Source organism: Tricharina praecox (assembly GCF_024521635.1).
Source record: "Tricharina praecox strain CBS 144465 chromosome Unknown BZA05scaffold_9, whole genome shotgun sequence".
Classification (NCBI taxonomy): Eukaryota; Fungi; Ascomycota; class Pezizomycetes; order Pezizales; family Pyronemataceae; genus Tricharina; species Tricharina praecox.
This window is the reverse complement of record NW_026250411.1, coordinates 335,308-1,271,454: the sequence shown is the minus strand read 5'-3', so window position 1 is coordinate 1,271,454 and position 936,147 is coordinate 335,308. Positions and strand designations below refer to the sequence as shown.

Below are 936,147 nucleotides of genomic sequence, written 5' to 3'. Positions count from 1 at the left end.
CTAACCCCTAACCCTAACCCTAACCCTAACCCTAACCCTAACCCTAACCCTAACCCTAACCCTAACCCTAACCCTAACCCTAACCCTAACCCTAACCCTAACCCTAACCCTAACCCTAACCCTAACCCTAACCCTAACCCTAACCCTAACCCTAACCCTCGAATACTGCACAGCCAATTGCAATGCGGTGCCCACAGTTGCACATGGAATCACCACCGACCCGCCTGACGTATCCACCTATGCTCTCGCGTCAAAAGCAGCTCAGCAAGAGCCAGCGGTAAGCGCGGGGGCCGGCGACATCGTGGCCCGCTACATTACGTCTCCCCCAAGGAAGAATCACCAAGAATGCACTAACCTTTCAAGGGAAAGCACAGTCAGAATCTCAGCCTTACAGATGGAGTCATTCCAAGAACTGGTCAACAAGGAAAGCCTCACGGTTTTTAACACCACGCTTGCCGAGGTCAACGGCGCACTGGAAGAAAACAAGGACCCCACGGCACATATCCCTCACGAATACCACGAATTCCTACCGCTGTTCTCTGAAGCCCTTGCTCAGAACTTGCCCCCGCACCGACACTACGACCATAAGATTCCACTCAAGGAGGGATTTACGCCCCCATACGGACCACTGTACTCACTTTCGAAAACGGAGCTTGTCACACTGAAGGAATGGCTTGACGACAACCTCAGCAAAGGTTTCATCCGTGCCTCTTCCTCTCCAGCAGCATCGCCAATCCTGTTTGTCAAGAAATTGGATGGCTCCCTACGCCTGTGTGTGGATTACAGGGGCCTGAACGAAGGAACAATCAAGAACAGGTACCCTCTCCCACTTCTCCAAGAAACTCTGATGCGGCTATCCGGGGCAAAATACTTCACCACCCTGGATATCCGCGGTGCCTACAACCTTGTGCGGATGGCGGAAGGAGAAGAGTGGAAAACTGCCTTCCGGACACGCTATGGGCTATTCGAATCCATCGTCATGCCCTTCGGTCTCACCAACACCCCTGCCGCCTTCCAAGCTCTGATCAACGATGTGCTACGCCTGTTCCTCGACGACTTCTGTACCGCATTCATCGATGACGTCTTCATTTACAGCGGATCCTTAGATGAACACCGAAAACATGTCAGGAAAGTACTTCAGGCCTTATCAGCAGCTGGTCTACATCTCAAACCCAGAAAATGTCATTTCCACCAGACGGAAGTCAAGTATTTGGGACTGATCATTACAACAAACGGGATCAAGATGGACCCAGCGAAAGTCTCCTGCATACTGGAATGGGAGGAGCCGAGTACCGTCACCGATGTGCAATGCTTCCTGGGATTTGCGAACTTCTACCGGCGATTCATCCAACACTATTCCAAGGTGGTATCCCCATTGACAGCATTGACCAAGAAGGAGGATGGAAAGTATGTTCCCTTCGTGTGGAGACCGGAACAGCAGAAAGCATTCGACGAACTAAAAACAGCATTCACCTCGGCCCCGATCCTCCGGCACTTCGACTACGATCGGCAGATAGTAGTGGAAACTGACGCCTCCGACTACGTCTCTGCCGGAGTCCTATCTCAGTACGACGACGAGGGAATCCTGCACCCAGTGGCATTCTATTCCAAGAAACACCCCGGCCAAATGCAACTACGAGATCTATGACAAAGAACTCGTTGCAATCATCCGCGCCTTTGAGGAGTGGAGACCACATCTGGAGGGCGCTCCTCACCCCATCCAAGTCCTAAGCGACCACAAGAATCTGGAGTATTTCATGACAACGAAACTACTCAACCGACGACAAGCACGATGGTCAGAGTTCCTTTCCCGTTTCCATTTCAAGATTGTCTACCGGCCAGGCAAAGCAGGAGGAAAACCGGATGCACTGACCAGGAGGTCAGGAGACCTCCCTAAAGAAGGGGATGAAAGACTGCTTGCCAACCAGCGGGCAGTCCTGAAACCGGACAACCTACCGGAAGAGCTCCGGTTGGCAGCAACCAACACACCCGAACAAGACTGTCCCCTCCTCACGTCACTGATAACAGAAGGCTACGACATAGACCCCGTCCCGAATCGAATCCTGGAGCTACTCCGAAATGGTACACGCCACTCGAAGGAGATCTCCTTGGCCGAATGCCGCGAAGTCAACGGGCAACTGATCTACCGAGACTGCCTCTATGTTCCAGAGTACGACCGACTCCGACTACGACTGATCCAGGACCACCACGGCCCACCGGCCATGGGGCACCCAGGGCGCGCGAAAACCCTGGAACTACTTGCTTGGAGGTACTACTGGCCACAGATGCGAAAGGACGTTGACCAGTTTGTCCGAAACTGCCACACCTGCCGATGAACCAAGGCCATCCGGCACGCACCCTATGGTGTCCTGCGCCCCCTCCCAGTACCCGAGAAGCCATGGCAACATATCTCAGTCGACTTTGTCACTGGCTTACCGGCCTCAAAGGGGTATGACGCCATCTGGATTTTTGTCGACCGACTGACCAAGCAACGCCATCTCCTACCATGTACCACGACCATCACCTCGGAAGGACTGGCCGAGCTGTTCTGCGACCGGATCTTCAGGTACCACGGGTTGCCAGAAACCATCGTCTCGGATAGGGGTCCCCAGTTTGCCTGGAGATTCTGGAAACACCTATGCTCATGCCTCAAGATCGAGCCACGCCTGTCAACTGCCTTCCACCCCCAGACCGACGGCCAAACCGAACGGATGAACGCCGTCATGGAACAGCACCTCCGCGCGTACGTCAGCTACCTCCAGGATGACTGGGTGGACTACCTGTTCTTGGCCGATTTCGCTGGCAACAACCAGGTCTCCGACACGACTACTCTGTCCCCATTCTTCGCTAACCTAGGATACCACCCACGGTGTGACTTTGAGCTGGATATCCGTGTCGACACCAAGGAGGAACATCAAGCTCAGAATGCAGCGGAACAGTTGCATCAAATCCACGACGTTGCCCGCAGCCAAATGCGGTATGCCCAGGCACGGCAACAGGACGAATCCGACTAACACCTAACCCCTGCGCCAGCCTTCCAACCAGGCGACATGGTGTCACGGCTCGCGACGGGACGTTCGAGGAAGAGTCGGAACAGGGGTGGGAAGGCAGCGCGGGGGCAGTGCAAGGGGCTGCGCGGGCGGCAATGCAGGAATGAGCCGGAGGAATTGGGGCTGTGTGCAGTAAGCAGGGGTAGTGCGGCTGCGCAGGGTATGAGTCACGGAAGCGGGGTACTGGCAAGGTGGATTTCTCAGGGTCTGGCACACGCCCACGGTTATTGTCAGGTTGCGAGAAGAAGTGGAGGGTTTCCTATATAAACGGGCCGTTGCCCCTCTGTACTTAGTTCTTCACGCAACAACTTGTTAATTCAATCACTGTTACCTCTGTCCTTGCCTCGGCTGCCGTCTGCGCCGTAGTCCTTGTCCCTGTCTCTGTTCTCAGTTGCCGTCCGCACTGAGCCCTGCCTCACCTTGTCCTCTGAACCTGTCTTGCCTCTACCAAACCCAGTACCTGATCACGCGCCCGGCTTCGTTACTGTAACGGCACGGTCAGACAAGGTAAGGAAGGGCTCAGTGCAGACAGCAACTGAGAATAGAGGTAGGGACAAGGACTATGGCGCAGACGGCAGCCGAGGCAAGGACAGAGGTAACAGTGATTGAATTAACAAGTTGTTGCATGAAGAACTCAATACAGAGGGGCAACAGACCGTTTATATAGAAAATCCTCCACTTCTTCCCGCAACCTGACATTGACTGTGGGCGTGTGCCAGACCCTGAGAAATCCACCTTGCCAGTACCCCGCTTCCGTGACTCATACCCTGCGTATCCGCACTACCCCTGCTTCCTGCACACAGCCCCAATTCCCTGCGGCTCATTACTGCACTATCCCTGCTCCCTGCACACAGCCCCCAATCCTCTGCCACTCATCCTTGCACTGCCGGTGCACTGCCTGTGCACTGCCTCCCAACTTTCCCGATCCTTGCGCCGACCCTCCCTTCGTCTTTCCGTCGCGAGCCGTGACAGTTACCTGTAGCCTTGCTTGACCGTGCCTTTACATCATCCCAGTAGCTACTTAAGGCAAGGATCTCTGAACCGTGACAGTATCCCCTCTTTAGGGACGTACCACAGGAAGCGTTATCCTACCCCTCTTCTCGCTAGCGGGCTACAGCTCCCCCATCAGTCCTCTCCACGGTATTCTCCCTTGCCACCTCTCGCTCTATGACAGTTTCTGGTTTTCTTGTAGCAGGTACGCATTATGCTCCTATGCTATTCTACACATCTGCTTCACTGTGGATACTCCACTGTCATCGCCGCTAATAGCACTCTGTCCTCGTCCTTCTTTGCTGTCTAACACCACCTGTCCCCATTACCTGTACCCTGGGTCAGAACTGCGCCCGGCGGTGTGGCAATAGTGGTACCTCTCAGTACCGAGCAGGACTGAGCATTACAGACGATTGCGGACATATACCACTGCCGGTTCCTGGCCGCCCTGGCTGCCCTAATCGCATATAGTACTCGTCAGGCGCTTGGCGGTACGGCGATAGCGGTACTGGTCGGTAATCTGCATTACCTATCAGTGCAGCGCAGTAAAATGTCAGCTCGGGGTACCCTTGCTGATTAGATCCTAATAAGGTCTGGGCTGCATGTTCGCGCCATGCACCTAATCAGGCCGTGAATATGCTAACAGTTAAAATGTACTTGTAATCCTCATTTACGTTTCATTTCAACTGATGAATTGATTTACCGTCCTTTTGTTCAGCATTCTAACTATGTACCATGTCGGTTGTTGCTCCACATATCGCAAGTCTCCTCGTTCACTAATATATCGTGTGATATACTCCTTCATGAAATATCACACAATGCATTCTACATCATGAAATATCACGCTGTACACCACGCATCTTGAACTATCACGCTTGTGTAGAGCAATCAGATCACCTTCGGCCGACCAGTAAACTACGTCTGACCCAGAGATTGGTACGCCGAGTGTAATGAACATACTTTGAGGGTCCCAACGAGTGTCAGGTGGAGAGAAACAGGAGAATACTGACTGCGATACAGCAGTGTTTCGTCCTGCTAGGCTGTAGATTCACCAGATCGACTACGGCCGACCGGTAAATTGCGTCGGACCCGCTGCCGCTCCGCGAGTTTGCAACCGATTGACACGTAACCGCAACCCCATTCATTCCCATGCATAGTAGAATCTTTTTTGTCTTACAAAGTTCTCTATGGGACCACTGTTTGATGGTGCTCCTAGGCTAGGGGGGGATTGAAATCGCTGTTTTGGTGGTACTGGGGGGCGCCGCTCAGCGACTTCTCATCGTTTGTTTACCGCATTCCAATACCATCTGTCTCCGCACTCACGGGAATGTTTCACGCCATAAAAAGTTCTCTGTGGGACCGCTCTTTGACGGTGATCTTGGGCTGGGGGTGACTGAAATCGCTGTTTTTATGGTACTGGAGGGCGCCGCTCCGCGAGTCCTCCGCCAATTGACCCGGGACTGCAACTCCATCTATTTGCATGCATAGTAGATGCTTTCCTGTCGTATAAAGCTATTTGTCAGAGCAGTATTTGAGGGTGCTTCTGGGCTGGGTTATGCCCAAATCGCTGTATTGCCACCATTTTCAGCTGCCACTTCACGGGTTCTCATCGTATTGCCACAGGATAAAGACGTTCACCACTGTAACACTTAACCGAACCTTTTTCGTTTTACTAACTTTCTTGTGGGACTAATATTTGACGTTGCTCCTGGGCTGGGGCTATCCGGAATTGAGTGTAAAGCAGAATCGCCAGTTGTTAGTTAGCTCTGCAGAGTACCACAGCCACCCACACCGTCTCGCTGCGCAACACCTCTCTGCGGAGAAAACAGTTAGTAGTCCGTCCGATGCAGGGCAGAAGTATAGAACCTACATCAGCATCGTGTCATATGGAATCTTTTGGGTGGTTCCTTGGAAACCGAGTTCGAAGTTCCATCACATTGGCGGCTGGACAGGCAAGTCACGCAACGATAATCACCTTCCGCGCAACTGAAACCCTACGCAGATTTCGTGTGGCCGGTTGGAAAACTATCCACGAGTACGCCGGCAAGGGTAACCGCCGTGGGAACTCCCTCACATCACCTTCGAAACTCAGTTCGGCCGGGCAGGCAAAGCAAGTGTCCCCGTGCACGAGGAAAGCGACCAGGCCTCTCACGAAACGCTCGTTGGTTACATGGAGGGACGTTAGTCACCGAGTGCAGGTAGTAAGCCACAGAGAGCGGGTTTGTGCGTACTACCCAATACTAATAAGCCCTCACCAGCCCACACTAACCCGGTTGGTAATTGCTGGTACAGGCAAGCCCCACGTGGCTGGTCGGTGTGGTGCCGCTGGTGGGCCGGTCGACTCCTGTGGCACTCCAACAAAGCCTGTAATGAACAGTGCGGTTCAGTATGTAGCGGTACCAGCTGTAACAGCACCCCGCTGGCTGCTGAGCCGGCGCCACAGCCTCGCCGGTACCAGCAATTTCCGATCCCAATTTGTCCAGGTTGACTAGTACCAGGGTTGTGAACCGTCCGTCCGGAATACAGACTACTGGTGGACCGTAGGGCGGGGCCGTCCTGGGATGGTTTTTTTCCCGAACATACAGAGGTTCCAACAACTCCTCACATTGGTACAGCCTGATTGGTTTGTAGCTAGAAATTGGCCGAGTCGTTTCTATCCACGATCCTACTACACACGGTCCCCGAATCCCGGCATGTCTGTATGCCCCCGCCTCCTCCACAACCAAAGTATTGAACACCGAGGTGTGGTGGATGGACATCTTTTTGATATACGTACGTCCATTGATCTTGGTGGTATCCGGATAGTCGGGTTGCTGCTTGTCCATTATCTGCCACGTTTGTTGATCCGTGCTGAGGTCGCGGGTACGTGATCCCGTTTGTTGTTGTTCTGTGCAGCTTGCACTACATCCGCACTCTCTCCCCCAAAAAATCCCTGACTGCTGTTGCCTCTGCCTCCACGCCCCTCAATACGTTTTCCGAAACCGACTAATCCGCGGAACGACTGTCGCCGCCTATCCTATCACCCGCCTTCTCGCGTGCTTCTCCAGCCCATCACGTGCCCATCACATGCCAGCCATCCTTCCTACGATAGCTCTCCCTTAAAAGCGTACAACAATGGGGTCATATGTGGTATTTGCTAGTATGGCCAAGCTCATATCTTCATGGTTGCCGGGAGCTGGAGCTTCTTCATTGGGGAATGACTGAATCGCTGGCACGCCATGACTATCTTTGATGCATTTACTCCCGGAGAGTGCAAGTGGAAAATGACAAAGCCAGAGTTAGGGATAAAAACTTGGTTAAATTACCAAAGCATTTCGCGGCTTCTATTGTAACTTGAGTACGGTACTCTGGTACCGTGTAGTTCGGCGTCTCCCTTGCCGGCTACCAGAGTTTCGTCTGCTTCTCGCTGAAACCCCGCTCCAGAGCCGACAGAACGCCGTCCCCCGGTATGATAGTAATGATGACAGACGGGGATAGAGGGATAAGCGATCGACACGAATCATGACCGTTCAATACTAATCATGGACCTACAATATCCCAAACTACCACCTCCTTTGGGACACTGATTTCGTTCTGCTGCCTTTTTTATTGACCAGCTACCTAGTAAATGACCAACTATTTGATCGCTCTTCTCGGGTTAACTCTGTGCTTCACATCTAGTAAAACTTGACGATGGTCGCCGGCGGCGAAGAGTACCAGTGGTCTGGTTCACGGTGGACAGGAGCAAGTGATTGGCTAAAGGAATTGGTCGGAGAATCACTCGCTAGATCCCGCAGACTAGGCTACCGGTGCACCCAATGGCACCACCTAGTTGAAGCGGTTGTGCTAGTAGTGTCAATTATAGTGATTCACGAGGTGGTGGGCCGTCCAGATGCTCCGCTGGAGACTCTCGTCGCAGCAGTCAATACCGTCTTTTGTCCCAGGTTTGACGTCGCCCATAGTTCTGTCTTGTCCACCATCTCTTGCCGTCAAAGGAACCTGACGGCCCTCACCGGATCGCGTACAACGGCGCAAGGGAAGCTTCGAACGATAATACACGAAGGCGGCGATGTGAGATGTGAAATAGGTACCTCGCTAGCTCGATTATTATCGTTGGGGCCTCAGACTCTTAATCCGGAAGTTGCGGGGGGGGCTGACCTCGCTTGCGCCCTCTCCTTCGTTCTTTTGCTCGGGGGTGTGATGGTGGAGGTTTTGCTATCCAGTGACCGTGCTGCCGTGGGCCTGTGTCGCGCCGTGTTTGCGTCTTTAACAGTGCTGTTAGGTGGTGCCAAGCTTGACCCGTGATTCTTCCTCCACAGAGATGCCTTTACTGCCGAGTTGGCTGGCTTACGCACGGCTTTTTGGGGATAGCACATCGCCGGCGGAGTTGATTGCATTCAATCTTCATCACCGCTCGAGCTTGACCCTGAGCAAACATGCGTACTGTGCTCGTATGACCAGGAGATACCTAGTAAGGTCCCGTTATTCCGGAAGTGATGGGATCTTTCTCTAGTTCAAGTGAGGCTTTCAGCCAGCGGATTAGAATGCTCGCTCCAGCTTTCACTGGAAGTCTCCACATCTATCTTTGGCAGTATATGCGGAGTACCATAAACATGCTCCCAGAGACCGGCTAAACATACCATCAAGGTGAGCGCTGGCCGAGTCTCACCAATCTCTTACCGAAACCTGGCTTGTTCTGTTAGGAAATCAACGGAGTGGATACAAAAACTTACCATGTGAAACTGCCCCACTGTAAACGCGGTCGTCTTTCGCTTCCACGCGTAGGCTTTTCCGCAATCCAAGCCACAACACTCGCTCAAGAGTCAAGTACCTACTCCGGCATGACCTGCACTGCTTTTCTTGCCCGTGCTTATGTGTTCCGATCTGGATCCTGATCATTGTCATCGCGCAAAAGCATTTGTCTTGCGGTGCTGGAGAAATGAGAAGCTCTCCGTGAATGGGCAGGCATAGTACCATTCCCTTTCGACTAGCTTTCTGCTAAAAACAGAAAGATCGCAACCGCTTGCCCTACACAAAAGCCGTGGAATTATGGGGACTCGGATACCACACGGCGGCGGTGCGAGTGCGAAGCGGAGCTTCGACCATATGGGCACGGACCGAAGACTACGCCATCTTTCCGTCGGAGGGCCTTTGGCGACCTGAGCCCATCTTATTTTGCAACCGACGAGAATGGTTCTCAAACGATAATTGCACTCTGCGGCCGATTAACAGACTCTTGTTACTGTGTGCACTTCACACCATCTGACATCACAATGATCATTCCGCCACCTCCTGGCCGCCCTCACTGTGACCTCAGCAGATAATGACGTCTCCTTCCTTCGAGCAGACGTATATAAACCCGTTTCATCGATCATCAAGGACAATCATCCAGACACTTTTAACAACACCCAAGTACAGCACAGCATTCCATCCAGCACGATCAAACACCCATATTCCATTTCGAACTAACGACTCCAAAAACATGCCTAAGTACAGCGAAGGAGCCCGCGTCGAGTATCACCCCATCGGTGGTCCGTATCCAGCCTCCTCTTGCCGGGACAATGCTGACACATCCGTTCGGTGTGGTAGGTCGCACCGGCACCTCCACCAGCGTCGGCAAGATCGAGCGCGTCCTCACGGAGCCCACCCAGGCCGGCGATGCGCAGGTGACCGTTCAGGCCAGCGAGAAGGATCCTAGATACGAGGTACGTCAGCGCCGGTCATCGTCCACCCACGATCTGCGATCGCGGTACCCCGACCACCGCTCCACGTCCAGTCCCCCCTCCGTGGCGAGAATGGACAAGATACGTGTGGCGATGAGGGCAGCAGAGTCCGCAGCGGGGCGCACAGGCGCGGAGGAGGAGGCTGTCGAGTGAACATGTAATGAGAATGGAGACGCTGATGCGAGTATTTCTGACAGATCAGAAATGAGAAAACTGGCAAGGCGGCTGCTGTCAAGGAGGAGAACATCGAGAGCGTCATTGAGTAAGAGCGTCATCGATTGGAGCAAGTCATCGTTGTCTTGCTTAAATGGAAGTCATGAGCTCGACTGGGAATTTCCTGTATAATAGCAATAGCTTAATAGTCCCTTGAGTTCATGTGACTTTGGTCACGCCTTTTCGCCATCAGATGTGCATGCTTTGTCACTCGCTTTAATTGCGTTCAGCGTGCGTACATTCATCCGCTTATCATCATACCACATAGCAGGACCAAGAAACGAATGGGCGAGAGCAGCTGGTAGAAAAAAGAGCAGAACGGTCAGAAAATGCGAAAAGCGAAGGTGTGGTGGCGGCAGACTCCCAGCTATTCCTTCCACCCAACCCCTCCTGACCTCATCCCTAATGCGAGCTGGGGCACAGCATAAGATGGTACCAAGAAAACGTCCCCGATAGATTGGGATGCGTTCGGCCCAGGGCGGAAGAAAAGCGACGGAAATCAGAGCGCCGGGAGTGGGAAAAAGAATCGGGCCGGGACGAGGAGTTGGATTGGATGGTCTCCTTGGTTGGAGGATGGACAGGCTTGTACTTACCTAGTGGCTCTAACCGGTCTCTGTCTCTTTCTCATCCTTTTTCTTTTTATTTCTCGTGCTTTCCTTCCTTCTTTTTTCCCTTATCCCTCTCTTTCCTCCCTTCTTTCACTCTGTCGTCGCTCTGCCTTCCATTCTGTCTGTCTTTCTCACACTCTTTTTGTCTTCGCTGGATAGGACGGGGCGGAGAGCCACCGTGAACCCACATCCAGCTTACGGCCAGCGGTCGGACACGGTGGGAGCGAAAACTGTACACATGCAACTCATGATCTCCCAACGTCGAGCGCAATGAAGGATGAAACGAAACAAAATAAAAGTAAAAAATCCGCCTATCATGCCGTTTATCCCAGTCCACGCCCGTTTTCTTAGAATTACGTAGAATTCAAGCTTTTCATCGATCCAAGAAGGTTCGGGCCACACAAAAAAAGCTGTAAATATGAAGTTCAGAGTGAAGTCGAGCATAGCGCTTCCGCATGTTCTGGCTTTAATCGATAGGGTGCCGTATATGGAGTAGTATCATCGTATGTAGCCTGTTGTGGGCAAAGTCATGCGGAGGCAGCGGTAGGCACTAGTTACCGCTGGTAAGCAAGTTCTGGAAGCAAAATTCTTCGCAGCACCACGGTTCCGGCGGCATTGGCGTGGATTATTGGCGCGGTTGGGGAAGTCTCCGATATGGTCGGTGTTGAGTGCGAGAGCACCTCCTTCGACGGCCGAGGAAAGCGAGGAAAGCACGAGAGTCTGTCGGAGCCTTTCTTTCGATGCGTCATGAGGGTCCTAAATTCGATTCGATACCTAAAAGTTAAATCTGTCGCCGCTATGAAAAGCCCGCAAATTAAAATTCTCCGAGGGCACGTGACTGTCATGCACCCACGGATGACATCATGTTCGCTTCCCCGCAGTTCCCGCTTCCTCAAAGGAAAACACGAACCACCCATGAGTGCCCTCTATCCTTCGGCCGACGTATCGTCGCTCTCCCAGTTCATCGGCCGTCCGCTGCGTGAGCTTCCAACTCCATGTGCGATCCTGCATGAGCCCACAGTGCGTCGTAACTGCGCTCGTCTCGTGGACGTCGCGCAGCGCCTGGACATCGGCTTGCGTCCGCACGTCAAAACGCACAAGGTTCCTCATCCTCCTGAAACTCGCGGCGACATGGCTAACCTGCCAACCCCGCTAGACCACCGAGGTGACGCGACTACAACTTTCGGGGCTCGGCACGGGGAATGTGATCGTCTCGACCGTGCGTGAAGCCGAAGCGCTCGAACCGCTCGTGCGCGACGGGACCGTAACGGACATCCTGTATGGAGTTCCTCTTGCACCCTCGGCGCAATCGCGGCTGCTCGCTCTGCGTTCCCGCAACCCGAGATTGACCATCTCCGTGATGATCGACCATCCGGCACAGCTTCCCGCTCCACCGACCGAAGGCGGTCCGTTGAGCGTTTTCGTCAAGCTCGACAACGGGTACCATCGTGCGGGACTGGCAACCACCTCGGTCGAACTGAAACTATTGCTGGAGGCGATTGCCGCAGCGGAGAAGACGGGAGCTGTGTCGCTGGTTGGATTCTACTCGCATGCTGGCCACTCGTACAGCAGCACCAGCGCGCAGGAATCGATGCAGTTGCTGGCAGTGGAACTCAACACGGTTATCTCCGGGGCCCAGTTAACGGCGCACGATGAAGAGCGGCAATTGGTCCTCTCGGTTGGCGCCACGCCAACGGCATTGAGTGCTTCTGAAATCAAAGGGGTCGTGGCAAATCTTCAGCAGATAGGCGGAGGACAGTGGAGATTCGAGTTGCACGCAGGCGTCTACACGCTGCTGGATCTGCAGCAACTTGCGACACGGCCAGCCGGTTTGGGTCTCGCCGATGTCGCGCTTACGATCATGGTAGAAGTGGTCAGTGTGTATCCTGACCGTCGGGAGGCATTGGTTGCATTCGGGACGACTGCTCTGGGTCGCGAGCCGGGTGGGATGGAGGGTGTTTACCCCGGGTGGGGGCTTGTGACCGGTTGGAAGGATGGAGAATCGTGGGATGGCGTCGCGAAGAGTGGATGGGTTGTCGGAAGGATCAGCCAAGAACATGCCATATTAACAGTTGAAGGCGACGGAGAGCCTATGGAGTTGAGTGTGGGTATGAAAGTTAGGGTCTGGCCACAGCATGCCTGCATTGCGGGTAACGGGCATGGGTGGTATTTCGTGACCGATGGCGATGTGGTGACGGATGTGTGGGTTCGGTGGAGAGGTTGGTGAGGATTACAGCTGAAGATGACAGTCTTCAGTTACCTAACGCCTTCCGCTCGTATAGAGCAAACATTTTCTGCTTTTTTGGTTGAGTCTTGAAACAGGTGACCCCTTAATGAGAACTACATATTATGTACATCATCACCATATCATCATCGCAATCACAATCCCATCATGCGGGTCCTACATACCCGTTCGAGGGTATCGCATGCCACCGTGGTCATCATCCAGTAAGAATGATTCCCAGATAGGACCACACCTCCGTCGAATATATCTATACATATCTTTGAGTTTACGATCCCGGGCCACCACGTTTGAGGCGCTTAAACTCGTTCGCGTACCGCGCTGGTATCGTCTCCATCTGACACGTCATTTCTGGAGGCCGCTGCAGGTTTCAAACGCCGTCACGATACGGTCGACCGCTGTCACTTCCGATTGGCTCAATGGACTGTTGAAAGACATGGCTTGAACAGAGAAAGGCATGCCGTAAACAGAGAAAGACATGCCGTAAACGGAGAAAGGTTCAGAACCGTCGAATCCTCCTCGGCCGGCCATCATCCTCCTCGATTGGCATTATCCTTCTCGACCGAATATTACCCTCTTCCACTGGCCATTATCCTCCTCGACCGACTATTGCCCTTTTCCATTGGCTATTATGCTCTCGACTGGTCATTATCCTCCTCAACCAGCCATTATCCTCCTCTACTGGCCATCATCCCATCCCCTTCGACTGGCAAGATGTCGAGGCTCGGCGTGCAAAGCGGTGTCCAAGATTCGATCGTGGAACCGATCGATAGCTCTCACGCATCTAGTTCTGGCAGACTCGCACCGTATGCACCGTATATGACCCAAGTGGTCAAACACCGACAACTACCGTACCTAGGTCGGACGGGCAAGGCTCCCACTTTTCCACCAATCCTGCCCTCCATTTTAGCACCACTTGCTCTGGTTACTAGCTCAACAACTCGCAGAGTACACAACCGATCATGAAGTAAGGACTTGCCTAGCCCGCCGCATTTTGGAAATTTTGTAAGGCTAGAGTCCGGGTTGCATGGGGGGTGGAGGACGCCGGATTAGCTGGGCAGTACCGAGTTGGCAGGTGTAGGCTAGCGAGGAGGCAAGCCGGCTGCAGAGTCCAGGGTATATCTGTCCTTAGTTAGCATCTATCTCCTCCTGCAAGCACCGGTCTCAGTGATGATGTGTTGACCGAACAGAAAGCGGGGAAGCCCCCACGAAGCCAGCAGAGAAGGGCTGTTCTCCTCAGAATGAGCACAATCTGGACCGAGGAGTCGCATCGAGAGCAGATATCACCGGTGCGGGAGGTGGAGGAGGAGGAGGAGGAGGTGGAACAGGGCGACGACTCTGGTCGGTAAGAACTGGGGGAAACAACGGTCGGAATGTGAGAACGGAGGACGACGGATGACGACGGTCGGTAAGAATTGAACGGCCCGGCGGTAGGTATGTTTTGGTCCCGAGATGGAGAACGAGCGTAGGTAAGTGACAAGGCAGACTGGCCGATCGTTCCAGCTACCATACATCTTCTGCGGGAAGGGGCACTGGTGGCAGTACGCAGAGTACTTAGAGTACCGGCATGTATATAGGTCCACGAATATCAGATACCGGGAGCGGATAAGGTGGTGGAGCGCAGGCAGGGCGCATCCACTCCATTGGGGTTACACACGAAAAAGCAGCTGGATCCCGCCAGCTGGGTTTCTTGTGCTGCTTGCGTTTTCTCCAGGAGGAAACCCCCCGCCGCCACCACCACCTCCATATCCACCTCGCTGCAGAATCGGGTGCATCGCTTCGTATGTATGATACCTGAAGATACCTATCCCCTTGCGTGGCTCTTACCGCCTCCACTCAATCATCGAGCACCAGACCCGCCTACCGGGCTGCACAGGGAGGCAAGTAAATACCTGTCATCCAAATAATACGTGCCATATTCGTGGCCGACAAACGCCCACCTTAGCTTCAGATCGCCACTGCTATTCGGCCTCACCGTTACCATCGTTGGCCCGTACTCCTCTTCTTCTCTTTCTCCTCTTCTCTCCTCGTCCTCGTCCTCCTCCTTCTGCCCTCCTCCTGCTTGTCCTCCTCCTTCGGATTCTCCTCCTCTTGCTTCTGCTTCCCCCTCCTTTTCCTCCTACTCCTCCTTGGACTTCCCTCCGGGCGCAAGGTCCGTTCCGACTCCCGATCGTCCCACAACCTGGCATCCTCTAAAACTTCACCTTCGGCCCCTTACCTGTCGCCTCACCACAGCCCCCCAACAGCTGCCCCACCTCTACCGTACCCTCGGGACGGCTACCACATCCCCCCCCCTCCCTTCGTACCTACACACTCCCACACCAAAAGTCCCGCAAACTCCGCGCCATTCAATCACCCGCTGAGCTCCCTCAGTATTCTTACCCACTCACCACTTCCCTGAGGCATGGCCGCAAATTATTACGGCAACAACAGCGGCATGAACAGCTCGAGATCTTCAACCGACAATTCGGCGGTGGTGGGAATCGATCCCATCGCAGTCGATCCTAGGCTGGTATGTGTGGACTTTCCCCCTCCCCCCTCCCGAGCCCTCCCGTTCAGCTTTTGGTCCCCCACAGAGTGTAATTTCAATCCCGCAATCCACTAATAGAGCTGATGCATGGAACTTCAGGCCGATGCCGACGACGAACGAGCCCTTGATTACCTCATGGAGTGAGTGATTTCCCAGGTGTCCCAGTAACCAGGTGCTCGGGACTGGAGGCATGAGAAGTGAGCTGATTGGATCCTGACAATAAAAAGTGGTGATACCTTTTCGGTAACCTCGTCGATCTACGATTACCGGTATGTTCGGCTAGGACTGGACTACTCAAGCCATATAACTTGTAACTGTACCGCCGGCAACTAATACCACTATGGTCAGCTACGAGAACGGACGGACGTACCATCGGTACAGGGACGGAGCTTACTTAATGCCCAACGACGAGGTTTGATTCTCTCATTTCTCCCACATGCCTCCATCAAACCCCACAACCTAACTCAACCCAATGACTAACACATGTTTCTCTTTGTTCCAGATAGAAAAAGACAGGTAAAACTCTTCGCCCCAACGTTTCGGCCCGTCCCGCTACCCTCCTTCCGACCCCGAGCTGACTCAAAACAAAGGTTGGACATTGTTCACCACATGTACCTGGTCTTCCTTGGAGGACGGCTCACCCTTGCTCCGATCGACAACCCGGCACGAGTGCTGGATGTAGGCACCGGTACTGGGATATGGGCTATCGCGCTGGCCGACCAGCTCCCCAAGACCTCACAGATCATCGGCACGGATCTGTCGCCTATCCAGCCCGAATGGTAGCATTTGCCCTTCCTCCCTACTTACCACCTGGCTGGCTAACTTTCTCAGGGTTCCACCGGTATGTACGCCCAAGCTTCCCGCCGGCTCAGGTATTTCCAGCTGACACAGCCACGAATCCGAGTAGAACTGCCAGTTCGAAATCGTAAGAAAATCAAAATCAAAAACTCCTACACCCTACATGACAAATCACTCACAAAATGTCAGGATGACGCCGAGAGCGAATGGACATTTCCCCCCGTTGGTCCTTCATCGTCCCAACCCACTTCCGGCACAGACTAATCTCACACGTAGAATCACTTCGACTTCATCCACTCCCGCCATCTCAACCTCTCGATGCGCGACTGGAAATCCTACATCGAGCGTCTATACCACCACACGACACCCGGCGGCTACATTGAGATAGTCGAGCACAACATATCCGCGCACAGCGACGACGGCACATACATACCCGGGGGTCCGGTGCACGTCTACATGGAGAAGGTCGGCGCCTGCGCTGTGCAGTCGGGCTTACTCATCCATCCGGCGCCGGCGCTGAAACGAATGTGCCGCGAAGCTGGGTTCGTAGATATACAGCACACGGTCAAGAAGCTTCCGTGGGGTCCATGGGCGGAGGACGAAACTCTCAAGGAGTTGGGACGATGGGCAAGACTGGTGCTGATGACGGGCCTCGAGGCGTATGGTATGGCGCTGATGACGCGAGTTGGTGGCTACACGAGTGAGCAGGCGGCGGCCGTGTGCGATGGCGCGCTCAGTACGCTCAGCGATCGTAGTGCGCATATCTACAACTACCAGTTAGTACCTCCCGTCGCATCAGGGTCAGCTGTATCTGATTAGCCCTTTCTCAAGCCACTTCATCGTGGCACGGAAACCAAACGTCGGAGAGGTAGTGCCTCCTCCTGGTCGACCTTCGGGGCCGAGGTCATAGCGATTGAGGGAGAGTGAACCGATGATTTTTATCCACGACGATTCAGGCGGGACGACAAAGGAGAATGTTGTGGGGAGGCAACTGCAATGCGGAATGCAATTCGACAGTGGCGGTGGTTCAGGGAGACTCGCAGGCAAATGTTGGACATGATATCATGGGCATTTAGGATCGTAGGATAAATACATGACCACTACCATTCAACTTCATTGCACATACCACCATCTCCCTCATACGTACGCCACCATGCACGCTCATAAATAAATACAGAGCCCCATCCATCATGCGAAACCATATAAAACATAAAACGCCGCACACCCCTAAACGCCGAAAATGCCCGCACAGAAGAGAAAACAAGACAGGAGAGAAGAAAAGAAGAAAAAAAAACCGAAACCCTTCCAGCCATCATCGCCCAGCACCACTAGCCCTTCTTGCTTTCCCCAGTACCCCCTCGCTGACGCGTCGAGTCCACCTCGTTTCAGGCGCAGGCGCAGGCGCCGGCGTCGTCTCCAGAATGGGCTCGGAAACCTTCAAACCAACTCTCGTAGCCGCGCGCTCAGCCGCCTCCTCAACCTCCCTCCTCCACTCGACCGAATCAGAGCGATTCAGCATTGAATTCCTGGGCAGATACGGCATCGACACTATGCCGTGCCCATACGGCCCCTGTTCCTCCTCCTGCTGTTGCTCCTGCTCCTGCTCCTGCTCCTGACGGCGAACCTCCGGCGGGAAGGGGAACGGGAACGCGCCGATCACTGGCGAAACCGGCGACACGGGACTCCACAGCTCCGGGTTCTCGTCCGGCCGCACGGACATGGGACGCACGTATTCCTGTTCGGGCGAGACCACGGGGCTGACGTGCGCGCCCGCGGTAGCTTCCACGTCGAAAGCGAAATCGAAGCCGCGGGATTGTCGCGGGGGCATCGGCTCGTGCTCCTGCTCCTGCTCGTGCTGGTAAAGAGGTGCACCCGGCGGCGGCGACGGCGTGGTGCTCGTGCTCGTGCTCGCGTTCCCGCTCGAAAGATTGTGCCAGCCCTTGGGCTCGACGAATTCCCTCGTCTCGGAGTGCTGATGCGGCGTCTCCCGCCGCTGCGAGCGCCGGCGGAGGAAGAAGAATACCGCTGCGGCGACGAGTGTCAGGAAGATCAGTACGCCCAGGACGATGCCGGCGATTGCGCCGGGCGCCAGGCCTCCACCCGACGACGAGCCTTGCCGCTGCGCATCTTTCTCCTCCATATCATCAACATCCTCCACGGCCTGCACCGGAGCCGGCGTCGTCGTCGGCGTCGGCGTCGGGCTCGGACTAGCACTCGAACTAGCACTCGGCGTCCTCGCAGGCGGACACACGCCGGCCAGGGCCTCCTGGAAACCAGCGTCCTGATTAGCCTCGGCGCCGCAGCCGTCCCAGACGCATCCCGCGATTTGGGCGCGGATCTTTTCGGCGCTGGTCTCGGCCGCGGCGACGGTCGGGTTCGTGTTCCCCGCCCACGTCTGGCACGACGAGAACGGCGCGGAAATGTAGGCTGGCAGGAAGGTCGCGATGCAGCCGTGCGCGCAGAAGGGGACGAAGTAGAGGGTTTCCGGGAGGTCTTGGGCGTGGGTTGTCGATATGGTGAGAACTGCGGCGAAGAAGGCGAGAAGGGAGCGGGGTGGACGCATTTTTCTGTCCGGTGGGGAGTTTTGCGGAGAGATTGGGAGAAGAACAGAAGAAGAAGAACAAGAACAAGAAGAAGAAGAAGAAGAGGGTGGGCGGAGTGGGCGGAGTGGACGATCTATGAATGAATGGATGTACGATACCTGTCGTATTCTGGGTATCTATGTACGAGGTGTGGATGGGGCACTGGGCACTTAGCAGATGGATCCGGCCAACGGATGCACATAAGACGACAAAGACGGACGACAAGTAAAATCAAGTGGTGTTGAGAAGCGGAGCAGAGAGGCTGCAAATAAGCATTGTCTTCCCCACCCATGTAATAATATCGGTAGATACCCACCTCCCTTGTACAAAGGCGTGGAAGGAAGGGTGCGCGCGCCACGATGAAGGATGGAATAATAGGTCGCCAGCCCCTCCTCCGTTCGCGTGTCACCCTATACTAGTACATACCCGCCCAGTGATTGGCGGGGACGGTTTCGCGTAGAGATATTGCGAGTGTGCTACAATAACGATTCTTCAGGCCAGTGCTGAGTGCACTGGGTACATACCGTCTAGATACTCTATTATCGCAGCCTGCCGTCTTGCCTTGCCTAACCGTACGCAGTGCATGCTTATAGTTAGTAGTAGTAAAGTAGAGTAAAGTAGAGTACATAACTAGAGTAACTAGATGGATGGATTAGGTAGGATAGTCACGGAATCGCGGATGCAGGCGAGGTTAAATTTAGCAGCGCTGAGCTGATCGGTCGTACAGGTGACAGGATAGTTAGTCATGTAGAGTACTATATACCTAACCTAGATACTAGAGTAAGTACCCTGAGGCTTGAGTCGGAAACACCCACCACCACCGGCTTCCAGCGGTTGGATGGATTTTATTTGTACTCTCTCGGTAGTGTGCGGAGTTGGCGATTCGGAAGAGAGAGGGGACATGTAGGACCTAGGTACTATGTATGTAGGAGGTAGTCAACCGATTACTTGTGCATACATACCTGCCTGCCAGCTTCCCGGCGGCAGCGCGTGCGGGGCAGTGGAGGTGGTCTGGAGAGCTGACTTTCACCACCACCACCACCACCACCACCACCACCACCACCACCACCATCAGTTCCGGTGAAGGTCTCGCTGACTTTGCGTTGCGCCCGCATGCTCGCAGCTCGTTGATTGAGCATCTGGTAGAGTAAACTGCGATACGGTCGCTTTACCGGTAGTGTAAAAGGCCTTGCATATCTAGGTACATACGTGGGGGCTACGAAGGGCACACTCGTGAGATGCTGAGCAAGCGGAGTGCATCGCCATCATCATCGTAATTATAATTATTATCACCAGACACTCTTCGTGAGCAAAATCTGATGGAGATATTCATACCTTCGTGCATACCTGGGTACCCAACCTGCATACTGGGTATAGAGTACCTACACACGGTCGAACCTAGACCTCGACCACAATACGGACCTGTCCCTGAAAGAAAGCGATTCGGTACCTCCGAACGGCACCTGCTGTACATACCTACATAGTGTGCTGCCTTCCATCGTTCCCTTCCGATCCTCGAACCGCACCATTCCCCCACCATTCCCCCACCCCTGGCGCTTCGGTACCGCCGAAAAGCTCCCACCAGCGTTTCAACTCTAAGCGCACTCGATCCTCTCTCTCTCTCTCTCTCTCTCTCTCTCTCGCAATTTCTCCTCTTCTCCGCTTCAACGTTTCCTGCAAAAGACGTGTAGGCACATACGTACGTACGTGTTTGAAGCTACGGTCCTGCGGGCCTACAGCACGTCAACGAGGATCACGTATATATCCGGTGAATTAATCGCCTGTGTAGGCACTGTAGATACTAGGTATATACTAGGTAACTACCCTTGTAAAAAAAGGGGGGTTTTATAAACGTGAGCGGTGGGCTGGGAAATGATTGCGCGATCATTAGATTTCACAAGCGGCCCCGCGGTATTGCGCAACTATTCCGCAACTATTGCATCTAGAATAACGTGAGCCACGTAGAACGATGCGGAAATAATATAATGATAGACAATACACCCATTTTAAATTGTAAACTCAGCAAAAAGCCAGACAATGTGTGAATTTTCATACGTTGATCTAACGCTTAAGTAAACAGGAACTGGTGGAAATATAAAAACACAAGTTCGAGATATATCGTTGGTGCTCACTTAAGCGTTTTCTTGGCATTTTTCTATCGTTGTCGTCACGTTTCGACAATTTAAACGTTGTCTTGGCATTTTTCTCCTGTTTTCCGGTGTGGGGGAGCGATGGGAGCTGCCACAGGAGGGTGTAATGGGAGTTTGGTGGGGGTGGGGATGAAAAAGGACTTAAGTCATCCAACAGGAATGACTGAGTCAATCCGTGAAATGACTCAAGGAATGACTTAGTCAATTCCTGCAATGACTAGTCATCGAACAGGAATGATTGAGTCAATCGGCGAGATGACTCTGGTAATTACTGAGTCAATTCACAAGATGACACCAGGAATGACTTACAGTAACAAAAATATAGGATTTTATCTTGCTACAGTAAGACGGCTGGTGGGGAATAGCGTTACTGCAGGTGGCTTGGATGTAACCGTGCTACTGGAAAAAACTTAGATTGAAGACAGCCTGATTTGTAGGCAAAGCTAGCTTAACTGCTGAGCCGGAGCATCGCAATCGCCATCTCATCTCTTTTGCTGCAAATACTCCTCGCGAACCTCTACATCTTACATGAAGCTATCGTCACAAGCCGGCTGTTTTGATGAAGTTGAATGCCGATATAGATACTCACACCTTCCTACTCAGCGATCCTATCTCCTGTTGGTGTGGAGGAGCTGTGGGAGGAGGTACCGGCAAGAGGAGGAAGTGAAGGAGGACTCCTGTCGGCGGGAGAAGACGAATGTGGTTAGTAGAGCGCACCAACGTTGGCGGGCATGGCAGGCATGGCGGGGTCGTATGCTCTCTTAGCCATCTGCCGCTGTCACGATGACGGAGTCTCGTAGACGGGAACGTAGTGTATGAAGAGAATGATAGTGATGTAGCTAGCTACAGGGAGAGACTATATACTGTAGCTAGCTACGCTGAGTAAACATACCGAGTGATCTCTCATGCTCCACGGAAACCCGCACTCTCTATAGGGGTTTGGGTGACAAGTGATCCCGATTATAGAGTTAAATGGCCCGCAACTCGACATATTTAAAGAACAACTTCGATTTTTTTTCAATTTGTTGTAAATATCTCCTATGTAGTTAAAAGAAAGCGTTTAAGTGCATTGAAACGTTGCAGCATCTTTTTCTTGGCATTCTTGAACCATTCTTGAACTGTTAAAACATGGGAGCAGGAGTGCAACGTGTGAAACTGGGCTCGGGTTTTCTCGCTTATGCAGCATTTTTCACATTGGTCTTGAAGCATTGAGCACCTAAATGGATTTCTATTCTATGTACTAGTACTACCTACGGGGCCAGCGGCCAGCATCCATGGCGGCCAGCATCCAGTATCCAGTATCCAGTATCCAGTATCCAGTATCCAGTATCCAGTGTCCAGTATCCAGTGTCCAGTGTCCAGTGTCCAGTGTCCAGTGTCCAGTGTCCAGTATCCAGTGTCCAGTGTCCAGTGTCCAGTATCCAGTATCCACGGCGGCCAGACAAGCATTACTCTACTGCGAGGTGAGCTACCTATAAGAAACATGAGCTATTATGAGGAGCTACGGTGAGAGTAGTAATTGCGGCGAGGGGGGGAGTTGCGGCGAGGGAGTAGATGCGGCAGGGGAGGAGTAGCGGGGGGGAGGAGTTGCGGTAGAAGGGGGAATAGCAGTTGCGGTGGGAGTGGGAACAGGTGGGAGTGGGAACTGGTGGGGGAGGGAATAGCAGTTGCGGGGGGAAGGAGTTACGGGGGGAAGAGGAGTGGTGGGAGAAGAAGAAGAAGAAGAAGAAGAGGCTGTCACCCAAACCCCTATAGAGGGTGCGGGTTTCCGTGGAGCATGAGAGATCACTCGGTATGTTTACTCAGCGTAGCTAGCTACGGTATATGGTCTCTCCCTGTAGCTAGCTAGATCACTATCATTCTCTTCGTAAACTACGTTCCCGTCTACGAGACTCCGTCATCGTGACACCACTTGTACTACGGCTTCCAATTTTCACGGGAAAAGCCTGTGAACTGTATATCCACTCCCTCCGTTAAAAACTTGCAACACGTTTGTAAATCCAGCACAGAATGTGCAATGTTTTGAGTGGCTTCTATAGGTCAATAATTTGACATGTGTATAATTCTCAACTATCACGATGTGGTATTTACTTTTCCTACGGGTTTGAAAAAACAATAATGGCACAACAGTCGCTCCACTATTTAAAAAACCCCCCCTTTTTTTTACAAGGGTAGAGTGAGCGCAGAGCGTTGTAACTAGTAGTGAGCTGCCGTGACAGCCGCCAAACTTGTCATGTCCGACGCCCGTGTTCCCCCGCTCTACGTATGTAAACCCTAAATTCGAAATAGGTACGGTATCTCGGGTCTGCCGAGCTGTATATATGTATAGTACCTACATAGGTACCTATTAACAGAAACAGCCTGCATGCTTGAACTTTGAAGGAGAATCGTTACCCCGAGAGCAGGACTGTCCTTTGCGACCTGATTCGTCACTCGATTGGTCGCAAGTTACGGTAATCCTGTTCCGGAGATGTGGTTGTGGTGATGGCGATGATGGCAGCGGTGGTGGTGGCGGTCAAGGCATGAACTTCCAAAGTCTTCCGCCCCTACGTACTCTACTCTAAAATTGCCGATCTCCGTGGGCCGCGGAGGTTATTTTCACTGGGCGGCAACTAACCATACCTAAATCCTGATTCGGCGCAGGTGGCAGGAAGTCGTCGGCTCTCGGCTCTCGGCTCTTGGGCACTGGCGATCACTGATCACTGATCAGTGATCGCTTCTCTAGTTACATATAGTTTTGTTTTTGAATGCAATATACTACGTTCTTGGACAGTGGAAATGCAATAGGAGTAGTGGAAGAAGAAGAACGTCTTTTTTATATGTACTTTGAGGCTGGAGGCAGGCGGAACTTGAAAGTCGGTGTGAGGACACCCGTTTACCGTACCGCGCACAAACTGATCTTATGTACGTAGGCGCCAAATTCCAAGCCCGCTTGGAATTCCGCGAAGGACATCTCGTAGACATGGGCGGTGGACGAATAGGATAGCAGGCGTGAGTTGTGATGAAGTATAACTTACCTGCTACTAATGATCATCCTGCACGCGGCAAATCACTTGAAATACCGTAGGGTTTGATCACGAGTGCTCCATCGGAGTCCGGACAGTACGGATCGCCATTACACCAGTGAAAAAGTAGCTTGGAATGATATCTTGAATTATATCACAGACCATCACTCGCCCCCTCAGCGCGCGGCACCATTTTCAAATTCGAATGGAGGCTTCAAGCGCCGTCACTGCCTCCCACAAGTATAATTCTCGGAAAAGAAAAACCCAAAAACAAGCCTCCAAATTTCCGGCGACCCCGCCCTAGGTACCAGTGCATACCAGCAGCCAGCTCCGGACGTCCCGGGGCGCTCGCGCTCATTGGTGCATACATTGGTGCATACATTGGTGCATATCACTCCACTACATATCATAGGTAGTCTCTAGTTCGAGGTACGTCGAGAAGCTCGGCAACCGCGCTAGCGACGCCTTATGGTGGGGCGCGCCCGCGGTGTCGTGCGGTGTCGTGCGGTTTCGCGAGCGCTGCGGGAAGTGGGTCGACGTCTGGCGGAAGACCGATTACGGTACTCTACCGGGTACTCTGCTATAGTCTAACTATAGCGGATCGGTCGGGTCGGGACGGATAGGTACATAGATGGGTAGATGGGTATGTGTGCGGTTGGTTGGTTGGTTGGAGAATTTCAGGCTGAACTGGACTAGTTAGGAAGCGTGGGTGGCGGCTGGACTGTGTGTACTTACGCAAGGAGGACGGTTGGAGGACGGTTCGAGGTTGATGACAGGTACGGGATCGGGAAGAGAAGACAGCAGTGCGCTTCGGGTTGCCAATCTGCTGCCATTCCGGTGCCATTCCACCTACTGTGGGAACGAATGTTTTTCTGTGAGTAGTCCACTAGCCGCTCGGAGGACCGGTGGTGGGTACTTGGAATAGGTATGCGGTGCGGTAGCGGGTTCAAGTTTGGCTTTCTTTCTCTCTCTCTCTCCTGTACTGGTAGCTCCTAGACCCGAACATACCACTTCACTTCTCGCCATCTCGGGCGTTCCGGTGAATCACCTCCACGAGTCCTTCCAACACCTACGCCGGCGGATGATGGCGGATGATGATTATGGGAGGAGAAACACCGCTGGGCCGAATACCTACGTTACCTACTTGGTACCTAAACTACTCTGGTATTAGTGGGGCCAGCCTTCAAGAAGCGGACTTTGTACTTGTACATTTCTGAACTGTCATGAACTGTCATGACCTGACCCGGCATGATGAATCGTGAAAAGAAAAAAAAAAGAAAGAACAGAGGAAAAAGAAAAAAAGAAAGAACAAAGAGGAAAAAGAAAAAAAGAAAAGACATCAGCCTTCACCAAGCCCAAGCTAAGAATCTATCTAAACCTGCAAGATGGCAGCAAGGAGTATGCGCCGAGCTAGGACAGACTGCAGTGATGGACATCGGACGGTCAGGCGGGCGGATGCGCGGTATCGACGGAGCATACGTTCACTACTAGAAGTGCACATCATCTCTTGATATTTCATACATACACAGCCCGGAAGTGTCAAGCTCGAGCCTTGAAATGTGTCGGCGTCGATAGAGATGGGACGGGGACGGGTACGGGTAGTCTACCAGTGGGTACTGTAACGCCTCCTCATATGGTATCATACCGTAACGGGCATTCGAAGCGAATTCCCATCTTCTAATCTCTTTAATCCCCATCATCCCATCATCCCATCGAATGCAGTCCCCATTGTCCAGTCCAACTCCGCAGCCAGCCCACGCACGAGAGTGATACCCCATGAAGCCGATATTACCCCCCGCCATTACCCCCCGCCATTACCCCCCGCCATTACCCCCGTGGTTACACGGCCGGCCGTCGTAGACTCGTCACACGGCGCACACTATCGACGACGACGAGCGTCAATGAGCGCACGGAACTCTAAACACCGCGCCACCGGACCACCGCATCCATGAACCCGAACCGATTAATCCGTCGCGACAGGCGGGTGGGTGGTGGGGGGATAATAATATCAAGTCCATGAAGATCATCTTCGAGAGTCGAGGTTGGTTGTGGGTTGTGCAAGGCGAGAGACAGAAAGGTCGTGAAAAAGAATAATGAAGACGAAGCAGAGAAGAAGAAAAAACAAAGTTTGATGGGCGAGTGCTTGCCTACATCTTGCCTATGGTACTTGGTGATGCGCAGATGCAACGGCGATGAGATACCGTAACCAAGTACTGCATCATAGCTATAGGCAAGTAAAGTAGAGGAAGTACCCCCCACAGCTTACCACATCGAGCGCCTCATCTTGCTTTCCGCTTTAGATATTCCTTGAAATTACATCCCTTTTCTTTCTTTTCCCTTTTCTTTCTTTTCCCTTTTCTTTCTTTTCCCTTTTCTTTCTTTTCCCTTTTCTTTCTTTTCCCTTTTCTTTTTTCTTCTTCTTCCTTTTGCTTTGCGAGCACGAGTGTGTGCGTGATTGCGAACATCCATAACATCCATGACACCGAGAACTAACCGGAGTGTTGGCCACCGAAATGTATAATCCACCGTCGCTATTCTCCCTTTTGCCCTTTTGCCGGATGGGTATCCCAGCTTCGAACACATCCCGTATGTATGTAGGGTGGAGGGGCGAAGGGCTTGGCCACAGCTGAATGACATCTACGGCGACCCAAAGAGTCGAAGGACAGGTGGCCGAGTTGAAGGAAGGTAGGAATAAGCTTCAAGGAAGGATGGCCGAGAGGAAGCAAGCGGTCGAAGGCTTTCCGCCGCGATGCCGAGTGATGCATATGGTACCTTCTTATGTACCTATTGCACAGCCTTCGCACTGCCCGAGTATTTCGGGAAGCGGGCAGCGGGGCCCCACGCTGTCACCCCAAGACGTCGGATGGATGTCGGTGTTGCAGTGAGTCGGAGGCTCGGATTCGAAAGCGACCGCGGGGGGGATGGTGGTCCTCGTGCGGATGATGGCGAGTAGGAAGGATTTCCTCGTCCAGCGCGATGACGCACAGTTACCGGGTAGCAATCGTCCGAAGGGATGACAGGAAGGACGGGAATCGGTTGCCTACGTCTGCTGCAGCTGCGATGTGGATACATTCGGTGGGCATCACCACCTTGGTAGCTGAGTCCTCACCTCCACACTCACCCTGAAGATCCTTCACTGTGCGCACTCGAGCACGCCGCACTCTGCACTCCGCACGAAAGCGGCAAAGCCAGCCGCGCAGTCACAGCCAGCCATACTGCCTACTCCCGCAATATGTCCAATACCTATGTACAACATGCTGCGCACAACCTCGCAATCAAACGAGCACTCACTCAAACGAGCACTCACTCAAACGAGCACTCACTCAAACGAGCACTCACTCAAACGAGCACTCACTCAAACGAGCACTCACTCAAACGAGCAGTCAAAAGCGCTCGTTTCCCCATCTCCATCTTGCCTTTGCCGCATCTCTACCGCATCTGTATGATCTGTAGAGTATCTGTATCTTGCCATTTGTTTCATGCAGTTATCTCTCTCTCTTTCCTGCATTCAGCTTGCTGCTTCTGCAGTTGGTGCGCCCCTCCCACCCCCCCTCCCACCCCCATTCGAGCAACGCTCGGCAATCAAGCCCGTGCCCGTGCTTGTGCGTGTGCGTTCGCCAGCCAGCCGCCACCTTGTGCTCACTTGGCCCCCCAGCAACAACCCCCGAAACCAAACTCTGCTGGCGAACCACTATGTCGTCAGCTCTGAAGATCCTGGTGGTTCCCTCGTAGAGTAGCTCGGACATGGCAGGGGCTGGGGCCGGGGATAGCGCCGGGGTGGTTGGGGGCGGCGTGGAGGGGGGAGGGGGAAAAGATAAAAAGAGAAGGGAGGGGGGTGTGGCATCCACTCGCATGTAACTCGTAACTCGAGTACTGAAGAACCGAAAACGGGTGACGGCGAGGGATAGTAACGTGATCAATTGAAAAGAGATGCATGATGGTGATTTGATGATTTGATGAGGACCAGAGACCGACCGAAGACAGAAGTACTATCCTAGTGACAACAGAAACAGTTCAACGTTCAATGACCGCATCGGGTGTGCGTCAGGTCCCAGCTGGTCTCAATAAGGTCTCCTCTCTCCGGTGCTCACCGGTGACGCCAAGCTGCCTCTTCCTTCGCGCCCCAAAGTACTTGTATGGTATCTGCTCGAGTCCGGTTTGCAGATAGGCTATCTAGACACTCTAGAGTACTTGGCCAGGCACTCGACGTATAGTATTGTACATACCACGCACCTGGAGGGCTGGAGCCGGCCACGATATGACGCCGTCGGTAATGACACCGTCCCTTTCGCGATAGTCATGACGCCGTCGGTAATGACACCGTCCCTTTCGCGATAGTCATGACGCCGTCCGTAATGACACCGTCCCTTTCGCGATAGTCATGACGCCGTCCGTAATGACACCGTCTCTTTCGCGATAGTCATGACGCCGTCCGCCGTCCGCCGTCCTTCGTATCTCGAGGATGCGAACGAAACTACATCATGGTACATACTCGTACATACATCACATACGAAGGGTAGATACGGTGTGTACATATCTACACACACATACACCCGCCGCGCCCGGTAGATGTAGATGCACTCTACTTCCTAGCTATGCAGGTCTGTAGTTATACCCGGGCCAGTTAGCTACCCAGTTAGCACTTCAGTTTTTTCATCTAAGTATCTACTGCGATCTGGCCTGGCCTGGCCTGGCCGACGGTTCTATGTATCGTCCAAGTTAGCCTACCAGCAACCAACCAACCAGCCAGCCAACCAACCAACCAACCCCGGTCCCCAGTCGCCCAACCCAACCAACCCAACCAACCCAACCAACCCAACCAACCCAACCCAACCAACTCGCCCAACCCAACCAACCAAAACTCCCCAGCCGAAATGCGAACCACCAGCGGACGGCGCCAGGCCAGGCCGCCGGCAGTTGCAGACTTGCAGTTGCGGTGCGCCAGGCGAACGAAGTGTGTAAGTGTGTAGGTGTGTAGGTGCGCGCCCGGTCCCGTCCACATCAGGCAAAACCAACCAGTGCGCTCCACTCCTTCCACTCCACTCAAAAAGCTCCAATGCAAATCCTTCATCCCGACTGGATGCTGATGGAATAGAGGATGGAGGAGGAGGATGGAGGATGGATGGAGAGCACTCTAAATGCAGCATCCCGGATCTGAATCTGTTGCCACACCACACACCACACACCACACTCCCCCCCTCCCCCCACCGCCTTGTGTGAATACGACAGCAACGGCGGCATCCGATCGCTACGATATTCCGTATCGTGATTCGTGTCGTGCGGAAGACGGCACGGCTGTCGGCCGGTCGCTGGATGTCGGTAGAGTAAGTAGGTATCGCGGCTTTCGTTGCGTGGTCTCGGTACGTCAGGGGCCGTCAAGGAGACGGACAAGAATCCTACTCTAGTTCCGCTCGTATTGATCTGTATTCCGAATCATACCGCATCTACATATCTCCATGGACCTAACGGTCGTCCGAGGCATCCACAAAGCGTCCGACGACCTTCTACCGAGCCCCCTCGTGAGTCCTCTGAGCTCTAGAGGTCGTATGTAGGTACCTGTGTAGATACCTGTACCTGTGCTAGGCACCTTCTAACGATCACCGAGCTGTCCGCCTCCGAGAGTCCAGGATGTACATAAGGTAGCGCCACAGATGATCCAGAATACCGTTGCGGTGTTCCGCCGACGCCGCTGTGCCCACTGCCTACTAACTATAGCAACCACTAGTATACGTAGTATACATAGCAACGGCCGACGGCCGCATATATGTGAGGCGCCCTAATGTGCGGCAATCTCCGTTTTGGAGAGGGCATTCTACTGTACGTGGAGGCGGATGAGGCGGTGGTGGAGGAGGCGGCGGCGGCGGCGGCGGAGGTGGAGTGGAGGAGCTCAGGGGCGAGGCATTGGAGGAGCTCGGCATTGACCAGTGGCACGCACGATTGGAGCACGCAACGACGCGTCCCCGTGGGCCGTCCGCGTCTTGCATCCCGTATCCCGTATCCCGTATCCCGCTTGCAGCCGGACAGCGACGACGAGCCGGTCCGTGGCGGGCGGGCAGGCGGCGGACGGGCGTGCAGTGCAGTTGCAGGGTGCCGCACCGCACGCCTTCGCACGATCGAGCCAATCGTGCGACCACAAAAAAAAAGTGCAACTTCTTTTTTCCATTCTTTCTTTCTTTCAAGAGAGAGAGAGAGAGAGAGAGAGATTACTGGTAGCCAATGCCACCCCAGTACCCACTGAAGCTTTGGAACCGCAACTATTCGCGGGCCCGACCGGCGACAGCGACAGCGATGGACGGCAAAGACCCTTCGCTTCACTTCGGCGGCCATGGCAGCATGATGGGGGCGTTTTTTTTCTTTTCTTCTTCTTCTTCTTCTGCGGCCTTCCCGAGCCGGAAGAAGACGTGACAGCGCACACCACCACCACGATCACATTCCATTCAATCGATTGCCCCCGCTTACTCCGTACCAGCAGATCGATACCTACATACCTCGGGCCTTGCGCACTTGGCGCGCGAATGACCAATACTACTAGGTATACAACATCGCAGTCTCGGCGGGGCGGGGTGAGGCTCACTCCACGGAGCACCGGCGTACTGACGTAGGGTACGGGGTCTCCGGGGGCCGACGACACCAATTCAATTGTGCTTTGACGGTTCTGAATGAGATGTTCGGCAGCTTTCTGTATGGGACGTGTAGATACGTGAGCGTGGAAGCGGGGTTTGGGGGGGGGGTGAGGCGGGGTTGAGGGGGAAGGAACGGCGAGAGCGAACGGAAGTAGGCGGCACGAGACGACGACGACGGATTATGATGATGATGACGACGATGATGATGACGACATGTAGTGGGGCGGGGTGAGCGTCGGTATGGTCGTGTGAAGCTATCGTTCTGGTCGATGTTTGGTTCCCGACCGCAGACGTCGGCGTCGTCAAGCGCAGACTCAAGTGCGCCGACACCTATGAGTGGCCCATGGGTGCCTAGCGGAGCGGAGGTGAGTCGAACGGCGGTTGCTTTTCAATGCGAATGCTGCGGTTGGACGCGAGGGGCGCAGTGGATGGCGACGCGGGACTGGCAGTCGTTGCTCTGTTTGCATCGTTGGACCGTGACTGGCAGTCGGCTGTTGAGTTTCGCCTCGGTGGTCCGTGAGTGGAAGTCGGTTGTTCGGTTCGGTTCTGTTGGCTCTGTTGGACCGTGACTGGCATTCGGTTGTTCTGTTTGGCTCCGTTCGCCTCGCTTCGGTGGACGGTGACTGGCAGTTTCCGTTCGCATTGGTGGAGGGTGACTGGCAGTTTCCGTTCGCATTGTTGGACGTGATTGTCGCTCCGGACGATGCGGGGTATGGACAGAGTCGCGAGGATGTTGGGAGTCGTCGTGGGGTTGTGGTTGGGAGGGGCTGGGGAGGTGGGGTGAGGGGAAGGGGGAAGGGGGAAGGGGGAAGGGCAACCACTGCATGACTGACGGATGGGCAAACACGATGCAACCCGTGATCGCCTGGACAGCCCATCATAGCAGTAGCAAGTCAGTTATCGCTCTGCCGTTGAATCGTCGCTGATCCTTGGACCCTGCCATATATGTAGCACTTACATCATCTGCGCGGCAGCTCGATGCAAAGACCGCTGCTGGGCTCGATTGCTGCAACACCGCTCACCAATGACGAAGGTAAAAGATCCGTGGGCTCGAAACGACACTGCCGATGTCGCTTCACCGCTCCACCTCGACGGTAAGCGTGACTACCTGGCTGATGTACGCTGACCCTCACGACTGCCGTGCTGCGAGTGCTTCGAATGATGCGAACTGCGGACATGGGGCTCCATGGCCGGCCAGGCCAGGCCAGGCCAGGCTCGCTCTGGCCTGGGGGGATTCCGGCCGCCTGGAATCTGGATGCGTTCGACAAGCGTACCATGGCGGGGCCAGGCAGGGACACTGTGCTAGTAGTCTCTAGGGCACCGTTGACTACATCTTGCTTGGCTATGGGGCCACAATTCAATGATGGCGCGGGATGTCGACACCTCCGGGCCATGGAACGCCGTGCGTCGGGCACATGGTTCCGGGGGGGGGGGGGGGGGGGGGGGCTGCGAGAGGGAGAGCGAGCGAGCGAACTGGTCCGCAATTGCAAGTAGACACAGACGAGCGAGCGGACTGGTCCGCAATTGCAAGTAGACGCAGACGAGAACGCCGCTGGGGGTGGAGGCAGTCGCGCCGTAGGTAGAGTATCCATTGCCTGCCTGACTGCCACCTGCCTTACTGCCACCTGCCTGACTGCCACCTGCCTGACTGCCACCTGCCTGACTGCCACCTGCCTGACTGCCACCTGCCTTCCACATGCCAGCATACGGTGCTCTACTCTGGATGGCATCGTGCACGACAGCTGTGGCGCTGTGGCGTCCGAGATGTGTACCCTCTGTGAGTATCTGGTCTCTTACTCACATGCACGGGTGTCGGTGTAGTGCACGTTCGATGCCACTTCCAATGCATCTGGCCTCCGCTGCGACGTCTTCGCTCCGATTGCTCCGCTCTCATCTCTCCCTTCCCGTCCGCCTTCCCGCCTCGCATCGATCGACTCACGAGCCGCCGCTTGCCTCCAGTGCCCACGGCCCCGCAGTGCAGTGCAGAGCTCTTCTCGAATGGAATGGAAGCTGCCTGCATCGCACCGACAGCCTCGATGGACGGATGGGCGGATTGCTCGATGGAGCCAGGACTTTCCTCCGCCGCCGCCGCCGCCGCCCCATAGAATAATATATTATTTATATTTAACCTAGGGCCCTCCCAGCGCAAGTCCCACACGCACCCATCCATTCCATTGCTTGCCTAAAACAGCAACCTCGCCATCATCGAGGCACCACACTATCGCGCGCAACACAATTAACACGGCTCATCTAACCTCACATCCACGCATCCACAAATCAAGACATCCGCAAATCCACAAATCGAGCAAATCCACCCCACCCCCTCCCTCCCATAAAAATACCCTCCTCGCCACAATCCACAAATTCAGCCGACCCGCAATACACGCCCTACCTGCTCTACATCGCTCACACTCTCTCACCCCCCCCCCCCCCCCAACCCCCCAACCCCCTTCGGTCCATCGGCATCACTTGCATGCGTGGGCCTTGAACGTTGCACATCCCTTCTATATATCGGCCCCGTCTCGTCTCGTCTCCCCCCTCGTCGAGCACAGAAACCCAAACAAACCCATCAATCTACTCCTCCCAAGCCAGCACCCACATCGACCCCCCCCCCCCCCCCCCCCCTCCCCCACCAATCGACAGAGTTAGGGAGAGAGGAGTCCACCCAACCGCACGAGAGTCTCACCGGTTCAGCAAGGACGGACAGAGTAATCGCGAATCGACAGTCAACACACTCTCTCACCCCTCCCGCTTGCACAGCGATGCCGGACGCTTCATCGCCTGCGGTTTCCAATGGTGTCGTGAGCTCGTCGTTGGGCGCTACAGACTACTCGCACCCAAAAATGGCCGAGGCGGATGTCGAGGACGCGGCAAACGCCGCCGCCATGCAGGTATACCACAAGTACTCTCGCCTCCAGAAAAACCTCCAGCTGCAATTCGAGCGAGAGCTCGCAGATGCGGTTGGAATTCAGCAGCAGCATCAACAGCCTCAGCAGAAGCAGATCAAGAACCAGCAGAAGCATGCACGTGCCGCTTTCGTCGACGGACAGGATGCGGGGCGCAAGCACATGTTCGCAGCTGCGGGTGCAAACGCGCACGTCGCTGCAGGAACAACCCAGTCCGATGGCGCCAGTGACGCATCTGCGGCCTCTGATTCGGATGACTTCGATGGCCGCCAGGAGGGGATGCATCGTCGCGATCAGCGTCCCGTGACCGCCGAGTCGGACAGTCTGGTCCGCAGTGCAGGAAACAACGACAGCAACTACAACAACGGCACCGCGCCCACAAACGGATCCACAAACGGATCAACAAACGGATCAACAAACGGATCAACAAACGGATCCAGTAAGCGAAACGTTTCCGGCGCCGACAGTGACGACCGCCCCACACGGACCAAGCGGAAGGGGCTGGGCCTGTTGCGGATGGATGACTGCGACACCAACATCGTCAATGGCAACCATACACGGTCCGCAGATGCAATGCCCGTCGTCAACGGCAATGGCCCCGCAACCGGCACTCAGCCGCCAAGGGTTCGCGCGAGCAAGCTGGAATTCAAGAGGCTCGATCACCTGTACAACAAGGCAATCCACGACTTTTACCTCGCCGAGAGCTCGAGGAATTCGGACGATAAGGATGACAAGTGGGAGGAGTTTGTCTTCATAGTGCGACGTCGCTTCGGTGAGTGGTTCATTGATTGGTTTGATTGATTGATTGATTGCGTGTGCGCACCCCACCCCTCGTATCGGACAGGGGGGCTGACCCGAGTTCGCCGAATTCTCCGCCTTCAGACTGGCAGAACAAATTCCAGAATACAGTCATCGACATCAAGAGTCCGGAAATTACTGCGGTTCTGCGTGAGATCCTGAAGGATGTCGAGCGCGTCAGCCTCCACGAGGAGAAGCCTTCTGTGCGTCCATCCCCCTCTCCCCCACGACTGGATATCGCATGGTTTACGCAATGCCCTTCCATTCTCCCAGCCATCCTCCCCCTCCCCCTGCTGACATTTTCCAGATTGACCCAAGCTTGCTCTTCAATTACCACAAGGATATTAAAAAGGTCTTGGAGGATGAGGAGGCGCTGCCCGCGGAATCCCAGAATAGGGCCAGGATCGAGCACCTGACTCTGCTGAATAATTACATCGATGCCGATTACGCTTCGGTTAAGCAGCGCCTCGACCCCCTGCTCGAGCACGGTGAGATCACCTTCGACCTGCTGTGGGCATTCTTCCTGCCAAACACTCTCTGCTACACAAAGTGCGGCGGCAGCACCGAGGCCATGTGCCTCAAACTCGACTGGGTTTCGGAAAAGTGTAGCCCCGCCAGAGGCAAATGCCTCAGCATGGAATGTCACTACGTCGATTACGATGGCAGGAATTTTGGTGAATGTAAGGCCATAGTCGAGATTCCCGAGTTTTTGGGTACCTGTCGCATCGACAGCCTCCCCATCTACCCTTTCGGTTACCATCCGGACGTGGACTCGCTCAAGCAGAAGTTGGTGGCACGCGGACGCAAATTCGGCACCCTGACGGGCATGCAGTACAAGTATTACAAGGGCCTTGCCTTCTTCAAGAAGAAGAACAGTCTGGTGCGCGTCACGGTCCAGTCACGCATCATGGTCGATGCCCTCACTTTCAAACGCATGAATCCCAACTACAACTCGAATCCGGTCAAGCCCGGTGCTGGGAGATATGGGGGAGGGGATCCCGAGGACGATCTGGACGACATGGGTGTTCTGGACTTGACGGCGCCAAATAGTAGTAGCGAGGGGCTCGTTCCCGGTGGGGGCGCCTACGGGATTGTGCCATCCAGGCTTGCCGATAAGATCGCACGGCTGCGGGGTGGTGCCGTCGGGACTCCCAAGATGCCGACAAGGTCCCCGCTCACGCCCGAGAAGATGTCGGAGGAGCAGCTGTTGATGTGCTCGCCGACCGTTCTGGGCTTTTCCTTTGGCGACAAGATGTGGGTCGAATTCGCGATCGACTCGATCCACGAGATCATCTTCAACACCGGGGCTTTCGACAGCCTCGTACTTCCCGAAAGCCAGAAGTCGATCGTTCGCGCACTGGTCGAGAACCACACCGGAAAGGGAAAGACGGAAAAGAAGCGCCCGGGAATCGACGACATCATCCGGGGCAAGGGGCAGGGACTGGTCGCTGTTCTGCACGGACGACCCGGTGTCGGCAAGACGTTGACCGCCGAGGGTATCTCGGAGTATCTTCGGAAACCGCTGTACATGGTGTCTGCTGGCGAGCTCGGAACCGACTCGCGCGAACTGGAGCATCAGCTTTCGAGGATCCTGGACATCTGCTACGGCTGGGGAGCGGTGCTTCTGTTGGATGAAGCGGATGTGTTCTTGGAGCGTACGTTTTTTTTACTCGTTCATTCCGGGCGGGTTACGAGCACTCGGGATTTTTTTTGTGGCTAACAAAAAATTGACTGCACAGGCCGCAGCGTGCACGAGCTTCAACGGAATGCCCTCGTCAGCATCTTCTTGCGACTGCTCGAGTACTTCCAGGGCATCATGTTCCTGACCACCAACAGGGTTGAGACGTTCGATGAGGCTTTCCAGTCGCGCATCCACATCGCACTCAAGTATAATGACCTTGATCGCAAAGCGAAGCGCATCATCTGGGGTACCTTTCTGGACATGGTTTCTCGCGAGGAGCTCACACTTGCCGCCGATGACGGAAACGAAGATGAGGCCGACCAACAGAAGGAGGTCAATGGAGTGGCGGATAGCGAGAAGAACGGCGTGATGGTCAACGGTGTCACCGATGCCGAAACGGCGGATAAGAAGAAGAAGAATGCGGATATCCAACTGCGCAAAATCGTCACGGAGGCGGAGCTGGACGGCCTCGCGCGGCACAAACTCAACGGCCGCCAGATCAAGAACGTCGTCCGGACCGCGCAGGCGCTGTCCAGCTCGATGGAGGAGGCCCTGTCGATGAAGCACCTTACGCGGGTCCTCGAGGTGACGCAGGATTTTGAGCACGATCTCAAGGGAACAGGGCAGATCGAGAGCATGATGAGCTATGCGTGAGCGGATGGATATCGGAACTTGGGCGAGTTGGGCGTTTCATTTGGGTGTGGCATGGGCTGTGTATATTACTGGGAACATTTGTACTTTACTGTTAGGCTGCGGATTTCTACGAGATTTGATTTGATTTGATTGCGATGCGGTGACGGTTAACGATGAATTTTCCCTGGAGTGGTGGGCGAGGGTGTGTGTCGGGCGTGTATCGCGCGTGTGTGTGTGTGGGCGGCGGTCGTGGCGGTATTCTTTGAGGCTGCACAGGGAGGCGGTGTGGACGGAGGCGTGGACGGAGGCGTGGACGGAGGAAATATTGAGCACGATCTCAAGGAGGACAGGACAAGGCAGATCGAGAGCATGATGAACAACATACGCGCGAGCGGATATCTGAAGTTGGGCGTTTCATTCGATGTGGGCTGTGGGCTCTGTGTATATTACTGAAAACCTTGTACTAGGTATTGTTAGGCTGCCGATACGAGATTTGATTTGATTGCGATACGATGTTGATCAATCATTCATTTTTGTGGGGAGTTTATCACCGCGCGACGTGCGTTGTTCTGAGATATCTCCTTCGTGACGGCTACGCTGCCAGGTCGCCGTATTGTGCAGGCAGCTTTCATTTTTAAAGAACACCGCCACAACCGCCGCCGCATACGCCCGATACGGCGATACACGCCCTCAACCAACCCAACCCACTACTCCAGCGCAGAGCAGAACGTCAATCCCGCGACGTCAACGGCGGCGCGGGTAGTTCAGCAGTTATACCTAGCACACCCCAGATGGTTACTGCCTCGGAGCTATCGGAGCCAGCCATCGGAGACATCGGAGCCATCGTCATCGTCAACATCCAAACAACGGCTGTCTGCACGGTCGTCCCAAGTTCCAACGCTCGGGCTGAAAGTTGAAAGTTGAAACTATACTTCGCATCTATCTAGGCCACAAGATTGAATTGCCGGTGGGTTGTGTTGCGGTGGATTGCCATTGATTGGCGGTGGATTGGTGGGATTGCGGTGCAGGTGAAGGTGGAGGTGGAGGTGGTGAAGAAAGCCACATCGTCACAGCCTAGCGAACCCAAAAGCCCGGACGCGTAATGCGGGACACCATACACGCAATTGCTATTCGGAATGGCCATTCGCCACGGAGATACGCAACGGGGATACGCAACGGGGATACGCAATATGGGAAGAAAATACTCGAGGCGAAATTAGAAGACAGGTGTCGTCCAGTATACTATAGTAGGTACTGCGTTTCTTGTCTTCCCGCTGTATAATAAACCGTCTACCTATGTTGTCTGCGGACCGCGCTTTTGTTTCTCAACCAAGTACCTAGTCAATTATCTCTCTACCTCACGTCCGTACGATCATACCTCTGCACCCCGCACCGCCCATTGATAGGTGGAAGTGGATTGACTGGATAACGAGTGCGAATATGTGAAGGTGAAGGTGACGACCGTCGACGCAGAGTCCGGTATGTGCCTAGGTATTGTACATTTTGTGTTTCTCCTTGAGATTTGAAGTCCTAACTCCTAGGGATTTCCGGTTTTGATCTGTGACAACTGCGCATCCGCGATGGCACTGGGCATACTATTCGTGATCAGAGAGTATCCGGCGGTTCTCCACGAGGTTGTGGAGATATGATAGGTATACCCGCGGCTCCCATCTCATCGTCTTGGAGTTTGAGGACATGTACACATAATCTATGCCTTCTCGGTGGGTGGGTGTACTTCACCACAGGTGCTCGTTCCTAAGTTCAAGTTACACTGTGAAATTGTGAATCGTGTTCAACCGCCGATCTGACAGCTGGAGCCTGGCTGGCTGCCTGGTGGTGCTGCCCGGTGAGTATTGGCCCTTGGGTGCTCAGGCCGGTGGTCCAGTGTCGTACATGCTCCATGTTTGCTGCCTAGTACTGGAGCCTGGAGCCTGGAGCCTGGAGCCTGGAGGGTGGCCTTACATACCTAGATGATAGAACACAGCATTCCTCAAACTTCGGGTTATAGATGACTTGGCGGGGAAACAACCAGACGAATACCTAGACGCGATACCAGCTTACTAGGTACCTCTACTATACTACCTACTAGCTACCTGGTACTGCCACGGATATCAGTCACCGACTGTGGGCGGAAAGGGATCCATCAATCCAGTATCTACTTAGATACTACTCCTTCGACAGTCCAGTGATCAGTCTAGACAAATAAGGGCTTTACTCTACCAGAAGATGGTGAGGCTGCACTCTACTGGATGATGGTGAGGTTGGATCGGAGGCTGGGCTAGGGGGAGGCTGAAGAAGCTGACGAGGCTGCGGAGACTGCGGAGGCTGGAGTGAGAAAAAATGACACGGCTTCCACTACAAGTTCCCACAGATCATTGAAGGGAAGGAAGACTTACGTGAGCTGTACTATATGTGTATGTATGTGTGTGTGCACTTCAAAATTGTTTGTGCGCTCTAGGCACGGGAAGGGGAAGGAGAAGGAGAAGATCTTCAGCTGCTAGCATAACTAGCCGTTGATCTTTGCAACGACAGCGAGCCTGTATTTTCTGGCTGGTCGAATGGATACATTCTAGTACCTATAGACAGGGGAATGAACGGCAGAACTTGGAACAAAGTCGAAGACTCGGTCACTCGGTCACTCGGTCACTCGGTTACTCGGTCACTCGGTCACTCGGGCGAGGTAACTTGTATGCTATTATACTAAGTACCTAATACAGTGGCGTCTGTTCCGGCGCAATATGGATTGACTGTGCTCAGCCAACCGTTTCCGCGTCCGAAGAGAGACACAGCAACAGTTACATACGGATGGAGCTGGAGCTGTGTAGCCGTCGAGATCTGAAGGAGATGACATCCCGCAGATCTGCTGCTTATTGGTGGAGCTGACGGAGATGGTGGAGATGATGATAGTGGAGATGCCGTTATATAATGTGTCGTTGAGCCTGGCCAATGGGCGCTCGTATTTACATCTAGGCAGGAACCCACCTAAGCACGCCGTATTCAACGTTCGTTCATATTATCCCGCCCATCCCTCATCTCCGCTTGGAACCCCGGTATTGCAATTTGCACCTGGTACATACGGTAGACAGAGTGACATTTCTCTAGGTGAGGACGTGTCCACAGGAAATCACTAGAACCGGAAATCAGCCGCCCGCGACCCCAATGTTGCCCATTCTTCCCCAGTTATTCCTCCCCAGTTATTCCTCCCCACTGCTATCCTTCATATCGTCATACATCATAACTCATCAATAGGTATTTCTCAAGTACGCCACGCTCAACCCGCTCCGACGATGCCAAAAAAAACCAAAACCAAAAAAAAAGCCACCCCATACCCCCCATCAGAACGGCCCGGTCTGTACCCTCGCCGGTGGCAGCGGCGGAGTCGGATTTGAACCGATATTCGGCGGTCGATTCCGCCTGAGCACCATGGTGCTGATCCGCTGCAGCAGCGAGCCCGCTGCAACGCCCGACTTCCTCCTAGGCGATTGCGGCGGGAGCGGCGGTGGCGGCGGCAGCGGCGTGGGCACGGTCCAAGCCCTCATCCGCGAGAAAGGGGAGGGTGCGTATTCTTGCTATTGTTCTAGGCCGTCAACAAGATCCGAATGAACGAGCATGTGCAGTCAGCCATCATGCGTACTCACCGAAACCGAAGCACGCTCCTTCCTTGGCGACGACAGCGGACTTTTCGCCCACGAGAAGTGTTGCGGAACGACGCGTAATAGCCGGGATTTCTGCCGCTTTATGCCGGGGGTGCCTCCGTTGGCGGGGGTGAGGGTGGGGATGTTGACAGGGACGGGGACGTCGGTTGCGGGGAGCGTTTCACGCTGCTTGCCCTTGTCCCGTTTGAGCTCCACCATGCTCTTTGAGCGCATTATGCTCTGCTTGAACCGCATCGAAATGCTCCGTTTCGGTCCTTGTGCCGGTGCCGCGTCCATCGACCGCCGCGGCTCGCCCTGCTTCAGTGGAGGAGTGGAAACGTGCGGTGAGGATTTCGAGCGGTGTTTTGACAGTCGTCGGTTCGGTCTCGAACTGGTTCGGTACGGGATCTGGATATCGATGGTGGGGATCCCGGGATTCTGCCGTGGAGGGTCGGGAAGTGGTTTATCGAATCGGAGGGCATTCGGCACGGGTTGCTACACCAAACGTCAGAACACATCGCACCACGTGTCGAGGTAGCCGTTGACCTCAGTCACTGGCCGGTGGGGTAAGCTCGATCGGACACGAGCCCTAACCCTGTCGTCGGCGGCAAGATTCTCACCTTTCCGTATTTCCTCGACGCGGCGCCCGTGCGCTGCTCAATCTCCTGCACCAGCCCTCGCAACTGATTGATCTTCTCGCCGAGCCTCGCCGCCTTCATCTGTAATCCGATGCAGCAGCGGAACCACATGGCGGCGTTGTGTCGCATGGCCGAATACACGCGCACGAGATTGGCCTTGCGCCAGCCGTCCTTAATGCTGAGCAGGTATTTCGCCAGCTCGTCGACAGCCGAGAGCGCCTCCTTGACGTCTCGCAGCGAAGCTTGCAGCGCCCGCGACGTGCGCTGCACGGCCACGTCGACCTTCTCATTCCGCGTCGCCGTCTCGGCGCGGAAGTCCCGTGACCGCAGCATCTCGTCGAACGCACTCGAGATCTGGCCCGTCTCGTCCATGGGCACCTGGAGGTACTGCGTCCTGGCGGTGATGTCCCTGCTGCCCACCTCGAAGCTCGCTGTGGTCGAGGAGAGGAACTCGTCCATCTCGTTGATGTGCCCCTGCAGGATCCGGACCACGGCTGAGTCGGATTTCGCCAGCGAGTCGTGCAGCAGGTAGAGACCGAACGCGATCTGCGCCATGAGCTTCTGCAGCCGGTGGTGTCTCGGTCGTCGACGGCTGTGACGGCGACTGTGACGCGCCTCATCCGACTCGAGGACCGACTCCTCGAAGGCGGCGCGCATGGCCGGGACCGGGTGCTGCGGCGCTACGAACACCGAGCTGTCGGAGGCGGAGGACAGCATGGAGCGGACGGGGGACGTGGATCGTGACGGCGGGCGGATGTGTATTGGTGTCCGTATGCTGTGGGCATCATTGTCATCGCTCGCGACGACGATTACGACGTCCTTTCTGGGAGCGACCGCCAGGTTGAATATCTGCTCGGGGAGCGCTTTTTTTCTTCTTCGTTTTTCGTTCTTTCTGTCCTTCTTTCTTTCTGTCCTTCTTTCTTTCTTTTTTTTCCTTCTTTTCTCGGGATGTAATTATCGAGAGCTCTGCCAGTTTCGCGCTGGTATAAGGGGATGTAGGAGGGGGAAACGGATCGCAGAAGTGGAAAAGAAAGGTGAGACGAAACAGGACCAGGACTGGAGTCGAGCGAGTGTGTAGAGTACAAAAGTCAACCAGGAAGTCGTGGGTAATTATCGAATCGATGTAACGTGGAGGATCAAATCGAATTAATCAACTAGCGAAAGACGCGGGACATGATATTTGGGGAGGGGGGGCGGCGAGACGAATCCTCGATTAAATCGTGCAGTTGCATAACCCACCACACCACTCACTTTCATCCGTTACCCTGATCGACTCGCAGCTTTTTCCTCAGCGCTCTGCTATTCGTCACGTCTCTGAGATGAACGTATTTGCCTTTTTTCTTTTCTTTTTTCTTTTCTTTTTTCTTTTTTTTCCTTTTCTTTATTGCATCCACTCTCGAGTTTGGTGCAGGGTGAAGGCCGTGTACTATCCACTCTAGGTAGTTAATAGTGTCGGTATCTTCATGAAGAGGAGTATTTCATACCTACTGGTACTATACCGCAGTGATCGAGTACCTGCTGTATAGTGGCACGGGCGCTGCGCGTACAGCATGCACGCCGAGGGAGAGACCTTCTCCGCATAACTCACGTAGGTACACATCCAAGGGAGTGGGCACTGCTCCTCAGTTCCTTCCCTGAGCCCGCTTTCCGTGCTGACTTTGTCCCGAGTCCCGAATCCCGACTTCACAGGGACTCAGGGAGGAAGGATATATCTACCTGGAGCAAAGTCTCCCTCTCTCTCGAATCTCCTCGTTTTCGTGCCGGCTCGCGATCCAGCGGCGTGCGCACGTCCAATCGCCAGCCCAGAGCCAAGTGCCAACCCAGCCAACCCAACCCCGCAGCGTCGCCGACAGTCCGATTCGATGCTGGGAGCCTGTGAGTCTGCGAGAGATGCAGGGGGTGCACATGACGCCTGCGCGTTGCTCTGTGCAGGATCCAGAGCACTGCGGCGTGCGCTAAGCTAACTGGTTAAGTTGTTATTATTAGCCGTCGTGTATAGTAGATTTCGTGGTGTAGGTAGTTATGTAGAGTACTCTAGAGTCTGTAGGTATGGCATGTGCGGCGCGGGGCTGAGGAAAAGGAGGGGGAGTGGGACTGTGGGAGAGGGATGGGTGGAAGCCTGAACTTTGAAGGATGGATGGATGCTGGCTAGTATCCAAATACCAGTGGTAGTAGATGGCTGAGTAAGTACCGGTGTGTATCTAGAGTAGGTACCTACGAATTATGGGAGATGTGTATGTACCTTAAACCTATCGTGGGATTCCTCCAGGCTCGCCGGCGGTGAGTAAGGTAAGGTACCGTAGATACATATCGACCAACCTATGCGAATGCCATCCACAGCTGACATGCGGTATCTTTCATACCTACTATAGGAATCGGTTGCCGTGTCTCGTGTCTCGTTAGAGGTGATGTGAAAAAGGCTGCATGTCTGGTCTGCAGCCTGCAGGAGGCTGGAGAGTATGTATACTGTATGTACGTGCCCAAGCGATGTATGTAGGTACATGTCAGCCAGGCGCCAACATCGAGAGGCCGTATGTATGGCAGATATACATATAATCTGGATGGCTGCGAATCTTCACCTGGAGGCTGGAGAACCGTTCCTTTTTGTTCGTTTAATCCTCACAGCACTCGGCCTTGGTCGGCCATGGTTGATTACACGTCTGGCTCAAGATTCAAGTGAGCCCTCCGTCTTTTTTGCTTTTCGTTTTTTCATTAGAATATACGCCGACGGCGTTCCGCGGTCGAGTGACACGGATGAGGACCTAGTGTGATCAGCCAACATGGTACGGTACTGGACATGGTTTTTGTTTTTGTTTTTGGTTATCTAATCGTCATTCCATTCGACCTCATTGATCGTGGTAGTCACATCACCTGTTCCGGGTACCTACTGCCACACTGGGCACGAGTTGTTAGATGGGATCGTAGTAGATACCTAGTGGATGGAAGGGCTTCAGATGGAGAAAAGATCGTGTACTATAAAGAGGACTCTTTAGCGCCCCGCCGTCGCAGACAACTCTGTGTATCTTGTACCGTATGATGGGGTTATCAAAAGTCCGCCCGGACTCCGGACTACACGTTTTTAGGGACGGGGAGCTCCGAGCGACGAAATGGCCCGGCCCAGGACATCATTACCCAAAGGCCGAAGGCTGGGTCGCAAACTCGTAGTCGTCTTAGTCAAGGCTACATTTCCCGTCGCCTTCCGGCCGCCTCCCTAACTGACTAGCCCCGTCTCTCTACTCCTTAGCCCAAGGCGCGATACCTAGCTTTCCCGCGCACGACTACCGTAAGCGGGGCCAGGATTAACAATAGTCCGGACTGGATCTTCAGGGTCCGGAATCCGGATGGATGACGGTGGTCAAGACGGGCCGGATCGGACCGGACCGATGGTTGCCATCTCTGCAAACTGGCTAGGTATATTAGCACAAAGTGCGGCTCGTAATTCATTTGCACTGGTAATCCAGGCTTCTGCTTGTATATAAATCAGCCTTTTTCCTCGCAGCGTAGAGTACAAGTTGTAATGTTTATTTGTGCGAAGCCGGGACGGTAGCAGGCGTTTGGTACATAGTAGATAATTGGATTGCCGCCTCCACAGCCGGCAGAATAGGGCGTGTCACGTGATGTGATACTACCGAGTGATAACAAAGTAGTTGGTCGTGATTCCTCTACCTCTGAGGAATTTTATTAGACGTGTGAGAGTGAATGGCACTTGAAGAGAACGTTCGATTCTGCGGACTGGGGGATGCGGGCTGCGGGATGTAAGTGAGCCTCAATGGCTTGTCGTTGATTCCCTAGTCGGTGGAATTCGTTCTCCGAGGTTCAGCCTTCAGGACTGGCCTCGTCGGCTGTAACCCAGAGGATTGTCACGGAGCATTCGGGTCAGTCGTCTTGATATGAGTAGGTAGTGCCTGTGTCTCACATGGGATTTTACTTTGAGCGGGGGTCATCAATCGTATGGAGCGTACAGCCTTGCCAGACTATGAGATAAAGCACGATGATGGAATAGGTCTGTAAAGACAGTGGGACTACGTGTGTACGGGCAGCAACGAGAATGCAAACCATCCCATCACCGTTACCCGATTGATGAAGAACAGAATCAAGTGGAAGTATGTAATCATCAAACACCATTCGTCATTGCTATTCCATCTCAGCCTTCCTAGTAGCAAAAAAGCCACGCATAAAATTACAAGTGATCCAACCTCCGTCTCAACGCAGTAGTATCGTACATTCAATCCGCATCATTTAAACAAGACAAGGGTAACGTAAACAGACAATAATACAACCCAACCCGATCTCCAATCAACACTGAACCACTTTCGTAATGGTCAACCAAATCCTCTCACACTGCCCACCAATGGACTGGTCGTAAATGTTGTAGACTGTATAGAAGTAGAAAAGAATCAGTATCGTCGTCATCAGGAAAGCAGCAAAATCATCACGGAGATTCAACAGGAAAGAGGGGGCGGGGTATAGCTCACAGTCGCCACTCTTGCAACGATAAAAGTCCATGCTAGGACCCAGAGCCAGGACGCCCTGATTGGGGCAGATGCTCCATCCGGCAGTGTAGATGGCACCAGCCTGGGCGGGGGGCCCATCAAACTGAAACTGCCGGTTCGCAACGATTGAGCCGATCCTGCCTTGCTTATCCGTGAGGATGCCGCCACGAAGGTTCATCGAGAGCTTGTTGGGATCATCGCAGACGGTGACGATGGGGTGGACCGGCGGGAAGGCGGAAGTAGCGGGCTGGGGGATGAAACCGAATCTGAAGCCGAAGGTAGGATTGCATCCTGCAGGAGAACTGCCCGGGGGAGAGATCAACTCGTAGACTCCTTGGGGGCGGGCCTCAGGGTTACGGCGGGTGATGGGATGAAGGTTGTAGCTCTCTGTGCCGTGCAAGTTGTACATGAGTGTATGAGGAGATCCGGAGACAGCAGCGAGGAGCAAAGCAGAGACGAAAGTCAAATCGAGGAACTGCATCTTGACGGAGAGTGTCTGATGGATCGAGAGTTGGGTTGTCAAAAAGGAGAAGAGAACTGTGATGGGTCAAAAACGAGGAGCAAGTACAGTTCGGGCGTGCGAGAGAGAAGAGAGGAGGATGGAGAAGGAGAGAAGAAGGAAAAGGAAGAAGGATGGAAGGAGGATGTGATTTAAGAGGAAGGATGGGGAGCGAGCGGGCAAATTTATGACTAAGACAGAGTTAGTGATATCAGATGAGTACGGCAGTTTCAGATCGACAGCACTGGATGGACACTGCTGCGATCTCAGCATCTCAACATCAAATGCAGCCATGAGCAGGGATGACTGTCCCTCCGTGTGCGGTGACTGCGGCACTGCTGCTCGAGCCGTTGCTGCTCGAGTCGTCGTCGATGCATTGCGAGGTGTGTCGATGTAGCTACGCTTGCTCGTCCTTGTTCGGCGACTTCGACTGGCCCTCCGCACACGAGTACAATCCCTTGGGCCGCGCAGCCTTAACCGAAAGGGCCTCGACTCAGCAGTCCGCCTGAAACAAGTTTCGCCCAAAAACCACCATCAGCACGATGCAAACGCACCCTACTCCTGCTCCTACATCTCTCATACTCGCACTCCTTTCAATCACCCCATGATATTCTGATATCAGCACAGTCCATCCAGCAATCCGCTGCTCTACTCCTAAATTCCTCATACCCGCACTCATTTCAATCACTCGATGATGTACTGATATCAGAATAGTTCCATCCACCCATCCGCCACCTACATTTGGGACCTCCTGGCTTCAATCCCCGCCGAAGTCCTGACGACTATTCTGGCACATTGGCATAAGAGTGGCTCACTGTTGTGGTTGTAATTGCGTACTGTGTGGTGCTGGAAGGGACTTTGATCGGTTTGCGGACAGTGCGATGGAGGATTCATCTTTGTCGGATGAGTTTAGGTTGTTGTGGAGGTAACATGAATTGGACAATTTCCTGTTTGCATGCTGGTATCTCAAGTGTTCATGTAGGCATTCGTCTTTACATTATGCAGAGGAAGTTGTTGAGTCCTTTGAATTCACGAGGACACAAATTCTGCACTTGCCTGCTCTCTGTCATAGTCCCTCTCCTCCCCTTCTCCTCACTCCTCGTCCAAATCACCATCGTATTTTAGCCACATCACATCTCCCGCTCAATACACTTCCCAATCATCTCAAAGATCAATCTCTAAACCGAGATCGCCGAGAAGGTCTCCACAACAGTGTGCTTCTTCCCGACATCCTGATCCAGTGGGCTATTCCCCGGCCTCACGAGCACAATCGCATCCATCCCCGCCTCCTTTGCCGCCTCCACCTCGCCAACATTATCGCTCAAGAACAACCAGCCGTCGGCGTCGATCCCCTCCTGCTCGATGATCTTCCTGTAGCTGGTCGCCTTCTGCTTCAACCCAGCATTGACAGTATCGTAGTAACCATCGAACAGCGGCGTCATATCCGCCATCTCCGTATCGGTATGCTGAAACAGCAGCTTCTGCGCGGGCACCGAGCCCGAGGAGTAGACAAGCACCTTCTTCCCCTCGTCCCTCCAGCGGCGGAGCGCCGGGAGTACATCGTCGTAGATGGGAGCCTTGATCGCGCCGCTCGTGTAGCCGTCCTTCCACAGGAGTCCTTGGAAGCCCTTGAGCGAGGGGATTTTGAGGTCCGCAGAAGTGGCATAGCGGATGAATTCCTCGAGGTTTTCGGGGGTGTCGCGCGAGGGCTCGGGGAAGGCGAGGAGGTAGGGCTGGAACCAGGGCTCGGACCAGTTCTGGACGAGGAATGAGCGCGTGGCGTCGAGCGCGTACGGGAAGAGAATGTCCTTGACGAAGCTGATGGAGCACACGGTGCCCTCGATGTCGATGAGGATGGCTTTCACGGCGGGGAGGGACATGGTGGAGGTGAGTAAGGGTGTGCAGTGGGAACTCGCTCTAAACTATAGTTAGTACCTGCTTCTTTCACGGGGGTGTCTGCGTCAATTGCGTTCTCTAAAGCTCTCACCGTGGGGTATCGTTGAAGTTGAGTTTGTTTGACTAGTGCGACTGATGACGATGGGATCCCGCGTACATGCGCAGGCGGCTCAGTTTCTGCCCCCTCATGATCCCTGCTATGGGAACTTTGTGGATCAGGAACAAGCACCTGCTAAATAACTAGCGCCAACCTCTAGACCTCCGAACCCGAACATCAACGTCGGCCCGGGATGACGGCAAGCCAGTGGACTATGATTACATGACTTTCGATTCTGCCTTCACATCGTTAAGCAGCAACCAACCGGATCGTTGAACGTTGAAATGTACTCTGTTGCTGCTTTTCTGTTCTGATTGCTAGCCTCTCTGTTGTTCAAAACTAAAGATATTCCCAAAAGTTCATAGACTTCCTTTCTTCAATTGAATCCGGTTTTACACTTCTCGTACCCGGCTGTCGGTCTCTCACCATCGGACTATGCACCTCTACCACAAACCGAGAACTGGGACGTTCCGACAAGCTATTCCCAGAACTTTACCTCGAAAACAGCAACCTCTGGGGAATCGCCATTGATATCCGCCGGCACGCCAGGCCGTGCAAAGGATCGATATGTATGCGCCCCTAAGATTCGACGACATGGACTGTGGTTCCTACGGCGGACTCATGCGATGTGTTGACGTGTGAGGTTTTTTTCTCGTTTATTCATTGATTGCATGCGACCTGTCTAGATCATGGCAATGTCTACCCGAACACCCCCCGTTTCCACGCCACTGTCCGACTCGACTTTCACCAAGCGACTCGATGTGGTTTTCTCTGCCCTCCGCCCCGGCCTGTCCCAGAAGAAATAACACTAGGAAAAGACACCGTCCGCTCCCTGGGCTCGTCAGTACCCCTCCCCCTCCGCGAGTCCCTAATCCACCTCGTGGCCCCCTCGGAAGCCTCCTCCTCCTCCTCGAGCCGCCGCAGCACCTCCCTCTCTTCCCGCTCACTCAGCTCCCTCAGCTCCCACTCGAAAACCTCACTTGCTGCATCTTCATCATCAGCCTCTGGGATCCGCCTGCTCACAGCGGTGGAGGAAAGGAAGTCGAGGATGGCCTGGCTGCACCGCTTGTCTGCGAAGAGGTCTCGGATCTTGAATCGATCCTTGCCCCTCTTTGTCTACTTCCGGACCTGTGCCCACAGTGTTTTCTGCTGGCTTTTCCATTGTTGACGTGTGAGGTAGTTAGACCCGGGAGGGACGTTCGCGACGAATGCGAGTGATACGGGGGGTTACCTGGCGGAGAATGCTACCGGCTTATCGGGAGTGGTTTCTTATTACCGGCGTATGGGATAGTGATGAGTGACTGCGTCCAAATGCTCGCAACGCAATATATGTGTCTCATGAGCACGCTGACGACATTGGAGTAGAAACATCCGGACAGGCCAGCGCACAGCCTACAACCAGTCCGTTTGTTTCGGCGTTGTGCTGGGGTTATATCATTGGGACGATCACGGTTGGGCTTTGCGTACCTGAAGTTGCGGATCTGCGGAGTGACGTTGACGAATAGCCATTCGAACCAGTCCCCCATGACGTCGCAATCCTCGAGGTCGAGCGATGTGATGTTGCGTCCGAACTTGTGGCTAGTATATATGCCGCGCGACGACAACGGCAACAACACGATGCCATTCTAGCCTTCTTGTTGCCCTGCCAGCGATAGCAGACCTTCGAGTTCAACTCCGTAAATGCGTTGCAGCTTCGGCGAAGTCCTCATGATGGGAAGTAACATCCCGATCTGTACTGGCTCCTTCCAAGCCCAGTCATGACCGTCATCGTGGATCCATGAGAGGCTCTTCAGCGAGGGAAACGGCGTGGGCAGAAAATCCCAAGCGTTCGACGGGTCAGTGAATACAATGCCGCTATGGAACGTGTGGATTGTAAGATGCCCGAGCTTTTTGAGTTTGTAGACGAGTAGCAATGGGCAGACTTGTTCGAAAACCCAAGCCCGCTGGGTCCGTGCGTGGCTGTCCGGCCTGAAGGGGTGATCCTCCGGAAGATCAAGACCCCGCGCCACCATATCCCAGATCTGGGCTTCCTCTTTGAAAAGGTTACACTTTATATCATCCCTGTCGTCCGGGGGTCCTTCCCAAGTAGGATTCATCCAGTTCTGGACAGATCAGTGCAGAATCGCGGAGGTGGTGTACGGCGCAAGCTCGGGACATCGGTGCAACATCCGTAGGTACTTGCGGATGCGTAGAGTTCCGTCACTTTTGATAGCGATGAAGTTTTGGTAGAGATATGGGCGAGCGATGTCGGCAAAGAATCGGCCGACCAGTCGAACTGTGGCCAAGGGACTCTTGTGTGCATCGCCTGGGCCCGGCAAGTGTTTGATAATCTCTACCAAGAGTTCTGTGGGTAATGAGAGGGGAGGCATGGGTTAGAACGAATGGGTTTCAGGAAAAGTGTGTGAATTGATGGTCTAGTACAATGTGTTTTGAACTGGGAGAGACAGAGACAGATGAGTTATTGCGGGGGTAGGGGGTAAGTAGGTCAGCAGAAGGCCCAGACAAGGGTGGATCGGTTGAGCGTCACAGAAAATCACTCGGGCTGTTCCACCCGAAAGTTGGTTCGTATTGGCGGTTGAAATTAGAATGATGATTAAACAATGAAAGTTTGTATTGTGCCGAAGATAGAAATGACTTTTGGGCTTCCAGCTTCTTGAATCTCCATATGTACGAATTGTAGACCGGGAAAGCTCCGTGCCAAGCTACCAGGCGTGCTGCGGGATCCGGCGCCGCCGTCGGCCAGGTCTAACTAACTAGTCGCGGGTGATTGCTTGCATGACGGCAAGTATGATATAGTTCGACATCGCTGCGAGATTCTTGGACTGTTCAACGGCGTTCCTCACAGAGAAGCTGCCTTCATCTCCTTTTCAGCATATCTACATACATATCCCGGGTCACCCCGCCTTATCGGCCAACGGTGATACTACATTAGAGCATTCTCCACTTGCAAGGGACATTAGTTAGAGTAGAGTAGATGAGTGTTGCTTGGCAGCAGTGCGGCCGTCACCGCCCTCTAGCAGTTCAGTTACTGGTCGCCGCCGCCGCAGATTTGTCCGCACTAGAAAGAAACGTATGGGCCAATGCATTGGATGTGTCACGAGCGAAGCGCCCCGATAGTTACACTCCATATACTGTCCACATCGCGACATGTTTCCCCACCACCGCTCGAGCATCTACACTTGACCTTCCCCATCTAGAGCAACTTCCGCAATGTTGAGCTGGAAATTGCCTATCGTATCGTCGTGTGTGTGACTTCTAGCTCCGTACTTAGGTATGTTGCTTCGATTGTAGGGTACTGGCATCGTGGAGGATTGGGGAGTGAACCGACATATAACCCCTCGTACTGGCGACTGGTTTTCGTCGTGCTAACCACTACCTAAGTACCTACGATGCGTATCCTCACGGTCCTCCCGCTCCTCTCTGTTGCGCTCGCAGCAGCAGCACCTCAGAAGGCGATATCTCCCCATGCCGTCGTCGCAGATATCCAGCAATCGGCGTTGATGGACAACCTCGCGCGTCTGGCCAGGATTGCCGAAAACAACGGTGGCAATCGAGCCTTCGGCCTGCCCGGATACCGAGCCAGCGTGGATTTTGTCCTCGAGCGGCTGGCGAAGTTCGGACGGACGGTGGATTTCCACGAGCAGGCTTTTCAGGCGTTGTTTGCCATCGTCGATGACATCCAGCTGAGCGCGGTGGGCGGCGAGGATGTGTATGTTTTCGGCCTGACGTACAGTCCTTCGACGGTGCCTGGGGGAGTGACGGCAGAGTTGGTGCTCGCTCCTGATGGCCTCGAGGGGTGTTCCGCGGCTGGCTTCGACGGCCGCGATGTCAAGGACAAGATCGTGTTGACGCAGCGGTTCCGCTGTCCCGATGGCACCACGCTGGGAGGAAGGGTCAGAGCTGCGGTTGCGGCGGGTGCTGTCGCCGTCATCGTCTATCACGATCTTCCCACCAAGCCAACGGCGGGAACCCCGAGTGCTCCGGATCCTGTCGGCTACCGCTCGGCAGGATTCATCAATAAGGCGGACGGCGAAGCGTGGCGTGCTCGCATCGAAGCCGGGGAAACCATCCAGGTCAACTTCCGGCACCTCCAGACGATCGAGAACCGGACGACGTGGAATGTCATCGCCGAGACAAAGGGTGGCGATCCATCCAGCGTGATAGTGGTATGTAGGACCTTTCGGTCCAGGTTGCTAGTCGGTCGTGACGCTCACCATATACTACTCGTAACTAGCTCGGAGCACATCTGGATTCCGTCCAAGCGGGACCGGGTGTTAACGACGACGGATCCGGAACATCTTTGATAATGGAGCTACTTGCATCGACGCAGCAGTACCGACCCAACCTCAAGCTACGGTTCTGCTGGTGGGGGGCCGAAGAAAATGGTATGTACCTACCTACGGTCACGGCAAGTTTTCATACCGCGGTAGTTGACAAGCTGATGGAAATAAGGTCTTCTCGGATCCAAACATTACGTTGCCGCCCTACCGGCAAGGGATCTGCAAAACATCCGAGCATATCTCAACTTCGATATGGGTAAATCATATTTTTTCTGACTAGCACATACGAGCGGCCGCTAACTCCCGCAGTAAGCCGCGGCTATTTCGGCGTCTTCGACGGCGACGGCAGCACGCACGGGCTAGCCGGTGCCGCAGGCAGCGGGGTGATCGAGGCGCTGCTTGCGGAATACCTAGAGAAGAAGGAGCACGTTACCGTGACCCCCGCCGTGTTCACCGGCGGCAGTGACTATGCTAGTTTCATGTCGCAGGGCATTCCGGTTGGCGGGTTGCATACCGGAACTGGGGTGGAACAGGATGCCTGCTACCATCAGGAGTGCGATGGTTACGGCAATGCCAACGCTACCGTCCTGGCCAAGAATGCGAGGACTGCTGGGCATGTTATGGCTCGATTGGCCATTGATGGAAAGAAGCTGATACCCAAGTGGAACTCTACTGCCGCGGTAGCAGACAGGCGTAGCGGTATGAGCGCCATGTTGGTGAATGATCAGGGGTTTGCGTGGGGCGTTGAGGAAGGAGGGAGACATACGGGATGTGAACTCGGTGACGAGTAGATGGGTTTCCCGGCTTGTAAATCTGTGGATACTACTCTTTATTAGCATCTAATGAACAATTCTATCTAGTCACAGTCCTTATCCGGGGTGTTGGTGGTGGGACCGGGTGGGCGGTGGTAGTGAGACCGGGTGGGTGGCCATTTCTGAGGCGAATTCGGATCCCCACAGCACCACGATCGATGGGATAGTAAAGTACTAGGGCAAAACTTTTATAACGGAGGCTTAAACGTTTCCTCCCGTATCAGAATTTCTCGGCTCTATACCTACTACTAGCCATGGAAACCCCGAATTCTCTACCTAGAGTACCTACTGAATTTAAGGCCCAGAACAAAAGATTCATGTGTGTTCTAGTCGTACCTTCCGAGAAGGTTCTTCAGTGGCTTTTCGAGAACAGCCACAATGTCCATGTCGAATGTCTCGCAGATCAATCACAGTCGTAGTGTAGGTGATCAGGAAAGTGGTCAAGATACATTCCTGCAGTAATCCATCTCCAGCCGTCCCATGGCGAAGAAACACGTCCAATTCCCCTCTCTATTTTAGGAAATCATTTCCAGCTACCGCCGCAATCGCCGATTTCCGATCCATCCACAAGATCAACACGTAAATATGTACAACAGTACAAGTCCTATCCTCCCATGCGAATTCAAAGCAAACAAAGACTCCAAGATGAAAAGAATAGAAATCAAACTGCCAGCCAACATACAATACTTTCGACAAGTAACTCACGAATAAGCACTCGGACCTGCATCTCATTAGTATCCTGCTCGCCAAGTGCTTCCGTGTGTGTGTATATACTGACCCTCCTATCAAACCCTCGCAATAATATCCGCATTGTCTTTGCAGTACTGCTCAGCCAGTTGCCGAAGTTCATCGGCCCGACAGTCGCGTGCACACTCCAGAATAGCCCTCGCCGTCTCCGGGCGAAGATACTGTTCGTCCCAAAGCATGACTTCAACCGCGCGCTTGAGCCCTGGTAGGAAATAAGCGTCGGCGGTGTTCATGAGCTCAAGGAGGATTTCGACTGTGTAAGAAGGATCGTCCGGAGGGAATTCGGCCAGAACCCCGGTGTATATATAATCGAGCATGCGCTCGACGGTTTCTACGCTTATCCCGTTGCCACGCCAGTCGATCATGTTCTCGGTTTGCTCGACCATGGCCATGGGGCTTTCGAACATCCTCTGAAAGTATTCCGAGGCCGCGCACAACACCATCTTGTGAACGCCAAACTTGTGGTCGTCGACCAAAATGTGCAAGTCGACAAACCGGCCCGACTTATGGAAGCTTTGGAACTCCGAGACGAGAGTGTCCGAGTAGGTCGTCGCGGATTGCAGGCTAGCAGGTGGTGGACCAATTCGTTGAATCGAGCGGACGCCGGAGGTCCTGAGAAGACTGTGGAAGTTTTGGAGGGACTCCCGTACGTATTGAAGGGGCGCTGAGTCATACTCCAGATTGAGACACAAATCCCTGCTGGATACCCACGAATTTTGGAAATCCTTTTTAAGAAGTGCCGTTTCCTGGTCCGAGTTGTACCACACCTCTTTATCCTCAGGGATAGTGAACCCTTCGTCAGAATCCTGTAGATATTTATAGCAAGCCTTCGCACTGCTCAGAAAACTCTTGATATCAATTTCTGAGATTTCGCTCCGCTCCTGAGCCAGAAATACCAAGTGCGAGACAACATCCTGTGGCTTGGGGCGTCCTTGGTTAGGCAGTGATTGGAGAACATAGTTGCTTGGCGCATCCAGGAAGAAGCACTTCTGGCTCCAGCATATTTTGACATCTCTTGGATCGATTCCGTCGGAGAGAGAAATGACACGTGAGTCAGGTACGTTGCGCCTCATCTCTTTATTGAGCATGGTGCCATCCTGTTCGGGAAAGAGAGCAGGTACGAACTGAATATGTTTTATCTTCGTCCAATGATGACCGTTTCCACACACAGCTTGCACTTCCGGGGTCTCGAACCTCAAGAATTCGAACACTTTAATGGCCCGTACCAAAAACACGCCATCCGTGGAGGGATTGCGGGATTGCTCTTCAATAGCCCGTGCACACTGCCGATATATCGCTGAGTTGATGGTCTTCATGGTGTGCCATCTAAAACCCCGAAGCTCTGGATGCAGGAACTTGTTAGGCAGAAGAATTTCATTTTCGTCGTAGAAGGCTGCTTTGAAGATGTAATTCTCGTGATCGAATAATGTATTCGCCAGACGAAACGTCAAATTTCTATCCAGCGCAACTGGTTCCGTCTGCATAGCTTCGGGGAAATCTTTATTGATCCATTCAACGATCTTGAGGTAGTTTTTCAGTCCTTCCACTCCACCTGGAAGTCGGTTGCCCCCGCGCACCAACAAAATATCTGCAAGGAATTCGTGGTGCTCCAAGCGAGGCACAAGCAGAAATTCCCAACGACGAGGATGACTCTGGGCCCAGCTGTTGGTGACGAAGTTTTGTGCCAACGGTACATGTTTGAGGTCGAGACTCGCGGATGGAGCCACTCTGGCCCTCAGGGCTGATATATACTGCTCTTCACTGTCCGTTGATGGTAAAAGTGGTATTTGTCTCAGAATCCGCCGCGCTTCAAACTTGGATTCGAAGTCGTTCCAATCGGCGAACCGGAGTATTTGACTCAATTTCTGGACCCCGAATCAGTTGTGCTCTATGCAACGTTGCCATACACAATGGAGCTATAACTTACCCTTAAATAGTTGGGATTGCCGAGCGATCTAGACATAATGAACGCTTCAATTGTGCTACTCCTTCTGGCTGCAAGTGTCTCGATGCATAGGAGTAACCGGTACAGGCCCGCGCAAGTTTCTAAGCTTTCATAACCAAGTCCGGATTCTGGAAAGGTCCTGGCATTCACTTGATAAAGCCCCGCATCCGCAAATGATTGAAGAATCTCATTGACCTTCGGAAGATCGAGAGAGAGCATTGGCCAGTTTTTGCGGCCTAGTGGATCTTCAAGTATCGCAACGTGCCTATTCTGTTGAAACTCGTCGAGGCGGATGAAAGCATACTCCGAGGCATCACCAGGTCTTGTGGCGACGACAATAGGCAGGCGGACAAGAGCACCATATGCCTCCACTGCTTTCGACGGGTCATGCTGTGCCAAGTTATTGTAGACTCTCCAGATTTCAACAAATAATTCTCGTCGGCGCTTCGCGCTCTGGTCGCCCATAACCTCAAGAACCCTCGGTAAGTCTTTGAGAAAAAAGTGAGAAACATTAAGCCCACCCGATGTCAGCTTGTGGAAAATCGATTCTCCTAATTGCGGATGGACGATCAATTGGGGCACCAAGCCCTCCAGCGCTTCGCTCAATGTGTCATTGGAGACAGGTATCATGAAATCGGCATCGCCCTTGCTCCTAAAGAGTCCCCGACTCTTATCCGCAAGTGGCAAGATGGTGCATCCAAGGAGAATTTCCGGGGGGATTTCATCGGTCAAAATGAATTTGAAAAGATTGCTGATGACCGCTATGTCTGAATTATGAGATCTCCCCCACTCCTCCCAGAGCATCTCGCAATTCTCCTCATTCTTGAAGAGTTCCGCCACAAATATGGGTGATAATGTGCGGAGAGTAGTCGATTCGCTGGTTTTGTGTACGCGCTTCAAACCACTGAGTGCCTTTCCGGTAGGTCGGACCAGTTTCCAGCCACGGAGGGGCATTCGGTGAAGTAACCCGGCAAGTATTTTAGGCATTTCCGAGTTGGACAGCAGGTTGAAACAGGCATGGTTGGCTGTTGTGAGTTCCCACGCCCCAGCCACATCACTCTTGTGAACTGGGAAAATCTTGTATTCGCAATCGGGGTTGAGAATTGTTGTCCAAAACGAAGCCTTCAGCACGTTACTCAGTTCGATAGCGGGTCCGTTAGACTTGGCGCTCTCCTGGGGATACTCCGGCCAAAATTCGTAAACTGGACATTTCGGGAGCTTTGCTATTTCGGCCAACAGAGTCGCGTACAGAGGAGCGACTTGAGACTCCATAAGCCATCGATTCCAGTCGTGGCCATCGCTTTCGAGCCACGCGTGTCTGTCACTTTGGATCGCCAAGTCCTGATTCACGCTCAGTCAGCAGAGGTCATGTATCACAGGAATAGGATAACAGACTGCAGAGACATGGACCGGCAGTCCAAGCTTATGGTCTGTCGGTGCACCTAAGAATAGACGTCCAGGGTCTGATAGCTGTGACGGGACGATTCGGGCTGCAATGCCACATCGCGCTTCCAGCTTGTGCCGTTCACAGGTCACTCGTACATCTGCAGGAATCTCGTGCGGTTCCAGCATCGAACGAGCAACCATCCATTCGGTCTCTGTTGTTTTGAAATCAGCCTGTTGGAGAATTTTGTGCTTTATCTTGAATGTGGAGATTCCGATCATGTGTCCGGGCGGCCGCTCAGTTATGACTTCCCACTGTAACTTGTTGCTAGCCTTGCCGTCCTGAATTTGGAATCGTATTGATTTGATGTTTTTGAGGAAGACAAGTGCCGTGACCGCGTCCTTGTAGTACTCTGTGAGAGCCATTTCGACGGTTCGAATCGTGGTGGGATCACGGCTCGAATATATTTTGCTCTTTTCCCGTGACTTCATGATGGGAAATCGAAATAAGGTGCCATCAAAGGAATCGCTTTCGGCTGCAAATCCAAATTGGCCGACGAACGGCCGAAGTTGGTCAGGCCCTGGAGATATGTAAGTGGAGTGCTCTGATATAATTTCAGGATTAGACGCATACACAGCTGGCGGACCTGCTTGATAGCTATTCGCATTCCTCTCAGACGTTTCCTGGTTGCAGGGTTTTCTGGCAGGCGCAATTGCTCAGGGCTACTCAATAGATTAGTTCCGCATGATGTAGTGTTCACAGGGAGAAGCTCACTCGAATATAACAAAATAATCTCCAGAAAGGATCATCGGTGTTTGGGTGTAGTGATACTATGGCTGGTCAGTTATGAAGCACGCTACAGCTTCGTAAGGATTACCATAGTCAGCGAACCACGACCAAACCTGCCAATCTTCGATGGTTCATCACCCCTAGAACCAACTCCGATCTTGACAATCGCCTGAAAGTCCTTCTCACGGAATACTATAGGAAATATAATATCAGCTTGATTGATTCATTGCCGGTGATGAGCGGTAGAAAAACGCTTACCGCCATTGTTGAAGCACAGGAGAGAAGGTCCATGACACTCCTCCAGTTCTTTGGTGATGAGCTTCGTCCGCTCATGATACTCTGTCTGGTCCAGTATCCAGCAAATATCGCTTGCTCCTCCCGAATCCTCTGCGTTGGCTAGATATTCATTGAAGGTGCGTCGGCTCGAATAGCGCTTGAGTGTGTCTGAGATGACAACCGTAAGATCCTCTGACTGTTCGTAATCCTGTACGAACTCGGGGCCAACCCTTTCATGGAGGAATCGCTGTTGAATGGTAGGAATCCTAAGTGCCTCAACGATCGTTGGAGGAATTGATGGATGCAGTAAATGAAGATTCATCGCGCCTGCATCCCCGGGCTGAGCTCCAGCCGTCAATTCTGACAGCGCACGCGGCGTGCCATTGGTGTCCGGAGCCATCCAAGAGGCGTCGTCGGAGTCGTTAAAGTAGGGGGCAACTTGCTCCAAGAGTGCCACAAACACCTTCAAGTCTTCCCCGGCCATTCTGCCCTTAGCTACTATGGTAACTTGTACTTCTCGGAGCTATATAGGGAGTTTTAGTATGATAATCCTGACCAGTAGTAGAGACACATCCCATACCTTTTCAAACGAAGGCACCTGTTGTGTTTGAAAAATGGGATCTGCGTTAAGGTTGAGATATTCTCCAACCTGCAGATTGACGTTATCGATGTACGGATGAAAGCTCGCAGACTTGAAGAAGACATCCGAACGTCGGTAATATCCACCGGAGGCTCCTGGAATCCACGCCCTAGTATCTAGCTCCTGTATCCCGGATAGCCACTTAGATTTCAGCAGAGATAAAATAGCGGAAGTGTCCTGCCGGGCAACGGCCTCATCGAGTTGCTTAAGAATATATCGGCAATCGGGCCGAACGTCCCACCCTAATCTCTTGTGCCAAGTCCTCGAGAATTCAAGCTCCGTCAGTGGCATTGAATATTCGATCAGTTCTTTTTGATTGTAATCCCGGCACTCCATAGCGTTGTACAATTTCTTGATGCCCTCCTTAGATGCTGGGATCCATCTCATTTGGCAGTGTTTAGCTTCTAGCTTAGGGGGACTTGCTGCCAAATTGAGCAAATGTTGAACTTTGCCCGATATCTCGTCGATCTCCCTCCTGCCTTCGCTGTACATCTCGATTCTTTCGAGGAGGACCTTGTCGGTAATGCGTGTAATCATACCAAGCTGCTCCAAACTCTGTCGGTGCTTAGCCAAATAGGTCGCGTCAGGAAAGACGCCCTCGTCTTCAAAATATAATTTCGATACCGGCATGTCCGTATCGACCGTCTCCTTTGGAGTAGCGAATATTTCCTTCCCGCACACTGGGACAAACTTAGTTCCAGCCAAATCTTCTCGTGCTTTTATAGCCAAATCCCCGAAACATTGTGGCCGAAGGACGTATTTCGACAAGGCGCTTTTCCTTTCAAAGCTAGCCTGGCGCATGTCTGCAAGCACATACTTTTCCAAAAGCATTCTGCGTGACGGCGTAGCTGCTAAGTCGAAGGCGATGAGAATATTTTTGACACCGGGTTCATCTCTGTCAACGAAAATCGTGTTCGAAACTTGGAGAGCTGGAAGCCCGTCCGTACAAGACACTGCCACATACTTTGAATCTATGTCATCGAGGTCTATCCATGGGCTAGTTAACCGCGCTAAAGTTAGCCCTTTGAAAACCAAAAGGTAAATATTTATACAATCGCTTGGGAAGGGTTGATTTACCGCTCTGGCCGTCTGACAAATGCTTCATGGTAGAGAGGTAGCTTGCGGAGAATTTGAACTATGCCTTGGAGGCATTCCTTCTCGCCCGGTGTAATGTTCTGGTATTTCATTACAGGCGACATGACACCCAACTGGAGCACGAGCTGAGATCTCTGCTGTTTGCTTGCAGTTTCGAGAAAACTTGGATACATTCCCAACCAAGTGACAAGTTCCTCGAAATTCTCACAGCAATAAATCCTTTTCGAACGTCGAAAGAAGTCCGAAATCTTCTGGGAGAGTGATTCCGAATAGATCGGGTAGTCTGTACCGGCAGAAACGATTTCTTTGAATAACTGAGAAACTTGGCTGCTGCCAGATATATCAAGCGCTGGCTGGATCTCCGAGAGCTTTCGGAGGCGCCCTCCAGAAAGTGGAATAAGCCAGAGGTCCCCCATCACTGATAGTAGGTTCTCTTGATCCTTTGAAATGGCCCACCTCCAGAAGCGCTCGATCCATTCCATCAATTCCGGCCGAGTAATAATGTCGTTTGATTGCTGTTTATTAGATCTCTCGGCTGAGAAGACATATGTGACGAGATACCAGTGTGCGCCCAATATATTCCAAGGCGAAATAGTGGTAAACCTCTGAAAAGAACCCATGTATTTCATAAAATGATTGTATGTGCCCTCAGATAGCTTTGAATTGACAATGGAGAAAGCTTTGCATTCTGTGAACAGGCTTAACTCTGATTCTCTGCTGAACCGGTATTTCATCGACGATTTCTGAAAGCTACCATATGAACCGTCTACCAGCGGAATTAGGGGAGCCTCACATTTCCCAATGTCTTCGTAATCCCGATCCGTGAGGATATAGTCCAGCAAGATTGAACGAGAAGTTGCGTTAAGGGTGTGTAATGTACCACGAAGAGCGGTCAAGGCAGCACGCACTGTGCGAGGTGAGACACGATCCATCGTCGGCGCGAGTTTCCGGGATATTTCAGTCCTCTTATCGGTAGGCGGGTGGATGACGACAACATGTGCGTTCCGCAGAGCATTCTTCAGCTGCTCCTCTAATTCCTCCGCAAAGAGGACTTCGGAAGCGCATGCAGTTGAGTGGCTTATCGTAGGCAGCAGTTTTCTTCCGTCGATCACAATTTTCTCGAAGACCAAGCCCAGGATTGCGGAAATATGGGTGCTATGGTCTCCGTGATCCTGAGATCCCACCGGCCACAGTGACCATCCGCTAAACGCACATCGCTTCCTTAGGGTCAGATCATGGACGTACTGCAGGTTGCCAACCCAGGCATGGACAACCAGTTCTTGGAAGATCCATCTGTTCCATTGTGCTCCCATCTTTGTTTCGCTGTTTTCGGAGGCGGTTGAATCCTCGTCTTTGTGAATGGAGGCGCGGTCGGGGGTAATCGAAAACATCGCATGAATGTGGGCATGATGATCCACGCGCACCGGGAGCGGCAGCGTGGAGAAAAGCCTTCCGGAGAATTTTGAACCAGCAACCTGTTTGCAGTTAGATAGTCACAAAATTTGAGGTTCTTCAACAGCTTACCTCCAAAATAGGTGTTGCAATAGCGGTCCATGGGAACAGTTTATAACTCCGAGCCCACTTCCCGAGCTCAGACTCTCCAGTCTCATGTCTCATGAGGTGAGTGACAGCAAACTTCGAAATTTGCTCCTTGCCTTGAAGCTGGAAGGCTATCTCCGTCACGAAATTAATTTCGGCGCGTGGTTCGTCTCTTCGCACAAGTACGGACTGATACGGTGTATCGATAGAAAAGGCGTCCGTGATCTCCCCTTCACTGTTGAACTTCCGTGCCACCGCTTTCGCAAATATCTCATCATCGATCCGAAGGATGATCGAAGAAATATGGCGTAAGAACAACAAAGATTCGGCCATCTCAACAGCGAAGGATTTGAAAATGCTTTTAATATCGTCGATCTCGGTAGGCCTCCGGTCCTTGTCAAGCAAAATCCTACTTTGCTTGGCCTGCTCCATCGTCCTGAGCGGCAGACGGATCAACGTGCCATCGAAGGAAGATCTGTGGTCAGGAAGAAGATGCCCGAATGCAGCAAGCTGATTCACCATCTCTTGTTCCTGGCAATCCTCCACAAAGTCGTAGAGCGGCCCCCCAGGCTCCCCCACATCTCTCGACCAAGCCTCGTGGGGATCCAGAATCAACAGCGAGCTCCCACTCAGTATTGAAGGGTTGTCGGTAAAGTTGTAGACGCTATTGAAACCTCTGCCGAATTTCCCCGTGCTGCTCACGTCGTTCATCTTCTCCGAATCGCCAATCTTGCTGAGGGAGCGGAAGTCCCTCTCGGAGAATGTTCGGTTGTTGTAGGCAAACAGAGCTGGGCCTTGATATTCAGCAAGCCCCGCATGTAACAGAGGCTCGGTCGGATATGTGGAGGTATCAAGCACAAACTCGATCATAGTCGCACCGCTGTCGTCCGCACTGATTCGGGGCACATCTATCATCAGCAATCTCGAGATTTGTTCCGGCGGGAAAGGAAGCCTATACTTCTGGCAGAGCTCTCGAAGTACGCCGCCTCCTGCAGGATACTCGCGGATGATGTTTCTCAGAACCGTGGTGAGCGGCTGGTGCTGAGCATTGTTGCGCTTTGGTTTGATAACCATTGCTACGATACACGATACACGATGCAGTTATAGATGATAGTAGAAGTTAGAAAGGTCGGTGGGATAATGTATGAGCAGTTGTGGCTGAGGCGTAGAGTAGGTGTAGCAGAGTCAGGGAGAGCAGAGTAGAGCAGAGTGGAGTAGGCAGGACAGGGTACTATATGGGGTGTGGTTTGTGTGACAGAGTGGCGCGACATGGCCTTTATACTCAAGTATGTGCTTTCTTGTTAGTCTCGTCCTCTCTCTTCGTACGCACCAATAGGTTCCCAGGTCCTTCATACCCCGCTTTCATCAGACGTATCGTAGTATTGAAGTCCGCTATCTAAATCTCGGCCGATTAACGCGCGATTGCCTGCGGGAGTGCGCATTCATGCGCCGAGACCCTGTAGCCAGGCAGTCTTTCGCCTCAGGTTTGCTTCCCAGACTCTGTCCCTGCGAGTCCGCATTCCTGTTGCCTGGAATGTTCGCGGGAACAGCAGCGGGATTGGTACAAGGAATGTGATTTGGCACTGCCGAAGCCGTCCAAAGGATTGGTTGGGTTCAACCGTTTTGCCCGTGGGGGTTGTCCATCAGGTGAGGCTGAAGTGATGTTGCGTAGGACGAATAGAAAGCCGTACATACATTTTTGTCTCCATTGCCGTTGAGTCATCAGACTTCACTCGTACTCAGCCACAGCTACCCTTGTTGATATTATGCGTCTTATTGCCTGTTCCGTGTCACTGCTACCTTCCACTGTCCTTTTGCATATTCCTTCCTGGCTGCTTAGGATTGTCCATGACTTCTCACCAGAGTCAGCCTGTTTAGCTAAAAGCCTTCAAATTCTTCTCTCAGTTTCAACCACCCCAGCCTGTTCGCCTTGGGACCACCAACCTTGGATACCTTTCAAGTTTCCTGCTGTTTCTTCCTGTCTCATGCGAGAACCATCCAGACGAAGAAATACCCCACGGCCCCGGACTGGGATGATGTACTGCCCGTCCGTGATTCTAGCCATTCGCGCCCACGGAACCAAGTAATTGGAAGAAGTAAAGTGAACCTGCTCACACGTTCAGTATCTATGTGATGTTTGCACACACTTAGCGCCCGCCCCCGTCGATTATCGTCATCGCCGGAAGCCAAATTCCAAATAGAGTACAATACATACATGATACAGCAGGAGCCTGGCAGCTCCCTTACTATTTCTACGGGAAGCTGGCTGCCTTGCTGGAATGTATTGTACATTACCTTCTAATGCTTTTTATAGATCGCCGTAACCGCCAGCTAGTAGCTGCTGGAGTCATCCGCGAATTTTGCCACCAGTGTAGAAAATGAGTGGCCTGCCCTTGGATGAGAGCGATAAGGACAAGGCTCTAGATTTGCCGCGAGTCCCGACGTGAGGCCAAACTTTTGGATAGTAAACTAAGAGTCGCCATTTTGACAGGCCATTACATGCAATGATATCCTACTGTGCGCCCTATGGAAACAAAGAATACCCAACCCAAATACCTTTTATTTTTCATCCTTCAGCACCATACCGACCATCCCATTCCACGTCTTTCGATGTACTTCCGCCAGCCTTTCATAGCTCTCATACAATCCAGCCAGCTCGCTCTCAAGTGCAGCAATCTTATCGTCCCCCGCTAGTGCCGGCTTGAGCGCTTTCATCTCCCGCGCACCGTGGAGAATCTGTTCCATGTCGCTGTCGGGTCCAAACGTGCTTGTTTTTGGGCGGAAACCGAAAGGTGTGGATGTTGATAGTGAGGATGTGGAGGTCTCTGGGACGTAGGAAGGTAGTGTTACGGAAACGGAGTATGTTCGTTGGTCGTAGTTGGAGGGAGCGGTGGCGGCGAGGATGACCTCGTATCTAGGTGTGGGGACCACGGTCATCGAGGTGGTGTCGCTGTCAGACGTGATGAGGAAGCCTTTGGGACGTGTCATTTGGAGAGAGGTTACAGGAGCTGTGGGTTTCCGTTAGCAAACATCTTCAATGCTGGTCATGGTTGATTTCTCACCTTTCATCTGACACAAGTTCTTCAACAAGCATCCCGTGGAAACATCCCACACTCCCACCTCGCCCCTCTGGTTCCCGCTCACCACCATATTGCCCTCATAGTTCACCGCCAAACTCAGCACTGACCGCCCGTCAGCGCTGTCGTCAGTTCCCCAAACCTCGCTCACGACAGTAACCGGCACATCCGCGTACTCCTCGATAGTCATCTCCTTCCCACTACCCGCTGTTGCACTGTGGAACTCAACGCACTGGATCCCGCCCTCTTCGAACCCGACATACATCGCTCGCTCGGCAGGATCCAGCGTCACACACAGCGGGATGCCAGAAACCATATACGTGCGCAGATGCTGTCCAGTGTGGAGCTCCCATGTGATAATCGTTCTATCCCTCCCGGCGGTAACCAGCAGCTCCGACGGCCCACCACTGGTCGCACCTCCCACCGCGACCGCGGTCACCGCGTGAATATGCCTATTCAACACCCTCTCCGGTGGTCTCGGCGCATCACTGAGGGTGTTCAACAACACAGGTAGACTCCACACAGAAACCGTCGCGTCCTCCGAGCCCACAACAAGGTGACCACCCCTCCCCCACGCCAGCGCCGAAATCTTCTGCAAATGCACCGTCGGCGGCGCCACCACCCTTGCGGTCGCGAGCTCCCACACGTAGACCCTGCCGCCGGCATTGCCGGCAGCCAGAAACATCCCGCATGGCGAAGCCGAGAGGATCGTGATCGGCCCCGGAAACGGAATTGCGCTCTGGAGCGTACCGGTGCTGGACGAGTAGACGTTGACCACCGCCTTGTCATTTTGCTGGGCGAAGATATGTGTGCTCGTCGCTGTCACACCGCGCGCGGAGGATTGCGAGCGCTTTATTGTGCTGATTGCGGCGCCGGTGTGGAGGTTGTAGTAGGCGATGGAGGGGGTGTCAACACCGTCCCCGACTGTTCGCGTCGTGGCGACGAGCAGCTTTTCCGAGAGCATTTTTTTTGGCGGTTTCTGGGTAGATGGCCGACTGGGTGCGATGGACGTTTGGCTGGAGGTCGTTGCGTGCAGGAAAAATTTAGATTAGATTAGATGCTATCATTACCTTAATTGATCCCTGCACGGATAAATAACGTTTACTTTTTGCCTAGTGTTTTATCGTACAAATCATGCGAGATCACTCGTGATGGGACCGCATCAAAGTGTTCCATTTTACTTGAAATCACCCCGCAACGGGGGCAAAAGACGATAGAGCTTCCCCTCTATTCCCACGGAGCTAGTAGGATAGGTATAGGGGGTTAAGGTCGCTATGCCGGTAGTACAGACAGGCCATATACGACAATAAATCGATGCGAGTTGTCTGGGGCGAAAGATTAGCAACATGTAGGGTGCGCCGATATATCTTTTTGCCATTTCTACCTACACTGGAGGATAGTGGGGGATAGGGAAGCCCGGTCGGACTAGCCACTTTCGACGGTCTAAAGGGGCAGGAATACGGGCGTGAGAACGTGTGAGAATCAATTCATTATCCAGGAATGGGCGTGTACTTCTTTAACCTGTCATGGCGTAACACGGTCGAGTGCGGGGTGATGGAGCAAAAAACAGTATCTACTCCAACTTGCCGGCGGTGTGGGGACAACGAGGATTATGTATATGCCGTATTCGAAGCCTAAACGACCTCGGTTGCTGCGTTCTGTTGGCCTTGGAATTCAAAGGTAGTATTTTTATCTATCCGATGTGGGGTGGAGGTTTCCACCAACTTTGCTAGATGATGGCAACGCCGCACTGTCTATCTGATGATACAGCCATGTATATTTTACAATTTCCTCCCATATATCCCATCTACAACACACGTGTAGGAATCTTGACCTGCCCCTTCTTCCGATCCTGGTGCGGTACACCATATCTGAATCCAACCCTACCAGTGGTAGCAGTAGTCAACCTCCAAGCCCAGCGCCCCTTCTCGATGACCTGTCCACTCTTTTCCTTGCGCTCCTTCTCCTTGCGCTCCTTCTCCTCGCGTCTGACCATTGCTTGACGATCTCTCTCCCGCTGCATATCCACACGCGCGGTGTTGTCGAGACCAGCGAACTTCTCGCGCTGAAGAACGATCAGATCCGGGTGGGGGACGGATTCTTCGGTCGGAGGCAGGCCGAACTCCTTTCCTGCGTCGGCGCGGGTGAATATTCGCGACTCCGAGACGGGAACGAAGGCTTGTCTGTGCGAAAATTGGTGGGATTGCATGTCCTGTAGACCCTCGTGGAAGGTCTGGGTCTGACCCTTGGGCGAGAGCTGCGTCACGGGGAGCATGGTGTGGAGGGCCTTGGTGAGGTATGTAGCGATAGGTTTTCCCTATGCGCAGAGGATGGTGAGCCGGGTGTAAGAAGACACGCCGGGAAACGGCCGCTCACCTCCTTGATCCACTCCTTCTCGACTGCCTTCAGTCTCGCCACCGCTGCGACACGCTCTAGGCTCACACCCAGTCCAGCGCTGACAGCACGAACGCTGTTGCCACCCTCCATAACCCGACTATAGATCTCCTCCTTCAGTTCCTCACTGAGCACCGGATGACTGCGGAAGGCATGGTTGAGCGGGAACGGGACGTTGAGCTTGTCCTTGTCGGTACCCAGTCGCTGCCACGTCTTGCGGTCGTACGATGTGATGTAGTTCATCTCGTTGTATAGCGGCTTCTTGAAGTTCCGTCCAGGACCGCTCATCCACTCGTTGAACTCGTCGCGAGCTACTTTATTGAGGTCAATCGCATCATCGTCAACGGCGGTGGGCTTCTCGGCATCGCTGCTCGCAGCAGGCTTCTTCGCTTTGCCGGCATAGCAGCGGACTCCCCGTGATGCGGAGTAGGCTAGCGCTCCCAACGGGGCGGTGGTGGTTGCAAGGAGCCGTATCCTCGGCGGCATAGCTGATGTGTGATTGTGGTTCCGGGGGAGAGTCGTCAGGATACTTTTTCGTGCTTGGTCGTTGGTGGCCGTTGCCGCGTGGGGTTCGGATTGAGTGCAGGGTAATTTTCGGCGCCAACAATCCCTGTCGTCGCGGGGAGAGCGTCGAACGCAAAAAAAGTTGTTCAGAGCCGTGTCTCACTCGGTACGCTTCTCGCAGACATAACTTCAACTCGACGTTCTCTCTGCCGCCGAGAGTACCACAGTCATGGACCAATCCAACAGGGCCCATCGCCCAGTGAAAGAGAAGAAGAAGCATACTGGTACGGACAGCTTCACTTATTCCACGGGAAGTCTTACCTAGCTAACATTCTTCGTGGCAAGGTGTTAACCCAAAGGCTTTTTCGTTCGCAAATCCCGGAAAACTTCAGAAGCAGGCGACAAGATCTCACGATGTACTTCTCATTCTTGAACTATTCGTAGCAGCGGAGGAAGCTAATGTAATTTGCACGCCAGGTTAAAGAAAAGCGACTCCATGTTCCCATGGTGGACCGTCTCCCCGAGGAGGCGCCACCAGTTATCGTCTCGGTCGTCGGTCCACCCGGAGTCGGGAAAACCACCCTGATCAAGTCCCTCGTCAAGCGCTACAGCAAACACACCCTCACGACGATACAAGGACCGATCACTGTTGTCACCGGAAAGCGGCGGCGCCTTACTTTCCTCGAGTGCGACAACTCCCTCGCCTCCATGATCGATGTTGCCAAGATCGCCGACTACGTTCTTCTCCTCATCGATGGAAATTTCGGATTTGAGATGGAGACTATGGAGTTCCTGAACATCCTGGCGCCGCACGGTATGCCTAGCAACATCTTCGGAATCCTGACGCATCTGGATCTGTTCAAGAGCCCGTCGATGTTGCGCGCGACGAAGAAGCGATTAAAGCACAGATTCTGGTCTGAGCTTTACAACGGCGCGAAGCTTTTCTACCTCTCCGGTGTCATCAACGGCCGCTACCCTGATCGCGAGATCCACAACTTGTCCCGTTTCATTTCGGTCATGAAAAACCCCCGTCCGATCATCTGGAGAAACTCGCACTACTACATGCTGGCGGATCGGATGGTAGATCTGACAGATCCGGTGAAAATGGAAGAGGATGAGAAGTGTGATCGCACGGTGGCGCTATACGGCTATGTTCGTGGTCTTAATTTTCCCGCTGAGGGCGGAAGAGTTCATGTTCCTGGTGTCGGCGATCTCAATGTTCAGAGTGTTGAGTCGCTCCCGGACCCATGTCCTACACCATACCGGACGCAGGCAGAAGGAAAGGGCCGGAGGCGACTGGGTGAGAAACAGAAGCTATTGTATGCGCCTATGAGTGATGTCGGTGGTGTGTTGGTGGATAAGGATGCCGTGTACATCAACGTTCCGTCACAGAACTTCATGGAGGGCGAAGAACAGGGAATGGGAGAGCGCCTGGTCGTCAGCCTTCAGAAGGGCAAGAAGCCGGGTTTCGGAGCGAAGGGAGTGCAGATCTTCTCGAACGGTGAGATGCTGCAGAATGTCACCGAAGAGGAGGCGGAGGAAGAGGAACCAGAAGTGGGAAATGTTGGAAGAAAGCACCGGCGAACTGCACGAATGCCGGACAGCAAAGACGCCGACGACGAAGAAATGTTGGATGACAACGACGAGGAGGAAGAGAACGAGGAGTTTGCATCCGACGACGAAGAGGAGGACGATGAGGATGAGACGACGGTGCGAAGGAAGGCTGGTCGTGCGTTCCGTAACGACGAAGATGCGGCTGCTGGAGAGGCCGAGTTGGAGTTCGCAGACAGTGATTCTGACCTGGGCTCTGTGTCTGACCGCTCGGATATCGAGTTGGACGATGGCGATATCGAGGACGAGTCCGACGATGGCGAGGCGCCCCGTTGGAAGCAAAACCTCTCAGATAATGCACGGGCCTTGTGGCAGGAATCACGAGGTGGATTCGGCCGAATACAGGACCTGTGCAGAGTCCTCTACGATGAAAGCATATCTCCTGTCGAGGCTATTTCTAAGTGGAAGGGCGATAAAATTATCCCAACAGAAATCAAAGAAGAAGCTAACGACGACGACGATGATGATAACTTCTTCAAGAAGATAGAGGATCAGGATGAGGACGAGGAAGCCAACGCGGCTAAGAAGATCGCAGACCGGACACTACCTCACTATGACCTTGACAAGCTCGAGCAAAAGTGGAGTGAGGTCGACGCTCTTGATAGTCTACGCCGGCGATTCATCACTGCCAATCTTGTTGACGACAAGGAAAATGGTGATGACGATGATGATGAAGAATTTGGAGGCTTTAAGGACGACAATGATGAGGGTGATGGAGCGTTCGAGGATCTCGAGACAGGAGAAGTACATGGAGAGGGTGACGGCGATGAGGATGACGGTGATGAGGATGATGGTAATGAGGGTGATGATGATGAGGAGGGTAATGAGGAGGATTCTCTGGAGGCCGAACGAGCTCGCAACGCCCGTAAAAAGGAAGAGCTGCGTCTCCGGTTTGAGGAAGAGGACCGAGAGGGAGTGAACAACGACAAAGCCGGTATGCGCGACGGCGATGACCAACAATTCGGCGAGGACGACTGGTACGACGCGCAAAAGGCTGCATTCACCAAACAGCTGGCTGTCAACGCCTCCGAATTCGAGGAGATGGATGAGATCACACGTATGAAGATTGAAGGATACAAGGCCGGATCCTATTGCCGTGTAATCCTTTCTGATATGCCGTGTGAATTCGTTACACATTTTGACCCCAAGTATCCGATCATCGTTGGAGGTCTTACGCCCACAGAAGATCGTTTCGGATTCCTACAAGTCAGAATAAAGAGACATCGCTGGCATAAGAAGATCCTCAAGACCAACGATCCTCTCATTTTCTCTCTCGGCTGGAGACGATTCCAAAGTATACCCATCTACTCCACCTCCGACTCGCGTACACGAAACCGAATGCTCAAGTACACTCCCGAGCACATGCACTGCTTCGGTACCTTCTATGGTCCTCTGATCGCCCCCAACACTGGTTTCTGCGCTGTGCAGTCTCTGCATGGCAAGACGCCCGGTTTCCGCGTGGCAGCTACAGGAGTCGTCCTCAACGTCGACCAGAGCACCGACATCGTCAAGAAGCTCAAACTCACCGGTGTACCCTACAAGATCTTCAAGAACACTGCATTCATCAAGGACATGTTCAACTCCTCTCTTGAAATTGCCAAATTCGAGGGCGCTGCCATCCGCACCGTTTCCGGCATCAGGGGTCAAATTAAGCGCGCGCTGTCCGCCGCCGAAGGCCACTACCGTGCCACCTTCGAAGACAAGGTCCTCATGAGCGACATCGTCTTCCTGCGCGCCTGGTACCCCGTCAAGCCGCGTGCCTTCTACAACCCCGTCACCAACCTCCTCGAGTCCAGTGAAGGCAAGGAGTGGCGCGGTATGCGCGTCACCGGACAAGTGCGAGCAGAACAGGGTCTCACGGCGCCCATCAACGCCAACTCCACCTACAAACCGATTGCGCGTGAAACTCGTCGCTTCAACCCTCTGCGCGTGCCAAAGGCCGTCCAGAAGGAGCTGCCGTTCAAGAGTCAGATCATGGCAATGAAGCCGCAGCAGAAGAAGGGCTATCTGGCGAAGCGTGCGGTTCTGCCCACTAAAGAGGAGAGCCGTGCCAGGGATCTGCTCCAGAAGGTGTTGACGCTGGATAAGGAGAAGGTGGCGAAGCGGAAGGAGAAGAAGGCCATTGCCAACGTTAAGCACAAGAAGAAGGTCGAGGCCGGGCTTGAGAAGAAGGCGGCGAGGGAAAAGAGAGAGAAGGATGAGTACTGGGCAAAGGAGGGCAAGAAAAGGAAGAGTAGTGGTGATGGTGGTAGAGGGAAGAGGAGTAAGACGGACTAGTTGGCTGGCCGAATGCTTTACGAGTTAATGGTCGAGTCGGCTTGTGATACTGTATAAATAATTCCTTACTGTTTAGAATAAAGAAGAGGGGGACAAAATTTACGGTAACGTTATGGCCTTGATAATAAACGTATATTTTGCTGCGAGGTTACATTAGTGACGCCCTTGCTTACATTATGAATCCAACCAAAGCGCGTGTTTACGGTCTATCAACAATCATCTATGCACAGATTCCATAGAACTTACTTCCTACTGTAGATGTTGCTCCCCTTGTTCCTCAGAGTACACCCATGCCAAGAAGTGGTAGTAGGGCTCGTAAAAGTTTGGGTTGAATTGATATTGCAGTGATCCAATCTGAGGTCCTGGGTACCTTGGCTCGTGAGTTGTGAACAGTGCTGGGTGAAGTTGAATGAACACTGAACTTTGAAGCCTGAGTTGAACGAGGGTCCAACAATGTTGTGGACAGCACTAAAACGCGGATCGCTGTCAGCCACATTTTGGCACCGTGTGATATTTCATGTAGGTGATCAGAGACTCCGGCGCCAGGGACTCGCCAACGGGTGACCCACTCCCAGCACAAACATCTCTTGATCTCCATCAATAATTGTCCGAACGTAGGCTCCGTTCATCTCACCATTATCTCATCCTGCTACCACACAAAGTTGAAGACCATTATTTCACTAATAATTTGAGGTGGCAAGTGTTCATCTCAACCCATTATCTCGCTATTATGTCAAGTAGGGCTGCGCCACACAAAAAAAAGGGGGAGTCTCCATCGACAACCTCAACCACTACCATCACCACCACCATGACGCGAAAATCAACGAGAGTATAGATATTTCAACAACTAGAACAGCAAAAACTCCTGCATCGGCAGAAAACTTGATTCTTCGGAAGAATTTGCAACTTCTGGAAGCTGAAGACTATGGAAGCAATGGTTTTTATTACACGCGTCATTCGGGAAGCATTGCCAGAGTCAATCAACTCATACAGTTACTATAGAGTCATTGAAAGAATGACTCTAGTAATGGGAGGAATGGCTCTAGTCAATGAACAGGAATGATTCCAGTCACCGAGCAGGAATGACTGAGTAAATCCGCGAGATTCCTAGTGGAAAATTTTTCCATCGCATTTGAGGCTCTAGGACCCTGTTACATAATGGTTCACCAGCAGTAGATGTGGCGTTGCTTCAGAAGTCTGGGCGCCGAAACCACCGAAACGACATAATACGAGATAATGCTAAAAGCATTATGTCGCGCTACGTGCTTGGCATATCCAGATAATGAGATAATGGCGAGATGAGCGGAGCCTTAATAAGACTTATAGTGAAGCTGAGAAGTAGAAGAATACAATAATTAAGGAAAACACAAGAAGTGAATACCGGTTCTAAGAGAAAAGCTGCTAACCTTCCTTCTCCCACTCGACGTCCGTATACCAACAGTGATGGCTAGCAGCATTATCCTCCATCAAGATCAAATCTGGATTCACACCCAGCCGTTCCCGGTAGACTTCAAACCACGTTCATTGAGAGCCGTGAGGATGGTCTGTTTACTGACGTATTCTAGACGTGCTTCACATTGTAGCTCTACAAGTGTCATCTTCCGAGTCTCAAAGTCCCGCTCGACAGTTGCAACCAGACAATCCTTTTCCTCCTCCGTAAGGGCTGGGGGACGGCCTGTCGACTTGCCCGGTGCCGATGCAGCAAGCAACTCTGCTAATGACAGCTCTCCACATGCAACAACCTCCACCTCTTGCGAGTTCTGCATGTCACTGGGGGTGTTGTTGTTGGCCTCGTGGGGGTTGCCGATATCGAGGGAGTTGCCGATATCGAGGGAATTGCTGGTATCGAGGGGACTTGTGGTATTCTTTTGTCTGTTCGTCCTTGCTATCTTCTCGGCACGATTGCAAATGTTTTGCACTGCGGTCTTCGAGACTTTGACATGCTGTGCTATTTGCCGGACGGACAAGTTCGTCATGTAGCGCATTGTAAGGATTGCCCCCCGCTGTGTAGCATTTATGGTAGGTGCTGCATTGAATTGAATTAGTTCTCTATCAGTATTCACATTTCCCGGACCCTTCTTACCTTTCGCTCGCCGCAATCGCCTAGGTGTTGCTATTGTTGGTGCCATGATGTATTGTATTCTACCATCTACAGAATTCTCCCGTGGACGACAGAAAATAGGGGCACCTTACGCCCATCTGCACTTACACGTCACGCCCTGCCGCAACCACGCCCAGCCGCACCAGCCACATCAGCCATGTCACAACCACTGGCACAGCATTGTTGGATAAGCGAGTATCACAGCCCTACACACTCTACGTACTTTACGTGCAGCACACCACTGGAGCTCTCCCGGTCAGACTCAACGAACTCCAAACACCATCACCCACTACCGTCGCTACCATACCACCAACGCTCTTCATCCGCCACCACGACATCCCTCACACTTCCCTATTCACGTACCTCTTCCACCGTTCTTCACGCCGAAAAGCATAGCAACACTGCCACCGCGCGTCGGCTCAGCACCTTAACGCGCAAGCTTCCCGCCCTTCACCCACCGGTCACCATCCATACACCGTCACCATGTCGCTCCAACGCTCAGCGGCGGACTTCAAGTCGTCGATGTCCTCGGCGGCGAACCTTTTTCCCTCGCGGCCCAAGCCCGTCCAAAAAGCCCAGCAAGCTCCCGCAGAACCCACACAGCCGCCACCTCCGGCCGCAAAGCGGAAGCGTCCCAATACCAACACCCCCGTCGTTGCCGCAAGCGCACAGGTGTACCAACAGCCATCCATCAACTCCCTCGCTGGGCAGCACTTGATGACGCAAGTTGTGCATGCGCAGACATACCTCAAGGAGAAGGAGCGACCGCTACGGCCTGAGGACGTCGCCTCGTACCTGTCACTTCCGCTCACCTCCGAGGTATTCCAGGTGTTGCGCGAAAACTCGAATCCGAGGATTCACTACGATGCCGATGCAGATACGTTCGAGTTCCGGCCGTTGCACAATATACGGAGCAAGACCGATCTGTTGGCGTTTCTGCAACGGCAGACGACGGCGCAGGGACTGGCGGTGAAGGAGTTGAAGGAGGGGTGGGCGGGTGCTATTGATGCTGTTGATGTCCTTGAGAAGAGTGGTGATATCCTTGTTGTCAGGACGAAGAAGGAGAATCAGCCGCGTATGGTATGGGGCAACGATAAGACGCTCACATGTGAGGTCGACGATGAGTTTAGGGATTTGTGGCATGGGATAAAGATTCCGCCGGCGGCAGAGTTGGTGGGTGAGCTTGAGGGTATGGGATTGAAGCCTGCAAGCGTCGATCCGAGTACCCTCAAAGTGGAGGTCAAGAAGCAGCAGAAGAGGAAGCGTGCTGTTAACCGGAGGGGCAAGGTTAGCAATGTGCACATGAGCGGTATCCTGAAGGACAGTAAGGATCTGCGTAAGTAGGTGTTTGGCTCGATAGAGGGACTTGTTGCCTTTTTTGGCATTGTTGATGAATGGTGGCCTCCAGTGGTGGAATGCTCCGTAATGGCTGGTTGGTTGTGCTATGTGGGCTATTATCTGTAGTAATGGAGTGCACTACAATGGCTAGATGTGTTTGCTTGCCATGTCGATAGATTTTGTTCAAGTCTTGTGTTTTTCACACATTATTGAGCATTTTCCTACGATGACCCTGTTGCCAGCGTAGAGCGTGAACTGGGAACTCTCTCACGTGCACTCAAGACGCGTACCTACTAAACACGTCTCCCTCACACCCTACAACCAATCCACCACCACCACCGCGATGACGACTCTCTCCTTCACGCTCTCCCCACAATCCACCCAGCACCTTCACGAAACGCTCTCCTGCCTGTCAAAATTCAGCGACCAAATCTCCCTCGAGGCACGCCGCCACCAACTCTGTGTCTCCGCGCTAAACTCCACCAAATCCGCCTACGCCGCCTTCCACCTCAGCGCAGACCGCTTCTTCACCGAGTACACGTACATCCCGCCACCGAACACGCGGCGCGACGCCGCGGCCGGCGACCGCTTCACCTTCCGGCTCCAAGCCAAAGCGCTCCTAGCCGTATTCCGCCTCCGAGAGGCCAAAGACAAGGGCACGAACATCTCGAAATGCGAAGTGCGCCTGTGCCTGGACCCGGCGCGGCTGGCCGTCAGGATGTGGTGCCACCACGGCGCGCTGAAGATGTACAAACTCACGTTCGAGGAGGTCGACATCCAGCATGCGATCTTTGATCGCGCGTCGGCGCCCCAGCGCTGGAGGATCTCTGCTGCCCTGCTGAAGGAGTACATGGAGCATTTCGGGCCGCGCGCGGAGCAGCTGGATATTTCCTCGTCGATATCGACTGGCCGGGCTGCGTTCACTAGCTTCACGGAGAAGTTGATCGATGGGAAGGAAATCCTCAAGCAGCCGCTGCAGACGAGTGTTGCGCTAGACACAGCGGATTTTGAGGAGTTTGTGGTGGCGGATGGGTTGCATATCGCGGTTAGTTTGAAGGATTTCAAGGCCATTACGGCTCATGCGGCCTCACTAGAGGTGGCGGTTGAAGCGTGGTATGATAAGCCTGGGAGACCAATGCAGATCGCATATGTGAGAGATGGGATGGAGGTGTTGTTTACGCTCATGACGGCGGCAGATGTGAGATCCAGCCAGAATTTTGCGGCGATGGGGAGGATTGTAGCTGTACAGAGGGAGCGACAGCGACCGCCGACGCAGGAGGAGCAATGGGAACATGAACGGCAGCAGAGCCAGCAGCAACAAAGTCAACAGCAGCAGCAACAGAGTCAACAGCAGCAGCAACAGAGTCAACAGCAGCAACCACAAAGCGAACACACCACTCAACCCCAAGAAACGCCCTCTCACAGCAATATCCACCATAGCATCCACACTAACGACAGTGTCCCTCCCGAGAATTCAACAAACTACCAGGCCTCAACGCCTCCTTCGATGATCAAGCCTGAGCCTGTCACCCCCGGGGCCGGTGTCGCGGCCGAAGTCCCACTATTCCTCAACTTCTCCGAGGACGACGACGACGATGACGACATATTATCCAACAATCTTGATAACGAGCTTGGGAGCGTCAGCCTCGGATGGGATACGCAGGTTGCCAGGCTGGCGCCGAGAACTAGGCCGACTATTGATGATGATGAGGAGGAAGAGCAGGAGGAGGATGAGGAGGGCGTAGGACCAACGCAACAGAGTGCTCCACCGGTAAGTCTTGAGTTCTATAAATATGGAAGAGTGCTGACAGCTGGTGTAGCCGAGAGGGCTGTTTGATTGATCGAGCTGCAACTATCGTTTCAGCCATGTTTTTCTTCTACAGATAACCCTCGTGAAGAGGATGAAGTGTGCACACCACTTTGTTACATCGAGCACCCTGCAATATCAGGAACTGTATCTGCTTGGTCACGGTGGAAGGCATGGGGTTACATCGCCTTTCTACATGTTGCCATGATCTACATAGGCCCCATGCGATTGATGATTCAACGAGCAAATAATGTCGTCTTTCTACAGCCCAGGGAATGTGTGTATGACTATATTTTAGATAGGCTACCTATAAGATCAATGAAGAACAAAAACATTCTCACCTTAATAGGGGATGTCATCACAAGAGGATCACAAAAAAAATGGTCACCGCTCCTATTCTCTGTAGGGATCCATCCATCCATTCAACCAAAACAAAAAACATGATCACCAACCACCAATCCTCCACAAAAACTCGCCAGCAGGCTCAACACATAACTGCAGAGATTCTCAACTCACACGGGCAGATATTCTTGACTAGCTACTGCCCTTCACACGGCTATTCTTACTACAGTCCAGAGAGTGCCGTTTAGATCCGTTGGCCGGTGCGAAAACGGGAGAGGACACCACCGGCAGTGGGGGCTTTCGTGGCAGGCGCTTCGTCGGCGGGGGCGAGAGATGCGCCAGGTGCTACGAGGCTCCCCGGTGCCTCGAGTGCGGGAGGAGCAACGACACCGGCAGCAGTCGCAGCAGTGGCAAGCGGCGGGGCCACAACCGCAGCCGCAGCCGCAGGTGGGGCAGCCCCGGCCGCCGCCGGAGGATCCACAGCACCCACACCCGCCGCAGCAACCATCTGCACGGGCACGCATCCACCAAACGGGCCTGCCCTAGCCGGATTCTGGCAGCGGACCATACAGACACCCGTCATCACACCCGCCGTACCAGTGCACACCATTCCCTCTGGCATCTGCGCGACCAGCGCAAAATCACTCGCCTGGCCGCCGCGTTCGCGGCCGTTCTCGCCGGGGACATTCTGCGAGACCAGCATGGGTTCAAAGCTTTCTCCGGTGGCGGTGGGATCGACCATGCAAGCGTACGGCCCCGCGCCGTCCGCGTTCACTTGGTGCAGCGTCATCGCCACTTGTCCGCCCGGTGATACCTGCGGCAGCCCACCTTTCTACGAAATCACCGCTTGCATCGAGGCGGCGATGTCGATGTCGCCGTTTTGGAGCGTCTCGCCGCACCCTGAGGCGCCGGCCGAGGGCGAGTCGGAGTCCGCCGCGTCCGGGAAGCGTGTGGTGTCCTGCTGGAACGGCCGGCGGCGGGTCCCGTCGCGGGGAGTGGCGGCGTCGACGGCTAGGGCTGTTCCTGAGCCGCCTAAGTCGCCAGTGGCAGCAACGATTACGCCGTGGGCGGAAAGGGAGGAGGATAGGGTGAGGAGAAGGAGGGCGGTCAGGGAGAGGAGGGTGGTGGTGGAGGCGTGCATTTTACAATCAACTGTGAAGCCGGGCAGTCATACGAAAGTCACTCGATAGATGTGGGATGGTAGGTACCTTTAATTGTAGATTACAGGAAGAAAGCCAACGATCAACGTTTTATTGATTAGAAGAGTGGGAGAGAAGAGAAGCTAATCAATAGCTGGAATTGAAAGGGAAAAAAGATGAGAGTAGAGGAGGAAAGCTGCCTGATGATTGGTGTTGTGCTTCTGTGGATAATCGTCAACCAGGGCGTAAGAAGAATGGTTTATATACCAGATCCCTCACGATACATCGAGCCAAATCGTATGGATAGGTAGTTCAGATCGAGGCCCATGATGCAGCAGCGTTCTTCGGAATGTATGTTCGGCATCCATGAGCTCCACCGCCACCGCCGGCGACAGGACAGGACAGGACAGAACAACCATCGTGACCATGCCCCCGTTTCCTGACGGTTTGAAGTAATCCAACCTCCCAATTCCTTCTCCGTTCCCCCTTATCGCCCCGCTATGGTTCACAACAGTATCGTTTCTCACACGGAGCGTCCACCGACTCCCGCCTACCTACACATGTGCTTTTCACGATGAATCAGCGAAGTTGAGGGCTAGATTATCCACTCCCACCCTCACCCTCACCCCATGTGAGGATCTCGAAACCTGCAGAGCCCTGCGGTTTATGTACAGGGTGGAGACAGCAGGGATAACTTTAAACTCACCTTCTTATCCATACGGAGTTGGGCGTGGGGATGTAATGGAATACGTTTCCGAAACATTGACACGAGCCATGTGTAGTTCACTCGGTGTGCGCAGCATCACCGCTTCTACATATATATGTAATCCATTCTGCACTTGCCCACCAGGATCTCGATAAGCTTAAACCGGCGGGGCAATCCATCTGCTATCTGCTCCTCGTTGTGATGGCCGGTGGTGATGATGGTGGAAGTTACACATGTACCATGGGTTATCAAACGTCGGGGCGAAACTTCTCCCCCTTGGAGTTTCCGGAGTCCGGACTGCGGATTCTGGAGGCAAATCGAAGTTTGCCTGAGTGGGGGGTGCGGGGAGTTGATCGTGAACTCGATGGCCGAGCCAGCAGTGAGCATGGGAGAGAGGCCGGACTTTAGGTAGCAGCCAAAAACAGAGCCTATCACCAAGTCCACGCCAGTAGCACGCCGCTCCCACCTAACCAGTAATCCCCTAATGTAGTTCGGAATCTGCCTAAGACGCAGTTGGGTTTCATATTGCCTTTCTCGGGTCAGTGGATTACGGAGCACTACAGGATAGGGCTGCGAACTGAGTTACCGAGGATTCATCCTAGCTATTTTCTACCACTGTCCAGACTAACAATGGTCTGTATGTTAACTATTTGGAAGGCTGGAATCTGGATACCCCGTAAAGCACGAATATCCTTCGTTGGGCCCTGAGAACAGCAAAATTTCGAGCCTTCGGGTCCAGATATTCTAGGCATGTACCTAGGTATGTACATAGAGTACTTGACAGCCTTACAGATGGATACCGTGCGGCGTGGTGGTCACAATCTCCTCTCCCTTCAGCTTCACGACATCCCATATCACGAAGAACTGGTTTTGTGTCTTATTTACCGACTATTCTCTCCTCCGCTATTGGATAACTTGGATAGCTATGGCATATACAGTGATGCACCAGTGACCACAAACTTATTGGCTAAAAACAGCTCCCCGAACTCCCGAATTCCAAGATCTATGTACCCCCAATTGCATGCGGTTGAAACCCAACACTCCCTCCTTCTCAAAGTTCATGAACCTATAGAATCATATCATACACCCCTGGTGACTCTGGATCTGGTTCCATAGCCAAGTCGCCCTATCCCTGAGTACATAGGTATGTACCCCTCGGACCGCCGAGATCACAGATTTTCGACAATCGCTTCGCTTACCGGTAGTGGAGTGCGCATAGTTAATGGTGAGAACCTGGGGTAGATATGTCTGGATTCGAGACCATCCGCGACTCGGCCTCGGCCTAGTAGACCTCCCACAGACTGACCTTCCCATCCTTCGCGCCTCCCGCGATCCAATGCTTTCCACTCTCGCGTCCCACTCTCGCCTCATCCACGCTCAGTGGTCTCGCGACTTCCGTCCCCGCCTGCCCATCTCCCTCTTTGTCCGCAAGAATCTCGGCGAAAGCAACAGCGTAGCACCCAACCGTATGCCACTTCAACACCGCAAGCTCCTTCATGGTCTTCGCCGAGAACACGCGGAACCGTCCGTCCCAGCCCGCAGTAGCAAAGATCTTGCCATCGCTTCTGACAGCAACGGCTTGCTGTCCAGCGTGCTTCGTGTCCACCTTCTTTCCCGCTCCCTCTTGCCCCAATGCATGCCGGACAAGTAGTGCATCCGCTGCAGTGGTAAGAATCCATTCCCCCTGTGGCGCAACGGATAGGCCAAGTACTGGCTGCGTATGCGCCTGTGAGATGTATGTTTCGTTCCATACGCCCTCTTGATGCGAGAAGACAACAACGTGACCGCTTTCGTAGCCGGCGATGAGGGTCAGCACCTCTGCCACCCAGTGGAGGGAGAGGGCCATGGCCATGCCCGTCTGCGTGCTCGCCTGAATGCGTGCGTGAACGCGGGTCGTAGACGGCAGGGAGAAGATATCCACCGCCGCGCTCTCGAGGGGACTGGGAACGGCTATCAGGGTTGGAGTGTAGCCTTCTGTGTCGGGGTCTTCATCGCGGACGGGGCAGTGGGCGAAACCGCAGAAATTGAGGGCGTTCACCGAGAGGGCCGAGACTAACCATGGTGCGCGACCGGTGATGGAGCCGCCGTTGTCAATGGGGAGGGCGCTGGCTACATCGTCGGATGGCCGGGGAAACTTCCATACGCGCAGTTTATGGTCGCGGCCATGTGTGATGATTCGCTGGTCCGTGGAGCCGCTAGGAGACACGGGAGTCCACTCCGCGACGGAGAGGATCGATGCGGTGTGGCTGGCCCAGACCGCGAGCGGCCGGCGCGTGGACAGTGTCCAGAGGATGCAAATTCCGGCGGCATCGGCGCTGAGAAGGTGAGTGTTGTTGCAGAGGAAGGTGAGGGAGTGGATTGGCTGCGCGTGGCCACGGAGGATGTAGCTGGGCTGGAGGGGAGGGTATTTGGCGGGCGGGAGGGCTTTTGGCGGGGGTGGTGTGGGCGGTGGCGGTGGTGGGGACATCTGTTGGTTGCATGGCGGGGCGGCGAGTCGCGCACCTGCAGCTCTTAACGACGGCTGGTTGACGTCAACGAGAATTATTAAGCGTCAACTTCCAGGCTCGGGGGAGGGGTTGACGACACCATCACGAAACATCAAAGCCGTAGACCGAAACCAAAGGAGTGAAGAGAGGTGTTCATAGACTATATGAATCTGTAATCTCCCATCTTCTCGCCCTCCTCCTTCTCCTCCTCTTCCGTAATGCTACTGTCGTTAATCAGCAACCCCACACTCCGCAGACTATCGAAGACCCTCACGCGTCTCCACAGAACACTCGCAATGTCTCCCGGCGTATCACTCAAAGATCTCCCGAAGTCCGCAGCCTTCACATCACGCCTCCCACCCGACGCGGCCTTCCCGACGCCCGCCGCCTCCGCCGCCGCACCCGCAAGCAAGCTCGGACCTCGCCTGGTCAGGGAAGCACTATACACCTACGTCCGGCCAACCTCGTGCACCAAGACCCCCGAGCTTCTCGCCGTTTCTCCCGCCGCCTTCCAATCCCTCGGCCTCTCCCTTTCGGAAGCCGAAAACCCCGAATTTGTACATCTCGTCGCCGGCAACGGCACATACGAAGATGGCGCGGACGAGAACGGCATATACCCCTGGGCGCAATGCTACGGCGGATGGCAATTCGGCCAGTGGGCGGGACAGCTGGGCGACGGGCGCGCGATTTCGCTGTTCGAGGGGACGAATCCCGAGACGGGTGAAAGATACGAAGTGCAGCTCAAGGGCGCGGGACAAACCCCGTACTCGCGCTTCGCGGATGGAAGAGCGGTGCTCCGGAGCTCGATCAGGGAGTTTGTTGTGAGCGAGTACTTGAACTCGATCGGGATTCCGTCGACACGGGCACTGGCGTTGACACTTCTGCCTGGTGAGCAGGTGGCGAGGGAACGCATGGAGCCGTGCGCGATTGTCACGAGGATGGCGCAGAGCTGGATCAGGATCGGCACGTTTGACCTTTTCCGGTTCCGAGGGGATAGGGTGCGGTTGAGGGTACTGTCGGATTATGTGCGCGACGAGGTGTTGCGGATGCCAAAGCAGGAGGGCGTGGATGAGCAGGGCCGGAATCGATACGAAAACATGTACCGCGAGATCGTGAGGAGGAACGCAAAGACCGTGGCGATGTGGCAGGTCTATGGCTTCATGAATGGCGTGTTGAATACCGACAACACATCTGTCCTCGGCCTGTCGCTGGACTTCGGCCCGTTCGCTTTCATGGATGCTTTCGATCCCAGCTACACGCCCAACCACGACGATCACATGCTCCGCTACAGCTTCAGGAACCAACCCACGATAATCTGGTGGAACCTGACACGACTGGGTGAAGATCTCGCGGAGCTACTCGCTGTGCCGGACATCGACGATCCAGTATTCATCGCCGAGGGCGTTAAAGAGGCCGCTGTCGACGAGCTCGTCAGCCGCGCAGAGGCAATCCTCGAGGATATTGGAAACGAGTACAAGACTGTGTTCCTCACCGAGTACAAAACCCTGATGGCGCAGCGAATGGGCTTCAAGACTTGTAAGGAAACGGACATGGACACCATGTTCTCTCCGTGTCTGGACCTGATGCAAAAGTTTGAGCTGGACTTCCACCACGTCTTCCGAAGACTTGCGGAGGTGCCGGTGCGCGGAATCGATTCGGCCAGCGAGGAGGATAATAGCCAACTCGCCAAGTCATTCCACTACAACTCGATCGCTGACCAAGATGGAGCCGACCAGGCGATACTTGAGTTTCTGCGCAGCTACGCTGCACGGCTTGCAGAGGAGGGAGTAGAAGACTCTGACCGCATTCCCGCCCAGAAGAAGCTCAACCCCAAGTTCGTCCCAAAGAACTGGGTGCTGGATGAAATCATTCAGAGGGTTGAGAAAAAGGGTGATCGGCAGGTGCTGAAGGATGTGATGAAGCTGGTAATGAGGCCGTTTGATGATACCTGGGAGGGGGTGGACGACGCCCAGAGGTGGTGTGGTGAAGTGCCGGATGATAGCAGGTCTACTCAGTGTAGTTGCTCGTCTTAGGTGCTCATGTATCAGCTGGGGATATACGATACTTGTGTTGGGTGGTCAGCATTTGCTTTGTGGTTACTTCCAGTCGGAAAACTCTTGGGACTGTCCGAATTATCATGCATAAAACGAGTTTGTGATGATCTAACTTGTGGCGGTGTAGGTACCCACTTGGCCAGATGTTCACACCCAATCACTCACCCTCCAAACTTCACGCCACCAGTATTCTAACTTCTCCTCAGATACCAGCCCAGCTCGGGATATAGCCTTGCGGGCATTACCATAGTCTATGTAGTTATAAGCAGATAGGTTGCATGTAATTAACGATGAAATAAAAACACAATTCTTCTTGAAGACCAACAGCCAACTCCGGCATACCTAGATCCTTCTTCCTGTCTCCCTGCGGAATAGTACCGGCCTGTGCGGCATACTGGCTGTTTCTTGACTTCAGAGTAGTCCCGCAGATTCGTCCGATCTTCCCGTCTCGCCCGCCATGCACATACGGCACGCCTGTAGATACCCCCCGAGCTTCCCGAATCCGGAGGTGCTATGTATCGATGGGAAGACCAGCACCCTCGGCCGTCCCTACCGCTATACTCTATTTCGGTGGGAGTCACAAGCCTCAATGGAAGGCTTAGCAAACGAGTAACACCATGTGGTTGATCGCATCGCCTTGATTGCGAAACATTGAGTGACGATCGACGGTTTATCCCCCGCCAGCTAAGTTTGACAATCTATGAAGAGGGCATCGCTGAAACAGGATCCCCCTACATACCCCCCCCCCCCCCATTGATATCCCTCCCACTTCCAAAAATGAAATAAACCATAAAGAAGGAAAGAAAAACAACGCAAACACCCCAAAATCAAGCAAATAAAATCAAAGCAAACAGAGAAACAGACGCCCATGAACACCTGCAGCCCACATAAAAAAACACAAAAACAGCGACCTATACTGTACAAACAAACAAGCAAGCAAACAATTAAAATCAAGTCACTAATGAAAAATCTCGAACGCGTTCTCCATTCTCAATTGTGATTGATCCCCACTAACCAATGAATCTATTTCACGCGTTCAACTGCGCCAGCATCTCCCTCTTGATATCCAACTGGTTCTGGAATCCGAGAATGACCTTTCCGACGCGCGCCTTGAGCATGGCGTTGCCCATCTTCTCGTACTCCGTAGCCTTGCTCGCGATCATTTCCTCAAGGTCCTGGATCTCCTCCTTGAGCTTCTCCCTCTGCTGCAGCGCCTCCTTTGCCTCGTCCGAGAGCTCGGGCTCCGGCGGGACCACCTCCTCCTCCTCGTCCTCATCGCTGGTTTCGCTCTCGTTGCCGGCGGCCGCATCGTCATCGCCCGCATCGAACAGCGCAGACTCCAGGTCGTTGACGAGGGACTGCTCGTCCATCTCGACGTCGTCGCCATCCTGCGGCGCGTAGAGATATTCGACGTCGGCCTCGCCCTCTGCGTCCTGCTCGTCGTCATACTCCTCTTCTCCTAGCAATGCGTAGTCATCGCCGGCCTCTGACTCCGGAGAACCCTCGCGATCCAGCTCCGCCGCGTCAACGAGGTGGAACTTGGAGTTTTCAGCGACCTCGTCGTCCTTAAGGAGTCGGTCCACTTCGGCCTCGACCGCCTCGATCGTGCGGTTGCTGATCCGCTTCCTGAACCGTCGTTTCCGCGCGTACTGCATTGGCGGGGTGAGGCCGTGCGGGTACTGCTGCTCGCCGTGGTTGAGCTTGACACTCCAGATCTCCTCTTCGTGCGTGAGCCGCTGGGTGACCAGCAGCATCTGGCAGATGTCGGCAACCTTGAAAATGTTCTTCTTGTCGAGGGTTTTGTTCGCCTCGATGACGCACGGGAGGTCGACCAGCGCGGCGGCATACAGGTGGCCACGTACGCACACCACCGCCTTCCGTGGCTCCTTAAACTTCATCCACACATCCGAAGTGACGTTGAGCTCCTTACGCTCAATGACCTCGCGAAGATAGTCGCAGTCCGGGCCTGGTTGCATGCGGAGGATAAAATTCTCTTCGATGGCCGGGTCTTCCTCGCGGTCGGAGGCCTCAGAGTCGTAGCCGTTGCCGGGGTCGTGACGGCGCTTGCGGGACGTGGTGGGTTTCGGTGTGTGCTTCAGTTTGATGGTGGGGGTGCGCGCGGGGCCATTGGCGAAGGGAACATTGGGAAACGGCGCCCCGGCGGCGGCTTGCGCGGCTGCAACGGATGACGAGGTGAGTTTCAATTTCGGCTTTGGTGGACGAGCGACGGCGGACGGCGGCGGTGGGGGCGGAGGCGGCAGTGTCGCTACCGCAGGAGTGTATCCCTTGATCTTGATCTTCGGTATAACACTTGGCAACGGGGTGGATTGCGGCGGCGCGGCATAAGACGGTGTTTGGGGAGGTTCGGCGGCGGTTTTCGCCTTCTTTGTGCGCGGCGGCGCCGGGGTGCCCGCTTCCGAAGCAGTGGTCTTGGAGGATGGTCGGCCTTTCTTAGAGGATTTCACCACCGAGGATTTCTGTTTCGAGGATTTCGGAGGACGCGTAGGGGTTTCAATGGGAGGCGGTGGTCGTGGTTGCTGCTGTTGCGATGGCGTCGCGGATGCAGCGGGGGATCTTGGATTTACCTCCTGCTGCTGCTCCTGCTGAGCTAGATGGAAGGCTTGTAAGGCGGCTGCTCCGATCTTGAGTTTGACCATTCTGCTTGGACGCGAGGCGGGAGACGTCGAACTTCGTGCGGAGTCGCTGGTCGGGGCCGCGATGATTGGTTTTGGGGAGAGGTGACGCGACGTTGAGCTTCGCTTCATGGTTCGCTTCGGGGCTTGGCGAAACTCAAGGTACGGCTTGTTCCGGTGCTCAATGCAGGTGGTGTCGATTCCTGGCGATGGGGCGAAAGGGAATGCGGTCGATGAAAAGAAGAGGAGGGAAGGAAAGGGATGGAGGGGATGGTTTGTTGAAGTGCGAGTTGTGAGTTGGAGTAATTAGAAGTCTTCAGCGTATCGTCGTGAACCATTCCAAAAGACACCACTCACAAATGCTCACTCTGTCTCCAGCTGATCGATCAGATAAGACAACCCTCTCGCGACTGTGTCCTTTTTAGCACCAACACCTAGCAGCAGCGCAGCAAGCAAGCAGGGCATCTCACACCTTCGCATCCCAACTTTAACACGACCTCACCTCACCCTCCCTCCCCCTAACCAACCACCATACCTCAGGACGGAACCTGCACGCAGCGGTAGCAACAGCAGCCATGTCCGGACCTCCAGGAGCCCCCACCGTCCCCACGCCATCCCCCGAGGCCATAGCAGTCGCCGATTTCCTCAAAGGCTCTCCGCAGCTCAAGATCCGCACCTGCATCCTCCAGGGCCAGCGTAAAGACCTCTTCAAAGGTAACTTTCCCCCCATCTCCCCCTAGGTTACTACCAGCTAACGCGGCTCACAGTCAAGCGCGCCATCCGCGCCCTGCAATCCCCCGAGTACGCCAAAGCCTGCGCCAAAAATCCCAAGCTCCCCAAAGTCAGCTCTCCGCAGACAGCGGCGGAAGCGTTCTCGCTGCTCCCACGCTCGCTGCTCGCGCTGCGCGTCACCAAGATCGAAGAAGAAGGTCCCAAAAACCCGAAGCGCGTAAAAGGGCAATGGACGGTCAAGGTGGAGCCGCAGCAGGAGATCCGCGACGACCTGTACTACGCGTTCTTCTACGAGCCCAGGACGTGGGCCATGACGTTCATCGCCGTCGGGCTCGTGCTGGGGCTCTTCGGCGTGGTGCTGTTCCCGCTGTGGCCGCCGATGCTCCGCCTCGGCGTCTGGTACCTCAGCATGGGAATGCTCGGCCTCATCGGTCTGTTCCTTGTCATGAGCATGTTCAGGCTCATCCTCTTTGTCATCACCATGGTCGTTGCCCCGCCTGGCCTCTGGCTGTATCCGAATCTGTTTGAGGACGTCGGGTTCTTCGATTCTTTCCGCCCGATGTGGGCCTGGCATAAGGTATGTTCTCCCCCCTCCCCCCTTCCCGTACCCCAGGAGCTCCCAGATGCTGATGAGATCCCACAGGTCAAGAAGCCCAAAGGAGGCAAAGCCGTGCCCCCCGCAGCGCCCGGCATCTCAGCCCCTTCTGTAGCCGTCATTCCACGGAAGGCCATGGTTGAGGAGGTGCACGAGTAGTTGCGCAGACAAAATGTTATTTCACGTCGGATAGATGGGCTCAGTAAACTGCGCTCCTTTTCTTTTCTCCCTCTGTTTCTTCTACCTAGGCCATGTCCCCCTAATGTGATGTTAGATGTGTTTCCTTGATTCGGTTTCATGGCTGGCAAAAATGAGAGTGCGAGTGGAGTGGAGGTGATCGAATGGATGTCGATGTGTGTCTGCTTTTTTTTTGTTGTTTTTTGTGTTTAACTTGTATTCTACGCTATTGGGAACGACGGAATTGCATACTGTATTGATTGGAGCGTGCCACGAAGAAGAAGGAAATAGTAGGAAAAGATTGGTGAAAAGATGTAGGAAAAGAAGGAAAATAAAATAGATAAAAGACGTTCCAATAAACAAACGCCAACAAACTCCATCGTACATCCTCCTGCAAACTACAAGTACACTCATGGTTGGCCCAATCACTCGCGATTAAACCAGCCCATCAACCAGCCCGCCCATCCCCTGGCTCCCGTCCCCACCCGCCTCCAAATCTTTCAGGATCTCTGGCAAAAGTTTCTCGACGTCGTCGGGGAGCAGAGAACAGCTTAATGCGATCAACCGGCGGTAGTCGGCCATCTTGCCGCCTGCACCGCTGCGCGCAAAGGCCTTGACGATGGTGTCCATCAGGTCCTCGCGTTCGTTCTGGGCGGAGGCCAGTTCCCGCGCGAGGTGGAGACGCTCCATGAGCTCCTTATCGTCTGGGACTGAGTCCTCTGTGGTGGAGGTGGGTGGGGTGGGAAGTGCCGACTCCTCGTGGCGGACGGCAGCGGTGAGCTCATAGAACTGTGTTCGTTCGAGCGTACAGTGGAGTTCGGCGGCGAGTGATTCGGCCTCTGATTTGAGTTGGTCGATATGGGAGTTCATTGCATCTGCGCCGCCGAAAGTGGTGAGAACGCCTTCGGAGACTTGGCGGCAGGCGTCAATTTCCCGAGTCGACGAGTCGAGAAGCCGCTGTGCTTGGCTGTGATCCTCTTCCTTGTCTTGAAGCTCCTTGTCGAATGCCGTGGCGAGGCCCTCCAACATTTCTGCCATCAATGGGATCACCTTCTTTGTGGCTGCGATGGCGGCCTCGGAAGTGTGCGGTTGCGGAACGTAACTAGCGTGGGCATAACCAACTGCTGCAGCAGCTGCTGCGGTTTGACTGGACGGCTGCTGAAGAAGATATGGATGATGATGATTGTGCATGCCGTGGTCATTAGGCTGGAATGGGGAGGAGCTGGACGCCCGCAGGTAGTCCCCATTTTTGCGCATTTCCTCGGCAGTGATGATGAGGTGATCGGCAGTCTCTCCAGCGCGGTTGAGAATATCCGGAGATGCATTGTAGCCCAGCAGTGTGCGCACGCATTTCTTTGCAACGTTTCGCGCGGAGATAGTCAGTGCTGTGTCACCACTCATGTCCTGCATATCCAAGAAGTGGGCGATATCGTCGATCGTGTGGGCCTCCGACAGCTTCTGGAGGAGCACCTCGTTGTAGTATCGAGCGGCCAGTAACTTGTTACGCGAGGAGGTGGTGGCAGCAATGTGGTGGAAAACGGTGGAACCATACTTATCGATCAGGAATATGGTTTCGCGAAGGGTCTCAACAAGTCGAGGGAAGGATCTCCGGTCGTAGTTGTTAGTAAACATGACGGCGCGCATAAGCGGTGTTTCTCCGCGCTTATTTAGCGCATATATGTTCGCATCCGCCTTGCAGAGGTGCTCAATGACTTTCAGGTCACCCATGGCTGCAGCCCAATGGATGGCCGTGTGTCCCTCATTATCGATGACCTCATTGACGTCGAAGTCCGGCGGCGGCGCGAGCAGAAACGCAGGCACATCGACATCTTTGGCCATGAAATACTCGAATAGCTCGTCACTGTACGATATACGCTGCTGCGACATCATGTCGAACTCCATCTGACCGCGCTTCCTCTTGAGAGTCATACCGGCCGAATGCTGAGAAGGATGATCCATTTCGGATATCTCGGATCCAGTCGACGACACGATTGAGGCTGCGTCATGGTGATCCAAAGGGTCAATGTCGCTCACGATATCGTCATCCGCATCGTCTGCATCGTAACTATCTACAGATGGGGGAGCGGGTGGTGGCGGAGGCGGCGGAGGCGGTGGAGCAATAATTGGAGGTGTTGGCTCTGTAAAAAAAAATCAGCCCATTGGACAAATGGATCATTGAAGAGGCTCAACATACTCGCCACCTTCTTGGTAGCACCCTTATTTCCCGCACGGCCTCCACCTCCTCTGGCTATCCTCGGTTTCGTCGACGCAGCAGTGATGTGCTTAGGAGCTAATGGCGGTGACTCGGTAGAAGGTCGGAAGTTGAATATCGGCGAGAGAAGCTCCTCCACATTGTACTGGGCCGCAATTGCTCTGGCACGGTCGAGGGGTACCCAGGTTCCTGTCAAAATTGTCTGCTCAGTTTCCGAGTTCTGCGTCTAAAGTTCGACAAGCTTATGGACGGACCTTGGTATTTTCCGTAACCACCTTGAACCTTTTCGTGAACCCCGCGCTGTACTTCACGTTCCAATATACGGGTTCGCTGAGGCTTATCGAAGTCGGCTACCTGAAATCCAGCTTCAGCATGCTACTCCAGCAGCCCAGGAATAATCCGAGGGGTAACGGACCTTCAGGATTTGGGTTGCATTTATCCATGAGTCGGAACGTCTTCGCATACACGCAATACCATTTGCGATGCTAGCAGGACAGTGACATAAGCTTCAAGCTACAGGTGGGGGGGCGGCACAAGGCAGGTTTCTCGAGAACATACAATTCGTAACTACCATCGCAGAGTAACAAGGTCAGTAAAATTATTCCGAAAGTTCAAGCCAGCCAACCAGCCCAGTAGGTGGTGAATGAGCTCGTAGGCGATGAGGAACCACGGCGCGAAAAAAAAGCCTGGCTTGGCCTTTACACGTCGCGCACAACCCGACGGGGGACCAGTCGCCGGCTGAATGCCAGAACGCGAGAGGAAGACTCACACAGGCGTGCCACTATAGGTGGCCTTGTAGACTGTACTGTCGGGAAGGACGGGCATGGTGATCGCTGGCGGCTTCGTTTGGCGTGTAGGTTTCGTTGAGGGTGGGTTGCGGAGAAGCAGACGCACGCAAAGGAGGACGTGACGGGACCGGGGACTTAGCGCGTGTCGCGCCAAGACATACGCTATTGGAAAGTTGATCGTGTCTCGCATGGTTGCTCTACTCGACGGCACCACGAGCAGGGACCACGACTAAGCAGGAGGATTATCCGTGCGCCTTCCTTGCTGTTTTGGCCCACTGTGTTGTTTTGGTCCTCTGTGTTGTTTCGGCCGGTTCTCTCATGGGTAAAATGGAAGGGAGCTCAAAAACGGATTTCGGACCAGAATACCGACCTTATTTTTTGGACTGCCACGAACCCCGGCCATGGCATTATCGTCCGAGTCCTTGAATTCGTGGTTCACTCGGTGTACTAGATGACTTCTGTACTAGATGACTTCAAAAATATTCGAATTCTAAGACCTGCCTACCCCAGAGCACAACTTCCGAATGTTTACTGCGATTACTTGTGAGTCCTGGTCTCAATCGACATCCTCTTTCAGGCGTTCGGTATACTAGGTACTAACTAATGACTTCAAAAAACATTCGGATTCCATAGCCTACCCTATAGTACGATTTTTAGGTGTCAAATCCCGATTGCTTGTGAGTCCGTGTCACAATTGACATCCTCTACCGAGCAAAGAATAGCGAGTGATCTACCATGAATGCAACGTCACATGGTAACAGTTACAAGCCACAGTGAGGCTAAACGATCAGATGCGATCGATTAGATAGAATCTCTTCTTTCGGCCGTTCTTCGACTGTACGTCCCACGCACGACAGGCCCATCCTAGGTCGAACATGACGATAGAGAGCGGGGTCTCCACTTCGGCCTTATTCCCTCGCATCGCGGTAGAGTTCGCATTAATCGACGCCCGTATCTGGTGGGTGGATAAACTCCGTGGAGATCAGTTCCAGTTCCCCCAGCACGAACGGCGACGTCGGTGTTGAGAAGCGGAGCGTTGAATTCGATTTTAGCCTGAGCCGTAACTGGTGGGGGGGAGGGGGAGGGGTAAAGAAGGATATGCAGCCCAACTAAAATCATCCCGCGCCAGAACGCTCGCAGTGGATTCCTCAGAGTTCCATAGCCCTGGACTCTAGCACTTCATTCCCAGGTAACTATACCGGTATAGAGCACTTACTTGCTACTCTACACATAGATCCGGAGAGGAAAAGAGCTGGCTGATATCTACTCCAGAACACGCCCATCTGGTTAAATGAGAGCACCTATCGATCATATAGTCTTTCTGACACTATCAAAACCAACGACGACTAGAGGAGGAGGCTCATTCAAGGGCAATTGACCCGAGAAACAGCTCTGAAGCGTGTATGTAGTCGTTACGGACGAGTGTCAAACGCGAGCATCGTGACCAGGTATCGCGAGCACCTGCGTGCGTGCGGCCGTGAGGAGTCCGACCCTCCCTCCTGAGACCGTAATCCGGTAAAATACGACATGCGGATGCTCTCCACAGGTACACAGGCGGAGGAAGCACGATGCGAGTGGATATGTACTTATGCCACGCCCGAAAACGAGGGTGGGGAGGGGGCTTATACCATCATCCGGGCCTAAGAACATTGCTGGAACCTCATGGCAGATGGCAGAGTTGCTGTTGGTGGTGGTCGTTCCGTTTCGTAAGCTTTTGGTGTTCGCCCGGCGGGGGTTTTCTATTAGTCCCGCATCCTAGCAAGCCGTCAGCCCCTCCTCCTTGCCCGCCCTGGACACTCTTCTCTAACTTGTTCCCTTACCAAGACGACCGAACGGCACCTCGACCTCTTAAAGCCTTCAAGACCCCCCACCTTCTCTGTGCCGTCTCTTTCACTTGAACATCACCCCTTCGATTCCGCAGAAGACATTCATTCCATCATGACTTACGGAAACGTGGACCAGCTCGCCATCAACTCCATCCGGGTGCTCGCCGTATGTTCTGCCCTTCAATTCTCCTAGATGGCGCCATTGCAAGCCACAGTCTTTGTCCTGTCCTGCGGCTTGCAATTGAGTCTTCATCCTCGAAGGAGAACCAGCATCGCTGACGTCCATCTCTACAGGTCGATGCTACATCGAAGGCGAACTCTGGCCACCCCGGTGCGCCTATGGGAATGGCCCCCATTTCCCACGTTCTCTTCCACAAGTACGAAACCCCGATTTCACTCCTACCTCCTTCTGGCGGTATCAATCTGTAGTTCGGGCTTGCTGACCACGCTGTGAATCGCCATAGGTTCATGAAGTTCAACCCCAAGAACCCTAGCTGGGCCAACCGCGACAGATTTGTCCTCTCGTAAGTAGTCCAGTCCGTTTTCTTGCCTCCGAAAACTCCTTGCGTTGCGGTGAACGATATTTCGGAGACCGGCTTGGGTGGATGCGGGTTTGCGCCGGCGACTGCTGCAGTCATTCCATCCACCGGTTGGCCCCACTTACCCCGCCGACTGCGGGGTTTATCGGTGTTATCGGCAGCCGTTGCCGCGTAACGCAATGCAATGCAACGCGCTACGTGAGGAAAAAGCTCTGACGTGCCGATCCCATAGGAACGGTCACGGATGCATGCTGCAGTATGCTGTCTTGCACTTGTTCGGATACGATCTCTCCATCGATGACCTGAGGAACTTCCGCGTAAGTGCAATGGTAAACATCGTTCTTGAATGCACTTTATTGATCTCGCATACAGCAACTCGGATCCAAGACTCCTGGTCACCCCGAGGCGGTATGTGGTTTCCTATGATAGAGCATGTGGTATATTTTTCGCTAAACAATACGCAGCACGACACTCCCGGTGTTGAAGTAACCACTGGTCCTCTGGGTCAGGGTTTCGCCAACGCTGTCGGTCTCGCCATGGCCGAGGCGCACGTCGCTGCTCGCTTCAATAAGCCCGGTTACACGCTGTTCGACAACTACACCTACTGCTTCTTCGGCGATGGATGTGCTATGGAAGGTGTTGCCTCTGAGGCCGCTTCCCAGGCCGGTCACTTGCAGCTCGGCAAGCTGATCGCCATCTACGACGATAACCACATCTCCATCGTACGTATTGCTCATGTACAGTTGGGAAAAAAGGGACATGACTGACAGTCCATCTAGGATGGTGACACCAACTGCGCCTTCACTGAGGATGTCATGAAGCGATTCGACGCCTACGGCTGGCACTGCCTCCACGTCGAGAAGGGTGATGAGGACCTCGAGGCCATGGAGAAGGCTATCGCTGAGGCCAAGGCCGTCACCGACAAGCCTACCGTCATCAAGCTCACTACCACCATCGGTTACGGCTCCAAGCTGCAGGGAACCGGTGGTGTTCACGGAAACCCCCTCAAGGCCGACGATGCCAAGAGTGTCAAGGCGAAGTTCGGCTTCAACCCCGAGGAGTCCTTCGCTGTGCCCCAGGAGGTGTACGACCTCTACGGAAAGACTGCTGCCGCCGGTGCCGCCGCCGAGGAGGAGTGGAACAAGCTCTTCGCCGCCTACAAGAAGGAGTTCCCTACTGAGGCTGCTGAGCTTGAGCGAAGACTCGCTGGTCTCCTTCCCGAGGGCTGGGAGAAGGCCCTCCCCGTCTACAAGACCTCCGACCCGGCGATTGCCTCGCGTAAGCTGTCCGAGACCGTCCTCGGCAACCTCTACTCGGTCCTCCCCGAGCTTGTCGGTGGTTCTGCCGATCTTACCGGTTCCAACTTGACTCGCGCCAAGATCGCCGAAGACTTCCAGCCCGAGAGCACCGGTCTCGGCACATACGGTGGTCGTTACATTCGGTACGGTGTCCGTGAGCACGCCATGGGTGCCATCATGAATGGTCTCGCTGCCTACGGTGGTATCGTACCATTCGGTGGTACTTTCCTCAACTTCGTTTCCTACGCTGCCGGAGCCGTCCGATTGAGTGCTCTGTCCCAGGTCCCCGTCATCTGGGTTGCCACCCACGACTCGATCGGTCTCGGTGAGGACGGACCCACTCACCAGCCTATTGAGACGCTCGCCCACTTCCGTGCCACCCCTAACTGCATGGTCTGGCGTCCTGCCGACGGTAACGAGGTGTCCGCCTGTTACTACGTCGCTCTCACCTCCAAGCACACTCCTTCCATCATCGCTCTTTCCCGCCAGAACCTTCCCCAGCTGGTTGGTTCCACCATCGAGAACGGTATCAAGGGAGGATACGTCCTCGAGGAGAAGCCCGGTGCCGACATCACCCTCGTTTCCACCGGTTCCGAGGTCGGTATCGCCGTTGATGCCGCTACGGAGCTTAAGGAGAAGCACAACATCACCGCTCGTGTCGTTTCCATGCCCTGCTGCGAGGTCTTCGATGCCCAGTCCAAGGAGTACAAGCTTTCCGTTCTCCCTGACAACATCCCCACTCTCTCCGTGGAGGCTCTGTCCACCCTCGGATGGGAACGTTACGCTCACGAGTAAGCATCCCCCCCATATATTAACATCCCATACTAACGATTCAACTCAGGACCTTCGGACTCAACCGCTTCGGTGCGTCCGGTCCCTACAAGGAGGTATACGAGAAGTTCGAGTTCACCCCCGCGGGTATCTCCAAGCGTGCTCTGGCCACCATCAATTTCTGGAAGGACGTTAAGCCTCTGCGCTCCCCTGTTAACCGCGCTTTCGAGCACATCATCTAGATTTTTATATCCAGATTTTTCTTTTGATTCATGAACTTTTTTTCTTCTTTTCCGTTTGGGACTTGGTCTGGTTTGGCTATTAGGGTGTATTTTTTTCTTTGTTGGTAATTCAAAAGGCGACCCGTGATTCATGATGCTCCAGCCATGGGAGGTGGTGACGTTGGTGATAAGGGGGAGGTGGTGACGAGTGGGATCACCTTATCTTGCATAACGCGAGTGCCCTGGCATAACCACTACATGTCTATATGCATCAGCGCAGTTATGCCACGAATCATGCTGCGATAGCGTGATATGATAACAGCTGTCCGCCCCACAACTACTCCACGATCTAGTTTGTAGATACAGGGCAGAAGTATGGTATGGTATCTCCATGCGGTGTCTGTCTGGCGAACAGACAGACAGCTTTGAAATCGAGGACGAGCAATCGAGCAAACGAACACAGGTAGACCTTCGGAACCTCATGATGAAAACAATGAAAAAAGGGTAAAATCATATCGAAATACCTAAAAAGACAAGAATGAATGGAAGCAAAAGGAAAGAAAACAAGAAACCAGAAAATCCACAGGGGGAAAATATATCCGCGAACGAATTTCATCACGAACCCCCCCCCCCCCCCCTCTCTCTCCCTGAATCACAAAAACAACCTCCTCTGTCCCCGCCCCGCCCTGTCTATCGATCATATCGTATCGCCTTTGCCGGTATATACACCACCACCACCCCCTCCCCCTCCCTATCCCCATCCAAGTCCCGACCCGCCCCGTCTAGTTCTTCTGCCTTTCGATCCTCCTCCTCGCGTTCCTCGTCTTTTTCATCAGCTTCTTATATTTGTGTTTCTTCATCTTGAGCTTTCTCTGTCTCTTGACAGAGATTGCGAGCATCTCTTCGGGGGGGCCAGGTGGCTGGAACGGGATTCCAAACTCCCACGGCGACGACGGGTCGTGCTTCGATATTACGCGTATGTGCTGCGGCGGAGGCGTCATCGCGGTCGGAGGCGTGGAGGTGGGCGCAATGCTGATCGGGCGGTGCTCGGCGAAGAAGGTGGAGAGCGCGATGTCTACAGCCCCAGGGGGGGTTAGTTTGTGTGCGGATGGGAGGGGGGGGAAGGCCTACCGGCTGGGTGGAGGTGGTCCGTCGACGGAACGAAGGGAATCCCGCCGCCGGAGAGGAGGCGTTTTGTTGAGGTGCGCGGGGTGGTGCCGCTGCCGGACGATGCTACGGCCGGGGGCACGGCGCGGGAGCTGCTGCCATCGGCAGGGCTGCGGGAGCTGCTGCTGTAGGTGCGTGCGAGGAGCGTGGTGGTGCGCGGGGTGGCGGCGGCGGCAGCGACGGAGCTGGTGAAGCTGGCGAGACCCAAGCGGCGGAAGGCGGGGAGCATTTCGTCGTCCGCTACGAGAGCGAAGGTGGTGGTGGTGGGTTTGGGGGGGAGGAGGAGGGAAGGAGTGAAGATGCTGCTGCGGCTGCTGCTGCTGTGGGTGGTGGTCAGGTGCGCTGCTGATGCGGATGCGCCGAAGGAGGGATGCAGCAGCGGCAAGGATGCGTTAGTCAGCGGAAGCGAATGCGGGATTTGGGTTGCTGCCGCAACAACGAAGGGTGGCAACGATTTCGGGAATGACTTGGCACAGCCGGTGGCGGTGGAGAGGTGGCGTAGAGAACTGGTGGGCAGCACCCTGTGGATGAGGACCATGGTTGGGGAGGTGGAGGCAATTGTAAGGGAATGTGACGATGATCGCGGAAGGAAGTACGGGTAGCGTGGGGTGGGGTGGGATGTGTGCGAGCGTTGGAGGGGCGGCCAAGCGGGCGGGCGGGTTAGCTTTTTTTTTCGGTTGACGGTGTTGGGAGATCGCGGCACAAAAGGTCGGGGGCGATTCGGCCGGGGTGAGCATCAGTGACGGAGGGCTCCGTGACGGCCAGCCAGCCAGCAATTCGGCGTCGAGCATCTACGGCACCTGAAACTTGTTTATGAGGATGTTTGGCTGTTCTTCCGCTGTCACACAAGGCCATTCTACTAGTATCCTCTACTCGAACCACTTCATATCTCAAACCCGATCCTCACCGGCATCTACCCATTCACGATGGCCACAAAATGCAGACTTGATACTATGTATTCGCATCCCATGTAATGAATGTGGTATTGTACAATGGCACCAGCAATCATTCCATTCCCCGCCCGAAAAAACAATGGCAGCACCCGCATAACCGGTTCTAAACGAAAGCTTTCAAGATCAAGACAGCAGCAGCAACAGTCTAATCGTCGCTCTCCGCGTCGGCGTAGAGAGCACGGCCCTCCTTGCTGTTCAGGAAGTGGTTCCTATTGGCCCCGCGCGCATCAGCATATAATTCCCGCACCTCCGGCTGTGTGGGGCTACAAACCTCTTCTCGGCCCAGTCCATCAGGTAGTAGTAGGCCACGAACGGCGGCACAACGTAGAGGACGGCACCCTTGAAGCGTCTGAACGAGTTGAAGACGGCGTTGTGCATAGCGCCGGCGAGGGGCTTCTGACGGTTGCCAGAGAGCACATATGTCGTCACACCCTTCTGAGGAAGGGAGCCGAAATTACCCCACCATCCGATGTAACTGTTTATGGTGAACCTCCGTCAGCGACTTGATGCTTTGAGATGTGCGATGTTTGGCCTGTGGCCTTTGGCGGGGAAGGGTGGACCAACACGCCGGGAACTTTTCCGGGACCGCCGCCGCCACCGCCCATTGTGTCGATTGGTTTGCGAGAGAGAAGTTGCGGGAAGTGAGAGTTGTCGGTATGAACCGTCGCACGATCACTAAAGATCGAGGTGTTGAGGTAGTGAGAGTTGTGGTGATGCTTGGATGTTGCGACGAGCAAGGTTTCGACCAGTTTAAGAGCAGAGGGTGAGCGGAAAAGAACGGGCTTCTATTCGTCGCCGTCGGCAGCCGGGATCACCCACCGTCTTACTCATCCAATCGGCTTGGCACATTTTGGAATCGACGACGACATTCCCCACGGTTGCAGCCCACTAGGAACATCAGACAGACAGCTTTGCCCCACGACAAACCTCTCCCCCATCAACCACCTCCTCCACCACCAATCATGGCTAGCGGAAAAACTCTGGGCTTCATCTCGAAGATGGCCGTTCCGGCCGCCATCGGCTTTTCGCTTCTCCAGGCTTCGCTCTACGACGTCAAGGGAGGCAACCGGGCCGTCATTTTCGACCGTTTGAGTGGTGTGAAAGAGACTGTATGCAATTCTCCCCGCGGGCGATCATTACTGTGAGGGGCTGCATGCTGATTCACATGCCGTAACCTCCAGGTCATCAACGAGGGTACCCATCTCCTCGTCCCATGGTTGCAGAAGGCCATCATCTACGATGTCCGCACGAAACCCCGGAACATCTCGACCACCACTGGCTCCAAAGATCTCCAGATGGTTTCCTTGACCCTCCGTGTCCTCCACCGTCCCGACGTCCAGGCCCTCCCCAAGATCTACCAGGTATTCCCGTCCCCCACCACCCCCACCACCCCCACCACTGACCTCACCATTAGAACCTCGGCCAAGACTACGACGAGCGTGTCCTCCCCTCCATCGGCAATGAAGTTCTCAAGGCGATCGTCGCGCAATTCGACGCGGCCGAGCTGATCACACAGCGTGAGCAAGTATCGAACCGCATCCGCAGCGAACTCCTCAAGCGCGCCAAGGAATTCAACATTGCATTGGAGGACGTCTCGATCACACACATGACGTTCGGGCGCGAATTCACCCGTGCCGTCGAGCAGAAGCAGATCGCGCAGCAGGACGCCGAGCGTGCCAGGTTCATCGTCGAGCGCGCCGAGCAGGAGCGTCAGGCGAACGTCATCCGCGCTGAGGGTGAGGCCGAGTCCGCCGAGACTATCTCTAGGGCTGTCGACAAGGCCGGTGACGGGCTGATCCAGATCCGAAGGATCGAGGCCGCGAGGGAGATCGCGCAGACGCTGGGCGCAAACCCTAACGTCGTCTATCTTCCCGGTGGCGGAAGGGATGGCCAGAACGGTGCTAGCATGCTGTTAGGCCTGCGGTAAATGCTTCGTTGACGTAATGCCTGGAGAGAAATATCCCATGCGAGGATAATGTAAAAAAGGATTGATGTGTGCACGAGAGAGAATGGCTGCATATATGTGGTCGCGGATCGTGGATGGATGAGCTCTCATCTTGAATTCATTTGTACTTTTACCAAAAGCTAAATAACCGCCAGACATCAATGATCCATGAATTGTGAACCAAATCTCATTGATTGACCCAGTAAAACATGCGGGATACCATGAGCGGTGCTCCTAGTTGCATCTCATCCTTCAGGCACGACCACGCGATGAGACACTCCCGAACAGGACTACTAAACGGGTGACCAGTCGCCAATCTAGATCTATATCGACCCAAAGATTCATCTAATAGGTACCACCAGCCACACTTGCTATAACCCACTCCAGACCGAAACTGGCCGGTCCGGACCAAGGCAACCACCACGAGTACACCGCCCGGAGATCCGCATGGCCTCTCGATCGCAGAACTGCAGATACGGCAGAAGGGAAAGCAGGTACTCTACAAACTGGCTCTGGTTTTTGGCGTGTGCCGTGCTAGACGAAGATGTGGCGAGTGATGCCGTATGCCGCCGGTGTTCAACGTGGGTATTTCGTCATTGTTTCTGCTTCCGCGGGGTTGCCTCTCCGTCAGCTGCCTCGGAGTAGGTAGGAAGTGGATTTTGTGATCACTCTGCGCTACGTACCCTTTACGTAGGTAGGTGGGAGAGTCCGAGCAGCAGCTGAGTGGACTGAATGGACTGGATATGGTGCATGTGGTCAAGAAAGGCCATACGTTTTTCGATTCTACAGCCGGCAGCAGATGTGAAATCCGTGGAGTGGAAAAGGCACGGGCAATGTATGTACCTCTCTATAGATTAAGATTCCTAGTCCGATGTTGATGTTTCACCTTTTACAAGAAGAAACACCGGGTCTTGTATGGAAATCATACCTACTTGAGTGCACCTAACTCTCACGAGATGGCCACTGATCTTCACTCACATGTACTCATCCGGATATCGGAATCCCCAAATTTCCCAAAACCTCTCACTTCCCAACCGCGGAACCCAGCTGCCCAACTACCTCCTACCAACTACCAACTACCTCATATCATTCAATATGGGCCGCCGAAGCAAATCCCACCAGCAGCGCGTGAACGTTCTATCTCACGTCCAGCACCGGGAAAGAAAGAGATTACCTCCTCCTGTATCTCTTCCAGTAGACGACGTCCACGCTCCTCCATCATCCGATGATAGCTCTTTGCAGGAGACAGCTGTCCCGTTCAATAACAATAGCCTGTCCCAGGATACTTGTATGGATAGTCAACCACCGCCGGCAGTGATCGGTCCGAGGGGTGGAACGTCTAGGTGGACGGCACGGAGGATCCGGCGGGCCCAGGAACGGGCTTAGGAAGAAAAAGAAAAAGAAAACGCGGCAGAGCTGGAAGCGTTACCACCGGCGAGTCCACCGCCGCCACCACATTCGCCGCCACCGACGGACGAATTCGCCAGTGAGCCGTTGATCACCAGCCACGATCCAGATCCTCCGGACCCAGACGCGGACTCAGACCCGTTCAGTATTGCAGCCCTCAAAGCGGCGCGATCCCGACTGGAGACCAAGCTCCGCTCCCCGCATCAGAGACCCAGCAGTTATCAGGACCAAATATGGCACCGGCAAGTGCTCGAGCTGCTCAATAAACAGCTACTCGAGCCGGAGAAGAGCCAGAGGTCGTTGGCGCTGGAGGTCGTACATGGATACCATCATGGCGAGAAGGCGGCCAGGAGGTTGCTAAAACATGAGAGACTGTGGGTTACGCTGGGGGTGGTGCCGGGGCGTAGACAGGATCGGCGTTGGGGGGAGGGGGGGGGGAGGAGGTATGATGCTTGTTCTTGTGAAATGAATTCGCTTTTCACTGCTGACTGGGAGCCTGCCTGACCTGGGTAGGTAGTCTTACCGGGAGGGATATGTACTCATTTGGCAGTGAGGGATACGAGGCACGGGTGTATTCTAGGTAGTCAGCCGGGTGGTGAAGTTGCAGGTTTGAGAGTCGTCTGGATTTCACTGCTGTTTTTTTTTGTGGGGCCGGCTGTTGCCATGTACATAGAACAATTAAACTTCCCGGATGTAGAGCGAAATGATCACTGCCTTTCTTGACCACAGGCACTATACCGATGACAGAAATAATTCAAGGACCAAATGGCAGTAGGTATAGGTAGTGGAGTATCAGAGCCGAGTTCCGGTGAATGGATATTGACAATAGGCATAGAAGCTGTGTCCTTGGTGGCTGAAAGTGAATCTTGAGTAGCGAGGGAGAATGAACCTTTAATATACCACTGGCTGTAGAGTTGTGTACATCTAATCTACAAAATTCTCAGTAGGGTTCACGGATCACGACTAAAATGATATCTATCAGTGAGTGCTACACGATGACTTGCCATCGCCCACTACCACCACCATTATTCATTACGACGAAATATGTGTCAGAACGCTCATATAACCATTGCTGGCCCGTAGTATCATAGTATGCCACCGCTTTAGATAGACCCAGGAGTTTCCCCACATCCACATCTAAACCACTCAGGACCCAAATTCCAAGATTCCCAAAACACACAAGAAGAAAAAAAAGAACACCCCGAATTACAATGAACAAAACACTCTCAACGAACAAAACACTCTCACCGAACTCGAACTCAGACCCAGGCCTAAGAAGCCAATAATCCAGACCAGACCACACCATAACCAAATATGTAATCGACAGAGAAAGAAAGAACGAAAATAAATAAATAAGTAGCAAATCCCAACACCATCCCATCCCAACCTAACGCATCGCATTCCGTCCCATCCCGTCCACCTCTATATATATTTCCCGACAGTGTAAAAGATAGCTCAAACCTCAAGCCTCATCCCTCTCCGTCTCACTCTCGCTCCAATCCTCATCATCCTCCTTCCCTCTCGCAACCGCATTTGCATCCTCTGCCATCTCTCTCCACATACTCCACGCGAGCAGAAAGAACGCGGCGCAGATAGTCAATCCGCCAACGATCGCAGCGCCACTGAGGGGTTTCCCCGAGGGCAACATTTGGTCCACCACCGCCACCAGGAAGATGGTGAGCAGCGCTGCGACGCTGGACAGGACGGGGCTGGTGAGCGAGATGAGGACCAGAAAGGAGCCCGAGAACACCGCGTTCGAAAAGACCGAGACGGCCACTAGCAAAGCCGCTTGGCCGTGCGGCAGCTCGAACGTCTCCCAGCCCATAACGTGGAAGAACGGGATCGGGATCCAGAGGACAACCTGGTCGTTCATCATCAGCCTAATAATCACAGGAGGATGGGAATCATACCAGTGTCGTGAGGCCCAGCCCGGTTCCCACGGCGTTTGCAAAGACGATGGTGCGCGAGGAGCTCACGCCCTCGGGCGGACACGCCACCTTCTTGTACAGCACTTCGTAGAACCCATACATGACGCTCCCGACGCCTATGATCAGATTGCCGAGGGTCCTGTTCGCCGCGGCCTCCTCCTGTCCCTTCTCAGCGGTGCCGCTGTCTCCATACGCCACAATGAGCACGCCCACGCACGCCACCACCACCGACGAGATCTTGTCGACGCGCATCCGCTCCTTCAGCATGAATATGCTGAACACGTACGCGAAGAACGCCGAGCAGTTGTAGATCGCCGTGAGATCGCTCGGCGTCGTCATATTCACTGCGACGTACCAGGTGGAGCCGCCGACCGTGAGCGCCGCGGTGATGAAGACGACGCGCCGGAGCATGAACACCGTCGGATCACGCTTGGCTTGCGACGGTGATAGGTGCGGTGTTCCCGCCATGATCATTTGCGCTGTTGTACGCACGCTGTGGAAATGCGCTTTGAGAAACGGCGCCCATGGTATATGTGGCTTGCGAGCTTTCAAAATCAGCACTTGGAACGGCCACAGCACCGACAACGAGCAGTGCGTGAAGTACCTGTCCCGAGATCAGCCCTCCTCCCTCCACCCTCCCCTAGCTCAACAGTACAGTACTCACAGCATCAAATACGGTTTCCTCCATCCCAAATGACTCTGAATATACGCGGTAGCCTCCGTCTGGACCACGAAGCTCACGAGCGACAGCACGAGGAACACAGCGGCCAGCAAATACTTCTTCCTGGTGGCGAGCTCCTTCGCCGCCGCCGGGCTCCTACTGCGCATCTCGTGCCGCCGCCTCGCCCGCTCCACATCGTAGCCCTCGTAGCTCCCGCCTCGCCCGCGCTCCTCCAGCAGCGGCTCTGCTGAGTGCCCATCCGACGGCCGAGCAATCGCCAGCGGGCGCGCGGAGTCGCTGAGAGGCATTTCGGCTTTGTAGTCGTCGTCGTCGTCGGCGGCGGTGGTGCGGAGGTAGCTCTGGCCGGGTGGATATGTGTGTGTGTGAGGGAGTCTCTCGAAGGTGTGGTCGTCGTCGTCGCTGGTGGTGGCAAGGAGATGGGATGACTGCGCGAGCATCCATGCGGTACCTAAGGTAAGGTAAGGTTGAAGGCGGCAGGCAGGCTTTAACTCAAGGTGTGCGGCGGCGTTCGGAAGTATGGCACGTTGGTGGTGTTCATTCGTGGGGAAGCTCTGCTTTCGAGATGCTCGCCGAGGGATGAGGTCCCATTGTGGCTTAGCCCGCCTCGCTGATCTAAGGTCACCTCTTTCTAGATCGCTTAGGTGCGTGGTACGTAGGCTCCCCTGAATCAGCCCCGAGATCCGCTCCAAGATCCTCTGCGCTCTGCCATCTGGTGGGAAACGGAGATACGATTTCTGCAAAAGTTCATCAAAAATCTACACATTTTCTTTTTTTCCCTTCTCCTCACAGATTCCACAAGTAGAGTGGGTAGATAGAGTGCCTGCGGGGAAACGAAAGGGTCATTCATGCATGTCGCTTTCAAGGATGAGGATAATCTAGGTATGCCTTGCCACTGGCATCACGGGTGCGGGCGTAGATATGAAGAATTCTGCGTGACGACGCAAAAGGGCCCGCACATGGCGTATGTGCACGGCAGTTCGTCAGATAGATAGCGGATGAAACAAACGCGGTGGGAAACAAAAATGCGACCACTTCCCCAACCCCCACGAAGAAGTGAGCTGGTCAAGTGCCTATACCAGTTGAACGTGAATAATGATATCACTACCTCTCTTTTCGACCCCCAAAGAACCCAAACAACAACAACACACGCAATGCTAGTACGCAAGATATACAAAGGAAGCGCGCTATCCACTCCTCTCGGGATACCCTCTATCGCGGTCCCAGCTTTGTCAGAGCCCGCGTGCCCTGCTCGTCCCACTCTGCTTTGGAGATCCACATGTCCTCCTTGTCGGCCATGATGTTGGCCAGCACGGCACCTCCCAGGAAGACCATGTGGCGCCGTCTGGGGGGATCCTCGATCCTGACCTTGAATTTCTGTTTTCACCATATCAGCATCTCCGTGTCAACCGCATCCCCACAGAGCACGGAAACCCACGTTCAACCGGGTAGGATCCCCGTGCAGGACACGCGTCAGCCAGAGCTGCTTGAGCTCCTTCTCGAGTCTGCTCGGCAGGCCGGGATACATGCTGCTTCCGCCGGACAACACGACAGCTCTATAAAGACTGGTCCTGATGTCGACGTCGGCGGACTGGATGGTCTCGAACAACATCTCGGCGATACCAGACTGCTCGACGTCGACCAAGTGCGGCTGGAACATGCACTCTGGTGCTTCGAAACGCTCGCTTCCAACACGGATGGTGCGGCCATCGGGAAGGGTATAACTCTCCACCAGGACAGTCGTCTCCTCCGAAAGCTTGTGGTCGAGCTCCAGGTCGTAGGAGACGTAGCACAGCTTCTCCTTGATCGCACGAGCGGTCTCGAAGTCTGCCGTACGGTTGAGGGCATATCCGCGCCGCAGGAGAAGTGCAATCAGCTGACGAGTGACATCGCGTCCCGCAACGTTGAGGCGGCGAGTAAGATGGTTCAGCACCACGCTCTCATAGACAGGAACGATATGCGTGACTCCGTCTCCCGAATCGACAACGACACCCGAAGACAACCCCTGGGCGTAGAGTGCGAGAACTGCCTGGATGGCAACGTAGACACCGCCAAAGTTGTAGCGTTCAAACATGACCTCGCACATCTTCTCCCGGTTGGACAGCGGGTTCATCGGCGGTTCCGTGAGCAGGATCTTGCGCCCGGTGGGATCGATCTGGAGCTTCTCCGAGAAGGTGTAGTCCCAAACGTGCTGCATGTCGTCCCAGCGCTTGATGATGCCGTTGTCCATCTGGGGCGAGGATATCGTCAGTCGGTCGCTCCTGCTGCGTGTGGGACGGAAGGACTGACGGGGTAGGTGATTTGCAGCATCGAGCGGAGAGCGGAAGCTTCATCTCCAACCATAATGTCTTTGATGACCTATGTCGACAAGGCCACACTATCAGCATGCCTCTCAACAGCAGCTTGGACTCGAGCAACCCACCACATCCCCTGATCTCTCCTCCGCACGCAGTATCGGACGTCCGACGATGGAAGGGTATTGGTGTTCGGGGAAGTTCTGTCCAGCATATCCAACTTTGAGGCTGTGTGATTCAGGTTGTTGTCAGTGATGAGCTCAATGGAATGGAGCTGCCGGAGCTCAAGCGGGGATGATGGTGTGGGGAGCGCCGTACAAACCGGTTCCTCCGTCGAGAACTACAACATATACGTTAGCAAAGTCAGAAGCTTCGAGAGCAACAGGACGAACCTATAGGAAGGTCAGCCATATTGAGAGATTGAATGATGTAGTGTTGATGATTCGAAGAAGTGAGGGTTCGTGGTGGTAAAGTTGGGCTACCTCGTGCTATGTGGACGGCGCGGCTGCTTACGACAGGAGGCTCCAGTACATACGCGAGCACTCGATTTAGCCATTTACAGCAACCTCCCAATTAGGAGTATCCGAGCCGGGGAGGAAACCTCTCGACATTGAGAGCTCTTATTCGTGGTGATCGACACCAACGCAGAACGTATGTTCGGATGCTTTCAATAGCATAACTAGAAGCCATGAAGGTGCGCAGACAAATGACAATTAAATACCGCAAAAATCAACTGAACAAGAGATACCATCATCTCCTGATAAAGTTTCGCAACCATCACCGCACCGAAAGAAGAAAAAGTGCGCCAGAACTCCCAGAACATAGTATCAAATCCCCACAACAATCAGACAGAACCCAATAGGATCTCTCACAATAGAGATATGCCCCCTCAATGCCTCCTCCACCAGGTATCCGGTCCGCAGGGTCCCCAGACGGACCCCGCAACCGGCGAGAAAGGACGAGATTAAAATCGGTATGTAGCTGAACGCCTTCACGCCCCCAATTTCCGAAAAGCACTAAAATCTAACCCTCCTTCAGCCTCTTCGCCCTATTCCCAGCAATCGAATCATCCAGTAACCCACTCCTCTTCGTTCCGGGCAACGATATGTCATTATCTTCCTGGGTGACGCGGCGGTTCGGGTACTCGAAGGTTTGACCCTCAAATGCGCTGCTTGGTTGTCAGATCCTTCCACCACGTCCTTCATGCAAATTTCGGGGAGTGAACTCAAAAGCGAATACTCACTTCAACGACAACTTCGCGCCTTCCTGGAAGTACGGGTGTTCCAGTGCTTGCTGTGCGGAAAGGCGCTGCGTCGGATCATAGTGCAAAAGACCGGATAGGAGATTGAAGCCCTGCTGATTCGTCTGGTTGATGGACTGATACCACGCCTTGAGGTTATTATCATACTGCTTGAAAGAAGTGAGCTGGTGGTATTCTGGATTTTGAGCCACGTCCGGCCAACGCTCCTTCGTCGGCGTTCCCAATATCTCAATGATCTTCTGCATCTGATTGCGCTGAAACGGAACCGTGCTCTTCTTCTCCATCTTCGCTTCCTCGCCCTTGAAGATTGGTCGCAGCGAGAGCAGCTCGGCGAAGATGCACCCGATCGCCCACATGTCAATCGCGGTGGTGTAGTGTTTACTTCCCAGCAAGAGCTCTGGGGCGCGATACCATATTGTCACGACCACCTTGTCACCTGTGTAGAGTGACTGCAGCGGCTTGTAGAACAGACGAGCGAGGCCGAGATCGCCAATCTTCACCTCGCCGGCAGATGTAACCATGATGTTCGCAGGTTTCAGATCCCGATGTAGAACCCAGTTCTGATGAAGGTAGGAAGCGCCGTTTAACAGTTGCCATAGCACCGACTTGACAGTGGCCTCGGGAATGGGACGGCGATCGGGATTCTGCGAGTGAAAATGTATAATCTTGAGCAGATCGTGTTCGGCAAATTCAAAGACCATGTAGATGCACTTGTCCTCGAGAATGATTTCGTGGAGGTGGATTATGTTCTCGTGGCTCAATTCGGAACAGAGCTTGAATTGAACGCGCTGTTAAAACCCGCAATCCGCGATCGTATGAAAAAGGGGGAAGGGTGGCAAGCATACAGCCATCTCTCGACATGCCGACTGCGATATTCCGGTGTACTGTATGACTTCTCCTTCCTTGTCGGGTTTGAACCTGGGAGACGTCCGTCAGTGATCCGGAAGCTGCAGTAGGAGACGTGTTCTCTTGCTTCTTAATCGCGAACTCCTTCTTGTTTCCAGGCGTGCGGCTGCGGGCTTTGTACACCCTTCCATAGGTTCCCGACGAGATGAAGCCGATGATGTGGTACTTCTCGAGCACACGGACCTTGCTTCTGTACGGTGGCAATGGCATTTTTTCGCGGTCTCCGGGGGTGTCTTCGGCGGTCGCTGCAGCGCCAACAGAATCGTCGCCGCGCCGGCGCTTTAAGGACGGCTGGACGGTGGTCGCGGTGGCGGTCGCAGGGGGATTGAGGGTCGCGTATGAAGAAGGAAGCGGAGTGTGCGATGGCGGTGGCAGTGGTGTTTTTGGAGGATCAGGTTGGCGAGTGGTGTTCTCGTCCAAGTTCCCGACGGATTGGTGCAGGTCAGCAGGAGCTTGCATGGTGGGCTAGTAGTTAGAGTGGGCCGGGCTTTGTCTCGATTCCTGCTTCTCCGCTTTTTTTCGCCTTGCATGGCCGATTAGCGGCCGGATAAGACGCCTCTCCGCCGAGCTATCGGGTAGCGCTGGGGTCAGATGGGGGTGGGGGATGGGGTCCGGATGAATACCGGCTGGCCGCAGTTAGTTTTTCGGGGGGAAGCGCCGAGGAAGGCGGGGAAAGGGGAAAGGGGAGCGGATCGTATGGAGAGCTATGGGTGCTATGGAGTGCTATGGAGTGCTTTTTTTCTGCGGAGGGTTTTTGAATCTTGCTTTGAAAGCAACTTGGCTGCAGGTGGCGGTGACGGGAAAGGGGGCGGTCTTGGAGATTGTTCGCAAGGCGACCGAGCTGGCTGGCTGGTGGTGGGAGTTAGTGGTGGTGGTGGTGGTGGTGGTGGTAATGGTGGTGGTGGTGTTGTTGTTGTTGGTGGAGGTGCAGTTTGAAGGTCCGCCTGGAGAGGAACTGCCGGCCGGCCCGCTTGCATGGCTCCACAGACGACATACACGCGGCATCATTCGATGGGGGATTTCAAGTGCCATGAGCGTGACGAGTTGTCAAGTGCCATGAGCATGACGGAGATGCGGGGGGAGAGGCGATCTCTTTGATACCGATACTCAGTTATGACAGTTCGCCAGTGACTCCAGTCCGCAGCTGGCGATGATACGGTATCTTCGGCTCAACTCTTCAGTAGTACGAGGCCACATCTCACGTGCAGTGGATCCGCTGCTTTAGTACCCTGTGCCGAGTCCTCAGGATTTTGTAAATATATCTACGGTAAGTATGTGCATCTTGCTTACTTTGCCATAGACAGTGTTCCCGGGAACCCACTCTACTACACTCTAGGTATCGTACCTATATAGTAGTAGAGTACCTACCTTTGCCGCGCTCAGCGAGCGTGCACCGGTAAAAGTCCCGCAGCGAGCTGGCTCGCTGTCTCTTCACGTAAAGCGTGGAGTTGGCGTGCAGAATGGCCGCGGCGGACGAGAAATGGCCTTGTTGATCGGGTGGGATTTCCGGCCCTGTCCTCCGCCCGCTATGTATGGCTTCCGCCGCCTTATCGGATCCGACCTCGGGCGGCTGAGCTCCTGGGTGACACCCGTTGCACAAGGGTCCGTTGCGTGGACTCTGGAGTAACATGACGACGCCGGACGGATGACGATCAACCTCTGAAACACCCTCTTTCATAACAACATGCTCTCGTTGAACTGATCCTCAACCACAGATTATCCTCAAATAATACACCCGTTCCCTCAAGCTTTCGTGGATCCGAATCAGCTCGTAGCTACAGCCAGCTCTTCCTAGCTAACTATCTCCACCTTATCCTACCTCTCGAGCTTCCCGTGAAGGCAGAGATAACGTCGCGACCATGGCTATCGAACCGTATCTCCTATACACGGTCGCGATCATCTCTTTGGGGACGTTCCAGTTCGGCTACAACATGGTACGCAGCTCTTCCAGCGTCAAACTTACCGGCGGGCCTGTCTGACTGAGCGTGTGTGTGCAGGCCGAGCTAAACGAGCCCCGCGACGCAATGAGCTGCCCATCCATCAACACGGCGACACCTGTCGACGGCCTCCCACCATGCATTCCCATGGCGTCCTGGGAGTTTGGTACGCATTGAATCACAAACCTAGCGAGTTCGGACGATAGCTGATTGTTTTGCAGGCCTCGTCACGTCGATTTTCGCTGTGGGCGGTCTATTTGGAGCCCTCGCGTCTCAGCCGATGGGAAACCGCTATGGTCGCCGGGCGACACTGGTTCTCAACTCGATTGGATTCATCGTTGCCGGTATGATGAAGGCTCTGGCCCCCAACGTGCCCGTGTTGGCGCTGGGGCGGTTCATTAGTGGACTCAGCAGTGGAGCTGCTGCGGTTGTCGTGCCGCTTTATGTCAACGAGATTGCGCCGCCCGATGCGAAGGGTAAATTGTAAGGACGCCAGAGCCCTTGAGTTGGAGTAAGAAAAAGACTAATATCCCTCAGTGGGGCGTTCACTCAAATCTCGATCAACATCGGTATCCTCACGACGCAGATTCTGGGACTGTTCCTGAGCAAGCCTCAGTACTGGCGTTTGATCCTCGTTGTTGGGGCTGGGATTGGAATTCTTCAGGGAGTTCTTCTCCTTGGAGTCCCGGAATCGCCAAAGTACCTGGTCTCGATCGGAAACCGTAATGCGGCGAGAAACAGTCTTGCCAGGCTTCGGGGCTCGGCGAACTCGGGGATGATTGAGGATGAAATCCGCGGCATGACTTCCCTTGCAGCTCTTAATTCGCGTATCAGACGGCTGACAGGGAAACAGAGGAGGAACCTCTGACTGGCGCCGTGGCCGAGAACACCTCCAAGGTGACAACTTGGGAATTCGTCACGAGGAAAGAGCACCGCAAAGGTGCACTCATCGTGTGCGGTCTCATGTTCGCGCAACAGCTGCTGGGTATCAACGCCGTCATCTTCCACGGCGTATCGGTCCTGAAGACGCTCCTTCCCGACGCCGCCGGCTACATCAACGTCGTGATCTCAGCCGCCAACCTTGTCATCACCTCTGTCGCATCCATGTTCTTCGACAAGGTCTCGCACAAATTCCTGCTGATCGCCTCTATGCTGGGAATGGCGACGTTCTCGTGGCTCCTCGCCGCCGGCATCGCGTATGGCGTCGCAATGCTTAGCGCCATCGCCTGCTTCATGTTCGTCTCGAGCTTCTCGATCGGACTCGGCCCGCTCCCGTGGATGGTCGCCAGTAAGACTGTTAGCTACAGGGCTGTGGATGGCGCGCAGAGCGCGGGTCTGGTCGTCAACTGGATCGGAACGTTTATTGTTGCGTTCGCCGTCCCGATCCTGCCCACTGTCGTCTCGTTTGTCGGGTTCGGCGTCATTGGCTTTATCAGCGCGGCTACGGTGTGGTATGGTGTTGAGGCGTACTAGCGGGATGGGGTGTGCGGAGTGCGATATCACGTGGGGGATACCGGGTGTTCATGTTGATTGCGAGGAGGGAATGTTGAATTGAATGCTTGGACTGATCACCGTGAGTGTGACGTGCGGTTTCGTGGGTGAATGGCCACTGCCACACGGTATTTAGACTGTTGAATGTAACCACAAACTTCCAAGGCGAATTTATCACTGCAGATCCTATGTACTACTCAAGTCTCGAAGTCGGTAGGTAGCCACGGTGCGTGCCACATGGGCACTCGTCTCAACAATTCAGTCTCATACATATATCCGCAACATCTTCTCACCATAGTACAGTCTAGGTACACCCACCGGTACCGAGCTTCCATCAACTATGTAGGTAAGTAGAGTACCGTAGTACCTAGTATGCGCACGAATGCACGCCCTAACTAGCCTCAAGAGTCAAGTTTCACCTGTTGTTTCCAGCGTGCTGGTGTGAATGATGTGTTCTCGTGGGAACTGCATCGAGCCCAGTCCAGCTAATGCAATGCAATGGTGGATCACCGCCACTTCCATGCTTCGTTTCAAATATCGAATGATGAGCAAGTATCCGGATTCCGGACCATCCGAGATTCCCAGCACTGATGGCGGAAAGGCAAACACGCCCCCAAGCAGCTTCTGCAGATCTGGGACTGCCTACCTCTCGATACATACGTCTGGATTCGATCCTTCCTGGTAGAAGTGCTCGCAAGCGTCGGAGGGTGCTGAGGAACAGGGCCATTTATATTCAGTCCAGCCAGTAGACTGGTGATACCAATACAAACAAACAAACGGTCGTGGCAGTAAATAAAGTAAAGTAAATTAAAGAAGGTAAGGGAAAAGAAGTGAAGACTCAAGAGGGTAAAGAGGGAAGTGGGTGGTGGATGGTGGATGGTGGAAAGTGAAAAGTGGGTGGAAGAAGAGGACGGAGTGGAAGAAGGGCCTGGTGGAGAAGGGAAGAGGTGAAAGGGAAGAATAGAAGTGGAAGTAGAGCGGAAGGTGAGGTACAGAGAGAACAGAAGAAGGAACAGAACATCCAGCAATAGTACAGTACATCTAGCACACCCGTAGCAAGCGGCCACCACAGTTCCAGTCCCAGTCCTCATACAGCCAGGCCTGCCCTGCCTAATACAAAATCGTCTTCAACCTATCATCGAAATACCAAGTGCCGCCCGCTCTTCCCATCTCCTCATCCTTACAAAACTTCATCAACTGTTCTATGGCCCTAGCCACATCCCAACAACTAATCGCGCGACCCAGCTTCCCACAGATAGCGATCGATCCGCCATTAAACGTAGAGAGGAGCTCACACTTCGACCCGCCGGGATTACTCTGCTCGCACGTCCAGAACTGCCGGATTTTCTTTACGGCGCCCTTGATCTCGCTGAGCGTCGGCGACGCCCACGACGTCTCGCAGTCGTACATGCCGTGCGGGTATTTGTCCGGCTGGTGGCTGAGGTTTAGTCGCCCCTTCGAGGCGTCGTCGTCGTTGTCGTCGTCGTCGGAGCCGCTGTCGGCCGTTCGAAGGCTGGCAAGGAGTGCTCCTGCTTTCGTCGGTGAGAAGACGGTCGGCGAGAATATACCTTTGCCGCCAGAGGGTGCGGGAGACGCCGCCGCGAGCGTGAGGACTGCGGTGCTGAAGATGGTCAGGAGGGAAGGACGCATGGTATTAGAGTGGTGGGATCTGGTACGTAGGCAATTATCGAGGTCCGGTGGATATATTGTTGAAAGAGCGTAAAGTGGCTGGATCGACCGACCTGGTGGGAATAAATACCGTTGGAGGGCTGGCTGGATGGCACCCAGACATCAACTTCTGACAAAAGGACGATACCTTTATAAAGGATATACCCGATTCCCACCGCATCTCTCTCCCCCCAAGCCCCAACCCCAAGTCAACAGAATGGAAGGAATGCAGACGGGCGGATTGCGAGTCGAGATGACGGAAAAGCTAGGCCCTTGCATACCGTACCGCCTTGCCGACGCCTTTTCCGCGTCTGCGTGTTTAATGTATGTATAGTAGGTATGCAAGGCACATACATACCGACGGGAATGTGGGAGATCTAGAGGGAATGCGAAGATGCGGAACCGATGGGCCGTCGTCATATCATATCATATCATGGATAGTCCTTGGTTCCCCCCATAAATATTCCCGCAATCCGCTGGTTCACCTCCAGTTGAAACACCAGCTTACCCCATCCAGCAGAAGACTGCCGCGAGTGACGCTTCAGGGTTCCACTGATGTCACTCGCGTGTCGGATCGGCGTGGATGTCGACCGGATACTCCGCAAGGTCAGCATGGTCATCTGGCACATACCTACACAAGAAAATTTGATATTCTTTGTTCTCGCAAAGGCTACCTATTATAATCCAGCGTGACAAATGTAGTGAACAGTGCCCGGAGTGGGGGGGGGGGAGAAAGTCTACCTGCCCGACAAACAACGGTGCGGAGGAATGCAAGCCATTCCTTCCACCTGACTTGCCCGACCTGCCTGAAAGCACACGTCGATCGAGATCAGCCTTCAGGGCCGGGACGGAGCGATCCTCTGCCGCTTATGTAGTTCTTTTCCCCGCTCGACACTGTCCACGGGAAATATGAAGCTTCCGTCCGTCTTCAAGAATCAACACTACCGTATCCCGCCAGAGAAATGGAGGGGAAGGAGGGAATGGAGGGAATGCGAGGAAATCGCCGGCTGGTCAGGGCAGGATCGTGCCTCTGCCTCTTCCTCGCTTCTGCATAGTGTCGATACGGCCAGCTATAAAACGGCGATATTCCCCGGTCTTCATACTTTTCGTTTTGTTGGCCTCTTCGGTCGTGCCTGTCATCGACTCTCGAGAGTATCTAGGTGTTGATGGTGGATTTATCACCACTGCCTTGATATATATAGTACTACAATCCTCCCAAACAATGAACACCATCGTGGTGACCGCCTATTACATCTGTCCAGATTCCGTATGCCTGTGGAGGAGCTATAACGTCTGAATACCTATGATGATATCCGGGTGTGCGGGGGGTAGGGGGGCCTATTAAATAGGAACTCGTTAGGTGAGTAGACCATACGGAAGAGAGTAGCTGGTGCATACAATGTGAATACCTGAGGGAGACGGGATAGTCGGTAGATCTCTAGGTGGGTGATTTGTGGGCAGAGTGGCCGATAAAGTGAAAGTGAATTGTAATACCTAGCTCGGGCTTCGGTCATGGTTTTTGGGTGTAGAGTGGTCCTGGAGATATGTAGAGTGCCGTGAGAGCGAGAATGCTATTCAAGTCGTAGCATAGGTAAATATGGTTGCTCGTGGTGATGGATACGAAGGACGGAAACTTCACAGGTACCGTACTTCTCATCGACAGCCTCTCGGTCTAAATTGGGAGGTGTGGGGGATACTGAACGAAAAAGTTGATGTCGATAGGGCTCTTTGGGACCACATATCCAGCATCAATCAGGAGCTTGAGTTGAGAGAGCTCTCATCCAGTCCAAAAGTCCTCCCATGTTCCCACCGAAAACACCAGTGCAGAAACTGGAAACAAAAAAGATGAAAGCCCCACGCGGGGGTCGAACCCGCAGCCTTAAGATTAAGAGTCTTACGCTCTACCGATTGAGCTAGCGAGGCGCTTTCATATTCTTGGCAGTGGTTGACACAATATGAGGATAAAGCAGATGCCGTGAATGCAAGAAGCACAAGTTTGACTTTCCTGCGGCTGGAGCTGCTACTCGATCCATTGAGGCTTCGCACTGCGGGCCCGTGCGCCGTACAGATCCTCTATAAATCGGCCAAATATCTACATGTTGTTCTCATCACGCCCCTGGCTTCGCCATCCGGACCCTCAACAATGCCACCCAAACGTCCCGCCTCCCCTCCCTCCCCCTCCAATGTGCCGGCCAAAAAAGCCCACGCGGAAGAGGGTGCGAAAGATCTTGTCAGCACTCTTCGCACAAAATATCCCACCTCTTCCGCGCTCTCCTCAGAGCTCTCAAAGCTTGACGCGTCCGTGCTACGCGGGTTTCTGCTGAGTGCTGCATACCCCGAGGTTTCCACCTCCCCAACCACTGCTGGTTAGATGGATACACAGCTAAGCTTCCTACCATAGACCGCAGAGCAATTGTAACACTGTATTTACTGCCACGAGACCTTCGACAGCAGCCGATCCGGGGCGTACGACTGCAACGTAAGGCACTTTGGCGAGTGTGAGGAACCTGAGGATCAGATAGAAGTTGACGTGCGAGTGTTTACGTGCTGCGGGGTGAGATTCGAGATGGATGATTGGGGTGAATGGGTGGAACCAGCGCATGTGGAACCGTACTGTTTTGGGGGTAGACATACGGTTGTGCCGTGGACGGTCGAGGATGAGGAGGTGGTGGATGACTACGGAGACTACGACGAGCTCGGGGTGAACGGCAAACGAAGGGTCCGCTGGTGGGAGGAGATTGTCAAAGTCGTGGGTGATTGTGGGAAGTTGAGGTGTAAGGAGAAGCGGTTGTAGATACCGTGAGTGAGAGGGAGACAAATGAGAGGTCGTAACCAGGTACTACCTTGTGCTATAGTAGTGCTAGAGCTCTTCGAAGGGATATCAATACTCTAGACATCACTCGTTTCCCTGAGTTTCCTCTCGTATATAGCAAACCGTGTTCGTTTCTGCAATTTCGAGCTCTTCTTCTGGAGTGCGGTTCTGCTGTTCGGTGTGATTAAAGACTCGGTCCGGAACCGAGTCATTCCTCGCGCGGGAACACTTGGAGTCTTGGACAGGTCAGGATCCTTTGGCCGCCACCCCAAATTTCAGGAGGTACAAAATCCTCCAGTCCAAAACACATACATACCGAGGAAGATGGAACCATGTCTGCGGGGAGGTATGATTCTGCAGGCAGATAGGTACCTATCGTAAGTTATGTAGAAGGCATCTACTCTACATGGATACCTACTCTAGATAGATGGGTACCTACCTAGTCTCGATAATCACCGCGCTTCAGACGTTGACTATCCCTAGCTGCTCATCAGCATCCGCTTCCCTATCACACGTGCCGATAGTTGGAGTAGGTAGAGCCCTTATGCTCTCGGTTCTCCTGGTTTCTCCTCAGATCAACCTGTGAAGTTTCATCCGATTGCAATTCTCTGGTTCCATTGCTACTGCGCTATTATCCGCATGCAGGTCCCATACCTCCCACAGGATCACGTTACATGGATATCGGTCTCCAGGGTTGGGTGTTGTCACGCCTGCACCCTGACGCCCCGTCGAGTCGTGGACTGATGACGTCGGGGATTCTTCCATACCCAACACGAGACGGGCCGTGGCACTGGGGTTCCGCGGGCTTTTCTATTTTCTTCCTTGATACAATAGGTGGTTACTCGGATATCCTCGGCGCCCTGGCCTGGCCTGGCCCGCCGTGTCTTAGCTGCCGTCGCTCTTTGACTGCAACTTGGACACTGTCCCCGAGCTCAGCACTGCCGACAAGCTTACTACATATACTGTTACTTCTTATCTCCGTGCATCCCCTCCAGCACTGCCCGCTGCAACCCGCAGGCTCACACGACTACTAAACAGCTCCTCCTTTTTGCAATCCGTCTTCCCACCACCTGTCGTGCACTGTACCATCTTCGCCTACCTATCTTCCGAAAATCATCCTTTCCACCCTATCGGCTGCCTGCCGATCTGTTATTTCTCGCTTCGCACACACGCGACGTTCCTGTGATCCAAGCTCCCAGCAACATACCTATCCATGAGCTCGACGTCGGAAGCAGCTGCTCTGGCCTCCCCCGCAGCGCCCGCGGCCCAAAAAGGAGACCATCTCTGCGTCTTTGTCCATGGGTGAGTCGAGTCCGCCCGCGAAAGCCGAAGCCGAGGACATGTGGAGGGGGGGTAGCTAACGGTTGCGTAACCAGCCTTTGGGGAAATCCGGGACATCTACAATTCCTGTCCGACACATTACGGGCATGCCACGACGAGTCTGTCCTTCAGATTCTGGTGTGCAAGAATAACGCGGGACACCATACGTACGACGGGATCGAGACCGGCGGCGAGCGCGTGGCGAAGGAGATAGAAGATTTGCTGGAGCAGTCCGCGAGCGAAGGGGTGGAGATCAGGAAGATCTCTGTTGTGGGGTACTCGCTGGGTGCGTATGGTGACTCGGCGGCGGTGTGTTGGCTGGAGGTGTGAATGTGATGGACTGACAGGGGTGGTGATGATGATGATAGGTGGGCTGGTGTTGAGATACGCAATCGGTCTGCTCTACTCCAAGGGCTGCTTCCAGAAGATCCAGCCGGTGAACTTCACGACGTTTGCGTCTCCTTACCTGGGCGTGCGGATACCGTTGCTGGGCTGGCACAATCACATATGGTCGGTCTCTCCTGCCGCCTGCGCTAGTCACGGAATGCTTGCTGATCTCGAGACAGGAATGTACTCGCCGCCCGCACGCTCTCGGAGTCAGGCCGCCAGCTGTTTATGATCGATAAGTTTCGTGGCACAGATCGCCCGCTGCTCTCCGTGTTGGCGGATAAGAATTCTGTGTTCTACAAAGGTCTCGCGATGTTTGCCAACAAGGCGCTCTACGCCAACGTTACCAACGATAGGACTACCAGCTGGTACACATCCGCCATCTCGCGGCATGATCCATTCGCCGACCTGTCGGCCGTGACCGTTAAATACCTTCCCAAATACGCACCAGTCATTCTCGACCCGGAGGATCCCGTGCAACTGGCGACTCCTCGGACCGAGGACCTGTCCATGAGCAGCCGTATTGCTCGGAGCGGGAAGAAAGTTGCGAAGCTGCCGATGATGCTCGTTTACATCGTTATTGTGCCCATCGGAATTTCGATCTTCCTGGCCAACTCTGTTCTCCAGGGAGTGTTGAGCAAGCGTCGTATCCGGCTGCACGGCAACCAGAAGGAGTGGCACGGGTACCAGTCATTCCCACTGCTGGCGGAGGAGATCCAGGAAGCGACGGATCATGCGATAGAAGACATGCACCACGAGCTTCCACCGCAGCACTTGCCGCCGGGATCGAAAGAGCAGGGCGACGACTCGGATGGTTCAGAGTCGGAGGAGCTCCTTACGGATAGCATGGTCGGAATCACGAACAGCGTCGTGATGTCTTCGTCCGAGCGATCGCACGACATCCCCGAGAAGCATCGCGATCGGCACACGGAGTTTCCCACGCTGGCATTACACCCGCTGCAGTTCCGAATGATCCATAATCTGGACAGCCTCAACATCAAAAAGTTTCCGGTGTGGATCCACAACATCCCGTTCGCGCATGCCGCCATCGTCGTCAGGAGGCAAACGGAGTCGTACAATGAGGGCAAAGTCGTCGCTGAGCATTGGATCAAGGAGGTGTTTCAGATTTGATTGGGGATTCGTTTTGTAAATTGTTTTTTTTGACCGCATCGCATCGCAGTCGCGCTTGGGAGTTACACTGGGAGTTTTAGCTTATACCTCGGTTGTTTTTGATGTCTTTCTGTTGGTTTTTGGGGGGGATGTGCCGGTTTTGTTGGCTTTAAATAGACGTGACGGATTTCTATTCATTCTGGTGTTTATATATGGAATCTAGATTCTACAGTAGGATATACATGTTGGAGTGGGCGCTAAATGTGGACATACTGAGTTATTTTCTGCCGATGAATGAGAAGTAGGTAGTTGGACATGACCAGTCTACGTGGGGGGAGTGCTATGGCGGCCAAGAGGGGGAGGAGGGGGAGGAGTGGAGAAGGATTCCGTTTGATTAGTGATCGATATAACTGGCGTCATAGTTACATAGAGTAGCATTGCGAAAAAGAGCTACATCTCGCCATACAAAGCTACAGCCAGCAGTGAGCACGCCGCTCCGTTCATCAGCCACTTGGAAGTTGGTGGCACAACCCGTCCCCGACTCCGACTCCCTGACACGCCGCTCTATTGGAATTTGGAGCACCCAGGACCTAGGTAGTATAGATCGCTGCGTCTAAACTCATCAACACCACAGGTCCGCAGCCAGTGGCCACCATCATTAACGATCTGTATGGTGTATCGGGATTCGGGGGCTCCGTGTATCACTATGACTATCACTATCGCCAGAGTAGAGTGCATAGAGTAAGACTAAAAGCCAAACACAGAGGAAGTTCAAGGGATCTCCATGGGTCATATCATGATATCACTCCCCTTCGGTCCGGCATAAGCGGCAAAGGCGCTTACGAGTTACGACTAGGGAGAAGCGCCAACACGCGCACGAGTGCACGAGACAGTGATAGTGACAGTGATAGTGACATTGTGCGAGTACCAGTACTCTACATACTTGCCGCCAGCAGGAGCTAAATGGGGCTTTGAGCTGCTCGGTAGTAGGAGTTTGTTGATGTTCAATGTAATGATATTTACAGGACACTCTGGACACTCTGGGGCGGTGCTGTAGGGAGTTGTGAAGATTCTCCATGTGATACGGTACGGTACGGAAGCAAACCGTAAGGTTTCATACCTGCGGTCAGAACTGGAGATGTTTTCTGAAAATTTAAGAAGGGCACCGGTACAGCAGTACATTCACTTCAACCCACCTTTTATCCATGAGCTTGTTGCTACCTACATAGTCTCGTTGAAAAGAAGTTTCATTCGCGGGGATGTGTTCGATTCAGTACCTATCACGGAAGCTCAAGGCAATACCCCTGATCCTCCAGCTCAAATAAACTCGTACCGTAAACCTCTCTCTGCAAGCAACGTACAGGCAGATAGTAATATAACAGAAAATTGAAAAAACAGACCCATAGCAAAACACTCCGAACCCCGAACCGACCTCAAGCTCATAGACGGACGACAAACAAGCAGACAGAGAGACAAACAGACAAACAAGCAAACAAACGCCCCCCACCCGCGAACCAAAAGCAGCTTTTTCCATCTTCCATCACAGACACCTCTCGCGCCATCCATCCAGACACGCTACTCGACCTCCTTTACCCTCTCGTCCTCCTCCGTCTCGTCGTCAGCAGTGGACACGGATAGCACCGTCTTCACCCCCGCCTCGGCCTCAGCTTCGGCACTCGCCGAGCGCAACTTCTTAGTATTCCTCGGGATGAGTTTCCTTTTCGGCGGCGACTTCCTCTTAGCACCTGCTGCGGTAGCAGCTGGGGCGGCGGCGGCAGCCGGGGACTGTCCGGGGAGCTTCGTCTTGATCTGGAAGACCGCTCTCTGGCTCTGGCTCTGGGCCTGGGCGCGTTTGGCGGCGGCGGGGGTGGTAGTGCGGCGCCGCGGCGCCGGCTCCTGCGCAAGGTTTAGGTTATAGTCGGGGTTGGCGCGGTCGGTGTCGATAGAGGTCATGCAGGAGTTCCTCGCCTCGCGCATACGCATGCGGAGCTCCGAGAGGTCGCGGTCCGCGGCCTCTGTGGCGGGGGGGATGGCCGCGTCGAAGGGCATGACGATCGTTCTGGTGGTGATGGTGGGGGTGGTGGTGTCGACGGACCCACAGGCGTCCCGCCGGATCGTGTTTGCCCCCTCCATGTCCTCGGCGCTGACGGTGCCGTGGCACGGGTCCTCGACGAGAAGCGCGCCGTATCCGCCGCACGACGAGTACTCGATCTCTTCCTCGCCGCGCGGGCCGCGCCGCAGGATCTGTGTTACCTGCGATTGCGTGGTGACTTTGCAGCGGACCTCGGGGGTCACGGGGCGGAGCGACGCCCGCGTCGCCGTGAACATCCCTTTGCCCTCGTTGCCGCACAGGACGTGTACGCTGCCGTTCGGGTAGTAGATCAGGTTTACGAGCGGCCACTGCGGGAGGCCGATCTCGACCAGGTACTCGGTCTGGAAGGTTACAGCGTTGGGAGAAGTGCCGGTGGAGGCGTCCTCGTGTGGAGGGGCTTGGGCGATGACGAGGGAGGGTTGCCGCTGGCTTTGACGCGGCTGCTGGGATTGCTGCGACTGCGATTGCGCGTGTTGCGCCTGCATCTGTTGCTCGTGCTGCTGCTGCTGCGCGAGTTGGAAGATCTGCTGTTGTTGGTGTTCCCGCTGGTGGCGGGCAAGGAGATGGTGCCGCTGGTAGTCGGCGCGGACGGCCTCGGAGATGCTGGGTTGGTGGTGCATCATCGAGGTGAAGGCGGTCGTGGACGAAGGCTGGACTGCGTGTGATGGCGGATTATTGAGCCACTGTCCGAGGGCGGGAGAACGCGGACGACCGCCGTTCGCGAGGTACGACATTGCGGCGATGGCTGGAGATACGGCACTGGTCGAAAGGAGTTCGTTGATCAGATGGTCGTTTTCTTCGGTCAGGAGGTCGGCCGAGTATCGATTTCCAGACATTGGCGAGCAAAGCAGTACCCGGAGCAGGTTTGGGAGGATTTCTGTGCGAGAGATACGGTGGTATCGACGATGAGGACGTTTGGTACACGACGACACCGATAAGGGAGGTTGGCTACTAGCTCGATCGATAAGGGCAGCTTTACATGGGAAGGGAGGAGGACGGTGAAGACCGCAAATCAGGACAAGCAGTGGATATATACCTTCGTTCTCATCTTCCTTCTCCACCCATCCTGATCCCAGAGGCGAGACTGTTCCTCGCCCGCTATCTCCACCACAGTCGACCGAGTTTGCTTCACTTACCATTTCCCTCCGATGTCTCGCCCAGAAGAAAGAAAAACCGGCAGCGCAGCAGACTAAACCTGCACTATGCGGCGTCCCGCAACGGTGGTGACTGCATCGTGGGGCCAGGGTTCATGGATCATCACTCGGGTGGTTTGCAGGGAGCTCACCCGCGAATCACGGGCGTCGGTGGCGCTGCAGCAAGGGGATTGAGCAAACCGGCGGTTTGATCTGCATGGATAAGGGTTGCATGCAGTGCGGGTAGGCGAGGGAGCACGGGTCGATGACGCCTTAGCGTCACCACTGCTGGTGTTTTTTTCTTTGACGGAAAACAACGGGTGGAGGCGCTGTTAACTGCGATACCTGTCGTCTGATGGCCGCGGGATTTGCCGTATGGATCATTGGCTATGGACTTTTGCGAGTCTTGGTTCTTCGGGAAGAATAGAGTGGACTGGGTATCGGAGCACCGTTGTGAAGGCTGGTGCTACCAAACCAAATACCAACGACCAGAGTCCCTTGGCTGGACGTCAAGGCAGTTGTACTCCAGTATCAACGGTATTTCAAGTAACAGACCATCGAAAAGGGTCATTTGCTGGTCTTTCTTCGTCGGGGAGAGCTGGATTCTGGTCGACACCCCGTATCACGAAAGTGATGCAAAGGCTGAACGCGGCCGTGGAATAGAGGCATGCAAGGGATATGTGGAGATACTGTGGCGGTACGGGACGTTAATTCTTTTCTCAGCCCGCCGTTCCTCTGTATAGAAAGCCCGTCTATTGATGTCTGGGGTAGGCGGATATTTCCGCGCGTTGACGAGGGTTTTCGTGAAGGGCAGTTTGTTTTGTTTTTTTCGGCGAAAGGGTAGTATGGACCATCTCTCTTCAGAAAAAGGGTTACGAACTATGGAGTATGGATATCCTGCTTAAACATCCCCTTCCGTGAGATTTGTAAGCGGCTATTGAGGGCTCCCTGAACGAACTCATTCTTAGATTCGGTGGATGGGGAGTTGAGTAAAACATCCGATATAACGTACCATGGCATCTGATTGACACACATATGCGGAGGGATATCGAGCATATTTGGAATAACAGGTGGCTTAGTAGCAGTTAGTCAGCTTCTACATATCATAACGGTGCCGTCTTCGTGTCTGCTATCACAAGCATCCTCAGTAATCTGAAAGGTGAATCATTTGCCACTACCACCCACTTACAATCGCTCCGCCGGCTATACATTTAGCCCGCTCTTCCTAATACACCCCACCTGCCCTTCTCAAACTCTACCCGGTACCTATCTGGTAAGATAGATCTCTTCTCGAGTGACCGAGGTTTGCGGAAAAACTGGAGGACGTAGATTCGGAGTTCCGGTTTACTCGCTGGCGGGGAGGGAGCTAAATAGCTCGTAGCCGTGCTTTTGCGCTTTGTACATAGCTGAAGCCTGACAGCCGTGCTTTTGCGCTTTGTACATTCATACCTCATAGCTGATAGCCGTACTATTTGCACTTTCATGCCAGCCAGCCAGCTAGCTGCACCGTGCAGCTGTGTGCATGCCCTTCTTTCACCGCAATGATCGGTCTCCCGGGAGGGGAAACAGATGTCAATCCGTGACAAAGGAGTTGCTGCTGTTCCAATCCAACGACGGCGACGGTGAATGCCTGTTCTGATGTGTTCTAGGCTCCGCTATGCATAGTTATCAGATCTGCCCGTGGATGTGAGATTTGAAGAGCGAATGGCGGGGTGTAAGAAGTATGTAGGTACTCGAGCGACTCGACGGTTCAAATGGTACGGATCGCTTGCTGGTCTTTACCATCTCGGTATCTGGCGGGATGTCAACCGTGAATCTGTGATCGACAAGCGGAGGAAAGCAAACATTGGTTCGATTATTGTCTTTTCCCCGTGATCTTCCGTCTAAGTATGTTGGTATGCTGTGCGCTGCCACCGGCGGCGGTGACTGGTCGGTTTACACATGTATATAGCGCCATTTCGTTGCAGATGTCAACCTGCTTCGTGTTCCTACAATTGTATGGATGTTATGGATGGATGGTATGGTTGACGTTGCGATATGACGACTGGCGGGTCATTCTGGGTCCTCGCAGAAGAATCCCAACAGCGAGCGGAGTATGTTGATATCCATCGCCGTCGCATTAACTAAGCTCTAGTTACGGGTACAGTTGTCCTCTCGCACCGAATACGCGCACAACTGCATCCCCGGAACGAAGCATGCAATTCGCAGAAGGTCTGCGTGATAACGATCACAGAATACTTCCTCCGGTCCTCCCACCGGCGGCAATTAATGCGGGCTTCTGACTCCAATCGGCGGCCGGGGTACCTAACAGGCATCTATGTAACGTGATTGCGCGACCCTGTTTACGCGTCGAGTCACACGCCTCCACGCGTGTTCCCCCGATCGGACAAACTGATGCTCCAGAAATCACACCTTACATACCTACAAGTTACGCGCCGTGCCAGGACTAGAACAAAGTAGGTACGCCGCCTCCACGCGTGGTGTTGAGTCACTGTGAGCGTTTCCTGTTTTCGCGTTCCGACCTTCTCCAGTTGACTGACCCCTCTGACTCATTCATGGGTTCGCAGGGCTCGCGAGCGTAGAGTACGGAACCGCAAGCGTCATGTCAATTATGCACCCGCACTTAGCGAGTAAAGTCATGTCGACTACCCTGGAGTATACTCGTCCCGAGCCCGAAAGCCATAGATAATGGTCAGTGACAAGGTAGGTGGGTAGTCGAGCGGTTGTTTTCGTGCCCCCACGTTCTAAGAGATGAGAGCTTGAGACTGAGCAGAAGCATAGGAAATCAGTACGCATCAAGGCTCCACTAAGCGGAAGGCCGATATCGTCCGGCGGGCTGGTGGATATGTAACTCCAGTTAGCCGCAAAAGTGGACCCGGACGAACATCTACATATTCCATTGGCGACCCTAATGCGAGCGGGTGCCCTATGCATCTTTTCTTCAACTGGAGGATCATATCAGCTGAAGAAGAAGACGCCACAAACGTTGAGGTAACCACACTCAGTTACCAGCCTTACGTTATACGAAGCACCTGCATGGCTGAGTAGGTAGGTCATAGGTACCTGACATCCCACCATCTAGCGAAGCGTCAACAACTTTATCTTCTGGAATCGGCGCTACGGACGAGAGAAGTGGAGAGGTTGTGTCCGGTGTTCTCATTTGCTCGCCTGCACGTCGGAATATTGGTGGTGGGGGGACGTCGGTCGGCCGGCTAGGCTTGTGCGGGTAGTTACTCTCCGCCAATCTGCGTGGCTTGCTGGATTGTGCGGCCGCCTTGCTGAAATAGAAAGCGTAGTAATCTTCCGATAGGAATACTGTAGACTCGTGGCGGTGGTGCTGGTGGGGAGTGGAGATTCGAGAACCAACTCGGTGAGTCCCCGCGCTTGGGTCATTCTGTTAAGCTCCCGATCCTACGTTTTTGGTTCTCCTCGTCTAGAAGCTATTCTTTATGTTCATGGAACACGCTCAATCCCTCCGTGGCTCGACCAGCCTTGCATGCCTTGTCTGATCATGTGGTCTGTGTCTGACATTTCCCCTCCTCACTTGTATTAGATATTTCTTAGGCTTCTTCACCGTCATCTTTGCCTTATTTACCGTCCTCCGGATGAACCATGAGCTCCCATCAGCCTTCCCCTGGTGTCGAGATGATTGCGGAAGCACCCTTCGGGTATCCTTCGGGGCCACTCGCGGAATATTCCTGCTGCTGTGCTGCCAAGAGCGGTGGTCAGATGTGACAACCCCAGCCTGATGTGCCGACCATAAGGCCTAGTTTCCGTGGGTTTAAAGAATTGGAGCCTGTGCTGGCTCCTATTTGTCGTTCCCTTCGATGCTGAAACACTGCAACTGTTTTTTTCTATGCAGGCTCTTCTCCTCTTACTATCTCCGACTGTTCGGCGTTTGCATAGACTAACCGCATCCGCATGAATGGCAGTTCGCAACCATCCGTCGGTGATTCTCGGCCGGTTCTCCCGCTGCAGGAGGTTCGCAGGTTGGAACTGGTTCGGGTCCGGAGAGTACAGATTGCAGCCTCGACAGGTTCGCAACCTGCACCAAAATCACCAGCATCACCAAGGCTGGATACTTTCCTCCCGTATAATTCTGTTCAGGGCTCTCCTGAGAATTTAGAGAACCTTATCCGGCTCGATGCGGCAGTAGTAGACACCCTCTAGACTACATATACATATCACGGCTACCAGAGGTGGAGGCTCAATATACATTCTCACACTCCTCTGCTCTTTATTCTTATTATCGTGTTCTTTTTCCACTGTTTCTTGGTCCTTCCTTTGTTTTTTCGGGTGATCAGCAAAATCCAGCCACTTTTGCGGCCCTTCGCTTTTTGTTGGGGGCACTGTGTCGTGGCAGGTAGTGGTTATCCATAGTATTTCTGGAGGATTCATATTTTCCCAAGGGTTGACCGTTCAGCAGCCAGCCTTCATCCAACAGATCTCCCCGGGAATCTATCTCGCCGGTGGTATCGGAACCTATCCAGCCCCATTCCATTCTCGCATACCTACAACTATGCACACTCCGGCCTTGAAGGTGGCAGTAGCGGGAACCGGAGGACTAGCCCAACACATAGCCCAAGCAGCATTACTACGCGGCCACGATGTTCTCCTTCTCTCGCGGAATGTACGATCCTCTCTCCATTCCCTCATTCCATCTAACCCCTCCCAGCTTCAGGAGCACCCTGAAATCCACCAACTTCCCGTCATCCGCGTTGACTACGCCTTGCCAGACTCCCTTTCTACCGCCCTGAAAGGGATGGATACCCTGATATCCACCGTCACCAACACCTCCGCCCAGCTAGCTCTCATCGACGCCTGCCTAACAGCCCGTGTCCGCCGCTTCGCCCCCGCAGAATTCGAAGGCCTCCTGGAGTGCCGCCCGCTAGCCTGCCCCCCGAGCCGCAACCGCTTCGACGTCCTCGCGCGGCTGCGCGAGGAGAAGCACCGGCTAGACTCGACGGTATTCGTATGCGGATTGTTGATGGAGCGGTTCTCGCCTGGGGGACTGGTAGGCAGCGGCATCTGTAGTCCCCGAGGGCACCTGAAGGGGGAGGGGGAGCTGTTGCTGGATTTCCGCGCGGCCAGAGCGTGGATTCCGGCCGGCGAGACGAGGGCGTGTTTTGTCGCTGCGAGGGATCTGGCTGCGTTTGTGGTCGCCGCCCTGGAGGCGAGGGAGTGGCCCGAGCAGTGGAGGTGTTGCGGTGAGCGGCTGACGATGGAGGAACTTGTCAGAATCGCGGAGGAAGTCCGTGGTGCGTCGAACTTCCATTTTTTCTCCCGACGAGCAAAAACTGATCGGTATACCTACCCCGACAGGTCGTCAGTTTGAAATCACGGAAACGATGTGGGAAGACCTCAACGATCTCCACTTCGAGAAGGAAGAGAAAGGAGAGTGGGGCCAGGCGTGCAAGGTCGACATGCTCCTGGCTATCGAGCGTGGAGAGTTTGATTTTGCGCCGGCGGAGATGGAGGTTCCTGGGTGCTGGAGGCCGATGGGCTTGAAGGAATGGCTAGAAGAAGGGTGGAGGAATGTGGATCTTGGGGATGCGTGAGTGAGTGGGTAGGTTCATGGTGGGTAGGCTCGTGTGGTGGGATGGGGCGAGATGTCAGTCAGACTTGCAAGACTTGGCTATGACTCCTCCTCGTCCACTGTGGCGGATGACTGGAAGGCTGGAACTAAGGTAGTTTAGATGGTCTATTTCGTTCGCATTTATTTCTTTTCTTTGCGGCCTGTGTCGTGTCCTAGATTTTGTAATCATAGATTTTGTAATACTATGTATAAGGCAGTCCGGCAGTCCGGCAGTTCCAGGTTGCAGGCAATAATCCTCGATCAGTATTCTCAGAGCTACTATCCTACCTACTTAAACGATTAAAAGTTGAAGGCTGAGACCACCATCGCTTCACCGCTAGCTTGACTTTCTGCGTAGCCCATTCGAACTTACACTGCGCATGTCTCACCCTCCCTCAGCTATCTAGTTATCGGCAATTTCCATCCCGTCTCACCTAGCGATCACGGCGAGTGAGATTATGTGAACATGCTGCCTAACTTAGAAGCCACTTCTGCAGTAAAGCAAACCCATGGAGTACTACTTGATAAGGTATCGATCAACGAAATCATCCAGGATTCTTGCCAGTAAATCTGCAGTAAACTTACCCAAGTGAACACTGAAGTACCTACAGTTTCCTGCTCCACCGCTCCACCGCTGCGGACCTGCGGACCCTGCGGTTCGTTCCGCAAGGCGGCCATCCTTGGCGCTATACAACTCCACTACACGGTGACCCGTTAAATTCTTAGATCCCCATGTCACATAGCTGATCCGTCGCAGTAGTATCCTCTCATAAGGCCCACTGAAGTGTCTTCTACCACACCCATTGGATCGGGAGCTATCGAAGATCGTGTGATAGTACACACAGCACTAAACACAGGCAGCTGTCTTGTCGATATATTCTGTTAATTTCAGCCACGCACATGAAAGCGCCTCGCTAGCTCAATCGGTAGAGCGTAAGACTCTTAATCTTAAGGCTGCGGGTTCGACCCCCGCGTGGGGCTTTCATCTTTTGTTTTTTGCCCATTAGTGGTTAGGGTGCTAGTAGTTAGGCTTCCTTTTTGCGAGGCTACGTGGCGTCAAGGCTCCAACTTCGATACTCTCTTCGCATCCCTCAGACGCGTCCAGCAACCAACCTTCACTCCAATGCTGCCTAAACGCCCCGCCTCCCCTCTCTCCCCGTCGAGCCATGGCGTCTCCGCCAAAAACTCCACACCGCCCCAGAGGAGGACGACGTGCTCACAACCCTGCGTACAAAGTACCCCACGTCCAGGGCGCTCGAATCGCAGCTAGAAAAACTCGACGCGACCACTCTACGCGCAACATTGTTGAGTATAGCGTACCCGAAGGTAGCTCGCTCCTACCCCCACCCCCCCTCCTGGAAAGAAGGCCCATCCATTCGTTGCTGCCGGAGTTGTTCCGCTTGTCGAGAATACACGTATTCCACATCTGAGTGTTCGCACCAATTCTGTTGTTTGGAATCCAGCAGAAAAACAAACTTTTCCTTCCCATTGCATAATACATATGGACATTGGACATTGGACGCACGGCTAAGCTTAGTGTGTGTTCCCACTGTAGGCCGCGAAGAAGCTGGAGCACTGCATCTATTGCCATGTGACCTTCGATGCCAACGGGCCGGATGCCGAAATGTGCAGGGTGAAGCACTTTGGCGAGCCGTCGCGTGGAACGTTCACGTGTTGTGGGACGACGTACGAGGAGGAGGAATATGGGGAAGAAGAGTGGATGGAGCCGGTAGAGGAACGCATGCCGTACTGCTTTGAGGGACCGCACAGAACTGTCCCGTGGGAAAAGGGAGATATGCGTGTGCTGGATGATGATGAGTATTACTATAAGGAGGATGGTGAGGTGTTTGAGGATGATGGCAGGAAGAGGTGGTGGGAAGAGCTGGTGAAAGATGTCAATTTCCAGAAGTTGAGATGTGGAGAGAAGATTTCGTAGTTATTGCAATGGTGGACAACATGTGTTCGAACGTAATGGGAGGCCGTTGATACCGTCGAGAGTCGAGAGCACTTCACAAGTGGCCAGTTGTGGAGGCACGCGTACTCACCAGAACCTTGTGGGCTCGAGACCGATGCTAATTTTTGTGCAAGCAACCCCCATATCGATCTGAGTTTCTATCTCCTCAATGCTGCTCGATTGAGTCGGCAGCGACAATGAGTCGTGCGCCGAGTGAGTTATAATGATTGTGCCCGTTTACGAAGATATAAATAGCCCACCACCGTTGCGGACTCCGGAGTCCGGAGATCCAACAAATCAACGATCCATCGCGGGTGTCGCCGAATCTTAGATGCCGCACGTGTAGAGTGAGGGAAATCTTCTCTAGAGAGATGAGGGAAATACCTCTCCACCCACGTACATGCTGGTACCTGGATGACACCGCGGCCAACGCCGGCCACCGAAACGGTGAGATGCACAAAGCTTCTCCAAATCACGTGTACGCGCTTGGCATTACCCCTCCAAACAAAAAAAAATCGAAGCCCCACTAGACTCACAGAGCCATTCTTTTCCTGCTCCGCTCTCAAACCCACCATTCACTCTCTACTTCGTTCCAAAGCATACCGATTCGCACCGTCGATAGCATCTCTTCTACGGTTAGTCCCCCGAATCGATGTTTGATGTGTGCCATTGAGCGGTGGGGAGCGCTGGGCGGCGGGCATCGGCGAGTTGTTTGATTGCTGGAGTTTAAAGCTGACATATGGTGTCGTCAATCGCATCATAGACCCTCTATACACACGCGCACTATCAAAATGAGCACCGAAATCGTTCACCCCACCATCCAGGGTTCGATTTTCGTCGCCCCACGAACTAGGTTGAGGTGCTGATTGGGGACATGTAAAGATGGTTGGTTCCGTGAGATCTCCGACATGTGGCCTGGTCAGGCTATGGCTCTGCGGGTCAAGAAGGTCCTCCACCACGAGAAGTCCAAGTACCAGGATGTTTGTTTGCCCCTCCCCGGATATCATTGTGGAGGTGGGATCTGATGAGATGAGCTGTGTAGGTCTTGATCTTCGAGAGCACCGACTACGGCAACGTTCTCGTCCTTGACAACGTCATCCAGTGCACTGAGCGTGATGAGTTTGCGTATATTTCGACTCTGCGTCCGAGGCGAAGGAGTGGGGACTTACGAACTGCAGTTACCAGGAGATGATCACCCACCTTGCCCTCAACTCTCACCCCAACCCCAAGAAGGTGCTGGTCATCGGTGGTGGTGACGGCGGTGTCCTCCGTGAGGTTGTCAAGCACGAGTGTGTTGAGGAGGCTATCCTCTGCGACATTGACGAGGTCGGAAAACCCCGGGATGTTTTGGGGATGGACTGAGGACTGACCTGTGATCTAGGCTGTCATCCGTCTGTCTAAGCAGTACCTTCCCCACATGGCTGCCGGTTTCGACAGCCCCAAGGCCACTGTCCACGTCGGCGACGGTTTCAAGTTCCTCGAGGACTACAAGAACGAGTTCGATGTGATCATCACTGATTCCTCTGACCCCGAGGGACCTGCCGAGGCCCTTTTCCAGAAGGCTTACTTCGAGCTATTGCACGGTGCTCTTAAGGTTCACCTTACCCGCCACGACCCCGAGTGATGAGCTGGTTCTGATGCGGGATGTAAATACAGGAGGGCGGTGTTATCTCCACACAAGGTTGTCAGTTCTCCTCTTTTCTATTACTTCTCGTTTGCTTTTCCCTTGGGGATGTGTGTTTGCGTTGCGTTGCTTTGCGGTTTTCCGCTCGGAACGAAGGGACGGATTGTGGCATCAGACCAGATGCCATCTTCACTTCCTCCGGTCCCTCATCATACCCTTACCCCCACATGTCGTTGATATTCCTTTGTCTTGATCTCTCCCCCCACGCATGCATAGAGTTGTTCGTTCCGCTTACCGAGAGTGTCATCCTCCAGCGTACACCATAATTTCGGCCATACCTTTTATCTCACTCACCTCATCAATATTATTACATACTATTATTTTGCTTTACGCATCGCGCGCAGCACACCCCCTCAATTCAATTCCCCCACCACTTCTCGATTGCCAGCAGTTGCAGCGCCCTAGCTAACTTGCTTCCCCACAGCCGAGAACCAATGGCTCCACCTCAAGCTCATCACCGAGCTCAAGAAGTCGTGCCGCGAGGTCTTCCCCGTCGCCGAGTACGCCTACACCACCATCCCCACCTACCCCTCGGGCCAGATCGGATTCATGGTGTGCACCAAGGACGGCTCCCGCGACGTCAGCAAGCCCCTCCGTACTCTCCCCGTCGAGGAGGAGAACAAGCGCTACCGGTACTACAACAGCCGTATCCACGAGGCGTCCTTTGTTCTGCCGACCTTCGCCAAGTTGGCTTTGCAATAGATGGAGAACCCCTACCCATGGGGTGTTTTGGGAGATCAGGTAAAAGGTTCGGGTTGTTAGATAAAAGTACAATGGGATTTGGTTGGGATACACCCTTGGGCGCGAGTGATGTAAAAGCAGACGTGCGTAACGTGATGCGCTTGGTGGACCTCCAGCCCAGTTGATGAGCGACTGATGGCCAGATGAAGACGACAGCCGAAGTACATTGGGTACCATGGAGTTGAGTAACCCCCCAATCTGGAAATCGGAATGCAACCATGAAGAAATCTGAAATCCATGACTTGATTTACCTTGGGTACACAGTCGGTTTGTACATACAGAACGTCTTCTCTGGGGATTTCGTGAAGCCGGTCTTCTGATCACCCTCGACCCTCCACCATCCACTATCCACCGAGTGCTCCACAACCGTACATACTCCAATATCTGCTTCAAGGACGCGAATGGAATCATGGATACAGCATGCCGTATGTAAGTAGCGGCGCTCTCGCACCGGAAAAAACGCCACGTTCCGGCGCCCACCCACTCACCACTCACCACTCACCACTGGGTTCTGCGCAATGCGAACGCACAGACCTCCGTATACCTACTTGGGTAGTTACCTATCACATGGCATCGAATATGTAACGCACTGGAACACCGCGCGAATTGGGAGCTCGGAATTGGGAGCTGGGAATGGGTCCGCTGAGTTAGTTCTCTGCACTTGGGTCGCGGACGATCATCGTGGTTTGGTTCATCCGAATTTCGCGGGGGAGGGGGGAGGGGGGTGGGGGGACGGGGGGTGGCGCGCTTAGACACACGACTCATGGGCGTCGAGCGTTGAGCGGGGAGCTTCGAGCGTGCACTTGCAACTTTCCTTTGCCTCAGAAAATAGGTATAATTGGAAGGGGCTTGCCAAAGTAGCCATGAATGAATCCTGATGAATCCCACCCGATGCCCAATGCCCAATGCCCAATTCCCGCTGTGCACATGCTCTGGGTGGCTTGCAACTTGCAACTTGTAAGCCATCAGGCCACCAAGATTCACATTCGGATTTAGAAACGCCTTCTGAACAGGCGTCGTCCGACAACGTGCGACAAGTGCCCTTCCCATGTGCCCTTCCCATGTGCCATCTGTGCCACGCCATGTGCCTATCCAATCCAATCCGTTCGGAGATGTAACCACTATCGGCACCGGTGCTCTAACTAGAGTATATATGCATACATATCGTGGCGCGGGGCCACGCACATTTAGCTACGAGAGTGGAAACCTCCGGGGTTTTACAAAACCATGTATTGTACTGTAAATGCGTGCCCAGCGGTGGGTGCGCACTGCTGAGTGGTGGTGACGCTTGTTTGGCTTGTTTGGCTTGTTTGACTTGTTTGGGGTGTTTGGGGTGTTTGCTCGCCACACCGGCGTGCTAGGTACACAATGCATAGGACATGCCGTGAAGAAGCAAGTGTATGTCCTATGGACGAATGGATGGACGAATGGCTGCGTAGATCGCCGTTGTTTGGACTTTGGCTCCAGTGGCTACATAGTTGCCGGTATATGCACTCCATTGGTGAGTATCCAACGAAATTTTCTGCCGGCGGCGGCGGCGGCGGTGGAGGAGGAGGAGGGCATGAGGTCCAAGCACGGATCCACCCTGTGCTACCTACCCACACGCCACACGATCCACCAGGTACATAGAGTATGGTACTCTGCGTGTATGCATCACTCGACGTGTTGGCAGCTGCTCCGTCGATTGACCAATGACTAACTGGGGCGGTGCGTGGAACGGTCTACGGGTCGGTCTACTCTAACGGGTCTGTCGGAACCGAGATTGAGATCTCCTCACCGCGAATTGCCGGTACATATGAAGTATCTAATTACATAGATGTTCCACTCGAGCGGGTACTCCCCACGGTAACGGTACCAGTACCGCACAGCAGGGACTCCAGGGACTCCAGGGAGGGGCGGTTAGACATGTTCGAAATTCTCCAGAGTCCAGTCTCGGCGAATCCACCATCTCCGGCGTGGCTTGGTCGCAGATCGACTCGCAGACTCGCCACAAGTGCCGGTATGCACTGCCTGCATGACGAAAGAAAAGAAAAGCGGGCGCTGAACGATGAATCGAAGCTTCGATGCAGGTCTCCACTGTCCAGAGTTCAGAGTCCAAAGTCCAACCTGGAGGGGGAGATGGGATGAAGTGGAGCGGACTATATGTGACGTGACCAATCATCATCATCATCATCAGCGTTCCCCCGCCCCAGACTACGCCCCAGTGCACACTGCAAAGGCTTGGACATTGGACACTGGGCAGATGGACGGGAAAAAAGCAACTCTGCACGACGCCGCAGACACGCAGTAGACTACCGTATCTAGCAACCAGCACCGCGACCGATGAGATATACATAGTAGAGTGGCCGTGCGATCGATAGCAAACTCCAACGACCTACATACCCAACGACCTATCTACCTACTAGAGCAGTTAGCAGCCGTCCGGTTCCATTATCATTCACGATCGGAGCGGGATGTCTGGGTGTCTGGATGTCTGGGCGTCTGAATAGCTGACGGAACAGGAAAAAAAGCCCCGCGAAGTCACGGTGGATCCACAGTGGAGTAGTTGTATGCATAGATATAGGTGGAGTACTCAGTAGGCAAAATATAGTAGATTAGCATCGTGACTCTCGGACGTAGTTACGTACGTACGTCTCCACCTCCGGTCTCGCCTCCAACCTAGGTTAATGCTCGTTTGCATACGTGGGGGAAGTATCGTACATATCGCATCGTATCGACTTGGAGCTGGAGGATTTGCCGAGAGATAGGTACATATGTAACTACATACCTACGGTATTGGGGTCGGCTACCGTCAATATTCTCAGTGTTGTATCACGGCTCATGGCCCATGGCCCTCGGGTCGGCGGTGAATTTCGGCGTTGCAGTGTTCCACAGTTTCCAATTAGATGTACCGGTATCTATAACTATATGCCCAGGTATATGTATAGGATGTATCTACATATGCATTGCGCACGATTCTCGACAGCTAGCCAGCCAGCAAACCAGCTATGCCTCGGCATCTCCAGCCGTCCAATCCTCCAGCCTGCAAATCCGCAAATCCGCAACAGCTGCGAATAATATGCGGATACCTGCCCTGCATACGTACGTACCGCACTCTACCATCTACCCGCACCCGACCAGCGGCCCAGTCCCCGGCAAGCGACGATACCGAGATATCTATGCTACACTGGGCGTAGTAGTCGGCTTGTACTAGTACTCTAGACGAACGCAAGCGCAAGCGAGCGAGCGGGTTCCCTCCGTGGCGGCGTGACAGCGTGACAGAGTCTGGTTTGAAACTTTGTGGGCACTGGCTCCCGAGTACCGGTACATACCACTCTACAGTTCCTACACTGGGTATCTTCGCGACCGCTGAGCATTTAGGAAGGAAAGCATCCAGAAGACATCCAGGAAGGCAGGCGGGTAGGCAGGGACAAGCTGTATAGATACCGGTAGGTATCGAAGTCCGGTGATGCGTCTCCGCATCTCATGTCTCAAGATTTGGGCAACATGCACACCCACCTACATGCACACCTACCTGCCTACCGGTACAAAGTAGAGTACTCTACATACTATCGGAAACCTGGAGCCCCCGTCGCTCGTGAAACCCCCTCCGTGGTGAGTCGCCTTAATTTGGGATCCTGAGCCCTGAGACGTCTGCTGAGTGCTGAGTGCTCCCGCCGTTCGCTTACACAGAACGGATGTCTGGACTCTGGAGAATCGGCGGCATCCCCGCTTCGACGACGACGACGTTTGTCTACCGGTATGTACGGCACTCTACCAACCACTGGGGAGTGCGCAGCGTCACCACCAACGCCTCCAGATGGCGAGATGGCGAGATGGGTAGATAATCATCTACCATACTCCGGTTCGAGATGGCTCGACAACATCCACATACCCACCCACGGCTGAAGGATCTCTCTTCCTTTCATTTTCTTTGCTTTTTGCCGAATCTCGGGTCTTCTCGGCACTTGGCACTTGGCCCTTGGCCCTTGGCCCTCCCTCCAGAAGAGGACGCATGGAGTTTCGGCTCCGACCGATGCGCTCCCCTCCAGTCCACGTCAGACCGGGATATGTAAAAGGGAGTTGAGGGAGTGTGGAAGAAGAAAGGGCAGAGGAAAGAAAAAGGAAAGAAAAAAGTCTTCAGGTTGTCGACAAAAGAAGGGCCGCTTTGACCTCCCTCCCTCTCTCCATCCCTCCCTCCGCAACGAGAGAGAGAGAGAGAGAGAGACGGAGACAAAAGAAAAGAAAAGAAGGACCCCACAAAGCAGCACGATTCAGACGGAGGACCAATAAAACCCCGCCATCGCCTCCCAAGCCAACAACAGTGGCGATGGCGGCGCGATCTTCGCTTCCTTTCATCTTCTTTTCCATCTTCCTCATCTTCCTTCATCTTCTTTGGGTTGTTCTTTTTCTTCTTCCTCGACTTCTTCGACTTGTTCTTCTTCTTCCTCAGCGCGCTCCACCATCTACAAATCAGAAACATTTGACGTGATCTAGGTAGAGTATTCGTTCCTACCCATGTACTACCTATGGTTAGTTGCTCTTAGAAGTTAGCGGTCCCCATTCGCGCTCACGCCACCCCCATCCCCCCCCCCTTCCACGAGTAGAGTACACAAGTGCAAGACTTTTTCCATGCGTACGGATGAGGATGAAGATGAGCCCATCTTGGTTGAACGGCCGTGACTGCCGAGTAGATGGGCTCGCCAGTTTCGCCAGTTTCGCCAGTTGGGATCCAGTCAACGAATCGAACGAGATGGCGATGGTGAGCTTGTCGTCGTCTGTAGGGACCAGTACAAGTAGCTACCTTCTCCAGACTAGGTACGGTACTATGGAGTACCTACCTGCCACTCCAGTCGCCTGCCACTCCAGTCGCCTGCCACTCCAGTCGCCTGCCACTCCAGTCACCTGCCACTCCAGTCGCCTGCCACTCCAGTCGCCTGCCACTCCAGTCGCCTGCCATAAGTTACCTGCCACTCCGGACTGCCTGCCAGAGTGCCAGACTGCCGCCAGAGTGCCTACCAGCCTACCCGCCAGACTACCCGTCACTCCAGCCTGGTACCTGCCACTCTGGACCATCACCTGCGTAAAAACCATCGCATCGCATCGCATCCATCCCTCCATCGCATAGATGCTCTGGTTAGTGGCACGCACCATATCCGAGACCACCTGCCTGCGGTTATACTACACAAGTCATATGCCGGTAGGCACTCTGTTCAATCCCGGTACGGTATCTAGAGTACGGTTGAAACGTTCCGGAAGTTCGGTAACTATCATACCTACCACTGCAAGTAGAGTAAGCAAGCCAGCTGCAGAAAGGCAGGCAGGCAGGTCTTCATATGTATCCATCCCTCCCCTCCTCCCCGAGACCCTTCCTCATGCAGTGCACTACGAAAGAAGGAGGCGTTCTCGACGAGGTATGTATGCATACGACGGAGCCGTGCTCAGCCGGCTTTTTAGCCATTTTTCGTGGGTACTTCGGGCACTCGACACGAAGTAGGTGAGAACGCTCTCTCGAACACGAGGTCTCGTCGGTCGACGTGAGAGGCGAGAGAGAGAAAGAAAAAAAATAGCGAGAGCCGACGGCGTAGGGCCGTGAGGATTGCGAAACCCCCATCCCCGTTCGCTCTAGCGAGTTCTCCGCCGTTCGTTTGGGAGGGAGGTGGGGAGGGAGGAGGATCTGTGGTAGGAGCGAGGGGAGCGAGGGGCGCGCACGAGAGGGGCGCGCACGAGAGGGGGATCCGAGCCGAAGATGACAAACGCGTGGTAGTCAGACTCCCAAAGAACCCCAACGTGGTGAGACATTGGTCGAACCTGTTCGTCTCGTGGTGCCCTGGACCGGGTTGCGTGCCCATCCGTCCGCACGTGTCGAGCTTGTCGGGCTTGTCGAGTGGGTGATGTAACTACCGTAGGTAGATGCTTGCGTGCGGATGAGAGACCGGGAACGGCGTAGTGCGTAGAGTGCTGAGTGCTGAGGCGAGAGGCAGATGTTTGTTCGTATGTGCAGAGTGCTGAGGCGAGAGGCAGATTGTTCGTATGTGCAGAGTGCTGAGGCGAGAGGCAGATGTTTGTAACGATGTGTACCGAGACCCATGGAACGTAAAGTAGCTTGTAAGTATCTACAGTACTCCACAGCAGGTCGTCGGGGCAAAGTGGCGTGCTCCGCGAGATGCGAGGGAGCAGGTGGGATTTCTTAGCGGATGTCTGTGAGTAAGTAAGTATTCACTCGGACACTCTACACGGAGCACATACTCACGGCATCTTCTAGTCTGAAGGTTTATCATTATTTATGATTGCATGGTAATCACTAGAGATTCCCTTCCTCGGCGTGGAAGTACTTGACTGCAGGTACGCATCTCCCATGCTCTGCACGCACGCACGCTCCGATAGCGAGGATCCACTGTACCCCGTTACTATGGTTTGTTGGGTTAGCCCCTCGTCCACGAAGCATGAGAACAGAGAGAAGGCCTTCCTGCTCGGGGGATCACGTCTCGACGCACCCGTAAGTATTCCGCAGCAGCACCCGTATTCCAGAGCAGTGCAGCATCCACCTTGACCCGGAGCGGGAGGTGTGAGGCGTGCGAACCGGTACGGTGATGTATGCAGCAATTCGGTGCTGGCCGTGATTCGCTCGCTCGCCGGGGGAGGGCTTACTGGCATTGCTCGTCTTCCCCGGTGGTGGACCCTCGGATGAAGCTAGAGTGGTAGCTGGGTGCAGAAATGCAGATGGATGGGCAGGCATCGAGGCGTCGAGCAGAGTAGAGCAAGTACCGTAGTTGGGTACTTGGTTAGCATGTCTGTAGAGTAGGTATGCTAGTGAGATGGATACGCTGGAGTGGATGGGAACAGGGTTCGTCATTCTGGCGGACTCGCTCGGCCAGGGCCTCCCTCGATAGCAGTCAACCATGGACTACCTAGGCAACTGCTCCAAGTGCTGAGCTAAACGACCAGACATGGCGCACCGTCGTTCCCCAGTCACCTATATCATTAACCGTTCCCTCCCCCGGAGTCCGCAGCACTCCCCAACGGCGACTTCAACGTACATACGTCCGACATCACCATCACGACGTACTAGTTAGCGGTTCATGCATGCGACGACGACGACGACTGGCTGACTGCTTCTTTACGCTTCGATATCTCCGTCCGAACGATCCACCACTACCACTATCATCGCCATTAGTCCTCACCCGCTAACTCAGCTTCACACTCTCCGCGCCGGCTTACGACCAAGACGTTCACTCATCGATCCATTCACCCTGCTCGTCCATTCACCTTGCTCATCCATTCAAACTGTCCGCTTGCCGCCTTCCACTCCTCGCCGACGTCGACACGGAACGACTCAGTTGTTATTCACTTGCCCATTTGTTTACGCCCTGTCCGATATTGATCGATATCGACGGAAAACCACCACACATTCACAGCAATCTAGGCACCATCTCCTAGCTGGTTCGCTGCCCGTTCATCTCATCTCTCTAGTGCTGCCTTGATCCGTCCCGTCTCCCCGGAATCGCCACCCCACCGAGCCATTCCAGCACATCTTTCCGCGCCGAACCCGAATCTCCGTCCCGGGATCTGTGCTTCCCGCTGCTGTCAGATACACACCCATATTTGGAACCCGCTTCTTTTTTTAATTATTGTTTGCTGCTTGTTCTTTGTTCTTTTGAAACGAAACGCAACCGAAGCCGCGACGCGAGATTGATTGCATGTGTCAAGCCTAACTTTAGTCCGTCTCCACTTACGTTGTCGTCATTCGAGGGTTCGTCGCTGCCACCAAACCACCTCTCACCTTGCGAACCCAACGACCACCACCCCAACCACAACCACCACAACCAACAACAACTTCGCCCTGGCGAACCCCCGCGCCGCCGCCGTCAAAGCCCAATCCGCCAGAGCCCGGCCTGCGCCCAAAGGTTTTAGTCTATCCAAGCTGGCTCGCTTCTTCATCACGATGTGCATGGGCGGCGGAGAAACCGACGCCGAGACGAAACGGCACCGCGAGATCGAGAGGGTCATTCGCCAGGATGAGAAGCGCATGTCGAAGGAAGTGAAGTTGCTGCTGTTGGGTAAGTCGAAACCGGCGCGCCGCGGTCAACGGAATGGAACTTTTGCTAACCGGCGCCGGCTGCGACATGATAGGCGCTGGAGAGAGTGGCAAATCTACAATCCTGAAACAGATGAAACTGATTCATGCGTCGGGTTTCTCGAAGAATGATAGGTAGGCTACCTACTTCCCGTTTCGTCGCATTGAGTAGTACTGACTTTACTGGTCCTGCAGGGAGGATTACAAGGTTAGCCTGCACACAGCTCCATGAGCGAGCGAGCTTCGATGATGATGTTGAGGATCGTTGTTGACATTGTGCGCAGGTCATCATTTTCTCGAACCTACTGGATTCTTTGAAAATCATCCTGGAGGCGATGGAGATCTACGACCTCACTCTGGAGAGACAAGAGAACGAGGTATGTGTGGCAGTCAACTGTCCGCGAGAACCTAGAATTTCAAGTTTTTGCTGACTTGACTCCCGCAGGTTTATGTCGACCTGGTTATCATGGAGAGGGAATTGAGTCGGGGCGAGCCCTTCCCGAAGGAGTACCACGTTGCTTTCCGGAGCCTTTGGAGCGATCTGGGAGTGCAGAAAGCCGTCAAGAGGGGCAACGAGTTTGCGCTGCATGACAACTTGATATAGTGAGAATAACCTCTCACGTTTTCCGGCTGGTTTGGGGGTTTTTCTGACGGGGTGTGTTTTCCAGCTTCTTCGAGAGTCTGGACCGGTTATTCGCCAAAGAATTCCTCCCGACCGATCAAGATATCCTGCGATCTCGGTTAAAGACGACGGGAATCACCGAGACGGTTTTCGACCTCGGAACCCTGACGTACCGCATGTTCGATGTGGGTGGACAGAGGTCGGAACGGAAGAAGTGGATTCACTGCTTCGAGAACGTCACCGCGCTCTTGTTCTTGGTTGCGATCAGTGGATACGATCAGTGTTTGGTGGAAGATAAGGACGCAGTAAGTCTTTTCGGACTGCTGATCCGAATGGGGGAGGGAAGTCGCTGAACAATATTTTGCAGAACCAAATGCAGGAGGCCCTGATGCTGTTCGAGAGCATTTGCAACTCGCAGTGGTTCATCCGAACATCGATGATCCTGTTCCTCAACAAGATCGATCTGTTCAAGCAGAAGCTCCTCATTTCGCCCGTCAAGAAGTACTTTCCCGACTACCAGGGCGACCCCAAGTCGTACAAGCAGGCTTCCGAGTTCTTCCAGGAGAACTTCAAGAGGCTCAACCGAAACTCGGGCAAGGTGGGGGTTTTCTACATCGTGAGAATCGGAACATGCGTCTAATGGCAATATTCACAGGACATCTACGTGCACCTCACCAACGCCACCGACACGAACCTTCTCAAGAAGACCATGGCCAGTGTTCAGGACATGATCCTTCAGGCCAACCTAAAAACACTCGTATTGTAAGGCTTGCGACGCATCATTCCTGTGGCATTAATTAGTTTGGCATTTGGGATTCGGAAAAAGGGAGGGGGAGGTGGACTTGAGGTAAAAGGCGCACATCGGACGGGCTGGTCGGAGAATGGAGTTTTTTTGCGCTCTTTTTGAATCGGATTCTGATTTAGTTTCCCAACAATCTAGAGGAACGCCTGTATAATTGTTGTCTTGCTACCAACTACCCTTACACATTCACGCTTATACCATTTAGTGATGGGGGCACATTAATGGTGGGTTTGCCTGGCCGTCTCCTTCGTCTTTACTGCCCTGCCCTGCCCTTTCCCCTTTTTCTGCTCCTGTCCATTTGGTTAGTATTACTGGTGGTTTCAATGAGCGATTGCTGATGCTGCTCCCCGAGATGAAGGGTTAATTAGGGTGTGTTTCCGCCGTACCGTACCGCCGTTTCTCTCTCTATCTCTCTCGACATCGATGCTCCGGGGGTATGTGTAGGCGTAGGGGGTTTTTCTGGCGTTTTATATCTTTTTTTTTCGGCCGTCTTTTTTCATGCCGCATTGGTGATGATGGGGAACTTCTCACTGTTTCTTACGCTTCTCTTACGTTTCTTACGTCGTTTTCGTTACTTTTCTTTTCTTTTGGGTCTGCCTGGGTTTTGTTTCGGCTCGGCATGGTAAAAACTGAGGGTTGGTGGGGGTGGAGGTTGATGGGAGGGTGGGTCGGTGGGTGGGTTGCGGTGGAGGAATGGAGGGAAGACGAGAAGGCTGTATTTATAGGCATAGGGATATGTAGGCATAGGCATAGGCATAGGATACGATAGGCATGCTAGAAAAGGAAAGGAATGGTAGCAACGGTAATGAAGTCAGAAGAGAAGAGATGGACTGCGCGATGATGTGATTGTGCTTGTGCGTCATGGGGTGGTACTCGGTGCCCGAGAGTGAGGGAGATATGGAGGGAGAAATTGGATTCGAGATGCTTCGGAAGCTTTGAAGAGGCGCGGACTGGGTGGAAACGCGGACAGGAACTTGGATGGAATACTTGTGTGCTCGCCGTGGTCTAATAACTGCCATGATCTGATAAAGTTGAGCTGAATGCAATGATAAAATATGTACAACAATATGTGCCGAAACGATATTGCAACTTACTCTACCGTCTAGGCCGGTCGCGATCAGTACTTGGGCAATACCTGTCGAGTCCCGGGCCGATGCTACGGTACGTCGGTACCTACCCGCTAGGTACTCTACTCTACCTCCGTGCGCAGTGTTGTGCATTGTAGTGTTGTGCAGTGTAGTGCAGTTCAGTTCAATGCAGTTCAGTGCAGTTCAATGCTATGCGGTGCGGTATCTACAGTGCAGCGCAGTGGAGTGCAAAACCGTGCAAACCGTGCACTCATTGACATCTGACATCTGACATGTCGCTTGATCGTCGCCCGGTCGACCCACAGCGGCGGTGCTCGTCGCCCGGATGGTACAGACAGAGGCACGGACATAGGCAGAATTACAGGCAGAAGCACGTACAGCGGCACAGACAGACGCAGAGGCAGAAGCATGTTTGCTCGTCAAAACCCAAAACTCAATTCCAGCCTATCACTTATCACGTATCAACTGTTGCCTGTTGCCTGTTGCTTGTTGTCTACGTATTGTACGTATCATGGAGCCTGGAATCGACAAAGTGCAAACTGCACCTGCACCTGCACCTGCACATCCTCCCAGGAAGATGCGAGAAAGATGCAATCGCACGAGCTAGGTAGCGAGAGGCGAGACTTGACAGGCGAGAGAGTCGAGACGAGCTGGACGTGCACAACTTATGCATACGAAATCTTGATTGCGGCTGCGGGGGAGGTGGGGCAGCTACCACGTCGGAGGTTGTTGGTGGCTCCTTACGTCGCCGGTGTGAGGAATTGGGAATTTGGGCGCGAGTTGGATTCCGCAAGGGACTGGGGACCGTATTGGCTGCAAACACGGTGCTCCCACATCCCACATCGCTTTCCGCGTGAACGTCGGGGCTGCCTGGAGGCTGGAAGCAAAAATTGATGTGTTGGGATGGGCCAGACGGCAACAAAAGACAAAAGAATGAAGCCCCACGCGGGGGTCGAACCCGCAGCCTTAAGATTAAGAGTCTTACGCTCTACCGATTGAGCTAGCGAGGCGCTTCATGTGACTTCGCGCTCAAAGGCGCTGGCTTTGGGAAAACATATGCTGCTTGGCAGTCATGATCATCAACGTTATTCATGTCGGAGGTATTTATGCAAGGAGTAGAGTAAGCCAGCTACGCTGGCCTGGCTGGGGGTAAACAGCGAGTAGAAAGTCGCAGTGTCTCGCGTTTCGCCGTTTCGACACACAATATCACTCGCTCGCCGAGTCGGCACGCATGGGCTCCTCAGTATGAATCGACCGCGCGGAAACGGGGGGGGGGCGTACGTGTAGATAATATTGCCATGATCTAGATAGGTCGCATGCATTCAATGACTGAACAAAAAAGAAGAATGAATCGACAGCGCTGGATGATGGGAGCGACGCATCTGGAGCCGAACAGGAGTGCCCGGCAGGGTACTGCGTTTGGGGGGGGGGGGGGGGGGGGGGGTGGGTAATGAGTGGGATCATGGTTTTCCTTTGTAAAAAACATTGGTTGGTAGGTGGCGGCACAGCATCGGGCCGTGGTGGTGGAGCTTTCTCTCGAGCCTCGACCCCGCGGAGCTGGAATGAACAAAAAAGAACGAATGCATTGACCGAGCTTCGGACTCGAGTCTGGCTAGATCAAGTGTGTCCGAACAGAAGCGGTGGTCGGGTTCGAGCCGTGTAAACGCATATATACTCTCCCTGACAGCTTCGCAGCTCTGACCATCGACGCCGTCCGTGTCGGAGGTATTGATGCAAGGAGCAGAGTCTTACGTCTTAGGAGCCGTCTATCAGCCAGACAGCCGAACTTGGTTAGGAGGAAAGAGCGATTAGGTAGGAAGTCGCAGTGTCTCACGTTTCGGCACACGATCTCACTCGCCCGTCGAGTCGGCACGCACAGGATCCTCGGTATGAGTTGGCCGCGCTTGAGACTCGAGTCCGGCCAGATCACGCTTATTACAAGTGGGTCTGTACAGAACCGCTTTCTTTGTTTCGGTCGAGGGATGGTCGAGGGATGGTCGAGGGGTGATTGGGTCCGAGCCGTGTAAAGAAGAAGAAGAAGAAGAAGAAGAAGAAGAGAAGCCGCGCTGTGCGCCTTTGCTGCTATTTTAGCAAATATACTCTGCTTGACAGCTCTGGGGCTCTGGCTATCGCCGCCATCCGTATTGGAGGCATTGACGCAAGGAGTAGAGTCTTACGGCTTCCGAGTCGTGTTTCAGCCGGCCAGCGTGACTTGCTGAGAGTAAACAGCGAGTAGGAAGTCGCAGTGTCTCGCTGTTTCGACACACGATCTCACTCGCTCGTCGAGTAGACACGCAGGGGATCTTGGGTATGAATTGACCGCGCCTTCTTTCTGACTTTCCTACTGGTGTTGCGCGGGGGTCGAAAAGGATATGTAATCTGCCATGATCTACTAAGTTCGAATGCAATGATTAAACAAAAAAAAGTATTGATAGCGGTTGGGACTCGAGTCCGGCAAGATCAAGCTTATTACAACAGTCTGTACAGAAGCGGTTTCCTTGTTTTGGTCGGGGGTGGTCGGGTTCGAGCCGTGTAAACGCAAGCATACTCTGCTTGACGGCTCTAGCCATTGACGCCGTTCGTGTTGGAGGTTTGATGCAAGGAGCAGAATCTTACGTCTTCCACGCCGGCTGTCAGCCAGTCAGCTTGACTTGGTCTGGAGTGAAGAGCGAGTAGGAAATCGGAATGTCTCGCGTTTCGCCGTTGCGGCACACGATCTCACTCGCTCGTCCAGTAGGCACGCAGGAAATCTTGGGTATGGATTGATCGCGCTGGATCTCGAGCCCGGCTGGATAAAGCTTATTACAAATGCGTCTATATGGAATCGGTTTCTTTATCTCGGTCGAGGGCGGTCGGGTTGCAGCCGTGTAAATGTGCCTCTTGGTCTCGGTTTGGCTGCTGAGCGTGGCTTCCCTCGGCCTACTAGTAGGTGGCAATCATGTTTGCTACGGCGTAGTTACTGCGATCACCACGTAAAATTGATTATCTGATGGCTTTTTTGCCACCGATAGTGTCAATCTAGGCGGTAGATTGGTGGTGGGGCGGGGTAGATTGGTGATATGATAGGCTATGATCTGATAGTAGATTCCAGCGTCAATAGCAACGACGACCGAGTGATCTAGCGGAATTGGCTGTGAGCGTCAAACAAACCAACCAAAATTAGGGCAACGGCTAGTGACCAAACTCACCCATAAAACCCGCAAGAATTTCCGCCAGAACACTTCTTCTCCTTTCCAAATCACACACAACCTTGGTTCAACAAATCTCCTGCCTTTGCAAAAAATTAGAACCATTCCCACCACTCAGGTTTGTCTTCTCTGCTCGATCTCTCCAGCGTTTCCACAAACTGACCAGCTCTTCTCCCTCCAGCATTCCCACACCAAGATGGACGAAGACCAGATATCCGCTGCTCGCATGGCGGCCGCTCAAGAGGAGTTTCGCCGGATACGGGCACGGGCAGAAGCCCAAGCCGCCGCAAACCCGGACCACAAAGGGAAAGACATCAACGCAGAAAGGGACAGGACTTTCGTCCTGGTCGCAGATGATGGAGATGATCGTGAAGTTCCTGCCACGGATACCCATGCCACCACCGATACCCATGCCGCAGCCACCAATATCGTCACCGACACGGATATCCTTACCACCCCTGATACCCTCTCCTCAGCCGGCTATATCGATATAATTGCAGACGCAGACAGTAATGCTGCCGTGGCTGTAGTTACCACCCCCAAGAGTTCTCCCGTCGCCGATGGCGCTTCCTAGTCAGGCACCGCCTGATTCCTTCGACTAGACGATGTCTAGTACCTCCACTCAGGCCGCTGTACCTCTGTACGCTGCCCCGGCAGTCACCATGGCGTATGCGCAGATCCTGACCTGCTGCACGCACTGCACTCTCACGGTGCTGGAGCTGATACATCCACTGCCTTCGGTCAGGCTCAGCTAACTTCCTACGGCCAGAATACTTCTACTGCCTTCGGTCAGGCTCAGCCAACGTCCTACAGCAGAATACTTATTTCCTGCGGGTTTCTTTTTTTTTCTATTTTTCCGGGTGGTTTTACCCTGTTTTGTTTCTTGTTTTCTTGTTTTGTTGCCTGTGTTTTGCCAGGCTTTTTTGTTGTTTGCGTGTTGTTTGCCTGATTTTTGCCGGGCTTTTTTTTTTGTTGGCCGGCTTTTTGTATCAATTCCAAAAGTTCTTTTTTCCATATTTGGTGTATGTTTTTTGGGGTGTTTTGGGGTTCTTTTTCTTCTCTTCTCTGGGGAGTATGTACGATATTATGTAGAGAGTGGGCAGTGGGCGGTAGGCAGTGGATGGTGGGCAGTGTCCGGGCACGGGCGTCAGATGCTCACTCGTGAGTGACTGACTGATGTGTGCTGATTTTAGCAGCGGCGAACTCGTGATGACTCGCGAGGCTCGAGTGCGTTCAGTGTGTGGAGTAAACGAGTCTTCGCTTCTGGATAGGATCCCGGGGCATAGGTTGAGTAGAACGTACTGTATGAGGTAGGTATATGGATATCCTCATGGTAAAGAAGTGTCGAGTTGTGCCAGTTGATCCCACAATTAAATAGATATGCCCACAGAAATTAGAATCACCACACGGAGGACGGAGAGTACCCCCTTCCCCCTTCTCCCTCCAAGGAAAAGTTTCACTGACACCTAGGTATCAAGATGCTCACTACAATCGGAACGGCAAGAGAAAGCAAAGCCACCTGTGATCTTCAGGTGGATATCCTCGAGTACCTCCGCGATGTTGGATAACGGACAATAATGACTACTTGTCGTGATAAGGTCTATGATGGTGGTGTGTAGACCAACCGACCAACCGACCATAAAAAGTAGCAAAATCTCAACGATGGGGCCGACCAAATCAGGTCTGCCCCCCCCCCCCCCCCCCCCCCCTCCCCCCGAGGCCCACAGTATGCAAAGACAGTGTATGTAAAGAAAGGTATGATACGAAAGTAAAACAGAGTTTACAATACAAAAGGACACGTTGTGATAGTTGTGATAGCGAGCTTGACTATCCTATTGGTGCCGGGGCCACAGACAAACCTACTATACAGTAGCCACGGTCGCCGCCGCTGCTTCAACTGTGTCGTCGTCGTCGGCGCCGGCGGTGGCAGCGTCGAGTCGTAGTATCATATGAAGGGCAATCCGGCTGCGAGTCATGGAAGCGCACTCGGTGTAGATATACGGAGGTGGGGATTATCATGTGCTATGGCGGCGGTGGTGGTTGATCCGCCGTGCCTCGTCCCGGAGTAACTAGTGATCGCCAACACTAAAAACTTGGTAGGTATATAGTCGGGAGGCGTGGGTTCTCCCGGCTCCGTCTTCCCTGGTCTCGCCCGGTGATGCTCTACAGGGATTCATTGCACATGCGAGTCACCATAGAGCTTGTACATATGATAGAGTAGCCGCTGTTCCATTTGATACATCCCGCCCTCCTCACCATCCCATTATTCCACCATCCCATTATTCCACCATCCCAGTATTCCACCCCATTATTCCACCCTACTATTCCACCACCCATCTCCACCATCCCATCTCCCTCCCAGGCTGCAGCGGGCGGCGGCGGGCGAACGTATCCCTCGATGCTTCGAGTGCACTGCGATTCGGCTCCCGCGGTTCAGCGTACCAGCCAGCGACCGAAAATCCCACCGTTTCCGTCGCGAACTCAACCGTGTTCGGGGCGGCGGTTGCGGGCTCGATCAAGGATCTGTTTGGGAGGGAGCACACGGTGCACTGGAATCTCCACTGGACCGGACCGATGTGGATCCGGCGTGACAGGGGAACGGGGTCGGTGGTGGACTGGGGACGGGAGCGGGCGGTGAGGGATGGTGATGGTGTCGCTTGTTTTTTTTCCTCGAGGCGGCGGCAGCCTGCAGGCGCGGTGGGGCTTTGTGAGAGGCGCGACTTTGGGAAATATGCAGAGACGGTACGGTAGTGACCGAGGGGTTAGGTTGCCCGTGATGATTTGGGAGCTACCGGCGGTACGGACACATTAGGTAGGTACGTGGTAGGTATGTAGCAAAGTCACTTTGTTGTTGGTAATATCTCTTCGTGATTCGTGACTCGCCATGCCAGAGTAGTATCGGCGTCGTTCCATTAATTACCCGCCGTCATCCCACCGTGGTGCATCGGGTCCGCTGTGATAGGTTGTCGCAGGCCGAATGTAGCTTCCTCTCTCTTCCCGCTCACACAGTTCGCCGATCCAGCACTCCTCGGCAACCTCTATCGCCGCTCGCCATACGCGTTCTCGATTCCGTAGCCCGCGAAAGGCAAGCTGTGTTTTGTTCCCCGCGATCAGATCTTGGTACATTCGTCGCCAATCCGGCGCTGGTCGCATCCACTCCAACATCGGCATGCGTGCATGTAGTTCCCATAGGTAAGGTGCGTCGACCACGAAGCGGGATTTCCAGTATTCTTGTGGTAATGATATAGCTGCCACCGTTTTCGATGCGAAGCAGAGACTTTTGACGTCCTTTTGCGGGAGGAAGCAGAGTATCTGCACGAGTAGTTCTGTCGGTAGGGCCTCCAGCAGTGGTTGGTGTGGTGGCGGTTTATCGTCCACATCAATTTCCATCGCATCCGGCGCCGTCCCGGTTCCGAAGCCGAAACACCTCCACTGCCGATGTCTCCACCGCCGCATAGCCATCGTCTTCTCCAACTCCCCCGGCCACCCATCCGCCCTCGGCGGGTTCTCGACATATTCCGACACTCCCTCGCACTCGACCAAGTAGTCGGTCAGGTACCAGGCCTCGGAAGTGCAATTCCCCTCCCACCCGTGGATGCCACGGAACATCTCGGCGCCACCCAGATCGAGAGTCGTGTGCAATGCCATGCCGTACACGTCGTCCGACAGGCTGATCATGCAGCCGACGAGGACGTCGAGCTCTACCAGACCACGCACGCACCAGAGGTGCTGTACGTGCTCTATGGCGTGCCGTAGCAGATGGTAGCAGCTGTCGTGCACTGCTACCCGCCCGCTGTACAGCATTATTCCCCGCTCCAGGCCGGATACCTCGAGATCGCTGCAGACGCCTCCGGTTCCTACGGATGAGACGAAAGAGCTGCGAGAAAGATTGTCAGATGTGATGAGAGAGAGAGAGAGCAGGTGATGGAGCATACTATCTTCTTCCCGTCTCGTGCCAGAAGGACCTGCCCTTTTTCATGCTGCGGATCTCATTGTTGAGATACCCCAAGACTCGTGCAGAGTTAAGCCACTACGTATATATGTTAGACAATGACGACGACGACGGCATGCAAATGAGAGAATACTGACCGAGCCTTCATGAGGAAGCATTCGACGCTCGCCAGTTGTGGCTTCCTCCATTGATATCTCCGAAGCTTTTCCATCGTTGAGTGGTGTTGCATGAGGATTGTATAGAGGACCTCCACAGAGCTGGCAGTAAGCTTCGAATTCGCCCATGGCCGGCCTGTTTTGCTGCGTGAGAATGTGTGGTGCTGATTGCTGACGACGACGGGGGAAAGAACGAACGAACTTGGGTACAGATGGGGGTGGCTGCCCGGTGCCATCATATATCCAACTAATATTTCCGTGTACCACGAACAGACTTCTTTGATTGATGCGTTGTTCATTCGTCTGTGAGGCTAGAGTAGATACCGCCCGCCCATTCCGATCCGGGAGGGGGGCTGGGTTGCGGGTTGTGGGTTGCGGGTAGTGTAGTGGGCTGTGGGTGGACCGATGGGATGGGGATGGATGGATGATGCCCTACGTACCACTGGTTTGGGTGCGCTTCGATCCCCCAGAGCCGTGCTGCAGCCGTGCTCTGTGGACCGTGCTGTCGGTAAGCCCAGGCTGCAGTTCAGTCTACAGTTTGTGCGTGTGTGTGAGAGCCCGCATTTTTGTTTTTCTACCGCGAATCCCACTGGTTGAGATCTGACAGCATCGTGTCTCACTCGCGATCCTCCGTCGTTTCGAGTAGTTTTACCGCGCGAGATGTTCGACATCAACGCTTCAAAGTTCTTTCCCCGTTCCGTGAAGGAGTGATGCCGTTTCGTCGGTGGGGGGAAGCGCGGGGCAGCGGCGGCAGCAGCTCGGATGCCCCAAGGCTCGATGCCCCGCCCACGGACACAGGTAGGAAATATGTACCAGAAAAGTAGGGCAGGAGTGGAATTGGCGAGTACACGGGGGGATAAGGGTTTCCCTTGCAATGGCCATGAGGGGCCGTGATGAGAGGGGCAAACCCAGAGGGAGAGGGGGACGCGCGCGACGCGGTGTCCCGTGCTGAGCAGGAGGATTCTCTTTGTCTGGCCGGAGGGCAAGAATAGTGACCTCCTGGATAGAGCCCTACCTATACGATTCTCGACTGCGACGAGGTTATTAGCTGTCTCACATCTTCGGCAAGTAAACGGACATGAATTTGGACCCAACGGCAACTGCTAGCAATTTTTAGGCCAAACGCAGGATGAACCGTTCAAGCTTCGGTACATGATGGTGGTTGTCGCTCCTATCAGTGTTCCTTGGGTAGGGTTGAGGTTGAGGTTTGGGTTGGGGTGGGGGGGGAGGGGAGGGAGTTGATGTGGGAGAATGCCCTACGGTGCACATCGTACTACCATACTTGGTTAAGACCGCCCCAACTCCCTCCACGGCGAAAAAATAAATAATATCAACAATAATCCCCGTTTCGCACGGCTCGGCTCGATTGATGATTGACTGATTGACAGGCTGCAGCTGGCTGGCTGACTTGCAGATTTCTAGTTGGATGCAGAGTATCGTGGCTCCAGTGTTCTGTTCTGCTTCCATTTTTCGTCGGAGAGTTTTTGTTCATGGCGCATCACACAGACACCCCAGAGTCGCTGCGCGCGCGCCAGAATAAACGCTCACGCTCACCGTCACGCCGTGTCTATCCATGCCCGGCGCCGTGTTCTGTGTGTGTCTTCCCGCTCACGAGAAGGCCCCGCGCGGCGCCGCGCCCTACGAATCGGTGAGCTCGGAACCTCCGGGAGGGAAGAAGGGATTACCTGGGTACTCTATTGCCATGTGCGATGATGGATGTCAGTCGAAAGCCTCGTGTGAGATTCGAATAGGTACCTAATCTACCTAATGTATGGTACTTTGGGGCTGCGTTCGTGGGTACCAGGAATCCATCTCACCCTCAGGCTTCCGCGGCTTTAAGCCACAGATAGATAGGGCTGAAGAATGACCGGCGCCAGCATCAGCCTCGCAAAGGCGCCGCGTCCTATGTACTACTACTACTAGTAGTACGGTAGCTGCCTTACGCCTCACCAACACGAATAACCGTTTTGCCGGTATTAAAGAGAGATAGACTGCGCGTCCAACAGTTCCACTACTTGCCTACCGTAGGTACTATAGAGATTTGTTTCCGTTTCTTGTAGCAGACTGCTGCCTCCTCCTCCTCCTCCTCCTCCTCCTCCTCCTCCTCCTCCTCCTCCCCCTAAATACTTCTCCTCACCGCTCGGAATGACGATGTTGGAACGAAATGGAATGCCCAAGGCTGCAGCTAACAAGGTAGGTAGATTCCCTACTAGTTAGCAGACACATGCGCTGATCTGACTACTAGTACTCATCTAAGATCTTCCGTAGGTAACACCAACTTAGCGACCACCACCACCACCACCGCACCGCGGTCGACGTGAGAGTGATAACTGATGACCGGGTTTATAATTAAACCGGCGTCGAAACAACGATTATTTCCTCAGGTTTCGTGATAAACGCCTTTGCCCCATCGATCTGAAATCAATGCCATTCCATACACAAGCCTTTGGCGCTTTGAGAGCAAACAAACTGACCCAGTCAGCCCGGCCTCCTCCTCCTCCTCCTCCGTACACACATGCGATCCTCACGAGTATCATCACCCGCCGGGGCCCGCCCGCACGCCGCACGCCGCAGGCCGCAAATCGTGCTCTAAATCACCTCGTTTGACTCCGCTGCGAGTTAGTGATGTTCAGTGGCGCACTACCAGTACCATGTGCCTACTGTGGCTGAGCGGTACATACCCCTGGGAGGCTGGGAGAGCTTAAAGGCCTGGATTGACGGTAGGGAGACGCACCGACCCGCGACTAGCGGTGTGCGGACATGTGTTTGTACAAGCTATGTACCGCGTGGTCGTTTGGTGAAACCGGGGGTGCTCGCCCTATGGCCGTAGGGGAGAATACCTAGACAATTATGCTAGTATGTAGACGTGATGGTGTCGGAGGGGCGGAAAGGCAGCGGCTTGGGATCGCTGCGAGATTGCACGTGCCCGGGAGATTTGGTTGGTACATACATAATCCCATCAAAGATGTGTGATGTCGGGCCGAGAGATTCGAATTTCGGATCTTCCGCCCCCCTAAGCCCCCCCCCCATGCCCTCTAGTTAGCGCTGTAGGTGTAGGCAGAAGGTGCCCGGATGCGGAAATGGCTCAGCTCGAAAGCAATGCATTTCGTCTTCCATCTTCCACCATGATTCCGTGACTGCTCACGCATAGATGTCGTGATATGATCGCTCAGCTAGCTTCCCACAAGACGTACTTAACGATCCGGAGCTTTTATGTTTTGCATAACTTGGCAAAACAGATGCTAGGTATACATACCGGTACATATATGTAGTAGGGCAGACACCCAACCAGAATAGCTGTGATATCGCGCCATGTATGTACCAGCCATGTACCAGCCATGTACTAGCCATGTGACAGACATGTACCGAGCAGTAGATACAAGCTACCTACGGGTAGTAGTTATGACGGGCAGAATTTTCCGGGGCAGTCACCAGTGCGGTACTAACTGACTACTAGCACCATAGCCGGTACCGAGTCCACTCGGCTAGTAGTAATTGGTGCCGTGATTGGCGCCGTGGTTGGCGGTAGCGGAACCGCTTCCTGCCAATCGATACCGTTGGGTACCGGTAACTTGTGAGTACCCTTGGTTGCTTACTACCGGTACCTCCTTGACGGTCACGGCGCTGCCGAATCGCTTTCGAGTATCAAATTTCAAGTGGGTGAGTACTTACTTGTGTATGGTACCGTTAAGCACTGGCGAGTACCTAGGTAGGCAGTCAGATCGACCTCAAGATCCGATGACCGGCATTTCCAAGACCATACCGTACGTAGGGAGCATCTTGACAGGTGTCAGTGGTACTTTTTCTCGGAGGGTGAAGGGGCGGGGGCAGGCCTAGGAATAGTCCGTCCGGACGGAAGACTATTAGGGCCCGGCGACGCCGTCCCGTCTGGGGCAAAGATTTGGCCGGACTAGTCGGGCACAGTCCCAAGTCCAAAAAGCCTGGGGCCCGACTGGGGCCCCGTGGGGCTCGGAAACCTTTAGTGCCGGGGGGGTTCTCTCCGTTCTCCGTGTGGTGATTCTGTGGGCGTACCTAGTCAATTGTGAGATCCAATAGCACAGCTCGACACTTCTTTACCATGAGGTTATCCATATACCTACCTCATACAATACCTTCTACTCTACCTATGCCCCGGATCCTATCCAGAAGCGAAGACACGTTAGTTTACGCACTGGACGGACTCGAGTCTCGCCTCGCCACGAGTCCGTCGCTGGCAGCTGCTGCTAAAATCAGCACATATCAGTCAGTCAGTCATGAAAGAGCACCCGACGCCCGTGCTCGGACACTGTGCCCACCGCCCACCGCCCACTGCCCACTGCCTTGGTTCGCCATGGTCTAATTAGGCTGCATGCGAAATAAAACAGGAAGATCTCTCTCTCTCTCTCTCTGCCCACTGCCCGAGTGCCCAGCAGGGTACTGCGTTTGCGGCCGGTGCGAGGAAGTAGGAGATGAGGATACGCGGTGATAGTGGCGTGGAGTGGAAGCGGAAAACGGGGGAGAGGCGAGGGAGCAGCAGGAAGAGCGGGCATGTAGGCTCATACCGGTCTTTACTACCAATCTACTTTTTGCTTGTGTCGGCACGAGGCGGATGGGCAGGGGAAGTGGGGCACCGCATCGGACTGATCGGTACCGGGGCTTTCAGCTCGACTGGCCAGGGCGGGCAGGAAACGGAGTTCGTGGGTTCGTGGGTTCGCCATAGTCTAGATAGGTAGGCCGCATGCGAAATAAAACAGGAAGATCTCTCTCTTTCTGCCCACCGCCCACTGCCCCACTGTCTACACTATAGTACATACTCCGCAGAGAAGAGAAGAAAAAGAACCCCAAAACATCCCCAAAACACCCCAAAAAACACACCCCAAATATGGAAAAAAGAACTTTTAAAATTAATACAAAAAGCCGGCCAACAAAAAAAAAAAAAGCCATACAACATGAGAACAACAAAAAAGCCCGAAAAAATCAGGCAAAACAACAAAAAAATCACGAGGAAAACCCACCCGGAAGAAGAAAAAAAAAGACCCACGGGAAAAAAGCACCTCCCGCCACCCCCCGCCCCCAGGCCATCCCTCACGCTCAGCACCCCGCCTTCATCCTCCTCTCGTCAATCTCGACATCCAGCATCGTCACTGGCCCGTGGCCGTACCAAAAGGGCACCGTCGCTGAAAACGGGTTTGCACCCATATTCAAGGCCTTCCAAAAAGTGACTCGATGGTACCCCGATGGCGGACCACGGGGGTTGGCGAGCATCGCCTCCAGCACCGTGGGGGTGCGGTGCGTACTCCAGGTCGGGACCTGGGCATACGCCATGGCGACTGCCGGGGCAGCCGCACGGAGGCACAGCGACCTGAGTGGAGGGGCCAGACTGAGTCTGACCGGAGGAGGTAGGCTGCGCCTGACTGAAGGCAGCCGACGTAGCCTGGCCGATGGAAGCAGCCTGACCAAAGGAACTAGACTGAGCCGGAGCGGCAGCAAACATCGGTGCAGTCGGGGTGGCGCTCACAAAGCGACTGAATGGAGCCGACGTGATCACACGCGAAGTATGCTGAGCCCGCGCAGAGGAAGCAGACTGAGCTGGAGCGGAGAATAGTCTTTGCAGCTGCCTGAGCTTTTGCGGTGGCCTAAGCACGAGCGGATAAACCAGCCTGAGCTTGACCGAAGGCAGTGGATGTAGTCTGGCCGTATGAACTTGGCTGAGCTTGACCGAAGGCAGTGGATGTATCGGCTCCAGCACCGTGGGGGTGCAGTGCGTGCAGCAGGTCGGGACCTGGGGCGCACGGAGGCACAGCGAGGCACAGCGAGGCACAGCGAGGCACAGCGAGGCACAGCGAGGCACAGCGAGGCACAGCGAGGCACAGCGAGGCACAGCGAGGCACAGCGAGGCACAGCGAGGCACAGCGAGGCACAGCGAGGCACAGCGAGGCACAGCGAGGCACAGCGAGGCACAGCGAGGCACAGCGAGGCACAGCGGCCTGAGTGGAGGTACTAGACATCGTCTGGTCGAAGGAATCAGGCGGTGACTGACTGGGAAATGGTGCTTGACTGGGAAACCTAGCTACTCTTCTTGTGCGACCTCCATGCGAGCAGCGGATATCTGGTCTTCGTCCATCTTGGTGTGGGAATGCTGGAGGGAGAAGAGCTGGTCAGTTTTGTGGAAACGTTGGAGAGATGGAGCAGAGAAGACAAACCTAAGTCGTGAGAATGGTTCTGATGTTTTCTCAAAGAAGGCAGCAGGAGATTTTTTGAACTAAGGTTGTGTGTGATGTGGAAAGGAGAAGAAGTGTTCTGGCGGAAATTCTCGCGGGTTTTATGGATGAGGTTGGCCACTAGCCGTTGCCCTAATTTTAGTGTGTTTGTTTGACGCTCACAGCCAATTCCGCTAGATCACTCGGTCGTCGTTGCTATTGACGCTGGAATTTACTATCAGATCGTAGCTTATCATATCACTAATCTACCCCACCCCACCACCACTCTCACCTATGGCGGGCGTATTCATGACCTGATTAGGTGCAGGGCGCGAACAGTCCTAATCAGCAAGGGCACGCCCCGCTCACATTTTCCTCTGCTGTACTGATAGGTAATGCAGAGTACTGACCAGTACCACTGGCTTTCTGCTGCTAGACAACCGTACTGTCTGGTACCGGACCGGGGGTGACAAGGGAAGACTGGAGAACCCAGTGCCTACGCCTCTCGACTGCCTACGAAGTATAGTGTCTGGCGATCATCAGTTCCTCCACCCGCTTGAGACAAGCCGTGACTAGGCATTGCCGATCGTTTTTTGTTCATTCATTGATCAGGCACGGCCGATCCTCGGATGATCCCTACCTCCGTGTATCTGCACCGAGTGCGACCTCATGACTCGCGGCCGGACTGCCCTGCATGCCCTTCACACCACACCACGACTCAACGCCGCCGCCGCCGCCGCCAACGACGACGACGACACTGTAGAAGCACCGGTGACGGTGGGCGACCGTGGCTATCCATCATAGTAGGTTTGGCTGCGGCCACGGCACTAAGAGATTACCTAGTCAAGCTCGTTATCACAAGCTCACAACTCTCACAACTCTCACAACTATCATAACGTGTCCTTTTGTATTTTACACTTTGTTTTACTTCCGTATCTACTATCATACACTGTCTTTATATAAGTGTGTAGGTAGGAACTGTGGGCCTCGGGGGGCCAGACCCGATTTGGTTGGTCCAACGTTGAGATGTTGCTACTTTTTATGGTCGGTTGGTCGGTTGGTCTACACACCTCCATCATAGACCTTATCCACTTGTGTCCGTTATACAACCTCACGGAGGTACTCAAGGATCTCCACCTGAAGAACACAGGCTGCTTTTCTTTCTTTGCCGTTTCTAGCCAACTCAATTGGTCATCCAGAAGTTGCCCGAGCTCACCCCCGGTGCTTCAATACCTACGGTAGGTAGTCTGTCACATAACTGTCACTCGCACCAACAGACACGTATACCGAACCCAATTCCAGTCCAGTGCCCAATCCAGTGCCCAGTCCAGTGCCCAGGCCCGCAGAATATCGTACATCTCAGGGGCAGAAAGAGTTAACCTTCGGCGTAGTTTGGCAAGTCTTAACTTTCTTTGTCCACCTTGGGGGGGCATATAACCCCCCCCATCCCCCTCCCTCCCGGCCAGCAAAGTACCACCCACCTCTCCACCACCACCACCACCACCACATATTCAGCACCAATCCCGCTAGCAGCAAAGCAAAAATGTTCAACCTCCATTCCCCCTTCCCCCTCCCACTCCCCATCCCACTCCACTTCCCCCTCCCGCTCCCCTTCCCGTTCACCATCCCCCACCCCTTCACCATCCTCTCGGGCTCGGGCTCGAGCGCGGCCACCACACCATCAGCCACACCACCACCCACACCACCACCCATGCCAACGACCACAGCCACAGCCGCAGACGTAGCTGCCGCGTCGTTGATGCCCATGATGGTCCTCCTGCTCATTGCGCTGGCGCAGCTGTGGCTCGCGCTGTTTATTGCGCGCGAGAGCGCACGGCTTCTGGCTGCTGTTGGTGCTCGGAGGGAGTCGGTGGCTGAGTCGGAGCGGCGGGGGGAGGGGGGTGTGGGGGGTGTGGGAAGTGGGGCGAAGGAGAAGGGGGAGGATGGAGGGATGGGGAAAGGGGAGGGTAAGGATTGGGGGATGGGTGAGGGGATGGATGAGGGGAAGGGGATGTTGCCGCGGTTGAAGGTGCGGGAGGGGGCGGATCCCGAAATGGTCAGGCTGCTGGCGATGGAGGTGCTGAAGCTTTGTCTGGGCGGGTGGGAGGAGAAGTTTGAGATCGTGGTTAGGTTGAAGGAGGGGGTGAATGAGGTGGTGGAGGAGGAGGAGGACGAGGATGAGGACCAGGTCGAGATGGAGGTGGAGGCCGAGGTGGAGGTGGAGGATGAGGTGGAGGATGAGGTGGAGGATGAGGTGGAGGATGAGGAGGAGGAGATGGAGGAGGGTGGAATGTGGGAGGAGGATGAGATGGAGGAGGAGGATGAGGTGTTGGAGAGGGAGAGTTGGATGCAGGTGGAGGGGGTATAAGCTGTGTTGGTTGGTTGTATTTCTGTTGAATATGTTCCAAAATCCGGCCACAAATTACAATACCCACTCGGTCAAGCGGCGAGATTTTGCATAAGATCAATCAGCGTGATAGAACAGATGCTCGGGTTGGCCTGAGGAGAAAATTACCGTGAGATCGACCTCGGCCTCCTCAGCAAGCGTTTTACCGTAAATTGGTGCCGGGTGTGAACTGCTCGAAGCCGTGGACCGAAAAAACCACTTCCTTGCCCGTCTGTGAACGCACAAGGACTTGTCCTCTTGCGAATGAAATGTGGCAAGACCATGCTTCTTCTCGCTATAGTTAACTCACTTTGTCAGGAAGAAGGTTGACCTCACCCTCACCATCTAGCACCCCAATTTTGGGTGGGAAAGTCTGTCGTTGATCTAGAGCTAAACTTCGTGCTAGGCCGGTCGGTCGGTCGGTCTAGTAGGAAACTTTGCTATCTACTGACTCGACTCGGAGATATCCACTTCTGCATGCGTCAAGTCCTGAGGTTTGATGGATCGTTCACTGCGCTGTTCGAGCACGAGCAGGAGTATGAGCACGAGCACGAGCCGAAGGTACATTCTGGAGCGGCAATTCACTGGGATTCCTACTTAATTCGAGGCGCAGAGACAGAGGCGGCTTGGTGTCTTCGTGCTATCGGTGAGCGCCGAAGGTCGTCGACCTTGTAGGGACCTGGTGGAACCGATCTAAACCCATTACGGTCGGTCATTCAACGATTATCTGTCTCTGTTGTCACTATTTCTTTCTTCCTGTCGTCGGTCTCTGGTCCTTATCGGATCATCACCTTGTACCTACTATCATCATTGCCCTCAGGTTTTTCTTTTCTTTGATCACGTTTTTCAACCTTCACCCGTTTTTGGGTCTTTCAATATCACCGTATATATCGTAGTTCTGGTTCTGGCACATATCACTCGGCCGTCCATTCCGCAACCCTCGCAAATTTCCAATTCTCTATTTTGCTTGTGTCGGCCCGAGACGGATGGGCAGGGGAAGTGGGGCGCCGCATCGGACTGTTCGGTACCGGGGCTTTCACCTCGACTGGCCAGGGCGGGCAGGGAAAGGAGTTCGTTGGTTCGCCATAGTCTAGAATGTAGGTAGGCTGCATGCGAAATAAAACAGGAAGATCTCTCTCTCTCTTTTCCAATTCTCTACTTCTCTGTGGAAATGGTTGCCATACTCCCTCCCTCTCCGCAAAAACAATCCAGCGGGCGGGGTGTGTGATGCGATGTGATGTGATGTGATCGACCCGTGCCCGTATGCACCCTCATCACCGTGACGTCAACGATCACCAAGCACTCGTATAAGAAACGACCCCGTCCGGCCCGCACTCCAACTCCAACCGCAGCTCAACTCACAGCCCTCGCCTTCCACAAGCACACAACCACCACCCATTACCACAAGCACACAACTACCGCCCATTACCACCATCACAACCACCACCACCACCCAGCATGTGCGACCACACACCCATCCCGGGGGCATTCGACACGCAGACGAACCCGTCCACCGCCGGCCGGGGCCCTGTGACCACCGAGCAAAAGATCCTTGAAACAGGCGCCTCGCTCGTGCAAGAATTCTTGCCAACCAGCAACATCTGCGCCTTCCTCAACGCGTTCCACGTGTACGCTTCGGACCCCTCACGGGCCGTCGAGGCACAACACTACTGCGCGCACGTATCATCGGACGTTCGCCAGTGCATAATCTACGACTCACCTTTACCCAACGCGCGGCTGATCGGCGTCGAGTACATGATCACGCCCGAGCTGTATGCGACGCTCGACAGCGAGGAGAGGAAGCTGTGGCACTCGCATGTGTTCGAGGTTAAGTCTGGTATGTTGATCATGCCGAGACCGAAGGGGAGCTTGATGCCGGAAATGCTCTGGGAAAAGGCGGAGACGCAGGAGATGAGGGAGGTGGTCGGGCTGTATGGAAAGACGTGGCATCTGTGGCAGGTGGATCGGGGAGATACGCTGCCGCTGGGGAGACCGATGCTTATGCAGAGTTTGCTGAACGAGACGGAGGGGTTTAAGAAGCTGGTCAAGGATAGGGATGAGAGGTTCGGTACGGATAGGGAGAGGAAGAGGGAGCTGAGGAAGGATATTAGGAGCCCGGAGGTCCATGAAGATGCGGATCAGTGGGATCATAGTAAGCAGGTGTGAGTGAGCGATGGAAATGTGATCTTTGTATCATACATACATACGAATCATCGCTACTTAGCTATCCAAGTTGTGGCGCCCTTAATTCATTCCATGAGATCGCCCGAGCCAAGTGATATTTCAGAGCCCAGTAATGACGCCAGTCATCAGTTGGGAAAAGCGAACGTTTCCTGTGATAGTAGTGGTGCATATTCTCGAAGGTGACGCCCCAAATCTCGGTGAGCCCTAGACAGTGCAGAAACCAACGTTTTTGATTCTGTCTGTTGGTGGTTGTGGCACTGGCATGGAAGACAAAAGGTTACGTATGTTGGCGGGATGGGGTGGAACCGTGGAAGAATGAAGACCGAAGAAGACGAGTGAGATAGCATCGATTTGTTGTCGCATACGGCCTTGCTTGACAACTGAAGTAGGTACTTAGAAGTGGACTCTGGAGGATTAGGATGGGTTGGTAGGTGCGTGGTGAGGTCAGGCTGATGGCGAGTGCTGTTGCCAGTGCCTCTTGACGTTCCTTCGTCTCCCCCACCTCCCCCACCGGCGCTTTGGTATCGACGATCCAAGGGATTACATCACATCACGCCCACGTCCATGCACAACAAAACAAGTGGAAAACCCCCCGCAGAACCATTACGACCAGTTGAATGGTGCGCAACGTCCCGACGGGGTCAAAACCGTTATATTTTCCATCCGTCCCCCGAAGAAGCCTCTGCGCATAGTTGAGATGAGCAGCTCCCCCTCCACAGCCGTACAAAAAGCAAAGAAAGACACAAACGAGAAAAACGGAAACCAAAAAACCAAAACCAGGCCACGAATGATCATCAATCCCAAGAAACAAACATCCAAGACAAAGAAGGAGACCACTCAGACCAAAACGCAAAAAAACACAAGAAAACCAATCTCAAAACCCAACATCCAGGACCCAACAAACTAGAGGTAGAACATAGTCTGGTTGAGAACTGGGTGAACACCGTTGCCCCAAAGACTGCGAGCCTTGGCCAAGGTCGCAGCCTCGATCTGCGAGTCGCTCTGGCCGGAGATGGAGCTTGCGCCATCGTCACCGCCCGTGAGCAGGCCGTGAATGTAGCAGCGGCCACGCTCGCAAACCAAATCGGCGTAGTATGCTGGTGGACAGATGCTGACACTCTTGGTTGCTCGTCCGAAAAGGTAGCAGAGGTTGTGAGTCTGTCGAGCAAGAGTCAGTAACATGTCAACGGAAGGGGGAAAGGACATATAGTCACCAAGGTCTGAAGTCCATCAGCCGAGAACTTGTTCTCATCGTGGATCACGTAGTAGTGCGCGGGTCGAGCGGTTCCCTTGATACCCGCATGTGCCTGCAGGTAGAAGTCGAAATCGTACACTGCCGTCACACCACGATCCACGCAGGTTCCAGGCGCAGGATTTCCCGTTCTGCCATCGGCAGCATTGTCGTCCGTGGGGTAGAAGCGGGTATGATGGCGCTTTCCGACGATGATGATGGTGATCTTGGGATTATAACCCTTGAGCGGAACTGACTGGCAGGCTTCCCGGATCTGTGGCAATTCTTTTTGGATCACCTGGTGGAACTGGCCTACGACCCAAAGTCAGCATTTTGCGTCGCCGTCTTCATGGATTCAACATACCCTCGGAGACTCCGTCACGGTAGACGATGATCTTTTCCGGGAACTGCTTATCGTTCTTGGAGTACCACAACTTGAGCCGCTCCAAGATCATTTCCTTCATCTCGGCGATCATCTGTCGGTGTTGGTTAATACCGGAAACACCCACCATACTTGCAGGGGGCACAAACCTCTTGCTTACTCTTCTGCAAACGCAGGGAAGCGGGGTACTGGGAGAACTGGGGATCCCAACTGGCGACGACACCGGCAATCGAAGGCGTGCCCTTCAAGCTGCCAGGAGATGGATGGGTCACATCGCATCCAACCTAACATATCATCGTAAGCATGTGAGCGATGGGAATGTGTTCCCCCACTGGAAAACTTACGATCATCGTCTTGCCGCCCTTCAGGTCACCAAGTTGCGCCGGCGCCAGCGTGTGGTTGGTTCCGCCCATCTTCATGTTGAACTTCAAGGCCACGTTGGCCAGGTACTGATCCTGACCCCTGTCCTTGTTCACCTTGTTCCACTGAGAGCAAACCGTACCGACACCTGCCTTGACGTCACCGCAGTACTTCACCGCAGCGTAAACGCCCTTTTCTTGACCGGGCAAAAAGACGTAGGTGATCTGAATGTTGTTCTCCTGGAGTTTCTTGAACGCCGGTTTCATGGCTATCTCCAAGTCGATCGGCCCCCGTTCGCGAGGCAGGCGCACCTTGAGGGGATAACTGCCATCTGCGAATTTGAGGGTCGGGGGGTTGGCTGCCATGCCGTACTCCTTGCAAGTCTTCTCAAAGGTCTTCATGATGTTGACGACCGCATCGACGGGGATCGGGAAATTGTCCTCGATGATCAGGTAACTCCAGTTAGCCATCGGCGCCGCTTCCCGGAACCGCTTCTTCATCAGGTTCCACGAAGCGTCTTTAGGCTGCATGCTCCCACTCCCGTACGTGATGGGCGGGGCGGGCAGAATCCGAGCAGCAACAACCATCATTTCCGGAGAAACGGACATCTTGAAGGGGTCCTATGGGCACAGGCTAGGTCAGCATTCCGAACGGCGATAACGACAAAAGCCAAAAAAAAGAAGTCATACCATGTGAGAATTCTGGCCCTTTAGACCGAGACGGGGTAGCCCCACGTTCTCGATCGCCTCGGCATTCTCCTTGGGTTGTTTGCAAGCAAATCGGATCATCTGACCGGTCAGGTCATCTGGCAGCTTCCCATTGAAATATTGCCCAGGCACGATAGTGGCGACCTCCGGGGGGATCCACACGGGCTGGGCAGAGCCCACATTAATGGCTGGCAGCATGGGGTACCTGAGATTCACGCCGTGCTCTGTAGAAAAAAGGTTAGAGACAACGTCGAACGTAAAAGCACAAGATTGCATGCTTACTCTCTAGGAAAAACTTCTCGACGTTCGTCTTCTTCTTGGTACCACGGATGGGGTCGTCCTCGTCAAACTCGATCTCACGCGGGGTCTGGAACGAGATGCCATTGATCGATCGTTGCCTGGCAAAGTGTTTCCCCGTCTTCTTGTCCTTGAGATAGTTATACTCGACGCGCACGTGACGAAAGTGGACCCGCAACTTCTTGATGGCACCGGGGTGGACGCGGGCGGCGTCTCTCATGTACGAAGCCTTTATGATTGACTGCGCCACATTGATCGGTCTACACCAAACATCAGCATAAAGTAAGGGGAACCCCCCTTCCCGAGATGGATACGTACTCGTAGAACGCTGTCGTGCAGACATTCAAGTTACACAACACGTTTCCGACGGACGGACGGATGGACGTGTAGAAGCCCTTCAACGCGATGAGTCCGGCCCCAAGATCGAACTTCAGCTGTTGGTCGTCACTCAAGACGAAGAACTTGTTCCGTCCGACCGGGACCATGCTGATGGATTTCGATGGGAACTTGGCCAGGATGATGTTCATGGCCTGAATGGGCTGTTCGGGGCTGTAGTGGGGGTTCCTTCCGTTGACATAGTCCTGGAAATCCGACGGCTCGATGTACGCGGAACGATTTATGAGGAACTTATACTCGTTTTTGCCCTCAGCGGGCGGGGGCGAGGCGTCGTTGTCGGTATAGATGATGTTGACCTCGATTCGGTCCTCCTTCTCTCCATCCTTGGTGGCTGGGGCTTTCGGGTTCAGCGGCTTCATGGAAACGATGATCTTGCCATAATCCGTCGCCGTGTGCTTGGAGAACTCCTTGAAGCCCGGGTGGTTCTCGAGGATGTCGTAGAGCCTTCTCCGCTTCCTCCTGTTCTTGACCTCGGGCTCGATTTTGACGTCGTACATAAATACGGCGTCTTCCGGCAGGTCAACCGGAAAGAAGTTCGCTCGAACCCATGTCTGACGACCGACGGTTCCGTACCCTGGGCGACGTGGCAAAGGGGTTGTGTCAGCCGTGACGGCCGACAGCTTCATACTGGACATCTGCTTAACCAGAGCATCCTCGGTGGACTTCTGGTTGGGGTTGATGTTGAGGGCGACACCTCTGCAAGGAGAGATCACCGGTCAGTCAGCATGAACAACAAAAACACGAAAAGCGTTGCAAGGAGTGCGGATAGGCATGTTACGTACCTCTTGTGGATGCCAGTGTTACCAGCACCGCCTCCACCACCACCACCGCGTCCTCCACCGCGTCCGCCACCACCGCGGCCGCCACGGTCGAAGCCGCCGAAACCACCGCCACGGCCGCCACCACGGTCGCCGCCTCCGTAACCGCCACGGTCACCTCCGCCGCCACGGCCACCTCTGTCGCCTCGACCACCGCCTCGACCACCGCCACGGTCGCCACGGCCCCTACCGCCACGATCACTCATGACTTGGTGATTGGCTGTCGTCCGATAGAGTTCGGTAAGCGAGTAGTTAGAATTTTGACGGGAACAAGCGAGGCTAGTTCCTGAGTTTTGTTTTTCGGGCCGGGAGTACGAATATCCAGCTAAGATCCACTGACGATGTGTACAAGCAGATTTTTGTCGTATGAGTATGGTAAATGTTGAGCGAGATGTATGGAGTAAGCTTGCTGTGAAGAGGAGTTTTGATGAAAGGGAAGAGAGGATGGTGGGGGGGTGGGGACGGCCGCCTTTTTGACTTGACTGGGTTGCAATCGCGTTGCAATCGCACGGAGGGTGTGGTGTGGGACACTGGGACCGCCGCCTTCCGACAGGGGACCTGGACCAATCGACTGTGGATAACTAGCACTAACCCGCAGCAATGCTGAAGCGTCACCCCCCCTCCTCCTCCGCCGAATTCCATCCTCAGCAAAGAAGGAGAAACGGTTGAGAGAGCAGGACCCTTTGTTGGATCTTGATCTTGATTGACACGTCGACAGCAATCCTTCCTGTGCGACTGTTCGAGCTGATTGGTTCATGTGTGGTGGACACTGGACAACTACCCCACACCACGATTGCGCAGTGCATGGGTAGCTACCAGCACCGAGCACCACCACCACCGATACTATCACCACCAATACTATCACCACCACCACTATGTATCACCACCGAATACCAATAATCCCCAGCCACATACAGCTGCTGTTTTCGTGCTGCAGGTTGGCAGGCTGGCATGTGCTCTGAGTCATTTCACTTTCCACTTTCCACTTTCCACTTCTCACTTTCCAGTTCCGCTGTTCCGTCACACGGCGGCGGAAGAAACCAGGCAGCAGCAATCGTCAATGGCTGAACTCATCACTTTTCATGGGAGCTGGCAAGAATTGAGCTGTGATGTGATGTGCAGAATGCCCCGCCCGTTGGAGTCTAGTATGTGCCTACCGTATCGTCCTATCCCACCCCAGCTCCGGCCCGAGACCGCCCGTCCAGTAGAGTACCGGTACACAACTGGCTGATCTTTGCGTCGTATGTATAGTATGTAGAGTAGAGTGCCGGTGTCTATATAGGCATTTCCAGCCCGATGCAGGCGCCGCGCGGGGGCCAGGCAGGCAGGCAGACAGGCAGGCAGGCAAGTATGACTGCTCGCTTTCACGGACTCTACTCTATGACTGTTCGACTATCTAACGTCCGATTGACTGACGACAGCTCGCTTTCACGTCTGACGGTCTGACTGTTCTGTTCGGCTGTCTGATCGTCCGATTGACTAGACTACCGTAACGATTGCTGTCTCCTCCCGCCAACATTCCGCTTTTACATATCGCGGGCGAGGGGGGGGGAGGGGGGGGGGGGGGGGGGAGAGGGGGGGTGCCACAACCACACATACCAGCAATTCCCTCATATGTCATATGTAGAGTACGGGTTACATACCGACTCCGTGCGGTGCGGTGCGACGACCGAGATCAAGCAAGGAATGGTTTTTGCAGCACAGCCTGCAGCCAAACACGAAAGAACCGTATTCTACCTACAAAACTGCCGTTCCCCCACGAGCTGGAGCTCCTCAAGTTCGAGGCTTGCGACTTCAAGTGTTGTTTCGCCGTGGTCAACACGGGAGGGAGGGGAGTGGGGGGTTCAATGCAGCTCGGCCATGATCCATCAAGGTGCTGGTGCTGGTGCTGGTGGTGGTGCTGCTGGTGGCGCTGCTGGTGGTGGTGCTGGTGGCGGTGCTGCTGGTGCTGCTGGTAGTGGTGATGGGCCGTGGCACTGTGAGCACTGAGCACTGAGTTCTGTGACTGGCCGTGTGCCCGGAGGCCAGAGGTGCTATGTATAGTCCCCATACCTCTAGGCCGCTGCACCGGATCCTTAGAACGGCGGGGGGCTGTTGGCGTGTCGATCCCTTGGGCCCTAACTATCCCTGGAGTCGACGGATGCCGCTGCCATTTGATCGCCGGTGACCCTGCTAGTATCTCGCTTCATGACTCACGATCTAGGGTAATAAGCGCCACTGCCGTATCGCATCGCGACGCTTGAGCCGAGGAGAGCGGGACCAGCAAGCTCAAGCTTCTCGCGAGTCGCGGCATTGACACTGACACTGACACTGACACTGACACTGACACTGACACTGACACTGACAGGCGGGGCATCGCTGTCGGACTCGGATGCTGGCATTTCTTTCAACTTTGATCGCGAGCCCGACATCGGGCTCGGACTCGTGATTTGCATTGTGTGTTTCACATTCCTACACCGTACGTAGCCGGAGTAGAGTACGTTGACGTCTCGTCGTCGCGGGCCCGACGAATACCTGATTAAGTTTTGCAGCCGCGCAAACCCTTTTCCAGTGGTAAACGTCGTTGTGGGTGGTGCGGGATCCCCAGGTCAGGTCGCCACGTAGTTGGCATACCTATGAGGCTAGGTATGACTCGTTGCACCCAAGAAGTCCAAGTAGGAGGTAGAGTTATATGCAGGTGGAGTAGGTGCATACTTTAGGCCCGTTAGAGTAGTTACCGGTAGCTAGTGCTTGGGCTGCCGAAGGATGTTTCGGATTCTTCAGCGGGAACTTGGGCAGGAGCGGGAGCGGGAGCGAGTTTAGACAAAGGGAGCGAGGAGTGAGGTCAAACTCCCGAGGGCGGGCGGCCAGGGTGGAGGGGACAGTGGTCTCTTCCCGAGCTAAGTACGGGTATGCTACCGCCTACCGGTAGATGGGAAAGTTGAAACCACGAGCGGGAGACCGAGGCCTCTCCGTCTCATCAACTCCGTCAGACTTCGGGCGGTAGACGTGGGGATAGTGCATATGAGTGGTTCATTCCAAGCACTATCGAATCTCGGTCCTGATTGGCCAAAGTGCGGGGGGGTTATGGTGCCCCACCTAATTACCTATGACTCCCCGTTACCTACCCCACCACAGCACAGCGCTCACGGGACGTCATGCAAGGAATCGGCAGTACTAGCAGCCCCGGGCTCCCCAGCGTAGGTACGCCTCCACCACCTCCCGCTCGGAGATAACTCCGTCTGTTGGCCTAGTAAACAAGTGGAAGGAAGCGGCGGCGGAACTAGCCTAGCAAAGTATGCCGGTGCTCGACGGCCCGGGGGGATCGGATGAACCCTTTCCGAGGATGCCAAGCACCGAGTGATCCGCCATGCCCATTGCACGAACCGTACATCCTCTCTCTCCTTGAATGGAGTATAAAACCCTACCTACTACTACTGCTATTGCTATTGCTATTACTACTGCTGCTGCTCAACTCTATCCGTGAAGGCTGGCTAGATTCCGTCTCTGCTTTTGGATACACTAGTACTGCAATTCCCCCCTGCGTTTACAGATACCATCTGGACTCTGGAGATCCAGCCATATAATCTCGATTGCTGCGCGGGAGGTGTGCAGGCAGTCCTATTCGTAGCGGTGGTGTCTATTTCAGTGACCTTAAGCGCGGAAGGCTCGACGGACACCTGTGACATCTGCGATTCCAAGCTATGCATATCTTCAAGGCTTCAATAGAGCTCAAGGGCCATGGCTGGAACATTGTAATTTGTGATGTGGTGTGGTGTCTGTATTGGAGGATTGGAGGCTGCAATTGTAGGTATGGTTGCAATTATACATACCTACGAGCAGGAACGGGAATAGAAGAAGCATGACGATAGTGCTCTACTATCCTCTGCTCTACTCTATGTAGGTATGTAACTCGGTGCCGTGCGGAGATTTGGCAGGAATTACGACGGATCGCGTGGGCTTCGAGTGCTTTATGTACTTCGAGTGCTTCATGTGCTTCGAGGGTCTTGGTGCATACATACCGTCGGAGGTCGGTGTGCATTTGGACCCAGGCATGTTTCCTATCCGCGAGTCCAAGTGTCTCTGCTTACGGATATCAAGGTAGGAAGAGACGGAGATTGATTGTGGCAGGTTTGCAAGACACGGTAATAGTACTTGGTGGGAGACGAGGATGTTTTTGCTCATCACCATTCGGATATTCACGTTGTCACACTCACTTTTTGGGTGCATCTACTATTGAAACCAACAAATAATCATGTTTCCATTTCGAGCCCGCTACTATTCATATGTTCCTGGAGAAAGCGAACACTAAATTTACGAATCTCCTATCACCGTCACCCCATCCAGCCATCAGTACACAATCGTAGTAATGTATTGATTGAACTTCCACTTTCCACCCGCCCTATTTCCGAGCTCGAGAATTCCGCAGAGCTCGCGGATCTGCAAGACGGACCAGTGGACAAACTCGCAATCGACGGACGCGAGGTACTGGTCGCAGAGACCGATCTGGCCGCCCTTGTACTTGGTGAGCTGCGTGCACATGGATCTGCTGATGTTGCCCTGGTAGCAGGTGTCCCCCCTTCAAGAGCTCCTCCTACGCGGCGACGATTTCGGTGTAGGTCGGAGACGTCCACGAGGTCTTGCACTCGACGCTGCCAGCAGAGAAGACTTTGTCGTAGGCGCTGGTCGGGAGAGGGACACCGGCAAGGACGGTGTGGCCGTGGATACAGAGGAGCTCGGTGATGTTGGCGTTGGGCGCGGCGAAAGCGGCCTCGAGGGCGGCCGTGTCTTCGATGACGGGAGCGGCGCCGGCCTTGAGGACGGTGGCTGAGAGGAAGACGGCGAGAATGTTGATGAAATGCATGACTGATGGATGCAACGCAAGTTAGTTATGAGAAAGATTTATATGGAGTGTAGGAGACGAACTAATTTGTGCTTGATGAGTTGATGTGAGGGAGGAGAGATTGTGTCGGGTCGAAAGGAAGAAGGATGGTGGATGAGAAGGACGAAGGAGGAGGGGGGAATTCCCGGGTGTTTATATACTGAAGGCAGGCTTGGATCCGTCGATTTGGCCTACGGTAAGGCCGGGTTCGCTGAATTCAGACTACACGAACGATGAAAATAAACGCAAAGCTACAGAGAGACGTCATGGCTGATTCACGGATGGTTTGTTTTGATCGTTTCGTCATTTCAACATCTGGCCCATGAGACTCACAACTGCATGAATACACACCCCGCTTCCTTGTTTATAGTCCTCCCTGATCCCCGAAACAGCATCGTGGTAACCCGCCGTGGCATCCCGCTGCTCCCGCTCTCTACAAAGGTACTCGGTCGAAGTAAACAAAGGGAGAAACGAAGAGAAGAGTATCAGAAGCTCTCGTCTTCCTCTCCGGTCACCTCCCCTCCATCTCCACGATGTTTTGCATGACACAGAAGTCTAGCATCGAGGAAAGACGAGTGATCGGATGTACGATACGAGGCATCGATGATGAGGATGAAGCAAGCAGTTATAGATCCGGTCAAAGCGGTTGGAGGAATTTGTGTTCCGTGACCATCAGAGCCACCCTCTTCTTGAGGATCGGAAGTGAAATAAATATCTCAACATATGGCTCGACACCTTCGCCATCCAGCGAAAACATAATTCATCACTGTCGTCACGGAAGGCTGCTGTCTATATTTGGATACCACAGAACAACATGACAGCAGAAAGACAGAAAGGCTGCGAGGGCCAACTCAGGTACAGCCTGCCATGAATCCATCTTTCGGGCAGGATGGAGGTGCAACAACACGGATGTCACGCATTGAACTGTCACTCGGTCCGTTGACACCGGCGATCTAACCCAATATGGAGTCAACGTCAGATGTCAGCGTCAACGACAGCTGTCTAGGTTCCGGGAGATAGGAGAAAGTCTTGTCGCATTGACACCGCAGAGACCGCATCCATTACACCCCCTCCAGCCGCCAGCTCTGTGCACTTCTGACTAAGACCACCATCGAGTCTGCTGGTGATACTCACTCACCCCTGGCTCTCTCTTACGGTCTCGGTCTTCCAATGCAATTGGCTGCTCCTCCCCACTTGTCTGCGCCGCCAAATTCCCTCCCGCCACATTCTCGAATCTCGCTACTCTCATTTCTTGACATTCCACACACCATCGACAGAACTGACACTTGGTATTCTAGAGGGCTAACTCAAAATAGAGGCGAACTGCGTGCCTGAATTCGTCCTACCTATGGCAACGGAATGAGGGCCGCCTATGGTATCCGATTTATATCCGTATAGAAGATCGCCCGTACCGAAGGAATCCGAAGGGAATCCGAAGAACCTGGACGAAGGGTAAGCTGGGGGATGATCATACCGCGTCGCTCATATATGCACGCCACTACAACTTGGGACGGTAAATGAGAATTTCAAAGTTCAACCTCAAGGCATCTCCAAATCAGCATCGTTGTTGATTACCTATGATTGCTCTACATACACCTACGAATTATGACAGGAACAGCAACCGATGCACCCATGAAAAGACTCGACGTTAGAAATAGTCGAAGTGGTTTCATCCATGTTTTTCGTGGTGATGATTTTCGTTGGTGAGTGATCCTCTGTGAAGGAGATTTTTGCGAATATGGACAAGTTCATTGTTGACCCGCGGGCTAGACAAACCATTATCTTTTCACCCCAATACAAACACCGCACGGCTGACTCGTTTACGCTATCGAGCTGGAGTCGAGACTCACCATCCGGCGAAATCGGAATCGACGAAAAAGACGTGGGGAGCGGCGAGCCGACGACGGAGCCTACCGAGGTATCCATGCACTGGCCGCAAAATCCTGCCAGCTTCCGCTGCCCTGGTAGTGCAGCACGGAATCTCAAGACTCGGGTTCGACCAAGGAATGGAAAACTACTATACATCCGCCATTTCTTCCAGAAGCTCGCGACGCCCGACGAACGATTTTTCTATATACGGTGGAACACCATTGGATGGGCTGGACGTCAGTTGGCATCAACTAGGTATGTGAATGGCAAGCTCGCCTTGGCCACGAGCTACATTTCTTTCTGGTACCGACGGGACTTGCGGTCTAGTCGCACTCCTCTGGGCCCGAAATCCAAGCTCAGTCACTCAGTGAGGGTTCGCACATATTCGGCCCAGATGTATTCCATAAGCTCCACGGTATCGACTTCCTCCGTAAATCTCTCTACCTTACATCACGCCGGGGTAGCCGAGGTACAGGACTGGGTTCGATACGCCTCGGAAGCCTGTGGAGGTGGGCAGAGCTAGGTACCTAGGCGGAAAGTAAAGCTGCGAGTGTACGATACCACCGACTAGAAGGTTAGAAAAGGTTGAAGGCCGGAGAGCGTTTGTAGTTCGCTTTTGGAACGATATTCTAACAGCAGTGATGCCTCACGGAGTACCGATTTTTGTAGCCTCCACTCAAGAGTGACAAGCGACATTCCGTCCGATGTTTGAAACTTGAATACGATCCCGCGGCGCTGGTCTGGTCTGACTTTTGTGCTCGCACATAAGCGGTGCCGTGAGACGTGGGAATCATCCGTTACGACTTCGAGCAGCCAGCCGTAGAAATGCAACTGTGCAAGTTACTCGGCGGAAGAGCACACTCGCCCGGGTGCATACTATGGCCACTACATTATATCTACGGTCCTCAGATCGATTGCCCAAGAAAATGCCATGCGATGTTGCTAGTAAATCACGGGGGGAATAGGTAAGATGTACATACAAACGTCTATCCACGGCCGCGGCCACCCGCATCCGATCGTCATTCTGCCCCGCAACGATGCCTCACGGTCTCAATTGGTAAAACAACTTTCAGGGAAGCGGATGTTGTGTACGTTCGGTAGATTTGGTTCGGTGGGATCGATCAGCTACAGCGAAATCGCAGTGCATCCCTCATGAACAGAACTATTGGCAAGGCAGCGAGGACGTGGAGCTCTATATAGCAGGGAAGTGGTGCTGGTCACGGGTGCATCGGACGAAAGTCCTACATATCTACATAGAGTAGATCATGGCCCCTAATACACATCCCATGAGGCGCTAGATAAGTTATATTCACGGCATCCCACTCGGTTACCGAGTGACATCCCATGTGTGCCACTGGGAGCAAAAAATCGTTACTGCCCTGCCAGCGAGGACTTGGAGCTCTGACGAGGAAGTGGCGCGAGTGCACCAGACGAAAGCATGTAACAATTACTCACGACAAGGCAAACATATTATATCCCGTACACGAGAAAAGGCACGATGAATCATACATTATACATTTGTTGGACATCGGCAACCTATGCCTACACAGCCCTTCAGAAATAAAGACACCAAGAATGGTGACATCAACAGACTCCAGAGACAATCAAATACACAGACAATAGCGGCACAAATTCGGTCCCATCACACATGCAGACACCCATTCTTTCCCACTCCGACTCCTCTCACAATCCTCCATCCCGTCACAAGTCCCCATTGACCAACCGTGCGTACCTAGCATAATAGCGCTCCATCACATAACAACCCAAATATCGGCGGATTCCTCGGCGATGGGCAAATCTGCGAGCTCAACGGCCATGGGCTCTGGCTCGAGCTCCATGAGCTCTGCCTCAGATTCCGGCCCTGTCTCGGCTTCCACGAGCTCTGCCTCGGATTCCGGCTCTGTCTCGGCTTCCACGAGCTCTGCCTCGGATTCCGGCTCCGTCTCGGATTCCGTCACTATCACGCGTTCCGGCTCAGTTGTATTAACGGGCGAACTCGCCCACTCGGAGTCAAGTTCTGCATTCTATTCGTACCGGAACGGGGCTAGTTAGTACAACTTCAAGAGCGGCATGAGATATAGAAGAGTGAGTACTCACGATTGCCCTCCCGGCATACAGGACCGCTTCGTTCCACTCCTTTGGAATCAACCAATACTGGACCTGAACACCGAGCTCCTCCTGTTTCCTCATTCCGCGCAGCAGCCTTTTCCAAAAGTGCTTGTTCTCGATATTGACGCCGTTCTCGTCTTTGAAGCCGTCCGTCTGCCACACCGGCATCCGCTCGTAGATGCTCTTGACGATGTACTCGTTATCAGTGGCTATGACGACGCTGTGGAAGCCCTCTCCGCCCCAGCGGACCATACCTAGCGCCTTGGTGGCGGCGCGGAGCACTGCCCGCTGCACAAGCACGTCATGATCCGCCTTGGTAATGTCCGGAGACGAGAACTTGGTCGGGGGCTCGCGGAAGATGCTGTTGAAGACGACGGCGGAGCCGGTGCGGTCGCCCTCGGGATTAGTATCGCCGGCGACAAAAAGGAGCATCTGGTTCGGATCGAGCTTGCCCACAAAACGGAACCCAGGATACGTGTTGTGGCCCGGGATGCAGCCCCGGTTGTAGCGGAGATCGAAGAGATCCGATGGGTGCATGTCTGGCCGGAACCCGGGGGGTTGGAAGTGCCGGTTTTGGTCAGCTTCTTCGGCGGAAAGCCCGGATGGGCTGCGACGGTGTGCCCATACTTGGACCACAGGGCCGGTCAGGGCGGGGGGTGGATTCTGGAGGGACAGCTCTGGCATCGTCGTGGCTGAGAGGGATATAAGAAGATGATAGGATAGATAAGTTGATGATATGTAGCGAGGTGAGAAGAAGGAACAATGATCGAGGATGTTATTGAGGATGGATGATCGGAGGGAGAAGAGGAAGGTCGTGTCACCTCAAAGAGTATAACCATGGACCAAAGTTCGGACCTAGCTGGTCCCACCGTCCTGCTCCCTCCCCACCGCAATTCACATCCCCCTATTGTTCCTCCGCTCCTACGACTACAACGGCCTTCACTCCTTACTAAGCCAATTTGGTCCCCAAGAATGTTTTGTTGTTGTCGGGGCAGTTTAACAATAGGCGGAAGGCTTCACTCGTTGGAACAGAAACGTCACGATGCCCACGCACCCACCCACACGGCATCACTCGGATCCGAGCGAGTGGAGGTCACCAACAAACCCGCCATTGCTCTCATGTACGTCTACTCCATAATAAAATCCTCCATATCGATCCGCTCCTCTGCAGCGACCATCATACGCAACTCCTCAACCACCACCCTGCGCACCGCATCCCCCTCCTTCTCCGCCCCCTCCAACCCACGGCGTATCCCCTCTCTCGCCACCTCCATCGCCTCCCTGACCGCACTCGCCATGCCCACCCCGTCACCCACAGCCCTAACATTCAGCGCCCTAGCCACATGCGCATTCAACGCCTCCGCGCCAGGCCCACTAACCCAGACCTTCCACGCCCCCTCCTCCCCCCCCCCCCACCTCTTCCACCACCGCACCATCCAAATACCTCGGCACGCCGGCCAGTGCCACGCCTCCAAAAACATCCGCAATCCTCCTCGCCACCTCGGGCGTCGTCGGCGAAAGGTCAACATAGAACACGCCACGATTCGCCGCGTACGTAGCGGAGTAGACGATCTCGTTCGCGGCGTGCAGCGGGTCCTCGGCCAGCGAGAGGACCACGTCCGCCGTGTTGAGGAGGTCGACTGTCGAGCTGAGCGTCTGGATCGGTACGCCGCTGGCCATGTCGGCGAGCGCAGATGATGATGTGCTTGCTGTGCTCGCGGTTATCACCCGGATGTTGTGCAAGGAAAGGTGCATAGCGAGCCGCTGTGCGCAAGCCGTGTGCGCTGTCAGCGCGACGGTCGCTACGGGCTGTACGCGGGACATGGCGGCAGGATGGGGTGGCGACGGCAAGGCGAGGGGGGTTGTGGACCCTTGTAACAACTACGGTATATGTGCGGAATCGAAAATAGCCGCCCATGCAGCTCCGTTGCTATCGTCCGCTGCGCGGAATCCCCACGAACCTGTGGCGACGTCGCAGTGGGGAGGCTTTGCCTTTTGTTTATTGTTTGTTTGTTTGAGAATTGATTGCGTCCGGCCTGGATAGATCATGGCAATATACACACACACACTCACTCCGTATCCACGCTGCTGTCCAACGACTTAAGGGGAAGCATGGCTCTATTACCTAGTAGCGTTCGGCGTTGATGAAGGTATGCAGTGTGAGTGATAATCCATGAACCCACCTGCTCCTGCTACTGATACCGTACCTGTACCTGTACCAACCTGTAAGAGCATCGCAGTGTCTCAACAGCAACAGACTGGAATTCCCCACAGGCCACGGCAAGTTGTCTACGCTACCCATCTAATCGCAGCTTCTCGAATACCGTCGCTGGTTCCAGAACGGCATGTATGTAGTGACAGACTACCAGTCCAGTCCAGTCTGTCTTCCTGCTACCTATCATCGTAGAGTAGAGGAGAGTATTGACTGTAAGTCTGTAACTGCACGCCCCGTGGTACACACCGCCTCCGATGCAGTTACCTATGATAAGAATCCACCCACTCACCTCTACCCCACTAACCTCTACCCCCAGCCAGATACGCTCACAGATCTCGGTCGAATTCAGCTGACTTGACCGGTCCTCCCATCCAGACTGTTACTCCCCCAGCCTGTTACTTTCTCAGCTAATCACACGATATCACACGATATCACACTGCACCTCCAGATCAAGGAATCCCCTACCTAATGACCTAATAAACGAAAACGCCATTCCTTTTTGATTCCCATCGTAGACCATCATCAATCATAAGATACAACCCAGGTACTCGTCATATTCATTAGAGAAGAGAAACAAAGAAATGAAAGAGAAAAAAACAGTTCCCACTCAGCAGATTGGTAGATAACAAAAAGAGACACGTTCATTCCCACACGCACACACACACATAGAGACACACGCCCACACACGCCCACACAGACAAACATAGAGTATAAGAATCCACTTGCTCTTGCTCTCGATCGATGAAAAAGCATTCCCCGAGAATAAGCCCGACAGAGAAGAAGAAAAAAGGAAAAGCAAAGAAGAAGAAAGAAGAAAGCGGATCCCAACAAACCCAGACAAAACACAAACTCCCATATTGTTCCGGAAAAAAATATCGAGACAAATCCCACATCCCATGAAACCGTACACCTCAACAACACAAGCCCCCCCCAACCCCCGCCATCCTACCAGTCCCCCACCAACGACTGACTCCGTAAATGTACGTACGCAGGTATCGTCGCAAAGAACGCCGGCACACAAACCACCCATGCAGCAAGCAAAATTCAGACACACATTCGACTACCACCACCCTCCCCCCAAAGCCCTGGTATCAAGAAAATTATAACAAGTATATTCACGAGATGCTCTGCACTGTTCGCTACCGCATTGGTGCTGGATTATCCGCGGTAGTTGATACCCCGTGGCCGTTCGACTGATGTGGCATGACGGGAAGAGGAGGAAGTTGATCTGATGGTTTTAGTTGTGGTGATGCTAGCGGTGGACCATAGTCCGTATGCGGGGAATGTCCTGCTGTGGCTTTCGGTGTGACGTCGGAGTCAGGAGAAGTGCCAGGCGATTCACCGGGGCTAGAGGCAAGCATTTTCGGCGTTGAACTGCTGGTGTGATGTGAAACTGCGGTGGACCTATGGATCTCCCCATCTCCTGTCGGCTGCGTAGGTGTCCGATGCTCGGCATCAGGTGACTGAATTGGTCCTGTTGGGCGAGCCTCTTCGAATTCATTCTCGGCCTCTACGATGGGAGACGTCGGTTTTCCCAGTGAAGATGGCGTCGGCGGTTGCACCTGAGGTGACGCAGGGTGTGGGTATTGTGGTGGTGGGAGCGTTTGGACCTGGACATGAATCGGGATGTCCCTATCATCCTGATCCGAGCGTTTCCCGGTCCGCTTCTTCAACCACCCAAGCCGACCCCCTTTGTTGGACCCGTCATCGCCACTGCCTTCGCTACTAACCTTGCGATCTGTACGATCTGTACGATCCATGCGGTCGGTGCGATCGGGACTTCGTGAAGTACGTCTCATCCGTTCGGCTATGCTAGCGTTCGAACCTCCGAATGTAGGACTTCCCGGGTTCCACATTTCAACCTTTGACGCTGACCACCGCCATCTTGATCTTTTCTTCTTGTCGGGAGACGACGCGTTAGTCGCGTCGGAACACGAGAGATTGCTATCCTGGCTAGTCACGCTGGACGTTGCCGAGGGCGTAGGGGACATGGTGGGCATTAGCGTGGAGGTCGACGTTGCGCTCGAGAAACCTTGAGCATTGTTTGGGATCGGCGCTGACGACGGCTGCGTGGACCGCGAGATTGATTTTCGAGGCGCGGCGGAGATTATTTCTGCCGGCTGTTCCAATACCCTTGGACTGACAAGGGGCGCAACAGGCGCAGCAAGAGGCAGTGATGTCGATGAGGATTCCGCCGATGGGTTCTTATCTTCCGTGGGGTTCCGCTTTTTCCGCAGCTTCCCCCGAGGTCTATCATTATCCGGTGAAAGTGCAAAAAGGTTGGAGAAACCACGATCCTTGGTGGGTGTCGTTACTGGCGAGCCGTGACGCGACCACTGCCCCGAAACTTGTCGGGACCTGGGCTCCCTTGGCGACAGCAATCCAAGACTCTCCGGTCTTCGTGCTTCCACCGGGCTCACTTCCTCCCTCATGCGTCCGGGAGACGGCGATCGCGCATGTCTGCCTGCTGCTGTCGCCGTACTCGCGGTTCCTATTGATTCAGTTGGCTTTGGAGAAACGGAACCATCCGTAGGCCGGAAACCCGCCGTAGGGCGAGGGCGAGGGGACCTTCTGGATGGCAGGGTGTTGCTTCGACTTACACCACCGGATTTTGCCACCTGGCCACCACCACCACCGCCGCCGCTACCGCCGCCACCGCCGCCACCACCTGATTTTCTGGAACTGACGGACGCGTTCCTTCTCAGACCTCCATACTTTCGGACATCGTCTGCACCCGCGCTCGCGTTTGAGGGTGTTCTATCGACTACCGTCTTGGAGTGTCGGAGGGATGTGGGCGTTACGGGTGTTACGGGCATTACGGGCGTTGTGGGGTTGGCCATTTCGGCTGCCGGGTCGATTTCGTCTCTGCCCCGCATACCAAGCAAGAAATGGTCCTGATTGTTAATCAGAAAGACCAGCACATCCTGCGACAGCTTATATGCCTGAGGCGCCATCTCATGACTGGGATGAGATATCAATCCAGGCTGAAATATGGCAGCAAGATTCTCTGCCGTCATTCGGTTCTGATCGGCCTTTGACGCAAACACGGCCAGTAGATCCAGGATATACAGCAGAAGCTGCCGGTTGAGAGGAGGCAGCTCGGAGATGAGACTCTGATAGACCCTGATGGCCTCATCGTGATCAAACTTCTGCGGCGGCACCGTCAAAGGGTCCCGGAATCTGTTGTAGAAGTCCAGCGGGATGATAGGTTCCGGTAAGCAGTTGAGGTATCTCCGCAGAACGTTCGCCGCATCGTGCACCGTGTAACCAGTCCAATCCAGACCCTTTCCGTACTTGTCGGGAGAATCAAAAGTGGTTTGGAGATCCTTGATCCGCTTTGCCGATCCGCTCAATCGGAAGATGCCTTCGACATCGGTGGCTATGGGGGGCAGCAAAGTACCGTCAGCGGTCGGGTTCGTTGGGCAACAAGGGGGCAGTCGCGGAGGATCACGAGAGGAAGGCGCTACCTTTTTCTTTCAGAAACACACCACACTTGGCCACCACGATGGGCACATAACCGTAGATGAACTGCTTTCCGTTGGGCGCGGTCAATGAGATCGCGACGTTTGCGTAGTGTATGCTCTGATTCAATGGAACGCCAAAGATGCCCCGGGGCTCTAGAAGGGCATTAGCGACACCGAAACACCTAACGAAACACCGCGATTTCATCGAGGGGTTGTCGCGAGTGGGCGACAACGCACGAGGATGGCCGTACCCTTTTCATCATCTCTCGTCTTCTTCTTGAAGCGTTCCCACCAGTTCGCCAGGGACGCCTTTGTAGGAGGCGAGTTTGGCGGAATACCGGCATTCGCGGCAGCGGCAGCATTAGCAGCGGCGGCGGCAGAGGGTCCAGGAACGTCCGCTATAGTCATATCCCCCTTTCAGAGCAGCGGGCGACTACGTAGTCCCCCGTTGCGCCCGTATGCGTGAGATTCGTTGCGAAGACGAGCTGGGGCCGTGTATTTCGTTTGTTGACGGGATACCGCGTAAGCGCACGTTCGGAGGAGAAAGCGTAGGATGATAGGGATAGCGAAGCGGGCGCGTTAAATAATGGAGCTGTACTATTGAAAGGCACGGGAGAATAAGTTGAGTTCTTGGGGGGGGGAGGGGAGGGGGGTGGTTGTGGTGCGTCAAAATAGCTAGGTAGGTAGCGAACGGCAGGCGTATAAGATGGCAACGGCGCAGGCGAGATGATGCAGATGGAACCGGTTCGTGATCCTGCACTGGGAGGAAACAAGGAACAGCGCTCCCGACTAGAATTTGCAGGAGCACCGGGGGTTGTGTGTGGGGGGGGAGGGGGATAGTGGATGAGGGGTACGGGGGAGGAGGATAATATGGAGGAGGCAACGGACCGAATACAGCAATATGACCGTGGAGAGCGCGCACAGTTTCGTTTGGCTGGTGGAGATGCGAAGGTTGGGTTGGGTTGAGTTGTGGCCGAGTTATGCAGTGGCGACGGGGGTGGGTGGTGGACGGTGGTAATTTGGCAGAGGTGTAGTTGAGAGAGAGGGCGGAAGCCAAAAGCAAGGGCGATATTATTTTGATTATTGTGTTGCTCCGGGGATGCAGTTGGGTGGCCGAGAGCAGGTAGAAGGTAGTAGTTGGTTTGGGGGGGGTGGAAGCGGTATGGAGGTTTGTATGGTAGATGGTGGTGGTAGGTAGGCGGCAGCAGTAGGTGCTCAGTGTTGGTGGGGGGGGGGGGGGGGGTGGAGGGCAAGGCGAGGCGAGTTTATGGGGGAGGTTGTCCGTTCTATCGAATGGCGAGGCCGGAGTGGACGGGCGAATAGCGAGACCAGGGGGAGAGGGGGAGGGAGAGTCTGGCCTACAGGGGGACCGTGGGCTGCAGGCAGCGGGGAGGAAGGAGAGGAGGAAGAAGCTGGAATGTGTGAGTTTGGGCGTGTTTTGTGGGTTGTGGTTGTGTCTGTCTCTGTGTCCCTCTCCAGTGAATGAAGAATAACCATTCACACAGTGCTGAGGAGTACGGTATAGCAGAGTATGCAGAAGTAGGTACCGAGACGGACAATCCGGATGGAACGAGAATAGAAACGGGAACGAAAAGGGAACAGAGAGACAGGGAGATATAGAATACGGGGCGAAAGACGAGCGCGTCAGAGATAGGTATGGAGGTGCACAGGTAAGCCTTCTGGACGACTACGGTAGACACGTTTCCGTTCTTACTCAGGGACCTGGCGGGTCTATAGGGTAACGTGAGACCGAAGAGTCTACGGTATGGCCGTGAGACCGAAGAAGCCGAACGACCAAAATACTTCGTGCTAGCTCACGTATGTAAGTACGTACATATCATATTCATGGCCTCTTTGACTTCGAGATCCAGAAAGACCGTAAGACATGACCACGACGACGATATCCTCTCGGGGACGAGAGATTCGGCCATACTCCGCAGAGTGCTTTATGAGCTGTCGGACGGTATCCGTGAGAACCGCTGCTCAGCATACAGTAGACAGGTATAGTAGACTCAGAGTATGCATAGACATGATGCAGTCGACTCAGAATACAGTAGTTACTGCTGAGTTATAGGTGTTAGACTCAGAGTACAGTAGATAGCTGGGCTCCGTAGGTTCAGTAGCCCCACACCCCACCGTACGCTGCGCACTCTGCGGACTCTACATAAGCCGACTTTGCCTTCGCGGCGGTGCCGACGGACTGTCACGGCCAGTAAGACTGCGAGCACCCTATCCAAGACCGTCCAAAGTGTGTTTCTGGTTTCGTTGTGCGCACACAGCGGTACGGTATGTAGGTTGGCGGTCTGGCAGGTTGGCGGTCTGGCGACTGGCAGTCTGGCAGTCTTAGTCTGGCAGTGTCGCTGCTCGCAGGCTGGCAGGCACCGGAGCACGTTGTTCCCCCGCCTCTCGACCTGAGACAGAGCGGAGACACATATCGATGGGCGCGTGGACGATTCAATCCAGATCCGATCCTTTGGGCCCTCACTATGCTGAACTCGGATTCCGCACTGGGACTGTATGCGAATGTGACTCCTGCTCCAAGGCAGGGTGTCGGAGGGGACTCCCCTAGAGCACTTGCACGGGGGGAGAGGAACAGGAAGTCGGTAGGCTTCGAATCTGGTTATAAAAGAGCTGATATCGGTACCTGCTCGTAATCAGTTCGTGCTGACCTGCTTGCCTGGGTACCTACAGTCGGTACTCGAGATAGGTGCCAATTCTCTATATCTGGGTCGGTCCGTCTCCTTCGATCCGTCTGGAAAGAGCTAAAGGACCAAGAGCGAATCGAACCGACGACGAACAAGGCGAGTGGCTGGGCTGGCTGGGCTGGCTGGGCTGGCTGGCTGGATGGCTGGTTGGCTGGCGGGTGCAGGGCTAGAGTGGGAGCTCCGAACGCGTCAGGGCCTTGTTCACCCCCACCACCTCCACCACCTCCACTAGGGTACATGCCACCACCACCGCCACCACCACCTCCTCCACCACCACCTTTTTTTTAGAGCAATAACTATCCCCTCCCAACATCATGACATTCTGCAGGTCATACGCTACTCGGCGCTCTATAGGTCGACATGGATACGCGATATTGATTCCTGTCCAACAGGTGTTTATAGTGCATGGACCGTTTGGGTCGCATTTGTCGAACGGAAGAAACCAAGGAAAGATCTTCCACCAGAGACGTCAGAAAGCGATCCGCGATCACGGTCAATATAAATTTTCTTCCTAACAACCTCTTCGTTATCGTAGAGGCGGAGGCTGGAGCATGATCTCAGTCCGCTCCAGCTGCAGAACCCCACGAGGACAAAACTCCCCACAGCTTCGAAATTTGAATCCACCGCTCCCACCCACACCCGTGCAGCTGGAGCCTGGCGTTGCTATTTTTATGACTTCGACTATAAACGCGACCAAGCGAAGACTTGAACGCCCCTTCGCTCCGCTCGCCGGAGTAGGCCAGGCCAGGAGGACCCTGGAATCCTCTGCGGCAGGGTAACCGTCGCAACACCAGCTCCTTCGCCCGCCGCTCGTTTCGGCTGGTGTGCCTCTGCCTAGCGTGCCGAAAACAAACTTGTAATCATCGTCACCACTACCAACCCACCACCACCACCACTCGCAACTCGTAACTCGCAACTCTCGCCATCCGCCCCCTCCGATCCGAACCGGAACGTCGTATACTCCTCTCGGGCCGCGTCCGCGCATTCGTCACCTCTACTTAGAAATTCTCAACCCGTGCCATTAGCTGCAATGGAATCGTAAGCTTCACCTCGTCACCTATCTATCCGCTCTACCCCGCTGTCGTAGTAGTCGTCGTCGTAGTCGTCGTCGCTATTGCCACCCACTACTGACACACCACAAGCCTCAATGCCAACGAACAGCGCGAGTTCCAGCAGCTCGTCGAGAGACGACAGATGAAGGATTTCATGACGGTAAGTCGGCAGACCGCACGCGCGGCGGATGTTCACCGCTTAGCTATCTATCGGATGTGTGCTGACCTTCGTTCTATGCAGATGTACTCGAACCTCGTGCAAAGGTGTGCCTCACCGTCCCTCCCTCCCTCCGTACCTCGCAGCCATAGCATATACCCCGCGCTGCTGTGACATCCACATGGACATCCATCCTAACAAGCACAGATGTTTCGACGACTGCATCAACGACTTCACGTCGAAGGCGGTATCGACGAAGGAGGAGACGTGTGTCAACCGCTGCGTCGACAAGTTCCTCAAGACCAGCGAGCGCCTCGGCCAGCGCTTTGCGGAGCAGAACCAGGCCATGATGCAGGGTGGCGGTGCGGGAATGGGGAAATAAATTCATCTTCTGTTCCCGTGACGTACCTAGGTATTCAGATGCACGGAGGTGACAGCGGCGAGGAAAGACATACATACATACTTGACCGCGAATCAAATCATTGTAACATAGACAGACGGAGACATGGCACACGGGACTGACGGGACTGACGGGGCGAGGAAAGGATGCGCTGGGTGCGTGGACGGGTGCACGGGTGCACGGGTGGACGGGTGTATATTAAGAAACGTCTCATCATGTCTCGGTCCGGAGTACGATAGGGCTGGAAAACGTGACACTATTCCTGTGCCGCCCCCATCCCCTTGTTCTGCAATAGGGATCTGCTGTTTCTCGAACTCGTGGTTTCTTGCCGTTCCGGTCCACGGGATATACCTAGGTATCAGCTAGTATCGGAACGGAGAGGAAGTGCCGCTGCCGGCTATGGTGGTGTAGATAGGGTACTTGAATGAGCATTGGCTCAAGCAGTAGTCTACCGGGCCAGTTATAAATGAAGACGTTGAGTGAGTGGGGGGAGTGGAAGGCGCCAAGAACGCATATGTAGAGCACTACACATAGCCCATCACTCGCAGTCCAAGTTCAAACTCAATCGCACTAACACTACCCCACATCACATGACCCCGTCTCCACCACGATGCACATCCCACCATATCCAACCCTCGTTCCCCGGTGTGTACGATAACCATGTCCACCCCACCAGCTCCCACCCCATCAGCTCCCCGCACAAGCACAAGCACAAGCAGCAGCAGCAGCCCATCGCTCCTCCCGATCCCGCCCGTGCTCCGGCGCCTCTTCGATGCCTTCCCGCTGCTCACGTACCCGCCAGCGGCACTACCCGCCCGCTCGCCGGATCTGACCTCGTCGCCCCTACCGCGCCTCTACGTTTTTGCCGCCCCAGACTCCGAAGGACGAGACGCGCCAAGCTTCAATCCGAGCTGTCTCAAGTGGCAGGTACTACCCCCCCTTCCCCCCTCCCCCCCCCCCCTCCCCGAGCACCGGGCGCTGACTATACCTCCAGGCGTACCTAAAATTTTGCGGTGTGGAATACACCAACGTCCCCTCAAGCAACCACGCGTCGCCATCCGGGCAGCTACCGTTCCTCCTCCCAGCCGCCAGTGCTGGAGGCTCTGCGGGCGCGGTGGGGAAGGCACTCCCCGCACGGCAGCTCCTCTCGTGGGCGGGGCCCCAGTCCGGCTGCGACCTGCAAGCGCCAGAGGTTGCCGCCGTGATGGAGCTCGTAGACTCGAGGGTCAGGGATGCGTGGGTACGTTCTTCTCCTGCTTCTCTTCCTCCTCCTCCTTCTCTGCTGCTGTCTGTGTGTGTGTGGCTAACTATGCCGTAGCTCTACGCACTCCACCTCTCACCACTCCACTTCCCGCTCGCCCAGTCACTCTACTGCCATACCGCCGTCCCCCTCGTTAACGCACTACTCTCTCGGCGCATGCGTTCCTCTGCCGCCGCAGAGCTAGCGCGCACTCGTAGCGGCGTGCTGACGGCCGACGAGGTGTATGCCGACGCCGACGCGGCGTGGGCGGCGCTCGAGGAGATACTAGGCGGTGATGAGTGGTTCTTCGGGGCGCAAGCGCCGGGGTTGGTCGATGCCGCCGTGTTCGCGTATACACATCTTGTCCTGGGAGTCAGGTGGGATGGGGCTGAGGCGGGGGTTGTCACGAGGCTTAGGGCGTGTAAGGCGTTGGTCGGGCATGAGAAGAGGGTCAGAGCGGTGTGTGGGTGGTAGGATGGAGAGCAGACACTAGATGTACGATAGCCATGTATAGATACAAGTCCCCCGACGGAACAGATGCCCAACCAACATTTGCTTGGGGAAGTACGGGAGCGGGACGATCGGGAATGAATCATAGGCGTCACTCCGCGTGGATAACTGGTTTAGGCCGTGTTTAATCGCACTGCACTGGCTCTCCCGCTGGAGAATCCCCCTCCATTGCAAGATATCATACACAAAAGAAAAACCAGCCGTTTTGATTTATAACGAGAAAACAAAGTTGAAGCTCATAAACCCTTGTCTAACAACTACTGCGTCTTCTTCACCCCCCTCTCCGTAGGCGCCGAATACAGCCAGAGCGCACAGAACACGGTGAAGCCACCAATAGTCGCAGCAATACCCGCAATCCATACCCACGCACCACTGATGTCCCAGGAGCGCGTGTACTCGTTGTGTGCGAAGTGGCGGAGCGTCACCGTGTACTTCTCGTCGATGTAGGTGACGAAGGGGCGCTTGTAGTTCACCTTGAAGGCGAAGATGCCGTGCTGGTCGGGCGCCTTGAAGGAGGTCGCGTAGACTGACGAGGTGGGCGTCGACGACGAGGGGGAGGCGAGCAGCGGCAGCCGGTAGTATGGGTCTAGCATGGTGAACTCCAGCTGGAGGTGGTCGGAGCTCGGCACGGTGAATGGCTTCCACTGGGTGGACGACCACTCGGAGAGCTCGATTTCGAAGGTCTGCGGAGGGGGATCAGTATGGCTGGACAGTGCTCGGGTTTTCGGGAGGGGGGGACGTACGATATCGTTCTTGACGCGGTAGACATTAGGGTTGACCTGCGCGTCTGTGGTGTTGGTCAAGTAATGTCTGACGGCATTGACCCTGACGACGCCAGTCTCCATGAAGACCCAGCTAGTGATCTGTTCGGCAAACTTCCTATTCGCGGTGTGCACCTCCGTCTCCGCCTTCGGCGCCTTAACCATCATGTCGAAGAACTTATCGGAGAACATCTCCGTGCTGCCGGCGACCACCACGCGCGCATTATTCCTCGCCTGCATGGCAGTTACATACTGCATCTGCCTGCCAGCGGTCCACGGCTCCTCAGCGTACGCAAAGTCCTCCTTAGTGTCATAGGTATACGCCGCTCTCCCCGCCGACAGGACGGGGAACAACAATGGGCGATTCCCCAAGCCGTGCCCGGTTCCACGGAAAGCGATCACCTCCCCTTCCCCCTCCCCCGAGCTGCCTGCGAAGTAGTTCTGTGTCGAATCTGACACGCCCGGCCGCGGGATCAGGATCACGTCGTGCTTCCCCGACTCTGTGGCCGAGACGACGTCGTAGCTGCTGTGGTCCACCGCGAGGAAGTCTCGCGGCGGAAGGTCGATGTCGAGTTCTCGCGCGAGCTCGCGCGCTTGCTCGGGTGTTCCGGAGGGCGACGTCAAAAGAAGGATGTTGCCGTCTTTGTGCACGAAGTCGACGAGTTTTTGCGGGGTGAGAGAGGGGCCGTAGCCTAGTGGGATACGTCAGTCATGTCAATGCCTGGGGCAGGAAGGAGGAGGAGGTCTAGAGACCTTTCGCTTTCGGCGGGAACAGGATGGCATGGTCGTAAGCTCTCTGGCCGTGCGTAAACAGCGACAGCGCCTCGTTCTTTGGCGACTGGATGTCGACCTTATAGCCTCTGCCTAGACAATTCAATCCGTCAGCATTTCTTCCGCCATCCTGCCCACTGCGATTGCGAACGAACCCTCAAGATCGCCCAAAAACTTCGAGTACAGCGGCTTCAGCTCCGCATCTTCAAGGACGACCAGTAATCTCAAACCGGTGAGCGATTCGGCTGTGACGAACGAGATGCTGAGGGAGAGACATAGCAGACTGCTGGTGAGGGAGCGGAAAATCATCGTGTCGGTATTGTGTGGGCGATTGGGAGATTGTGGGATAACTCCGGAGGACGGGCGGCGTGTCTTCTCTCTGGATACGTACTCGACATGGTAAGCTCTCGCTGGGAGCCGCGCCGCGTGGAAGGACACTTGGCCTTCACCGGGGATCACTCGCTAGTCCCTGCACACACGTAATGTTCCGGATGCCGAGAAATTTGACGCAGTACTGCAGCCTTGTGAAGCAGAAGATCCCGGAAAGCACACATTGTATTCATGGCAGAAATCTACATGTGTTTCCTCGTAAATAAATAGGTACATGTATAGTATAGGTAGTATCATCATCACTCCTCAAGCTCTCCGAATATGTACAATCCAATTCCATCATCCCACGAATAAGCGACCCCGTAGCTATAGTATGGGTAGACCTCCAATCACTCCCCCTTCTTCACAACCAACTTCTCCAGAATGCGATCCAAATAATGATTCCCACCATGTCCGTCCAGCAGCTCGGTCGCCCTAACATGCAAAGCCTGCAGGACGTCTCTCGTGTACTCAAAGCTGCCTGTCTTCTCATCCATATACGCAACCGCATATTTCTTAATGTCCTCGCTCTCGGTCCTCTGCTTCAAAATATTCAGGAGCTGCATATTGCTCGGATCCTTGTGGATCGCGTGGATGATGGGGAATGAGAATTTCCCCTCCGTGAGATCTTCGCAGAATCCCTTGTTGTTGTGGTACTGTGACGACTTCAGGTTGATGTAGTCGTCACGGATCTGGAAGATTAGGCCGATGCAGTCGACGAGCGAGACGTAGTCGGAGGAGGTGGGCGAACAGGCTTGCATCAACTTTATGGCGAGACGGAAGAGACCGCCGGTTTCTGCGAGGGGTCAGTCATGTGCGAAGATGGAAAAAGGTAAGGTGACGAACTGTTGCTGACCATCTCGAGATAGTCCTGTGTCGTCGGGCAGCGGAGGTTGTCGCGCCAGAACAACTCCATACCCTGGCCGCGATGGAGGTTCAGGAGCTCCTCTATCCCCTCCGTCAGCACCTCCCATCAGATCTCCAGAAAGCGAAGGCGCACGAACCAGTGTAGATGGTCAAACATTCCGGGTTCTTGAGTTTTGCCAGCTCCGCAAGCGCCTGGAAGTACACGTAGTTCGCGGTGTTGATGGTCTGGGCGACCCCGAAGATGCTGTGGGCTACAGGCACGCCGCGGCGGAGGATCGAGTTGTCTTCTACGTCGTCCACGCTGGATGGAGGTTTCATCAGTACAAGGCCGCAGACACGGCGACGATGGGAAGCTCACAGCAGTGATGCGGTGTGCAGCATTCCCACAACGTTTCCTATCACCTCCAGCACATCTTCGGGAACCTGTAGCCAGACGTTGAACGCGGCTATGAGCTGCTTGCGGATATCTTTGCCGGGGTAGGAAATGAGGTAGTCGTATGGGCCGAGTAGGATCTGTCGTCGCCATCATTGTTAGCCAGGAGCTCCAGAACACGGTGCACGCGCTCTGGACGGCTACCTTCTCCTTCTCAGCACTCCAGTTGGGGTGCAGCGTGAAATCCAACTCTGCCTCGCGGCTTGCTGTCGCTGTGGTTCCGTTCGTGGCCGGCTCGCGCTCGGCAGCACTCGCTTTGCTGTTCATGTGGAGCTTCGAAGTCGGTGGGCTTGCGGTTTCCGTACTGGGCATGCTTGTGTGAGGGTGTGGTGGTGGGATGGGAAAGTGTAGATAGCGGGATGACGACAGGTGGCTTGAGAAGCTAGTGAGCTCTGGATTCGACGTGACAGAGGAGTGTCAAGGCTAGTGGAGGCAGACGGAGTAGATGGATAGCGATGGCTTTCTCAGGTCTCGAGCCATGTGGCGGAGGCGGGAATCTTATAGGCACGCGGAGCTCTATTGCGTGGTATTATCCAGGCTACAGACTTTCAAGAGAGCGGGGCAGCTCGATCACCGTGTCTCAGTCTTACACGTGCCATCTGGGACGGTCAGGCGTACAATCTTCCCGTCCGGCACCAACGTCCATTAACCGGAACACCTCCGCCTCGATACCTGGATCTACTCTTCTACATTTCTCGCGGCCATCGAGACGGACAGTGCGATATCACGTCGCGTATGTCTGCCTGGTGGGAGCGCAGAGATCGTTGGGGAGAGTCGAGCGAGTTAGTCGTGCAGCTATGTACATAGACTAGAGTAGGTACATCTACCAGCAATCTGCTAGGGTAAAGTCGACGAGGATCTTTGATGATATCGTCATGCAAACTGCACGTAAACTGCACCCCGCCCCAGCACATGGGTATCCAATCGGTGGAGTGTCTATTATTGCAGAGGAGATGTCCGGATGGGGCAGAAATACGGTGGTACACTTTGTATGACAGATAACTACTACGAGGACAGAACCGGAGATAGGTATGTTACCAGGTAGTAGAAACGGACTTTGGGATCGTGAGAGCTTCTCTAGCTATTTAGGCGGAGCTATGATGATTGCACGCGCGTCCAGCGGGTAAACTCCGTTGCGCGTTTCAGAAGCGTTCCATGGCGAGTGACGATGGATGGAAGAAGGCGCTTCGAATAATATTCTATTCCAACCCACAAAATCGGTATGACCAGCTCGAGCGTAGAAGAAGGCACCTACACACTACTCTCCGTGTGAAGAACAGCTCGCCCAAGTTGTAGAACTTCGCTGCAGTGGGTAGCCTTCTAGCTGGTTGAATCATCCGTGAAGAACGAGTGATTGCCTTTGTCGTCGTGGGCAGCGCAAAACGGACTGGGGGCAGGTGGGCATGTCTGGTAAGGCTGTACACAAATACTACTTAGTAGTGTAATACTCGGATTCATATCGGACTGACCACCGTACAATTTCAAGATCATCGAGTCCCTTTATTTCCATCCTATGGTTAAGATTCCTATGACCAGTCCTGTGCTGGAGGAAGGTCCTGCCCAGAAGATGGTTCGCACCGACCGAACGGCGGAGGAGAAACAAGCCATAGTCGGCCAGTTCGTGAGCTGTGGTGATTGCCTGGTTGCGAACATTGATGATAGCCAACCGTTTGGGATGTGATGTAGAATATGATGTGTGCGATGAGCGAATGGCTTATTGTGTCTTGTGTCTTGTGTATTTGAATATCATAGTTCCGCGAGGGAGTAGTGGCGCTGGCTGGATTGATTGATTGCCGTAACTGTATACCTAGTACGAGAACTGTATTTCTGGTGGGGTTTGGGGGGTCGGGCACCAGGTACCGTACTGCGGTGCAGCATAGATAAGGTGAGTATGATGTTGTCTTATGGAACAGTACTCGAAGATCCTAACTAATAGGTCTATGTAGCTGCCGAATGTCGGGGCTAACTGACACGGCCTCGCACGCACTCGTCAGTCCAGCCACCACTGCCACACCCAGCACCCTGCACCAGTCCAGCCACCACTGCCACATTCAGCCCCAGCCCACCAGCCATCAACACAATCCTTTAGCGAGCGCACAACCCACATCCTTGGCGCACCCACACTGTGCACTTTTAGTGACTGCTCTTTTCCGGAGAACGCAAGCAAATTCCATACTCACAGAAGCCACAACCCGCACCAGCGACTTCAACCCACTAACCAACAGCCCAACAACCCGCATCCTTTGGACGACCTCACGAGCGGACTCACGGTTCAAAGATGTCTCACGTATGTCTCCCCGCCAAATTGGATAGGAAAGAAAGTTCGAACGAAATGCTGACGTGAAATTCGGTCTCTAGAGGAAATTCGTATGTCCCACCAGCGTTGCGCGATCAATCTCGAATTCAGCAAACTGATATCTCCGACAGGAAGCTCCCCGACACGGTTCGCTGGCATTCTTGCCCCGCAAGCGTGCTGCCAGACACAGAGGCAAGGCCAAGGTACGCAGCAAATTCGATAATCTTCAACCGGACTCAATCTGACGATGCGCTCTATCTAGTCCTTCCCCAAGGATGACCCCAAGAAGCCCGTGCACCTCACTGCCACCCTTGGTTACAAGGCTGGTATGACCACCACCGTTCGTGAACTCGAGCGTCCTGGTGCCAAGATGCACAAGAAGGAGATCGTCGAGGCTGTCACAATCATCGAGACTCCTCCGGTATGTTCTACCCTGCATACACAATGGTTTTGGACGGGATGGCTGAGAGTGTTTACAGGTTGTCTGCATCGGCGTTGTTGGTTACGTCGAGACCCCCCGTGGTCTGCGTTCGCTCACCACCGTCTGGGCCGAGCATCTGTCCGATGAGGTCCGCCGCCGGTTCTACAAGAACTGGTACAAGTCGAAGAAGAAGGCGTTCACCAAGTACACCAAGAAGCACGCCGACGGAGGAAAGGACATCGCCCACGAGCTTGCCCGCATCAAGAAGTACTGCACTGTCGTCCGCATCTTGGTCCACACCCAGATCCGCAAGACTCCCCTCAAGCAGAAGAAGGCCCACATGATGGAGATCCAGGTCAACGGTGGATCCATCGAGGCCAAGGTCGACTACGCCCGCGACCTGTTCGAGAAGTCGATCTCCATCGACACCATCTTCGAGCAGAACGAGGTCATCGACGTCATCGCCGTCACCAAGGGTAATGGATACGAGGGTGTCACCGCCCGTTGGGGTACCAAGAAGCTTCCTCGCAAGACCCACAAGGGTCTCCGCAAGGTCGCCTGTATTGGAGCCTGGCATCCTAACCACGTGCAGTGGACTGTTGCCCGTGCCGGTCAGGACGGATACCACCACCGTACTTCGGTCAACCACAAGATCTACCGTATCGGAAAGGGTGACGACGAGTCCTCGGCCACCACCGAGTTCGACACCACAAAGAAGGCCATCGTATGTGCAATCTGCCGCTTGAATTATTGAGTTGACCGCTGACATTGATTTTAGACTCCTATGGGTGGCTTCCCCCGGTATGGTGAGATCAAGAACGACTGGGTCATGGTTAAGGGATCCATTCCTGGAGTCAAGAAGCGTGTCATGACTCTGAGGAAGTCCCTCTTCCCCCACACTTCCCGTAAGTCTCTCGAGAAGGTCGAGCTCAAGTGGATCGACACTTCCTCCAAGTTCGGTCACGGAGGCTTCCAGACCAAGGACGAGAAGCACGCTTTCTTGGGTACCCTCAAGAAGGACATTGTGGCATAAGCGGTGTTTGTGGGCTTTCTTTCTTGTCTTTTCGGGTGTTTTGTTTCTGGCGGGCTTTGTGTATGGGGGGAAAAGCATGTGGAATAAACAAAATGGATCCAAGTGCTGGGCGTCTGCATCATTTGTCCCACCCTATCCACTGAACTTCATGATACTTCCATGCCTCCTTCCCCGTCACAGCAGTTGGGGAATATACGTCCTTGTACATAGTACCAATAGTCGAGCGTAACGATTTTCGACTATTCTGCGTTCGTGAAGCGGTGACAAAAACGAATAAGGCGGATGAACACAGTCGCCACCGGTACTTTGCCCAGCCAGCGGAAAGCGAAATCCCGATTCCTACAGGGCAGACAACCATGTGGGTTGGTATCGGCAATAGCATCATCCGGGGATCAGCTCGCAAAATCCACCGCCGCCTCATACTGACAAATCGAACGCAACGATCAATTCCCATGATACGTAACGTGATCTCGAACGAGTGAATTCTAATCGAGATTGAGACTATTCACAAACTTCCACCTCCACTCCGGAGTCCGGACCGACAATCAAAAGCAAAATACCGGAAACAAAACAAAAAAGCAGCATTATGCTTGTTCCACACACGCACGCACGAGAGACTCCAACCCAAACCTGCATCACCATCTGCCGCCTCCAATCTTCACTCTTCACTCATTCACTCAATGAAACTTCGAAAAGATGACCGCGAAGATCAGCAGTACCAGCACCGTGATGATGGCAATCGTGATCATGCGGTTGGTCGCCATCCTAAACAAACAAATGGCACGCATAAGCAAAGCCCCGCTAGAGAAAACCCCCTCCTCTCTCCACAATCAAAACGGCACATACCTTCTCGCCATTCCCCTCAGCGTCTTAATACTCCGGTCGAGATACCTCTCACTATCATTCAAGGTATCATGCGTCCTCACGATGGACTCGCGCTGGGTACTCAGATCGCCAAGTATGCCCGCACCAATCTGCTCCGTCTCAATCGCAATGCGTTCACTATCCCGAAGCCTGGCGGAACTACGTTCCAGACTCTGCGTCCCACCCAGCAACTGCTGTCTCTGCTGCATCGTCTGATCGCTGGCGCCCATCTGCGCGCCCCTGACGCCCAATAGTGCATCGCGATCAGCGCTCTGCGCGAGCTTCACGAGCTGCCCGCGCGCAGAATCGAGGTCGGAGGTGTAGTTCCGCAGCCGCCCCCGCGGCTTCGTCTTAGACGCTGACGGGATGTTGTTGATCTCGAGCGACATCTGCCCGATTATCTCGTCGGCCTCGTCAATGCTGCGCTCTGTGGAACGGATGGAAGCCTTGCGGGACTCGCCCGTGAGTGTTGGCAGGTCGTGAAGGCGCTGCGAGATGTCCGTGAATAACAGCTTGAAGTCTGACTCGTATGACGTGAAGAGGTCGGTTGCTGAATCCATTTTGGTGGTCGTGAGGGGGGCGCGGGATGTGGGTGGTTGGTTGGTATAAGGCGCACGCGTGAATGTCGTGGTGGTGGTGGTGTTTGTAGAAGTGTCGCGGTTGTTGGGTGTAGTGGTGGAGCGGTGATGAGGTGGAAGGATTTGAGGGGTGAGGTGGAGGGAGATTACGACGATGATGGAGTTAGGAAGGTCTGGTAAGCTTGCAAGTTGCTGGTGGTTAGATCGGTGTGGCGCGGAAAGCTCGCATGGCCCATGGCCAAGCCGCGGAAGCAGGCACTGCCACACCACCCACTTCCTGAGACAGCAGATGTTCCAAGTTACAACTCTACAACCACTCGGCAGAATTGGTCCTCGGCTTCGGAGGGTGATGTTACATACCAACATTGAATCGAATATTGAGTTTGTGAATGAATCTCTCTCTCACCCAATAAATCGGTTCGTCGTCACCGTGGACACCCTATATTTCCCGAAGCCCGTACCACAATCACCAGCCCCAAAACGCCGAACGTCAACAGCAAGCAAAAAGGTACCAGATACAAAAGCCAACGCCCTCTAGATTGAGCGTCTCTTGAGATCTACCAGTTCGAATCGACGCCCCGACCTTGCAGGATTGTTATGTCAGAAAATGAAGTCGACACATTGATACTCTGGGTCCTGTGCCTCCCGTCTCTCATCTATGTATCACTGTCGGTTTCTATTGGTCCCATCTCACCATGTTTATTCTCCTTCTTTCTCTCCGTTGCCATTACCCTAGGTTTCGGCACACTCGGACGGCAGACCAATGATTTATTGCATGAGACGCGGTCATTACTCTACTTATCACTCGCACAACCCCCAAGCAAACTTGGTTCGTAAGGTATATTAGGTATCTCGTTCGCATCTACCACCCGTCTGCAATGCCCTTTGCCTTCTCCTCCAACACCCTCTGCTCATTAGCCCTCCACCACCACTTATGGGTCTCATCGTCACTCTCCCTATTCTCCCAGGGCTTCGGGGCTAGAATGTAGTGAACATTCTTAACCTCGTCATCCCTCCAAATCTCCTTATGACACCACCTCAACGTCTTGAGCGCGTTGTACCTATAGCTTAGCGGGGCCCATCTTCCCGCAAACGCATCGCCCAGCAAGCTCTGATCCGCAAAATCGTAGCCCGACGTCTTTTCCGGCTCCGAGATCGCCGAGATGATGGTGCGGTACGTATCCATACACGGCACGACGACCTGCAGGCCGCCGTTGAGGCTGCCCAAGCCGAAATTCGGGTCTGCCCCGGTCTGTGCTGCCAGGTCCGGCGTCGCATGCTGCGATGTGTACGCGCAGTTCTCGGGCACCCAGTCTTTGGGATAGTGCGGGTGCTTGAGCGGATTGCACACGCACGCATGCGCGGCGGCGAATAGGCGTGTGCTCCCAGGTGAGGTGTCGAGCGGGATGTCCATTAGCTCGTCCATGTTCTGGAGCACTAGCATGTCGCTGTCCAGTTGGGCTACGCGCGAGTACTCGGTGAACCCGAACGGCTGCAGCTTCGACCAGCAGTCGTAAAAGCGCGTGTCGTTGCTGTAGTCCTTCGAGGCGAGAGGGAGCAGGTATTCGATCCGCTGCGTGGGGATGCCGCGCCGCGCGAGCGCTTCGTGCCCGCTGGCCTCCAGCGTGTCGGTGTATAGGACTAGGAGCGGGTACGCGGAGCCAACAGCGCGGAGTGAGTGCTCGAGCGTTAGCAGCCCCGGGAGGTACTTGTTGTTTGTGAGGAGTGTGGTCCAGACTAAGGCCGTTAGTGGGGGTTTCTGTGAGAGGGAAGGGACAGAAACCTTTGTCAGAGTCGACCACACGCTTGCGGGGTTCTTCGATGGGAGCCATGCTTGATGATGTCTTGTTGGTTGTGATGGGAGGTGGGGTTTCCGGCGGGAGGGGTAGTCGAGGGGGAATGGGGAAGCCGATGAGATGATACAGGACCGGGAAAATAAGGAACGAAGCAGACGATAGAAGGGAAGGAGGGGTTTATAAATCCAGCATCGTGCTCATAGCCCTGTAGGCGTACCTATAGAATGGCAGCTCAGCATCTTCGCAATGGCCATCCGGCGGACCCCCTCACCTGCCGTTCCCTCTAATCTATCTAGCCTCTCCAACTTGCTTCCTCGTGGGGACGGATGGTTTGTTTGGTGCGCCCAACCAACATGGTCCCCGCTCCGCTAACCCCGCGCGCGCGATACGATCCAATCTGTGCACAGGGTCTAGCATGCGCCCTAGGGATTGGCCGAATCAGATCGATCTCTCCAGGAGCCTGGTACACCATGAGCAAGGGTGGGGCCCGGATTACTAAATGCGGCATGCAGACTCACCACACCACCATCGTCATCGCGGACATAGGGAAGAACTTAGGGTACCGGTAGTTATCCGACACTTACGGTGTTTGTGGTCGTAGATTCGGTAGAATGCAAGAAACACAGATTAGCAAGGTGCGGATATCACCGTTTGATGGCCGGTGCTGCCGAGGGATTTTGATGTATTTCCCTTTTTTGTGAGTTTATCTCAACCTCATGTCTGCTTATGTAAGTTCAGGCAAGGACTCTCCATCGATGATGACATTCTTTATACCCATTTTTGGCTTGGAGATGGCTGCAACGTTCCGAAACTCGGCCGCCGGGTGCCGTCGCCCTACTACTATGACAGTAACTCATTGCAGTGATAACGAACCTAAGGAAACATCCAGTCCATTAACTACTATTGACTATCAATTAACACTACTTCTACTTTTACTATGGATAACTGAAACCGACCGCTTTTACAATATATATGAAAGAAAAACAAGACACAACTGACGCCACGAGCACTACCTACCACCGCTCTACTGCGCAGCCATAAACTCATGAGGCAGCGCCTTCCTCACAAACGCCTCCATATCCTCCGCAGTGCGCGCCACGCTCTCAAGTCCGTGTGCGGAGCTGATATAAGACATGTCCATGCCATTGCCGCCGTCGTTCCTGATGTCCTTGATGTCCATCCCGTTGATGTTGCCGTGCGTGTTGATGTCCATGCCGTTGATGTTGCCGTGCGACATGCTCATCGCCATGTCCATGGCTAGGTTGGCCTTGTCCATGTTGCCGTTTCCACCGTTTCCATTGTTTCCGCCGTTTCCTCCATTGTTGTTGGCGCCGGGGGTGGGGCCAGAGGGGAATGTACCACATCCGCAGGCTCCCTCAGACTGGTCGCAGCCCGGGCAGACAAGTATGGTCTTAGTGACGGGAACATGGTTGACGACCTCGACGGTGGCGGGGACCTGGACGACCTCGACGACCTCTATCTCCTTGACGATCTCCTTCTCGCGGGGGATAGCATGGACCTCTGGGAAGACGGTCTCGAGCTGGACCTGGGTCTGGGTGCGGGTGACGGGGTAGGCGATCTCCTTAGTGATCATCTGGGTCTTTGTCACGGCGGGGAGCGTCACCTTCTGCGTCTGCGTGACGGCGTAGGGAACGTTCTGAACGACGGTGCGCGTAACGGGCCTTTCGACGAGGTGGTCGACCGAGACGACTTCGGTCGGGCCGGCGACGGCGACGGGAACCTCCCGGTCGACGGTCAGGGTGGGACCGGGAACGGTCACGTAATGCGTGGCGGCAGGAAGTGTGATGTACTGTGGGACTGGGACCTCGACGTTGACGATGGAAGTGACCACGGCCCAGGGAGCCTTGACTTGCACTTGGCCGTTGGAAAGCTGAATGGCGGCATCAACTTCGGCGTACTCGGCGGCGGCGGCAACGGGGGCGACAGCAACAGAGGCGACAGCGATGGGAGTGGGGGTAGCAGCGACATAGGAGGCAGGATTATAAGCGGGAGCAACGTAAGAGGCCTGATTGACGGGGGTGGGAAGGGCCTCACCCGCACCGAGAATACGGCGGATGGTGACGGGAGGTCCGCAGGGCAGGACACGGCGGTTCTGACGCTTCTGAAGGCTTCCGGTAGACTCGTCGTCGTTCGCTACGCACATCTCCTGGATCACCTCGTCGACGTAGTCATCCTCGAAGTGCTGGCGGATGGTTTCCTCGAAAGCGACGTTCTTGTTCTTGGGGTTCTTGGGGCGTGCCTGGCTGATATTGGGACGCTTTCCTCCGCCTTTCTTCTCCTGGGCCCGGGAAGCGGCGTTGCCCTTGGGCTTGGATTCTTTCTCCTCCTCCTTGCTGGACTTGGGAGGGGTTGTCTTTTTATCGTCGCTATGGACACCCTTCCGGGCCTCCGGCTCGGGTTCGGGAATGGCGTCGCGCTTGATGAGACTATCGATCTTCTTGGGCTTCTTTCCAGCGGCAGGCTGCTTCTTTCCGTTGCTCTGGGAGGGCGAGTTCGACTGGGGCTGCTTCTTTGCCTTTCCCCCACGAGCGGGCTTGGACTTCCCCGGGGTGGACTTCGCCGGGGTGGCTGCGGGCCTCTGCGACTTGGGTGCCTTGGGCTTCTTCATCTGGTTGGACTTTGGGGGAAGCTCATTCTTCATCATGGGATCTTCCTCCTCATTCTTGCGCTGGGACGAACCCTTCGATGCAGGCTGGGACGACCCCTTCGATGCAGGCTGGGACGACCCCTTCGATGCAGGCTGGGACCCCTTCGACGCAGGCTGAGACTTCTGCTGAGGCTTCTGCTGAGGCTTCTCCTCCTTCGGTCCGCTGTTCCTTCCCTTCGCACCGGATCCAGGAACGACCTTCTTTCTGGACGCATCCATATCCATCAGGTCCTCAGGGATCTTCATCCCCTTCTTCTCCTCCTCCTCCTCCTCTTTCTCCTCCTTCACCTCCTTCGGAGCTTCGGTCTTCGACTTCTGCCTGTGGAGCGCCTGGTCGCCCTCCATCAAGCTCTGCCCACGGTCCTGCATAACCGCCGCCGACTTCATCATCTTCTCGGCCTTAGCCTGGATATGCTCTGGCCAGGCCGCGATGGAGTCGGTATCCCTCTTCGCCAGGTGTTCGTGCCAGGTCCCGCCGCCATTCCCACCGATGAGCTTCTGCACCTTCCCCATAGCATTCGTCTTCCTCTCGGCAGGCCTGTCCGCCTCAACCGCGGCGCCGGAATCCGGGCGATGATCCATACTATCACTAACGACGCCGTACGAGAACTTCTGCCAATCGGGCTGGCCGTTTGCCATGACGCCCTCCTCGCGCGACTTCTTCGGTTGGCCAGGGTTGTTAACAATCTTGGTGTAGGACGCGCCCTCGTTGCCCGATCCAAAGCCCATATTCTTCTTCACCGCCGGGTCGGCAGCGCCGCTGCCGACAGCTTTCCGTGCTCCGCGGGGCTGGCTATACGCCTGGATAGCCTCCTTCGCGGGAGTCTTGGTGGTCGGAAAGCCGTGCGGCGGGGTATACGGCGGGGTATACGGCTGCAGCATCTTCACCTCGACCTCCTGTGCGCCCGGCGCGGACGCATCCGTCGGCTTCCAGGCCTGGCTGTACGGCGCGGGGTAGAACGGCACCCGTGGGACCACCAAAGGTGGGTACTCCGCGGGATTGTACCGCTCGTTTTGCCAGTACTTCGGGTAGTTGTCGCCGTAGCCCATGTTGATCGGGTGCTGAGGGTACTTGGACACATAGTTGTGTTGCGGCTTGGGAGCGGGAGCGGGAGCGGAAGAGGCTATAGGGTGTTAGATACTGCTGCTGCTGCTGCTGCTGCTCTACAACACAGCACAGCAGTGGGAAGAGGGGCACAAACAGAGCTCGCTGAAGAAGGCGGCGGCCAGGGCCGCGAGTTGGTAAGGTTTCATTACTGGAGGTCTTCGGCTGGTGTAGAACAGGGACGAAGATCGTGGTGATGTTGATGGTTGCAGGCTGGGGGTATTGGAGGAACTGGGGATGGCGGATGGGGTTTATATCCATCACCGTCTCCTCCTCCTCGTGGTTACCATCGGAACCCTTTGCTGCTGTCTGGACAACCTCGTCTGGAAGATTGCGTAGGATGGTTGAAGATAGTCGAAGACGGGAGAGCGGATGCCAGAGGTTCACGATGCGAATGATTATGCTCGCAGTGTACGCAACTAAGACCATGGGACGCCTCACGTAGTTACCCTGGGGTGTGGGGTGCCGGTTAGGCTGCAGGCCCCTCGGAGTGAGGCGGGCGGCAGTGGAGCTTATGCGTTGCGCATTGGGATCTGGGCTATGGGAGATGGACATCGTATTGTGAATAGCGCGGCTAACAGTGGCTCTAGGTTATGGGGGATGGACATTGGACATTGGATGGTGGATACCGCGGTTAATGGTGGCTCTATTATTTTGGATATCATTCTCAAAGCTATATCTAATTTTGTGTTGGCTGGAGGTGACGACGGTGGAGCTGGCTGCAAAGACTACGGTATCTGTGGCTGAAGGAAGGATTACAAGAGCTCTATTATCACCAATCTGGGTTATGGGGGATGGATATCGGACGTTGGATGGTGAATAGCGCGGCTAATGGTGGCTCCACCATCCCGGACACCATTCCGGGTCTTGGAACCATATCAAATGGTGACCGCAGCTGACGACAGTGGAGCTGGTTGCAAAGACTACGGTACCTTAGGTAGGTATCTATGGCTGAAGTAGGTATTGAAAGAGCTCGAGTATCACCTGGTCACTTCCGGCCAGTAGCTGTAAAAGCAGAGGGCGAGGGCGAGGGCGAGGGGGTGGGTGAGGATGGGTTATTGTTGTTGATATTGATATTGATATCACACTCCAAGCCGGCTTATGGACGGGAATAGCTATAGCTATGGCTACGAGAAGAGGAGTTGCCTCGTGATGGCCGCGTAACTCAGTTTCCACTACCGCCTGGCAAGTTCCATGGTTCCCGGTGTTCGCCGGCGCCGATGTTAGCAGTGGTAAACTCTGGCTTCGGACGTCGTTTCGAACGCTGTCTAGCACTTTCCAGCCAGCCAGCCAGCAGCAGGTGGATGGAGAAAAAGGTCGGTGGGTAAGTGATATCCCATGCTTTTATACCCACCGAACAATAGGTTCTTCCAACCTACACAGAGGTTGGGAACCAAAGGCAGTTATGTAGTAGACGTCCGCGTGCATTACGTGAGTGATATTTAATGATCCCACATCCCCCCTCCCACCGTTAACTCTCATCCTCTTGAATTCTGTCCATCAGAAGTCAACTCTTAACTCTGGCCAGACGGTCTGTCTGTTCTAGGCTCATCAAGACGCTTCGGCGTCCGCGCGTCTCTTACATAGCATATGTACAAAGAACGAAGTGATCCGCAACGCAACGTAATGCATCCCGCAGTGTCTATTCAGACTGTCCCCAGCCTACCTAACCTATGTATCATATCCACGTAGCATACCACCGCCAGAATCACGCCCTCCGCAGTCCGCACTTGATGGATTCCAATCCATAACTATCTATTCCCCCTTTCCCTCCGCTAGACTGAACACAAAAAGAAAACGTAAAAGTAAAAAATAATATGTATCAATCACACAACTCCACCTCTCCCTCCACCTCCAAAATCACGAGCAGTTACAGCAGAGCAGAATAGCGTTACTAGCATTGCATGTCCATATAAAAAAAAGAGTTTTCAAAATAGCCCCCCCACGCCCCCCGTCCGCCGCCCAAACCAGCCCAAACCAGTCGAGCGTCACTCCTTCCTTCCACCTTGATGGATAAGATGGACTACTCGTTGTAGTGGTATACCTTAAAAAACAAATGTCAGTTGACTGCGTGATGAATGTATAGGTCTAGGAGGGGATGTGCAGGGGGGAAGAATACCAAGTAATTCGGCAATCCATACGGCTGATAACCCAGTCTTCGCGCCATCTTCGCGAACCCTTCGGTCTCGATGAGATTATAAAAGGCGAACGGGGGGAACATGGCGCCATCTCTGTGGACCTCAGCCTTAACCAGAAGGGCGGTTCCGCCCACACCCTCCAGCGGCGTCTCAGCATTAGGATCAGCACCCTCGACGCGCTCGTATGCCATCAGCGTCCGGTACGTCGCCATCTCCCTGTATCCCTCGAAGATGACATCGTCGTTGCCCATCTTCGCGGCCATCTCGAGGGCCTTGGGGGAATCGTGCCAGGAGTTGAAGTCGTAGGGACGGATGGCGGGGGCGCCGTTCTCGACGTAGCGTTGGAAGCAGTTGGGGACGATGACGGCCTTGTCGTGGGCGGCGAGGTCCTGGATCAGCGTGGCGGGTGTCTCGACGATGTCGGAGTCCAGCCAGAGGACCCACGAAGTCTCGGTGCCGATGGTGGTGAAGACGAGGGAGTTGCGGGCACGGGCCATCGCTGCGCGGCGAAGTTTCTGCGCTGCCAGCGCGTGCCGGTCTTTCTCGTTCTGCGGAGTGGGGGTGTCGAAGTCCTGACGCATGATGGTGACGCCGTGGAAGCGTCCCTTCTTCGGTCCCGACTGCACCTTCCGTACGGCATCCTCAAGCTGCTTCAGCGCTGCATTCCCCTCCCGCGTCTTTGGCACGATGAAGCCCAGCTCCACCAGCTCCCGCGGGAAGGAAAGCTTCAGCAAGTTCGCCCAGTACTCGGGGTAGAACCTCGCTAGTGGTGTGAGGATCAGAACGCGCTCCCGGTTGCCAACGGGGTCTTTGGTGGTGTTGACGTTGTTCATCTTGTAGTGGGTGACTGGACGGCGGAGACCTGGCTTCTGTACTTTTGGTGGCGAGCTGCTGCTGGCGCTGCCGCTCCCAGGGCTCAGCAGAAAGATGAGAAACCCAAGGAAAAGTATCAGCGCCAGAAAGAGCGTTATCGGATTCGAACGCCGGAGTGATCGTGCCGCCATCGTAGCTGTCTGTGTGTGGTGGTTGCCGGTGTTCTTACTCTAGATACTCGCGAGGTTCAGCTCTCAGTATTCTTGTTCCCAGTAAGATTATGACAGCAATTTAAGCTCGCACAAACTCAATCTTCGGAGAAAGAAAAAGGGCCGAACAGACAAATTACCACCCGCCGATCAGGGGGTGCTATGCCACAACAATATTCACCGATGTCTAGAGGCTGAGCTGTAGTAGAGGTAGCGAGTGTGTCCCGAATGCGAGCCAGCTCGGTGCCGGCCGTGTCGTGATTATCGGACGGTTGTGAAGAAGGAGATCGCTATAACGAGTGAGAGAACGAAGGTCGGTCCGGTCTTTAGCTTTTTTTGGCGAGGTGGTGGGTTGGTCGTTGGTAAAGGTTGAGGTGGTTGTTAGGAGTCGACAAGACACACCCTGGTGGAAGAACACATTTTACCCGTGCTTGTGTTTTGCTAGGGAGGATATCGGGATCGGCGTGGGTCTTGGCGATGCGCGTGGAACGGAAACCCAAAATGAACCCCCGCAGGCCAAGAGCAAAGACGATCCGTGACTCAGCTGCAGCCAACACGGAAGATTTTATGGGCAGGTGGAATTGCGAGGCCTCTTCTTAAAGGCCGACGATAGTTATCAGACGCCCAGGTGCCATGGTTCGTTCATTGCTGTAGGGCTGACGGTAGCTCCGGTCAGTATGTACATATTATGTAACTATGAGTACGGCAGAGTAGGCAGAATAGGGTAGAGTAGGCAAGCACTCTATATTTTCACCCGGTATATATTCCTGGAGGCGGACGCACATATCCTCCCGGAAACGAAGAGGATTGCACAGATGGGTGTCTGCACCAGAGATTGCACGGCGGCAGTGGAGGTGGTACTGCAGCTTGCTTGGATTGCACACATTCATTCCCACATTACCAGTCTCCGTTCCCGACCCCCTAAATACAAACAACACAACACAATAAACACATACCATGATGCTATATCCATGACACCCAACCGAAATAAGACTCAGAACTTTTGGCAGAGGCAAGGCAAACATTCAACAGCCCAAAAAACATATGTACACATGCAAGTAACAGTGGTATTCCGCATTCCACGCCCTTACTTGAACGGCGCTGAGATAGGCTCCACCACGCGTCCAGTCTTGACCATGACCCTGGGCATGGTTGCATTCTGAAATGTCGACTTGGTGGTCCACTCGGGTCCAATAGGGACTCGGAGACTCCGCTCGTACTGACCCTTCGTCTCGAACGGGTGCGGAAGGGTCGGGGTTTGGAACTTGGCAGCCTATCACACGGAATATCAGCATACACATCAGCGGTGTCAAATAATGACGACAACATACCTTCTTGTCTCTCCTCTCGCTGATGATGACTTTCTCCATCCTGGAGTCCTTCCGGCTGTCTTTGCTGATACCCTTGATGGTCTGCAGTACCTTCTTCCGTCGGTTGTTCTGACCACGCTGCTGCTTAGAAAGACCAGTACCAGTCCATGCGCCCCATCCAGGTAGTGTCTGATCGATGACTTTGTCGTCGTCCTCTTCCGCGATCTGCTGCTTCTCCCGCTTGAACTCCTGGACCACATTGTCGCCGGCGAACGCCATCTTGACCAACTCCCGCTGGCTCTCCGACTTCTTGCCTTTAGTAGGAATAAGCTGGATCTGGCCCTCCTCGTCCTGCTCGGCCTCATCATCCGAGTTTTGGACACGGGCAATCTTGAGCGTCAGATTCGTATCAATCGTTACGCGCGTATCGCCGTCCACAGCCTGCTGGGCAGCATCAAGTGCTACTCTCCGATCCTTTGAGAGCTTGTGGTTGACTTTCGCACCTTTGGAATCCTGCTTTCCAACACCCAATGCTTTGGCCTTAGGCTTGACAAAGGTTTTGCTCGAATCCACAGGTAGCCACGGGTTGACCTCCTCTTGTTCACCCACAGAGTCGGTCGTGAATGGTAGATTCCTGTCCTTGTGCCTAGTTGGGCCGCTCGGTGCCGAGAAGGGATTCTGCTTCTTGATTGTCTTCGATGAAGCATTGTTCGTAAGCTCGATCTCGTCTTCGTCGTCGTCCTCATCGTCAGAGGTGGGCGGTGCTTCGAATTCATTTCTGTCCTGCTTCTTGGAGACAGTCTGCACTTCTGGTTTTCCAGGCTTGAAGACCATCCGTCCAGTCGGTGCAGCGTCGTTCTCGTCGTCAGAGTCGCTATCCTTTTCGTCGTCCCAGTCCTCTTTGAGACTCTGAATCATAGCATCGTTCTCTTTTCTCTTCGCCGCCTCAGCTCTCTGCATAAATTTCATAGCCATCAAGTTGGAACCCTTTCCACCTTTGCCGGCTTCCCCAATCTTCTCCAGCTCCTTAAGAGCCTTAAGTCTATCCTCCACGCCTTCCTCGTCGAATTCATCATCGCTATCGTCGTCCGAACTCTCCTCACCATCGCTCCCAATCTCCTTTCCAGCTATCTTCCTCCGCAGGTCCTCGGAGCGCTTCGCCATCTCCATAGCGCCAGTTCTTGCATCGTCGTCCCAAGCACCACGTCCACTGTCCTTGACGCCCTTAGCCCATTTACTCTTCTTGTGCTTCAGACTCATGCGCTCCTCTGCACGCCTCCTCTCGCGCTCCATCTCCTCGTCCGAGTCGGGCTCGCCGTCGCGTTCCTCCGCAAGCGCAGACTGAATCGCCTCATCTTGTCGCATCCGCTCCTTCTTCTTGATGCGGTGGTAAGACTTCGACTTGATCTTCTTTATCCGCTTAGCCTTGAGCTCCTCACGGTACATCAGCTCACGAGCCTTCCTCAGCTCCGCTGTGCGTCGCTGCACATCCTCAATCGACAACTTTTGTGTAGCCAGCTGCTCAAACTCCTGGATCTTCTTCTCAGAGTCCATATTCGACTCCTTCAAGATTCCCGAGATGGAGGCTTCAAACGCGTTCAACGGCTTGGAGTTGGCGGCCGTCATGGCGATCAGCTTCTTGGATGCGGGCACTGCCGCATTGGGCGCATTCGCCAAAGGAAAATGTAAATGCTCCGCTTCGCGGTTGTGCTTAACGGTGTCCACCCACCGCTTCAGCGTCTCCTTCGTTTGGCCATACGCCGCGGCACGATCGATCTTATCCTGCATTCTCTTCGCCAGCGGCGCCGATAGTTTGCCGGGGACACCTTTCTTGTCGCTCTTTCCTTTATCATCGGCAGCGAGTAGCTTCAGTGACTTCTTCAGCGTCGGATCAGCCACCGACGACATGAGATCGTGGATCGTAAGCTTCTTGGAGTCCGAGCCAATCGAGAGGTTGTATTCTCCCGGCGTCTTCCCCTCGTTCGCATCCTGGATTCGTAGACGCTTAGCGGGGCGGTCATTGGAACTGGGCAGTGCGGTGATGGCAGATTCGAGCGCTTCGAGTGCAAGTTCGTCTTCCTCCTCGTCGTCTTCCTCGTCGGAAAACTTCGTAAACGAATCGTCGTCAGATTCCCCCTCACTCGACCCAGCGCCAAAGTCCCCAACTTCATCATCCGACTCCGGCGCCGCTCGTTTCCTCCCTTTCTTCGCCTTCTTGTCGTCCTTGTCCTCCTCCGACTCCTCATCTCCATCCTCGTCCTCTGAAACCCGGTCCAGCATTTCGCTGAGGTCGATATACCCCTCGCCCTCCATATCCTCATCCTCATCACTGCCGTCCTCCTCCTCCTCACTCAGATCCACAACGCCCTTCCTCCTGACCTTCCCCTTGCCCTTCTTCCCATCACCAGTACTCCCACGGAACGCAAAGTCCTCAAACCTCTCCTCGTCGCTCTCGCCCATAGCGTCGTCGGAGTCGATATCGGAGTCGTCGTCCTCATCGACCTCGCCCAGGCGCCACTCATTACCGTCCGAGTCCTCGCCTCCATCCACACTCCCCTCGCTCTCATCGCCGTCATCGTCGTCGTCCGCGCTCCGTGCAGCCCGCTTCTTCGACTGCGCTCTCGACTGCTGCTCGTAGTTGTCGGCCGCCGAGGCGATCGCGAAGGCATTGAGTGCGCGCTTTTGCGCGCCGCCGCGGGATTTCCGACTGGCTGGTCCGGCGGGGGCGGCTTTGGCGGCGCCCGGCTTGGGTTTCGGGGCGTTGCGTGCCATCGTGGATGCTGATGTAAAGGTGGAGATTGATGGTCAATTGAACTGAACTTTTTTTTTGGTGGTGTTGGCTGGCTGGAAATTTTTGATGTGCCCGCACTGGCGCTAATGCAGGTGGTAGCGAGTCTTGGCCTGGCTAACTATCTAGAGGTTTGCTCTAGGAAGTGTAGAAATCATCACATTTGAACTCAGTACGGTACACAGCGTAGGGATAAAAGTACGGTATCATACAAACACAGCAGAGAAGTCTAAGGGTTAAGGACGGTGAGATACATAGAATACAGGCACTTTTATTCTCCGCAGATTAGAGGCCAGTACAAAGGGGAAACCAACGAAAGACAAAAAATGGAAACGAATTCACAGCAATGAGCATACAACAGCAGACTCCCATGCCAGGTTTCACAACCCATCAGCATATGATATCAATCATCGTCTCCTTCCGCCGCCGCGGCCGCCGCCCCCTCCTCCTGCGACCCTGTCACCCCGAGGACTGTAGCTTCTGGAACGAGTCCTTCTACCGCCGCCACCACCACCGCTTCTCCGAGGTGGAGGACTTTTAGATCCGCTCGCGCTGCGAGAACTGTAGCTGCTGTAGCTGGGACTCCTGCGGTACCGGCTTGAGCCACCACCACCACCATCCCTCCCACCACCACCACCCGGTCCTCTTCCACCACCGTCGCGTCCTCCTCGAGCTCTACCGGTATTCATAGGAGGTGGTGAGTAGTTTCCTCCTCCTCCTCCGCCTCCTCCGCCCCCTACTCCTCCTCCTCCTCCGGTACGCCTACCCGCGGCAGGACGACGTCGGTAAGGTGACCGACTTCTAGATCTCGAAGGACTCCTGGAGCGGGAAGATCTGGAGTAGCTTGGGGACCTTGAACGGGAGCGAGACCTCGAGCGTGGGCGGTAACTATCCCCTCCAGTTCCTCGGAAAGAAGCACCGGTACCGAATGCCCTACCGCCTAGCGCAGCAGCCCCGGGAGCAGCACGACGGGGCGCCGGCGGTGAACGGTAGCGAGGCTCTCCACTGTCTCCTCCTCCTCCCCGACGACGACCTCCTCCTCCTCGTGGCGGGGGTCCTCCACTAGGTCCAGATGGCGCGGCACCCTGCGGCGGACGACGCGGGAGAACGATCGAGACGTTGATGACTGCACCGTCCAGCTGGCCTTCGTGCATGTGCGCAATGGCAGCATGGGCGGAGGCAGGCGAGTTGTAGAGCAGATAGCAGAGCCCGCGATTGTGGTTGACTGAGCAATCATCGGCGCCATGTTAGCGGTATTCCGCAATTGGGCACGCAGAAGGGGAGCAATCGGATCACGTACATTGGCGGTTCATGGGCATATCCACCACCTTGATATCGCCATAGGCGCCAAAGATCTCGCTGATGTGGTCTTCGGTGACGTTCTTGGTGAGCTTTTCGATCACGATCTATCCGCAATTGACACATGTTAAATCCGCAACTCGACCACTCGCGTCCATAGTACCTCTAGCTGGCACATACCTTCGAGCTCTGGAATCCCCCCGGACTGGCGCTTCGGGTGACGCTCCTTCCCCTACTAGCGCTCCTACTCCTGGAGCGTCTCCGCGAGACAGACCTCGACTTCGAGCGCGGCGTGGCCGACCTGGACCTGTCACGGTTTGGTGTGCGCGAGCGACTGCGCGTGACGGATCTTCCGCGCGGCGTGGGCGAGCGATAGCTAGCTGAGCGACGCGTGCGGGAGTAGGATCGCGAGCGGGAGCGTGAGCGATCCATCGGTGACGTTGGATTGCGGGTGGAGCTGCGAGTTGCAAGTTGTGGATTGCTGCGTGGGATAAAGTTTGGTTTGTTCCCGTCCAGTTGCTTGTTGTTGCTACGCACGCAAGGCTAACGCGAAGCCCACCGGCCAAGACATGCCATCGCCCAGATCAGATCAGATCAGATCGGTCATGATCTGATAAGATAGCGTTAGATAAACCGTTCTGTGAACTCACGGGTTCCACTGTGCATGAGCAACTCCAATTCCACACCCGTACTAAACAAAACTGTGCATGTACCAACCGGGGAGGGAGGATAGGACCCGGACCCCACAGAGGCAGAGAGAGGGTCCACGACTGACTCGGCGTCCCTGCCTCGTGGGGATAAGGGACAGAAAATCGACGGGCCTGGAGCCCTGCACACTGCGGGGTTGATCACTTTTCATCTGAATCCTTCCCCCTCTGCGCTCCTACGTAACGGAACGCACACATATATGGACGTCATACGGCACCTGTGTAAGACTCGAGCAAAGCAAGTGACGCGACTGACCGATCCCCCTCCCCTCACCATTATCCACGCTCCCCCTCCCCTCCCCTCCTCCTCATCCTCCTCCTCCGCGTCCGCGTCCTCCTCCGCGTCCTCCTGCCTGCCCCTCCTTCCCCTCCTTCCCATAGCCATTATCCGGTGCAAGCTGACACGCCGTCTCTGCCCCACTGCTCTCAAGCTCGGGGAGTTATCGATCCACCAGACTCGAAAACCGTTATCAACTTGAACCTATGTGCTGATTGAGTGCTGATTTGCAGTGCCACATCCTCCCATAAGATTCCCCTACCCACAACAGCTGCGACAACGACAACGACAACTACAGCACTCTTCCTTCCTTCCTTCCCACTCCACACTCACGCTCCGTGCAACCTCACCATCGCAGCCCTCGGTGGCATCTTCTGCAACACAATCGAATCGGATATTCTGGATACTACGTTATTCGTTCTTGACCTTTTGAGGGTGCTCCCGGCATCCCGTGAGGGGCGCAACATGGTGGACCGTGACGATGCGCAAAGAGGGATTGCGATCGCGCGAACGCACAAGAAAATGGATCACCCAGCGAAGACGATATCTGGAAGGTCGACAGCCCGGGGGCGAAATGATTGGAGGCTTATTATCTACTGCGCGGAAGAATTGCACATGTTGAATTTGCTCCGTGATATACCCGGTTAAGTGGATGGTTCTGTTTACTGTTGTTGGTACTCACTATTTCCTGAGAGTATCCTCGTATTTATAGAGCAGTTTATTTTTTCGACATGAGTACAGACTGCCGTCGTCGTCTTGTGCGCCTTTCCGTTGCGCTTTAATTGATCCTCTTTGCTAGATAAAGCGAGTGCTCCTTTATGGATCGGAATATCCTATCCAAGCGAGGTAGGAGAAAGAGCGGCAAGTGAGAGGAACTATTTCCACTCATGGTGGTGATAAGGAGGTACCATTGAGGGGGCCCGGGTAGTAGATTAGGTATAGAAGACTGAGTGGTGTTGGAGGGCACAAGTCGAGGAATTCGAGAGCTTTATGTGCCGAGGCCACTCGTGCCTATCATACTCTGGATATCGTAGGTATTGTCTCGATTGGAAACGAGTAAGACAAATGCTGGCGCCGAAGTGATTCTTTTCTCAGTATCTGGCGAGGCCAATCCACAGTTATAGAAACAACTATGACCGTCTGGGATTCCCGTCAGTCATATCAGCCCAGGTGTGAAACCCCCGAAGGTACGTTCCGTTTCGTTTCCCACCCGCCGATGCTCCTAACGCACAACTAGCCGCTCGCTCACTCGCTGGCCCCCAAAAGCCCACGGTTGTTGTGTCACCGTGGTGATCGCTCCGTTACCCACCGAGTGCGTGCTCTAGAGTAGAGTAGGTGGAGTAGACACAATCGTGAGAGGAGCGTGCTGGATGGATGAGTGGAAGGATGAATGGATGGCGGAGGGTCCGTCCTGTCTGTCCCATTCTTTGCTTATTGACTAGGCTAGACTTTTTTCTTGCCGAATGCAAGCTGTCCGCGTTCTCTATCGCAAGTGCAGCCAGGATGCTCTCGTACGTGGACCCAACCACTGCATTCCTTCCTCCCTCCCACTCCGCACCCAACACTTTGCTGCCGAATTTCGCACCCAGCTAGCAGTTAATCGGGTCCAATTGTTTCGCCGAGATGAGAAGAGGGAGAAGGAGCACCCCCACTTACCCGGAGCGCCGGCCAGTCTGGTGTGAGGCGAGGCGGGGAGGAGAGGAGAGTGGGGGAATGGGGGGTGGAAGAGGTGGTTTGGTTTGAAGGCGTTCGATAACGATGGGGTTGCAATCGGGCAGAGTTGGGGTGGGAGCGAGCTGCTGGTTAGGAACACCAAGTCAGGCCGCTGGCACCTGATGATGTTAAGGACCCGGCGCGCTATCTGTACCCTACTGCTGGTCTCTCTCTAGCTCTGACCCCGCGCCTAACAAAGCAAGCAATCAACGACAAAGCAAGCAATCAACGACAAGAGCAGAAGCAGAAGTAGTCTCGACTCTCCTTCGCGGTGGCGGATACACATACGTTCATCATGCAACTGCCTACATAAGCATGGGGAAGCGATTCGGCATGGCATCTACAGCTTTGTTTCCTTTTTCCCCCTTCTCTCGTCGACTGCTCTGGATCTTGAAAAAACAACACAAAACAGCCCACGACATAGCTACCGTATAGCAGAGGGGATTCTAAGATGCGTGAAGCTAGACTTCGACCTCTCCGGGTTCTGCCGCTGCGTCATCCAGCACTACGAACAAGGGCTTTGACAGCGATTCAACTTGGATATCACTCGCCCCACCCCCGTCCTTCCCACGACCCTCCAACCCCCTCCGACATGAACGACCAGGGACTAAGAATCCCCATTGCCGTAATCCACTGATTGTCGAGGTTCCTCGTTCCCGAACGACCACGGCAATTCCATAAGAACGCGATTGTTGTCCTACATCGAGATCATGACACCCAGGCCGTTGACCTAACCAGTGCTGTGCGTTGATATTACCGGTAGTTCTACCGGCTTTCTCTACTAAATCGCCGGGAGCGAGGCCATCAACGGCATCCACTCATCACCCGCAGGCCATACGTACTAGGTACCGCCAATCCTATGAGCTGATCAGAAAAAGAACGTTTTGAAACCAAGGGGACAAATGACATATTGTATGCTTCCTGCAATAAGCTGCGATCAAGTCGAAGAGGAAGAGCATGCCGCCGCCAAAGGCTGGGCGGGAGTGTGGCGTGGAACGGATGTGCGGAGCATGTTGTGGTGGCGGAGAAAACACTGCCCGCTTGTCTTCGCCTTCTGACGACAGACTCCGGGAAGTTTCCCCGCTTGCATCCTGGAGACCCGAGCAACGGAGAACGGACGAGAGAAAGATGCAGAAGCAGAAGAAGCAGAAGAAGGAGGAGAAGACGAAGAAGAAGAAGAAGAAGAAAGATGAAAGGAATGGTCGTACAGCTAGAGTGAAGACTCGTACAGCTCGGCGTTCGCTGCACACGGCAGTGCGACTAGTAGATGACCAGAATTCCGCCACTGCGTGAAACTCCGTGGGTCAGCATTTTTCACGCATCCAGCCTGGTCCAGGTCGACTTGGGCCACGGTTCGATTTCAGGTCAGGTCCCATGCCGACAGGCGACGGTTGACAGGGGTGGGGGGAGGGGGGGAGGCACTGAATTTGAACCCCCCGGAGAGCTGCCTCCCTTCAAAAGCGCTGGCTCGCCCGCTGATCTTCTACTGCTCTCTTCTTTCCCCTAGTATACGATCGTCCTCCTTCTTTGCTCTTAAGACAGACTCCTCGTCCTCGTCCTCGTCCTCTCCATCAGCCTTCGTCGTCTCTCCTCCTCCTCGCGTCAAGCTCCCAACACCTCACCGGAAACTCTCGCCGCCCCCCCAACCCGCGCGAAGCTCCTGCTCTACAGCTCTTCAACTCCATTCTACAGTCGTCCAAATCCATCACAACACACGTCCTATCTATCAATCCTCATCATGCAGATTTTCGTCAAGACGCTTACCGGCAAGAGTACGTCCATCTTGTCGCCCTGGCTTCGTGTTTACCGCCCTGCTGACCACTGCTACAGCCATCACGCTCGAGGTTGAGTCATCGGATACCATCGACAATGTGAAGAGCAAGATCCAAGACAAGGAGGGCATCCCGCCGGATCAGCAGCGCCTGATCTTTGCCGGAAAGCAGCTTGAAGATGGCCGAACCGTCAGTTGTCCTCGCGGTGAACCCGCTTTCCTTCCACCCCCATTGCGCCACCGTGATTGCCGAAGCACTTACTGACTGTGATCGCATCATTCAGCTCTCGGATTACAACATCCAGAAGGAGTCCACTCTACACTTGGTCCTGCGGTTACGAGGCGGTGCGCCCAAGAAGAAGACATGTTCATTTAAGGAATGTTCAAATGCCGCACAACGGATAGTCGGAGACTGCACATTCTGCGACGGCCACTTCTGCGGCAAGCATCGGCTGTTGGAGGACCACAAGTGCACCGGGCTGGAGAACTGCAGGAAAGAGTCTCACGACCGGAATGCGATGAAGCTGAATTCGGAGAGGACCTTTGTCGGAAAAGTCTAGCGTTGGCGATCATCGCATCTGTTGGATGATAGCTTTCGACTCTCTCCTACTCACCTGTCGTCATCGCTTGTCGCAGCTCGTCCACTTTTTTTCCGTCTGCTTCTTGAATTCCGGCGCACCCTACATCATCCACTTGTTCCCTCGCGGCGACAACTGGACCTGAGACGAGCCAATTAATATGGCGACGAGGGCATGTTTGGTTTTCTCTTTTTTTCCCGTCACATTTAGAGGTGTTCGGCAGTACATGTATATTTTTTGCACCAGTTTATGCGCATTTTGGGAGCGCGTAGGCCCTGGATCTATTGTTTGGTCCTTCCCGCGCTTTTGTCTGTTTTCTCTTTTTTTTTACTTTTCTTCCCTTTGCTAGCGATATGGGGTCTTTATTTTCTGGATGGGTTTTGCTTGCGCTTTATTCGTTTGGTTTTTTCACTTGACTTTGTCCCGTCCGTCCCGTCCTGTTTACTCTTGACCCCCAGAGGTGCGTAACCAGTGCGCGGCACCAGTGCGCATCCTCTAAATTGATTTTTTGACATCTTCATATACATCGTCAGTGTGTGCGTGTGTTACCATGCCTTTGCCTTACCTTTGCGCTTTACCTTTACCTTTGCCTTAACTTTGCCTTAACTTTGCCTGTGCCCTTTGCCTGTGCCTTTTGCCTGTGCCTTTTGCCTGTGCCTTTGCTACGGCTGCGGTTGCGGGAGGGGAGGAAATGTGTATAGAATCTGAGCGATTTATTAACTTTTTATCATACTTTTACCACTACATGCTATCTATTCCAGGCCAGGCGGCGGTGAAATACTTAATCATACCTATACTTGAAGGCTGAGTATTGTGTGGGTATTGTGTGCCACAGCTCTTGTTTCGTGGCGGCGGTGATGCGGCTTTCCGTCAGGTAGTTGTAGAGAGAGAGATAACAACAGCCGGGGCAACAACGTTAACTACGGAAGAAACCGCATGCGGTGGTATCTCTGGGTAGTGGGATGGGAGTCTGGGCGGTGGGATGGGATGTAGCCGGACGTGCTCCGGATGTGGTACTTGCTTGCTTGCTTGCATGTGCTAAATCGCTGATGGTTTGCGCTGATGGTTTGCGCTGATGGTTTGCGCTGATGGTTTGCGCTGATGGTTTGAGCATGAGCATGAGCATGAGCGAGCAAAAGCATGAGCGTGAGGAGCATGAGGAGCATGAGGAGCATGGGGAGCATGGGGAGCATGAGTGAGGAGCAGGGGCAGGAGGCTAGAGTGGGATGACGCAGCGGAGGTAATTTGCACAGATACTTTATGTACGAGTACTTTACATATCGTACATGTGTAGAGTACAAAGTATGGACCTCCATTTGAACGCGCTGGCTGGGCTGGCTGGCTGGCCGCTAGTGATGGTGCTGCGCACATGAGCAAGGTGCTCGGTGGTCAAGGTGGTTGGTAGCGTGGCATATGCTACTCCATGCTACTCTATGTATCGATGTGTGTGTGTGTAGATATGCTGCTGCTGCTGCTGCTGCTGCTTAGGGTCTGCAGGCGCACGCCGCACACGCTGCACTGTGTGTATGTACAGTACACATGCCGCCGACGACGGCGCCGGGGATGCAGTGTATACATATGACTAACTAGAGTAGAGTGGAGCACGCACTGTAGGCAGCTGAACCTTCGGACGGCGTCACGACGGGGGGTTGTGAGGATGTGAGGATGTGAGGATGCGCATGGGATGTCACTCGGGCGGTTAGGGATGGGTGGGGCTGGGGCTTGGAAGGTGGCGCTTGGGAGGTGGCGCATGCAGTTGATGAACGATCAAACAGAGTACTTGGAAACGAATCGAAGGTGGTGCATGGAGGATCACTCGACCGTCGCACTCTTTAGTCAGCGGTCGGCGGTCGCTCGAGGACGACGACGACGGAGTTGATAGGCTCTGATCTAAAAACCCAAAACCCAAAAATATTTTTTTTGGAAAAGGAGTTGGTAAGATGTAGGCTACGATTGCAGCTTGGAATGGTCAGTCCAAATGTTGAGGCACTCCTTATTTCCCATAGGTATTCGTAGCCCTGATCATGGATGATCCCAGCCGAGCCCGAGTCTGAGCCTGAGCCTGAGCAAGCAGTGAGCAGAGCAGTGAGCAGACGTAATCTTAGCGACATGAAAACAGCCTTCCAAAGGCGTGATCTACGGTACCAGGTACGTACCCTACCTACCCTACGTACTCCCAGGACCCACTGCAGCACGGGTGTTTTTTTCGGAGATGTCAGTACAAACTTATCGGCTCATGTGTCGCGTGAGGTTTCAGGCTGCAGGCTTTGGGAGAACGGGTTTCGTCAGCCCTGTTGACTCGAGAGAGAGAGAGAGAGAGAGAGCTCAGGTTCGGGTTCGCTGCGCGAGTGATATCTCCGCGGCTACGACGGCAGCGCAGTCGTGGGCCAAAACTCGGAAGTTCATACTACTAGTATGGTATATTGCTACGGATTAAAACTCCATCTCCGCAGCAGAATTCCCCAGTTGATGGAAATCTTTCCCACAGGTACCTATCGGTTATCTCGAGTGACTCCACATGTGCCAGTCTTACCCGGCACATTGACTCACGCCCCTCCCCCGCAATCCAGCGATGCTAGTTAGTCGCAATTGGAGGGGCATCCAGATCCCACCAATACAGCACCCCACCTCGTCCCCCTCACCACCCGCCACGCTCACCCCACACAGAAACACACGATGGCACCCGAACCCGCTCCATCCGCGGCCACGGCGACAGCCGACCTCGTAACAACCGTTCTTTCCGCGCTCGACTCTGCGGCCACGCTCCCGCTAGCCTCGACCTCCGCGTTCGCGACGATCCCGCCGGCGGCGCTCAAGGGCGCGCTAGACTCCCTCCTGAGCCGGGAGATGGTGGTGTACGAAACGCTGGAGCGGGAGGTGGCGGTGCTGACGGGCGAGGGCGCGGATATTGCGGCGCGCGGGTCCCACGAGGCCAAGGTGTACGAGGCGGTGTGTAACGCTGTCGATGGGATGAAGATTTCGGAGCTGGCGGTGGGTCTCCCGTTGTTACTGGTGGATTGAGGTGTGCGAAGAAGGCATGGATGGGTGCTGAAGGGCAGATAGAAAGTTGTCGGTGCGGCGAGCGCAAAGGTGGGACAGGGAAAGGCGTTCAAGGAGGGCTGGATCAAGAAGGATGGCGATAAATTGCTCAAGAAGGTCTGCCACTCCCTATTGAGTTGAGATGAAACGATTTATGGGTATGGTACGGGAAAGGCTGATGACAATGTGTGTGTACAGGCCGACTCGATCAAAGACGTGACGCGCGAGCAGCTGAACGTGATCGCGGAGACGCAGACGTATCCGGACGTTAAGATTCTCGCGGACCTGAAGAAGCGCAAGCTTGTCGTGATGAACAAGCGGATCAGCTTCCTGATCAACAAGGGGGCCAAGTTCGCGCTGCAGATAGTGCGCGAGGAGACGGATCTGACCGCGGAGATGGTGGCCGGAGGTGCTTGGAAGGAGAAGACGTTCAAGGCGTACAACTTTGCCGCGCTCGGCGCGAAGCAGAACAGCGGTGCCCTACACCCCCTCAATAAGGTCCGCCACGAGTTCAGGAATATCTTCTTCGAGATGGGATTCACCGAGATGTCGACCGACCGGTACGTATACCTATGCCACACGCATCTGACGCTGTGGCGGTGGTGGGGCGGACTGCTGACGCAATGACCACAGCTTTGTGGAATCCGGCTTCTGGAACTTCGACACGCTGTTCGTGCCGCAGCAGCACCCCGCGCGCGACCTGCAAGACACCTTCTACATCTCGGACCCGGCGGTTGCCGATCTCCCGGAGGACACCGAGTACTGGAACAACGTGCGCGAAGTGCACGAGCAGGGCAAATACGGCTCAGCGGGGTACCGCTACCCCTGGCGGGCCGAGGAAGCGCTCCGCCTCGTGCTGCGCACGCACACGACCGCCACCTCCGTCGCGATGCTGCACAAGCTGGCACAGAACCCCGGGCCGGCACGGTACTTCTCTATCGACCGAGTCTTCCGCAACGAGACGGTGGACGCGACACACCTCGCAGAGTTCCACCAAGTCGAGGGCGTGATCGCCGACTACGGGCTCACCCTCGGCGGGCTGATCGGGTTCATGAAGGAGTTCTTCCGGAAGATGGGGATCGACGACCTGCGGTTCAAGCCGGCGTACAACCCGTACACGGAGCCGTCAATGGAGATCTTTGGCGAGCACAAGGGCCTCGGAAAGTGGGTCGAGATCGGGAACTCGGGCATGTTCCGCCCCGAAATGCTCGAGAGCATGGGACTGCCCAAGGACCTGCGCGTCTACGGATGGGGATTGTCGCTTGAGCGTCCGACAATGATCAGATACAAGGTTAGCAATATTCGTGAGCTCCTTGGCCATAAGGTCGATCTGGGATTCATCGAGAACAATGCTGCGGTCAGGTTGGATAAGTCATAGATATCGTGTTCTATCGGTGATAGAAAAAAAGGAATGAAAGCTTTAGATGCGGGGGGAGTTTCTTTACTACAGTCCAGATTCTCCATTACCATCCCAACACTCGAGTGATACCATGTGATTACATGCACCGGAACACCCCCCCTCACGACCGCATCCAGATCCAGAAGCCTAGAACCGAAACACCCGCCGATCATCAGCAGTGCGGACGGAACTGCTCCGACCATCCCACCACACTCTCACACCCTCCTCCTCCTCCACATGCGCATCCGGCACGAGCGGCGGCGGGGACGGCGGCGACACGGCAGTTTGCGTTTGGCCATCATCACATCACATCCAAACAAAAAGTAAAAAGATACACAGAATCTCGTGAGCGAGCATCGCATTGTGTTGCATTCTAGAAATGAAAAACAGATGTAGTTTTAACACGCTGCCCCGCATGCTCTGCAACTTGCGACTTGACGTAATCAATCAATAAACGGGAGAAAAAAATAACAAACAAACAGAAACCTCGCCAGTACGCCGCAATGAATACCACAATTCTTACATGCAACATCATTAACCACAACACAACACGGCCGGAAGACAAGACAGACAGGATAGGTAGATAAGACCCTATAAGAGGTATCGATAAAAAAAAATGCCCAAAAGGGGAACAAAAGCGTGGGGGGAGGTAGAGGGATGATAGTGTTGGGAAGTGGGAAGAGCAAAAGGAAAAAAAGAAACAACACCCCTTCTACTCTATCAAAGCGGCAAGCTCCAACTCCATCTATCTTCCTCCTTCCCTGCTGCACAATTCGAACACTACCGGTTACGACTGTTGGTCTGCAAAACCCGAGCTTTCGCCCTGCTGCTGCTGCTGCTCGGCCGTGACCGTAAATGTCTCGGGCCAGAGGTGCATCTTGTCCTGTTGTGTAGAGTTCTTGACGAAACGGGGAATCTGCATGAGTGATACACATCAGTCCTGCACATTACTCGTAAAGGACGGAAGTGGGGAGTTAGCATACGTTCTTCTTCTTGACGGCCTTCCTCCAGAAGTTTGCCCGAGGATTGTAGTGCGTGGGTTTTCCGGCACCGGCAGTCTTCTTTGTGTCCTCCTTCATGATCCTGATGATCTCCGTCTGAATGTCCCTGAACGTGTCGAAAGAGATGTGCGGGATCTTGCAAGTCCTGCAGTACTCTTCGAGCCTGAGACCTCTCCTAGCAAACAGGACATCGGCCTCACGTGCGGCGGCAAGATCCGAAACACCGTCTCCGACAAATACAACGAGGGGCACGGAGCCGTCTTCGCTCTCGGACGAGGCGATGGTGCGGTACTCCTGAATCGAAGCGGCCTTGTCGTGACCGAGTGGCGTCTCGTGGCGCCAGATGGGCTTCCACGATTTACCGTCCTCGGGGATGATTGCGTCGTTGGCAATGATATCGATATGTTTAGACTAGCAATGCACCTGTCAGCCGGAAAAATCAACGGGCAAATGCAACACAAGCTCCGACATACCTGCTTCTTTCCCAGGAACTCGTCCAGCACACGTCTCAAGATGGGCTTAAGTCCGGCCGAGATAACGTTGAAGGGGATGTTATTCTTGATGCAGAAGTCGTGGAACTCGAGGAAGTGCGGGTCAATCTTGAGAGCTTCCTTCATCACCTCGAAGCCGTTCTCGAACGGAACGTTGAGACTACCCCACATCTCCTCCGAGACGTCACGGAACGACCTCACGCCCATGCGGATCTGCTCGTCCAGCTCTTCTCGACGATCGGCTCCGCATCCGTGAGCGTCGAAGAGAATGTGTCCGGTGTCCTGCATGAAGATTGTGCCATCGAAATCTTTTATCGGTCAGCACCATGCCCCAGAAAGAGGAGATCTTAGGAGGGGGGAGTTTGGCTAGAGGGATAGTACCGGAGAAGATGATAATGTCACGCTTCGACAAGCCGGCAAGGTCATCGCTGCTCTCGCTGCTCTTGATCGGTATCCGGAGGTCCTGAGGTGTGGCACCTCCAAGGTTCGGCTTCGCCCTCTCTAGCTCGGGGGCGGCTCCGGCAGGGTCGGAGCTGAGGACGTGAGGAGCCATTGTGTGTGTAGCAACGTGGAGTCTCTATCGACGCCAGGTGGCAAGGAGATGCAGAGGAGAGAGGGATACAGAACGCAGCGAGGAGAGCTTCAATCAAGGTACCTGAGAGAGAATGGGGTACTGTAGATGGAGGGTGGAGGGAGGAGGGGCGAATTCCGCGCTAAGAGGGATTCGAAGCTGAGAGCAAGCAAGCCAGAAAGCCAGAGAGACGGATACTGAAGGAGCTGGAATGGAAAGGAAGGAAGCGGGGGGGAAGGAGAGGTGGTGAGGGGAGGAGGGCTTGGTGGCTTCTCTTTAAACGCACTGGCATCGTTATGGGAAGTGTCTTTTTTAAAGCGGCGGCCGGGATGGATGGATGGAGGGGCAGCACCAGTGACGAGACGCAAGCTAAGACATATCGGTTGGCCGCCGTGTGCCACCGGATCACCGTCGCCGGCGAGATCTCTCGGCTTGTCTAGGCACAAACGGTGAGCACTCACAGCTGCTGCTGCTTGCTGCTGTGTGTCTTCTAGGAGGGAAGGTGAAGCGGGGCGGAGGTTAGAGTAGAGACCTGATAAGGTGGCCATGGGTGATTTGATTGATTAGGGTAGTCCTTGCCTTATGGGGACATTTCTGAATCGGCTTACTACCAGCTGCTAGTGCTCCATGTATGATATGTATGCGATTGGAATTGAAGCTGGCCGCGCATCGAAAGCCAGCAGCCAGCCAGCAGCCAGCCAGCCAGCCAGACAGACAGGCCGAAGCGGATTGCCCGCAGGTCATGTCAAAATCCCGCTCGATCTGGAAGAGAGCCGATAACTATGATGGCGGCCACTCTGACTGGCCAGCAGAAAACTCTTTTTACCCCTGGCGCTGACATAAGGCCCCGTGCTTGGCGAGCTTCATCGATCCTCACTCAGGGCCTTTATCTTCCTGGGTGGTCTCTCATCCCCGTGATAACGATCCGGCCGCAGAGTGGTTAGTGCACACTACCGAAGAGTAGAGTACGCTTCATCGCGGGCAGCCGACTGGCCCAAAAGTAGCCACTGCATTTGGAGACCAGGTCACCACAAGAAGACCCACGTTTCCGTCCACTTTGGGTTGGCCATCTACGCGGTCAGGACCGACTGACGTCGATTCCTCGCACGCCCGACGGTCCGCAATCTTGCCACGGCAACCACTCTGTATGTGCAGTGCGGAGGCGCGAATTACGCGGTGTGGCTGGTTTGGTTAGCACCGTCACATCGGGTCAAGCCCGTTCCAACGGCGCCCGCCGCACTAGGCGGCGAGGATTGACGTCAACCAGTCCCGGCCAGCCCGGAATCCTAATCCCTCAAGACTCAATAACCTGTGAAACAAGGCAGGGCCAGGAACATTTCGATGCGTGGGCTTGGGTCCGTGCGAATCGTCATCCATCAACTTCCCTTGCGATGTGACGGCAGGGCTTGCACGTTGTTACAGAAGTCGCGGCTAATATTGTGGCGCATAGTCATACTCAAATTCCCTCACGTCTCACCGCCAGATCGATATCTCATGGGTATGGGGAATAGTCATCGACGCGTTCAGATGCGTTGAAGTAAGCAGATCGAGCATGGATTAAGTATTTCCCTCTATCTGCGAATATGTAGGTATGCATTCGATTCACCTACTCCGCCTGGCCCAAACATCTAAAGTGACATGATTATGCACCCACCCTGGCGGTATATTTCGCGGCCGCCCTGTCGAACAATTCGCTCTTTTGCTCGAGATCGGTCAGGAAGATGTGAGAGGGCGCAGCAGTCTGTAGGGTCCTAGTGTGAAGCAGAAGCAGTCAGCCTTATCCGGTCCAGCCTCTCGGGATGCTGCCCCGCATCCCCGCCCGTGGAGGGAATATATGCGCATACTTGAGATAGTCCGCAAAGTCTTTGCCTGCGAGGACCGAGAGCACGATCGAGTTGGCGAGAGCTTCCGTGTGGTTCGGGTTCTTCTCGAGGGCCTGTTGAAGAGCGACTTCTGCCTCCTCCAGGCGGCCCAGGTGTAGCTCGGCCACTGCCTGACCGACCAACGTCTGCGGCGACGAGGAGATCGGTGCCTGTGCGAGTTCTTCGTAAACGTAGTACGACTGTTGGTACTTGTCACCACCCTACGCATACATCGTCAGTACGATACCTTCAACTTCGCGACCCAAGAAGCTTACGATTCGCAGCCCAACCCACGACTCGGCCAGATTAACAAGCAAGCTGTCCTGCGCCCACTTCTTGGCCGACTGTACCTCCTTCACAGCCAAATCTGTCCGGTTCAGGGCCAAACGGATCTGTACTGTCAGAGCCAAACTATGAGCCCGCAAGTCCGTCAGCGGTGCCATATCGTCGCTCCCCACGGTTCGGACTTACGCTTCCAAGTTGCCCTCATGCTTGCTCAACAAGCCGAGAGCATCATCACTCCTCCCCTCCAAATGCAACACCGTAGCTCCCAGCACCTGCACCGTCCTATTATCCGAAGACGCGGCAACAAGCGCATCGATCTCGGCAACCGCCGACTCGGTGTTTCCAGTTGTGTACTCGGCAAAAGCCTTGACAGCTTTGAGGTCGGGCTCGTCGGCGCCTCCAAGCTCGCCGATCACGTCCGCTGCCTCGCCGTTGGCGATGCGCGCACGCAGGATGTAGACTTTTGCACGGAGCTGGTTTTCGGGCGACAGGCTCGATGTGCTTTGCGATACTACCGACGAGTATTGGCCTTGGTGGAAGGCATTGTGGATGTTTAGGAGCTCTAGCCGGTGGTGGGTGGGTGCGTGTTAGTGGGGCAACCTGACACCGCAACAAGACAGAACTTTAGGGGCAAACAAGTTACCTCCTTCAGATGAGAATGGATCCATTGGCGCGGAGGTATGTGATGTAGGTTTTTGTGAAGAATTGAAGGATTGAAGGATGTTTATGCGGCTTCCTGGAATAAGCGGTTGTTGGATTAGGATGTAGCTCTACTGGTGCTTTGTAGGTGTTCGGTGTCCACATTCAACCTGTGTTCGCTGGGAATGTCCCTACTAAGAGCCGCCATTCATCGAGACCACAACACGATGTAAAATCGCTGCCACAAACCGTGCGGAGTCTTTTTTATATCTGTCTTTGGCCATATAGCTTTTAGAGAATTCCGTATTGATTCATTTTTTGTGTTGTCGCATCGGTCGCGCATTGCCGAACCCAAAGGTCAACGGCGCACTTCACTTCACCTCTCCACTACTACTACATACTACTACTACAACAACAACAACAACAACGTCGAGCTGAGCAACCTCTGTCCACCACGTCCGGAGACATCCAAAATTGCCGCTTTCCGACTGAATTCCCCACTCACTCTTCTCGCGCTCGTATAATAACACTCTTATCGCACTCGACTCATACCGCGAACCCACCCTCCTCTCAACTTCCCGTCGCAGCGCACACACCGGAAACCTACGCGAGTGACTCAACGCGGCGCCTCTCTCGGAAGAAGGCGGGGAAAGCGAACCCATTTTATCGTATAAAGCTTTGCACGCACGCATCGTAGAGCAGCAGCAGCAGTCGGCCGATCACATTTTGATGTCGACCAACGGCAACAAGCGGAAACCCACAGACCAAAATCCCGAAAGCTCACCGGCGCCCAAGCACCTCAAGATCGACGAGACGACGATGGCGTCCGTCCCGCCCACGCGCCGGCCGCTCGTGCAGCAGGAGATCACCGACACCATCATGGCGTTCCCCGGATGGCCCGCCGAAACTAAGCGCAAATATCTCGGCGGAATCGAGAGTTTACGGCAGATCGTCGAGAATAAGGGGATCAGCTCGCCGGAAGGACAGGTCGCTCAGGCGAAGATCGATAAGATATTGACTCACCTACGCGGACAGGTCGCGCAGCGACAGCAGCAGCAGCAGCTTCAAATGCAGCAGGCGGCGGCCGCGGCGGCCGCGGCTGCGACGATGGGTGGTGGTGGTGGTGGTGGCGTCGTTCCCTCGGGTGCTGTCGCGGGTGTCCCTGGTGTCGGTGCTGCTGTACCCACCCCAGCCGCTCCAACTGGCTCGGCGAACAACATAATGGCACCTACGGCGGCGTCGCGATGGATCCCTCCAGCGGGGCTGACCCCACAGGCGGCCGAACAGTGGAAGGCCGACATCGGTACCAAGCTCACCGGACTCGGACATAAGCTAGCTGCTGCCAAAGCGCAGGTTCAAGAGCAACTTGCAGCGCTGGAGAGGGGAGGACACACGGCAGAGGCTGAGGCAGAAATCCGCAAGAAGCTGCAAGAGGCCCAGGCGAACTTTGCGCAATGCAAGGAGATACTTGGAAACTTTTACCATTCCCAGAAGCAGATGCAAGCGCAGAAACAGCAGCAGCAACTGCAACAGGGTCAGCAGCCACAGCAGCCACAGCTCCCGGGTGGAGCACCAATCCATCCCGGCGGTGGCCCGCAGCAGCAGCAGCAGCAGCAACAGATGCAAACGCAACAGCCTCGACCCATGCAGCCGCAGCAGACCCATCACCCCCAACAGCCCGGCATGGCGCCTGCTGGTGTCGTTCACCAACAGCAACCACAACCGCAAAACATGCAAGCACGTCCACCACAGCAGCCACCACAAGGCACGCCGATGCAACAGCAGCCGCTACCTCCCGCTCCTCCACAGATGCAGCAGCCTCAACAGCCCCAACAGCAACCACAGCAAATGACTCAGCAGCAACAGCCGCAGGGCACTCCTGTCCAGAGGGTTTCCACGCCGGTCGACCAGACGCATGTAGGGTCCCCTGCAAATGTCAACAGTCACGTGACATCGATGAATCAGGCAAGGCAGCAAGCCGCGATTCAACACCAAGCTGCAATGTCACCAAACCAGTCAAACATGCAGCTACAGAATCCCCAGCAACAGCAACAGGCCCAGAACCCGCAGCAGCAAGTTCCCAGGGTACCTCAGAACATGATTCAACAACAGGCTCAGCAGCAGCAGCAGCAAGCCCAGGCCCAAGTGATGGGACGATCTCCTGCCCCGACGAATGCTGGAACACCCATGGCGGCGGGTCCAAACTCGCCCGCGCCGAGACCTGGTTCTGCGCAATCGCAGCAGACCGCTAGACCGCAAACCGCAACTGGTGCGCCGGCACAGGGCCAAGCCCCACAGCTCCCACAGCAACCGGGACAGCAACCCCATCCACAGCAACAGCAGCAACCCCATCCACAGCAACAGCAACAGCAGCAACAACAACGTCTCATCCCTCCTAACCAGATGCCCCCAACTCCTCAAGCTGCTGCCCAGCGTGAAAACGCTCAACCCCAGCGCATGCCGATCCCCCAGAATCTCGCGATTCCTCAGCCGGTTCCGGTGTCGATCCCCGCGGGCCGGCCGTCCCTTACCGGTGGTGCCAACACCCCGGCCAACTCGGTCCTCGGCACCCCAGCCATCATCAAGCAGCCCGCATTCGAATTCGATGAAGGTGGTATGGGTCTGTTGAGCAAGCGCAAGCTCGAGGAACTCGTCAAGCAGATCGACCCGGAGGAGAAACTCGACCCCGATGTTGAAGAGGTAAGCAAGCACCTCCCCCACCTTTCCTTTCCACATCTGCTAACCCAGTGGACAACCAGTCGATCCTGGAGCTCGTTGACGAGTTTATCGATACGATCTCCACGACCGCCTGCAAGCTGGCTAAGCTCCGTGGCTCGGACACGCTCGACATCAAGGACATCCAGATCATTCTGGAACGCAACTGGAACATCAGGATCCCCGGATACTCGGCCGACGAGATCCGCACGGTCCGCAAGTTCAACCCTGCGCCGGGATATCACCACAAGATGGGTGCGTTGGTTGCTCAGAAGCAGCTGGCCCAGACCGCCGGTAAGAATGGAGAGTAGACTTGAGCGAATTAGCTCTTCTTCCCTTTGCCTCTACGTCTTGATGTGCTTGCTTTCTTGTTAGTAGGGGGAGGATGGTTATGTTTCTGCTGCTCAATACTAGGGTCTCTGTTTTTTTTCTTCCCGTTGGTTTGCTCTGCCTTTTAAGTGACTACTCATGAGATAATACTGCTGGTGTGGTGCGCTGTAATTGCTTTTGTTCTTGTTTTCGGGCTTGTTTTCACGTTCAAAATGACTGCGTGTGCTGAACTTGAGGGGATGGACGGACGGATGCACCTCTTTACGTGTGGTATATACTGGTACTCACTGTGGGGGAGGGAGTTGGCGGATGGCGCGCTGGATCTCGGAGGGTGCTATATAGTGTATCTACATGATGGATTGGCATTGGCGCTTGCCTACTGTACATGCTTTGTACTGCATCTTGCGACTTGTGTGATGCCGTGATGGCGTGTGATCGTCTCAATATGCACGTCCCGAGTCTGCCAGCTCTGGCCATACCGTAGGCGGGTCGGTATTCATGATTCATCAGCCCCATCCCATTCCTAGCTTTCATATGAAGCCCACGAATCACCACCACCCGTAAGCTCATAGCATACTGACAATCGACACCACTACCTGTGATACGTAGATACTCCATTCTACATCAAGCTGGAGATAGAATCCTTCTGTTCTGTTTTCTTATGGGGAGAGCAGTCGTACTTATATAAGTGCCCAAGTACATACCCCCCGTCCACCCACTTCCCCCTCCAACAATGCCGCTTCATCCATCTGGGCCCTTCCAAATACCGTACCTACCCCGTCCTCGCCATCACTCCACTCCACTCCACTAGTTATGTACAATACACACGGCGTCCAGCCCGCTCTCGCTTCCATCGGACCGGACCACCCTCGCTCCGAATCCCGCGATTCTAGATTTCCACGTTTTGTCAGTTCCATTCCAGAACCGTAGGCATTCGGTTGTTTCCCTTCCCCTCCTTTCCAGGGTTGACATGTGAGCCCGTAGGTTGGTATGCACCCCACTGGTCGCCTGGTCGTCTCTAGAAGGCCGCGGAATCGACAGCGGAGTTCCGTTCCTAACTCTGGACCTATGGCTCGGAGAATGTTTCTACCTATATACACCGCACATACAGACAGACCCCTTGCACGGTACCGGTTCTGCGGCCTTCAGGGAAGCACCCGCGATATAGTAGCTACCTACCGGTGCTGATCTGATATGCGGAAGCGTTATTTGTCATTCCGCAGCTGGGGGACTTCTAGATGTGTTCTTTCCTCCGTCGCTTGTTGCTGCTGGAGCCTGGATCCTTTCTCCGTGTCCTTGCCTCGACTCGGCTATGATGTTCCAGGGGTGGGGGGTGGGGGGGTCCCTTCCTTCAATTCGCGGTGAGAGGTCCGCGCGGTAAATCCCGTCAATCCCTCTGGCTCCTCGAGTGGAACACAACGACGTCATGTGGGCCGTCCCGACCGACCGACCGCCTCACTGACACATGTGTCGGACTCGGACGCTGCCCTCGCCTCGCCTCGCCTCGCCGCCCCGGTCACCACGCAGAACGAAAGAAGAAGAAGAACAAGAACAAGCAGCTGAAGCCTGAAGCTATAAAACCACGCCATGTCCCTCCCCCTCCTCCTCATTCGCCGCACCACAAACAACACCACCACCTTACGAACCACCGCGGCAATACTAGCATCCACCACCACCATCCCCACAATCTTCAAACCACGAACACTACAACAAGCCCGAGCCATGTCGTCCGCCAGCACAATCTACGATTTCACCGCCACCAAGCAGCTGGGCGAGCCGCTGCCCATGTCGCAGCTGAAGGGTAAGGTGGTCCTGATCGTCAACGTCGCCAGCAAGTGCGTCCTCCCCACTCCCCACTCCCCACCCTCCAATAGGCAATCGTGGGATGCTAATGATGGGAATTAGGTGCGGCTTCACCCCGCAGTACAAGGGCCTCGAGGAGCTTAACCAGAAGTACCATGACAAGGGTCTCGAGATCCTCGGTTTCCCGTGTAACCAGTTCGGCGGACAGGAGCCGGGCACTGATGAGGATATTCAGAACGTGAGTACCCCATAACCACCGTCCTTTCCCCACCCTGCATCCCCCCATCTCCATCCCCATCCGCACCCCCACCTCACCAATCTGCACGCATCTCCAACACCCAGGCTAATTCCGCGCTGACACCCCAACAGTTCTGCCAAACCAACTACGGCGTAAAATTCACCATGATGAAGAAAGTGGACGTGAACGGGGAGGCGGCGGACCCACTGTGGGAGCACATCAAGAACGAGAAGCCGGGGATGCTGGGCATGAAGCGCGTAAAGTGGAACTACGAGAAGTTCCTGATCGGACGGGACGGGAAGGTCGTCGAGCGCTGGGCGAGCGTCACGAAGCCGGAGAGTCTGGCTGGCGCGATCGAGAGGGAGCTGGCGAAGGGGGCGCCTGTTTCGTGAGTGAAGGGGGAGAGGGGAGGGGGGAGGGAGGGGGGGAGGGAGTATGCTTTGAAGGGATGGGAGTGGGAGGTGGGGGGGGGATACCCCAGGAGAGGTTGACTGTTGGGATTGAAGTGTGTACTTACTCAGTACCTACCTGTGTACAATGGGAATTTTACTTGTACTTGTCCTGCATGTTCCGCGATGATATGCAAGGTCCCGTCTTGCACGCTGTTGCAGCTGATCTGAGCAGCTGAGCAGCGTGAGCTGGCAACATGAGCCGCGAGTGCTACTCGATGGAATGAACCTTACTTGTCTGACATCCCAAGTCCCTACAATCATGAATCCTCACCAGTCACCAGTCGGCAACCTTTTCTTGCCAAATCCATTCCCGCATGCAGATGGGTTTACGGCGTTGATGCTGAACAGTGAATACATCGGAAATCTGTCAAATACATACCACCGTTTTTGTCCAATAGTTACACCCAGCCAGTCGAACGAGAGTGTGACATTTCGAGTGAGTGAAAGAGCTTGCTTGGAAGTTGGCACTCTGAGTTTGTGAAGACGTTACCAATGCCCACCACAGCAGCACGCAGCACCACAGCACAATCATGCCTATTTCGATGCTCTCCTAGACACATAGTAGGGTCATGTACTTGCGGGGAGGTTGTGGGTTCGTATTTGTTCAGACGGTTAGACGTTCAGACCGTTAGATAGACGTTCAGACCGTTAGATAGACGTTCAGACCGTTAGACGTTCAGACAAGCAGACAAGCAGACAAGCAGACAAGCAGACAAGCAGACAAGCAGACAAGCAGACAAGCAGACAAGCAGACAAGCAGACAAGCAGACAAGCAAGCAAGCAAGCAAGCAAGCAAACAGACAAGCAAGCAAGCAAGCGAGCGAGAAAGCGAGTAAACACTCAATGGGATGGCTTTGGTCCACTCACTCTCCGCCACTCTACCTAATGATTACTTCCGATCGTCGTGCTTGAGGGTAGGTATCGTCGTTTACCATACATACTAGGTACTCTATACTGCAGTACCTACTCTGCTCTGGTACGGTGCTCTGGTACAGCAGGCTTTCGAGGAGTTTCGCTCGGTGGCAGGTACCTGGGTAAATACTCTGCCGGAACTTTTAGAGCTGCTGTGGACCTGTGGTGTAGGTGCTTTTTCACTCGAGATTCTATGCTCTCACTCGACTACAACTACTCGTACGCACACTGCACGAACAGGATTACGGGGTGTGTTTGGTAGATTCTATCATCATAGATTCATACAAGTGATATATACAGCAAAAAATTGAAAACTCCTAGGTACAAAATTGAACAGAAATAGGTATCCCACATCGTCACGTCATCAACATCGTCGTCCCCGTCCAGCACGCCTAGGTACATCCATCACCGAAGGGCAGGTAGGTACTACAAGGTGTACAAAAAGTCGGGTCTGTGAAGGTATATTATTAGCAAGGTGGATAGAATAATAAAGAAGCAGTGTAGGGGAACCAACCGTTTATCACCCAACCCCTCAATCTCCTTGCGCGAGAGGCCCTCGATCCAGACATCGCGCTCGCCAGTACGGCGCTTCTCATTCTCCCTACGGAGCAGGAAGTAGTTGAGGACCGACCCACCAAACAATCCGATAGTGAGGTATCCGAGGACGACAGCATGGCCGAGCCTGTAATGCGGGGCGTCCTTTGCGCGGTAGACGTTGCTGCCCATGATGCCGTTGAGGTTTCCCCAGCCGATGACGATGCCGATGGTGGTGCCGCGCTTGTACACGCCCTCGACGTTGTTGGAGACCCAGGTGATGGTGTTGGAGATGCACGGGTAGATACCGAGCGCGGCGAGGAACGTGGCGATGTAGCTGAGCGTGGGCGAGTTCGAGCCGAGGAGGATCGCGAAGCCGAGGACCCCGAGCAGCGAGATGAAGATGTTGAAGAGCCCGCGCTGGCCGGCCCGATCGGCGAACCATCCTACGAGGATGGTGAGCACGCAGGCGAGCGCGTATGGCGGCACACTGAGGAGCTGCGCGGTGGTGCTGCTATAGCCGAGCTCTTTGATAATGGTCGGGAGGAACAGGGAGAAGGCGTAGAGAGAGCCGGCGACTCCCATGTAGATCAGTGCGCCCACCCAGGTCTTCCAGTCCTTCAGACTCTGCCAGACGTATACGGACTTGATGTCCTCGTGCGAGGACGAGGCCTGGCCGTCCTCGGCGAGACGCCGCAGCACGCGGGCACGCTCGAGGGGGGTGAGGAACTTGGCGTCGTCGGGGAAGTCGTGGACCATCCAGAAGGAGGCGATGCCGATGACGAAAGTGGCAATACCCTCGAGGATGAAGATCCATTGCCACCCGTGCAGACCGGAGATGCCGTCCATGCGTGAGATGGCGGCGGCGAGGAGTCCACCGAAACTACCGCTGACGGCCGCAGCGGAAAAGAAGATGGCGGCGCGAATTCCGAATTCTCTGCGCTTGAACCAACAACTAAGGTAGTAGTTTACACCGGGGAAGAGACCGGCTTCGGTCAAACCCAGGAACCAGCGGGCCGCCATCAGGCCGTTGTAGTTGTGGCAGAGACCCATAACTGCGAACTGTCAGCCATGTACTTTTGCGATACAATGCGGGAAGTGAGAAGCATACAAGTCATGCAAAGTCCCCAAGCCAACATGATCACGGGGATGTAAATTCTCGGCTTCATCCACTTCAGGAGGATGTTCGACAGTGGCTCGAATACCGAGTAGCTGACGAAGAAGATGGTGAGACACGCATTGTACTGAGTATTCGTCATGCCCAGGTCCTCGATCAGGCCTTCAATCTTTGCGTTTCCGATGTTCGTGCGGTCGAGGAAGGATACGAGGTATAGCAGACCTATGGATCCAGCAGTCAGCACTCATTGGCCCTTCCATTCGTTCATCCATCCACAGGTAAGACATACAGAGCCACGGGATAAGCTTCCAGTCGAGTTTTCGCACGAGGGCACGATCCTACATGCAGAAGTTAGCACCTAGTCATCCACGAATCCTCGGAATATACACACAATAGCCTCCCGCTCCTCATCCGAGAGTCCCGCATCGGGGTCTTCGGGGACATCGAAATGCTCTTTCATCTCAGCAGTCGGCTTCTCGACTGTCGTCGCTGGGCTCGCATTGAGGGCAGCCATAGTTTCCAGATACGTTGTTGAATGACTGGCAGAAAGAAAGAGAAAAAAAACAGGCTCACTGTTGACCTTTATATTGTCTCGCCCGCAATATGGGATCTTCACGCCCGCCAGCCGTTTTGGGGAACTCTACTCCGGACGTCCGGCACAGCCGGCGCACCCCGCATGTGTATGTACATACAACTTCAAGGGCAGCTGCCGGCCAGAACACAGAGCGTGTGAAACCGCCCATGCTTAATCCCGAGTTGGTTCCACTGTGGAATGGCGGGGGGCAGAGCACTGTGGAATGGCGGGGGGCAGAGCACTGTGGAATGGGGGGCATGATAGGTATGCACGATGTTAGGGAATCCGACGGTATCCACTCGCTGGCAGGCGCACGATGGATCCGCGTTACGCTCGATGCGTACACCGTTCCGAGGCTATCGTGGCCTCGCTGCAGATAATCGCCCCACGCTTAGGCGGGGGACCTGTCAAAATGTTTTTCCGTTTCTCGGTGTCGGCGAAGTTCGTGGGACCGTTACTGCAGTCGGAATGGTGGCTGGCGACAGTGCGCGAACCGCCCAGTTGCAGGCAGCTGTGTACCGTACACCGTTTACTCCCATCGGTTCCCCCTCCCATATCCGCAGTTTCCTCTCTATCCCCAGATCTACTACTCGTAGTTAGTCGAGTCGAAAGAAGCCTCGCAAGCTGGAGGAGGAGGCGGCTTGAAGCGCAAAAACAATAGGTTTGCCTCCTTCCTCTCCGCGCCTTCCCCAGACCCCGCATTCGCCTAGTTTAGCGCGCCACCTCCCGCAGCTACCGGAATCCCCCCGTTCAGCCGAATTGTATGCGGGCCAGCGGAATATCTATCACCCTGGGCTTAGATAAATACTCTGTAATCCGGCGACTCCGGGGGGTGTAGGACGGATCGTGAGGGTGGTGGGAATGGTGGGACCGATGCTGAGTGCCGTTGCAGATGAACGGTTACCGGGGACTACATACCTATCATGGTGGCATGCGGATGGCAGTGAACGTGCAACGCGAGACTAATCATGGCCGCTTTCTGGAAACGATTCAGAATCAGGCGACGGGAATATAACATGACATGTTCATTGTTTCGGACTCGGACTTCCTCCCAACTTCCCAAACACGTTCTGTGCATCGATATCTTCATTCCGCAGACCAACATGAAGATTTGGTGTTGACAAGCCCCGCTCCATCAAGGCCTCGATCCTCAAGCCAAGCCAAGCCACTGCACTGGAGAAGCATTTCGGCATCCAACGTCCAACGGGCTGGAACTACGTTACTCTATGTACTAGAGTAGTGACTACCGTAGTAGCTCCCCAACTTTAGCTCCCAGTTCCAACCCAACCTTCATGTACTCTACTCTATGATACATACTAAGATCTGCGTCGCTTGAATTGTCTGGGACCTTGCATCAGCATCAAGTTTCGCCGAGGCGCGGGGAAGTGTGTCTCTCGACCAACCCAGAGGACCGGACAGGCGATCCCGAGGCAATTCAGGCGGCCGAGCAGAGTACCGAAGGAAAAACATCTGATGGGGTGCCTACAGTTTCGGTGGCGATCCATCTCGGCACCCCCGCGAGCTGATCGGAACCCAATGTCCGTTACGCATCATCCACACGACAACCACTTCATGCAACGGCTAGAGTAGGTACATAGTTCATGGCGGTACTCTAGCCGGAGGGCGTGTGGCGTCCGGGGAAACGGATGGCGTGGACACCAGGCTAGGAGGAGGAGGCGGATGGAATTGCCGTGCAGAAGAGGTCGAGATGGCGAACCATTCAGGTACTGCCTGTATACTCTAGTGAGTAGCGGTGTTTCCACCAGTTGGGGCCAAAGCTGGAGACAGGTACTGGAGTGTTGGTATTCCAGCTAACGGGAATTCTGGAGGTTGGATGGTTGGATATAGTTACATACGATTGTCCAGTCTTCATGTAGAAGTGTTGCTTAGGCTAACTAGATATCTCCTTCAATGTTACTCCACTACTAGTTGGGGATGAGAATTGGGAGAAACCGCCATGTTCCAGCTCATATGTAGCCTTGAGCTCGCCAGGCACCTAAAGAGCTTGGAAATACACTGAATGGGTACCTTGTGGATCACTCCAGTCTACTCTTTCCCCGGACCACGTCGATACCTACCGATCATCACTACCAACCTCCTCGATTGAATCTTGAGCGAAATCCACAGTTGATCCGAAGTCAACTGGGCTCCACGACGACCATGGTCCAACCTGAGGCTTTTGGACCGTCTTGTGCACGGTGTCAATACTCAAGAGCTTCCTGGTGGAACGGTTCCATCCAGCTTTCAAAGCCCTCTCCATCGTCTCTGGCCAGGCCAAAGCGGTCGAGCTTCACTGTCAAGCCGTATAGGTAAACCCCATCTACATCTCGAGAAGAAAAGAAAAGCCACAGCCCAACTAATACTCCACTAGTAAACAATCGCTCGGAACGACAAAGAAGAAGGATTCCCATCGAAACCCGAGCCTGCATCCTCGGAGCCCGAGCTTCCTGCCGCCACTTTCCGACGAAAACGAACCAAACGGAATCCTCCATTGAGTACCTATTGGCCGTTCATTCCCATGGAATACCGGCCATAACCTTAGGATTTCATACTGTACGAAATACCAATCATTCCCATGGCTCGAGAAGGAACTGGGAATCAAATTGTGAGTCGAATGTAAGTTAATCCTGCAGGCGGGTGACAATACTGATAATACCGCCATGCAACCACATGACCATGGCTCAGAATTTCAAGCAAAGCGGGTTCTGAACCGGTGGAGATAAAACGAGGGGGAAAGGCGAATGATGATCCAGTGTTCGGGTTCACCATTGTTGAATTTACATTCGCACGCCGCACGCACGCATCCTCCCCCGCCTCGTCTCGCCCACCCTCCTTGCAGTGCCCATCGGTACTGTAAACGCACTGGGTATGCAATCGGCCCCATGCGTTCCCAGGAACCTGCTGTCGAAGCGAATCTGGAGTCCGGGCATGCCCGAAGGTGGTTGAGTAAGGGAGCTGCGGCCCTGCGGTGCACCGGCGGTCACTCATCGCCAGTAGGCCACGTGAAGGCCTGGGGAATGCCTATTCAGACTCGGGTTCGAGGAACCATATCACACACCCAAGTTCGACATTGGAGGGCACTTTTTCACGAATACACTACACAGGTACTCGAATAACCACGGTTCATCGTCTCTATACATACTCTCCTCCTCCGCCTCCTCCTCCTCCTTCTTCTCGTTTGCTGGTTAATCAGCAGACTCGGCTAAACAACATCCCGACTTCTTAAACCACCGGACCAGATCGCCGCTTACTTTCTACCTAGCAGCCCACGCGAGTGCAAGGGCAAGGCGGAATCCATGGCCATGCGAGCTCCAGCATGTATGTACGTACGACCATCGAAATAAGCCTCTACATACCAATTGTATATCTCCGACTCCGGAGTCCGGATCTCAGGCTTCAGCCACGATCAATATAAAGAAGGTAGATCACGGTTGTAGATCCGCAGCGTGCAGTATGTGTGTACCTATTTGCTTTGTTACTCGTTACTCCAGGGTCCAGAAGTCTTCTGTTTCCACTGTACGCGTGTTGTGTAGTTACGTAGATACGGCAGTTGGTTAGCTAGAACTGCGCATTCAGCCTTGCGTCGTATGGTACACGATGCGCATCCATGTCTGGCCTACAATATAGAGTATGTAATTACAGTAGCAGATGTCTCACGCACGGCCAACCTCACGGAGGAGATAAATACGGCGGCCCCAAGTCCCAACCCGCTCTCCTGCCATAGATACCTCCACTCCCGACTCCGCACTCCCGACTCCCCACACCCCACAACCCACAACCCACAACCCACCTACACACCCAATCACCATGTGTTTCGGCAGCAAATCCCGCACAGCGAACAAGGCAGCGCTGAAAGCGGAGAAGAAGGCGCTAGCGCGGCGCGAGAAAGCGCTCAAGGACGAGAAGAAGGCGATGGCGCGGCGCAGGAAGGAGATGAAGGAGGAGAAGAAGGCGATCAGGAACTACAGGAAGAACGGAGGGAGGAACGGGAGGAACGGGAAAGGGAAGAATGGGAAGAAGGAGCATACTGTGCTGTGGCCGGATATGACTGGGTTGGCGTGAGTACTTACCTGCACTGGAACGGAAAGGAAGGGGAAGGAGGAACGTGAGGCTAATGGATGCGTAGTGATCTTGGTAGTGGAGGTGGAGGAGGTGGAGGAGATGGTGGAGGTGGAGGAGGTGGTGGAGGTTGTGGCGGTGGTGGTGCTTCATAAGCTTGGGGGGATGGTGGTTCGTATCATACATAATGTTTCTTCGACACGGCTTTGTTTTCTCCAGGCAAAGGCCATTGCTATTGCCATTGTATACTAGTATAGATTTCTCAAGCGTCATTCTCCGTCACTTATCAAGGGAGGCCCGTTGGTGGCATGATGTGCAATCATTCAGCCACCCACTATTACACACTGGTTTCGAGATCCTTTGGTTTGGGGCTCCAAGATTCCGAGTCTTGACACTCACCAAACAATTCTGTCGAACGGGTGGGATCCGCCGGGCATACAAGATGAATGACTCCTTATAATAGGTACTACACATCAATAAAACCTGAAGATCGAGTAAGTACATAATGTTTTCGGAACCGCTTGGGAAGGAACCAAAGTTCTGCCAACTGCAACTTAAAATACATATCTTGGAAGAAACGGATAGGAATGGTGTGATTACCGGTAGGAAGGATACGGTACTGGTTATGGGCAGGTTACAGAACCCATTGATTGTCGTGCTTTCCATGGGCATGGCTGGGTATGATCATACAGTACTTCTACTAGAGTGCTTTCCGCAGCGGGCGGCTCTGCTATTCGTGGGGTAAGTTCAGGTCAACGTACATACCTTATACTTGTAAACACAATCGTAGGTATTCCTCCGCTGCACACTCACACATCCTGTTCCATCGAGAATGCACCTATGGGGAATCATGAAGCAGGGCAGTAAGGCGCGGCTAGTGTCGTCGACACCCTCGGAGGCACAAATAAGGCTGTGCATGAGGAACGAGACCGACTGGAGCCATAAGGACGTCCGGAACGATCTGATTGATGATATGCCGGACAAGAGAGGATAGATTTATGGAAGGCTTGAAAGATCTCACCCTCCCTGTGCTATGCCTAGTAGCGTGATATGCACTGCACTTGCATGTATGCTGAATCGCAACATCAAATCCAGTATCGATTGAGCTTTCTGTATGCAAGAAAAAAACATCGCCAGTAACGAAACCCCCGCAAAGCCCATATATAACTCGGAGTAAACTCGACATTACAACGCACGCAAAATCAAAATCAGACCAAACCAAACCAAACCAAGCCAAAAAAACTTACAAACAAACAAACAAAACTCCCCTCCCCTCCAACTATGCCGCACTGTAGTTGTAGTTGTAGTAACTACCATCCCGTAGTCGGCGGCTTCCCCGCAAACAGCACGCCCCAAACCCTGACCAGACTCTCGTAACCGACGGTATCGCCTACCCTAAGCACCGCCGCGACATCCACGTTCAGCGGACTATTCGGTTCCGGCTGTGTGAGCAGGTGGCTTATGGCCGTGAGCGTGGTGCTGATGGTGTACGCGGGGGACCACGCGGTGCCTCGCAGGAGATCGAGGCAGATCTCTCCCGTCTACATCCCCATCATCATCATCATGATCAGCTCGCGCTCGCTCCTGCAGTGGGGGCGCACACATCTACATCTACGGTAAAAAAAAAACTGACCTTAAGGTGGATGTTCGGATGGCAGCACGGAGTTTTGAACACCATTAACGGCGGCTTGTGCGGGTACTGCTCCGGGATCTGGATGTCGATTGTCCAGCGACAGCCCTCGTAGATGGTCTCGGGCGCGCCGAGGAGCACGGCGCTCCAGTGTAGGAGGTCATCGTCGTCGATGGGGCCGAGCGATGCCAACACCGGATTCGGCGATTTCGCATAGTCTTTGATTTCTTTTAGGAGACGTTTCGAGGCGTTCATCGAGTTGGAGGCACTGGAGGAAGCCATGATGTGGTAATGGTCGTGTTTGGTGAAGTGGTTGTAGGTGTTTGTTAACGAGGTGAGCGTGCTGGAACAACCACAGCGACAGGGACGCGCCCCGTGGCGTGGCTGATTGGAGCAGGGGTGCACGTCATTTGTGGCGAATCGCCACCATCAAGGTTATACTCAAGCAAGGTATCACTCGGCTTTGTTCTTATTGGGGGGAGAAATCTTCTCTAACGTAGGGAGTCCCACCCAGAACAACAGCTCATAAGAATTACAAACAAGCATGAATTCACGTTCCAACGCATTCTGCAAAACACCCCTAACTCTACCTCAACTTGATGCAGACAAAAGGAACCTCCACGTCTTCACCCGACTGGTCGTCCACACACACCTCAAAGATCAGGTTCTTGGTGTGCTCCGGCACCGGAACCTTCGAGACAAACTCGACGAGCTTGCTCATCCTAATTATATCGTCAGCAAAATGTCCCTCGTATCTACAGCGGGTAATAAACTCACTTCAATCCGTAGCGCTCTTCCCTCTTCTTTTTGGGGAAGAAGCTCGCGTAGAGCAAGCTAACGCCAGAGCTCAACATGGTCACCTCCAGACCCTTTGACTCCATGTCGTTCAAGAACTCCCGGAGAGTGATGTCCTGGTCGTACTGGAATCTGTCCCACAGCTTGTCCAGTTCGACATCTCCGTTCTTTCCGACGTACTTGCCCTTGGGACTGGCAATGGGTTCACTAAAAGCCAGGAACGGCAGAGCAAGATTGATGAAACCGTTCTTGTAGTCATCAAGCTTGTTCTTGCCGTCGATGAGCTTGTAGAGCTCGAGACAGACGAGACCAGTGACCAACGAAGTGGTCGTGGCTGTAACATTTATCAGTTCCTATTGTATCCAAGGATCCAAAATCTCACGACTTACCAATGGCGGGAATGATCTTGCCAGCAATTCCCTTGGTCTTGTGCTTATCGGCAATAGGGATGTTGTAGTTAAGGGCCCTCAAGTTGGACGCGGCAGTGATGAAGTCCATGTGGTGGTTGGTATCGTCGTCCTTCTCGAACTCTACCTTGGTGAGTCTATAGCCGGCTAGGGTGTTTGGTGGGGGCAAGCTGTCAACGAGGTTGTTCAGCTCGGTCTGGTCGTCGAAGCTGGACCCTTGGTTGGCATTTGGATCCGGCTCGCTGTCATTCGCCTGGATCCTCACGCTGGAGCTCGGCGTGAACTCAGGAATGATCATGTTGTCGAGAACCTTTCGGTAAGTGGAATCGTCAATGTTGGTGCCCTTAATACCATAATTGAAAGCGTGCAAATTAGCCGCAGCCTTAACGAAAAGCATGTGCTCCGGGTTGGAAACGTCAAACGTCAAGGGGTTAGGTGCCCTCTTGGGTCCGCTCCAGAACGGGGTTCCCGACGAAGTCACGGAATCTTTCGGGAAAGTGAACAGAAGCTGCTGGATGTTGTTATTGTACTGTTCCTCGAATTCTTTGCGAGCCCAAACAATGCACTCCTCGAATGTGATGGGTTTATAAGAGACGAGGTAGTCCTTGATGGTCTGCAAGATTCGCTTCTGGTCGCCGGACTGCTTGAGGGTGGACTCGAGGAAGTTAGGCTGCGAGAGGTACAGGTTCACATTCTCTGCCGACTGGACGAAGTAGTTCTCAAACACGTCACGAGCCCAAGCGATGGTGTGCTCGATCCTGTTTGGGAAACTTCTCAGAGTGCACATAGGGAAGGACTGCTCCGGAGGATCCTGGGAGCTCGAGTAACTCTCGGTTATCCTAGGCAGCACCACTTGCGTGTTTCCCTTGGTCCCGAGGGTACCGCTCTCGAGAAGTGGCTTCATGAAGAAAACGCAGCGGCGATCGACGTAGGTTCGCGCTTCAACATTGTCCAACGCATTTGTAACTCCGTCGAGCTCTTGCCAGAAGTCCTCGTTGAAGACATTCTCCGTGTCCTGACCCACACGATCCCTCATGGTCTCAATCCTGCCCTGCAGATCCGGATTCATCGCCTGCACGGCGGTCGCGGCGCACTCGCTCTTCAGCTTTCCAACATCAGCCGGCCTGAAAAGGAACTGTCGGTTCAAGTTGCTCTTCTCGATGGTGTCCATGTCGGTGACCGAGATCTTGCCCTTGGGACCAGTGCCCAGACCGATCAGTGCCCAGTTCTTGAGCATCTCGCAACCGATAGCACCAGCTCCAACCAAGAATTGCTTCATGTTGGCGATTTTGTCCTGGAACTCCTTTCCAAACACAGCAATCTGGCCATCGTAACGAGTACCCAACGGCTTGCAAGTCTCCTCGGACCGAGTGACAGAAGTCGGCAAACTCTCCAAAGAATCGAAGTACATGTACTGGACAATTGGTCCAAACTTGCAGGACACGCTCTTCAGCACCTCCTGGGCTGCCATTCCGCCGAACAACGCACACATCGGAGACAGGTAACCCATAGCCTGGAAAGAAAGCTCGTCGATAAGCTTCTGGTCCAACTCCGGCTTTGCATCCCCGTAGGTCTCCGCGATCTTGGTGGCAAGGCCGAACACTTCAGCGGCATCCTCCTTGTTCATGGGACGAGGCAGCGATCCACGTGCCTCCTGGAACTGCTGAACCGCCTGGAAACCAACGTGAAGCTGCATCGGCCTGTCGAACTTGGCGTAATCGGAGTAGACGAACTCTGGTGCGGCGAGCTGTTCCGCCAGAGACTTAAAGTTGATGATCTTAGGCTTCTTGACCTGCGTGAACTGGCCTCCGCGCACGTACATTCCGTAGCTCGAGACATCGCCGATGGAAAAGGTGTACGGTCCTGCAAGACGCGATTAGTGAGAGTCACTGTGTCGCAGGAAGCATGCCATACCCTTGACTTCCACCTTAAACTCTGCACCGTTGATGTTGTCCATCCCTTGAACCTCACTGAAGGTGACATAATCGTCGTCCTCCAATCCGTGTCGACTCTCATCCAGAGCAGTGACCAATCCTGTCTCGTCGATCCCCGCCAAGATTCCGCTCACCGGGGTCTCACCAGTCGGATCAACGACCGCAAACTCGGCACCGAAATCGCAGAAAATGTTTCCGAAGAGACCATGGGTGGTTGTGGATACAAAGGCGATCTTGTTTTGGTGACAAAATTCGTTGATCCGGAGCTGCTCGGACAAAGGATAGTCGGTCAAGACAACTGCCTTGTATTGCGACAGCTGCGACAGATCTTGGCCAAGGACATCTGACGGGGCGACTTCTACTGGGGTGTAGTTGTTGAGCTCGGCCAACCGGGGGGCGGAAACCTCGTCTCGTCGCTTCCCCACATCGGCCTCGCGAAGGAAGAACTGTGCCGACAAGTCGGCGATGTCGACGGCGCCCGGATCGTAAAGGGAGATGGATTTGACACCGGCAAGACAGATGTTTTTTGCTGTGGCAAGTTAGCAGCCCCTCCCCCACGTAGCATGGCCTGGTATGCGTCATTACCGATCTCGACACCGAGTCCCTTGAGTCCAACGATCAGAATATCCGACTGACTCATGCGTTTCATCGCCTCATGGCCAAGCACGTATCTAGTGATTGATCAGTAGGAGCTCCATTCACGACGTCGAGTGAGATAAGTACAGCTGACGACTGTAGAGTCCCTCATCGATGGTAGAGCTCGGAGCTTCGGCCGGCGAATCGATCTGCATCTTTGTGGTATCCTAAATCCATAAGCTCGATATTCCATCAACCCCATCATCCTGACGGTAGTCTACCATAGTTGCGAGCTTCTCCGGGCGAACGAGAGTATCGTTCGAAGCCTTTCTTTTCGACACTTTGGAAGACGTTGGGTGGAGGCGAGGTGACGACAGTGACTATCAAGCAAGGAACAGTTTAGCAGAAGCACGGAAAGTCAAAGCTGCCGACAGGTCATGGAGGGGAAGCGTTACTGAATAGGCGAACGATGATTTGTAATGTGCTGAAGAGGTTGAAGCCTGGGAAGGGAAAAGAACGCGTTGGGTGATGGAGATCAAGCAGCTTCCATTACGTTACACACATGCGGGGAGAAGGGCACTAACATTGACGCCCTGCCGTACAGGGCTTAGGGTTGACATCTTCATGGACTGTCACGCGAAGCATTGAAGGAGGATCAGTGTGGATTCTTTCATCTCGGAGTTCAGAAGCTTGCTAAATTGCGGAACATTGTAAGGGCTTATGAAATTCTATTCAATAGTGGACTACTAGTAGCTACTATATGTGTGTAGCTTCCAACTTCGAACCGCGGGGAAACGAGTGGTTTTGGCACTCCACGAGAAGTCAGAGTTATGGTTAGCTTAACTAACGGTGGAACCTCTCAACAACTACAGGGTAAAATAAGTGAGAGTGAATGAGTCCTGTGAGGGAACTCATATTATTACCGAAAAATGGTAGTGATGCTGATTATGCCGAGTCAATACTTCAATGTATGCATTGACATTCCATTGGGTTCGACGTTGTGATGAGGGATGAGCAGATATCCCCCTCCTAAACACACATCCCCGCTCTTTTTTGTAGGGGGACGAGCTGGAAAACGATGGGCCAAACCTCACGCGGTAACGGAGGGATAAGTGATGCAACGCTGTGGTCACAAGTGTCTCTAGCAGTGGAGAGAGGAAGTGAATAAACCTGCCATGACTTCTAGATCACGGTGATATCATGACAGAGAAACTTTTCATCCAAGAGATTCCGGTGAATTAACGACTTCTCCTACTCTACCAATACACATGGAAGTGACAGTTTCGGGCACCACGAAGAACTATCACGAGCTTGGCATGCGATATCACTCGGCTCAAAATCAAGCCCGAGTTGAACTAGGCTTTAAATTCTTTAGCGTGGTTACACCACACTGAATAATTTCAATCAAAAGTTTCCCGCACTCAACATTTCAATCCCGCCTCCAACAACCGCACACCATGGCAAGCTCTCCCCGCCTTTCTTCTCGCCATCCTCTACCGTAGTTACGTCGTTGCTAACAGCATGGTAGAAAATCAAAGCCCTCTCCCGCTCGTCCGAAACCTACAACCCCACCGGCACCACGGCGGTGGTGCAGCCACGCAACCTGAATCCCGAACTGCACCCGTTCGAGAAGGCGCGTGAATATACGCGCGCCCTAACGGCGACGAAGATGGAGCGCATGTTTGCAAAGCCCTTCATCGCGCAGTTGGGCAGCGGCCACATCGATGGTGTCTACAGCTTTGCGAAAGACCTGCGGCGGCTGGACCGGGTCGCTTCTGGTTCCGGCGATGGTGAGGTCAAGATCTGGGATCTGGTGGATCGGAAGGAAGTTATGGCTGTGCATGCGCATGAGGGGATCGTTAAAGGACTGTGTTTTACATCTGTGGGAGGCGACAGCAGGCTCCTGTCGTGTGCGAGCGATCGTACGGTCAAGCTGTGGGATCCTGAGCAGAATGGTACTGGGAATAATACGCCGGTGGCGACGTTCTTTGGTACCGGTGCGTTTAATGCTGTCTCGCATCATCGCACCGATCGGAATTTCGCTACCGCCTCGTCTACCGTCGACATTTGGGATTGGAGCCGACAGAAGCCGATTACTACGCTGCAGTGGGGCGCCGACACCATCACGACTGTCAAGTTCAACCAGAGCGAGACGTCTGTGCTAGCCTCGGCCGGCGGTGACCGAACGTTGATCCTGTACGACCTCCGCACCAACTCGCCGCTATCAAAGATTACCACAGCCTTGAGGACCAACCAGATCTGCTGGAACCCTATGGAGGCGTTCAATTTTGCGGCAGCAAACGAAGACCACAACGTTTATATATTCGATATGCGCAAGATGGACCGCGCATTGAATATCCTCAAGGACCACGTCGCTGCGGTCATGGATGTGGACTATTCGCCCACGGGTGAGGAGCTGGTGACGGGAAGTTACGATCGCACTGTGAGGATCTACAAGGCGAGGGAAGGACATTCTCGGTAGGAAAACCTCCCATCCACCGACCAATTGTTTGGGTGCTAACTTGAACACTACAGCGACATCTACCACACCAAACGCATGCAGCGTGTCTTCTCCGTCGCTTTCACTACCGACACCCGCTACGTCCTCTCCGGCTCCGACGACGGCAACGTCCGTCTGTGGCGCGCCCAGGCCTCTGAGCGCTCGCACGTCCGGTCAGCCAAGGAACGTACCAAGCTGGAGTACGACGCCGCGCTCAAGGAACGATACAAGCACATGCCGGAGATCAAACGGATATCTCGCCACCGCCACGTGCCACAGCCGATCAAGAAGGCTGGTGAGATCAAGAAGGAGGAGCTGGCATCGATCAAGCGCAGAGAGGAGAACAGGCGGCGTCACTCGAAGAAGAAGGATTCGCGGAGGATACCGCAGAGGGAGGCGATGATTGTTGCGAAGGAGTGATGCTGCAGTCATATTTTGCATATTTCCTGTTGGCGTTTGGGTTTGCTCAAAAGTTCTATCTATTGTGCAGAGATGAGTGGTGGTGGTGGTGTAAATAATGATACATGAATGCGTCGATGTCAATTGAGGAATGTTCCCCACGTGAAGTGTAGGCAAACCACCTAATCATGAGCTGGGTGGAGAGCGTTGGGGAACCTACATCGAGCTCGCGGCCAGCGGTCAGGGCAGTGGGGAGTGGAACAGGTTATGTAACTACGATGATCCAAAAGGTCGAATGCAATGATGATTAAACAGAAGCCCCTAATCGCCCCTCGACTCGAGAAACCACCGTTACATGGAGTTAAACCCCGCCATTCCATCTACAAAATGTAAAGATAATAAACATCTCAACTCACGGTCACGCCGCAGCAAAAAGAGTGATGATGTCTGCCATCTCGGCCTCAAGGCGGTGCCGCCCAAACAACCTGCCCAAATCCTTCACATCGATCTCGAGACCACCAAGGTTTGCCTTGAGCGAACGAAGGGGCAACAACAACCGCTCAACGTGGAGCGGTTTTCTCTTCTCTTCCTTCCTTCCGTCCCGCGTTTGGGATCTCCGCTTCAGCCTTCAGCTCCTCCAGCTCCTCCAGCTTCGAGACGTACACACATACCTAAGGTTTCTTCATCTCGGGACAATAGGCACACACACTCCATCTCCTCCGGGTACCTATCGCTTTATGGGGTATGTATGTTTGTGGATTGGTGGGCGTCGGTAATGCGCCAAGAAAGCTCTGCCACCGAGTCATCCTCAATGGAAACCGCTTTGCCCTCGTCGATGTCTTGATACATCCCCTCTATCCCAATGGACATCCTTTGAAAACCGCATAGATTGTTGGGGTGCGAAAGAACACGTCTGTTTAGGTAGAATACTTAGGTCGAGGAGGTTTCTGGAGGCCGTGGGGGCGGAGGTGGTGAGGTTTACTAAGGGAAGGTGGTCAAACGATAGATCTGGAGAACGAACATGTCCGTTGAAGGCGGGACTGCGGTAGGAACGAGTGGTTGCCGTTGTCGCCGCCCCCATACAGGTATGTGTTGGATCCAGCTAGTCATAGCACAGCACCAGATGTGGATCAAGCTCGAGCAGCCGATTCGGCCACGAGAGTTCCTTGTACGGGAATGTTCGATCGATGCCTTCATATTATCTAGTGTTGAATGGCTGTGAATCGTGATGAGAACACCTACCACCGTTCACGATCGTGCGGAATCACATGGCGCCTGCCTGTACGGTAGTATGATGTAGATAGATGACGAGGATGAACTTCCTCTGCAGCGGGTCAATGATGTTTCCAGACTCTCTTTCCCTTTTGGAGTCGGCACTGCCTTGGTTTTTCCCGGTGCTGATCTAGGGTTTTCCCCCCTTTGGCGAGCTGCAAGGAAAGCTTAGCTCAAAAGCCCGTCCCGGTATTTACGTCATACTATGATATGACATCATGCGTCACCACAAACTAAGTGAGACATCAAAGGAACAAGTACCTACAGACCGTAGATACTTGGTATCGTGAGAGACAAGCTTCTGCTGTCAATCTCTATAAAGACTTCTTTCCACCCCGGGTTCTCTTCCTACCATCACACAACACAGCAGATCTTCACATCTACAATCCACACGCACAACACAAACTACCTCCATACCAAACAACCAAACAACCAAACACACCACCACCACACACACATCTACAATCATGTCCGCCAACAACCAGCAGCCTTCTACCGTCAAGTCCTACGTCGACTCTGCCGCCGCTACGGTTCAGAACGTCGTCGGCTCGATCACCGGTATGTCCATCCTGCCCCATCCATCCAATTATATCCCTAACTAACCCATTCCCAGGCAACCCGATTGACAAGCAAGCCGCAGCCGATAAGCACGTCGCCGCTGACGCCGAGCGTGACGCGTCTCGCGCAGGCGCCAAAGCCGGCCCTCTCAACTTCTCCACGTCGGGCGTAACCGTCGACAACGAGGACCGCATCGGCGGCAAGAAGGACCAGTTCGTTGGCTCGGGCAAGGAGTTTATGGGCAACACCCTCGGCAACGATGCGCTGGTCCGTGAGGGCCGCCGCCAGAACGATGAGGGCCAGGGACGCGAGGCCGCCGGTCAGATTAAGGACTATGTTGGTGGCGCGGCTGACAGGGTCACTGGCGCTATCGGTTCGGTCGTTGCGGGAATCACGGGAAATCCTCAGGCTCAGAGTGAGTTTACTACCTACCCGACGGGTGATGATGGTGAAAGGATGTGGACTGATGCGTAACGAATAGGTGCCTACCAGAGCCAGCACGACCAGGGAAAGACCAATGTGAGGGGTGTTGAGGCCGACATCAACAAGCAGTAGATAGATTGTTTTCTGTTCCTTGCATTGGGGATTGGGGATATCAGGCGCTTGAAAGGTTGATTGCTTCTTCTGACTGATTTCGTCACGGTGTTTTTTTACCTGTCTGTTCTTTTTCTTTTCTTTGTCACCATATACCAAGTTCGCAGTACCACTGTAGAACCATCACATTGATCCCTCACGTCACAATGTCATTCCGTCGATTCTATGGCAACGCGGAAGAAGCGAATAGGACTTTCGGGCATACAGGATTCAACGTGACCGGAAACGGCCAAACACAGAATAGTATAAAAAACCAAGAACACCATCTCGTTCGATCCATGATCACTCACCACCGCAGGTCCGCAGCGGATCTTCCCCAAGACGGACCGGCCAGGCATCACTCGCATGCCACACCTCGCAACCTCGCAACCTGCCACCTGCCACCTGCGACCTGCCACACCACAAGTCACCCACGGACCCCCAAGCCATCACATGACATCAATCCAACAATCCATGCCATGCCATGCCAGCGGCCAGTAGCCATCCACACACGCCTCGATGCATCGGGAGCACGATAGTCGAGCCCCTCCGGACATCGTCGGGAAGCACAAAAGTGCAAAAGCTCTGTCCCCCTTCCCCTCACCCAACCCGCTCCCCGCCTACCGACATATGACCATGGACCTAGGAGCTCAAACATAGATTGGACGGTAGTTAGTTTTGCTCGCAGCCAGTTTTGCAGCCAGCCCAGTCCCGTTCCGTCTGTCTGTCTTGCGAGCGAGCGAGCGAGTCGCGGCCAACACGACACAACACACGACACACGACACGACTCTGGACTTGCGAACCAGATGACTGGGATCCGGGGAGGGGGAGTGGGTCACTTGTGGGTGTGGGTGGGTGGGTTGGTGGGTGGATGCCAGCAAATAAGTATGTAACGGCCGGAAGCGGCAGGGACATGGGCGAGATTGTGGACAGCACGCTGCACAGCTGCGTTGCGAAGGTGCAGAGAAGGGGGGTATCCGTAGAGATGCTATAGAGATGGTGCTCTATACCCCCCCCTCCAACCACCTCTCATCACCCATCACCCGCTGCCTGTCAGTTCATCAGTTCGTTCGTTCGTTTGTAGAGTAGCCCCGGTGGTGGCCGGTGGGGACCTACATACATACTGGTCAAGCTTCGAACCCGCAGGAGCATCCCCGTTCGCCCTCTTCCCCCTCCCCATCTCCCCATATTTCGCAAAGCACCCCCAGGCCGCACGGACCGGTCCAGAACGCCCAGCTGATACTACCCCTCCCCCTCCCTCGCCCCCCGTCCCTCCTCCCTCCCTTGTGCCTGCAGCCACCTACGTAATTAACCTATCCGTCCGCCCCCCAGGCTCCCCTCCCCCGCCCCGTCACGTAAATACGATAGCATACGATCCCGCATACCCCCGCAGGATCGGAGCGGAGCGTTGTGATTCGTCGAGCGCCCCCAGTCTCTGCAGGTCTGTAGGTTCGTAGATATTATGCGTTCTCCCGTTCCGATGCGGGATGGGGGGTGCGTTTGATGTGTTGATGTGTTGATGTGGTTGGTTTTGCGTGCTGTACCAGTGCAGAGCCAATGCAGAGAAAGTGCCCAGTGTGCGGGGGCCGGGGATGGGGCAGATTGGTGGTGAACTATTGGACTGAGTGTTGGAAGCGGTGGTTGGCGATCCGAGAGACAGAGGGAGGGGGGGGGCGGTCGATGGGCTGCGGTGGTTGAGAGGGAGATGGCGAGTCATGGCTCGTGGAGCAGCGTACCTGATGTGATGTCCAACTCCGACCGCATACTTGGCAGACAATCGATACATACAATACTAGTAGGTAAGCGCTTTTTGGAGCACCGGAAACACATCTCTTCCCCGTCGATGGCTTGTATCCCCCCTTCTGAATGCTGCGGAAAAAGCAACACACTCGCAGCAGAACTCCGTCAAGAACCCATATGCAAACACTGAACTCGGCCAAAAATCATTTTTTATGCACTTGTAATTGCACCTTCGGGTTACCGTTACTCAACAGGCTCGTCCTCACAAAACCGAAAAGAAAAAAAAGAAAAAAGAAGGAAGAAAATCTATCATCTAAGTGTGTTGTACGTCCGTCACATCATCACCATTCACCCGGTGTCTACTACCTCCCCCCATCCGCCCCCTACTCGTCCCGACGTCCCAGCAGCTTCTCGCCTAAACCTTCCAGGTATCCGTCGCACCCCAGCTTCTCGACCGCCTTCATAAGATCGTAATTGATGCGCTCATTAACCACGCTGTCCTTCTTGTATTCCGGGTGCGCCTTGACAAACTCTCTGATCCATGTCGCGCCCGTCTGCAGCTCCCCACTGGCACGCTTCGACACCAGCGCCAGGTACCCCGCGAGTTCACAGCGCGTGACGACATCCACATTTACCGTGTCGAGATACGAGTTGATCAGCGGTATCAGTCCCACGAATTCGCCGGTGCCGTTCATGATCTCGTCGATGGTCATGAGCCCGTATTCATCCTCCACTGCTACAGGCGTTACCGGCCGCGTGGGTGCACGGCTGCCCGACGGTGAGTTGCGGTTGGAGATGGGCGCTGGGGGGAAGAGGTTCTTGCGGAACCAGAATTTGTTCGCAAGGACGGCGTTCCGGTAATGCGCGGTTGTCATGTTCTCATCCACCTGCAAAGGCCCATCAGTATGTGCCCTTCCTTCTTATTCTTACAACGGCGTACGCCTTTGGCAGGAGGTGCAGCTAACCTTGGAGATAGGAATGTAAAAGTTCAGGCCATACGAGAGCATCACTCTGGTCAGCAAGACGATAAAGATGGAGAATGCAGCATTCTCAAAGTCCGTCATCTGGATTTCCATGCTTCGGAACTCAACACGCCAGCCAATGTTTCCGCCTGGTGGTGGAGGTTTGAAGCGCATGTGCTGCCAGTTTGTGGACTGGAGGTTCTCAAAGTGGTCTGCTTTCCCCTCTGGAGCCTCCTCCAATGTCTCCTGGAAGATGACAATGGGATCCCGAATGAACAGGTGAGCGAAATGTGTCGACAGCCGTTCATCCATTCCTTCATGAATGACTTAGCAAGGCTGATCGCATGATAAATACGAGGCAGAGGGGGTATACCGTTGTCTATTAGCCTCTTTTTGATGTCTTCGTCGACCACCAAATCGAGGTCGTTGTATTCGGGGCGCAGGCGGGGGTCCTCCGACAGATAAGCAGACACGGAATCGTACCGCGACTTAGGAATCTTCCACCGGTTGTTCTCCAGAGGCTTGATACCGCGCTCTTCCTCGGTGCGGTCATCGACAGCCCCAGAGATAACATTCCACCGCACGTCGACGTCGGCAAGGAAGCCCTTGAAGACAGGGGCACACGCCGTCAACGCCAGCATGATGGGCCCGAGTGGACAGAGCTGATCGTACAAGGTGCGTGCTTCGGTGATGTTCTTCGCCTGCAGCGTGATCTGCAAGCAGCAACAGCCCATTCCGAACCCCATTGCGTCCATGTAGATGTGGCCTTCCTTGGCTGCGCCATTCCTCACGTCGTCATCCTCCGGGTACAGATGTCTATCATAGTCTATTGTGGGATCGTTGAAAGGCTTTGGCGTGTTGTCATCGTAGAACACGGGCATGTTGATGGCCACCTTGCTGCCCCTCCGAGACCTGATATTTGCGGCCAATGTTGGAAAGCGGATATGTGGGTTGATGCATTCATCGGGAATGAACTGGCTGCGGGACTGGGGCCCGGTCGGAGGGTAATACGGGTTGGTAAACACACCCTTCGTACCGAGGCGGGGGAAGGACGGAATGGTGATTGGCACTTCGTTCGCAGCCATGTGCTGCTTTGCGATGGTTCTCCTGATCCACACAACGAACGATGAGCAAATGTCCTCCTGCACGATGGGTCGTGTCGATTGCAGTCCCTTACCGAAGTTTCATGTTCGGCTCAACACTCAGCAGGTCCTTCCACGCCAGCGAGAAAGGCGCGCCGGGAGTGGCCTCGAGCATGAACCGGCCGAACTCGGGGTGGAAAGTCGGCAGCGGTTCTGGTTTTCTGTCGCACAGCCTCCCATCAGACAATCGCAACAGAAGGCACGTTATGGCAAGGTCGGACAGACTCTTGTAGAACATCCTGCAGTTCCGGGACGCCTCCACCGGCGGCCCTCAGCTTGCCATCGGCAGCCAAGGCCTCGAGGATTTCGGCTTGCCTCAAAGAAAGACATGCATTTTTTGTCTCTTCGTCGAAGGCAATTACGAGGTACTCGATCTGATCACGCAGGGTTGAGGCATGTCAGCTTCCTGCGCCGCTGAGACACGAATATATGGAGGGGGAGGCGGGATGCCACAGACCTCATCACCCCACAGCAAAATGTCTCGCTCGTTTCCACGATACGCATTCCATATTTCGAGGAGTTGCTATTACAGAAGAAACCGTCCCCGAGTCAGGCGCCACATCACACATATATTCATTCGTGCGTAGGAAGAATAGGAGAATTATTTTTTTCGTATTTCGCCTTTTTTTTTCTTTTTTCTCTCTCTCGGGGGGTTCGCAACACGATGGCACGAAGAGCGCGGACGGGGAGAGGGAAAGGGTGGTGCGTACCTGGATTCCGAGAGTCCGCACTTGGTCGGCACGCTGCTTCGCATTCTCCCAATCAAGCGGAGTCCCGAGAGCCCTAAAGGAAAGAGTACGGGTGAGTTTCCGAGTTTAAATTGCGGGGGATAGGCGGGGAACGGGATGGGATGGGAGATGCAGCCTTACAGGAGGCCCATGGTTGTATCTGCCGATTTGAAGAGCTTGGGAGGCGGGTTCTATGGTATGGGTATCGATCACGAAAGAAGGAGCCGGATGCCGCAATCGATGGGGGAGGGATATATGTAATGGCCGAGTACGCAGTTATTGGGGGCGGGGATCCGATTGAGGTTGCTGAGTGATTGCGGCTCAAGCTAATTTTCGGTAGGCGGCGGATGTCTCTCGTTACGGGCAAAACAACGTGCCCACTAGGTCGTTGTTTATAGGAACTGTAGTGGGGGACGGGGTGCGAGTTGGCTGGATAGAATGGATGAATTTCAATGAGCACTTTGAAGGAGGATATAGGTAGGTGACTGGAAGCTTACCTGTAGATGGGAGATGGGGGGGCTAGTATAGGAAGTCAAGGCACAATTCAACGAAGCAGAGGAAGTCAAGGCACCATTCAACGAAGCAGAAGCAGAAGCAGAAGCGGCAGAGCTCTGGAATGGACCCGGAGTTGGGCTACAAACTCTGGAGGGAGAGGGTGGAGTCAAACGACCTGGCTCGAAGCCCGCTTACCAATTCAGAGCCGGGCGTTTTTTCTTTGATTCCACCGAAGTCCGCTGATCTCCGACGAGCCACCAGCGACCACTTCCCTACATATACGCGCTCGCAACTGCGGGACCGGTTTCACTCTATCTTACCCCACAACGCGCAACTCCGCCGCCGCGCACGAACCTTCCTTGCTGACAGTCGATGGCCGATTCTGCTCCGAAAGAGCCCCCCCTCCCCCTCCCCGATTACATACGGTCGCGACGAGTACCGCTGTTTGGCGATTCTCGTTGCACGCTCGTCCTTGCGTGCGGCTCGGTTCGCAGGCCGTCGCTTAGTTACTGATCAATAAGTACTGAATTACCCTACATGCTCTACGGCCTCCGCCCGGCGCACGTGGCATCCTCACACTCTTGGCCCGGAATTGCGTGCTAGGTGCGTCGTCGCCCCTCTTCCCCCGTGAGCAATGCGATGCCGAGCAGAGTCATCCGATTGCGTCCTCCTTCACTGGTCGCTGCTCCACACACAGCGCATCTCAAAGAGCCGCGACGCGAAAGGACGGGTGTCTATGCGCACGCACTGCTGATTGGAACGATACCCGTAGTCATTTCCACATCGCACGCCGCCGCACGCCACTCTCGTCGCGATTGATTAGTGATCGATCCGTTAGCGCGGCTCGGGTTGTTCCGCAGCAGCACCTGCGGTCCTGCGCCTTTTCGGATCGCCGCTCGGCGGCTATCTTCGGCGCTCGGTCATGGCGGCATCGCCGATCCCACGCCCTCGTCTATCGGGATCCCGATCGGGCGATCAGCATCCCGGTACCACAGCACCCGAGTGATTGGACGTGAGCGTCTCGTCGCTGCAGCCTCCCGACAAGTACGAAGAAAAAAGGGCTCGGTATCACGACTCCCCAGCGGTCAGGAGCACATTTCCATCCGGGGTAGCGGGCTGTGCCGGCCGAAATTTGAGGGTCTGGCTTATCTTTACTTACAACCTCAACTGATGATTCCCCACGTACCTATCGATGGATGGCACTGTAGATGCGTCGGGGCATGATGCCATCTTCCGCGATTCCACGGCAGTTGGACGATGGTCGAATCACACGATAGGGTGCTAGCGAGAGCGGTCGTTTGACGGCAAGAACTGTCGACGGTTGCCTGCGTCTCTCCGAAAACTATCACGTCTTGTTAGGCTCGACACAGCTCGGGAGCTGGGAGACTCGACACTGGGGAGGGAGGGCTGGTCCTCCATCATATCATAATTCCCCCCTCGGAGCACCTATTATAGGGAGGGGTTCGTATCTATTAGGAAATTGTGCCGAGAAAGCAACCATCTCTCGGAACACAGGGAGGAGTCACAGGAGCAGCAAAAAAAACCTTACTATTGCCAACGAAGCTTCGATACGTGTTTCCTCCAGGGGCGAGGCTTTTGGCACGAGTTGATACCATGAATCATACGTGTGTGATGGTGACCGCGATGCTGTGTGTTTTTTTCTCTGGCCACATGTCAGACATTGAGGGTGAATCCAGGATGGGAGGGGGAAGGGACTTCCTACCATGGTGCTATGGTGTACATACCTAGGTGCGTATACACACATACCCTACGGTTCGATGGGTGAGCACAGCTTATTATATTTGCCTCTGCTATAGCTCTTACTGCCCCGCACCGCACCGCAATCAGCAGTTACGTTCAACGGGGGGGGGCAGAGCGAATCAAAGCTGACCAACATCGCGCCATAGAGGACGCCGGTGGGATCGAGTCATTCGATCCATCGCCAGTGTCTCCACCCGTGGACGGGTGAGCGGGGCGCACCACCAGGCTCCGCACATCGTTCTTAGCAAACGGCGATATCTGCAAAAAAAATAAAAAACTAAGTGACCCTGTGCCTGGGAGGGGGGAAACACAACAAGCACGATGAAGCCATAGGCCTCCCATCGCTGCAATAGTGCTCCTTCGGATACGTAACGCAAGACGATCATGATGACGACGCGGCTGGCACTGTGGGCGGGGTTTCGAAGCTGGCAGTTGTCTCGTGCAGCGGCACTTTCTTTACTCGGTCCTCAAATTTTCGTTTTTCAGCCTGGATTTCTTTCCAGGGTGGTTTGCCTGATGATCGTTCACCCTGCTTTGATTCCGCAGATCATCCTAGGCGGAGAAAAAACCAAGGGATTTTTAATAATAACCTTATCTATCTCAGATACCCGCAAAATTGAGGGCGGGAGCGAGATCTAGACGGCGCGGCAACAGACGACGACGCACTCAAAATCAATGCGCCCTCTGCATACAGCTTGGTACGACGTCGAGCCACAACGCAATCTATTGTGCGGTACGCACGGTAAGGAAAGAATGAATGAAAGCAAAGAGCTGACGCATGATAATACGACTACCCACTTACCCATCCTTCCATACGCCTGCCGCTCGGATCTCCTTTGGGCAAGAATCTACAGACGTACAGGGCATATACGCCGCATGTTTCCCCACGGACACGCGCACGACACAGTCGTACTGCGGCTATCCATCCCCTTCGGCTTTCCGACGATGCACTGAGCCCTACCACGACAACAACTCGCTCACCCATCCCACCAGCAGCAGCAGCAGCCGTACTCTAAAACACCACGGCGCCGCGAAAAAAGAAAGAAAAGAAAGAAAAAAGAGCCGATGCGGCGATCCTCTCACTCGCATGGATCGAGGGGAAAAGCGGGCAGCCGCGCTCACAGCTTACTTCTGGTTGTTACCGAGCGGCACCTCGCACCGGCATGTACCGGACCTCTCGTTCAGCTATCTCTCCAGCGTCGTCCGCCTGCCACCAGCCACCAGCAGCCAGATAGATGCCAGGCGCGGCGGACAACCGCGCCTATGACTCGGCAGTTCAGTCCACGGCAGCACAGGACCCGACTGAACTGACTGCCGAAGGGGAGGGGGGACGATGGGAGGGAGGGGAGAGGAAGAGAGGGGAAGAAGGGAAGAAGGGATAATAGAGGGTGGCTGCGTTGATAGCTACCCCCTCTCCTCCCTCCGTCCCTGTGCGGGATGCTGCGTGCATGTGTAGTAGGGGGCCAACATAGGGCTGCTTGCTGCTCCGCTGGAAATTTAGGACCCCGTGGAACAAGTGCCGACATCGTTCCTCGTTGTTGAGAGGGAGGGGAGAGGAAGCACAGTTGTTGGTAACGGCTGCCCGCCTGGCTTTCCATGTACTTTGCTTTTAACTTTGTGCTTGCATTGCTTGCACATTGCTTGCTTTTTGCGAGATCGAGACGCCTCTTCCCTCCCTGCCTGGACGCATAAACGGGTTTTTCGCTCGCTTTCCTTCCGTCGGGGAGGAAGGCAGGGGCCGCCTCGAATGCACGGAACGGAAGGATGGGATGGGATGAGTGCGAGGGAGTGAGTGGATCAGCCACTAGATACCCAAGACTCTCCATGCATCCCCGCCAGTCCCAGTCACGCTCTACATATTGCTCGCCTCTTCCTTCCCCTCTGCGCCCCTCCCCTCCTTCCTTCCTTCCTACATGGATTCGCCAACGCCCGTGATGCTCCCGCCGTACCCGACGTACCGGAACACACAAACATATCTCCACACGAACCCCCGCACAGGGTTCCAGTCTGGTCCAATTACACAGGCAACTACCGGCCCCCCTCCGTCCGTCTATAGCCCGCCCATACATACGGCGATTATTGCCGGTCCCATACGGTCCCCAGATCTCCTCCCTCCCCTCCATCCTCCTCCACCTTCATCCCTTCCCAAAAACGTGGTCCGCCCATTCACCCATTTCCCCAAGTCACAACAAAAAGTAAGCACTAATATCGCCCCCCCCGCCCACCCGCCTACCCCGACCCTTCCGTTCCAGTTCCAGTGACGTGAATGGGCCGATTGACGGACTCCTGCACTCGCTCCCTAGATCGCCCGCAACCGCAACCGCAATTTTTTACGAGGAATTTGCTTTTTTGGCGGTGGGATATTTGGGTATACATAGCCCTGCAGGACAATCGGCATGCGCGGCGAGACGGGGACGGCTGTACGTAGGTGGAGTAGATATGGTAGTTGCATATTCCAGAATCCTGAATCCTGAATCATGACTCTCGCTGGGAGGGGTGAGGGTTTGAGACATGAATGAACGAGACCGAGCAGACAGGCAAGACATGGCTGGAATACCCCTCCGAAGTCCTCCACATATCCCGGTACTATAGTGCGAATAGGTGGCCTACCTATGACCTACCCACCTATGACCTATGACCTACCTACAACTGACCAGCGGAGCACCCGGTATCATACTAGAGTACTATGTAGAGTATAGTTAGTGACAATGTAAGAGTAAGACAGCCAGCCAGCCAGCCAGCCAGCCAGCTGGTATGTTGCATGTCTGCTCTGCTCAGCCAGTACTGTGCTCAGCTTAGGTGTGGAGAGTGGAGAGAACCTGGCCTGGACCACTCTTTCACTCGTGACGGGAACAGTTGTGTAGGGTCCTGTACATACATAGTGAATCGCCCCGCCGGGCCAGATCATACATAAGTAGAGTACATACATGATCCATCTCGGTGGTGCTATACTCAATTTACTCAACTTGGTGTGTCCAACTAGTCCGTCCACGTCGGCGGAGGGGACCAGGTTTCGCCGGCAGTGTGAGGTGTACAAGTACTGTACAAGCGGTCAGTTCGTCCGTCCTCCGTCCGTCGACGTCTCGGAGGTGCGTGGGGGGTGGGGGAGTTCACAGACAGCAACAGCAGCAGCAGCAGCAGCAGCAGACGAGCAGACGAGCAGCGACGTCGTCATCGTCATCTACTGCCTACTATACACTATCATAGTATACTAGATGCTAGATATAGTGCTAGCAGAAGGCCTCCACGGCCCAACAGCCCTCCACCAACTGATAATCCACCAACTGACCATCCACTAACTGACTATCCACCCACCAACAACGCATGTAATATCGGTAGGAGGTGGGAGGTGAGTAGGAGGTGAGTAGCGATGGAAGTGCAGGAAGGCCACCAGATACTCCCCGCCCCCCCGGGCCCGCTTGTTGTGTAGGTGGGTGGTGGGTGGAGCCGTGGGCTTGAGCTGGGCTTTAGCGGGTTCTGTTCGGTTCTGAGCTCGTCTGATCTGTCCAGCTCTATGTATTCAGCTCAGCACTGTTCTGTCCTGTTCTGTCCTGTTTAGCTCAATTCGAATCTGTTCTGTTCTGTTCTGTTCAGCTCTGTCCAGCTCAATTCTATTCAACCCAGTTCAGCTCAGATGGGGAGCTCAGCTCGGTGGGTGCTTTTGGGAACTTTTGTATGTGGGTTGCGTTGGTTATGTTGGTTCGTCTACATACCAACTGCCAAGTTACAAACTAGGCATCCAGCAGTAGCAGTAGCAGACGATCCACAATACGATACGATACGATACGATACAAGCGTGGCCGAGCCCTATGTAGAGTAAGTACATGCTCTAGCCTCCCCGCGAGCATCCCGTAGAGAACGAAATCCGCCAGCTGGCTGGAACCGATGATCTCGTCTTTGTCTTCGCACTGCTGCTGCTACTGCCACAGACCACAGACCACATCTACGAACCGTCCCTTACGTCTAGCCAACTCCAACTCGATCTCGAACCCTTCCCCTCCTCCCTCCTTCCCTTCTCCCGTCCTAACCCGTCCATGTTCGTCTGGCAGGACGCAACTACATTTATGCTAGGTAGAGTAGGTACACATACCCACCATACCCCAGCAGCGGCCCAGCCCCAGCCCCATCGCGGCACTAATCGCGGCTGCCGGGCATCGGATCACTTACATCTCAGATCCAGATCGTAGATGATCGCACACGGACCCTTCTTTCCCTCCCCTTCCCTTCACTTCTTTCACTTGGTCACTTGGAAGTTGGTTACTTGGTCACTTGGGCCTTCCTACACTTCTCTCCTTCCCTGACGGTAGAGTAGGTATGCCCTTCCCTTTCCTCCTGACTTCCCTGACGGTGGGCCCTTGACGGTAGGCGTAATTCCAATCCTTATCCCCCCCCCAATCTCCGTTTTGAGATCGATATTGAAATTGATTCCCCGGTAAAGTCCAAAGAAGAAGGAAGGCATAATTTTGCCATAAGTATCGAATCGAATATCCCCGGTAACTACCGTATGTACCCAAGGAAGAAGCACTCGTGACCAGTAGCCATAGACCACAGTTCTCGTATCGAGTTCTTTTCATACCTAAGTAGTACAGTATACCTAGTATAGACGCCGGACGGCCACTCGAACTGCGAGTATCAAAAGAAAATGAAGAAAATGAAAAAAAAAGAAGGAAGGGAAGAAAATGAAGGAAATAAAAGAACCCCATAAACCCCAGGCCCCCATCACTTTTGATAAAATGCACTCCCCACCCTCACCTTATAGTACCAGCTCAAGAAGCTCAACTCTCAAGAAGATCAAATCTCAAGAGAAAAAAATGAGGATTTTTATACCTATGAAAACCCCGAGTACCCCGACTCTTCCAGTGGTAGAAAACACCTCCTCCCACCTCCTGCTGCAACAATGCCCCACCCCCATCCAATCCCATCCCATCCCCATCCCACCCCCATCCCAATCCCAATCCTCAAAACCCCGTGAAGAAAGAAAGAAAACATACCCACACCAAAAAGAAAGAATCGAAAGAATCGAAAGAACAGAGAAAAAGCTCAATGAATCCGCCATGACCACACGCATGCATGCAGGTAAACCCGAGCCCAGAAAAGTAATCAAAAAAAGAAAGAAGAAAGAAAGAAAGAAAGATGAGGGAAAAGAAAAGAAAGAGTGAAAAGAAAGAAAGTGAAAAGTGGGAAAAACTGCAACAGTACCCAATTCGAAGTATGATATAAAAAAAATCAGAAATCCAAAAAGAAACCCTCTTTTGAAAATGAAAATAGAAAATAGAAAAAGAAGAAAGAAAGAAGAGAAGAGAAGAGACGCAGCAATCAATGTTGTAACGGTGATGAGTAGAATAGCGAAGGTGCACATAATCCACGCTATAAGCTAACGAGAAAAAAAATGGTTGGAAAAAAAAGTTGAGACCCCAAAAGCGAATAAGCAGAACGATGCTGTCAACTCCTGGATGAAATAAAGGCAGAAATGTACGGGGAAAAAACCACAACCTTTTAACTGCAGACAGTAGTAGAACACGCTCGGATAAATAAAAAAAGGGAAATAAAAAAGAAGATTGACCATAATCATGAAAAACGCCCCATCCCCTAACCCCACTCCGAAAGAAAACCCCATGATGAATGAATGAACAAGCAAGTAGATTCCCCAAGTGCAGCACCTGGCGAGCTGGGGAGAGAATCCAAAACCCCAAGCAAATTTCTCTTCGTTCGTCAAATGATGCGCAAGCCGTGTCATCATGGAAGAGGTGAATTCGGTTTGCGGGCTGCCAGGGCTCCAGGCCCGGCCGGGTTTTTACTGAGCTTTCGCGTAAGCTTGGCGTAGTCTGTACGATGGCAGATTCGTTAGTTTGTGGGCCCAAATATTCGAGATATACAGGAATACGTACGCAATCCACAAGCATTGCACAATGTTCGGGCACCATCAGGGCCTCGCCGCCATTCCGGAGTCTCCGCTCTGTGGCAACTGTGACAACGACCGGGAGGAGCAGCTCGCTATTCAAAAGGGTTAGCCGAAAAATGTGATAACGGGTAAATCTGACCACTTACGCCTCGCCTCATCTTCTTCTCCGGTTGTTGCGACCCGTTTGACCGATTATCATCCTGATAAGCTTGCCCATCATCCGTGCCATACTCTGACGTATGAACGACGCTCATCTTGTGGTTGTTCTGCTCCGCAACTTCCCTGTTGGAGAGATCCTGGAAAACCTGATGGCAATTGTTGAGAGCCTCCGTAGTTCTGTGCGAGCGCTGTAGCGCTTCGTTGAACTCGCTCAGCGATGCGTGCAGCCCGCCAGGGTATGGTTGTTGCCCTCCAGCGCTTAGCATCTGGTACTGGTCAACGATATGATATATCCGCGCCGCATGTTCTTTAATCTGTCGGAAAGTGTCAGCGGCCATGTTCGGATAATATCCGATGTCAAGGTGTGCATACCGCTTCCATGTCGCGTCTTAATGTGGATATCGAAAGTGCCCTCTCGATAGCGCTGCCATATCCGCTCGGACGTTTGATGCCTTTTGGTGCCTCCGTCTGGGGTGGCGGAAACGGATATCCAGACTGTTGCGGTTGCGGTTGCGGCTGCTGTTGAGCGTGCTGCGGCTGATATGGAGGCTGATTTTGCGGTTGAGGAGCTGAAGGCGGCGCTGGCGCTGGGTGTTGTTGTTGATGGTGATGGTGATGGTGGTGATGCGACGCTTGTGAGTATGGCGGGTATTGTGTCGACTGCTGTGGCGGCGGTGGTGGAGCGGAGCCATTGCCGAATGGAGCTGAAGGCTGGTAATGTGATGGCGGCGCCTGGCTGGGAGGAGGAGCATGTTGGTAATGCGGATGCGACTGATAAGGCGGCGACTGCGAGTGGTGCGGCGGGGCTGATTGCGACTGCGGCGGCGGCGGTGGTGGTTGGTACGACTCCGAAGGATGCATCGGCGGCATGGTAGGAGGAGGGGGCTGCGCTTGCGAGTATGGGTTTGGTGGCAGCGAGCGACCATTGCTTTGGCTGTCGTGGCGGCCGTACGGCGGTTCGTGGCTATGTGTGGGCATTGGCGGGGGAGGAATCTGGGGAGCATGAGCAGAAGGCTGCGAAGCAGGAACGTAACCATGAGGTGTCAGTGGCTGGCTAGGGGGATGCGATTGCAGCCCAGGTTCCGAAGGCCCGCCTCGAGACATCGAGTTTGATATCGAGTTCGTCCGAGGCTGCGGAATAGAGAAGGACCCGGATCCAATGGGCGGTGTCTGTGGCGCCGAAAACGATCCTCCTTTCTCGTAGAGCGCTTCATGTAGAGACGGAAGGGACTGTCTACTCGGTGGCGGCGGTGGCGGTGGTGGCACGTCATCGGAGGTCCTACGTGATTCGGGGGGCGTGTGGATGCCATTTGTCGGCTGCTGCGGATAGCTCTGGAGGGGTAAAGGCCCAAACATCGTTGTCGGGCTTATGGGAGAGGCGGCGGACAAGCTTGGCCGAGGGTTCGAAGCATGCCGCTGATGATATTGAGCTCCATCCCTTGCGGCACGTTCGTACTCTGCATAGTTGATGGATGGCAAGGCTTCGCTACAAGAAAGGAATTAGCCTGGTCCGAGACCCTATCATACTCAAGCTCAAGCGCATCCGAGGTGAGTTGAGACCCCTCTTCCTCCTACTCCTACTCCTCTTCCTTCACCACCTCTTCCTCTCTACTTCCTCCTCCATACCTCCTCCTCATGCGGGGGCGGGAAGGAAAGATCAATCATATGTGTGTGGGGGGTTGCGATAAACGTACCTCTGCCTTCGGATTTCCGATGACTCCATGCCTGGGGCGGGAGACAAAGGAGGTGACGGTGGTTTCGTAAAAGAAGTTATGGTGAAGGATTTTATCGTTTTCGTGCGGTGTGATTCCGTTTTTCTATTGTGCAAGAAGAGGACGTCCTGGGGTCCTGACCCTGATCCTGATCCTTCTTGGTGGTGGTGGTGGTGGTGGTGCGTGGCGTTATTGTTGTTGCAAGCTGTTGCAAGCTGGTGCAAACAATGCGCAGACTTTTTTTTTCTTTTCGATTGTCGAGTTGAATGGGGGGGGGCACAGCGAGTCTTTCCGGTGGGCAAGGTCCTCGGGGATGGAAGCTATCGTTGACGTTGAGGTGAACCTTGGGTGGTGTGGTGGTGTAGCTACCGAATCTATGTCGTCCTAGCGATGGTAGGGCGGCAAGGGAAAAAAACAACACCGTCACTTCGCGCGGGAGGGTGGAGACTATCTATGTACTGGACGGGGGCGGCAATGCCAAAGCACTCCGGGATGGTGGTAGGTGATGGTGGGAGTGGGAGGGGAGGGAGAGTTATCACTCTCGGTTGACTAGACAGGTGTGTATGGGTGGATCGATATGCTGACGGCCGCTTAAGTCCAGGATCGTGGACAGATCTTGTCCACGGTGTGTCGACGCGCCGACTCGGTATCCTTTCCGGGAGCTTCTTAGTTTCGGATGCCGCAGGCCACGAACTGCGCCCAAAAAAAAACAAGGAATAATGGCAGTGGACGACTGCCGCGAGTGAGAAGGAGTGGCGAGGCTGGCAGCGGACGGGTAGTGAATTAGGAAATGCGGGAGGTGGTGGGGGGGGGGGGGGATGGGGGGTGTTAGGGAGCCGCAGGAGAGATATCGATAATCGAGTAAGTAGCGGAGAGCGGTACGGTGGGCCCAGGAGCGGGAAAAGCAGAGGCAGGCAGTTTTGGGTGTGCTGAGCGGAGACGGGAGAGGGAGGGGGAGGGGGGGAGGAGCAGGCAAGAGAGAGGTTGAGTTGAGAATGGGATCGATCAGGAGGGGTGCGTGAAGGCCCGATTCGACAAAAAAGGTGAGCACACACACACAGCCCGTCAAGGTTCCTTCGCTGCTTGCTTGGTTGCTCTGCTCTGCGTGGCTTTGCTCTGCTTGCCTGCTTTTGCTTGCTTGCTTGCTTGCTTGCTAGGTTCCCGGGCGACGGGTTCAGATAACTCGGGAGATTGGTGGACGATGTGGATGAAATGGATCGGATCGCAGGAAAAGAATGTGGCGGTCTGCAATAATACCCAGCAAGCTCACACAACCCACCCCAGATCCCAGCGAGCCAGCCAGCGAGGGAGCCAGTCAGCCAGACGGCAGGCAGACGGACAGACAGACAGACAGGCTGGCCGCAGCCAGACAAACACGGCAATCGTCCGTTGCCCTCCACCGACGGCGGTAACTATAGACTCGAAGTATAGTAGGTACACGTTACGAAGAGCCAAGTCTTTTTTATTCCGCACTGACCGGACGTCGGTGTCGAGACTCGCGACACGCAACAGCAGACACGAAGGAGACGGGCAGCGCAGTGCAGACAGGCACGAGCAAGCCAAGGGCAAAGACGAAGAGGAAGAGAGAAGAAAGAAGCTGAGGGCAAAGGAGGCGTTTTTTCTTTCTTTCTTTCTTTCTTTCTTTCTTTCTTTCTTTTCGGGGCGGCGGCGGCTGGGTGAATGCCGATGTCGCGAAGGGCACACTTCTGTCTACGTAGGTGGTGGGAGTACTCGTCCTTAGTTAGGAGCAGCTAGGTCCGCAACAATGTGACACGGACACGAAAGGGTTTTGAGTGGCCGAAGAAGAGGAGGAGGAGGGCGTGGCGGGCGGGTTTGGAGTAAGGTGTGAGGGAGGATAGGAGCAATCGCCTGCGTCGTGGTTCGTTGGTTTTTTCGTTCGTTGGTTCGTTCGCTCGTTCGTTCGTGTGGCCCGCTAACTGCTGGGAAAAGAATAGAGAGCCGGCCTACATATGCAGAGATACATGGAGTAGATTGTGTGGGTACTCTAGAGAGGGGTAGAAGGGGTGGCGGCGGCCGAGGGGTAGAGTAGTACCCGGGAAAAAGGGATCGAGATGGTGATGCTGGTGGGAGCAGATTGGTTTTTTTTGCCCCTAACGCCTATGCAGCGTCCATGGGCCACAATGCCCCTCCACACCCTTTGCCATCGGGTTCTTTTCACGGTGCCACCGAGATCCAAGACACTTCCAGAGCGAGCCGACGAGATGAACGGCAGCTATGCTCTGCTGGGTAGTCCACTGAACTGGAGCGAGTATGTAACCACTTGGGTGCTCTGGAGTACACACATACATATCACACATACATATCACACATACATACACCCATAGCATACATAGCAAGGCACTTCCACCCAAGCCTGGGTAAGATCTCCCTATCCCGGCCTGCGAGATAATAATAATAATCGTACATAAACCGCCCGGGAACTGCCTATCCTGGCGCTCACAGCTTTCTTATGTTTCTTTTGTTTCTGTTGATTCTTTAGTTTCTTTTGTTTCTCCCATCCGTCACTTCCTTCATACACAGTCCTCTTTATATACAGACCATGATAGAGTACTTCCCACAGCTCAACTCCGTGTTTACACCTCAGAATTCGACATCTACGACGGACGGACTACCCGCCAGCCCACCACGATCCCGCGCCGCTCTCCTGTCCTGCGCTCACAGCTTCACTTCGTCGTCGTCGTCGTCGTCGTCGTCGGATGAGACCACCGGCGAGACGACGGACAGTTTACGGACAAGGCCGAGCGCAAGCTTGCTATGCAGTGCTATAGATCGGGCACGAATTGGGGCGATGGTTGCCAGCTGAACGAAAGGAGAAGCCAACTTCTATGTAGTGCCTAGCTCTGTTCCAAGCTCTGTTCCACGCTTCGAGCTCTCTCTCTCTCGATCGGAGTCCGCTCCAGCACTACTACTGCTCTAGTTATATCCATCGAAAGTCGGGAACCCAGCGGGAACCCAGCGGGAATCCAGCGGACAGAGACATAGATTGGTACTTGGTACTTACATATCTGGATACATAACTAATAACTTTTATGCGGGGAAAGAAGCAATTACCGGTATCGAGGTATGGCACCTGGGGGGGGGGGGGGGTCGGTCACCAACCGGTCCGGTCCAGTCCAGTCCAGCGCAGTCCAACTCTACCCTACCAGTAGCGACTGAGACCCCAAGTTAACACCGAGACCAAATATGTATCTAAAGGACCCGGTCGGTCGAGACGAGACAAGATAAAACAGCGGACAATCCCTCTCCTCTCCTCTCGCGGAGGCGTCTAGAACCAAGGCGGATAGAGTAGAGTAGAGTAGAGTACCCATATAAGTTAAGTTACCATATAAGTTAAGGCCCTGATCTTTCCGCCATTGGAAGATCCGAGCAGAGCAGCGCCGAGAAGAGCAGAGGAAGCCAGATGGATGGTTGTGAGAATCCAGAATCCAGATGCGCCACATGTTTTTTTCGCTAGCCCAGAGACCGTACCAACCGTATATGCCCGAAAAAAAGTGAGCGGACGGCACGCAACAGCTACAGCAACACCACCAGGAGCACCACCACCACCAGCAGCAGCAGCAATCGGTGAAAGACGCATCGTCGATTTGCTTTTTGACCCTAACTACCCAGGTAGCTACTCTACCTACATAACTATCCTATCCTGCTTCAGGCTCCGATACTTACTCTACTCTACTCTACTCTACCCCCTTTCCTTGCCCTTCGTGGTGTGGAAAGAGAAGGAGGGGAGGGGGGAGTAAGCAATCTTGTGGGGTCGGGATGTCAATCCTCCCTCTCTTCTGCCGTTCGAAGCTGGGTGAGCATGTAGATCCGTCCCATGTCGACGGGTTCATGGGGTATGTATGCACATACATACAGTACAACTTGGGGATCCAAATCACGGGTAAGGAGTACCGTAGTTGGGATGGGAAGTTGGGTAACTGCCTAGTTGGAGGTGTATAATATGTCTGCGTGCGCGGGGGAAGGAAGGTGCGGAAGCTGGGCGGCTACATATCCAGCCGTCGCAGTTGATTGTGGATTGTGGATTGCGAATTGTGGCTGCTCGTCTGAGCGCATGCAGCGGCGGCGGTCGAGGCTGCGTGCGTTGCGTACATAAGATGTAAGTAGAGTACATACATGAGGACTATGTAGGATGTATGTAACTAGAAGAATATACGAGTGACTGGCAGGCGCTGGGCAGGCAGGCAGGCAGTACTTACATGTTTATGTATATGTATGGGGAATTGGGAATTGAAGGAATACCCAGAAGGAATGAGGATCACCAAACGGCGAAGTTCGAACGGCTTCCCGTCGACGACTCCATGGTGCCGGCGGGGCCACTAGATAGCACTCGGTGCTCAGCGCTCAGCACTCAGCTCGTAGCACCAGCTCGCAGCTCGCCAACCAGCCCAACCACGGACCAGACTCAAAGGAAGAGGGAAACACCCGAGACGAGACCGACTTCCCTCCCCTTCCTCGCAGACTCGCAGTGCTCACCACCACTCATCTACGCCAGCGGGCAGCATCTTATGCCAGCATGCATCTTGATTCTTGAGCCAGGGATAGTTATGTTATGCACGGGTGAGACACAACACCCACAACACCCACAGCAGAATTGAAGAACGAGACGAAGAGCGTATCGCATCCCGCGACGCACTGCTATTTTTTTCCTCGTGGCTGCTGCTGATGATGTTTTCTCGTCTCGAGTGGGGCAGACAGACACAGACTCACAGTCTAGAATGCGACGATGCGACGATGCGTATGAAGAGTTTAGCACATACGGCAGATATGTGCATATATAGACACACATACGTGCTTACGTATGCCACAGCCGCCGCCGCCGCTGTTGCTGGCTGGGGAGTTGCTCATTGGCACATAGGCGATCCAGGCGGAGAAGCAGAACTTTTCCATCGACACCGTAAGTCCGCAACGAGTTTTTCCTTCTTCTTCTGTTCTCGTTGGATGCGCGATGGAGTGGAAGGAGAGAAGGAAGTACGGAGGTACGGAGGTAAGGAAGGAAGGAAGTGGAAGGAAAGAAGTAAAAGAAGAAAGGAAGTAAAGAAGTAAAGAAGGCCTGTTGGATACATATCGGTACTCCATGTAGGACAGCGTCGACGACGACGACGACTGACGACGAAAACGACACCGGTCGGCAGAGATGGGCCGATATCAAGCCCCACGGGCAGCATGACGGGCAGACGTTCCAAACAGGGAGCCGGTCGGATCGATGTGGTTAGCACTCTACTCGAGTGCAGAATCTCAGAGGCAGGAAGAACCGAGAGGCGTTCCGAACGATCTCTTGGCGTGGGCACCGATCGAGGGTTTTGGCATGCCGCATATCTACACTCCTGCTCCAGCTGCTCTCCATGGAGTCTAGATACACAACTAACCGGTGGCGAGCGAGCACTCCACAACTGTTACACATGCTAGGCAGGTAACCAAGGTCTCCACTGGAGCGCCCAGCTAACTAACGATGTACCAATTTACGCCCAGCAACTCCAGCGCGGAACCATCTTAGATACCTCCTTCTACTCTAACCCGTTTACGCCTGACGTTTGTCAATTGTAGGGATGGGGGGTGGGGGGGAAAGGGAAAGATCGAGCGGTTTTGACGTGACAGACGGACGGACCACACACCACGCACCACGCACCACGCGAATCCCAGAGGAATCCCGGAGGGCTGGCTGTTCTGTGGCCAGTCAGTTCGCGAGAGGGGGGAGGGGTCGGGGGGCAGCGACGCAGCAGCGTGGGGCCAGGACTCACGTCCGATGTAGCAGGTGAGGTGCTCTACTTAGCCAGTTAGCCAGGTAGATAGCTGCTGTGCATGGCTGGCAGCTGGCTGCTCCGAGTCCGTCACGGTCAAGACTTAAGAAAGGGTCAGGAAGAGGGCCGGAGGGGAGTGCTATGATAGAGAGTAGAGTCCCTTCTACAGTGCCACACCTGGCCCTGGCCCTGACCTGGTCCGGCCCGGCCTGGCCTGGCGGGGCCTGGTGGAGGGACCGTGGATAGCGGAACGTTGGAGAACGATCTAGTGTTATGTATGTATGCAGGTATTCTAGGTAGGTTGGTGTAGAGTAGGCACTTACGGTATCATACCGATGATAGACAACGCCCCCTTCAAATGATGGATGTTGGACTCATGTACTAGTAGTTATCCGCTCCCACAGCAGCATAAAGTACTCCACGCATCGTACATCGTATGGGAGGGAATGGGTACCATACTTTGGGCTTAGTTACTACTCTATATAGTACCGGTAGAGTAGGTACTCTGTGCAGATCCAACGTTGATCTGGCTGCTGGCAAGAAAGAACAAGAACAAGAATAAACCAGGCCGGCCGTTGTGTGCTTACTCTATCCGGGCGCGGGGGAGGGGGGTGATCGTTCATACACAGACATATGTACGGTTACACACTCTAATTACCGAACAGACAGCACTGGTTTGCCATGAATGATGAAGCCGCAGTTTGCCGGTAGATGCTAGTAGAGTATAGAGTGGTTAGAGTGGTTACTCCAGATGCGCCGCCTTCATCTCCATCGCCCACGCGTATCATACTACTGTAGTGGTTACCGTATATTGCGGTCTATGTAACTACATCTGATGGACGGACGTAATGGGAACTTGGGAACTTGGGAACTTGGGAACTTGGGAACTTGGGAACTTGGGAACTTGGGAACTTGGGAACTTGGGAAGCGCAGCCGCACTGGATACAACACTTGCACATTTGCACTCCCCTCGTCTTCTCGGCGAATGTAGCCGGCCAATAACCATCATGTAACTGTGCGTTCGACGGTACCATACTCGCACACAGGTATGGATGGATCCTCCTCCACTCAATCGTATCCGAATTTCCTCCCGAAAAACACATCAATCGTGTTATCGCCGCGGAGTCCGGACGGATGTTGCTTCTGTTGTTGTTTTTGTTGTTTTTGTGATTTTCTCCGCATCCTCCGCATCTGCCACGGTACCCGGTAAGAAGAGTACCTGGGTAGGTACGGCTGACAGCTGGAGTTGGAGACTTGGAGTTCAGCCCTTCTTCTTCCTCATCCTCTTCCTCTTCCTCATCTGGAGTCCCCCCGGACCACCAACACTCCGCCCAACTCAACTCGAGCCGCCCCCCCCCCCCCTCCCCTGCCCCAATCCGATGCAATGCGGCAGCGGCAGCAGCTGCGAATGGGGCAATCAAGCCTTCCCGCTATCGTTTCAAAAGCTCCGATGCTCACCAGATCCGAGCCCAGATAGCCATCATTGCTCCAGACTCCACTCTAGAGTACCTAGATAACCGGTATTCGCAGAACCCTGTCGAGTCGATTCAAATCAAATCGGAGCGGAAGCAGAAGGAGTCCAGTCAGGTTGCGGCCCAAGTTGCGGCCCAATTCGCGGCCTAGGGTTACGGCGCAGGCGACCCACCCGGGCACGTTCGCACGCACGCACTACTAGCACGCACGCACGAACAGACTCCCTCCTGAGTCCTGACAGTCTCTCCCTCCTGTCTGCCTGACAGTCCCTCCTGACAGCGGCGGCGACAGCGGCGGCGGCGGCTCGGGACGTGCCTACTAGGTATCTCACTTACTCTACGCACTCTTACTACATCTGGATACTCTACTCCCCTTGCAATCACCTCCTATGTATAGCAGGTAGGCCTTCCCCTCTCGCGCTTCATGTCCGAGATGTGTGTGATGCCGGTACCGGTACCGATATCTAAAGCGACAACCTCGGTGCTGCATTACATGCATCATCGAGTTTCTGTTGGGCAACTTGGGCGTGCATAGCCAGACAGGTTCCATCTCAAAGCAGGGGGCGTGCAGCCAGTGCCAGTCGATGGTGGTCTTGCTCGATCAGGCAACCTACATCAAGAGGGAGAGAGATGGAGAAAAAGACGTCCCCGACGTCCAACAAATTTCCGTCTCCTTGCCCTCGCTCCCATCCTATCCCACCCAAACCTCCTTCCCCCCAAACCCTCTAAAAGTACATAAGATCGACATGGAAGTGACATCCAGAAGCCGGTACTCGATATCTATAGTACCTTCTCCAAAGCGGAATCCGTTGAGACTGCCATAAGGAATCAGGCATGCAACGGAACTGCTCGGCGACTTTTCGGAGACATATAATCAGAATCATCCAATGGGTAAGAAACATCACCAATAGAAACACTAGGAGATTTTGTGAGATTCTGTGAGACCGGTATGTCAGTACTCAGGTATTCGCTTGCGGGCTTGTTCTTTTTATGTACGCATTGGGTATCTTCCAGTTTCCTTGGGCTCAGCTCAGCTCAGGCTCAGTGAGTCAGCTCAGCTCAAGATATAGTTATCTTGTGTACCTGTACCGAGCAGAGTATTCCACCACCACCACCACCACCGCACCAATTGCAATTGCAATTCACAATCGTCGACTCGCTGCGTCGCTTTGAGCGTTCGCGAGCGACAGAGACGATCCGATCCGATCCCTTCACCGGAGTGACGTCGCTATCGCCGCATTCCAAGCAAACAAGCTCTTCCAGCCGGTAACTGGGTCATCGTACCTCCCCTCCCCTCCGCTCCGCTCCCGGCCGAAGATCTAGATTATATCTGGAGAAGCGCGCTCTCCTCGTTCCGTCGGCTGAAGATCTAGATTATATCTGGTCGCCCGCACTCGTCGATGGATTGATCATTGATCATTGGTTAGATACCTAGAGTAGATACATACTGCTGGTTAGTGGTTACATATAGATCCGGCACGCCCGGTAGGGAGCTGAATGACCTGAATGACCAAGAATGGGCATTGGACGGGCAGGGTACATATGCATGGAAGGAGGATACGAGGAAATCGGCTGAGGTCTGTGTCTATGGGAAAGGACCTGGGGGGAAAAAAACGTACGATCTTGTTCCCTCCCCTCCCTCCTTCCCTCCTTCCCTGGGCAGGTACTTTCCTAGGTATGCCGACTTGGATTGGCGTGTGGCCCGGCAGGGCCAGCGAATCGTCGTCACGGACGGTCCATCATTCAAGGATCACTCATCACAGCGCTCACCGAACCTTCGGGTGGGTAGGTAGGGAAGTAGGTAGCCTGTAGGGAGGTAGGATGTAAGTAAGAAGTAGGTACTTACCTAAGTACCTGGTACCTACCATCGCAACAGCTGGTTAGTCCGTATCGCTTGCAATACGATCCAACGGTTACGGTGCATCGTACCAATATGTACCTCCCTATCGTATCGTGGTGGATTTGTCACTTTGCGGGATCTGGGGCGTCCGACCCAACAAGTGCAAGGAAGCGGGATAAAAGATCTCTTTTAACCTCTTCAGATGCGATGTCTCTGGACCCCGCTCTTCTCTCGTGCGCATGCCCCGGCCCCCTTGACGGGAATGGGGCTCAACGTCCGGTCGTGCAGGACATCTCTACATTACCCACTGTATCTACACATGTATGTATGATGGGTACCTATCTGCGTGACGTAGGTAGAGTAGGTACGGTATATAACCATCGCCACTCCAAGGTAGGTCAATCCGAGATTTGAGATTAACCAATTGCCGGATTCCCGATTCCGGCTCCGATTGCTCATTTCTTCTTTTCCCTTCCCCTTCTTTTTTTTTAATGAGTGCGCGTTTGTTTATGGCCGAGCGAGCGAGCATCGGCATTCCGGGGGGGGGGAGGAGGAGGGGGGGATACATAATAGAGGGCGGATAAGCCGTGTTTGCCCCCCGTGCTCCATACATGCCCTCCCTCCACTCCACGGGGGGGTATACCGAACTCCCGGGACCAAAAAAATGCGGAGGTCGCTACGAATCCGGATATGCTGCACCAGCCCAACTGCCGGAGCAGCAGCAGCAGCAGCTGCTGCTGTGCGGGGCCCATTCACGCACGTACTGGTACGTACGTAATTTACACACGAGATATGCGGCGGTGGGACCGTGGGGTGTTGTGTGTGTGATAGATGGGCCGCCGGCTCGGCGATGTGGTCTTTTGAGGGCTCAAGCGCGCTGCGCGCGCTGCGCGCGCCCATTGTGTTCAACTAGAGGCCGTGACTAAGCGGGCGCCAATGCGGTCTCTCCTTCTCCTCCTGCTTCTACTCCTGTTTCTACTCCTCGACCAATCCAATCTGCCATGATTGATGGATACCATACCGCGCCGCACTCTTGGCGGCTGCATTCGCGCGCTCGCACATCTCCGTCCGAAACCGCCGATCCCAAACCCGGGACGGATCCTCGGTCCCTAACCCACCGGAGAGGGTGGAGTGGAGTGGAGTGCGGTGCAACCAAGGAACGAACCCCTTGGGCTTTTGCTGCTGCTGCTTCGCGACTCGCGAGCCGAAAACTCCCAGAAACGTTCTGCCCCAGCCGGATCCGATCCGCCACCGTCAGCTGGAGTCGCCACACACGCCAGCCAGGCCAGCCTCCGGGGCAACGCCGGAGTGAGATGCGGAGATTCGTTCGCGGGGGGCGGGACACGGGGGGACGGGGGGCAGAGGGCGGCCTCGGCAAGCGGCAGTTTTGGGTTTTCGTTTTTTTGGTGGAGGAGATCCGGCAGCCTCGACGGCTTCCGCAACTTCCGTTCGTTGGTCCGTCCGTCCGTTCGCCCGTTCGCCCAGCTCCCTGGCTGAGTAGTGAGTATGATTTACCGTGGTTCGCCCGTTCGTTCGCTCCCTCCCCGTCCGTCTCTCAGCTCCCTGGCTGGCTGAGTAGATACCTACCGGTACTTACCGTGTATGCACGGAAGAGCGCCGCCAGCACGTACATACATACGACGGGAACCCGAGCTCGCGGTAAAGTGAAGGTGCCGGCTTATATAAGATTGAAACACGGTGTTTCACCGGCCTCTTCCGCGAAATGAGGCTTGCCCGTGCATGTCATCGTGGGGATGGCGGTATGTGTGTATGGTACAGTATCTATAGGTGGTTAGCAGGCACTGTCAGCCACTCGGCTTCCCGTCCGCTTCCAACACCGCAGCCAACAGAGATTGGTTAGCAGCGATCCGGTCCAGGAAGCTTTCCGATGGCCTCGATCCGGGTCCGTTCCCCTTCCTCTCCTGGACGTACGCTCGTGCACTCGTGCGTGTGAGCGGGTGTCTGTGTGTCTGAGTGTGAGTGTGATGTGGGTGTGTGGTGTGTGGCTTCCGCGTCTCCGTTGTAGTTGCGTGCTAGCCAACAGTGCACTACGGGCGGCTGGTGCCTCACAAAGTTCACGCCCTTTTTCTGCTCCCTCGACTGTTCTGTCCAGGCTACCCATTTCGAGGATGATCTGCACACTGCACTGCACATGTAGGTAGTGTACCGTGAATGTGTGTACACCGAGTGACTGTACCGTCCGTATCCATCCATCTTGCACTTTGCACGTTGGGTGCACGGGGTAACCCACATGCTTCTGGCAGAGTACTACATACCAACCAACCGAACAACCAACCAACCAACCGAGCGAGCCAGCCAGCCAGCGGTGCTCAGCTACGGAGAGTACCGTTTCATCGGGTCTACATACCTATGATACCTGCTGCACTCCATCATCGTCATCATCACCACCACCACAACTCCCCAACATCGCCAGCTTGCTTCGTGGTATCGTATCGCCACGGGTCACTGCCCGGAAAAGAGCTACAGTCAACTACGGTACTTGCCTATGCGGCAATCTCCATGCGCTTGGCAGGACCCTCTTCTAGAAGGCCTCTTCCCCCCATTCCCACTCCCCTCCCTCCCTTCCCCTCCCTCCCTCCAGTGCCGCACAGCCGCCAAAGCTTGTGAGCGAATAAGAGCATCCCTGCGCCCAAATTTCCATCTGGCTCTCGCTTGACGCCCCAGCCGTGCCCCCAAATGACCGGGGGCTGCTCCATGGCTCGGACAAGGGTCCACGGCCAAAACCTAAAAACACCCAGGCCGCCATCTGATCAGGCCACTTCTGAACTCGATGCCTGCACTGTGCAGCACCAGCACCAGCAGCACCAGCGATGGGAGAGAGTGGGGCGCGAGGAGAAGATCCAGGACCACGAACGTGCGACGACCGACCGACCGACCGACCCGACCGAACGAATGACCGAACGAATGACCGAACGAATGACCGAACGAATGACCGAACGAATGACCGAACGAATGACCGAACGAATGAATCCAATCGAAACCACCAAGTCAGGTCAGGGGCTGAGTGAGAGTGCGCACCGCGATGACTAAGGTCCCGAAAGAGAACCATTCCAGCGAAAAGAATGAAAAAAATCCCGACGGAGGGCCCTACCGATTCCACCTAGGTATTTACAAACTTACCTATGGGAGGCGCTGTTCGGTGAAGCTGAAGCTCGGGAATGAAGCCCAAGCTCCGCCTCAAGCTCTGCACGATGCTCGCTGTCTCTCCCATGAGGGAGGGTGAGGTGAGACGGAACCGAGTCAGATCATTATCGGCTACGCTTATAGGGTAGGTAGGCCCCCCCATCGCTGTCCGGGGCCAGCTGTCCATGGATCTCATATGCCACATGTACCCACCGCGCTCTCACTCATTCGAGATCTCAGATTCGCTTTCCAGCCAGCAGCAGGGCAACAAAAACGAGCAGAACCATCGTCATCATCAGCCCCGCCTCTCTCCCCGGTAATCACCTACCCACCCACTCTACCAGCCCCCCCTCCCCCCACCCTCTCGATGTAGCTCGCTCGCACATACACACACACCCACACATAACACAACACAACCGCCAGCCGGTCCCCTCCCTCCCCGTATGTATGTAACATAACATCGCCTCCGGAACTAGCCCTCGTGTCGCTGCGAGATCGAGACTTGAGACAGCATACACAAAAACTCCCCATCGACCTGTGAGCAGCAGCATCAGGGGTGCTCCCAGTCCGGCGTGCGCGCAGGAAGAACAGAATCAGAACCAGAATCGGAATCAGATTCAGAATCCTTCCTTCCATTCATCGTGAACCGTGAACCGTGACCGATTCGGTGTCCCTCCTTCCCCCCTCCCCCCCCCCTACATAACTACAAAGTGACGAAAAAATAATATCTAATTCGCTGCTGCTGCTGCTGCTCAATACCACTCCCTACCTAGTCGGTAGTAGGTACTCTAGTACCCACTCTGCATATGTACATAGAGTACTCTACTCACGCATCCATCATCCATCCATCCATCCATTCATCCATCCACATCCACACTGCCCCCCTCCCTCCCCTTCCCCTCCCCTCCCCCTTCCCCTGCCCTGCCGATTCGATGGATGACATCTGATATCGATTCCCCGATCGATAGAGTGGGTAGCGGTGTGTTGCACGGTCGGTATGATTGGCGGTATGTACCACCGGGCGGACAGGGGCAGATGGAGGGACGATGATATGTCGAGTACATACATACATACCCAGAGTAGAGTAGAGTATCTACCTCCTGCCTGATGAGGCCGATGGGGGTGGTCACTGGTCAGTACTAGTAACGCCGAGTGATTCCATGTGTCTGGCTGGCTGGAGAAAAGTGGAACGACAGAGTTGGTGCATAGAGTACATACCAGAATATATACCTATGTATCCAGAGTGCGGAGAGTGCGGAGTCTGGGACAGCCAGTTGCCGTATCGAGGTATCGAGGGCACCGACGGGTTCTCCACTATATCGATCGTACCAGCGACACACCCACACCAATACTCTACTGACTCCAGCCATCTAGGTATCACACCCTGCATATACAAAGGTAGATTTATATAACTATGGAGAGTGGAGAGTGGAGAGTGGAGACTTGAAAGTACGGTAGCTGCCCGTGCGAGTCGCGACAGACACGGACAGACGCGAAAGGAAACGAATTGAAATGAATTGAATTGGAACGGAACGGGACGAACAAAATGAACGAAATGAAATATGCTGTCGCGGAACTGGACAGCTGATATTGGACATCGGGCATTGGGCTTCGGGTATTGGACTTCGGGAATACATACATGCATACTTGTGTATGCACTTGTGTATGCACTTGTGTATGCACTTGTGTATGCACTTGTGTATGCACTTGTGTATGTACTTGTACTTGTGTATGCACTTGTGTATGTGTATTTATGTAAAGCACCTTTTACCGTATTCTCCTCCTCCTCCTCCGCATCCCCATCCTGCTCCCCCTCCTACACCGCCCGACCCGCAACTTTCCAGAAATACCACAAAAACCATAAAAACCGACTCATCACATCCACATCACATCCGGCAGCGGCGACTGCTTCTGCTTCTGCGACTACCACTGCCACTGCGACTGCCACTGCGTCATGCTCGCCGCGTACCTAGTTATAGGTAAGTACCTATCTAAGCGAATCTGAGATTCTCAGGATCGGAATCGGCGGAGGATCGACATCTCGCTGGTCTGTGTTGCGTTCTGCGTTCTGCGTTCTGCGTTATATATGTATGTACATACTCCGCAAACGTACATACTCCACAAACACTGATTGGCAGTGGGCACCGACCGGGCCGCTCGGCATGTGCGTAAAGGAAGAGATGGAACGAAAAATCTTTCTTTTCTTCCTTCCTTCCCCAACTTTGACGGGTTGATGGTTGACGAATTGATGGTGACGAGTTGACACTGCCGGCCGGCGCGTGACTCCGTTTGCGTAGGATGTGGTCAGTTCGACGGTGTGAGGATGCCCCAGCGAGGGAGTGAGGGAGGGAGATGAAGGCAGGTATCCATGTGTAAATGTAAATGTGTAAGGTATCCATGTGTAAATGAATGTGTAAGTAAGGTGTAAGGCGTAGCGTAAGTACCTGGACCTAGCTACTCCAATCTCCAGTCACCAGTCACCCTCGCTTGCGGCGCAAGCGGCGGCGGCGGCGGCGCAGTACGTGTACAACATCATACTCGGTGCGGTACTGTGTGGTGCAGCTGTCACCGCGGCCCCGTAGTAACTATGGCGGCAGCGACGGGGTTGCAATTGTAGTATTGCAATTTGCGGAGTATAGGTAGAGTACAAGCACACATGCACATTCGCCCGAGAATCCATACTCTACGGAGTACGCAGGACGTAGTACACAACTCGACACTATGACGGCAACGACGAACGAACGAACAAGGCGTGATATTCCGTGATCGTCACCCGTCCATCAATGATCAGCCACCCTAAAAATAAAAATAAAAATATCTAATCATTTGACGACATGTGACGGCACGGGACGGTGACGGGTGATGGGACGGTGAGGTGACGGTGACAGCTAACGCTCCGGCCCCACAGTCCCTTACCTATACCGGTACTTTAGAATAGAGTAGTAAAGTAGAGTACAACATCGACATCGACATTGACACTGATACCACCCGTGGCAGGTGCGAGCAGTGCGGTGCGGTGTACACTGTATGTAAACTGTAAACTGCGTACGTAGAAAAGTACCGCAGTATTCTAGAGTAACTATATCTACCGTACATTACTTGATAGGTCCGTTAAAACGTATGTACTCTATCGCCCCTAGAATTCCAGATCTAACCCAATCACCCAATCACCCAATCACCCAGTCACCCAGGTATACGGGTCCCGTAATCCCGAAATCGCGCGCCCGTTGAGAGAGAGAGAGAGAGAAACACCATTCTTTTATTATTTAAAAAGGGTCCAGATTTCCAGGTTTCCCAAGTCTCCAGATTTCTAGGTTTCCAGAGTACTTGGTGGGAGGGGGAGGGGCGAGGAAACCTTTCACCTGTCACCTGTCATTCACGTTCACTTTCAATTGATCATTCACGTTCAATCTCAATCCCAATCTCACTCTCAATCCGCATGGACCGAGGAGCATGAACGAGAAGGAGAAACAGAGGGAGAAACGGAAACAGAAACATAATCCAGATTCCGGAGCGCCGGAAGATCTACCCTCCCTCCCTCCCCCTCCTTCCTCTATCTCTCCCACCCAAACCAGAGAAACATCCCGTTCCGTTCCGTGGACGTCCCATCCCATCAATCCGCGGCGTACGCAATAATAGCTCCCCACCGCCCATGGCCCAGAACGTCCGGTGTTTAAATATCACCACACCTCACTCAAACTCAAACTCAAACTTGACGACGACGCTCGCGAGACTCGTTGCTACTCGGTACTCATGACGCTTGATGCCTGATGCCTGACGCCTGATGCATGATGCCCAACGCCGGATGGAGAATTGATATGCCTTCACAGTTCACAGTTCACAGTTCAGGCTCGCTCACGACTCTGACACTTTGTACAAGCCCCCTCCCATCTCGAGCCGAGCAGGTATGCATACAAAACATAACGGTAAAGTGTTCCTTCTTTGAATGATATGTAACTCCATTCCGTGCGTTCATTCCCACAGCGGGCGGGCGGCGGGCGGGGGATTGGGAAGCATCGTGCAAGCACACACACACATACACACACACACCACGACACGGCATAATTGTAACCCTCCAGCACAAAAAAAGCAAAAGCAAAAGCGGAGGAAAAATAAAACACCGCGACGACACGAAAATACAAGTATAGAGTACGCCCCAATCGAAAGGAAAAGGAAAGAAGCAAGAAAAAAAAAACCCGCAAATTTCACCCGAGAAAGCAAATAAAAAAAGAAGAAGCAGCATGCGCAAGTCAAGTAGCCAGGTTGAATTTCAAAAAAGCAAAAATCCTCCAAAGCAAGTCCCAGCCTCCCCTCCCGACCCCGGCGACCCAAGACGAGATAACCACGCCCGCTTCCGATAAACTTTCCCAGATCCCCAATCCTTCTCCTTGGTGACCCTGTGACCGACTCGATTCCATGCGGGGTGACATCACGATGCAGCGTGGAGGTGGTGGTGAGAGGTGTTCGATATGGACCGTAGCACTTCTTGTAAGGGTAAACCATCGGTTCCGACCGTCTTCTTTACAATCGCGTCGTTCCTTCTAACCGCCTCGCCAGCTCCGACGAGAACCTGACCCGCTAATCGATCAGCCGCATCGCCGTAAATCTGAAGGCGGTGCACGCTGTCCGCGAACCGATCCATATCGAATTCGATGTCTGTGGTTTGCTGTTTTACGAGGCGTTTTGCTGCGGCGATGACATCGTCCCCGCTTCGACGTGCTTCGGCAAAAGCACGCTCCGCGGGGCGAAGTAACGCCGTGTGATCGTCATCGCCTTCTGCTGGTAGCAAGGGGAAGTCCGGCTTGTCGAGTGCGCGAAGCGCTTTCCAGGTGCTGCATTCGGTATCGAGTCTGCACGATTCGTCTCGTTAGCTTCGCGTTGCGGGCGGCGAGTAGCAGAGTAGTCGAGGACACGTGAGTGAGACAGCAGGGATGAAATCTGGGTTATCTGCCCTTTGCTTCATGCAGCAGATCGGAGCTGAGTGGGAAGCCCGTTGAATCCTGCATGCACTGTGCGGTTGTACAGGTGCGCTTGTCTTGCACAAGCGTTGGGTAATCAAACGTGTCGGGAGGGAGGGAGGTTACGCGGGAGAAAGAAAAAAAAACAGATGGAGCGCATAGACGTACGACTCTAACTGGGCTAGAAGCTCCTTCTCTTTTGTCTGGTTCTCCTCGTTCTTCGGGTTGGGTTTCTTGATCGCTGCAGAAGCCGGTGAGTTTGCCTGTCGGAGCAACGTTTTTTGTGGTCAGTTGATTCGATTCCAGATCGCAAATCGCTTTACAGGCTCAGATAGGAGACGGGAAGAGACGGTAGATGTAACGCTTACCCGTGTGAACCATGTCGACAACGCTCCGTTGGTCGAGATCTCCTTGACCACACTTTCAGCTATCACCCGTGCTGCAACACAACGAAACCAGGTGGTCAGCCAGCTGTCCCAGCAGATATAAATCGAGCCAATACCTACCGATATGACGTGCACTCTGGTCCACACCGCCGCTACTCCCTTGCGACGGCGGTGGTACCGGTGGTGCATCCCCGAGACTGTCCAATGCCCTTCGACCGCACCACACGAGAAGCTGCTTCATCCTTGTGTTTTCCATCTCATCGGACCCAATGTGTTTGTAGAACTCTTCGTGTGAAATTTCGCCGTGTGGAGCAGCTGCAGAAAAATAAAAAATGTCAGATGTCTCTGCTCCCGAGTGACAGGATGAGTTCGGATTATGTCATACCCACTAAACCGCTCTGCATCATGGAGGAAGCTCGACGACCCCTCATGCCTAAACTCGACCGTCTCCGGCTTGAACCTTCCGCGCCGGATCCCTTTCGTAGCTCCTGATTCCTTCTCTGCATTGGAGTATCCGAAGTCGGAAGCTGTATCTTCCTCGAATACGAGTCATCGACGGACGCATCATGTTCCGACACCGACGCCGACACCGCCGTCGCCGCGCCAGCCGTCTTCTCATTCCGCCGTCTCTTATCAGGCTTCCTGGATCGAGTCGTAGGTGCAAGCGGCGGGGATGCCGGCTTCTCAACCATCACCGCATCCCCATTCTCCTCCCTTCTCTTCTCCTTCTTCTTCCTTGTCGCGCGCGGCGGCGGGGGTGTCGGCGAGTCCAATGGTAATGACACCGGCTTCGCTCTGACCACTGGCGTCTCTGGGACCACACTCGCCACCGCCTTCCTTTGCGTCCTTGCCGTCGTTGCGGGGGCCGCCAATTCCTCGGGCGTAGCTATCACCGTCGCATCCTCACTCGCACCCGCAGCCGCCTCGGCGCGCGTCGCTAACCGTGTGGACTTCCTCCTCCGGAACTGAAAGTCCCCATCGGTATCCAGATCCTTCTTCCGTTTCTGTCCCCCTCATCAGCTACCTTATCATCCCGCAAGAGCAAGGCAGGAAGAAAGCAAGAGAAAAAAAACACTAAAAAAAACGCGCTCTCGTGTCTCACTGACCTTTGCCGGTTTCTTCTCCCCACTCCCATTCCCAGCCGCAGTGTCCCGCTTCTTCCGCGGCAGCACCACACTACTATTCTCCTTCCCGCCGCCGATGCCGTTCTCGACCACGTCGAGGCCCGCCGCTTTGCTTTTCCGCTTGGTTGTTGCCGCGGGCATCGTGTGCGTGTGCGTGTGAGGTGATGGCTGCTGCTGCTGTGCGTGGACGGGGAGCGGTCGCTGTGCTACCTGCATTCGGCGCGCAGGTGACGTGGGTTCTCGTCGTCTATCTCGTGCGTTCTTTGAGCGCGCGCAATGGCTTGTACCTGTGGTTGCTGGCGGTGGGTGGGCGGGTGGTTGGGTGGTTGGGTAGGGTCGGGCGGGCGTTGTTTAGTTTGTTGACGGTTGCGATGGGGAGGACGCGGCTCAACAACAACGCTTTCTTTCTTCGGTTACGGGAGGAGACACGACGCGACGACGACGAAGTCAGGCGGCGGCGGGGGCGGAGGAGCGGGGAGGGGGGGCGGGCAGGCGGGCAGATAGGCGGACAATGTGATAAGGGAGAAAGCCTGGATTGATTGAGGAGGCGGGGAGGAGGAGGAGTGTTACCCGTCGTCCGAGCAGTCGCGTGTTGGTTGCGATGCCGCTGCTGCCCCTTGTTGTTTTTGTTTGTGTTGGGGGTGCGGAACGCATAGTGGCTTGGCGTGGCTCGGGCCGCGTGCATAACGGTGGGAGGCACTGCTTCTCACTCGAATGGTCAGTGTTGCGACTATGGCTGTGTGGTTTGGAATCTCAAAGGCGGCCCCGTGTGCGAGAATATGTCGATGTTCTCTCTCTCTGAATCTCAAAGGCGGAGCTGATAGGAAAGGTCGGATTTGTGGTCGTCATAGTCTGGCAAGGTTGTATGTGATAGGTAGTAAATCGATATTGTCTCTCTGGAATGCCAAAGTGTAGGAAAGGTTTGGTTCGCCGTAGTCCAGCAAGGCAGTATGAGAAATAAATTGGTGTTCTCTCCCTCACACACTCTCTCAATGGCATCTCAAAAGGCTACATTCATCCTTAACAAGCCGTGCCAGCTATAACCTCACGAATAGCATCAAAACAACTCTTAATCGTAATTATGTGTTCAAAAGTTCAGTTGAAACCCACTCATCTCATGTCATCCTAACTCATTGCCCATAGAGTGCCATTGCGAGCATTGCTCATAAACCCACTCAAATACCGAAGAATCAAGAAGAAAAAAAACACTCGTAAATAGCAGCCGCAAGTCAACAGCAAACAAAACGTTGGTATCCCTTGCCCCCCTCCCCCCTTTGAATACAGTAAAGTAAAGCCAAAAAAAAGAGCCGAAGAAAAAAAAAACACATAAACCCTTGTTGAAAAGACCTTTCTCTGCTCATGCCATGTTGGTTCAAGTACACAACTCAAATACTTGCAACGCAAAATCTACGGCGCCGTCGGCGCCAAACTGCCTCCAATCCTCCGTCTAGCATCCGCCAGATCCTCTTGCGTAACATTCTCCTTCCGCTCCTCAACCGCGGGCATTCCGGGACTGTGACCAATCGACATCCCCACCCGAACCAGCGTTTCTAGCGCGCCGTTGGAGTTGTCGACGAGGTCACCATCAAACACCATCCTGCCGGGCTCAAACAGGAGAACGATGGTACTTCCACCAAACTGGAAGTAACCAAACTCGTCTGTTCGAGATACTGGGCCAGGCTTCGCAGTAATCACGGTGCTACCCACCATCATTGCGCCTACGCAAACCGCCATTACACGTCCGTGCTCAACCGAATCGAAGGGAACAAGAACGCGGACGTTTTCACCGTAGACATCCAGACTATAATTCATGTTAACAGGATGCTCGCATTGAGGGTAGATGATGGACTTACGCGGAACGGATAGCCATGGGGTTCACCGTGTAGTACTCGCCCTTGATGAGCTTAGGTTCTCCCATGATACCGTCCACTGGACAATGGAATCGGTGGTAATCCTGCGGCGCCAATCGGAAGATTCCCAACCCTCCCTTCTCAAACCGTTTGGCGTCCTCGGGGTAGGCATCACCGAGGAGTCTCGCGATGCTGAATTCGCGACCCTTGATCCAGATACGAGTGGCATCGTCCAATTTGTTGAAAACGATGGACCGACAATCCGCGGGGGACACGATAACCTTGGGGTTTTCAGGGGCCGAGCAAGGCCGAGCATCGGGCTTTAGCTTCCGGTAGAAGAACTCATTGAACCTATCAAAATGATCAACACACCGAATAGACACGAAAGGACAAAGATCCGACTTACGTCTTGAAATCCTCCAAAGGCAAGAGAACCTCGTCGAGGTTGAGTTGATGGAACGCAATAAAGCCCTTGATATCTCTCGCCGAAGCAGGGTTATCGAATTTTTTACCTTGCTTAACACTCAGCGAGTACAAGAGTTTCCGAACTGCTCGCCGTTAGTGCCACATCCTAATCACGAATGGCACAGTGAACTTACTCCTTTTCTTCTCCATACTGCTTCCACCGAGACCCTTGTAGAGCAGCCGGATACCGAGACGAACGTATACACTCATGCGCTCCTCTTGGATTTGACCCGTGATCCTGTCCTGCACAAGGATGTTCGCAGAATTGGCTCCCAACTTGTATCCTCCGTATGAAACTTTGGAAATCACCTATGCAAATGTTAGGAAAACCACCTACGTAGCTAAGCATTGTCGGCCTACCTTGGAGTACCACTTCCGCTGAGCCTGGCTGGAGGTAACAAATCCACCCATGACCAGCTTGTCGACCTGACGCCAATCCTGAGATGCACAGGTGGCCAGATGTGTCACTATATCCATCTCCGATCGCTTATTCATGCGCGGCTGGTGACACAATGGGCACTCCCTGATCTGGATAACGTGCTCCTCCGACTTGCCGTTCGGGTCCTCATCCGCCAGTACGTGGCCTTCTTCTCCCGCAAGGCCCAGCACGGGCTGCTGTTGGAAGGAAAGCACCGAGGGGTTTCTGCTCCCGAAGCTAGGCGTTGGGGGCTCGGATTCTAGGTCTACGGGTCCCTGGTTCTTGGAAAGCGCCGTGAGTTGGTCTTCCAAGCAGATTACGGCTTGGTCGACCGTCAACTCGGCGGATTCTACATCCTCGGCGCCGTTTCTCTCCCTGAACCTCTCAAAGAACGAGGTGATGGTGCTCTCGTGCAATGTCGAGCCGATGGTGTCCAGCATTGTGGTGAGCTCCACACGGCTGATCATGCCGCTGTCGTCCGAGTCATACTGGCGCAACATGTGCCTCCAGAACTGCTGGCGGAGGGCAGGGTAAGGGACGTACTTCACCTTGAAGCGAAGTTCGGGCTTGTGCTTGTCCTCCCACCGCTCCTTGTTCTTCAAAGGAAGGGGGATCGAAAAAGGTGTGAGCTCGTATTCAATGTTGTCCGTGGGGATCGCTCGGTTGGGGTTCGGGGGAACAAGGGTGTTATCTTCTGCGCCAGTTGGCTCCATTCCGCCGGTCATGGTGCGGAGCGACTTGGCCGACGTGCGGTGGGCGAGTTCTGGTCGTTTCGTGGAAGGAGCAAGACTCGTCCCGGATGCGGAGCGTGACAATGGTAGGCGGAACCTGGACTTGCTTCCGGTGTTCGAGTGTACGATGCCTGGCTGAGGGCTAGGCGGGCCCTGGTCCTCGGATGGCTCTGAGAAGTAGTATAAGCCGGTTTCAGGGTCTGCGGCTGGCTGCGTAGCAATGATTTCCTGCAAAGGGAATGTGGTCTCGGCAACGAAGTCGTTGGACGAGAACTTGTCCCTGTCGACCACGGCAAAGCTGAGAGAGTACTTCTGTTCGTGGCGGAGAACCTGAAACAACATCTTCTCGTCGTAAATGGGGTTGAGGCAATGCCGGATGTGCCGTGTGCGGAAGGTCTTCTTTCCGAGCGATACGACCACGAACGGGTCCATATCAAACCCAGTACGCGTAACTTCGACCGAATTAGCCCACTTCCTCTCGCACACTCCAGGTTAGCTTTGGGGGGAGTCAGATCCTTACCGTTCCTCTCTGGAGGCAAGTCGGTGATGGACGAAATCTCCAAAAAGATGACACCCACGACATCCGAGCCACTGCTAAACTGATAAACATGGCCCTTGCCCTTGGATTTGTGCTTCGTGTGCTTGGCCCCCTGAGGCTTGTCCATCGATAAAACATCGTCCTCTCCGGGGCTTGGGCTGCTGTCATCATCTTCGTTGGAGCCTAAATCGCGCGACAGCGGGTCCTCATTTATAGAGTCTGGCGGGGAAGATTGAGCCATGAAGCCTCTCGCGAACGCGGTCCACTGCGCGTAGATCTCGGATGTGGTGGCTTCCTCGTTGGCGGTGTCGACCAGCACCAAAGTGAGCTGAATCTCTCCAGAAACGCCCGCCTTCTTCCGGCTCGACTTCAATGGGAACCACCTCGTCTGTAGTAGTGGTCGCAATATCAGCAATGCGAACCCATGGATGGATAGCTACCGCCACAGGTAGTGCGCACCTCCGAGATTCTACCCCCCGCAAACACGTCGTCCAGAGAAACCTCAAATTCCCCCATATAGTCCTGGACAGCGAGTTAGAAAGCTTTCCCGACCTTCTCCTTCTCCTCCTGAGCTAGATGAGCAAACCCTTCCGAACAGGTCCTTATCCCAGCACACGCACTTCATGGCGAGGCCATCCGCACCGCTCAGCGGCATATCAAAGGTGTCGTTCCATTCCGGATTAAGGGTCTTTGGTCGAGCTTCCGTCTGGAAGCTGTAGTCGCTCCAATGTACAACGAGATACTGTTGATGTCAATTGTTGTTCTCGTTGCGAGGTGCGGGGTAAAGCGGGTGCGTACAGGGTCGCTGAAACCGTTCTTGTCCTTAGGGGCCAAGTTCCGACCCTACGACACAAAGAAATTCGAATCAGTCAAGAGTTCCTCGTGGGGTCATTGTTTTGTTCTTTTTTGCCGCTGGACGATTGGAGAATATACCTGGTTTACAGAGACTTTGAGGAGGAGGGAGCTGTCGTTCATTGCTTTCGGTGACCCGGAGCGGCTGGAGATTGGGGAAGTGTTCTTGGGTCGTCCGTGAACGAGGGAGGGGATTCTCAGCAACACCATCTCGGCGACCAGTTAAAAGCGTCGGTCAGCTTTAACGCGGCAAAACCGGTTTTCCCCTTGATAGACACACTACTTTTGCTGCAGGGCTGCAGGATCAAAGTAGGCAGGCAGGCAGATGTGTTTTTTTGCTGAATGTCGGCGACAAATACTTAATAATGGAAACGATAGAAATGATCGTCGCCAATCGACTTTTACAGTCCAATCACCTCTGGCACACGCCGAACGCAAAGACGGCAAGGCAGAATCGAGATGAGTTTTGAACGGAGCGGGGTGGATCGGATGGCTCGGACCGATCTTGGTTCTTTTTTGCCGCGAGGATGGGATGCGCGTGTCGTGAAGCGGATCCGGACGGATTGCGGTCGACGGAGGGAGGATGGTATTTAAACAGAAGATGAGAAGAAGAGGCGGAGGAAATCCGCAGGAGACGGCGAGCGGGAAGAGGAAGACGGACGGAACGGGAAAGGCAGCGGGCTGGTTCTGATAGGTATGCTATCTTTTTCGCGAGCCGGATCCGTAGAGTACGTAGGACTCGGGAAGGTACTATACTGCAGGCAACGTAACGCAACGTAGCGTGAGTGAACAGACAGCAAACGGAAGACCGGCTAGGTGAGTCGTGAAGACGTTGTGGAGTCGGGGGGTTCGACGTGTGGTTGCAGCCGGTGTGCTGCAGAGAGGTATTATGGCACGGGTAAAAAGGCTAGAGAGCAAAGTTCGCAAGCTCAATGATGGGTTATGTGCTTCGTCTTCGGCGTCTTCGGTTTCGTCGTTCGTGGTGGTGCTTTGTAGGCGAGGCAGGTACAGGACCACGATGGAAGAGGGAAGAAGGAGGGAATTTGGAGTTCCTATCGCGGAAGAGCACAGCAAAGGCAGCAGCGGCAGCGTGGTTGAGGTACTTAACTATTTTGCTTCGCTCAGGCCTCCTTGAACCAGCAGCAGCAGCGGCGCCAGGAGAATGAGGACGGTCATACTAGTCGAGCGAGAATGCGCGCCAAAGGACACCCAACCAGAATCCCAGAATGCTACCAGGCGAGGGGGGTTCATGGTGGTAGTTGATGATCACGCCGGGTACGCTTCAGCCTCCGGTTCCTCGGCCAAGAGCAGCAGCCTACGGCAGCATCTCGATTCCTGGCCTACAGCCGCAAAGTAGATGGGGCACCATCCACCACGGATCGTCGTCATCATCATCATCATCGTCAACATCAACATCAACATCAACATCAACATCAACATCAACATCAACATCAACATCAACATCAACATCAATATCAATATCAACAACATCAACATCAACAACAATAACAGCAGCAACAACAACAACAATATCATCACCATAACCATAATCAACGTAACCATCATCAACATAACCATCATTGTCATTGTCATAATCATAATCATCATAATCATCATAACCGTCATCATCATCATCACGACCATCGTACTACCAAGTAGAATCTACATGGTCGCTGCCTGGCTGTCCGGAAATCAATTCACCCATCCAGCCGAGTATCCGTGGCCATCGGCAGAAAGAGCAAATCCATAGTCGGACAGCCCAGAAGCTAGCTCACTCAACTCAGCCCACGGCATGTCGACCAGCCGAAACGAACCTCACCGTGCGTCGCACACACTCGTTCCCGAAGTCAGGATGAATAGGCGAGTGCGAGGCGTAGTTAATCGCCAGGTTGAGCAGATTGGTGGGGGGAAATAAGAAGTATTTACAATAGCATTCCGAGACCCCCCTTCTCCTTCTCCTTCTTCTCCCCCTCCTCATCCTCCTCCTCCATCTCCTCCTCCTCCTCCTCCTCCTCCTGACTCTGCCTTTCTCGCTCCAAACAATCATCGTCGCGAAATTCCGCAGCGATTTTAAATTGCACTTCATGCAACCCACCACAACACCCACACCCGTCGCCCACCCCACCATCCGTCCGCTTACAGAGCCAAGTGGAGATCGACGTGCAGCATGGTTGCTCTGGTACCTTGCTGAGGCTCTTACGGCGCCTAGACAGGCCAATCCCAATCAATCCTCGACCCCACAGTGTGGTTCGTATGAAAGAACGAAAGAAAAAAGTAAGCCGACGTATATACGGGTGGCGACACCGAAACATGCACTGGTAGAGTACCAGTAGAGTGCCCAACTTCAGTGGATTCTAACTTCTCCTCCTTCTTGCGGGTAAATCGCGAATGTTCGCCAGTCGGTGCGACCGGACTTCTTCCCTTCCCCTCCCCTTTCTGCTATCGTGCTAACAATATGGTAGGCTCTCACCTCACGTGTTGACACCCACCCGCAGAGTGCGCCGTCCTCGTTTCATCTCAACAGTCTCGAACTCAACATCCCAACGCTACATACCGGCGCCATGTTTCTGCCGTTCCGGCGGGCGAGTCTGCACTAGTACGATACGTAATGCAGCCGTCACCGACGATCACGACAAGACCGGAAAGACGGAGAGCAGAGTCAGCCCAGCCAGCCCAGCCGCCATCACGTGTCGGCTCAAGAATTGCCTCTTCCCCTACCCCTTCAGCATGGTGTCAGTGCAGTGGCAACTCGGCCCGACCGCGTAACATTGGACCGGACCGGAAGTCGCTCGTTCCGCCGCTGTCTCTCACCCCACAGTTTTTTTGAGTGCGATCGGGCCAGGATGGTACGGTAGTCTTCTTACCTGTTACTCGTACTAGAGCATAATCACAACCACCCTGATGCTTGTGCTCCGTTTTCCGCTTGTCTTCCACGAGCCGTGCCCTACCCACACCCCCTCCCCTGCCCGCACGCGCCGCCCACAGCTTTGCAGTGACGACACGAGATCTGGGGAAACCGCACTAATCCCATTACTGCAATCCGTACTGGCCAGTTGGCCACCGCATCGCCAAAACCCCACCGCGCGCGTAGCGCGCCTAAACTGCCCCCCCACCACCTGTCCCTCACCTCACCTCGCCCGTAGATGTGCCCACCGCCGTATGTTGTAACGTTCCACAAAAATTCGCACTCTGTTGCTAATTCGAAAGTGGGCGCAGCCAGGCTGCCAGTGCCAGATGCTCTGATGCCTCTATCCCATCTTCTACGGTACTTGCACAATGTCCATACCTACCGGTAGCTACACATTGGTAGGTAACCCCTCACTTGAGCGGCGCCGACTCCGCGAGTATGTATACATAGATGGACCGGTACATCTCTGACCGCATGGAGCATGGAGTAGGCAGTACTCTACCGGTATCTAATGCAAATGCACAATCCACACGGATTACCGGTGACGGCTGAACAGTGAACCACGCATGCGGACGTAGAGTGGACTAGAGACTAGAGTAGTGAACAGCTGTCCACTTCGAGCTGGGAATTCAGCCTTAAGCGTCGATTATATATATCTTTGGCGCTCGCTTTCTTCCCTCGACCGACTCTCGATCGAGCCGACGGGATCCCGGTATCTCAGGCACGCCGCAAGAACGAGTGCTGCAGGCTGCAGCCGATGGGCAGTAACCATCCGTGAAGGCGCTACATACTCCGTGCAGCGGCGGCAACAGATATATAGTGCGGGGCCGGTTCATCAACCATCACTGACAGATTTCGAGTGATACCGTAGTTACCCATTAACTACCCTGTAGACATCGGCGCCAACACGGCTGAGGGCACTGTGATGACAATACATAGATACGGCCGAGACTGCAGACGTAGTAGATCTGGCCTTTCATCCGAAGGCTGAAAAGTCTCGGTCTTGCTCCTCCCCTGAACAGATGGCGGACTCCTACGTATTCTACTTGCTTACTTACCGGCTCCTCAAACGTCCGCCTGAACTGCTGTCGTACAATGGGTGACTACTATGTATGGTACTGTCCAGGGGCCGGGGGTGTATCTCGATTCTCGATTCTCAACGGATAGCGCGCCCCGGACTCAGGGTTAAATATGGCAAGGTTCTACCTGTCCATACGGGGGCTAAAAGTGAAAGGCTGGAGTCAACACCTTCCTTCCATCAGCTGACCTTCCCCCGCCACAGTCAGTCATAGCACGTAATTACTTTTATCAATCGCTCGAGTCATACATAAACGCTCGATCAACACAGTCAACACAGTCAACAGCTAACTACTCCACGGCCATAGAGCCTTGAATACCTATCGCCAAGTTAGAACTTAGTAGGTACTCTACTGTAGTGGGTGACCATGCGGGAATCCCTGGTACCGTAGTTTTTTTTTCAAAAAGCTATTGCTTTTGCTTTTTTCCCCCGATATATGAAGTATGTACATAGTCCGAGCTTTTGTTTGTGCCTAGGTCCTAGTGATATCACAGGAACTTTAGGTGAACTTGTGCGTTATACCGGTAGTGGCCCATAGGTTTCAATTTTCAACGTTTTGGTTGTGGACATCTGGCTCGCATCACAGCTCAGCACACGGAACCTGAACGCCGCCGCAACGGCGCCGGGTAATAATCGCGGGGAACTCCTGCCTCGAGTAGTTACAGCGGTGCTTCAGTTTTTGCAGCCAACCCCACCATCACGACTCGCGTTTCCTTCCACCTCAACCGCGTACAACACCTAAAAAAACACCAAAATGCCTCGTGATCCACTAATCGGCCTAGTCGGCAAGCCGTCCAGCGGCAAATCAACAACCCTCAACTCGCTGACCGACGCCAGCTCAAAGGTTGGTGAGTGCGCCGAACCCACTCGGTCCTAACGGCGGAGCTGACATACGGCGATATATAGGCAACTTTCCGTGAGCGCTCCTCCTCGAATACATAGCTGCTAGTCCCCACAGAAAGAATCCGAGTTTCTGAGCTTGAGTTTTTCCCACCACAGGTTCACCACGATCGATCCGCAACGCGCCGTCGGGTATTTACAAATCGTGTGTCCTCCCTAGTGGTGCACATCACGACATTGGCGCAGCAGCTTACGCGGAGCGAATCTACAGGACTGTGCATGCGCGCGCTTCAATAAGCAGGAGCACTGCAAGCCCAACTACGGCAGCTGCAAGAACGGCAAGCGGAGCGTTCCGATCGAGCTGCTTGACGTTGCGGGACTGGTACCCGGCGCCCACGAGGGCCGTGGTCTGGGGAATAAATTCTTGGATGATCTTAGACATGCGGATGCGCTCGTGCATGTCGTCGATGTGAGTGGGACTACGGATGCTGAGGGGAAGGCGACTCGCGGTTATGACCCCAGCGAGGATATTGTCTGGTTGCGCGGCGAGATTGTCAGATGGGTGCTCGGCAATCTCATGGACAAGTGGGGTAGTATTCGGAGGAGGCATATTGCGACGAGTAGGTTCCCCTACCTACCTACCTAGGTTGGGGTGTGGAGGGGTGAGCTGATAGGGAGCAGAGTCGAATGCGGTGGATACGCTTCAAGGACAGTTCTCGGGATACGGAGCCACGTCTACGATTGTCGCGCGGTTCCTTGATAAGATGGGACTCAAGAGTGCTTTGGAGACATGGGACAACGATACGGTCGAGGCTGTGGTGAACGCCTTCATCGACGAGAAGTTCCCCACCGTCATTGCGCTCAACAAGATCGACCACCCGGACGCAGACAAGAACATTGCCAAGATCGCAAAAAAGCAGGATCCACAGTCCATCGTGCTGTGCTCTGCAATTACGGAGGTGTTCTTGCGGAAACTCGCCAAGCAAGGCTACGTGCGCTACGAGGAGGGCAGTGAGTTTGTGGATACTAGAGAAGATCTAATTGCCGATGGTGATCCGGACGGTGGTGGGTTGAAGGAGCTGGACGAGAAGCTCAAGCAGAGGATTGAGAATATGAAAGATATGGTGCTATATCGATTCGGATCCACGGGTGTCGTAGAGGTGCTGTCTAGGGCGGCGAAGCTGTTAGGTCTCGTTCCGGTGTTTCCGGTAAGGCATATTCACAGTTTCGGCTCTGGAGCAGCTGGTAATACCACCGTGTTTCGGGATTGTGTGTTGGTTGGAAAGTGAGTTATCGATATCAATCTAACAGTTGATACTTGCTAAAATATTTGCAGGAATTCTACAGTGCGGGATGCGGCACGGAAAATCATGGGAGATGTACCGATAGCATATATAGAAGGTGCAGGAGGTGTACGAGTGGCAGAAGACGAGATTGTCGAGGTGGGGAAGAACGACGTAAGCACAGACACACTCCTCCCTGTTTACTCGAACTGACGATCTCCAGATATTATCATTTAAGGTTGGTCGAGCATAATACGACAGCAGAAGAATCATGAAAATTGTAGTTATTATTCTAGCTGAAATGCAACGCATAGACAAGAACAAGTGCACAAGAGCGATGTGTATCTCATGTTCTCCGTTGTCTTTCATCTATCCCATCTCCATGCTCCTAATTCGAATCTGCAGCCCAATTAGTTATCATTCGCCTCCGCGGTCTCACAGCTTTGAGGAAGGACTCACTGCGATGGCCCCGCTCATCCTGCATTCCGATCACGGGCTCAGGAGCCTTAGGGTGTCCCTCCTTAGGGTCCTTCTTAATGCCCTTCTCGCCGCCGTCGGCGGCGCTGCGCTCCCGCATGGCCTGCTTACTCGAATGCGATTGTACGTCAAGCTCGTGGCCCTTCTCGTAGGTTATAGGCGGCGACTTGGTCTGTGGGTTATAGTACCGGATCTGCTGGGCGACCACGAGGCGGGTAGAGATGCGGGGAGCGGCGCGGGCGACGGTTGTGGGCAGCATTGTGATTATTGCGGTGGTTGTTTGGTATGTATGGTCGGGTTTCGAGTGTTGTGTTATGGATGAAGGAGATGGTTGCTTCTTTCGGAGGCGGGTTTTATGTTGCTTGGTGTTGCCGATTACGGGGTATGACGTCGTCGGTGATCGGCGGCGGTGGATGTGCGTATGCTTTACCGAGGGGCTTGCTTTCGTCTGGTCACTTGTGCCTTGGGAGTGACACCCCAGTGAACTGGTATGTGTCGGATGGCTGTCGAGGCTGTGGAGACAGCAACTGGAGCTATTGTGAACGTCACTGTCCAGGCACGCGATGTCACTCGTGAAACTTAGCTGCGCGTATCTAGGAGCTCCATTGGCTTCTGCAGAAGAGTCTAGCTGCAGAATAGAGTGGGCATGAATTGTGCCGACGAACCCAAATCCCATGTATGGATCATGGATGTGCAGATGCAATTGACCTCACCCCGCCAATGCACCCCGCACCACAACTACATAACTGGTATATATCACCATGCACATCCCGCCACTCCCCATATCCTCCCTCCCGCAATTCCTCCACTTCCACTCCATAGCGCTCAATGGGATTTCCCCCGTGCACCTCGGCGGCGCACCCATCGACCTCGGCGTAGCCCTGACATTCACGTCCGCACACGACCCCACTAAACCGCTCCTCCGCGTCTCGCCCACACTGGTCCTATCCCACGCCACCATCGAAGCCGCTTCCAAATCCGACCGCCACCTCCACGATGCGCTTTCCGCCGCCGGCGCCCTCGCTCACAACCCGCGCATCGCGGCGATGATCTTCCTCCTGCTGCGAATGAGCACGGCCGCCGGGCTCGTTGCGGGGGAGCGGGACGCGTGGTGCGAGTGAGTTCCTCTGCCCCTCCTCACCATCCACAGTCGACTCACGAGCGATCGAGGAACAAAGATACACGCAATACCTGCCCCGCACGATCCCGCTGCCGACGACGTGGACAGCCACCGAGCTCGCACTGCTGCCGGGCACATCGCTCTCCGCGGCGATCGCGGCAAAGTCGCGCACGCTCGCGGCCGAGTTTTCCACATTCCGCGCCGCCACCGCCGAGCTGGCGTGGGCACAGAAGGCGTGGTGGGATGACGACGGTCTCACGCTCGAAAACTGGGTTTACGCCGACTCGGTGTACCGGTCGCGATCGCTCGAGCTGCCCGGCCACGGCGCGGCGCTGGTGCCGATTCTGGATTTCGCGAATCATGCGGAAGCGGGGAGGGCTAGCGCTTACTTTGCCGTTGAGGGAGAGGACGTCGTGCTCCGTCTCCGCCCGGGGATGGAGTGCACGAGCGGAGACGAGGTCTGTATTGACTACTCGGATTCGGCTAAGAGCGCGGCCGAGTTCGTGTTCGCTTATGGGTTCATTCCCGAGGGGATGGGCGGTGCTGGAGGCATGCTGCTGCCTCTGCAGTGCTCTGAGGACGATCCGCTGGCGCGGGCGAAGGAGATGGTGTGGGCGCCGGCTTCTCCGCGCGGTGTGAAGATCTCTGAAACTACAGGCGAGGATAAGGTGCAATGGGAGAGCGAGTGGGCGTACCTTGCAGTCACCAATGAGGAAGATGGACTCGAATTTCAGCTGCTGCAGATGAATGATGGCGGGCGGAAATTGCAAGTTCTGCTGGATGGGGAAGAATTGGACCTCGTGGCTAGACCGAGGAGGGTGCAGGAGTTGCTGAAAGGGAAGGAGATGTGTGAGATTTTTGAGCTGCGCGTTGTGGCGACTGTTAAGGCGGCCGTTGAGGATGCGCTTTCAAGGTTGCTGGGGGGAAGACATGCACTCGAGGAGGAGGAGGGAGTGGAGTGTAGGCCGCAGATGTGGAGTGTCGGTACCAGGCTGAGGGAGCTGGAGGAGACACTACTGTTGAAGGCGGCGGAGACGTTGGCGGAGGAGGTAGATAGATTCTTCCGTTGTCCGCAATCACCGCCCGTACATATCGCTAACAAGATCCAGGAAAGCGCACTCCTGGAGCATCCTAAGGTACAAGAGTACCTCTCCCAGCAGCAACAATCCCAATCTCCAGAACCTCATCCGCAGCGAGACCTCCAAAGCGCAGATGCCATGGATGCAGACGGGGAGATTGATCTATCTTAATATAATCTGTTGCTCATCGGCCCGGGCTCCCATTCTGTCTACCTAAGTGTGTAGAGAGAGAACATCATTTTATCTCGCATACAGTCCACGCTGTTTTGTATAAGTGATATCTAGATGGACATCCAAACCCGGCGTCGATCAGGAGTGATGCCATATGACTTGCGTGTGTCAAGAACTTCCGCTTCGAGACTGTTGTAGCCGCGTCAGCCGCGTGTGTGGTATTAAGTGCGGGAGTTCGGCTCTGCACTGCGCACACTGCACTGTGTAGAGATCACCTTGGAGCCGAGTATAAATAGGGTGCTCAGGTATCAAAGTATAGCAACCAGCCTCGGCTGTCACCAGTGTAGGCGGCGGCGGGGGCGAGTGAGGCCTCCCCATACAAACGGCGGTCATTCGGTCATTCGAAGGGGTAGGTGCGAATACCCATACATAGTAGGTAGCCGTGTGCACTGTGCACTCGCAGGGCTGAAGGACCTGCGCGCCCGTCTCGTCTCGCCAGTCGCCACGCATTCTCCACGCGATGAGCACACGAGGCCTAGGATGAAACCTCAACCCATCGTCCCTCCCCCATATTCCCATGATGTCCCCATATTCCCATCCCCAACGACCAGGCACAAAAACGCACACGCACACGCACAACTCGAAACCGAAAACGAAAAAAAGAACGAACCAGCACCAGCACAAGGAGCAGCACAGCACCGGCACCAGCACCACGATCGGCATTTAGCCTGTTGATTCCATGCTATCCGAGCCGTACGGTACGGTATGCCTCCCCAGCCATATGCCTCCGCAACCATATGTTACTTATCTACGTTCCCGCCCCCACCCCCTTGCGCCTCCGCATCCTCCGCATCCTTCCATCCATCATCCATCCTCCGCTTCCCCACAAACCCCAAACCCCCAAACCCCACACCCCGTCTCCCTCTATCCCTCCATCCCTCCCTCGTTCCCTTCCCCCATGGGGAGAGGGGATTTAGGACCGCAGTACCCCGAGTGTACTGCACACTCCTCCGATCGCAGGATAAAATCTGACCAGCTACATACATACCTGCTCTACCTACCCACATATGTACGGCTGCGCGCAGGCCACAGCAGAGTGACACAGTACCTACCTACCGTGCGTATGTATGTCCTGCCCCGTCCTGTCCTGTCGTGTCCTGTGCAGTCCTGTCGATTCCCATCCTGTCGATTCCCAGAGCCCTGTCCATGTCTCACGGGCTGGGGGAGGGGCGAGGGGAGTGAGGGGGGGAGCGCGCCGGACGAGCGGAGCGGAAAGGTAATGTGGAAAGGTAAAGTGGTAAAGTACGTATCCCACATCCCGTATCCCGTACGTACGTAGACAAAAGGAAAGGCAAGGTAAGGAGGGAGGAGGGAGGAGGGATGGGATGGGATGGGAATCTACGGACCACGAGACGAGACGACTGGATCGAAGGAAGATGTCGGGTCGGGTCGTCCTGGTTTCTCAATAGCTGCACCCACCCCCTCCGCCCCCTCCGCCCCCTCCCCCACAAAAAAACAAAAAAACAAAATACGAAAAAACAACAGTGATTCGCATCAGACGAACGAACGGATTACATAGACTTCTGTCCTGGAGAATTGCACTAAGTACACCGAATCGCCATTCTGCAGCATCACCATTCCGCAGCGAGCCCTGTACCCGGTTTATTCCCTTCACCTTCGTGCTTCATGCTTTCTTTTCGACATCTCGGCGTAACGGATACAGAAAAAGAAACGCATACGCAAGGCAAGCAAGCGAAATAAAGACACTGCATTGCACCGTGCACCGTGCACTGCACTGTGCAAGCCACTGCCGACGCGAAGAAGCACTTGTATATATTATACCTATCATGTATGCATATATACCGGTACGATGATGTAAAAAAAACTGTCGTCACGGTTTCTCTTGACTCGAGGGATATGCAACATAACATACAACGGCGTAGGTACGGTACGGTATGTAGGCTAGGGGCATAATGATGAAATAGATGCTTTCAAAGTTGCTACAGCACGCAGGAATAATGAAAACATGATAACGGGAAACCAAAAAACCCAACCAGCCCGCCCCCGCCGCCCCCAATATCCACAGCACCTAAACCCCAGAAAGACAACAAAAATAAACACATGAAAAAGATGAAAAGATGAAACCAAACCAAAACGATCCATACAAGTAAAAAAAATAAGTAGTAGAAGAATAACAAGAAGAAGTGAACGCATGAAGCAGGCCAAAACCCCACAAACCCACGGAAGGAAAAAAGGGGAAAAAAAAGCAAAGTACAGATGATGGACTATATCCATCGATCGTCGATATCGACCAGGACTTGCTGTTGGCCACCTCCCGTCCCACCGGCACCCATCATGGGAGCCAGGAAGTCGCCGAGTCTCCCGGCTGCTCCCCCATCGGTAAACGCCTCCGACATCCGACGAGGTGCCTCGTCACTTTCTTCGCTCAGCGAATCGAATTCTCCCGAGTGGAATCCTTCGCCAGTGGGGATTCTGACTTTGTTCTCGAAGCCCGGGCCGTCTGGTGGGCTGCCGTCGCCGTAGATGTGTACAGCGTGGTTGGCATCCATCATGGCCAGCATACGTTCCCAGTCGTCGCCAGACACGGCAACGGCTGCATCTGCAGAGGATGGTGGGACATTCCCTGAGGCCATACTCTGCTGTGCAGCCTCAAGCGACCACAGGAAGTCGAGGGGTGAGCTTTCGTACGTGACGGAATGTCGGCTCTGGGGTGCCGCAGATCTCACCGGTTGTGATGACAACTGCTGATGATGCATAGACCGGACACGAGAAGTACAGGGAAGATCCGTCAGGGATGCCGACATTAATCTGTCTGGATTGGCTAGACTGTGCACATTCGTAGAGGCACCGAAATCCTGGGAAAGCGATAATCTCCTAGCGGCGTTGCTAATGGAAGGTGAACGCTTAATCTTTGCGGAAACGGATGAAATCGCTCTCCGGACTGTGGAGTGCTGCAACTCTGGGGACGTCGAGGGGCGACTCGATGTCGACATGGGAGACACCGCTTGTTCTGATTTGGCGACTTGGACAGGACTCTGCGGTTCGAAGATGTTGACAACCGATGAAGCGACGGCTCCGAAGGTTTGTGCCAGACTAGGCGAACCACTCTGCATCTCGCCCAGAACCAAGGAAACCAGTTTCTGGTTCTCTTTGGCCAACAATCCATCCCGTTGCGAATCTACCGCACTGTAAAGGAATGAGAATCCGGCGAGGAGCAGGACTTGCGCCTTGTTCAAGCAGAAGGCAAAGCCCAAACCTCTCTCGGTGAGGAGATCCATGATCTGGACAATGCATTTGCTGGAAGCTCTGATGGCGAGTAGTGCCGACGAGGAGTGATGCGGGTAGCACGATCCTACGATCGGCCTATGGATCAACGTACGGATGTAGTGGTACGCAAAGACCTAAGATGAGAATGAGTAACATGTACACCGGAAAACATACGGAAGTTGGGCTTACCAATAAGGGCGAACGACTGTGGACGATATTAGTGGCAGGAGAGCCGTTGACAAACTCCAGCCGAAGATGTGGGGCCAAGCCGACTTTCCAGGCATCGAGTTCCTCCTCCAAATCCCTAAGCTTGCCGTAGCTCAACTCGTGTGATGTCGAGGTCGAATACTCCACGTCGAGAACTTGTGCCAGCACCCGAGAACAACGGAAGAGTGCCAAGGCGCTTGAGATCTTGGTCGAGTCGCCGGGAAGCGTCGGCAAGAAGCCCTCTTCCGAGACATATTCGTCGTCAATGTCGGACGGGTATTCGGCATCAATCTCCTCCTCCCTTAGGAGCTTGGGCAAACCAAGCATCGCAGCTGAGAATCTAGGAGTAGCACCTGCGTTAGAAGCGTGGAAAAAAAATGATAAAATAAAATAGCGGGGTAGACAAGACTTACACGTCAACGGTGTAGACACACCAGAAGGCTCGTTTCCTCATTTCACCCCTGAGAGCACCGAGTGCGAATTTGCGCTGGCTATGATTTAATCCCATTCTCAATGCGATGCCGACAGCGAGATTCTTGTAGTGAAGCAGCTTGGAATAATCACCCCTAGCAGAGCAGTAGAGTTGTGCCAAAACCAAACACTGGAGAGTATTGATCGACGTTTGGGTCAAGACCGAATCTAGCGCTCGCTGCCACTGGAAATCGAACGACTGCTGATCCACACTATTCCCTGGCTGAAACAGAGTCAACAACGATGCATAACATCACCTGCACTGGAGTCACATACCTCGTGCTGTTGTAGTGAAATGGCAAAGACCAAGAACAGTTTTGCAACATCGTGAGGAGGAAGAGCCGCTGTGTCGGAATCTGCAACCAACTTCTCGTATGTCGACAAGAAGGTCGGCCTGTGAAGTACGGGGAACAAAGGATGGTACTCCTGGAAGTAAGAAACGAGCAAGCGATCCGACAACAACCTCGGTGGAGGCTTGATGGCATCTGGCTGCAACATAGCATCCGCTTCTGTGATGGACGACGACTGCCCCTGAAAAAATCTCTCGGTTTCGAACTCCACTGTATAACGTCCAGCCTCCTTCATCCGCTGTTTTACGGTATCTGTAGAGACGTTTCTTTAGCCCTCGCCACCAATGATTGACATATTTTCGCGCTTGAGCAAGGGCCCATACCCACGAATGTCGTTCCGCTCGAAGCACCCATGTACATTCCGTCGCGACCATCCATACTGATTAATCCCGTCGGCTCGGCAATCGTAAGCATTTCATCCCCTTCCACACTCCCACTTCTCGCGGACGCCAAGCTCTCGGGACTCTTCCTCGCTCCGCGCATCGTCCCGGACGCATTGCTCGCCGGTGGCGAATACGGCGAGAACGAGTGTATTTTCGAGATCATTTCGAGCTGTTCATCCTTTGCATCGAGCAAATCCTTCAACTCCCTAACCTCCCTCTCCAAACATCTGACTCTCTCCTCTAAGCTCTCAGTGTAGCCCCTGGGGAAAGCTCTCCGCGACAACTTGTCCGAGGTCTTACACTCGAAGCCGACGTTGGCGCACTGCGAGCAACACGGACGCACGCCGTCGCAGCGTATCTTCTTTGAGCGGCAGCGATCGCACGCCTGTGCGATACGCGTCTGCGACGATCCGCACTTGATGAGTTTCATGGGAATGATTCCCGGCATGGTTGCGGTGTGTGGATGAAGGTTCTCCTTCCGATCGGTTTTTGTTTACGTAGGGTACTGATGCGTATAGTTGTCGCGAAGCACGATGGATTCCGTACGAGGCTGATCACCGGATGTTGCGTTGATGGATCGGTTTGACGAGCATCCGAGACGGAAGGCCGAGGTGTCGATACGGGACTGGGTGTTGACGACTAAGATTTTTTTTTACGGACGAGAGACAGCCAACAGACGGGATGACAGTGTAGCTTGACAGCACCCGAGAAGATTTTTTTGGTAGTAGCAGTCGGATGGTGATGGGTAGTTGTCGTTTGTGTGCGTATGGTGGGTAGTAATGGTGGTGATGGTGATGGTGGTGGTGGTGATGGTGGTGGTTGGGTGAGGGCTGGGGGTGGTCAGGGTGGTGTTTTCGATGGCGCCAACGACCGAATTGTGGACTTCCTTTCTGCAGATGCAGCAAACAGGGCTCCGTGGTGTTCTTAAAGAACGAACTTGGGGGTGGTGGAGCAAGAGGACGGTCACGCTGGGGGGGGAGGGGGGGATGGTGGACGTTTTACTCGACTCCAGCTAAGGAACTGGGGTGGTGGTGATCCATGCACTTTGGGGTTGGGCACAGGGAATTGCACATCGAGGGATGTGGGTGAGACAAGCTACCCAACTGCTCCAACGATACGGTATCCAGAGCAGCCTAGGTACTGATCCCAACCCCTCCATGCGCTCGAATACCGTAACTCCATGATGATGGAGTCGACAGTCACTCCAACTGCCTGCCTACATATGCATCCTTTCGCTCTCGTCTGAGTGCGACACGGTAACGCTGGATCCAGCCGTGTGGATTCGGGTTGGAAACGGGTCCCTTCCGGCCATGCTCTGTTGCGGCGGAGACGGAAAGGAAGGGCTCTGCCTGTGGCTATCTCCGTGTAGAGTAGGTAGGGACTCTGCGGGTTCCTGCCTCGTGTGTAGTATGTAGAGTACGTGGCGATTATCTGGCTAAAACACGGTACTTGCGTTTAGGTAGAGTACAGTACCTTAGGTAAGTCAGTACTGGCTGTGTACGGCTCGACGAGACAAGCGCCGCAGCCTCTGGTGCTCGACGTCCTCTTTGTAGAGTAGAAATGTACCGGTACCATAGTAGAGTAACTATCACGGCCACGGCAAATTGGAGCAGGCAATCTCGCCTCCGCCATGGCATCTCATCTTCCCACGTCGCTCGTCCCGAACACATCTACAGCCGAGCACACGAAGCTACCCGAGAGAGAGAGAGAGAGGGAGAGAGAGAGAAAGACCGATGGAAGTCCAGCGTGTGTCGTGTGTCGTGTGTTTTGGTCGATGTGGCCGATGTGGCCGGGCCGCACTCAACACGCCCCGCCTCAACAAGTTTCTCCTTCGCACCGTCGCCGCCCATGGACAGTGGACACGCTTGTCGTGGCTTAGGTACTCCCCTTCCCCTCCGTGGCCACTGGCTGTGGCTCTGGATCCACAGCCATCATGCCTCTTCCGGCCTGGCCACCACTGGCGCTTTTCCCCGCAACTCGACTCTCCCTTCCCTTCCTGGCTGGTCTTCCCCATATCTCCAGATCTCGCCGAGCGAAGGCAAACCGTTGGCTGGCTAGTGCAGCTTGGCCGGTGGCTCGCTTTTTTTTCTCTTCCTTTTCGCTTTCCCATTTCATCGCGATTCGCTCTAGCATCCCCCATCGATATCTGGATCGACACTTCCAATAACACGGCGCTGGTGAGTCGCCCATCCATGCTGCTCTGTCAATCAAATTGAAAATTAAAAAAAATCTATGGGGAAAAAACACAACGGCCTTCCTTCCATTTCCTCGTCCATACTCTAGGCTCACTCTACGCATTCTCCCCCGCCTTCCTCTTCGGCCCCCATACCATGGAGCAATTCCACGGGCCTGTAGCACCTATATCACACACGAGCTGTTTCTGCCCGCTGACCGCGAGGCCGCGTATAAACATTCGGATTCTGGAGGGGAGCAACCCCTTGGCATCGCCTGCTCCTTCTCTCCCATCCCCCATGGCCATCTGCGACAGCTGTTGCGCGCCACACTAGATCCTGCTTCCCAGTTCGCATTCCCCAATCCCCATCTCGTCTCCCCATGGTTCGAATCTTCCATTGATCTGCTCCGGAAGCCTCCTACATCACCACGCACACACCGATCCGGCTGGTGTCGCACCTACCTCCGGATTTTTCCTAGCTCTCAATCAGGATGATGCGAAGGAAGTGGGTGAACGAGACCGGTTTCCACTTGTCGATGATGATGGTGGTGATGGTGATGATCGAACCCGAACCCCCCTCCATCACGACAGAAAACCGGAGGCGAGATGTCATGCGCTACGGGCGTGACGAGCGGACCAGGAAGTGCACTATACCCAAGCCTCCCCCCTCTCCCCTCCCCAGGGATCATCCCACCGTTACTTATGTACGCACGTTCTTGCTGCTTCTGCTGCTGCTGCTTCTGCTGCTGCTGCTTCTGCTGCTGCTGCTTCTGCTGCTGCTGCTTCTGCTGCTGCTTCTGCTGTTGGTTGGGATCGCGATTCCATGACACCCGAATGGATTGACATGTGGGGAACAAAGTGTGGGTTGGAGGTGGGCTGATCACACTGTGGGGAAAGTCGGCCTTCTTTGGAAATCGTACGGCACATCTCAGCTCGAAAGGGAACACCCACCTAGTAATCGAACGTTCAGCACAAATCCGGGGTCTCGTCTAATCTGGCCGTTGGCCGCTGGCGTCGTCGCCACAGGCCTGAGCAAGCCGCACTGAGCAGTCCGGAGTAACTACCTGCCTGGGTATGTACTTTTGGTACATGGCTACTTTGTAAACATCGAAAAAATCGCACTTTGATATAACTTCCATTATCACCACGCTCCACTACACCATCAAACGTTACCACGATCGCTAGGAAGCCAGAAGATTCTGCCGACAGTAAGGAGAGGGGTGGGGAGGGTATGATCTGGAAGCCCCAGGCGCGGGCGAGGCAAACGACTCTGAGCCCGACTCGTGACTCGTGACTCTGATTTCGACACCACTGATCCAGAGGACTGCTATGATTTTTGTGATGGATGGGCGTCATTGGCAGTCTCCAAGTGGCGCCCCAAGACGGGAAAATCTTCCCATGGAGGCGTTAAGGAGATGGAGATGGAGGCGAACGCTGCGGACCTGCGGTTGACGGAAGGCTGACGAAGGTTGACGAAGGAGGGAGCAAATCGAGGTCGCCGGAGGAAGGCTCCAGTAGGTATGCATAGGTATCGAAATCCCAAAAGACCGCCTACACTATTGCCATTTACGGCACGGGTTGCTCTTGCTCTTGCTCTTGTTCGGGGGAAGAGTTTCTGATCAACGCATTTCGAGGCATGACGTCGAGGAGCCGTGGAGCGGCGGCGGTGGTGGGGAGTCGTGGAATCGGCGGTCAACATCACACGGTACGTCGACGGTGGGCACTCGACACTCGCACGATGCCGTATGAGCTATTTTTGTGGTACGATGTTCCCGATGGCAACCTGGCAGGTGCGTGTATCGTGATTCATCGACGTCCAGTCTTTCGGCGATCCAGGACCTTACGTACGTACGTCTTGACTTCATCAATGATCATTCCGACATAAGATGCGCAAATAAGGTGGGTATTCGATCTGTTGATGCGGTGTTTTGGTGAAGAAGACGGAATGAATCCTACCTATGGGCCTATGGGCTTACTGCTTGTTGACCAAAACACCGGATTAACCAAGTACTCTACCGGTACCGTATGCACGTATGCACGTATGCACTTGGGTATTCTTCGAAATTGGGCTGGGCCAGTAGTTCTCCAGTTCTACCGTGGTGATAAATCATAAACTCGCCTTTTCCCTTGCTGCAAATGCATGTTCGTTTTTGCAACATGGGTCAAGTCAGTATTAGTGATAACACACATGGCGGTACGGTCGTTGTATAGGCAGTCTGCATAGTCATCCGGAGGGGCGACACCTATCATACATACCAAACAGCGAAGACATCATGATTCACACCTGGCTGCTAATCATTCTGGAGAGAGTAATTAATCCATGAACATTGAAAGATAGCAGGCAGGCACTGAGGCAGAAGCATTGGTTGCTGGGGAGAGGGTGTTTTATTTCCCAAAAAAGCTGATTAATTTGGTACCAGTACCTAATCGGGGGCCATCATAGGATGTATGTAGAGCACTCTATGCTACTCTCTGTAGCGCAGGAGTTTGCACGCACCTGCGCCTGGAGCCTGGCTGGCATTCTCGCACTCGCCAAAGTTCAAACTGACGTCGCCTGCCTGCCTGCCTGGGCCGGGATGATCTCTCCGGGGCTGGCTGGCTGGCGACCCTACGCAGCGTACTGTACTCGAGTACTCGAGTCCTTAAAATGTCACAGTTTACGTCCACCTCCTTTTCCAGCATCACCGCCCGTTTCACTGAGAAGTTGACTGTTGACGATCTATGGATCTCTGATCCATCCATACCCACAGCACAGCACATCACACCTGAGCAGAGCACAGCATGATGCCATGTGGACGTCGTTCACCACCATCACCACTATTCTGGAAGCGAAGAACGTGAGAGAACGTGAGGGAGGAGATTCGCCACTCCGCATCCATGGTCCCGTCGACGATGGATAGCCAGCCAGCCAGCCAGGAAAGTGCCGTCCGTCATCTTGGGGATATAGGTACAAGTTTTTAGGACGGCATAAGGTATCTCCTCATCGTTGTTACAAAGGTACGGCAATTGTGCCAGTACCGGATGACAAATGCCAGTCTCCATCCACCACATTCAGGGGCCGTCGTTATAGACCTTCACATCAACCGTGGCAAACGCTGCGCAGTCATCCCCTCGCAGTCATCCCCTCGTAGTCTCGCACTCACAGTCATCCACTCGCCGGCCGTGGCTCTGGCCTTGTCTTGCCTCACCTTACCTTGCCGACCCCAATCTCGTTCCCGCCATGTACTCTACTTAAGCAAGTACGAATACGGTACCGAACGGCCCCCAAAAAAGAGCCGAAGCTCTCTCGCCTGAAAAGAAAAGAAAAAAAAAACGAATGAACGAAGTGTGCCGGCCGGAGATAACTAACGGCGTGTGTGCAATCATCACTGTGGAGTCTCTGTCGTCCCCGTCGGTGTCTCACGCACGCAAAGCAAAAAAAAAAAAAAAAAAAGGAAAGGCACAGGAAAGGCGAAGGAAAAGGAAAAGGAAGGGAAGGGAAAAGGAAAGGAAGTGGGAGTGGTTCATGCAAGCCTCTCGGAAACGGGGGGCTAACTGCTAGTGGAAAACTAAGCAACCACACCCCCGGCCAGTCGCCTTCCCCACACACACATTCACACGCTCACTCACACACGCTAGTGAACACACACACGCCGACATTCGCACTCACAACATGCACCGGAAATTCCGTGTTGTCTGGTTGGTCAGTCGGATGTCTGTCGGGTCTGCCTGTCTCTCTGTCGGTCTGCCTGTGTCTGTCTGTCAACTCACAATCCCAATCGTAAGGTGCTGACGCGCATAACCACCTTGCCTGCCTGCCGGATTCCCAGGGAGAGAAGAGAAGAGAAGGGAAGGAAAGTGTGGTGGTCATCCTCACCACCCGCCACTCACTCACTCGTACATATATGTGCGTAACTACATAGAAGGGATCTTGAAGGATCTTTCGGGATTCGGTAGTACCCGAGGTCCGTAGTTAACGGAAACGATATGGAGATATCGTATGGAGGCCCGGAGGGGTTCCTCTCCGTTCCTTTTCTTTTCCTTTTCTTTTATGCGTGCCATGCCCCTGTTGATTTCATGCAACCAATCGAACAGACAGACATGCCGCGGGAAGGGGGGGCGTCGGAGGAAGTGAGGAAGAGGACGAGGAGGACGACGAGGACGACGAGAAGGAGGCCGCGGCCAGAATCGGCTACCTCTACCTTTGTACCCCTTCTTAGTGCCCTATGTATTTCCTATTTCCCATGCTGTGAGTACGGTGTGAGTACGGTGTGAGTACGGTGAGTCTGTGACCGGTCTTGTCATTTTCCGTCCCGTCCCGATATAGTCCGTGGACTGAAATCATTGGTATTATTCTCTTGAGGAAGGAGGAGGAGGGGGGGTGGCTCGGAGAGAAAAGCGAGGGTGTGTGTGTACCATACCATACCGTACATACGGAGCGAAACGCTGTATAACTACCAACTGACGGTAGGTAGAGTACGGTACCGTATGTCCCGCACGAACATGCGGGGTTTGGGTTGGGTTTGGGTTGGGGGGGTTTGGCTGGTTGGCTGGGTTTCACACTGGTCCTTTGTGGGGAATGCTGCGGTTTTTCCGGGGGCGGGCCTCGTCACTCGTAGTACATGGCCCATCCCATGGACGAAAAGGATCCGCGCCAGCGGCCAAAGGAGCGGTCTGGAGTCTGGAGTCTGGACGGGCACTGGGCAGGGCAGGGGGGACTAGAAGGGCTAGCCGATATGTGGATGGGTTGGGTTGGGTTGGGTTGGGCGGTGGTTCTTTCCTTCTTCATGCATGAACGTTCTCGTTCCTCCTGCCTGCCCACGATTGAAAAGATGCATTCGTCGTTCAACCTCCAGAGTCGACGATGGACGTCGTAGGCTGCCCAGATCAACCAATTACGACTACTACTACTACTTCATGTACCTGTTCTCCACCATCAACTTTCCCGCCCTTATCCCGTCCGGTCCTGGCAGATAAGCATGAAGCACGAACTATATGTGCGTTTCGGTGTATGTAGTTAGATAGGTCGGTCACCTTCCATGATCCCTCGACGTGCGCAAAAAAAACAGGATCGTCACCGTAACGAATACCTGTAATCCGATCGATGGTCTCCCCCCTCCCCGTCCCCTTCCCCTCTCCCTCTCACCCCCCCCCCCCCCCCCCTCCCCGCCTCCAATGCCTGTTTGCTATGCTAGGTGTGCATACGTCCGTCTCGATCGGCTCCGCCAAAAAGTCATGATGATGGGGTGGGATGGGTAGACCAAGCCCCTCCCTCCACCGGCAAACGCCAGGGCCTCGCGGTTCTCGTGAAGAAAAGTTCTGACTTCCCCCGGACCCGTCCCCCGCCGATGTTACCTGCATATTTTCACCTCCTCCGAGGATCAGAACGGCGAGTAAATACCTACATACTTGGGTATGCTTGGCGACCTGCTGGTCGAGCAGCAACAGCGCTCCGGTCTGCCCAGTCAGGTACCTACATGAGGTAAGTACCCTACTGGCCCCCCTCCCCGGCGGGCTTCGCACCTTTTACTAGGTAGTAATGGTGTCGTCGAAAGATCCCGGATCCCAGTGCACCGTTGCTCCAGAGTCCACCCCCGTTGCGGTTGCAGTCTTGCAGAGTTTGGATATGTACGTACGGCTGCTACCTACCGTACCATATGTAAGGGCATACAAGCTTGGGTAGGATCTCTGGCGAGACTGGCTGGCTGGCGGGCACAGGGGACGCAGCGACGACGACCGTCGACGAGTATGTATGTAGGCACCTAAGTAGGTCTGTAGTGGTCTTGGAACCGGGCCCTCGTCTCTGGGGTAGTTATCTTCCAAGGGTATCCGTTTTCCTCCGGCGGGTCATCGTCGTCGTCGTCGTTGTCGCAGTCGCCTGACCCCCGCCCACCCCACAAATCACCGCACCCCCCGCAACCCCCCGCATCCAAACCAGGGGCCAGTCCAGCCCGCATCTCCGTGTCTCGCCCCGGGGGCGGGGGGGCGGGGGGATGCGAAATGTGGCCGTGGTTCAGCCGCCGGATTGCGTACTCTGTTCTGGGCGCCCAGCGGCGCCGAGATCTTGTGGCGCTCAAGGTAGCGGGGCCGTTAATGGAGTGAACGTAGCGGATTCTATTAGTGAGTGAGTGAGTGTATATGTACCTGCTCACATAGGCGTAGGCGGTGGCGGCGGCGGTGGTAAGGTGCGGCATGTTGGTATGTGTGTGGGCGTTCGAGTGATGGCCGTCGTTGTTTGTGTGCTGTGGCCGACCTCCGACTTGGTTTTCGGCGGGAGTGTAGTTGCGAATACTTCCAAGTGCGATCCCAGGCAGGTTGTAGGCTTGTAGCTTGTGGGCGGCTCGGTATAACTACCAAGAGTGGGTGCTTGATGTTCCTATTGAGACTATCAAGGCCGATGTGAATCATGTGATAATATCCCGGTAAGTGCCGTGGGTTAGGGTTAATCTAGCCTCGGACGGGCACGTAAACTAATTTTTTTTTGCCGTAGAGTGAGAACTGATCGACAACGGCGACGACGAACGACGACAACAGAGATGAAGACAACCACGATGCCAAACAAGAAGCGAGGGCGTGAAGCCGAGGCGCCGAAAACCGCAAAGAAGGCGAAGCTGCGCATCGACGAGCTGCAATGGAAGGAGGTGAAGATGCCGGATCGCCTCGACGACGTGGAGGGGTTCTTTGGGCTCGAGGAGATCGATGGTGTGGATGTGGTCGCGAACGAGAAGGGCGCGGTCGAGTTCCAGGTAGGTGGTTCCTTGAAGATATAGCTGGGAGTTCGAAGCACTGACGATAGCAGTTGAGGGGTAAGAAGCCAGTGAAGAAGACGAAGAAGTCGAAACCCGCGCGCAAGGTGGCCGCCGCTCCCGAAGATGGCGACGACAATGACGGATCAGAGGATGAAGCGGAAGAGTGGGGTGGGATCAGTGATGCTGAGCAGGAAGTTACGGAAGGGGAAGCGCAGACTGCACAGTACGAGAAAAAGGAACCCAAGAAGGGCGACAAGAAGAAAAACGATGCGAAGGCCAAAGACAAAAAGGCCCAACGATTGGTGGCAAAGGGGAAGCTCGAGAATCAGTTCGGTTCACTTCTGGAGGACCGTCCAGATGAGTCCGACGAGGAAGACGGTAATGATGGTTCCTTTTGCTGGTGCGCTGTACGGCAATGCTGACGATCCCGCGCTCAGTCGACCTTCCCGAATGGGAAGCCCTCAATCTCTCGCCCCCGACCCTCCGCGCCCTCTCGAAGCTCAAGTTCGCCTCCCCAACGCCTATTCAGTCCGCCGCTATCCCCCACATTCTTGCCGGCCACGATGTGATCGGAAAAGCAAGCACCGGTTCCGGAAAGACGCTCGCGTTCGGCATTCCCATCCTCGAAACATTCCTGAAGTCCGGTGCCGCATCGACTGAGCTCGTAAACGCCGACCAGAAGAAACGGACCGTGAGACTTCCTATGGCGCTGGTTCTGTCGCCGACTCGTGAGCTTGCCAAACAGCTTAGCGACCATCTCAGGGAATTAGCTGTGTGTGTGCCGGATTTCACGGTTGTGACCCTCACGGGTGGACTGTCGCTACAGAAACAACAGAGACAGCTGGAGCAGGGCACCGGTGCGGATGTGATCGTAGCTACACCAGGTCGCCTGTGGGAGGTTGTCAGTGAAGGCACAGGCTGGATGGAAAAGCTCAAGCAAGGGCTAAAGTTCTTGGTGGTGGATGAGGCGGATCGGCTGTTGCAAGAGGGACACTACAAGGAGGTGGAAGAGCTTCTCGACCTTCTTCAGCGTGAAAGAGACGAGTCGGAGATTGATGGCGAAGAGGAAGCTGAGAATGAGGACCTGGATGCTGCCGAGTTTCAGAGGAAAAAGCCCAGCAAGAAGAAGCTCCCTACTCCAAAACGGCAAACGCTAGTTTTCTCGGCGACATTCCACCAGGGATTGCAACAGAAGTTGACGGCCAAACCTGGCAAGAAAAGTTGGGCGACGGAGAGTGCCGGAGGAGATTTGATGGATAATACCGAGAGTTTGGCCTATCTTCTGAAGAAGCTCAACTTCAGGGAGGCGACACCAAAGTTTGTCGATGCAAACCCGGTTGGACAGATGGCGTCGAGGTTGCGAGAGGGCATCATCGAGTGCGGAGCTATGGAGAAGGTATTTTACCTCAGAGTAGCCCGAGTAGCCCGGGGGCTTTTGTACTGACTGGTTTGCCGTATAGGATTTGTACCTCTACTATCTTCTTTTAAGATATCCCTGCCGGACTCTTGTATTCACCAACTCGATATCCTCCGTAAAACGTCTTGCGCCGTTTCTGTCCGAACTAAACCTTCCAGTCAACCCGCTGCATTCCAACATGATTCAGAAGGCACGCATGCGAAATCTGGAACGCTTCTCATCACCATCCAGCCCCAATTCCATCCTCATTGCCACAGATGTCGCAGCCCGCGGTCTCGATATCAAGGGTGTCGAGATGGTGATCCACTACCATTTGCCCCGTACTGCGGACATGTACGTGCACCGCTCCGGAAGAACTGCCAGATCGGACGCACGAGGAATCAGTATTCTGCTCTGTTCTCCGGAGGAAGTGTTGGGTGTTCGGCGCCTGGTTGGTAAAGTCCACGAGGAAGACGGCAAAAGCACCGGAAAGTACGCCATGAAAAGTTTCGATGTCGACCGAAAACTTGTAGACCGTCTCAAGCGGCGCGCAACCCTTGCCAAAAAGGTCTCTGATAGCACGGTGGAGAAGGCGAAGAAGAGCAAGGAGAACGATTGGCTCAAGACAGCTGCGGATGAGCTCGGCGTTGACTATGATAGCGATGAGTTTAGCAATCTGAAAGTTGGGAAGAAGGGCCAGCGAGGCAAGGTGAAGAGGGAGAAGGCAGCCAACGTGTCCAAGGCGGACGTGGGTGCCTGGAAGGCCGAGTTGAGGGAGCTACTAAAGCTGAAGATCAACAGTGGGTTCTCGGAGCGGTATCTGACTAGTGGGGCTGTGAACATCGCGAAGTCTTTACTCGACGGAGTGCAGATGCACGACAGCATCCTGGGCGTGGAGAAGAAGAGCGTGATAGACGAGGTTACCTGGTAGATAGAGGATAATAGTTCTTTCAATTCATGCTCTAGTTACATTTTTCACATATTCTCACTCTCATGTGCAGTGACGTCTTCGATGCATAGAGCTCCTAAGATTACGCAGTTGGTGAGTTGTCTCCAGAACGTCTTGGCTGTTGAGCCGCATCAGTGCGACAAGAAGCATTACATACACGCGCAGCTTACCATAACCCGAAGTCCTCCAACCCACCACCATCAACTTCCATCATCCTAAGCTTCACCTCTCCATCCAGATACCTCCGGAATCCATCTTTCCATCATCCGTGTCGATCTCACAGCCCATCGATAACGAAACCCCGACATAATCAATACTCCGGAGATCGCCAGACAGCAGCAATGCCCGGCTTGACTTCCGCCGCCGGTCTCATCGGTCTCCTCGACGAACCCGACCAGCAGCTCAGATGCTTCGCCCTCCAGCAGCTGGACAATCATGTTCATCAGTTCTGGGCGGAGATTGCAGATGAGGTTTCAAAGATGTGCGTTACTTGTTTGCTGCCGAGTCCCACCTACCCCTCCATGCTGCCGCGCTATGGATCGCCTCCATCGTTAGCATCTTTACCGCCGCGTTCTATGGCGGGGTCTTTTCCGGACCCAAGAGCTTTGTGAATTACGACTAATTGCTTGTGCCGGGTTTAGTGAGATCCTCTACGAAGATGAGTCGTTCAAACAGCGAAAGCTCGCCGCCCTCGTAGCTTCGAAAGTTTACTACCACCTCGGCGAATACGAAGAGTCCATGATGTTTGCCCTTGGTGCGGGTGAGCTGTTCGACATCTCTTCGCAAGAGGAGTACGTAGAGACGATAATCTGTATTTCATCCCTCCTCCTCCTCCCCCGGCCGTTCCGGTGAATTGCTGCTGACTCCCGGGAACAGCAAAATTCATCGAAGAATACATTTCCGTAACTACGAAGAACGATGTGCTGCAACATGGCACGGTGGATCAGACTACCACTACTTCGGAAGAACCTACACCGGTGGATCCCAGATTACAGGACATTGTTGAGCGACTGTTCCGCAGTTGCTACCAGAATGAAGATTACAAACCGGCGATTGGCATAGCGATCGAGGCGCGGCGACTAGACGTGGTGGAGGAGGGAATCACACTTGCGGGGCAGCGAGATTTGGACGAGGATGAGGAGCAGACGGACATGGCGGTGGAACTGATGGAATATGTGCTGCACATTGCTATGGGAGAGGTGCAGGAGGTAGGACTGAGGGAACGGGTATGTCGCCACCTTGCAGGTCGTATGGATCGGTTATCACTGACAACTTGAATAGCTTCTGCGCCTCCTCGTCAAGCTCTTCCTCGCCCTTCCTTCACCTGACTACTTTTCCATCAGCAAGTGCGTCATACATCTGAACGACACGGCACTGGCGGCGAAGATTCTGTCGGATCTGGTACAAAAGGAAGACTCAAAGTCGTTGCTTGTGGCCTACCAGATCGCCTTTGATTTGGACACCTCCGCAACCCAAGAATTCCTCCAAAAGGTCATGGCCGACCTACCGGGTGCCGATTCGGATGAGCCAGACAGCGCAGCAGCCACTGCCGGCAGTGACACTGTGGCTACGGATTCAACTGAAGATTCCAAGAGCACGAAGCACTACCGGGCCATCCGACAGATCCTCCGCGGAACCAAGAGCATAGAGCTTTCCCTCGAGTTCCTGTACAGGAACAACAGGACGGACATGCAAATCCTCAACAAAATCAAAGATTGCCTTGAGGCGCGCACATCGATTTTCCATACAGCTCTTACTTTCGCTAACGCCTTTATGCACTCCGGTACGATGGTGGATAAGTTTTTCCGGGACAACCTTGACTGGCTTAGTAAAGCTGTCAACTGGTCCAAATTTACGGCTACCGCTGCATTGGGTGTGATTCACAAGGGAAACCTTAGCCAGGGAATGAAGCTTCTGCAGCCATACCTGCCGCAAGAGGGTGTCTCTAACGGCTCCCCGTACTCGCAAGGTGGAAGTTTGTATGGTTTGGGATTGATCTACGCCAACCATGGTACTGATGTTCTCGAGTTCCTGAGAAAGCAGTTCAATGCCACCCAAGACGAAATTGTGCAGCACGGTGGCGCTCTTGGACTCGGTGTCGCTGGTATGGCCACCGGAAACTCGGCGATTTACGAAGAGTTGAAGAATATCCTATGGAGCGACTCCGCCGTTGCCGGAGAGGCGATCGGTCTGGCGATGGGATTGATCATGTTGGGCACCGGTAATATGGGCGCCATAGAAGACATGATGCAGTACACGCGCGATACGCAACACGAGAAGATCATCCGCGGTCTGTCACTCGGCATGGCTTTGATCATGTTCGGACGTCAGGAAGCTGCCGACGAGCTTATCAACACCTTGCTTGACGGTCAGGACCCCATTTTGCGCTACGGTGGTATCATGACCATCGCCCTGGCATACTGCGGAACTGGAAGCAACAAGGCCATCAGGAAACTGCTTCACGTTGCCGTCAGTGATGTCAACGATGATGTTCGTCGCGTGTCCGTGATGAGTTTGGGTTTCATTCTCTTCCGGAAACCGAGCGCGGTTCCCCGGATGGTCGAGCTGCTGAGTGAGAGTTACAACCCCCATGTCCGATACGGTGCCTCAATGGCCCTTGGTATCGCTTGCGCCGGTACGGGACTCGACGAAGCCATTGACCTCCTGGAGCCCATGATCAAGGACCCTACCGACTTTGTGCGACAAGGTGCCCTCATTTCGATGGCCATGATTCTTGTCCAGCAGAACGAACAGATGAACCCCAAGGTTCCTCACATTCGGAAAACGTTCGAGACCATGGTTGCCGACAAGCACGAGGACGCGATGGCAAAGTTCGGTGCCGCGTTGGCGCTGGGTATCATCGATGCAGGTGGCCGGAATGTTACCATTGGTCTGCAGACTCCCACTGGTAGTTTGAACGTTCCTGCAATCGTTGGAATGGCTGTATTCACTCAATACTGGTATTGGTTCCCATTGACCCACTTTTTGACTCTGTCCTTCACCCCTACCGGTCTCATCGGTCTGGATGAGGATTTGAATGTAAGGTCCTTCGTCTTTGTGTGGGTTAGTGCATATATTGACTACTTGATAGATCCCCGATTTCAAATTCTGGTCCAGCACTAGACCCTCTTTGTTCGACTACCCGCCGAAGGTCGAGGAGTCAGCCACCAAGAAAACCGAGGAGCTAACTACTGCGGTCCTCTCAACAACTGCTAAGGCACAGCAACGGGCTAAGCGCGCAGAGAAGGAGAAGGCCGCGAAGGAGGCTGCGGTGGCCAAGGGTGATGGCGAGGCGATGGACGTCGAGCCCACCACATCAACACCAGCCACTCCCGGTCCCTCGGCAGAGGAGAAGATGGATGTAGACGAGGAGACCAAGGAGGGCGAGGGTGACAAGAAGGAAGTAGAAGGTGAAAAGAAGGAGGGCGAGGGTGACAAGAAGAAGCGGATCGAGAAGGAGAAGGTCGGGTACGAGCTCACCAATCTGTCGCGAGTATTGCCAGAACAGTTGAGGTACATCGCCTTCTTGGAAGACGGCCGGTACGAACCCGTCAAAAAGGTATGTCATACACTTCATATTCCATAAATTTGGAACGGACGCTAATATTCCTGTAGCCTACTGGTGGTGTCCTGTTGCTTCTAGACCGCCGACCAAACGAGGAAGTCCAGTTGATGGAGGTGAAGAGCCGAAAATCGGTGACGCAGCCAGCTGGTGCCGTCGCCGGCGCCGCAGCTGCAGGCAGCGCTGTGGAAGAGATTGGTGGTGCTGAAGCGGCAGTCAACATCCTCAACGCTGAGGACGACGACGGAGCCGATGATGCGCCGTTACCGGATCCTTTCGATTACGACACAGACAGCGACGAATAGACTAGGCTAGATGAAGCGTTTGTGTAATTAGTATAGTTACCTTCCTTTCGCCGTGTTCCATTCCACATGACTGTTTCTTTCCTCCTTTCTGCTTTTTTTTCACGTTCTTCTGGGTTTGGGTTTTGAGAGCGATATGGGGAATGTGTCTTATACAGCGCGTTGATATTCGCCCCAATAAACAGTGCCATGATGCGAGATCAACCCATGAATCGGTTTCAACGATGTAACTATCTCTCTGAGTAATCCCTGATGAATCATTCGGTAACAACAGTATGAGAACAATATCACTCGAGTGCGGCACATGGATGGAACTGGAAGTTGGGTGCAAAAATACGAGTTGTTGAGCGGACCAACGATAAATGTCATTGAATAGAGTTCAGCAAGACAGATCAAACTCACATATGATACATGTCAGGAAGTCTGTGTTCCCTATAATAGTCTGTTCCGGTTGTTCAACACCTTGGCCTCCGAGCCCAACTCCGTGTGCCCTAATCCATTCTGGCTCACGCCCAAGAGCGGTACACAGAATAGGACCATAAGATTGCCAGGCGTATGTCGATAGACTGTTGGGACCATTGAAGGAGATATGTACATACCATATTATAACGACAGCATGTGCATAGATACCATGGTAAAGCTAGGTACACCCACGCCGTTCATAATGATGACCGCCTATTCTCCGCCTTTCCTACTTGAAATTCCACCTCGTATTGTCTTGACTGACTCAACAGATATCAATTGGTGTCGTGGCGCAATGGTAGCGCGTTGGCTTCCGGTGCTTCAAGCGGCTGTCTGCCAAAGGCTGCAGGTTCGAGTCCTGCCGATATCGTTTTTTGCTGCCATCGCACGTGTGTCGGTAGATGTATGTGATGCCGTTTGTTTTGTGTGCATTCCCATGGGGGCGGATGCTTGTCGGTGGTCGAGCGAGGCCACCAGCGGGGATGTGGTTCCCTCCAGCCTAATCCACTTTGTCGCTTGGGCTTCGAATAGGTACTATTGAACCACCACGTGTACAGTCTGCTCCCGCCGCCGTAAACGGAGGTGGAAGGTGGAGTTGACTGGAAGGTGCAGTTAGTATAGGTGAGCGGTTGCGCTGGAGCATACCCCCATCACGGACGGCATGGTAAAGTCGATGTGACCTCGGGACCCGGTGTTGCGAACATTTCTGGTCTGTCTGGCAGTCTCCAGTCCTCCAGTTTTCCGGCAACCCGTCCTCATCGTGGGTAGCTGCGTGGCTCGAACCACCTTACTGGTCATAAGTTCTCGCCGAGCACAACTAACAGCTACGGTCATAGAACCATGAACACACGGCTTCCCGTCCGCTCGGCCCTAGTTAAGCATGGTATCGCCATGTTAGTACCGCACTGGCTGACCATGCGGGAATCCCTGGTACCGTAGTTTTTTGATTTTTGTATCTGTATGCTTTTGTGTATTAGCTTTTGAGTAAAGCAAACAAGATTTGTTGACGGTAAGGCTTCGACCGCCTATGTACACGAGGGATTAAGCATACGGCACGGGCCAGACGACAGCTGCGCGGGGCTGGAAGGTGACCGCACAGCTTCAGACCGGGTGGGAACGGTCGAACTCATAGGTTGAAGTTCACACCACGTCCGATGCGCTCTGGGCTTGATGCTAGGCAGTCTGGAAGGTTGTAGGTGTCAGACTGGGCGCTCTGAGCAGATTTCGGGACCCCAGGTCCCCGGCTCCTGCATTTGATTTCTGCTCCACTGTGCTTCCTTCCTCCGCGCCTGTCGTCCCAAGCTTTCGATTTATATATATCAGGGCAGTTCGTCGGCTTGGTATAGTCCTGCCGTTTAACGCCGGTCTTTGTTTTTGTTCCGATAGTAGACATATATAGTTACTGTTGCTTTGAAGTATGTATTTATCAGGGAGAAGGAGCCCCACAGGAGGCATCAATCCCGGCAGGCTCGAAAACTTAGATCCCGACCGAGTGACACGTTGTGCGTATCGCCGCCACCACTCCGCCAAAATCCGGTGAATAATGGTTCTTGTAATCTCGACTGGTCGGCGTCTCGGAAATCGAGTTTCCCCTCACTTCTGGCCAGATATGCAAGGCGAATCCGAAGCTCGGCCTCGGAAAAGTACTATGGCCATCCCCCCATCCACATCCGGCCTACGGGCGTGTACCCATAGGGCAGTACGGTACTCTAACGCAGAGTCAGCACAACACAAAACCCCCTGTATATACCGATTTCTTTGCCAGCGGGAAACATAACAATGCAAAGAGAGGAGATTGTATGTAGTTGGGTATGGAAAGTACATAGATGGTGGTATTCATTATGGTAACAAATCACAATGTGACAAACATCATCTGTAGTGAACGAACAAACAAACGCTGGTGTGCGGCGCCTAAAAAAACAAAACCCCCTCCCTCCCCTCCCCTCACCTCGATCAATCCACCTCCTCGGTACAATCCGGATCCTCTTCAACACCCAGCGCCGTTCTCAGCGCCACATTCTCGGCCTTCAGCCGCTCAATGACGATATCCGGCTCGAGCACCGTCTCCAGTTGATACGCCTCGCGCAGTAACTGGCTGAGAGTCGTCAGTCGCGCGTTGTTATCGATCTCCCGCTGTCGCAGCGCCGCGTTCTGTGCGCGCTCATTGTTGAGCTGGTTGGTGTATGAGGAGTGGATGTTTATCGTCGCGATGCTGTGTTCGTGCTACACCCGCCATCCGTCAGTCATTAAACTGGGGGGAGAGGGAGAGGGGGAGATGGGAGACAAACAGCGTATATCCGCAGCCCTTCCAACACCTTCTCCAGCACCGTCTCGTAGTCCTGCGCCAGCAATCCAAGGTCCTCGTTCTCCCCCCGCAACTGTGTAATCTCTTCCTGTAGCATTTTATTCTGCTCTTCGAGGTAGAGCTCTCGCGGCGTGGGTATAGAACCCGAGCCGGTACCGTTTCCATTGACTAGGCACGCCGCCGCATCCGCCGGATCGCCACCTCTATGCTGTCGCACTCCATTAGCTTCCCCCCACACCGTCTTACGCCGCACCCCCAAGATGGAAACGAACCCGAATCTCATCCGCCTTCTTGACCAGCCCCACAGTGCTCTCCCTGTTTGCAGCGAGCACCGCCGACAGCTCCTGTACCTGCTGCCACAGGTGGTTCAGATCCAGCTGGTGGCCGGCGCCCGTGGGAAACATATTGGCTGCGGGCAAGGGATATCTCTCGTCTTCGTCTTTTTCCGGGTTCGGACGCTGGAGGTAGCGTGGTGGTGGTAGTAGTGGTGCTGGTGGTGGATGTGGTGGTGGTGGTGCTGGTTGCTGATATTGTAGTGGGTTGTTCTCGGGGGTAGTCGCGACTGGCGCCAGGATTCGAGCTGGAGGCGCACCGCGATTTGGCTGGGGGCGAGGGCCGATCACCGGCGGTTGCCGTGCCAAGACGCGTCGAGTGATATATTGACGACGAGTAAGTAACGGCGGGAGGGCGGTGGAGCCAGATATTGTGGGGTTGGGCGCCTCAGATGAATCCATTGCGGAGAGAAGGAGAGGAACGGAGTGGATGTGGTGGAAGAGGATACGAGGAGGTTATTCGAAAGAGGTGGTTGTAATTGGGTTTGTGCATAAACGTGAATTGAGTTCAAGATGCGAGTCAAAGGTCTTTGATTTGTCGCAATCCGTTGAGCGGCAGACGAATAGAACGATTAAACTCAAACGTCACCGGCTGTGTCCCAGGAATTTTACCATTCATGAGGTGTAGTATCCAAAGAAAAAATGACTGAAACTCCGAAACGCCGCAGTATAGAATACAGAATATGAAGCATCACTACTTCCTTCCCATTATCACTTTGAACCGCTCCTCCCTCTTCCTTTCCTCTTCCTCCTCCTCCTCCTCCTCTTCTTCTTCTTCGTCATCGTCCTCCCCGCCATCGTCCATCGCTTCATCATCCTGCCCCTCCGTCGGCGGTAGCCTAATCCCCGCCCTCTCGAGCTGTATGGCTAACACCGTTGCCAACATCCTCGTTCTCTCCAGTTCTGCATTCAGCTCGCCATCCCTGGTAACCAGATTCGGCTGGACGTTCTCAACCGGATTCTCAAACGGCCTCATCATATCTCTCAGCCGCTTGTAGTGGTCCCTCTTCTGTCTCTGCACTTCCAGCACGCCGCTGGCGTCCATCAGACGAGCCCGGAGGACCTGGTACTTCTCCAGGTCCTCTTCCGACTCCCCGTCCTCGTGCGGATAGCTCTCTGGGAGAGCATCGATATTCCTATCCCCACGTGTCAGCGGTCGCGCGGATGTGGCGGGAGAGAGCGGAGGAGGGCTCACTCGCTCAGCCTCAGGTCGACGCCAGCCTTCAGCACAGCGACCTCGGCGCCCACCTCCCCCTCAGCGCCCTCGGTAGCACTCCAGTAAAGCGCATCAACCTGCTCCGCGATATGCCGCAGGGTCTGCGCGGAATACACCAGGTTGTGGTGTTTCCGCGCGACGATCGATAGCTTGTACAGAACATTCTTGACCACCGCGTCGCTAATGTCGCCGTGCTCGTCGTCCGCTGCGGACAGGTTCTCGCGCCAGTGCTGCGGTGGCGTGGGTACTATGCTAAGGATGCGCACTTGGTTCGAGAGGAAGGCAGACTTAGTCGTGTAGATTGAGGGGTCGAGTTTGCGGGACATTGTGATGGGTGATGCGGGGGAGGTGAGGTGTGGAGGTGGACGCGTTGGCGCTAAGGGGTCCCTACCTACAGCACTTGGTCACGCGTGGGAGCATTACGTGCACATGGTGGCGCCTCGGTCAAATAGAGGCCCTCCCCCCCCCACATGTTGACGATATGCTTTGCGACGACGCCGCGTGGTTCTTTATGGCTCCCTCCGCCATACAATCAAGATAGCACACCCCGAAACCCACTAGGAAGACGCTTGTTTCCATCCCGGAATGCATAGCCACAGGCACATATAAATACTTCCAGATACATACGTTGTCACAAAGATAACGGAACCCATTTCTGCACCCTTGGCCCCAGAATCCGCCTGTTGTTCCATTTTTCGAGTCTTTTCTACGGCAGCTTCATCAAACAGACCGCCTACTCGCGTGCTTTGAAAATGCCACGGGCTTATTGGTTTTTGAGAGATCTTCGGATCCCACAGGCTTTCGGACAGACCGCACTGGTATATCTACGGCATATGTACCTTTATAAACGCTAGACATCACCACAAAGGCCATATATATCCAGATACCTACCTGCATAGTGCCCTACAGTGCGGCATACAATATGTGCATACTACATAGAACAAGAAGTGAGGTAAAAATATATGGCACCGAGTGCTATTATCCGTGCACATCGCATTATTGGTACGCCGTAAGCCCACGTTTTGGCTGGGTTGGTGATGTAAACACAGGACGTCACTGTTGTATGCAACCTCGCAGCAGATATGGTGCCTGATCGTCGGCCTATTACAGGCCACATAATTTGCAGGCAGGGTCACTGCACCGAACGGTGGAAGAGGTACGCATACAGGCACTCTCCAACGCTTCGGTTGTAGATAGGCACATACATGGGCTGGTCGTTAGGCACTGGTCTGAAATCTTTACATACAAGACGAACTTACGGCTTTGCATGGGGAATCGATAGCTGGCTATACTCCAAGATGCAAGATATCCAGTCCAAATCAAAGCTCTACTCGTATGGGTGCTCTCAACTCGGAAGAAGCGGTGATTGCTATGTACCCGGCCCGATTGTGGCATGCGCAGCTAGTTACGGCCTTTCCGGATACCTACGTCAACTACCAGGAATCACCGTCGTCTCCACTCCGGAGTCCGGATCCACTGCCACCACCACTGTCGTTTCTCGCGGGAGGGCTGTCCATTCCCCAAAGGACGTACCTACCTACCTGCTCAGTGCAGCGACTATTGCACCGACATTCTCGCCAAACACCAACAAGAGAGGTCCTATCCTTTACTGGACGGGCTGGTCCAGCCCCCAGCGGAGAGGTCGTGCGCACCTTATAGTACTTCTCGCGTTCGCTAACACTGCTGTCGTGTCCTGGACAGGCGTCTTTTTCTATGTATATACCGACACCCTGCCGGTGTCGCTTCGGTGCAGCATAGGTAAGGTCCGAACACATTTGAATGGCGGCCCTCCACTGACCGGTCTTTACAGGGACATCGTAATTAGTCCAATGAGATCATACCCAGGCTCACTTTAAATAAACATTCGATCGGAACTAGAGGATCCATATCATATCATACGAAGAGGCGCGGAGCAAAGTCTTGCGTTCGCCGTCAGCAATGGAAATTGCGGGGAGAGAGGACGGTCTTCGGCGGTATACCTAGGTCATTAATGAAGCCAACTGACCACCTGAACGTCAATACAAGGAAGGAGGAGGAGGAGGAGGTTAAAGCAGTAACCGGCGACTGCAGTGCGCCGTCAGAGATAACCACGCTCAAGCTCTAAAAATGGATTCCGACCGGTGTGTAAATATTGTGGGGAGCCTGGAGGAGCTGGGAGCCAATTGTGCCCGGCAGCTTGGATCGGTGGCCGGAAGTCTTTACTCCTATGTATGGCCGGCCGGAGTCTTTGGGGAATACATGGACGTTGGGTTCTCGTTTCGTACCCCGGCGCTACCGTCAAGAAGGCGGGGAGAAGCACCGGCACGGCACCACCACCTTCGGCACAGTCAATAGCGTTCCACTGCGACATCAGACGAATAGCACCGCCTACCCACCCACGAGACCGCTACCTATTTTACCTAAGGGGGAGGAACATGTCGTGTGCTGCCGCGGGTGACAGACAGATGTCTACGAGTAGGTAGCGCAGCTTCAGTACCAGAGGGCTTGTACCACGAATGCATATCCGAAGATGTACTGTGCCGAGCTGGTGGGGGAGCCCTCCATACAGGCAAGTACCGGCCCGGATCGCTGGATATTTATGTACCGGTAACCTTCGGGGCGGAAGAGGATAGCGCTGTGGGACATACGGTACAGGGCATGCTAAAAGATACGGCGGGCTAGACGACGGAGTTGGGCGAGATATATATGGGGGATGAGCATCGGATAACGAGGCATTGTGATTGTGATCGGTTGGGTTGAGTTCGAGTTGTCCAGAAGAAATGCCAGATACATTGGTGGAGAGTGTTCTTGCGAGACTGCAAGCTGTTATTGATGGAGAGACGGTAGCGGAATATTGAGTGGAAGTCTGGCGGACTCCGGAGAGGCATGAATGTTTTCCACCCATTCGATCTGGTCATAGATCATCACTTGTCTCCCGTATCATTGTTCGTCAACGTGATGATGACTTATTGGCAGCATCTGTCACTTACTTTCATCCGAGCAAGTGCTTGAAAGCTCTACATACGTCAGGATGTATGTACCGCATATTTCCAATTTCGACGACTTCAGTCGGGAACACGGATCTCGGAATTCTCGGAATTCTCGGAATTCTCGGGCAAAAGGATTGCCGCATGATGGCGTTATCGGAAGACAGAAGGCCGGAAATATCAGCAGCCGGGCCGGGCGGAGTTTTTGGTTTTGGTTTTGGTTTGTTTAATAATCATTGCATTCGACCTTATCAGATCACAGCAGTTATGTGCGGTACATCTCCGACCGCTGGCCGCGGCCCGCGGGGTCGATGTGGGTTCCGAATCTCCATTGCTCTCCGCCCCTCCACCCAAGCCGGAGAGACGCCTATGGTCACTGCATACACTTTCCGACCCGAACACCTGCCTGCTTACACGGAGTGATATCTAATGCTTCATTGCAAGCGTCCAGGGACCTTATCCACCCGACTCACATTATGCACCTGCGCAGATCACGTCGCTGCCCGCCTGCGGCGCGCACTCCCTTGCATACTCTCTCACTCCTCTCACTCCTCCTCTCACTCCTCCTCTCACTCCTCCTCATCCTCCACCTCCTCCTGACTCCTGACGCTCCGCTCAGACACTATTCTGACTGCCTCACCCCGCGCCCACTCGTGCCCACTCCGTGATCACTCCAGACTCTTCGCGCGCACATGCACGCCCGACTGACTGACTGACCGCGGGCGCACGCCACACGCCGCACGCACGTCTAGTTACGCCAAATAAAAGTGTCTTTTCTAGTACGCAGGTCTCGCGTGCCTTTGTACGTATGCACCACGCACGCGGATAGTCTTCAAGAGCCTAGTGAACCACATGAGTTACATATGTTGGGCTGATGTTTTTACAACGAAATATCAAGGCTCAGCCCCCCCTCCTCCGGTAGATACCTACTGCTCTGAGCAGTCATCTACATATGCTACTTTCATCATCGTCCATCGACTACACATGTAGTTACGTACCTATCACTCCTGCCATCTCCACATCTCCACTGTAGTTACAGCACACTACCTAGCTCTGTATAGACATGTAGATACACAATTTACAATTTATCCCCTCGATGCCTCTCTCCCGAGCGTCTAACGTGAGTACTAGTTAACAGTGCCCTGCGGAACTAGTTAGGACATCCTCCCATGGTCATATGTGTGTAACTTCATGATAAGTTACTTACCACCCCTGCCTATGCCCTGTCATCTGCATACATATGATGTATCCATCTACATACCCATACACACGAAACCCCCCTAGGGCGCTTCTGAAACATAATCAACTCGAGATCACCCCTTCTTCTTGCTGTATGTGGAGTGGAGAAATTCGGATCTAGCGACGTAGAGTACTCTACCGTACGTACAATACATAGAGAAGGTGGATATCCCTTTGGCACTGCACAGCCTCATTGACCGTGGAAGTATCATAGGTATCATAGGTATGATAGGGGACGCTTTGCCGCTCCAAACGCTGGGAATAGGTGGTTAACTATCGGCCCGAATGAGGCCCACGTTGCTCTCCGTATGCATATCATACCGGTACTTACCTATTCCCAACGACACGATACAATCAACCTCCTCCTCGTCTCCTCGTTCTTCGACATTCGGTTATGTATGTACTCCTCTGCATAGGCAAGTTGAGCCCTTCGAAGCCACGAGGAGCTTCCTTGTTGTGACTTCTCCGTGAAAGACCGACCAAGGGGGCGGGGGCGGAGGGGAGGGGGACGGGGGCGGGCTATCTCCGTCGTCTCGTCACTCCGCCACCTTTCCACCTCGCCTGCGGACGGAGACGTCGTTTGTCCCTTTGTCGGCGGTCCAGATCCGTTGCAATGCTCGTCGCTCGTCACTCGCAGAATACCGTACCGTAGGTGCCCGATCGATAGGTATTCTAGGACATGTCCTTGCGAAGTTGCGATGTCGCTTTACCGCCTATGTACCCATCCAGAGTCCCTACCGTCAACCCCCGCATGCAGGAACCCTGAGCCTGGCACCGAGGTTCCGCCCGCGTGCCCGCGCCCGCGGCTCGGTTACTACATACTCTATCTGCATAACAGCTGCAGTAGTAGTTGTGGGAAATACATAGGTAGGCAATTCGTTGTTGAAACCGCAAACCGCAGACTGCAGACCGCAGACCGTAAACTGAAAACCGCAATCCCAAATCGTGCACATGCTGGTTGCGGGTTGCTGGTTGCGGGTTTCTATGTAGAGTATGTATGGAGATCAACATCAGGCGATTGATAGATTAAAGACTCCAGAGTGACGGGGGGGGCAGGTAGGGGGGGTATTTTTAGATCTTGAGTGATGAACCATGGGGAATTGGCCCATTGGGGAATTGGGGATGACCGTGATGTGGGCGCATTGAGCCTTGAGGTGAAGCGGATGGGAGCGTTCGAAGGTGTAGCTTTCCCCACCACCACATACGATGAATCACCGTGAATGAGGAGTACCATACCGGCACGCGGGCAGAACGGGATGGGCTTTGTGGTTTTGCATAGGTTGATACTCTGTGCTATATGCTGCGATCTCGGCTTCTGCATGTGGTCGACGTCGAATGGCTGCTACCAGCACTAGTAGCTATCTCCTCGTGGTAGCGCTGCTCAGTGCTTCCATGTTCACGACCCCTTGTCCCTCTCCACCTTCCACACACATAGCACATAGCTACCCGCCCACCATCTCAAGCTCCAGGCTCGCAGCTCGCAGCACCCAGCACCCGCACCCAGCACCCACTACACGCGCACCCCTACAGCCCCCCACCGCAACCATGCCGCCCAAGCAAGCCAAAGGCGAATACATCGAGACGGACACTGGTAACAAGGTATCACGTAAGTCGAACATCCTCGGGTCGCAGAACATCATTCTGGGCGGAAAGACGATAATCCAGGCGGACTGCACGATCCGTGGAGACTTGCGACGCGCGGGCGCACCGGGCCAGCATGGGAATGTCGCTATCGCCGTCGGCAGGTACTGCTTCTTTGCTAAGAGCTGTGTGCTGAGGCCGCCGGGGAAGACGCATCGTGGGTGAGTGAGTGAATGGTTCTTGGGGGGTGCAGGTGCAGGTGGAGGTGGGGAGGGGGAGGGGAGGCGGGACTGGGGGAGGTGGGCTGATGATGCGCGAGCCGGAAAGTGTGTTTAGTTTTTACCCCATGAAACTGGGCGACCATGTTTTTGTCGGCGAGGGCGCGGTCGTCGAAGCGGCCATGGTGGGGAACTTTGTGCATATCGGTGCTGGCGCGGTGATTGTACTCTCCCCCTCCCCCCTCCCCCCTCCCCCCGCCCCCCGCTCCTCCCCCGCTCTCTTTCTTAGTAGTAGGGGGACTCACAACTCTGCGACCAGGGGAAATTCACTATCATCAAAGACTGCGTACGGATCGAGGACGGCACGGTAGTGGCGCCGCACACGGTTATCCCGCCGTTTTCGCGGGTTGCTGGAAGGCCCGGCGTGGTCATCGAGGAGCTGCCAGAGACCGCGCAGGAGACGCTGGAATGTTCGTGGACTCACTCCTTTTCGCGCGCGAGAGCGGGGTTGCGATCCGTGCTGATCACGATGGGTGGACAGTGAAGCATCTGTATCGGATGGTATGACGGGATAGGTACGCGGACGGGACGGTTCGGTTCAGTGCGGTTCGATTGGCTTGGTTCTACATATGCGCGCTCTTGCGATTGGGAGCACGGTCGAGGATAGGACGGGATATACTGTGCTATGGGAATCTGGGGCGCGGCTTGTGGGGCTGATGCCTTTGGTGGTGCAGATATGCGTGCCTTATTGGAAGCCGGCGGCTTTCTTGTGAATCTTGGGGTCTACGATACTGTTCTATTATATGTAGAATCGTCGAAGCTCGTAATAGAGGCAGCAAGCTCGCGAACAGGTAGCAGTATCATACTAGTAGTCTTCTCAGTTGTTTGTCCGCAGCGTATCGAGAGGATATGAACTGTCAGGTACGGGTACGGGGATACGGTGCTGTAGTACCTATTGACGGTGGAGAACAGTGCATTGCAAACTTTGACGGGCGCGTTGGCGATCATGTAGTTACTATTCTCCATCCTCGGGGTGCAGTGTACCTACTCTACTGAGAGGTGGGGCGGGTGGCGCCCGCGTAACTGCAGAGTGTATTCGCACTTTTCGTAGCCGTAATCCTAATCACGAACTTTATTGGCCACTCACCTTCACAGCTCAGCGGATGGAAGGCATCGCGATGGCGGCAGCGGCTGAGGTAACTACCTCTACATCTTACCTCTCCTCAAGCCCGACGAACTCCATCAATCGGGCTTCTCGTCCAGCCCGGATCCCCACACCATGCTTGATGTTTGCGATATGACTAGGGTTGTCGTGAGGCCGGCGGCTACGCATCACCGCGAGGGGTCCAGAAAGCGGTGCCAAGGGGGGCCAGAAAATGAGTCGAGAAGCTCCCTTTTTCTCGACCGCGCATTAGTTAGCAGTTTGCTTGCTGTAGCATGGGATAAGGACTCTCCTCTAGAATGCTCTAGGGCGATTCACGGTACGCGCAGAGCAGAGTTGCCGTAACTAAGGACATCACACTTCTTCTCCCTGTGCGGGTTTGCGTGGATATGTAGCTTTGGCAGCGTTTTCGCTGGCTGACTGGACCGCCTGCTGGAATGATCGCTGCACTGTGGCTGTTTACCCCCTCGAAATCTGTTGCCTCCCAATAATCCTGAACCACATCCTTACCCCAGACCCAAACCCTCCTCCACCACCACCCCAGGCCCATCCCTCCCTCCCCTCTCCCTCCTCCCTTCCTCTTACTCCTCTTCCCTTCTCTCCCTCCCTCCCTTCTTCTTCCACTCTCGAAACCAACTTCTTCTCGATCTTCCCTTGTTATTCCTTTCCCTCCCTCCCCCCCACCCCCCGCCCCCCGCCCTCTCCCGCCTGGCAGCAGTCTTTCTCAGTCAGTACAGTACAACAGCATCCTCCAGAGTGGTCTACGCACCCACCACCGCCCCTTAATTCAATCCGCCGCTCGTCAAGCAATCGCCGCAATCTCACATCGCCCTCGCTACCTCTCCCCACGCACATCATATCCCTTCCCCCCCCCGCTGTTCACTCTATCTGTCTCGTCTGTCTCGTCTCGCCTTCCTTCCGTGCTGAGCACGCTCAAACCCTCCCCATTACCGATCACCAAACCGCAACAAAAACTCGAATTCTGGAATAATCAAGTCGTCGACGAGAAGAATAACAACAAGACGACGCATCGCATCCTTCTTTCCCCCAGCAATACCATACACAACACCCCTTGTCCACCCCGTTCCTTAAAGAAAGGCTCGCTTCGGTCGCGTCGCAACTCTTTGAAGAAGTTTACCATCTTCCGCCCGTCGTCTCGTCTTCCTCGGTTGCCAGCTCATAACCGTCTTTATCTCGCGCAAAATCCTCCCTTCCTCAACAACAAAAACCCCCCGGTATCAGTAGCAGCATCCGAAACGGTCCCTTCGGTCAGCCTCGTCTAGTCTTTCCTCGCGCTTGGTCCTTCCCGACAAAGTTCGATATAAGAATCCACTCGTCCAGCCCACCTCCACCATTTGGCCAGCCTAAACAACCACGGAACAGAACAGAACAGAACAGAGACAAGGCTCTCGTTCTTTGGTGTGCTACTTTTTTTTTCCTTCAACGCTTTAATCAACAAACTCACTGCTTTCGGTCAGAACTCGTCACTTTGCAAATACATCCTATTTGGTAAACAGGTTTTCTTGCTAGGAAACACCCTTCCGGATTACGCATTCGAAACTACCTAATTGGCCCTTTCTCTTCCGTCGCCCACCACCGACACCACCCCACCCGTCTGTTATTGGACTATAGAGCATGGACGCAGGCGGGCTTGCACAAATGACTTACAACAACTTCCATCAGAACACCTCCGCTTCGTTCGGTTCGAGGGGCAAGGGCTCTCACCTGCGAAATATCTCTGTTCCTCTCTCCAACGTCGATACGCCTGGGAGTCAGCCGGTTCCGACGCCACGGACTGCTAGATCGGCCCTCCTTGCGGGTCTCAGGACGGCTCCCAAGACCCCTACAGTCCCCACCCCTACTATCGCCGAACACGGTTATGACAATTCCAGATACACTGGTATTTCTGCTCCTTCGAACGGATACAACCAGAGCGGCCTGAGTCATCAGACCCAGCAGAGGCTGCCGACTCCCCCCTCGTCCTCCTCCCCTGCCATTCAGCTCAACAATGAGGATGTCGACGACGAGTACGACCAGGAGGCCTATCACCAGATGCAGATCATGATGGCTCAGAATGCATACTTTGCCCATGTGCAGCAACAGCTGGCCGCTGCTCAGAAGGTCCAGCAATTGCAGCAGCAGCTCGCTCAGCTGCAGATGCAGTCCGGTGTTGGATATTCGGCTACTCCTCCGATGAGTCCAGGAATGGGACTGGGTGGCATCTACGGAAACGGGATTTACGGACAGCTCAACAACAATTCCTACCAGCAGTATTCTCAGGCGCAGAACATTAGCACGTACGCTCAACAGCAACAGCAGCAACAGCAGGCTCAACAGCAGGCTCAACAGCAGGCTCAACAGCAGGCTCAACAGCAGCAGCTTCAGCAGCTCCACCAGCTCCACCAACTTCAACAGCTCCAGCAGCAACAGCAATATCAGCAGCAGCAGCAACAGCACGCGCAGCAGCAGGCTCAACAGCAGCAGATGATTACCCAGGTTGAGATCAGTCCTCCTACGCCGATTGAGCAGCCATCCAATACTGGTCTGTCGATGGGTAACGGCCGCGCTAACAGCCGGTCTCGTTCCCCGCCCAAGCTCAACCTTCAGCAGTCGAACGGCGCCTCCGCTTCCAACTCATCAGCTGCCGCCGGATTCAGGAGAGGACACCGGAAGGCTAGTTCCCTTTCGACGTGCACTTCCATCAACGGTGTCGAGATTGCGGATGCGCCCAAGTCGTCGGTTCCCAGACTGCCCCAGACCCCGATGACGGCTACTTTCGGACCTGGCCATGCCAGTGGAACCCACCCGATGCGCCAGCCTCGCGGACCTCCATCGATCGAAGAGCTCAAGGCAAAGCCAACTTCGAAGGATGAGGGCAGCAAGAACTTTGCTACGCGTCAACGCCGCCGTGCCATCTCCCGATTGGTGTCTGCCGGCATCGAGCGTCGCTCGGCGAGGTCGACTTCTGGCACAATCTCGGCTGGAGGAACCATGACCCCTGTTTCGGAGCACGAGGCGTTTGCGTTCGAGGAAACCGATAGCGTCGGATCATCTGCAGGCCGTAATAGCCGACAGAGCCTCCGCGAGTACGAGCTAAACAACTCGAGCGCCGATGAGGGATCTGTCAAGAGCAGACTAAGTTCCAAGGGAGCCGGTGGATTGAAGGCCCCAGGTCTAGTTCTCAGTGTGTCGGGTGATAAGAGAAAGAGCGCACTCTTCTAAATGTCACGACCATTTACACTTTGATGACCATGGGAAAGGAAGTCTGTCGACTGCATACTGCATCTACCTAATTCTGTGCATCCTCTTTGATACTTTCCCGAGTGGAATTTCAGCTGCTTTCATTGTTTAGCCTGCATTTTTCTGTTTCTTTTCTTTTCTCTTTTCTTTTCCGTGAGTTCATTGGGTGTCGGGGCCAAGGGATACGAGTTTTGTGTTTTTGACTGGTTTTATATTCTATTCTTTTGGCCCTTGTACTTTGTACTCTGGTTTTGGCTGTTCATTGCAACCCAAGTTCCATGTCTCTGATTCGTGCAGTCTCTTCTTCTCATCCTTTATTTCCTTTATTGTGGGGTTTTCTCTGTGGAATTGGTTCAAATTGCGAAGAAACTGGCGGGTCTGGGGCTGGTTCAAGTTGTGGAAGGGGATACTCTCTCTGGGGGAAGGATGGAGGGTTTGGAGGGTTTTTTTTTCCCTCGTCTATAAACGAATTTCGGGACTTTTGGCGGGGTTCACGAGAAAAAAAAAAGTCTTGTTTCGAACAGACATTACAATGTTCAATTGCGGGGAGATGGGAGGTCAAGGAGGAGGATGATGTGCTTTCTTCATTGTCCATTGTCATTGCAAGTGCTATATGAGAACGAGGAAGTGGGGATGCGGATGTGGAAATGATAAAGTAACTATGGAGTTTTTTGTTCGGGGTTTATCTCTCTTTTTTTTTTGCTTGCTGTCAGTCATGCGGGAGGGGGGAATGGAGTTGATTGGAGAACGATTTATATCCCATCCTTCCATCCAGCCATCATGATCCATCGTGCATGCAAACAATATTGTGGGGTACATACCTCGCAGTCCATGTCCCAGTCCTTGCCGTCGTCCCGTACTCGTCCCACCCACGTTCCCGCTCTCGCTCTTTCAATTCCCGTCCGTTGGCTTTGTAGCATATCTCCTGCCCATTCCATCCGAGATTGGAGGGTTTGTGGTGCGGTCTGCGTTTGGTTTCAATCTGATGTTACTCATTTTCCGAAAATTGGGGAGTTCCAAGCTCCAACACCAAGATCGTGTAGCTCCTCTCGGGGGGATGAGGGGGATGGGGGAAGTGATGTCTTGCGCTCTACTGTTCACTGTTCACGGTCACCATCGAGATGCAGGAGTGGGTGTGGGTTCGGCAGTCCGCCGTAGAGTAGCCCGCCGTAGACCAGCGAGAGCCACCGGTTATTCCGAGCCTGCCGTAGTTACCGAGTGCCCCCGAAGTTCGGACTGGATGATCAGCAGTGAATAGTATCGCCTCCGTGCGGAATCCATTCTGACTGCGTAAACCACTCGTTCTCAATCCTCTCGTTCTCAACTCTCTCCATCCGCACACTCGATCATGGCGACCTACGGCCTATGTATGGCTTAAATCGTAGATAGCAAACGCGAGGCTTTTGGGTTTTCGACTGGTGGATGTCTGTTGTGGGTGGGTAGTGGGGTACCTTCCTTCCTGGGTGGCGGGGGACGTGGTCTGCAAACGGAGCGTTGAGTAAACTGTGAATAGTCGAGGGAGTAGGATCCAACGGTTATCGTGGGCGTACCATCCATCACGATCCACGGTGCACGAGTGAAACATATGTAGTCCGGCCCTTCGGGACAGCGGGGTCGGAGAATATCCACGTGGAACTGTCCCGTCCCAGCCGCAGCCCCGTGCCCACCCAGCGGGTGAGACGTCGACCAGTACATAAAAACAAAAATTGGGACCCCTCCCCCACCGTGAGGGTGAGGGGGGGAGTGGAGACAAAACGATATCGGCAGGACTCGAACCTGCAGCCTTTGGCAGACAGCCGCTTAAAGCACCGGAAGCCAACGCGCTACCATTGCGCCACGACACCTTGGATGGAAGGAACTAAAAAAGGAAGTATTTGAGCTAAAATTCAATTGATGGTAGCCAGTAGTAGCCCCCCGCTCACCAAGCTTTGGATCCAAACGACATCTTGTCTTGAAATCCAACATCGGACCGAGCACCCGTAGGCTATTCTCACTATTCGTCACTCACTCACTCGCTAGAGCGCAGGAACCTGCGGGCTAAACGGGGCCGTTTAGGATCTAACACTGAGATACGGTACCCATGCATTGATCTGAGCAGAGCGTTTACCGCCACTCATCCTTTTTTTTTTATTTAAGCAGTAATTGCTTGCGACCTAAGTAGATCATGGCAATATCTACCCGTGCACCCCCCCCCCTCCCCTCCGTTTCCACACCACTTTCCAACCCAGCTTTCATCGAGCGGCACGATGTGGCTTTCTCTGCCCTCCTCCCCAGTCTGTCTCGACGGTGTATGCGCGCACCAAAGAAATAACACTAAGAAAAGAAATCTTCCGCTCCCTCTCCCTACTTCCACCTCTTCATTAGGGATGCCATGAAAGAAGGTGTGGGGAGGAACAACGGGAGTAATTCCGGTTCCTCAACCCCAGCGGTGTCCTCCTCCTCTCGCCTCAGCTCCGCCGCTCTCTCTTCCCGCTCCTTGAGCTCCTGAGCTCCCACTCGGATACCTCGCTCGCTGCTAGTGTTCTCCATCGTCCGGTCCGTCCGTCCTAGGCCTCGGACGAGGACGTGACGGCCACGGTTATTTTAGCGGACGGACGAGACGGACTGCGCAGGACGACCGTCGACGGCCGTCCGCCAAGCATTGGGCAAAAACCTGATTTCGGGCGTGGACCTTGGGAGTCCGAGTGAGATATAGTGCCTAGAGCGCTGTGATAGGGCCGGGAGCCGCACATAAGGCGCCCGAGTCAGAATACTGCTGCTTTTCACAGCTTGTGGGACGGTGAGGGATGAACTGACGCGGTGGTGTGTAGGATATCGGTTCTAAGAAATCATCAATCAGCTGAATCATATTTACGTGACTTGGACGGCCGACGGTGGAGGACGGGGACGGTTCCGTTCGTCACAGGCTCAGACCTGACGGACGGATTCTGCAACCGTCCGTCCCAGGTTTAGACCGTCTATCCCGCCCGGACGATGGAGAACACTGCTCGCTGTATCTTCCTCACCAGCCTCTGGCATCCGTCTGCCACATCAGTGGTGGAGAGGAAATATAGAATGGCCTGGCTACACCGTTTGCCTGCGAAGAGGTCTTGGATCTTGAAGCGATCCTTGCCTCTCCCTGTCTCCTTCCGGACCTGTGCCCACAGTGTTTTCTGCCGATAGAACCTCGAAGCCAGGCGCTTGGAGGCCATGGCTGGGACCGGGTCCGGTTTCTGGTCAACTTTTCTGCTGAACCGGTACTTCTTGTTAGTAACTCGGCCCATATTTTGGCATCTTTCCACTTCCTTTCCATGATGCCTCGCCTCAGGTATGCGAGTGACGGAGTGTGTGGCAACGGCCTGGTTCCGTACCGGATCAGGTAGCGGGTGCCCTCTACTCCGCGAGCGATGGGGTTGTCGGTTGCTAGTTTGACCCATTCGTCGGCCTTTCCGTTCCAGGGACACCTTTGTGTGCTGGGCACCATCTGATCTCCATGGTGATCTTGGGCTCTCTTCGGTGAAGAGTAACGATGTGCTTCCGTGCCTGAATGGCGTACTTTTGGCCGGGGCCAGGTGCATCGTGAGTCATCCTTCTGCTGGCTACCATCGAGGGTGTGCCGCCTGTCAACGGCTGCCTACACTGCTCGGGAGATTGCCGCGCATTCTGTATCATAGGCTGCGATTTCCTCGTCCCTGGTGACCGTGCAATCCAGTGCTCCAGCTTCGTCGAGTAGCATCATCTCCTCTGTCCGCTCGGGTTTATGAAGGTAACTAGCCGTTGTTCGAAGGCGCTGTCCGCTCCTACAAGGTCTCTGGCCTGGATTTCCTCCGGACCGCCACTCACCCAGCTCTCACGTTTCCAACCATACCCACAAACCGAGTGATATCAATGATCCCCGCCGAGCCCGATCAGCGAGTCCCAACTCTCTCTTGCTGTGTAAGTAGGTGCGCGAGTCCCCCAATGCAACCGCGACCGAGTAGAGTACGCGTACAACCCCCTTGGGATCGCCCACGGATCGCCCACGGATCGCGATGCGTCTCATCGGCTTGAGCTCAGGGGCCACAACCACCGGCCAAGCCTCAAGGGGATGGATAACTACTACTACTACTACCAATAGTAGTAGTAGGCCCTCGAGGCTGTTGTCCCGCGGACGCGTCACTTCCCCCCACGCACACACGCTCGATCGCAAAGTCAACAGTGCTAGTATACCCACCGGGGTACCTAGTTGGACGGGGACATTTATATCGGGGATGGATGGGCGTACTGTGTCGCCGCTACATACACGGAGGTGTTCCAGACTTTTGGACATAGCTGTTTTAGCTGAAAACGTATTTGTTTGAAAACACACAGAATAGAATAAAACTATTTCGGATTCCTGAAAGTATGTAGGTATCTATAGCAGGTGCATACTGTATAGTGAAGGGGGGGTAAAAAATACGCTTTTTGGCGTATCGGTACGGTCAAAAAGCGTATTTTTCACCCCCCTTCACTATACAGCAGTTGAACCATCTATCTTCGTTAACTTCGAAAGCGATGATAAGCACGTGCCTATCCATGAGTCTACGACATGATACATACACGGATCACTCGTTCACAGCACAGCTAGACAACCTTCCCGAACAAAACGCATCCCTCTCCACCATAAGTACAAAAGAATAATTTTTGGAAGGACACAAAAGCGATATCGGCAGGACTCGAACCTGCAGCCTTTGGCAGACAGCCGCTTAAAGCACCGGAAGCCAACGCGCTACCATTGCGCCACGACACCATGATATGTCTCTCTTGGCGGCCGCTATATGACTGGCTGCTACTGCTACTACTCTAGCAATCTCCACCCACTCATCTCCGTTCCGGCTATGTACTCTAACTAAGGGATCGCCGCTTCTTCCCCGCTCTCACTAACTAACCAGTAACCCTAGGTAACCCCCAACCCCCACCGCGCTTGTGCGCTCAGTTCCCCCGCCCCCGCCCCTGCCCCCGCCCTCTCTCCGCTCCACTAGAGCTCCGCTAGAGAGTGGAGTAACTCAGTCTCGGAGCGTCATAGTTAAACGCTCGCATATCCAACCAAAGCTACGTAGAATACGTAAGAATGCAAATACCCGAAACCAGGTTTTAGGAGGCCCTTCCAAGTTCTTACGGATGCGATATTGCGACAGTGACATGTCGCCGAGTGCATCCGCACGTTACGCACTTTACGCACGCTGCACGCTGCATGTGTGGCGCCGGGCGGTTGAGTTTCAACTTTCAACACATACTCTCGAGTCTGGAGTCTGGAGTCTGCACTTTGAGGCTGCACTCTGAGGCTGCACTCGAGATTACGGATGTTGTATGTAGATACATATCGATCTCGATATAGCGATGCTGCGATGATGCAATGACCTGACAGTGACAGTCTGACAGATAATCGCGGGAATCGGGATGTGCAGCTATTTCTGGGTACATACGGGAAGGAAACGTTGGAATCTGGATGGCAGATGCAGCGTGCCTGCCGTTGTGGAACTGTAACGGCGATCTGTGGCACTGAGCCAAATCCAAATCTAGGGACGAACCTTCAACCCACCTCCCATCGCCTCCCGAAATAAAACCAAAAAAAGAAACAGCACCTAACGTCACTCGATCCGATCAGATCAGCCATCAGATCAACCAGCTCTCGAAATCCGGTTATTGCAACCAGCGTCGTCGTCATCCAGAACCGTGCGGCTGCAGGTGCGGGTTCGGGTGCGGAAACGGAAGCGGAAGGTGGCGGGCGGGCGGGCACGCCTCCGATCGATGGAAACGAAAAACGAAACGAAACGAACGGCACTTCCCGTGTTTATCTTTCATCCCATGTCCCGTGTTTTGTTTCTGTGCGTGTTTCTGCGTGTGTTCCTGTTCCTGTTCCTGTGTTTCCACACACATCACGGATCAATCCCGATACGACAATCGCCGAAGAGATCCGCAGACCACACAGTGCAGTGCGAGGGGGGCTGCAGTGCAGCCATGTACTCTACATATCAAGATCGGAAAGATCTGCACGGCGCGGCTGCTGTGTCCCGCCCTGTCCCGCCTCGCTCCGGGAAGCTCACGGCGGAAGAGGCGTTGTGTTCCCCCGATTCCCGAGATATGTACTCTATGTATATAGATGGATGTGCTTGTTTTCCGGATGTGCGTGGGAGGGAGAGGGAGAGGCGAGATATGGTTGATTCACCCTTAGTCATAACTACGCCGCTGCCGCCGCTACTGCTGCTTGCCACAGCTCGCCGCCGCAGCTACCTATGTAAGAGGAGTGCGGAGGAATGGATTGCGGAGGAGTTCCCACTTGTGTATGTACTCTACCATAGCACTCTATACTAGTCATAGCCGTTTGCGGGATGAGCATAGGTACCTACATAGGGTACTTACCAGTACATACGGTGATTAACTGGGGCACTGGGGCACTGGAGCATGTACTGGCGGACCGTGGGCCATGACCGACGAGCTCGGAGCCTCAGACAACGTACCAGGAGCTGTCAATAAGTGGTGCCTCACCACTATTACGAATTATAAGCGCAAATAAGCACTAGTCTACATTAGGAGTGCACTAAGCCGGATACAATAAAATGAGTGAGTGGTTGTGACTAAGTTGTATGGGGGGGAAATGCTAAGCTGTATGGGGGAAAAACCGGTGAGGCAGCACTTACCCTTACACCCGAGTACAAAGCAGCGGTGACAGTGACGGTGACGCGTCTGTTTTAAAGACGACGAGGTGCACTGCGGAGACAGAACCGCATGTATGTCAAAGTAGCGTAGGTACCTTGTGGTCAACCACGTCGTCGTACCCGCCGGTGATTGGGACCGAAGTGTGAGACGGTGAGACCCATGAGATAATGATCGGCCATACGAGATGATGTTAGAGATTCGACCTCCGAGAGACACAGAGACAGAGACAGGGACAGAGACAGAGGCAGGGACAGAGACAGAGGGATGCCCCGCCCCGACAGACAGATGGGCTGCTCCGACTGGTTAGTTGCGGGTCAGTGCTGTCCGCTAACTACTCTAGAGTACATGGAGTACATACCTGGAGTACTAGAGCGAACACAATTGAAGATTCGCTGTTCACGGTTTTTTCTTTGGGCTCGCGTCTAGATACAAGAGAGCTAAGTACCTGTATGTGTATGGACACACGAGTCGCACCCTGTTGCTGGCAGTCTGGCAGCCAGCAGTGACTTGCATGGTTGGTACCTAGAGCCTCTCGAGAGTACCATGAATGTCCTGTCGGATTCCTGTGAAAATTCCATCTTGAGCGTCGCAAGTACATGCGCGTTTAGGGGCCCCATACATAACCTCACCTCCTACGGCCCGGCCGGGATGGCCCCGGTGGACGAGGTTTGGGTGATATCTCTGTCCCTGCGAGTCTGCAAGTCTGCGACTCTACCTAGTCCCTTCGCAATCTCTCAGCTGTCGTTGCCAGTCTGTCGGTTCGCATTCTTACTGAGTGCAAGGAATGGATGGGCGAGTGCGCGGCGGATGGAGACCGGATCGATTGCTGTGGCGAAGCCACATGCATAGGTAAGTGAGAAGGTACCTGGGTGATAAGAGCTTGAGGGAGGATTCTTCGAAGAGTCAACTCAACTCAACTGCCCACCACCACTTGCTGGCGCGCGATTAAGCAGACATGCTCTCAGAGTAAGCTGATTGACGGAGATATAGCACCGTAGAGTGCATCCCTAGCTTAGTAGGTACACGCCGGCAGCCCCCGAGTGAAAACTTCTTCATGTTTGGTCTACATCCATAAGGGGTGATTTGTAGAGTTTGTGGGGTCGCAAAACCTGATAAATCGAGGAACGTTCCATGCATGCAATGCAGCATAGCCGTTGAAGCTTTGACCTCCCAGAAGAATTTTTTTCTTCTATTTTTTTCTTTCTTTCCGTGCATAGCATGCTCCGGTCCTCTAGAGCTTGAGGTTGTTTCGGTCGGCAAGTGTCTAGAGTAGAGTGCGGTATCTTCCACTCTAAACCCAGCGATGCAAGACTTCACGATGATTATTTTGCCGAGCGGCTTGATATCGAACCCGCCAATTGTTCCCGGCAACCACGACGGAGGGCGGGCTCTATGGGCTGAGCTGTGTGGTGTGGTTGTATATCTACACCACGACACGCAGATTAACGGAGGTGGGGCCACCGCAGTTGGTGACTGATAGCTACATACGGTATGTACTGCGGCTGGCCGTCCCAGCAGAGGAAAAGATATCCAGCCTTATCTCCAACGAGTGCATGGAGGTTGCTTCATGATCCTCTCGAATCCGAGGCGAGGACTGACGCGATCCCAGAGGACACCGGATGATTCGTCCAAAGATGTGCTGGGAGCCTGAGAGAGCCTGGGAGCCTGAGAGCGTGCGGTTGAGTCCGCACATGGGAGTGGTGATAGGACAAGATAGATAGCAGGAAGTCGAGAGATAGAGCATGTACGTATATCCATCCGCGGCCGGCTCGTCTGTGTGGACTTGCTCGATCTGTCGCGACGCTACGGCGGCCCGTGCCCGGCGGCGGGAATTATGTTTTTCCTTTCCTCGCAGAGGAAGGCAGGAAGCTCTCGTTAGCGGCTTGCCGTCCAACAGGCGAGCAGAATTGCAGCGTTCTGGAACCTTTCCCGGAACTTTGGAGGCGAGGGCTGGGATGAAAATCGAGCAAATCCGAGATGCTACTATATTCGGGCGCCGAGCAAGGAACCAACCTGTACAGGTACATAAGTTCATCAGCTCTGCGATTCCCGACGAGCGAATCAGGTGTCCTCGAGCCATCCGTTGGAGCTCTCTGGTGGATACCCGACTCGGGCTCTCCGTCTGCTAGGTATATGCCTACGCGAGAAATGGAAACATTCAGCACCTTTCTCGCTCCGAGCCTTCCGGGATTCATCATACTCGCTCCGCCGACGACATTCAATCAGCAAAGTGCATAGGTGCAAGTCTCAACGAATAACTACCTGGAGCCACTTCCGGAAGACTCCCTACGCCCACAGGCATGGCGTGTTTCATGAAGCTGCTGGCGCGACAGATGAGAGAGGGATGAGAGACCGCGAGCCCATGAGTCGGCGAGTGAGTCGGGTTCACAGGGGAGATGAAGGAGGGAACGGGGACTCTGGACGTGGACGGGAGCAGGGCACAGTTGGGCATCGGCCAGAGCAACGATTCTTGTACCTGCTTACCAGGTCGCTTCCACACTGGAGGCGGCTCGATCGAGAATGTCGTTCTCGGCAGCAAGTGCCCACATCGAGCACCACGTTGCTGCAGAACTTGGGATGCGATTGCGAGGTGGTACAAATTCGACGGGAGATGTGCGAGCTCGTGGCAGTGGCTATCGTATCGGAAGGGTATCGGGTATGTGCATGTCTTTGGACAACGTGCAGGCAGGCAGGCAGGCAGGGCAGATGCTGCACGATATTTGCTTTTTTCACGTTTTTCTTCCTTCTTTCCATTCGGGCCGTTGGATGAAACAATAGCGACGCAATCCTCAACGTCGTCCGTCCAATCGATCGAAGCCATGCATCCACCCATCCATCCACGTTCATCTCGAAATGTTTCGGAGGCGAAGTCTGACTGCTGGAGAACATTACGCTGAACTACCACCAACCGTATGAGGCACTTGTACTTCGCGCACACACGCCCCCTGTGCTGTGTAGAGTCGAGTCGAACACTGCCGGTCTTTTCCTTGCTTAGCGACCGCCGATCGTGAGCTACTCTAAATTTTGCTCGTCTGCGAGACAAAATAGAAGCACGCTATGGCTTTAGGGTAGAGAACCTTCTCTCTGTGCTCCGTGCTCTGTGCTCAGCGCTGAGAGAGCCGACTGGAACTCGCCAGATCTTTTTCGTCCTTGCTCGAGGGCAGTCTTGAACGTTCGATCCTCGGATGTACTCTACTAGTACCGGTAGACAGGAGAGGAGCCGGAAAATCCGCAGATAGCGGCTTGCGGTCGGCAAAATCAGCAGCGAGCTCGAATTCGCCATCGCCACGCTGATGTCGGCACCCATTGGACAACACCATCCCTCATCGCTCCGACGCGGCCAGATTTCGTGGGGCGCACTGTTCTGCTGCGTGCGTGAGGTCCGGGAGTTCGAGTGTAACACCGTCCCTGGATTCGAATCTGCTGTCTGTCAGGCTTCCCTGCAGATATAAAGTCGCTAGTTGCGAGCACTGTCTCCGACCGACTAGTAGATAACCGTCCACTGCCCCAACCTTGCACGCCTGGCTCCGGCTGCTGGCAGACTGCGGGAAAAGCCCTGATGAGACGCTAGACGGCGACGGCGACGGCGACGGACGGAGCGATCGCTGTCTGATGTGCGTAACACCCCCCGGCGGGTGGGTAAGCCGCCCGTGGGTAGATGGGTTGGTTGGTGGGTGGGTGGGTGGAGCTGTTGAGAGGAGGAGGTCTAGTTACTGACCACCACCACCACCGACCGCTATGCGTGTGTGCACCTTTGCTATCTGCTGCTAGAAAAAGGCCGAAGTGACCAAAGTCCCCGCCTCTTCTCCTCCTTTCCTCTCTCTTATTCCCTCCACCCCCCTAACATACTCGTCGACCTCTGCTCTCTTCCCCTCTCGCCCTACCTGTAATCTACTATAGTCGTATAGTCAGAGTACATGTTCTAGCTCGGGCTGTTCTCCACATCAACTGCCTTCCGCCACCACTTCTCCATATCTCGGATCGTCGAAAAAAGTACTTTCTCCCGCGCATACATACACTATAGTGGTGAGTAAACCCTATCGGTTCGCCTTCGTCCGCATTAAAAATCAACCGCAAATTCATCCCCATCATCCTATACCCTATTTCCGTTTTCAAACTTTCTGTTGCCGTTTGTAATAGCCTGTTCCTGCCTCGGCCATTCTGGGCCGTAGGGCGAGACGTCATACTTCCATTTTCAGGGACTACATCTGACTGGCAAAAAACAGACTGTCCCCTACGCACGCCCCCCCCCCCCCCCCCACCACCGCTATCCTTCTCCTCCTGGTGGCCATCCCATCTTCGATACAACATTCACCAAGCCATTGACCTTCGCATACTCCTTGGCTATTTTTCGACCGCTCCATCTACCACTGTTCGAGTACAACTAAATCTGTACCAAAAATAAAAAAAGCATCAATCTCCCTTCACCTTATCTTCAGAGCTCGTCCGTCCGTCCGAAAGCTGCCATTAATGGCCGCCGATTCCTCCCCTAACGGGGCGGCCGGAAACCCCTTCCTCGATTACGCCGATACTCCTCAGAACTCGAATGAACACTCACATGTATCGAGTCCCGATGCCAGTCGACCGAATTCCGCTGGTGGTGGTGGACGAGGAGTGCGATTCGGTCCCGGAGAAACTCTAGATTTATTGGGAAACAGGACCGCCTTCGATCTCAGTCCCTATCCTACCGGCGATTCGGTCCAATATTATCCCACACCTCAATTGAGAACTTCAACTTCTTCTCCACCGCCACGAATCGAGGTTGCGTACTTTCCCGATTCTCCGGGTCCAATCTCGGGAGCCAGCACTCCCGGAACCCCAGGAACTCCAGTCACTGTTCCGCCGAAAAGCTTTGCATACAAGAAGGCGAAAGTTGAGGATGACGACGAGATAAATGAGAAGTATGACACCTTCACTCCACGGAGTGTCATGTCCCCCCAACAGCGGATGTCAAAGTATGGAGGAAGCTATTCTGCGCCGACCTCAGCCCGTAACTCGCCAGTTTTGAGTCCGTATGCCGTCGGTGCCGGCCATTCGGGTGGTGCTGTTGCTGTTGACGATATCCCCACATTCGACATCTCGGACGAAACAAAAACAGCAACAGTTGGTGGGAGTCCGGGCCAGGATACGCAGAAATCGGGACCTGGGCTGGTAGCTACCAGGGAAGCCCAGGAGCTTGTCAGACAGCACACCCGGCGAGGAGGACGAATTGCGGATCGATTCCGTCGGCCTGCTGTCGAAGAGCAACCAGTCTACGAAACTTTGCCCTCTGGATACAACACACCCATGGACCGTAGGCATGCGGATTACATTCCGAAGCCCGATCATTTGCACGGTGGTGTGTTGGGCAACTTGCTCAAGTTGTACCATCAGGATGGGCAGGAGTCACGACCGCTTAACGGACATCACTCGGCCGCCCCGAGTATCTCCTCGCAGTCTGGTCGCACAACGCCGAAATGGTACACAAAGAGTGCCAACACTTCTTCGACCTCGCTCGGCAGTTTTCTGGCGGCTACAGGCGCGCAGACTGCGGCTACTGCGGGTGGTGCAGCAGGCACAGCGGCAAGGGTTAACCGGCCGAAACTGAAGCATCGACCCCATAGCGGTGGTATAATCGACAAATTCAAGAGTATTCCTAGGTCGAATACCTTTGAAGAAGAGACACGGGTACGTCGTATGTTTTTCCTCTTTTCGAATGCAACTAACAGAGCATTCATCAGATCACCGTCCACATTGCTTCGCTGCTCCAACGACAGAAGTACATCATCAAAATTTGCAGAGCGCTCATGCTCTACGGTGCCCCTACGCACAGAATGGAGGGTAAGGATCCGGCCCGTTCCACTCAGCCGCTTGCAATAGTTACTAACAAATTATACAGAGGCATTGAAGATGACATCGAGAGTCCTTCAAATCGATGCTCAATTCCTCTACATCCCGGGCTGCATGATCATGAGTTTCGGGGACCAGTCGACCCACACCTCGGAGATGCAAATCGTGCGTACCGCGCAAGGCCTCGATATGGCGAAGCTACACGATTGTCATCTGGTATACAAGGAGGTTATACATGACTGTATCGGAGTCGAAGAGGCTATCGGAAGACTGGACGACATCATCAACAGAAAACCACTACGCAGTCCTTGGGTACAGGTATTCATCTACGGAATCGCCAGTGCTACGGTTGGTCCTTTCGGTTTCAAGGCGGGTCCCATGGACATCCCGGTCTTGTTCTTGCTTGGATGCATGCTGGGCTTCTTGCAGCTCATTCTGGCACCGAGATCCGAGCTCTACTCCAACGTTTTCGAGATATCAGCTGCAATCATTACGAGCTTCTTCGCCAGAATGTTCGGCTCCATCAACGGAGGGAACACGTTTTGCTTTTCCGCGCTCGCCCAGGCGTCTATTGCCCTGATCTTGCCCGGGTACATCATCTGTAAGTTGCTTCGAGCCAATACTTTTCTGTTGCAATACTGACTTTTAAAAGTGTGTGGATCCCTCGAACTGCAGTCGAAGAATATTGTGGCTGGCTCGGTCCGCATGTTCTACGCCATCATTTACTCTTTGTTCCTCGGCTTCGGTATCACCATCGGCTCAGCACTTTACGGCCTCGTTGACAAAAACGCCACCTCTGCTACAACCTGTCAAAACCCCTTCGATTGGCGGTACAATTCTCTCTGGGTCGGGGCATTCGCTTTGTGTTTACTCCTTGTGAACCAAGCACGGTGGCGCCAGGCCCCAGTGATGGTGGGTATCGCACTTGCCGGATACGTGGTCAACTACTTTTCGAGTCAGCGATTCGTCGCACAGCCTCAAATCGCCAACGGGCTGGGTGCATTCACCGTGGGTGTACTCGGCAATCTCTACTCCAGAGTGGGACATGGGTTGGCTTTCGCGGCCATGCTTCCGGCGATCTTCGTGCAAGTGCCTAGTGGGCTCGCTGCCCAAGGCTCGCTGCTTGCCGGCCTCGAAGGGGCTGATGCAATCCTGAAGAACTCCGTGTCGACTCCGATATCCGGAACCTCCATCATGTTCGAATTCGGGTTTTCGATGGTCCAGGTGGCAATCGGTACTACCGTCGGTCTCTTTGCAGCAGCGCTCGTGGTCTATCCGATCCCGAAAAAGAGGTCTGGTCTGTTTTCCTTCTAGGACAAGGCGAGCAGGATTCTACATCCTCGGCTTTGTTCACATCACCACTTTTCTGAGTCGTTGCCCATCCCTTTCGTTTATTCATATTGATCTTCATACTTTTTTTAACCCATTCTTCATTTTGCTTGCTTGTTTTCCTTTGGCGTACAAATTGCGGCTTTCTTTCTTTCTTTTTGGTTCATTTCCTGGTCTTTCGGTTTTACATTGGCGGGATACTCTAGATTGGCGGGTTTTCTTTCTTTTCGGCTTTTACAACATAAATATGGTGCGCCTGGTGCTTGAAATCTTTGTATTGCGTTGTTTCCTTTGTGTCGCATGGCTTAAATCGCTCTCACGAACTGACGATTCTGTTACGATTTGTTTTGTTGGAGTCTCATTCTTTGGGTGTTTTTCAGCCGGACTTGTCTATATTTTTTTGTCCCTCTTTTCTTTTGTCCCTCTTTCTTTTGTCTCTCTTTCTTTTGTCTCTTTCTTTTGCGCTCTCTTCCGGTTTGGAGGGTAATCACTTTAGATGCATAGGCCTGGAGTTATGCTTTTGTTTCCGTTTGTTGTCTTGTATTATAACTTGTGTTGACTGTCCGTCCAGCTCCGTGTGCATTGTATATATATTAGAACACGGGGGACGGATGCAAATTGGAATTTGGAAGAGTAGAAATAATCTTCACACTGCACCTTAGTTCTCTGTTGCCTGTCTGAAAAAAAAAAAACCTCCGGACTTGTGTCCGCCGGAGGGGGTTCAAAATCCAGATTGTGGGTTGCCAGCCGCACCACGGCAGCGGCTATCGATGCCAGACACTGGAGTCATATTGTGGCCAGTTCTTATTCCAAACCGCACTGCTTTATCTATCTCACTGCCCTGTACATAGGTGGCCTGCACTGCAGACCTTGTTCATGTTGGCCTGTTGGCCGGTCGAGAGCGGCCGCGGATGGAGTACCACCCAGACCAGAGCTGAGTCCAGGCTAGGCCACGGAGTGGGATGGTTGGCTGCGGCTGCGACCGTTGATATGATATGGATATGATATGGATACCCGGCAATCCGCACGGGGGATGGGTGCCGTATGTACATAAATGTGCGCCCCCTCCCCTTCCCCCCCTTCCCCCTTCTCCCTTCCCCCAGTTTCTTGCTTGCTTATCGTGATCGCCGTGGCCGCAGGGTAGTAGGGTAGTAAGGTAGTAGGGTAGTAAGGTAGTAGGGTAGTATGTAGGGACTTATCCGCCCGCTAGGGACGGCATCGGCATACACAAATACACATATACATACGCAACAGCGAAAATCACACGCCAGGATCAACTGCCTAGGTAGGTACTTAGGTAGAGTAACGGGACCCTAGTATGTATGCGGTATGTATGCAACGGCGCTCCACTGCCGGTTGGTCTGTGCGCACTGCTGGCTGGAACTAGAGTAGATTATGTAGGAGCCGACGACGGCGCGTGGAGGGGCAGATGCTGAGGGGCGGATGCGGAGGGGCGGATGCGGATGCGGATGCGGATGCGGATGCGGATGCGGATGCGGATGCGGGTGCTGACGGGTGGACGTGGTCATCGGCGATCACTCACCCACTCACTCGCTCACGGTCCGCTGCAGCTTGCGGGGATGGGATGGGTACGGTACTTCGGTCGTGGGGTCATGGGATCTCACCCGCTGACCGCTGATACTTCAACAGTGCGGAATCCGATCCGGCTCCGGGCTGGATTGTGGCCTCCAGAGGACAGGGATTCGCCGTTGGAAAAGCGCGTGCTTGCTGGGAGGTGTTGGAGCACGCCGACCAGAGCAGCCTGGTACCACTGTCCACTGTCCAGCACCCGCGGGCTTGCGAGGCCTGGTTATCGACAGAAACGAAGAGCTTTTCCTCGTCGAGCAGACGGCCCAGGCTGGTTTCCGCTGTCTGTAGCATAGGACGTGATCGAGATATATGGACCACGGAGCGGTCGAGAGTAGGCGGCGCTGAGTGGTCGGTGGCAGGAGCTGTGGGACCGGTGGCCCGGTGGGAGATCGGTCGGAGACGGGCGCGTGTGAGCAGTGGTGGGAACGCAGCAGCAGCAGCAGAATACCCAAGGGCTAGCAGTGGGATGTCGTATGCGAGTCGCTCAGCACGGCCCACGGGACGGCACAGCGTGACATGGGTGGGAGCAAAAAACTTCACCACGCCCAGACCAAAACAAAAACATAAACAAAAGCAACAGCCGAGCTGTCTCCAGAGACAGCCCCACGCGGGGGTCGAACCCGCAACCTTCAGATTAAGAGTCTGACGCTCTACCGATTGAGCTAGCGAGGCTTTATGCCGGGAGGTGCGCAAAAGGATCCATGGACTCTCACTCGGGTTATTGGTTGGAAACGATGCTATAATATCTCACTCGATACGTTGTCATCGTTGGCACAGGCTTTCGCCTCTTTCCTAGGCTCGAGGCTACAGCCTCCCTTCTCTAGACATAATACACATACTGTAATTCATCCATTCAGTCGCTATCAATAACAAACGTAGGTACATATATGCAAACTCGATGACGGGGAGGCAGCAGCAGGGGTCTGGATCGGTGCGGCGGAGGGCTTTTCATTGCACATATGGGATGGGGGATGGGCTGCGCGTACTGGTGGAATACCTACATACCGTATATACTCTGCCTACTAGGTTGGTAGGTAATCCCGTAGTCGAATCGCCGTTTCGGTCCGTAGAGTCTGGTCCGGCTGCGTAGGGTAGTGGCAGTGGCAGTGACAGTGAAAATTCCGGTGCCAGTGCCCAAGGGCTGGCAGTGGGCAGTGGATATCGCATCCGAGCCTCCCAGCACGGCTAACGGGACGGCACAGAGTGACATGGATGGGAGCAAAAATTTCACCACGCCCAGACCAACAACAAAAACAAAAGCAAAAGCAACAGCTGAGCTGTCCACAGACAGCCCCACGCGGGGGTCGAACCCGCAACCTTCAGATTAAGAGTCTGACGCTCTACCGATTGAGCTAGCGAGGCTTTGGAGGCTCGAATATGAAAAAAGGGGTACATGAGCCATCACTCGTGTGTGCGTACTAGCTGCGCTGGAGGATGGAAGGGTTTGAGCGGCGGAGAGGAGCAGGGCGGTGGGATTGAGAAACCGAGCTCACACCATGCTTCATGTCATCTCCTGACAAAGAGGCAGGGAATGAAGCGGGTGAGGAGCGGAATTTGTATTTCCTAGCTTTATTTCCTTGGTGTGCTCTGCAAGGAAGCCACGTCTGGCCATCCAACGAAAGTCTGGTTGGACAGTGGACAGTGGACAGTGGACACGGAAACGGAGTGGCCATTGCCACGATCTGTATAGGACGCAAGCAAGCAAGCAAGCAAGCAAGCAAGCAATGACCAAAACCCCAAAACGAAGGGTTTGGACGAATCGAGACGGAGACGAGGGATAGAAACGGGTGAAACGGAGTGTCGCAAGGTACTTGGGTACCGTATCAGCACGTATGGCCAGACGGCTTGCCCGACCAAGTGAGTGTAGGTAGAAAAGCACTGAGTGATCGCCGAGTGACAACAATTACATAGGTATATACGAGCCCTCGGCCACCGGTGAAGATGGCGGCCGAGAATTGGAAGTGCGTTGGCAGAGGCGTATAATGTGGAGAGCCTCTTCTGGCCTATATATGGTCGCCGGAAATAACTGTACCATGCGGTTTTCGCTTTACGTCGAGAACGGGAGCTGGCATACGGTACGGCAAGATAACACGGCTGGAGACGATGTATGGTAGGTACTCGATATGCGTATGTACGAGGGGGTGAGTGGACCTTATTTTTTCTTACATACATAGGAGGTAGATAGCTTTGTTTCTTTGCTGCGTTCCAAGTATGTACATGTAAGTACACATCGTCGGGGAAAGGCCAGCGGAAGCCATGTAGGGCCGTCTGTCAAGGTCGGGCTGGACGGTGGACAAGGACTAGATAGGTAGCTCGCAAGCTCAAAAAAAAGGCAAGTACCGCCGTACCACGTCTTCGCCGTGCGTCATCTCTCTCGGGGTTTCCGGCCCAACGAACCTACGTCATCAAATTCGGAGAAATATTTGCGGCCTCCACCGGTACCTGCATACGTACCCTACGTGAATACATGTAAAATTCGAAATCTAGGTTCATGGGCCCGGAAAAATCTTCAGCCCGAGGAATCACGGGCGATTAGTTACGGGTGGGTGGATCCGCGTGTATGATACATATATATCTCTCGGCAGCCGTTGACGGCGTCTATGCAGTTATGGGTCTCCGTTCTTCCTTGCAAATTGCCGTCTTCCATCCTCGTTCCCGCAAGCCCCAGCCCAAGCCCAAGCCACGTATGCACATAGCGCCACTGGCTGGCCAGGGGCAAAATTTCTGTAGGAAAAAAGTTCTTCCGGCCTCGCCCGCTACATACTGGGCTCTGGTTAATGGTTTGTCCACCACTGACAACCCTTGGAGGCAAAAGCTTTAAGCCACCATGGAAAAGATAATGGGAGGGAAGCAAAAGCAAAAGATGAAAGCCCCACGCGGGGGTCGAACCCGCAGCCTTAAGATTAAGAGTCTTACGCTCTACCGATTGAGCTAGCGAGGCCTTGCGTGTTGGTTTGCCGTGGCTGGACTTTGTGAAGCATGTATGTGTGGCTGCGTGCTGTGCAATGGTGTCGGGTTTCGAGTTTGTGCTTTCCGATCTCTGGAACTTCGATGCCCAGTGGGTTTTTGCCTCCGGACTGACAATTATCTACTCTAGAGTATGTAGGTAGCAACTAGCGGACTTCCTAGCCGCCCGCTGAGTTGCACGTTTGATCACTCGTAGGTAGCTAAGTAACCTCCGCCGGCCATCCGCCGGCTCTCCTCTAGTCTCTGCAGCGGTGATATTAACCCTCTCCCCTCCCCCCGTCCACGTCCACCTCCACTTCGGCTATATGTACGGTAGATACTCCGTGTTAGCCCGCAACGTGGCAGCTCTACTGCGCTGAAACTCACTCGTTCCACACCTTCAGACCTCCGCCACTACTATATCGAGATCCGAGCATGTGCTACCTAGCTGCTCGATCGCCCATAGCCGTCCCCCCACTGCCTTTGCGGATATATGTATACCGTATATACCGTATATACCGTCCGGCTATGTCGCGCTGCTTCGCCCTCCTCTCCCCGCCCCGCACGATCGATATGTACAGTCTGTACATACAAGGCAAGGCGAGGCAGTGCACTGTACTGTATCGGCGCGGACTGTATCGGTGCGGACAATATCCGTAGCTAAACAGGATATATAGGTACCTACTCCGCACCATCACGCACAACGTTGCACTCATCTTGCCCGTGCCCGGCACCCCGCCCCCGCCTCCCCGTCCACGGTCCATCCCATCGCGAGGTCGAGTGGTCGAGCGGGGTACATACCTACGTACCTTAGGTACGTATGCGTCGCCGCTGGAAACATCATACATCATACATCATATGTACATGTACATGTATCCGCTGCGGACCTGCGACACACATGTCAGCTCATATACATATGCACGCAAGCACGTCACGTATATATAGTAGAGTACTTTGCCGCTCTAGACATGTGCGATATATTGCGATCGTGCTGACTTGTGAATCACTACCACCAGCACTGCCACTACTACCATTTACTGAGATAAGGTAAGCCCCGCTCTGGTACTTGTACATAGGTACACCGTTGATGCGTGATAGTGATGCGTGATGCGTGATGCGCGCCACAGTTATCGGCCGCCACAGGCCACAGCGGGACGGTATCGGCTTCGAGAGTTTCTAGGCAGCGGCGGCGACGGAATGATGCGGGATGTTTTCTTCTGCTTTCTTTCCCGCCGTATCCGTGGTCCAGGCGGAAAAGCTTGGTGTGGCTATGGCTGTTAGGACCGGAGGGAGGTGCATATATAACGTGGCCCCCGGGGCCGAGTTTTTGAGCCCTCGGAAGGCGTTGGTGATATGCAACTCGCACCTCGCACGGGCGAGGGCGAGGGTGAGGGTAAGTGGACTCTGCTACGCCTACCTATGTAGGTAGGTATCCCACCAGCGGAGGATCTTTGAGCCTGATGTACTGGAGCCTACCGGCCTGCCAGCCTCCAGGTCGACGGGCCCTTCCTTCGTCCATTCCTCGAGGCTCGTCCCGATCCTCGTCCTGATCGATCAGCGTTCTGCTCGGACAATGGATATGTGTATAGTAGCATACGTTCCGTATGGGTATGCCATATATATCCGTATGGGTATCCGTATGGATGTCTGAGCGTGACTCTGACTGTGAAAGGGATGAACTTTGAAGCACCGAGGGTGAGGGCGAGGGCTAGGGTGAGGTCTCAGGATGCCTTTCAGGGCGAGGTCTCAGGGCACCTTTCAGGGCACCTTTCAGGGCACCTTTCAGGGCACCTTTCAGGACGTAGGATACATACCTGTCAGGGAACCATTCAGAATACTTTCAGGATACCCCTCAGGACACTTTTCAGGGCGCGGCGATGTCCAGTTCCTATACACAGATATGCGATATGCGATACTACAGATAGGTAGATAACAACCTGTCAGTCCCAGCCCCCTGGGAATCCCATGATTCCCATCCACTCGCGGCCAAAACAGATATGTAGACAAGTATGTAGGACAGGCCGCCGATATTCTACCAGGATCCGGACTCCGGAAATGATTCCGATCTTGTCGGGAAAACCCTCAAAGATTATACCTACCAGTACCGAAGTACCTACTTGGTTGATACATATGTACTCTTGCCAAATGAGTATCTAGGTAACCGAAAGATAGGGCTGAGCTGACCTGAGCAATAAGGGGCTTGCTGGCTGTCTGGCAGGCGGACGGGTTTGGCGGCGACCTTTGCCGGTGTTCACCCTTCGACGTTCATTATTGCCAGATATGCGCGCATAGCAAAAGAGCAGGTTCCACAAACCCACAAACCCACAAACCCACAGACCCATAGACGCTGCCTCTCTACCATCACCGGAAGAAACAAGATCACCGCACAAGATGTCAGATGTCAGAAAGATTCTTTTCTTTGTTCTCAAATTTTTTTTTTTGCAACCCCCGCGATTCTATTCTAGAGTATGAGGTAGTCGGTAAAGTGATGATCTGGAGCAGAGAGAGAGAGAGCAAGTAGAGTAGTAGAGAGGAGACTTCCCCCCGAAAACATGATGGGAGGAAGAAAAAACAATAATAATAATAAAAAAGGACACCCCAAAACCCAAAACCCGAACCCAAAACCCGCAACACGAACCGACTCTCCCCTTCCAGAAACCCCAAAGGAAGTGATTAAAAAACAAAACCAGCCAGTGCTCGAAAGAAAACAAGAAGAAGAAAAAACGCCCCACGCGCCCCCAAGTGTATAAGTAAGGTATGGACAAAAGAAAAGAAAAGAAACAATAAACAACCCGGTCCTCCCATGCGTGCAACAAAGGCCTTCTCGATAGACGAGAATCCGTGCATCTGCATCATACCCTCCTCCAGTATTTACAATAATCCTGTCTCCCGCTCTAGTACGCGGCCGACATTCTTCTTCCCATCAGCCGGCCAAGTCCGCCCTCCAATTCACTTTCGCGACAGAGAGCAGGCATCTCCTCGACGATCCTCTTGCCCCACATCCTCTGAAAAGCGAGCTCCTCGGGAGTGCTTCTGGGACGGGCACGTTTGCGGTCCTGATTGCTCGGAGTGCTGAGTCGTGTGGGTGGCTGCTGGAGGTATTCGTCGATCTGCATCTCGCATTCAAAGATGCCCTCGTCGTTGTTGATTTCGCCACTGCCGCGACCACTAGTGCTTCCAAGGTATCCTTCGGGCAGGATCTTTTGTGGCGGGGGTCCCTTGGGCGCCGGCATGATGTCGTCGTCCTCGTCCTCGCTCCACATGAACTCGTCGACACCGTTGGTGCCGCCGGAACCGCCGGACCAGCAGGATCGTAGCTCCTGTTCCTGCAGGTCGATGGTATCGAGCACGCGGTTTCGCGCGTCGATGAGTGCGATCTGCTCGGCGCGGCGTTTGCGATCGATGGTCTTCTTCGACGGTGGGGTCCCCGAGGGAGAACCGTAGTTGGACCATGTGCCGGCGGAGGCGGGGGAAGCGGCAGCAGCAGCAGCAGCGGGAAGAGTGTTGGCCCTCTGCTCACGAAGGTAGCCCAAGACCCGTTCCCACCGTGCTTCCCGCGAGTCCCCGCTGACCTTGGAGACGGCCTCCTTGGTGAGCTTCTGGCGTGGCCTAGCGGGAGGCTTGGAGCGAGACCTCGACTGTTCCCGCAGGTGTTGGTAGGACGAGCTCGGCTTCGGCGATGGCGAGGCGGCAGGTGGTGGTCGTGAAGAGTAGATGGTGGTGTTTCCCCTCGGTACGGAGGAGTTCTGCATCGGCGAGCCGTGATGGTTGTGGTTGATGGCCATGCTGGTGGGCGGTGGGCTCGCGGGTACGCAGAGGCCGGGAGTGTTGTCGTAGGAAGAAGCGGGTGTCAGGATCATGAATCCGCCTGGAAGCAGGCACTGTGTAGTCTGTCGGCCCATGTTGTTGGTGTTGATGTTGTGGCTGGGAGGAGGTGGAGGGGGATGTGTTGTGTTTGTGTAGGAAGGTTGCGAGGCGTGTAGAGTGTGTAGTGCTGCGCGTGCCGACCGCAGAACATCTGTATAGTGTGCGTGCGGATTGTATTGGTGTCTCGTGGGAGTGGCCTGGGGAGACACGGGTGAGGCGGGTGGTGTTGGGAACTGCTGTTGCTGGTGGTGTTGTTGTTGGGGGGTGGGCTGAGCAGCGGCAGGTGAGTGAGTGGGAGGGTGCGAGGCTGAAGCAGCCGTCAGGTGGTGGAGGAGCTTGAGCTTTTTCATTGCGTTGGACATGGTGGGCGGGAGGCTTATGAGTTGAAGCAGCAGGGCTGGGGGGAGGGGGGGTGGTGTCTCAGGTGGTTATGCAGGGCAGGTGAATCCGAGCTTTCAGTGGCAGACTCGGGCTAGGATGTGTTCGGGTGAGATGGCAATTGTTGGTCTGGCGGGATGGGTAAGTGGGAGCTTTGACTGGGTGGATATGTCTGTGCGGGATCGGGTTATCGGCTGGCTGGGTCTGGCTGGGTCTGGCTGGTCTTGCTGGTCTGGCTAACTGTTCAGAAAAAGAGGCAGTGGCGAGGGGGGGCGGGCTCGGGGTATTTATCCAGGACGCGGAAGATGGATTTTCGTGAGCGGACGGGGGAGCGAAGTGGAGCGAGGTGGTATGGGTTGAGGATATTCCGGGGAGGGATGGATATAAAGGAAGACATCGGGAGCCAGTTGTTCGCGCATCGCTAGGGCGCTCGTACGTTGCGTCGCAGCAGCGCAGCGCAGCCCGCAGCCCGCCGACCGCAAATCATCTGTGCGACCCTCACTCCCGGCCCCGACCCGTTAGGTAGCGCCGAGTGCCAGAGCGAGTGGGATGGGAAATAGAGTAGAGTGGATAGAGTGGACTAATAGAGTACGGTGTGTCGAGGAGGAGAGGGGAGTCGTAGCAGGCATCGTGGGGGGAGTGTGAAGATAGTCGTAGTCAGCAGGCATCGTGGGAGGAGAATGTGGATAGTCGTAGTCAGCACGCATCTGGAGGAGGAGTGGTAGCAGTGCCGTAGTGGTAGTAGCAGATAGTCGTGGTAGTGATGCCGTATTGTGGGTTGACGACGAGATCCCACATATCTACCCAAGTACTTGGCTACTTCCTATCCCTCCTCCCGCGGCCAAGTGCCGTCTTCTCCAAAGAACCCCCCACAGGCCCCCTCCCCCATATCGTACAGATCATATCACCGTCCATAAACCGGCAACCGAGCGAAGAAGCACAGCGGGATACCCGTCCCTCCCTTCCCCGTCTCTCCCTTCGCTCCCTCGCCCCTCGCCCCTCGCCCCTCCCCTACATACCCTGTCCAGAAACCAACGCGGTCATGGCGGTATCGCGTCTGCGGTACTTGCTCTCATACGGCCGGTGTTGGCCCTGGTCGCATACCTACACACCTGTAACCTACTCTGCCTACCTATCGTGAGAAGTCGGTTCGTCCGACGAATCGACGACCGGCCCACACGCAGCCACGTAACTAACCCACCAGCAGCACTCCCAGCATTCCCAGCATTCCAGCACTCCCAGCACTCCCGGTTCAGCACGCACCCCGCTGCAGGATACGTGGAAGAGGAGTCGAGGAGTGGAGCAGTGGAGCAGTGGAGGAGTTTTTTTCTTCTTTCTTGCCTTTCCTGCGATTGCTGGGAAACGTCGGTCGGTCGGAGGGTCGTCGAGTGCAGTGCAGTCAGTGCGTGCCGAATAACGCTGGCCTTTGTGTTGGTTTGGCGAATAGGTGAACGGGAATGCGTGGATGGGCCCTCCCACCGAGGCGGGGTGTAGGAACGTAAAATTTTTCATCGAAGGACTCGGGGCTTTCTTCTTCGCTGTGATTCAGAACAAACGGGTTTCCCAATAGAACCGACCCCCCCAAGGCTTCAGGCTTCAGGCTTCACTCCGACTCGACGACTCGACGATACCTAGTGGGACTCCCCCCACCCCGTGTTCACGCCTCAGCAGCACAGCGATACGAACAAACCAAAACGTGGGAGACAATGGGCAGTAGTCAGTAGTTTAGGTATGTGTGTAGGCAGGTATGAGGCAGGTAGGTACATGATGCACAGGCAGGCAGAAACAGCGAAGAGCATTGGCGGCGTGGTGGTTGACCGAACGTTGTGCTGAGATTGGCTGGCTGCTCAGCGCAGCGGCGAACACGACACGACACAACACAACACAGCACAGCACCACAGTCGATTCTATCTAACTACTAACTACCTGGGTACTCTAGAGTAACTACCTACTCCGGGTACGTACGGTACTGGGCGGCGGTGAGATGTGGGATTCCCCACTGTGGTGGCCCAGTTGGGGGTGCAACTTCTTCGACTGCTGCTTAGTGAACTGAACTCCCCAGAAGAAGTCGTCACCAATCGTCGCGCATAAGCACAATCGTTTGTTGTTTTTTTCTTCAGTTTTTCGCATTCCATTCTTGGCGAAGCCGTGATCTGTCAGACGGGCATGTACTCTACTCTAACCATCTCGCAAAAAAAAAAAAGCACAGAGTGTTCCTCCGGAGTTAGTTGCCAGTTTTGGCAGCTTGGATAGCTTCTCTCCCCGCCGAGCACGAGTTTCGGGGGAAGAGGGCTCGATCCTCGGAGCATGCGGGCGATAACGGATGGGAAACGACCGGATGGGAAACGAACGGGTGGGAAACGACCGGATGGGAAACGACCGGGCGTCGGTCGGTGCCAGCCTGCCTGCCAGGTGGTTCGACGGATGCCGATGTGTCAGGCGAGTTGGGACAGGCGAGTCGGAAAGGCTAAAATGAAAAAGAAAAAAGTTTACTGGGAGTCTGGGATGCTGGATGGCTGGATGGGGCTAGGCAAAATATACCTTGCGGCGGTCGTGAGCTTTCTTTTCTCTCCGGCCTCGCGCCTTCCATGATACTCATTCCAGACAAAGGAACGCTGAACGCTCGGCTGGCTATGCTACGGAACAATGTCGAGCGCGGCGTGAATTAGAGCATCGTACGCCGTACGGGACGTCACGACAGTTCCAGCAGACTCCAGAGTAATCCAAACCCACCAAACCCACCAACACTACTGTGCACAGCCAGCCCTGTGCTTCAAAATATCTTCACGATCTGCACAAGCCTTCGGAAACCTCGACTCGGACAGTCGGACTCCACCCGAAACCGCTAACCGTGTCGGGCTGAGGCAGACACGGGCTCTTACTTACACACTTATGCAGGTTCGCCAAGCCCAGCTGCATCGACGACCACGACGACGACGACGGCGGCGGAAGCTTGGGCTTTATCTAGCTGTCTTCTTCTTCCCGAACAACGTCATCGAACGTTCTCCTCGGAGTGCTCCTCGTCACCGTCACCGTCACCGTACCGTATGTAGAGGTGCCTACCCTTCGCCGATCCAATGCCCGACAAAGATCTCCTTCTATGTATCTAGAATCGGGAAGGGAAGGATTCTAGCTTGCAGATTCCCGCGCCGGCGCTCACGAAAGGGAAGAGCCGGTTCGTGGGTTCACCGAAGAAAAAAACCAGCGAGGCTTGGCCGTTGGTTGCCTACATATGGCGCGAGCCGAGTTCTGAAACCTGGAGGAAGGGGCCGTCGTCATCTTCGATACCACGGCCACCGTGGGGCCAACGAATGGGTCTCGAAAGACCACTGCTGGTGGTAGGGGGAGGAGAGCTCTCTCTCCGGACGCGAACGGCTCGCTGAACCTGAAGCCGAACCTGAAGCCGAACCTGAACCTGAACCTGAACCGTGGCGGTGGGTAGAATCGGGACTCGGGAGCCGCAGTCGTCGACTCCGGTCTCGGTCTCGGTGGAATCATGGGTATCGTCCCAATAGACCCGGACATGAGTAGGTAACTACCGGCTTGCGTTCCGGAGTACCCAACTGAAGTCTGAAGCACTCGGAACTCGGAACCGCGGATTATTCCAGCCCTCGCATTCCCGACGACGACACCAGCCGCAACATGCGCGCCCACGGTACCTGGCGTGCGAACGTCACGGCGTGGAGGTTTCGAGTAGGATTTCTCGCGAAAGGAGATTGTGAATTAATATGCGGGCAAGAGGACATGGATTCCGATATTGTTCCGCCCAGGTCTTGTCACATGTGTCCTTTCGAGTTTACGCATAAATAGAGTAGATCCAAGTCGCGGCTGGCCGCTGGTGTGCTACTCCAAGGCTCAAGGCCTAAGGCGTGAGGTTGTGTTGGGAGTCTGGGAGTAATCACGTTTCACACTGAGCCCGTTGGGACGTTGTGGTAATAGTTGGGCGAGTAATGGTTTGAACTTTGTCGATAACTATTCATCCATCCTGCGTGCTCGTCATGTTTGACTGTGCTCTGCTGTCATCACTCCTCTAGAGTAATCCAGGTCGTGTGGTTCCGATGAGTATTCCAGAGGCGCTTCAAATGTCAATTTGTCAAATTTGTCAATCACCAGCTCATTTGGTTGTTTATATCCATATCCATATCCATATCCCATATCCATGGAGCCTCCCTGAGCCCTCCCTCCCTCCCTCCGAATAAGCTGACCACGAGCCCTCTACTCTACTACCTACTGGTATACCTACCACAACCACAACCACGGACCACGGACCACGGTCATCCAGGTAGGTAATCACGGAAAAATAAAAAACACCTAAAAGCCTGATCTACATACCGTACACAACCGGGGCATCTATATACCCGTGATTGACCAATCCATCCAGAATCCATCCTCAGCCCTGGCCGCTGGCGGGGGGTACGGTGGGTGGGCATGGTGGGCATGGGGTGGGCATGGGATGGAAAAACTTTGAACTGTGAGCTTTCTGTGTGGTGCCAACGGTCTCGCCCAAGTTCCAACAGCCGTACCGTAACCTCCAAGTACCGTATCTATCGTTCCCCGTGCAGCACCCGGCACCGTAGGTCCGTAGGCGCCGCTCATTGGCGATAACCACCTACGGCGGCGGCGGGGGGGCCACCTCCGGTCAGTCGCGACTCGCGAGCGAGTGAGAGGCGCGGGTTGGTTGGTGGGTGGTGGGATGCATGACGTTCAATGTAGTCCACATACAGCTTCCCGGACGAATCATCAAGGCCTTGACGCCCGACCGACGCCCGACGAGCCTATCATAGTACTCGTACATAGAATGCTGGTACCGGTGCCGGTAGCTGTAACGGTAGCGGGTAGAGGTGGCGGTAGCGGGTACTGCATACATACACACATACGTGCTCCAGAGACACGCACACGCACCGTCTGGTCCGGATTAGAAGAACACCCCCCACCCCCACTGAAAGTTTGGTCGTAGTCAGTACAAATGTAGTCACTGCATCATGTGCACCGACGTGGTCATGCCGTGATCATGCCGTGATCATGAAGCGAACGGTAACGTACCGGTAACTTACCGGTATCGTGACGGTATCGTGACGGTATGTATCATACATACACACAGTACATATCCGTTTTTTTCCCGCCCAGCAGAGCAGAGAAGTTACACGCGAAATCGTGGTGATCCCCCCCCCCCCCCCCCCGCGGGCATCGATGCGCGCGCGGATAGCTATTTTGCGTGTATCGGGTGCGAAAAAAAAGCTAACCTTCTTTTTTCGCCCGCGAATCGAAGCCTATCGAGCTGCGAACCTTCCGACGACGACGACGACCAGGCACCGGGGCAGGGACAAGCACATGCACAGGGCAGGGGTGGCCGCGGAAAGGCTACGGTATGCAACTACGGTATGTACCTATGACCAGGCAACGGGCGAGCGTGTCGGAGGAGGAGAATTTTTTTCCGTAGCCTAGTCGCGTGGCTGATGCCCGGTTTTTCTTTTCTCTGCGCCGTCGGTCGGTCGGACGGTCGGAAGGTCGCTGGTCAGTCGATTAGTCTCGCGGTGTCTGGCGGTGTCTGGCGGTGTCGCGCCACATGTGCGGCCATTTCGTTTCGTTTCGGGAGGGGACTCGGGATGAGGGATGGGGTGGGAGACGTGTGAAACGCTAACCCCGCGCCCACTTGCACCCCGGCTTCACCCGGTACATGAGGCTAGGAACTGGGAACTACCTGGGAACTGGGTGTTGGCTGGCGTCCGTGCGTGCAGCATCGCCAGCGCCGAATTCCGGCTCCGCTGGCTTGAGCCGCAGTGATGAGAGCCTCCTGGTTATACATAGTTGTCTTGAGTCTTGACTCTCCCGCGGCTTTCATGCGCGAGTGCGACATCTGACGTCTCCCTGCCGATACCGATAGCCTCCTCCCCCGCGACAACGACGACGACCGAACCGCCGAGGATGTTCTATTCGCGCTGTCGCGACCACCACCGCCGCTGCCCGCCATCCGCCGCCCGCCGCCGCTCGAGCGCAGAATTCCACAATCGGGATTAGAGCCAAGGCTTCCGGCGCCAGGCTGACGTTTGCCTGCCTGTTTTCTCGGAAGCACCCGAGACTCCCCCCTACTAGTAGATACTGCAGCCGGCCCGCCCGGCCGCTTCCTTGCATGACCTGGATCGATCCTATCCGCCTCGGAACATGGAAGAGCTCGAAAATGGTGTTACTTTTTTCCGTCTGTCCATGGGCTTGGTGGGCATGGATCGTGGATCGTGGAAATGAATTGGCATGGGCTGATTTAGGCTCACATTTCTCCGACGGGCGGGGACGTCAAACGGCCGAACGCACACACACACATAACCTTAAGCAAGATGTAGGTGTGAGATATGTATGTACATATGATGTGTGTGAAGTTACCCCGCGGCGCGCGGGCATGGAGAGGAGCGCAGAGCAGCGGCATGATCATCAGACCAGGCCCACGTGATTGTGTATCATCTATGTACGAGTACTACAGGCGTGCGGGGCTCCGCAACAGAACTTGCCGCGTGTTGTCGATGGCTTTGCGCTTCGTACGGTACTGGCACGGGTAACTACAATACATTCTGTATTTGACCTTTCCTTCTTTCCTTCCACAGCGAGCGGGATAGGCAGTTACCCTTGGTCGTCACTTTCTGCCTTTCTTCCTTCCTTCATCCCTTCCACGACAAACAGAAACCCTTGGCCGTCAATTCCCCGCCTCGAATCGGAGAGAACGGTGGTGGAGCGGTGGAGAGCTGGTGGAGCTGGTGGAGCTGGTAGAGAACTTGAATCGCCGATTTCGCAGCATGGTCCGGTCTCCGCTGATATTATATATAGTACGTAGGAGTCGGAAAACAAAAAAACAAAACATCCAACTCTCTGCTGTCATTTTATGAGAGCGCGATTGCGAGGGTTGGTGGGTTGGTGGGTTGGTGGGTTGGATGGTTTGCCTTCGAGCGGGGATGCGGGATCTGCCATCCGCCGTCGTACATGCTTCATACATATGGCTGCGGAATTATAACACTGTTCCTTCGCCAATCGTCAGCCTTATGGCCAGGCTCGGGCGCAGGCTCGGGCTTGGACTTGGACTTGGACTTGGAATCGGGCTCGGGCTGGGGCTGGGGCGCAGGCTCGGGTAATCGGCGTGAGTTGCAGCCTGGGCCGTTTGAATGAGGAGAAGACCTACATAGGAGTGTAGGTACTCTATAGTAGGTGCTCTACTAGAGTAGTAGATAGTACTCTACCTTGCGATTACCATTGCCATTCCACACAAGTCCACATAAGCAAGTACAGTAAAGTATCCACTCCACTCCACTCCACTCCACTCCACTCCCATCCCATCCCATCCACTCCCATCCCATTCGTATCATCGTGTGTAGATATGCATACGTGCAACCGTGCAACACTTGTCACCACACGGCTGGCCCCTCGAGTTCTTCGCTCTACCAGTATTACCCAACCCAATCCAACCCACCCACCCAACCCAAGGGGCCAAAACAAACCTCCTTCCGCCACCCGTCAGCTCAGCCCAGGATCTCAGAGAGTCGGAGCTCGTGGGCGATTGGGTTACGCATGAGTGCTGATTGGACTGGAGGCTTACCTACCTACCTAGGTTTTATGTATCGGATGGATGCTGATTGAAAGTCTGGAGGCAGGTAGGCAGACAAACAGGCAGGTGCAAGCCTAGCTGCTGCAACGAGTTTCCTGGGAAACTAGAGGGGTAAAGCAGGTAAAGTAGAGTAGGTAGGTAGGTGGGGCCTCCGTCTGAGGAGTCGGTGGCGGAAGGTGGTGGGCTTGAGCTACTCGATCTGCGGTCTGCGGTCTTAGATATTGCATTCATATACTCTATATACTCTACCTACTCTACTTACTCTACCTATGTACAATACGATACATCTACTCGTCGTGTGGCAGAGGACCTTGCAGTAGTAGGAAACGGGATATCGGCCACGTCTAACGCAACGGGGGAGTTTTGTTTGTCGGGTTTCAGTCGATTGATTGAACGATCGAAGCCCCCTCCTCCTCATCCTCCTCCTTGGGCGGTTGTTTCAGCTTTCCCATCTCTACTATATAGTAGCGGCCAGCCATGCTGTTTGAGATATCAGAAAGGAACGGTATTCTGTGGAGGGACTCGGGGGCAAATTACAAGCAATAGTACAACCGTGGGCTGTAACGGTTGGCCCACTGCATATGATATGATATATCCACGTACCCAGAATCCTAGATGACAACCACAAGCTTTTCCATTCCGCGATACCTACTATTACTACTATACTACTCTACTACCGTCTACATACAAACACCCCACCCACCCTGATTTTCGATAGGTAGTTCCCTTTCACCTATGTTGCCCCAATATACGGGGGAGCCAGGAGCCATGACCATCGGTGATCTCACGCATGATGGGCTTCAGTAGGTACTACTATAGGTAGTGTAATGTAATATCAAAACCTACCTACCCCTTCGTACATAGCATAGCATAGCATACGCTGGCAGCCTGGCAGGGCAGGGCAGATCATTATGATCATCCTCTCTTTGTTTCGGGACCCTACTACCTATAATAACCACTCTCCTTGGTGGTGGTGGTGGTGGTGACGATTGGGTTTCGCTGTGCCTATTGAACGAGCGGAATCGGCTGCTGGCTGCGTCATACTACGAGGCAATATATCTACGGGACTTGGTTGCCTCGTTTTTACTTTACATAAGTACTTCACCATATCTCAGCGGTCGGGTTCGAAATCCGCACTTGCCACTATGTAGATACAAATACCGAAACATCCAGCACGGTACGGTATGATCCACAAAACGTGTACCTACCCTAACGCACGTAGGTAGGTAAGTATGTATAAAAGAGATGGCCATGATGCTGGGCCGGAGTCCGTCATCAACGTGGTGGCTGGCTGGTAGGCTATTTTTGTTGTTATTCTTGTCGCCGTCCATCCCGTCCGTTTCCGCAACGCACCGCAACGCACCGCAACGCAGCACGATTTGGTTTGTAGAGCACCTACATACCGAATCTATTCCACCTGGCGATACAATATCGATAGCGCAGACATAATATCTCAGGCATGGAGCTAGAATCTAGCTCATCCCACAGCGATACAGATATCCCACTGCCAGATATTTGGTGTTGGTGGGGCGGTGTATCATAGGACGAAAGAACATCGCACCCCGAAACCAGACGAGGTGAAAGCACGCAGTCGCACTCCCCTCTCTGCCCGCCCGGAGAACCGCAACCGTACAGGGCTCAATTGAGTGCACGCGGGGTGCTTTTCCGTCTTTTCCCTCGTCATGCGGGCCCGTGGGTCCAGTGAACTGACTGCGGGGTAAAACTATTCCCTCGAGTGAGTGAGTGATCACGCCGCGGAGCTTTCTTTACCTGTCGTGCCAGCGCGTTAGCCAAAAAAAAGTATGTACACACATGCATATTTTTTCCCCGCCAGCCCAGCCCAGCCGGCGCATCTCCAAACACCCACTGTGACTCGTCCGTTTCAGCCTGGCGCGGCCCCAGTTCGTTTTACCCCACGTACGTGCCGGTACATGTACGTACATACATAGGTACTGCAAACCCCGCACCTGCCCTTGCGACGACCACGACGACGACGTTGCCCATTTGCCCGTGCCAGTCCCCGTGCTCGTGCTCGTGATCGTGGTGGTGCCCGTGCCCATGCTTGTGCTCGCTCGCTTTTATATTTTAGCGGCGTTCTCCAGCCAGTAACTGGAGTAGTGGCCGGACGGAGGCGATCGTATCGTTCAGCAGTGCGCACAGCTAGATGGCTATCGTCCAATCCGCGACGCGGCTGCGACGAACGTCGAAACCCGGGATCTGCGCTAGTTAGTGGGCTGCTTGCTACGTATGTAGGCTCTGCGGAGTCGGACGGGCTGCGAATGGAAGAACGAGAGAGAGATAGAGAACCAAAGACTGGACGGAGGGGAGACTCGAGATAACTACCTAAGGGGGCGAAGAATTGAGTTGTTTTCCTTCCTAGCGAGGTAGATAGGTACGGCCCTGCCTTGCGGGGGTGTTATCGACGGCACCGATATCCACACCTGTCCAATCGCGCGCGGGTGCGCCGTGAACATCGACGAAGACTTGGCGATTGGTTTCCCCCGCCGGTGGACGGAGCGAGCGCCGGCGGACGGATGTCCCTCTACAAGCACATACCTACGTAGTCAACCCATTGCTGATGGAATTGCCGTAGTAATCACCGTAGAAAATGAAATAGCAAATACCATTCGCCTCGGCGCAATCTGCGCGAGTGAGAGCCCGTGCGCTTGCAAGTAAGAACTCGGTCGACGTGCGAAGTCGGAGCCGGGGGTCGGGAACGGACTGCTGAGCCGGCTGACCGTCGCAGTCTGACTCGTGCTCGGGGACGGACTGCTAACGTCGGTCCAATAGGTAGCTCGACCCCGCCGTCCAGTGCGCGTCAAATCATAAATGAGCTCTCGAGGCTCCGTGGTAACTCATAAGAGTTGCGAACGCTCCCTTGTCACCTGGACTCGCCATGTGTGGATACTTCGGGATCTCGACTGTGATGCTTCACTTCCTTACCTCCGGGTCGCAGGAATCAGTACAGGTAACGTCGTCGGGATAGGTCAACGGCGCATGTACGACCTGTCAGCGGGAGACAAGACAAGTGTCATCGCGATGCCAGTACATGTCCGATCACTCGCTACTTCAGGCCACGACCCGGTAGCCTGCAAAATTCGAGCGGCAGTTTGGCCTGCAGGAGCCCTATCCTCTCCAGATCTCCCCTTTCTGCCTTCTGTTAGCATTATCTCGCGTCGCGGGGGATCAACATCCAGCGTAACTATGCCCCTAGCAATAAAAATACCGACAATAACCCCACGGTACAATCAAGTTTCCAGTCCGGTATGTACTATAGATGCACTGAGATCACGTCAGCCCATTGTGGTATAGCTGAGTGAAGAAGGAACTGTTAGCGAGAGGAGGAGGAATTTTTGGTGTGAAGATGAGTTGTCGGTGAGAGGAGGAAGTGATGGAGGAGCTGTCGGGGAGGGGAGGAGCTTTCGGGGAGAGGAGGAAGTGAAGGAGAACACCTGTCGGCGGGAGAAACCCAATGTGGTTAGTAGTGGGCATCAACGTTGGTGGGAATCAACGTTGGTGGGAAAGCGGGGGTCTTCTTCTTCTTCTTTCTTGATAACCTATCAAATAGACGGCAAACCCCCCAATATCCTCTCTCTCCTCTGTGTACACCTCCTTTCTCGTCAGGCCTAGAGAGGCATTGGCAAAGAGCCCTCGCAAAAGTGGCATGCCTACATCCGCAGGACGCTGCCTTTGGTGGATTCACTGGTTACCTCTTCACCAGGAGATACCACTCGGGGGGCGTGGGACCTCTTCTCGCCTTCTCTTCGCCTGTCTCTCTTCACGCTCGCGGAGCTCCCACCCGGCCAGCCACCTCACCCGCAGACTACTGCATCTTCCGCAGCGACCGAGCTCCCACCCAACCGACCACCTCACCCGCAGGCTGCTGCATCTTCCACAGCGACCTTCGGGACGGCGGGACCCGTAATTCTAGGATGTCCTCCCCGTCTCCTTTTCCGAATCTCTGCCCGCAGGATTTTCTGCTGGATTTTCTACTGGCGCTTGAAGCTTCCACTCGGTGCTTCCACTCAGCGCGTGCAGCCTTTGATGGGGTGTTCCCGCGTGCGTCGGCGGCGGCGCTTCGTCCTCGTCCTTGTCCTCCTCCACTGGACGTACCGGTATATATGTACTGATAGGCGGGGCAGTACCCCGACACCACGTCTTCGGCTGGAAGAACCCTGAAGCCTAGGCAGGTGCTTGCGAGCCTGCGCCGGGACCGGGCCTGGGCTAGGATCGGGACCGGCACCAAGCCGATCGGCCACCGAGTGCGCTGTCATAATTCAATTTCCACGCAAGTCGCCGACTCGCCGTACATACATACAACAGGATAGTACGAGAGTTTTTTTCATTCCCCTCTCGCTCGGGTAACCACCTGCTGCCAATATATGTACCTGATGTCTTGCGAAGCCGGGCGGCGATGGCGGCGGTGTTCGGGATGTCGCGGGGGCGAGGTGGGAGAAAGAGCTACATTCTGTAGCTCCGATCGGCCGGAGCGACCCCGGCAGTGCGATAGTAGCTATAGAACGCCGCCACGGTAGATGGTGCGCGCGCAAAAGCGGAACCGGCGGATCAAGAAGAGCAGAGGCGATTTCATCGCGTGAACCCGTGTAGTCGATCATTGATTCAGTGGATCAACCGAATCACAAAACTCTGCTTCAAGCCTTCAAGCCTTCAACCCTTCAACACGGCTGCATTAGATAACTACCGGCAGTAAGGTGGAAGGGCTATATCTTCGACGGAAAGAGAGAGAGAGATCTTCCTGTTTGATTTCGCATGCAGCCTCTCTAGACTAGGTATGGCGAAAGTATCTTCGACGGTACATAGGGAAAACGATCGATTACCTACTTGGCCGAGTGATATTATGTGACTACGACTAGTTACGGCAGCTTCGTCACTCGGCCAGGATCCAGTTCATCGCTCCTTCGGACGCCTGGACTTTGTAGCCTTCCGGCAAGGGCGATAGGATGGCTGGCAACGAACTATGGTAGAGGATGGCGGTGAGAAAATACAACCTGCAACTTCCGACGAAAACCGTGGTTGTGGATAACGATGACTTACGTCCCATGGTTGAAGCGACGGCGTCTGGTCTTGATCATGCTCCACTGTTTCCGTGTTGTAATACTAAAAAAGGTCCTAACTAAATGGTATATGCTATGTACGAGTACTGACTGACTGCCCTCCACCCTCCGCTCAAAAAAAAAAAAAAACAATGACAGATAAACAATCGACAGGTATCCAGAGCCCCCAAACCCCTACGCCCATAGAAGCAAAATTCCCATCCTCCATCCTGCATCCTCCATCCTGCATCCTCCATCCTCCATCACCGAGCACACACCCGCCACGTGAGATTACACAAAGGAAGAGAGAGAGAGAGGACCGCACAATAAAGACGAACGGACTACGTACGTACGTAACCGACCGGGATGCGAATTGAATAACCTCAATTACAAATCACCTCTAGCCAGCCAGCCGATCCTAGGTACTCAATGTAATATCCCCCCTCTCATCCACCACCCCCATTCTCACGCTTTTGTGTAAAAATAATCGGGCTTCCTAACTCTAGCCCATCACGTCGTCAATCATTATCGTCGTGTGCGTATCTTTATGGGGATTATGCGTCGGTGCTAGGACCGCGCTTGTGCAAGATGCCACCCTTCTTGCCGAGGGCTTTCCTCAGACCTTTTGCGCTCCAGCGCCCCTTCTCGATGGACGCGCCGCTGCCGCTCCTTTTAAGTCCCGCGGATGACGACTCCCCTCCATTACCGGGAGTAGACGCGCCCGACGGCAGGTTATCAAACACATCCTCGGCGTCTCTAGTGGCCGGCGTGATCTCGGTGGGTTCCATGGCTGGTGCGGCGCCCGCCGTGTTCTGGCCGTCTGGGATGGCCCGCTCTGAGCCGTTGTCGCCCGACACCGACGATGACGTGGAGGAGATCATCGGTGTGTCAGGGCTCTCCTCCAGACGCGCTTTCGCCTTCTCAACCTTTTGTGCCCGGATCTGCTTGCTCCACATGCCCTTGTACCGTCCGTTGAGGGCTATTAATTCGTCGTGCGAGCCGGCCTCGGCGACTTTGCCTTCGTGAATGCAGAGGATCTGATCCGCGGCGATGATGGTAGAAAGGCGATGGGCGATAACGAGCATGGTGCGGCCCTTGGCAAGCTCCTTAAGTGCAGCCTGGATGTGCTGCTCCGTCTCCGAATCCAGAGCCGCAGTCGCCTCGTCCAGAAGAATAATCTTGGGGTTCTTGAGAATGGTGCGCGCAATGGCGACACGCTGCTTCTCTCCTCCGGAAAGCCGAAGTCCACGCTCTCCCACACGAGTATTGTATCCGTCCGAAAACGTAAGGATCTTGTCGTGGATACTGGCGGCTCTGCAGGCGTCATATACCATCTCGTCCGTGACCTCGGGATTCGCGTATCTCAAGTTGTACATGATGGTTTCGTTGAACAGCACGGTGTCTTGAGGTACCACGCCAATGTGCTCTCGCAGCGAATTGATCGTGATATCTTCGACGTTGTGGCCGTCAACCTCAATGGAGCCTGCTTGCGCTGCGTAGAACCTAAAGAGCAATCGAAGAATAGTGGTCTTTCCTCCACCAGACTCTCCGACGAATGCCGTGGTAGTTCCGGGCTTGCAGAGAAAATCGAGTCCTTTGAGGGCCTGCTTGCGGTTGTCGTAGGAAAACTCGACGTCCCTGAACCGGATTTCGCCGTTGCAGACGTCCAATTTCTTGGTTCCTGGCTTGTCGACGACGGTTGGCTGCTCTTTGAACTAGATAAGATGTCAACCGAAATGTCCCAGTAAGTAAAACAGCAGTCAGGTCGGCACTTACCAGTTCCAGCATGCGTTCCGAGTTGATCATAGAAGACTGGATGCTGCGGTAAAACGTGCCGAAGAAATTGAGCGGACCCTATCCACCGAATCTGCGTCAGCACCTACGGACCGTTACATCGCACAAGATCCAACGAGCTGTCTCACCTGCAGCTGGGCAAGGTATGTCAATAGTGCCACGAATCTTCCAACCTTGATATCTCCCTGGTTTACTTGGTAGGCGGCGAGGAAGCAGGCTATCAGCAATCCGAGGGTGAAGACGACGTTCTGCGAGACGTTCATGACGTTAAGCGACAGGAGCACCCTGTACTCAGCCTTCTGGTATGCTCTGACCGCATTCCTGTATCGTCCGAATTCATAATCTTCGGCATTGAAGTATTTGACCGTCTCGTACGCAATCATGGAGTCGTTCTTGACTGCGTCCTCCTCTCGTGACATGTTGACCATCTCGCGACGGATATCGGCACGCCATTGTGCCAGGCGCACAGTGAGGTAGAGATACACAAATGTAACAATGGCGACGATGAGGGCATAGTACCTAAACCTCCCTTGTCAGCACGATTGACCTCGATGTTGACGGTGGTGTGGTAGTGTCCCTTACGCATCAAACTTGATCATGAAATATGCAACAGCCACGGCTAAATCCACCAGCATTGGTACGACCTGGAATGTCACTTGCTCCAGGAAATTGTTGATCGCATTACCTTTGCTGAGAGCGCTGAGAACCTCTCCCGTCTTCTTTCCCAGATGGAAATCCAAGGACAGCGAATGGACGTGCTCGAAAGCCGACGTCGAAAGCGCCTGGTACGAGTACTGGCCGATCGGTATCCAGAGGGCGCTTCGAGCCGCGCCGAGCAAACCCATATTACCCTGTAGGAACCGGTACATGATGTACAACAGAATCTGGTCCCATGGAAGACGCGCTAGAGGGTTCGTCAGCTGAAATTGTTCGCCACACAGATTGATTGCTGCACTTACGCGGGCCATCCTCGCCACTGAGAATATCCGTCACCCGCCCCAACTGGTGAGGCACCGCGACATTGATTCCGCGCTGAAGCGTTACCAAGATGAAGCAGAGAATCATCACGATCTGTAACCGCCGATCCTTGCTGGGCCACAAGTAGGGGAAGAAAATAGCATAGCCTCTTAGGTACTCCCACCAGCTTTGCTTCCCAACATTTGTTCTCCGCCCCCATCCAGCGGGGACTTTTGATTCCGAAAGCCCGTTCTTTTTGGAGGGGATTGAGCCGTACGCTGGTTGTTCGCCGTCGGATTCGGTGCCGTTTCCGTTCGCAAGCAGCCCGGTTGTCTCCTCCGCATCACCCCGCTGGGAAACCGGACTGGGGATCACAATCAGAGCAAGGTACGTGACGATCAGGATTAGCAGGATGCAAGTCCGTAGCATGTCGATCGAGATATCCACGATCTCATAGGATCCCCATTTGATTTGGTGCTTTCCTCCCGGGTGTTTCTTCTGTTGGTGCGCCTTGTATGCCGTGATCCTTGCCACCACCAACAGAATCTCACCAGCGAGCCCAAGCATCCAGGTGAAGAAATGCGGAAAGGTAGGATTCAGCCGGGCATCGATCTGCGAGATCAGGAGTAGCGCGTACGTAAAGAAGCGGGCGATGTTGGAAATCTAGCGAAAAAGACACGCACACCGCACAAGTCAGCACGCGCACGCAAACACCAGTGGTAACAGATTCGCAACCAGTTCTCAAAGAGAACCCCCCCGCCGCCCCCCAAAAGACAGATTGTCGCGTACCACATAGTCCTTGCCGCACCACCAGCTGTGGTCCAGCAGTGTGTGCACGATGACGTTCGTAGCATTCGCCATAAGCGTGGCCAAAACACCTCCCAACAGCCAGTTCATGAATGCCTTGCGCAGATCGCCCAATCGCCGCACATCCGACGCCTCCTGCTGCTGTATTCCGCCCGGAAAGCGCGCTGCGAGTCGCCTGAACAGCGTCGGCCCCGACGGTTTGCGCTCCTTCTTTTTCGACGCCCGTCCATTCTCGTAGATACCGTTTACTGGCGGCGGCGTCGGTTTCGACGATTCCGACGTTGCTATTCCCCAGACGCCGAGGGAGATGGTAAAGAAGAGGAACAGTACTAGCGGGTAGTAGTAGCGAGTGTAGCGCAGTATCGGCGATGAGCTGACATCATTTAGAGGCGGAGAACCGCTGGGCGGGTCGCCCATTGTTGTCATGGTGGTTGTCGCTGTAGGAGTCGTGGATCGTGGTGTTCAGCCGGTTCGTCTCGAAACGCCGCGCCGTGACGTGATGGGGGAGTGTGTGTGTGGTGTTGTCGGGTGCTGGGAATCGAAGGAGGTTCAGAAGAATGCTGGAGGTCTGAGCGCGGGGGCGGCAACAGCAGAGTAGTTGGATACGAACTGGAAAACCTCCTTCAATGAAGGAATGTCAAGATTCCAGGCACAGCCAGTCTAAATACTTCTTCTTCTGCTACTCACTTGTAGATGATGTAGGAAGATGAGTAAGGATGTAGGTGAGTAGGTGGTGAGTAGGCGGTGAGTAGAGAAGCAGGTAGGCAGGTAGAGGTAGGTATCGGTTTCGGAGGAGAGTAGGCAGGATGTGTGTGCGCCACCGAATTGAGATCCCCCGGACAAAACCAACTCTGGACCGACTCTTCCACATATAGCACTCTCCAGACCCAGGGCGGCGGGTGCTAGACTCTAGAGATGGGCGCTGGTTTTCAATTGGGGGGCTGACTTGTGATGGGTAACTGGTTAGCCACCACACCACACGACCACATGAACCACAAGCGCAGCGGCAACTTGCGCTCAATTTGCCTCACTTGTGTTTTTCCGTCTGGGATCCTGCTGCGCCTGACAGCGACCGCAGCGGCGACGGCGATAGCGACGGCACGTGGGATTGGATTCTTACCCACTTGCGGCCAGAGCTTCGGTAGTTAGCGATGAGCTTTGATGGCGGCGAATCGACGACGCGTAAACCGCTCACCATTCCGACAACCATCGGTGCTGAATAAGACGAGAAGGAGCCAGAAAGCGCGGAGGTGCGGAGGTGCGGGGGAGGGTTGGGAATAGGAAGCAGACGTCCAGGATGCGGAGACGGGTGGAGACCTACCTACTCGGAGCATACGGACGTCAACCTCTTCTTCAGGTGGAGGTGAATTGGATACGGCGAGACGAGGGTTGTAGACGCCGGGACATTCTAGTAGGGAGTCGGGATATTAGAGGTATGTACTCTACATGGTACCTAGCATTGAGTCCGTAGAACTATGAGTGCAGAGCGGTTGTGCATTCTATACGAAGTTCCATCCCCACGGTAGCCACTCATCCTCGACACAAAGTAATACAACATCACTACCTACCGTATCTCCGCCTCAGCGACATGTTGACAGCACGCATCGGCACTTTGTACATCACTCGGACACAGTACATGAGTACCCGTGGTGTGCTCTCGGAACTTTAGCTTCGCTCGGTAGGCCCAGCTCGGGCCCTGGAGCTTTGGAAGTTGGATAGGTAGACTCAGTGTATCACTTTTACCCAGGGCGGAGGCCACGGTTTGCCACACCAGCCAGCTATCTGGACTGTGGACACGGCTTGAAAACTATGCGCCCCATAGTCTAGATGTACTGAATGCGAGTAGGTATGATGAAACAGAAAACAATCCAAAGCATCACTCGGTAGACACCTGTTTGAGAGTCGGCGCGCGGAGTTAACTACTAGGTAGTACATCCAAGTCTCCGATATCTGTTTATCAGATCATCCTTTGGCTGACAAACCGGTTAAGCTCCGAGCCTTGCGAGTAGATGATCGGATACCTAGGAGATGGATCATGGATATCGACGTGAGTGTACGCCACTGCCGCGCGGTTTTGAACAGTGGCTTTTCGGGCACCCTGATGGCGGCGGGCTGTGAGGCGTTCCACGCGGCGGTCGATTTTACACGTCTGTGCGATGGAAGGAGGACTCCACGTTCCTTCAGGAGATGGGCGTGCAGCGGCGAGGGCTTTTGCACGCCTTCATATACTTTACGTGTTACGACTAGACACGCCTTCAAGTGGAGGGCATGCACCAGCCCGGCATCGACACCTACTCTATCTGGATTCTGGTATGCTACGGCGAGCATACACTCCACCTACCCGTGGAGATCCGGGGTGTTTACGTGCCGTGAATATGAGAATTTCGAGGAGTTTCTTATGATACTATCATGTAACTATGCTCTAACGACTGGGCGCTCGCAACGCAGACTCGCCCTACCATTGCACCTGCACGTTGCGTACCAATCGCACTTTCCAATTGCACAGAGACATTCCCTGCTGCGCGTGGACGGTGGACCGTGGACCGTGGTATGTATTATGTATACCGGTACTCTATTCAGAACGCATGGGGATTCCGTCCGCATCGCACAAGCTGCACTTCACCGGACGGTGGTTTCGAATTCCGCACCTGGTTGGCGCTCCCATCACCATGCTTGCACGTAGTTATGGTTGTGTTCTGCAGCTCGACTGCTGTTGTGTTCCTTCCGGTACCGTACCGGCAGATCCTGCTGTATGCTCGTGACTCGTGAGCCTACCGGTTGAACTCCGCCGGTCGTGCGCGGATGCATGTACTCTTAGCAGCTGCGTTGTTGCCGTGCGATGCGAGGTACGCGGACAAGGACGAGGTCCCATACGTTCGGTCCGTACATCATCGCAGATGCAGTGTGTCCCGGGATCCGTCGGTCTTCGCGAAACGAATCCGGGGCTCAGGAGCGTTGCGTGCGGAGGAGCGCGTTCGGATTCTCGATCGGTGGTGGGAATACTAGCTATAGTTAACGGGTACACATAGAAGTATCTCCAGCATTAGGTGGGTACAGAAGCACCATTGGCGGTCGGAGCCGCAATCCGGACGGACGAAAAATCTCGAGTTGGGATTCTAGCTGATCGACACTGCCTGTTTCAAGTGCAGGTGGAAGACGCGTTCTGCGAGGGGTTCAACGGTGAGACAGCGACGGCATCCGTGCACGATCGGGTGCGTGGATGGTTGCGTCATACCACGTGAGCGTGAGCGGGCTCCATCCCGCTCCGAACTCTGTGCTGCCGACGATCGATCCGCACGACACAGCGCAAGGCGTGGAGTCTCGGATGGACATTCCAGGCGGGATTGTCTTCACTGACTGTCCCACGAATCCGGGGTTCAATGTTCGCGGAAGGCCTCACGACAAATACCTACCTGGTACCGTACTAGGTAGGAGGTAGGTATGCGACGTTAACGTGAAGCTCGCGACTCAAGTGCAAAGAAGCGATGGGCTCGTGTCGTGGCACGCGGTCACGTTACTGGCTTCCATAAAAGGTAAAAGATAGTTACCTGGGAGCAACAGGTTTCGATCAATGGAGCAAGGTTCAGTGCACGGGCGTCTCCGCATCATGAGGTTGACGACATGCTCCTTGGCGATCACTGATAACTGGTACATAGGCTACTACACGATGGAGCCATTCAGTGTAGAACTTGGATCTGGCAGCGGTGGAAGTGAGTGATCCTCTGTGATACCTAGCTCTCCAGCACCCAGTTGCGGTCGTTGCCCGGCGGCCATCTGGGCCTATGGGGTGACACTGACCGGTAGGTGCTTTAGATTCTTCGGAGCGCCTGACGAATTGCCCAAAACCACACCAGCACGGCCACCTGATAGGTACCGCACAGAGTGCTATCGAGCTGGAAGTTTATGGCTGGTGGTGCGGCCGTGCTCACTTGCCGTTGGGGTGAAGTCGCCGGTTCTGCCCCAAGTGCCATTTAGACTCTAGATTCTGTCGACCACGTACCTAGATAGCATTATCCAAGATCCGCGATGAAGCTCATCTCGACTACAGGTAGGTACATGTCTAGCTTCTTGGTCTTCTTTCGCTCGCAGTTACTCGTCAGCAAATCCCAATGAGCTGTTTACCCTGACTCATGCGTGCTGTAGAGTATATAGGTTTAGTGGGGATAAACTAGATATTGTCACTAGGTAAGTAGTTTCCGGCAGCGTTGGAGACGTTGCTATGTACGGCTGTCGAGTTTGCTGGTACTTATGTTCATAGCGTCGGAGACTTCGTAACAGTTATCGTGGCTGATTGCCCTAAAAGCCCCGGCTCTGGCGCCCGCTCGGCGTGTGCACGTAACGCGTCGCTAAGGGTGCCGACGTCCACCGTCGGACAGCCGCGTGCGCACCACTGTGAAAGAGCCGCCCGTTTCCCTTGCCGCTTGTGAGGCACCATAACCGCTGCCTGTTTGTCTGGCGATTAGTGATATACTGTTTTCCGTATGTAGATGTTCCTCCTTGATTTCGCTAGCGGCCGGTTCCAAAACTTCAGCCTGTAACTGCCCACGACCGGAAGACATATATATCAACATTCAGAGACCATCACGCGGCGCAACCAGTGCGGTACCTAGATCTGCCGATGGAGTTGTTCTTCCTTCGTTACCAACCTTTTGGCGCTCGAATCCATGTTCTAGGTACCTTGTCTCGCGCCGGCCTCTCACTCTGCCCACACGTGATGACAGTCGTAACTCTATGCTGTGGAGCGAATGACTCCCTACGGCGCAGCGGCACGGTGACGATGAGTTCTACCCATCGTTGCGGAAAAAATAATCAGTTCTCGGTGCCCACTTTTTGGCGCACCAAGATTCCCAGCTAAGCGAGTTATCGCTCATGATCCTCTTCCGGCGGCGGCGGCGGCGGCGCTGGGTCCACCACTCTCATTCTCGACAGTGGAAACATTATGTCTATACATTGAGACCTAGAAGGCACGTTTAGAGGCAGCTTTCTTTCTGGAATAACAACCCGTGAATGACATTACTTGGTACATTAGGTACATACATTAGGTAACTACCTACTTCCGTTTTGACAGGTCAATGTAGAACTCGGGGGAGGTTGTAATGTAGCATACCTTCCTACGCTATGGCTGTTAAGTACCGAATCGGGGCGGCTGCGCACTGTCTTGCCAATCATCAATGTGCCCTTGGAATCGTGACGTTGACGCTTGAGCTCGCCGAGTGACGGGATAACACAGGGCCACATAATCTTAGCGTGGGTACCACTGTTGCTGTTGGCTGTAAATATCGTGCATAACTACTGATGAGAGGACGATCTTTACGTATTCCACCTTCATGGAGGGAAAGTACATAACAAACCTACAAAACGCTGATGTAGATGAAATCGCTTCATCTGATCTACCTATGCTCGCACCTGCATCCGCCTCGGCATCATCATATTCCGAAAAGATTGCAAAACGGACTTGTCCTGGCAATCATGGCTACCCTATTACACCAAACGTCCCCACTTATTTGCAACTAGGTATGTAATTACAACATCATTCGCTTTCAGTAACGAGTGAACTAACTAAAGCATAAGAGACCAAATCATTCGCCGCATATCTAAACCGGGTGGACCTAATGAGTACTTATTAGAGCTCAACTAACGCCCTATGTCCGTTCGTTTCTGCTAAGCCAAGGGCAGTCGCATGTTTCTTGGTTCAGTCCTCGTTCGTCCCCTTTTTGGCAAGAATCGGTTTCACTGTGGCTTCGTGCCCGTTGTCAGCCGTCGCCTGCAGGGCATTCCGTAAACTCTTGGCTCCCTTGTCGAGAAGCAGCCGCACGATGGCTTCGTGCCCGTGTTGAGCCGCCACATGTAGCACCGTCCATTCATTGTTCTCTTGGGCTTCAATCTTTGCCCCGTTTTATAAAAGCACCAACAGGATTGTTACGTGCCCGTGCTGAGCGGCCAGGTGCAAAGCAGCCATGCCATCCGTGGAACAGTCCGGATCGGCGCCATTCTTCAGAAGAAGCTTGATGAGTCGCAAATGACTGATCGTAATCGCTCCGCGTAGCACCTTCATCGCACTGTTTGAAGGGTCTTGAGGGTTATATCCAGAGTTGGTGAGAAGCTAACCATCCGTCAAGTTCCACATGTACGAAATTGTAGACCTGTATGTTCGATTGTGTTTGCTGTTTAACTTGACTATTGTCGAGTGATCTTCATTGACTGGAACTCTCGTTTCTATCTTCCTGGATAGATCGAGCAGGGCTGAACTAGTAGCAACCGGAACAGTGAAATCACCGGTTCTAGCCCAAGTCCCATTTAGACCCTAGAAAGTAAGTGTTGTGTCATCGCGTGGTAATATGTAAGATGTGATGAAGCTCACCTGGACCAGCCTTTTGGTCTTCTTTTGCTCGTAGAAGCTTAATATCCTGAAACGGAGCGCGATTTCGATGAAGCTCTGTAGCTGCGACTGCAGGACTTCCAAGTTCCTATCGATCGATTCCATCAGGGCGACTTTTTCGCTGTGCTTTTCTACATCGATCAAGCTGAGAATACTTTCTGTCGATAGTCCACGATGGGGTGTGGCGAAGAATATCAAGGCCCGGGTAGCTTCATATATCGAATAAGCCTCGATGTCACCGAACTGTTCCTCGGATCCTATTAACAAGCTCTGCGCAGTGTAAGGATGCTCGTTAGCTGATTCCAGTGAGTAGGAACTATTCTCCACAAGCCGTCGGTTACCTGGGTTATGAGTATGCCTCCAAAACTATGACCAATGAAGATAATCGGCTGCTCCCTTTCCTAGATGTCGGTCACAATATATTAGCTAAATATAGGTGGATATCGGACGTTCTGGAACACTCACTTCACTTGTCCGTGCCATTCTTATATCCTCCAAAAGCCCGGAGGTGTAGTCCTGAACGGTATGAATACTCACACTCCCCAACTTGGAGTCGTAACCATAGATCATTGTCCTACATGTTGGGGGGTCCTCCGAGAAGAAGTCTCGCAACCACATCCGGACGGGTTCGGTCTTTGATCGCCACGAGCCATAAGCATGGCCGTCAAGCCCCGTTACAGCGATGATGCTATCTCAACGTGAATAAGTACATGACCGGAATTGATATAAGAGGACATCGCCACTTACTCCGCTGTGATCTTGTGCCCGGTGGGTGTGGGATAGAGCTGGGTGAACCCAAAGAAGTTCTTGTCGAAGTTCAAGTGGCCGACTTCGGTATCGATCTGGGTGTCGTCAAAGTCTCTGTACAGTGGGTCCAAGTAGGCGGGAGCTTTAGGCTTGAAGCACAATAGAGCGGTGACGGCGTCATCTGTCGCGTCACAGGATGGGACGATGCTAGCCTCGATCTCGATCATGTCCCTCTCATCGTTGGTAAACCTAGCGGAAAGGGCTGCTTTCAAGTCTCCAACCGTGGTACCTCTGCGTATACCCGCGGCCCGAAAGGTTTCTGGCCGCCTTGCGTGAGTGGTTTTCGCACTTTGTGGTAGCATCGATGGAGTCGTCGCAAGTGTCGGCGCTGTCTGCCTAGCCGCCCGCAGTACGTGTTCCGTCACTGTGCAAGAGCGGCCAGTGTTCCTTGCCGCTCGTGAGGCTCTTTACCGTCGGCGGCGATTCTTTCCTTAGAAGTTGAGGATGGGCGTCTTCTCTCAGTTATTGTTTCGGCTAGGCGTGGCTGTGTGCGAAACGTTTCTCTCCGAAGTGAACACTTCTCTCCGTGGGGAAAGACGATCGTGGCAGAGTGTACTCGACTTTGGGTTTAAGCTAAAAGCAAAAACGCGGGGTTGTCGCATAAGCTGAACAACAAGGCTGGAGTAGAGTAAGTCAGGTGCGCAGCACTCTCGGGCGACTGCCGAACCAGATCCCGTCTCTTACCACGGCCCGCAGGAGTCTTTACCCTCAGAGGCTACTATGTCTCCGAACCCACTACCCCCAATAACCTCACTCATTCTTCCCTTTCGACACCGGAAAATACTCCAGGTCTCATTTAGCAGCCACAGCGCACGTACTCTACACGTGTACGAAGGCGCTGTTCAACGTCCGGCACGGTCCGTCCGATCTAATCGGTCCCAGCCATGTCAGGACCGGAAGGACTGCGGTTGACCACGGTCGTGTGTGGTCCTCGAATATTAGACGCAGATCACATGATTTTTAGATACAATCGCTTTCGACACAGACGCGATGACATTCACACCGACACGTGATGGTAGTTATTACTCAACCTTATGAAATTTAGACGTCCGGAGATCGACGGTCGGTCCCAGAGTACGAGCGGACGCTCCGTCGCGCTGCCACTGGGCGCGACAGATAGATAGATAGTATTGCAAGCATGGGTACTCTTGACAGCGGACACTGCCTTGCTTGTTATTCCTTCGCGGCAAAGGCGGCCCGGCGGAGAAGACTCGCGTCTACTTTCTCATCGGTATGGAGATAGCAAATGGTTTCTGGCACCGCGTCAATAGAGAGGATAGAAGCTACATAGAAGAGCCCATCGAGTGTGCCTACCGCTGTAAATATGGGACAAGGATATGTAGCCGAAGGGATGCGGGAGTTGGGAGAGCTATGTACCTACTAGGGAGTGATATCATATCACTCTCCGTCACTCGGTGGCAGTAGTCATGTACCTACCTACTAGTAACTCATGACACCGATTTTAAATTTTCTTTCTCTACGTGTCAGATCATATTTTGCACTGAAAAGGAGGTCGGAACCTATACGATAACTCATATGAGCAGACGGAATCTAGTTATCGGCGAAATGAGTATGAAAGTGACGTAAACATCACACGTCCAGTTTTCACCATGCGTCCCCGGCTGTCTGTACTCGGTATGTAGCAGCAGCCTCGCGATTGCCTCGTGGCTGCTCCGAGTTGGCAGATATAGTACATAACTTGTACATACAGTCGAATCACCCTCCTTCCCAGCGTCGATCGCCGCACATTTGTCGTTTATATTCGAGGAGCAGCCGTACGATTGATGGACTTATTCCCGAATCCCGCCGCCAGGTGCAGTGCCATAGGAGTGCGTCAGACTGCAGTAACTCGGTCAATTCGATTCATCTAGGATATATAATCAGAAGGTCACCTGTTCAATTTGGGTTGGTGCATTGAGGTGAACTCGTTATATGCGGGGCATCACCACCACCTCCATACGGTCAGTGCATAGGTTTGTCCATTGGGACACTTTTCGACTACCTATGGGACTCGAAAAGTTACATAGAGTCTTATTGTCTTCGATAACTATCCGCCGGGAATACAATCCCCATACATATACCAAAAAGCTTGAACCGTCCACAAGCGGTCGACCTACCTACCCAGGTAATTCCCGCTCGCTGGAGCACGCCGAGAACGAAGCGAGTGATGTGCTATGGTTGGCCATAATCCGACGATCGAGGCCAAGGTAGATTTTGGTGATCTGATCTGGTATGTATATACCTACATAGAACCCCAACGCTCTAATATGCCCCGACGAGTACCTACCTATCATATGTAGACAGACTCTATATACATCCCGCGATCCAGATCTTCTCCCCACATCCCACAACCACCACATCTGCACCGTGCATATCTACCTACATGCATAGGTACGCACGTGTGTATGGGATCGATGAATTTGTTACGTAACCCGTCTCCTTGATGTTCCGTATGCACGTACGGGTGCCAGGTCCCGAGTGTGCATGTGAGAGATCTTGGGAGTCGGGGTAAATTACATAATGCGGGGCGACTCAGACTCAGACTCGGTCTCGGTCTCGGTTCGGTCTTGGCTGTGTGCCGGGTCGGCCTCCGATCACGTCTTTTACGCACTTACTTACGTGAGATTGCGAGCGCGAGCCTGTATACTTCCCTCCCTCCCTCCGTCCCCGGCAACGGAACTTCCCCGGATGACACTACCGTAGGTATCGGTTGATGAACCCCCTGTGAAATTGTCTAAGTATATATAATACATCTGCTTCAGGCGTTCGGGATGGGGCACCAGTACATGCCTCATACACACAAGGCGTAAAGAAATATGCACTCGCCGGTCCCACCTCCCAAAAACCCACAGCTGCTTCGGAGTCCGAGCCCGACTGGAGCTTACCTAGGCCAGTGCACTTGTCGGGGTCGGCACCTCATCACATCCCTTACGTAACCAGGTCCCCAGCGGCCCCGGGCGGGTACTGTTTTTCGCTCCTGGCTCCGAACCGGGACTCTGGTTTCCCGGACTGTAACACTACCAGTACAAAGGTTGCGAACCACCCCTTGAACTTCGAGTTGTTAAAAAATATTCTCTGCATGTCCTGGTCGGTGCCGTCCATAGAGTGTGCCAAAGAAGAGCCAGAAAAGAGGTCCTTGGCTTGTCTTTTGACTCCTATATGTATAGGACTCCACGAGTGGTATTTCTAGTAGGAACCACGGGGGCCAGGTTATGTATTTATGGTTTGGGGCGCTAGAAGAAAACCTACGGCGGTCTTCAGACCGTGGTCCGCGAGCGCCGAGCATGCGGAAACCAGACGGATAAAGCATGTCCAGGTTAGAAGCACCTTCCCCGACTACGTATTTGAACGGAGCCACCACCGCGTAATTGGACGGAATCGGTACAAAGGGTAGGCCGAAGCAGATGAGATGGTGTAGGTACGTAAAATACCGGTAGTGAGGCTTTCAAAGCCAAAAATGAAAGCCCCACGCGGGGGTCGAACCCGCAGCCTTAAGATTAAGAGTCTTACGCTCTACCGATTGAGCTAGCGAGGCGCTTTCGTGTTGAAAGATTCGCAAAGACTGTCTAAAAGCAAATTTGTATTCCATGGGCTGAGTATTAGCGGTGGCGGCGGATCACCGAATACCGCACGGACAGGAGCTGTCTTACCCGCTCGACTCTAGGCGGTCTCAGTTCTTTTAGCAGACATCCAGAATAAGTGCGGACATGTCTGTCATTTTGCTGGTGATACATAGTGAGCGGCATTGGCCAAGCATGGAATGTAGTCTGTATTTAACCTTTCTCTTATCTTCCCATATTAGAGTTACGATTTAGAGTCGTCCATCAGCTGAACGCGTAGGGAAGGGGGGTGATCCATGATCAGATAACTTAATATTTCCGAGGGTCTGAAGTGGCGAAGATCTTGGTAGAAATTCCGGATGACGGCTGGTGTATGTAATGAACCGCCGTCGGGTATGACGAAACCTGTCACACACTGGTCATCGATCGCCATGATCATGTGAAAGGACAGCTCGCATTGATGTTCGGAAACCGGGAAGCCTCTAACTCTAGCGCTCCCAAATCAAGTGGCAAACTTTAACGAGAACAAGAATGAAAGCATGGGGGAAAAGAACGTCCAACCTCCCCATATGCTCGGCTCGGAAGGTAAATGTTGGGGGTCTAGACTCTAGAGTGGACCATGACTCCGTAAGACATTGATCACTCCTCAAATCCCCCCGTGGTTCGGATGGTTTGAATAAGTCAATAGTAGTTGACTGGAACTGCCGACGTTATTTTGAGTTCGAGAATTCCCGAGTAAGAGCGAAGGGGTGCAGTGGTAAGTTAGTTATGCGAGGAGTTTGTTCGCAGGACTTAGCGGGGGGCGGCCTCGGGGAAAGCCGGTCTAAGTCGAAAAGAAGTCCGCTAGAGTACCTTGGGGATGCAGGAAGATACCCTAGAAGAGTACGAGTAAAAGGTTGCTTGAACAGGCATAGTTTTTGCAGTTCACGGTGGTCTTCAATCATGTTATTCGCCGGTTGGTTGGCTTGCTGCCGGGCACATTGAAAGTTGACCAGCCAAAACGGTTGCAACCCACGGTCAAGCGCGCAGCTGAGATTGGTTGGTCTTAGCCGCCAACCACAACTCTTGACGTCGTCCGGTCGAAGAGCCTCGTGAACGAGTCCCCAGCGCAGACGGCCGCGGCAAGATCCCATCTCCACGGACAATTGAGCGTGCAACAGTAGGATAAAGCGGAGACCCTGCACAACCAAATGAACTCACCGAAGTCCCAAGGCAAAAAATAATCTTTGAAGCGCGTATTCGCATATCATCTCCCGAATGGCGACAACGATCCCGGCGGCCAAGACGGCGGCCAAGACGGGCTCGCACCAATAGTGTGCTGCTAGCGGGCACTTAACCGGTATCACGGGACAGCGTTATTGCTCATCGCTCGTCGAACGACCGACGGCTTCCGCCTTCGAACCTGTTGGAAGACGGAAGAGAGATAAGTAAAGTGCTCGACATATGTACTATGTAGGAGAGACTTTTAGTCCTGTTCGCTCGGCGTCCGGAGCTTTCGAGAACGATAGGTAGGACCCACCCGCCGCCTTTCGAGCAGGTGGCAAGTGCAACCTGTCAGCGCCGACGAGAACCATGACGCGGGTCGAGGCGGCCAAGCTCACGCCGAGACGATAAAACTCTTGGGATTACCGAAGGCCACGGTTCGGATCGCAATCGCGGCCAAAAACCTGCCTGCCAAGCGGTGATTGCTGGTGGCGGGTGGATAGGATGCCGGTGAAGTATTGATAAGTCGCATAGGACATTGGCTTGGAGTGTCTTGGACGTCTTGGCTGTCTTCGAGATTTTGTGAAGGAGCAGCAGTGGATGACGGACGAGTGCACACTTGATTATTTCTGTGGACGGATCCGTCGCTTGCCCGATTTCAATGTGCTCGTCGGAAGAAACGCCGCTTCCAACCACTGGAGGGCATTGTATTCGTCTCTGCGATGTCGCTATTGGGGGCAGTCATCGAAGTGTAACCGGGTGAGTATTGTGAGTGGGTCGGTACTCACTGACATGCGTGGATGGTGGAGGGCAGTACCGGCCGTCATGGAGCCGCCGTGCTCGCCGAGCTGGCCCTCTGTGAGTGCACAGCTGCTTATTGGTGCACTAGTTGACGGGCCAGGTCTCGGCGGGCCAGGTCTCGGCGGTCACATCGGTGGGGGAGTAAGTTAAAGTAGGTAGAGTAGGTTGCATGGCCAAGGTATGTAGTAAACCAGAGTTGCTAGCGGGGAGCTTAACGGTTGTTATCAATCCATTCTTTTCGAATGCCGTCACCCCATCACCGAAGCACAACAACGGAACAGAGTTTGGTAGGTCCTTATAAATACTCCGCACATCCCCCTCCTTGTGAAAGAAGCCTAATCTCATACCCCAATGGACAGACATGGCTGGCGAGAAAACCACAACCGCTCCAACCTTTTCGAAGCCTCCGTACCAGCTTTCGTGGCAGCAGGTTGCGGATGAGCTGGGCACGAACATCGAGAAAGGATTAACCCAGCAACAAGTCGACGAGAACTTCGCAAAATATGGCGAGAACAAGCTCGACGGAGACGGCGCCATCTCGCCGTTGAAAATCCTCGTCAAGCAGGTGGCCAATGCAATGTAGGTCTCCCGCTCGGGCGTGTAGGTGGCAGCTTATCGATTGAAACGTGGACACTGACTTGATACCGTTTAGGATTCTGTTAGTACCCTCTTTCTCGAACCGACTCGTCGGCATCATTCCCTTCATCTTTGACTAACATCTTCCCCCATCAGAGTGCTTTTCTTTGCGATGGCACTATCCTACGGCACCAGCGACTACATCGAGGGTGGCGTCATCACAGGAGTTATATGTCTTAATGTCGCCATTGGATTCTGGCAGGAGTACAACGCGTATGTGCAACATTCTTTCGTGCTACTGACAATCATCTTGCTGACGTCTCGATCAGTGAGAAAACCGTGGATGGTTTGCGCAGTCTTTCGAGCCCTAGCGCGGCCGTCCTCCGTAACGGCGACATCGACGTCAAAACCATACCGAGTGGCCCGGTGGTCCCCGGTGACATCATCCAATTAACCACCGGCGATATCGTGCCCGCGGATATTCGAATTTTCGAAGCCTACAACTTCGCAGCTCTCGAAGCTATCCTCACCGGCGAGCCCATCCCCGTCATCAAGGACATCGAGGCTATCGAGGGAGAGCAGAGTGTTGGTGACAGGATCAACATGGCTTTCTCTGGAACCGAGGTCACCAAGGGACGTGCCCGAGGTATCGTTGTCAGCACTGGAATGGGTACCGAGATGGGTGCAATTGCTGCGGCGATGCACAGGAAGCCCAAAAAGCCGAACCGCTCCGTTGACCCCAAGAAGAACAAGTGGAACCCTATCAAAGGTTCTGCTTTGAGGGCTTGGGATGGCATCGGAAAGTTCCTTGGTCTCACCGAGGGAACGCCTTTGCAGAGAAAGTTGGCCAAGCTTGCTTATGTTCTGTTCGGTTGCGCTCTCCTGCTCGCAATCATCGTGTTCGCCGTGAACAAGTTCAATGTTACACACGAGGTGCAGATTTACGCCATTTCGCTAGGTGAGTAATCATGATTCTTCGGAGGATTATGAGGTTTATTGACAACATTTAGGTATCGCCATTATTCCCGAGTCCCTAATCGCCGTTCTCACCATCACCATGGCCGTTGGAATGAAGAAGATGGCCAAGAACAACGTTATTGTCCGGAAACTCGATGCCCTCGAGGCGCTAGGCGGTGTCACCAACATTTGCTCGGACAAGACTGGTACCCTTACCCAGGGAAAGATGGTCGCACGCAAAATCTGGATTCCCGAGATCGGTATCTACAGTGTCGAGCGCAACAACTCGGCCACCAACCCCAAATCTGGCTTCGTTACACTTGGCGCCGCACCTGTTGAAGACGCCGAAGCCATCGAGCGAGAGTACCAGGAGAAGCGAACTCGCCGTGATCAGGAGCGATCCGCCTTGGCTCTGACGTTTGCGGACGAGCCGGAAATCAGGGACCGCCCGAACGAAGTCCCCGCCCAAGAGCCGGTGCCGGAAGCCCAGGGCCAAGATGGAGAACATCCCGAGATCGTTCCCGAACTCGAGGCTTTCTTGCACTCGACTTCTCTTTGCAATCTTGCCAGCGTACGCTTCGACGAGAAGGAGAATGCCTGGCAGGCGAGTGGAGATCCAACCGAGATTGCTCTTCAAGTTTTCGCCCATCGTTTTGATTTCGGCCGCAAGAAGCTCGTCGAGCAGGGCGGATGGAAGGAACTCGCAGAGTACGGTTTCGATTCGACCGTCAAGAGAATGTCTGTGGTCTTCCAGGAGCCGAACGGTGGAAAGCAGATCATCTTCACCAAAGGAGCAGTCGAGAGGATCATCGATCTCTGTGACGACATCGGATTCGGTGATGGTATTCAGCCCATGACCCAGGAGAAGAAGGACGAAGTCACCCGACAGATGACCCTCCTCGCCGACCAGGGCCTCCGTGTGTTGGCCATTGCTAGGCGTGTCGTCGATTCTCCCAAGAGCTCCCACGAATGGGCCGAGTATCCCCGCGAGGATGTTGAGTGCAAACTCACCCTGCTCGGACTTGCTGGGCTGTACGATCCTCCCCGTCTCGAATCCAAAGAGGCTGTCCAGAATTGCACAACCGCCGGTATCCAGGTTCACATGCTTACTGGCGATCACCCCGGAACTGCTCGGGCTATCGCTCGTGAGATCGGAATCATCCCTAAGGACTTTGGCAACTTGCCTGCAGACGTTGCGATGGCTATGTGCATGACTGCCATGGATTTCGATGCGCTTACGGATGATCAAATCGACGATCTGCCCACATTGCCCTTCGTTATCGCACGTTGCGCTCCGAGCACCAAGGTCCGCATGATTGAGGCTCTCAACCGCCGCGGCCGATACGTTGCCATGACAGGTGATGGTGTCAACGATGCGCCATCTTTGAAGCGTGCCGATGTTGGTATTGCTATGGGCGAGGGAGGGTCCGACGTCGCGAAATCGGCAGCCGATCTAGTTCTCACCGATGACAACTTTTCCAGTATCGTCAAAGCCGTGGAGGAAGGCAGAAGGATGTTCGACAACATTCAAAAGTTCGTCCTTCATCTGCTGGTCTCCAACGTCGGCGAGGTGATTCTCTTGGTCATCGGTTTGGCCTTCCAGGATAGGAATGGACTTTCGGTCTTCCCGCTCGCTCCGCTTCAGGTTCTGTGGATCAATATGCTCACGAGTTCGTTCCCTGCCTTTGGTCTTGGAAAAGAGAAACCGTCATCCGAAATCATGAGACGTCCGCCGCATAACATCAAGACGGGTGTCTTCACTTGGCAGATCGTTGCTGATATGGTGGTTTACGGTTTCATCATGGGAACCTGCACTCTACTCACGTTCGTTTGTGTTGTGTATGGTGCCGGAGGCGGTGAACTCGGCGAGGACTGCAACTCTTACTATTCGCCCCAGTGCGACACAGTCTTCCGTGCTCGTGCAGCTGTATTCGCCCAGTTGACTTGGCTCATTCTGTTCTCTTCTTGGGAATTCAAGAGCCTTCGCCGCAGCATGTTCAGATTGAACCCTTACCAGACTGATTCCAAGTTCCCCTTCTTCAAGGACGTAAGTTACTACGGTTCTAGCCCCCCGTTTGGTATTCATGTTTGCTAACTTTGGCATAGATCTATGACAACAAGTTCCTGTTCTGGGCCGTCATCATCCCTTTCTTCTCGGTCTTCCCCGTCATCTACATCCCCGGACTGAACAGGAAGGTGCTCCGCCACACCGGCATCACTTGGGAATGGGCACTCGCTGTGGCGGGTATCCCTGTCTTCATAGTCGGTGTCGAGATCTGGAAGTTCCTCAAGCGCTACTACGGATGGTTCAACGGCGGAGAGTCGGACAGAATCAAGAAGGACGCCTCGCTCAGTCTCCGCCAGGGATTCTTCACCATGGCTCGAACCATGACGCGGACCAGCATGGGATCTCGAACCACCACTATGGAGAAGAGGCCCATGTCTCGCGGCGACGACCAGGTCTAATCTACCTTTTAATAGAGCGATAATGTGTTCAGTTCTGTTTCCATTGTTTCTGTTTCATGTTCTCGGGTGGTAATGAATTGTTTTTCAGACTTGCTTTGTCTTTGTCTTTTCTTTTCTCGATGCTTGATGTGTTTCTTTTTCGGTTCTCTTCCTCTTTGGAAGGTGATTTTTTCTCTTCAGGTTGAGGCGGAGATACTCTTTTCGGCCAGCTTTATGACGATATGAGATGGGTACGTCGATACGATTTCCTTGTTTTCATAAGCGTTGGTTTACGGCGGGAGACGGTTTGTGTGTACGTACATACGGTTTACACTTTACAAATGCTGGCAACGTTGCTACGAATGCCAAAAATTCTTGAGCTCATGACGGATTTTGTTCAATCACTGTGGGATGCGTGTATGGCGGTGGCGTTGGGATTTCGGTTGTCTTCACCTCAAATCTCCACTCTACCTGCTGCTGATTCTTCTGTCTCGGTACGGAAATATCATATCGCCGTCGGTTTACACGTGATGCAATCCTCGCCGATGGCCATGCCTTCTAGCCACTCACAGAGGGGTTTTTTTCTTCAGTTTAATCATTGATTGCACACGACCTCTCTAGATGATGGCAAGACACACACACACCTACTCCATTTCCGCGCCGCTGTCCAATTGCTTCAGCCATGTCTTGAGGCGCTTCTTAAAGTGCACCATGGGCGAGTGACATCATGGGCGAGTGACATCATGGGCGAGTGACATCACGTGCTCCAACTAATATTGGCTTCGATGAATTAACCATGGTGACTCGAACCACAGTAGAAAATGCACATGGGTTTGTTGAAGTGTATCCAGTCCTTGTGCAGCCGCGTGTTTTCAACGATTCGTGTCTCAGGGGGCGAGAAACAGTGGGCAATGAGAAGATAATGTCCAAGTATGATACCTTAGGGCCCATTTGGACTTTGGATGGCCTCAGTTTTCAGTTACAGTTTTAGAGCGAAATTCAGTTCCCCGCCGAGACACCAAATACTGTCTAGTTTCAGTTTCCGGAAAACCATGAGGTGAACAGAGTGTTTGGCAGTTCTCAGTATACTCAGCCATAAGCCTGAAGAATAGGCTTCGCCAGAACTTTAATAATAGACACATTGTACAAAGCCACGCTTTTTCTCTTCCCCGTAAGGGGAGTTCATGGTTGAAGTCAAAATGCGGTACTGAGTGGTGGTGAAGAAAAGACCTCCAGAGGTCAGTTCCCGTTTCATGGCCGGAGCCGCACAGTTTCAGTTTTTTTTTTTATAAATTTTTGTGCCATCCAAACGGGGTTACAGTTTTGTTTGCTCAGTTTCTCGAAAAACTGACAGTTTTCGCTAAAACTGAGGCCATCCAAACGGGCCCTAAAATGCATCGCAGAGAAAAAGCGACAGGCACGCAAAACTTTGATGTACATACAAAAACATCACTCTGTCGATATGTGCACGCCCACCAACCCGTCTCCACCCTCCCAGACTCAGTGTAAAAAGATGGAAATCGCTGTTATCTTCGTCGTCAAGCCGCCCGGGAGGACTTCAACTGTTGGTGGCTGCATCATTTATCGCTCTCAGTGATGGCTACTTGGTTAGGAAGTATGAAAGCGCGCTTACTTATTGTGTATAGACTGGGCGGGCCTGATAGGCACTTAATAGAGGTGCCTCAATACCGCTTCGTGCGCCTTTCTTGTGCTAGCTGTAGGACAGCATTTCCCTCCCCGGTTTTGCCCATAGGCCTTGCCCCTCTATCGAGAAGCAGACGTACGGTAACGTCATGTCCGAAGTGAGCTGCCAGGTGTAGGGACGTCCTGCCGTCGTTGTCCCGTGCCTCGATCTGCGCTCGCTTGTCGAGAAGATGCTGCACAGTAGCTTCGTGCCCGAACTGAGCCGCCGAGTGCAACGCCGTCCGGTCTCGCCTGTCCCGTGTCTCGATCTCCGCTCCGTTATTGAGCAGCAACTAGACGGTAGACCCATGCACATTCATGGCTGCCAGGTGCAACGCCGTCCGCCCGTCCCGAGGGTTTACCGTCAGTTCCGCTCCCATGTCGAGGAGCAGCCGCACGGTGACTTCGTGCCCGAAGTGGGCGGCTAGATGCAGCGCCGTCCAGCCTTCCTTGCTGTGAGCCTCGATATACGCTCCCTCGTTGAGCAACAGCCGGACGGTCGACCCGTGCCCCTTCATGGCGGCAATGTGTAATGTCCGCCCGGCGGGACCTCTCGCCATGAACTTTGCTCCTTTGTTCAGAAGTAGCTGTACGGTGGCCTCGCGTCCCGATCAAGCTGCCAGGTGCAGCGCTGTCCAGTCATCTTTCTGTCAGGCCTCGATATCCGCCCCCTTGCCGAGAAGCAGCCGCACGATGGCTTCGTGACCGAAGTGAGCTGCCAGGTGCAGCGCCGTCCAGTGGTCTCTCCCCCGCGCCTCAATATCCGCTCCCATGTCGAGAAGTAGCTGCACGGCGGCTCCTTGTCTAAACTGAGCTGCCAGGTGTAGCAGCCTCCGGCCTTCGTTACCCTGGGTCTCTACTTCGGCTCCCTTCCCTAGCAACTGCCGCATGGTGGTCTCGTGCCCGTTCATGGCTGCCAAGTGCAGTGCCGTCCGCCCGTCGTTAAGTCTTGCCTTGAGGTTCGCTCCACTATCTAGAAGTAGCCGCACGGTGGATTCGTGCCCGAAGCGAGCTGCCAGGTGCAGGGCTGTCTGGTTGTCCTTTCCCTGCGCCTCGATCTCGGCACCTTTGTTAAGAAGTAACCAGACGATAGTTTTTTTTCCCTCCTGAGCTGCCAATTAGAGCGCCGTCCGGCCTTGGTATCCCCGGGCCTTGATCTCCGCTCCCTTATCCAGAAGCAGCCGCACAGTCGCCACATGTCCGGCTTGAGCCGCCAGGTGCAGCGCCCTACAGGCGTCCTTCTGTCGAGCTTCGATCTTCGCCCCCTTGCTGAGAAGCAGCTGCACGGTGGCTTTGTGGCCGAAATGATCTGCTACATGCAGTGCCGTCCAGTCGTCATCCTTTCTTCGCGCCTCGATCTCGACTCTTTTTTCGAGAAGGAACCGTACGGTAGCTTCTTGACCGAATGAAGATGCTAGGTGTAGTGGCATCCGGCCTTCACGACCCCGGGCCTCGATCTCCGTTCCCTTGTCGAGCAACCGCCGTACGACCTCGTTTCCGTTCATGGCTGCAAGGTGCAGCGAAGTCCGTCCGTCGTTAGGTTTTGTTAGGAGCTTCGCTCCCTCAGTAAGAAGCAACCGCACGGTAGTTTCGTGCCCGACATGAGCTGCCAAGTCGGCTGCTTTCCCGTGCTGAGCGGCTAGGAACAATCAAGTCTTGCCGTCCATGGGAAATCTCAGGTTGGCGCCGTTGTTCAGGAGCAACTTGACGAGTCGCAAGTCACCGCTGCCAATTGCCCAAGGCAGGGCTTCCGTTGCACTGGTTGCGGGATATTTGGGGTTGTATCCAGCATGGTCGAGAAGCCATCCATCCGTCAAGTCCCAAAAGTACGAAATCGTAAGCCTGTACGTGCGGTGTTTGCCGTTGAACTTGACTATCGTCGTATGGTCTTCATCGACCACAATTCTGGTCTCTATTCCCCTCGGTAGGCCAAGCAAGGCTGAATCGGCATCAACCGGGACAATGAAGTCGCCCGTTCTGCCGTAAGTGCCATTTGGACCCTGGAGCCCGTAAGTGTCGTGCCCATCGCATGAATTCGAGATCTGCGATACGCGCCTTGACTAGTTTCCGGGTCCTTGTCTTCGTCTTCTGCTCGTAGAAGCTGAATATCCTGAAACGTGACGCGAATTTGGTGAAATCGTGCAACCGCGACTGGAGAACTTCTGAATTTTTGTCGATAGATCTCACCAGACAGGCTCTTTCGTTCTGCTTTTCGGCATCGACCATGCCGAGGATGTCTTCTGTCGATAATCCCCGATGTGGCGTGGCGAAGAATATCAAAGCTCGTGTAGCTTCATATATGGAATAGGTCTCAATATCACGCAACTTTTCCTCGGATGCAATTACCAAGCTCTGTGCGGTTAGGATTTCCATTCAGCAGTTTTCCAAACGCGTCGTTAGTTACTTGGGTTATGAGTGTGCCGCCAAAACTATGGCCAATGAATATGATTGGCCATTTTCTTTCCTAGGCGTCCACCACAGTTATTATATGTGCCAACATTTGGAGTTCTAGGACACCCACTTTTTTTGTCCGGGCCCTCTTGATGTTCTTCAAAAGTCCAGAGGTGTAGTCCGCAATCTTTGAGTTGTAGCCATAGATCGTCGTTCTACAGGACCGAAGGTCCTCGGAGAATTAGTCGCGTAGCCACATCACGGGCTCGGTCTTCGATCGCCACGAGCCATAAGCATGGCCGTCGAGCCCTGTCACCGCGATAATGCTAGGTACATATATCAACGTAAGGGCTCGTTCGGAACCGGATATGAGGCTTGAATGCAGCTTACTCGGCTGTGATTTCACGTCTTGGGGGCGTGGGGTAGAGCTGGGGGAGTCCCAAAAAGCTCTTATCGAAGCTCAGGAGGCCGACTGTGGTAAGGACCTTGGTAGTATCGTTATTTCCGTTGTACAGCGGGCTCAAGTACGCGGGAGGATTAGGCTTGAAGCATAGCAGAGCGATGTTGGTGTCCTCTGTCCTGTCACAGGAAGGGACGATGCTGGCCTCGATCTCGATATCTCGCTCCTCGTCGGTGAGTTCTGCGGAAAGCGCTGCAATCAGGTCGCCGGTGGTGGTGGTACTTCTCCGTATTCCGCCGGCCCGGAAGGTTTCTGGCCGCCTTGGACGAGCGGCCTTCGAAGATGCCGGCGGCGCCGCAGGTGGCATAACAGCTGTCGGGTCTGCCGGTAGTATTCAAGGCCCCGTATAGTGCGTTGCTTGCTATCTCTGTAAGACGTACAGGAGGTCGCGTTTGCGAGGGAAGAAACACAGGTCGTTGTGGAGCTGACCTGCAATGAAGAAGTGTGTAGCTGCAGTGCAACACCGGCCTCTGCAGCGCTTAATCAGCACAAATGTGCCAGGAACAGCTCATTCAGTACTTGGCCTCCTGTCAACCACGGGAATGCTCGAGTGATACCCAGTGAACAAACGACACATCCATAAGGCATAAGGCCGACAACATGCCTCTCGACCGCACAAAGTCCCCCTCCGCTGATGTTCCGAGCCGGATCCACCCGCTTGGATTACGGAAAGGCTAGTGGAACATCTTGAGGATACAACCCCGTGATACTGCAGGAATACCTAATCATGCATAGGCCGACCATTGATAGTGCTGTATAGTAAAAGCCTCGCACTGCGGACCGTCCGCTGCAGGATAATCCCCGGCGGGTAGTTTACTGAGATACTCCAGAGTAGATTGCCTTGTCTTACCCCCCCTTCCCCTGTGCTCGCGTTGGCGCCCATTCGATCGACTAACTATCTCCCATCCCAAGTGCCCACGGAACGCTAATCAGCCACACACCAGGACAGCCCATGGATCGGCGCGGGTAGTCCGTTCCTCTTCGCTAAGACTTTGTGGTGGCCCCAGTTCTCATCCGACACTCGTACTAACTATCATACCTAGAACCGACTGCATGCTTCAAAGTTCAACGCCCAGCCCGCCCGCGACATCGAAACCCCCATGAGCGAGAAGTTCAAACATCTGATCGGTAGGCAGCCGCTCGGTGCAATCGATCGCGTGGTAGTTATCTACATAGACACGCGGTGCGATATAGCTCGGGCAACAAGCGTGTTTTACGGCATGGTGTTGCGGACCGCGGTCGCGTATTATGTAAGGCTACACGTGACCGGGCACACAGGGTACGGACCAGTACTGCGCCACCCTCGGTGCAGGACTTGTTGGCGTACCTGATCGGCCCGAGAGTGCTGGAGCGGAAGCCAACGACCGGAAGCCAACGACTGGAAATGGCAGACATGCCATATGGTATAAAATACCTCCTTGCACCTATGTACCTACAAACCGAGGCCTCTGAGGTGTGTAATTAATGTACATAAACTACAAATCTGAAAATGTCTCGCTCGGCGTGCACTTCCCCGGAGGACCTGGATATGTGTGGCGGCTGGCCAGCGGAGCGCCACAGCCATATCTGCCGTAGGTATCAGCCACCCACCAACCCGGTCAACTCTTCGCGTAGGCGTAGGCACCCGAGAAGATTTCGATATAGTATCTCATATATAATCTTTCCGACCCGTCCGCCTGCCTCGTTCAGTTTTTATAAGTTTTTTTTACCGCGACAAAAAACTTGGGCTGTGGGCTGGTGATTCCGGCGTTGGCTACATCTCTGTTGGATGAGCGAGTAAAGTACCTACTACCGGTATATTAGTACTATCGTTCGTCCTCCAACTTTGCCCGCCCTGCTGCTCCCGCAGGGAATTTCGAGATGTGTTCTGGTTTTTGCCTCTGCCGGGGGGGTGGCGGAGTTCGATGATGATCGTGTACGCCCCCAACCCGCAGCCCGCGTTAATCATTCCTCGGACGGTGGGCGCAACTGTAGAGCAAAGTATACAGATGATGATCGTTGATGTAACCACACATGCCCAGGCACACACGTACACACACGATTCGTTCTCGTAAGAAACGAATCACCGTGACATCACAGTGTCGAAATCCTTTGCCCTCGTCCTCGCGGGGGGTCCGCCCGCCTGTATGTATAAAAATGGTGGAAGCTCCGTCTCGCCGGAATCGTTCCATTTTCTCCCCCTATATCTGAAGCACATACTCCACTATCATACGATTCATCGAACTGCACCTACATACTAGTACATACTCGACCTACTCTGCGCACTATACTTATATACCGATATCGATATCGAACCATCCAACGACAAAATGTCGCCGCATCAGAAGGTATGGTCCTCTTTCTCCGAGCTCTCTGTTTCCCATTTATACCCCTCTCGGGTCCGCGAGTATTCGATTCTTTCCGCATCAACACTACTCCCTCCTCTTTGAGAAAGCACACAGCGCATACCCCAATCCTTCACGAGCATATATATGCCACTATGTCCCGCACAGTCAGTGATCACAGCTACTATGCGCCGCGACACTACCTCCGCCAGAACCGGCCGCACCGCCCCATCCCCTTTGCCAGCATTTCCTTCCCTCCCGATCCCAAGCCCGCCTTCGCCGCTTCTGTTGCTGCCGCTGCACCAGACGAAGCCCCGACTAACGCCATCGATGCCAGACCAATCCCACCCACGGAAAGAAAGTAAGCTCGAAGCACACAGACGACATCAAAGCGGAGCACGCAGGCCCGGTAGCCAAAGACTCTCTCGCGGCCGAGTCGATGCGCTCAGGCGGGGACTTCGCCAAGGGCCCGAACTCGGCGGGGATCTCCGGGTCCACGGGATCGGGCAGCACATTCGCGGCGGATCCCCACGGCGGCGGAAAGGTTACTACGTACGACGGCAAGAAGCCGGAGTCGCGCACGGCCGAGGCCCTCGGAAAGCCCGCCGACGATGTCAAGAGGAAGACCGGGCAGACGGGGACCTTGGGCGGAGGGAAGCAGACGCAGCAGGCGGCGTTGGGCGGCGGCATCGGACCCCATGGTAAGGGCACGCAGACGGAGATGGAGCACGATAGCGGCGCGAGGGGCTCCACGCATAGCGCGGGCTCCCACGGGAAGCACACAAGCACTTCGGATGCGAAGAAGAAGGGTGACGCGGGGTCGCACGCGAAATCTCACGGCGGCGGTGGTGGTGGTGGTGCTGGTGCGGTCGGTGGTGGTGGTTCGTCACACGGCGGAAAAGAGGCGCCCTTGAACACCTCGACCAATCCCAATGCGTTTTCGGGATTGGGAGTCAAGCAGACGGGGAAGGTGGGCGAGTCGGCGGAGGATGTGGACTGGAGCAAGATCAGCAAGGATACGAACACGACCACGGCAATGGGCAGTGAGGAAGATCCGGCAAGGGAGGCTGATTTGAACATGCGTAAGAAGGCGATGCATCTCGGTGGAGACAACACCGGAGAGGAGGGAAACAGCTTTGGGGGACTGGGTGAGGAGAGCCTCGATTGAGGGTGTAGATGTATGATAATTGTATAATACGTGTTACCGGATTCGCCGGAATTGAATTATTTGCCTTGTTCATTCGTGCTCGATATCGTATGGAGTAATAAGTGATTCCGTGCGATCAGACTTCGGAAACAGGGAGGTGTTGTGGTGCTCGAACTGCTGACCGTTGGGCGGAGTGGCGCCAATGGGCATCGCGGTAAGCTCAATGGATTCTGGAATATCGCTTCGAGGTACTCTAGCTCGGATGATCTCCATGTGCAAAAAGAGCCCCACCCACTCTAGAGTAACTATACGGCATGTCGCAAGGTATGTGATGTACGCATGAGGCGGACACGCAGGAAAGATGAGTAGGATGATGAAGCTGTTATTCTAACTCACGCTCAGACCTCCATATCATGGGCTGCTCTAATTACTCTAGACTAACTCGATCACCTCTAGTGTTATCCTTCTTCGAACGTCATCCGATCATACTCCCCAAATCTTGCATCTAATCTACCATCTGCTCCCGTCGTATCTTATCTTATCACATCCCTCACCACGGTAGACAATAGTATTCACATTTACTAAACGATCCTATCGTCCAATAGGTAGATCACATCTCCAATGGCGTCAAAGATGCGTACTGAGAGACCTCCCACGGGTACGGGCAACTGGTGAGACTGAAAACAACAAGAAAAGAAAGCGGCCTGTGTTCTTCAGGCCGAACAACCTCAAAGTATCTCCACGATGTTGAAGTAATAATGCCTGCGGTGGTGATAATGCCTGATGTCACGTGTGTTGAACGACAGACCAGACGAACATAAAAGTAGCAATAGAGGACATTTCAACGTCGAGGCGAACGAATTGAGTCTAGCCCCCAGATCCCACAGTGGAAGAACGAACAGAAAGCTCTGTGTATGAGGTTCCGGAAAGCCACGGGCCGGAAAAAGGAAAGGTTCAAGATCAAGGAACTCCTCGCGAGAGAGGACTGTAGTACGTTTGTCCTGGGTTTTCTCACGAGCTCGGACGCAGGTTGGAGGGTGTGTATCCCCCCTCGGCCTAGAAGACAAACCAGAACTCCTGAGCCAAACCTCGGACATGGCGACGGCGACGGCGGACCCCAGATACCCCCTGGCGGGGGTGAAAAGAGGAGGAGTAAGCGAGAGCAGAGCGAGTGATCTGCTATGGTTGGCCGTAATCCGACGATTGAGGCAAAGCTGGATTTTACTGATAATTGCTTCACGCTAGCGCGCCCACTCTCGCAAAACTAGAAGGCTTAGGGCTCATTTTTCTCGACCCCATCAATCCATCAACCCACAGCTTACGTCTTTCCCTTCCCTTCCCTTTCCTTCCCACCATCCATCCACCAAACACTTCACAGACAACTCTCCATACAAACGATCAACGATAACTGTCGGACAACAGCAATAACGAGGAAGACAACAATAGCGAGGACGACAACAAGAAAAAGGATGACAACAATAAACAATGTCGCCGCGACCCCCCTCGCCGCGCAAGCTTTCGCAGCCCACAGGCATCGTCAAGAAGACGAAGCCGAAGCCGGAGAAGAAGTCTCCCGCCACCGCCACCAGCGACACCATGTTCGACACGCTCATCGAGCGCCTGCAGTCCTTCGGGCCGAGAGCGCGATCGACGAGCGGATCGAGATGGCGGAGAACGAGAAGCTGCGCACTGACCGAATGGAGCGGCAGAAGCTGCTGCGCTGGGCAATCCAGCACTGCATGTATTTGGAGAGGAAGCACGAGGTCGCCAGCCAGGACAAGTCCTACCGGTATGTTTCCGAAGCCGGAGAAGAGGTCTCCGGACACCTCCACTACCGAGGCCACCCAGGCCATGTTCGACTCGCTCATAGAGTGCCAGAAGCAGTTGCGCTGGACAATCCAGCGCTGCATGTATCTGGAGAGGAAATATGAGGCCACCAGCCAGGAAAAGTCCTACCGGTATCGTGCGTTGAAGAAGGGTAGGGCGGCTAGGACCGTATGGTTAATATGGGGCAGGAGGAGAGAAGGAGGAGAAGGTGGAGCAGGAGAAGGAGAAGGAGAAGGAGTACAAAATGCCTGGTTCGTGGGTGGATTAGAGGGATAGCAAATTGAAGATTGAATTGAGCGAATCATGACTTGTGATCCACCGTGGTGGATGTAACGAACCCCAGCATACATTCTGCAAGTACATAGTCCGTGGTCTCCATAATATCCACTGGCTCTACCTACATAAACGTATCGTCCGCCGTAGCCGTCCACTGCGTTACCGGTTCCACGCGACTGCCCAACCTTACTTTCATCCAGTGGCCCAATGTGGCTGTCCCTACCCTCCGCCCCAGTCTGTCCCAGCAATGAAGATAGAGCGCACCAAAGAAATGACCCCGGGAAAAGACATCTTCTACTCCCTCTCCCTACTACGCCCCACCTCCTGCCTCGTCATCAGGGTATGACATGAACGAAGGTGTGGAGAGGAACAGCGGCAGTGATCCCGGCCCCTCGACCCCAGGACCCTCCTTTTCCTCTCGCCTCAGCTCTGCCTCCCTTTCTTCCCGCTCCCTGAGCTCCCACTCGGATACCTCACTCTCTGAAACTTCCTCAGTGGCCCCTGGCATTCATCTGTCCACAACAGTGGGAGAGAGGAAACCTAGGTACTCAAATTCCCCCATGCAGAAGTACAACGAGAACGAAGCGAGTGATACATTGTGGATAGCCGTAATCCGACGATGCTTCACGCTAGCGCGGGAGGAGGTATTCCAGTCTCGCAAGACTGAATGGCTCCAGCAGCCCTAATTCACTGTGACCTCAGTACTCACAGTTCTCCACCCCACCAACCCACCAACCCGCGGCTTCCGTCTTTCCTTTCCTTTCTTTCCTTTCCCACTTCACCAACGACTCTTCACAGAAGCGATCCACAGCAACGACAACCACAACAATCACAATAACAACAATGTCTCCCCAACCCCCCACGAAGACCGCACCCCCCTCACCACCCAAGCTCGCGCAGCCCGCGGGCATCCGCAAGAAGTCGAAGGAGTCGAAGAAGACGTCTCCCACCAGCAAGACCACCACCACCGCCACCAAGGCCCCCACCACCACCGCCCCGCCCGACCCCATCCTCGAGCGCCCACAGTCACCAGCCGCCGAGTCTATACGCGCGTGGCGCATTCTGGAGTCTCTCGCGGAGGACCACCAGGTCGACCAGCGTACCAGCTTTAGCGAGAACGCAAAGCTGCTGGTGGAACTCAAGCAGCGCCAGAAACAGATACTCTGGGCGATGCACCGGTGCATGTACCTGGAGAAAAAGTACGATGTCGCCAGCGAGGACAGGATGTGCCGCCTCCGTAGGCTGAAGAAGGGGAGGGGGTATACCCCCACCAAGGCCGCTAGGATCATGATGGTCAAGACGGGGGGTTGGGGAGTGGAGGAGGACGACGAGGACGAGGAGGACGAGGAGAATGAGGACGACGAGGAGAACGAGGAGAAGGAGAAGAAGGAGGAGATTGAGAAGAAGGAAGAGGAGAAAGAGGAGGAGTGGGAATATCAAATGCCCGGAATGTGGGTAGACTAGAGAATTTTTAAATTGAAGATTGAAATACGCGAATCCTGACTTTTGATCCACCGTGGTGGATGTAAAGACCCCAACATATGTACAAGTATAGACAACTGGGCTGTGGTATTAAAGTAATGGCGAACGTCTAAAATCCCAATAGTTTTCAGCAATATAGTCTAAAATTCCATAGTTTTTCCGACTGCTGTTTTTGGTGGGGATAGGTCACCGCCGGGTGCTGGTACTGCTTTGTGCGGTCCTCGATACCTACTCTATCTCAGAGGTTGATGCCTAAGAAGTCAAACTATTTGATAGCTAACTCCCACCCTCGAAGGATGATTATTGAACGGCCCAATTCTCTACCATGCTTTCGCGAGGACCCTTTCGCCAATGCCTCTCCAGGCCGAAAAGCGGCGGCTTGAGAGAAGGAGAATACACAAGGAGAAAGAGGAGATAGTGGTTGATCGTCTATTCTATACATGATCCAGTGAGAAGAAGAAGAAGAAGAAGACCCCGCCACGGCAGCCATCGTTTATGCCCACTGCTGACTACATTCGTTTCTCTCCCGCCGACAGGAGTCCTCCTTCACTTTCTCCTCTCACCGAAAGCTCCTCCTCTCGCTCCGCCATACGGGTGTTTGAGTGGTGGTGGGTTTGAAACGCCGAATAAACTATGGCATTTTAGACGTTTGCCGAAAAGTAAGGAACTATGCGGGGCCTCGGGCGATTGCCGCTGTCTCGTGGCATCGACACCATCTCCATACGGCCAGTGGAGCTCACTCGATGAATACGTACTGGCCCCTCCTGTAGAGTCGACCTTGGTCCTCAGAAGGTAGGTATCAAGGGTGCATACCTAGGTTTGTCCGTTGGGACGCTCTTCGACGGGTCTCGAAGTCGTACACAGGGTCTTACATATTTTCTTCGATATGATATAGGTATCCAGCAAGAATATATCCTCTATGTATAGGGCCGAAAAGTTTGCTTCAGGCTACTCGTGAGTAGCGAAACCGTCCACAAGCGGTGGACCTAGGAACCATAGAGAGAACATCAATCTACCTATTGTCGCATGCGGCGATACTAGACTATGGCGGCTATCAACTTCCCAACCTTTCCTGCCAGCACTGCGGGTAGAGAGAAAGCCCTATAGACTCCTAGGTACTCTAATTCCCGCATTCAGAAGTGCACCGAGAACAAAGCGAGTGATGTGCCGTGGTTGGCAGTAATCCCACGATGCTTCACGCTAGCGCGGGAGGTATTCCAGTCTCGCAAGACTGAATGGCTCCAGCAGCCCCAATTCACTGTGACCTCAGTACTCACAGTTCTCCACCCCAGCAGCCCACCAACCCACTGCTTCCGTCTTTTATTTCTTTCCTTTCCTTTCCTTCCTTTCCTTCCCACCATCCAGCTACTGAACACTTCACCAAAGTCTTCACACGCGCGATCAATAACACCAACAACGACAACAACAATCATGTCGCCAAAACCACCCACCGAGTTCGCGCCCTCCTTGCCGCCCAAGCTGTCACGGCCCTCGGGAATCCTCAAGACGACGAAGCCGAAGCCCAAGACTCCCGCCGCCGCCACGACTATCAAGGCCGCCACTATCAAGACCGCCACCACCACCTCCTCCACCTTCACCGTCACCACCGCTACCACCGTCAAGGCCGACAACGCCATGTTCGACACTCTGATAGAGCGCCTCGAGTCCTTCGGGGCGGAGCCGGTACCATCGCAGCGCATGCTCTCGTCGCTCGCCAACGAGGGCGAGATCGACGAGCAGATCGAGATGGCGGAGAATTCGATGCTGTGCTACGAGCTCAAGGGGCGCCAGAAACAGCTGCGCTGAGCCATCCAGCGCTGCATGTATCTCGAGCGCAAGTACGAGGCCGTCAACCAGGAAAAATCCTACCGCTATCGTGCGTTGAAGAAGGGAAGGGCGGCCAAGATCATTGCGGTCAAGATGGGTGCGGGAGGAGAGAGGAGAAGGAGGAGAAGGAGCGGGAGCCGGAGTACACGATGCCCGGCTCGTGGTTTGATTAGAGAGATAGCAAATTGATGATTAAATTGAGCGAATCACGACTTCCGATCCACCGTGGTAGATGTAACGAAACCTAGCATATGTACAAGTATGGAGTGCAATTGAGCTATGGTATTCAAAAGTAAAGGCCCTAGTAGGATTTAATATGAAGGGATTACACCGGATTCTACTCAGTAACCCTCTCCCTGGTGCCATCGTCTGCCGCAATCTGTTCGGTACCGGTGTCGCCGCGGAACAGCATAGTTAGTGCCTCCCCAATAGCACTCGGTGAGGTGCTGCTGCACCGGTGTCTCCGCATGACCGCACGCCGCACACCGTACGGGTCCGTATGTAGTATGTACAGGACGCGCTCGCAGGCGGCATTCCGGCAGCGGAATTCAAATTTCACTCTGGTGGTATGCCGAGGGTGTATCGTAGTTACGTGTGGTCTGTAGTCCGATAATGCCCGCCGTACAGACCACACAGGTAAATTATGATGTACCCAGCTCAACATGCTTTAGACGGCGCCCGTTTCTACATAGGTACTTACACCCAAGGCGACTATTTCGCCAGCGGCCAACAGATACCAGGTATACACAACAACCGAAACGGGTTGGAAAGATCCATGAGCCCTAGGAAAAACTTACACTGCCCATGCCCATACACCCTGAGCCGGAATGATCAATGATTGATTGTGCGCCGAAGTCTAGAGTACTTTCCCGTCCAGTGCCGGCTCCGCGGCTATGTAGACAGCAGACCAAAATTGGGTAGGTACTTAGGTACTCGGGCCATTGCCGCCGTCTCGTGACATCACCAGTAGAACTTGCTCGGTGCATATCGCCGCTCACATACGTACTGGCTACCTTGGTCCCCAGGAGGTATCATTGGTAGGTGGGTTTGTCCGACAGGACGCATCTCGATGGGTCTCAAATAGTCGTAAATAGTCTAATCGTCTGCGATATCGCCGGGAAAACAATCTCTACGCATGTATAGGCGGAGAACCGTTGCTTCAGCCTAGAGTAACAAAACCTTCCACAAGTGGTCGACCTATCTGGTACTCTAATTCTCTTTCCTGAAATGCGCCGAGAGCCACAACGAGTGATGTGCTATGGATAGCAGTAATCCGACGATGCTTCACGCTAGCGCGGAGGGTATCCCACTCTCGCAAGACTGAATGGCGTCATTCGTTCCAGCAGCTCCCAGCCACCATTCACTCTGACCTTGGAGCTGAATTTTCTCCGTCCCACCAACCCACTACTTCCGTCTTCCCTTTCCTTTCCTTCCTTCCTTCTCTTCCCACCATCCATCCGCAGAACACCTCTCGCACTCTCCACACAAGCGATTAACAATAACATTGACAACAACAATTATGTCGCCGAAGCAACCCACCAAGCTCACGCCCTCCTCGCCGCCCAAGCTGTCACGGTCCTCGGGCATCATCAAGAAGACTCAGCCAAAGGAGTCTCCCGCCACCACCACAACCATCAAGAGCACCACCGTCACCACCACCGACACCACCATCAGCACCGCCGCCGTCCCGTCCGCCCCTCTCCCCGAGCGCCCCCAGTCCCCCTCGGCCGAATCGACCCTTGCGCGACGCATTCTAGAGTCGCTGGTGGACGACCACTCGATCGACCAGCGTATCAGCGTCGACGAGAACGAGATGCTGCTGGACGAGCTCACGGAGCGCCAGCAGCAGATACGCTGGGCTATCGAGTGGTGCATCGGCCTTGAAGATAAGTACGATGTTCCCAACGGGGACAGGATGTACCGCCCGCGTCCGCTCAAGAGGGGCAGGGGGTATTCCCCCAGCAAGGCCGCCAGAACCATAATGGTTAAGATGTGGGAGAGGGAGGAGGAGGAGGAGGAGGAGCCAAAATACAAGACGCCCGGTTCGTGGGTAGATTAGAGGGATAGCAAATTGAATATTGAATTAAGCGAATCATGACTTGTGAGTCACCGTGGTGGATGTAACGATCTCAGCATATGTACAAGTAGAAAGTATGAACAATTGAGCTATGGTATTAAAAGGAAAGACCCTTGCAGAATTTAACACGAACAAATTACACCAGATACTACTCGGTAACCCTCTTCTTAGTGCCATCATCCGCCGCAATCTGTGCGATCTGCTTCGCCCTACGTCTAGCATCGATGTAGTCGATCTACCGACAAACATCAGCGTAGTCCATCTATGAAGGGAGGGGAAGGGGAAGCATACAAATTCCGAGTACGTGACCGGCATCACCTGCAGGTCCTTATCGACATAGAACGTGTAATTGAACACACCGGTCTCGACGACCTTTCCGTGCTCGACATCCCTCACCTTACTCTGCACGCGCACCTGGACTCTACTGCCCCCTTTCGAGCCGGGCTCGGTGTACGCCACCGTCGCCGTCAGATATAATATACTCCCGACCGGCACCGGAGCCAGGAACGTGCTGGGATCCAGCGATACGAACGTAGGCCTGGTGTGTGCGAAAGCCGAGCAGCAGCAGAACGCCAATTCCATGGTCTGCCGCATCAAATAGCCACCAAATATCATGAGCTGATGTCGATTTCTGAACTGCGGCTGCATGATCATAGTGCTTTGTATTGTGGTTGTGGACATGTAGATGGTATTCTCGGGCTTCGTCGCGGCGTTTAGCGGGTCCTTGTACTTCGACTGCTCCATCCACATCTGGTGGATCAGATCCGACTCTTCATCGTTCGGCGTCTGCTTCGCCAGATCGACCTTTGCCAGCGCCTTCTTCGAGCACTTGTACGCCTCGCCGCGCCGGAAGATCTCCTTCTCCTCCGCCGTCTCGACCAGCAGCGGATTCACCGCAATCGCCTTCTTCGTCGCCGGATCTCTCGCGACCATTGTGAACGCACACGTCAGCAGCAGCCCCTCCTGCCCGGGCACCGGCTTATTGCTTTTCGTGTCGACCCTGCGCGCCTCGAGCGACACCTCCATCGACGAGGACCCCACGTAGCTCACATACCCGCTGAGGTGGAGGTCGCACCACTCGTCGAGCGGGTTGATGATCGAGATCCTGTCGACAGCTGCCGTGACGATCGTGATGCCCTCGCCCGTGTGCTTGTACGAGATGACGCCCGCAAGCGCGTCCAAGTCCTGGAACAGCGCGCCCAGCCGGAGGTTGCCGGACGAGTTGATGTAGGTATCCACCAGCCATTGGTCGTTCGCCAGTGGAAGAACCTATCCCCCTCGCCCACTTAGCACCCCTGATCGCAAAGAGAGAGAGATAGAGAGAGCTCGGATAGATAGAGGGACAGACCAGCTCGTGGTAGCTATCGCTCATCCTCTTGGGCACTAATTCCTTCTTCTCCTGCGGCGCCGTGGTCGCGGCAGCAGACGCGGGAGCAGCTTTCGCCTCCGCGAGAGCTTGCAACCAAGGCATCTTCAGCTTCATGATCTGCAGCTCCTTGTAGACGCCATCGTAGCTGCTCCTGCCGATGGCCGAGAACTGTCTCCGAGCAGGTCCGAGTCTGACAGCGTAGAGACTGGGGAGGAGGAGGGTTCGCGCCCGTGAAGACATCGTGTGTATGTGGTTGTGGATGAAGGAGAGGGAGCTTCTGAGCGTAGGTACTGCTAGTTAGCGATAGGTATGATACCTTGAATATGTTGGCCGGGTGGAACTTGATTTTTCCATCAGTCATATCGGGCCTTGTTCGGCTATTTGTAGATAATGTGCAGCAGGGATTCCGCAGTCTCCGATTGAGCTCCGACACATACATCCGAGACTGTCTCCGAGCAACTCTTCTCTATCTACACGCTCTAATGCTTCTGCTAGCCGCGGCGCGCTACTTACATGTAACCGAACAACAGTCTGGGCTCCCCAGATGTTCACAGTTCCATCCTTCTGCACCCGTGGCTATATCAATAAGGCCAATGGAACTGGAGCTGGTTGTTCACTTGTGTCCCCTTCCATGACGTTCACACTCGCTGGATCATTAAAAGCAATAGGTACTCAGGTACCTAGATAGTAATTCATGTGTAGAATATATAATCGAAGCAGAAACCCGGCCTTAATGATGCACCCTAAAACCAACAGACCCTCAAGATATCCGCATCACCACACCACAGGCATCCATCCCTCCGTCACATCCTCCTCCAACTTCTCGCTCTTCGCTTTCTTGGGCGACCTCCGAAGGCGATTCGGAGACCAAACATCTTTTTCCTCTTCCTCGTTCTCGTCCTTGGCGCGCTGGCGCTTCGTTTCCCGGTTGGCGGCTTCCTGGTTGACTGCTTGGATGTTTAGTATTGAGAGAATTACCTAGGGTATGTAGGCGGGTGGAGGAGGAGAAGGAGGAGGAGGAGGGGGGGGGGCTTACGGAACAACCACCTAGCGGCCCACCCCTCCGCGGCGACGACCAGCGTCTCCACCGCATCAGGAGCCCATGGGACTTCCTCCCTGCCCAGCAACTCCGCGGCCCACTCTGGCAGCCCGACCTCCTCGTCCCCCTCCCCGTCCTCATCCTCAACCGCAACCTCCCCCTCCACCACATCCTCGCGCCCAAACCCGCCCCAAGACTGCCTGACCCACTCCGCCTCGCTCCTCAGCTCCACTACGATCTCAAATCCCCTCCTGAGCTCCTTAAAGCTATTCCAGTCGTGCATCACCGCATCCTGCCGAAACCGCTCGCTCTGCGACCCCGGGATCGATATCTGCCGCGAGAAGGCGGCGGCGCGGTCGAGCGTCTCGGCGTGCAGGAGGAAGATGCGCCTGAGGTCGGTGGTCAGCGTCGTGGCCTGCGCACCGCACAGCGGGAGATCGAAGAGCTGGACGAGGCCGTGCGTGATCAGGATGCGCTGGGCGGTGAGAACCGCGCCGAATGGGGCGCTGCGCAGAATCGTCGGGATGTTGAAGAATTTCGGCAGCGGAGTGATTGGTTGAGGTTGGGGTTGAGGGGCCGTAGCATTGGCGGCTGGGGATTGTCCTGCGACTTGCGGGATCAACACGGAAATCGCGGTGCCTGTGGGCGGTGTGCTGGCCGCAGTGAATGAGCTGCCAGAGTCGAGTGGGGAGCTGTTGACAGGCGTCCAGCCATGGGTTCTAGCAGTGGCGGCGGTAGATGTACTCGTGGAAGGTGTACTCGCGGTGGGTGTACTCGCGGGGGTAGATCTCCCGTTTCCGGGCCTAAAACTGTTGACAGGCGTCCACTCACGAGCCTCCGCGGCAGCCGCCAATAACATGTCCATTCCCTTCTTCTGATCCGTTTCTTGTTCTGCAGTACGTGCGACCACCACATCCGCGTTGTCATTATCGCCGGACTCCGACGCCGAAGCCGAACTGATGATGAGGTACGCCACCGGAGATTTCCTATTGTCCTCCAATTCCAACTCCAACTCGGGTTTGATATATTGGGCCGTCATCGGGTCATGTGCGTCGGTCACAGAAGCGGACCGTCCAGGCCGTCCAGGCCGTCCATGATCGCTGAGTCCTCTGCCCTCCAATTCCAACTCCAACTCGGGTTTGATATATTGTGACGTCATCGGGCCATGTCCGCCGGTCATAGAAGCGGACCGTCCAGACCGTCCAAGCCGTCCATGATCCCCGAGTCCTCTGCCCTCCTCGCGAAACTGGACGTCGCTGCCGCCGGCGGACCCACCCCCACGATCATAGCTATTGCTCCCCACGCCCGCCCCCGCCTCCGCCTCCCTGTCCGTCTCCTCCTCCTCCCCCACCATCTCGCCCTCCCCCACCACCTCGTCCTCCCCCTTCAGCCGCGGTTGCGGCCGCCGCCTAGCGCCCGTCTCCTCGGCAAACATAGCGACGGCGTTCTTCAGAACCGACCAGTCCGCCTCCGCCCCCGCCCTCGGCCTCGGCGTCCCATTCTCGTTCTCATTCCGTGAAGGACCCGGACTGGAACCCACCGCCGCGCTCACCGCCGCCGCTGCCGCTGCCGCAGCAGCTGCAGCGATCTGTTCCATAAACGGGAATGAAGGGGAGGGGGGTAACGCCGCAGGAGGGTGATGATGAGGGGGAGGGGGACGGGGAGGGAGACGGGGATGGGGAGAAAGTTAAAAAGTATGGGGAATATGGGGAATGACTCTCGAACGAGAAGGGGGTTGGGTGCCGGGGGAAACATCGTGGTGGTGGCATTGTTGATGCTATGGTATAGGTAGCTGTGGAGTCGAGGCAAGTGATACCGTAGAGGACCAGTGGCTGGAGAGGTCCGAGGAGAGAAGCTGTTTGGTTCGATACTGTGGAGGGAGGGCTTTCATAGCGAAGAACCGGCGGGGAACCGGGGAACCGGTGGGGTGTTATATCCCGGGGCCACTGTTGCCAGTTACCTCCGCACCGAGTCGGTGACTGCCTGGCTGGCTGGCTGGCTGGCATACGGTACTGGATCAGATAGATTCTGTGGGGAAGTTTGTCCTCTGTCCTTTCTGCACCTTGCACGAGCACGGGAGAGGCTGTATGGCGCTGGAATCCAGGTGCCTGATCAACCGGCGACTCACCGGCAACTCGCCGGCTAGAACAGCAGCAGTTTGCATTGTACGAGCACATGGGGCCGCCGACAGAAGGCCAGCCGGCCGGGCGGCCATCAATGAGAGCCGAGTATATGGTGAACATGTAGGTAGTACGTAGGAAGCCGTCTTTTTGCACCTCAGCAAACGTCATGTATAAAAAGCCATATGGATCAGACGAAGTTGGTGATGATGATGATGATGATGATGATTCAGTAAGTAGAGACTTTAGAGATCGAAGACAATCAAACACTGACATATAGATAGCAAGAAAAAACCCCAGAACCCAACATGAAACGCAAAATAATTCCCGCCTTTTCCCACGCGCAAGTCAAAAAAACAACACACAAAAAAAAGTAAAAAAACAAAAAAAGTAAAGCAAAGCAAACAGCCCCCCACGATGTGTAACACTTCCCTTTTGTGCTTGTGCGCCTTTCATGACTTCATCATCACACTCCAGTGACTCCACTGCTGCTGCTGCTGCGCACATCCACTCACTCGTCCCATCTCGAGGAAGAAAAAAAAACCTGGAAAAGGAAAAAGCCAAACCTGCTGGGGTATGAAAACCGAGGAGAATCGAAAGAAACAAAAAACATTGCAAGAGAACCTAATCTTAAGTACCATATTCTAGAAGAATGCCGTCCCAAGAAATGTAATGTATATTACAACAGTCGGCCATCAAGAACACAAAAACGCAGCGCGTAAAGATGGTATACCATAATGTGTATGAACGCGAGAAATCGAAGAAACCCAGAAGACGATTTTTGGTATAAAAAATGAAAGGAGGTATAAAAAAGAAAAGAGGCAAAGAAACGGAAGGAAAACGGAACAAGAACGAGAGGAGACCTTATACGAGCTCGCCTTCCGGATTTGACTGTGTCGGTGTCACCGACTCCAACTCCCCGCTCACATATCCATCATCACCATCCGTCTCCTCGAGTCCGGCCAGCTTCTTCTGCAACTTGCTGCAAAAGTCGACGACACGCTTGCAATCGCCCCGCGAAACATCGAGCTTCTGAATCCTCTTATCGCTAACCCAGATTCGCAGCATTGCGGCGGCACGGTCGACACTCTCCCCGGCGTCCGTCGCCCAGTCCTCATCCCAACGCACGAAAGTAGTCAGAGTCTTCCAAGCAGCGACGAAGCCGAGGAAACCGAGACCATTCTTGTCGGCCTGGCGCTGCCAGTCGAGATCGCTGAATAGACGGGTGGCCTGGTCACGAGCGCCCTTCCTCATAAGTGCCAAGGCCATTCCGCAACGAAGCGACACACGGATATCGGTGGTGGTGGTAATTGCGGTGTTGATGGGCGTGACGGCGACTTGAGACGAGCCAGGCTTCTGGTTGAGCTCCCGTTCACGAGAATTCATATCCTCCTCGAAAATCTTGATGGCCTCGCAAAGGTACTTCTCACCGCCTTCGTCGACGAGAACCGCCTTGGCAGTGAGGGCACGTAGTTGCACGGCGCTGGAGAGGGGAGTGATGCGGAGGGCGGTATCCAGATCGGTCTGGATGCGTCTGACGAGGGAAGCCGAGGGGTTGGTCTTCAGGCTGGCAACCAAGACGCCTTGGAGAAGGAGACTCGAGTGCCAGGCGGCAAGGGCATCCAAAGGCGAGCCAATGGCGGCGTCCTTGACAACACTGTCCATGCCTTCGTCCGAGGTGGTCTGGGGGATGTTGTTGTGCGCAAGGTCGTATGCCTTCTCCACGATCAGTGGGTCAAAGACATCCGAGGGATCGAGTTGCAAAAGCTGGAATAGGTTCTCGGGAAGTTGCTCGGTGGAAGGATCGTTCTCGGCGACAGCCTTGTCGTGTGCTTTCCGAGCCTCGGTCCAGTAAAAGTTGGAGAACTTTTCGGCAAAGAGTTGGAGGTGGCTTCCAAGATCAAAGAAGAGAACCCGAATGTGCAAAGAGTTCAGCATCAGACGAGCCGGGGTGGCGGGAAGGGTCCACGAGGCCAGGAGGGTAAGCAAGAGACGTGAATGGTTGACGGAAAGGTCGCCACCAGCAAGCTGGGCATCAAGAGCAATGGTCCACGACTTGATGCGTGCGGCTTCGTCCTCATCAGTCATACCAGTGATCATGCGATACCTCTCCCATCCAATCATCCTTCGAAGACTCAACTTGGTTGCCTTCAAGCCGAGTGCGGCGAGCTCGAGTGTAACGGAGTGACGAGGAACCCAAACGGTCTGGATAGCGGTAAGCCATGCATGGGAACGATCCTTAAGGGGCGAGGCGAGCGAAGGGGCGGCTGAAACATTCGGATTGCGTACGGCTTTGGCATTCTCGGGGGCCTCTTTGGCGTCAAAGTATCCGGGGACGACAACGTAAAGGATCGCAGTGAAGAGGAGGAGCAGCTTGGCTATCAACCACATGATATGTGTATCGGCAGCAGGAGCGCCAACACCCAACCACTGGATGGGGAGGGGGAAAGCAGCCAACTGATGATGCGAGCTACCCTCATGCGACCGCAACCCGCCGGCAACCATCAGACCCGCCAAACTACCCACCATCAACCGACTCATCAACCCACCACCAGGCCCACCAGCCTGTCCACCTCGACCCGGATGCTGCCCGGGCTGATGCTGCAGACCCATCCCACCCATCGTTGCCAGCTTCTCGAAGGCATTCAACCTGTTCTTCAACTGATCGTTCTCCTCCAGCAGCCGCTTATTCCTCTTCTCCAGATGGCGGATATATTCGGTGGCCTTGGCAAGGACAGTGGCTTTGTTGAGCTTGTGAGCCGGGGCCAGCCCTTCCAGGTCCTCTTCTTCGTCGTCTTCTCCGAGCCGGGCGGTTCCGGCCATCACTCGGAGGGATGGGACGGAATCCCGAAGGGCGGCAATCTTGTCGTTCAAGTTTGTCCGATACCGTTTCTCGATCATGTTATGAGCCGTCTTCTTCGGTTGTCTACGGCCACCACTAGTTCCCGTAGCCGACTGCTGGCCTTCGGTGCCCTCCTCGGAACTCGTTTTTCGCTTCTTGGTCCGAGGTGCGATAGGGGCACCATCATCGCTAACGGATCCATCCCGAGAGTCGGGACTGCTGGCAGAGTGAGGGGGTGAAACACTCTGATGGAGGGGGGACTGTCGTTGAGAGGTCTGTTGTTGTTGCTGTTGTTGTTGCTGTTGTTGCTGTTGTTGGTGCTGGGGGGTTGGAGGGAGTTGGTGTGGCCGCATCTGCTGCGGTTGCTGCTGTTGTGGTTGCGGAATTTGTTGCTGCCATTCCGGAGTCTGAGACTGGAAGTCATCTCGTTGCTGTGTCTGAGTCCTCCACATCATGGGAGAAAAGTCGCCCGAGTCTTGCCTGGAAGGAGGTTGGTTGTTGTATGCAGCGAAGTTGAACAGTGCGTCACCGTCCTTCGGGAAGGAATAAGGGCCTCCCTCGAATGCAGTCTGTGCAGTTGGATCAAGCAAAGACCTGCCAGGAGAAATCGTTCCCTGAGGATCCCCGGATTCTCCAAAATAACCGACTGGGGACTGCTCGTTCTCGACCTTGATGTAGTCGCTCATGGGGGAAACGCCAACTTGCTCAGGAAGTATCAACGGATCCCAGGTACCACCGTCTGGAAGAATGCCGGCAGCGCCACTGATGTTTTCGAAAAACGCAGAGGTATCGGTAGGGTCCCACTCGAACCGAAGGGACTCGGGAGAATGTGATGTCACTGAGCCCGAAGAAAGGCCGGGAGGAGAAGCCGAGTTGAAAGGCGAGATACCTGAAGAATCACCCACGGGAGAGTCCGATGAGGTCAAGCTGTTGTGGTGAGGTTCGGGTTGTGCGTCAGCGTCCAGTCTGGCCAGAAACTGCGCGCAGGAATTGTAATCGAGTGCTTGTTGTTGCTCCATCCTGAACGGATAGGGGTTCTTTTGAGGGGAAAGCAAGAAACGGATTTCAAGATGAGGAGACCGTCAGCCAGATAGTATAGCAGGATCACGCAGGAACTGCAAGCGCACACGGTGAAATGGCCTGACAGAATCGAACACTTGCGTGAGTAAGTATTGGCTAGGCGGAGCGGGGTGGGGGGAATGGGAAGCTGTTGGGCCTTTTGCGGGAAGGTATTTTGGTTGTGAATGGTCAGAGCGGTGGGCTGAGGGTTGCGTGAGGTGCGAGACGTAGCGAGAGAGGGTACAAGGATGTTGGAGGATCTGGCGTGATGATGGTTCGATGTTTTTTTCTTTCCGTGACAACGTCCGGGGACCGAGAAGAGGCGCCGATAGTGGCTCGCCACCACACACGAGTTCAGCCCAAGAGGCGGATACGGATGCGATTCCACTGAAACCTCAACTGGAGATAATACGAGGATGTCGTGCAGGAGCTGAACTGGTGGGGAAGTTATAAGTATAAGCGTGCACTTATATCTTGGGGTGTTCCTCGCTCAGGTGCTGGCTTACTCGGCCAATGCTCAGGGATACAAGTATCAATTGAATTCCCCTCAAGCTCTCCTCTTCGCTTCCTTTTTTTGAGGGGGGGCTTTACGTTTCTGCGCATGAACAAATTAGCATATAAACATCGTCAAGCTAGATCACACGCGAACGGCGGACGACGAACGAACGATAGCAACAGCTCTGCCGGTGACTGACAGCTACTAGGTGGACGAGCGACGACAACGGGCGTGCAGGAATGGCGAATCGGGAATTCCAGCGATAGTTTACTGAACGACACTCAGGTGGTGGCGACGGAGAGCTCTGACCGACCGATTCGACGGAATGACTGACAAGCTGAGAGGTTTTGCACTGCCTGCTCGCCTGATGGTCGCGGCAAGGTCGACGGCGGCGGCAGGGGCGGGGCGGGAAGAGGCGGAAGGTGGGAAAGGTGGACGTGTAAAGGGTGCTGGTGGTGGGGATCCGGGTTGTTTCGCGAAGCAAAAGGCCGAACTTCTTTCCGTTCCTGCCAACCACTATGGTGTCTTTCTTTCGCGCGTATCTCTCAGTGTCTCTCTCTGTTTTGTATCCCTCTGGATATCGTCGTCGACGGCAGAAGATTTTCGGTACCGGCAGTGAGCACTGATGGTTCGTTTGGCGGGCGGCTCTCTATTCTCGTGCATCCCGGTAGGCCACCACTGAGAGATCATCAACCGCCGCCATCATCGATCAGTCCACTTTTCCCATATTAGTGCTGTGTCACCCATGGCCGCGTCCCTTGCCTCGCCGCATCGGCCTTAGTGCTGATAGCCAAGCCGTCCACGTTCTGCGAGCCGCCTCACGCCACCCTTGCCGACCGCACCCTAAGCCCTTAGCCCTTGATTATGCGGAAGGGCCGCACAGATGCAGAGCCGCACGATATAGGCTATCCGAGATAAGATAACATCGGATGCACGCGCCAGATCAAGCTCACGTCATTCCAGCAATCTCAGTGTGCACGCGGGAGTGACACGCAGCATGTAACTGCACACCGCATCTCGAGGGACAATGACGTCGATACCCGCACTGAGAAATTACCCGATCCCTCTTTTTCATTTCTCACCAGCTCTAGATGCCCCATCCCAGATCTTTGCCTCCAACCAACGGCCGGCGGTTAGCCGTAACTACCTACCGTACAGTACTGGCAGCGGGTGCCTTCGCTTGTGGCTTGCTGTCCAGATCTCGAGTCTCTGTTCCTTGGACGCCCACGGGCAGTCCCCTGACTGGCGACGTGGGCTGGCAGGCTTGCTGCAGGGACTATTTTTTTTCGTTGTTGGTTGATTGAAAATTACGGCTCCGTGTATGTAGCAGATGGAGTTGGAACTTGGTCGCTACTTGACACCCGGTAACTCAGTAAGTAGAGTACTCCTCTGTACATATACCCTGTCCGGGAAGTCAACATCTTCGACGTCGCTCTTCGGCCAGGGAAAAGAACCAAGGCGCGAAGAGGGGTAAGAGGGAAAAGTAATGCACATTGCGCGTCACCGGTATCGAACTCGGCGTTGTCACTGCCGTCCGCGGATTAATGGCGATAACCACCGCAGCTGCATGCTCCGACTGGGGCGAGGGATTTGTAAAGTGGAGCAGAATACAGAACCGCAGCGGCATCTCCGGTGATCATTCGTTCACTGAGCATGAGGGAGCGGCGGTTGCGCAGCACCACAGATACACGCATCCGCCGCTCCGTTCGTTGGCTAGAGGGATGGAAGGCGGAAGCTAATTTTACTGAGGGGTTCGGAAGTGTCGTCGAGGGCTGAAGAGGGCATGCACGTCCAGTACAGGTAGGTTGATACGGGGGAGGCGTAAGGAGGGGCGGGAGGGCAGAGTAGAGAGGGGAGATGAGAACGGACGGGGCGGGCCCGGGGCCTGGAAGATGTTCGGAGCGTTTCGGGCAAGGTCACGAGCGCGGTGATGTCTAAACGTAGCGCTCGCCCCTGTGCTTTGTTTTTGACGACGGGAGAAGCCCTGGACGGCGTCGTCTATTGGTCGCTTGGATTCGCCTGCAAGCTGCGAGCTACCATCATGCTCTCATCCACCATCATCATCATCACCACCACCACCACCACCGGTACCGCTACCACCACCACCTACCACCACCACTACATACCACCACTACATACCACCACTACATACCACCACCACCACCACCCCCGGCTGGCTGGTACCATGTAACACGTACCCATGACAGTATTAGTTAGCATCATCGATACCATCGAGAAAGTTGTCATCATCATCACAACCACCACCACCAGCAAGACTACAATTTGTCCCGGCGCCGGAAGCACTACCGCTACCGCCTCCAGATCTTCGCCAGCCGAAGCCACCAGCATCGCAAATTCTCGCCCCTCATCTCTCGTTCCAGGCGCTCTATGGTGCAGTGCTTAATTAACACCGGCCGACAACGGTCTCCAAACGATGCAGAGTGATGGCGGATGAGTAGAGACCTGACCGGTCACAACTCGCTTTCGCGAGCGAACCCTTTCCACCGCGGTCCCATATTGCACCTGCATACGGCTATTGCCATGATGGCCGAGGAGAGGGAAATGGCTGCTGCTGCTGCTGCTACTACTGCACCCCATCACTTGGTGCCCGCCGGCCCCTCTCCCTTGCCATACCCGTCCTATAGCATAGCTCCTGCCAGTCATCCACTGTGGCGAGCGATGTATCTCCGAATGCTACCTATGTGCCCACCACGCCTACCTATCTCGATTATCATGTGGAGATGCCACCACTGTCCCTCTCTATGTGTGTGTGAATGTGTGTGTGTTTGTGTGTCTCTCTGCCTCTAATGTCTCTATCTGGATCATCCCTCTCGCCGCGTCCGTCCTATGCGCGCACGCTCACGCTCTCCTCCTTTCTTTTTTTTCTCGTCCAGCAGCTGCAGAAGTCTGTGCTCCTACACACCTCCACCCTTGCCCACCCTACTCTACTCACATAACCCACTGTTTTTTTTCCCTTTCGGGATTTGGGTTGGTTGCTCTTTTCCCTGGGCACCGGGGTGTTACGCTACCGACGAGGGGGAACAAAAAAAAGAAGGGAAGGAAAGCTGCTGACTACGGTGACCCAACCTCTACAGTAGCGTCGCTTCAACCCAACGCTTCACCCAAATGACGCTGGCTCCAGAAACTCACCCACCCACCAAAAGCACAGTGCCACCACCCACACAAAAACAGTTCCCACTCCGCTTCAAAAGCTCACGATGCCCGGCCCTCGTTCCGACTCGCAGTCCTCACTTCCATCCTCAACCTCCTCAACCTCCTCTTCCTCTTCCCTGACCACCACTCAGTCAAATACCTCCGCCGTCGCTCATAAGAATACCGGCCCTCATCCTCAGACACAGACACACACACAGACACTAAGCCATAAACCTCATCGTGCCGACTGCTTTGCCGACACGCTCGCATTCCCTCCTCGTAGACCAGACCAGCAGCATTCAACCGACCATCAACACCAGCCGGATCCCCACGAGCCTCAATCCCTCGACCACAACCCAAACCCCAACCACAACCACAACTCCAACCATCCCACGTCCAAGATGTCGTTGTACCCAATGCGCCTGTATTCCTCCGAGCGCCCTCCGTCGCCTCTGATCTTGACCTCGACCATCGCCCCACCATCACTGATGCCCACCACCGCCTCCGGCTCCTCGTCGACACCACGCACCAAGCCTTCAGCGAACCTCACACTGTCAATGCTCCCCACAGCGACGTCCTCGGGCGCATCATCGACAACATCGACACCCCCGAACTACTCGCACCACCACGGCTACTCGCACCAGAACTACGCCCACTCGCTGAGCACACAGCAGAAGCTGCAGCTCCACCAGCGCGAAATCATCACCTCGGCGACCCGCGCGAACGGAATCCCAGCACACCTCCTCAGCACGGGCCCCATGAGCCCACGACTGATCCCGCTCGGCAGCCCCGGCGGGCCTGTCACTCCCTTGATGCTGGAGCAGGAGAAGGATGGAAGCTACTTCACCGGCCACGACCTCGGCGAGCGACTGGTGTACGTTGCGCAGAGCCAGCGGTCATAGCACGAAGCTTGGTGCCTGTCTGTCTGCTTGTCCGCTTGTCCGCTTTGATGCTCGAGGAGTTCTTGTCGTTCGTCGTCTTTGCTTTACTTGTTGCGGTACGGGTCGAGTTCTCTCCTCGTGGCTGCTGTGTACATTCACATTCGTTGTTGCATACCTAACGGGGTTCAATTATTTATTTTTTGCATGGGGGTGGGGGGGATCGGATATCTTTTTTTTTGGTTTCACGTTCCGCGTTCCGTTTCTTCCTCTTCTTCTTCTTCTTGTTACTAACTTTGTAACTGCATGACGGGAATGGGGTTCAAGGGGTCCTGTTTTTATTTGTTTTCCTTCGAATATCTCGGTCTACTTGGTTTCCTCTTTTGTTCTTTTCTTGTTTTTGGTTGGAAAGTGGTTGGAAAGCCTGTCTGTCTGTCTGTGGCCATGTCTGTGTCTGTCTTAAGATGTCTGTGTCTGTGTCTGTGTCTGTGTTTTCCGATGGGGGTGGGAGTCGGCGCGGAGCTCCATCATACCTACTTGCTTTCGATTATTTTACGGCGTACAATACATACCGTACCGTTTCATTTCGTTTCTTCTCGGTCATATACCGGTACCGGTATCCCTACGTACGAGCTGCATGGAGTGCATGTTGTATGTAGTGTGCGTACGATACGAAGTACCTAGAGTACCTATACCTCTTGTTTGTATATACAGAGCGGAATATATCCTGAAGAACGAAACCAAAGAAGAAGCAAAAGCAAAACTCTGTGCATAAACCGTGAGCATGGACCGGGGCAGTGGGGAGAGCTGGGGAGGGGAGGGGAGGGGCGGATGGGGCTGCGTGCGTGGGCTGGTGCATCGTCATACAGAGAGAAAAGAGAGCAAGCAGCAAGCAGCAGGGCAGGCAGCTGGGCAGGCAGGTGATCACGCACCTCACCTCACCCTCCGCACCGCGCGACGCAACAGTGCTGTGCTGGGGACTGGGGACTGTGCTGGGGACTGGGGACTGTGCTGGGGACTGTGGATGTGGACTGTGGGGTGCAGCGATACTTTTTACTTTTTTTGGGAGGGGGGGTTTGGGTTTCGCATCTATGTAGCTGCACCATTGCCGCAGTTGAGCAGTAGTTACTCTAGATGGGAGTAGGGTAGAGGAGAGGAGAGGTGAGTGTTTGTTTTTTGCTCTTGTTGGGTTGGGTTCTTGTTGGGTTCTAACTTTCTTTCTTGCCTTGCCTTGTGCTTGTGCTTTTTGGGGGGAGATGTGGTTGTGGGGATGTGGTTGTGGGGTGTTGCTCTGGTTCTGGTTCTGGTTTTGTTCTGGTTCTGGTTCAGGTCCTGGTTGTAGCGGTCCAGTCCGGTCTGGGGGAGGTGAGAGGTGGGAAGTGGGAACTTGGAAGTGCGAGGTGCGAGGGGGGGAGTTGAGGCCTTGAAATCATCGTGAGATTTACCTACGGACCTACGGTAGGTACTACGTACTCTGGAGTCTATGTAGAGCCTAGAGTCTATAGCAGAAGACCTTGGTTTCTGCCAGTGGATAGTGCTATAGGTGGTACTCTGCTACTGGTACCGGTATTCTGCTGTTCTACCCAGGTAACTACAAGTCGACTACGGACACGCAACTCCACAACTCCAGAGTCCACACGACCGACACACGACCGACACACGACACACGACATCGTGACTTCACCAGTGCCCGCGCCAGCACCAGAACCTGCACAAGCACCAGCGCTTGTCCGCCCGCCCGCCCGCCCCCCGGCCCGGTAGATGGAGAGCACAGCTCGCTGGACCTAAACAGAGCCGGAGCTGGACCTGGAACTCACGATGCACCCCCCGTCGCCTCTCCGCCCCCGCCTCCCTAGAGTACCCCCAGCAGCAGCAGGGGCAGCACGACGACCGCGGTGGGCAAGTATGTAGGCACGTAAGCAACCACGGTACATACGGTGCATACCATACATACCTGCCATACACATCGAGCAAGTATACACGCACGCACGTACGTACATAATTGCCTCAACTGAAAACCACCGACATTCGCTTCACGACTACATACGACGGCAGCGACGACTACAACGGTGGTAGACGAGCGTCCATCTCAGCCTGGGGAAAAGGAAAACGAACGGGAAAAGGAAAGGAGAGGAAAAGAAACGGAGAGGAAAACAAAAAAAATGCCGATGCACGAAGAAACGTAGAACGTCAACCCCACTGCCGCTGGGTGTTGTGCTTGTAGTCCGGGTTGTGCTTGATGTTAAGGATCGGATGAACGTGAGCAAAAGAAACGATGTTCCACAATGTTTATCGCCTGGCCGTCCGTTCGTCCAAACTACACGGATGAAACGGATGACACGGATAGGTGGATAGGTGGATGGATAGCTATCCCGCACCCGCACACACCCACAAATATCTACACACCGCACACCCGCACGCATACACATCCACACACGCGCGAAAAGAAGGCAGCAGGCAGAAAAGCAAAATCGGTGTGTATCTACATATATCTAGTACAGTTATGCTAGTACGTGCGGTACATATCCGCTCGCGGACTGTACTAACGATAGTTGCTATAGTTGCTGGTGCATAAGGTGTCTGTATGCTGTATCTGTATGCTGTATCAGTGTCTGTGGAGTCTGTCTGCGAGTCTGAGGCGCGCGCGCGGGGGAGAGGCGGAAAAACGAACGATACCCCCCCCCCCCCCCCCTGGTACACAGATGCTTTCTTTTGATCGAGGAGAACCGAAAACAGTGCTGCAGAATCCAGATTGCAGAATCCAGAATCTAGATTGCGGGGCGGGGGGAGGATCTGGCCAGCGGCCAGTAGCCATAGCGTCAAGACTCGAGAGGAGAGGGGGGGGATTGGCGAACTGTCCAATCGGCACGGCTTGGAGCTTCAGAGCCTCAGAGCGGTGAGAACTTAGAACTTCTTTGAAGGCGAGGTGAGGTGAGGCGATGGGCTACCGTCTACCTATGCCTACCTCCCTACCTATGAAGTCACCATGCGGAGTGTTCTACTAGGTAGAGTGGTAGGTAGTACCTCCAGCTGCTGAGCCCAGGCCAGACGGTCAAAGTCGGAGACGCTGATGGCCGTAGGCCCGTACGTAGTTACGAGCTGTACTCTAGATACCTACTCTACGTGCGAGTACTCTATACAAAAAGCAAGTCGAGCTCTTTTTCATGGGGGCGGGGCGGGGGGAAAGGGAAAGACGGAACCATGGGTGGTGATGATGATGATGATGTCCGGCCGGCCCGAGGATTCCATCCCATGTATGTGTCTACCGTATGCCTAGATATTCCACGTCGCATAGAGTAGAGCCTCCGCGGCAATCCATAAGCTGAGCGAGCGCTCCGCTCGCCAGCCACGGGTTTAAGCGTGCGTGTCTAAGTGATGGATGAATCCATAGAGTAAAGTAGAGTACGGACGGGAGACTGGGGTGGGGTTAGCCGGACCGGTACTACTCTATGTTACTCTACCCATCATACCCAGGTAGGTTTGTAGGTGGTAAGTAGGTCTCACCAAGTAACTGGTTGGCGGTTCGAATCCAGGCCCTCTCGCTTGAGTCTCACTTTCACGAATGACGAAGGGGTCGGAGTCGGGGCCAGGAGCCAGGGCCAGGGGAGCAGGGAGGCAACGGACGGAGGGGAGACGTCCGTCCGTGATTCTCACGATACCACAGTTCCGACCAATCGCGTGGTGGGAGGCGGTAGATAGGAGAGATACCGGTAGTATACGTAGAGTGCTCTAGGTATAGTACTCTACCTCTACGGTATCCTGTCCTGTAAGCGAACGGGGCGGAGGGCCTGGCTGGGGAGGGGGGAGGGGGCAAACACCACACGGACGACAACTCACGATAGTAGTTTTTTTTCTCTCTCTCTTTCTTTTCTTTTTCTATTCTTGTAGTTGTTGGGGGCGAGAAGCAGAAAGAGCAGGCCCATGGGTGAGAGCCTGAGAGGGCGAACGAACGAACGAACGAGCCAGCCGGCCAGCCAGCCAGACAGACAGCCAGACGGGTGCGTCCGTTTCTGTGAGCTGTGCAGAATATGTATGTGTGTATGTAGGAGAAAAAGTGTAAATAGCATATGCTATGCTATGCTATGCACCCCAGATTATCACGACGCGAGGCCGACAGCCAGCTGCCATCCAGCAAGCCAACCAGCCAGCCAGAAGTCCTCTATTTCCCTCAATCGATCCAACTGAATTTTTTATTCTGATTCGAATGCTACTTCATATCATGCCCGCTGTTGTGCTTTTTCCTCCTTTCGAAAACAACCGTGCCCGTTGCGATCCGAAACTGTGGGGTAATAGCCATAGGCAAGTAAATTTCGTAAATAGCTGTGTTTGACAAAACAAACAACACAACACACGCGAACAAAAGGAAAGAAGAAAGGACAAAGGCAGAGGCAAAAAAAAAGACAGAGGCACAGGTAGAGCCAGAGAGAGAGAGCCCACCGAATGATGGCGAGGTTCCCTTCCGGAACACACACCCCACAACCACAAGGGTTCGTCGCCGGCGATTGGGTTGGGTCGTCGTGTGTGTGTGTGGGTTTTGCTGCCTGCGCGGGAAATTTGAGACCAAGCTGCTTACGCTTGTGCAGGCAGAAAAGAAAAGAAAAGAAAGGAAAGAGGCCAAGGAGGGAATGGAGGGAGAGAGAGAGGGAGGGCGCAGGCAGACAGACAGGAAGACAGAAGAGGTGAGAAACATGCAGCCATGGGATCATCGGCAGGGCACGTTGCTCGCTCGAGATCCTGCCTTCTTCTGCCTTTCTCACCCTCTACTATCGGGGGCTCCTTCTCGGACCACCTTCCTTCCTATCTGTGATACGGTACGGTAGGTAAGTACTCAGTTATTCGCCTAAACTCCCTATCCTCCTTGTCCCTGCGAATGCGAACATAATCGTTCCGCGGACGGATAGATACGAACATCGACCAGGTATCTTCGTACACTACTACCTACTGAGTTAGTTATACCTATCAGCTCCGCGGACGGGTCGGTCCTAGCTGGATAGTTAGTGCAAAGAGAGAAGGAAGCAAGCGCACTGCTGTTCGTGGGGCTCGGGAGTTGTTCTCCTCTGTGCCGGAAGAACGCGGCGGTGGTGGCGCCAAGGCACATACATACCTCCAGAGTCTCGGATGTGGATGGACGATATGTCGAATGCTGGTACATAGCAGCAGCAGAGGACGAAAGTGTGGGGAAATTTCCCGAAGGCGGCCACGGTGGGTGGGACCGACTGCTACATACACACTCGGGTGCCATCCCTCCTTCCATGGGACCGTGCAGTGCGCGCGTCCATCGCCGAACAGCAATTGGAATATCGCAAATGCAGCCCGGTTGTATCGTATGGGGGGCATAGGTATTCTGGCGGCGCCATTGATGGTATCGTATGGGGGGCTGTAACTATTCTGTCCAGTGTCCAGTCCATTAATCGTAATTAGCGCTCAAGTCCACGCCGACCGACCAGCGCAGTTCACCACCGGTGGCCACTGGCCAATGAGCCCAGGGCATGGCATGGGGGGAGGGCTCCTGTCCTAGCACGACGAAGTCCTGCCCTCCAAGAGTGGGGAAAGAGATGAAGTCGGCATGATCATCAGGCATTCGAAATCCGAGTTGCCCCTTGTTGCCGCTGCAGCGCCCCCCGCGCTACCTCTCTCACTCTTTCTCTCTCTCTCTCTCTCTCTCTCGACTGAACAGAGATCCCACCGCGCATTTCCATCTGCATCTCGCCGGAAAGAAGTGTTCGATACCTAGAAAACCTACGTGCGGCTTTACATACCGTCTCCACCGACGCCCCGCGCGTTGGCTGCTACCTACGGACCTATCGTATGGTGTACCAACATATGTATCATAGGAAGTCTGTCTGTCTCTCGTCCCATACCTGCATGCCATGCCATGCCATCTCCAACTATGGAAACTTAGAATAGCATGACTGCGGAGGGCGGGGGTTGCGGTGATACCTGTGGATCATACGACGGCGGCCGAAATGGTGGGGCACTCATGGGCATGGGCACCTGCGGCGGTGGAATGGGTGGTTCGTGGAATACATATGAAAATATGTACCTGGAAGTTTGATGGATACGAGACGACTTGTAGGTATGTATGTTCCCATGTACCTCAAGTCCCAGGACTTATATCGATGTACCTTTGTATCGAATCTCGATATCGCCGGTATTTTCTACTAATAGGAGAATGGGTACGGGCTGCTTACCTTAGCTACCATTTAGCTACTATTTCCCCGGCGTGCACACTGCACACCGCACGACCGATGGCTTTGCCTTTCGCAACCATGTGTGCAGCGTGCTGGCCCATGAAGCAAGGCTCGCTGCCGCTTTCAAGCGCACTGCGCCAACCGAACGACCGACCTCGAGGACACAGCTTCCGCGTTTACTATGAGTAAGTACGGTACCGCATATATCTAGGCAACGCACCGACGTTGGCAAGCTGTGCTCACGTACGCATGGAGCGCCGGGACTCCGACGAGTGGTGGTATGTAATATACCGGTGGGTAACTATCACTGGAGAGATTTTGGATACGAGTGTCGGAGCGCCAGCTTTTCTTTTACATAATCGGTCGACGTCTGAGTTCAGTCCTAGGTTTAACTGAGTACTACCGTATAACAACTACTGTGTATGGCAGTAGATGTCGCTCCCAGTCTTACGATCAACTGAGTACATACCTAAATTTTACCTACTCTACCCCTCGTTTCTTCACCGTCCCAGTTGCTGATCTTACTTTTCTACCTACACTAGGTCCTGGTCTGACAGGGGATCAAATCATCAAAACCGACGTGGGCGTGAATCCGAGATATCTGGACTGACTCCGCGGAGCTCCTGACCCGAGAACAGAAGAGAAGAACGCATCTGACACATAATTATGATACTCTAGGTACGTGCCTCGTCGTCGTCGTCGTCCTTCTCCCCCTTCGCCTCTACATCACTCGCTGTAGTGCTCGGCAACGACGGTTCAACGGTTCAACGTTTCGTCCCAATTGTTTGTACTCAGACATACATACATACATATCGCCCATGCCCCCCCCTACATATTTATGCAGTGGACGATGCGCCGGATCCACTCGTGAGTCGTACTGCTTCAGAGTTCAGGCTCCGCGGGGAGGGTGGGGTGCTAGACGAGGATGTCCACAGTCTGATGAGGTGAGGCCTGAAAATTACTTACATGATACATCACATTTGTCTGGTGATCCAACATCCACCATCCATCATCCCGCGGCCATGCTGCCATTCTGCCATGCATCCACGTTGGATATGACAGGTAGAGTATCATTTCTACATACAAGGTAGTACATGCCACGGCCGGTTACTGTGCTAACTAAACGCGATGATCGTTTGCATACATACGGACACGATCACCACTTTTTTCCGTGTGTGCCATTTTCCTAACTCGTCGTTTGCCGCGTTTAGAGGATGCGGACTTGCTTGGGTGGGTAAGCAAGTCCTTGGCTTTCGGATGGTGCTCTACACATTCAGTAGAGGTCCTCCAAGCCGGCCGGCTGGGTGTTTTTATTTATTTAATCATGAGCTGACAAGCTGTGGGGCACTGGGGCTCGCAGAATACGAGTGCTTGGACGCGTACATAGCACCGGTACCACCGGTAGGACGCCCCTCAAAGAAGCAGGATTCTTCTTTGGCCGGTCCGGCGAATTCTGTAAGAGAGATCAGAGTTCCCCCAGCGTGCCGATCGAACTTTCGCAACCCAACCCGCCAAGGCACTCCCTGCCCCTCCACCCCGACCCCCCCTGAGGGGGGACCAGCACATGGAAACTCGCTCGCTCGACCGTGACACGGGATCTCGGATCAATCGCCTCGCCTCCCCCCCCTCGTCCTCCTCGCCCCTCTCACCACGTCGCGACCTGAACTCTGAAGTCGGTCGCGAACAGTCTGCGAATGGGTATGCATGTATGTTTGGGTGATGCAGGCCGCAAAGCACGGACACCCAGGAAGCGACAGAATCGATAAATTCGCTACCGATCGTTGTCGAGTGCAGCTGCGGGCCTGCGGCTGGCTGGCTGGAGAAGTCTCAACGCATACCACTCTACATAGCATAGCAACATTCGACATTCGACATTCGTTCGGATTGTCCAATCGAGACTCGAGAGGATGTTGGTTTCCAACCGCTCGGGCTTGGGTTGGTTCGCTGCAAGTCGGTGTGGGGTGGGGAGGGGGGAGGAGCGATCTTGCTGGTGCTGTGCTGAGCAGGAAACCACCAACTTTAGAGTACCGTAGCTAACTAATGCAGGCTGTGACGTCGTCATCCAGGGTCCTCCTCCTCAACTGCAGAATTCTTTTTTTTTCTTTCTTCTTTTTTTCTTTTTTCTTTTCTTTCCCTTGCTGTATACAAATCATGCAGCGATACTCGAGATTCAGACAACCAGGGATGTCATGACGATTTTCCTGTTCTCGTACGCTTCTCGAGCGTAACGAGTGTCGCGATCGCTTCCCGCAACTACTCAATCAAGACTTCGGAGGCAGGGACCGAGCCCGGGCGGTGTGGAGAAAGGAAATACCGGATTGGCTTGCAGCGAAAATCAGCCCTGAGGACCGTTAGTTGAGGAAAAATATACACAAAATCTTCGGGGGGGAGGGGGGAAAGCGCAGAGGGAATTCGATCGGGCAAAGTGCGACCGAACCTGATTAGCTGTTGACGGTCACTACGGTATTAACTAGAGTGGCAGGTAGCGGTCCAACAAACAACATTAACGACAACGACAACAACGAAGGATGGCATTACTCATGGATCATGATGCAATGGCACAGCATCGGGTCGGATTCGTTTGCCGCCGCCGCTTTACTTCGGTCTCGAACTGCCTCTGCCTCCTTTGTGGGAATTCCCATTAACCATGGCATGGGTATCGAGAACTGCCCCCGCTGCAGACCGACCCTGTGTTCTGCTTGATCCACGGCAAAGTTCTCGATTAACTACGGAATCGGTACGGTACGGTACTCTGCCTTATCTATGAGATTTTGATAGCAGCGAATTTAAGGTGTGCTGCTTCATGCTGAATGGACGACCAGGTTCGCACCGGAATGGCTGACGGCTCGATGCAGCGCAGAGAGAGGGGAAATACCTATCGATGGTATGCCGTTGATCGGGCTATCCACTCTATACCACTTACACCGATTGATGGTATGTTTGGCGAAGCCGTCGGTGTCCGGACGCACCATGCATATTACAATGCCGCAGCGCGTCATTGACGGTCCCTCTAGAGAGGAGAACAAATGTGATGGCTTCCTACTCCTCCCCTTCAGTGGATGGACACGCTGATCGCCCTTAATAGGTGGGGAGGGGTTGGGAGGGGATCGGTTCCCCCGCCGTGATGCCACCACCACCACGCCACCCACTGCCACCACCATGACCACCACTACCACCACCGCTGCCGAGAAGGCTACTCTCCATAAGCCCCTATGCCACTTCATTCCTTCCCCTAGTAATCCTTCCAAATACCGTACCTAGCGGCCCGGATAGAAATGTTCCGCTGACTTTGTCAACACGGTGAACGAAGGTCAAAGACCGGACCTCTGCCGCGGTGGGGGCTTCACTTCCACTAGGTACTCATGCACTTCTGCCGAGCAAAAGTTCGGCGCAAATTTTTACCCGTGGTTCACGGCTTCTTTCGATACATACCAACTGACAGTGGTAACGAGATGCGAGCGGGGCCATGCTCTTGCAAATCTCCCCCAGGCTTCGGAATCACATGCTGTCGGAGCGTTTGTAAGGGGCCTACCTCCCGTCTAAAGGAAGCCACCTCCCAGCGGGGTCATGCTCTGATATGCTTGCTGGCCAAGTCATAATCAATGTTGTTATATTACAGCCAGGGGACGGTGGTCGATGGGCAGAGTCCGGACCTTGCCTTCGCCGATGCCATCGGTGACTTGAGGAGTGGGGGGATGGGTGTATGGCAACTTGCGGACCATTCCCTTCGATTGCGGGCAGTACCTCCAAAGTACTTGGTCGCTTGTCTCGAGGAGTATATGACAGATGGCTTGGAACACTACCCGCATCTACTCGAAACACTATAAACCCACCCTAAGATCATCGGTTTGGGAGTTGAGGGATATCGATGCCTTCGCGGCGGCAGTTATGGGCGACGATGGGAACTTAGCGCTACCGCGCCGCCGCCACTAGCTGGAACGAAACTAACAGCACCCAGAGGTGGGTTAAGCGCCACTAACCAGAGACGACATTCTTCGTCGAGAGAACATCGTCGTCCCGTACCTACTAAGTGCGGACTGGGAATGGGCTTTGGCGACGGGACTGATGATTACTGCGTTTCGCTACGGACAACGATGCAGGCACCTCACAGGATCATTCACGTCCGTTTATACATCTACATACCTATCACTGGCGAACTTTTGGAGGGAAGGACACTACCTAGCTTCTTTGCAGCCCGTCTCGTCCTCCTCAGTGATCGATACCGACAATGGACAGCTAGGAATGATTTCCCCAGTTGGAAGACGTTCTTCCAGCAGGAATCAGCAGTAGATGACCACGAGGTTCGGGGGTCCTTGTGAATAAGCGCTATCAAATCGATTGATTCGAGTGGTTGAATTTGTTTTCCCAGCGCGCCCCATTGATTTCGACACATTCGCCATTCGCATTCTAGGCTCCGTTGGATTTATGCTAACCTGCCTACTCCGATCTTGGATGGGACGATTGCAGACTGAATCGTCGTGGGCAAAGATAAAGGACTGAGACGGACGATTTCACGAGACTACCTATTGGTTCTCCACAGTCTGGACGGATGGATCATGGCTCGGAGTCCTGGAAGAAAGGGATAATAGGGTTCGCGATAGTTCGACCAAGGCGTCTCAGGCGTCGCACAATAACGGGCGTCGGCACTCAAATGGGTCCAGGGCTTCGAATACCAGCACTGGACGACCGCAGGGGCCTGTGGTGACAAAACCTATCTGATGCCGCTGTTTCCCCTGCTAGCTCATGGTCGCGGAAGATACTCGTTGACAGCGGTGTGGACGGATGTTTGCGATGGCAAACATGATGAAACGGATGGAGATGCACTCCAACCCGACCCCGCAACTCGTGGGTGAGTGACACTGAGTGCACTTATAGCTCCATGCCAATATCAAACCGTACACATTATATCTCGTCCATTCTCGATAACGGGTGTTTCGCCTCGCGATTGGAGGCGCTGACAGCAGCCCTTGCTTGATGGTTCTCTTTTAGTGCGGTTGTCCCCCGAGTCTCGAGACCATGTGGCCCGGCTGTCCTGTGACTCGATGAACAACGACGGACGCCCGCGAGGCAGATGAACGTCGGTGAATTCCGGTGCTACATGGAATTCTATTTTGCTAGATACTTCAATCGAAGAACCAGCCACGAGTTCCGGGAGCACTTTTCTTCCGGCTGCAAGTATCCTGGTTGCCGACTTAGAGCATCAAACCGCACTCGGCAACCCGAAATTTTGACATTCTGCCGGGAAGAATGTCTCACCTGCCCCACCACCCCACCACCCCACCATACAAACAGGCCAGAGCTAAGCGGAGGTTTATCTCGAGTCTTGCACCCTGGCTCCCCGTTCGCCTGCCGCCACGGCATCGACTTCCCCAGACTCCTACCCCACCTAGGCTCCACGTTGGCACACTACGGATATCTGCAGTGGGATTGATAGGATGAGATGGGACGAGACGGGATGAGACGGAATGCATGTTTCAGCTACCTACCCCACTACTTACATCATCAATATCGTGGGATATTGGTGGTGCCTTGGTGGTACTTCTTGTCAGAGTTGGGCGGCCGGAATGTCTCGACGGTCGCAGAAATGCTGGAAGAGTTGCGCGTTCGGACTCTGGAATGTCTCGATGACGGTCGCAGCAATTCTGGCAGTCCACAGCAATGCTGGCGGACAATGTATCAGCGCACATCGTCATCGGTATGCTATCCCATGATCTATGGGAGGGACTCGAGATCCTGTATATAGAGGACCTCCGGTCCGGGGAGATTGCACCGTAATTGAACATCATAAGCATCGAGATTGTCTTTTTATCCAACACTTTTACATGGGAATTCCTTCGACGTTCAGAACCGGGGGCTGGCTTCCGGTGGCCTTGTCGATGTGATGGAAGTACCATTGGGTCATTTTTAGGGTTGGCATTCGATGCGTCATTCAAGACTCGAGGAACAATGGAAGTCGCGTTTTACGGCCGAGGATAGCAGCAAAGAGCAAACTACATACCACTCGGCTTGCAAACACGACGTACTGTAAGTGAAGGTATAGGAGTGCATCTGGCTGACGAGGGCGGGAGAAAGGAAGGATGGGGGGAAACGGCATATAAATGTAACCCCACCAGCGATTATCTCGCTGTCGAGTCGGCCACCCACAGCCAGTCCAAAAAGTCAGATACCTATGGCCCGCACCAAATCGCCGCCATCCAAGTACCACCGACCGCAACCATCAACCTACACCCTCCTCGGCCTCTCCCACATCATCCTGCTTACCCGCACACTAACCTCGACCTCGCACGCCCTCTCCTCGGCAATCTCCACACTACAAGCACTCCCACTCCACCAGCCCATACCCTTAACAATCCAATCCCTCACATCCCACATGTCCCGGCAGATCAGCTCGCTACACGCGCTCGGGCTCTCGCCGCACCTGTTTCCGCGCACGGCACGGGAGCAGGCGCACTTCTGGGCGGACGATTTCGCAGCCGAGCTAGCAGGCTACCAGGGGCGGCTCGAGGGGTTACTACAGGAGCGCGAGGATGCGAAGTGGGTGCTGGAGTTGTTTACGAAGTTTGATCGCGGCGGCGAGGGGACGCAGTTGGCCGTGGGAAGGGCGGAGTGGGCGGATCTGGTCGAAGAGGTAATGGATGATGTACTCGAGGAACGGTATCATACCGCTGAGGAGCTGGAGCTAGGGGTGGATGGGAATGGGAATGGGAGCGCCGAGGATGCAGCGGGGTTCAGGGCGCGGACCGTTGAGACGGATGGGAGCGCACAGGGAGCGCACGATCTAGGCCAGGTGGAGGAGATTACCGACGACGCGATTAATACCCTCCAGCTGCTGGCGGAGGGATACACCGCATGGTTCTTCGGCCGTAAGTCCTCCCCTCCTCCCCTTCACCCCATCTCCACTCCTCTCCTCCTCCCTCACAGTCGTGCTGATGCATACATTTATGCACGTAGTAGCGCAGGACGCGACCGATGCCTGCACGGGAAAAGGAATGGAGCTGGACTGGGACTCGTGGCAGCTGGTGCGAGCGCAGTGGACGATTTCCGGGCTGAGCTCGGACGAGTGCATGCGGATATCGATGCGCGAAGCGGCGGCGTTTTGAGGAATTCCTATCCATTACTCGAGTTAACCCACATGTGTCTATCCGTAGTGTAATTATTGTCTTCCATGATCACCCATAATCCAGAGATGAGATATCAGATATCAGAACCGAATACCTGTGCGTGACTGGCTGGCAGACAGCTGTATTTGTGCCATCGCATAGGTTAACTCATAAGTGTACAGCTGACGTTTCACACACAAGTAGCACCAATAGCTCAGTTGGGAGAGCGTCAGACTGAAGCGATTCGGTTCAATTCCATTAATCCGGGGTAATCTGAAGGTCACCCGTTCAATCCGGGTTTGGTGCATCAATTCTTTTTTGTTTTGCTTCCATGCTGGAAATACAGCAGCTAGCCGTACTGTGACCGAGATCGAGCACGGGGGGTTTCTGTGGCCAGCGCTGCTGGTAAGGCTTGCTGGGTCGAACTGGTCCATGGACATTGGGCAGTGGTAGATAGAGCAGTGGATTCATGGGTATCACTCGTATGTGGGTGTGGCGCAGGGTTTATGCACGACTGGAATTGCCTATATAGCACCGTTGTGTGGAGTGTGGAGGTGGTTGGCCACGACGCCACATTTATATCACAGTTCACTCCCCGTGATTTGGCTGTTGGCTCGCTGTGAAATGGTTAAATCCAGGACCCAAGTAACAAGTTCCTCTTCGCCATTAATCTACTTATGCTGTCACTGTAGCCTAGGTAGGTATCTTCACGATTGCCTGTACGGGCACGGACCGGTTCAGGCGAACTCGCATGCATAAAACAGATCGACATTTCAACGTATGCATATATACGTCGTATTACAACGTCGAGTCTGACGATTCCTAGCTACATACCGCATGTAAGGGTTTCGGCTCGCAAACTTGGTGCGGATGGGGGATCGTAGAGGTGGCGATGGTAGACGGTGTCTCACTCTTGTCCACGATTGTACGAACCACGGACAGTTGGGTAGGTACATACCTCCAGCTGCGTAACTTGTACCCAGTACCCCATATATACAGTCCTACATAGCAGCAGGTTCCCCCGGCGATAGATACCTAGCGATGCCGATATCGATCGTGTAACACGATAGGTATCGAGTCATCCCACCCTCCGTGCGCCTCGAGTCACAGCTCCCGCCGCTCAGCTGAACTTGAACACACTGCACAGCATGTCTTGGACTCTGGACCGTGGACTGTGGAACGTCCGTCGGTTGGTCGATATCACGCTGGCTGATTAAGTATGTTTCGATCTAATCTTATCGCCGAAACAACAATCAATCAATCGCTTGCCTCACCCGCATCAACAAGTGCAGGGCTTACTCCCCCCCCTCTCCCTCCCTCTCTCCATCCCTCCCTCCATCCCACGCACATGCAGGGTCTGCTGAACATGAACATGAACACGAACTGCTGTATGAAGCAGGAGCAGAGTACTCGGAGGGTGTGGTGAATCCGGGATACGAATTTCGACTCCCCTCGACTCGACACAGTTGCACACCCACCCACCAAGGCCACCCACCGACCCACCCACCGACCCACCCACCCATCTACCCACCCATCAACGGGGTCTCTTGACCCGAATGTTTGGGGCAAACCTTTCTAGGGGGTTACGGCAAAAAGAAAAAGAAAAAAACGAAGTATGATAGCCGCCGTTTCACCTCGCTCCTCGCCGAACACGTGTTGGAGGGCGGGGAAACATATCGAACCCCCCAGGTGGGCATGGCAGGGCATGGGGTACCTACCATCCGCGGTGGAAGGAAACGGCGGGCTGCGGAGAAGTGGGGTATCTGGATAGGGCGAGCTCTTACTCTAAGGTAGCGCAACGTCTTTCCCCCACTCCCCCCGATCTCCGCGCCCGCCTGGAGGTTCGGCCTGCCAGATGAAGAAGAATCAGAACAAGGAGACGGCAGTAGCACAGGGCTCAACTGTGCAGAGTGCAGGCAGCGTGCATGTTTTTCACCCACATATATACACACATACATAAGTCGGTTTCGACTCTCGAGCCGGTGGGCAGGGCAGAGATTTCGAACTCGGACTCGGACTCGGACTGGAGACTACGCTGCACAGGGCACTTTGGCTCCTGTGGCCTGTGCGTGGGCGTGGACGGGGGCGCTTCCGAAACGCACCCCCCGTCAAACCTCCAGAGGCTAGGGTAGATACGCGAGCTGCATCCTGACATTCCTGGTTGTGGTAACGTCCATCCCGCCAGCGGCCAAACCCCTCCTCCTCACGCCACCACCACCACCACCACCACCACCACCACCACCACCACCACCGACAGCAACGCCGCAACTACATATGTACTCGAGTACAGCAGGCACCGTTTCGACGCGGTCCTCAGCGGGGGTATGGTGTGTACTCTATTCGTCTCGAAGGATCTCGGGCTAGATTACCCGATGTGTCGTGATTCGTGCTGAGGGAGGAGTCGGGCCTGGTGACTGGGTGACTGGGTGACTGGGTGACTGATCGAGAAGTTGAACGATTCCGGCATACTTTCTTTCCACGACGAGTCTCGGATCTCGAGTCGCCATCTGCGTTGTCGGACTGTTCCTACTCTAGGTGCTCTAGATAACTACCGGTTGGCGGCCGAGGAGCACTGGTACACACATAAGCATGGACCCCGACGATCATTGCCAGGGATTGACAATCAACGGTTAGTAATACCTACTAGTATGTAGGCGTGAACATCTGCTCCTGCTTCGTCTCTTCGACTCTTCGACTCTTCGGCTCTTTGAGCCCTGCAGACTACCGGTATGTACTTTATGGGCACTGGGCAGTGCGGGCAGTCCCGGCAGTGCGGGCAGTCCCGGCAGTGCGGTCAATGGTTATCCCCGCGGAAGACGGAAACTTGGGGCTCCAAGTGAGATCCGAACCAATCACGAAGGGAAGCAAGCAGGAGGGTATGCATACATCCCCAGGGAAAACGGAAACTTGGGCTCTCCGGTCCACTGTGTACAGTCATTCGGAACTCCAAGTGAGATTCGAACCGATCACGAAGGCAAGCGGTGGGAAGGGTACATCAACCGTGACATGTATCTCCCAGCGAGAAGAAAAAAGAGACAGCTTGGGCGCAGCAAAACAAATCATCCTTATAAATAAGGCACCTCCCACGGGGCAAGGTTGACTACGTGCGCCAATTTTGGCCCTTCAAGGCTTCAATCCTCCAAGATTCGACGGACATTCCATACAGCTTCTTTTATATACCTGCATAAATAACGTATCTGCGTCGGCGCGATAGAGCGGCGTTATGTAGAGAGTTCATGCTCTGGAGTAGCCAGGTCGTTGATAGGTCCTTGACGGGGGGCTTGATGACTTATTTGTTTCTCTCATGCGTATGTACATACCGCATACCACATACCGTAGGTATTGTGCGATCGTTGGCGTGAAGTTAACTCGTTCAAACTTCAAAGTCGTGTCGCGATAAGTACTGGGTAGCTATAGGTGGTATGTAATGTAGTACTCGATCGCGACTCACCGTCTTATCGTGTGAAGCGCGGCTGTCCACATGAACTGGCCGTGTGGGATGGGATGCACGCTCCCGTCTGGGGCCCCACAAATTAGTCCGCGGGGGATACGGTATGTATGTAAGACTTGTCAGTAGTTATCGGTCCCCATGTTCTCCACCCACGGACCAGCACTCTATGTACTCTATGTACTCAATGGGGTGCCTGAGTACATACATAGCGGTTCTATCCATCTTGCTTTCCCCTCTCCATAGGTACCCAAGTTCCAACGAGACCGATCTATGTATGTACCAGCACAGTACCACGGCGCCTGGAGTGCATGGAAAAAGCGTACATATCTACAGGATGGCTTATCCCGAAGCGGCGGCGGTGGACGGCGGTGGGCGGCACGAGCATTCCAGAGTGAGCAGACACATCACCATGTAGAGTGTGGCATGGGTGTGTACGACATAGTAGCCACAGCGCAACGAAGGCTCTGCTCTGCTGTTCACCCTGAGATTTCCCGAATGTGTAGCGCTTGTGATTGCCGCGCGCGGCTACTAAGTAGGTTTGTACTGTAGGTAGCACGCCATAGGGTCTGCTGCGTCGGCCACCCACCATGGGGCATCTCTCCGGACCGCCCACAGCCCGTTGTTTCCTTCCAGCCACGAGCACCTCCAGACGCTCCCCCCGATTAGCCCCATCGACTTACCGAGGATCGATGTCGTGACTGTGTGTGTGTGGTTCGGAACCGCAGGGGGTGAGTGGGTGGGTGGTGGACTCTCTCTCTCAAGGAGGAGGAGGAGGAGGAGGAGTCCTCAGGAGGAGTCTAGCCACGGCCGCGTCCTGATTCCTCTTCGCCCGTATGCATCTCATCGCACTGCAGCTCTAGAGCGGGAGCTGCACTGCAGACTCTGTACGTACTCATGTAGGTATTTTCCCACCCCCAGTCCAACAGCCTACCTATTGCGGCGTTTTTCCAGCTTCCGTCGTTCCTGTGGAGGGGCGTTGCGACAGGTACCGTACGGTACGGTGCGGTTTGTTCTGATGCTTGGCCTTTTTTCCAACGTCAGACAGACTGACAGACCTTGGACGAGAAAAGTCCGATCGGAGCGCGCCACCGGGGTCCTCTCGATTCTGTTTGGCTGGCGGTCGCAGCTTCTCATTTCCAGATTTCCACCAAGGCTTTCTTCTCTCCACCTTCCGTTGGCCACATATTCAGGCAACTATGTAGATTGATACCTGCTCTACTATAGCAAACACGAGGTCCGAAGGGCTAGAGACGAATCATCGCGCCTTTCTTTGCATTCTGGTCCAGTAGATATTCATTCCCCGTATACGGTGAGAGAAGTTGATCGTCGCTGTGTGTGCTGAACTCAACTGCCCGGCCAAGGGGGACGGACATGCATTCAGGGTCCGCCCTGCAACTTCGCCTCTGTGAAGTCTCCCCTTATGGCATGTTTTTTTCCTTCTTGGCCGTCGTGACGGGCCCGCGTGCGCCACGGGTCCATGCTCTCTCTGTCTCTCTGTCTCGCTCTCTCTCTCGCGTTCTCTCTCCCGTGGACAGGCCAGGAGCACTTGTCCACTCCCCCCCACTGCCCAGCAACTCTATCGATCACCGCCAACCAACACCAACAACCGCCGAATAGACTCATTCACTGGTCAGGAGATTACGGTAGTCATTCCACGGAAAAGGAATAACAGAAAGGAGCCACTCGGCAAGGCAAGAGCAGAGAAGAGGACGGATATACTCTTGTATTAGAAGAGCTTTGAATTCTACCAGAGTCAGCAGGGGGAAGAGAAAGAAAAAGAAGCACGAGCACGCACACGCCCCCCCCCCCCCCCCCACCACCACCACCTACAAGGTACTACTACTACATCCTCCTCGTCTTCCTCGTCTTCCTCGTCCTACTCCTCGTCCTCCTCCTACTCCTCGTCCTCCCATATCTTCCGGCAAGACAAGACTCACCGCGCGGAATCCCCTCCATCACGCATATCTTCAACTCTCGCGCGGCCTCCCTTCGGTTTGCTCGATCGCCATAGTTATCCTCATCACGTACACAGCCCCATCTCAGCCACTGCCGTCGCTTCGTTCGACCGCTATTCGTCAACACACGGGTTTGTTTGTCTGTTGGGCGGCGCTGCACGCACTACATCCTCCAGAGGCTCGGGTGTCACTCCAACCAACCAACAGGCACGTCACTCTATTGCGCTGCCTCAAACAACCTGGACCGAAGCAACGCCCGTCGGCATATCTACGAGACGAGACGTATATCCGCGCAACCTTCCGCCCTACGCAGACTACGGACTGCATCGGTCAGTCAGAACAGCAAAAGTCGAGACCGCACCGCAGCTCATCGTTGGGAAGCATTTAGTTGCCGCCCCCTCCCCCCCCGCGCTCTCTTGCTTTTTCGATTCGATTCGAACTCTGAGTTACCTACTCCAGCTACCCTCTACCACTCTACCCCCCTAGAGCTGGAAAAGGTTCAGTATCCGGACCTGAGCGTCATTCTCTCCATCTTTCTCCTTGTTTGCGCGCAACTGTGCAGGCCTGGCCCCCCCCTCCGAAGCCAACCAGCGCCAACCATACTATACCTACTCTACAACTAAACCCCCCCCCCCCCTCCCCTCCCCATCCCCACCCCCAACCGAGCCTGAGAGCGAACGAGAACAGAAGCGCCCGTGAAACCGAACCCCCGAACGCCACCATACGAACTCTGGCCTTTCAGATACCTCCTACCCAAGTAGAGTACCTTACTTACTCTACGTTCTTAACCACCTTCTATCCTTCCATCGTCGACAAAGCAAAAAATAAATAAAAATACATACTCTCACCTCCCCCCTCATCATCGATAATCACCGCCCATTACGTGCGGCTGCATTGTACGCACTATACAGAACTCCCTCTCATCCAGGAACCACACTACTCTCGTCCAAAACGAACATTCGTGCAGCGATGCCTCACTCAACTTGCTTTTCGTCCCCCCCTCCGCCAATCCCCGAGGCGAAGCCGTTGCCGCCGGCTGCTCGCCCGTCTCCATTGGCTGTACGCCCATCCCAGATGGACTTCCCTGCTTCGCTCAAATCCTCTCCCCGATCACCAATCAAACCGCCCCGCGCAGCATCGCCTCCAAGGAAACGCTTCTTCGTAACGACTCGAGGACACGGCCGATCCAAGTCTGCGTCCGCGACGATGACCTTCCCCCCCTCATACATCCCATCGCTCGCCCCACCATCGCCAACACCCACAATCCCCCGACGTCGGCGAGAATACGCCCCCCCGTTACTTCGCTCCACGAGCTTGCCGCTGGTTATCCCCGAGGGTAAAATCCAACTGGCACTCACCATGACTCCACCAACTCCCACAACACCACCCGCAACTCACCGTAGCTCCTTCCTCGTCGGCGTACCGCGGAGTGCATCGCCAACTCGCGTCTATGCCAGCTCTCTGACGCCAGCAGGCGCCAGGAACGGCTACTACCCTGGATCGTCGTTCTCGCCTAGAGCTCCGAGCCCACCGTCGTTCCTCGTGAACGAGATGATGTACCCACCGTCCGCTTCGTCGTCGTCGCCAAGCACGCCCACTTCCATCCGATCGCGGTCGCCCTCGATATCGAGTCTCGAGACGATACCCGATTCGCCCGATGCCGAGCAGGAGGCCGTCGAGGCGGAATTGAGGGAAGCGATGGAGCGCAAGGCGGCGAAATTGGAGAATGAGGACGAGGACGACGGTAGCCCCAGTCGGCGGCGGCGGAGTGTCGATTTCGATCGGGGGCTGCCAAGGTGGGGTGCTGCCGACAAGCGCAAACGGTGGAGTGTCTGCGGAGGCGAGAAGAGGGGCGATCTGGATCTGGAGACCATCTGGGAGGAAGCGCTGAATTCGGCCGAAGCCAACCATAACAACATCATGGCCCACCGCGACGAATCTTCCGATGAAGATGACGAGCGCGAGGATGAGGACGAGGAGGAAGACGAGATCGATGACAACGAAAACGCTCTCGAAGATGAAGAAGAAGAGGAGGAAGAATAGTCGCTTTCTCGTGTCAACACACTCAGACCTCGACCCATAGGGCTGCTGCCTTTGTCGGAGCGATCCTTGTCTTCTACACACCCATTTGATTCTATCGATTATCTACTTTACGTACCCCGAGCGGGTTGGACGAGGGGGGTCTTTGTTGGCTTGGGTGCTTAGGGTACCAAGTACACAAGTACTCGAAACGCGGGTTTTTGTTTTCCACGCGTTACGGAGTTTGTTTTCGTACTCTCATTTATGCTGACGGTCGGCTGTGTTTTGATTTTGATACCTTTGCTGCTTTGCAGATGTCGATCACGAATACCCCCGCCTCATCATCGGAATCGTTTATGATATTTTTACTCTTCACATGTTTTTATTTTATCAGTATGGGGGCATGCATCATCATCACCGTTGGGACGGGGTTTGTTTTTTGTTTTTGACGGGCTATTTTTTGTTCTTTTTTTTAACGGAGTTCTGCGCCAGCCCTCGTTGTGGTGTTTCTGTCTTATCTGTTCGGTCTGTCGTTCCCGCACGTGGTTGTGTTTTTTCTTTCTCTTTTTGGTTCGGCTCTGCAAACTGGGAACTTGGGGTTTTTTATATTTCTATGAGAAGCCCATGCGGGCATGAGTATTATCTTTGTTTTTTTGCGTTTACCTCTGTTGTTATTCCTCAGTCAACTATGGGTACTTGGGCAACATAATCAAGCTTGTAACCTACATATCATACCTATGCCCCACTGCTCTACCAACCATCACGAGAGAAGGGATTCTGTCTGTCTCATTGTCCATCATCATCATAGTTACAAGGTGATATGAGATTCACATGATTATTTGCGTCTCCGTCTCGCTTCGCATCGTGAAACGGCCACGTCAATAATTGCAGGCACGGAAAAGTTAGGGGGATTGCATTGCATCGTGTACAGGGTGGTTTCGATGCATGGGCTGGGCCGCTGGGCTGGATGGCTGGATGGCTGGCTGGGTGGCGGGCTGGTGATGAAACCTTTGGTGATGTCGGGAACTGTCTTATGCAAGTGCTCAAGTGCTCAAGTACGGTGAGTACGGTAAGGATCCAAGTTACCGGTACATATCCTCTCTATATCGAATGGGCGGTCCGGAGTTTCCCTTAAGAGGCATGTGCTCTGTCGCAACGTTGCTTGCAAGAGTGCGAATCGATGCAGCAGCGACTGAGCCACCCACCAGGGCGGAGCCGCAACTGGGGACTGGGGACTGGGGGACTGGGGACGGGCCAAGCCACGCGCTAGCGCGGACCTGGCAAAAAAAGCTAACTAGAGCGGACCGCAGGCGTCGAAAGTTTTTTGCGACAGATCCCAACGTCAACCCACCACCACCGCTCGTCCACCAACCAACCAACCAAAAGCACTCGCGACTCCTTCCACCCGCACTCTTCCCTCGACCCGCCCACTCACCCACCCACACACACTTACACACAATCGCAGCAATGGCCAAAGAGCGCAAGGAGAAGAAGGAGAAGAAGGACAAGTCCGCGAAACTCGAGGACCCAGTCTCGGACGGCTCCAACCGTGTGAGCAAGAAGGACAAGAAGGAGAAGAAGGAGAAGAAGAGCAGCAAGGCGGCGGCTGTGACTGCCGACGCGGCGTCCGCACTGCTCGACGCCCTCGAGAAGAAGTCTGAGGTCTCGGTCGAGGTCAGGGGCGTCGCTGAGTCCGTCGATGTCGTCGGTGCCGTGCCGCAAATTCACGACGAGCTCATCGTCCCCTTCGCGCAGCCTCTTGCCAATGAGAAGGCTACGAAGAAGGTGCTCAAGTGTGTCAAGAAGGGTACGTGATCCCCTCCCGTGCGAGTGGTGGGTGGATGTGTGGATTGGGGGAGGAATGCGGGGGAGGAATGCGGGGTCAATTCGTTGCTTTATGTGCGTGCTGACGTTTTTTTCAGGCGCGAAAAACAAGTGTCTCAAGCGCGGCGTGAAGGAGGTAGTAAAAGCTTTGCGCAAGTCGCCCGCGGCGACGGCAGGCACGTCAACGCCGTCGAACGGGCTGGTCGTCCTTGCCGCCGACATCTCGCCCATGGACGTCATCTCGCACATCCCCGTGCTCTGCGAGGACCACGGAATCCCCTACATCTTTGTCTCCAGCCGTGCCGAGCTCGGTGCTGCCGGCGCCACCAAGCGCCCCACTAGTGTCGTCATGGTCATGCCCGGGGCTGGTGCCGGGAAGAAGGGCAAGGAGGTCGCTCCTGAGGAGGGCTTCAAGGAGGCTTACGATGATGCTGTCAAGTTGGTCGAGTCCGCGCAGAAGGCGGTTGTGTATTAATTAATATGTGCTGCCCCCGTGGATTCGTGGATGCCGGATAAAAAATGGAGATGATGATGACATGTGCTGCTGGTGCTGCTGGTGCTGGAGATGGTGGTGGTGGTGGTGGTGGTGGTTTATTTCTGGTTCCTTTTTTTTTCTCTTCATCTTCTTAACCTCTGCTTGGTTTTTTTCTTCTTTTTCTGTTGCGGGTTTTGCAAGTTCGGCTTGATTACATAGGGGCTTGATTATAGTCTTCCGGTTCATTTCGGAGTAGATTTGGGAACAAACAAAACTCCTGAACTTCATAATGGGACCTACCTACCTCAATGGGACGATTCGATATGAAATGTGTTTTGTAGGGTCTACACGTGAATCGTGATCTCTCACTCGACTACTATAGGCAGTTCCATCCACCAATTGTGAGAATCTTCCGAATAATTTTTAGGGGCGACTGGGGGCTGCGGGGGGGATTGAGGTCGGGTTTGAAAGTGGACGAGGAAACGGTGTGTGTATACGGTATTACCATGACCCAGATATGGGTCGCATGCAATCAATGCATCTTCCTCTTCGTCCGTCCGGTCAGTCAATTACGCACGCAGCATCTGGAGTGCTAGAGGGTAAGTATTCACCCCGTATCAATCGCACCCTACTTTTTGCTACTGTAGTAATGAAAGAGATGGAGATATCGGAGGAGCTACATACAAGGCCCTCACTGGCCATCATGATATGTCACTCAATCATGGAAACATGGGCGAGTGAGCTCTAGCATTTTACGCTCCTACTACCGCATAGAGTTACAGTAGACCCACATGATCTCGAGGGAACACACTCTGTTCCGTTTTGTAATGGTAATGCACCCCGGGTGGTGGGTGGCGGGGGCGGGGGACGTGCGGGGGGGGGGGTGGGGTGTGCAGGATCACTCGTTAGAACTTCGAGCACGGTGTGACGATGGTAGCGGTGGTGGTGCTGGTGGTGGTGGTGGTGGTGGTGGTGGTTCCACACGTTCCGCCGATTCCCAGCGGTAGGGAGCAGGAGGGAGCAGGAGGGACTCAGGAGGGCGAACGATGTTGGCACTGGGCCGATAGGATCGCTGTACTGTAGAGCTACTCGCATAGCATAATCGGTCGATTCTTGCGGTGAGCAGCGCGGGAGCAGCAGCACTGGTGCGGACGCGCGGCATTGGATCCGATGAGCAGAAGGGCTTGGAATACCTATACTTTAGGTAATCCATACATCTTACTTACCCATTGAGCCTTGCTCTCCTCCCGGATACCTACCGAGGGAATTGAAGGGACGAGCATGACTTGACACGCGCGGGGTGCGGCGGAGGGCTGTGTCCAGCCTGATCGACGGTGTGACCCGAGTGAGACCAGTTTCTGACGGCATGGGGCGGCTCGCCAAGATTGTGGGACACGACTGGTGCTTGGTGGGACATGACTGGTGCTTGGTTGGACACGACTAGACTTGGGCAGACCTGGGTGGACTTCTCTGTTTTTGAGGCTAGACCTTCCCAGACCTGTTGAGACCAATTGGTTTTGTAGTGATTGTTTCTGTTTGTTGACATCGTCGTCGAGCCAACCTGATGCGGGCGGCCAAACGTTGCGTTTTCGCCGCTCACTCTTATCTAAGGGGGCTCGCCGTTCTCTTCTCGTTTCGATTTCTGTGTCGTGACCGTACGTTTTCCAAGTTTACTGTTGTGTTTCTGCTATTTTCTACAATTGGCAAATCTCGCTTTCAAGAGCAAATCTAGGACACTGGCCAGACGGTCTGGTTTCACATCATGGAATCTGATGTGCAGTGAGATCCGCAATGCTATCGAGCCAACCGCCTTGCGATCCAGGATCACCCTGACATCAGACGAAGACGAGTTCTGGAAGCAGGTTCACAACGAGTCGAACACCTACTTGGCAAACTTCGTGAAGGAGGATAAGTGCTCCATATGTGGGGGCAGGCACGATACGTCTAGATGCAGACGCGGACCTTCGCCCAACTCACAGAAAGGTGAGCGGGACTCCGGCCAGGCCGCACGAAAGACATGAAAGACTGTCCCGCGTGCACCAGTAATCCCTGAGGCAGCAGCAGCAACCAGGGAGGTTCTGGTTGCGACTGCCAGACAAACCTCTAGCTTTTCCAGTGCAGTAAGCCTATTCCAAACCTTATCTACTCGGCCCGTGAGCTCTGTTCCCTGACGGCTTGGTTACCTCGTCGACAGACTCGGACTGACGACCACGGAAGCAATAGGCGGCGCAGTCGCTGGAATACCGTTCCCAGCCACGCTCTCCCAGCTCGAATACTTCATTGGCCTTGGAACCGTCACCTTCTGCTCTACTACGCTCAGCATATCACACCTTTGCAGGATCTAAAGACGGTTCGGCGGTGGAAAAGTCTTGACGGCCACGATGGACCATCGACGAGCATATGGTTACGCGGCGGCAAACTCTGATGAGCGGGTCCGGCGAACTCTGATGAGCGGCCAACTTTGTTCGGCGGCCAACCTTAGGTGGCCTCTCATTATTAAATAGAGGCCTTCGCCGCAGACGATAGGTTTTTCTTCTGTATCAAATAGAATATCATCATCTGTCTACCCGTATATTTCAACAGTTCCTAATGGATGCGAGGCAGAAACTTCCCTTACGCCCGAGCAACGAAGCCCGTTCCGATGGCCCCTCGACGGAATGCCTGTGGCCGCTAGCGGTAGCCTTGCACAACGCTAGGTGTACCAAAACCGCCTATCACTGTCCGGCCCCTTGGTAGCACTCGCCCTCACCCAGATGTTGGTCGCGGCCGGTTGGGTGCCTTACAACGCGATCTCCAGATAGGCTGGGCAATATAACGCAGACTGTATCCGTGTGTTTGCAAGGGGTGGATCCGTCGCTTCACACGGTGTGTCAGCAAACCTTTGCGGCCTGCTCTTCGAGTCCCAGTGACAAGCAAGCCGCCTTCACAATTGAAAAGGAGCTGTTTTCTTTACGAGGGTTGTTGATCAACCTACTGACAGAGCCGCATCATTCGAAGTTTCAGCTCTATCATCGATGAACCTATCAGGCCTACCGACAAGGCAAGAAGCCAGATCACGTGCGCCAAGGCCGGGAAGTGTCAAGCGTGGGCCGTGGGCCGACTCCGACAGCACCTCGGCGGCTCACCGTTCCGAGTCTTCACGGGTCACTCAGCAATCCCGGGAGTTCTCCGGTCTTCCGCGGGGGCGTCGCACGGAAAGGCGACGTCTTGGCAAGTGAAGGAAGACGGAGAGCAGACGATCGAGGTGGCAAGCGTCGAAGGCGGAAGAGCACGAGGAAATGTTTAAAATACCTGTACGATGGCGGAATGTGTCTTTTGTCAGATGATGGCCAAAGTGAGCGAATTAGCTCGGGGTCCGAGCTTTCGGAGGCGGGGGACCTGTCATGGTTGCCAAGACGGTTTCGGGAGAAGACGAGAAGGCTTCCCTTTAGAACAGAACCTTGTAGCAAGAATAGAACCTCACCAGCAACTTACCCATCAAACTTCAGCTTCGGCCTCCTTCACGAGTCTCTCGCCCCATTTCTAGCATCCTGCGCAGTAAGCCAGTCTCCAAACATTATCTAGACACCCGGTGCGTGAGCTTCGCTCCTTGACACTCGGCTGTCAGGGCTGGACGCCTTGGCGCCTTGGCGGACGTCCAAGCCGAGAGCTTAGGGAGGAGAGCTCTTCTTTCCCCTCTTCATCATCTTCTTATTGTTCTTCTTGTCTGATAACCCGAATTGAACCTTTCTGTCAATTCTTCAAGCTTCTTTCAAACCTTCTTCATCTCCCTCATGTTTTCTCGCAACCCTTTTCATCACCTCGACGGTTCGTCAACCCATTTCCGCAGATCCCACGTGCCTTCGCGCCTTGGCTCGTGCCCCCGGGAGCTTGGCCTCCTCACACCTCAGGAAGTCGCCACATAGTAATGGAGTAGCACTCAAGAGCTTAGGTACCTACTTCTCTTTCCTTTCTTGCCGTCATTCCATCTGCATATATACACGATCACCAATCCAATCCATCTTGCTCTGTTCTTTACATAGCTCCTTCCCTTTCATTTTTGGGTCTGGATATATAGGCGTGGGCAACAAGAGCGTCCACTACCTAAAGGAGCACACCGCAAATGGTCAGAAAAGATGGGAAGCCCCACGGGCCCACGCACGAAACCGATGGATCATCGGGCAAAAAGAAACGGGGTTCAACCGATTGAGTGGCCGTTATTCCGAGCACGCCTCGACACTGGCAATCATTGCACTTTTGTACATGCGGGAGGTGGAAGGTATCTGGTTAAGAGATGTGAAGAACTACCTACTATGTATATGCGTCAACACAGCCGGGCGAACCCAAAGGCATGACGCATAATGTAGAACGACATAGTTCAAGGATGGAAGACAGATGTCGGGGGACTGTATGCCTCTGTATCTCCTGTTTTATTCTATAAACCGCTCATGTTGCCTGTTCTTTCGTATCTTCATCAAGTCAGATAGCCAATACAATATTGAGAGTCGAGACTCCTGTTCTGCAACTCTCTCTCCCTCTACCGCATCTTCTCTTCGTACGATCTCCGAACTTCCGCACCGCCCAAACGACAAGATGGAAGGATGAAGGATATGGATACACCTTGGAAGGGAGTATGTCGAAGGGTTGGAGATGTGGAATCGAGGAGGATGAAAGTTATGATTATCTCGGATGGTTTGACAACATCTTCGAAAGCCGCGAAACATGGATAATAGAAACTACTTGCGAGCCCAAAGTACTGATGTCTCCGTCCTCCCCCTCCCTCACTATAACGTGCTACCCTACTATTACAGAGTGCTAGTCTGCTAGAGCGTCTCTTTACGCCCTGTATGGATTGTCCGGCTGCCACTAGTTTTTCGATATCCACAGAATGTCATCCAAGCCTCTCCGACTGGCCTCCACGTGGACGAGCTGTGAAGTTTATCTACGTGACGGCCAACTTGCGCGGTGGCGTACACACATTCATGAAACCGGTTACTCGTAGCAGGATGGCTTCATTGGTATGAGGAGGTGCCTGGTAGATCATTTCCGAGTCCAAGTGCGCGGTGGTCAAGTCCTTCGCAGGCCGGTGATTGTGTAGCTGTAGCTGCGCTGTCTAGAAAGCTGTGGATAAGCCATGAATCCCCGCGACCAGCAGCCCTCTACGAAAAAAGGTGCTTATTTAGCTATGTGGGCACCGCACCTATGTGCGTATATAAAGAAACCGCACTTCCCCCACTCTGACAGCAACCCTCCACCAACTACTTTGCATCCCTGAGCCCACATCCCCCCACATCTCCTCACGCCTTTCTAAGCTTCCCAGGCTTCCCAGCCTTTCCAGCACACATAACAGCGCTCGGAATGTCACCCGCCTCGACCCGGACGTCGCTTGGGGAAAAGAAGAAGAAGCGCAGCGTCCCGTACCGGTCGTCGTCATCGTCGCGCAAAGTTGCACGGCGACAGCCGACGGTAGAGTCAGTTGACTCCGAGGACGGTGGCGACGAGCAGGAGCCGGGGACGGAGGAGGAGGCGGAACGTCACGGTGAGGCATCCACGCAGCAAAGCGGGCTGGCGTCTAGGGAGGAGGAGGAGGATGAGGAGGAGGAGGAGGAGGCGGAGGAGGAGGCGGAGGATGGGGTAGCACCCGATGATTCCCAGTATTCCGAGGAGGAGTGGGAGGACTTCCTGAACGGCATAATAGAGGTGCGGGGACTGCGCATCGTCGCGCTCGAGAGGGAAAATGCCAGGCTCAGAGCTCGGCTCCAAAGGCTTAGGGTGTGGTTGGAAGTCGGTGTGTTACTCGTTCCGTTACTCTGTTCGCTACAGGTACTACGGCACCGTATACTGTAGTTCCATAGAAGCTATCGCCTGTCGTCCTGTTTATCGGAACTTGGTAGCTTACCAGAAGGTATCGCAGCGGACGGTCACGGCGGACGATGCGTAGGTAGGTATACTAGTATAGTAGAGCCCGCGGCGACTACGGAGACCATGGATTATGTACTTGCACAATGTATGCTCGGGTTCGTTACATCCACCACGGTAGATCACAAGTCATGATTCGCTCGATTTAATCTTCAATTTGCTATCCCTCTAATCCACCCACGAACTTTAGATGGGCTGCATGCGAAATAAAACAGGAAGATCTCTTCCTCCTCCTCCTCCCTCTCCCACATCTTCACCATAATGATCCTGGCGGCCTTGCTGGGGGAATAACCCCTCCCCCTCTTGAGCGGACGCGGACGGTAAATTCTGTCCCCGTTGGGAACGTCGTACCTGTTCTCCAGGCCGATGCACCACTCGATCGCCCAGCGTATCTGCTGCTGGCGCTCCGTGAGCTCGTCCAGCAGCTGCTCGTTCTCATCGACGCTGATACGCTGGTCGATCGAGTGGTCGTCCACTAGCGACTCGCGAATGCGTTGCGCAAGCATTGACTCCGCCGTGGGGGGCTGCGGGCGCTCGGGGAGCGGGGAGGGCGGGTCGGTGGCGGTGGTGACCAAGGTGGTAGTGGTGGCGGTGGTGGTCTGGGCGGTGGTCTGGGCGGTGGTGGTGGTGGTCTTGGTGGTGGTCTTTGTGGTGGTGGTGGCGGGAGACTTCTTTGGCTGAGTCTTCTTGAGAATGCCCGAGGGCCGTAAAAGCTTGGGCAGCGAGAAGGGTGCGAACTTGGTGGGTTGCTTCGGCGACATGATTGTTGTTGCTGTTGTTGTTGTTGCTGTTGTTGTTGTTGCTGTTGTTGTTGTTGCTGTTGTTGTTGTTGCTGTTGTTGTTGTTGTTGTTGTTGTTGCTGTTGTTGTTGTTGTTGTTGTTGTTGTTGTTGTTGTTGTTGTTGTTGTTGTTGTGGTTGTGGTTGTGGTTGAACGCTTGTGTGAGGAGGTATTGGATGGATGGTGGGAAAGGAAGGAAGGAAAGGAAAGGGAAGAAGGAAGCAGTGGTTTGGTGAGGCAGAGAAAAATGAGGTCTGTGGTCAGAGTAATGGCGGCTGGCAGCTGCTGGAGAGATTGAAGCCATTCAGTCTTGCGAGATTGGGATACCTCCCGCGCTAGCGTGAAGCATCGTCGGATTACGGCTAATCATAGTATATCACTCGCTCTGCTCACCTAGCAAAGGGAATTATGGGTATAATTGGCGAGGAGACGGACGTTGCCTCTTCCTCGCTCTGCCTCTGCGTGGAGCGCCCACATTTTGGCGGTAAAAGCCATGGCGGAGGGCAGTGAAAAGCCACATCGGACCGCCTGATGAAAGTTGGGTTGAACAGTGGCGTGGAAACGGGGGGGTGCACGGGTATATGATATTGCCATGATCTAGATAGGTCGCATACAATCAATGAATGTGTTAGAAGTAGAAGATGTAATCGCTGATTGTTGTCTTGTATTCCAGTCTCGCCGGACCGGGGGTCCTCTATATATACAGAATTTCGGACCCTCCCACAGCGTGCAGACGACTGAACTCGCTCATGCTTTCTCTGCCCACATTGCCGCCGCCATCTGCCAACATTGCAGCTGTCTGCCAACATTGCTGTAGACTGCCAACATTGCTGTAGACTGCCAACATTGCTGTAGACTGCCAACGTTGCTGTAGACTGCCAACATTGCTGTAGACTGCCAACATTGCTGTAGACTGCCAACATTGCTCTGGTCCCTCAGCATAGCTGGGCGGTCATAGACCGCTTCCGGACGGCTCATACTCCAACAGAATGAACCGAAAAAAAGCATGTTGATAATATGGTTCGGCAGTGGCATGGAACCGGAGTGTGTCATATGTTACCATGATCTACATAGGTATGTCGCAAGCAATTACTGATGAACCAAAAAAAAAGGAGTAGGTCGACCGCATCTGGAGCCGAACAGGAGTTCCCGGCGACGTATTGCATTTGCAGAGGGTGTGGACAATGATTGTACCACTCGGTACAGAGCAGTACTGAAGGTTACGGACCTGTACCACCTCCAGTTTCCTGCCCGCCCCGGCCGCATGTAGTACTGGTCAGTATTACTCCCGGCGATGCGGCGATAGCGGTACCAGTCGGTACAGAGCAATACTGAGCGTTACCTCAGTATCATACTATTCACATTTCTGCTGACAGTCTCCGCCGCAAGTAACACGCGGCGATAGTCCCTAAGTACTGTGTGTCCGGTACCAGACAGTACGGTTGTCTAACAGCAGAAAGCCAGCGGTACCGGTCAGTACTCGTCATTACCTATCAGTACAGCGCAGTAAAATGTGAGCAGGGCGCACCCTTGCTGATGTGAGGCTTACCGTGAATTGTCGCTGATCCAACTGAATCATCCTCGTCAAAATCCGTATTTATTATTCGTGGCACGTGATTATTCAGCCAAAAAACATCACGAAACACCACCTCTCAGATCTCGCTGGGAGTCTGCGAGACCAAAGCCCACTTCACCTTCTTCACTTTGACCTCCTTCTCCTTCTCCTCCCCCTCCCCCTCCTTCTCCTTCTCCCCCTCCTCTCTCTTCCTTTCCCTCATTTTCACAACAACGATTCTGGTGGCCTTGGTGGGGGTATACCCCTTCCCCCTCTTGAGCGGACGCGGGCGGTAGATCCTGTCCTCGTCGGGGACATCATACTTCTTCTCCAGGTCTAGACACCACTGGAGCGCCCAGCGTACCTGCTGGTGGCGCTCTTTGAGCTCTACCAACAGCAGCACGTTCTCACTGACGCTGGTACGCTGGTCGATCGAGTGGTCGTCCTCTAGCGACTCGAGCATACGCCGCGCGCGTATGGACTCGGCCGCTGGGGACTGCGGGTGCTCGTGGGGCGCGGCGGGAGGGGGCGGCGGTGGTGGTAGTGGCGGCCTTGGTGTCGCCGGGAGTCTTCTTCGACGTCTTCGTCTTCTTGAGGATGCCCGCAGGCTGCGCGAGCTTTGGCGGTGAGGGGGGCGTGGTCTTGGTGGGGTGTCTCGACGACATGGTTTATTGTTGTCGTTGTTATTGATCGCTTGTGTGGAGTTGTCCGTGAAGTGTTCGGTGGATGGAAGGTAGGAAAGGAAGGAAAGGAAAGGAAAGGAAAGACGGAAGCCGTGGGTTGGTGGGTTCGTGGGGCGGAGAAAAATGAGCTCTGAGGTCAGACTGAATGGCGTCTGGTAGCTGCTGGACCATTTGAAGTCATTCAGACTTGCGAGAGTGGAATCTCCTCCCGCACTAGTGTGAAACATCGTCGGATTTCGGCTATCCATAGCACATCACTCGTTGTGGCTCTCGGCGCACTTCGGCAAAGGGTATTGGAGTAGGTCAACCGCATCTGGAGCCGAACAAGAGTGCCCGGCACGGTGCTGGGTTTGCCCAGGGTGTGCGCAATGAGTGTGATTATGTTTTTTCTTTGTAAAATTAGTTAGTAGGCAGCGGCGCAGCAACAGGCCCTGGTGGTAGAGCTTTCCCGAGACCCAGAGTCAAACAATGTCCGCCCCAACGGACCTTGATACCCACCTTCTGTGAGACCAAGATCTACTCTACGGGAGAGCCAGTAAATCCACCGAGTACGGTAAGTTCCACTGACCATATGTAGGTGGTGGTGATGCCACGAGACGATCGCCCGAGGCCCTGAGTATAGGTTTTTACTTTTAATACAATAGCTCAATTTTCTACACTTATACATAGGCTGGTGTCGTTACTCTACAACTACCACGGTGGGTCACAAGTCATGATTCGCTCAATTCAATTTCCCATTTCCTATCCGTCTAATCTACCCACGAACCGGGCATCTTGTACTCCGGCTCCCACTCCTCCTCCTCCTTCTCCTCCTTCTCCTCATCTCCTCCCGCCCCCATCTTGGCCGCAATGATCTTAGCCGCTCTTCCCTTCTTCACCGAACGATAACGGTAGGATCTGTCCTTGTTGCCGACCTCGTATTTCCGCTCCAGATACATGCTGCGCTGGATGGCCCAGCGCAGCTGCTTCTGCCGCTCCTTTAGCTCGTAGCGCAGCATCTCGTTCTCAGCCATCTCGATGCGGTCGTCGATCGCACTCTCGTCCACGAGGGACTCGAGCATGCGCTGCGCTGGTATCGGCTCGGCCCCGAATGACTCAAGGCGCTCTATGAGCGTGTCGAGCATCACGTCGGTAGCGGCAGTGGTGGCGGTGGAGGTGGTGGTCTTGATGGTCTTGATGGTGGCGGCCTTGATGGTGATGGCGGCGGCGGCAGTCTTCGCCTTCGGCTTCGTCGTCTTGAGGATGCCCGAGGGCCGTGGCAGCTTGGGCGGCGATGGGGGCGCGATCTTGGTGAGTGGTATGGGTGTCATGTTGTTGTTGTCGTTATTGTTGTTGTTCGACGCTTGTGTTGAGAGTTGTCCGTGAAGTGTTCGGTGGTAGGATGGTGGGAAGGAAAGGAAAGGAAAGGGAAGGAAAAGACGGACGCAGTGGTTTGGTGGGTCGGTGGGGCGGAGAGAAATGAGCTTTGGGGTCAGAGTGAATGGCGGCTGCTAAGGCCATTCAGTCTTGTGACAGTGGAATACCTCCTCTCGCGCTAGCGTCAAGAATCGTCAGATTACTGCCGTCCATAGCACATCACTCGTTTTGGCTCTCGGCGCACTTCAGCAAAGGGAATTAGAGTACCCAGGAGGCGATCGGGCTTTCTCTCTACCCTACAGAGCTGGTAGGAAAGGTCGGGAAGATTGGAGTCATCATAGTCTAGTAAGGCCGCATGCGACAATGAATTGATGTTCTCTCTCTATCTCCCTCTCTTCATCTCTCTCACTCTCTCTCTAATCAACCCACATTCCGGGCATTTTGTACACCCACCCCTCCTTCTCCCCCTTCTCCTCCTGCTTCTCCTCCAACTCCTCCTCCACCTCCTCCCCCCTCCACCCCCCGTCTTGAACATGATAATCCTCTCAGCCTTGGTGGGTCTATACCTCCCGTCCTTCCTCATGCGGTAGATCCTGTCCTCCTTGGGGACGTGGTACTTATGCTCGAGGTCATAGCACCGCTGGACGGCCCAGCGCACCTGCTTCTTGCGCGCCTCAAGCTCGGCGCGTAGCTTCTCGTTCTCGCCCACGCCGATGCGCTTGTCGATCTCGTCGTCGTCGGGGAGCGACTGCGGATCCACTCGGCCGCCGGCGACTGCGGGCGCTTGAGGAGCGGGTCGCGCGGGATCTTCTTCGGCTTCTTGGGCTTCTTGGGCTTCTTGGGCTTCTTGGGCTTCTTGGGCTTCTTGGGCTTCTTGGGCTTCTTGGGCTTCTTGGGCTTCTTGGGCTTCTTGTTGATGCCCGAGGGCGGCGCGAGCTGGGGCGGCGAGGGCGGCGCCGTCTTGTTGGGTGGCGATGGCGGCGATGGTGGTGCGGTCTTGATGGGGGTAAGGGCGTGCTCTGCTTCGGTTTCGCTGGCTTCTCGCTGATGCTCGAGTGAGGCGCGAACTTGGGCGGCGCGAGCGTGGGCGGCGAGGGGGGCGCGGTTTTGGTGGGGGGTGAGGACGACATGGTTGTCGTTGTCGTTGTTCGTGTTAATCGCTTGCAAAAACGTTGTCTTCTAGGTGCTCGGTGAAGTGTTCAGTGAATGGACGGTGAAGTATGAAAGGAAGGAAAGGAAATGGAAGAAGGAAGCTGATTACAATCATCCACTGCATATCACTCGTTTTGTTCGCGGCGCCGTAGGTCGGCCGGTTGTGGATGGTTTCGCGACTCTAGGCCCAAGCAGGCTTTCCGGCGTACATATGCATAGAAATTATACTCCCGAAGGACATCTGTTGGCGGAAATGGTCACTCTTGGTGCATGTATGTAGAAACGGGCGACGTCTGAAGCTTCTTGAGCTACGTGGTAGTTTGCGTACCTACCTATGTAGTCTGGCGGGCTGTCGGATTACAAGTAATGACTATGTCGTTACTCTACAATCCCGGAATACCACCAGGGTGAATGCCGCTGGCGGAAATCCCGCCTGTGGACGCGGTCTGTACATACGGGCCCGTACAGCGTGCGGTGTGCGGTGTGAGGTCATGCGGAGACAACCGGTGCAGTAGCACCACACCGAATGTTATTCGGGAGCACTACCTATGCTGTTCCGCGGCATCAGCGGTACCGAACGGTATGCGGTGAGACGGCGACGCGGACATCGCACTGCACCGAGCGGTACTGAGCTACTAGCACCTACGCTGCCGTACCATCAAAGTGTATATAGCCCGCCGGTCGTGACCGTTACGTCTGGCTGGATCGGTACCCCTCAGTGCAGGAAGATAACTACCTACCGCGCAATACTTGTAAATTCGTGCGATTGAGTGCCGTAGGTACCTAGTGGTCCTTACTGCGTGTTCGTTACCGGCCGGTAACTACTTTGCAATAGATACGTGTGCCTACATTGCAGCAAGACGTGGTCGGGGCGTGTGCTGGGTATTTAGGACCTGTTTGGGCCGTTGAGAACATTCTCCGGTGTACCTACACAAAGATGTTATGTGGGACCTCTTTCTCCTACGTGTAGCCTAGTGGCAGACATCAATTTTCGATACATACCAACGCCTTCATTTTATTCTAGCTGTATCCTAGAGAATAAGACAAATGCTTTGGTGGCTGATTGATATCACACATGGCGCAATTGTTACAACCAACAACATAGATACTCCTAAACGCCGCGGAATTCACGGCACACAAAACGACGCCTGTTCACGGCACACAAAACGACGCCTGTTCACAGCGCATCACTGACATTTCCCGCCCTGTCTACCTCCGCCTTCACCCAATCTCCAACTTTACCAAGAGTAGGAGTAGGAGACACGGTTATCATCCCGAGCCAACGAATTGGGCTGACTGTCGACGGAAAACCAAAACCGGAGAAAAAAGCACGCCGTAATAGTCTTACATAGGCTGCACACGAGTATGGTCAAACAGCGAATCAATCCCCAACTCCTCCGAAATCTTCTGAATCAACGCCTTCTTCATGAACTGTTCTCTAGCCAACGTGCGAGCATGCTATCCGGGCCTATCAGCTTCACTCCTCGCTACACCCACATATGGTGGGGGGGCGGAAACTTACCTTCAAAAACACCTCGAGCGTGATCCTCTCCCGGTCCAGCGCCTTGCTGAGTACATAGATAGTATCTTCGATTGCCATTTCCTCCGCGACGAGCTCGTACAGTTGGGTCTCGACCACGCTTCCGGCCACAACCATTGCATCCACGTCTGGCAGCTCGCGCGTCCGACAATCCTGGATCACCGCTTCGGCCATGGCTATTCTCTCACGCAGGATTTCCGCGTCGCTGTTGCAGACGCCGTTGATGTGGCGGAGCTCATGGGCTTCGCGCTCGAGCTGGAGGAGTGCCGCCTGTAGCGCCGTGCGCTGCGCTGAGGCGCCGGAGAGTGCCGAGGAGGTTTGGGAGTGCGAGGTTTCGGCAAGGGTGTGGAGGGCGGCGCCGATGCGCGCTAGCAGGTGCGATTTTTCGGGGTTGGGAGGTGGTGGCGGTGGGTGTAAGGGAAGGGGTGTTAATGCCGGGGAGGGTGAGTCGAGGAGATCGTTTGGCGGAGCGGGTTTCGGGGTAGGTGGTTGTGGTTGTGGATACTGGGGTGGGTATCCTTGGTATGAGGGGGGCCGTGCTGAGGAAAACATTTGCGGTTTTGGCGGCGGAGGTGGAGAGCCATGCTGCGGCTGCGGCGGCGGAGGGGGAAGAGGCTGTTGGGGGTGGTGCATAGGCCGGCCTTGCACTTGTGGGGATCCCGGGGGTGGTACACCTCTGTATTCCATCGGTGGTGTAGCATACTGCTGGGAAGGTGTGCCAGCTCTACCGGCGACGGGGGGCTTCGGGGGCGGCGGCGGAGGCGGAGGCTGTTGGTGGGGAACCGGCGGCGGCATAGATTGAACAGAGTATCTTCGTGCATCCTCATGTGCAGCCAATTCCTTCGGTAGCGGCGGCACAGGGGGCGGAACCGGCAGGGACTGTCGGGTTTGGGGCGGGGAGCTCTTCGTGGCCAGTTCAGACGGCAATGGTGGTAACGGCGGAGGTTCCTTCGGAGCAGCAGGTTGTTGCTCCGGCTGCTTAGCCATAACCGGTGGCTCCCGCCCAAACACACCCCGTAGGACATCACACAGGTCGACAATGTTCGATCTCTAACCGCAGTCAGTGCCCATTCCCTGCCCTCCCGCCCTCCCGACCTCATTCAGCTCACATCCGAGTAGTGAACCCAATTTGCCAGATACGGGTGATAGCATTTCCCCGCCAGATCAACGTGATTGCCGGGGCGGATGAGCATGTCCTTCGCGGGCGTGACAAAAGGTATCGGTGGCTGCTTCGGGTACGAGTGCGGGACCCATATCGAAATCGGGATGTTATATGTCGCGCCACGGAAGAGCACCGGTAGTGTGCCGAAGAGATGGACGAGCAGCTCCGGCTTTCCGTTTTCATGTGCTGCGACGTATCAGAAGTTGCCCTGCGATAATCCCGACGAAGACGCGACGTACTGTAAACACTCGTCCGTGGCGCGAGCGTGGGGAGGTTCGCGAGCGTGTTTGCGACGTCGCTGTAGGTTCGCTGCGGATCTTGATACTCCTGCAGGTAGGGGCCATGTCAGCTGGGCTTGTGGGTAGTGGTGAACTGGTTGGCTAACGGGAGCGATAACACGGTGCAACCATTGTAGCACTTGCGGTGGCGGGCCGCCGGCTGGTCGAGGGGTGGTCATCAAGGCCGCGGGTGTGAAGAGACGTGATGTTTCGTTGATTGGTGGTGTGGTGTGTGGAGCTCTATGCACTTCAAGGATGTCCATAGCTAAGCTGCCAAGAGCTAGAGCCCCTCCGATCCCCGCATTCTGATCACAGGCTATCACGCAAGATTGGCCTTCGATGGTCTGCGGATACACGGAACATGAGACATCTGGTCGCCGTAGTCTAGACAGGCCGTATGCGACAATACATTGATGTTCTCTCTCACGTAAGACATCTTCAGGGAGGATCGATCAACCATATGTACACTCGCAGCGAAGCCAATGAACGGAGACAAGTTGAGAACTGTAAAAAAAAGTATAACCTTTGGAATCCACCTACCCTAAACAACAACCTAGAATACATACAGCGGAGCAAGGCGAACATACTCTACCTACATTCTTCAAATACACGATCAAATGAAGGACGGAAAGAAGAAGCAAACGAACCAGTCACACCCAGAGAAAAGGAGAGCTCGAGAAAAGCCCAAAACAATCCAAAAACGCAACATTCAATTGCAGAAAACAAACAACGCGTAGACACCCGACCCAGAGAGTAATGTGAAAGCGGAAGGCTTGCAAGAAACACAGACCTACCCTCCCCGGCTCTAAACCACCAAAGGAGGAATGGGAGAAGAAGAAAAGGAAGAAAGGGAATGATGGAATCAATTCATCTTCACGTAGTTACCAGGGAACTGCCCTTGCTTTCCGTGCAGCTTCCCGGTCCACCACTCGTTGACGTTACTGGTCCGTTTTACGATATCAATGATGTCGCCGGCAGAGAAACTTAGATCTCCGTCGGCTTGCGCCTCGAAATCGTACAAAGCTGTCGCTTTTTCGGACTCGACGCTGAGGTTCTTAGGCTTCGGCTTCGGCGGTGGCGGCGCCGGCTTCTTTTTGGCTGCTGCCGCGGCGCCCCAATTGCTCCCGGTGGAATTACTCCTTGCAACACCGGCGCTACCAGGAACGGATAACGCAGTTTTGGTGCCTGCCAGGAGACCCGTGGGTTTTGTTGCTGCGCTGTATGGCGGTGGAGGGGTATCGGTCTCTCTCAGAACGGGGCGGACAGAATCCATCGATGCCGGGCGGCGGCCTGCGGTAGCTTCCTCCTCTTTCCCGAATTTGTTGAATTTAGCGCTCAGCTTCATCTTATGGCCCTGCGTTCTGAACTTTGTGATCATCAGGGCTTCGGCCCGTTCCTGAACGTCCCCGCGCTTCTTCTCGAAAAGGCCTTCAATGTCGCTCACAAGGTCGAAGTATCCGATGTTGATCGCCTGCATCTTCTCGTGGAGAGTGTAAAAGATGTTGAGCTGCATGTAATAGAAGCTTAGGAACAGCGGTTTGATGAACTCTCGCTCCAGCGTGAACAATTTCGGCAGTTCCGTCTTGAGCAGTTCGTTGTAATAGTTGAATTCCTGAGTTGCCAGCTCGACATCCGCCTCGGCCTTGTACATGGCCTTCTCATCCTTTACGGTCTTCTCCTTCTTCTCCTGCAGCTTTTTCTGCGTCGCCCGGTGTCGATCGTAGTCGAGCTGTTTGTGCTGGCGCTTTAACGCCGTCTTCCGGATCGCCTTGATGACCTCCGTCAATTCGTCCGCCGGCCGAATAACCCGAGTCTCGATCATCTCCAACTCCGGAGCGAGCGTCGCCTTGAGATCGGTAACAATCTCCTTGTACTCATCGCACGCCCGTATTCCCTCCGGATTGCCCTCGTCTTTGAAAGACGTGGGATCCGACATCCGCCCCGAGATGGGCTTGTAGATGTCGGCTATTGCATTGGAAAACTCGATCTGATGGTCCAGCATGCCTGCATAGGTACTGTTCGTTAGCGACGAGGGACGACGATTGGGCGTGCGTGCCGCGGCGCGGCGGCTCGTGTGTAGGAATGCGTACCATTGATGGCATCGAAGTACCTGCGACAAAGCCAAGTCAGCCAACGGCTACCCCACGAAATCGAACCGTGTTCAAACTCTACCTCTTCGACTCGTCATGTAATTTTTTTGTTTCCTGAAGCGCCGGATGTTAGAGCCTCCCGGGCCGATCGGCGGATGGCCTGGATCCCACTCACTGTTTCTAGTTCTTGGAATCGTCGCTCAGCGTCCAGGTACACTGGGTCCTTCGTGTTGTCGCCCTACAAAGTCGTTAATCGGAGTGACGACGGGAGTTCTGGGCCGGCATCGACGCATACCAAGTTGAACTTCTGTTTTATCGACTGGGGTGCCTGCAGAGAAAAGTGGTCAGTTGGTCCTGCGGCCACGGAAAGCCTCCGATCCGGATCTCACCCTCACGACACCCCGCGAGAAGCCTTTCCAACTCATGCTAGGCGGGTTTGCTGTGTTTGTGGGAGTTCGGACGGCCGAGAACAAAGCTATGATGATGTGCAGTAGTAGCGAAAGTGGGATGTAGGTAGGGTGGTGGTTGAAGGGATAGAAGCGATGGAGATGAGCGTGAATGGGACTTGTAGCTGATCTAGGAAGAGAGTTCGGTGGAGAGAGGGGCTTTGGAATGGCTAACGACTAAGCTCCCGCCGAGACGACGAGTATAGAGAGGTCGGCTTGGTATGGACCCGTTTTCTCGCTTTCCTACATCCGATGACGCACTTGCCCAAGCCATTTGCACTCCGCCACAACCATCATGGCAAATGTTCACACGTTTGTCAAGGGCCGCCGAGCCGCATTTACAGGAACCTCTTGAGACGCCAAGTTCGATTAATCCTCAGTGAGCGAATTTAACGAGGCGGCTGAGCGCAAACGTAAACCACGAGCCTCGACTCTCCTCTCCGAGGCACTCCCTCTAACCGTGCGGATAGGGCAGTTTCTCCGTCCACGGCTGCGCGGCATCATCCCTCGGGCTAAAGATTTCGCCGCAGGCCGGGAATCCCGGCTTCCGTTGGCGCCAGGCGCCAAGCTGGTCCTGTTGATCCACATCTCACTCTTCTTTTCTTTCGCCTCACCCGTCACAAGCCATAGAGCCAAGCACGCTCCGCCTCATCGACGCGCAACCCGCGAAAGTGAGTTTCTTCTGCTGGAACGATTGAAGCGACGGGGTGATTATGTAAGTAAGGACACTTAGGTACCTAGGCCTAGTGCCGGTGTCAGCCCTATCTATCGTGACGAATGCTGGGCGGTGTTGCTTACACACAAACTGATCGGAAATAGGAATTTCGACGGAGGTTATGCGCAACCATACGCGAGGTCATACAGTCGGATTGGGTGGAGCCGGCTACCGAACTCACGTTTCATCAGAATCTGTGTTATTTGAGCCGGGTGAACTACAAGTCACTATGAATCACTCGGATACGAAACTTGGGAGGAGAAACTCCGAACTGGGCACCCTCGCTCTTTTATTCACTGGATACTCGAAGCAATAGCCAAGAGAATAGACTGGTAACACGGGTCTTGATCGCGAGATGGAAGACATGCCACTTCTTCCCCTTAGGCACACCTCCCCGTGAGTGTTCATAAGTATGTGCCTCCTACAGTCCGGATAATCCCATCCGGGGGAGTCCACGCGATGCAGTGCGGGGTGTCAAGTTTCAACTCCTCCCGCATCCGCGTATGAAGGGGTATGCCTACATCGAGCGCACGACTACTCTATATGTTCGTTGACAAGAAACCCCGGAGGATGTACTCTGCTATCGATCCCGCAGATGGCGCGATATTGGGCTCTAGACTTTGGAGACCGATTGTCATGATTCTTTAGAAAGCCATCTGCATATCGCTGATAAGTGATCATGATGTCTGCTGAAGAGGGGCATTTTCTCACCTGTCATACTCTCTGCTCTGTGCGGGGTCAGAAAGCGCAATTCCTCTGATTGCCCATTGGTCCGATCCACCGCTGTCGCTCTCACGATTTTGCACCTGTGGTGGTTGACGATGCATAGAACAGTGGCACGGCTTGCGACATCCGGAGCACAACACACCATCGGGAGACAGCGTGGCAGGTTCACTCTACCAATAACTGGTATAGAACTCTGTCCATGTATCTCCTGTATTTACACTACGGTGGGCCCGCAGACCTACTTCACACGCCGTCACTCTGTTCTTCCTACGATCAACCTATATTTCATCAACCCACCGTCACGTCCGCCCAGATCCTAGTCCGTCGGCACTACCGTCGGTTCTCGGTTCTCGATCTGGCAGTCTGCTTGAGATTGATTATCGGCCTGCCGGGAATAAGCAGGTATGATGTACTCTAAAACTCATGCGACTTTTCCTTTGGCGTCATTGATTGACATCCCAGCGCGGGGAGATATGTAGAGCGTGTGTTCAGCGTGACCCTACTCTAGATCCTGACCCGAAAAACGTTCGTAGTTAGCGAGGTCGTGAAATTTATTTTATGTTTATGTTTTCGGTCATATGCGAGAACGAGATAAAGATGAAGAAGTTTCTCCCTCATTACATAAATTATGTCGTGAACCGGAGTGACGTGGCACCACTGTTGACATGTCTTGTCCTGTGTGCATAAACGTTCTACATTTCGTCTCCGGGTTTTGTCCATTAGTAACACTGATCGACCGGATATTAATATGACGAAGTGGCAGTTCTGCTGCCCGCACGGTGGCGGGCGGGGCAAGCGAACACGGACGGCCAGGGCAAAGTAAGTATCGACTGACAAGACAAGCTTTGGAGGTGCATATGGAGCTCGCCTTTTTTTCTCTTTTGTCTCGCCTGCTGCCTGCCCGTATGAAAGCGGGGTTGAGAGATAGGTGAGGTGAACGGACATGCATGTAGACAGCGGGGTTGAACGCGCCCCACGTCCCGCGCCGCGCGGCTGCACAAAATTCGAGGTGGATCGCATGCGGGTGCCCAGTAATTCGTGGGATGTGCTGTATTGCACAAGGCTTCAAGAACCTGTCAGCCTTGATGTACCTACCCATTTGCCGTCGTTTTTGGACTATCCGGCTCCGTTGCTCCATCGTCGGATAGGTGGATAGGTGTCGAACCGCGGGCAGAAGGAGAGGAGTTGTCTTCTTAACCTCGGAGATATGATCCCTTTCGGAGGTGATCGGCCGGGGAGCAGATTGGAGTGGAGTCTGAGCTGGTGGGATGCGGGGAAACCAAACTGTCTCTTCACGTTGGATGCAGCGGAATTGCTTGGTCGATTGGCCTTGGACTTTAATCGATAACCGCAACTGGCTGGCTGACAGCAGGACGACACCGTGGTGTACCTTGTGATGATGTGTGCGCATTCATCCATCCATGCCATGTCTTTTCTCCACAAGAACAATCCCGGTGAGAATAAAGATGTGTCTTTTCTCCATAAGAACAACCCTGGTGAGAATAAAGAGGCGACGAGATTTGCGTTGACCGAGCCCAGGCCCATTGTTCTTGCGCGGAGAAAAGAAGAGGTTGCACTTGGCAGTCCCACGATGAAGACGAAGGGACAGGAAGAATGCTAGCCTGCCAGTCAGGCTGCAGTCAGCCGGTGAACAAGTAGGTACATAGCCAGCCTTCTGGCCAGGCCGCCAGGCAGGGTGATGATGATGTAGTACACCGCATTCTGCTCTCGTTCCTAGGGTTGCGATCTGGGTAAACAGAGCGGAAGACCGTGCTTCTTCTTCATGTATGCCGGGACGATCCAGAGCGCATGTAGCCGTAACCAACGATAGGTAGAGGACTGTCCTGGCGGCAAAGTCAGCATACTGATTGTCCGTCCATTCTCTCCATGCGGAGTTCTCCAATGTTATGTACTTACCTACCTCTCTTACCAACCGTCGTGCAGTCGCAATTCTTCTCCTCAGCCGCCGGTCGTGTAGAGAGATTTGCAATGCACCTACCTCTCTTACCAACAGGCGTTCAGTCGCAATTCTTCTCCTCAGCCGCCGGCCGTGTACGTAGATATGTAGAGATTCGCATGTTGGATGAGTAGAGCACCCTAGGCTGCTTGCAGGCCTAGCACCTACTAGAGTAGAGTACAGTGGTAGTGGTGCCCGGCCTGCTTGTCTGCAGATCGCTCCGCTGACCGAAAAACCAACGCTTGCTGACTGACTTTTGTCCCACTCACAACTGCAGCCCACCCTCCATCTCCCTTCCCTTCCCAACACCCTGAAAGTACTCCCGGTCTCAAATATCAACCACAACACACGTACGAGCACACGATACACTACTCAAGTCACTCTGCCGCAACTGGAGGTAACCACCTCTTAAATTGGCCGCGCTGACTGTCCCGCCACCTGGACACAGCCGCTCGCGTTCCCTCACCTCCCTCGCAACCACGTCGATCGCTCTCCGACTCGGCAACCGTTTTGCCCCGCGACACGCCTCGCCAATCCCGCTGGATTCTCCCGCCCTTCTCTTCTAGCCCACGTCTCGGACGGGCACGTTCGGACGGGGTTTGATCACTACGCAAACACCGGCTTCCGATGCCGCGAGGATCCACAGGCTCTTCGTCAAAGCGTCAGGGCCTGCATTCGAACAGCCCCAACACCCACAACGGCCTTGTCACTTCGAAACGCCCGTTCCGCTCACGGGCTTCGAGCAACGCGTCCTCGCTCGCGGCAACAGCAACGTCCACGAGTCAGCCCGCGATTCAGGAGGTGTCGGCGGCGGCGGCTCAGTTCCACTCGACTTCAAATGGAACGGCGAACATGGACATTACAAACGGGTGGAAAGGGCAGCGGTTCTACGACTGCTTAGGGGAGGATGGTGACAGCAGCTTTGGGGAGGGGATGAATGGCTCTACTAGCGACCATCAGAAGATTGACCTCACCCCGTCAGGCGGACGGTCGTCAGATACTTCTGTAGCCACTGTTCTGTCTTCGTTCCCGCTTCTGGATACAATCACGCTTCTCATCATCTTTCTACAAATACCCCCAACGATATTGACCGTCGTTCATTTCCTTTTTTTCGTGCAAACTTTCGTACCACCGTCAACAACACTTTTCAGCCTGTCCACCACTGTTTCGATGCCCTCCTTCACGAATCTGTTACTTCAGGGCTCCAACGGATCGCCGTCGCTACTTACAATCATGTTTGCAGATTGTATCTTGGCTTCGGTTTCGCTCTTCCTCTGGCCGGTTGCGTGGAACTTTCTCGTCGACTTCGCGCAAGCCATCATCGCAATCACTCTGGGTGCTGGTAATTCTACCGGCGACAGTCTACGGAACGTGGCGGTGTGTGCGGGAGTCATGAGCGGAGTCAAGGTTGTTCAAGGCCGCTTCCGCTTGTCGGATGCTTGGGACAGCATACAACCGGCCCGCCAAGGGGGAGGGGGAAGGGTTTCCCATCTGCTGACGGGCCGTGTCGACAATGCCGGCTGGATCCGCACCTTCTTCGCTATCCATATCGTGGCGCAAGCAGCGATGAAGGCTACCAGGCGCTGGCTGATACGAAGGCCCGAAACCGTTGACACGTCATCAGGCTCCCTACCGGGAAATGCAAAGGATGGCTCAACCAAACAAAAAGACAAGGATCCGGAGGCGGCCGCTGGTGCCCCGTCGACGCCGATGCTGGAACGGTCCAATTCCGTGAACGGCGGCAAACGGAAAAAGAAAATTCAAGTTCAGAGCATTCGAAGTAATCAACCACTGTGGGCTACAATGGCTAGTGCAGTAATACATATCGCGAAGGAAGTGGAGCGAACCCAGTTGTCTTCCGAGGCTTCGAATACTAGCGTTGGAGGTGCGGGGACTGCTTCTAATGAACCTCCGGCCGGGGGCGAGGAGGGTAGTGTGTGGATAACGAAGATTGGGTCCACTGAGGTCGGGTTCGTGGTGGGGTTGGCGGGCGGATTAAAAGGGGATGATAAGTTGGGGTGTGTGGTGAATGGAGGGATTGATTCGGTTGGAAGGGATTCAAGCCTGCCGTTTTTCGTTCGCGTCAATGGGATAGTTTGGCCCCAAACAGAGATATTTCCTCTGGCACGCCGGGCTAATAGTATTGGCGAGGTCAATGGAGATGTTGTCACTGCTGCCGCGAGTGGGGAGGATGAGTGGACCGTGGAAGTGACCGGTCTGACGGGATCGACGGAATACGATTTCGAGTTCGTGAAGACGGGTGGTGGGGTGGTGTTCTACGGCACGAGTGCATGTACACTACCTGCACAAGGTAAGATTGGTGACGGTAGTTCTTGGAGGATTCCTAGGCTAACGAATCAAGCTTCCGCCGCTCCAACCGCCAAGCATCAGCAACAGCCATCGAGGCCGCTCTCTCCAGTCACGACGCTACTGCATTCGCTCGCACAAGCCAACTCGAGCCTCGCTGAAACCAAAGGCAACCTCAAATCGATCAGAAAGGCTCACAAGACGGCGCTCAGTGAGATTCGAAAAGAGATCGAGAAACATCGGGGATTGATTGGCAATGACCGCGGCGAGGAACGGGCATTCCGTCGCAACCTAGCTCTGAGGGAATCGATCAAGCGTGCCGAGGAAGAGGCGGAGCAAATGTCGATACAGATGAAAGATCTGCAGAATCTTCCGGATAAGATGAAGCCCGAGTGGGAAGCAAAGAAGAAACAGTGGCAGGCAGAGAAACGCCGTCTTTCAACCGCTCAAGCCAAAGCCGCGGAGGACAAAGCGAACGCCGATCGTCAGGCGTCCGCCGTCGAGTCGGAGGTCGCATCTCTTGCTGCCAAGAAGGAGAAGATGATGGCCCGTCTCACCAAGCTCCGCGTGGACCTTGGGAAACTGGACTCGGAGAATTCGGAGGGGTCCGACACCAAGGAGAGGAGACAGGCCGAGCGCGAAGCTGCTGAAATGCACCGCCAGGCGGTCGAGTCGGAGTACCTGGGAGCCATCCAGCGTCTCGAAGCGCGCATCAACGAGTATGCGGTGCGGTCTCACGAGAACTGGGGGGATTACTACGCGCAGAACGCGGCACTCCAGCAGATCGCTGCCGAGATGCCGCTGCCTAGCTCTGCCCACGGATCCGCCAACATAATGCTTCCCTTCGGCATGATCCCGCACGACGCCCACTCCACCCCGAACCTCCACTCGTCCCGTGAACGCTCCATGAGCATCTTCTCCGACGGCAGCGTCATCACCAACCTCTCCGAACTCGGCCACACAAGCTCAATGTCCGCCTTCGAGCCGATCACGAACCGCCACAGCTCCGCGTTCGAGTACGCCCCGGGCCCCATCGGAGTCATTGGTCGCGGCAGGGGAGGCGAAATGTGATGTCAAGGTCTGGATTGCCGTAGCCGTAGCCGTATATTTCTCTGTCTTGTCTCTTCCTCTTCCGTGTATCTATCTCGCCTTCTTTCGTGGAAGCGGTCATGTAGTTCAGTTCAGTTCAGTTCCCCGTCCGTCCGTGGATAGATAGATCAGATCAGACGTACTCTACTCTACTACCCTGGGGGATATTGTGCCATAGATATGCCCGTGCTGTTTTTTTATAGTTACTTAGTGTCTCTCGTTCGTTTTTTTTTCCCTTTCTTCTTTTCTTTCTTTCTTTCTACCTACTCTATGTTCTATGTAACTCTCACAATACATAGGCCACTGGGTGGTTCATCTTATACTATACATAAAGGAAGGAAGACTAGAGATTGATTTGGGAGGGATGCGATGGGAGGCGACGTGATGCGGTGTGTTGTGATGCGTTGTGATGTGATTGCGCACTGCAGTACCCACGGTACGGTGCAACGAGGGATTTATGCAGGTACCACCAGCGCAAACCCAGCCCCCACACGTTCCCGCAACCTTCTATGTATGATACTTCCCTAGCCCTGCGTCAGTGGGGGGCGGGGTACAAGGGCAAGCTTTATGCGTATGCGTATATATGTGGCGCGCTGATCGGCCGGCCCGGAGACGGCGATGTAGATGTAGATGTGGATGTGGAAGCTACGGTACCATCAAGCCATCGACCAGCAAGCCGGTGCGCTGGGGATCACTCGGCTTGGGTGGGTTTACGGGCGGGGTGGGGGAGGTGTAGAGGTATCTAGAGGATACCCGGGAGCCTCACAGCGAGCTCACAGCCCACAGTGCGCGGCGGAAATGCTCTCGCGGTGCGCGGGAAGAGATGATACCGACTGACCGTCTGTCCGACCGTCTGCGGACTTCGCCCCGGACCGCCAAAGGGACCGCAGAAGGGAGTGCCGAAGGGAGTGCCAAAGGGAGGGCGTTCGCATTCACGTAGCCGCCCGTAATCGGCACTGACGAGCCAGTCGATGGAACGGAGAGTTGCAGCGCTACGGGCGGTCCCTTGCTTGGTTGGTTGCTACCTACGGCAGTTCCATAGCTCGCTGACCAGCCTGGTCTGGCGCGAAACGCGGTTGGAGATCCAAGAGTCCAAGAGTCCGAAAGTCAGAGACGGACGTTTGCTAACGGTATACCGTGGTGGGGCGGGATACCATACAGGGAGTCCATAGACGGAAAGCCCGCACACCAGCCCACCGGCACACGGCGCACGGCCCCCCGCCCACTGCAAACCCTTCACTTCACCCTTCACCCATCAACCATCAGCACCAGCACCAGGACAACAACCAAAAGTCAAAAGAAGAAAGCCCCACGCGGGGGTCGAACCCGCAGCCTTAAGATTAAGAGTCTTACGCTCTACCGATTGAGCTAGCGAGGCGCTTTCATATTTTTCTGTCATGCAGGGCATAGATAAGGCCTCACTCCCGGAGTGCTACACCATACAAAAATCAAGTCGGTCGTTGGGTATCCAATTAGAGGACATAAATCGCAACAGATGTCAAGTGCGATCACCCTCAAGATAATATAACTGCGATCATGACCATAAATGCGTACCTAATGCCCATTACCAAACTACCAGTACCAGAAAAACAAGGAAACAAAGAAACCCGCCACACCCGCTACCCTCTTAATGCCCATTGCTCCCAGCCATGATCCATCTATCCAATACCGATACCGTACTCCCGAACGAATCGAAAAACCAAGAACAAGATATAGCAAGAAAGAACAATAGAAAGAAAAAGAAAATCATCCCGAAATCAATGGTATATAATACGCCAACCCCGTCCCCATCCCCGTCCCTTCCCAGGTCATAAATGATAAATCCCAAACCAAAACCAAAAGCAAGATAATGAATAGGCCGTTATCGAATCCAAGAGAACAAAGAAAGAAAGAGATACTAGGAAAGAAAATAAAAAAAAGGGAGAAAAAAATAGAACTAGAGTCAAACATTCTCATCACCCACGATCTTCGTCTCTTCAATATCCTCCTCATCCGTGCCAATCAAACTGGGGGCTCTACTCCTACTGAGCGCAAACTCGATAGGGCTTGGAGGTCTACTTCTTCCTCTAGGTGCCGAGGGACTCGTGACTCTGCTTCGAATCCTAGGGGTAGCCGGACTCGCCGCTCTACTTCTACTCCTCGACGTCGAGGGGGTGCCAGGCCTGCTCTTCCGTATATGAAAGCTGAGGTGCGGGAGGAGGCCGTTCTTGGGACACTGGGTTTCGGCGGTGAGCTGATCGACCTCTTCGCGGAGGAAGCTCATTTCGCTGACGAGGTCGGCGAGGCGGCCGATGTCGACGTAGTTCTTCCCCGCGCCACCGTTCTCGCGCCGCGCTTGGTGCAGCAGCGAGTCGATGTACTCTTGCATCACTAGTGTCGACATGCTCTCGTGCCGAGGCATGAATAGCCGCGCGGAAAGCGTGTGCGAGGTCACGAGGAGGTCGTTGCAGAGTGAGCCCAGGAGTTTGGTCCGCACTCGCTCGCAGGCGGTCGAGCGCAGGAGGTGGATGGCTAGGACTGGATCGGCCGGTACTTCGCCGACGATGATGTCCATCAGGTCAATTATCTTCTCGACGATGCATTCGAAGCGTTTGTAGGGCCAGTGTCCTCCCAGTGATATCTCGTAGTGGGTTGCGGGGAGCAGGCCTTTTGCGAAGCCGACACGGTTGCTGGCCTTCTGCACCATCGCATCGAATTTCTGCTGTAGGCTGGGGTGTTCCTCCGAAGCCTCGATGGCGAAGAGGAGATGGTGGAGCCAGTCGAGCGACGAACCGAGACTCTTCACCATTTCCTCGCGGGCGTGGTACGGAAACAGCGTCAGGTGGACAAACGTTGCGACCAGCAAGCCAACGGGGAGGGTTGCGAGGCGCCGTCCAAGGGCGTAATGTACGGGACCTTGCTCGGGAAAGATGGTGGCGACACCCAGGATCAAATTGTACGCCAGGGCGAAGACGGTCCCCGACTTACTGAACACTGGGTGGAGTACAAGCCATCCGATCAAAATTCCGACGAGACTCGTCAGTGTAATCGACACCGCAAGATGACCTTGGGATGCCTCCACCACCACAAAGGCAGTGATGCCACCACTCGCCGCCCCCAACAGTTTCATACCCGCCGTTCGGAATGTCATTCCCCTAGTTGTTTCCATCGCCACCATGGCCGAAATCATTGCCAGCTGGGCACGCATCGAGTCGTACCAGATATACCAGTTGTCAATGTAAGCGGGAAGAGCCAGAATGCTCATGACAACGGTGAATTTGAAAGCGTACTTGGCGTGCCTCGAGTGATGCATGGCAAGGAGTTTCTCCGAGATCCAGATACCCGCCCGATGGAGTACCGTGGTCGAGTCCAAGAAGAGAAGGTATGCCTCGTCGGAAGCCATCATGGAACGTCCCCTGGACATGGCGTCGAATCTCGAAATTGCATCGGACCGTCCTTTATCTGCAAACGCCACGCCACGCGGCTCGCTGTTCTCAAACTCGTTTCGGCGGAGCTTACGGGGAAGCACGAATCGGATACGACTCTGGATGGGCTCGATGATGGTGACGGCGCGAGCCATGTCCTTGCAGATGTCCAGGATATCGAGAACCGTGGTATTGATCTGGTCCGTGAAGGCAGCATTCTCGAGGTCTCGGTGGTCTACCACAGATCTAGCCGTTACATCGTCGCTGAGACACTTGCAGAGCTCGTCGACTTCCCGTACGAAGCCAGCATGGTCCAGGAGCGGTGATGGGGTGCCATTGTAGACATCTTCCATCCGGCCGATCGTGGCGTCCAGAAGTTCCAGAGCATTGGCAAGGACCGCATCCATGGTTTGTCGAGTGTTGGTGCTGTTGGTGTCCTTGGTGTAATGGTTCAGGGGATCTCCTGGGTGGACCCGACGCCTCCTCCGGACCGACGCATTGAGAACGCGAACGGCCGAGATCAGACGGCACATGCACCGTTCGAGTGGCATCAGATAGCTCGAATCGACTCTGGCAAAGCTAATTTCATAGTTGGCTTCGTGCAAACTGGTCGCCAAAGCGGCTTCAGCGGACTTGATACCGGCAATGGCGACCTCCTCGGAGCCTCCGGAGGTCATAGTCAACCGCACAGAAGCAACCACGGCCTTGACCTCGCCGATTCCCTTGATCGCTTCCCTCTTCAGAGTTCCACCTCGGTCCTCGGGCCAGAACACAACGCTGACGAGAAGACTGACGCACGCACCGAAGAACATGACGAAGAAGAACACATGGAACTGGGTGCCGAAGTGGTTGATCCCTCGGATCAAGGCGAACATGTTCACGAGCATGAAGAAGTTGATTGCCAGGTAGCTCCTGCTGATCTTGGAACGGATGTATCCACATCCAAAGGCTCCGACAGTCAATGCACACCACAGGAAGGCTCGTCGCGGAGCATGGATGTGAAAGTCATCTTCGTTCTGGATGAAGCTGGCGAGAAATAGGCAAAGATTGGCGTATGCGAGTCCGAGCATGATACCGGACAAACCAATGAAAGTCCCAAAGAGTTGACCGCCGACTGTCTTTACGGGAAAGAGGTAAATGGCCTAAGGAGAGAGTAAGCTCACGGGGACGCACTACAGGGGCCATCAGGCCGTAGGCAAATTTCATATTTCCATCTTTACCAAAAAAGAAAAAAGAGTCGGAAATGGTGCTGGGAAGAGGGGCTACGTACGATTGTGCCTAGTAAGAATGGGTTCTGCCCGTGAAAGTCGGACAGTACTGGGGGAAGGGTGAGGGCAATGGCCGAAGTCAATGCGATGGCTGTCTTCAGGGTCCTCTTTGTCTTCTGTACATCTGCGCAGGCCGCATTGTAGACTTTGCGGGGAGCTGTGACCACCGCCAAAGTGGCGTTCACGAGTGTTTGGGTGAAACTTCGCTTCATGCTGGACAGACGCATCGACAATCAGCAACTGCGCGGAAACTATCGAAGCCAACGGGAAAGGCTTCAGGTAAGGTACTCTTTAATCTCGCAGACGATGGAACCCGTGAAGATCCAGAATGCATGTATGTACCTGACACGAAATAGGGAGCGGTGGCGGTTTGTTTATAGGATTGAACCGAGAGCGAGTTGGAGATGTTTGCTGGACCAAATAGCTGGCCTGGATGTATGATAGATGGGACACACTGACGACACCACTAATGCTATTGGTGCGGGTGTTTTCGAGCTGAATCCAAAGCCAAGAAGCTCGGAACGATCCGAGGGAAACGGGTATGTACTAGGTAATGGAGGGGGGGAGGTACGACGATGATGTCGACGTGCGTGTCGTCGATGTGGGTGTGCAACAATGCAGTTCGGGAACAAGGCCGGGCAGGCAGCCGAAAGACCGTGGTGATGATGATGATCGTCTCCAAAAGAGCTGCGCAGCTCTAGAGGGCGGCCTCCCCGTTATATGTACCACCTGCACCACCGTAGGTGCCTATCTGCTCGAGCTGGCTCGCTCGTCTTCCTCCCACCAGCTTGCCCGCATAATTGCTTTCTCACAGGAACTTTTTTCCCTCTCGGTAAGATCCATGGCCAACGTCTGTGCGTACCCTCTCAAAGGGGCGCATCGTGGCCAATAGCTAACAGCTATGTAGCTGGGGGGGGGGGAGGAGACAGAAAGGCAGGGGAGGAGACAAGTTTGTTCCTTTTTTCTTCCTTCCTTTCTTTCCTTTTTTCTTTTGCTTCTTCGAAATACGGCATTCTCTGCTTATGATGAGTATGGGCAGGATATATCTCGCGGGCCGCATCGTGCAAGGTTTATTGGAAGGAAGGGAAAAGCAAAGAAAAAGAACATTTGCATCTACCGCGGCCTGTAGGCGGCTATCTTGATTCTTGACTGCACACGGTGAGATTTGAGCTTCAGAGAGGTGTTTTCGGTTTGTGTGACGAATACCCAATGAGATCCAGGGTTCTTGCAAGGGCTTACCATGGACCCGGGCGAAATTGCATCTTATGCTATGTTTCATTGCCGACTCACTCTTCCTCCTCCTCCTGCAACGAAAAAGTTTTCTCGCTGAGAAATCATCTCGGTTCGCCCACCGGACGACAGACTCCTGGGAATCTGGGATCAGTTGGAAATTGCACCTTCCTGGCCGTCCGGACAAGCAATCACAAATACCTACTCATCACAGTCACGAAGGGCCACGCGGAAGGGCAGAGAGAGAGACATCGGCAGCGGCGCAGCACTGGATCAACTACCATACCTGGCAGCGCATCCCTTGCCTGCCTATGGCAACCAACTGCCTGCGAGTTCCAGCGAGCGAACTCCAAGATCCACGACCTTTGCCTTCAGCGGTCAGCCGCTACTGTTTCATGGTGACCCCCCACCCCCTACGCCCTCCTTTTCCCCCAACCGGGAGGCCAATCATTGCTTTTCGTTGAGATCTGTGTATACCCAGTGGACGAAAGTTTGGCTTGTGCATAGGTATTGTACCGTCCATAACCAAGGTCGCACGTTGCGGCCGCCACGGAAGGGAAGCTGATTCACTGGTTCCATCCGTGCATAGACCCGTCGGTTGTGATTCGTGAAGCGAGGACGGGAAAACTCCCTACCGGGAACTACCGGTACGGTATCATTCTCTGACTCCTAACGAACATGTGCGGGTCTCCATCGTTGACTGGGCCACCGCAGCCGACCGCCCCCTTTCATGGTCAGTCGAGAACTTATTCGAGCAAAGGGTACAGAATGTCCGCCATCTACCGGTGGAGGACTCTACTGAGTTTACTCACCATCACGCTGCACTCCCTCACTCACTCACTCCGCACGGTCGCCCGCCCCTCCTCCAAGCTCCACAGCTTCCAGGGCTTATGTGCGTGCTTGCTTCCGTTAGAGCTTCCAGTACTAGTCGCGGTATCTATGCAGCGACCTGCATCGCTTCGCCGGACTTCGCCGGAAAGGGTTGTCTGTTCTGTCGCTAGCTCGGCCGTTCCCGTGAAACTCAACGCGGTCAACGCATCCTGTGACGACGAGTGCTTTGCCGCCAAGCCGATGTGCTCAACGTTAAACCAACCTCCTTCGATCCTCCACGATCCTCCGTTCCGACTCTACATTATCGCCAGCACGGCTGGATGCTCGAATAAACGCAACGATCGATGGATGGATGCAGAGCAGTGCAATGGATGCTCGGTCGAACGGAGCGGTGGATTGATGCGTCGCGATGAATGCTCCTGCCCTCGAGTACAACCTCGTGCCTACAAGACATACCTACCGTACCTACCGTATCTTACCTCGTTCTCGTTCTTCGCCACCTCTGTCACCCCCGGCGCCCGCCAAGGACACGGTCCGATGCATACATAGCTTCGGAGCGAGACCGCGATCACCGCTGCCGGTACTACTGGTATCTACTCTGCTGTGGAGCGTCGAGCGCCGAGCCTCGAGTGGGTCAGGACTCTACATGCACAATCCACCCGCCTGCCGGGAAACCCTGGAGACCGATTGCGTTCACCAGCGGCAATACATATTTCTCCACTGGGAGCTTAGGCGGACGCCGAGAGAAACGACGCGTGAACACAATGCCTCAATCGTCCTGAAACGCTCAAGCCAGAACTAAAGAAGCTATGAGGCCCCACAACAGCCGACTGCCGTTCTGCGTGCACAAGTATCGGTAACTATGTTAGTTTCCATTTATGGTATGAATGTTTCCCCCCTGTGGCTGGCGGTTAACTGTGGCCACTGGCCAGCCAGCATTCGCCATGCACATCGATTATCGGAGGGATCTCCCCGCTAAAAAAAGACAAGCGATATATAGCGACAATGCACTTACGCACTCGTCGCTTGCTGCTTGCGCGGAAACGGCGAAAAGCATGCCTTCGTTTATCTAGATATTGCTCTGGCAGCAACCCTCCAGGACCAGGATAGTTACAACTCTGCTGGACAAGCCGGAGCCGTAGCCGGCGGACGAGCCAGCCCCCACCACCGTCATCGTCGTCGTCGTCGTCACTCGCAACAAAACAATCGCCCGCGTATCTATGTACAAGTACCGTCCAAGCCAGCTCCTCGCACAAAACACCGCTCCAACCCGGGAAAACCCCGCTGAATATCTCTGGGCACGGCTGGGCATCTGCAGCCTATATAACCGACCAGACCCGATCTCCGCGCTAGGTTGGAAGTCGGTGCAGTCGATAAGGCAGAGCAATGAATGGCAATGCCAATGGCAATGCCAATCCACTCCCCCAGCGGCCCAGCCTCACGGAAGGGAAGCTGCAGGACTTACGCGTACCTACTAGGTTTCTATATACCACATGATAAGGGCCTATCCTAAGTATGTGCGTGTGTGGAGCGCGCGGGGGAGGGGGGGGCTTTCTTTCCTTCCTTGTCTTGTCTAGACTCTGGAATCTGGAGTCTAGAGTCTGGAGTCTAGACGACCCTCCACTGCTCCGCATGTACATGCCTCACTCGTGACTCCACTGCTCGCCCTGGCTATGTACAATACTACAATACTCTACATACGAATAAGTTTCAATCGATCGACCGGAAGGATGTTTTGCTGATGTTATGCTGTAGGCGGTCAGCGACTCGGCGACTCAGCGGGGGAGTACCCGTGCCGCGCCGCTGATCCTGGGCTTATGATCTAACTATCCACTGCATGTAGCCGTATATATAGGGCGGGCGAGGATTTTCAGCTCCCACTTGATCAGTTGCATGTATTGTATTGTATTGTACATATGATATCTTCTATGTTTGTATATACATCACGGTGCATTTGCTTGGCCCAGCAAGGGGCCCGATCATTTCATACCCGTATGTAGTGTAAGGACATACCGAGGCATAACTACCCGCTGTATGTACATACCCACCTCGAGACGATCACGTGAACTTTGAAGTGCAGTACCTACGGTATCCAAAGACTCCTCAGAGTCCAGTTACATAGTTACGTCAGGGATCGGGAAGGCAACTGCCCCAGTGCCCCTCGTGCTTGGCTTGGTAAGGATAAAGGCCCGCGGCTGACCTTTCATCCTTATGTAAGTACAAAGTAAGCAAGCTCCCGAGATTTGCAAAGCCTTACCCGTACATAACCCGCCCTACATAAGTACATAGGTACATGTATGATATTATATCCTGTTCTTTTTGGTATGTAGGTAGGAAGTATGTACCCCGTGCTACGGGGTGATGAGAATACATTGGGTAGGTAGTCACGAGCTATCACAAACAGCCATATGGTTCCTGCATCCGCACTGAGCCTTGAGAGAACACGAATGCGATCTGATGAACCAAAGAAATCTACTGGTGGCCAGGGATGTAGGTATCGTCTTGTCGTACATATCGATCGCCGACAACTATTAATGCGATACCTATAGATCTAGTGTAAGTAGATACATATATCGATCCAGCCGAAGAAGATCTAGATATGTACATACATTATGTACATGATACAACGGCGTCGGTAAGTAGGAAGGTTGTTGTCCGGGGGCCTGGGGGGCCTGGGGGGGCTGTTTTGTCTTACAACGTGTTCGTGAGGTAACCCGGTACTTACTCTACCTAGTCTAGTCTACTATGTGGAGTACTGTGCAGTACTGTGGAGTATGTAACTACTGTGGAGTCTGTGGAGTCGCGTCTGTGGAGTACATACAGATGATTTACTCGAGAGTCGAGCTAGAGTAAGAACCCGCAGGATAAGGAAGCCAGCCAATATAGTAAACCGCCCTCGGTCGCATACCTAATCGATTGCTATATACTTCACGTCTTCACTTCACTACCACCACAACAGTAGTTAGTTACAGCGCATTTACGAGCCCTCAGTAGTCAGTTCTGCATTATCGGCATCTACCCATCTGAGCTACCACCCTCCGGTGCTCCGCTGCTCCGCTGCACACTCGGTCAAAGGTGACCGTCCCCGGGCTCCGAATCTCGATGAGGTTATCGTGGTCCGTCTCCTTTGGACAATCGATAGTAGGCTCGGCCCGTAAATGTCGTCTCCAGCACATATCAGTCTATCAGAGTCTGTGCGCCGAAAACATTGCTTATCTACCACTAGGTAATAGGTATTGGGAGGTGGCTTTATACATTAGGTAGGTACGTCTGCTGCTGCTAGTTACATAGCTGGGCGAAATCAAAGTTCAACCCCGTTCGAGGTCTCCCTCACCTATGTATGCCTCACTGGCAGCACGGTCAATCTTCAAGCAGACCCTCAGTGCATATCTTCCCTATTCACCCCGTCTAGACAGTACCTAGGTCTTACACTGGGATCCGCAGCCCACAGCCCGCTCTCAGCCCAGTCGATAACTATTTACATCAATTTACATACCTCTCGGACAAGCCAGTTCTCAGGGCCCAGACTTTCTCATGATTTATCACCGTCCTGGTATAATTATTCTGGAGGCAATATGTATTATCTACGCGGATTGCACTGCGCGTGCGGCTTGTATAGAGTACCGACCCGCTGCCCGGCCGCTATCTTGAATTATTGAAGCCAGACTTCCGTTCGGGCTTCCGTTCACGGGTAATTGTTTGGAGTTTTGCCAAACCGGATTTGAAATCGTCTAAAGCTCTCTCGACTTCGTTATGTATTACTCGCATGCTGCTTCTCGGCATTAGGAGTTGGCGGTTCGTCTTTCGTCCTTTGGTTCTTTACCGGTTTCTAACTTCCGAGCACGCATGAGTCCCTCGAGCGATGGGGAAGAGGGAGAGGGAGGAGAATTGTACCACCTAGTTTCCGATGAGATGGACTAATCCATGAGGGAGTAGGTAGTATTGCTGTGTATGAGGGTTTCCAACTTCCGGAGGAGAATCATGAGATGGACGAATCATTATCCATGAGTGCTCACTCGCATTTTGCAATTCCTACAGCTTTCCAACTTCTAAGTGCTACACAACTAAGGGTATAATTAGTACCGGTATTGTGGGTCGACTACCTACCTACTGTATAGTGAAAGGGGGATAAAAATACGCTTTTCTACCCCCCCTTCACTATACAGTACCTCTGCATCTTTAAAACCATGGCTCAGCCACGTCAGGTATATAATAGGTAGGTAGTATCTCGCAGAGCCAGAGCCATATATAGGGCGTGAAGGGAAAGGAGTCCTCCATGGACCATGGCGAAAGAGGCTGCCTACACATCAGAAGTTGAGAACACCCCAAAAGACAAAAACAAAAAGTAGGAAAAGGAAAAGGACTCGGAAAGGACTCGGAAACAATGGACATCACTTTCCGAGTGAGTGTACATGCGTTTAAACCTACTCCCGCCCATACAGGAATGTACGAGTGACTAACGTCGGGGCCGCTTGCCTAACCAATAGGTATCCTAGGGTGTCTGCGGCCAATTCGCACGCTACTCTCGCTGCGCGCGCCAGGCTCGTCTCACGGTGATCGAGGGTTGATGAACTAGTGCGCCGTCGGCCGTGGCTGCCTTGTCGAGTTCTCGGGTGGAATTTGACCATCCTTTCTTTCTTCTGTATGTACCGGATTCTGATGCGAGCAAGAGTCAAACCCTACCTACATATCTACCGTTGAGCTCTGAAGTCTGCATCAGCGTCCCATGGATTCGGACGACGAAGGTTGTCGGCAGACGAGCAGTAGGTTCGGACACGGACGACGTCGCAACGATTCACTTTGAGTTCGGACTTTTCGAGTTGAACTCGATGTGAGTGGAGCGGATTAACGCCCACTCCATTTGCATTCCATGCGCTCGAACACAATCTCCAGTCGATTCCCATACACAATCCACAATTTGGTTTCATTACAAACTTTTACGCCAACACCGGAACACATATCCAAGACCGGAGCCACGAACACATTCCACACCCCCCCTTCCTCTGTTCTCTTCTCTCCTGCCGGCTGATACCTGGCCTATAATTAGACCAGCATGAAAAATAAGACCTTTTGAACCACAAGCACCATATGTGAAGGCCGTTCGGGGGGTAGCACTTACGTGCAATCAATTCCAGCCCTAGGTACTTGCTTAGTCGCCACCACTCGAGGCGGCTCGTTCCATGTCGTCTGGAGCCAGGCTAATGTCACTTAGTCGGCATAGCTAGCATCATCATCACCTTCTCCGGATAGGAAAGACTTACCATCTAACGAATCACGCCAGGCAGGCATCAGCCACCATCACCATCACCATGTCCGGGTAAGAAAGACTTACCGTCTAACGAATCACGCCAGGCAGGCATCAGCCACCATCACCATCACCTTCTCCGGGTAAGAAAGACTTACCGTCTAACGAATCACGCCAGGCAGGCATCAGCCACCATCATCATCACCATCTCCGGATAGGAAGGACTCACTGCCTATCGAATTACGCCAGGCAGGCATCAGCCACCATCACCATCACCATGTCCGGGTAAGAAAGACTTACCGTCTAACGAATCACGCCAGGCAGGCATCAGCCACCATCACCATCACCTTCTCCGGGTAAGAAAGACTTACCGTCTAACGAATCACGCCAGGCAGGCATCAGCCACCATCATCATCACCATCTCCGGATAGGAAGGACTTACCGTCTAACGAATCACGCCAGGCAGGCATCAGCCACCATCATCATCACCATCTCCGGATAGGAAGGACTCACTCCCTATCGAATTACGCCAGGCAGGCATCAGCCACCATCATCATCACCATCTCCGGATAGGAAGGACTCACTGCCTATCGAATTACGCCAGGCAGGCATCAGCCACCATCATCATCACCATCTCCGGATAGGAAGGACTCACTGCCTATCGAATTACGCCAGGCAGGCATCAGCCACCATCATCATCACCATCTCCGGGTAAGAAAGACTTACCATCTAACGAATCACGCCAGGCAGTCATCAGCCACCATCATCATCACCATCTCCGGGTAAGAAAGACTTACCGTCTAACGAATCACGCCAGGCAGGCATCAGCCACCATCATCATCACCATCTCCGGATAGGAAGGACTCACTGCCTATCGAATTACGCCAGGCAGGCATCAGCCACCATCATCATCACCATCTCCGGATAGGAAGGACTCACTCCCTATCGAATTACGCCAGGCAGGCATCAGCCACCATCACCATCACCTTCTCCGGGTAAGAAAGACTTACCGTCTAACGAATCACGCCAGGCAGGCATCAGCCACCATCATCATCACCATCTCCGGATAGGAAGGACTCACTGCCTATCGAATTACGCCAGGCAGGCATCAGCCACCATCATCATCACCATCTCCGGATAGGAAGGACTCACTCCCTATCGAATTACGCCAGGCAGGCATCAGCCACCATCATCATCACCTTCTCCGGATAGGAAGGACTCACAGCCTATCGAATTACGCCAGGCAGGCATCAGCCACCATCATCATCACCATCTCCGGATAGGAAGGACTCACTCCCTATCGAATTACGCCAGGCAGGCATCAGCCACCATCATCATCACCATCTCCGGATAGGAAGGACTCACTGCCTATCGAATTACGCCAGGCAGGCATCAGCCACCATCATCATCACCTTCTCCGGATAGGAAGGACTCACTCCCTATCGAATTACGCCAGGCAGGCATCAGCCACCATCATCATCACCTTCTCCGGATAGGAAGGACTCACAGCCTATCGAATTACGCCAGGCAGGCATCAGCCACCATCATCATCACCATCTCCGGATAGGAAGGACTCACTCCCTATCGAATTACGCCAGGCAGGCATCAGCCACCATCATCATCACCTTCTCCGGATAGGAAGGACTCACTTCCTATCGAATTACGCCAGGCAGGCATCAGCCACCATCATCATCACCATCTCCGGATAGGAAGGACTCACAGCCTATCGAATTACGCCAGGCAGGCATCAGCCACCATCATCATCACCATCTCCGGATAGGAAGGACTCACTCCCTATCGAATTACGCCAGGCAGGCATCAGCCACCATCATCATCACCTTCTCCGGATAGGAAGGACTCACAGGCTATCGAATTACGCCAGGCAGGCATCAGCCACCATCATCATCACCTTCTCCGGATAGGAAGGACTCACTCCCTATCGAATTACGCCAGGCAGGCATCAGCCACCATCATCATCACCTTCTCCGGATAGGAAGGACTCACTCCCTATCGAATTACGCCAGGCAGGCATCAGCCACCATCATCATCACCATCTCCGGGTAAGAAAGACTTACCATCTAACGAATCACGCCAGGCAGTCATCAGCCACCATCATCATCACCATCTCCGGGTAAGAAAGACTTACCGTCTAACGAATCACGCCAGGCAGGCATCAGCCACCATCATCATCACCATCTCCGGATAGGAAGGACTCACAGCCTATCGAATTACGCCAGGCAGGCATCAGCCACCATCATCATCACCATCTCCGGATAGGAAGGACTCACTCCCTATCGAATTACGCCAGGCAGGCATCAGCCACCATCATCATCACCTTCTCCGGATAGGAAGGACTCACAGGCTATCGAATTACGCCAGGCAGGCATCAGCCACCATCATCATCACCTTCTCCGGATAGGAAGGACTCACAGGCTACCGAATTACGCCAGGCAGGCATCAGCCACCATCATCATCACCATCTCCGGATAGGAAGGACTCACAGGCTATCGAATTACGCCAGGCAGGCATCAGCCACCATCATCATCACCTTCTCCGGATAGGAAGGACTCACTCCCTATCGAATTACGCCAGGCAGGCATCAGCCACCATCATCATCACCTTCTCCGGATAGGAAGGACTCACTTCCTATCGAATTACGCCAGGCAGGCATCAGCCACCATCATCATCACCATCTCCGGATAGGAAGGACTCACTCCCTATCGAATTACGCCAGGCAGGCATCAGCCACCATCATCATCACCATCTCCGGGTAAGAAAGACTTACCATCTAACGAATCACGCCAGGCAGTCATCAGCCACCATCATCATCACCATCTCCGGATAGGAAGGACTCACTGCCTATCGAATTACGCCAGGCAGGCATCAGCCACCATCATCATCACCTTCTCCGGATAGGAAGGACTCACAGGCTATCGAATTACGCCAGGCAGGCATCAGCCACCATCATCATCACCTTCTCCGGATAGGAAGGACTCACTCCCTATCGAATTACGCCAGGCAGGCATCAGCCACCATCATCATCACCTTCTCCGGATAGGAAGGACTCACAGGCTATCGAATTACGCCAGGCAGGCATCAGCCACCATCATCATCACCTTCTCCGGATAGGAAGGACTCACAGCCTATCGAATCAAGCCAGGCGGGCATCACTTAGCCGCCATCATCACCAACCACACTCTTAGAGAACTCACTGCTCAGTCTGCTCGACCACAATGTGCCAACGGCAGATCCGCATCGCGTTTGCCTCGTCAATAGCAGTGTCAACTAAAGCTTGAACGCTGTCATCGTCTGAAAGTTCCATGATTCGAGGTGCCGAAGACACTTGAAACCACGTCTTGCATTTGAGGCTTTCGTGATACACGCGATCGTTAAGTCTGATAGAATCTCAGGATCATTTGAGGTGAAGTTACCATCGAACCCGTTCAAGGGCCTTGCTGTTTTCATAGCCTTTGTACAGAGTTCGACAACTAGGACATTCCTGCTCTGTTCCTCGCGACGGCTCTTCCTGCCTTTTCAGTCGCATGGACATGGAAAGGGTCTTGCCTGGTGATATAACGTCTTCCCAGCTTTTTGGGGCAATCATTGCGGCTTTATTGTCTTCGTCGAAGATTTCAAATGCCATGCTTTCGACCCACTTCCTCTCTCGCCGGCCATGAAAGCTACTCTGTAGTACGTCGTGAAAGGCCTTGTGTACTGTAAGGTTCATGCCTGACTGCGTCTGCTCGAATCGGCTTGTACCTCCCATGTTTCGCACCACTCATACGGCACTGTAATCTGTCTATCGAACGCATCTATAAGCTTGATGGGTTTGTTGTCGCTCCAATCAAGGCTTCGCGGAACTTCTGCCAGTTGCTTCCTTCGCGAGATGACGTAAAGTTCCTCAATCCGGTGCCTGTAAGCGTAGAGGAAACCAATCAATTCATGCATTGTTAGTGGATAGTCATAACTCACGCATTGTTGACGGTCAACAGCATATCTATCGCCGTGATGTGCTCTTGGAGGCGGCGAAATGGCTCCCTTGTGGCGTCTTTCATACCGCCCCAACCCAGCTTTCGAATGTAGTCTTTCACCTTCTTCCCGGATCCTCCTTGTGAAAGACTAGCATCGTACTTTTTGGTTATTTCGTCAAAATTCCGTAGAAGTTGAGAGCACTCGCTGAGATGTTTCCTGGCTGCATTGACGAGCGGTTTCGGTAGGGAGCAGGAGTTCGTGCTCTGCAAATCGGTTTCCACGCTGACAAGGGTCTCCCCGAAGGACCGCCGCATGAGCTTCAGGCTCTGGTAATCGGCCGCAGACCCTCCGGTCTCCTGGAGGCGAGCATATGCCCCCATCGCAAGATTGCCGAAAGCAATGAAGTCGCCGATGCTGATGCCGAAAGACATTGGTGGTGGCAAGGTTCACCGACGGCGTGATCGACCGAAAGGCGGGGGAGATGGTGGCGGTGGACCGTAGGATGATGATGAGCTATAGGAAGGTGATTGACTGTAGGATAGTGCGTATCTGTGTTGCTGTTGTGAGGGCGCGGGAGCGAAAATCACAGGCGACAGTTCCGTACATACACTTGTTTTCGCTGCCGTGAGGGGTATGAGGTTTCACCAGATGTTGCATGCGTACTACCACCTGCCACGGGTCGGACGATGATTGGCACATTCGTGGTGCGTTGTTTTCCGTCGAAATACATAAGATTGAGGCGAACACTGGGTGACCTGTATACACACGTTCGGTCTCAATACCCCCCGTCCGCTCCACACTGGTCATGATATCAAGCCTTCCGGATATTGTCGATCATAGTATTCATACATATAGTCTCACTCGAGTAACTTTCACATGTGTAGCCAAACCAAGTCGTCACATAAGTTTCCAGCTCCCGCACCCCTAGGTATACTCATCCCAGGTCCCGTTGGGTTGTGCAGTACATACGAACGGGCTTCCGACAATCCCGCAGCTAGACGGACCATCTCAATACCCCAAATAATCGGGGGGCGACCAACCGAGCCATAGTATTTATACTGCATTACACCACCCATATATCGAGCTCACTCGCCAAACGACGAGACACAAGTATGTATAATAGTAGGTAAAGGTAAGCAAGTGCCCCAAACAGACTCCAGAACTCCCCACGTCTCACATTATTTCCCCATGCCATTACCGAAACCTCGCCGCCAACCCAGTCCTCACCGGTGTAGCAGCAGCCCTCTCCCTCTCAGCCTCGCCAGCCATCAATTTCTCCAGTAACACCGGCCCAGTGAGTGGATCGACATTGGCGTAACGCCGCATGCGCATGCCGATGTCGTAGAACTCGTCCGGGTTGTCGTTTTGTAGGAGGTCAACTGTTTGTCCGAGCTCCTCGAAGATTTGGGGAAGCGTGGGGTCCCCAAGGCCTTCGACGAACCTTTGCAGGAAGGTTACGTCCGTGTCGAGATCTTGTACGGCGACTTTGTTGATTGTTTTGACGGATTCCGACATAGGGAGAGCCTGTGTACGTAGGTTAGGAGGGTTTCCGAGAAGAGCGGATGGAAGGGAGGAACGGACGAGGATAGAAGTCGCGATGTGACTTAAAGCATCGAAGTATATGAGACCCTTGATATCCTCCGGCAGGGCAAGGAGTGCCGAACCCATGATATTATTCAAAAACAGGGTCATCTGCTGCAGATACTCGCTGGGCCGAGTTCTCGGCTTCGCGCCCATCCAATTGTAATCTGCCGTTTCTACCAAATCGTCGATCTTGCTATTGACGAGCTCGAAAATCCGTTTCTCGGCGGTTTTCTTCTCGCTTCGAAAACGTTCTGTGGCTTTGATAGAGACTGAGCCGCCCTGGTCTGACTGTCGTACTTCGACGAGGAGCCCTTCGAGCTCCCGACTGGCGTATTCGAATTGTTCCAGGTTGATCAGGATCTGGACAAGCTGACCGAGATTGTTAGAATTCAGACGCTCCACAAGTGCTGCACAGACATGGTTGCAGAGAATGTCGTCGAGTGAGGCTTTGAGTTCCTCATCGATGGCATTCTGATGCTGGAAATACTCGTCCGAAAAGAAGTAGTACCGATTCAAGAAGTCCCGGATGTCCATGCAGCACAACGGGTACATCTGCGAGAATGGTAGAACAGTAGGATATCTAGGGTAATGGTTAGCAGAAGATGCCAATAACACCCTCAGATATACTCACTCTCGGTTCGGGATAGGGTCCTTGAACCAACTAGCTTTGAGCACGTTTTCGTACTCCTCTGGTGTTTGAATCTGCATCGGCCCGAAATCCTCATTCGCCATGATATCCTTGAAATTCTGATAGAACTCCTTCTTGAGTAGCTTGGAGTACCCGTTGAAGAGGATCAGTAGGAAGTTATCAAAATTATCAACCGCATAACCCCAGCTCTGTCGCAGTCAGTTCAGTCCACAGCAGACAGCAGATCGGAAAGAATAAACCAACATCCATAGTTTGTATGAAAAGAGCCAACACATTCTTCACCCTCAACAATGCACCCGCAGCCGTGATACCGTTCAGCGCAGGACTGATGATGCTAATTGCCTTCTTACACATACTATCCCAGAGCTCATCCACATCCTGACTCCCCCTGAAATTCGTCGTCTTCTTCATCGTCGCCTTCTCCAGAATCGCAAATCCGGCTATGCTCTCCAACAAATGATTGAGTCCCGTAATATCCGCATCCGAAAGCGTTAGGCTCACGGCCATCAATAGCTCCTTCTGTTGGCGTCTGGTATTGGTGTAGGTCAATCGGAATTCATCGCGTTCACCGAGCGCCTCATGAATATGCAAACACTCAAAGAGCGGGTCGAAATCAATCCTGACATCCTCGTTGTCCAGCACATCGAACTCTTCACGCTCATCTAGCACCAGCTCGATTGCCGAGTTGAGCTTGAACAGCCTCAGATACGGATTCTTGTTGACGCGCTCCTTCTGCCTCTGGCGCCGTAGTTCCGTCTGATCGAACGCGACCTGGCCGAGTAGCTGCGAGCTCTCACGAATACGGTAGAGCCAGCTATTGAGATCCGTCATCACGGCCTCTTTGACCATGCCCTGCATCGCCGGCACGGAATTCTGAATCATCTCCGCCACATCAAACTGCACGACCTCCTTAAGGTGCACATTCTGTAGTTCGTCGAGCGTCCTCAGCGCAGCATAATGCTTCTTGTTCTTCAGCAGTTCCTCGACGCGGTTGGCAAGACCCAGCACCTCGAGACACAATCGCAACGCCTGCGTGGCCTCGTCGATGTTCTGCCGAACGTCCCGTGAATCCACCAATGCCTTCTTGTGCTCGACAACTTTCTGCGTGCTGGTCTGGATGGACTCGTTGAGCTTGAGAATTTCGTCGGTGAGGTCGACAGTGCCCTTGCGTACGTTGAGTAGCTGGTTAACCGATGACACGAATTCTTGGTGGTTGGTATTGCAGAGGCGTTCAATATCGTGTTCGCGGCTCTCGGAGAAGTGCTGGAGCTGCTCGGCGAGCGCATGTTCCCGTCCGATGGAGCATGCTTCGTGGATGACGGTGACGAGCTGGTCGAGGTAGTCCGAGTCGGAGGGCGCGTGGAGGAACTGCGGGGGAGGGGTTTAGCTAGGAAGAAGAGGCATTCGAGGGGAACAGACCTGTTGGATGCTGTGGGAGAAGTTGTCTTTCATTGCTATGGCTTGACGCGTTATTGCTTCAGCTTGGGCATCCAACTCTCGGGCGTTGATCGTCGAGGAACGTCGAATGTGTGGAGCTCCTGAGGTCTCTTGGCGACGATGCAGCCAACAACGGAGCTTACCGCCATTCACGAGGTATCACTCAGGTATCACAATCATCTACCCAGGTCGGACTCATTGTACTCGGCTCATTCTTACAGAGCTGTTCGCCTGATTGGTATCATCATCTCGTGAAACAGTTGGGTAAAATTCTAAGTACTCCTAAACGCTTTTTACCTCGGAAATAGATTTACATCCAGTCCCTCCTCTTCACCGGGCCCTCTTCCTCGTCGCTACTTTCGATATCGCTCATGACGTCGGGCTCCTCCTTCTCCTTTCCAACCACGAGGTCCTTCGTGAGTCTGTCCAGTTTCTTCTGCTGCCCTTCAACTTATTCTCGCCCCTTCCACTTATTCTCGCCCCTTCGCCCTCGAATTCCCCATTTCCGCCTTATACTCCTTCGCATACTCTTCTACCGTCTTCAAGAAGCCATCGATACCAGCACCAGTCAGGGCACTGACACTAACAAGCTCAAGGCAACCGTAGTAAAACTCATCGAGCATGACCGGCATAGAGTTGAGCAATGATCGCATATATCCACCGCCCGCTCCTCACCAGCCATCAGCACCGCATTCAACGCCCCGAAATCCAGCATCCACTCCTTCGCGCCCACAGAATCGTGCGTATCCGTCCTATTAAAGACCGATACCATTGAAAGCTTCATTGTATACAGGACTGAGCGGGCGCAGGGCATATTCGCCATAAAGTTGCTAGTTAGACTGAGCGCGGCGTATCGACGATGTATGCAATTGGCCGTGGGAAACGTCGACGCCAGCGCGTCGGTGATGATTGCCAGATGCGAGCCTCAGTCTGCCCTGGAGTGTCGACTCACACCCGTTGGAGCATCAGGGCATGCTTCTCAAGAACCCCGAGGACTTGGTCAATCTTGGTTACGAAAAGGTTGAGTGATGTCATGATACCGCTGTTGGGACAGCTCGTGTAGTACTGGATCATTACTTCACGGTAATTGACGGAATCGCGGATGTCAATGTTGCGGCCGAAGGAAATATTCTTGACTGCTGGATCGAGATTGATGATGTGGGGAGGTTTGTTTGCGGCGTGGAGGTGTTCGGTGGGTGGTGGTCGGCAGGTCAGAAGTAGAAGAAGTTTGGGATGTCGAGAGTGGGGCAATGAAAAACTCCGGGTTCCCAGGAGCATTTGGTTACCCGGCCGAATTTGGATTGCAACAAAAAGACATAAGCCCCACGCGGGGGTCGAACCCGCAGCCTTAAGATTAAGAGTCTTACGCTCTACCGATTGAGCTAGCGAGGCTTGATATAAAAGAAATCTTTATATATCAATATTATATTATTGATACCCTCCATACTACAAAGGCTCTGTTTGCGAATCTACTTCTCATCCCCAATTGGCAGATACGGTTGCTTCCCATCACATGCCGGGTTAATCTTCCTATACACCCGAGTGTCTGTCTCCACCATAGACGTCGACGGCCAGGACCAGTCATCATCCCACCATCCTCCGACGTCCCTAATCACCAACATCGCTGGCCCTTCCATGAAGTCCGCCTCTCGTGCAAACCCATCATACGCCTTCCGAATCCCCATGTAGGTCCATTCCCTCCCAGAGACGCACTCACGCTTATGCCTGGTCAGCTCGATTTCCAATACTAACCTATGTAGTAGCGGTAAGCGGTCCACGAAGTGCATTGGATGCAGGTGACAATTGGGCCGCGGCGAAACGATGTAGCTCATCCGCTCGAGGTGTGGAAACATGGCCGGATTCAGCACAGCGGCTCCCAGCAATTTGGGCGCAACCGGTCGGGCGTACCTTGAAAAGTCGTCGGTTTCGGGGTTCCCGGAAAGGTCGTCGATTTCGAGGTACCGAGCCGAACATTTTGGGCGCAGTAGCATCTCAATATTCCCGCTTCCATTCTGCATCTCGATTCGCAGAGACGAGATATGCTCGAGCGCGTAAGGCCAATCATCGTGCTCCTCCGCTATGCTCTCATTACAGCACGACTGGTGCAGCGAGAGTGACTTCACCTGGAGCTCGCAGAGTAGCTTCCTGAGCTCCATTGCCACTCCGCCTTCGTTCCAGTCTCTGCCGAAACAGATCGCCATTCGGTCGGGAATGATGCCCTGCGATGAGAGAGCATTGACAACATGATCAATCAAGCGCGAGGCGGCGCCCTGGCGGAGGAAGAGGCGGATAGAGCTGTAGAGTTTACGACGACAGAGGGCATGGAGGCGTCGAGAACAGAGGGAGAAACTCTTGAGTGCTGGCGGGCCGTGTGCGACGTCCTTGATGGAGGCGAATCGACGAGGCGGGTCAAGTAAATCCATGATGTCGAGCAGGAGATCGTTTGAGAGTCTATTCATATTATCGATGCGCGGGGTGACTTTGTCGAGTGCCTAGTGCGGGGAAGCCATGATCAAGCGGTAGTATGTAGCGGCAACCCGCGCGGATACATATCAAGGCAAGAATGTGGGGACCTTGGCGTGCATCCGGCTTTGCAGCCAATCAAGGGCTTGATTCGTGATGGCGTACATATAAACACACTGCAGCGGGCACGATGTCTCCACTGATGGCCGAGGTCAACCGTTAGTCAGTCTTCACCGCCGCGATCCCCATCCCATCCCATCCCATCCCATCCAGTCAAATGCAATTAAATCTGATATATACCCCGCTGTGCCCATCCGGTTTGCGACCATAGCACAACGGTAGCAGTAGCCACCCCCGCGCCGGCAGCTCAGATGCATGAGATACCGAAGGCGACTTATTCGGGAAGGAAGGAGGGGGGACATGGGGACAATGGACTTAGTGCCACGATGTGCGGGGCATCTGTGTCTGTTCCTGCCTGCAGTTGTTCTGGCTCTCAGAGGAAGCCCTTAAAGCCTCCGCTGTCCCCCCGCCGCCTTGCAGTCCCACCCTTTCCCTTCGTCCTTTCCTCTCGTCCTTTCCTGTCTCGCCCCTACCAATCCAGCGCCCCACGATCACGATGTCTACCCCGAAATTGAACCCTCCATTCAAGGCCGAGCACTTGGGCTCGCTGTTGCGTCCCGACTACCTTCTTGCTGCTCGCAAGCAGTTTGACAAGAAGGAATTGAGCGCTGCAGAACTGAAGGATCATGAGGACAGGGCCATTTCAGAGGCTGTTAAGATGCAGAAGGAGGTTGGGCTGAAGGGTCTGACCGACGGAGAGTACAGGTACTTGAGTACCTGAGGGCATTGTCCGTGGGGCATGGAGTCTGATGCTAACTGTGGGACATCCGTAGACGTCACATGTATTGGGCCCCATTGAATCAGAGCACCGGCAATGCGAATGAAATGCTGATATAGCTAAGGTTCTACGATGGCTTCTTCGAGCACCTCGAAGGCTTCACTGGTGAGCACCCCGCGGTTGCATCAATAGCAAAAGCTAATTGTATCCCCAGAGGTCGATGCTCCTCCTCGGGAAATCTTCAAGGTAAACTCCATCGAGTGTTGAGTATCGGTCCTTCTGTGTCTAATCCCCACCCACCAGTTGTACGTACCCGATATTGCAGCTTTCCTCGCCGAGAACACCAAGCCGGCCGCAACCACACTCTGCACTGGCAAGATCAAGTATGTGCATACACGTTCCTGGTCCGCTATGTCCGCTTTCGCTAATCCAGACAGGCACGTCAAGAGCGGATACCTTCCCCAGTTCGAGGAGCTCAAGAAGTTCGTTGATCCTGAGGATATCCCAAACATCAAAATGACTTTGGCTGCTCCTGAATGGTACGGTACCCCCTTCAGTGGATGAATTGGCTTCCAGCCTTGCTGACATCCTCGCAGGTTCCATTTGCGTCACGGTATGCTCGAGACGGAGACTGTGGTATCGAGTGTTATACATGGCTAACTGGGAATTTTTCCAGGTCAACATGCCTACAGCAAAGATGTGTACAGCAACGATGAAGAACATTTCAACGACATTGCCGCTGCATACCGTACCGAGCTTGACATTCTGTACAAGGCTGGCGTTCGCAATGTCCAGATTGACGATCCTCTGTTGGCTTGTAGGTTTTCCAGAGGACTACAGGATGTATGAGACGGAGTGGCTAACAGCTTTCTTAGACTTCTGCGACGAGAACATGTTGAAGGGAATGAAGGCGGATGGCGAAGACCCAGCGGAGAGACTTGATGTAGGAAGCCCCCAGCTCAGACGGTTTCTGCCCATAGGATCATCATCTGACGCAGTTACTATCAGGCCTACATCCGCCTCTACAACAACTGCCTGCGTGACCGCGCCACCAACTGCCCAGATCTGGTTGTTGGCCTTCACTTGTGCAGAGGTGTGTGCAGAAAATCTCTACATCTGCTTTGCCGAACCCTTGGTTGACGGCTTTCGGATAATAGGAAATTTCCGGCACTCGATCCATTTCTCGGAGGGTGGCTACGAGCACATCGCCGTGAAGCTCTTCAACGAGATCAACGTTGACACCTATTACCTGGAGTACGACACGGAGAGAGCCGGATCCTTCGAGGCGCTCAAGCACCTCCCCAAAAACAAGTCCATCGTCCTCGGTCTCATCACCTCCAAATTCCCGGAGTTGGAGAACATCGACGACCTGCAGAAGCGTGTCCAGGAGGCGGCCAAGATCATCGCTTCTGGAAGTGAAGAGACCGAAGAGGAGGCCATGAAGAGAATCTGTGTTTCTCCTCAGTGCGGGTAAATCTGCTCCGAATCTCCGATGCCATTGTCACCGGGAATAGCTGACTGACGCGCCGGAATCTAGGTTCGCATCGCATGAAGAGGGCAACCTCCTCGGCCACGACGATATGAAGAAGAAGCTTGCCCTTGTCGTTGAGCTGGCCCAGAAGATCTAGATATCTTGAGATGGGAGGAACCTCGGCGCGGAAATTTCTTTACATAACTTTCAAAAGTCCTTGGTTTGATTCTAGGTTTAATTCCAAATACAATCATGAGTGTGGATGGAGGAAATAAATGCATACTCGCAACAAATCGGACCGCTGTGATCCAAGAGTGCATGCAAGTGCTTAGTTACTCTATGTATGACGGAATTGCGCAGAAAAAGCAACGTCGTGTCAGGGGGTCCAATGCGGCTCCAGGTTCTGGCGAGTTGAGGGATGGGGATCTTTACAGGTACTCTACATGCATATCTACATGACCATATGTAGTTTGGTTGGCTTCATGGAGTGCAGCGCGGATTACTTCTCTCTTTCTGCCGCGATTCGTATGCTACTCATGATCCTCGTTTCGTTATGCTATATTTTGTCTCTGTATGATATGTATGTCTGCTTGTTTGCCGGAGAAGATTTTGGAGCGATCATTCCAAAGATATTGAATCTATTGAATCTGGCAGTGTGCCCATCTCATCTGACCTATGTAGAGCACTCTACCCAGTGATTTTCGCGGTTGCTTGCAGATTTTTTGCACGTCGCCAGATTACGGTTATGATGTAGGTAGGTAGAGTAGAGTACATACCTGCGGGAGGATGCAGTGTCTCAGCAGGTCACCAATACCATCATAGGTAGACGATGAATGCGTTGGGTTACGGTAGATGGAGGAGAGCATACAATTCTCCAAGCCCGCTGTCACTCCGAAACGTGGGACCTTTCCGATGGTGGCTTGAAGAAGTTCATATCTCTCCGTAGATGGCACTGGCAGACGCGCACAGGCCAGCGGCCAGCCAGCCAGTCGGTCGGCCGCATTGGCCCAGCAATATTTGAGTCGTCGTCGATCGCGGCCGGCCGGCCGGAGCCCCCTCCAAGCTCTCTTTCAAGCTCTCCTAACTAGAGTACGGTAACCTCATGACATTAACTAACCGCTCCGAACCGGTTCGCTCGAGAACGCTCACGCTTCATTCGGCCTCCGCCTCCTTTCCGCGGCCGCGAGAATTCCGTGGGAATGCCGCGAGAATGCCAGTGCGGTGCAGAGTACTCTGCATAGAGTGCATACATAAAGCAGCTATGATATGTATCCTAGCATATGTAGTTCCGAGGAAGAGACAGCAGCAGCAGCGCCTCGTCCCGTCGTCGGGTATGTACCTGTCAAATATACGGCATGCACTCTGGGTAACTAGACCTCGCTCGCTCGCCAAATTCCCGTCTCGCACTCGCTCGCTCCCACATTTTCTCTGTACCGTAGTCTATACATATAATTAACTGGCGAGCCATGTGGGTCTTGAGTCTTGACGACAGCAGACAGTGGCGCTCTTTCCTTTTTCCTTTTTCCCCCATGCCAGGTCGGCGGCCAGAGCTTCCCGGGGTGGTTGATAATAATTTAACGAGGGAGCTGGATGGATGAATGAATGAATGACCCCCTTTTCTTGGCTTCAGCCCTCCTTTCAAGGTACAGACTCACATGTGTACACAGAGTACGAGACGATGCGTGGGGACTCGGAAGGGGCTAAAGTAGCTTGCAAGAATTTCGGAATCATGAGATGAACATTGAACACCGGCGCCGGCAGTGGTGGGTTGGCGAGAGGAGGAAGGAAAAAGGAAGAGGAAGAAGGTTGATTTACCGTGACCGGCGGCGGGCATTGTCGCCTCTCACTATGATAGTAACAGTACAATACATATTACATACTGCCCACTTCCTCTCCGCAGCCCGCCCGCCCCCGGACTCTCGCGTTAGTTACCTATTTGCACTGACTCCGATGGCCCCCGACACTGCGTCGTGTTCTGATATTGCGCTGCGGACCAACAAGTATCATAACTCCGCAAACTCATGGTCGAACATAAAGACGCCGCAGGTGAACTGACAGCGGTACGGGATCGTCAATTGCTCAACCGGGACTCCATCTTCCAGAGACCTTGCGATCCCGGCGCTGAGTTCCAATGTTTCAGGATTTCAGGATTTCAGCCCGTCCGCGTCGATTTTGCTTAGTCTGGGCTCGACGTACGTTCTTGATCGGTATTTGTGTGCATCAAGGTTGCATACTCCACCTACAGGTAACAGCATTCGAGCGAGTATCGGATGGTTGTCTAACCTTCTGGACAATGCGGAATGTATATATAGGATGCCGATTCACAGTAACTGGATATAGTAGACGCGGAGCCGAGTGGGATATTGAATCGGCTATTGATGTTTACCGTGCCCAGGAGTAACTAACTTCCTGGGAGCGGGAGGTCATCTGGGGGCGGAGAGCCAGTAGCTGGGGTGGTGGGGGTGATGAATGAAGCCGTCATGCCTCCCGCGGAGCTGGTGATGGGGGTTAAGGACCGTACATAACGTTCTCCAGGGGGCAGAGAAGTGCGTCGCGAGAGGTGACGACACCAGTTGAACTGTTGAAGAGCCTCTTCCACGTGACCTCCCGTCTTGTTACACCACTGTTGGCTCCTGCAGTAGCGTGTATCACTGTCAGTGGGAGTGCAGTACGCACAAAACGATTCACGATACATATTCGCATCGTCCAGACCGCGCAATGTTAGTCCTCGGTTTTTGAATTCGGGATTTCTCTGTCTTCAGTCGTTTTGAGAGCTGTCGCTCCTCCGGTGACTTCACACAAACCCTGAGCACCTGACTCTAGTTGTTTCTCTTCACTGACCAACATGCAGGCCCTCTGAAGACCGGAGCACGCACACTCACTCGTCACATCACGTGATCCGACAAGGGGCGTGTACCGGCCATTTCCTCACACTGACCCGGTCCACCCACCGTTCAGGCCAACCCCGACGATTAGGGCCATCGGTATGGTTCCAGAGATGTGGCGGTTTCATCCGTGTTGTGGATGCTTGGGAAGAGAAAAAAAACAATCCGAGTTTATGCACGAGGTCGTTCCGTATAACACGGCTAGAGTTAGAGTACATGTACCTGCATCTATGTACATCTCGCGCCGGACGCTTTCCCGGCGCAGCAGGAGATCGTCTCCATGTGCTTTCTTTCTTTAGGGCCCCAAATCACGTAGGAGATGCCTATATCATGCTACGTTATATGTCGCTGTAGTTTAGGTTGCCGCAAATTAATTTACTGTTTGCGGGCTACTCCCACTTCGACTCTCCTCCCTCTGTCAGTCTCCAAACCACCCCCCTTTCCCGCATCGAATCGTGACGAGCCCCAAAGTGAGGCATCATTTCGTTCCTTTTTCCGGCCGTCCATCCATCCATCAATCGAATCTGCTCCCCACAGCCGAAACACCGCATCCTCCACCGCCACCACCACCTCCACCACCACTCCCCTGCTGCTCCTACAACTAAACACCACGCGTCTACATCCACATACAAGAAGTCCGTCTGCTTCATTCGCTTTCAGCTCTCCCCGGTCGTTAATTCTTCGGCTTCGCTTGTTCAATATATTAGCCTGGACCGACGCTGCAGCACAAAGCAACCAGAGCAACCAGAGCAGAGCAACCAAAGCAACCGCACGCAACACGCACACGCCCTACAGCAACGAACCCGCGCCGCCGCCTTGTCCTCCTGCAACACGTCCCTGCACCACAACCACCACTACTATCCACCACTAACCTCCACCACCGCGGCCACATCCCTTCAACTGCACCATACGACCGCGTTGTAAATCGCCCTCCCTTCGGCTTCGTCTCCTCGATCGCACGCCGAACGCATCTCCCCCGCTCATCGCCGCCGCCGCCGTTCTCGACTCCCCCCTCACCCCCCCTCCCCCCACTTAATCTTTCAACTGGTTCACGAGGCGGGACGCTAGAACATTCACTATGGGGGGTTCGTTCAATCCGCACTCTTTGTTTCTCGTTGGCTGCGTGTTTGACGCAACTTTTGCTGACGTTTCATGTTCGTTTCTCTGTAGCTTCCGTGTCTAAGGTGTTGGTATGTTTCCCGAAATCGAGCGTCAATCAATCCCTACACAATTGCTGACGGATGTTTGCGCGTTTCCAGGCAAAGCTGTTCGGATCGAAGGAGATGAGACTATTGATGTTGGGTCTTGATGCCGCCGGAAAGACAAGTACGTCCGAGTCGTCCACCCCCTTCTCAAATTACGACTCACTGACACCTGCTGCAGCAATACTCTACAAGCTGAAGCTGAACCAAGGAGTCACCACCATTCCTACCGTCGGATTCAACGTCGAGACCGTCACATACAAGAATGTCAAGTTCAATGTCTGGGACGTCGGTGGTCAGGACAAGATCCGACCTCTTTGGCGCCATTACTTCTCTGGTATGTCTTGCGGCGCGCGCCCGCTGTAATGGCCCCCACAAGGCTCCCACCGGCTGACAATGGTTCTGCGGGTTTCTAGGTACACAGGGTCTCATCTTCGTGATCGACAGCAATGACCGAGACCGCATCGACGAAGCGCGGCAAGAACTGCATCGGATTATCCAGGACCGTGAGATGAAGGATTCGCTGTTATTGGTGTTTGCGAACAAGCAGGATTTACCCGGAGGTTTGTTAACCCGTCCCTCCGTCCCATCTCGAGCCGTTGCGTGCACCCCGTGGGGTCTACCACTTCCGCCCAGGATACGGACGAACCGGTGGATTTTTGTGTTTAACGAACCGCGCTGACTGGATGCGAATTAGCCATGCCGCCGGCCGAGGTGACCGAGAAGCTTCAGCTTTCGAAACTCAAGGATAGGGTGTGGTACGTGGTACCGAGTTGTGCCACTACGGGAGAGGGACTGTTTGAAGGCCTGGTAGGCAGCAATCCACCGTCTCATGTAGATGTGTGTGCTGACATGTTCGCGACAGGGTTGGCTATCCACAAACGTCAAGACCGCGACTCCGGCGGCACGCAAGTAATATCTGATCGGAGCATCCACCACCAAAAAGCAATACGAGGACATGAATTCGAATGGTGCGTAGGAGGAACGGAAGGAAGGAGGGAAAATATACGTTTTCTTCTTCTGAGAGTCTTCTTATAGACCTGAGCTTTTTCCAGCAAGCAAGGTGGGCCTGCCAGGCCTCTTTTTTTTTCTTTTCTCTTTTCCTTTTTTTGTTTCTGTTTCTCATTTTTGCCGTTCGTTGTTAGAGGGAAGTTTTTCCGCGTCACTCACAACTCTCACTCTCAGTCTCAGTCTGAATCTTTTCCTACACCTCCTGTCTGTCTCCTCGCCGATCGCGATCGCAATCGGATCCACAAGCTCAGCTCAGCTTCAGCTTATCCTTCCTATTTTCCCTTTTTTGTTGTGTCTTGCTTGTCCGTATCTGTGTCTGTATCCGTGTCTGTGTCCGTCTGTGTCCATCTGTGTCTGTTTTTGTGTTTGCAAACCTTTCTAAATACCCCCCCTTTTTCACTGTTTTTTTACTACTACTACTGCGGCTGCCACTGCTGCGGTTACTCCATAATGGTTTTTAATTTATGACCCGTTACGTTTTGTACCTTATCCTACATACTTTTACCTCACTTACTCATCTTATTCCCTTCGTCATCTGAAGTTGTATTGTATTACCACCACCACTATCGTTGTCGCTGTTTTATTATCACATTGCTTTTACTATCTAGCACTAGCCGCTGGAATTCAACTGTTGTTTTCTTTCTCTTTTCCTTGAACTTGAACTTGAACTTGTAAGCTGTAGTGTAGTCGTTGTCTTTGGTTTTTTGTATTTGTTGTTGTTTGTTGCTTTGTTGCTTTTGGTTTTGCCGCTTTTGTGTTTTTGGTTTTTGTTGTTGCTGTTGCTTTATGCGTTGATTTGCGTGGCATTGTGGGGCATTGTGTGCGGTGAAGGCGAAGGTGAAGGCGAAGATGTCGTCCATGGGGATAGATTGTGGTGGTGGTGGCTGCGGCTGCGGTGGTGCTCAATGGGGATGGATGGAGGGGAAGGAAGGATGGAGGAGAGGAGATGCGGGATGGGAAGGAGAGATGGAGGAGGGGTGGGCGGGGGGAGAATTGATATTCACTTCTACTCTACTGTACACGTGCCCAGTATCGGTGGCGGTCGGAAATTATGACATGCGTCCTTCACCTCCTTCCTCAACCTCAACAGCAGTCGTCACTCCACGGATGGATGGACGGACGAACACGTGGGGATCGGGGGCGGGTGATGGTGAGGTGATGGTGATGGTGATGGTGATGGTGATGGTGATGGTGATGGTGATGGTGATGGTGATGGTGATGGATGCGCTGCGAGGTTCAATAGGTCTCGCTCGCTCTGAATGGGGGGCTGAGGCTGGGAGTGGGCGGGTAGATGGGCTGGAGACTCGAGACTGGGGACTGGAGACTGGGTGGTGGGTGGAATAGGGACTCGAGACTGGATGGTGAGTAGAATGGAGGGTGCGGTGCTTTGCTATGTAGATACTGTTTTGTGCTTGTACCTAGGTTTTGAATGGGGTTTGGCAATTTACTGGTGAAATTTCTTCACGGGTCGGAGGACATCGCCTCGCTTTTTCACAATCACGGTCACATCCCATCACAGCATCACATGGACCAAAGATTGCGGAGTAATAGGAGCCGATACCGCGCCGAAGCGCAATGCCGACTCGTATGTAGATTTCCATTTACCACCCCCTTCAACTAGCTAGCTACTGCAAAGAAATACAACTCAAATCCACCACCCGATCCCAATCCCTTCCTTCACATCAATCGCGGTCCCATAGGACATCCGACTTCGTCTAAGCGAAGAGCTTGTGCTCGAGAGTCATATCCGATTCGGGAGCGAGCCCGACGCAAGCCCTGAAGATGTTGGACATGGCAGCGCGCTGCTTAGCGAGCGAGTTGATGACGGGGGTACCAGCGGGGGTGCAGGGAGCCTTGAGCATGTACGAGAGGATGCTCAGGACGGAGTGGAAGCCCTTGTACTCCTTAGTAGCAGCTCCAGAGGTGGAGCTCGACTTCCACGAGATACGCGTCATCAGCTCGGCAAGGACGCAGAGGTCGATGATGAGCGGGGACGCGAGCAGAGAGTCCTCGCAGATATTGGTCATCGAGATCGACTGGTGGCCGCCCATGAAGATCTCGGCGTAGTACTCATCCATAGCGCGCTTGTGGTCGCCGACCGCCGGCATGTACTTGATCACGACGGTGTGGTCGGGGTGCTCGTCCTTGGCGTAGAGGATCGAGTTGGCGGCGACCATGTCGTCAACAACGTTGGACTTGGAGATCTCCTTGGAGCGGAACTGCTGCGGCGCGTTGAGGTTGAGACCGTCGTTGTTGCCGAGGAAGTTGAAGGAAGCGATCGAGGTCAGCTTGATACCGGCGTTGATCAGGAAGTCGACGAGGGCCGACTTCATTTTGGTCTGGCCCGACTTGAAGTCGTCACCTCCAACGAATGCACCCTTCTGCTCGGCGAGCTCGATGCAGCCCGGAACGAGGGTGTTCTGCGGGGAACCGTTGATGAAGGGGACGCCCTCGAGGATCGAGGCGACGGCGAAGACGGTGGAGGGGGAGACCTCGTCGTGGGACGACTCAATGGCGCTGAGGAGGTTCTCGGCGGTGTCGTTGACGCCGGGGATGATCTCGGCGTAACGCTCGGTGTTGGCGGTCCAGAGGACGATGACCTTGTCGAGGCTGTTGGACTCCTTGAAGTTGCGGATGTCACCGCGGATCTTCTCGAGGTGCTCGGCCTTGGTGCCGGTGAGGAGGTTGTTGGCACGGTCCTCCTGGTTGGCGGCGATGAAGTCGGGGTAGTAGATGCTGGGAAGTGGCACCATCTTCTCCATCTCGGCGCGAACCTGCCTCTTGAGGTCGGGCTCGAGGACGGCGGCACGGTCCATGGCATCGCCAAGGTTCATGCCGTTGATGTCCCAACCACCGAGAACGAGGTCGTTGGGGTGGGCCATGGGCAGGACGTCGTGGAAGGGAATGTAGACCTCCTCTCCGGTCTCGGCATCATTTCCGAGCTTCAGAGTCGAAGCCATGATGACGGAACCGTAGTAGTTGGACTTCTTCTGGCCCTCACGTGACTCCCAGGTGAGGCCGTTGCGGTTGGCGATGATACCAGCGGTGACGGTGGAACCATTGTTTCCACCCCAACCGACAAGCATCAATCCGACCTTGCCGACCTTGCGGTCCACCTTGAAGTCGTACTTGGTCTCAACGGGCTGAGCGATGTACTTGCCGGTGTCGGCCGCCTTGGCGACCTTGGTGGTCAGGTACGTGTATGTGGACTTGATGGTGTCCTCCGTGTACTGGACATTGGGAGATTGGACCACGAAGAGATCACGACCGGTATGAGCGGGGGCAGCAACAGAGCCGTTGCTGCCATCGCCGTTTGCGTGAGGGGCCATGATGATGATTTTGGAGGTGGTAGGAGAGATTTTAGATGGAGAATATTAAATCGGAACACCCGCCGGAAGGAGCTGAGCGGTTGCTACCGTTATGGGGGTGGTGAACGCTGCGGAATTCATGTTAGCATCGTGTACGAGCCAGCAAACAAGCACGACTGAAGTAATTGGATAACATACGAGTTGAGGAGAGTGGAGAACGTGTTTGCGACTTTTGAGGTACCGGACTCGAAGTGTGAGTGCCGGTGAAACGATGGAGAAAAGGGGATGTTCGAAAAGGGTTGGAGTAGTTGAAGCTGTGCGAGTTGACGAGACGAGACGGTACGATACAATACGATAGATCAATGGATGCGATGATGATGATGATGAGGATTGAGGAAGACGCGGCGGGGTGCGAAGAACTTTATAGATTTGGCTGGAGAGCTAGCCAGGTACGAGTAATAGGTACGTACAACCAGGACATGGTAGATACATGGTACGTACGACCAACACCGTCACGCTCGCCCGTTTTCCCGACCGCCCACGGACCACCGTCCCCCCGTCCCCCTCCATGCGTATGTAGGCTCCAGACCAAACCAAACCCACCCACCCGTCCCCGTCCCCATCTCGCGGATTGGATAGAGCGGGGTAAAGCGGGTTCCGAAGAGTGAGAGTGTCCTTTTTTCCGCGGCACTTGGGTGTTGGGGGGGAGGAACTGTCACTCTGTCCTCAACCGAGCATTCCGTGTGCCTGACTGCCTGTGCCTGTGCCTGACCAAGACCCTGGACATGCCGGCGCCATCCCAACGGCATCTCTGTTCTTCTTTTTTTTTCTTTGCTGCTGCTGCTACCCTCCCTTCCAGAGCCTCCCCGCCCCCCAACACGGCAATGCCGGAGAACGAACGATGCACGCGAGGAGACTACCACAGCCGGGAAAAAACGCTGCAAGCCAGTCCCAAGAAGGGGCGCAGAACGCCATCGACCGACCAACCGACCGACTCAGCAGTTTCCGCTGGTGCGCTGTCAATTATCATGTAGGTACATGAATCCATACATACGTCTTCGAAATCCTCCGGTAAAGCAGCATCCGTTCCGCGCTCCGCTGCAGGAAGAGGAAGAGGAAGAGAAAGAGGCATGTACAGCAGAAGAGGCCATGTGGCATGTGTGGTCGTAGTGATGCCGGTGGTGGTTGGGTGGATATGTAGCCTGTGGCCCTGTGGGAGGCAACAGCACAACACAGAGCGAGAGATCACGATGGGGAGGGGGCGGGCGGTGATGGCTACATACCGTATGCGAGTGTGAAGTAAGTACCGGGTAAGTACCTGTGTACTTACCTGGATACTTGGTTACGTTACTGCACAGTGCTATGTGCGGTGCATGTATGTATATATGAAGTATGTATGCTGCCATGGTGTTGGATGCTGTTGTTGTTAACGAATGTTGTTCTTTTTGTTTTTGCAGAACGGTGAGTGCTCTGGTGAGTGCATTGATCTGAGCTCGGCACCTTGGCGAGTAGAGGAATGCACACCGTACACATAACGGCCAGATATGGAGGGGGGGTTTCAGTTTTCGGTTTTCTTTCCTCCTCCTTCTGAGCCTCAGAGCGTAACGGTTCGAACGGCAGAAGCAGAACAGCGCAGGGCAAAACGTGCGTGCGTAACGAGTGCGGATTGGATTGTATCATCTAGCATAGGTATCTAGCATATTGCGACATTGCGGTGTGTGGGGAGTTGGGAACCGGGCCCGTTTCAATGATGGGCAGAAATGGGCGGGCAGAAATGAATGGGTGGGCAGAAATTGGGGGGCGGAAATGGCTGGCGGAAATGGCTGGCCGCTGGGCACTTGCGATTGGCGTTTAGGTTTGGGTTTGGGTTTCGGTTTGGGTGGCTGGTTGGCGTGGGTGCGGTAGGAACACACGTTTCAACGGTGCCGACATCGTGAATGGGCGTGATGGGATTGAGCTCGTTTATGAGGATCAACTGACTCGAATTCGGATGGCGGATGATATTAGGCCTGGTTCCGAGGATTGATTGACTGGATGGTTAATTGACGGATCGATTGACTGGATGGTTAATTGATGGATCGGGTCGATTGGATGCTCGTTAATTGATGGATCGGATAACCCAATAGCCGATTGATGGATTGATTGATGGATTGATTCGGGTGCTGAGACCGAATGGGTGATTGAGGGATCGTGATGACTGAATGGTTAATTGGCGGGTCAGGAAGACTGAATGGTAGATTGATTGTTCGATTAATTCTCGGTAGTTACTCTACCAGTATCGATTGACTGGATGTCTGATTGACATGGCTGATATTGAGCGATTATCGATTCCGGTATTGGTTGCACCCGAGCGGATCTGGAGATGCGGTTACTCTACTCTAGTTACATACTCCACACACTGATCCATATTACTCTCCGCTCCACTCCACTCCAACCGTATGCACCCAACAAGTACAAGACATAGAGTGTGGTAGAGTACATTCACTGTCACTCTAAAACTACATCCACCACCACCACCACCACCACCACCACCACTGCAGCCTGCGAAGCGGACACGGTGCCGAAGACTCTCCGCAGTTATGCCCAACCATAGCTGCCCAACCACTGCCCAACCACAGCTGCATACGGTATGTATGCATCTCGCATGCCTATGTAACCATTCTAACCATTCTAACCCATTTTCCAGTACTAGCATCTCGTAGCGTCGCCATCCCAGCTTCCTCCCCCTGCCAAGCTCCATCACATCACATCACATCACGCCAACCGGCCGATCTCCGGCCTCAACCGATTGTGCCCCGTCCCAAGTTCTGATTGGTCGCGACTTGGAAGCTTGGAGGGCTTGGATGGATTGGAAGGACCGATTTTCGCGGCTGGCGGCTGGAAGGCCGAGGCTTCGACGACAGCAGCAGCCTGGTGAGCGAGAGGGAGAGTGTGAGGGAGGGAGAGGGAGAGGGAGATGGAGAGGGAGACATGTCGTGCGTGCCTGCGTACGTGTATGCGTGCGTGTGTGCGTGTGAATTAGTTGGAGATGGCAGCTGTGTACAGCTTATGTGCAGCTTACAGACACCGTGGCCTGGTGGTTGCATACACGATATGTGTGATGATAACTACACCGGGCGCAGAGTGTCAGAACTCGTGCGTGCGTGCTTCGTGAAGAATCCGCACACAGGTACTCTACATAGGGCAGCGGCAGCGGCAGCCACACGATTGAGTACCGTATGTATGTATCTATACACCGGCTCCAATTCCTCGCAGACAAGACAGCGGAGAAGGCGGACATGCCGTTCGAACTTCGGATTCTCTACGTACCGGTACTACGTGCTCTACTAGTATACGGTACCGTATACGGTAGGCGTGGAACTCCTTCGACGTCGCTCTTCGCTCTTCCCTCCTGGGCCCTGGGCAGTGGGCAGTACTTGGGCAATGGGCCCTGGCCGACGCGCCATCTTCCAACGACGCAGGGTCTCAGGTCAGCCCTTGGAGACTTGGAGAGAGTGGCAGCTGGCATGCATGACATCTGAGATATGATATGTCGATAGATAGACAGGTACATACCCCAACAACAACAAAAACAACAAGAAATATAATGCACCGTCGTGTGATGAAATACATGTTTATGCACACGAACGAGGGAGACAGGCGTAACCATGGTGGAACATAGCTGAGTACATACCTGGCGTATCCCCCCACACATCACGATAACGCCGTGCGCCTCACGACAGGGCGTTGGAAGTTGGACTTATCTATCTATCTATCAGGTATCTACCTAGTGACGGGATCTCGATCTGTTTCCCATTTCCCAGAGTCCTGGTATGCATAGATATCTCGAACCCCCCCCCCCCCCCCCGACCCCGTCACCGACCGCTTTGCTTCTTTCGCTTTCGCTTGTTTCGCGTCTACGATAGATACATGCTTTCTTTTCCTCATCTTCCTCATCCTCGTCCTCCTCCTCATCATCATCTCCCTCCCCAGGTTCGCCAAATACTGCCCGCGTGTGGTTATAGGTAGTCTTTATCGGACTCGACATCCCACGGGCCACACCTCGGCGATTGCTCTGCTACGGGCAGCTGCAGAACAACAATGCCCGAGATCGTCGTCCAGCTATCCATCCGCCCATCCGTCCGGCAAGAAAGGCACGGAAGGCGCGAAACGCGAAAGGCTCGAAAAGCTCGAAAGCACGGAGGACACGGAGGGCACCGGTCAGTGTATAGCACCGTTGAGTATAGGTAGAGTATAGGTAGAGTATAGGTAGAATAGGCACTTGGGTACTTGGGTATGTACAAACTTTCTACCCGTGCCACCCGCCGGCGTGCGCGGAAAGTCAATCCAGCTCTCACTCTCACATAGGTAGGTTACTCTACCCATAGTTATATTTTGGGCAATATGGCTTCGTTTGCTTCTCGTTGGGGGCCCATTGGGGGCCCGGTGACGATGATAGTGGTGGTGTTGATGAAAATGTTGATGAAGAAGATGACCTTCAAATCTGCCTATATTGAGCCTCGAAACGGGCATACACAATACATTCTGGTGGCTGGTCTCCCCCCGCCCCCCAGATGTGCACACCTGCGCATCCACACATCTGCACTTCTGGATTCTGCACTGTTTTAGGCTTCCAGGCTGCCAGTGCCAGCCCCGCCGTGTAGGTAGTATTGCACTTTCGCTTTTATGTAGTGAGCCAGGACCACGGTTGCGAGGTTGAGCAGCGACACACGACCAGTGACCACGACCACACGACCACACCACCTCATCACACCACCAGACACGGAGAGCAGAGTAGACGAGACGAGATATCTCATCTCATCTCATCCGAAATCACTATACTCTCCTCTACTCTACTCTGCCATAGTACTCGTCCTATTCCTTCCTTCCTTCCTTCACAGCTACTCTCCTGTACTCTACCTTCTCACCCAAGACGCGCCTGCGACCGCTCGTGATTGGTGCTCCTCCCTCTTTCCTCATTTCTCGGATGCGCGGAGTGGCTAAACCGCTTCCCCCCCAGTCCCCAGTCACCCCAGTCCTATGTACGGCGGTTGCTTTCTCTCACATCCCCGACACCTTCATCCTCACCATCCCCCCCTTCCTTCCTTTAGTTTCAGGGAGGGGGACGGGGGGGTGCTCGCCAATTTATATGTCCACCGCCGTTGCGGACGTTGCGGACCCTGAGCCCTTTGCAATAGGTAGGAGGTTAACTCCTCTATATAGCAAGAGCAAGTGGACGACGAGCGACGAACGGGGAGCGACGAACGAGGAGCGACGAACGAATCGCCTCAAACGGGGAACGCCCCCGAGAAAGTACGGTAGTGCAGCAAAGCTTGTGATATGTATAGTGGTTAGGTATCCGACTGGCGCTGTTCGCCGCTGTTCGCGGCGGCGTGCGAGCGAGACAGAAACGTGGATGTGATGTGGAGGATGTGGAAGTGGAAGGGGAAGGGGCAGAAAGTGATGAAGTGAAGAAGTGAAGGAGGAAGGAAGGTAGTTGGCCGGGAAGCTGGAACTGGATGTGGAACTGGATGTGGAACTGGATGTGGAACTCGATATGGATGTGGAAGCTCGAATTGACCTGAACTGGGGAGGATAGGATCAATAGAGTAAAGTAAAGTACAGTAGAGTAGAAACGCCCAATCACTCCCCCCCCTCCCCCTCCGTCCTTATGGACTGGGCCATCCTATCCCTCCCCCCCCTCCACACCCCCCCCCCCCCAGTAACCCCGTACAAAACGCGATGCTATTACCGCCGATTCTGCTCCTCGGTTCTCTTATAACCGCCTCTGGGATCTGGTCTGGTCTGCGTGGTTTCACTCGCCTGTCTGTCTGCTTACTTGGTTTCTTACTTGCTTTGGTTGCTTGCTTTGCTGCTGCGCTGCTGCTTCGAACTCCATCACATCCAACCCAACCCAATTCACGAGTCACCGACGCCTTTTTTGTCCTGGAATATTTCCCGCTGGATCTGGAATACATACCGCAGACAATACAATACGATACAATACCCACCCCACACTTCAACTTACATAGATACCAGTGCCCAGTCCGCGCCGCGCCCGGAGGATACTATCCATTCATTCATTCATGAGAACCCGCGACCTCAAGTAACCAGCTGCCTCGATACAGATATATACTCAAGTTGCCATACAATCAAGAAGAAACAAAAGAAGAAGAAGAAGAAGAAGAGGAAGAAGAAGAAAAAACACCTCACTCATCCCTCCCCGGACTCCAGAAAATCGACCAAAGAATCTCCGCAAGCATTGGATGTCTCTATCGACCCGCAAGTTGACCGGTTAACTATCACTCGGTGGAACGAGCTTCGGAACATCTGGAAACCTCCCCCATCAGCAACCAACCTATATACCTACCGCACATACCATATCCACACCCACGCCGCAATTCATGGCTACCGCTACAACCATGAGGGAGAACGCCCAGCTGCCTTGCATCAAATGCTCGGTTTGCGGCCGCGACGTAGAGATACACTTGATGGGAGACCACAGCTGTGGGGAAGTAGCGCAGGCAGGTGTGTTCCACGATATACACATACGCACAACCCCAACGAGTGTGTCTACATGTGGTCATGGAACTAATGCATGGTAATAGGTCCTCAATCGATGAGACGGCCTTCTGCCCCATCATCTTCGCAGAAGAAGCAGTTCAGACTTCCACAGATAGATCCTTACATTGCGAGTACGTACATGCCTACATGCCTCGTTTTGACACCCGTCAAACCATCCATCCGTGCTGTTGTTTTATGCTCTCTTCGGACTCTGACGGTTACAGTAGACAAGTCCTTCCTGGGAGTCGACTCCCTGACGCCATCGAGCAGTGCCTCAGGCTCACGGGCACATTCGCCGACGACGCCGCAGGATGGGCAGCCACTGGAGACTCCCGCGTCCGCGTACAACATCGACTGCGCGTTCCCGCTGTTCGAGCCCGCGCGGAAGAGCCACATGCGCGAGGGCTCGCAGACGGTGCCGCCGCCGCTGCAATCGCATGCCAACGGCACGTATGCATCTCGTCCGCAGTACTCGCCAGGCTTGCCGCCGTCGCCCGCGCCGAATCCCATCAATGCCTTGTCGTTGATGGCAAAGATGAACACTATCGCCCCGGGGCCGTTTGAGCCAAGGAGGGGGAGCAATGATAGAGGAACCGAGCGTGCGCCGCCGCCCGCCGCTCGCTTTCCCGATAGGAGCTCGTCGAGGAAGTACAGCGTCGACCACACCCTCGGGCGGGAAACGTTCGAATCGAGGGAGCATGCGCATGAGGAGGCGGGGAAATACCGCTGGAAGGAATCGGCGCGGGGAGATCATCGAGGGGATTCGGCGGCTGCTGCCGCTGTCCCACGAATGCTGGGGAGAACCGAGAGCATCACCGATCCCTCGCTGAACACACCTCACGGCCACCGCCTGACCCGCGCGGAGACAATGCCGAATCCACAATTTCAGGGAGAAAATTTGGTGCCAGAGTCGCCGAGTAGGGCAAACACATTTACCGCCTCTGCGAGATCGTCCAGGACTCCGAGGGCACCGCCGCATCCCGGAGTGGGACTCCCTCGCACTCCCTCGCAGTTTCGACGCAATAAGGAGATGCAGGCGAAGGAACTCCCTCTTCCTCCTCCTCCTCCTCCTCCTCCTCCTCCCTCCGCACTGCCAGAACCGCCAGCGAGGGAAAGATCGCCGGCTTCACGACAACTCTCACCAACCTCAGCTGGCGGATATGAGCGATCACAGGCACACGCCGCCACGCTGTCGGTATCGAGCAGCTCGTCTTCTGCGCTCTCGCATCTGTCCAAGAGCTCCATGTCGAGCCCGCCGGCCTCGGACATATCCGAGACATCTCGAACGAAGGGTCCGCAATTCGTGGACCCGCGGACTTTCAACCACGACCAGCACAAGCGTCCCGTAGTTCCTACCAGCACCGGCGAGGAAATCGACAACCTGATACACGACCTAAACTTTCCCCAGCCGTTGCGGCGGGAACGGACACCGCCATTCGTCCCGCCCAAGAACGACCGCGACGCCCGCCGGCCCAGCGAGACCTCGCCCCCCGTCCCCCTCAAGAACGACCGCGACGAGGTCCGCCGCCGTCCCAGCAACTCTTATTCCCGCGTTCCCCCGCCACTATCCAAGTCCCCCTCCCCGCCCGCACCGCCGAGCCGGCATGGCACGCCCGTCAGCCACGCCCCCAGCCGGCACGGCACGCCCGTCGGGCACAAGCGCAATCCCACGAGCAAAGGTCCGTGCCGGGGCTGCGGCGAGCAGATCGTAGGGAAATCTGTCTCCTCAGCCGACGGGCGCCTCACGGGGCGCTACCACAAGGCATGTTTCGTGTGCCAAACGTGTCACCTGCCGTTCCAGTCCGCGGAGTTCTACGTCCTCGACAACCTCCCGTTCTGCCACCACCACTACCACGAGCTCAACCGCTCGCTCTGCGGCGTGTGTAATCGTGGCATCGAGGGGCCCTGCCTCGAGACCGTGCAGAGGGAAAGGTTTCATCCGGGGTGCTTTACTTGCGTCGTACGTTTTCCCCCAATCTTGATCCCACAAGTAGGTGCTGACGAGAATGAATAGCAATGCCGCTGCCCCCTCGGCGATGACTACTACGAGATCAACGGGAAGGCGTTCTGCGAGCACCACGCGCGGCGGTACCTGCAGCGACCACCACGGCCGCACCCGCCGCCCGGCAGTGGGGCGAGACCTCCACACTCACAACACCCACACCCACACCCACACCAACACCAACACCAACACCAACACCAACACCAACCACAACACGGCGCTGAGCTGGCACCGCTAAATGTTAAGGTCGAGCGCAGAAGGACCAGGCTGATGTTTATGGGTGGCGAAGGCGAGGCGCCGAGGCAGGTGCCGGCGCAGGGGCCGGCGAAGGGGCAGGTGCAGGTGCGGGGGGAAGTGGAGGTAGTGGATGTTATGAGTAATCGGTTTTAATGATTTCTGTTTTATGGGAGGTTTTCTGGGGTTTCCGCCGTGCTGGCAAGGTTTTGTTGGTTACTTTCTTGTCAATATTATTTCACCCTTATGAGCTTTATTTTGGTATGATTTGTTGGGTTGTTTGGTTGGTTTTTGTTGGGTTGGGAAATCTGCGCACCCTTGATGTGTACGACGGATAATGAATGGGATGGATGAATGGGATGGATGGAATGGGGATATTGGGATGGGATATTGGGATGGATGGAATGGGGATATTGGGATGGGATATTGGGATGGATCGGAATTTGGGATTGGAATTTGGGATCGGGATGGGATGAAGGACCACGGCGCATTCTCTCTTGCTGTTTCTGGCTGTTTCTGGCTGTTTCTTGAATCTTTCCTTGTATCATACTTTTTTTTTCTTCTTTCTTTCATTTTACCACCTGCTTAAGAAGTAGGTGCTTCCGATAATACAGTTGATACCGACTGGACACTTCTGAGTCCATGATGCCGATGTGGAGGTTATTTCTTGGTCGATGATCATGATGGATCATGGAGGTGATGATGCCGGTCCCTTCGCCATTGGTAAATGGCCATGTCTACGGGCACAGACTAGGTATCTAATGTTCCATCGTACCTATCATATCGTATCGTAGCCAGGTGGTAGGTGCGTACAACGATCAAATCTCGGAACTACTATCCGCCGCCGCCGCGTAAATCAAGAATCATCAGGTCAGGCGGTTAATCAAACCGTCCCCCGGTGCTCATCCGTCAACCCGGTGCAGCGGCAACCAAACGGTTTTTTTTCTTTGGAGTTTTGGTTTGTTTCATTCCGATGAGTGCTGGGGTGAGGTGGGGAGGGGTGAAGGGGAGGGGTTGAGTGGTTGAGTGGTTGAGTGGTGAGTGGTGAGTGGTGGATGAGATGGGATTACTACATACCTTGTACCCATCATCTGGTCGGTGGTGAATCTGTGGTCTCTACTGGTGATCTCTGCTGGTGCTACCTCGCCAGTCAGCCAGCAAATCGGTGTGGTGGGGGAGGGGGAGGAGATACTAGGTACCCATCATCTGGTCAGTGGTGATCTCAGCTGGATCCCCCGGCCAGCCAATCGGTAGAGTAGAGTAGGCAGAGTAGGATTGTAAGATTATAAGATTGTAGGAGCGGAGATTTCTGAGTAGGACTGTGGGACTGTAGGAGCGGAGATGGATACGCTGGTGTAAACCTGGTAGCTGGATGGCCCAGCTCAGCCCAGTCCAGCCCAGTCCAGCACAGCTCAGCTCAGTGTTCAGTTCAGCACAGCTCAGTTCAGCTGGGTACTGCACTCTATAATACAGGTAACTATTGGTAATTACCTACCTCCTACCCACCTATCAGGAGTGGAATCTGGGAGAATTTCGGGGAACTGGGGGGCCGCCTGGCGGAGACCAATAGCTTTACTGTTTACCAGGGGGCGGACATTGACATTGACATTGCCATTAACGCTCCTCGGTCAATCATTCGGCCATTCGGTCTGCCGGGGATACCATCCAGCATATCCAAACAGATTCTTCACGGGTACAGATACCTAATCCGCCACTCCACCACAGCACTGCTGCCGCCACTTGAAACCCGCCACTCTCCGCCACGCCACTCCATGCCCCGCTACATCCCCGTCACACCACGCTCCGCCACCCAACGGCTCTCGCTGTACCACCCCTCGCCACCCCTCGGCATCAAACAGAAAAGAAACATCTATGAAGTTTCAGGATCGCCTACACGTAGGATCTACCGTAACTGTTGCTGCATCCACTGCCTAGTACCTACACCATGACGCAGCGGAAACACTACGGTGCCAGTTAGTAGGTGTGTCATCACCAGCTCGCACTCGCGGCGGGGAAGCGCAAGCAGCGTAGTAGAGTGAGACAACGTGCGGCAGGGTGGTTCTTGGTTCTTGGTTCTAGGCTGTTGGTGATGATCGACCTACATAGGTGAAGGCAGGCTGACTGGCAGAGAGACATTCTGGGAAGGAAGGGGACGGTGGTCTACGATAAGGCTGAAGACATGCAGTTGGAATCGCTCCTGCAGTGCATACATGTTGACTCACTATGAACGCACCCGCGGTACACGATGACTCACTATGAATCCCCACCAGAAACGGAAACCGCGCAACTTTTGATGTCTCGAAATCCTCTACACCGTAGATCCAGTGGAAATCTGCCGAGCCGCACCCATCCCCCCATCCCATCCCATCCCATCCCATCCCGTGAACAAAGAACGAAACGAAACGCCCAAAGCATAATACTAGTTTGCAACGAGAAGGAAGATCTGGCAAGAAGAGAAACAAAAAAATGGACGAAAAAAAACACATTGATTTATTGACGCAACAAAGTCAAAGTCGATTACACCTTCGCCATCTTCTCCACCTCGTACTTGAAATCAAAGTAGGCCTTGTCGAAGTGGTGCACGCGGACGTAACCGTCTTCTCCGCCGGAAGCGTATCCGGTACCCATGGGGTGGCAGGCAACCTGTATTCTCTCCGTCAGCTACGATTCGTGCGGCAGCAGCCACGGCGGCGGTACTCACAGTGTTCAACGGTCCGAAGTGACCGCGGACACGTCCGACCTCGTCTTCAAAGATCTTGTGGAAGAACCGTGCCTCGAACTTTCCTTGTCGGGTGGATGTGGTGGTGACATCACGGGCCTCCTGTCCTCCTCCGAGGATGACAAAGTCCTTTCTCGCGGTAAGGGCAGCCGAGTTGAGGGGGGTGTCGGTCTGGTAGGTCTTGAGGGTTCGGAGGGTGTTGGTTTCGATCAGCTATTCGAGTCAGCATACCTCGTTCCCCAACTATACTTGCATATCCGCACGGCGTACCTTGGCCGACTTGTCCTTGGAAGCAGTAAGGAAGTATGTCCTGTCGGGAGCCATCTGGATATCGGTGATCTGCATGCCGGGCTCATGGGCCTGTGTGTCCTGGATGAGCTCTCCCGTCTTTCCATCGTACTGGCTCACGGTTCCGTCCTCGTGGCCGGTGATGATGAATTTGTTGAGATAACTCCAGGCGGCAACAGTAGCCTTGCTGTCATGGAATGTAATGGTGAAGAGGGGCTCGTCCGCCTGCTCAGCCTCGACATCCACCGTGATCGGGAACACAACAACGGTGCCCAGATGTCCCATGCGCATCTCCGTTACAGCCAGCAGCAGTGTGCCGTCATCCGAAAACTCAACACGCTTGACGGCCGTCGGAAAGTCCCACGTCTTCAAGCACTGTCCGGTCCGTACCTCCCACAGCTTAATTGTGTTGTCGGCCGCTCCGGTGGCGAGGAGGGTGGTCGTGGCATCGACATCAACGGTCCACAGCGCTCCCTGGTGGCCCTTGTATGTTCCGAGACGCTCGCCGTTTGCTGGCAACAGACACATCGGTAAGCTCGGGAGCCCAAGCATCGGTGGGTAAGTGCGACATACCAGAGTACCAAGCGCACACTATGTGGTCCTTCGCAGTAGAGAACAGAAGGTCACCTACATGGCGGGGTAGATCGTCAGCTTCCAATCCGTAGCGTGCATCGCGATGAGGGACGTTTATATACCATCTTTGTTGTATCTGCTCGCAAAGAAAACAGCTTTCTGTCAGAACTTGCCATGGTGGACACGGGGGGTAGGTTTTCGCTCGTACTTGATCTGCGTCAAACTACGCTCCTATAGATCCCACCACCTCTCGAGTTAGCGTCCTGATTCTTCCCTCAGACAACGGAAAACTGAGCAGCAGCATTTCGGCGTACATGTCCTTGCAATAATATCGGGCGCATGTTTGCTGATTTGAGGGTTCGTGGAAAAGGGTGGATTCGTGGATTCTTTGGTGGGGCGATAAGGTGTGGGGTTCGTGATCTTTGCCTGCAAGCGATTGATGGTTCTAGGACAGACCCAAGCCCTAAAGTGCGAAGGGAATTTTGAATCAAGAGGCTCAAAAGTCATGTGCCCAGAACGCTAGTCCGACTGTGCGCGACAGGCTTCTTGAAAGTTTGTGGTGTGGGGAACGAAGCCACGGATGGAGTGTGCACTGCAGAGGCGTACATCCAGAACTGGCTGGTCACTATGAGTCACTCGGCTAAATCTCTCCGACTCCAGGACTTTGTGCATGTGCAGAATTCCTCCGAGCGTTTCATTTGTCTGTCTGTCTATTTCCTCGGTTGTGGTCGAATCCGGTAAGTTCAATTCTTCAAGCTCGTCTCGAAGTTGCGGTTACATACGCATCACGGGTATTCTAAAACTACCGGATCGAACCGGTTGATACATGTACTCCGGGCACATACCTCGTACCCTACTACACCTCGTCTACTGATGAAACTCACATTCCAGTGGCGGAAGCACCCTCGGTCTCGAGTCCGGAACGTGATCTACTCGCCCGGAATCCAGACGGATCTACAGACGCCGTTACATATCTCTACCGTTCAAACGTGGCTTCGAACACATCTAGCCCTCAAGATATCGTCGAGCTTTGAAATTCGCCTCGGAAGACTCTGTGGCTCGCCGCGAGCATCTCAGAAGTGCAGCTTGTCTGACCCCCACGCAGGATGCAAGCCTCCTTAACGCCTCGCGCAATGCATCTATGTAGTCTTGAGACGTTGAGCGCTCGGCGTGAAGCAGGTAACTCCCAAGTACTCGGAACACTCATGACATCAATAATAGAGACGAATAAGAGGCATAAGAGCTCACTCGAACATAAAATATCATGCGTTCTTTCATCCAATCCCAAACGTGAAAATAGACAAGCCGTATGCGATGGTAAATTGGTGTTCCCTCCCTTCCAAACGCGGAACAGTGAACAAAAAAACGCGAGAGTAACATAGAAGTGTGGTGTCGATGCTATGGCGAGTATGGAATACAGCACAAAAAAACCCGACCAGAGGACCCACCAAAAGTATCATAGACATAGCAACGCCCACATGAAACCCCGAGGACACGTACAAAGAGCAGACACACCCCCTCACATAACACGAAAGAAAAAAGGCCAAAAAACAACATGTGCAAACAAATTAACCCCCATTATGCTGTTGAAGAAATGAGACGTGGATATAACCGTCCCGCAGCTCCCCAAAAATACTCCCGAGTCCCATCAATACAAGATAAACACCAAGCGATCATACACTCATAGATGCACAGGAGACAGCAGAACACCCAGGATAATCGATACTACTAGTGAGGATAGCTGGTGCCTTCGCACCGGGAGTTAGGAGAGCTCTCGATATCGGTACTGTCGTCGGCCTTGATGAATGATTCGTGACCTTCTTTATATGTGAGATTGCTGAGGTTCGTGCCGGGAGCTTGATGGTCGTAGTAGTCCGTCTTGTTGTCGCTGAAGATGCCGTTGTAAGGACCGCACCCAGTTGCGAGACTTGATTGCGGAGTATCGACCCGTGCTGCGGCCCACATGCCCGATAGCGGGAGCAGAATGGCGACCAGAGCTGGTGTGAGCTGCGAGAGCCCATCGATATTCGGGAGGACGGCGTCCATGAGCGAGAAGATGGCTGTTCGAGGGGAGGTCAGCTACCGCTTTCTGTTTCATTGTTTCGTGGTGAGAAATAATCGAGTACATACCGGGAAGGACCATAGTCTGGCATCCAATGGTGAAGATGATCTGGATAGGTCCGAACCTCGGAAGTTTGAGAACACGTCGTTGGTAGATGGCGTAACCCAACTTCAGGACGAATATCAGGCAGTAGAAGCAGATTGAAGCCGCAAACATCGCTTTAGCGGCGGTATATGTCCATCCTCCAGGGTAGGCCGTCAACGATATCGTCGCCATCCCGCTTTGAACCGTAACCACAGCGAAGAAGGACACCGAAACCAGTGCAATTGCGGTCGCCAAGAGAGTGATCATTAGGTTCGCCTTGGGGGATGTATAAACCACTCTCACTTGGATGATCAGCGAGATGTGAATGACGATCTGCAGCAGCAATCCGGTGACTGTTGATGCCACGGAGACATATCGCGGCGTGTACGGAAAGTTCGTAAAATCGCCGGAGAAGAAGGTGTATGTGTCGAAGAAGGGACCGAGATAATAGCATAGCGAGAGCGAGGCCCGAACGATCGTCGCAACCAGAGCGAACAAGTTGCAGACATGAAGGAAAGTCCGTCTCTTCTTTGCGTTGGTGAGAACGGTCAAAAGAACGAGGAGGATCCCACAGGCCCCGATCTGAACCGCGAACATGATGCTCCATTCCAGGGATTTCATCTTGTGGAAGTTGTACACCGTAAGAGGGATCGTGATGTTCGTGCCACCGGGGTAAAACAGCGTGATGGGCTGTGAATGGGGGTCGAAAGCTGAACTCGCCGGATCGACGAAAGGTCCTCCTTCAGTAGACATACCGATATCTGGGTCTGTCTTGAGATGTACGGTGTGGTAACGTCCGAAAATGCAGGAAGGATATAGTCGTATGCGAGGGAGCGGTGCGAATATGTTGAAGGAAGACGGGATGAGTGAAGGGCAAAAACTCTGATGAAGGAAGTGAATAATTCGGGAAGTTGAGCTTCAATATGTACGGTCCTGAACAGAGGACGATTGGGCCTGCGGTTCGATATATGGTTGGGGACGCCCATAACTGATGGAAAAACACCCCCAACTTTGACACCAATCTCCTCCACCAAAAAGTTTCTTTTGAACAAAAACTCGTTATTAATCGATAGATAGAGGTGTGTAGAAGCATGAAATAACGAGCTTTTAATTTTAAAAAGCGTGGCTGATTTTCCTTAGCATTTAGAAAAGAGGCATTTTTGGTGGGACGCTCCCCCGCTAGAACCCCTGAAACTTCCGGATCAGGTAGCCGCTAGCTATCTTCTGTATTACATAAGCCTCGGTGAGTATATCTGGGCCATCGACAGCCCGGTCAGGTCAGCTGAGGACCTTTTTAGGCTAAAATATGGACTAAATAGGCCAAAAATGGAAGTAAAAATGCCATTTTTTGCTAAAAAAAACTCAAAAATGGCTATTTATTACCCGTTTTGTAATTAAATTCGATTTTTCCACGAATGTCCCACCCCATCGGCTCTAGGAGTCCCCAACCATATTCGGCGACCATGGCCACGGCGTTTCCCACTCAGCCCACGCAGCTGCCTATGCAGATTCAATCGCGATCAATCACGGCTAACGCAGGATAACCTGCGATACGAAAGCAGGGCTTATGATAGGAAGTTTGACAATTTTCCTCATGGTTGGGAGCGCCTGTGCGGGGGGACCGGGGTGGGGGGCGGGAAGGGTTGTTGTCTTGGGCCGTTTCTGGACATGCGGGTCGATGAGAACAATAGCAAGACTTTTATTACGATTGTGCCTCAGCTCGGCTTGCATGCAGTAGGCAAACAACCCGGTTTTAGAAGAAGAACCACAAAGAGCACGGTGGCTCGCTTCGGTGGGAAGAAGACCGCCTGTCCAATGGCATGCCACGATGGAGAAACCAGCGTATTTATAGTTGAGTTTCGGTTGCATACACGGATGAGATCCGAGATCGTAACATGGGAGACAGCTCAGGCGAGTGACGGTGGGAGTTGGAGATTCTCTCCCACGCGAGAAGCTCCGCTAGTCGTGCGCATATAACGTCGCATGACAGCAGCCCGAGTTGAGCGAATGTGGGGGCCATCCATAATTCTTCACGATGAGGGGAAGTGAGGTGGGATATCCAGTTCCGTGAGATGTATGAAGAGTACTCATTACCTACTAGTGAGAGACCTCCGACGGGTACGGGCAACTGGTGAGACTGATTGAATTGACTGGAAGGAAGCAAGAAACGAAAGCAGCCTCGTGTCTGATGTGTTGAACGACACCGACCGACCAGACGAACATAGCAACAGAGAACATCTCAACGTTGAGGCCACCGCATCGGGTCTGGTCCCCGAATTCCACGCTAGTAGACCACAGATGAGATCTGCTGACTCATGCAATACTCGAGTGATCTAGTTTACAGAACTAGCGGGCTTGGCATGTCGCGAACGTGAGATGAATAGACGCTTGAATACAGCCAACAACATACCGGTAGCTCAAACCACTCCTTCAATATTACTACCACCAGCACAAAACCCCCTCCAATCGTTATCGGCCGACTGACTACAACACCACATCGAGCACGTCGTTTCTTCCATTACCGGGCAGCTTGCTTGTTCGCCTCCTCCTCCGTCACATTCCCCCTCCCGCCCCGCACCTGGCACCAGCATAGAGCCGCAAACCATCGACCACGCGCCGTACGCACTTCAATACCACACATCACATGGCCGCTAGAAATAGACCTCGAGCTCTGCAGAGCCATGAAGCAGATGCGCACGAGGAGCGAGAAATGTGGTCGAAAATCGTGAATGATCTGAAAGATCGGACGCGTCAGTCGAAACGCATCAACGAGGTTGCCGACGAGATAGTAGCCCTGGAGGCTAAATACGAGGGCAACGAGAGTGGTGAGCAGGACTCCGTTCTTCTCAGCACTAGCTTGAGCATGCGCCCTCAGCTTTGCAGTTTCGCTGTTGTGCATGTGCTAAATGCGACGCAACCCGCAGAGATGACGCTCAAAGACATGCTCGCCTTGGAGCAGCTGTACGAAGAGCAGATGCAGCTATCGAACGACGAAAGCGAGTACGTTCATCTTTCCTATCCTTAATACGGATATCCTCCTCCTCCCTCCTCCCCCTCCCCCGTCACCATCTGCGTAGCCCATTGATCAAGGGCCATCGGTGACTAACCATCCTCCACCATAGTTCACTACGCAATGTCATTGAAATCAATGATCTTCTGATTGCTCTACGAACCGCTACCGAAAGCGGTGACAGAGGAGGAGGTACATCCCGCCATCTCCGCGCGCGTTAACTGCTTTTTCCTTTCTATCTGCATACAACTGGGTCCGTTTTTCTCCTACCCAGAGCCCCTGTTTTGCCGTATTTCCTGCAGCGAAAGAAAAACAGTTTGTGTTGTTTGCCGTGGTCGTCGTCGTTCGTCCGTCGTCGAAAATCCCGTGTTTGTATTGTCGTTCTGGAACACCGACGCAATGCTTACGACGCTACAGTCTCGCAGCAGAAGAGAATCAAGCGAAAACACGACGAGTCAATGTCGGCAGATAGTCCCTCGAGCCGGAATCCTAAAATCCAGAGGAGCAATTCGGCTGCGCCGATGGATGGATTTCAGATGCATGCGGAGGTTGCGTATCGGTTACCAAAACAAAAGGGTGCGGAGTACGAATGGATACAATGTACAATTACTGGTATTCTGGGTGGTGACGGAATAAAACGCAAGTAAGTCTTCCTGGTTGCTGCCCTGCTGTGCCTCCCAATGCCTGACCACATTCTAGGTATGAGGTCCAAGACCCGGAACCGGATGAGGCCGGAGGCCACGGCACCAAATACAGGGCTCTCGCTAGCGCCTTGATTCCGATACCCAGGGACTCGGCAAACCTCCCACCATATCCTCCTGGAAAGCAAGTGCTGGCTCGATACCCGGAAACGACCACCTTCTACCGGGCCGAAGTGATGGGCACCAAGGTATGTCGAACCCAGCATGGTGGTGTTTCTCTGGCATATGTCTAACTGGTCTACCCACGAATAGCGAGATGGAACTTGCCGCCTCAAGTTTGACGGAGAGGAGGAGGAGGGAAAGGAAACAGAGGTGGAGCGACGGCTTGTGCTGGACGTCGGTGACAAGCGGTGATGGTGGATGGATGGGCCTTTTTACTTTCATCTACCAGGAAATCATTGTATCGGCGCTGGTATTTGTTGCGGTTTTTGGTTGTCTTGGAGCACGGTGTCAAATGTCTGCTTTGCTTACTTTATACGGCCTGTCTTTCTTCTTCTTGAGTAAATGCGGTCTGCCCTTCTCCTTAAATACGGCTACAATAGTTTCAATTATAATCGTTGGGGGGTTTTCGTTCATCGGTCAGTATCATTGCATGTTTTCCCATACTGTTCTGAGTCCCGGTGGTTCATGACGGCGGATACCTAGGTAAAGTGCAATCGACCCGGTAAAACGGGTGTGGTGTGGCCGTTTCGACAACTGTCACCTGCAGCCAGCAGCAACGCCATGACCATGGGCGCGTAAACCTACACCATCTCGCACCATCCCGATCACCACCACGTGCGCGCGCGCCGCAACCTTCTCGAGCTCCCACAACGGCCACAGCAATGTCAACGTCAACCCCCACCACCACCCCCACGGAATTCTTCTACAAAACCCTCAACAGCCAAGATACCTCTCCCCCCATCTCCCTCTCTCCCTCTCTCTCTTCCCTCCGTTCTCCCTCCGTTCTCCCCTCGTTCTCCGCTAACGAAACCTACTCTCCCGACTCCTAACAGCCACAGACTCACTACGCGCGCACCACGACACACTGCGCAAACAGAACGATGCAGCGGCGCAGACCGGCCTGCGCATGGAGGACACACTGAGGCCCGTCGAGGACGGCATCAGGATCGAGCGCGAGAGGGAGGAGCGCGAGGCTGTGAGGATGGAGCTGGTGGCTGCGAATACGGCGGAGAACGAGGGGACGGGGGAGGGGGCGGCGGAGGATGTGGGGGTTGTTTAGAGGGGTGGAGGGAGGTGAAGGTGGAGGTGGAGGTAATGGGAGCTCTGGATGGCGGGGTTGTGTGCTGCCGGATAACTTGCCCATGGCGGGGGAGGGGGGAATGTGTGCCGAAACGTCTGAAAGAGAGCTTGCGGACCGGATATGAAGTGCTTGACGTACATACCGGCGGGTTTGCCCGGTTTCTTGCCGGTGAAGTCGTACCGGGAATTGGATATATACTCATGCTCGGAAATCCAAATCCGCGGCAGGGTATAACTACGACGATGTTCCGATCACGATGAAAGGGAACTGCTGCTAGCGCTTAGGTAGGTAGAGTACCTACCTGGTAGGTGCTCATATGATAGATTCGGTAAAGGACTGGTGAGCGTGTGTAGGAATCTTTGCAATTGCACGGCACAGACGTTGTCGTCCAAACTTTCCCTACGCGTCCTTTTTGCTGCTGGCCACGGTGGAACTGATCTGCGGCGCGGGGCGGGGGCGGGCACGGACGGCGGCGATAGATTTCCATCAATAGCGGTGAGATGACACAGTATGTATCTAGATACAGTTTTATTCCCCTCGGGCTTTGCGATATAGATGCTCATCTCAGTTGAAGAGAGATGGCTGGCGGTGATACAGTTACATACCCTTCTCTAGAGTAGAGAACCCACGTTTACTCCACCTGCGAGAAGATGGCCACGCTGTGTGTTTGGTGACGACGATCGAATCGGCACGCGGAGAGAAATCAGATCATCGGATATGTAGCCGTTACCGTTCCTCTAACGTAATTTAGCTCGACCAACAAGCTCTTTTCTTCCGGCCACTTTTTGTTTGTGGAAGGCCCGTGCACTCCTCACTCCTCACTCCTGCATGCTTCTCGGCTCATCATTTTGTGACCGTCCTTATTCCCTTATTCATGGTGTTTTCCGGCTGTTCGGCAACTTCATACTTTGCTTTAACTACGATATATGCTCTATATGCCCCGGTGCGGCGCAGGGCGTGGTTGTCGGTGTTTACACAGTTTATGCTCGCCATGTGGATGTAGATACGACCATCAAGGGCAATCACTCGTCTACTACCACTACCCAGAGGAGCATATGTGGTATGTACTCTGGATGCAGCAGCGCCGTGGTCAAACCCCACCAGCGGACTGAGTGCGTCGCCGGATGGCCGTCCAGTTATCTATCTCCCGCCGGCGGTTAAAGAGGCCCAAGTTTTATGTCTATGCACTGCGTTGGCTGCCGCGATGAACATCATAGGAGCGATTGTGGATGTACATATCATACCCTACATATCCTGCGGAATTTGAACTGCGAATCGGGGGATGTCTCCACGTCCGTGGGCTCGTGGTATCTGTACGCCCACAACTGCCGAGACCTCCGCATCTCCGCATCCACCATTGCCACCACCTCCTTCACCACCACCACCACCACCACCATCTCCCCTCCATTCATTCACGGTTTGGTAGTTCCCCTCCTTCCCACGACCCCGCCGCACCCGCTGCCCCTTTCGTCGCTAACCTCCTTACATCTGTAGAACAATGGTTTGACGATGTGCATCTGTGTTGCCAAGTCGGAGCTGTAACCGTCAACTTTTGGTGGGTGGAATGGGTATTATCGTATTGTCATGGTTAGAGTACACATGTGCCGCGTAATTGGGAGGAACGTTGCCCCGCGTCCCTCACATCTATCTATTCGCAATGTAGTTATGCCTTTGGTGTTGCCCGCCCTCCATAGAGTGTACGGGGCTCTTCTCCTCTTCTCTCTGTCTACCTACGATACCTCTCCTCACCTTTTCTGCGGTTGTTGAGCTTCCCAACTCACATATTTGCTCTCTAGCGCCTCTGTGAGCCACTTGCTAGGTGCTTCGGTAGGGTTCACTGAACCAACTCTTGGTCCCTGGAGACAGCGAATAAGGCAGCGGATCACCTTTCCAAAAGGAGACGACGAAAAAAGTCGGCCATTCGCCGAAAAGGTTAAAGGACTCGCTATCTCCTTTCCCTCAGAATTCCGTCCGTTGCTACCCAATCTCTGTGTGCCCCTTGCTCTCCTCCCCTCCTCCTCCTCCTCCTTCTCCTCCTCCGCCTACGCCTCTCCATATCATCTAGCAATTTGCATCCGGGCAAGCTCGGTCAAGAAACATATCTGTGAGTACGATTCTCGTTATTGTTGTTGTTGTTGTTGTCGTTGTTGTTGTCGTGTGCCTGATCCTCGGCTCCGACGAGTTCCCGTACACAGTACGCGCTTGGATGTCCCTGCTAATATAACGGCTCATGGCAGAGTTGTTGATTTGACCCGCTGAGCTTCTCTGTGTCTTTCTGAAACAGAAAAAAAAGCTTCCTCGCACTCCTGCCCTCATTCAGTTGCGAAACTCTTTTGCACCATCCATTCCGGAGGCAACAAGAACTACGCGCAGTCCAGCCCCCTGACGACCTCGGGGTCTCAGAGACGACACAGTCGACACAATGCATCTACCTTTCTTACCACCGGCCTTCACGACGAAGAAACCGCCGCCAAAATGGGACCCGTTCACTCCGGCGTTCTCACGGCTATCGCGGAGTGCCACCACCCACCCGGTGCAGACGATAGTAATTGTCGCTCTACTGGCCTCCACAACCTACATCCAGATGCTTGAGCACAGCTTGTTTGACCGCAGCTCGACGCTGTGGGGACACGGTGGCTCGAAAAGGGCCGACCTGCTTGACGGAAGTGTTCAGGTCGCCACCGGGGAACAGACCGCGTGGGAGTGGAGGGAGAATGCGGCAGCAGTGGTGCCGGGCGCGAAACATGTTGCGCTCGTGTCACTGTCGTTCCCGAATTCTTTGGCTACTTCTTACCCGGTACTTCCTACTACGTCCGCCACCGAACTCCAGTCGACCGATGCCTCTACCAAGATCTACTCCGTGCCGTTCGAGGAATTGAATGGCTTCATCAACATGGTTAAGACTGTCCCTACGGTTGACTCGGGCTCGGCCGACGAGGGCGAGCAGAAGGAGTGGGTCATGCAGACTGGGCGTTCCAAGGGAAGCAACATCGGCATCATCGCACGAGCGGAAGAAGCCGTTAGGCACGTCTGGGATATGATTCAGGTACGTAACCCGCGAAGTCTTTAAAAAAAAAGATGGCCTCTAATTCCTATTCTAGAATGCCGATGCTCTCGATGTTGCCATCATGGCCCTTGGGTACATCTCTATGCACCTCTCGTTCATCTCTCTTTTCCTGCAAATGCGTCGCCTCGGATCCAACTTCTGGCTCGGCGCGACTGTGCTCACCTCCTCGACCTTCGCGTTCTTGTTCGCCTCCATTGTCACTCACAAACTGGGTGTTCCGATCAACATGGTACTTCTGTCCGAGGGACTGCCTTTCCTTGTCGTCATCATTGGCTTCGAGAAGCCAATCGTCTTGACCCGTGCTGTCCTCGCTGCGAATGTCGACCAGCGCAAGAAATCCTCCGCCGGCACAATCCAGACCGCAGTCGCGACCGCAGTCCAAGAGACCGGGTTCCTGATTGTCAGGGATTACGTCATCGAAATTGCGATCCTCGCTGTCGGCGCGGCATCTGGTGTACAGGGTGGACTGCGGCAATTCTGCTTCCTTGCAGGCTGGATCTTGGCATTCGACTGCATCCTTCTGTTCTCCTTCTACACTGCCATTCTCAGCGTCAAGCTCGAGATCAACCGTATCAAGCGCCACGTCACCCTCCGTAAGGCATTGGAGGAGGATGGCGTAAGCCATAGGGTGGCTGAGAGCGTTGCAAAGTCCAACGAGTGGCCTCGCGCCGATGGCGGGGATGCTACCGAAGAGTCGACATCCGTTTTTGGCGCCAAGGTCAAGGACTCGAGCATCCGCAGCTTCAAGATCTGGATGGTCGCTGGGTTCTTCGCTGTCAACATCATTAACTTGTTTACTCTCCCGTACAGAGACACCACTAGCTCTACCGTCTTGACCACCGGCAGCGACTCGATGGTTCCCGAGATGAACGTGTGGCAGGTTGCCGGGAAGCCGCTTGAGCAGCTGCTGGCCAACTCGCACGAGGCCCTCGTAGTTACCGTCTTGCAGCCAATCCTGTACCAGCTCCAGTATGCAAGCGCATACCCCTCGTCTATCCCGAAAGTTTACGGATCAACCCAGGGCTACCCAAGCCCGTCCGCATACGACACCTCGGATCTCTTCGGCGAAGGGCCTGGCAGCAAAATGATTGAAAGTATCCTCAGAAGCCTCAACGACCCTGTTTTGGGTAAATGGATCATCGTCACTCTGATCATCAGTTTGGCGTTCAACGGATACCTGTTTAATGCTGCCCGCTACACCGTTAAGGAGCCCGAGATGGAAGACGAGTCGAAGGAGAGCACCAAGCCTCAGGTTATCGAGCGCATCGTCACTGTCAACTGCACCTGTGGTGGAAAGGCTCAGAAGTCGGCCGATGATCAGACCGATGATGATGCCCAGTCATCCCGAACTGTTGCTGAGTGCGAGGCAATGGTCAAGGAGAAGCGCGCTAAGGAGCTCAACAATGCCGAGTTGGTCGAGCTTGCTGTTCGTGGAAAGATCCCTGGATATGCCCTGGAGAAGACTCTTGGCGACCCCACCCGTGCTGTTGCCATTCGTCGGGCTATGGTCTCGCGCAACAAGATTACCATGGACAAGACTGGACTGCTGGAGCATTCGCTTCTCCCCTACAAGGACTACGACTACGCCCGCGTGCTTGGCGCTTGCTGTGAGAATGTTATCGGTTTCATGCCTCTTCCCGTCGGTCTCGCTGGTCCCATGAACATCGATGGCGAAGACTTCTACCTCCCAATGGCTACAACTGAAGGTGTGCTCGTCGCTAGTACTTCTCGTGGTGCGAAGGCTATCAATCTTGGCGGTGGTGCCGTCACCATTCTTACCGGTGACGGTATGACCCGTGGACCCGTCGTTCAGTTCCCCAGCGTTCGCAGGGCCGGTGGTGCCAAGAACTGGATTGATTCCGAGGAGGGCCAGAAGATCCTCAAGAAGGCCTTTGACTCTACTTCGCGCTTCGCTAGACTTCAGACCATCAAGGTCGCCATCGCTGGTACTTATCTCTACATCCGCTTCAAGACCGTCACCGGTGATGCAATGGGCATGAACATGATCTCGAAGGGAGTCGAGCACGCTCTATCGGTCATGCAGAACGAGTGCGGATACGAGGACATGGACATCATCTCGGTCTCCGGAAACTACTGTACCGACAAGAAGCCTGCCGCTATCAACTGGATCGATGGACGTGGAAAGAGTGTTGTCGCCGAGGCTGTCATTCCCGCCGATATCTGCAGAAGTGTTCTCAAGTGCGGCGTCGACGATCTTATCCACCTCAATACCGCCAAGAACTACATTGGATCTGCCATGGCTGGAAGTGTGGGAGGGTTCAATGCCCACGCTGCGAACATTGTCACCGCCATCTTCCTCGCTACCGGTCAGGATCCTGCTCAGAACGTAGAGTCTTCCAACTGTATCACCGTCATGAACAAGTAAGCCTCCTCGCCTCTCCACATGATATCCCAACGTACTAACCCCCCACCAGGACCCGCGAAGGCCATCTCAACATCTCCGTCTCTATGCCTTCGATCGAAGTTGGTACCATCGGTGGTGGCACCATTCTCGAGCCCCAAGGCGCAATGCTCGACATGCTCGGCGTCCGCGGCGCACACCAAACCAACCCCGGTGACAACGCGCGAAGACTAGCACGAATCGTTGCCGCCGCCGTTCTGGCCGGTGAGCTCTCTCTCAACTCTGCCCTGGCCGCCGGCCACCTGGTGAAGTCGCACATGGCCCACAACCGCAGCCAACCGGCTACGCGGACTAGCACTCCTGCTCCCCCGGCAGTCGAGGCGGCGCCCAGATCGCCGACGGAGAGCAATCCCGTCGCGAAGGCGCTTGCCGCGTCGCTCGAGAAGCAAAGAGGTATCGCCAGGTAGTTGTAATATCAGATGAGGGATGATAGTTGTGCATATTTTAGAGATTCCTTTTTTTACCTTTTTTCTTGTTCGCTCACAAAACGGTTGGTTGGATGGATGGATGGGATGGGTTGGAGTGTATTAATGGCTTTTATGACCTGGGGGTTTGCGGTGTTCTTGTCCTTATTACGGCTTCTTTTTTATTAGTTTTTATTGCATCTTATACCCCTACCTAGTACAAGCATGATACTCTACCACTTCTCTGCGATTTACCTATCGTTAGGCTAATCAATTCTGCTGAGGCGATGATATCTATGACAAACATTACTCTGCGTATACCGGTCAATAGAACAGTAGATAATTGATAGGTTTTGTGTTCGTACGTGATATCACTCGACGTCTCGAGTAACTGAGTTTAAGGTTCGCGTATTTTACCCGGCACCCAATCCATCCTCCAAGCCACTAAGCCGTGTAACAGCCCAAGCGAGCGACCCCACAAAACACCACCTCTATGTAAGCTCCCCCATTCACCCACCTGTCAGCTACACACGACCATCACCACCCGCACCCACCATCACCAGCAGCAGCCACCCACGATGTCCCGCCACGCCCGCATCGAAGAGATCGAAGACTCCGACCCGGAAGAAGTCGACATTTCCAGCCTGGACGCGCCCGACCTTCCCATCGCAGGGAGCACCTTCCAGCCCGGCCGCCACATCGTCCCGCCGACACCTAGCAGCAGCGTTCCACGACGCGCCCCTTCCGCCCCTTCCGCCCCTTCCTCCGCCCCCCTATCCTCATCGAGCCTCCTCAGCCCAGACCTCCTCTCCAACCCCGCGGCTTTCCTCTCGCCAGGACAAACTCCCTACCTCCCCGCCTCGGCGGCCGCAGACTACAAGTCGTTCCATTGCGTGTACCCGGTCTACTTCGACAGCACACGAACACGGGCGCAGGGGCGGCGGGTTGCGGCGTCCAAGGCGGTGGCGAGTCCGCTCGCACGCGAGATTGCGGACGCATGTGGTGCCCTCGGCCTGCAGACGGTGTTTGAACCCGGCAAGACACATCCGAAGGATTGGTGTAATCCGGGACGCGTTAGGGTCCAGCTCGAGGGGGCGGGGAGGAATAGTATGCTCCCTTTCTATCGGGGGGGAGGGGGGGGGGAGGGGTGGGTGTGGGGACTGGGCTAATAGCGGTGCCGGAGAATAGAGTTCTCGCTCCTCGACGCCATCTCCGCGTACCTGCGCACGCACCCTACGGTGCCGTCAACGCCGCTAAAGCTCCGGATCCCGAATGTTCCGTACGACGGCAAGCCGCCCCCGGCGCCGATCGTGCCGCGGGGCTGGAAGATGGGCGCCATCCTGCCGCTGCACAGTCCTGCGCTGCCAGGCCCCGGCGTCAGCGACGACGTGTTCAAGGATATGATGGAGGATATGATGGGCGGGATGATGGGTGGAGCTGGGGGTGCGGGAGGAGGAGGGGCGCAGGCGGCTCAGGCGGCGCAGGCTATGGCCGCCCTTGGGGCGGCGCAGCAGCCAGCTGGGCAGGGAGAGAAGAGGGAGAAGAAGGAGAAGAAGAAGGGGAAGAGGTAGTGGGTTTGCCGCAGTAGGAATTTGCTTCTTTCTCGGGCGTTGGGAGGTTGGTAATGAGCGAATAAACCAGTACAGTGCCCACCTGTAGACATCGTACCCACTACATACATCACGGCTTCACAACGAGCGAGTATCGATACCATCAACAGCAACAGTCTCCCCTCTCCCGAGTGATCATAACCCCCATGGATAAAAATGCGGCAGGAGCTATGTAAGGTACTTAGGAATACAGACTTCAGACGGGGTACAACACCCCGCACGACAACGACACAAGCAAAACAAAAGCACAGTAACAAATGAAAGGTTGGTGGTGCATGCAGATGAGGTTGCTGATGGTGATATAAGGAAAAGAAAAAAAAGAGAGGAAACAAAAAAAAGAGAAAAAAATAGAAAACTCCTAATCCCCAAAAAGATACGATACGAACGAAGCCACTTTCCAAAACAGCCAGCAACCCACTGAAACAAATGAAAACAGACAAAAAAAAGATTGTTCCGAACAAAATAGCTAGCCCTATTTATCAAAATACTTAGGGGAGACTCAATTTGTTCAATCCTCCATCTCCAGATCGATAGCATCTGGGTTCACGGGTGCTGCTGCCACGGGTGCTGCCGTCTCGGATGCACCATCAATGTTCCCGGGGATTGCACCGGTCGATGCGGCCACGAATCCCTGCGGCGCCCTTGCCTCGCGATCCAACGCCTCCATCGCATCATTCTTCTCCTGATCGTCGCCACTGGGCTCACCACCCTTGGCCTGACCTCTTGCCAGGGCCTGCGACGCGATGAAGTTGACATCAGTGTTGTACTGCGCCTGGACACTGCGCTTGATGCGCAGCATCTCCTTGAAGGTGTCTTCGTTTCCGTGCTGGATCTCAAACTTCTCCCACTTCTCCCAGAACGTGGGGGAGATTCTGGGGTCCGAGAACTGGCTTGCGTGCGCGTAGATGGCCCGCGCGCGGTCGATCTCGCCCAGTCGTCGTTCCATCTCGGCGAACTTGAGACACATCTCCTTGGCTTCCTTGTCCGGCAGCGCTTCGATCGCGCGCTCATAAATTGGCCGCGTCGAAGTGAGCCCGAAGTTGGAGGCCGACTTGGTGATGTAGAATTCAAACATCTCGAAGCGATCCTCGTCCGAGACGGCACGGGTGGCGCGCTCGTATATCCGCATGGCGTGGCGCGCGAGTCCGCGCTCCTCCTCGAGGTTGCCGTACATGAGGTAGAGTGTCTTTGCGAACTTTGGAGGACAGCCCTCGACGGATTGCTCGAACAGATCTCGTAGACGTTCTATGTCGATCTGGCGGTTGACCGCCTTGGTGAGATACAGGTTCCACAACTCGAAAGCTACCGGATAAGAGAATAAGTCCAGTCCCCGCTCGTAGATCTACCGTATGTTAGCTATCACTAGTTACCTATCTAGAATGTAGAAGACATACCTTGAAACTCTCCTCGAAGTATTTGTTCTCCTCTAGAAGGTTTGCATAGTTGACCACTGTCTGCGGTGTTGCGATCCGCAGCTCAAAGATCCTCTCGTACACTGCCCGGGTCTCATCGAGAGTGCTGACACTCTCCACGAGATCCACATAGAAACTCCACAGCTTCCAACTTTTGTGTACCCGCTGCTGCGGCGTCAAGGTCTCATCGAAATAGTCGACAATGCTCCTCTTTGGAGCCTGAGTGGCCTTGGCCATGATCTTGACAGCTTCGTCAAAGTTGTCGTTCCTCAGCTCCAGCTCAGCCCATTCGATCCACATCTCGGCCAACTCCTGCACGGACTTGAAGGGCACACGAACAGCCTTCTCCATGATGATCCGTGCCTGTCTGATATCTCCATGCTTCTCGTAGAACTTGGCGTAGCCAGCCCAGAGAGAATGGAACTGCCCAACCGCTTTCTTGGGGTTGACGGCAGCCACGGCATCGGTATACGTCTGTACGACCTCCTGCTTGTTGTCGCCCCATAGCCCGACCCGCTTCTCCCACTCGATGACGTTGTTCGGGTTTTGCCGCAGAAGGACATCGTTGACTAGGAAAGGCCGGCGGTCCATCAACTGCTCGAATCGCATCATCCGGATATCCAGGTCGTAATCGGCATCCTCGTCCAGCTTCCCTTTCTCTTGGCGTGCTGCGGCAGCCTCCATCAGGCTCGAAATGACCGACTCCTCAAACTCCGTATACGAATCAAAGATCTGCGTGAAGTCGCGGACAGTCATGACTGTAGTGATGCCCTCCTCAAATGCATCGCGTGCCTATTCCGGATCGTCAGCACGCACTCCTACGGCTCACTCCACGCCTGAGGATAGATTCTCACCCTCTCGAAGTCGCCCTTAGTGATCCAGTACGTCCCCAAGCTGGTCCACAATTTGCCACGCTGATCGCTGAACTTGCTGATGCCGCTGCGAACAATCTTCTCGACGTCGATGCTCTTGATCTCTCGCGCATGGGTGACCAGCAGGTCGCACAGCTCACTCCACATCTGGAAGTGACTCTTCGCCTCCTTACTCTTGAACCTCGGATTGTCCAGAATCTCAATCCACTTCTCCGCCGCCTCCTCGTACTTCTCCTGCGAGACCAACAACTCAATGAACTCCTCGGCATCCTCGGGGTGCACCTGCATGTATCTCCGCCAGATGCGCACCGCCGTCTCACCGGACGCAGAGTTGGCGAACGGAAGGTACAGCTCCCATATCCGGCTGTGTTGCGAGAGCGGCAGGGCACGGAGAGCGCGATCGAATGCGCGCCGAGTCTTGGAGATCAGGCATTGCTTGAGCAGGAAAGTGAGATAGTCGAGCCAGATGCGTGGCATCTTGTTGAGAAGGATCAGGGAGCGCTCGAAGCAGTCATTGACTTTGTTGTACTCCTCGTTGAACTTGGCCGGATTGAGGGGGGAGACATGTTTCACCCGCATGTCGAGATACTAATGATGGAAATGGGTAAGTAAAAAAAAACTCCACCAGGAATAAGAAACACCCGCGAGGCGGAGGGGGAAGAGGGAGGGATGTTTATACCTTCTTCCAGATCTTGTAAGACCGCGGTAACGCCTTGCACGCCCGCTCGTACACAAAGACTTGCTCCTGAATGGTTCCGGTCTGCACCTTATGCTCGATATACCGCAGCCACGGTTTGATGCTCGAATAGGGATCGCGCAATATCTCATGTTCGTAATGCGCGTCTTCGTCAGATATCAGATAAAGATCTATGGAAGTAATCGAAGTCTTGGTAGCAGCAGTTGCGTCAGCACCGGATTTAGACGGCAGCGATTTCGACATGATTGTGGTCGTGGTGGTAGCGGTAGAGGTGGAGTTCGAAGCCGAATCGACGTCCATTGGCGCTGTTGCTGTTGGTGCTGGGGGTGCGGCGGGGACCAGGAGTTCTCCGGGCATAGCGAAAAGTCGGCGGAGACGAGCCCGCGTGTGGTGATAGGAAAGTATCTGATTGGATTTCGGGAGTGTTTGCAGGATGTGATGCTATGCTGTCTGTGCTGGCAAGCGGTGTGTGGTGTGTGGTGTGGTGGTGGTGGTGCGGAAAGGACACAAACGGTGTGCGTGGGGATGTCTGTCAGTGTGTGTGGGATTATGAAGCCATAGGAGAGAGCGAAGAGCGAAAGCGAGGGTGGGTTGCGAGAGTGTGCGTAGGTGTGGGTATGCGATGTGTATCTCGGGATATCTCTTGGAAGGAGAGCGTGTGTGTTTTTCGCGGGGTCGGTCGTCGGTCCGTCGAACGAATTTGGGTGAGAGGCGACGACGCGGCAGCGTTGAGTTCTGGTGTGGTCTGTGGAAGCCTGAGCAGCCGCCAAGCCGAAACCGACGAACCGTCCGGAGCACTCCTCCCCTCACCACCCTCACCACCCTCACTCGCAAAACAATCAGTCATCTCAATGTACCCTCCGAGTGAGCATAGGGGGCGGCGGTACTGCTCTCTGGCCACTCGAGCCCGTGCAATTGGACACCGCGTGATTGTAGGCTCGAGAGTCCCCGTCCCAGCAACCAACCGAGTCCCGACGTTCCCTAGGAGCCCCATACGCTAGAGTAAATGGATGCCAGGCACTCGCACGGGTAGCGACTGGCAGGACATCATCATACGTGCGGACCGCCACCGTCGCAAACATGCCGATCACGATTCGAAGTCCGCCAGTACCATGGCAAGTCGTCGAGGAGTCATGTCCGATCACTCGCACGCATGCCGCGTAGACAATCATGCCGTATTCCGACAGCAAAAAAGAAAGGTAGGTGCGATAGCGATCCCCGGGCCAGCGGTTACGTACCTGCCTTGACTCGACTTGTGTTGCATGCACCCGCCCATGTCCGTCGATGTACGGAGATAGGTACTTGAGTACATATGCGGAGTACTCTGGGTACACTCAGATAGGTGGCACGTTCAACATCATTGATCATTCTGCCTTCCTCGAGGAATCTATCCCCTGCTTCGATCTTTCCGCCTGCTGGCTTTGTGGCTGGTGGGAAGATTCTCTAGAGTAGAGTATGGAGATATGGGATGAGGGAAATACCCATTTCTGCAGCAATCAATCGAGGATCGGTATCGCATCCGCCAGTCGCCCTCAATCCATCAGACGAACTGCCAGCTTTGGAAACATGTTACCATTTGCACGGCAATTACCAAGGTATATGCAGCTTCGTTCTGTTATGCACTCAGCGGCGTCGTGGTAGCATCTTTGTCGCTGTGTTGTGATTGTGGGGGCCAGCGAAACCCCACACGACACAGTGATGGTTTTATGTAAAGGCCGCCTGGGATGGGGAAACGAAACGACCCAGATGAGATGAGTGGCCAGCTGACCGGACACGGCACCGGCAATGGAAAGGCACCTGTTGCATAGAAGAAAAAAGTCTATTTCGATCCGATCACCCGCTACACCCAAGAGAAAAACAACCATTCGACAAAAACACAAGAAAAAGGAAAAATGAGAAACGAAGAAAGGATCAAGAAAAGGAACGGGAACGGAGATAGCATTGGAAGACGAGTCTCCAGGCCCAATTAGATGACCATTAGATGACCAATGACCAGCTAAGGAGTGCAGCGTCCCATCCAGCGGGGGTAAAGTGAGCACTCCTTAACAGTCCAGCGACCACACATCCATGCCAAGAAACGCTCCAGTCCTATACCGTATCCACCGTGGGGCGTGGTTCCATACCTTTTTGCGCGGATTAGTATCTGTACACATCATGTGAAGGACAATACGAGAAACTTACTTCCTCTGGTCGGTGAACCAGTAGTAGGGATCCGCGGGAATGCCAACACGTCTGTACGCATCCAACAGCTCCTCAAGGTCCTCCATCCTCATGGAACCACCAACGATCTCGCCGACACCGGGCATCAAGCAGTCAACACTCTCGGTGACCCTGGGATCTTGCGGGTCCTTCTTCATGTAGAAGGCCTTGATCTCGACCGGGAAGTGGGTGAGGAAGATCGGCTCGTTGAGCATATCGGTCATGCGGCGCTCAGCGGCCTCGGCAATGTCGTCGCCGAACTTGTGGGGCTCGTCGTCTTCGTTCGGGATGCCGTGCTCGTTGAGCCACTCGATGGCCTCCGAGTACCTCATGCGGCGGAACGGACGGCTGGGGGGCTTGAACTCGTAGTGCTTGAGCTCAGTGACTTCGCCCTTCTCGAAGCGCTTCTTCTCGTCCTTGTTGGCGTCGTCGTTGAGCTCCTGGATGAAGGCCCGGGTCGGAGGGTCGTTCCAGACGGTGTCGATCGTTCGACAGACCAGATCTTCAAGGTGGTTCAGGAGGTCGTCGAATGTGACGAAAGCCAATTCACCTTCGATGTGAGTGTATTCACTGAGGTGGCGTCTGGTAAGTGACTTCTCGGCACGGAAGGACTCCTGGATACAAAAAACGTCACCGAGCGAGGGCAGACATGTCTCAAGGTAAAGCTGCGAAGATTGAGTGAGGTATGCCTTCTCTCCGTAGTAGTCAAATTCGAACAGAGTGGCACCTCCCTCGCATTGAGTCTGAACCATGCACGGGGGAGTGACCTCGAGCAAACCGAGATCATCGAAACTTCGACGGAACGCCTTGACGACAGCAGCGCGAACCTTGAGGGTGGCACTGGCAGTGTCACCACGGAGGGTCAGATGCCTGTAGTTGTACTTCGTCTGGGGGTCGGCGTCGGGGGCGACGATGTTGGTGATCGCCTCTTCTCCTCCTGGCGCCTTCCCAATGATCTTGTAGTAGTCCACGATGAGCTCGTGCCCGCCGGGGGCATGCGCACCAGCAGGCAATTCCTTGAGCTCTCCGTACAGAGTGAGGGTGGTCTCGTTGGTGAGAGTCATAGCATCGTAGGATTCGGTGAGCTTATCCGCCAGGATACACTGCAGAAGCCCGGTTCCATCGCGCAGAGTGATGAAGATCATGTTCTTCTGGTGACGCACCCGGTGAGCCCATCCAGAGATAGCCACACGCGTGTTGCGGTGGGCGGTAGTGTCCCTGATCTTGATCTTCTTGGCCGCAGGCTTGCTGGCATCCTCGACGATAATGACCGATTTGGCAGCCTCGAGCTGTGCATCCCTCGCCGCCTTCTGCTCGGCTTCCTTCGCAGCAAGCTCGCCCTTCTTTGCTTCCTTCTTGATGTGGGCAGAGTGCGCGTTGGTAGCCTTTTTCAGCGCGGCTTTGGCGACGGGCTTGTACTCTTCGCGGGTCTCCTCCGGTGTGCCGGTCTTGGACTTCCGCGATTCGTATCTCGCATCCTTCACGGAGGAGTGGATCAGAGCGCCGAGCAGCGACTTGAACGGGAGGTCTTTGGTGCCGAGGGTTTCTGGCGCATCGACACCGGTGTCCTCATCGATGTAGACAACTTTGACAAGTCAGTTCGAGTGAGTGAGTGACTCATGAGTCAAGCAACGTACCGTTGGAGATAACCATATCTGCCACTGCAGAGGCGACTGACTTGACTGCTTCGGCCATTGAAAGTGGTATACGAGGACCGGGTACCTCTCGCGATCACTGAAGTACCAAGGGAAGTGGAGTAAGGGTCCAACTGCTATCTTTGTGTGTGAGCACAAGTGTTTGGCGGGGCAGCACCCACTACGGCCACAATGTTTATCACCCCTCACTTGGCCGCATCTCTCCACCGTAGGAGTCATGTATCGCATCATACACCAATTCTTTCAGAGAACTCGGAGATATTGTTCAATATATAGACAGATCTTTCGGCATCTTCTGCGAGAAGTTCCTTTGCATTTGGACCACAGCAGTTGTGCTGTTGACTGCTCCGCATGTGCCCTAGCGTTTTTATTTGGCCGCTTTTTCCTCGCCTGTGCTACTATTTATTTCTTCATCGACTTCGACCTCAACCACTCCAACATCACTCCTCTTTATCCTCACCTCCACTTCTCTTCTGTCCGCCTTCTTCACCAACAAACCTTCAATCAAACACAGCCGGTATGTCTTCACATCGCGTCACATCGCATCCCGCATCCCATCATCTTCCCCTCCTCCCCATCCGGAGATGAAGAAATCTGTCACAGATTTTCCCGGCGACTTCTATGAGCCACCGAAAACACATGCACTACCATCTGATCCACCATCTAAACCGCATCTTTAATGATCGTCACGACATGTCATCGCGCACTTACTGACTGACTCGTCTTAAAGGCTATTCTGCTGCTTCTTGCGCCGGCTGTTTTGACGACTAATGATGGTATGTTCCTCACCGCTTTCTATCCATTACTCTGCCCTCCCCCCGACATAATGATGAAACAAAAATTTCAGTTCTGCTTCTGTATTCCTGAAGATACCCATATACCAAACGTACATTATTCTGAATTGTCGTCTATCTACCACATTTGCCGTTGATTGTTGAGAAGAACATTCGCTGACTTCAAGAAGAAAATCGCTTTCTAGCCTCACATCAATCGGTATTTACCCCACCAGCGTTTTCTGCTCGTCTATCCTCTTGCAAGGATGATAATAGTCAATCCATTCAATGAGTCCCATGCTCGCCATTTCTCTTGTTCGGTCTTTACCATGTCCGGCCCCTCTGCTGGTCTGCCTGCCGCCGAGTAACGGGGGTTGCATGGCGTGTGGGTGGGCTGGATTTATGAGCGTGGGCGGCGTGGTATCGTCGGACGTCTGGAGTTCGGCCTTGCGTTGATGCAGGATCCGAAGGATCCTCTGTTTTTGAGGGTTCGGAGGTGAACGTGGATGCGGAGTGTAGGGGGATTAACACCGGCTGTACTGATCTGCAACAATTTTGCAATCGCTATTGATGCTTTTACTGGGTTGTGCTTGGACACCCGCTGACGATTTGGAAAATTAGTTGCTGTAGTCACAGTATATCTTCATGATGTCTATAATAAATTCCTCTCAACCACCTGCTACCTCCGTGACTATGCAACACCTGTACCCGGGTGTCTTCCGTCCGCTGTTCTTTCCAGCTCCGGCAGAGTTCACACAGCCCCTGCTGGATGGATTCGTGGATGCGCACGATGAACTGCTGGAAGAGAACTCCCTGTTCACTCATTCCACGCGCTCGAGAGAGATCGGCGTCGACGTCGACGGCACGATCCGTGAGTTCCGCCGACGTGAAGCCGTTGCGGCTACTGCACAAGGGGAAGAGGGTGGTGATGGTGATCGCACGTCGCTGGCGGAAGTGAGGAAGTTGAGACTGCGGTCGAGAATGCACACCGTATATCTCTCTCCCATCCTGGGAAAATCGCAACAGACAAATAATGACTGGGTGGGTGGAACAGCAAGCTGCGGCACCGCGCGAACAGATCTTGCGCAAGTCCAAGGAACGCATGGCGGCGTTTGAGCGCGAGATCAAAGTGCAGGAAGAGGCCGCGCTGAAGGCGTTTAAGGAGGGGATTAGAAGGGTTGTCGAGGCTACGCCTATTGCTGAGTAAAACGAACGAACGGTACATATCATGGTGGGAATTGATGTATGACTTGATGTGTGATATCTTTCTTCATTTGTTCAATCATCATGACAAGCAAGCAGGTGCAATACTAATACAACATCCAGAAGACCCTATTCCATCCAAAATGAGAAGAAGAAGCAGAAGCAGAATATAAAGTCATAATCAAGCAAGCAAGCACAAAATAACCTAATCCGCCCTCTCGCCCACAAACGTCGGGAACCTCGGCGTGCCACTGTTGCTCAACTCCTGGTAGCGATAGATGATAGTGGCACCGATCTTCGGCGGCACCTTCCTCTGCGCATCGGTGAATCCACTGCCGACCTTAAACAGCTTTCCCGTGGGATCCCCCTTGTCATCGAGCATCTCGACCCTCAGGGCGCCACACACGCCAACATTCTTCCCCGAGCCGCCCTCATGCGCTCTCACAATCGCATCGGCGTCCAGGAACCGCTTGACTTTGAGCAGACTCCGCGAGCGGCCCTGGATATACAGACTGCCGGCCTGCCGCAGCATCATGCCCTCGCCCTTGTTCGCGCACACCTCGTCGAGCCGGTCGATTAGGTGCTTCTTGCTCTTGCACGTCTCGTGCTGCAGCACATGGACCCAGCGGATCGCATCCTTGCCGCCATCAAACCTTCTCTTAAGCCACTTCAGGCGCTCCTCGAACGGCTGGTCCGCCATGGTGGGGACATCGAAGACCTGGTAGCTGACGGAGAACTTCCAGCGGTCCGGACGGTTGTGCGCGCGGACAATACTGACGCAGTCCTGGAACCCGCCGCGGACCGTGAACAGCTCGCCGTCGAGCTTGATGTTCCCCCGCGGAAACCGCTTCGTGAACCACGGGGGCGCGTAGAACGGGTTGCCTTCGCGGCTGAGGAACACTCCCTTGTCGCCGTGCCAAATCGCTCGCACCCCGTCGAGCTTCTCCGACATCAGCCAGCCCGCCGGATCGATCCCCGTGTCGAGATCCCACTTGTGCGCCAGGAGCGGCTTGAACACGCCGTTGGCGGCGGGCTTGGCGGCGGGGGCGCGGGCGACTCGCGCTCGTTTGGCGGGTGAGGGTGAGGCGGCGGCGGGAGTTGCAGCGGCGGGGGCGGCATCTTCCTCGTCGTCCTCTTCGTCGTCGTCCACGACCGGGGGGGCCTTCCGCTTCTTTTGCGTAGCCGCAGCCGCAGCCGTGGCCTTCGCCTTCCTCTTCGGCGCAACAACCTCTTCCTCCTCCTCCTCCTCCTCCTCCTCCTCCTCCTCCTCCTCCTCCTCCTCCGCATCCGCATCCTCCATCTCCTCATCCTCATCCTCATGCACACCCTCACCCAGCCCCGCCCTCGCCCGCGCCTCTTCATACTTCCCGCCCAGCAGCAGTACCAGGTGCGCACACGTCGTCGCCTTCGCGCCGGCCACCAAGCGCCCCCATCCAAAGCCCGCGCAGCTGCATGTATACCTGCCGCCGCGGTTCTCGATAGTGTATGCGCCACGCTGGTGCGTTGCGCCGGGCTTCAGCGCCGTTCTCGGGGCGATGCCGTTCTGTGGATGTCAGTTTCAGTCCCAATCTCAATGTCTTGTCTGTCTGGCAGGAGAAGAAGAATGAGAAGGGTAATTACAATAGCCAAGGGCAAGTCCTTATCGTCGCCGGAGTCATCGTCGATACTAGACCCGAGGTCCTCCCGCGTCTCGTCGAGGAGCGCCAGGGCCTGGTATTCCACCGCCGAAGGCTTCGTTTGTGCTTGTGCTTGTGCTTGCGCGGAGCGGGCGGGCTTGGCGCTGCGCGTGCTGCTGCGAGTGGTGCGAGCCATTTTTCGTGATTGGCTTTAGTATACTGTAGATATAGTAGATAGATATCTCGAGATTGTTTCTGCTGGACTGGTGATTCCGAACACCGCCACCCAGCTGGCGAACACGCCGTCTTATATACATCCCCACTCTCCATGCGTATATTGGATTCTCGATTGATTGACTCCGTCCCTCGTCGCGCTCGCGTCCGCGTCCGTGTCGGCCGGCCCCCGCGTCGCGTCGTGTCCTGTCGCGTCGCGCAAAAAATTCGTCAGGCAGGCAGGCAGGCATTGAGGGCTATGGTGTTTCGTTCCTTGCTGCAAGGGTTAGATTGCTTGGTCGTGAGTCACAGATGGGGGGACTGTAAGAGTCATCGCGATCCTGGAAATTGCAACCACCCATCCACTTGCGGAAAGTGATAAGTGGGCAGTGGGCAGTGGGCAGTGGGAAGTGGGCAGTGGGAAGTGGAAGTGGGAACTTGTAAGTGGGATAAGCTTCGAGCTTCTCGGCGAACGCGAGACGCTCGCGTGGTCATGTGCGAGACTGCGAGTGGGCTGTGCTGGCTGTGCTGTGCTGGGGGCGCGGTGGGGGCGCGGTGCGCGGTGATTGGTGTGAGATTGGGCGCTGGATGTAGCCTGTAGGCTGTAGCTTGTCATGGACCATGGTGGGGCGCGGTATGTGGTAGGAAACACCGGGAACTCGGAACTGTGAAGACGTGGCAGGAATCGGCGTTAGGGAGAGGTATTTGCGTCGCGTTACGTGGGACTGGGTGCGGTGATGAGCGTATGGAAACAGGAGGCCTGGTTGTCTGATCCATGATGTAGGTATCGTGGCGATTGACTGTGATAGGCGTCGGGGATCATGCACAGTTGTTGTGTGTAAAGTATATGGTGGCGGCAATGGCAACCACAGACTGTCACCCCTCCTTGAAGTATCATCATCATGCAGGATCCGAGAGCAATTTACCGCAGTGCCTGGTGGGGGGAGCGAAGGGACACTGCGGCAAGAGGTTGAGCGGATGCATGAGGACGACAGACCCAAACGGCGCAACAGGACGAGGCCGAGTGCCTAATTTGCGGAACATGGACCTGGAGCTGGGTAGGGACATTGGCGAGTTCCTGGACCAGCTGGACAAAGGGGCGGTAGAGGCGGCGGAGAGGTTGGCGGACGAGAAGGGACGGGACAGGTGGATTTCATGCAGTTTTTCACTATCGTGTACCTTCCCTTCCTTGGTGCGATCTAGGTACACCGTTGCGGTGCTCAAGCGGATGATGGGGGAGGTAAGGTCAGCTATCTGGATTACTCTAGACAGGATAGGTACCGGGACAAGTGCGCTTCGCCATCGTCTGGTTGCGAATAATGAAACAAAAAAAACATTCATGCATCGTCTATCCCTCGAAAACCCAGAAACCTAGCATACCTAAAGTACAATCCTCCGTTTCCCTCCTTCTCATAGCCCATTTCCGCCACTCCCACTCCCCCCACCCCCTGCACGCCCGCCTTGATCCAGCAGTAGCTTCGGCTTGATAAACCCCTCGTCGAGCTTCCGGAACCACTCGGCCTGATCATCGCTCGTGCCGGAGAATATCCCGCTGAGTTGACTGAGCGCGCCCTGTGGCTGGGGAGTATTGCTGCTGCTGCTTCCGCTGCCGATGTCCTCGAGCACTGGCGGGGTGGAGGCCAAGAGGGTATTTCTCCTCGCCGCCGCAGGCGGCGGAAGATCGCTCGCGTCGCTTTCGGCGTCCGATTCCTCGGCCAGGAAGTCGGTGTTGACGTTCGCGCGTCGTTCCGACGGGGTGCGGCCCGAGGGCGACGGCCGCTGCTGACCGGAAGCGTACCCGCCCGCTCCCACGTCGCCAAGCGCAACGGCGGGGGTGTTGCCAAAGCCGTCGAAGCCGTTCGGGTTGGACTTGTAGAAGCGCCCAGTGGACTCGATGTCGAACTCGTCGTCGGAATCTGGTTCCTCAACGCAGCCGGTTCTGATCCCAAGAATCTCAAGCATGCGTGCGGTTGTCCCGCCGAAGACGATAACGGTGAGGACGACCACGACCAGGACCGTGGCGCGCAGGGAGTTGCCGTTATCGCCTGTGAAGCCGGCTGCGAGCGCGACACCAACTGCCCCGCGGAGTCCGGCCCAGAAGAGCATAGCTTGGTAACTGTGGGGGAGCTCCTCGGCGCCGGGCTTTCCGCGCGCTTGTGCGCGTTTGCGGATTACGAGGTTGATGAGCTTTGATAGTGGGAAGACGGCAGCCCAACGGGCGACACAGATTCCGATGGTGACTACAAGGATCAGGACGGGTCGGAAGACGAGTTTCGTTTCGGTGAAGAGGGAGAGCCCTAGGTAGATGAAGATGAAGTTCTCAGAGAGCTGCGCAAGCACTTGGAACAGGTATTTCGTCGTCAGCTGTGTGCGCCGTGACATGTTGTAGTAGGCGTAGTGCTTCAGCGTGATGCCGCAGAACAGTAGAGAGACAATTCCTAGGGATGTCAGCTGGGCTGTATGATAGAGGATGTGATATATGCATACCAGACATGCTGCAGCCGTTGGAGAACAAGTACGATGCGTATGCAACCAACAGGATGAAACAACTCTCAATCCCCGGGAAGCGCCGCATGTATGTATGTTTCAACAACAGCGCCGTTCCAATGCCGACGAGCACGCCAATCAGCAAACTGACAGTGAACACCACGAAGAAGACACCAATGGCCTTAAACAGACTCCCTATGGTAGCCTGTTCCGCACCATGGAAGTGTCGGGCCGTCTCGAACATGACGATAGCCACCGCATCGTTCAGAATGCTCTCTCCAAAGATGACAGTATACAGCTTCGGATCGACCTTATACGCGTTGAAGATCGCCAGAATTGTGACCGGATCCGTGGCCGAAAGGGTTGCACCCACGCTTATCGCCTCGACAAAGGTGATGTTGAGCGCTTCAAACGGCGTCAGCGACCAGATGTAGATGATGATTCCGAGTGTCCACGCCGAGATAAACGTCCCGGCGAAAGCGAACGTCAATATCGAGCCTATATTCCGAAAGAAGTTTGCCTGCGCACCGTCGCCGTCAGCAACCACTTCACTCCCCCGTTCCTCCACCTTCAGCGCGCACAGATACAACGCACCTGGTGCAATTCATATCCCGAGTTCAGAATGATAGGCGGCAGCAAAACGTTGAAGAAGATCTGGTAGTCGAACTTGACGAGACTCTGCAGATACTCTCCAGGAGTAACCCGAATAATCAAGCCGACAAACATTCCTACCGCCTGTCAGCGACCCTTCCCCTCAACCTACACACATGTATCGCATACCCGCAAAGATCGAAACAACAGTCTCATGCACCGCCTGAATCTTCTTAAGCTGCAGATAGTAGCTGAAAAACAGCGCCAACAGCACCAGCGACACCTGGATGAACAGCGCCCACGACGCGAGCATCTCCGACTGCTCGACATCTTTCGGTTCTGTAGGGTAGTTTCGGCTCGTCAGTCGCGGAGGTGGTACGGCGGGCAGACGGGGGAGGAGGAGGGCGTACCATCCGTATCCGGTTCTTCGGCTTCTCGTTCTGCGGTCTGTTAGCTTTCAACCCCCATTAGAGAGCTGCGCACGTGCAGATAGAGGGGGAGGGGCGCCCGTACTCAGCAGTGCGTAGGCTCCTTGTGTAGCCAAGGTGGCCATCTGCGTAGCTACGGTCGTGGCGGCGATGGGCATGGCGGCCAGTATGCCCGGCAGGTAGACGCGATTGTGGGGATCAATGCGGGGCTGGAACGAGCAGCGGGTGGATATGCTAGGTATCTTGTGGTGTCGTTGTCGGTCGTCGTCGTTCAGATGGAAACCCGGGAACGAAGGATTATGATCATCTGCAAGCAAGCTGGCGGCAACGTGTTGACACCTTCACCTTAAATCACGGACGGAGCTTGCACGTGTAGCTTTTTTCCTGCTTTTCGGTAGAGAAGTATAGCAGACAGAGTATATTGTTTATTTTGACGCTATGGCAGGCATGGAGGGAGGGGATGTTTGGTGGGAAACAACGAGTGGATGGATCGGAGGATGACTTTTGTGTCTTGCGTTCTTTTCCCTGTGAAGTTGGAGGCAGAGGACAGCGAGCCCTGCTGACCGCCGAGGGAGCGCGTGCCTTGCTCGATGTCGCACTGTAATTACCCGGCTACAGAATTAGAACATTCGGTGAGTTTCTGCCGGATTGTTTCTTTCCTATGTGACGCACTGCAATCCGTTCTAGGAAGATATGGAGGAGAATGATATAGTGGATCGCGGGGGGTTACTGGGGGACTGGCTGGGGCCTGACTGCAAGTAAAGTGCTGGTGGGTCCGGTTGCATGCGATCATGAGCTATCACTCCGGTGGCGTCTATGGCGTCTATGGAGTACGTGTAAAGTACCTGGTGGAGTGTACCTACGCGCACTGAAGTCCGCCCACAATCGAGATCTCTCCCGTCCGTCCGTCTGATCCCGGCAGTCCGTCTGATCCCGGCAGAGGGAAGTCCTCATCCCGTCGCTGACCCCAACCAAACCGCCGGCTACCGATGATGCAGTTTACAACCCCCATTCCTGTCCCTTCGATTGTTTGTACACGCTCGTACTAGAGCTTTTTGAAACTTCTGGGTGGCGGGAGTGACATCAGGGCGTCAGGACAATCCGCGGAGCCTTGCTACCAGCGTCCAGCGAGCGGAAGACTGGCATTCTCCCGGTCGAAAGCTCTCCATCCCAGCCGCCCCGCTAAACTGAGTAATTCCGACGATCTAAGAGCCGTTGACCTCTAAGCCCGAGCATCAAGCCTTGGTCCTTCTCATTCTTCTCATCGATCCAGTGACGCAGGACAGCGCGAGCCGCGGCACCTCCCGCTAGTTATAGCGCCACCAAATACCAGCTTTGAACCTGTACGACCAAGCAAGGAAGGAAAGGCAACTTCCCCGATGCCACAAGTGACAAAACTCAATCCATGCACGTCACTGCAGTGTGCACCCCGCGCTGGTGAAGAAGTGCTGTTTACTGTCTCTTTGCTCGACCAGTTAAAAAGCAAGCCTTTTTCATTCGTATTTTTCGCTCAACTACCGTACCCTCGTGAGGAAAGGATTGACAACAAACACACGCAGAGAAAGTGTGAACGAGACAGATAATGGCAAGATTCAACGCGCGCACGCCTTCCAACGGCGCTCCTGGCATCATCGTTCGCAGGAGGAAGCGCGATCGCGAGAGGTTGAGGCAACGGTGGGAGAAGCGGAAGCTGGAGGAGGAGGCGCGGAAGAGTGGGGAGAAGAGCCAGCAGATCCAGGAGGAGGGGCAGGCGGACGAAGAGTATGCGAACGCAGCTACCCCTGGGAGCGAGGACGTGGTGATGGAGGGGAGCGAGACCGAAGAGACCACCACTATTGGCAGCGAAGGCGAGCACAACGAAGTTTCTACCGATGCGGTCCTAGATACTACGGTCAATATCGAAGTTACGGCTCCCACACCACCGGACAGAACTCTGGGTGTAGAAGTGCAAGTGCGCGATGAGCAAGTTGCAATCGATGGCGAAACGGCCGACAAGAAAGCTCTTACTCCGGAAGAGGAGGAGCTCAGCGAGGATAAACCCACGACGGAGACGGAGTCAAACCAAGACAACGCTTTCACAACTAGTACAAAGCCGCACACCGACACGCCTCCCACGGTCGAGAGAACTGAAGAAATGGAACATGACCACATCCCCGGACCAGTCGAAAGTTCTTTGAACCCGTCTGTCACGGTAGAGGAAAAATTGCACGACACGCAAGATTCCATGTCGGAGGATACAAAGGAGCTGAAGTACGTCAGTGAAGACCCAGATTCCATACCAGAGGACACTGGATATGTGAAGCGCGATACCAACGTCCAGGCTGCCGAGCTCGACTGCAAGTTTCCCGTACGTTTCCATTCCAGATTGATCCCGATCTCCATAGCTAAAAATCTCAGCAACCCGACACAAATCCTCCTGACGAAAAACACAAGCCCTCCCTCACCCCTCTCAAAACTTCAACATCCGGCGACAACGATGACACTTTACCCACGCCGCCCCTCAGCGCACACGAACCAGAGCGTCGTAGCAGTCAAATCCAGGCCGTGGTCTCCACTCCACAAAGGACTCGTACTCCACGAAAGGCGCCGACCTCAACGCCGGCTCCAAAAGTTGAAGTTGAGCCTAGATATTCGTTACGGAACTCGGCCAGGAAGACTACGGTCTTACAAGAGGAGAATCATCAAGCTACGGTAACGCCAACCGCGAAGAAGCGGAAGCGGCGTGCCTCGTCTCCAATCTCACCGGATTCGGGTATGCAGATTGAGGATATAGACGGCGACATCAGACTTGAAGAAGGGGTAACGGAAGAGATCATTGTGCCCTCCGGTGACCCCCAAGAGCCTTCGGAACCCACCACACCACCACCGAAACGACGCAAAAGCACTAGGAAATCCATAGTCAACTCGCCTTACTTTACTGCCCCAAGAACACTCGCAACAGTGGTAAACGTCAAAGGATCCGGACGCACCCCCAAGGGCATCAGCGTCACCCCCTGGCCGCCATTTACCGCCGAGAAGTTCGGGCTGGTGCAGGAAGAACTCCGTGACAATCCTGTCTGTCCCCTCATCATTGGTTCCCACACAACAGCTGTTAACGATCCCAGTTCCATCTCCTAATTTCCACCACCTTCCTCAACCGCACCAAGGGCTCCGTCGCTCGGCCCCTCCTCGACAAATTCCTCTCCCTCTATCCCACGCCCGAGATCCTCTCTACCGCCCCACAAGCGGATCTCGAAACCCTCCTCCAGCCCATAGGCCTCTATCGCGTCCGCGCCGAGCGCCTCATCAAGATGGCCACAGAATGGCTCGTGAACCCGCCGGGCGCCGCTGAAAAGGTGCTATACAACTACCCCGCCAAGGACACCCCGCCATTCCCCATTCCCGGCCGCGAGCCCCGCGGCGTGGAAATGAAGATGAAATGGGAGATTGCGCATCTGCCGGGTGTCGGCGCATATGCCCTCGACAGCTGGAGGATCTTTTGCAGAGACGCCTTGCGGGGCGGGGTTAAGGGGGGAGACGAGGAGTGGAGAAGTGTCGTCCCAAAGGATAAAGAGCTGCGTGCGTATTGTCGCTGGATGTGGGCGAAGGACGGCGTCGTGTGGGAAGAGGAGGGCGATGCATATGCTCACAGGGCTGGGCAGGAGGGGTGATGGAGTGATGGAGAATTGCATGTTTGGCTTTGGGGGCGTTTTGGGTGCGGTTGTTGCGCTGGGCTGGGCTGCGGGTTGGAATTGCATTTGAATGTTGTTCGCGGATGCGTCGGGGGTTTACCTGCAGGAATGTCACAGAATGTCACTTGGTGCTTGTTACATATCGTTCACGAACTATCACCTATAATTTCTACATAACGGTCGAGGCTGCTGTTCATCTCATCTGTCCTGGAACGTTGTACTAAAGCTTAAGCGTTCGTCTCATCCGTGCCCTTTCACGTAGGTGACAGTTACAGTGATCGAATGCTCCACATTCATTCTGAGACGAGCCATTCTTCCTGGGTTGAGCCATTCGTTCTGAGACGGGTCATTCGTTCTACGACGAGCCATTCATTCTGAGACGAGCTATTCACCCTACGACGAGCCATTCATTCTCAGCGAGCCATAGATTCTATGACGAGTCATTCGTTCTAGGACGAGCCATTCAGTCTAAGACGAGCTATTCGTTCTACGACGAGCCATAGATTCTCAGACGAGCTATTGATTCTCAGATGAGCCATTCGGTCTAAGACAAGCCATTTGTTCTAAGATGAGTCATTAGTTCTAAGAGGAGCCGTTCATTCTGAGACTCTGAGTTGTGCCATTGATTCTCAGAGGAGCCATTAATTCTCAGAGGAGCCATTGATTTTCAGAGGAGCCATTGATTCTCAGAGGAGCCATTAATTCTGAATTGAGCCATTCATTCTACGACGAGCCATTCAGCCTAGGACGAGCCATTCATTCTAGGACCAGCCATTCATTCTCAGAGGAGCCATTGATTCTCAGGAGCCATTCATTCTTAGAAGAACTATTGATTCTCAGGAGCCATTGATTCTCTGAGGAGCCATACATTCTCAGACGAGCCATTCGTTCTACCACGAGCCATACATTCTCAGACGAGCCATTCATTCTACCACGAGCCATACACAGGCGTACGTACTCTAATGTAACATTCGATGAAGTTCCATCCCTAGTATGTAATGACAACAACCACTCGCGATCCTTCCCTCCCACAAAACACAACACACAACACACAATATACCTAACACATCACCATCCAAGCCCTCGGTGGCGCATTTCATTTTCTCCGGCACTTCGCCTCTCAGCGGCGCTTCCTGCTGAAGGAATCATAGGTACTCCACGGTACCTAGCTACTTTGTGGATCCCAACGCTGCATTTTGATTTCTACTGCATGGAGTTCAAGCGATTGCACTGCTTCGTCGACGAATGTATGACCTACGACAACCACATACATATCACTAGCCAAGCAGTACGCGGCAGGCAATCAACGTCCTTACTATGTACCTACCGCAGACAGCAGAAACGAAATACCAGGATTCGTGAGCAATCAGCAGCAGTACCCTCAAGCCGCAACGCAGTTTACTCGTCAGAGCTACGATAGGTAGGAGTTGCTGGAACTTGGAACATGCCCAATATTACGCAATAAGTTTCTTGGAGCATTTCGCTTTCATGAACCCAAGCCTGGGAGGCTGGGAGCATTGAGCCGGATGGTGCTTTTGCTCGGTCACGTGTGGGAGTTCCAATACCGGTCAGCAGAGTGTCTTTGCATGGGCATCAGGAAGCAAGACAAAGAAGCATTACCTAATCAATACGTAGAGACGTGTATACAAAGTCCAACTCAATGTGTCAATGGTGGGCGGACCCAGTTACTGGAGCTAGAGTCATCACCTGCCAATATAATGACCATAATCACATCCGTACGATCAGTATCTCAATGGGTAGCTTTGTAGTACATTCTACGAGTAAAGCCTTCTATCATGTGGTGCGGATTGCGGCTATAACAATTGGGCAGTTGCAACGGGAGAGGGGGGGGGGGTGTAATTGGTCAGCGAATGATCCGTGATGAAGTGGAAGAAATTGACGAAGCACCCTAGGTATGACATTTTCATTCACGATCCCTCTCAGACCGGATCATTGTAGTGCTGTCAGTGTCGGAGATAGAGCCTATGAATGTTCACTTGGTACGGAAGGCAGAAGGCAGCTGGTGGTGGAACCCATATACTAGGTACTCATCTCCTCCAGAGGGTAGTTTTATTCAGAGAGTTGTTCACTGTATTTCTCTTCTCCTTCTTGATTAAACTTCCTTTTTCGTGACTTCCAAGCAAACCGCCTTCGGAGTTTTTCTCCATGCAAATCTCATGTCTCTTTCTATGTACATTTTATATTCCAACACTACAGCAATGGAGTGCACTTTCCCCCCATAGCGGAGTTGATGGCTGTGACGGCACAGTAATCTAATCCTATAAAGCAGTCGTCATTTGTGAGCAATTGCCTTTTATGCTGGCATTTTTTCAGAATTCTGTGAATATTGGTAGAATGCGTAAATAAGCCAATACTCCGCGAAAAACTTGGTAGAAACGGCACTGACAAAGAATGATACCTCTATTTCGGCGGAACTTGCAGTTTATAATACTTTAACCACGTGATATTTCAGCTACGGTCATAGAACCATGAACACACGGCTTCCCGTCCGCTCAGCCCTAGTTAAGCATGGTATCGCCAGGTTAGTACTGCAGTGGGTGACCATGCGGGAATCCCTGGTACCGTAGTTTTTTCACCTTTGATTTCTTTTCCCCTCAGCTTCCGTCTGTCACACTCTCATTGTATTGTACTTTCTATCCGGGTTGGGACGACGTTCCTCAGTGTTTGTGACGGTTATTGCTGCTTTTCCGCGTCCATTTTCAACTTTTGTTATATTTTGCAAATATACTGGACTGAGCTGGGTTCTCGTATAAAAATCGATCCCCAGTAGCTAAAGAGAATGGCAGGGGAAGAGAACATCACCAAGAGTTATCACCAAAAGAGGATATCACCAAATTTCAGCATTGGCTAAAGTCGAATAACCGAGTGAGATACAATGCACATTACCCAGCGAACCCGAACATCTGATGCCAAACCGGAATGGGGGGTTCCAAGTGATTACCTACACACCCTCCTAGATCAAGGAGAGCACTTAGCTTTGTTTGTTCTATCATGACCGTAATTGGTCTGTCTAGAGAGGAGTCGATCACATGTCTGAGCATATCAACGTTTACGTGGAGTCGTGGACTCATGTATTTCCGCCTCTCGCCGTGTTGCGTTTGTGATGACTCGCCAATCTCAAGCACTACGGACTGATGCTTCTTTGGCCGTAGACCCGCCGTCCGAACGGTACACTGGAGGCGGTATTTGCAATTGGGTGTTGGCAAGAACCCCTCCCCACCCCAATGATCTTAATCACTAGATATCACTCCTGTTACATACCTAACAGACAAATCCGTGGCTACTATATCTAGAGGTTGGCAGCAGTCGAACGTGCAAGCAGCCATCGTGAGGCGAGGATGAACTATGAACTAGGTATGATCTATTCAAGGCCAGGCAGCGGTCGGGAATACGATCCGGCCAGGGCCAGGAAGCGCACCGCCGCCCCAGCGCCAGAAGGAGCCCGCAATCACGGTTGAGACCCGATGAGACATCCGGAGGCGATACCGCCTTCTCGAGTGCTGCTTCCGAATGGGAAGAGCCAGAAGAAGCTTTGGGCGCGGGTCCGGATGGAGAGGGGAGATGCGTAAGGCTCGCTTCAAGAATCAATATCTGAGACTTCTTCGCAGATGAGTGGTGCAGTTAAGCGGTTCTGGAATTCCTTGCCACCGCCGATGTGGGAGGGCGGATCTGGAGGCAACTCAGTGAGGCGTGGGAGGAGGAGGAGGAGGAGGAGGAGGAGGCGAGCGGTAACGAGGTTGGGGAGCGCGGGATCCCTCCACGCTCTCCTTCATGGCATCCTTTGAGTCCCTGACGACCAGGCAGGGGCGAGGCGAAGGAAGGTGTCAGACACGGATTCTTTCCTTCCTCTGTAATTTCCATGGTGAGCCCTACATGTCTTTATCATTGGCCAGTACGGAGGGCAAAGAAGCGACAACAAGCCGTGTGCGAGACGATTGAGGTCGGGACTGGACTGGACTGGATAGTGGACGAGAACTGATCCTCCCTATAACCAGTAGTACAGGTCACATACAATCATGATCAAACCATAAAAAACAACCGAGTCGAGACACGCTACTAGAATTGGGTGAGAGCAAGCCTTGGGAGCAGAATAGAAGCGAGGAGTTGGTGCTCAGGAAGCGTGAATGACTATTTCGATCCGATGGCAGCGCTCTTCTAGAGTGGAGCGGGTGATGAAACATGATTTCGCTCTAGGCGTGATCCATTGTGCCTCGGTCGCTATTCAGATAGCCAGCCGCCCCCCCTCCTCCCGTGAAACTAAGCGGTAACTTCATCGAGTGCCGCGCTACTAGAGTAGCTGTGAACTCAAGCTGTGACCTAGACAAACGCCACAGGTTTTCAAGGGACGGGTTCTGAGAGTGGCTCAGGCAAGCGGAGCACAAATTTGGGAGGCGTTAAGATGCTCTAGACCTGCCTGTCGTATATAGGAGAAGGTCTGGTTGCACTGTCGGTTCCTCGTTGTATGATACACGTCTTTGAGTGAGGCCAGTAGAGATATGATACCTATATCCAACGATGACCACCCTACTACCTACCGGTATAGGTAGTGGACAATAGCCATGGAGTCAGGAAGGATCAAAGAGAAATGCCTTCACACAATATAATGGCAAGGGGAAAGTGTTTTGCCCGATGGGCAGTGCTGGAGAGATGCCGATGGAGATACTGATGATGATGCGCCGTAGCGCGTAGTTACTATTCTACTGAACTAGTGCCCAGAGGGGTGTCCAATCGGATGAGTTGATCTGGTATGTATTATTCCTTCCTTCATTGCCCGCACTTCTTTTCGCGTATCATACAGAGCTATCCTGATCAACGCCCCCAAGTAAAAATACCCCATAACAGAACCGCCACTTGTGTCTATCCCCATGCACGCTCGTGCAGCCCGATTCACTCGAGTTCATCTCCCCCCATGGTTGGGATTCACGACGGGGTCGGTGCCAGAGACTCAGAGTCTGGAGTAGTATGTAGGAGTGTATAAGCGCGTTGGTCCAACCTACCCGAAGACAATAGCGCAACCAAGCATAGAATTAAGTCCAAGTCCAATGGTTCCCGGCCGTCGGATCAACAAAACCTTATCGACCGCTTATTCGTTCCATTGTGGTTACATCATAGATTAAGCAGTGTCTCATGGATTTTCCTCTCCTACATACAAGGTGCGCATGCTACAGACCTAGATCGCTTCATGGTCCGAACGCTTGGACCCAGAGATGCTAAAATTCCTTCGCAGCGAGAAAAGTCTTTCGATAGGTAGCCCAAGTCACCGAAAATTCGCGAGGGGATTCGTGCTCCGCAATAGCTCTTAGAAAATCTCTGTTTTGTGGTCGTCGACTGGGAGTCTTGTAGGTGTGTAATCGTGGACGTTCCCTTGGCGCCGGTGGCGTTGAGGGTTTAAGCGCATCGGTCCCTTTTCTAGCGGTCTAACAAGCACTTGGTTAGTGAGTCCGAGTGGCTTTGTTGTATGTCAACCCGACGACGACGACAATGACGGCAACGACAGCGACGACGACAACGAACTCTGCGCGAGCGCGAGCAAGGGTAAAACTGATGGCTATCGGGCAACGGAAAATCTCTGCGAAACAGAGTGGTCTTTCGTAGCGGTGCACTACCGTATCCTCTGTGGCAGAGTAGCCGTTCCCATCAGCGACTCTTGTGGCCCATCCTTTTGTCCCAGTTCGTCAGGACTCAGTGGTACTATCATACTAGTAATTAGTACCGCCTCCCTATTCCAGCACACCGAGTCATCGCCAGTCGTAGTATCGGTGTCCAATGTCCATAGTACGGTAGGTAGAGTAGGTAGGTACATAGTCGACGAGAATTCGACTTCGCGGAAGCTTGGTTTTTCTATACATAGTCCTGCCCCGAGATACCTATAGAACCGCGGGCGTTAGTGGCAAGTTCAGAGTAACTAAGTACCTAGAGCATTCGCATCTCGTCGGAGATCGGTAGAGAACTTGAGTGGACGGAGTGGATGGAGTGTCGACGCAAATGGACGCAGCAAAGAACTGAAGTAGGTAGTTTGGAACAACAGTTGCTAGTTCCATTTCTCGGAGGGGGGAAGTGGGAATGGCGACGTATAGGTGGATACCAGATAGGTAGATGAAGTCCATCGAGATGGGAGATCGAGGGCAGGTAGGTGGTTGATTGAGATCGTTTCTTCGGCCGAGAAAGCGGGTCACTCTATGTCACTCGCGAATCACAGCCTGTGGTATGTCGGCGGTGCTTGCTTTAGGCAGAGTTCGACGTTGGAAATACCAAAGTAGGTACTTTTGAATCGTTTTCGTTGATTTCCGATGAAGCGCGTCGTCGTCGCTATCGTTGGCGGGGGAGAGAATGTGGTGGTGGAGGAGGATAGAATCTTGTTCGTCCGGTGGCCAGCGGATGCCGGAGAAATCGATCATCGCTGTGCATTGCAGTATCTGCAGACTTTCCAGTGGGGAGACGGGATGCAGACATCTACATATATGGTGACGGAGAGGTAGTTATGAGGTATGTAAATCATGATACGTGTGCAGAGACAAGACTTCCAGTAACATGACTGATTTGTCGCAGCGCCGAGCCACGAGGAGCAAGGTCGAGTGAGGTTTCAGCGAATTCACCGGTTCCTTGATTTCCAAACTTTCCGAGGATGCGGGGCGCTGCATGGTTGACTGGCTGGTTGGCCGTATGCTCGCTCGTGGTTCACGGGAAAGTCTGCGGGGTGACCAAGTATACTCCGAGAAGTAAGTATCTGCGGTTTGGTTGGCGGCGAAGAGTTCCGCTGCTGCGGAGCAAGAGACGTGCATGTCATATCACTCGGAAAGTATTCCCCTCCAGTCCTTTTGCTGCAACATGCATGCGCAGATACCAGCAGATGGGTGGTGGGTGAGCGTGCTTCAACCCATTCGATCTGCTTTCTACTCCCGGTGCGATCCCCCACGCCCCCTTCCCCCTACGCCATGACTTCCCTTGTGGCAGGCATCATTGGCGCCATGTTTGTCTGATAAGCTACGCGCGAGCTAGGGGAGTGAAGAAGATAGGAGTGGGTCTCGACGGGAAACACCGAGCCGTGTTGGCAGAGTCTGTAGTATGCGTGCATGTACTTTCCCGACCGAAGCCACCACCCCCTGCGGGCCGGTCGACGACAAGCTGAGCACGGTCTCTGACACGAGTGATATCCGATGTACATGAGCAGGCATGCAGGTCACAGAATTAGACAACCCTCTCGGGCCTTGTGTGTAGAATACTGCAAGCCACAAGAATCTTCTCCGTTAGGTTGATCCGGCACGAGTGCACAGCAAACCCACGTTTCGCAATGCGATGGGTGGATGAATTTAGCGATATCATTCGTGGTTTGTTCGGATCCTTGCTGATTGCCGCCGTGGTTAATGGCTTGGGTGCACCGTATGTGGAATGCCAGGTATATGCCTGGCGGATCGCATCGCAATCAAACTTTGTTTCTCTTTTTACACAGGCTCACCCCAGCCATAAACTGTTCTTTGAGGCGCTTCAACTTCGACTGCGGCTTCGAAACGCCACCACTTCACCAGGGCTTGATTGGATTTGTATCCCGTCTGTGGCTTTCTCTATGTGTTTGTTTTAGTATCCTTTTCCCTCCCGTGATCTCTCGTCGGAAGGGCCTCAGACTCTGCGCAGGGCTGCTAATAGATCTCAGTATGTAGTAGGTATGGTCATTGGTCAATAGTCATTGATATGCCAATATTCCGCTTATTGTCGCCTGTATAGAGTATCTCGCCTCTCGTAGTTGTCCCGCTTGAAGATAACCGCACTTTCCCACTCTATTATGCATAGATCTCAGTTCTCACAAGGTTTATCCCCGCGGGGATTTCTGTCCTTCCCCGGTAAAGGAGTAACCCCGAGTCCTACTCACGTAGTTTCTCTCGAGCTGGGTGGTCTTGCAGCTTGTTTGCCATGATGTAACCACGTTGATTGCATGCATCATCCCGTCCTGACTCCTGTGGAAACACCGGATCGACCAGCTTACGAAAGAGATGCAAACTCCACAGGTTAGGGAGTAGGTATCGCCAGGTATCTGGGCCCAAACCCACTCCACTTTGCCCAGGAACGAATTTGGCGTCCTGACTCCTGAGTGATCGCGAGATTCAGAACTTTCGTCGTTCTTGGAGACAAACTTGCTGGCGCCGAAGCATCGGACCTGAATACCGACGACGCCACTGAATGAGAACAACCGTACGTATGTAGGCGCTCTTCGTTATCTCTATGTACATGGTGACAACATCTCGAAGCGAGAGTCCCGACTAGCTAGAGGTCTTGCAGGAATGAAAATATCGCCAAAGGAGGGTCCCAGGCGCAAATGATCAACTGGACCGGCCGGAGTGCGCGAAGGGCGGGAGTCAAAATTGACATCTGGACTCTGGACTCTGTGTCCGAGAATGCGAAGAAGACAGGCACCTTTCGTCCGACGGCTGGCGAGAGAGCACGATCTGCTGCAATCTTGACCAGCAAGTCCCGTAGATGCCAGTGGATCTCTTGGGCAAAACATTCTAACCAGCCGGCAGTTTCTTAGTGTTGTCTTCAGCAGTTGACGAGTGGCCCTGTCTTTCAGCTGGAAAAATCTCTCGATCCCTCACAGCGGCTTCTGCTGTCTGAAGCTATCCACTACAGTAGTAATCCGTGTGGTATGATGCAGCAACTGCTGGTACATATGTACCTTCGGCTTCAGGGCATGATATGCAGCCAGAACAGCGCAGCCTTCTGGGCTTCTCCGACGAGATACTGTGAGGAGCATTGCAGCATCACAGCCTTCAGGCATTGCTTTTGGATTCGAGATGAAGGAGATGCCCGTCGGTTCGCCTATGCCCTCCTCTGGAGAGGCAAGCGGTGGTGAAGGAAGTTCTTTTTTCTCTCGGCAACCTCACATAGATGTAGCTTAAGCCGTTGAATGGCGTAGAAACCAACAAAGCCACCAAGTGGAAACCCGGTTACTCAATCTTGAGAACATAGGCGTTGAGACGGCAGCCCTGCCAGGGAGAACCCCCCCACAGCTCCACTTTCCAGCACTCTTCGAGTTGCAGCTGAGCGTAAAGCATAACCGATAGACTATTTCCCTCACCGCTATCTAGTATACTAGTAGTAGCGATAGGGAGCCCGACACGTTCCGAAGGAAGGGGAAGGGAAGACTGGAGGACTCCGACGATGCAATAGTTCGGCGTTCACGGGTGTTCATGGCATAGTAGAGTGCTTCTACTACTGTAGATACCAATAGTAGTGAGACACTGACACTTCAACGGTAAGTTGAGACAAAGCCGAAGCAGAAGCGGAGAGCCATCTGGATCCGAACTAGCTGGCAGAGATAACCGTCCAGATCAAGCCACCGCCCACCCAGTAATCTGGCACAGGAGTCTGGGTGCTCGTCAAAGGGAGACTGATTCGGCGGGAGCATTAGAGTCGGACCCGACGGGGGCAACTAATCTACCAGTATGGAGAGTGCTGGCTATCAAGTTGCAATCATGCATCCACTGCCAACAGCCTCGCCCAGGCTGGGACACGGGTGGATTGTTGGTTTCCAGTATGTACATATGTAGGTGCTGTAGGTTTCGTCCCTACTACACACATGCTTGGCCGCGCGAGCGAGAGGTCTGCTCTCGTTTTCTCAACACCTCCGCCACGAAATCGTCTGCATCCCGAGTAAACTCGGACCCTGAGAGGCACCGTTGTGCTAAGTACGCACACAGCGATCACGATCTTAGGGGGGCCATCCGCCCAGACGTAGGGTTAAGGTTGGAGAGTGAACGCCTCTCCCGAGCACTAAACCACAGTAGTAAGCAATCGACAATCGCGAATCTTTAACGTGGAGTACATGCGGCTGAGGGATCCGCGCCAGCACGCGTTCAGCAGGCGCACGCGGTTGTTGTCGTGGGGTGTTGTTTGTCACGGCAGCCATAACCACAGCAAAACGTGTTGGGCGGTGGATCTGAGACCACGGCCGGAGTAGTGTCCGAAAAAACCGACTTTATTGGAGCCCCTTGCTAGCCTTCCCATTCTGCTGGCAAGTTCGGCAATCCGAGGCTTGGTACCACTGCAGACACGCTCTCCGCATCTAGCGCTGATCGAGAATCCGGGCCTACGCTCTATCCACGGTGCGATCGGCGGCAGAAGGTCCATTTCCCTCCTCGCGTCCGGGCCGTCAGCGAGAGACAAAGCGCAAAATCCAGTGGACGAGGCCGGGAGAGAGAGAGCTTTTCGAGTTCCCGCGCCCGGTGCGTATCGCCAGGGATATCCAGTGGCTGGGAGCGGGCGAGATGGCAGACCACGCTATCACTCTTTCCACAGCCAACTCCGACGTCGGCCGCCTGACCGCGGCGGCCAGCGGCCAGGGACGCCGAGACACGGGACTGAGTCACAGATTGTCACTCCTCCCACCATCACCCGTGGCGAACCCACCAGCCTGGCTACGGGGGGGACTGCCAACACGCGCCCGCACAGCATGTTGCAGGACGCATCGCAACACGGGGCATCGTGGGCATCGTGGGCATTTTTCGACCCAGGCTTCGGATGAGCGCTCAAACGTCGAAATGTTACCGTTGCACGATCCTGGCATGGCAATCAGTTAGGCATGTACATATCTGCTTGGACGGCGAGACGTGCAAGAATCCATCGCTTATGGAAAAGTAAGCATTCATCGGCGGATCGATGATGTATCCCGGCCACTGGTTTGCAGGAGATCGGCCCAGGTTACTATCTTAGTACATAGCAGACACGGGATTTCGCTAGTCATCATCAGGATTCAGTACAGCAAAGCAAGTGGAACTCGCAAGGAAGTACCTAAGCAGCGCCGTCTGCTTGGCCTGGGTCCAGTTGTGGCCAATTGTGACTTTTTAGCGATCTTATGCAGAGTCGGATTCTAACATGCTTCCGCACCAATGGTTGCTGCAGGGCGTAACCTTTGTCTCGGGCTGGGATGCGTGCGAGGGAGTGAGGTGGGCGGGCACCCGCGCTGTCTGTACAGCAGCACCTTTTTATTCTTGGGGCAAACAATGGGTTGGTATAAATTCTATCCAGCCCGCTCGACCCAGTACCTGCCCTCTATAACACAGCAGCTCCCCAACGACCTCCGAGCACCTCATTCGTTTTTGCGACCAACAACCACTCTTTTCGTTGTTGCTCCGCTGCCTCTTTAATACATCCATACCAACATACACCTAATACCTAATTGCAGAGATGTCGACGCCGTTTGCAGAGCGGGACGAGTCGGTTCTCAACAGTGACTACTTTCGCGCTCAGAAGGAAATCGAGCTGTCGACCGCGGCATTGAGAGCGAAAGCGCAGGGCCGAGCATACACACCGGCGACTATTAGCGATATGTCGTCGACTTCCACACCATTGGACTCGTTGTTTGGAACACGAGCAAACACACCGAGAGCATCTGTGTCGAATGCTTCCAGTCGGACAGATCTTTCTGAGCACGACAACAAGCTTCCTAGGGGAGTCATAGTGCTCCCGGAGGACCGGGAGAAGATTGATGTAAGCGAGCATTCCTCCGGTTCGTTTGGGGGCTTGAACAGGAATTGACCCGTTTCTTCTTCTTTGTTTGATACAGATTGTCGTCAATCGGTCAGGAAAACACCGGGCGGAAGAACCACGAAGTTCGATTGAGGAGTCCGAGGATGAGGAAGTCATCAAGAGACCCGAGGCAGCAGTTACAGTCAGCCGGCCCGTTAGCACTTTCGAGCGCGATGATGATGCGGTTGCTCCGGTTACTATTCCTTCGTTTGGAACAACCGAGTCTCCGGCGAGAGATCTCATTGTGAGTCAATCAGTCGCGATGGCTACCAAGGATAGATGAATTCCAGCTAACACGATATAGCTCCCGTCACCAATTGCCGGACCGGCTGGTGGAGAGGCTCAGAAGGCCGAGATTGGAGATGAAGAGCAGGTGGCTGAGGCCCACGTGCCTCAGGTGGACGAGAAGAAAGCACCAGAGCAGACTCCTGCGGCTGCGGCCGCGGGAACTTCGGATGGAGCGGATGCAGAGCTCGGCTTCTTCGGACGACAGATGGCAACCATGAAACGGAAGTACAACCCTACCGAGGATCCTCCGCTCGTGCTTCCTTCAGGACCTACGGACGAGGAGAAGTACTGCTACCTGAACACTCGGAGAGTACCACTGTACATCTTTGGTGTCTTCTCTTTTCTCAGTTTGTCGGCTGGTATGTGGCTGTTCACCATCTCGGCTCCGATCTTCTACTGGTTCGGCGCATTCGTCGGTCTCCTTCAGATTTACTTGGTCATCTCCTACATGGTCGGTATCGTCGGAAAGGACTACGACTTCGAGGCACACAAGGTGGTCATCGCAGAGCACGCAATCACGCCTGACAGCGCCCCCACGGTCGACATCTACCTGCCCTGCTGCAAAGAGCCCCTCGAGATCCTGGAGAACACCTATAAGCACATCACCGCCCTGGAATACCCGGAGGGGAAGATGAAAGTCTATGTTCTGGACGATGGTGACATGGCCGAGGTCAAGGCTATGGCGGAATCCTACGGCTTCAACTACTTCTCGCGTGACGACAAGCCTCGTCTGAAGAAGGCTGGTAATCTCCGATGGGCATTTGCCCGTACAGACGGTGACTTCTTTACCATCTACGACGCCGACTTCTGCCCCCGCTCCGATTTCCTGATGGAGCTCATCCCCCACATGAAGAACGACCCCAAGCTCGCCATCGTCCAGACCCCGCAATTCTTCCGCACCACGGAAGACCAGACCTGGGTCGAACAAGGAGCCGGATCCGTGCAGGAGCTCTTCTACCGCATCGTCCAACAGAACCGTGACCGCTGGGGTGCTTCCATCTGTGTCGGCAGCAATGCCGTATACCGTCGCGAGGCCTTGGTCGAGACTGGAGGAACTGCTGAGATTGGGTTTTCCGAGGACGTGCACACCGGCTTCTACGCTGTCAACCGTGGATGGAAATTGCGATATGTTCCCTTGTGTCTCGCCTGCGGAGTCTGCCCGGACACTCCTAGAGCCTTTTTCTCTCAGCAGATGCGATGGTGCCTGGGTTCCACTACGCTTTTGACCAACCCCGACTTCTGGACCTCCAACCTTACCTTCATCCAGAAGGTGTGCTACCTGTCTGGTATGATGTACTACTCGGCCACTGCCCTCGGCATCTTCATCAACCCGCTCCCCGGTATCCTCCTGATGTGGTTCCGTCCGGAGTTCCTGATGTACTACAACCTGGCGTTCGCTATTCCGTCGCTACTGTACTCGTTCATCGCGATCCGGATGTGGGCCAAAGCCAAGTACTCGATCCACGTGCAATACATCATGGCCATCCAGCAGTACGCCTACCTCACCGCCATCAAGGACCGACTCTTCGGCACTGCCCTCGCTTGGGTCCCGTCCGGAGACGCGAAGGCCCACAAGAACAACAAGTACAGGAACATGCGGATCCTGGCTTGGTGCTGGACCATCACCTTCGAGGGCTTCCTGATATCTGGAGTTGCTTACTGCATCCTCGGCGGTTGGGCTTGGTACAACTTCTTGCCCATCATTCTTCTTAATGCGTTCAATCTTTTCATTACTCATCGTTTCTTGTTCTGCCCTTGATTTGGGGGCTTGGGATTTGGAATTTGGGAGGAAGGTTTTGTTTCTGTTGATTCATGAAGGATTGTAATTGTATGAAGGAGGGTTAATTTTGGCATCAAGGAATGGAGGAGGAAGGCAAGGGGACTCGGGATGGAGGGAGGGGCAAAAGGATTGGGAGGAAGGCCGGAGGAGGAAGTACGATACGCCAGGGAAGGAGCCACGGGATTCATGACTTTTTCGTTTTTTTCTTTCATCTTTCATATTTTTCCCTTTTTTCATGGGTTTCATGCGGGTTGCATCTTGGTTTTCTTTTCTCACATACTTCTATACACTTTACGTACAATAATGAACGAACCTCGGGCGACCGAGGGGGGGGCAGCCTCGTTGGCTGATGATGGACGATTTCAATTGATGGCAATACCATTCTCAACTGCGCTGATTCCTCCGTTTTTCTCTCTCCTTCTCTTTCGGACACACAGGTACGCGGCCTGTTTGCTCCCATCGAAATTGATTCGCCGCCCCTCTCTCTCTCTCGAGTCGGGACGGCTGGCTGGCGAACAACATACCATGGACAGCTCTACTCTACATACTTGCCGCAGCAATATTTCATCGGCTTTCATTGGGTCGTGGTTCTGCAGGCGTCGTGGTTCGGTATGCATGCCGGCAGAGAATCCAGCACCTTGGTAGAGGCATGACGTTGCGCGCTGTTCCTTCTACTAAACCACATGCGGCCAGTGCGGCAGATGGGGGAGGGGACTTAGGGGAGTCTTTTCGGCCTCCGGTGGCTGGAGACCTGGGTGGGTTCCGGCGTGCCGAACTTGGAGTAGAAAAGATCGCAACCGACCGCAATCGCACCGGTTGAGGCCTGTTGCTTCGACTACTATCGGATGTATGATCGTGGGCCACACTGATGACTACTCTATACTCGCGCGGATCTAGCCGATCCCCTTGTGGGGGTGCGGGGTACCTCGCACCAGCGCACATCTGATAAGGGCGTTTAGTGACGAATTAGCGCATCTATTAAACTCGGGCCGACCCCACAAAATCAGCTAGCTGTGGAGCTGGCAGATCACATGCTGGGCTTGGGGGGAGCAAGGAAGCAACCTGTTCGGCAATCCACGGCATAGAAAAGCAACACGGAACTCGCCCGATCCGTACCCTCCGTCCTGAAGCCGTTAAACCCAGTTGACCGCACAGGCAAGATGCTTCCCAATCGATCGACGTATCCCTAGACCGGCCTGAAACCTCGTGGCTTCTTCCCTTTCTCCGTTCCTCATAGCCGAACCCTCCATCTCCCTTTTAATCGAATTGTGTCCGTCCCCTCAATCGAAGCAGTAGCAGAAGCATATTGTCTGTGCATCACTATCTCTTGATACCCTTCTAGACCCCATCATGGCGTCCAACGTTTCGATCCGGAGCTGCAGCAGAGCCCTGAGGGCCGCCAAAGTCAGTTTTACCTCACTGCCCCTCCACCCCTCCACCTCTCCACGTTACCCCACATCACCGTCCCGCAATGCTGGGAGCGACAGACAGGGCCCAATGACTTACTCAATGTTTCGTAAATAGTTCCGACCCGCAACAATCTCGTATGTAGCCAAGCGGAACGCCTCGACGAGCTCGCAGAAAGACCTGAAGGAGACGCTGAAGGAGGTCATTCCAGCGAAGCGCGAGCAGCTCAAGCAGCTGAAGGCCGTGCACGGTCAGAAGGTTCTGGGCGAGATCACAGTCGAGAATGCCATCGGGGGCATGCGGTATGTTTTACTTCCGGTCGTCGGCCCGCATGGCGTCTGACGTTGTGGCAGTGGGTTGAAGGGAATGCTCTGGGAGGGATCGGTCCTCGACGCCAACGAGGGCATCCGCTTCCACGGAAAAACCATCAAGGATTGCCAGGAGGTTCTGCCGAAGGGGCTCTCGGGACAGGAGATGCTGCCCGAGGGAATGTTCTGGCTTCTGTTGACTGGCCAGGTCCCGAGCACGGAGCAGGTTCGTGGGTTGAGTCGGACGCTGGCTGAGAATGCCGGCATTCCGGAGTTTATCGAGAAGCTGCTCGATAACTTGCCCACCACTTTGCACCCCATGACGCAGTGTATGCTTTCCTCCCCCATGCTCGGCGTTGCCATTCAGCTCACAGCTGAGACTTCCAGTTGCGATCGCCGTTTCTGCGCTGAACCACGATTCCAAATTCGCAAAACTGTACGAGTCCGGAACACTCAAGAAGGCGGATTACTGGGAGCCCACATTCGACGACTCGATCCAGCTGCTCGCCAAACTGCCCACCATTGCCGCCAAGATCTACCAGAACACCTACCTCGGCGGTGGAGCTTTGCCGCCGATTGACCTGAACCAGGACTGGTCGCACAACTACGCAGCCATGCTCGGAAAAGCCGACAATGAGGGCTTCGTCGACCTTCTCCGATTGTACCTCGCTCTCCACGGTGACCACGAGGGAGGAAACGTCTCGGCGCATGCTACCCACCTCGTTGGTTCCGCACTCAGCGACCCCTTCCTGTCCTACTCCGCTGGTCTCCAGGGACTTGCTGGCCCGCTCCACGGACTCGCTGCACAGGAGGTCTTGCGCTTCGTCCAGAAGATGCAGAAGAAGGTCGGCAACAACGCCACGTCGGCCGACGTCGAAGAGTACTTGTGGAGCCTCCTCAAGTCGGGTCAGGTGATCCCGGGCTACGGCCACGCCGTCCTCCGCAAGCCGGACCCCCGCTTCGACGCACTCATGGCCTTTGCCGAGTCGCGACCCGAGGTCAAGAAGAGCGATGTGTTCAAGCTCGTCAAGAAGACCAGCGAGGTGGCGACCAAGGTGCTGACCGAGCACGGCAAGACGAAGAACCCGCATCCCAACGTCGACTCCGCCTCGGGATGTCTGTTCCACCACTACGGAATCAACCACGATCTGTACTACACTGTCACCTTCGGCGTGAGTCGTGGACTGGGACCGCTGGCGCAGTTGGTCTGGGACCGCGCGCTGGGTCTGCCCATTGAGAGGCCGAAGAGTTTGAGCATGGATGCGATTGTTAAGGCAGTTGGAAAGTAGGAGGGTTGGGCTGCTGGCAGTGGACTGTGGGATCAAAAGTGTACTTGGTATATTCCCAGTAACAGATCGTACTCTTGAGCATTGCATTTACATAACTATCTCTTTGAGCTCATATACCTGCTGCTATGCCTTCCGCTGTCGTTGATCGAAGATAGTTCTTGTAGATAGCCATAATCTTTCCACTGCCCCAAGTATGTCCATCTTCCTCCTCTAAGGCTGCGCCACTACGGTGGCTCATGCAGCGGCCTGTGTCGTCATTACGGGCATTCAGCCCTCGGGGGGAGGTAGAGTATGTAGTGAATTTTGGGACCTTCCCCGTCCGAGAAGGAGTCCCGAGAGGTACAAAACCAGTGCGCTCATCGAAGTCAACCGAATCAGCCACACGAGCGAAAGCTACCGTAGTAAAGCCCGCAAAGGTTTCTTCCCCTTTCGGAGGATCGAACGCCACTATCTACAGCACACAGAGCCGAATTGGGACTTGAGCATGAAGTGGGAGCGCTAAGCACCAGTTGCGCTCGCTTACTGGATAGATCCTCTGATCCCCCACCACCACCAACCTTAACAGGAACAACCAGGACAACCAGAACAACCACAACTAAACCACAACAACGCGGATTTCCCACGTCATCCCCCGTACGGGATTGCCATTCGCTTCCGGGGATCTACTCTAAGAGACTACCAGACTACAAGTTGTACGATTTGCTAGATTTGCTAGATTTGCTATTGGTGCTATACATAGCTCAGACACGGCACGGATGGGAACGGCAGCTGCTGCCGTTTCTTTGTGTGCGTAGAGTTCTGCGCTCTGCGTTTTACGTCTCAATTGCTGCTGCCGATCTCTTCCTTCTCTTCCGTCTCTCTTCTCTTCTTTCCTTCCATGATTCTTCGTATGTAAGGAGCCTGGACTCTGGAGGACAACAATTCCTGCGCTTTCCCATCATTTGTGCGCTTTTGCCGGTATTTGAGTATGCCTATCACGGACTCCAACCCGCTGCAGCATATCTAGCATATCTAGATTCTACACATGTCTCGGATTTATTTTGCGACCAAGGTTGGGTGGGTCGGATTTTAGGGCCACGGTACGGTATTTGTCTGGGTTCGACTCGTTGAGGCCGTCGTGCTCATCGCTTGGGACACAAGGATGGGGGCGGGGCGACGAGTGAGCTGGCGAGTCGAGGCCTTGGGGCGCTCATTGGGGGAAATGGTGCTTGCATCATACCTACTCTACTGGTGGTCAGTGGCTAGTGGTGTATGTATGAATCATGATAGGTGTGAGTCCCCATTCATTCTATGTACTAGTAGGCCCTTCTTGCTATTGGGTCTAGCTTCAGATACATGTGTTCGTGCTGGTGGAAGGGTTATCCGTCTGTACGCACAGTAGGAATGCGGTGGCGTCGCTGTGAGATCTGGGTTGCAGCGTTGCTCCAGTAGAATTCGACTGCTTGTTGACTCCTGAACTCACACCACATACACTCGTTTTTTTCCTTCTTCTTATTTCGATGATGGCGATAGAAGAGTGCGTCGGCGGAGGTACAGGTGGAGGTACAGGTGGATGCAGTGGCTGTGACTGCGAGGAAATATTGCTCGGCGTGAGTACTATTTTCACTCGTACTCCCCTTTCCTCAAGTTGTTGCTGTACTAAACTGTCCACAGGGCTCATCGAGAGTGAGTTCACCATCGCGACGATATATACCAAGGTCACCACCACGGCCACGGCCATCGGCATCGTCATGGCGACGATCTTTACAGAGCAAGAAGGTCCCTACCACTACAGCATGGATTTTCACCCTCATTACGCTCACCCTCGCGCTCCTCCTCTCCCCCGCCGCCGCAGCAGAAGTAGTAACCTTCCGCAACTGCACGTACACTGGCAAACTCCTCCCAGCATCCAAAGCGGTGACCTTCGCCGACCTGACCAGCACAACCGGTAGCATATCATGGGGGGCCTCGCTCGACACAAAGTCTATGACAACAGACGACTACGTGCTCTCCCTCGGCGAGAACCGCGCGCCGACGATCCTGAACGTGTATTTCGACGCCGCACATCTCGAAGGCGGGCTGAACGAGCCACTGAACTGCCAGATCGCGGCGGCGAAGGCCGCCGGCGCTATCCTGATGCTCACCATCGAGCCGTGGGACGGGCTGCACAAGATCGACAGCGTGGTGACCACGTACCTGGCCCGGCTCTGCCGCGACATCAACGATGCCGGCGTCGGCGTCTTTGTGCGCTTCGCACACGAGATGAACGGCGACTGGTATCCGTGGGGCGCGCGGCCGGGCGAGTACAGAGACACCTACCGCGCCGTCGCCGCGGCGGTCAAGGCCGCCGCGGAGAACACGGCTATGGTGTGGGCGCCGAATACGGGTGTGGGATACCCGTACGACGGCGCGGGGAAGTATCTTCCCACCGATACCGAGGGCAGCAGGTTCAAGCAGATGGATACCAACCGCGATGGCGTCCTTGACGAGCACGATGATCCGTTCGGTCCGTACTATCCCGGCGACGACGTGGTGGACTGGATCGGCATCTCGCTGTACAGCAAGCGCGATAACCGAGAGTCCGACGACAGGGCGAATAAAATGGATAAGCGCGGCCCGCTGAATATGTACATCAACAACCCCGGCACCAAGTTCAACATCTACGAGATCTACGCGAAGGGGAAAAACAAGCCGTTCATGATCGCCGAGACAGCGTCCGCGTACTACCCCGACTTCCCCGAAGGCGACGGCGAGGTCGAGGTCAAGCGCCAGTGGTGGCGCCAGTTCTGGAGCCCGGAAACACTGAAAGACTACCCGCTGCTCAAAGTACTTCCTCTCTCCCCCCTTTCCTCCCCTCCCCTCCAATCCCGTCAGCTGACCCACCCCGTAAGGCAACCGTCTGGTTCGAATTCTCCAAAACCGCGGACACGGGCGAAGTGCGCGACTACACGATCACGCGGAAGCAGGCGGTGCTGAACGCATTCCTGGAAGACGCCGGGGCCACCAACGCGATCAACTTTCTGGACCGCGTGAAGCAGGACCTGTCGGGCGGCACGGGCGGGTGCGCGTGCACACAGCCGGGCGACCTCGATGGTGATGGGAAGCCAGATAAGAAGAAGGGCGTCGCCGCGGGGGTCATGGTTGATCGCCGATTGCTGTTGCTGGGAATGAGCGGTGTGATGGCGGTGGTTGGGGGTGGGTTTTAGGGAGTGTGAAGTAGGTAGGTAGGCATGGCGCACACGAGGTATATGTGTGGGAATTCGGCATTTGCGTAAGTGCTTGGTTTTACATATAATTTGGGCCTACTTTACCTGTATTCTCGGCGGTCTCTGGGTGCGCATTTGGATAGGACGCACTGGGTTAGTTTAATGGTAATGGTACTTCTACTCTCTACTCGGGGATTCTTCGATTCAGAGAAATTGAGTCATGGCGATCACTCGTAAATTAATGGACCACCTCCGCTTTGTCGGCCCGTTCGGGCACCGGTCCGGCTGTCCAACTACTCTAGCTGGGCAATTGCTTAGTCTAAGCATAGTATACCGGTTGCTCTATTGTCGCCAGTTATCGTAGCAGACGGGGTGAACCTGCGATTTTTGCAATGCCACAGGGAACAACCGGCGACAAAACATGATACCTACCTGATATCACTCAACGCTTCTAGGCAGGCAGGCAGGCAGGCAGACAGGCAGACAGGCATGACAAGTACCATGTAGTAGTGGGGGGGGATCCACAGCAGCGCGGGTGAGTCGTGACTCGGGCTGGATAATTCATTCCCTTCCACATCATAGAGTCCTGGAAGTTAGGTATTCGAGACTGTCCTCTGGAGCCCCAATCCAGTGTTCGACACAGTCCAGTCCAGTCCGTCCAGTCCGTCCTGAGCCTCGGACTGGGCTGGACTGGACTGGACTGGACTGGACTGGACTGTATCTTGGCAGACCGCCCGGGAGCGGTGTTCGGACGGACTACCTACCTACCTAGTCCAAAACAAATCGATGGCAGGACGGACTGGACTGCAGTCGACTGCAGTCCGCACCCAGTCTACACCCAGTCCACGAAATCCATGGACTGGACGGACTACTTTTACAGATCTTGGGCAGTCCGTCCAGTTCAGACTGCAGTCGGGACCGGACTATGTCGAACACTGCCCGGAGCCCGATCATTCCTCTGCCCCCAGCAGAGGACAACGTAAAGTGGCGCTTCGGCATCAAGCAGTGCCTCCGATAGTCCAGTCTCGTCCGTCTTTTTGGCAAAAGTCGGACTGGACTGAGAGATTCAGTCCGGCAGGAGGCGTGGACTGGACTGGGCAGTCGGCGCAACTAGTAGGGGCTGGACGGACTGCAATCGACTGGACGGACTGCAGTCGACTGGACGGACTGGCACTTTGAATGGAAAATGTTTGAAATCAGTAATGAGCTTTCTGTACACGTCTATAGTAAAGCTATTGCAGATCCTCCTCGCACAGTGCATTGAGGACAGTCTCCATCTCCTTGATATCGCCCTTTGTAGCAGCTATGTACAAGACCATCTCGCTGCCAGCTTTGAGACATTCCAGGGCCTTCAGTGCGTCGTCACCCATGCTGCAGCGACGATGAGAGAGTGTGACTTTAGTCCCATTAAAAACTCGTTCTGGCTCTGCTCTCATGACGGGAATGCCCAAACACTCGAGGGCCATTATATTCTGGCGAGATCTTTCCAGCGAGGTCCATGTGACTTAATATTCGCCCAGTACTGTATCACATTATCAATAGAATCGTATGGATCATGGATGTGGTTCCTGCTGGGAACCCCCCATCGTATCTTTATTCAGACGACGGTGGAGTAAGAGATAGAGAGCTGGCATGATATGAAAAGAGAACATGTGATACATCGAAAGAGTGATGCCCGCTAGCCCTATTGTTCGACCCAAAAATTTCAGAAAGTATCAGTCTGTCAGTCGACTGCAGTCCGAGGCGGCAAATCTTGAGGACGGACTGAATTTAAACCGCCCTCCAATTTTATGGACTGGGCTGGACTGGACTACCGGGAGCACTGAACCAGGGACACGATAGATAACTCCTTCAATCCCGCGGTATCCAGCTACTTACCTAGTAAGTGGTGCAACGGCGCTACGGTCCGGTCCAGTGCTGTGGATATCGATCTGGATAGTGAGAGGTACCTAGGCGTATCCCATCGGCCGGAGCCGACGTATATGTAGATTACGGAACAGATATAGGAGTGGGTAAGTGCTCTATTCCTATCTACAGGAGGAAGCCAAAGTCGAGATTTAGACGGCTATCTAGCGGCCAACTTTCCAAGCGCATCTATGATCTGACACCGACATTGGTCCTGTATTCGGGAAAGCTGGCAGAACCGGTTGTGCATCTTTCCATGAACCGATGGCAACGATGGCAACGATTGCTGCGATTGCAGCGATTGCGGCCGCTCCTTCTACTCGATCCCTTAACACAACACAACACAACTTCACTAAGTATATCAGCCCTTAGAGGGCATTGCCTGTGCGTACCGTGACAGCAACGCGGTGGCGGCCGACCAATCCTTCCGTATGATCGCCGAGAATGTGCTATGCAGGAACATCGATCACTCGCCCTCGTATTGCCGTAAAGACGGTCAGTGTCATAGGATGGAATGTCTTTGAGTCATCAATCCATCTTCGTGGCTAGAGATACGGTAGGTAATCGAGCACTGTCGGTTTTGTATAGCCGTATGCAGCATGAAATGCCGAAGAACTGTGGGCGATTAGTTAGCACACAGCTGAGGATACTTGAGCGGAATGACTTCATTGAAATGTTCAGAGGACCCACCGTTCAATTTCCTTCCGCCAGCTCTCAAATATATCATAGGTTATGCATGTGATGCGTTGCACGGCCAGGCTTGTGAACCATCTTATGTAACCCCGCCGTTAGCCAAACACCTGGCTGGCGGCTAACCCAGCCTAAACCAGACCCGCGGCACAACATTCTCCGTGTTTTGCAGATGCGAGGTGACACCGCAGATGTTTAGGACCCTTGATCTGTGCGCGGCGGTTTAGGTATCAGACGACGAGGTTAGGTATCAGACGACGAGGTACCTAAATGACTAAGTAGGTGTGTGACAGAGGGGACCTCTTGCTAGGTACTTCTTCCCTCACTTCCCTTCCTTCCAGCTATATACTCCACACACTCTGCTCGGGAACAGCTGAAGTCGAAGTTGCAGTCGTCGCCAGCTGGACTGTATCGCCAGGTCTACTACTCTACTATAGTACCTGCATACATACTGCTAGTTAGCTCCACACTCCACAATCCTTAGCTCTCCGTCTGCCTGCATTTCCCTATATGACCGAGCTGCCTCTTGAGCTTTCAACTCCACAACTACAAGCCAGACAGCGAATTACTACCTCGAAGCTATGGAGCAGGAGAAGATTCGTTTGCAGGACCCCTTACTCAAGTCTTGCGACGGTCAGCGCTGTCCCCATCTTTACGTCCGGAAATATCATACTAACTCCGCTCCAGAACCAAGCGACGCAATGCAGCAGCGACGGAGCACACAGGCGATCACACATCGCGGGTATGCACCCACAGCTGATCGGGAAAGCGGGGCGGCTGGTTAACCGCGCCCAGGGATCAAACAAAGTACCCCGAAAACACGATGCTGGCGTTCGAAGCCGCTTTCGAAGCCGGGTCGGACGCGATTGAGACGGGTATGACTATGGCTACCCTCCATTCCAGTTCGGCCGGCCGGCGGAGACTGAACCTGCATACCTAGATCTACACCTCACGCGCGACGGCGTTGTGGTTATGTCACATGTAATCCGGCTCCTGTCACTTGGCACTTCTCGGTGGGGTGCTAACCAGAAGCACCAAAGGATGCAACATTGAAACGCTGCTTCGGCGTCGAGAAGAAAATCATCGACTGCGACTACTCGTACATACAGACGCTGCGCACACTGAAGGAGCCGCATCTGCCGCTACCCTCCCTGAAGGAGGTCGTCGAGTATGTGCGTGACAAGGATATATGGTTGCTGCTCGATATCAAGGTCGACAACGTCGCGGACGATGTTATGAGATTGACTGCCGAGACAATAAAGTCTGTCCATGATGGCGGCGCGGAATACTGGCGAGAGAAGATTGTTTTGGGGTGTTGGACGTTGAAGTTTTTACCTGTATGTTCGGTGGACCTCCGGGACATGGGCGTATGCGATGCTAATGGCGAGAAGCTGTGCGAGAAGTATCTTCCAGGATTTCCGATTGTCGTGAGTTGCCACCGATCACCGGGTGGTGAGTAATGTTGACGGAAAGGTATAGCATATCGGTTTCTCGACCACGTACGCCCGTGAGTTCCTGGAGCACACCAACGTCGGCTTCAACCTATTCTGGCCAATACTGCAAACCACGGCAGGTAAAGACCTTGCCAAAGAAGCCAAGGACGCGGGAAGGAAGGTGTATGTCTGGACCGTCAACGAGGAGGAAACCATGAAGTATGTCTCCCGTTCCTGCTAGATCGAATACCTACTAGCAAATGTTAATCGGCATCCATAGATGGGCAATAGAAAACGACTCAATAGACGGCGTTTGCACTGACGATCCCGTGAAATTCCTAGAGCTGACTGACGGCTATGGCGAGATCTGGCTCGACGCCCCGCGGTCCATGCAGGTAGCTTGCTACACCTTTGTTTGGAATTGGATTGCGACTGTTGTCTTTATTATTTATCAGTGGCGGTACGGAAAGAATCTAGCGGGCCTGGGAGTTATCTCGTAGATATCATACTATATAGAATAGATACCGACGACGACCAAAGAATAGAGTTTGCAGAAGGTTAGCCACGCTGACTTTCACGGTTCAGCGATGATTAGTTATTGCATCAGTTCGTTTTGCTAGGACCTCGGGAAAGATCAGGGATCTAGGGCTCAGTATATGTAGGGTTTAGTACATGATCAACGTAGTTACCCGTTGTGCATGTTGCTACGTGTTGATGTTCGGGACTGTTGTGAAGCCTGTCGACAGCGTCCCTAGCAGCCCGTCCTGTCCCGTCCGTCAGTCTTTCCGGAGCTCAGGCTCCTCCACCATTCCGTCCTGTCTCTTCCGTCCGTTCAAAAGCGGGCATTTATACCGATGACGGCAGAGACCACCCCTCAATAAATCGAAATACCATTCGTACGATACCAAGCGCACGTCCACATACGACCGCGAAATCGAGCGTCGCTTGAAGTGAAGCGAGTGATCCACTATGAACCCCGCAAAGCCACGCTAAGAATTGTGGCATCTGGGAACGTTACACGGGGTCTACGCTATTTACAACGTGTCCAACCAATCCACACACAGTGCGCACCAACATCAACCTTCCCTCCACGCCCACGACCGAAGCTCGCAGCTACAGTGTAGCTCCCCGCCCGCAAAGACAGCAAAAACCATGGACGACCTTCTCAACCAACTCGGCCTCTCGGAGCTCCGCCGCCTCAAGCCCCGCCAGATCCTCTCGCAGGTCCTGAACTTCGCACTGATCCTGGGCTCCGCGTTCATGATCTGGAAGGGCCTCAGCGTCGCCGCGGACTCGCCCAGTCCCATTGTCGTCGTGCTGTCGGGGAGGTACCTATCCCCCCTCTCTCCCTCCCCTCCCACCATTCTCTGTGTGCGCGAGCTAAGTTGTTCCGGCGTGTAGTATGGAGCCAGCCTTCCAGCGCGGCGACCTGCTGTTCCTCTGGAATCGCAACCTGGGAATGAACCAGTACGCGGGTCCGCCTGCGCACGAGCACTCGCCCGGCACACAGGTCGGCGAGATCGTCGTCTACAACGTTGTCGGAAAGGATATTCCCATCGTGCACAGAGTCGTCAGGCGCCATAAGGGAGAGTATGTATCCCCCCACCGTCCCCCACCACCCGCCCCCAGGTGCATATCCGGCATGTGGAAACTGATAGATGGATGTACTATAGGACTACGCCCCTGAACCTCCTCACGAAGGGCGACAACAACCATGCGGACGATACCGAGCTGTACGCACGCAACCAGTTCTATCTCGACCGGGAGAAGGAGGTGATTGGCAGCGTGGTTGGGTACATTCCGTTTGTGGGATACGTTACCATCCTGCTGAGTGAGCATCCGTGGGCAAAGAGTGTTTTGCTTGGAATCATGGGGTTGCTGGTCATTTTGGAGAGGGAGTAGGGCAGACGAAATCAATGGGCGTTTGTGGAACTGGAACTGGAGCGATATCCGATGTATTATTACCTATCATGGGAATGCATGAATTTACAAGCAAAGGCGCACGAACTTTTCGTGCTAGTGAAAACATGTAGCATCTCACCTCAATACAATCCAATTCGTTGCTCCGTTCTATGATATCCCTTCATCGCTTACAGGCTCTTCCCCATAAACCGTCTCTTGCTAAAGCTCAACCACCACTTACTTGGCTTGCCAGTTCCATCCGCATACAACCTAACCACCAGCCTCGCGGCCAGCTCCTGCCTCATCTGCCCGATGTATCCACGCAGGGTATCGGCCTCATTCCTATCCTTGGGCGGCTGGTAGAGCGCATTGAGGGGGAAAGCCGGATCACCAGGCAAGGCGAAGTGATCGAGAGCCGCCGCCTGCAGTGCCTATTTGTCCCCATGCGTCGCATCAGTCCCCAGTACAACATTCCCTCCCTCCCTCCCTCTTCCTCTCCCTCTCGCATCCATCCAGAGGAGCTAGCTTACCTTCTCAGCATCGCGCATGCTCATGGCTGGCTTGACCCGCCCCAGACACTCAGAGATCCACAGGATTCCATAGATCAGCACGCGGTCGGCGGGGCCCTTGATCTCAAAGTTGCGGAAGAGAGTGTTTGCGCGGAACAGCGTCAGCGTCTCGTCCAGGATGTCGTACGCTTCGCTGTCCGGGTCGATGTCTAGGTCGCTCGTGCCCGCGGGAAGCGCTGGCAGCGTGTAGGCGGGTCCGCGCGTTTTCGTGCGCAGCGCGGGGAGGCCGAAGTTACCTGGGGGAGGAGGGGTTAGACGAGATGTGGATGCGAGCGTGCACGCTGAATAGGAATGGGAATGCGGAATGGTGAATAGGGGAGGTACCGATTACGCGCGATTCGGTGTCGCGGAGGAACGAGGAGTGGTAGGCCTGCGGTGTGAGCCTGGAAGTAGTGGTTGATGGCGGAGGAGCAGAAGGAAGCTTACCGGCATGATTAGATGAGGTAGACGAGTTGATTGGGGTGAAGATGAGCTGCGTGGTGATGATGGACGGAGGTGGGGGGAGGTGTTGTTGCGGGTGTCACCTAGTTGTACGGCTTGGCGTGGAGCTCTCCAACCACTCTAGAGTAATTAGCGGCCGCGGGTTCTCTTCTAGCCGTCATTAATCTTCGCCAGTTTCCCCAGACTCTCGATTGGATTCACTCGCGCGACACAATGGCTTTCGGGAGGATACGGTGCCAAGAGGCAAGAGGATTATGAATTTCCCCTCAGTTCGACGTGCAACAGCTATCCCGACTCGATGTTGGCCGGCTGACTAGGGTAGCGACTCACAATCTGACTTCACTAGTGGAGTTCCCCCGTCCCGTCTCATCCACCCCACCATCACCACCTCGAAACGCACGAATACCTCCACCTCGAAACGCACCACGCTCCTACCCTCACGGCTACGACGGCGCCCCCACGATGTCCACCGCCAGCTACACCCCCGCCGCGCAAGCGGCGCACACCCACCTCGTAACGATCGTGCACCGACACCTCGAGTCGTCCGCGCTATGGACCAGCCTCAGCACACACCCTGCCTCTTCCACCCTCCCGCGGCCCCTCCTAACGGGCGTCCCACCCTCCCCGGTATACACCGACCCAGACGCGGACCCGCACGCGCCTCCGTCAGCCGAAGCGAAGCAGCAGGTGGAGTGGGTTCTCCCCGTGGACCTGCGCGAGAAGTGGAGTCCGCGGAAGATGGCGGAGGTGTTTGATGCGATGCCGGCGGGCGTGTGGGGGAGCGATGCGAAGGGCGCCACGAGGAAGAAGAGGCTGCTGCTCGCTGTTGTCGCGGAGGACTCCGCTGTGGCATACTATTTTGTTCATGATGGAGTTGTTAAACCGAGGCAGAATTAGTGGGGAGGTCTCCGGGAGAGCGGCCGGGAAGGAGGGAAAATGGAATACATAGACAGTCTTGTGGGTGGGGATGAGGCGTTCGGATGGCACAAAAGTTTGCTTTTTTGGGGCTCTAGGCTTTCATCACGGGATTCACGATCGAGTGAGATTCTGTGCTATGCAGATACATTGCAGGATTCTACTGTGGCAACAAAGACTCAATCGATCATGGACAGCCATGGATGTTTGTCCACAGAGTGTTGTTGCTTGTCGAGCCACCGCCCGATGAAAAAGAATGGTCCCGCAATGGAGGCTGCATTAGTGGCTCTCGCTTAAAAGCTTGTCCCCTGGCCTCCTTTACGAGACAGAAACACCTGAAGCCAGCCAGACTCAGCCAGACACCAGTTTGTAAATATACGGACGCATAACATGCGTCTCATCACACTTCTCAATAATTTAGGAAGAAAAAAACTCAGCTATGATACAATCGAGCACCCAACCAATCAATCAATCAAGTATAACCAATTAGCCCCATCCATTATCATGTCCGGTTCAAGCAAATGCATCCAACTCCTCCTTCATGCGCCTATAGGCCTCCTGCGCCTCGCGCTCACGCTTCTCGACAAATTCTGCTTCCTCCTTGAGACTCTCCAGTCTTCGAGGGATAGCGTCGGCCTCGCTAATTCGCAAAGTCCTGAAGCTATCCAGATCGATCTTGGTTTGTAGGATCGCCTCGGATACCTCCTGGACTTTTTGTATCAACGTACGTTCGCGGTTCATATACCCACCGAGCAGAATCGAGAGTTTCTTCTCCAGTTTGTTTCCTTGTGTGGCGTCTTGTGTGAGTTTATCTTGGATAGCCTAGATAGATAAGTTAGTTGTAGACTTAAGGGGAGATGAAACTATGGAGAGAAACGTACATCGAAGGCCTGGATCTTAAGCTGTTCCGTGTCAACCTCATCGTCAACGTAGTCTTCAAGTCCGGGCAGGGTCGTGCCACCATGAACCTTCAGCCACACTGCTTCAAACTCGGCACCTGCAGCCTTCGCCACCTCCTCGGGGAGCTCAAGCAACATTTCATCCCGGGCACGCGCAATGAAGTCATCATCGATCCGCTCCAACGGCTGCACTGTTCCAATGAGCTTGCCACCCTTGACGGGGTACCTAAGAGCATCCGTGCTGATAAGCGTCACCATCTCATTCGCAATCATGCCATGTATTCCAGTCTCGGCAGAAGCCCTCTGCAGAAGCATATTGACGTCCAAGACAGAAGGGCGTGGAAGGTCTCGCTGCACAGCCTGGGTTCGTCGCTTAAGCTCAGCAGCTGCCTCAGCCTCCTGCTTCTCGCGTATCCGACGGTCCCGCTCTGCTGCGTCTTCTTCTGTGAGCTCCTCCATCACTTCTTCCTCTTCGGGCTCATCGGGTGTCTCCAACTCAATCTCCTTGGGTTTCGGCAGAGACGAGAAACCGGCCCGAAGCTGTTGCCTGAGGGAGTTCTGATGTAGCTTCTGATCCCTTGGCGTCATGCTCACGAGCGATGATACGTCTCCGTTCGCATTGATGGCTAGTGTGTCTCTTGGGGTCCTCAGCGGTGTTTGGCCGATTCGTGGGGTTGCACCAATGCCTCCAGCTCCGGCGCCCCGGAACGGTGTGGCCATGGGATTGGGTGTAGAGATGGTTGATCGCTCAGGGTTGATTCCCTTGAACCCTGTGCTTCCGCCCTCATGCAATGGCGTGTTCTCACCTCCAAGAAGCGATGACTGCGTTTCCGTGAGAGCTCGAATATTCTTGATCTCATTGGCAACACGATCCTCGGTTGGCGGAGCGCGCGGTGTTCGGATCGGTTGGCCAGTGTTGACGCTGTTGTAGTTGCCTATTAAGCCCTTCGTGGACTCATTCTCTCCGGCAACCACCATCTGGTTGGCTTTCTCACCGACCATACCCATCTTGACAATATCCTCGAGCTCTGCCTCGCTCACTTGCGGTGCAGGGAGGTTGAGCGCTCTCCGCTTGCTGAGTTGCTCTGCCTCCCGGATCTTCTGAAGTTGTCCCGCCTTCGCAACCTGTGCCGCCGCGGCTGCAGAGCCAGACTTATCCTTATCACCCTTCCTCCTCTTTCCGTTGCCACTGTCGTCCTGGTCGCCCTGTCGCTTTTTGTGGGAAAGCGCTTTCCTCGGGTCAATCCCCTCACGCTGCCTCTCATTCCTGAGCGCCTCCTCAGCCGTATCGTAGAAACCGAGTGCTGGCGCCTTCTCGAAGGGAATATCCGCATTGTAGTCCATCTCTCCTTTCCGACGGTTCGACAACTTGATGTTGATTCCGGCATGTTTCAATTCTCGTCGCTTTTGGAGAAGCGCCAGACGTCGAGAGTCCTCGAGCTGTCGTTCTCGGGCCTTGCGCTTCGCTTTTTTACCCTGTGTGTTGGCGAGACGCGCTCGGGCTTCGCTAAGCATCTCTTTCTCGTCCTCGTCCATGTCGACGGCATCTGTTATACCACGAAATCACAATTAGCATACACCAATGGCGCAAAAAGGCAGGACACGATTGGGGCATACCAGGTCTCGCAGGCTTGGTCTCTGGGTCTGGATCCGTCTCCCCTGGCCTGAACTTCCTGATATCGTCCGCCGAAGGCGCCGCGGCCTCTTCACCAGGACCCGCAAGTCCCAACTCCTGACTATCTCTCGCCTCGGCCTCATCGAGTAGGCTGCAGCAATTGTTAGCCCACCTCTCTCGCACCTAAAGAAACAAACCCCCCCATAGCATCGAGAAACTCACGAGTTGTAACGGTCCAAACACTGCGTCGCTGTCCTGCCGACAATCGGCGCAATAGTCCTCCATTGCGTCGGCATCAACTTCGCGAGATGTAGCAACTTCTCATCCTCGTCGCGCGACCACTCAACCTTCCGAATACTCGGGTCGAGCCATTCGGACCATCGGGCTTTGCACTGTTTTGCGGATTTGCGCGCCAGCAGCGACGACACGCGCTGCCATTGGTTCAGTCCGTATTTACTGACTGACGCCTTTAGGATCTCGTCTTCGACGTTTGTCCAGACACCGCCTTTGACGACTGGCATGGTGGTAGTCGGGCGTGTAAGTCGTGGGTGGGTGGTGTTTGTAGTGTGGATTTCGGGTCGTGGAGAAGCTCGTGGTGGTTCCTGAGAAATTCGAGATGCAGGCGCGTCTTCGGTCTTCGCCAGCCAGCCGGCAAGGAAGGCAGAGCTTCAAATTAAAGGTCCATTACCCGGCTCGCAACCAGGAACTGGAACCAAGCCAGCCGTCGTCACTCCCCCGGCCCCCCAGCCAGCCAGCTCCAACAACTTACCTAACACCTCCACGTTCGACCTCATCTTTCCCCACCGCAATAAATAATGGTATCTCGACCTCTCCAAAGCTCCAAGGATGGCACTGAAGCTAACTGAGCGAAAATAGTCAGCCCAGAACTCCGCCGGAATCCAACGGCTCCTCGATGTACTCGCACCCCGCCATCTACCTATCTCGCGGAACGGCGCTTGCTCACGGATTTCTAGGCCGAGCGTGATGCTCAAAAGATCGTGCAGAAAGCGAGGACATGTTCGTAAACCGTATCGCTCGCTATCACTCGAGCTAACGGTTGGCAGACCGAACACAGAAAGTAAAGGAAGCCCGCAGCGAGGCACAGAAGGAGATCGAAGAGTACAAGAAGCAGAAGGAGGCCGAGTTCAAGAAATTCGAGGAGGAGGTGCTTATCCGCCCGCTCTCTCTCTCTCTCTCTCTCTAGACATCGCTGACGCTTTGGCAGCATTCCGGCGTAAATGCGCAAGCTGAGCAGGAGTCAACCCGTGAGGTCGAAGCGAAGCTACAAGAGATCAAGACCGTGGGCGAGGAAAAGTCACCCAAGGTCGCCGAGGAACTGGTCAATGCCGTTATCGATATTCACCCGAAGCCGCACCGTAATGCTGCGAAAGTAGCTTAAGTGGGGGGAGAGGAAGGAAGATGGTTAACGTCACGGATGGTGGTAGAGGGTATATCCTGTTGTTGATAGACAATCGCGGCCGATGATTCCTTGTCTGATATTCTTTCGTGGTGTTGTGTTGTTCTTAATTCAGTTTGATTACATCACTCGGTGTACGCCATGGAGAGCAGCAAGAGGTTCGGCCCATCGTGACATGGTCCTCCACGAGCTCTCTCATTATTCTTGATCCGCCCGTTTACTGGGAGCGCAAGTGAAAAAGGTAATGTTAAGCTACTTAGAGAAATAATCTTTATCGATCGATCACAACCATCGTCAAATGTTATTACAGTAATGAGCTTATTCGCCTTGAATTGGGTTAAAATTCCACGATTTCATTGCCTCTTAGAGTGGCCGAACGAGCTCTATGATTGTACGACTTGTACAAGTATTCCTAGTTTACACATTCCTCCCAACACATTTCCAAGCAAATACAAACCAAAATTCAGAAACAACGCTCAACGCCGACGACCTGTAACAACGAACACCAATGTTAACCTCGTCCGCAAGAGCTGATGATTGTATGTAACAGAAATCAATCTTTACCAGCTTCTACGTCGTTCTTGTCGCTAGACATCTCTGCAAGGTGCCGGTACATGCTCATTTCTTCTGCAAACTCCGTGAGTGCTCGCAGCTCTGGACATCGATTAGCTTGTTCCAAAACAGCTGAAAGGGAATACATACCACTGCCAGTGAAGATAAAGCCGATCAAACCATCCATAACACCGGTGACCGCAACCACCCATCCGAGGAGCATGATCAAGAACGACACGCCATTATGCGGACTCCACCATATAGCCACATGCAAAAGGATCAACACGGGTATCGAAGCCCAGAAATGGGCAATGCGCCAAAACTTCTCCTTCACCTCGCGAGCCGTGTACTCTCTCTGCACAGCGAATATTTTGTCGATGATGTCCATCGGCAAGTATTTCTCGCCAGATACCTCACCAGCTTGATGCGGCATCTCGGCCTCATGTGCTCGTGCAGAGCCGGCGATGTCTATGAGTGATTCGTTAGAGGTAGGATTCGGGTTCCTTGCCATGGCCAGTTCGCGTTGCTGCTCGTAATTCGGCGCGAGAGCTAGCTGCACTTCTACTGAGAAGTGGTCCGAGAGACTGCAGTTTCTCCCGGCTCCACCCTTGCCCCCAGTTTGTGATGGCATATCCATAGGTTCAATCATGCCGACCTTTACGCTGCGTATAGAAGAATTGGCCGGTGAATGGAAGACGTAGTCCAAACGTTTACCGCGCGGGTCAACAGTGTCTGATGGGGGCAACTTTAGCCCCGGCATCCTCCAGGTGTTGAGAACACTGTCACATGTCGCTCCCATGATCTCGATATTGAACTTAGCATTCGCACCCGGGGGGTGAATGTCAGGCGTTGTGGGGTACGCCGAAAGCCAACTGTCAGATACCATTCCATGGGTGGCGATGAGGCGGTGTGCGAGTGACGACGGGATCATGTTGAAGTCGCCTACTCCGATGGCTACATTGCCCTTCTGAACTGCACCCCGTAGGAGCTTGGCGATTTCCCAGGCTTGCGCGGTGCGGTGGCAGAGGTATGTGTCCTTCTCCTCGTATGGAGCGTGCAACTACCAGGACGCGTTAGCAACAGCTAGTTATGTGTGACGAGAGTTATCGTACGTGTGTGTTGAAGACCTCAATAGTCCGCCCACTCGGATGCCGAATCGCAGCGCAGGCCACACCCTTCCCCACGTAGAAATCACCTCGGAAAAACGCAGTAGGTCGCCCATTGAGGGGGTACCGGAACATGCTGCTCTGCTCGATCGGCCATTTGGATAAGATGACCAGACCGCCCCCGATTGAACCAGAGAAGTAGAACTTTCCGTAGGGGAGGATGTGCTTGGTCTTCTGGCGCAGATTAAGGTAATCGGCGTAGACCCAGAATTCTTGCAACGCGACGATATCGTGGGATGGCGACGCACGAGCTATTCGAAGCGATATCTCGTTGAGACGGGCGACGCGGTGTAAAGCAATGTACTTGAGCTGTCGTCATTGTCAGCGGAAGCTTCCAAGTGAGAATCGCTTAAACTTACTCCCCAGCAATTCATGCTGAAGACATTAACGACTGGAACATCTCCATTGACTCCTGGTTCTGCCATTCTCGCTGTCGATATGGTATTCAGAAGCACGTCGGTCATCAAAGTGCTGGTGTAGTTGTGAAGGGAAATAGCTCCTGAACCATGAAAGCTTGATATGTGCTCTAGTATACATTGCGCTAAGACGTGAGGACCCCTAACCCCCGTCGCACAGGACAACGTCACGGCATTTCTCCGGCGATCTGTGCTTTAAACCATAAACAACGCCGCAATTGTCACAATGAAAACGCCGGAGGAGCTGTACAAGCTTCGGAAAGAAGCTTTTGTTTCCAACCTTACGGGAGGATCAATCACTGAGATCAACCTTGTCACTGCCATAGCTCCTGTAAATTCACGCCCCTGCAAATGAGTGTGCTTCGGGAATGCTAACAATGGTCTCATAGGTCTCGTATGTCTTCTTCGCGGTTCTCCAATCCCGTCTGTGCCTCTTTACCTCCTACGGACCGGCACAATTGGCTATCGATTTCCTCATCAACTGTGTTCTCGTTCTTCTCGCGACGACCCTATACTCTGCCCAGCCGTTGCTCCTGAGCATACTTGTGCTGTCGCCAGCTGTCCTCATCTACTTCACCACTTCGAAACCACCCAAGACTGCAAGGCCCAACATTTCAAAGTCCAAGGATGTTGTCGAAGGCAGCGAGAAGAGTCAGGACCTGCTGCCAAAGAAAGCATTCCTCACTGTGTACCGCGGTAGCATGATGGTCATCACGTGCGTTGCCATCCTGGCGGTCGACTTCCACGTCTTCCCCCGGCGGTTCGCAAAGGTCGAGAACTGGGGTACATCATTGATGGACCTTGGTGTTGGATCATTCGTGTTTTCCTCGGGGCTTGTGTCGGCGCGTACAGTGGTCAAGCAATACCTCGCATCTTCTAGCCGTCCGGTGTCCTTTCTGGGAAGGATGAAGACTGCTATGCGCAGCTCTTTGCCACTTTTAGTTCTAGGCTTTGTGCGGCTAGCTATGGTCAAAGGCGTAGATTACGCCGAGCATGTGACGGAGTACGGAGTGCACTGGAATTTCTTCTTCACCCTCGGCTTCCTACCGCCGTTCGTTGCGCTGTTACAATCGATCCCCACCGGGAACCGGAACCCAACAGTCATCTACACGGTCCTCACTCTGCTCGTTGCGGTGGGTTACCAGATCGTTTTGAAGACGACAGGTCTAGAGGAATATGTCCTCGTTGGCGACCGCCACAAGTACGGTCTTCTAGGAATGAACAAAGAAGGTGCAAGCAGCTTTGCCGGCTATCTTGCTATATTCCTGGCTGGAATGTCATCCGGCACCTACGTACTCCCCCGAGACGATGCAGTTGATCCCAAGAAGTCGAAGATGTTGAAGACGATGTTGGGTTGGGCGGCGTTCTGGGTTTTTGCATTCATTGGCTGCAATGAATATCAGGGCCTAGGAATCGGTGTCTCGAGGAGACTAGCGAATCTTTCATATGTTCTTTGGGTTGCTGCTTTCAACACCACACAGTTGGTCGCATTTTACCTAGTTGAGAGACTACTCCTTTCGAAGCGGCAGACCGGAGTGGTCCATGAGAAGGAGGCATATAAATTCAATGTTCCTAGAGTGCTTAATGCATTCAATCGCAATGGATTGGCTGTGTTTTTAATGGTGAGTGACCCTTACACTTCTGCTAGAAAAGGTAACTGACGTGAGATAGGCGAATCTCCTAACAGGGCTTGTGAACGTTACGATCAAGACACTGGATATGGGACGGGTGGAAGCTATGGGCATATTGACGGCGTATCTCGCAGCGGTGGGAGCAGTCGCTTTGGCTCTTGATTATAAGGACATGAGCATCAAGCTATAAGTGGTGAGGAGTTAAAAGGGTCCAAAAGGCAATACCATTTATTTTCTGTTTATTTTACTAGAATTCTGTCTTCTATAAATTGGACTACCTATTCGAGTGATGATCAGTGACTAAAGTGCCAGGCCCTTAACCCTACACCAGTCACTTAGCGTGGTCCACAACACCCACAAATCTTCTTGAACTTTCACCTAGGAAAAGTCTAGCAAGTTCACAGCCGACAATCTTCAACGACAAATAACGACCAAATTTACCGGAGTACTTCCCCGACAACCCTTTAACCAACAACCAAACGGAAGTGCAGAGATGGGTATGCTTCTCCCGCCGGTTCCGCCATCTGTTTTTCTCACGTACTGACGATATGCGACAGCCCCCACCAAGAAGACCAAGAAGACCGGCTCCGACTCCATTAACTCGCGCTTGGCGCTTGTTATGAAGTCCGGAAAGTACGTGCTCGGATACAAGTCGACCCTGAAGGCTCTCCGTTCCGGCAAGGCCAAGCTCGTCATCATTGCTGGTACGTCTACAAACCACCCGCGATAAATCCCTCCAGAGCATACGCCTCGACCGCTACAGTTGATGGCGCCATCCGGATGAGGCACTATCGCGAGCATACATTGGAAGGTTTAATGTGCTGATGGTTGTTCTTAGGCAACACCCCTCCTCTCAGGAAGTCTGAGCTCGAGTACTACTCCATGTTGGGCAAGTGCAACGTCCACCACTTCGCTGGAAACAACGTACGAACCCCTCCCTATGTTTTTATTCTACCTCGACTCGTCCGTGAAGACCCAGTTTCCGAGAAGAAGCTTTCAATTGTCGCACCTGCTCCGTGGCAATTGAGTGGATCGGAAAGCCGGGTCTTCATCCCTGAGAAGAAGCAAGAAACTTCTGCTTTGGAGGGAACCCGCTTTGCTGACTCGTTCTGTCTGGGGATATAGATTGAGCTCGGTACCGCTTGCGGAAAGCTCTTCCGTTGCTCCACCATGGCCATTCTTGACCAGGGTGACTCTGACATCCTGTCTTCCAACGCTTAGAGGAAGAACACGGATGGGTTGGGGAAAGGTGGATACTCGTGTGGAGACACACTTCGGTAGTCACGAATAAAAAAAGAACAACCGAATATGAGAATTCAAATGTTCTACTGTGATGCGTTCTTGCTTTAGCCAAACTGTGACCTTTTCTAGAATTCTGTCCATTCCTAGCCGGACTTTCCATGTAGCCCACCATCTTCGCTCGAGGCTTCTGGTAGGATGTTTCCCTCCGTAGTCTTTCATGAAGTGTATTCCCTGTTAGCTTGTCTTTGAGTCCATGGCGATCCTTTATGCAGGTACAAATACAGATACACGTGATGTACTTCTCATAATCACCCAAACGTACAAATACCCACGCAGCCACGGGTTTTCTTGTGAACCTTCTTCCGGTGTGACGAAAGTCTATCACATGGTGAAAACCCTCCATGGACAAAACCGAGTGACAGACTGCAACTCTCGGCTCGGCAACCCTAGCCAGTTAGTTACCACAGCTCCCGTCTACGTCTTGCGGCTCCTTACTTGGAACTGCCAGGGTATCATTTACCGAAGTATTTACAGTTCCTACCAACCATTCCATCGCGGCCTTGGGCTCTGAACTATTCAATCCCTCCACCCTTCACTCACAAAACCAATCGGTCCGGCACTTACTGGCACGCACGCCCTAGCTAGCAAAATGTGGAGACCGGGCAACTGGTCCTCCTCCTCCCTCTCACAGCAGCAGCAGCAACCACCCCCACGTCCACCTTCACCCCCAAACAACAACAACCTCGCCCCACAGCTCCGAAACTATGCTCCCAGTCCACTCGGACGATGGCCCAACGCCTCTGCTGTGCGGCCCGCGCTGTCCCACAGATCCAGCATGATGAGCCTCGCCGGAGGGAACACACCCAACGCGTCGACGGTGTCCTTACCGATCAAGGGGAACCAACTGGGGTATCGAAAGGCAGTTTCGGCCCCGGCGCCGCCGGGAGTTAGGAATCCGCTGAATGTTCTGGAGGGGATACTCGGTGCGCCTCTGGTGACGGGGAAAGGCGAGGTGTGGATGCCGGAGGCGCGGGATGCGGAGAATGTAGCATTTGCTGGGCTGAGTCTGGACGAGTTTGTTATGAAGGCAGAGGAGGAGCTTGGGAGTGCGGTGGGGAGGAAGAGGGAGTATAATGAGCAATCGGTTGGGGAATGTTGGTTTCTCTCCCGGCGATTGTGGGGATGATGGCTGATGGGCGCAGATGAGAAAGAGAAGGATAAATTCCAGGACCTGCACCGCAGCATCACCGCGTGCGACGAGGTGCTGAAATCTGTCGAGTCGTATCTATCCGCGTTTCAGGTCGATCTAGGTACAGTCAGCGGCGAGATTGAGACTCTTCAGAACCGGTCGATGAGTCTCGACAGGCAACTTGGAAACCGGAAGGCGGTTGAAATGATGCTCGGGCCGATCGTGGATGATCTTATACTGCCGCCTAACGATGTTAGGCGGCTGGTCGAGGGCGATGTTAATGATACTTGGGTTAAGGCTCTACATGATACGGATAGGAGGATCAAGGCAATCGAATCCAAAGACCCGGCAAAAGTGAAAGCTGTGCAGGAGGTTCAGCCGGAGCTGGAGAAGATCACACATAAGGTGTTACCCATTGGCTGGCAGTATTATGCGATATGGGGACTAATTGGGGCCATCAGACTATTGAAAGAGTGCGAGATTTCTTCGTGTCTAGAATCAAGGCTTTGCGGATACCGGGTGCCAATTCGCAGCTCATCCAGCAGCAGGGTTTCCTACGATACCAAGAGCTATTCCAATTCATGGCGAACCATCATGCACAGCTAGCAGAGGAAATCGCTCAGGCGTATACAAACACCATGCGGTGGTACTACTCGACGCACTTTCAACGATACCACAAGACGTTTGAGAAGTTGAAGCTGCACGTAATGGACAAGAATGACGTGCTCGGTCAGGAAGAGGCAGCACGGAAGGGTGGTCTCATCCCTGGTCTTAAGGGGTCCGTGGCGGCGACGTACGATCCATTCAACATCGGTCGACGAATTGAGATACTCCGCAACCGCACAGCTCCCATTATGGCGGCCTACCAAGCCGAAGACGATAGGACTACACACTACCTGGAATTTCACTTCCGCCACTTCAACACGGCGTTGATGGAAAACTGCTCAGCGGAGTACACCTTCATCAGCGAATTCTTCTCACACAAGAAGCACGACCAGTTATCCCACATGTTCAACAGTATCTTCGAGCAAACCTTCGCCCTTGGAAGAGCCTTCACCAAGACCCTCGTCGACAACACTTACGATTCTCTTGGCATCCTCCTTTGCGTAAGGCTAAACCAATATGCCCTCTTTGAAATGCAAAAGCGTCGCATCCCCGCTGCCGAAGGTTACCTTAACGCAACCAACATGCTTCTCTGGCCTCGCTTCCAGCTAGTGATGGACGCGCAGTGCGAGTCGCTCCGCCGAAATATCAACAATACTCGCATGCTCGCCGCCGTCTCCGGTCCCGCTGCGAAGCAAAGTGCCGCGCCACATTTCCTAACCCAACGCTTTGCGAGCTTACTACATGGACTGCTTTCGCTCAGCGCCGAGGCGGGAGATGATGAGCCTGTACAACGGAGTCTCGGAAGGCTCAGAAGCGATTTTGAAGCGTTCCTCACGAAGCTAAGCAGTGGTATTAGTGATGCTAGGAAGAGGGAGCGGTTCCTGCTGAACAATTATTCGCTGGTCTTAACGATTATCTCCGTGAGCACCTCACCTACTCCCCCGCTACATCAAAAATTGCTAACGACTCGATAGGATACGGATGGCAGGCTGGCAATCGAGCAGAAACAGCATTTCGAACAGCTGAAGAAGACGTTTCAAGAGTAGTACCTAATGTAGTGGAAGGCGGATGGATGATACCCGGGTGGTGCATATTGTTGATAGTTATCAGCATACGAATTTGGCGTTTTTGGGCGTTTTGTTGCGTTTTTCTTTGTAAACGTTAGGATTTCCTATGAGGAACTTTGGACTGCATGAGAGAGAGAACATCAATTATACTCCGCATACAGTCTTTCTTTGGACTGTATGGATTGAACGAGGCTTTCATATCCTGGGCGAGTGAGATTGAATGAACTGACCACCCCATCGTGACTTCTCCGTCGTCCTGGTGTTATTCACAGGCACCTCTGACGGCTACCGGCCAAGCCGTCGCTGGCAAATCTCAAACTCGTCACGTCTGTAATCCGTAATAAAGGAAGACGTAAGGTCCGCAATGATGGTTCCACCTTCTGACTGGTCGCCGCGTTTATCCAAGGCGGTGGAATTCCAGCCCTGCCACTCCCATAACGCTTGCACAAACCCAACGATAATCATACCCATAGCACTCATACCCTCTTATCAGAGTCATGCGCAGTGAGTACTTCCCCAGCTATCGATCAAAAAACTCCAGAAAGAAGGAAGGGCTGCTTTGATTGTTAAGTGGTCCAAGTTTACTAAAAGAAAACGCGAGCAGCTTCGGACGATCTAAGGTCACACGAGGAGTTTGGGCCCACTGTAACACCAGCAAGTGAACTCCACCTCCACCTGCACCTTCCCGCACCACCCCGCAATCCCCACAATCACCATCAACACCATCTTGGAACAACGACAATGGCATCCTCAACAAAGAAATACGCCGTTGATTTCCTCTCATTCGTCAATGCATCTCCCACGCGTAAGCTCCATCCACCGTTCTACCTGCGGGGGTTTGACTGAGCTCGATAGCTTTCCACGTGGTCGAGTCCGTCAAACAGCGGCTGCTGAAGGCGGGCTTCTGTGAGATCCGCGAGAGGGACCCGTGGGCAAGTACGGTCAAGAAGGGTGGGAAGTATTTTCTCACACGCAATGGATCGACTATCGTTGCCTTTGGGGTCGGGAGTAAGTGGAAGGTATGCTTGTCCTGTCTTGTGACCGCCGGCGGGATGGGGTGGGTGGGCAGCGCTGATGGAGATAGCCGGGAAATGGAATGGCTCTACTCGGTGCCCATACGGATTCGCCGGCGTTGAGGATCAAGCCCGTTTCGAAGAAGTTTGGGGAGAATGGATCGTACATCCAGGTTGGTGTCGAGACGTACGGAGGTTAGTTGGGGTTATGTGTGATAGACTTCATATCACGATGCTGACGATGATGGATGGACAGGTGGACTCTGGCACACGTGGTTCGACCGCGACCTCTCGATCGCCGGGCGGGCTATGGTTCGCGACAAGGGGGGAAACATCGTCTCCAAGCTCATCAAAGTCGACAGTCCGATCCTCCGCATTCCCACTCTCGCAATCCACCTCGACCGACAAGAAAACTTCACTTTCAATAAGGAAACACAACTCTTCCCTATCGCTGGCCTCGCCGCCACAGAGCTCAATAAAACCCCCGATGCCCCCACCGACACGAAAGAAATCAGCAAGGACCCCAACTTCCAGCCGCTATCCGCGATCACTGAGCGTCACCATGCGCCGGTCGTTGAACGTATCGCGTCCGAAGCCGGCGTCGAGGTTGCGGATATCATCGACTTCGAGATGATTCTGTACGATACTCAAGCAGCCGTCCTCGGTGGTCTCAACGATGAATTCATCTTCTCTGGGCGCCTCGACAACCAGATGATGTCCTACTGCGCGACCGAAGGTCTCATTGAATCCGTCACCTCCCTCGACGATGAATCCGCTATCCGCCTCATCTCCCTCTTTGACCACGAAGAAATCGGCTCGCAGACTGCACAGGGCGCAGACTCCAACCTCCTTCCCGCCGTAATCCGTCGCCTCTCCGTCCTCCCAGGCGACTCCAGCTCCCCTCCACCGCCCTCCACATCTGCCTACGAAGAGTCTCTAATCAAGAGCATGCTCTGGTCCTGCGACCAAGCACACGCCGTACACCCCAACTACGGTGCAAAATACGAGAGTTCCCACAGGCCAAACATGAACTCCGGACCGGTGATCAAGGTCAACGCTAATGCCCGTTACGCCACTAACTCCCCCGGAATAGTGATGACGCAGGAGATCGCAAGACAGGCTGGTGTGCCGCTGCAGCTGTTCGTTGTGCGCAACGACTCTTCGTGTGGATCCACTATCGGCCCCATGCTCAGTGCGGCCCTCGGTATGAGAACCGTCGATATGGGGAATGCGCAGTTGAGCATGCACAGCATTCGTGAGACCGGGTTAGTCTCTCCTTCCCTAAGTGTAGTATGTGGTGGGTGAAGGCTAAAATGTACGGACGATAGTGGTTCCCACGATGTCGAGCATGCGGTGAAGCTCTTCAAGAGCTACTTTGAGCACTTTTCTACGCTGGAGCCAAAGATTATGGTGGATTCTATTGATGCGTGAAGTGACCATTGGTGTATCCATAAGCATAGCAGTAGAATTACAATTCATGACAGGCATTCACGGAGCTCGTAGAACAATTGCAACTTTGGTGTGTCTAGTTAGGCTGAAGAGCATAACTTCGAACCTGGAACAGACTCGATGGCATACCCCTCTGAACCTCAGTCTTGACCATCCTCAGTCCTGCTTCTTTAAACAGTGCTCGGAACTTGTGATCAGTCCTGTTGAAGTCAATATTGAGCTCACTCGAGTGAGTACAGGCGAAACATACCTGGTAACGCTGCTATCGATTTCGTCATACACATCGTCCGGGCAGTTGGAGATGTTCTCCTTCACAACAATCATGCCGCCGTCCTTGATACCCCCCGCGCAACGCTTGAGGTATTCCACTAGGGCGGCATCCGTCAAGTGTCCCACGCACCATTGACTATTTGCATTGCAGTCAGCACTCACATCACCCCATCATATCGTGAAGGAAAGGAGACTTACTTCCAGATGATCCAATACGCCTTCTCCTCCGGAGTCCACGTCTCCAGTCCGACATTGACTATCTTCCCGATCTTCCCCGCGGCCTTCTCCTCCACGAAGTTCTCAGGCTTCGCAATCTCGTCCGTAAACTTTTTTACCGGCTCGATGATATCCACGATCACCTCGCTGTTGATTTTGGAGAGGAAATTTTTGGTGACCCGGCCGATGCTAGGTATTCTGGGTCAGCGCTGAGCAAATGAAAATATGTGCTCTCTACATACCCAGCGCCACAGTCCGCGATCCGCAGCGGCGGCGTTCGGTCAAGCTTTAGCTTCGCAAAGAAGTTCTTGCTGCCTTGAATGTCGATGCGACTGATGTGTTCGTAGCCTCCGAGCATGCCTGGAGGACCCTGTCAGGCACAGAACTGGACGGCGTGGGATTTTGGTCACGCTCACCATTGGGAGTCGCCTCGACGCTGTTCCAGTAGTCGAGCTGCTTCTGTGCTACGGGACTGTTAGCATTAAGCTCTGTACTCTGCCGAGCGGGGGAGTTGCACTTACTATCTATCTCCGCATCGGCTGGTTTTGGGGCTTCCGAGGTCGACATTGCGGTTGCTCTACGTGGGTGGAGAGAGAGATGGTGTCGTGATGTCGATATGCAAGGCAGTACTTTCGCGCAACGGGCTTTTCGAAACACCGAGTGTGGGTATGATCGGAAATCGCTACTCCGGATTTCCCAACATGCGGTGATTATATCGAAGCAAAGAATCGCGAATCAAATCGTTCAAGTGCAAGCAGGTACAATGTATTTGCGTTCTTCGGGAGTGCCACAGTCTCACCAGCCACCGCACACCAGCTTCAAACCTAGTCGCTGCGCACGCGTATTGACTTCCCCGCTATTGTATCACCCCGCCAATGAGTCGTCGCTGTCTTTTACGTTCCATACGAATACCAACGACTACGACGACGACGAAACGCCTTCCACTCGCACCCTTCGTACGGCACTTCTCACTCCCAACCGACCTCCTCTCGGACACTCCCCCGCGCGAAATACGAGACATGCCGCCCAAAGAAAAGAAGGGCAAGATCGACCTCAAGGTGCCGAAGGGCACCAAGGACTGGGAGGGCAAGGACATGGTGATCCGCGACCGGATCTTCAACGGCATCACGACGGTCTTCAAGCGTCACGGAGGAGTGACGATTGACACGCCGTATGCGCGCCCTACCATCCTCCTCCGTCCACATACACACACAGAGAGAGAGACCGGCGCTGACTCACGCGGCACCACCACAGGGTCTTCGAGCTGCGCGAGGTCCTGACGGGCAAGTACGGCGAGGACTCCAAGCTCATCTACGATCTTGCGGACCAGGGCGGCGAGATCTGCTCGCTCCGCTACGACCTGACGGTGCCGTTCGCACGATGGCTCGCGATGAACCCCCAGATCACCGCGATCAAACGTTACCACATCGCGAAGGTGTATCGCCGCGATCAGCCCGCCATGGCGAAGGGACGGATGAGGGAATTCTACCAGTGCGATTTCGATATCGCGGGTGTTTACGACCCTATGCTCCCCGACGCAGAGATCCTCAGGATTGCGATGGAGATCCTGGATAGTCTGAACATTGGAAAGTATACGATCAAGATCAATCACCGGAAGATCCTCGATGGACTGTTTGAGATCTGTGGGGTACCGTCCGACAAGATCAGACAGATTTCGAGCGCGGTTGATAAGCTGGACAAGGTGAGGATTTTCACTCGTGATATCACTCGGCTTTCCACGCACTTACACTCACCGCTCAGATGTCATGGGAGGAGGTACGAAAAGAGATGACGGAGGAGAAGGGGCTCGATCCCGAGGTCGCCGACAAGATCGGCCAGTACGTGCTCAAGAAGGGCGGCCGCGACCTCCTCGACGAACTCAAGGAGATCCCCGAGCTCGCCTCCAACGCCTCGTTCGCCGCCGGCCTCACGGACATGGGTTTGCTGATCGACTACCTTGAGGTCTTCAATGTCATGCCCGTCCTCTCATTCGACCTCTCACTCGCGCGGGGTCTCGACTACTACACGGGAGTGATCTTCGAGGTGATCACGGAAGCCTCTGCGCCCCCCGGCGCCAAAGCCGGTGGAAAGCGCGGTCCCAAGCCACCCAAGAGCGACGATCCCGATGCCGACCGTTCCAACGACGACTCCATCGGCGTGGGCTCCATCGCGGCCGGTGGAAGATACGACGAGTTGGTCGGCATGTTCTCCAAGTCCGCCAAGGGAAAGATTCCCTGCGTGGGTATCTCGTTCGGCGTCGACAGGATCTTTTCGATCTCGAAGGCACGTATGGAGGAGGAGGTTCGCGGTAATGAGGTCGACGTGTACGTTATGGCGCTCGGTGGAAAGGGCTTCACCGGCTTGATGAAGGAGCGGATGGAGGTGTGCAAGACGCTCTGGGACGCCGGGATCAAGGTTTGTCACTTCACTTCTCACCCCCCCTCTCCCCGTCACATCGCACTAACGCCAGCCAGGCCGAGTTCCTCTACAAAGTCAAGCCAAAGCTCATGCAGCAATTCGCGGGCGCGGAGAAGCACGGCGTGCCCTACGCGGTAGTCCTGGGCGAAGACGAGCTGGCGGCGGGAGTGGTCAAGATCAAGGAGATGGGGCTGCCAGATGGCCACCCGGAAAAGAACGGTGTCGACGTGAAGTTGGTGGAGATTGTCCAGGAGGTGCAGGCGCGACTTGCAACGAAGGGACTGAAGGAGGAGGAGCTGGCCAGGGCTGTAAAGGCGGTTCAACTCGAGGCACGGGAGACCGTTTAGCCTTTAGAGCTCGATCTGGGGTCTGGCAGTTTTTTTTTCCAGCACGAATCACCGCGAATCAGCGGAAGGGATTTGTCGGCGTGCTAGTAGAATATGGAACAATACCAAATCATTTGCTTCCACGGCTACCCTATGTCCATGTCGAATAATGTGCCGACATTTTTGTCTCGTCTATGCACTCGGTGAGACCGCAGACTGCAGACTGCAGATATAGTCGTATGCAAGGTCCATCCGGCGACGACAGACGGACATTTCCCAAACTGAGGGTGGTTACCCTCTGTATCCATGCACGCATCACACGCAGGCACTCGCCACTTTGACCCCCCCTCCCTCCCCTGAAGACACGATCGGGGGAGGATCGGGGGGAGGAATATGTAGTTACATACATAGCATACCCAAGTAGGTGCAAAGTGGAGCTTCGAATACCTAGTGAGATGGAAGGCGAGGAATATTCCATTTCCGAAGCTAGAACCCATAGATGGTATGTATCTAGCAGAGGTGCGCCATCAATCCTTCCATCTCTATTCCTGACACGCCACGCCCCGTCGCCTGCCTGCGGGCCGAATGGCGCATGCAGGGCGCCGGTACTCTATATACGGTACTGTACGGGACTAGTTACTCTACCCGGCATTGACCCTCTGGATTGGACTGGATTGGATTAGATTAAAGATCCGCCCCCCCTTCTTTTCTGCTTTCTGCTGGTTCTGCTCGTTCTTTTGTCCGTGCTCACTCGCCGTTCTGTGTAGAGCACCCAGGTAGTGTAACGGGGAAAAACAAAGAAGAAAAACGCTGGGATCAGAAAAATATCTCATCCCAACTTGTGTCTGCACTGCAGAATCAGCAGCAGCTTCAATTCGAATCCCATCCGGGAGCAAGGGGAGCAAGCCTAGGGGGCGATGTTACGTTTCCGAGTGTGGAAGTGTGGAAGTGTGGAAGTGTGGAAGTGTGGAAACCGGACGTTGCCGATGTGGGAACCGGCAGTAATTGCTGTAGTTGGCCGGTGGTGGATAGAGTATGGTAGAGTGCCTCTGTAATAGTTACACAGACAGCACACATCACACATCAGCACTCACGCGCGTCGCACCTATTCTGCCCATTGCCCGTTTGCCCATTGCCCAGAGTACTGCCCAGAGTACTGCCTCCTGCTTGGCGCGTCGGCTGCGCCCACCCTGCTGAGCCAGCCTCCATAAGTACGTAACACCAATAGCGGGCCGAGCCTGTCGAGTTCCCGCCCATGAACCTCGCGAATTCGTCTACAAACCGCCCGCATCAACGTGCCAGATCGATCGCTGGGCCCCCACGCCCAGTAGCAGCGTGTGTCCCCACGCTACAACCACAGCGCGCGATAAGGAGCATTTCTCTAGAGATAACCAGCCATCACAAGGTGCGGAGTCCGGACAGAGGAACGTGGTATCATATGTACTATAGAGTACTCTAATAGAATAGAATGGAAACGAGTTGCTTGCTTGCGACAGATCGTAACTTACTTACCCACCGATAGAGTGTTTCCGTCAGGAATGCGAGATCGTTCCTACATTCTGGCGATTCTGGTGGATGCGACGCCGCGTGCTGCTGCTGCTGATGGTTGAATGACTGACGACCGACTGGGTATCTCCTCTCCTATGTACGAGTGTAGAGTTGTAGAGTATGCCGCAGTGGCTGCAGATTATCTGCCTGCCTGCCTGCCTGCCTGCCTGGATACTCAGTGCCGGTACTCTGCTCTGCTCTGCTATATGTACTCTACCTACCGTATGTATGGAAATGTACTGCGCGAGGAGGGGGCGTGCGACCCCGGACCCCCCGCTGCGATGTATGTAAATATGTAGATACCGGCTGCCTGTGCCTGCTCGCTGGGGTACGGTACGGTACTCCAGTCGACAGTAGAGTACGGTAGTCTACTGTGGCTGTTGAAGCTCGCGATACCCCCGGCTCGCTGTGGCGGTGAAGTGGATGTAGAGTACTGAAGTTGAAGTTGAAGCTGTATATGTGTATGATGTAGATACTCTACTCGCATGTTGTTTTCCGGGACGTGGGGACGGGGGGTGGGTCGGGGGGAGATGAGGACAGCCCACGATTGGCAGCCGGGTCGGGCTGGCGGAGGTTCCACCGAGTTCTCGTTCCAGTTCTCGAGGGAGGGTTGTCGAGTTGGCGAAGGTTCCACCGAGTTCCAGTTCTCTAATTCTCGAGGAGTCGATTATTGGAGTTGTGCCTCCGGCATAGATGGCTACCACCTATACCATCTACCTAGTATAGTACCGGTATCATATCATATCACACCATGCCTCCACGACGTCCCATAGTCCCAGTGCCCCGGGAATCTCTACACTCTACACTATACACTCCACACTTGCGGCAAGATGATATCGTATATCGTATATCGTATATCGTATATCGTATATCGTATATTGCGCGTGCGCGACGATCGTGGATGATGATGGGGGAGGGGGGAGGGGAGGGGGAGGGGGAAGGGGGGGAGGGGGTGTACTATCGACGACGACGGCCCCAACGCAACGCAGCGCAACGCAGCTGAGATGTCAGGGTGATCTCACTGTGCGTGAGCGTGAGGATCCACGGGGGATGACGGACTGACTGATGGAGGGGCGGACAGGCGGGCGGGGCGGGCGGGGCGGGCGGGGCGGGTGAGTGGGTTGCGGCTTGGGCTACGGAGTTGACGTTGCGAGGAAAGGAAAGGAGGGCTGGCTGGCTTAGAGGGGAGATGTCATCGGAACGTATGCATGCGTGCATGTTTGGACAAATGATTGCATGCACAGATGTTTCCTCAGCCAGGCTACCGTGCCGTACGGTGTTGTCATGATCGTGATCATCCGCTGGATATATACCGGTGAGTAAGTGGGTAAGTGACAGGTCTCACCGTCTCACCAAAGACCATGACCATTACCATGACGCCCGCTACTACCAATTATATCATATTATAAGCCCGCTGCCCGGATGACCGTATGTAATCGACAGATATGCAGTGCAGTCCGACACATCATATGTAAGTTTTGAATATCAATTCCCTGGCAAGACTGCGAGTCCGACGACATCAAATATCGAATTCGACGACTCGAGTTTCCAGAATCCAGATCAGCACTGCGGACGTATGCAGATAGAGTAAACGGCATTAAAGTTTAGCGTCCCGTCCACGATGACGACCAGCAGCGTGGGTACGGTATGTATGGTGGTATGGTGGACCATCATACCGGTAGTAGGTATGTGATCAACACCGTGACGCCGTGACGGTGGATTTCACATGCAAACTGCAAACCACAAAACTTTCGCGGGGAGGGGGATCTTCAAGTCGAAAAGCCTCGTGCCCTCCCCGCCCCCACCACCACCAGGCTCGTGGTCGGGCTCGTGGCCGGACTCCATACCGACACCGCATATCACCGCTCATCACCGCTCATCCGCCGCGATCCGCGGACCGCCATGGTTAACTACCGCAGCGCCTCAGTTGACTGCACTACCATATCCAAAGCAGAGCCGCTGAGTGGCTGTGTGGGTGGCTGTCCAGCCCGCCCAACCAACCACCAACCAACCCCCCGCGCCGCCCGTTCCGTCAACCGGAAAAAAAGCGCCGACCTCCGACGCCGACCCCGGGCCTCGAGGTTCGCGAGAGATTTATCCCGCGGGCGTGCTGCCCTGCGAGCCGGGTCGATTCTTTTTACGTTATTTTCCGGTGGTGGGGTTAGATTCGGCTGCGAGGGTTGGGCTGGTCTGGGAAGGTTTGACTGGGCTGCGACTCTGCGAGGGTTGGGCCTGCGAGGGTTGGGCTGAGCTGCGAAGGTTAAGTTGGGCTGAGCTAAGCTGAGCCGAGCCGAGCTGCGCTGGGGTTGGGTTGGGTTGGGTCTTGACATCGTCGATTGACACAGCGCAACTGCAACTGGAACCTCTCTGTCTGGTCAGTAGTCGGATCTGACATGTGCCGTCGGTAAATACTCCAGGTAAGTCTTACTAGAGTACCTAGTACTCTCGTACTCGGCCGGCGGATCGGGACTTTGGTATGCATACCCTTATATCTATAGAGTAACGTGAAGCATCTAGATACCTACCGTATGCACCGTGCAGTGTCGCGCAGATGCCGATACGGGCAGGTCGGGCTCCTGCGACTCCTGCGACTCCTGCGACTCCTGCGACTCCTGCGAATTGGTGAGTGAGTGAGTGAGTGATCGTGCGGCATAACTATCATGACATACGGCACGTGTGTTGCCCACCAACACACGTGCAGACACGAAAGGTCAAAACATTCACGAATATGTCTGCGTGTATAGTATGCACCCTGTGATAGGTAGAGTACTCTACATGGCTCCGGTGCCCGTCAATGCCCGTCAATGCGCGTGCTGTGCTGCCAGTGCATGGCCGATATATACCCAAGTACCTAGTGGACATATCTCCATACTTGTGTAGTGTATTTGGGCATGTAGGTACTTGGGCAGGTACTTTGGTATCGAGAGCCCGGCGACTTGTCAGTGACCACTAGATACCGTATTATGTATCTAGAGTACATACAGCGGAGCGTCAATCAGGTGGATAACTACTATCCTCAAGACACTAGCACCTCCGTGCCGACAGGTAGCTACATCCGACAGGTAGCTACATGTCTCGATCATCTAACGACGTTGGACCAGCAGTTAGTCCATACCGAACCCCCGAAGCCACTGACCAGCGCCGTCGGAAGATCGGCCAGCAGGTGGGCTGATGATTTCGTTGTCGTCGTCGTCGTCGTCGGCGATGATCCGAAACCCTCGGCGAGAAAAAGGCTAAAAACCCCGCCCCCGAAAGCAAAAAAAAAAAGCCCCGAAGGCGAAAGGAAAGGAAAGGAAAGTTTATCGAAAAGTCATCGAAAATTCATCGAAAATTCATCGAAAAAGTCAAAAGCACGCTGCACGCGACCACTTTCCTTTCCAGTTCCCGTTGCCAGTCGTCCGTCCCATCCAGAGTTCAGATGGTGGCTTCGCTTTGCTCTGGGTGGCGAAAGAATCATCGTATCAACTAGTATCGCGACTCGCGAGCCCTTCCCCTCCCCCCTTCTCCGATCGGAAGATTTTTTTCGACTGCTCCAACTACCACCCTACCGTACCCTACCCTATCTACTACTAGTTCCGTACCATAGCACCAGCTAGTCTAGCTGACAGCGGAATAACCTCCCAAACCGTAGTAGCCTCCATCATATCCCACCTAGCCTCCATACCCTACACACCTAGCTTACATAGCCACACATCATGATCGCCGCCAGCGCAGCTGCGCAGTATTGCCGAGGTGGCCTACTCTACCGTACCGTAGGTTCCGTACTCACGAGAGATACATATGCGGTGACGTTTTTTGCAGTGGTGGCATCGGAGTGGAGATGTGGAGTGGAGAGGAGGGAGTGGAGGGGAGGCGGTGGGTTGGGTTGGGTTGGGTAATTTGGGTTGGGTTGGCTGGATGTATGGATGGATGTATGGATGCAAGAGCTGGATGCAGAAGTTGGATGCTGGGCCAATGGTAATACTCTATGCAGAGCACAGCAGAGCACAGCAGAGCACAGCAGAGCACAGCAGAGCACAGCAGAGCACAGCAGAGCACAGCAGAGCACAGCAGAGCACAGCAGAGCACAGCAGAGAACGAAACGAGTTTGAGGACCCTTACTGGATGGGCTGGATATAGAGTAATGCTGTCGAAGCTCGGAAGTGATGGCTCGACATGGAAATATGTAGAGTGCGGTAGGTACTACTCTAAATAGATGTTTATGGCGAATGTTCGGCGGACATGATATATATCGGAGGTAGGAGAGGCGAACCGGCTTGGTGCCGGAAACATTCGAGAAGCAAAAGTAGAAGGCTGTTCAAGTTTCAACTTTGGGTTATGTATTCTACACGGTATATACTCCCCGTGTTCGCCATACAGTAGACTCCGGTATCCTCCGAGCCTTGAAGCAATCCATACGAATAGCAGCTCATCCCGAGCAGGCTTACAGCGGCAAACCCAATGCAAAGAGCGTTTATCGCAGTACCCGTCCCCGTCCCTGTCCCCATCCCCGTCCGAGTTACAAGCAAACAAACACAGCCATGCGTATAAGCCGACTGTTTGCTCTGGGTCAATGATCATCATCACCACAGCGGAGGCTCACGAACATTACCGGTTGTGTTTGTGTTGTGTTTGTTGTGTTTGTTGGGCTTGTTGGCTTGCATTGCATTACTTACATTGCATTGCTTGCATTACCTACATTGCGGAGCACCTAACACCTCAGCATGTACTGTACTGTAACTACGTGCGTGAGATGTTCTCCTCATCTGTTGCCGTTTTCACTTTTTTTTCTTCCTTCGTTTTTCTTTCTTCTTTTCCTTCGTTTTTTTTTGCGGACGTTCTAGGCGAGCGAGATTGTGGATTGTGGAGAAAAGAAGAAACGAAAGTCCAGCCCGCTACTTACCGGTACACATCACGTTTATGTAGTCACGGTATGATCAAAGCAAAAACGACCGAAATCGCGGCATGTCTATCTTGCAGTTGCAGTTGCAGTGCGGTGCAGAAAACAGTGCAGAAAACAGTTTCTTTCTTGTCTTGTTGGGGTTTGGTTTGCCAATAGGGAATGAGGGAATGATCATCGCTCGCTCTCACTGCAGTGCGGTGCAGTGCGGTGCCGGTGCGGGAGGGAGGAAGGGAGGGGGTGAATCCTTATTTTATTTTTCCTCCGCTTTCTCTCCCCAGCTCTGCTTTCCCCGCATTATGTAGGTATCGTGAGACGTTGTCTGTCGTACGTACATCATACCGTACATGGGACCATGATGGTCAGTGGACAAGGTCTCACAGTACCTAGTCTGGGCTGGTGCTGGGGAGTGACGGGGGACGGGGGATGGGCGACGGGCGACGGGGCAAGGCGAGCGAGCAATTCACGAATCACGGACGCAGGGTGTGAAGCGTGTGAATGTGAAGCGGGGTAACTCAAGTACCGTACCTATCGTCGAGCTGGTGAGTTGGTGAGCTGGTTGGTATCGTGATCTCGCGGAGTGTTGGCGTAGAGTGAGTACCTGTAACCTAGAGTAAGCCAGTGCGGGCCAGCCAGCCAGCCAGCGGCCAACCATCCAACCATCCAGCCAGCCATCCAGCCATCCAGCCATCCAGCCATCCAGCCATCCAGCCATCCAGCCAGGCGCCGTCGTCGTTTAAAGCACGTAAAGCACGTAAAGTACATAAAGTAGGCATCTAGACAGGCAGGCAGGTAGTTGGTCGGTGGTTAAAGTTCACAAGTCCACAAGTCTCGTAAGTCCACAAAACCTATAGAACCTACATACCATACCGTACATGCATACCTAGTCCTGATGCTTCTTACATACATATCACACCTGCCGACTGGTCGGTTTGTGTGTAGGTAGGCCGGTAGGTGGAGATCTACATGGACAGAAGGTCCTCAGCAGCCTGTGTCGGAGGAGCCCCAGGAGCCTGAGGACACGAGAGTAGCGAGAGACAGAGAGCGGGGAGAGAGAGATAATAATGACCTGTCGATAAACGTGCGTGCTTGGATGCGTATTTCGGTTTCGGGTTTAGTTTTGGCGCGGATGGAGCGAGAACCTCGTCAAGGTCGTTACCGTCGTTACTATCGTCACAGTCGTGGGTGTTTTTGGGGGACGGACGGTTCGAGGCGTACGACGCGTGCGTGTGTGGGTCTGGTGTGGTGGTACTGGGCCATGTGTTTGTTTGCTTATGTCTTTGTTTGCGTTGCTCGTGCTCGTCCTCGTCAACGCCGGCAACGTCGACGACGTTTTCGTTCTCGTGAGATTGTAATTGTGCGGCAACAGCGGTGGCGGCGGCGGAGGAAGGAGGTGTATTCAGTTGTTGAGTATCTACCGTACTTTACCTACATATGTCCCGGACGCGGGGTGGCGATATCATACGTTGCACGATATTCTGTATTCTGTTTGCTTGTGCGTGGACGTCGGTTGAGGATGTTTCATATCCGCACTGATGGGATGGACGGGACTGATGGACGGGACTGACGGGGCTGACGGACGGGACCGACGACGGACAGATGGACGGACGGCTGCACCGTCCGTTCAGTGCAGTTCAGTTCAGATGGGTCGTTGAGTTTAGATGGGTGGTTCGTTTCAGTTCAGTACTGCGGGGATCCGTGGGGATCCGGGGGGAGAGGGGCAGATCTACTGGAGTAGGTATGGTAGACGAGCTTGAGCTTTGAGCTTTGAGCTTCAAGCTTCGAATGAGATCGTGTGTATGCATCTGTACCTTCGATACCTCATGTACCCGCCAACTAGTATCATCGATACCGCACTCTGAGCTGCGGATGTGATCTGATGCTGTGGGGGATTCTGGGGATTCTAGTCTTTGCGGGCAAGCAGGCAGGTCACTTTCACTCCCCGGCTCCCCAGCTCCCAGGCTCCCCGCCGGCCATCTACATACTCTACCCCATTGGGGCCCCACCTTACCTTACCATAGGTACTATACACGACTTTCCAGCCTGCGCAAACAATCTCCCCGGGCCCACCGTCATCGCCGAAAAAACCCTTCATCGAATCGCCCCCAACCCCAGATCACTGCTTCTATGTACTGTACAGGCAATAGTAATCAATCAATTCTCCAACGAGAGCATGACGATGGGCTCGCATCGACGTGTGCGTGTGTGGTGCGGTGCGTGGTGCGGTGCGTGGTGCGTGTCCCCGACCGACCGACAGACTCCGCCTCGCCCCTCCCCGCCCCCAATGAAATGGAGATATAGATTGAATACCTGGAGAGAAACAGTGCGTGAGGAGAAGCTGGATGGTGGGGAGGGTGGGGAGGAGGGGCGGTCCGATTATCTTCTTGGGTGCAGTGGGTGGTCTAGATACATTGTTTCACACCGTGCCATTACCCACCACTACTATCCGGTCCCGCATCTTCATCTTCGTGCTCACGTTCTGCTGGAGTGTTTTGGATCCGGCCCATGTTCAAGTCGTCGTGTGGTTCGTCTGTCTATCCTTCACACACGCATGCGCTGACCGACACGCATACTCTACATTGCACCCAACCCTCCACCACCTCCTCCTCTCCTCCTCTCCCCTCACGCAGAACAGAGCAGAACAAACGTGACTGGTCGACCAGCCGGCTAGAGTGCTTGTCACAAGTGTAGGAGAACATCGCGCATGACCTCCGCCTCTCACGACTGCTGCAGCTGGGTACGGTAGAGCAGAGCAGAGCAGAGGAGCACCCGGTCAATGACGACAACCACGACGACAGCGCCGATGGTTTCCGCGCCGCCGCGAACGCAGGGTGCACCACGTGCTGGATTTGTTCGCATCTAAGTAGAGTACTAGTATCTATGCCCGACTGCTCGGCGGCGGCGAGCGGCGGGCGGGGTGGTGGTGGTGGTGGTGGTGCGGATGGTGATCGTGAGGGGACGAGTAGGTGGTTACTAGTATGGAGTACCTAGCATGTAGACTTCCATCCATCCATCCATCCACTCATCCATCCATCCAGCCACCCGACTCCCTGACTACCCTGACCATCTTGACCACCACCGCGACTCGCGACCACTCTAACCTAGCTGACGGGGGTACGGGTAGATGGGATCATGGATGTGTGGATGTGAGTTTGTGTGGATGTGAGTTTGTGTGGATGTGTGAGTTTGTGTGTGTGTGGATGTGTGAGTTTGTGTGTGTGCACGATGTCTGATGGATGTGCCTGTGGGGCGTGGGTCGGGTTGGTTTGGATTTGGATTTTGGATTTTGGATGTTGGATTTGGGGGGTGGGTTGGGTTGGGGGGGTTGTGTTAAGTTGGGTTGGGTTGGGCAACTTGGGTTGGATTGATTGGGTGTGGAGGTGTGGTGGTGTGGTCGATTCGCGGATTTCCGCTGCTTGGTTGCTTTGGTTGCTTTGCTTGGTGCTTGCTGCCTGCCACTGCCTATTCACCGCTGCTTGCCCACCGCCCACCGCTGCCCACCACCACCGCTCGCTGCCTCTCTCTGCCCACTGCCTGCCCTGGCAACTGTGCAGTCTGCAGTGTCTCTTGCGCCCGACCGTCTCCTTGGCTGGCTGCCCTCTCCCCGTCTCGTCTCGTCTCGCCTATCCTCCTCTATCTATCGATCCCGAGCAAGGTGAGCATATTCGACATATCGACACGGAGAGAAAGGGAGGAAGAGGTGCGGACCCTGTCTCTTGCCTTTCGATCTCACCTGTTCCTTCCGGTTAGACAATGCGCTTAATCCTCTCGCCTTCAACTCGTCCCCTCCCCCCTCCCCCCTCCCTCCTTCCCCCTCCCCCCTCCCTCCTCCCCCCTCCCCCCTCCCCCCTTCCCCTCCCCCCTTCCCTTCCACCCCCCACCGCGCTATCCCCATCGATGCTCGCCCTCCTGTCTTTCCCTAACTTGCCTTCTTTCGTATCTACCGAACTTCAATTATTTACTCTAGCTGATCACTCCCCTCCACCACCCCCCAAGAAAAAACACTTCCCCCCATCCCCCATCCCCCGTCCCCGAACACCCCCCCAAAGCCAACGCCGCCTCACCCCCCTCCCACTCCCGCGTCTCTGAGCTCGTTTCTTCTTCCTGTTGCGGCGGCTGCCGATTGTTGTCCCTGTCCGCTTCCCCCCAAAACCACAAACCACAAACCCCACTGCCCACCCACCCCCCTCGCTCTTCTGCGCTGTCACTGCCGTCCAACCTTCGTTCAAAATCCCTCCATCGCCGCCCGCTTCTTTCTAGCTAGCCAGCCCTCTCACCTCCACCTCCACCTCCAACCCATCCCAACCCAACACATCCCAATCGTCATCCTCCAAGAAGAAGAAAATAAACGAAGCAATCCGCCTCTCATCGCTCTCCCATCCAGCCGGTCAACACACTCGAAACCCCGCACTCATCTCGTGTCTGTCTCGTAACAAAGAAGAAAAAACGAAGAAAAAGAGAACCCGCGAAGAAATAAAGAAATAAACCAAACCACCGCACCAGCCAACGACGGTCAGCGGCCCTGAGAGATTTTCGCTTCACCGCCGCTTAATCGACCACTCCTCGCAATTCGACACCCCCCCCCCCATCCACCACAACCACCACCCCCATCTTGAAGACCTTTTCATCATGGGACGTATACGACTGTAACAATAATCCCCCCCTTCTCCCCCGCTGCCTTTCCTGGAGTCGATCGACCTCTCGTCGTCTGCCTCTTGATTAGTCCACGCAGTCCCACGTATTCTCCCGCCACGGCTTCGATCGGCAGGAACACGCACGCTCAGATACCTAACCGTGCCCGCCATCCGCTGCAAAACGAAAAGAAAGAAAAAGTCTCCGCCGTAGCACCAGCCCTCACAGAGGCCTTCTTGTGGTTCGATCCTTTATACATCCATCGAGCTGGCTTGCCTGCTGCGCCTCAGCCTCCCTTTCACCCCCCACACACTCTACTCGCCTTGGCCTGCTGCCAGAACATCATCATATCCACAGCCCGACTCACATACCCTACCACAACAACAACAACCCATACGTATAATACCACCACACCCCCTCCCCCTCTTCCCACCACCCCTTCCCGAACACCAAGGATCCCCTCTGCACGGTGACGACACTCTCCGCCGAATCCCCCATTCGGAATAACGGTCGACCCTTTTAATACTAAGTACTTAGTTGGGGCTCCTTCTCCTACTTATTTTCGTCAACCGAAGAAAAAAAATCCTGGACCGTGTGTTGCCGTGGTACTTACTTAGTCGTATTCTCACGTAATCAACGACTATATACCCCTCTGCCGCCCCACACCCCCTCCGCCGCAATGTCTTCGGAACACGACTCAATATTTCGCCACGCCTTTCGAATGTACAACCTACCAACCTCGAATACGGCAAACCTCCAGTCGACCTACGACGAAGAGCTCGCCGACGAGGCCGACGAACCCGACGAAAGGACGCTCGCCTTCTACAACACTCTCCGCCATGGCTCCTTCTCCGACGGAGAATTCTCGAAACACTCGATACACGAGCTCCCCTCCCACAAGGAATCGCTCCTGACTAGAGCCCTACTCACGAGTCCTACCCTTGGCCCCGTCGACCATCCGGAAGCCCCCCTCCTGGAGCGTGGAATGTCCAACACTTCCATCTGGAGCAATACCAGCGGTGCATCGACTGCGGACCTGATGAGTGACGCCGGTATGACCAGTCCTTCCCGAGCGAACACGCCGAGCCCGCCACCACCCATGTATCTCGCAGGAATTGCCGGGATCATGCACCATGGCGGCAAGAAGCGTGCAACCGCGTTCGACAGCGGCCACAAGCGGATCGAAGTCGTCACTGATAAGGACGATGTGGTCGAAGGACTCGGAAGGAAGCGTCTCATCACCTTTGCCTGCTCCGGTGGACAGTTGTCTCGACGGGGATCCGAGGAAGAGGTTGCCACTGCTAAGCCCGAGGAATTCAAGAAACAGCCCGTCGAGCCGGTCATACCCAAGAAGAAGAGTTCGGCCCTGACATTCGTCTGCACTCAGCGTGGCGGAGAGCCCCAAAAGCAGCAGCAGCAGGTCGCTCGTCCGCTGAGTTCTCATCCGCCAGCGCCCAAGCACATCGACTTTGCCCTCGAACGCCCGACTATGCGTGTCGCAGCGTCAACCGGTGTCGATCCTTCAATCGCCAGCAAGCCGGTTAGCTTTGCCGTGGCCATGAAGGTTTCGTACCCCGAGCGACAGCTCTACGACTCCGAGAACGCAGCCGACTCGTGGACGAACTTTCCCATCGACAAGTCGAGGCTGCTCAGGGTTGATGATCTGCTCAGGAAGGAGATGGATATCCGCAAGTTGAGCGAGGAGGCTGAGGCTGAGGCGATGCAGGAGGAGGGTTTGGAGGATGATGACGACGAGGATGACGAGGACGAGGAGGAGAACGGCGATGATTCACTGATGGACGATGAGGATGAGGATCTGGAAGATCAGGATGATGACGACGACGACCAAGACGACTCTGAGGATGACTACGACGGCGAGAGCGGCAATGAGACGGACGACGAAGAGGGCTTTGCCGAAGACGACTCGGATGATGAAGGTTTCTTCGACCTTCACCCGCCCATGCTGATTCCGGCACGTCCCATCTGCGACCGCAGCATCTCGGAATCGTCGTATAAGAACCACGGTACCTCGCCTCGCCGCATCCGCTCTGCAACTCCCGAGTTGCCCGACAGCACCGACTTTGTCTGTGGAACATTCGACGAGGATAAGCCCTTGGAGGATGCATACCTATCCGCCCTGGAAATTAGGAAGCGCTCCAAGCACAAGGCCACTCCTCAGGATATCGATCCTAGTTTCCCCACGTCCGACATGGAGGATTCCGAGCAGGACGAACCGGAACTCCGACAGGTCACCAGGATCAACCACGACAGCTCATCGGACGGCAACCAGAGCAGGGGACGCAAGATGCGCGGCATCAAGGATCACTCTCCCACTCGCGGTGGTCGTGTGCATTCACCGGCACCGGTTCGCCGAACCGCACTCGGTCAGTCACCTGCACCGACTCGCCGTGTTCGGTCTCGGTCCAGGCATACTTCACCGCCTCCCATGTCTCGTCGCAGCAGCAGGGTTCTATCGCCTGCGCCGCCTCGTCGCCGCACGACGTTCCAGTCCGGACACAGTATCGTCAGGGCGAGGTCCCTTCCTCGCAACTCCGGCATCGCACGCCGCACCGGACGTTCGTCCAGGATCAACTCCGCTGCGGGCTCGCCCCAGAAGGCCACCCGGCCGATGGTCATCCGTAGGGGAGCCATGGACATCTTCAAAGGATTGGAGAAGAAGCGCGAACGCAGAAAGGCACGCCTCAACCGCAAAGACAAGGACGGTCTGTGGAAGGCCGGAGAGGGTGTCGAGAAGATGAGGGAGCTCGGCCTCGAGATCTGCGGCAAAGGAAGAGCCCGTCCGATCTGGGTGATCTCCGCCTGAAGGGAATCCGTTTACTTCTCTGAGGGGTTTCTTGTGCATACTTGACGGTATTTTTTTTGTCTTGTCACGATTAGATGATGATCGGGGTCTGGTGTTTTTGTTTTGCTTTCCTTTTCTTCTTCTTCTTCTTCTTCATGGGTTTTCTAAATAGCCTTGTTTTATTTCTATTGTTTTTTCTTATGGGTTTGCATGGTGGTGTTTGCTTTTATATTTTTTTCTCTTCCTCCTTTTTTTCTCTTTCAACGGAGTCTCAGTTCTTCGATTTGGTATATGGTTTTTGTATTTCTTCCACTTCATCGACCTTCCTCCTCCTCCTCGGGGGGGGGGGGGGGGGGGGGGAGGGGAGAGATGGCACTGACTATACTCTCCTCCTGGGATTGAAGTTTACTTTTCTTGTATTTGTGTCGTGGGAAAAGGAAAGGGCGTAGTTGGGGAAAGGGCAATGGGAATGGGACGGTGGGATTGGCTGAGAGTTGCAGGGCGGGGGTTTTATTTTTTGAAAGGAAAGTGAAAGACTCGACTGGGCTCCTAGGGATTTGGGAACGGGATGGGAATGGGAATGGGAATGGAAATGGGAACGGCGCGAGGATGATAGATTACTACTAGTACCTACTACATACTCCGAGAATGGGATTCGGGTTGATCAACTTGAGGCAGGACTATCGTGATGTGATGTGCGTGATTTGGCATGTGTGCTTGGAACTGTATGTTTGGGACTGTCAGAACTGTCGGGACTCTTTCGGGTAATATCTGATTGGTGATTGATGATCGCGGCCGGTCGCGGTCGTCGATCGGGTGGTTCGGTGGTTCGGTGGTGATGCAGGGGACTGTTGGCGGAAGTTTATGCACCTATACGGTCCAGTATCGAGAGATCAACTGGTTCATGTCCCTTTCACTTTCACTTTCACATGGCCCTTTTGGCCGCAGCAGGAGATGTGATATATACATAATGTACTTACCTAGTTGACCTGACGGCACGGCAAGTGAGTAGTGCTGGTGGTATGTAGTGGTGGTATTCGGAACCCGACTGCGCCGGGTACGAAAAGTCTAATCGACGGGTACTTATGGCTGCACGCGGAACGAACGGGTTGGCTTACTTCGGGATGCCGAGACGTACCAGGTATGGTACCTATGCCTATGCCAACGGATCGCTGGAGGGCACAGGGCGGGGTATAGGATAGGATAGAACGAGGTCAGGACGGCGGGTAAGAGGACAGGACAGGACGGAGGGTGCGTAGGGCGGATCATGGAAAATGAACGGACAGGTTGTTTGTTCTCAGGCAGTTATACAGGACAGATTTAACTGGACGGTGGTTGTGCGGGGGTAAGGTGGTTTCGAGATGTCCAGAAAGCTGCCCCAATCCAACACAACACAATACAACAGGATCGTGCCGGTACTCTAATTATTAATGTCGCGGATGCTGAAGATGGCAGACTCGTGGACGCTATATAGTACAGCTTCAACCGGGCGGGAGTTGTGGGCGGTGGTTGTGGTGGTGAAGACGGGGGGTGAGGGTGGCTTCGAGATGTCCAGATGTCCAAAATGCTGCTCCAGCCCAACCCAACTGAATAGTGCTAGTAACTATTGAAGTCTTGGATGCTACAGACTCGTGGGCGCTATACAGTACAGCTTTAACTGGACTGTGGTTGTGTGGGGGGGGGAGGGTGGTGAAGGTGGTTTCGAGATTCCAAAAAGCTGCACCAACCCAACACAGCGGAATCGTGCCAGCTACTAGCTATTGACGTTGGATGCCCGCAGACTCGTGGGCGCTATATAGTACAGCTTTAACAGGACGGTGGTTGTGTAGGAGGAGGGTAGTGGAGGCGGTTTCGAGATGCCCAGACTCCAGAAAGCTGCGCTAACCAAACACAATAGAGTCGTGCTAGTGCTCTATGTACCTATTGACATCGGATGTTGTAGACTCGTGGGAGCTCTGTTCTTTACTCAAGCTTGGAATCAAATTTCCATATTGCTCTCCACCTTCACCACGACATCTCACTCGCTGTTCAACCTTCCACCTTCCAAGGATCAGATAAGACAAGATCAGATAAGATACCCCGATCAGGCCCTCGTGGCAAGAACAGAACCAGCAGCAATTCAAGAGCAGAGCAGCATTCAAGAGCAGAGCAGGGGGCTCGTCTTGTCTTGTCCGTCGCGCAACGGTAGAGTGAACTCCAATCGATCCCACCCCATCACATCACTTCACGGCAACATCCAACTCTTCCTGCTTTGCCACACTTGTCACTTGCTACCCCCTTCAACCTTCACCTTAGTTACCGCACCACCCCATCACATCACACAACCCGACCCGACTGCCACCGCAAGCAACGAACGGACGACAACGACAACGACCACCACCACTATACGGAGGAATATCAACAGTTAGGAAAGAACAGTAAACACCACCGCCAACAGTAAACACTAGACAAACAGCAAACATGTGGATGATAAATTGGTGTATGCTCTCTCTCCCTCCCTCGTCCCTCCTCCTCCCCTTCCCTCCCATCATCTTCGTCAGCTTTGCTGCCACGTGAAAAGATAAGAAGTCCAAGGACCCGAACTGACGACCTCGCGTACAGTTTGGGATGTCCTTGCGTCGCTCGGACTGTCGAACAAGCACGCGAAGCTGCTGTTCCTGGGTCTCGACAACGCCGGGAAGACGACGTTGCTGCATATGCTGAAGGTTCGCTGGTTCCGGGGGGAGACAGATGGGGAGACAGATGGGGAGACAGATGTGGAGACAGATGGGGGAAGGGGGATGTGAAGGCTGACGGAATCGTGTGCACAGAATGACCGTGTCGCTATCTTGCCGCCTACTCTTCATCCTAGTAAGTGCTACTGAGAGACTGGGAGAGAGAGACAGAGGGGGAGAGAGAAAGGGAGAGAGAAGGGTGCTGACGTGTGGCGAATAGCTTCCGAGGAGCTCGCGATCGGCAACGTCAAGTTCACCACCTTCGACTTGGGCGGTCATCAGCAGGGTAGCTACCACCTCCTACCTGCTTCCTCACGCCTCGTATAGCTAACACCCTCCAGCGCGCCGTCTCTGGAAAGACTACTTCCCGGAGGTCTCGGGCATCGTGTTCCTCGTGGACGCGAAGGACCACGAGCGTCTCCTCGAGTCCAAGGCGGAGCTCGACGCGCTGCTGAGCATGGAGGACCTGTCCAAGGTGCCCTTCCTCATCCTCGGCAACAAGATCGACCACCCATCCGCCATCTCCGAGGAGGAGCTGCGCCAGGTCCTCGGTCTCTACTCCACCACCGGAAAGGGCAAGGTCCCGCTCGAGGGTATCCGTCCCATTGAGGTCTACATGTGCTCGGTGGTTATGAGGCAGGGTGAGTTTTGTTCCCCCCGACGGCGACAGGAGTGGATGGCTAATGACCGCAATAGGCTACGGAGAGGGCTTCCGGTGGATGTCCCAATACGTGTAGATTCCTTCCTACCCTACCCGCCAAATCCAGTCCGGTCCGATTCTCTTTTTGTTCGGTTTGCGCGTTCGTGCGTGCGTATCGTTAACGTAGACAAGTTATAACTATGATTACGAATTGTGAGGATGACAGGACTTGATGGTGGGGGTCTATAGTGCGTGTAAAAAAAACTTGTTCGGGATTCCTTACTTCTGCCACGATATTGTTCCCGAAGTGTTTTTACATCTGTACTGTGGTTCTTTCGGTACTGGAAATCTGTTTTCATCTATTTTTTTTTTTCATCTTCTTCTTCTTTTCTTCCTTTTCTTTTTCTTCTATTTGTTTCCGATAGCAAGGAATAAATTCCTTTTTTTATGTGACGCTTAATCGATCCGCCCATTCATCCACCACTCTCTCCCACGGATGATATGATATGAACGAGCGACTTGGAAGGTATACAAGAATGCCTACTCATGTTGCCGGATCCAGAATCTCCAGCACCCCGCCGATGAGATGCAGCGACCCCGTAATCAGCACGTGCACATCCCCGTCCAGCGCGCGCACGACTCCCACCGCCTCCTCGATGGTTCTTATCACGTGCGTCTGCGCCCCCGGGTCCACAGCTTTCCACGCATCCGCCAGCGCGCGCTGCACCGTCAGTGCGCTTACCGCGTCGGAGTCGGAGCCGATGCTGATTAGGTCTGTAGTTCCCACAGCAGTTAGCTTCCGGGAGCATCGCTGGATGGATCGATGTGGGCTGTGGATGTGGATGTGGATGTGGGCTGTGGATGTGGGCATACCCGGTTTGGAGGCTTGCTCTTTGCTCGTTATGTTCGTGCAAAAGATTGCGTGGTCGAATAAGGGCTCGGAGCCTAGGTGCTGTTGGAGAGAGGTGGCCAACGCGCAGAGGAGCTTTTCCGGGGCGTCGCGGTTCTGCTGGTTGAAGATCAGGACTCGTGTCCGAGGCTTCTTGCCCTCCGCGCTACATAGGCGGCATCAGTAGAGTGCTGTGCTCGCTGTATCACTCGCAGCTGGGTTCCCAAAAAACACATACCTCTTCCCAGCGAACCACTTCCCCGCGACGTCAAGGCTCTCCATAGTGTGCGCGCCGTCAATATTCCACTCGACACTGCCCTGGTGCATGACCTGACATCTGCCTGGCCACTCCACATTCAGCAGGCCGCGCTTGACCTCCTCGGGCAGCGGCCCATCAGGCGTGACGTTGATCGGATGACCGAGCGCCTGCATGTGCGCACCAACCAGCGCAGCCGCAAGCGACGCATTGCCCATCTGGAAGTCGGCGGCGAGGCCGAGCTTTGCAGATCCATCCCTGATCTCAGGGTGGACTCCGACGACGTTCAGCTCTACTCCGCGCTCGCTCGCCCTGCTGTTTAGGACCTCCATCGCATTCGTCGGCTGCTCGACCGAGAACGCCGCCGCACCCGCTTTCATAATCCCGGCCTTATTCCACGCGATCTTCTCGATGGTGTCGCCGAGCATGGCGACATGGTCGATTCCGAGACTCGTGATCCCGGTGGCGGTCGGGCGCTCGATGATATTGGTGGAGTCGTACTCGCCGCCGACGCCGACCTCGAAGACGGCCGTGTCGACGTTCTCGCGCACATACACGTGGAATGCGAGCAGGGTGAGAAAGCGAAAGTACGCGGGCTTGTCGTTGGGGTCGCGGCCCTCTTTTGCGGCCGAGGCCTCCACCCGCTCCCACACCTCGAAGAAGTAGCGCGCGAAATCGGCCTCGCCCAGCGGCCGCCCGTCGACCTGGATCCGCTCCCGCACCGACCGCAGGTGCGGCGACGTGTACAGCCCCGTCTTCCGCAGGACGCCTGCGCGGCGGTACTCAGATAGGATCGAGGACGCGAATGCGCACGTGGAGCCCTTGCCCTTTGTCCCCGCCACGTGGATGATGTTCAGACAGTTGAAGTCGGAGGGGGAGTAGCCGATGCGCCGCGCCCACTCGATCATTTCCGGGATTGCGGCGGTGTTCATAGTTGCCCCCGACGCCCGGATCGCGGATATCACTGCGAAGTTCGATTGCAGCGTGTTGAGCGTGCGGATCGCGTCCTGCGTTGGGTGTCAGTGCGAGGAGGGGGCGGGAGTGCGAGGGCGAGGGAGGGAGACTTCGTAGGTTCGCGGAGTGGACGCCATGGTGGTTGTGGTGGTGGCGGCGGTGGTGGTGCTGTAGCGTCGTGTGGTGAGGAGGATTGCGGTCGGTGACGCTCTGGCGATGAGGGTGCGGCGGATGGGCATGCGTGGGGTCGACTGCGGGGTGCTGTGCAGGTTTGTGGGGGTTGTCATATGCAGCACCACGGACAGTCCTACAGGAACAGGGTCCGTGTAACCGTGGATAGTTAGCAGCCATAGGGCGGTCCCTCCCACACGTCTTTGGCACTTGATATGGCTTCTGCATGGGAGATCCGTCTACATACCATGCCTGGATGCTAGAAATTGCATAGGTGGGCCATGTACTTACTACCAAAGAGCAGTAATCGACAGAGCTGGGCTGTTAACTACGGCGACATGTGGTCAACGTGCCGTTGAATAGCCTCCGAGCTAGCCTTCGTCACGGGCTACATACATCATATAGCCTTTCCTAGCCTGTTCGACCATCCGCAACCCAATACCTACCATGCATCACACACCACAGTTCCATCCATATCGACCGCAGCCCGTCAACATCTCGGTTCATCCCTCCAGCAGCAGCGCTTCGATGGTGGTGCCGGAGATAGCTACAACTAACTACGGGCGGAGGATATCGACTGTCCGTTCAACGGTCTGAACAGTGGTGGCCAATGCAGGTCTCTAGGTTCCTGCACTCCATCTCTCTGGCCGATATAACGACGACCTACCCCACGGGTGGTCACTTGAGGAGTGCACGTTTACGGTTTACCGCGGAGTCGCTCGAGAAACCTGCGATGTTCCGTGTCAAGAGTGGCCGTCTCTCACGCGCATGGGAAGGTGAATTGGAACCAGCCTGCAAGCAAGTATCTACGACTCCACTATATATCGGGCTCGTCTTTCGTCAAACCGGATTCGTCGGACTGGTTGTTCAGGGCCAAGGATTATGATATCGACTGGCTGGATGGCGACTGGCTGGATCGCCCCATCACGGACAGCAAGAACCTGTGGACGGAAGGGTTATGTGGCAAGATGGGGGGAGCGCCAATGGATGTCTCCCGTTCGGAAAGGGATTGATGACTGTTTGACTGTTTGGGCAGCGGCAAGAAGCGGAGGAGAGCCAATGGAGGTCTCCAGGTCGGAAAAGGTGCAATGGTGCAATGGTTCAATGGTTCAAGGTGCAATGGTGCAATGGTTCAATGGTTCAAGGTTCAATGGCCGTTTGGACAGCGGCAATATGGAGGGCCGTCACATTTGACTCTCGCCAAAGGGTGTTCACAAGTCTCGGGATCGTCGCAAGTATCAGGACAACTGCTCTGGATGATTCTGGCTGTGAGTCCTCGGTGCCCAGTGACCTTCAGTTCTTCACGCGTGTAACCCGGACCCTTAATGGTTGGTTCGGCTGACGCACGACGGGTGCGCATTCGGAAATGCCTGGTTCGTCGTGTTGCCTCCACCGAATTGCTGAAGAAGAAGACGAAGACGAAGAAGAAAAAGAAGAAGACGAGCCCCTCCAACGGCCATTCTGCCCCGCTCGATCGCACAGGCCGCAGTCCGCCCTTCGATGCATCGTCCGCCGCCGCCTGCTCCTGCTCCCATGCGCACGTATGCCTCAAAATACATCCGCCGCGCAGATCCTGTCATCCCGCTCGTCCCCTTCCTTTCGCTTCCCACAACGTTACAGGGGTTCATTTCCTCATTCGGTCCTCGTCTGTTTACCTCTTGCTTTGCTCCTGCTCGCTCTGCTCGCTGCGCTGCGCTGTGCTCTGTGGCTGGCCGTGTTAGCCTGACTACCCGTGGTTGCAACTCCCCACCTCCAAATCCCCATCAGGAATCATCACTTCGCTCGCTACATCCTTACTACTACTTACTTACCCACTCACTACTGCTACCCTCCCCCAACACCGACAGTCACCCCCTCCGAAAAGATATCCCCCCCTCCAACCCCCCTCCCCCCTCCCCCTCCCCCCCCGTCCGTGTGAGAGCGTGGCTTCAGCCCCCTCCTCCTCCGTTCGCTCGTTATCCTCCCACCCGCCGAAAAAACACCCTGCTTCGCGAATAGTTATCCTGTCCTTGAGTCGATCAAAATCATTATCAATCAATAACAACACCACCAACAACAACAATAACAACAATCACAACAACAACGCCAGTTAACCACCCACCACCCGCCAACCTCCCAACCAGCACCACAACCACAACCATCTCCGCTTCGATGCCACCACCTTCACGTCCCATGCGAGGAACTGAGAATCGCGAATTCGAGAACCGAGTGCGTCATGCTACCACGACGGCAAAGCCAAAAACACCGCCGCTTGCGTCGCCAGTGGCGCGGCTAGGCAACGGACCGGATCCGACCGATTTGAGGGCTGCATTGGAGGATGCCGTCGCTACTCCCACGCCGTCGCCGAGCAGGAAAAGGCAGCGGATTGTGTACCAGGACAGGTGCGTTCGAGCTCCGGGGAAGACGAGAGCAAGTGGGGAGGAGAGCGGAAGGAGAAAGACGAGACGAGCTGGCGCCGGGCGACGAGGGGGAGCGGAGCGATCGAAGAAGCAAAACGCGGGCGGAAAAATGCTGACCCTGGACCTCCAGATTCATACCAAACCGAGACGGCGTCGATTTGACAGCTAGCTTCAGCTTATTACCGTCGTCCCCGTCAAAACCGCCAAAGCGCACGCCCCAAGGCGAGCTGCACTTCCAGAAGAGTAGTCCTCTCCAGCCACTCCGTCAACTAAAAACTCATCCCGTCATCGTGCTTGCGCTGACCGACACGTGATCCGCAGATGAACAAGCAAACAATACCTTCACGCACCTGTTGCGATCCGAACTATTCCACAACGAGATACCCCAGGCCGACCCGCCGTCGTTCAACACCCGTAACTCTGCGGCTTCTTCGCGGATAAATACCGTGCGCAACAGGACGCCGCCAATAGCGGCTTCGAATATTAATGCCCCGTCGACGCCGTCAAAAAACTTGTTCAGTTACATGTCGCCCAAGACGGGGACGCCCAAGTCTCGACACGGACCGAACATGGATACGAGATCGGAGATTTACTCCCTCTCGCCAGTCCGATACGACAGCCAAAAGATGTTATTATCGCCTCGCAAGCAGCCGCGCGCCGTGAGCAAGGTGCCTTACAAGGTGCTGGATGCGCCAGAACTGGCGGATGACTTTTATCTGAATCTGGTTGATTGGGGAAGCACAAACATATTAGGTGTAGGCCTTGGCAGTTGCGTGTACATGTGGAATTCAAACTCGGGGAAGGTGACGAAGCTGTGCGATTTGGGCACGGAGGATAGTGTGACGAGTGTGTCGTGGATACAACGGGTACGTTCTGCGCAGTGCTCCTCGCTCGGCCACGGTTTCGCTGACAGCTCGGTGGCGTAGGGTTCACATGTCGCGATAGGAACAAATAAGGGATACGTACAGATTTGGGATGCAAGAGAATGTCGCCGGTTACGCACGATGACCGGTCACACCGCTCGCGTCGGTGCGTCGCCCCAGCTCTGCAGATCTAATCTGATGACGAAGGCTAAAGTTTTACAGGTGCACTCGCGTGGAACGACCATATCCTTTCATCTGGGTCACGGGACCGCGCCATTTACCACCGCGACGTCCGTGCGCCAGAACAGTATATTTCAAAGCTCACGGGCCACAAGCAAGAGGTGTGCGGACTCAAGTGGAATTGCGAGGACGGACAGCTTGCCTCGGGCGGAAACGACAACAAGCTGTTCGTCTGGGACAAGCTCATGCCGCAGCCGCTGTACAAGTTCTCGGAGCACACGGCGGCGGTCAAGGCCATTGCGTGGTCGCCGCACCAACACAACACGCTGGCGTCCGGTGGAGGAACTGCGGATCGGAAGATTCGATTTTGGAACACCTCGACCGGACAACCGATAAACGAGATTGACACGGGCAGTCAAGTGTGTAACCTCGCATGGTCCAAGAACTCGAACGAGATCGTGTCGACACACGGCTTCTCGGAGCACCAGATTGTGGTGTGGAAGTACCCCTCAATGACTCAGGTGGCGACTCTCACCGGGCACACATATCGAGTGTTGTATCTTGCGATGTCGCCGGACGGCCAGGTGATAGTGACGGGAGCTGGAGACGAAACGCTTCGGTTCTGGAATTGCTTCACCAAGAACAAGAACGAGGGACGGATATCGACAGCCTTCGACCCGCTGGCACAAATTCGATGATTGATTACGATGGATTTGATTTTAGACATTGACTTCTTTAGATACCTTCTTCTTCTTCTTCTTCTTCTTCTGTCTTGGACTAACTATGGCTTTCCTTTTTCTTTTTCCTTTTCTGGGTGTCCTATTTCTTTATTTTATTTTTTGCTACATATGGTGTTCTGGGTAGGACATGGCTTGGTTGCTGTTGTCGTTGTCGTTGTCGTTGGCTATTTGGGGATTCTTCTCGCCTGTCTGTTCTGGCTGTTCCTAGCAGCGAAGACTACGTTACCGTTCACCATTGAGGAACGAACGAGTTTGTGGAAGGAAAGGCAGTACAGAGTGGGGCGAGTTTGAGGGATTGGGGGGGGGATACGGAGCGGGGGGATGCGGGGTGGGGAGTTGTACAGTACAGGGCTGATTGATTGTGCAGTTTTGTTGTTGGGAGTCTGTTGAATTGTTGTTGGATGGGGTTGGGTATGGGCTGGGATGGGAAATCTTTTGTTTTTGGTTGATTGATTGATTGATTGGATTGATTAAGTGATTGATGCTCCTGAGTTTATGGAGAGAATTCTCGACAGCTGTTTTTGCGCTTTTCGCTACCTTTTAGTTCTCCGTTTTTTTTGCGCCGTTTCATGGTGCGCGCATGATATCCTTCCCCCCTCCCTCCCTCCCTCCCTCCCTCCCGCGCTGCAGCGCTGCTGCGGATCAGAGAGGGGAGGGAAGGGGCTTGTAGTATTCTATCATACCTATGATACTCCTGTAACCGTTGTCAGTTGTGGCGATGAAATCGAACCCGCTTCAAGATCAGTATCGGCCTTTTATTCCTTTTTGGAAGTTTGAGATCTTGATTCGACCGGCCGTCAATGCTACAATTTAGACAGGTCGTCACTCGTCACTCGTCACTCGTAGCCACGGCATTGGCCCATATGAGTATACTTCCACATGTAAACGCAGAACATCACATCCTGAGAGCTACATCTGGATTACAGACATCACCTTCGCCACTCCCTACCCCAACATCTTTGCCTAGGCCTTTCTTTTGGGGAGTTCAATGCTACTACATAAGCGATCGGGCTACATAGGTTCTAGGCAATTGATGCTTCAACTGAAGCGAAAGTATTTATGTAAAGCGCAGATCTGCAGAAGGCTGAAGCCGCTGGAGTCTGGAGATCCGCTGGAGATCCGCCGGCCCCCATCTGGTCAGGGAAGCAGTGGTGGCGGTACTGTACGTAGGTAGCGTAAGCAGCGTATGTAGCGTATGTAGCGTATGTAGCGTATGTAGCGTATGTAGCGTATGTAGCGTATGTAGCGTATGTAGCGTATGTAGCGTATGTAGCGTATGTAGCGTATGTAGCGTATGTAGCGTATGTAGCGTATGTAGTGTATGTATGAGAGTGTTGTGGCTGTGCGGCCATAACATAAGGTGATGCAGGTTGGTGGTGAAAGTTGGTGGCGAAGATTTCCATTGTTGTTGTTGTTGTTGTTGTTGTTGTTGTTGTTGTTGTTGTTGTGGGTGCTTCCTCGCTTTGGATGGTAAGTAGTAGCGCACCCATAACAAATAGTGAGTATCAAAGGCGATCTAAGGAACTCGTCGACCTCCAGAATCTAGAGGCTGGTGGGTTATTGTTGGGATGGAAATAAAAACTCTACCCTATACAATAAACCCGTTTCCATCGGAGAGGGTTGAGGATCCATAGCTACTCTAGGTATTGCATGCGATCCTTCTATGCCGGTGGCGCGGGGGGGGGAGGGGGGGGCGTGTGGGGTAGAAAGAGGGCGATTGTATAGTGTACTGAGATGTCCTTTGATGGGCATCGAGTAGAGTAATTATGACTCTACTGACCGTTTCAATCCACGGGGTTTGGTGGCTGAACACCAGTGATAATCGCGACTCGCAACTCTCGAGTCTCGAGCCATCGATGGATCATGGGCGTGGATAAAAATAGCCTCTTGCAAAGCACCAGCACCAGCACTTGGAAATACTCACTGCTCACTGCTCACTGCTCAAAAAGCTCAGGGCACGAGCCCGAGCCCGAGCCCGTGCTCGACAAGCTCCGATTGCTACTGCACAGTACCCGCCTACCTTGGACTAGACAATTCGTCGAACATCAATCAGTGCTCGAGTGCTCAAGAACGCCAAACACTGGAAGTCTGGAATGTAGATGCATAATGAGAGGTGCATCGCCACACACCGGTCGGGATGCGGGCCTGACCAGTGACCCAGCCACCACGGGGAGCTGCTGCCTGTATGTATGTGTGTACGGCTTGCGTCAATAGGGCAGTGCAGACCCCACTCCGTTCAACTCCGCTCAGCTCAGCTGAACATCAGCTCTCGCCAAACATAAAACCACCACCCTCCCCCTCAATCCCCTCCCCCACCCTTCACCCCCTAACCCACCACCACCGCAGCCCCCACGACACCGCACGAAACAAACCAAAATGCGCAACCTCTTCTCCTCCAAAAAAGACAAATCCACCCCTCCTCCCGCGGCTTCCACCCCGCCCCCGCAGTACCAGCAACATCAGCAGCAGCAGCAGCAGCAGCATCAACCGCAGCAGCAGCAGCGCCCCGACGACGCCGCGCGATCCGCACTCTTCGGGTCCCGCGCGCAGCAATCACCCGCACAGCACAACCCCTACGGCGCACCCCCGCAGCAGCAGCAGCAGCAGGGCGGGGGGTACGGGGGCTACGGCGGGTACGGCCAGCCACCACAACACGGCCGCGCCGACTCCTCCAGCACGCTCGACCACAAGAAGCACGAGCTGTTCTCTGGGCGGCAGCCCGCCTCGGCCGCGCCGCCCGCGTACGGCGCTCCGCCGTCCTCGGGGGCGTCCTCGGGGGCGTACGCGCGGCCGACGGGGTACGCGGACGACAACGGGGCGGACCGGGTATTGAGCGCGGAGGAGGAGGAGGCGGAGGACGTGGATGCGGTGAAGCAGCAGATACGGTTTACGAAGCAGGAGTCGGTGTCTAGCACACGGAACGCGTTACGGATCGCCGCGCAGGCGGAGGAGACGGGGCGGACGACGCTGGCACGGCTCGGGGAGCAGGGGGAGAGGCTGCATAATACCGAGAAGAACTTGGATATGGCCGCCGCGCATAATAGGGTCGCTGATGAGAAGGCGAGGGAACTCAAGACACTCAATCGCAGCATGTTTGCGGTTCATGTCGCGAATCCGCTCAAGAGTAAGAGCCGTGCGGAGGCGGAGGAGAGGAAGATCCTCGAAAGGCACGAGAGTGAGCGCAGCGAGCGGGAGCGGACCAGGCAGCAGGGGTATGCGGCGCGGGAAGGGGTGGGGAAGGCGCTTCGCGGCGGGGCGGGCGGGATGGGCATGGGCGGGGCGGGCAGCAGGGGCGGGAAGCTTTCCATGGCGGAGAGGAGCAAATACCAGTTTGAGGCGGACGAGAGCGACGACGAGAAGGAGAGGGAGATTGAGGGCAATCTGGATGCCCTGGCTGGCGTCACGGGACGCCTGAAGGGCCTGGCTGTTGCTACCGGACAGGAGGTCGATAGGCAGAACAGGCAGATCGAGAATATCTCCAAGAAGGTGCGTGGCCCCGATTTCTCCCTGCTGTGGGCGCTGCTAACCACGAGGACGAACAGAGCGATGGTGTCGACAACCAGATTGCGCTCACCCACAATGCTATCAAGAAGATTCATTAGATTGCGGATGCAGGATAATGATTTATGGAGTTTGTTCTGTTTTTCTGTTTTTGCTTTGCATGCTTTACGGTTTCCAGATGCGGGTACACGGATGGAATCTGACTGGATGTTTATTGATGTACTCGTTTCGACTAAAAATGCGGATCTCGTTCTTTGGGTATGCTGTCAAGAGCCTTCAGTGGTTGAAACGGGTCCGGACTGACAACTGTCGTGGAGCCATGCGAGTGATAATATGTGATTACCAAGGCGAGAACATCTAGTTACTCTACATTCGGACACGTTCTAGTACCAATTCCCATTGCCAGCTCCAAAAGAAAGGCGTGTAGATATGTAGATGAACAGAAATATTAACCCCCATGCCTGACAGCAACCCCTCCCCCTCCCCGCCAAACCGAAACCCTGAGCCCGCCGTTATCGGTTCAAAACAAAAAAAAAATGCAGCAATAACCAAAGCCGGACGCAAAGAACCAAACACCGTATCTAATACCCTATCCAATCTCATGCACACGCTTTCCTCCACACACCACCACCGGGGATATCTATCTATGTAGCGACCTCCTGCGCCCTCAGCTTCTCCTCGAAGCCGCGACACACGTCCTCAAAGCCGCTGGTGACATCTCTGCAGACGACGGCGGCATCTCTCCGCTTACACTTGGCGTCCCAGTCGCCGTCCTCGATCCACCGCCGGGCCGTCTCGACCATCTCCAGCTCGTTCCTCCAGTCCGCGCAGGCCTCCTTCGCCGCCTGCAGCTTCCTCCGCGCGACAATACTCGACTGCCGCGTCATGTGTAGGCTGTCGCTGATGCTGCTCAGCTGTGCGGCCAGGCTCAGCGTCAGGTGGTGCAGCGTGGTCAGCTCCGCCAGCGGCTCGATCGCCGGCCGCGGGATCAGCTCCAGAAGCCCCTCCATGATCTCGGTCGTCTCCGGCGGCGGCAGCGACACCGCGTTGATCGAGAAGCCGAGGTCGCGGAGCGTCCGTGTCTGGTAGAGCATGTTCAGGCTGAGCGCGGAGTGCGCGGTGGTGAGGCGCATGCTTCCGTTTTCGAGCGTCGACTGCGAGCCGAGCTCCTGCAGCCCGCCCATCAGGAGCTTGACCACCCCGCCGTCCGCTAGGTCCTCCTCTCGTAGCGTGTGCCGTTGCCGTAGTGCGAGTTGCTCGATCGCCGTGATCTTCTCCGACAGCCCGACGGAAATGCCCTCCTGCAGTGGCTCGTCGACGTCGCTGGACTGCGAGCGGCTGCTCGGTGATCGCTGCGCCGGGTCGTCTTCCGCTGCTTCCCCGCTGCTGCCGGTAGCTCCTTCCACCACCCCCTCCCTGCCTCGTTCCTCCACTACTTCCGCATCACCTCCTGCAGTCTCGTCACCTCCCGCCTGCTCTTCCCCCCCCTCCCCCTCCCCCCCCTCCTCCTCTTCCTCGTCGGAGTAGTCGTCGCCAAAAGCTCCCGCAAGCTCGTCCGCTAACGAGCCCAGCCCCCCATCGGCAGCACCGGATATGCTGGGCTGCACAAACGACAACGACGCGTCGTCGAGGCCGTTGACCGACTCGTCACCATATACTGACATTTCGTTCGTTCCGTCTCTTTGTTGTGTAGTGGGAAAGGGGGTGGGTGGGTTCTAGCTATTGGGACTGCGGCCGGCTGGAGGGGGAGGGTCGTGGTGCGCTGTAGTGTATGTGGATGTGGATGTGAGTGTTGAGGAAGCTGTGGAATGTCGCATAGGAGAGCTGCTGCTTTTGTTTGGTTTGGTCTTCCCGGAAGTAATGCGCGATCTTGGGATGTGGAATGTGGAGTTTCCGGTATTGGTTGGGCGACTATTGGTCTATTGGTTGGTCGGGCGGACGTGGGTGGGGAGGTCGGAGGTGTGTGTGTGTGGGTGGTGGTGCTGGTGCGTGGAGGGTGCGGATCTGCTGGAGTGTGGGGGAATCCCGTGGACTTGTAACTAAGGGAAGGTCTCGGGCCGAAGGTCGAGACGAAGCAGCAGCAGCAGCAGGACAGTCACTGGGTATCAACTCGAGAAAGGGGAAAGAAGGAGAGTGTACGAGAGACAGCCAGCAGCGAATTACACACGTTTCCGAACCGTTCCATCCCATTCCGCAGCGTCCGGTCCGAAACAGCGCTCCTCTAATTAGACGTCTCGACCAACCCCAAACCATCTCTCATCTCAGCTCGGACCAACCGTTTCTCCCCCCAAAGTCTCAAAGTCCCAAAGTCCCAAAGTCCCAAAGTCCCAACCCCAACCCACACACAGTCGCGCTTCAACCTCCCTCCTCGCTAGTTTACCCACCCAAGCTTTACCGCGCAAAAAAAGTTGCCCCGCATTATCACCACCCACGACCGCCCGCACGACCACACTCCCACCCCTCGCCGCAACCACAAAAATGTCCTCCGTCCGCCCCTTCCACGCGCTCGACCTCTTCCGCTTCAACGCGGCGAACCTCGACCCGTTAACCGAGAACTACGACATCAGCTTCTACCTAAACTACCTCGCCCGCTGGCCCACCTACTTCTGCGCGATGGAGAACGCCAGCGGCCGAATAATGGGGTACAGTACTATCCCCCCCCCATCCCCATCCCCCTCCCCTTCCCCTTTACTAACCCCCCCCTTCTCGTATATAGTCATGGGCAAAGCCGAGGGTAGCTACTGGCACGGACACGTAACGGCGCTGACGGTAGCACCGAACTACCGCCGGCTGGGACTGGCCAAGACGCTGATGGACGAGCTGGAGCGCGTCACGGACACCCTCTACAAGGGCCACTTCGTCGACCTGTACGTCCGCGTCAGCAACGAGATCGCTATCGGAATGTACGAGCGCCTCGGTTACTCTGTCTATCGCCGCGTGGTCGACTACTACTCCGGGTCTAGGCCCGGCGAGCCGGATGAGGATGCGTTTGGTGAGTCTGCCCGGACACCGACCAAGGGCTGAGCGAGGCTGATGTGTGAGCGCCAGATATGCGGAAACCCATGAAGCGCGACAAGAAGCGCGAGAGCGTGCGCGAGAACGGGAGGAACTTTAGGGTGCTTCCCGAGGATGTTTACTGATGAGCTGAGCTGAGCTCGGATTACCCCATATTCTGTTCTGTTCTGCGATGTTGTAATGTTTCAACGGAATTCGGATGCATAATGCTGGACAAAAAAAAGGGCATGATAGAACGTAGATGGGCTGGAAATGGCGCAATTCACTGGGTACTAGGTACCGCAATATTTTTCTTTCTTCGATTGTATGAACTTGTATGGACTTTGAAGCTAGATTCCCGGACAGTAACCGAGTCTTTTCAACAATCCCACCTTTCGTCGCCTGTCTGCTGGGAGAGTAGTGTTGTATGAATGGATGGAGAATGTGGAGAAGAGGAACGAGTGATTACTGTTGCTATTTCGTCGTGGGACGGAATCAAAGGTCACGAGGAATGAATTGCGCCCCGCTGTCACCCCGGATTGGCCGTACTTTGCCGTCGAGACGTACAAAGCCCATACTTATGCATTCATCTGACTCCCTACAACCTACAAGCTCGCAGTAATAATCGTACACAAGGCATTCATTCCTAATGATACCGTAACAAATGGAGACCCACTGACGGCCTGCGTCGTCCATGCTCCAAAAAAAAAACTCAAAACAATACAACAATACAAAAATCAAAGGAAGAAAAAACGATACAACCAACGGACCCTCAACCCAATCTGCTGGGGCGATCTCGGTATGCCTTCTTCGTCTTCAACTTCTTCTTCTTCTCGGTACGAGGCTCCTCGAATTCCTGAACCCCCTTCCCTACTCCACCTCCGTCCACGGCTCGAGTCCGAGGCAGTATTCTGAAACCGACGACGCCCTCTGCCTTCGCAACATCCTGCACACCATCGAAGGCCGTCGTGCGGTCGTCAATGCGCTGCTGGCGTGCACCCTGCGCATTCGAATATTCCGCAGCCGGGAAGTTCTGTGTGAAGCTTGAGAAGTTGACTTTCGATCGCTGCTCCTGGGCGGGAGAGATGAGGGTGTAGTCGCTTTGGCGCTGGCGGTCCTCCATGACGCTCGACTGGGACTCGGACTGGGACTCGGACTCTGTCTGCGCCTCGAGCGGTAGAATCCGCCGCTTTTCGTCTACGATCCTCGAGCTCGACGTCGTGTTGTGTGACGAGCTGCTGACGTACCGTGGCTGCTGGCGTTTACCTTGCCGTAGCAGTTCGCGGCTGTCGTTAGGACCGTCGATCGTATTGTTCTTCAGTCGTTGCCGCCATTTGTCCCTCCATTCATCGTCGTTCTTAAGTTTCATTCGTGGGGTATAGTGCTCTGGGCTGGTGACCTCAAAGTGCTCCTTGGTGACGACCGGCCGTTTGCTCCGTGGTACTTTACTGGTGGTTTCGGAAGACTGCTTGACGGATTTGGTGGATTTGATGGACGAAGTACGAATGCTAAGTCTCGGTGGTGCCATCTCCCGCATCAAAGATGGCGAACGCATTGGAGGACGGTATGCAACCTGCAGTGGTGGAATTGGTGAGTTCGATGGGCGGACACGCTGTGATTTGACCATGGCTCGCTGTCGCGGGGGCGGTGGCGGTGACGGGACATCCTCTTCAGAAGATTCCGACGACCCAGACACAAGAATTGAGGGCTCTTCGAATGATGTCAAAGTGTCTTGAGAAGCCTTCGAGTACAAGCGGTGGAGTGGCACCGGATTCTGAAGAGTGGGTACATCCGTATCCTGCATCTTGACAACCCGTAAAGGCGAAACCGATCGCGGCACAGAAAGATGATCCCGAGGTGCGGTGGGAATGGGAGGGGACGGCTGCGCTCCCTTCTCGCGCTCCTTTCTTCTTTCCAACGCAATATCCTTGAAAGTTCGTGGCTGTCTGATGGTGGATGTCGGATAATCGTAAGATGCGTTGGTTGCGGGCATGTCCCTGCTCGGAATCTTCTCACCCCTAGCAGCCGCTTTTAATGCGGTCGGAGATGCTTCAGTCGTCACAATCTTGGGGGTTCCTCTGAGCTGGGTCTTGTTGACCATGGTTGACGGGCCGCTACTTTCGGACTCCGAAGAAGATGAGCCAGATGACGACTCATAATCCGCCGGCACCCTGCTGCGCTGTACTTTGTTTTGCTGGTTCCGTCCATCAGAATAGGTGAGAGGCCTCGAGATTATGTCAGCTGTTCTTCCTCTCGGCGGTACGTTGTCTTGTCGTGAAGGCGCTGCAAAAAGACCCACCACGCCCTTCACCATACCAGGCCCCGCATATTTTGGGGTTGATGGTTCCGTCTGGCCTCGGTTGACCACACCCAGTCCCCTTGGTTGTTTGGGATATCTATTGGATGTATCGATCTTGCTTGGCTCTTGAGTCGTAGCTCGAAGATTTGCATCCCTCACTTGTGGGACTGGAGAAGCATATTTCAATGCTGGCGGCTTCGGTGGTAGGGCAGGAGCAGAGGACTTCGATTGCAGTGGCTGCGGAGTGTCTTTATCCGTCTTTAATGAAAGAACAGGGGAGGTTTTGACGCTGCGACTCGAGAAGTAGCGTTCGCTTTCGTTATTGGGGCTGTTGCTCTTCAAGTCATGCGTTCGGCTCTTCTTGTCCGTTCTCGACGGTGGCCTGGCGACAGGACTACTCCGTCTCTCGATCCTTGATGGCGGCTTGGTGACAGGACTGTTTACCGCAGCATCAGTCGATGCAGTTTGTCCATCCACACCTCCCGGCACAATCAACTTCAAAGACTTGTCTTTGTGGTGACGATGGTGGTGATGGCTCCGCTTCTTCTTCTCCTTGGCCTGGTCCACACTCTGTCTCTCTTCCGTTCTCGGAGCAAACTGCTCCTTCTTCATCTTGACCGACCTCAAACGTTCCGTCGACTTCTTAGAAGCCATCTCTCTGCTGTCTCCGCCAAAGACAGCAATCTCCTCGAGACCGCCCACATCCGCCTCGGGCTGAACGATGACATTGATACGCTTTCCCGCCAGCACCTCACGTTTCGGAATCTGCTCCGCCCTCTCCTTCCATTCAAACCTTTGTTTGATGGGGCTGACCTGAGCCGTGGTCTGTCCCGAAATCGGAGCTGAGAAGGACTCCAGCCTATTGAAGTTGACGACCAGTGACTTTACTTTGTTCTCGGGGATGGGATCGCGGGGCCGCCGCGGGGCGGCAGATCTGCCGTCCTCCTTGAACGCTCGGTTGTTGAAGAAGTCGATTAGTGAGCGGACATCGCTACGACGGTTGGGGATCTGTAGCGGACGTGGTCGCGAGTCTTTGGTTCTTGGGGAGGAAGGACGGGTGTCTTTGGTGCCTGGGGAGGAGGGTCGGGTGTCTCTGTGGTGATGGTGGTGGTGGTGACGGCCATGAGAGTGCTTCATCTGGAAACATCCGATTCGTGATCATCAGCAGGCAGTTCCTTCCCCGTTTTCAGATGATGGGTGAATGAGCACCTCGAGTGACTCGGATATCCAAAAAGGTCAGTCAAAATATCATAGCAACGTCGGTGTTCAAAGCAGATTGAAGAGCCGGTGGTGATTGTAGGTGTACAGATATCGTCGAGTCTCGGATCGAAGGGTCAATTCGGCGAGATAGGGCTGTTGACAATGGAAAGGCAAGAGGGTGAGGGAGCTGCAGCCCGTCTAGAGAGGGAATGGACGAGTGATAGAAGGTAGATTGAAGGCTGTGGTTGTCAGGCCCAATTCAAAGTTGGACCCAACCCTGCACACGACTCAATCGGGGAGAATACAGGTTCGAATGGGGTAGAACTGTTGTCCAACATATTGAAAGAGAGAGAGAGTATATAATGGAGAAAATCCGAATACAATTTTGAAGTTTTGTTCACACTTCTCTATCGCTAATGCTACATGAGATTCATTCTTCAGCCCGATGAACCAGAACCACTCTATTTCATAGCGGCCTGAAGGCTCTCAAGAACCTGTCATCTCGTCAGTCAAAGCTCCACTCGCACGATCCTCTCCGGCAGCAAACATACCTCAATCTCGATCTTGGCCTCGGCGATGTCGGCCTCGCTTCCGGAGCCGGAGGCAACCTTCTGAGATTCGGCCAACTGGGCGCGGAGAGCCTCCGCGCTGAAGTCCTCGAGAGCGAAAGCCTCAACGGCGTTGATGCTCAACTGGGAGTTGGGCTGGACGACAGCGAATCCTCCCGAAACTAAACCATCCGGCGCATGAGCTACCCCTCCCCCGCAATTCCTGATGAGACGGATGATGATGACGTACCGAAGTACTGCTTGCTAGCACCGGCGTTCTCCTCGATGATCTCGATGAGTCCAGGCCTCAGCTGCTCGACCGAGGGAACGTGGTTCGCGAGGATACCCATATCACCTGACTCGGCGGGGATGTTGACCTGGATACTGAACGACACCCTCCTCGTCAGCGAGCGCTCTCCCTCCAACTCCCAGATGGCCATCGGACGGCGTACACATCGTTGGTCTTGAAGATTGCCTGCAGTAAGAGTCGCTTGCGTCAATAACCAATCGCCAATCGCCAACCTTCGGAGCATCGGGACCACCGACCTGATGGGGGACACTGAGCGACAACCGGATTTTGTCGGAGGGGGCAGCAGCCTCGGCGTAGGTCCTGCGTCCGAGGAAGTTGGCGGTGGGCTTAGCCCGGAGAGCGAATCTGGCAGCCCGGAAGGAGTTCATGATGGCGATGTGGATTGACGGGAGCGGTGGAGTGGGTCTCGAAATGGATGTTTGCGCGGGTGCAAGCGATGATGGGTTGCAAGACTCAACATCCCGAAACTTGACATTTGCCAAGACACACACTAGCCGAGCGGGAGAGCGGCTACGAAAAGACGAGCAAACGAGACATCTCCGGCAATGCGAATCGCTGCGCTTCCTTCTTCTCACGGGAGTTCGAGTCCGTCGAACTGACGCCGTATGCCGTTGCGAATCCCGTCTACATACGAAGAGCTTCCTTCTGCATGCGTGTGCTCGTCGGTCTCGCCGATCGAATCACGGCTCACCATTCCGTGTGCCGTCGGACAGAACGGACCCGGTGAAAAAAGAGGCTGCGCCGCTGCGGGGCAGAACGGATCCGGTGAAGAAAGAGGCTACGAATGCTACTCGGAGCGAGCGAAGGATTCTAGATCCCGATCACAACAGAAAAAAAAACTTCTGGATTTGTTTACATGTATGTAGGCTTCAAAAAAGGACCACTTATATCCATCTAGCTCACAAGGAGAAGATACGCGGTGAGTAAAGAGTCATTCTCGTTCTTCCTGCACCTAAATAGGAATAAACCACTGATATTCGGACAAAAAGTCCGAAAGGTTTACACCAGAGTGTCGGCAGGAGTTCGCATTCCACAGATATCCAATTCTAACCCATCAGCATGCCCAACCACTGTTTCCAGCTCCAGAGGTCGATACACTGGGCCATCCACCCGCTGAAGATGGAAACAAGGCGGAGTACTGGGTATACACATCAACCATCACCCCCGCCGTCCTGGTACGTGCTTGATACAACATCGAGCCAGGGAGAGGCGGGAGGGGGGGAGGATGGGAGTGGTCGAGGCGTCAGAGGAACAAAGTGAGTGTGTGCGATGCAAAAGAGAACAAGGTACAGTACAAAAATTCAGCATTTATGCTTGTTTTCCGACGGTTACCCTGTCAGTCACTAGTGAGCGGCCAAATTCACCTCAGAGCCTTATCATAGCGTAGCACTCGGAAGTGTGCGCAGTTGAGAAGATGAATCTATTGAGTATCGCTTGCCGTTTTCTTTGGATTTCTTTCACATGCTGTCTCAAGGGCGTATGCACGTCGTTACAAGTTGGAATTACTGATCATGATCACGGTCTCTCATGTCTTCTTCTTCCAATTTTATCACCAGGCGACAGCTTGTTTGTGTGTTTATGCGTACCGTATGCACCACATATAGCACATTTGTTCAAATGCAATGATGATTAAACAGAAAAAAATATAGCACAATTGCCACGATGCCAACACCCCATTGGTAGGCGGTACACAAGTAGGCGATCGAAGGAATAAAACTCCTTGCGGTACGGTTGTGGCACCCATCGTCCATTTTTTATGGCCGCAACTGCCCTTTCTCACAGCTCAGGCTTCCACTTGATTATTGTTCTTGCATGCTGCTTGTGTGACCGTCAGCCGTGAGTGGGTGGCGGGCGCAGCGGCAAACCTCAACACCTGGCTGGCGAGCGACAACCGATCCGAGGCCAATACGCAGATTACCCTCAACACCAGCAAGTGCAGAAAGCCTCTGAGTAAAAACATCCAGACCCTCTGAGGCCATGCCCGACCTATCGAGTGTGGAGAATTCTCGGTGGCGGTCGGCCCCAACTTCTCAACATTATTGCCTCCACTGGTTAGCGACTTCGCAGATGCCGATACCAACACGCAACATAGCCGCCGCACGGCAAGAACAGGCGAACAGTACGGAGAGTGATCGCCCGCTCCCGGATCCGCGCTGGCACTTGACAGGCTGCCGTCGTTAGGTCGTATACGAGAACTCTTCACAGATTCATACTCGTACATCTGTCAATATGTACACATTACCCAAGCGTGTGGAACAAGTGCCTTGTCGCTAATTACTCGAACCGACAAGAGAGCATCGACGGGCAGTCAGTGGGGTATCCCACCTTCCGAAGGCGTTTATGACGTCCATGCCCCATTCTGCACTTCTGACGCCCGCCAACTGCCGATGCGATGAGGGACTCTCACCGGTGGGTAATGTATTATGTGCGGCCTGAATTCTAGGGGTGGAGGGGTTGTTGATATCTACATGTGCACGCGTACTCAGCACCCACCACCGAGCAACTTGCGAACCGCGAATATCTGCAGATAGATAGAGACTGTCAGATTACGGCGTCCGGAGCACATGAAGGATCATGTCTGGAAGCGGGGCTGTGGGCGTGTACGAGGCTTGATGTCCACACGAGAGCGGTCGTTTTCAGCGGGAAATGCACGCCGCCGGCTAAGAGGTTGGATATAGCTCCCGGCTCACCGATTCTCCGCAGAGCTGAGGCTTCACAAAAGCCGCTCCATGTTGGTAGGTAGGATGTAAGAAGTTGGTATGTACCACCTGCTCGTGAACGGTATACGTGCGGCGTCTGGGGGTGGCGTTCGTGCACTTTTATGTAGGCGAGTAAGTAAGTGAGTGACAAAGTAGGTAGGTCAAGTGCATACCGCTGTCTGCTTAATCTATAGAGCCAACCGGGATAGATAGATAGCCTCCAGTTGGGGGCAGTGACCACTGGCCATGCGAACCGCTGAGGATCTGGAGGGGTAATGCTTATGTTGGCCTGGAATACGGTAGTTATAGCTGCCCGCATAGAAACGGTCACCGCTGACCAGTGGGGCTGCCTTCGCTTATCCTGTTTACTGTTTACTGCAACAGCAATGGATAGCAGCGTATCGTTAATGCACTTCTGGGCTTGGTCCCCGTTGGGCGGCCAAACAGGCTTCCTCTGCTCTGCCAGTGTGCCCGCCGCCGCCGTGCGGAATCCGAGCTGCATTCCATTCTATGCAAGTAAGTCCGTACTTGGATCTTAGAGCAAAAGGTTCCACCATACCATGGGCTAACATGCCATAGGTTATTGAAATGGACTCCGCGTCCAATATGTTTATAAACCGACTTCTTCGCCCATATCTCTCCCTCCTCACCAGCTATTACCTCCCTTACAAAAACCCTATCTTTACATCTATCCAGTCCAGCCACTACCTCACAAAAAACCTATCTTTCCATCCATCCAGTCCCTCCGTCCATCCGTCTATCCTTTTCCTACAAAGCAAATCACCATGTCGGACACTCTCATCACCGACAAGTCCCGCTACTTCGTGACGGCGGAGGAGATCCTCCAGCCCAGTGAGGCCCGCGAGACCTTCCGCAATCACTTCCTCGCTGTGTTCGTACCCCTCTATACCTCAATTCTTGTACATGCATACCTCCATGCATACCTCCTCATACCGTGACTCTGCATATCCACCTAGCTAACACTTTCCCAGCCCCATCGAGGAGCACGGCAAGCAGTGGTCCAGTCTTTGGGACGAAGGAAACTTCCTTCCCTGGGACAAGTTCTGTGCTAGCCCGGCACTCGAGGACCTCCTCAACAGCCCCGAAGTGCGTCCACTTCTCGCAGCCCACACCAGCAAGACTGCTCTCGTCCCTGTAAGCCCTCCAATCCCTCTGACTCTACTACCATCTAACACAATAAGGGCTGTGGCCGTGGCTACGATGCTCTCCTCTTTGCCTCCCACGGATACTCTACCGTGGGCGTTGAGATCTCTGGCTCTGCCGTCCGCGAGGCCAAGAAGTGGGTGCAGGCCCAGGTGTCCTCCGGCAAAGTCGACGTCAAGAAGCTCGCTCCCTGCGAGTTCATCCTCGCCGACTTCTTCGAAGACGAGTGGCTCAAGGTTACGGGAATGAAGCAGGGCGAGTTCGAGCTGGTCTACGATTATGCTGTTTGTCTCCTCCCTCCTACTCCCTCTCTCATCTCGCACTGACAACTCCTTCCTCACAGTTCCTGGTGGCCATGAACCCTACCATGCGCCAGAAGTGGGCCGCGAGAATGGCCCAACTCATCACGCCTGGAACCGGTCTGCTGGTGTGCCTGGAGTATCCGCTATTCAGGCCTGCGGAGACCGGTGGACCGCCGCACGGCATTAGGTCTTCGGACTATGATGCCCTTCTTAGGAAGAACTTCGACAAGGTCATGCACTACATGCCGAAGCGCACCCACCAGGTCGGTGAGGGCAGCGATATGATCTCGGTTTGGAGGAGGAAGGAGGTGGCCAAATTGTAATGGCACTCTGGGGGGGAAATCTTTCTGGCTGGGGACTACGACTACCTATGTAGGACCCACGAGGAATTTGTATCTATAGCTTCCACTTTGAGAGGTTCGGTGGTCGATTGGTACATATGGATATGGGATCGTTTGGTTAAATCATGGCGGTTAGATTGGCCAAATCGATCAGACTGAATGTTTAATATTCATTGCCTCCGATTGCAAAAGTGACCACTGTGAAATTGCTTTGAATCCTCTCCAGCACGCACCCGGAAGGACTTCCAAGTTCCAAATTCTAAATCGTAGTAAACACCCCGTGTTCACTCTCCCATCTCCCCTCTACTCTCGTTGGTTCCGACCAGAGCAGACATATCTCCGGGTAGCCACGCAGCGATTTCCGCAAGCGGTTGACGATCACCCCGCAGCTCCAACAAGCAGAACTAGGGCGGGGGGTGAATACGAAGTTACGAGCCTCTAGCTAGGCTAGCTATCGCACATCTGCCCGTCGTCCATCTGCATAAGTGCGGTGCGGTACGGTGCGGTACGGTGCGGTGCGGTCGGTACGGTATGCAAGCTCCAGGATAGTTACCCCACAAATATGTACTACAAATACTTCGCGTGGATCCATCTATGAGACATCTAGAAGTGCGCGTGTGACTGAGCGTATATAATAGTTATCCAGATTCTATGATATGGCCGGCCCGCGCGCGCTTACTCTATACCTAGTCCGGTAAATAAAGTACCGGTAGACGCCGTATGACGGCGTGTAAGCCCCCCATCACCCCGTCCCCCGCACCTCCTCCCCTTCCCCCACGCCGCGCCGCTTACGAGCCTAAATACGGTATGTAGGTAGTATCCCGGTGTGCGAGATGTGCGAGATGTGAGATGTGCGAGATACGGTATGATACAGTACAGGGTGCCTACCACCTACCGAGGGCGAGGGCAAGTGCTATCGCGGCGTCACATCCACATCGTCACATCCACATCGCCACATCGTCACATCGTCACTTCTGAGTTGGGACGTCAGCCTGTCGGCTGCTGCTGCTGCTGCTGCTGCGCAGGCCCGGCCCGGGCTGACAGTTTTGCCTTTGCCTTTGCCTCTGGCCCTGGAGGCTGGAGGCTGGAGCTGGTGCCAGAATATCGTACATAACCGAGCCGGCGGATGGTACCATGTCAGGAAGCTACAAAGTAGGTGCACAATCGTTGATACCCCGTCATGCACATTGCATGCCCGTGTGCCTTTCGCGAGCTCGAATGGGGCGGAACTGGTACGGAACTGGAACTGGAACTGGTACGGCTGAGCTTTGTGGTGAGAGGCCTAGTAGGTATGGAGGTACATACAGCTGTGGGGCATCGAGGAATACTCATCGTGGTATCTACCAAGTAGTGATACCCAATACCCGTTGCGTGTCTACCTACCTACTTATCTAGCGTAGCGATTCGACTGTGTGCTTTTAAACTCCAGAATGCATACCTATCGGCTCCCTTTATGAGTGCCCTGAGACCCATCAACTTTCCCAAGCAAGCAAGACAATCCTCCCTCCCTCCACCGTTTACACCGTCCACACCTTGAGCCCCTTATCGAACCCGCCAGTAACGAGCACTTCCCTCCCGTCCACATCCCCAGCCCACAGAGTGCGCACCTTCTCTCCGCCATCACACGCCTTCAACGTAGCCTTGACCTTCCCCCTTTTGACCTCGAGCCCTCTCACAACGCCCTCATCAGCATTCAACCAGACGCCGGAGGCGTCCGGGCGCCACGCCACGACAGCAGTGGAATATGCGCTCTGCGGGGCGCCGGTAAACAGCTCCTGCAGCACGACGTCGCTGTCGACCTCCACCAGCAAGAACTTCATGTGCGGCACGGAGCTTGTGGCGACAGCGAGGAGCGCGGGGTTGCTCGGGTGCACGGCGATGCTCATCGCGTGGTACGAGATCCAGGAGTGTTCTGCGGCGAGAGCGCGCTCGGAGTGGAAGGGAAGCGTCGGTTGGAGCAGGTGGTAGTACAGTGAGGTCGAGTCGCGCCGCGAAAAGACGATTGCCCGGGCTTTGGTGGCGGGGAGCGTAACCATCGCTAACGCCTCCGGGGGCGTGGCGAGGGTGAGCTTGCTGGAGGGGGACGAGGAGAAGGAGGGGGTCCCTGAGGGGGACACGGCGAGCGTGTGGAGGCAGAGGGTTTTGTCATAGGCGGCGGAGATCACGTAGGGTGCTTCGTAGAGAACGCGGATCGCGTATTTCTCATGCGGGCGGATGGTGGCAACGGTGTCACCGGTATCAGCGGAGAGTAGCGAGAGACGCCCGGTCATGGTCGATATCAAAAGCCATTTGTCCTCCACTACGGTCACGGAGAGGATGGCCGAGTCGGCGGGCGATGTGAAGTCCCGGAAGAGAGCGTGTGGTGCTTGTGCGGAGTAGAGACGTAGTGAGCGGTCGGCAGCGGTAGAGATTATTACCGGGTCATCAAAGGGCGCAAGGGCTGGAACGACAGAGACAAAAAGGATGTTGGCAGCCTTGATATCTGCCGGTGTTATCTCGGTAGCTATTGAGGGATCTAAAGAGAATTGGTTACTCGAGTGATTTATCGTGAATACGACAGGAACAAACATGGTTGGGTAAAGTCGGGGTCTTCATCGTTAACCTCAACCTTCTCAAGCTTAAGCGAGAGGTCGTAGAGCCTCTTCTCGTCGAGAACCTTCTCAATGGTCAATGCGGTGGTTGGGTCTTTAGCTTGAAGGTTTTCTTCGGTGAGGTTCGTTTCCTCAAGGAAGGCAGCGAGGGACTTTATTCGAATCAAGGAAGTGTCAGCTGTGGAAGCTATTTCATCTTCTTCGTTGGAGGCTTGAGGACCTTTGAATAGCCATTGGACTGAAGGTAGCGACCGATCAGTATTTGGGGAGAGTCGGAAGCGGGCATGTTTGGTTTCGGTTCCGTTTATGCAGGGAATGGAGGGTCGAGGAAGACAACGTTGGGCAAGTGGAGGTGATTGGTGCGGATGGCGGCTCTGCGGCTCCGCAACCTTGAGCCGAGCGAGGACCAGCAAAGCTAAATAAAGTCAAGCAAGGGCGAGTTTCATGTCACCTCACACATTTGAATGGAGCCTGCACGATAACAACAAACACACAAGAGCGCACGATACACCACAGCCCTTTGATCTTCCTCCGCCACAACGACTATATATCCCGCGTCTGATCACCGCGACAACCCCCCTGGACCACGTCTTCAGCGCATGTTCCAGTTCGACCCGACAGCAGCACCAGCACTCGTTCCCGTATCACCCACAGCACCCACGACCGCGAACATGTCTGGCTTCGGCGCTTCACCTCCACAGACTCTAGCAATGCCCAACATCCAGACCTACGATGACGACGACATTCTTATGGACTACGAAGACGACTTCCAAGCCAGCGCGCCAGCGCCAGCGCCAACCAACGGCAATGCCGACGCGATGATGGTGGACATGGAACCTTCGACTGCCGCCGTCACCACCGCCACAAGCTCAGAGGAAGATGTTATGGTTCCGGAGCGCGTTCACCTTCGCGGTGTTGATAATGTATTTACCCACAGCTCCTCCCCTTCCTCCCTGCCGTCCTTCCAGCTGACTCGTGACTTGCAGCTCAGCACAGGCCAAGTGAAAGCCTACGTCGCCGAACACTGCTCAACCCCTGTCGTGCGAATAGAATGGATCGACGACACGTCCCTCAACCTTGTTTACGAGTCACCAGGTGTCGCGATATCCGTGCTCAACGCGCTTACAGCCAACGCCGCCGAACTAGAGCTGCCGCTCCTCGAGCTCCGTGCCGCGCGACCGTTCTCACAGTCGGTAGACTCACGATTACTGGCTCGGATATCACGACCGAGCGATCGCAAGGAGCGCGGTGCCAGGGAGCGGAGCAGGTATTACCTTTTCCACCCGGAAGAAGACAAGGCGGAGCGGTTCGAGCGCGAGCGGAAGGAGCGCCGACCTCGCCAGGACCGATCCCGAGACGGCAGTCGCGGGGACTACTCGCGGCGACACTACGATTCCCGGGAAGACGCCGCGCGACGAAGAAACGACGAGTATGCGGAGGACATGTATGACGATGCGGGACCACGGAAGCGCTCGCGCCCAGCATCTAGAGTCCGCTCCTACTCCCCCGAATATCGCCGTCGCTCGCGCTCGCCACGGAGGGCGCCGTCGCGCGATCACCGAAGGAGCAGAAGCCCGGTCCGCAGCCGGACGCGCGGCGAGCGTGGCGCCTACGAAAAAGAGCCGGTGGAACTCTTCCCCTCGCGACAGCGCGCAGACCGCTCGCGATCCCGGCAGCGGCCGCCGAAGGAGCTGTTCCCGGAGCGCGTCCAGGGCGGTGGTGGAAGCGGCAGGGAGCTATTCCCCGAGCGCACCATCCACGGCGGCACAACGAAAGAGCTGTTCCCCGATAAGTCGCACGGCTTCGTCTCCACCGCCGCAATGGACCAGTACCAGCCCACAGCGCCACTACACCCCAGCACCAACGCCTCTCGCGAACTATTCCCCACTCACAGCACGCGCGCCCCAGTAAAGGAGCTATTCCCCTCGCGCCCCTCCGCGACAGAACTCTTCCCCACTCGCGCCCAAGGTCACAACAATCAGTATTCGCGGCTAGACGATGGCTTCCACCAGCAGCACACGCAGAAACCAAAGTCCCTCGCGGACCGCATAACCATGCCGCCCAAGTCGCTCGCCGAGCGGATATCGCTGCCAAACAATGCCAACTCCTACGCCGCCGGCGCGTCGTCGGGCTCGCCGTCGCCCAGCGACGACTTGTTCGCGCAGAAGATGATGAGTGCTAAAGGAGAGGGATTGGTCAGCGATGAGTATGGCGGCAGCGGAAGGAGGAGACGCGGCAGGAAGAAGGCGGATGAGTTTATGTGAGGGGGATGGGGGGCTTTGTGAAGGAAGGAAGGGAGGATGGATGGATGGACTAGGTATCCGTTTTCCATATGTGGCCTATCTTGTTTTGTCTGTATGAGCATGGAAGTAGATTTACTTGGTGGATGGATGGGCGGCCGAGGTGGCCCAAAGACCATGTTATAGCAATTGTCTGGGTTGAAATACTGGGCTGCTTAGGCTGTAACGAATGAGATGATATATCTACTTCCGTGTACTCACCCGTTCTGAGATATCTACTAGCCACATATGTATGACCCGATTTATCCGTCCCTTCAGTAGGTAGGTGTTCTCGTTTTACGTATGCATCACTCGGATCATGGATAGCTTAATCCTATGACTGGCATGGCATTCGGGACGAGGATGGCAAAGCCAGGACGTTTCCAACCACTATTGATGGCCATCACTTCGCTTCACTTCACGCATTCTCACGGAAGGAACTCGAATTTCCAGTCTCCGAAACCAATAAAATGCCATACTTACTTACTTTGAGCTCATCAATCATGTCGTGTCGTCCGTATACCTACTATGACCCACCTACCTACTATAACCCACCTACCTACTATAACCCACCTACCTACCATAACCCACCTAACCCAACCCCCATCCTTTCTTCGCTACCTTTGCTGCCTTTCGTCGTTTATAGTTTAGGAGTACCAGTATTACTAAAAGCAGTTGAACTCAAAGATTCAGATTTTGCAAACAGCAAGTAGATAGATTGTGGCCGGAACCCCCAAACCCCGGGGGAAGCAGAGAGGAAAACAAAAGATTACTACGAAAGTTTTGGATGCGTCTCCGGAACCTACAGGTTAATCATGTCCACAACGCATCTGTCGAGTGTTAATTGCGGTCAGGCGGAGGGGAAGGGGGATATGCTTACCGAATGCAGTTTCCGTCGTGCATGACCTCGAAGGCCTCGGTGATCTCGTTGAGGTTCTTGCGGTGGGTTATGACTAGATGCCGGTGTTAGTAGGTATGATGGGGATGGGAAGGGAAGAGGGATACGTACACTCTTCAACCTTCAGCTTGCCGGTCATGTAGTCGTCAACCAGATCAGGCAGCTGCGAACGTCCCTTGATACCACCGAAGGCACAACCCTTCCACTGGCGACCGGTGACGAGTTGGAATGCTGCGGATCCATCAATCAGCACCCATCAATCACGAACCGGATCGTGGGCGACTCACGTCTCGTAGAGATCTCCTGTCCTGCCGCCGCAACACCAATGATGATGGACTGTCCCCAGCCCTTGTGGCACGCCTCGAGGGCAGCACGCATGACGCCGACATTGCCGGTGCAATCGAAAGTGTAGTCGAGGCCACCGTCGGTGATCTCGACGAGGTGGTCCTGCACGGGCTTTCCGATCTTGGTGGGGTTGACGAATTCGGTCGCGCCGAACTTCTTTGCCCACTCCTCCTTGCCGTCGTTGACGTCCACGACGATGATCCTCGACGCTCCGTTCTTAACCGCTCCCTGGATCACAGAGAGACCGACGCAGCCGGCGCCGAAGACGGCAACGCTGGAGCCCTTCTCGACGTTCGCGGTGACGACGGCAGCTCCGTATCCTGTGGTGATGCCACATCCGAGCAGACACGTCTTGTCCATGGGGGCCTCCTTAGTGATGGCGACGACCGAGATATCGGCGACGACCGTGTACTGCGAGAACGTGGAGCAGCCCATGAAGTGCAGCAGGTCCTGTCCCTTACACCTGAACCTCGAAGTTCCGTCGGGCATGACACCACGTCCCTGGGTAGCACGAATCTTTCCACACAGATTTGTCTTGCCCGACTTGCAGAACTTGCACTCCTTGCACTCGGGGGTGTAGAGGGCCACAACGTGGTCTCCGACCTTGACGTTGGTCACGCCCTCGCCGACCGACTCGACGATTCCCGCTCCCTCGTGCCCGAGCACAATGGGGAACGCACCCTCGGGGTCCTTGCCGGAGAGAGTGTACGCATCTGTTGCACACCATCATCCCATCAGCATTCATCAACCCATCTCTCATCGGTGACGTCATGAATGCTTCTCGGGAATCGACGAACCTGTGTGGCAGACTCCAGTGTACGCGATCTTGATCCGCACCTCGTGGGCTCGTGGCGGGAGAACCTCGATTGTCTCGACGCTCAGAGGCTTGCCGGCCTCCCAGGCGACGGCGGCCTTGCAGGTGATGGTCTGTATCGTGGAGAGCTCCAGTCAGCGGATTGGGTTGACAAGTGAATGCGAAGATGGCTTTTAGATACATACCTTTCCTTCAGTCGACATGGTGATGATCAATTGAAGAAGTTGATTGAATGGTGATGGGGGAGGAGGTGGGAGTTGAGAGGCTTGAAGGTGGGGTCAAGGGGAGGTATATACTCGTTCCGACTGGTGGTGGCGCCGGTCATAGTGTCTACCGAAGGTGGGGGTGGGTTGTTGGGTAACCATCGGATCGCTGTACGGCTTGGGCCGGACAATACCCACTGCACGAAAGCCCCGAAATCAAAGAGGATTCCCCGCATCATCCGACGCCGCGGATAACCCAATTTAGGATATTTTGAGACCGTAGCCACATTATCCCCGAGTTCTCGAGACAGGTGCACAGGCAAAAAAGGATGACTGCAAATCGTCTATTGCAGTTGCAGTTACTAGTGGAACCCCCATCCATCTACGGCACACCTCATCCATACATCACATGTAGCATACTCTATTCCTCTATCATTATTCGTGAATTCCTCCATCCCCACAGTATCAATGTAGCAAGCAGCGATTACCCGCTGCATCCCAGCTTCCATCACCGGCGCGACCCGGCTACCTTCCGGTGCTAGTATTTGCCAAAGCCAGCAATTCCTCAAACTCACCGCTCTTCTGCGCAAGGCTGTAAAAGACGCCGTCCTCGTTACTCAGCAGGTTCCGCGGAGTGTCGAATCTAAAGCGAAGAAGTAAGCATGTGTCTCCGTCACTTCTGAACAAGGTCCGAGCTCTTACTCCACAACCTCGCCTCCGTTGCCGCTATTATCAAGAACTAGAATTCGGTCGAACTGCATGACGGTTCCTGTGATCACATGACTCTCGTTATTATCGGGAATCTTCGGGTAATTCGTTCCTGCGGGTAGGTACGTACTCAAACGGTGGGCAATCATGATGAAAGAAGAGTCTACAAAGTTCCCATTCGTGTTGAATAATTCTCGGATCCGTTCATCCCTATGGCATTTGTCAGCGAATTGATCGGATGATCAAAGCTGCACGGGCTCGAGCGAGGCCCTTCTCACGTCTTCATGTCTGTGGAGCTGGTAGCCTGGGATAAATAAGTGAGTGATCAGTAACAAAGCCTTGGCGTACAGCGGGGATATTTCGGAGGAAGCCCACCTCATCCAAAATCACTAGTTTCGATCGCCTCACAAGAGCTCCCCTGGCGAATGCGAGCAGCTGCCGTTGACCTGTTACGCGTCAATGCGGTGTACGGGGACTATCGGATAGGTGCCCGTTTGCTTACCTTGCGACAGGTTGGAGCCTTCGCTAGTAACTGGCGAATCCAGCGTGATGCGCTTAGTTCCCGTTGGGGTTGATGTCCCCGACGCCTGTGTATCTTCGGCGCTGAGCCCTTGAGGGTCTGCGAGCCCACAGGCTTCAAGCGCATCCTGCAGCTCAGTGTCGTCTGTCTCATCGAACGGGTCTAGATTGCTCCGGATCGTTCCACTGAATAACACAGGATCCTGGGGAATGATTGTGATGCGCCGCCTCAGCGCCTCAAGGTTGATATTCTTGATATCAATGCCGTTGATAATCACCGAACCACCCGAAATGTGCGTAAACCGCAGAAGAGAGAGCGCAAGCGAAGATTTTCCCGCGCCCGTCCGACCCACGACTCCAATCTGACGTCACAGTAAGTTTCCTGTCGCTGCATTGAGGATTGAGCACTTACTCTCTCGCGCGGCTTGACGTCGAAGCTGATTTTGTGCAGAACATCCGGACCATCTTCAGTGTATTTGACGCTCAGGTCCTGTATGCGGACGTCGCCCTCTTCACAGAAATGTCAGATTGCCATCAAGATCCAAGGACAATAAATAAACTTACGGGTTGGCCATGCCGCCGGGGGCTCTTTGTCCTTACTAGGAATTTCCTGGAAGAAGTGTTATTGACGAGTTCCCAAAAATGAACGAAAATTGCCCATACCTCTGGCGGGAGGTTAATCCACTCTTCGACACGCTCATAGGAGTTGAGTTCGACTTCCAACTGTGCCGTCATTAGCATATGTCCCTCTACCGGATATACCCAGAACAACTAACAGCATTCAAATATCTCACACCGGCGAGAACGCTCGACGAGAACGCCACACAGTTCGTCATGCTGAAACCAATCAAGCCAGGTGAATAGCCCTCGGAAGAGAGAGCGATGAATCCAGCAGCACCACCGATCAAAGCGGTGCACCAACTGATCCTGATTCCTATCCAACGGTTGAGGTTGAAGAAGGCCTCATTCCTACTCGAATTAGTATAGCCACCTCAAATTCTAAAGGGTGGAGGGACATACGGTGTGCTGAAATCATCCACCCTCTTCATGTTCTCCTCTAAGAAGCGTCCTTGGCACGAGAAAGCCCTGATGGTGAGGATTCCATTGATTGCGTCTCCGAAATGCGACATCAACGGTGACTCCTTGACCGACACGATGCGCTTCACGCCGATCTGCGCTTTGGCATACATCATACCGCATCCCAGCCCGAGCACCGATGCAAACACCGTGGGGAACAGAAACGCAGGTATCAAGCCCGACATGACCACCAAGCGCATGACGACTTCGAGACACTGCATGATGAGCTGCAACAGATATGGACCTATCTTGCTGTCGACGGACCTAACGTCGTTGGAAAGTCGGTTTATTATCCGTCCCACTGGCGTAGTGTCGAAGAACCTGATGGGAGAGTAAATCACGGATTTGACCAGTTTGTCGTGGAGACGGCGTGCGGCGAGCCACTGGAAGCCGAACCAGGCACCGTAGGTTGCAACGTCGAGTAGCGTGGTGCCGACAAGAACAGCGGCGTAAAGACCCAGCCACAGATTAACGTTGACATGGTCCGGATTGTTCGTATATTCGTCTGACCACAGGGCAACAAAGAACTGGTTGGCGAGTCCGCCCAGCTGGTCTGCGACGTTGAAGATCATCAACAGCACCATTACCACAATCCCACCATAGTTCTTCAGGTAATCCCAAATCAATCGCTTCGGGATCCTTCCGGTACCATAACCTTCCTCTTTCACCAATTTTCCCTTGGCCGTTCCATTTGCATTGTTGGTGCCCTTCAAGCCTGCATTGACGCTGAGTGCCTTGGGAGGAATATCGATCAAGTCCGCAGGCTGGGATTCTTCCACGGCCGCTGGCTCCTCTTCCGCGATTCTTCCAATGATATCTCCCGGTAAAGCCTGGGGAGCACAGTCCGAAACAACACGGCCATCCTCAAGAACGACGACTTTCTTGGCCACCGAGGAAACGAGCGAGAGGTGGTGAGTCACCAACACAACGGTACGTCCGGCCAGGACATCTCCCATCAGGCATTTCTCAACAACAGTCTTAGCGGTGCCAGCGTCCAACGCCGAGAGAACATCATCGAGCAAAACGATTTGCGCAGGCGAATAGACGGCCCTTGCCAGGGCAACGCGGGCCTTCTGACCTCCACTGAGAGACACACCACGCTCACCGATCTCAGTCTGATCGCCTGCCTCAAACGCCTCGAAATCCGCAGAAAGGCCGCATGCATCGACCACTTTCTGGTAGCGCTCCTCGTTGTATTCCGTTCCGAAAAGAATGTTGTTCTGTACCGTTTCGCACTGGAGCCATGGTGTCTGTGCTGCGAAAGCAATGCCGTTCGCACGGTTAAGATGAACTTTTCCCTTCGAGACCCGCATCTCCCCCAGAAGTCCAAGTAGGAAACTGGTCTTGCCGCTCCCCACCGGACCAGCAACCACTGTCAACCCGCCTGGCGCGCATTCGACATTGACGTCCAGCATTCGGAAGTTATTGTCGCCTTCGGCACCCGGAACGTTCCATGAGAGCGTAGCGTTCTCGTAGCTTGGTGGGCGGTCTTCTGCTCCAGAATCGTCGGTGTAGGCGGCGGTCTCTTCGATTTCCTCCTCGTGGTTCAAGAACTTGTCGATCCGCTCAAAAGAGACAAAAGCGTAGAGCACTTGTTGGGACACGAATGCCATCCATATGAATTGCGAACGCAAAATATCAAACAGACTGATGGAAGTAAATGCGATACTGGCAGTCAGCGGCTGCTTCATCACCTTGGTGTAGAGACCAAATGTGAACAGCATATTGATAACTGGCAAAAGAGTTGAAATCGTATGGAAACCTATCCATGTCAGCGACTTAATCCAGTGAGTAGATGCAAGTTCACTCGTGCATACCTAGATTGTACATGGCGCCGATGAAAGTAAGTCGGAGCTCCTTATTCCTGCTGTCCCGAATACGGCCCAAGAAAGGCTTCTCCATGCCAAAGAACTTGATGATTCTGATCGAATTCATCGTTTCGACCATCAGGCCAATCCTAGCGTCCGTGGCCGCTCGAAGGCGTTTCTGAACCTTGGCCAGGATTTTGGCCAACATGACCGGGACAAACATTGTTGCGAGCATGAGCGCCACGCCGACCAAACTTGACCAGCCCAAGAGATCGTAGAGGAAGATGACAGACAGCACGATTTCGATTGGCACAGTGCCGACGAGCATGAAGAACTCCCGAGCGTCTGCCAGCTGCTGGAGGTCAGAAGACATCATGTTGTTGATCCGGCCAACTTTCGAGCCGGTGGCCGATGGCTGGTTGTCGCCTTTTTCCGCTTGCTGTTTTTCATCGCTGGTGAATCGTATCTTCAACGTCTTCGACAGAAGGGCCTGCGTGAAGGCGGCTTTGATCCGAATGATGAGGCGCGTGGAGTTGAAGATGTATCCTTGGTAAGCCGCAGCTGCGCATATGGGTCCAATGAACAACCCAAAGACCCAAACCCAGGGGGTAATCTCAGGAGTCTTCGACTTCTCGATGTACGCTAGGAGCTCCCTCATGGACAGGGGCCAGATGAACTGGAGAACTCCGACCGCGAAGCTGAATAACGTCATGTATAAGAAGTCCCAGCGGAAAAGAGCAAACATCGTGCGTAGAGCGTTGGCCTTCTTGTTCTGTTCGTACTTGTTGAGCCAGAGGCGGGCGCGGTCGTAGTCCGGCAAGGCATCGAAGTCGTCGATTACGATATCCCGATTCCAGGCGATGGTAACCAGCCGCGTGATCCAGCCATATGTGAAGTAGTTGAAGACCGAAGCCGTCTGCTCTGGCGATACAACGTCCGGCGAGAACGGATCCACGGGATACCACTGTCGCGGGGTAAACACAAAACAAGCCTCCACGACGAACGACAATGCCAGTCTTGCGTATATCGGCCAACCCGTGCGGGCATCGTCAAGCCTGTCTTGCGGCGGATTAAGCAACAATTTAGGCCATATATCCCGGTGAAACACCAGAACCACCGGCAGGAAGCAAGCGAAGCACGTCAGAAGAAATATCGTTGGCCGGTATGGCGTCGCGTAGAAGCGAAACGAGAAGAGACCCAGAATGAGACACCAATAGGCAAGCTCCACCGCCTCCTCGACGAAGGGATCGCCTTGCGCTAGGCTCGTGGCCAACACAAAGGAATCTACAAGAACCAGAGATATCAGACATATCAACTGCGCCCACGCCCAATTTCTGCGTGCTCCCTGCAGCTTTTCGATCGGGGCTTTTGATGGCAGAGCGTCGGCTCCATGGAGGGCGACAAAGTCGTGCTTGCTGAATATTCTGAACGACCGATAGTCGACAGGCGGCAGAAACGGAATACCGACCACCAGTCGACAAACGAACAGAATGCTGAATGTGACAACCGCCGAAGCTACCAGGAGTGCTATCCGAGCTTGTGTTCCGAGAATGTTCCTGGGGATATCTGTCAGTTGCGGTATTTAAATGCGCGATATCAAACGCCTACGATTCCGCATATCCGCCACTGGTCGTGTGCGGGAGCCTCTCGTTCGGTCTGAGGAACTCTATGCTGGGGCCGCCCTGGACAAACAATCCATGATTCATGATGAGGCCGTCCCGAGCGAATCGGGGATGGCAAGGAGGACGAGTAGCGAGATAACTTTAGAGAGGGTGTCAATGTGGTCGGAGGCGATGCTGGCGGCCTTTTATGTGTTGGAATTGCTGTGGATAGGGTCAAGCAGATAGCCGTGTGCGGTAGGTAGTCGCGGTGGTCCCTGTTGTGACGGACTAAGGCACGGAGCGGCAGCTAAAGCCGCACGGCACGGAGTCTATACGAAGAGCGATGGCAGGGCTGCATAGGCAGCAGATAGAGAAGATAGAAGAGCAGCGCAGCGTGGGAGCCCCACCGCTAGGCAGAGCTTATGCGGCGGTTGGGTTCCTCCAGCTCATCACCGTAATTATGAGTCAACATCGCAGGCCTTCTTTGTCCAACAAAGGAATACCGAAGGAATATAGCAGTAGAGGGGCTGAGGTCGACGGTGAGAGCATCACCGCACATTTGTAGGACTTGGGTGCGTTAAACATCGATGAGATCAGGACGAGAGTGTGCAAAGTACATTCTATCTTTTATCTGTCCCCGAGGTATCCAACAGGGTGCGCAGGACGGTCCGAAGCTTCTGGTTTTCCAAACAGGTTCTTCAAGCAATGCAACCCCCAAGGCCCTCAATCCAACCTCGGTCAATCGATCGGAACGCACACTTCACTTCAGGATTCTTCGGCTTCGAAGAAGAAAAGGCCAGTCCCGACACCCGGGTCGTCAAGTGCAGATACGATGTCCTAAAGGGAAATAAACGGTTCAATTCAAGCCTGCCATGGTACCGGCATCTTGATGGCGGTGTGGCTTTGAGGCTTGCCCGTTTCGGCAAGCTCCGCTCCTGAACGACGACAGCTTGGATCCTTGGGTGACACGCAACACAACCCCCCCTCCCAATCTCAATCCAACCATCTCAATCTCCATCTCCAGCTCTTCATCGTCAACGATAGTAGAGTGTCGCTCCTATCGTCCCATCCATCATCCCCATCATCGTCATCATGTCTTCCCCCGAAGTCCATCTGCTATTCCACCAGCCCATCGCCGACCACTCGTTCAATGCCGATCGTTCTCGACTCGCCGTAGCTCGCGACACGCGAGTGCAGCTCTACGCTCGCTCCGGAAAGGGCTTCACGTTGGAGGATGAGCTTGCCGGACACGACAAAACTGTTACCAGTGTGGACATCGCGCCGGGGTCCGGCAAGATCGTCACCTGCTCCCAGGGTGTGTGAAACTTGGATGTAGCTGTCGTGGTGAGCTTGCAGACTGATATTCTTCAGATCGTAACGCCCTCGTTTGGGAGCCGTCCCCGACCGGCTGGAAGCCTACCCTCGTCCTTCTCCGTATCAACCGTGCAGCGACGATGGTCCGCTGGTCCCCCGACGAGAAGAAGTTCGCCGTCGGCTCTGGAGCGCGCGTGATCGCGGTCTGCTCCTTCGAAGAAGAAAACACCTGGTGGGTCTCGAAGCATATCAAGAAGCCCCTGCGCTCCACGGTCCTCTCAGTCTCCTGGCACCCGAACTCGGTTCTCCTCGCTGCTGGTTCTGCCGACGCCCATGCGCGCGTCTTCTCCGCGTTCATCAAGGGCGTCGACCAGCGTCCCGAGCCCACTGTCTGGGGAGAGCGTCTCCCGTTCAACACCGTTTGCGGAGAGTACACGAACTCGTCTGGCGGTTGGGTTCACGCGGTTGCATTCTCACCGTCCGGAGACGCGCTTGCCTACGCTGCGCACGACTCCTCCGTCACGGTGGTCTACCCATCCGCGCCCGACCAACCCCCGCGCGCCGTCCTCACGGTGACTACGCAGATGATGCCGTTCGTGGCGCTTATATGGAGCAAGGAGGACCAGATAATCGCGGCCGGTCACGATTGCCACCCAGTGGTCTTCCAGGGAGACATGAGTGGCTGGACCCAGGCTTACAGCGTCGACGATCCCAACAAGAACAGGGGCGAAGCTCAGGACGCCGAGAGCAGCGCGTTGAACATGTTTAGACAGATGGACCTGAAGGGCAGGACCAACACTATCGAAGACACCACTATCAAGACCATCCACCAGAATACCATCTCGTATGTTATTCACCGGTAAACATTGTGTTTTGGCTGATCTAACACCCGTGTAGTACCATTAGGGTCTATGAAGGCTCCTCCGGAGAAATCACCCAGTTTAGCACCAGCGGGTATGTCGCGCTCGCCTATCGTTGGTCGATCATCATGCTGACCCGTGCTTTAGTGTCGACGGACGTATTGTGATCTTCCCAGTTAGCGGATAACGTTATCGGTTATCTAAGTCTTAGTTACCTCTTCGGCGGGTGGATATATCAGTAGGATGATGGGAGAATGAGAGTGGAAGCCTTAAAGAGCCATTATTGCGATCCACAGTGTGATATCTAAACCTGTGAATCTCCAGTCTCTAGCGTCTGACCATTCGTGCTCGGTTTACACCCGGCTAGACAATATCCTGTCTACTGTAACCACCCCACCTGCCCCACTATTCTCCGCGCTATCCCTCGCACATGTTTCGAGAGGCACTGTCTCCCACACGTGAGGCTGAAGGACCCTGCGCCGGTCCGGCCAATCCTGCAACTGTAAACAGACAACTCCGTTGGTGACCGCGCATGCATATGAGACACCCCCGGCATATCGTTTGGAAAGGAAGAAGCCATTTCATCTCTAACTACCGGGGAACATCTACGTCTTTTCGGGTTGCCACTTTTAGGACGTCGCGCATGTTGATCCAGCATTAATATACCTACTCCACATCTTGAAGAATCCTTTCGCCTGAGGAAGTACCTATTCAAGACTTTCCAGAGACCTCTCACGTCCCTGACCGCAGCAGCTGAGCTGATCCCAGCCCTATACATTAGCCTATCGGCTGCTAGCTCCGCATCAGTCCTCCCAGCCCAGTCCGGAACTAGCACTTCATCATCACGCGAGCTTCCACCACTCTTGCATACCTGGTAGGGTACATTCCATTCCAGCTCTCCCGAGCCTCCAGACCAAGGCGCCATGCCCAGCACACCCCCGCCCACACCTCCTACTGCTACTGCTACTGCTACTACTACAACTACTAGCACTACCACCGAGCATGGGGTCCCCGAGCTCACTCCAATATATTCCTCCACCTCCACTCCTCCACCTCCACCACTCGCAGCACCAGCTCCCGCGCGCCTCCGCCGAATCGTAACCTTTTCCACGACCGCCTCCAGCATCTCCACCACCTGCGATATGGACATTCCCATCCCTAGCCGGCCCCAAACGACGACGAGCCTGTCGCCGGGAGGAGGACCGGGGGGGCTAGACGACGAGCGCACAGCGATCACGTCCTCACACGGCGCCAGCAGCATCCGGTCCTACGGGATATCGCAGCGCGGGCTCGTCCCCGCCCGTGGCCGCTCCTCGTCGTCGTCCGACGACGAGGAGCTCGAGGATGAGGAGCGCGAGGGTGACCGGAATAAACATGGCTTCTTTGGAAGACTCGGCGCGATAGAGCTCGAGAATAAGGGCTCGGTCGCGAGAGATCATTTGGCGCTGGGTTTGTAGTCACTCTGGATGTGGGCTGTGGTGGGTGGGATGGGGGGAGGGGTGCGAAGGGTTGGGATGGGAATACTGGCTGACTGGTGGGACGGACGTACAGAGAGGACATTCCTCGCATGGCTGAGAACAAGTCTAGCCTTTGCTTCAATCGGTGCTTCCTTCTCCTCCTCCTGCTGCCGCTGCCGCTGCTCCTCCTCCTCTCGCCCTCCTCCCGTTTCCAACCCACTAAACCCTTGCATAGGCATCGCCATAACGCAGCTCTTCCGTCTTAACTCGGCCACGGTGCCCCACGGGGAGACGAAGGACACGCTGCGAACGATCGGCAAGCCACTGGGGGCCACGTTCCTGGGCATCGCGATACTGGTGCTGCTGATCGGCACGAACCGATACTATGAGTCCCAGGCGTGGCTGCTGAAGGGGAAGTTCCCCGCTAGTAGGGGCAGCGTGTTTTTGCTCACGTTAGTCGCGTGTGCTGTGAGTGATTCCCCTTCTTCTCGGATGCTTGGGGGGTGGAAGTGCGGTTGCTGGTGCTGGTGTGGTGCTGATGGTGCTGGTGGTGACAGTTGATCGTCGCCTCGCTGGTCATTGTGCTCGTTATTTCGCCGACGCAGTCGGAGCTTTAGTACTCTGGTGGGTGTACATGTGGGTGTAGGTGCGTGGTGTTTGCGGGTTCTTCTTCTTCATCTTCTTCATCTTCTTCTTCTTCTTTCTTTCGCGGCGTTCATCTGGGACAATCTGGGACATGTGTTTGTTTATTTGTTTGATTTGATTTTGATTTTGGATTGGCATATGCATTCAGCATGGCATGGCATTTTTTTCATTGCACATTTTCATTGCACATACTTACATAATGGGATTTTTGTCTTTTCATACTTGGTGTTTATACTATACGGGCTGGCTGGCTGGATGAACGGATGTAGATATTTGGGGCTTCTTCTTTCAGATATTTGGAGTACATTGTACGAGTACGAGTAAAGTATATGGTTGAATTTTATCATCCGGTAGCTATAGGTGCATAACTAAAGACGGGATGATGAATAACTACTGCTATTTTTTGGAGAATCATGAGAAGATGACACCCAGAGTGACAGTAATAACCGCGGCCAAAAGGAAGAAACCAGGCCAGTCGACGGATAACATCCAGCCCGCCGCAGGATCAATGACAACAGTCTCGGCCGAAGAAGAAACAACGAAACCTGCAGCTGAGTACGGTAGTAGACGGATCGGAAGCTCCAAGAATGCCCCAAGAGTGCGGACCTATGAATCGAACTACAAAAACAAAGCCCCCTATGTGTGCAGTATCAAGTCTCGGAGCGACCAAAGATAGTAGTAGGTAGTGGAAAAAGAAACACGCACCGAAGCAAGCCCCATAATCAACCCATCACTCCCTCCCTCCCTCCCTCCCTCAACCACGCACCCACGCACCCACTCCCTCAATCACCATCCAGATCAATCATGCCCCCACTCTCATCAAAGCGCAGAATGGGATTACCATAGACAGAGAAGTCCATCCTATTGATCCTGCACACGCCCGCGAGGCGGCTATACTCGGTGCCAGCGCATGCGTTAGCCATTCCGCTGGGTGCGACATTAAGATCCGCGAGCTCTTTGAAGCGCGCGGAGGCCACGGCATCGAAGACGTCCGCGAAGAAGTCGGTATCGCTGTGGTGGCAGCAGGAGAGCGAGAGCTGCTGGAGGCGCGGGGGGAGGACGTCTGCGAGGCGCATGCTTGAGTTGGAGTGGTGGTGGTACTGGTGGTGGGAGTGGTGGTTCAGCAGCCAGTGGTATTTCGTCTTCAGCGTGGTGAGGCGGGGGAAATCGGTGAACGGCCCTAATTTCGCGCTGCTGCTGAGCAGGCACCAGTGCGCGCTGTTGAAGTCGAGGGTTTCGAGCGTGGCGCGGACCATGCGCAATGCGGAGTGCAGTGGCTCCGGGTTGAATGGCGGCCCGAGGGCGCTCTCGTACCGGTACTTAAAGTGCTTTAGCCCGCGGCTGGCGGTGAAGAGCTCTTGCAGCCACAACGAGGGCAGGGAGGACTCCGTGATCTCGAGCGACGTGAGCACGTTCGGCCGGCTGGTGGACAGCGCAGACATGATCACCTCACCGGCGCAGCGGTGCAGGCGCAGGTGCTGCAGGCGCGGCGCGGCGGCGAGGAGCGACGCGAGCTGCTGCGACGAGCGCCGCACGCTGCGGTAGCCCCACTCCAAGGTCTCGAGCGAGTCGAGGGTCAGCCCGTCCCATTCCCACGTGTCGTCGTCGTGGAACATGCGGTCGACGGCGACATGGAGGGTCTTGAGGCGGTGGAGGCGCCAGAGGAGGAGCGGGAGGCAGGCGCGGTCATACCGGGCGGATTCGCCACGGGTGCTGCGGGATGGCGGGGCGAGCGCGTGGGTGCACGGGAGTTGCAGCGCCCGCCAGGTTAGCTTGTCCGCGGTTATCTCGTCTGCGGTGTCCCGCCGGTTGGACTGCGAGGAGCCTTGGCCGTAGAGGTGCAGGATCAAAGTCTTGGTCGAGGAGCAGAGCGCGGGCTCGCGGCAGAGGATCCGGAGGTATTCGCGGACGCGCCGGGTCGAGGATACCTCGAAGGTCTGGTGGTGGAATGGTTTGACGAGGTGCGAGAAGAAGCGGTTGGTTAGCCGGAGGGAGGAGAGGTGGGCGTTGGCGAGGTATCGCTCCGAGGAGTCATACAGAGCTTTGACGATTTCATGGAGGAGCTCTGTAGGGATATCAATGATGTTAAGAGGCATCGCCGACAATGTGGTTTGATGGGTCAAGCAGTTACCGACTTTCCCAGCTGCGTTCTCTCGTCAGTCAGGAAGGATCTACTCCAGTCCACGGGGAGATATTGGTGACCTGTTGCGAGGTTGAGTGTATTTTCGATTCCGCCACCTGAGGAAATTCTCTTCGATGTTCTCTGTGTCGGGTACAGCTCACAAAACTGCTAGTAGCACTTGGTCATGGCCCGGACTTGCGATCCAGAGCCGAGTGAGCGGACCGGCGAATTAAGGCCGCAGTGGCACTGGCAGGTGTAGGGCTCTTTCGCGCTTAACTGTATTTGGTCAACAGCCCAAGGACCCATGTCTGAGGCTCTGGCCAATCGCAAATCCTCCACGAAACCCCCGAGAATCCCCCATCCGGTCAGTTGCCCCATATGCCAGTCAGAGTTCCCTTCGAGAACAATGGCCCAGAAGCACCACGGGAATCCTTTTTGATTGCCACCTTACCTACTACAACAGGAGAACACAGAAGAACATCAGAGGATTCGTGAGAAGCAGAAGAAGCAGAAGAAGCAGAAGCAGAAGAAGACGCCGAAGTTTTGTGCGTAGAGAAAGAGTATGTACTCTACTTCGTCGTGGCTGGCTGGCGAAGAAGGAGACGGGCCCGAGACGGACACCAGACAGACAAACAGATGGACACACAGACAGAAGACGGTAGAACAGTGCGCTGACAAGTCGAAGCAGACATCACGAAGCCGTACTCGTACTTGCCATCTCTCCTAGTACAATATCTCCCGCTGCCCGTTGGCCGCCAACCCGAAAACTCTCGCTTTGCTGCACGTTCACTCGAGCTGAGCTCAAGCAACGCAACCGCATCCGCAACCGCAACCAACGAGAAAATCCGCCGATACGGACCGAAACTCGGGCATTGAGAACGCGCCGCCCCGGGTGATTGTGCTGACATATTATGCTCAATAAATCAACATGGAGGGCCTCTTTGCTTTGACCGAGTACGATAGCTCCATGATGGCGAAGGCTGCAAAAGCTCAACGCAGATCTGCTTGCGACGATTGTCGTATGTTCACCTCTCCCTCCTCCATCCGCCGGCTAGTTGGCCATGCTAAACCGGGTTTCTTCAAGGTGCACGCAAAGTACAGTGTAGCGGCGATACTGCAGGATGCCAACGATGTCGTCGCGCAGGCATTCGGTGTACATACTCAGCGCCGAAACCGCCTGGTCGACCGAGAAAGGTACGGAAGGTTGCCGAAGAGAACGGCCATAATGATGCACCCCCACCCCCGACGGCCCCTCAGTCCAATGCAGGAAACTTCTATTTCGGGGACCTCTTCGGCGGAGATCTGATGGGCCAGGGTCTGGAGAGATACGTGTTTGCGGGCGGGAATGGCGATGGTCTCGGCGGGAATGGTGGCGTATCATATACACCCAATTCTTCCGACCTCTTCGGCGAGGCACAGCTGGAAGCCAACAGCTACGGCTACTCCACCCCGTTTGATGCCGCACCCATCTCCATACCGCAGCCACCGGCAACACCGAAATCGCTCGCGTCCTCAATCTCGTCGCCACCGCATCCTGTCTCCTGGAGCGCCCCCAGGAACCCCGATGAAGCTCTCTCCAATTCCGGGTGCACGGCTCTCACACCGGTGCAACAACCGTGCTCCTGCCTTCCCGCCTTCTTCGCCACAATCTCCACTCTCCGCACACCCCCCTCGCCCCGCGGCTTTTCCCTCCCACCGACGCTCAGCACCATCCGTACGACGCTCACCGCAATCACCACCTCGATGCACTGCCGTTACTGCCATTCATCAGTCCAGAGCACCTACGTCTGCATGATGATGCTCGGCACCCTCATCCCACTACTCCTCCTCTACATCGAGAACGCACAGACCGCAATCACCAGCTGCGACGACTCCTCGGTCACCCTAAACATCGGCGGCGTGGATGTCGAGCTTGGCCGAAACGCCTGGCGCGACATGGCCACCGGCGCTGTCCGCAAGGAGTTCGAGTCCCTGATGCGGATGATCGATGCGATCGAGGGCATCCTCCAGCGGCGACATTGCCAGGGCCGCGGCAAGGAGAAGGAGAATTTGGAAGTGATCGCGCGCAGCGGCGGCGGCGATGATGTGGGCGAGGTTGTCGGAAGGGAGTTGGCCAATAAAAATCATGAGACCGGCGAACCACCGTTCTGCCTGGGCCTGCTGTGGATGATCAGGGGAATGGCCACGAGGGTGGGTGCTGGATACCCCGCGTCGTTTCCTACTTCGGGCTCGGCCTTGTAGACCTGCGGCGTAGTCGGGATTCTTCTCCACTTACCATATGTCGAACGGCATTTCTTTTTCAGTTTTCGTTATTTTCCTGAGGCGCCGTCGGCCGGTAGGTGACGGCGACCTCTTTGTCGAGAAGTGGAGGAATTCTCAGTGGGTGGATGGATGGTGTCAAGGGGGGGGGGTGAATGAGGATCGAGAAGGAGAGGAGGAAGAGGAGGAGATAAGGACTGAATGAACTATACATTGGGGCGTTTGGTGGTTTTGTCTGGTCTGGTCTGGTCTGTTTTGGTTCGGGGTCCGGCTATCGGATTTATTTTGTACCGTTTAACTCTCTTGTATGCCGCAATCATATGCGAGCTATTTCTTTTCGTCGTGATACCAAATATATGGGTTTTTTTGCTGAAGAAACTTTCCAGTGAAATGAAACAAAAACTGCCTTCAACGCCGAAGAAAATTTACATGAGTAAGTAGTTGTGGTGGGAGCTTGGGAGGGTGCTATGCGTGCATGCTCCATTCTACCGTCTGCCTCCTCCCCGTCCACCCATACCAGGCATTCCAGGCATTCCACCACCGCCCATCATCTGCTTCATCATGTTCTGCATAGCGCTCATGTCCATCCCACCAAACGGATTCGCGCCACCACCACCCATACCAGCGAGCGCGCCCAAGCCACCGAGTCCACCGGCGCCTCCCGCACCGCCCAGCGCCCTCATCATAGCACCCATATCCATACCGCCGGCACCGCCAGCGCCCGCACCCATACTCTGCATGCGTCTCTGCATTGCGGCAAGCTGCTGCTTGTTCTGTCCAGCCATACCGCCGCCCTTCTGGAGGTTCGCCATGCCCTTGCCCATTTTCTTGGCCATTTGCGCCATCATTCGGTGCTGGGTCAGGACGTCTTCGACCTCGCGGACAGACGTGCCGGAGCCCTTAGCTATCCGTGTCATGCGTGTCGGCTGCTCGACGAAGCATTTGGCATCTGAGTCGAGCTCTTTTTCGGTCATGGAGTCCATGATGTAGCTATTGCGGCCATGTGGTTAGTTTAATGGATAAAGTGCGAGTGGTGGGGATGAGAACGGACATCATTCGCTTCAGCTTCATGCTTCCTTCCTCGTCGCCCACATCGCCCATCATCTGCGACAGCCCGGGAATCATCCCGGCCATCTTGCTGAGCGGGCCCATCTTCATGATATTGCCGAGCTGATCTCTCAGATCCCGTACGGTGAAGATTCCCTCCTGGATGTGCTTTATGGTGTCCTTTTGGTCTAGTTTGAACGTCTGCACGTGCTCCACCAGACCACTCAGGTCACCCATGCCCATCAACTTCGAAATAAATGACTGCGGCACGAATCGTTCCAGATCAAACATATGTTCTCCGGTACCGATGAAGACGATCGGCGTCCTCGTCGCCGCAACCGCCGATATCGCACCTCCTCCCGCCGCATGTCCATCGGTCTTGGTAATGATGATAGCACCAAAATCCGCACTCTCCTTAAACGCCTTGCTCTGCGCCTCAGCAGCCTGTCCGATACTCGCATCGAGCACCATAATCGTCTGATCGGGCTTCACCGCCTGCTGGATCTGCACCATCTCGGCGAATAGCTCCCTCTCCTGCTGATGCCTTCCCGACGTATCCACAATGATGATATCGAACCGCTCCTTCTTGAATTTCTCCACACCGTCTCGCGAGACCTTGACCGGATCCGTCTCCGTGTACGATCCATAGTACGGGATCTTCGCCTTGGTCGCGTTCTGCTTCAGCTGGTCAAAGGCTCCTGCTCGGAATGTGTCCGCGCACACGAGACAAGCTTTGAACCCGCGTGCCTGGTAGTACCGTGCCAGTTTCGTACACGTCGTGGTCTTTCCGGATCCCTGGAGTCCGACGAACATGATGACGTTTGAGCGGCCCTTTTTCGGCTTGAACGGTTCATTGTGCGGGTCCACGAGCTTGACGAGTTCATCGAAGACGGTCTGTAGCGATTCGACCGTGCGTAAGTCGCCATAGTATCTGAACGAGCTGGGGGAGGGGGGAGGTACCTTCTGTATCAACCGCTTCTTGTTCACCGCCGGTGCTAGCTCCTTCAGGTTCACGGCGTGCTTAATCGACTTCCGCAGGTTCGCGACAAGCTTGATGTTGACCTGCCGCAGCTATTAGCATCCCAATTTCCAAGCGTGTCGGGAATACGAACATCGGCTTCCACGAGTGCAGAGCAGATCTCTTTGATCATAGCATCGAACGCCTGCGTTCACCATGTTAGCAAGCTTCCACCCAAGCCCTCCCCCGTTCCCCACACGTGGCCGGCGGTACCTTCTCGTCGACGACATTCGAGTGCGTCAGATTCGATACCGCGGTGGTTAACCGCTTTCCTAGATCTGCCAAAACCATTGCGTCGTTATAATCGTAGTCGTGATAGTCGTGGAGATGAGTGAGTGAGTGAGTGGTGTTGGAGGTTCCTTAGTTTGTCGCCGCCCTTGACATGACCACAACCACAGTAGCGGGAACTCTTGGCCTGGGGTCGCTTAGTTACTCTATCTACAGCCGTGTGGGCGTTCAATGTAATTTTTACCCACCACACCTACCAACACAAGTACCTGCACGGACAACGACAAACAATTCCTCGAAGCAACCACCACCACCACTACTATGGCCACAGAAGATCTCACTCCCGATCCCCGCGACCTCCAGTGCGTAAATATCATCTCCTCGCACAAGATCGGCGCAAAGACTACACGGTGTCTGTCCATCCTCTTCCCCGAGTCCACCGCCACGACCACTGCCGCCGCTACTCCCACGCCCACCGCCGCGAACACGGTATGCATCCGCGCCAAAGCCGCTGTCGCCGGAAAAGCCATTAGCATCGCCGAGATCGTGAAGCGGCGGATGGAGGAGCGGCAGGAGACGTGGTATCAATACACAGCGCTGTCGACAGGGGAGACGCCGGAGAAGCAGAAGAAGAAGAAGCCTTTGGGTGGAGCTGGAGCTGGAGTGGAGGGGGGGGATGACGAGGAGGACCCGTTCGTGCCATTGCCTGAGAAGGAAACGGCGAGGAAGGTGAAGACCGCAGTCATCAGTATTTACATCTCGAGAGCCCCGCTGCCGGGTTATAGGAAGCTGTATGGGTAGGTGTCGCCATCGCTGCCGCGACGAGGAAGCACAAGCTCACGGGTTGTAGTGAGCAAACAGGTGGACAGTCGGCTGCTTGAGAATGGATCGTCCGCTGCTACCACCGACATAACGCACTCTACCCACGCGCGCACACGTATCTTGAACCAATGCATTTGTACCCCCTGCTGTGGGACCGCCTATTGTTACGAGTCTCGAGAGAGCAGGCAGGAGAACGATAGGATGGATACCAGCAGGCATTGGGGACACGGATTTCGAAGGTTGGAGACCAAGCGATCCAGGCAGGTGGTTGAGGAAAGCAACCGCGGCACCACCGTTGTATGTACTTGGTATCTATTGAAACGAGCGGCCCGGTCCAGTCCAGTCCAGTCCAGTGGGTACACATTAGAAGTGAAGCTTGGAGATACCTAGCAAGCAGTAGTCGAAGATAAGACAAGACAAGAAAAGAAACTCCCTGCGCCCAACCCAACGCCTTCAAACAAAAAAAACGCACAAAACCCCCCTCCTCCTAAACATCCTTAAAAACACCTACCAACGCCGTCTCCCCCCTCCTAAGGACAACCCTCGAACCACGCAAGCTCACCACGCCCACACCCTCGTTGTCACAAGCTTGCCTACTAGCAACCGTCAACTGCGGAGCGTCGTCTTCCTTCGCCTTCCCGGCCGCGCCCAGACACAGGCCGCTTTTGATATCGCACAGGATCACGCCGGTGACGGCGGGCGACTCCATTCTGTTTAAAATCCGGCGTTCGTTAGTAAAGTTCGGAGGCGGGAGTGGGGAGTGGGCGACAGGTGCGGAGCGGACGAACATGCTGTCGAGGAATTGCGTGATGGCGCTGGAATCCATCACGTCGAGGTGCCGGAGATCAATGGTGGACGACTGATTGGTTGTGTATGTGTGAGAGGAGGGTGTCGTACGCGTTATGGTTGGTGACGGAGTGCGGTGAGGTTCGAGGTTCGGGTAGGCAAGCAAAGCAACGGAACGTAATCTACGGTTATGACAGCAGCAGGAGCCAAGACGTAACCTTACTCCTAGCGTGCCGTCGGTTAAACGAGATTTCTAGGTGCATCGAGTCTCACTCGAGGTTTTCGTGCGGTGTTGGAAATTCTTGCCGTGGATGCTATGGTGAGTGCTTCCTGATCTATGGTCTATGGACCATTAATGTGGTAACCTTCACCAGTTTAGGCAGAGGCGCTCGAGTCACTTGTGCGGGTGACAGTATACATACTGGCATCATTTATGGTCAGTTTCATCCTTCTCCGAAAGATAATGGGAAGAGCCTGACGAAAATCCGTGACTGGGTGGGCTAGATAGTAGAGAAAGAAGTGTTTTATTCGCCTAACGATTGCCTGTAGCCCAAGCAGTCGTAAAACTAATGAACCGCGACCCTCAGCTTCGCCTTGTTGGAGCGAAAGTAACCACCAGCGCGACTCTTTTCCTGCTGTCCACACTTATCCCTCACCTGCTTAGCAGCATAGACCACGCCTTCGCAAGCGAGACCGTGCTGGAACTCGCCACACAAGCTGATCTGGTCGCCCTTGTAGTGCGCCACCTTTTTGCAGTAGGAGCCAACACCATTGTCCTGGAAGTGCCGGCACTTGGTCCAGCCCTTGGCCGGTATCGCGGCGAGCTTGAGCAGCTCGTCGATCTCCGAGAACGTTGGGGAGGCCCACGCCGTCTCGCAGCGGAGCGTGGCCCATGCTTCCGAGGAGGTCGGCAACGTGTAGATGTAGGTAGCGTTAGAGCCGGGGGAGAGACGAACAGTCGGCGTGGGAGAGTGAGCTTCGTTCTTGTCGGTGCCCGGGGTGGAGAAGTCGGGCAACTCGAAGATCTTGACAGAGGATGGTTCGGAAGCCTCCTTGGTGAAGCCGCCGGAGCCGGACGCTGCAACCAGGGTGGAGACAGCGACGATCGAGAGGACTGCGAGGATGCTGAGGCGGAAGCGCATGTTGATGGTGTTCGAGAAGATGGTGGTGGTAGATGTGGTTTGAGGAGAAAGAAAGCCGGAAGGAGAAGGGTGGTAGATAGGGATGATGAGAAAGAAGGCAGGAAGGAGAAGAGATCATGCTTCCTTCAATCCGGGTTCCCAAGCCCTTCAGGTGTTATCACTCGCACCTCATCCAACACTGGCGATCGTACGCTGAGCTCCCTTAAGTCGACAACCCTACCGCTCGCGGAGTGGAGGGGACTCGTTGCCTGCACCAGTATGGCACCAGACCTCTGTCACCCCCATCGCTTGCCTATCTGAAGCGCGGGATTTCGGAAGCTAAGTGGAAGGAAGCTAAGGCATGGGTTGACAGCAAAGTCACTCACACGAAGTATTAGAAGCCTGTTGGAAATCCGCAACGCGGTAGGCCAGCAGAGACAAAAGTGATTTATCCACCTAAAGATTGCATATCTCCTTCGTAGACCAAGCAGTCGTAAAACTAATGAACCACGACCCTCAGCTTCACCTTGTTGAAGCGATAGTAACCACCAGCCCTACTCTTTTCCTGATGTCCACACCTATCCCTCACCTGCATAGCAGCATACACAACACTCTCACAAGTAAGACCTTGCAGAAACTTCCCACACATGCTGATCTCGCCGCCCTTGTAGTGCACCACCTTTTTGCAGTAGGAGCCAACACCGTTGTCCTGGAAGTAACGACACTTGATCAAGCCCTTGTGCGGTATCCCTGCGCGCTTGATGAGCTCGTCGATCTCCGAGAACGTTGGAGAGGCCCAGGACGTCTCGCAGGTGAGCATGGCCCATGCTTCCGAGGAGGTCGGCAACGTGTAGATGTAGGTGGCGTTGGAGCCGGGGGAGAGACGAACAACCGGCGCGGGAGAGTCGCTGCCCGGGGCCGAGAAGTTGGGGAGCTCGAAGATCTTGACGGAGGAGTGTTCGGAAGCCCCCTTGGTGAAGCTGCCGGAGCCGGACGCTGCCACCAGGGTGGAGACAGCGACGGTCGAGAGGACTGCGAGGATGCTGAGGCGGAAGCGCATGTTGATGGTGTTCGAGAAGATGGTGGTGGTAGATGTGGTTTGAGGAGAAAGAAAGCCGGAAGGAGAAGGGTGGTAGATAGGGATGATGAGAAAGAAGGCAGGAAGGAGAAGAGATCATGCTTCCTTCAATCCGGGTTCCCAAGCCCTTCAGGTGTTATCACTCGCACCTCATCCAACACTGGCGATCGTACGCTGAGCTCCCTTAAGTCGACAACCCTACCGCTCGCGGAGTGGAGGGGACTCATTGCCTGCACCAGTATGGCACCAGACCTCTGTCACCCCCATCGCTTGCCTATCTGAAGCGCGGGATTTCGGAAGCTAAGTGGAAGAAAGCCAAGGCATGGGCTGACAGCAAAGTCACTCACAAGGAGCATCGGAAGCCTGTTGGAAATCCGCCATGTGGTAGGCCAGCAGAGACAAAAGTGATTTATCCACCTAAAGATTGCATATCTCCTTCGTAGACCAAGCTAAGTAGATCTAATGAACCATGACCCTCAGCTTCACCTTGTTGAAGCGATAGTAACCACCAGCCCTACTCTTTTCCTGATGTCCACACCTATCCCTCACCTGCATTGCAGCATACAAAACACTCTCACAAGTAAGACCGTACTGATACTTCCCACACAAGCTGATCTCGCCGCCCTTGTAGTGCACCACCTTTTTGCAGTAGGAGCCAACACCGTTGTCCTGGAAGTAACGACACTTGATCAAGCCCTTGTGCGGTATCCCTGCGCGCTTGATGAGCTCGTCGATCTCCGAGAACGTTGGAGAGGCCCAGGACGTCTCGCAGGTGAGCATGGCCCATGCTTCCGAGGAGGTCGGCAACTTGTAGATGTAGGTATCGTTGGAGGTCGAGGAGAGACGAACAATTGGCGAGGGAGAATGGGCGTTCTCTTGGTCGGCGGACGTCTGCGGGGAGTCGGTGCCGGGGGTGGAGAAGTTGGGGAGCTCGAAAATCTTGACGGAAGGGGGTTCGGAAGCTGCCACCAGGGTGGAGACAGCGACGATCGAGAGGATTGCGAGGATGCTGAGTTGGAAGTGCATGTGGATGGTGTTTGAGAGGATTGTGGTGGTAGATAGGGTCGATGAGAAAGATAGCAGGAAGGGGAAGGGATCCTGCTCCCTTTAATCCAGGTTCTAAGCCTACTCACACCTTGTTCAATACTGGCGATCGTATTTTGTGTGCTCCCTTATGCGGACGTGATGGCTGGGAGATATGTGAGAGTGAGGGATATTAGTTCGGTTGTGAGGCTTCGCGGTGCTTGCTTTCGTTTCCTCCATCATGTGAGTACTTCCCTAAGGGAGCTCTGAAATACTGGACAGACCAGACGGAGGCAAAAAGTGATCTCGCATCGGGCCCCTTGCTCTGCGGGGTCGGACAGCGAGGGGGAAGCCGATTTATGATCTACTAAGGTGGAATGCTATGGCCTACTAGGTGAAATGTCATGATGATTAAACCCCCCAAAAGCTCCCTTGGGCGAAGCAGCCGATGACAGGGGATCCGAGTGATGACCCTGTGACTACACTCATCAATAGGTTCTTTTCTTGATGATGTTAGGCTACAATATCTAGGTGAAGCCAGCATGTATAGTTGTTAATTCGTAATTTTGGTCAATAGTCTAGTGTCGTGATGAGAATCAAAGCACCAGTGCGTAGTGACGAATCCTACTTCGAACTCGCACCGCTAACGCGATTTCTCGATCTCAACATTATTGTAATTTCATATCGTACATTTCCCTTATAGCCCAGAGCCCTCAATTCACCGACTTCGTCTCCGCCGCCTTGATCTTTGCATCTCCACGCTCCTTCATGCCCTCGCAGCCAACCACCTTACCAAACAACCCTTCTGATTTCCCCTCAGCACTCAATCTCATCGGGCCCTCTTCAGCGATGTTACGCTCGACCTTCCGATCCCCGATTTCCTTTGCGGCTCTCATCTCGTTCACTGCGGCCTCCTTTGTAGCCGCACCGGACTCTTTGAGGGGTGTGGAAAGCATCGAGCCGAGCATCTCCTGTGGACTGTCAGAACTGGATGAAACGAAGAGGTAGAAGTGATTATACGAACAGTTCCGGCACCCTTAACCCACTGCAAATGGGCCTTAACTTGAGACGGCGGTGAAGTCATGACGATTCGTGTAGTGGAGAAGCAGCGTGAAGAGATCAGATTCGAGATGCGGGAGCGTGCGATTGTTTGCATTGTGTAGAATCGAAAGTTGTGAGTGTGCGGATGGAGTGGAATAAATGCTGGAAGAAAGGATCTGCATATGCGCGAGGAGGCGAATATGTACCCACGGCACAGAGCATCCCACGGCCTATACGGTGCTGTGACGTACTAGAGAATACGTCATTTGGCCTGGAGGTGATGTATGGGGGGAATATGATGACGACTGCGATCTAGGTGAGCAGTCTGTACCTCTATGATCGCGGCTTGTTAAGCGGGAAGAGCATCACTGGGAACAAACTCCGAGGGAGGTCTGGATCACGAACTCGTTTGAAGGATTGATATTCTACAGACTTGACGTACACAACGACACTCACAGCCAATCTCATTGACAGTCTTCGCAAACCTCCTTTGCACCGTCTTTCGGAACGCACGCCGTAGCACCGGATTTCTCGGCCTGGTGTCCCTCTTGTGCCGGAGCTGAAGCCGAAGCAGTAGTGCCCTCCTTGATGGCCTTCCTCCCGTCTACATGCCCCAGGTCTCGTCCCGGGTCGATCACATTCCTGACCCGTTGCTTTAGCAGCTATAAAAATGTCAACGGCTGTTTTCTAATTTCCAGAACAACTCTACCTTCGTCTCCGGAAAGCCACCCTCTGTCTTACGATCCCACAAATTCGTAGTCGTCACCTCGCTCGAGGAAGTGTCTTCTTTGTGGTAGATGTTCACCACGAAGGTTCCTCCGGTCGAGGGTTGGAGCGAGACTTCACCTAGCGAAGTCGAGAATGTGGAGAGTAGCTCTTGTGCAAACTTCTACAATCAGTGCATGAGCTTTTAACAAGCAGCTCGTCCGGATCTTACATATGCGGCGCCTGTACGAAGCCATCAGAATTGTCCGATCGAAAGCTTGAGATCACAGGAAATAAATACGGAGAAGCCATTTGCATTGAGTACAGTACTGGATTGTCACTCGGGGGTATACGATAGTAGATTCCATTGCTGTTTTGTTTCGCGTGAATGGAGAGAGTGGGGACTGGCTGGTGGGGTTCTGATATCATAGAAAGCTCTAGCCTCGTTTCTTGCACTAGCTAAACCACCTTTCACCGGGTAACACAAATTGTCGCTTACTTAGCACAAGCATGTGACATGGAAGTGGTGGTTCGATTCCCCACCATCCTTTTTACTTTTAACTCTTCACCCTCCTACACACATCTCGATTTCTACACCATCCCTACAACTTCTCGACTCAATCTCCCCATGCTCAAAGCTCCGCGATGAGTGTGAAAGCTCTATTGAACTACGTCCTCGAAGAGGTCGCCATTGATGGTGCTGAAGGTATGTTATATTTTTTCATGTTCTCTCTCGTTGCAGTCGCTTTTCTGTGGCGAAAAATAAAAAAAGGAATCGAGATGCAGTGGTGGGGCATGCCTGCTCACCAATGCCATCATCAACATCGCGATCTCCCGTCGCAAAATTTCACATTCTGGTTACAGTTTGACGCTACTGGGTTCTAGTGTGAACCCAAACACATTACCCTGTTGGGACGTGGCTGCTTGAATGCTCGCTTTGTCACTTTTCCCTTGGGAATGTGATAGGTTCGAGACTTGAAAGCGGCACCGATTTGGGATATTTATCACTGTCTAGTTTCGTGCGATCCGACCGAGTTAGTGCTGATATGAATTTTGCGACTATTAGGCACTGACGTCGAGGAGCTATTCAAGTACGTCAATGACTTCTATGTCAAAAGCCGTCAGGAGCGACATTATGTTGGTGAACTTCTCTGGGCCGATCAATTGGAGGGTCGAAAAGAAGACGGAGATGAGGACATGGCTGGCGACGGCGATGAAGCTGCTGCTGAGAGAGACCGCATCGCTGCTGAGTGTTGGGGGACTCCAAACGTCAAGGAAGAATTCCAGGAGTATGTCTGGGGTCTTTTGAGACAGCAGAAGGACTTCAATGTCGGCCCAAAAAACGAATCCCGGGGTATGTCACTGGGAGAAATAGTCGACAAATGGAGGGAGAATAAGGACGACGCCAATCTCCGAGTGTATGCGAGCGAGGATCGTCGGTGGCGGACACTTACAGGCCATGGCCCGGATCCGAAGAGGGTAAGCTTTTGTTCCCTTATCACTCGTTGTGATCGTATGCTGATCTCCCACCAGGTGCCAAACGCCGTTTTCAAGTGTCTCGAGGTGATTGGGAAGCACCGTGAACAGGGATTGATCCAGCCGGACCTTACCAAGATCACCGGTCAAGATAAGAAGTCCATCGCTGGCCGGACGACCTTGCTCAAGGAAATGGGCTATATTGAGAAGGTCGCTGTTCTGGCCAAAAGCATGAACACGAGCAAGCTCACGCTCACGAAATTTGCCTATCTACGTGACAGGAAACTAGCACAAGATCACAAAGATGACAGTGGGTTAAAGGGCAAACCTGCATCCAGCAAGAGCAGCGAGCGATGGACTGGCGAAACCATTCACCTGGAGAGTTTGATCAGAGCTATCATCGCGGAACTCAAGAATGCCAAAAATGGTGTTATACAGAGAGGTGATCTCAAGAAGAAGCTGGTATGCAATCCCGTTCCCAATCGATTTGGTTATCGAATGCTGATCTACGTAAGGGTATGGACCGCTCCAGATTCCACTGGCGTTCTCTTTCCCGGATTCTCCGAAAAGTTGAATCATTCGGCGTGTGGAAACGAATCCGGGTTCCATTGGCCAACAATCGCAGCTATGACAAGAAAGGAGGAGGCACTGTAACCGTCCGATGCCACGCGCGGTGCATCAAGTTTGTTCGAGACATAACGGCCGAAGATTGGCGGAGGCTTGCAAATTCTTCGAAGATGACGATTGGGGAGGAGGATGAAGAAGAGGATGAAGCTTCTGACGCCGAGGAAGAAAAGGGAGAACGGGAGGACGAAGCCGTGGATGTTGACGCCATCAACGAGCAGCTGGCCCACGTGGATGTTGACGCCATTGAAAAGATTCCCCGAGAAGTACCACGGTGGACTATGACCGTTCCGATGCCGAACATTATCTACAACTTGGTCAAGGGAGCCGGCAAAGAGGGGATTTCCAGCATGGTAGGTGTTGCTTCTCGAGTTCTATGAGCCATTTACTGACTTCATCCTTGTAGGATGTAGTACATCGTATTATCGGACCGTTTTATTACAGGCCAATGGATCAAGTCTTGCATCGAATGACCGACTTTCCATCGAAATCACAACCAATAGAATATATCCATCTAGCTGTTATCCGTGAGACTAGTATCACTCACCGTCAGACTCATTATCACTACTTCTGCTATGAATCGCATCAACAGCTTGTCAAGGAAGGACTTGCTGTTGAGCCTTGGGCGATTACATCAAAGAAGAAAGGCGTCAAGAAAGGATCGCAAACGGAAGCATCGGAACGCCCGTCACCTGAGCCCGTTGAAGAACTCGACGAGTACGGCTTTCCGCCTGTTGCCACGAGGCGTCTGGTCAAGAAAGATGGCTCTGCCAGCCTGGCCGACAGTTCGAATGTCGGTAAGAGTAAGGAGAATACGGCGGCAATGACGGGGAAACCTGGCTGGAAAAAGGGCGTTGGTGAGTGCAATTTCCTGATTACCTCTCCCTCCTCCCCCCGAGAATTAAAACTTATTGGATGGAAAAGCTCGTACTGGCCGACCCCGCAAATATCCGAAGGGAGAGGAGCCGTATCTTTCTGCCAAAAAACGGAAAGCGATTCTCGAAGCAGCGGCAACAGAAGCAGGGGAATCACCGAACCCGAGGAATGGAGAGGGTGAAGACGCCACGACGGAAACGCCCGTGCCAACACCGAAGCGTCGCGGAAGACCACCGAAGAAGCAGAAGACAGACGATGGTACTCCCGTTGAGCCCAAGCGCCGAGGACGCCCCCCGAAAAACCGTGCCGCGGCGACTAAAGCAAATACTACACCAGCAACCCCCGCTCAAGGCACCCAGGAATCAAAAGCCCCAGCTGGAGTCCCCGAGGCATCAAAAACACCACTTCAAGACTTCCAGGTACCAGAAACTCCAGCTTCTTCCGCAGCGAAAGGCAAGGAAAAACGGGCGATTCGGGCGACAAAAACTTCTAAGGCCACTGTACCCCCAGTCACTCCTCAAGCCTCTCAAGAAGCAAATCCGGATGTCACCGCGCCTGTGTCTGTCGATGCCACGCCTACCCCAGCGCCTGTAAAGCAGGGCCGTCCACGCAAAACCGCAACACCCAGGACAGTAACACCCAAAACCCCAAGGACCACACGAAAGCGCAAGGCCGTTTCCCCACCCCCCGCGGAGTCAGCTCCAGACAAGCGTAGTCGGGCTGACGCACTCCCTGACACCAACGCTCAAGTGCCCCTTGTGCTAGAAGAGCCTACAGATGTTCCGATGGAAGATGCACCAGCTCCCGAAGCCCTTGAAACATTGGGTGAGCCGGTTGTCGTTGGGCCACAGGAGATTGTTTCTGGAGGGGCAGGAAGGATCCCTGAACCGTCGCCAATGGCAGAGCCCGTAAACACTCCAATGAAAATCGAAGCGGCGCCCGAGAAAGAGCCTGAGCCGCTTGCTCCGGAGCCGAAGATTGTGTTCAATATTGATGGCATTCCTGTCGAAAACGAGGGTCTCGAGGAAGGTGACAACGACTCCTACGGATCCATTGGCGGAATGTTAGCCCTTGGTCGCCAGCAAGTGGTCCTGGATTTGATGGCGGAGCACGATGGGGTTTTCCCTGGTGGTAACGAGCTTCGCCACGCCTTCAACCAGAAGTATAGACAAAGGAATCCGAAGGCAGGAATAGCCGATCGTCGGCTTGTTCGCGGTGTCGTTCAGTCACTTCAATACAAAGGCAAAATCAACCAATTCACCTTCAGCTTCCTAAACGGACGAGGAATTCTCACAACCAAGAAGCTCTTGGTAGATATCAAAATACCGATGGAGTCCCCGATGATTGCCGAGGCTGTTAGACAGATGAAGGCTGCTGATGGAGGTCTTTGGTATCCACCAGGAGTTGACTTGGCTCCAGAGGTGAAGGAGAAAATGTTGAATCCGACGAATACCTGGGTACAAGCGCCGCAGAGTGCCATCGAAGAGACCGAGTTCGACAGGATCTATCCGACTTCTGTGGAGAATATCAAGAAACAGCGCGAAGAGAGAGCGGTAGAACGTGCCGTTAAGAATGCCCAGAAGGCTGAGGAGAAGCGGGTGCGGCAGGAGATGCGTGCCTTGAAGAAGAGCGGCATAATCTCACATTACACCGGAAAGTTCACCGAGGAGCAGAAAGAAGAGGCCCGTCGAAGAAAGGCAGAGCTCAGCAACAAGATCCACAAGCTGCGACACAAGTTTCAGGGACCTATGGACGACGAAGCTGAGGAAGATACAGGCCCTCAGACGATATGGTGGGAAGACTTCGTTCAGCGTCCTTCCTCTATTTCTCTTCTTAAAGATATTAAGGACGTCCGAAATTGGGAAATGCTGAATAAATATGATAAGTCGCTTAATCCGGCAAAGGAAGACGGCCTCGTTATGATCAATCACTTTGGACCTGAAGTGGAGGTTGGCGAGGACTTTTCCCAGGTGCCGCCTTCTATGGAGCACATCGTGAGAAATACTGTCTCCAAGACAGGTGGAGTGAAGAGGACTGTTGGGCGCCCTAGCCTGTACATGGCTGTGCCCAGGCCTCGAGCTAGAATCGCAAGCTTAACTGGTGTAGAGGAAGATGACGGTGGTCCGCCGCCGGTTGGCAAAAAGAGACGGCGAAGAAGGGTATTACAGAAGGAGCCGACAGTTTCCCGTCGCCAGCAGGCAATGGCCGCTATTCACCAAACCACTACGCTTGAAACAGTTGATGAGGAACAGGAAGGCAAGTTTGGCGGATTCGATTAATAGCGAATGATGCTAACTTACAGTAGTGCATGCCAGGAAGGACTGGAGGTATAGGAATAAGTACACGATTCCGAAGGAAGACGAAGACACCCTTTTGATTGCCGTGATCATTGTCCGGACCATCTTTGGCAATGTTGACCGTAAGATCAACTGGGACCTCGTGAGGAAGGCTACACCCCAGCACTTACCGGTTGTTCTGCAACGCCGTTGGCCACGAGTACGCGACGTTCATAAGACTCACTTGAAGAAGCTTCAATCCGAATTCGAGGAGATGTACCTTGAGGCTTACGCTAATGATGAGCTACCGGTAATCAATCTCAAGGACCCCATGAGTTTTGATCTGCCACTCCATGTGAAGTGGTTCCGAGACAACCTTGAGCTCCCTGAGTAAGTTGCTATCCCTCTTACACCGGGAGTTGGTGCTAATATTTCCAGGGCTCATGCTGTTCCTGAACTTTCGGCTAAACGGGAAGTCTTCGACAACTTGTACAATCTTCGCCTGGAGAAACCATCGACATGGCGTGCGGACTATCACAATCCGACCTTTACGATGGGCAATAGGGCCAACCATTTTGTGTGCTATGCCTACGAGGTTCCTATCAGTCCTGAAGTCGAGATCAACAAATCAAGTGAAGTGGTTGACTACGTCAAGTCAATCATTAAGGCCAATGTCATCACCGATGCTGCCAGTTACAATCCTGCCGAAGCCTTCGCGCTTATCCACGAACAGCCCGAGGATGCAGTAGACGAGGCTTTCTTCGAATTGAACAGTAACAAGGTCGTCGCTCACCGCAAGGAGCACAACCGCGTTGCGCCTGGTCGGAATTACGAGTTGACGGATAAATTTCATTCCTCACTGCGTACTCCTATGGACGAAAAGCTGTTTGCTCAGGCCCTCAAGTTCGATCGCAACCTCAAAAACATGTTTGTTCAGCAACAGGCCGTGGAGCTTTCGCCATTTTTGAATGACGGATCGGTGGCGTGCATCTTTGATTTGGTTGCTAATGGACGGGTATGTGATCAATCTATTTTCTTATTTCGCATTAGCTAATTTTCATACAGGTGCGCCTCGAAAAACGCGAGTACAAAGCCAATGCGATGGGACTGGTTGACGGCTACGAAACTCGCTCGATGCCGAAGCACATGGTCGACTTCAAGGTTTTCATAATGTTAAAACCCAGCTACTTCGAACGACCGGTAGTTGCCCCGCTTCCACCGACACCGGAAGGGAAGAATCCTGCCAACCCGATTGAACCCATGCGTATCTGGATCGACATGAACCGCAACGTTATCAAGGGCATGTGGCTCCGTGTTGTTACCTCGGTTCTCTCGATGATCACTGGACGGCCTGGTATCCACCCGCGCGAGATTTCGAAGATGTTGTGTCCGGGTTTGACGCTGAAAGAGTCCCTGGATGTCATCCAATGGCTCTGCCAGCGTGAGGCGATCGAAATCAGGGGTAATGTATTAACTGAGGATTCAGGATGCTGGGCGAGGGAGGGATTCTACAGGGCTTTGGGTGGTCTTTAAATGGAGGGAGACCTTGTATTCATCATTTCATTGCCGTTCTGGCTGCTCATAACTGTACATAGGGCGGAGTTGTAGCCTTAGCACATAATCCCTTTGTACTGTTCATATGTATTTTCCCACACGTAATACGACCAGTTATCAATGTAGCCACAGAGTAAAGTGAATTAAAATACCGGTACTACAAACCCCACCGGCATCCGTTCCTCCCACTTCCTCTCCTCCATCTTTGAACTTTCTAACACCAACCAAACCGTGTCCGGCGCCGCCTCTTCCAACGCACTCCTCAGATCTTCCCTCTCACGCAACACCTCCGCCCCGCACATATCGCACACCTTATCCAGCACCTCATCGCTCACACCCACATGCTCCACAAGAGCAGTCAACATCTTAACCACCGCATCCCACAGCTTATACCCCGTGCCATACACTCCCATCCCACCCGAGCCACCCCGTCGCTCTTTGACCAGATTCGCCCACGCGTGATTATAAACCTTGAAAATTCCCGGCAATCCATCCCTCACCCGCGAAGCCAAGAAGTCTCCGGAAGTCTCTGCGATCCCCGAAATCGCCTGGCACGCTTGGATGACTACACCCGGCTCGGGATCGTGCAGACGCGCATACACCATCGGCCAGATGTCGTTGATTACGGGAAGGTACTCGCGCTCGTTCATCGAGAGGGTAGACGTGCTGTCTTTGATCAAGTGCAGTACCTTGGCCCGGAGACTGAAAGAGCCATGCGTTAGGTAGTGCTGGCTGAGCCGTGTGATGCGCTGGACTATATCATAGGTTTTGGACGGTGGGGGTGATTCCTCCTCGGGCGGTGGGGGTGGAGGCCCGTCTTCGTCTTTGCCTTCGTTGTCGTCCGGAGCGGGGGAAGAGAGGGGGTTGTCTTTGTCTTTGCCTTTGCCTTTGCCCCATGGCTTGCGAGGAAATTTCCCATCTGCCTCGTCGCCGTCCATTTCTTCTTCATCTACTGGGAGTGAATCAAGTGGTTCCAGTCTGGGCCTATTCTCATCCCGATACTCTTTCAAAAACAGTATGAACTCATTGTCCTTCAGGATCCTTCGTTTTTTGCGTCGATTCCCCCCCATAGTCTCTCCATCAAACTCGATCCGCTTCACATCCGGGTCTCCTTTGGAGCTTTCCTTTACGATACTGGCGAGGACCACAAACAGCTCCTCGCACAGTTTCTCATACTCATGAAAGCCATCTAGAATGGAGAACATGCTGACGACGAGGTCGTCCAGGTGGGGGACTAATTTGGGGCCGACAAGCTTGAGCATCATGTTGAGGACTATTGGCGCCTGCGGCGACAGGTCGAAGATGTTGAGTTTTAGTGAGACGGCGTTGACCATGTAGTCGACGTTGTCGAGGAGAAGTTCCTTAGCGCTGGAGTACTCGCAGCTGGCAGCGATGTTGTTGAGAGCGACGATAGAATGGTTCTGCACTTCAGCGGACGAGGAGCCGAGATTGTGAACGACCGGGTATAGTGCATCCACAAGCTCGCCGCGGAATTCACGTTTCTGCGTTTCTGCGACTAGGGAGAGGGCTTCGAGCGCGAGACAGTGGAGAGGTGCATTTTCGACGCTCTCGGCTTCATCTTGGTTGGTGGTGATTAGATTCTCCAAGGCGAGCGCGAGGAGCTCATCGGTGACGTGACGTTGTAGGATGGATGGCTCCAGGAGGCCAAAGTCGAGATACATATCGACTTCATTCCCGGCGCTAACGGATCCGCGGAGGAGGTTAATGGCTATCCAGAAAGATACTGCCCGCTCATTTACCGAAAGGCCTCGTGCTCCTGCGTCTCGGAGGTGACGCTGTGCGAGTGCCATTCCGTTCTCTTCAGATGATAGCCTGAGGGCTCCCAAGAGCCGCTTCATGCTCTCCATGGTCCCCATTTGACTCCGCTGGCCCACAATCACATCTTGGAACTTTGCGATCCTCCCTCCCGAAGTTGTATGATCCGCCAACAGCATTTCAAGCTTGGGCCGAACCGGGGTTGCTCGTACCAGTGTCGTCCCGGCGTTCTCTGGTGCTTTGGCAGCAAGCAAACTCTCCTTGATGCCATCGGCGAGCATGTCCCTTAGAATGTCCGACTCCATATTTAACTCCATGCACAACCCAAACGCAACGGATAATCTCGTGATGACACGCTGCTTCGCATCTTCGTTGTTTCCAGTCATCACCCGCGGTAGGCCAGCGATCCATGCATCCAGACATTCTCTAACAGCATCTTTCACCTTGCCCTCCATCGATGCCATCACACGGATCGAGTTTCCCGCCAGACTAGCCAGTGACTCGTCTTCGTTGCCAGCGATAACGACCAAGGTCTCCACCAGTATCATCGTCGCTTCATCGAGAGACGATGAACACAACTCTAGGAGTTGTAAGGATAGTTGCAGAACAGCGGTACGAACCTCGATCTTGGGATGTGTCCGTAGCTTCAACACCTGTTCCAGCGAAACCTTGGTATTCGCAGCGGTAGCCTTTAACCATGATTTCGTCCGACGAATCCCCACCGACTCCGTGTCACTTGCTTCGGCGTCGGGAAGGTTGAAGACCCGTACATCGTCCAGAACCCTCGAAATGAGCCGCTCCAGCAGCTTCACCATATCCTTCAGGACCTGATACGGCCGCTTCGTGGTCTTTCCCAGGCCAAGTGCTCTGACGACCCCAGAAACAACACCGGGATAGAAACTGGCCCTCATGTCCTCATCCTTGACCGTCTCCAGCAGCAGTTTATCCATCGCCTGTAGCGACACAATCTGGAGCTCCAACATATCCGCCTCCGAGAAAGTCGTAAGCAGCGTAGTGACCGTATGCCCCACAGCAGGAATCGAGTCGGCCTCTCCAATCACTGCCGCGCCACCAGATCTCACAAAGCTTCCAAAGAGATTCAGTAGACACCTACAACCTGCCAGCTTCGTCTCCTCACTCCTGTTCCCTTCCTCCTGCTGCTGCTCCTCCACATTCGGATTCCCCCCAATCACGAATGTGAGGAGAATCAGCAACTGCTTCCCCATCTCCGCCGAGATGTTCACGCGCCAGCAGGTGCATATCAGCACTTCGAGACACAGCAGCGCCAGCTCGAGCGAGTGATCGTTGAGCTCCCGGTACCGCCGGAATACGTGTGACAGCGGGAAAAAAACGTAGTCTCCCAGCTTTTCGTCGAGGCGTTCTTGTGCCGCATTCTGCAGCGTTGGATAGAGCTCGGCCAGAGCAGCTGTAAGCTCACGGTTGTTGGGGCTAGAGGTAAGGATGCACCTGCTGAGAGCGATACAGCGTGGTTTTAACTATAATTTGGCGTTAGCAGAAGCTCACTGACTGATGACGCTTCTTGATACTGCGCACCTCTTGAAAGACTTGCAGTCTTTCGCTGTCATTTTGGGCGGCTAAGAGGGCTTGGGATTCCGAAGATATCTTCTGAGGGTTTGACATTTCTCTTCAACGGCTATGGTAGGCGTGGCTTTGCTTCATAATGTTTGCCAGATAAATAGCGGAGTCAGTCGTTACCTTGAGGCTTACTAAGGCGGGTAACTAATACAGCTAACGGCGAGTGATGTAATGTGCTTTGATATGTAGCCAACATCGTACAACAGCAGATATGAGGTCGCCATAGTCTGTAAAGGGCTGTATGCGGAATATACTGGATTTCTCTCATATAACCAGATATGTTGAGTAAAATTTCCGCTAATGAAAAACATAACTCCTCTTTCCCTTTTCTCTATGCCTGATCTGCAAAGCCTACCCCTCTTCCGTGCCAATCATGGTCTCCTCATCCGACTCATTATCTGGCTCCTCCTTCGGTGCCGGCAGTTTGCCACCCGACTTGGCTGCCGCTTCGTCGAGGACCTTAAATCCAGCGGACGTTAGGTAGAGATACGTTGGACTCCGGTAGCAGTCAAGATACTGCACAAACGCAGTAAAACTTCCAGCTTGTTAGCTTTAACTCCTCCGTCTCATTTTTCTTTGGGGGCAAAACTTACGTATTCTCACGCTCTTCCTGATCGTAGATCTTGGAGTAGATAAACTTCTGCTTAAACGCATCGATATCATCTTTGTACTTCTCAAAGTCCAGTGGCTCACGGTCAAAGCCTTTCGATATCTTCTCATTGTAGTGTGTGAAGAGCGGGTGCTCAAGGAGTAGTCCCAAAGCAGGAGCTTTTCCCACCGCGATTTTTCTCGGTCCAAAGGCCTCTGTAATTCGGGAGGGGACACACCCACTACGAACCACCATCATCGCCAACCCCACCATTTTCCGAATTTGATGCATCATGAAGGACTGGCCATGGACGTGGATCGACAGCCATTCTGTGCTACTGATCACGAATGGGTCGTTAACTTCGAAGGACCTGATGTGTCGCTTGGCGCTCGGGTCCTTGAAGGTCTTGTCAATCGTGAAGTTGTAATAGTTGTTTGTGCCCACAAATTGGCGGAATGCTTCGCGCACACGCTCCAATCGCTCCGGAGATATGCGGTAGGCGCGCTTTTCTTGCATGTAAATTTCTCGGACTTTGCGAGCCAGCGAGTCCTCGCCGTCCTTCTCGCCGTCCTTCTCGCCTTCGATTGCCTCATTCGGTTCAGTGTCCTCTTGCTTGTCCACAGGTTTCTCCTCTTCCGCCATGACTTTCTCAATAACAGGCCTGGCCTCATCACCCAGTTGCTGAATCACCTTGTCGTTGACTGTGGTCCACCAATCCTCCACTTCCTTCTGCCGCGATAGATAGCCCTCCAGGTCATCTTCCTGCTTCGCATACTTGAGGCAAGCTTTCGCCAGGAACGATCCGGGATGTGGTGGTAAGAAAACGTGAGAGGGTACAAGGTACTCGTATTTCCGACTGTCGCAGAGCTGGTAGCAACTGAAAGATCCCGTGGTGCGGATGATATCCCACACACGGATCTGCTCAGGGAGGGCGGCGTTGATCTTAGGGACAATCTCGGGGTCTTCGACGATGAGCTTGAGGGAAACGACATTGCCGGCGGCGTGCACGCCTTTGTCGGTTCTTGCGCAGCGAACAAACGACGACTGGTGCCCCAGTTAGCCTCCCCCTCCGCAATCGCCAATTCCTGAAGCGCGGGAAGGAAATACCTTCTTCGGGTCATCGGAGTTGGCGCGTGAGATAGCGCCAGCCTGCACGAACGCCTCGAACAGATCGCCCTCGATACTCTTGAACGGAGGGTTAAGCTGCATACCCTTATACCCACTACCGCAATAACTAATCATGACGGCGACCTTGCGCTTTGGCTTGCGCTCCTCCCTGTCGGCATCGTCGACGCCCTCGAGCGGCTTCCAATCCGTCCTCGGACGTTTCCTTCCGTTGTCGTCCTGATGCCGGCTGAGTAGGGAGAAGAGAGTCAGTCAATTAAGACAGAGACGAGCAGGAGAAGGCGAGACGCACTTACTTATATTCGTTGCGGCCCATGTTCTTGTTCCTCTTGCCGTTGGTATTGACACCGCGACCTCGACTGGCGCCTTGGCCTCGACCGCCGCGTCCACTGCGTCCATCGCGGTGAGACGCAGATTGCTGCTGCGACTGCTGTTCTGTGGAATCCGTAGGAGGCTTTCTGGAAGGAGGCGCTGCAGGAGCTGCCGCCACGGCGGGTGTGTCATTATTGGTTGTAGACATCTCGTAGTAGGATGGTGGGGCAGAGACCAGTGGGAAAAGTTGGAGAGCCTGTAGGGATTGCACTTGTATGATAGCGCGGTGGAGCTAAACTCCATGGACTCGGGTTATTCCGCAACATGTCGCATCACTCGCACGCTCAGTGACAGATGATGAAGGGTAATAAACGACGAAGACTGTACTATGGCAGTTGGACTCCAGAATCGCTGTAGTGGTGGACTACAATGCAGAGAGCGCTTTAATGGTCAAGGTAAGTTCAGTAAGCAGCTTCTGTTAGGTATCGTCGCTCTGACTTACCGTAGGTGCGAGTGAATGCGGCAGGTGCTCACCATCGACAAACGTGAATGAGAACTGCAAGATGCGATGCATGCATATGGTCAAATAACTCGGTATAAACACAATCGATGCTCCCGCTGACGTCAAACATTACCATCCATCCAAGGGTCTCAACCACCTGTCTCGCTGCTGCTGCTGCTGCTGCGGTGTGTCCCGGCCTTAACCGTGTCCCCGAAAGAGATTCTGTTGATAATCTAAGATAGCAATCAAGATCGGATAGCTTGCATCCCATTCAACCAGTTATAACAATTACGACTAACCAATCGAGGAATCCTTCCCTTCTTCCTTCTTCCCCGGACATTGCCCCAACAATTGCTTTCATCGCTCCTTCCTCTCCCCACTCTCTTCTCTTTCCGCTCTCTCCATCCCCACTCCTTCCATTCCCTCTGCTCCTATCCGTTGTCTCTCCTCTCATTGACCTCTTTAATCTCAATCAAAATATCTGGTTAAGCTCAACAACAGTCTTACCGATATCACAGCCATGCCTACCACAGCCATGCCTACCAAGACGAAAGACAAAAGTGTAAGAACGACAGCTCCACTGGGCTCCCGTCTTCAATTTGTTTTGGTCTGTCCGGTGCGGTGGGAGAGAGAGACTGATATAGTGGCTACGGATTTAGGACTACAAACTGCCGACATACATGAATCCAGAATCCCATCGGATCGTGAACAATTATCTAATTTCCAAGCCGAAGCCTCGACCTCAGCTCCTTCTTGAGGCACCACCGGAGGGCAAGCAATCACAGAATGGGCATCTAGAGAAGAAGAAGAATGTCGCATTTGACCTCTCAGACTCGACCTACTTGGTGCCCAGTCGTCCAGCACCTCCTTGTCCACTTCCCCTCTCGAACTCCCCATCTCTCTCTTCTGCTAAATCAATTTCTTCGATTTCCATTCTAGATACTCCTCCGGGTTCTCGTACTCAAGGTCCTACTCGTTCTGACTATCCGCCGGGAGCGCCTCATTGTCCTACCCGTCCCCCTCCCCCTCCTCCAACTCCCTCTGGTCCCGCATGTAAACCTTTAGGAACCCGGCTGCCTGGAGCTCGAAGGCCCATCGATACTGGGAGGTTGCCGGATATTATTAAGGCTGGAGAGTCAATGAAGGTATCGAAGGAATCGATGGCTATCAGGTTACAGCGCTCTCTGTTGGCCCGCAAGAGGAAGAAGGAGCAGTCTGCACTGTCGGAAATCTTCGAGCCTCCATCCAAGACCGTGGCCGCGGTGTCTGTGCCGCCGATGGAGCCCGTGGATTCTGAGACGAGTGGTGGCATTGTCTATCCTAAAGGTACTTAATCACGGTCTTTTCTGTTGGTATTGGTGCTAATATCTACATAGAGCTTGGTGATCTTATTCGAAAGAGCGGGTACTGCGTCCTTGCTCCGGCTTGTCCGATGTGGGTCCTCAAGGACGTCCGTGAGGAGCTCCGAGACCGCAAACTGGCCTCTATTGGACGCTCGAGCGTGTCTTTCGGTAGCACTACCACTCTCTCGGTCCGCAGTGGATCGAATACAGTCGCAGATTTCATCCATGACAAGATAAAGACACCCTGGAAAGTGACCTTTCATGCTGCGGAAAAGAAGGTTGGAGCAGCCGCTCCAAATGCATCTGAACCTACCAGTGCCTTCGACTCGGATACCGACGACGAGCGTGCGGTGCCTCGGATGACCAAGTATGTACATTCAAACCACAATTTGAGGTAAAAGAGCTGACCAAGTTTTTAGTATGTGGTTTCAGGGTGCCAGATGTTACAGTAGGTCCAGAATCCAATGGTGAAACACTCCCGGAGGCTGATAATTGAAAACACAGTTCCGTTGTGTCCCTTTGAGAGATTAGCGATGCCGCACTCTACTTTTCACTATAAACCAGTAGACCTTCATGCCTTCGAGCCTCCGGATTGTAATGAGATCCTTCACGTGAAAGATTCAAAAGGTCACAATTACTTGACGGTCGAAGAAATTGATGGGAAGCTTCTTGTCACAGTCGGTCTTCTAAAGATCATCGTAGCCGAGCTGGCCAACCCGATCTTGACCACGCAACGCGAGCGCAATCGATATGCTTTCAATCCGAGTCTGTTCCCTCCAATTGCCTAAATATGAGTCTCACTGACTATATAAAGCCTTCGATCTGATGGACGCAGTCATTTGGGCCATAACAATGACAGGTCAGAGCGTTGAGTTTGTTCAAGCCTTTAAGCGTCAGCTTTGCTTTGGGGATGGGAAAGGTAGAGGAGAGGAGAGGATATGGTATATCCGATCGAAAATTAACCTTCGAGTGTAAGACACTGATTATCATGAAGGCTTACAGAGCTTCTCCAGTACTGGCTCATCACCTATCATGTGGACTTTACTGATCCCGAGGACGAGGAAGAGCTTCTGGAGGCCTACCAGCAATTCATTTACACTTCGAAAAGCCTTAACATGGATTCCGAAGTTGTCGAAGCGACGATGGACGTCCTGACCAAGAGCCAAAAATATTTTAACGAATTGATCGAATACCTGCAGCGCAATGAGGGACACTTCCTCACTTTTGACGACGCCTGGGTCACTTACTGGTCGCCCCCGTCAGAGGGGAAATTCATTCAGTTTTCTATAGATGCTACTTCTGAGCAACTCGCCAACTATCTCGCTGCGGTGGTAACAATCCCTGACAGCTCTAAGAAGGAGTAGCGGTTAATTATGTTTGGGACAGCATCTGGTGATGTTTCGTGATGTCTGCAACCGAATGGCCTTGCGGTCCTGGTTGAGGAGGAGCGAGGAGGACCCAAAGCCGTCGAAAGTGGATGCAGACAGTCCAAGAACTTCCTTGTCCGTCAAAAAGCCCTGGGAAGAATCAGGGCAACGGGTTGAATTGTTCTTGCAACGTATTGAAGTGGTATGACATCTACTATTGTTTTTCTTCGACTCAGCTAATCCTTTCTACAGATCATCCATTGGGTCGCTGTAGAGATCCTCCAAGCAGAATGCGTCCAAGACCGAGTAGACGCGATCCAATTGTTCATCGATACTGCCGGAAGACTGAAGACGATCGGAGACCTTTATGGAGCATACTGCATAGTGCGAGGCCTCTCCGAGCCACCTGTCGGTGGACTGGAAGTCAGTTGGGAGGTAGGTGTCTGGGGGGGGGGGGGGGGGGGGGGGGGGGGGTGAGAATATCTGAACGAAACTGTCTCTGACGAACATTAGAGTGTCACCCCAAATCGCCTGGCCCTTCTAAAGGAACTTCGAACAGATCTCGTTCATGAGGATGGCTACAAACGCTCATACCGCCGGGCGATGGCGCCAGTCGTCCCGAGACTGGGTAAGTAAAAGAGTGGCCAGCTCATGGCGTATGCTTGGCTGATCTTCAATAGAATTCTTCCTTGATAGCATAAGGAAAATTCACCAGCAAAAAGATGATAGTTTCAAGCACAACCGCCTCAACAAAACCCACCGCGATATCCTCATGGAGTCCCTGGGCGGTGTGGACGTTTCCCACTACACGAATACCTATATTCGTCCCAGCGGACCCGCACAGCAGCCAGACAAGCTTGATGTCCTCAAGTACTACAACATGAAGAAGATAATCCATGCGTTCAGGGAGAAATCTGAAGGAAAGTACGCTCTGTCGGATTCGGTTAGACGCTATTGGCTGGTTTTCAAGATTCACGTTCCCAGCGTTCATGCCCTTAAGCTCGTACCGGCGACAATGCCGGCTACGATTGGAGGCAAAGCCTCTCGACTTTACCACTTGTGTGAGGCCGTTGAGATTCGCATGTTACAAGCCTGGATCATGGGAGAGCCACATCCGATTTACCCTGCAGGCAGCGTTAACGAAGTCACCACGGAGGAATACAGACGGCTCTTGAGGCGGAATGGGCAGAGGACTCTCCTCAACGCTACCGGCGAGGTGGGAGAGATTTAACTTCGCACATTGATGGATCTCCCGGACTGGAAAGGATTCACCTTTCAAATTCGCGCATTTGCAGCTGGTTTTTCTCTTCTCTTGTTTCTTGATTTTTCTCACTTACTGTTATCGCCAGTACTCATGATGATTGCATACTTAGGAGGATAGGAATTGGTGTTTACATTGAGGACAGGCGTTGATAGGGCTACTTGGCTGGGCAGATGATAACTTTACCGTACGATGATGATGAGGATGATGATTTGGCCTTTGGCGGCGTGTAGATTTTCTTGCGTTTCTCGTGTCTTTGTATACATGGACACCTTGTCATTTTAATGCTGAGTGGTGACGCGGACACTGCTTGGGCGTGAGACCGCTGGAGAGAATTGCGGTTGATACAAACCTACTTAGGTTATAACTAGTAGTGAGATAAATTGGCGGTTGATAAGGTGTACTTAATTGGGGGAACGGATACTGTCTGTTTTTCTGGCTTGAATTGAATCTTGCTGTTTGGCGAACTCTTTCCCCTCCAGCATTTCATCCCGTGGTTTTGGAAGTACTGGATACTTCAACAAGGGAGTAAAGCGTAGTAACAAGACACACGTGTTTGCAATGCCCTAATACGCTACTATTGTTCACCAAACGGAAAACAATGTTTTTATCCCCAGTTGGACTATATAATGCTTAGATACACTCAACTAACACATCACCACTTCCCTCATACTCGGTATTGTGAATTTGTCCCGAGTGACTGACCATGATTAAACCAACCGGCCATGATTAGATCGCACCACTGCCATCACAGATAAACGAAAGCGATACGGCTTCTAGCTTGGTCTTTGGCACTGGACATGGGTTAGCTCTTAAGATATCGAATTCGATTGAACACTATATGTGAAGCAGTCACGGGATTATCGATGTTTGAAGTGGGTTTAGAATGGTAGCTGTGGTCGGTCGGGCTTGGCGGAGGGTGCCATGTCGTGGAGACAAGACGCGCCCTTATTCGGCTCCAACTCGCGTGTTTTGCTTCGGAGTTACATACCTTGAGTTACCGCCACCAACACAGCAGGCTCCTCACGAAAACACCACACTGCTAGTCCGCCATGCCCCGCGAGATCATCACTATCCAGGCCGGCCAATGCGGTAATTCGGTTGGTTCGGCGTTTTGGCAAACACTCTGTCGGTGCCCCAGTTTAAGATGTATGGAAGAGTGTCTACTGACCAACAGAAGGCCAGGAACACGCAATCTCTCCCGACGGAAACCTCGAGGCGACAGAAGAGGGAACGGACAGGAAAGATGTGTTTTTCTACCAGTCGGACGACACACGGTACATCCCTCGTGCGATCCTTCTCGATCTCGAGCCGCGAGTGATCCAGAGCATCCAGAACGGACCGTACAAGAACATCTACAATCCCGAGAACTTTCACGTTCCCAAACACGGCAGCGGCGCGGGAAACAATTGGGCGGCGGGCTACAACATGGGCGAAGGAGTGTGCGAGGAGGTCATGGAGATGATTGAGCGAGAGGCGGACGGGAGTGATTCCCTCGAGGGGTTTATGCTTTTGCACAGTATCGCGGGTGGCACTGGGTCGGGTCTGGGGTCGTTTTTGCTCGAACGGTTGAATGATCGCTTTCCGAAGAAGCTCATACAGACATATTCCGTGTTTCCGGATACCCAGAGCGTGGGAGACGTCGTTGTCCAGCCGTATAATAGCATGTTGTCGATGAAGCGGCTGTCGCAGAATGCGGATTCAGTTGTGGTGCTGGATAACGGCGCGTTGACCAGGATCGCAGCGGATAGACTGCACATCCAAACGCCGTCGTTCGCGCAGACGAATCAATTGGTGTCAACGGTGATGTCAGCGAGCACCACTACGCTGCGATACCCTGGATATATGCATAACGATCTGGCGGGAATCATCGCGTCGTTGATTCCGACTCCGAGATGTCACTTCTTGATGACATCGTACACGCCGTTCACCGGTGACTCGGTGGAGGCTGGAAAGACCGTCCGTAAGACGACGGTTTTGGACGTTATGCGTCGGCTATTGCAGCCTAAGAATCGAATGGTCTTGACGAATACGACTAAGAACAGTTGCTACATCTCTATTTTGAACATTATCCAAGGAGAGGCAGATCCTACAGATGTGAATACCTTTCGGTTCTACGATGATTGGTTCACTGGCTAACAGGTGAAAACAGGTTCATAAATCACTTCTCAGAATTCGTGAGCGTCGTCTGGCGACTTTCATTCCATGGGGCCCTGCGAGTATACAAGTGGCCTTGACCAAGAAGTCGCCTCACATGCCGTCCAACAACCGTGTCAGTGGTCTCATGTTGGCCAACCACACAAGTATAGCTACGGTATGTCTCCTGCTCCTGCTCCTCTTCTCTCATATACTAAATATTCCCAGCTCTTCAAACGTATCATGGCACAATACGACCGTCTACGAAAGCGCAACGCCTTCTTGGAGCAATACAAGAGAGAACCAATATTTGCCAACGATCTTAGCGAGTTCGACGATACGAGACAAGAGGTTGCCGACCTGATCGCAGAGTACGAAGCAGCCGAGAGTGCGAGTTATTTGGATGGGCCTGCCGAACCTAGGGAACCCCCCAGAGGTGGTGGAGACGAATAGAACCATCGTAATGTCTTTCATGGGAACTTTCTTTCTTGTGTTGTCTTCGTTGTCGATGTTACCGGTGTTTTGATTGCTCTTCTTGATTTGTATTTGCTATTTGCGGGCTGGCGAGCATGGTGTTGTGAATTGGGCTGCTGGGTTTTGTTATACTTGGTGACGATTACTTTGGGAAGACAATGATGAACAAAGATGTGAAGTCCATCATCACTGTCAAATCCCATTCATCGTCCTTAGATGCACCTCTACTTCTTGTTCTTCATTACAGCAACACCCTGCCTGACCACTCCCGCCAGCCCACCGGTCTGCACATTTTCCCCACCGCCACTACCCACTCTCCACTCAATCTCCGCCAGCCCCTCCATCCACATAACCCTGGTCTGCGCCGGCACCTCAAGTCTACACAGCTCCTCACCCAGGGCACTCAAGATATCCGCCAATGCAAGCCCCTTCTTCGTCTTTATATCATGAATCGTTCTCAAGCTCGTCGTGATATCGCTCTCGAGGAGGGTATTAACAATCTGCCTGATATCCTCCGGATGGGGCGCCGCAATACAATCGTAGATATTGGACTCGGTGATATCTTCTCGCTCCAGCGTCGGATCCGGATGTCCCTTCTCATTTAGCGGGGTGCTGCTCGCAAAGCACGCTTGTAGCACGTTCAGCGAGCGACGCATATCGCCCCTCGACAATTTGAGCAGCGCATCGACGGCGCCGGGGGTGATCTTGACGCCCTCCTGGACGACAACATGATCGACCCTCTTCCTCAGCGCGGTGACCGGCAGCGGACTGAACCTGAACCTCGTGCACCTACTCAGCAGCGCGGCGCTGAGCTTGTGCGTGTAGTTCGCGATGATGCAGAACCGTGTGTTGGCGGTGTACTTCTCCATGATCCTGCGCAGGGCGTTCTGCGCGGCCGACGTCATCGCGTCCGCTTCGTCGAGGATGATGAGCTTGAACCCGCCGAGCCCGTCGCCCTTGCCTGCCACCCCGCCAAATATCTGCCGCGTCGAGGCGAACGTCTTAATTTGCTCGCGCACCACGTCGATGCCGCGGTCGTCGGAAGCGTTGAGCTCCAGGACTTGTTGGCGCACGTTTTTGGCGCCATAGATGTGGCGAGCTAGGGCGAGGATGGTGGAGGTCTTGCCGGTGCCTGGGGGGCCGTAGAAGAGAAGATGCGGGAGGCGGTTGGTGGCGACGAAGCGATTGATGGTTTGGAGGATGTCTTCGTGTCCTGAGACGTCCGACAGGGTGTCGGGGCGATACTTCTCGACCCTGGAAAGTAATGTCAGCTGCGAGGAGAGGAGTGGGATGAATGATGGCTGTATCTACCAGGGAAGTGTATCACCCGCGCTCACTGGAAGGTTAGCTTTGCTCATCTTCTTGCCCTTCTGATCGCTGGAAAAGGCGATCTCGCCAGGGCGAGAGTCATCGACCATGTCAACGTCCATATCTTCAATTTCTGACATTATTGCTGCGTTGTTGGCGGAATTGACGGTTGTTTGGATGGGGTGGTGATGAATGGACCGACGTGGAGGAGGTGGGACCTAGATTGAATGCTGGGAGACGCGCTGTGGCTAGCAACTTAGCGCGTCGCTATTATAACTATGACCTTGGTGTGTGGCAGTTGAAGACCGAATCACTCAGGATCACCTGTGAAAAACCCACATCTGTATTCCTAATACAAAAACACACCATATAAAACCCCAGAACCCCTCACACTACCCATAAAAATGAAGAAAAGCAATGGTACATACAGACAAAAACGAACCCTCCGAACCGCACTCTAAAAATTCACCAAAATCTCCCAAAGAAAGTTTTCAGAACACCCAGCCCACAGACCATCACGCTCTAACCTCGACCTCAACCTCCTTCTTCTCAACTTTGGGCTCCTCGATCTTGGGCTCTTCGGCTACCTTCGAAGCCTCACCCTTCTTGGGCTTGGCCTCGGCGCCCTCCTTGGCGGCCTTAACCTGCTTACCTGCCTTCTTGCCCTTCTTTTTTGCCTTCTTCTTATCATCGGCGGCGGCACCCTCCTGCTGACCACCGTACTTTGCCCTCCACTCTTCCTCTTTCTTATCGTCGATGCGGGTGAACAAGTAAGCAGCCTTTCCGATAGTGTGACCGGGCAGCAGGTCATCAGGCGCCCAGGTGTCAGGGATGGACCGGAGAGGAGCGTTAAGCTGCTGGCAGATCGAGGCAGAGACTGCAGGCATGAAAGGGTACGCAATCGCAGACAGGAGGTAGATCAAGTTCAATCCGTATCCGACGACAGCCGCCGCCTTCTCAGGGTGGTTATTGAACAGATTGTTGTCCAATTTGTTGTCTTGGAGGAAACGGTTACCCTCGCCAGAGATGAGCATGACCTTCTCGAGACCGGCACGGATGTGGACGCTCTCCATCTCCTCGTTAAAGCTGGCAAGAATAGTGTTGATAGCCTCCTGGTAAGGAGCGAATGCGGGGTCCTTCAGGCCAGTGGTGTAGTCGGGAATGACACCGGCGTACTTTGCGTTCACGAACTTGATCAAGCGGTTGACGAAGTTACCGAAGTTGGCCAAAAGCTCGGAATTGTTCTTCGTGATGAAGTCCTTCCACACGAACTGGGTGTCACCAGTCTCCGGACGAGATGACAGAAGGTAGTAACGCCAGACCTATTTTGGTGTTAGAGATTGCCCTTCTCGCTCGAGGCAGGATTATCTTACGCTTGGTGGCACCCCAGTATCCTTCGCGTTGTTTCCGAAAACACCAACGCCTCTACTCTTCGAAAACTTACCACCCTCGTACTGAAGGTACTCGGTGGTACTGAGATGATGGAGCATAGTCCAGTCTCCATCATTGGTTCCCAGCTGACTTCCGGGGAAAACGACAGTGTGGAACGGCACATTGTCCTTACCCATGAACTGGTAAAGCTTCACATCGCCTCCAGCTCTCCACCACTTCTTCCAGTCCTTTGTGTAGTTTGCCGTGATCGAGACGTATCCAATGCAAGCGTCGAACCACACGTAAAGCACCTTCTTGTCGTATCCCTCCAACGGAACAGGAGTACCCCAGCTAAGATCTCTGGTGATGCAACGCTTCCTTAGACCCTCCTTGAGCCACGACTCAGTAATGATACGGCCGTTCTTGGACCACTGACCCTCCTCCGCCGACTTCTTGCTCCACTCCTCAATCGCAGGTTGGAGTTTGTCGAGCTCCAAGAAGGTGTGCGTCGACTCCCGTAGTATAGGGGTGTGATTGTCGATCTTGCACCGAGGGTTGATCAACTCGGCGGGATCGAGGAGCTGTCCACACTTGTCGCACTGATCTCCTCTCGCATCCTCATAGGCACACTTCGGACAAGTTCCCTCGACGAAACGGTCGGCAAGGAATCCCTCGTGCTTCTCACAGTACAGCTGTTGTAAGGAATCCTCAAACAAGTAGCCCTGGTCCTTGAGCTTCAGGAAGATGTCCTGAGCGATCTCGGTCTGTTGATCGGTGGTGGTGCGACCAAAGTAGTCAAAATCGAGCTCGAACCAGTCGTAGATCTCCTTGTGAAGAGCATTGTACTTGTCACATAGCTCTCGCGGAGTGACGCCTTCCTCGAGGGCTTTAGTCTCGGTCGCTGTGCCGTACTCGTCGGTTCCGCAGATGTAGAGAGTGTTGAAGTTACGGGCCTTCGAGTATCTACCACTCAGTCAGCTTTACTGTTACGTGTGGTTAGGTGGCGTTTTTATGGTATTACCTAGCGAAGGTGTCCGCGCTGAGAACACTTCCGATGATGTTTCCGAGATGTGGTACGTTGTTCACATATGGCAATGCAGACGTAATAAGGACATTCCTCTGTCCTGGTATAGGCAGACTACAATCATACTGTTAGCTCGGCTCTTTGCGAGGTAGTAACTTCCGTGGATACGATCAGAGGGACTACTGACATATCCTGTCCCTCCTTGGGAATCTTCATAGCCACGCCATCTTTAATCTTCACCACCTTTTCGGCAGTCGGCGCTGGAGCAGCAGCTGCTTCCTCCTTCACCATTCTTCGAGCTGGCGAGAGAAAAGAGTAGAATTGGGATTTTTGGTCGATTTGAGGATTAAATTCGCTTGTTTATCGTGGCGATGCGTATTGACTCTGACTGGAGAAACGGCGATGAATGGTTGGTTTGTCTTTCTGATGACTCCCCCGCTGCAACTCTATGTGAGACTGCCCCGCTACGGCTTGGCGGATCGCCCTGCCTGCGATGAGTCTAGATTAGATTAGATTCAGGTACTCTGGATAGCGCGTTGTTTCATAATGTATCACTCGGTACTCCAGCACCCGTATTTCTAACTGTTGGTCGCAGATGTGATCACACGGCGATAGAGTAGAGTGATTGTTCCCTCTAAGCCAGTATTTGGATGTGAATAGGTTAGCAAGCATCGTTGGTTTGGAGTGTCGGTCACATCTGTCCAACAAGTGACGCGCTTCCCCCGCGTTATTCACACCTGCTAGCTAGTTCGCATTGCTTGGCACAGCAGTGTCGCGCGCCTCAGCTAACGTTAACGTCAACCTCACCGCCTTATCGTATTCTCCTTCAACACATCGACAACCCAACGACCCAACCTCCGCTTCACTAACCACTTCCCAATTTCATTTCCTCACGACCCGACGAGATATCGTAATCCATATAACTCCCGCAGAACACAATGGCGACAAAACGAAAGCTAGAGCCAACTGTCGAGGAAGAAGTGATCGTCAGTGACCAACTTCTGGGCCTGGGTGTTCTCTTCCCGCTGACCGATTGTTAGGATGAATCCGACAACCTCACTTTTCTCTGCCTCGGAGGCGGCAATGAAGTCGGACGGTCGTGTCACATCCTTCAGTATAAAGGCAAGACGGTGATGCTGGACGCCGGAGTACATCCCGCATACGACGGACTCGCTGCGCTACCCTTCTACGACGAGTTCGATCTGAGCACGGTCGATGTGCTGTTGATCAGTCATTTTCACCTAGACCATGCTTCCAGCCTGCCGTATGTCATGTCAAAGACTACGTTCAAGGGGCGCGTCTTCATGACACATCCGACGAAGGCCATTTACAAGTGGTTGATCCAGGACAGCGTTAGAGTAGGGTTAGTTGTCGTGCCCCCCGGCCAATGCCTGTTATGCGCGCACTAACAGCTCTCCAAAGGAATGTCCACAATACCGCAGACAGCCTATACACCGAAGCAGATCATCTGGCTTCATACAGTCGGATAGAGGCGATAGACTACCACACGACACTGACGCATTCCGGAATTTCGATAACACCCTATCATGCTGGACATGTTCTCGGTGGTGCTATGTTCATGGTTGAGATCGCAGGCTTGAAAATCCTCTTCACCGGAGACTATTCCCGTGAAGACGATCGGCATTTGGTGTCCGCCGAGGTGCCACCTGTCAAGCCGGATATTCTCATCTGCGAGTCCACTTATGGAACCGCTTCGCACATGCCACGACTGGAGAAGGAAGCACGGCTAATGAAATTAACGACAGAGATCCTGGGCCGTGGAGGCCGGGTATTGATGCCAGTGTTTGCACTGGGCCGAGCACAGGAGCTTCTATTGATCCTCGACGAATACTGGGAAAAGCATCCCAAGTTCCAGCAATACCCGATCTACTACGCAAGTAATCTTGCCAGGAAATGTATGGATGTATACCGGACGTATATCAACACCATGAATGATAAGATAAAGAGAGTCATGTTCGAGGGGGAGGGCAGGAATCCATGGGATTTCCGATGGGTCAGAAGCTTGAAGAATATTGAGCGATTTGACGACGTAGGAGGATGCGTCATGTTAGCCAGCCCTGGTATGCTCCAAGTAGGTTCCCGAGTCTCCCCAAATCATCTTGCCCCACCTCATTTCCCCCCATCTCTGCTTTTTAGCCCCACAATATATAGAGGAATGGTTGGCGGTGGGAATGCGCACACCATGTTCGGTGTCTATTATCGTATTGTGCTTCCTATTACAGTCGTATCATGTCCAAAGCACAACAGCCATGTTTGCATAAATGAAATATACTTCCGTCACTCACATATGCCTCGCTTGTTTGCCGTAATGCCTGGAAGCCAATACTAATAACTGTTACCAGAACGGTGTATCTCGCGAACTCCTTGAACGATGGGCGCCAGACCCACGCAATGGCCTTATCATCACTGGTTACTCGGTCGAAGGCACAATGGCGAAGCAGATCGTCACTGAACCGCACGAGATTGCGGCCGTCATGACGTCTAACCGCTTCGGCGGCCGTCGCAATGATCCAGATTCACAGATCATGGTGCCGAGACGCATGAGCGTGGAAGAGCTGTCATTCGCTGCTCACGTCGACTACATCCAGAACTCTGGGTTCATCGAAGAGGTCGGGGCCAAGGTGGTGATCTTGGTGCACGGTGAAAAGAACAACATGGGACGGTTAAAGAGCGCCTTGTTGAGTAAGAACCACGAAAAGAAGGAAGCAGACAGGATCAAGATCTACAATCCGAAAAATTGCGAGGAGCTCAGAATTCCATTTAGAGGAGAGAAGTTCGCAAAGGTATGTAACAGCCGCAAAAAACTCCAAGAGCTCTAGTTTGAGGATACCCCGTGTCTTTCCAATCGCAAGCGCCCTTTTTTATTATTAGACAAATCAGCCCTCAATCACAACTACGCACGAACACACACTAACGATCTCCTTTTAGGTTGTCGGCAAGCTCGCTCAGAAGCCTCCATCGATGAACCCAGCGGCCCTAAAAGCGAAGGACCAAATCATCTCCGGCGTGCTGGTACAGAGTGACTTCAAGTACTCTCTCATGGCGCCCGACGACCTCCGTGAGTACGCAGGTCTGACTACCACGGTTGTGACCTGCAAGCAGCGCATTCCCATGCACGCTGCTGGACTGGCCTTGATACGCTGGAGTTTGGAAGGCATGTTCGGTGCTGTCGTTAACCTGGAGGACGATTTTGTCGACGACGAGGAGCCTGAGGCGAAGGTGGAGGAAGAAGACGATGACGAATACGACCCCGAGAAGGACCTAGCGAATGACAGCGACGGCAACAATTCGGATGAGGAGATTTACGGCGACAAGGGAAAGTTCACAGGCAGGACATTCAGGATCATGGACTGCATCGTCGTTCGTTGCCACAAAGGGTACGTCGAGATGGAATGGGAGGGCAATGTTCTCAATGATGGAATTGCGGATGCTGTCATGGCCATCTTGCTGAACTTGGAGAGCTCTCCGGCTGCCGTGAAATGTGAGTACTTCCACATGCTTATAGGACCATCCGAATGAATTCTAATCCTGTATAGACTCCGCGTCGAAGGCCCCTCCTCACAATCACCACGGCGGTAGCAGAGACCTTTCCAGCATCAAGAATGCCTCACCCCACGCCCATATCACCGCCGATCAACGTCTACAGCGCCTGTTGATGTTCCTGGAAGCGCAGTTTGGCGATTGTGTTGAGCCTCTCGAGCCACCCAAGCTCGACACCGAGATGGAGAATGGCGGCGAAGAGTCCCTTGCTCTCTCCCTCGCATCTGACATAAAGTTTTCCCCCGGCGTCAAGGTCACCATCGACACATTAGTCGCCAAGGTCTACTTCGAGACGCTGGAGGTCGAGTGCAGGAATGAGAGCTTAAGGATGAGGGTTAAAGCTGTCGTCGAGAGGGCGGTGGAGACGATTGCACCTTTTGTCGACCTGGTCGGTGTGTACTAGTACTACAAGTATAATGACCAGGGTGACGAGGTTAAGGAAGGGATATGAATCGTACTTCACATGATGTTGTTTTTTGCCCTGTTTGTTTGGGTCCGGCTGTATCTAACTTTGTTTTGTTGTGGGGTTCTGCATCTGTTTTTACCACCTGCTACTATTCTGCCAGTAATTATATCTGGGTGCCCTAGCTTTACATGATTCCGACTATCTGCTCCTCGTGCATGGAGAATCCATCTCGAATCCGTGATGTTCCAGTAGTGTTATATAGACCCTGCCAAGGCTATTATCATGTCTTCACTATTAGGACCTAGCTCATGCATAATCTCGGAAACAGCCGAAACGACACGGTGGAGCTTGTCTCTGCAACGCGTCATCCCGAGGGGAGCTTAAACATGCATCAGGCCCGCCAGACCACTGATCCACAACTCCCCCACCACATTTTTCTCGCGATGGCCGGCAGCAACACCCCAATAACGGCCGGATGGTTTTTCTTCCTATTCACACTTGTCGGGGCGTGCTGCGGACTGCTGTACACGGTTTTCCAAGGGGACGGAGAGCCGCTCGTCGCGTCCCTCGCATTCAGTGGGATTGCGTTCGCGGCTTCGTATTGTCTTATCTGTTGGTTGGGTGACGAGTTCAAGAGGGTGGGCTTCAAGGGGAGGGATCGCAGTAAATTAGATAGAAAGGAGATGTGAGTTCTTCATGTGTGGGTCTGGGGAGGGTGTTTGGGTGCTAATGGTGTGCGCAGCCCGGAGACAATGGGTGCCGTGTGTGCAGTTGTCTACTTGATGGTGATGATTGTGTTCATACCGTTTCCGTTCTATGAGTACTTCTATGTCCAGACGAGTGGCGGTGGGAATAGGGACATGACCGTTGAGATGGTGGAAACGGGACGGAAACTGCATCGTTTCCCGCATAATAAGGTGCGCCTCGTGGTGTGGATATGGGCGGAAAGCATCATGGCTGACTGAAATAGCTGGGCGAATACCTTTCCGCGCTGCTCTCCCTCCAGAGCATGGCCATCCTCGGCATCGCTGACGACCTCTTCGATATCCGGTGGCGGCACAAGCTCTTCCTGCCCGCGATAGCGGCAATCCCGATGCTCATAATGTACTACATTGACTTCGGCGTTACGAACATCGTGGTCCCGTTGCCACTACAGGCCTACCTCGGAGAAATGGTGAACCTCTCCTGGGGTTACTACGCATACATGGCCGCAATCGCCATCTTCTGTCCAAACAGCATCAACATCCTGGCCGGCGTCAACGGTCTCGAAGTCAGTCAGTCCATTGTGATCGCCGCCTTCATCGCCATAAACGACCTCCTCTACATCTCCGTCAAAGGCCATCCAGCCACCGATTCACACCTATTCTCACTCTATTTCCTCCTGCCATTCTTGGGAGTATCACTAGCCCTCTGGTGCCACAATAAATACCCCTCCAAAGTCTTCGTCGGCGATACCTACTGTTACTTCGCGGGCATGACCTTCGCCGTCGTCGGCATCCTGGGCCACTTTTCAAAGACCCTGCTCCTCCTCTTCATCCCGCAGATCTTCAACTTCCTCTACTCCTCGCCACAACTTTTCGGTCTCGTTCCGTGTCCTCGTCACCGCCTGCCACACTTCAACGCACGCACAGGCCTGATGGAGCCCTCGCGCGGTCAATTCATCCACCCACCGCGCTGGCCCATCTCCGTCGCCCTCAAAACTCTCGCGAAGTTGGGGCTCGTTCAGATTTGGACAGATGACAACGGCGTGGTGTTGGAGTACTCGAACCTGACGCTGATAAACCTGTGGATTGTAAGGTTCGGTCCCATGCGAGAGGATAAGGTCACTCTGGGGCTGGTGGGATTGCAGGTGGTTTGTGGTGTGCTGGGACTGTTTATCAGACATAAGGCCGCGCTGCTCCTGTTTCCGTATGATAATTTGAAACTGCAGGATTTTGAGGGGTTGGGGTTGCCGGTGGTTTAGAGGGAGGCGTTGTTTTTGGGGCGTTTGAAGCCGGGGGATTGTATTAGTAGGTATATCTGTTTGTTGAGAGTATACAGTATTGATTAGAAGGAAAAAACAGAAGTGCTTTCAGCTTCAGACATCTCCTGTTGGAGCTAGTGAGCCAAGGGGCAGTCATAGCTTCTGATTTGTATGTGCGAATCACCAGCAGGAGCGCATCCTGCGGCATTGCGTACCTAGTGCGTCCGAGGAGTTACCTAACCTAGCAACACCAGACTGTGAAGCAACCTCATCTGCATCATTCCCTGTTCAATCCACACAACCACACAGCCACAAAATAATCTCGAAATTAATATCAACAATGGCGGGATCCGCGAAATTCAGCGCTGCGATTGCTCGAGCTACCCGCAATTCCGCCTCCTCCGGCGCTGTGACAACAGCTATTAAACGCGAACACTCCAGCTCCCCCGTGTTTAAACGCGAGTCGCAATCCCCCGGCATCAAGCGAGAGGGCTCGTCGGAGCTGTCCTCGCCACCCCTCTCCTCCGAGCTGTCGTCGCCGCCCGCCTCCTCCGAAGATGAAGGCGAAGCATCACCCTACTTCGCGCCCAAGGCGTCGTCCTCCAAGCGACAGCGCATAAAAAAGGAGCCTCCAAAATCCATGGGCGACGTCCCCTCCATCCTCCCTCTGGCCAAGCGCAAGGGCAACCAGAAACCCGCACCGTCATCCACGCCTCCCCCCAACTGGGAAGATATGTACTCCCTGACCAAGACCATGCGTCTCTCGCGGCCCGCACCAGTAGACACGATGGGCTGCGAGCGGACGGCGGACGCGGCCGAGTCACCGCTCGTAAAGCGGTTCCAGACACTCATCTCGCTCATGCTCTCGTCGCAGACGAAGGACACGGTGAACGCGGCGACGATGGACAAGCTGCGGGCGGAGCTGCCGGGCGGGCTGAACCTAGCGTCTGTATTGACCGTCGAGCCCGCAGAACTGAACCGGCTGATTGCCTCGGTCGGGTTCCACCGAAGGAAAACGGAATATATCAAGCGCACCGCAGTCGTGCTGCGCGACGAGTGGCGCGGCGACATTCCTGACAGCATCGAGGGCCTCGTCGCGCTGCCAGGCGTCGGCCCGAAGATGGCACATTTGTGTATGAGTCACGCGTGGGATAAGGACATGGGCATCGGTGTCGATGTGCATGTCCACCGCATTGCAAATCTCTGGGGCTGGGTGGAGAGCACCACCCCCGAGGGCACGAGGGAGCAGCTGGAGGCATGGCTGCCAAAAGATAAATGGCGGGAGATCAATTGGCTCCTTGTAGGGTTTGGACAGACGACGTGTTTGCCTAGGGGAAGGAAGTGTGGGGATTGTCTGCTGTCGAAAGGGTTGTGTAAAGCTGCATTTATGGGGAATTCGGCGCCGAAAAGGAGGAAAGGAGGAAAGGTTAAAATGGAGGAAGCGGAGGATGAGGATGAGGATGAGGATGTGAAGGTGGAAGTGAAAGGGGAGTCGGATGCTGAGTACAAGTTGGAAGGAGGCAGTACTAAGGGTTTAGAGGCTACACCGCGGAGGAGACCTCTCAGGAGAGGAGTGGCCAAGGTAGAGGTGAAGACGGAGGATGGGTGGGAGGGCATGCCGGACATCGAGGATGCCGTCGGGTTGTAGTACTTGTGCATGTAATCTTAGTGCGGCGTTCAGGAGTTTAATAGTTGAAGACTGCCTTTCACTTTCATTCGATCGGTATCCCAATTGTTTTACTTCAAACTTGCCTTCTTACACCAAAAAGCTCCCCAAAACAGCAGGTATTCATACGATGGTCCCAATTCTTCCTTCACCGCGGCACACAGCATAGTACAGACAGAATAAAACTAGGAACCAGACAACGCAACACTCCACCAAAATGCCAGCCAAACAGAAAAAACGCCTCAAACCACAGAGCTACAACAGTACAAAAATCGAACCAAAACTCGAGTAAACCAACATTGGGCAAGGAATACAATGAACAAATTCATACAAAGTCGAACCATAGATGTATCTATTGCTTCCCAAATAGCTTCATCCCCGTCGGTCGCCTCTTAGGTGGCGAAATCTCCTTATTGAAAGCGCCAACTTTCGGCACCAAGCTAGGCACCTTATTCGGCTGCGAAGCATCGTCGAAGTTGAGCTGTATCCTACCCGTGCCGTCATCGTCGAAGCTAGCCGGTTTGATGCCACGCAGCGAAGTTTCGGCTGCTGCCTTCTTTCGTGGCTTCGGTGCAGCCTTCTTGGCCACGGGCTTTTCCGGCGGTGGAGCTACTGGCGATGAGTCGAGAAGGGCATTTCTTGGTTTCGCGGGCTTTGCTTTGGCGGCAGCTGCGGGCTTGGCGGCGGCCTTTCCGCGTGGCTTCGCTGGTGCTTTGCCTTTGGCTTTGGCTTTGGCGATGATTGGTGCCGAAACCATGAGCATTGAGTCTTCCTCTTCGTAATTGTCTTCTTCCTGAAGCTGCGCAAGCATAGGCAACAATGCTGCCTCGGGCTCCGGCTCTGGCACAGGGGCTTCTTCCATCTCTTCAAGGATAGCAGTAGATGCTTTGGTTGGCTTCTTTTTCCGGCCGGCACCAGCGAAGAGGAGACGCGCAGGTTGCTTGCTGTCGATGACGGACGGGATCATTATAGATTTCTCGCCAGCTCCTCCCATGCTCGACTCGTCGGGCGCTGCAGTGGCATCTCCGGCAGTAGTCGAATCGCCTTCGACTACCAAGGCTTGTCGCTTGAGGAAGGGGGTTATGGAGAATTCGGATTCTTTAGTGGCCTGCTTGTTGCGGGGCCTCTTGACAGAGTTCTCGAGATCGTCCATCGTTAGAGGATTGGCGGCAGGACGTTTCCGAGGATTATCGATAGGAACCTTCGTAGTCGTTGACTTGGACACAGCTGGTTTAGAGGCGGCTTCCTCGATCTTTTTCGCCTTTACTCGTGAAGCTTCGAGCTGCTTTTCCAGGATTTCGAGTTTCGCTTCGTGGTCCTCCTTCAAGCGGGCATATTCGCGCTCAATCTTCTCGCGAAATTTGGCCTCCTTTTCAAGAGAAGCTCTTAGCTCGGCGAGTTCCTTCTTGGTGACTTTTGCTGCAGGTTCTTTCGCCGGTTTTACCGCCTGCAAAAGCCCGAGATCTTTCTCAGCCTTTTCCCGAATCTTCACCTCTTCTTCCCGCTCTTTCTCAGCCTGTTCGCGAGCTTTGGTTTCCTTTTCTAAGGCCGCCTTCAAATCTGAGAGCTCCTTCTTGCTGGCTTTCGACGGGGCCTTCTCTTTTGCTGCTTGCAGGCGCTCAAGGTCTTTCTCAACCTTTTCGCGAATTTTTTGCTCCTCCTCCTGCGCTTGCTGGGCCTGTTCGCGGGTTTCTTGTTCTGCATCCCGCTCCTCCTCCGCTTTCTGTCGAGCTTGGATTTCCTTTTCCAAGACTGCCTTTAGCTCCGCAATTTCCTTCTTGGTGCTTGCTGCAGTCTCTTTCGCCGATGCCTTCTCTTTAGCTGCTTGCAGGCGCTCAAGATCTTTCGCGGTCTTATCGCGAGCTTTTCGCTCCCCATCACGCTCTTTCTCGGCCTGAATTCGAGCTTCAATCTCGTTGTCAAGGTTTGTCCGTAGCTGAGACAGCTCCTTCTGCACCTTCTCAAGAGCTGCTGCGGCATCCTTCTGCACCTTCTCAAAAGCTGCTGCAGCATCCTTCTCAGCTTTCTCCGCAACGTTCTTATCCTTTGTGATTGTTGCTTTCAGTTCGAAGATCTCCTTCTTGACAACCTTGGCCGATTCCTGCCTCTCTGTGGCTGCCTCGATCTTTTCTTCGGCGGCAGCCTTTTCGGCTTCCAGTTGGCGGGTTTGAGATTCCAGTTCCTCACGCTCAGACGCAGCCTGCTTAAGTGCCTTGTCGTGCGTATGCTGCAGGGCTTTAGCTTGCTTCTTGTAGTCCGCAATCTCGGCTTTCAGCATTTTCTCGCTGGCGCCAAAATACTCCTTAAGTTCTGCTACCTGCGCTTCCAAAGCCGCCGACTTGTCCTTGATCAACTGGTACTCCAACTGCGCATCCGCGAGTTTTGCGACAGCGGTGTTCTTTTCCTCGACCAAGCTCGCCGCCGAATAATTCGTCGTGGACTTGATCTCGAGCAGTTCCATTTCCACAGCACGCAGCTTCCCCTGCAAAGTGACGCCCTCCGTCTGCGATACTTTTAACTGCATCTCACTCTCCTTCCGCAACCGCGCCAGCTCCGCTTCCTTCTCCTGGATAGTCTTCTCCAGCTCCTCGACGTGCTCTAGTGTCTTGGAGTACTCCTCGTAAAGTTCCCTGTGCAGCGGCTCGATATGTACCAGTCTATTCCGGAGAGGACGCGCAGAGTCGGCGGCTTCGAGACGTTTCCGCTCCGCTACGCTACTGCGGTAGGATATCATTGCCTCGGATATGGCGAGTTTGCGACGGAGCTGCCTTGAGTATTAGAATGCAATTCGTTTGTGGGAGGTGAAATATGAAAGGGGATCCACTTACCTCGGCGTTGATTGACTGTAGAGTCTCGGGTGTGTCTGGGAGGACGCCATCGTGTGTTGTTTCTCCTTGGGCCTCCATGGGAAACGCGTCGGACGGGGGTGGTGGGCAGTCAGGTTCTCTGCGAAGAGAAGGCTTTCGAGGCTCGGTGGTAGCGAATAGTGTTCCAAAAAGCTATCGAATATTACGAGAGGAGGGGTGGACAGGCGGGGTGAATAGGAAGAACGTAGGTTTGGGGCGACGCGATGAGATGGTCAGCTTGTTGTTTTGAGCATCAAAACAAAAGATACTAGGTGCGCGCATTAGTCCGATGATCGCGATTAGATAACACTAACGCCGGGATGCGGGAGTTGACACCTCTCCTGAACTGGCGTCAACCAACAGGGCTGCCTGTTACGTTGCGCGGCCCGGAAGTGAACGTCGAGCGAGCGAGAGGGAGACAATTATTACACCTCCAAACAAAACTCCCCACCCACCAACTACAAGAACTGAACACCAACCGATTGACCACCACCGATGCGTCTACTCGCCCCACTCCTCTCGCTGTTGGCGATATCCTCAATCGCGGCGGTCTCAGCTGTTGCTGCCAACGCCGGGAATGATATGCTCGCGAAGTTCTCGGCCCTCACCTCCACGAAGGCAAAGTCAGGCGTGTTGCACCTTACGGATGAGCTGTACGCGGACCTCGTCGGTGCGCCGAGAAACTACACGGCAGTGGTGCTGTTGACGGCGCTGGACCCCAAGTTTGGCTGCCATCTGTGCAGGGAATTCCAGCCCGAGTACGAATTGCTCGCTACCAGCTGGCAGCGCAGTCATAAGAACGGGGATGGGTTGTTCTTTACGTCCCTGGACTTTTCCAATGGCCGCGATACTTTCGTGAAGGTGTGTGGAACCTCTAGTGTAGGTTTCAAGAGGATGGAATGTGATTGACAGCTGGTGATAGCTTAAACTGAATACCGCTCCCATCATGTTCCTGTTCCCTCCCACCGTTGGGCCGAATGCGAACCTCCAGCACATAGTTGAGCCCATGAAGTTCGACTTCACGCAGAAGTACGGGCCTCCCCTTTCTCCGCACCGGTACTCGACTGACATCTCCCAGCGCCATCCCCGCCGAACGTGTCGCCCAGTGGATCTCGCTGAACACCCACATGGATCCAAAAGTGGTGCGGCCATTCGACTACACCAACCTCGTCCTCGGTGGCGGCGCGGCAATCGTCGGCCTTGCTATTCTGAAGCTCTCTTTCAACACCCTGAAACCAGCACTCTATTCACGCACGCTGTGGGCTACCATCTCACTCGTCCTCATATTGCTCTTCACCAGTGGCCACATGTTTAACCACATAAGACGGGTTCCTTACATCGCCAACAACGGAAAGGGCGGCATTTCTTACATCGCTGGAGGATTTAGCAACCAGTTTGGGTTGGAGACGCAGATTGTCGCTGGCGTTTGTAAGCTCTGCCCTGGTACGGTGTGATTATGTCTACAGTGGCTAATTGAGTGCTACAGATTCCGTGCTCGCCTTCTGCGCCATCGCTCTGGCGCTCAAGATGCCCCGTGTGACTGATCCGACCAAGCAGAAGATCGGCATTCTTGTCTGGAACGCTGTGTTGCTGTGCGCATTCAGCTTCCTACTGGGACTCTTCAGGCAGAAGAACGGTGGCTACCCGTTTTACCTCCCTCCGGTGATATAAATTGGGCAGGGCAAGAGTGAGAGACAGAGTGGTTTGGCGTGCGAGGCGATGGGGTGTGGAAAGAGTATGCTTTGCTGTGCTGAGCAATACGTCAAAATGCGATGGAAGAGAGAAGGACGGACGAAAGAGGACGATGTTACCAAGTAAAGCAATAACTTTATAGACTCACGATAGTCTACAATGCAAACTGGAGCGCTTGGCCTAGAATATTACTCAAAGTAATGGAGTCTTATGGCAAGACCACATAAGTGCAGTGATAGCTAGTGCATGCCGTCGATCTGATGGCGTTCTGAATCACGCTCGGTCACTCGTTTTTATTACCAAAGAAGGATGGCCAAAAGGCTCTCAAGAAACGGAACATCGGATCATCAGTGTACCCAGTTACATCTTGCCCAGTTGCGTGTATCATTGCAGCAATTGAGTCTCTTATATAATACGTAAATAATGTCACGTCATGTCACACATGTCTCCAGATACATAAAAACCTAAACCCCTGGCCCACCACCGCACCCGCACTCTACCTGCTTCAGCGAGACGCGTCCTCCACCAGCATTAACAATGGCCCTCCTCTCACGCCCCCGCAGTAACATCTTGCGTCTAGCCCTGCTCTGCGCGGCCTTCTTCGCGGCCATCGCAATTGCCAGCGCCACAGAAAAGACGCCTGCAAGCCCTCCCTTGAGCTCACTGCTGGACCTCTCCATCCCCGACCTCGACCACAAGCTGCAAGAATGCCCCTTCGTCCAGGACCTCAATGCGGCGCGTCACACCGCCGAGCTCGAAACCTCGTCGCTCATGAAGCGCGTCTTCGCCGTCCTCTTCCCCGCGGGCCCAGCCGTGAACTCGCTTCTGGCCACCGCCTACATCTCGGGGCCACCCAGTGCGTTCCCCCCTCCTATCCCCCGCTCCCCTCCCCGCCACCACTAACACACCCGCACAGACTTCCTCCTCGCCCTCTGCCCCGCCGACATCGACCCATCGTCGCTCTCCGTGATGGTCGCGTTCGCGGTGGGTGGGCTGCTGGGGGACACGCTGCTGCACCTGGTGCCACAGACGTTTATGGGCGAGCCGCATGACGGCGCCGCACACTTTGTGCTCAACGATCCGAACAGGAATGCCGTTCTGGGGCTGTTCATATTCATCGGGTTTGCTACGTTCGTAGCCATGGATAAGACGCTCAGGATCATCACTGCCGGGAGCGGGGAGGGGGGGAGTGCAAGTGGGCATGCGCATAGTCACTCGCATGGACAACAGGGAAAGGGAAAGGGAAAAGCGACGGGCGCGGAGAAGGCGGATGCTGCGGCTGGGCTGGTGCAGCGGAAGAAGGGCGGGGTTACGCCGACTACTTCTGACGAGGAGGAGGAATACGAGGAGGAAGACAGCAAAAAGGCCATCTCGCCCTCCCTCAAAGTCTCGTCGCTCCTCAACCTGGTCTCGGACTTCACGCACAACATAACGGACGGGCTCGCGATGTCAGGCGCATTCTACGCGGGGCCGCTGGTGGGCGCGACTACGTGCATGGCCGTGATGCTGCACGAGATCCCGCACGAGGTCGGCGACTTTGCGCTGCTGATCCAGGGCGGCTTCACCAAGTGGCAGGCGATGATGGCGCAGTTCGTTACTGCGCTCGGCGCCTTCACCGGCACGCTGATCGGCATTGCTATCCAGGAGTATAGCAAGAGTGGCGACGCTGAGAAGATGGGCGTCAAGATGGGCGAGGGTGTGTTGGGCACGGATCTGCGCGCGGGTGATCTGGTCCTCCCGTTCACCGCGGGCACGTTCCTTTATGTCGGATTCAGTGTCATTCCGGAATTGCTCGAGACCGGGAGCAATAAGAGGGAGGAGGTTATCAAGACTTTGAAGCAGGGGTGAGTCTTTCTTCCGCCGTGTGGAGCTAGCTGGTGACATGCTAACTGGAGTACAGAGCGGCGATGGCTACTGGGTTTGCTTTGATGTTCTTTATCTCGGATTAAGGTAATGGACGGGACACCTAAATGAGACATAGATGTAGATGGACACATAATGTTTGGTTGGAAGTTGGTAACTGTAGATGAATAAAGGCAATAAAAGCAGAACGCAAAACTCCAATAGATATCGAAAGCAGACCAATAAAGCAACGTGACATCTTGCGAACCAGGGCAAAACAGAAACGCAACCCTTCCGTACACACCTCGCATATGCTACATGGTATCTCCTCCTCCTCCTCCCCCTCCTCCTCCTCCTGCCATCACCTCCCCTCAATCCTTATGCGATCCCCCCAGCCTGCCATTGATCATCCCATCCATACTCCTCTTCTTCTTCCTAAAGTACTCGGCAAACAGATCCACCAGCTTGTAGACCCAATTACCACTGACGAGGACACCGCCAATGATATTGATGATCCTGATCAGGAACCTCAGGAACGGCGTGCGATGCTCAGTGACCACGAGACTCAGCGGCTCGATATCGTACTTGAAGAAGATGCCTGGGACACGGTAGTGGGAGACGGGCCTGCTCATCTCGGTGACAGCATACTGATTCGTCAGGAGGCTCCTTCCGTTTGTCTCGGAGTAATACTCGGTGGGGACGATCGTGAGGAAGTACTGAAACTTGAAGAAGCGCTCATCCGTCGTCGCCGTGACATCGTCGAGCGGATTGATCAGCTTCGGATACAGCTCGCCGAAGCTGAGCTCATTGACCACGTGCGAGAAGTTGAACGTGTTGTGGTCGATATGCCCACCCGCCGTCTCGTACCCGTGGCCCTTCGCCGTGATATGGAAGTCGCCGCGCACACGGTTGACATCCATGCTGCCGTAAATCCTGCAGCTGCTGCGGTCCTCCCTCGACAGCCAAGCGGCGGGGCGGCGCCTGCTCTTCCCAAACTTCGACTTCTTCGCTCTCGCCATCACGTCGTATACATGATCCGGGCGGTCGCCAATAGCGACGAGGCGGTGAGCGCTGGTGTCGTCAAACGACGTGCTCTCCTTCTTAAGGATCTCCCCGGCGAGGACACGGTCGAGCGCGGCGTCCTGCACGTTAATGTGCAGCGCGTCGCACGCCATTGCCACCGTGATGTCGAGGTTGATCTGCATGCTGTGGCCGATCGTGTGCTCGACGCCGAACGACTGCGTCTCGGTCCCGTCCAGGTGCTGCAAAAGCTCGTGCCATGTCAGGTAGATGCACAGCAGCGAGAGCACCACCGTCAGTGCCCCGCCGCGCGAGGAGGGGACGCGGTAGGTTTGGCGGGTTTTGGCTGGGGAGGGGCGGGTTAGCGACGCGTTCACATACACCAACAACTAACAACTATCCCGCTACGGGGAACGTACGGAATGCATCGAACGTCTGCAGGCCGCTGGCCTTCTCGCCGCCGAAGAATTCGTCGTTGAGGGTATTACTGCTCATCGCTGCTTCTGCTGGAGGAGCGTATGGTGCATTGGTTGTGGTTGTGGTTGTGGTTGTGGTTGTGGTTGTTGCTGGGGGCGGCCGCGCGGGTGAGTGAGCGTCAGCCTCGAAGGCTTAAGGACAGGTTGCGACGTTTCACACCCCGGTGCTGGTACCGGCGCCGGCGCCGGCGGCTCGGGGGTGTATCACGAAGTGTCACTCCGGTCCTATATGGATAAATGCAGGCGAATCGTGCTGCGGGTGAATCGTGCTGCGTGCGCACTCGGGCTCGGGGTAGTTACTTTAGAGTGCATAGGTCGCATGCAAACAAAAGAAAAAAAGCGCGCACTCAGCCTGGCGATACCAGGCTGAATGGAAACACCAGCCTGAAACCGAAAGAGATCACAGTCGCTCACCCGCCCACACAACCTCGCACCCGTGATCCCCCATTGAAGCTTAAAATTACACGCCAAAGTACGGTACTTGGTACATAGAGTACCAAACAAGTATCCGCACCTGCACCGCCACTGTCGTATCAGAATCACACAAGCAGGTGGTCACAATCGACCGGCATGCGGATCGCTCCTGCACGATCACGATCACGATGCTGATCCGATATTGTTCATGGGAAGCTGCTGGAAGTATAGTAATATATCGGTCCCCCCGGTAAAGTATATGTAGTATGTAGGATTGACGTCTAATATCGTCTCGTCATATCCCTTTGGTGCCCGTTGTCTTCAAATTCGCGTTCAATCACGAGAACACGAGAACACGTCCGATTCAATGTAACGCTTTTTCATTCAGTGTGACATATTGTCTCCATCGTTTCCCCCCCCCCTGACTCCTCCTCATATGCTAATGAACGTCGTGAATGCCACCTCCCATCCCTTCATGCAAAAAATAAACAAAGCTCCGAAAATATGCAAATGAATGAAGCAACTCCGGAAAATACCCCTCCACTATGCGTGAAGAAAAGAAAAGGAAACAGAAAAACAAAACCGGGAGCAAAAAGAATCCCGAGGAAAAATAAAAACTAAACTAACCGACTAAAACAAACACCCAGCGACTATATAACGTGGGTATTGCATTCTATGGGACGCCGAAAATTCGAATATTCCAAAACGCAAATTGATACCTCGAGAAAAACAAACCGTTGCACTACTCCTCTATAGGAAGAAAGCACCAGCGATCAGAGCTCCGATTCCGTATACAGCATTGGTAAGGACCGAGTGACGGTCCGCGGCGCCGCCGGTCTGCAGTCCGGCAGTCGCGGTGGGAGCGGCAGTTGTAGTCCCGGAGGTCGGCGAACGGGTCGGCGTAACGACAACAACGGTGACCAAGGTCTGCGCCTTTCCGTCAATAGTGGTCGTTCTCGTGGAGGTCGAAGAGCTAGTGCTGTCGACAGCCCTGGTCGTGGTGATTGTGCGCGAAGATTCAACCAATACTTCGGTCGTGCTCGACGGAGGGGCGGGCTCCTCAGTGGTGGATGTGGTGGACGTGGTGTCAGGCTCAGCAGTGGTCGAAGTATCAGTGGTTGTCTCGGTGGTGATGGTAGGTGACTCGGAAGTGGTCTCGGTGGTTACCGTAGGTGCATCTGTAGTAGTAGCGGTCTCAGCAATTGTACTCGTGGAGCCCGTCTCAACATTGGCAGCGGTAGTAATAATGGTAGTAGGGCCGAGTGTAGAGCTCGAGGTGGTAGGATCAGGGGTAGGTTCCACGCTCGTCGAGGCAGAAGCAGTAGGCCCCGCCTCCTGGCTCGTTGGGGTAGGTGTAGGTTGGGGTGCGGGAGTGCTCGGGGTAGAGCTTGGCTCACCGCTCGATGAAGGGCTTGGTTCATCACTAGGGGTAGTAGTGCTCGGCTCGTCACTCGAAGAGCTGGACTGCTCATTCGAGGTAGGGCTCGGCACTACATTTGGAGTGGTGGTGGTGGTTGGAGTTACGGGCGCAGCGGAACTTGGGGTAGAGCTTGGCTCACCACTCGTAGTAGGGGGCTGCTCGGTCGTCGATGTAGTTGTGGGTGTAGAAGATGTTGTGGGTGTGGAAGATGTTGTGGTGGTAGAAGTTTCTGTGGGGGTAGTTTCAGATGTAGGCTCACCAGATGTGGACGAAGTAGACGTGGTGGACGTGGTGGACGTAGTCGACGTAGTCGACGTCGTTGGAGGGTCCGCAATGGGAGTAGTGGACGGAGTAACACTAACGGTAGGCGTGTCCGTTGAACTGCTGTTGTCCTGACGCTTCACCAATCCGACTAACCGGGGGGCATCAGCGGCGTGTTTGTGGTAGATGTCCGCAGGAAACACACCCTCATAGTCACGGAAGCCGCGGATGACGTTGCGAAGCGTATCCAAGCCGCGCGCGACTTCGTTGCCACTTCTGTCGGCGTCGGCGAGGACGGCCGGCGAGAGAAGCAGCAGGACGCATGCGAAAAGCGACGATGTACGAACCATGGTGTCGAGTATGGGATTCGTAGGGTATGGGTGGTATGGGTGTATGGGTGGTGTAGGTGGTGCAGGTGGAGGAAGAAAGGTTGCGAGTTCGATGGGGATACAGAAGATGGGAGGCAGGGAGTCTTTATGCGACACAGACGCGCCCGGGAGCAGCTATTGGGGCTGGTGAATGCGAGTCCGGTTCGACGGCCGAGCTGAAGCAGCCAAGAAGCGGCTGGGGGAGGGAGGCTGTTCGTTGGGTTCGACTTGCGTGGCTCGCAAAAGGGCTTAGCGAGAAGAGGATGACCCGGGAGCCAGGCCCACACGTCCAATCGTGGGCAGGATTCAAAGACGATGGCAAATCTAGAACCGCCGTATCGTTGTTTAGGCTTGGTCGCTTTCCGTTGTTCCTGATTCCTTCTTCTTCTGTCTCTTCTTCTTCTTCTTCGTCCTCGTTTCTCGCTGTGTATCTTCAAACTTCTTGTTTCCTCCGACACGATCTCGTGTGACGCTGCAAGGAAGACTCTAGTGCTGGTTCTTCCGGGGCGGCGGCGGAGTGTCTAATTCGAGCGTTGGACTTGGATGGCCCGGATGCTGCGCGGATGTTGGACGGAAGCTGGACGGAAGGCCGCGAGTTCGATGCTGGCTGGCGTGCTGGATGGCTGGTCGGATTGACTGATACCACAACGGCCGCCTCGATTGAGATATAACTATCGTCGATATCGTACTTTGTATGTATCCCCGGGGACCGGCCGTAGAAAATAATGGACTGATCGTTACGCTGAGACGAACGGCTTGTGGTGTCGGAGGGGGGCTGGAAGCCCTTTAAAAGACTTTTCACCTCAAACCGCACCATCGCCCTCTCCCCTCCCAAACCAGGACCGGCCTGCTGCACATTCCGCAGATCCATCCGTTGGGCTTTGGGCTTTGGGCTTTGGGCTTTGGGCTTTGGGCTTTTGGGCTTCTGGCTGACGGACAAGCTATTTCCGAATGGCCACCCACAAAAATCCCGCCGTTGATCAGGCAACCAAAGCAGCGCACCGCCGTTCGGAGAGACGAAGGAAGGGACCACGGGCGGTTTGAACGACAAAACTCCAGACCCCGTCTTCAGCCGCTGCACGTAGGTCGCTGCTATTTTGGTCGGGCGTGTGCAGCAATTGCCAGTGGTAACAGATCTCAGCCGGGCTGTGCATGAAACGTGTTCCCATTGGCCTCCGAGACGACGCTGCCGACTCAAGACATTCCGTACAACAGGAAAATCTGCACCTGTGTCGTCGTGCCTCAGCTCCTGCTACCTCAGCGAATCGAGGTTGCAGGCGGCGCGGGGAGGGACGCGTAACACAACTCAGCCGTCTCTAGGTATCAAGATTCGGAGGCACTCTTGGTAAGTAGCGTATATACCTAACTCCAGGCACCAACGCGGGGTGGTATACAGTACATGCCGATATTCTTGCATCATTGCAGAGTTCTTCTAGGTATGTACAGTAGAGTAGCCAGACCGTCGTCAAGTATAGTAGATACCTTAATATATGTAGAGTGGAGTGAGCGGAAGAGCTTCCCTTCTCTGGGTGAATTGGATGCATCTGGGTTAACGGGCCGATGCTCTGGATATTGTCATGACTACAAGTACCGAATGCCGGCGTTCCCTCATATCCACGGTTACACGTTTCGGCACTCCATGCCACCACCCCGCATTCTTCAACGTCACCGGACAACGCCTCCGGAAACCCAAACGCAGACACCTTCCTCCATAGAACGAACCTTCCACCAACGCCAGGCAGAGCCAGCCCTTGAAACGAATCAAGCTGAAGTGTACTTCGATGGCCCTTGCTATTCTGTCGAGAACACAACTACCACGCCAATCCCTGAGATTTACATTGAAGGTGTGTTTGTGCACGTCTGTGTACGGTCATATTGTTGTTCGTGATATTAACCGAGGACTGACCACGGAATGTACAATTGCACCGCACAGCGCCTCCAAACCTTTCGCACCATGAAGATTGAAAGCATCCCGATGTGTATGTCCTCACTCATCCCATCTCATCGCATCGTCATTACTGACTGCACGTAGGGACTGGGTCCAGCGACAATTACGCTTATCTGTGGGGCGGCCCTAACCCCGGACGGACATCTCGGCGGGTCTGATATTAGTCTAGGGTGATTGACGACAAAACCAAGGACGCCTTCGTCATTGACCCGGCACATCCAGCCGAGGTTCTTCCGGTGCTCGAACAGAGGACACAGGATAAGAGCATCAACTTCAAGGGGATCATCAATACTCACCAGTATGTCGCTCACTTCCATGCCTGTGGAGATGATGATCCGCGCTCGTAATTCCGGGCCCCGGCTGACCCGGACGCAGCCACTGGGACCACTCCGGCGGCAACGACCAGATCCTCGAGAAATACCCCGGCATCAGAGTCATCGGCGGCGAGAAATGCCAGTCCAAAACCGAGACGCCCACTCACGGCGAATCCTTCGGCATCGGCGAAGCGATCAAGGTCAAGGCTTTGCACACGCCGTGCCACACCCAGGACTCAATCTGCTACTTCATGCAGGAGGGGGACGAGAAGGTTGTGTTTACTGGTGACACGCTGTTCATCGGGGGTATGTACTCGGTGCACTTTGACCGGTGGTGGTGATGATTGAAAAACCCCTCACTCGAGCTGATACGCTCGACGGTAGGATGTGGAAGGTTCTTTGAGGGCACAGCGGAGGAGATGCACCACGCTCTGAACGGAGTTCTGGGCAAGCTTCCGGACGACACCAAGGTGTACCCAGGTACGATTATTTCCCCTCTCTCCCCTTCGTATAGATCTCCGAGCTGACCGACCGCCTAGGCCACGAGTACACCAAGAGCAATGTCTCGTTCTGCAAGAGTGTGCTCGACACCCTGCACATCCAACAGTTGCAGCAGTTCTGCGAGCACAACAAGGAGACCCAGGGGAAGTTCACAATCGGAGACGAGAAGGTAAGCCCAAAAATACGAGGTTCAGGTCAGGGGCGAGCTGGTGCTGACGTGATCCAGAACCACAATGTTTTCATGATGGTCGACGACCCCCGCATCCAGCAGGCGACAGGAAAGACGGATCCTGTCGACGCCATGGCAAAGCTCAGGGAAATGAAGAATAGCTTCAAGTAGGTCGTGTGTCAGTACTCTCTCTCCCGCCTCTCTCCGGTCCAATACTGATGATCGAGCGACAGATAGCAGCCATTTTCCATCCCTTAGCAATTGCCCTCTTCTAATGAGCCGTCTTTTGAATGTAGACCAGCTGGACCGAAGCTGTAAGGACCTATAATTGGTGGTTGGTAAGGCATGTTTCGAAATGTCTAGTATGTTATCAATCATATATCATCACTCACTCGACTGGCCATTGCCGCCAGCCTTCATCTTTATGCTTGGAGCGTGCAGGAAAGGTTACTTTTCTTTAGGTCTGGAAAGGCTGAATGCGAAATGAATTGATGTTCTCTCCCCAATGCCCATGCTTGGAATCTTGGCGGTTCCTAAGCGCTGTGGCGAGTAAGAATGGATGATGGCAATTTGAAAGTTTCGCCAGTGCGACGCCATTGGGGACTCGGTCTACTTACCTAGGCAATCAGTGCGCCGTGTCGAAGCTCGTTCTATCCCTTATTGTAAATCACGGATTCAAATCCCAATCAATGTCACGATGGTTGGCGCCTGCCTGCTCAATCACTGCTCTAAGTGACGGCTGCTACTCTGGAGGATGTCTGCGGGGTATTGTACTATAGTTCATTGCTTATAGCTTCGATCGTTCTAAGTAATCACTTACTCGGGGTGATGTCGAATAGCCCTGGTAAGCCGTATTGAACCTCGTTGTCGCGGACATGCAGGATCACCCGCCTGTCACGTGTAATGTAGCACTCAATTCAACGCGTCCATTCCAAGCGCGTCTTCCCGCGACATCACCCTTCACGCAGCACCTCACCACCACCACCACCACCACCAGTACCTACACGCACTCACAACCACAACCACAACCTTCCCATCACCACCGCCCACCACCACAACACAACAAAAATGCTATCCCTCACCCCGCCCACCATCACCACTCCAAAAGCGGTAGTCAACCTGCTCCCCTGCCGCCTGCACCACACTGGGCCCGCAAACGCCACGCCAGCACACTGGTCGCCCACTCGCTCCTCCTCCTCCACCACACAGCACAAAACTAGCTACTTCCGCGGCCGCCGGCTCCTCGCCAAAGAGCTGCTGCTGCCGGCGGGGTATACCGGTATGTACCTCCCCCACCCCTCCCCTCCCCCCTCTCATTTCCTCCTTCGCTGATCATGCATGGTTGGTAGGGTGTGTCCTCGCGCCAACAGACCAGGTCATCACCCCCACTGCAGACGAGGAGGGGGAGGATGGAGAAGGTGTGGAAACGAAAGCGGTCGAGGTCCTTGCTACGTTCGATGGCATCGATGTCTGGGGCCACGAACAGGTTCCCCAGGACGATTATGGTGTCGTAAGGGCCGCTGAGGAGTGGGTGCTCCTGGCGGCGAGGGTTAATACTTTTGATGATGAGGAGGAGGAGGAACAGGGGGAGGGGGGGAAGAAGTGATGAGGGGGCACAATGCGGGAGGGTTGGTGATATACGGTATATACAGGAGCAGAGTGCAGTAATACTTGGGCTGTCGGTTTCTTGGGGATACTTGCTTTTTGATTGGGCTGAGGGGGTGGAGGGTGTTGCAAAACAATGGCTCATGGTTGATTATACTCGCATTCAGCCATCTACTTAGAGTACCTAGACTATGGCGGCGTGAAATTTCTCCATTCCTGTTCACAGTCGAGGTAGCTGGCATATAGCTTGATGCGGCAGCCTCGTTCTCCCGTACCTACATTGGCTTATGAAATTCCAGTGTCGGATCTGGTCTGGTTGTGGGTAGTCGAGTGTCATATTTAAGTAGGTATTCTCCGCAAAATCCGGCAAACCCGTCAGGACCTATTCGCTCTCAAGGGTTCTGCTACAGACAGACAGATGGTACCATCCTCGGGCGTTTCGTACGGCATTATGCTTTGGTATCGAGTGAGCTGCTATGAATATCGTGGTGATGGTGCGGGAAGGGCGTGATATCTTTGGGTTGACAATTGGACCAAGTATCAGGTTCCGAGAAGCGGGGTGAATGAAAAGTCCAAAACCTCAAGTCCTCTGCCATCAGCACTTTCCATTCGTCCTCATCCATCCATCCATCCACACACATCATAATCACAGCCACAACCACAACAAAACCCAGCTCAGCTCACCTCCACCGAAGCCACGATACCCTCCAACAACCTAGAGTATGTACACCAATATACTCGGAATACCTTTCATCGGCACCGTCGAGCAACGAAGCATCGGAGCCAACATCCCCACGTCGTCCACCCCCAACCTAACCCCCAAGGTGTCCTTACCACTGGGCCCACGAGCGTGGGAACGACCAGCCCCTCCATCCAACAGTTAGTTGGTTGAAATGGGAACACTGGTTTTAAACAGTTCAGTTCTGGATGATTTTGTTCCCGGTTCAGTTGGGAACAGAGGCTTTCATGTCAGTTCCCAGTTGGTTTGGATAAGTCTGGCAGTTGTTCCCGGGAAAACTGGCAGAAAACTGTCAGTTCAGCCAGGGCAGCCAAAGTGGGCCAGATACCTAGGTTCCTATTTTGACGGGAAAAGCGATAAAAATGGGTACAGTACTGGTTTTGAATTACTACCTAGTCTGATGCTACCTAAGTAAGTACCCATGGGAGTACGGCGATTGAACTTCTTGATAGGTACTCTCTAGAGCTTCAACACTCTCGGTACTTAACGAATGCCGATGATCAGTACGAATCATCTTGCACTCGGGGAACAGCCGTTCAAACTCAGCCGAAATCGCTGGAATAGACAGAATATCAATCGCCATGCATCCGGCTGAGGTTAGAAATACTCCGTATGTATCTGACGCGGTTCCCAGCCACCATTCGGTCGCACGCAGTGGGACTGTTTCGAACATTCCTCTCGACAGGCAATGAACAATACCTAGGCCTAGAGCTCGTCAACCGGCGGGCGGCGTCCTACTGGGCGTTGGGTTGATAGTAGCAACTACATAGGTGGTGGGTTGTAGGCAGTTGGCCGGTGGATTGGTGGTGGCGACGGGTTTGGCCCAAATTTTTAAGCCGAGCTGAACTGATGGGACAAGCAGTTTTCCCAGTTTAAAACCTGGCAGTTGGTTCAGTTGGTTCAGTTCACTACCCAACAGTTGGTTGGTTCGGGAACACCCCCGGTTTGTTCCCAGTTCGAACTGTTGGAGGGTCTGTCGTGGATGTGGATGGAGTGGTGGATGTGGATGTGAATGGTGTGGTGGTAATGGTGGAGTGCTTTGCGAAGGCGCAATATGGGGCCTTGTGACGAACTGGTTTTGGAGGAGGGGCTCACCCCTCGGGAACCAGGAATCTCTGAGCATATATAAATCGATCGTTATGCCGCATACGGAAGGGGATGCTCTACCCAGTACCCAGTTCTTGGGATCACATTTTCTCACTAACTAGACCTCGGTGACATTTGGAGGACAGATCAGGAATGATCACATACGGCACCTGCTGATACTCATACAAACACCCGATACTCGTCTGGGCGATTAAGTGGATACATCTCAATATGTATACGGATCTCACACCGTCAATCCCATGAATTAAATAGGTACATGCAGCCAAATTCTAGGGACAAGGAGGGCTTGGGATGCGCGGAGAAGCCCGGACAATAGTGGGACTTGGGTGGGAGCCACTTCCGGGAGCATGGGGGGACTGGCAGCAGACTGTGGGACTCGAGCGGGACTTCATGTTTCAAGGCCAGACTTTGGCCGGACCTGGTGAGAGTTGTTCTTGAATTGATTGATCCCGTTTTATTTCAATTGACTCCTATCCGTAGGCCTCTCAGTATGATACCGTATTATCTCACATGAGAGAGGTATGGATATAAAAACTCCTGTTATAAGCACTAGTGCATGTAAACGCGAGATAGGGCGTCTATGGTTAGCGCGCCGAGCAAATATGCAACGTCAGGTGTTCAGCCTTCAGGGGCTGGCAGGTATCTTCATACAGCTGAACACACGACTCTGTAGCTGCCAGTATCGTCAACTACACAGTACTATCCTCCTTACATCTCGGAAGAACAATGCATCTGTTGACCATGATGAACGACCAAGTATCGGACTCAGCGCCGCCAGTAGAAACCCTCACATCATTGTTCTCACAGCTTGACAGCTAACCATCTACCGATCCGGCCAGGCCACCTTTCACGCGTTCACCAGTTAAGGTCAAACCTCCACCAGGGTTCCGGAAACAGCTCATCGCAGTCGCTTCACGTTGGGCTCCCCCTCCAACCGCACTCCTTCCAGAGCCAAACGAAGTCGAACAGTCGACTCACTTTGGACCCAATACCTAGCCGCACCACCGGCCGCACCACCAGCAGCAGCGCCGATCGCTCCAACAGCATCACCGGTCGCTGCAACAGCATCACCGATCGCTCCAACAGCAGCACCGGCCGCTCCTCCACCTGCACCGGCCACTCCTTCACCTGCACCGGCTGCACGCTGATGCTGAGCCGCACCACCAGCCGCACCACAAACCTGAACTCCAGCTGCCCTTCCAGCAGTAGGAGCCCGGAGAAGTGCCAGGCTGGTAGGGAAACCTCAGCGTAGCCATGTAACTTCTTTCCCGCAAATTACCGACACTGAAAGCGATAGTGAGGATGAGGATGAGGATGATGGTGTTGAGTATGATTTCTTTGGCGAGCAGACGAGTTTTAGTTAGATTTGTACATATCGATTCTGTGGACAGCCTGAGAATTCTCTCCTAGCACATAGGCGCGTTTTGATATTGAGCTAGTCCCTAAGCGCCCTGGTCTACGCTAGTGCGCGCTTTGCACCTATAATACTGCCATTTATACCCATACCTCTCATGTGAGATAATACGATACTACCTACACGGAGTAGAGTTCTCCCTTTGCCAAAGCTCACCATAAATCCCAGGGAGTGGCAGGCTCCTGGCTGAGTAGATTGGTGTGCAGACACCCGCCGGTTTTCAAAGTTATCTGTAAGTTTGTCCACCTGCGCTGTCGTTGTACGTGCTCAGGCAACCCGATAACAAATATTAGTACATGGGGGCAGATGACTCCTCCAGTATATACACACCCCATGGAATCATCCCTCCATGCAACCCCAGCAATCAAATCAGTTCTGAGAAGCCTATATGGCGAACAAAAAAAAAACACAAAATGAATACGCAGCCCCACGCGGGGGTCGAACCCGCAGCCTTAAGATTAAGAGTCTTACGCTCTACCGATTGAGCTAGCGAGGCTGTGAATAAGGTTAGAGACCCAATTTTTGTCTAGTTCCTTTTTCTATATACCTCAATACCTCAATCATCTATGCCCAAAACAAACCAAATCCCCATCTCAACTCCGCGCAAAAATAAACCCAGATAACCAGATAACCAGATGAAACTAAGTAGCTAGCTCTAACTGTACTATTCCTCATCATCATCCTCGTCGTCGGTCGCTTCATCATCCCCCTCCTCGCTCTCACTTTCACTCTCGGCTTCGGCGAGCCAGTTGACGAACGCCTCGGTCGGTTTCCTAACGGCTGCCATCCTCTCTTCTTTACTGCTTCTCTCGTCGAGCCACCAGTCATTGACCGCCTCCTCATCTACAACCTCCATGGTGTTGTTTAGGCATTGGACGATACCGAGGAGGATGCTCTCTCCAGCTTTACGGCTGCAGCACTCGCGCTGGCATAACAGGAGGAACTCTGCCTGGTCCTTACGGTCGAAGACGCAGCGCTTGATGGTGCTCTCCCATCGCTGCAGCACCTTCGATGCTGCGGCTCCATTAGAGATTGATTCCTTCGCAACAACCTGCTCGATACGGTTAACGAGGGCAGCGGTAACGGCGCGCCGGACTTGAGAGAAGTTGGCATTTGCCGTCATACGAAGGCCGTTTAACTCGAGATTGGCCACTTCCGCCGGCTGGTCGTTCTCCATTGCGTTGAAGAGCGACGTGGAAGCCTCGCGGTGCCAGGCTTCATCAACGGATTCAAATGAGGTGGTGGAGTCTGATCGGCCGGCCTTCCCAGTTCGTGCGATCAAACCGCCAGCTGGCGAAGACTCGTCCGAGTACGAGTCCGAGTCGTCGCCAGGGACGGTGGAGATCGACGAGTCCGAAAGGTTGAGGTGGTGAGTGGAATATACTAGATCTGTCAGTGACATGGAATGAACCGGTGAGACCATATGACTGACCCAGACTGTCTTGCATAGCAGAGTTCTGCTCATCTTCCGACTCGGACTCAGAGTTTGCGTATTCACTCCCCGAAGCCGCCTCGTCGTCCGCGTGTTCGCCTCTGTTCTTCCGTTTGCTGTGGGCAGTAATGCGCGAGAAAGGCTTGACCTGTATTCCGTCGGCGATCTTGACACCGTAGGAGATGACCGAGCCTTCCGCAACAACAACGTTCTTTCCCAGCACCGCGTCATTGGCGATTATGGATTTCTGGATCTGACAGCCATCTCCGATCACCACACCATCCCAAATATATACCCCCTCCAATAAAACATCCTTTCCGATCTCGACTCCGGCGCCGATAATACAATTGCCGATGACCGAGCGTTCGCCTATGCTTGTTCCCCGACCAAGAATCGTGTTGCGATTCACGGTGCAGCTCCGGGCGAGAATTATGTCATCCTCTTTGTAGATGTTTCCGCGCTCATGGGTGTAGTTCTGGTTTGGTGCCAAGTTACTGTCCGGCACCATAGGGTAGGTCCAGCGACCAATGATATCCCGGCTCACAGCATCGTAAGTCTGCAAGCTCCTCACTCTGGCGGCGTAGCTTCCAGTGACGATATGAGTGTGGATAATCTTTCCATACAGCTCGTAATCCGTCAAGATCCCATGCAAGAAGTGGCGGCGGATATGCTGGTAGTCGAAGTTCTCTGTAAAGAGCGCGGGGACATCAGGCGAGCAGATATCGACTTGACAGTCAATAAGATCGGTGCGGATTCGGAGCTGCGGATGGTGTTTTATTAGATCTGGGGGAAGCAGCACCGTCCTATCGCCGCTATGTCGCATCTCCTCGTAGTGAACACATCGTCCCGAAGCTTCATCGATCACAAATGCGCCCGATTCACCTCTCGCTTTCGCGCGATGCTCAAACTCGGCTTCCCGTAAGATCATGGTCATGATGGCGTTCTTGTCCTTTGTCCTCCTGTCGCGGTGCGCCTTCAAAACATCCTCCAGCGGCAGATTGCTAACAAAGTCACCGTTGACCAGCAGGAAATCTGTCGTGATCATCCCTTTACCGTCGAGCTCGCGCATGGCGTCGCCGACGGACATGCTGGACGGCGACATCACGATCTGACACTTCTTGAACGGCGATGACGCCAAGCTCCATTTCGAATCGCGGATGTGCTGCTCGATCTTCTCGGCGTGGGTGGACGCGAAGATGAAGACATCCTCAATTCCGGCAAGCGATAGGAACTCGAGGGTGTAGTCGATCACGGGAATGTTCGCAAGTGGGAGGAGACACTACGACAACATTTAGAGATTGATCACAATCGCTGGGCGCAAGAGGGGATAGTTCCGAAACGTACCCTTGGGGTTTCGAGCGTGAGCGGTCGGAATCTCGTCTGGTAGGAGTCTGTGAGGACCTTTCGTTGGTGATTGGGTTAGTCAGACCTTCACCGCAGCCACCAATCCCTGAAACGAAGGAACCCACCACAGCCTGTAGGATGTTCTCCCTCTGCTCATCTTCTCTCCTCTTAGACCCTCCAGTCGCTTTGTTTTTCTTCGAACTCATGCTTGATCCCTTTGTTGCGGGGGTGGTGGTATAAGCGGTAGTGGGGCCGGTGTCGGTGTGTCAGTCAGATGTCGTAGAGTTCAATAGTTGTTTGGCGGGGTGATTCACATTCAAAGTTAGTGTAACATAGTATGGAGGGGTCTTCTGTTATGCCTCTTCAAACCACCCCCAAACCCTGTACCCTAGAAGGTTATGGTCGACTCACTGAAACTAACTCAACCAAAAATACTTGCCCCCTCACCGCCTGCTCACCGGACGAACAGACGAACAAGTTGGATCAACAACCACCTTGACTCGACCACACACATCACCACCACCACCACCAGAGCTATAAGACAGCTCTGCTCCATTCCCACGAAACTCATCATTACAAACAACCTCACACAACCAACTACCACCACCACCCAACATGCCGAAGAACAAGGGAAAGGTGCGATGCGACTACTCTACCCCCACCCCCCACCCCCCTCTCAAGCGCTCGGCGCTCCAATGAGGCTCTTCGATTATAGTGGCCACCAACCATCGCCATCACGAGCATCATACGAGCGTCAAGCAACAGCAACAACATCGGGCAAGACATGGAGGCTAACACAGTTACGTACAATAGGGAGGAAAGAACAGGCGTCGCGGGAAGAACGAGAACGACAATGAGAAGCGTGAGCTGACGTTCAAGGAGGACGGTCAAGGTTTGTCGCCACCCGTCTATCCCACCTCCACCCTTACCTCCTCTTACACCAAACAGAGTACGCCCAGGTGGTCAAGATGCTCGGAAACGGACGCCTAGAGGCCATGTGCTTCGACGGCGAGAAGCGTCTAGCCCACATCCGTGGAAAGCTGCGAAAGAAGGTCTGGATCAACCAGGGAGACATCATCCTTCTGTCGCTACGTGACTACCAAGACGAGAAGGGAGACGTTATCCTGAAGTACACCGCCGACGAGGCTCGTAATCTTAAGGCCTACGGCGAACTGCCCGAGAACGCCAAGATCAACGAGACAGACACATACGGTATGTTTCTTCCCCGGTATGCTCGGTGGATGCGTGCCTGCTGTCATCCGTGTCACTCGCCTCAGCGACGAATGCACGGAGTCGGCCGGAGACACGCACTCACCGATATCACCGGTGCTTCTACTCCTTCCCCACGAGCCATATACTAACCCTCATCCAGGCCACGAGGGAGCGGACGAGTGCAACTTCGAGTTCGATTTGGAGGCCGGCGAGATCGATATCGATGCTGTCTAAAAAGTCTTTTCGTTTGCATTGCGGGTTGGACTGGGTCGGGTTTGGGCTGGAAGGCGGGCGTATCCAAGTCATTGATTGTACTGCAAGCGCGGGCGCCAATATGAGGTGCATGTAGACTGGTGATACAAAACCACCTGCTCTGCTCTGCCAACTGGGTTGAGGTTGAGAAAGCAAGACCTATACACATACGATTCTCTAGACATAATGAAAACGTCTTGACTCCATGATTTCCTCGATCTAGAACGTCTGAACTGTAGTCTCCCTAACCCGTGTCTCCAAATCCGCCACCGCAGAAGTATCTTCGACAAACCAGTTCCCCCAGAATCTCACACCCTCAATACCGACCTCTCTACACAGTGCCCCCCGCTCCTCCGCCATCTCTAGCTCTTCACTCGCGACCCTCAAACTCCATCCAAACCTGTCGGCCGCCTCACCAGCCGTAACACCTCTCCCCCAGCGTCCACTCCCATCAGCAGCAATCCACTCAACTATCCTCCTAACCGTCTCATCGTCCCTCCTGCCCACATCTTGGACCACCACGAGCCCACTCTTGAATGTCCTAGTCCTCACCGGTAATCTCAACGCCTCAAACCTTGTAGTGGCCTTCTGCAGATCTTGCGGTGAAATGAGATCAATACCTCTGACCCGATTATAAAGCGCCCAAAGGTCGACCAGCGTGATAACCCCGCCCTCCTTCTTCAACACGCCTCTTGCATCATCGGCCAGGAACTCTGCGACCTGTCGCGAGAGCTCATCGATCCACGCCTTGTCGCCGGCCGAGGAGGTGTTGGAGAACATATCCCTACTGACCAACCCGAGCGCCTGCGCCGCGCCGCCGCCAATAGCCTCGACGCCCGCATTTCCCGGGAGACGCGCGAACGATTCGGCGAGGGCGATGACCTCCTTCGCGGCGGCCTTGAGCGACTCGAGGTCTTCGAACGCACTACCAAGGACCATTTCATTCTGGCGGGTTTGGGAGAGTGTTTTCCGCTCGAGGCCGCCGATGCCGACGCGCTTTGTTGTCCCCGAGGGCGAGGGTGGGCGCGGCACTGGCGGCGCGGTCGAGAGGAGCCATTTCCGCTGGATCAGCGCGGACTTGAGGTGCGTGAGGAAGGCTGTCGAGCCGCCGGCCCGGAAGGAGAATTTGATTATTGGCACGTCGACGGGCGCCGGGGAGGAGGTGCGCGATGGTGTGGGTTGCGCGATTGCGAGCGCGCGCGGCACCGGGATCGCAATCGTCTGTAGTGACTCGCCGCAGAGCTCGCAGATGTGGAGGGAGGGGTGGTTGTGGAATGTACACCTTGGACAGGCGAGACCAGAATCTGGCGCGGCCGTCGTTGCTGCTGCTGGAGACGGCCGAGGCTGCGTTTGCAGACTGCTATCGAGATGCGATGGCTGAGGCCGTATCCCACAGGTTAGACAGGGCGGAATAGAAGCGGCCGATGACTCGCCGGGGACGTAATTCAAGGGTATCGGGTTCGAGAACGAGCAGATGGTGCAGATCCAGACGCCTGTCACTGGCGGCGGTGGGGACGCAGCACGTATGAGGGGGGTGGAGGAGCGGGGGCTTGCGCGCGAGGAGCCAAGAGGTGACGATTTACTCCCGCCGCCGATGTTCGCCGAAGGCTGTAGGTAAAGTGTGATTTTCGGAGAGGATTTAAGGAATCCTGCCTGTGCAGGGTCAGTAATGATACGGCGGCAGGCTTCATGAGGGGTATGGCACACATAAGGTTCAATCCGATCCACCTCTTTCAACTCTACGGCTATCGAGTACTTGCGCGGATCATCGTTATCGACGTAGCAGGCACGATGCGAGGTGAGGTACGCGAAGCCGTTCTGGTAGTTGAGGATCTTGTATTTTCTGAGGGACCTCGTCATCAGTTTCCAACTGCGGGAGCGGTAAATGATGGATTGCACACACACCCCTCATATAAGCCCACAGAGTTTTGGACAAAGAGGAGAGTTTCATCGGGGAGTAGCTGTGGTCGGTTTGCCGGTGTGAGATCGATTTTCGTGAGCATTTCCTTGGGGCATGTAGAGCATTCTGCAAGTTATCAAGCAATGAGGAGGGGTGAGGCGAGTGTTTGGTACATAATGGTGGGGGGATCTGCGCGGTTATCTACCCCAGCCTGCAGCTAACGGGACGGAGCATGTGGGGAGCTTGTTACTCCATCGTCACATCATGAGGGAGAGACAACGTGATTCAAGAAATTCAATCCAAATACCTATTGAAATGGACATTGTGAATAAACAAAAAACAGTGACAGTAAGGTCGTAATGATGAAAAGCAAAGCAGGAGCTACCATCCAAAGAAAGAGACAGAAAAAAAACCAATCAAACCAGCAGCGCCCAGCAAAAATTCCCAGAACCCATTATTTCCTTGTCGTCCCATCGTCAAGCTCTCTACTTCACATTATCACGCAGCTAACAAAAATCCGTAGCCTAACCAGAGCACATCTCACAAGCTTCGGGATTCGCGATACTGCAAGCCAGAACAGCATCGGCGTAGATGTCAACCTCGCGGTCAGCACTGTCGGCCTTCTTGTCCTCCTCTTGGGTCTTGGTCCGCTCAAGTTCGAGCTCTTCATCATCTGGCGGGCCAGTGGGGTCAGTGGCGAGAAGAGTAGGGCTCTTGCCTTCGGGCTTATCCGCTTCAAAGGGCTTGCCGGCCGTGGGCGAAGCGGGAACAATCACACTTTTCAGTGCCGGGGTCCCGTTGCCGCTGGCGGCGGCCATCATGGGTCGGGGGATGGCTCCACCAGCTGCCGAGGAACCGAGGGGAGAAGTGCGAACGGTACGCTTGGGCAGAGCGCGAGCGACCGCCGTATCATCTACCTTGAGCGCCTCCTTGTCGACAGTGAATTGCTATGCGCAGTCAGTATCTTGTACTCACATCTTCGTAAACGAAATAGCGACATAAACTCACGATAGCGGCAGCGGCAGCCTGGGTGCGAAGGTAGTACATTCCAGTTTTGAGACCCTTTTTCCACCCATGGAAGTGCATGGAGGTCAGCTTGCCAATGGTAGGGTTCTGGATGTGGATGTTGAGCGACTGGCTCTGGTCGATAAAAGCAGCTCGATCGGCCGCCATGTCGATCACAGTCTTTTGTGAGATTTCCCAAACAGTCTTGTACAGCGCCTTGATATCGTCGGGGATGTTGGTGATGTTCTGGATACTGCCGTTGCTGGCAATGATTCTGTTCTTCATGGCATCGCTCCACAAACCCATGTCCACAAGGTCCTTCAGAAGCCATGGGTTAACGATCTGGAATTCTCCGGCAAGAACACGACGAGAGTATATGTTGGAGGTGTACGGCTCAAAGCACTCGTTGAATCCCAAGATCTGGGAGGTAGAAGCAGTTGGCATGGGTGCAACGAGGAGCGAGTTGCGAAGACCATGCTTCTTGACCTTGGCCTTAACCTCGTCCCAGTCCCAAAGATCAGTGGGAGTGACGTTCCACATGTCATACTGCAGGATGCCCTGAGACGCAGGTGAACCTTCGTAAGTGGAGTAGGGCCCTTCCACCTCAGCGAGCTCGGTCGAGGCCTCGACAGCAGCATGGTAGATGGTCTCAAAAATCTGGACGTTGAGGTGTTTGGCTTCTGGCGACTCAAAAGGCATGCGAAGCGCAAGGAAGGCGTCTGCGAGACCTTGGACACCGACACCGATAGGGCGATGCCTCATGTTTCCACGCCTGGCTTCCTCGACGGGGTAGTAATTGACGTCAATGATCTTGTTCAAATTCTTGACAACCACCTTGACCACGTCGTGTAGCTTTTGGAAATTGTACTGCTCTCGCTGAACATCGACATATGTAGGCAAGGCGATGGAAGCGAGATTGCAGACCGCAACCTCGTCCGGGGCGGAGTATTCGATGATCTCGGTGCAAAGGTTGGAAGATTTGATGGTTCCCAAGTTCTTCTGGTTGGACTTGCTGTTGGCCGCATCCTTGTAGAGCATGAAGGGACCTCCGGTCTCAACCTGCGCCTCGAGGATGGCATGCCAGAGTTTCTGTGCCTTGACGGTGTGGCGTGGCAGGCCAGGTGTGTTCTCGTATTTTGTGTACAGAGCTACAAACTCTTCGCCGTACACATCCGCCATTCCTGGAGCTTCGTTGGGACAGAACAGGCACCATTGTCCATTGTTCTGAACACGCTCCATGAAAAGATCTGGGATCCAGAGAGCGTAGAACAGATCTCTGGCACGAACCTCCTCCTTTCCGTGATTTTTTCGCAGATCAAGGAAGTCGAAAATATCCGCATGCCAGGGCTCAAGATAGATAGCAAAAGCGCCAGGTCTCTTATTGCCACCTTGGTCAACGTAGCGCGCGGTATTGTTGTACACTCTCAACATGGGTACGATACCGTTGGAGCTTCCGTTGGTTCCTGCGATATAGGAGCCGGTAGCACGGATGTTGTGAATGTTGAGACCGATACCGCCGGCCGTCTTCGAGATCATGGCGCATGTCTTGAGGGTGTCGTAGATACCATCTATCGAGTCGTCCTTCATGGCCACCAGGAAGCATGACGACAGCTGAGGCGCAGGAGTTCCCGCATTGAAAAGAGTAGGCGAAGCGTGCGTGAAGTACTTCGATGACATGAGGTTGTAGGTCTCAATCACCTTCTCAATTTCTTCGCCGTGAATGCCGACTGCAACTCTCATGATCATGTGCTGCGGGCGCTCAGCGACCTTGCCATTGATTCTCAGGAGATAGGACCTCTCCAATGTCTTGAACCCGAAGTAGTTGTAATTGAAGTCCTTGTCGTAGATGATGGCAGCATTCAGCTCGTCACGGTGTCGCATGACCGTCTCGTAGGTCTGCTCGCTTATCATCGGGGAGGGGCGGTTGTTTTTCTGGACACCATCGTTAGACAATATTTCTCTAGCAATGTATCAGGTGGCGGACATACGGGATTGATATAGTGGTAGAGATCGCTGATGACCTGGGAGAACATCTTCTTGGTCTGCTTGTGCAGATTACTAACAGCAATTCGAGCAGCGAGGATAGCATAGTCCGGGTGGGTGACGGTCATGTACGCAGCTGTCTCTGCTGCCTGTAAACAAACGAATAGAACAGATTAGCCTTCACATAATGACTTTGGGGAGGCAGACGAAGAAATAGACCATACCAAATTGTCCAGCTCAATGGTAGTGACACCCTGGTACACTCCAGAGATCACCTTCTGGGTGATTGAAGCAGCGTCGACATGTTCGCTATCGAGACCGTAACAAAGACGGGAGACTCGGGCAGTGATCTTGTCGAACTGTACACGTTCCTTGCGTCCGTCTATCAAAGTTCGAGTCAATAACCATAGCCTTTTGGATGAACCCGACAAACTGCGGGGCCCAATGTTTACCTCTCTTCAAAACATACATGATGGCTGTGTATGTATGTTGATGATTGAATGTGAAGTGTGAGCAAGAAGAAGTGGGTATCAGGAATCAACGTAAAATCAAAAATCGTGAACAAACAAGCTCTAATTGAGCAAATTGGGAGATGGAAGAATGGAGGTGGATGTGAAGACGAGCGGACTTGAAGAAGGGAAGAGGGGTCGTGTTTTTTCAATCAACGCGTAAATGTGTCTTGGCAACAGCAAGTGGGGTGGGTTAGGGAAGATAACGCAGGGACCTAGCCCTTTTCGCCCTGGACCTACGTTTCTGCTGCCATTCCTTCGTGACCACTGGCTTCTACCCAGTGCCTTACACACTCCCGACGATTGATAATCACAAGCCTGTCCATCTCCGGGCAGATCCGAGCGTCGGGAGACTAGCATCAGCGTTCCGGTGACTCGAAGTACACGGAGTCGTGACTGGTTGAGTAGCGAACCCTTATGGGTTGATAGTACGATAGATTATTCCAGGATTGACTTCACATGATCACGTGAGGTCGCGTTTCACGGAACAAATAACAGCTTCTTCTTCAGCTCCTCCAGCGTCCGCACCTATGGGGTGCGCAGCTGTCTTTACGTACCTGTCTGCACGTACCTGTCTGTACGTACCTGTCTGTACGTACCTGTCCGTGCCTGTCTCTACGTACCTGTCCGTCCGCACCAGTAATTCAGCGCATCAACGGATTAAATCCAAATGACCTACTCGAGAACTACTTACGGATCACGCAGCCGGATATATATCTGATCCGATGTGATGAACATGAACAGGACGTCTCATTGACTTATGAAACTAAAGAACAGAAAAGTAACGCAGACATGTAACCAAAGCAAGCTGAACAAAAGCAAGAAAGATTTCTGGACATAGATAATACACGGAAGACGCCTTTTTGACCCACACAAACCCCTTGTCCTCCACACAATTACCCGCAGAGGTGCGGTCCGTTGATTGTACCAAAGAGCGGAAAAGGAACTTATGCTGCAATCTAAGCTTTGCTCTTCTTCTCCTTCTTCTTCTCCTTCTTCTCTTTCTTGTCCTTCTTGGACTTCTTCTTCTCCACAGGCTCCTCCGCATCGTCCTCTCTCGGTCTCTTCTTGGACTCGGGTTCCGGCTCGGCCTCCTTCTTGCTCTTCTTCTCCTTCTTTTCCTTCTTGTCCTTCTTCTCCTTCTTGTCCTTCTTCTCTTTCTTACTGGGCTTGACAGCCTCGTCGTCCGAGTCCTTGTCGTCGTTACCAGCGGAGATGTTGATGTCACCCAAGACCGAGTCCATGGCGGATTTCTAAACCACATTAGCCAACGAATTTCATCATAGAGATGTAGAGTAGACGTACCATGGCGACCTCGTTCTTGGTGGGCGCAGTGCCGTTGGCGTAAAACTCTAACCGCTCCTCAACCTGGTTCCTCAAAGCCTCTCCGAAAACGGTAGTGGGGTTGTCTGAGAAAGCATCGATTCTGGAAGCAATGGAACACTTGTTGGCCAAGAATCGCGAGATGCGACCCTTGTTCTTGGCTCCGGCCCTTCCAATGAAGGAAGAGTGGTAGATGAGACCATACTTGGGGGTGTTGCCCTTGGTCTTCAGCGCACGGAAGAGCGCCTTCTCTGCACCGAGAATCTGCACTGTCGAGGCGGGGTACTTGGACAGGTTGGTCAAAGAACCAGCGTGCGAGATGAGACGGGCGGCAACGACCTCTCCGATGAGCTTGGCCAAGTTAGGAGCAACGACGGACATCTTGTCAGTCAAGTAGTCGAAGATCTGCTTGCGGAAGTCCGCGAGCGAGTTAACTTTGGTGGCGAACGTCAAAATGTTCTCCATGTCTGCGTCAGAGATGTCCTGACCCATCGACATCTTCGCGGCGTCAATGATGGCCTGTGCGATCTCCTGGTCGTCGTCAACGTAGGCGGCCAGCTCGTGGAGCTGCTCGTTGTTGAGCGTCTTCTTCTCCTTGATGTGCGCAACCAACTTGCAGTACTTGTAGTTGTCCGAGACGATCTTGATGAGTTCCGGGAAGTGCCAGCCGTACCATTCACTTTCCAAACGTCAATAACAGCCAGGGACTTATGGGATTAAAGACATGAGCCTACCGAACACGCATGGAGAAAGTGTTAATGTCCTTGTCCATGAGATCCAACAGCGCAATGGACTGAATGATGTGGTTGTCGTTCTTCTGGACCGAGAACTTTACCTTCGCGCGGGAGTAGGCGTGCCCCAAACCAAGCTGAGCGCGGTCCATATCACCAGGCTGGAGTGCCTTGAGGAGCTTATCACCGTGCAGGCGCAGTCCACGGAGAAGATCTTGCACGACTTCATTCGTCTCACAGTCGACGCCGGGGAAAGCGGCCTTGATAGAACCAGCCAAGTTCTTGTCGGCGATACCGAGGACAACCTTCTTCTTCTTTCCGCCCTTAGGGAGGTTCAACTCCAAGAGCGACAAGAGGTGGGCGCTGGCGATACCCTCAGAGATGTCATTTGCGTTCTCAAGCGCTTGGGCGGCACCTCTACATTTGAACCGTCAGCGCTGGAACGAACAGACAAACAACTCAATTGGCTGGTCGCCGCGGAAGACTGACTGGAAAGGCGCAAAAGACACCAGCTTGATCATCTTTCCAAACTTCGAGAGGTCATTGGCGGCCTCTTGGACTTCCTTCAGGCGATTGCCAATTGTATCAGGTTGCTGGACAACCTCGTACAAGCCGTAGCCGACCGGGGCCTCCTGGAGGATGTAATCGACAGCCGACATTGCGAGAGCGGTAGCGGATGGGAGACTGTCGAGGGTGGGGAACTGTAGTGGGGTGGATGTTGAGGGATTGAATTAAACTTGTCGCGAACGCGAAGACTTGGAGAAAATTTCAGTGGTTGTGCCAGGAAGTGCGCTAGGCCACGATAGGAAAAAGGCGGCGGAAAAATCAAAGGTCCCACCTTTGGGGCTCTTACAGGAAGAACATTACGGCCCCATACACACATCTCCATCCTCCTGTTAATAATAATCATCGACAACACCTTTCTCCATCGCCCAAGAATCCATCCTGTCTCGAGATGTCAGCTACATCTCTTCTCAACCCCAAGGCGGAGTCTGTTCGCAGAGGAGAAGCTTTGAGAGTCAATATCGCTGCCGGCGAAGGTAGGCGTGCTTGCTCGGAGATATCGACGCTTCGGCGTACAGTAATCTGACGATGCTCCTTAGGCCTACAGGATGTCCTCAAATCCAACCTCGGTCCCTCCGGAACGTTAAAGATGCTGGTAGATGGCTCCGGTCAAATTACCTTGACCAAGGATGGCCAGAAGCTATTGCGAGAGATGACGATCCAGAACCCCACAGGTATGCTATGCACGAAACCATCTGCATCTCCGCCACATACATTTCCGCCAGAGAATCAAGCTAATAGTTTACAAAGCTGTGATGATTGCTAGAGCAGGTACGACCACGGCGGTTCGGATGGCGGGGTATCGGGTGGTTGGTGAAGCTGACAGGTATCAGCAACTGCTCTGGACGACATTGCCGGAGATGGTACAACAAGCGTGGTTCTGTTAGTCGGAGAGCTTCTGAAGCAAGCAAAGCGATATATCGAGGAAGGGCTTCATCCCCGAGTTATCACAGAAGGTTACGAAATAGCCAAGGTGGAAGCTCTGAAGGTAACCAGCACTGCTTCAACTCCGTCACATCTGGTATGCGTGCTGATAGCTTCAGTTTCTCGATGATTTCAAAATTGAGAAAGAGCCCGATCGTGAACTGCTCCTCTGCGTTGCCCGCACCTCGCTCTCCACCAAGCTCGACAAGACTCTCGCCGAAGCCCTGACACCCTCGATTGTCGATGCCGTTCTCGCCATCTACAATGCTCCCGCTAAACCCGACCTACACATGATCGAGATTATGAAGATGCAGCACCGGACCGCTTCGGAGACGCTGTTGATCCGCGGCCTTGCCCTCGACCACGGCGCCCGCCACCCCGACATGCCCAGGAGAGTCGACAACGCTTTCATCCTTACCCTCAACGTTTCCCTCGAGTACGAGAAGACTGAAGTCAACTCTGGGTTCTTCTACTCTTCAGCCGAGCAGAGAGAGAAGCTTGTTGAGAGCGAGAGGAGATTCGTGGATGAAAAGCTGAGGAAGATCGTGGAGCTGAAGAAGCAGGTGTGCGGAGACGACCCTAGCAAAGGCTTCGTTATCATCAACCAGAAGGGTATCGACCCGCTGAGCTTGGACGTGCTGAGCAAGAACGGCATCCTTGCTCTGCGACGGGCGAAGAGGAGAAACATGGAGCGGCTGCAATTGATCTGTGGTGGTGTCTCCCAGAACTCTGTCGAGGACTTAACACCCGAAGTCTTGGGTTGGGCTGGAAAGGTTTACGAACACACCCTCGGAGAGGAGAAGTACACCTTCATTGTAAGTCCGAACCTCCCGTACGTCCGGCGCACCTCCTTCTAACCACCGGTACAGGAGGACGTCAAAGAGGCCAAGTCTGTCACTATCATGATCAAGGGCCCCAACACACACACCATCAACCAGATCCAGGATGCCGTCCGTGACGGTCTCCGAAGTGTTTACAACATGATTGTCGACGGCTCGGTAGTTCCCGGAGCCGGTGCATTCCAGGTCGCCTGCCACGCACACCTCATCAGCGAGAACGTGCGCAAGCAGATCAAGGGAAAGCCAAGAATGGCTGTTCAGGCATTCGCCGACGCCCTCCTCGTCATCCCCAAGACTCTGGCGGCGAACGGTGGTTTCGACATCCAGGACTCCCGTAAGCTTCCTCCAAGTACAAAATAACTATACATGATCATTACTAATGAGATTGAGCACCTCAGTGACTGCCCTCCAGGACGAGCAGGCCGAAGGAAACGTTGTTGGAATCGACCTGACCACCGGAGAGCCCATGGACCCTGTTGCTGCTGGTGTCTACGACTCCTTCAGGGTGCTCAGGAACTCGATTGCCAGTGCGGCCGGTATTGCCAGCAATTTATTGCTCTGCGACGAGCTGTTGAAGGCAAGGCAGATGAGTGCCAAGGCTCCAGGTGTAGTCGATGAGTAGATATGCGTGGTTCTGTCTAGTCATAATGCGATACGGGATTCTGCAATCCAGTCGAACAGGCAGTGCTTTTGCCACAATTGTGCTCATGTCCTGCTCATAATGTGAGTCTTGACGAAGGATGCCAGCTTTTGTGATTATCTAAGCCATCTCTACAACGTATGCACATCCGCAAAGGGTATTCCGCCAGCTCTATAAACAAGATCGATCGATAAGAGTATTATATGAAATCCCACCCATCCGTCACTACCGCTTCACCGTCTCCACAGACTTCCCCATGTCCCACCACGTTCCCGCCACACTAACCCTAGCAACGACCCACGCGGGCCACCAAACACACCACACGACTACCTGCGTCCACATGCCCCAGACTGCCCACCCAAACGCGGCCTCAGCCAGGATCCTCGAAAGATCCTCTCTCCAGTACACGGCGACGCCCACCAGCGCGGTCGTCGGTGCCAACGCGTGCAGCGCGATTTCCATCAGCACCGCCAACCACCATTTCGATTTCTGCTGCGGAGCGGCAAACGTGAAGGGCGTGGAAAACAATCCGATTAGGAAGCTGAGCGAGAAGTTTAGAGTTGCGAGGGCTGAGAGGAATAGACCCAGCATGAGCAGCGAGAAGCATTTGATTAGGGTGTAGTCCTGCACTGTTGGCTTGAAGAGGGTGTGGAGGATGAAGGAGAGGAAGAAGGGGAGGACGAGGGAGATGGTTGTGAATGCGCAGAAGATTGGGGAGAGCGTGGGCGTGGGAAAAGTGTTGAAGACGTAGAGAGGTATGAAGCCGAGGAAGTGGACGAAGAGGATGAATGCGATAGGTAGGACGAGGTGGCGTTCGTGTTCGTCTGTTGTTACGGAGACGGGCAAGATCTTGAGGAGGGCTTCCTTCTCATCCGAGTTGCTCTTGCTATCGGCCTGCTTCTCCTCAGACACAATGGCCTCCTCTACCGGTTCTTTGGACGGTCTCTGCCCACTCTGAATCCACAATCCAATCGCTGTAATCGTAAAATTGACCGCGATGAGCATAGCACTGGGTAGATACGTTCCAATACTGACAAACTTCTTTGGTGCCAGCAGCAGGTAGAAGAAAAAACTCTGATGAAAGTGCTCCAAGAGGTTGTTCAAACTCCTGAACAAGCTCTCGAGGATTCTTCCCATGGTGACTTCATCATGCTGTCCGATCCCGCTAACCTGTAGGGTAATAGCATCGATATGGTACGGAATGAAGCTGCTGTGAGGACCCGTTGCATGTCCTAACCCCTGGTTAACCATCCCCCGGAGCATAGTCCGTAGTCTGTCCTCGTAGGAGTCCGAGTGCGCGAACATCTCCTGAAGACTAGCGCGCACGCCCATCTGGTGGCCGGAGATGTGTACGGCGGTATTGAAGAGGTCCAAGTTCGGAAGCTGGCCGTTGACGCCGTCGTAGACGACGTGGATGCGGTCCCAGGGATTGGTGGTGGGGTAGTCGAGCACCACGACGCCTTGAATAGCACCGGAGGTTAACGGGAGACTGGCGACATTCGAGGAGTGCGTATTGTGGTAAGCGTCAACCCAGGCTTGCGGGCCAGCGCGCGCGTCAGAGGTGATCAGGAATATCACGTCTTTGGACCAGAGTGACCATCGCTTAAAGTACCGCGCGAGAGCCATTACCAGCGCAACGCCGCTCTGATTCAGCTGGTCTTCACCGTTGATCCATGGTGCCACGAGCACTACGGCCTCCGTGGCGTCTCCTCGAGGCGCTTCAAGGACTGCATATACGTTCTCGCCCTCGTATACCTAAGCAAACAGACATATTAGGCTACCGGCTACAATATAACGTTCCGGACAGATCTCACCTCACCTCCGGCCTCATACCGGAACTTCTGCGTAGCCACCTTGAGACCCTGTCCCTTGAAAATGCCGCCAATCACGTTCACCATCTCATCATTCGTAGCATTCCTCAGCACCTTGACCTCATGTCGGTATGCGCGGAAGACATTCTGTTCGGAGCCCGCGAAGTACGTGTGGACACCTCCGGGGAGGAGTGCGTTTTCGGAGATGTAGGTGTTCCGGGAGTATTCGTCGAGTGGGAGTAGGAGCAGCCATGTTACGCCGACGAGGACGCAGAGGATTGAGAGGAACGGAAGGAGTTTGAGAATCCGTGTTGAGCGAAGCGGAACTATTGTCGGGTTAGTGTCTGTTGCGGTGTACGGGCGAGGTTTAGGGGGGTGCGCACGTGGGAGAGCCATGATGCTATGCGATTGTCGGAATTCCCCTTCGCGAAGGATGGAAGGAGGAATGGAAAAGGTGTTTAGAGTGAGTCGTCCGAAAAGAAAGAAGAAGCGGTAGTGGCTGGATCAACGCCGAAGCTTCATTAAGACGTCGTCGACTTCACAGACGGCGGCAGTGGTGAACGTGGAGCACTTCCAGGATGGGAAACGCGACGTCAGATTAAGCTTAGTGCCAAGAATATCTACCTACACAGCTCCACTGAGCGTATCGGCCCATTACACTCACATCCCATGCAGAGATAACTCAGGACGTTTGTTCTGTGTTATGAGTACAGTGTCACGGAGCTGAGACTGTACGGCTTCAGTATATTGCAAGATTTTCTACCGAAAAAAAAAGTTCCCTCTAGTATTGCAGATGCCTATCCACCCGCCACAACAGCCAGTCCAGCATACACTTTCCGCCTGACTTGTACAAAAGTCTTCCCTCTCGCCGAGGCCGCTCCAATAAATCCCCCGCCTCCGTCTTCTACCGAGACATTACCCACACCCGTCTTCCTCACCACCACAAATCCGTCCACAAGAAGAGTACCCTCTCCCTTGAACTCCGCTGCATGGCCTTCATCCTGCAAAACCCTCCTCAGATCTGCCAGTCTGATATCACCCACGTGAATGGGCTGGGCGAAGCTCCTCGTCGCAGCGGCAAGAGCCGGTGGGAGGACATCCAACACCAACTGCCGGTCGTCATCCCGGCTTGGGATCTCGCCCTCCTCGGTGATGGTCTTCTGCTTCTTCGAGTCTGGTTGTCCTTTTTCCTCTTCGGGCGCCACACGTCCTATGACGTGCACCACGCCGAGCCCTCTGGCATGCTGCCATTTCAGGCCACGGGATAAGGTATTGCCCAGCTTCACAACCCATGCATTGGTGTCGACAGAGGCATTTACTTTCTGGCCCATTTGAGGGAAGAAGACATCGGTTCCCGTGCTTATGCCACGGCTTGACAGCGCCGCCTTCTCACGGTAAAACTCGGCCAGATATTTCGTCTCCTCCCGCTTGCCTCCGATGAGAATCAGCTTTTTCGGGTCGATGAGAGGGAGTAGCATTCGCAAGCTCTTCTGATCGTGTAGACCGGCGTAGTCGATAAAGGTTGCGCTGATATGTATGCGGACAGTCTCCGAAGAGATGGTAAGCTTGCTTGGTGATGCAAGAGCCTCTTCGACGTCCTCCCCTTCCGAGCTTTCGGAAACCTCGCCTTCTTCGGCCGATTCCTGGTCGTTCGAATCGTAGCCATCTTCATTGTTGCCCGATCCGCCTTTCGTCCGCTTATACACCCCCCTTCGTTTACTCATATCTATGGCTCCTTTACTGCCCTTGTGGCCCCCAGTGCCTGGTTTTGGGATCTCCTCATCCCATTTCCGCTTCTTACCCATGACTCTGGTTTCCTCTCTCCTCTCCCCTTCATCGTCTGCCAGCTCTTCGTCGTTCCGCTCCTCGGCACGCATATAATCGTCCGGCCGAACAACTTCGCCATACTCATCGATTCGCTTTCGTCGCACCTGGAAGGGAAACATTCTATTTCTCCCCTTCGCGCCACGCACGTCGAAGTCATAGATTCCCTCTCCTCGTAGCAGGATGTTGATACCTATGTCGATCTTCTCGCTCACACCAGCCGGCACCGCACCACCCATCATCATTGTCGCCTGGGAAATCTTCTTTGATGCGGCAGTAGTAAGGGCTTTTCCTTGCCTCTCCGAGTCCGAGTCATCGTCCGAGGATGATGATGCATCTTCGTCGTCCTGGTCGTCATCAAGTCCAGAAGGTAGCCCGGAGGTAGACATCAAGGACTGATGCTGAGAAGTGAGGGTCTGGCGAGTCGCAACATGTCGCTGGTATGACAGCAGCTCCTCGCCTTCTAATGGTGTCTTACTGGCGTTCTCGATCTCCTGTGATGTATCGACGACTGCGAGTTGTCCGGTGGCAGCACTATCCTCCTCGTTTTTAGTTGTGGCCTCCTTCCATCCTTGCCACAACCGCCCCACCAACCCCGACTTCCCTTCACCGCGTTCCGTCAAAACAACCACGTTCTTGTCGTCATTGGCGAGCTTGAGCAATGCGTCTCTGCTGAAGCCCCACTCCAGACTCAAATCGGACGCAATGATGACTTTTCCACGGCCGTCATTGTTGTTCAGAGCCTTTGCCAACTGTCCGGGTGTCGATACCAGATTCAGATATAAGAAGTCGAATGGTCCGGCCTTGTTTCCGGAGGTCTCCGCATCCTTACTGTCTTGGTCACCACGACGTCGTCCCCCCCCCCTTCGACTAGACTTCTCGGCGATGGACTCGAATTCCCGGACTACCGCCTCGTCCATCCACTCCAACATGCTGCCGATCACCTGGCCCAGGCGCTTCGCCTTTCTTCCGGCCAGATACAAGCTAATCCCTTGCCCTTGCCCTTTGCCGGATAACCTCCCGTCCTTTCTCCAAGCATGCTCTAGAAGATACGCCAACTCCAGCACTCTCCCCACCGAATCCGTAGGAATCAAAACTGTCCCTCCATTCTGCACTGCCACCTTTCGTATCATGTCCAGCAGAATCCCATCTCTCTTTTTCCGGCCTCCCGCCATATTCGTGACGGTCGCATTCTTCGATGAACACACCAAAGCCGTCGGCTTCAGTAGCGCCTCTTGCACCCTCCCTCCCTCTCCACTGAGGAAAGCAGCACCCCTCAAGCAGTTTTCCCTTGACAAGTTCCAATCAACCGCATAGACAATCGACTCCTGTGCCTGCTGAATCTTCCATATCGTTCCACCCAGCGAATGGCCAGCGGAGTACGCCGTGATTGTGACACTACCAAGCTTGCCAGCGACTCTGGCGACGGCGGAATGTAGAGGCGTCGGCTGCGAGTACTTCAGAGTAACGATCTTTCCGCAGTAGGAATCAATCTCACTTGGTGCTGGCGGGAGCTTCAATGCGTTCTCCGGTAGCTCGGTAGTAGTTCCGGACGGCAAGATGCTTGAAGGGCTAGAGAGGTAGGGTGCGGCCGTCACCGCGGTGCCCTGTAGTCGCGTGAAGGACTTTGGCGTCGAGAGGTAGATATCCTGTAGCAGCAACCGGCCAAGGTTAGAGACTGGGAAGGTCGAGTACACGGGTATCGAGTTGAAGTTGGGAATGTGTTTGCAGGCGTGTGCGTATGCGCCCATGTGTTCGAGGGTCGGGTGTGTGAGGAGGATGAGATCGATGGTCGGTGTGTGGCGCTCTAGTTCTGAGAGCATCTTAATGTCGAAGCTGTTGTCCCAGCCTACGTCGACGAGGATCTTGATGCCATTGTCAAGCTCGAGGAGGGATTGGCAAGCGGGTGAGTCGGATTGTGCGCCGAGCAACGCCGTGAAGTGGAACATGGTCGATTGGCAAGTGCTGCCCGTACTGCCGGAGAGTCGTGGTGTGGAGAAGTGATGTCCGTACTGCCAGAGAGTCGTGGTGTTTAGGAGTGATGTACCGGAGTGAAGGTATAATGATATGATGGCGGTAAGAATAGAACCGCCAAACAGTGTTGTGTTGCTCGGTTGTCGTGCAGTTCGGTTTTACTTTCGGATTAGACGGTTCGGATTTCACGCGTCGCGCAGGTGCTACGCACGGACCAGGTCGCAGCCTAGCCGCGGCCAAGACTTCGAGCTATCATTTAGCGTCGAAATTTTGATTGTAGTTTCGCAGACGGTGGACGAATTCGAGACGCCAACATCAACCCGCCAAAACCTACATTTCGACCATGCCCCGCCGTCGCGAGTCTTCTCCCGCAGAGAGCGAGTACGAGCTCGATATTTCCAATGCGCTCGCCGACTCGGAATTCCTGAGCGACGACGATGGCACCGGTGCGCCGCCGCCTCGTGCGCCGAACACAAATCAGACGTTGGATGTCGGCGACATTCTCGACGGTAGCGATGATGAGAGTGGGGATGAGGAAGCGGCATTTATTGCTGCTCAGCAGTCGGCAATGAATAGGAAAGGTGGAACGGACAAGAGCGGAAAGAAGAAGGGTGGAGGGTTTCAGGCGATGGGGTTGAGCAAACATATGTTGAAGGCCATTGCGCGGAAGGGTTTTTCGGTGCCTACACCTATTCAGAGAAAGACAATCCCGTTAGTTATGGATGGCCTGGATGTTGTCGGTATGGCCAGGACTGGTAGTGGAAAGACAGCGGCTTTCGTCATTCCCATGATCGAGAAGTTGAAGACGCACAGTGTGCAGGTACTTGAGCAAAATCATGAGGACCATGGTTGGATGCTAACTGCTGTCTATAGGTCGGTGCAAGAGCAATTATATTGTCGCCCAGTCGTGAATTGGCCCTACAGACGTTGAAGGTCGTGAAGGATCTCGGGAAGGGTACCGATCTCAAGTCGGTGCTGTTGGTCGGAGGAGACAGTCTGGAGGATCAGTTCGGCTTCATGGCCAGCAACCCCGACATGTAACTCCCTCATTCTCCTCTAGTTCTCCCGATGCTAACAATCTACAGCATCATCGCAACCCCCGGTCGTTTCCTCCATCTCCAGGTCGAGATGGAGTTGGATCTCAAATCCGTCCAGTACATCGTTTTCGACGAAGCTGATCGTCTGTTCGAGATGGGTTTCGCTTCGCAGCTTACGGAAATTCTCTACGCCCTCCCCTCGAGCCGCCAAACCCTCCTCTTCTCCGCCACACTGCCAAAAGCCTTGACGGAGTTTGCAAAGGCCGGTCTTCAGGAGCCTACACTTGTGCGTCTCGACGTGGATTCCAAGATTTCGCAAGATCTCGAGTCTGCATTCTTCACTGTGACCTCTTCCGAGAAGGAGGGTGCCCTTATCCATATCCTCAAGAACGTCATCAAGATCCCTATGGGCGAAACTGGTATCAAAACGGTCCTCAAGCTGGAGGATGGAGGAGAACCGCAGAAGTCATACAAGAAAAGGAAACGCGGACAAGACAAGAACCCAGCCGGAAAGGAAGCACCATCATTATTCTCCACCATCATCTTCGCTGCCACGAAACATCACGTCGAATACCTTGCCGCGCTGGTGAATCGCTCTGGATACCCTGTATCTTACGTGTACGGTGCACTCGACCAAGTTGCGCGCCGACAGCAAGTAGCCCGGTTTCGCTCTGGAGAGACGCAGGTTCTGGTGGTGACTGACGTTGCCGCCCGTGGTATCGATATTCCTTTGCTGGCAAATGTCATCAACTTCGATTTCCCGCCGCAGCCAAAAGTGTTCGTCCATCGTGTCGGACGTACTGCTCGTGCTGGACGAAGAGGTTGGGCATACTCCATGGTTCGCGCCGAGGATGCACCCTACCTCATCGATTTGCAACTGTTTTTGGGTCGCAAGATCATTTTCTCGAAGGAGGGCGATAAGAAATCGAGCAAGGACTTCAACTTTGCCCAGGATGTCGTCGTGGGAACACTACTGCGAGACCCCGTTGAGCGCTGTGTCGAAGCCGTCAACAAGCTCCTTGAAGAGGATACTGAGCTTTACTCACTGAAGGGGGTGTCAGTCCGAGCAGAGAAGCAGTACAACCGCTCCCGACCATCTGCATCTAGCGAGAGCGTCAAGCGCGCCAAAGAAATAGTGTCGAGTAAAGGTTGGACGACATTGAACCCCAAATTTGCGGATGAAGTCGACGCCATGGAAGTCGAGCGGATAAAGATGCTCGCCCGAGTTTCCAATTTCCGGCCCACCGAGACTGTCTTCGAGGTAGGTCAGCGGGGCAAAGACAAATCCGAGGCAGCAACGATAATGCGAGCACGCCGTGAAAAGATTCGGATCGATCCATCCAACCGTCACCGTGCTACACAGGCCGACGATTCGGACTCTGAAGACGACGAGGAGGCGGTCAAGGACAAGGCTGCCAATGACGAGGACGGTCTAGGCGACGACGAGGATGTCGACATGGCCGCAGCCTCCGACGACGAGCTCGCCGCAACCTTCACCACCAAAGCCCAGCGCAAAAAGAGCAAGAAGCACGGCTTCGAAGACCCAGAACACTTCATGTCTTACAACCCCTCCATCTCGCTCGCCGAAGACCGTGGGTACTCCATCACCGGCGGCGTAGCCTCCTTCACAGAAGCCGCACGCACCGCACAAATGGATCTTGCCAGCGACGAACGCAAGGGCTTCGGCGAAGCCAGCAAAGCCAAGGGACTGCGCTGGGACAAGAAAGCCAAGAAATACGTTGCACGCGCGAACGACGAGGACGGGTCCAAGGGCGCTCGCATGATCATCGGCGAATCTGGCCAGAAGATTGCCGCGTCGTTCAAGAGCGGACGGTTCCAGACATGGAAGAACGCCCACAAGATCGATCGCATGCCTCGTACGGGTGAGCTTGAGAAGGGTGGCAACAAGTTCAGCAATGGACCGGGCAACAACTCCGCCCCCATGGGTGGAAAGCTCCATGGCAAGATGTATCACAAGTCCACTGCGGCGCCGAAGAGACCGGACAAATTCCGTGACGACTTTGAGGTGCGTAAGAAGCGGTTCGCCGAGGCGAAGGAGAAGGGTCTCGTCAAGGGTGTTGGAGCAAAGAACGAGATCAAGAGTAATACCGAGATTGAGAAGGGCCGGAGACAACTGGCAAAGAGGAAAGAGAAGAATAATAGGCCCACCAAGAAGAGGAAGTTTTAGATTAGTTGCTTGCTTGTATTTTTGTACCTACCTATTTTGGAGTTGAAGGTTAAGGAAAAGTTCGTTCGTATCGTACATAGCGCTTGTAGAGCGTACTAAAGTTTGCTTGCACAGGCATAAATGTATTATATGTATCATATTGTAGTGCACATCAATGAAGCCTCGCTAGCTCAATCGGTAGAGCGTAAGACTCTTAATCTTAAGGCTGCGGGTTCGACCCCCGCGTGGGGCTTCTCTTTTTTGCCTCTTTTTCTTCCAGTCCTCCCACTCGCAACTGAGCCCATCTTTTAGTACCCGCCCATTTCTACCACTCACGAGTCACGATCGTAAAGTAAAACTAAGAATATGTATTATGTACCTGTAATGAGCACTCACACGCTATTCGCCAGGAGGATCATAACATCACAGCAGAATGTTAACATCAACACGTCTCATTCGTCAGCATCCATCCATCCAAACCAAACAGAAACTCCCAACCCAGATGCAAGAGCAGACCAGCTATATCATCCATCCAAACAGCCAAAAACCCCGCTCTAAAAGAGAACGCCCTCCTGATCCTCTTGCTCATACAATAGGTATAGTACAAACAGCACAAATTAAAAGCAAACGAAAGAAAAAAGAATATATGCACAAGAAAAGAGTATGCTCGTTCATCACCATCATGGTAGGTATTCTAATGATTAAACCTTCTGCTTCTCCTCCGCCTCTTTGATCCTATAACGGCACAGCTCAGCGGCACATCGAGCATCGATGGCAGAATCATGGCCCTTGAGCCCCGAGTCTCCACCATCGACCTGGATCTCCCTCCCCAGGAAGTGCTGCACAATGTACTTCAGTTTATTGCGCATGGGGAGGCCCCTGTTGTGTGGGAACAGCACGGCGGTGTCGACAATAGCCTCGTGGCACATTCGGAGGTGCAGCAGGTCATTTTCGAGCGCATGGCCGATTAAGATTGTGTTCGGGCCGATGTAGTGGTACAACGCTTTCCTGGCTTGCGAGGGCGATGCGAAGATTCCCAGTTTCTCCGGGGGCGAGTGAGTGGTTGGGTTGATCAGCTCGGTACTGGAAACATCGGGATATGGGGCGGTGGGGCGCCATGGTGATGCTGAGGTGAGCATTTCCGAGGATACGCCGGAGAAGCGGGTGTTGAAGTCCAATACAACGCCGTATGGCTTCACGAGCGCGTCGATGACGATCTTGCCGCTTGGAAAAGCAGTTGCAGTTATTCGTGTCAGCTCCATTCCGTGCGTAGTGTACGACATTTCGCAATCCAGAGCAAGGGCCCGTTCGGTTTTAATGTTAGGATTCGGGGGTGTCTTGCTGAAGGGAAGTTGGAGGGCCAGTCGCTTTGGATCCGTGACTTTGAACACGTGTGTTGGAGCAGTCTCACAGCCATTATGGAATCCGACCACACCGCCGCAGCATGTCCACTTCGCCTCGGAGATCGTGCCAGGGGTCGATCGGGGTCCGGCTTTACGTCCGTGGTGGTAGGTACATGTTCCGCCGGTTGTGAGGGCACCATCGCTTATCCGTCGGCCGGGGAAGACCTGAAAACGTTGGGTGCAGCGCTCGCAAGTTTCATATCCGCCCGCGGCTTCGACACCCGCACGGGCTTGCTCGATCTCGGCAGCTGTTGGGGGGGTGAGTATGTAACTATGCTTCTTGAGAGTTTCGACACCGACAACGAAATCGCGCAGACGGGTTAATTCAGTGGGCTTTGGGAGACCAGTATCAAGTGGCAGCTTCGCATTCTCCAGACCAGCTTTGCTTGTCGGTGAGACGACGGGCGCGGGTGTGGCCTTCACCCTCTCCTCATCCAGCTCCTTCTTGTAGTCTTCCATTGTCGCCTTCTTGTATCGCATGCACAGCTTGCCCATCGCCTGACGATATATCTCCCTTTTCTTCAACGCAATATCTTCCTCCAGATCCAGACACTTGCAAATGATCGCCTGAGTCGCGGCGTCTCCTTTAGGATTACCAGAGAGACGGGTGAGCTCTGTCTGTAAGATCTGCAGATACTGGAGCCGTTGGCCGTGAGGTGCCGGCGACCGTTGTATCAGACGAGGGTTCAAAGTCTGACGAACGACGGGTTTCGAGGTTTTGGTCGAATCGAAAGATTTTGCGGTTAGCGACATCGCGGTGGTAGTTTTTGGACGCTTTAACGGATCGGCTTTGGTGACAGTCGAAAGTGTAGGAGAGTCTGGGGCTGGTCGTTTGGGTGGTCTGCCTGATGTTGCCGTGGTAGACTTCACGGTTCCCGCTTTGTTCGAAACGGCCGTCGTGTTGGAAGGCACCTACACATGACATGCGGTCAGTTAAACATAGGTACCGCTTAGTCGGGCCCGGATCCACGTCCGGGTCTCAGCGGGACACAAACATGATTTCCATAGAATTCATCGACAGGTACATCACTTCCTCCTGCCTTCGAGGTCTTGAGCTTCTTGCTCGACTGCGCTGGAGTCGGCCAGGCATCCGACGAAGCTATGACCGACGAAGCTCCAGGCGACACGTTTCCAGTCTCGACGGCTTTCGACGCGCCCTTAGTTGCCGAGTTGATAGCATCTTTGACATCTTTTGCAGCTCCGCATTGCACCTCAACTGATCTAGGCCGTTTGTCCCTCGCTGCCACAAGATCCTGTGTCTTCTTCGCTTCCGTGATCTTCTTCCCTTCGACAATGTCCCGTAACCGTGGATCCACCGTCTTCTTCGGCGGTGTAATAGCGGGCGGCGGCTCGTAGCTATCTTCTGGTTCTGTGGGCGTGGGCGCGGGCGCGGGCGCGGTGATAGGCTTGGATGGTGGAGGAGGCGCCGGGGGTGGTTGAGGAAGGTAAACTTCGTGCGAAAAGAAGCATTGCGGAATAATACATGGCTGCCCGTCCAATGCAGCTGGACAAAAGATAGGATCGGCAGCCTTTGAAAATAGGCGAAGTGGGCGGAACATGGGAGAGCTGGAGATAATGACTTTCTAGAAGCTTGTGGTTGTGCTCCTGTTATGGGTAAGAGTTGGGAGCAAGCTCTCTTTACGCTGGTTAACTCTATTTGTATAGAGTGGGCACGGACCAGGCGGCTGATTTCTGAGCTAGCCCGGTACGAATCAGACGAGTGAGATTTTGTGGCAGCGACAGATGGAATTTAGAATTTAGAGAACTGCCGAATGTTCAATGGTAATATGACTGAACGGGAACGGCTCAAAGAAGTCTATCTATGACGAATGCTGTACAGTTCTAAATCCCCTTCATCTAGTCATAACGATTAGATACGACAGTACCGTACTATGGCAACGTCCTCATCACCGCCTCGAATGCAACCAACGCCATAGCATTGGCCGGGAATGCCCTTAAGAAGCACGGTACAAATCCGCTTTAAACACGTCAGTCAACAATTCATTAGCCCTTCAGGAACACATCAGCTTACCGCCAGTACCCCTTCCACCCATTCTCGTGGTATACCGTCTTAGCAGCATCTCTCCACCGTCTGAACTTCCTCTCGCCGGGCTCCAACGGATCCGTCATGATCCTCTGCTTCACGACATCACTGGGGTAACTCGTCAACCAGAAAGCCTGTGCGCTCAGTCCGCCGGCCCAGAAGTTCACCATGGGAGCTGACAGCGTCGTCTTTTCTTTCAGAATATTCGAGAAAATCTCATATGACCCCCACCAGACGAAAAAGAATGTTCTAAACAGCATCGTTGCTCCCAACCCATGATAGAGCCCTTGGATACCATGCCCTCGCACCAGCTGTCGTGTACAATCTATGGGTCCGCTGTAGCGCGGCTTGGTCGTGGAGCCTGCACGATGGTATTGGACCTGCAGCCGAGCCTTGACGTGTTCCACTGGCGCCGCAATAAAGGAGACAGTCCAGCCGGCGAATACTCCTGCCGTCGCATGGCCTATCACTGGGAGGGCCGGTTTGTCGTGGTAGACGTAGGTTTTGAGGAGCGCGCGGTAGTTGGAAAGGGTGCCTAGCATTCTAGAAGGAAGTGCGCCCGCGTCAGCACGAATCCTGCAGTGCGCGGGGGCGGCGAAGTGAGGGATCAAAGGGCTTTGCTTACATCGAGTCCATGAACATCCATCCTACCAATGGCGGAGTTGCGCCTTTGTAGAGGCCACGGTAGGACTCATGGCGCCACGTCTTCAGGAGGCAATCCCACGGACCCTTGAAACGCTCCGGCGGCGACGTCTGGAGGCGAACTTTTATCGTATCGAAGCTATGATAATCAGCATATTATCCCGGTACTCGGGCCAGTCCTCAACCCGGTGGGTACGGGCCGTACGGATGTCCAACTGCTCTGGGAATCAGCACTACTCCTATCCGTCTGCTCTTTGATGGATGGCGGGCCACGCACCGGCCAGCTTTGAGATCCCCGAGAAAACGCCTCCGACGAAGCCTCGATACGGCGAATGTTCCCTTTGTATTGCGGGAGGAGCTGAAACAGCATTTTCTGAAACGACAGAAGACATTAGGACAGACGCGTAAGCACGTGGCAGTGGTGGGGAAGCTTGGATGACGTGTTAAATGAGATGTAGTTATATCGATATCACGATTATTGGTTCGCAGCCGAGAATTGCTGCTTTTTTTCCGGACGGTGATGAGGGGAACTGCTTGCTGGGAACATCCAGGAACGATGATCGCTTAATTTATCACTCGATCGCCTTGCAAGATAACGTTGATATTTCCAGAATTGTCGTGAAGCATCAAATATACCCGTGCGGGCTGGATAAACGTGATGATCCTGAGATCAGCCCACAAAATTGGCTGTAACTCCGATGCCGAAACACCCTCGGGATCAGTATCATGTCACTACCGCTCCTAGCCGGGTGATGTCAGTCCTTACTTCATAGTAACGTCATTCACGCGGATCAATCGTTCTTATATACCGTCCAACCTCGCAGAAGAGAGGCCATTCAGTAAACACCACAAGTAGCTCCATTCACGAAACCTACATTTCAGACTCAACGAAGACTCAAACACCCTACCAAACCTCCACAATGTCCGAGAGCACCGAGAAGACTTTCCACGTCACCGCCGAAGACATCCGCAAGCTGGAGAGCCGGCAGTCCAAACAACACGGCGGCAAAGTTCCCAAAAGCTCCGACGCATCTGTCCTGAAGGCATATTCTCCATCCCCTCCCCTCCACTTCCACCACTCCCACTGACCCGCTCCCGCCAGTCCATCGTACACCAAAACAAGGGCGATCCCACAGACGTGCAAGCCAACCTTCCGCTGCCCGATGATCCTCCCGGATCCAGCGACATGAAGAGCGCCGATGCTCGGTTCCACACCGGCGTGGGCAGCGGACGGTTCTCGGGAGATGTTGCGCGTGATCCCCAGAGACAACCGGCTACGCAGGCCAGTGCCGCTAGGGAAGATGGAAAGATCCGTCATAAGGAAACTGTGTAAGATATACGTTGCTGGTGGGGGAGATACTAAGGCAAAGGATGAAGACAATGCAATTATTGGGGTTTGGAAGCATGTGAACTCGTTTCATATTAGAACTTTGAACATGTGCTCAAACATTCACTTCCCAAGTAAATAAAAATACAAACCATTGAGCTACCGGAGAAGCGATGGATGGTTGAGCCAGCTCCAGACAGCTATGTAGTCGACTCGTCCCTATGAGCTGCCGCTGAGGGGCCTGGCCTTGAATTGACAGCCTCAAGTAGCCACCGGAATCAGTAGCAATGATCTTGAACTGACTCCGCTACGTCCAGTTCCGTCACTCTTTTAAGCTTGATCGCACAGAGCCCCACGGTCCTTGCGAGTACGAGTATGCATCTCATGATCCAACCATCACAACCTTGCCGCCAGGTTCCATTCCCATCACGCACAGCCATCTCCAGCACAAAATATCAGCCCGTCCCACCCCTACAGCTTGTAGAAGCAAAAGAAGAAAGCCCCACGCGGGGGTCGAACCCGCAGCCTTAAGATTAAGAGTCTTACGCTCTACCGATTGAGCTAGCGAGGCGCTTTCATGGTGTTGCTAAGCTTCTACAAACTATGAGTTATTTGATAATGGCTGTTGGAGACTTGGCCTGACCACCAATCGGCAATAACTTTGGAATGCAAGTGGCATAGATTCCCAATCCAAACTTACCGCACAGATTCTCCGGTGTACTCTATGTACTAACTATTATCCACCGAGGTCTCAATTCGAAATTTCCTTGTGGTGTTGATAGGACCTTGTAGCCGTCTTCGGTCACGATTCCGCACCACGCTGGTTACCAGTAACCCAGTTAACACACAACTCTCATATAACTTTTCAATGACATTTGGTGGCGGTGAGGACGAAGCTACCTGAAGTCTTCAGCCTTCTCTGAATCATGTTGTGTTTATTTAATAGTTCCTGGTTTCCCGGCAGGTTGGATCATACAACATCACCGTGACAGTGCACATAGCGGATCATCTACGAGCAGTGGAGTCTCGGCGGGATGTTGCCCGCACTATGGAATATTTTGATGTTGGTGGCTTTAGTTATGACATGTCTCTGAGTGTTCGAATCTGGCTGGCTGGTTGATTGGTTGGCGGTTGGCTGGGAGCGAGGCTGTCGGATGATCAGGTGTTGGTTGGATTGAAATTTGAGGCTGAGTACCATATGGGATGATGGAATCCAACCGGAGTGTGTACCATATCACTGAGCCCGATCCGAGTAGAGTACCCAGTTGACCATCCCGAACGATTCCAAGCCTCTGCATGGAAGCCAGTAGTCAACGACTGGCACTTCCCATCTACTTTCAAATTCCAAGTGTCAGCCGCCGAGTGACATCCCATGATCCCGACTTCCACCGAAACCACCACCACGAATTTCCAAGGGATAGGACAGCTTGTGTTTTTCCCCATCACTCTGGGATACATAGGATATCGAGCGGCTGAAACTAGTACCTACACTACATACACTACCAACCGACTGAAGTGAAACATCCACACGACCCCAACGCTCGTACATACCGATACTAATGCCAGACCGGCCGCTCGGCGCTGGGACAGCTGAATGATGCACTTCATCATCTGTGATATTCCAGCACTACTGATACCTCGCGGAGGCTCAGTCAGACAGCCCCAGCTGTCCCGCACCTACTAGGTACCTAGAGGAACCCACCGATAGCCAGAGTATTTTGCCTATCACAACTGCAAGCCCACGGGCAATAGTCGCACATACACACCGATAACTATCAGGCTATGGCATAAACGCATCATAGGCAACAGGAAGATCCGCACTTACATTATGTAGCCCTAGAAGCCTTGTGGCTCGTGGGCGGCTGTGTCGGGAAGTAGTTTGTGCATGTACCATGGAGGCGGTATCGGACCTGGGTGCGGCAATTTGGACTTGGCTCGTATCGAGATCGAGCCGGCCTGTTGGTGGGGGAGGAGGGAGAGGGGGGAAGGCAACCAATAGGGTCGAAGTTGCACCTACTAGAGTGGAGTATAGAGACCTCACCTGACCGCTGAAAGGCTCGCGCCGTTAAGTCGCGTAGTAACTACACAGGTAAATGCACAGTTGCGTGCATCATTGGGGCACAGCGGAGTCAGGCACAGTTCTTTCTCTCCGGGGTCTTGGACGGACTGCGCATTCTTCGAGTTCACCAGGTCTCAAGTACTAGTATGTAAGTCGAGGGGAGAAATATCGATATTGTTTACCTACTGTTTACCTAACAGGCATACCGAGGGAGGGAGGGTAGACCAACACTGCCATCCCCCCAAACCGAATGGCTCTTTGAAGCACCCATCCATCCAACCATACAATCGGCCCCATTGTTCCCCAGCAGGCATGGTGCACCGCTCAAGACCGATCAGGAGTCTCACCATATCGAGTGCAACCCCATGAAACTCCCCCTACTCCCATCCTCCACTCCACCCCTCCCCGTCCTCAGAAACAAAATCAACGTCATTAGTTACTTCATATCCCCCTCCACAACAAATTCACTCAATCCGCGATCACCGCTATACGATGTATCAAATGTTTCATCCCACCACCACCAACCCAGCAAGCCCAAACCCAGCAAGCCCAAAAGCACGCCTCCAGACTCCAGACTCCATGTCCAGAGTCCCGCCCTAGGTACTCCAGGGTACTACGGTAGTCAGTACCCAGCGCCCACCCCCAGCAGTTCCCACACCAGCCCAGACCAAACAAACAGCCAAACAGCCAGCCAAACAGCCAAACATCCACACAGCTGGCTCAAAAACCCCTCCGACTCTTCCCTCCGACTCTTCCCTCCGCCTCTTCTCTCGCACTTGCCTCGCACTCGTCTCGCCCTCCTGTCTCCCTCCTGTCTCCGCGCCGTGCCGACTACATATGTAGAGTACATGACAACGGCACTAGTTACTAACGAACGTGCAAGGAGTACATACTAGTAGGTAATCCGCGTCGTCACCCCCCACCCCAGTCCTACCCAGCTCCTGCCCTATGAGAGTGCGAGCGTGGACGAGAGCGAGCGAGAGTGAGAGGGAGGCTGTGCAACCCAACAAACAAAAACGCAAGAAAAACAAATACGGACCCGACCCGAACTAGGACCGGAGTTGGATACCGACACCGGAGATGACAGGTGACATGGCTGGGTGGATTTTTTTTTCATTTTTTTTTCATGGATGAGAGGTTCAGCTCGGCTAATGTGGAGTTTTCCCTATGACTTTGCGTGTGGCGTACTGGGGCTGGCAGCCTGGCAGGTGTCGGTAGAGTAGAGTAGAGTAGAAACGTAAGAGCTGCGTGAAGAGCTGCGTGAAGAGCCTTCCCTCCTCGAGGCGCTATGGCGCAATAGGAATTGTAGAAGAGGTAAGAAATTGAAATGTGTATAGTGGGGTGCTGTTGAGTTTCGTTTCGTTTTGAGGTTGTGTTCCAATGGTACTAGTAATTGCAATTGTAACGAGTATGTAATTCATGACAATTCGTGCTCGTAGTACAATACATGATACACTGTTATTACATTTGACCAACGCGTTCGGCGGAAAGGTCATAGAAGACAAGACGCGGTAAACGGGTGTAGATGTACAGGAGAAAGATCTCTATCTATCTAGACATCGACAATGACCGCGCCGCCGGGAACATCCATTCTCCTCAGCTTGCCGGCGATGGCAACGTCGACGCCGCACTCGCTCGCGCCGCCAAAGCAGCCATCGATGGTCCTCTCTTTTCCATCATTCTCGACCCTGCGAACATCCTCGATCTTCCCGACGGCGCCGAACTGCAAGCCGTTCTCAGCGGGGGCACCATTCTCAGCGATGAAGAACTGTATCCACTGTCCCTTCTGGACGATGCCATCGTGGACATAATCCGCGTCACCATCGAAGCGGGCCTCAAACTCGTGCGCGAACTGCGACACATCACGCTCGTTCTGCGGATCGAGCGATAGCAGCCCCGCTTTGGAGCCCCAGCCGCCGCCGCCAGAAAGTACCCGGTGCAGACGCACGCCCGGCTGGAATAGCAGCTCCGTCACGTCCGAGGATGGCTCTTGCGTCGTCAGCCGCGCGAAGACATCGACCCTCTCCGGCGTGTCTACGCCTTCCGGCAGACTGTCCAGATACTTATCCACGGCGGATTCAAGTTCACGACTGGCGGCCTCGTCGCCATCGCCGTCTGGGCCCTCTAGAGTTCTGAGGATGTTACCCATTCCCTCAGTGATCTTGCGCGGCTTTGTAAGTGGGGTCAACGGCATCTGGGAGTACATCTTCCCCGACGCACTGCCAGGGCCGTCTTTGAGGACCTCGTCCGAGATCTGGATCTCGACGCTATCTGAGGGAACAGGGTTCGGGATGACGATGCCACTCTTCACGCCCACCATCTTCATCAGGTCACCGAGCTCCTGCCACGCCTCCTTGATATCTTCCTGTGCATTCGCAAACTCATCCACTTCCGGGTCAGAGATGCCTACGGCCGCCTCGATCAACTTGGGCCGGGCAGTGGCCTTCATGTGCACCACCGTGGACTCCTGGCCGTTCTGGAACACAGTGTTTGCCAGCGCGAGCGTGAAGTTCGCATTGGGCAGGGAGAAGGTAAGTGATTTGAGCTTCTGGGAAGAAGGAAGCCTGATCGGTAATGAATGGTCGGTAATCAACCAGCTGTAGCCGGTCACACGCGAGCCATTACCGCCTTTGCTGCCGGGCAGGGAGTCCACCGAAGCTGACAAGAGGGTTACGGTTGAGTCGTTGGTGAGCGGGAATAAAGCGGGAGCGGTAAGGGATGATGCCGCGTCCGGACTCGTCAGGAGAATGATGGTGTTCGGGGGTGCCGGCAGGTTTTTGGGTAGCAGCGGCGGGTTCTTTTTTTGCGGGTAAATGTCAGCACTTTGCAAAACGACGGGCTGTTTTTCACTGATGCGGATAGAAGGATAGAGGGCAATTCAGAAGTAGATTCACGTTCGCAGCATTCACCAAATTTTGGTGTCAAAGTGAGCTGGGTAATGAAGTGTGTTCATCCTTATGACGGGCAAGTGCATGGGAGAGGAAGTACGGGTAGCAGTTGGGCATGTTTCGCCGCGATCCACCTCGATGGGAGAAGAATACGGCGATGAAACATGGCAAAGGTACATTCCCTCTCGGACAGGACGGGAGGGGAAAGGAGGCAGGGGAAACATGAGACAAACGGGGTTGACTGACCTTTGGGTTCAATGTTGTACGAAGCAACAAGTAGCTCCGGCGTGCAGATGCATTTTGTGGTGGTGGAGATGGAAGCCGCAAATGTTGAGGAGTAGCGAGGGACGAAGTTCTCGTTCGCAGAAGGTGAAGGATGGAACTTCGAGCAGAGATGGGGGCCATGGCTCTCTCTTTTATGGTGGAGGGGTGGGGTGGTGAACGGTGGGGCGGGGAAGGAGCGGTGAAATTTTTCGGCGTTCTGCTAAGCGTGGACTTCCACTCTAGTCGTTTAGTCACCGCTGCTAGTAGCGACAGAGACTCCGGCGCACATGCCGACCTGCCTCCTGCTTCTTACCTCTCTTCTTGCACTTCCTACACTTCTCGCTCTGCACTCGCGAAGTGCGGCTCAGGCTGTCAAGGTTCGCCACCTCTTCCCGCTCGGAGCGACATTCTACGAGCTGGATCTGGGAGGGATTTATTGGCAGGGGGAATTGGTTGAAGTGTTTGCACAGCAGGTACTCTACGAGTGCCTACTTGCCTACTTGCCTACTATAGGCGCACAATCACATCCTTCATTGCACATCTCACCCGAGAAGAGGAATCCCGCAGGAACAGCCCGGTGGGGGGGTAGATTGGGCGATTAACAAGATTGGTTGATTGATTGATTGAGCCGACGCCGGATATGTGCCGTTTCTGCGTCGGGTTGGTTCCGGCAGACACAGCAGAGATGCTGAGATATCGATCGGATCGAGGCTGAAGATTTTCGGCATCCAATTCCCCTACGCACATAGTTACATATTATGATCAAGGTGGAAGGAATATTGATCGACCTTTGGACGGTTACGTCCAGCGAATCAACGGTGGGCATACAGAGTACCCGGGTTGATGGAGGGATGTCTGCCCATGTCCCACATTTGTCCGTGCCTGCCATCTTGTGTTCTTCGTTCCTTCCTTCCTTCCTGGTCATATTTCCCTGGTTACCGCTGAGCTGTGCCCAGGTGCGGCCGGCGGCTTTCCCTGCCCGCAGGCTGCAGGCTGCAGCTGACGCCCCCAAGTTCCCAAGTTCCCAAGTTCCCAAGTTCCCAAGTTCCCAAGTTCCCATGCAGTTCTCATCCTCTCATCCTCTCACCCTCTCATCTTCTCATCCTCTATGTATCCAAAGCAGATTGGCCATTTTGCCGCCGCCTTAGTCCGGTCGAATTTTGTGGCTGTTCGAACTCCGGGAAGCCTTGACGCTCTCGCCCTCAAGACTTTTCAAGTTTCGCCACCTCAGATCGGTTCGAACTCAGCTTGCTTGCGCGCACATCCGTGCAAACGCGTTTGGCGCGAAGGCCTGGCCACATCCAATCCGCTCGAAGCGTCATCCACAATGATGGCGATGACAACCATGCAGCCCGTCGATGGCGCACGACATGTCGCTTCGCTATGTAGATACTCTATCCATATGTAGGTAGCGTGGCTTTGATGGGTTTTGTCGGCGCACCGCGGTATCATTGGTACTCACATCACTCGGACGTTATACGGCTCGCCCTTGGATTTCGGGCTCAGCACTAGTATCATAGGCAGGCACGCCGCTGACGGCTCCGCAGATGTGCCGGACGAGGCTGGCGCCTTCGTGCATCGGACTAGATGCTTATGCAATGACCCTTTCCATCACCGAAGCTCCTCGCACTAGAGTACAAAGTGCCGAAGTACTGCGGTCTTGTTGGCATCTATGCATAATATGCAGCCGCAGCGCGACCGGACAACATTGAGATGGAGCATTGCTCTCGGACGAGGCGATTGCATTCACCGAGGGAATGAAACTCGTCATTACGGCAGAGGAGCTTGACGGGAACGGTACCGAGGTCTGGACGGGCTTCACGGTTAGGTAGATCTGTGAGGTCGGCAGTGCCGGTCGGGCAATCTCGCACCCAACACCAACACACCTACGGTACCGCCCCGGATCCGTCGGTGAATCCTCAACAACCGGACACGGCGTGAAGGGCTGAAGGCTCCCTATGTAGAATAGAGTAGAGTAGAGCAGAAAAGAGCAGAATAGGTGGGGCAGAATGGAGCCTCCATCAGCCGCAGGAAATGGCCGCTTCACCTACGGAACCTACCTAGGCCACATCCAGAACAGTGGCCGACGTACCCACTCTAGAGTAGAGTATCTAGAGTAGAGTCCGAATTATACGAATTATACGGGCCGTCGGTAAATGTACATATCCGGGCGGTTCTATTCCTGTTGGCGGCAAGAGAGATGTCCGGGGAGGAGGAGGAGGAGGAGGAGGAGAAACGAAAGCGAATTCGGGTGCCAAGACCCTTGCCGTTTTTTTCTATCATTGGACTTCTTCGGCCAGGCCGCGGGATTGGGATTGGACAGATGGAACCGGTCTTTTCGTTCTGCCTTTGGTCATCGTCATCATCGTCGGAGGGGGGGGGTGTAGAGCACATATCCACATACGGTAGTCCACCTATCTATCTTCAAAAAGCAACATCATCTCGAAAGCGAAAAGCCGTGGCAAGCCCCAGCGTTAGCCAATCACGACGTCTCATGAAATTGCTAGTAGCTCAACGAAGAAGGAAGGAAGAAGGAAGAAGGAGGGGGGGAGGCCGGCTAAGCTGTAAGGAGCCGTAGTGAACTCCGGCTTTGACTTGGTCGCTTCGCTTCGCGGGTGGGGGGGCCGCGAACACGTTGCTCTCCTGCCTGCCACGACGACACGACGACGAGACTCTCTCTGGCCTGGCCATTTCTGGCTGGTGCCTGCATGAGCCGCTAGGAGACAGATGCAGTGAGAGAGCTGGACAGGCACAGGCACAGGCACAGGCATATGCAGGAACAGGAACGGGGACGGAGACAGGAGCAGGAGCAGCAGCAGCAGGAGCGGCGACAGGAACGGGGACTGGAACGGGAATTTGAATGGGAACATGAACATGAACAGGGAGATGAACATGAATGGGAATATGAGCAGGAACAGGAACAGAGGTGAGTAAGCATCAATAGGCACCTCAGGAACGGGGGGGGGGGGTCGATGAAAGAGGCGAGCTGGCCTTCTCAGGGTATGCAGAGAAAAGTGCAGTTAATTTGTCGTGATGATTCCCATTTGCTGACCCCTGATCTGTTTGATCGTGTAGAGGCCATGTCCGAAGCATACCATACCGGTACCTATCGTGATTATCATGTCGGTCGGTCATCGGGATGCGACGGCTATGTACGCGCCACGACTAGAATTCGAAATCTGCACATATCGATTCAAGCCACATGCCCACTCAAAACACGGCTGCACGGAGGCGACCGCCTTCCAGCCCTGAAGAGTACGGCTTCCTCTGCCTATGTATTAATGCGCGCGCAATGTACTAGTACTGACTATCGTCGGCCAGATGGAGAGGAACGAGCACGAAGAACTCCACCGAAGCGCTAGGGAGATGCGGTGCGTTCATCGCGGCGATGGATGCGCAGAATGAAATGAGCCCAGAGAATCGAGGACAGCAGCGTTGCTTTCACCAGCAGCGATGGCTGGTGGAGACTCGGGAGGCTGATGAGGTACCGTAGAGTACATGCGGGCATAACTACATGGCCAGATCTCGGACCATCGCGCACACACCAGCGCTGGAAGCAAACGGAAAGCGGAGCACGGAAGGGGCCGGCATCAGATGCTGAAAGACCGGACGGATGCGGTGCCGACAGCACTGTCCTGGCGGGCTCTGAGAGTCGGATGAGTTAGTTCATCGGAATGCTCGTGTGCTTGGGGGCGCATGGAAGCAGAAGAAGACGGGACATCCAAAGCCCTACGGCCCTGGCAGAGACGGCGCCTCCCAAAGAAGGCAACGGAGCACGGGATGGAAAGTCCCGAGTGACGATCGTCCCTTGTTTTTCGGGTTCCGCATGCTTGTTTCGGGCGGCTTGAGCGGTAGCATTGCTGGGGCCGTAGAGATGCTTTCGATGCGAAAATTCATGGCAATTCGCCGTGACGGGCGTTAGTTATTCAGCAGAACACAGTGTGTAAGTATTGTAAGAGGGCGGAATGTCAGCTTTCGATCGTCTGGAATCGCCATGTCGTCTGAGGCGGTATGATATGTAAGTGCATGGCTTGTGATGTTTGCTAGGGCACTTGGGGCACTTGGAGCACTATCCACTGCCTGCCGCTTCCTACCGCCTACCACCTACCGTCTAGCGTGAATGGGCACCCAGGGGGCTATTGCGCCTCCAGCTCTGGCTGCTGCTTCTTATTATATCTCGCTGCTGCTCTGCTCTGCTCCGATCACCCATCATCATCACCGTCGTCGTCGTCTCCTGAAAATCATGAGGTAGCTTGACGGTTATTGGGGCCCACCTTGTCAGACGGAACGAACGCTTCAAGAACGAATTCGAACAGTCGCTCGCCGCCGCCGCCCTTGGTATGCATGGCATGAATCGATTCAATCCCAACCCCCAAAACCCATACTCAATCCAACTCTAGTCGCTCTCTAATTATTGCTCTTACATACTTCCTATTCCCTTCTTCGTATTATTGCCGTCATTATTCTTCTCGTTCCGTGTGCTGTTACTCTATCTAGAGTACTTTATCGTTGTCGTCGCTCTTTACTCTTTTCTCACTTACTCTCCTTTCGCGCACACCTAGTAAAAGTATAGTACTGTACATCCTCGCCTCCACCACCGCCCACCCTCTCGCTTCTCCCCCCTCCCCTTCCCTCCTTCCTCCACTCCCTCTTCCTCTTTCTCCTCCACCTCCATCTCCTCCTCCTCCTCCTCCCTCTCGCTACGAACTGTTTTCTTCGACGTTTCTGACGCCGTCGAAAAGGACCCATCTTGGTGTCCGTCCACTCTCTTTTTTCTTTTTTCGCGTTTCGTCTCGACCGCCAACTTACCTAACTTGTCCGTTGTTTCGAACCTGACGCGATTGCACGGCGCTGATCGCTCACCAACACCCGCAGCGAACCATCAGCCATCCACCCCAGGGTCTGCAGCAAAAACAAGCCAAAACAAAGACAACGGCGGCAGTTCTCCTCTTTTCGCTCTCTCTCTCTCTCTTTGCATAGCGATAGCTCGAAATTCCCAGGGGTGTGCGCACACCGAGAGAGAGACTGACTGAATTGTTTCTACCGACTGTTTTTCTTGTTCTTTGTTCGCTTTTACGCCCTTTCAACAAACCTACCTCATTCTCTAATAACTTGACGAACCAACCGCAATCCTCCCTGCTGCCGCTGTCGCCCGCAACGCACCTCGGTCATCCTGCCAACCAGAAGCCTGCGACCATACAGATCCCCACACTCCTACACCAGCAACCGGTTCAGGGTCTGTGGTTCCAGCACACATCGACTGTGCCCAGCGACCGACCACCTCCTCCTCCCTCCACCTCCACCACCATCATCGTCTGAACTGGATCCTCCCAGCAGCACCAGCAGCTTCGTCTTGTTATTCTGATTTCGACCAACTTTATTCGTTCCTTTTTCGGTTGGTCACTACACTCCTTTGCAGACAGAAAAAAAATACTTCAACTTTCACGACCCGCGATAAGCCAGCACTTATACTTTCGATCCCCCAACGTACTCGTAACTCTCGCCCCTGCCGGAAATCTGGAATTTGCTGCTTGTGCGACGAAAATCTGTATCTTGTGAAAAGGTTCTTTGTGAGACAGAGTCGTTTGAAGAGATACATCTTGTGGAAAAGAGAGGAAAAAGAAGGTTAGTGACACTTGCCCATCTCGCATCGGTTTTGTGGCAGGCATGCAGGCGGGCAAAAAAAAGGGCCGTAGGCGCATGTCGCTGTTTTCAGATGCGTCTTGCGTCTCCAAATGGTGAATCGCGGATACCTGCTTCTTGATTAGATTCGGGCAGGTTGCATGCTCGGCTGTGTGCGAGAATTGTGCGGTGCGGTCGTTAACTTCGTGAATCAGTGGCACGAGACTCCGACGAACACACTGTACGAACCCGTCCTTCCAATTCGTAACGATCGAATCTTGCTTCCCGCGAGTTCCGTTTTACGACATCTCCATACACCATACACCATCCACCACTATTACCACCACCACCCGAGAATCTTGCAGTTATTGCGCATTCGCTTCGTAATATACCACCAAACAAGACAGACAATCCGACAGACAAGATCATCATGGCGGCCACCACTGTTCCTCGTTCTCATTCCAGGGAATCGTCGATCCCCGACTTCGACTTCAATCCGAGCTTCTCGTTCCCTGCGCAACCGACGGCTCGCCCGAAATCCACTGGCCTTCGGTTCCCTATGCAGTTCGCGGCTACCGAGTCCGCTGCATTTCCGCCACGGAGGGGCTCGGTTCCAGCGATCGGTACTCTTGCAGTGGCACCTGTCAGTGCAAGACCTAGGTCCAGCCAAGCGGATGCTCTGAAGCAACTGAGCGCAAACTCGATGCAGATGGCTAACCGCGCATCTGGTCCTCCTAGCCCAGACTACACCACTACCACGTCATCCTCCCGTGTGCGACCCACTGGGAGAACCATTGGCGATGGAGTGTTGCCGACCGTCTTGAGCGCTACTGTTCGCTCTCACAACCGAGAGGCTAGTGAGCTGCTGCAGGTACCGATGTTGGATCCAAGGGTGGAGGAAACCACAACTGGTCCACCGCCGATTCAGAAGAGGGCTCCCCCTCCGCCAGGTGTGAACCTGCGCAAGGGGCACGCTCATCGCAGATCCGGGGCTATCTCTAGTTCGGATGTCTGGAGTCTGATGAATCAAACCGCGCCTCCTCTTCCAGCACCACCGGCCAAAGTTGCGACCACGGACCAGGCAAGTATGGAGCCACCTGCTGTTATCAACAAGAGTGCTCCTGCGAGCCCGAGCATCAACGCTGGTAAGTAACCTATAACGGATTTCAATCGTGTTACATGCTAACTCAGTTTAGAACAACCTCCCAAAACCCCGAATAGCTTCGTTTCTGATGCACCTTCGGAGCGAAGCACGCGTGTATGCTTTACCGAGAGCGTTCAGATCATCCCCAGACCGATATCCATTTCAACGGGATCGAGCGCTAGCACGGCCAGGAGGCATAGCGTTGCTGGTAGCGTTGGCAACTTCGCCCCGCCCCTGATCATCGATACGACAGCAACAAGGGCTCCTTCACCGAGCCGCCGTCCTCACAACCGAACTCGAAGCAATTCGCAGACCCTCGCACAGCCCACCGCTGCATTGCGTGCCCTGAGCGACCGTACCCAGGGCGACCGACCGTCTACCGCTGGTGCCATTCTCGCATCGCCACAGGTTACCCAGGCGCCCGAGCTTAACATCCCCGAGGTCCCATCGTTGAAGAGGCCAGCCAGCAATTCCCCATTCTTGAATGAGAACGCATCACCTTCCAAGCCGCCTTCGAAGAAGGCTCACAAGAAAGCCCAGAGCGATTTTTCGCCGCTGATGATGTCTAGCGAGTTTAGTGCGCAGGATGGTTCGACCAGTGATGGCAACGAAGACAAGAAGAAGAAAAAGGGAAAGAAGCAGATCAGGGGCTGGGCTGGCAACATTCTCGGAAAGAAGAGCAAGCGCAAGTCGAAGAAGTCGAAGCGTTCGCCCACTCCCCCCGTATCGCGATCCGCCGAGGACCTTACGCCAAGGGAAAACGAATGGGTTGCAACATCGTGGAATGAGAGCTACGTGATCATGCCAATCGATGCCGCGCCTCTGCCCGTGATTCCTAGGGTTGCCGTGTCTGGATGTCCCAGCAGTCCCGTTATTGACCTGGATGCAGCCTTGGGTCCGTTCAATGCCCCCGTGGAGAGCCACACCGGCTTCGCAGCTGCTCGGCGGAGAATGCACTCTGCTGCTGCCAGGGGTAGCGGGTCTTTCTTCCACCGCCGTTCGGAGAGCTTGCCCGAAATGGAGTTGTTCGCGCTGGAAGAGGATGAGGACCGCACCATGGAGGATGTGTTTGAGGAGGAAGAGGATGATTGCACTACTAGCGAGGAGGAGTCGAGTGAATCTGAGGACGACTCGGATGATGAGGGACAGATTGGCGGTGGCGATGGTCTCGGAATCGGAATACAGACGGAGGATGGGTGGCCCAACAAGACCGGAGCCGTTCACGTCAGTCACATCATCGATGCCGATCACAAGCGGCTCAGCAATGGTACCATCACTGCTGTAACCGTGTCGACGAATATCCCAGACAGCCACGGTATGCAGCGTACATCATCTCGCAGAAAAGCCGCGCCCGCCGACATCATCACACCGCAGTCTTCCATCGAGAATATTTCGGCATCCGCCGCCACCTTCAAGCCTTCGTTCATGGGTCCGGCGCTTGACTCCCCGTCGACTTTTGTGACTGCCGCCTCTAGCCCCAACACGCCAGTGCAACACGAGTTCTCTTGCAGCGACTCCTCTTGCTCGTTCGACCCTTACCGCGACTACCTCGGCGAGCCAGGTCCGGAAATGAGGATGAGCGTCGACGACATTCCCAGCCTCACTTCATCCAGTAGCACTATGACCATGAACGCTGCCTATCTCGCGATGCCTTCCACACCTGGCGCCAATGACATGCTTCCCTCGCCTACCATCACGGTTGCCTCGAAGGACAAGAAGGACAAGGGCAAGAGGTGGAGCCGTATCTGGGGTTTCTGGAAGTCGAAATAGATGGATGGGAGGCTAGATAATCCGGCCTCTATTGGGTGGGGATTTTCAATGCAGTGCGTGGATCTGTACAAAGCGGCGTAAGCCAGGTTCGGGTGCCTTTCGATGTACATGTTTTTCCCTTCCGAGTTGTAATTTCCTATGTGGTTTACTGGTCGGTATCGGTGCTAGTGCTTTTTTACCTTGTTGCTTTGGTCTGGTTGGGTTCTTTTTTTCTGTTTCCTCCCTCATCGTATGCGGTGTGCGCATTTTCCCTGTTTTTACTCTTCACTGGGGGGTCTCTTGTGCTTTATGTGTGCGAGCATGCGTTGTCTATCCTACGTTGTAAGAGCGTGTTGTGTTGTGTTGTGCTATTATGTGTGTGTGATTTTCGTTGCGGCCTTTTACACCATTATACCATTCGATACCTTCTTTACAGCCCCGTGCTCTGTTGCTGTTGCTGCAGATTGGGGGGTTCTTACATCCATCATCACTTCCGTTGTTTTCCGCGTGTTTTGTGTTTTTCTCATGCTTTTCCCTGGCGGTGTGTTGTGTGTTTTCAGCTCTTGTTGTTTGTTTGTTTGGTCTTTTGCCTTCTTTTTGTGTTGTTTTTCACCTGGGCGGATACGAATGGCGTACCTGGTGGGTGGGTGGGCCTGGTGGGGGATGACTCTGGTTGGCATGGACGGAAGGTGGTGAGAAGGTGGTGGGAAGGTGGTGAAGTAGCAGCTACTCTAGATAGTGCTCGAACTAAAGAACACGACACGGTGGGGGGACGTTCATGTACTTTTTTATACATGTACAATCCCACCGTGGTCATCACCACCACCAACCACTCCTGCTTCTCTTACTTCTTCTTCTTGCCGGCCTGGTGTGCATTCTGTATCTTGTATCTTGTATATAACCCTGGGGTTTTTCAGTTTTTTACTTTACGTTCTGTACCTGGCATGTTATGTTACGTTTGGGCTGGGCTTGGGTGAGCTTGGGTGGGATGGGACGGGACGGGATAGCTTGGGATGGGACGGGACGGGATGGATGAACTATGATATGGCTTTCGATGGGATTTGGGATCGAGGGGCTGCGGCTGCGGCGGCGGCGGCGGCGGCGGCGTGGTGGTGCGGAAAAGAGGATGTCTGTGGTGTCTGTTCTTGATCATGCTATGCATACTCTTACTTGCTTACTTATGTTTGTTACGTTAAAACGGCGGGTCTGGTATTTGGGACGGGGCGGTTAATTGTAGTTGTTAGTAGTGTCTGGGCGGGCTGGCGGGCAGGTGGGCTCGTGGGCGGGAGGGGGGAGGGGAGAGGGGGGGCGGTGAAATCGATGACGGGATTGAAGGCGAACTTGCAGTGCACTGAGGAGGCCTGACCGGAGAGCGGAGAGCGGGTGCGTGGAGTTCTGGATAACCCACCCACCTTGAGACCTGGAGATACCTACCTACATAGACAGACGATAGAGGAATTCAGTTTATCTGTCACATATCTACGGCGTTTTTACAGACTACCTACCTACATCTCCTATGGCGACATAGCCCACCTGGATCTACCGCCGTGGTTCTTACTTTGTAGGAATCAGGATCGAAGTACTCAACTCCACCCGCCGCTGCGCCGCGATTCTACACATCTACACAACATGTAGAGTAAGTACAGAAGTGCACGCACGCACACGGCCTCACTCGTCGCCCCCACGTCCACCTCAGCGGTAGCCGTGGATGTCGTACACACCAACCACACCATACACACCTAAGTATGATACATACTCTATCATACGCAGCAGTGGCGCTGCACATCTCGAGGAAGACGGGGGCAGTTCTCGAACGAACATGCACAAATCAGCCCTACGCGGACGGCGTACTCTACCCAAGGTACTTTATCCATATCTATGGTGAGGGGGTGCCGTGTGCCCTACGTCTGCAGGGGGTGGTGACGAGATGGGGGCCTGGGGGCGCGGATGTTTTATGTTTACATCTGTGTGGGTGTGGGTGAGTGGGAAAACCTTTATTTCTCCTACGCCCACGCCCACGCCTGCGGACTGCGGCCTGTGGGAGTGCGGGGGCGGGATGGGATGGGGGTGCGGGAGGGAAGGGAGGGGGGGGGAGGGGGATGGGTGGAGAGAGATGCGGGGGGGATGTCTAACCGATCGGCGGCGCATACGACTTCACCGAACGGCATGGCGAGACTTGATGGCCCCCATCTGGCGGAATGGGATAGGCGGCTGCAAAAAATTCTGCGTCGGTTCTACGAGCGGTGATTTGGTGTTCTCGCCGCGGATGAGCGCGGGCGCGAGGAATATCGATGCAATGGCATGCTGGTGAGGGTGATCGGCGTTCCTGAGCGTACTCTACTCTAATCTGGGTACTCTGGGTACTCTACATGCATACAGAAGAATTCGATGGGACTGGACTGATTGTATTCTGTTCGTCTGGTTGGATTGTGGATTGGTCCTGTCTGACATAGAGTACCTAGAGTATGGTACCTATGATATGTACTAGGTATACCCAGTGCCGGCACCGGAAACCCTGTGACTTCAAAGCCTACCAGCCTGTACCAGGAGGCAGTAACGTAGTGAGTAGAGTAAACCCCGCACAGTGCACATGAGCCTCGTCGGAGATTCGGAGGGGTTACTGCCCAAAAAAGCCGGTATGTATTCCACCGTTCACGAATTCAGATCCAGTGCCACAAGGCCAACGCAATGGCTTGGTGTGCGGTGTTTGAGGACTGCGGGAGTGGTATGTACAGTAGCAAAAAGTAGGGTGCGATTGATACGGGGTGAATACCGCAGTCATTTGAATACCGAAGAACTACCAGGTTTTCTCTACACAGGTAGAGTACATAATCTCTGGAGTCTGGATCACCAGCCATCATTCCGCACCCAGGCATCATAAATGATCCAGACCCTGCAAAAGTTAGTCAGTTGAAATGGGAACACTGGTTGAAACAGTTCAGTTCTGGTTGATTTTGTTCCCGGTTCGGTTGAGAACAGAGGCGGTCACAGTTCCCAGTTGGTTTAGGTAGGTAGAGTAGGTCTGGCAGTTGTTCCTGGGAAAACTGGCAGAACTGTCAGTTCAAACTTCAGCGGATGAACTGGCAGTTCGACTTCAGTCAGGGGAGGGAAAGTCGGCGAGATACATAGGGTCCTACTGTCACGGCAAAAGGGATAGAAAATGGGTACAGTATGATACTAATCATGAATTACTACTCTGATGCTACCTATCCATGATGGAAGTACCTACGGCGGTTGCATGAACCTCTTGATGCTCTCCAGAGCTTCAACACTCTCCAGAGTCCGTACCTAGCGAATGCCGACGATCAGTTAGAATCATCTTGCACTCGGAGAACAGCTGTTCAACCCACCTCAGCTGACATGGCTGGAATATCTAGACAGAACGTCAATCGCCATTCGGCTGAGGTTAGGAATTTAAAACGTCGTTGCTGGCGCGGTTCCAGCCACCATATCCCGATCGCACCAGGACTGTTTCGAACATTCCTCGCGACGGGCAATGTAGATATAATAGTCCCGGAGCTCGTCAGCCGGGGCAGCGTGCTCCAGATTAACTACCCGGCTGGGTGGTGGGTTATAACTAGGCAGTTGGCCGGTGGGTTGGTGGTGGCGGCAGGTTTCTCCCAAAATTTTAAGCCTCACTAAACTATTAACTAGGCCAAGGAGTTTTCCTAGTTCAAAACCTGGCAGTTGGTTCAGTTGGCCAGTTGGTTCAGTTCACCACCCCCCATTAACAGTTGGTTGGTCTGGGAACGACCCCGATTTGTTCCTAGTTTGAACTGTTGGAGGGTCTGGGTAAATCCCTCGCCCCATAAGAGACCTCAAGCTCAGCACAAAAAGGCTACTAGCAGCGCCACCTCTCCCCTCGTCTTTCTCCTCTTTGCCTCTTCGCGTCGAGTACATACCTGGGTGAAATACCTACCTACCTACATAGACGGACTCAGCTGGCCGCGGCTGCCGACTTTCCGTATACGGTATGTATGTATGTATGTAGGGCTCAGCTCGACGGAGCTCAGCGTGGGGCCGCTTACCTACTACCTAGTAGGTACATACGGTACTGGCAAAATCACCTGCGAGTGACTCTCGTGCGCTGGCCACGGCCAGGCCTCAGCGCTTTTCCACCAAGCCCGTTCTCGTTGGAACTTGGGGGTATAGGCTGAGGCTAAGTGGTCGTCCGTCTAGCCCACTGGAGGGTTTCCTTATGTATGTACGTACGCCAACGCTTACATACTCGGATCACTCGAACCGGCTAACATCGAGTGGGTCGACGAGCACACCGCCCGTGATTCGGATAGGTCCGATGCGATTAATGAAAGGGATGGACAAAGGCTGCAACATATAATGATATTTGCCCACAGATTTACCGGTACACATCATGATAATGTTCTTCGTGTGATCAATCTCCATCTAAGTAAGTACGTACTTGCCCCTTCGCGAGGTATGGAATGTACAATACATATATCTTACATATCTGCAGCCCACAGCTCCTAGGGAGGGACATTGCATGCAACATGCAACATGTCCGCCTTAGAGTCTCGCCCGCGTGTGATGCCAAACAAACGGAATTGTTCGATTTTCGATTGTCTGTTTGATTTGAGCATACACTTACTCGCACTCGCACTCGCACTAGCACTAGCACTCGGCCCTATCCATCCGGATGATGGAGGCTTACGTTTTCTTTACTGTTCTGCACCGACATATCCACTGATTCTGCTTGTCTACTTATCTAGTTCCCGCCTCATCTTCCCGCCTCATCTGGTGGTCGTCGTGATGTAGGTTTTGGTTTGTGTCCGAGCTGTGGTGTAGGTATATGTCGAGAAACTCCAGCAGCAGAGCGTGTTGGACGTGGCCGGCGATTTCGGGGGCTGCCGGCACATACGATACCTGTTATCGTGATGATCATAGTATCACAGCTGCACCAACTTTCAAACCTCCCGGGTCCATAGAAGAATTCACTCGTGCCAGCCATTTTCACTCGTGCCAGCCATTAACCATTGCTCATACAGTACTTTAATCATCATTCTTCACTCATCAATCGCACACGCATCCCCACCCCATCCCCACTACCACTGTACACAGAAGAATACTCAACAAGGGGAATAAAGCCCTCACGAAACGAAAACGAAAGCGAAAAAATACATACACTACACTGATCATCAAGCATCATAACCATAACCATAACCATCGTCCCTCTCCTACTAACACAGACACAGACAGACGACACACACAGACACAAAACTCAGGGAAACAGAACAGAAAGGCAGAAAAAAGCAAAAATCAGCCTGGATATTATTCCTCAGGCCTCTTGTTCGATCGAATCGGGAGTAAAAAAGATACTGCAAGTAGAAAGAGCAAAGAAAGGGTAAAGAGCAAAGAGCAAAGAGCAAGAAAAAAACAAACAAGGTATAGCCCCATCACAAAACGCAGACAACAACCCCAACACAGTTTACGCCAGAATGCACATCTCATCCCCCCCTCCCCTCCAAAAAAAACACCAGCGGGACCAAGTGCACAAGAGACAGCACAAGCAAGACAGGGCACCAGACAAAAGGGACCTAATCGTCACAGCTCACAGCTCACAAAAACGCATTCGACGACGACGAGTCAGTAGGGGGCGGAGACTCGTTCGTCGTTTCTATAAGCGCCATTTCGCGTCGCAAGAGGGTATCCTATAGCCCTCTCCGAGGCGGCGTGGTACCTGCTGCACCACCACTGACCTGTCGGCCCGATGTCTTGCGGACTCCCCCGGTGGCGGCCGGTTGCCGACGAGGACTACTTCGAACCTTGGTGCCGAGGAGTCCGTTCCCGTTCCTACTCTTCTCCGCCGCCGCGGTGGCTGCGACGGTGTGACTGACGGTAGTGGTCGTGATGGTGGTGGTGGTAGCTGTCCTCTGCTTGCCGGGGGCCTTGGCGGAAGCTCGACGGTGCAGGCGGATCATGTACTCCTCTTCCGTCATGCCCGACTCGATGGCGCGAGCAAGGTCCTCCTCGTCGACCTTCGTTGCCGCCGACCTCTTCCGTCGCACAGGCGAGGCGTTGGCATCGTTCTCGTCCGCAACCGGGACCAGACTGCTGTCGTAGACCTCCGAAGGAACACGTCTCGACGAAGCAGCAGATGCGAATCGGCTCGATGTCTTTCGTGGCTGTCCGGGTGTGGGGGCGGGCAGTAGTGCGGCCGACTGCGCATCGTTGTGGTTGCTGTCGACTTCACCGAGGATGGCTCGTCGCGAGGGTGTCAGAGCACTCGAGATGCGCTTGCCCTTGGTCGGCGTGCGGATGATGATCGACTGGCTAGTAGCCTTCTCGAGAGCAGCGGCAAGGATGGTGTCCTCAAACCACCACTTCCGGAACTCGTCCTGGTTCAGATGAAGCCAGTGCTGCTGGGGACCAACGACCATGCCCGGCCTCATGAACCTCATGTAGGCGATGACCTCGTTCGCCGAGAATCCGTACCGGTAGATCAGGTACGCGCCAATCAGACATCCCGTCCGCCCGAGACCCGCCTTGCAGTGAACTGCGATGTTCTTGTTGTGGATGGTAATCGTTTGGTGGGAGATGTTGACGAACTTGCGAACCAGATTCAATGGCGGGCACGTGCCGTCGTCGAAGATCATGTCCATATGGGTTATTCCGAGCGAGGTGAAGTACTCTGCCGGGTAGAGAGGTGAGTTCAACCGCACAACGAGACCGATGTCGCGCTGGTAGAAGTGCAGGAGCACATTCTTAAAAGGCGTAGGAATCGCACAGCCGTAGATATCCTCCTCCTCGGTAGGCAGGACAGGCTGTTTCTGACTGGGCGGAGGCAGTTTATGTTGAGGCGATGCGAATGCCAGAAAGTTGGGCGAAACCCAGTTGAAATCTCCCATATCTACTCTCTCATATTTCTCATATCTGCCGAACGCAATCACAGTCAGCACTCGCACTTTGGCGTGGCGGGAGCAGGCGGCAGAACATACTCGTCAAGACAGAACTCTCTCAGATTCACCAACCCCTTTTCCTTTGCCTTCCAGACTCCGTAGACGATGTCTTGAACGTTGAGGATGAAGTCTGCCTGTGAGTACCCAGCATCGCGGAACGGCATCAACGGAGGGTCGCACATAGCCAGAGGGCTCAATGCCAAATGCGGCGGCCAGCTCTGCACCAAAACCTATCCTCCCCGTCAGCACTTACTCCGCAAGAACACAGCACCAGATGCACAAACCATGTAACACGCCAACAGACAGCCAGCATTCGCACGGGCCTTTCCATCGGGCTTCGACCAAAACACGACGACTCTGCCCTCATTCTTCGGATCACCGAGGATATCATGTAGGGTGACAGCAAAGCGGTAGAGGTGTCCGATGTGCAGGGGGCCAAAATCGTGATGGAAGGCATTGTACAGGAGCGCGTCGTCGACGGTGAAGTACACGGGCTTCAGCCCCGACGAGTTGATGATCTGGTTCGGCTTGCGCTTCGCCGGGCTGCGACTGCCCGGCCGCACTAGCTCCGGCGCGATCATCTTATATGGGTCCGGGATCACCTGCGGCGGGAACGGCGTCGTCGACGTCGGCGGTGATGTGTAGCACGCCCAGTATAGTCGGTCTGCAGTGAGGTGGTGTGAGCGCTGTGCGCGGGTCGTGGGTCAATGGAGGAGATACGTACCGGAGATGTACTCGACGACATTCCCATAGGGAACCGGAGGACTCATGATGGGTGGAGAAGAGGAGAAAAACGGCGGGCTCTCTATTGATGTATGGGAAGGTACTCGAAACAAATAATCGAAGTCCTGCAAAGATCGAAGGACGCCGAAGGCGACAGCAGAGGAGATGAAGGAGAGATTGAGTCCACAAGAAAGTGAATGGACGTGTGTGTGTTTTGGAGGAGGGAGGTAGTGGTGTCGGGGCACTAGAAGGTGTGGTGCACACAATGCAGCAACGGGCAGTCGGCGGGTTTATAGGGAGGTGAGTGGTTAGAGTGAGCGGTGGTGGTGGAGGAGGAGGTGGTGGTGAAGGGTGGTGGTTGGTGGGGCTGGGAATCACAACAACAAAACAAGACGACGCGGATGGGAGTGGGTGAAGAAGGGGGAATCGCGAATTGGGGGGGAGCGCCAGGTATAATTCGGGGGGCGCTATTGCTCTGTAACAGCAGATGATCGCGGAGGGATCAAGAGAAGATCACTGTTGTTTTTTCGCTTGTCGATTCCGCTGTTGTTGTTGTTGTGTGTCCGTCTGTCTGTCCGCTCAGCGTGTCTCTCGCGGGAATTTGAACATTTCGCCGGGTTTGTTATGTTGTGGTTTCCCGCTGCACAAAAGCAGTAATGCCGCCCGAAACAGTTTAGGCACAGCAGGGCCTGTAACCACAGCAACGCAGTGCGGACATGACTCTAAACACGCAAAAACACAACAGCACTATCCATGTCCGAGAACACACAAGCTTCGATGTGTGCTTATGTGCTTTGCTTTAGCGCGGCGGGTGCGAGGGCTGGGATATGTGTGGCATGGCATGGCGGGGCGAGGAGAGAGAGAGAAATAGAGAGAGGAGAGAGAGCGCGCAAGGGACCGGACGCAGAGTTGGGGGTCGATAGAGGCTCTGATTGGCAGCAGGCCGGTCTCCGGAGATCATCGCCTCATCACCAATCCTACTCGCCCCCGCCATCGCATACATAGCCGCAACCGAACGAACAGCCAAATTCAAAATCAAAACAATGGCCACCCACGCGCAGGACCCCACGTTCCCCCACTCACTGTGCGTTGCGTTCACATTTCCCTCCCTACCACCATCCATCCAGCACCTCGTACTAACCCACGACCCAACGCACACAGGACCATAACGCTCCCGCTCCCGACCGCGCGCCTGGCGCAAACGCTCTCGCGCAGTCTGGCGGTAGACGAGGAGCTCTCGCCGCTGGTGCGGCGCGAGTTCACGACGGCCGACTCGACGCTGCACGTGCACTACAAGGCGACCACGGCGCGGATGCTGCGCGTCGCGACGAACGGCGTGTTCGAGAGCTTGGGAACACTGCTGAGGGTTTGCGAAGAGCTTGATGTCGGCATTATGGCTTGATGGGGGGTTTTCTCTACTTGCAATGAAGGGCGGGCGAATAGAATGAAATTGGCAGCAGTGCCTCCACTACTACACTGACCGACCGACCGGACTGATCACTCCTCCACCAGCGCTGCAAACAGTCCAACCGCCTTATCGACGTCCACGCCCGCCGCGCCGTCCACGACGACGACCTTCTCCCTGCTCTTCGCACCGGAGACGACCCTGCCATCGCTCTTTCTAAGTCCCAGTGTCTACTCCAGTGCCCACCGCTTCATCAGCCCAGTCCAGCCCACCGCCGCTCTCCGCGTATAGTAGACTCCACGCACCTTAGTCACGAACCTAACCACCTCGTCGTTCGCGGCGCCATCGCGCGGCGGAGCGTGGATACGTAGGGTAATGCATGTAGCCGGGTCGATGGCGACGACCGCGGTGGTGCGCGCGTTCGGCTTTATCGTCAGCAGCAGGCGCAGTGTGGAGGGCGTGGGTTTGGTTATTGATATCATTATTGTTGGTCAAGACGAGACGAGACGAGGTGAGGTGAGGTGAGGTGAGGTGAGGTGAGGTGAGGTGAGGTGAAGTGTAGGGTGGCCGAGATTGAGCGTGTAGAAAGAATGTCATTGCAAATTCATCCATCAATTTAGAGTACGAGTACTCTGGAAGAAAGGGAAATGAAACATCATTTGGTATGTAATCGCATGCCAGCAAAACGCCCAAGCAGAAAAAGAAAAAGAACCAGAAGTAAGAAAGTACAGAGAGTAGAAACGGAAGCCCATCAATCGAGCTAGGCCTTCACCTTTCCCTTGCCCTTGACATCGACCGGCTCCTGCCCCTCCTCGTCCTCCTCCGCAATATCCTCCATCTCCTCATCGCTGCTCATGAACTCATCGTCCTCATCGTTCCACCCCGCAAACTTCCTCTCGACCACCTCCTTCTTCCCCTCCTTCTTCGCCATATCCACCGCCCTCCTAACCGCACTGCCACTCCCCTCCGCCTCACCGCCCGAACTCTCTCCGGAGCTCTCCCCCCCCTCCTCCCCCTCCTCCTCAGCATCTTTAACCAACCCCGCCTCCCTCAACGCGCCCAACACCGCCTCCCTAGTCCTCTCCTTCCCCTCCTCAAGTGCCTCAATCCACTCATGATCATCAAACCTGCCCTTCGCCGCATCGCCATTTTCCTCCCTCCTCTCCGCAGCCTCAACAATATCCCTCCACCTCTTGAGTCTCACCTCCTTCTCGCGCCTCTCCATCTCAGGCTTAACCTCGAGCCACGCGGCGAGGGCCTTGGCCTCCTTAACGGTGCGCATGCGCCGACCGTCAAGGTTCCGGCAGGAATCGCTGTTCTCTTGCGATTTCTTCCGGCTGCTCATGCGACCGCCTGCAGCCCGCAGCTGCGAGCCGAAGCCGCCTTTGCCGCCGCAGAGGGGGTGGGTGAGGCGCAGGGTTAGGAGGTCGCTGGAGGAGAGGGACGAGAGGGGGGTGGAGGAGGAGGGGGCGAGAAGGCGCCCGGAGGTGGTGGATAGGATGAGGCCATGAGATGGCGGGAGCGAGAGACGTGTGAGCAGTGTGCTATAGACAGTCGAGATGAGCGTGCTGGGCGGCAGCGGCAGGTTCAGGTTCGGGAGACCCGCGAAGGTCGTGATGTGTGTGTTGATCATGGTTGCGGTTTTTGGAGTTTTTTTGTTGGTTGGTCGCGGTGTGGTGGTGGTGGTGGTGTGGAGGAAGGGTGGTGGTGGTGGTGGTGGTCGTTAAGTAGTGAGCTTGACGTGAAGGAAGGTGTAAGTCACCGTGGCGCGAGAGAAGGTAACTAACGCCAAGCCTCATGGTTACACACATATAAGGTTATGCGCCACGCCGCCACAAACCCAATTACACAACAGGCGCGAGACCAACACTCAAAGGTAAAGGTAAATTGTCAAACGGACGGAATTAATACTACACTACAGAAGCCAGTGAACGCCGCAAAACTCTGTCCTGCCGGACTACTACTCTAGGCCAGTCGGGACGGACTGTACTACACCAAAGCTACGCACAAACCCCATCGACCGTCTTGGTGCCCTCAGCGGCGTGCGCACCCAACGGCTCACCCTCCGCCTCCTTCTGCCGCACCGCCGCAGCAGCAGCGGGCTCATAGCTCTCAACGACCTTCTGGGCGGCAATCTCGCCGCTCCAGTAAGCGCCGCTGACACTGCCAAGACCGAGGACGGGAGCGGTATGCTCGCCGGCGAACCAGATACCGCGATCGCGCAGGCCCTCCCTAAAGACCTCGATATCGCGCTCGCCGTCCTCGAGCCCCACCTGGAAGTTAGAGTACGAGCCGTAGCCGGCGTACTCGTCGCTCGACCAGTTGGTGCGCAGGATGTCTGCGGGCTTGCAGTCGGGGGAGTCGGCATCGTACCCGCACAGCCGCGAGAAGTACGGTTCGAAGAACTTGGCGTACTGTGCGAACCCCGCGGCGGTGTCCGGGGAGGCGAAGCTCTCGCTGGTGAGGTGCGCGGACGTCGGCCCGAAGATGTAGAACAGCAGGGTGGCCTGCGCGTATGGCTCTGGAAGGTGCGCGAGCGAGAAGCAGCACATGTGCCATTGGTTTGGGTTCGTTTCCGGCGCGTACCGCGGCGTCAGGAACGTAAAGAACCCGGGCGATTTGGAGTCGCCGAACCAGTATGCGGCTGGGAAGCGGATGTACACCTTCTCGAGGTGGCCGTAACTCAGTGAGTGGATCGACTGCTGTATTCGCTGCGGCAGCGGCGGGTCGAACGTGATCGCCGAGCGCTTCAGACAGCCGAGCGGTATTGTGACGATCAGGCTGTCGACCGAATATGTCGAATTGGGTCCCGTCAGGAGTATCCGGCGGTGGTCAGTGGAATGAGTATCCGTCACGGTGACGGACGTGATGGGAGTGGAAAAGTTGATCACTCCGGCTTCTCGCGCCGCCGTCGCAAGGACATCGACCATCGGTTTGTAAGTGCTCGCAACAAACAGATTTGCTGCTTCCAAGTCAGAAAAAACCACCCAGCAGATGACCTAGCCATAGGCAACTCACGTCCTTCCACAGGCTCCTCGAGGAGGAAGAACTTCAGACTCTGCCTCATTACACTAGATCCAATGAAAGACCCCCACATGTGAAGCATGCTCAAGAACAACTCCTTCCTCTGTTCGTGACCTTTCCAACGAATCCGACTGCTCTCCGTTCTCGGGATCGCCGGTCTACCAGACGCATCGGGGGCCTCTTCAGCCGGCAGACTGGGCCCAAATATTTCATCCGCCCTCTCCACGCCGTAATCATACAGGGACTTTCCCGACGGGATGACCGCTTTGTGCTCCTTCGAGTAGTCGGTAGCCTGGTCGATAAGCTGCCACAGCGAGTCCTGGAGCTGATCCGCCTCGCTCTGGGGGAGCAGCTGGCCATCGGGATCCATGACCGGACAGCTCTGCTCGAAGCTATGCAGCGTCGACTTCGCCAGCTCTGACAGCGGTATTATCGGATTCTCGGTAGTCCCGTGGATCCAGTTAGGCCCGCTGTTCCACCGCCGCCCGCGTAAGCCCTCCCACGTTCACGCGAGAGAGGGAAATGGTTAGACCCACAGATCGACTGCTTTCCCAAGCTTGTCGCTGGAGCAGACACGCCCGCCAACGCGGTCCCGCGCTTCGAACACGGCTACGTTGTAGCCTTTGTCGAGCAGGGCCTGCGCGGCCCGCAACCCTGCGACGCCGGCGCCTATTATCCCTACGAGCGGGGCATCTTTGCTGGGAAGAGGTGCTGGCTGCAACCCTGCCGGTTTCAGGTCCGCGGTGACGACGTCCATGTGCTGAGCGCTGGGGGGTGTGCTGGTGAGGCGCGGGGTGAAAGATCGGAGGAGGGGAACGACGCGCAAAGGTAGGAAGGGCTTCGTGAGAATGGTGATGCTCGCTTTCGATTTCGATTTCTCTTTCTCCTTTACGAGCGGCAGCGGGAGCAGTAGCTAGCGGGTTTATGTACGAGAAGGAACTGTGGGGGGTGCAGATAAGACTGGATAACAGTGATCAGGTGGCAAAGCTGGAGTGTAGGTAGCGAACGCGCCGGCGGAAGACTTTCCGTCACGTAAGGGGGAGCTGGGGAGCTGGGGAGCTGGGGAGCTGGGAGCTGGCAATATATACCCACCGCAAGCCGGTGTGTGACTCGTGAGTAACTAACAAGCAACGTGTAGGTCCCGTATGTAGCGGTGGCGTCTTGGAAGCTCGAGAGGTGTGGTCGATCACGTTCAAGTTTGGTTCGTTCCTCCGTCCGTTGGTCCGCTGGTCTGAGTCCTGACTGGCGGCAAGCAGACCACCGACATGAAGAGTGCCGTAGCTACACACATGCCGTACCTACCCATCCGAACCTCTAAGGAGCCATTCATTCTCTCCAGCTTGAGGATAACTGCTGTTGCTATTCGACAGTCCCGACAAAATGGTGGTTTCTGCTGCGATGCCTCCCACACATACATAATGCGAATATTCCCGGTAACCGCGGGAGCATCACAGCTGGTCAACGGCGGGGGTGTCGGTTTCTGGGTGTGAGGGGAGCTTTGGGGGGTTACTGTATCCCACGCTGGCTCTCCAAGGTTCTCCAAGCGGAGCCGGTAATTTCCGCCCCATGCTAGGTACATAGAGTAAGGTGTCTCCGCATCTCGCAAACGAACCCAACTAAACTCTAACTTCGATAGAGTGATGCGGAGCCCTCAACCCTATATGTATACACATGGACGAGTCAAATGCGCATCCCCGCGAATATGTAGGATGAAATTCAACATCGAGGGTGAGTGACAAACAATGTCGGCCGGCCTACCGCATCTGCCACCTCGCCCCCGCCCCGGGCTGTCCGGCAGATTGCATAGCATGACATGGCATGGCAGGTAGGGTGCAGTCGATGAATAAAGATAAAGGTGCAGATCGGACGCCTGTTCCGAATGAGTTCCGAATGACGCATTTCACTTTGTGGGTGAGAAAAAGCAAGGATCGGAGGAGTACTGAGGTAAAGTCAATTGGCCAGGTAAACTACCGGGTCGTTCGAGAAGCGGTATCGAATCCTTTGCAGCACGTGCTGGACTGAACTCCCGTCACAGTGCGGCAGTGACGAGTACCACGAGGTGGGAAAGAGAGGGGTATGTATGATACTGCGGAGACGAGGCGGCCCGATCAGTTGCTTTGGAACAGCAAAAACGGCCGTTTCTAAGCCAGCTCTGGAGTCTGGACCAGCCCAACATGTGGGATGAAGCTACATAAAGCCAAGAATGAGGGAGGAGAGGACTTGGAGGATTACAAAGTTTCCTGTTCCAAGTAGCCTAGGAATACGCTTCAATCCCCATATTAACTTGTCGACAAGATCCGAAGTTCAGTGCACGCCCGATGGTACTACTGTAGTGAGTTCTCTTTCCGATGTGGGTACCATTTTGTCCTGACAGTCTGGCATAGGTAGGTAGGAGGCCCAAGTGTATCTTCATTCATAGCCCCGATCGTTTCGCAGCCGTCAGTATGATACTAGGAATGGCTTGCTGCTCCACCGTCTACTCGGATCCTCGCCCAGGTCCCCCAGCTTCCGTCCACATTATGGGCTGGTCTTTGATATCCTACATATCATACATACATACCGCCCTCGTCCATCCAAGCCCGCTGGAATTCCACGGAGAGAAGATATTCACGAAGGCATCCTCTCGGGCTTCGACGTTGGCTGTGATCCTATGTATGTATAGAACTTGTACATATATTACAGCCCAATGTGCATTGTGTATGCCCGACGGTCGAGAACACATATCCGAACCGGAGCGAAATAAGGCCAGAAGCCGGACTAGCAGTGGCAGTGGCAGTGGCGGGAGGACTGGTGGAAGAGACTGAATGGAGAGGATGACTGAACGGGGAGGGTTACTGGTGGACGAGATTGAATGGAGATGGCAAGCTCTATCGATTCTCGAACACAAACGGTTTTCCGTTCGCACTACTACCCATAACTAACTGAGTAGCCATTCAAGTATCTATTGAGTGTGAGCCAGAACTTAAAATCCAAGATTCCAAGATCAACCACCGTCTCTGCCACCACTCCACTACTCGGGTTGGAGAGAAGAACACCCACAGAATCCGGATACTCTCAATCCCCGACCCTCCTCCCTTCCGCGCACACACGGGGTCTGAGCAACCTGAGTCGTGACAGCGACCAACAAAAACCAAGAGATTTATGTCAGTCGAGACTCCACATGCCTGACGGTTGAGAACAAACACTCACACATCCGAATCTGAGCCGGAACGGAACAAGACAGGAAGCCGGACTGGCAGTGGCAGTGGCGGGAGGATTGGTTAACGACACTGAATAGGGAGGGTGACTGAATGGGGAGGGTGACTGGTTGACGAGACTGAATAGAGAGGGCAAGCTCTATCGATTCTCGAACTCGAACGGGTTTCGTTCGCACTGGTATAACTAACTGAGTAGCCATTCAAGTAACTATTGAGCGTGACTTGGAACTTGAAATCCAATATTCCAAGATCAATCACCGTCCCGACCACCACTCCGACTCTGGATTGAGAGAAGGGCAAAGACCGGAAGCCAGAAGTCAAACTGGCAGTGGCAGTCGCGGGAGGATCAGTTGACGAGACTGGTCGACGAGACTGAATGGAGAGGGCAAGCTCTATCGATTCTCGAACTCGAACGGTTTTTGTTTTTAATACTAGTACCGAGTACCTAGCTATTGAAGTAGCTATCGAGCGTGAGTTCGAACTTGGAATCCAAGAACAGGACCAGAAGCCTGAGTAGCTATTGAAGTAGCTATTGAGCGTGAGTTGGAACTTGGAATCCAAGATTCCAAGATCAACCACCGTCTTAGCCACCGTCTTAACCACCACTCCAGCACTCCGACTCCTGGTGAAGAGCGGAGGGCACGGAATCTGAATACTCCCCAGTCTCGACCCTCCCCCATTCCTCCCTTCCGCACACACGTAGTCTGAGCATCGTGAGTCGCGACAGCGACCAGCCAAACTAAAAACTCATGTCCGTCGAAACTCCAGACTCCACGAACACAAAAACTACAAAAGTGACAAAAAACAAAAGAAGATAGCCCCACGCGGGGGTCGAACCCGCAGCCTTAAGATTAAGAGTCTTACGCTCTACCGATTGAGCTAGCGAGGCTTTTGATGCAGATTCGGGCAGATAGGCGCACATTTAGTACTTAGCGTTAGTTGCAACGCTTCAGGTTGGTTGGTCGAGCGACGGTGCGTGTGCTTAGGGACGACGGTTAGCATAGATAAATCACCAACTCCCGAGGATCAGATACGAGTGGTATACCTAGTAAGCACCCTGCGGGCTATGTATGCTACCAGACGGATGATTGAGAGATTGAGAAATTGAACATCCCATTTCTGGGGATTATCGGCCGCGTGATACTCCATGAATGGGTATGCCATGGTCAATCACACACAACTGCATCAGGTGCACAACAAACCGTCCCATCCCAGAGTCTCAAGGGAGCACTCGGTTACCATTACATCTCTAGGTACATCTGCATATCGACGGGCACCGACGGTTACTACTTTCCCGCCGCCGCCGCCGCCGCCGCCGGCCGTGCATGGAGAATCGAGATTTCGTCCGTCCATATGCATGAACGTGAGAACTCGACCCTCCCTCCACTCTCACGCATACCGTACATACTCGCTCTGGTCGGCTTCGATCCTGATGCGCCAAGTAGGTACCTCCTTGGTATCCGCAATACCGGTAACAATTTTTCAATGTTCATTGCAGGCGTATGTATGTACCTAGGTCCTAGGTACCTTACGCACCTCATTTCGTGTCGCGTGCACATCCATACCCGCGTCCCGGGTCGCTGCTTGCACATCATCATAGGTACTCTACATGTTCGCATCAGGCACCAAGCAGCAAGCATCCTGGGTTGTGGACGACAGGGTAGGTAGGTGGGTAGGTGAGATCTGGCTCTTCTTCTTCGATACGGCCGTGGAGATCCATGCTGCTGCTGCTGCTGTCCTCCGCATGTGCTGTGCTGTGCTGTGCCGGATTCCCTTGGGCGCGAGGGCCGACTTGTCCGGAGGGAGGGAGGATCTGAATCTGATTTCATGCGTTTGCCCTAACTAAGACACAAGTATCAAGTGTGTTTGGCATGTGGATAATCCGACCGATGGTGTGTGGTGTGGGGGGCGTGGGAAGGTGGAAGGTGGAGAATGTTCCAGAACGTTACAGGCACAGGCACAGGCGCAAGTCCGGCAACTAGATTGGTATCGGCAAAGATCGATCTCGGCTCGCAGGGGGTGGCGATGTGTCTGGGGGAGGGAGGGAAGCATTTTGTTTTTCTCTCTCTATCTCTTTTTCCGGTTGTTCTCCGGCGGCCGCCGGCTTGCATTCGATTGTTCCTTTGCCCCTTCGGCTACTTCCCCACACATGATGGACATGGGTGGGATGCGATGTGATGGGATGTGAAGCAAGAGGGATATATATTTTTTCTTTTCACCCTGCGATCTGGTGTTGCATCCGGGAACATGCCTTTCCACCCCTCCCCCACCCCTCCCCCCACTCCCCCAGTCGTGGGGGAACGTGGTTGTTACATATAACTCAGGGCTGCTCTTTGCTGGTTGCGGGGCGGAGGAGAAAGATGCGACGGGTACATGCTGTCGTTTACCGTGTTGTTTTGTTGCTGTTGTTGTTGCTGCTGTTGGCGTTGTTATTGTGTTGCTACCGGTTGATATTGCTGTTGTTCCTGGATCGTCGGCGAATCATGGACGGTGGCGATGGCTGCCGCTGCCGCTGACGACGATCACTTAGATGAGCAGACCATGTTGTGTTTCCTTCTCGTGTTGCTTTTTTCTTTTTTCTATGATCCTTTCATTCCGGTGTCCGTCGCGGCTCATCCCACACGGCGTTTGTCGGGTCCGAGGGTTGGCGCCGGGCTGTTTTGATTGAACGGATGGATGAAGGAGCTGAACTGTGCGATTGATGAAGTCTGACTGTGACAGAAGGGATACGGTGCTGGAGAAGCAGGGCCAATGCTTGCTTGTGAGTCGAGTACTGGCGAACGAGGAAGCTCGACATGTGCTTCGCTTGCAGACTTTTTCTTCTTCTCGTTCGTTTCCGTTCGGCTTGTCTCGTCCCGTTTCGTTGTCAACGAGGCGGTGGTGGCGGCAGCGTTGGGGGTGAGCTGTTGTCGCTGTTTCCGTTTCCGTTTCCGTTGCTGCTGCTATTGTTGCTTGCTGAGAGACATTGTTGTTGTGTTGGTAGTGCAGCAACTTCGTGATGGTTAATTGGTGGTTGGCTTGGAATCCCCCACAGCTTCGTTCCCATACCATCCGCCGGCAAGTAGCATGCAGCCGGAACACGACGACGTAAGACGGGGACTGGGGTAGATGAATGGATCAATGAACGAATGAATGGACGACGGAAGGATGGAAGGATATCGCCTACATACATTGAGTACATACCTGAGTACTCTACTTGCCTACCTACATTGCTCAGCTTGCTGTCTTTGTGCTCCGGTGACTCGTTCACTGGTTCGCTCACCTCACTCACCTCATTCTCCAGGCCCGCTCGTTCCCGGCCATCCACCATCTGCCGAGATATTGACCGGAAAGAAGCCCCATCCTTCCGTGATAAGCTCAAAGGCCACATGCTCGCGTCAATTGATACCTACTCGCCCACCATGATAGCTCTCGACCACCAGCTCGAAGGCCACATGTTCGCGTCGATTGATAGCTCTCAACCGCGAGCTCGACGCTGCTGGACCAGGTAGATAGTCGGCGGCCATGGGTTATCTCGCGCTCCCCACTGAAGTCTGATACATATCTGCTCCGGCCGCGGATATTCAGCCAGCAGCAGCAGCAGATAGGTAGCCCTTCCCGTCCTCACTCCCTGCATTCCCGCATATGTCCGCGTCCGTCCGTCCGGCCATGCCACGCGGTGCCAGCTGTGAAGGGTGGGGAATGTGCTGGATCAAAGCTCCACCAGCTCGGGTGGGGAATGTGCTGGATCGAAGCTTCCCCAACTCGAGATTCCGACGAGCACAAAGGGCGAACGGGCAATCCCAACCCTAAGCTTACCGACGGCTTCCAAGCTAGTTGTGTAGCAGGAAGCAGAGCACAAGCAAACTCACATCTCCCCACGGCCTCTCCCTCCCCCTCCCCCCACCCACCCCAGGCCCGTCCATAATCAAATCCCATAGTCAACTCATCCCACCCACCCACCCATTTCCCACTGACACTCGCACACACACCTCTTCCCTTCCATCCCCCCACAAGCCGCTCTTGCTTGCTTGCCCTCTGCCTCAAAGAGCTTCCCGTTCGCGCTCGAGGCCCCATCCATATAGCTTTATATCTGTGCCCGCCCTCCCTCCCCAACCTCCATTCCTCCTCTTCCTGCTCCTCCTCCCCCATAAGTGCCCTGACACTGCCCATCAGCACCCACCTACCCTGCCCTCCGCCCACCATCTCCTCCGAAAACACGTCAGGCTGAAAACATCTCGGTCCGTCCAGCTCGCCGAAACTCGTCCTCCCGCCCTCCCGCCCACTGCCCCCATCACGCTCACGCCTCTTCGCCCGTCCCGTTACCCGCTACTGTACTTGCTGCCTCCGATCCTTGCAACAAGCTGTCAGTCAACAACTGCTCGCACAGCCAGAGCCAGCCAAACCGCCCACGCTCCCGCAGCTGGAAGTTACCATTCTGCCGGAACCCCCCAAAACAATACACCCATCTACTCTACTCTAGGGTGGAAGCGCGAAGAAAAAAAAAAGAAGACGAAAAAAGAAAAAAAATACCTCGCGCTCCTGACTCCGACTGAAGAGCTTGATAGAGCAAAGCTTGGCCGTTAACCCTCTGTCTTGCACCTACCCGAAGGGGTGGCCTTCCGATAATATTATTACACCTTTCCCCGGCGCTCGGCGCTTCTTCTTCTTCTTCTTCCGCTTCTTCCTCATCTTCCTCATCCCATCGCCTCAAAGCTCTTGCCACCTCTCGCAACTCGTAACCCGCACATTCTCAACGGAACCCATCCTACGATCCACGTATCGGCCCCCCGGAAATAAAACACTTCCGACACGCACACACACACACACACACACACACACAATCACAAAAACAAACACAATGCCTACACCTTCCGCATCCGCGCCGACGAATGAGTCCTCGCTCGTCCCGCCAAACCCGACGCCAACCACACATTCGCGTCGCGGGTCGATACCCAAGTCGATCCCCGGCTGGGTCGACGACAATGGCGGCAGCTACGAGGACCGGCTGAGGAACGACATGAGCCTTGTCGCCGAGGCGGCAAAGCGCGCCAGCGTTGCTATCGTGGTCAGGGACTTGAAGGATTGTCGGGTGTAATCCGCGGACGGGAGACGGGAAGCATATATGGATGGAGGAGGAGGAGGACACAGGGCTGTTTGTTTGGCGATTCGATTGAAGGGTGGGCGTTTTTTTATTTGCATGCTGTTTGTTACTGCGATTGACTTTTGGATCTTGGATCTTTGCGCTGCGAATATTTGGTTTTACTTTTCTACTCTATCTTTTTTTCTTTCCTTTCTCTTTCTTCTGGGAGCATAGACGGTGGGGATCAATGGGGTTCTTTCATTTGTTGTTTTTCTGATTCTCCTTTTTTTCTTCTTTTCTTCTTCTTTCTCTTCGCACAGCTCCGCTTTGTTGGTTGGTTGGGTTGGGTGCTCTTTGTTCTGTTACTCGCGCGTCTTGTGTGTGTATCTGCTTCTTCATGTCATGGCACGCAACACCTCACCTCACCTCACCTCTTAATCACCACCACCATCACCACCACTTTGACTAGGAAGTAGTAATAGTATTATTATCCGTGCTGCGCTGTGTGCTGGTCTTATCCCGTCCACTTCTCACTCCCTCATTCTCCCCCACACTCGATCATGATCATGATTCCGACCGATCGATCGGGCTGGTTATACATATACCAAGTATTCGCTGTTTGTGTAGAGTATGCGTGTGTGTTTTTTTATACTTTTATACTTTGGCTGTGCATGCGCTTTAGAATGGGGAATGTGGAATACCGGTATGTGTGGGCTGCAATTGGTACCGGATGGTGGCTTTTTTGCTTTTGTCGTGCTTTTTTGTTTTTTTAGCTTGTGAGGTTTTTGGTTTTTGGTTAGTGAGGTAGTTGTTGGTAAGAGGAATGCAGTCGAGCAATTGATCGATCGGATACCTACTCGTGTTTGTACCTGTGTCCGTCGTGGTGGGGAGTTACGAACTGGAACGGCCATGAGGAGAGATGGGTATGCAAACTAGAGACGAGAAGAGACGAGACCGGATGGAGATGGATGAGTGGATGGATGGATGGATAGTGGTCTGCCGATATAGCAGTTTATACTTACACCGCCGGTATCGGGAGGTTGACGCGCGGATAGAGTGGTTGTGTGGATTGTGTGCACTGTGGGGTAGGTTGGTGGGTGGGTAGATGCTTGGATAGGTGGGTAGGTGGATGGATAGGTGGAGAGATAGATGTACCGAACCGTGGACTTACCTAAGGATGTACGCACCGATGTGTCTGTGTGCGCGAGCAGAGTGATAGGTACGGTAGATACGGAACAGTACGGTATGGTAGGGAGGATGGAGTGGAGTGGAGTGGAGTGGAGCGCGCACATCGATCCAGCCCTGGGGAGGCTGATATATTGGTCGTAGGAGTTCGCGGGGCGATATCAGATCTCGCTTCTCCTTCCTTCCCTCCATCCTTCCATCCTTCCATACCAAGTCACCCATCCCTTCGCGATGCAGATCTTGACCACGTTGTTGTTGTTGCGCTAAGCACTCCCCTTCACCCTCTTCACCCCCACCACTCGTCCCCCTCCCCCCTCCCCTTCTCCCCAGAAGAACCCAAACCCAAAAACAAAAAAAGGTCGCGCCGAGATTCGAACTCAGGACTCGAGAAGCTCTGTCGTAGCCTGCCCGGTTTGCCCGGTAACCGGGCAAAACGGGCAGGCCATCGTCGTCAAAATCTCACGTGCTAACCGCTGCACTACGCAACCGCGTAGCACAACGTGGGGGTGTGGAGAGGTAGGTAGAGTATTTGTCTGGATGAGGTGGTACATCATCATATCGCATTCGGCCGGTTGGGGGCGCGGATGTGGTCGTTCCAAGGCACATCCTCCTCCTCCTCCTCCTCCTTTGCTCTGAGTGACCGTGCTCTCCCACCACTCGCCACTCGCCACAGTCCGAATAGCACTCCAGTCCAGTCCAGTCCAGTCCAGGCCGGTCCAATTTAGTCCGGTCCAGTCCAGTCCAGCCTGCCCCTCCACAGGGCGATACGGCAGCGGCTCGGTCCATCACGGTCCATCACGGTCATGGACCAAGAACCAAGAACGCGGAAGGACGGCGGACGTTTCACATGTCAGAGAGGTGAGATGATGCATGAGTCGGAGAAACATTGAGGCCAGAGACTGGAGATTCGGAAAGTTTTCCGAACTTAGGTTTCGAAGTCTCCCAGCACTCGGGTAGGGAGCTATCTATAGTAACTGCAGGCGGGCAAACCGTGGTCTCGGCCGGTCCTGTCCAGCACTTCGGAAATCTTTCCGGTTGTAGTGGTACGTTCTGACGTCGTGGCCGAGGCCGGCCGAACCGAGTGTTACATCCCTTCCAGCTTTTTTTTTAAAACCTTTTAATCTTCTTGTCTTGTCTTATCTTGTGGAGCTAGCCGCTGGCGGGACCATTTTCTAGGTAGGCATTGTTTTTTTTTTGTTTGATTGATTATCCCGGGTGCGCTGGTGCGGTCATGAATGAATCAATGCCGTTGTATAATTTCACCCGACGGGGTTACGGGTGCGCATTTTACTCCACTCCACGCCATTCTACTCCACAGTGGAGGTGGAGATGCATGATCTCGGATCGTCCCGAGACCCGGGAGGGGCTCGGCAATAGTTCCTGAGGTTGTGCTTTCCATGGGACTGATAGGTGACTGTCGGGATTCACGTTGTGGTCTTGGGATGCCGATGAACGTACCGAGGACCGTACCATGTGTACTTCTCGATCGATCCGCCGTCGCCGTCTTGACAGCAGCAGCGACGCCCACGACGGCTGTCTGGACCCTGGGAACCTCTGCCTGCGGCTACGTGAACTGGCTTCCTTTCCCTCCGTCCCCGCCGGGTTCTGCACTTCCCTCCTAACTGCCCACCCACCTGGGGGGATTGCCGAGTCCGAAGCGTCACTTCCACTTCCACTTCCATCTCGTCGGGAGTCAGGCAGTTCTCCACCTCTCATCACTCACCCCCGCCACATCCTAGCCGCGCCGTGCCGCCTTCACACCTACATAACCCGCCCAAGCGCGCCCCCCGTGCCCCCCTGCCCCCCAGTCTGGACGATAAGCGAGTCAAGTTTGGAGTCGGCTCACCTCCCTCCGCCGCCGCCGCCGCGCCGGCTTGAGCATACATAGCTGCATGTGGTTTCAACATTCATCTCGCTACCGCTCCCCCGTTCCCCCCGTCCCCCCCGTCCCCCGTCCCCCTCCACATCGGAGTTCCGCTTCGCCACCAGCGCCGCCACCACACACCCCAACACCACCCCGACACCACCACCACCACCCCAAGCACCCCTGATTTGTAATCCCGGTACCTACGGTAAACGATGGGGGCCCTTATTGCTCAAGCCATTCCACGATGCAACCCACACACACACATTCGAAACACGGTAGATACTTTCTATATGCACAGGAACTTGCTTTTTGCCAATCGCGACCTCTGAGCTTCCAGAGAACATACAGACACACTCTACGTATAAGTTATGATTCACTTGACTTAACTTGACTTGACTTTGAGTTGTTGGCTTGACTTGACTTTGCAATAGGTAAAACGGCAGCATAGTAGAAAAACAAAGGACCCCATCCATCCCATCCATCCACCAATCCCAACACCATTCCATTCCATCCCATCCCCATCCCATCCCATCCCCACCCAGTCCGCCCCGCCGACCACATCCACACATCCCATCACATCCCATATCGATTGCAAACACGGTAAGTTAAGAGCGAAAAAACAGAAAGCCGAGTTTTTGTATAGCAGATACGGCTGAGATCCGAGATACTTTTTTGGCTCGAGAAAAGGAAAAAAAAGTGAAAAAAAAAAGTGAAAAAAAAACAGTGAACGAGGCAAGAAAGAAGACCCCCCAAACGAAAAGAGATGAGAAGAAAAAAAAATACAAAAGTTGAAAAGAAAATGTCCCTTCTTGCGAGTCCAGTTGGCGGCAACACAACGTGTGAAGAGATAACACACCTGGAGCGACCGACTGGTATTGCATGCAACAAAAAGGGCGAAAAGAAGTAGATTTAAGAAGGTATATGTCATGAGCCCAGAGAGGAAAAGAAGAATAAAAAAAGAACAAGTGTGAAACGGCGGTAAGAAAAAGCAACGAAAGGGAAGGGTACTTGGTGGTCTCCACATCTGCACATACCAATGACTCCAGGGCATCGCGGTCGGTAAAATAAAAATAAAAAAGGCAAACGTGCAAGCAGCGACAACACCTAAAGACACCAGTGGAATGACAACATGAAAACGGGGACAAGTGAAAACGGCGAAAGAGTCTTGGTCGCATTGTGGCTGGACAATCGATACGTTTCCGTGGCCAGTCAATGCAAGTCATTATATTAAGCCGCATTGCCTCAGGTTCTCTTGTATGATGATGTCTGAGAGCATGTTAGCCGTTGTCGCAAAGTGTCTGGGGAAGGCCGTGAAACAAACCATTAACAGCCGCCATAACGAATCTGATCTGTGTGGTATCCGTGGCACAGGTAAAGTGCGTGTAGATCTGCTTCGTCTCGGACTGGTTTAACGACACGAACCGGTTCAAGATGTAATCGCATGCCGCCGTGTAGTCTTCACCGCCCTCGTAATCCGAGAAGTAGTTCTTCATCGGGCTGACGGGCAGCTTCTCGCGAAATCGATCGATCTTGTTGAGGAACAGAATGATGCTGGTCTTGATGAACCACCTCGAGTTGCAGATGGAGTCGAACAGGGTCAACGCCTCCTGCATACGGTTGACGGTCTCGTCCTCGAAGAGCAGCTGATCGTACTCGGAGATGGCAACCAGGAAAAGAATCGTGGTGACATTCTCGAAGCAGTGGATCCACTTCTTCCGCTCCGAACGCTGTCCACCGACATCGAACATCCTGTACGTCAGGTCCCCGATGATGAACGTGGTCTCGGTGATACCAGTGGTCTTGACTCGGGAGCGCAAGACATCCTGATCGCTGGGAACGTAATCGGGTTGCGCGATGCGGTCGATGGAATCGAAGTAACTATCCCCCCCCCCCGTTGGTTAGCTACACATTCCGCGAGATGCTGTGATGGTTATAAGCATCACTCACTATCTGGCCGAGTCGTTCAACTGGTACTCCCTCGATCGTTGGAAGCACTGCTGAACGCCACGATCCTGCCACAGCGACCTGATGGCATTGCCAACCTCCGGAGGCAGGCTGTCACCCTCGATCTGTGTGGGTTGCATGAAGATGGTCTGCACGTGGTACTCGCCGCGGTTGTCGTCGAGAGGAAGCTCCAACGATTCCATGGCCTCCAGGATGACCCTCATGGACTGCACCGTGTTCGAGAAGATGATCTCCTTGAAGGATTCCCGCTCGTCGCGGCTGTAGCCGCCCTCGTGGATGAGCTTCATCTGCTTGAGGATGGTGGACTTTCCAGACTCTCCAGCACCTATGATTTCCCCAGCTTATAAGCACGTGAAACAAGTGACGATGGGGGACATCCGGATGGAATTACCGAGAAGAAGCATCTTGATCTCGTTCCTCTGCATCATCCTATCCTTCTTGAGAGTGTTCTCAATCTGCTCATTGCGCAGCTTCCCCTCCTTCTCCTCTGTGCTCATGCCGCAACCCATCTTGGAGGCGTGTAGTTGGTTTTTGTCTCTTTCGAAATTGGTGACGATACGGTTTCACGGAAGGAATGTGGCGAGTTCGCTAGTAAAAAGGTGGGAGTTCGGAACGAAACAAGCTCCGATCGATCGTTTCGAGATGTAGTAGTTTAAAATTCTATTTCTTTTGTTAGAACGACCGGTGTTGGAGACGAAGACGCGCGAATCACAGCACAAACTTCGGGCTGGGGCTGGGGGGGTTGGTTGGAAAGGATGAAAGGAAGACAAAGCAGAGCCGGGGGCCGCCAAGGGGTATATCAGTTTTCTCGGCGGACGTTGGGAGGGGGGCGGCAATCGGTCAGATTAGTCGGGCGCAACAGACAAAAAAACACGACCGTTAAGTCCGCATTCCCTCATCAAGAGACAGCATCAACCTCATCATCGGTGGTGGTTTTTAATGATTGCGAGCGATTCCAGCTCCAGCCCTGCCCCCCTGCTATGCTCCATCATCATCATCCTCTAGAGCAGAGGCTCATCGCGACTGCAGTATAGCGCGATGAGAAGAGATGGTCGCAGACGTCAAAGCGAGTAGACCGTGCAGCCGAAATCTCCCTCCACAACAGAGAACGGTAGTAGCAGTAGTAGGCGTGCCAAAAGAGCAAGCGTAGCAAGCAACTCGGACGTGCACGATGGGATGGAGGGAAAGAAAAGAGAGAGAGAGAGAGACAGATAGAAAGAACAGATGGAGACAAACGAATGAGATGGGCTCACCTTAGACGTGTAGAATTGCGGGATCGCGTTCGAGATGCGTGAGAATGGAAGATTAGTTGATGTAATTATCGCACTGGAGTGGCGATGATTGCTGGCCGGTGGGGGGTGGAAACGAAGGTGAGTGGTGTGGGTTGGTATTTGGGTGGTGGGTCGTCGTTGCAGCAGTGAAGGAGGCGAGCGATGGCAGGCTGGTAAAAGGTTGGCACTGGGCGGGAGCGGGAGAATCAATGAGTGGCTGCTGACCTTTTTTTTATTGTTTTTTTTATAATTGTTTTCGCAAAGCGAGGGGTGGGATGAGTGTGGAAGGCTTCTCGAACGCAACCAGTATGTTCCAGAGAAATGAAGGGCAGGACAACGCAAAGTCAATTGGATGTCGGGGGCGGCGGGTCGTTCTTTCTCTTTCTCTTTCTTTCAGTCGCGATCGAAAGGCTTCGAGTGGATGAAAGGGATTTTGATTGTGAGTTGAGTTGAATTGATTTGGGGGTGGTGGGTGGTGGTGAGATGGGTAGTATGAAGAGAAAAGCGTGAAGAGGAGGAGGAGGGAAGGAGAGACACGGGCAAGAGACAAGACACGGGCAAGAGAGATGGAGGGAGGGAGGGGATGGGGCGAACGAACCCGCTCTCTCGAGAGAAGTATAGTAACACAAGAACTGACGAGAAAAGGGAATCGGAGATGCGCTTTTGGGAAACGGGGGGGTGGTGGTGGAGCGATGGGCGGGGGGTGGCAGTTGATGAGGTGCTGCTGCTGCTGGGGGGGTTTTACTAGCAGCTTCGCGCAGAAAGGGGCAGCAACAGGAGCAACAGCTAGTAACCATCTACGTCCTTAGCAGCGACCAGCCGGGAAGAAGATGAAGAAGCCAGCCATTTCTTCTCTCGTTTAGGGAGGAGTCGATGTAGCGTGAGTCTGTACGGTAGGTACGTAAGGACTCTGCACAATCACCAAGCAAGCAAGTCCTCACAACATGCTGTATGGACGTAGAGTGCCGTACGGGATGCAGAGGAGAGTGCTCTACATGCCATCCCATACTATCGCAACTATACTCTAACCACCAGCGTGTAACTATGTACTCGGTATGCTTTGCAGAGCGCAACTCTACGGTGGAGTCGGATTCGAGCATGTTCAATCTCATAACTAGCACTCATGTACCTGCTAGTACCAAGTACTCTAGCTCTCGCTCTCGCTTCCCTGCCAATTCGCGACGACGGCTAGGTACCCTGTTCGCCAGGCGATCTCGTCACAAACAAACGAACACTCCGCACGGCGACGAGGAGAGGCCGATCGGAGGAGTGTGCGAGTGTTTGCGTGTGGGAGCGAGAGAGACATAGAACGAGTGTTTCTCGGTCGGTGCTATATGTATCTAGAGTATGCACCTGCTGCGACGACGATGGCGGTGGCGGTGGTGGCCTTGGAGATGGAGATGGACTCTGGAGAAGGCCGAGAACGGGGGGAGGAGGTTTGGGCCGATTGATTTAGCGGCTTCTTGGCATCACTTGTTCGAGTCCCGCACCCGAAGGCGGACATGGGGGGTGGTCTCAGTGCTCACGGCATTCGAGAAAACAATAAATCGCGTGGGAGACGGCCCGGTCGGTCTTGAAGTTCGATGCAGTAAGACGAAGAAGGGCGGGAGGATGGTGATCACAAAACACGGACAGGCAAGTGCGACTCGGGACTCGGGGGGTATGTACCAATGGCATGGACTAAATGGCTTTGACATGGCCATGGTTTGGTTTTGTCGCCGCCCCGTAGGGACTGCGCAGATGGGTGCGATAAGTACCGTATGTACTCTTACCTCCACACGTATGCATCATACAGAATAGAGTACTGTACATACGTCCCGGTCCCGGTCCCAATGGCCATCTCCAAGGGTGAATGACCGGTGAAAGATGTCTTAGGGAGAGACTCGTGTTCCACGGTCTTTCGGCTTTCGCTCTACGGCCTTCCATTCGTCGGCGTCGACTCTTGAGGCTTTGCCTTGCTCAACATAGATGCCTATGTGCGTGCGTACAGTCAGAATGGACGATCGGGGAGCCACTCGCAGTCGACAACCACCCCCCACAGACCTGCTGCTGATGCTGCTGACGGTCCAAGGTCTGCTGCGGAACGGCGGTCGGTTCGGTTCTCGGTCTCTGTCTCTAGTAACGACTTGCTTGTGTAAAGTCCAAACGTTCTTGAAGAAGAGATGACAAACAGGCAAGTAAAAACAAACCCAATATTTCCCATTCCAGACCGACCATCGCAAGCCACAAACAAATATACCGTATGAAGTACTAGTACATATCGAGAGACACCGCTACTGTATCTGGGTAGCTGAGCACTAGCCTGGCAGTAGCAGTAGCAGTGGCTCCGGCAACGGACCAGATCAAGATTCAAGATCCCCTTTTACATACTACGGTCTACCTATGAATAGAGCCACTCGCTCGCTCACTCACTTCGGAGTCTGCTGCTGCCACTCGCTCGCTCGCTCACGGAAAACCGGTGCCGTACTTAGAGGAGATGAGAGTATAGTAGAGGAGAGTAGACTTCCAGCCAGCCCGGATTTCGCTCTTCCGGAGATACATATGATGTATTGTACTCTATATATCCAGAGTAGCCATAGGTACTCCTCCTCCTCCCGCTCATCTCCCCATCTCCCCCCCTCCCCCCCTCCCGCAAAACCGAAAAAGCTCACGAGTCACCACTTGATCCACCGATGTCTGATACGCATCGACAGTACACGGAGGAAGGAACCTGGGAAAGGGAGGGATTGTCGGTAGAGTATGTACTCTACCTATGATATCAGCACGGTCCTTTCATGATCTTGCCCGTATATAGCGTACTGTTGAATCGTCAAAACCCTCGTTACTCTACTCTACCCTTCCCTACATACCTTACCGTACCTAGAGCACGCATGGCCGCACGGAGTAAAAGGAAAGAAACCAAAAACAAAGAAAGGGAAAAAGGAAAGGGAAGGGAAGGGAAGGGGAAAACTACACTTATGATATGATGTACCAGGAGCTGCCAATAAGTGGTGCCTCACCACCATTACGAATTATGAGCACTAGTCTATATTAGGAGCGCACTAAGCCAGACACAATGAAATGAGTGAGTGATTGTGACTAATCTGTATGGGGGAAAAACGCTAAGTTGTATGGGGGAAAACCTGGTGAGGCAGCACTTACCCTTACACCTGAGTACATACCGTACCGGGGACCGGGGTTGTATCATACGCACTCTAGAGTAGGTACGAAGAGTTAAAAAAGGGTGCACTTTCAACGTCAGACCCTCGCGAGTCAGTCGCGCCGGCGGATTCGGCGTGCGAATATGTGCGTGTGCGGCTCGGGCGGGCGATCATGACTACCTACTGGACTGGACCGGGTCTTGGCCGCCGAATATGTCTTGCTGCTGCTGCTGCGGCGGCGGCGCCGGGGCGAGGTGAGGTCTACTTGGCGGGTGGACACTACATCCTACCAAGTCCTGGTTGCCAATTGCAGGTCATGTGAACGGGGAGGGAGAGTGACGCATTATGATCTGTGTACTGGTAGTATCATACATAGCATCGTCGGGTCATGCTGTGAGGGTTTTCCCAATGAACTCGAACCATGCCATGACGACGTAGGCAACTAGTTACTGGGTATAGGTAGTACTCTAACGAGATCGTCAGCTCGATGGAGTAACTATGTACCTAGTGACTTCAAGGAAGTACCCACCCCACCTATGAGGTATGTATCCACCCGAGCGCCGGAACGCTGTTCTTCACCATCGGCTTCTTAGCGTCCCGACATACATAGGAGAAGGAGAAGGAGAAGGCAAAGCACCGGTATATAGGTATGTAGATGGTCGATAGTCGGTTCGCTCGGATGACGGATATTCATTGGCGATATTCATTGGCGTGTCCTTGCCTCCTCCCTCGTGCCATGCTCGTGTCATGTGCCAGGCCAGGCTCTTATGACAGGTCCTTAGCTACGGTACTCGGGTACAGCGTAGGTACATGGCTTCGAGGATTGCATCTTGGAACCGTACCTACATACCTGACATATCTACGTACTTCTGACAGACCCAATCGGATGGATGCCGGTACATAGAGTAGGTAGACGAAACAGTTTGTCGGCGTGCAGCTTGTTACATATCGGTACCACTTGGTATGATACCTAGGGGATTGAAGATTCAGGGTCCCGGGCGGATGGAGACGGTCAGTCAGTCAGTCAGTCGAGTGCACAGTGGTGACGGTAACGGTGACGGACCTGGAGGGGGAGGAGGGGTTGTGTGTTTCGTTCCCATACCAGCTGTGCGTACAACCACCACCACAACCACCACAACCACGAGCACCACCCCCGGCCACAGTGGCAAAGTGACAGGCCGTACTATGATAGCACGAGGACATTCGCCGTAGATACTTGTTCCCGATGAATTTTTGAACGCCATCATCCATGTCCAGAGTAGGACCGTAGTTAACTATCGCCGGTTGCGTAGGCCTTCTAACAAGCAATCCATGACCCGTACATGTAGGTAGTGAGTTTTCCATCGTTCCGGAGCCCGCGCGATCATGAGACAGGTTCCACACGGAAAGAAAACTGGTTGCTGGTTGCAGGTATAGCAGAGTGCAAACACGGTTTTGGATTGACAGAATGCTAAGTATGGATGAATGGTACCGTATGTAGTGAGTATAGTAGTGGTCCTCAACGTAGGTATATGAAATCTCCATTTCCTCTCGTTTTGTGTGCTCCTACATACTGACTCCAAACCCTCGAGAAACCCAAAACTATACTAGAGTGTAGTATCGTATAGTAGAGTAAGTGAGACCGATCATATGGGGTGGGGGCCCGGCGGGGGCAAGGGGGGAGAAGGGAGGTCCACGATGTTGTCCCGGATGGCAGGTGGTGAAAACGCCGCCGTGGTGTACCTACCCGAACCTGAATCTGAAGAGAATCATGCCCCCCTCCCCCCCCCCTTCCTCAGCAAATTATACACCGACACCAGTAGACGCGAGAAAAAAGAGCTAGCAGACCGATCCATCTGTCGCATGGCAACCCCGGAATCGAACGACTCGAACGGACGCTACAAAAAGAATTCGCACGTAACCTTCCTCGTGGGGGGGGGTGGAGGAGGAGGAGGGTGGAGGGTTTGGAAAGCAGGGGCGAGGGCGGTGGAGGGGGGGGGGCGAGAAATGAAACGAGGCTCGAGCCCCCTCCCCGACTAGGCCAGGAACGTTTGTTCCATGCATTACCGAGAAGAGTAATTTTGGGGCTGATTTTCCGGCTAACTCGGGGGGCCTTGGCAAACTCCTTGGAACCCACTCCACTCCAGACGCTTACGTTACTCGGTGATGCGGATTAGCCGCGGCGATTTCTTCGCCCTTGTCCATCTTAAACGACCTCTCACCCCCCGCCCGGGGAAGTCGGTTGGAGGGAGGTAGAGTAGATACCGGTAGTAACTATCAAACTGTCAACGCCAGCCGTCCGTCCGGCAAACGGGGAGGCATGTATCCTGCGGAGAATACCTACCCATCTACTCTAGGTCCGTGTACCGGATGTGTGTTTGATTCGCTCTTCCAACGAGTTTGAGTTTATGTCCCGGTGTATAATATGTAGAGCTTACCTGTGTTCTGCAGTCGACACCAGACCGATAGGCAGCTGTTACAGGCAGCGCAATCCGTCTTCCTGGAACGGTGGTTTCGAGTGGGCAGTGCGGGGTGGTCCAATGAACATTGTATGAGTCGGATCCTACCCATCATCATCATCGTCATCTTATGTTCCTCTTCGGGTATTGAGTTTTGCGTCCAAAACACCGATACACGTGTGCCCAGTCATAAGTTCAGCTCTGCTGAAACTCCGCTTCGAAGCTCGAAGTTCGAAGCTCAGCCGTATCTTATTTTTGGAGTCACCGTAAGCTGCTAGGTAGTCTTGGGACTCGAGACGCCATTGCTCGTCGAGTGGGGGGATCTTTCGTCAACACAGGTATGAAGGGGAAGATGAATTCAAATTCGTGGTTGTGGTGGTAGTTACGTAGGTATTTGCAAGGGGAGTACAACGTGATGCCGCCTCTATTCAACGGCTACTATACGCCTTTGGCACGGGTTTCCCTCACGTATGGTCCCAACCTTGGATCGATTTTAGGATAGAGTACCTACCCAGGTTCATCTCACTGCTGGGATGGGATATTAGACGTTCCATTCTCTCCGCGATGGATGGTCTGAGACGTCCGTTTGCGGTGAGAAGCTTGGGCCTACCTATGCCAGAGTGTCCATTTGTGGTGTGAAGATCTAGTGGACCATCACGACACTCGATCGAAAGGGACGAGAAGTAATCTCTTACGAGCGAGAGATGATGTTTGGTCCTGGCCCACTCCTCATTCATTCCTTCTACATTCCCGCTGGGACCACGTACTTTCGGTATCTACCACCGCAGGTGTTGATAGCACCGGCTGAAGAGTCCAGACGATTCGGCTCCTTAGGGCCTTGGGGGGGGGGGGGGGGGGGGGGGGGGGGGGTGCTGTCTTGACTAGCACGTAGACTGTGGAGGAGGCGTAAGAGTCGAGCGATGTTGGAGATCCTCTAGCAGCCACGCGTATGTGGTACATATCGAGCAGATTTTCTATTCGCAGTGGCATTTGCCGTAAAGCTTCTTCATAAATCATCACTCATTCCAGGAGTTCGTCTAGCAGGTGGAGACGCACTCTAGGCCTGGATATCAGCTGCTTCTTCTTCACCCTCCATAGTCCATACTATCCTACGCAGTAGCTGTGTAGTTACCTAGCCCGACGAGTCGATAAAGCTAGTTATCGCTGTAATCGTTTTCCGTCCTGTTGACGATGCCACTTCCGTGCATGCGGTCTTTCCCGAGGTTCCGGCCCGTGACATATACCCAGTGATATTGCCAAATAGCACTCGAAACACGACGATGACAGTGACAGTGAAGATCCTCCCCGGAGGAGGGAATAATTCCAGAACGACCTGTAACAAGAAAGAGAAAAAACAATCAAAAAACAGGAAAACAGGAAACAACCTTCCTGTCGCGGATGTTTTGCCGAGGCGGTTGATGTGGCACAGTGGAGCCGGGGGAGGGTGAGAGGGCGGCGGCGGCGATGCGGCTAGACCAAATGCCGAACAGATGAGGTTGATGTTTAATTTCACGAGTGACCAAGGGTTAATGGCCAGGCGAAGGGTGAAATGAACACGTGCTCTGCTATACTGGGTACTAGTCCTTTCCTTTGTCTTTAGTTGCTCGATTACTTCTATTTACTCCACCGCCGGTGAGGAAGGTATATAAAGGCACAGGTACTTGACTGGTGGCGGTAATTCATTGCGTGCGCGGATTGCGTACCTACGCACCTGTGTGGCGGCAAGTAAAGTAAGCACCAGCAGGACATCGATCTCGATCTCTACGAAGGCCCTAAGTCCTAGGTTCCTTTCATGGTTTACTATGACAGACACGGAGCGGAGAAGTTATCTGTTCGGAGAGAGAGATAACCAATTCGTTCCGTCTCTTCCGAGCGGTGTGTGTTTACGGCAGTGCTCGCCGCTCGCACAATCACGGTCTATCACTCGAAATATTGGGCTCCAGCATGTGGCGATTCTCGTTCAAAAGTCATATCATCAAGCCACATCGTCATTCTGCGAAGATGTTGCACATTGGTCATATTGGTAATATTGCACGCCTCCCTCAAGAATCCTGTTTATTTTCATACTTGCTTCTCCTTCTGTCTGGTTACTGGCATGTCTAGCTGGTCATCCGCTGTGTTTTGAGAATCAATCGAACAAACAAGCTCATCATTTTTACTCGTACTCTTCAACATAGCACTCCGAACCAAAGGTTAAGCACCTGAATCTTCCTGGCAGTTGGAGAGCTCGAGCTGTGGTTACCACGCCGCAGAAAACTCCGACTACCTGACTCTTTGGATGCGGTGGTACCTGGATGGGGTTTCCGATTCACGGAGTGCGTAGAGTACACATGTACATATCGTCATACCTCCCACGCCGGTATGTATGCATACAGTTGGGCCGCATCAGCGAGTTCGGACGATATTCAAGTCTCGATCATGCCAGCTTCATAGCCGAGCCCAGCACATTGTACGAAACCTCCGAGTCGACTCCCAAACTTTATGCTTACATTAGGTCTGTATTAGTCGTCGGTCGCAGGCCGAAAACGAAGACTTTCTTTCCATGGCTATTGTGACATACTGTTCGGTGCTTATCGAGTCTATGTTCCATACGCAGAAACGAAGGACAACTAATGCTCTACTGGCGATGTTGAGATATGGAACGACAAGAAAATGTAAAATGGGTTTGTATCCTACATTGATCCTTCACTCTTCAAAGTTCAGTCGCGAGCTCTCACATCCCCGTCCCTCTTCATGTGCGTGTCTTGGCACAAGGGTCCGTTCCAAGCTTTCCCAAGACAAGTTCCACCGGCAACTGCCTAGAAGTAGACGAGCTAGAGCCTCAGCACTGACAGCAACCGCATCCCTCACTCAACACGTCAAACCCGTAATCCTGACTATTGAAGCATGAGAACATCCCTTTCGAGCCATCTGTGATATAACTTCACTCCGTTTAGTTACTTACCAACATACCTCATCGTTCCCGACGCCCACCCACCCCACCAAACCCCCCACCGCGACCCTGACCCTACATATAGAACACCTTGGTATCCTCGCCCCGCGGTCCAATGAGCACGGTACTGTCTCCCCTGCTTTCGTCATTGATTCTCCTCTCCCGGCCCCGGACTTTCCGACACTGATGCCGCGACCCCCTTCTCGCAGGTAAAAGCAACCCAAAACCTCCAATTACTCGACGCTGCTCGGTGTAATGGCGAGTGGGAGGCAGTTCCCGAGTTGAGTCGCAAGGTGCAGAAGCATGCGCCTGGAAGGAAATGTGCGTGTTGAGTTGTGAACCCCTCAGGATTGCCGATCGATCCATCACCATCACCTCGTACAGACGCGCGTATATATACTTACAACAGCTTTAAACGAGATCTAGGTCTCGCCATAGCTGCTCACACCGAAAGCAAACTACACGCCCTTCGTTCGCCGCCCAGACCTCCTTCGGGCCCTGCTTTCGATTCCTATGTTGCATCCCTCGACAGCCTCCAGAAAGCTCTGCAAGCTGAGCTCAACGCTCAGCCTACTCAGCTGCCGAAGCTTCCGAATCCCGTTGGAGGTAATGAGAGCTCGGTGGTAACGGAAGGAGACCTTCTGCAGGCGAGGATCGTGTTGGCGTCGATATGTTCAAAGAAAGGGGAATGGAACGAGGTGTTGAACATAGTGCCCGGGGAGGCCGAGGTTGGAGAGGGGTTCACTCCGGGACCTGGAAAGGCTGACTACATGAACATCATGAGACTCAAAGCGCTTGTCTTGAAGGGTAGGTCATTTGTGATGATGATGATCCTTCTCACGGCGGTCCATTGGGAAGCCAATAGCTGACGCGACACGCAAGGTGTTGCTCTATCGCGAACCACCACGGATACCTCACTTTCACTTCAAGTATACCGAGCGGCCACTCGACTGTACGCTTCGTTCTCTGCGAGCCAACCAACTTCTGTAACGCTTGCGATCTGGGCGGAGAAAGCCCTCGGATTTTATGCTCTCGCTACGTACGGAGTCTGGTTCCAGGAACATGCGACACCGACCGCGCAGTCCCCTGCATCCGAGAAGTTGAATCGCGACGGCGAAGAGTCTCCCACCGGGGAAGAATCCGAGACGGAAGGGCAAGTAGGCGTCGCCATCGGAAATACGATTGTCGATGAATCCACGCTTGCGAGCGCTCTGAGAACTTTCCACAAATTCGTCAATGGCACCAGTTCCGATAACAGAGCGACTTCGTATAAGGAAAAGAGGAAGGATATCTACCGATGCTACTTCATGTTCCTGTCGCTGCTTCTGCTGCCACCGGGGCATGCCGACCGGCCACTTGTGAACCGTCTGCCGCCGGGCAAGCAGGGTGATCGGAGGGGGTCTATGGCTTCTGCCGGCAACACTCTCGGTCGAAGGAAGATCACGTCCAATGTTGGTACGCCGGACCAGCTACGCGAGGAGTTGAAGACAATCTCAACGGTTTACGAGAGCCATTTGCTTTTGGGGCTCAAGTTCCCTCGAGCGGACGAATATCACGAAGCCATTGGAGAATGGGCGGATCAGGTTGTCGAGAACTGGCGCGTATCCGGTGGCTCCGCGGAAGATGCTGCACCAGTGGTGGGGATTCTATACCGGGCTTCGAAGAAGTCATTTCACTCCCCTCGGATACTGCGGCATCTGTTCTACACACTCACCGCCACAGGAAACTTCCAGGATGCGCTCGCGGCATTGAGCACGTACCTTGACCTTATCCAGAAAGCGATGGAGCGGATCTCGAAAGGTAACCACGAACGGGACTTTGATAGCCACAAGACCATTTTCCACACTGCGGTGGAAGGAGTTCGAGTGCTGTGCAAGTTTACCGGCAATGCACCGACTGCTATGGAGGTTGCGACGAAGATGGAGAAGTGGATTGGGGAGTGGGGAATAAGAGACAAAGAGATATTGGCCGAAGTGTACCGAGGAATCGGAATGGCGAATTCAGCTTTTGCTCGGCAGACTTCCGAAGGCGAACGGAGACCCGGGGCTCAGCAGGCAGCGGTGATTGCGTTCAGGAAGGGCTTGAGCTACGATCCAATAGACACACAGGGCTGGTATGGGTTGGCACTGGTGGAGGCAGAGATGAGGTCGGTGGAGAACGCCATGGAGAGTGCTCGGAAAGGACTCGGTGCACTGAAGTACAACTTCATGGACAACGAGGATCCGGATGATCGAGAGGGTTGTGCTAGAGACTACAAGCGTTTTGCGGTCCCGCTGTTGCACCTACTCGCCCTACTGATGACTGCCAAGGAAGATTTCGAAACGGCAGAAAAGGTTTGCAGGAACGCCTTTGACATAGTAGGTGAGGGACGAAACGCTGTCGCCGACCTAGGAGTCAGTGATAAGGTCGCCATCTTTGAGTTGAGGATGTCGCAGCTTGCTATCATGGAGGCGGTCGAGGATTCTGAGACAGCAGCATCGATGGCCGAGGACCTTCTGGCTCTATACGGCATGCTGTTTGACGGCACGCATCTCGTTCAGAGGCAACAGCAGGGGGATGCTGAGGAGAATGTTGGCGATGTGAGCAACCCTTCCCGACCCACCACCACCACGAGTCGGAGATCCCGTCTTCCCTGGAGGAACCATAAAAAGCAGTTCTCTGCATCCCACTCCAGTCTCCCACGTCAGGTCGAGGATCCAGGCTCACCGCCATCGCAGGGAGGAACAGTGAAGAAACGCCCCCAGTCCGGACACCAATCGCTAACCGGCATGTCCACCGGTATGCCAACCAACGCACCGAAGATCCAGGTCATCGACGATAAGGGTGGCGCTGCGACACCACCCTCGGAAAAGACCCACCGGAAAATGATGCGCCCGAGCTCTGTTTCCGGAAGCACTGTCAGAAGGATGCGGAGCCTTGGTAGCCTCAAGCTACGACACGAGCCCAAATTGGACGAACCGCCTACACCGCCGCTGCCCAGCTCGACCGAGGCATCATCGCTCAACTTTGATAGTCCAGCTGGTAGCATGAGGGACGGCAAAGATCCACATCTCTTCCAAACCCTCAAGAACAAACTTCATCACCACCATCTCAAGCATCCACAAGCACCAAGTGCGACCGGCTCTGTCACGTCGATCGCCGAGACGATACCCGGCGAGATTACATCGGAGAATCGCGAGTCAACCAAGGCAGAAAACGTCCCCAATAACCTCCCGCAGCACAAGCTCCCGTACCCACTATGTGCTCTTGGCAGGACCATCTCCGACGACGGCCAGGACGGACGGATTCGGACACTAAGGCGGCCAATACAGCTTCCGGAGCCGAAGCTTGCTGTCGCCGAGGAAAGCAAGCAAGTGCTAGGCGCTCTTCGGAGAGCATGGTTATGCGTTGCTGGCCTGTACCGCCGAGCCGGATACTTCGGTGATGCCCTCATGGCCACCGAGGAGGCAAATGGTCTTGTCGGAAAGGAGGGCGAGGGAGAAGCAGATGTACTTGCAGAAGTTTGTTCCACCCACATTCCACCCCGTGTCCCCCGTCCCGACTAACATCCACTCAGCAAGGATTCCTGGCGATGGTCCAAGGCCGCCGCACGCTCGCCGCCGAACTCTTCGAGCAAGCGCTCGCACTCGACTACGACCACCCGCAGTCCATTGTCGGCCTCTCCAAGCTCCTGCTGAAAGTCAAAGACATGGACCCGGAGATCGACGCACAGCAGGAGGAAAGCGCCCCCGACGACGAAGACACCGAGGCACGCACAAACAAGCTCGCATCCCGCGACCGCGCCCTCGGCCTCCTCGAAAAACTGGTGGTCTCCCCGCGCGGATGGGATCTGGTCGATGGATGGTTCCTCCTTGCCGACGCCCTCGAGAAGGGCGGCGAGGTCGAGCGCGCGAAGGCTGCCCTGTGGAGAGTTGTCGAACTCGAGGATGGCACCGGTGTTAGAGGCTGGCGCGCTTGCGGTGTGGGCGTCGTGTAGGATGCGATGTAGACCCCCTCCTGCAGCTTTTCTTCCTTCCTTCTCTTCCTTCCCTTCCTTTTCTGCAGCAGTTCGGTTTTTCGATTCTTGTAAAGCACTAGCATGCATGCCATGGCACGACGATTGGTCGGTTGGTTGGGAGAGGACGACGACGAAGGGGACTTCTTCTTGTTGCGACTTTGTTTGTTTTGATTCCCGTTTCCTCCAATTTTAATACAAAAGCTTCGAGGATACTTGTTTTTTTTTTCTTCTTTTTTTTTCTTTCTGTTTGTTTTGTTTTGTTTTTGTTTTGGAAAACAGTGGATGTACAATGTGGAGGAGCTTTTTATTTTCTTCATTCATTTCTGCATTCGTTCTTCATCCATTCTGTCAGCTTTTTTTTGTTACTGTGTTTCTTTTACTCGTGCTTTGGTCTTTGGTTTAGTTGCTTGTATGTAAGTGCTTATGTTTATAGAGATACCTACTTTTACAAATTGTTATCACGTTGTGGTTGGGGATGGTGGCGTGAGGTGGGTTGGTGAAGAATCAGATGCAAGATCACGTCGAAGCTCATAGATAGGATATCAACTTTATAGATTGCATAGGTTGCATAGTTCATCTCGACTTCCCATACCCGCTCCCGTCCTCCTATGTAGAATATAGACAGCAAACAGACATTACTCTCTTTCTCCACGGTATGCCTACTTAGGCAAGTAAGTACTGTCCATCTGAGCAAAATCGCGCATTATACGTTCAAAGCGAACAATCACCTTCTCTCTCTGCGAACAAATACAGAAATTAAAGCAAACAAAACACAGAACAAACACAGAATTCGTAGTGAAGAAATCGCAGGCCATATAAAGATCTCATGAGATTATTACGCGAGCGAGCAAGCAAGCCTCCGCTGAAAGAAAGAAAACACCAGCCTGAGTGCATGTCACTCTTTCGTTGACCCGTGGATGCTGAGGTGCCTCTCTGTCTTACCACCACGAGTCGTGCATGTGTAGCTAGAGAAAGGAATCATTCGCTCACACAAACCATCGAGATCACTCGGTTGCCGATTGGCTTCCACGTTTGTCCAGACACTTCTCCGAGCGAGCGGAGCGGTGGAGTCGGTGGAATTGGGGGAGCGTTCATTTCAAATGGAATAGAAGCCGATGGTAAACTGGTGATACCTTCGTAGACCCGTGGGTGCTGCCGAGGACGGCATAATGTGGTTGGGCATGCTTTCCACCGGCCGATGCAGATTTACGCTTGGGCTTCGCTTGAGCGGACGACGGCCCGGTGAAAGCCCAGGAACCTCCGTCTTGTGACGCCCATCAACAATCAGCATGAGCATGAGCAAAAACAGTGGCACCGTGATAACATACCTCTTACTGAGGGGTAATCAAGCTGGTGCAGGCGCCGATGCGCTGCCGGTTGTACGTCATGAACCCGAAAATGTGGAGTAGGTCGACAAACCGTTTTGTCATCTTCACTGTGTCCTATAAGTATTAGGCTTCTGGCAGCAAACCGGAGCAGATGAGCAGCAAGATTAGGTTTCAAGACATACCTCCGAAACAAGTGTAGAAGCTATCAATCACATCCTCCTCTTCTGCTTCAGTGGTGCTGTCGTACGAGCGGGTGTTGCGTCGACCGCATAAGCACTGCCATAAGGCGTCGTCTGGTGATAGGTGTAGTAGGCCACCGAGGGCTGAGTTGGTGATGTTCTCGTCGTGAGATGTGAAGGAAGAAGGATAAAGGAAGGATGAAGGATGAAGGAAGGATGAAGGAGGATGGAGGAGGGAGGAGGGAGGAGCGAGGAGCGAGGAGCGAGGAAGGAAGAAAATGAGTGGGTTTATATATGTGCCCTCGGCCAAATTTGGCCGCCGTGTAACTCGATAAACGTTTGTTCACTACATGCCGAGAATCAAAAAATCACAATGTATCGGATGAGACTTGAAATGAATCGTAGGAGCTTTGGGAGAGAGAGAGAGAGATCTTCAATCTATTCCGCCTGCAGCCTATCTAGACTATGGCGAACCATTAAACTCCTTTCCTGCCCACTCTGGCCGGCCGGGGTGGAGACCTTGCTACCGGCCAGCACGATGTAGCGCCGCTACCTGCAAAACAAATTACATAGAAAATCGGACCAGTACATATATGTTTCGCACCAAGAACAGACAACCACATATCGTCGCTCCTCACCTCCCTGCACACGACCTCGTACTCTACATGTGTAGCTAGAGAAATAACTATCCATCAAACAAACAACAGGTTTTGACGAGGATGATCCAGTTTTTTTGCCTGTCTAGTTAAGCGCTCAGCTGCCACGCTGCGCCACAGCGCTCGTACTTGCACGTGTATTCGCTGGCAAGATACCGGTGCACCATGCTGCCACGCCGTGACAGTTATTCAAGCTGTCAAGAAGATTCTGATAGCTTTCATGTCTGATTACATGTCACGGCCCCATAGCTGCATCGCAGCATACAATGCTGCAATGCCACCGGTCTCAATGGAAAACACGCATGTTGAAGGACAGGAGACAGTGAAAGCCGAAAACCGCGGGTCTGAATCCGAGGAGGAGGAGGAGGAGGAGGAGGGTCAGCAGGAGGAGGAGGTAGTGGCACAATGTCAACCACCACTCACCCGTTTTCCTAAATGGTGACCCCCAAAGAAGCGGATAACCAGCGGTGAAATGAGAAGGAAGTACCAGCAGGAGCATGAGGGAGGGTTACCAGATATCCCAGATCGTACCCCACTCCGCTACTCAACATGCAAAGGCATAGGCCGTTATGCCTCTACGTGCAGAAAGGAGCATACATTAGGTAGGCACTGTTACTCTCCGCGGAAGTCGTACGTTGTATAGTATAGTCTAATAATGCTGCAAACGACAATCAATTGATGATGTTCTCTCTCTTGTATTCTTTACTGACACTGCTGCGCTTAATGTGGATCAACGTCGTCCAAACAAAAACAAAACTGGATCATCCTCGTCCTCAAGAAAAAAAACTGGATCCACCCTATCAAAACCCGAAAACAAAATAGGTACCGCAGAAAAGTTCACCATATCCCCATCTTGTACTGATTCCCTTTCTCTTCTCCAAGCAATCTATCTCAATACGATCAACCCGTATATTCTCTCCATCGTATATCTCCAACATCCACGTTCGTCCATACACTTCTCCGAGCGAGCGGGGCTGTGGAGTCGTGGGAGCATTCACTTCGAATGCAACAGAAGCAATAGTAAACCGGTGAGCCGCCGCCGGCGATGTACGCCTTCACCGCGGCGTCGGCAGAAAAGGGGGTGCAGCACGGATCGGTGCTGGAGGAGTAGATGTTGGCTTGGTGGCCAGAGGTGGCGTCCCAGGCGCCTGCGAAATCGTACGCCATCAGGTTCCAAAAATCGAGGTAGCGGTCCATAGCTGCCATCTGCAGCTTCTGGTAGTTGACGGGACCGGTGGGGACAGCGACTGTTAAGAGCATGCGCTTGCACCCGTTGTGCTGTATTAGCTCTTGGGAGTTGAAACTTAATCAATAACGATTCCCGAGACAATACTGGCAACCATTCCAAACACAAACACGATGAGAACACCAAAGGAGTTCAATCCTTCGATTGAATGCAATCCAGGCACTTGGCGTTTGGTGTCGTAGTGCAGAGCCATGGTCTTCCGGTGTAAACGCTCTTTGGTAGTCCGAAAGGGATGGCGACAACCTTTCTCAGGAACTCAATCACCGCTGGTCCATCGATCTTGGGAAGCACATGTGCCCACGCGTAACGAGTGAAGTAGTTGACTGCGATCAGGACATGTCACATATTTCGATCTAGACGCTGCGGTTGGTGAGATTGGCCCGAGGCCGTCGATACCGAGCATGTCCATTGGAGGCAGAACCGTTGAACATCTTTGGTCCTCGTAGGCCAGAAATAGCGTCCAAAAAACCTCTGCAGTGTCAATCCCGAGGAATGTGGAGAAGTCTGCTTGCGCGGACGATGGGCCGATGAAAGCCGAGAAACCTCCGTCTTGTGACGCCTATCAATAATCAGCATGAGCATGAGCAAAAACAATAGCACCGTGATGAAATACCTCTTACTGAGGCGCAACCAAGATGATGCAGCCGGCAGGTCGATTGTAGGCCATGAGTCCGAAGCTTGTGGCTAGGTCGACGAACGGTGGCACCAGCTTGACTGCGTCTTATAACTGTCAGGCTTCTAGATGCAAACCGGGCCAGATGGGCAGCAAAATTAGGTTGCAAGACATACCTCCAAAACAAGGACCACCGTCATCGACCTGCTCGCCTTGTCACTTCCCTCCTCCTCCTATGAAGGAATTGACACGGTCATTCTCTTCTGCTTCAGTGACGCTGTCGTACGACTGGGTATTGTGTCGACCGCTGAAGCACTGTCATAAGGCGTCGTCTGTTGATAGGTGTAGTAGGCCACCGGGGGCTGATTTGGTTATGTTCTCGTCGTGAGATGTGAAGGAAGAAGGATAAAGGATGGATGAAGGAGGAAGGGGGGAGGATGGATGAAGGAAGAATGAAGGAGGAGGGAGGGAGGAAGGATGAAGGATGGATGAAGGATGGATGGAGGATGAAGGAGGAAGAAGGAGGAGCGAGGAAGGAAGAAAATGAGTGGGTTTATATATGTGCCCTCGGCCAAATTTGGCCGCCGTGTAACTCGATAAACGTGTTGTCACTTTGATCCCCGCGCCTGCCGAGACTCAGAAAATTACATATCGGAGGAGGCTTGAGTTGAATCGTAGGAGCTTTGGCTGATGGTCTGTGTTTGGGACTGTGCTTTTTTTGTTTTGTTTATTCATTGATGTAGCTTTCCCTGCCGTCCGCCGCGGCCTGTCCTAGCAGAGTAAACACACGGTAAAGGCTGACATATATGGGCCTGCATGACCGCTCCTCCCTCTCCCCCCCCTGCCTCTCCCCTACGGGCTGACACGCCCGCTCTTCCCACCTGCCTCCTACCCCTCTGATTGAGGTGTTTCCCCGGGAAGGCTCTGCTTGTGTGCGGGTTGCGTGTCTTTTGCAGACCTGGATGAGACGGACGGCTACAAACTGTGAATGTGCTGTGACCTGGTGGGACCAGCTGCGATGGTCTGTGTTACTATGAGCGGAGGGTATTGTTTTGATTCGATTCGATTTGAGAGCGGGCCGGGTCGACGCATGAGCGGCGAACTTTAGCTGACCTGGTGTATATTTTGTCGAGGTTTGTCTGTTTCCTCATTATCGTCCTCGTCATAGACCGCATCACCGCTCATCGTTGTCGTTATCGTTTTCATTGTCGGTTTTGTTGTTCTCGTCGTTTTTCATCGTTGCTCGGTCTCGCTACCTATTCAACTTGCGAGGTTCTCGAGGGATACCCTAATAACACAGGTGTCACTTTTTCTTGCATTGTCGAGTTTTCTCTTCTAAAATACAATCGGTCTGTCGCCTTTACAAACTTGCCAAAATGGTGTCCCAGGTCCCCAGTGCTTCACTATGGAAGGGCAAATCACTGATGATCTAAAACCATGCAGTCAAATCTGTATACACAGGACTGTGGGCATAGTGGCCTCGCTAGCTCAATCGGTAGAGCGTAAGACTCTTAATCTTAAGGCTGCGGGTTCGACCCCCGCGTGGGGCTCTTACTTTTAGGTGTTTTTTTGTTTCTTAAAATCGTCGCTAGAGCCTAGGACCGTGACCGCGTAAGTTCGATCAGACCTCAAGTTCCACAGTCATGGCTGCTTTTTGACGACTTCATACCCACAGAACGGAACACATGCACGGATGAGAGAACATCAATTTATTGTCGCATAACCACGGCCTCGCCATATATCAGGTCGCACACTATGCATGGACTATGCATGGCGACCGCCCGCACGGATGTCGGATGTCGATAGCAGAGGCTGCTATGACTTTACGCTTCATTGCGTGATCGGCCGGTCATGCCGCGACGTTGGAAGAAACGCCATGATCTGCGGTTTGACAGCGGGCGGGTGAATATTCACGACTCTCGCGGCGGCAAGGGGGGCGCGCCGCGATGCGATGCCCTTCTTCGCGAACCTACATAGAGTGCGCACTGGAGTGCGCAAGTAGGAGTCTGCAGCAGAAAAGCTCCTACACACGAGGAAGAAGAAAAAACGACATGGCTTGCAGTGGTGGAGCGAGTAAGTGCCTATATACATAGAGTAGGGTGGAGTACTCTACGCGATATTTTATGAAGAGGCTGGGAACTTGGGAAGAGTGTAGGATGAGGGGAAAGCGCGGCAGGCAGGGGGTGGATGAGGGTGAGGGTGAGGGTGAGGGTGGAGGAGAACTTTGACGCGGTCTGTGGGGAGTGGGCGGGGACGTGATTTCCTGCACTTGCAGTCAGTCAAGTCGCACTTTGGCACTCGACTGGACGCGAAAGCGCTAAACGCTGAGTGGGTGATGCGAAGCCAGCCTCCACCAGGATATTTACTCTGCCCATCCTCCTCCACCTTCCCGCCCGCTCCAACACACCCACCCCCGACCAACGTTTCTCTTCCAACTGCCTTCTTTCCCGTCCGTCTCGTTCACTGGCGCTCTCACTTGCTATTGAACCCTTTGACCCTCCCCCTCTCATTCAAAAGTCCAGATCTCGCGACTCGCGCCGTCTGTTGCTTTTTGCGTCGCCGGCTACTCCCACCGTCATCTGTCCTCACTCACTCACCCAACTCAACTCACCTTGCCTTTCGCCCAACGCGCGCGCTGTCGCCCGCCCGCTGCACCTACTTGACGCGTAAGAAAAAGAATAAAAAAAAATAAAAAAAAATGCCAGATCAATCTTTCGACAGCAGTGTCGCCGACCATCCCAGCAGCTCGACCGGCTACTCGTTCCTGCCGTCCTCGTCGCAGGACACGCAGCTGCTGCCGCCGACGCTGCCGTCTTACTACGACGACGCGACTTTCTCCCGCCGGCGCCGCAGAAGGACCTCGCCGCACGACCAGGCCATCCTCGAGCAGGAATACCGGAAGTGCACGAAGCCTGACAAGGCCCAGAGGAGGGAAATCTGCAAACTGGTGCAGATGGGGGAGAAGGAAGTTCAGGTATTTACACACGCCTCACCGTCGCATCAATCCATCCGTCTGTCCGTCACGTCGCGTCCGTCACGGTCGCGCGCGCGCGCCACTGCTGGCGCCGGCGCTACCACTGCTACTGCTACTGCCACTGCCGCCGCGAATGGGTCCATTGGGGGTTCTGGATGTCTTGTGTGTGCGTGCTTGTCGGGGAGCGGGGTGCGGCCAGTGTCGCGCGTGCGTGGAGCAATCGCAGTCCAGTCCATCGTGGTTTCTTTAGCGTGTTCATTCGTGCGAAAAGGGCCAGACCGACGATCGCGACGTGACTTGTAGAAGAAAAACCCTCTGGCGCGGGGAAAATGAGAAGCAGAGAAGCAGAAAAACAGGTCCTGACAATTTCGTGGGTTTGATCTTGCAGATTTGGTTCTGCAATAAACGCCAGGCGCAACGACGACGGGCAACACCTCTGCAGCCTCACGAGATGGTTCCCAATAGCGCGCGTCGCAGCTCGATGGCGCCCTCGTCACAGCTGTCACTCGTGTCGTCGTCTCCAGGATTCGATCGAGGCGGCGTGGGGCTCAGCAATCCCGCTAGCGACAATAGCGTGTCGTCAGGATTTCCCATGACAAGCAGTCCCTACGCCGCCGCCGCCGCCTCCACAGGACCAAGCCAGAGACCACGGGCGCGGCAGTACCATCGCTGTACCAACACCACCACCACTACTAACAACAACAGCAACAACAACAGCAACATCGAAATTCACCCCGCTACCCGCCAGCTCCGAGAACCAGAGGAAGCCGAACCCGCGTCCGGTCAGCTGCAGCAGGAACAATCAGACGCCCGGTCAGAAGGGGTTCCGTCATTGCCCCACGAGTCGAAATCACAACACACCACTGTCACGACACAGTCGCACAACACGTACACGTTCACCAAAAAAGGCTTCATAATGCCCACAGCTGCAGTGACCGCGTCGACTGCCACCACAATTCAACACGAGACCAAGATGACTACCTCTGCTGCCCATCGTCGTCTGCAGGACGTGTTGAACGGTCCCGTCATCGCACCCGCAGCCATTGAGGAGCCCGTCTTGCCCCCGCCCCTCGCGTCGACTAACCCCCGTCGAACACCGTCCACGTCCACGTCCGCGTCCGCCAACCAGTTGCCCCCTCCACCACGCCTCCTCCGACGTTCCTCGTCGGCAATTCGCCTGACCACATCACTGGAAGGCAAGGCTACCGTGGTTCTCGAAGACGCGCCTCCATCGTCCCCACCAAAGCAGCTCCCGACGCCCGGACCTCGAACCGCTAGGCGAAGGCCCCTAAGCACGCCTGTCGACAGCAGCCTGTGGGAGTTCTGCTGCGACAACCAATCCGCGATCCGGTCGCCTGCTGCAACACCTCCGCAGCCTTCGGAAGCGACCCAGGCACTGCGGCTACTGCGGACTCGACGCAACACCATCGGCAGTCTTCCAACGCTACTTCGAACTCTATCTCAAACCCAACCCATCACTGCTGCTGCCACCACCACTACTACCTCCACCAACACCACCAACACCACCAACACAACCGCCATCCGGAAAGATGAATTCGTCAAACCAACGCCCGTCAAGAAAAAGCCTCAACCAGCGTTGCCGTCACTATCCGAGAAAAAGAAGTCTTCCGTTTCGAAGCCGCTCGCCGCAAAGACGCCAGCAAAGAAGACGCCATCCAAGACGCCATCGAAGCCTCCCCTAAAGAAGCAGCAACAGGACCGCAAAGTCATCACGTCGACCAAAAAGGCCTCACGGCCAAAACCGCTCACTGGCTCCTTCAGCCGCAACAGAAAGGACTTTGGCTCGTTCGAGTCGCTCGATAGCGATAAGGAAAACCACCCGCCCGGCGCCTCGTTCTCGCCCCCGCCGGACCCGCCAAAGCGTCGTGCTCTCGGCGTCGCGGGGAAGGGCGCGTTGAACGGCACCTCTACCGCTACATCCGTTAAGAAACCAAAGAGCAAGCCCTCAACTTCATCCTCCAACAGGAGGCCGAGTACCTATGATATCGTCGATGAAGGATACGGCGCCAGCCAGGAGTCGATTAGCTTTGGCGGCCACGAGAATGAGAGCCAGGATGCTGAGCTGTTTGTCGATGGCCAGGATGGGGGTTTCGGCAGCACGGTAAGGCTGGCGTCGCCCAGAAGGGTGGATGAGCTCGAGTGTGTCGAGAACTTGTTGAGTCTCAGGGGCGGCACTTGGAGGTAGTTTGGGATTATTGTGTATCGGAAAGTGGCAGAGGAGGGGGGAGAGTTGTGCTTGTTTATGTTTTCAGTTTTTCAGTTATCAGTTCCACTGTTGTTTATTTTCCTTGAGGTGGCGGGATTCTAACGGGGATTCTAACGGAACGGGGAAATGGATTGGAATGGTTATCGTCGTCGTCGTCCTTTTGTTGGTTGGTTCTGGGTTCCTTTAAGGGTATGTGCATGTCGGGGGGTTTGTTTTTCTTGTTCCTTGTTCCTGAGGATAGTTGTGCGTGCATCTCATCTCGCTTCATTCTTCATTCTTCATTCGGCCCCCGCCTAGTGTTTTGGTATTGAAAACATGCATGTTGTGGTTGTGTGCTGCCTACCTGCCTACCTAGCTTGCCTGTGAATCATGGATGTTGGCTGGATGTATGGGTGCTGTGGTTTTGTTTATGGGCGGGGAGAGGTGTATGAATATCGCTATGTGGGAGGCTGGGATGCAAGAATGGAATTGGAGTGAGATTGAGCTGAATTGAGCTGAATTGGGCTGCGTTGGGCCGTCGTGAAGTGAAGTGAAGTGTGACGATGAGACGAAACGAATAGCTGAGTTGTGCCCGAGGGGTGGCGGCGGGGAGGGGGGAAGGAGAATAGGTACTTAAGGTGCTTGTAGGTCCGGGGAAGCTTGGGAAGCTTGGAAAACCAGAAGGGGGGGTGCCGTCTGCCGGAGGTAGGTAGGGACCAGACTTAGTAATGATGAGTGAGTGAGTGAATGGGTTGCTGAGGCGAGGCGGTGTGGCAGCTTGCTGCTTGCGGTTCTTGGAAGGTCTCGGTGGGTCTCGGTGGCTCAAAATTGGGGGGGGGGGGGGGGGGGGGGGGGTTGACTCTTTGAGGCTGGACTGGTGGATTGGTGGTCACTGGCTAGCTTCCGTGGCGAGGAGTGTGGGGAGTGTTGAGCATTTAGTGTCACTCGGTACAGCAAATAGGCACGTGGCTTGTAAGGCTGGCGAAGGCTGGCGATGTTGGTGTACACACTACTAGAGTGGGTATAGGAAGAAGGCTGGGCGGGAGCACCACATCGAACTCGTGACCAGCGGTCGGAGACTGAGGAGGAAGCGGTGTATGTACCATACAAAGTATCCGCCATGATCTGCCACAACCTACCATGCTCCGGTAAGGTCGATTCTCGAATGCAATGACTCCAAGTAAACAGAAACAGAAAATAAAAATACATTATGTACAAAGTATGCCGTAGTCCGACTCCATCTCCGGCGCGGATCTAGGTATCAAATATGAAGTATGTACTTGCCTGCCTAGTTGTGCAGAAAATAATCCACCATAACGCCCTTTAGATCCCTAATTACTCTCATGCTGCTGCTGCTGATTATGATGGTGATGATCGTGTAGATCTGCCCGTCCCCTTAAAATCTCCAAAATCCCCGAAATCCCCCGATCACTACTTTTCCCTTCCGTTTCTGTTTCCGCTTCCGTTCCCCTTTCCCCCGCCAACCTCCCCGCCAGCTCCACCGGCGTAGCCCCCTCATGCGTCCTATTAACATCCAAATCCTCCCTTTCTACCAGCAACCTAACGATCCCCTCCCACCCTCTCCTGATGGCCATGTGCACCACGTTGTTCTTATTAACGTCGAGGTCCTTCCTCTCACAGAGGAGCCTTACCAGCTCGTGTCCCTGTTCCCCGTGGGCGACTGCGAGCTCTAGCGGCGTGATGGGCGAGGCAAGGTTTATGTCCAGGTCTGTTCGCTGCAGGAGTAGTGCGACGACCGCGGGGGAGTTGGCGATCACTGCGGTGTGGAGGAGTGGGAGTGTGTTTAGGTTTAGGTCTGGGCGCGTGAGGAGGGTGGAGAGGATTTCGTTGGGTTGGTCGGCGGTGAGGTGGGTTTGGAGGGATAATAGGATCGGGGACCGACCCTGCGAGTCGGGGGTGTTGAGGTTTATGTGCGGAGTTTCCAGCAGGCGCAGGACGAGCGAGAGGTCGTGTGATAAGATGGCGGCGGACAGGCGGTCCGCGACGGTGGGTTCGGTGGGGGTTGTGGTTGTGTTGGCTGGTTCGGCTACGGGCGTTATGTGTGTTCCATACGCTATCGGTATGAGGCCTTGTTGTGGTTCGGCGGTTGGTGGGCGGCGGTCCGAGGTTTCGGATGTGTATGTGTATATGCTCCCCGAATCGTCGGTTTCGATGGTGGTGAGCGAGCAGGTGTCGCTGCCTCCGGCCTTCGGCTGGAGCTCCGACACCCAGGGGGGAATGCTATGGCGCGAATGGTTGGCTGTGGGGGTCACGTCGTCGTCGTCCATACCATCGGTGTCAATCGAGGTTAGCGAGGCGGTATCGTGTTCTGGGTCTTCCGCGCCTTTGGCTGCCATGGTGGGTGCTTGCATCCACGGGGCAGGATTGCGCGAGCATATTGCTGTGATGGGTGTTTCCCCCACATCCACATCATCAACCGAGAGCAGTGAGCGGTCCTTGTTTTCCGTAGGTTCGGGCAGCGTGACAGCTATCCTAGGCGGTATCATCCATAAATCGCTCTCCTCGAGCCCTGCTTCCGACGTGCTGTCTTCGAATTCCGTAACACCGGATTTCGTGCTTGCGCCGTCGCCACGGGCCGCGTGTGGCGGGCCTCGGACGCTCGTAGGATATGGTGGTAAGAATGAAAAATGTTTCGCTGTGGGGGTTACATCGTCGTCCATTTCGTCGGTATTGATTGTGGTTTGCGAGGAGGCATCATCATCGAACTCTTTTGTGATTCCGAACGATGTGCGCGCGTCTACAACCCTCGTCTCATTGGCGGTTTCTATAGCACTTTCCCCAGGCTCTTCTGTGCCTTCGACCGTCCTCTGGCTTTGCACCGTAGATTGTCTGTGTGTTGGGGGCGCGACTCTGGCCTCCGGATCATCGGACTCGGCCGCAGCTTGCGAGTAGATACTTTCCGCATCTTCTTCGACGTTGAATGTCGTACTTGAGGATCGTTCTCTGTTCGCAGCAGCGACTTCTGTGATCTCCCTAGCACGCCCTCTGGTCACTTCTTCGAATTCAAATGTCGTGCTTGAGGACCGCTCTCTATCCGCAAAAGCGACTTCTGTGACCTCCCTAGCACGCCCTCTGGTCACTTCTTCGATTTCGAATGTTGTACTTGAAGATCGCTCTCTACCCGCAGAAGTGGTTTCCGTGATCCCCCTAGCACGTCCTCGAGCCTCCTCTTCGACTTCGAATGTTGTGCTTGAAGATCGCTCTCTATTCACCGAAGCGGTTTCTGCGACCTCCCTAGCACGCCCTCTACCCACATCTTCGATTGTGGATGTTCTGTCTTCTTCCTCGTCGGCAATGAACGGAGCGACCAAGCTCACATAGCTATTATGGAACCCGGGAGCAGTATCTCCCGCCGCCCCACTCGTGCTCTCTCTTCGAATTGCCGCGGCCACACGTGTCTCGTTTGCATTATCAACTGTGCCGTAGACCGGCGCCGCAGCCGGGAAAAGGGCCTCGCCGATATCGTCGCCCCTTTCCCACAGTAGCACGCTTGGCGGCGCATCCGGCAACTCCGCGGCGTCCTGCGGTATTTGGCGCACGGACGTCGTGTTGGTAGTGGTAGTGGTGGTGGTGGTGGTGGCGAACCCTCGAAGCGAGGGCTCATCTCCCGATCCATGCACATCCTCCTCACCCTTTATCGAGGGATCTGGAAGGTCCGGAGAAGGTTCGATTTCTCTGTCTCTGTGCTGCTGAAAGTATTCTCCCACGGCCGGAGGAGGAGGAGGAGCCCGGGCGGATTCCCCAGAGGTGGGCTCGTATTCAGTTTCTCTGCGATCGAGTCAGTGCGATGATTCTCCCAATAAATAAATAGGATAGCAAGAGAGAACTCACGGTACTACACCAGCAACTCCACCACCACCACCAGTAGCTACAGCAATAGGTGCAATTGAGTCCGGAGCGCGCACACTATAGACGCTGGACGCAGAACTCTCAAGTTTCGGGCTGCCCTTCAAGCTTTTCCTGCTTTCGACGAACAGGGCAATATTCTTCGGGGGATCTGAAGGTCGCGAGAGCGGCGTGCCCGTGAAAGCACCCTCATTTATCGACCGCCGGCAGGAAAGGCGTGAGAGGAACGAACGTGCTGGCGAAGGTTTGGTCATTGCGCTGGTGTTGGAGGGAATTGGAGATATGCATCTGCGCATGGGCGACGCGCCGCTTATGAACATGGGCTTCAACAGTGGGGCCATTGGCTAGCGCTAGACACGTACCGATGTGAGGGGCCAACTGGACGGCCAATCATAGCGTATAGCGAACGATTACGAGTGATTGAACGTGATGAGCTGACCGGGGACGGCTGGAAATGAGGGGTGGAGATGAAGAGTGGAAGTGGTTGTTTATCTTAACATACTATGGTACTTATGGCACTGACTTTGTATGGGTGGGTATGACTACGACGGCGAAACTATGTAAGACAAATAACCACCTACCTACCTACTCTACCTACGTAGCAGCCAACCGTGCCATGAAGCAATTTTCGAGTGGGAGAACGGGTGGGATCAAAGGATTCCGGGCGACGGTGAGTGGGGGGCCAGCTGTTGGATTTGTATGTAACTATTAGTGATCGATAGATGTTGGATTTCCTCCGTAGTTGCATCGCCAATCGTAACCAAATCGGGCTTGACCATAATGGATACTCTGTCGCCATCAAAACCCATCCGGTGGTAACACTTAAGACGGACCTGTTGATTGTGGTAAAGTCGTCGATCAACCAGAATTGATAGGTATAATTACCTCGTCAATGGATAGGTACCTAGTCTGACAGAAATTCTTCAAGCTTTCTTGGAGAAAGGCGCAGTAATGGAAGCAAATACAGTGAGCATGCGGTACTATATTATAGTACGGCGTTGGTGGGTATCGGGCGCGGGAGATGTGCGCAACGGCTGAACGCTCCAGTCACGACAGAGTCTGGTACCGTATGTGGCGGTTGGTGCCTGCTCAGGAACTCCGAGACAATTTCCGCCGCAAGCTATTCGGACGGAATCATGCCGACGATTATGACCAGGGAGGTCCGAAAGTTTCAGCCACGAGACTGCCAGCCACGACGCCACACAAGGTGAGACACGTTTGGTCGGCGACGAGCAACCTTCGACGGCGACGGCGGGAGGCTTTGTTAATATTTTAGCTGATGTCTTAAAGGTGTGATAGAGGGAGGGTAATACTATAATACCGGCGGGGCATGGCGTGGGCATGATGCACGCCGGGGAAGGCTGATGGTGGTCCGATATCTAGCCCCAGTGATAGACTGGACTGTGAAGCTCATATGTATGTACAACGGGTTGAGATGTGATTGCGGGGTGCATAATGATGAAGAAGAAGTGCACATATTCCACCTGGGTGGGCACTAACAAGCTATGAGCATGCGGAGATGGAAAGGACCTGCGGGACTAGCCCGCATCCAGAGATAATTTGACGGACTACCTACATGAGTGCACGGGATGATGGATCCTTCTGTTCGAACCGCAACGCCTTCTCGTCCGGATCGGCCGACATTGGTATCATATCCGTTGAGCTGACGGGCACATCCAAGCAAACCACAATCAGGCCTCGGCACGGCTGGATTCGCGGGTCCGGTAGACGAGGTTGGTCTCGGTAGGTGTCGCTGAGATGGTACTCCGTGCCCAGTCAGCACTTCTTCCTCCTTCGTTTTCCCTTGCTATTGTCGGGTCCTTGCTGGTCAAGTAGGTGACGGCCATACAGCTTACCGGCCACCGGCCAAGGAGACGCCGAGGACCGAGCACGGGGAAGTGGCGTTGGGTGGCACCGGTAGCCGCCTCAAAGAGCTCAGCTGTCTCACTGTCTGGGGCAAGCTGGTTTATATCCGGACTTGCATGAAACGATCGAGCCAGTCGGGAAGAATGACTATCTGTGGAACAGCAGGCTGTGATCGAGATCGTGGGTTGCCGGCCGAAAGCCGTATGCACTTTCCTTCCCATTCCGAAGGCTGGTATCGCATGATATGTTCGTGGAACAGTATAGGTGTCCGAGTTGATGAACTTACTGCTTGTGCTGTGATTCGGAAAGTCGAGCACTTGAAGCGATCGAAGGCATGGTTCTGTGAGTGAAGGGATGGAGTTCGATGGAGGGATAGAGCTCAATGGATGGATGGAGTTCACTGGATGGATGGAGTTCGCTGAAGGGGCAGAGTCTGGTACTACCGTCCTGCGGCAGTGGCTCACTTGCGGGAGCTGGTCGGCCGTTCATAGTAGGTACCTGCATCACGCGCATCGTGAAAGCGGAAAACACCAGTGGACGCATACAGTTCCCAACGAGATATTGTCGAGAGCACCGCCCAAGCGCTTTGTCACAAAAGAAAATCCTGCCTCGTGACAAATAGAACTATTGATGCTGTTGGACAGATCGGTACAATACATAGGGCTGACGCTACAACGGATGGCCGTGATTGCCGGCGGCTACCGTTGCTTCGATCCAAGTGCAAACGGCTCGAAGCTTACGGAAGTTCTTGCGAGTCGCGGCCAATTAGCGCGTTGAGACGACATGTACAGTAAGCGGAATCTGCTCCATGTTTCTATGGTGGGCGTTTCGTAGGTATCGTATGGGGTTGATTCTGGTTGGTGGATGCCGTTCGTATTCCAGGCCTTCATACCGACCCTATTTTCAGGTCCCATCGAACCAGCGAAGACTAAGGGCATGCTCTTTGACGAATCTACTACACCTGAATGATATACCATACAGCCAGCATGCCTCCAGCAGATACATGTTGATCCGTCACCAGCCCGCATACTGATACATATCTCCCGCTTCCCAACATCGTAAGCTTCAAGCTCCGACCTGCGACGGCCTCTCGAACCTGTCGGTTGTCGAGCGTATCGCCGCCAGCTCTCAGCCCTGGCGGCCGACATGCAACCCTGATCCTAAAGAAACACTGGTGTCTGGTTGCACATCCCGGACGATCCGGAGTGAAGGGCTGAGATGGAGGCGAGGGTCTCGTCTCCGCAAAAGTCCAAACAAAAGGCGATACGTTGACCGGTTCGTCGAATGCCACGGTCGAGGGTTTCCATGGCGAGATGCATCATGCGCGGGATGGATTGCCTCCTGCTGTTTGAGCGATGGCAGACTTGTCGAGTACATTCATAGGTAGACATGTACAGTATGCGATATGTATGTAGCAGTGGCGGGGAAATTCCAGTACTCCCTATGCGTAGGTAGGGGGGACACGCAGTGGGTTGCAGGAGAGTTTCGCGAAAATCTGATACTCCAGCATTCTGGCTGATAGAGTACCTGGATACCGGTACTGTAGTATGACATACCCAGCAGTTTGAGCTGCAGCCGTCTCCTTCGCGTACCCACCGGTATCTTTTCTGCACGTGTTGACGCTGCAGACTCCAACTGGATATATATTGGCGAGTGACGGCGGGGGCGGGGCTGGGGCTCGTCGCGAAACTCTGCTGTATGAACTGGCCCGCCGACGCCAACTGGATCTCTGCTGGCGAGTGACGGCGGGGGTTGGGGCTCGTCACGAAACTCTGCTGCATGGGCTGGCTCACCGACTCTGCCGTCGGCCGGGTGCCGTAGTAGCACTCCATCGCGACGTCGGATGGATGTAACTTGTCTACGAGACACCGTCGAAGCGCCGAATGATTGTGCCGCCGAGACAGCCCCCACCCACAACCACCCACAACCAAGAGAGGGCGAGAATGCCTAGCGACTGTGCCGGTGCATACGATTTATGTCGTGCAGCTCCACGGGCGCGTAACCGCGAGCTCTCGTGGGCTTTGTTGCAATCTTGACATCCTCCTCGTTCTCCTCATACCCCCCTCCGTTGAAGGCTCATCCGTCTCCCACGGTCAAGTCAGCACCGGCCGAAAGGTGCGTCTAGCCGTGAGGAGGAGGGATAGATACAGGTCGCACGGGTGGGTCACGGGGCGTGAAACTCGGGATTGTATCAAACGCACAGCGGATCCTTCGGAGCGGTTTGAGGCACTTCCACGCAGTGCCAGAACCATGGGAAAGATGCTGTCAAGTGCAGAAATATCAAGTGGCTTGCACGGGAGGATAATAGACGCGAGGGCGATATAAATTTCTCCATATCCGTGAGATGATATGTACTGTTCCGAAAACCAACAACAGCACACCAGCACCATCGCTATCGCAGCGTCTTCTTTTCTTCTTCTTCTTCGGATTTCTTTTTCTGCATCGTCTTCCCCGGCTGGCCCACCCACACTCACTCAGTCCTTGTCATCCAGTCTGAGGCTGCAGCTCACCTTCGCTCTCTCCAATCGCAAAACTGAACCGGTCTTGTCTTCTGCACGAGCGGCCCCCAGAGGTCTCTAAGCACGCACAACAGCTCGCCTATCAGAGGCGGGGCGCTTCGAAGTTGTCGAGATATCCAACATCGAGTTTCTCTTGAGCTTTTTACTGTTGGAAGCCTTACCCCGCTCTCTCCTGATCAGCATAATAAGCTGGCCATCGTCGGTGTATACCACGGTTGATCGTGCTTCATCTCCATTTCCCTCGTCGTCGTCCATCCAACCGTCGAGATATCCAATATCAGGTGTCTCTTAAGCTTTTTTGCCGTTGGGAGCTTTACCCCGCTCCTCCTCTCTCTCTCTCGATCATCATAATAAGCTGGCTGTCCACCGTTGATCGTACTCCATCTCGATTTCCCTCGTCGTCCATATATCCATCCGTCTTCTGCCCCACTTTCTACCCGTCGACAGGATATCGATCGAGAAAGCCCCCAAAGAAGAATAAGTCGAAGCCCTGCAGCGCAGCTCGCTCCTTCCTTTAGCTCCGTCACCCATCCGGCCCCTAGTTACCTCCTAGTAGAGCATCTTCGATCTTTGGTAAGCAGCTCTCCCCGTTTCCTCCAGATGCCGCTCAGGTTTTCTCCGCCTCTTGCGTCCCCACGTTTCCCCTCCCTCCGTTGGGGATTTGTTTGCTGGCGGGAGCACTTCCGGACCGCGGAAAAAACGGGAATGACCCTGCAGCCTGATTAGAAGTCCCCTCGCGAAGAAAAAAACCCTTCCCAGCCCCCCTCGACAGGAAAAACCGTCATCCAATCTACCTGTCGTGTGTACTGACGACATCGCGCTCAGTGCTTCCAGTGCTGTGCCTTGCAACTTGCTTGAATCGTAAATCCTAAATCCGAACATCCTTCTCAGCAGTCAGCAGTCAGCAGTCAGCAGTCGGTTAGTCAGCAGTCAGGAAACCCAACCCCCGAAAAGAAAAATCCGAAGAAGCGAAGCGCCGAAGGTCTTCGTGTCACCTCCGATAATCTTCCCTATCCGAAATTGTCCCCATCGGGAACAAGTCGGCTCTCGCGGAAAAGAAAATAAAAAGAAAAAGACTCGACAACTTCCGAGTCGCACGCTTGTCCCCCCTTCTCGCTGTCGGGACTCCGCAGATATCGCCGCCCATACGCCGATACCACAAATCCCGAGCATCCCAACTGACGCTGCAATTCCCCGTGGAAATTCTCGTTCCCCTAATCGCTGCCACAAACCCCGAAAACCACCCATGTCGTCCCCACAGACGCAGACCTTGGCCCTGCAGGAGCAGCACGGTGTGCCGGCACGGTTGAACGTTAATTCCATTCGTCCCCCCCCCACGACCATGTCCGTTTCTGGAGATTGTCAAGCCGACCAGTGCTCGGAACCATCTCCACCTCCTCCCCACGCATCGCCCTCCTCTACCACAACTCCAAAATTTGTATATCCAGGCTCGTTCCCCACCTCCGCCGCCAACAGTCCCTCGCTACCGGTTTCTCCCACACATGATACAACACCGGCGCCGCAACTCCTATCCACCGCTCCCGAAGACCACTACTCGCTACTAGAGACCAGACAGGAGCTACCCCATTCCCCTCCGTCGTTAAAGTCGCCAAAATCCTTTGCCCGCTCGCGACAGAGCCGTACCACGGCCGAAGAAGTTCCTCGCCAGACGCTACTCAAGGCCCTGGCCTCCAATCGCCCTTCGCTGTCTCCCCTCTCCCTCACGCCCATGTCGATTGCCCCGGGCCTGCGGCAGAGCATCATGACGGCAGCGGCGCAGAACTCCCCCAGGTACATCATCTCGCAGAACGGTGCAGAACACCACAACAACACGGGTCTCAACGAGTACGCCATTGAAGCTTCGGCCGCGATGCTGAGCCCCACGAGTCGATCCTCCGCCGGAATGGAGCCGCTGCAGTCGCCATGCTTCTACCACCAGCGCTTCGACAAAACCGTTAACGTCGACCGTGTCCTCGAAGAGATCGCCGGCGACGAGTACCGATCGCACTCGCGACTCATGCAGACGGCACTTGGCGTACGAGAAGTTGCGCGGCAGCTGCAGCGGAGAACCTGCAAGGTAGCGGTTAAGAACGTTATGATTGTGACCAAGGCGCGAGATAACGAATTGGTCACACTTACCCGGGAACTGGCTCATTGGCTCATGAAGACCCCGAGGTATGGCAGGCGTCTGGGTGTTAATGTCTACGTGGACAAGAAACTCCGGAATTCGGCGAGATTCAATGCGGATGGATTGTTGGAGGAGGAGCCCGAGTTCAAGAAGATGCTGAAGTACTGGACTCCGGATCTTTGCTGGAGCTCGCCCGAGAGCTTCGACCTGGTGCTCACGCTGGGTGGTGACGGCACCGTTCTATTCACCTCTTGGCTGTTCCAGCGCATCGTTCCGCCCGTTCTCAGCTTCTCGCTCGGTAGTCTTGGTTTCCTGACAAACTTCAAATACGATCTTTACCGGGAAACTCTCGATAAGGTGCTGAATGATGGATTGCGAGTGAACATGCGCATGCGCTTCACATGCACTGTCTACAGGGAGGAGGATGGCGAGAGTGTAGAAAAGGATCAGTTTGAAGTTCTCAACGGTATGTTGCTCCAAAGAATCACATTCTCGAGTCTTATCTAATCTAACGATCATAGAATTGGTTATTGACCGTGGTCCATCTCCCTACGTCTCCCAATTGGAACTGTACGGTGACAACGACCTCCTTACCGTTGTTCAAGCCGACGGTTGCATCTTCTCGACGCCGACCGGTTCCACTGCATACTCGCTCTCCGCTGGTGGTTCCTTGGTACACCCTGACATCCCGGCTATCCTTCTCACCCCGATCTGTCCGCATTCGCTCTCGTTTAGACCAATGCTCCTGAACGACTCGATGCTACTGCGCGTATCCGTCCCCAAAGGATCTCGTGCAACCGCATGGTGTGCTTTCGATGGAAAGGGTCGTCTGGAACTCTGTCCCGGCGACTTTGTCAGCATCGCTGCAAGTCAGTACCCGTTCCCCACGGTACTGAGCAACAGCACCGAATGGATCGACAGCATCTCTCGTACTCTTAGGTGGAATACGAGAGGTGCCCAACAGAAGCCGTGGAATTCGGTCGATCAGACGGAGCCGGAGGTCTGGGACATTGACACGGACTCGGGCGTGTACAACAGCGATGACGAGGAGAGCGATGGGAACAGTCCCGTAGGAAGGAAGATGGCATTGCTTGGGTTGGCTTAGTTGCGCGCATTGAGGAGTTGGGTAGATGGGGTGCGAGTGCATTGTGCGGTTACTTTTGGGAAGCGGGATCACGCTGGTGTTAATGTCTGCTTTTGGAGTTTTCGGTTGCGTCTGCTTCGTTCTTTCTTTCTTGATGGTTGTCTTGCTTGTCTATCCCCAGTTTTAAACATGTGTGCCTGTCGCTCGGATTTCGTTTGTGCTTGATTTGTTTGTAGGCGGTGGTGAGGTGGAAGTGGAACTCTGTGCTCTGAGACAGTCATAGATGGCGAGGTCTAGAATGTTTTAGTACTATGTGACATTTGTTTCGCGAGGGCTGTTCCTGCAGTGCCTATCGTGAGGTGGAATTCTGTGTTCTGAGGCTGTCGTCGGTGGCGAGATCCAAAATGTAGTAGTACTACCTATGTGACATTTGTTTCGCGTGGGCTGTTCCTGCAGTGCCCATCGTGCCACCGCATTCCTGATTGATTTGTAGACGCTGGTGAGGTGGAACTCTGTGTTTCGAGGCTGTCATCGATGGCGAGGTCTAGAATATTTTAGTACTATGTGACATTTGTTTCGCGAGGGCTGTTCCCGCAGTGCCCATCGTCCCACCGCATCAATAACAGTCATGACTGCTCACTCGCACCGCATATTTGCAACGCGTGTTGGAATGTGTGAACAAGTATTGTATTGTTTGAGACGGGAGCACCAATTCAAGAACTGCCGCGAATGGAAGAGCCAGCAGAAAACTCTGCGGGCATAGGCCCGGAAGCAGACGAGGAGGGGCAACGATCGATTCAAGATCCGAGATCTCCGAGCGCTGCAGCAAGGCAAGGCAATTCTGGAATTGGATCCCCTCTTCCACTGATGTGGGCAGACAGGTGTCTGAGACCGCCGAGGAAGATACAGAGAGTGAGGTCTCCGAGTGCGAGCTTAGGGGGCGGGAAGAAAGGGAGGCAGAACTGAGGCGGGAGGAGGAGGAGGGTGCTGAGGTTGAGGAGCTGGGCTCAGGCCCGCTGTTCCTCCCACACCTTCTTTTATGGCATCCCTTTTGGAAGAGGCAACAGGCGGAGGGGAGTAGGGAGAGGGAGCGGGAGATGTCTTTTCCTAGTAATATTTCTTTGGTGCGCTCTACTTTCATTGCGGGGACAGGCCAAGGCGGTGGGCAGGGAAAGCCACATCGGGCCACTCGATGAAAGTCGGGTCGAACAGTGGCGGGAATCCGGAGTGTATAGGTACATATATTGCTATGATCTACTTAGGTCGCAAGCAATTACTGAGTAGACAAAACAATTGTATTGTTTGAGTCTGAAAGCCTCGAGAGGACAGAAAAGAGGGGTGGTATGTAGGCGGCTAGTGCTTCTCGCCGTCATGACCGCGTAAGCGACTAAGCAACGAGTGAGATATTATAACAATGCGCACCAATCAGTCAGTCTAGGAGGCATCTCAGCAGCCTGTTTCTGTATGGTCGTAAATCCCCGCATGCAGCCGCAACCGCCCAATTGTGGCCGTCCCGGACATGCGCATGTTAACTCCGGGAAGTACGTAGTTTATTGTATTTACACTTAAATCCGGGAATCCACAGTGTATAAAACCTCACGATGTGGACGGGTTGAGAGCAATTGTCAAATACATCTCAATCTCACCTCAGACTTCACCTCGTCATCCTAAGCAAACAAGCAAAATGTCCTCCTCCGTCGCCCCGCAAAACAAGAACCGCATCATTTTGGGATGTATGACCTTCGGCCCGGTATGTCCTCCCCTCTCCCCCGACTTCGAATAGTAACTCTGCTAACACCGATCCCTTCAGACCGCCGAACACGGCGCCCGCATCACCGACATCCCCAGCACCACCGCTCTATTCAAAAAATTTATCTCAGCCGGGTACTCCGAGATTGACACGGCGCGCGTGTACATCGGAGGGGCGCAGGAGGCGTTCACCTACCAGGCGGGGTACCAAGACCTGAACCTGAAGATCGCGACGAAATGCTACCCAATGGGGACGTACACGCACACGGCGGCGTCGCTGCGGGGGTCTCTCGAAACCTCGCTCGCGGAGCTGCAGACGCCATGCGTCGACATCTTCTACCTGCACGCGGCGGACCGCCGCGTGCCGTTCGAAGAGACCCTGCAGTGCTGCGATGAAATGTACCGCGAGGGGAAGTTCCGCCAGCTAGGTGTATCGAACTACACTGCGTATGAGCTCGCCGAGGTCGTCACGCTGTGCCGCGAGCGCGGTTGGGTCCGCCCCACTGTCTACCAGGGCATGTATAACTTCATCACGCGCGGGATTGAGCGCGAGCTGGTGCCTGCGTGCAGGCGCTACGGCCTCGACATTGTCGTGTACAACCCCGTCGCTGGAGGGCTGCTGTCGTCGAAGTTTGAGGGCATCGCGGCGGCGCACGAGAAGAGCGCCGCGCCGGTGGAGGGCCGCTACTCGGATTCGGGGCCGACGGGCGGGATCTACCGCGGCAGGTACTTCCGCGACCCCGTGCTCGACGCCATCAAGGGCGTGAAGGAGGCGGCGGATGCGCACGGCATCACGCTGCTGGAGACCGCGCTGAGATGGCTGGTGCACCATTCCGCGCTGAAGATGGGCGACAGCGGGAATGATGGCATTCTCATCGGAGTAAGCTCCATGCAGCAGTTGGAGGAGAACATCAAGGAACTCGAGAAGGGGCCGCTGCCAGAGGAGGTCCTGCAGGCGCTCGAGAAGGCGTGGGAGAATGCCAGGGGGAGCGCTACAGAGTATGTTACCAATCTTGTCCCCGCATGAAGATGATCGTACGGTGGCTAATCATTCGGGCAGTTATTGGCACGGAACACTCGAGTACCAATATGAGTGGAGCAAGGAGAAATTGTAGGATCCAAGCAGGCGAAAAGGAATTGTCTCCGGAGAGCAGGCTTCATGCAAGCTCATGTCAATATAAAATGTTACGAATTTGGGCTTTATTCGTTATATATTCATGGGAAAATTTATCGCGGTATTCATCCAGTGATTCAGTAAAATTATGTGTTGCAAGCGTTAATGGTGGTGGTGATGGCGATGGTGGTGGTGGTGATGGTGGTTGGTGATGGTGGTTGGTGATGGTGGTTGGTGATGGTGTGGTAAATGAGCGCCATTAGCTTCCGGCGGTGGGGTTCAAATATTTTTTATCAGCAAACATTTCTGACTGTTATGGTCGTATCGAAAGGAGGTGCATCGTTTTACCTTGTCACTATCCCATTTCAAACATAGTTTGCTCACTGTGTCCGGTTCGAATCCCGAGGAGCTCATGTTAGCTGGTGCACGTAAGTCACCCGGCTATGGGGCCTAAGTACCAGAAATACACTTCAGGTCGGCAACGACGCAGAGAATTCTGGTCTCGGGGTGGCGGCGCTGGATCGCACGGTGGTGGGCTTTGGGAAGGTGGCCTGGTTAGGTGTGACAACTTTCATTTTTGGTTAATGTTTTCAATTTTTTCTCGATCTGGGTTTTTGCTCAATAAGTACTTCTCGCAATGCCCACTGATACGGTCAACTATCGACATCACTTCTTCTGAAGAATTGCATTAGTATGCTGAGGATACCGCGCACCACCTTTTAACTTCCTGCGCGAGTGGCTATCTAGAGAGTAAGCGGGCGTCTCAAAGAACGGACTTCTTGGAGGAACTGGCTTGAAAGAGCACACGGGGAAAGACAGGCCTGGACAAAAGAGCAGACTCGGAGAAGCGTAAAATCGGGCAAGAGCCTGGCATCGTATGTACATCCAAACAAACCCAATCGAGTAGCAAGCCCATACAGAAGGCCAGTGTCACGATCCATGATCCATCCAAAACTCCACTTCAAAATGCCCAAACCCCCACGGTCACAGAAACACAAACTCCCAGTATTCCCACCCGCTTCACACCTAGTATCCTGGTGCCCACCGAGGCGTAACCGGTCTTGACAACACCCACAGGCTTCGTCTGCGTCCCCAAGCCGATCACGCCGCTCTTGACTCTCCCAGTAGTACTGTCGTGCAGTATTGGGAACGGCTGGGAGAAGATGCTCGGGACGACGGTGACGGTGGTGCCGCTGGATAGTGTTACCCTGGAGATGTTAGCTGCGTGATGAAACGGCGTATGAGGGAAGGTACCAAACAGTTGTTGGAGGACGTGGGGTTGTTGTCAATGTCACGGTTGGAGGTAGGAGTTCGGCGGGAGGAATGGTTGTTGCTGGGCCGACGGCGGCAATGGTGGTAGGTGGGACTGGGACGGGGGCGAGGATTGCGGAGGTTTCGAGGGAGGTTGTGGAGGTTGTCGCTGGACGGATTGCGGATGTGGTGGTCGGAGCGGTGGTGAGGGCTGTGGTGACCGGCGGAATGGTGTTCGTACTTGTAGCGATGGTAGCGGTCGATATGATGATGGGCGTTGTAGAGGACTCATCAGCTTCTACTTGCTGGCAGAGGATGAATAGTAAGGCCGAGAGGAGGAGGAGACGACGGCGTAGTTGGCGCATGTTGCTCGGGGATTGGCCGTGAAGTTGGTGCGCCTGGAGAGTGTCGTATAGGCTCACTGGATGAATTGCTGATAGAGACTGAATGGAGGTTTGTAAAAGCAGCACCAGCTATGGATCGGAGAAAGGGTTCCAGGCGGAATATAACAGCATGGGAGAGCAGAACACATCAGGCATGCAGGTACACATTCTCCCAGAGTGACAGCAATCAATATAAAGATCGGGAGCAGGCATGTTTCAGACAATGGCAAATGCACATAAATGAGTATCTATTTGACCTTCCTATCGACTTCCCGGATGCAGAAGATTCATCGATGCTTCTATCAGAAGTGTCAAGAGTCAATAGGTCTTGCCGTCACTGATGGCGAGCACGTGACCGACCCGGTCCGTACTCGCTGCCATGGCGATCTCCCGCTTCGACTCTTATCTCGCCGGCACTGCATATCAGGTACACCGCCGTGATCAGCACAAAATCCAACCTGCACTCAATCATGCTAACGGAGAGAACCTTCATACATGCAAACTCTACTCGCTATGCCGTCACAGGCCCAAGGAAAACGGCCATACTATTCGCTCACTCGGCAGGCTGCGGTATACTAGCCACTTAAATTTCAATCGCAATGTCATCTCTCATACATACCTCCTTCAAGAGCCCGCCCGATTCCTCCTCAAGAAGCCAGCTCGACTTGATACCCGCCTCTAGCCATCTATGTTTCACCATATGCGCTATCCCAACGATTCTGATCGAATATCATCCACAGTCTTCTACAATCTCGAAATTCTTTGCAGCTCTCGACCCACTCGCTACCCGGAAACGTCCACCGTGGTATTGTCTCCTTTGCGAACAAACAGAGAAAGATGGCCTAACGCAAGTTCTACTCGCTACTCGAACGTCATATCTAACTTGATACCGGTATGCTAATATCTCTTGAGCAATGAGCACTTGCCCAAAGCTTTGGTATGTTCGGTCTACTAGTTCTTCTTGTCTGCTCGTATCGCGTATCGCCGGGTGTCGCAGCGGAATAGTATTATCTCTACTATTGTTTTTATTTTTTTTCATTTAATCGTCACAGCATTCTCGGACCCTAGTCGATCATGGCTGTGTACATCTCCTTGTCCAAGTCCCCGCTGCCTTTCAGCCCGATCATTATCTCACTAGCAGCACAAATCGGTACATCACAGCAGCAATGAAGAGTGGCTCAATAGCTATGACAGCTTGATATTTGCAGCACCTGTCCGGTTCTTACATGCGTCCCATCCCATCCCCATCCCACGGCTTTCCCAGTAGACCAACAAGTACATCATCGTAAAGCTCAGCAGCTATTCACCCCCCCACCACGTCCGTCATCTCAACACTGCCCCACCGTATCCTGAGCACTGCTTGACTTGCACGGCGGCCCGCCGTTGAGCGGCAGTGTGATCCAGCCCGTGTAGCCGGGGAACAGGATCCCCGTAGGATACTGGATTCCGTACGGCAGTGCGACCCAGCCCACGCCCCGCTCCGCCTGTTCGATGGCTTCGCTGATGGAGCTGTTTTTTTTACGCCGTTAGTGGATTGGCTGGCTAGCAAGCACGCAGCAAGGGGGAGGAGACATACCCAGGGGCTTGCGCGGACACCAGACCGAGCGTTGCGAGCAGGACGGTGCTGAGCGATAGGGAACGCATGTTCTTTTTTTGCGGGAGGGAGGAATGCGTGGGGTTTTTTTTTGTAGGCTGCGAGAGAGGTTGGCGGTGTTGCGTGCGGCCGGTGACGAGCTGTGAAGACAAAAACAATGCAAGGAGTGTAGTGGGGTTGACTGCCTGTTTGAAAACGGCGGCGGGGGAGGGAATGGGGTGGAATTATATCGAGACCGCAGTACGGTATTTCTCTCCTTAGCTTTTGAGTGCGATTGTGAAGGTGTTGGCTCGCCACGGGGAAGCCGTCACCTCGGTATTGAGATCTCTTCGTCGGTAGCCATATCGACGTTTCTGCGGAAGGGCGATCTGATGGTTTCGCTCCAGCTTAGCTGTAGGCTACGGGATGTCAAAATATAGTGATGACCTCAATACATATCCTGCGGCTAAGAAGTGAAACACTACGTTTGGCAAACCTCGGCTGCTTGTTTATCTACATATAGCCCCGGTGAGGCTAGCTACGTGGTTTTTTGATCACTGGGCTGCAAGTCTATGGTATCGTTGGCGGCCGAGGAATAAACGATCATGAAGTCGGTGGTCGGGCAGAATAATCGCCGCCCACGCAAACAAGGAGACCACCCACACGGCTTCTCAGTTCGCCCGACAGTGGGTGAAAAAAACTCATGTCATGAATTCTGCCTTCATATAGAATCCTCACTATGCGTAGATATTGATGCGGACGTTGAATAATAACTACAGCCGCTGAAAGATTAGGCATCCAAAAAACCGGGGTCGCACGTACATAGAAATTTTGAATGGATATGTGCTAAGTATCGACATAACTACCCCGCGAAGAATAGATTATGCGGGGTACGGTGGTGGTGGTGGACGCATGTGCATGGGCTCGATCTGAATCTCGATACTCGGGCTCGGCCATGGGGGAGTTTTGTATGCCCCCCGCTTTCCGCTCGCCTGCCAATACCACGGTAACGGTTGTATAGGGGCTACTATGAGCGTAGGATTCCCAGAGAAAAACTACTGGCCATCTACCAACCACCCCGCCGGCCGTGGGTCGGATCAATCGGATCCAAAGCCCCGTATAGTGATAATAGCGGATCGATTTTTGGGTAAGTTGATTTGGTGGTTGAGTGACCGAGGAGTGACCTCGGGATAGGTATGGGTGGCTATCTGTCGTTTGGTTGTAGACCAAGCCCTTCAGATGAAGATTCTCTGCTGTGGTGAACGGGAAAAGGGAACTTAAGTAGGTAGTCGTCTCTCTGGGTTTGACCATAAGTTGATCTCCAGCCACGGCCCTCTCACTATATCACTCGTCTCGCACCCCCACACTCCTTCCTGCTTTCGTTCCCTTCCTCCAGCCTCCGTCAAATCACATACTTCAGCCATGAAGCTCATATCAATTATCATTGGTGCAGCTGCTCTGATTGGTGGGGTCGCCGCACAGTCGTGCCCCGAGTCCGAGTTCTTGTTTGCGCGCGGGTAAGCCAATCAGACCGAATTTTCGGATTCAAGAACTAACTTGATTTTATTCTTCGATAGCACCGGCGAGTCTGTACGTCTAGGAGACTCATTCCTTCATCGTGCCGGATCGGTATTGACAGCAGACTAGGGGAAAATCGGCACGACAGTCGGCAGGTCCATGCAGACTGCGCTGCGTCGGGCCGCTGGCTCTCGCATGACCGTCGTCGGAGTTGAATACCCGGCCAACGACGATTTCGAGGCATCGTCCGCGGTTGGAACCACGTGGGTCGTCGAGTACGTGAAGAGGCGTGCCGTAGAATGTCCCAACATGAAGTAAGTCCACCGCTCGAGAGCCCCCGTGTGAGAACTAAAAGGTTTTTAGGTTCGCTTTTGGAGGATACAGTCAGGGTTGTCAGGTCTTCCATAAGGCCCGTGCTGGTCTTGCAGATCCTGCCATCCAGAAACGGATCATCGGTGCTGCCCTCTTCGGTGACCCATACGTACGTCCATCCCTCGGGCTCAGCCATGACAAGACTGACGGTGGGTGTTGTAGATGATGGCGACGGGAACGCTGTCCAGGGTTCCTACCACATGGGCCGGAAAGATCCACGATAACTGCGCCAGCGTGAGTCTCTCCACATAAATCTTTCCTTCGTTTCGACAGATACTCATCGAATAAATAGGGCGACCCTGTCTGCGGAGGAGGAGATAACTTCCTCGCCCACATCACCGGATACAGCTCCTCCACGGCCAGGAGTGCTGCGACCTTCCTTACCGACCGGTTGGAGGGACGACCTGGTAATGCAAAGTCTCCCCTCAACGGAAACAACAATAACCTGCCGGATACCACTCCCTCTACTCCGTAAAAGGTGACAGGTGTCTGGAGTTGTGGAAGATGGATAAGTTTGGCGAGCGTATGTAGCAGATGAGGGAAGCATGGAGGAAGTGAAGAAAGGAAGGAAGAGGTATTTGATGGTTGTATGACGAGAGGAAAGACGAGCTTTGTGAGATATATATTTGGTATTCAGGAACCATTGAAATCGTCGCATGCAAGCAGCAGAATATGGGACGGTTGCGCCTGTGTATGCATAGGACCGTCGTACATACAATCACGAGCAAAGTGCCATATGTGCTATTCGAGTAGTCGATTGTCCCATGCCCAAGCTCTGTCCATACCAACCAGTTCGCGAACTTCCTCGGTCTATACTACATACCATAATACACTTCAACATCCCCACTAGTTATCCCTCACTCCTTCTACTCCTGCCCAAACACCAACTTCGCCACCTTGGTATTGTAATCCAGCATGGCAACAGCCCCATGCAGCAAGCAAAAGTCCGCACCGAGCACACTGATCCCAGAGAACCTGGCATTGACAGGAACTGGCCTCACTTCCGCCATCCGTCCTCCGAGCGTGGCGCGAAAAAACGTCGGTACCGTCACATCGCCACCATCCTCGCCTCCATAGAGGAGCTCACAGACCTACCGAACATCAGCGCATACTCCTATGTACCTACACACCGCCGACCGGAACCGGAACCCACATCGCGCGCCAGCAGCGTATACGGCGACACCGGCGCATACAGGAAATGCACGAACCGCAGCGGACAGTCGTGCACCGAGACGGGAAAATAAAAGTACGGCTGATGGTGTCGGCCCACCAACGCCCCCGTGACCGTGTGCGCCAGCGGCATCGAGACCTCCTCGATGTACGTTTCGACCTTTGTGAGGTTCGTGCATCCTAGTGCGGCCGAGAGGAGCGCGGAGGTGGGGCTTGACGGTGGAAGCTGCAGATCGAAGGGGACGACGTCGGCTGGGTCGAATTCTTCTTCGGTGATTCCGATGCTGGGCTCCAGGATGACGCTGGTTGGGAGGATGATGCGTCGCCGGGGGACGGCCAGGACGGATCGGAGAGTTGGTTGGCTGCGCTGTAGTGATTTGAACATGGTATTCTGGAGTGATCTATTTTGACCGGAATGTTGATCTGGATAATGGTCTGAAGTCGTCAAACCCTATGCCATGGGCCCACAGTCAGTAGGCTAGGACATGTTAACCTAGATTTGGATTCGCGACCTCTTCACCACAGTCACACATTCAGACTTTCCGAGGCTCTAATTTGATGTTACGGGAGTGTGCCTGGATAGAAAGCGGAGTCAAGAGTAGAGAAAATCGGCCAAAAAAGTTTCTGCCTCCACCTCCGGTTCCAACACGAATTCGCTCCATATACAAAAGTACTAGGTACATATTTCCTCCGACATTATCTATCAGATATCAAGCAATCAACGTCAAAGTAGCATCATCCACACCCATATGTGTGATCGCCAGTCCCTGCTCCGTCAACTCTCTACTGTACGCAAAGCCAACCGCAATCTTAACCATGCCACCATTCGGTGGAGCAAGCCACTCCGTCGTTACCTGTGTCCATACATTGGTGGCCGGAGACATATCCGTCTGCACCGTATACACGCCATCAATCGTGAAAATCGCATACGCACCGAGGTTGAAGTTGTTCGTCCACGCCGAGAACCGGTACCGTCTGCCGCCGCAAACGGCGAAGGCTCTGGATCGCGCCTGCCCCCCGCGGCCGGGGAAACCGTTGAGCGACGCCGAGAAAACCGACAGAAGGTATCGGCTTCCAGTACGCGGCGAGGGAGATGTTGCGTACGACAGAGAGGTCCCCTCGCCTGTTTGGATCTCGAATTCCCAGTCCTCGTTCTCGAAGCTGGGATCGGATACTGGCATCGCCGGACAGGCTGGGCTCGACGTCGGAGTTGGCGGAACCGTGGGGGTGGCGGTCACCGTGATTGTAATCGGCGATTGAGGAGGACAAGTTGCCGAGCGCCACCTGGTAAGCTGGAGAGATCAGCCGTATGATCACAGGAATAGGGATGGTTTGATTACCGTGGTAGATCGGGTGTATGTGGTGGCTTTGGTTCGAGTGATCGTAACAACCTTCGTGGAAGTCTTTGGTTTTTGCGTACTATGCATACCGAAACATCAACATTGGTGTACTGCATGATCGGGGAGTATTCCTTACAGTGTCTTAGTCGACCATCTGGTTACGGCTGGACATCTTCTGTCTTGCAGCTGAGGGACGGCGGAGACGAACGCGGCCAGGAAAGCAACGAAAATGAGGATAGTCGAGGAATGCATTGCAGGCGGTCGACTGCTGCTGCGGATAGTGGAAGCTGTGGGACGGAATGCCGACTTTTATATTGCAATTTCCACTTCCCAGCGCGTGGAGACGGCACGGAGGTATATATGATCTGGAATTACCGGCCGATTGGTGATGATCCGAATGCATCACGGCTGGGAGTCTGAGACAGTGCCACGGTGCCTTGCATGTGCATTCATCAAATCTCGTGGTGTAAATGCACCTGATGAACCCTCGCCGAAAGATGGCCGGGTGTGGGTCTACATACGGCCTTTGGCCGTGGCGGAGAAGACAGGATGTGGCAGAGGTTCTACTCTAGCTTCCTATAGGAAAAGGAATGGCGGCAGAGCTTTGAGAAGATCCAAACCCGAGTAGAGAGCTCAGAGGACTATATAAGTACATAGAGGCCGGGGCGCTAGGTGGGTGGCTTTGTGTACCGTATCGGGAATCTTCGCTTATGTTATGGGAAAATAGAGTATTGACAAGCATACGTCCTTTCTACTAGGAGGTACTCTAGTCTCACGTCGCCGTCTCTCCACAAAGCCATCCTCTTTCATGCCTACCGATGGACAGGCCGAAGCTTCACCAGTGTATTTCAGGTGGCCACCTTTTGCCCTGTACGATGCCTGCGACGGTCGTGAGTTTCTTCTCTGTATGCGGTGCCCCTGGTTATCCAGTTGTGATTCACAGGAATAATGAGACTCTTTTCCTGTTACCAAGATGACAGGTCGCGTTGGGAAACTCACGTGAGCGCGCGTTTCACGTAAAGAGTCGCGTCTTCCCGCTCCAACGTTTCCAGCACGCGTAGGTCCCACAAAAGAGCCGCATCTTCCTCCTTCAATGTTTCCAGCGAGCTGCATATATAGCACTCCTAATAACCCACCAAAAAGTAACACCGTTCTCTACCACTCCTTCAAATAACACTCCTTCTTAGCACGCTCATTTTCTTACAAACGTAACACTGTTCTTTCTTACTCTCTTAAAAACATCCCCTTGCACGCTATGGGCCCCGGCGTAGATACCGCTTCGCTCCCCTCCAAGCTCCCTCAGATTCCTGAGCTCCCTAAGCTCCCAATCCCTTCATCGCAATTCATCAAGCACGTCAATGGAAACCCTCAAGTTCCGGATAACGCCCTGAGAGCCTTTTACTCTCGAATGCCAGATTACGAGATTGTCAGGGACAACACCATCAATCTCGTCGATGTTTTCGCCGTCGAAAACCAATGACTTAAAATCCGATCGAGGGACTTCAAGACTGAAATCCAGGAAGAGAAAGACAAGTATGTTTCTCTCCGTATTGTGAGTGCTGCTAGCATTGTCGATGCGAGATACCTAGGTATGTCATGGAGCTGGATTCAGAGAAGAGAAAGCAATCAGGTGAAGCCTGCATTGTTCCAACTCTAAAGGATTTTCAGCACAACTTCAATATCTTTTCCGAAGGCGCATTTGCGGATTTGGGTCAGTCCAACTCCATGCTTGTTTCATTCAAGTACACTAGCTGACAGGATCACAGGGGTTACAGATTGGAACACTGTTATCGGTATTTTACTGTGTTTACCATGAACTTAACTATGTTTTAATTGCTCGTTCCATATTGATTGTGTACATCTAGTGGCGGGATCTGCGCCCTTGATTCCACTGTTGGCTGTCCCTGCAGAATGCTCGGGGAACAAGCGGGAACTGCACGAGTATTACCACGAGATACTGGCTCCGGGTTCCGATATCAATCTGTTTCTCTACGGCATCAAAGACGAAGCGGAAGCCATTGCTAAATTGGAAGCAATCGAGACCACTGTCAGGGACAATCTGTTCTGGAAGGCAACGTATGCACAGTCATTTGCATCTCAACTGTAAAGTTGCTGACCATTGCTATTACTGAACAGAACCATTCGTACACGCCACACAATCACTATCGTCGGGAAATATCCCAACAGACACGTTCAGGTCTTTCTGCGTCTCTACAAGAGCATCGCTCAGATCCTGCATGACTTTGATGTCGACTGCTCTGCGGTTGCCTATGACGGCAAGCATGTGTGGGCAAGCCCTCGTGCACTCGCAGCTTGCATCACCCAATGCAACGAAATCGATCTCAGCCGGCGGTCTCCATCGTATGAGAATCGTTTGTCAAAATACTCGCACCGCGGGTTCGAGGTCTATTGTCCTTTCCTAGAACGATCGCGCATCGATCCGAACATCTTCGAAAGATCCTTTGACCGCACCAATGGCCTCGCTCAGCTTCTGATCTTGGAGGCCCTGCCGGCACCTGAGCAGTGGGATGCGTATGTTCGCCAGCAACGCGAGAAGACAGGAATACACAAGCTGGATACTGTCCCCCATGGCAGCAGTAATGAGAGAGATGGGAACCAGGATGAGGATGAGACCGCGGAGTGGGATTTCGAAGAGATTAACTCGTATCACACGTTCTCGATTCCGTACGGCCGAGGCTACAATTCGTACAACAATGAGAGACATTTTTTCCGGAAAGATCTCCTACTAAATGCGGACTGGAACCTAAAGAACAGACCGCCTCACCGAACAGTCCACCTCCATCGCGACCCTGTATTTTTCGGCAACGTCCGTGATGTGGTCGGGGACTGTTGCGGATACTGCCCTGAGCCACTCAACGACCAGGAAAACCAGGTTGCCGAAGAAGAGGGCAAAATGTACGTCAGCGGCCCCATCACTTTTCTTTCCGACAACCCGGGCCACCAGAAGATTGGCTCTTTCAATCCACTGGGGCCCAAGGATTATAAGATTATACCGATATGGTCTATATCGGTTCATCGCGAGCTCTTTACCAAGCTATCGCCGATAACCAGGTCACCACTTTCTCGTACTGGTGCGAGCATGCCGACGTCAACGCCCGGGACTTGTACGGCCGCACTCCGCTGCACCTGGCTTATGGGTGCCTTCACCCGCCTGGAGGTGGTACAGCGCTTGATCGATCATGGCGCCAGGCTGGTGGCTCGCCTGCAGGATGGCCGCACGGCGCTGCTTCTCGCTGCTGCTCGCGGGAGGGTTGATATCGTTGAAGCCCTGCTGAGGAAGAGTGCTGAGAAAAAGTACGACCGTGACTGGCGCATGCGATTCGAGAAGGAGAAACCGAAGTCTTCCGAAGACCCCGCCGCAGTGGCAGAAGGAAATATCAAGATGCGGGAGGCCAAAGGTGGGGACACTGCTGAAAGCGATGATGGCGATAGTCACATCGATGCCAAGTCGATGGATGGCGGTGCGGCAACAGCGACGACTGGTGGGTTTGTCAAGCTCCAGGACCCGCTGTCAAATGCTTTGGCTGCGGACAAACTTGGTGAATTTGGGGGAGAGCTAGTGGATGATATTTACGACATCAACACCACCGAGTGGGATTACTCGATGAGTCCTTTGCACAGCGCCATCCTCGCAGGCCACAACTCGGTGATCGAAACCCTCGTTACGAACTTCGGCGCCGACGTGCGAGCCCCGGTCCTTCGGCGCGATTCGAATAAGCAGGGTCCGAGTGCGCTATTGAACCTGGTTCTAGCTTTGAACCTACCCCACAAAACGCGGTGTAAGACCGTCGCGACCCTTATCACGCTCGGTGCAAGCAGTGCGCAGGCCTCTGATAACCGCGACGGCAGCCGCACTAGCGCGCTGCATTATATCGTCGCCGACGGGCCAAGGACGTCCTCCAAACCGTGTTTGAACACGATCACGGCGCCATGAGTGTGCTGAATAACGTACAACGCAGTACCAGTGGTTCTCTCGACGGAAGGAGCGATACTACACCTCTGATCACTGCAATGTACCTGGACAGCGGCGCGCTAGAGGTCACGAGATATCTGCTCAGCCAGGATGCCCACGTACAGATCACGGCGAATGACCTTGTGCGCAGCATGAAGCCTGCTCAGCGGAAGGGTTTCACCGCGGAAGATCTTGAGCACGAGCTCAGGGCGAAACTACAGCAGCCCCTGGAGCACGCGATTGCGCGGGGAAATGGCTGTGGAAATGGTCCAGCTGCTGCTCGAGCACGGTGCAGATCCCAACATCCTCTGCAAGCAAGGCATGCACTGGCGGAAAGAAGCCAAATTACCACCAGTGGACGCGCGGACGCCGCTGGACTTGGTGCGGTTCAAGATAGATAAGTGCCTGGCTGCGATTAGAACGATGGAATTCTCCGCTAATGCACACGCAAAAGCAGAACCTTCCGCCCCCGATTTTGATGACTCTGTGCTGGACGTATATCTCGAGGGCAGCTATCAGCGCTTCACAGCTTTGCGCTACCTCAACCAGTTATAGTGGAACGTGGGGGGCAATTTGGCCAATGGCACAAGATCTTCCTCAGCCACGTATTCCAAAGAGCAACATGAGGCATGAAACAAAAGGCTAGAGGAACTAAAGGAGATTGAACAACTACTGATGGATGCCGGTGCGAAACCGATGCTCGATCTATACGCCGAGCTGCGACCGGAGTACCTAAAAGCGCACAACGGGGTTCTAGAGGGTTTCAGACGTCCGTCTGCGGAAGTGGCTGTTGAGAGAGAGGCTATAGAGCTTTTCCGAAGAACCCACGCCGGTAGTATTGCTGCTACCGCTGCTACCCCACAGCCGGAGGAGCCCCAGCTTTTTGATCCGTTCTCAGTGAACTACCCCTACAGTGTGATGGTCGATGCGTTTGACGGGTACCTACAACCGTTTGAAGCTACCACGGAGTCGGAGGAGCCCAGGTTTGATCCGTCATTAACGAAATACTCCTACCTCAGGGAGGGAGACGTGCATGGCCGCTACCTGCGACTCTTTGAGGCGGCATGGAACGGCACACCAGAAGACATGGAGACGGTTCGAATGCTCACATCAGGTCCATCCGGAGAGGGAGAGGATCGTGTTCCAGCGCTGCGGGTCTCGGTCGCGGATAGCAACGATTTTACGGCTCTCTTCATCGCTCTCTACAGAGGCAACTTTGACATGGCAGACCTGATCATGGAAATTGTCAAGTGCCAGTATGAGGAGATGAAGACTCCTGCTGCTCGCCCTGTAATGGATGACGATAGCGATGTTGGCCATGACGAGGATGATATGGAAATCCTCGATGGCGTCACAGTTGAGGACAACGGATTGGCGAAATGTGGCATGAGTCCATACGTGAGTTCCGCCAAACTCCCCCATACCCTCTCAGGCTAACAGACGCAGGCTTATATCATGAGCTCCGTTGTTGATGCACGTCATCTTCTCTTAGTTGAGGAGTACGAAAAGTACTCCGATATCGCTTAGTTTGGTCAGAGGCACTATCCGCTTCAAGTATGCACCCGTTTCCCCACCCAAACTCAAGTTTCACTGGCTAATGGTGGATGTACACTTAGTATGGGATCTGGTCGCCGCTTACCTGGGGAATTTACAAAGACTCAATTCCCCTTATTCGTCGCGTTCTCTCGCTCGTCCGCACCGCAGCCATAAATTCTGGCTGCCCTGACGTTGAGATGGCGGTGGATTCCTTCTTCGTCTGTCCTGGCGAATTCACAAGCAGCAAAGCAGAGCGAACTCATCTGCGAGTTGCTTTGATGCTCAATCGCACCTCCGTCCTCGCCGAACTGATGAAAACGGTCACATTCGGATTAGATTATCCGGAGTTTACTCAAGAGGATGCGGAGTATCAAAAAGCCGTGAACACAAGGTACTATCGCGGGCTCACCATCAATGGTGAAAAAAATGCGGATTGGTTGCGCGATGCAAATTCCAGCCATGCAAATTCCAGCCATGCAAATTCCAGCCATGCAAATTCCAGCCATGCAAATTACAGCCATGCAAATTCCAGCCATGCAAATTCCAGCCATGCCGTCTTTCGCGGCGAAGGTGGGCAGAGACCGGCACAAGTAGCCGCCTATCATGGCGCGCTGGAAAGCCTGCTATGGCTTCAGAGCGATGAGCCATGGAAAGCGGTAACAACTTTCATTTCAAACGACCCTACCAGCAAAAAGGCCCGCTTTTTGGAACAACACGGCTTCGTGCCTCACTTCGAGAATGGACTGGGACTGGCAACGAATCTACTCCCGCATACTTGCATCCAAGGCTGGAAAGATACCATGATCCGCGACACCAGAGCCAAAGCAATGACCTACTTCCTTTCTCGCCCGTCCGCAGCTACCGCCAGGACTGACGAAGGGTTAACGCCTGCCCTCTTTGCGGTGCAGCAAAGTAATCGCGGGGCAATTGAATACCTTTTAGAAGAAGGTGCCGACTTCTCCACGAGGGACTCTGACGGCCGCAACATTCTGCACCTACTGTTCCAGCTCTCCGCCAACAACGAGTTTATTCATCAATTGACCAGGCGGCAGCTCCGCGGGCTCCTCGACCAGGAAGAGTCATATATCCGTGAATATTTCTGCTTGCTACCAACAGATGTCGCCACCGCAGCCTGGGCGCAGCCTGGTCTCAGCCTGGTCGCAGCGACAACGCGGCACCCTGATGCAACCGCTCGCAGCCTGGATCGCAGACCACGACCGCGTCGGAATACACCTGTCCGCCTTCCGCTTCCTCATCTCGATGTCCCGCGGGGTGGGATTAATACAGGCCAACTCGGAGGGCAACCACGCTATCCACGAGCTCGCGCGTGGCGGCCAGGTCTCCGCAATCAAGCTCCTGCTAGATTTACACCCGGAGGCTGCGTTTGAAACCTACGAAAATGGCAATGGATTTACAGCGGGCGAAATTGCAGAGGCCTTGTGGATACGTAGTAAGGTTGGCGGGGCATTTCCGGAGGTCTCTGGGGAGATAGAGGTATCCTGGCAGCCAGTTTATGAGCGGGATATATCATACTTCGACAAAGACGTTGATTGGGAGGAGAGAGAGAATGAGGATGATGATGATGATGTAGGAAAGATAAGTGTTGATGATACTTGGAGATTGTTCAAGAATATGGCGGGATCGCGGGGAAGATGGCTTTGTAAACTTCAGACGGCAGCGATAGTTACGAGGCACGTAGCGCAGGAACGGACAGCGCTGTAGGGGTGTTGACACAGCGGGAGGGGAATTTTCCGGAGTTTGGTAGGGGTCGTCTAGCATCTACGGCCATCGGAACTGGCGATTAATTGCATAATTGAGTACTTAGCTACATGTTACCTCGATTGTCGAATTCTGAGTTGTGGAATCAGTGCTTACTTCTTCTTGCTATTCAAATGATTAAAGCCCCGCTGCAAGCGAAAATGGGCCATAAATGAATCCAACTTGCAAGCATCGGCGACGGTGAAGGGAAGGCCGTGCCGGCAGCGGTCAGCAAATGGCGGGCTGGTTGGCGAAGCAAACAACAACCCAAGCCGTCCGAAAAGAAGAGGCTGAAAGATTGCATAATCGAAACCTCGATTTCTGATTCGATGCAATGTATCTCTGCTGGTTCGGTCTAATGGTTGCCGAGCCAACTTGCCATGGAAGACATCGATTTTGCGACGCAAAGTGGTGATGTAAAGAATCTCCCCCCGTGCTTCTTAGGCTTGATTTGTTCCACGCGGTCCGGAATCACTGCTCTGGTGATACGCACTGAGGACCTCCGCTAAGGTAAGTAGGTGGTCGCAACGATCCATGCATTATCACTCGAAACATGGATAACAGCTGCCCCGCAGCTATGTGCTACCTAGGAAACGAGGGTGCGGGGGTGCGGGTATGCAGGGTGCATGCAGGAAAACACGGTGAGCATTTCATTGCCTGCCTGGATGCACAGCCTCGAGAACCCCGCATCTGGTGATATATATCTAAGATATTCTAGCCTGCAGAGCCGGTTCAGTTATCCTTCGACAGCAGCAAATTTCGTACTACAACTACATATCAACTTTCACATCTCATCATGGTGAAGGTTTCAAAGGGGATGTGGGAGGTGGCTCCCGACACCGCTGTTGACTGGGCGGTGGAGACGTTCAAAGCGGAGGCTCTGGAGGATTCGCTCCGCGTCGTCTGTGTAGGGAATCCTCGAGTGCCTACATTCAGGGGGGAGCATGTGTAACTGATTAGAAACAGCCAACCAAAGCGATCAATTTCCGTGGCGATACTCTGAACTGCCCCACATTGACGACCTCGGTGACGTCGCCGATGGACTGTGTTGTGCAACTCGAGACATATCACTGGAAGGGCCAGACGTACGAGCGGGCAGGCCCACACTTCGAACTATTCCCGAATGGCTGTGTATGTCACTCGGACTCAATCTACTTTTCTTGGGTGCCCGCTGACATAGTAATGTTGAAGCCGAAACGATCAGGCGGTCTGTCGGTCGAGAAAGGCGATGAGAAGTTGACCATGAAATCCGAATTCACCAGACCCGGTTTCATGGGGAACGGCAGCCTTACTACAACGATCGACACTCGGCCTAAATCCTTCGGCATCAAATTCCTCGGTGACGGTCGTTTGTTGACGGAATTGGGATGGAGATCGGTGGGGTATGTGAAGCGGGGAGTAAACCTACACCCCAATGTCGAGATGGGGGACCCCGACAAAGGGGAGCGCTGGATGACATACCAGCTACAACTTGGCGTTGGTGAGAAGGTATATGGGCTGGGTGAGCGGTTCGGGCCATTCGTCAAGAACGGACAGGTACATCATACTTTACGCATGCGCTCCTGGACGTTTGCCCTTGGCTAATGCCTAGCCCAGACTGTTGACCTCTGGAACGAAGACGGCGGCACCTCCTCCGAGATGGCGTACAAGAATATCCCTTTCTATATGACCTCAAACAACTACGGCATTTTCATCCCGTCGCCGTCCCTAGTATCCTACGAGATCCAATCCGAGCGGACAACGCGTGTCAACATCACGGTTCCGGGAGAGTCCATCTCCATGATGCTGATCTACGGCTTCACGCCCAAGGAGATCATCCATACATACGGCATCATTACTGGAACGCCGGCCCTGGTGCCTGCGTGGACAATGGGCCTTTGGCTGACGACCAGCTTCCTAACCAATTACGACAAGGCAACGGTCGACCACTTCTTGGACGGGATGAAAGAGAGGTTGGTCATGAACCCAGCGGCTGTGATTCTGGTTTGCGATTGACCTTGTAGGACAGAGAAATCCCCTTGTCGGTGTTCCATTTCGATTGTTTCTGGATGAAGGGATTTCAATGGTGTGACTTCGAATTCGACGCAGACATGTTTCCCGATGTGAAGGCGCAAATTGCAGCAATGAAGAATGAAAGAGGATTGAAGGTATCCGCGCATATATACCCCCGTAACCGGAAGCGATCAATACTGACTGTTGGCAGATATGTGTGTGGATCAATCCCTATATTGGACAAGAAAGCAAGCTATTCGCCGTCTGCCTCGAAAAAGGATACTTCATAAAGAAAGCCAATGGCAGCGTGTGGCAATGGGACCAATGGCAAGCCGGGTATGCGTCTTGCATCCCCCTTCATTGTATTCCACCGAGCTGATGTCTTCAGGATGGGACTTGTCGACTTCACGAATCCGGAGGCCTGCTCATGGTACTCGGCCGAGCTCGAAAAGCTCATCGACCTGGGCGTTGACAGTTTCAAGACGGACTTTGGCGAGCGAATACCGACCGGCAACGCGCACTATTTCGACGGTTCCGACCCCGAAAAGATGCACAACTACTATCCATTCCTTTACAATAAAGTCACATTCGAGACCCTCGAGCGCCGGCTGGGTAAGGGCGAGGCTGTGTTGTTTGCTCGCTCGGCCACGGCCGGCGTGCAGCGGTTTCCCGTCCACTGGGGAGGTGACCCAATGTCTACCTTCGAAGCTATGGCAGAGACGTTGCGAGGAGGGTTGAGTCTGGGACTTTGCGGGTACGCAACCGCACCAAAACACCCAAAGGTTCTGAATGCGGTCACCTTCACTGACATTCGGTAGTTTCGGTTTTTGGGCTCATGATATCGGCGGCTTCGAGGGAAAGCCGGATCCAGTTCTGTTCAAACGATGGATTCAGTTCGGCTGCTTGTCAAGCCATACCCGCCTCCACGGCTCAAGTAGCTACAGAGTAAGAATGCCCATGAGTGATAGGAATCCATTCACTGACAGCTGTCTGATGTTTAGGTTCCGTGGCTCATCGACCCCAGCGAGGAGGCGTCGGCCGTGCTCAAGAAGTTCATCAACCTGAAGCACCGGCTGATGCCGTACATCTACCAGACGGCGATCGAAGCGCACGCCACCGCCATCCCGATGATGCGCGCCACATTCCTCGAATTCCCGCGGGATCCCGCCACCTGGTTCCTCGATATGCAGTACATGCTCGGCGAGAACCTGCTCGTGGCACCCATCTTCAATGCCGAGGGTACCGTCCGGTACTATGCGCCGTTGGTGACGACGGAGCAGGAGGAAAGAAAGGAGGATAAAGACGGCAACGACGAGGTCGCGGACGACAGGCCTCCCCGCTTCTGGGTCGGCCTCCTCGATGGGAAATGGAGGAAGGCTGGCAGATACCATTCGGAAACCCACGGCGTTTTCTCGTTACCGCTACTAATCCGGCCCGGGGGTGCCGTCGTTCTCGGCAAGAGCGAGGAGACGCCCCACTATGACTGGTCCGAGGACGTGGAAATCTATCTCAACTTCGACAAGAGCTTCAACACCATTGTGGCGATCCCGGATTGGAAGGTCCCCGGCGAGACAAAGGCGACCGTTTCTTTCGAGCTCGAGGGAAAGAATTTGAACATCCGTATCACTCGCGTCAACGGGGAGATCGACGGACACATCAAGCTGTTGATTGCAGGTGCGACGATAGCCAAGGCTACTACAATGCTGCCCACAGGCACTGTCAACTTGGAGGGGGAAGCTGTGGAGGGTTCGTTCCCTGGTTGGAAGGGTGTCCGGGTGAAGGCTGGGCCTGACCTTACGAATGCTTGTTTGCAATTGAGCCATTAGATTAGAGAGACTTCTATTTGTACCGAGTTCAGTCCTTCTATGCCACCGATTGGTCATTCTTTCCTTACCTTTGTAGATCAATACATAAACAGTCCACCGCTATTTCCCACGTAAGCTACAAAGAATTGTATCCAATTGTGCACCCAGAACAGAGCCGTCATTCATCAGACATGTACCATGATCATTCAAATCACACCCAACCGGAACGCCAAATCCACCCTCGGAACTCCATACACCAGTTCAACTAAACTTCAATGGCCAGCCACCACCCCCCACCCTCCACCACCACCACAAACTTTTGCTCCTCATATCGTGGTCGAATTTCCCGCCAACGGCGACACAGAACCATGGAACCGCACCACTTGCGGGCTCCTCCCCTGTTCCATTCTAGTCTGCAACATGATCATCTCGCGTTTATCTGCGGCGGCAGCGGCGGTGATCACCAGGTCGAGTTCTGACGAGTCCGCCGTGCGCCACGGATCTACCACCGTCGCAACACTCGCCTTCCTCCGCTCTGCGGCGTCCGCCCAATCCGGACAGCCGCCGCCCGTACTGCGGGGCGCACTCATCATCTGGTCGGAGGAGCAATCCATTCCTCGTCTTCTTCCACGCACACGGGAGAGCGCCAGTCCGAAGCTGGGCAGGGTGATAGCCAAGACGGCAGCGAACACCTCTACATGCGCCCATATCATAGTGTTGCGGACGAGCGACCAGGGAAGTCCGCCGTCGGCCTGCAGCCCGGTAAAGATCAGACACATGCGGACCACGGTGGCCGCGACGCTCAGCATTCCGATCGCGAAGACGAAGAGGAGCCCCGTGATCTGCAGGCGCCGGTTGCGCCGGCTGAAGTGGATCGTGCTGATCAGTGTCAAGGGAACCGCCAACACCGCGAGGTCGCTCACGATCGTGAGCGTCGCCATCGTGATGAAGACGGTGTGGTCGTAGATGCTTGGACACCGCCGGTCAGAGGCGTCGAAGTCACGCCAGTTCTTGTAGATGGGACTGCACCACAGGAATAGCAGGAGGATCCCAGTGAGGTTGGCGATGAACCATATCGCGATGGCAAGGTGTATCAGATACCGCTTGCGTGTGTACGAGCCCACAAATAGCTCGGAGAAGTAGGCGAGATAGGCGGCTTTGACGACCGTGAGTGCAAAATAGTAATGGATATGTGAAGCAAACAAGGCCTTTTTTGGAGGTCAGACATGTACGTAGGGGTGGAATGCTCGGAAGAGGAGGTAACAGACTTTCGAAACTTCGGTCCGCAGATGCCATGATTCGAAAGATTGTGGATCAGTGATCTCTTGATTCAGTGCCCATGCCGACGTGCCATCTGAAGTGCCAGATCGTAAGTCATTGCGGTTTGGAAGCCCAGGAGAGGAGGAGTCTTACCAGCGGCGAAGTCGAGCACACAAGTGATAAAGAGAAAGATATGTACGAGCTTTGCTTTGAAGGTGCGTGGCTGATGGCGGTGAACAAAGACGGTGCGGAATACGACGCAGCTCGAGGATAGACACGACGCCGTAAGCTTCATGGCCATGACTACCTGGGGTGACACCATATTGCAATCGAGTACAGGTTTTCCCCAGTATGATGAAAGCCAGAAGAAGGTGATGGGCTTATGAGGCAAGGACGAAAGATATGACTAGGTAGTGGGAATCAAGCTTGTTCCTTCGGTAGACCAGTACCGGGAATGGAGAGGGCGGTTTGCGGGGCATTAGCTTGATTCCATCTTCTTCCTGATGGGAGATGCGGAATTTGCGTCTGGCTGGGTTCCATGGCTAGATAAATACGACATCTAGGCTCGGGATGTTCGGTGGAGCGGGTTGTATCCGCGGCATATCGATTGCTATGATAAGCATCGATACCACTTATCTAAATGTGTCAACCGTCAGTACCATGTGGAGGATTTTAAATCTATTACATACCAGTAGCGAGGAGGCAGTAGTGCCGCATAAGCCGTTATAACGGCGATGCTGGCATGCTGCTGCCAGCCCCGAATCGTGGGGAATTGGCCCAAAACATGGAGAAATGCCCAGCTTCATCACTTTCTCCTTTGGTTTTTGTGGGGAATGTTATTAACGTTTCTCCCACAGCAAGCAAGCAAGCATGTTCAAACCAGGAGCCATACCTGCCATGTTTCGGATCGAGGCCCACGTCCGGGCAGCCCGACGGTGTAGTAGGTTCATTGTATGGATGAAAGCTCCCCACCGCTATTCAGGAACCATAGCCGCGTAGGTTGATAATGACGTCTGCAGGGCACATGCCTCGGGACCGGTGCATATTATCATTATCCCAAGCAGATTATGACAGGCAAAACAAATGCAACACGATCACCCTCCCCCCTCCCCCATGCACTCCGGATCTCGCTTAAGCGCGACACACATTTCAGAGAGAGAGAAAAAGGCGACAGAGATCGCACATACATGCTGATGCTTGTTCTGCAGACTTCCATTCCTCCATTGGGTGTGTATGTACCTCGCCTCAACCGTACCAGGTATCTGGGCCGTATGTGCGTCGTACACTTTTCGCTCGTCGACCACTTGACAGCTGCCACAGGGCCTTTGAAACTCCCAATGCTTCCTGGGGAACTTTCCGGTGGGAACAAGGTGCAACCAGAACGGCGAGGTAGACAGCTGTCGTATGTATAGTTCTTTCCAAGCTCCGGAACTCGATGCTACTCAGGATTCGGAAAGCCGTTTTTGCGGACGGAAGAAAGAGAAAATGACGTCTATTCAGTAGATGATAAGAGAGAGAAGAAAGAGGCAGACGACTCGCTGGACCTGTCAACGTTGATACACCCTGCTAACCACATCCGCTCCCCCCCCCCCCCCCCCACACGGCACCCCCGCACCTCTATAGTGTAGCGTGTTTGCGGGGTAATCATTGAATAGAAAATAGATGAGTCCCAGTGAGACTCGGAAAGCCGAGGGTGACTGAACAGTACTGACATCTGAGAGCGCGCGCGGGGAGAGGGGGTTTCCCTCTGCGTTCGAACTTCGCCCGAGGAGGATCAAGCGTTCCTCTGGCCCGGTGAGTGGCTTTGACACAACCTCGCGGCCCTTCCTTTCACCCTCTCTACTAAGTAGTAGAGTGCGCGCAATTAATTTACCACAGGTTGGATTCTCGTGATGTCTTGACAGGTATGATAGCTATCGGCACTGCCTACTTTCATCTTCTCCACCCAGCCTGGGCCTTGATGCCGTCGGCCGATGTGGGGCCTCCCGCTGGCCAGTCCGATCCTTCTATAAACATGGCACGGCTTGGCTGATGCCTGGAGTCTGAAGTCTAGACTAGTAAAGGCGGAGATGTAAGGGAGAGATTCGCTTGCACGGGGGTGGCTTTGAGCGAGGAGGAGGAGGAGGAGGGAGGAGGGATTGGATAGGGCTTGCGCTTGCGGCTGGTTCCATCTGGTAGTATATAACATTCTCGGTTGCGATAGGTAGATGGATGGTACGGGATGGCGATTGATTTCCTTACGTACTTCTTGTGGGATATGTACGGTGGGTTACGGGAACTCGCGGTTACTGCAGTACTAGATATCCAGAAGAGAAACTTGCGCTTCTACGGTGTATATAGGTGAGAAGAAAGCGGGCCTTTCATGTCCTGTTTGTTTTGAATCGTCAGTTCCGTCGCGGAGTACATGTTCCGTTAGCAGGATCACTGCATATCACGCACCTCCCACCGAGTGAGGTGACGTGACCGCAATTTTTCACGTGTCACAAACGGCAGGGTGGTTGTTGCTTCAATGCCCACTCCAGAAACCATCTACTTTCCAGCTCCATCTAAAAGCCCATGGTGCGGAGGTTGCGGCTTGGAATTACCCACACGCACACCCACACACACCCCCTTTGACGTCCTACTCTGCTCCGCTCCACGAGGAGGAGGAGGAGGTGTCAGGTGTGGAGCACTCGGACTCCACGGCTCTACGAGAGTGGATGTGAGCGTAGGTATTTCCTAGACTTTCCAGTTTCCACTGCTCATTCTTACGATGGCGACGGTGAGGGGACTCGGAGGGCGCTCTGACGGGTCTATGAAAGCGAGGTGGAGATTATTAGATTAGTTCATATCAATACAGAAGTAACAGGTAACAAACGCCATTTAATGAATTCACACGCTCACACGCTCACAAAAGCACCAAACCCCTAACCACCGGCCACCAGCCACCTTACTCCGTAAGATACTTCCTCTTAACAGTCCTAACCCACCGTCTCCTCCTCCACTCGCCCAGCCCACCCACCACCTCCCTCTCCTGATCAAACACCCACCTCTCGCCCTCCTCCTCAACCTCGACACCGACAATACACCTCTCAGCAACCCACGTCGTACTCCCAAGATCGAGCGTCCACTTCCCCTCGCACCACTCCCACCCGATGGGGGGTCTAACATCCTCAAAGAACCTGCTCCCCTTCGGGCGCTCCTCGGCGATGCGTGCGGGACTCAGCGGCTCATACGGCGCGGGCGTGAACATCCAGGGCTCGTACTCGCCGCTGGTGGTGCGATGCTGCAGCTCGAAGATCTCGACCTCGCGCGTCTCGGGCACGGTCGACAGCGTGATGTCGGCGTGCACCCAGGAGTCGGCGGCTTCCGCCGCACGCCGCTCCTTTGGCGCTAGGTGCGCCGCGTGCGTTTCTATGACCACCCGTTGCAGCGCCGGGTGCGCGAGCGCCATGAACGTCCAGCCGAGGACGAGGAAGATCAAGCGGAGGGGAAGGAGGTGCGCGGATATGAATAGTGCGATGCTGCTGAAGAAGAGCGCGAGGAAGACGCCAGAGCTGAGCTTCTCGTCCGCGAAGTTCGTCGGCGGCCCGATCAGCGCGATCGTCTTGTCGTGCATCAGCGTGAAGTCGTCCATGGTGTTTTGCAGGTCACGGAGGTTGCGGAAGAAATCTTTGCTGATCTCAGAGACGGCGCGGACTTCGGACGGCGGAGCTATAGCGGGCCCCGACGCTGTGTATACGCTGTTGGGAACTGGTGGGTGGCGCGCGACGAACGACGGCACCATCAGGAAGAGGAGTATCACGGCGGGGGGTAGTGCGAATATTAAATACGGATCTAGGCAGACAAAGGTGTAGATAAGGCACAGGGACAGTGTGTGGCTAGGCGTCTTCCACTGTAGCAGTCGCAGCAGACGGTGCTGGAAAATAAAGACTATGCCAACCCGCGAGTTGAAGCGCCGGAAGTTGTGCGACATCGTGGTGAGACTAAAGGCGGGGCGCTCCGCCGTGTCGGGCCGGGGATCTTTGACCGAGCCCGACGAGTCGCCATCGAGACTATGGTCGTTTGGAAGAACCGAGGTCAATAAGCGCTGGAAGAGGCGCTCCTGTATCGAGCTGGACAAGCTGCCGCTGCCGCTGCCATCGTTGGCGATGTCGGTCGAAGACGAAGCCATATCCGAGGCACCCGAGTAGCTATGACGATGCGGAGCTTGCGAAACGAAGCCGAGTGAGGAGCCCCAGCCTCTAGGTATGGAGAGCGGTCGCGAGGAGTGGCGTCGCGGCGACGGAGAGCGAGAATGCGGTCTGGACGGAGACGGAATACGCGAACGCGGAGGAAGTGAGGGTGAAGGTGGAGGTGGGGGGAAGCTGTCAGAACCGACTGATGACGAGCGCCCGCGCGGAAGGAAGTCTACGGTTAAAAAGTCGTTCATGCTCTGATTGGTTGCGATATAGGTGGTGTGGTTGTATGCTTTCCTTTGTTTGCTGGGTTGTGTGGATAACAGAACGGCATCGATGACGTTTGCATGTGAACGCGATGAGGGAGAAGATTGATCAGATACGACAATAGCGATCGATTGATAAGATTAGAATTCCATCAGCGTCAACGAAAGTTCTACGCTTACCAAAGCCAAACGTCAAGCTCGAACCCAGAAGGCATAAGCGAGGACTTCGTCACAACAACGTGATACATCTCAGCATGGATGCCATGGAGTACTCTACATACGGTAGCCGTGAACAACCATACCGCCGACTCCCGACTCCCGAGCAGAAAACCTTACATACACGCTGCACTAAAGCCCTTCGAAAGCGCTATCATCCAGCGTTTGTCAAGCGTTCACCCACGAAGCCGGGGAAGAAAGAAAAAAAAAAGCGGGGTTATGCAAATCGCCTACTCTACGGCCACCCACTGTGGGACCATAGGTGGTGGTGGTGGGACGTGCGTTTGTCGTTGAGGCATGGCCGCATGGAAGGCGGGGAAGATGCCTCCGGATTCGTTTGGATGACGACTTTGAATGTCAGCCCTCGCTCGATCTCGGGAGGGGAGGGGAAATCGTGGTGGGGAGGGGGGACACTCCGATGATTGATGCAGGTGACGGCGGGAAGGTCGGGTCTGGGCCGGTGCAGATGAATAGAGCAAATGCGGCCGGCTCACGTGCATTGTGCGACTTGCACTGTGAATGTGAACCGAGTGATATACAGTGATCATCCACCACCACCTCTTCCACCACCTCCTCCACCACTACCACTACCACCACGGGATGTCACTCAACCGCTCCCCCCGCCATGACCGCAGGGGTAACTGTGCGGCGACCGAAGTCCGCACCCACACCCGCGCCCACAGTATGAGGTGTCATGGAGGATCAGCCGAAAAAACGGTTCACGACGAGTAGAACCCGACGGGCCAGCCGCTACATACGTGGTACATAATCTGGGTAGTAAACCTTATTTTTCTCTCGGAGGTGCAGGCTTGGCTTCTGCATGCTGTGCTCTGCGTTTCCGACGTTGCCGGTAGCAGTTGCCGGAGAGGGAGAGAGAGAGGGAGAACATCGATCCATTGTCGCATAGGTACCGCCTGTCCAGACCATGGTAGGCAAGTACAGTAGTTGCCGGAGTGTTTGTACATACTACATACCGTGACAGTCGAGGATCCCGGTCCCCCGTGAGTGAGTGAGGAAGAGGGATCAGGAAACCCTTGCCGGGTTATAGTAGAGATGAAGGACAGTCTCCGATATTACAATGGGTACATGGCTCAACTGCGTGCGACGCAGCGTGAGTGCTCTGCCTACTCTACATGCATCTCGATCAGATCACCCCAGAGATTCGGTGATTTGTTGTAGGAAGTATGTAGAGTACATACCCGGTTGCTTTTCTAGATCCGATCCTGAAGTACATACAGTGTCAGATTTCGTGTGTAGGTAAAAGTATTTATGCATTTTGGCCCTGCATAGCCGTCGCAGCTTGCGCTTGTTGTGTGGTTATGTGCATAGCCTTCACGCTCTCCTCCTCAACATCAACATCAACATCAACCGCACAAAGACTCGCAAAACTCTCGGACCTCCCGAACGATGACGATCTCCGGTATTGTTTCTAATTCGCATCAACCAGTCCGTCTGCTTTCCGGAGGGCTGCGTCAACACAATCTCTACCCACTCCGAACCCCCCGGCGGAAAGAGGTTTCCGACCCTCAGGCCCTTCAAGATCTACATACAGCGTCGCCGTCCCTTCCTCCGTCTTCCTAGTGGCGATCGGAGGAGATATGTAGGTATGTGTAGCGACGTCGATGTGCGTCGCAGGGAGAGGTGCAGCCCAGCCGGAGGAAGATTTGCAGCCCTTCCAGCACATATGTCAGTCCCCTCAAACGCCCATGACGCTTTTGCCAGGCGTCCGCTGACTCGAGAGAACCAGTGGCATCCCCGTATGTATGTATCTGGTAGTCACGACTAGGTGCCTCAGTAGCCTTCGAGGCTCGCAGAGTCGCAGTCCGGTGCTGCAAAGCAACGCGGCGCCGGCGCCTTTACACGAAGTTCCGTTCGTCACCATGCGTTGGTTTGGTTTTATGGCTTCCACCGTTGGTGCGCGTCTAGGTCCGTCGTACGTTGTTGTTCCCTGACGAGTTTTGGCGCAGTTTGCTGTCGGCGTCGGCGTCGGCGGCGAGAGGGGGGAGGGGGGAGGGGGGGGGGAGGGGCGATCTCGACGAAAGACTCTGCACACCTTTGTGGCCGCGCAGGGCCGGGATTGCCGATCGTTTTGGGGTCGCCGCTGTGGAGGTTTGCAACTTTGCTGCTTTGCACAGAAAGGCCGTGCTGTGCTGTGCTGGTTTTCTCACGCCCTGTGCAAATACATACGGTACATAACGAACGTTGATTGCACCTGGGCTTGGACACTCCGGGTTGAGCGAAAGGCGGTGCCAAGGGAGGGTACTCGTCCCGGGCGGATAAACGGGGGCCAAGACGCCAGATGTCAACAGAGGAATCCTCGACGAAGGAGGTATCCAGCTAAAGAGTGCTTGCTCTACTCTACCTACTCTACTCTTCTCTGCCTGCGTATGCATGCATGTGGAGTGCACTACTTCTTCATGCAGACCATGTGCTGGCCTGAGAGGCCCTTGCCCGCTCAGCACATCGAGGCATCTCCAAGCAGATGGGTTCGGGGGGCGGCCATGTTCTATGTGGGTGGAGTACAGTACATAGAGTACCGGTACATGTGCTATGTATGCTATGGATGCTACCTATGAGTCGCGGACTCGCTGCGTTCCAATTAGCTATGTGGCTAGCCGGGCGTTCCCTGCGTCGAAGGGTGGCCGGAGAAGATGAGGTTAGTGGTCGAGGTGGTGGTGGTGGAGGTGGCTTGCCTGCATCCCCTTTTCCGACTTGTCAACACCATTCGCGGACAGCAAAACATGAAGAGACGGGAGCGAAGCGGTGGAATAGTCTGAAGACGAGAGGCAGTGGAATGGTCTGAAGACGACGAAGGAGAAGGAGAGACAGACGGAAATTAGCAGTCAGACAAACAGACAGAGGAATGGGACGAGAAGAGAAAGAGAAGAGAAAGGGAACGTGAAAGAAGCCGAAGGGCAGGAAGGGGATCCGAGAAGACGGGCTTCCTTCAATTTCAAGTCAAAGCGGCAACCTTCTCTACTCTAAACGTTCTTTCTTCAATCGTCATCGTCTTCCCCCTTCCCCGTGACAGAACTCCTCGCAGTCTGATACCTACTCTACGTATCCCCTTTGTCGCCTTCGACTGCCTCATCGCCTTCGTCGCCGCCCCCTCCGCCACCGTCTCCCGGTTGTGTTCCGTGGAGCCCATCAACCTTCTCCTTTAACTACACTTCTCGGCTTCATCGATTAGGTACTGCCTTTGTTCGCCGATTGCCGATTACCGCCCTTCTCTGCCGTGCTGTGTCCTGATCCGTCCATTCTCTCCATTCTTGCTCCGGGACCTGCTTCTCACTTCCTATCCTTTGATTCTTTCAAACAGCAACCGTCGCTGCTCTCCATACTCTGCCCATTACCTCCTGCCCGAGTACTCTAGAGGTCTACTTAGTTGCAGCGAAAGAAAGCGTCGCCTCTGTTTTGTACCTCTAAACTCACCGCCTGCCTGCTGGTTGGTGCTCACCATGCAGCTCCGCTAAATCCAAAGCCTCTTGCACTTTCTCTTCTCGCGCCAACTCCGCAGCAGCGAGTGAACCTCGCGTTCGCTTCTCTCTCTGTCACAGCCTCCCCCCTCCCATCCCCCACCCACCCACATCCTCAGTGGCTCTCCTTCCTTCTTCCTACTCTCGGGGCTAGAGTCGACTCTGGCCAGCTTGCCGAGCCTCCATACTGGCCGCGTCTAACATACTACAATTCGCAACATCTTCAATCTGTCTACACCCATCCTACTGGCTGTCCTGTCCGCTCGTCTTCATTCATTCGCAAATCTCCCCCCTCCCCCCCTCCCCCCCTCCCCTCCCCCCCTCCCCCCCACACCCGCATTCCAAAAGCCTGTCGCATCGTTCCCGACACGACCCTCTGCTTGCTGCTGCTCACCGCTGGAAGCGTGTGCGTCCCTGAATCGTCGTCATGCCGGTTCAAGTCTCGCGACAGCATCAACCGCAGCCTCACCATTCTAACCATTCGTCCACCTCCCTGAATAACGCGGCCACGAGCTCATACTCCCTGCATCGGGAATCACCTGCGTCTTCGCGAGACGACGCTTCCAGTACCAGTTCGCTCTCTATTAATAAGGGCAATGGAGAGGGTGAGACACACTCAATTCGGGGGATGTAGTTGTATTGGTGAGGAGAGATGCTGATGGGGAGAAACACCTAGACGGTCGGCAGAGAAAGCGATTACAGAAAACGGCCGAATCTACAACGCTGCCGCGCAAGTCGTCGTTACGGGAACCTCGGTCCCCAGCAAAACCTACACTGAGGCCGAGCCTTAGGGAGCAGAAGAAGCCGCTGGTCACCAGGGCTCCGGATTCGAAGTCGTATGTTAAAGTCGCGATTTCTTCGTGTCAATTGCCCTCTCAATAGGAGTGGTTCAGCTGATGGTGGCGTCTTGTTTTTGGCGAATAGGGACACGCACGGCCGGACTCTCGCGCCTACGTCTTCATCTTCTGCAACCTCTACGAATGCCGATGCCCACACTAATGCTCTAAAATACTCCGGCAATCCTGACGAGACCGACAGTACCAAGGTGACGACCTTTTATGCGTTTGGGGAGAGCAAGCTCAAGGGGGAGGGTGACTTGGACGATCCGTTCGACTTTCAGCCTTCCATGAACTTGGAAGACGTACACAGGGGTATACTCGATCACGAGCAGGTCAACGCGTTTCATCCTCCGTCGAGGAAGGTCAGCGGGAGCAGCATTCGAAGCATCCGTGCAGGTGTTGCCGGTGGTGGTAGCGGGAACCGTGTCGCGGAGATAGCTGGGAGCCAGGACGCGACTTCTTCCATGCTTCGAAGGCCCAGTGTTGGGAAGTTCTCATCGCCGCGGAATCCGGATCGAAACTCGCAGGAAGCAGCTCCACGCCGGCGACAGAGCAACATCACTAATCTGGCACTGGCGAACCCTGCATCGAAGTATCGCACAACCACCGCGACGGTAGAGCCGGCAAGCTCGATCGCAGCTCAACGGCGAAAACCGAGTTGTACCGTTCCGGGCTCTACGGGTCCACCCGTACCCCCGAAGTACCATAAGATGGGCGGGTACTCAGAGGCTACCGCCGAAGGGGGAGTGAAGGTTCCGATATCGGCGCGAAGTGGAAAGTCCAAGTCACTACAGCCGCCGCCGCGACCGATCCAGCCGCAGATCAACACATCGCTTGCCCCTGATGGGTACCGTGCTTCGATTGGTATCCCCCCGAAGTCTCCCAGGTCGCCCAATACCAGCAAGAAGGTGGGCACGCCCGGGCCCTTGGCTTTGCGCAGGATATCCACGATCCCACACGCATCTGGATTGGCTGCGAGAACAATCAGTCCGACCGACGCGAGGAGGTTGAAGAGACTGTCGATGTTGAATACTCCTCCACCTCCGGTGCTGCCGCCGCCTGTGGAACCCAGTAGATCCACCCAGGCGAGCCCGTCCATGATCCCCAGGAAGAGCGTGACGCCTTCGTCGCAGGGCACAACACCCGAGCCGCAGCGCAAATCCTACAGCTCCGGATTGTCAGCGTCATCTGCAAGCACCTCTGCACGGACATCCGTGGGCTCCCTGCAACCGAAAGTAACCCTGAACTATGGATCAAGGCTGCCGAGGCCACCACAACTGGAGAGGGATGATGAAGAAATTCCTCCGGTTCCGCCGTTACCGAAGAATCTCGCGTCCTCCGCAGAGCCTCTGAGCGGTGAATCTAGTCTTGCGCCCACACCTGTGGGTGGCACATTCAAGAACAGCAGCAGCAGCCTTTACGGCCCTCGGAAATCCAGCTTGGCACATGACCATCCCGACCACATGGAACCCGTTGAGACGCGGTCCGTTGACTCCGATAGAACGTTGAGCTCGGACTCGCCGATGAGCAGGACCAAGAGCAGGACCAAGAGCTCTAACAGCACCTTCTTCGCCCCGCGGAAGTCCAGCCTTGCGCCAGAGACCTTGGGACAACCGGAGCCTGCCGACGAGCCCGAAATCTTCGATCTGGAGGCATTTGAGCCCACTCATATCTCTCAGGAGATCAGGAACCTAGAGCCGAGGGCTGAGAAGAGGGAGTCGCGGCGGAAGCGAGGGATGACGCTTGGAGGTCTGGGGCCGGGAAGCGCGGGATTCCCCATGTTGGAGACCAAAGCTTCGGCTTCGAGCTTGAGGAAGAAGGATCTTGCGCCCATCCGTCTGCCGCCGCTGAACCTGTTGCCACTGAGTACGCCGACCGTTGCGCGTGTCAATGCTTATCTGCCTACTTCGGACTCTGACAAGGAACTTACACCGCCTCCGAAAATAGGCCATAAAACTCCTAGTACTCCGATGACAGCATCCAAAGCGGCATTCTTCAACCGGCGGGAAGAGGGTGGTCAATCGGACCGCGATCGCATCGCTCGCGAGAGGAGCATTAGTTCGTTTAACCATTCCGTGCCGCATGATGATAGTCCATCTAGCCTGTCGTTGAGGACCGGTTCGAGTCCGACCAGTAGTATTCCAGTGTCGACGAGTAGCAGGATCGGCAGACAGACGGCTAGCCCGTATGTTTCCGGTTCGTTGCCTAGGGGGACGTCGGCGGGTGCGAGTGAGCATGACGGGAAAACAACGGACAGTAAGAAGTCAGCACCACGAGTGAAGAGCAGGTCGAGGAAGAGTCAAGACTCGTTAAAGAATGCTCCGGCCGAGGAACTGAGCGGTTCGCCGTCCACTAGCAGCTCTATCCGCAGAAAATTGAGCCTCAGTTGGAAGAAGTCGTCTCAAGGAAAGAACAGTCACGCAGCAACGGAACGCGCCGAGGAATACAATGCGAAGTTCGACAACATGCCTCCGCCGCGCTTGCCAACCTCGTCCACGTGGACTAATACACCTAGCCCCAACAAAGGACCCCACATCGCAGCGGCGGGTAAGAGGAAGGGATCTGTCGGTGGTGGGCCGTTTCACGACCGCACACGGAGTGACAGCTGGGGTACAGCGGGTAGCCCCAAAAAGGAAAAGAAGTCGGATGAAAAAGTGCCAGCCTTGCAGTCCAAGGCTTCAAGTGCGGCTAGTTCGATTCTCAGCCCCATGACCAAGATGTTGGGGAGCAAAGGGTCTCTCAGCCAGTTACGAAGCAGAAACCAACCACCCTTACCTCATAACTCCGACCCTACCCTCGACCACGACGACCTCATTGCTGAAGACGAGATGAGACGAATTGCCTCGAAGCGAAAGAATTTGGACCAAGCGGCCGCACAGCTTGATGAACTGAAAAGGCGTGCTGGACCCAAGGATCGGGTGTCGACCCAGCAGATTCTTCGCATGGGTGTGCTCAACATCTTTGAGAAGGGCGAGGTTGTCGATTACAAGGATGTGTACTTCACCGGTCTCTCAGATGCGAGGAAGCACGTTGGTGACCTGAAGAATACTACCCTGCCCAACTTTGGATATGACGACGAACGGGGGGATTACACGATCGTCAAGGGTGACCACTTGGCTTATCGCTATGAGATTGTGGATGTGCTTGGAAAGGGAAGTTTCGGCCAGGTCGTGCGATGTATCGACCATCGTACCGGAGGACTCGTCGCCATCAAGATCATCCGGAACAAGAAGCGATTCCACCAACAGGCGTTGGTCGAGGTCAACATCTTGCAGAAGCTGAAGGAATGGGTAAGCATTTCATGCTTTTTTTTCCGGTGATGAGGATAGCTCACTAACGGTTACAGGACCCGAACCAAAAACACTCTCTGATTAACTTCACCCAAAGCTTTTACTTCAGAGGACATCTGTGTATCTCGACCGAGTTGCTGGGAATGAACCTTTACGAGTTTATCAAGAGCAATGACTTCCGTGGCTTCTCGCTCAAGCTTATCCGCCGATTCACAAAGCAGATGCTCAGCTCTTTGACTCTGCTCAAGGGACATCGCGTGATCCACTGCGATCTCAAGCCCGAGAACATCCTGCTCGCACACCCTGCCCGCTCTGAGATCAAGGTCATCGATTTTGGTAGCAGTTGTTTCGAGAATGAGAAAGGTAGACGAGAGAGCTCCCACCACCACCGCTATGGAAGCTAACAGCATTTAGTGTACACTTACATTCAGTCCCGGTTTTACCGATCTCCGGAAGTTATCCTGGGAATGAGCTACGGTTTGCCGATTGACATGTGGTCGCTGGGTTGCATCCTCGCCGAGCTTTTCACTGGATACCCTATCTTCCCTGGAGAAAACGAGCAAGAGCAGTTGGCATGTATCATGGAAGTGTTCGGACCGCCGGAAAAGCACCTCATCGAGAAATCCACCCGTCGCAAGCTGTTCTTCGACTCCCAAGGCAAACCACGGATGATAGTCTCGTCCAAGGGCCGCAGACGGCGTGTCAGCTCGAAGACTTTGCAGCAAGTGCTCAAGTGCGACGATGAGCCTTTCCTCGATTTTGTCTCTCGCTGTCTCCGATGGGACCCCGACAAGCGGCTGCGGCCCGAGGAGGCCATGAGCCATGAGTTCATTTCGGGACGGAAGCCACCGGTTCAGAGTAGGGCAAGATCGGGGAATTACGCGTCCGGGACAGCTAGCAGCGACACTAGACGATACACCGCTTACTCTCGCCCCCTTCCGGATCCTCCCACTACCGCCAAGAAGGTCACTGTTGCCTGTGGAAACCATAGTCCTATGAAGACAACTCCATCAACAAACGTCTTGAGCTCGTCGAGAAGCATCACCGGCAAGAACCCCATTCTGGCAGCTGGGACTAAGAGGAACAGCACTGGCGCGACTGTTGGCACCAGCAGCACTTTACCACGGGTTGCGGCAGCGGCTGGACAAGGCCACCGATCCATCAGCGGCAAAGCAGCCTACGGCAGCGGCGGAAGCAGTGCAGGACCGACGCCCAACAACCACAACCACGTTGGTGGACGAGGTAGCGCCGGCCAACGTGTTGGCGCCGGAACATCGGGCAGCACTAGGATGTTGCGAGACGACGATGGCGGCTTGTCTAGCGGCGGCGAGGGTAGCCGCAGAAGACAGGGCTGAGGCTGAGGCTGAGGAACGTGTTCGATAACGATATTGACGGATGATGAACGAAGAAAAAAAACAACGACCTTGTAATATCTTCCCCCCCCCCCCTTCTTCTACTTCTTTTCTTGGTTGTTGTTGTGCTGGGGCTTGTTGTGTTGGCTGGATGGACGGACGGATACTTCGTGTATGTGGAGGAAACTTAGGTGGTGGTGTTTTCTGTTTTTTCTTCTCTTGTTTTGTGATATCTTTTTCGTTTTCCTTTCCCTTTTCTTTTCTTTTCTTGTTTGCTGCGTTCGGCATTTGCGGCTTCATTTGAGGGGAGTTCTTTTTTTTTCTCACTTTTTTTTCTCACTTTTTCTTTTCACCTATAACGTTAAGATTCTTCGACGATTTGGAGGGGAGGGGTAGTGGGAGGCTGTGCATTATGGCAGGAGGAGGACGCGGATAGGGGGGGTGATAGTTCAGTTCAATACCTTCAATTCTCTTTCTCCGATTTGTTTTTGCTTGCTTGCTCATACTCATGTACTGAAGAACGGAGGGCAGAGGGTGGAGGGTGGATGAACTGAAATGGTACAGATTTTTTTCACTTTCTTTCTTTTCTCTTTTCTTTCTTTCTTGCTTTTCTTGATTTTCTTGCTAGAGATTTTGAAGGGTTCGGAGGGGAGGAGGAGGGGTGGGGCAGGAGTTACATAGTACTGAGAAGAAGAAGAAGAAGAAGAAGAAGATGAAGAAGAAGGAAGAAGAAGAAGGAAGAAGAAGAAGGAAGAAGAAGAAGGGGGGCGATGTTAGATGTAGGTACGTGCTAGAACTTGCGGCTTGCGGCTTGCGGCTTTGAACTTGCGGCTTCGGAGGGAGTGGAGGGGAGGGGGATTTAATGCATGGCGGTTCGGAGTACTCATACACTCATACACTCATACACTCATACTTTTTGTGCATATGTGATTGGGGGGGCGGGTGAGTGATATTTCGTGAGCGCCGCTGTTGCTGCCATCTGTCATCGATGGCTGCGTTGGCCCGCGGGGGGTAACCAAACACTGCCGGAGTAAACAGGCAACACGGGAATTGGTGCTGTATTCCAGTAGTAGTAGTACAGCACCTCCTGGACACAACATTCCAGCTCACATCAGATCACATCACATCAAATTCACATCGTACACAGGTACGGGAGACAGAGTTCCACCTACGGTGAACAGCGAACAGCGAACAGCGCGAGGTAGGTGCTAGTAACTACTAACGGGTTTGAACAGCTGCCTTTGAAGTTTGCCTTGTGTTTCCGCTACCGTGACTTTGCGCAGGATATGAAACTCCCATATCCCCCCCCCCCCTTCCAACGCCCAATGGTATATGAGAAAAAATAGTGTGAAAGCAGGAGAACAACACCGTGAAAGAAGTAGCCAACCGCCTAAGCGCCTAGAAACGAAGCGTTTGCACTAAAATGGAGAAAATGGAGAAATGCAAATGAAAATGAGAAAATGAGGAAAATGAAGAAAATGAAGAAAGAAAACACGATCAACTATCAACCCATGCTCAGTTACAGCTCAACCTACTACTTCTTCTTGTAAATCGACAGCTTTTGTGGTCCACCGCAGTACTGAGTTTTATCACCGGCACACTTCATGGTACACTTGAGGGCGGTGAGGCGGCTGGGGGCCACGGCGTAGCCACAGAAGCACTCCTCAGCGTACTCGAGTCCAGCGTAGGTATATCCCTTGCTGGTGCAGTGGTCGATGCACTTTGGCACGGTCATATCGTTCTTGGCGTAGCGGTAGGGGAGGGTGCGCGCGCCCAGGTCGTCGAAAGCGCAGCCGACGTAGGTCCAGCCCTTCGAGCTCACGTCCGTGGAGTATGTCTGCTTCGGACCGATGGTGGTGACGGCGCCGCAGTTGGGGGGCTGGATGGCGCGCGCAGGGCCGAGCTGGATCGGGTTGCAGCCGGGGAGCTTGGGGAGCCAGCCTTCGGTCTGTTCCTTGATTGAGGGTGGGACCATGCAGTCGTCCATCGCCTTGTTCTCTTGAAGCTTGAGCACCGGACAGTCCTCGACGTTGCCGCTCTCGGCGTTGCACTCGTTGATGGCCTTTTGCAGGACCGCCGGGTTCCAGCCGGAGACGAAGTCGCCGTGCAGGGAGAGGCCCTCGCGGTCGCCGTTGGAGAGGACGAAGGGGTGCTTGTCGTTGACCCACTCGCTGTCCCATGTCTTGATGTCGTAAAGGAACTCGTAGAAGAGTGTGACGAGGCGCTTGGGATGGGTCGATGGGCACTTGCCATTGTTGTTGTCGCTAGGGTAAGCAACGTGCGACCTGTGGTCCGGTGAGTCGACGTTCTTGCCGTCCCAGCAGCTGGGCATCACGATCTGAATACGAAGACCGCTATATTTGATCAGCCAACTCTTCCCTCTGACCAGCTAACAAACAGTAGTTCAATCAACTTACTAAGGACACTTGGAGTTGGGGATGGTGCCAGTCTCTCCAGTGGTACCTCCGAGACAGGCATAGCTAATCCCTTTCTGTTCGATACCCGCACCACTGAGCGAACGACGCATGGGGTCACCGGCAAGCATACGGAAGCCCTCGGGGAAGGCGTAAAGCTGTTCAGTAGGCGTATCCCTACGCTGGAGGTAGTAGATGGTAGCACCGCCATTTCCGACGTTGTGGAAAGAGCCGTTTCTCGCCTGGCTGTGACGGTAGGTCAGTTGTGAAGCACACCAAGGATTCCTCACAAAGAAACATACACATAGAGATCGGGCTGTTGGTCACAGAGTCAGTAAACAAGTCCAGCGGGCTACTAAGAACAATCACCAACACACGGGCGACTCACGATCCAGTAGTTACTCTTGTCCTGGACAACCTTACAGGTGGTACAGGTAGCAGCGATGGACTTCGCATAGGTCATGGTGAAGTCGAAGCCATTGCCTCCGACAATGTTGTGAAGGTGGTTAGAAACCGCACCGGGATTGACGATCGGATCAGCCCTGCGGCAGTTTGTCAGATGTGCGCTGCACCACACTGGGATGTAGAACAACTACTGACCTCTCACGAAGCAAGGGACCTCCACACGGGATGCGGAAGAATGCGTCGACCATGGGCAGCACCGCCATCAAAGCGGCGGCGCTGGTCATGATGGCATCTAAAAGCTTCATGTTGTATGTGATGCTTTGTAGCGGTTTCGGTGAAGGAGGTTTGGGAGGATTTTCTTTGGTAGCGAGAGGATGGAAAAGAATGAATGAATGGGTTGGAGGCCCGGGTTTTATTGAGGGAGTACGAGAAGAAGAGAATTACAGAGCGACCAGGCGCAGTGGAAAGAACGAAGGGGGTTTGAAAAGAGTGTGTAGGGCCCTTCAAGGGAGTGGAGTGGGAGAGCAAAGGAATGCGAGCGAGAGGGGTTGGAATGTGTGGGAGAGAGACAGGTGAAGGCGTGGGAGTTGAAGGGGAGCCGGTGGGTGCAAATATATGTTTTATTGTTGTGGGGAAGCTGAGCCGCCGCCACAAACTATCACACGGCGCCAACCCGAACGGGAGGGTAGGAAACCAGAGGCGAGGCAAGATGCAGGAACGGACCAGGAACAGCGATGCAATTCAACGAGGTAAAAGTAAAATAAGGTGCTGCCGGCTGCAGGGATCGAGACCTGTGTAGCGGGTCGGAGAATTTCCTCGAGTGCTGGAAGGAATAACGGATGGTGATATCGCCACAGAGAATCCGACTTCGACTGATGACGACCAGCACCGGCTTATGTAGAAGCGCAAATGATCTCGGTTCGAACCTTCTCGGACTCTCACGATCAATCGGCTCCGCTGTCTTGCCGTTTTCGGCTTGCGACTCCAGCAGGCAAGAACAGCTGTCTCGTACGAGGTCTGTGGTGGTGCCGGTGGGCTGGCGGTGGTGATGGTGATTGGTCCTGAACGACCAGATAGCGATGCCGTGGTCGAGAAGCAGCAATAGGTGACCACAGCCAGCCATCCGTACGCCGCCAACATGAACGTCCTGACGATCGGACTACGGATCCGTGCAGTGGCTCATCGGGGAAGAGACAGAGCACGAGGCGTGTGACCGTCGAAGAAGCAACTTTGAGGAAACATCTCCAATATCGAGTGGCATCATGGAATAGCAGTTTGGCAATCGAAGCCGAATGAGACCCTTTGTCACCACATGTGAGTTGCACTCCCGAATAGGTGGGAGTCTATAAGTACCATCGCCAACCAAGCATCAGAGCGACATTAACGGGCCGCTCCGCTGGGCTCAGCACTAATATTTACAGTCGCTGGGTTCCGCAATAAAGTCGCTCGGCTCCGTCGCAAAGGCACCACCACAGCCTTCCGCCTTCCGTAAGGCCCTTAGTAGTTTGCCGCCTACACAGCCGCCCCACTCAACCTGCTACACCGGGGAGGCTCGTGCTGGCACATAAGTGCATAAATTGCCTATACGGAAGTACCATTCGTTGCTTATTCCTCTTCTTCTTCTCCCATCTTCTTCCCCATCATCTGTTGTGTTGCGGGATTCCGATGGTAATGCATATTTCACGTTTCACGCTGTAGATACCGTTTATCTATCCGAAACCTCAATCGTCAGCGCTATCAGCAATAGCACCACTGACCACTGACCAGAAGCAAAAAGTAAAAAATAATAGCAAGGGCTTTTCTTTCGCGCTGCTGTGCTCTCCATACTGCGCAGATGCAATTCCCCTTTTAGGGTTTAACCCGGCGCGCGTGGAATTCCGGATCAACAGGCCGGCCGAGTATCAGTCGATGAGTGGACTGGTCCATCGCTTTCGCTCGTTGAGGGGGTGGTCGCGGATACGACGGATTAGTCATCTCGACCTCGTATTTCCCCTGATGTTTATGATTCTGGAGAACTTAGGTGTGTTCCTACGGTAGATCTGGAGTACCGCGTACAACGTATCTGACGATCAGGGACGTCTCGATTCCCATACGTAACATCGTTGTCGACGATATCACATGAACGTCTGGCCAGAACTCGGATCCCTCCTTCCCTCCCTACGTACACGGCACCTCCGCAGATGGCATGTGTCAACTCGGAGACCGCGAGGTTCTCGATCCCATCACCGAGAAGGGCAATATTTTCAAGGAGAATTCGACACCACCACCACCACCACCACCACCACCACCACCACGGACAAGCCTCCGCACGAGAATATCACGGTTGCCGGCAACGGAAGCTCGTATGTATGTAGCTTGGACCCCCCCCCCTCTCCCCCCTCCAGAGGAGCCTGGAAATTTGCTTAGTACGACTGCAGCCACCCGTAGATCGATCCCTCCCCGCCCTGCCCTGAATGCCTCCTCCCGAGTGTTTGAGCTACCTAACCGGTACTGGAATCTCGTGGGACTTGCTTGAGCCTTGGGCCCATCATGCATGCCTTCGCTGTCTTCGCTGTCTTCCTTCCGTCCTCGCGTGGAAGCGGAGTGTCAGCCCAGGTCCTGGTGTGTAGATGATAGATGATAGATGATTTCGGCTCGGCGGTAGCGTGGGTGGGGGTGAGGGGTAACTAATACAGGGCATGTAGGAACCGATGAAGGGCGTAATGACGGTCTCGCTTGGCTGTTTACCATGTGGGTTCGATGCGGTGCCTAGATCACCTCTCGGCCCTCAGTTATACCCGACTCCCGAGCACTGGTGGCCCCGTGGTCGACTGATCCATACGGTGGCCGTTGAGACATAATACATCATCAAAATCTTGTCACGGTCTTGAACTGAAGCATAGCTGTTACTACTACTAGCGAACCGATGAATTACCACCAAGTGGAAAATGGGGGAGGGGTGAGAGAACCACCTATGGCTCAATAACCTATTCCAGCTTCCTACGCACTTCAACTCCGCAGTATGATGTTTGTCGAGTATTAATTACTTCCCCATAAAGGTGTCCGTTATCCGCCGCGCTGGTGGTGGCGGCTCGAAGAGGAGACTGAGGAATTCATTCCTTCTCTTCCCTTCCCTCGTCTATCCGGTCACTCGAGTACGGTACTATCCATCGGCGGGTGGGACTGTGGGGGTGTGGCAGCCACGACTCATGACAACCCATCGGCCTCGATACGATACCAATAGCAGCAGCAGCAGACGCATCCGGCAAGCTACATACCGATCTTTTAACCATTGCCTCTTACCTCTTCTCTCACCTCTCACCTCTCACCTCTCACCTCTCACCTCTCGAGCCACGGCCATGTCACAATTAATAGGAGTAGGGAAGTATTCCGACACCCAGAAGCCGACCTAGCTACTCCTGCGCACTGTCCCGTCTCTTAGCTAACTATTCGATATAGATATATCGATACGTGATACTAACGTGGAGCATGATGCGTACTGCGTACTGCGGGCGAGCGGCAGGGCGCTTCCACGGAAAGCGACGGACAACACGCAGACTCCAGAGTGTGCGGGGTGAAGTGGTTCGATCCCGAAACGGCACATCGCGGTCGGGGGGAGGGGAAGTGAAGGTATACCCGCCACTGTCACGGCCAAACCGTTCGTTGTGGGGAATCGCCATTTATGGGGAAGGAGCACATACATTTCGATATGCTGTTTGTTCCTCTGGAATCAGCCATCGCCCATCGGTCCATCGCAACAGGTAATGCGAGCTTGATGTTCACTATCACAGCCCGTCACTCGCCATTCTGCGAGAGCGGCCGCGACGCTTTCCAAAAAAACGTATGTATATGCAGCGTATTCGCTGCGCGGCCACGGGATAAACGCTTACATACAACGGTAGGCAGTGCAGCTATAGCCTTCTCCGGGACTTTATGCGAGTTCGTCGCTTATTGCTCTTCATTCGTTCTGTACTAGTACTAAGTACACATCAAGTCATCAACTCGAAGATTCCAGGTATTACACTCAGTCGCCACTGGCCTGCGCCAAGTATGTACGGACGGCAAAACTGATAGCTGTGCAGGGAGAAGACGTACTTTGCACAAGAGCGCGAACTCTGAGTTTCCTCTGCCGGTGGTAGCGCGACTTGGGCGTGTCAAGTGAAACCACCGAGTGATATATGCCTAGTGCCCCCCTCCGTCACCCTAAAAACAAAAACAGTCACCACCACCGGTGGGTGGCTTGGAAACCCCAAGAGCTGAATAGAAAGGTCCTTGACTTGGGTTGAGCCTGAGACCTTTCCCTCAACTCCCCTCGCCGATTGCATGGCCTAGTGCCTAAACCACTAGACCACGCGGGGGTTTTTCCGTGCTGGAAATATGAATTCGATGTCTATAAACTGGTGGGTGCCACCCTCGCGATGGACAAGCATTGCCACAGCGGCGCTGTCTGTGTTGAACGGACGAGCGAACAACATGCCGTGTGCTTCGTATGAATCTGATGCGGTGTCTTTCGGCGTTTGAACGAACAATGAAGACAGCGCGGTAACCATGGCCTATTCGTCTTCACACAGCTGAAAAGTATCGTTGTCCTTCGCCGTCCTTCGATATCCGAAATCCTCTGGTCTTCCTGCTCTTCCTACAACCGGCTCGCCTTGTCCTCCTATGCAGTCCTACAGTACCCGGCCTGGCTCGCCGCCGATAACACACTATCGTCGCCGCGGATACTAGAAGTCTAGAAGACTGTCTATTGAGCACGCCGGTCAGCCATAGGAGCACCTAAGAACTATATAACTATTATCAACACCAGTTGATCAACTGTGCCCCTTTGAGCCTATTTAGATCTATTTAGAGCCGTATTTGTACTGAGCCAGTTATAACTTGGAAAAATGTGAAGACAATCATAACCAGATATTACACACGCACATGCACATGCACATGCAAAACCAGCTTACATAACCATAACCACCTACCAGTACCCATCCCCCTGGCCTGCGATTAAAATCCCAACCTCGCCTGCACTCGCGAGTGCTACCCCATGCGCCGCTTGATCTCGCATCCCTCCACCGGTACATACCCTTGCGGTGACAGGCAGGTGCCAGCCTCCCAGGTGGACTCCCCGCCTCCTAGCGCCCGGCCAGGGGGGGGCGATATGACACCACGACTACATACACGACTCCACGAGGCGGGGATTTACTCTACTCTACTAACTAGTACGCGACGATCATGGAGAGATTGGGGATGAATACCGGTATGTGAATACCGCAACTTTCCTGCAAGTGCGGACGTCGGAGTCTAGGTACTCGAATAGGAGAGATATGTAACTTGGATGGCGACGGTTGAGAGGAGGAGGGACATCAACGGGATACTCTACTCTAGCTACGCTCAAGAGAACGAACGCAACTCTGATCTTGCAACACTGCAACACAGCAACATAACCACAACCCATCCCAACGCAACGCAGGTGTCGTCAAGCAGTGCGCTTAGTAACCAACTAGGCTCAGAGAAGCAGTCTGATAACCGGTTCACGCACACGGGCTGGCAGCTGGCTCGGTGAAATTCGTCCGCGCCCTGGGGCTGCATAGAGGCCTGGGTGCCTAGGGCGTCGGTGGGGGGGATCCAAGTTCTTCATGGCGCCGCCGACCAACACACGGGAAGACTCTGGGGAGAACGAATCCCTCCTAGAGGTGCGAGGTGCGATGTGCTGCCTTCCTTCCTTTCCGAGAGAGCAGCGGAATTAGAGATGTCTCTCCGAGGTGAGGATCGTAGATGTGTTGGTAGTGGTGGGGGCTCATAACTGACCGCGGGCTCTTCACGAACATACTCCAGAGTGAAACATAGAGGAAATTATCATGAGAATTTGTCGAGTGTGCTTGCTTGCTTGCTTCCTCGCTAGAGTAGTTAGAGTCTCGAGGATTGTATACCCACTAGCAGGTAGCACAACGCCAATCGCCGGATGTCTCGATAGGTACCGCCGGCCTGGATGGGGCTGCCAGTGCCAGCTAGACGTCGCTTCTGGGGGCGCTTATGTACCTACTACCACTATACCTAGCAGGTGGAGAACTTCGGCTTCGGTGGAGATTGTTCGGTTTTTTCCCCCGAGGCGTCACTGCTGCCGTCCAGGGTCTGCTCATAGCAGTAGAGCATAGAATCTATTTGCATCAACCAACAACCTCCATCATTATTACCACCAACACTTGATCTCCGGAATGCAACAACACCAGGCGATCGTTGCCATCATGGAAGAGGGATGCCGTTCAAACTCGTATGGTGGTCGTGCCGTTCGAACGGGCCATCCAGACTACTCTAGGCCTGGCTGGCTGGCAATGCTTCTTCGGTTGTGACGGTTCGGTGTATGTAGAGTACGCAGGAGTCGAGTGATTTCCCGTCCGCTGTCTTGGGTTCCGACGGGTGCCATTGGGTGTTTTCGCCGCGGGTGGTCATAGCTATCAGACTGCTGTGATATCTCACTTGAGAGGCGAGCAGAGTAGTGATTTATTGCCATGTCTGGAAGTCGGCTTTCTGTATCTGGCATCTTGGCCTCTGGTATATGAAAGACAATTCTGTATTTTTGGGGGTTTTACTTCCCGTTCGGGCAATACCGAGACATCACCTCTTTGAGTGAGGTGATACGGTAGCCTTCTTGCGGACTTCTCCACGGTAGTGATGTACTAGTACTTACACAAGGTCAGAGTGCATATATGTGCACTTTTCTCAGAGATTTGACCCGAAAAGTCTCCACGTGAACTGCAACGGCCAGGACTCGAGACAATTCACGAATCATGATTTGTCACGCTGCGGCTCTCCGTCGAAAGTGCAATTCCAAGCCCGGGAGCAGCTCTGATGCTGTTCTTCCGGACTCCACGAAACCGGGGGTTTCTGCTGCCACTGATTGCCGACTCTATGCACCTTTTGTAGTCGTGCATCCGATGCAGTCGATTTCTCGTGCATCCTTCTAGGGGCGATGTCCATCTAATTATGGTAACGGGCGTCAAGAAGGCTCCCCCACTGCCCTGATTGGCCTGCTATTTATACCCGGCGCATAATGACTCCGCTTCCCCCCTAAAAATCTTTAATCCCCCGTCGAGTCCACCCACACCACAATTAGGCGTTATTTTTAGACTCCCAGGCAACAAACAAACCATGTGTTGCTGTGGGCAGTTGGCACTGGGTGCTGTGGGTGCTGTGTGAGGATGTGAGCACTGACTGAGCAGTGAGGAATTGATTGTCTGAGTTGCCTGTTCCGCGCTCCGGCTCCTCTGCCTGCTGAGTGGCGGGGTACCAGAGTTCCTCGAGAGTCGACGTGCCTTTTGTTCGTCGCAAAAAAAAAGACGCCCCGTTCTCGCTGATTCTCTCGAACTTCTTTTCTTCCACCCCCCTCCGCGCCCGTGCCCCCGCCCTCCACACCCTCCGCGCTGCACAGCCCCATTCCGACCCCGTCTCGATCCGAGTCTGCGCGTCGAAACAGCATCGCGAACCGAAACGAGAACCAAGGAACGCTTCTTCGGACCCGCGAATGGCCAGTTAATCCGGAATCCCGACAGAGCAGCACGCCTACGCCTACGCCCCACGACCTCGATTCATTCCTGGACGAACGGTCTGCATCGCCAATCACATCACCCGGAGTGCTGATATAGCAGTTGAAGCCCACCCCACCCGTATCGATATATAGAGATGGCATCGCCATACGCGTTCCAGCAGGCTGTTGCCCCTCCTCCGACTTCACGTCGAGGGATCTCCCCCGCGACCTCCATCTTCAGTCGCGCGCGGTCACGTACGCCGCCCGCCGCACTCGCGCTCTCCAGCAACAGGTACAATCCGGCACTATATTCGGCGACGACCAGCGCCGTGGGACCGGGAAGTCTGAGGAGGCCGAGCCCGAGTCCTATGAGAACGCGAGGGGAGGATGGAGGCGCTGGACGACAGTACAATCCGCAGACATTCGGACAGTTATCTGGAAACGGGGGTGCATTTGTGCCTCGACAGAACGAGGAAGGTAGAGTGCTCCATCTTTTTTCTCGTAATATTGTTACATTCCAACAATTTCGCATCGACGCGAACCATGTGTATGCGTGTGTGTGTGTCCTGTCTGTTATCAAAATAGCACCCGATACTCCCATGTTTTCAGTTTTCGATGATATCTCTATTCTCTCCCGGGCGTGCTTTGTTCCCTCCTCCGTCGTCCGAAGCATCACAGGACAGAAAAGCTGACCGAACAAGTCCCACCGCCTCCGTACTCGCCTCCACACTCTGCGCGTGGTCCCGGCCCGCTCTCGGCACATAGTAACGGCCCGCTCTCGGCACGTAGTAACGGCCCGCTCTCACCCCCGCATAACGGCCCGCTCTCAGCACGTAGTAACGGCCCGCTCTCACCCCCGCATTCCGCGCGTGGTTCCGCGCTGCAGGTTTCTCCGCCACAGCGACAAACAACGTGGACACAGAATCAAACACCTACGTCACCGAATAACAACGTATCACAACAGCCCACACCATCAACGGCCAGCAGCCTGCAAAGTTTCAATGGGTATCCCACCGGTGGATCGGCGGCGGCAACTACCCCGCTGACGCCGAATGTCGGCCCCCAAAACTGGCAGTCTCCTACCCGGAGAAGAGGATATTCACCACCAACCGCACAAGTTCAGGGACCATACACACCGAGCGGGCTTCAACAGACGTCGTTCCCTGCCGAGATACCTCAACACCCGATCATCCCCCCGAACGCACACCGGAATCCGTCCGCACCACCGCAGATGCGATCATCCAATGCAACCAGTGTTCCTCCTCCACCTCCAGGTCCTCCACCCGCAGCTAGCAGGAGTGCGTCGATGAGCGCATCAATGCCTCCATCAGCGCATCGGGAAGACAGTCAGACGCGTGGCGCCAACGGTGTACCGCCGCCACCACCTGGCCCCCCGCCGCGATCGGAAAGTTTGACCAGGATTCAGCAACTTATGCAGCGGCAGAGAACCGTCAGCGGACCATTGAGCACGAGACAAGGCTTTGTAGGGAGTAGACAGAGTCCACCGGTGCCGGAGGTGCCTGAAATTCTGACTCTTCCTTCGTCTTCTCCTCCTCCAGCTGTTCCGCCAAAGCGGAAGATGGAGCAACAGGAGGATAGTGGTAGACAGAGGGCAAGCCCACGGCATGAGGAGGAACGCGAACGACAGAGGAGGGAAGATAATAATCCGTGGAAAGAGGCAATAGACTCGCCCAGGAGGGCGGCTACATTACCGAACCAACAATCCTTCTCGGCGTCGCCGCGAGCCATCACTCCCGCCAGAGGTATGGCCTCCAACGCAAGCCACTCCCGCATATCAAAAAATGCTAACTGTGCCCAAGTCGCCCCGCCGCAATTGTCCCCTCCCCCTCACACCTTAGAATTGATAAGGGAGCGTGAAAGCATCATTATAGAAAGTTTCACCGAGCCCGAACCGAGTCCCACCTTCACAGTGTACCGCGATTCGAATCCCGCTCTGAATGGTTCAGCAGTTCGCAGAAAACCCGTTGGCCCACAACTTGTCACGCAAGATCTAGGCCGTGGTCCACAACTTCCTACGCCACCGCCACAGCAGTCCTCGCCGATATCGCCCGGCTTGAATAATCGCGAATCAAATGCCACACTCAAAGCGAATGGCGAAGGTCCAAGCAGGAAGGACACTGGCAAGGAGCCGGAAGGGCCCGAGGACTTCATACACCAGACAAGACGTCGATACAAGGAGATGTTGCAGGCCGAAGATGCCGCCTATACAGATGCCGACAAACTCCGCATATTCTTGCACTTCGTCGAGAGGGAATGCAAAATACGACAGCCGTTGTACTCGCAAGCCGATCCGACGGATCTGAAACGTGTTGTCAAAATCCTTCAGGTGATTGCCATGGAGGAGCACGAAAGTCTTACCCCAATTTCGCCTGTTGGACGCCAGCGTGCAGATCGGGATGGAGATATCGACATGTCATCGCCGCCCGACCAAAAAACACGTCCGGGTACGCAATGGTGGGGACAAAATCTAACTGCCGCTTCGTTCCCCACCTCGGCGATGTCAGCCTACGAGCAGCGCGTCGCAGAAGAAGAGTCCTCTCGCGGTCGCGCCAGCTCCAGATGGTGGGAGAACTCGAACGACGACGGCGGATCGTGTTCTGTTTCTGAGCTTGTCCGTTCCGACGATAATGACAGTGTGTATGGCTCCGCATACCCACGACGCAGCAAAAGGTTCACCAAGAAACCCCGCCAGAGTTTGAAAGAGATCGCAGAATTGGCGAATAGCCCCCGGAGCTTGACTTCTGGTCCGGGTATCAGCCATGATGCTGCTTCATACCTGAACTCAACTGTTTATCCCCCGGACCGTAAAGCTGGATCGCGCAGTAGATCGCGGGCCCCGGGAAGTTCTCGGACTAGGGTTCCTAGGAGAAGAGATAACCTCAAGACAAGCCTCGATATCGCTCCGCTGCTCACGCTTCTTCCAGTCTGGCCCAGAGAATACCCCGCCATCAACAACTGCCATCCGCGTCTCGACGTTTTCCGCGATCTGGTCCGCACTCTCAACGATCTGACCATGCTCAAGGACCTGCAGCAGCGTTTCGCCGAGAAAACTGGCAAGACCAAAGACTCGTTCGTAACCGAATCGCAGCGCCGACGCATCAGTCAAGCTGAACGGATCCAACGCCTTTACTCCCGCGGCGATCTCCACTACGATGAGATGGAGCGCCTCAACCTCGATTTCGAGCGCGAGGAAACGAAAATCAACCACGAAGCCGAGGAGGAGGATTTCAAAGCGTTCGACGTCGAAGTCGTGACTCCGGCCCACCGCGACCTCCACGAACGGATCAACGCTGCCACGGCCGCCTACTCGGATCTCATCGCGCTCATCAAAGCGCGCAATCCCAACCTTGCCGCCGACTCGGAGGAACAGCCAGAGCTCCTGGAATACCTCACCGCGCTCAAGTGGATCTTCGACGTGCGCGAAACCCTGCACCAGAGCGTGTTCGAAATGCTCACGGAGCGCAATGAACGCTACAAATCCCTCACCCTTGGGCCGCTGCGCACCGCGCGCGATCAGAGCCGCTTCCAGTCAACGTCGGCATTCTTCACGCAGGACGCGGCGACGCGATTGGCGGAATTTAACAAGCAGAAGATCCTCCGCCACGAGCAGTTTATGGACTTCACCGAGAACCAGGTGACGCTCGGCGTCGAGGAGGCGCGCTCGCGCTTCTGGGAGGTTGCTCCGCTGGTTATGGAGTGTCTCGAGAAGATCCCCGACAACCTCGAGAACGTCGTGCCCATCATCCCGCCCGAGGAGTCGTCGGAACACCCAGAGTGGGTGCAGCAGCCCATGAGGTACCTCGAACGGAAGATTGCGGAGACGGAGGGCGCCATGAGGGGCCTGGGCGTCGAGGAGGGCGAGGGCCTGCTCTGTCTGCTCCATGGTGTCAAGAGTGCACTCACCCGTGCCAGGGCGGAGGCGGTGCACGGTGACGATGGGAGGCGCGAGGAGCGCCGGTTGACTGAGGACCTGAAGGAGAAGGTCGGAATGATCGAGGATGAGTGGAGAGAGGGACTGGGCGGGATCCTGGAACGGATCAAGGAGGATGTGGAGAGGGAGATGGATCGCATCGAGCCGGGAAGGAAGGGCAGTTAGTCGTGTGCCTGTGTGTGTGTGTGTGTGTGTGTGTGTGTGTGTGTTGAGGGGGTGCTGTATGATTGTGTACATATATCCGTCCGGTCGCTTTGAACTTTGAAGCTACTACTCTTATGATGGCAGGGCTGGGGACACTCGTTTTTGGTAGTTTCGGCGCAGATACCCTTTTTATTATATAGTTTTCTTTTTTTATTTCTTTAATTTATTTTCTTCTCTTTTTATTTTCGACTGTATCATTCATGTTGGAGGAGGAGGAGGGAGTTATCGTTTTTCTTTGGGGGAATTTTTCTATGTTTACTGTACCTACTGCAGCGAGGCGGCGTGGGGAACTGGGGGGAGATGAGAGGAGTACCAAGTCATGCTTCATCGTTTTTTGCTGGGCGGCTGATCCTATGGCTGATGTTGGGAGACAGTAAGAATGGAATGGAAGTGATTGGGAAAGTAGGCGTGGATCGAAATCGGTGTGCAACTCACTCGTTCGAGGGTGGTTATAGTGATGGATCATGGGAGAGGAGCTACCTGGATTATTGTCAACGCCACACGACTACACAGCGCGGGAGGCGGTAGACGGCAGACAACACGTGCTTTCGGAGCGGTAAAGAGGCGCCGCTGCACCACGAGTCATAGCCAGTGACCAATCCCTTCACGGGTTCATGGGAAGGAGCAGGCCACGATCTCCATCCTACGTGCTGGCTCAACCACAGCCACACTCTCGCCCGTCTGTGGGTCGTCGAAACGCCACGCACCGATCCTCCCGCCCGGATCCCAGGGAAGATCTCCTATTGTTCTGAACCGTCGTCGTTTGCAGAGCTCCATGCTGCGGTCCCCTGGTAGCAAGCAGGTCAAGAGACGGTTTATAAATCCATCCATGCCCCCCCACCCCACCCTCCCCACCATCGCCACAGCCCACATCCTCCATAAACACATTCCCAAGCCACAGTATCATGTCCTACTACCACCACACGCCGTACCTCACCACCCGCCGACGGGGCAGCAGCTCCTCCAGCAGCGACAACGTGAACACACTGCGGATCCACCTTCCGCCGCCGGGGGGCATGTACAGCAGCTACCGGCCGTCATCCCCACCGCCACCACCTCCTCCACCTCCACATCCGCAACCATCACATCCACCACATCCACCACATCTTCCGCCCCGTCACCACACCCACACCCACACCCACACCCACAGATCGAGAAGGGAGGAGGTGATCCACGGGCTCGAGGAGAAGGTCGAGCGACTGCTGCAGCAGAAGAGGGCGCTCGATGATGAGGTGCAGAGGCTCAGGGCTGAGCGGATCGTTATCGAACACGATTTTGGGAAGTGTAGGGAGGAGCTGGCGAGGTGCGGGGGGAACTTTCGGAGGTGGAGGGGGGAGTAGGGGAGTAGCTGGTGAGATGGGGGGAGTAGCGTGGGAGGGGGTGGGAGGTGTAGAGGAATTCATGGAAAGTCTTGTGGTACATATCACTCGCTCGTGCACGCTTTGTACCTACTAGTACAACTGTGAATAGGTAGCCAAGTACCTATCAAACCCCAGAGGCCACATCCACACCAAACGGGAAGATGACTTCATTCCCCCCACCGTTTGCATGTAAAAATTTCAACTCCGCCACAACGATGACCAAGATCACCGGCCCGACCAGTGGGAAACGAAACACGTATTTCCCACGGCTATCTGCATGCCGATATTTGCCGCTGTGTACCGACGGGCCTAGGTGCGGGCGAACCGCATTTAAGGACCATAGTTAATCCGTCGAACGGTAGTTAACGTCTGCACCCAACGTCGCTTCACAACCCATCACCCTGCCGCAGTTATTTTTGACAGCATTCACACCTCGGTCGAATCGAATCAGCAACATCTCCCCACGATGTCATCACCATACTACCGATACCGCTACCACGACAGCACGCCGCCGCCACCAGCAGCAGCAGTGCGGGCGCTATCACCCGTTCCACGGCGGTTCTGGAGCAGCACGCCGCAGCTGCCGCCGCCGCCGCCCGAGGAGCAGCGCATCGACATCAACACGCGGGCGATAGTCGAGGAGGACATGCAAGCGCGGCGCGAGATCGAGCGGCGCAATGCCGAGAAGGAGCGGGAGCGGAAGCGGCGCAATGCGGAACAGGAACGGGAGCGGGAGCAATCCCGCGGGGAGAACAGGATGCATAGGCTCGAGGAGAGGGAGCGCGCGCAGCGAAGGGAGATCGATCGCCTCAGGGAGGAGAATGAAATCTTGAAGGTTGAGAATGATAGGTTGAGGGGTGAGAGGGCTCACCTCCAGACTACGCTCGATGCACTGTGTGATAGGATCGAGCGCAGGAGAGAGAGAGAGAGGTATAGGTAGACAGATAGCTGTAGCCGGTGGGACGCCCGTGCGTTTCCTGAGGACAGTTTCGTCCACACGGTCGTTTCTGGGGCTTGTTTAGGTCTGCGTTTCCTTAGTATCGTCACATCTCCATATAGTTCGCGCACTCACATGGTGTCATATCTGCTCTCCAGAAGTTGTTCAGTGTATGTACTATATCTCTTTCCCAGACAAACACAATAATCCCTCATCATAGATTCTGCGAAGGATCGTCCAGGAACGTAAACACTAGTCCAGGCGGGGTCCGCGCATATAAGGTGACCGCGCCAGCCACCAGAGCCGGCACCGCTTCACTGCACCAGCGAGACCATGGTCCATGTACCGAGAGCAAGAGCAAAATGTCATAATTCGACGTCATCCACATGCAAGATCGGGGGCAGCTTCCTGTCCGTTACATCACCACGGACTCCAAAGAGGATTGCGCAGCCCTCGCTGTCATGAGAACCAAAAAGCCGTCACGAAAACCAAAAAGCCGTCATCTGGTACAAACTCGAACTCTGCTGGTGGGAGTGGTAAAACGTCCGTCAGGAAAGACTCTGGTAGCGAAGCTTTGACGAGAATGACAGAGTGGTAGAGTAGGCAGGAGTGGTGGAGTTAGGTTAGAGTGTAATACTTTGAGAGAAAAAACTGTAAACCTTCGTCCCTATTGAGTATGTCATAGATTCCACGGCGGTCACAAACAACCTAATCCTACACCCTTTGCGCCTTAGCTTTCCCTTCTTCAACTCGCCGAGCTGCGTGGATTACCAGCTAGTCCGTGACGGGTCGGTATTCGTGCTGGTGTAGATGTCCAGCTGGTGTCGCATGCTGGATGTGAAATCGTGTATAGTTGTCTATCTTAAAGTTCCAGCTCGTGCATACCGAAAAGGCGAATCACGCGCATCATGTTTGCTCCCCAATACCTCAGTGGTGGGAGGTGGTGCACGGGCCAAGTTCAAAGCCCTCGGTCACATCCACCCCCACAATGTGTGACTGCGCTGCACTTGCGCTGTCGAAGTCTATCTCCAACCTGTACAAAAACCCGACCCCTCCCTCGTTCCGAGCTTCGATTGGTTTCACCAGTCAACTATTTGATAAACAACCCACCCTGTATGCAACATAAAAACGACTCCTACGAACCGACAACGTGCCGTGTGGCCCACGTCGTGCGATAAGCAGCGTTCCCTCAAACTCAGTTCTGCCCCCGCCCGAAGACACTTTGGGATAGAAGCCTCTCGATCTCTCAACCCGATTCAAGGTCTTATCCCCCGCACACATACAACTTACAACCCCGCTCCAACCCGAGCACCACCTGGGCCCCAGACACCTCACCGCAACCAGTCAACCAGCAACCAAGATGTCGTGGCGTCCATCTCCTCACCAGAACGACTCGGGCACGGGCCTGTCGATCATCACACCTGTGGAGAGCATCCACCACCAGAAGACGCAGCTTCCGCAGCTGTCGCCGCCGCCGCCGCCGCCGGCCAGCTCCGCATCCCGCGTCTCCTCCCCCGCGGACGACGAAGAAGAGCACTATGACTTCGACCTCTCCGCCCCGGGCCCAAAGTGTCTCGGCGGCGGCCCCTCGACCGTCATGTCGGAGCAGTCCCGCATCAAGGCGTTTAGAGAGCTCAACGCCTCGTGGACCACCCGCACCACCAGCATGATCCCCGAGGAGGCGGTGAAGAACTTCCCCGCCGGCCCGACCGAGGGCGGATACCGTACCTTCCCGCCCGTCCCCAAGAAGACCGAGAAGGAGGAGGAGGTCCAGGTCAAGAAGGGTAGCTGGTTGGAGAAGAAGTTCAGTCGCAGGTATCCTCTTCCCCCCGGTGCATCTGAGATCTGAGTTGGACTGGACTGACGAGGAGGACGCATACAGGAGGTCCTCTCACAACTGGGGGAAGACCAACAAGGTGGGCGACAGACCTAAGTCATCTGCTAAGCCATGAGGGAGACACAAAGCATTTCTGTTGGTTAGAAGGCGTTTTGTGCATGTACATATCGATCCGTACATACTCGATCCGTACGTACTCAATGGATTTAATTGTCGAGCGTGATGACTTTTGATTACGATCGTGAAAGTTTATGCTGCATATGATGATGAAGGTGGAGCGTGAGCCATGCATGTCGAGGTACATCTTGAAAGGTGCCGATATCGCAGTCGTGGTCGGTGTTCACCTGCATGTCCTTCAGCGTCCCGCTTCACAGGTATGATAGATCGCCGCTTGGAAGCATAAGATCAATTCGCCGTTAGACTTTGGGAGGAATAAGCTAGGTGTTCCCTTCTTCGTCATCTAGAATAGATCCCACTCATCGTTTCTTGATCTTTAAACTCTAATACGTCTGATCTTCGCTGGCTTGCCCATTTCCGAGTGAGCGGGAATGCAAAAGTTGTTGTCGTTCAAGCCGAGTCGAACTACCACTGAATTAGCGTCTGATGCACCTACATAGGTACATATTTACACGACCCACCAGACCGTGGCAGTAGTTACCCGCCCCCCCGACACCTTTCCTCTCATCTCCCTTCAACTGCTCTTTCAGCGAAACCGATCGGGAGTAGGTCCTGCGTTGAAACCGCTCAACTCTTTTGGGCCCAGTAAATAAAAAATAAAATAAAAATAAAAATACAGCGCCACAGTGCTCAGGGGATATCCGTTCAGGGGGGCATCCTTCTGCAGACGCGTTACCGTCACCAAACATTCACCACATACACACCTTCCGCGACGCGGACAGCACACTGTGTCCGCAACGAATCATCCGCTGGTAAGTTCACTGTCCTTCACTGTCCGACTGACAGCTCCTGCTCTTTTGTAATTTCCTCGCCGTGGATACCACAGTTTCGCCTCGCGGATACCACAGTTTTGTCGCCGCGGATCGGTACCACAGTGTCTTTGCCGACTCACCGCGAATACCATCGTTCAGGAAGATTTCTCTGTCCTCGATTCAAAGAAAGTACTCCGCTGGGGAATGGTTTTTGGGTCGCCACCGCGGGTTGAGATTCTACAGAAATGGGGACACTTGACACAATTGACTCCACCCTCACAAAATGAACAAGCGGAGGAATTGTAATAGATGTATTTACCGAGAGTGTTTTGTCTCTTATTTCCTGTCGCGACATTTTACTGAGCGCGCCGGGTGATGCTGTTGCCTACAAACTTTTATTCCAGTTCACCGAGTGCACTGGGTGATGCTGCTGAGCGCGGGTGATGCTGTCGCCTACAAACTTTTATTCCAGATCACTGAGCGCCTGGGTGATGCTTCTGAGCGCGCCAGTTGATGATGTCGCCTATACTTTTATTCCAGCTCACTGAGAGCCTAGGTGATGTTTCTGAGCGCGCCAGGTGATGATGTTGCCTATATACTTTTATTCCAGTTCACTGAGCGCAGATGCTGTCGAGTGCACTAGGTGATGCTGTCGCCCATATACTTTTACTCCAGTTCACTGAGCGCACTGGGTGATGCTGCCACCTACATACTTTTATTTACAGTTCGAGGCGATGATGTTGCCTACATACTTTTATTTCCAGATACTGAGCGCAGTGGGTGATGCTGTTGCCTACATACTTTTGTTTCCAGATACTGAGCGCAGTGGGTGATGCTGCTGCCTACATACTTTTGTTTCCAGATACTGAGCGCAGTGGGTGATGCTGTTGCCTACATACTTTTGTTTCCAGATACTGAGCGCAGTGGGTGATGCTGTTGCCTACATACTTCTATTTCCAGTTCACCGAGAAAACCGAGTGATGGCGATATCGCCGCCTATAGTACATAGGTTGTTTCCAGTTCACACAGCGCGCCAAGCGATGGTGTCGCAGCTGCCATGAGAGTGAAGGTGTGACAGTGCCAATGCCAGTTCGTGGTTAATGTGCACTAGCGTTTTCAACGCAGGACCGTATCCCAACCGATCGCGGTGCGAACGACACGCTGTGCGGGATGACGCTATGTCACCTGACTTTACCGAACCATTCACGTGCACGGCCGCCAAGACAGGAGCCTGGTTCAGGGACCAACGAAGGGATGGCTTGCCGTGGTCCGGGCTCACGAGGGCGGCGCGTTCTCGACGAGTTCCTGCACGCCCTATCGGTGTCCAGTGAGAAAGTCATCGCCGTCGACGGAAAGGGGAGATGTGGCATCTACCTATACAGTTTCGCTTGCGAATAACCTTCATCAGAAAAGAATGTCTTTTTTTTCTTCGCTCGTTGAACTCTGCGGACTAGACTCCCCTTGAGCACTCTGGCCTCTGGCCACTGTGGTCGCTGTGGTCGCACATATGGCTGGCATCTCCAGTTTCACCTTGCCGACACGGCACACCACAGGGGAATATTAATCGGGATCGGCAGCTCCCGAACACGACACGCTGCATCCATTAAAATAAATCCTGTCGGCCCTTGCAGGGGTTAAACTCCTGAATCTTGGACTGACCGAACGAAGGTCCTCAGATCTTCAACAACTACACCTGTCAACTCTCCACCGGACAGTCTCGATATACTACCTACAGCATCCTGTCATCGTCGCTCGTTAGCCTCCTACCATCATCGTCGCTCGTTAGCCTCCTACCATCATCGTCGCTCGTTAGCCTCCTACCATCATCGACGCTCGTTAGCATCCTACGCTCCAGCTAGCGAAATGTCACAGTCCGGTGTGCAACAGACGCTACAGCGAGCACCGCCGCCGCCGCCCTCGAGGTTAAAGGTCGCTGCAACCGTCCTGTTCCACTCGACATGCGCAATCAGTGTCACTCTCATCTCCAAGTCCGCGTTGAACGGCGTTGAGCTTCCGGTGTCACTGCTGGCGCTGCAAACAACCGTCCAAGTCCTCCTCCTGACCGCCATTGGCAGGCCATTGGGCTGGATCCGCTTCAGGAGACCGCTTTCTGTAACCCCACCCCCACACCTAGCCCCTTGGCTATCCTCGTGCTAACACGCCATCTTAGGCATGGAAAGCCATCTTCCCGCTCTGCTGCGCGCGTCTAGTCGGAATCCTCGCCAAAACCCTCTGCCTCGCAGCCGTCAATGCATCATTCTACCAGATCGCGCGGGGCCTGCTCCTCCCATTCACGCTGCTCCTCTCCTACGTGATCCTGCGTCCGCGCCCCACCAACCCGCCGCTCTCCCTCTTCGGCTGCGGCGTCATCATGCTCGGCTTCGGCACCGGCATGGTAACGGACATCCAAAAGATGTTGACCTCGTACAAGGGCCTGTTCCTTGGCGTCGGGAGCTCCTTCACGACCGCCGTGGAATCCGTCGTGGTCAAGAAGTTCCTGGGCAAGGGTGACGAGGGGATGTGGCAGCTGGTGTGGATGTCGTCCGTGATGCAGCTGGTGCTGTACGTCCCGATCCTGACGATCTCCGGCGAGACGACGCTGCTCGCCGCCACCACCCCGCTGGTCTTCTCGCAGTTCGTGCGTGCAGCTATCATGACCGGCTTCGCCTCGTTCCTGTTGACCCTCGCGACGTTCCTCCAGATCTCAGTCACCAGTCCGACTACGCACATGATCGTCACCGCCGCCCGCGGCGTCGCGCAGAGCGCCCTGGCCGTAATGATCCTCGGCGAGAGTGTCACCGCCGGCCGCGTCTGGAGTATGGCTTGTATACTGGGTGGCAGCACCATCTATGGCATCGGGAAGGATAGGCTGAGGGAGACGAAGGAGGTGCAGCGCGCAGGGGGGTATCAGGCTGTGCCTGTGGGCGAGGCGGACGTGGAGTTGGGCGAGAAGAAGTAGTTTATCGTTTATCGTTTATCGCGATACGAGGCTGGTACGCTCGTGGATCACTGGGGGGTTTTGGTGCCCGTGAGTTTTTATCTATTTGGTTGGCATAGACTTTATTTCTACTATAGAGCGATAATTATTCTTTATGCAGTGTACACTGTAACTACTACCTACCACGCAATGGGATTTTTGACTGTGTACCTAACACACCAGCGGAATAGAGTTCATACGGTACGGTACCAATATTTGTGGGAATAGTGACACGACATCGTAATCGTCAGATATATCCTATCAGCACCGGGACCTTGCAATGGTTGTGGCCTGGTGTGACCCTTCCGGATCCGTGGATGGCTGCTGACTCTGGTACCATAAGGATGGGTGATTACTGATCACAAGGTTGGGTACCACGGGACTTAATGGGATGATCTGAGCTGTTCTTGAAGTGGCGGAGGGGGGTAAGGTGGTTGTTTGTGTGGATGTGTGGAGGACGTGGATGTGGATGAGGATGATGATGAGAATCGGTATGGACGGTGATAGCGACGTCGGATTTATGCCACTTCCTTTCCTTCTTTCCTTCCAGTGCCTGGCCTGCGCCTGAAGACCCCACTCCCGACTCCCGAGTGAATGAAGCAATAATAGCAATCGGGTACCGATCGTAGGCTCTAGCTTACACGACTGTTCTTCGCTACTCCTACTGCACTGCACGGGAACCACGGTGAGGTACATAGGTGAGGTATCATGATGCCTCATCACCGCGAGGCTGAGTATATAGTAGAGTACTATCAGGCTACTAGTACAGGCTACTACATATAGTAACACGGAATTCTCCACCTGCATCATCTAATTGAACCCTTGGAATTTGGATAGAGGACTGACGATAATGAGAGTATCATGTGAGGAAAATATTCAAAAATTCGGTAAACGTCTAAGATACCATGGTTTTTTCAACTGCACTGCTGCCTCGTTGATTACGCTCGGTTTTGTATCTCGGCGCAAGGCAATAGTGTTCGGAAAAACTCTATGATGCCTAATGTTCATCGAGTAGATGGGTATTTGAGTGGTGGTGGTGGTGGTGGTGGTGGTGGTGGTGGTGGTTTTGCGAGGGCTTCTTGCCAATGCCTCTCCGGGCCGACTGGCGTTCAGACAAGGAAATTGGAAGGAAACACACATAGAGGAGAGAGCGGAGATGAGGGGTTGACCGTCTGTTCGATAGGTAGATGATGATCAAGAAGGAAGAAGAAGAAGAAACCCCCGCGGGACCCAGCTTAAATCCCCCTCCTCCTTTGGAGTCGACGGGAGGAAAAGAATGTGGTTGGTATTGTTTCCTCCCGGCGACTCCAGGAGTCCTCCTTTGCTTCACCATCTCGCCGACAGCTCCTCCATCGCTCGCCGCAGTGGGTTTTCATGGAGGGTTTGAAACTTTGAAAACATTATGGCATCTTGGACGTTTGTCGTAAATAATGAGACTCAAAACCAATCGATTTATCTCAGTAGTCACCTATTACATGCAATTCCCCATACGTATCAAATGCTCCTCCTACATAAGAAATCCCGCCCTCCCAAGCCCGCCATGCCGATATTCACAAAAACTCCTGTGCACATGCCCAACTGTATACCTCGCCCCCTCCTCCCTCCCCCCTCCACCCTTCTCCCTCACTTTCCCACTAGAGCAGACCGGCGACGCCTCGTACTCCCCCTCTATTTCCTGCATCCAGCGTTGGCGGGATAATCGCAGACCAACCTAGTCGGGCTGAAGGCCAGGCCGTAGGCGCAAGTGAACTTGACGGGCCCATCGTTGCCGCAGATGTAAAAGGCGTTGCAGTCGGTCTTGTCGGTGAGGAATATGGTCCCGGTGTGCTCAGAGCGGCTGGGGCAGGAGCCGAGGACGGTTGCCGAGGCCAGAGAGGCCAGAGAGACGCTGAAGATCAGGGTGAAGAGGGTGGTGAATTGCATTGTGATTGCGGATTTTGGACGGGGGTGGAGGGGGGGAGTGGGTAAGGTGGTTGTTTGTGTGGTGGGTGGTTGTGGGGAGGATGTGGATGTGGATGTGGAGGATGTTCGGAGGCTGTGGATGAGGATGAGAATCGGTATGGGACGGGAGAGCGACGACGGACTTATACCATCTTATTTCCTTTCAACGCCTGGCCTGAGCCTGGAGACCTGACTCCCGAGTGAAGCAATAATAGCAATCGGGTACCGGCCGGGCACCTCCAGCTTACTCGACTGTAGGCGGTTCTTCAGTACTCCTACTCCACTATACAGGAACCAAGTTACCAAGGCACATATTTTAGGTATGATGTGAGGTATATCGTAATGCCCCATCCCAACCGCGAGGCTGAGTAGAATGTAGGTACCATACACCACAGATCACGCTACTATGTACTGGCTACAGGCTGCCTACTGGGTATGGTGATACGGAATTCTCCACCTGTATTAATTTTGGTCCATTGGAATTTAGATATTGGATGGAGGGCTGACGATAATAATAGTGGGTATGATAAAGAATTAAACAATTCGGGAAACGTCTAAATGCCATAGATTTTTCGACTGCATTTTTTGGGTTGCTCACCGCCGGCTGCTGGTAGGCGACTCTACTACTGCTCCATACTCCACCTCAGAGGCTGATGCTCAAGAAGTCAAGCTGTTTGATAGCTAACTTCCACCTTTGAAGGATGTTAGTTAACAGCCGCGCCCAAGTACTCTGCCTATCATGCTTTTGCGAGGGTTCTTTCGGCAATGCCTCTCCAGGCCAAAAAGTGGCGGGTCGAGAGAAGGAGGACACACAAGGAGAAAGAGGAGATATAGTAATCGATCGTCTATTATATAGATGATGATCGAGCAGGCTCGCGCAAGCTACCTCGCCACCCATTACATGCAACTCCCCATACGTACCAAATGCTCCTTTTATATAACTTCTCCCACCGTCCAAGTCCGCCATGCCAATATCCATAACAATGCAAATAATCCGCCCCATATACATGCCCCATAGTATATCTAACTACCTAGTACCCACCCCCTCCTTCCCCCCAATCCCAATTCCCAATCCCATCTCAGCCACCAGGCCGGAAGCACCTCGCACTCCCGCTCTAGTTGGAGTTGCACCCAGCGCTGACGGGGTAATCGCAGACCCAGGTGGATGGACTGAAGTGCAGGCCGGCGGCGCAGTTGAATTTGACGGGTCCGTCGTTGCCGCAGATGTAGAAGACGTTGCAGTCGGTCCTGTCGGTGAGGAAGATGGTCCCGCTGTGTTCGGAGGGGCTGGGGCAGGAGCCGAGGACGGTCGCTGAGGCTAGAGAGGCCAGAGAGACGCTGGCGACCAGGGAGAGGATGGTGGTGAATTGCATTTTGAGTGGGGGTTGGGGGACGAAGGTGAGTAGTTGTTTGTGGGGAGAATGTGGAGGATGTGGATGTGGATGTGTGGATGATGATGAGAATCGGTATTGACGGCGAAAACGACGATGTCTTTATAGCATTTCCTTTCCTTTCCTTTCATTTCAGTGTTCACTGCCTGGCCTGGAGGCTGGAGACCCGACTCCCGACTCCCGAGTGAAGCAATAATAGCAATCGGGTACCGACCATGCACTTACAGCTTACTCGACTCAATCGACTGTTCTTCTGGCCCTTCACTATACTATACTGCCCAGGAACCAACTTCCAAGGTACACAGGTAGGTATGAGGTATCATGATGCCCCATCCCAACCGCGAGGCTGAGTATGCAGGTACTATACATCAAATAGCACGATACTCTACAGGCTACTACCTATAGCCTGCAGGCCTGGGAATAGTTCATCCGGACCGAAAACTATTATAGCCCGGCGACGCCGTTCTGTCCGGGGCGAGGATTTCCCCGACTACAGAGTTCCCGAAGCCTGATTGGGGCCCCTTAGGGCCCGGAAACTTTTAGTGCAGAAGCTGGCTGACTACCAACTGTACGGTGCCGGCTATCCGGAAAGCCGGAATTCCATCCTTCGGTTCGGTGAAGATTTTGTATCCGATGCGATACCGGAGCGCACACTGTTTCTAACAGTATTGTAGCGGAAGTTCAACTTTACGGTGTTCTTGTGGCCGCATTTCTCTCATTGTGATATCCATCTTCTCCCACCACCAGCAGCAGCAAACTTTCCGGTCCCCAGTTCTCGTCTGGCTTGCCCGAAGCCCTATAGTCCCCGATTTTCCGGGCCCGAAAAAATCGGTCCCGTCCGGCGCATAGCCCAGGACGGACTGGACGCACTATTCCCAGGCCTGCCTATGGTAACACGGAATTCTCCACCTCCGTTTGGTCATTTTATATTGGGATGGAGAGCTGACGTCGGACGATAATAAGAGTATGAGCAAAATATTAAATTATTAGACTCAAGCCGATGAAGCTACCAAGTAGCCACCCATTACATTACGTCTCAAATGCCCCTCATTCCACATAACTAATCCCATCGTCCCAAGCCCGCCATTCCAATATCCATAAAAATTCACCACTGTATCTCGGCCCCCCCTCCTCTCCCCTCTCCTCCTCCCTTTTCCCAAATCCCAATCCCCCACTAGAGTAGGCTGGCGAAGACTCGCCTCCCCCTCTAGTTGTAGCTACTACACCCAGCACTGGCGGGGTAATCGCAGACCCAGGTGGAAGGGCTAAAGTGCAAGCCAACGGGGCAATTGAACTTGACGGGCCCGTTGTGGTCGCAGATATAGAAGACGTTGCAGTCCGAGGTGTCGGAGAGGAAGGCGGTCCCGCTGTGCTCGTACGTGCTGGGGCAGGAGCCGCTGGGGCTGCGAGCTTCGATGTTGGGGCTGGCGATGGCGGCCGCGGTGGCCAGAGAGAAGCTGGCGACGAGGGAGAGGAGGGTAGTGAACTGCATTTTGATGGTTGAGGTTTTTTTTGGAGGGGGTGAAGGTAGGTAGAAATGTGGTTGTTTGTGTGGAGGAATGTGGATGTGGATGTGGATGTGGATGCTGTGGATGAGGATGGGAAACGGTATTGACGACGAGAACGACGACGTATTTATACCACTTCCTTACCTTTCACTACCTGGCCTGAGCCTGGAGGCCTGACTCCCGGCCCGAGTGAAGCAATAATTGGAATCAGGCACCGACGGTGCAATTCTAGCTTACTCAACTGTTCTTCGACACTCCGCTGCACTGGAACCACGGTGAGGTGCATATAGGTGGGGTATCGTGATGCCCCATCCCAACTGCGAGGCTGAGTAGTCACTGTAAGAGCACGCTACCGTCTACAGGCTACAGGCTATCTAGCCTCGTAATACGGAATTCTCCACATTTCATAGTTGAGCTTACCGAAGGTTGGATGGCACGAGAACCGGACTGACATGGAATTCTTTCTCTTTCTTTCTTTCTTGCCGGTGTTGAGCGGGGATGTTTGACTTGAGGGAGGACTGGGCGGAGAGCAATAGGTAATCGGTATCGAGCTCGCGGCCAGCGGTCGATGACTGCCGGGTGGAAAATACTACGTAATCTGCCAGTTGAGTTTCAGTGGGGAGGGCTGGACGGAGAGCAATAGGGAACCGGTGTCGAGCTCGCGGCCAGCATAGCCGGGTGGAGGAGGATAGTATGTAATCTGCCATGATCTACTAAGGTCGAATGCAATGATGATTGAACTAAAAAAAGGCAACACGGATTTCTCTACATGCATTAATTGGTCCCTTGGAATCTGGATGGAGGGCTGACGATAATAAGAGTACGCATATGAGAAGAATATGAAATTATTAGACTCAAAACCGATCAAGCTCGGTATCTAGTAGCCACCCATTACATACAACTCCCGAAACGTCTCAAATGCTCCTCCTAACTAGTCCCGCCATCCCAAGCCCGCCATGCCGATATCCATGAAAATGCTACACTATATATCCCGCTACATCCTCCTCCCTTCCCCCAATCCCAATCCCAATCCCATCCCGACTAGAGTAGGCCGGCGACATCTCGCCCTCTACTTAGTTGTAACTACTACACCCGGCACTGGCGGGGTAATCGCAGACCCAAGTGGACGGGCTAAAGTGCAAGCCGACGGGGCAGTTGAACTTGACGGGCCCGTTGTGGTCGCAGATATAGAAGACGTTGCAGTCCGAGGTGTCGGAGAGGAAGGCAGTCCCGCTGTGCTCGTACGTGCTGGGGCAGGAGCCGCTGGGGCTGCGCGCTTCGATGTCGGGGCTGGCGATGGCTGCCGCGGACGTCAGAGACAGGCTGGCGACGAGGGAGAGGATGGTGGTGAACTGCATTTTGAGTGGTGCTTAGGGGATGAAAGTTGGTAGGTAGTTGTTTGAGTGGAGGATGTGGACGTGGTTGTGGACGTGGGTGTGGATGTGGATGTGGTGCTGTGGATGAGGATAAGAATCGGTATTGACGGCGAGAACGACGACGGCTTTATGCTCTTTCCTCTCCTTTCCTAACTACTTTCCTTTCAGTGCCTGGCCTGGACAGTGGAGGCCCAAATCCCGAGTGAAGCAATAATAGCAATCGGGTACCGACCGTGCACTTCCGGCTTACACGACGGTTCTTCTGAGACTCCTACTCCACTGCACGGGAACCAATGTGAGGTATCGTGATGATATCTTAACTACGAGGCTGAGTAGTTACTATCTACTAGGTATACATCAAAGAGCACTCTGCAGGCTACGCGGGGTAACACGGAATTCTCCACCTGGGTCCTGCATTGGTCCCTTAAAATTTGGATGTCCGATTATCGATAAAGGGAGGGCTCACGATAATAATAACCCTCCATGTATGCAGGGATGATCGACAGATGACGGATGGGGCTGAGTGACAAAATGACAGACTGACAGTTACGGATAGCACGGTGCACCCCTCTAGTTATTCTGGGATAGTGCCGGATCCGATGGGCCCAGTGACAGGTGTGCACTGTGGGGTAAAAAGTTTGGTGTCGACTCTGCAAATCAGCACTACCGACTCCTGAGTGCATCGTGACTCGCGAGATGTGTGTGAGTATTTGGGTAGGTATCCGTACGAGCCCGGCGTTGTTATAGGTACAAAGCACATACTAGACCTACCGCCTCTCCCGCAGGCCGCAGGACCGCATCTAGGGAAATCCGGCGGGCGGGATGTGGTGATAAATCGTGATGGTGGTTCGTCACTCGTGGGCGGGTTTCCGGAATTAGATACTGCCACAGGGAACGTGGTGAGGTAGGTATTTACTATGTATCATACATGTCAACACATATCAATAGCGAAGCTGGCCGGTGGCTGCTGGCGGTCATGCGATATGTATCTCCATACTTCTTCTCAGCATCTCGAGCTAGTCAACTAGCGGATGGATCCCGGCTATGTACCCTACGCCAACGTCGAAGTCCCGTGAAGAAAAGAAAAGATCTCGTGAGACCAATATGAACGAACGACGAACGTCGAGCGCCGGAACTACCGGCACAGTCGTATCCGCAGCTGCAGCTTGCTCGCCATTCGGCACGGCACGGTACAGCACAGCACATACATCAGTAGGAATCTAGGTATGTACGCGAAACCCAGCATTCGACGTGTTTGGCGTGTTGAATCCCGGCTTTCTCAGGGAAAATTATTTTTTCGTACCGTATTCGCTACTTACGCGCATATCTACAGTTTACGGAGTACCTAGCTGACCTCCGCATAGCGACGTCTGGGGCCGCCGATCCAACCTCCGCAGACCAACCCCCGGGTTGAAACTTCGTGGTGGATACTGACCTTAAGACGACGAGCAGAGTAGCGACCGAGTCTGCACATAGCCAACGTGAGCGGGCCTGGAGTCGGGACTCTGTAGACTGCAGCCCGCATTAACTACTATTACCTACACACGCTCGGAAGAGGTACATACCCAAAGAAAACCTCATGCTGTGTCGTTGGATCCTACTATACTAGGCCTCCAGCATGGCGGAGAATTCGAGGTAGAAACTTAGGTACATACAACGTGCATATCTTTATGTCTAACTGACTTCCAATTCACATCCGGCCGGTCCTGTAATTCCCCGGAAGTGCGGTTGGCTTGGGAAGATGATCATGAAGCTCGTATGTAGAAGTGATGTCGATGGTACGGTGACTACTCAGCCTCGCAGTTGGGATGGGGCATCACGATACCCCACCTATATATGCACCTCACCGTGGTTCCAGTGCAGCGGAGTGTCGAAGAACAGTTGAGTAAGCTAGAATTGCACCGTCGGTGCCTGATTCCAATTATTGCTTCACTCGGGCCGGGAGTCAGGCCTCCAGGCTCAGGCCAGGTAGTGAAAGGTAAGGAAGTGGTATAAATACGTCGTCGTTCTCGTCGTCAATACCGTTTCCCATCCTCATCCACAGCATCCACATCCACATCCACATCCACATTCCTCCACACAAACAACCACATTTCTACCTACCTTCACCCCCTCCAAAAAAAACCTCAACCATCAAAATGCAGTTCACTACCCTCCTCTCCCTCGTCGCCAGCTTCTCTCTGGCCACCGCGGCCGCCATCGCCAGCCCCAACATCGAAGCTCGCAGCCCCAGCGGCTCCTGCCCCAGCACGTACGAGCACAGCGGGACCGCCTTCCTCTCCGACACCTCGGACTGCAACGTCTTCTATATCTGCGACCACAACGGGCCCGTCAAGTTCAATTGCCCCGTTGGCTTGCACTTTAGCCCTTCCACCTGGGTCTGCGATTACCCCGCCAGTGCTGGGTGTAGTAGCTACAACTAGAGGGGGAGGCGAGGCGTCGCCGGCCTACTCTAGTGGGAATGGGATTGGGGGAAGGGAGGAGGGTAGCGAGATATACAATGTGGCATTTTTATGGATATGGGCATGGCGGGCTTGGAAGGCGGGATTATAGTAGTTAGGAAGAGCATTTAATACATCTCGGGAGTTGCATGTAATGGATGGCTAGATACCGAGCTTGATCGGTTTTGAGTTTAATAATTTAATATTTTGCTCATACTCATAATATCGTCAGTCGACCATCCAGATTCCAAGGGACCAATGCAGGTAGAGAATTCCGTGTTATGTTGACTCTTACTGTTCAATCATCATTGCATTCGGCCTTAGTAAATACTATCCTAGGCGCCCAAAATGACGGAGAATACGAGGTACATAGGTAGGTACATACGACATGTATAGGTACCGTTATTTCTATGTCTGACTACCGATTCTCACCCGGCCGGCTCTGCAATTCCCCGGAAATGCGGCTGGCGTAGGTGGATGATCATGAAGCTCGTATGTAGAAGTGATGTCGATACCTCGTGCTAGGTACAGTGCGGTATCGATATCGAAACGTGGAATGAGGAATGAGGCGGATCGGGCCATATAGGCACCTACACGAAGAACATGAGATGATTCACCGACTCACTCAGCCTGCGAAGGAGAAATCATTTGTATTGACAACACACCTTTCTATACTATCTACAGTCTATAATCCAAGATATACACACGCATTTGTGGCCACACACACACAGAATCTTTCAAGCACTCCCGGTGCCCGGATTAAACCTACTCCTTTCCCGCAACATTGGCCCATACTTCCAGAAAAGATACGGGACCGGTATGAACAGGATCGAAATACATCCTGCGTGAGATTCTGTCAGCCACGTAACTAACTACCCACCACCAGCGGCGGAAATGCATATGTATCGAGCAATCACGTACCTAGCAGCGTTGAAGCCCACTCCGGCTTGAGTTTGGTGTACATCTGTGCCGAAAACAGTGGAAAGGCGGCAGAGAAGACCGAGCGCATGATGGTATTCGCCGCAATGGCAGATGCCGCGTACTCGAGGTACCCTTCTGCGATGAAGCTGATAAAGTTGATGAAGATGGTTGTCATGCTCCACCCAAAGCTATGTCGCCGGGGGCGTCAGCCTGAGCGAAGTTGTGGTGGGGATCCAAGGGAAAAGAGAGAGGATGATTTACGGAATTCCGGAGAGAACAGGGACGATCCAGTGGATACGTTGGAAGCCCGACCATGCGAACCAGAATAGGCTGACTGGGACGAGGATTGAGCCGATGATCGAGAAGGGGAGACGCCCTTCGGGGAAGCGGTCAAGGCCTCGCGCCGCCTTCATTTTGATGTACACCTTGCTGGCAACGCCTGCTGTCGGGAATGAGATTAGCACGCCCAGGCCGATGCCCAAGAACGCAAGGCCGGAGGGACCAGGCTTCATGTGGTAGCGGCCTTGAAAGACTATTGGATACGCCTGTGTCGTATGTTAGTCTTAGAAAGTGGAGCCGGTCATCCAGTTGCGAGGCTTACAGCGAAGAATAGGTACCTAGATGTCCACCGTCAGCACTACAGCCAAAATCTATGATCAATGAAGTAGGAAGGAGTTGGTGCCTACAGAATCCCAAAAATGAAGCTGATATATAACGACGATAGAAGTATGATCGGATCCAAAAATAGCATCTCAAGTGGCCGCCAGACGGCCTTCTTAAAAATCGCCATGTCCGGCTTACTTGCAACAACACCACTGGCTCCAGACTCCTTGTGCTGTCGCTGAGCCTTCCGGAGTATAAGGGTTTTCTGCAACGTTTCGGGAATCCAAAGCCAGTTGAGCAAGAAAACCCCCGAAAGAATAAGTTGCACGCCGAAGCACCACCGCCATCCTTCGTCCAGTGCAAGCCCTTGCACCAAAAACCCGCCGACAATCGGACCTACGAGGCGGAGTACGGTCAGTCAGAGTACACATATCGCTTCCCTGGATGGATGTATGAACGGTCACACCAATGACAGGACCGAGGAACGCGGCCATAGTGAACAGCCCCATAGGCGGGCCCGATTTATCCGCTATTCCCGATACAACCATTAGCAGAGTCGGATGGAGGCTCTTGAAGGGTGAACTTACGTTCCCAAATATCCATCAGCACGCCGCCCGCCACCGTCAAAGCCGGAGACGCAAAGACGCCAACAAAAAACCGACATATCACCAACGTCTCGATGTTTTGGGAAAATACGCAACCGAACTGGAAGGCAATGAATAGGATCCACGCTGGTGCTTGAACTACTTTTCGGCCGTAGACCTCTGGAGTAGGTATGAGCCGTTAGCGGGGGAGCAGTGCTCGGCGGAGGACGGGTGATCGCACCACTCATCGGCGCGAAGATTATCGGGCCAAAAGCCATCCCTAGTACGTAACTTTCATGGTCTGTCAGTCTTCATCACTCTCCTACATACTAGGATAGAGAACAAACAAACTGAGGCCCAAGGTTACGATCACATTGGATTGTCCGAAGTCGCGAGCAATCAATGTAATACCCGGGGTAAAAATGGATGCACCCATCGAGGCGGCGACATTCTGGATGCTAAAGGTGATGGAGAGTAACCATTCTGTAACAAGCGGGGGGTTATTGTCAGCGTCCACTGCACGGCTTTGTGGTATGTAATCTCTTAGGAACGGTGAAATATATAGTACTCCGTTTATTGCTCCATTGGTAAGGGTCCTCGTCGCCTTCGAGGCGGCACAAGTTGCTGTTCGGTGTTGTTGTGTCATCTTCAAGGCTGCTGTCTATCGTCGCTCCAAGGCTGCCACTCTCCGGCGTGATCTTGCCGTTTTCGAGATCAAGGCCCATTCCGATTTCCTTTGGGGGCAAGTCCGAAATTTTGCTATTCGACATCGAATCGTTGACGGCGGGAGGGACGAATTACACCGTAGGAAAAGACGCAATTTTTCTCCACCTTTCATACCTCCACAGAGCTCGTTAAGCCGGACGAATGCGGTCTTGTGTTGTGCCGGTGAAGCGAGTCGCGCGCTTGCCTTAAGCGGCCATCTGGACACACGTCGCCCAACGCCCCGACTCAACGCTTCGCACTGCTGATTTATCCCGAGACGGTCAGGCCAGCATGCCGGCCGGTGGAGTATTTACATAGAATACCTAGATTGGCCCATGTAGGCGATCGCGGGAGAACCGTTTAAACAAGGCGAGTCGGTGCGAGCTCGAACTTGGCGATGATTGGCCGGGCCAGCGGCCGAGAGGGGTCGCGAGTGGTCCGGACTTCGGCTCCGGGGAGGAGGCTGGAGGGATACTCTACTCTAGCTACTCTAAAGGGAGTCTTTCCTACCACTCGGAAGACTCCAGGAGCGCTAGTATGTACTCTACTCATCAACATCCCCCGCGTCCTGAGTAGCAGCCTCTCGAGAACCGAGGCACAGCTGTTACAGATCCGTGGAGAAGATGAAATGCAGTATTGTCCTAACTACATACGAGCCCGGCGAGCCCGAGCAGGAACGGCAGATGGCCAGAGTATATTGCGACGAATGTGGATCTGGAGGATACCGAAGCGCAAGGATCAAAGCCTTGCAGACGAGACCGCAGCATCGACAGTGAGAATCTATGATCCGCATAGTGAGTAGTTAGTACGATTCAACGATAACGCCTGCTATGGGTGATACATAATATACCGGTACATGCGTGTAAACCCACACGGTGCTTTACGAACGCCGCCGTGATACAGCTACTATAGATACTTAAGAGCCTAGACATCCGAGCTGTACGGCCCATACAAGATCGCTCCATACACCTCCCCGCCTCCTGTATACACGGTTGCGGGGGTTCCCCGCCTTGTTCGCATGGAGCAGCCAGTGATAATCTGTGCATGGCTTTACGCTTAGCGACCTAACGGTGTCGCCGCGTCGCGACATCTTTTGCATTCGACACCGAGTATTAGTGCTAGTACTACATACTCTAATGGGCATAGGCTCTATGGGTTCTTGTCCCTGCTTCAGTAGGCTCGGCTCGGACCGCAGGTAGTCTGGACGGTGATCAACAACCCTGCATTCTCGCAGCTGCTGAGACCGTCACAATTTACTTCTCCCTGCACACGTTGCGCCTGGTCCGTTACATAGTGATTCGGAACGATGTATCCATATCGACACAGAGAAGACAACCACGTCAGAACAGCATTAATACTACAACCCCACTCTGTCCCTCCAACTTCAGCGACGTTATCTATCGTGCCCTCCGTCTTCTGACGCCAACGGCCGCCGTTCACATCTTCCAAAGCCCCTCAAAAGTTCTGTCATAATTACCAGTATCCTTCTCCAAGCGTAGTTTTGCCACGACCTACATACTCGCAATACGCTACACGATACCGTAAACGGCCGACTAGACCTCCGGGGACAACTCGAACTTACTCACCCATCATCACTCTTCGCTCTTCAATGCGGATAGTGGTCTATACTAGTGAAAGCACGCACGACAACCCAGCACTGCGGATTCGATGGCTTGACCGTTGAACCTATCGAGACCATTCCGGGGAGGCTACCACTCACGGATGTCGTATGATCAGTGTTCTCCATCGTCTGGTCCGGACGGGACGGACGGGCAAAATGCCGGACGGTTGCAAAATTTGTCCGTCAGGTCTGAGCCTGAGACGGACGGGTCGGTCCCGCCCGACGGTGGAGGACGACCGTCCAAGTCACGTGCATATAATTCGGCTGATTGATGGTTTCTGAGCACAGATTCCTACGCACCACCGCGTCTGTTCATCCCTCACCACTCCATAAGCTGTGAAAAGTAGCAGTATTCTGACTCGGACGCCTAAGGTGCGGCGCCCGGCTACTATCACAGCGCTCTAGGCACCATATCTCACTCGCCCACTCAAGTTCCACGCCCGAAATCAAATTTTTACCCAAGGCTTGCAGTTCGCCATAGTCTAGTAAGACTGGATGCGAAATATATTGATGTTCTTTCTCTCTCTCTCTTACTCAAGGCTTGGCGGACGGCCGTTGACGGCCGTCCTGCGTATCTAGCCTTTCTGGTCCCTTATCTCATCTGATCCGAGTGATTGCTATGAACCCTTCTATCCTTTCGTCAACCTTCCCTGCCTGTCGGTCCCAGGAAGCTGAACGTGCCATGTCGGCCTATGCAGTTCCCGATGGCTCGGCCAGGGTGACGGAGAGGGTTACAATGAAACATCCCAACCAGCAAGTTGCGAATCATCATTTGGATGAGACGTAGACTGCTACAAGCCGCAGTGCAACTGTGCAACATTCTACTGGACTGGGCTTATGCTTGAGATCTCGAGACTCGGGACTAGGGTGGAGCAAGCGGTAGCGGGAAGTGGCGATTGAATTCAACATTATACCCACCTCGCTGATAATTCGTTGGAAAGCAGGTTACTATCCTGCCAACAAAAACCTCGGATACCGAGCAATCACCGTGCCGATATGCGGCGAGTCGTGATATAGGTATGCGTGAAAGGCTCTCCAGCCCCCCGAACCGAGAAGATCGAGAAAAAAAACCTCATCGCCTCGCATTGCAGCCAGGGAGATGATGTTTTTTATGAGGAAACCGGCAGGAAAAAAACCTCGACCACGTAAGGGGCGTTATGTCAGTCCGCTGTGCTCTTGCCACTGCTATGTGCTTGCTCTTTACTCTTGCCACTGCTGTTGTGCTTTGCTCATGCCCGTGCTTGAAGAGAGAAGATGGGAGGAGAGGGGGGGCGCGGGGGTTGTATAGGTATCGCCGCCGGATGTTCTGCTAGCTAGTGGCGGTGTCTCTTGACACTTTGAAGGATAGCCCTAGTTAGGGCTCCTTCTTCTCCCGCCCAAATTCCACTTACCTTCCTTCCTTCTCTGCCTCTTCCTCTCCCTCTTCCCCTCCTCTTCCTCTTCCCCACTACCATCACCAGCAACAACACCACTCTTAGTAGGTAATCTTCTTTCTTCTACTTCCCTTCCTTCTTTCTCTTCCTCTTCCACCTCCTCTTTCTCACTACCATCACCAACACCAACACCACTACTAGGGAATATCCTTCCTACAAAGAAAGAAACCATCCGACCAGCACCAGGACGACTCCACTACCGGTGCGGAGCGAAAAGAAGTACACCAAAAATCTTCCACACGTCACATCTTAGTTCTCAATACTTTGACTGTGATAATGTGGGCATGCAAAAATGGGGACGTTTGCAGTGGGAACCTGGGGACCAACTGGACAACAAATGCGGCGGATACTAATGAATCAGCAGCAGTAATCTGGGAATTTTTGTGGGGATGGAGTGCGGATGAATGCAGGCTGCACGGAAGACAAAAAATGGGATCACGTACCCGGCGACATCACGACGGATCAACAAACCAGCAACTCGACTATCCGGCGGACATCAACCGAACTCATGAAGATCAATGGACGTATATCAAAGATTCATCCTTCCATCACACCTCAGTATTCACTACTTTGGTTGTGATGAAAGCGAGCGTATGCAGACATGCCTTCATTCGGGGGATCGTATGTAGTATGTACCGAGATGACCACAAAGTGGAGAATCATGTTCGATCACGCGGTTTTCCACAGATTCGGTATGTTGGAAAGTATGAATGAATGAATATTGTATTGAGTGAGTCTAAAGGTCTCGAGAAACGACAAAGAAGAGGGGTGGTAGGAGGCCAATGCTTCTCGCCGTCTTGCCCGAGTAACCGACTACGCAATGAACGACTGAGGAACGGACGCCTAAGTAGCGACCGCCTCGATGTTACAACACGGTATGCGAATAGAAGAACCTCGCCAAAGCATCGACTTCGACTTCGAGTAACGTCTCATAGCCTTGATTGATCACTGAAATTTAAAGCCTCGTTGCCGGCGTTCTTCGTTTCTTGGTTACTCGTGGTGATAAAAAATTGGGGTTTCAGTGTGCCGTGTGCCGGGTGATACATAGTGGTCGGAAAGTCAGCCGATTAGTCTCCTCTGTGGTTTTTGACACTGCGCAATATGGGAAGCTTGGTCTTATGTAACAGCCAGTCCTCCTAGGGCTTCGGTCGGGGGCTCGATGAGATGGGCGATCGGTACATACGTCTACCATAGTAGTGTCCGCCGCCCACCCATAGGTACTATCAACTACCGGGTGGCCGCCGGTACTTGGCCTGTCCAGGCATGGCCACTGAGTCCGTGTCGGCAAACGCGGTAAAATAAGGCTTATCGCGTCAGGAATGTGACTCCGAGGGTGGAATGCTATTTAACTAGCCGCTTGGAATGTTGGATGTGATCCCAGCTTGGAGGTTAACGGCGCACTTATGCGCGACGTCTCGCACACCTTGATTGCTCGGTTCGATCATGGTGCTTGGGCCACCTGATGTCAAAACCTTTTGCCACGGTCGGGGACGGACATCGGCTATGATTCGTAGTACAATACATAGCCTTCGAAATCCAGATCTCGCTCCTCAATGAGACAGTGCCCACAACCGCAGCCCATAATGCTCAGACGCAGCGACGCTTGACACCGACGTCTGTGAACTCTGCACGACTGATGGGAAGCAATATTCGGATATTGGAAGTCGAGCAGAGCAACGATGCAGCCCGGAGCTGTCAGAGTTACCTCTCGTAACGAGTCGGCGGTCCCCAACTCTCCCTCCAATGATTGTGATCAATGCACCTTGCAATGGACGACAGGTTGATTTCGATAGGCGAGCAGTACCGGTAGTCGTAGAAGTCTATGTAAACTAGAGGACTACTGTAGGTAGATAGGGTAGGTACCTTGGGTATATATCCTCCATGGCAGACTCGACTTCCAGCCCGATCTGGTTTACCTTTAACTACCCCCCCAATTTCGGCCCCACACCGGCGGGGACGCAAGTTGGAGGACAAATACCAGGCACCGCCGTTTATGCCTAAACGGCATTCCATAACCTAGAGCATCATAGGCTTAGGCGACAGGCTCTGTGGTGATGCTTTGGCTAAAGCCTAGTTACAACTTACAGGTGTCTCAAAAGTAGCCGAGATCATGCCCATCTCCTTTCACCGGGGCTGAGCGGATTATGTAGAGGATTGGGGAGAGGATTTCGCCTGGCATATGTACCTAGATACCTTCATGCTCGGTTTGCTTTCATGTTTGTAGTAGATCCGTACCTAACGTACTGACACCGAACGGCGGCGCCAGGGTGATACCTGGTGGGGGCGTGGCTATCTCCGCAAGGCCGCGGGCATCCCCGACCCGTTGGAATCATGCACCAATGCTAGCCTAAATCGTGGATACCTACTCTAGATACCTTTGCATAGTTGCAAGTGCATCTAATGTATGTACTAGTGATGCATAGGGGCATCGATGCGAGGCACATTCGTCACGGAGGAAGCCCTTGAAGAACGGCCCCCCGTCGTCGGTTTTCGCTCCCGATTGACGGCGACGCCGTTCGGTCAAGTTCATGCATACAAGTACATACATGTTCACATGTAACTTAGTACGTCATCCGGTGTGGAATTTGAAACATGTGTTTCTCGCGACAGGTCTCAGCCATTAAAGTAGTTATCGGTGGCGTCATCCTCAATTCACCCCATCATCACGCAGGGCCTAACCACTCTTTAACGAGATGATGTTCTCCACATTTTGTTCTGTGCGCTCAGAAGAACTAAGGCCGCACTAAGTACTCTAGCGGAGTGACGCGGCTCTGGCCAACCATGGCTCTGTAAGTTAGTCCCTGAGAAACAGCGGTCGGAACGATCTCCTGGAGAACTTGGCTCTTGGTCGTTCGCGCACATCGGAATGGCGCCGATTTTGGTGCCACGGTTCGGAAGCGTCAACTAACTAAAGGCAACCATCCCTTGACTCCCCGAATCTCCCCTGAGTGGTTTTTTTTTCTCTTTCTTTCAAATTCAGGGGCTTTGCTCTTCTGTACGTAGTAGTCATCGTGGTTCGATGACTTTATGGGAACACACATCACAGCCGCACGAGCCATCCTATCAGCTCGGCAATTCCGCAATTCCGCAGATGTCGGCGGTTCCCAGCTGACATGTGGTGCGGCCCCTCCCTCACCGGTGTAACGGCTGCTAACTCGAACGGCCAGTCACGGGCTGTCACTCCGCGCCGCAACCGCCGGCCTTCTCAGGCATCCGGTGGCAATGTTGCAGATCCTTTTTTCGTCCTCCAATAACTCCGTCGCCACTGGGATCATTCAACAACTTCCTTTTGAATTGCAATCCCAAAACGAGAGACGGCGAGACTCGCCCATTGCCCAACCATCATTCATGCATTGCGGAGCGATGGAAGGATCCCACCCTTTTAGCCGATCTCCGGCATGGGCATGGTGCCTAAGTTCATATCATCAGCTGAATTTTCCTCGCGGTTGCGGCCGTTAACGCTGATTTGCCAGGAGGGCTAAGATACCGCATACTCCACTAGTATCACACCTATCATAGTGCGAAGCCTCCTTTCTAGAATCCCGACCTACGATTCGTCACGGAGGATACCGTTCCACCGCATCCGTTTGATGAGCGTTCCACGCAGGAACCAGAACAGAATTGCGCCGCTCCGTACCCGCTCCATAAATACCAGTTTCTTTTTGCTGGTTCTGCGATGATGGTCCTCATGTGGAAATCGGTCTGTACATAAGAATTTGTTTTTTTTTGCTCCACGAGACATTGCATCAATGGTGTTGGTGCGTTCGTTTAGGCGAGACCGTCAGGCGAAAGCTCACCACTCTCTCCCTATCTCCCTCTCCCCACCCTCTCCCCTCTCCTTCCTCTCGCCCTACGCTCTTGGTTCCGAGCTATCGGGAGTCGGGACGCGCATGTGGGGTAATAGGTGGAAGATCGCACACCACCCCTGGGGAGGGGGATACCCAGGTGCCTCCCACTCTGGGTATGCACGTACATATAAGTGTGCGTGGGCAGACACATGCCAGAGAAACGGCTTCGCGGACGAAATTTATCACTCACCACTCTCTCACACCCAGACACAGACACACAGACACCCACCCACCCACCCACCCCGAACTGAAGCTTCCGACTGAAGCTGTGCCGACATACTTACCCACCTCTGGCCACTATATCCCAGACAGCCTGCGTTTCTTGCGACGACAGGTTCTTCGATCCGTTCAACCCAGCATACCCTTTCGAGTCTCCACGGCCGCAACACATAATGGACGGTTACTACGTAGCCGCGACACATTCCCTGCGCAGCGAGCGCGGCTCGAGGCGATCGCGGGAGCAGCGGCCGCTGCGGTTGCTATCCCTCGATGGCGGCGGTGTCAGAGGATTCAGTACACTTCTACTCATACAGGTAGGTGCCGTACCTAGTAGTCTCTCGTGCAGGAGCTCCGGTCTGCTGGGGGATCATGACGTCTAAAACCTCGCAACCATACAGGAATTGATGCTACACCTGTTCGTCGAACTCGAAGGGCGCGCTCCACGGCCCGAAGAGATACCGAAACCGTGCGATCACTTCGACCTGATCGGCGGCGTTGGAACTGGAGGGTATGCAGTGCCGCTTTTCTCACTCGGTTTCGCTCCGGGGTGTCGTGTCGCGGTTGTCTGACGTCCGGTGTGCTGTAGACTCATCGCGGTTCTTCTCGGCCGGCTGAGGATGGATCTCGAGACGTGCAAAGACGTCTACGTAAAGGTCTCGAAGAAGGTGTTTCAGTCGGACAAAACAATCGCAGGCCTGCCGCTGAAGAAGACACTGTTCAAAGCCTCGCGGCTGGAGGAAGCTATCAGAGACATCGTCAAGGAATTCGAATGTCCACTTCCGCCCAGCAACGATGCGTTCAGTAGCTACTCCAGCCCGCGGGCACCGGGCACCCCCGCTTCCAGCCACCACGGCAGCCAGATATTCCAAAGCGCTTGGGATGCATCCAGCACGGAAGGCTCGGTTCAGAGCGGCAGTAATAAAGAGCCGGAGACCGACAACGGGAATGCACTGCTGTTCGATTCGCGGCCGGATAGATGCAAGACGTGAGATTGGCGACACTCCTGAGCGCGATCGCGGGCGCGCGGTGAGACATCATGATCTGCGGCTGACGGTGGTGACTGCCTACTAGTTTGTTGATGGCGACCTTCAAGGGCTCGGACGAAAACACGCCTCCAGCGTTCCTGCGGACATACGAATCCGCGCAGTCGACGGCGATCAGCCCGAAATGCACCATCTGGGAGGCCGGACGGGCAACGGCCGCGCACTTTCCCGCGTTCAAGCAGATCAAAATCGGCCACGACATATTCATTGACGACGGCTCGGGGCGGTATTCGCCGGTTGTCCAGATCATCGAGGAGGCGATGGTGCACGAGTGGCCGGGAAGAGAGGTCGGAGTGTTGGTTAGCATTGGGTCCGGGAAGGTGGCTACTACTACATCGACGGCGTCGACGACGACGAACGGCGCAGCACGATCGACGATCCGCAGAGAACAGTCAACGTCGTTTCTCCGCTCAACATCGCTGGGGAAGATGGTCGATGCGAAACACAAACACATGTCGAAGATGGTGGACTGCGAAAAGATCCACCAGGAGTTGATCCGGGACCTCGAACGGAAAGGGGTAGCGCAGGATAGCTACTTCCGGTTCAATGTGGAGGTGGGGATGGGCGACTTTGGCATCAACGAGTGGAGTCGAATGGCCGAGATCTCAACCAGCACGCGGAAATATCTGTCGAAGCCGGAAGTACATGCCATGAACAGAGTGTGTGCCGAGAAAATGGCGAATATCCACCATCAGCCTGTATCGTACGGCCGCTCGTCATACGGCACGTCGCAGACAAATTCTGTGCCTTCGCGGTCGTCCAAGGGGTCCAGCTACAGAGTACGTCAGCGCATGCAGGTCTTGAGGGATGAAATCATGGTGCTAACCGGAAGACAGAACTACGTGAGCCGCGATCTTCCATCACTTCCGCACATAATCACCCAAGACGGCTGTATCTCTGAAGACGACGAAACGCAGCAGCACATCGAGGGGCTGGAAGCACTGGTGTCGAAAATTCACGCACATCACATCTGATGCAGTGAAAGCGTGGTTGGAACTTTGGTTTGGCTTGTTGCTGGCAGCTGGATAAACGGGTATTTTGTGAGAAGGTGTTTTTTTTTGGTTTTTGCGATTCTTTTCGGAGTGTTGGGAGTTCCAGGCGGTCGGATGCGTCATGTTTTGCAGTGTAGTGGGTTGATTGTTCTCGTTGAATTACCTACTCGGAGCTGGTTCTCGTGGTCATAGTAGTAGTCGGGTCATCACTCGTATTAGTAATCCTTGTCATAACAAAAACCAACCCCTCTCAAGACCCGGCATGATCAAGCACCGGGCCTTTGTCCCATTTCCGGGGGCTTTCCTTATAGGTACCGCTCTATAGCTCTACCTGGGCCGGCTGCCTAAATGTTGTAGATATGTTGAACAACCCGTCTAAATTCCAGGCCTGTAGACAGACCATCACTCGCACCGTATCTTTGGCATGGATATATTTTGGCACGCCCATAAGCGCAACGCAGACATCGCCTTCGCTGTCCTTACCCAAGCTCTTCACCTAGGTAGTAGGCGCATCTGTACATAAAGTGTCAGATTACGGCGTCCGGGGGACGTGAAGGATCACTCCTCATGTCCGCTGTAAGGTGATGAAGTTTCAAGGAGCACTGTTTTTGAAGGAGTCAAGGACTCGGCCATGCGAACTGTATCCGGAGGATGAGATGTCTGGTCTGCTTTCTGGGTTCGCCGGCGAGTCTATCTCCCAATGGCAGACATATTCTGTACATACAGTAGGGCACCGGCGCGGAGAAGAAGAAGAAGTAAGCACCAAAACAGGTCCATCTTCTTGCCAATCCACCTATCTATCTATCAACTTGGCCACCGGCTGGGTGCAGAGAATCTACTCTACTTCAAGCCGGCCAAAGGGGAGCCTATGTAGCAGTGCCATAGGACTTTCGCAGGAGGTGGGAGACGTACGGTAGACGTATGCCATTTGACCCTTCCTTCAATTTCGAAGGGTCAGTCACAAGTGCCAGTGATCTGGCCGGGATAAGACACTAGACTCCGGCCAAAAGGATTACTGAACCCCTTCCCTCCCGTCCTCTTTCATGGTACATACGATACGACACAACAAGGACCCGTCGTGTAGTGTTGTGTATTTACCCACTACCCACGGGGTTGGCTGCACCTACCCAGGTTACGTGCGTACTTCTTGGTGCTTCTTGGTACTTCGTGGTACTTCTTGGTATGTGCATATGTACCGCATATGGTAGTTTCAACTTTCAGACGTTGTCACAAACTACAATCTACAATCCTTGTGCGTGGGACGGCCATGGCTATGATATATTGGCCATGATATCTCAGAATCTTTCCTTGAAGTTACCTAGGTAAGTCCCTACAACGACGACGACGATGGCGGTCTCGTATTCATTTCGTGAGATAACCGGCGAGCATAGTATACCTAGTAGGTATATTACATAGTACAGCTTGACCTTGACCATCTCAGTCCTGAGTCCCGGCAGCATGGCCTTCCTAAGAACATGGCAAGCGGCATATAGGAGAGCAGTAAGCTTTGGGAATCAGTGACTAACGACCAAGGGACGCGGGATTTTGCCGGTGATGGGATGTGCGTAACTACATAGGTAGGTATAATTTACCTCTGTATCGATCAGAAAACGCCTCGACGGCGTACTGTACTTCCTACTGTCGACTGCGGCTTGTCATTTACGCATGCGAGGGAGGAGTGTGTGTTTATGTGTGTGTGAGTACTGGGTGGATGGGCGGATGGGCGGATGCGAGTTTTCGGTTGTTTGGATGATATCTAGTGATTCCCGTAACAGTTATTGGGAAATGACTTCGTGGAGTTGAAGATATTCTGGCGGGAAAATGAATTTCATACTGGAGTGTGTGTCTGCTTCCTCGTATGAAAGCCCGCAGAGAAGAGGGACTGGGTGGATTACGGTGTATTCTTGGTACGAATCGACGATAAAATTATGTGCATCAGTACTATAGGGCGTGAGCATCTATGAATCAATTTTTGGGTTGGATCTATTTGTCCGTTCCACGGTGAAACAAGTGTCGGGGAAGGTTGAATGGGTAAGTGCCTGGTTAGGGGGTCCTATACACCTCATGATTAGTAGGACGTGTGAGTGTTTCCCGTTATCATGTGGTGGCGGATGGACAATTCGACTCATGTCGTGCATGACTATCACTCGTTCTGCTTCCCTTACGCCGTGTTCTATCGCTTGTACATCCGTTCATCCGGAATGACCGGAGTCTTCGGGCTGGTCCCGTGGGTATCCTAGCCGGCCCAATAGGCAGCGCATTCTTCCGGCCGGCTTGCATCGGCCGTAGTATGTAACCTGTATGTACGAAATCGGTTGTTGATCGGTGATGGGAAAGCACGTTACCAGTAGAGAGAGAGAATAAAACACGATTCCATGAGCCCTTTCTCCATCGAGGCCGTGCTTGGAGAAGATGAGACCTGCCCAGCCCCCCCGCCGCCTTTTAGCCTAAGCTAACCACAGCTGTCGGCAGGGCATCGGCGAGCAGGAGGAGGAGTTCGCGTTCTTCGGGCCGTTATTGCTAGCCAAGCTGCATACATACCCGGACGTTTGATCGGCCCGTCCAGCGGAGAGTCCTTGTCTAATATAACCTTGTGGCTGGCGCCAGCCGTATGTACCCCACTGGCTCTGTATTAGCCGGAATTCGCTTCCCGCCTTTGGGCCTCGGTAGGTAATTGGCTTTCAAGAGGGCTGGCCTGCGTCCGGTTGCTCGAATCGAACTGTAACCCATGCAAATGACTTCACGATACCCGCGATAGAAAATTCGATCCTCAAATATCTGCTCTACAATCACCTCACCCTGGTGGCTAAATCGTCCGGGTGTAAAGCGAATGTGGTGAACAGGATCTACCAGATCTGCGGACCACTGCTGGCAAGCCAGAGCGAGAGTGAGGCTATTCCAGAAAAACGATCTCCATGGGCGAAGGTTTCCCAAGCGGAATTCGGGGTTCCTTGGAACCCTCTCTCCATGAGTCTCGTAGACCTCAATATTGACAGTCGAGCTGGGTGGCTAGTTGGATAGACCGCCGAGTGAGCCACTGACTGACACAGGAGAGCATCGCTAGCTGAGCTATTCAGCTTCATCAACAGAATCATAACTAACCTGACGAGCTTGCAGATTCTACTTGACCTACCTCCGGAGTCATCCACGATATTCCAAGCAACCCCGCAAACTTTCACTCGTACTAGCAGTCGTCGTGATCCCTAAATACAGCCCAGGAAAAGCGTGCGCGTGCGAATTCTGCCTAATGAGAGGAGGATCCCCAGAATTCTTGTAAGTTTCTTCGATTGGTTTTAATATCGCCTTCTACGGTTACGAAGATCCTCACATTAGAGTAGATGAGTTAGTTATCGTTGGCGAATACGACTAGTATCTACCAAGGGATCTATAGTACATGCCTCGGGCCCAAAGATGCAGGTTGCCCTCATCCGATCACTCGACCATTTTTAGCTTCGAGTTTACCCTCATCGGGGAGTCACAGTCCACTTGCAGTAACAGCGTGCTTCAGCATCTGAAGAGTGGGCATATGTAGGCTCGACTGACCTTACGGTTGTCCGCTCCCGACTGCCGTACAGCCTAACGGAAAAACCCAGGGAGGATAATCAACTTGGAGCTACACACGCCCAAATGTAACGGAGTCGAGGTACGGGCTGGATGGCAGGGTTGGAGAGGTGTAGGCAGTTATGGTAGGAGCCGATCCAGGCCGTTGGTGTCATGTTTAGTAGAGTAGTGGCGGGAGGTATAGTACCATCCGATATACTCTAGGAGCGTCTATATTGCTTACCAGTGTTTGACTAACTGCGTGGATGGAGCCGACGGACATGCTAGGATGTAGTTAAAGCGCTGGTTCCTGACATCTTTTGACAGTTACATATGCCGCGGACACGCCCCGGGATTCCTAGCGAAGGATTCATATATCCGCCCTGGAACGAATCCGAAATCTCCGGCGCATTTAGCCTGCCATATTGAATTCATCAACTTCATTTCAATCAGTTCCACGCTTTTGGGACCTGATATGCACACCCCGGATTTACTCTACTACCTACTTTGAGCTAGGACGAAGCGAACATGCGGGGTGAAGAGCTGAAGTGTGAATGTCGTATTCCGCCTCTCCGCTGGACTGAACGGATACGTCTCGATGTACGCCATTATCGACCCATTGCCGGCCGAGGAAGGCAAGATTCATGCTCAGTGAAGTGCACAGATCTTCTATCCGGCTAAACTATCGCGTGGCTATTTCCCGTACCATGTTGTAGGAAATGATGAGGAATGGCGATGGCACATGGGTGTGCGGTAAACATGGGTATACTGAGAGTGTTTATGGTTATTTCGGACGACAGGATATCCAGATATATAAACTCACGCCGCTGGCCCTCAAAACCATTTCTCATCGGCATCAGTCTCATCGACAGCATCCAGCACATTCTTTACAGCCTTTCACTACTATCTCTCACCGTCAATCATTCAAGATGAAGTACATTTTGACTCTTGCTCTCCTCGCGGCGCCTTTTGTGACTGCCCAGCAGTCCGTTTGGGGCCAATGTAAGGACTTCTGATCGCAATATCCATGTTTTTTTATTTCAACTGACATTGTATTTAGGCGGTGGTATTAGCTGGACGGGTGCCACGACTTGTGCTTCTGGCAATTCCTGCGTCGTACTCAACTCGTATTACTCTCAGTGCCAGCCTGGTGCCGCGGCGACCACTCCTGCCGCAACGACCACTGTCGCCACCACGACTCCCACCGGAAGTGCCAGCACCCTCGACGGAAAGGCCAAGGCCAAGGGCAAGTACTTCGGCACAGCCACTGATGCCGGACTTCTCTCCAGCAGCTCGAACTCGAACATCATCAAGACCGAGTTCGGCCAGGTCAGCCCCGAGAACTCCATGAAGTGGGATGCCACCGAGCCCTCGCAGAATAGCTTCAGCTTCGGCAACGCCGATACCTTGGTCAGCTTTGCGCAGACAAACGGAAAGACCGTCCGTGGTCACACTCTTGTGTGGCACAGCCAGCTGCCCAGCTGGGTCAGCGCCATCACCTCTGCTACCACTCTTACGAGCGTGATGCAGAACCACATTGCCACGCTCGCCGGACGCTTCAAGGGCAAGATCTATGCCTGGGACGTCGTCAACGAGGTCTTCGAGGAGAACGGAACCTTCAGGAACTCGGGTATGTTGTCAACTAGCCTTATCCATGGTGCTTAGGATTCATATGCTGATGGACGGAAACAGTCTTTTACAAGCTTCTCGGTGAGCAATTCATCGACATTGCGTTCAAGGCTGCCGCTGCCGCCGACCCGTCCGCAAAGCTTTGCATCAACGACTACAACCTTGACGGACCCGGCTCCAAGATCGATGCTCTGATTGCCCTCGTCGGCCGCCTGCAGAGCCGTGGAGTCCCGATTCACTGTATCGGCTCGCAGTCCCATCTCATTCTTGGACAGGTCGGAGGTGTCAAGGCCCAGCTGCAGCGTCTGGCCGACACTGGTCTCGATGTCATGATCACCGAGCTCGACATCAGAATCCCCCTGTCCGTCACCACTGCCAAGCTCGCCCAGCAGCAGACCGACTTCCAGACCGTCGTCTCTGCCTGCACGAGCATCACCAAGTGCCTTGGTGTCACCGTCTGGGGTGTCAGCGACAAGGTATTTTCCATCGATATCTCGTGATCGGAGAGCAAATACTAACCTCACTCACAGGACTCTTGGGTTGACAGCACCTTCCCCACCTACGATTCGCCTCTCCTGTGGGACGACAACTTCGCCAAGAAGCCCGCCTACACCGGTGCGTTGGCCGGTATCTAAAGCGCGGGCTCTGACGCTGTGTGATGGACGATATTCTGGCAACCGGCTATCACGGAGGTTTTGTGGGTGGTGGATGAGTTTCATGTATACCTAGGTCGTTTTGTATTTTTTTGGTGAATTTTGTACGAGTACGAGTACGAATATATCGATATATCTGGAATTGTGGCGGTGCGTGAAGTGCGCGGAGGCGCGGTGATGGTGCTCGCAAGTCGCGCAGTCCTGCCTTACCGAGAGATTAAACTAAAGAGCATACGAGTACCTTTGAAAAAAAGTAATAAATATCTCTCTTTGAAGTATTATTGCGTCCCAATATCTTACTCAGATCTTGTCCAGTGATTGCGGGGCAAACTGGAAGAGTGGTACCATTTCACGTTCAGGGATAGTTAGGAACACACACCTGCATCATCGTGCAGGGCCCCGCCAAGAACCGTTGAGCTTTATCCCCGCGTTCCTGATATTCCCAGCTCTCCCCAGCTCCCAGAGAAAGTAACCCTCGATCAACCAACATCAACCATGGATGAACGATCCCCCCCACCATACTCACCCTTCGGCGAAAATTCGTACGCTCCCGGCTCTTTCAGCCCATATCCAAATGCTCCTCCTCTACCTCCCCGCAATGGATCTGTTTTAACTGCCATGCCGTCCTCACCTCCTTCGTCTAGACCGTCGCTTTCGTCGCAGGCGCCACCCTTCTCTTCCGACACCCTTTCCCCTGGCGTCGGGCCTTCCGTCTCTTCGACGTTCCTGCGCGACCCACGGTCCTCGTCACAAGCATCTTTGCATCCGACAGCATCCGCGACCCGACACGGCGGTCGCAGAACGCTATTGCTCGTCTACATTCACGGCTTCATGGGGAACGAAACATCTTTCCAGTCCTTCCCCGCGCACTTGCACAATCTCCTGACCGTCACGCTTGGCGACGGCGAAGATGCGTACTTGGTCCACACGAAGGTATATCCAAAATTCAAGACGCGGCACGCAATCAAAGTTGCGACCCTTGAGTTTTCAAAGTGGTGTGTTGAGAATGGCTTCATCAGAGAATGGTTCGATTTTTGCTAAAATAAACTACAAGGCTGAGCGAGTTCGAGTCGGAAACGACCGATATCGTGCTCTTAGGACACTCGATGGGCGGTATTCTCGGCGCGGAATTAACCCTACTTCCGTCCTTCTACTCGCCGGGCATTCGACTGCATACCGGGATCCTCGGAATGATCGCGTTCGATACACCGTTCCTCGGCATGCACCCTGGAATCATTTCCTCTGGTCTCGCATCGCTTTTCCGGCCAGCACCCCCGCCGGCCCTCTCGCCTGAACAGCAGACTCCGGAAGAGGAACTGGATCCATTCTTCGCTCAGCGGCCACAGAGAAACTTCACGGTTGTGCCATCTCCGAAGCCTCCCAGTACATGGGTTTCGACACTACAGTTTATCTCGAAACACCACGAACATCTCACACAAGCTACCGGGAAGTATCTGATGAGCCACTTGGAATTCGGCGCTTGTCTTGCCGATCCCATGGGACTTAAGACCCGATACTCACAGATTCGCAGCTTGGAAGATGGACAGCAAACGGAAGATGGGAAAATTGATAGGGTACGGTTTGCGAATTACTACACCATCAGCTATGGGCGTGAGAAAGGAGTTGTCGTTCCACCGCCTGTGCCCGCCGACATGGCAGACGAAATAGTTGGAGGCAGCGGAGGCAGTTACGCTATTGGAAGTGCACTTGAGGCGTCGGTATCACAGCTGGCGATTGTGGGTGGAGGAGCGGCGTCCAGCGCGCATACAAGGACACCAAGTGGATCGTCAACGCATTCGAAGACTCCACAGAGCGGAATGTCAACGCCAGCAATGCAACTTCAAGATTTAGAGCCCGAACCCATGAGCCGGGGCAGCAGTGCTTCCGAACATCCGCCCTCCGGTCATCTGCCCCCCGATCATCCTCCCCCACCTCCTCCATTGGCTACGCAAATGCTCCTTCCAGAACCGGAACTCTCTCAGCCCGCTGTTGAAATAGTTCCACCGACGCCGGTATCGCCAATAACGTCGTTGGGTGACGTAGAGGCACTCTTTCCTCCCATCTCTGCTCCACCAACTGCGCCGACGCTGCAAGCGATCCTAGAATCGACGGAAAAACATCTACGAAAGGCACTAGAAAAGGAAAACAAACGCCAAGCGGTGGAGTATGAGCGGCAGATGAAAGAGTACGGCAAACTTGTGAAGGCCAGGGAAAAGGCGATCGAAAAGGTTTATCATGACCGAGAGAAGGAGAGGAAGAAGAAGGAAAAAGAGAAGGAAAAAGAGAGGGAGAAAGAAAAAGGGCGGGCGGATGAGGAGGAGAGAGACCGACAGAAGCATAAGTTGGCGGAACCCCAGAAAGCACTGCAGGAGGAAGAGATGAAAAGACTCAACCAGGAGAAGACCGATGAAATGTTGGAGCGCCAGGTCCAGTTCGAACGCGGCGAGCAGGAGCGGCAGCAACAGTTGGAACTGGAACAGAAAGAACGCCAAGAGGTAAAAGAGAAGGAGCAGGAGCGGCATCAACAGCTAGAACTGGAAAAGAAACAACGTCAGGAGCAAAAGGAGAAGGAGAAGGAGCAACAGAAGCTCGAAAAAGAGAAAGCGAAAAAGGAAAAGCCTCCAAGGAAACGTAAGTTTTGCATAATCCCGTCACAGCCCGACGAGGCATGGACGCCGGTAGAAATGAAGGGGGTGGATGAGGTCGGAGCGCATTGCGGTCTGTTCTTTGTCGGAGAGGTTTATGCGAAGCTGGTTGGTGATGTGGCAGATAGGATAGAGGGATGGGTTAACGATGAACGAACGAGGAGATTGGTGGAGCAGAGCGGCGATGATTATAATAGTTGGGAGAACCGTAGGCCTTCCACCGAGAAGAGGGCGTACTGAAGGAGTCGCGGGACGACGAACGAAGAGACGTCACATGTTTGAATGTTTTAACCCGTTTACAAGTATTGAAGGGAATGGGTGGTGGGTGGGGGCGATGGGGTTATTTTTTTTGTATCATTAAACCCCTCTGTATCAGTATTTCATGAATTTTGGAGGATGGACGGGAGACTCCTGTATTTGGTACGCATGGAGAGTTATCACATGTATCCATCGCATTCATCCGGCCGTGTTTCAACGGCCCGGACAAATCCTAGTCTCGGATCGCCGGGCCTGCATGCACACCTTATACCACACGGTTAATCTAATCGCTTCAACGGCTACGCAGAGCTGGTTAGCCTACAATTTTCAGCATCTATGACACCATACATAGAGCATATTTCGCGGAGCGGGTGATCCAGCGGGGTACGGGGAAAGCGGGAAGCAAAAACGTGGGCCGGCATGTGCCGCCAGTAGGAGTCGGATGATATAAGAACACACCTCTTCAGCTCTCTCGCATGTATGTACGATTTTGACATATCCGATCCATCCAACCGCCGGCCAAAATGATTTCACGCATGCTGTTGCTCCCCCTAGCCCTCGTGGCCCTCGTCCTCGCCGTCCCACCCAACATCGCCTACGATGCGCAGGGGAAAGTGATGCCATTGCCGGCCGGCCAGCAACGTGACTGTGCGCCCTCCCCCTCTTCCCCTCCCCCACCCCATCCCTCTTTTCCCCACCAGCTAACACCTCCTCGCACAAGCCATAAACCTCAACATCAACCTCCCATCCCTCAACATCAACACGGACGACCTACGGGACTGGTTCGACCGGTTCAAGGCGCTGGCATCGGAGTACCTCCCCGCGCAGCCGGAGGCGGATGCAGAAGCGCGGAGGAAGCGCCGTCAGTGGCTCGAGAGCATGCTCGATTGCCAGGAGGAGTGCGTCAAGTGGCATGAGACTCGCACAGACGACTGGAGAACGTGCAATATGTGCTGTCGGCAAGAGGCGTAGGTTTCCCTTCCTCCCACGGCGATGCGCGGCGGGATGCGCGGCGGGATGCACGGTGGAAAAGAGGGGTGTTGGGCTGATGATGACGACGGGATAGTGGACACCACGCGAAGGGGTATTGTGGCGCGGTCATGGGGAGGGAGTTGTAGTGCGGGGGCAGGTGGGGGGCTGGTGGAATTGGGGGCCGGTGTTTTGGCGACGCGGAGGGAGGACAATAGCGGCAGCGGGATTTATGCTTGCCTGAGTCTTAGTGGCAGGACCACTCAATCAACTGCATTGTAAATACATGTACTAAATACACCCATTCGCATCAAACGCACCGAGTGATCGCCTTTGCGACCTCTGCCTCTGCAGACACTTGAATGGCTAACCGCGGGTAAACACCTACTACATCTCGCAAAAGATGTTTGCAGAGCTATCGCTGTCGATGTGCAGTGAGGGTTGTCTGCGGTGCCAACTGCCCACTACTCGTTGAACGAGAAATCTCGTATCGGTGGTTTGAAGAAGGGATTGGGCGGCGACTTCATAGGCGTATGTAGCTCGGGAGTCGCCCAGCACTCGGGACTTGACATCACGCGAAGCAGGAGCTGAAGCTTGGAAGAATATCAGCGAAAGTTTTGGTAAGTGCAGGTGAGAGTGAATGGAACGTTGCAGAGTATTGGTGAGCGAATGTGGGAGTGAATGGGGAATTGCAGACCATTCGTGACTCGTAAGTCCATGTGTGAGTGAATGGAACGTGAGAGTGAATGGAATGTGAGAGTGGATGCAATGTGAGAGTGGATGCAATGTGAGAGTGAATGGGACATTACGGACCATTAGTAAGCAACCGTGAGAGTGAATGAAACGTTGCAGGCAGAAGTTGAGGTAGTGAATCACACAATGTCACTTGGAAATGTCGCAGGAAAAACAGTCGCACCCGCAAGCATAATAGGTCGTCCAATCCGTTACGGCCTGACGCAGTTGAACACGAAATGGAGAAACCAAAAACCTATGCAGTCTAGGTATGTAGTCGAGATGAGAATTCTGCTGGACATTTCTGCACTTTGAGGTTGGATAATATTCCACTACGTCTGTCGCGGCAATCGGCAAGCTGCCGTGCGATGCCGCGTTCCGAGTCATGCGATCACCCACGATAGACATATGTGCATACAAGCCATCCGTCCGTCGGGGATCGATCACCTGTCGTCCGCTCAACCGCACGGCACTGAGCGCTTCCGATTTGAGCTCAGCACTCCAAACCCCCTTTGAGGACGAGGTAGGGACGAAGAGTGACTGCCACCGACATACTTCGGGCTCACGCCGTTGTGGCGAAAGTGATGGAGGAGTTGTCGACGAGAGGAGGAAATGAGGGAGGACTCCTGTCGGCGGGAGAAAACGAATGTGGTTAGTATAGTGGGTATTAACTTTGATAGGAATCAACTTTGGCGACCATGGCGGGATCCTCTTCTTCTTCTTCTTCTTTCTTAATCATCCCCTACAAAATAAACAATCAACTTCCACCTCCTCTTTCTTCTGTGTGTTCCCCTCTCGACCCGCCGCCGGCCTGAGGGGTGTTAGCAAAGGAGCCGTCCGCAAAACGGTCACCGACAATGGAAATACAGGCCACCCTTCCGCCGGGGACTACTTATCGCCCCTTCAACCGCCCGGCAAGCACTTCCGATTTGAGCTCAGCACTCAGAACCCCCTCCTCGTCCTCGACAGAGGCGAATGGGGATTCCCACCGACACCTTCTGGACTCGTAGGTAAGTGGACTCGGATCCCGTATACCCACCCGTTGTCCACGACGGCGGTTCGTCCTCGGGCATCGTGGAGACAGACGTGATGGGGGATCGGAGGATTGGAGGGGCACGGACACTCGCAACGGGGGCCACCAGTTGGGGTGATTTTTGATGAACCCCCCCCCATGCACGTGCAATCGTAACGATCCGCGCAGACCGCAGTCAAAAACAACACTGTCAGGCAGTTCAGTCGAACCACGATCACCACGATCACTCGTCACGCATCGCGTGTACTTTCCACATCCGGCGCGTCAGTTTTCAGCCAGGCGGATGCACGAGTTTCCCCCGTTACGCAGCGGTTGTGCATGCACCAGCAATCAGGGTGCAACCATCGACGATACATAACTACGACTGCCCTGGTGCGAGTGGCGGTGGTAGTTACCGGCGATCGGTTGCGAAAAAGAAAACAGAAAAAGAAAAAGAGAGAAAGAGATCATCATAGAAGCGAGTGCGCGCAGCGCCGAGGCGACTGGATGCCGCGTTTCGGGACCCTTTCTGCTTGCGGCCACAGGCTCGCCGCTCTATAAAGCGAAGTTGGGTTTATCTCGCCTGCAGCATGCAAGGATCATTCTGCATTTTGGGTGCGGCGCGGGCGAGATGCGGCCTTCGAATGTTCCCCTCAGCTTGTTGATTAGCTGCGGGTCGGATCGCCAAGAACATGCGGGACGGGACGTCGAAAACGGCGGCCATGTTTGCGTGCTCGCTCCGGATAAGACAGCACTCCTTTCCTCCCCGCATAGAGGCCATCTCGGATTTTTCAGATTACACCCGATCTTGCTGCTGAAAACATACGTAGCCGTTTCTTCGGTCGAGACTCATTTCCCGGACAGCTCAAAATATCTGTCCTGCCGGTACCGGTATGTACGGACCGCTTCTTCTTGGGTGCAGTGCTCTTGTTCGCAACAGCACTTTTTCTTGGGTGCTTCCATCCACCACGACCACGCATTGACTGGGAATGTGCAAAATCCGAAGCCTGTACATAAATACGAAGATGCGGCGTCGAGGCGTCGAGGCCTATCAGACGTGAGACTGGCTTCAGTACCATTACATATGTACGTCATGGAGTACAAGTGCCAGCCACCTACGGCATCGACACCGATGTAACTAGCCGTCAAACGGAACGGTGAACGAGGAATGTCCTGCCAAAGCTTGCGAGGACGACGGAGGTTCCACCAGCGGCTGAGACTGATGTCGCCTCCTGCCTCTCGCCCCCTCATAGCCTATAGGCCGCTCGTATGTAGCATGGCAGCAATCCTCGCCGGCGTCTACGCGTACATGTGCACATTCAGCACGAGGGCATCCCCCAGGCAACAGCACTTGCCAGCGCAGCAGTGCAGCAGTGCAGGAGGCAAAATCGCTCGGCGTGGGGTGGGCCCAATCCGCGAAGCAGGCGCATCCCGGCAATAAACAGACGCAGCGAGCCACCACCATCACATGTATGTATGTATGTATGGTGTTATAGGTATGTGTCCACTGCCCACGAACCGTGCGTGGGGTGTGTGCGGGACAGACTTCTACCGAACAGGCCGGATACAGCGAGGGCCCGCGTCTATTCAGCGGTCAATCGGAGCCCGCCGTACGCCAGGTCACAGTTTCCGACGGTGGGGACTAGAGGTGCCAGCGCAGCCACTGCAGACACTGCTGCTGCTGCTGCTGCTGCGCGAGTCCGCGTGTAACTTGACTCCTCCAATATATATGATGGACTCTGCGGAACGAATCACAGACCACAAGCCGGGAGCGGAACTAGCACTAGCCGCCCACTCCTCTCCCCCGCACGCCGTCGATAGGGCCCCACCTAGGTACTATCACAATCTCGCAGTCATGATGCGTGTGTGCGCTTCCACTGCACACGTAGAGTGCTCGTCACCTAGGAATCGACCATCTCCCCCCAGCCCCCCCTGCGCATGCAAACGCACACGCGTTAACCAATCACCGAGTGCTGCCGCATGACGCCCATAGCAGTGTGGCCCCCCGCACCGGCTCCGCGGATGCGGTTATTGGAGCGTTCGGTCCCGAGCTAACCGCACCCGCGGCCGGTCGGTTGCCCCAGCAGAAACGGCTTGGGGTGGGCGAGGTGGGGAGCGCGTGTGTTTGTTTTTAATTCGCCCACACCGGTCTAGTGCGGTTCCCTACCTGATCTAGGGTAGATTTTCCATGCAACACTGCAACGCTGCAACAGGCTCAGCATCTACTGGTAGCCTTAGGCCGTTCCAGCTATTTTTAAACGAGTCGACATAGTCATAGTCTGGTAGATACCTCCACCTACTGAAACTCGGCTTGCTTCTATCGCATGAATTTCACCCGTGAAGCCACTGCTCGTAAAACAGCTTAAGAAAAAGAGAGGGGCAGAGAGAAGAAGAAAGGGAGAGAGGGGGTGGGGGAGAACTATGCTTTTAAGTTTCGGCGCACGGGGAGAGGAGCGACGAGCAGCAGACGAGCAGACGAGACGTCGCAAACCGCGATCGCGAAAAGCGCGAAAGGTGAAAGCGAAATCGTCACCCTGACCGGAAAACTTTCCGGGGTCGCACGATGTGACGAGGGATGATCAAATTGATTCCAATTTCGCTCTTCCCCTCCCCTCCCCTCCCTGAGTCCTCTCCCCCGCCTCGTATGTATAATACTCGAGGGAAGGAACCCCCATCATCCATGTAAGTTGTTGCTAAGTTGCTAAGTAACACTCCGCCTCCGCTGCTGCTGCTCGCTGCTTCCTGAATCCTGATTGCTTACCGACAGTCCACGCCCACGCCCCATCGTACGCTAGGTACTAACTGGTAGGCTGGTGAACCAAGTTCCAACAGTCAACTAGTGAACCGGAGATGTTCAGTGTCATCATAGCAACGATCAGTTGGAATTTGGAATGATCGATGCTATGTATACATACTATGTACCTATACCGGTACCGGTATGCACTGGACGATGGACAGTGGACAGTGGACGTCAGCGATGCGATGCGAGCGGTTTCGTCTATCGATAGTAACTTATCACACCTCGCACTGACTTGTTGGATTACCTATGAATTTGGATTATGGATACGGATTTTGGATAACGAACGCGATGCCGCGGAGAACTTACGTGAGTACTATGATACCGGTAGATACCTGCTACCTATACGGTCATACCTGAATGCTATACATAATACCTGCGGTATTCCGCCAGTGGCTGTGGTGGTGGCAGTGGTGATGGCGGTGGCGTTGTCGTCGCTGTCGCGGTCGCGGTCGCAGTCGCTGTTACTGTCACGAGTATTCTAGGTAAAGACCTGTGCACACGGAGATTCGAGAGCGTCGCGGCCGCCGGTCCGTCTGGCAGAGAACAGAGAACATTCAACAGAGAAACATTCACAAGCGAACCGATCGGCGAACATTCTTACAAATACTCTAGCATACATACATCCAGAGTGCAGAGTGCGAAGGTAGCATAGCATGGCATGGCACGGGGGTTTATGATACTGTTTATGCACATCTAAGGAGACGTCGTGGAGGCGAAAGTCTGCAAGACTGCAAGTGGGCGAGGTGACTAACTAAATACCAACTACTTCTAACGAACTCTCCTCACGATTATGCAGCATAAGCCTATCGATCCCTCCATGTCCTGCCTGTCTGGGAAGTCGCAGCAGCAGCAAGTCGAACGGCTGCAGAACCCCCCCTTCCCCCCCGCACACATGGCCATAGCACGTCACCGAGAAAAAAGCAGCTGTGAACTGTGAAGATGTTGGAACTATGTAACTTGGTAGGGGATAAAAATCGGTGCATACATATAATAACTGGATGATAGCACACCGGAGAGAACCAAGAATAAACATGTCGCATAACAAGACACACACACAGCCCAGCACAGAAGACAGACAGAGAAGGCGGCCCGGTGGGTACGCGGGTGTGTGTGTGTGGAGGGAAGAAGAAGAATAGAACCCGGCGCAACGGTTGCATAATCTACAGGACAGGGAGCCACCAACACCAGAGCCAGAACCAATAATATCACAAGAAGTCATCCCAGCCAAGTGCCCATGACCCAAGGCGAAACCCAAAAACAACCCCCCAAAAACCCCGTAACCCACCACCCTAATAACCCAATAACCCTTCCCAAAAGGCGATGCTCATTTGGTATCCTCCATGACGGCCAGACACATGGAAAGATGTAGTTGAATCCTCCGTGCGGTAATCGCGATGACGCTTCTTCTCTGTGACGGCTAGAGACGTGGAAAGAAGCTGTCGAATCCTCCGTGCGCTCATGGTGATGACGCGACTCCTTCGTGACGGACAGACACGTGGAAACAAGCAGTCAAATCCTCCGTGCGGTCATGGTACTAGCCGTTCCTCCTCCCAACCAGAAACCCGTCCTCCCATCCACTCCCACCATCCCTGCTCCCGTCTCGTCCACCCCTCCCGTCCTCCGGCTCCTCCCATCCTGCATCCCGTGTCCAAACACTCAAAAGAAACCGGGCCGCTTCGCGAAAATCTCGGCAATTGTCTCCTCGATCACCGGAGGTTCCGGTAACGGCTTTAGTTCCCAGTCTTCGCTTCGAGACGACGCCGCGCTCGACGACCGACTCAGGGAAATCCCGATCTCCATGCCATACGCCTCCAGCTCCTCGCTCCACTTGACCCCGTCCCGCCTCCAGCACATGTACTCGTCGTTGACGCCGACGACGCCTCTATGCCCGTGCAGTCGCTCGTACTCCCAGTTCAAGCGCAGCAGCATGTTATCCGCGACCTCCATCTTCGCATAGCAGCGGCGGATGTACCCGCGGGTCATCGGGCGGCCCCGCGAGATGTACACCAGTCTTCGCAGGACCTCGACCGCATCGTCGAAATTGGCGTCCCATGAACCCCGCGACAGCTTGTCGAGCGTCGACTTGAGCGAGAAGCAGTGGTCCAGTGCGAACAGCGTCAGACCTTCTGACGAGAACACGATGTCGTTCTGCAACAGGCTGCGGTCGATCACTTGCTGCTTGACGTCCGACGGGATCGAGTTCTCGAGCGTTGTGTTGACCCAGTCCGAGTTCAGCCCGAAGAGCTTCTGCGCTCGGCGCACCGACCGCGTCAGTGTTTCAAGCGTTTTCGGGCACACTTCTGAGATCATGATGATGCTCAAACTCGTGCTGGAGAGAAAAGGTTCATGTTAGCGAATGAAACGAGAATGAATGAAAAAGTTATACTCGAATCTCTCTTCGATGCACGTACCATGTAGCCTTGGTCTTGTAGAGGAGACAGGGCAGTGAGCTGCCGCCCACTATCAAGTGCAGGTGAAGACGTTTCCGCCGAAGGTCCCGGCTCACGTATTCCAGAGCCTGATGGATATCGGTCGCGTCCATTTCGACCTCGAAGGCAAGCACCGGTGAGGTTGTCGGAGAAGATGGCTTCTGACCCATTTTGATTTATTTTCTCGAATTTTTCGAATTTCGAATTTCGGTGGTTGAATGATCACAGTACCAAAGAGGACCGTGAGTGTCGTTCAGATGTCGAAATCCGTCCGGTGGGTTTTTCTGTCGTTCTTATCGATTTATGGCAGCGATGATGGCTTGAGGGAGTTGCAGTGGCAGCACGAAGAGCAGGATCCGATCTAGCATATGGGAGTGGCACGGAGCAACTCAGCGAAGTGTAACTCGGTATTAAACCCACGATGCGAAGGATGAGACCGAAAAGAGATGGAGGGGGGGAGCGCCGTGCACAATATACCCGCAAGCTTGGTGTGTGGGCACGCACAGCAAACCAAACCCATGGCCCAGCAGCAGGATCCGGTTGCCTATGATTTGACGGATGTGTGTGTGTGTGTGTGTGTGTGTGTTGTAGTTCTGGAAAAAGCAATAATACTCTGACAAGGCCAGCCCCCCAGGCCCATGCCAGTAGATTGGGTGGGGACCGTGGAAGTGCTGAATTCGCACCGTACAGGGGATGGCCAAATACCTAGCCAGTCTTCCCAGAGACCCACCCCTTCCTGCAAGCCGCGCTCCATTCAGGACTCTCCCCTCCTCCTTCTCTCACTCTCGCCTGCGCCTGCATTGGGTCCACCACCACTGCACCACCACCACCACTCTACCACCACCCATCGCCCTGTCCCCCGCCACAAACACGGAAGGCGACGATAATCGATCCCATCCTGCCACCCACCACAGCCTCGTCACGTTTAGCCGCAATATGCGCCGCGACTGAGGAGACTAGGCTTCGCCTCTCTCATGTAGAGTACCTACTATAAACTATAACTACTCTACATACACGCTGAGACCTGCGCCGCCTCACGCTCACTCTCCGCAGGACGAATACCTACTTCCCCGGTGTCCTACTGAGGAGTCTGAGTCTGAGTCCGATCTGAGTCTGTCGCTCTCTCGAGTCTCCACGCTCGCTCGCCGCCGTGTGGATTTATTTTGGGGTAACTACCCGATCGGTCGCTGACTCGTCGCTGGTTGTTTCGGATCAACTGGAGTCTGGGACAGTGCAATTTGCCGCAATGTACCGTATTACCCACCTCTGTGATGATGATGGCCCGTCTTGTTGCATAGGGAAGCGCGGGTACGAGTCTACTTTCCTCACTTCTAGTAGGTTGTATCTACCCTCCCCCAATGACACGGCTCTGGGACGCGAATCACAACAAGCAAATACTCTACATATCTACTCTACAGAGGCAAACGTTGTGAGGTACCTATCATAACCACTCTACTTCCTCCCGAGCTACTCACTTACTAAATGTACACTTTCAGTGCTCAGCCAAAGACACAGGTACCAAGTACTCACTAGTGCACAAGTACAGACCGGAAGTGCAGATAACGAAGATTACGCCCCTAAAGAAATACCCGACCTCGGTGGAAGAAAGGAGAAAGTCGATGAAAATCGGCCGCGTCGTGACCACATGGATACATAGAGTACTTACTCACCGTACTTACCTAGAGTGGCTATTCCCCTCCAAGCCACCACCGTGCGCATGGGTGATCGGATCTGCTGGGTGGAGCTTACACACGGACAGGAGTGGGGGAAGAAGCAATATGTGAGCTGTCACCAAACCTAGTTACTGCTGACCGACCCCACATCGCCCACTTTTACTCAAGCTGGCTGGCCGGCTTTGCAGACACATACATACAGACTACGGGGGGGGGGCACATACATACATCATACATATATTGGTCGGCAAAACGAGGAGTTCCGCGCAGAGACTTTTAGTACCGTTCCCAGGATTATTTTTTGTCTGTTATTTCCCTCTCGGGACCAAGAGCGGAAGCTGATCACAACACTTCTCCAACGGCCACTCTGGAAGGAAATTTGCCAAGGTAAGCGCAACCGCGAGTCCGCGACCCATCCACACACACACACACACACACACACGCTCAACGTCAGGTACAAAGTGTCTGCCCGAGTATGTATGAGGTATGCGCTTGCTGTCACTTTGCGCCTGACGCCTGTATCTGCAATCTGTCCCTTGGTAGGCGGTCATTGTTCGTCCGAAGGTTCGCAGAAAAAAGAAAAAAAAGAAAAGTCACGATCATGAACCCTCCATCATGCTTCTTCTTCTTTTTCTTTCTTTCTCGTGGTCCAGCCCGCTCTAACTTGGCCCTTGGCCGAAAGTGCACTTCCATTCCACCGGTGACCGGCGAGCGGCTTGCAAGCGGAAGCTGAGAAGCGCTGTGCCGCCTGATGCCGTGGCCGACGACGGAAGGAGGGTCCGTGGGCGAAAAATAGGGGTCGTCCGTGCCGTGAGGTACATGATGGTACATAGCTTCCTAGCCCCGGGCCGGGGCCTAGCTACTGGACTCCACTGCCAGTCCATACTCAAAGCTTCAGGGTCCAGCCTAGCGAGGCGCAAAGATGCGACGGGTGAGTCAAGGAAGCGCGTCGTGTGCTGGCAGCACATGCGCAAGAACATTCCATACGGTTGGCTGATAATGTTCTTTGGACAGGGTCCGGTTTCCAGCCCCATCGTTCCCACACAAGCACCGACAACCATGTCGTATGTGGGACATTGGCTACTCGGTCCTGTGTTGAAACCGAGGCTTCGGAGGTACATACGAGATTGTGCTGTACCAGTACATTTCCTAGACTTGACTACTAACGGGTATAGCTGGCATGGGAGAGCGAAAAAGAGCGACGTGTCAAGCGCAGCCGACCAGCCCGAGCATTCATGCGGCAAGGGAGAATTCTGATACGAAGGGGGATGCGAAGATTGAAACGAGAGCACTGTCGTGGCATCGCTTACGGCGGTTTCGGCGACAGTTCATCGCGTCCACAAAGAGAAGAAAGTGATCGTCTATCGGAAAACCCTATGTGGCATCGGTAATCTAGGAGGCTAATAATCGCGCAACATGGAAACATGGAAGTTGAGATGGCTGGCAGCCTACTGAGCCTTCTTTGCGAACAGGTCATTCCACACCGAAATCACCCTCGCCCGGTGTGATCTATGATTCGTCTCACTACAGCACTGATGCCCTCGCCTGGTATGTAGACCTCGCACAGCTCGCACTGCAGTCAAGCTAGCAACAACACTCTCCGTCCACACACGGCCGATGCTCACGGTGGCCTACCTACCTGCACACTCCCATAAGCCGCAGCGATCGAAATAGATGATTAGACGCAAGTGAACAATTTTCTGCGCTTCACCCACGGATTGCCGCTTGCGACGGCTGGCTGGCCAAAGTGCCGGTGGAAACGAGGGGAATTGCCGCCTGCGTCTGCGAAGGCTCTCGCGATCGACCGCGGGGCCCGGCAGAAAGTCCGCTCTCCAGCCACTTCATTACCGCGCCGCTTACGCGTATCATGTTCCTTGTGGTTTGCCTCCTCCTCCTCCCTCTCCCCCTCATCCTCCTTCCCTATATCCTCATAATTCATGTGACTTATTTGTTACCAGAGAAAATGAAGGCTCCGGAAGACGTGTGTCGGCGTTCCGACGAGCTTGCATCCTGGCAAGGCCATATAGAGTTTTTTTTTCTCCAGCGGCTATTCGCGCTAGGAGTATATTCTCGGATCGGCTAAGTAGGTGTACGGTGTTGCTGGCGGATATTTTCCTCTTGTCTGGCCTGCTGGTCAACCATCGAGGTTTTCCGGTCCAAATGGTAACTAGACCTCTGGTAGGAGGATCTTTGCCACCGTCACCCGGTGACCTCATATGTACTCTGCTAACTTTTGGTCAAATCTAGACCAATGTTTTTCTTTCCGGACCGCAGGGTAGCTGCAGCAATCTTCCAGCCAACTATACGTTTTATGTAACTTGTTTACTCCGACGGAACATTTGATTGACCACGCATTCTCGGAACCTGCCAATACGTCAACCAACCCCCCACAACATGACCAGAGCTTCCGCATTGGTCTGGCCCAGAGGCCCATACATATTTTCAGTTCCGTTTGCGATACACGACTCCCCCACCACCCCACCACCCCACCAGCCATCCAGCACCCCCGCGGTGGTGGTGGCGGTGGTGGTGACCCGCCACGTTCAGCCAGCTGTCTTGCTGGCTGATTATCGACGATCACCCCATTCCGGAATCCAACACCACCCACAGCACTGCAGCAGCTTCTCTTTCGGTCGAAAGCGGACTTCCACGACCGAAGATACCCTCGGCAGGCAGGCAGGTGAGATCCTTCCAGCCAGTCCACGGGCGGTGTTTGCCGCCTCCTCTGCTGCTGCTGCTGCTGCTGCTGCCAGCTCGGCTGCTACATAGAAGGGCGTACGTCAATCGTGCTGATTCGAATGATGTCTATACGTTTCAGAGTTCAGCCCAGCGATCTGGTTCTCACTGCAAGCCACGACGTCTAGTTCCATTGGGGTCTATGTACGGTGTACCAGCTGGCTAGCCAGCCAGCAGGACCACCGGTCCACCGTGGTCCATGGGCTCCTCATGAACGAATCAGCTTGCCGCTGCTGCCGTCCATACTACATACTACGTATCTGGTATCACATACTGCGAGCATGTGGGGGGGTAATGCCGCCGCACAAGTGTCCGGATGCTACGTGCTGGTGCTTTCACCTCTACTCCCTCACTCCAGCCGCCGCCGCGAAGGTTTGAGCAGTGAGCAGTGAGCACCAGACCACTCCGCTGGACGCTAACTGGATGACTACATTACCAAGCAGCGAGCGTGCAGGACAGGATATGACAGCACTGCAGTGAGCACTGGACTGGCCAAGAAAAACGTAAGACGCCAGGGCTCCATCCACGGATACTCCAGCCTTTAGGCTTTGGGTGTGGCCCGTAGGCGGGCGGGTGGGTGGAAGGGTGGGATAACTGGCCACGTCAGTAGTACCACACACTGGATGAGATATTTTCCTGCTAGCTGGGGCCGGTAAACGAGGTGAACGAGTTACGGGGAGACGGGGGAGGCGTAGGATGAGCAGGCGTAGGAGGGGAAGGCGAACGGGGGGAGGGGGACGGGATTCCGGCGTACCGCTGCCTATCGGTGATCACTGATGTCACATTACCAAAATGTGCGTTCATAGCCGCGGGAGGCGTTTGACTACAGATGCACGCCGTGGTGGTTTGTGTGTTTGTGAGATATGATGAGCGAGCGAGCGAGCCTGTGCAGTGGGCTCGAGGTCAGTACGAGTAGCTTGCAGGGAGCTGGAGGTGAGGGGGTGATGAGGTGGATGGGTGGATGGATGGGTGGATGGGTCAATGACCGGACCGGAAGGGATATCTACTTGGAACCATGGTCTTTCGGTGTTCAGCGTCAGGGTGTATGATGTATGGCGTATGGTGTATGGTGTATGGTGTATAGTTCCTTCAAGTTTTTCCGTCCATCGTGGAATATGCTCAGTATCGAGCATTGCCTCCCCACCCCATACCTTCATCATTGAGGATGGCTTTTTGGTACGGCGGTAGGATCAATGCATATCGACGGCGGAGGACTAGGCTGGAGGGCTGAAGTTGAGCCAGAAGGAATATTTGGAATGGCGGTATTCTGACAGTCACACACAGCCCGGTGGATGGGCTCTTCTACCGCTCATCGTTCATCGTGCAATGTGCAAAGTGCAAATGACGGGCATCAGCCACCTACCGGGCGTTTGTGGAGGATATATCTGGGTGTGGCGGGCCGCCACACCTAGACACTGGCGGTTGGCACGAGGCATATCCGTAGAGGATGTCTTTGCTCGTGCCGGTGGGCATGAGGCGTATCGACGCTGGAGGACTGACCGGAAGGAATACCTACTTAGAATAACAGTCTTCTGGCGGTCACGGTACATATTTTCTCCTCCCGTCCATCGTTAAATGTGCCAATAACATACATAGGCTCCCCTCCATCTTTCTGGAGGAAGCATCATGTCTTGGGTGGGACGGTGGACTGGGCACGAGGCGTATATACCGTATCGACTACAGAGGAGTCAAGACTGGCCGAGCCAATGCTAGGGGTTCAGAATCCAGATTCCGGTGACTAATATACACGAAATGCCTCACCTGCTGCAGTATGCTTGCTTTCTTTCTTGGAAAACTCGGATATCATCGACATGCGGGGAAACGTAAACCTGGGTCTGACGTACATACATCCTATATCCAGAGATTTACTCGGAAAACGGGGAAAAGAAACGAGCCCAGTCCTGTCGTGCTTGCTTGCTGCTGTTTATATTATCCTACATACATTCATGCAGCTTGGCCTCAGCAGGTGTCGCTTCGCCATTCAGCCCCAGCAGAACAAGGGTTAACCGTGGTTTGGTTTGGGCTAGGTATGCTGCTTCATGCTCAATCACACAGCCTCGCTCGGCGCTCGCTCGTTCGTTGATAACCCAGTATGTCGGCATCACCACATTTTTCGAGCTTCCAAGCACCGTAGCTTCCACGCACCGTACATAGCTTCCAAAGTCCATTCTGCCTTGTACTTCTTTTCTTATTCCCGCTACACCGGCTCGCCCTCCGAGTGAGCCCTCGGCACACAGCCACTTCATGCATCTGCACCAACCGCTCCCACAACCAAAAACCAGTCCCCCGGAGCTCACCCCGTCCTCCAGCCTTCCAATTCTCCAGCCATTGCTATAGGATGTATGTAGAGTAAGCAAGCATCGCTCGCTCGCTTCGCACGCTACTCGCTTGCGCTACCGCTATCCAGTTTACAACTACTATCCAACCATCTATCCATCCCACCAACCAACCATTCATCCATCCATCTATCCAGTCAGAACCTTATTCACCATATCTCTACTGCCGAGCCACAATCAATGTTCCTCCTCCTCCCTCATCCTCCGCGCGCGTGCAACTGAATGTGCAAAACCACCGGGCCGTGATTGCTCCTTCAAAACGGACCACACTGCCCTACCGTGATATCCGCAACGTTTCGAAAGTGCATCTCCCTTTCCTACCCTTCCTTCCTTCGTTCCTTCCTTCCCCGTTCCGTGATAGGTAGTATGCTACCGTGGATCCGATAGATATATTATACATGTGTAGTGCATCGCTCGCACAACGTGGGTGTTGGTTTAGTGGTCATGTAGGTAGGTCGTTACTCTAGCCGCCCGCCCAGTCTGCGACCCCACCGAAATCCTGCGGCGCCCGCCTGTTGTAACGCACGGTGGACTTCACCACCACAGTCAGCATCCTTAAACGTTATGTAGGTACACCACTCGGCTCGTGCACACTGTGTGCGTATAGGATAGGAGGTGAACATGTGGCTAAACTGTGCTCGGCGCGGGGTTAGCTAGAGTACTCTAGAGTAGGTGGCTAGGGAAACTGTAGATTTGTGCATTTGTGGCCGTGCTATTGGTGAGAGGTGGGAGTGGCTGCTGGTTGCTGCTAGTGCAAGCGCGTAGTGTTGCCGGGACAACCAGCTGACTGCGTGAGTGAGCGGTCGTGATGCCACCCATGCTAGGCTGGAACGTGTCTCAAGCTGGACCGGGCTGAAAGCGGTACTATGTATTGTACATTTTGTTGATAGCCTGCGCGTCTGTCTACCTGGTATACCTGTATGTAGTATTACCGCCGAAGCGACTGCAAGTTGCACTTGAGTGAGGGTTTATGCGACGGCACCTACTTATTCCATTATCCTCCATAACACGGGGTCTACTATCCAGTAGAGTACATCTCACAGTCCTGAGTCAATTGGAACTGCGTCGCCCATCTCCGGAGGCCATGGCATCTGTATCATAAAAAGCATAAAATCATAAAATCACTCCGCGACTCAACCCTATGTTCCCGGGCAGCGGCCTGCCTATTTCGGGAATATTCCGCACCGAAATCGCAGATAATCTCCGTACATGGGCCAGCGGGACGGGACAGCGGAACAGCGGGACGAGCCGAGCCGACCCGAGCCGAGACTCATCCCGTCCCGTCCCTTACATAGGTATGTACCAACATTGCAAACGAACGTGGAGGTTGAGGGCCCGAGAGCACGGGACGGCGGGCGGGATTAATAAACGAGAATCTCGGCAGATATCTATAGTAACTACTCGCCCCACCTGCTCTGCTGATCAGCGTCCCGGGAATGTCGAGTACGTCACTCGAGCTCAGCGATTGCTTTCTGGAGTGGGGTGTGGAAATTGCAAGTCTTCAAGACGGAGCTACTTCTTTGGTTCATCCAAGGACACATATGCACCGGTAGTTAGAGCTGAAGAGCTGAAGAGAACACTACCGGTACCAGCCTTTCGGTTCCCGGGTGACGGTAGCTAGCAGCATGTCGGCCCCTCTAGAGTATGCAGTTCGCATCACTGAAGTCTGAGGGCTGTTGGTGCGTCGAGGCTGGAATTAGCCCTAGAGCCGACTGGGACGGATCTATGTACCTAAATGGCTGAGATGATTGATGATTGATCCCCGCATGGCCGACTATGTATGATACCTAGACCACCGCCGCCACAAGACGGAGTACGTACTCTAAAGCTGGTCTGCCACAGGAAGTATCCCGACTGCCCGCGTCTCTGGGACCACAGGCCACGGCACACTGGTCCCCTCCGTAGCCTATAGGAAGGTGGGGCGGGATAAGTGCCGGTGCACCGTGCGACTGCGGTGGGTAGTAGGTGGTAGGTACTCGTCTATGTATAGATATAGATAGTAGGAGTCCATTTGGATCGCTCGGTGCACCGTTGGCGAAGTGGGTACCCGCCCTTTCAGGTGGCTTCACTATTCCCGAGTCCTGACGAAGCCTGGTGCGCCCCGGGGTGGGTTTGAGACCGGTGAGTTCAAGTTTCCGCGAACACCCGCCGCCGCTTCCGGGGAATCGGATGAGCTCTACGGCGAGGTTCTGGTCTAGGCATGTACCTATGTTCTCCGTCTCGATGAGCTCCCTCGCCGGTAGGTAGGCTACCGTCGACGGGAACTTGAGTTGTGGATGGACTGCTGGTATCCACATACTAGTACATAGCACGCACTGCTCAATAAATCGACGCCAACTACTCGAGCCCAACGAACGAACGAATGATATCCGATGCAGTTACACGGCCGGGACGGGTACCGGTTTCTTGCAGTCAGCGTGCCGAACACCGACCGAGTCACGGAGAACGCGAAGAACACGCGCAGCGTAGCAGATGCCGCAACAACGTAACACGGTAACGGGACATCGAAGCGCTTGGAACGGACGAATACCTACCCAGCCACACGATTCGCCCGGCCGGGGCCACCGTACCCTCTTGCACCCCGCCACGAGTGATAGCACTAGCCTGGACATCCCGTACGGCTGTAGCCGAGAAGAAACTACTATGTAGTAAACACTCCAGGTCGGCCCCCGCTCCCCGCCCTCCGCCCCCCGAAGGTCCGGGGTAAATGGGTCTAGTCGGACTGTCGGACGACTGCGAGTCTACGATCTCTGGAGCCCTGAAGCCCGTTCCCGGCCGGGTGATCCACCGGGGGAAGCGATCGCTACATCACGTCTTCGCGCTCTATTCACGACCGCTGACCCGGTGGCCGGTATTTCCGCGCGCTCGCCCAGGTCGGTTGAACCCCCGGCCGACTGCCCGACCGACCGCCCCTCGCACGGCGACGGCGGCGGCGCCGGATGGCCGAGGTCGCTCGGTCGATATCTCATCCATCCGCACGTGGTGATCTGGTGTGATCTGGTGTGTTCTTCCCAGCTCTTGCGACTACTCGCGTTCGTCTCAGTCCAATCAGGTCCAGTCTGGTGCTCGTTGGTGGAACGTGCAATGATTAAGCCACAGAGCTGTGCCCAACGACGAATGCCTTCGGAATCTGATGGACGGGTTGTTCTCATAGCATACCCATACCTAAAGGCTGAGGCTTGGATCATCGTTTCTGGTTGTCGAATCGCCCTCCAAATGAGCGTATCGAGTGAGATATTATGAACGACTCTGTAGCAAACCTCCAAGCACATTACCGATTAAATGCTCCGCCGACGTCCCAACACCTCCGCCTATTTCCCACCGATTCCTCCATTCCTTCGCACATGTCCTCGCTCAAATTTTTGTTACAGTTCCAAGTCGCAAGAGAGTATTTTGCCAAAATCCAGAGAACCAAATCTCACGATTTTAATTCGCAGTAGTAGCCCCTGTGGCATTCCATCCTCATCATCCTAAAAACTTCGAACCAACAAAACCACCAACCCCCCTTCACCCGAAAGAACGAATGCCCGGACCCTATGCCAGTAACCAGAAACCAGAAACCAGAAAGTAAGAAAGAAAAAAACCGCATCGACAAAACTCCCCCAAGAAAACTAACATGACGTACTCGTTTTCTGTATCTGAAAGAAAGAGAAGAAAAAAAAACACAAACATCCAAAATCTAGATAGAAAGAATGGAAACAAAAAGCCACAACCGTGAAGAATACATGAAAACAGGGTGTGAAAAAAGTGGTATCATAATCATCTGCCGCCAAAGATAAAGAAAAAGAAGAAAAGAAAAAACAATAATCATGAACGCTTTCCTCCGGGTATGTTAAAACCAAATGCAAAGAAGATGGATGTGATACAGACAGCTCGAGCCGAGGAAGAAAAAAAAAGGGACTATAGATGCCAGAAACAAAGGAAATATAACAATACAGATACAATCCCAACATTCGTACAGATACATGATTGATATGCTCCCAAAAACCCGAAAGTCCTCCCGACCCAAAAAAAATACATGACTTTTAGCTTCTCTCCGTCGAGAAACACATAATGCAAACGCCTTCCCTTGTATATAACAGAAACTTTTCTTTACCACGATTCCCCCTCTTGTTTTCCCTACCGGCCGATGAAAGAAAAAGAAAAAAGAAAAAAAATAGAACAAAATAAAAACAGAGGCCATGTTGAATGTAGGAAAGTCGTAAGAAAAAAAGATTATTAGAGATGTCGAGCAAATGCAGGATTAGAGCCTGCGAGGTGGTGCAGCCAGGGAGTGGCGGTTGAAGCGATGTCCGCTCCTCGACAATGGCCTGGCGATCTCGACACGTCGTCCCTGTCTGGAGTTGGGTCGCTCGATCTCCAATCCCTTTCGTAACAGCGCCGCCTTCTCGAAAATCGAGTTGACGTTGCGTGGCAAAATCTGCAGCGGCTTGGGAGAAGGCAAAGGCTTATCGGCAAAGCGGACTACCTTGGACTTGTTGGCAATCTCCTCGGCCTCGGCAAACCCCTCATCTTCCCAGGAGGCATCGTCATCATCCTCGCCCTCCGACTCGGAGTCCTCCTCATCGTCGTACGAATCATCGTCAGATTCAGACTCCTCGGACTCGTCGTACTCGGACTCCAGACGCGAAGGAGTGTCACCGACTTGCACCATCATGGACTCGGCCAAAGAGCGGTCAGAGTATCTGCGGGAGATGGACTTGATTGGAGTCTCGAATCGCAGCTGCTTGACAACGGGAGCCTGTTGCACAGGCTCTTGGAAAGGCATGATGGCCAGCGCATTGTGCTCGAGGTTCTCGACCGTAACCGGGGACTTCTGAGGCTGCGAGGATGTCTGACTGTTGTTCAGAGAACGACCACGGACAATCTCGACACCGAAGCGGGTAGGATGTTCGGTGGTCGCTGACGTGTTCGTCGACGACGGGATGCGCTGCTCCGGCTGGGGTTGCTGCTTTGGTTGAGGCTGAGTCTGAGCCTGAGCCTGGGGCTGGGCGATGGGAGCCTGCTGAACTAGGGGCTGGGGTTGGGCCTGAGGCAATGGGTTTCCTGCCGTAAGAGCACGTGTCGGCGGCTGCGAGGGTGCAACCATCTGGTAGACATGGCCGTTCGCGGTCTGCACGGTGTTGCGCTGTGGTTGAGTCTGTGGCTCCTGCTTGCGTTCGGCCGATCGGTTGGCGCTCCGTTGGATGGGCAGCTGCTGCTGGGGCTTGACCTGCTGAGGAGCTACCTCGGAGTTGATGACCTGATTGAGACGCTCACGTACGCTGTCGATCACTTGCTGTGGGACCGAGCGCTCCTGAGAAGGCTGTGGCTGAGGCTGAGCAGCAGCAGCAGGCGACTGCTCAGAGCGGATGGAGTGCTGAGGCCGGCCCCGGACCGGTTCGGGCAGGGGCAGCGCCGGCTCGAGTCTGATGGGCTCGTACCTGCGTCCCCTAGCATCTACCAACGGGCCGTTCTGCTCGGGAGAACGCTCGACACGGGGAGGGAGGACTGGTTCCGAGATGGTAGCGCTCCTCCTCACGGTGGGCCGAACTGGCTCCCGGTATTCCTTTCCCTCCGGGCTGTGGTTGACTCGTCGCTGGGGTGGCGGCGGGAGGTCGGGAACGAACTGTCTTTCCGGCGAGCGGTTGATACGTCGCGGCGGCGGTGCCTGCATCTCGGGAACGTATTGGGCATTCTGATGGCCATGCACGTTGGGACGAGCCTGAATCACAGGAGATGGCTCGGCTTGCCGGTGCGATAGGCCGGGACGGCCGTTCTCGGTTGCATAGTTCTTCTTCGTAGGGATGCTGCTGTTATTCGAGGAGGGAGGTGTGATGATCTGAGGCATCCTGTGAGGCTCCGACATGAAAGGGTTCGGGCTGGCTCGCTTGGATGGAGGGTTCGATGGGGGGTTGCTCCGGACCTCAGTGTTGCGTCCGCGGCTGGGAGGGATCTGGTAGTTTCCGTGCTGATGCATGTGGTCATGACCATGGGGGGCGCTCAGATAGCCAGCAGCCTGTCGGCTCAGCGCTTCGCCTTCCTGAAGGGACTTCTCGACAGAGAAGTTCAGACTCTTGACGTCGGGCTTCGATCGCTTGGGATTGGTGTTGCTGCGGCGGACGAACCCATCGCCGAGGCCGCGATCTATATGGCCGCTGTCCCTTCTCGTCGGAGACCGATTCCGCTGTTGGTGCTCGAGGTGCATGGGATCGAACCGTGGGGTATCGAGGCTTGTAGTCTTGGTGCTAGCAGAAGATTGGCTAGAAGTTGATGAGAAGCTATAAGCCGATTGCGAAGACGGGGCGAAAGACGATGTCAGCGATGACTGCGTGGATGATTGGGGATGCCCGGCATCAAATTGCTCATCGTACCTCTGAACATCGCTGGTGGAGAGCGCCGAATAGTGCATGTTTCCGAAGGTGGGTGCGCCGAACACGGGAATCTCGTGGGAGTGGTACGGGTAGTTGGAGGGAAGGTTGGGCGGCGTCGGAGGCAATGTCGCCTGGAGGTACTCCTCCAGTCGTTGGAGGAGAGGGTTGTAATCGTTCTGCGTCTCCTCCGAGTACTTTGGCCACGGATCGTGCTGGAACTGGCGCAGAGACTGCAGAAAGCATCGGTAGGACGGCGGAGGTCGCACGCATACCGACTGAATCTTAGCACCCAACTCCTGGTTGTGCAGGAGAACGCTGTTGACCATGGCGACCTGGCTCGACGTGAGACGGTGCATCGGGAAAACAACATCCTCATCCCTCCGCCGGTCGAAGCCCCTCGCGTTGGCGGGCGCGAACGCCTGCTCCACCTCGACGGGAAGCTGCCAACCCTCCTTCGTAAAGTTCATGTCGTTCCTCTTCATGTCTTTGTAGTAGCGGTGAGGGAGTTCGTGGGGCAGGCTCTCAAGCAGGGACTTGCGCAGTCCCCACCGTTTTCGCTGTCGCGCCGTGAGGTCGGGATGCATCAGGGTGGGATGGCAGAGCGCCACGACCAGCGTCGGCGAAAGGACATAAATCTGATGCCACATGAAATCCCGGGTGTAGAGGTGCTGCTCCATCTGCAACGGAGTCATGTCGATCTTCGAGTTCTTCTTCGCCCCGATCTGACCACCCTCAAAGCCACCGAACGCCGAGTCGGTGAGGATGAACTCATCGCCGGGCATCGCCTCCCAGAAAACCATGTACCTCTCAACCGCGTTTGCCTTGTAATCTGCTCGGTCCAGGTCAAAGATCGAGGTGGTGCTGGGAACCTGGTGGTGCGGAGTATCCAACATGCGATCGACATTCCGCAGCCAAACATCCCTCGCATGCTGTAGATCGTTGTTCTCAATGAATTTCCTTCGCCTGATGCGCGCATTCTCCATAAATTCGTGGTGCGCGAGCAAGTGCATGTTCCTCTCCCTATTTCCGACCGAAGTCATCAAATACAAAAACTTGCGGAACGTGTTGATGTCCTCTCGTGGGAACGGCACCTCCGATAGAGGCTGGTTTCCGTGAATCTGCCAGATGGGATCGGCCAGCTGGGTGTAAATTTCCCGATCAACTCGCTGTAGCGAGAGAAACTTGGAAACACCGGTGGATTCGAAGGCCTGGCGAGTGAGGTTCTCGAAGTAGGAGGCATAAATGTCGTTCTTGCCGAAGCAGTTTCGCCAGTGTTGCGGCTCGAATTCTTGTTGTTCGGGGTGGAAAAGGGTCAAGAGTTCGCCATCACCGATGAGGTGCCTGATTCGAGCGACAAGAACCGTCAGTATTGCTTCTTAATCTACAAAAAAAAATGTTCGCGACCGTCGCAGTCGAAACGGAAAGAGCAAACATGTGTGAAAATGAAACAAAGGAAGTCAAGCTCCTTGCGCGCGCGTACATTTGGTTCTCCTCGTAGACCACCAACATATTAGGATCGCCCGACCCGCAGAATGTTTTTAACACATATTCGGGGATGAAGTTGCGAAACTGGCGCAGCTCCTGGGTTTGGTCGTGCTTCATGAAGAACAGATCCGCCGTCTGGCGGGAGTAGTCCGTGTCGGACATGTCGGGCCGTATCGGAGGCGCTGCTCGCCGACTGAAAACGTGGGTTCGCGATGGAAATGCTGATGAGATGCCGATGCAAGCTGTCGCCACTTTAATATTAATTTGTTGTTCTTGCAAACGACGCAACGCGTCCACAAATCGGAACGACTGCTATTGAAGATGAAAGCTGCGCGTCGATATGAAAGGGAGACCCGTGGGATATGAGATAGGATGATAGTCGGGTGGTTTTTTTTTTGTATCTGGCGATGTGTGCGGGTATGTATGAGAGAAGAAGGAAAGAGAAGGAGGGAGGGGGGACGGGGGTGTGGGCTTTGGTTATGCGGGAGGGACGCGGGAGAAATGGCTAGTGAATTGCGATGAGAGGATTTGAGGGAGCAAGCGTCACAGCCTGGCCTTTCAGGGCCGGGGGGGCTGTGGGAGGGAGGGCAGGAGGGAGGGGGGGATGGCGGGAATTAATTCTTGGGAAATTCTCTGCAGCCAGCTGCCCAGACGGTGCCTGGCGGAGTTGCACGCAACCAGAGTCGAGCTGCAGAGAGGCCAGAAAAACGGAACGAAACGACGGGCTCTGAGTGGCTAGAAGCGAAGTGTGCATGATGTACACTTCCGGCTTTCCTGGGGAGAGGCGGGGATATGATTGGGGCGGAGGGGAAAGAATAGGGATATGACATGACTGCTTGCCCGGGGGAGAGAGACAAGTCAAGAAGGCTGAGGCAGTGTGGGACGATGATGATGATGCCGGTGATGATGATGATGATGATGATGATGGTGATAGTGGTTGGTTATTTAGGGGGGGGGTAGGGTGCGGAGTCATACATACGAGGGAGCGACAATGACGGGGGTGGGGGAAATAGGATCAGGCAGACAAAGGGGTGGCAGGAACGAGCAGGAGCGGACGCGACGAAGGAGGAGGAGAAGAAGAAGAAGCAATAATAGAGCATGTATCATAGAATCTTCGAGACAGGTAAGAGAGTCCACGACATACCTTTATTTGTGGCCGAGCTCTCGGTGGCTGCACAGCGCAGGTAGTATCGGTCAAGAAGGTGATCGGCTGTTGATTATCCTGAGAGCGATGAGTGTGGGGTTCTGATATATTGGCTTTTATTGTTTATTTGTTTGTTTGTTGCACTCGTTCGGGAACGGGAATAGGTGGACGGTGGTATGCGTGCACAGCAATTGCTTCACGGCGGGGCCCCCCTCTTTCAACCAGCGTCCTCCACGTCTGTTCGCCACAGGGAGAGAGAACGTCCGTGTTGCTGCAGATTTCCAGAAGATGGCGTCGAAGTTCTCGGGCTAGGTGAAACCGTAGGGAGGTGGATCGTCGAGAGCGCTAACACCCGAGGTAGGCAGGAGTAGTGGTGCTAGTAGTAGCAGTGGTAGCTCCGGCGGCAGAATGTGCGACTGTAGGAGATGATGATATCGTTCGGTAGAAGTGCTGTCGGAGCCGGGGGGGGCAAAGGATCCGAAGTCGAGTCGAGTCGTAGTAGCAGGTGGAAGGCAGTAGTAGCAGACGAGGAAACCAGGAGCGGGAACGGTGAGGGTAGTAATAGCAGTTGCCGCAGCAGTGGTAGCAGTAATGGCACTAGCAGGAGATCCGTGAAGGTTTTTGTTGTTGTTGTTGATGATGATGATGTTGTTGTTGTTGATGTTATTGTTGGTGTTGTTGTCGTTGCGTGATGACGCATAAACACAGCCCGGAAATGCCCTATAAACAAACCAGCGACAAAGCTCCCGATGCTACTGGACCGAAGGCGACGGGCGGCGTGGGCGTGCAAGCGGGGGGATGGCGAAGCGTTAAGCAGGAGCCGGCCGATGAAATGATTGACGGAGAGATTTCTGAAACCAAGGAAGGAACCCGGGACGATTCCGAGAGCCTTACTGGACGAGAGCTATGATTTCAAGGAGGGTACCGGTATGGTTGGCGGGCTATGGGGTTCAACGGGCCGAATCTCGAATCCTATGATATGTCTGGTTCTGCTTGTTCCTGGCCTTGTTCTCTTTGTGTTCTTCTTCTTCTTCCTATTGATCGTGATCTTGTTCTTGTTCGTGTACTTCTTCAGCTTCTTCTTCTTTGCCTTTCTTTCAGTCTCTGGCTCTGTCTCCTTGCGAATATACGGCGAGTTTGGTTTGGGGTGGGTAGTATGCAGTCGTATGAATGGAGAAGGGATTCCTTAAGCAAGCAAGCAAGCAAGCAGAAGGACGGAAGAAACGAGCAGAGGAGGGTTGGTGGTGGGTGGTGGTGGGAAGCCGTGCATTTTATTTTCTGCAGCCATTCTGCACGCGCACCATCCCTCGTCCTTGCCATATAGCACCCCCCTTCGCCTTTACGACGACCATTATTATTCAACCCGAAGTCTTCCTGTGGCGCCCGTTCTGTCCCTCCTCCCTCTATCCCTCCGCCCCCCCCCCCTCCCCGGAGCAACCCTTTATTTTCGCTCGTCCTATGCCACTTTGTAGATATGATTACCAGTCTGTCTGTACCGAATGTAGCCTGTAGGTATCTCCAGCAATTTAAATCCGTCCGTTTTCTTTTCTTTTTCGGGGCACCACCCCTTCTCTTTCTATCTTTCTCACGGATGATCCATGCTTTTGTCTTTTGTCTTTTCTTTTTTCTTTTTCTTTTCTTTTTTTCCCGCTATCCCTTGTCGGAGTCGACCAATGATCATGGCGGGGAAGGGGGGCTTTACTCTACGCGGTGTGGCCAGCTATGGCTCGTGGTGGTGGTGGTGGTGGTGGTGGTGGTGGTGGACAGTCGAGTGCGGTAGACACGCCCAGACAGATGTCTTGACTCTTGCCCTCCCTCCCTCCTCCCTCGAGAGAACATGACATGGTTCCTCCTGGTCTCGAGGAAACAATTAACCGCTCACGACGGAGCGACGGGGGGGAGCGACGGGGAACATGGTACGGTGATGGCGATGGTAATGGTAGTGGTGGTGCTTGCGGAAGGCCGGGCTGATACCGCTGGTACCCTACGTACCGAAACTACTAGTTACGCCAACGGGAGGGTGGTTCACTGGTTCCAGCTTCTAACACAGCCGCGAACACTCCGACGACGCCTATATACGACGACGAAGACGACGCCACTGCATACGACGCCCACTCAAGTACAGACACCCCCCATACAACACCCATACACCGACTCCCGACTCGACACGAGAATCTCGGCACGAGAGGCTTACTGACTGAACTCCTGTCCTGTGTCGGCGAGAGAGAGATTGAAGGGCCGGCTGGCTGGTTGTGTCGGAGGTTGAGCCTATCATCAGCATCAGCATCAGCATTAGCAGCATCAGCATCATTATCCACGAGTAAGGGCAAAGGGACAGAAGGCGGAAGAAGGGGCAGAAAGGCAAGGGCACTCCGAACAATAACCTGCGACGAGCATGACGGCCGGCCGGGCGTTCTGCTAGGTATCATAGATACTCCTCCTACCATGGAATGCCATGTGCATAGCAATAAGACCCGCGGCAGTGGATGCTCCTTGTATCCCACCACCAAAGATCGCTGCACAGGTACTTGCCTACATACTCTACCCACATATCCACATACATACATTCTTCCACGGGTTCTCTGCAGTCCAGTTGTGGCCTGCCTATATCATATGTACTCTAGAGTGGTTCACTCCACTCCACTCCACTCCACTCTATGTAGTAGTACCGGCACTCTACTCCATGTAGCCAGAGTGCCTACAGCTCTCTACCGTAGAGTGGGCATGATACTCTAGCTCGCTCTGGATCCTCAGGCGAGAAGGCGAGAAGGCGAGAAGTTCCCTTGCGTGTTTGATTTGATTTGATTTACAACAGGCAAAGAAGAAAGGATTTTATCTTTTCCTTTCCACTTTGAGCTCGATTCACGACATGCAAGAAGCAAGGAAAGGGCAGCCATCTTTTCTTTTCCCTTCCCCTTTGGGACTGATCCACAACGAAAAAGAAGAAAGGAAAGTGCAATGTTTTTCCTTTTCCTTTTCCTTTCCCTTCCCTTCCTCTTTGAGGTTGCCGTGAAACATCTCGAGCCCCCGAGGCCCCTTTGCGGTTAGGGTAGCAGAGGTTTCACCACTCTACTGAGTCTACTCTGCTCTACCCTCTGTCGCACACCCACGAGTCATGAACAACGAGCCGGATCGTCGACGACGAGAGCTAGTTAGGGCTAGAGCTGGTGGGGTTGGGTGGGGTGGGGGAAAGCAGGGAAACAGAAAGACGAAGGAGAAGAAGAAAAGAAACGAAAAAAAGAAAGAGAAGGAAAGAAAAAGGAGGGCATAAACGCAACCCCACGAAGCAGCCTTCGCATTGTGCCGAGCGCATACGGCACATATCACACCCCTTCTTGCGGTTGCGCCGAATGGCGAACGCTGCATATTCGAAGCGCTCTGACACCGAGCCGGCCGGGCGGCCAACCGGAGACGAGCGTAGAGATAGAGTACGGAGAGCGAGTAGAGTACTTCGACGGATAAACCGAACCGGAAAATCGTGCGGTGCGGTGCCTCCGCCTTCGCCGACGGGGTTCCACAGGTAGCCATCGACATCGACATCGCTCCCCGCCATATCATAGGTACGGTAATCAAACGCCATGCGCCCGCGTCCCCCTCTCCCCCGCAAAGCAGCTTCTCGATCTAGAGTACCTAGGATTTTGCCCAGTGCCGGTCGTAGAATAGAGTACCTACTCTAATGTAAGGTGTGTATGGTAGTCTAGAGTAACGGAGCATAAGTTCGGCGCCGTAGGTACATGTCATATGCAGCGTACATACCCATATTGACTCTTGAGTGGTCTGTCACCGCCGGCGTCGTGGGGTTATGTACATATCTTCATACATATCCACACATATCCGCACACATCTACAGCATAACTACAGCATAACCATAGCTGCTGTATGGTAACGAATGTCACTCCACCTAGGCACGACATCTGTATGTACACGGAACGACAGGCACAGGTTCTGCTGCTGCTCGCTGCTGCTGCATTCTGCAGGCTGACCTGAGGTCAGTCGGTACATATATGTATGGAGGGCGACTGCGACGCGACACTCGTTCCCGCGCGCGCGCTGCCTGCTGCCCCCCCTACCTTACCCAGTTGCCCACCGCGCCGAACTACCTTACCTTACATACATACCGCACATATCATACATACCATACATACATGTACAGAACGCCCGACATCGAGATTTCCCATCTAGATCTTGCGAAATCTCCCCACACCCATCGCTCCTGACTTCCCTTTTCCCTTTTCCCTTTTTTCCCGCCGGCCGGCCGCACGGACGTGAACACCCGACCCCCCAACTCAACACAGCACTGCAACAGATGGGAGGGTAGGGTAGGGGAGGGGAGAGGAGGGGAGGGATGGGGAGGGATGGGGAGGGGAGACCCTTTTTCTTTCTATCTTTCCGATCGAAGGGCTTACGGGGGACGGGGGGACGGGGGGATGGTTCGCGAACACCAGCCGGGCGGAACGAGGACGTGCGAGCTGAGTGTTCTGTCCCTCCACCCCCGACCCCGTTCCTCCCCCTGTCGCGAAGTGCGGGGGCGGGGTTTAAAGGCCTTTTTTTTTCTCTCGTCTCTTTCACGAGCCGGCGCGAGGGACCGTTCTCGAGCGAGAAAGGCTATGGCTTGAGTGCCGGTATCGATGGTGCCTATGCTCACGCACTTGCCTTGTTCGCCCCCCCCCCCCCCCCCCCCCCCAAAAAAAAAAAAAAAGACGGGACGAGAGGGCGGAAGGAACGAGTTACGAGTGTGGCGGAGGGCGAGGGCGAGAACGAGGGCGAGAACGAGAACGCGTACTCCATGCGAGGCGAACCGGTCCTCGTCTCAACCGTCAACTCTCTGCCTGTGCGTGTGTGTGTGATGGGAGTGTGTGGTGTGTGATTGGAATGTGTGTGTGGCCGTCGTGTGGCTCGTGAGTGAGTGAGTGAGTGTCCGGCCGGTCACTGGAATGTATTCGTGTGGGGTGTAGTTCGCTACGGTAACTATCCCCAACCCTTCCCAACCATCCCAAATTCCAATACCATCGATCGCCAAATACATGTCAATCACTCATGATCATGCAACCTCTGAGTGGCCGGGCGGCAGTGGAGGTGGTGGGGGTTGAGTATGGATCGAAGAAGAGAGCTCTCCAGAGTTCAAACTTGGGGGGAGGGGGGGGCGCCGGGGCGGACACAAACGAAAAGAAACCAACCATTCGCGACCATCACCCCCCCTCTCCCCGTTCCCTCCTCCCCAACCAAACAAAGGCTCGTGCAGGCGATGACGTCCTGCAGAGTGCAAGCATCCCGAGCCCGGTAGCTCGCTCCCCCCCCCTCCCCCAGAGATCATCTCTCGACACTCTACTCTACCGTACTCTATCGACAACCCCCCCTTCGGAGCGCACCACTCAGAGCCCGTTCCTTCAGCCGGACCGCGTTCACTATCGTCCGAGCTCTGGAAGAAATGAGATATACCATCACACGCGCTGCCGTAGGTATGTCTCATTGTCCCGATCATCGTGGAAATGATCCCGCCGTGATACATACCCATCACGAGGCTGGCCTGGATCGTGAAGAGGGAGAAGATGAAGAAAAAGAAAAGAAACTAGAGAAAAGAAAAGGAAAGGAAACAAAAAAAAGGGACTGGAATCTTCCTTTCCTCCCAAGGACCCTTCCCTTTCCCCTTCCCTTCCTTCCCCCTTTGACATTTGTTGAGTCATGCTGCCTTTCCGGCCCACAGGGCCACAGCCAATCCAAACCAATCCAAACCAAACCAACAAGGAAACGGCCAGAATTCAGAATTCAGAATTCGACTGATATGATTCATATTCCATCATCGAAACGGAATTATACCATTGGCTGCACACATTCTTGGCCTACTACTCGAGAGTACCTATACGGATCATCAGCATCACCGAGTCAGGTCGGCTGTGAACTGTGAGACTTGCATGCGAACTCAAGTGTCTACATATGCTACTCTTCCTAGCTGCTGCATAGAAAAAAGCAACCATCTGGTTACCTGGAGTATTTATCAGAATCATCACGTTCGCAGGTTCGCACTTCGCAGCCCGGTTTCTGAGTCTGAGTGACCGTGTGAGTGCCGAGGTGCATGTGAGGTACTCTACATGTGTGTGTGTGAATGACCACTACTTCCTTCCGTGACAGCTGCCGGATTATCTCTCGACAGGCTTTCGGACCCGAGCTGGGAGCCTTTCGATGGATGCTCTCCACTCTATGGCAAGTAGTTCCTGCTTTCAAGTTGCTTGCCTGCCTGCCTGCCTGCTTGCTTGCTTGCTTGCAGACGGGAAGAAGTGCGGTGCTGCTGTGTGGTGCTGCGGGCGAGCGGTGTGTGTCTCCGAGTCAAACTAACTGTGGTTCAGTAGATGATACGGTACATATCATACTTCCTACATACTACATACTACATACTACTTACGGTACTCATCACTACGGTAGATACTATCGACGGTACTCATCACTACGGTAGATACTATCGATCGAATGCATTGCTCTATCTTGCGTGTGGGGCGTGCGCCTGCATTACATACACACATACATGCCCACCGTACATACCGTACATATCATACCTCACCTCGCGACTTGCGTCACTTCCGAATCGATGGCCGGCAGATGATATATGCTCTGTGCTCTATGCTCTATGCTCTATGCTTTATGCTTTATGCTTCATGCTTCATGCTTCATGCTTCATGCTATATGCTACATGCTCTATGCTACATGCTACCGCTATGCTCTATGCTCTATGCTACCCGTAGGTACATATGCCCTCCAGCTCCATCTAATCACTATCCAGCGCGCAGTCTCCACAGAGAGCTACGGCGTCTATCCACTATCATCCACTATCTAGCGCGCAGTCTCCGCAGTCTCCACAGAAAAGCTGCGGCATCCATCTACTCTATCCACCCTATCCACCCTATCCATCCATCTCTATCCATCTCTCGGTGAGCTGTGAGCTGTGAGCTGTGGGGTAGCTGTGGCTATACTATAGGTAGACTGCTTACGGATATTGAGCGATGAAGGCTGCGTTTGGGCTGCGGTTTATGGGGTATGAGATGGATACCTACCTACACACCGAGATGAGCTCAGCCCAGCTATGTAACGGGCCGAGGCTGGTCATGGCTGTCTGGCTGGCTGGCTGTCACGGAATTTCTCGGGCTGCGGGGAGGGAGGGGGTCTGGACTCTCGGGGTGGACGAAGCGGGCACTCGGCTCTCGACAAATAACGGCAGAGCACGGTAACTAGAGTACCGTACCAACTTTCAAGTGGGTGGCGGGTGGTGGGGTGGGGTGGGGTGGGGTGGTGGGAGGGGGGGAGCACTCAGCATGCCATGTTTCGCGTGGACCTTGGTACTCCACCGTAGTTATCATACGCGACCTGGATGGATGGATGGATCGAGTTGTCGTCAGTAAAATAAAAGGAATCAATCGAATCGCGCCTTTTCTTCCGACCGACCGCATACCGCTCCCGACTTCCGCGGGCACGGAAGACATACAGACATACGAGGGTTGGGGGGAGGAGGGGCGCAGGCAGGCATCATCATCGTCTCGACTCGTCGGATTGCCGCCCGCCCGCCCACATCGAATCGAAGGTGTGCAGAGTAGGGGTTGTGGGGGTCGGGGGTCGCGGGGGCCTCGAGAGCTTTAGTTCTTTAACTATCGATCCGATTGCATCACGTCGTCGATGAGCAGCGATGATAGGTATTTGCGGCAGCCAAACCGCACCGTTCACCGCACCATACCGCGCAGCGCAGTGACGACAAAGTACATTCGAAACGCAGGGTCTTCCCTGGGCTCTCCAGGTAGCTGCTACTCGACCACTCTATGGACGATACATCTACCGCACCGCAAAATCCGCCCGAGATCCGAGTACCTCCGACGTACTCTACCTTTTCCCTTCCCCCCCTTCCCCCACCCTCGGAGAGGGAGAGGGAGAGGGAGAGGGAGACAGAGCGATGGCCCCCCGATCGTGCACATGATGTGAAACACGCAGGCAGCACGCAGCACCCACGCAGCACGCGAGGTACTTTGCGCGCGAGAACGTGATGGATGGATTGAGATTGGATTGGGATTGGGATTGGAAATGTGAAGGGGATGGGAAGGGGATGGAGCCGGCTGTCCGCCGGTTGTAGCTCGGACCTTGGTCCCGACGATGGGGCAATGATATCTATATTGGTTGCTTGCTTACCGATTGATGGTGTTGAATGATGGTGTTGATGTGTAAACCTATGTGCTTAGGTGGGACTCCCGGGTATGTACCGGTATGTAGATTGTACTGGTATATACTGGTGTGTAGATACTTGTGTACATACACCTTCCCCTCCTCCCCCTCCTCCTCCACAAGCTCCACCACCTCCAGCTCCACCACCACCAGAGCTTCCCTAGCTGCCCAAGCTTCTCAAGCTCGAACTGACAGCTACCCGACATCACCACCACCACCATTGCATCGCATCGTCCCCTCCCTCGCCCCTTCCCCACCACCCCCTCCCCACAATTATCCATAGAGAGCTTACATCAACCCACAGCTCGCATGCCCCACACATCCCATATTCCGGATATTTACATACATACAGTTTCCTCTCTCTCGAGCTATTGATTTTAGCTTTTTGCTTTTTTTCTGTTTGCAACCCAATATCCCACCCACCCTCTCCCGACGTGCGGAGCGCTGACTCGGAGGCGCTGTGTCAAGTTCACCCGGATATATATTAATCCCCACCATCTCACCTTCTGCCATCCACAATGCACATGTAGGTATGTGAAGTACTATATTTTTGTGGGTGGATGGCTTGGCTGACGGCTTGGCTGTCTGGTAGGGCTTGGCGGGCTGGTCGCGATGATGATGCTGATCGGTGTCGATATCGATGGGAGGGACGATGGGAGGGAGGATAGAATGCATTCCCAGGTTTATGCCGCCTTCATACATACCCAGGTCCTACCTAGGTCGCACCTGGGTAGCCGTGGGAGATGAAACGCTGATGCTGATGATGATGATGCTGATCTCTAGCTCTAGCTCTAGCTCTGCAAACGAAACGCAACGAAACGAACCCGAAACTGAATCCCGTGAGCACTGGTGGGTAGGGTCAGGCAATAACTATCGGTCGAGATTTTATATAGAGTGATGGTAGTGGTGGTGGTGGTGGTGGTGGTGGTGGTGGTGGTGGTGAGCGCTCGGGTGATGTGATGACACATTAACACGAGAGTTATACTTCCGCCGACCGTGCGACAGGTCAGGACAAGCCTCGTGTTCGGTGTTCTGGCCAGTGGCCACGCTTGGGCTAGAGTAGAGTACCGTAGTTACCATGCCATACCATGCTATCAGAGTAGCAGTAGCATGGAAATCCCAGTGTCGATTGCCGTTCCTTGTGAAGTGCCTACCGGTACCTGTGTATCTCCCACGGCCACGGCTCGGCTGGGATGGGCTGGACCGGGCTGGGATAGTTAGGCTGGCAGGGCAGGACAGGGCGCGGCTGGGCTGATATCGCTCGGGGTTCGACGTTTCGAAGTTTCGAATCATTCCTGAAGTACCATGCTCTACCTCAGCCCAGCCAAGTACCTGCTTGCTTACCTAACCATCCTCATCCTAACCCACACCCACACCCTCTCCCTCTCTCTCTCTCTCTCGCACATAACTCATGCACACATAGATGCACGCAGTGCGCACACACAAGGCGCGGCCCCGGGGCCTTCCAAATCACGCATGCGTGTATGTATGCTTGTATGCATGCATGCATAACTGCCTTGTGCAGTTGCATGGCGTCGAGGCCGCGCATCACGACACACTTCGCGACTATTGCTTCCCTCCATGGATGATGGGCTATGGATGATGGGCTATGGATGATGGGCTGTATGCATTCCTGGTATGGGCGGTATGGTTTGTACGGTGGGGTTTATACGGCATGGTATGTAGAGCCACGGCTATCCTTTCCATCCGCATACCAGGCTCAGGCTCCATTCGTATTCCCAGGCTTCATCCCTATCAATGTCAATCCGCACCCAGCCTCCAGCCGGACGGAGGGACAGAGGGATAGAGGGGACATCCGGACAGAGGGGACAGCCGGATAGATGGGATACGGATAGATGGGATAGATGGAACAGAGTGGACAGACGGATAGATGGAATAGATGGGACAGACGAGAACGAGGATGAGGACGAGGACGAGGATGAGGAGCAGGATGGGGATCAGGAAGGAATGGGTGTAGTGGGGTCTCAGCCCCCCAACGCATCGACGGCGAGAGTGAGTGAGTGCTCAGTGTTCGCACTTCATATGCAGCAGCAGCAGCTGTCTGTAGGGATGTGGGATGGAGGGGGATGGAGGGGGATATCCAGCACACGAGCATTCGCTCGGACTGAAGCACTCGCCGGGCTGAACGCCTCCCCACTGCCTACTCTAGTGCCCACCGCGCAACAGCCACCGGCATTCCCCAACTCCCACTCCAAATCCTCATGCGCGAGCCGGAGCCTGAACCTGAGCCTTCCTGAGCCTGAGCCTGAGCCTGAGCCTGGGCATGAGCCTGCCTGAATCTGAAAACCCGAAAACCTGAACCTAAACCCGAGCCTGCCTGAATCTGAAAACCCGAAAACCCGAACCTAAACCCGAGCCTGCCTGAGCCTGAAAACCCGAAAACCCGAACCTAAACCCGAGCCTGCCTGAGCCTGCGCCTGAATCCGAGCCTTCTGTGCCTTCTGTGCCAGCTGTGCATGTCATCACCGTCGCCGTATGTATCACTATCATCCCCGTCGCCGTCGTCGTCGCCCTGGTCGTCGCCGTGTGTCGTCGTCGCCGTATGTGCCTATGTCGCCGCCGAATGTGCCTATGTCGTCGCAGTGTGTCGTCGTCGTCGTTGGCGGCGGCGGCGGCACAGACTGCAGAGCACGACATCTTTTCTCCGAAAGTTAGTGACCGACCATGCGTTCCAGAGTCCGTGCGCTCCGGAGTCTGTGCACACTGCACTGCACACTGCAGTGGCCACTCAGCACTGACTGCACGCCGTGCACGGCGCGAGAAAGGGTCGCAAAAATAGATGCACATGCAAAAATAATGAAGACCGCCAAAAAGGGAAACTAGAATAAGTGGAGGAAAAAGCGAGCGAGCAAGAGAGCGAGAGACAGCGGCCGGCGGGGTTACTACCCGTCCGCTCGCTCGCGCGGTCTCGCTTCCCCCGGAACGCACTTGCTTAGGTACCGTCCTGGCCCGTCTCGCGGCCTATGTATGCTACGTCGACAGCGCAGTATACAGCGCAGCGTGCCTGGGTGAATCAGCATCGACCACGGCACGGTACGATACGGTACGGTACGGTATGAGGTAACTACTACTACTAGGTACTGCTAGTTAGTAGAGCACGGTACGGTACGGGCGAGCCGTGTCTTGAATCGTGGAGACTTGCAGTACCGCGGCAGTTATAATAGTCACATAGTAAGGTAGGTAAGGACACATATAGACATAGGTACCGTAGGTATCGAGATTCTAGGTATCTCGTGGTGAAGCCACATGCAACGAGCATTGGGCACTGGGCACTGGGCACTGGGCACTCAGGACAGGCGAACATTCTCCCCCTGCGCTGCCTTGGACACTCTACTAGGTAACCAGTAACTAGTAGCCGGAGAAGGATGATCTGCGTGCGCCGTGGCTACAGCTGTATCGTTACAGCTATCTATATCTCTATATCTGTCTATCATCTATCTGTCTATCTGTTTAGCTGCAGCTCACGGAGCTTTGTAAGCTTTGCTGGAGTAGAGTACTCGAGCAGTAGTACGAGCTTCTCACGCGAAAAGAACGAACGAAAAGAACGAAAGATAGAAAGAAAAGAAAAGAAAGAGAAAACCCAGGTATCATGACGGCCCCTCTCTCCGCTTCCTCCTCATGGAGGATGAAGAAAAAAAAGTGAAAGAACCCAAAGACCGGCGTAATGGCTCCAGCTCCAGCACACGGCTGCAGTTTGCACATGCAAGAAAGAAACAAAAAGAAACACCTCGTTCGCAACCCCCCTCTTGCGAGTCGCAATACCCACATGCTTATCCTCCCCGCCTTACAAAAAGAACACATATAAAAGAAAACACAGAACAAAGCGAATGTAAACTCAAAACCTGCACTGTACTGCACTGCACTGCACTGCGGCAGTCGCGGCAACAAACTACAGCACATTGGCTGTATGTCTCAGGGCTGGCTGGCTGGCTGGCTGTCTGGCTGTCTGTCTCAGGGCTGTATGTCTTGCCGTCTGTCTGGTTCGAATCTTTCCCCATACTAGTAGAGTAGGTACATAATCTCATCCCTCTTGGACCTTCTCCTTCTCCTTCACCGCTCTTTACTCTCCGCTGCCCTCCGCTCTCCACCCTCCGCCTCCGCAGATCCTCTCCGCTCTCCACCTCCGCAAACTCTACTCTACATTGATTTCTCGACTCGAGACACAAAACACATGTCTGGCCCAGCACAGTCTCGAACTCCATCTCATCTCAAGCCCACGTCTCTGATTCGGGACGTCGGCGAATCAAAAAAAAAACGAAAGAGATCCACTCTCGGCCTTACCTTACCATGCGTTAACTAGTTCATGTACTCCAGATAATTTGTACTGTGCCTACTGTACATAACTACTGTAGTTACGGGTAATCCGCGCCAATCAGAGGATACCATCGCCCACATACATACTAGAAGGTATGAGGTATGTATGCAAATTCATTACTGCCCAGTTCCGTACGAAATTCCTTAGAGTATGTAACTTAGGTAGAGTACGACAAACATGTCTATCTTTATATGAGAAGAGAATATCTACCACCATACGTTATCAACCCTTCAAACGCCCGTCCGCCGTCCGCCGTATCGTATGTATAACCATCCAGGACAGGAGACTCTATGCTGGGTTATCTATCCCTTCATCCCATCCATCCATCCCTTCCATCCCTCCCATCCCATCCCATTTCATATCTCGCAGTCGGTCCGGCCAGAGCCAGAGCCAGCGCAGGCAGCTTCGTCTAGAAATCTTTGCTGCCACCGATATCCAGCACGTCGAACACGCCAGTCTCGTCGATCCCCTTCTCCTTCAACGCGCGCCGCAACCGCTCCGGGGGTTCCATAACGGGCTCGTCAGTGAGCACCCAAGTTCCCTGTCACACACACACACCATCAGCAACCATCAGCGACCAGCTACATAAAGCGAAGTGAAGTGATAGACGTAGAGTGTCCAGAGCAGAATCGGCTGCAAGGTTACTGCGTGTTTGAGAGAGGGAGTTGAACGAAAAAGACCGAGCCAGACTGCCGCTGCTCAACGCCAGAGATGATGCAGCTTGTGAAAGAAAAAAAACCAGAAAAAAAAAACTGTTGGGCTAGAACGAGTGCAAAAGCGATGGGAGGGGAATGGTATATCCCTGCTCGGCATAAGGCTCTGCGCAGACAGTGTAGCTCGCGGAGGGGGAAGCGCGAAGCGAAAACAAGGACGGAAGAATGTGCGCAGAGGAAACGGAATGAAACGGATTTCTGGCAGCGGCCCCTTCGTGAACGGTAGTGCGGTTCGTCAGGAAGGCTATGGAAGGGCACAGTATTTTCCTCTTCCTAAGCGGGACGAGTGTTGCTTCCGCCTTCCCCACCTCGCACCGAGGAAGGAAGAAACAACCACAGAGTGCGACAGCACCCCCCCTCCTAACCAACCATGAGGATTCACACAGCCGGACCGAACCGACTACTCACGACGGACCCCACCAGGTTCGCACCCCCCAAGCCGGGATCGTCATTTCCGTCGGTGCGATGCAACCAGGGCTCTCCATAGCCCCATCCCTTCGGCCGCCACCACCACCACCTTCACCCACACCCCCTCCTGCATCCCACTCCACCACGACCAAAACCGGACCGAAGCAAAGGGTAAAGCAATAGAGAGCAGAACGCAAGCAGACTTACCCAGTGCATTGCTATCGCCTTCGTACACTTCGTATCGACAAAAATGTTGACCGCGTCCTTCGGATCGGCGTGCATAGGACTATTCGCGATCACTCCGTCAGCGCGCCGCCCATTCATCTCAGCTGTCGCCGATGTGGGGGGCAATGATGTACCTCATGATCCTGTGCGTCCGTTAGCCGTATTCTTCTCATCTTGATCGTGGTCAAGGACGCCCCGAAACAACCGGAATAAAGTGAGAAAAAATATAACGATAAAAAAAAGGAAACAAATTTATTCGACACCAGTAGTTGGTCTGAATCAAAATCTCCTCCCACACCCTTTTGAGAAGGAGGGTGTGCCCAGTCTAGTCACACGATTATTGCATGCATAGCGCCGCGCAAGCGATCGCATTTGGAACAGGCAGGACGAGCAACTGGGCAGCCAATCATCGCGCGGTGAGACGACAGCTGAAGGAGGAGATGGGATAAGGAAGGTGGGGAACATATCATCAACCTTGGTGTGATTCTTCATGAAGCAAGAAACGCGACGTGTATCAAAAGCGTAGCTTCTGCACCATCCCCCAGGAATAAGTGCCCCGAGGGGCGTGTCCGTAGCTCAAGCTGTTGTGTGGTGCCTTAGTTTCCCGTCACCGTGGAACAATGATAGGCTCGGAAAGCCGACCACACAGATTCCACAACGTGCCGACCGGCTTCGCGCCGACCGGACACTAAAGGGGGGAACGGGCGATGGAAACGGAAAGTCGAACAGCACGCAAACACCGAGAACATGAACACTCACCATCTGGGAACGTAAGCGCCGATAGGTATTAAACCCAAATCAAAGCCACCTCGTAGCTCTCCAATCTGCTTGAACGCCGGGCACACAGGGAGGTGTTTGTATTCCTCAGCGTAGTCGTCCTTTCCTGCCGATTCCTGGGGAACGGCACGGTAACCAGTATCACTATCCGCACATCTCGCATCAGTCTGACTTTCATCCAAATGCACAGGCTGGTAACAACAGGCGAACCGGTCGAGTAACCGACTCCGTCGCTCATCGCGGAAATTGTCAGCGGGACTGACGACATCCCAGAGAGTCCATCACGTTGGTGATGATTGGAGTATCGTGGCACGAGACGATAGGGCAAAGTAGCACGATCCGGTCGATCTCGACGGAAAGCCGCCTTGTCGGACACAGTAGATACAATGCGAATGCAATGTATAATTATAAAGTTCCTCCGTTTTGACGGTATGAGGTTTCTCAAAAGCAAGGGACGACCTCGAACCGCTGGCCCTCCGATCCATTGGTTGATAATCCGTGTCGGGGTGATGCCTTACGAACCTTGCATCACAGCAAATCACGCGCCGCGCTCTCCGGAAGGCTCTCCGAATCCAAGAAAAGGGATAAGATGCGCACTCTGACCTACCCAGCGAAATATACTTTCTTCCCGCCGCTCTCAATGCTCCAGCTGCCCCACAATGTCATGGATCGATCCGTAAGCCCGCGGCCACTGGTATGCTGGCATGGTAGGAACCCGACGGTGGTCTTCTGTCCTTCGTTCGACGGGTCCAACACGACTTCCCGCACATCCCACCAGTCAAGCTCGGTACAATTGTGGAAACCGGAGCGGGTGAACCTGGTGTACTGTGATCAGCATGCGGCTCCCTCCATCACTATTCGGCACTCGAGTCGCGAACCATTGCTTGTCTCCCAACGGGACAAAAAAGTGGACTTTCGGGTGAAGTTCCTGGAGTTTCACTATAGTGCCGTAGTCGGTATGGTCGTAATGGTTGTGGCTAATGCAAACGATGTCGACTACGGGAATGTCGGCGATTTCGCACGGAATCTTGGTGTATCGTTTCGGGCCCATGAACTGCACCGGACTGCAGCGATCCGAGAAAACCGGATCGAAGAGCACTCGCAGACCGCCGGGGAACTCGACATAGAAGCAAGCGTGGCCGAGCCATGTGGCACGAAACTGCGTGTCGGTGGCGGAGCGGGTGGTTGGGAAGGTTGGCTTGACAACGTTTGGCGCCGGGTCGGTCTTGGGGCCCGTCACGCCATGCGTCTTGCGGTAACTGCAACGCGTTTTCAGAGAAATGAAGCGGGCCATCCGGCAAGTCCGGGGGAGAGTGGGGTGGGGGGCGGGGGGTCTTACTGCATTATCCCCTTCAGAATGGCCACGATGCCCGCGTCGTGCCAACTACGATCATTAGCATTGTGATTTCCCCCGCGCGCGGTCGACGAGGCTCATGCAAACCTATCCCATGGATTGACGAAGCCTCCCTTTCCGCCGTTGACGTGGTGGGCCTTAGAGCCGTGGTCCTCGGGATTCGGGGGTGGATTTGTGGCGGCGTTGACGGTCGCGCTGAAGGCCTCAGCCAACATTCCCTGAGTACCGGACATTGTGTGAAGGGTGTTCGAGAAGCTGCGCCGGGATTGGTTGTTGGTGGTACGGAATATTGGGATACGGGCGCAAAGAGGTCGAGGTGCTGCGATGACGTCGGAGAATGCAACTGCTCTGAGCGCCCTCGAAGTGCTCGCGGGGGGAACCAGGCGCATATAAATAAGATGGCAACGAGATCGCGGGGAGAGGCTCGAGCGTCGCAGGGGTGATATGCGCGCAGGTGTCGCGCTGGCAGATGCAATGGGGGTGGGAGGGAGGGGTGGGGGAGGCCGCTGGTCGTTGGTGGTGGGGTTTGTTGTTGGGGGGGAGCGAGCGCGGTGTGAGCGACAAGACGTTTTTTTTTGGTGTGACGATGGCAGGCCCACTAGTTACCTAAGTACCGATGCCCTCCGCTCGACTCTCATCCGGGGCTCGGCTCCTCTCTCGACCACCAAAACCCCCTCCAAACCACGCGGTCGCCTAACACCCATACCTCCGGATGAACACACTCAGCAATCGGGCGCCGACGGACCGATTCCTATCTCCGGACCGAGTGGACAGCGCATTTCCGTCAATACCCTCTTCTTCTCAAATGTTGCCGGGATTCCGCTTCGCCTGTGCTACAATAACAAGGCGACGGTGACGACCATGATGATCGGCAAGAGAAACCATCGGAGTGCTGATTGTGTAGAGTACTCGATACCTCCTCCGCGGGGCGCAGCGGATGTTATCCTCAAAGAGCTATGCTTGAGTCACCATGGCCCTGCGGTCCAACTCACTGTGCATACGCAAACCCAAAGAAACAGCAAACTAGTGGCAACGGTCGTCCTGGAAACAAGAATGCTGATGCGGGTGCAGACAGATGGAGCATCGTAAGGCGGGCGCCCAATCGACGGCTCCCAGTGCCATCGCCTGAAACCACCCCGGCATCAAGTCATATATCACACCACCTCTATATGCTACATCGTGATATCCACTGCTTGGGCCCTCACTCGCCGCACGAAAAGAGGGGTCGTTAATACCGCCCTTGCCGCCGATACTTATTCCACGCCTCCGCCAGTCAAAATCGGCGGAAATCAGGCCCCCGGCAAACAATGGGTTTACCGGCGGGCCAGCTGCGCACCGTACACTCGCTCACAGTACATCACTCGGCTGATGAAAGCACAAAGACGCGTGTATTTGTAGCTACCCCGCGAGGCCACCGGATGGAGCCCGAGGTCACCATTGAGATCAGGTGGTGCACGGCACACAAAGGTGTCGCCGGAAACGAGAAGGCCGACGAATGGGTCAAGATAGCAGCCGATAACTCCACCGCCCGCGGAGTGGAGGGTCCCCCACTATCTGAACTAGTATGGTACCATATCACTATAGTACCGCCCCCCGTCGATCGCTTACCGGAATCTCGGAATCGCCGGGAAAGACCAGGGCGGAGGGTAGGGAAAATCACATCGGGCCGCTTCATGAAAGTCGGGTTGGACAGCGGCGTGGAAACGGAGTGTGTGTGTATATTGCCATGATCTAGCTAGGTCGCATACAATCAATAAAAAGCTACCCTCACGAGGGCCCAGCTCGGAATACTGAGTTCGTGTAAAAGAAAGTATACTGCTGTATAGCCGGGTGGAGACGAGTGAGCGAAAGAATCTTGCAGAAGTTGAAGTAGAAGTGAGCACCGATGCTGCCGCTGTTTTTTCCCGAACCTTCTTTCTATGTACCCCAACCAATCTGCCCCAGTCCCAATCCCTTCTCCCCCACACTCTCACCCTGTTATCCTTTCTCATCCTCATGGTTATGCATACCAAGCTGGCTGGGCTCTGCCACTCCCATCCACATTCTCTTCCACTTCTGGTAAATAGCCGCAGGGAGAAAGGAAGAGAGTTGAGTCCCCCCAAGTAGGCTCTGAGGGTGTACGGATTCGGTCCAAAATATCACCAGCATCAAAGTCCTTTCGGACCGCTGGTAAATTCAGGTCACGTGGTATCTCGACGGCATGTAGGTGTGTACTAGATGTTTGAACAGCGGTTCTTCCTCTCATACATACCACATACAGTAACGAAAACCTTGTCCAAGCGTCGCCCCGCCGCTTAGATCAGCCCGGTTGAGCGCCTTAAGGTATATGATATCTATGCATACCTTGTACATTATAAATAGCCAGAAATCTCCACCCAACAAGCTTTTCTTGAACTTGTTTTCCAGTCCTTGGCCAGGCAATCAGTGACCGTTCCGTTTAAGCACCTGTCTACGACCGTTATAATAACTATAATAGAGTACACATAAGCTTTTATACCCTAGCAAACTCTCGTGGCCAGGGATGAAACTTACGATACCCTATATGTATCCTGTATCTTGCCGATCGCATTCGAAACGATGCACAAATGGCCGACCACCCCCTGTGATGCGCAGCTTGAAGGCGTGGCCACTCATTACGCGTCACTCGGTAACTACCGCCGATTTTGGCCCCTTCTCTTCATGCAACAGGTACCCTCCTCCTATGCCGTCCACGGTACTAGGCCTGCCTCGTCGCGGATACCCTATTCTTTTCGTTGCGAATAACCCGCTGTCCTCGCTGTCCTTCGCTGTCTGGCAGCCCCTTCTCTTCACGCAGCAGATACCCTCCTCCCATGCCGTCCTACAGTATCATGCCTGCCTAGCTGTGAATAACCTGCTGTCCTCGCCGTGGACGTGGTGCTCTCGTTGCAGCTATACCAGAGAGTGAGAGGAGTGACGTAGTCCTGGAAGGGAGACAGCAAAAATGAATGATGATGACGAAGTTGAGGTTGTATTCAACCTCGAAAAGCCATTGTCTGCAACGTTCGATGTCACTCGATCCGGCTAGTCCGGCTGATACCGCCATTCTGCACCGCTTACAACTAAATATACCTGCCAGGGAAAAGAGATAGAGGGAGGATACTCGCCTTCCCGTCGGGCCGAGGAACCACTACCTGATACATTGTACGTGCTATCTGACCACATGCATCTAGTCCTCGAGTTGAGTTGTGAAGCCCAACCGTTAAACTTAAGCTTTGCCGCGTCCCAGCGCGAAGGGTATGACTGCCCTGCGTAGAATCCCCTGACAAAACCGTATCTGGACGTCTAGGTCTGATAGTCCGCTATTGGATTCCGTAATGGTCTGTCCTCCTAATCCTGGCCTGGGAAATGTTGGTTGCTCCGTGAGGTTTGCTGTAGATATGTAGCCATTGCGAGCCCCCGCTGTTTCCCCCCGCTGTTGCCTGCTGCTCTATGATCCTCAGGGCAACACCGGAGACCGATGAACAGCTGGACCGCCTACCTTTCCTGTCCTGTCATCTGCTGTGCACGATAATAATGAGGTAGTTATGGTATTGCTCCACCTTGATGCTCTCGCTGCCAACCACCCAATCGCCATGGGCTGGATTCTCTGATATCACAGACTCAGTGCAGTTACCCTAAACTGAAGAAATAAAGCTCACGTATACCAGATATAAACTGAGCTTGTTTCCTCCAAACGAAGACATCGTCACGAAACAGGTAGCTATTTCGGTCGATACCGAGCTGTACTTTGAGCTTATTCCGCTGAAGGAGTTCCCACGAAAGGGGTATGGCTACCATCGGGAAGGTTAGCCGCGACCCACTCTTCCAGGCCTGTTGAACCCTTGGCCCAACTTTTGGAGGTGAATCCGTGAGTACAGCTTTGATCAGAGTTCTGTGGACAGCATGATCTTGCGTATAAAAGGAAACCCGTGGCCCCCTCCTCCATCTGTCCGAATTCCTCCTCCTCACACCCACCATTCTCGGACAGACCTCCGGCAGCAGAAAGAATCTCCCCTAGGATATCCTATGTTCACCGGAGCCTACTTCACCAATATGTATAGCCTGCCCCCCTTGAAGTACTGCAAGGTCCCTGCCGATGCCGATGGAGCCCCCGGCAGGGCCCCATCCGATGCCGAGAGATTTTACGGCAGGATCCCTGCTGAGGCCGATAGGTTCAACGGTAGGGTCCCTGCCGATGGCGACGGGACTTACCCCGGAGTCCCTGCCGACGCCGATGAGACCTACTTCAGCTTCCCTACCGATGACGATCGGGTTTACGGCAGGGTCCCCACGGATGCCGATAGATTCCACGGCAGGGACCCTGCGGCCACCGCCGAACATCAGGGCCAGGCCCCTCCCACTGCCGACGAATTCCCCGACCAGGCCGCTCCCGCTGCCGCTACCGACGCCGACGAATTCCCCTCCTGCCGTTCCAGCACGTCACACTACGTGCCCACCGCGGAACTCATCGCGCGCATCGCCACGGCTCTGGGCATCCGACTCTACGACAAAGAGAACGACCACGGGCGCGAGCGGCTGGTCGACCTCGAAATGATTTCCGCCATGAACGAGGACCTGCTGCAGGTCGCGATCGAGAACATCAAGGACGCGCACTACCAGCTCGCGCAGCACTGCTACAGCCCCGCGGCCCTCCCCCCCACGCAGTACTCGCGCGAGGAGCTCTATGCCCACAATAAGAGCATCCACGACTGCCTCAAGCTGACGTATACGACCAACGAGCGGCTCCGGGCGGAGCTCAGGAAGGTCCAGCGGGACAACGGCGCGAAGGTCGAGGTGGGGGAGTTGCTTGAGAAGCTGCAGGATGCCGACGAGTGGATGGGCATCAAATACGAGGGGTTGGAGAAGGGGCTGCAGGCGGTCCAGGAGCAAAGAGACCAGTTGCTGGAGCAGACGAAAGCGCAGCGGCAAGAGCTGCAGAAGATGGACAAGCAGATGAAGTTGAAGGATTCCGCTCTCGCCGCGCTCGCAACGGACATGGTCGAGCAGCGCAAGATGCTCGATTTCATGAACCGCGAGAAGAACATCCTCTGTGCCGAGTTTGACGAGAGAATACGCCAGATCGAGGCCGAATGCGAAGCAAAGTGGGCGATTGCAATCAAGGCATGCCATGATCCCAGCGTCAAGAACGGCTGCACGGTACACGAGCTCGCGAAATCCGTCGAAAGCCTTGGATGTCCCTCGCGCCCAGGCCAGGAGCACCCTGCGCAAAGACCCGAGTCCGCCCAAGCCCGGCTCGGCGCCGGCACCGTCCCCGTGTCCGATCCGCAAGCACTAAAGTCGAGGATTAAGACGCCGGAGGAGATCGCTCCGGGAATCAGCGACAGCGAAGTACGACTGCGGGACGAAGTCCGCCTCGCCTTGGAGAGGAACGAAGGGTTGACACGGGAGGTAAGAGATGCGGGCAGGATGGCGCAGAGCTTCCGTATGGAGAATCGTTTCCTTAAGGAACACTTCAACAAGGAATACCGCATAACTGTCAAGCTCCTCAAGGAGAATGAAAAACTCAGAAAAAATAGCTCCATGTTAAGAAATGCGGTGGTGAAGTTGAAGGCGAATATCGCCGCGATCAGGCGCCGTCAGGAGTTAGACGACGAGGGTCTGGTGGAGCTTCCCGAATCCCATGAGATTTTGTGCCAGGATTGCCTGGATGACTGTGGGTGCGAGTACGACGAAGACGATGAGGACGGCGATGAGGACGATGATGATGATTATGATGATAGCGATGACGATGACGATGATGGGGATGATGAAGACGGGGGGGATGAGCTCGTTGTGTTGGAGAATCTGTGCATCCAGTGTGATTAGGGAATAAAATCGGTTGGTGTTTGTATTTTACTTACTTTGTAGCTCAACGGGTTTTGATTCAACACAAATCACTATTGATCGTCACAGGTACATTCCCGTTGGGTAGAAATTGCGAGTCACAAACTATCACCTGCCACATGCAAGTTCAGCCACTCCAGCGCAATCTGTGGCTGATGCGGAGCCGTGGCGCGGCGTCTCTGCCGCGGTCCAGCTACGGCAGAGTATGTAGGCACGTAGGCATGTATATAGTCAAAATCCTCAGAATAGGGACTCAGCCCATTCCGTGTTGCTATTGTGCTTTGAAACATCATCACGGTCCGCCGCCGTTTCCAGATTTCAAGCGAGAATTCCATTCAGTATACGCCATAGCAAGCCACAAGCCCCCCTTGGACGCTTTGGGGGGAGCCGGAGTTTTATTCCACGATCTATTGTATACGTGAACTTTCCGGCAGCCAGGCGAGCGCCGGCCCCTGGGGGGAGGTGGCTTAAATCCGTCTCATGGGTGTGGTAAAAAAAAAGCACCATGTCAATGAGAATGTGAGCTACCGGCCCCCGGGTGGAAAACAATATTTTTGGGTGCAGAAACGAGGAGGGAGGCAGGCAGTTATTGAAGTGTTGATATGTGTATGTACTGTATGATATGATACCTGCTTGAAACCGGGAATGGACTCGCCGTACACTGTGCAGTGGGGTGATAGGGCGCCGTTCGAAGTTCCGTCGCAGCCGCGAATCCGGGATGCTTTTCGTCCCATCCGGTTCGATTCGATTCGGCAGACAGAAGCGAGGTTGATATTTGAATTCCTCTTCATATAGATTAGAAACAGGCGAAATGGAGATCAGTGTTTGTGTGTACCGTGTACTCTTACAGTACTGGGTAACTGCACATTTGGAAGCTTGGGCGTTATTGGGTAACAGAGTCCACCGTCAAAATGCCACCATGCACGGGTCCGTCAAAGTGCACTTTACTCACTTCGACAACCTTTGAGCGTATGTACGGAACTTGGTAAGACAAATGACTACACCTATATGGGCCGGCACGTTGTATAATTTCGGTGGCGATTCCTCCATAGGATGTAAGTGCGGTGATGCCAGGGTGCGAACTCGGTCATTCTTGGGGAGGAACGGACGTTAGGTACCGACGAGAGAGCCTCAGCCACTCTTTATGCAAATATATAGTTGGGAAACTCCATTAACGGCTTGTCTTATCAACTGTCCTGCTGGAAACCCGGTGTCTAGCACTTCCTTGTGGAACAATGTGAGGAGAAATCCTTCAGCAGACATGTCACATGTGGGAAGCCGAGAAGCTCATGAAGATTCGGATCTTTTTGCCGCGGATATCGACATGTAAAGAGAAGAAAATAGAAGCAAAACCCGCAGCCCGATACTCAGGCCATCTAGGACGTGCTCGATCTCAGGAGTCAGTACCAACAACAATCTTGTATACGACATTGGATCCCCCGCAGTTCCCTCCTTCTGTCGCAGGCGTCGGTTTATCGCTATGTACATACCTGTGAGCCTTGAGATACATTGTTTGCCGCCCGTACCCGCGGCGGACGCCGGCTCAGCGCATAAGCTGACCGAAAAAGCTGCAACTTCTGCAGGACGCTCAAAGCCGGTTCTGGATGCTGTGGAAGATCTGCCGCCACTTGGCACAGGCAATTTCTTCATGCTCCCATCCGGTCGCCAAATGACATTCAGAGAGAATAGCTTGAAAGTATCACGGGGTTAGACGGTAATTCAATTGCATTAAGTTGGCTTCATATAAGAGCCCTCTGCTTGTATGGCGCTTACGCCAGAAGGGGACGAGTGAAGAATGAGGGGCACAGCCTGTTGCCATGAGC

General features: G+C 54.1%; 290 protein-coding genes and 19 non-coding genes across 309 annotated transcripts; 149 read left to right on the top strand and 160 right to left on the bottom strand.

Annotated features, from left to right (window-relative positions):
- Positions 1–9,580: 9,580 nt before the first annotated feature.
- BZA05DRAFT_473374 (uncharacterized protein) lies at positions 9,581–10,128 on the top strand (the record flags this gene model as incomplete). Its single annotated transcript, XM_051488066.1, has 2 exons — positions 9,581–9,724; positions 9,940–10,128. 2 exons carry the CDS (start codon positions 9,581–9,583, stop codon positions 10,006–10,008), a joined length of 213 nt encoding a protein of 70 aa, XP_051340607.1. The 3' UTR covers positions 10,009–10,128.
- Positions 10,129–11,465: 1,337 nt separating this feature from the next.
- BZA05DRAFT_278259 (putative serine dehydratase domain-containing protein) lies at positions 11,466–12,970 on the top strand. The gene is made up of 2 exons (XM_051480300.1): positions 11,466–11,664; positions 11,720–12,970. The coding sequence occupies exons 1-2, from the start codon at positions 11,479–11,481 to the stop codon at positions 12,788–12,790; spliced, it is 1,257 nt and encodes a 418-aa protein (XP_051340606.1). The 5' UTR covers positions 11,466–11,478; the 3' UTR covers positions 12,791–12,970.
- A 2,132-nt stretch (positions 12,971–15,102) lies between these two features.
- On the top strand, positions 15,103–17,244 carry BZA05DRAFT_278171 (S-adenosyl-L-methionine-dependent methyltransferase). The gene is made up of 11 exons (XM_051480299.1): positions 15,103–15,317; positions 15,435–15,475; positions 15,563–15,604; positions 15,684–15,747; positions 15,838–15,851; positions 15,926–16,114; positions 16,167–16,176; positions 16,243–16,260; positions 16,323–16,355; positions 16,410–16,909; positions 16,965–17,244. The coding sequence occupies exons 1-11, from the start codon at positions 15,210–15,212 to the stop codon at positions 17,041–17,043; spliced, it is 1,098 nt and encodes a 365-aa protein (XP_051340605.1). The 5' UTR covers positions 15,103–15,209; the 3' UTR covers positions 17,044–17,244.
- On the bottom strand, positions 17,221–19,032 carry BZA05DRAFT_395519 (uncharacterized protein). The gene has a single exon (XM_051483449.1). It carries the CDS (start codon positions 18,694–18,696, stop codon positions 17,446–17,448), a length of 1,251 nt encoding a protein of 416 aa, XP_051340604.1. The 5' UTR covers positions 18,697–19,032; the 3' UTR covers positions 17,221–17,445.
- Positions 19,033–22,139: 3,107 nt separating this feature from the next.
- Positions 22,140–22,620, top strand: BZA05DRAFT_468737 (uncharacterized protein; the record flags this gene model as incomplete). The annotated part of the gene is made up of 2 exons (XM_051487861.1): positions 22,140–22,328; positions 22,498–22,620. 2 exons carry the CDS (start codon positions 22,140–22,142, stop codon positions 22,618–22,620), a joined length of 312 nt encoding a protein of 103 aa, XP_051340603.1.
- Positions 22,621–33,972: 11,352 nt separating this feature from the next.
- On the top strand, positions 33,973–36,532 carry BZA05DRAFT_335901 (P-loop containing nucleoside triphosphate hydrolase protein; the record flags this gene model as incomplete). The annotated part of the gene is made up of 6 exons (XM_051480787.1): positions 33,973–34,171; positions 34,282–34,400; positions 34,505–35,263; positions 35,387–35,852; positions 35,937–36,142; positions 36,287–36,532. 6 exons carry the CDS (start codon positions 33,973–33,975, stop codon positions 36,530–36,532), a joined length of 1,995 nt encoding a protein of 664 aa, XP_051340602.1.
- A 3,472-nt stretch (positions 36,533–40,004) lies between these two features.
- On the bottom strand, positions 40,005–41,435 carry BZA05DRAFT_395514 (uncharacterized protein). The gene is made up of 3 exons (XM_051483448.1): positions 40,767–41,435; positions 40,150–40,641; positions 40,005–40,088 (listed from the first exon to the last, which is right to left on the bottom strand). The coding sequence occupies exons 1-3, from the start codon at positions 41,337–41,339 to the stop codon at positions 40,047–40,049; spliced, it is 1,107 nt and encodes a 368-aa protein (XP_051340601.1). The 5' UTR covers positions 41,340–41,435; the 3' UTR covers positions 40,005–40,046.
- Positions 41,436–42,115, top strand: BZA05DRAFT_395509 (uncharacterized protein). Its single transcript, XM_051483447.1, is given in 2 exon segments — positions 41,436–41,670; positions 41,687–42,115. The coding sequence occupies 2 exon segments, from the start codon at positions 41,440–41,442 to the stop codon at positions 41,771–41,773; spliced, it is 318 nt and encodes a 105-aa protein (XP_051340600.1). The 5' UTR covers positions 41,436–41,439; the 3' UTR covers positions 41,774–42,115.
- A 2,965-nt stretch (positions 42,116–45,080) lies between these two features.
- On the bottom strand, positions 45,081–45,686 carry BZA05DRAFT_425290 (uncharacterized protein; the record flags this gene model as incomplete). The annotated part of the gene is made up of 2 exons (XM_051485954.1): positions 45,081–45,160; positions 45,260–45,686. 2 exons carry the CDS (start codon positions 45,684–45,686, stop codon positions 45,081–45,083), a joined length of 507 nt encoding a protein of 168 aa, XP_051340599.1.
- A 1,050-nt stretch (positions 45,687–46,736) lies between these two features.
- On the bottom strand, positions 46,737–47,870 carry BZA05DRAFT_395503 (acireductone synthase-like protein). Its single transcript, XM_051483446.1, has 2 exons — positions 47,750–47,870; positions 46,737–47,693 (listed from the first exon to the last, which is right to left on the bottom strand). The coding sequence occupies exon 2, from the start codon at positions 47,654–47,656 to the stop codon at positions 46,955–46,957; it is 702 nt and encodes a 233-aa protein (XP_051340598.1). The 5' UTR covers positions 47,657–47,693; positions 47,750–47,870; the 3' UTR covers positions 46,737–46,954.
- A 3,069-nt stretch (positions 47,871–50,939) lies between these two features.
- BZA05DRAFT_372383 (uncharacterized protein) lies at positions 50,940–52,840 on the top strand (the record flags this gene model as incomplete). Its single annotated transcript, XM_051481705.1, has 5 exons — positions 50,940–51,040; positions 51,151–51,935; positions 52,004–52,154; positions 52,222–52,305; positions 52,359–52,840. Exons 2-5 carry the CDS (start codon positions 51,159–51,161, stop codon positions 52,838–52,840), a joined length of 1,494 nt encoding a protein of 497 aa, XP_051340597.1. The 5' UTR covers positions 50,940–51,040; positions 51,151–51,158.
- A 4,953-nt stretch (positions 52,841–57,793) lies between these two features.
- BZA05DRAFT_336195 (uncharacterized protein) lies at positions 57,794–62,350 on the bottom strand (the record flags this gene model as incomplete). The annotated part of the gene is made up of 6 exons (XM_051480801.1): positions 57,794–57,918; positions 57,985–58,525; positions 58,583–59,639; positions 59,720–61,212; positions 61,262–62,168; positions 62,235–62,350. 6 exons carry the CDS (start codon positions 62,348–62,350, stop codon positions 57,794–57,796), a joined length of 4,239 nt encoding a protein of 1,412 aa, XP_051340596.1.
- A 617-nt stretch (positions 62,351–62,967) lies between these two features.
- Positions 62,968–63,370, top strand: BZA05DRAFT_395495 (uncharacterized protein). Its single transcript, XM_051483445.1, has one exon. The coding sequence runs from the start codon at positions 63,043–63,045 to the stop codon at positions 63,361–63,363; it is 321 nt and encodes a 106-aa protein (XP_051340595.1). The 5' UTR covers positions 62,968–63,042; the 3' UTR covers positions 63,364–63,370.
- Positions 63,371–63,661: 291 nt separating this feature from the next.
- BZA05DRAFT_372376 (WD40-repeat-containing domain protein) lies at positions 63,662–65,376 on the bottom strand. Its single transcript, XM_051481704.1, has 2 exons — positions 64,339–65,376; positions 63,662–64,284 (listed from the first exon to the last, which is right to left on the bottom strand). The coding sequence occupies exons 1-2, from the start codon at positions 65,315–65,317 to the stop codon at positions 63,836–63,838; spliced, it is 1,428 nt and encodes a 475-aa protein (XP_051340594.1). The 5' UTR covers positions 65,318–65,376; the 3' UTR covers positions 63,662–63,835.
- Positions 65,377–66,018: 642 nt separating this feature from the next.
- Positions 66,019–67,300, bottom strand: BZA05DRAFT_435709 (eukaryotic mitochondrial regulator protein-domain-containing protein). The gene is made up of 2 exons (XM_051486377.1): positions 66,730–67,300; positions 66,019–66,670 (listed from the first exon to the last, which is right to left on the bottom strand). The coding sequence occupies exons 1-2, from the start codon at positions 67,231–67,233 to the stop codon at positions 66,161–66,163; spliced, it is 1,014 nt and encodes a 337-aa protein (XP_051340593.1). The 5' UTR covers positions 67,234–67,300; the 3' UTR covers positions 66,019–66,160.
- Positions 67,301–67,420: 120 nt separating this feature from the next.
- Positions 67,421–71,260, top strand: BZA05DRAFT_473363 (uncharacterized protein). The gene is made up of 3 exons (XM_051488065.1): positions 67,421–67,535; positions 67,597–67,667; positions 67,729–71,260. The coding sequence occupies exons 1-3, from the start codon at positions 67,481–67,483 to the stop codon at positions 71,137–71,139; spliced, it is 3,537 nt and encodes a 1,178-aa protein (XP_051340592.1). The 5' UTR covers positions 67,421–67,480; the 3' UTR covers positions 71,140–71,260.
- A 1,257-nt stretch (positions 71,261–72,517) lies between these two features.
- On the bottom strand, positions 72,518–73,371 carry BZA05DRAFT_395491 (uncharacterized protein). Its single transcript, XM_051483444.1, has 2 exons — positions 73,223–73,371; positions 72,518–73,165 (listed from the first exon to the last, which is right to left on the bottom strand). Exons 1-2 carry the CDS (start codon positions 73,266–73,268, stop codon positions 72,624–72,626), a joined length of 588 nt encoding a protein of 195 aa, XP_051340591.1. The 5' UTR covers positions 73,269–73,371; the 3' UTR covers positions 72,518–72,623.
- Positions 73,250–74,766, top strand: BZA05DRAFT_352259 (uncharacterized protein). Its single transcript, XM_051481313.1, has one exon. It carries the CDS (start codon positions 73,724–73,726, stop codon positions 74,582–74,584), a length of 861 nt encoding a protein of 286 aa, XP_051340590.1. The 5' UTR covers positions 73,250–73,723; the 3' UTR covers positions 74,585–74,766.
- Positions 74,767–74,848: 82 nt separating this feature from the next.
- BZA05DRAFT_277999 (DNA repair protein rad9) lies at positions 74,849–76,750 on the top strand. The gene is made up of 2 exons (XM_051480298.1): positions 74,849–76,349; positions 76,399–76,750. The coding sequence occupies exons 1-2, from the start codon at positions 74,922–74,924 to the stop codon at positions 76,417–76,419; spliced, it is 1,449 nt and encodes a 482-aa protein (XP_051340589.1). The 5' UTR covers positions 74,849–74,921; the 3' UTR covers positions 76,420–76,750.
- A 51-nt stretch (positions 76,751–76,801) lies between these two features.
- On the bottom strand, positions 76,802–78,110 carry BZA05DRAFT_429856 (uncharacterized protein). The gene is made up of 2 exons (XM_051486143.1): positions 77,572–78,110; positions 76,802–77,541 (listed from the first exon to the last, which is right to left on the bottom strand). Exons 1-2 carry the CDS (start codon positions 77,866–77,868, stop codon positions 76,972–76,974), a joined length of 867 nt encoding a protein of 288 aa, XP_051340588.1. The 5' UTR covers positions 77,869–78,110; the 3' UTR covers positions 76,802–76,971.
- Positions 78,111–79,446: 1,336 nt separating this feature from the next.
- On the bottom strand, positions 79,447–81,069 carry BZA05DRAFT_395487 (WD40-repeat-containing domain protein). The gene has a single exon (XM_051483443.1). The coding sequence runs from the start codon at positions 81,037–81,039 to the stop codon at positions 79,855–79,857; it is 1,185 nt and encodes a 394-aa protein (XP_051340587.1). The 5' UTR covers positions 81,040–81,069; the 3' UTR covers positions 79,447–79,854.
- A 71-nt stretch (positions 81,070–81,140) lies between these two features.
- BZA05DRAFT_395485 (uncharacterized protein) lies at positions 81,141–83,417 on the top strand. The gene is made up of 2 exons (XM_051483442.1): positions 81,141–81,230; positions 81,315–83,417. The coding sequence occupies exons 1-2, from the start codon at positions 81,223–81,225 to the stop codon at positions 83,089–83,091; spliced, it is 1,785 nt and encodes a 594-aa protein (XP_051340586.1). The 5' UTR covers positions 81,141–81,222; the 3' UTR covers positions 83,092–83,417.
- Positions 83,418–83,872: 455 nt separating this feature from the next.
- BZA05DRAFT_395484 (TAFII55 protein conserved region-domain-containing protein) lies at positions 83,873–85,852 on the bottom strand. The gene has a single exon (XM_051483441.1). The coding sequence runs from the start codon at positions 85,767–85,769 to the stop codon at positions 84,141–84,143; it is 1,629 nt and encodes a 542-aa protein (XP_051340585.1). The 5' UTR covers positions 85,770–85,852; the 3' UTR covers positions 83,873–84,140.
- A 468-nt stretch (positions 85,853–86,320) lies between these two features.
- On the top strand, positions 86,321–87,231 carry BZA05DRAFT_418083 (translocation protein Sec62-domain-containing protein; the record flags this gene model as incomplete). Its single annotated transcript, XM_051485496.1, has 3 exons — positions 86,321–86,459; positions 86,513–87,054; positions 87,121–87,231. 3 exons carry the CDS (start codon positions 86,321–86,323, stop codon positions 87,229–87,231), a joined length of 792 nt encoding a protein of 263 aa, XP_051340584.1.
- A 296-nt stretch (positions 87,232–87,527) lies between these two features.
- BZA05DRAFT_277964 (uncharacterized protein) lies at positions 87,528–90,111 on the bottom strand. The gene is made up of 5 exons (XM_051480297.1): positions 90,020–90,111; positions 89,877–89,946; positions 89,716–89,815; positions 89,444–89,650; positions 87,528–89,387 (listed from the first exon to the last, which is right to left on the bottom strand). The coding sequence occupies exons 2-5, from the start codon at positions 89,922–89,924 to the stop codon at positions 87,685–87,687; spliced, it is 2,058 nt and encodes a 685-aa protein (XP_051340583.1). The 5' UTR covers positions 89,925–89,946; positions 90,020–90,111; the 3' UTR covers positions 87,528–87,684.
- Positions 90,112–92,073: 1,962 nt separating this feature from the next.
- On the top strand, positions 92,074–95,182 carry BZA05DRAFT_395472 (transketolase). Its single transcript, XM_051483440.1, has 7 exons — positions 92,074–92,241; positions 92,370–92,599; positions 92,847–92,931; positions 92,987–93,022; positions 93,079–93,336; positions 93,394–94,703; positions 94,754–95,182. The coding sequence occupies exons 2-7, from the start codon at positions 92,544–92,546 to the stop codon at positions 94,923–94,925; spliced, it is 1,917 nt and encodes a 638-aa protein (XP_051340582.1). The 5' UTR covers positions 92,074–92,241; positions 92,370–92,543; the 3' UTR covers positions 94,926–95,182.
- A 6-nt stretch (positions 95,183–95,188) lies between these two features.
- BZA05DRAFT_395471 (uncharacterized protein) lies at positions 95,189–95,529 on the bottom strand. Its single transcript, XM_051483439.1, has one exon. It carries the CDS (start codon positions 95,518–95,520, stop codon positions 95,254–95,256), a length of 267 nt encoding a protein of 88 aa, XP_051340581.1. The 5' UTR covers positions 95,521–95,529; the 3' UTR covers positions 95,189–95,253.
- Positions 95,530–95,540: 11 nt separating this feature from the next.
- Positions 95,541–96,831, bottom strand: BZA05DRAFT_277895 (uncharacterized protein). Its single transcript, XM_051480296.1, has 2 exons — positions 96,036–96,831; positions 95,541–95,979 (listed from the first exon to the last, which is right to left on the bottom strand). The coding sequence occupies exons 1-2, from the start codon at positions 96,607–96,609 to the stop codon at positions 95,687–95,689; spliced, it is 867 nt and encodes a 288-aa protein (XP_051340580.1). The 5' UTR covers positions 96,610–96,831; the 3' UTR covers positions 95,541–95,686.
- Positions 96,832–96,938: 107 nt separating this feature from the next.
- On the bottom strand, positions 96,939–97,784 carry BZA05DRAFT_395468 (cytochrome b-c1 complex subunit 8). Its single transcript, XM_051483438.1, has 3 exons — positions 97,589–97,784; positions 97,296–97,499; positions 96,939–97,233 (listed from the first exon to the last, which is right to left on the bottom strand). The coding sequence occupies exons 1-3, from the start codon at positions 97,627–97,629 to the stop codon at positions 97,170–97,172; spliced, it is 309 nt and encodes a 102-aa protein (XP_051340579.1). The 5' UTR covers positions 97,630–97,784; the 3' UTR covers positions 96,939–97,169.
- A 139-nt stretch (positions 97,785–97,923) lies between these two features.
- Positions 97,924–99,138, top strand: BZA05DRAFT_352237 (prohibitin-1). Its single transcript, XM_051481312.1, has 3 exons — positions 97,924–98,133; positions 98,206–98,385; positions 98,439–99,138. Exons 1-3 carry the CDS (start codon positions 97,987–97,989, stop codon positions 98,949–98,951), a joined length of 840 nt encoding a protein of 279 aa, XP_051340578.1. The 5' UTR covers positions 97,924–97,986; the 3' UTR covers positions 98,952–99,138.
- A 2,254-nt stretch (positions 99,139–101,392) lies between these two features.
- BZA05DRAFT_395465 (putative DUF6-like integral membrane protein) lies at positions 101,393–103,146 on the bottom strand. Its single transcript, XM_051483437.1, has 3 exons — positions 102,969–103,146; positions 102,287–102,908; positions 101,393–102,237 (listed from the first exon to the last, which is right to left on the bottom strand). Exons 1-3 carry the CDS (start codon positions 103,130–103,132, stop codon positions 101,839–101,841), a joined length of 1,185 nt encoding a protein of 394 aa, XP_051340577.1. The 5' UTR covers positions 103,133–103,146; the 3' UTR covers positions 101,393–101,838.
- Positions 103,147–103,880: 734 nt separating this feature from the next.
- On the bottom strand, positions 103,881–105,813 carry BZA05DRAFT_395463 (actin family). The gene is made up of 6 exons (XM_051483436.1): positions 105,670–105,813; positions 105,596–105,617; positions 105,406–105,505; positions 105,273–105,341; positions 104,422–105,213; positions 103,881–104,360 (listed from the first exon to the last, which is right to left on the bottom strand). Exons 1-6 carry the CDS (start codon positions 105,686–105,688, stop codon positions 104,196–104,198), a joined length of 1,167 nt encoding a protein of 388 aa, XP_051340576.1. The 5' UTR covers positions 105,689–105,813; the 3' UTR covers positions 103,881–104,195.
- Positions 105,814–105,865: 52 nt separating this feature from the next.
- Positions 105,866–108,398, bottom strand: BZA05DRAFT_395454 (serine/threonine-protein kinase SSN3). The gene is made up of 4 exons (XM_051483435.1): positions 107,512–108,398; positions 107,384–107,456; positions 106,521–107,311; positions 105,866–106,445 (listed from the first exon to the last, which is right to left on the bottom strand). Exons 1-4 carry the CDS (start codon positions 107,901–107,903, stop codon positions 106,301–106,303), a joined length of 1,401 nt encoding a protein of 466 aa, XP_051340575.1. The 5' UTR covers positions 107,904–108,398; the 3' UTR covers positions 105,866–106,300.
- Positions 108,027–108,646, top strand: BZA05DRAFT_277734 (uncharacterized protein). The gene has a single exon (XM_051480295.1). The coding sequence runs from the start codon at positions 108,151–108,153 to the stop codon at positions 108,502–108,504; it is 354 nt and encodes a 117-aa protein (XP_051340574.1). The 5' UTR covers positions 108,027–108,150; the 3' UTR covers positions 108,505–108,646.
- Positions 108,647–109,003: 357 nt separating this feature from the next.
- Positions 109,004–111,114, top strand: BZA05DRAFT_395451 (general substrate transporter). The gene is made up of 5 exons (XM_051483434.1): positions 109,004–109,378; positions 109,442–109,547; positions 109,603–109,864; positions 109,919–110,178; positions 110,235–111,114. The coding sequence occupies exons 1-5, from the start codon at positions 109,304–109,306 to the stop codon at positions 110,852–110,854; spliced, it is 1,323 nt and encodes a 440-aa protein (XP_051340573.1). The 5' UTR covers positions 109,004–109,303; the 3' UTR covers positions 110,855–111,114.
- An 868-nt stretch (positions 111,115–111,982) lies between these two features.
- BZA05DRAFT_468716 (uncharacterized protein) lies at positions 111,983–112,522 on the bottom strand (the record flags this gene model as incomplete). Its single annotated transcript, XM_051487860.1, has 1 exon — positions 111,983–112,522. The coding sequence occupies one exon, from the start codon at positions 112,520–112,522 to the stop codon at positions 111,983–111,985; it is 540 nt and encodes a 179-aa protein (XP_051340572.1).
- Positions 112,523–114,390: 1,868 nt separating this feature from the next.
- On the bottom strand, positions 114,391–114,463 carry BZA05DRAFT_t144. Its single transcript has one exon. It is a non-coding gene; the product is annotated as a tRNA-Lys (tRNA).
- Positions 114,464–114,578: 115 nt separating this feature from the next.
- BZA05DRAFT_473345 (uncharacterized protein) lies at positions 114,579–115,466 on the top strand. The gene is made up of 2 exons (XM_051488064.1): positions 114,579–114,881; positions 114,981–115,466. The coding sequence occupies exons 1-2, from the start codon at positions 114,684–114,686 to the stop codon at positions 115,332–115,334; spliced, it is 552 nt and encodes a 183-aa protein (XP_051340571.1). The 5' UTR covers positions 114,579–114,683; the 3' UTR covers positions 115,335–115,466.
- A 627-nt stretch (positions 115,467–116,093) lies between these two features.
- On the top strand, positions 116,094–118,582 carry BZA05DRAFT_395447 (putative serine esterase-domain-containing protein). Its single transcript, XM_051483433.1, has 4 exons — positions 116,094–116,654; positions 116,729–116,958; positions 117,041–117,182; positions 117,239–118,582. The coding sequence occupies exons 1-4, from the start codon at positions 116,566–116,568 to the stop codon at positions 118,188–118,190; spliced, it is 1,413 nt and encodes a 470-aa protein (XP_051340570.1). The 5' UTR covers positions 116,094–116,565; the 3' UTR covers positions 118,191–118,582.
- Positions 118,583–119,458: 876 nt separating this feature from the next.
- BZA05DRAFT_395443 (uncharacterized protein) lies at positions 119,459–120,082 on the bottom strand. Its single transcript, XM_051483432.1, has one exon. It carries the CDS (start codon positions 119,733–119,735, stop codon positions 119,487–119,489), a length of 249 nt encoding a protein of 82 aa, XP_051340569.1. The 5' UTR covers positions 119,736–120,082; the 3' UTR covers positions 119,459–119,486.
- Positions 119,471–121,422, bottom strand: BZA05DRAFT_468697 (uncharacterized protein). The gene has a single exon (XM_051487859.1). The coding sequence runs from the start codon at positions 121,398–121,400 to the stop codon at positions 119,745–119,747; it is 1,656 nt and encodes a 551-aa protein (XP_051340568.1). The 5' UTR covers positions 121,401–121,422; the 3' UTR covers positions 119,471–119,744.
- Positions 121,423–123,770: 2,348 nt separating this feature from the next.
- Positions 123,771–125,739, top strand: BZA05DRAFT_277657 (uncharacterized protein). The gene is made up of 5 exons (XM_051480294.1): positions 123,771–124,097; positions 124,176–124,385; positions 124,454–124,620; positions 124,705–124,764; positions 125,327–125,739. Exons 1-5 carry the CDS (start codon positions 124,083–124,085, stop codon positions 125,562–125,564), a joined length of 690 nt encoding a protein of 229 aa, XP_051340567.1. The 5' UTR covers positions 123,771–124,082; the 3' UTR covers positions 125,565–125,739.
- Positions 125,740–125,913: 174 nt separating this feature from the next.
- On the top strand, positions 125,914–128,905 carry BZA05DRAFT_444280 (uncharacterized protein; the record flags this gene model as incomplete). The annotated part of the gene is made up of 5 exons (XM_051486906.1): positions 125,914–126,024; positions 126,070–126,652; positions 126,717–126,948; positions 128,220–128,295; positions 128,525–128,905. The coding sequence occupies 5 exons, from the start codon at positions 125,914–125,916 to the stop codon at positions 128,903–128,905; spliced, it is 1,383 nt and encodes a 460-aa protein (XP_051340566.1).
- On the top strand, positions 127,878–127,950 carry BZA05DRAFT_t145. Its single transcript has one exon. It is a non-coding gene; the product is annotated as a tRNA-Lys (tRNA).
- A 456-nt stretch (positions 128,906–129,361) lies between the features above and the next one.
- BZA05DRAFT_352218 (Spermidine/spermine synthase) lies at positions 129,362–131,494 on the top strand. The gene is made up of 8 exons (XM_051481311.1): positions 129,362–129,558; positions 129,687–129,748; positions 129,806–129,903; positions 129,966–130,048; positions 130,102–130,249; positions 130,305–130,517; positions 130,580–130,607; positions 131,032–131,494. The coding sequence occupies exons 2-8, from the start codon at positions 129,715–129,717 to the stop codon at positions 131,307–131,309; spliced, it is 882 nt and encodes a 293-aa protein (XP_051340565.1). The 5' UTR covers positions 129,362–129,558; positions 129,687–129,714; the 3' UTR covers positions 131,310–131,494.
- Positions 131,495–135,877: 4,383 nt separating this feature from the next.
- Positions 135,878–136,663, bottom strand: BZA05DRAFT_418067 (uncharacterized protein; the record flags this gene model as incomplete). The annotated part of the gene is made up of 6 exons (XM_051485495.1): positions 135,878–135,921; positions 135,968–136,105; positions 136,169–136,264; positions 136,355–136,406; positions 136,479–136,497; positions 136,608–136,663. The coding sequence occupies 6 exons, from the start codon at positions 136,661–136,663 to the stop codon at positions 135,878–135,880; spliced, it is 405 nt and encodes a 134-aa protein (XP_051340564.1).
- Positions 136,664–139,272: 2,609 nt separating this feature from the next.
- Positions 139,273–140,792, top strand: BZA05DRAFT_418066 (guanine nucleotide binding protein, alpha subunit; the record flags this gene model as incomplete). Its single annotated transcript, XM_051485494.1, has 8 exons — positions 139,273–139,387; positions 139,461–139,539; positions 139,600–139,612; positions 139,689–139,781; positions 139,850–140,007; positions 140,073–140,331; positions 140,394–140,642; positions 140,682–140,792. The coding sequence occupies 8 exons, from the start codon at positions 139,273–139,275 to the stop codon at positions 140,790–140,792; spliced, it is 1,077 nt and encodes a 358-aa protein (XP_051340563.1).
- Positions 140,793–142,853: 2,061 nt separating this feature from the next.
- Positions 142,854–142,926, bottom strand: BZA05DRAFT_t143. Its single transcript has one exon. It is a non-coding gene; the product is annotated as a tRNA-Lys (tRNA).
- Positions 142,927–147,937: 5,011 nt separating this feature from the next.
- On the bottom strand, positions 147,938–149,431 carry BZA05DRAFT_277383 (uncharacterized protein). Its single transcript, XM_051480293.1, has 3 exons — positions 149,194–149,431; positions 149,040–149,134; positions 147,938–148,981 (listed from the first exon to the last, which is right to left on the bottom strand). Exons 1-3 carry the CDS (start codon positions 149,338–149,340, stop codon positions 148,021–148,023), a joined length of 1,203 nt encoding a protein of 400 aa, XP_051340562.1. The 5' UTR covers positions 149,341–149,431; the 3' UTR covers positions 147,938–148,020.
- Positions 149,432–154,281: 4,850 nt separating this feature from the next.
- Positions 154,282–154,684, bottom strand: BZA05DRAFT_444275 (uncharacterized protein; the record flags this gene model as incomplete). Its single annotated transcript, XM_051486905.1, has 2 exons — positions 154,282–154,520; positions 154,582–154,684. The coding sequence occupies 2 exons, from the start codon at positions 154,682–154,684 to the stop codon at positions 154,282–154,284; spliced, it is 342 nt and encodes a 113-aa protein (XP_051340561.1).
- Positions 154,685–156,933: 2,249 nt separating this feature from the next.
- BZA05DRAFT_468678 (uncharacterized protein) lies at positions 156,934–157,829 on the bottom strand (the record flags this gene model as incomplete). Its single annotated transcript, XM_051487858.1, has 1 exon — positions 156,934–157,829. A coding segment is annotated over one exon (896 nt), but the record flags the coding sequence as incomplete, so codon positions are not given.
- A 1,085-nt stretch (positions 157,830–158,914) lies between these two features.
- Positions 158,915–160,045, top strand: BZA05DRAFT_395407 (uncharacterized protein). Its single transcript, XM_051483431.1, has one exon. The coding sequence runs from the start codon at positions 159,235–159,237 to the stop codon at positions 159,940–159,942; it is 708 nt and encodes a 235-aa protein (XP_051340559.1). The 5' UTR covers positions 158,915–159,234; the 3' UTR covers positions 159,943–160,045.
- An 818-nt stretch (positions 160,046–160,863) lies between these two features.
- On the bottom strand, positions 160,864–163,830 carry BZA05DRAFT_336116 (Piwi domain-containing protein; the record flags this gene model as incomplete). Its single annotated transcript, XM_051480797.1, has 8 exons — positions 160,864–161,118; positions 161,175–161,503; positions 161,556–161,667; positions 161,723–161,857; positions 161,918–162,553; positions 162,623–162,862; positions 162,945–163,166; positions 163,252–163,830. The coding sequence occupies 8 exons, from the start codon at positions 163,828–163,830 to the stop codon at positions 160,864–160,866; spliced, it is 2,508 nt and encodes an 835-aa protein (XP_051340558.1).
- Positions 163,831–168,728: 4,898 nt separating this feature from the next.
- On the bottom strand, positions 168,729–169,104 carry BZA05DRAFT_473336 (uncharacterized protein; the record flags this gene model as incomplete). Its single annotated transcript, XM_051488063.1, has 2 exons — positions 168,729–168,996; positions 169,057–169,104. Coding segments are annotated over 2 exons (315 nt in total), but the record flags the coding sequence as incomplete, so codon positions are not given.
- Positions 169,105–172,996: 3,892 nt separating this feature from the next.
- Positions 172,997–173,533, bottom strand: BZA05DRAFT_313483 (uncharacterized protein; the record flags this gene model as incomplete). The annotated part of the gene is made up of 1 exon (XM_051480349.1): positions 172,997–173,533. A coding segment is annotated over one exon (537 nt), but the record flags the coding sequence as incomplete, so codon positions are not given.
- Positions 173,534–173,806: 273 nt separating this feature from the next.
- On the bottom strand, positions 173,807–174,843 carry BZA05DRAFT_435681 (uncharacterized protein). The gene is made up of 2 exons (XM_051486376.1): positions 174,435–174,843; positions 173,807–174,364 (listed from the first exon to the last, which is right to left on the bottom strand). The coding sequence occupies exons 1-2, from the start codon at positions 174,812–174,814 to the stop codon at positions 174,118–174,120; spliced, it is 627 nt and encodes a 208-aa protein (XP_051340555.1). The 5' UTR covers positions 174,815–174,843; the 3' UTR covers positions 173,807–174,117.
- Positions 174,844–175,059: 216 nt separating this feature from the next.
- On the bottom strand, positions 175,060–179,077 carry BZA05DRAFT_444269 (uncharacterized protein; the record flags this gene model as incomplete). The annotated part of the gene is made up of 4 exons (XM_051486904.1): positions 175,060–175,108; positions 176,610–178,584; positions 178,694–178,822; positions 178,921–179,077. 4 exons carry the CDS (start codon positions 179,075–179,077, stop codon positions 175,060–175,062), a joined length of 2,310 nt encoding a protein of 769 aa, XP_051340554.1.
- Positions 179,078–182,404: 3,327 nt separating this feature from the next.
- On the top strand, positions 182,405–182,965 carry BZA05DRAFT_444268 (Tim10/DDP family zinc finger protein; the record flags this gene model as incomplete). Its single annotated transcript, XM_051486903.1, has 4 exons — positions 182,405–182,412; positions 182,517–182,586; positions 182,668–182,690; positions 182,791–182,965. 4 exons carry the CDS (start codon positions 182,405–182,407, stop codon positions 182,963–182,965), a joined length of 276 nt encoding a protein of 91 aa, XP_051340553.1.
- Positions 182,966–183,518: 553 nt separating this feature from the next.
- Positions 183,519–184,845, top strand: BZA05DRAFT_372317 (uncharacterized protein). Its single transcript, XM_051481703.1, has 3 exons — positions 183,519–183,910; positions 183,978–184,223; positions 184,302–184,845. Exons 1-3 carry the CDS (start codon positions 183,644–183,646, stop codon positions 184,695–184,697), a joined length of 909 nt encoding a protein of 302 aa, XP_051340552.1. The 5' UTR covers positions 183,519–183,643; the 3' UTR covers positions 184,698–184,845.
- On the bottom strand, positions 184,846–186,756 carry BZA05DRAFT_352201 (Dolichyl-diphosphooligosaccharide--protein glycosyltransferase subunit WBP1). Its single transcript, XM_051481310.1, has 4 exons — positions 186,421–186,756; positions 186,248–186,358; positions 185,477–186,186; positions 184,846–185,416 (listed from the first exon to the last, which is right to left on the bottom strand). Exons 1-4 carry the CDS (start codon positions 186,572–186,574, stop codon positions 184,991–184,993), a joined length of 1,401 nt encoding a protein of 466 aa, XP_051340551.1. The 5' UTR covers positions 186,575–186,756; the 3' UTR covers positions 184,846–184,990.
- A 23-nt stretch (positions 186,757–186,779) lies between these two features.
- Positions 186,780–188,491, bottom strand: BZA05DRAFT_395384 (isoprenoid synthase domain-containing protein). Its single transcript, XM_051483430.1, has 5 exons — positions 188,079–188,491; positions 187,860–188,014; positions 187,639–187,802; positions 187,481–187,582; positions 186,780–187,430 (listed from the first exon to the last, which is right to left on the bottom strand). The coding sequence occupies exons 1-5, from the start codon at positions 188,244–188,246 to the stop codon at positions 186,985–186,987; spliced, it is 1,035 nt and encodes a 344-aa protein (XP_051340550.1). The 5' UTR covers positions 188,247–188,491; the 3' UTR covers positions 186,780–186,984.
- A 1,550-nt stretch (positions 188,492–190,041) lies between these two features.
- Positions 190,042–191,930, top strand: BZA05DRAFT_395377 (putative 60S ribosomal protein L3). Its single transcript, XM_051483429.1, has 6 exons — positions 190,042–190,221; positions 190,293–190,301; positions 190,362–190,433; positions 190,493–190,651; positions 190,710–191,375; positions 191,430–191,930. The coding sequence occupies exons 1-6, from the start codon at positions 190,213–190,215 to the stop codon at positions 191,682–191,684; spliced, it is 1,170 nt and encodes a 389-aa protein (XP_051340549.1). The 5' UTR covers positions 190,042–190,212; the 3' UTR covers positions 191,685–191,930.
- Positions 191,931–192,134: 204 nt separating this feature from the next.
- On the bottom strand, positions 192,135–193,389 carry BZA05DRAFT_395375 (t-SNARE). The gene is made up of 2 exons (XM_051483428.1): positions 192,531–193,389; positions 192,135–192,449 (listed from the first exon to the last, which is right to left on the bottom strand). Exons 1-2 carry the CDS (start codon positions 193,106–193,108, stop codon positions 192,362–192,364), a joined length of 666 nt encoding a protein of 221 aa, XP_051340548.1. The 5' UTR covers positions 193,109–193,389; the 3' UTR covers positions 192,135–192,361.
- Positions 193,390–193,830: 441 nt separating this feature from the next.
- BZA05DRAFT_395373 (nucleotide-diphospho-sugar transferase) lies at positions 193,831–195,337 on the bottom strand. The gene is made up of 3 exons (XM_051483427.1): positions 195,194–195,337; positions 194,910–195,139; positions 193,831–194,863 (listed from the first exon to the last, which is right to left on the bottom strand). The coding sequence occupies exons 2-3, from the start codon at positions 194,956–194,958 to the stop codon at positions 193,989–193,991; spliced, it is 924 nt and encodes a 307-aa protein (XP_051340547.1). The 5' UTR covers positions 194,959–195,139; positions 195,194–195,337; the 3' UTR covers positions 193,831–193,988.
- A 2,764-nt stretch (positions 195,338–198,101) lies between these two features.
- BZA05DRAFT_395369 (uncharacterized protein) lies at positions 198,102–198,912 on the top strand. The gene is made up of 2 exons (XM_051483426.1): positions 198,102–198,714; positions 198,793–198,912. The coding sequence occupies exons 1-2, from the start codon at positions 198,164–198,166 to the stop codon at positions 198,890–198,892; spliced, it is 651 nt and encodes a 216-aa protein (XP_051340546.1). The 5' UTR covers positions 198,102–198,163; the 3' UTR covers positions 198,893–198,912.
- A 1,326-nt stretch (positions 198,913–200,238) lies between these two features.
- BZA05DRAFT_395367 (Anp1-domain-containing protein) lies at positions 200,239–202,312 on the bottom strand. The gene is made up of 3 exons (XM_051483425.1): positions 201,989–202,312; positions 200,815–201,908; positions 200,239–200,739 (listed from the first exon to the last, which is right to left on the bottom strand). The coding sequence occupies exons 2-3, from the start codon at positions 201,835–201,837 to the stop codon at positions 200,719–200,721; spliced, it is 1,044 nt and encodes a 347-aa protein (XP_051340545.1). The 5' UTR covers positions 201,838–201,908; positions 201,989–202,312; the 3' UTR covers positions 200,239–200,718.
- A 630-nt stretch (positions 202,313–202,942) lies between these two features.
- On the bottom strand, positions 202,943–205,937 carry BZA05DRAFT_418048 (Utp14 protein-domain-containing protein; the record flags this gene model as incomplete). Its single annotated transcript, XM_051485493.1, has 2 exons — positions 202,943–203,128; positions 203,187–205,937. 2 exons carry the CDS (start codon positions 205,935–205,937, stop codon positions 202,943–202,945), a joined length of 2,937 nt encoding a protein of 978 aa, XP_051340544.1.
- A 339-nt stretch (positions 205,938–206,276) lies between these two features.
- Positions 206,277–207,921, bottom strand: BZA05DRAFT_276730 (uncharacterized protein). Its single transcript, XM_051480289.1, has 3 exons — positions 207,433–207,921; positions 207,254–207,359; positions 206,277–207,178 (listed from the first exon to the last, which is right to left on the bottom strand). The coding sequence occupies exons 1-3, from the start codon at positions 207,682–207,684 to the stop codon at positions 206,361–206,363; spliced, it is 1,176 nt and encodes a 391-aa protein (XP_051340543.1). The 5' UTR covers positions 207,685–207,921; the 3' UTR covers positions 206,277–206,360.
- A 3,544-nt stretch (positions 207,922–211,465) lies between these two features.
- Positions 211,466–212,369, top strand: BZA05DRAFT_276739 (ubiquitin-related domain-containing protein). Its single transcript, XM_051480290.1, has 3 exons — positions 211,466–211,721; positions 211,780–211,910; positions 212,005–212,369. The coding sequence occupies exons 1-3, from the start codon at positions 211,688–211,690 to the stop codon at positions 212,278–212,280; spliced, it is 441 nt and encodes a 146-aa protein (XP_051340542.1). The 5' UTR covers positions 211,466–211,687; the 3' UTR covers positions 212,281–212,369.
- A 703-nt stretch (positions 212,370–213,072) lies between these two features.
- Positions 213,073–213,549, bottom strand: BZA05DRAFT_276721 (uncharacterized protein). The gene has a single exon (XM_051480288.1). It carries the CDS (start codon positions 213,489–213,491, stop codon positions 213,219–213,221), a length of 273 nt encoding a protein of 90 aa, XP_051340541.1. The 5' UTR covers positions 213,492–213,549; the 3' UTR covers positions 213,073–213,218.
- A 1,274-nt stretch (positions 213,550–214,823) lies between these two features.
- On the top strand, positions 214,824–216,788 carry BZA05DRAFT_395357 (tRNA synthetases class II core domain (F)-domain-containing protein). The gene is made up of 4 exons (XM_051483424.1): positions 214,824–215,289; positions 215,362–215,454; positions 215,536–215,897; positions 215,971–216,788. Exons 1-4 carry the CDS (start codon positions 214,975–214,977, stop codon positions 216,713–216,715), a joined length of 1,515 nt encoding a protein of 504 aa, XP_051340540.1. The 5' UTR covers positions 214,824–214,974; the 3' UTR covers positions 216,716–216,788.
- Positions 216,789–217,397: 609 nt separating this feature from the next.
- Positions 217,398–219,049, bottom strand: BZA05DRAFT_276661 (HAD-like domain-containing protein). Its single transcript, XM_051480287.1, has 4 exons — positions 218,610–219,049; positions 218,211–218,536; positions 217,720–218,148; positions 217,398–217,652 (listed from the first exon to the last, which is right to left on the bottom strand). The coding sequence occupies exons 1-4, from the start codon at positions 218,779–218,781 to the stop codon at positions 217,524–217,526; spliced, it is 1,056 nt and encodes a 351-aa protein (XP_051340539.1). The 5' UTR covers positions 218,782–219,049; the 3' UTR covers positions 217,398–217,523.
- Positions 219,050–220,293: 1,244 nt separating this feature from the next.
- On the bottom strand, positions 220,294–221,840 carry BZA05DRAFT_395353 (coatomer epsilon subunit-domain-containing protein). Its single transcript, XM_051483423.1, has 5 exons — positions 221,590–221,840; positions 221,133–221,508; positions 220,937–221,072; positions 220,644–220,882; positions 220,294–220,550 (listed from the first exon to the last, which is right to left on the bottom strand). Exons 1-5 carry the CDS (start codon positions 221,612–221,614, stop codon positions 220,442–220,444), a joined length of 885 nt encoding a protein of 294 aa, XP_051340538.1. The 5' UTR covers positions 221,615–221,840; the 3' UTR covers positions 220,294–220,441.
- Positions 221,841–221,977: 137 nt separating this feature from the next.
- BZA05DRAFT_429830 (uncharacterized protein) lies at positions 221,978–225,003 on the top strand. Its single transcript, XM_051486142.1, has 2 exons — positions 221,978–224,285; positions 224,345–225,003. Exons 1-2 carry the CDS (start codon positions 222,315–222,317, stop codon positions 224,609–224,611), a joined length of 2,238 nt encoding a protein of 745 aa, XP_051340537.1. The 5' UTR covers positions 221,978–222,314; the 3' UTR covers positions 224,612–225,003.
- Positions 225,004–225,935: 932 nt separating this feature from the next.
- Positions 225,936–227,075, top strand: BZA05DRAFT_395345 (thioredoxin-like protein). Its single transcript, XM_051483422.1, has 3 exons — positions 225,936–226,465; positions 226,536–226,671; positions 226,803–227,075. Exons 1-3 carry the CDS (start codon positions 226,218–226,220, stop codon positions 227,061–227,063), a joined length of 645 nt encoding a protein of 214 aa, XP_051340536.1. The 5' UTR covers positions 225,936–226,217; the 3' UTR covers positions 227,064–227,075.
- A 1,206-nt stretch (positions 227,076–228,281) lies between these two features.
- BZA05DRAFT_276525 (major facilitator superfamily domain-containing protein) lies at positions 228,282–230,393 on the bottom strand. Its single transcript, XM_051480286.1, has 5 exons — positions 230,078–230,393; positions 229,976–230,024; positions 229,681–229,908; positions 228,550–229,624; positions 228,282–228,486 (listed from the first exon to the last, which is right to left on the bottom strand). The coding sequence occupies exons 1-5, from the start codon at positions 230,198–230,200 to the stop codon at positions 228,462–228,464; spliced, it is 1,500 nt and encodes a 499-aa protein (XP_051340535.1). The 5' UTR covers positions 230,201–230,393; the 3' UTR covers positions 228,282–228,461.
- Positions 230,394–235,257: 4,864 nt separating this feature from the next.
- BZA05DRAFT_395334 (ubiquitin-conjugating enzyme/RWD-like protein) lies at positions 235,258–236,370 on the bottom strand. Its single transcript, XM_051483421.1, has 2 exons — positions 235,953–236,370; positions 235,258–235,860 (listed from the first exon to the last, which is right to left on the bottom strand). Exons 1-2 carry the CDS (start codon positions 236,229–236,231, stop codon positions 235,630–235,632), a joined length of 510 nt encoding a protein of 169 aa, XP_051340534.1. The 5' UTR covers positions 236,232–236,370; the 3' UTR covers positions 235,258–235,629.
- Positions 236,371–236,405: 35 nt separating this feature from the next.
- BZA05DRAFT_395332 (uncharacterized protein) lies at positions 236,406–240,403 on the bottom strand. Its single transcript, XM_051483420.1, has 8 exons — positions 240,117–240,403; positions 239,943–240,041; positions 239,809–239,888; positions 239,671–239,756; positions 239,066–239,614; positions 237,134–239,014; positions 236,727–237,078; positions 236,406–236,671 (listed from the first exon to the last, which is right to left on the bottom strand). Exons 2-8 carry the CDS (start codon positions 239,943–239,945, stop codon positions 236,536–236,538), a joined length of 3,087 nt encoding a protein of 1,028 aa, XP_051340533.1. The 5' UTR covers positions 239,946–240,041; positions 240,117–240,403; the 3' UTR covers positions 236,406–236,535.
- Positions 240,404–240,590: 187 nt separating this feature from the next.
- On the top strand, positions 240,591–242,773 carry BZA05DRAFT_473313 (WD40-repeat-containing domain protein; the record flags this gene model as incomplete). Its single annotated transcript, XM_051488062.1, has 3 exons — positions 240,591–240,629; positions 241,190–242,139; positions 242,197–242,773. The coding sequence occupies 3 exons, from the start codon at positions 240,591–240,593 to the stop codon at positions 242,579–242,581; spliced, it is 1,374 nt and encodes a 457-aa protein (XP_051340532.1). The 3' UTR covers positions 242,582–242,773.
- Positions 242,774–243,972: 1,199 nt separating this feature from the next.
- BZA05DRAFT_473312 (uncharacterized protein) lies at positions 243,973–245,242 on the top strand. The gene is made up of 3 exons (XM_051488061.1): positions 243,973–244,390; positions 244,446–244,805; positions 244,872–245,242. Exons 1-3 carry the CDS (start codon positions 244,300–244,302, stop codon positions 244,943–244,945), a joined length of 525 nt encoding a protein of 174 aa, XP_051340531.1. The 5' UTR covers positions 243,973–244,299; the 3' UTR covers positions 244,946–245,242.
- A 1,747-nt stretch (positions 245,243–246,989) lies between these two features.
- BZA05DRAFT_276322 (glutamate-cysteine ligase-domain-containing protein) lies at positions 246,990–249,885 on the bottom strand. Its single transcript, XM_051480284.1, has 8 exons — positions 249,677–249,885; positions 249,518–249,590; positions 249,265–249,330; positions 249,033–249,181; positions 248,843–248,968; positions 248,039–248,772; positions 247,669–247,979; positions 246,990–247,590 (listed from the first exon to the last, which is right to left on the bottom strand). Exons 1-8 carry the CDS (start codon positions 249,685–249,687, stop codon positions 247,087–247,089), a joined length of 1,974 nt encoding a protein of 657 aa, XP_051340530.1. The 5' UTR covers positions 249,688–249,885; the 3' UTR covers positions 246,990–247,086.
- Positions 249,886–252,858: 2,973 nt separating this feature from the next.
- Positions 252,859–253,999, bottom strand: BZA05DRAFT_276365 (uncharacterized protein). Its single transcript, XM_051480285.1, has one exon. The coding sequence runs from the start codon at positions 253,912–253,914 to the stop codon at positions 252,973–252,975; it is 942 nt and encodes a 313-aa protein (XP_051340529.1). The 5' UTR covers positions 253,915–253,999; the 3' UTR covers positions 252,859–252,972.
- A 1,998-nt stretch (positions 254,000–255,997) lies between these two features.
- Positions 255,998–256,694, bottom strand: BZA05DRAFT_395308 (uncharacterized protein). Its single transcript, XM_051483419.1, has one exon. It carries the CDS (start codon positions 256,492–256,494, stop codon positions 256,057–256,059), a length of 438 nt encoding a protein of 145 aa, XP_051340528.1. The 5' UTR covers positions 256,495–256,694; the 3' UTR covers positions 255,998–256,056.
- Positions 256,695–257,338: 644 nt separating this feature from the next.
- BZA05DRAFT_276269 (uncharacterized protein) lies at positions 257,339–259,764 on the bottom strand. The gene is made up of 5 exons (XM_051480283.1): positions 259,547–259,764; positions 258,225–259,338; positions 257,840–258,166; positions 257,680–257,785; positions 257,339–257,616 (listed from the first exon to the last, which is right to left on the bottom strand). The coding sequence occupies exons 1-5, from the start codon at positions 259,573–259,575 to the stop codon at positions 257,528–257,530; spliced, it is 1,665 nt and encodes a 554-aa protein (XP_051340527.1). The 5' UTR covers positions 259,576–259,764; the 3' UTR covers positions 257,339–257,527.
- Positions 259,765–260,740: 976 nt separating this feature from the next.
- Positions 260,741–261,610, top strand: BZA05DRAFT_395303 (uncharacterized protein). Its single transcript, XM_051483418.1, has one exon. It carries the CDS (start codon positions 260,766–260,768, stop codon positions 261,303–261,305), a length of 540 nt encoding a protein of 179 aa, XP_051340526.1. The 5' UTR covers positions 260,741–260,765; the 3' UTR covers positions 261,306–261,610.
- A 1,982-nt stretch (positions 261,611–263,592) lies between these two features.
- BZA05DRAFT_276226 (uncharacterized protein) lies at positions 263,593–264,735 on the bottom strand. The gene is made up of 3 exons (XM_051480282.1): positions 264,343–264,735; positions 263,782–263,901; positions 263,593–263,657 (listed from the first exon to the last, which is right to left on the bottom strand). Exons 1-2 carry the CDS (start codon positions 264,659–264,661, stop codon positions 263,786–263,788), a joined length of 435 nt encoding a protein of 144 aa, XP_051340525.1. The 5' UTR covers positions 264,662–264,735; the 3' UTR covers positions 263,593–263,657; positions 263,782–263,785.
- A 7,083-nt stretch (positions 264,736–271,818) lies between these two features.
- Positions 271,819–272,382, bottom strand: BZA05DRAFT_395285 (uncharacterized protein). Its single transcript, XM_051483417.1, has one exon. It carries the CDS (start codon positions 272,328–272,330, stop codon positions 272,100–272,102), a length of 231 nt encoding a protein of 76 aa, XP_051340524.1. The 5' UTR covers positions 272,331–272,382; the 3' UTR covers positions 271,819–272,099.
- Positions 272,383–275,743: 3,361 nt separating this feature from the next.
- On the bottom strand, positions 275,744–277,531 carry BZA05DRAFT_395277 (kinetochore-associated protein Dsn1/Mis13). Its single transcript, XM_051483416.1, has 4 exons — positions 277,244–277,531; positions 277,106–277,176; positions 276,906–277,000; positions 275,744–276,629 (listed from the first exon to the last, which is right to left on the bottom strand). Exons 1-4 carry the CDS (start codon positions 277,377–277,379, stop codon positions 276,209–276,211), a joined length of 723 nt encoding a protein of 240 aa, XP_051340523.1. The 5' UTR covers positions 277,380–277,531; the 3' UTR covers positions 275,744–276,208.
- BZA05DRAFT_275993 (uncharacterized protein) lies at positions 277,405–278,731 on the bottom strand. The gene is made up of 2 exons (XM_051480281.1): positions 278,230–278,731; positions 277,405–278,127 (listed from the first exon to the last, which is right to left on the bottom strand). Exons 1-2 carry the CDS (start codon positions 278,461–278,463, stop codon positions 277,498–277,500), a joined length of 864 nt encoding a protein of 287 aa, XP_051340522.1. The 5' UTR covers positions 278,464–278,731; the 3' UTR covers positions 277,405–277,497.
- Positions 278,732–279,223: 492 nt separating this feature from the next.
- BZA05DRAFT_395273 (phosphatidylserine decarboxylase-domain-containing protein) lies at positions 279,224–283,204 on the bottom strand. Its single transcript, XM_051483415.1, has 9 exons — positions 283,048–283,204; positions 282,836–282,991; positions 282,709–282,771; positions 282,232–282,637; positions 280,923–282,163; positions 280,697–280,871; positions 280,504–280,645; positions 280,101–280,448; positions 279,224–280,048 (listed from the first exon to the last, which is right to left on the bottom strand). Exons 2-9 carry the CDS (start codon positions 282,902–282,904, stop codon positions 279,655–279,657), a joined length of 2,838 nt encoding a protein of 945 aa, XP_051340521.1. The 5' UTR covers positions 282,905–282,991; positions 283,048–283,204; the 3' UTR covers positions 279,224–279,654.
- Positions 283,205–284,458: 1,254 nt separating this feature from the next.
- On the top strand, positions 284,459–285,953 carry BZA05DRAFT_468575 (uncharacterized protein; the record flags this gene model as incomplete). Its single annotated transcript, XM_051487857.1, has 2 exons — positions 284,459–284,746; positions 285,564–285,953. 2 exons carry the CDS (start codon positions 284,459–284,461, stop codon positions 285,696–285,698), a joined length of 423 nt encoding a protein of 140 aa, XP_051340520.1. The 3' UTR covers positions 285,699–285,953.
- Positions 285,954–287,622: 1,669 nt separating this feature from the next.
- BZA05DRAFT_275795 (P-loop containing nucleoside triphosphate hydrolase protein) lies at positions 287,623–289,620 on the top strand. The gene is made up of 7 exons (XM_051480278.1): positions 287,623–287,935; positions 287,994–288,003; positions 288,087–288,132; positions 288,199–288,547; positions 288,609–289,212; positions 289,264–289,384; positions 289,434–289,620. The coding sequence occupies exons 1-7, from the start codon at positions 287,842–287,844 to the stop codon at positions 289,461–289,463; spliced, it is 1,254 nt and encodes a 417-aa protein (XP_051340519.1). The 5' UTR covers positions 287,623–287,841; the 3' UTR covers positions 289,464–289,620.
- A 736-nt stretch (positions 289,621–290,356) lies between these two features.
- BZA05DRAFT_275867 (uncharacterized protein) lies at positions 290,357–292,141 on the top strand. Its single transcript, XM_051480279.1, has 3 exons — positions 290,357–290,804; positions 290,866–291,856; positions 291,917–292,141. The coding sequence occupies exons 1-3, from the start codon at positions 290,449–290,451 to the stop codon at positions 292,055–292,057; spliced, it is 1,488 nt and encodes a 495-aa protein (XP_051340518.1). The 5' UTR covers positions 290,357–290,448; the 3' UTR covers positions 292,058–292,141.
- A 1,995-nt stretch (positions 292,142–294,136) lies between these two features.
- Positions 294,137–297,204, bottom strand: BZA05DRAFT_468571 (fungal-specific transcription factor domain-containing protein; the record flags this gene model as incomplete). Its single annotated transcript, XM_051487856.1, has 5 exons — positions 294,137–295,479; positions 295,535–295,892; positions 295,966–296,246; positions 296,300–296,625; positions 296,697–297,204. The coding sequence occupies 5 exons, from the start codon at positions 297,202–297,204 to the stop codon at positions 294,343–294,345; spliced, it is 2,610 nt and encodes an 869-aa protein (XP_051340517.1). The 3' UTR covers positions 294,137–294,342.
- Positions 297,205–302,794: 5,590 nt separating this feature from the next.
- BZA05DRAFT_275714 (uncharacterized protein) lies at positions 302,795–303,290 on the top strand. The gene has a single exon (XM_051480277.1). The coding sequence runs from the start codon at positions 302,896–302,898 to the stop codon at positions 303,181–303,183; it is 288 nt and encodes a 95-aa protein (XP_051340516.1). The 5' UTR covers positions 302,795–302,895; the 3' UTR covers positions 303,184–303,290.
- Positions 303,291–305,419: 2,129 nt separating this feature from the next.
- Positions 305,420–308,013, top strand: BZA05DRAFT_395244 (putative ATP dependent RNA helicase). Its single transcript, XM_051483414.1, has 4 exons — positions 305,420–305,654; positions 305,708–306,035; positions 306,095–307,053; positions 307,118–308,013. Exons 1-4 carry the CDS (start codon positions 305,445–305,447, stop codon positions 307,982–307,984), a joined length of 2,364 nt encoding a protein of 787 aa, XP_051340515.1. The 5' UTR covers positions 305,420–305,444; the 3' UTR covers positions 307,985–308,013.
- Positions 308,014–308,185: 172 nt separating this feature from the next.
- Positions 308,186–312,148, top strand: BZA05DRAFT_352142 (armadillo-type protein). Its single transcript, XM_051481309.1, has 6 exons — positions 308,186–308,483; positions 308,644–308,813; positions 308,879–309,228; positions 309,284–311,041; positions 311,094–311,561; positions 311,618–312,148. Exons 1-6 carry the CDS (start codon positions 308,344–308,346, stop codon positions 311,867–311,869), a joined length of 3,138 nt encoding a protein of 1,045 aa, XP_051340514.1. The 5' UTR covers positions 308,186–308,343; the 3' UTR covers positions 311,870–312,148.
- A 461-nt stretch (positions 312,149–312,609) lies between these two features.
- BZA05DRAFT_t146 lies at positions 312,610–312,698 on the top strand. The gene has a single exon. It is a non-coding gene; the product is annotated as a tRNA-Arg (tRNA).
- Positions 312,699–314,021: 1,323 nt separating this feature from the next.
- Positions 314,022–315,192, bottom strand: BZA05DRAFT_395240 (uncharacterized protein). The gene is made up of 3 exons (XM_051483413.1): positions 314,906–315,192; positions 314,617–314,841; positions 314,022–314,551 (listed from the first exon to the last, which is right to left on the bottom strand). Exons 1-3 carry the CDS (start codon positions 315,035–315,037, stop codon positions 314,282–314,284), a joined length of 627 nt encoding a protein of 208 aa, XP_051340513.1. The 5' UTR covers positions 315,038–315,192; the 3' UTR covers positions 314,022–314,281.
- A 310-nt stretch (positions 315,193–315,502) lies between these two features.
- BZA05DRAFT_395237 (kinetochore complex Fta4 of Sim4 subunit, or CENP-50-domain-containing protein) lies at positions 315,503–316,543 on the bottom strand. Its single transcript, XM_051483412.1, has 2 exons — positions 316,161–316,543; positions 315,503–316,101 (listed from the first exon to the last, which is right to left on the bottom strand). Exons 1-2 carry the CDS (start codon positions 316,505–316,507, stop codon positions 315,660–315,662), a joined length of 789 nt encoding a protein of 262 aa, XP_051340512.1. The 5' UTR covers positions 316,508–316,543; the 3' UTR covers positions 315,503–315,659.
- A 5,388-nt stretch (positions 316,544–321,931) lies between these two features.
- Positions 321,932–322,729, top strand: BZA05DRAFT_335923 (trimeric LpxA-like protein; the record flags this gene model as incomplete). The annotated part of the gene is made up of 3 exons (XM_051480789.1): positions 321,932–322,188; positions 322,295–322,409; positions 322,505–322,729. 3 exons carry the CDS (start codon positions 321,932–321,934, stop codon positions 322,727–322,729), a joined length of 597 nt encoding a protein of 198 aa, XP_051340511.1.
- Positions 322,730–326,632: 3,903 nt separating this feature from the next.
- Positions 326,633–327,285, top strand: BZA05DRAFT_275540 (uncharacterized protein). Its single transcript, XM_051480275.1, has one exon. The coding sequence runs from the start codon at positions 326,866–326,868 to the stop codon at positions 327,202–327,204; it is 339 nt and encodes a 112-aa protein (XP_051340510.1). The 5' UTR covers positions 326,633–326,865; the 3' UTR covers positions 327,205–327,285.
- Positions 327,286–328,342: 1,057 nt separating this feature from the next.
- Positions 328,343–328,431, bottom strand: BZA05DRAFT_t142. The gene has a single exon. It is a non-coding gene; the product is annotated as a tRNA-Arg (tRNA).
- A 2,814-nt stretch (positions 328,432–331,245) lies between these two features.
- Positions 331,246–331,334, bottom strand: BZA05DRAFT_t141. Its single transcript has one exon. It is a non-coding gene; the product is annotated as a tRNA-Arg (tRNA).
- A 3,257-nt stretch (positions 331,335–334,591) lies between these two features.
- BZA05DRAFT_275499 (uncharacterized protein) lies at positions 334,592–335,487 on the bottom strand. Its single transcript, XM_051480274.1, has 2 exons — positions 335,445–335,487; positions 334,592–335,381 (listed from the first exon to the last, which is right to left on the bottom strand). Exon 2 carries the CDS (start codon positions 335,322–335,324, stop codon positions 334,725–334,727), a length of 600 nt encoding a protein of 199 aa, XP_051340509.1. The 5' UTR covers positions 335,325–335,381; positions 335,445–335,487; the 3' UTR covers positions 334,592–334,724.
- A 2,014-nt stretch (positions 335,488–337,501) lies between these two features.
- BZA05DRAFT_275475 (uncharacterized protein) lies at positions 337,502–340,518 on the top strand. Its single transcript, XM_051480272.1, has 4 exons — positions 337,502–338,911; positions 338,965–339,064; positions 339,123–339,674; positions 339,726–340,518. The coding sequence occupies exons 1-4, from the start codon at positions 337,715–337,717 to the stop codon at positions 340,385–340,387; spliced, it is 2,511 nt and encodes an 836-aa protein (XP_051340508.1). The 5' UTR covers positions 337,502–337,714; the 3' UTR covers positions 340,388–340,518.
- On the top strand, positions 340,519–340,962 carry BZA05DRAFT_275476 (uncharacterized protein). Its single transcript, XM_051480273.1, has one exon. The coding sequence runs from the start codon at positions 340,650–340,652 to the stop codon at positions 340,887–340,889; it is 240 nt and encodes a 79-aa protein (XP_051340507.1). The 5' UTR covers positions 340,519–340,649; the 3' UTR covers positions 340,890–340,962.
- An 833-nt stretch (positions 340,963–341,795) lies between these two features.
- BZA05DRAFT_418021 (uncharacterized protein) lies at positions 341,796–343,202 on the bottom strand (the record flags this gene model as incomplete). Its single annotated transcript, XM_051485492.1, has 5 exons — positions 341,796–341,910; positions 341,946–341,973; positions 342,028–342,526; positions 342,751–342,830; positions 342,998–343,202. 5 exons carry the CDS (start codon positions 343,200–343,202, stop codon positions 341,796–341,798), a joined length of 927 nt encoding a protein of 308 aa, XP_051340506.1.
- On the bottom strand, positions 342,592–342,664 carry BZA05DRAFT_t140. The gene has a single exon. It is a non-coding gene; the product is annotated as a tRNA-Lys (tRNA).
- Positions 343,203–343,281: 79 nt separating the features above from the next.
- On the bottom strand, positions 343,282–343,354 carry BZA05DRAFT_t139. The gene has a single exon. It is a non-coding gene; the product is annotated as a tRNA-Lys (tRNA).
- Positions 343,355–344,860: 1,506 nt separating this feature from the next.
- Positions 344,861–344,933, bottom strand: BZA05DRAFT_t138. The gene has a single exon. It is a non-coding gene; the product is annotated as a tRNA-Lys (tRNA).
- Positions 344,934–346,145: 1,212 nt separating this feature from the next.
- BZA05DRAFT_418020 (uncharacterized protein) lies at positions 346,146–346,650 on the top strand (the record flags this gene model as incomplete). Its single annotated transcript, XM_051485491.1, has 3 exons — positions 346,146–346,331; positions 346,368–346,546; positions 346,626–346,650. The coding sequence occupies 3 exons, from the start codon at positions 346,146–346,148 to the stop codon at positions 346,648–346,650; spliced, it is 390 nt and encodes a 129-aa protein (XP_051340505.1).
- Positions 346,651–347,760: 1,110 nt separating this feature from the next.
- BZA05DRAFT_275452 (uncharacterized protein) lies at positions 347,761–349,557 on the bottom strand. The gene has a single exon (XM_051480271.1). It carries the CDS (start codon positions 349,165–349,167, stop codon positions 347,833–347,835), a length of 1,335 nt encoding a protein of 444 aa, XP_051340504.1. The 5' UTR covers positions 349,168–349,557; the 3' UTR covers positions 347,761–347,832.
- Positions 349,558–351,964: 2,407 nt separating this feature from the next.
- BZA05DRAFT_275443 (uncharacterized protein) lies at positions 351,965–352,675 on the top strand. The gene has a single exon (XM_051480270.1). It carries the CDS (start codon positions 352,076–352,078, stop codon positions 352,523–352,525), a length of 450 nt encoding a protein of 149 aa, XP_051340503.1. The 5' UTR covers positions 351,965–352,075; the 3' UTR covers positions 352,526–352,675.
- A 9,615-nt stretch (positions 352,676–362,290) lies between these two features.
- BZA05DRAFT_275358 (uncharacterized protein) lies at positions 362,291–365,907 on the bottom strand. The gene is made up of 6 exons (XM_051480268.1): positions 365,366–365,907; positions 364,579–365,239; positions 364,202–364,523; positions 363,748–364,138; positions 363,602–363,679; positions 362,291–363,540 (listed from the first exon to the last, which is right to left on the bottom strand). Exons 1-6 carry the CDS (start codon positions 365,807–365,809, stop codon positions 362,380–362,382), a joined length of 3,057 nt encoding a protein of 1,018 aa, XP_051340502.1. The 5' UTR covers positions 365,810–365,907; the 3' UTR covers positions 362,291–362,379.
- A 1,305-nt stretch (positions 365,908–367,212) lies between these two features.
- BZA05DRAFT_395196 (uncharacterized protein) lies at positions 367,213–368,556 on the top strand. Its single transcript, XM_051483411.1, has 3 exons — positions 367,213–367,307; positions 367,372–368,389; positions 368,447–368,556. The coding sequence occupies exon 2, from the start codon at positions 367,419–367,421 to the stop codon at positions 368,064–368,066; it is 648 nt and encodes a 215-aa protein (XP_051340501.1). The 5' UTR covers positions 367,213–367,307; positions 367,372–367,418; the 3' UTR covers positions 368,067–368,389; positions 368,447–368,556.
- A 2,519-nt stretch (positions 368,557–371,075) lies between these two features.
- BZA05DRAFT_336078 (uncharacterized protein) lies at positions 371,076–371,276 on the bottom strand (the record flags this gene model as incomplete). Its single annotated transcript, XM_051480796.1, has 1 exon — positions 371,076–371,276. A coding segment is annotated over one exon (201 nt), but the record flags the coding sequence as incomplete, so codon positions are not given.
- A 305-nt stretch (positions 371,277–371,581) lies between these two features.
- Positions 371,582–372,957, bottom strand: BZA05DRAFT_275274 (uncharacterized protein). Its single transcript, XM_051480267.1, has 6 exons — positions 372,510–372,957; positions 372,228–372,450; positions 372,104–372,163; positions 371,918–372,032; positions 371,745–371,850; positions 371,582–371,687 (listed from the first exon to the last, which is right to left on the bottom strand). The coding sequence occupies exons 1-5, from the start codon at positions 372,869–372,871 to the stop codon at positions 371,783–371,785; spliced, it is 828 nt and encodes a 275-aa protein (XP_051340499.1). The 5' UTR covers positions 372,872–372,957; the 3' UTR covers positions 371,582–371,687; positions 371,745–371,782.
- A 3,074-nt stretch (positions 372,958–376,031) lies between these two features.
- Positions 376,032–376,104, bottom strand: BZA05DRAFT_t137. The gene has a single exon. It is a non-coding gene; the product is annotated as a tRNA-Lys (tRNA).
- Positions 376,105–378,494: 2,390 nt separating this feature from the next.
- Positions 378,495–382,132, top strand: BZA05DRAFT_444222 (uncharacterized protein; the record flags this gene model as incomplete). The annotated part of the gene is made up of 6 exons (XM_051486902.1): positions 378,495–378,712; positions 378,786–378,791; positions 378,866–378,982; positions 379,039–379,667; positions 379,720–381,713; positions 381,773–382,132. 6 exons carry the CDS (start codon positions 378,495–378,497, stop codon positions 382,130–382,132), a joined length of 3,324 nt encoding a protein of 1,107 aa, XP_051340498.1.
- A 1,661-nt stretch (positions 382,133–383,793) lies between these two features.
- BZA05DRAFT_444221 (ankyrin repeat-containing domain protein) lies at positions 383,794–384,312 on the bottom strand (the record flags this gene model as incomplete). Its single annotated transcript, XM_051486901.1, has 2 exons — positions 383,794–384,087; positions 384,157–384,312. The coding sequence occupies 2 exons, from the start codon at positions 384,310–384,312 to the stop codon at positions 383,794–383,796; spliced, it is 450 nt and encodes a 149-aa protein (XP_051340497.1).
- Positions 384,313–385,443: 1,131 nt separating this feature from the next.
- On the bottom strand, positions 385,444–386,952 carry BZA05DRAFT_444219 (uncharacterized protein; the record flags this gene model as incomplete). Its single annotated transcript, XM_051486900.1, has 4 exons — positions 385,444–385,794; positions 385,856–386,146; positions 386,316–386,400; positions 386,576–386,952. 4 exons carry the CDS (start codon positions 386,950–386,952, stop codon positions 385,444–385,446), a joined length of 1,104 nt encoding a protein of 367 aa, XP_051340496.1.
- A 1,768-nt stretch (positions 386,953–388,720) lies between these two features.
- On the top strand, positions 388,721–390,207 carry BZA05DRAFT_395175 (uncharacterized protein). The gene is made up of 2 exons (XM_051483410.1): positions 388,721–388,972; positions 389,307–390,207. The coding sequence occupies exons 1-2, from the start codon at positions 388,955–388,957 to the stop codon at positions 390,135–390,137; spliced, it is 849 nt and encodes a 282-aa protein (XP_051340495.1). The 5' UTR covers positions 388,721–388,954; the 3' UTR covers positions 390,138–390,207.
- Positions 390,208–391,601: 1,394 nt separating this feature from the next.
- Positions 391,602–392,211, top strand: BZA05DRAFT_468534 (uncharacterized protein; the record flags this gene model as incomplete). The annotated part of the gene is made up of 2 exons (XM_051487855.1): positions 391,602–392,079; positions 392,132–392,211. 2 exons carry the CDS (start codon positions 391,602–391,604, stop codon positions 392,209–392,211), a joined length of 558 nt encoding a protein of 185 aa, XP_051340494.1.
- An 851-nt stretch (positions 392,212–393,062) lies between these two features.
- Positions 393,063–393,825, top strand: BZA05DRAFT_418012 (uncharacterized protein; the record flags this gene model as incomplete). The annotated part of the gene is made up of 2 exons (XM_051485490.1): positions 393,063–393,670; positions 393,798–393,825. The coding sequence occupies 2 exons, from the start codon at positions 393,063–393,065 to the stop codon at positions 393,823–393,825; spliced, it is 636 nt and encodes a 211-aa protein (XP_051340493.1).
- A 1,307-nt stretch (positions 393,826–395,132) lies between these two features.
- On the top strand, positions 395,133–395,507 carry BZA05DRAFT_444215 (uncharacterized protein; the record flags this gene model as incomplete). Its single annotated transcript, XM_051486899.1, has 1 exon — positions 395,133–395,507. One exon carries the CDS (start codon positions 395,133–395,135, stop codon positions 395,505–395,507), a length of 375 nt encoding a protein of 124 aa, XP_051340492.1.
- A 1,540-nt stretch (positions 395,508–397,047) lies between these two features.
- On the top strand, positions 397,048–397,587 carry BZA05DRAFT_418010 (uncharacterized protein; the record flags this gene model as incomplete). The annotated part of the gene is made up of 1 exon (XM_051485489.1): positions 397,048–397,587. One exon carries the CDS (start codon positions 397,048–397,050, stop codon positions 397,585–397,587), a length of 540 nt encoding a protein of 179 aa, XP_051340491.1.
- BZA05DRAFT_395174 (HotDog domain-containing protein) lies at positions 397,578–399,306 on the bottom strand. Its single transcript, XM_051483409.1, has 3 exons — positions 398,954–399,306; positions 397,897–398,874; positions 397,578–397,840 (listed from the first exon to the last, which is right to left on the bottom strand). Exons 1-3 carry the CDS (start codon positions 399,212–399,214, stop codon positions 397,754–397,756), a joined length of 1,326 nt encoding a protein of 441 aa, XP_051340490.1. The 5' UTR covers positions 399,215–399,306; the 3' UTR covers positions 397,578–397,753.
- A 97-nt stretch (positions 399,307–399,403) lies between these two features.
- BZA05DRAFT_395171 (uncharacterized protein) lies at positions 399,404–401,251 on the bottom strand. The gene is made up of 2 exons (XM_051483408.1): positions 400,011–401,251; positions 399,404–399,921 (listed from the first exon to the last, which is right to left on the bottom strand). Exons 1-2 carry the CDS (start codon positions 401,170–401,172, stop codon positions 399,749–399,751), a joined length of 1,335 nt encoding a protein of 444 aa, XP_051340489.1. The 5' UTR covers positions 401,173–401,251; the 3' UTR covers positions 399,404–399,748.
- A 1,634-nt stretch (positions 401,252–402,885) lies between these two features.
- BZA05DRAFT_275068 (uncharacterized protein) lies at positions 402,886–406,339 on the bottom strand. The gene has a single exon (XM_051480265.1). The coding sequence runs from the start codon at positions 405,992–405,994 to the stop codon at positions 402,998–403,000; it is 2,997 nt and encodes a 998-aa protein (XP_051340488.1). The 5' UTR covers positions 405,995–406,339; the 3' UTR covers positions 402,886–402,997.
- Positions 406,340–410,084: 3,745 nt separating this feature from the next.
- BZA05DRAFT_418006 (uncharacterized protein) lies at positions 410,085–410,585 on the top strand (the record flags this gene model as incomplete). The annotated part of the gene is made up of 1 exon (XM_051485488.1): positions 410,085–410,585. The coding sequence occupies one exon, from the start codon at positions 410,085–410,087 to the stop codon at positions 410,583–410,585; it is 501 nt and encodes a 166-aa protein (XP_051340487.1).
- A 141-nt stretch (positions 410,586–410,726) lies between these two features.
- Positions 410,727–411,356, top strand: BZA05DRAFT_275056 (uncharacterized protein). The gene has a single exon (XM_051480264.1). It carries the CDS (start codon positions 410,868–410,870, stop codon positions 411,243–411,245), a length of 378 nt encoding a protein of 125 aa, XP_051340486.1. The 5' UTR covers positions 410,727–410,867; the 3' UTR covers positions 411,246–411,356.
- A 6,872-nt stretch (positions 411,357–418,228) lies between these two features.
- On the top strand, positions 418,229–419,135 carry BZA05DRAFT_274900 (uncharacterized protein). Its single transcript, XM_051480262.1, has 2 exons — positions 418,229–418,742; positions 418,799–419,135. The coding sequence occupies exons 1-2, from the start codon at positions 418,457–418,459 to the stop codon at positions 418,978–418,980; spliced, it is 468 nt and encodes a 155-aa protein (XP_051340485.1). The 5' UTR covers positions 418,229–418,456; the 3' UTR covers positions 418,981–419,135.
- Positions 419,136–422,784: 3,649 nt separating this feature from the next.
- BZA05DRAFT_274887 (uncharacterized protein) lies at positions 422,785–423,922 on the top strand. Its single transcript, XM_051480261.1, has 2 exons — positions 422,785–423,615; positions 423,704–423,922. Exons 1-2 carry the CDS (start codon positions 422,922–422,924, stop codon positions 423,850–423,852), a joined length of 843 nt encoding a protein of 280 aa, XP_051340484.1. The 5' UTR covers positions 422,785–422,921; the 3' UTR covers positions 423,853–423,922.
- Positions 423,923–424,055: 133 nt separating this feature from the next.
- Positions 424,056–424,159, top strand: BZA05DRAFT_t147. Its single transcript has one exon. It is a non-coding gene; the product is annotated as a tRNA-Phe (tRNA).
- Positions 424,160–428,641: 4,482 nt separating this feature from the next.
- Positions 428,642–429,101, bottom strand: BZA05DRAFT_395147 (uncharacterized protein). The gene has a single exon (XM_051483407.1). The coding sequence runs from the start codon at positions 428,924–428,926 to the stop codon at positions 428,681–428,683; it is 246 nt and encodes an 81-aa protein (XP_051340483.1). The 5' UTR covers positions 428,927–429,101; the 3' UTR covers positions 428,642–428,680.
- Positions 429,102–430,104: 1,003 nt separating this feature from the next.
- On the top strand, positions 430,105–431,477 carry BZA05DRAFT_274850 (uncharacterized protein). Its single transcript, XM_051480259.1, has one exon. It carries the CDS (start codon positions 430,228–430,230, stop codon positions 431,299–431,301), a length of 1,074 nt encoding a protein of 357 aa, XP_051340482.1. The 5' UTR covers positions 430,105–430,227; the 3' UTR covers positions 431,302–431,477.
- On the top strand, positions 431,413–432,025 carry BZA05DRAFT_274856 (uncharacterized protein). The gene has a single exon (XM_051480260.1). The coding sequence runs from the start codon at positions 431,654–431,656 to the stop codon at positions 431,984–431,986; it is 333 nt and encodes a 110-aa protein (XP_051340481.1). The 5' UTR covers positions 431,413–431,653; the 3' UTR covers positions 431,987–432,025.
- A 522-nt stretch (positions 432,026–432,547) lies between these two features.
- Positions 432,548–433,921, top strand: BZA05DRAFT_352116 (50S ribosomal protein L30e-like protein). The gene is made up of 2 exons (XM_051481308.1): positions 432,548–433,084; positions 433,200–433,921. Exons 1-2 carry the CDS (start codon positions 432,745–432,747, stop codon positions 433,574–433,576), a joined length of 717 nt encoding a protein of 238 aa, XP_051340480.1. The 5' UTR covers positions 432,548–432,744; the 3' UTR covers positions 433,577–433,921.
- Positions 433,922–438,913: 4,992 nt separating this feature from the next.
- BZA05DRAFT_444205 (uncharacterized protein) lies at positions 438,914–439,496 on the top strand (the record flags this gene model as incomplete). Its single annotated transcript, XM_051486898.1, has 2 exons — positions 438,914–439,343; positions 439,411–439,496. 2 exons carry the CDS (start codon positions 438,914–438,916, stop codon positions 439,494–439,496), a joined length of 516 nt encoding a protein of 171 aa, XP_051340479.1.
- A 116-nt stretch (positions 439,497–439,612) lies between these two features.
- On the bottom strand, positions 439,613–440,436 carry BZA05DRAFT_468525 (uncharacterized protein; the record flags this gene model as incomplete). The annotated part of the gene is made up of 1 exon (XM_051487854.1): positions 439,613–440,436. A coding segment is annotated over one exon (810 nt), but the record flags the coding sequence as incomplete, so codon positions are not given.
- Positions 440,437–443,240: 2,804 nt separating this feature from the next.
- On the bottom strand, positions 443,241–445,607 carry BZA05DRAFT_418000 (uncharacterized protein; the record flags this gene model as incomplete). Its single annotated transcript, XM_051485487.1, has 6 exons — positions 443,241–443,833; positions 444,015–444,049; positions 444,277–444,360; positions 444,506–445,007; positions 445,332–445,348; positions 445,546–445,607. 6 exons carry the CDS (start codon positions 445,605–445,607, stop codon positions 443,241–443,243), a joined length of 1,293 nt encoding a protein of 430 aa, XP_051340477.1.
- A 518-nt stretch (positions 445,608–446,125) lies between these two features.
- BZA05DRAFT_372226 (ESCRT-I component) lies at positions 446,126–448,211 on the bottom strand. The gene is made up of 5 exons (XM_051481702.1): positions 448,087–448,211; positions 447,941–448,028; positions 447,649–447,887; positions 446,522–447,589; positions 446,126–446,457 (listed from the first exon to the last, which is right to left on the bottom strand). Exons 1-5 carry the CDS (start codon positions 448,156–448,158, stop codon positions 446,344–446,346), a joined length of 1,581 nt encoding a protein of 526 aa, XP_051340476.1. The 5' UTR covers positions 448,159–448,211; the 3' UTR covers positions 446,126–446,343.
- A 135-nt stretch (positions 448,212–448,346) lies between these two features.
- Positions 448,347–450,988, bottom strand: BZA05DRAFT_395140 (BAR domain-containing protein). Its single transcript, XM_051483406.1, has 6 exons — positions 450,459–450,988; positions 450,365–450,397; positions 450,245–450,307; positions 450,152–450,183; positions 450,070–450,089; positions 448,347–449,983 (listed from the first exon to the last, which is right to left on the bottom strand). Exons 1-6 carry the CDS (start codon positions 450,492–450,494, stop codon positions 448,842–448,844), a joined length of 1,326 nt encoding a protein of 441 aa, XP_051340475.1. The 5' UTR covers positions 450,495–450,988; the 3' UTR covers positions 448,347–448,841.
- Positions 450,989–452,497: 1,509 nt separating this feature from the next.
- On the bottom strand, positions 452,498–453,834 carry BZA05DRAFT_274782 (uncharacterized protein). Its single transcript, XM_051480258.1, has one exon. The coding sequence runs from the start codon at positions 453,365–453,367 to the stop codon at positions 452,531–452,533; it is 837 nt and encodes a 278-aa protein (XP_051340474.1). The 5' UTR covers positions 453,368–453,834; the 3' UTR covers positions 452,498–452,530.
- Positions 453,835–455,716: 1,882 nt separating this feature from the next.
- Positions 455,717–457,291, top strand: BZA05DRAFT_336361 (uncharacterized protein; the record flags this gene model as incomplete). The annotated part of the gene is made up of 2 exons (XM_051480805.1): positions 455,717–456,233; positions 456,276–457,291. 2 exons carry the CDS (start codon positions 455,717–455,719, stop codon positions 457,289–457,291), a joined length of 1,533 nt encoding a protein of 510 aa, XP_051340473.1.
- A 1,323-nt stretch (positions 457,292–458,614) lies between these two features.
- BZA05DRAFT_t136 lies at positions 458,615–458,687 on the bottom strand. Its single transcript has one exon. It is a non-coding gene; the product is annotated as a tRNA-Lys (tRNA).
- Positions 458,688–458,915: 228 nt separating this feature from the next.
- On the bottom strand, positions 458,916–461,137 carry BZA05DRAFT_395131 (uncharacterized protein). The gene has a single exon (XM_051483405.1). It carries the CDS (start codon positions 461,118–461,120, stop codon positions 459,252–459,254), a length of 1,869 nt encoding a protein of 622 aa, XP_051340472.1. The 5' UTR covers positions 461,121–461,137; the 3' UTR covers positions 458,916–459,251.
- Positions 461,138–472,498: 11,361 nt separating this feature from the next.
- On the bottom strand, positions 472,499–473,867 carry BZA05DRAFT_395109 (uncharacterized protein). Its single transcript, XM_051483404.1, has 3 exons — positions 473,260–473,867; positions 473,047–473,200; positions 472,499–472,993 (listed from the first exon to the last, which is right to left on the bottom strand). Exons 1-3 carry the CDS (start codon positions 473,688–473,690, stop codon positions 472,715–472,717), a joined length of 864 nt encoding a protein of 287 aa, XP_051340471.1. The 5' UTR covers positions 473,691–473,867; the 3' UTR covers positions 472,499–472,714.
- Positions 473,868–474,032: 165 nt separating this feature from the next.
- On the bottom strand, positions 474,033–477,022 carry BZA05DRAFT_395106 (exocyst complex subunit Sec15-like-domain-containing protein). The gene is made up of 5 exons (XM_051483403.1): positions 476,912–477,022; positions 475,736–476,860; positions 475,475–475,680; positions 474,841–475,423; positions 474,033–474,783 (listed from the first exon to the last, which is right to left on the bottom strand). Exons 1-5 carry the CDS (start codon positions 476,942–476,944, stop codon positions 474,454–474,456), a joined length of 2,277 nt encoding a protein of 758 aa, XP_051340470.1. The 5' UTR covers positions 476,945–477,022; the 3' UTR covers positions 474,033–474,453.
- A 217-nt stretch (positions 477,023–477,239) lies between these two features.
- BZA05DRAFT_473272 (uncharacterized protein) lies at positions 477,240–478,146 on the bottom strand. The gene is made up of 2 exons (XM_051488060.1): positions 477,458–478,146; positions 477,240–477,351 (listed from the first exon to the last, which is right to left on the bottom strand). Exon 1 carries the CDS (start codon positions 477,750–477,752, stop codon positions 477,498–477,500), a length of 255 nt encoding a protein of 84 aa, XP_051340469.1. The 5' UTR covers positions 477,753–478,146; the 3' UTR covers positions 477,240–477,351; positions 477,458–477,497.
- A 102-nt stretch (positions 478,147–478,248) lies between these two features.
- Positions 478,249–478,321, bottom strand: BZA05DRAFT_t135. The gene has a single exon. It is a non-coding gene; the product is annotated as a tRNA-Lys (tRNA).
- A 45-nt stretch (positions 478,322–478,366) lies between these two features.
- Positions 478,367–479,661, bottom strand: BZA05DRAFT_395102 (uncharacterized protein). The gene has a single exon (XM_051483402.1). It carries the CDS (start codon positions 479,386–479,388, stop codon positions 478,399–478,401), a length of 990 nt encoding a protein of 329 aa, XP_051340468.1. The 5' UTR covers positions 479,389–479,661; the 3' UTR covers positions 478,367–478,398.
- Positions 479,582–482,159, top strand: BZA05DRAFT_395100 (UROD/MetE-like protein). The gene is made up of 12 exons (XM_051483401.1): positions 479,582–480,217; positions 480,286–480,294; positions 480,355–480,395; positions 480,445–480,476; positions 480,534–480,613; positions 480,668–480,769; positions 480,827–480,843; positions 480,907–481,047; positions 481,106–481,173; positions 481,239–481,323; positions 481,388–481,700; positions 481,768–482,159. The coding sequence occupies exons 1-12, from the start codon at positions 480,009–480,011 to the stop codon at positions 481,856–481,858; spliced, it is 1,188 nt and encodes a 395-aa protein (XP_051340467.1). The 5' UTR covers positions 479,582–480,008; the 3' UTR covers positions 481,859–482,159.
- Positions 482,160–482,587: 428 nt separating this feature from the next.
- Positions 482,588–483,535, bottom strand: BZA05DRAFT_417992 (uncharacterized protein; the record flags this gene model as incomplete). Its single annotated transcript, XM_051485486.1, has 3 exons — positions 482,588–482,785; positions 482,819–482,960; positions 483,357–483,535. 3 exons carry the CDS (start codon positions 483,533–483,535, stop codon positions 482,588–482,590), a joined length of 519 nt encoding a protein of 172 aa, XP_051340466.1.
- A 2,292-nt stretch (positions 483,536–485,827) lies between these two features.
- BZA05DRAFT_335971 (ADP-ribosylation factor family-domain-containing protein) lies at positions 485,828–486,704 on the top strand (the record flags this gene model as incomplete). The annotated part of the gene is made up of 5 exons (XM_051480792.1): positions 485,828–485,912; positions 485,970–486,125; positions 486,205–486,351; positions 486,486–486,598; positions 486,654–486,704. The coding sequence occupies 5 exons, from the start codon at positions 485,828–485,830 to the stop codon at positions 486,702–486,704; spliced, it is 552 nt and encodes a 183-aa protein (XP_051340465.1).
- BZA05DRAFT_272677 (uncharacterized protein) lies at positions 486,596–487,458 on the top strand. Its single transcript, XM_051480254.1, has 3 exons — positions 486,596–486,598; positions 486,654–486,851; positions 486,934–487,458. Exons 2-3 carry the CDS (start codon positions 486,757–486,759, stop codon positions 487,265–487,267), a joined length of 429 nt encoding a protein of 142 aa, XP_051340464.1. The 5' UTR covers positions 486,596–486,598; positions 486,654–486,756; the 3' UTR covers positions 487,268–487,458.
- Positions 487,459–488,336: 878 nt separating this feature from the next.
- On the bottom strand, positions 488,337–490,548 carry BZA05DRAFT_352092 (myo-inositol-1-phosphate synthase). The gene is made up of 2 exons (XM_051481307.1): positions 490,306–490,548; positions 488,337–490,235 (listed from the first exon to the last, which is right to left on the bottom strand). Exon 2 carries the CDS (start codon positions 490,126–490,128, stop codon positions 488,515–488,517), a length of 1,614 nt encoding a protein of 537 aa, XP_051340463.1. The 5' UTR covers positions 490,129–490,235; positions 490,306–490,548; the 3' UTR covers positions 488,337–488,514.
- A 5,942-nt stretch (positions 490,549–496,490) lies between these two features.
- On the top strand, positions 496,491–499,042 carry BZA05DRAFT_444190 (uncharacterized protein; the record flags this gene model as incomplete). The annotated part of the gene is made up of 4 exons (XM_051486897.1): positions 496,491–496,614; positions 496,695–496,781; positions 496,878–498,610; positions 498,665–499,042. The coding sequence occupies 4 exons, from the start codon at positions 496,491–496,493 to the stop codon at positions 499,040–499,042; spliced, it is 2,322 nt and encodes a 773-aa protein (XP_051340462.1).
- A 2,135-nt stretch (positions 499,043–501,177) lies between these two features.
- On the bottom strand, positions 501,178–502,954 carry BZA05DRAFT_395080 (WD40-repeat-containing domain protein). The gene is made up of 7 exons (XM_051483400.1): positions 502,781–502,954; positions 502,675–502,697; positions 502,589–502,602; positions 502,467–502,520; positions 501,876–502,405; positions 501,588–501,818; positions 501,178–501,529 (listed from the first exon to the last, which is right to left on the bottom strand). Exons 1-7 carry the CDS (start codon positions 502,805–502,807, stop codon positions 501,404–501,406), a joined length of 1,005 nt encoding a protein of 334 aa, XP_051340461.1. The 5' UTR covers positions 502,808–502,954; the 3' UTR covers positions 501,178–501,403.
- Positions 502,955–503,898: 944 nt separating this feature from the next.
- On the bottom strand, positions 503,899–505,518 carry BZA05DRAFT_473265 (fungal pheromone mating factor STE2 GPCR-domain-containing protein). Its single transcript, XM_051488058.1, has 2 exons — positions 504,597–505,518; positions 503,899–504,526 (listed from the first exon to the last, which is right to left on the bottom strand). Exons 1-2 carry the CDS (start codon positions 505,363–505,365, stop codon positions 504,195–504,197), a joined length of 1,101 nt encoding a protein of 366 aa, XP_051340460.1. The 5' UTR covers positions 505,366–505,518; the 3' UTR covers positions 503,899–504,194.
- Positions 505,519–506,987: 1,469 nt separating this feature from the next.
- Positions 506,988–508,889, top strand: BZA05DRAFT_395071 (SGF29 tudor-like domain-containing protein). Its single transcript, XM_051483399.1, has 6 exons — positions 506,988–507,437; positions 507,537–507,612; positions 507,735–507,814; positions 508,040–508,265; positions 508,322–508,511; positions 508,576–508,889. Exons 1-6 carry the CDS (start codon positions 507,257–507,259, stop codon positions 508,675–508,677), a joined length of 855 nt encoding a protein of 284 aa, XP_051340459.1. The 5' UTR covers positions 506,988–507,256; the 3' UTR covers positions 508,678–508,889.
- Positions 508,890–511,575: 2,686 nt separating this feature from the next.
- On the top strand, positions 511,576–515,568 carry BZA05DRAFT_272487 (putative 3-hydroxy-3-methylglutaryl CoA reductase). The gene is made up of 4 exons (XM_051480253.1): positions 511,576–511,670; positions 511,804–512,612; positions 512,668–515,015; positions 515,069–515,568. Exons 2-4 carry the CDS (start codon positions 511,989–511,991, stop codon positions 515,460–515,462), a joined length of 3,366 nt encoding a protein of 1,121 aa, XP_051340458.1. The 5' UTR covers positions 511,576–511,670; positions 511,804–511,988; the 3' UTR covers positions 515,463–515,568.
- Positions 515,569–515,854: 286 nt separating this feature from the next.
- On the top strand, positions 515,855–517,304 carry BZA05DRAFT_272436 (signal recognition particle, SRP19 subunit). Its single transcript, XM_051480250.1, has 2 exons — positions 515,855–516,566; positions 516,648–517,304. Exons 1-2 carry the CDS (start codon positions 516,038–516,040, stop codon positions 517,028–517,030), a joined length of 912 nt encoding a protein of 303 aa, XP_051340457.1. The 5' UTR covers positions 515,855–516,037; the 3' UTR covers positions 517,031–517,304.
- Positions 517,305–517,312: 8 nt separating this feature from the next.
- BZA05DRAFT_272441 (uncharacterized protein) lies at positions 517,313–520,502 on the bottom strand. The gene is made up of 4 exons (XM_051480251.1): positions 520,033–520,502; positions 519,336–519,941; positions 518,464–519,273; positions 517,313–518,411 (listed from the first exon to the last, which is right to left on the bottom strand). The coding sequence occupies exons 1-4, from the start codon at positions 520,405–520,407 to the stop codon at positions 517,578–517,580; spliced, it is 2,625 nt and encodes an 874-aa protein (XP_051340456.1). The 5' UTR covers positions 520,408–520,502; the 3' UTR covers positions 517,313–517,577.
- On the top strand, positions 520,213–521,284 carry BZA05DRAFT_272453 (uncharacterized protein). The gene has a single exon (XM_051480252.1). It carries the CDS (start codon positions 520,494–520,496, stop codon positions 521,049–521,051), a length of 558 nt encoding a protein of 185 aa, XP_051340455.1. The 5' UTR covers positions 520,213–520,493; the 3' UTR covers positions 521,052–521,284.
- Positions 521,285–521,847: 563 nt separating this feature from the next.
- Positions 521,848–524,124, bottom strand: BZA05DRAFT_372189 (uncharacterized protein). Its single transcript, XM_051481701.1, has 3 exons — positions 523,887–524,124; positions 522,232–523,834; positions 521,848–522,173 (listed from the first exon to the last, which is right to left on the bottom strand). The coding sequence occupies exons 1-3, from the start codon at positions 523,942–523,944 to the stop codon at positions 522,047–522,049; spliced, it is 1,788 nt and encodes a 595-aa protein (XP_051340454.1). The 5' UTR covers positions 523,945–524,124; the 3' UTR covers positions 521,848–522,046.
- A 1,168-nt stretch (positions 524,125–525,292) lies between these two features.
- BZA05DRAFT_272352 (uncharacterized protein) lies at positions 525,293–526,026 on the top strand. Its single transcript, XM_051480249.1, has 3 exons — positions 525,293–525,667; positions 525,732–525,920; positions 526,004–526,026. The coding sequence occupies exons 1-2, from the start codon at positions 525,323–525,325 to the stop codon at positions 525,882–525,884; spliced, it is 498 nt and encodes a 165-aa protein (XP_051340453.1). The 5' UTR covers positions 525,293–525,322; the 3' UTR covers positions 525,885–525,920; positions 526,004–526,026.
- Positions 526,004–526,959, bottom strand: BZA05DRAFT_395053 (uncharacterized protein). Its single transcript, XM_051483398.1, has one exon. It carries the CDS (start codon positions 526,830–526,832, stop codon positions 526,086–526,088), a length of 747 nt encoding a protein of 248 aa, XP_051340452.1. The 5' UTR covers positions 526,833–526,959; the 3' UTR covers positions 526,004–526,085.
- Positions 526,960–529,119: 2,160 nt separating this feature from the next.
- BZA05DRAFT_417980 (Sodium/hydrogen exchanger family-domain-containing protein) lies at positions 529,120–531,373 on the bottom strand (the record flags this gene model as incomplete). Its single annotated transcript, XM_051485485.1, has 6 exons — positions 529,120–530,147; positions 530,197–530,716; positions 530,791–530,924; positions 530,977–531,126; positions 531,198–531,227; positions 531,301–531,373. The coding sequence occupies 6 exons, from the start codon at positions 531,371–531,373 to the stop codon at positions 529,120–529,122; spliced, it is 1,935 nt and encodes a 644-aa protein (XP_051340451.1).
- A 2,596-nt stretch (positions 531,374–533,969) lies between these two features.
- Positions 533,970–534,865, top strand: BZA05DRAFT_336194 (DNA glycosylase; the record flags this gene model as incomplete). Its single annotated transcript, XM_051480800.1, has 2 exons — positions 533,970–534,269; positions 534,320–534,865. 2 exons carry the CDS (start codon positions 533,970–533,972, stop codon positions 534,863–534,865), a joined length of 846 nt encoding a protein of 281 aa, XP_051340450.1.
- Positions 534,866–545,921: 11,056 nt separating this feature from the next.
- On the top strand, positions 545,922–548,500 carry BZA05DRAFT_272275 (nucleotide-diphospho-sugar transferase). Its single transcript, XM_051480248.1, has 3 exons — positions 545,922–546,388; positions 546,465–546,671; positions 546,732–548,500. Exons 1-3 carry the CDS (start codon positions 546,086–546,088, stop codon positions 548,472–548,474), a joined length of 2,253 nt encoding a protein of 750 aa, XP_051340449.1. The 5' UTR covers positions 545,922–546,085; the 3' UTR covers positions 548,475–548,500.
- Positions 548,501–549,522: 1,022 nt separating this feature from the next.
- On the top strand, positions 549,523–551,798 carry BZA05DRAFT_395044 (citrate synthase-like protein). Its single transcript, XM_051483397.1, has 4 exons — positions 549,523–549,899; positions 550,020–550,204; positions 550,256–550,539; positions 550,598–551,798. The coding sequence occupies exons 1-4, from the start codon at positions 549,846–549,848 to the stop codon at positions 551,497–551,499; spliced, it is 1,425 nt and encodes a 474-aa protein (XP_051340448.1). The 5' UTR covers positions 549,523–549,845; the 3' UTR covers positions 551,500–551,798.
- A 1,006-nt stretch (positions 551,799–552,804) lies between these two features.
- Positions 552,805–554,877, top strand: BZA05DRAFT_272244 (glycoside hydrolase superfamily). Its single transcript, XM_051480247.1, has 3 exons — positions 552,805–553,088; positions 553,153–554,304; positions 554,370–554,877. Exons 1-3 carry the CDS (start codon positions 552,999–553,001, stop codon positions 554,682–554,684), a joined length of 1,557 nt encoding a protein of 518 aa, XP_051340447.1. The 5' UTR covers positions 552,805–552,998; the 3' UTR covers positions 554,685–554,877.
- Positions 554,878–557,528: 2,651 nt separating this feature from the next.
- On the top strand, positions 557,529–559,449 carry BZA05DRAFT_395030 (PLC-like phosphodiesterase). The gene is made up of 8 exons (XM_051483396.1): positions 557,529–557,912; positions 557,967–558,021; positions 558,075–558,154; positions 558,220–558,260; positions 558,320–558,616; positions 558,671–558,706; positions 558,759–558,931; positions 558,993–559,449. Exons 1-8 carry the CDS (start codon positions 557,861–557,863, stop codon positions 559,210–559,212), a joined length of 954 nt encoding a protein of 317 aa, XP_051340446.1. The 5' UTR covers positions 557,529–557,860; the 3' UTR covers positions 559,213–559,449.
- Positions 559,429–560,717, top strand: BZA05DRAFT_473252 (signal peptidase complex catalytic subunit SEC11). Its single transcript, XM_051488057.1, has 3 exons — positions 559,429–560,040; positions 560,114–560,302; positions 560,386–560,717. Exons 1-3 carry the CDS (start codon positions 559,865–559,867, stop codon positions 560,612–560,614), a joined length of 594 nt encoding a protein of 197 aa, XP_051340445.1. The 5' UTR covers positions 559,429–559,864; the 3' UTR covers positions 560,615–560,717.
- An 85-nt stretch (positions 560,718–560,802) lies between these two features.
- Positions 560,803–561,420, bottom strand: BZA05DRAFT_335988 (actin-related protein 2/3 complex subunit 3; the record flags this gene model as incomplete). The annotated part of the gene is made up of 2 exons (XM_051480793.1): positions 560,803–561,045; positions 561,145–561,420. Coding segments are annotated over 2 exons (519 nt in total), but the record flags the coding sequence as incomplete, so codon positions are not given.
- A 666-nt stretch (positions 561,421–562,086) lies between these two features.
- Positions 562,087–562,732, top strand: BZA05DRAFT_352048 (tRNA-splicing endonuclease subunit Sen15; the record flags this gene model as incomplete). Its single annotated transcript, XM_051481306.1, has 2 exons — positions 562,087–562,251; positions 562,306–562,732. The coding sequence occupies 2 exons, from the start codon at positions 562,087–562,089 to the stop codon at positions 562,519–562,521; spliced, it is 381 nt and encodes a 126-aa protein (XP_051340443.1). The 3' UTR covers positions 562,522–562,732.
- A 201-nt stretch (positions 562,733–562,933) lies between these two features.
- On the bottom strand, positions 562,934–565,683 carry BZA05DRAFT_372161 (pre-mRNA splicing factor component-domain-containing protein). Its single transcript, XM_051481700.1, has 4 exons — positions 565,276–565,683; positions 565,056–565,204; positions 563,421–564,985; positions 562,934–563,361 (listed from the first exon to the last, which is right to left on the bottom strand). Exons 1-4 carry the CDS (start codon positions 565,572–565,574, stop codon positions 563,053–563,055), a joined length of 2,322 nt encoding a protein of 773 aa, XP_051340442.1. The 5' UTR covers positions 565,575–565,683; the 3' UTR covers positions 562,934–563,052.
- A 62-nt stretch (positions 565,684–565,745) lies between these two features.
- BZA05DRAFT_272085 (H+-ATPase G subunit-domain-containing protein) lies at positions 565,746–566,524 on the top strand. Its single transcript, XM_051480246.1, has 5 exons — positions 565,746–565,871; positions 565,930–565,968; positions 566,028–566,070; positions 566,118–566,218; positions 566,279–566,524. Exons 1-5 carry the CDS (start codon positions 565,869–565,871, stop codon positions 566,450–566,452), a joined length of 360 nt encoding a protein of 119 aa, XP_051340441.1. The 5' UTR covers positions 565,746–565,868; the 3' UTR covers positions 566,453–566,524.
- A 499-nt stretch (positions 566,525–567,023) lies between these two features.
- BZA05DRAFT_425216 (Endonuclease/exonuclease/phosphatase) lies at positions 567,024–568,613 on the bottom strand (the record flags this gene model as incomplete). The annotated part of the gene is made up of 4 exons (XM_051485953.1): positions 567,024–567,124; positions 567,173–568,082; positions 568,135–568,497; positions 568,548–568,613. The coding sequence occupies 4 exons, from the start codon at positions 568,611–568,613 to the stop codon at positions 567,024–567,026; spliced, it is 1,440 nt and encodes a 479-aa protein (XP_051340440.1).
- Positions 568,614–568,806: 193 nt separating this feature from the next.
- On the top strand, positions 568,807–570,524 carry BZA05DRAFT_429792 (GWT1-domain-containing protein). Its single transcript, XM_051486141.1, has 3 exons — positions 568,807–568,935; positions 568,994–570,226; positions 570,276–570,524. Exons 1-3 carry the CDS (start codon positions 568,831–568,833, stop codon positions 570,423–570,425), a joined length of 1,488 nt encoding a protein of 495 aa, XP_051340439.1. The 5' UTR covers positions 568,807–568,830; the 3' UTR covers positions 570,426–570,524.
- Positions 570,525–570,595: 71 nt separating this feature from the next.
- On the top strand, positions 570,596–571,637 carry BZA05DRAFT_395011 (50S ribosomal protein L30e-like protein). The gene is made up of 4 exons (XM_051483395.1): positions 570,596–570,732; positions 570,793–570,939; positions 571,074–571,159; positions 571,361–571,637. Exons 1-4 carry the CDS (start codon positions 570,729–570,731, stop codon positions 571,454–571,456), a joined length of 333 nt encoding a protein of 110 aa, XP_051340438.1. The 5' UTR covers positions 570,596–570,728; the 3' UTR covers positions 571,457–571,637.
- Positions 571,638–571,861: 224 nt separating this feature from the next.
- On the top strand, positions 571,862–574,530 carry BZA05DRAFT_395010 (Sac2 family-domain-containing protein). Its single transcript, XM_051483394.1, has 4 exons — positions 571,862–572,631; positions 572,680–573,071; positions 573,128–574,192; positions 574,247–574,530. The coding sequence occupies exons 1-4, from the start codon at positions 572,127–572,129 to the stop codon at positions 574,316–574,318; spliced, it is 2,034 nt and encodes a 677-aa protein (XP_051340437.1). The 5' UTR covers positions 571,862–572,126; the 3' UTR covers positions 574,319–574,530.
- Positions 574,531–574,690: 160 nt separating this feature from the next.
- BZA05DRAFT_395007 (peptidase M18) lies at positions 574,691–576,847 on the top strand. Its single transcript, XM_051483393.1, has 6 exons — positions 574,691–574,843; positions 574,944–575,144; positions 575,195–575,358; positions 575,424–575,547; positions 575,609–576,617; positions 576,681–576,847. Exons 1-6 carry the CDS (start codon positions 574,837–574,839, stop codon positions 576,781–576,783), a joined length of 1,608 nt encoding a protein of 535 aa, XP_051340436.1. The 5' UTR covers positions 574,691–574,836; the 3' UTR covers positions 576,784–576,847.
- Positions 576,768–578,008, bottom strand: BZA05DRAFT_271993 (alpha-N-methyltransferase NTM1). The gene is made up of 6 exons (XM_051480245.1): positions 577,809–578,008; positions 577,704–577,751; positions 577,530–577,647; positions 577,270–577,476; positions 577,052–577,207; positions 576,768–577,001 (listed from the first exon to the last, which is right to left on the bottom strand). Exons 1-6 carry the CDS (start codon positions 577,852–577,854, stop codon positions 576,878–576,880), a joined length of 699 nt encoding a protein of 232 aa, XP_051340435.1. The 5' UTR covers positions 577,855–578,008; the 3' UTR covers positions 576,768–576,877.
- Positions 578,009–578,381: 373 nt separating this feature from the next.
- BZA05DRAFT_336341 (uncharacterized protein) lies at positions 578,382–580,052 on the top strand (the record flags this gene model as incomplete). The annotated part of the gene is made up of 4 exons (XM_051480804.1): positions 578,382–578,458; positions 578,542–578,989; positions 579,049–579,702; positions 579,762–580,052. 4 exons carry the CDS (start codon positions 578,382–578,384, stop codon positions 580,050–580,052), a joined length of 1,470 nt encoding a protein of 489 aa, XP_051340434.1.
- A 4,078-nt stretch (positions 580,053–584,130) lies between these two features.
- BZA05DRAFT_473241 (uncharacterized protein) lies at positions 584,131–585,443 on the top strand (the record flags this gene model as incomplete). Its single annotated transcript, XM_051488056.1, has 2 exons — positions 584,131–584,201; positions 584,688–585,443. Coding segments are annotated over 2 exons (559 nt in total), but the record flags the coding sequence as incomplete, so codon positions are not given.
- Positions 585,444–585,849: 406 nt separating this feature from the next.
- BZA05DRAFT_394998 (uncharacterized protein) lies at positions 585,850–586,670 on the top strand. The gene has a single exon (XM_051483392.1). The coding sequence runs from the start codon at positions 586,132–586,134 to the stop codon at positions 586,615–586,617; it is 486 nt and encodes a 161-aa protein (XP_051340432.1). The 5' UTR covers positions 585,850–586,131; the 3' UTR covers positions 586,618–586,670.
- A 455-nt stretch (positions 586,671–587,125) lies between these two features.
- BZA05DRAFT_394997 (uncharacterized protein) lies at positions 587,126–588,270 on the top strand. The gene has a single exon (XM_051483391.1). The coding sequence runs from the start codon at positions 587,552–587,554 to the stop codon at positions 588,023–588,025; it is 474 nt and encodes a 157-aa protein (XP_051340431.1). The 5' UTR covers positions 587,126–587,551; the 3' UTR covers positions 588,026–588,270.
- Positions 588,271–592,654: 4,384 nt separating this feature from the next.
- On the top strand, positions 592,655–594,258 carry BZA05DRAFT_394991 (uncharacterized protein). The gene has a single exon (XM_051483390.1). It carries the CDS (start codon positions 592,769–592,771, stop codon positions 593,912–593,914), a length of 1,146 nt encoding a protein of 381 aa, XP_051340430.1. The 5' UTR covers positions 592,655–592,768; the 3' UTR covers positions 593,915–594,258.
- Positions 594,259–596,217: 1,959 nt separating this feature from the next.
- Positions 596,218–597,532, top strand: BZA05DRAFT_271826 (ADP-ribosylation factor family-domain-containing protein). Its single transcript, XM_051480243.1, has 6 exons — positions 596,218–596,372; positions 596,495–596,598; positions 596,704–596,743; positions 596,828–596,893; positions 596,949–597,248; positions 597,304–597,532. The coding sequence occupies exons 1-6, from the start codon at positions 596,354–596,356 to the stop codon at positions 597,342–597,344; spliced, it is 570 nt and encodes a 189-aa protein (XP_051340429.1). The 5' UTR covers positions 596,218–596,353; the 3' UTR covers positions 597,345–597,532.
- Positions 597,533–597,791: 259 nt separating this feature from the next.
- Positions 597,792–599,585, bottom strand: BZA05DRAFT_336008 (Mur ligase; the record flags this gene model as incomplete). Its single annotated transcript, XM_051480795.1, has 4 exons — positions 597,792–598,021; positions 598,121–598,302; positions 598,375–599,399; positions 599,457–599,585. 4 exons carry the CDS (start codon positions 599,583–599,585, stop codon positions 597,792–597,794), a joined length of 1,566 nt encoding a protein of 521 aa, XP_051340428.1.
- Positions 599,586–601,411: 1,826 nt separating this feature from the next.
- Positions 601,412–603,846, top strand: BZA05DRAFT_394979 (quinon protein alcohol dehydrogenase-like superfamily). The gene is made up of 5 exons (XM_051483389.1): positions 601,412–601,898; positions 602,047–602,159; positions 602,238–602,782; positions 602,843–602,945; positions 603,002–603,846. Exons 1-5 carry the CDS (start codon positions 601,669–601,671, stop codon positions 603,655–603,657), a joined length of 1,647 nt encoding a protein of 548 aa, XP_051340427.1. The 5' UTR covers positions 601,412–601,668; the 3' UTR covers positions 603,658–603,846.
- A 2,042-nt stretch (positions 603,847–605,888) lies between these two features.
- Positions 605,889–607,568, top strand: BZA05DRAFT_435594 (uncharacterized protein). The gene is made up of 2 exons (XM_051486375.1): positions 605,889–607,185; positions 607,242–607,568. The coding sequence occupies exons 1-2, from the start codon at positions 606,076–606,078 to the stop codon at positions 607,299–607,301; spliced, it is 1,170 nt and encodes a 389-aa protein (XP_051340426.1). The 5' UTR covers positions 605,889–606,075; the 3' UTR covers positions 607,302–607,568.
- Positions 607,569–608,699, bottom strand: BZA05DRAFT_394973 (uncharacterized protein). Its single transcript, XM_051483388.1, has one exon. The coding sequence runs from the start codon at positions 608,382–608,384 to the stop codon at positions 607,845–607,847; it is 540 nt and encodes a 179-aa protein (XP_051340425.1). The 5' UTR covers positions 608,385–608,699; the 3' UTR covers positions 607,569–607,844.
- Positions 608,700–609,678: 979 nt separating this feature from the next.
- Positions 609,679–610,631, top strand: BZA05DRAFT_468479 (acyl-CoA N-acyltransferase; the record flags this gene model as incomplete). The annotated part of the gene is made up of 3 exons (XM_051487853.1): positions 609,679–609,847; positions 609,917–610,192; positions 610,249–610,631. The coding sequence occupies 3 exons, from the start codon at positions 609,679–609,681 to the stop codon at positions 610,338–610,340; spliced, it is 537 nt and encodes a 178-aa protein (XP_051340424.1). The 3' UTR covers positions 610,341–610,631.
- Positions 610,632–610,789: 158 nt separating this feature from the next.
- On the bottom strand, positions 610,790–614,021 carry BZA05DRAFT_394969 (uncharacterized protein). The gene is made up of 2 exons (XM_051483387.1): positions 613,802–614,021; positions 610,790–613,728 (listed from the first exon to the last, which is right to left on the bottom strand). The coding sequence occupies exon 2, from the start codon at positions 613,628–613,630 to the stop codon at positions 610,967–610,969; it is 2,664 nt and encodes an 887-aa protein (XP_051340423.1). The 5' UTR covers positions 613,631–613,728; positions 613,802–614,021; the 3' UTR covers positions 610,790–610,966.
- Positions 614,022–614,154: 133 nt separating this feature from the next.
- Positions 614,155–614,919, bottom strand: BZA05DRAFT_335794 (ATP synthase; the record flags this gene model as incomplete). The annotated part of the gene is made up of 4 exons (XM_051480786.1): positions 614,155–614,187; positions 614,245–614,423; positions 614,492–614,654; positions 614,788–614,919. The coding sequence occupies 4 exons, from the start codon at positions 614,917–614,919 to the stop codon at positions 614,155–614,157; spliced, it is 507 nt and encodes a 168-aa protein (XP_051340422.1).
- A 3,006-nt stretch (positions 614,920–617,925) lies between these two features.
- BZA05DRAFT_271715 (S-adenosyl-L-methionine-dependent methyltransferase) lies at positions 617,926–619,060 on the top strand. The gene is made up of 4 exons (XM_051480242.1): positions 617,926–618,142; positions 618,243–618,405; positions 618,453–618,698; positions 618,758–619,060. Exons 1-4 carry the CDS (start codon positions 618,036–618,038, stop codon positions 619,037–619,039), a joined length of 798 nt encoding a protein of 265 aa, XP_051340421.1. The 5' UTR covers positions 617,926–618,035; the 3' UTR covers positions 619,040–619,060.
- Positions 619,061–620,481: 1,421 nt separating this feature from the next.
- BZA05DRAFT_271706 (uncharacterized protein) lies at positions 620,482–621,992 on the bottom strand. The gene is made up of 3 exons (XM_051480241.1): positions 621,869–621,992; positions 621,626–621,800; positions 620,482–621,572 (listed from the first exon to the last, which is right to left on the bottom strand). Exons 1-3 carry the CDS (start codon positions 621,932–621,934, stop codon positions 620,575–620,577), a joined length of 1,239 nt encoding a protein of 412 aa, XP_051340420.1. The 5' UTR covers positions 621,935–621,992; the 3' UTR covers positions 620,482–620,574.
- Positions 621,993–622,319: 327 nt separating this feature from the next.
- Positions 622,320–623,912, top strand: BZA05DRAFT_444149 (uncharacterized protein; the record flags this gene model as incomplete). The annotated part of the gene is made up of 2 exons (XM_051486896.1): positions 622,320–622,571; positions 622,635–623,912. 2 exons carry the CDS (start codon positions 622,320–622,322, stop codon positions 623,910–623,912), a joined length of 1,530 nt encoding a protein of 509 aa, XP_051340419.1.
- Positions 623,913–624,449: 537 nt separating this feature from the next.
- BZA05DRAFT_394953 (glutathione-dependent formaldehyde dehydrogenase) lies at positions 624,450–626,533 on the bottom strand. Its single transcript, XM_051483386.1, has 6 exons — positions 626,170–626,533; positions 625,968–626,097; positions 625,113–625,883; positions 624,937–625,056; positions 624,808–624,880; positions 624,450–624,757 (listed from the first exon to the last, which is right to left on the bottom strand). Exons 1-6 carry the CDS (start codon positions 626,185–626,187, stop codon positions 624,730–624,732), a joined length of 1,140 nt encoding a protein of 379 aa, XP_051340418.1. The 5' UTR covers positions 626,188–626,533; the 3' UTR covers positions 624,450–624,729.
- On the bottom strand, positions 626,518–632,309 carry BZA05DRAFT_394950 (P-loop containing nucleoside triphosphate hydrolase protein). The gene is made up of 13 exons (XM_051483385.1): positions 631,908–632,309; positions 630,309–631,855; positions 628,435–630,253; positions 628,191–628,383; positions 628,078–628,137; positions 627,979–628,024; positions 627,827–627,924; positions 627,398–627,776; positions 627,271–627,341; positions 627,174–627,199; positions 627,026–627,105; positions 626,890–626,956; positions 626,518–626,830 (listed from the first exon to the last, which is right to left on the bottom strand). The coding sequence occupies exons 1-13, from the start codon at positions 632,003–632,005 to the stop codon at positions 626,713–626,715; spliced, it is 4,602 nt and encodes a 1,533-aa protein (XP_051340417.1). The 5' UTR covers positions 632,006–632,309; the 3' UTR covers positions 626,518–626,712.
- A 576-nt stretch (positions 632,310–632,885) lies between these two features.
- On the top strand, positions 632,886–634,353 carry BZA05DRAFT_394944 (ARP2/3 actin-organizing complex subunit Sop2). The gene is made up of 4 exons (XM_051483384.1): positions 632,886–633,215; positions 633,272–634,058; positions 634,112–634,168; positions 634,222–634,353. Exons 1-4 carry the CDS (start codon positions 632,993–632,995, stop codon positions 634,259–634,261), a joined length of 1,107 nt encoding a protein of 368 aa, XP_051340416.1. The 5' UTR covers positions 632,886–632,992; the 3' UTR covers positions 634,262–634,353.
- Positions 634,354–634,738: 385 nt separating this feature from the next.
- Positions 634,739–636,503, top strand: BZA05DRAFT_394939 (uncharacterized protein). Its single transcript, XM_051483383.1, has 4 exons — positions 634,739–635,523; positions 635,626–635,676; positions 635,767–635,999; positions 636,089–636,503. Exons 1-4 carry the CDS (start codon positions 634,998–635,000, stop codon positions 636,146–636,148), a joined length of 870 nt encoding a protein of 289 aa, XP_051340415.1. The 5' UTR covers positions 634,739–634,997; the 3' UTR covers positions 636,149–636,503.
- Positions 636,504–636,935: 432 nt separating this feature from the next.
- On the bottom strand, positions 636,936–637,681 carry BZA05DRAFT_394936 (uncharacterized protein). The gene has a single exon (XM_051483382.1). It carries the CDS (start codon positions 637,616–637,618, stop codon positions 636,959–636,961), a length of 660 nt encoding a protein of 219 aa, XP_051340414.1. The 5' UTR covers positions 637,619–637,681; the 3' UTR covers positions 636,936–636,958.
- Positions 637,682–638,731: 1,050 nt separating this feature from the next.
- BZA05DRAFT_394930 (uncharacterized protein) lies at positions 638,732–640,919 on the top strand. Its single transcript, XM_051483381.1, has 2 exons — positions 638,732–639,317; positions 639,383–640,919. Exons 1-2 carry the CDS (start codon positions 639,227–639,229, stop codon positions 640,537–640,539), a joined length of 1,248 nt encoding a protein of 415 aa, XP_051340413.1. The 5' UTR covers positions 638,732–639,226; the 3' UTR covers positions 640,540–640,919.
- BZA05DRAFT_372105 (SRP54-type protein) lies at positions 640,920–643,043 on the bottom strand. Its single transcript, XM_051481699.1, has 5 exons — positions 642,836–643,043; positions 642,717–642,767; positions 642,565–642,666; positions 641,609–642,498; positions 640,920–641,547 (listed from the first exon to the last, which is right to left on the bottom strand). The coding sequence occupies exons 1-5, from the start codon at positions 642,911–642,913 to the stop codon at positions 641,043–641,045; spliced, it is 1,626 nt and encodes a 541-aa protein (XP_051340412.1). The 5' UTR covers positions 642,914–643,043; the 3' UTR covers positions 640,920–641,042.
- Positions 643,044–643,171: 128 nt separating this feature from the next.
- BZA05DRAFT_444141 (uncharacterized protein) lies at positions 643,172–643,731 on the top strand (the record flags this gene model as incomplete). The annotated part of the gene is made up of 2 exons (XM_051486895.1): positions 643,172–643,647; positions 643,701–643,731. The coding sequence occupies 2 exons, from the start codon at positions 643,172–643,174 to the stop codon at positions 643,729–643,731; spliced, it is 507 nt and encodes a 168-aa protein (XP_051340411.1).
- Positions 643,732–644,159: 428 nt separating this feature from the next.
- On the bottom strand, positions 644,160–644,498 carry BZA05DRAFT_444140 (uncharacterized protein; the record flags this gene model as incomplete). Its single annotated transcript, XM_051486894.1, has 2 exons — positions 644,160–644,382; positions 644,461–644,498. 2 exons carry the CDS (start codon positions 644,496–644,498, stop codon positions 644,160–644,162), a joined length of 261 nt encoding a protein of 86 aa, XP_051340410.1.
- A 526-nt stretch (positions 644,499–645,024) lies between these two features.
- BZA05DRAFT_468449 (uncharacterized protein) lies at positions 645,025–645,711 on the bottom strand (the record flags this gene model as incomplete). The annotated part of the gene is made up of 1 exon (XM_051487852.1): positions 645,025–645,711. A coding segment is annotated over one exon (687 nt), but the record flags the coding sequence as incomplete, so codon positions are not given.
- Positions 645,712–646,078: 367 nt separating this feature from the next.
- BZA05DRAFT_468445 (uncharacterized protein) lies at positions 646,079–646,750 on the bottom strand (the record flags this gene model as incomplete). Its single annotated transcript, XM_051487851.1, has 1 exon — positions 646,079–646,750. A coding segment is annotated over one exon (672 nt), but the record flags the coding sequence as incomplete, so codon positions are not given.
- A 1,643-nt stretch (positions 646,751–648,393) lies between these two features.
- BZA05DRAFT_444136 (uncharacterized protein) lies at positions 648,394–648,764 on the bottom strand (the record flags this gene model as incomplete). The annotated part of the gene is made up of 2 exons (XM_051486893.1): positions 648,394–648,651; positions 648,705–648,764. 2 exons carry the CDS (start codon positions 648,762–648,764, stop codon positions 648,394–648,396), a joined length of 318 nt encoding a protein of 105 aa, XP_051340407.1.
- A 348-nt stretch (positions 648,765–649,112) lies between these two features.
- On the bottom strand, positions 649,113–649,844 carry BZA05DRAFT_394922 (Rdx family-domain-containing protein). The gene is made up of 4 exons (XM_051483380.1): positions 649,728–649,844; positions 649,659–649,669; positions 649,431–649,607; positions 649,113–649,383 (listed from the first exon to the last, which is right to left on the bottom strand). The coding sequence occupies exons 1-4, from the start codon at positions 649,792–649,794 to the stop codon at positions 649,186–649,188; spliced, it is 453 nt and encodes a 150-aa protein (XP_051340406.1). The 5' UTR covers positions 649,795–649,844; the 3' UTR covers positions 649,113–649,185.
- Positions 649,845–650,004: 160 nt separating this feature from the next.
- BZA05DRAFT_271356 (B-block binding subunit of TFIIIC-domain-containing protein) lies at positions 650,005–651,695 on the top strand. Its single transcript, XM_051480238.1, has 4 exons — positions 650,005–650,132; positions 650,493–650,905; positions 650,960–651,364; positions 651,435–651,695. The coding sequence occupies exons 1-4, from the start codon at positions 650,072–650,074 to the stop codon at positions 651,474–651,476; spliced, it is 921 nt and encodes a 306-aa protein (XP_051340405.1). The 5' UTR covers positions 650,005–650,071; the 3' UTR covers positions 651,477–651,695.
- BZA05DRAFT_271357 (uncharacterized protein) lies at positions 651,696–655,797 on the top strand. Its single transcript, XM_051480239.1, has 5 exons — positions 651,696–651,879; positions 651,940–652,383; positions 652,451–654,658; positions 654,708–655,068; positions 655,117–655,797. Exons 2-5 carry the CDS (start codon positions 651,975–651,977, stop codon positions 655,730–655,732), a joined length of 3,594 nt encoding a protein of 1,197 aa, XP_051340404.1. The 5' UTR covers positions 651,696–651,879; positions 651,940–651,974; the 3' UTR covers positions 655,733–655,797.
- Positions 655,798–656,344: 547 nt separating this feature from the next.
- On the bottom strand, positions 656,345–659,706 carry BZA05DRAFT_351983 (armadillo-type protein). The gene is made up of 2 exons (XM_051481305.1): positions 659,563–659,706; positions 656,345–659,504 (listed from the first exon to the last, which is right to left on the bottom strand). Exons 1-2 carry the CDS (start codon positions 659,647–659,649, stop codon positions 656,376–656,378), a joined length of 3,216 nt encoding a protein of 1,071 aa, XP_051340403.1. The 5' UTR covers positions 659,650–659,706; the 3' UTR covers positions 656,345–656,375.
- Positions 659,707–659,857: 151 nt separating this feature from the next.
- On the bottom strand, positions 659,858–661,881 carry BZA05DRAFT_394913 (tRNA pseudouridine synthase). The gene is made up of 4 exons (XM_051483379.1): positions 661,615–661,881; positions 661,301–661,547; positions 660,198–661,237; positions 659,858–660,139 (listed from the first exon to the last, which is right to left on the bottom strand). Exons 1-4 carry the CDS (start codon positions 661,836–661,838, stop codon positions 659,956–659,958), a joined length of 1,695 nt encoding a protein of 564 aa, XP_051340402.1. The 5' UTR covers positions 661,839–661,881; the 3' UTR covers positions 659,858–659,955.
- Positions 661,882–662,652: 771 nt separating this feature from the next.
- On the top strand, positions 662,653–666,073 carry BZA05DRAFT_468442 (ras guanine nucleotide exchange factor domain-containing protein; the record flags this gene model as incomplete). Its single annotated transcript, XM_051487850.1, has 13 exons — positions 662,653–662,694; positions 662,792–662,977; positions 663,072–663,185; positions 663,287–663,458; positions 663,509–663,842; positions 663,895–663,923; positions 664,040–664,240; positions 664,290–664,334; positions 664,478–664,806; positions 664,862–665,044; positions 665,095–665,277; positions 665,356–665,470; positions 665,523–666,073. The coding sequence occupies 13 exons, from the start codon at positions 662,653–662,655 to the stop codon at positions 666,071–666,073; spliced, it is 2,484 nt and encodes an 827-aa protein (XP_051340401.1).
- Positions 666,074–667,155: 1,082 nt separating this feature from the next.
- Positions 667,156–668,825, top strand: BZA05DRAFT_468437 (Tubulin/FtsZ, GTPase domain-containing protein; the record flags this gene model as incomplete). Its single annotated transcript, XM_051487849.1, has 4 exons — positions 667,156–667,231; positions 667,284–668,200; positions 668,256–668,417; positions 668,468–668,825. The coding sequence occupies 4 exons, from the start codon at positions 667,156–667,158 to the stop codon at positions 668,690–668,692; spliced, it is 1,380 nt and encodes a 459-aa protein (XP_051340400.1). The 3' UTR covers positions 668,693–668,825.
- Positions 668,826–670,315, bottom strand: BZA05DRAFT_271324 (P-loop containing nucleoside triphosphate hydrolase protein). Its single transcript, XM_051480237.1, has 2 exons — positions 670,025–670,315; positions 668,826–669,967 (listed from the first exon to the last, which is right to left on the bottom strand). Exons 1-2 carry the CDS (start codon positions 670,159–670,161, stop codon positions 668,938–668,940), a joined length of 1,167 nt encoding a protein of 388 aa, XP_051340399.1. The 5' UTR covers positions 670,162–670,315; the 3' UTR covers positions 668,826–668,937.
- A 27-nt stretch (positions 670,316–670,342) lies between these two features.
- On the bottom strand, positions 670,343–672,841 carry BZA05DRAFT_473212 (methionyl-tRNA synthetase). The gene is made up of 4 exons (XM_051488055.1): positions 672,604–672,841; positions 672,414–672,530; positions 671,395–672,355; positions 670,343–671,343 (listed from the first exon to the last, which is right to left on the bottom strand). Exons 1-4 carry the CDS (start codon positions 672,705–672,707, stop codon positions 670,537–670,539), a joined length of 1,989 nt encoding a protein of 662 aa, XP_051340398.1. The 5' UTR covers positions 672,708–672,841; the 3' UTR covers positions 670,343–670,536.
- Positions 672,842–673,150: 309 nt separating this feature from the next.
- BZA05DRAFT_394909 (beta-lactamase-like protein) lies at positions 673,151–676,582 on the top strand. Its single transcript, XM_051483378.1, has 6 exons — positions 673,151–673,402; positions 673,457–673,779; positions 673,839–674,508; positions 674,780–675,220; positions 675,366–675,918; positions 675,974–676,582. Exons 1-6 carry the CDS (start codon positions 673,355–673,357, stop codon positions 676,378–676,380), a joined length of 2,442 nt encoding a protein of 813 aa, XP_051340397.1. The 5' UTR covers positions 673,151–673,354; the 3' UTR covers positions 676,381–676,582.
- Positions 676,583–676,826: 244 nt separating this feature from the next.
- BZA05DRAFT_336172 (glycosyl transferase family 4-domain-containing protein) lies at positions 676,827–678,346 on the top strand (the record flags this gene model as incomplete). Its single annotated transcript, XM_051480799.1, has 3 exons — positions 676,827–677,068; positions 677,126–677,300; positions 677,354–678,346. The coding sequence occupies 3 exons, from the start codon at positions 676,827–676,829 to the stop codon at positions 678,344–678,346; spliced, it is 1,410 nt and encodes a 469-aa protein (XP_051340396.1).
- Positions 678,347–678,627: 281 nt separating this feature from the next.
- Positions 678,628–680,064, top strand: BZA05DRAFT_394907 (DNA repair protein-like protein Ntg1). The gene has a single exon (XM_051483377.1). It carries the CDS (start codon positions 678,687–678,689, stop codon positions 679,992–679,994), a length of 1,308 nt encoding a protein of 435 aa, XP_051340395.1. The 5' UTR covers positions 678,628–678,686; the 3' UTR covers positions 679,995–680,064.
- Positions 680,065–683,091, bottom strand: BZA05DRAFT_394906 (uncharacterized protein). Its single transcript, XM_051483376.1, has 3 exons — positions 682,841–683,091; positions 681,894–682,776; positions 680,065–681,710 (listed from the first exon to the last, which is right to left on the bottom strand). The coding sequence occupies exons 2-3, from the start codon at positions 682,744–682,746 to the stop codon at positions 680,365–680,367; spliced, it is 2,199 nt and encodes a 732-aa protein (XP_051340394.1). The 5' UTR covers positions 682,747–682,776; positions 682,841–683,091; the 3' UTR covers positions 680,065–680,364.
- A 125-nt stretch (positions 683,092–683,216) lies between these two features.
- On the top strand, positions 683,217–684,749 carry BZA05DRAFT_372076 (uncharacterized protein). The gene is made up of 4 exons (XM_051481698.1): positions 683,217–683,719; positions 683,781–683,887; positions 683,937–684,286; positions 684,345–684,749. The coding sequence occupies exons 1-4, from the start codon at positions 683,354–683,356 to the stop codon at positions 684,527–684,529; spliced, it is 1,008 nt and encodes a 335-aa protein (XP_051340393.1). The 5' UTR covers positions 683,217–683,353; the 3' UTR covers positions 684,530–684,749.
- Positions 684,750–684,982: 233 nt separating this feature from the next.
- On the top strand, positions 684,983–686,786 carry BZA05DRAFT_372071 (ZIP zinc transporter-domain-containing protein). Its single transcript, XM_051481697.1, has 3 exons — positions 684,983–685,406; positions 685,467–686,394; positions 686,451–686,786. The coding sequence occupies exons 1-3, from the start codon at positions 685,088–685,090 to the stop codon at positions 686,497–686,499; spliced, it is 1,296 nt and encodes a 431-aa protein (XP_051340392.1). The 5' UTR covers positions 684,983–685,087; the 3' UTR covers positions 686,500–686,786.
- BZA05DRAFT_372069 (endoplasmic reticulum vesicle transporter-domain-containing protein) lies at positions 686,682–687,976 on the bottom strand. Its single transcript, XM_051481696.1, has 2 exons — positions 687,832–687,976; positions 686,682–687,758 (listed from the first exon to the last, which is right to left on the bottom strand). Exons 1-2 carry the CDS (start codon positions 687,905–687,907, stop codon positions 686,764–686,766), a joined length of 1,071 nt encoding a protein of 356 aa, XP_051340391.1. The 5' UTR covers positions 687,908–687,976; the 3' UTR covers positions 686,682–686,763.
- A 683-nt stretch (positions 687,977–688,659) lies between these two features.
- BZA05DRAFT_271143 (uncharacterized protein) lies at positions 688,660–690,559 on the bottom strand. Its single transcript, XM_051480236.1, has one exon. It carries the CDS (start codon positions 690,331–690,333, stop codon positions 689,053–689,055), a length of 1,281 nt encoding a protein of 426 aa, XP_051340390.1. The 5' UTR covers positions 690,334–690,559; the 3' UTR covers positions 688,660–689,052.
- A 1,746-nt stretch (positions 690,560–692,305) lies between these two features.
- Positions 692,306–693,454, top strand: BZA05DRAFT_425181 (beta-lactamase-like protein; the record flags this gene model as incomplete). Its single annotated transcript, XM_051485952.1, has 7 exons — positions 692,306–692,330; positions 692,384–692,414; positions 692,469–692,597; positions 692,675–692,919; positions 692,998–693,093; positions 693,153–693,283; positions 693,341–693,454. The coding sequence occupies 7 exons, from the start codon at positions 692,306–692,308 to the stop codon at positions 693,452–693,454; spliced, it is 771 nt and encodes a 256-aa protein (XP_051340389.1).
- Positions 693,455–694,234: 780 nt separating this feature from the next.
- BZA05DRAFT_473203 (ribonuclease H2 non-catalytic subunit-domain-containing protein) lies at positions 694,235–694,889 on the top strand (the record flags this gene model as incomplete). Its single annotated transcript, XM_051488054.1, has 2 exons — positions 694,235–694,562; positions 694,633–694,889. Exons 1-2 carry the CDS (start codon positions 694,352–694,354, stop codon positions 694,887–694,889), a joined length of 468 nt encoding a protein of 155 aa, XP_051340388.1. The 5' UTR covers positions 694,235–694,351.
- Positions 694,890–697,375: 2,486 nt separating this feature from the next.
- BZA05DRAFT_394883 (uncharacterized protein) lies at positions 697,376–698,237 on the top strand (the record flags this gene model as incomplete). The annotated part of the gene is made up of 2 exons (XM_051483375.1): positions 697,376–697,511; positions 697,550–698,237. Coding segments are annotated over 2 exons (573 nt in total), but the record flags the coding sequence as incomplete, so codon positions are not given.
- Positions 698,238–698,564: 327 nt separating this feature from the next.
- Positions 698,565–701,232, bottom strand: BZA05DRAFT_394879 (nucleotide-diphospho-sugar transferase). Its single transcript, XM_051483374.1, has 4 exons — positions 701,050–701,232; positions 700,925–700,981; positions 699,581–700,859; positions 698,565–699,531 (listed from the first exon to the last, which is right to left on the bottom strand). Exons 1-4 carry the CDS (start codon positions 701,128–701,130, stop codon positions 698,813–698,815), a joined length of 2,136 nt encoding a protein of 711 aa, XP_051340386.1. The 5' UTR covers positions 701,131–701,232; the 3' UTR covers positions 698,565–698,812.
- Positions 698,572–698,644, bottom strand: BZA05DRAFT_t134. The gene has a single exon. It is a non-coding gene; the product is annotated as a tRNA-Lys (tRNA).
- Positions 701,233–701,322: 90 nt separating the features above from the next.
- BZA05DRAFT_394877 (uncharacterized protein) lies at positions 701,323–702,572 on the top strand. Its single transcript, XM_051483373.1, has 4 exons — positions 701,323–701,560; positions 701,738–701,816; positions 701,873–702,136; positions 702,297–702,572. The coding sequence occupies exons 1-4, from the start codon at positions 701,540–701,542 to the stop codon at positions 702,368–702,370; spliced, it is 438 nt and encodes a 145-aa protein (XP_051340385.1). The 5' UTR covers positions 701,323–701,539; the 3' UTR covers positions 702,371–702,572.
- On the bottom strand, positions 702,573–704,545 carry BZA05DRAFT_351945 (EAP30/Vps36 family-domain-containing protein). The gene is made up of 3 exons (XM_051481304.1): positions 704,294–704,545; positions 704,096–704,231; positions 702,573–704,041 (listed from the first exon to the last, which is right to left on the bottom strand). The coding sequence occupies exons 1-3, from the start codon at positions 704,389–704,391 to the stop codon at positions 702,608–702,610; spliced, it is 1,668 nt and encodes a 555-aa protein (XP_051340384.1). The 5' UTR covers positions 704,392–704,545; the 3' UTR covers positions 702,573–702,607.
- A 36-nt stretch (positions 704,546–704,581) lies between these two features.
- On the bottom strand, positions 704,582–707,969 carry BZA05DRAFT_270997 (ribonucleotide reductase). Its single transcript, XM_051480235.1, has 5 exons — positions 707,729–707,969; positions 707,501–707,658; positions 707,282–707,425; positions 705,297–707,225; positions 704,582–705,235 (listed from the first exon to the last, which is right to left on the bottom strand). Exons 1-5 carry the CDS (start codon positions 707,745–707,747, stop codon positions 704,813–704,815), a joined length of 2,673 nt encoding a protein of 890 aa, XP_051340383.1. The 5' UTR covers positions 707,748–707,969; the 3' UTR covers positions 704,582–704,812.
- A 694-nt stretch (positions 707,970–708,663) lies between these two features.
- BZA05DRAFT_270943 (uncharacterized protein) lies at positions 708,664–710,580 on the bottom strand. The gene is made up of 4 exons (XM_051480234.1): positions 710,329–710,580; positions 709,843–710,256; positions 709,091–709,787; positions 708,664–709,038 (listed from the first exon to the last, which is right to left on the bottom strand). The coding sequence occupies exons 1-4, from the start codon at positions 710,496–710,498 to the stop codon at positions 708,745–708,747; spliced, it is 1,575 nt and encodes a 524-aa protein (XP_051340382.1). The 5' UTR covers positions 710,499–710,580; the 3' UTR covers positions 708,664–708,744.
- A 128-nt stretch (positions 710,581–710,708) lies between these two features.
- Positions 710,709–712,889, top strand: BZA05DRAFT_351935 (chaperonin Cpn60/TCP-1 family). The gene is made up of 7 exons (XM_051481303.1): positions 710,709–710,879; positions 710,943–711,077; positions 711,154–711,174; positions 711,237–711,391; positions 711,447–712,142; positions 712,197–712,500; positions 712,565–712,889. The coding sequence occupies exons 1-7, from the start codon at positions 710,795–710,797 to the stop codon at positions 712,786–712,788; spliced, it is 1,620 nt and encodes a 539-aa protein (XP_051340381.1). The 5' UTR covers positions 710,709–710,794; the 3' UTR covers positions 712,789–712,889.
- Positions 712,890–715,177, bottom strand: BZA05DRAFT_473196 (Gaa1-like protein). Its single transcript, XM_051488053.1, has 3 exons — positions 715,001–715,177; positions 714,621–714,943; positions 712,890–714,561 (listed from the first exon to the last, which is right to left on the bottom strand). The coding sequence occupies exons 1-3, from the start codon at positions 715,011–715,013 to the stop codon at positions 713,032–713,034; spliced, it is 1,866 nt and encodes a 621-aa protein (XP_051340380.1). The 5' UTR covers positions 715,014–715,177; the 3' UTR covers positions 712,890–713,031.
- A 190-nt stretch (positions 715,178–715,367) lies between these two features.
- BZA05DRAFT_394867 (beta-lactamase-like protein) lies at positions 715,368–718,583 on the bottom strand. The gene has a single exon (XM_051483372.1). It carries the CDS (start codon positions 718,388–718,390, stop codon positions 715,415–715,417), a length of 2,976 nt encoding a protein of 991 aa, XP_051340379.1. The 5' UTR covers positions 718,391–718,583; the 3' UTR covers positions 715,368–715,414.
- Positions 718,584–718,711: 128 nt separating this feature from the next.
- BZA05DRAFT_394866 (P-loop containing nucleoside triphosphate hydrolase protein) lies at positions 718,712–721,740 on the top strand. The gene is made up of 3 exons (XM_051483371.1): positions 718,712–719,235; positions 719,289–719,452; positions 719,501–721,740. Exons 1-3 carry the CDS (start codon positions 718,759–718,761, stop codon positions 721,638–721,640), a joined length of 2,781 nt encoding a protein of 926 aa, XP_051340378.1. The 5' UTR covers positions 718,712–718,758; the 3' UTR covers positions 721,641–721,740.
- Positions 721,741–721,799: 59 nt separating this feature from the next.
- BZA05DRAFT_t148 lies at positions 721,800–721,872 on the top strand. The gene has a single exon. It is a non-coding gene; the product is annotated as a tRNA-Lys (tRNA).
- A 107-nt stretch (positions 721,873–721,979) lies between these two features.
- On the bottom strand, positions 721,980–724,038 carry BZA05DRAFT_394865 (ribonuclease H-like domain-containing protein). Its single transcript, XM_051483370.1, has one exon. The coding sequence runs from the start codon at positions 723,773–723,775 to the stop codon at positions 722,321–722,323; it is 1,455 nt and encodes a 484-aa protein (XP_051340377.1). The 5' UTR covers positions 723,776–724,038; the 3' UTR covers positions 721,980–722,320.
- Positions 723,874–724,636, bottom strand: BZA05DRAFT_270923 (uncharacterized protein). The gene has a single exon (XM_051480233.1). The coding sequence runs from the start codon at positions 724,579–724,581 to the stop codon at positions 723,973–723,975; it is 609 nt and encodes a 202-aa protein (XP_051340376.1). The 5' UTR covers positions 724,582–724,636; the 3' UTR covers positions 723,874–723,972.
- A 116-nt stretch (positions 724,637–724,752) lies between these two features.
- Positions 724,753–726,402, bottom strand: BZA05DRAFT_270822 (mitochondrial carrier domain-containing protein). The gene is made up of 5 exons (XM_051480232.1): positions 725,986–726,402; positions 725,914–725,923; positions 725,692–725,847; positions 725,055–725,609; positions 724,753–725,000 (listed from the first exon to the last, which is right to left on the bottom strand). Exons 1-5 carry the CDS (start codon positions 726,098–726,100, stop codon positions 724,913–724,915), a joined length of 924 nt encoding a protein of 307 aa, XP_051340375.1. The 5' UTR covers positions 726,101–726,402; the 3' UTR covers positions 724,753–724,912.
- A 226-nt stretch (positions 726,403–726,628) lies between these two features.
- BZA05DRAFT_444106 (uncharacterized protein) lies at positions 726,629–727,041 on the top strand (the record flags this gene model as incomplete). Its single annotated transcript, XM_051486892.1, has 2 exons — positions 726,629–726,742; positions 726,811–727,041. The coding sequence occupies 2 exons, from the start codon at positions 726,629–726,631 to the stop codon at positions 727,039–727,041; spliced, it is 345 nt and encodes a 114-aa protein (XP_051340374.1).
- A 492-nt stretch (positions 727,042–727,533) lies between these two features.
- On the bottom strand, positions 727,534–727,606 carry BZA05DRAFT_t133. Its single transcript has one exon. It is a non-coding gene; the product is annotated as a tRNA-Lys (tRNA).
- A 2,893-nt stretch (positions 727,607–730,499) lies between these two features.
- Positions 730,500–732,446, bottom strand: BZA05DRAFT_394858 (uncharacterized protein). Its single transcript, XM_051483369.1, has 2 exons — positions 732,229–732,446; positions 730,500–731,891 (listed from the first exon to the last, which is right to left on the bottom strand). Exons 1-2 carry the CDS (start codon positions 732,385–732,387, stop codon positions 730,647–730,649), a joined length of 1,404 nt encoding a protein of 467 aa, XP_051340373.1. The 5' UTR covers positions 732,388–732,446; the 3' UTR covers positions 730,500–730,646.
- A 2,239-nt stretch (positions 732,447–734,685) lies between these two features.
- BZA05DRAFT_270783 (uncharacterized protein) lies at positions 734,686–735,207 on the bottom strand. The gene has a single exon (XM_051480231.1). It carries the CDS (start codon positions 735,138–735,140, stop codon positions 734,739–734,741), a length of 402 nt encoding a protein of 133 aa, XP_051340372.1. The 5' UTR covers positions 735,141–735,207; the 3' UTR covers positions 734,686–734,738.
- Positions 735,208–738,298: 3,091 nt separating this feature from the next.
- On the top strand, positions 738,299–740,782 carry BZA05DRAFT_444104 (uncharacterized protein; the record flags this gene model as incomplete). The annotated part of the gene is made up of 2 exons (XM_051486891.1): positions 738,299–739,013; positions 739,065–740,782. 2 exons carry the CDS (start codon positions 738,299–738,301, stop codon positions 740,780–740,782), a joined length of 2,433 nt encoding a protein of 810 aa, XP_051340371.1.
- Positions 740,783–740,936: 154 nt separating this feature from the next.
- Positions 740,937–741,757, top strand: BZA05DRAFT_394848 (uncharacterized protein). Its single transcript, XM_051483368.1, has one exon. The coding sequence runs from the start codon at positions 741,014–741,016 to the stop codon at positions 741,455–741,457; it is 444 nt and encodes a 147-aa protein (XP_051340370.1). The 5' UTR covers positions 740,937–741,013; the 3' UTR covers positions 741,458–741,757.
- A 4,570-nt stretch (positions 741,758–746,327) lies between these two features.
- Positions 746,328–748,665, bottom strand: BZA05DRAFT_270706 (protein-tyrosine phosphatase-like protein). Its single transcript, XM_051480230.1, has 4 exons — positions 748,400–748,665; positions 747,960–748,339; positions 747,715–747,905; positions 746,328–747,649 (listed from the first exon to the last, which is right to left on the bottom strand). Exons 1-4 carry the CDS (start codon positions 748,443–748,445, stop codon positions 746,428–746,430), a joined length of 1,839 nt encoding a protein of 612 aa, XP_051340369.1. The 5' UTR covers positions 748,446–748,665; the 3' UTR covers positions 746,328–746,427.
- Positions 748,666–749,512: 847 nt separating this feature from the next.
- On the top strand, positions 749,513–749,800 carry BZA05DRAFT_336284 (transcription factor Pcc1-domain-containing protein; the record flags this gene model as incomplete). Its single annotated transcript, XM_051480802.1, has 1 exon — positions 749,513–749,800. A coding segment is annotated over one exon (288 nt), but the record flags the coding sequence as incomplete, so codon positions are not given.
- Positions 749,801–749,895: 95 nt separating this feature from the next.
- BZA05DRAFT_473187 (uncharacterized protein) lies at positions 749,896–750,358 on the bottom strand (the record flags this gene model as incomplete). The annotated part of the gene is made up of 2 exons (XM_051488052.1): positions 750,109–750,358; positions 749,896–750,033 (listed from the first exon to the last, which is right to left on the bottom strand). Exons 1-2 carry the CDS (start codon positions 750,283–750,285, stop codon positions 749,896–749,898), a joined length of 315 nt encoding a protein of 104 aa, XP_051340367.1. The 5' UTR covers positions 750,286–750,358.
- Positions 750,359–750,563: 205 nt separating this feature from the next.
- On the bottom strand, positions 750,564–751,436 carry BZA05DRAFT_394841 (telomere stability and silencing-domain-containing protein; the record flags this gene model as incomplete). The annotated part of the gene is made up of 1 exon (XM_051483367.1): positions 750,564–751,436. One exon carries the CDS (start codon positions 751,434–751,436, stop codon positions 750,564–750,566), a length of 873 nt encoding a protein of 290 aa, XP_051340366.1.
- Positions 751,437–751,672: 236 nt separating this feature from the next.
- On the bottom strand, positions 751,673–753,899 carry BZA05DRAFT_394838 (uncharacterized protein). The gene is made up of 3 exons (XM_051483366.1): positions 753,364–753,899; positions 752,822–753,297; positions 751,673–752,765 (listed from the first exon to the last, which is right to left on the bottom strand). Exons 1-3 carry the CDS (start codon positions 753,582–753,584, stop codon positions 751,804–751,806), a joined length of 1,659 nt encoding a protein of 552 aa, XP_051340365.1. The 5' UTR covers positions 753,585–753,899; the 3' UTR covers positions 751,673–751,803.
- Positions 753,900–756,840: 2,941 nt separating this feature from the next.
- BZA05DRAFT_t132 lies at positions 756,841–756,913 on the bottom strand. Its single transcript has one exon. It is a non-coding gene; the product is annotated as a tRNA-Lys (tRNA).
- A 2,069-nt stretch (positions 756,914–758,982) lies between these two features.
- BZA05DRAFT_394831 (uncharacterized protein) lies at positions 758,983–759,897 on the top strand. The gene is made up of 2 exons (XM_051483365.1): positions 758,983–759,367; positions 759,417–759,897. Exons 1-2 carry the CDS (start codon positions 759,157–759,159, stop codon positions 759,473–759,475), a joined length of 270 nt encoding a protein of 89 aa, XP_051340364.1. The 5' UTR covers positions 758,983–759,156; the 3' UTR covers positions 759,476–759,897.
- An 830-nt stretch (positions 759,898–760,727) lies between these two features.
- On the top strand, positions 760,728–761,373 carry BZA05DRAFT_270618 (uncharacterized protein). The gene has a single exon (XM_051480229.1). It carries the CDS (start codon positions 760,865–760,867, stop codon positions 761,099–761,101), a length of 237 nt encoding a protein of 78 aa, XP_051340363.1. The 5' UTR covers positions 760,728–760,864; the 3' UTR covers positions 761,102–761,373.
- A 1,254-nt stretch (positions 761,374–762,627) lies between these two features.
- Positions 762,628–762,759, bottom strand: BZA05DRAFT_t131. The gene has a single exon. It is a non-coding gene; the product is annotated as a tRNA-Gln (tRNA).
- A 1,674-nt stretch (positions 762,760–764,433) lies between these two features.
- On the bottom strand, positions 764,434–765,274 carry BZA05DRAFT_270541 (uncharacterized protein). Its single transcript, XM_051480227.1, has one exon. The coding sequence runs from the start codon at positions 765,187–765,189 to the stop codon at positions 764,521–764,523; it is 669 nt and encodes a 222-aa protein (XP_051340362.1). The 5' UTR covers positions 765,190–765,274; the 3' UTR covers positions 764,434–764,520.
- On the bottom strand, positions 765,275–766,735 carry BZA05DRAFT_270573 (guanine nucleotide binding protein, alpha subunit). Its single transcript, XM_051480228.1, has 4 exons — positions 766,495–766,735; positions 766,086–766,428; positions 765,460–766,016; positions 765,275–765,404 (listed from the first exon to the last, which is right to left on the bottom strand). Exons 1-4 carry the CDS (start codon positions 766,610–766,612, stop codon positions 765,361–765,363), a joined length of 1,062 nt encoding a protein of 353 aa, XP_051340361.1. The 5' UTR covers positions 766,613–766,735; the 3' UTR covers positions 765,275–765,360.
- A 9,264-nt stretch (positions 766,736–775,999) lies between these two features.
- Positions 776,000–779,860, top strand: BZA05DRAFT_444096 (uncharacterized protein; the record flags this gene model as incomplete). The annotated part of the gene is made up of 5 exons (XM_051486890.1): positions 776,000–776,008; positions 776,094–776,205; positions 776,311–776,691; positions 776,767–779,384; positions 779,441–779,860. The coding sequence occupies 5 exons, from the start codon at positions 776,000–776,002 to the stop codon at positions 779,858–779,860; spliced, it is 3,540 nt and encodes a 1,179-aa protein (XP_051340360.1).
- A 2,867-nt stretch (positions 779,861–782,727) lies between these two features.
- Positions 782,728–783,249, bottom strand: BZA05DRAFT_394804 (uncharacterized protein). The gene has a single exon (XM_051483364.1). The coding sequence runs from the start codon at positions 783,239–783,241 to the stop codon at positions 782,945–782,947; it is 297 nt and encodes a 98-aa protein (XP_051340359.1). The 5' UTR covers positions 783,242–783,249; the 3' UTR covers positions 782,728–782,944.
- A 2,131-nt stretch (positions 783,250–785,380) lies between these two features.
- Positions 785,381–785,453, top strand: BZA05DRAFT_t149. Its single transcript has one exon. It is a non-coding gene; the product is annotated as a tRNA-Lys (tRNA).
- A 747-nt stretch (positions 785,454–786,200) lies between these two features.
- On the top strand, positions 786,201–787,523 carry BZA05DRAFT_394799 (uncharacterized protein). The gene has a single exon (XM_051483363.1). It carries the CDS (start codon positions 786,602–786,604, stop codon positions 787,178–787,180), a length of 579 nt encoding a protein of 192 aa, XP_051340358.1. The 5' UTR covers positions 786,201–786,601; the 3' UTR covers positions 787,181–787,523.
- Positions 787,222–789,269, top strand: BZA05DRAFT_270382 (uncharacterized protein). The gene has a single exon (XM_051480226.1). The coding sequence runs from the start codon at positions 787,329–787,331 to the stop codon at positions 789,081–789,083; it is 1,755 nt and encodes a 584-aa protein (XP_051340357.1). The 5' UTR covers positions 787,222–787,328; the 3' UTR covers positions 789,084–789,269.
- Positions 789,270–790,609: 1,340 nt separating this feature from the next.
- BZA05DRAFT_313559 (uncharacterized protein) lies at positions 790,610–790,930 on the bottom strand (the record flags this gene model as incomplete). Its single annotated transcript, XM_051480350.1, has 1 exon — positions 790,610–790,930. A coding segment is annotated over one exon (321 nt), but the record flags the coding sequence as incomplete, so codon positions are not given.
- A 4,555-nt stretch (positions 790,931–795,485) lies between these two features.
- Positions 795,486–795,912, top strand: BZA05DRAFT_270361 (uncharacterized protein). Its single transcript, XM_051480225.1, has one exon. It carries the CDS (start codon positions 795,625–795,627, stop codon positions 795,847–795,849), a length of 225 nt encoding a protein of 74 aa, XP_051340355.1. The 5' UTR covers positions 795,486–795,624; the 3' UTR covers positions 795,850–795,912.
- BZA05DRAFT_394791 (uncharacterized protein) lies at positions 795,486–796,657 on the bottom strand. The gene has a single exon (XM_051483362.1). The coding sequence runs from the start codon at positions 796,646–796,648 to the stop codon at positions 795,977–795,979; it is 672 nt and encodes a 223-aa protein (XP_051340354.1). The 5' UTR covers positions 796,649–796,657; the 3' UTR covers positions 795,486–795,976.
- Positions 796,658–798,677: 2,020 nt separating this feature from the next.
- On the top strand, positions 798,678–800,568 carry BZA05DRAFT_336301 (NAD kinase associated with ferric reductase; the record flags this gene model as incomplete). The annotated part of the gene is made up of 2 exons (XM_051480803.1): positions 798,678–799,929; positions 799,985–800,568. The coding sequence occupies 2 exons, from the start codon at positions 798,678–798,680 to the stop codon at positions 800,566–800,568; spliced, it is 1,836 nt and encodes a 611-aa protein (XP_051340353.1).
- A 1,543-nt stretch (positions 800,569–802,111) lies between these two features.
- On the top strand, positions 802,112–803,652 carry BZA05DRAFT_372006 (NADP-dependent oxidoreductase domain-containing protein). The gene is made up of 3 exons (XM_051481695.1): positions 802,112–802,297; positions 802,358–803,295; positions 803,357–803,652. Exons 1-3 carry the CDS (start codon positions 802,232–802,234, stop codon positions 803,409–803,411), a joined length of 1,059 nt encoding a protein of 352 aa, XP_051340352.1. The 5' UTR covers positions 802,112–802,231; the 3' UTR covers positions 803,412–803,652.
- On the bottom strand, positions 803,557–805,026 carry BZA05DRAFT_417899 (uncharacterized protein; the record flags this gene model as incomplete). The annotated part of the gene is made up of 5 exons (XM_051485484.1): positions 803,557–803,673; positions 803,795–803,829; positions 803,878–803,961; positions 804,437–804,631; positions 804,903–805,026. 5 exons carry the CDS (start codon positions 805,024–805,026, stop codon positions 803,557–803,559), a joined length of 555 nt encoding a protein of 184 aa, XP_051340351.1.
- Positions 805,027–806,372: 1,346 nt separating this feature from the next.
- Positions 806,373–806,688, bottom strand: BZA05DRAFT_444089 (uncharacterized protein; the record flags this gene model as incomplete). The annotated part of the gene is made up of 2 exons (XM_051486889.1): positions 806,373–806,553; positions 806,621–806,688. The coding sequence occupies 2 exons, from the start codon at positions 806,686–806,688 to the stop codon at positions 806,373–806,375; spliced, it is 249 nt and encodes an 82-aa protein (XP_051340350.1).
- Positions 806,689–807,979: 1,291 nt separating this feature from the next.
- BZA05DRAFT_468411 (cutinase-domain-containing protein) lies at positions 807,980–808,982 on the top strand (the record flags this gene model as incomplete). Its single annotated transcript, XM_051487848.1, has 6 exons — positions 807,980–808,134; positions 808,195–808,207; positions 808,265–808,449; positions 808,499–808,616; positions 808,670–808,741; positions 808,800–808,982. Exons 1-6 carry the CDS (start codon positions 808,040–808,042, stop codon positions 808,980–808,982), a joined length of 666 nt encoding a protein of 221 aa, XP_051340349.1. The 5' UTR covers positions 807,980–808,039.
- Positions 808,983–809,373: 391 nt separating this feature from the next.
- BZA05DRAFT_444087 (uncharacterized protein) lies at positions 809,374–810,062 on the bottom strand (the record flags this gene model as incomplete). Its single annotated transcript, XM_051486888.1, has 2 exons — positions 809,374–809,598; positions 809,661–810,062. The coding sequence occupies 2 exons, from the start codon at positions 810,060–810,062 to the stop codon at positions 809,374–809,376; spliced, it is 627 nt and encodes a 208-aa protein (XP_051340348.1).
- A 247-nt stretch (positions 810,063–810,309) lies between these two features.
- On the bottom strand, positions 810,310–811,307 carry BZA05DRAFT_394785 (uncharacterized protein). Its single transcript, XM_051483361.1, has 3 exons — positions 811,154–811,307; positions 811,018–811,096; positions 810,310–810,969 (listed from the first exon to the last, which is right to left on the bottom strand). The coding sequence occupies exons 1-3, from the start codon at positions 811,267–811,269 to the stop codon at positions 810,388–810,390; spliced, it is 777 nt and encodes a 258-aa protein (XP_051340347.1). The 5' UTR covers positions 811,270–811,307; the 3' UTR covers positions 810,310–810,387.
- A 965-nt stretch (positions 811,308–812,272) lies between these two features.
- On the top strand, positions 812,273–816,517 carry BZA05DRAFT_468406 (uncharacterized protein; the record flags this gene model as incomplete). Its single annotated transcript, XM_051487847.1, has 9 exons — positions 812,273–812,473; positions 812,686–812,728; positions 812,784–812,810; positions 812,883–813,093; positions 813,154–814,944; positions 814,998–815,257; positions 815,448–815,538; positions 815,632–816,388; positions 816,437–816,517. The coding sequence occupies 9 exons, from the start codon at positions 812,273–812,275 to the stop codon at positions 816,515–816,517; spliced, it is 3,462 nt and encodes a 1,153-aa protein (XP_051340346.1).
- A 261-nt stretch (positions 816,518–816,778) lies between these two features.
- BZA05DRAFT_394781 (uncharacterized protein) lies at positions 816,779–818,345 on the top strand. Its single transcript, XM_051483360.1, has one exon. It carries the CDS (start codon positions 816,805–816,807, stop codon positions 817,912–817,914), a length of 1,110 nt encoding a protein of 369 aa, XP_051340345.1. The 5' UTR covers positions 816,779–816,804; the 3' UTR covers positions 817,915–818,345.
- Positions 818,346–818,950: 605 nt separating this feature from the next.
- Positions 818,951–822,197, top strand: BZA05DRAFT_394779 (glycosyl hydrolases family 31-domain-containing protein). Its single transcript, XM_051483359.1, has 9 exons — positions 818,951–819,191; positions 819,251–819,415; positions 819,476–819,820; positions 819,881–820,236; positions 820,293–820,431; positions 820,488–820,612; positions 820,665–821,030; positions 821,095–821,221; positions 821,278–822,197. Exons 1-9 carry the CDS (start codon positions 819,081–819,083, stop codon positions 822,100–822,102), a joined length of 2,559 nt encoding a protein of 852 aa, XP_051340344.1. The 5' UTR covers positions 818,951–819,080; the 3' UTR covers positions 822,103–822,197.
- A 57-nt stretch (positions 822,198–822,254) lies between these two features.
- Positions 822,255–823,846, bottom strand: BZA05DRAFT_270287 (uncharacterized protein). Its single transcript, XM_051480224.1, has 3 exons — positions 823,495–823,846; positions 823,350–823,435; positions 822,255–823,289 (listed from the first exon to the last, which is right to left on the bottom strand). The coding sequence occupies exons 1-3, from the start codon at positions 823,661–823,663 to the stop codon at positions 822,408–822,410; spliced, it is 1,137 nt and encodes a 378-aa protein (XP_051340343.1). The 5' UTR covers positions 823,664–823,846; the 3' UTR covers positions 822,255–822,407.
- Positions 823,847–825,273: 1,427 nt separating this feature from the next.
- On the bottom strand, positions 825,274–827,494 carry BZA05DRAFT_425161 (integral peroxisomal membrane peroxin-domain-containing protein; the record flags this gene model as incomplete). The annotated part of the gene is made up of 2 exons (XM_051485950.1): positions 825,274–825,390; positions 826,343–827,494. The coding sequence occupies 2 exons, from the start codon at positions 827,492–827,494 to the stop codon at positions 825,274–825,276; spliced, it is 1,269 nt and encodes a 422-aa protein (XP_051340342.1).
- Positions 827,495–830,324: 2,830 nt separating this feature from the next.
- BZA05DRAFT_394770 (uncharacterized protein) lies at positions 830,325–830,948 on the top strand. The gene has a single exon (XM_051483358.1). The coding sequence runs from the start codon at positions 830,463–830,465 to the stop codon at positions 830,781–830,783; it is 321 nt and encodes a 106-aa protein (XP_051340341.1). The 5' UTR covers positions 830,325–830,462; the 3' UTR covers positions 830,784–830,948.
- A 935-nt stretch (positions 830,949–831,883) lies between these two features.
- On the top strand, positions 831,884–836,968 carry BZA05DRAFT_425160 (uncharacterized protein; the record flags this gene model as incomplete). Its single annotated transcript, XM_051485949.1, has 13 exons — positions 831,884–832,061; positions 832,133–832,211; positions 832,339–832,597; positions 832,628–832,703; positions 832,734–832,887; positions 832,924–833,628; positions 833,857–834,357; positions 834,388–834,439; positions 834,470–834,524; positions 834,564–835,585; positions 835,642–835,948; positions 836,000–836,685; positions 836,723–836,968. 13 exons carry the CDS (start codon positions 831,884–831,886, stop codon positions 836,966–836,968), a joined length of 4,320 nt encoding a protein of 1,439 aa, XP_051340340.1.
- Positions 836,969–838,256: 1,288 nt separating this feature from the next.
- On the bottom strand, positions 838,257–840,316 carry BZA05DRAFT_351881 (uncharacterized protein). The gene is made up of 5 exons (XM_051481302.1): positions 839,952–840,316; positions 839,740–839,893; positions 839,654–839,667; positions 839,355–839,597; positions 838,257–839,291 (listed from the first exon to the last, which is right to left on the bottom strand). The coding sequence occupies exons 1-5, from the start codon at positions 840,059–840,061 to the stop codon at positions 838,472–838,474; spliced, it is 1,341 nt and encodes a 446-aa protein (XP_051340339.1). The 5' UTR covers positions 840,062–840,316; the 3' UTR covers positions 838,257–838,471.
- An 8,253-nt stretch (positions 840,317–848,569) lies between these two features.
- BZA05DRAFT_417889 (uncharacterized protein) lies at positions 848,570–851,368 on the top strand (the record flags this gene model as incomplete). Its single annotated transcript, XM_051485483.1, has 2 exons — positions 848,570–849,014; positions 849,144–851,368. The coding sequence occupies 2 exons, from the start codon at positions 848,570–848,572 to the stop codon at positions 851,366–851,368; spliced, it is 2,670 nt and encodes an 889-aa protein (XP_051340338.1).
- Positions 851,369–852,312: 944 nt separating this feature from the next.
- On the top strand, positions 852,313–853,925 carry BZA05DRAFT_435532 (uncharacterized protein; the record flags this gene model as incomplete). The annotated part of the gene is made up of 4 exons (XM_051486374.1): positions 852,313–852,425; positions 852,558–852,691; positions 853,179–853,625; positions 853,900–853,925. The coding sequence occupies 4 exons, from the start codon at positions 852,313–852,315 to the stop codon at positions 853,923–853,925; spliced, it is 720 nt and encodes a 239-aa protein (XP_051340337.1).
- A 1,140-nt stretch (positions 853,926–855,065) lies between these two features.
- On the top strand, positions 855,066–857,402 carry BZA05DRAFT_417887 (uncharacterized protein; the record flags this gene model as incomplete). Its single annotated transcript, XM_051485482.1, has 10 exons — positions 855,066–855,520; positions 855,588–855,621; positions 855,791–855,916; positions 856,140–856,159; positions 856,347–856,471; positions 856,876–856,980; positions 857,236–857,247; positions 857,285–857,296; positions 857,334–857,345; positions 857,383–857,402. The coding sequence occupies 10 exons, from the start codon at positions 855,066–855,068 to the stop codon at positions 857,400–857,402; spliced, it is 921 nt and encodes a 306-aa protein (XP_051340336.1).
- An 805-nt stretch (positions 857,403–858,207) lies between these two features.
- Positions 858,208–859,662, top strand: BZA05DRAFT_351877 (uncharacterized protein). The gene is made up of 3 exons (XM_051481301.1): positions 858,208–858,272; positions 858,300–858,583; positions 858,642–859,662. The coding sequence occupies exons 2-3, from the start codon at positions 858,335–858,337 to the stop codon at positions 859,428–859,430; spliced, it is 1,038 nt and encodes a 345-aa protein (XP_051340335.1). The 5' UTR covers positions 858,208–858,272; positions 858,300–858,334; the 3' UTR covers positions 859,431–859,662.
- Positions 859,663–861,116: 1,454 nt separating this feature from the next.
- Positions 861,117–862,762, bottom strand: BZA05DRAFT_444073 (uncharacterized protein; the record flags this gene model as incomplete). Its single annotated transcript, XM_051486887.1, has 2 exons — positions 861,117–861,336; positions 862,521–862,762. 2 exons carry the CDS (start codon positions 862,760–862,762, stop codon positions 861,117–861,119), a joined length of 462 nt encoding a protein of 153 aa, XP_051340334.1.
- A 1,192-nt stretch (positions 862,763–863,954) lies between these two features.
- Positions 863,955–864,366, bottom strand: BZA05DRAFT_394758 (uncharacterized protein). The gene has a single exon (XM_051483357.1). It carries the CDS (start codon positions 864,270–864,272, stop codon positions 863,988–863,990), a length of 285 nt encoding a protein of 94 aa, XP_051340333.1. The 5' UTR covers positions 864,273–864,366; the 3' UTR covers positions 863,955–863,987.
- A 922-nt stretch (positions 864,367–865,288) lies between these two features.
- On the bottom strand, positions 865,289–865,766 carry BZA05DRAFT_394757 (uncharacterized protein). The gene is given in 2 exon segments (XM_051483356.1): positions 865,289–865,311; positions 865,326–865,766. 1 exon segment carries the CDS (start codon positions 865,644–865,646, stop codon positions 865,362–865,364), a length of 285 nt encoding a protein of 94 aa, XP_051340332.1. The 5' UTR covers positions 865,647–865,766; the 3' UTR covers positions 865,289–865,311; positions 865,326–865,361.
- A 1,942-nt stretch (positions 865,767–867,708) lies between these two features.
- Positions 867,709–868,264, top strand: BZA05DRAFT_394756 (uncharacterized protein). Its single transcript, XM_051483355.1, has one exon. The coding sequence runs from the start codon at positions 867,803–867,805 to the stop codon at positions 868,085–868,087; it is 285 nt and encodes a 94-aa protein (XP_051340331.1). The 5' UTR covers positions 867,709–867,802; the 3' UTR covers positions 868,088–868,264.
- A 557-nt stretch (positions 868,265–868,821) lies between these two features.
- Positions 868,822–870,836, bottom strand: BZA05DRAFT_468373 (major facilitator superfamily domain-containing protein; the record flags this gene model as incomplete). The annotated part of the gene is made up of 10 exons (XM_051487846.1): positions 868,822–868,946; positions 869,027–869,214; positions 869,288–869,571; positions 869,628–869,643; positions 869,713–870,025; positions 870,096–870,158; positions 870,217–870,393; positions 870,455–870,504; positions 870,561–870,696; positions 870,782–870,836. Coding segments are annotated over 10 exons (1,386 nt in total), but the record flags the coding sequence as incomplete, so codon positions are not given.
- Positions 870,837–878,028: 7,192 nt separating this feature from the next.
- On the top strand, positions 878,029–880,303 carry BZA05DRAFT_394749 (acyl transferase/acyl hydrolase/lysophospholipase). The gene is made up of 5 exons (XM_051483354.1): positions 878,029–878,353; positions 878,438–878,547; positions 878,626–879,024; positions 879,111–879,861; positions 879,919–880,303. Exons 1-5 carry the CDS (start codon positions 878,213–878,215, stop codon positions 880,054–880,056), a joined length of 1,539 nt encoding a protein of 512 aa, XP_051340329.1. The 5' UTR covers positions 878,029–878,212; the 3' UTR covers positions 880,057–880,303.
- Positions 880,304–884,543: 4,240 nt separating this feature from the next.
- On the top strand, positions 884,544–885,878 carry BZA05DRAFT_425154 (glycosyl hydrolase family 10 protein; the record flags this gene model as incomplete). Its single annotated transcript, XM_051485948.1, has 4 exons — positions 884,544–884,599; positions 884,826–885,244; positions 885,307–885,719; positions 885,774–885,878. 4 exons carry the CDS (start codon positions 884,544–884,546, stop codon positions 885,876–885,878), a joined length of 993 nt encoding a protein of 330 aa, XP_051340328.1.
- A 636-nt stretch (positions 885,879–886,514) lies between these two features.
- On the top strand, positions 886,515–888,781 carry BZA05DRAFT_336000 (uncharacterized protein; the record flags this gene model as incomplete). The annotated part of the gene is made up of 4 exons (XM_051480794.1): positions 886,515–886,891; positions 886,951–887,610; positions 887,656–888,322; positions 888,440–888,781. The coding sequence occupies 4 exons, from the start codon at positions 886,515–886,517 to the stop codon at positions 888,779–888,781; spliced, it is 2,046 nt and encodes a 681-aa protein (XP_051340327.1).
- A 514-nt stretch (positions 888,782–889,295) lies between these two features.
- On the top strand, positions 889,296–889,923 carry BZA05DRAFT_394743 (uncharacterized protein). The gene is made up of 3 exons (XM_051483353.1): positions 889,296–889,447; positions 889,521–889,767; positions 889,866–889,923. Exons 1-3 carry the CDS (start codon positions 889,324–889,326, stop codon positions 889,915–889,917), a joined length of 423 nt encoding a protein of 140 aa, XP_051340326.1. The 5' UTR covers positions 889,296–889,323; the 3' UTR covers positions 889,918–889,923.
- A 6,045-nt stretch (positions 889,924–895,968) lies between these two features.
- On the bottom strand, positions 895,969–896,854 carry BZA05DRAFT_336120 (uncharacterized protein; the record flags this gene model as incomplete). The annotated part of the gene is made up of 2 exons (XM_051480798.1): positions 895,969–896,641; positions 896,724–896,854. The coding sequence occupies 2 exons, from the start codon at positions 896,852–896,854 to the stop codon at positions 895,969–895,971; spliced, it is 804 nt and encodes a 267-aa protein (XP_051340325.1).
- Positions 896,855–898,707: 1,853 nt separating this feature from the next.
- On the top strand, positions 898,708–899,949 carry BZA05DRAFT_270041 (uncharacterized protein). Its single transcript, XM_051480223.1, has 4 exons — positions 898,708–898,953; positions 899,097–899,345; positions 899,429–899,529; positions 899,590–899,949. The coding sequence occupies exons 1-4, from the start codon at positions 898,890–898,892 to the stop codon at positions 899,803–899,805; spliced, it is 630 nt and encodes a 209-aa protein (XP_051340324.1). The 5' UTR covers positions 898,708–898,889; the 3' UTR covers positions 899,806–899,949.
- A 7,780-nt stretch (positions 899,950–907,729) lies between these two features.
- BZA05DRAFT_444063 (uncharacterized protein) lies at positions 907,730–911,486 on the bottom strand (the record flags this gene model as incomplete). The annotated part of the gene is made up of 2 exons (XM_051486886.1): positions 907,730–911,180; positions 911,320–911,486. 2 exons carry the CDS (start codon positions 911,484–911,486, stop codon positions 907,730–907,732), a joined length of 3,618 nt encoding a protein of 1,205 aa, XP_051340323.1.
- Positions 911,487–914,528: 3,042 nt separating this feature from the next.
- Positions 914,529–915,182, bottom strand: BZA05DRAFT_394671 (uncharacterized protein). The gene has a single exon (XM_051483352.1). The coding sequence runs from the start codon at positions 914,777–914,779 to the stop codon at positions 914,540–914,542; it is 240 nt and encodes a 79-aa protein (XP_051340322.1). The 5' UTR covers positions 914,780–915,182; the 3' UTR covers positions 914,529–914,539.
- A 3,290-nt stretch (positions 915,183–918,472) lies between these two features.
- Positions 918,473–919,609, top strand: BZA05DRAFT_269810 (uncharacterized protein). Its single transcript, XM_051480222.1, has 3 exons — positions 918,473–918,823; positions 918,889–919,205; positions 919,470–919,609. The coding sequence occupies exons 1-3, from the start codon at positions 918,572–918,574 to the stop codon at positions 919,528–919,530; spliced, it is 630 nt and encodes a 209-aa protein (XP_051340321.1). The 5' UTR covers positions 918,473–918,571; the 3' UTR covers positions 919,531–919,609.
- Positions 919,610–923,837: 4,228 nt separating this feature from the next.
- BZA05DRAFT_394656 (uncharacterized protein) lies at positions 923,838–924,468 on the bottom strand. The gene has a single exon (XM_051483351.1). The coding sequence runs from the start codon at positions 924,454–924,456 to the stop codon at positions 924,139–924,141; it is 318 nt and encodes a 105-aa protein (XP_051340320.1). The 5' UTR covers positions 924,457–924,468; the 3' UTR covers positions 923,838–924,138.
- A 944-nt stretch (positions 924,469–925,412) lies between these two features.
- Positions 925,413–928,713, bottom strand: BZA05DRAFT_473154 (beta-lactamase superfamily domain-containing protein; the record flags this gene model as incomplete). Its single annotated transcript, XM_051488051.1, has 8 exons — positions 925,413–925,544; positions 926,332–926,410; positions 926,484–926,492; positions 927,109–927,270; positions 927,734–927,943; positions 928,005–928,385; positions 928,466–928,510; positions 928,568–928,713. 8 exons carry the CDS (start codon positions 928,711–928,713, stop codon positions 925,413–925,415), a joined length of 1,164 nt encoding a protein of 387 aa, XP_051340319.1.
- A 3,820-nt stretch (positions 928,714–932,533) lies between these two features.
- Positions 932,534–934,306, top strand: BZA05DRAFT_468326 (uncharacterized protein; the record flags this gene model as incomplete). The annotated part of the gene is made up of 2 exons (XM_051487845.1): positions 932,534–933,889; positions 933,962–934,306. The coding sequence occupies 2 exons, from the start codon at positions 932,534–932,536 to the stop codon at positions 934,304–934,306; spliced, it is 1,701 nt and encodes a 566-aa protein (XP_051340318.1).
- Positions 934,307–936,147: the final 1,841 nt, after the last annotated feature.

Excerpts from the sequence above, each read along its gene's own strand:
- BZA05DRAFT_278259 (XM_051480300.1), top strand. The coding sequence starts at position 11,479 with ATGAGTGCCCTCTATCCTTCGGCCGACGTATCGTCGCTCTCCCAGTTC. Across the intron at positions 11,665-11,719 it reads CGCACGTCAAAACGCACAAG|ACCACCGAGGTGACGCGACT; the intron begins GTTCCTCATCCT and ends CAACCCCGCTAG.
- BZA05DRAFT_278171 (XM_051480299.1), top strand. The coding sequence starts at position 15,210 with ATGGCCGCAAATTATTACGGCAACAACAGCGGCATGAACAGCTCGAGA. Across the intron at positions 16,356-16,409 it reads GCGAATGGACATTTCCCCCC|AATCACTTCGACTTCATCCA; the intron begins GTTGGTCCTTCA and ends TCTCACACGTAG. Across the intron at positions 16,910-16,964 it reads GCGCATATCTACAACTACCA|CCACTTCATCGTGGCACGGA; the intron begins GTTAGTACCTCC and ends CCCTTTCTCAAG.
- BZA05DRAFT_395519 (XM_051483449.1), bottom strand. The coding sequence starts at position 18,696 with ATGCGTCCACCCCGCTCCCTTCTCGCCTTCTTCGCCGCAGTTCTCACC.
- BZA05DRAFT_395514 (XM_051483448.1), bottom strand. The coding sequence starts at position 41,339 with ATGGCGCAGATCGCGTTCGGTCTCTACCTGCTGCACGACTCGCTGGCG. Across the intron at positions 40,642-40,766 it reads CGTCGAGGAAATACGGAAAG|CAACCCGTGCCGAATGCCCT; the intron begins GTGAGAATCTTG and ends CGTTTGGTGTAG. Across the intron at positions 40,089-40,149 it reads AGGAGCGTGCTTCGGTTTCG|AACAATAGCAAGAATACGCA; the intron begins GTGAGTACGCAT and ends TTGACGGCCTAG.
- BZA05DRAFT_395509 (XM_051483447.1), top strand. The coding sequence starts at position 41,440 with ATGGCCGGGACCGGGTGCTGCGGCGCTACGAACACCGAGCTGTCGGAG.
- BZA05DRAFT_395503 (XM_051483446.1), bottom strand. The coding sequence starts at position 47,656 with ATGTCCCTCCCCGCCGTGAAAGCCATCCTCATCGACATCGAGGGCACC.
- BZA05DRAFT_395495 (XM_051483445.1), top strand. The coding sequence starts at position 63,043 with ATGCGTCTTATTGCCTGTTCCGTGTCACTGCTACCTTCCACTGTCCTT.
- BZA05DRAFT_372376 (XM_051481704.1), bottom strand. The coding sequence starts at position 65,317 with ATGCTCTCGGAAAAGCTGCTCGTCGCCACGACGCGAACAGTCGGGGAC. Across the intron at positions 64,285-64,338 it reads GAACTTGTGTCAGATGAAAG|CTCCTGTAACCTCTCTCCAA; the intron begins GTGAGAAATCAA and ends GGAAACCCACAG.
- BZA05DRAFT_435709 (XM_051486377.1), bottom strand. The coding sequence starts at position 67,233 with ATGCCGCCGAGGATACGGCTCCTTGCAACCACCACCGCCCCGTTGGGA. Across the intron at positions 66,671-66,729 it reads AGAAGGAGTGGATCAAGGAG|GGAAAACCTATCGCTACATA; the intron begins GTGAGCGGCCGT and ends CTCTGCGCATAG.
- BZA05DRAFT_473363 (XM_051488065.1), top strand. The coding sequence starts at position 67,481 with ATGGACCAATCCAACAGGGCCCATCGCCCAGTGAAAGAGAAGAAGAAG. Across the intron at positions 67,536-67,596 it reads AGAGAAGAAGAAGCATACTG|GTGTTAACCCAAAGGCTTTT; the intron begins GTACGGACAGCT and ends CTTCGTGGCAAG. Across the intron at positions 67,668-67,728 it reads AGGCGACAAGATCTCACGAT|GTTAAAGAAAAGCGACTCCA; the intron begins GTACTTCTCATT and ends TTTGCACGCCAG.
- BZA05DRAFT_395491 (XM_051483444.1), bottom strand. The coding sequence starts at position 73,268 with ATGGCACCAACAATAGCAACACCTAGGCGATTGCGGCGAGCGAAAG. Across the intron at positions 73,166-73,222 it reads GCGATTGCGGCGAGCGAAAG|CACCTACCATAAATGCTACA; the intron begins GTAAGAAGGGTC and ends AATTCAATGCAG.
- BZA05DRAFT_352259 (XM_051481313.1), top strand. The coding sequence starts at position 73,724 with ATGTCGCTCCAACGCTCAGCGGCGGACTTCAAGTCGTCGATGTCCTCG.
- BZA05DRAFT_277999 (XM_051480298.1), top strand. The coding sequence starts at position 74,922 with ATGACGACTCTCTCCTTCACGCTCTCCCCACAATCCACCCAGCACCTT. Across the intron at positions 76,350-76,398 it reads CGCAACAGAGTGCTCCACCG|CCGAGAGGGCTGTTTGATTG; the intron begins GTAAGTCTTGAG and ends CAGCTGGTGTAG.
- BZA05DRAFT_429856 (XM_051486143.1), bottom strand. The coding sequence starts at position 77,868 with ATGCACGCCTCCACCACCACCCTCCTCTCCCTGACCGCCCTCCTTCTC. Across the intron at positions 77,542-77,571 it reads TCGCCGCCTCGATGCAAGCG|GTATCACCGGGCGGACAAGT; the intron begins GTGATTTCGTAG and ends GGGCTGCCGCAG.
- BZA05DRAFT_395487 (XM_051483443.1), bottom strand. The coding sequence starts at position 81,039 with ATGTCCCCACCACCGCCACCGCCCACACCACCCCCGCCAAAAGCCCTC.
- BZA05DRAFT_395484 (XM_051483441.1), bottom strand. The coding sequence starts at position 85,769 with ATGGTCAAACTCAAGATCGGAGCAGCCGCCTTACAAGCCTTCCATCTA.
- BZA05DRAFT_277964 (XM_051480297.1), bottom strand. The coding sequence starts at position 89,924 with ATGCGAAGACGTTCCGACTCATGGATAAATGCAACCCAAATCCTGAAG. Across the intron at positions 89,816-89,876 it reads ATGCAACCCAAATCCTGAAG|GTAGCCGACTTCGATAAGCC; the intron begins GTCCGTTACCCC and ends GCTGGATTTCAG. Across the intron at positions 89,388-89,443 it reads TGCTACCAAGAAGGTGGCGA|AGCCAACACCTCCAATTATT; the intron begins GTATGTTGAGCC and ends TTTTTTTTACAG.
- BZA05DRAFT_395472 (XM_051483440.1), top strand. The coding sequence starts at position 92,544 with ATGAAGTTCAACCCCAAGAACCCTAGCTGGGCCAACCGCGACAGATTT. Across the intron at positions 93,023-93,078 it reads CTCCTGGTCACCCCGAGGCG|CACGACACTCCCGGTGTTGA; the intron begins GTATGTGGTTTC and ends AACAATACGCAG. Across the intron at positions 93,337-93,393 it reads ACGATAACCACATCTCCATC|GATGGTGACACCAACTGCGC; the intron begins GTACGTATTGCT and ends CAGTCCATCTAG.
- BZA05DRAFT_395471 (XM_051483439.1), bottom strand. The coding sequence starts at position 95,520 with ATGAAATTCGTTCGCGGATATATTTTCCCCCTGTGGATTTTCTGGTTT.
- BZA05DRAFT_277895 (XM_051480296.1), bottom strand. The coding sequence starts at position 96,609 with ATGGTCCTCATCCACAGGGTGCTGCCCACCAGTTCTCTACGCCACCTC. Across the intron at positions 95,980-96,035 it reads GGACCACCTCCACCCAGCCG|ACATCGCGCTCTCCACCTTC; the intron begins GTAGGCCTTCCC and ends CTGGGGCTGTAG.
- BZA05DRAFT_395468 (XM_051483438.1), bottom strand. The coding sequence starts at position 97,629 with ATGGGCGGTGGCGGCGGCGGTCCCGGAAAAGTTCCCGGCGT. Across the intron at positions 97,500-97,588 it reads CCCGGAAAAGTTCCCGGCGT|TTACATCGGATGGTGGGGTA; the intron begins GTTGGTCCACCC and ends CACCATAAACAG. Across the intron at positions 97,234-97,295 it reads ATGGACTGGGCCGAGAAGAG|GAACCACTTCCTGAACAGCA; the intron begins GTTTGTAGCCCC and ends CGGGGCCAATAG.
- BZA05DRAFT_352237 (XM_051481312.1), top strand. The coding sequence starts at position 97,987 with ATGGCTAGCGGAAAAACTCTGGGCTTCATCTCGAAGATGGCCGTTCCG. Across the intron at positions 98,134-98,205 it reads TGAGTGGTGTGAAAGAGACT|GTCATCAACGAGGGTACCCA; the intron begins GTATGCAATTCT and ends CGTAACCTCCAG. Across the intron at positions 98,386-98,438 it reads CCCTCCCCAAGATCTACCAG|AACCTCGGCCAAGACTACGA; the intron begins GTATTCCCGTCC and ends CCTCACCATTAG.
- BZA05DRAFT_395465 (XM_051483437.1), bottom strand. The coding sequence starts at position 103,132 with ATGCGCAGTAGGAGCCCGGCGGCGGCGAAGGAGCTCGCCACCAGGAAG. Across the intron at positions 102,909-102,968 it reads AGGAAACCGTATTTGATGCT|GTACTTCACGCACTGCTCGT; the intron begins GTGAGTACTGTA and ends ATCTCGGGACAG. Across the intron at positions 102,238-102,286 it reads GGCTGGGCCTCACGACACTG|GTTGTCCTCTGGATCCCGAT; the intron begins GTATGATTCCCA and ends ATGAACGACCAG.
- BZA05DRAFT_395463 (XM_051483436.1), bottom strand. Across the intron at positions 105,342-105,405 it reads AGGAGAGATCAGGGGATGTG|GTCATCAAAGACATTATGGT; the intron begins GTGGGTTGCTCG and ends TTGTCGACATAG. Across the intron at positions 105,214-105,272 it reads TGCTGCAAATCACCTACCCC|ATGGACAACGGCATCATCAA; the intron begins GTCAGTCCTTCC and ends TCCTCGCCCCAG.
- BZA05DRAFT_395454 (XM_051483435.1), bottom strand. The coding sequence starts at position 107,903 with ATGCAAGCTCCTGCTGACCTGCACCAATCCGTCGGGAACTTGGACGAG. Across the intron at positions 107,457-107,511 it reads AAGGAGTTCGCGATTAAGAA|GTTCAAACCCGACAAGGAAG; the intron begins GCAAGAGAACAC and ends GACGTCTCCCAG. Across the intron at positions 107,312-107,383 it reads CGGCATGTCGAGAGATGGCT|CTCTGTTCCGAATTGAGCCA; the intron begins GTATGCTTGCCA and ends GTTCAATTCAAG.
- BZA05DRAFT_277734 (XM_051480295.1), top strand. The coding sequence starts at position 108,151 with ATGGGTGCTATGGAGTGCTATGGAGTGCTTTTTTTCTGCGGAGGGTTT.
- BZA05DRAFT_395451 (XM_051483434.1), top strand. The coding sequence starts at position 109,304 with ATGGCTATCGAACCGTATCTCCTATACACGGTCGCGATCATCTCTTTG. Across the intron at positions 109,548-109,602 it reads CATGGCGTCCTGGGAGTTTG|GCCTCGTCACGTCGATTTTC; the intron begins GTACGCATTGAA and ends ATTGTTTTGCAG. Across the intron at positions 110,179-110,234 it reads GATTGAGGATGAAATCCGCG|AGGAGGAACCTCTGACTGGC; the intron begins GCATGACTTCCC and ends ACAGGGAAACAG.
- BZA05DRAFT_473345 (XM_051488064.1), top strand. The coding sequence starts at position 114,684 with ATGCCACCCAAACGTCCCGCCTCCCCTCCCTCCCCCTCCAATGTGCCG. Across the intron at positions 114,882-114,980 it reads TGAGTGCTGCATACCCCGAG|ACCTTCGACAGCAGCCGATC; the intron begins GTTTCCACCTCC and ends TACTGCCACGAG.
- BZA05DRAFT_395447 (XM_051483433.1), top strand. The coding sequence starts at position 116,566 with ATGAGCTCGACGTCGGAAGCAGCTGCTCTGGCCTCCCCCGCAGCGCCC. Across the intron at positions 116,655-116,728 it reads CTCTGCGTCTTTGTCCATGG|CCTTTGGGGAAATCCGGGAC; the intron begins GTGAGTCGAGTC and ends TTGCGTAACCAG. Across the intron at positions 116,959-117,040 it reads TGTTGTGGGGTACTCGCTGG|GTGGGCTGGTGTTGAGATAC; the intron begins GTGCGTATGGTG and ends TGATGATGATAG.
- BZA05DRAFT_395443 (XM_051483432.1), bottom strand. The coding sequence starts at position 119,735 with ATGGATGGCGCGAGAGGTGTCTGTGATGGAAGATGGAAAAAGCTGCTT.
- BZA05DRAFT_468697 (XM_051487859.1), bottom strand. The coding sequence starts at position 121,400 with ATGGTAAGTGAAGCAAACTCGGTCGACTGTGGTGGAGATAGCGGGCGA.
- BZA05DRAFT_277657 (XM_051480294.1), top strand. Across the intron at positions 124,621-124,704 it reads GGCCGGCTAGGCTTGTGCGG|GAATACTGTAGACTCGTGGC; the intron begins GTAGTTACTCTC and ends ATCTTCCGATAG. Across the intron at positions 124,765-125,326 it reads GAGATTCGAGAACCAACTCG|TTCGCAACCATCCGTCGGTG; the intron begins GTGAGTCCCCGC and ends CATGAATGGCAG.
- BZA05DRAFT_352218 (XM_051481311.1), top strand. The coding sequence starts at position 129,715 with ATGAGCACCGAAATCGTTCACCCCACCATCCAGG. Across the intron at positions 129,749-129,805 it reads CGTTCACCCCACCATCCAGG|ATGGTTGGTTCCGTGAGATC; the intron begins GTTCGATTTTCG and ends GGACATGTAAAG. Across the intron at positions 130,250-130,304 it reads TCCTCTGCGACATTGACGAG|GCTGTCATCCGTCTGTCTAA; the intron begins GTCGGAAAACCC and ends CCTGTGATCTAG.
- BZA05DRAFT_277383 (XM_051480293.1), bottom strand. The coding sequence starts at position 149,340 with ATGGGCGAATTCGAAGCTTACTGCCAGCTCTGTGGAGGTCCTCTATAC. Across the intron at positions 149,135-149,193 it reads TGCTTCCTCATGAAGGCTCG|TGGCTTAACTCTGCACGAGT; the intron begins GTCAGTATTCTC and ends ATATATACGTAG. Across the intron at positions 148,982-149,039 it reads CACGAGACGGGAAGAAGATA|CTCTTTCGTCTCATCCGTAG; the intron begins GTATGCTCCATC and ends TCTTTCTCGCAG.
- BZA05DRAFT_395407 (XM_051483431.1), top strand. The coding sequence starts at position 159,235 with ATGTGCGACCACACACCCATCCCGGGGGCATTCGACACGCAGACGAAC.
- BZA05DRAFT_435681 (XM_051486376.1), bottom strand. The coding sequence starts at position 174,814 with ATGTCCCGCGTACAGCCCGTAGCGACCGTCGCGCTGACAGCGCACACG. Across the intron at positions 174,365-174,434 it reads GCACTGGCCGGCGTGCCGAG|TGGGCCTGGCGCGGAGGCGT; the intron begins GTATTTGGATGG and ends GGTCTGGGTTAG.
- BZA05DRAFT_372317 (XM_051481703.1), top strand. The coding sequence starts at position 183,644 with ATGTCCACCCCACCAGCTCCCACCCCATCAGCTCCCCGCACAAGCACA. Across the intron at positions 183,911-183,977 it reads CGAGCTGTCTCAAGTGGCAG|GCGTACCTAAAATTTTGCGG; the intron begins GTACTACCCCCC and ends CTATACCTCCAG. Across the intron at positions 184,224-184,301 it reads CGAGGGTCAGGGATGCGTGG|CTCTACGCACTCCACCTCTC; the intron begins GTACGTTCTTCT and ends ACTATGCCGTAG.
- BZA05DRAFT_352201 (XM_051481310.1), bottom strand. The coding sequence starts at position 186,574 with ATGATTTTCCGCTCCCTCACCAGCAGTCTGCTATGTCTCTCCCTCAGC. Across the intron at positions 186,359-186,420 it reads GTTTTTGGGCGATCTTGAGG|GCAGAGGCTATAAGGTCGAC; the intron begins GTTCGTTCGCAA and ends TGAATTGTCTAG. Across the intron at positions 186,187-186,247 it reads GTTCCCGCCGAAAGCGAAAG|GCTACGGCCCCTCTCTCACC; the intron begins GTCTCTAGACCT and ends GTATCCCACTAG.
- BZA05DRAFT_395384 (XM_051483430.1), bottom strand. The coding sequence starts at position 188,246 with ATGCCCAGTACGGAAACCGCAAGCCCACCGACTTCGAAGCTCCACATG. Across the intron at positions 188,015-188,078 it reads GGAGTGCTGAGAAGGAGAAG|ATCCTACTCGGCCCATACGA; the intron begins GTAGCCGTCCAG and ends TGGCGACGACAG. Across the intron at positions 187,583-187,638 it reads ATGTTTGACCATCTACACTG|AGGAGCTCCTGAACCTCCAT; the intron begins GTTCGTGCGCCT and ends CGGAGGGGATAG.
- BZA05DRAFT_395377 (XM_051483429.1), top strand. Across the intron at positions 190,652-190,709 it reads CAATCATCGAGACTCCTCCG|GTTGTCTGCATCGGCGTTGT; the intron begins GTATGTTCTACC and ends GAGTGTTTACAG. Across the intron at positions 191,376-191,429 it reads ACACCACAAAGAAGGCCATC|ACTCCTATGGGTGGCTTCCC; the intron begins GTATGTGCAATC and ends CATTGATTTTAG.
- BZA05DRAFT_395375 (XM_051483428.1), bottom strand. The coding sequence starts at position 193,108 with ATGGATTCAGCAACCGACCTCTTCACGTCATACGAGTCAGACTTCAAG. Across the intron at positions 192,450-192,530 it reads CTGAGGGGAATGGCGAGAAG|GATGGCGACCAACCGCATGA; the intron begins GTATGTGCCGTT and ends TTGTTTGTTTAG.
- BZA05DRAFT_395373 (XM_051483427.1), bottom strand. The coding sequence starts at position 194,958 with ATGGCTCCCATCGAAGAACCCCGCAAGCGTGTGGTCGACTCTGACAAA. Across the intron at positions 194,864-194,909 it reads TGTGGTCGACTCTGACAAAG|TCTGGACCACACTCCTCACA; the intron begins GTTTCTGTCCCT and ends TAACGGCCTTAG.
- BZA05DRAFT_395369 (XM_051483426.1), top strand. The coding sequence starts at position 198,164 with ATGATCCATACTATCACTAACGACGCCGTACGAGAACTTCTGCCAATC. Across the intron at positions 198,715-198,792 it reads GGGAGCGGGAGCGGAAGAGG|AGAGCTCGCTGAAGAAGGCG; the intron begins CTATAGGGTGTT and ends AGGGGCACAAAC.
- BZA05DRAFT_395367 (XM_051483425.1), bottom strand. The coding sequence starts at position 201,837 with ATGGCGGCACGATCACTCCGGCGTTCGAATCCGATAACGCTCTTTCTG. Across the intron at positions 200,740-200,814 it reads ATGGATTGCCGAATTACTTG|GTATACCACTACAACGAGTA; the intron begins GTATTCTTCCCC and ends TTGTTTTTTAAG.
- BZA05DRAFT_276730 (XM_051480289.1), bottom strand. The coding sequence starts at position 207,684 with ATGGATCGCTCACGCTCCCGCTCGCGATCCTACTCCCGCACGCGTCGC. Across the intron at positions 207,360-207,432 it reads GGGGATTCCAGAGCTCGAAG|ATCGTGATCGAAAAGCTCAC; the intron begins GTATGTGCCAGC and ends AATTGCGGATAG. Across the intron at positions 207,179-207,253 it reads TATGCCCATGAACCGCCAAT|TCAACCACAATCGCGGGCTC; the intron begins GTACGTGATCCG and ends ATGATTGCTCAG.
- BZA05DRAFT_276739 (XM_051480290.1), top strand. The coding sequence starts at position 211,688 with ATGCAGATTTTCGTCAAGACGCTTACCGGCAAGA. Across the intron at positions 211,722-211,779 it reads CAAGACGCTTACCGGCAAGA|CCATCACGCTCGAGGTTGAG; the intron begins GTACGTCCATCT and ends CCACTGCTACAG. Across the intron at positions 211,911-212,004 it reads AGCTTGAAGATGGCCGAACC|CTCTCGGATTACAACATCCA; the intron begins GTCAGTTGTCCT and ends CGCATCATTCAG.
- BZA05DRAFT_276721 (XM_051480288.1), bottom strand. The coding sequence starts at position 213,491 with ATGCTCCCCATGCTCCCCATGCTCCTCATGCTCCTCATGCTCCTCACG.
- BZA05DRAFT_395357 (XM_051483424.1), top strand. The coding sequence starts at position 214,975 with ATGGCACCCGAACCCGCTCCATCCGCGGCCACGGCGACAGCCGACCTC. Across the intron at positions 215,290-215,361 it reads TGAAGATTTCGGAGCTGGCG|AAAGTTGTCGGTGCGGCGAG; the intron begins GTGGGTCTCCCG and ends AAGGGCAGATAG. Across the intron at positions 215,898-215,970 it reads ACCGAGATGTCGACCGACCG|CTTTGTGGAATCCGGCTTCT; the intron begins GTACGTATACCT and ends CAATGACCACAG.
- BZA05DRAFT_276661 (XM_051480287.1), bottom strand. The coding sequence starts at position 218,781 with ATGGCTCCTCACGTCCTCAGCTCCGACCCTGCCGGAGCCGCCCCCGAG. Across the intron at positions 218,537-218,609 it reads TGACATTATCATCTTCTCCG|ATTTCGATGGCACAATCTTC; the intron begins GTACTATCCCTC and ends GACCGATAAAAG. Across the intron at positions 218,149-218,210 it reads AGTTCCTGGGAAAGAAGCAG|TCTAAACATATCGATATCAT; the intron begins GTATGTCGGAGC and ends GTGCATTGCTAG.
- BZA05DRAFT_395353 (XM_051483423.1), bottom strand. The coding sequence starts at position 221,614 with ATGGATCCATTCTCATCTGAAGGAG. Across the intron at positions 221,509-221,589 it reads TCCATTCTCATCTGAAGGAG|AGCTCCTAAACATCCACAAT; the intron begins GTAACTTGTTTG and ends ACCACCGGCTAG. Across the intron at positions 221,073-221,132 it reads CATGAGGGCAACTTGGAAGC|TTTGGCTCTGACAGTACAGA; the intron begins GTAAGTCCGAAC and ends GCGGGCTCATAG.
- BZA05DRAFT_429830 (XM_051486142.1), top strand. The coding sequence starts at position 222,315 with ATGTCGACCAACGGCAACAAGCGGAAACCCACAGACCAAAATCCCGAA. Across the intron at positions 224,286-224,344 it reads TCGACCCCGATGTTGAAGAG|TCGATCCTGGAGCTCGTTGA; the intron begins GTAAGCAAGCAC and ends GTGGACAACCAG.
- BZA05DRAFT_395345 (XM_051483422.1), top strand. The coding sequence starts at position 226,218 with ATGTCCCTCCCCCTCCTCCTCATTCGCCGCACCACAAACAACACCACC. Across the intron at positions 226,466-226,535 it reads ATCGTCAACGTCGCCAGCAA|GTGCGGCTTCACCCCGCAGT; the intron begins GTGCGTCCTCCC and ends GATGGGAATTAG. Across the intron at positions 226,672-226,802 it reads CTGATGAGGATATTCAGAAC|TTCTGCCAAACCAACTACGG; the intron begins GTGAGTACCCCA and ends ACACCCCAACAG.
- BZA05DRAFT_276525 (XM_051480286.1), bottom strand. The coding sequence starts at position 230,200 with ATGGCTGCCCTCAATGCGAGCCCAGCGACGACAGTCGAGAAGCCGACT. Across the intron at positions 230,025-230,077 it reads ATGAGGAGCGGGAGGCTATT|GATCGTGCCCTCGTGCGAAA; the intron begins GTGTGTATATTC and ends TTCTGCATGTAG. Across the intron at positions 228,487-228,549 it reads GAGGGGTTGGGTGATAAACG|ACCCGACTTTTTGTACACCT; the intron begins GTTGGTTCCCCT and ends ATACCTTCACAG.
- BZA05DRAFT_395334 (XM_051483421.1), bottom strand. The coding sequence starts at position 236,231 with ATGGCTTCCTCCAGTGCCTCCAACTCGATGAACGCCTCGAAACGTCTC. Across the intron at positions 235,861-235,952 it reads ATCCGAACATCCACCTTAAG|ACGGGAGAGATCTGCCTCGA; the intron begins GTCAGTTTTTTT and ends ATGGGGATGTAG.
- BZA05DRAFT_395332 (XM_051483420.1), bottom strand. Across the intron at positions 237,079-237,133 it reads CAAGATCATTCCCGCCATTG|CCACGACCACTTCGTTGGTC; the intron begins GTAAGTCGTGAG and ends TAAATGTTACAG. Across the intron at positions 236,672-236,726 it reads GAAGAGCGCTACGGATTGAA|GATGAGCAAGCTCGTCGAGT; the intron begins GTGAGTTTATTA and ends CGATATAATTAG.
- BZA05DRAFT_473312 (XM_051488061.1), top strand. The coding sequence starts at position 244,300 with ATGTCCGCCAACAACCAGCAGCCTTCTACCGTCAAGTCCTACGTCGAC. Across the intron at positions 244,391-244,445 it reads CGTCGTCGGCTCGATCACCG|GCAACCCGATTGACAAGCAA; the intron begins GTATGTCCATCC and ends ACCCATTCCCAG. Across the intron at positions 244,806-244,871 it reads GGGAAATCCTCAGGCTCAGA|GTGCCTACCAGAGCCAGCAC; the intron begins GTGAGTTTACTA and ends CGTAACGAATAG.
- BZA05DRAFT_276322 (XM_051480284.1), bottom strand. Across the intron at positions 249,331-249,517 it reads TGCGGACTCTCGGAATCCAG|CAACTCCTCGAAATATGGAA; the intron begins GTACGCACCACC and ends CTTCTGTAATAG. Across the intron at positions 248,969-249,032 it reads CTGCAGGATGTTCTACAAGA|AAAACCAGAACCGCTGCCGA; the intron begins GTCTGTCCGACC and ends GCTGTGCGACAG.
- BZA05DRAFT_276365 (XM_051480285.1), bottom strand. The coding sequence starts at position 253,914 with ATGGAGGGGAGGGAGGAGATCTGGGGACCGTATGGGACCGGCAATAAT.
- BZA05DRAFT_395308 (XM_051483419.1), bottom strand. The coding sequence starts at position 256,494 with ATGGGGTTCTTTTATTTCCTTCATTTTCTTCCCTTCCTTCTTTTTTTT.
- BZA05DRAFT_276269 (XM_051480283.1), bottom strand. The coding sequence starts at position 259,575 with ATGGAGTCATCGGAAATCCGAAGGCAGAG. Across the intron at positions 258,167-258,224 it reads TAAGACGCGACATGGAAGCG|ATTAAAGAACATGCGGCGCG; the intron begins GTATGCACACCT and ends ACTTTCCGACAG. Across the intron at positions 257,617-257,679 it reads GTGCAATGCTTGTGGATTGC|ACTACGCCAAGCTTACGCGA; the intron begins GTACGTATTCCT and ends GCCATCGTACAG.
- BZA05DRAFT_395303 (XM_051483418.1), top strand. The coding sequence starts at position 260,766 with ATGTGGATGAAATGGATCGGATCGCAGGAAAAGAATGTGGCGGTCTGC.
- BZA05DRAFT_276226 (XM_051480282.1), bottom strand. The coding sequence starts at position 264,661 with ATGGAGTACCGATATGTATCCAACAGGCCTTCTTTACTTCTTTACTTC. Across the intron at positions 263,902-264,342 it reads TATATATGCACATATCTGCC|TGGCCCCGCCGGCACCATGG; the intron begins GTATGTGCTAAA and ends AGTGCTATCTAG.
- BZA05DRAFT_395285 (XM_051483417.1), bottom strand. The coding sequence starts at position 272,330 with ATGCTGCTGCTCACAGGTCGATGGGGAGTTTTTGTGTATGCTGTCTCA.
- BZA05DRAFT_395277 (XM_051483416.1), bottom strand. The coding sequence starts at position 277,379 with ATGGAAAACACAAGGATGAAGCAGCTTCTCGTGTGGTGCGGTCGAAGG. Across the intron at positions 277,001-277,105 it reads TGTCGACATGGTTCACACGG|GCAAACTCACCGGCTTCTGC; the intron begins GTAAGCGTTACA and ends TTGCTCCGACAG. Across the intron at positions 276,630-276,905 it reads CTTCTAGCCCAGTTAGAGTC|ACTCGATACCGAATGCAGCA; the intron begins GTACGTCTATGC and ends CGAATCGTGCAG.
- BZA05DRAFT_275993 (XM_051480281.1), bottom strand. The coding sequence starts at position 278,463 with ATGCAGGTAGCACAGCGACCGCTCCCCGTCCACGCACAGCAGCAGCAG. Across the intron at positions 278,128-278,229 it reads GGGAGAAGAAACCGGCAAAG|AAACGGAAGAAGGATCTGGA; the intron begins GTCAGTGAGACA and ends TGAGGGGGACAG.
- BZA05DRAFT_395273 (XM_051483415.1), bottom strand. The coding sequence starts at position 282,904 with ATGCCGCTGAGCGGTGCGGATGGCCTCGCCATGAAGTGCGTGTGCTGG. Across the intron at positions 280,872-280,922 it reads AGCGGAAGTGGTACTCCAAG|GTGATTTCCAAAGTTTCATA; the intron begins GTAGGCCGACAA and ends ACATTTGCATAG. Across the intron at positions 280,646-280,696 it reads CAGTATGGAGAAGAAAAGGA|TTCGGAAACTCTTGTACTCG; the intron begins GTAAGTTCACTG and ends AACGGCGAGCAG.
- BZA05DRAFT_275795 (XM_051480278.1), top strand. The coding sequence starts at position 287,842 with ATGCCTCGTGATCCACTAATCGGCCTAGTCGGCAAGCCGTCCAGCGGC. Across the intron at positions 288,133-288,198 it reads CCGTCGGGTATTTACAAATC|GACTGTGCATGCGCGCGCTT; the intron begins GTGTGTCCTCCC and ends GCGAATCTACAG. Across the intron at positions 288,548-288,608 it reads GAGGAGGCATATTGCGACGA|AGTCGAATGCGGTGGATACG; the intron begins GTAGGTTCCCCT and ends GATAGGGAGCAG.
- BZA05DRAFT_275867 (XM_051480279.1), top strand. The coding sequence starts at position 290,449 with ATGCACATCCCGCCACTCCCCATATCCTCCCTCCCGCAATTCCTCCAC. Across the intron at positions 290,805-290,865 it reads GAGCGGGACGCGTGGTGCGA|ATACACGCAATACCTGCCCC; the intron begins GTGAGTTCCTCT and ends CGAGGAACAAAG. Across the intron at positions 291,857-291,916 it reads CGGAGACGTTGGCGGAGGAG|GAAAGCGCACTCCTGGAGCA; the intron begins GTAGATAGATTC and ends AACAAGATCCAG.
- BZA05DRAFT_275714 (XM_051480277.1), top strand. The coding sequence starts at position 302,896 with ATGGAGATATCGTATGGAGGCCCGGAGGGGTTCCTCTCCGTTCCTTTT.
- BZA05DRAFT_395244 (XM_051483414.1), top strand. The coding sequence starts at position 305,445 with ATGAAGACAACCACGATGCCAAACAAGAAGCGAGGGCGTGAAGCCGAG. Across the intron at positions 305,655-305,707 it reads AGGGCGCGGTCGAGTTCCAG|TTGAGGGGTAAGAAGCCAGT; the intron begins GTAGGTGGTTCC and ends TGACGATAGCAG. Across the intron at positions 307,054-307,117 it reads AGTGCGGAGCTATGGAGAAG|GATTTGTACCTCTACTATCT; the intron begins GTATTTTACCTC and ends TTTGCCGTATAG.
- BZA05DRAFT_352142 (XM_051481309.1), top strand. The coding sequence starts at position 308,344 with ATGCCCGGCTTGACTTCCGCCGCCGGTCTCATCGGTCTCCTCGACGAA. Across the intron at positions 308,484-308,643 it reads GCAGATGAGGTTTCAAAGAT|TGAGATCCTCTACGAAGATG; the intron begins GTGCGTTACTTG and ends TGCCGGGTTTAG. Across the intron at positions 311,042-311,093 it reads GTCTGGATGAGGATTTGAAT|ATCCCCGATTTCAAATTCTG; the intron begins GTAAGGTCCTTC and ends ACTACTTGATAG.
- BZA05DRAFT_395240 (XM_051483413.1), bottom strand. The coding sequence starts at position 315,037 with ATGTTTCCCACGGGCGCCGGCCACCAGCTGGATCTGAACCACCTGTGG. Across the intron at positions 314,842-314,905 it reads AGAAGGCGGATGAGATTCGG|CATAGAGGTGGCGATCCGGC; the intron begins GTTCGTTTCCAT and ends GGAGTGCGACAG. Across the intron at positions 314,552-314,616 it reads AAGGGCTGCGGATATACGCT|CACGAACACAGCATCGCGAC; the intron begins GTTTGTCTCCCA and ends TGGCGGGTGTAG.
- BZA05DRAFT_395237 (XM_051483412.1), bottom strand. The coding sequence starts at position 316,507 with ATGTCCCGCAAACTCGACCCCTCAATCTACACGACTAAGTCTGCCTTC. Across the intron at positions 316,102-316,160 it reads GTCGACCTGAGGCTGAGCGA|GAATATCGATGCTCTCCCAG; the intron begins GTGAGCCCTCCT and ends ACGTGGGGATAG.
- BZA05DRAFT_275540 (XM_051480275.1), top strand. The coding sequence starts at position 326,866 with ATGTCTCTGATTCGTGCAGTCTCTTCTTCTCATCCTTTATTTCCTTTA.
- BZA05DRAFT_275499 (XM_051480274.1), bottom strand. The coding sequence starts at position 335,324 with ATGGCTCGAGGACACCTGATTCGCTCGTCGGGAATCGCAGAGCTGATG.
- BZA05DRAFT_275475 (XM_051480272.1), top strand. The coding sequence starts at position 337,715 with ATGGCCGCCGATTCCTCCCCTAACGGGGCGGCCGGAAACCCCTTCCTC. Across the intron at positions 338,912-338,964 it reads CCTTTGAAGAAGAGACACGG|ATCACCGTCCACATTGCTTC; the intron begins GTACGTCGTATG and ends AGCATTCATCAG. Across the intron at positions 339,065-339,122 it reads CCCTACGCACAGAATGGAGG|AGGCATTGAAGATGACATCG; the intron begins GTAAGGATCCGG and ends CAAATTATACAG.
- BZA05DRAFT_275476 (XM_051480273.1), top strand. The coding sequence starts at position 340,650 with ATGGTGCGCCTGGTGCTTGAAATCTTTGTATTGCGTTGTTTCCTTTGT.
- BZA05DRAFT_275452 (XM_051480271.1), bottom strand. The coding sequence starts at position 349,167 with ATGTCCAACGCAATGAAAAAGCTCAAGCTCCTCCACCACCTGACGGCT.
- BZA05DRAFT_275443 (XM_051480270.1), top strand. The coding sequence starts at position 352,076 with ATGCAGGTTCGCCAAGCCCAGCTGCATCGACGACCACGACGACGACGA.
- BZA05DRAFT_275358 (XM_051480268.1), bottom strand. The coding sequence starts at position 365,809 with ATGACAACAATGGGCGACCCGCCCAGCGGTTCTCCGCCTCTAAATGAT. Across the intron at positions 364,524-364,578 it reads CAGTGGCGAGGATGGCCCGC|CGCGTCTTCCATGGGACCAG; the intron begins GTAAGTGCAGCA and ends CGAACCCTCTAG. Across the intron at positions 363,680-363,747 it reads CATACCTTGCCCAGCTGCAG|GGTCCGCTCAATTTCTTCGG; the intron begins GTGAGACAGCTC and ends TTCGGTGGATAG.
- BZA05DRAFT_395196 (XM_051483411.1), top strand. The coding sequence starts at position 367,419 with ATGGATATCGACGTGAGTGTACGCCACTGCCGCGCGGTTTTGAACAGT.
- BZA05DRAFT_275274 (XM_051480267.1), bottom strand. The coding sequence starts at position 372,871 with ATGCTACCACAAAGTGCGAAAACCACTCACGCAAGGCGGCCAGAAACC. Across the intron at positions 372,451-372,509 it reads GGGCACAAGATCACAGCGGA|CATCATCGCTGTAACGGGGC; the intron begins GTAAGTGGCGAT and ends ACGTTGAGATAG. Across the intron at positions 372,033-372,103 it reads GAGGCATACTCATAACCCAG|AGCTTGTTAATAGGATCCGA; the intron begins GTAACCGACGGC and ends TACACTGCGCAG.
- BZA05DRAFT_395174 (XM_051483409.1), bottom strand. The coding sequence starts at position 399,214 with ATGTCTTCACGGGCGCGAACCCTCCTCCTCCCCAGTCTCTACGCTGTC. Across the intron at positions 398,875-398,953 it reads GCGATAGCTACCACGAGCTG|GTTCTTCCACTGGCGAACGA; the intron begins GTCTGTCCCTCT and ends CGAGGGGGATAG. Across the intron at positions 397,841-397,896 it reads CGGTCACGTACTCGGAATTT|ATCGACTACATCGATGCTAG; the intron begins GTATGCTTCCCC and ends GTTTGTCGGTAG.
- BZA05DRAFT_395171 (XM_051483408.1), bottom strand. The coding sequence starts at position 401,172 with ATGACGTCACAATATATCAAACCCGAGTTGGAGTTGGAATTGGAGGGC. Across the intron at positions 399,922-400,010 it reads GGCCGCTAGGTGGTTGTTCC|TCAACCAGGAAGCCGCCAAC; the intron begins GTAAGCCCCCCC and ends ACATCCAAGCAG.
- BZA05DRAFT_275068 (XM_051480265.1), bottom strand. The coding sequence starts at position 405,994 with ATGGAGCAACAACAAGCACTCGATTACAATTCCTGCGCGCAGTTTCTG.
- BZA05DRAFT_275056 (XM_051480264.1), top strand. The coding sequence starts at position 410,868 with ATGACGGGAATGGGGTTCAAGGGGTCCTGTTTTTATTTGTTTTCCTTC.
- BZA05DRAFT_274900 (XM_051480262.1), top strand. The coding sequence starts at position 418,457 with ATGTATGTTTGGGTGATGCAGGCCGCAAAGCACGGACACCCAGGAAGC. Across the intron at positions 418,743-418,798 it reads GGGGAGGAGCGATCTTGCTG|GCTGTGACGTCGTCATCCAG; the intron begins GTGCTGTGCTGA and ends TAACTAATGCAG.
- BZA05DRAFT_274887 (XM_051480261.1), top strand. The coding sequence starts at position 422,922 with ATGGCCCGCACCAAATCGCCGCCATCCAAGTACCACCGACCGCAACCA. Across the intron at positions 423,616-423,703 it reads CACCGCATGGTTCTTCGGCC|TAGCGCAGGACGCGACCGAT; the intron begins GTAAGTCCTCCC and ends TTATGCACGTAG.
- BZA05DRAFT_395147 (XM_051483407.1), bottom strand. The coding sequence starts at position 428,926 with ATGAGTCTATTCGGCGGTTGTTGGTGTTGGTTGGCGGTGATCGATAGA.
- BZA05DRAFT_274850 (XM_051480259.1), top strand. The coding sequence starts at position 430,228 with ATGCCTCACTCAACTTGCTTTTCGTCCCCCCCTCCGCCAATCCCCGAG.
- BZA05DRAFT_274856 (XM_051480260.1), top strand. The coding sequence starts at position 431,654 with ATGTTTTTATTTTATCAGTATGGGGGCATGCATCATCATCACCGTTGG.
- BZA05DRAFT_352116 (XM_051481308.1), top strand. The coding sequence starts at position 432,745 with ATGGCCAAAGAGCGCAAGGAGAAGAAGGAGAAGAAGGACAAGTCCGCG. Across the intron at positions 433,085-433,199 it reads GCTCAAGTGTGTCAAGAAGG|GCGCGAAAAACAAGTGTCTC; the intron begins GTACGTGATCCC and ends CGTTTTTTTCAG.
- BZA05DRAFT_372226 (XM_051481702.1), bottom strand. The coding sequence starts at position 448,158 with ATGACCACCCCTCGACCAGCCGGCGGCCCGCCACCGCAAGTGCTACAA. Across the intron at positions 448,029-448,086 it reads TGCACCGTGTTATCGCTCCC|GAGTATCAAGATCCGCAGCG; the intron begins GTTAGCCAACCA and ends CCCTACCTGCAG. Across the intron at positions 447,888-447,940 it reads GCCACGGACGAGTGTTTACA|CACATGAAAACGGAAAGCCG; the intron begins GTACGTCGCGTC and ends GATACGTCGCAG.
- BZA05DRAFT_395140 (XM_051483406.1), bottom strand. The coding sequence starts at position 450,494 with ATGAGTTGGAAAGGCTTCTCGCGGGGTGTCGTGAGG. Across the intron at positions 450,090-450,151 it reads TTACATGACGAGTCGAAGAG|GTACTTCGATGCCATCAATG; the intron begins GTAGAGTTTGAA and ends GCTTTGTCGCAG. Across the intron at positions 449,984-450,069 it reads GTACTTCGATGCCATCAATG|GCATGCTGGACCATCAGATC; the intron begins GTACGCATTCCT and ends GTACCTATGCAG.
- BZA05DRAFT_274782 (XM_051480258.1), bottom strand. The coding sequence starts at position 453,367 with ATGCGCACACATCATCACAAGGTACACCACGGTGTCGTCCTGCTGTCA.
- BZA05DRAFT_395131 (XM_051483405.1), bottom strand. The coding sequence starts at position 461,120 with ATGGATGCGGTCCTTGCCAATGCTCTGGAACTTCTGGACGCCACGATC.
- BZA05DRAFT_395109 (XM_051483404.1), bottom strand. The coding sequence starts at position 473,690 with ATGTCTTTCGGCATCAGCATCGGCGACTTCATTGCTTTCGGCAATCTT. Across the intron at positions 473,201-473,259 it reads CTGTTGACCGTCAACAATGC|GCACCGGATTGAGGAACTTT; the intron begins GTGAGTTATGAC and ends CTACGCTTACAG. Across the intron at positions 472,994-473,046 it reads AGTGGTGCGAAACATGGGAG|GCCTTTCACGACGTACTACA; the intron begins GTACAAGCCGAT and ends ACAGTACACAAG.
- BZA05DRAFT_395106 (XM_051483403.1), bottom strand. The coding sequence starts at position 476,944 with ATGAAAGACAACTTCTCCCACAGCATCCAACAG. Across the intron at positions 475,681-475,735 it reads TTTTCATACAAACTATGGAT|AGCTGGGGTTATGCGGTTGA; the intron begins GTTGGTTTATTC and ends TGACTGCGACAG. Across the intron at positions 475,424-475,474 it reads GACCCTATCCCGAACCGAGA|ATATCCTACTGTTCTACCAT; the intron begins GTGAGTATATCT and ends CCATTACCCTAG.
- BZA05DRAFT_473272 (XM_051488060.1), bottom strand. The coding sequence starts at position 477,752 with ATGGCGAATATGCCCTGCGCCCGCTCAGTCCTGTATACAATGAAGCTT.
- BZA05DRAFT_395102 (XM_051483402.1), bottom strand. The coding sequence starts at position 479,388 with ATGAATAGACTCTCAAACGATCTCCTGCTCGACATCATGGATTTACTT.
- BZA05DRAFT_395100 (XM_051483401.1), top strand. The coding sequence starts at position 480,009 with ATGTCTACCCCGAAATTGAACCCTCCATTCAAGGCCGAGCACTTGGGC. Across the intron at positions 481,324-481,387 it reads TGGCCTTCACTTGTGCAGAG|GAAATTTCCGGCACTCGATC; the intron begins GTGTGTGCAGAA and ends TTCGGATAATAG. Across the intron at positions 481,701-481,767 it reads TGTGTTTCTCCTCAGTGCGG|GTTCGCATCGCATGAAGAGG; the intron begins GTAAATCTGCTC and ends GCCGGAATCTAG.
- BZA05DRAFT_272677 (XM_051480254.1), top strand. The coding sequence starts at position 486,757 with ATGGTGCGTAGGAGGAACGGAAGGAAGGAGGGAAAATATACGTTTTCT. Across the intron at positions 486,852-486,933 it reads AGCTTTTTCCAGCAAGCAAG|AGGGAAGTTTTTCCGCGTCA; the intron begins GTGGGCCTGCCA and ends GTTCGTTGTTAG.
- BZA05DRAFT_352092 (XM_051481307.1), bottom strand. The coding sequence starts at position 490,128 with ATGGCCCCTCACGCAAACGGCGATGGCAGCAACGGCTCTGTTGCTGCC.
- BZA05DRAFT_395080 (XM_051483400.1), bottom strand. The coding sequence starts at position 502,807 with ATGCGCCCGATATTATTGCAAGGACAT. Across the intron at positions 502,698-502,780 it reads CGATATTATTGCAAGGACAT|GAGCGTAGTTTGACGCAGAT; the intron begins GTACGCCGAAAT and ends TGGGATCTATAG. Across the intron at positions 501,530-501,587 it reads ACTTCGGACCGTTGAACACT|GTTGCCTGCCACCCCATGGG; the intron begins GTGAGTACCGCC and ends GAGAGAATACAG.
- BZA05DRAFT_473265 (XM_051488058.1), bottom strand. The coding sequence starts at position 505,365 with ATGTCTACTGAAGGAGGACCTTTCGTCGATCCGGCGAGTTCAGCTTTC. Across the intron at positions 504,527-504,596 it reads CCAGACTATGGTCCTTCCCG|CCATCTTCTCGCTCATGGAC; the intron begins GTATGTACTCGA and ends CCCCTCGAACAG.
- BZA05DRAFT_395071 (XM_051483399.1), top strand. The coding sequence starts at position 507,257 with ATGGCCGCTAGAAATAGACCTCGAGCTCTGCAGAGCCATGAAGCAGAT. Across the intron at positions 507,613-507,734 it reads CTATCGAACGACGAAAGCGA|TTCACTACGCAATGTCATTG; the intron begins GTACGTTCATCT and ends CCTCCACCATAG. Across the intron at positions 508,512-508,575 it reads CCGAAGTGATGGGCACCAAG|CGAGATGGAACTTGCCGCCT; the intron begins GTATGTCGAACC and ends ACCCACGAATAG.
- BZA05DRAFT_272487 (XM_051480253.1), top strand. The coding sequence starts at position 511,989 with ATGCATCTACCTTTCTTACCACCGGCCTTCACGACGAAGAAACCGCCG. Across the intron at positions 512,613-512,667 it reads ACGTCTGGGATATGATTCAG|AATGCCGATGCTCTCGATGT; the intron begins GTACGTAACCCG and ends TTCCTATTCTAG. Across the intron at positions 515,016-515,068 it reads TGTATCACCGTCATGAACAA|GACCCGCGAAGGCCATCTCA; the intron begins GTAAGCCTCCTC and ends ACCCCCCACCAG.
- BZA05DRAFT_272436 (XM_051480250.1), top strand. The coding sequence starts at position 516,038 with ATGTCCCGCCACGCCCGCATCGAAGAGATCGAAGACTCCGACCCGGAA. Across the intron at positions 516,567-516,647 it reads CGAGGGGGCGGGGAGGAATA|AGTTCTCGCTCCTCGACGCC; the intron begins GTATGCTCCCTT and ends GCCGGAGAATAG.
- BZA05DRAFT_272441 (XM_051480251.1), bottom strand. The coding sequence starts at position 520,407 with ATGCCCGGAGAACTCCTGGTCCCCGCCGCACCCCCAGCACCAACAGCA. Across the intron at positions 519,274-519,335 it reads CTAAGGGCGACTTCGAGAGG|GCACGCGATGCATTTGAGGA; the intron begins GTGAGAATCTAT and ends GATCCGGAATAG. Across the intron at positions 518,412-518,463 it reads ACTTCGAGGAGAGTTTCAAG|ATCTACGAGCGGGGACTGGA; the intron begins GTATGTCTTCTA and ends AACATACGGTAG.
- BZA05DRAFT_272453 (XM_051480252.1), top strand. The coding sequence starts at position 520,494 with ATGCTGTCTGTGCTGGCAAGCGGTGTGTGGTGTGTGGTGTGGTGGTGG.
- BZA05DRAFT_372189 (XM_051481701.1), bottom strand. The coding sequence starts at position 523,944 with ATGGCCGAAGCAGTCAAGTCAGTCGCCTCTGCAGTGGCAGATATGGTT. Across the intron at positions 523,835-523,886 it reads AGATATGGTTATCTCCAACG|TTGTCTACATCGATGAGGAC; the intron begins GTACGTTGCTTG and ends GACTTGTCAAAG. Across the intron at positions 522,174-522,231 it reads TGGTTCACCGACCAGAGGAA|GTATGGAACCACGCCCCACG; the intron begins GTAAGTTTCTCG and ends CCGCGCAAAAAG.
- BZA05DRAFT_272352 (XM_051480249.1), top strand. The coding sequence starts at position 525,323 with ATGATGTCTATAATAAATTCCTCTCAACCACCTGCTACCTCCGTGACT. Across the intron at positions 525,668-525,731 it reads TGCGGTCGAGAATGCACACC|CAAGCTGCGGCACCGCGCGA; the intron begins GTATATCTCTCT and ends TGGGTGGAACAG.
- BZA05DRAFT_395053 (XM_051483398.1), bottom strand. The coding sequence starts at position 526,832 with ATGTCGGAGAAGCTCGACGGGGTGCGAGCGATTTGGCACGGCGACAAG.
- BZA05DRAFT_272275 (XM_051480248.1), top strand. The coding sequence starts at position 546,086 with ATGTCGACGCCGTTTGCAGAGCGGGACGAGTCGGTTCTCAACAGTGAC. Across the intron at positions 546,389-546,464 it reads AGGACCGGGAGAAGATTGAT|ATTGTCGTCAATCGGTCAGG; the intron begins GTAAGCGAGCAT and ends TGTTTGATACAG. Across the intron at positions 546,672-546,731 it reads CTCCGGCGAGAGATCTCATT|CTCCCGTCACCAATTGCCGG; the intron begins GTGAGTCAATCA and ends AACACGATATAG.
- BZA05DRAFT_395044 (XM_051483397.1), top strand. The coding sequence starts at position 549,846 with ATGGCGTCCAACGTTTCGATCCGGAGCTGCAGCAGAGCCCTGAGGGCC. Across the intron at positions 550,205-550,255 it reads AATGCCATCGGGGGCATGCG|TGGGTTGAAGGGAATGCTCT; the intron begins GTATGTTTTACT and ends ACGTTGTGGCAG. Across the intron at positions 550,540-550,597 it reads TTTGCACCCCATGACGCAGT|TTGCGATCGCCGTTTCTGCG; the intron begins GTATGCTTTCCT and ends TGAGACTTCCAG.
- BZA05DRAFT_272244 (XM_051480247.1), top strand. The coding sequence starts at position 552,999 with ATGATGGCGATAGAAGAGTGCGTCGGCGGAGGTACAGGTGGAGGTACA. Across the intron at positions 553,089-553,152 it reads GCGAGGAAATATTGCTCGGC|GGCTCATCGAGAGTGAGTTC; the intron begins GTGAGTACTATT and ends AACTGTCCACAG. Across the intron at positions 554,305-554,369 it reads AAGACTACCCGCTGCTCAAA|GCAACCGTCTGGTTCGAATT; the intron begins GTACTTCCTCTC and ends CCACCCCGTAAG.
- BZA05DRAFT_395030 (XM_051483396.1), top strand. The coding sequence starts at position 557,861 with ATGGAGCAGGAGAAGATTCGTTTGCAGGACCCCTTACTCAAGTCTTGC. Across the intron at positions 557,913-557,966 it reads CTTACTCAAGTCTTGCGACG|AACCAAGCGACGCAATGCAG; the intron begins GTCAGCGCTGTC and ends ACTCCGCTCCAG. Across the intron at positions 558,022-558,074 it reads CAGGCGATCACACATCGCGG|GGATCAAACAAAGTACCCCG; the intron begins GTATGCACCCAC and ends AACCGCGCCCAG.
- BZA05DRAFT_473252 (XM_051488057.1), top strand. The coding sequence starts at position 559,865 with ATGGACGACCTTCTCAACCAACTCGGCCTCTCGGAGCTCCGCCGCCTC. Across the intron at positions 560,041-560,113 it reads GTCGTCGTGCTGTCGGGGAG|TATGGAGCCAGCCTTCCAGC; the intron begins GTACCTATCCCC and ends TCCGGCGTGTAG. Across the intron at positions 560,303-560,385 it reads GTCAGGCGCCATAAGGGAGA|GACTACGCCCCTGAACCTCC; the intron begins GTATGTATCCCC and ends GATGTACTATAG.
- BZA05DRAFT_372161 (XM_051481700.1), bottom strand. The coding sequence starts at position 565,574 with ATGCCAGTCGTCAAAGGCGGTGTCTGGACAAACGTCGAAGACGAGATC. Across the intron at positions 565,205-565,275 it reads TGTTTGGACCGTTACAACTC|CCTACTCGATGAGGCCGAGG; the intron begins GTGAGTTTCTCG and ends CAATTGCTGCAG. Across the intron at positions 563,362-563,420 it reads TTAAGATCCAGGCCTTCGAT|GCTATCCAAGATAAACTCAC; the intron begins GTACGTTTCTCT and ends TTATCTATCTAG.
- BZA05DRAFT_272085 (XM_051480246.1), top strand. Across the intron at positions 565,969-566,027 it reads GAATCCAACGGCTCCTCGAT|GCCGAGCGTGATGCTCAAAA; the intron begins GTACTCGCACCC and ends ACGGATTTCTAG. Across the intron at positions 566,219-566,278 it reads TCAAGAAATTCGAGGAGGAG|CATTCCGGCGTAAATGCGCA; the intron begins GTGCTTATCCGC and ends ACGCTTTGGCAG.
- BZA05DRAFT_429792 (XM_051486141.1), top strand. The coding sequence starts at position 568,831 with ATGAAAACGCCGGAGGAGCTGTACAAGCTTCGGAAAGAAGCTTTTGTT. Across the intron at positions 568,936-568,993 it reads TTGTCACTGCCATAGCTCCT|GTCTCGTATGTCTTCTTCGC; the intron begins GTAAATTCACGC and ends ATGGTCTCATAG. Across the intron at positions 570,227-570,275 it reads GATTGGCTGTGTTTTTAATG|GCGAATCTCCTAACAGGGCT; the intron begins GTGAGTGACCCT and ends GACGTGAGATAG.
- BZA05DRAFT_395011 (XM_051483395.1), top strand. Across the intron at positions 570,940-571,073 it reads CAAGCTCGTCATCATTGCTG|GCAACACCCCTCCTCTCAGG; the intron begins GTACGTCTACAA and ends GGTTGTTCTTAG. Across the intron at positions 571,160-571,360 it reads ACCACTTCGCTGGAAACAAC|ATTGAGCTCGGTACCGCTTG; the intron begins GTACGAACCCCT and ends CTGGGGATATAG.
- BZA05DRAFT_395010 (XM_051483394.1), top strand. The coding sequence starts at position 572,127 with ATGTGGAGACCGGGCAACTGGTCCTCCTCCTCCCTCTCACAGCAGCAG. Across the intron at positions 572,632-572,679 it reads TGAGCAATCGGTTGGGGAAT|ATGAGAAAGAGAAGGATAAA; the intron begins GTTGGTTTCTCT and ends TGATGGGCGCAG. Across the intron at positions 573,072-573,127 it reads TGGAGAAGATCACACATAAG|ACTATTGAAAGAGTGCGAGA; the intron begins GTGTTACCCATT and ends TGGGGCCATCAG.
- BZA05DRAFT_395007 (XM_051483393.1), top strand. Across the intron at positions 575,359-575,423 it reads GGGTCGGGAGTAAGTGGAAG|CCGGGAAATGGAATGGCTCT; the intron begins GTATGCTTGTCC and ends TGATGGAGATAG. Across the intron at positions 576,618-576,680 it reads CACAGCATTCGTGAGACCGG|TGGTTCCCACGATGTCGAGC; the intron begins GTTAGTCTCTCC and ends TACGGACGATAG.
- BZA05DRAFT_271993 (XM_051480245.1), bottom strand. The coding sequence starts at position 577,854 with ATGTCGACCTCGGAAGCCCCAAAACCAGCCGATGCGGAGATAGATA. Across the intron at positions 577,477-577,529 it reads ATCGCGGACTGTGGCGCTGG|CATCGGCCGGGTCACCAAAA; the intron begins GTATGTAGAGAG and ends CAGAATACCTAG. Across the intron at positions 577,208-577,269 it reads GCGTATTGGATCATCTGGAA|TCAATGGTGCGTGGGACACT; the intron begins GTAAGTCTCCTT and ends CAATGCAAATAG.
- BZA05DRAFT_394998 (XM_051483392.1), top strand. The coding sequence starts at position 586,132 with ATGATCATCATCACCACAGCGGAGGCTCACGAACATTACCGGTTGTGT.
- BZA05DRAFT_394997 (XM_051483391.1), top strand. The coding sequence starts at position 587,552 with ATGCGTATTTCGGTTTCGGGTTTAGTTTTGGCGCGGATGGAGCGAGAA.
- BZA05DRAFT_394991 (XM_051483390.1), top strand. The coding sequence starts at position 592,769 with ATGGATATCCGCAAGTTGAGCGAGGAGGCTGAGGCTGAGGCGATGCAG.
- BZA05DRAFT_271826 (XM_051480243.1), top strand. Across the intron at positions 596,599-596,703 it reads CGTTGCTGCATATGCTGAAG|AATGACCGTGTCGCTATCTT; the intron begins GTTCGCTGGTTC and ends TCGTGTGCACAG. Across the intron at positions 596,894-596,948 it reads CTTGGGCGGTCATCAGCAGG|CGCGCCGTCTCTGGAAAGAC; the intron begins GTAGCTACCACC and ends AACACCCTCCAG.
- BZA05DRAFT_394979 (XM_051483389.1), top strand. The coding sequence starts at position 601,669 with ATGCCACCACCTTCACGTCCCATGCGAGGAACTGAGAATCGCGAATTC. Across the intron at positions 602,160-602,237 it reads CGAGCTGCACTTCCAGAAGA|ATGAACAAGCAAACAATACC; the intron begins GTAGTCCTCTCC and ends CGTGATCCGCAG. Across the intron at positions 602,783-602,842 it reads GTGTGTCGTGGATACAACGG|GGTTCACATGTCGCGATAGG; the intron begins GTACGTTCTGCG and ends TCGGTGGCGTAG.
- BZA05DRAFT_435594 (XM_051486375.1), top strand. The coding sequence starts at position 606,076 with ATGCGCAACCTCTTCTCCTCCAAAAAAGACAAATCCACCCCTCCTCCC. Across the intron at positions 607,186-607,241 it reads TCGAGAATATCTCCAAGAAG|AGCGATGGTGTCGACAACCA; the intron begins GTGCGTGGCCCC and ends GAGGACGAACAG.
- BZA05DRAFT_394973 (XM_051483388.1), bottom strand. The coding sequence starts at position 608,384 with ATGGGCGGGCTGCAGGAGCTCGGCTCGCAGTCGACGCTCGAAAACGGA.
- BZA05DRAFT_394969 (XM_051483387.1), bottom strand. The coding sequence starts at position 613,630 with ATGAAGCACTCTCATGGCCGTCACCACCACCACCATCACCACAGAGAC.
- BZA05DRAFT_271715 (XM_051480242.1), top strand. The coding sequence starts at position 618,036 with ATGTCGGACACTCTCATCACCGACAAGTCCCGCTACTTCGTGACGGCG. Across the intron at positions 618,406-618,452 it reads GCAAGACTGCTCTCGTCCCT|GGCTGTGGCCGTGGCTACGA; the intron begins GTAAGCCCTCCA and ends TAACACAATAAG. Across the intron at positions 618,699-618,757 it reads AGCTGGTCTACGATTATGCT|TTCCTGGTGGCCATGAACCC; the intron begins GTTTGTCTCCTC and ends CCTTCCTCACAG.
- BZA05DRAFT_271706 (XM_051480241.1), bottom strand. The coding sequence starts at position 621,934 with ATGCCCGCTTCCGACTCTCCCCAAATACTGATCGGTCGCTACCTTCAG. Across the intron at positions 621,801-621,868 it reads AGTCCAATGGCTATTCAAAG|TCCCTCGCTGCCTTCCTTGA; the intron begins GTCCTCAAGCCT and ends ATTCGAATAAAG. Across the intron at positions 621,573-621,625 it reads CCCCGACTTTACCCAACCAT|ATCCCTCAATAGCTACCGAG; the intron begins GTTTGTTCCTGT and ends AATTCTCTTTAG.
- BZA05DRAFT_394953 (XM_051483386.1), bottom strand. Across the intron at positions 625,057-625,112 it reads ACAGGAGATCTCTACGAGAC|CATTCCAACTCGTCACCGGT; the intron begins GTGAGTCGCCCA and ends ATGGATCCGCAG. Across the intron at positions 624,881-624,936 it reads CAAGCTGAAGGTTGAAGAGT|TCATAACCCACCGCAAGAAC; the intron begins GTACGTATCCCT and ends ACCGGCATCTAG.
- BZA05DRAFT_394950 (XM_051483385.1), bottom strand. The coding sequence starts at position 632,005 with ATGAATCATGGATTGTTTGTCCAGGGCGGCCCCAGCATAGAGTTCCTC. Across the intron at positions 630,254-630,308 it reads CGGCGCCATGTACAATCTAG|GTTTCCATACGATTTCAACT; the intron begins GTATGCACGAGT and ends TGACATGGATAG. Across the intron at positions 628,138-628,190 it reads GTGTGAGATATTTGAATGCT|TTGGAAGTCGAACTCAACTC; the intron begins GTTAGTTGTTCT and ends ATGACGGCACAG.
- BZA05DRAFT_394944 (XM_051483384.1), top strand. The coding sequence starts at position 632,993 with ATGTCTTCCCCCGAAGTCCATCTGCTATTCCACCAGCCCATCGCCGAC. Across the intron at positions 634,059-634,111 it reads ATCCACCAGAATACCATCTC|TACCATTAGGGTCTATGAAG; the intron begins GTATGTTATTCA and ends ACACCCGTGTAG. Across the intron at positions 634,169-634,221 it reads ACCCAGTTTAGCACCAGCGG|TGTCGACGGACGTATTGTGA; the intron begins GTATGTCGCGCT and ends CCCGTGCTTTAG.
- BZA05DRAFT_394939 (XM_051483383.1), top strand. The coding sequence starts at position 634,998 with ATGCCCAGCACACCCCCGCCCACACCTCCTACTGCTACTGCTACTGCT. Across the intron at positions 635,524-635,625 it reads GAGAGATCATTTGGCGCTGG|AGAGGACATTCCTCGCATGG; the intron begins GTTTGTAGTCAC and ends ACGGACGTACAG. Across the intron at positions 636,000-636,088 it reads TCACGTTAGTCGCGTGTGCT|TTGATCGTCGCCTCGCTGGT; the intron begins GTGAGTGATTCC and ends TGGTGGTGACAG.
- BZA05DRAFT_394936 (XM_051483382.1), bottom strand. The coding sequence starts at position 637,618 with ATGTCTGCGCTGTCCACCAGCCGGCCGAACGTGCTCACGTCGCTCGAG.
- BZA05DRAFT_394930 (XM_051483381.1), top strand. The coding sequence starts at position 639,227 with ATGGAGGGCCTCTTTGCTTTGACCGAGTACGATAGCTCCATGATGGCG. Across the intron at positions 639,318-639,382 it reads ATCTGCTTGCGACGATTGTC|GTGCACGCAAAGTACAGTGT; the intron begins GTATGTTCACCT and ends GGTTTCTTCAAG.
- BZA05DRAFT_372105 (XM_051481699.1), bottom strand. The coding sequence starts at position 642,913 with ATGGTTTTGGCAGATCTAGGAAAGCGGTTAACCACCGCGGTATCGAAT. Across the intron at positions 642,499-642,564 it reads AGAAGCGGTTGATACAGAAG|ACCGTCTTCGATGAACTCGT; the intron begins GTACCTCCCCCC and ends GAATCGCTACAG. Across the intron at positions 641,548-641,608 it reads ATGAAGCTGAAGCGAATGAT|CTACATCATGGACTCCATGA; the intron begins GTCCGTTCTCAT and ends TGGCCGCAATAG.
- BZA05DRAFT_394922 (XM_051483380.1), bottom strand. The coding sequence starts at position 649,794 with ATGGAATCTACTATCGTATACCCCCGAGTGACAATCCAGTACTGTACT. Across the intron at positions 649,384-649,430 it reads GTGGCTTTCCGGAGACGAAG|CTGCTAAAGCAACGGGTCAG; the intron begins GTAGAGTTGTTC and ends ACATTTTTATAG.
- BZA05DRAFT_271356 (XM_051480238.1), top strand. The coding sequence starts at position 650,072 with ATGAGTGTGAAAGCTCTATTGAACTACGTCCTCGAAGAGGTCGCCATT. Across the intron at positions 650,133-650,492 it reads CGCCATTGATGGTGCTGAAG|GCACTGACGTCGAGGAGCTA; the intron begins GTATGTTATATT and ends TGCGACTATTAG. Across the intron at positions 650,906-650,959 it reads ATGGCCCGGATCCGAAGAGG|GTGCCAAACGCCGTTTTCAA; the intron begins GTAAGCTTTTGT and ends ATCTCCCACCAG.
- BZA05DRAFT_271357 (XM_051480239.1), top strand. The coding sequence starts at position 651,975 with ATGGATCAAGTCTTGCATCGAATGACCGACTTTCCATCGAAATCACAA. Across the intron at positions 652,384-652,450 it reads TGGCTGGAAAAAGGGCGTTG|CTCGTACTGGCCGACCCCGC; the intron begins GTGAGTGCAATT and ends TGGATGGAAAAG. Across the intron at positions 654,659-654,707 it reads AGTTGATGAGGAACAGGAAG|TGCATGCCAGGAAGGACTGG; the intron begins GCAAGTTTGGCG and ends AACTTACAGTAG.
- BZA05DRAFT_351983 (XM_051481305.1), bottom strand. The coding sequence starts at position 659,649 with ATGTCAAACCCTCAGAAGATATCTTCGGAATCCCAAGCCCTCTTAGCC. Across the intron at positions 659,505-659,562 it reads GACTGCAAGTCTTTCAAGAG|TTAAAACCACGCTGTATCGC; the intron begins GTGCGCAGTATC and ends GCCAAATTATAG.
- BZA05DRAFT_394913 (XM_051483379.1), bottom strand. The coding sequence starts at position 661,838 with ATGTCTACAACCAATAATGACACACCCGCCGTGGCGGCAGCTCCTGCA. Across the intron at positions 661,548-661,614 it reads ATGGGCCGCAACGAATATAA|CCGGCATCAGGACGACAACG; the intron begins GTAAGTGCGTCT and ends CTCCCTACTCAG. Across the intron at positions 660,140-660,197 it reads CAGGAAGAGCGTGAGAATAC|TTTTACTGCGTTTGTGCAGT; the intron begins GTAAGTTTTGCC and ends ACAAGCTGGAAG.
- BZA05DRAFT_271324 (XM_051480237.1), bottom strand. The coding sequence starts at position 670,161 with ATGTCAGAAATTGAAGATATGGACGTTGACATGGTCGATGACTCTCGC. Across the intron at positions 669,968-670,024 it reads GCGGGTGATACACTTCCCTG|GGTCGAGAAGTATCGCCCCG; the intron begins GTAGATACAGCC and ends ATTACTTTCCAG.
- BZA05DRAFT_473212 (XM_051488055.1), bottom strand. The coding sequence starts at position 672,707 with ATGGTGAAGGAGGAAGCAGCTGCTGCTCCAGCGCCGACTGCCGAAAAG. Across the intron at positions 672,356-672,413 it reads AGCGCGGACACCTTCGCTAG|ATACTCGAAGGCCCGTAACT; the intron begins GTAATACCATAA and ends ACTGAGTGGTAG. Across the intron at positions 671,344-671,394 it reads ATACTGGGGTGCCACCAAGC|GTCTGGCGTTACTACCTTCT; the intron begins GTAAGATAATCC and ends ACACCAAAATAG.
- BZA05DRAFT_394909 (XM_051483378.1), top strand. The coding sequence starts at position 673,355 with ATGGCGACAAAACGAAAGCTAGAGCCAACTGTCGAGGAAGAAGTGATC. Across the intron at positions 673,780-673,838 it reads CAGGACAGCGTTAGAGTAGG|GAATGTCCACAATACCGCAG; the intron begins GTTAGTTGTCGT and ends AGCTCTCCAAAG. Across the intron at positions 675,221-675,365 it reads GAGGAGAGAAGTTCGCAAAG|GTTGTCGGCAAGCTCGCTCA; the intron begins GTATGTAACAGC and ends ATCTCCTTTTAG.
- BZA05DRAFT_394907 (XM_051483377.1), top strand. The coding sequence starts at position 678,687 with ATGGCGGGATCCGCGAAATTCAGCGCTGCGATTGCTCGAGCTACCCGC.
- BZA05DRAFT_394906 (XM_051483376.1), bottom strand. The coding sequence starts at position 682,746 with ATGATATCCTACCGCAGTAGCGTAGCGGAGCGGAAACGTCTCGAAGCC. Across the intron at positions 681,711-681,893 it reads AATTCAGGCCGAGAAAGAGC|AACAAGAAACCCGCGAACAG; the intron begins GTGATGGGGAGC and ends AGCGGGATGCAG.
- BZA05DRAFT_372076 (XM_051481698.1), top strand. The coding sequence starts at position 683,354 with ATGCGTCTACTCGCCCCACTCCTCTCGCTGTTGGCGATATCCTCAATC. Across the intron at positions 683,720-683,780 it reads GCCGCGATACTTTCGTGAAG|CTTAAACTGAATACCGCTCC; the intron begins GTGTGTGGAACC and ends AGCTGGTGATAG. Across the intron at positions 683,888-683,936 it reads AAGTTCGACTTCACGCAGAA|CGCCATCCCCGCCGAACGTG; the intron begins GTACGGGCCTCC and ends GACATCTCCCAG.
- BZA05DRAFT_372071 (XM_051481697.1), top strand. The coding sequence starts at position 685,088 with ATGGCCCTCCTCTCACGCCCCCGCAGTAACATCTTGCGTCTAGCCCTG. Across the intron at positions 685,407-685,466 it reads CTACATCTCGGGGCCACCCA|ACTTCCTCCTCGCCCTCTGC; the intron begins GTGCGTTCCCCC and ends ACACCCGCACAG. Across the intron at positions 686,395-686,450 it reads ATCAAGACTTTGAAGCAGGG|AGCGGCGATGGCTACTGGGT; the intron begins GTGAGTCTTTCT and ends ACTGGAGTACAG.
- BZA05DRAFT_372069 (XM_051481696.1), bottom strand. The coding sequence starts at position 687,907 with ATGAGCAGTAATACCCTCAACGACGAATTCTTCGGCGGCGAGAAGGCC. Across the intron at positions 687,759-687,831 it reads GCAGACGTTCGATGCATTCC|CCAAAACCCGCCAAACCTAC; the intron begins GTACGTTCCCCG and ends GCCCCTCCCCAG.
- BZA05DRAFT_271143 (XM_051480236.1), bottom strand. The coding sequence starts at position 690,333 with ATGGTTCGTACATCGTCGCTTTTCGCATGCGTCCTGCTGCTTCTCTCG.
- BZA05DRAFT_394879 (XM_051483374.1), bottom strand. The coding sequence starts at position 701,130 with ATGAGTTCGAAGAAAAACAAAGCGACTGGAGGGTCTAAGAGGAGAGAA. Across the intron at positions 700,982-701,049 it reads AGAACATCCTACAGGCTGTG|GTCCTCACAGACTCCTACCA; the intron begins GTGGGTTCCTTC and ends CACCAACGAAAG. Across the intron at positions 699,532-699,580 it reads TGCTATGCAAGACAGTCTGG|TATATTCCACTCACCACCTC; the intron begins GTCAGTCATATG and ends TGACAGATCTAG.
- BZA05DRAFT_394877 (XM_051483373.1), top strand. The coding sequence starts at position 701,540 with ATGCCGAAGAACAAGGGAAAG. Across the intron at positions 701,561-701,737 it reads TGCCGAAGAACAAGGGAAAG|GGAGGAAAGAACAGGCGTCG; the intron begins GTGCGATGCGAC and ends TACGTACAATAG. Across the intron at positions 702,137-702,296 it reads CAACGAGACAGACACATACG|GCCACGAGGGAGCGGACGAG; the intron begins GTATGTTTCTTC and ends ACCCTCATCCAG.
- BZA05DRAFT_351945 (XM_051481304.1), bottom strand. The coding sequence starts at position 704,391 with ATGCTCACGAAAATCGATCTCACACCGGCAAACCGACCACAGCTACTC. Across the intron at positions 704,232-704,293 it reads TCTGTGGGCTTATATGAGGG|AAAATACAAGATCCTCAACT; the intron begins GTGTGTGTGCAA and ends GAGGTCCCTCAG. Across the intron at positions 704,042-704,095 it reads TGGATCGGATTGAACCTTAT|GCAGGATTCCTTAAATCCTC; the intron begins GTGTGCCATACC and ends GACCCTGCACAG.
- BZA05DRAFT_270997 (XM_051480235.1), bottom strand. Across the intron at positions 707,426-707,500 it reads CCATTGAGCTGGACAATTTG|GCAGCAGAGACAGCTGCGTA; the intron begins GTATGGTCTATT and ends GTTTGTTTACAG. Across the intron at positions 707,226-707,281 it reads TCTACCACTATATCAATCCC|AAAAACAACCGCCCCTCCCC; the intron begins GTATGTCCGCCA and ends GATGGTGTCCAG.
- BZA05DRAFT_270943 (XM_051480234.1), bottom strand. The coding sequence starts at position 710,498 with ATGTCGGCTGTCGATTACATCCTCCAGGAGGCCCCGGTCGGCTACGGC. Across the intron at positions 710,257-710,328 it reads GTGTCTTTTGCGCCTTTCCA|AGGTGCCGCCCAAGCGCTTG; the intron begins GTCAGTCTTCCG and ends GTTCAAATGTAG. Across the intron at positions 709,788-709,842 it reads ACTTTCTCCATGCGTGTTCG|TGAATGGTACGGCTGGCACT; the intron begins GTAGGCTCATGT and ends ACGTTTGGAAAG.
- BZA05DRAFT_351935 (XM_051481303.1), top strand. The coding sequence starts at position 710,795 with ATGTCAGCTACATCTCTTCTCAACCCCAAGGCGGAGTCTGTTCGCAGA. Across the intron at positions 710,880-710,942 it reads CAATATCGCTGCCGGCGAAG|GCCTACAGGATGTCCTCAAA; the intron begins GTAGGCGTGCTT and ends GATGCTCCTTAG. Across the intron at positions 712,501-712,564 it reads TTTCGACATCCAGGACTCCC|TGACTGCCCTCCAGGACGAG; the intron begins GTAAGCTTCCTC and ends TGAGCACCTCAG.
- BZA05DRAFT_473196 (XM_051488053.1), bottom strand. Across the intron at positions 714,562-714,620 it reads GGTATGAGGCCGGAGGTGAG|GTATACGAGGGCGAGAACGT; the intron begins GTGAGATCTGTC and ends CTGTTTGCTTAG.
- BZA05DRAFT_394867 (XM_051483372.1), bottom strand. The coding sequence starts at position 718,390 with ATGTTCCACTTCACGGCGTTGCTCGGCGCACAATCCGACTCACCCGCT.
- BZA05DRAFT_394866 (XM_051483371.1), top strand. The coding sequence starts at position 718,759 with ATGCCCCGCCGTCGCGAGTCTTCTCCCGCAGAGAGCGAGTACGAGCTC. Across the intron at positions 719,236-719,288 it reads TGAAGACGCACAGTGTGCAG|GTCGGTGCAAGAGCAATTAT; the intron begins GTACTTGAGCAA and ends TGCTGTCTATAG. Across the intron at positions 719,453-719,500 it reads ATGGCCAGCAACCCCGACAT|CATCATCGCAACCCCCGGTC; the intron begins GTAACTCCCTCA and ends AACAATCTACAG.
- BZA05DRAFT_394865 (XM_051483370.1), bottom strand. The coding sequence starts at position 723,775 with ATGTCGCTAACCGCAAAATCTTTCGATTCGACCAAAACCTCGAAACCC.
- BZA05DRAFT_270923 (XM_051480233.1), bottom strand. The coding sequence starts at position 724,581 with ATGTTCCGCCCACTTCGCCTATTTTCAAAGGCTGCCGATCCTATCTTT.
- BZA05DRAFT_270822 (XM_051480232.1), bottom strand. The coding sequence starts at position 726,100 with ATGTCTTCTGTCGTTTCAGAAAATGCTGTTTCAGCTCCTCCCGCAATA. Across the intron at positions 725,610-725,691 it reads TGGATGTTCATGGACTCGAT|AATGCTAGGCACCCTTTCCA; the intron begins GTAAGCAAAGCC and ends ACTTCCTTCTAG. Across the intron at positions 725,001-725,054 it reads GGGTGGAAGGGGTACTGGCG|CGGATTTGTACCGTGCTTCT; the intron begins GTAAGCTGATGT and ends ACGTGTTTAAAG.
- BZA05DRAFT_394858 (XM_051483369.1), bottom strand. The coding sequence starts at position 732,387 with ATGGCCCCCATCTCTGCTCGAAGTTCCATCCTTCACCTTCTGCGAACG. Across the intron at positions 731,892-732,228 it reads GTACAACATTGAACCCAAAG|AACCCGCCGCTGCTACCCAA; the intron begins GTCAGTCAACCC and ends CCGCAAAAAAAG.
- BZA05DRAFT_270783 (XM_051480231.1), bottom strand. The coding sequence starts at position 735,140 with ATGTTCATCTCCCTGTTCATGTTCATGTTCCCATTCAAATTCCCGTTC.
- BZA05DRAFT_394848 (XM_051483368.1), top strand. The coding sequence starts at position 741,014 with ATGCGGTGTGCGCATTTTCCCTGTTTTTACTCTTCACTGGGGGGTCTC.
- BZA05DRAFT_270706 (XM_051480230.1), bottom strand. The coding sequence starts at position 748,445 with ATGAGTCCTCCGGTTCCCTATGGGAATGTCGTCGAGTACATCTCCG. Across the intron at positions 748,340-748,399 it reads TGTCGTCGAGTACATCTCCG|ACCGACTATACTGGGCGTGC; the intron begins GTACGTATCTCC and ends ACCTCACTGCAG. Across the intron at positions 747,650-747,714 it reads AGAGAGTTCTGTCTTGACGA|ATATGAGAAATATGAGAGAG; the intron begins GTATGTTCTGCC and ends TGCGTTCGGCAG.
- BZA05DRAFT_394838 (XM_051483366.1), bottom strand. The coding sequence starts at position 753,584 with ATGGACGTCGTCACCGCGGACCTGAAACCGGCAGGGTTGCAGCCAGCA. Across the intron at positions 753,298-753,363 it reads CTTGGGAAAGCAGTCGATCT|CGGGCCTAACTGGATCCACG; the intron begins GTGGGTCTAACC and ends GCGGTGGAACAG. Across the intron at positions 752,766-752,821 it reads CGAGGAGCCTGTGGAAGGAC|CAAATCTGTTTGTTGCGAGC; the intron begins GTGAGTTGCCTA and ends ACTTGGAAGCAG.
- BZA05DRAFT_394831 (XM_051483365.1), top strand. The coding sequence starts at position 759,157 with ATGGACGACGGAAGGATGGAAGGATATCGCCTACATACATTGAGTACA. Across the intron at positions 759,368-759,416 it reads GACCGGAAAGAAGCCCCATC|TCGCCCACCATGATAGCTCT; the intron begins CTTCCGTGATAA and ends ATTGATACCTAC.
- BZA05DRAFT_270618 (XM_051480229.1), top strand. The coding sequence starts at position 760,865 with ATGCCTACACCTTCCGCATCCGCGCCGACGAATGAGTCCTCGCTCGTC.
- BZA05DRAFT_270541 (XM_051480227.1), bottom strand. The coding sequence starts at position 765,189 with ATGCCCTGGAGTCATTGGTATGTGCAGATGTGGAGACCACCAAGTACC.
- BZA05DRAFT_270573 (XM_051480228.1), bottom strand. The coding sequence starts at position 766,612 with ATGGGTTGCGGCATGAGCACAGAGGAGAAGGAGGGGAAGCTGCGCAAT. Across the intron at positions 766,429-766,494 it reads GATCAAGATGCTTCTTCTCG|GTGCTGGAGAGTCTGGAAAG; the intron begins GTAATTCCATCC and ends GGGAAATCATAG. Across the intron at positions 765,405-765,459 it reads CGTTATGGCGGCTGTTAATG|ACATCATCATACAAGAGAAC; the intron begins GTTTGTTTCACG and ends ACATGCTCTCAG.
- BZA05DRAFT_394804 (XM_051483364.1), bottom strand. The coding sequence starts at position 783,241 with ATGGACCGCTACCTCGATTTTTGGAACCTGATGGCGTACGATTTCGCA.
- BZA05DRAFT_394799 (XM_051483363.1), top strand. The coding sequence starts at position 786,602 with ATGCCAGATCAATCTTTCGACAGCAGTGTCGCCGACCATCCCAGCAGC.
- BZA05DRAFT_270382 (XM_051480226.1), top strand. The coding sequence starts at position 787,329 with ATGGTTCCCAATAGCGCGCGTCGCAGCTCGATGGCGCCCTCGTCACAG.
- BZA05DRAFT_270361 (XM_051480225.1), top strand. The coding sequence starts at position 795,625 with ATGTTTCTATGGTGGGCGTTTCGTAGGTATCGTATGGGGTTGATTCTG.
- BZA05DRAFT_394791 (XM_051483362.1), bottom strand. The coding sequence starts at position 796,648 with ATGGAGTGCTACTACGGCACCCGGCCGACGGCAGAGTCGGTGAGCCAG.
- BZA05DRAFT_372006 (XM_051481695.1), top strand. The coding sequence starts at position 802,232 with ATGTCCTCCTCCGTCGCCCCGCAAAACAAGAACCGCATCATTTTGGGA. Across the intron at positions 802,298-802,357 it reads GATGTATGACCTTCGGCCCG|ACCGCCGAACACGGCGCCCG; the intron begins GTATGTCCTCCC and ends CGATCCCTTCAG. Across the intron at positions 803,296-803,356 it reads GCCAGGGGGAGCGCTACAGA|TTATTGGCACGGAACACTCG; the intron begins GTATGTTACCAA and ends TCATTCGGGCAG.
- BZA05DRAFT_394785 (XM_051483361.1), bottom strand. The coding sequence starts at position 811,269 with ATGCATTCCTCGACTATCCTCATTTTCGTTGCTTTCCTGGCCGCGTTC. Across the intron at positions 811,097-811,153 it reads AGATGGTCGACTAAGACACT|TACGCAAAAACCAAAGACTT; the intron begins GTAAGGAATACT and ends CGGTATGCATAG. Across the intron at positions 810,970-811,017 it reads CATACACCCGATCTACCACG|CTTACCAGGTGGCGCTCGGC; the intron begins GTAATCAAACCA and ends TGATCTCTCCAG.
- BZA05DRAFT_394781 (XM_051483360.1), top strand. The coding sequence starts at position 816,805 with ATGCTCAATCGCACCTCCGTCCTCGCCGAACTGATGAAAACGGTCACA.
- BZA05DRAFT_394779 (XM_051483359.1), top strand. The coding sequence starts at position 819,081 with ATGGTGAAGGTTTCAAAGGGGATGTGGGAGGTGGCTCCCGACACCGCT. Across the intron at positions 819,821-819,880 it reads CATTCGTCAAGAACGGACAG|ACTGTTGACCTCTGGAACGA; the intron begins GTACATCATACT and ends TGCCTAGCCCAG. Across the intron at positions 821,031-821,094 it reads TTGAGTCTGGGACTTTGCGG|TTTCGGTTTTTGGGCTCATG; the intron begins GTACGCAACCGC and ends GACATTCGGTAG.
- BZA05DRAFT_270287 (XM_051480224.1), bottom strand. The coding sequence starts at position 823,663 with ATGGTGTCACCCCAGGTAGTCATGGCCATGAAGCTTACGGCGTCGTGT. Across the intron at positions 823,436-823,494 it reads TGTGCTCGACTTCGCCGCTG|ATGGCACGTCGGCATGGGCA; the intron begins GTAAGACTCCTC and ends CTGGCACTTCAG. Across the intron at positions 823,290-823,349 it reads TGCGGACCGAAGTTTCGAAA|GCCTTGTTTGCTTCACATAT; the intron begins GTCTGTTACCTC and ends CCTCCAAAAAAG.
- BZA05DRAFT_394770 (XM_051483358.1), top strand. The coding sequence starts at position 830,463 with ATGGGTTCGGGGGGCGGCCATGTTCTATGTGGGTGGAGTACAGTACAT.
- BZA05DRAFT_351881 (XM_051481302.1), bottom strand. The coding sequence starts at position 840,061 with ATGAAGCTTTTAGATGCCATCATGACCAGCGCCGCCGCTTTGATGGCG. Across the intron at positions 839,894-839,951 it reads GGTCCCTTGCTTCGTGAGAG|GGCTGATCCGATCGTCAATC; the intron begins GTCAGTAGTTGT and ends AAACTGCCGCAG. Across the intron at positions 839,292-839,354 it reads CCCAACTCCAAGTGTCCTTA|CGGTCTTCGTATTCAGATCG; the intron begins GTAAGTTGATTG and ends GATCAAATATAG.
- BZA05DRAFT_351877 (XM_051481301.1), top strand. The coding sequence starts at position 858,335 with ATGTCACAGTCCGGTGTGCAACAGACGCTACAGCGAGCACCGCCGCCG. Across the intron at positions 858,584-858,641 it reads GCTTCAGGAGACCGCTTTCT|GCATGGAAAGCCATCTTCCC; the intron begins GTAACCCCACCC and ends ACGCCATCTTAG.
- BZA05DRAFT_394758 (XM_051483357.1), bottom strand. The coding sequence starts at position 864,272 with ATGCAGTTCACTACCCTCCTCTCCCTCGTCGCCAGCTTCTCTCTGGCC.
- BZA05DRAFT_394757 (XM_051483356.1), bottom strand. The coding sequence starts at position 865,646 with ATGCAGTTCACCACCATCCTCTCCCTCGTCGCCAGCCTGTCTCTGACG.
- BZA05DRAFT_394756 (XM_051483355.1), top strand. The coding sequence starts at position 867,803 with ATGCAGTTCACTACCCTCCTCTCCCTCGTCGCCAGCTTCTCTCTGGCC.
- BZA05DRAFT_394749 (XM_051483354.1), top strand. The coding sequence starts at position 878,213 with ATGGACGGTTACTACGTAGCCGCGACACATTCCCTGCGCAGCGAGCGC. Across the intron at positions 878,354-878,437 it reads GTACACTTCTACTCATACAG|GAATTGATGCTACACCTGTT; the intron begins GTAGGTGCCGTA and ends GCAACCATACAG. Across the intron at positions 878,548-878,625 it reads GGCGGCGTTGGAACTGGAGG|ACTCATCGCGGTTCTTCTCG; the intron begins GTATGCAGTGCC and ends GGTGTGCTGTAG.
- BZA05DRAFT_394743 (XM_051483353.1), top strand. The coding sequence starts at position 889,324 with ATGATTTCACGCATGCTGTTGCTCCCCCTAGCCCTCGTGGCCCTCGTC. Across the intron at positions 889,448-889,520 it reads GGCCGGCCAGCAACGTGACT|CCATAAACCTCAACATCAAC; the intron begins GTGCGCCCTCCC and ends TCCTCGCACAAG. Across the intron at positions 889,768-889,865 it reads ATGTGCTGTCGGCAAGAGGC|TGGACACCACGCGAAGGGGT; the intron begins GTAGGTTTCCCT and ends ACGACGGGATAG.
- BZA05DRAFT_270041 (XM_051480223.1), top strand. The coding sequence starts at position 898,890 with ATGTATGAGGTATGCGCTTGCTGTCACTTTGCGCCTGACGCCTGTATC. Across the intron at positions 899,346-899,428 it reads GAGGCGCAAAGATGCGACGG|GGTCCGGTTTCCAGCCCCAT; the intron begins GTGAGTCAAGGA and ends TTCTTTGGACAG. Across the intron at positions 899,530-899,589 it reads TTGAAACCGAGGCTTCGGAG|CTGGCATGGGAGAGCGAAAA; the intron begins GTACATACGAGA and ends TAACGGGTATAG.
- BZA05DRAFT_394671 (XM_051483352.1), bottom strand. The coding sequence starts at position 914,779 with ATGATGCTGATGCTGCTAATGCTGATGCTGATGCTGATGATAGGCTCA.
- BZA05DRAFT_269810 (XM_051480222.1), top strand. The coding sequence starts at position 918,572 with ATGACCACTACTTCCTTCCGTGACAGCTGCCGGATTATCTCTCGACAG. Across the intron at positions 918,824-918,888 it reads GTGGTTCAGTAGATGATACG|ATACTATCGACGGTACTCAT; the intron begins GTACATATCATA and ends TCACTACGGTAG. Across the intron at positions 919,206-919,469 it reads ATGCTCTATGCTACCCGTAG|GCTGCGTTTGGGCTGCGGTT; the intron begins GTACATATGCCC and ends TGAGCGATGAAG.
- BZA05DRAFT_394656 (XM_051483351.1), bottom strand. The coding sequence starts at position 924,456 with ATGTGGGTATTGCGACTCGCAAGAGGGGGGTTGCGAACGAGGTGTTTC.